Source organism: Typopeltis vanoorti, chromosome 11 (genome assembly GCF_054136105.1).
Source record: "Typopeltis vanoorti isolate ZY-2024b chromosome 11, IOZ_Tvanoo_1.0, whole genome shotgun sequence".
Classification (NCBI taxonomy): Eukaryota; Metazoa; Arthropoda; class Arachnida; order Uropygi; family Thelyphonidae; genus Typopeltis; species Typopeltis vanoorti.
This window is the reverse complement of record NC_143559.1, coordinates 85,840,705-86,920,730: the sequence shown is the minus strand read 5'-3', so window position 1 is coordinate 86,920,730 and position 1,080,026 is coordinate 85,840,705. Positions and strand designations below refer to the sequence as shown.

Here is a 1,080,026-nt window from a genome sequence, read left to right as displayed (position 1 = left end):
CAAAAAAAAGAGGTCTGGAATTTGTTGATGTTTGGAGTGTATTTGAAGGAAAAAGACAGTTGTATGCTAGAGATGGACTGCATCTGAACATGGAAGGAATTAAAAAGTAATTGAAGAAGTTACTGTTTTCTGAACAAGTTGAAGTAATTGGGAAGGGAAACTAATATTGAAAAGGTTGAGTGTAAGAGAGAGAGAGAAACTTTAGCACTGATTGTATATTTATTGATCCTTATATGCAGAATAAATTGCATCAGAGAGAGGATAAAAATTGGCATGGGACTACTGAAATTAGTGACTTATATATATCAGTTCTAAAGCCAGTACAAGATCTAGAGGGAATCTGCAATTTTTGTATATCAATGCAAGAAGCATTCGAAATAAGGGAGAAGAACATTAGTGAGTGCAATCTCACCAAAAGTTGTAGGCATTAGTGAAACTTGGCTGTCACACAGAAGATGTGGTCACTGGAATTAAATGTGATGTGTACAGTATTTTCAGGGAGCATAAAGAAGATAGAACAAGGGGAGGAGTACTGTTGATGATAACTGATGTGTTGCAGCCAAAGAAAGTAGTATATCAAGATGATAGACATGTGAATGAGAGTTCATTTGAGGCGGTCTGCTGCGAAATAGTGAACAATGCAACCAAATATACAATTGGATGCTGTTATAGTACAGGGGGAGATATTGAATTCATGCATCAGCAAATTAGTGCCATGAGTGCAGGTTTAGCGATTATTATGGGGAGATTTTAATTACGGTGATATCAACTGGAAGGAGGAAATATCACGTAGCAAAAAGGAAATGGAGTTCATACATCTTCTACGAGATAATTACTTGAAACAGGTGTGAAGGGACACGTGGTGTGAGAGTGTTGGACCTGGTTATTGGTTCAGAGGTTATATGCATAAGTAAGGTGTCCTCGTTAAATCCAATTGGTGAAGGCTATCATGTGGTATTAACTTGGGAGGTTGCAAAATCTGTGGATTTTTCTGTTAAGAAGGGGTATATACGGAACTACAGGTTAGGCAATTATAACAAGCTTCGGAGTGAGCTTGCAGCTATCCCATGGCAGAACATATTGCAGGGGAAAGATGTTAGTAGTGCATGGGATAAAATCAGCAGGTATCTGAGGAAAGCAATATCAGATTGTGTCAAGATGGTCAGGAAGTCAAACTAGGTAGGCGTTATATGGATGAGCAGTAGTATCAAGCTTGATCTGCAAAAAAAGAAAATGTTATGGAGAATATACAAGGAGAAAGGTGATCAGTACACCCGTCAGCAGTACAAGGCTCAAGCTAGGAAGGTTACCAGCATAGTAAGAAAAGCTAAATCAGATTATGAGAAGACCTTAGCCAAAGAGATCAAGGATAATCCCAAAGAATTCTTCCGCTATGTAGCAAGTAAGAGAAAGAATGACTTCGGAAGGATAACTTTAGTGGGTATTGATGGTATTGAGGTGACAAAATCAGATGTAATAGTCGAGTTACTGAGTGATCACTTTTCAAAAGTTTATCACCCAAGTGAGGATATCTCTATACCTGTAGCAATAACTAATGTGAGAATTGAAGATAAAGAATCAGAGGTATTTAATATATTGCAAAATGTAAATGCAAAGACTGCTGTATGCTTAGATGGAATATCAGCTCGGGTGTTGGTGAATGTGCAAAGGAATTGTCAACCCCCTCTTACTTGGATATTTAATTTAAGTTTGAACTCTGGTATGGTCCGTAGGGAGTGGAAGTTAGGCAAGGTGGCTCTAAAACTGCGGTAGTTAATTACAGACCAATCACCATCCAGGAGTAGTGGTAAAGGTATTGGAAAAGTTGGTTAAAGACAAAATTCAAGAATGGGTGGATCAGGATATGATACTGTATAGAGGCCAACATGGTTTTGTTAAAGGTAGATTCTGCCTTAGCAATCTATTAACTTTTCATAATAGAATAACAATTTGTGTTATTTTCACTGTTTACACAAATTGGAGCAGATGGGAATGGATACTACATTGGTGATATGTATAGGAGAATGGCTCAGGGAAAGATGCCAGAAGGTGGTGTACGGAGGAGCCGAGTCCAGGATGAGGCAGGTGACCAGTGGTGTGCCTCTGGGCTCTGTGCTTGGGCCATTGTTCTTTAATTTGTATATAAATGATATAGGAAATGGCTTACAGGGAGATATTCAGTTGTTTGCTGATGATGCAAAGTTGGGTAGCACAATAAAAAATCAAGCTGATGTTGAAAGTTTGCAGGATGATTTAAATAAGCTGGTAGAATGGGCAAAAGATAATGGATGTCAGTTCAATGTGGAAAAGTATAAAGTCATGCATTTTGGGATTAAAGGATTACCAGCTGTGTACTACATTGATGGAACTCATCAATCTCCAAGAGACTGATGAGGCTAGGGACTTAGGGAGATGAAGTTCAGAGGACACATTGCTAAGGTGTCCAAGATTGCACATAGGATTACTTGGTTATTGAAAAACACACTTAAATCCAGAGATAAAGAGGTTATTATTCCCCTTTATAAAGCGTTGATACTTTCACATTTGGATTACTGTGCTCGGTTCTGGTCACCTGGATTCCTTGGAGATGAGGAGGCTGTGGAGAGGGTTCAGAGAAGAGTGATGTAAAAAATGCTCCCTACATTGATAGATTGAGAGCTTGTGGATTGCAGAGGTTGGTTGATAGGCAGAGAAGAGAGGATATGATAGAAACATTTAAATTATTGAAAAGTTTTTATAGGATTGATGCAGGGGAAATGTTTCAACTGTGTGATAGTGATGGAAGAACAAGAGGTCATCCCTGGAAATTAAAGAAGAGTGTGGTTAACAAGGTTTTTTTGCCTTGCCTGGAGGGTGGTGAATGAGTGGAATTCATTGCCTGACTTAGTTGTGAGCTCTTCATCTGTAAATGAATTCAAGAAGAAATATGACATATTGTTTTGCTAGCTTGGGTCTCCCGCGATGAGTCTACTGACTCCATGGAGATACCCGTAATAATAATAATAATAATTATTATTATTATGTGAAATAGATATGGGATCAAAAACAAACTTTGAAAGAAATTGTGAAGGTACGATATCGTACATATCCTCAAGGTAGACAAAACAAAAACCTGCTTATAAAAAGTGTCTTGCTGCTACAACATGGGAAAAATATTGTTGAACATTTTCCTCGAATAAAATTCCTGCCTGGAATGACTAAATTTCAGGAGGATACTTTGATATGCTAAGATTCCCCTAATCAAAATTAAATTGTTAAATGTCAAGTTATATTTAAGCTCAAAAAACCTGAAAGTTTTTGATTTTTTCTTAAGGAGGAATAACATCACACGCTCATTTAAATTAGCAAGTATTCAAAAGTTGAATGGGCTTTTTTATGCTAAAAAAAAAATAGCACGGAAAGACTTTTAATGCGATTATATTGATCAAGTGCATATAATAAACAAATATGTTATACCAACTAGTTTCACCAACTAAGGCTGTTGGCATCTTCAGGGTACATAACTGATGTAAGGATCTAAAAAGTAAAAAACTGTTACAAACTATAATCAACCGATTCCAATTATATTAAACAAAGAATAGGGCGGGTACAATACATTCATAGAGCATGGATGATCTCACTTGTTGTTATTTAGGAACGTTCTATAGTTGGCACTATAATTCAGTTCTGGTGAGTTGAAGGATCTGATAAGGGTCTTCCAGATCACGGGCAAGATTAGTCCTTGATTCCTGTTAAAGTTTTGTATACAGTGGGCAACTGTTGTGGCCTCCTAAAAAATTTGGGAGCGGAAGTCCTCCTCCATGTAAGGAATTGTGCTTCTATCCCACTCTATGGTATGGTTCGTTCTTGAAAAATGAAAAGCTAACCCTGATTTTTCTTCTCTGTTATTATTGACGTCACCTATGTGTTCTTTTTGCCTAATTTCAAGGCTCCATGAAGTTTGGCCCATGTAATTCAAGCCGCAAGAGCAGGGTATATTATAAACTCCATCATATTTGGAGAAAGGATGACTATCTTTTGGAGATCTTAAGAATTGTCTAATCGTTTCTGTGGATTTAAAGGCCACTCTTATTTTATGTGGTCTAAGGAGTCTAGCAATCTTATTGGAAATTGTTCCTAAGTATGGAATGACGATGGTAGAAATATAACGTATATCATCTTGTTGTCTTTGTCGGGGTTCAGAGAAAAGTATCTTGTGGACGAGTCTTCGGGGAAATCCATTCATGGTAAGGTTGGTGGATATCGGGGGTAGTTCTTCCTGGAGGTCTTGTTGATCTGTTGTAAGGAGAGAGGCATGGTTCTTCAACATGTGTACAATACTAAGTCTGAGAAATGTGGTGGGAGGAAGTGAAATGTAAATAACGTCCTGTATTGGTAGGTTTGCGGTAAACTGAGAGGTTGATACCACCATTCGGAAGCTTCTTAATTAAAGTGTCCAGAAATGATAATTGGTTATCTTTTTCAAGTTCTAGAGTGAATTTGATTGTGTGGTGTAGAGAGTTGATTTTGTTAACAAAGTCGAACAGATCCTTTTTTTTTGTGTGGTTCCAAACAATAAAGATATCGTCAACGTATCTCCACCATACTGTGGGTTTAGGGTCTGTTTGAGTAGATTTTGAAAGTAAGATTTTACTTTCAAAATCCTCCATAAAGAGATCAGCACAAGATGAAGAGAGGGGGATACCCATTGCAAGGCCAGTAAATTGCTGATATATGGTTTTATTCCATAAGAAAAAGTTTGATGTTAAACAATGACGGAACAGAGAAGTAATGTCTTGTGAGAGAAAACTTCCTAAAATGTTGATGACTTCCTCCACAGGGATGTTAGTGAATAGAGATGTAACATCCAGGCTGGCAAGTAAATCCGTATTGGAGATAGAGATGTTGTTCAGTTTCTCAACGAAATGTTGCGAATTTCGTATATAAGTATCCGAATTATAGATGTGTGGTTTGAGGAGGCCTGCCAGGTGTTCAGATAACAGATAAGTTGGCGAATTGATTCCATCCACAATCAGGTGTAGTGGTATTCCATTTTTATGTACCTTAGGAGCGCCATATAGTCTTGGTGTTAGTGGATGCATGGATTTCAATCTTCGTTTTAAGTCTATAGACCATTTCACCATGTGACGTATTAAATCGTTGGTATCATTGTGGTTCTTTAGTGTTGGGTCTGTGACTAGGATACGGTAGGTTGATGTATCCGACAATAAGGTGTTAATCTTATATTCATAATCACTGGTGTTTAAAATCACTATTGAATTTCCCTTATTTCCCTCCACACAAAGAAACTATTCCTCACCCTCTTGCTCACAGCTTCCTTTCGTAACTTCCAGGGATGGATCCATGTCATTGCCCCTTCCTGCTATTCCATCAAATGAAAGAACTCCCTAGTAACTGCCTCCCAACAGTTTAAAAGTCTCGATCATATCACCTCTCCTTCTATCCACCAAACTCTGCAGTCCACATTCCTTCAGCCGATCCTCATAACTAACATTGTACAGTCCTGAAACCATCTTTGTTATCTGCCTCTGTACTCCTTCCACAGATAATTTATCCCCTTCAAATTCTGGGGACCAAATTTGAGAACAATAGTCTAAGCGTGGTCTGATTAGAGTCATACAACCGAATGATAATTCTTTTATCTCTACAGGTCAATGTCCTAAGTATTGTAGCAATCCTCTGGATTACATTCGCCACCTTTGCAATATGCTCCGTGAATTTCAGTTTTCTATCAATCATCACCCCCATATCTCTTGTCTCCCCTACTTTCTCCAGTACAGCTCCTCCAATTGAGTATGCAACCTCCCATCGATGTATCCCAAACTTCGAGACTTTACATTTTGCTGCATTAAACCAACATCCCCATTTATTTGCCTATCTGTCCAATTTATTCAAATCCTCTTGCAGGGCTGCCACATCTGCACTATTACTAATAACCCTGCCCAGCTTCACATCATCTGCAAACAACTCAATATTCCCTTGCAATGCATTGACAATGTCATTGGTATAAAGGTTAAACAATACAGTCCCAGTACTGAGCCCTGTGGAACCCCACTTGTAACCTTCTGCCTCCTTGATATTGTCCCACCACACACACACAACTCTCTGATACCTATTAGACAGCCAATTCTGAATCCAGTTGACTAATCCAAAATCTAATCCCATATGCAGCAACTTACATATCAAATTATCATGTGGTACATACAAATGCCTTTGCAAAATCCAAAGAAAGGCAGTATATGCCTTTCCCTCATCAACTGCTTTTGTCACTTTATTATAAAAGGCAATCATATTACTAAGCAAGAGCACTCCTTAACAAATCCATGTTGATTCTCGCAGATAAAGTTACCCTCATCTGCCCAATGCTGTATATGGTCCCTCACTAATGTCTCCAAGACCTTAACAACTACTGATCACACACAATCTGGCCTATAATTAGTCACTTCTGATCTGCTACCGCCCTTATGCAATGGCACTATCTAAATTTCCTTCCATTCCCAGGGTATCTTTCCCATAGCCAGACTTTCATTGAAAAGCCAGGTCAACGAAGCTGTCAGTTCTTTAGCACATTCTCTCAAAACCCATGGTGAAATACCATCGAGTCCCACAGCTTCACCGACATCCATAGTACTCAGTATTTGGAACACACTCTTCTCTGGCAGGAACTTCCTATCCTGCCAAAAAATGCTGTACCCTGCTACTTCTATTCATGTTATTATATCATCTTCCATCAACCAGGTTTCAGAGATCCCAATAATCTCTGGCCAGGCTGATGCTATCAGTGCCACCAATTCATCTCCTTTATTCCGGATACTTCTGGCATTGGTATAAACCATAAAAATGTCACTGCTTCTATACCTATCATTATCTCCTCCAGACCCCACTGGACTCAGTGTTACCTGATGTCGTCCCAATTCCCCCAAGCACCCATTCCCACAAGAGGCCACCTCTGCTACCATCCACCCTGGTAATTCTGGTTTCCTTGCATTGACACACCAACTTGGTCAGAAAATAGAAATCTCTCCAGATGCCTACGTCCTTCTTCATTCAAATGCAAGCGGTCTCTAGCATTTAGTTCCTTTCTGTCCTGAAATGCCCTCCAAGCATCCACATATTCTAATCCTCTCTTCTGACACATTCTGGCTATTATGCTATTCATTATTACTGCTCTTCTGATCAGCTCGTCACTATCATACCTAGGCAACACCCAATCTTTTCTCTCTGCATTTTCTTTCATACAACCTCGAGCAAGAATCTCAGATCTCTAGCCACCTGATTTACATTGACTCTAAAGTCATTCGTGCCCACCATCACAATCATCTCATTCACCCTTTCACCCCGCTTAATTGCCATAGCCCAACACACACTATCGTTCCTCCAGCCAAACACTCCTCTGGCATGCTGTCTTGCACACCACACATCATCAAGTCTCCATACATCACAGCTCTTACCACTCTGTTTCTTGATTGCTCACCTGCATCCCTCACTCTTTCTCTCCTCTATCACTGTGTGTTCCCCTACTTACCCATTAAGTAGGGGAAACTTACTGTCCAGAACATCCCTGGTTCCAGCGCTCCCTCCCATTGTTCTCATTCTCTCTCTGACTGTTTCCAGTCTCTAATCTTCTATCGTTCCCATAACTCTCTCTCTCTCTCTCATTCCCTCTCTTCCACTGTTTCTATTCTCTCTCTCCTCTTCCATCAATTCCCATACCTCTCTCATTCCCTCTCTTCTACTGTTTCTATTCTCTCCTCTTCTACTGTTTCTATTCTCTCCTCTTCTATCATTCCCATAGCTCTCTCTCTCTCACTCCTACTCTGATTCGCTTTGAATTCATCTCTTCCATTCACCTAATCTCATCTTTCATACTTCTCATCTCATTCCCGAGACATTCCACCATCTCTTTCAGCTCATCTCCCTCTCTCTCTCTCTGCAAGTTAGCCACTCTTACTTGCCATAGTAATAGATTCCATTTCATTTGAAACGTTAACTATCTCTTTCTTAGTGCCATCATTTTCTATGAGTACAGGCAAGTAAAACCCATAACAAACATCACATTCTTAGCCTGCTTAAAAAAATGATAATGACTTCTTTTGTTGACTTAACTTCAAGAGTTATTACTATAGTACCAAAGTATCCTCTAATTGCTGACTTTAACATTGCTTATATCACTTCATTGGCATATTTCATGTCCTTATATAACAGTTTCTTCTTTTCACACAAAGTAAATTTACTTTTTTTTTCTAAAGAACTGAATCATGCTACTTGTCTGGTTGGTCAAGTGGACTGCACATCCATTTTCCAACAAAATGAATGGGAAGTTTGAATCTCTCTACAGGGCTGGATGTTTCTGAAGTGCATCTCATCACCCACTGTGAGATTACCACCTTGCTTATTTATTGAGCACATTGACAATAGGACATTATATCCTTTGATTGGAAAAGACCCGAGTTTGAGTCTTGTCGTGATAATAGGAATCTTTATACCTTTTTTCCATTGAAGGTGAGGCAACCAATCTCATATGGAGGTAGCAAGGCTTTTTCATCCCACAAGTAAATTAGCCAGAAAACTCGCATAGTTGGTAAAGTAGAATGCCCTCCCACAATGAGCTCTTAGAAGTGTCACATAGTAATAATAATAAAGCATGTTCGTTTAATAATGGATATGACGTTTAGCTATATTTTAAAAATATCTCTCATATGACTATTCTACATATCTGTATTCCATGTGCACAGAAATTTTTTTTTTTTTTTTCATTTCAGTAAAATTATGGAGACTATAACCATGTTAGGAATAATTACTTTAATTTCCCAATGTTTTTGATCTTCATATTAACGTCATCATCTGGAGTACACACATGGTGTGACAATTTAATTCCTGGAATGCACCTGTAAAAAAACCTACATTTGGAACTATACATTAGTGGCTACTGTCACCTTCGAAGTAGTCCTCCCCTTGTGCATTTATAACACTGGTTTAGACGGTGTCCCAATTTTGGAAACAGGCCTGGAACTCTTACCGAAATACTCTTTGAGTTCCTTTATCCCATTATACTGGATATCAGTAATGTCAGAAAATCTTCATCCTTTTAGCGGTCTTTAATTTTGGAAATGGCCAGAAATCACAGGGAGCTAAGTCGAGTGAATAAGCAGGATGACCTAATTCGGTAATCGATTTTTTTGACCAGAAACTCTCTCATGATGAGTGCACTATGGCTTGGCGCATCGTCATGATGGATGATCCACTTGTCAGGTCACAATTCAGGTCATTTTCTCTGAATAGAATCTCATAATCTTTTCAGCACCTCTAAATAACATTGTTGGGTTGACCTTTTGTCCCTGTTCAATGAATTCATAGTGGACTATCCCCTTGCGATCAGAGAAACACACCAGCATGGTCTTGAACTGCGAACGTGACGTGTGCAACTCATGCAGTGGAAAATTCTGGGTTTTCCACTGCATGCTCTGGCGTTTTGTTTTGGGATCGTACCGGAAGCAACAGGTTTTGTCACCCATAATTATTCTCACAAGCACTTATTTGCAGAAAGATCAGTCGCAACTTGAACCTGCCGCTGCTTCTGTTCATTCATCAAAATCCAAGGCACAAACTTAGCAGAAATCTTTCACGTATCCAATTCTTCAGATAAAATGACCCTGACTTTCTTGATTCATTTGCAATTCATCGGCCATTAATCGTCTGTCAGACTGCACCAAATATCTCATTCTGTTCACATTTGTCCATTATTTTTGTTTTTAGCTGCCCACTTCTGCGGTCGTCGTTCAAATCTTCTTACCCACCTATGAATCTCTTATGCCACTCAAAGACACTTGACTTTTTCAGAGCATCCACACCATATGCCACTTTCAACAGCTCCAACGCTTCAGTAGTAACGTCAAATTTTCACACAAAATTTGATGTTAACACGCTGCTCCAAATTTCGATCATACATTTTTATGCCAAAGTTTACAAGCAGATCTCTACTGTTTTTGCACTAGCCAACTAGCAAATGGCTCTATTGGTTTGAGTTTACACATGCATTAGTTAAAAGATGCACAAACACGATTACTCATGTGACTCCAACCAAATCACACACGGGCGACATTAAGCGGCCATTCTGGGAATTAAATTTTCACACCTCTTGTGTGTGTGTGTGTGTGTGTGTGTGTGTGTACCCCCCCACACACACACAAGCTATATTATATTTCAAACAGTATGCCAACACGACAATGATTTGATTGACAGTTATTCTACTGGCCTGACCTCTAGTGAAAAAAAATAAAAGTTTTTTTTTTACTTTGGCCAGATTGTCAGCTCAATGTGCAGGGAGCATCATGTCAGATTTTTGGAATCTGAGAATCTAAGATTAACCCTGCCATTTCTAGCAGCCACAGAACTCCAATTGAATAAAATGAATTTTAAGAATAGCTGTAAGCTTTTATAACCCTCATGATTTCTTCACACTTTTTAGTTCTACTTAAATGTACAACTACTTTTTTTTTCTTTTTTTTTGGTATCTGGTGTTTCAGTGCTCAAAGCATGCATCTTTATATATATATCAGTCACACAGTGAACTGAGATCACTAATTAATGGAGGCAAAATTTGTTGGGTACAGCCAGGCCCAGCTGGTGGCGTGTGTGCAAAGTGTGCAATATACACAGGTGCCTAAAAGATGTCAAAAAATATGAGATAAGAGTTTAAACGAACAACGAATGGTATATATAATTATGAATGTACATCGTCTTCCATTCAGGCCCCTTCAGATCTTCCCGGAAACGAACAAATAAATTCTGAAATTGTATCCTGGACCCGATTATATCGCTGTAATTTTTGATTAAAATTTACGAAAATATACCTAAAATAGTTCTTTATTTTTTGATGTATCGTAAATCAACTTATGATTAATTGTTGAGTTCCATGTAAGGGCCGTATCCTAATTTTAATTGGATCGAATACATGTGGTCCGGACCTAAAAGTCAGCTTACTACTGATAACTCATTCTTCTCGACATTCGAGCCTGTTATATTAGCAGGCTGTTAGGGTGGCGTCAGTGACAAAGTAATCGGTGACCTCTCGAGTCCAATGCGAAACATTCTTGTAAAATTCTCTTATCTATTTTCATTGAATCTTCAAAATTTATTTATTTATTAATGCAAAATTAATGTAAAGAATATTTGAATAAATCTCTTAACTTTATATTACTATTTTATATATTATTTTGAAAATTTATATAACTTGAAAAAATAAGCAGGACTAATCCATAGGTAACATTATACTGTAAAGCAGTTTTCATTTGTTTTTCATTTCCTGTTTGTTTTATTCACACTTTATTCAAAAAAAAAACTTTTTTTGGAAAAGTGCCAAACATTAATCGTACACATAAGAAAAATACTATGCGCCGGTCCTGGGTACAGCCAATGCTACTGACATTGCAATTCTATTAGATGCTCTTATCTAACTCTGTTAATACCAACTAGCCCTAACTGCATCCATCCAGAAAATGGCTAGACTGAAATATAGGAAAAACTATTTTTAAGAGATTTCCATTTTGTATCATTATAGTTTTCTCTTCCATTGGTTTAGCATGATATGTTAAGAATTAAATAAAATTAAACAACAATACTAAGAAATAACTTTTATTATATTCTTTATACAGTGTTATTTACAGAACAACTACTCGAAATCATTACCAGAGATGCAGTTAAATGTTTAAAAATCATGATAGCTACAAAGGCCCATCAGCATAACATCTAAAGTATAGCACTTCAACTCATGAGTGTCATAGGAAAGTATTAAAAAAGTACAAGGATAAAAAAAAAGAAGAAAAAAAAAAAAAGAATTACTGAGTTCTTACAGACCATGGCTGAAACTGCCTATGGGCTGTAAGAAATTGTTCAGCAATCTGCTATTTGAGGACCTCAATATGTACTGAGACATAATAAAAACAAAAAGAAACTAGCAAAAGTTAATACTAGATTTACTTTCTGAATGAGTTGAATGTGTATATCTGATAGGATTGCTACAGTTAAGATGAAGCAGTTCTTGGGATGTAGATTGGTGTATTATTCCATTCTATCACCCCCCCCCCCCAAAAAAAATAATAATAATAATTTAACTGACAAAGGGCAAAGTGAAAAAGTGAAAGTTTTTTTTTAGCATCCTTATTTCCATTAAAAAATTTGCAAAAATTTTTCTAAATAGGTCATTGATGTTGTTAGAAACATATATTAAAAAGGATGAGAAGAAAATACTTTTTAATAATGAAAGCCTAAAACTAATAAAAAATACTTTAATAAACTAAATAAAATTGTATTTTTAAATAACTATTGAGATAAAAAAACAAAACTGGATGTCTTAACAGGAATCTACAAAAGAAGTTGTGAGACCAGTACTAATAAATGCAGCAGAAACATGTATACAGAAATTACAAAAATTAGACAAATGAATGAAACAATTGAGATGAAAATGTTAAGAAAATTTGAAGGTAAACAAAATTAAGAACTTGCAAATTAGAGAAAATTGTAAACAACCAATAAATGACTGATGCAAAAATGAAAAAAAGAATGGAAAATCATACAGAACGAGTGTAAAATAACAGATGAGCAAAAAAAGTAAAGAACTGGATAGCAAAGGAAAGGAGAAATGAGGAGCACCAAGGTGAAGGCACCTGGGATGGTCTTGAAAACAATGCTGCTACTACAAGTAGCCAAGCTTAATAATAAAAGGAGAGCGAGGGGAGGGAAAATGGCACACATCACTAGGATAGTTTTTTAAAAAAACTAACCACTATCATCATAAGACCATTTTTCTAAAATCATTAAAGAAATTTTTAATTTTAAGAAAAATATTGGAAAAAAACTACAAAAGGAAGTTAAAATCAGCATGGAATACTGTTTTCCCAAACTAACATCCTATTAGAGTTAATTGCTATTTTTTTTAATCCTTTTTTTTTTTGTTGTTGTTGTTCTTGGAAGGTGTATTTTGGTAGATATACTGCTTGAAAAGCACCCCAATAGGCAAGGTGCATTGTGGAATGTAACGAGTCATGTGTTTGCAGCCAGTATAAATTGGAGGAATATGGTGCTCCCTGGTCAGTGCAACTGTGTCCATGCAAAATGACTGTGAGAAGGGAATTGACAGTGTGAAAGAGGCATTGTGATATGATGCCATGTTGCAGACGTGTTCAGCAATTTGGGCCAGTCGATCAACAATCAGTGATACCATACTGAGATGGAAGTGCAGGAGTCACCTTCTACCTGCAGTGGTTGACCAACTACTTACTGAACATGACCATAGGGTGCTACAAAGGATAATATGTAAAAACTGCCATTCATCAGCCAACACATTGAATGCAGAGTTCTGAGTATCAACTGGAACATGAACTTGCACAAAAACATTCAAAACCGAGGTTCACAACATGGGTTTACATGGCAGAACTGTAATATGCAAGCCCTGCATTACCCAAACCAACAAGCAGCATTATCTTCAGTGGTGCAAAGAGTGTGTGTGTGTGTGTGCAGCAGGACATGGAATCTTGAAAAGGTATTATATGGAGTGACAAATCACACTACACCCTCTAATGAGAAAATGGATGGGTGTGGGGGATGCCCAGTGAATGTCTTACCAGAGTGCATAACCCAAACTATAAAATTCAGAAGTGGCAGTGTGATGGATTGGTCTTGGTTTATCCTCAGACCTCTGTTTGTGGTGCCACAAACACTGAACTCCAAGAGCTATCCAAACATTCTGGACAAAGCAATGCTTCCTACTTTGCGACATTTCTACGGAACTGACCATTGTCTCTTTCAGCAAGACAATGCACCATGTCATAAGGCTGCTGCTACTGTAACTGCGTGATTTGTGGACACAAATGACACTACACTTGACTGGCCTCCACAGAGCCCTGATCTTAACCCTATTGAACATCTGTGGGATGAACTGAAGCATCAAGTTAGGGTCAAGGGATGTCTGCCTCACAACATTCCAGGACCCTGATTACATGAAGAATGATTCAAAATTCTCATTGACTGCTATTGTACACTTGTGAAAAGTATGCTCCATAGGATTGCTACAGTCATCGCAGCAAAAGGAGGTCCTATATCTTATTAAGGTGGGAGCCTGACTGTTTGTTTTTCATTCTATGGTACCATTGACTTCTTTCCAAGCAGTGTATTTCAGATACTGGTGTCATATTTTCTCAGAAAGAGATAAAAATCCTATTTTTTTTAAAAGTATATTTTTAAAAATATATATTTTAAAATATTTTAAAATACATTTTATTTTTAAAAGTATATTTTAAAAGACACATTTTAGTAAATTAAAATGTGTCTTGCTATTCCATTATGTGATTTTTATTTACGGACATAAGGATTAAATAACAAAAAATCATTCCATACAAGTAGATGCATTATGGCTGATTAATGATTAACACAAGTACTTAGCTAATTATCTATGCAGTCTCTTAGCTGAAGGCAAATTAGCCAACCTAATATGGAAGTGGATGGGGGGCCTCGCCCAAACAAACAAACAAAAACATGAACTAGCCCACAAATACGAGGGTGGTCTGAAAGGTTCTCGGCTTAACAATGAAAAAACGAATTTATAATTTCAAAATTATTTTTCTTTTTCAACATATGCTCCCTGAAGACTAATACTATTCCAGCAATGCTCCAGTGCCATTATCCCATCCCTGTAGTGGTTCTGTCTCTACTATTCAACCTCATCCACCAACTGTATCATTCACACCAACGCCATCTACTGTCCACCACCACTAGTATTTTCACAGACAATCACAAACACCCATGCCCACGGCGGGATTCGAACCTGCAATCTTCTGGGCGGATAGTGGATACACTAACCACTTGGCCATAATTTCTTATCAAAAAAAACACTTAGGATAATCTCTAATTAAAGCTTGTGTAGTATGCAATGTTTCTGAATCAAACGTTTCAGGTTATATGAAAATCAATGCAAACTTGTCCCAACTTTGTTTTAAGCGAAAAAAGAAAACAATATAAAAAACAGGCTGAGCTCAGTAAATCAAGAGGAATCAAGAAAATGAGTGATAGATTTCATTCTTAGCATTTAAATGTATACAAAAAGAAATTTCCTTTACAGCTCTACTTTGATTTTTCACCATTGCATTGATGTGTTCAATGTTCTTAACAAGTCTCATTAAGCTTATGAAATAGTGTAATTTATTTAATGAATGCATTTATCTACAATTTGTAAGATATATAACAATAACTGCACAGATATTAATAAACCATGATGAGAAATTATTATATGAACTTAAGCTATCTCAAAATCTGGTTAATGATTCCTATTTTTATTAAATAGGGGTCTTCCGAATCTTTCTTCTTTAACATCAAGAAAATTAGTCACTATAATTGCAAAACTGCATTACCACTTTGCCTTTACAGCATTCCAAAGGTATTTAATAACTTAACACGTTGAAAGGTTTGTAAAGACAGCTAAGATCAGTTTTATTATCCATAGCATAATGATGAATAATGTATGAATGACTTATGATGTAACTTATGTCAATGATTTTAAATTCTGTGTGAATGAATACAAAAACACCAAAAGGAGCCTGGAGGAATGGTAAGCATCTGAACATCTCTTTTCCATATACTGATTGCTGCTTCCTGAAAGAAGAAATTCCTCTTTTGTGCTATGTTTCATTAGATGGATTCATTGTGTAAATGCAGCAAGTTGCAAACATGATAGCACATTACTCACCAAAATGTATCATGAACAAAAGATCAACTGTGTTATAATTTTTTTTTTTCAGAATGAATTACACTTCAGAATTTAATTCTTGATGAAATTAGTTGAGTATTAAGGAAATTTGTTTGCTGGAACAATTAATTTTTATTTGAGTGTTTGATGATCACTATTTCAATCTAAATCTGTCTCATTGAAAAAGATGGAAGAATTTTTCTAATACAGTTTTTTTTTTTTTTTTGCTGTGGTTGTTTCACAAAAATGCACTGTCTGTAGAAAAAAATAGTTCTATTTTTCTTGTGCTCCTACATCCAAAATCCATTTTTGATGAGAGTTTTACAGCAATTTTATAACGAGAGCAACAAGTGCTTTCTCCATCTCACTATACTTGTTTTAGGAAGATCTCATAACTTTTTGTATATAAAAAAGAAGCCCTTTTACCACAGCAATAGGACTAGCAATAAAAGGTGAGTATCAAAGTCACTATTTTCAAGTTTCATATCTAAAAAAAAAAAAAAGTTCATCTGTAATCCACCATTCTCACTAAAAAAAACTATTGTACACAATAAGCACAACTTATTTTATCATTGTCATGCCACAGTCATGTGATAATGTTCTGGAAATACTTCATGAGTCATGAGATCTTATTCAGAGCAATAATAATTCTGTCTAATTGTTTGCATGCATGGGTTTCTTCAGATCTTTAACAAGCATACTATTATAACTGTTTCTTAACCAACTAAATAAGGATTTACATAGCTGAAGCCTTTGAATTCATCTTGATCCATGGATGCTAATATTTCAGAGGCCACTGGAGATAGAACTGCTTCATCCATCGTGAAATTACTGTCAAAGTTGCTTGTATCACTTGGTCCTATCTGTAAGATAAAGTAAAATTACAAGTATTTTCTTAATACATTATTCGTATAAATGCTTTAAATTTTTTATTGTGTAGACTTCAAATTAGCAATGTATGCATATAAACTTTTTTTAATAAATTAATAGTAAAAAATTAATTTGGTATTAAAGAGATAACACTAAGGCATCAAAATAAATTTTAGTGATAATGGAGTTATCTAATTTTAGTGATAATGGAGTTAACAGATTTCCTAGCAGTAAATAAATTTTACAAATATTAAATTATGGGGAGGTAGTGTGGTGAAGGTTTTGAAAGATGAATGATGATGAGCAGCATTTCTTTGCATATGTTATAATGTCATGGAATGTTACTTCAAAAGGAATTCATAACTTATGATTGTTCAATTCATTTAAGATTTCCTTACCAGAATTCTAACAACAATTTTCCAGATGGCTTCATTATTTATCTAATCTAAACATTTTATCTCAAGGTCAGATCTTATATGATTGCAATATATTCAATGCACTAATCAACAAAAAATGCTAAAAAAACAATGTGAGGATTTATAAAGCACCACAACCATGGGAGATCTGGGGTGGCTTGAAACTAGTTCCAAGTTTAATCTCTAGAGCAAGGTTTACAGATTAACTCTTAGCTCATATCTGTACTACTAACTACCAAATCTAATTCTATTCTACTTATATGCAAAAATACTATCTAGTAACAGACTGCTCAAAAATTACTGAAATTGCATGTTTTTCTAATCTAGTACAATTTAACTATGGCAAACACTTCATTATGCTGTAGTTTATTATATAGTATATTCACTATAATAAAATGTCTACAAGGTCCCATATCATCAATGTTATTTTAAATGAAATTCACTTTAGCTAACTTTCTACTATATACTGTTACTTTGCTTGACATTTAATGATGTGAAGCTATAGCATATGCACTTAGTTTTATATGGCACAGTTATTTAATTGATATAAATTAAAAAAAAAACCTTATAAACAATTACTAAAGGTCATAGAAGTTAACCCAACTCATCCAGGATCAGTCATTAGACTACAAGCAAAAGAAAGGAAAACTTATTAAAATAATAAAAACATATACTCCTGATTCTTCACATCCAGAAGATCATATAGATTTCGATCAACAACTACAAGAGGAAATTGACAGAACATAAAAACAATCTGCTAATAATTATGGGTGATTTTAATTTCAAAATTGGACAATACTCAGACAACATGCATAATGTAATTGATAAATCTGGAATATGCTCAGATTTGGTCATCTGGTTTTCAATGTTATGTGGAAATGTTGGAGAGTGTCTAGAGATGAGTGACTAAGACGATTATTATTATTATTATTACGGGGTATCTCCATGGAGTCAGTGGACTCATCGTGGGAGACCCAAACTAGCAAAACAATATCTGTCATATCTCTTCTTGAATTCATTTATAAACAAAACTCACAACTAAGTCAGGCAATGAATTCCACTCATTCACCACCCTCCAGGCAAAAAAACCTTGTTCTCACACCCTTGTTAACCACACTCTTCTTTAATTTCCAGGGATGACCTCTTGTTCTTCCATCACTATCACACAGCTGAAATATTTCCCCTGCATCAATCGTATAAAAACCTTTTAGTAATTTAAATGTTTCTATCATATCCCCTCTTCTCCACCTATCAACCAACCTCTGCAATCCACAAGCACTCAATCTATCAATGTAGGAGCATTTTTTACATCACTCACCAACTTAGTCACTCTTCTCTGAACCCTCTCCACAGCCTCCTCATCTCCAAGGTATCCAGGTTACCAGACCTGAGCACAGTAATCCAAATGTGGAAGTATCAACGCTTTATAAAGGGGAATAACCTCTTTACCTCTAGATGTCAGTGTGTTCCTCAACAACCAAGTAATCCTATGTGCAATCTTGGACACCTTAGCAATGTGGCCCCTGAACTTCATCTCCCTATCTACCAACACCCCTAAGTCCCTAGCCTCATCAATCTCTTGGAGTACTGTTCCATCAATGTAGTACACAGCTGGTAATCCTTTAATCCCAAAATGCATAACTTTACACTTTTCTACATTGAACTGACATCCATCATCTTTTGCCCATTCTACCAGCTTATTTAAATCACCCTGCAAACTTTCAACATCAGCTTGATTTTTTATTGCGCTACCCAACTTTGCATCATCAGCAAACAACTGAATATCTCCCTTTAAGCCATTTCCTATATCATTTATATACAAAATAAACAACAATGGTCTCAGGGCTCTGTGCATTTAAGCACAGAAGAGGCACACCACTGGTCACCAGCCTCATCCTGGACACGGCTCCTTCATACACCACCTTCTGGTATCTTTCCCTGAGCCATTCTCCTATACATATCACCAATTTAGTATCTGTTCCCATCTGCTCCAATTTGCGTAACAGTGTTCCATAGGATATCCTGTCAAAAGCCTTAGCAAAATCCAGAAGTACCACTGTGTAGCAAGTTCCTTTGTCCAACTCAGATGTCATTCTATTATAAAAAGTTAATAGATTGCTAAGGCAGGATCTACCTTTAACAAAACCATGTTGGCCTCTATAGAGTATCATATCTTGATCCACCCATTCTTGAATTTTGTCTTTAACCAACTTTTCCAATACTTTTACCACTACTCCTGGATGGTGATTGGTCTGTAACTACCGCAGTTTTAGAGCCACCTTTATGCAAAGGAACCACTTTGCCTAACTTCCACTCCTACGGACCATACTAGAGTTCACCCTTAAGTTAAATATCCAAGTAAGAGGGGTTGACAATTCCTTTGCACATTCACACAACACCCGAACTCATATTCCATTTAAACCTACAGCAGTATTTGCATTTAAATTTTGCAGTATATTAAATACCTCTGATTTCTTAACTTCAATTCTCACATTAGTTATTGCTACAGGTACAGAGATATCCTCACTTGATAGACTTTTGAAAAGTGATCACTCAGTAACTCTACTATTACATCTGATTTTGTCACCTCAATACCATCAGCACCCACTAAAGTTATCCTTCCAAAGTCATTCTTCCTTTTACTTGTCACATAGCAAAAGAACTCTTTGGGATTACCCTTGATCTCATTGGCTAAGGTCTTCTCATAATCTGATTTAGCTTTTCTTACTATGCTGGTAACCTTCTTAGCTTGAGCCTTGTACTGCTGACGGGTATACTGATTGCATTTCTCCTTGTACATTCTCTATAACATTTTCTTTTTTTTGCAGATCAAACTTGATACTACTGCTCATCCATATAACGCCTACCCTGTTTGTCTTCCTGACCATGGGGACACAATCTGATATTGCTTTCTGCAGATACCCGCTGATTTTATCCCATGCACTGCTAACATCTTTCCCCTGCAATATGTTCTGCCATGGGATTGCTGTAAATTCACTTCAAAGCTTGTTATAATTGCATAACCTGTAGTTCCATATATACCCCTTCTTAACAGAAAAATCCACAGATTTTGCAACCTCCCAAGTCAATACCACATGATTGCTTTCACCAATTGGAGGTAACGAGGACACCTTACTTATGCATATAACGTCTGAACCAATAACGAGGTCCAACACTCTCACACCATGTGTCCCTTCAGTTATGTGCTGTTTCAAGTAATTATCTCGTAGAAGATGTATGAACTCCATTTCCTTTTGGCTACGTGATATTTCCTTCTTCCAATTGATATCATCATAATTAAAATCCCCCATAATAATCACTAAACCTGCACTAATTTGCTGATGCATGAATTCAATATCTCCCGCTGTACTATAGCAACATTCAGTTGTATATTTGGTTGCATTGGTCACTATTTCACACCAGACCGCCTCAAATGAACTCTCATTCACATGGCTGTCGTCTTGATATACTACTTTCTTTGGCTGCAACACATCAGCTATCATCAACAGTACTCCTCCTCCCCCTGTTCTATCTTCTCTATCCTCCCTGAAAATACTGTACGCATCACATTCAATTCCAGTGACCACATCTTCTGCTGACGGTCAAGTTTCACTAATGCCTACAACTTTTGGTGAGATTGCACTCACTAATGCCAAAAATTCTTCTCTCTTATTTCGAATGCTTCTTGCATTGATATACAAAAATTGCAGATTCTCTCTAGTTCTTTTACCGGCTTTAGAACTGGTATACAAGTCACTAATTTCAGTAGTCCCATGGCTATTTTTATCCCCTCTCTTCTGCAATTTATTCTGCATATAAGGATCAATAAATATACAATCACTGCTAAAGTTTCTCTCTCTTACACTCAACCTTTCAATATTAGTTTCCCTGCCCAATTACTTCAACTTGTTCAGAAAACAGTAATTTCTTCAATCACTTATGTCCTTCCATGTTCAGATGCAGCCCATCTCTAGCATACAACTAGAGATGGGCTGACATCAACAAATTTCAGACCTCTTTTTTTGCACATTCTTGCAATCATATCATTCATTATCATCGCTCGTCTACTTAACTCGTAATTGTCAAAACAAGGCAGCACACACAGTATCCTCCGATTGACACTTTTCCCTCTTCAAAATATCTAACAATGCTCTTAAATCTTTTGCTAACCGATTTATACCACCACTCAGGTCATTTGTACTCACCATAATTATCATCTTGTCTGCATCATGACCTCTCTTTATTGCTAAAGCCACTCTTTCTATTGTCCCACCAGCCAAGCACTCCTCAGGCATATCGCTCTCCATACCCTTAATCATAGAATCACCATATGTCTTACCACTCTTAACTTCATTCGAGTCCACACAAGTGTCACTCATGGACTCATTTTCTATGCTATTCAGCATGACTCTCCCAGTTTCATTACTCGATGCTCTTTTACTTACCTCCCCCCTCTCACAACATCTCATTTCTTCTAGACCTCTTGTGGTTTTATTTTGAGAGATTGAAGATACTGAGAGAGAAATAAATTGAAGATTGAGAGAGATTGAAGAAATGTGGATTGCAAAGTCTGGTGGATGGGAGGAAGAGAGGTGATATGATAGTGATGTTTAATTTAGAGAGAGAATTTTATCAGATTTATCAAGACAGGATTGTAAAAAGAGTAGAAGGTGAGAGAAGAAAAACCAGAGTTCATCCCTCGAAGTTATGTAAGAGTATGGTGAAGAGGGGTGTCGGGAGTAGATTTTTTACATGGAGAATTGTCTGTGAATGGAATGCATTACCAGAATATGTTGTTAATTCAAGGAGTGTTAAGGATTTTAAGATTCTATATGATAAATATGTTGTCAGTCGAATGAACCACTCACAATGAGTCTGCCTTTTCCATAGAGGGTGTAATAGTAATAATAATAATAATATGAATGATTTTAATTCCAAAATTGGACAATATTGAGACAACATGCATGATGTAATGGGTAAATTTGGAATAGATGCAAGAAAGAAGAGAGGAAAATACCTACTTGATTTCTGTAGAGAAATAATCTCATAGTTGCAAACATCATATTATACCATAGACCTGCTGAAAAATTCACCTGACTTCACCATATTTCAACTAAAAACTGCACATATTACTTCCTAATTTGCAAAACTGTGAAATCATCTGTTTTGAATGTCAAAACCTCTCTGCCAAGATCCAAATTTCACAAAAAAAGAGACAAATAAAGCACTTTGAACCAGCTCTAGGAAAACTCCACTTGGATACTGTTAAAACAGCATACAATAAATGAGATCAGTTGATATACAATGAAAAACAAAACAAGAATGAAGTTAATGTTGAAAATGAATGGAATTTTCTGCAAAATATTATGGCCAGCTGGCAAATTTTTAGAAAATCAATAAACCAAATAACACCTGAGATAATGAGATTGCGGGAGAGAAAAGACAGGCTAAATAACATCTCAATAAACTATATATAATGAACAGAACATATTATGCAAGCCTACAAAAACCAGCTAGACAGAATATGCAGATATGCAAAAATAGATTGATTGAATGATGAAGAAGACAAATGTGGAGAAGCCTAATTACATAATGATAATAATTCTTTTCATTCTACTCTACAGCTGAAAAGATTACCAAAGACTACATTCCATCATTACTCATGAAAGATTTCAAGACATGGTAACTGGAAGTAATAGAGAAAGCAAACATCTGGTACAATTACTTCTCTACTATCTTTAATCGATGAGAAAGACACAGTACCAATAAATCTAAGGGAAGACATAATCCTTTCAATTAACCAAATGAAATCATCAAAAGTACCTGGAATTGATGAAATACCCAGAAAGCTCTATAATAATGGTGGACTAGGTTTAATTAAACAACTAATGAAACTTTTCAATAACATTCTATTCACTGAGACTATCCCAAACATTTGGAAAATAGGCAAAATCTTATCTATACATAAAGAAAGGTGATGTTCACAAATGTAATAATTATAGATAATTGCTTTTCTTTGGCACTCTTACAAAATCTTTGTAAAAATAATACAGAATCATCTAAATAGCATTACTGAACAGCTAATAGAAGAACAACATGCTGGCTTTAGAAAAAATAAATCAGCAATTGATATATTTTTACACTTCATGGTCTGGCTGAAATTGCATAGCACCAAGAGAGAGATCTCTATTGCTGTTTTGTGGATTTAAACCAAAACACTAAGATTCATTTCAAACTACTATAAGAATACAAGTGCAGCAGCTCAATACAGAAATATCAACTAAAAAACTTGAAATCAAATGAGGAGTTATGCAAAGGATGCCCATCCTCATGCCTTTTTAATATTTTCATCCAAGAACTTACTTACAAAAGCAATGTTCCTCCAACAAAAGGAGTAAAAGGTAAGTGCCATATTAGGTAATAATTAGCAATACTTCTTGCATTTTAGTTGAATATTGTTTATTTTTGATAGCTTAGTGTAACTGTGTGACTATCGGGCTTTGTGAATTTGTTACTGACTTTTTTTTTTATTGAATTTTGAATCTTGCCTTGAAATAACAAATGGCAGTATGAATAAGATCTGCACATAGCAGAGTGAAAATATCAAATACTATTAATGATACACACTTTTTTTTTTTTTTGAGAATGGTTCAATACCAGGAGTGCAACATGCATGCATGGGTGAAATGTGAAAGATGTGTTTTTAGAGAGAGAGACTGAACAGGAGATGAGCAAAGGTATGGATTTGTAGAAAGTGCAATATTTTGTTAGACTACAAGTTATTAGTGCATGTGCAAAAAACATGAAGGAATTAAAGCATAAATGTGGATGCAAAAGACTGTGAATAATGGAATGCAAGCAAGTGAGAGAGTTAAAGAATGCACAAATGAAGAAATGAAAGTTAAGTGATGTGGAAGTGAAAAAGAGAAGGAACAAGGAAGTTGAATAAAGGAATGGCAGAACAAGAGGGAGCGATACTATGGGAGCAACAGAGTGAAATTGCAGGAATGCAAAATTTGAAGAACGAGTTGTTCAAAATGAGAAAAAAAGAGGTGATGAGTGACTCAAGAATAGAAATTTATGGAGATCCATTATTAGAAATGTGAATAATGAGAGAGTTCATAAGGTCTGCTTTCCAGGAGGGAAGAATGAGCAAAATAATTCATGCTTTAGATATGAAAAGGAAATGACCAAGAGAGTTAATGGTGATTGTGAGAACAAATTATTTGGATTTGAATGATTTCGGTATGAGAGAACAGCAGAGGAGGTAAGTGAAAGATCAGGAGAGTGAGAAACAGATGAGACTGAAGTGTTTGGTAACAGAAACAGTAGTACTCTAAGACAGTGCTTCCCAAACTTATAGATGCCAAGCCCCCTTTAGAAAAAGTAAAATATTTCACGGCCCCCATCGAAAAAAAAATCGTAATACAGACATATATTATTATAATATTTATTGTATTTATATTCAATACAATTTATATTCAAGATTTTGTGTTTGTAATCTTTTTTGTGTTTCTTATCAATAAAATGAAATGAAACTTATACGAATAAGCATATATTTACTAATATCCATTAAGCAGTGTTGAAATATGCAATAAGCAAAATTTGTGAACCAACACCAATGTGTGATTTTTTTTTCCATTAAAATATAAAAAAGAACAAAAAAGAAATAATAAAAATTAAATATGTTTCTTTTAAGATTAAAAAAATCTACTTAGTCTTAAAACATTTTTAATTTGTTTTCCTTATTTCACGGGCCCTCCCTCAACAAAACTTACGGCCCCCAAGGGGGCTGCGGCTCACAGTTTGGGAAGCGCTGCTCTAAGAGATGAAGAGAGAATGGAAATGCAAGAGGAACAGGGAGACACAGTACAGAGAGTGGATGTTGAAAGAAGTAGTGAATGTGTATGGGGATCATCAGCATAGAAATGGAATGGATCTGGGTGTGAGAGGGTAGTTGAGACTAAGAAGATATGTGGTAAGTGGTTATAAAGGTGATTGGGCAAAGGCAGGTGGAGCAGAGTTGTGGCTATCCATATCAAAACTTCTGTAAGGAAAGGATATATGTAAAATTACAAGGCTGGTGATTATGACAAGATTAGGAGATGCTTTGGAGCTACAGCATGGAATGAGGAGTTGAATGGTAAGGAAATACATGCTACTTGAGAACTGACAAATAAATGTATTTTGAAGATCAAAAAAGCTGAATAAGGTAGGCATCAAGTGGCTAAATGAGAATAAGATGAAATCTGGAAGAAGAAAGCATTTTTGGTGGCAGCACATGATGAATAATGACAATAATCAGTTACATGAAGAGTGACTCAATTAGTAAGGACAGCAAAAGTGCAGTCTGAGCAGAAATTTGCAAATCAGGCCAAGAAAAATCCTTGGAAGTTTTTTTGACATGTGGTAAGTAGAAAAAAGAACGATCATGGAAAGATGACGATAATGGTAGATTGATAACTGCTGCAGTGAACATGAAACTGAAGATGAAACTCTCTGATGAATGAAACTCTCTGAAGATGAAACATCAGAGAGTTTCATCTTCAGGAGCTCAAGTGTAGAGAATGAAATAAGACACTTACTGGTGAGCAAGCAAGTAGTATATGAGGAGTTAAGTAAGCTAGATGTCAATAAGGCAATAAGACTTCATGACATATCACCACGTCTTAAGGGAATGCTCTAGGAAATTAGTGTTAGCATTAGCCTACCTGTTTAACATCAGTCTTGCAACAGCTCAAGTCCCAAAGCAGCAGAAGGAAGGTAAAATTGTTCCATTTCACAAAGGTGGTGATATAAGGCTAAGGCTACAAATTATAGGTTGATCTGTATATCTGGGATTGTAGTTAAGGTATTGGAGAAGTTGGTGAGAGCTAGGATACAGAAGTGGGTTGACAATGATGGCATTCTTTGTGCTTGTCAACATGGGTTTGTTAAAGGGAGATCATGTGTTATTAATTTATGTGCTATAACAAGGTGACGAATGTATTGGACAAGGGAGGTGCATTTACAGTGGTATACTTGGATTTTGCAAATAAAGGGCAGGTTCTTTGCATGGAGAATGGTTGATGAGTAAATGCATTGCCTGACAGTGCAGCGGGTATGGATACATGGAATGAATTTACAGCATGGTTTGATGAGGCTTCTGATAGACTGCCACACCACAAATTTGTAATTAAATTGGAGCAGATGGATTTGAATGACGGAGCAGTGAGTTGGATAGGCAACTGGCTCTCAGATAGGTATCAGCAAGTTCTGTATGGGAATATAATATGTATAGAATATAATATAATAATATGGAGGAGGAAAGTTACTAGTGGTGCACCACAGGGATCTGTTGAGAGTAGTAACACATCTACCTAAAGAATCCCAGACATTCTCAACACGTGCTCATGATTACGGTTAGGAGACTTAGCAGGCCAGTCCATACATATAATAGTCTCTGCTTGAAGATATTGGGCAAGAGCTTCACTCAATGAGGATGACCATTATTGTTGTCTTGTAGGATAAACATCTCATCAACATATGAACAAACATAAGGGTCCAGGTCTCCTATGTTCATCCAAGCACATACAGGAGTGCATTTTTCCAAACCATCACACTACCTCCACCATAAGTGTCCCTTTTCAGATATTAGAAGGATGATGACAATGATGTGTCACTGCTTCTCTTCAGATTAGAAGATTCCTGGTATCACTATGTGACATACTATGATTCCTCTAATATCTGTGAAAGGGAAAGTGGAGGTGGAGGTGATATGATGATTTTTGGGAGGCACCTTGTTGGATATAGACTCGCTCACTCATCTGTATGTGATTTCTAGCAGAACCATGAATGCTGCAACTTATAAAGATAAAGTCCTGGACCCGTACATTTCTCCATATGCAGATGTGATAGGGAAGACATTTATCCCATGAGGCAATAATGCTCTTCCTCGTCAAGTAATGCTTGCAGACCAACATCTTCAAGAAGAGACTATCGTGTGTATCGACTGGCCAGCTGGGTCTCCTGACCCAGTTATTAAGCATCTCTGGGGTGCTCTAGGTAGAGCTGTTACTGCTCTCAACTCACCCCTCCCAAAAAACCTTGAGGGACTTAGGAGAGCTTTGAGGGAGCAATGGTTGTTATTATGAACTTAGCTTCTGGACACCATTATAAACAGTATGAAACATCAATGTGTGTATTGCTGAGAGTGGAGACAACATTCCTTAATGAAGCACTTTGACAGTCTCATTTTGAAGTCTTGTTTTTGACCATTGTCTTCATATACCCATTTTTTTACTGTATTAAACTAGTCATTTGCAATTTTTGTGAGCGTTTCTTTCACATCTCACATCATACTGCTTTCCACTGAATTGAATAAAAATTCATCATACAGTTTAAGTTAATGTGATTTTTCTCTTTGTTCCTTAATTTTGAAAACCAAATCATCAACAGCACTCTACCTCCCTTTTTGCCTTTTCAATTTTCATGAAAAACATCATACCCTTCTATCTCTATTCCTATCAAGATTTCCTCATCCAACCATGTCTCACTAATTCCAGCGATGCTTCAATGAATGAACTTAATATGACAATTTCATTTTCATTATTTCTGATGTTTCTGGCATTCATATAGAAACATAGCAGTTCATTTCTAGATCAATTACAAGTTTTACTGATACCACTTCTTAGATGTGACTTGTCTATGCCTTCCCCAAGACATTCCTCCCTTTCATTACTCATCCCAGAATATTTTCCTGACCTAAATGCTTCCCCCCCACATCCAAGGGAAACCCATCAATCCTGACTCGCATTCATTTCCATGTCTGTCTTGCACTCATTTCCATGTCTGTCTTGCACTCATTTTCCTCATTTCATGCTATTGACTTCTCCATTCATAAACACTCCAATTCCTCTTCCTTACTCTTCTGATCTTTCACATCACTCATTTCTTGGTCAGATTCATATATTATGAATGTTTTAAATATATTTAAATTTTTATTTCTAACAATGCTAGATCATCATCATAATAATAAAAATTGTTTAATGTATTATTATTATTATTATTACAGGCAACTCCAAGGAGTCGACAGACTCATCAAGGGAGGCACTAACATCACGTCAAGAACAACTATTCATCTTTCACACAGTATCTATCATTCCTTGCCTTAAACTCATTCACGGTCATAGCACCCACAACAGACTCTGGCAGCTTATTCCACTCATTTACCACTCTCCAAGTAAAGAACCTAGCTCTAACAGACCTGTTAACCACATTTTTGCCCAGCTTCCATGTATTGCCCCTAGTCCTCTCACCACCAGCCCTATTCTCAAAAATATCTTCTGGATTAATCTTATAGAAACCCTTCAGTAATTTGAACGTCTCAATTATATCACCCCCTTTTCTGCCTATCAACGAATTTTTGCAACCCACAAATCTTCAATCTGTTCTCATAAGGTTCATTCCACAGACCTGCCACCATCTTGGTCACTCGTCTCTGGATCCTCTCCACCTCCTTCCCATCAAGAAGAAACCCTGGCCCATATCTGAGCACAGTAGTACAGATGGGGTGTTATCAGGGCTCGATATAGAGGAACAATAACCTGTTTGTCTCTGCTTGTTAAAGTATTTTTCAGTAACCAAGTGATTTGATGAGCTGTTTTAGCCACTTTTTCAATGTGCCCCCCCCCTAAACTTAAACTCCCTATCCACCAACACTCCCAAATCCCTGGCCTCATCAATCTCCTGCAGTATGGTTCCACCAATGTGATATACTGCTGCTAATCTTTTCACTCCAAAATGTATAACCTTACACTTTGCCACATTAAATTGACATCCATTTTCCTTAGCCCAGTCCTCCAAACTATCCAAATCATCCTGCAAAATTTTGACATCCTGTGCACTCACAGTTGCTCTACCCAACTTTGCATCATCAGCAAACAAATGAACACTTCCTCTCACATCCTTTCCTATATCGTTAATGACCAAATTGAAAAGTAGTGGTCCAAGAACAGAACCCTGTGGCACACCACTAGTCACACCTCTATTCCTGAATAAACCTCTCTGATATCTCTCGATCAACCACCCTCCTATCCATCTCACCAACCCTATATCCATCCCCATCTGCTCCAGTTTACTGATTAGAGTTCCATGTGGTATCCTCTCAAAGGCCTTGGCAAGGTCCAGTAGAATCACTGAAAATCCATTACCCTTATCAGTTCAGTCATTACTGTGTTACAAAACGTGAGCAAATTACTGAGGCATGATCTACCCTTCACAAAACCATGTTGTCCCACATACAGTATCCCATTTTCATCTATCCAATATCCTGTATTCTTCTCTTGACTAGTTTCTCGAAGACCTTGACAAAGATTCCTGATATGGTAATCGGTCGGTAATTTACAACAGCAGTCTTGGAACCACCTTTATGCAGTGGAACTATTTTCCCCTCTTTCCACCCCCTCGGGACTAACCCAGACCCGAGACTCAGATTAAACAGAATGGTCAGGGTACTGACAATTCTTTAGCCGCTTCACGTACGACACGAGCTGGTAAACCATCCAATCACACAGATGTATTGACATTGAGGTTTTGTATTAGACTACTCACCTCCACCTCATTCACCACAATTCCTGTATAAACTTTTGGTTCATTCATTTCTGCAATGTCACCACCTGGAAGATATATTCTTGCAAAGTGCTCGCTCAGTAATTCAACTATATCAACTGATTCAGTTACCTCCCTACCATCGGCATTCTTTAAAATCATTCTGCCATATACATTTTTTCTTTTACTTGCAACATATCGAAAAAACTGTTTAGGATTGTCTTTAGCCTGCATGGCCAATGTTCTTTCGTAATCCTTTTTTGCTTTTCTTACCATACTCGTTACCATTTTGGCCTGGGCTTTATACTGTTCATGTGTCTGCCAGTCACCTTTCTCCTTAAATTCCCTCCATAGTTGTTTCTTTTTTTGCAGCTCAAGCTTAATGGTGTTATTCATCCATTTAACTCCTACTTGATTTAGTATTCGGACTCTATGTATACAGTCAGCCATTGCTTCATGCAAACACTTCTTAACTGCCTCCTATGCACTGTCAACTTCTAGCCCTTGCAATTTTACATGCCATGGCACTGTACCAATCAATCTCCTAAGCTTGTCATACTTACCAGCCCGATAATTCCACATGTACCCTGTCTTAATTGTAAATTCCACACCTTTAGCCACTTCCCAAGTCAAGATCCTATGATCGCTCTCACCAATTGGTGGCAACGTGGTCATATTCGTTACAGCCAAATTCTCAGATGCAATTACTAGGTCAAGCACTCTCTGACCCCTAGTATTTTCCATTACATGCTGTCGCAGATAGTTATCCCTTAATAACCGCATAAAATCCAATTCCTTCCTCCCATGTGTCCTCTCCTCCTTCCAATCAATGTTACCATAGTCGAAATCTCCCATAATAATTACCCTCCTTCCACTCATTTCTTCTATTTGCTTATGCATACTATCTCCATCATCTATTTCATCACCTGGTCTATAGCAGCACCCAACTGTATATTTTGTTCTACTGGTTTCAATCTCCCACGAAATAGCCTCAAATGTGCTCTTATCTCTATCCTGCAGTTCCATTTCTATTCTCCTTGGCTGTAGCTCATCCGCTATCATCAATAATACACCTCCACCCATTTTATTCTCCCTGTCTCTCCTGAACACACCATACCCCTCACATTCAATCCCACTAGCTATGTCATCTTCTGTCAGCCATGTTTCACTAATGCCAATAACCTGTGGTCTGGAGGTGCCAGCTAAGGGCAAAAATTCTTCCTTCTTGTTCCTAATACTTCTGGCATTTGTATACATGAACTGAAGAAGCCGATTGGTCCCATCCCTATTTTGATGCCTTATACTAACTATCCCATTCTGATTTGTGCTTTGGCATATTACACACATTCACACACACTCAACTGTCTCCCTAAAATCTGCATATCTACTCCCCCCCCCCCTTAATAACTCTCATTTCCCTGGTTCTGTACATTCACTTCCACCACATTCGACAACATCTTTTCAAATCTCCGTACACCAAATCCATTCAAATGTAATCCATCCATTTTATATAAATCCTTTCGCCCATTGAACTCATTCCACACCACTCAAACATAATTCACACATAAAGTCATTAGCAATTATGGCCCTCCTTCTATACTCTTCACTGTCATGGCGTGACAACAGACTCACCATCCTAACTCTCTCTCTCTTTTCTTTTGCTACCTCAAACAATTTCTTCACATCCTCACTCATAGCCTTTTTGTTTCCTTTCAAATCATTTGTACCCGCTACCACTATCAGTTCCTTCACCCGCTGTTTTTGCATTCTAATTGACTCGCTTACATTCTTTACGGTCGCACTGGGTTGGTACGATTTTGTTAAACTCTCAACTAACACACCTCTTACTAGGGAATCTCCATACAACACATGCTCTTTCCTTTTGTTTACACTCACTATCATACCCTTATTTTTTCTATCATACTTTTGCCTATTATTAGTCGGTACGCTTGTTAAAGATTTTTGCCAACGTTCCAGTTGCTGGTTTACTCCACGTATCGCTCCACGTAATAGAGCTATTTCACTCCTGCGTCAGTGTCATCATTTTTATTTTCCGATGATTCATTCAATCGTTCTGTATGCTTAACTTCATTCTCTCTTACAACGCCACTCTCACAGCTATCAGGTACTACCTCGCAAATATCCTCATTCATACCTCGAATATCACTGTTATCTAGATTCTCACTTTCGACAATGTTATCACTCACACGACCTGAAACACTCTTTAAATCCTCACATTCTTTACACTTTTTTGCACACATTCACTCCATAATCGTTGTTTAACCAGACTCCAACGGCTCTCCTCGATGCATACATTTCACAAACAGTACACTGAATCAAGTCTTTTAAGTTAAGATATATGTATATATGTGAAATAAACTGTGTTTTTAATTTGTAGACATCATTGTAGGATTTGTAAGAGAAAAACCAAGAATAAAAAAAATGCACTTCCTTTTTGTAACTTTCTGATGCTTTTGTATAAATGATTAGTTGAAAAATCATTAAGAAAAATAATGTATCTCATTAACTTTACATTTTATTAATATGTATCTAGACAAAGTTTGTAATACTCGTATATGGGGGGGGGGAGCTCGGTTTACACAAGAGTCAGGTTCTTGAAGACACCAGCATAAATGAAAGCAGCATAAAAAAAAGAGATGATAATGGGAGTAAATGGGTTCCTTGCTTACAAAAATCACTCCTTATTTGAATTAATTAGGTTTTTGTCTATTTTACCCCAATATTTTAACTACCATATATAAATAAAATAGAAATAGACATGTAAAATAAATGTCATCCTCCACTATTCTGATAACTTTTATCTTTTCCCATAAACTTATGGACTTTCTTTTTTTTCTTTTTTTTTTTTTACCATGTTTTATGAGGGCTTTCACTACTAATGGACATTGTGTTTACTTTATAAATATTATTATTATTATTACTAAAAGAGACCTCCAGGAAGTCATTGAGGGAGGCCATACTACTCTCACTAGCTGTCATACCTGTTCTTGAATTCATTCATGCTACCTGCATACACAGTATTCAATGGCAATCCATTTCAATCACGCACCACTCTATGAGAGAAAAATCTAGCCCTCCCCCTTTTCTTAACAGGATTCATTCTCAACTTCCAAGGATGCCCTTACATCCCATCCTCCATAAAATAAAAATTCCATTTACTGAAATTCTGCATACCTTTCAGAAGTTTGTAATTCTCAATCATATTATTATTATTATTTGACACCTCCAGGGAGTCCAAGACTCATCGAGGGAGGGCACCTACTCTACAACTCTCTGTCTCCATCATTCAACCTCATCCACCAAACGCATCTTCTACACCAACTCTACTGTCCACCACCACCATTAGTATTTTCACAGATATTCACAAACATCCATGCCCACAGCAGGATTTGAACCCACAGCCTTTTGGCTGGAGAGCATATACACTAACCACGCGGCCAACCAGGCCAGCAATATCATTGCTCTTTCTTTTGTGTGCTAGTGACTGCAGCCTACTCATTCTCAATCTATATTCATAATCAGTATTCCATAATCGTGATATCATTTTTGACACTCTCCTTTGTGCTCTTCCCCCCTCCCCCACTATATCAGAATCACTAAGGAAACCAGGAGACCAGACCTGCACACAATAATCCAAGTGAGGTCTTATCAAGACCTTGTAAAGAGGAAAAATGACTTCCTGATCTTTACATGTCAAGGGTAGTTTCAGCATTGCCATTATTCTCTGAGTTGAATTTACAATTGTTGTAACTTCCAGTCCACGAAAACTCCAAGATCCCTAGTCTCATCAGTTTCTTCTAACACCCTTGCATAATCCCACCAATACAATACAACATTGGATATATACTCATACCAAACTGCATGACTTTACCTTTATTACCAATGAAATGACAGACCTTTTGCACATGCCCACAATTCCAACCTATTCAAATCATTCTGTAAGTACTGCATCTCCTGATTAGCCTTCTTATCTTTGCATCATCAGCAAATAGCTTAGGTGTTGACTGTTATTCATGACTTATTTTTAACAGTCTTAAACAACACCAAACAATTTCATCAAAAGATGCTTTATTAATTGCTTATATTTCACTGAATTTCACATCAGCATCATCAGAGCACAACACAGCTTGTATATTATTATTATTATTATTGTTCCAGGCAACTCCAAGGAGTCGACAGACTCATCGAGGGAGGCCCAAACATTATGCTAAGAACAACTATTCGACATTGACACAGTATCTATCATACCTTGCCTTGAACTCATTCACGGTCGTAGCACCCACAACAGACTCTGGAAGCTTATTCCACTCATTCACCACTCTCCAAGTAAAAAACCTAGCTCTAACACCCTTGTCAACCATGTGCTTGCCCAGCTTCCATGAATGGCCCCTAGTCCTCCCACCACCAGTCATATTTTCAAAAATATCTTCTGGATCAATCTTGTAGAAACCCTTCAGTAATTTGAATGTCTCAATCATATCACCCCTCCTTCGCCTATCGTCCAATCTCGGCAACCCACAAATCTTCAACCTATTCTCATAAGGTGCATTCCACAGACCTTCTATCATCTTGGTCACTCGTCTCTGGATCCTCTCCACTTCCTCCCCATCACGAAGAAACCCTGGTGCCCATAACTGGGCACAGTAGTCCAGATTGGGTCTTATCAAGCTCGATACAGAGGAACAATAACCTGTTTGTCTCTGCTTGTTAAAGTATTTTTAAGCAACCAAGTGATTTAATGAGCTGATTTAGTCACTTTTGCAATGTGCCCCTAAAACTTCAATTCCCTATCCACCAACACTCCCAAATCCCTGGCCTCATCAATCTCCTGGAGCACGGTTCCACCAATGCGATATACTGCTGCTATTCTTTTCTCCCCAAAGTGCATAACCTTACACTTTGCCACATTAAATTGACATCCATTTTTCCTAGCCCAGTCCTCCAAACTATCCAAATCATCCTGTAACATTTTGACATCCTGTGCACTCACAATTGCTCTACCCAACTTTGCATCATCAGCAAACAAGTGAACACTTCCTCTCAGATCCTTTCCAATATCATTGATGAACAAATTGAAAAGCAGTGGTCCAAGAACAGAGCCCTGCGGCACACCACTAGTCACAAGCCGTCTTTTAGACTCCACTCCTGCATAAACCACTCTCTGGTATCTCTCCTTCAACCACCCTCCTATCCATCTCACCAACCCTATATCTATCCCCATCTGCTCCAGTTTACTGATTATGGTTCCATGTGGTATCCTGTCAAAGGCCTTGGCAAGGTCCAGTAGTATCACTGTAAACCCATTACTGCTATCCAGTTCAGCCGTCACTGTGTTATAGAACGTGAGCAAATTACTGAGGCATGATCTACCCTTCACAAAACCATGTTGTCCCCCATACAATATCCCATAATAATAAATTTAGTTTAATCCTTTATCCAAGTGTGAGCAAACAAAGTTTGCGCCTGAAAGTATCTTCAGGACTGGGTTAAGGTGGTACACACCAGGGCAACTCGTTGCAAAGGTGGAGCAAGCTACCAACACTCCTATCCTAGTATCTCCTATAATGCAAAACACATCTCCTTGCGGATATGTCTATTGTTATGCATTAAGGGAATGGCCCTTCCCTTAATGCATAACAATAGACATATCCGCAAGGAGATGTGTTTTGCATTATAGGAGATACTAGGATAGGAGTGTTGGTAGCTTGCTCCACCTTTGCAACGAGTTGCCCTGGTGTGTACCACCTTAACCCAGTCCTGAAGATACTTTCAGGCGCAAACTTTGTTTGCTCACACTTGGATAAAGGATTAAACTAAATTTATTATACTCTAACCAAGTGGAAAATAAACTTTCTACAATATCCCATTTTCATCTATCCAATCCTGTATTCTTTTCTTGACTAATTTCTCTAAGACCTTGACATTGATTCCTGATATGCTAATCGGTCGGTAATTTGCAACAGCAGTCTTGGAACCACCTTTATGCAGTGGAACTTCCAGTGGAATATGCAGTGGAATATGTGACAATGAGTAAGTGAGACAATACAATTGTAATGGACAAAAGATCTAAAGTCCTATTTTGGTGCCCCTCTAATGTTCTTATGTGGCAGTTGCTCTTAAGATAACAGTCTCACAAATTTTTGGCAAATTAATGCAACCATATTTGTTCAGGTTAGGAGAATTCTTCAAAGCCATGGCTTAATAAAACATCTTTTGATAAAATTGTTTGGTGTTGTTAATACCATTAAAAATAAGTAATGAATCAGCAAATAGCTGTATGTAACATATCAAATCCTTCCCAATGTCATTAATGTACAGATTGAATAACAATGGACCAAGGATCCTTGAGGCACACCTTGAATCTTGTTGATTCACACTCCTCATGTATGACTTTTTGATATCTGTCAGTCATATTCTCCCATTTATGCAACAGTCTTCCATGTTGAATTCTGTCAAAAGCCTTAGCCAAATCCAAAGTATCATGGTGTATCCATTCCCCTTGTCTAGTTCAATGGTAACATTATTACAGAATGTGAGCAAGTTGCTAAAACATGACCTTCCCTTAGTAAGGTCATGCTGTTCACTGCAAAGTAGAGCTTCAATTTCAACCCATTTCTGAATGCAAGCCCTGACCAAGTTTTTCAAGATCTTTACTACCACTCCTGATACTGATTGGTGAATAGTTAGATACATCAGTCTTTGCACCACCATTGTACAAATAGGACTACCATACATTCTTTCCACTCCTGTGGAATCTTCCCTGTTCTGAGACTCAACTTATATAGTCAGGTCAAAGGAATAGCCAGTTCAGCAGAACACTTTTAACATCTGTGCTGATATCCCATCAGTTCCCATTAAAGAGCTCTTATTCAGTTTGTGCAACAGCTCTAGTACTACCTCCTCGTACAGTGAAGAGGTAGCAGCGAGTTTAATTGCATATACCAGGTTGATAATTTTTAGCAAAATGGCTACTCATTAGTTGAACAATCACTTCTGCATCAGACACCTGCATTCCATGATGAGTCTTTTTGACTCCATGGAGGCCTAGATAATAATACCATCTGCATTCAGTAGAGTTATTCTTTCTTTTACTTGCAGCATAATAGAATTCTTTTGGGTTGCCTTTAACTTGCATAGCCAGTTTCTTTTCATACTCAGACTTCACTTTCCATACAACACTTGTGACTTTTCTGGCCTGAAAAAATTGATGAGGCTGGGATTTGAACCCACACGGGGAAGCCTCAATGGATTAGCAGTCCATTGCCTTAAAAACTTGGCCGCATCATCACCCAATATATAGGCACGTTTTTTTTAATACAGCAAAAGATGATCATGTGGAATTCTCTGTCAAGAAAGGGTTTATGTTGAACTATAAATCCAGTATTGTACAGACTTAGGAGGCATCTTGGAGCGGTACCATGGCTTGAGAAGCCATGAGGAAAGAATGCCAGTAGTGCATGGGAAGGAGTCATGGATTGTTTGAGAAATGCAGTATCAGGCTGCATGCCCAAGGCCAGGAGGATAAACCATGGGGGATTAAGTGGATAAGTAGCAACATTAACCAGGAGCTGAAGAAGAAAAAAAAAAACACTGTGGGAGGAGTATAAAGAAAAAGGTGAACAGCACATACTCATGAACAGTACAAGAAGGGAGACTAGCATGGTAAGAAAGGCCATAACAGATTATGAAAGAAAATTAGCTGAGCAGGCCAAAGTAAATCTAAAAAAGTTTTTTTCGTTATGCAGCAATTATAAGGAAAACTTACTATGGAAGGATGACTTTAATCAATGCTGATGATATGAAGATGACAGAGGCAAAATTGAGTGATCATTTTACAAAGGTGTATCATTCAAGTGGAGATTTTGCAGTTGCTGATGTGATGGAGATGCATATCAAAATTGAGATAGATGAACGGCACATTGAAATATCAATGTGAATACAGGTGTGGTTGTGATTGCCTGCCTGGTTAGCCGAGTGGTTAGCATATCCGCTCTCCAGCCAAAAGACTACAGGTTTTGAATCCTGCTGTGGGCATGGATGTTTGTGATTGTCTGTGAAAATACTAGTGGTGGTGGTGGGCAGTAGATGGCATTGCGGTTCGTTGTGGAGTGAGTGGTGGAGACAGCTGTAGAGTGGGTGCCCTCCTTTGATGAGTCTTTGGACTCCCTAGAGGTGTTATATAATTAATATTAATAATGTGAATACAGTAGTGGGAATGGATGTCATGTCAGCCCATGTACTACGTGAATGTGCAAGAGAACTGGCACTGCTTGTTTGATCTGAGTTGTTTAATCTAAATCTCAGTTCTGGCAAGGTTCAAAGGGAGTGAAAAGATGGTAAGATGGTTCCTTTACATAAAGATGGCTCCAAGACAGAAGTAGCAAACTACAGACCAATTAATATATCAGGAGTGGTTGTTAAAGTATTGGAAAAGTTACAGTACATTATAGGTGGGCATCACAGCTTTGTAAAAGACTGGTCCTGTCTTAATAATTTATTCATATTTTATAATAAAGTGACAGCATAATTGGATAAAGGAAATGGCTATACTATGGCAGTGCTGAACTTTGCAAAGACATAAGACAGAATACCACAATGAAAACTATTACAAAAGTTGAACAAATGGGAATGGATATGGAGCTAGTAGCATGGATGGGGAGGGACTGACTGACAGACACTAGAGAGTAGCACGTGGTGGAGTGAAATATAGAATAATGACAGATGGCTAGTAGAGTACCTCAAGGTTCTGTACTAATGCCACTACTCTAATTTATATATCAATGATATAGGGAAGGATTTTAAAGGGGGTGATATTCATTTATTTGCCAATGTTGCAAAGCTTGGGATAGCAATAGTTGATAAAGGTAATATAGATACCCTGCAGGAGGATTTGAATAAATTGACATTGTGAGTAAAAGATAACGATGGTTAATTTAATGTTGCAAAATGTAATGTTAAGCACTTCAAGTTAAAAAAAAAAAAAAGTTGCATGATGTGTATCATATTGACGGTGCTGGACTGCCAGAAACAGAAGAGGTTGAGAACTTGGGGATAATGGTAGACAGAGAGGTTGAAGTTCAGAGGGTATATTGCAAAAGTTGGTAAAATAGCTCAAAGGATTACTTGGTTGTTGAAAAACACACTGTCAAGTAAAGATTGGGAAGCTATTATCTCTCTATTTATAAGACTATGATTTGGCCATATCTTGACTACTGTGCAAAGACTTGGTCACATGGATTTCCTTGGGATCAGGAGATGGTGGAGAGGATTCAGAAATGAGTAACCAAATTGATGATAGGTTTGTGGAATGTTCCCTATGAGGATTGGTTGAAAGTGTGCATGCTACAAAGTTTAGTTGATAGGTAGAAGAGAGGGGATACATGGGTATAGTGTGTTCAGGAATGACAGAGAGAATAAAATGGGGGGAGGAGTATTGTTGATGATAGCTGATGAGCTCCGGCCAAGGAGAATAGAAGTTGAATTGCAGGATAGAGAAAAGAGCACATTAGAGGCCATTTGGTGTGAGATTGTGGCTAGCAGAACTAAATATACAATTGGGTGCTGCTATAGACCAGGTGATGGAAAAGATGGTGGTGACAGTATGCACAAGCAAATGGAAGAAATGGGTGGAAGGAAGGTGATTATTATGGGAGATTTCAACTATGGTCGCATTGATTGGAGTGAGGAGAGGACACACAGGAGGAAGGAACTGGATTTTATGTGGTTATTAAGGGATAACTATCTGCGACAGCATGTAATGGAAAATACTAGGGGTCAGAGAGTGCTTGACCTAGTAATTATGTAACAAATATGACCACATTGCCACCAATCGGTGAGAGTGATCATAGGGTCTTAACTTGGGAGGTGGCTAAAGGTGTAGAATTTTCAATTAAGACAGGGTACATGTGGAATTATCGGGCTGGAAGGTATGACAAGCTTAGGAGTTTGATTGGTTCAGTGCCATGGCATGTACAACTGCAAGGACTAGAAGTTGATAGTGCATGGGAGGTAGTTAAGAAGTGCTTGCATGAAGCAATGGCTGACTGTATACCTAGAGTCCGAATAATAAATCAAGTAGGGGTTAAATGGATGAATAACACCATTAAGCTTGAGTTGCAAAAAAAGAAACAACTATGGAGGGAATTTAAGGAGAAGGGTGACCGGCAGGCACATGAACGGTATAAAGCGCAGGCCAGAAGGGTGACGCGTGTGGTAAGAAAAGCAAAAAAGGATTACGAAAGAACATTGGCCATGCAGGCTAAAGAGAATCCTAAACAGTTTTTTAGATATATAGCAAGTAAAAGAAAAAATGTACATGGCAGATTGATTTTAAAGAATGCCGATGGTAGGGAGGTAACTGAATCAGTTGAGATAGTTGAGTTACTGAGTGAGCACTTTGTAAAAGTATATCATCCAGGTGGTGACATTGCAGAAACGAATAAACCAGTAGATTATACGGGAATTGTGGTTAATGAAGTGGAGGTGAGTAGTCTATTGCATAACCTCAATGTCAATACATCTGTGGGATTGGATGGTATACCAGCTCGTGTTGTACGAGAAGCAGCTAAAGAATTGTCAGTACCCTTGACCATTTTGTTTAATTTGAGTCTCGGGTCTGGGTTAGTCCCGAGCGGGTGGAAAGTGGGGAAAATAGTTCCACTGCATAAAGGTGGTTCCAAGACTGCTGTTGTAAATTACCGACCGATTAGCATATCAGGAATCATTGTCAAGGTCTTAGAGAAAATAGTCAAGAGGAAAATACAAGATTGGATAGAAGAAAATGGGATACTGTATCGGGGACAGCATGGTTTTGTGAAGAGTAGGTCATGCCTCAGTAACTTGCTCACGTATTATAACACAGTGACGGCTGAACTGAATAAGGGTAATGGGTTTACGGTGATTCTACTGGACCTTGCCAAGGCCTTTGACAGGATTCCACATGGAATTCTAATCAGTAAATTGCAGCATATGGGAATGGACATAGGGTTGGTGAGATGGATAGGAGGGTGGTTGACGGAGAGATATCAGAGAGTGGTTTACTCGGGAGTAGAGTCCACAAGACGGCCTGTGACTAGTGGTGTGCCACAAGGATCTATTCTTGGACCACTGCTGTTTAATTAGTTCATAAATGATATAGGAAATGATCTGAGAGGAACAGTTCATTTGTTTGCGGATGATGCAAAGTTGGGTAGGGCAATAGTGAATGCAGATGACGTCAAAATTTTGCAGGATGATTTGGATAGATTGGAGGTCTGGGCTAAGGAGAATGGATGTCAGTTTAATGTGGCAAAATGTAAGGTTATGCATTTTGGGGTGAAAAGATTGGCGGCAGTTTACTGCATTGGTGGAACCGTGCTCCAGGAAATTGATGAGGCACGAGATTTAGGAGTGTTGGTAGATAAGGAATTGAAATTTAGGGGACACATTGCAAAAGTGACCAAAACAGCTCATCAAATCACTTGGTTGCTGAAGAATACGTTGACAAGCAGAGACAAGCAGGTTATTGTTCCTCTGTATTGAGCCTTGATAAGACCCCATCTAGACTACTGTGCTCAGATTTGGTCACCTAGGTTTCTTCTTGATGGGGAGGAGGTGGAGAGGATCCAGAGGCGAGTGACCAAGATGATAGCAGGTCTGTGGAATGAACCGTATGAGAACAGGTTGAGGATTTGTGGGTTGCAAAAATTGGTTGATAGGCGGAGGAGGGGAGATATGATTGAGACATTCAAATTACTGAAGGATTTCTATAAAATTAATTCAGAAGATATTTTTGAGAACAGGGCTGGTTGTGGGAGGACTAGGGGACATCCATGGAAACTGGGCAAAAGTGTGGTTAGTAAAGGTGTTAGAGCTGGGTTCTTTACTTTTAGAGTAGTGAATGAGTGGAATGCGCTCCCTGAGTCTGTGGTGGATGCTGTGACAGTGAATGAGTTTAAGGCGAGGTATGATAGATACTGTATGAATGTCAAATAGTTGTGATGAATATGATTTGGGGCCTCCCTCGATGAGTCTAATGACTCCCTGGAGTTGCCCTTAATAATAGTAATAGTAATGATAGAAACGTAAGATATTAAAGAAGATTTTATAAAATGTAAGTAAAATTTTAGTAACAGTGTATAGACTAGATTTTCTTCCTGTGGAGAGTAAGAACAAGTGGAAATGGATTGCCAGAATTAGTTATGAACATCCTGACAGTAAATGAGTTTAAGGAGAGCTATGATAAGTTTTGTAAGTATAAATGTTAGTGTGGGTCTCCCATTATGAGTCTCCAGACTCTATGGAGATATTGTATAATAATAATAAATAAAAAGAAACAGTTACAACATACTCATTCGCACTTCAGATTCACTGTCTGCTTTTAAGAGATCTGGAGAGGCATGTGTACTGTGGTTTCTTGTAGCAACCAATGCAACAGGTAGGTTGGATTACTTAGAGAAAGAAAGAGTGTAAAAATTTCCTAAATGCTCTATTTGTGTGGAATTTTCTGTTTTATTGCCTTAGAAAAGAAAATCCGTTTATGTTAAAAAACGTTTAATTTTTTTGACCAAAAAGCTCTTGAAAAACTTTTATCGGGATTACTTTTATCATAGAGCATGGATGATCTCACTTGTTGTTATTTAGGAACGTTCTATAGTTGGCACTATAATTCAGTTCTGGCGAGTTGAAGGATCTGATAAGGGTCTTCCAGATCATGGGCAAGATTAGTCCTTGGTTCCTGTAAGGTTTTGTGTACAGCAGGCAACTGTTGTGGCCTCCTTAAAACTTCGGGAGCGGAAGTCTACCGCAAACCTACCAATACAGGACGTTATTTACATTTCACTTCCTCACACCACATTTCTCAGAAACTTAGTATTGTACACATGTTGAAGAACCGTGCCTCTCTCCTTACAACAGATCAACAAGACCTCCAGGAAGAACTATCCCTGATATCCACCAACCTTATCATGAATGGATTTCCTTGAATACTCGTCCACAAGATACTTTTCTCTGAACCCCGACAAAGAGAACAAGATGATGTAAGTTATATTTCTACCATCGTCATTCCATACTTAGGGACAGTTTCCAATAAGATTTCTAGACTCCTTAGACCTTTATAAGAGTGGCCTTTAAACCCACAGAAACGATTAGACAATTCTTAAGATCTCCAAAAGATAGCCATCCTTTCTCCAAATATGGTGGAGTTTATAACATACCATGCTCGTGCGGCTTGAATTACATTGGCCAAACTTCAAGGAGCCTTGAAATTAGGTAAAAAGAACATATAGGTGACGTCAATAATAACAGAGAAGAAAAATCAGGTTTAGCTTTTCATTTCTCAAGAACGAACCATACCATAGAGTGGGATAGAAGCACAATTCCTAACATGGAGGAGGACTTCTGCTCCCGAATTTTTAAGGAGGCCACAACAGTTGCCTGCTGTACACAAAACCTTAACAGGAACTAAGGACTAATCTTGCCCGTGATCTGGAAGACCCTTATCAGATCCTTCAACTTGCCAGAACTGAATTATAGTGCCAACTATAGAACGTTCCTAAATAACAACAAGTGAGATCATCCATGCTCTATGAATGTATTGTATGTGCTCTGTTCTTTGTTTAATATAATTGGAATCGGTTGATTTTAGTTTGTAACAGTTTTTTACTTTTTAGTGCCTTACATCAGTTACGTACCCTGAAGATGCCAACAGACTTAGTTGGTGAAACTAGTTGGTATAACTTAGGTTGTTTATTATATACACTTGATTAATGTAATCCCAATAAAAGTTTTTCAAGAAAATCCGTTTATTTTTTAAATTTTTATTATTTAATCTTTTTCCTCTTTATAATCCAAATGCCATTATTCTGAAGTAGCAAAAATAAACTGAGCTTCTCAACTTTCCCCCACCCCAGAGGAAAAGCAGTAACAATACTTGATTTTGATTACTTTGTAAAAATGTATAACTTTAATAAACATACCACAGTGGGTTTGAAGGGAGGAGGAACCTGCTTTTTCTCCAACTTAGTCCAATTAATAGACTGGAAAAAAGAATGATCACAAATGTCACCAACACGACAACGGGGCATGCCTAAACGTTCTTCTGGATTTCTGCAGAGAAGCTGTGGAATAAAAAAAAAAAAATATATATATATATATATATTTATGTATATCACTGTTATATTAATGCTTGTATGAATATAAGTATGAATATGCCTATATGAATTTATATAAGCATATTCATACTTATATTCAATTTACATTTATTAAGAATATGAATATGCATATATGAATATAAGTAGCTCCTATGTTTATATGAATATAAGCATAAGTGCTGCATCTGTACCAATTAGAATAATTGGTACAGAAGTAGAACGTATGTTGTCTATATGTTAAAAACACCTCTCATTCATTATACAAAATACTCAAATTTAAGTTGAAAATGTTTATTCTTCATTTAATATAAGAGACATTTCTACAAATACTTTCCACCTTTCTGCACATCAAAGAGAAAGTGCAATTTTCCGTATACTCATTCACAACATAATTAGTTTTTGATGAATCCCTTTGCTTTTAATTATTACGGGTATCTCCATGGAGTCAGTAGACTCATTCCAGGAGACCCAAACTAACAAAACAATATCTGTCATATCTCTTCTTGAATTCATTTACAGACGAAGATCTCACAACTAAGTCAGGCAATGAATTCCACTCATGCACCACCCTCCAGGCAAAAAACCTTGTTCTGACAAGGTTCATAATGATATGCATTCTGATGTACCCAGTATTTTTTTTTAATTTAAAACAAGTGAACATCTCAGCTGAAAATTCAAATTCATAGGTTTTTGCATTTAGTTAAAAAAAAAAAAAAATCTTAAGGTACTGTCAATTTTTAATTATTTGGTTTACTAATGCTGTAACAGCAAAACATAAAGCACTATATAAACTAATCTTAGTGCTAATAAGTTATACCTTAAATTTACTTTTTTTTCAATTTCTTTTTGTCTATTATATTGCCTGCTTGCAAACACACCATGAGGAAAGCTGTGGAAAGAAAATTAAATGTAGTACTCATTGGGTTTTATATCCTAGCAAGTGGCAACTGTAGACTGTTAAGGTCGCCTTGTCTGTTGGGATGAAGGGCCTATATGATTATAATTATAATAAAATTGAAAAAAGTGAAATTGAAAATGAAAGTTAAATGAAGCATCTGGAAGATGAGATTAAACATCTAAAAAATATTAGATTGGATATTAGATTGGTGCATTGGATTGGAGACTGGCTATCTGATAGGTATCAACAAGTTGTGTATGGGGAAGTGATATCCAGGAAAAGGAAAGTCACTAGTGGAGTGCCTCAGGGGTCTGTTTTAGGGCCATTACTGTTTAACTTGTATATTAATCATATAGGTGAAGATTTGGATGGAGATATTCAGTTGTTTGCAGATGATGCAAAGTTGGGATGAACCATGAAGAGTAGTGAAGATGTTGTGGCCTTACAGGAAGACTTGAATAGATTGAGTGATTGGGCATGGAAATGGGGATGCGAGTTCAATGTTGCAAAATGTAAGGTTTAAAATTTGGAAAACAAAGATGGGATGCAGAATTTATGCTTGGTGAGAATATATTGTTGGAGGTAGAGGAAATAAGAGATCTGGGGGTGAATAGTGGATAAGGATCTAAAATTTAGGGGACACATCGCCAAAATTGTCAAGACAACACAAAGGCTTCTGGGAATGATACAGAGGACACTGACATGTAGAAGTAGGGAGATTCTTGTTCTGTTGTATAATGCTTTGATTAGGCCACACATGGACTATTATGCCCAGATTTGGTCACCGGGTTTTCAGAAGGATGAAGAGATGTTGGAAAGGGTCCAAAGGAGACTGACTAAGGTAGTTTCTGACCTCTGGAATGTCGAGTATGAGGAAAGATTGAGAAGATGTAATTTGCAGAGTCTGGTGGACAGGAGGAAGAGGGGAGATATGATAGAGACCTACAAGTTGGTAAGGGGTTGTTATGGAATCAATGGTAGAGAATTTCTACAGAGAATAGTGGGAGATCAGGGGAGAACCAGAGGTCATCCCTGGAAACTGTATAAAGAGGATGTGAGTAGGGGAGTGTGAGGCAGGTTTTTTTTGTGCAGAGTTGTGAATGATTGGAATGCCTTGCCTGAGAGTGTGGTGTCTGCAAGGAGTTTGAATGTGTTTAAGACATGGTATGATGAGCTGTGTCTCTGATAAAAAGACCTCCCAGATGAGTCTTTGACTCCATGAGGTCTTGGGGTTATAATAATAATAATAATAAAAGAAGTTGGGTGATATGAATGGGGAGGTGGCAGAAGTTAGTATTATGAAGAAAGAGTCAAAGGATAATCATATTCAAGCACCTCCATAGCGTAATTGGAAGAACGACGGTACATTGCGCCCTTCGATTGGAAAAGGCCTAAGTTCGATTCTCGTCATGATGCGAGGAATCTTTATATGGACTTTTTCAGTCGAAGGTGAGTTAGCCGATCTCATATGGAGGTAGCAGGGTTTTTCTCCTGGAAACTCTGGTTTTTCATCCCACATATAGACAAATTGGCCCTTCAGAACACATGCAATTTACTAAATTATACTGGTAAGAATGGCGAGAATATGAGTGCAAGAGTGACAATGTTATATAATTGTGCTAATGACTGGAATGGGCATTATCATGGAAATAATTACAATGAAAAATGATTTCGACTGTGTTCATTCGGTTCCATCAAACGTGCAAAGATGTCTACATATATAAGGCACTAGAGAAGAATAAAGATCTGCAAGTTTTCCAACTGTGTCATGCAAACTGCAGACAAGGGTATACAAAAGAACGTGCAGGTAGATTACTATGTCTGTACACAAATGCTAGGAGTATCAGAAACAAAAGGGTAGAGCCTGGGTCAGTCTGTTGGGACCTCCAATTGTAAGCATTAGTGAGACACCTGGCTATCAGAATCAAACATCCTAACTGGTATCAAGTGTAAAGGATACAGTATTTGGAGCAATGCAATTTTATGTATTTTAATGCAAGATTTACAGCATTTTTTTTTTTTTTTTAAATGTTGAGCCCATAACACAAGAGGTTGACTGATCAACGTATAATACATTAGTACCACATATGGGTAGTTGGGAAAGGAGGTACTTGTTTACATTTGTTTTAAAAGATTGTATATTGTATTTCTTGGGAAACACAACAGCAGTAAGACCGTTCCACATACAGCAGTTGCAAGGATAAAGGAGGAAAAGAAACTTGTTTTGTGGGTTTCAAGGTGCAAAGGTGCACTGTGAAGGAATGTTGAGCAGCAACTGCACGTGTTCCAACAAGCTTAGTACTAAGTGGGGGAATTATTGATGCTATTTCAGATGAACATTTCTCATAGAAATATTTGTATTGCAGAAACCAAATGTCTGTGCAAAAGTGGGGGGGGGGGGTGAGTTGGTAAGAGATGGGTCATTAATAAGTCTAATTTCTCTTTTCTGTATTGAGTCAAGCATTTTGAGAGAGAGCTTATAGAGGCCCCATATCTGAGAGTAGTATTCAATAAATGGGTAGATTTGCGATTTGTATAAGGTTAACAGCTGTTCAGGGATGAAGTAATGTCTTAAGCGAAAAAGAAATCCTAGTTTTTTTGAAGCTGAGGATGCAATGGTTATGATGTGTTTATACCAGGAAAGGCTTGATGTCAGGGTAATTCCAAGAAGAGAAATCTCAAATTGTCTGGAAATTTGAATATTGTCAAAAATAATGGTAGTCCTTTTTTTTTTATGAGTAATAAGACAGAACTCGGTTTTACTGGTATTCAAATTGACGAGGTTATCTGAACCCCATTGGAGAATGGCTTGGAGATCAGAATTGAGTGCAGTGGCAGCTCAGGAGTAAAGTTGTTACATTCTAGTGGAATCTGATCAGATATTATGTTGTCTAGAAAGACAACAGAGCATCTATTTTTATGAGTTTGAAAGAGCTGCTGGTAGACAACGTGAAGGTGGATGTTTTGAGTACTAGCATGTAGTTTTTATTTGTGCAAGCTAGTACTCAAATCAGTGGCGCACTCAGGATTTAATCTTGGAGGGGGCCGAGCACTCAAGATTTAATCTTTGGGGGGGGGGGGGAGAGTTGAGTAGACAACTTGAGAATACACACTGCGCATTGCATACAACCTATGACTGAGCATCTGCAATGATCGCTAATTCATAAGTAGTAGACATGAAATAGAAGACATGATCCAACATAAGTAAAAAAAAAAAAGTAATTTTAATTAGGAAAAGATTTTTGGAAAATTTTCTAGTGTTTTTTTCCTTTTTCTTTTGGAGGGGGCCAGGTCCCCTTAGCCCCCTCCCTGGGTGCGCCACTGACTCAAACATCCACCCTTCACCTTTGGAATGTACGAATGCCACAGTGGGAATGTATTTAGTGGTGTGTGCTATGCTGTCTACTCCAGTATCCAGAACTAGTAAGAGCTGAGCCACCACTGCCCTCAATTCTGATCTCCACGCCATTCTCCAATGGGGGGTACCTAGTAAAAGCTTTTATTTCCAAAATGTGTTGGAAGTGTTGTATCTCATAATCAAGTTTGGATCTAATCAGCACCATATACAATTGAAGCAAAGGACATCTGTTACCACAAACATACATCTGAGATGTATGTTGTACTATACCGAAGAAAAACCAATGCCAAATACAGGTAACCCTCATATAACATGGTACTTATACAACGTGGTTTCGATATAACACGGTCTATTTTGTAGTAACCCTTGTTGAATGCAGTACTTATCTGAACCCCATTGGAGAATGGCTTGGAGATCAGAATTGAGAGCAGTGGCAGCTCAAGAGTAAAGTTTGTAGTAACCCTTGTTGAACGTGGTACTTACAATTTGTAGACTGATAAAAACACGATCTACAAATTGTAGTAACCTTTAATCTTTTCATATGTTTTTCACCACGTGACTTAAAAATCAAATTTTATCTTCGTTAAATTTGTGTCTGCCTGTATCCCACATGTAATTATAAGTAGCAAATTTATATTAGAGGAAATAGCCTTTAGCACGCATGTACCTCAATTGTTTACCATATAAAACGTTTATTGTTGAAAATTGTCCTCGTTTCTGCCAGGAAAGTGCATTAAAAATCATAAGTGTGTTCATCTCAAACTGAGCACTTTATTTTCTGGTGAGTTACATACAATATGTAATGCTTGCTTTTTTTTGTGTAAAAAATTATTTTTATAGTAATGGCCACAAACCGCAAATGAAAGGGAAAAGACCAACATTAAAAACAAAATTAATTTCTCTCGAAGAAAAATATTCAAAATCTTGGATCAGTTGAAAAATGTATAAAAACCAGGAGTTTTTGCAGGGACTTTGAATTTAAATGAATCAACAATTCGAACAATCAAACAAAATGAACATAAAATCCAAGATAGTGTTTATTGCTGGGTCAACAATAAGTGCAAAGCGTGTTGCTCGTGTACACGATATTCTAATTGAAAAATGGAGAAATCTGAAATGATTTGGATAGAAGATTGCACCTCAAAAGAAAATTCCTATGGATAGAAATCTTATTAAACAAAAAAACTCTCAAAGTTTATAAACATTTATAATAAAGACCAGGTGTTCAATGTGGATGAATAAGGGTTATATTGGAAAAAAGTGCAAAAAAACACACCTATATTTCGAAAAATGAAATATCAGCTACTGGATTCAAAATTTCCAAAGATAGAATTATTCTACTGTTTTATTATTATTATTACCACCCCAACACCTCTTGAAGTCAAAGACTCATCTGGGAGGTCCTTTTATCACACATAGCTCATCATACCGTGTTTCAAACACATTCAAACTCTTTGCAGACACCACATTCTCAGGCAAGGCATTCCAATCATTCACAACTCTGCACGAAAAAAACCTGCCACTCACTCCCCCTACTCACACCCTCTTTATACAGTTTCCAGGGATGACTTCTGGTTCTCCCCTGATCTCCCACTATTCTCTGTAAAACTTCTCCAACATTGATTCCATAACAACCCCTTACCAACTTGTAGGTCTCTATCATATCTCCCCTCTTCCTTCTCTCCACCAGACTCTGCAAATTACATCTTCTCGATCTTTCCTCATACTCAACATTCCAGAGGTCAGAAACTACCTTAGTCAGTCTCCTTTGGACCCTTTCCAACATCTCTCTTCATCCTTCTGAAAACCCGGTGACCAAATCTGGTCACCAGGTTTTCAGAAGGATGATTTTTGATTAGGCAACACAATAGTCCATGTGTGGCCTAATCAAAGCCTTATACAATGGAACAAGAATCTCCCTACTTCTACACATCAGTATCCTCCACATCATTCCCAGAAGCCTTTACGTTGTCTTCACAATTTTGGCGATGTGTCCCATAAATTTTAGATCCTTATCCACTATCACCCCCAGATCTCTTATTTCCTCTACCTCAAACAATATATTCTCACCAAGCATAAATTCTGCATCCCATCTTTGTTTTCCAAATTTTAAAACCTTACATTTTGCAACATTGAACTTGCATCCCCATTTCCGTGGTTCATCCCAACTTTGCATCATCTGCAAACAACTGAATATCTCCATCCAAATCTTCACCTATATCATTAATATACAAGTTAAACAGCGATGGACCTAAAATGGACCCCTCAGGCACTCCACTAGTGACTTTCCTTTTCCTGGATATCGCTCCCCCCCATACACAACTTGTTGATACCTATCAGATAGCCAGTCTCCAATCCAATGCACCAATCTAATATCCAACCCCATCTGCTCTAGTTTGGCTGTCAACCTATCATGAGGTACTCTATCGAAATCGGCCTTTGCGAAATCCAAGCATATTACCGTGTATCCTTTTCCTCTGTCCAAGGAAGCAGTCACTTTATTGTAATAAGTAAGTAGATTACTAAAACATGACCTCCCTTTAGCAAATCCATGCTGTCCATCAAAGATAATACCATTGTTATTAACCCAACTCTGGATCCTAGTTCTCACAAGCTTCTCCAACAACTTAACCACAACACCTGACACACAGTTAAGCCTATAGTTTGATGCTTGAGTTCGATTACCTCCTTTATGAAGTGGCACAATCTTGCCCTCCTTAGGAACTTGACTGAGTGCAAGACTCATATTAAAAAAATATGTGAAGGCAGGTGTCAACTCCCTGCCGCATTCCTTCAAAATACGTGGTGATATATTATCAAGCCCTACAGTCTTATTAACATCTAGTTTGCTCAACCCCCCCCCACACCTCTTGCTCACCTACAGTCAGTCTCTCCTCCGCATCATGAACTGCTCTCAATCCCTCCATGAAGTCACATTCACAAGATTGAAAGATCTTTATGAACTGCTCATTAAGTATCTCCACCACACATTCTGCATCAGCTGTCTTTATACCATTTTCTCCAATCAATGTCATCCTTCCATAATTATTCTTTCTTTTGCTGGCTACATATCGAAAGAATTCCTTAGGATTCTTTTTGGCTTCATTAGCCAACTGCTGTTCATACCTCTCTTTAGCTACTCTCACCAACCAAGTCACCCACCTTGCTTAGTTTTTGTAGACCTCATGGAATTGGTTATTTCCACTTCTCGAATGCTGCCTCCACAATGTCCTTTTTCTCTGTATCGCATGCTTAATCTCTTTTTTCATCCATCTCACACCCACCTTATTTAACCTTCTCACCTTTGGAATACATTTAGACATTGCATCTACTAAACAGTTTTTGAAAATCCCCCAAGCTGCATTGATCTCTTTTCCAGCTAACTCCTCATTCCATGCTACACCCTCAGGCTGTCTCCTGAGCTCTTCATAATCACCCCCCCCCCCTTCTAGTTCCACACATTCCCTTTTCTCACAGAGGTCCTTGCACTGCTTGCAACCACACAGGTAATCACCTCATGGTCACTCTCACCAATTGGTGGATGATTTGACACCTCATTTATAATTACATCCTCTGATGAGATGGCCAAATCCAAGACCTCTCAATCCTCGTGTGCCCTCTGTTATATACTGTCTGAGGTAGTTATCCCTCAAAAACTCATTTTCTTTACTTCCAGTTGCTATCTCATCATTCCAGTCTATATTGCCATAATTAAAATCGCCCATAACAAACACCCTTTTCTTATTTACTTGGCTAATTTGATTGTATATTTCATTATCACGACCGTCCACATTACCTGGTCTATTGATTCCATTCACCTCTATCTCACCCCAATTCTGCCTCAAAACCACTGGCACTATTTCCCTCTTGCATCTCTACTTTATATGGACATAACTCTTTCTCTATCATCAATAGCACTTCCCCCTCCCTTTTTACTCCCTCTGTTCTCACGAAACACATCATACCCTTCCATCTCTATTCCTATTAGGATGTCATCCTCTTCCAACCATGTCTCAGTTATTCCGACAATCTTTGGGTGAACAGACGCAATTAGTGCAACCATTTCATCTGCCTTGTTTCTTATACTTCTAGCATTTTTATACAAACATAACAGCTCATTTCTGGATCTACAGCTAGTTCCACTGATACTACCACTCACTCGATGTGATCTCTCCATGCTCGACTGGGGCCATTTCCCTTTCTGCTTCTTCATTTTAAAACCCTTTTCAATTCCAACTGTTTCCTGTTGATCCCTGGTCATCCCATTCCTTTCCTGCTTACACATGCTCACCTCCTATTGGAGCATCCACCTTTCTCATGCTGTGTACCCCTGTCCACCCTGAGCCTCCCTGTTTCCCTGCTCCTCTTTCACACCCATTCTCTCGTTTTGTAGTAATGCATCAGGTAATTACATGACAAAACCAGTGTTTATTAACCAATCCTCGTGCTATGAAAGATTAAAATATGCACTATTTTATTTTGCCTAAAACATTTATGCATTATGTGCAATGAAGTTTAAGTACAATTTGTAATTTTTATACTTAGTATACTATGTATTTGTTTCATAGTTTATATGTTTTCTTAACTTACATGAATTACCTGAATTAAATAAAAAAAAAATTTTTTTTGTTGGATGTCATTGTTGTTTATATAATTTCAAAAAAAAAAAAAAAAAAAAGATTTCGGAACATAATCCTACTTTTTCTATTTGATCTGAGACTTGCATAACGCGATTTATATAACGCAGCATTTCTGCAGAACCTAACATCCGCATTATATGAGGGTTACCTGTACTTGCATTTTATGAAAGCATCTGTAATGGATGCTTCCAGCCAGACTAGATTAGTTGTAGAATGATATTTGCAGAAGTCAGATTACATTCTGGTAAAAAGATTGTTTCTCTCCAGAAACTATAAAAAATGAGAGTAACCATTTTTTTTTTTTTTTTCAGAATCTTGCACAGGCAGCTGGTCAGAGCAATTTGACAATAGTCTATGGATTTTGGATCCTTCCCTAGTTGATGAAGCAATTATAATAGCCTTTTACTAAAATAAAGAGCCAAAGGCTTCATTATGGAATTATCATGTGGAATTATTGGGCTGGTAAGTATGACAAGCTTAGGAGTTTGATTGGTTCAGTGCCATGGCATGTAAAACTGCAAGGACTGCATGTTGATAGTGCATGGGAGGTGGTTAAGAAGTGTTTGCAGTAGGTAATGGATGACTGTATACCTAGAGTCCGAATAATAAATCAAGTAGGAATTAAACGGATGAATAACACTATTAAGCTTGAGCTGCAAAAAAAGAAACAACTGTGGAGGGAATTTAAGAAAGGTGACCGGCAGGCACATGAACGGTACAAAGCGCAGGCCAGAAGGGTAACGAGTGTGGTAAGAAAAGCAAAAGCAGATTATGAAAGAACATTAGCCATGCAGGCTAAAGAGAATCCAAACAGTTTTTTCGATATGCTGCAAGTAAAAGAAAAAATATATGGCAGAATGATTTAAAAATGCCGATGGTAGGGAGGTAACCGAATCAGTTGATATAGTGGAATTACTGAGCAAGCATTTTGCAAGAGTATATCATCCAGGTGGTGACATTGCAGAAATGAATGAACCAAAAGTTTATACGGGAATTGTGGTGAATGAGGTGGAGGTGAGTAGTCTAATACAAAACCTCAATGTTAATACATCTGCGTGATTGGATGGTATACCAGCTTGTGTTATACGTGAAACGGCTAAAGAATTGTCAGTACCCTTGACCATTCTGTTTAATCTGAGTCTCAAATCTGGGTTAGTCCCGAGTGGGTGGAAAGAGGGTAAAATAGTTCCACTGCATAAAGGAGGTTCCAAGACTGCTGTTGTAAATTACCGACCGATTAGCATATCAGGAATCGTTGTCAAGGTCTTGGAGAAAATAGTCAAGAGAAAAATACAGGATTGGATAGAGGAAAATGGGATACTGTGTGGGGGACAGCATAGTTTTGTGAAGGGTAGATAATGCCTCAGTAACTTGCTCATGTTTTATAACACAGTGACCGCTGAACTGGATAAGGGTTATGGGTTTACAGCAATTCTACTGGACCTTGCTAAGGCCTTTGACAAGATACCACATGGAATTCTAATCAATAAACTGCAGCATATGGGATGGATATAGGGTTGGTGAGATGGATAGGAGGGTGGTTGATGGAGAGATATCAGAGAGTGGTTTATTCAGGAGTAGAGTCCAAAAGACAGCCTGTGAATAGTGGTGTGCCGCAGAGTTCCGTTCTTGGACCACTACTTTTCAATTTGGTCATTAACGATATAGGAAAGGATGTGAGAGGAAGTGTTCATTTGTTTGCTGATGATGCAAAGTTGGGTAGAGCAATAGTGAGTGCACAGGATGTCAAAATTTTGCAGGATGATTTGGATAGTTTGGAGGACTGGACTAAGGAGAATGGATGTCAATTTAATGTGGCAAAGTGTAAGGTTATGCATTTTGGGATGAAAAGATTAGCAGCAGTATATCACATTGGTGGGAACCATACTCCAGGAGATTGATGAGGCCAAGGATTTGGGAGTGTTGGTGGATAGGGAGTTGAAGTTCAGAGGGGCACATCGCAAAAGTAGCTAAATCAGCTCATCAAATCACTTGGTTGCTGAAAAATACTTTAACAAGCAGAGACAAACAGGTTATTGTTCCTCTCTTATTAAGGCTCTGTATTGAGCCTTGATAAGACCCCCATCTAGACTACTGTGCCCAGATATGGGTGCCAGGATGTCTTCTTGATGGGGAGGAGGTAGAGAGGATCCAGAGACGAGTGACCAAGATGATAGCAGGTCTATGGAATGAACCTTATGAGAACAGGTTGAGGATTTGTGGGCAGAAAGTGGTTGATAGGTGGAAAAGGGGTGATATGATTGAGACATTCAAATTACTGAAGGGTTTCTATAAGATTAATTCAGAAAGTATTTTTGAGAATAGGACTGGTGGTGGGAGGACTAGGGGTCATACATGGAAGCTGGGCAAGCGTGTGGTTAGCAAGGGTGTTAGAGCTAGGTTTTTTTTACTTGGAGAGTGGTGAATGAGTGGAATAAGCTGCCAGAGTCTATTGTGGGTTCCATGACTGTGAATGAGTTCAAGGCGAGGTATGATAGATACTGTGTGAGTGTCGAATAGTTGTTCTTGACATGATGTTAGGGCCTCCCTCGATGAGTCTATCGACTCCTTGGAGTTGCCCGTAATAATAATAATATAATAATAATTAATAGCTCTTTCTTTTAAGATTATACGGTGATCAGCATTCATATTTACGAATTTAGGGACACAAAACAGACGTGTTGAAATGATTATTTTACTTATTAATAAAATAACACTTGACATTTCGTCCCCTGTATTGAGGTCATCATCAGAAAAATACATGTGTATATGAAGACAAGCTACATGCTCATGCACTCTACAATGGTAAATTGAATCTGCGCTGTTAATTGATCTTTTACTTAGCCTGACCTCTAGTGGTAAAAAAAAAAATAAATAAATAAATCCTGCTGAAGTTCTCCCATACTAAGCTTTTCTTAAGGACTTGTACCACTCAGGTTGCTATACTAAGATTTTTTTCTGGACTTGTACCTTTCAGGTTGCTATTGAATGTTTAAAAATAATAATAATAATATTAAAAAAAAAAAATCCACCTAGTCTTCTTGTATTGAGATTTTTTTCTTTGGCTTGTTCTGGTTGCTATAGTGATTGTAAATGGGTCCTCCACTTTCTTGGAATGGTTAGACCGTCATTTTTGTTCAGATTAGTATTGTGTTCGAGCATTTCACATGCTTCTTTAAATTTCCTCTCGAACCAGGTTTTGGTGCTGTAGGGACTTGGTACCTTTCCAATCAATTCTGTGGTATATCTGGAGTGCGTGGTCTGAAAGGCCAGTTTTTCCAAAATGGAGGTATTTAATGTGTCGTTTGTGTTCATCCTTCCTAATTGGGATGGTTCGCCCTGTTTCCCCTATGAATGGTAGGTTACATCTGCATTGTATTTTGTAAATTCCTGGGTGAGCTAGGTGTGGAAGAGGATCTTTGGAAGAACTGAGTAGGTGTCTTAATTTTGTCAGGGGTTTAAAGGTGGTTTTGATGTTGTATCTGTGTAGTGTTCTGTCTATTTTTTCTGAAATGCCTCTAACATAAGAAATGGCAATGGCATTCTTGAAATTTTTTTGTTTTTAGTGGTGTCTCTGTGCAGGATGCTGTGAATAGTTTTTTTTTACTGTATCAATTTTTTATAAATTGAAAGAACTTGACATTGTTAGCATCCAGGAATGCGTTAGCAGAGCTAATCTCAGATGGTATGGTCACTTAAATAGAATGGGAGAGGAAAGATTAGCAAAACAAGTGTTCTCTGCCAGGTTGGCAGGAAAACGACCCAAAGGAAGACCAAGATATAGGTGGATTGATACGGTACAAAGTGCCTTAGACGATAGAAATATAAGATCTGATAATGTTGGAGTCTTGACAAGTAACAGACTGATTTGGAGGAAAATTGTAGATAGGAAGTTAGTAATGATGTAATTTTTTCATGTAGTACTGTCATATCCTGTACACCCCTTGAGGGTACATGGCAGGAATTTGATGATGATGATGATGATGATTTTTTATAAATATATGGTTGATGATCTTGTATTCATGGTTCAGAGCTTGCTCATTTGAACAAATAGTTTGAGCTCTGTGTTTAAGGGTGCTTATGACACCTAGTTTTTGTGTTGGGTGGTTGTAGAATTTTTGTGTATGTACTGGCCTGTGTGTGTGTGGGTTTGTGGTAGACTGAGAAGGAGAGACAGCCTGAGGGAAGACATGTGACAAGTGTGTCTAGGAAAGGAAGAAAGTTGTTTTTTTCTATTTCAATGGTGAATTGGATACATTTGTGTTGTTTGTTTAAGTGGCTAAGGAATGTATTGAGTGCTTCGTGGCCATGGGGCCAAATGGCGAAAATATCATCAACACATCCGAGTCAAATTTTGGGCTTTAGGCACGCTGACTCTAGAACCCATTGCTCAAAGTCTTCCATATAAAAGTTAGCTATTGGGGGGAAAAGTGGTGATCCCATGGCTGTACCTTCTTTTTGAAGGTAAAAATTGTTTTGCCACACGAAATATCCGGAGCAGAGTACATGGGCAAAGAGGGCCGTGATGTCGTGTGGAAATATGTTCTGTAGGAGCACAACAGTATCGTTGATCGGGACATTGGTGAAAAGGGCAGTTATGTCGAAGCTGACTAATAAATCTTGATTGTTGAGTGTAATGTTTTTAATTTTGCTTATGAAATGTTGTGCATTTTTTATGTAGGAAGGAGAATGATCTACCAATTCCTTGAGTGTGGCTGCTAATTTTTTGGCTAAGTGGTAATTCGGGCTGTTGATTCCTTCAACAATCGGACATAGTGGCTTGTTTTTTTGTGTATTTTTGGTCCACAACACCTACCAAATGATAAAGTACAACCCCAAGAAATGCATCAAAAAGAAAACAACTGAATTAATTAAATCCATTAACACATGGCCAGAAGAAACTACCAAAAAACTAATACCTTATTATGCCCGAACGGTACAAGAAGAAAAGAATTAAGTTAAGTAAATTAAGTTAATTAATTTAATATTCCCTTAATTAATTTAAATTAAGGGGATATTAAATCCCACATTGTTTTAAAACCAAATAAGAAACTCAAAGATCTTATTCGGTTTTAAAACAACGTGGGATTCAATATCCCCTTAATTTAAATAATGTTTATATTGCCGAAATGAAGCCTGTTGGCTCTTTATATTTAAGTAACTTAATGGGTTGCACCTTTTCGACAACTCGTATAGCAGAGTATATAAGTTCTTTTCGCTATACCCTTTGGTATTAATTTGGTCTAGCTACTCACTGATGAAGCCTCAATAAAGGCTGAAACCGGTCTGAGGGTAGTGATCTCCCACCATAATGTAATAACAGCATACATTTCCTAGGAAATGTGTTTTTACATTATGGAAAATACCAAGAATTGCGATCAGAACTTTACCCCCTTTGCTGCGAGTTGCCCGAGTTTGTACTACGTACTAGGACTACTTGCATTAGCTCACGCTAGTAATCGCCGATACTTTTATAGTTTACTATATTCGGCATGAAACTCTCTGATTCCGATCTTTGAGTTTCTTATTCGGTTTTAAAACACTGTGGGATTTAATATCCCCTTAATTTAAATAATGATTTAATGATATTTTTAGAACTGAAAATAACACTCTACACTTGCTTGAATAGGGGGGAGAAATGCACCTGCCAGACATTTCTGAAAAAATAAAATATGTATTATTTGAAAACTACTTCACTGATTTAAATATTTAAAAAAGGAAATGAAAACTACATCAGGAAGCATTAAAGCATGTGTCACCTCTCACAATTATGACTGACCAAGTTACTCTGAGCCACAGAGCTTTTTTATTAACCGACTTCCAGCTCCATAGAAACCTCTAGCTTTATACCGGCTCCAACTCAACAGCCTGTATAAATGTAGAGAGATGGATGTGAGGAATAACAGCAAAAAGATTTGGTAGTGGTAGTAGGAACAAACAAATTAACTGTTATGACAGTCATGATCTGAGACCACAAGCAAAAGGCTGAATAGCATACTAGTAGAGCTGTATAATAGATTGCAGTTTTTGAACATATGTGATAATTGAGATACAGATTGAACTGTGCAAGAGAGATGACTTGCATTTAAATGGATTTAGCATGAGGGGCTGTTGCTAAAAAGGAAAATAACTGCAGTGAACAGAAATTCTGAGGAAGTAAGAGGTGATGTAAAAGAACAGGGAAGTAGGATAGCAGAGATTGAAGGAACACCTTTGAATAGATGAGCAGTGTGAATGGGGGAGAGAAAGAGAGAGAGAAGGAAAGCAAGACTCAGAAAAATTAGTGCGTGTGGGGGGGGGGGAGAAGAAATTACTTGAGAAGTGTGGATGTTGGATGCAGAAGTAATTGTGTGTGTGCAGACAATAAGGAATATAATAGTCTGGGATGTGAGGGAAGTCTTTAGGTCTGAGCAGGGCATGGGATGGGTGGTGATAGAGAGAAATGGTCAGAGGAAGGTATTGAGGAGTTACATCTGATAACTGGGTATTGGTGACTTTCATGTTTTTAATTATTTTAAAAGAGAGATCTCTTGCATGAGTTAAAAATTCAACCCCCTCTTTGTCCAACCATAAAGGAGTCCTCATGGTTTCTTTTTTGTAACATTAATCTGGTGCTCAAATTAAATTCCCTAACAGTCAAACACATTTAATTCTTTAACGAATTTCTTCACTCCTTTTCCATTAATCAACTTTCAGTGCAGTAAACAATGATATGTAAACTTACTTACTTACTTACTGTGTATGTTGCCATTATGCAATTACACTTGAATTAAACTTTGTATATTGAAAAGCATGCATTATTAAGTTAATACTTACCAACTGTATAATATTTATGGCCTCTTTGCTAAGAAATCTAGGAAAAAATGGCTCTTCATTACAAATGCACCAGAAAAGCTCATCCTCATCAGTACCATTAAATGGAGATTGGCCAACTAGCATTTCATACAATAAGATTCCAAGTGCCCACCAGTCTACTGACTGATTATACTGTTTTCCCTTGCAAATCTGAGAATTAAAATAAATAGTTTATGATAGTGAATTTTAATTTTCATACATGAAAACGCACGCACACACTGTTTACTTTCTAAATTCCTTTATTTAAGTGATATGCTTAAAAAATGATTAAATCAGAACTTTTAGAAAGTGTCTATTCACAATATACAAGGGTGGTCTGAAAGGTTCTCAGCCTAACATGCCTGTGATACTCAGGAGAAAATTCTACAAATAAAGAATATTTTATGCAAGTTAATTCCATTAATATAATTGTAAGTAATATGTCTACTGATGGTATTTCCTTATTGAAACTTATATATAAAATACTTAGTGCTGGGAAAGGAAATTAATGGGAAACCCACCTTGTTCTATAATCACTATTTCCTAGTGAATAAGTTGCTACTTCAACCAACCAACCTTCAGATTGACAGACCCAAATTACCGGTCAGGATGTCTGACAATCATTGAACATCTTAACTACCAAATTCCACTCTGTATGATTGCTTCTAGAATAGGGATCAAATCTTCTAAGGTCAAAATAGAATCTTCTATTTTGACCTTCACCAGTTGAAGATTTTTTTTTTTCCTATCCTTTCAGACAACTTTACCACAAGTCTGTGATTGAATCAGTCAATGCATTCTTCAAATTTTGCCATTAAGTGTCTAAGAGTTGGTTCTTGTTTTCAAACTCTTTCATTCCCCTCCAACCCCCCCACCCAAATATTACCTTTTATCAGTTTGTAATTCTCATCTGAAAGCTGTTCTTGATTTGATCCATTTTTAGGACATTCATATATATATATATATATATATATATATATATATTTAAGTTAAGGGATATTACATCCCATATTGTTTCTTAGCTGAATAAGAAACTCAAAGAGTTTCATGCCGAATATAGAAATTATATAAAGTTCGGCGATTCCAAGCGTAAACAAATACCTGGATACTGCAGCAACTGACCCTTTAGGTAGCGCAAGCTGAGGTAACTCATATCAAAGGTGGAGCAAGCTCCGATCACTATTCTTGATATTTACCCATAATGTGAACTTAGCCCCTAGGAGCTGTATTACTGTTCTACATTATGAGAGAAGGTCACTACCCAGACCGGTTCGGAGATCGGAGCTTGCTCCACCTTTGATATGAGTTGCCTCAGCTTGCACTACCTAAAGGGTCAGTTGCTGCAGTATCCAGGTATTTGCTTACGCTTGGAATCGCCGAATTTTACATAGTTTCTATATTCAGCATTAAACTCTTTGAGTTTCTTATTTGGCTAAGAAACAATATGGGATGTAATATCCCTTAACTTAAATAAGTTATGTCGCTGAATTGAAGCCTTTGGCTCTTCATATAATTAGTAATTTATTAGGACACCTCTTGGCAATTCTCATAGAAGGGATGTAAGTTCTGTTCGCTACAAACTTGGTATTATTAACTAGGTCTACCGACTCACTGATGAGACCTCAATAAATGTTGAAACTGGTCTGGGTAGTGACCTTCTCTCATAATGTAGAACAGTAATACAGCTCCTAGGAGCTAAGTTCACATTATGGGTAAATATCAAGAATAGTGATCAGAGCTTGCTCCACCTTTGATATGAGTTGCCTCAGCTTGCACTACCTAAAGGGTCAGTTGCTGCAGTATCCAGGTACAGGTATTTGCTTATGCTTGGAATCGCCGAACTTTGTATAGTTTCTATGTTCGGCATGAAACTCTTTGAGTTTCTTATTCGGCTAAGAAACAATATGGGATGTAATATCTCTTAACTTAAATAAGTTATGTCACCGAATCGAAGCCTTTGGCTCTTCATATAATTAGCATTCATATATATTTTTCAAAACTTTTCAATGTAATGCTTATTTTTATCCTGATCAAAATCAGATTTGAATAGAAAGTGATTATTAAATAACTTTCTATTTAAAATCTATTGTATATACTGTAGTAACCAATATATAGTATACTTATATGTATATACCGCTTATATACCGTAGCACCAGCCTGGTTGGCCGAGTAGTTAGTGTATCCATTCTGAAGCCAAAAGGCTGTAGGTTCGAATCCCACCGTGGGATTCGAACTACACTCTCAGGCAATGTTCCACTTACCTACCATTTTCATGAAAAAACCCGAGTCTACACTAACCTGCTTACTCCCTCCTTATACAACTTCTAGGTCCATTTTCCTCTTCTGTTTCCATGAAAAATCTGATTGTCTGTGAAAATACTATTGGTGGTGGGCAGTAGATTGCGTTGGTGTAGATGATGATGGCAGTTGTGGTTCGCTGTGGTTGGTGAACTGAGTGGTAGAGATGGAGAGTTGTAGAATGTGTCCTCCCTCAATGAGTCTTCGGATCCTTAGAGGTGTCACATAACAACAACAACAATAAACTAAATATCATCATGAGATAACATTTTATTATCATCAGAAGATCACCAGGGAGAAAAAGATTCACTGTGGGAGGTCCTTTTGTCACACACAATTTATCAAACCATATTCATTCTGTTATTGCATTCACTACACTCTCAGGCAATGTTCCACTTACCTACCATTTTCCATGAAAAAAAAACCCGAGTCTACATTAACCTGCTTACTCCCTCCTTATACAACTTCTAGGTCCATTTTTCTCTTTTGCTTCCATGAAAAATCTGTTCTACATTAATTCAGTAACAACTTTTTATCAATTTGTTTCAATTATACTCCCTTCTCTCCACAAGGCTCTGCAAATTCTTTTCCTTAGTCTTTCTTTACACCCAACAACATTCCAGAGACTAGAAATCACTTGAAACAATTAATCTGCACCCCTTTCAATATATTCTCATTTTTATGAAAACTAGATGACCAAATTTATGCATGATACTCCATATATAAAACCTGATTAAGGCCTTATATAAAAGGAGGAACCATAAAGTTCTTTCAATCCATCCATATTATTGCCACAACCCATTATGATGACCTTACAATTTTAGCAATGTATCCTATAAATTTTAGTTCTTTGTCTACATCATCTCCCTCATCCCATAAGATATCTTAAGACAAACACCAACTGTATACTCTGCATCCCATCTTTGCTGTCTATATTTTAAAACTTTTCACTTTGCAACAGGGACTAGAAACTCCACTTGCATAGTCTATTTCTCCTCAAACTTTGCATCATGTGCAAACAGTTGCATGTTCCTATTTAAACCTCTCTTAATCTCATTAACATACAAGTTAAACACCAACAGCCCAAAACACACTGTAACAACAAACCACTTCTGTGACTTTCTTCTTCTGGGACACTGCTCTCCTATCAACAGCCAATGAACTGACTATTCAATGCACTAAATTATTATCTAATCCTATCCATTCCAGTTTAATTACAACTTGTCATGTGGTAATCTATTAAAAGCTTTCCATAAATCTAAATATACCATTGTATATGTATCTTCCTTTCTCCACTACAATTGTCCCCCTATAATATCTGAGCGGATTGCTAAAACATGATTTCCCTTTAGGAAACCCACGTGACCATCAGAATGAGAATGATGCTGTTATCAACAACACAGTTCTGCATCCCAGTCCTGCAATTCAAACCCTGACTTTCACCTCCTTTGTAAAGTGGAATAATTTTGTTCTCTTTCCAATCCACTGGGAGACTTGCTCCACTGCAAGTGTCAAGGTTGTTAACTAACTGGAACAGTGTTCCAGTTAGTTAACAACCTTGTCAAGTTGTCGTCCTAATGTCTTATTAAATTTACTTAATTCCTAATATATTCTCACTGCACTCATGACAAAATACTTTTATAAATAGTTTATATAATATCTCACTTATATCCTCTGTAGTGGATACCAAGCTACCATTTTCACCAATTTAACATTCTATCATAATCATTCTTTCTTATACTGGCAACATATTATAAGAACTTTGGGATTTTTCTTGTCTTCATTGACTAATTTCTGTGCCTTCCCAGTTTCTTCTTTATACCTCTTATGTAACAGATTATTATCATCCATCTCATGCTACCTCATAATAATGCTATCTTTTTCTTCCAGATTGCATACTTAATCTCTTCATTCATTTCACACCTACTGTATTTAACCTACTGACATTTTCCCCCCCCTGACCTTCGTGGGAGGACTCCTTAAGCTTTCACTGTCTGCACATTCACCACCCTATGAGGCAATGCATTCCATGCTCCTGCCACACTTCATGCAAAAAAACTTATTTCTTACCCTTTTACTCACCATTCCCTTTTGCAACTTCCAGGGATGGCCCCTTGTTCTTGCTCCTTCCCCTAGTTCTACCATATGAAAAAATCGCTTAAGTGTTAACATGATAATAACCCTTCAATAGCTTAAATGTCTCAATCATATCCTCATAATCAAAACTGTACAGTCCTGATATCAATTTTGTTATCTGTCTCTGCACCCTCTCCAATGTGAAATACATCTGGACAATGCTATTGTTAAATAATTCTTGATTAGTGCTCAAGCAGCAATAATCATCTTTCCAACCAAATCCTCATTTATGCTAGCACAACTTCAAGCTGTTTCCTGAAGTTTCTGCATTCATCAGCCTTATAGTTCCACATATATCCTTTCCTCACAGAAGTTCACATATGGTGAACTATGTGAACTTCGCCACAACAGAGGTGATCTCAGGTCATTCTCGGGAGAGAGAGATTCAACACCTCATTTATTATATCATCCTCTGATAAAATGATAAAATCCAAGACTCTTGGATCTTCACTTTGCTATCATTACTTGTTGCTAAGGTAGTTGTCCTTCAAAAAACTAGACAAATTTTTTATTTCAATATGTTACTATAATTAAAATCACCTCCGATGATCAACCTTTTCTTATTTATTAAGAAAACACAACTTTAACACAACACAGACTATCTTTAATCTAATAAAAATTAAAGTCAAAATTATGAAAATAACTAACTAAATTTGAATAAATGCATATTCAATGAATTAAGGTAAAAATAAAAATGGTTCATCTTATTATTATTAAAAGAACTCCATGAAGTAATGAACTCAGTGCAGGAGTTCTCACTCAAACAGCAACATATCCTATTGTGCTTTAAACTCATTTACACTCTTCACATTCATGACTCCTTGGTAAAAACATTTTGCTCATGCACCACTCTCCATAAAAATACTATTCCTTTACTCATTTGTTCATCACACACTCTTATATAACTTCCATGGATGGCTTCTTGCTTTCATAAGTGGGTCGAACACAAAAACCCAGAAGGAATTTTAAGTGCATCCATGATTTTTTTTATATCAAAAAATTTTCTACTGTATACTTCTCTCTCTCTCTCTCAGATAAAAAAAAAAAAAAGAAGTGCATAAGTGATGGTCATACAAAACTGCATCAATCAAATTAATTCTCACTTCTGTTGGTAAAGTGAAAGGAACTTGTTAGTTAAGAATGTTACATGTGCAACATGCACAGTTTCTAATATAGAGATATACATTAAATATGAAGGCATATGCTATTACTACTCACCTCTGGAGCAATATAATCAGGAGTTCCACAGAATGTTGAAGTTTTCCTATACTCATGCAAACCTAATTTGCACATGCCAAAATCAGCCAATTTAACATCTCCATTACAGTCTAGCAGAACATTATCCAGTTTCAAATCTCTACATACAGATACAAACATGCTCAATAATAGAAAATAAGTGGTTATTATTTACTGTTAGTGTTATTAGGTAACCAAACTGATATGTAACACAACAGATTATGATCTAACTATCAACAAGGTTAAAGTGTTTTTAAACTGTTCAAAAGCATTCCAGTAGACATCATCTGTATAGTTATATCACATAAAAATAAATATATAATACATATATTATATATTTATATTATAAATAGCTATTATAAGTAAGCTTTGTTATATCCAAATAGTTCATCATAATCAAATTCCTGATATGCACCCTAAAGGGAAGTACAACATGTAAAGTTTCATCATTACTAACTTCTTATCAACAATTTTCCTCAAATTAGTGTATCTGTCAGGACTCCAATACTGACAGGTTCTATACTCGGGTCTTCTAAGGCATTTAACTGTATCGATCCACCTAGATCTTGTTGGATCTTTTTTTCTGCCATCTTCAAATCAAAAACCTGTTTTGCTAACCTTCCCTCTCCAGTCTGTTTCAGTGATCATGGTACCTAAGATTTTTTCTTAGGTGCCATGATCACATAATGCATTCCTGAATGCCAGTAATGTCAAGTTTCTTTCTAATATTTTAATTTTTAATATGATTTTTAACATAAATATATATACGAGGGTGGTCTAAAAAGTTCTCGGCCACAACCATAGATGGCAACACTATTGGCAAGATTTTTTTTTTCCAAGTTGGTACATCTATCATAAGCAAACCATGTGAAATTACAAGTCATTCTATCAAGTAGTTTGTTTTATGCAGCTTTCTGAACCAAAAGTGTTGTCTGTATCCTTTGAAATGGATAAAATTGAGTATCGTGCGGTTATAAAATTCTTTGTAAAAGAAGGTTTAACAAAAGAAAATCATTCGAAGTTCATAAAAGTTTATGGGCACTCTTCTCCTTCATTTACAACAATTAAGAAATGGGCTGCCAAGTTTAAACATGGCTGCACCAGCCTTGAAGATGATACACATGAAGGATGTTCAAAAAGTGTAACAGCACCAGCCTTGAAGATGATACACATGAAGGATGTTCAAAAAGTGTAACAGCACCAGAAATCATTCATCAAGTGCACGATATGGCACTGGATGACTGAAGAGTCAAAGTGCATGAAATTGCTGAGACTATAGGCATTTCAAAAGAACATGTAGGATATATTTTACATGAAGAATTGCAAATGAGAAAGCTTTGTGCAAGATGGGTGCCACGCTTACTCACAGCATATCAAAAAATGCACTCGTGAAAATCTCTGAACAGTGCTTGGAGCATTTTAACAAGAATAAAACTGATTTTGTGCGTCAATTTATTACTATGGATGAGACTTGGATTCACCATTACACACCAGAATCCAAACAGCAGTCAAAACAGTGGACAGAAGCCGGTTGTTCAGCGCCAAAGAAGACAGTCAGTTCCATCAGCAAGAAAGGTCATGGCATCGGTGTTTTGAGATGCTAAAGTATTTTGTTTATTAATCATCTTGAAAAGGGTAAAACAGTAATGAGGGAATATTATTCCGATCTTTTAATCAGACCAGATGAAAAAATTTGTGAGAAAAGACCCGGTTTGCAGAAAAAAAAAATCATCTTTCATCGGGACAATGCACCTATCCACAAAAATGTTTTGGCAATGGGAAAATTAAGAGATCTGCACTATGAATTGTTGGAACATCCGCTCTATTCCCCAGATTTGGCTCCCTCTGACTTCTGTCTCTTCCCGAAACTAAAACTCTAACTCGTTGGTCAGCATTTTTCTTCGAATCAAGAGGTGATTGCAGCTTTAGAGGGGTATTTTGCGGATCTTACTGAGAACTACCACAGGGACGGGATAATGGTGCTGGAGCATCGCTGAAATAAATGTATTAGTCTTAAAGGAGATTATATTGAAAAATAAAAATAATAATAATTATTTAAAGTATTCATATTTGGTCATGAAGTGTTAAAATATAAGACTTATTACTGTTTATGTGCCCATACGTTTTTTTAATTACTATCTATGTTCATATAATAACGCCTACCAGTTTCGCTAGCAACTGTCTAGCTTTTTCAAGGCTTGAATGGTAAACACAAAAAAATTGATAAATGCACAAAGTATAAAGAATACAAAACCGTTAGTAACTAACAGTTGATACGTTCGTGTGACAATGTCAGCATTTATTGCGAATCTTTAGTCCGTGTCCTGAACACGCATTATATGATTGTTGGCGTACTGTAGTTCCATCAAACTGAGTGAATTGATTAAATTTTTCCAAGTCTCATTCAATATGGTACTTTGATTTCTGTTTAGGTTGCTGCCTGTTCATAGGACTACTGCTGCTTCTTTGAATAATCGGTGTCTGAAATTTAAACCAACTACTAGCATTAGACAGGTGTTAAGATCTCCTAAGGATAATGTTCCATTTTACAAATATCCAGGTGTGTATAATATTCCATGTACATGTGGCCTCTCTTACACTGGACAAACTTCAAGAAGCCTCGAAATCAGACAGAAAGAACATGTTGGAGATGTCAATCATAACAGGACGATCATCTCTGGATTAGCGCATCACTTTTCAACTTCTAACCATTCTATAGACTGGGAAAATAGTTCTATGCCCTACATAAATGATGATTTCAGACACCGATTATTCAAAGAAGCAAAAGTATTCCTACAAACAGGCAGCAACCTAAACAGAAATCAAGGTGCCATATTGAATGAGACTTGCAAAAATTTAATCAATTCACTCAGTTTGATGGAACTACAGTACACCAACAATCATATAACGTGTACTCATGCAACGCGTGTTCAGGACACGGACGGACTAAAGATTCGCAATACATGCTGACACTGTCACGCGAACGCATCAGTTTAGCTACCTTATAGTTACTAAGGGTTTTGTATTCTTTATACTTTGTGCATTTATCATTTTTTTGTGTTTACTGTTCAAGCCTTGAGAAAGCTAGTGAAACTGGTAGGCGTTATTATATGAACATATATAGTAATTAAAAAAAACCTATGGTCACATAAATAATTATTATTATCCAGGCCTCCATGGAGTCAAAAGACTCATAGTGGGAAGTCAAATTTAGGAAACAGAGTTTATCATACCACTCCTTGAACCCACTGACCGTTCCTACTCTAACCACTCTCTCAGGCAATGCATTCCACTGTTCAACCACCCTCCATGCAAAGAAACCACTCCTCCCCCTCTTGCTCACAGCCTCCTTTTGTAACTTCCAGGGATGGCCCCTTGTCATCACGCCTTCCTGCTGTTTGACTGAGCGAAAGAACTCCCCAATGTCTACCTTATAACTGCCTCTCAACGGTTTAAAAGTTTTGATCGCATCACCTCTGGCTGACTGTAAGTCAGCAAGAGTGTATGGGAGTTCAGCAAACTAGATGTAAATAAGGCTGTGTGACTTGATAATATATCACCACGTATTCTGAAGGAATGTGCCAGGGAGTTGAAGCCAGCCTTGACATATTTTTTTAATACGAGTCTTGCAATGGGTCAAGTTACTAAGGAGTGGAAGGAGGGCAAGATTGTGCCACTTCATAAAGGAGGTGATTGAACTCAAGCATCAAATTATAGGCCTATCTGTGTATCAGGGGTTGTAGTTAAGTTGATGGAGAAGCTTGTGAGAACTTGGATCCAGAATTGGGTTGACAACAATGGTATTATCTTTGATGGACAGCATGGATTTGCTAAAGGGAGGTCATGTTTTAGGTAATCTACTTACTTATTACAATAAGGTGATTACTTCCATGGACAGAGGAGAAGGATACACAGTAATATACTTAGATTTTGCAAAGGCTTTTGATAGATTACTGCATGATAAGTTGATAGTCAAACTAGAGTGGATGGGGTTGGATATTAGATTGGTGCATTGGAATGGAGACTGACTATCTGATAGGTATCAACAAGTTGTGTATGGGGGTGCGATATCCAGGAAAAGGAAAGTTACTAGTGGTGTGCCTAAGGGGTCTGTTTTAGTTCCATTGCTGTTTAACTTGTATATTAATGATATTGTTGAAGATTTGGATGGAGATATTCAGTTGTTTACAAAGTTGGGATGAGCCATGAAGAGTAAAGAGAAGATGTTGTGGCCTTGCAAGAAGACTTGAATAAATTGAGTGATTGGGCAAGCAAATGGGGATGCGAGTTCAATGTTGCAAAATGTAAGGTTTTGAAATTTGGAAAACAAAAATAGGATGCATAATTTATGCTTGGTGAGGATATATTGTTGGAGTTGGAGGAAATAAGAGATCTGAAGGTGATGGTGGATAAGGATCTGAAATTTAGGGGACACATAACCAAAATTGTGAAGACAACACAAAGGCTTCTGGGAATGATGCACAGGACACTGACTTGTAGGGAGATTCTTATTCCACTGAATAATGCTTTGACTAGGTCACATATGGATTATTGTGCCCAGATTTGGTCACCTGGTTTTCAAAAGAATTAAGAGACGTTGGAAAGAGTCCAGAGGCGACTAAGGTAGTTTCTAACCTCTGGAATGTCGAGTATGAGGAAATATTGAGAAGTTGCAACTTGCAGAGTCTGGTGGACAGGAGGAAGAGGGAAGATATGATAGAGACCCACAAGTTAGTAAGGGCTTGTTATAGAATCAATGCTAGAGAGGTTCTACAGAAAATAGTGGGAGATCAAGGGGAGAACCAGAGGTCATCCCTGGAAACTATATAAGGAGGGTGTGAGTAGGGGAGTGAGAAGCAGGTTTTTTTCATGCAACAGAGTTGTGAATGATTGGAATGCCTTGCCTGAGAGTGTGGTGTCTGCAAAGAATTTGAGTGTGTTTAAAGCATGGTGATGAGCTGTGTGTATGATAAAAGGACCTCCTAGATGAGTCTTTGATTCCATGGAGTCTTGGGTAATAATAATAATAATATTTAATTTTCCATTTTCACTAAATAATTGCACCTAATTAGCTGAAATGTTTTACTTATTCTATAGGTTTCCCATTCAGAATGCAGCTTATGTTTTCATTGTTTCTGCCTATTTTCATAGGCAGCCTTAATGATGTTCATATCAAATTGAAATTTGGTATGAAAATCAGTAAGTGAAAAGCGTCTTGATAGATTAGAGCAATTAGAAATGGGAGCAAGTGTCAGGACCATAGTAGAAGAGTTTAGGCAGGAGTTAGTGCAAATGGAAAGCAAAATGAAACATCTGGAAGAGGATATTAAACATCTAAAGTAACTGATGTGTCGCAGAAAAGGAAAGACCAGGCATCAAAATTAGTGGTAGTCAAGGGCACAAATGACTTAGTTGGAGAGAAAAAGAATGCTGATAGAGACTTGAAGAAGTTGTTGCATTAGGTAAAGAAAAATAGCATTGTTGGGAAAAGTCAAAAGGCATGTTGCCTAGATGTCACAACAGTGAATTGAGAAGGATAGCAGAGATAATGAACAGCAAGATGACTGAGTTGTTTAAGGCTAAGGGGAGTTCAATTTATGAACCTATGGAGTGAATTTGAAGGGAAGTTGGAATTGTTTAAAGCTGATGGATTACGTTTGATTGAGTTTGGTGTTGGGCATTTAGAAAGTCTATTGTTTTCTGAGAAGACACAGAATCAAGACGTTAATTTAGTAAATGATCAGCGTCTACAAGATGATGGAATGCATAAAGGTGAGGATGAGACAGGTAGGAATGGAAATCAGAGAAACAGGAGTGATCAGACTGAAGAGAGAGAGAGAGGTGGTATAGCAACTAGAATACAGAATATTGGTGCTGGTAGAATGGCCTCAAACACGGGGATTATTATGTTTGTACACAAATGTAAGGGATATTTGAAACAAGAGGGTTGAGTTTGTTGGAGTCAGTACTACCATTGATTGAGTCAGTACACCCAAAGATAATTCGAATAAGTGAGACTTGGTTGTCTAAGGAGGATGTGATGTAGGGAATAGAAATAGAAGGATATATAATTTTGCAGAAGGATAGAAATGTGAAAAGAGGGAGATTGCTATTAATGATTGCAGAGGAATTGTGTTGGCAAAGTGTGGAAAATGATAGTGCATGCACAGATTTTGAATCTGTGTGATGTGAAGTTGAAAAACAGGTTAGTATATCTGATAGGATGCTGTTCTAAGTCAGGGAATGCAAAGAATACAGACTGTGAAATGTTTAGGCAAATTAGTTGGGCATATAAAAAAGAAAGTGATTCTGATGGGAGACTTTAATTACAGGAATATAGAATAGGAGGAGGAGATAATGCATGGGAACAAGGAGAGCGAGTTTCTGGAATTTCTGAGAGATAAGTATCTTAAGCAGCATGTGATTGAAACAACCAGAGGCTTTAATGTTTTGGATTTGGTGATAACTTTGCACGATGTAGTTCGCAAGTTGTTAATGAGGTGTTGACACTGCTGCTGGTTGGTGGTCATGAGGTATTTGTTTGGGAAGTGATGAAACAAGAAAGGTAACTGGCAAAATTGGATACATGTGGAAGTATAAAGTAGGTGATCATGGGAAACTCTATAGTCAGTTACCATCAGTATGTTGGGAAGATGAGCTGAGAGAAAAAGATGTTGACAATGAATGGAAACTCACAAGGCAGTATCTGACAAAAGCAATGTATAACTGCATATCAAGGGTTAAGTGGGTAAATAGAGTAGGAGTGAAATGGATGAACAGTGAAATCAAGTAAACTGTGCTGGAAATGAAAATGTTATGGAGGAGGTACAAGACAATGGTCAGATTCATAAAGCTTATTAAGTGCAAGCTAGAAAGGTGATGAGCCTGGTAAAGAAAGAAAAGGTGCAGTATAAGAGGAGATTGGCTGGTGAGGCCAAGGCTAACTCAAGGAAATTTTTCTGCTATATGGGCAAGCAAGAGAAATAATGATTATGGCATATTAACACTGGCGGATAGTCATAGCAGCAGAATAACAGCTTCAAAAGGATATTGTGGAATTATTGAATGAGCACTTTATCAGCATATATCATGCTGGTGTAAATGATGCTGTGCAATATATAGAAGAGAGGCAAGTATTAGGAGAATTGGAAGTGAAGGAATCAGAGGTGGTGTATCAGATGTTGGTTGGGTTAGATTACCACATAAGTTGGTATTAATAAGGTTGTGTGGAATGGATGACATATTACCATGCATTCTTAAGGAATGTACACTACAGTTGCCTATGTTCTTGACCTGGTTATTTAATGAAGATCTAGCAGTGGGTAGGGTTCCTAAGCAGAGAAAGAAGGCAAAATAGTACCACTCCACAAGCATAGTTCTAGGACAGAAGTCTCCAACTATAGATCAGTTTGTATAACTGCAGTTGTAGTCAAGGTATTGGAGAGATTGGCAAGGAATAGAATACAGGATTGGACTGATGGACATAGCATTCTTTATGATGGTCAGCATGGATTTGTAAAAGGTAGGTCCTTCTTAGCAATTTACTTGCATTTTATGATAAGGTACAAGTGTGTTAGATAAGAGAGAATCATATACAGTGATATCCTTGGACTTTTCAAAAGCATTTGCTAGATTACCACATGATAAGTTGGTGTACAAGCTGCACAGGATCGGAATAGATAGTACATTGGTTAGATGTATCAGAGATTGGCTGTCTGAACAATACCAGCAGGTTGTATATGATGGAGAAGTGTCTCAAAAAAGGAGAGTAACCAGTGGTATGCCCACAGGGCCTCTGCTGTTGTACTTGTTTGTAAACAATATATTATTATTATTATTATCCAAGACTCCATGAAGTCAAAAGACTCATCGAGGGAGGTCGTTTATAGGAAACAAAGTTTATCATACCACTCCTTGAACCCATTGACCATTCCCACTAAAACAACTCTCTCATGCAATGCATTCCAAGGTTCAACCACTGTCCACGCAAAGAAACCACTCCTCACCCTCTTGCGCACAGCCTCCTTTCGTAACTTCCAGGGATGGCCCCTTGTCATCGCTCCTTCCCACCGTTCCACCAAGTGAAAGAACTCTCCAATGTCTACCCTGTAACTGCCTCTCAGCAGTTTAAAAGTCTCGATCATATCACCTCTCCTTCTTATAGCCACCAAACTCTGCAGTTCACATTCCCTCAGTCAATCCTCATAACTCATATTGTACAGTCCTGAAACCATCTTTGTTATCTGCCTCTGTACCCTTTCTACAGTCAATTTATCCCCTTCATATCCTGGGGACCAAATGTGAGAACAATAGTCTAAGTGTGGTTTGATCAGGGCCTTATACTACGGAATGATAACTCTTTTATCTCTGCAGGTCAGCGTCCTTCTCAGTATTGCAGCAATCTCTGAGTTACCCTCACCACCTTTGCAACATGCTCCCTGAATTTCAGTTTTCTGTCAATCATCACCCTCAGATCTCTTGTCTCCCCTACCTCCTCCTCCAGTACAGCTCCTCCAATCGAGTATGCATCCTCCTATAGATGGATCCTAAACCTCGCCTTTACATTTTGCTGCATTGAACCGACATCCCCCATTTATTTGCCCATCTGTCTAGTTTATTCAAATCCTCTTGCAGGGCTGCCACATCTGCACTATTACTGATAACCCTTCCCAACTTCACATCATCCACAAACAACTGAATGTCCCCTTGCAATCCATTGACAATATCATTGATATAAAGATTGAACAATACAGGTCCCAGTACTGAGCCCTGTGGAACCCCATTTGTAACCTTCTGCTTCCTTGATATTGCCCCATAATACACCACTCTCTGATACCTATCAGTCAACCAATCCTGAATCCATTTGACTAACCCAACATTTAAACCCATGTGCTGCAACTTAAATATCAGCTTATCATGTGGCACCCAGTCAAACGCCTTTGCAAAATCCAAAAAAATGGCAGTATATGCCTTTGCCTCATCAACTGCTCTTGTCACTTTATTATAAAAGACAATCATATTACTAAAGCAAGAGCGCCCCTTAACAAATCCATGTTGGTTCTCACAGATAACATTACCCGCATCTACCCAACGCTGTATATAGTCCCTCACTGACTTCTCCAAGACCTTAACAACTACTGATGACACACAAACAGGCCTATAATTAGACACTTCCAGTCTGCTACCGCCCTTATGCAGCAGCACTATCTTACCTTCCTTCCATAGGTACCTTTCCTTCAGCCAGACTTTTATTGAAAAGCCAAATCAATGGAGCTGTCAGTTCTTTAGCACATTTTCTCTCAAAACCCATGGTGAAATACCATCCAGTCCAACAACTTTATTGGTATCCAGAGTACTCAGCATTTGGAACACGCTCTCCTCCTGCACCTCTAAACCCTGATCCTGCCCTATCCCTCTAGTATTAAAACCTCCTCCAGGATGAAATACTCCAATAAAGTGCTCATTGAACCACTCCACTATGTCCTCTGAATCAATCACTCTATTCCCATTTTTATCCCGCAATGTCATTCTTCCACAATCGTTTCTCCACTTACTGGCCACATAGCTAAAAAATTCCCTAGGATTTTCTTTGGATCTTAGTGCCAATCTCTTCTCATATTCCAGTTTTGCCTTCCTCACTATTCTGGTCACTCTCCTGGCCTGCGTCTTATATTCTTCGTGTATCTGTCCTCCACCCCTCTCCTTGTATATCTTCCATAATCTCTTTTTCAACTGCAGTTCCTGTTTGATATCGTTTGTCATCCACTTTACACCAAATTGTGTCCGCTTCTTCATACAGCTTACTATTGCTGCTGTGGAATACAGCTAACTATTGCTGCTAACAAATATTCTTTCACAATTTCCCAAGCACTAATGATATCCTGGCCTTCCAATTCTGCCCTCCATGGAACTGTCCCTAGTTGATACCTACGACTACTATAATCACCCGCCTTATAATTCCACGTATGTTCCCTTTTCTTTGATACATCTGCATGTCTGTTCATTTCCAAGTCAAAACCACATGGTCGCTCTCTCCAACTGGTGGAAGAGATGTCACCTCACTTATTATCAGCTCTTCTGATGCTATGACCAAATCCAAAACTCTTGAACCTCTTATTCTCTCCATCACATGCTGCCGAAGACATTTGTCCCTCAAGAATTCCAGAACTTCTATCCCCCTTCTCACTACTTGCATTTTCCTCTTCCCAACTTATACTGCTATAGTTAAAATTCCCCATAACAATCATTCTTCTTGCACTTGCCAAGCTGAACTGCCTAAACATCTCCTGGTCGCCACCCTCTCTGCTTCCTGGTTTATAGCAACATCCCAATAAATATCCTGTCTTGGCCACTTCTACCTCACACCATATGCTTTCAAAACCATTTGTGTCACTGCCTTCCAAAGCCTCTACTCTAAGAGGACATATGTCATCACTTATCATAAGCAGTACTCCACCACCACATTTTCCTTTCCTATCCAGCCGAAAAATGCTGTATCCTGCCACTTCAATTCCTGTTATTATATCATCCTCCGTCAACCATGTCTCCGAGATCCCAATAATCTTTGGCCAGGTTGATGCTATCAGCGCCACTAATTGATTTCCTTTATTTCGGATACTCCTGGCATAGAGCATAAAAATGTCACTGCTTCTATACCTATCATTCTCCCCTCTCGACCCCCCCAGGCTCAATGTTTCCTAACATCCCCCTTCCCCATAAGAGGCCATCCCTGCTACCATCCACCCTGGGTATTCTAGTTTCCCTGCATTAACACACTGACTCATTCAAAAAAACAACAACCTTTCCAGATGCCTTCGTCCTTCCTCATTCAAATGCAAGCAGTTTCTAGTATACAGTTCCCTTCTTTCTTCAAACGCCCTCCAAGCATCCACGTATTCCAACCTTCTCTTTTCACACTGGCTATTATGTGATTCAGTATTGCTGCTCTTCTGCTCAGCTCATCACTATCATACCTGGGCAACACACACACACCATCTTCCCTCCCTGCGTTTTGTTTTGCAACAATCATTTCATCCATCCTTTCACCCCTCTTAATTGCCAAGCCACATTCTCTAGGCAAACACTCCTCATGCATCTTATCTTGTACACCACGGATCATTGAGTCACCATACATTACACCTCTTATCATTCCCATAACTCTCTCATTCCCTCTCTTCTATCATTCCCAAAATTCTCTCCTCTCCTATCCTTCCCAAAACTCCCTCTCTCCTACTTTCATTTGCCTTGCATTTATCTCTTCCATTCTCCTCATCTCATCTTTCATACTTCTCATCTAATTCACAAAACATTCTACATCCTTTTTCAGCCCATCTATCTCCTTCTGCAAGTCAATCATTCTAAATCGAAATTCACTCTCCCAAACAAAACCACCTCTGAAACTTTCACAGTCACTCAAGCTTTCCACACTATCGACTATTATTTTCTCATTCATATTTTTTTCTTCATTTTCTCCTATCACACTACTTGTCTTCCGATATTCTTTTCCCGTTCCTGGAGCAACTAGGTCAGTTATTGATATATCTATTTCATTCATTTCCTCCCATTGCATTCGCACATGCACTCCCCCTCCTCTCTCACCAGCCACATATCCAATTCCCAAGACGCATACATGCCGCAAGTACTATATGCCACAAAGTCCCTTATTATATTACTTATAATGGCGTTCTTAAATGGCGGATGACTTGGTGACATGCCATTTGCGACTGCAGCTGAATCTGCCATCATTCCTTACTGCTGAGGAACTACTAAAGTAATCGTTTACTAAAGTAATTATATATAAAGGCTAAATAACACTGTATTATATATATATATATATATATATATATATATAAATATATATAAATGCTAAATGTATATATACATACATTATATATATATATATATATATATATAAACGCTATATTCATCTATACGAAATAGCAAATAACTTATCTTTTCTTCTGCCGCAAATACTCTCGACTGTGACCATGCATTCCCAGTAACTCAAAAATAACACGATATGTAACATGAAACTCTAAAGCAGAACCTCTAAACAATGCTTGTGTTACTGAGGGAAAAAAAAAAAAAATGGAGCACAATTCACAAAGGAATTCACACTATACATCTTTTAAAAAACACTGTTTGCTCAAATCCACCGCCATGCGCATCAGTGACCCTAGCATCCTGTGAAATGACCGGGAATCTTCAGTTGTTTGCTGATGGTGTAAAGTTGGGAAAAATTATAAATAGCACTGATATTAATTCCTTTCAGGAAGATTTGAATGGACTTTTTACTTGAACAAAGGAGTGGAGTTGTAGTTTTAATATCAACAAGCGCAAGGTGTTGCATTTTGGAGTACAGAAATATAAGGCTGTGTACTATATTGATGGATGAGATTAGAGATTTGCATACTGCAGAAAGTGGATGAGATTAGAGATTTGAGAATGATGGTTGACAGTAATTAGACTCTAAACTAAAGTTTAGAGGGCATAATGCTAGTGTTGCAAAGGTTGCACATCAAAGTGCTGCTATGATAAGAAGTACTCTAACATGTAGGGATAAAGAAGTGGTTATGCCACTGTATGAAGCACTGGTCAGACTACACTTGAACTATTGTGCTCAAATCTAGTCACCTGTTTTTCAGTGTGATGGTTTGTACCAAATTTAAGTAAATATATAACATCTTTGCATAAAGTAAAGAGGCATATGGTGAATATTTCCACTTTTGATATCAGGCCTAATGCCATATTCCTTTATAAAAGGTTTACAAATTTTTGGATCAAATTTTCTATTTGCCAGATAGATCAGAAATCATGGAAATATATCTATTGATGGAGAGATACAAGGATCTGCATTTAAGTTTTGTCAATCCGAAAAGGGCATATGACAAGATGCTAAGATAAAAAGCTGTTCACAACATTACAATCATTACAACTATAAGGAGTAACTTGGATTAGAATTAAAAAATACACACGATCTATTTGAGGACAATTCTCTCTCTCTCTGTCCACTTTTTTGGATTGAAGGAGGTAGGCAGTTAGTTTGATAAAGTCAGGTATACAACAAGGCTGCATACTATCTCCACTGTTATTCATTATTCACATATGAATGAATGTAAGGTGAAAACAGGATGTGTGAGGGAGGGGGAAAGAGAGAAGAAATGGGAGAAAGTTGAGTGTGCATAGCAGAAAAGGAGAAGTGGAAGCAGAAAGGATAAGGGATGCCAGTGAGAGAATTAATGAAGCTGTGAAGAGCATGATGCATGCAAATCGATGATTCAAGATATGCAAAGTAGGATGTCAGAGTGCTTCCCTGGAGGAATGACAGAGTGCAGCAGTGACAATAAAGTGATGCAAAAATGTGAAAGATGAGAGTGATGAGAGAGGTAATGTGAATCATATAGCGAAAGATTTGTGATCATAATTAGGAATTGTGAGGTATGATAGAGTGGAGGAGAAGAGCATTGATAATGAATGAAATCATAGTAAGAATGTGGAATAAGAGAAGTCTAGAATACATGGATGTTTAGAACAAATTTGAGGACAGAAGGGAGCTGTACATAATAGATGGAGTGTATATTATTATTATTATTCAGGCCTCCATGGAATCAAAAGACTCATCGTGGGAGGTCCTTCCTAGGAAACACAAAGTCGATCAAGACTCATCGTGGGAGGTCCCTTTTAGGAAACACAAAGTCTATCATACCACTCCTTAAACTCATTGACTGTTCTCGCTCTCACCACTCTATCAGGCAATGCATTCCACAGTTCAACCACTCTCCATGCAAAGAAACCACTCCTCACCCTCTTGCTCACAATTTCCTTTTGTAACTTCCAGGGATGGCCCCTCATAATCACTTCTTCATGCTGTTCAACCAAGTGAAAGAACTCCCCAGTGTCAACCCTGTAACCACCTCTCAACATGAACACCAAAGGAAGCAGGCATTCATAAACTGTTATTTTCTAGACAAGTGAATGTATCAGAGCAGGGAAACTAGAGTTGCAAGGATGAAAGCCATGCATGACGTCAAGTGGAAATAAGGGCTTAAGAAACGAGGGTATATATTATATTGCACAGCTGAGTGGACTATGCAGGAGTAATAATAGTTATGTGTATACTGACAAGGCATTGGTTTTACCACACACAAATGCCAGGAACATTAGGAATAAAGGGAATGAGTTAGTGGCATTAACTGACTCAGTCTTTCTGAATACTGTTGGTATCATATCATTGAAACTTTATTAAATGAGGAGGAGGACAGGGATAAAGAATTATGAAGAGATTATGAAGAGCTCAGGAGACAGCTTGCAGGTGTAGCATGAAATGAGGAGTTAGCTGGAAAAGAGATCAACGCAGCTTGGAAGATATTCAAGAACTATCTAGTAGAAGCAATGTCTAAATGTATTCCAAGAGTCAGAAGATTAAATAAGGTAGGTGTGAAATGGATGAATAAAGAGATTAAGCATGTGATACAGAGAAAAAAGGCATTATGGAGGCAGCATAAGAGAGTTGGTAATAATCAATTCCATGATGATTACAAAGAACAAACAGGGAGGGTGACTTGGTTGGTAAGGATAACAAAAGTGAAGTATGAGCAGCAGTTAGCTAATGGAGCCAAAAAGAATCCCAAGGAGTTCTTTCGATATGTAGCCACCAAAAAAGAGAATGATTATGGAAAGGTGACACTGACTGGAGAAAATGGTATAAGGACAACTACTGCAGAAGATAGTGATACTTAATACGGAAGATACTTAATGAGCAGTTCATAAAGGTCTTTCATTCTTGTGAATGTAACATCATGGAGAGATTGAGAGCAGTTGATGATGGGGAGGAGAGACTGATTAAGTGAGCAAGAGATTTATTATCTCATCTTCATAAGTTTAGGTCATGATGAACTTTAGTGTAAGAGGATATGTTGGAGGAGGGACTAACAAAACATGTCTTAAAGGAATGTTCCAGGTAGTTAAAAGCACTCCTGGCATGCCTGTTTAACAAGAATCTTGACTTTCCACTCCTTACTTACTCTCTTTACTTACTTACCTCTTTATTTACTTACCCACTTACTCTCTTTTCATAAAAGGGAGGATAAAAATGAGGCCATAAATTATAGCCTAATCAGTGTGTCTGGGATTGTGGTTAAGGTGCTGGAGAGTTTTGTGAGGACTAAGATTCAGAACTGGGTATAACAGGTGACAAATTTATTAGATGGGGGGGGGGGAGATGCACATACAATGGTATATTTGGACGGTTTGAACAATGGATTTGTTCAAATGATGAAAAGGACTTTAACATGCAGAAGCAAAGACATTATGGTTCCTTTGTATATGGTTCTTATGATCAGGCCACGTGTGGCCTACTATACACAGATCTGGTTGCCTGGTTTTGAAAGGGATAAGGATATCTTAAGAGTCCAGCATTACTAAGTTGGTGTCAGGTATCAGTTGCTGAGGGATTGTTACCAGATTAATGAGAAGGAGATATTTCACTGAGTAGAGGGAGACAAGGATAGAAAAACAGAAGCCATCTCTAGAAGGTGGATAAGGAGAACGTGAGGAACAGGTTTATTGCATGAAGAGTAGGTGGTGAGCAAAAAGAAATGCCTTAGAGCATTTCTATACAAATGATTTTTTTTGTGCAAGTGTGTTGACTTCCTGCAATGAATATGAGGTTTTTTTTCACTTGGTTATCATATTATCATAGAGGAAAAAACTATATTCTTGTTTTCATCCAATACCCAAGCATAAGCATTTCTGAGGAATAAATAGTTTAAGCAGCATGTGCCTGAAGCAACTAAAGGCTTTAGTGTTTTGGGTTTGGTGATAATTTCACAAGATGTAGTTGTTAATGAGGTATTGACATTGCTGCCAGTTGGTGAGAGTAATCATGAAGTACTTGTTTAGGAAGTGGTGAAACAAGAAAAAGTTACTGCCAAAAAGTGATATATACACCTACATAAGGTGGTGATTATGGGAAGTTCTGTGGTTAACTAGTATCCATATACTGGGTAGATGAGCTGTGCAGAAAAGATTTCAAAATATTTGAAATATATTTCAAAGTAGCCTAGTCATGAAGATGCTTCACACAAATTTATTTGCTTATGCTTGAGTATAAAAATAACAATATAATTTCTTGTTCATAATTTTTCTGTAATGAGTGATTCCTTGATTAGGTTAATAATATAATAACTCCTCATAATAATTACAGTTCTCTTACTACCTGGGACTATTTGCTTATACATTTTTTTCTTACCGACTTCCTACACCATAATGTTTAACCTCCCTACTGGCTGAGGTGGATGAAAATAGTGAGACCAAATTGCACTTCTTATCCATTAGAAATATATACACGTTTACACAGTAGCACACTCAGGATTTAATCTTGGAGGGGACCGAGCACTCGAGATTCAATCTTTGGGGGGGGGGGGGGAGGGGGAGTTGAGTAGACGATTTGAGAATGCAAACTACATTGCATATGACCTATGACTGAGCATCTGCAGTGATTGCCAATACATGATACCGGTGATCTCTCTTCTGGCCCAGGCAAACGAAGTAGCGCTCGGTCCGCAAGAGCACTACTTCGTTTGCCTTGTGTTCACAGCGGCCGGGATTCCCGAGATCTATAGGGTATTTCAACCTTATGTGGCCGCTAATTCATAAGTAGTATAGAAATAGAAGACACAACATAAATTTTAAAAAAATGAATTTTAATTAGGAAAAGATTTTTGGAAATTTTTCTAGTGTTTTTCCTTTTTCTTTTGGGGGGGCTAGGGCCCCTTAGCCCCCCCCTCCCTGGGTGCACCACTGCGTTTACCCAAGAATAACGTTTAATTTGCCAAATATTTCGGTCTGAATATTACAGACCATCTTCAGTGGCTACATAGGAATAGTTTTAAAAAACAAGGTGGAATACAAACAATTAAAATTAAAACTATTCCTATGTAGCCACTGAAGATGGTCTGTAATATTCAGACCGAAATATTTGGCAAATTAAACATTATTCTTGTGTAAACATGTATATATATTTCTAATCATTATGTCATAAGTATCATTAAAAAATCACTTCTTATCCATGTTATTCAATAGGTGTTACAGAATCTTATCTAGATTTAGCTGGATGTGAATGCATGATTATTAAGACTTTTTATTAAAATTAAACTAACAGAAAAGAGCTTGACACTTAATATTCAGGAATGTATACACAGAGCAAATTTGATGAAAAATAGCAGAAAAATGACCCATGCATATCGAAATAAAATACTTTAAAAATCACATGAAAGTAGTAATGAAATCTTGAATGTGTTGGGTTATCACAGCATTCTGTAAACCTCTTGAGAGTATACCAGGAAGTTGAAAAATTAAAGATTCAGTGAAAAGTATACCTACTAAATGAACACCTACTTATTTACTGAAAAATTTAATATCTTGACAATCTTGGACTTAAATAGTTTTAATATCATCATAAAATTGGAATAAAGGATATTATCAATATTTTTCTATATTCACAACATTATCTTCAAAGCACGGGGTTATTTTACACAAAGAACACAGTAACTAAGGAAAACGAGTACCAAGAAGCAAATTGAAATCATATTAGACCTAATAGACTAGTTTACAGATAATCATATTTGCATATTTTCATTTAGGTGAAATTTAACAATAATTATCTTAAGCACTGAAGAAAAGAGCCTAAAGAGGCTTCAACTTTACAGGAAGATACTCAAAAGGTTAATAAATACTCCTTACTGTCTTTAGCCATGTAGACAAAAAATATTTTTCTTTTTAAAACTTTAAAGTTTCAGTATTAACCAAGAGCTTACTAATCTTCAGAATAAGTAGCCTTTGAATTATTTAATTAAGGGGATAAAAAATCCCTCGTTATTTTTAAGTCGAATAAGAAACTCGAAGATCGAAATCTAAGAGTTTCATGCTGAAGAATGTTCGGCAAGTCCAAGTGTGAGTCTACGCCTGGCGGTACAACACTAGGGCAACTCAGAGCAAAGGTGGAGCAAGCTACTATCAATGTCCTAAATATTTTCTCATAATGTAAAATGCAGCTCTTAGGAGATGTATTACTGTTTTACATTATGAGGGAAGGTCACTACCCAGACAGGTTTCGACCTTTATTGAGATCTCATTAGTGAGTAGGTAGACCTGGATAATACCAAGGTTTTAGTTTTTTTATCCCCTTAATAAAATAATTTACATCACCAAAAAAATAGCCTTTTGGCTCTTTATTGTAGTAATAATTGATGGGGGTACACCTTTCTGGCAATTCGTATAATAACAGTATGTAAACTCTGTTCACTAAAACCTTGGTATTATCCAGGTCTACCAACTCACTGATGAGACCTCATTAAAGGTCAAAACAGGTTCAACCAGATGAGACCTCATTAAAGGTCAAAACCCGTTCTGTTCAACACAGAGAAAGAGGGCATCGTGGAGGCAGCATAAGAGAAGTGGAAATAACCAATTCCATGAGGTCTACAAAGACCAGGCAAGGAGGGTGACTTGGTTGGTGAGAGTAGCTAAAGAGAGAGGTATGAACAGCAGTTAGCTAACGAAGCTACATATATGTAGCTTCGATATGTAGCTTCATTAGCTTCAAAGAACTCCTAGGGAGTTCTTTCAATATGTAGCCAGCAAAAGAAAGAATGATTATGGAAGGATGACATTGATTGGAGGAAATGGTATAAAGACAGCTGTTGCAGAATGTGTGGTGGAGATACTTAATGAGCAGTTCATAAAGATCTTTCAATCTTGTGACTGTGACTTCATGGAGAGATTGAGAGCAGTTGATGATGGAGAGGAGAGACTGACTGTAAGTGAGCAAGAGGTGTTTGGAGAGTTGAGCAAACTAGATGTAAATAAGGCTGTGGGACTTGATAATATATCACCGCGTATTCTGAAAGAATGTGCCAGAGAGTTGACACCTGCCTTGACATATTTTTTTAATACGAGTCTTGCACTTGGTCAAGTTCCTAAAGAGTAGAAAGAGGGCAAGATTGTGCCACTTCATAAAGGAGGTGATCGAACTCAAGCATCAAACTATAGGCCTATCTCTGTGTTGTGGTTAAGTTGCTGGAGAAGCTTGTGAGAACTAGGATCCAGAGTTAGGTTGACAACAATGGTATAATCTTTGATGGACAGCATGGATTTGCTACAGGGAGGTCATGTTTTAGTAATCTACTTACTTATTACAATAAAGTGACTGCTTCCTTGGACAGAGGAGAAGGATACACAGTAATATACTTGGATTTTGCAAAAGCTTTTGATAGAGTACCTCATTATAAGTTGACCAAATTAGAACAGGACATTAGATTAGTGCATTGGAATGGAGACTGGCTATCGATAGGTATCAACAAGTTGTGTATGGGGGGTGCGATATCCAGGAAAAGGAAAGTCACTAGTGGAGTGCCTCAGGGGTCTGTTTTAGGACCATTACTATTTAACTTGTATATTAATGATATTGGCGAAGATTTGGATGGAGATATTCAGTTGTTTGCAGATGATGCAAAGTTGGGACAAACTACTAAGAGTAGTGAAGATGTTGTGGCCTTGGAAGAAGATTTGAATAAATTGAGTGATTGGGCAAGCAAATGGGGATGTGAGTTCAATGTTGCAAAATGTAAGGTTTTAAAATTTGGAAAACAAAGATGGGATGCAGAATTTATGCTTGGTGAGAATATACTGTTGGAGGTAGAGGAAATAAGAGATCTGGGGGTGATAGTGGATAAGGATCTAAAATTTAGGGGACACATTGCCAAAATTGTGAAGACAACACAAAGACATTTGGGGATGATGCGGAGGACACTGACTTGTAGAAGTAGGCAGATTCTTGTTCCATTGTATAAGGCTTTGATTAGGCCACATATGGAATATTGTGCCCAGATTTGGCCACCGGGTTTTCAGAAGGATGAAGAGATGTTGGAAAGGGTCCAAAGGTGACTGACTAAGGTAGTTTCTGACCTCTGGAATGTTGAGTATGAGGAAAGATTGAGAAGATGTAATTTGCAGAGTCTGGTGGAGAGAAGGAAGAGGGAAGATATGATAGAGACCTACAAGTTGGTAAGGGGTTGTTATAAGATCAATGGTAGAGAAGTTCTACAGAGAATAGTGGGAGATCAGGGGAGAACCAGATGTCATACCTGGAAACTGTCTAAAGAGGTTGTGTGAGTAGGGGAGTGAGAGCCGTTTTTTTTCATGCAGAGTTGTGAATGATTGGAATGCCTAGCCTGAGATTGTGGTGTCTGCAAGGAGTTTGAGTGTGTTTAAGACATGGTATGGTGAGATGTGTGTGTGTGTGTGTGTGTGTGTGTGAGATAAAAGGACCTCCCAGATGAGTCTTTGACTCCATGAGGTCTTGGGTAATAATAATAATAAATTAAAGATACCAAGAAATTATACACTTGGTTCTTTTATCCAAGTGTAAGCAAACAAAGTTTATGCCTGAAGTATTTTCAGGACTAGGGCATGATGAGACTTCATATCACTTGCCTTAGTAACCCATAATGCAAAGCAATGCATTATGGGAAGAGTCACTACCCAGACCAGTTTCGACCTTTATTGAGCTCTCTTCAGTGGGAGCCAGACCCAGAGGGGAAGGTTATCTATATATTTTCAATACTGGGGCAACTCCTGGTAAACCAGGAGTTGTCCCAGTCCTGAGAATACTTCAGGTGCAAACTTTCTTTGCTTACCCTTGGATAAAGGATTAACTAAGTATGTAATTTCTTGGTATCTTTAATTTAGAGTAGAAAATTAATTACAAACATACAGAAATGTTCCAAAAAAACTCTGGAGAAAAAAAGGAACGGTTAATAATAATGTTAAGTAACTATTATATTTCTGCTCAGGATATGGACGAACATGTTATAACAAACCAATATGGTGAAACTATCCTATTTTAAATTTTACTTATTTGTTTATGGCAATAGCAATACATTTATGGACACAGCCACTGGATAACATTTTTAGTAAATTATGATTAGAGAAGAAGGACCTGGCTCCACATTTAAGGAGTTAAAATTTTTTGAAATATTCAACTAATAAGACCAAATAACAGAGATAATATCTACTTAGGGCAGTAAAAATATAGAATTTACAAGTCTTTGCTGAAACCACTTCATAATGAAATTTCCAAAATAGGAGAGAGAGAGAGAGCTCATGTTAGTTCCTTCATTGCAAGAAGAGTTATTGCACCAAGAGAAATGACCTGAACACAGAACAAATTTAAAAACTGCAGCTCTGTCAGAATAGTAGTTTCAGGATTAGTGGCAAGGTGGTACTTTATAAAAGCATCTCAGCTAAGAAAGAGATAAATGCTGAAGCTCAAATTCTCAAGTTAAGAATAAACATTGCAAAGCAAAAAAATTAACAAGAAACAGTATTTTGATCACTGGCAATTTGATCACAATGCTTTTTCTTTTAATGTAACAACTCTAAATATTTTGTACATGCATCTGAAACTATTCAATGTAAACTTGTAACAATTAGTTTTAATAATATCCATTATCCACCAGCAATTAAAAAAATCTTACTGATAATCAATGAAATAACTGCAAATGTTAAAACATTTCTAAAATTTGCAGGTAAATATAACTGAATTCAATGACTAAATTTAAGCAAGTTACATGTTAACTCACATTTGTTTGACACAAAAAATAAAACTGTCTTGTTAAATACATGCTCATTTATTCATCATTACAAAAATTCATGCAGACATAAACCATAATAATCCTATGCATGAAATCCTCATAGCAGATCATGTTAATTATAATCTTGTCCTCCTCTAATGAACAGTTTCATTTAGCTCATGCCGAAGAAAATTTTAGTACAAGCAGGATGGCTTTGCAAGGAAGAGTGAAAATTTTGGATACATACTTCTGGTGCAATATAATGTGGAGTACCACAGAAATTTGATGGAAGGCATTCCTCTCTATAGATGCGGCACTGACACATGCCAAAATCAACGAGGCGTATGTGACCCTGTTCATCTAATACTACATTATCCAGTTTGATATCCCTGAGAAATAAAGAAAAAGAGAAAGAAAATACATGAAAAACATTCTTTTAAATTTCAAAATCCTTTCCACAGTTTTTAGAATTTTCTTTTAGCTGAAAACAAGCAGGTAATTTTGTTATTGGAACTTATGTCCTAAATTCACTTATAAGCAATGCTGCTGAAACAGTTCAGCAATTTCTAGTTACTTTAAATATGAAGTTTAAGGCAATTATGATAATTCTCTGGCATTGCATATTTCATTAGCAACTTCACTGCATGCTATTTCAGTGATTAATCTATTCCCAAAGAATGATGCACGAATAACATACTTTCCATTTTTGCTTTTATACAAAACTTAAACCAACAACTGTGCAAATGCAGTTACCTTCATGACACTGCCTCCAGACTATGATTGAGGACTCAGTCACCAAAACTAAGTGCCTGCTATAGACGAAAAGTCTATTGAATATTTATTCTGTCTTATATTTAAAGATTTTATGAGAGTTTCATTGCTAGTATAATTGTTTTAATCCCTAATAGCATTTTATTAGCTAATGAAGAAACACCTTCAAAGATACTACAATTCATTATCAGTTGTGCAATATACTGTTAACCACAATGGTACACAAATAACATACTTTCCATTTTTGCTTTTATATAAAACAACATTTAAGCCAACAACATTCTGCAATTTTTTTCTTGAGTTGGCAATTTCACTTCTTGTCTAAAGCAAATATATTTTCAACTCTTGAAAACAGAATTATATGGCAAATCCTGAGAAATATAACAAAATATGATGGAAAGCCACACACAATATAATAAATAGCACCACACGATGAAGGAATGAAAATATTTGCATTTGTTAAAATCTTTGGAAAATTTTAATAAAGCATTGAATTTTGAAATTTAACTTTCTCCTTCTCTCTAGATCAGCCTTTCTCTGGAATAATTTCTAGGTCTCAAGAAACTCCTACATAAAAATTGTCTCCATATTAATAATTATATATACACAGTGCCGGCAGGAGTGGGCATGCAGTGCATGCGGGCAACGCTACAAAAAGGCGGCGCCACCCAGGCACAGTTCATAAGTTCATTATTAAGAAAAAAATTTTTATCATAAAAACAAAATATTTTTAGAATGATTAATATTAAAATAAATAAGGCCAGATACACCAAATAAAAATTTTTAAAATAGTATATTGCTGCCTCTTTGATCAGCCAGCTGTTTACAATTTTGCAGCAAGAGCAGGCTAAATGCTTGCCTGCAGAATGATGTGTCAACTGCAGTCTATCTAAAGTGAAACGGTGAACAGTTTTTATGCGCAGAAACGAATTTTCATGTAAAACATTTGTTGCTAGTTAACCAGTCATATGGTATGCATCTCAGTAGGCTACTGCCAGTAGTGCAGGGCGAACTATTATTTCGTCTCTGTGTCGTGTTGTGTAATAATTTCTTGTGGGTATAAAACAGAAATGGAATCAAAAATTAAAAAAAGGTTATCCGGTGCACAAAATCATAAGCGTCATGCTGCAAAAGAACTAGATATTAAGAAACAAACTGGGGCTCTTAATAAATTTGTTAAAATATTAACCAACTCGATACATCAGAAATCAGAGTTGAAAACCGTGCACATCATCCAGTTTGCATGAAAGTACTATTGCAACTATTGAACAAGATAACAAGATACATGATTTAAGTGGAAAAACAGTTAGGAGAAGATTTAGTTGTAGTTGACCACGAAACTAACACATTGTTAGTCTCTGCAAATTTAGAAGATCCAGGTGAATGGGGAAATATTAATGAAAAATTACAAGTTGTTTCAATTGAAATGGGGCCTGTTCAAAAGAAAAATATAATATATCCCAGAGATACATATGTTCGTAAATTTGGTGACACATATTATAATAGAAAATTGGAAAACGTGGAGCTCATGCCAAGAACATGGCTCATTTATTCCAAAACTTTAAATTCTGTTTTTTGCTTTCGTTGCAAACTTTTTGCACCTACCGAATCAAGTAGTCTTGTAGAAGGTTATAATGATTGAAGAAATGTAAGTATAACTTTGCATAGACATGAGACTAGTTTAACTCAGATGAAACATTTCTTAAAATGGAAGGAACTTGATAAAATTTAATAAACAAAACTACTATTGATTGCCAGACTCAAAGCATGTATGAAATGGAAAAGAAACATTGGAGGAGTGTTTTAGAATGCTTGATTAAAATTATAAAATTCCTTGGTAGCCAAAATTAAGCTTTTTGCAGATCATCTGATAAATTATATGAAAGGAATAATGGCAATTTTTTAAAATTAGTCGAAGTGTTTGCGAAGTTTGATCCTGTTATGGAAAATCATGTTGAAAGGGGCCTGCAACAAAACAATAGAGTATACTATTTGAGTAAAGACAGTCAAAATGAAATATTGGAAACTTAAGTAATGTAATCAGGGATACAATTTTATTATCAATTCGAAAATCTAAATATTATTCCACAATTTTAGACTGCACACCTGATGCAAGTAAAACAGAACAAATGATCATTATTATTCGCTTTGTTTCTTGTGACAATGGAGTTTTAAAGATCAGGGAAAACTTTTTAGGTTTTGCAGATATATCAGACTCCACAGGACGTGGTTTATGTGCAACAATAATGGAACAACTGGAAAAATGGAACATTCCCATTGAAGACATACGAGTTCAAGGGTATGACAATGGGACAAATATGAAAGGAAAAACATATCGCCTCCAAAATTTGCTTTTGAACAAAAATCCTCGAGCTTTTTTACGTGTCATATGCTGCTCATACTCTAAATTTAATCATTAACGATGCAGCCAAAGTGAATGCAGATACAATTAGTTTCTTTGCAATTATTCAAGAAATATACAATTTCTTTTCATTCTCTTACAAACGTTGGGCAATCCTTTTAAAGTTTGTAAAAAATTTAACATTGAAACGTGATGGGAAAGTAAAATGAATGCAATCTGCCCTCTACGATATCAGTTAGGAGAAATTTACAATGCACATTTTGAAATTTTAAATAATGAATATTTTAATAAAGAAAATAAAGGGGGCGCTCGTGAGTCAAGCCCAGTGACATGTATAAGAAGAGCTCCTGATTGGGATAAGTTTTCTAGGAATAATTAAATATATATGTGTAATTGTTTGAGTAAGAGAGGCTGTAAAAGTTGTGTTCTAGCGGTTTTATTATTGTGGGGGATTTTTTTTGCCAAAACTTAATTTCGAAATCGTTATTATTAGACTTAGTAACCTGCAAAAAATATCGGCGGCATTGTCATTCCATGACTTTAATTTAGATTTCAGTCTTTTCGTTAAGTGTGAGGTCTGTTATATGTATTCTTTCGATTACATAAATGATTTTGGATATTTGGCGAGGATGGAATGAGGGTGTGTGCGAAGTGCGATCTGAACAAGGAATTGACGAATACAAATATGAAATTGTTACTAGCGAAATTGGAGCAGGGAAAATGAGTGCACGTTTGAATGAGAAGGATGGTGAGAAAGAGCGGTGAAGAAATGTTAAAAAATCAGTAAAAAAGAAAAAGAGCGATTTGAAAACGTTAATGGATGTTAAAAGGGATGAAAGTGAGGTGAGAGTGGCAGAAGGAAATAAAATTGAGAAAACGAATTAAACTAGAAATGGCGTGATGCAGAAATCGAAAGTAAAAAAAATCGAAAGAATGGATAATAGCGAAAGTGCGACGCATGTTGGACTGAAAGTACAGATACAAAGAAAGATGAATGAGTGTGAAAATGGGAAGAATGATACGAAAGTTGGACCAAAAGCACGGAAACAAAGAAGGATGAATGAGAGTGAAAGTGAGCAGAGGGGGTCGAGAGTTAAAAAGATTGAATGATAGAGAGAGAATATGCCACAAGATTCGGAAGTTGAAATGGGTGCAGAATGAAATTAAAAAAATTCGGCTAAAAACTATTAAAATAAATAATGATGGCATGAAAGAGTTAAAGAAAGATGAGCGAGTGGCATTGTATGGTGACTCCCTTATTAAAAGGTGTGCTGGAGGATAAAATGCACATGGTATGTTTTCCAGGCACTAAAATGAGTAGTGTGATTGAGGCATTGCATATGATGCAGGAGCGAGCAAAAGAGTTAATAGTATTAATAGGTACGAATAATTTGAGAGAGGTCAAAGAGTGTGTCAGAATGGATATCAGGAGGCTGCTTAGAAGGATAAATGAGAATAGTGTGACAGGAAGGGTACGTAGCATGTTGCCTAGGTATGACTGTGGTGAAATGAGGCAGAGAACAAGGATTATGAATGATATGCTGGCTGAAATGTGTGAGGAGATGGGAGTACAGTTTGTTAATGTGTGGAATGAGTTTGAGGGACGAAGTGAGCTGTATGGGAGCGATGGACTGCATTTGAGTGGTTATGGTGCGAGTCGCTTGGGGAGACAGCTGCTGGAAAGTACAGAAGTGAATAGAGAGAATGAATAAGATCGAGAGGGGAGAAATGTGGATGAGCAGGAGAGATTGAAGAGGTGGATATGAATGGGGAAGTGAGTGCTATGAGTATAGAAAATGAGAGAATGGGTATGCAAGAGGAGCAGGTAAATGGGGAGGCTCAGGGTGCACAGCATGAGAAAGGTGGATGCTCCAAGAGGATGTGAGAGCAAGTGCAGACATTAAAGGAATGGGATGACCTGGGATCAAGAAGAAACAGTTGGAATTGAAGATGGTTCTAAAATGAACAAGTAAAAAGGGAAATGGCCCCAGTCGAGCATGGAGAGATCACATCGAGTGAGTGGTATCAGTGGAACTAGCTGTATATCCAGAAATGAGCTGTTGTGTTTGTATACAAATGCTAGAAGTATAAGAAACAAGACATATGAAATGGTTGTAGTAATTGCGTCTGTTCACCCAAAAATTGTAGGAATAAGTGAGACATGGTTGGAAGAGGATGACATCCTGATAGGAATAGAGATGGAAGGGTAAGATGTGTTTCGTGAGGACAGAAGAGGTAAAAAGGGAGGGGGGGGAGTGCTATTGATGATAGAGTTATGTCCATACAAGGTAGAGATGCAAGAGGAAAATAGTACCAGTGGTTTTGAGGCAGTATGGTGTGAGATAGAGGTGAATGGAATCAAATACTTGGTGGGATGTTGTTATAGACCAGGTAATGTGGATGGTGGTGATAATGAAATGTACAATCAAATTACCCAAGTAAATAAGAAAAGGATGAACATAATGGGTGATTTTAATTATGGCAATATAGACTGGAATGATGAGATAGCAACTGAAAGTAAAGAAAATGAGTTTCTTGATTTTTTGATGGGTAACTACCTCAGACAGTATGTAACAGAGGGCACAAGAGGATTAAGGGTCTTGGATTTGGTCATCTCATCAGAGGATGTAATTATAAATGAGGTGTCAAATCATCCACCAATTGGTGAGAGTGACAATGAGGTCATTACCGGGGTAGTTGCCAGCAGTGCAAGGACCTCTGTGAGAAAAGGGTATATGTGGAACTACAAGGGGGGGGGGTGATTATGAAGAGCTGAGGAGTCAGCTTGCGGGTGTAGCGTGCAATGAGGAGTTAGCTGGAAAAGAGATCAATGCAGCTTGGGGGATTTTCAAAACTGTTTAGTAGATGCAATGTCTAAATGTATTCCACGTGTAAGAAGGTTAAATAAGGTGGGTGTGAGATGAGTCTTCGATTCCATGAGGTCTTGTGGTGGTAATAATAATAACAACTCAGAATGAAGCACAAATATTATGTGCTAAAATAAAGGACTACAAATTTATTTGCTCTCTTATAACTTGACATGATTTATTTAACAGAATAAACCCTGTGAGTAAAATGCTTCAAGACAAAAATATGAACATTACACTTGCTTTACAATCTATTGAAAACTTAAAAATATTCTTTCAAAAGTATTGATCAGATACAAATTTCAAAGAAGTTCTAAAAAAGACAAAAGAACTGAGAACAAGAATTTAAAACTGGTATGGAAATTCGACGACGAAAGAAGACACGACAATTTGACTACGAGCATCATGACGAAACGCCACAATCGCCAGAAGATAAATTTAGGGTGAATGTGTTTTATACATTTCTAGACGTTGCAATGTGTTCGTTAATAGAACGCTTTGAACAACTAAAAACATATTATGATAATTTCAATTTCTTGTATAGATTACTACAAATTAATAACGAAGATTTACGAAAAAATTGTAAAGATTTCGATATTCTCTGGAAGGACAGCGACAATAAAGAGGTAAATGCAATAGAACCAGATGACGAGTTATGTGTTTTCCGGGTTATTTTTCGGAAGGATAATTTATATATTCAAAACCCTTTCGATATTTTTAATTTTACTGTGTCCTATAATTTATCTTTTCCTAATTTTTTCAATTGCTTTAATAATACTATTAACCTTACCTGTTAGTTTAGCGAGCATTGAACATTCCTTTTTCAAGTTGAAATTGATTAAAACCTACTTAAGAACAAGTATGTCACAAAAAAGCTTGTTAGTTTGTCGTTGAAAACGATATATGTGCGGAATTAGATGTTAAGACCATTATTTCTAATTTTGTGAATATGACATCAACAACCCTAAAATATTAATTAAAAAATTTCAAGTATATTTATGTAATTTAATTTATTTTCTGTTATTCTGTAAAGATGTTATTTTTTGAATACTTATATTAAATGTTCTAATTATTTCTGAATTCTTTTCTTATTTTCTCATCTAACTTGAGTTTCTTTTATTTTCCTAAAAGATTGTTCCATTATAAAAATTATTAAAAAATTTTTACAAGTTACAAAGAATTTAGTAAGTTTTAAAAATCAGCTAATGCCTTTTTGTGCCTGTATAGGGAGTAGGCAAAGCCGTTTTTTTTGACCTATCTAACTTTTGGAGACTGAGTGGGCAGTTCAATTTACACTGGTAGCCAATCAGAGATAGCTGGCCGAAGGCTCGGCATGCAGTGAAGAAGGTGGCTAGTAAGTGCTGCCATCTAGTGGTCCCTAAGCCTAACACAACATATTTAATTTCTGAAAATAGTGTGGGTTCGACAGCCAATTTTCTCGAGTTTATGGGATTAAAAAACCTGCTAGCCTGTGCCAGAGATCGACTAACTCTGGAACCGGTCGAGAAGAGGCTTAGAAAAAGTTCCTCTATTTGGCGACTAGATTCGAATGCCTTTCGTCATGCGGTCAAGCACTGAAGAGTGCAAAGCCACTTCTACTGAGTTAAACAGGCTCTTCTTTAATTAAAATTCATTTTAATTTTGTTAGCAATTTGGGTCGGTGAGAAGGCTATAATCCTGTATTCAACGATTCTATTCAATTATGTTCAACGATTAAAGTGAAGTGGCTTTGTCAAAATTTGATTTAACTTAAGTTTTTTGAATATTTGGGTTTTTAACGATTATTCTGCCTAGTCAACACCCTAGGTTCATTACATTTAGCTAACCAACATATGGCTGTTCTGTCAAAATTTATTTAAGAAATTTCAAATAAGTTAAATTTTTATTATCGTCAAAGAACCACACACGCCCAGATCGTTACAGGGGTGCTTAGATAGAAATTGCATGCAGGCGGCAAAGACCCTAGCACCAGTTCTGTATATATATACACACACACGTCTGTGAGGTTAGCCTAGTGGCTGTGCGCTTTGCAACCATATGGCTGAGGAAGGAGTGTCCTAGGTTCGATTCCCGTCAATGACGTGAGGAGCTGAAGGATCCTCCTCATCCACAGCCAAGTTAGCCAGTCTTGGGCGTGGACAGTAGGGTTTTTCATACCGCAAAGCAAGCAAATCGGCTTTGAGAACCCAAGACTACGGACATAGGATACACTAGAGCGTAGGGCTGACCACCTTATCCTGTGAATGGCTTGAGGTCCGATGATTAATAAACCCTCAACACTACAAGATAAAAGAGATGTTTGTGATTGTCTGTGAAAATGCTAGTGGTGGGTGGCAGTAGATGGCGTTGGTGTAGATGATGAAGGTAGTTACGATTGGTGGAGATGGAGAGATGTAGAGTAGGTGCCCTCCCCCGGTGAGTCTTCGGACTATCTGGAGATGTTAAGTAATAAGTAATAATAATATATATATTAAAGATACCAAGAAATTATATACTTGGTTTTAATCCTTTTCCCAAGGAAGCAAAACAATGTTTTGCACATGAAATATATTCGTGTCTAAGCTACTTGTATGTAGAGGCTAATGACTTCACATCACTTGCCTTAGTATGTATGCCATAATACAAAGCACATCTCCCTTTGGGGTGTATAATGCTATGCATAATGGGAAGGGCCACTACCCAGACTGGTTTCAACCTTTATCAAGGTCTCATCAGTGGGAGCCAGAGCAGGGAGAGATACCTAGGTTGAAGTAGGTCTAGCACCTTTTGGCTACTTGTATATGAGATATATATGACTTCTGATTACTTCAAATCTCAGTATCTCTCCCGGGTCTGGCTCCCATTGATGAGTCCTCGATAAAGGTCGAAACCGGTCTGGTCAGTGGCCCTTCCCATTATGCATAGCATTATACACGTCTGAAAGGGTGGAGGGTGCTTTCATAATGGGATACTTACTAAGGCAAGTGGTATGAAGTCATTAGCCTCTATATAGAAGTAGCTTAGACATGAATATATTTAACACACAAAATATTATTTTGTTTCCTTGGGAAAAGGATTAAAACCAAATATGTAATTTCTTGATATCTTTAATGTATAATAAACTCAAGTACTTCTATATATGTATATATATGTATGTTATTTATTTATTTTTTTCCATCACGCTCTCTTGTGGAACCCTGGTTGATAAAGTCTAGACACTATCAAAAACTACTAAACAACTGTCACATTTGGAATTCACTTGGCCATCCAGGCTGGTCAGGTTGGTTGAGTGGTTAGTATATCCACTCTCCAACCAACAGGATGCAGGTTTAAATCCCACCCTTAGCAAAGATGTTTGTGATGCTGCAGTTTGTGATGGCAGAATATATTGCAGGGGAAAGATGTTAGCAGTGCATGGGATAAAATCAGCGGGTATCTGAGGAAAGCAATATCAGATTGTGTCCCTATGGTCAGGAAGTCAAACAAAGCAGGCGTTAGATGGATGAGCAGTAGTATCAAGCTTGATCTGCAAAAAAAGAAAATGTTATGGAGTATTTACAAGGAGAAAGGCGATCAGTACGCCCGTCAGCAGTACAAGGCTCAAGCTAGGAAGGTTACCAGCATAGTAAGAAAAGCTAAATCAGATTATGAGAAGACCTTAGCCAAAGAGATCAAGGGTAATCCCAAAGAGGTCTTCCACTATGTAGCAAGTAAGAGAAAGAATGACTTCGGAAGGATAATTTTAGTGGGTACTGATGGTATTGAGGTGACAAAATCAGATGTAATAGTCGAGTTACTGAGTGATCACTGTTCAAAAGTCTATCACCCAAGTGAGGATATCTCTATACCTGTAGCAATAACTAATGCAAGAATTGAAGCTAAAGAATCAGAGGTATTTAATATATTGTAAAATTTAAATGCAAAGACTGCTGTAGGCTTAGATGGAATATCAGCTCAGGTGTTGTGTGAATATGCAAACTAATTGTCAACCCTCTTACTTGGATATTTAATTTAAGTTTGAACTCTGGTATGGTCCCTAGGGAGTGGAAGTTATGCAAACTTGTTCCTTTGCATAAGGGTGGCTCTAAAACTGCGGTAGTTAATTAAAGACCAATCACCATCTCAGGAGTAGTGGTAAAAGTATTGGAAAAGTTGGTTAAAGACAAAATTCAAGAATGGGTGGATCAGGATATGATACTCTATAGAGGCCAACATGGTTTTGTTAAAGGTAGTCCTGCCTTAGCAATCTATTAACTTTTCATAATAGAATGACATCTGAGTTGGACATAGAACTGGCTACACAGTGGTACTTCTGGATTTTGCTAAGGCTTTTGACAGGATACCCTATGGAACACTGTTACACAAATTGGAGCAGATGGGAATGGATACTAAATTGGTGATATGTATAGGAGAATGGCTCAGGGAAAGATACCAGAAGGTGGTGTATGGAGGAGCCGAGTCCAGGATGAGGCAGGTGACCAGTGGTGTGCCTCTGGGCTCTGTGCCATTGTTGTTTAATTTGTATATAAATGATATAGGAAATGGCTTAAAGGGAGATATTCAGTTGTTTGCTGATGATGCAAAGTTGGGTAGCGTAATAAAAAATCAAGCTGATGTTGAAAGTTTGCAGGATGATTTAAATAAGCTGGTAGAATGTGCAAAAGGTAATGGATGTCAGTTCAATGTGGAAATGAGTAAAGTTATGCATTTTGGGATTAAATGATTACCAGCTGTGTACTACATTGATGGAACAGTACTCCAAGAGATTGATGAGGCTAGGGACTTAGGGGTGTTGGTAGATAGGGAGATGAAGCTCACTGGACACATTACTAAGGTGTCCAAGATTGCACATAGGATTACTTGGTTGTTGAGGAACACACTGACATCCAGAGATAAATAGGTTATTATTCCCCTTTATAAAGCGTTGATACTTCCACATTTGAATTACTGTACTCAGGTCTGGTCACCTGGATTCCTTGGAGATGAGGAAGCTGTGGAGAGGGTTCAGAGAAGAGTGACCAAGTTGGTGAGTGATGTAAAAAATGCTCCTACATTGATAGATTGAGTGCTTGTGGATTGCAGAGGTTGGTTGATAGGTGGAGAAGAGGGGATATGATAGAAACATTTAAATTACTGAAAGGTTTTTATAGGATTGATGCAGGGGAAATGTTTCAGCTGTATGATAGTGATGGAAGAACAAGAGGTCATCCCTGGAAATTAAAGAAGAGTGTGGTTAACAAGGGTGTCAGAACGAAGTTTTTTTCCTGGAGAGTGGTGAATGAGCGGAATTCATTGCCTGACTTAGTTGTACGCTCTTCGTCTGTAAATGAATTCAAGAAGAGATATGACAGATATTGTTTTGCTGGTTTGGGTCTCCCACGATGAGTCTACTGACTCCATGGAGATATCCATAATAATAATCTTCCTTATGTGGGAGGTGCATTTCATTGTCCAGTGCAAGTCCACTGCCCTGCTTACTGAAGTCCTGAAGTGGCTTGAAAAAAGTTCTGTTTTGTTTCTGGAGCAGGATTTCCAGATTAAGTAAAAATAAATTATAAACACCAAAAAATATATAAAATTAAAAAAAAAATGTTAAAAAAAATTCCTTAACCTATGGTATGAATGTAAAAAATCCCATACAAATGTACTATAGGTTTACAGAAAAACTTTTTCTGAGTGGGATCTAAATAAAAAAATAAAAATAATTACCAATTTTTATTTTTTCCGTTATGCTTTTAGAGAGGTAAAAAAAAATCTTCAGTGCAGTATGCAGACTTAAAGCTGTAGCTAGCTGCATATGATTGTGAAACAAACTTGAACACAATTTTGCTAACATTTATCCAGGTATTGAGCTACAGAATTCAAATCTAACTGGAAGAGATTAAGAATAACAGTCATATATATATATTATTATTATTATTCAGGCCTCCATGGAGTCAAAAGACTCATTGTGAGAGGTCCTTCCTAAGAAACACAAAGTCTATCATACCTTAAACGTCAAAGTCTATCACTCCTTAAACTCATTGACCATTCTCGCTCTCACCACTCCATCAGGCAATGCATTCCATGGTTCAACCACCCTCCATGCAAAGAAACTACTCCTCACCCTCTTGCTCACAGTTTCTTTTGTAACTTCCAGAGATGGCCTCTTGTCATCACTCATTCCCACTGTTCAACCAAGCGAAAGAACTCCCCAGTGTCAACCCTGTAACCACCTCTCAACTGTTTAAAAGTCTCAATCATATCACCTCTCCCTCCTCTATCCACCAAACTCTGCAGTCCATATTCCCTCAGCCGATCCTTACAACCAAAATTGTACAGTCCTGAAACCATCTCTGTCATCTGTCTTTGTACCCTTTCCACGGTTAATTTATCCCCTTCAAATCCTGAGGACCAAATCTGAGAACAATAGTCTAAGTGTGGTCTGATCAGAGACTTATACAATGGAATGATAACCCTTTTATCTCTGCAGGTCAGTGTCCTTCTCATAATTGCAGCAATCCTCTGTTACCTTCACCACCTTTGCAATATGTCCCCTAAATTTCAGGTTTCTATCAATCATCAACCCCCAGATCTCTCGTCTCCCCTGCTTCCTCCAGTTTAACCCCTCTCATAGAGTATGCAGCATCCCATCGATGTGTACCAAACCTCAAGACCTTACATTTTGCTGCATTAAACTGATACCCCCATTCATTTGCCTATCTATCTAGCTTATTCAAATCCTCTTGCAGGGCTGCTGCATCTGCACTATTACTAATAATCCTTCCCAGCTTCGCATCATCTGCAAACAACTGAATATCCCCTTTCAATCCACTGACAATGTCATTGATATAAAGGTTAAACAATATAGGTCCCAGTACTGAGCCCTGTGGGACCCCACTTATAACCCTCTGCTTCCTTGAAACTGCCCCACCATACTCAACTCTCTGATACCTATCAGGCAGCAAATCCTGAATCCAGTTGACCAATCTGACATTCAGACCCATGAGCTGCAACTTAAATATCAGCTTATCATGTGGCACCCTGTCAAATGCCTTCGCTAAGTCTAAGAAAATGGCAGTATATGCCTTTCCCTTATCTCTTGTAATGCTCTTGTAACTTTATCATAAAAGGCTAGCATATTGCTAAAACAAGAGCGCCCCTTCACAAATCCATGTTGACTCTCACAGATAACATTACCCTCATCTTCCCAATGCTGTATATGGTCCTTCACTACTTTCTCCAAGATCTTACTAACTACTGATGAGACACAAACTGGTCTATAATTAGACACTTCCAGTCTGCCACCGCCCTTATGCAATGGCACTATCTTACCTTCCTTCCATTCCATGGGCACCTTTCCAGCAGCTAGACTTTCATTGAAAAGCCAGGTCAAAGGCACTGTCAGTTCCCTAGCACATTCTCTCAAAACTCGTGGTGAAATACCATCCAGTCCCACAGCTTTACTGACATCCAGAGTACTCAGTATTTGAAACACACTCTCCTCCTGTACCTCTAAACCTTGAACCTGCCCTATCCCTCTAGCATTAAAACTGACTCCTCCAGGATGAAATATTCCAATAAAGTGTTCATTGAACAATTCTACTATGTCTGCTACATCAGTCACTCTATTTCCATTTTTATTCCACAATATCATTCTTCCACAGTCATTTCTCCTCCTACTGGCCACATATCTAAAAAAAATTCCCTAGGATTTTCTTTGGATCTCAGAGCTAATCTCCTTTCATATTCCAGTTTCGTCTTCCTTACCATACTAGTCACTCTTCTGGCCTGTGTCTTATATTCTTCATGCATCTTCTCTTCTCCTGTCTCCTTATATCTCTTCCATAGCCTCTTTTTTGCATGCAATTCCTGTTTAATATTGTTTGTCATCCACTTTACTCCAAATTGTGTCCTCTTCTTCACTCGTGGTATACAACTTACCATTGCTGCTAACAAATATTCTTTCATAATTTCCCACGCACTAATGATATCTCATCCTTCCAATTCCTCCCTCCATGAAACTTCCCCAAGTTGATGTCTTAGACTATTATAATCACCTGCCTTATAATTCCACATACGTTCCCATCTCTTGATACTCCTGCATGTCTATTCATTTTCCAAGTCAAAACCATATGGTCACTCTCTCCAACTGGTGGGAGAGATGTCATCTCAGTTATTATCAACTCTTCTGATGCTACAACCAAATCCAAAATTTTTGAACCTCTTGTTCCCTCTATTACATGTTCCCTAAGACATTTGTCTCTCAAGAATTCTAGAAATTCCATTCCATTCCCTTATTGCTACATGCATCTTCCTCTCCTCAGTTTATACTACTGTAGTTAAAATCTCCCATAATCATTCTTCTTGCACTTGCCAAACTCAACTATCTAAACATTTCCTGGTCCCCACCCTCTGTATGCCTGGGTCTGTAGCAACACCCCCACTAAATATCCTGTCTTGCCCACCTCTACCTCACATCATATGTGAGGTAGAGGTGGGCAAGACCACTCTTAGAGAACATAGGTCGTCACTTATCATAAGCAGTACTCTACCACCACGCTTTCCCTTCCTATCTGCCGAAAAATGCTGTACCCAGCGACTTCTATTCCTGTTATTATATCCTCTTCTGTCAACCATGTCTCAGTGATCTCGATAATATTTGGCCAGGCTGATGCTATCTGCGCCACCAATTCCTCTCCCTTATTCCAGATACTCCTGGCATTAGTATTAGTATTAGTATATGGCATATAAATGCCGTTGTTTCTATACCCAGCATTATATCCTCTAGACTCCACTGGGCACTCAGTGTTATCTGATGTCGTCCCCCTTCTCCCAAGTACCCATTCCCACATAGGAGATAGCAAAGAAAAAAAGTTGATTGACGATAAGGCGGGTGATCATTTATACAATGTTAAAAAACAGTAAAATTAATGATAAAGTAGACAATAATGACATTGTAAAACGGAATGCAGTTAACTGTAAGGTGATGAGCAGGACTGACAGTGAACAAGTGTGTGTGTGTGACTGGCATTAAAATAGTGAGGGTGAATGATAGTGCAAAAAGGATGCATTGGTGAAGATGAGGCAACAAATGAGGAGGGGTGCAGAGTGAAATGAAGAGAATCGTAGATATGTATAGAAGAGTGAAGAAGACGAAAACAAATGATGCTGGTATGAAAATGGTAATGAAAGACCCATGAGTATCGTTATATAGCAATTTGATCATTAGAGGTGTGGTAAATGAGAATATGCACAATGTTTGTTTTCCTGGAGATAAAATGAATAGAATGATTTCTATTCATTCTATTCATATGGATATGAGAACTAACTGAGTAAAGGAGCTGGTAGTGGTGGTAGGAACAAATGACTTGACTGGGAAAAAGGAGAATGTAAGATTGGATATCAGGAAGTTGTTGAGAAGGATAAAAAAAAAAATAATAATGTGATAGGAAAAGTAGTCAGTGTGTTGTCCAGGTATAACAGTGATGAGATGAGGTGGAGAGCAAGAATTATGAATTACCATATTTTTCGATGTATAAGACGCCCTATGTATAAGATGAACCCTACTTTTTCAAAACCAAAATTAAGAAATCAATATTTTAAACATAAAACAGAACACATTTGATATATTTTTTTTTAAATATTCAAGGTATATTTAGTAATTAGGTAATATTTTAAAGATACATAATAACGACTGTCATATTGAAGAATATGACAATCATTTTTTATTTTTGAACATTTTCATGGGCTAATGCACAAAATATTGTTAATGCATTAACTTACCCCAACGATGAGTTGCAGACGAATGAATGCTTTCAGAGTTCTGATTGGTTTATTCAGAATTAGTCGTTAATGGTGTCAATCGATAGAGTTAACAAAGGCTAGTGACTGGCGTAAGCCTGTTCACAGAGACAAGGTACTAGCAGTTTCACCATGGCAATCGCAGGTCTCTCAACCGGTTGCCCCCCCCCCGTGTATAAGACGACCCCCAATTTTTCATCTAAAAATTTTAGAAAAAGTATAGACTTATACATGGAAAAATACAGTATATATTAACAGAAATGTGTGAAGAGAAAGGAGTGCAGTTTGTTAATGTGTGGAATGAATTTAAAGAAAGAACTGAATTGCATAAGAGTGATGGGCTGAATTTAAATGATTTTAGTGAGTCATTTTGGTGTGAGCGTAATGAGTGCAGAGAATAAATATGAGCTAGTAAGAAGTGATGTGATAGAGCAGGACAGTAAGGAAGGAGAGACTGAAGTGCTGCTTATGAATGAAGAAGTAGTTAGCATAAGTGTATAGAATGAGAAAGTGTGCAAGACAGGAAAATGGGGAGACTCAAGGTGGATAGGAGAACACAGAGCAGAGCGAGAAAGATTGATGCTCCAAGAGGATGTGAATGTGCATGTGTGTTTCATCCTGGATACAGACAAAAAGGGAAGGGGATGACCTGGGATGTAGGGAAAACAGTTGGATTTGAAGAGGGTTCTGGGAAAGTAAGGAGAAAAAGAAACAGCTTGAGGAAAGTATGGAGAAGTAACATCTAATAAGTAGTATCAATGAAACTTATTAGAGATTCAGGAATGAACTGTTACGTTTGTATACGAATGCTAGAAATAACAGAAAGAAGGAAAATGAAATGGTTGCATTGACTAAGATTGTTCACATAAGTGCAGAGGCATAGCTAGGGAGGGGTGGAGGGGATGGTCAGCCCTGGGCTGACCTACATCAAAGACCTTCAGCCCAATCGCCCAAGAATACCAACATTGCCTGCTAGTGGGCACCATCAGGACTCTAGGAGAAATAATAGCTTCCTGCTTCTTCCTCACTTAATGTGTGCTGTGCCTGCATGCATGTGTCTTGTTCTTAAGTTTCTTGAAAATGGCACCATGACGTTGCCAAAATATTGAAGTATATTAAAATTTATTTTAATGTATATCCTGGTTGACATTGTAAATTCCTTAAATTATTTATTAAAAAATGCATAACCAACGTCTAAGCCTTTCCACGAGTAGAGCAGTTAGGGTTGGATATTAGACTAGTACATTGGATTGGAGATTGGCTGTCTGATAGGTATCAACAAGTCGTGTATGGTGGACAACATCCCAGAAGAAGAAAGTCACTAATGGTGTGCCTCAGAGGTCTGCTTTAGGGCCACTACTGTTTAACCTGTATGTTAATGATATTGGGAAAGATTTGGATGGAGATATTCAATTGTTTTCAGATGATGCAAAGTTGGGGAGAACTATGAGGAGTAGAGCAAATGTTTTGGCCTTATAAGACTTGAATAGATTGAGTGAATGGGCATGGGAGTGGGGATGCAAGTTCAATGTTGCAAAAGTAAGGTTTTAAAATTTGTAAAACAAATATGAGATGTAGAATTTACTCTTGGTGGGGATATATTGTTGGAGATGGAAGAAATAAGAAATCTTGGGGTGATGGTGGATAAGAATCTGAAATTTAGAAAATCAGACAAGATTTTGTTGATAGGAAAATATGTGGGACCTTTATTCCCAACAACAACAAAATATCATCTGTTACCATCTACAGAAGACAAACTGTCACCTCTATTGTTATCTGGTGTTTACCAGATTCCTTGTGAATGTATGACATACTTGGGGCAAACAGGCCATTCTGTGGAAAAAAGAATTAATGAACATCGGTATTACATTGAATATGTGAAACCTCAAAAGTCTGTTCTGGCACAGCATAGTATCGACATTAAACACAATATTACAGTATTATCCCAAGATCCAATAGAGTCACGGTATCATCTAGGAGGTCCATTTTGTCATACACACAGCTCATCATACTGCACCTTAAACACATCACATTCAAATTCTCTGCAGACAGCACATTGTCAGCAATGCATTCCAATCATTCACAACTATCCATGCAAAAACCCTGGTTCTCATTCCTCTGCTCACACACTCTTTATATAGCTTTTTTAAAGTTTTCAATGCTCTTTATTCTTAAAGGTAAATGTCATCTTTCAGTGGTCTCCCTTTGTTTGTTACAAGGACTGATTCAAGAAGCAATTATTTAGCCTCTTGGGAAGGAAGTATATAGCTTTCTATTTTAGATAATTAATGTTATTTAGGTATTTAAGGTGGACATATAATGAAATTAAATCCTCTCCAGTCGATGCCAATTACTATATTTCCAGTGTTTATTGGGTATCACTTTTCTTTCTTTCTGACTTTTGTGCATGAAGTCTGTGAGAGCAGGACAAAATTATCTGGTGCACAAAAGTCAGAAAGAAAAGAGAAGTCCAATAATTTTGTTTTAAACAATAAACAAAATAGTTTACTCTAATTTGTGTTTCCTCAGCTTAATCAGTCAAATATTAATTACATGTCTCACAAACAAGAAAGCCTTTGAGATCTCTCTCACATACACAGTAGTGAACAAATTAATCTGAACAATTTGAATTTTCATAAAGTTTTTGGTTTTTGTTTCAGTTCATGATAATTTTGGTTTACTATTTTGGTTGAGTGCTGCATGTTTTAACTGTCTCTATGATGTTTATTAATAGTGTTGTGTGTTTTTAATATTTAAAACAAATTGACATTTGTAGTGTTTTATTCATTTTGTGTAGCTATAAAATATACACATCTCCAAGAAAGTGTTCAAAAATATGTACTCTTTCTCAGAACACATTCAAGACTCGAAGAAAAATTGCCAGTGAGTGTGGTATTGGTTTGGGTACTATTAATGCAATTTTAAAGAGGTTTAGGGAGACAGATACCTTTTCTCCTAACAGAAAATGTGAGCAAAACCACACTTACTCAAGATCGTTTACTAGTTAGCAAAAGCAAAATGAATCCAAGATTGTCTGCTGTAGACTTAAATAGAGACTTGGCAACTAGTGGGATTAATGTTCCTAGCATGACAGTCCATTGAAGATTTTTGGAAGTAGGGAGGACTGCCTATAGACCAAAAAAGAAACAACAGCTGATAAAGGCTATGCAGAAAAATAGGCTCTAGTGGGCAAAAGTGTAAAAAGATTGAGCCATTGAGAAGTGGAAGAAGGTTGTATTCTCAGACGAGAGCCATTTCTTTGTCCAAGGTGAGTGCATATCCTATGTTTGTAAATCAGTGGCTTAGAAGACTTCTCCTGCCTACCTTCAACAAGCTGCTAAACACTCAGTTAAAAAGATATTCTGTGGTTGTTTTACATATGATGGTCCATGATCACTTGTGCCTATTGACAGTATGATGAAAAATGACCAATACATAAAAATATTGGAGAAAAGAGTGGTCCCACAAATCCAGAAAGACAAAAAAAAAAAAAAAACTCTTCATCCAATTTCTACAGTGCACGTTTTCTTCATCCAATTTCTCCATGCCACATTTCAAAAAAAGTGAGAGTTTCTCAAAAATCACCCAATTGCTTCAGTGGCAAGGTAACTTCTGGCATTAACCTAATAAAAATTTGTTGGCCATAGTAAAAAAGAGACTTGGAAAATTAAATTGTGATACAAAGGTTATAACTTAATACAATCCGTTATAAAGATATGGTTTCGGGATGCAGAAATAAGAAAAATGTGTTCAACATTGGTAGAGTTCATGCCTAAGTGACTTAATGAACTTATTATTATTATTACCCCAAGACCTCATGGAGTCAAAGACTCATCTGGCAGGTCCTTTTATCACACACACACACACACAGCTCATCATACTGTGTCTTAGACTTAATGAACGTATTAGGAACAGACGATCACAAATTATTAGGTAAAGCTGGAGTCACATTTTTCTTTAAAATGCGAGTTCACATTAATTTGTTCACTACTGAGTGTGTGTGTTTGTATATATATATAATATTATTATGCAAATACATTATACATACTATTTACAATTAAAATATTTTGTTCTTAATATAGAAAACAAGTTAAATATTATACACTTACCTATAAACGATTCCCTTCTTGTGTAAAAATTTGAGAACACATACTACTTCTGCACTGTAGAAACTGAAATAAAAATATCCTATATATTATTGCTGCAAATAATTTATTGCATTTTGATATTTCAGATCTTTGATACACATAATAATAATTATTACTATTAATGTTAGCCTTCCACAAAAAGATAAATCAGTCTAGGATGGCAAAGGTATAAATGCCACTAACCTGCTTAAGTTCTTAATATATATTAAACTTGTATGTAACAACAATACCAAAAGTCATTATTATTATTTTCTTGATCTCAAATGAAGTCACAGGATTCATTGTGGGAAGCCAACGATAGTCAACACACAGTCTATTATACCACCCTTTAAACTCATTCACCATTTGTACTTTTACCCTCTCAGGTATTGCATTCCATGCTTCTATCACTCTCCATGCAAAAGAACTTACCTTATTCACTACTTCCTTTTTTTCACTTCCAGGGATGGCTTCTTGTTCTATCATATAAAAGGATTGGTTTCTAGATAATAAAACTAGAGCACCTGGAGACAAATCATCAATATTTAAGCCTGACGAGCATGCAAATTCAAAAAAATTTGCTACTCTGCACATAAGCTGGCTCATACATTCATACTGATAATCTTATCTTCTTTTTCCTCCATTTCTCTCAGATTTTTTTTTTATATCTTTATTGTTTACTTTTGTTTAATTCTTATATACATTATATATATGTTTAGATACAATATAACAATATTTACACATACATAAATTTTTTTTGGTGAAATGAAAACAGGAGAAAAAGATATCCTTGAAGTATGGAGTAATTACTTTGAAAAACTGCTAAATGAAACAAGCAGTGATGACAGCACAGTGATAAAAAACACTGACCAGGCATGCAGTCAGGAATACATATCCATACTTGAAGTAGAAAAAGCCATCAAAGGCTTGAAATGTGGAAAGGCAGCAGGAGTAGATGATATTCGACCAGAAATGCTGAAGTATGGTGGTATAAGAGTCTTACAGTGGCTGCACTGCATAGTTCAGAAAGCCTGGACAGAGGGACGAATTCCCGATGATTGGAGTAGAGCTCTCATAGTACCCATATATAAAAAGGGAAATAAAACTGAATGTGAGAATTACAGAGGTATTTCCCTACTGAGTGTTCCTGGCAAGATCTATGCAAGTATACTTGAGAAACGGTTGAGAAGAATTGTGGAAGAAAAGCTTGGTGAAGAACAAGCTGGATTCAGGCCAAATAGAGGCTGTCAGGATCAGATCTTCACTTTACGACAAATAGTCGAGAAAACATGGGAATATAACAAAGATCTGTATTTAAGTTTTGTCGATTTGGAAAAGGCATATGACAAGGTGCCAAGAGAGAAGCTATTCAATACGCTGCAGTTATATGGTGTCAATGGGGCATTATATCAAGCAATACTTAGTATTTATTTGAGTTGTGAGTCAGCAGTTAGAATTGAAGGAAGTACAGGAAAATGGTTTAATGTTAAATCTGGTGTGAGACAAGGATGTACATTATCCCCTCTGTTATTCATTATCTATATGGATCACATTATGAAGGAATGTGGTATTAAACCTAATATCAAAATTGGAGATGTTAATGTCAGCTCTTTGCTTTATGCAGATGATGTTATACTTCTAAATAAATCCACTACAAGTCTGCAAGATTCTCTGACTAAATTGAATAGCTGTTGTAATAGATATGGTATGAAGGTCAGCAATAAAAAGACAAAGACAATGAAAATAGGCAGAATCATTGAAAATGTCAACTGTGTTGTGAATGGAGAACCTGTGGAACAAGTAAAACATTTCAGCTACTTAGGCACAATTTTTACTGAAGATGGTAAACTAAATATAGTAATAGACAACAGAATCAGCAAAGCTGGTATGGTGGGAAGTCAACTGAATAAATTCATATGGAATAAGAAAGAAATTAGTCGGAACACTAAATTAGCTGTATACAAGACTGTGTTCAAAACAATTTTAACTTATGGATCTGAGAGCTGGGTCAGAAGTAAAACACTTGACCAAAGACTAGAGACCGCAGATATGAGAGTCCTGAGAAAGATTAGAGGCGTGAACAGATGGCATCAATGGCAATATCATATTAAAAATGAGGATATTAGGAAAGAACTTGACATTGTCAGCATCCAGGAATGCGTTAGCAGAGCTAATCTCAGATGGTATGGTCACTTAAATAGAATGGGAGAGGAAAGATTAGCAAAACAAGTGTTCTCTGCCAGGTTGGCAGGAAAACGACCCAGAGGAAGACCAAGATATAGGTGTATTGATACGGTACAAAGTGCCTTAGACAATAGAAATATAAGATCTGATAATGTTGGAGTCTTGACAAGTAACAGACTGATTTGGAGGAAAATTGTAGATAGGAAGTTAGTAATGATGTAATTTTTTCATGTAGTACTATCATATCCTGTACACCCCTTGAGGGTACATGGCAGGAATTTGATGATGATGATGATAAATGTTTTTTTTGTAAAACAATAGGTGCTGGTGCTCAGGGACGAATGCTGGTCTTGGAATTCACGCATGCTCTTGTTATCATTCAGGGAGTGAGAGGTTTGATTGAAGTCGGATTATCGGAATAATGAATTACTGACCATTTAAAACTATATATTTAGAAATTTATGTACATTTAATCATACAAACACAACATTTATTTTACAAATGATATTCTATCTTTTTCAATTTAGCTACTTGAATACAAATTCTACCCTACAGTTCTTTATGAACTGGTCAATAACATCGTCATAAAAAGTTGGTTGTAACTTAATTTTCCAAAGCAACACGCACACTTCTAAAAGCTGGCTGAAGCTCACTGGCTAGAGCTACTTTGACTGTGTTTAAGAAGACGTGAAGGGAGCAGAAATGGCTATGCATGGGCATGAAATCAGAGTGCTGCAGCAAGAACCTGAAAGCTCCCACAACCGAGCAACCGAAGGTAGCTTTGACTAGACGAGTAAGCATCGGCCTTTGAATACACAATACAAAGTTCAATTATTGCTGTGCAAGCTTAAGACATCTTCTGTCTACAAAAATAAAAGCCTCAATGGAATGCTTATATATGCATGCATTTATTAACAAATAAATATTACTTCTTTCTCAAGTAATAACTAAGCTTGTGCAGCAAGCATAACAAGCATGGAAAATTCACCCCTGCTGGTACTCATTCTTTGCTAGCAGAAAAAATTGGAAAATTAAAATGATGTGAAAATTAAAACAATTATTACTTAATATTTTTACTTCATAATGTGATAATGTTTTTGGAATAAAAAAAAAAAAAAAAAAAAAAATCAGCTAACGCCTTTTTATTCCCGTATATACGGGAGTAGACGAGGCCATTTAGCCCTATCTAACTTTTGGAGACTGAGTGGGCAGTTCAATCTCCACTGGTACCCAATCAGAGACAGATGGCCCAAGTCTATCACTAATTAAGCGGTACGCAGTGAAGAGAGACGGCTCAAATGTGCCGCCATCTCGTGGTCTCTAACCCTAACACAATATATTTAATGTCTGAAATAATGTGGGTTCTACGGTCGATTTTCTTGAGTTTACAGGGCGAAAAACCCGAGTTTCCGGGAGGAAAAACCTGCTTGCCCGTGCCAGAGATCGACTAACTCGGGACCGGTCGAAAAAAGGCTTAGAAAAATTTCCTCTAGTCGCCGACTAGACTCGAAACCAAGACTTCCTTCGTGCGGCCTAGCACGGTGGTGTGCAAACGCCACATCCACTGAGCTACACAGGCTCTTGTTTTTGGAATAAGAACAGCAAATTATATAACAAAGTATATAACGCAGTTTTTCAAGCATGGAATGGAAGGAAGGCAAGATAGTGTCATTGCATAAGGGCGATAGCAGACTGGAAGTGTCTAATTATAGGCCAGTTTGTGTGTCATCAGTAGTTAGTAAGATCTAGGAGAAAGTAGTGAGGGACCGTATACAGCATTGGGAAGATGAGGGTAATGTTATCTGTGAGAGTCAACATGGATTTGTGAAGGGGCGCTCTTGTTTTAGCAATATGCTAACCTTTTATAATAAAGTTACAAGAGCATTGGATGAGGGTAAAGGCATATACTGCCATTTTCTTAGACTTAGCGAAGGCATTTGACAGGGTGCCACATGATAAGCTGATATTCAAGTTGCTGCACATGGGTCTGGATGTCAGATTGGTCAACTGGATTCAGGATTGGCTGTCCGATAGGTATCTGAGAGTTGTGTATGGTGGAGCAATATCAAAGAGGCAGAAGGTTAGAAGTGGGGTTCCACAGGGCTCAGTACTGGTACCTATATTGTTTAACCTTTGTATCAATGACATTGTCCGTGGATTGAAAGGGGATATTCAGTTGTTTGCGGATGATGCGAAGCTGGGGAGGGTTATTAGTAATAGTGCAGATGTAGTAGTCCTGCAAGAGGATTTGAATAAGCTAGATAGATGGGCAAATGAATGGGGGTATCAGTTTAATGCAGCAAAATGTAAGGTCTTGAGGTTTATTACACATCGATGGGACGCTGCATACCCTATGGGAGGAGTTAAACTGGAGGAAGTAGGAGAGACAAGAGATCTGGGGTTGATGATTGATAGAAACTTGATATTTAGGGGACATATTGCAAAGGTAGTGAAGGTAACACAGAGGATTGCTGCAATAATGAGAAGGACACTGACCTGCAGAGATAAAAGGGTTATCATTCCATTGTATAAGACTCTAATCAGACCACACTTAGACTATTGTTCACAGATCTGTTCCCCCAGGATTTGAAGGGAATAAATTAACTGTGGAAAGGGTACAAAGGCGGATAACAAAGATATTGTCAGGACTGTACAATGTTAGTAATGAGGATCGGCTGAAGGAGTGTGGACTGCAGAGTTTGGTGGATAGAAGGAGGAGAGGTGATATGATTGAGACTTTTAAACTGTTGAGAGGTGGCTACAGGGTTCACACTGGGGAGTTCTTTCGCTTAGTTGAACAGTGGGAAGGAGTCATGACAAGGGGCCATCCCTGGAAGTTACGAAAGGAAACTGAGCAAGAGGGTGAGGGGTGGTTTCTTTGCATGGAGGGTGGGTGAACCATGGAATGCATTGAGTGATGAAGGGGTGAGAGCAGGAACGGTCAATGCGTTCAAGGAATGGTATGATAGACTTTGTGTTTCCTAGGAGGGACCTCCCTTGATGAGTGTTTCTTAGAAAGGACTACCTACGATGAGTCTTTTGACTCCATGGAGGCCTGAATAATAATAATAATAATAATAAATTTATTGGACAAATATATAAAAAATAAATAAAATGTATATGACCAGTTTTATATAACAAATATTATTATTATTCAAGTCGTCTATGGAGTCACGAGACTGATTGTGGGAGGTCCACCCTAGAAAACACAGGTCCAGTGATGGCTCATGGATTGAAATTGTGGGGGTGCTGCAACTTTTGAAATATACATACATGTATACACTGTAAGTACTATACGTGTTTGGATAAAATATCAAAATTATGGAAAAAATTTTAAAATAAAATTTTTACCATAATTTTGATATTGTTAAAAATAAAATCCATTCTTGTTTTGTTTTGAGCAAAAAAGTCAATAACTTTTTCCTTGATGTTTGTGTGACTGTTGAAGAATTCTTTTCTCTGTTGAAATCATCTCAAGTGCATTTAACCTATCCTGATTCATAGTGCTCCTCAGAAATGTTTTTATTCTCTTTAATGTTGAAAAACAGCACTTAGGCTCTGATGTAGTCATAGGAATTGTTAAGAGAATTTTTCTTCCACAATCATTCCTCCTCCTCCCAATGGCCACATAAAGAAAGAATTCCTTAGGATTTTCTTTGGATCTCAGGGCAAATCTCTTTTCATATTCCAGTTGTGCCTTCCTTACCATACTAGTCACTCTCCTGACTGAGTTATATTCTTCATGCACCTGCTCTTCACCCCTCTTTCTTTACATCTATCTCATCCATGACATCTTTTTTACCTGCAGTTCCCATTTGATATTGTTTGTCATCCACTTTACCCCACAATGTGTTCTCTTTTCACTCATTATATAACGTGCCATTTCTGCTAATAAATATTCCTTCACCAGCTCTAAGCACTGATGATATTTCATCCTTTTAATTTCTCAATCAATGAAACTGTTCCAAGCTGATTTCTAAGATTATTATAATCACCTGTCTTATAAATACACGTATTCCTTTCTCTTTGATACTCCTGCATGTCTATTCATCTTCCAAGTCAAAACCACATAGCCACTATATGTTTTGACTTGGGCAGAGATGTCATCTCAGTTATAATCTTCTGATGCTATAACAAAATCCAAAACTCTTGAATCTTGTATTCCTAATCCCATGAGAATTCCATAAATTCCATACTTCTACTACATGCAGTTTTTTCTTCCCAATTTATACTACTGTAGTTAAAATCTCCCATAACAATCATTCTTTCTGCACTCACCAAGCTCAACTGCCTAAACATTTCCTACTCTTCACTATCTATGCTCCCTGGCTTATAGCAACATCCCACTAAATATCCTGTCCTACCCACCTCCTCACCATATGATCTTAAAACCATTAGTGGCACTGTCCTCTAAATCCTCCACTCTGAGAGGACACAACTTGAAAATCAGGATTGCAAAGAGAAGAACAAATCTGAAGGCCATGGATAACATCTGGAAAAGTAAAGTGATCAGCCTGCAAACAAAACTAAGAGTACTGGAAACATGCATCTTTAGCAGTGTACTGTATGGATCTGAAACATGGGTAATAAATAAGGAATCAAGAAAAATAATTTTGGCATTTGAAAGAACTTGTTACAGGATGATTCTAAGAATAGGATGTGTATAGAAAGTCACAAATGAAGAGCTCTATTGGAAGATACAACCAAAGGAGAATCTAATGCAGAAGATTATAAAACAAAGCTGCAATTATTTGGTCACATCTGCAGAATGAGTGAGGATCAGAAGATAAAGACATTCATGTTTGGTATTATGGATGGTGTAAACAGAAGAGGTAGACCATAGAGAGAGAATAGATAGATGACATAAAGAACTGGTGAGGAATGGGTGTACAGAAATAAGTGTCTTCCTGTGCACTGGACAAAGAAAGGTGAAGAATATGGTGGGGGGGGGGGCATCAGACACCAACGGACAGTGAGCCCATATTTTGTGATGATGATGACTACTCCACCACTGCAACTGCCCTTCCTAACCTGCCAAAAAATGCTATACCCTGCTCCTTCTAATCCTGTCAGTATATAATTTTATGTAAACCATGTCTCAGTGATCACAATATTCGTCAGACAGGCTCAGGTTATCAGTGCCACCAATTCATCTCTTTTATTCTGGATACTCCTAGCATTAGTATAAAGAATCATCAATACATTGTCACTGTTTCTATAAATATCATTATTCCCTCCAGACTCAACTGTATTTAGCATTCAACAATGTATTTCCCCTTCTCCCAAGCTGCTATTCCCACAAGAGGTCATCCCTGCTACCATCCAGCTTGATAATTCTAGTTTCCCCCTAACTTCTTCGCAGAACAACGTCTCTCCAGATGTACATCCTTCCTCATTCAAATGAAAGCATCTCTTGCATACAGTTCATTTCTGTTCTCAAATTCCCTTCCAGCATCCATGTAATCAAAGCCTTTCTTTTAATATTTTCTGGCTTCATACTATTGTTGAAAGTTCATTGAAAGTTTATTTTTCACTTGGTTAGACTATAATAAATTTAGTTTAATCCTTTATCCAAGTGTGAGCAAACAAAGTTTGTGCCTGATGCTGCTCTTTGCACGATTGATGCTCTTTTCCCTTATCATACCTGGGCAACACACTATCTTTCCATCTGTCTTCTTCCGTACAATCCCAATCATGAACCATAAATCCCTTGCCATCCATTTCACACTGACTCTCAAGTCATTTGTGCACACCATCACAATCATCTTATCCACTCTTTCACCTTACTTAATTGGCATAGTCAACTGTCTATTGTTCCTCGAGGCAGACACTCCTCTGACATTCTATCTTGCACACCATGGATTATCAAAATCCTCATAATCACATCTCTTACCTGCATCATCACATTTTCTCTCCTCTGACACTCTTCTTGTTACCCCACTTACCTGCTGTTCTGTCTTCTCTCCATCCCTGGTGTCGCCTTTCTCTCATTCCCTCTCTTCCACTGGTTCTGCTATTTTCTCTCAGCTATAATCAGCTCTTCTTGTTATGACCAAATCTAAAACTCTTGAACCTCATGTCCTTCTACTACATGTTGACTAAGACATTTATCCCTCAAGAATTCTAGAAATTCCATTCCTTTATTACTACATGCAGTTTCCTCTTCCCAATTTCTAATGCTGTAGTTAAAATCTCCCACAACAATCACTCTTCTTGCACTTGCCAAGCTCAACTGCCTAACCATCTCCTGCTCCACACCTTCTATGCTCCTTGGCTTTAGCAACACCCAACTAAATATCCTGTCTTGCCCACCTTTACCTCACACTATATGCTTTCAAATCATTAGTGCCACTGCCTTCCAAATCCTCCACTCTGTGAGGACAAAAGTCATCACTTACCATAAGCAGTCTTTTCTATCCTGTCAAAAAATGTTTACCCTGCTACTTCTATTCCTGTTAGTATATCATCTTCCATCAACCACATCTCAGAGATCCCAATAATCTTTGGACTGACTGATGCTATCAGTTCCACCAATTCATCTCCTTCATTCCAGATACTCCTGGCATTAGCATAAAGATGTCACTGTTTCTATACCTATCATTATCCCCCCTCCAGACTCCACTGGATTCAGCATTACCCAATGTATTCTCCCCTTTCTCAAAATGCCTATTCCCACAAGAGGCCACCCCTGCTACTTTCCATCCTGATAATTCTAGTTTCCTTCCCTCTCTGAGTCTTCTTCTGTACAACCTCAAGCATGAACCTCAGATCTCTTGTCACCCAATTCACACTGCCTCTCAAGTCATTCATGCCCACCATCACAATTATCTCATCTATCCTTTCAACCAGCTAAATTTCCATAGCCACACGTTCTACCAGGCAAACGCTCTTCCGGCATCCTATCTTGCACACCATGGATCATCAAGTCTTCATACATCACACCTCTTACACTCTGTTCCTTGATTGCTCACCTGCATCCTTCACTCTCTCTCTCTCTCTCTCCTCTTACACTTTCTTTCTTTGTTTCTCCTACTTACCTGCTGTCCTGGCATCTCTCTATCCCTGGTTCAAAGACTCCCTCGCATTTTTCTCATTCCTTTTCTTCTGCTGTTTCTATTCTGTCCTTTTCTAAAATTCCTATAACTCTCTCTCTCACTCCTACTCTGATTTGCTTTGCATTAATCATTTCCATTCACTTAATCTCTTCTTTCTTGCTTCTCAACTTATTCTCAAGACATTCCATCTCCTCTTTCAGTGCATCTATCGCTCTGCAAGCTACTATCCATTCTTGCTCGCCATTCATCCTCCCAACTAAGACCATCTCCGAAGACTTCTCAATGATGCAAACTTTTCACACTCCCCACTTTTATTTTTTCATCTACATTCTGCTCATTATCCTCACCCTCTATCCCACTACTCTTCTCTCTCTCTCTCTCTCTCTCTCTCTAGGTCGATATTCTCCCGCCTCTGAAGCAATGCTGCCAAGGTCTGTTATACTAATCTCCAATTCACAAAGTTCTTCCCATTTCCTACATTTTCCACATATATACACTCCCCAATCTCTCACCTGCCACATACCACAATCTGATAGTATACTATGCAAAATTTATGCAATTAAAAGACATAATACACTGGCCTCATAGCCTTAGTTGCTACAACCATAATTCAAAATGAACTATATTCCTTAAATTTAATGTACAATATGCGTGTTGCATAAAGTCTATATATAATATAAATAATTTAACATATATATACAGTGGCGCACCCAGAGAGGGATGGCCAAGGGGCCCTGGCCCCACCAAAGAAAAAGGAAAAAAACCTAGAAAATTTTCCATAAATCTTTTCGTAATTAATAAAATTCGTTTTTTTTATTCATGTTGTGTTGTGTCTTCTATTTCTATGCTACTTATGAATTAGCAATCATTGCAGATGCTCAGTCATAGGTCGTATGCAATGTGCAGTGTGCATTCTCAAATTGTCTACTCAACTCGGGGTCTCCCCAAGTGTGTGTATATATAAATAACACATTATACATATTACAATACATAGAATGTATTGTAATTAGACTAAAAAGTTAAACAACAGTATGTGTTTTCCACAAGCTGCATAATTGTATCTCTAACACTGTTCTGATGATAATCCTCCACTTAAAAACACACTTTAAGATCAGTTTTTAATCTGATTTTAAGATTGGTTTACCTGGCTCTAGGTTGATCAAATTTTCCACTTTGTTGAATGTGAAACATTAGATCCCCTCCACTGAGATATTCCATTACAAAGAAAAGATGACTCTAAAAAATTTAAGAAAATCAGCTACATGTAATAAATATTTCTAACAACAATAACTCAATCACATACACCACATCTTTTTATCTAATGGCTACAGTTCCCACAGTACATAGTATAAAGAAAAAATAATAATAATCTTTCCCCCAACCTTCTCTTCTGAAAGATTTTAAGAAGAGAAGGTTGGGTGCCATCACTATCCCCTATGTCTGAGACAACAGAAAAAATAGCCAGCATCTTAAAGAAATGCAAGTTAATACAAATTAAAGGAAATGCAGGATGAATAACATCATCATCATTATTATTATTAAGAGAGACCTCCAGGGATTCAGTAACTCATCGAGGAAGGCCGTACTATTCGCACCAGCTGTAATACCTGTTCTTGAATTCATTCACACTAGTTGCACACGCAACATCAGTGGGCAATCCATTCCAATTATGCACTACTCTATGAGATAAAAATCTAAGTTTTAAAAGAGGTGAGTAGACATATTGGTACAAAATTAATAACGGAAAAAACTCATGTACAAAGATTATGCATGTGACACACAGGCGAAAATTATACTATTAAATAATCTTTGTACGCGAGTTTTTTTCCGTTATTAATTTTGTATCGATAAAAATCTAGCCCTAATCCCCTTCTTGACTGCATTCATTCTCAACTTCCATGGATGCCTTTGCATCCTTTTTGCACCCTCCATAAAATGAAAAATTCCAACTACTGAAATTCTGTATAAACCTTTCAGAAGTTTGTAAGTCTCAATCATATCACTCCTCTTTCTCCTGCTTGCTAGTGTCTTCGGTCTAAAAATCCCTCTGTCTTCATAATTTGAATTCCACAATCCTGATATCATTTTTGATATTCTCCTTTGCACTCTCTCCACTGTATCACAATCACTATGGAAACTAGTAGACCAGACATGTCCACAAGAGTTCAAGTGAGATCTTACCAAGGCCTTGTAAAGAGAAAAATTACTTCCATATCTTTACTTCATTATTATTATTACACTGTCCATGGAGTTGGTAGACTCATCGTGAGAGATTCATTCAACTGACAACATATTTATCATATAAAATCATAAAATCCTTAACATTCCTTGCATTAACAACACATTCTGGTAATACGTTCCATTCACTGACAAGTCTCTATGTAAAAAATCTACCCTTTTCACCACACTTTTACATAACTTCCAGGTATGACCTCTGGTTCTTCCCCTTTCAGTTTCCACTCTTTTTATAATCCCCCTCTGGATTAATTTTATAAAATCCTCTCACTAACTTAAATGTCTCTGTTATATCACCTCTATTTAAATAAGTTGGTAAAATGGGCAAAAGATAATGGATATCAGTTCAATGTGGAAAAGTGTAAAGTCATGCATTTTGGGATTAAAAGATTACCAGCTGTGTACTACATTGATGGAAAGGTACTCCAAGAGATTGATGAGGTTAGGGACTTAGGGGTGTTGGTAGATAGGGAGATGAAGTTCAGAGGACACATTGCTAAGGTGGCCAAGATTGCACAGAGGATTACTTGGTTGTTGAGGAACACACTGACATCCAGAGATAAAGAGGTTATTATTCCCCTTTATAAAGCGTTGATACTTCCACATTTGGATTACTATGCTCAGGTCTGGTCAACTGGATTCCTTGGAGATGAGGAGGCTGTGGAGAGGGTTCAGAGAAGAGTGATCAAGTTGGTGAGTGATGTAAAAAATGCTCCCTACATTGATAGATTGAGAGCTTGTGGATTGCAGAGATTGGTTGATAGGCAAAGAAGAGGAGATATGATAGAAACATTTAAATTACTGAAAGGTTTTTATAGGATTGATGCAGGGGAAATGTTTCAGCTGTGTGATAGTGATGGAAAAACAAGAGGTCATCCCTGGAAATTAAAGAAGAGTGTGGTTAACAAAAGGTGTCAGAACAAGGTTTTTTGCCTGGAGGGTGGTGAATGAGTGGAATTCATTGCCTGACTTAGTTGTGAGCTCTTCGTCTGTAAATGAATTCAAGAAGAGATATGACAGATATTGTTTTGCTAGTTTGGGTCTCCCACGATGAGTCTACTGACTCCATGGAGATACCCGTAATAATAATAATTCCTCCTATCCACCAAACTCTGTAATCCACATCTCTTCAACCTCTCTTCATAGCCAGCATTCCAAATTCCTGATATTGTCTTAGTCACTTGCCTCTGAACCCTCTCCAATGACTCTACATTACATTGAAAACCAGGTGACCAGATCTGAGCACAATAGTCCATGTGTGGTTATCCAGTGTCACAATCACTTCCTTATCCCTACATGTTAGAATCCTTCCTATTATAGCAGCACTATGATGTGCAGCCTTTGCAACACTAGCAATATGCCCTTGAAACTTCAGTCTACTGTTAACCATTACTCCCAAATCTCTAATCTCATCCACTTCCTGAAGTACGGCACCATCTATGTAATACACAGCATTATATTTCTGCACTCAAAATGAAAGACCTTGAACTTATTGATATTAAAACTACAACCCCACTCCTCTGTGCAAGTCTATTCATATCTTCCTCAAGGGAATTAACATCAGCAGTGCTACTTATAATTCTTCCCAACTTTGCATCATCAGCAAACAACTGAAGATCCCCAGTCAGTCCACATGATATATCATGAACAAACAAGTTAAACAGCAGGGACTCAAGAACAGAACTCTGGGGTAGGCCTCTGGTTACCCTCCTTTCTTCAGACACTACTACATCATACACAACCTGCTGGTATCGTTCAGACAGCAATCTCTGATCCATCTAACCAATATACTATCTATTCACATCCTCTGCAGCTTGTATACTAACGTATAAGTTAATCTGTCAAATGCTTTTGCAAAGTCCAAGAATATCACTGTATATGATTCTCCCTTATCTAACACACTTGTTACCTGATCATAAAATGCAAGTAAATTGCTAAGAAGGGCCTACCTTTACAAATCCATGCTGACCATCATAAAAAATGCCATGTTCCATATTCTATTCCTTGCCAATCTGTCCAACACCTTGACTGCAACTGCAGTTATAAAAACTGGTCTGTAGTTGGAGACTTTTGTCCTAGAACCATGCTTGTGGAGTGGTACTATTTTGCTTTCTTTCCAATCTTTAGGAACCCTATGCACTGCTAGATCTTCATTAAATAACCAGGTCAAGGGCATAGTCAACTGTGGTGTACATTCCTTAAGAATGCGTGGTAATATGTCATCCATTCCACACACCCTTATTAATATCTAACCCAACCAACATCTAATACACCTCTGATTCTTTCACTTTCAATTCTCCTAATACTTACCTCATTCTTCTATATATTGTGTGGCATCATTTACACTAGTATGATATAATGCTGATAAAGTGCTCATTCAATAATTCCACAATATCCCTTGCAGTTGTTCTGCTGCCATGACTATCCACCAGTGTTAATATGCCATAATCATTATTTCTCTTGCTTGCCATATAGCAGAAAAATTTCCTCGAGTTAACCTTGGCCTGACCAGCCAATCTCCTCTTATACTGCACCTTTTCTTTCTTTACCATGCTCATCACCTTTCTAGCCTGCACTTTATAAGCTTCGTGAATCCGACCACCGTCTTGTACCTCTTCCATAACATTTTCTTTTCAAGCAGAGCTTTATTGATTTCACTGTTCATCCATTTCATTTCTACTCTATTTACCTGCTTAACCCTTGGTATGCAGTTATGCATTGCTTTTGTCAGATACTACCTTGTGAGTTTCCATGCATTTGTCAACATCTTTTCTATTCAGCTCATCTACCCAACATACTGATGGTAACTGACTATAGAGTTTCCAGTAACAACCTACTTTATACTTCCACATGTCCATTTTTGGCAGTGACCTTTTCTTGTTTCATCACTTCCCAAACAAATATCTCATGATCACTGTCCAACTGACGGCAGTGTCAACACTTCATTAGCAACTACATCTTGAGAAGTTATCACCAAATCCAAAACATTAAAGCTTCTAGTTGCTTCAATCACTTACTGCTTAAGATACTTATCACTCAGAAATTTCACAAACTCACTCTCCTTATTCCCATGCACTATCTCCTTTTTCCATTCTATATTCCTGTAATTAAAGTCTCCCATCAGGATCACCTTTTTTTTTTTTTTTTTTTTTTACATGTCCAACTAATTTGCCTAAACATTTCACAATCGGTATTCTGTGCATTCCCTGGCCTATAACAGCATCCTATCAGATATACTAATATGTTTATTTCAATTTCACACCACACGGATTCAAAATCTGTGCATGCACTATTAACTTCCATAATTTGCAGACAATTCTTCTGGAATCATTAACAGCACTCTCCCTCCTCTTTTCACATTTATATATTCTAATTCTATTCCCGACATCACATCCTCCTCTGACAACCAAGTTTCACTTATTCCAATTATCTTTGGGCATACTGACTTTATCAATGAAATAAACTCAGCTCTCTTGTTTCAAATACTCCTTACATTTGTATACCAACATAACAATCCCTGTGTGTTTGAGGCCATTCTACCAGCACCAACGTCAAGGTTTAAATTCAGAATTGCCATTATTCTCCGAGTTGTATTCAGAAATGTTGCTATATGACCCTTGAACTTCAACTTCCTGTCTACTAAAACTCTAAGATCCCTAGCCTCATCAGTTTCTTCAAGCATAATTCCATCAATATAATAAGACATTGGATATGTACTCACACCAAAGTGTATGACCTTACCTTTATTAACATTGAATTGACAGCCATTTGTACATTACCACAATTCCAGCCTATTCAAATCATTCTGAAAGTACTGCATCCCCTGATCACCCTACCTATCTTTGCATCATCAGCAAATAGCTGTATGTCACATGCCAAATCTTTCCCAATGTCATTAATATGCAGATTGAAGAAGAATGGACCAAGAACTGATCCTTGAGGCCCACCACTGGTTACCTTGAATTTTTCAGATTAACATCCCCAACATACCACTTTTTAATATCTGTCTGTCAGCCATCCTCTTATCCACACCAACAGTTTATAATCCAATCCCATATTCTGTAATTATGCAACAGCATTTCATGCTGTATTCTGTCAAAAGCCTTAGCAAAATCATCATGGTGTATTCATTCTCCTTGTCTATCTCAGAAATAACTGAGAAAAGGTGCTCGTGAAGCAAATGTGGTGGGTGGATGCGTGTAAGAAGAGCTCAGGATTGAAATAAGTTATTCTTGAAATAATTAAGTGTTTATGAATATTTGTTTGAGTAAGAGCTGCTTATAAAAGTTGTGAGCTACTATTATTATTAGTGTGTAGGATATTTTGCATAAACTTAATTACGAATTTGTTATTGTTAGACAAAGTAGTAACCAGCAGAGGAAACATGGTGGTGGCTTTGTCATTCCATGACTTTAAATTAGATTTCAGTCGTTTCATTAAGTGCGAGGTGTGCTACATGTATTCTGTCGATTGCATAAATGATTTGTGGATATTTAGGGTGGATGGAAGGAGAGTGTGTGCGAAGTGTGACCTGAATGAGGATCTGATGAACGTTAATATGAAATTGATGACAGAAAGTGTTAGTCGTGAGAATGCCATGGGGAAAATGAGTGCATGTTCGAAAGAGAAGGATGGTCTGAAAGAGAGGCAAAAAAATATTAAAAAAATCAGTAAAAAAGAAAACTAGTGATTTTAAAACTGTAATGGATGGTAAAAAGGACAAAAATGAGGCGAGAGTGGTGTAAGGAAACAAAATTGAGAAAACTAATGAAACGGGAAATAGTGTGAGGCAAGATTCAAAAGTGGAAAAAATTAAATGAATGAATGATAGCGAAAGTTGGACGTATGGACTGAAAGTACGGAAAATCAAAAGGATGAAAGAGTGAAAGCGAGAAGAGGGGGGGGGAGGTTTGAGAGAAAATTAGAAAGATTCAATGATAGAAAGAATGTGACACCAGACTCGGAAGTTGAATTGGTTCAATGAGGCAAGACATTAAATGGATGCAGAATAAAATTAAGAAACTTCGTGCAAAAAGGATTAAAACAAATCATGATGGCATGAAAAATGAGTGAGTGGCATTGTATGGCGACTCCATTATTAAAGTTGTACTGGATGATAGGATGCAAAAGGCATGCTTTCCAGGCAGTAAAATGAGTAGAGTGATTGAGGCATTGGATAGGAAGAGGGAGCGAGCAAAGGAGTTGATGGTTTTAATAGGTACGAATGATTTGACAGAGGGCAAAGAGCACGTCAGAATGGATATCAGGAGGCTGCTTAGATGGATAAAAGAGAATAGTGTCACAGGAAGGGTAGTAAGCATGTTGCCTAGGTATGACTGGTGAGATGAGGTGGAGAGCAAGATTATGAATGATGTGTTGGCTAAAATGTATGAGGAGCGGGGAGTACAGTTTGTTAATGTGTGGAATGAGTTTGAAGGATGAAGTAAACTGTATGGGAGCGATGGACTGCATTTGAGTGGTTATGGTGTGAGTCGCTTGGAGAGACTGCTGCTGGAAGGTAGAGAGTAGTGAGTATAGAGTTCGTGAGAAGTGAGTACAGAGAATGAGTCAGATCAAGTGGGAATTAATGTGGAAGAGCATGAGAGTAAGACAGGAGAGATAGAAGAGGTGGTTATAAATGGGGAAGTGAGTGGCATGAGTATGGAAAATGAGAGAATGGGTTTGCAAGAGAAACAGGGAAACTCAGGGTGGACAGGGGTACACAGCATGAGAAAGGTGGATGCTCCAAGATGATGTGAGAGCAAGTGTAGACAGTAAAGGAATGGGATGACCTGGGATCAAGAGGAAACAGTTGGAATTGAAGATGGTTCTAAAATGAATAAGCAGAAAGGGAAATGGCCCCAGTCGAGCATGAAGAGATCACATCGAATCAGTGTTATCAGTGGAACTAGCTGTAGATCCAGAAATGAGATGTTGTGTTTGTATACAAATACTAGAAGTATAAGAAACAAGGCAGATGAAATGGTTGCACAAATTGCATTTGTTCACATAAAAATTGTTGGAATAAGTGTGACATAGTTCAAAGAGGACGACATCCTGATAGGAATTGAGATAGAAGGGTATGATGTGTTTCGTGAGGATAGAAGTGGTAAAAGGGAAGAGGGAGTGCTATTGATGATAGAGAAAGAGTTATGTCCATGCAAAGTAGAGATGCAAGAGGGAAATAGTGTCAGTGGTTTTGAAGCAGTATGGTGGGAGATAGAGGTAAACGGAATTACATAGTTGGTTGGTTTGTTGTTATAGACCAGGTAATGTGGACAGTGGTGATAATTAAATGCATGATCAATTTAGCTAAGCAAATAAGAAAAGGGTGATAATTATGATCAATTTTAATTATGGCAATATAGACTGGAATGATGACATAGCAACTGGAAGTAAAGAAAATGGGTTTCTTGAGTTTTTGAGGGATAACTATCTCAGACAGTATGTAACAGACGACACACGAGGATTGAGGGTATTGGATTTGGTCAACTCATCAGAGGATGTAATTATAAATGAGGTGTCAAATCATACACCGATTGGTGAGAGTGACCATGAGGTGATTACCTGGGTGGTTACCAGCAGTGTGAAGACCTCTGTGAGAAAAGGGGTATATGTGGAACTACAAGGGGGGGGGGGGGGTATTATAAAGAGCTGAGGAGACAGCTTGCAGTGTAGCATGAAATGAGGAGTTTGCTGGAAAAGAGATCAATGCAGCTTGGGGGATTTTAAAAACTATCTAGTAGATGCAATGTCTAAAAGTATTCCAAAGGTGAGAAGGTTAAATAAGGTAGGTGTGATGTGGATGAATAAAGAGATTAAGCATGTGATATAGATAAAAAGGGCATTATAAAGGCAGCATAAGAGAAGTAAATATCATCAATTCCACGAGGTTTACAAAGACCAGGCAAGGCAGGTGACTTGGTTGGTGAGGGTCGCTAAAGTGAGATATGAACAGCAATTATCTAATGAAGTCAAAAAGAATCCTAAGGAGTTCTTTCAATATGTAGGCAGAAAAAGAAAGAATTATTATACAAGGATTACATTGATTGGCGAAAATGGTATAAAGACAGCTATTGCGGAATGTGTTGTGGAGATACTTCATGAGCAGTTCATAAAGGTCTTTCAATCTTGGGAATGTGACTTCATGGAGAGACTGAGAGCAGTTGATGATGGGAAGGAGAGACTGACTATAAGTGAGCAAGAGGTGTATTGGGGGGTTGAGCAAACTAGATGTAAATAAGGCTGTAGGACTTGATAATATATCACCGCATATTCTGAAGGAATGTGCCATGGAGTTGACATCTGCCTTAACATATTTTTTTAATAAGAGTCTTGCACTTGGTCAAGTTCCTAAGGAGTGGAAGGAGGGCAAGATTGTGCCACTTCATAAAGGAGGTGATCGAACTCAAGCATCAAACTATAGGCCTATCTGTGTGTCAGGTGTTGTGGTCAAGTTGTTGGAGAAGCTTGTGAGAACTAGGATCCACAGTTGGGTTGACAACAGTAGTATTATCTTTGATGGACAGCATGGATTTGCTAAAGGGAGGTCATGTTTTAGTAATCTACTTACTTATTACAATAAAGTGACTGCTTCCTTGGACAGAGGAGAAGGATACATAGTAATATACTTGGATTTTGCAAAGGCTTTTGATAGATTACCTCATGATAAACTGAAAGTCAAACTAGAGCAGATGGGGTTGGATATTAGATTAGTGCATTGGATTGGATACTGGTTATCTGATAGGTATCAACAAGTTGTGTATGGGGGAGCAATATCCAGGTAAAGGAAGGTAATTAGAGGAGTGCCTCGGGGGGGGTCTGTTTAATGCCATTACTGTTTAACTTGTATATTAATGATATTGGTGAAGATTTGGATGGAGATATTCAGTTGTTTGCAGATGATGCAAAGTTGGGACGAACCATGAAGTGTAGTGAAGATGTTGTGGCCTTACAGGAAGACTTCAATAGATTGAGTGATTGGGCACGGAAATGGGGATGCGAGTTCGATGTTGCAAAATATAAGGTTTTAAAATTTGGAAAACAAAGATGAGATGCAGAATTTATGCTTGGTGAGAATATATTGTTTGAGGTAGAGGAAATAAGAGATCTGGGGTGATAGTGGATAAGGATCTAAAATTTATGGGACACATCGCCAAAATTGCGAAGACAACACAAAGGCTTCTGGGAATGATGCGGAGGACACTGACGTGTAGTAGTAGGGAGATTCTTGTTCCGTTGTATAAGGCTTTGATTAGGCCACACATGGACTACTGTGCCCAGATTTGGTCACCTGGTTTTCAGAAGAATGAAGAGATGTTGGAAAAGGTCCAAAGGCAACTAAGGTAGTTTCTAACCTCTGGAATGTCGAGTATGAGGAAAGATTGAGAAGATGTAATTTGCAGAGTCTGGTGGAGAGAGGGAAGAGGGGGAGATATGATAGAGACTTACAAATTGGTAAGTGTTTGTTATAGGATCAATGCTGGAGAAGTTCTACATAGAATAGTGGGAGATCATGGGAGAACAGGAGGTCATCCCTGGAAACTGTATAAAGAGGGTGTGAGTAGGGGAGTGAGAGGCATGTTTTTTTCATGCAGAGTTGTGAATGATTGGAATGCCTTAACTGAGAGTGAGAGTCTGCAAGATGTTTGAGTGTGTTTAAGACATGGTATGATGAGATGTGTGTGTGATAAAAGGACCTCCCAGATGAGCCTTTGACTCCATGAGGTCTTGGGGTAGTAATAATAATAATAATAATGAATCATCCACATATCATCTGCATTCAGTAGATTTATTCTTTCAAATTCATTCCATTTTTTACTCACAGCATTCTTTTGGGTTGTCTTTAACATATTGAATAGAAGAATGTCTGACAACTATTAAGAAATGTTAAGTATGTCCGTGAGCAAGTGAAGCAAGTGTGTGAGAAATAGAGAGAGAGAGAGAGAGAGAGAGAGAGATTCTCAAACTATCTTTTCTAGATATCATGTAGCATTCTTAGGGAGGATTTTGATGCCACCACCCCAAATCTGAGAAAAGTAAAGGAACAGTAAGTTTTTTGGAGGATGACCTATGTGATGTCAAGAAAGACAAGAGGTGTCAGTTAGCTCAAGAAGAGATGTTAAGTATGTCCGTGGCCAACCAGGCCGACATAATACCTAGATATTATGTCGGCCTGGTTGGCCAAGTGGTTAGTGTATCTGGTATACAGCCAAAAGGCTGCAAGTTTGAACCCCCCATGAGCATAAATGTTTGCGATTGTCTGTAAGAAATACTTGTGGTGGGCAGTAAATAGCATTGGTGTAGATGATGTGGTTCACGGAGACAGAGTTGTAGAATAGGTGTCCTACCTTGAAGAGTCTTTGGACTCCTTGGAGGTGTGATGTAATAATAGTAATAATACTAATAATAATATATCAAGAAGATAAAAGTGAAATCTTTCTTCTTTTTGTGGACACTTTCTTTAATTTGTTATATCCTTTGTGGAGGTTTTTTTTTTTTTTTTTACATATCTCATTTTTTTGGTTCAAATCTGCACCAGTGAATTATTCTCATCATGCTGTCATTTGACCTTGGCAACATATTGAAAGTTATATATATATATACACACACTCCCCTTTCTCCCTATAGCAAATAAATGCTGTAGGGAGAAAGGGGAGTTGTTCTCAAAGAGCTGGAGACTGCAGTCCTTAGGAAGAACTTCATGAGGAAAGCTGTTTTACAGAACTTTCCTCATGAACCAGATGGAATCAAAGACTAGGAGTAACAGGTTTGGTAAGTTTGCAGTTCGAGTGTAAAAAGATGTTGGGCAGCTGCTGCTTATGTTCCTGTAGGTTTAGTAGAAGTGGAAGATATGATGGATGCTAGTGCTAAACAGTGAATATGGAAATATTTGTAAAAGAAACACAATGTGGAAACAGACTATCTGTGAGACAGCAGCTGAAGATTCTTTGTAAGAGAATGTTATCATTCACCTGATATGGTCTTCTGGACTGCATGAAGAATTTTTAGAGGAGTCTTATCCACACCACCTTTAATATGAGAGAAGTATTCCAAGGTTGGGTGGATTTGAGACTTACAGAGAGTAAGCAATTGGAAAGGAGTAATGTATAAGATGAAAAAGAATGCCAAGTTTTCTATAGAAATTGAAGAATTAAATTCTTTTTTTGCAAGAAAACAAATAGACAAAACGTTTAGAGGCATTGAAGGTGGCAATGTTAGGATGATGTGAAGATGAGTGTTTAGAGTACTTATTAGATGATATAGAAGCTTGAGAAGTTTAAGCACTGCAAGGTTTATTGTATGATTAGGATAAGTGGAGAATGCTATCATCAGCAAAATTGTGAATATGGTTTGAGGCCAAGGAGAGCACCATTTATATACTGTAAAAAGGAAGAGGGTTGATGAATTAACAGTTCTGAGGAATATGCATTAAACATGTTTAGTTAATATCTTCTACATTGTAATTTCCTTTTGAAAGCAATATGACTAATTTAATTTATTAATTGCAAATATTTGTGCATTAATTTTTATTAATTTTACATTAAACTAGCACACATTTTAGTACACTACTACTGAAATATAGAAGCCTATTGCACCATAGGATGTGCAGAACCAAGGAAACTAGAACTACCAATAAGGAGTGGGGGGTGAGTCGATATATGGACACCAGTGAGACAGTTCAGTGTAAGAATGTATATAATGTACCTGAGCCAGCAATAAGGACAAAAAATGGGAATGGGATATTTAGAATAACGCATCAAGATAGGGGTGGGACAAAGGGAACACTGCAATTCATGTATACTAATGCCAGGAGTATTAGGAACAAGAAGGAAGAATTTTTGGCCTTGATTGGCTCTTCCTGGCCACAGGTTATTGGCATTAGTGAAACATGGCTGACGGAAGATGATATAGTTAGTGGGATAGAATATGTAGGTTATAGTATGTTTAGAAGGGACAGAGAGAATAAAATTGGGGGAGGGGTGTTATTGATGATAGCTGATGACCTGCAGCCAAGGAGAATTGAAGTATTGCAGGATAGTGAAAGGAGCTCATTTGAGGCTATTTGGTGTGAGATTGACACTGGCAGAATAAAATATACAGTTGGGTGCTGCTATAGACCAGGTGATGGAATAGATGGTGGAGATGGTATGCATAAACAAATTGATGAAATGAGTGGAAGGAGGGTAATTATTATGGGGGATTTCAACTATGGTAACATTGATTGGAAGGAGGAGAGGACACATGTGAGGAAGGAAATGGATTTTATTCAATTATTAAGGGATAACTATCTGAAACAGCATGTAATTGAAAATACTAGGGGTGTGAGAGTGCTTGACCTGGTAATAGTATCTGAGAATTTGACTGTAATGAATATGACCATGTTGCCACCTATTGGTGAGAGTGATCATAAGGTCTTGACCTGGGAGGTGGCTAAAGGTGTGAAATTTGTGATTAAGACAGGGTATATGTGGAATTACCGTGCTGGCATGTATGACAAGCTTAGGAGATTGCTTGGATCAGTGCCATGGCATGTACAACTGCAAGGGCTGGACGTCGATAGAGCATGGGAAGTGATCAAAGAGCATTTACAGGAGGTTATGGCTGATTGTATACCTAAGGTCCGAATAGTGAAACAAAGAGGGGTTAAATGGATGAATAACACCATTAAGCTTGAGTTGCAAAAAAAGAAACAACTATGGAGGGAATTTAAAGAAAGGGGTGACCTGCAGGCACACGAACGGTATAAAGTACAGGCCAGAAGGGTAACGAGTGTGGTAAAAACAGCAAAAGCCGATTATGAAAGGAAACTAGCTATGCAAGCAAAAGAGAATCCCAAACAGTTCTTTCAATATGCTGCAAGCAAGAAAAAAACTGTACATGGCAAAATGATTTTAAGGAATGACGATGGTAAAGAGTTCACTGAACCAGTCGATATAGTGGAGTTACTGAGCGCGCACTTTGCAAAAGTGCATCATCCAGGTGGTGACGTTGAAAAAATGAAGGAACCATTAGTTTATATGGGAATTGTGATGAATGAAGTGGAGGTGAATAGTCTATTACAGAACCTTAATGTGAATACATCTGTGGGATTGGATGGTATACCGGCACGGGTCTTGCATGAAGCGGCTAATGAATTATCAGTGCCCTTGACCATGTTGTGTAATCTGAGTCTCGGTTCTGGCTTAGTCCTGAAGGCGTGGAAAGAGGGGAAAATAGTTTCACTGCATAAAGGAGGATCCAAGACTACGGTTGCAAATTACCGACCGATCAGCATATCAGGAGTCGTTGTCAAGGTCTTGGAGAAAGTAGTCAAGGGAAAAATACAGGAATGGATTGATGAAAATGAGATACTGTACAGAGGAGAGCATGGCTTTGTGAAGGGTAGATCATGCCTCAGTAACTTGCTCAAGTTTTATAACAAGGTGACGGCTGAACTGGATAAGGGAAATGGGTTTACAGTGATACTGCTGGACCTGGCAAAGGCGTTTGACAGGATACCACATGGAATTCTAATCTGTAAACTACAACATATGGGAATGGATATAGGGTTGGTGAGATGGATAGCTGGGTGGTTGATGGAGAGATATCAAAGAGTAGTTTATTCAGGAGTAGAGTCCAAAAAACGGCCTGTGACTAGTGGTGTGCCACAGGGTTCTGTTCTTGGACCACTGCTATTTAATGTGTTCATTAACGATATAGGGAAGGGTCTAAGTGGGACAGTTCATTTGTTCGCTGATGATGCAAAGTTGGGTAGGACGATAGTGAATGCAGAAGATGTCAAAGTCTTGCAAGATGACTTAGATAGATTGGAGTTCTGGACTAAGGAGAATGGATGTCAATTTAATGTGACAAAATGTAAGGTTATGCATTTCGGAGTGAAAAGATTAGCAGCAGTATACCACATTGGTGGAACTGTACTCCAAGAGATTGATGAGGCCAGGGACTTGGGAGTGTTGGTGGATAGGGAGATGAAGTTTAGGGGGCACACTGCGAAAGTAGCTAAATCAGCTCATCAACTCACTTGGTTGTTGAAAAATACCTTGACGAGCAGAGAAAAACAAGTTATTGTACCTCTGTACCGAACCCTGATAAGACCTCATCTCGACTACTGTGCCCAGATTTGGTCACCTCGGTTCCTTCTTGATGGGGAGGAGGTTGAGAGGATCCAGAGGCAAGTGACTAAGATGATATCAGGTCTATGGAATGAACCATATGAGAACAGGTTGAAGATTTGTGGGTTGCAGAAACTAGTTGATAGGCGGAAAAGGGGAGATATGATTGAGACATTCAAATTGCTAAAAGGATTCTATAGGATTAATTCAGATGATATTTTTGAGATCAGGACTGGTGGTGGGAGAACTAGGGGACACCCATGGAAGCTGGGCAAGAGCGTGGTTAGCAGGGGTGTTAGAGCTGGGTTCTTTACTTTTAGAGTGGTAAATGAGTGGAAGAAGCTGACAGAGTCTGTTGTGGGTGCTATGACAGTGAGCGAGTTCAAGGCAAGGTATGATAGATACTGTGAGAATGTTGAACAGCTGTGTGAACATGATGTTTAGGGCCTCCCTCGATGAGTCTAAGGACTCCTGGAGTAGCCCGTAGTAATAATAATAATAATAGGATCTCATAATTCAATTAGTCTGGAAATTAATTATTTTAGTATATTTATAGAAAAGTTATACCTCAGTTTGAAATGTACAAAACAAGCTGCACATATAAGGATGATGGGTTCCCAAGGCCAATACTTTTCTTTCAATCATTGTGCATTCAACATCGTCATCTTCTAATACTACATCTTTCTTCAGACATTTTACAGCAAAATACTTCTCAGTGCTTTTCAGCTCAGCCAACATGACCTGTTAATATAAAATACATTATAAACTTAAATAAACTTGAAATATTAAATGCAATTCCATACTGTAAACATTGAAAAGAGGTATTCCAATTTGAATTTATTAAAACTGTTTTACCAACTAGAAATACTAAGAAGAGTGGTGGGAAAATTATTTAAGGGGAAATATTCAGTTATTGGTTCATGATGCAAAACTAGGATATTCAATGATGTTGAGATCCTGCAGGATGACTTAAATAGAATGGCAGTATGTGCAAAAGTAAATTGCTGCCAATTTAATGGAACAAGTGTAAAGTCATGCACACTTGAGATAAAGACATCACAAGCTATGTACCATACTGATAGAGCTGAAATGCAGAAAATTAATGAAACCAGGGATTTGGGAGTGATAACTGTGGACAGGAAATTGAAGTTTAGAGGGCATATTGCAGAGATGGCATATTGCAGAGATGGCCAAACCAGCAGAGATTATGAGGCTGTAGAAGAACACACAGATAAGCAGGGATAGAGAAGTTGTTATTCTCCTTTATAAGGCCACACCTAGAATACTGTATGCAGATCTAGTTACCTAAATTCCATGAGGATAAAGAAGTGAAAGAAAGAATCCAGAGGCAAGTGACCAATATTGTGACAAAGTCTATGGAACAATCCAATCCCAATGAGAACAGATTGAAGGCCTGTGGGTGGGCTTCAAAAACTAGCTGATAAGCAAAAAAGAGAGGATATAATAGAACCATATTTATAGAAACTTTCACACTTTACATATGTAGGGGGTGAAAAAAAAAAAAATATATATATATACACACACACACAGGGCCGTTGCCAGATTAGATTGTGCCCCGAGGCAAACAATTAAATATCGCCCCTGATGGGTTATAAGACAAAAATATAAGAAAATCTCCAATTTCTATTTTGTTTTTATTAAAAGAGAAACATTAATGCAGAACGATTATATAATATTAATTAAATGTTTGCTCTACAGGGATATTGCATAATAAAATTGTTCAATAAGCTCTTCAAATTTAAATTATAAGCTATGTCTGCCTCTATTGATATAGTTGCTAGACCAACCAATCTTTCTTGGGTCACTGCTTCGCAAATAATTTTTAATCAATTTAAGCTTGGAAAAACTGCTTTCTGCACTTGCTATACTAACAGGAATCATTAGCATAGCGACACCGCCTACCGCAATATGGCTGAACGAGCGTCCTTATTAAGCCATGTTGTGAGGCAGGCTGCCTCTATGCTACACCCTGTCGATGGTACTGTATACACACACACACACACACAACACACACACACACACACACACACACAGTAGACGCTGCTTATTGTGATCACATTGGGACAGTCACATTTTGATAACAATAACCGGCTGATAACATTAAGCAAAGGATATAAAAAATTGCATCATTTATTTCAATTTATTGTTATAACATTATTTAAGTTAATTTATTGTTATAACATTATTTAAGTTAATTTATTGTTATAAACAATTTTTTAATAAGTAACAATATAAAATTTATTTTAAAAACTTATCTAGTGTTGTCTGTCGTGTCTTTGAATATAGTAGTTCATGATTATAATGCTCATACTCAATGCCTTTTGACATTTGTCATTCTATGTTGCACACTGAGATGAAGTATTCTTAGAGCTTCTTGCATCTGGGCATTAGTTGGATGAGCTTCTAAAATTCGTTCTTCTATACTACTTGAATTAGGTTCACTTTCTTCTACTAGTTTAAAGTTCTCATCGAAACAAGCTTGGCATATTTCCGACACTGTCATTGTAGCCACCACTTCAACGTTGTTATCAATAGCCAACCAATTTTCAAATTCTTCTTTTGATATACTTTTGATATACTTTTGATGTCTGGAATTTTATCAAAAATTTCATTTGTAAGATATTCAAATTCTTCGGAAGGAGTTTCAGAGTTTGTCTTAAAAATTCACCTTTTTGGAAGCAGTTTTCAATAGTCTTCTCTGAGACTTGCTTCCATGATATTGCTACCAAATGCAATGCATCAAGAAGGGAAATCTTTTTTACAATTGCACTTGCATCAGATTGGTCTTTTATATAATCAAGTTCAGGCTGCAATTCTTGCAAAAACTTCCTTGCGATAATAAGTTTTAAAAGCTTGTATGATGCTTGGTCACATGGGTGAATTAACAATGTAGTGTTCGAAGATAAGAAATTTACTTTGATGTTCTTTAACGATAAATTGTTTATGTATTGCAGTGCAGTTATCTACTAACCAGACACTTTTTTACTTTAATTTAAGATCCCACTTAACTAACGAATTGTTGAAAATGTCATTAGTCGTCCAAGCATTTGCACTAGAACAGTAGTCAATAGGCAAACTTTTGGCACCTTTAAAACATCAAGAATTTTTACTTTTTCACTAGGAGCTCTCGTTTCTAATTTCATATTAGCACAAAGAACTGTCACTCATTATTTTGAAGATTTAAATCTTTTAGTACTTTCATTTTTAAACAAATAAGTATGCTCAGGCATTGCACAAAAATAGAGTCCTGTTTTGTCTGAATTGTAAATATCCTTGGAAGAATATTCAGCAATAATTTTTGGCCACTCGGTCTTAATTCACACATCAGCTGATAAAAATCTGCACTTTTTTCCTTCACCATGAATATGTTTGTACACAATATTCTCTCGCTTTTTCCACCTATTAAACCATCCATCAGTTGTGGTGAAATTTTCTTTGCTCATTGTTTTTGCAAGTTCTGCTTTTTGATGCATCAAAGTCCCATTAATCGAAGCATTCTTCTCACAAACCTAACCAAACCAAATTTTTAAATGCTGATTCAACTTGAGTATCTTTACAAGTTCAGGTTCTCTTCTGATCCATGTTCTCATTAATAAGAGATGAGGTTTCAATGTTTGATCTGTTTTTTAAGATCTTACACAAAAGTGATTGAAATTTTTTAAATTTACAGCCACACTAAGCTGACTCATTTTGGGCAACTTATCATAGCACTCCAAAATTGTTTGCTTTTCTTGAAAAGATAAATCTTTAAATTTTTTACCATAATGCCAAGGGCTGTTTCAACAAGCACAAAGTCAAATTCACTTACTGAAAGAGAGCACGAAAATAAACTGGAAAAATCACAATTAGATAGTATTTATACCCCCCCCCTTGCATTTACCTGGAAGATTTAAGACTGATGGAAGATTAAGATTAAAAATAGATTAAGATTATCCACCTGCATTTGCATGGAAGATGTAACATTTATGGAATAATAAGATTAAAGGAAGATTAACCAAAAAAGTCAGATTTCGACAAATGTTCTTTGTCAATTTTCTCCTGATTAACCATCATTTCTTAGAATTCTGAGATGCAAAAGGCTAAACATTCGAGGATTTTGATAACAATAACTAGAACTTTGATTATAATAGACGGATTATTTTAAATTAATTTTGAATGGTGTGTTTTGGGACCAACTGATAATATTATCCGCAATCACAATAAGCGGATTCTACTGAGTGTGTGTGTGTGTGTGTGTGTGTGTGTGTGTGTGTGTGTGTGTGTGTGTGTGTGTGTGTGTGTGTGTGTGTGTATTAGACCGTCATGAAACAGGTTAGTTTTAAGCTCCTGATGACTAGTTGTTGCGATAAGTCATGAAGCATGAAGGCAGGCAGGGAGGTTTGTCTCCTCTGAGCAGAATTTCTTCTTAAGCACCTCCGTAGCGCAATTGGAAGAACGACGGCACGTTGCACCCTTCGATTAGAAAAGGCCTAAGTTCAATTCTTGTTATGACGGGAGGAATCTTTATATGGACTTTTTCAATCGAAGGTGAGTTAGCTGATTTTATGCGGAGGTAGCAGAGTTTTTTTCTCCTGGCAACTCTGGTTTTTCATCCCGCATACAGACAAATCGGCCCTTCAGAACACACGCAATTTACAGACAAAAAATACTAGTTGTGATGGTTGTGGACAGTAGATGGCATTGATGTAGGTGATTGGTATTCTGCGTAGTAGTGGAAACGGAGAGTTGTACAGTAGGTGTCCTCCCGCGATGAATCTTTGGACTCCTTGGAGGTGTCACAAATAATAATAATAATAATAATATATATAGAATTTCACCATCAAATCAGCATACACCAATGCCACAGCAGTAAGTCATTTTAATGGAAAAATCTCTACTGTTTCACTACTGTGGAAATACAGAAAGGTATAAGACAGGGCGACACAATATCTCTGAAATTATAATAAATTTAGTTTAATCCTTTATCCAAGTGTAAGCAAACAAAGTTTGCACCTGAAGTATCTTCAGGCTTGAGGCAACTCGTGGTAAAGGTGGACCAAGCTCTCATCACTCCTTGTCTTAGTATTTCCAATAATGCAAAGCACATCTCCTTGTGGACATGTATAATGCTATGCATTAAGGGAAGGGTCACTACCCAGATCGGTTTCAACCTATATTGAAGTCTCGTTCAGTGGGAGTGAGACCCAGCGATGGTGATACTAAGGCAAAAGCAATGGAAGTCATATTTACCTATACAAGCTCCCACTGACGAGACCTCAATAAAGGTCCTACAGCTTGCTACACCAGCAAGCTGGTTCTCTTCATAATCACCCCGCCCCCTTGTAGTTCCACATATACCGCTTTCTTACAGAAGTTCTCACACTGCTGGTAACCACGCAGGTAATCACCTCATGGTCACTCTCACCAATTGTGGGTGATTTGACACTTCATTTACAATTACATCCTCTGATGAGATGACAAATCCAAGACCCTCAAATCCTTGCGTGCCCTCCATTACATACTGTCTGAGGTAGTTATCCCTCAAAAACTCAAGAAACCCATTTTCTTTACTTCCAGCTACGATCTCATCATTCCAGTCTATATCGCATAATTAAAATCGCCCGTGATGATTACTCTTTTCTTATTTATTTGCTTGGCTAATTTGATTACACATTTCACAGTCACTACCATCCACATTACCTGGTCTTTAATAACATCCAACCAAGTATTTCATTCCATTCACCTCTATCTCACACCATACTGCCTCAAAACCACTGGCGCTATTTCCCTCTTGCATCTCTACTTTGTATGGACATAACTCTTTCTCTATCATCAATAGCACCCCCCCCCTCCCTTTTTTTTGCCCCTTCTATCCTTACGAAACACATCATACCCTTCCATCTCTATTCCTGTTAGGATATTGTCCTCATCTAACCATGTCTCACTTATTCCAACAATGTTTGGGTGAACAGACTCAATTAGTGCAACCCTTTCATCTGCCTTGTTTCTTACACTTCTAGCATTTGTATACAAACACAACAGCTCATTCCTGGATCTACAGCTAGTTCCACTGATACTACTGATTCGATGTGATCTCTCCATGCTCGACTGAGGCCATTTCCCTTTCTTCATATTCATTTTAGAACCCTCTTCAATTCCAACTGTTTCCTCTTGATCTCAGGTAATCCCATTCCTTTGCTGTCTACACATGCTCTCACATCCTCTTGGAGCATCCACCTTTCTCACGCTGTGTAACCCTGTCCACCCTGAGTTTCCCTGTTTCTCTTGCACACCCATTCTCTCATTTTCTATACTCATGCCACTCACTTCCCCATTCATGACCACCTCTTCTATCTCTCCTGTCTTACTCTCCTGCTCTTCCACATCACTTCCCACTTGATCTGATTCAATCTCTGTACTCATTTCTCTACCTTCCATCAGCAGTCTCTCCAAGCGACTCACACCATAACCACTCAAATGTAGTAGTCCATCGCTCCCATACAGTTCACTTCGTTCTTAAAATTCATTCCATACATCAACAAACTGTACTCTCCTCACACATTTCTGCATATTATTCATAATCCTTGCTCTCCTCATCTTACCATAATCATGTCTAGGCAACACATTTACTACCCTTCCTGTCACATTATTCTCTTTTATCCGTCTAAGCAGCCTCCTGATATTCAAGTTATAACAGCCACAAAAAGTACAAAAAGCAGGCGAAGAAGGTGACTCTTGATAAAGGTAGCTAATGTACAGTATGACAGCAGTTAACTAATGAGGCTAAAAAGTTTCCAGGGATTTTTAATATGTAGCTGTAGAAGAAAGTATTCGATAAGAATGTTTGCACACACAGAATGGTATATTTAGATTTTGCAAAGGCCTTTGATAAACTGCCATGTGACAAGCTAGTAATTAAATTGAAATAGATGGGACCGAACAGTAGATTAGTTCGCTGGATGGAAGATTGGCTGTCTGATAGGTATCAGACAGCCAATTGTACCATCATAACCTTATACAATGATGCCATTGTATAAGGTTATGATGATACAAATAGAATTGGAGAACAGATTTCTGAGTTTGATCAGTGACTGGCTGTCAGATAGATATCAAAAAAGTTGTATATGAAGGTGTAATATCCCAAACGAGGAAGTTTATTGTTCATGTGCTGCAGGGATAAGTTGTGGGACCACTGTTCTTCAATTTGTATATTAATGATACTGGTATGGGTTTAACTCTTGATATGCAGGTAATTGCAGATGATGCAAAATTGGGGAGAGCAGTGCAGAGTCAAGCAGATGTTATCGCCTTACAGGAGGACTTGAAAAGATTGCATGAAAGGGCAGGTAAGTGGAACTATCAGTTCAGTGTTGCAAGGTTAAGGTTTGAAATTTGGTAAGCACCGATGAGATACAAAGTATACACTTGGTGGGGGAAACAAAGGAGGTAGAAGAGATAAGAACTGGGAGTGGTGTTGGAAAAGGACTTGAAATTCAGGGTCCACATTGTACAAGCTGTGAAAATGTCACATCAGATAATGGCAATGATGCAGAAGATCCTGACATGCAGAAAGAGAGAGGTTACGATGCCATTGTATAAGGCCTTGATTAGGCCTCATATGGATTATTGTGCACAGATTTGGTCACCAGGTTTTCACTGTGATAAGGATATGTTAGAAAGGGTCCAGAAAAGATTCACAAAGGTGGTCAGCGGTCTCTGGAATGTGGAGTATGAAGACAGATTGAAAAAATATAAATTGCAAAGCCTCATGAATAGGAAGAGGGGGGGAGGATATGACTGAGACACATAAGCTAGTAAGGGGTTGTTATCAGGTTTCCATGGAAGAGAAGATTTTTTAGGATAGGAGATTTTAGGATGGGAGATGGGATAGTACCAGACGCATCCCTGAAAACTGTACAAGGAGGGTCTCAGCAGAGGAATGAGGAGTAGGTTTTTTTTTACATGGAAAGTGGTTGGCAAGTGAAATGCATTGCCTGAGTGTGTTGTTGTGAATGTAGACACATTCAATCAGTTTAAGGCACATTTGGATGAGCTTTGTGTGTACCTCTCACAATGAGGCTCTAACTCCATGGACGTCAGATGTTAATAATAATAATAAACAATGAAAATAACAGAATAATGGAAAGCAGATGTTTCACACTGAAAATAACAGTACATCAGTGTGTCAAAAAAACAAGCAATTCAAAGAATAAGAATATAAGATAAATGCAATGGTTGCCACATGCTAGAAAAATGTTTAAAATAAATAAATATTAAAAACTATTTTTGATATTTACATAAAATGAGTCTCCCAAACTTTTTGGATAGAGAGATAATCATCCGATTCAGGTTAGGCCAGTATTTTTATTTATTTCTAATATATATGTGATCTGCACACTAAACAAGACCTATAGAGTATTAGTGCCATGTGTGGACAAGAAGAGTAGAAGAGAGGAGGAGTCTGTTCACATTTTACTTCAACAGCTGAGGGTTTGTAATCTTTGGGTAAGGCAGAGTGGAGAAGACCGCTTCAAATAACAGAAATAGATGGAATGAAAGAGGAGACAGTGAAGTTGGTTTAGTGAGTTTCAAGATGGATTGTAATAGAATGTTGGTAAGCAGTGGCTCTTGTTTTAATGATTTTGCAGAAACTGAACATCTGTGAGAAAGGGATTGTTGATTAGCCAGATTGCCCTCTTCTGGATAGGATCAAGCAATCTTAGAAGATTTTAGTGCACCACCCCAAATATGGGAGAAATATTCCATGGTTGGGTGGATTTGGGCTTTGTGTAGAGTTAGCAGCTGTGAAGGTGTGAAATAGTGTCTTGTGCAAAACTGCACATCAAGTTTTTTTGGCAGCTGCAGAAGCTATAGTTGAAATATGGTTGTGCTAGGAAAGATCAGAAGTGCAGGTCAGTTCAAGAAGAAAAATCTGTATTTCGATATCTCAGTATTACTGAAGGTAAGAGGGATGGATGCAAAACTCTTTCTTGTGAGAGATACAAGCAGAACTGAGTTTTGGTGGCATCGAAGTTTACAAGGTTGTCACTGTCACACTGGAATATAGCTTGGAGATCCAAGTTCAGGTCCCTAGTTGTGGTAGAGTTTGAGGATTCTAATACTTGAGCACTACAAGATTTGTCGAATGAAAAGGAGGAATGGAGTGTACTGTCATCAGCAAAGCTATGGATAGGATTGAAAGTCTGTGAGAGCAGGTCATTTATATACAAGAGGAGGAGAGTGGTTGAAAGAACAGAACTCTAGTGTACTCCTGCATTGGTGGGGAAATCCGAAGAGAGTAAACCATCCACCATGACATGTAGTGAATGACCAATGAGAAGTTGATGATCCAGTTGCAGAGTGAAGAAAGCAGCCCATAGAATGGCAGTTTGGCGAGTAGGCCACTGTGCCCAGTCAGATGACTTTGAAATGTCAAGGGTAACCATGTGAGTTTCTCTAAATTCATCTATTGCCTGAATCCATAGATAGGTGACGAAAGCAAGAAGATCAGCTGTAGATCACATGGTGGAAACCATACTGCTGCTAACTAATTAGTTGATATGTCTCTAAGTGGTTCAAGAGTTGGTTGTTCATGACCTTCTCCATAATTTTTTGAGAGAACAGAAGTGAGAGCAATTGGATGGTAGGTTGTTAGTTGACTTTTATCACCTTTCTTTGGGATAGGCTGGATGGGTACCTGTTTCCATGTTGTAGGATACATGAACAGGATAGATTGAAGAGGCAATGCAGGATAGGTGTTAGTTCTGGGGCACAATTTTTTTATCACAATAGGTGGAATACCATCTGGTCCAGATGGTATTACTACTATTATTATTACTATTATTACAGGTAACTCCAGGGAGTCATTAGACTCATCGAGGGAGGCCCCAAAACATATTCATCACAACTATTTGATATTCATACAGTGTCTATCATACCTCGCCTTAAACTCATTCACTGTCACAGCATCCACCACAGACTCAGGGAGCGCATTCCACTCATTCACCACTCTAAAAGTAAAGAACCCAGCTCTAACCTATTGTGATAAAAAAATTATTCAGGTTAATAATGATTCCTCAGGATTCTTTTTGTCGGAAGACTATGGGAGACATGAAGGGAACCATTATTTGCAGAGTGGAGAAAACTTTGCCCAGGCCATCAATGCAGGAATTGAAAAAGAAAAGTGATGCCAGTAAGTTGGCATTTCTTTTGGTGAGGTGACTACAGTATCATCAGGATGTGAGAGTGGCAGAAACATGAGTGGGCAGGAGTTGTTCCTAATGGTCTTGGTAAAGGACCATAAGGAGTGCCTGCCATTTAGGCAGGAGGAAAGTTTGCAGCATTTAGCCCTTTCAAAGTCTGACTTGATGATGATTTTTTACAACTGTTGTGAGCTGCAGTATAGGCAGAGTGGGCAGCTGGAGTTGTCTTGAGCCAATTGTGGTAAGCAATTTTTTTTTTTCTTTTACAGCATTGGCACATGTTTTTGAGAACTAAGCCTTGGATGGTGGCTAAGAATATGGAGTGGAATAAGGGATGAAAGCATTCATTCCTGTGAGGATGATTTCTGTTATTCTGTCTCAGCAGGTGTTTGAATTAGAACTGAAGCAGTAGTCAGACCATGGGAAGAAAGAACAGAAGTCACAGAGGTCCTCCTAGTTGGCACCCTTGTAGTGCCAAAAGACACAAGACTCTGAACTGGTGGGTGAACGTTGTTCTGTGGCAAAAGAGACTTGTATGAGGTTGTGGTCTGAGTTTCCAAGACGAGAACTGACAACCACAGTATAACTGGAAGGGGAGATTGTTAGGAAGAGGTCAAGTGTGTTGGTAAATTGGAGGGGTGTTGTCTGGTATTTGGTATGAAGATTGATGATCTGAGATAGGTCATTACTGATGACCAACACCTTAGCATCTCTGCCTGCTTGATTGGTGAAAATGGAGAAGGGGAACCAATATGAGTTGTGGACATTGAAGTCCCCAAGAAGAATGACCTCACTATTGAGGTATTTAGACTGCAGAAAGTCAAGGTTTAGAGAGAGAAAGTTGAAGAGGTCAGAGTGATTGATGGAGTTTGGAGAGTGTGATAGAGTGAGAATATGAAAAGGGCTGGTTGATTTGGTACAGAAATTTTGAGGCAAAACAGATCAAACAGTGGGGATTTAAGGGTCATCAGTCTCTGGAATTGTATATTGGCTCTGACGAATGCACAAATGCCACCCTTGTGGAGTGGTACTTGTGCAGTTGTCAAAAAGAGCTGTGTAATGTGTAGTTGGTCAGTTAAGGTGTATAATGGCGGTTGGGGTGTATAGTTGCTGTTGAGGTTGCCAGTTGGGGTTCTGAAAGAAATAGTTGTTCTGGTTTACATGACTGTAGGTGGTGGTGCACATCATTTATGTTGCAGTTTAGGCCATTGATGTAGGTGAAGTGGATGTGAAAACCTTTTTTTTTTTTTTTTTTGTAAGAATTAGTGTTGGTGGGTTGTTTGGGTGGATTTTTAATGTACTTCATGTTTTTTTTTTTTTTTTTTTTTTTTTTTTTTTTAACTATTTTGTGTGGGAGAATTTTTGAGATCCACAGTAGAAATGCATTTCTTTCAGTTGTGGTTCAGTGTGTTTGGGGAGGAAGAGTTAAAAAGGAAGCAGGGCATGCAGTGAGAAGTGACAGACTCGCAAACATACCGCCCACACAGAGGGGAGTCAGTTGTCCATATGTGGCCTTGACAGTTTCTCCTACAGCCACAGTATTTGGTCTCCCTCCAGTCACAAACTGGCAAAATATGTGGTTGTAGGATTTTTTTTCTAGCTGATCAGGAAGCCTTCAGGGTTCGTTACTACCTGGTTCAGTCCCATGTACTAACCAGCAGCTGGCCTGCAGAACTGTTTTACTGCTGTACCCTTGAATGGGGAGAGTCCAGGGTTCCCTACAGTGAGATTAGTACGTCATTCAGGGTATCATTCTCACTATATGTGGGAAGAGCAGGAGGGTCAGAAACCAGAACCCTTCCTTAACAACCAAACATGGCTGCAGCCACTTCAGGTCTCCAATAAACAAGGTGGTAGTATTTCACCAGGTGATGAAAGACATCTATTATATAGAGGTCTAGTTGGCATTTCCTTCAACTAGGGAAGATATACATTTGCGGCAGCAATGCTCACCAGTATAAAAAGGCTTTACAACTTTCTCTGGAAAGGCGTTCTTATATTAAAAACTCTACCTATGGAGAAGACAAGCTTCATCCCACAGGATACTGTGTTTAGTATCAATACTATGCTGTGCCAGACCAGACTTTTGAGGTCTCTAGTAATCAATGCAGTACTGATGTTCATTGATTATTTTTTCCACAGAGTTTCCTGTCTACCCAAAGTATGACAAATTACATTCACTAGGGATCTAGTAAACACCTGCTAAAGATATATAAATAGCGTTTGACTTTTGTAGCTGGTAACAGATGAGAAATTTTGTTGTTAGGAAAATGTGGGATTAAGATGAAACTTCTTCAAAATGCTACCATTAGGTTTTCACAGATGCCAGAAATATAAGGGATTGATCCCCATGGTCTGTTGAAGAATCCTGAGTGTTGGAACATGGGAGTCAATTATCTGTAGGATTTGATGAGAGGAGTAATCATTTAATTTCATTAAAGTTTTGATAGTGAGAAGTTCTTGTTGTAATCCTAAGGGAGAGGAACAAACATTATGCACTTGACTAATGATCACAGAATTTTTGGGGGTGTATGATAAGCAGACTTTTGAAAGAGTATTGTATGGAAATTCTATGATAACAGGTGTACTTAATAAAAAGCAACAAAATCATGTTTCCCATTGCAGATCAAGATGTTGGTGAAGTTGTTAGTTTTCAGAAAGGAAAAGTGTTGACTGTTTTGGTTGGCACAAATGATTTGAAAGATACAAAATATACAATGAGAAAGAGAGAGAGAGAGAGATGAAAGAGTTGCTGAAGGAAGTGGAAATGATGAGTGAGAAAGTAAAAATTGTGAATTGCTTCCTCAATTCACAATTTTTGGGTTATAATTTCCAATGAGAAGACTGAGGAGGAGGAGGAGGAGTGGTATGAATCTCATGGATTAAAAGACTTTTACATGACTGATGGGCTGAATTTTAATGGGTATGGAGTTAGATGTTTGGAACGAATGTTGTTCAGAAAGGTTGGAGGTACAAATTCTGGGAAACTATAAGCACTGAGGGGAGGGGGGGGGGCATAAAGTCAAGCATGTTTTGAGCTGTGCCTGGGATAAATGAGTGCGAGAGCAGAAATGATCATGAATAGCTAATATAGTTTCCCAGGTTTTGAATCTGAATAAGAGTGGTAATGACATTATGCAAAGGTAAGTGCACCAAGGAAATTACATTAAAAACATGAATCATAAGAATGAGTGAAAGTAGCATACACTCACTAAACTGTGTCTTAGTTGCAGCTTAGCAGGATTACACTATTCAAGTTCAAAGGAAGAATTGTAAAAGTTTATGCAGATTAAATAACCTAAATAAAGACTGACATGTGACAAGCTGTTAAATAAATTGAAACAGATGGGATTGGATAACAGACTTCTGAGTTGGATTAGTAACTGACTGTCAGATAGGTATCAGAAACTTGTGTATGGGGTGCAGTATCCCGAAAGACAAAGGTTACTAGTGGTATGCCACACGGATCAGTTTTGGAACCATTGTTGTTCAATTTGTATGTTAATGATATCGTGATGTTTAACTAGTGATATGCAGCTGTTTGCAAATGATGCAAAACTGGGAAGAACAATGCTGAGTCAAGGAGGACTTGAATAGATAGCATGAATGGAAAGGTAAATGGAAGTGTCAGTTCAATGTTCCAAAGTGTATGATTTTGAGATTGGTAAGCAGCGATGGGATGGAAAGTATTCACTTGGTGGGGAACGTTAAAGGAGGTAGAGGAGATGAAAGATCTGGGAGTGGTGGTGGACAAGGATCTGATGATGCAGAGGACCCTGACATGCAGAAAAGGAGGTTTTGATGCCATTGTATAAGGCCTTTATCAGGCCTCATATGGATTATTATTGCGCACAGATTTGGTGACTGGGTCTTCCTGGTGATGAGGATATGTTACAAAGGATCCAGAGAAGATTCACAAAGGTGGTGAGTGGGCTTTGGAATATGGAGTACAAGGACAGATTTAGAGAATGCAAACTGCAAAGCCTCGTGAATAGGAGGAGGGGGATATGATTGAGACATATATGCTAGTCAGGGAATGTTATCAGGTTGACAGAGATTTTTCATAGAATGAGAGCGGGGTGTAGAACAAAAGCCCATCGCTGGAAATTGCATAAGGTGTGAGGAGTTGGTTCTTTGCATGGAGAGTGGTTGATGAGTGGAATGCATCACCTGAGTGCATTGTGAATGTAGACACATTGAATCAGTTTAAGGCACAGTTGGATGACCATTGTGTGCAATAGTGTGTACTTCCCATGATGAGTGACTTCATGGATGTCACATGTTAATAATAATAAGAATAAATTAAATTTTAAAAAAAATTATTATGAACCGTTAATAGTAATCACTTTCCAAAAACTTTGAGATTGGCACAGTCTGAGTGGTTTAATTGTTCATAATATTTTTTTAAATTTTAATTTAAGCTGTAGAAACTTTTACAATTGTTCCTTTGAACTCTAATAATGTAATCCTGCCAACTCATCTGCAATCGAGATGCAAGCTAGTAAGCATATGCTACGTTCTTATAATTCATGCTTTGAATGTATAAGGTGTCCCGAAATTCACGCAAGATTTAAATTTAGTGCCATTTGTGCGGTAAAGCGTTGCCAATGAGAAAAAAAGACAGTGCGACAGCTGATAGTTCAGGGTTATTAAAAATGGAGCGCTATATGAAAGAACAATGCATTTTTATTGTTGAGCAATATTTTAAAAATAATGAAGGTTTGGCAGCTACAGTTAGCAATTTTCGTACAAAATATGGTCGGAATAGTGATTTAACTTCAACTGTGAAAAGATTAATTAAAAAATTCAAGGAAACTGGATCAATTAGTGATTTTATACATTCTGGCCATCCTTCAACAAGTCATTCAACAGAAAACATCGAAGCAGTTCGTGAGAGTGTTGTTGAGAAACATCAAAACACCAGGAACATCAATTTGGCACCGTGTTCTTGAATTGGGTATTTCAATAAGCTCTCTACAGCGTATTCTCATGAAAGATTTCCATCTTTATGCTTACAAAGTTCAATTGACTCAAGAACTGACGCCTACTGACCACACACAGTGAAGAGAGTTTGTTGAATGGATTATGGAACAACAACAAGTGGATGCTTATTTTTTGAACAAAATCATCTTCAGCGATGAGGCTCATTTTCATCTTGATGGCTTCGTTAATCGACAAAATTGTCGCATTTGGGGTTCAGAAAATCCACAAGTGATTGTTGAGAAACAAATGCATCCACAACATGTCACTGTTTGGTGCGGATTTTGGGCGGGAGGCATCATCGGTCCATTCTTCTTCGAAAATGCAGCTGGTAAGGCAATAACAGTTAATGGTGCTCGCTATCGCGACATGATAATCCAGTTTTTTGTGCCTAAATTGCAAGATATGGATGTGGACGACATGTGGTTTCAACAAGATGGTGCCACATGCCATACAGCCCAAGAAACAATTCAATTACTGCATGAGTCATTTCCTGGTCATGTAATTACCCGTTTTGGTGATCAGAATTGGCTGCCCAGATCATGTGACTTAACACTGTTGGACTTTTTTCTTTGGGGTTTTTTGAAGTCTAAGGTTTATGCCAACAAGCCCACGACCACCCACACCTTGAAGGAGGAAATTGAGTGCTGTATCAACGAAATTCAGGCACATTTATGCAAAACAGTCATGGAAAATTTCGACAAAAGAGTGCGTATGTGCCAGCAAAGCTGTGGAGGCCATTTACCCGATATGCTATTCCATGCATAACCCTATACTGTATACTTTATGAATCAATAAGAAATTACAATTTTTAATTAAAAACCTGTGTTTTCTATCAAAATTACTTCTTGCGTGAATTTTGGGACACCCTGTATTTGCTAGTCTTTCTCCCTGATGACATCGATGTTACGTTATGTTACATGGATGATATAAGTTGTTTTTTTAATTAAATTCTACATTTTGTTTTCTGAATGTGTAAGCCATATAAGTATCAAGAAATATGAACACCATTGAATCTGACACTGCCATGTTTAACTGCTTCAGTAGAAAATTTTCCTCTTTCATGAATTATGGAGCAAATAGAAAAATCTACTTGCACCATAATGCTCACACTGCATACTGACACAGTAAAATCAATTATAAAAAAATTATTTCAAAGATTTAAAGTGCAATCATATTTGAGTTTTTGTGAAAAGAAAAAACAATATTAAAAAGGATGCATTCTTCTGAAAGTATGTAAGAGATAAAAACATGCCAGCTGTATTATCTGGTGAGTTCTTGTCTCTCATATACTTCATATACACATATATAACAGAATTCATGTGTGATAAGCAAATAAATTTTGAGGTACTTATAATGTATTTTACTTTAAACTTCACTTTCTTATTCATTAAAAAATTAATGCGAATTTATTTTCTTTTAATTTACTATTGATCCCTTAACTTATTACTTCATCGGCTTCTAAAAATACAATTACTTTACATTAAAAACCTTTGCATTAAAACAGGCAAACAAGGACAACTTTTATATTTAAAAAATTTACTGTATTGACTACAAAAATATTACTGCAAGGGAAACTTGTGTACTTATAGTAATGATTTTTGACTTGTGCACGGGCAGTAAATGTAATATGTCAATGTCCCATATTTTAGTTCTGAATTATGAGCACCCTATCCTTGTATCTCAACCTTGTGCAGAATCAGCAATAGCATTCCACCTCCTTCCTATTCTCACAAAAAAAATCAACCTTTCATTTCTATCCCCTTCAGGATATCATTCTCATCCAACCTTGTTTTACTTATTCCAACTATATTTGGATGAATAAACTCAATGAATTATTTCTGATACTCTTCACATTCATAAATAGGAGGAGGAGGAAGGAGATATGATTAAGACATAAGCTAGTTAGAGGTTGTTATCAGGTTGACATAGAGGACATTTTTCATAGAATGGGAGATGGGTGTAGAACAAGAGGCTATCTCTGGAAATTGTATAAGGAGGGTGTGAGCAGAGGAGTGAAGAGCTGGTTCTTTGCATGGAGAGTGGTTGGCATTGCCTGAGTGTGTTGTGAATGTAGACACATGGAATCAGTTTAACATGTTCGCTGCCACGCTACTCAGTTATAGTTTGTTCCCGCACGCGAAGCGCTTTCGCATCTTCAAGGTCACTACGAGTAATCTCGTAGCCAGCTTATCAGATAAAATTTTGTTTCATACGCCAACTACGAGTAATCTCGTATCACTTCCATCTATATATTAGATGTGCTGACGCCAGTGTTTATTGTGTCTAGTTCGGTTTTAGTTTCTAGTCTCTAAGAACCTTCAATTTCACCATGGCCAGTAAAAGAAAACTTACTGATATAGAAGTAGAAGCTTATGCTAATATGAGCGATGATGAATTTCATGAAATATTCGGTTCCAATTCCGAAGATGATCCTACAGACGACTCTAGCAGTGATTCCGATGATGAAGAAACTTTTGAAGATGAAGTTAGCAACCAGCCAAATACATCAACATCAACTTATTGGGAAAATTCAGAAAAAGAGCCCCCACAATTTGACTTTGTTGAAACTGCAGGTTTTAAAATTGACACTGGAAATTTCAGTATAAAAAGGTTAGTTGAACTTTTCTTTTCTGAAGATTTTCTCATAATTTTAGTAGAACAAACCAATTTATATGCTTTACAAAATATTGAGGAAAGCCGAATTTTACTGAGTGCTTTTTTATTTCATTGATTGGTTTTATTTTTTATTGATTTTACTAGTTTTAAATTGATTTACAAATTACGTGTTATACTATGGATTAACTCACACTTGGCATAGGAGGTTGGTAATCGACATACGAGTATACTCGTAGTTGGCTTGTGAAGCTCATATATGAACTACGAATATACTCGTAGTTGGCATCTGAGGCACATATACACAATATACTATATTTTAGTTGAAATTATTTCCCTTCTACCAAGCCCCCAGACATGCTCTCCGCTTTATTCAGAATCCAAGGGTCCAAATTAAGGTAATTATACAAAGGGATAACTCTTGTTTGGCATAGGAGGTCGGTAAATCGACATACGAGTATACTCTTAGTTGGCTTGTGAAGCTAATATACGAACTACGAGTATACTCGTAGTTGGCAGCGAACGTGTTAAGGCACAGTTGGATGAGCCTTAAACTCAATTGATGAGCATTGTGCACAGTAATGTATACCTCCCACGATAGTCTGACTCCACAGAGGTCAGATGTTAATAATAATCATACCAATTCATCTCTTGAACTATAACAAGTCATATCAATGCCACCTGATATCCGACTTCTCCATAACTGCTCCTTCACCTTCATATACATCCCCCCCCCCTTAGCCTTATATCTACTAAGACTTAATACTTTTCATGCTCCCCAGGCCTTCCCCATGCATTCAATACTGCTTCCGGAATCCACTCTCCTTGTACTGCAGCTCCCTGTCCATCCTGACTCCAGTTTGCATTCCTCTTTTCACATTTTCATCTCTCACACTAAACCCCCCCCCATCCTCTCCATTCACAAACACACTTCTTATGAATTCATGACTTTTTTGTTTGCTGCTCAACTCATCTTTGTTATACCTGGGCAACACACGCTAAATATACTTCCTGTATCTAAGATGAAAAGCCAAACGGCTATTTTTTTCTGGTGAGGTTGATAAGTAAAGGGGATAAAAATCCCTTATCGTTTTTCAGCCAGTATGCAAAACTCTAACATCGATAGCTACGATCTAAACGTTTCATGCCGACGAACTGTCGGCGGATCCAAGCGTAAGTGACCACTTGGTAGTGCCACACCAAGGCAACTCGATGCAAAGGTGGAGCAAACTCCCTCACTATTCTTCAGGCTTCCTCACTAGGCCTAGCTACTCACTGATGAGACCTCAAAAAAAGGTTGAAACCAGTCTGGGTAGTGACCTCTCCTCATAATGTAAAGCAGTACTACATCTCCTAGGAGCTGCGTGTTTTTACATTATGAGAAAATATCAAGAACAGTGAGGGATCTTGCTCCACCTTTGCACCGAGTTGCCTTGGTGTGGCACTACCAAGTGGTCACTTACACGTGGATCCGCCGACAGTTCGTCGGCATGAAACATTTAGATCGTAGCTATCGATCTTAGAGTTTCGCATACTGGCTGAAAAACAATAAGGGATTTTTATCCCCTTTACTTATACTTCCTGTATGCTGTTGTGTTTCATTTTCCTCGATAATCTCCTGATATCCATCCTCACATTCTCCCCATTCTAAACCAAATCATTCATTCAAACAACCTCCACTAATACTTAGTGGAGGTTGTTTGCCCTTGCACATTTACTTCTTGTATCCAAAATGTCAATCATCCTGTTCATCCCCCCCTCCTGGAAATATGCATCATCCATCCACTACACCTTTAATAATATTATCACCATACACAGGCCCACTAGAGCAACTTTGCCATCTTCTTCTTCTTCACAATCGTTTCTTTTATTCTTTCATGCCTTTTCATTCATATCTACCAAATGGATAATCTAATTTTGCATATATCTAATCTCATCATGTCATTCTTCACTCTTACATCCAACAATTGTGCTGTCCCATATCAGCAGTTGCACTCACTCTTGCTTTTGCTCCTTAGCATGCCTCTTCCATTTCAGAAATCACACCTGCTTGTGTTCTTTCATCATTCTCTTCTGTTCATGCAATCACATTTGTTTTTTGCTCCTGCAGTCACAATTACTTGTAACAAACACATCCTCCACATTTCCCCATTCATGCATTCTATACTCATAACAATGAACTACTGTGAAAAATCTTTACTGCTCATCAGATTTTATTTTTGCAGTACATCTTATTCTCACTATCATTTTGCCTTCATTTACTCTAAGATGTAATTAAAAATTGTGACCAAACTTATTAACAATCTCGACAATCACTATATATTCAGTCTCAACTATCACAAATAAAATTTCATAGAAATGCTTTTTTTTTTTTTTTTTGCCAGTATTAGAAAATGAAACTTATCTTGGCTTCAGCAGTTCTACCAGCCATCCTTTTATGATGGCACCTGGCAGGTTACAATTTTTAAATAGGAGTCTCATACTTGAAAGGTTATAAACCTATAGTACCTTAATAACAAGAGTAGGCTAAGGGGTATTATTACTTTTTTATTTATTGTAATTATTATTATGTGACACCTCCAAGAGTCCAAAGACTCATCGAGGAGGGACACCCACTCTACAACTCTCCATCTTCACCACTCAATCCACCAACTACAGCAAACTGCAACTACACCAACACCATCTACTACCCATCACCACCACCACTAGTATTTTCACATACCCATGGCAGGATTTGAACCTGCAGCCTTTTGGCTGGAGAGCAGATATGCTAACCATTCAGCCTCCGATAAGCATGATGATGTTGCCACACCAGTAATGAAATTTATCTCTCACCTAAAGATATTCACAAACATCGATTCTTATAGTGACATCTCAATCTATGACCAATTGGCTGGAGATGTTAACCATTTAATAAACTTATTCCCATATAAGTATGTTTGCATATGTGTGTCTTTTCATTCATATCTACCAAATGGATAATCTGATTTTGTGTTTGCACACACGTGCAAATAACGATATGAACCAGGAGGTAAGTTTATAAACTAAATAACTAAAAAGTAAGTTATCAGTCAAGATGCCTCGAAATGAATTTTCAGAAATAAAACGCAGAAGGTGTTTTTCACTGTCTAGTATAATTGTTCATTTATAAAATGCAATTTAATCACTAAAACAAAACATCCTCTTAACAAATTCATTCATCCATGCTAATTCTGCAAATTGAGAAGAAACACAACTGAATTTCCTTGTAGAAAGTTATCAGTATAATCCTATACATACCACAAATTCCTTTTATCTTGCCATCATCTTATTGTATAAAAGGTAGAGTATTGCTGGCAAATCACAGCTAAACAAAAGGTAATTGGTGCAATATTAAGCCAAAGGTTGGGAAAGAGTTTTTTTTTTTTTTTTTTTTAATTCCTTTCTTGTTTCTGTACAGTTTTTCCACTGAGTTTACAAATGCTCTCATGAATCCAATTGCATGTTTCATGAATCCATGAATTATATTGTTATTAACATCTAACCTCCATGGAGTCAAAGGACTCATCGCAGGAGGTCTACACTCTTCTCATGCCAAGAGATTATAGAGCTGTGCCTTGAACCCATTCACAGTTTCCACACTCACCATACTTTCGGGAAAAACAGAAATTGTCATGCGAACAGTGCGTATCCTCCCAAGTACTAACTGTGCTCAGGTTTGCTTTACTTTAGTGATCAGATGAGAAAATATACAGTTTTTCCACTGAGTTTACAAATGCTCTCATGAATCCAATTGCATGTTTCATGAGTCCATGAATTATATTGTTATTAACATCTAACCTCCATGGAGTCAAAGGACTCATCGTGGGAGGTCTACACTCTTCTCATGCCAAGAGATTATCGAGATTTCAAACCAATATTAATCATCATGTTTAGTACAAATATACTGAGTTTCTAACCTGCAGTCAGTGTTGAATTCTGGTACCCATGGAGGTGAAGAATTATTAGCAATATTTGAGAAGGAAATATTCTTCTCCTTGCATAATTAACACTTTCACATGAAAACTAGCACATTATAAAAATAAACTGCCGTTTCACAAACAGGTTATAAAATTTCCATTTCTAAGATGTGATGAAATTCAACACTGAATGTAGATTATGCTACTTTCTCTTAATACTTAACTTATTAAGCCTGGTCTCACCTACCTTACCAAAGCTTCCTTTTCCAAGTAATTTAACAAAGTTAAAATCATTGATGGTATATTTTTTAAATTTTAATCCAGATTTTGAAGAGGACTTTCCACTAGCTGCAGTAGGTGGGGTGGTTGATGTAACCAATGGAGTTTTATCACTGAGAAACACATTATTAAGTGGTGAATGATTGCATTCTGTATCACTGCTTATGTCTGAACCAACTGATGATTTGGACTCTAGAGAAAGCGTCCTATCTGGAAATTAAACATACATTACATACTAAAATTGTAAAGATCATTAGAATTTGTTTAATGCAATATATTAAGATATTGAACTGTACTAAACTATAAAAATAGTTCCACATTTATAATCCTCCCTTTCTCTTCCTCTCTTGTCCATACAAAAATACTCATTGTTACAAAGTAAGGTGTTGTGTCGGGAAAAGGGCTGACTCACTACTCTTAAGCCATTCTGTTTCCTACCCAACACATAGGTTCTCATTGTCTAAGGATAAGGACATGCTTATGCTTCCAAGGACAATGGTGTGCCACCCTTTTTTAATAAATTACTCTGGATTTAGAGAAAGATGTTGAAAGTTTATTTTTCACAGAGTAATTTATTAAAAAAGGGTGGCACACCATTTGGCAACTCCTATAGGTAGAGATGACCTGCTAATGCTTCTGTCTGGTATCTCCACTTGGGCCTGGCTCCCACTGAAGACAGCTCAATAAAGGTCGAAACTAGTCTGGGTAGTGGCCCTTCCCTTAATGCATAACATTAGACATATCCGCAAGGAGATGTGCTTTGCATTATAGGAGATACTGAAATAGGAGTGTTGGTAGCTTGCTCCACCTTTGCAACGAGTTGCCCTGGTGTTGTACCACCTTACCCTAGTCCAGAAGATACTTTCAGGCACAAACTTTGTTTGCTTACACTTGGATAAAGGATTAAACTAATTTTATTATTATCCTGTATGGATAAGTTGAGTCCGAGTTTAATAATATGACAGAGATATAGGATTTGTATTACTTAAGCAAAGAGATTGTAACTTTGGATATCTTAATCTAAAAGGGGGGGGGGGGATAACTTAGCATTGAAATTGTTACTTAAAGTGTATCTATATTAGTGGTTTAATAAATGTATTCTTTTATATCAAAGTTCATGAGTTCTGATTTTCTGAGACTGAATTACTACTTATAAAACTCTCGGACCTGTGTGAGTGAAGGGGAGAAGCAATTCATATAAGAAAGAAAAGGGGGAGCCACGACTGCACATCACGTGTTCCCTATTAAACTAATGTTATTTGTTTGAGTATCAGAATTTAGTTGCCGGCTGGCGCAGTCATTAAAAAAATATAAATTTGTCGGCAGTAAAATAATTGATATGCATGAAAGATAAGTAAAGCGTAGAAAATAATAAAAGATAAGAATAGAAGAATAAGAGACATATATGAAGACATAACAGAGGTCTATTTCAGAGGTATACTTCAGAAGTACTTCTGTTATATAGAAAGGCCATAGAGTTAATTCATATACAAGATTTGTTTGCTTATGAAACAATTACCACATGAATATCAAGAGCAGAGTGTTTCAAATACTGAGTACTCTGGATGTCAATAAAGCAGTAGGACTGGATGGAATTTTGCCACAGGTTTTGAGAGAATGTGCTAAAGAACTGATGGCTCCATTGACATTGAGCCGTCAGTTCTGATAGCTTTTTAATAAAAGTCTTGCTATAGGAAAGGTACCCAAGGAGTGAAAAGAAGGTAAGATAGTGCCATTGCATAAGGACGGTAGCAGACTGAAAGTGTCAAATTATAGACCAGTTTGTGTTTCATCAGTAGTTGTTAAGATCTTGGAGAAATTAGTGAGGGACCATATACAGAATTGGACAGATGGGGGTAATTTTTATCTGTGAGAGTCAACATGGATTAGTTAAGGGGGCACTCTTGCTTTAGTAATATGATTACCTTTTATACGGATGTGACACGAACAGTTGATGAGGGAAAGGCGTATTCTGCCATTTTTTTTTTATTTTGCAAAGGCATTTGACAGGATGCCACATGGATAAGCTGATATTTAAGTTGCAGCACATGGGTTTAGATGTTGGGTTAATGAACTTGAAAAGATCAAGAGCAGTATGTAGAGACAAGGAGGCAAAAGGTCATAAGAAGGGTCCCACTGGGACCAGTACTGCAACCGGTATTGTTTAACCTTTGTATCAATGACACTGTCAGTGGATTACAAGGGGATATTCAGTTGTTTGCAGATGATGTGAAGCTAGGAAGGGTTATTAGTAACAGTGAAGATGTGGCAGCCCTGCAAGAGGATTAAATAAACTAGACAGATAGGCAAATAAATGGGGATATCAGTTTAATGCAGCAAAATGTAAAGTCTTGATACATCGATGGGAGGCTGCATACTCTGTTGGAGGAGCTGTACTCGAGGAGGCAGGGGAGACAAAAGATCTGTGGGGTGATGATTGATAGAAACCTAAAATTCCTGGAATATATTGCAAAGGTGGTGCATGTAACCCAGAAGTTTACTGCAATACTGAGAAGGACTGACCTGCAGAGATAAAAGAGTTGTCATTACATTGTATAAAACTCTGATCAGACCACACTTGGACTATTGTTCTCAAATTTGGTCCCCAGGATTTGAATGGAATAAATTAACTGTGGAAACGGTACAGAAGCAGATAACAAAGATTGTTTCATGACTGTACAATATTAGTTATGAGAACAGACTGAGAGAATGTGGACTGCAGAGTTTGGTAGATAGAAGGAGAGGTCATATGATCGAAACTTTTAAACTGTTCGGAGGCAGTTACAGGGTTAACACTGCAGAGTTCTTTCGCTTGGTGGAACGGAGGGAAGGAGTAACAAGGGCCCATCCCTGGAAGGTATGAAAGTTGTGAGCAAGAGGGTGAGGAGTGGTTTCTTTGCATGGAGAGTAGTTAAACTGTGGAATGCATTGCCTGATAGTGGTGAGAGCACAAACAGTTAATGAGTTCAAGTAATGGTATGACAGACTGTTTTATACGAAGGACTTCCCATGATGAGTCATTTGACACCATGGAGGAATTAATCATAATAATAATAACATAATTTATTCTTCAGTATAAAGTTTTGGAAATATGATGAGAGGGTACAAAGAGTTATATGCTGAGTATTTTTTGCAGCTGAAAGATAAGTTGTTTTATCTTTTAGCTGAAAAAAAACTGTTATTTTTCTTATAAGTATATTGTAATAAGTACGTTATGGCAGCAAAGAAGAGAACAATGATGGAAGATTCAGTATATGTGATTTTGTTCACTCCAGCAAGTATGAAACATATTTGCCATGCAGAGTGGAAGCGGGCATGCAGGCACCGCTATGAAGGGGACACAGTTCATAAGTTCATTTTTAAGAAACAAAATTTTTTTCATAAAAACAAAAAATTCTCAGAATGATCAATATTAAAATAAATAAGGTCGCATACATTGAATAAAACTTTAAAAAAATTTATATTGCTGCCTCTTTGATCAGTCAGCTGTTTACAATTTTGCAGAGAGAGCAGGCTAAATGCTTGCCTGCAGAATGTTGTGTCTACTGCAGTCTATCTAAAGTGAAACGGCGAACAGATTTTATGCACAGAAACGAATTTTCTTACAAAACATTTCTTGCTAGTTAACCAGTCATATGGTATGCGTCTCGGTAGGCTACTAACAGTAGCGCAGTGCAGACTATTATTTCATCTCAGTATCGTGTTGTGTAATAATTTCTTGTGGGTATAAAATAGAAATGGAATCAAAAACTTTAAAAAAAAAGTTATCCGGTGCACAAAATCATAAGCGTCATGTTGCGAAGGAAGTAGATATTAAGAAACAAACTGGGATGCTTAATAAATTTGTTAAAATATTAAAATATTCTGATGCAGATTGTAACCAACTCGATACATCAGAAATCAGAGTTGAAGAACCGTGCACATCATCCAGTTTGTATGAAAGTACTATTTCAACTATTGAACAAGATAACAAGATGCATGATTTAAGTGAAAAACAGTTAGGAGAAGATTTATTTGTAGTTGACCATAAAACTAACACATTGTTAGTCTCTGCAAATTTAGAAGATCCAGGTGAATGGGGAAATATTGATGAAAAATTACAAGTTGTTTTAATTGAAATGGGGCCTGTTCAAAAGAAAAATATAATATATCCCAGAGATACATATGGTCGTAAATTTGGCAACACATATTATAATAGAAAAATGGAAGATAGGAAGCTCATGCCAAGAACATGGCTCATTTATTCCGAAACTTTAAATTCTGTTTTTTTGCTTTTGTTGCAAACTTTTTGCACCTACTGAATCAAGTAGTCTTGTAGAAGGTTATAATGATTGGAAAAACGTAAGTACACTTTGCATAGACATGAGACTATTTTAACACACATGAAAAATTTCTTAAAATGGAAGGACCTTGAAAAAAATTAAAAAAAAAAAATACTATTGATTGCCAGACTCAAAGCATGTATGAAATGGAAAAGAAACATTGGAAGAGTGTTTTAGAATGCTTGATTGAAATTATAAAATTCCTTGGTAGCCAAATTTTAGCTTTTTGCAGATATCTAATAAATTATATGAAAGCAATAACGGCAATTTTTTAAAATTATTCGAACTGTTTGCGAAGTTTGATCCGTTATGGAAAATCATGTTGAAAGGGCCCTACAACAAAACAATCGAGTACACTATTTCCATAAAGACAGTCAAAATGAAATATTGGAAACTTTAAGTAATGCAATCAGGGATACAATTTTATTATCAATTCGAAAATCTAAATATTATTCCACAATTTTAGACTGCACACCTGATGCAAATAAAAACAGAACAAATGACCATTATTATTCGCTTTGTTTCCTGTGACAATGGAATTGTCAAGATCAGGGAAAACATTTTAGGTTTTGCAGATATATCAGATTTCACAGGACGGGGTTTATGTGCAACAATAATGGAACAACTGGAAAAATGGAACATTCCCATTGAAGACATACGAGTTCAAGGGTATGACAATGGGACAAATATGAAAGGAAAAACATATCGGCTCCAAAATTTGCTTTTGAACAAAAATCCTCGAGCTTTTTACGTGTCATGTGCTGCTCATACTCTAAATTTAATCATTAATGATGAAGCCAAAGTGAATGCAGATACAATTAGTTTCTTTGCAATTATTCAAGAAATATACAATTTCTTTTCATTCTCTTACAAACCTTGGGCAATCCTCTTAAAGTTTGTAAAAAATTTAACATTGAAACAGCCATCAGAAACTTGATGGAAACTAAAATTAATGCAATCCACCCTCTAAGATATCAGTTAAGAGAAATTTACGATTGCCTTTTTGAAATTTTAAATAATGAAAATTTTAATAAAGAAACTCAGAATGACGCACAAACATTATGTGCTAAAATAAAGGACTACAAATTTATTTGCTCTCTTATAACGTGGCAGCATGATTTAACAGCATAAACCCTGTGAGTAAAATGCTTAAGACAAAAATATGAACATTACACTTGCTTTAGAATCTATCAAAACCTTAAAAATATTCTTACAAGAGTAAATATTCTTATCGATCAGATAAAAATTTTAAAGAAGTTCTAAAAACGGAAAAGAACTGAGTGAAGAGGTAGATGGAATACAAGAATTTACAACTGGTACAGAAGTTTGACGACGAACGAAGATACGACAATTTGACTACGAGCATCATGACGAAACGTCAGAACTGCCAGAAGATAAATTTAGAGTGAATGTGTTTTATACATTCTAGATGTTGCAATGTGTTCGTTAATAGAACGCTTTGAACAACTAAAAACATATTATGATAATTTCAATTTATTGTATAGATTACTACAAATTAATAACGATTTACGAAAATATTGTGACGACTTAGAGATTCTCTTGAAGTACGGCGACAATAAAGACGGAAATGCAATAGAACTATATGACGAGTTATGTGCTTTCCGGGATATTTTTCGGAAGGATAATTTAAATATTCAAAACCCATTCGATATTCTTAATTTTATTGTGTCCAATAATTTATCTTTCTCTAACTTTTCAATTGCTTTAATAATACTATTACCCTTACCTGTTAGCGTAGCGAGCGGTGAATGTTCCTTTTCCAAGTTGAAATTGATTAAAACTTACTAAGAACAAGTATGTCACAAAAAAGGCTTGTTAGTTTGTCGTTAATAGCTATTGAAAATGATATATGTGCGGAATTAGACGTTAAGACCATTATTTCTAATTCTGTGAATATGAAATCAACAACCCTAAAATTTTAATTAAAAAATTTCAAGTATATTTATGTAATTTATTTTCTGTTATTCTGTAAAGATGTTTTTCAATACTTATATTAAATGTTCTAATTATTTCTGAATTCTTTTCTTATTTTCTCATCTATCTAGAGTTTCTTTTATTTTCCTAAAAGATAGTTCCACTTATAAAAATTTTTTATAAATTTTAGCTTTAATTAAAATTCATTTTAATTGTGTTAGCGATTCGGGTCGGTGAGAAGGCTATAATCCCTGTATAATCATATTCAATGGTTAAAATGAAGTGGCTTTATCAAAATTTGCTTTAACTTTCGAGAATTTTTTGAATATTCGGGTTTATAACAATTATTCTGTCTAGCCAACACCCCCGGTTCGTTACATTTAGTGAACCAACGTGTGGCTGTTCTGTCAAAATTTATTTAAGAAATTTCAAATAATTTAAATTTTTATTATCGTGAAAGAACCACACATGCCCAAATCGTTACAGGGGCGCTTAGATAGAAATTGCATGCGGGCGGCAAAGACCCTAGCGCCGGTTCTCTTGCTATGTATAGGGAAAGATTTGTAGAAGTTGTGACGCTGGTGAGAATGAATGCCGGAAATGTTCTGATAATGAGTGCAAAAGTGTGGGTTGAGAAAGAAAAATGATAACAGGGAATGATGAAAGCCATGAAAGAAACTATGTGAATCTTGGCAAGGTTGTTTTTTCAAGTGTTATTAAAAATGATTGAATGAAATGGTAGAAACTGAAGAGAATGCCTAGATGATAATGAGAGGGATAACGTGGTTATGTGGCATTCTCCACAGAACAAAATATGAAAAAGAATGGTTGGAGAAATGCCTGTCAGGTGTTATGACACAGAAGTCAGAGTAGGAAGATGCAAGAGGAGAGGAAAGGGTGAGAAAGCAGAGTATGAGAGCAAAAGAGGCAGAATGGAAAGTTGGGAAGAACTATGAAGAGTAGTGAAGATATTGTGGCCTTACAAGAAGACTTGAATAAATTAAGTGAAAGGGCATGGAAATGATGATGCGAGTTCAATGTTGCAAAATGTCACCATCATCATCATCAAATTCCTGCCATGTACCCATCAAGGGGTTTACAGGATATGATAGTACTATATGAAAAATTTACATCATTACTAACTTCCTATCTAATATTTTCCTCCAAATCGGTCTGTTACTTGCCAAGAGTTCAACATAATAAGATCATATATTTCTATCATCTAATGCACTTTGTACCATATCAATCCACTTATGTCTTGGTCTTCCTCTGTCGTTTTCCTGCCAACCTGGCAGAGAACACTTGTTTTGCTAATCTTTCCTCGCCCATTCTGTTCAAGTGCCCATACCACCTGAGATTAGCTCTGCTAATGCATTCCTGGATGCTGACAATGTCAAGTTCTTTCCTAATATCCTCGTTATTAATATGATATTGCCATTGATGCCATCTGTTCACGCCTCTAATCTTTCTCAGGACTTTCATATCTGCAGTCTTTAGTCTTTGGCCAAGTGTATTACTTCTGACCCAGCTCTCAGATCCATAAGTTAAAACTGGTTTGGACACTGTCTTGTATACAATAATAAATTTAGTTTAATCCCTTATCCAAGTGTGTACAAATAAAGTTTGCGCCTGAAAGTATCTTCAGGACTCAGGTAAAGTGGTACAACACCGGGCAACTCCTAGCAAAGGTGGAGCAAGCTACCAACACTCCTATCTCAGTATCTCCCATAATGCAAAACACATCTCCTTGCAGATATGTATATTTTATGCATTAAGGGAAGGGCCACTACCCAGACTAGTTTCGACCCTTATTGAGGTCTCTTCAGTGGGAGCCAGGCCCAAGTGGAGATACCAAGACAGAAGCATTAGCAAGGTCATCTCCTCCTATTAAGTGGGAGCCAGGCCCAAGTGGAGATACCAAGACAGAAGCATTAGCAAGGTCATCTCCTCCTATAGGAGCTGCCAAATGGTGTGCCACCTTTTTATTAAATTACTCTGGATTTAGAGAAAGATGTTAAAAGTTTATTTTTCACTTGGTTAGACTATAATAAATTTAGTTTAATCTTTTATCCAAGTGTATGCAAACAAAGTTTGCGCCTGAAAGTATCTCCACTTGGGCCTGGCTCCCACTGAAGACACCTCAATAAAGGTCGAAACTAGTCTGGGTAATTGCCCTTCCCTTAATGCATAACATTATACATATCTGCAAGGAGAAGTGTTTTGCATTATGGGAGATACTGAGATAGGAGTGTTGGTAGCTTGCTCCACCTTTGCAAGGAGTTGCCCAGTGTTGTACCACTTTACCCCAGTCCTGAAGATACTTTCAGGCGCAAACTTTCTTTGCACACACTTGGATAAAGGATTAAACTAAATTTATTATAGTCTAACCAAGTGAAAAATAAACTTTTAACTGTCTTGTATACAGCTAATTTAGTGTTCCGACTAATTTCTCTCTTATTCCATATGAATTTATTCAATTGACTTCCTACCATACCAGCTTTGTTGATTCTGTTGTCTATTTCCGTATTTAATTTAACATCTTGACCAAGAGGGCATTGGTGAGCCAAGCACTGTGAACGTGTCTAAGAAGAGCTCCTGATTGAGATAAGTTATTCTAGGAATAATTAAGTATATATGCGTAATTGTTTGAGTAAGAGCAGCTGTAAACATTGTGTGCTACCGGTATTATTAGTGTGGGGATTTTTCTTGCCTAAACTTAATTACGAAATCGTTATTATTAGACCTAGTAACTTGCAGGGAAAAAAAAATGGCGGCGGCATTGTCATTCCATGACTTTAATTTAGATTTCAGTCGTTCATTAAGTGCGAGGTCTGTTATATGTATTCTTTTGATTACATAAATGATTTGTGGATGTTAAGAGTGGATGGAAGAAGGGTGTGTGTGAAGTGTGACCTGAACGAGAAAATGATGAATGCAAATATGAAATTGATGACAGAAAGTGTCAGTAGTGAGAATGTCACAGGGAAAATGATTGCAAGTTTGAAAGAGAGGCAAAAAAATGTTAAAAAATCTGCAAAAAAGAAAAAGAGCAATTTGAAAACCATAACGGATGTTAAAAGGGACGAAAGTGAGGCGAGAGTGGCAGAAGAAAACAAAACTGAGAGAACAAATGAAACTAGAAATGACATGACGAAGAAATCGAAACAATGAATGATAGCGAAAAAAGAATGAATGATGGCAAAAGTTAGACGCGTGTTGGACTGAAAGTACGGAAACAAAGAAAGATGAATGAGAGTGAAAGTGAGAAGAATGATAGCGAAAGTTGGATGCATGTTAGACCGAAAGTACGGAAAAAAGAAGGACGAATGAGAGTGAAAGTGAGAAGAGGGGGTCGAGAGTTAGAACGTTAGAAAGATTGAATGATAGAGAGAATGTGTTGTGAGATTCTGAACTTGAATTGGATTGGTTGAGGCAAGAAATGAAATGGACGCAGAATGAAATGAAGAGAATTCAGGTCAAATCTATTAAAATAAATCATGATGGCATGAAAGAGTTAATGAAAGATGAGCGAGTGGTGTTGTATGGCGACTCCATTATTAAAGGTGCGCTAGAGGATAAAATGCACAAGTTATGTTTTCCAGGTGGTAAAATGAGTAGAGTGATTGAGGCATTGGATATGAGGTGGAAGCGAGCAAAACAGTTGATAGTATTAATTGGTACAAATGATTTGAGAGAGGACAAAGAGCATGTCGGAATGGATATCAGGAGGCTGCTTGGAAGGATAAAAGAGAATAGTGTGACAGGAAGGGTACGTAGTGTGTTGCCTAGGTATGACTGTGGTGAAATGAGGCAGAGAACAAGGATTATGAATGATATGCTGGCTGAAATGTGTGAGGAGATGGGAGTACAGTTTGTTAATGCGTGGAATGAGTTTGAGGGACGAAGTGAGCTGTATGGGAGAGATGGACTGCATTTGAGTGGTTATGGTGCGAGTCGCTTGGAGACACAGCTGCTGGAAAGTACAGAAGTGAATAGAGAGAATGAATCAGATCGAGAGGGGAGTGATGTGGATGAGCAGGAGAGTAAGACAGGAGAGATTGAAGAGGTGGATATGAATGGGGAAGTGAGTGCTATGAGTATAGAAAATGAGAGAATGGGTGTGCAAGAGGAGCAGGGAAACGGGGAGGCTCAGGGTGGGCAGGTGTACACAGTGTGAGAAAGGTGGATGCTCCAAGAGGAGGTCAGAGCATGTGTAGGCAGGAAAGGAATGGGATGACCAGGGATCAAGAGGAAACAGTTGGAATCGAAAAGGGCTCTAAAATGAAGAAGCAGAAAGGGAAATGGCCCCAGTCGAGCACGGAGAGATCACATCGAGTGAGTGTTATCAGTGGAACTAGCTGTAGATCCAGAAATGAGTTGTTGTGTTTGTATACAAATGCTAGAAGTATAAGAAACAAGGCAGATGAAATGGTTGCAGTAATTGCGTCTGTTCACCCAAAGATTGTTGGAATAAGTGAGACATGGTTGGAAGAGGATGACATCCTGACAGGAATAGAGATGGAAGGGAATGATGTGTTTCCTGAGGATAGAAGGGGTAAAAAGGGAGGGGGGGGAGTGCTATTGATGATAGAGAAAGAGTTATGTCCATACAAAGTAGAGATGCAAGAGGGAAATAGTGCCAGTGCTTTTGAGGCAGTAAGACAGAGGTGAATGGAATGAAATACTTGGTTGGATGTTGTTAAAGACCAGGTAATGTGGATGGTGGTGATAGTGAAATGTATAGTCAAATTAGCCAAGCAAATTAGAAAAGGGTGATCATTATGGGCGATTTTAATTATGGCAATATAGACTGGAATGATGAGATAGCAACTGGAAGTAAAGAAAATGAGTTTCTTGAGTTTTTGAGGGATAACTACCTCAGACAGTATGTAACAGAGGGCACACGAGGATTAAGGGTCTTGGATTTGGTCATCTCATCAGAGGATGTAATTATAAATGAGGTGTCAAATCATCCACCAATTGGTGAGAGTGACCATGAGGTGATTACCTGGGTGGTTGCCAGCAGTGCGAGGACCCCTGTGAGAAAAGGGTATATGTGGAACTACAAGGAAGAGCTCAGGAGACAGTGTAAAATTCGATGCAACATCATAATTCTTACATTGTTTAATTGCATCGATTTTACAAGAGTCACATCTGAAATTCAAAGAATTCTAAAATTGTATATAAGAGATGTAAACAATAATATCAGCCCATATAAAATTAGGCCAGAACAATTTACATGATTCTGTAGATAAAGATATATGAGTGTGTATTTCAAAAGAGAATCCCTCAGAGATTAGATGTACGTTAGAATTACCTACATAAGTAATACAAAATGCCAATCTGTATAAACCCAGAGGAATTACACATGCAAAAATAAAGTATACAGGTATCTAAAAATAGAAGTTTAGGGGAAATTACCTTAGTGTTCCGAAATATATTTGATGTATCACTTGGTATAGGGTAGAATGGAACCCCCATTGTAACCAAAGCAGTCTGACACTGCCGTCAAGGTCGATAGCAGAGGGGGACGGTATACATCAGAAGTTGTTATGCTATGCTGAAAAAGGATTAAACTACACTTCAGGGAGATAGAAGTCGGAACTTTCTAGAGGGAAAGGAGTTAGCCATGATAGGTACAGGGATCTCAGACCTTAGTTCAAAGTTCGCGCGGAAATATTTTAGGTCGAAGAAATTTCACGCAAGGTCCAGAGAGGCGAAATAAAATGGTCAGGAATGGACTAAGGTTGATCGACTTGGAGAGATGTGACGCCAGGAGAAAAGAAGGGGAGTCAATCCATGGACTATGCACAATCCCAGATGAAGTCATGGAGGGTAAGTGGAGACGAAACCTCGTAGAGCGACCAGCGGCCCAGGACCAAGATGAACCTACGTCCGAGTGCCTACTACGCCGAAAGATCGTGCTCTAGCCCTGTGAGTAATTCCAGAGGAGAACACAGTGTCTATGATGCGTCTGAAGCGATAGAGCAAGCCATAACAATAGAGGGGGATCCAGAATAAGCCCGAAGAGAAGATACAATTAAAGTGCAATTGTGCCTATGAAAGAATTAATGTGAATTTAATTTTTTGTTGGAAAACTTTCTCTTAATTTATGATGTGAAGGACTGTTTTGGATAGACTGAATTCATAGGATTGAAAACTAATTTGTATGAAGTAAATCTGCTTTTAGAATAATTGAAAAGATGTTAATGAAAGTTTAAGCTTGCGTTGTATTACACTGAAATGGTTCAAAAGAACTGATAAGAAAATTATAGAATTTAGAATTGTAAAGGTGTGAAAGGTTGATTGCCGAGTATTACATACTTTTTGTGAAAGTTAGAATTAGAGATTTTTATTAGTCAAAGCATGATAATTCCTAGATTGAAAAATGGGCTCATAGTTATTTGATTATATACAGAATTAATTGTTTGATGAGTTACGTATTTGATGCTTATAACATGCCTGAAAGTTGTTCTATGTGATGTTTAAATTTTGATGCTTAGCTTTGAGAGAAACTGATAGTTATTTGACATACAGAATTAATTGTTTGATGAGTTTCATATTTGATGCTTATAACATGCCTGAGAGTTGTTCTATGTGATGTTTAAATTTTGATGCTTAGCGTTGAGAAAAAATTACAGTTGTTTGATACATAGAATTAATTGTCTGATGATTTACATGTTTGATGTTTATAACATGACTATGAGTTGTCCTATGTGATGTTTTAATTTTGATGCGCCTTGAGAGGAAATGATAGTAACATCATTTAAGTGTATACATTGTATTATTATCTTAGTGTGAATAAATATGTTTGTTTTATTTATAAGAAGTGCCATCTGATATTTTTAGCAAGTGCACTGTTCCCAAATAAAACCGATCCTGTAAGCGGGAAAGAAATTAAACCTTGGTACGAACTTTATGTCAGGAGTTAGCCACGACTGTAATTAACTGTATAGAGGTGCTTTACTGTAAATATTTTCTTATGCCAAGTAGAGATTTTTTGTGACGCAGTCTGGAATAATCAAATAAATTTCTAGAAATCTCAAGTATAAGTTTAATATACTGAAAGTAGGGAAAGGGAATTAAAGAAAGGTAACGGATAAGGATAAAGTATAATAAAGTTAACGAAGGAAAATATAGAAGACAAGTCAGAAGAAATAGATAGATATAAGGACATCGATAGACAAGATTAATGAAACATAGGTATTTTACAGAGGAGTAGAAAACAGTATAGATATATATTACAAAGGCACAGTAACAGTAACATTAGAACATAAGTAAATAATAAATAAAAGATAGAAACTCAAAAATATTACAACAGCTTGCGGGTGTAGCATGGAATGAGGAGTTAGCTGGAAAAGAGATCAATGCAGCTTGGGGGATTTTAAAAACTATCTAGTAGATGCAATGTCTAAATGTATTCCAAGGGTGAGAAGGTTAAATAAGGTAGGTGTGAGATGGGTGAATAAAGAGATTAAGTATGTGATACAGAGAAAAAGAGCATTGTGGAGGCAGCATAAGAGAAGTGGAAATAACCAATTCCATGAGGTCTACAAAATCTAAGCAATGAGGGTGACTTGGTTGGTGAGAGTAGCTAAAGAGAGAGGTATGAACAGCAGTTAGCTAATGAAGCCAAAAAGAATCCTAGGGAGTTCTTTCGATATGTAGCCAGCAAAAGAAAAAATGATTATGGAAGCTTGACACTGATTGGAGAAAATGGTATAAGGACACCTGTTGCAGAATGTGTGGTGGAGATACTTAATGAGCAGTTCATAAAGATCTTTCAATCTTGTGAATTGACTTCATGGAGAGATTGAGAGCAGTCGATGATGTGAAGGAGAGACTGACTGTAAGTGAGCAAGAGGTGTTTGGGGAGTTGAGTAAACTAGATGTAAATAAGGCTGTGGGACTTGATAATATATCACCGCATATTCTGACGGAATGTGCCATGGAGTTGACATCTGCCTCGACATATTTTTTTTAATAAGCGTCTTGCACTTGGTCAAGTTCCTAAGGAGTGGAAGGAGAGCAAGATTGTGCCACTTCATAAAGGAGGTGATCGAACTCAAGCATCAAACTATAGGCCTATCTGTGTGTCAGGTGTTGTGGTCAAGTTGTTGGAGAAGCTTGTGAGAACTAGGATCCACAGTTGGGTTGACAACAGTAGTATTATCTTTGATGGACAGCATGGATTTGCTAAAGGGAGGTCATGTTTTAGTAATCTACTTACTTATTACAATAAAGTGACTGCTTCCTTGGACAGAGGAGAAGGATACACAGCAATATACTTGGATTTCACAAAGCTTTTGATAGAGTATCTATATCAAATTGATGATAGGGAGGAAAGACTGATTGTAAGTGAGCAAGGGGTGTTTGGGGAGTTGAGTAAACTAGATAAAATGGTAAATCCCTTTATGTTTTTATAGCCGGGTACAAAACTCGGATCGAAATCCATCGAGTTTCATGCAGAAAAAACTATCGTCGAGCCTAAGTGTAAATGATCACTTGGGTAGTACAACACCAGGACAACTCCATGCAAAGGTGGAGCAAGTTCCGTCACTAACTTTAATATTCTCTCATAATGTAAAACCCAGCTCATAAGAGATTGTGTGTGTGTGTGTGTGTGTGTGTGTGTGTGTGTGTGTGTGTGTGTGTGTGTGTGTGTGTGTGCGCGCGTGCGTGTATATTGTTTTACATTATGAGAAGAGGTCACTACCTAGACTGGTTTCAACCATTTTTGAGGTCTCATCAGCGAGTAGGTAGACCTGGAATATCAAGGTTTTAAGTGAAGAACTTACATACCTCTATTATCGAATTGCCAAAGACCTCAAAAAAAGGTTGAAACCGGTCTGTGTAGTATCTCTTAGGAGCTGGGTTTTACATTATGAGAGAATATTAAATTTAGTGATGGAGCTTGCTCCACCTTTGCATGGAGTTGACCTGGTGTTGTACTACCCAAGTGATCATTTACAGTTGGGCTTGCCGATAGGTTCTTCAGCATGAAACTTGATGGATTTCAATCCGAGTTTCGTACTCGGCTATAAAAACAAAGAGATTTACCATCCCCCCCTTTCAATTAACATATTTGCTGGTAAAATAGCCTTTTGGCTTATTAAATTAGCTCATGATAAGTTGACAGTCAAACTAGAGTAGATGGGGTTGGATATTAGAATAGTGCATTGGATTGGAGACTGCCTATCTGATAGGTATCAACAAGTTGTGTATGGGGGTGCAATATCCAGGAAAAGGAAAGTCACTGGTGGAGTGCCTCAGGGGTCTGTTTTAGGGCCATTACTGTTTAACTTGTATATTAATGATAATGACAAAGATTTGGAAGGAGATATTCAGTTGTCTGCAGATGATGCAAAGTTGGGATGAACCAAACAGAGTAGTGAAGATGTTGTGACCTTACAAGAAGACTTGAATAAATTGAGTGATTGGACATGAAAATGGGGATGCGAGTTAAATAGTTCAATGTTGCAAAATGTAAGATTTTAAAATTTCGAAAACAAAGATGGGATACAGAATTTATGCTTGGTGAAAGTATATTGTTGGAGGTAAAGGAAATAAGAGATCTGGACGTGATAGTGGATAAGAATCTAAAATTTAGGGGACACATCGCCAAAATTGTGAAGACAACACAAAGGCTTCTGGGAATGATGCAGAGTACACTGACATGTAGAAGTAGGGAGATTCTTGTTCCATTGTACAAGGCTTTGATTAGGCCACACATGGTGTATTGTGCCCAGATTTGGTCACCAGGTTTTCAAAAGGATGAAGAGATGTTGGAAAGGGTCCAAAGGAGACTGACTAAGGTAGTTTCTGACCTCTGGAATGTCGAGTATGAGGAAAGATTGAGAAGATATAATTTGCAGAGTCTGGTGGACAGGAGGAAGAGGGGAAATATGATAGAGACCTACAAGTTGGTAAGGGGTTGTTATAGGATCAATGGTGGAGAAGTTCTACAGAGAATACTGGGAGATCAGGGGAGAACCAAGGTCATCACTGGAAACTGTATAAAGAGGGTGTGAGTAAGGGAGTGAGAGGCACGTTTTTTCGTGCAGAGTTTTGAATTATTGGAATGCCTTGCATGAGAATGTAGTGTCTGCAAAGAGTTCGAATGTGTTTAAAACACGGTGCGATGAGCTATGTGTGATAAAAGGACCTCCCAGATGAGTCTTTGACTCCAAGAGGTGTTGGGGTGGTAATAATAATACTAATAATCTTGACTAAAAATCGTGCCTAAGTAGCTGAAATGTTTTACTTGTTCCACAGGTTCTCCATTCACAACAGTTGACATTTTCAATGATTCTGCCTATTTTCATTGTCTTTGTGTTTGTATTGCTGACCTTCATACCATATCTATTACAACAGTTATTCAATTTAGTCAGTAAATCTTGCAGACTTGTAGCGGATTTATTTAGAAGTATAGCATCGTTTACATAATGCAAAGAGCTGACATTAATATCTCCAATTTTTATATCATGTTTAATACTACCTTCCTTCATAATGTGATCCATATAGATAATGAATATAATAAAATTAGTTTAATCCTTTATCCAAGTGTGAGTAAACAAAGTTTGCACCTGAAAGTATCTTCAGGACTGGGTTAAGGTGGTACAACACCCAGTCCTGAAGATACTTTCAGGCGCAAACTTTGTTTGCTCACACTTGGATAAAGGATTAAACTAATTTTATTATACTCTAACCAAGTGAAAAATAAACTTTCAGATAATGAATAACAAAGGGGATAATGTACATCCTTGTCTCACACCAGATTTAACATTAAACCATCTTCCTGTACTTCCTTCAATTCTAACTACTGACTTACAACTCAAATAAAGATTAAGTATTGCTTGATATAATGCCCCATTGACACCATATAACTGTAGCATATTGAATAGCTTCTCTCTTGGCACCTTGTCATATGCCTTTTTCAAATTGACAAAACTTAAATACAGATCTTTGTTATATTCACATGATTTCTCCACTATTTGTCGTAAAGTGAAGATCTGATCCTGACAGCCTCTATTTGAACTGAATCCAGCTTGTTCTTCACCAAGCTTTTCTTCCAAAATTCTTCTCAATCGTTTCTCAAGTATACTTGCATATATCTTACCAGGAAAACTCAGTAGGGAAATACCTCTGTAATTCTCACATTCAGTTTTATTTGCCTTTTTATATATGGGTACTATGAGAGCTCTACTCCAATCATCGGGAATTCGTCCCTCTGTCTCCAGGCATTCTGAACTATGCAGTGCAGCCTGTAAGACTTTTATACCACTATACTTCAGCATTTCTGGTCAAATATCATCTACTCCTGCTGCCTTTCAACATTTCAAGCCTTTGATGGCTTTTTCTACTTCAAGTATGGATATGTATTCCTGACTGCATGCCTGGTCAGTGTTTTTTATCACTGTGCTGTCATCACTGCTTGTTTCATTTAACAGTTTTTCAAAGTAATTACTCCATACTTCAAGGATATCTTTTTCTCCCGTTTTCTTGTCACCTTTATCATCTCTAACTCCTTTTACAGCACTCTTTCCTCCATTCCTAAGCTTCTTCAACAACCTCCAGAATATTTTGCCACCTTCTTGAGATTTATTTTCTATGTTCTTTCCGAAGTCCTCCGATGACTTCTGTTTAGCTAGTTTTACACAGTGTTTAGCTTTCTTACATTTGTCTCTGTATTCTCTAAGAGCACCAAGCTGACTTATTTGCCAGGAACTATTGATATGCTTTCTTCTTTTCCTTCACTGCCACTTTAACTTCCTGTGTCCACCATGGAGTTTTAATTTTTCTATCCTTGCAGACAACTTCACATGCCTCTTTAGCTGAATCAATCAGTGTTTTCTTCAAGGGTTGCCACTGAATCTCCAAGGTTTGCTTCCTGTTCTTAAACTCTTTCATTTTTTCTTCAATAATCTTTGTGTATTTTAGTCTACAGTTCACATCTGAGAGCTGCTCAACTTTTATTCGCTTTAAAACTTTCTTACATGTTATTCTTTTCAATATGAAATTCAATTTTATCCTGCTCAAGACTAAATAGTGATCACTTCCAATTTCAAATTCTCTGTGTACTCTGGTGTCCTGCACCAAGGAGAAAACATCACTATCAACAATAACATAGTCAATGAGACTTTTCTTATTTCTTTCCTCTTCTCTCCATGTGAATTTGTGCACATTTTTATGTTGGAACATGGTGTTAGTAATAACCAGTCCATGTCCTGAGCAGAAATCCAGCATATATTTTTGCCTTTATTATTAGCTTTGCTCTTTTCTCCAAATTTTCCCAAAATATTTTTGTATGTCTGACAATCACTTCCTACTCTGCTATTTAGATCCCCAACAAGGGCCAACTTTTCCTTTTTCATTGTGTCAGTTGCTTTTTCTAAAGCCTCAAAACATTTCTCCACTTCTACCTTAGTAGAACCTTCTGTGGGATCATAGGCACAAATAAGTCTCATTGTCCAGTTCCCCATTCTGATATTTGCCCACATCACTCTACTTGAGACTGCCTGCCATTCAAGAATATTAGCCTCGTATTTTGTGTTGAATACTATGGCTACTCCTTCTTTTCCTTGATTGTCATTGCCTGAATATAACATTTTGTATTTATTGCTCAGAAAGATCTCACCAGTTTTTGTCTTTTTTGTTTCAGTGACCCCTATTATAGAAACAATACCAAAGCAAGGTGTGCTAATTATTGAAGGAGATTGGAATGCCAAAGTTGGAATAGATAATGATAGTTGGGAAAAAGTCATGGGAAAATATGGTTTCAGAGAAAGAAATGAACGAGGGGAAAAATTGTTAGAATTTGCTGTGGACCACGAGATGATGATCTGTAACACAAGATTCCAACAAAAAGAGTGAAGAAAATGGACGTGGCGATCAAATGATGGGAAAACCAAAAATATGATTGATATGATTATGATTAAAAGAAGATGGATAACATCAGTACAGCAATGTTGAACTTTTCAAGGAGCGGATATAGACTCGGACCATAGTTTAGTGATTGCAAACATCAAGATGAAATTGAAAAAGAAATATAAACCCCAACATCAGAATAGAAGAGATACAGCACAAATAAGTGAAGCAGAAATAGGAAGAAGATACAGAACAGTGTTAGTAGAGAAACTTAAAAGTGTGGAGAAAGAAAAAAACTCGAATTTAAGAGTGAAAAGAGTAATGAAGGTGATAGAAGATGCAGTTGAAGAAACAGTACCAGAAGAAGAGAAGATCAAGAAGAAATGGATTACACAAGAAACACTGAAGTTAGTACACAAGAAAAGAATGTTGAAGATAAGAAGGGATACATCAGAACAAATAGAAGAGCAATATAGAAGAAAGTGTAATGAGGTGAAAAAAGCAGTCAGAATGGATAAAATGAAACGGTTAGAAGCCCAATGCAACAATATAGAACAGTACTATGGAGAGCATAAAACAAGGGAGGTATACAAAATGATCAGAACCATTAATAGAATGTGGCAACCAAAACAGACCACAATTAAAGATGAAAAGGGCAAAGTATTAATGAATAAAGAAAACATTGTACAGTGGTGGACAAGATACTGTAGTGAGTTTCAGATTTATTATTACATCACACCTCCAGGGAGTCCAAAGACTCATCGAGGGAGGGCATCTACTCTACAACTCTTCGTCTCATTACTCCACCAACCTTCATTACCTAACACCAACGCCATCTACCGCCGACTACCACCACTGGTACTTTCACAGACAATCATAACATCCATGCCAACGGCGGGATTCGAACCCGCAGCCTTTTGGCTGGAGAGCGGATACGCTAACCACTCGGCCAACCAGGCTGGCCAATATGTTATATGAAGTTATATGAAGGCTAATATGTTATAGAGTTATATGAAGAAAAACTAGATTCAGATAGCATTGGGAAACTCACTGAAGAATTGAAGCAGATATCACCACCAGGTAATGAGCATGATATGGACATTTTAAGAGGAGAGGTAGAAAAAGCAATAGGACGGCTAAAACACAACAAGAGTCCTGGTAACGATAACATTACTGGAGAAATGATTAAATATGGTGGTGAAAGTATGGTTACAGAAATGCACCAACTATGTAATATGGTGTGGAAAGAAGGGAAAATGCCAGAGGAGTGGGTGAAATCAATATTAGTAACATTATACAAGAAAGGAAATAAGCTAGAATGTAAAAATTATAGAACAATTGCCTTGATAATTCACCTTGATAAAGTGATGATGATCATATTGACAGAAAGATTGAGAACACAATTGGAAGCATGCCTTGTAGATGAGCAAGCAGGATTTAGGAAGGACAGAACTACAATTAGATTTTGACAATAAGGTTAATAGCAGAGAAAGCTAGGAGAAAAAACAAAAACATATATACTTGCTTTGTTGACTTTCAGAAAGCATTTGACAGTATTGACCAGAAAGTGACATTAGCAGTTCTGGAATCCTATGGAATTGATAAAAAAACTAATAGCTATATTAAAAGATGTTTACCAGAATGCAGTTGCAGCAGTTAGAATAGGTGATGATTTGGGGAAATGGTTTAAAACAAGCAGAGGTACTAGACAGGGAAACCCAATATCACTAAGCATTTTCATCGCACATTTAGAAAGAGCAACGGATAAAATGAAAGAAGATGCCAAAGGAATATCTGCACACGGAATGAGAATTAACAATCTGAGATTTGCAGATGACATTGTTATTATTGAAGAAGACGAAAGAGAACTACAAAAAACACTGAAACTGTTAAATGAGGAAGGGAAGAGATTTGGACTTGTTATGAACTTTGAAAAAACAAAGACAATAGTATTTGGTGAGAAGAACATGAAACAAAAGATACAAGTGGATGGAACTGATACAGAAAATGTAGAACAATTCACATATTTGGGAAGTAAACTGACATATGACTTGGACTGTAAAAAAGAAATAAAGATCAGGATTGCAAAGGGAAGAACAAATCTGAAGGCCATGGATAACATCTGGAAAAGTAAAGTGATCAGTCTGCAAACAAAACTAAGAGTATTGGAAACATGCATCTTCAGTGGTGTACTGTATGGATCTGAAACATGGGTAATAAATAAGAAATCAAGAAAAAGAATTTTGTCATTTGAAAGAACTTGTTACAGGAAGATTCTAAGAATAGGATGGGTTCAAAAAATCACCAATGAAGAGCTCTATCAGAAGATACAACCAAAACAGAATCTAATGAGGGACCGTATACAGCATTGGGCAGATGAGGGTAATGTTATCGGTGAGAATCAACATGGATTTGTGAAAGGACGCTCTTGTTTTAGCAATATGCTAGCCTTTTATAATAAAGTTACAAGAACATTAGATGATGGAAAGGCATATACTGCAATTTTCTTAGACTTGGCGAAGGCATTTGACAGGGTGCCACATGATAAGCTGATATTTAAGTTGCAGCACATGGGTCTGGATGTCAGATTGGTCAACTGGATTCAGGATTGGCTGTCTGATAGGTATCAGAGAGTTGTGTATGGTGGAGCAGTTTCCAGGAGGCAGAGGGTTACAAGTGGGGTCCCACAGGGCTCAGTACTAGGACCTATATTGTTTAACCTTTATATCAATGACATAGCCAGTGGATTGCAGGGGGATATTCAGTTGTTTGCGGATGATGCAAAGCTGGGAAGGATTATTAGTAATAGTGCAGATGTGGTAGCCCTGCAAGAGGATTTAAATAAGCTAGATAGATGGGAAAATGAATGGGGATGTCAGTTTAATGCAGCAAAATGTAAGGTCTTGAGGTTTGGGAAAACATCGATGGGATGCTGCATACTCTATGGGAGGAGTTATACTGGAGGAAGTAGGGGAGACAAGAGATCTAGGGTTGATGATTGATAGAAACCTGAAGTTTAGGGGACATATTGCAAAGGTGATCAAGGTAACACAGAGGATTGCTGCTATTATGAGGACACTGACCTGCAGAGATAAGAGGGTTATCATTCCGTTGTATAAGTCTCTGATCAGACCACACTTGGACTATTGTTCTCAGATTTGGTCCCCAGGATTTGAAGGGGATAAATTAACTGTGGAAAGAATACAAAGACGGATGACAAAGATGGTTTCAGGACTGTACAAGGATAGTTATGAGGATCGGCTGAGAGAATGTGGACTGCAGAGTTTGGTGGATAGAAGGAGAGGTGATATGATTGAGACTTTTAAACTGTTGAGAGGTGGTTACAAGGTTGACACTAGGGAGTTCTTTCGCTTGGTTGAACAGCGGGAAGGAGTAATGACAAGAGGCCATCCCTGGAAGTTACGAAAGGAAACTGTGAGCAAGAGGGTAAGGAGTGGTTTCTTTGTGTGGAGGGTGGTTGAGCTGTGGAATGTATTGCCTGATGGAGTGGTGGGAGCGAGAACGGTCAGTGAGTTTAAAGAGTGTTATGATAGACTTTGTGTTTCTCAGGTGGGGACCTCCCCTCGATGAGTCTTGACAGACTTTATGTCTTAGGAAGGACCTCCCTCGATGAGTCTTTTGACTCCTTGGAGGCCTGAATAATAATAATAAAAAAAATAATAATAATAATGCAGAAGATTATAAAATGAAAGCTGCAATTATTTGGACACATCTGTAGAATGAGTGAGGACCAGAAGATAAAGACATTTATGTTTGATATTTTGGATGGTTTAAACAGAAGAGGTAGACCAGACAGAGAATGGATAGACGACATAAAAGACTGGTGTGGAATGGGTGTACAAAAACTGTGACACTGTGCACTGGACAAAGAAAGGTGGAAGAAGATAGTGAAACAGGCATCAGACATCAACGGGCAGTGAGCCCATGATTCGTGATGATCATGATGATGACCCCTATTATGTTGATCTGGTACTTATCTAATTCCTCAGCTAGCTCCATTTCTTTGCCATTCAGGATTCTTATGTTGATAATACTGATCTTTAACTCTGGTGATGTTGAGTTGGGGTGTGTTTTCAGATTTGTTCCAGTAGCTGACTTTTCGCTGTTTGCCCTGGTTCCCTGGCGAAAACAACAGGGACCTTGTTTAACTGGACGATGCCCCAGCCGGCATGAAATTTTGTCATGTTGTACCATCATTCTGTATTTTGGTTTAACCAACAAGAATACAATTTGGTCGGCTAAATCCCAAATTGCCAGCCCATCCTCATTCGTTCAGTATTCAGGTAGATACCAACAGGGTGCAACACGAGAAAGTGAGGATTGGACATTAGGTCAGAAGCCCTGGTCGGTTCTCTGCATTTCGTTTAAAGGCTATGTGGAGGTCTCCTCTCAGTTATACAGTTTTGACCTGTAAGCACCCCTGTTGCAAAATGTAAGGTTTTAAAATTTGGAAAACAAAGATGAGATGCAGAATTTAGGCTTAGAGGATGTGTTGTTGGAGGTGGAGGAAATAAGAGATCTGGGGGTGATAGTGGGATAAGGATCTAAAATTTAGGGGACACAGCGAAAATTGTGAAGACAACACAAAGGCTACTGGGAATGATGGGGAGGACACTGACATTTCGAAGTAGGGAGATTCTTGTTCCGTTGTATAAGGCTTTGATTACGCCACACATGGACTATTGTGCCCGGATTTGGTCACCAGGTTTTCAGAAGGATGAAGAGATGTTGGAAAGGGTCCAAAGGAGGCTGACTAAGGTAGTTGCTGACCTCAGGAATGTCAAATATGAGGAAAGATTGAGAAGATGTAATTTGCAGAGTCTGGTGCACAGGAGGAAGAGGGGGAGATATGATAGAGACCTACAAGTTGGTAAGGGGTTGTTATAGGATCAATGCTGGAGAAGTTCTACAGAAAATAGTGGATGATCAGAGGAGGACCAAGGTCATCACTGGAAACTGTATACCGAGGGTGTGAGTAGGGGAGTGAGAGGCACGTTTTTTCGTGCAGAGTTGTGAATTATTGGAATGCCTTGCCTGAGAGTGTGGTGTCTGCAAGGAGTTTGAGTGTGTTTAACACATGATGTGATGAACTGTGTGTGTGCGATAAAAGGACCTCCCAGATGGGTCTTTGACTCCATGAGGTCTTGGGGTAGTAATGTTTCCTTGGAACCATGATTAAGGATGTTAGCAATACTGTAAGGATACAGAGGGAAAGTGAAAGAGATGATTAGCTTGTCCAGTATTAATGATCTAGCAGGTGGCAAGGTATAAGAAAGATATGAAGAAGTCACTGGTACAAGTGAATAAGTCAGAAAGTAAAAATTGTGAGTCGGCTACCATGGTATGATAGAGGCAAGCTGAGACAAAGAGTATGATTGCAAATGAGTCGCTTTGTGGCTTGAATAGTGTAGAGTTTGTGGATGCGTGCAGCAAGATTGAGGGATGAAAGAACTTATATAAGGTGGATGGTTTGTATTTGAATGAATTCGAGATTAGAGATCTTAAGAAAATATCACACAGTCAGAGTTCTGAAGTACAGAGACAGGAAAACTAGAATGTTTGGGAGCAATGTAGGTAGATACAGGCAATCTATGTGGGAGAGTTATCACAAGATTTTCAATCTAACATTCCAGGTTCTAAACACTAATGGGATAATCAACACAAAGCGTATGGGAGATTGTGGGATGAATGGGTATTGCAGTTTATGTATACTAATGTAATAAGTATTTGGATTAAGGGTAAAGAGTTTTGACATTGGTTAGTTCAACATGGCAAAGTTGTAGGCATTAATGAGACTTCATTGATAAAGGATATAGGGATACAACAGGAGTAGGTGGGATTTTTTTAATGACAGCAGAAGAATTGGAGCCAAAAAGAGCAGAAGTACATCCTGAGGACATGGATGCAGAAGTAGTTCATTTTAGGCTATCTAGTATCAGAAAGATGACAAAGAAAAGTGTGAGATGAAATGTATAGTCGGTTGTCATTATAGGCCAGGGGATACAAGAGAGAATGTAGAAGCATGCATTGGCAAATTAGCACAATAAGTGCAAGATGAGTAATTATTATGGGAGACTTCAACTACTGGAAGTAGGAATGGTCATAGGTAGGGAAGGAAATGGAATTTATACAGTTGCTAAGAGATAACGAGACAACATGTAATGGAAGGGGGGGGGGGGAAGACACAAGATGTGAGAGTGTTGCATCTGGTCATAGCACCAGAGAACTTAGCAGTAAACTTAGCTGAATAATAATTCAGCAAAAAGGAGTGATGGAATATCAGCACATGTGCTAAACGAGTGTTCAGCTGAACTGGCTATTCCTTTGAACAGGCTGTTTAACATCAGTCTCAGAGCAAGGAAGATTCCGGAGGAATGGAAAGAATGTATGGTAATTACATTGCACAAGGGTAGTGCAAAAACTGATGTATTCAACTATCGATCAATTAGTATCTCAGGAGTGGTGGTGAAGATTTTGGAAAAATTGGTTAGGGCTTGCATTCAGAAATGGGTTAACAGTGAATCTCTACACTGCAATGAGCAACATGAGTTTACTAAGAGAAGGTCATGTTTTTGCAACTTGCTCACATTCTATAATGTTACCATTGAACTAGACAAAGGGAATGCATACACCATGATACTTTCGGATTTTGCTAAGGATTTTGACAGAATATAGCATGGCAGACTCTTTCATAAATTGGAGAATATGGGTTTGGATTATAGAATATTGGCGTGGATAAGAGGATGACTGACTGATAGATATCAAAAAGTGGTATACGTGGGATGTGAGTCTGCAAGATTTAAGGTAACCAGTGGTGTACACAAGGATCAGTGCTTGGTCCACTGTTATTTAATCTGTACATTAATGATAATGATATTGGGAAGGATTTGACAGGCGACATACAGCTATTTACTGACAATGCAAAGACAGGTAGGGGAATCAGGAATGCTGCTGATATGCAGTACTTGTAGAATGATTTGAATAGGATGGAATTGTGGGCATGGGAAAATGGATGTCAGTTCAATGTCAGTAAATGTAAAGTCATTCACTTTGGGGTGATTACATATCCAATGTCGTATTTGGCAGGATTATGCTAGAAGAAACTGATCAGGCTAGGGATATTGGAGTGTTAGTAAATAGGAAGTTGAAGTTCAGGGGCCATGTAGCAAAGATTGCAATTACAACTCAAAAGATAATTGCATTGCTGAAATGAGCCAATTATATATTTGGTTTAATCCTTTATTCAAGTGTAAGCAAACAGAGTTTGCACCTGAAAATACTGGTGCAAACAGAATTTGTGCCAGTATTTTCAGGACTGGGGCAACTCATCGTAAAGGTGGTATCCTATAATGCAATGCACATATCCTTATGGGTATGTATAATGCTATGCATTATGGAAAGGGTCAATGCCCAGACCGGTTTCGACCTTTGAGGTCTCATCAGTGGGAGCCAGACCCAGAGGTGGTGACACTAAGGTGGAAGTAATGCAGAAGTCATACCACCACATACCAGTTGCTAAAAGGTGTCAACACCTTATTATTAAAATTCTCTGGATTAGAGATAGTTGATGGAAGTTTTTTCACTTGGCTATGCTACCAATTATATATTTGGTTTAATCCTTTATCCAAGTGTAAGCAAACAGAGTTTTCTCCTGAAGTCATTTCAGGACTGGGGCAACTCGTGGTAAAGGTGGTATAAGTTCTGATCACTTCCTTAGTATCCCATAATGCAAAGCACATATCCTTATACCACCTTTACCATGAGTTGCCCCAGTCCTGAAAATACTTCAGGCGCAAACTCTGTTTGCTTACACTTGGATAAAGGATTAAACCAAATATATAATTGGTAGCATAGCCAAGTGAAAAAACTTCCATCAACTATCTCTAATCCAGAGAATATTAATAATAAGTTGTTGACACCTTTTGGCAACTGGTATGTGGTGATATGATTTCTGCATTGCTTCCACCTTAGTATCACCACTTCTGGGTCTGGCTCCCGCTGCTGTGCTTTTGCACAGAAGTGGTCCCGTTCCTTGAGGTATGAGAGGCTCCACTTGGGGTAGGTTTTTGTCTGTCTCTGAGTGGGGCCACTGCTGAGATTATGGCTCTGTCTGGTGGGGGGGGGGGGTAGCCTGCCACTGGGTAGAGCCAACGGTAGAAGTTCTTTTTGGTGATGAGATGAGCCTGTTACTGAGTGGAACAATGCTGAGTTGGACGGTCCTTCGGTCACTTGTAGGGAGTGGTCTGGGGGACCGCCTAATTTTTAAAGAGGTCTTTACTTAAACAGCCCCTCAATGAAGGTTGAAACCAGTCTGGGCAGTGACCCTTTCTATAATGCATAGCATGATACATAACCATAAGGAAATGTGCTTTGCATTATGGGATACTAAGTCAAGTGATTAGAACTTATACCATCTTTACCACAAGTTTCCACATTCCTGAAAATACTTCAGATGCAAATTGTGTTTGCTCAGACTTGGATAAAGGATTAAACCAAATATATAATTGGTAGCATAGCCAAGTGAAAAAACTTCCATCATGCTGAAATGAACGTTCACATGTAAAGATTAGGATGTCATTTTGCAAGGCTTTGATTAGACCTCACTTAGACTATTGTGTGCAGGTCTGGTCTCCATGTTTCCATTGTAATTCTGATATAGTGGAGAGAGAGTGTGTGTGCAAAGGAGAGTGTTAAAAAATTATATCAGCACTGTGGAATACAGGTTATGAAGAGAGAATGAGAATTTGTAGACTGCAGACACTAGCAAACAGGAAAAAGATGGGTGATATGATTGAGACTTTCAAACTTCTGAAAGGGTCATACAGGATTTCAATTGATGGAATGTTTCAATTTATGGACAAAGGTGGGAAAAGGACTGAGGGTGGGGAAATGACAAGAAGGCATCCTTGCAAGCTGATGAATGAATGCTGCTAAAAAAGGGGGTGTGGGCTAGATTTTTCTCTCATAGGATGGGGTGAGACCGGAATGGATTGCCATCGGATGTTGTGTGTGCAAGGAGTGTGAATGAATTCAAGTATGATAGCTGGTGCATGTAGTATGTGGCCTCCCTTTATGAGTCCCTGACTCCCTGGAGGTCTCTCTCTTAATAATAATATTTCATTAAATGATACATAGAGTATGACATAAAATAATGCAACAAAGTAGTTTTGTGTTTATTTATATAATAAATTAAGATTTAAACATGAATTCAGCAAATCTAATTTTTCCTCTATTATAACTACCATCTTCAGAGCTAACACAATAACTATCTTTAAGGGACAATAAAATTAAACATATGTATTCTGATAATATTATGGACATCGGTTCTTTTTTTTTCTTTTTAAGAACAAAATAGATTCCCAAAAGACCAATTTTGCATACTCAGCTGTTGTTTTTATTTTATTCTAAACTTAATTGAAAATAGAAATTTTCAATGTTCTCCAAAAACTGTTCAAAATATTAGCCAATTTAAATATATCAAACAAATTCTCACAGTATATTTGATAAACATACACAGTAAATAAAATAGCAGTTAAACCTAAACAAATATCAGAATGGAAAGACATATCAAAAGTACCTTCTTGTATAATGAAACCCGTGGAATATCCCTATCTATAGAATAACATGTATGTCACAGTAAAATAAATTTATTATGTAAATATTTCGTCTTATGTATCGTAATGACATCATCAATACAAACAGCAAACAACAATAAGGAATTGAGTAAGAAAATGGTAGATCGCATGCTTAAATTGGAATCCCTGTAAGTGTACAGTTGCATGTTCATTGATTAAAACTTGATGGATTCCAATTTAAGCATGCGCTCTGCCATTTTCTTATTCAATTCCTTATTTTTGTTCGCTGTTTGTATTGGTGATGTCTTATGATACATAAGAGAAACTATTTATTTAATAAATTTATTTTACTGTAGCATACGTGTTATTCTATAGTTATATCAAAGTATGGCAGGAATGTACTCTATTGTATGTACTTTTTTTTTTTTTTTTATGTCATCCTCCTGAATAGTGGACCATTTAGGTCTAATGGTGCCACCATTAGGTTTCTCCACCTATATCTGTCATAGACTGTAAGGTCTTCATACTGTCTTAGCACTTTCATTACCACACCCATTCCATTGTGATCGGGCTCTTCCTGCGTCTTTTCTAGTTAATTTTATTTGTGAGATATTGTTTGATTAATCATCTGCTCTCCAAATCTAACCTAACCACTCATTTCTCTTTCTTCTTATAAATGAAGAATGCTGTGTATTTGAAATAGGTTTTGTAGTTCCTCAGTATGTCTTCGTTCTAGCAGTCTAGTATTTTGATTGTAAGATGGTTCAAATATTTTTCTCAGTCCTTTCTTTTCAATGTGATAAGGTTTCTCTTATCTCCCTTTGCCATTGTTGATGTCGCTTGTAGATAGCTTAAATACTTTTTTCTTTGGATTTTCTTGATAATATTCTAGATTTTAGGAATTGTAATATTGAATATACACAACTGGTTTCAATTTTCTCTCCTATCTCTTGATGCACATCATTGAAGCTGTTAGCGTTAACTTCTAAATAGTTAAAATTAGCCACTTGTTCAAAAAACATCGAAGTCTTACATGTTCTATTTAGTCGTTTCCTGGTTTATGACAAGACCCATAAGCTTACTTGTCTTAAATAAATTAGATGTGGTTTGTAACATCCTGACGAGTCTCCAATAATAGCAATTTATCAGCATAAATCAATAGGATATTCTTCCCTTCATTTTCATCTTCCTTTGTTTACTTAAGTCTCCTGACTTCTTCCTATGCTACGGTGAAAAGGATCTGTGAGAGAGGAGCAGTGCATAGCTAGGGGAGGGCAGAGGGGAGTGGTCCACCCCAGGCGACACTTTCAACCTTTTTTGGAACTTTTGCAGTTAATTCTAAAATACAGTCTCGAGAACTCAGTTCCAAATATTGTGATACTACTGCAAATTTTCCTGACAACTGCTATAAGTGTTGCTAGTTGTTGTGAGAGGAGTTTTTCTAAATTAAAAAATTGATTAAGAATTACCTACATTATTATGAAATATACTTCGCCAATGTCATCGACGATTTTGCTAACGGAAAAGCAAAAAATATAACATTTTAGAATGTTGGAATTAAAGTTTTACTTCAAAAATTAAACATAGTGCTTTAATTTATTTCCCTATACGTCATTTTGACTATTTGTATTATTTTTGGTGTGTGTTGAAAGGGGCAGCAAAAGCTCTAACTATGCCACTGGAGAGGAGCCCTTAGTGAAGTCTCGATTTTATTTCAAAACTTGTGTTCCTGTAGGAAATATATCTTGCAGAGGCTGTGGCGATTACACACTCTTGTCATATTTATACTTTTGCGGTATTCTGAAGGGTTTCAATGCATTTCGAAATGTCTTTTGATGTATACATATGCTTGTTTACAGTCCACAAATATCAAATGTAATTATCAATTTTTTTTACTAACAATTATCGAAAGGTGAAAATATGACTAGTTCTGTGGGAAGTTTTCGATATTGAAACCACATTACGTAATTAAAGAGTAAATAAGCAATTAAACCCCGACAAGTTTCGTAAGTCGTACGACTTACATCGGGGTTCGTACCTAAAGTTTTACACAATAAAAGCCTATTAACAATTAATTACACGTATTAGATGTTTTGATAACTTCACAACTGTAACATACGGTTGATAAACTAGAATACAAATGGCAAATTACCATGCGTGTTGGAACATTGCTAGTTGTTATCACATTCTGTGGTATCATCATGCATGCTATATCCTAGGTCCGTGGCAGTTAAATATTTGATGAAAGGAGAGTATACTTGATGTAAAATTCAGCCTTGATTTTTATTGTATTGTGTAGGGATCCTAAGCATTTGCGAGGCTTCTTCAAATTTTCTTATAAAAGATTACTAGTCGTCGACTTTCCTTTGCAGAACCCGCAATGATAGTCTACAATGTTTGAAGCATATGCATTTTTTTCAAAATCAATATATAGTGATTTGGGGTTAAAAAAAAAAGCGTACAATTGTATTTACGTAATTAAATCGCTCAAGCTTTCTTTCTTTGGTTAAAATATGAGGTTTGTCTAACACCATCAATTGTATCTTGTCAATATATGGAAGTATTTGGTAAAAAAATGTAAATATCCTGAGAATCCTAGGCAACGACTGAACTGGCAAGAGAAATATTGCAGGTTTCATCTTTTGTGTGATATATATTGTGTCAAGAAGGGAAAATCAAACATGGACCATAACTAAAAGCGGAAACAAGAAAAAATGAATGTAGCCCGTTTTAGAAACTTGCTTCAGTAAAATAAACCATAAATAACTAATAAGTGTCGAGGAACTATTAAGAAATGCAGCACTAATCAGGGGCTCGTCGGTAATATGTGCAATGTGTGCAACGCACACAGGCGCCAGGATAGTAAAGGCACCAAAGATTTCAGGCGAGGAGGAAATACTTAAAAAAAATATTATTCATTAATTATATCAAAATAAATTACATTTTTGTTTATATTTTAATTATATTTTATAGATGTGTCTTAAACAAATTATTTATAATATCACTTATTTTTTATTATTCCTTAAGATTTATTTTATTCTGATCCTAGTTCTAACAAGTAGTTTAGCGTAAACAAGTAAAAACTTGAACTTGCGTGAGTGACGCGCGTTTGAATTTGTTTAATCTTGTTCACACTCGCATTTGCTCTAAACATATACAAGAAAATCTGCTGCAGTTTTTAACTTTATTCTATATTCTGCTGTTATCAGCAGAAGATAGGCAACATCTTGCAATATACCTGAATCATCATGAGAAAAATTTAAATCATTTGAACAATTACAAGAAATGGACAGAATTAATTACATCCTTAAAAAATAAAACTTGTATTGATCATTTGCAGCAAACAGTTTTAGATAACGAAAGGAAACGTTGGTAAAAAAAAAAAAAAAAAAAAAAAAAAAAAAAAAAAAAAAAAATCAGCTAACGCCTTTTTATTCCCCGTATACGGGGAGTAGGCGAGGCCATTTAGCCCTATCTAACTTTCGGAGAGACTGAGTGGGCAGTTCAATCTCCACTGGTACCAATCAGAGATAGATGGCCCAAGGCTATCACTAATTAAGCGGTACTCAGTGAAGAGAGACGGCTCAAATGTGTCGCCATCTCGTGGTCCCTAACCCTAACACAATATATTTAATGTCTGAAATAATGTGGGTTCAACGGTCGATTTTCTTGAGTTTACGGGACGAAAAACCCGAGTTTCCGGGAGGAAAAACCTGCTTGCCCGTGCCAGAGATCGACTAACTCGGGAACCGGTCGAAAAAAGGCTTAGAAAAATTTCCTCTAGTCGCCGACTAGACTCGAAACCAAGTCTTCCTTCGTGCGGCCAAGCGCGGTGGTTGACAAACGCCACATCCACTGAGCTACACAGAAACGTTGGTATGAAGTTTTAAAAGGAATAATTTTTGTAGTACAGTTTTCAGGCAAACAAAATCTAGCTCTTCGTGGTAAAAGCAATAAACTTTACGATTGCAACAATGGTAATTTTTTAAAATGCATTGAGATGTTACAAAAGTTTGATCCTTTTATATCGGAACACACGCGACGGGTAGCTAATGATCCTGACTTTAAAAATATGCTCTCCTATTTAGGAGATAAAATTCAAAATGAAATACTCACTTGATTGGCATCAAATATTAAAAATAACGTTTTTATGACGTGTTTTTTTATTGGGGGGGGGGTATAGGGGCGTCAACTAAAGTTTTGCACACAGGCGCCGGACACTACTGGCGCACCCCTGCCACTAATCATTATGCTGCGTGAAATATGAGAATAGTAGTTTAACTGCGTCCTGATTTCTGTATTCTAAATTGTGCAGAAGGATCCTCAAAGACATTATAATAGTATTTGCTATAATAGCAAAGAGCCTAGCAAAATCTGATGATTTCTTGAGGAGACCAAAAACCATTAAGTCTTAGTTTCATATCTATTTGGTGAAAAGTGGAGGAATATTATATGCGATGAGTCCTTTTTCATCAGATTTCCCAGGAATGAAAGAGTTCACAGTGTCTCATTCCAACAGGCTGGAATAAGGCAAACATCTGCATAACACGCTACAGAATTTCGAGAGGACCATTTTTCAAAATTTAATACAAAAAAAAGCACATGTGATCTCTGATTCATTTCTGAAACACAGATGAAATTTCCCATGCCTCTTCCTCTTCACATTAGTCAAAAGCAAAAATTGCAACTAAGGTAGTACACTATCTTGTCAATTGCGTGTTTTCTGGACTATTTTGTTTGCATTGTAAAAACCTCATCGCTTCTGTATGAGACTGGCTAACTCTCCGTTCAATCGCAGAACCTTTATAAAAGCTCCTCTCTCTCTCTCTCTTTCTCTCCGAGAGAGGATATGTAGAAGGGTAAAATCACTATAGATACGTTTAAAAGAGAGAGAATAATGTTACAAGTTAAAAATTATTCTAGAAAATGTCATGTGGTTGTAAGTAACTTACATGGTATATTACTTGGAAAGTAACTGTGCTCTTTACATAGTCATTTAAGCCAATGGCAACCACGAAAGTTTACACACACACACACACACCTATAAATGTTAGATAATCCAGAAAACTCCTGCCCTATACACCTCTCCAATCTATAGATTGGACAGCATATATAAATTGGAGAGCGAATGATATCCATTCAGCCTCCCGTTCGGCAATTTTATTCATGTGGCTTTATGAATAAAATTAAAAATGCTCAAAAACGCCAACTGAGGGCTAACAAATCCCAATTAGTACTGATTGTTCATTAGGAATGTGCTATCTGGAAAGGAGCAGCCTATACATAATGGGAATTCTTCAAGGAAATCCTGGTGATAATGACGCGGCATTCTTTGTTTAGTCATATCCATGAGTCACAAGCTCAGATATCTTGATCCATACTAAGTTAGACTGGCATTTCCATTTGTCTATTCAGTTTCTGCATTAAATGTTAATGGAGTATTCCATTTAATTTGAGCAATAGAGACACACACATATATATATACAGACATATATATATATATATATAGACATATATATATATATATATATATATATATTTTTTTACAAGATATTTACGATTCGTAAAAGTATATTAAAGAATCAAAGAAATTTGGGTGACTGTCACATTTGTTGACTATTCGAACTCATTCGACCACTTTATCCAATTTCTAACTAGTTATGCGTTTTGCGAATTACTATAACTGCACTTCAGTGGCTCTCACCTTTGATGGCCTGTCGTCGTTTGTCCTAAAAATACTAGGATTGGAATTAAAAATTCTACCCTCCACAGTTAAAATATACTAAGAGATTACGTGAGATGGGTCAACATTATATTATCGCAAACCATGTTGCAACAACATCCGTAATATACAGTGTAATGTTGCTATTGGTATGTTCTGGTAAACGGCCACACTATAGGAAACATTGCATTATCCAGAAGTGTTGCATATTCATGGATATTTATCGTTCTGAGCACTGCAACTAAAGATCCATGATCCGTGTATCAGCTGAAACACGCCCAAACTATTACGTCTCCATAACCAAACTTCATTGTTGGGATGACTCGTTTTGGTATAAAGGGTTCTTCAGACATTTATCAGGCTTGCTCATCTGATCGAAAAGGATGAATCACGATTCATCTCAATATCCTTGAACTCTATGGACCACGTTCGTTATTCCAGTGTAGTTCGCATTGTTGATTTTTGTGGTCGACTGGTGTGGCGGACATTCCATGAAAAAACCGGACCTTGTAGCTCTCCGTGGTATCCTATTATTAAACCGAATCTATGTAGACTGAATTCCTATTTGATTGTTACACCTGACTATCAAGATTTCGGAGAGATCCTCTCTACTTCTCATTGACCGTATACATATGAGCAAGCTACGTGCGACAGCAATATGCATTTTAGTATGTTTAAATTCAAAACAGATGCCTCAATACTTGTTTCAACAAAATACATATTTCAAGCACTTTATAAGCAAAATTATTGATTTTAAGTGAAACATTGACAAACCCCGCTGTATCAGGAAATGCTAGTTTTGTATGATGATACAACGGCCGTGAGTCCCCCCCCTTACGTGAAGGTACGACATCATCTCAATCCCCCCAAATTTTATCCGGGCTCGGGGCCGGCATAGCTGACGAATCAGGCCTATGGCTGAGCCAGTATTTCTGACTGTAATCTGAGTGTGTTCATGGGATGAAAAACCTAGATAAACTGGCGGAAAAACCATGCTGTCCACGCCCAAGACCAGCTAACTTGGCTATGGCTGAGGAAGATCCTTAAGCTCCTCACGTCGTCGACGAGAATCGAACCTAGGCCACTCCTTCCTCAGGTATATGATTGTGAAGCACAAAGCCACTAGGCTAACCGTGCGGACTCATTTTAATTAAATATCTATTATTAACTTTGAAAAATTAATATGTATATACTGTATATATCAATAATATAATAAATTATTTTGAATGGGCATACCTATATTAAATTGTAAACTCATATCATGTATGGGTTAGGAATATAAGCAATTTGTTTTTCTAACAGCTGAAGAGAAGAGACCGGGGAAAGAAGTATAGTTGAAAAACATCAATACAAACTGGCAACCATAATCCGGCCCCGAGCCCGGATAAAATTCATCTCAATTCATCATCTCAATCCCCCGGGGACTGAGATGATGCCGTACCTTCCCGCAAGGGTGGAGGGACTCACGGCCGTTGTTTGGAATTAAGGACATAACTGCTAAAGCTATGAGATGAGTGTATTGATACTTCTGTAAATTGCATGTGCTAGGCAGTTCGTTTGTTTTGAGTAAAGAAAAATCTTCCCATCTCAGGAGGAGACCATTAAGTAATCTTCAGTTTAGAAGAAAAAACTTTTTATAAAATAGTTCACGTCCTAGACGGAATTTGATTCAGGTCTTTCCACCAGAGGGCTCATATCAAGTGAGCTAAGGATGCTCACTCGAAGAAAGATGCGCAATGGCCTCTTTCCTCAGAAAAAGTTAGAATGAATGGAATAATATAAGACAAGATAAAAGCGATTCCGTAGTTTTGGAGGTGGACTACGTTAGAATGTTAACCAGCTGCAGCGACTCTCATCCTCTTTGTTAATTGAACTTGAAGAGGACAGGGGGATTATGGTTGCCAGTTTGTATTGATGTTTTTCAACAGCTGTAATACGTAATCTTTCAAATTAAAGTCTATTTAATGTTTAGTAAAAGTGAACTTTTAAATACTAACCTTTTTTTATTTTATCTAAAGCTTCGGACAGCAACTTTTGATTAACTCCGCATAGATTTGGAACGTTTACCTGACATTTCTTGTGACAATTTATCTTGCATTCTAACAAAGAAATAACAGAACTTTTAGACAGTTAACTGTTAAAATTATTCCCTCCCCTAACAAGAGCGTTTTGCCTGTGTAAAACACGCCCAGTAAAAATTACAAAATACGAATTACGTATCAAAACACATGGCTTCGAAAATTTTCATCGTCGATTTTCGAGTTATAGGACTTGGTAGCTTTTTTTTTTTTTTTTTTAGTTAAAAGTCACTCATTTATCTTTATGATAAAATTACCTGAAACCCGTACTGTCGTTTAAATTCGTATCAATAATTTAGGTACTTCTTTAATTTGGCGAGTTTTTTTAGCATTAAATGTTTTTTTTTTCCCTTTTGGGACAGGGGGTTGCAACATATCTAAATTTCATACCGTTTGTTTTCTGATTTCCAAAATGTATCACATACCTTAATAGCAGTCCCCAGTTATTACAGACCCTACTCCGAACTTCGCGTGAAATACCTACTGTTTAGTTTCACTCTTTGAAGCTCTAAAATGTATACCACAGTATTTAAGTTTTTCCAAAAGACACTTCAATAGGTGCAGAAAAAGTGATTTCAAAATTCCCGTCTTGTCTTTGCCTTTTTTTTTTTTTTTTTTTCACCAGAGCAATCTATTGGATCGCATTATGAAGTAAAACGAAAGGATTTCACCACACGTATACCGGGCGAAACACTCTAAATGCAAATCCCAAGTGTTAGAAAGGTTGAAACCTAACTCTGATTCCATTTCTCCATTGCTCCGAGATAACGATCTGAAATTGCTAATTAGCATGAAGTTACGTAAATTACAAGTTACACCTCGGGTTTTATATTATTATTATTTGACACCTCCAGGGAGTCGAGACTCATTGAGGGAGAGCACCTACTCTACAACTCTCCCTTTCCATCACTCAACTTCACCCAACTCGTCATCCATCAATGCCAGCTACTGCCCATCACCACCACCTCTAGTTTTTTTTTTTTTTTTTTTTTTTTTTTTTTTTTTTTTTTTTTTTACAGCCAATCACATTCATGCCCACGGCGGGATTCGAAACCACAGCCTTTTGGCTGGAGAGCGGATACGCTGACCACCCGGCCGGCAATAGGTATATATTTATTTACATATTGTAAAATATACACTTTGCCAGCAGATTTACACTGCACGTGGGCAAAATATATATTATATCACATATTTACATGTTTTGTTGTGAGTGAGAGACTAAAGAATGTAATTAAAATTAAAGTAAAATTAAATTTTTAATAAATGTAATAATATAAAATAAATAAATTAGCTAAAGTAAAAATTATGACTCAGGTCGGAAGACAACCGAATATACTACAGCATGACTAGTTTTGTTCTTATTACAAAGGACTACAAAACAAGCGTAATTAACTGCGCTATTAAGAAATGCTGTATTAAGCAGGACTCTGATAATTTAAAATAGTTATATACATGGGTGCATGCTTTTACCAGGGAAGTAAATGGATCATTGCTTGGAAGCAGCCTGCTAGATTAATCTTCGATATTGATGAGTCGGGAATTACTGTAGCATTCTCTTTATCAGTGCTTACGAGTCTACGGAATAATTCTAAAACAGTTATCTCTTCAACCGATAAACAAAATGTTACAGTAATCTTCGACTAAGATGAGTATAACAACAAGACCTAATCATTACTCCATACGGATATGTACTGCATGTTAAACCATGATCTTATAAGATAATTACAAAACTCGTACTAACAACCACTTTAGAACAACGTATCAGTTCACTCGAAACAAGATTAGTTTTAAAAAGTTAAGATGCCAAGAAATTATATTCTTGGTTTAATCCTTTATCCAAATGTAAGCAAACAATGTTTGAGCGTGAAGTAACTTCACGACTGAGAAACTCGTATATATATAGAGGCTAATGACGCCACATTACTTGCCTTAGTATTCCATAATGCAAAAGCACATATCCTTTCGGACATGTATAATGTTATGCATTATGGGAAGGATCACTACCCAGACCAATTTCGAAACCGGTCTGGGTAATGACCCAGGCTCGTCACCTGTGCCAATGGCAGTCCTGCTTTCTGATTCTTCGCAAATGCTGTTGGGCAAAACTTTTGTCCATCAGTTCTTTCACATTTTTCTCATCCAAATGGTAGCCATTGTGGCATTACCTGAAGATAAGGTTGACTTCCTAGCATCATTCTTCTCATTCGACTCATATACAGATGAAGGCAAATCACCTCCTTTACTCATTGCTTTTTTTGGCATGCTTCCTGTAGCCTTTTTCCTACAGGAAGCATGCAAAAAGACAGAGAAGTCTTGAACGACCTAGACACCAAAATGGCTTCCGGTCCTGATGGGGCCGTATCAGTTGTGCTCCTGAACTAACACCTATTCTTTACATCTATACATTATACTATACTATACTCAGCTGGCATCCATCCTAAAGCATGGAAGCAAGCTCACATACAGACAATCCCAAAAAAGAGGTGCCGTGTTAACATTCAACTATCAACCTACTGCTTTTACCCGTATTGTCCAAGGTAATGAAAAGGGCCATCGACAATCGGCTTCGATATCTGGGGGAACTGTCAACTAATCAATAACCACCAAAATGGATTTTGTCAATCAAGATCCACAGCAGATCTCCTGGCTTACATCAACCACCTCTAGATACATTCCATGGAAAAGTTTGGAGAAACCTCTGCTGTTGCACTTGACATTTCTAGGACATTTGATGGAGTCTAGAATGGAGAGCGTCTCAACAAATTGCCATCTTATGGTGTACCTTCTTCATTTTGTAAATAGATTGCCAGTTGTTCTCTTAGGTCAGTCACCATGGGTAATGGTGGAAGGTGCTCTTTCTCTCTCTTCAGATTTTGCTCTTAATGCAAGCGCTCCTCTGGACTCACCTACCCGCTTCCTTATATTTATATAATAAAATAAGGAAGAGGGTATATAAATATAAACATCCTTTCATCTACCCTCTTCCTTATATTTATATAATATGCAGTATATTATCTGAACGTTACTTCAGCATATTATAATAGAGTATGTTTTGCCTGGATGTATCGAAGTGGAGATTGTCTTTTTGTGAAAGAGTCAGGACCATAATGGATGCTAGTTCTTCTGAACAGTGACTATGGATACATCTGTAGAGACACAATGAGGAAATTGACAGTATGTGAGAACAGTGGCGGAATTTTGTAAAAAAAAAGGGTCATCAATCAATCAAATCGCTCTTCTGCATCACATCAAATATGAGAATATTCCAAGGTTGGACGGACTTAAGATGTATACAGAATAAGTAATTGAACAGGAAAGAAGTAACGTCTTGAGACGACAAAGTATGCCAAGTTTTCTATAGAAGCTGAAGATACCACAGAAGAGACGTACTATGCTGGAAAAAAAGACTAGGAGTCCAAGAAGAAATCCGGTCTTGATTGTTACGTCGTACATGAATAAAAGTAAGTGGAGATTTAACTAAGTTATTTTTTTTCTTTGCGAGAAAACAGACAAAACTATTTTGGCAGCGTTGAAACCAAAACAGTTTTTGGCAGCAGTGACTAAGTTGTTGCCTAGTGCAGGATGGTCAATGGAAGCAGATAATTTATATAATATACTCGATATAATATGAAAGAGAAAAGAGAGAGAAAATGGTTTAAATGATGAAAAAAAAAAAGAGAAATTATTTGTAGGGAGTGAGATCGTTAAGTTGCGCGCAGTGATACAAAATGCGCAGCGGCAATTAGAGCATCTGCAAAACTCTTTCCAGAGTGCCTCGGCTAACGGAAATAAACAAGTGTTTGAAAGGAAAAATAAGCGTAAGAGTGGGAGAGTTTCTGAAATGAAGGAAAGAGTGTTGTATGGTGACTCGTTATTAAGATGAGTGATAGATGGGAGTTTAACTAAATCGTACTTACCGGGTGCAAAGTTTAATTATGTAAGTGAGAGTATTAGAGCGCAAAAACATAGGGTGAAAGAATTGATAGTTGTGGCGGGTACGAATGAATTGAAAGGAGATAAATTTTTTATGAGAGAGAACTTGAAAGTATTGTTAAAGGTAGCTAAAAAAAAGAGTGACAGAGTTATGATGGTGAGTCTGTTTCCGTGGTATGACAGAGAGGAGTTTAGGAGGAGGACCATAATCGCAAATGACTTTATGCGCAGGTTATACAGACGGTGTGGTGTGGAATTCGTAGACGTGTGGAATGAGTTTGATGGGCGAAAAGATGAATGACCTGCATTTGAATGGATCTGGTGTGCGGAGACTGGACAAAGTGTTGCTGACTGAAGTGAAAACGGATGTGCAGAATCAGGGAAACTAGAACTACCAAGGAGGGGGGGGGTGAGTCGATATATGGACACCAGTGAGACAGTTCAGTGTAAGAATGTATATAATGTACCTGAGCCAGTACTAAGGACAAGAAATCGGAATGGGATAGTTAGAATAACGCATCAAGATAGGGGTGGGACAAATGGACCTCTGCATTTCGTGTATACTAATGCCAGGAGTATTAGCAACAAGAAGGAAGAATTTTTGGCTTTGGTTGGTTCTTCCTGGCCACAGGCATTAGTGAAACATGGCTGACAGAAGATGATATAGTTAGTGGGATAGGATGTGTAGGTTATAGTGTGTTTAGGAGGGACAGAGATAATAAAATGGGGGAGGAGTGTTATTGATGACAGCTGACGAACTGCAGCCAAGGAGAATTTAAGTTGTATCGCAGGATAGTGAAAAGAGCTCGTTTGAGGGTATTTGGTGTGAGATTCAGACTGGCAGAACAAAATATACAGTTGAGTGTTGCTATAGACCAGGTGATAGAATAGATGGTTGAGATAGTATGCATAAACAAATTGATGAAATGAGTGGAAGGAGGGTAATTATTATGGGGGATTTCAACTATGGTAACATTGATTGGAAGGAGGAGAGGACACATGTGAGAAAGGAAGTGGATTTTATTCAATTATTAAGGGATAACTATCTGAGACAGCGTGTAATTGAAAATGCCAGGAGTGTGAGAGTGCTTGACCTGGTAATAGCATCTGAGAATTCGACTCCAATGAATATGACCATGTTGCCACCTATTGGTGAGAGTGATAATAAGGTCTTGACCTGGGAGGTGGCTAAAGGTGTGGAATTTTCGATTAAGACAGAGTATATGTGGAATTACCGTGCTGACAAGCCTAGGAGATTGCTTGGATCAGTGCCATGGCATGTAAAACTGCAAGGGCTGGATGTCGATAGAGCATGGAAGTGGTCAAGAAGCATTTACAGGAGGTTATGGCTGATTGTATACCTAGGGTCCGAATAGTAAAACAAGTAGGGGTTAAATGGATGAATAACATCATTAAGTTTGAACTGCAAAAAAGAAACAACTGTGGAGGGAATTTAAAGAAAGCGGTGACCTGCAGGCACACAAACGGTATAAAGTGAAGGCCAGCACCAGAAGGGTAACGAGTGTGGTAAAAAAAAAAAAAGCAAAAGCTGATTATGAAAGGAAACTAGCTATGCAAGCTAAAGAGAATCCTAAACAGTTCTTTCAATATGCTGCAAGTCAAAAAAAAAAAAAAAAACTGTACACGGCAAAATAATTTTAAGGAATGACGATGGTAAGGAGGTCACTGAATCAGTCGATATAGTGGAATCACTGAGTGAGCACTTTGAAAGAGTATATATATCATCAAAGTGGTGACATTGAAAAAATGAAGGAACCATTACTTTGTACGGGAATTGTGATGAATGAAGTAGAGGTGACTAGTCTATTACAGAACCTTAATGTGAATACATCTGTGGGATTGGATGGTATACCTGCACGGGTCTTACGCGAAGCGGCTAAAGAATTATCAGTGCCCTTGACCATGTTGTTTAATCTGAGTCTCGGGTCTGGTTTAGTCCCGAAGGTGTGGAAAGAGGGGAAAACAGTTCCACTGTATAAAGGAGGATCCAAGACTACTGTTGCAAATTACCGACCGATCAGCATATCAAGAGTCGTTGTCAAGGTCTTGGAGAAAGTAGTCAAGGTAAAAATACAGGAATGGATTGATGAAAATGAGATACTGTACAGGGGCCAGCATTGCTTTGTGATGGATCATGCCTCGGTAACTTGTTCAAGTTTTATAACACAGTGACGGCTGAACTGGATAAGGGTAATGGGTTTACAGTGATACTGCTGGACCTGGCTAAGCCATTTGACAGGATACCACAAGGAATTCTAATCTGTAAACTACAACATATGGGAATGGATATAAGGTTGGTGAGATGGATAGGTGAGTGGTTGATGGAGAGATATCAGAGAGTAGTTTATTCAGTAGTAGAGTCCAAAAGACGGCCTGTGACTAGTGGTGTGCCGCAGGGTTCTGTTCTTGGACCACTGCTGTTTAATTTGTTCATTAACGATATAGGGAAGGATCTAAGAGGAACAGTTCATTTGTTCGCTGATGATGCAAAGTTTGGTAGAGCAATAGTGAATGCAGAAGATGTCAAAATCTTGCAGGACGACTTGGATAGATTGGAGTTCTGGACTAAGGAGAATGGATATCAATTTAATGTGACAAAATGTAAGGTTATGCATTTTGGGGTGAAAAGATTAGCAGCAGTATACCACATTGGTGGAACTGTACTCCAGGAGATTGATGAGGTCAGGGACTTGGAAGTGTTGGTGGATAAGGAGATGAAGTTTGGGGGGGGGGGCATATTCCAAAAGTGGCTAAATCAGCTCATCGACTCACTTGGTTGTGAAAAATACTTTGACGAGCAGAGACAAGCAAGTTATTGTACCTCTGTACCAAGCCTTGATAAGACCTCGTCTCGACTACTGTGCCCAGATTTGGTCACCTAGGTTTCTTCTTGATGGGGAGGAGGTGGAGAGGATCCAGAGGCGAGTGACCAAGATGATAGCAGGTCTATGGAATGAACCTTATGAGAACAGGTTGAAGATTTGTGGGTTGCAGAAATTAGTTGATTAGGCGGGAAAGGGGAGATATGATTGAGACATACAAATTGCTAAAGGGTTTCTATAGGATTAATTCAGGGGATATTTTTGAGATCAGGACTGGTGGGAGAACTAGGGGACAACTATGGAAGTGGTTAGCAAGGGTGTTAGAGCTGGGTTCTTTACTTTTAGAGTGGTAAATGAGTGGAATAAGTTGCCAGAGTCTGTTGTGGGTGCTATGACGGTGAGCGAGTTCAAGGCAAGGTATGATAGATACTGTGAGAATGTTGTATGGACATGATGTTTAGGGCCTCCCTCGATGAATCGAAGGACTCCTTGGAGTCGCCCGTAATAATAATATGTATATCGAGTCAAGTATCGAAGAGCATACGAGAGTCGGACACCAGAAACAATAATTCGAATGATGGCCTAGCGGAAATCAAAGAGAAAAAAATCTAGGAATCTACAAAGATCATTAAATATCAGCTATTTAAATGAATTCTCTCGACTCGAATCTGACGTGGAGCACTTTACCTGCAAAACATTGTTTATCCCGCAGTTCAAAAGAAATATAGACATTTGGAAGAGGTATTTCAAGCATCAGATTCAATTAACGAAAGAATTATGACATTCTGAAAATTAAAAAAATAGTTTTTCTTCTTCAGCCGATTACGATCGAGTTGTAATTATGAGGTACAATGAGTTTCGCTTCCTTTGTAAACACCTCTAGAGGTTGTATTGTTCGACCGGTTTCGACAGTTTCAGTTGTTTTCCTACTTCGCCTAAAAATGATATAAAAATTATCATATGTAAAAAAAAAAAAAAAAGTGAGCCAAGGTGATAAACCAACCTCTTGCTTCTAAACCAAGCAAGAGGGTGGCTGCAATTTAGAAAGAGGTGATACATTAAGTTCTGTGAATGTAAATTCCTCTCACATTCAAATATCATAACATTTAGCAACAACACTATTGTTAAAGAAAATATCAATAAAGGAGCCGCTTCTAATTGCAACCAATTATGGATATGTACTGCTTCAGCTTACATTTCTGATGCAAGACTTTTTTTTTTTTTAAAGAAGATAAAACATAATAGCAGCGTGAAAAGTAGAAACGAGTGGGCCTAACAATGTGATGCAGCCCACGTGAAGAAGCAGATAAAAATAACCACATACTATTGCTATCATAAAGGTTAAATACGGCCAAGGTTACGTTTAGGTTAGAGCGACTTGAATAAGTCATGCCAACAAATAAACGTACACTAACTCAATTTTATTGATTAAGTAATTGTCTTACATAAACTTAAATAACGAGAAAACTGCTTCAAAGAATGTCAGATAAATAGCACCAAATGAATTGCTTGTCTGTTTACTACAATTTTTTTTTTTATGATTGGCTTTTACAAGACGAAACTCGTGAATAACAACAAAATTATCGTAAATTTATGTCCACAAATTTAAAATTCAAGCGGGTAAATTATTAAAAATCCCTTTCTTGTTGTTAAAGATCTCAATTACTGAAACCTTGTTTCAGAAATATTTTTTTGGATATACTTATTTTCCTGTTGAAGTAACTTATCCTTTTAAACCGGAGATCAAATTATTTCTTTTGGATTCGATGTGCTCATTATAAATATACAAATTACAATTATTTTCTGCATCTTACGCCTAATTTACAACAAAATCCGTGTACCGCATTTTTATTTGCTTAAAAAGAAGCATTCAGAAGTAAATGAATTTGTGACTGTTACTTGGAAGACACGCTAATCTTGAAGAGAAGGAAGGATACCTACTCCGGTTAAGAATTATTTGTAATTATAAAATTTTATTTGTTGAATAATTTTTTTTAAACTACTAGAGTATATTACTGTAATATTTGAACTTCGGAATATTTAAGGAGAGGGAATGATGTAGCATCCTTATTTCAGAAGAGAATTGAAGAGTGGGAGATATGTGCCTCACGTGTAACATTTTTTTTTCCCTTACAGGAAAACACGCGCCTGAATGATATTGTCTAATTCCATAAACCTGCAGTTAGCTTAGCAAAGTTGCTGATAATTTTCAACGAGGTTTGCCCAAGTTATTTTTATTTTTTAAATTAATTTTTGTTATTCCGAAAATGTATAATAAAAATTAATTATAGCCAATTATACTCCTCAGCCAAATGTACTTTTGCTTAATACTTAGTAGAGTAATAAAAGAAAAACAAGCTCAATTCATCCGTCCCAGACAGCTTTCAATATAAAAATTGAAAATGCTTAGTTTTGATCCTCTCCTGAAGCCTTCACACTGAGACGTGATTTTTTTTTTTTTAAGCGTCTTCGAAACAATGAAATAAAATGGGATTAAATATTATTCGCAGATACCAGAAAGAGATATGTATCTGAGCAGTTCGTTTCCCGTATCTTTAAACAACCACTATAATTATGAAGTTATGTATACGAGGAAAGGCGCATTTCAAAGCATTGTACATGACTAACAGGGGCGAATTCTCCATGCTTACTAAGCTTGCTGCGCAAGCTCATTACTTGAGGAAGAAGTAATATTTATTTGTTAATAAATGCATGCATTTATAAGCATTCCATTTAGGCTTTCATTTTTGTAGACAGAAGATGTCTTAAGATTGCGCTGCAATAATTGAGCTTTGCGTTGTGTATCGAAGGCCGATGCTTGCTCGGTTGTGGGAGCTTCCATGTCCTCGCTGCAGCACTGCGATTTCATGTGCGCGCATAGCCATTTCCGCTCCCTTCACGTCGTCTTAAACACAGGCCATACGCAGTCAAAGTAGCTCTAGCCAGTGAGCTTCAGCCAGCCTTTACAAGTATGCGTGTTGCTTGGGAAAATTAAGTTACGATATACTTTTTATGACGATGTTATTGACCAGTTCATAAAGAAGAACCGTAGGGTGGAATTTGTATTCAAGTAGCTAAATTGAAAAATATAGAATATCATTTGTAAAAGAAATGTTGTATTGTATGATTAAATGTACATAAATTTCTAAATATATAGTTTTAAATGGTCAGTAATTCATTATTCCGCTAATCAGACTTCAATCGTACCTGTCACTCCCTGAATGATAACAAGGGCAAGCGTGAATTTCAAGACAAGCATTATCCCCTGATGACAGCTACAAGGTAAGCTTGAACTGCTATGTTCTTCCCCTATATAGCAAACAATGGGGCTGGTAACAATCTGTATGCTGTGAAATATTCTTATTGTATTTATATACACAGCATGATCTTCACATTTCTTTGGCTAATCTGATCCCTTGAAGTGTCGTTCTATTCATATACACTGTCGAACTAGAACTCAGCAGAGTATCCCACCTACACTTGACTAGTAGTCTTCCCATTCGCCTATTTGTTCATCGAAGGATATGAACTTGTTTTCATCAAAACAAGTGGAAATGGAGTGTATATTCTTCCCAGAGTGCTGGATAAGAAGCGATGTTTCTAATTTACTAATATTTATTTGTATGCTAGAGCACGTGTTCCACAGTCAATTCGTGAATCTTAGGATTAAAAATCTTACATATCCGCACCAAATATCACCTTCGGAATGGGTTAAAAAAAAAAAAAAAGGCTCAAGAATTCCTCTAGTCCTGCGACTAAAATCGACCCTTCGGGGAGACAGTACGAAGGCCTTTCATCAATATTGAATTAATAAATAAGTAATATAATAATGAAATGTTACATTTATGAAATATACTGGCTAAGAAGAAACTTAAAATATTACAAAATAAAAGTTGATCTCTAATTCAAAGCAAAGGCACCACAATGATTGTGGTGCCTTTGCTTTTATGCGCTCTCTCACAATGTGAGAGAGCGCATAATTGCCGAGTGGTTAGCATATCTGCTCTCCAACAGGCTGCAGGTTCAATTTCCACCGTTGCAATGGATGGTTCTGATTGTCTTTAAGGTAGGGGACGAATTCCATCTCTCGGTACGGCCACTTTCCGACTTATTGGAGGTCTGAAGTGGCTTGAAAAAGCTCCATGTTTAGTCTCTAGAGTAAAGTTTCTGGGTTATGTACAAAACAATAGATAAATCCGCTAATGTATTTTATTCCTCTGTAGGAAGTAAGCGAGGTCGTTTTAGCCCAATCTAACTTTTCGAGACTGAGGGCATAGTTCAGTCTTCACCAGTAATCAATCAGAGATAGTTGGTCCAAGACCAAAGACTATTCCTGATTATAAATGGCATGGCATCCCGTGAAGAGACGGCTGACAAAAAAATAAATAAATAGCTCGCCTATTGTTCTGATGTACTATAGGTTTATAACCGCGCTTTAATGAGTCACATAAAAAAAAATTGTTCTGTGCGATTTAAAAAGTTGCCTGGAGATTCAATTTTTCAAAAAAAATAACAATAAAATAAATAAATAATAACATTAAAAACGTACGATATTTATTATGATCAAAAAAGGGATCAGTTCCGCAGTTTTACGAAATTGGAGCACTTCATTCACAAATATGCACTTTGATATTTACCTTGTACACGTTTTTCAATGACAGCAAAAGAAATACTGTAATGTTAAAAAAAGTTTGGATTTAGCTAATGCATATTTATTCAGAAAAACGGAGTTGCTTTTACGTATCAGTTTAAAACTAGACAAACTTAAGCACCAATTTAAATTGGAGCAAAGGCGTACTTTTACAGGACGGGGAGAGTACGGCCTTGGATAACTCTCACCATCTTAAAAAAACACTTAAAGAAAATGCTTCTTCAAATCTGATTTGGAAATTCCACATTTTACTCACCTTCATTTCATTAAAGAGTTGAAATGACGTTCCCATACCGGAAATAGTTGTTTAACTACTCCTAGAGAAACTAAGAAGAATGTTAGCCAGGTAAGCATTCAGCTTCATGATTTGATTCTCACCAGCGAATAACAAAAGAAAAATGTTAATGAGTGCGGCTCAAGTTAAATGGAACTTAATAAGTACCTCTGCATTTCCGTCATTCCAGTTAATTTTCCACAATTTGTTTAGTTCCGTAAATAAATTCATTATGAAATGTCTGCAGTTTTATAATGAGTAATCAATATCATAATTCATTGTAAAATATTCTACTCTCCGATGTTCTTGCTTCTATGGAGCATACATGATAAAGGATAAGAACTGAAGGATTACACAGTGGATCCCAATTACTGGAAAGTTATAGCTGTGATTAATTCAGCTCTTATAAGCTATATGAGTTGTTCCGGATTAGTGTAAAGGCAAATGATAGACCGATTTATCTGTAAACAAAGTAATCAAAACACTAACCTGTGTTTTTGTAGATTGAAACATTGGATTTTTTTTCACTCAACAAAATCCCAGGGAGAAGGAGTTGTTAATTATAAAAAAACTCAAAATATTTTAAAAACCGACTACTAAACGAACAAACTCCAAAATGAGATTTGAATCCGAAGCTTCCCACACATCTAACAAAGTTGTTATCGCATAATTCAATATTTCCAAGTTGTTACGTACAACTGCCTATATGAAGTGCTGTTAGAGCGGCCAAACATTCATTAAAAAAAAAAAAAAAAGGTAATTTCCCAGGTTAACTTTGATTAAATGCTCTGTCAACTAATTAGCGTTAAAAAAAAACATTGTCAAAGATCATGTAGAAGCAACTAAAGTCAACAGTTGAGCATAATCTCGAATAAATTAAATAAGTAGTTTCTTAATGGTTTTGGATATTTTATGTAAGTGGGAAAACGGTTTCAGAGTTAAAATCCCCAAATCTCGCCACTTTCGTGTGAGGCAAGTTAAAAATGATGGTGAGATTCTGGTTCTGAGTCCTGGTTGGACTCAGAACCAGAAACTCAGAAGCAAGTTGCCCGACTCAGATGCCTTTCATCCATGTAGAACAAAGTAAAAACGATGAATAAAATACCGGATATGTTATAAGTTATAAATTTTATAACTTAAGGAAAGATTGCAATTAAACGAGTTTGGAGACTTCGTGACTTAAACAGTCAGGAAATAACTGAAAGCCACGAAGCTATATGTACATCAACTAGACTGGGAGCTGATTTCTTTTTTTTTTTTTTTTTTTTTTTCGAATGAAATTTAAGACTAAAGGAATTGCTACATTGTAGTTTTTTTTTTTTTTAGTATGATAAATAAGAATTTGTAAAATTTAAAACAGATTAAAATATAGTTGTTTCTAATAATAAGTTTATGATAAGCTCGAAAATTAAGCTCACCTTCTGTTTCGTTAACAGAATTCTTAGCATCTTGATCGGCCTCTATCTTGAAATTAGATTCATTTGTTGTAACCCTACTATCAGGTTTAACATCACCTTGAGAACCTTGATTCTTCACTCGCCGTCTTCTCGAATCCAGTTGTTGATTTGTAGTCACATTTCCAGCTGGCTGTTGATTTTGATTTGCTAATCTTCTTCTTCTAGAACCTGTCTTATTATTATTTGTGTCTGAAGTGTCAGTCATTTCATCAGACTGATCATCTTGATTTTGAACTATTTGTTTTCTTGTCACCAGAGGGCTGGAAGCAGGAGATGGCAATTTCCAAGATACGTTATGATGAGAGGTATCGATATCAGGTCTGTTAATCTCCCTAAATTTGATAACTTGTCGATTTCGAAGAATACCTGTGGGAGCATTCTCTCTTTCCATTTTTGGCCTTGGTATGTAATTACTGTGAAGTACGGGTCGAGAACGAATAACAGGACGATAATAATCCATGGCCGTACCTTGAAAAGTTGATATATTTCTTATAACCGGCCTTGAAGGTGAAAAACTTTCGAAATCATTTCTCTCATTCCAAGAGGACACGTGTTTCCGTCGAAACGCAGGTGAATCCGGTAATGAACCTGGAAGCCTTGAACCCAATGTACTTGATGGAAATGACAGAGGAGCTTCATCCAAGTCAAAGAGTGGTCGGAGCGATCTTGCATGGATTGCCGTTCGGGCCAGTGGACTAAATGTTGATCCACTTTGCAGCATTGGAATTCTGTCTGAAGAAGCAGATCGAAATAATCCATGTTCATTAACCCCTAAACTACCAATCCGAGGGTGGGAGAATATTGGTGAAGGTGAACGACCAAATAAACTACCTCTAAAACCGCATCCTCCTGAGAGTTCTTCCAAAGGATTCTCATGTAATGGTCTTACATATGATCCTGTATTGAAAGATGAATCGTATCTCCTGGACAGCATGGTTTTGCAGTTTGTCGCTGCCTATAATATGTTATTTTTACTACTACTTTACGGTTCGCGCACTGGACTTTTATATTACTACTTGGTTTGGGTACTGCAATCCTTTACTTAACGGAGGAAAGCGACTCTCCTTGAAAGGCCAAACACGTACTTTCTGAGCAGCATATATCGTGCGATGAATAATAAGTATTATTAGCGTTAGTGGCAGCACTAAAGATCGATTAAATAATCCAAAATTTACTTGAACTGAAATGATACTGATAATTCACAGTCAGCACGTGTTACTTGTAGCTATATGGTACCGACACTAATGGCCTGTGTTGTAAAACTTCACATGTTGTTCGTATAGCATACATTACGAAATAGATTCCTTGTTGTTATAGCCGATTTTTTATTTTTATTTTTTTTAATCTGGCGCCCAACAAGATTGGCGGGACACCTGTACCCCAGTTGGAGTCTTTCGCTTTCTCGTGACGCACACTGGCAAAATTTAGAAACAAATACAACTGCCAGTAGCTAAGTTAGTTGTAGACTACTAGGCACAACTATGATATAACTACGTTAAGCTCGCGGAAAAGTTATGCAATTTTAAGTGTGAAGAACTCTGCTTTCAAATCCTCTGCTGTCTTTGTAACTCAAGACGTTTCTTGGCTGACATATGTCAGTAAATCGTTTCAGTAATGAATGATAAGTAGCCGTAAAAATTTATTTAAAAAACAGAACACGTTAATTGTTTCAAATCGTCCGTTTTGTTTGTACTAAGAGATAAATGTTAAAATCTCATTTCAGAGCAATCACTGACTAATTAATATACAATATACCCAGGGAATTATGCCGAGCATATGGAAATTACAACACAGCATTATTTTCAAATAACAGTACTGCTCACATGAAATGAAAACGGTATATAATAGCTTAGCTTACTGCAGTAGAATTCAACTTTGGCCGCAATGTTAATGATTTTTTTTTTTTTTTTGTAAAACAAAGAAACCTCTTGATTACAAGATAGTTAAAATAGAACTCACCCAAACAGGAAATCTTTAATAGTAGCGGGTTCTAGGATGTTGCCAGACGTGAGTCAATGATTATATTAAGGTAATTGTGCTTTCTTAAAAGAAACACAAGAATTCAGTGGAGCTAATTTTGACTGAATGCATTACAAGCAAGGATAATCAATCTCCTTGAAATTTTGTTTAACTTAGCCGGAAGAGACGTAAACGACAGCCAAATGTTATACCTCTTTCGAATGAGAATATTTACATCCTCTTAGGATTGTAAAAACCATGATGATATGCGAAATAAGGTCAAGAACGACCTAAAATAGTAATGAAAGGGAAAAACAATGATTAATTTATTCATTTTACAAATAAAACGCAGTAATTAGTCCCATGTATAACCGAGAGGTAAAATATAAACACGCACATTTTCGTTTCATAAGTATAAAAGAAAGGGCGTGCGCTGAGGAATGTGACTGACTTTCGCTCACATCCCGAATGAAAAAGATTTAAAGCGTTATTTCATTTTATATTCGTATAAAACGGAGATGGATTATATCCCACAGGGGTCAACGTCAATGTTTGGTGGGCTATTAGATTTCCAAGTAACTAATAAACATTTCAAACAAAAACTTTGATAATTCCACGATTCGAGATCATAAAACAATAGCACTTTAGTACGATAGGTTTTTATAAATGGGCGATATAATCCGGAGAACACGCTCTACAGACCAAATATATATATATATATATATATATATATATATATATATTTTTTTTTTAAGCCACTTCGGACTTCCAAATAAGTAAGATGGTAGGTAACCAGTGGTAGATTAAGGAGAGTTGGGGCCCCTAGGCAAATTATATTTGGAACCCCTGAAAAAAATAATAATAAAGAATTTAAAAAAAAAAAGAAATTAGGTGGCAAATAAATGATATTTTGTACTTTTGAATTTTTTGAACTTCTAGATTTTTCTGCCTGTTAAGGGTTAAAAGATGATAAATAATACAACTTTTTTTTTAAATTTTTTATCAGTTTTTTTTTACAATTTTACAAAGTTTTTTTTTACTTGCACTACACTCAAATAATGAAAACACGAAAAGTCACACTAAAAAGTTATTTTTGAAACAAACACCTCACTCTTACACGATTCAATAACAAATGAAGCTAAGGAGCAACCAGGCGAAACTTCCTATCTCGGCAATGCAATCAGTTTTCGTGACCTCGAAGCTATCAACAGCGCCGTGTGCCGACATTGGTAATGCGGTTTAATTTAAAGCGTGGATAGCGCGCGCTGTTCAAAATACAAAATACGAAGCTTGTCAACTAGCGCCGACATTGGTATTGCGGCATTATTTAAAGTGTAGATAGTGTACACTGTTCAAAATACGTATTAAAACGTAATAATTGTTTTGAAAAAATTTTCGCTTAAAATAATCCAGATTTTTATTATGTTTACTGAAAACATTAATCTATTTTAAAACACTATAGGAAAATATTTTGGCTTGGGTTCCCCAAAGCTTGAGGCCCCCCCCCCTAGTCACGTGCCTCATTGCCTTAATGGGTAATGGTAATCTGCCACTGTAGGTAGCCTTGCACTATTCCACCTGCTAGCTAGCCGATTGAAAAGCATCTGTTCTTCGTCCTGTAGTACTAATGTATGATGGCTTTACAATATTTAGTCGGTATTATCATCATTGGGAAAAAAAAGGGGGGGGGAGAACATAAAAAACAATTGCGAAAGTTGATACTGTACTTTCAGGTTTAGTACTGATGTATAGCAAGAGGAATACCCTATTTTAGAGGGGAGGAGATATTTCCCCTTAATATGAAGTATCTTTAATGAAGATTATGTAAAAAACTGAAGATCAACATACCAAACTTCTTAAGAATATCAATTAGTGACGACTTTGACGACAAATCTTAGCGCTGCAGTTTGCTTTCTTAAAACGATTAACTGATTGAGTTTGTGTAGAGCTTACAAACATATATACTCCACATTTATATTTGATCCGTGTAGAAAAATTTGTTCTATTTTGCATAGAATGCTTTAACTGGAAATCTAACCCAGAAAAAGTTTTGATTTTCTTGATTATGTACTGGTTTTCACAATTTATGTACTAAACCAGTTCGTATTATTATTTCTCAGCAGTGGAAAGTCAACTTATGACAAATCATCTTTTAGTGATTTTCAGTGCACTACACATTTTTACCAGCTAATAACATTTTTAAAAAATGCTTCTTTGCTGTATAATTTTAAAGTTTATTTTAACGATCAGAAGTCAAGGAAATTACTAAGACACTGTTACAGAAATAATTATGGCAAAATGCCTATACTACCCGTGGTTCTAAGTGGAATATTATCGATCAGACGCTAGTAGTAAGGGCCCCACTATGAACAAGATTGAGATGAAGATAAGATAAGGATTCATGACGTCATTGTGTGATGAGATCATTGATGTCATTGTGATGGAGGCATGGCATGACGTCATGAGTTTGGAATTTCCCTGGGGGGAGATGTGTCAGTGACGTCGGGTCTTGTGTTTTGGTTCGCGTATGGATTTGTGGTGATGGTTCGATAAAATAAAAGGAATCGTGTCGTGATTGGTGGGACACTGAACCACGACACGATTGAACCAAATAGGGGTAGCATGTATGGGGGAAGCGACATCAGTGTCCTGGATATGTGTTGTTATTAGATGTAGAAAAGTGACATCATTTGTTAGTTGTAAATAAGTGACATTACTATTTTGAATGGAAAAGGAAGATATATTAGTGGATAAGGATTCATGTTGTGATTGGATGATGGACACTATGAACCAAATAGGGGTAGGGTGAATCAGCCATGGATGTGTGTTTTTGTGAGATGTAGATAAGTAAATGGTTGTGAGACGTAGATAAGTAAATGGTTTGCGTATGGGATTATGGGTGATGGTAGAGTTAAGAGAGAGTTTGGAATTTTGCTGGGCCCCCTTCTGCCAGGGACATCACGTGGTGTGTTTGGTTCGCATATAGCATTGTGGGACTGTTTAAATATCAGGAATCGTGACATTATATGTTTGGATATTTCTGGGAAACATATGTCTCAGTGACATCACGTGGAGTTTTGGTTTGCCTATGGAATTGTGGGTAATGTTTAGAGATAAGATATCTTGGAATTTCCCAGGGTTACACACATCTGTCATTGTTGTTAATCACACACACTCTCTCTTTTTTTTTCGCATATTCATAACTCATCCAAACATTTTGATATTGTCTACAGTTGGCAATAGTAATTTTCCAATAAATATGTGATATTTCATTCCTGTTATTGAATATGGGAATTCTTAGTTTAGAAAATTTCTGAATAATTAATTATAGGTATCAATGCTGTCCCTCAAACATACTTTTTTCTCATATATATAACTCTGCCAAATATTTTGATTTGTCTAAAATTTTAAGATCTTAAACTTCATTACTTTTCTAATTAATGTTATCTTTATAACAAAATGCTTGGCTATTGGAATTTTTAGTTTACAGTCAAGAGAAATATCAAACGACATTAAAAAAATAATAAAATGAAATAAACAGACTTAAATGGTTTAAAAGAAATTTTGTATGTAGTCTAGAAAATTCTAATGATAATTTAAATTAACTTACAGTCTCTCCAGAACGGCTTCTCTGAAAGCGAACAGATATTCCAATTGTTGAATTATAACCTTATATCCACAGCACAACGCACACAAAAAACACATGAGTTGAAAGAACCAAATTTCTGTAAATACTGTAAATTAAAATCTAGTTGACTATATCTTCCTTTAGATTTCTGTCCGTTTGGTACTCTTGATTAATTTCATTTGTACTTTGCCTCATGCTATGTTTTCCCACAGTTTCTGTCCATAATGACATCATACAGTTGAAATTTATTTTTCTAATCAGAATAACACACTGTAGATTTTTATTAGTCATCTTAAAGATGTGTCTCATTTCCGTTTGCTATTTTGTTGTACCTGGGTTAGAAATCGTGTGTTTGGGTTGGAAATCGTCATTAGCATTTTCTTATATTTCAAATGAATATTAGCTCTGTAGCATACATTGTTAATTTCTATGTTACTTTTAATTTGACTGAAATATTATTTACAATATTGTATTTCTGAATCTAACATACAGGAATTAAAAAAGTGAAAAAGACACTTTTTTTACTTTAAAGGGTCCACAAAACTTTTTAAGAGTTTTAGTAACATGATGGGTTAAAATATCTAATGTCTCTCTGTAAAATAATTGTTACTGTGGTAAAATTAATGCTTACATTTTTATTTTTTTTAAAACCAATATGTATAATTCTAATCAAAATAACTGAGCAAAAAAAATAAATAACTGATTGTCCTTCTATGATTATTAATTTTGCCTTCGATTTCTTGTGCTCTTAACCTACTTCTGTAACTGACATTTATTTATTTTTTCTTCTTTAGCATTAGACAAACAAGGTTTTGAACTCTCCATTAGCGTTTTCTTTTTAGAAACTTCTATTGCTACCACAACAAATAAATAGTTATTTCTTATTATTTGAAATGAATATTAGCTCTGCAGTATACTTTGTAATTAGTTTAATTAACATGTTAACGAGTTTTACTCTATTTTATTTTTAAAAATTCAAACTATGTTTTTCAAAACAATTTTAACTATGATTTTACAGAAGAGCAAGCAGTTTATCATCAACTATGTGCAAATGCAAAGAATGAAAGGTGCCAAGTCCCATGTTTGACTCATTTCCGTTAGACACAACTTACCATTGTCACAATCAGATAAGTATGGATATATCTTGTTTGTAACTTGTAGCAGAGGAATTAACATGATAAGTATATAGTATCAGTTAAAATACGAAAATGTCTTAGCATTATTAATTTATTTATAATGAAGACTCAAATTGCTTTCCCAAAGAAATTTGCATTTTGGATGGCACAATATTTCTCAAATTTTAGTTTGCAACCCGAATTTACATCACTTGATGCGGGTTTATCATGTGCTTCTCTTTCTCTATATATATATTTTTCAATCTGATTGGTTGTTTTTTCTCTATTTTACTTCAAATCTTGCAGTAATATTTCAATAACAGAAACGTCACCAAAGAGTATTTCAACAACTAATTTTTCGGAACTCGAGATTTGGAATTAACAAATTCTGTGGAAGCTCAAAATCCCGACTTCCTTGTATTTATGAAACTACTCTGTAACTTTGAGCCTGTTTTCCCACATTTCTTATTAAGAGATACCTTTCTCATAAAATTCAAATATTCTTTTCAAAATCTACTTTTTATATATTCTTCATTAACATACAGAAACCTTTTTTTTTGCACTCGTAATTTTTTTTCACATTCATAACTAAACAGAAATTAAGACTTTAAATGTAACAAGTATCTGAAAGTAGGGTTACCATATTTTTTGAAAACAATATGCGACATCAATGTCAACCATCAAAAATAAAAATTATATATATTAAAAAAAAGTAAAGAAAATAAAATGCTTACCTTCAAATAAATATTTATGATCACAACAAGCAAGAAATTCATCAGCTTTTCAAAGTTATTAAATTCTTACTTTGTGACATCATAGGGCAAAGATTATCTGGGTCGAATGGTTTTCTATATTATTTATCCTTATTATGTCAAGTCACATATTTTTAAACTTTTATCATGTACAAATGTATGAAAAGAAAAATGTGTTTTCTCTTTATTTTTGAAAGCAGCATAAACGATTTCTGCCTATTTCTTCTTGTTACATTGTACGAACATTAATTTATCCTGTCTTCTCACTCCCCAAAATTTGTAATTGGGGAGCAAGAAGTTTTAGTAACGTGATGGGTTAAAATATCAGCTGTCTCTCTGTAAATTGTAACAGAAGTGCTGTTATAATTTGGTACAAGTATTTTCTTCTAGTCTGGTGGAGCTATCTACAGATATAGTAACAAAATTGTCACTTTTCAGTTCATTTTTACTTTATTCACAAAACTACAATTGTTATTTGCTATGACCTCTGTTTTTAATTTCATTTCCCTACACTTAAATAGTATGGGTGGTAAAGTTTCTGAAATAAGTTGACTCACAGTAACTTGATTTTAAACTTTTATCATGTACAGATGTGTGAAAAGAAAATGTACCTTCTCTTTATTTTGAAAGCAGCATAAAAGTTTTCTGCCTATTTCTTGTTACCTTGTATGAACATTAATTTATCCTGTCTTCTCACTCCCCAAAATTTGCATATGTGTTATCTGGAACAGTACGATACCTTTTATAAACAGAAATGCGTTAATGTATATAAAGTTATGGATTTATTTATCAAATTCTAAACAGAATAAATGTGTAAAAATTGCACTGCGGAAAACACAACACACATCTTTGTTCATTTAAGTTTATAAATGCATATTTTAATTTGCTGAAATATTATTATTTATAGAGAAAAAAAATTCGAAACATGTAATTACCTAAAAATATTCAGACTTTTCTGGTTCACTCATTATTTTACTTTACTGGACATAAAACAACACAATACAATAGCTGCACAGGATGAACGAATTGCAGTAACTGAAAAGGCACTCGAGTTGATTATTTTTCCTCATAGTACTGTTTACCTAACTGTTTCTTTAAAAATGAAGCTTTAGTGCAGATGACTTGCAGACATGTTTTTGCATGCTGGGATTTGATGCAAGTTTATCTTGTTTTGTGACATCATGAGGCAAACCTTATCTCTCTGGCTCGAATCGTATTCTATATTATTTATCCTTAAGCATTTTTATCCTCAAACAGTGTTTTTGATGTTAGAGCATGTGACTAGTCCTCTCACTCATATGTCCGAAATTGTTGGGATGGGAAAAAAAAAATATACCATCAGGTGGTGATGGTGAAAGGGTAGTCGAGAGGATGACAGTGGTCTTCCCTTCCCTACAATTTTTCCCCTCACCCCCCCCCACTCTCCCACAGAAGATGTCTGCTCACCCAAGGGAGATGAGCGAGCTCACCATTTGCAGATATCTTTTAGTGATGTCACATCAAACTGATAACCAGGGAGATGAGCGAGCAAGCCATTTGTGGATGTCCGAAATTGTTGGGATGGAAAAAAGTTAGCATTACATGATTGAGGTGAAAGGGAGTCGAGAGGTTGACAGCAATCTTCCCTGCAATGCCCCCCCCGTCCTCATCCCTATCATCCAGAAGATGTTCGCTCATCTCCTTTGGATAAGCGAACATCTTCCTCATCTCCCTCTCGCTCATCTCCCTGGTTATCAGTTTGAGGTGACATCACTAAAAGATATCTGCAAATGGCGAGCTCGCTCATCTCCCTTGGGTGAGTAGACATCTTCTGGAGGAGAGGTGGGTGAGTAGGGGGTGAGGAGAAAGCATTGTAGAGAAGACCACTGTCAACCTCTCGACTACCCTTTCACCATCACCACCTAATGGTATATATATTTTACCATCCCAACAATTTCGGACATATGAGTGAGAGGACTAGTCACATGCTCTAACATCAAAAAACGCTGTTTGAGGATAAAAATACTTAACATAATAAGGATAAATAATATAGAATACCATTCGAGCCACAGAGATAAGGTGTGCCTCATGTTGTCACAAAGTAAGATAAACTCACATCAATATCAAATCCCAGCATGCGAAAACATGTCTGCGAGTCATCTGCACGAAAGTTTCATTTTTGAAGGAACGGTCAGGTAAACAGTCCTATAAGGAAAAACAATTCGAGTCGAGTGCCTTTTCAGTTACTGCAATTCGTTCATCCTGTGCAGCTATTGTATTGTGATGTTTTGTGTCCAGTAAAGTAAAATAATGAGTGAACCACGAGTCTTTGAATATTTTTAGGTAATTACATGTTTCAAATTTTTTTCTCTGTAAATAATAATATTTCAGCAAATTAAAATATATTTTTATAAACTTAAATGAACAAAAATGTGTGTTGTTGTTGTTGTTGTTGTTATTGTGTTTTCCAAAGCAAAATTTTTAGAGATTTATTCTGTTTAGAATTTGATACATAAATCCATAACTTTATATACCTGAATGCATTTCTGTTTAAAAAGGTATCGTACTATGCCAGATAACACAAATACAAATTTTGGGGAGTCAGAAGACTGGATAAATTAATGTTCATACAAGGTAACAAGAAGAAATAGACAGAAAACTTTTATGCTGCTTTCCAAATAAAGAGACGGTACATTTTCTTTTCTTTTCACACATTTGTACATGATAAAAGTTTAAAATCATGTCACTGCGAGTCGAAACCTATTTCACAACTTTACCACCCATACTATTTTAGTGTAGGGAAATGAAATTAAAAACAGAGGTCATAACAAATAACAGAATTTTCGTTTTGTGAATAAAGTACAAATGAACTGAAAATTGACAATTTTGTTACTATATCTGCAGATAGCTCCAAGAGACTAGAAGAAAACAATCGTACCAAATTCTAACAGCATGACTGCTACAATTTGGTTATTTTACAGAGAGACAGCTGATATTTAAACCCATCACGTTACTAAAACTCTTGAAAATTTTGTTATAGAAAACAAAAAACGTATCGTACTGTGTGCAGATAGCACAAATACAAATTTTGTGGAGTGAGAAGACAGGATAAATTAATGTTCGTACAATGTAACAAGAAGAAATAAGCAGAAAAAACGTTTATGCTGCTTTCGAAAATAAAGAGAACGTACATTTTCTTTTCTTTTCACACAACTGTACATGATAACAGTTAAGATCAAGGGACTTGAGTGCGAGTCGAAACTTATTTCACAACTTTACCACCCATACTATTTTAGTGTTGGGGGAATTAAGCACACAGTGCATATCAAACAACAGAATTGTGTTTTTGAATAAAGTACAAATGAACTGAAAAGTGACAATTTTGTTACTATATCTGTAGATACCTTCACCAGACTAGAAGAAAACACTTGTACCAAATTAAAACAGCACAACTCATAGAATTTAGTTATTTTACAGAGAGACATTAGATATTTTAACCCATCACTTTACTAAAACTTAAAAAGTTTGGTATAGAAAATAAAAAGTTATCGTACTGTGTGCAGGTAGCACAAATACAAATTTTGGGGTGTGAGTAGAGAGGATAAATTAATGTAACAAGAAACAGGCAGAAAACTTTTATGCTGCTTTCAAAAATAAAGAGAAGGTACATTTTGCTTTGCTTTTTACACATTTGTATACATTATAAAAGTTTAAAAATATGTGAATTAACATAATAAGGGTAAATAATATAGAAAACCGTTCGACCCAGATAATCTTTGCCCTATGATATCACAAAGTAAGAATTTCAAAACTTTGAAAAGCTGATGAATTTCTTGCTTGCTGTGATCATAAATATTTATTTGAAGGTAAACATTTTATTTGCTTTACTTTTTTTTAATATATATAATTTTTATTTTTGATGGTTGACATTGATGTCGCATATTGTTTTCAAAAAATATGGTAACCCTACTTTCAGATACTTGTTACGTTTAAAGTCTTAATTTCTCTTTAGTTATGAATGTGAAAAAAAATTACGAGTGCAAAAAAAAAGGTTTCTGTATGTTAACGAAGGATATATAAAAAGTAGATTTGGAAAAGAATATTTGAATTTTATGAGAAAGGTATCTCTTAATAAGAAATGTGGGAAAACAGGCTGAAAGTTACAGAGTAGTTTTCATAAATACAAGGAAGTCAGGATTTTGAGCTTCACTAGCCAGATGTGATGCATCCACAGAATTTGTTAATTCCAAATCTCGAGTTCTGAAAAATTAGTTGTTGACATACTCTTTGGTGACATTTCTGTTATTGAAATATTACTGCAAGATTTGAAGTAAAATAGAGAAAAAACAACCAATCAGATTGAAAAATATATATATAGAGAGAGAGAAGCAAATGATAAACCCGCATCGAGTGATGTAAATTCGGGTTGCAAACTAAAATTTGAGAAATAGTGCTATCCGAAATACAAATTTCTTTAGGAAATAAATTTGAGTCTTCATTATAAATAAATTAATAATGCTAAGACATTTTCGTATTTTAACTGATACTATATACTTATCATGTTAATTCCTCTGCTACAAGTTACAAACAAGATACCTCCATACTTATCTGAGGGTGACAACAGTCAGTTGTGACTAACAGAAATGAGACAACCATGGGACTTGGCACCTTTCATTCTTTGCATTTGCAGATAGTTGATGATAAACTGCTTGCTTTTCTGTAAAATCATAGTTGAAATTGTTTTGAAAAGCTTCTTTTGAATTTTTAAAAGTAAAATAGAGAAAAATTTAGTAAAATGGAAATTTAACTAATTACAAAGTATACTACAGAGCTAATATTCATTTGAAATAATAAGAAATAACTATTCATTTGTTGCAGTGGCAATAGAAGTTTCTAAAAAGAAAACTCTAACGGAGAGTTCAAAACCTTGTTTGTCTCATTTCTGTTACTTAAAATTACTAATGCTAAAGAAGAAAAAAAAATTTCAGTTACAGAAGTAGGTTAAGACCACAAGGAATTGAAGGTAAAATTAAGTCAGAGAAGGACGATCAGTTATTTATTTCTTCTTTTGCTCAGTTATTCTGATTAGAATTATATCTATTGGTTTAAAAAAAATAAAAATGTAAGCATTAATTTTTCTACAGTAACAATTTCCCACAAGCAGAAATGACTGTTATAATTTGATTATCTTACAGAGAAACATTAGATATATCAACCCATCACAAGAAAACTCTTCAAAATTCTGTGAATCCCGTGAAGTAAAAAAAAGTCTTTTTCACTTTATTTAATTTCTGTATATTAGATTCAGAAATACAATATTGTAAATAATATTTCAGTCAAATAAAAGGTAACAGAAATTAACAATGTATACTACAGAGCTAATGTTCATTTGAAATATAAGAAAATGCTAACTATGATTTTCAACCCAAACACACGATTTCTCACCCTGGTACAACAAAATAGCAAACGGAAATGAGACACATCTTTAAGATGACTAATAAAAATCTACAGTGTGGGAAAAATAAATTTCAACTGTATGATATCATTGTGGACAGAAACTGTGGGAAAACATAGCATGAGACAAAGTACGAATGAAATTAATCAAGACTACCAAATGGACAGAAATCTAAAGGAAGAAATAGTCAACTAGATTTCAGGTTACAGTATTAACAGAAATTTGGTTCATTCAACCCATGTGTTTTTTGTGTGTGTTGTGCTGTGGATATAAGGTTATAATTCAACAATTGGAATATCTATTCGCTTTCAGAAGAGCCATTCTGGAGAGACTGTAAGTTAATTTAAATTATCAATAGAATTTTCTGGACCACTTACAAAAGTTCTTTTAATCCATTTATGTCACAGTTTGTTTCATTTTATTTATTTTTTAAATGCTGTTTGGTTTTTATCTTGCCTGTAAACTAAAAATTCCAATAGCCAAACATTTTGTTATAAAGATAACATTAATTAGAAAAGTAATGAAGTTTAAGATCTCAAAATTTTAGACAAATCGAAATATTCGGCAGAGTTATGTATATGATAAAAAAAATATGTTTGAGGGACAGCAATGATACCTATAATTAATTATTCAGAAAATTTCTAAACTAAGAATTCCCATATTCAATAACAGGAATGAAATATCGCACTTTTAGTGGAAAATTAGTATTGCCAATTACAGACAATATCAAAATGTTTGGATGAGTTATGAATATGCAAAAAAAAAGAGAGTGTGTGTGTGTGTCTGTGTGTGTGTTTGATGGGGACATCAGCATATAATTACTTATTCAGAAAAGGTCTAAACACTGGCGCCATCTCGACTCTACTCCATAGTCTTTTAATAGGAAAGAAATATCACACTTATTGGAAAAGTCGTGCCGCCACCTCTAGACGACCAAAGACAAAAACTTAACGACAATGACAGATGTGTGTCACCCTGGAAAATTCCAAGATATCTTATCTCTAAACATCATCCATAATTCCATAGGCAAACCAAAATACCATGTGATGTCACTGAGGCAAGTAATAGTAGGGTCACTAGTGGCAAGATCAAGATAAGATAAGGAATCGTGACGTGAATGGTTGTTCATTAGATGACGTCATTGGGCATGACGTCATGAGTTTGGAATGTTTGGAATTCTTCTGGGGACCATCTGTATGTGTGTGTGACGTCATGTTGTTTGTTTGGTTCGCATATGGAATTATGGATGATAGTAGAGATAAGGATTCGTGTTGTGATTGGTGGGGGCACTTCTGACAACATCAAGATAAGATAAGGAATCGTGAGGTGGATGTGTGTTATTATGAAATGCAGATAAGAGACATCATTTTTGTTGTCAATAAGTGATCATTTGCTAGTTGTAAATAAGTAACGTTATTGTTTTGAATGGAAAGGAAGATATACTAGTGGATAAGGAATCGTGTCATGATTGGTGGGACACTTCTGACAAGATCAAGATAAGATAAGGAATCGTGACGTGGATGCGAGTTATTATAGAGTTTGGAATGTTTCGAATTTCGGAGGCCCTTGTCTGTCAGGGACATCACGTGGTGTGTTTGGTTCACATATAGCATATTCAAAACTCTTCCGATATTCTTAATTTTATTGTGTCCAATATGATAACTAATATTTAAGGAATTGACAGCGTATACTAGAAATATAGAATTAAATAAACTTTAATTTATACTTTCCGATATTTCGGCGAACGTCACATTGCCATCATCTTGGGAACTTATTACTAAGACACGTGCACACAAGTACTAATAACAGCAAATGAGACTAAAGCTAGGAAGCTAGCGTTTTCCTAAAGTCCTGATGGTGCCCCCTGGCGGGCTATATTGGTAGTTCTTGGCCTTTGGGCTGAAGTTCTTCTGATAAACGTTTCCCAAATTTGGGGCAGTCTCATGCATCCAAATTTGTTGAGGTTTGGCATGTTCCTAAGGGCCGAGGCTGATTCCATGAATAGTCTTTCATATTTGAACTTGCTGCGGTGTATTACTGTGGCTTTCTTCCATCTTTTTCTGTGGCAAGTGTCCAGAGCGGCTGTACTGGTGAAATCTGATGTAATCCTTGTGTTCTGAGATTCTGATATTTGCTGTCCTGCCTGTTTGGCCAAAGTAGGACAGTTTACAGCTGCAAGGGACCTGGTATACACCAGGTAGGTCTAGGGGAAGTGGTTGGTCTTTGGTGGAGCGGATAAGGGATGCGTTTTCTATGTGGTCTGTAACAAGTGGTCAAGTCATGTTTTTTTAAGATTTTTTTTATTTTTTCCGAGGTGCCTCGGATGTAGGGATTGGTGATGGATTTAGAGTAATCTTTATTGTGAAGGGGAGGGGGTGGTGGGTTGTGGATAACTGGGTTAAGTATTTTTTGGATTTTTTGGAGGGGGTAGCCGTTGGCTGAGAAAGTGTCACGGATGTGATTTAGTTCAGTGGTTAGGGCTTGGTCATTAGAACAGATTATTTTTGCCCTGTTGAATAATGTTTTAATAACTCCATATTGTTATGAGGGGGGGGGGGATTGTTGGTGAATGTATCTGCCTGTATGGGTGGGTTATCTATAAACTGAGAAAACCAAGGTTCCATCAGGTTGGCAGGTGACTAGTGTGTCTAGGAAGGGGAGGTTATTGTTTTCCTCTTTTTCCAGGGTGAATTTGATTCTAGGGTGTTGGTTGTTTAAGTGTGTTAGGAAGGAGAGGAGTGAATCCGGGCCATGTGGCCAAATAGCGAAGACATCATCAACGTAGCGAAGCCATATGGTAGGTTTTTGTGGGGCTGAGTTTAAGGCTTTCTCTTCAAACATCTCCATGAAGAAGTTGGCCAAGGGTGGGGAAAGTGGAGAACCCATGGCTGTCCCCTCTATCTGTTTGTAGAATTTTTCCTGCCAAACGAAATAGCCTGAGTTCATTATAAACTGAAATAGGGCTGATATATCGGGAGGAAATTTAGCTTGGATTAGCTCTAAGGTTTCTTTGAGGGGGACATTCGTGAATAGGAAGGAGACATCAAAACTGACCATTATGTCATTATGTTGGAGTGTAAAGTTTTCTATACTGGCTTTGAAGTGGGCTGAGTTTTTTTTTATGTGTGATGGTGTATTGCCAGTATAGTGTGAGAGCGCTTTGGCTAAATGCTTGGCTAGTTTGTAAGTGGGGGAATCAATGCCATCCACTATGGGACCTAATGGAACATTTTCTTTGTGTATTTTTGGGAGCCCATATATGCGGGGGGTCTAGAGTTATAGGGTTTTAGTCTGTTGGTAATCTCCACAGGCCAAGAAGTGACCTTCTTAAGGAGCCTATGGAGTTTTCTAATTTGTGAGTTGGTGGGATTGTAATCAATGGGGAGGTAAGTGGAACGATCTAATAATAAAGCCTTGAGCTTACCTGTGTAGTCTTTAAGATTGAGTACCACAGTGGCGTTCCCCTTATCCGCTTTGGTGATCACTATTTTTTTTGTTTCTCTTCAATTCTTGTAGTGCCTTGTATTCACTAATGGATATGTTGGATTTTGGAGGTTTTGCTTTATTGAGAACACAGGCTACATCCAATCTAATATCGTTGGCGATGTGGTTTAGAAGTTGGCGAATTCCGCGTTCAATTTGGATCATTAATTCCTCAGCCAGTAATTTCTTAGGAGCAATGGCGAAGTTTTGACTACGTGACAGAGCGTGGAGTGCTTCTGGCTTTAAGGTAGCTGACGAAAGGTTAACCACAGTGTTGGTTTGTAGTTTAGGTTTGGACGCCGAGTTCTTTATTAATTTATCAAACTTGTTGATATGTCGGCCCGTACTCGTTCAACTTCTTTTTTAGCTGCCGTACACGAGACGTCATGTAGGATCGACCAAAGCTCGTGATTCAGCGTAAGTGAAAGCTCATTTGCTAGCGTTGAAATAGCTCTGTTTATGTCGGCTAGGGAACAGCGTGTAGCGGTAATTTGCTCCCGAAGTAATACCTGGCTAGCGTGGTTGTAAATACGGAGAGCTTTCTGTGAGATGAAGCGGTGTTTAAATTTCACACAGTTCGGAATGACATGATTATCCCGGCAGTTCCCAAGAAGATGGCAATGTGACGTTCGCCGAAATATCGGAAAGTATAAATTAAAGTTTATTTAATTCTATATTTCTAGTATACGCTGTCAATTCCTTAAATATTAGTTATCATGTTTAACCAGCGTATAAGCCTCTCAACAAGAATTGTGTCCAATAATTTATCTTTCCCTAATTTTTCAATTGCTTTAAGAATACTATTAACCTTACCTTTTAGTGTAGTGAGCGGAGAACATTCATTTTCCAAGTTGAAATTGATTAAAACCTACTTAAGATCAAGTATGTCACAAAATAGGCTTGTTAGGTTTGTGTTAATAGCTATTGAAAATGATATATGTGCGGAACTAGATGTTAAGACCATTATTTCTAATTTTGTGAATATGAAATCAAAAATCCTAAAATTTTAATAAAAAAATTTCAAGTATATTTATATAATTTAATTTATCTTCTGTTATTCTGTGAATATTTTATTTTTCGATTAATTATATTAAATGTTCTAATTATTTCTGAATTCTTTTCTTATTTTCTCATCTATCTTGAGTTTCTTTTATTTTCCTAAAAGATAGTTCCACTTATAAAAATTATTAAAAACGTTTTACATGGTACTAAGAATTTAGCAACTTGTAAAATGCAAAATTTTTTTAAATTTTAGTTCAAATAAATTTTAACTAATTAAAATTCATTTTAATTTTGTTAGCGATTCGGGTCGGTGAGAAGGCTATAATCCCTGTATCATTATATTCAATGATTAAAGTGAAGTGGCTTTATCAAAATTTACTTTAATGTTTGAGAATTTTTTTGAATATTCGGGTTTTTAACGATTATCCTGCCTAGTCAACCCCCCCCCCCCCCGGTTCGTTATATTTAGCGAACCAACATGTGGCGGTTCTGTCAAAATTTATTTAAGAAATTTCAAATAATTTAAATTTTTATTATCGTAAAAGAACCACACATGCCCTTATAGTTACAGGGGCGCTTAGATAGAAATTGCATGCAGGCGGTAAAGACCCTAGCACCGGCACTGTTCACAACACCTGTCAATATATCCGCCAGCGATCGATAATTGTTGTGTCTACTTGTGAACTTTTCTGACTGGGGGGGGGGATTGGAATTCTTCTGGTGTTACTTGAGGGTTTGATAATACTTCCCACACGACAATCCAAACGTCATCTTTTTCATGACTCATATTCTCCCTTTGATGTTTTGAGTGGTATTATATCAGTGAAGTATGACTGTTTTTCTAGTGTAAAATTCTTATGACACATATTCTAAAATTATTCATTCCTGATTAAAGATATTATACACATATTGTTAAGATCAGAGCTAATAATCAGTGGAATAATAATAATAATAAATAACTATTTATTTGTGGTGCCATATGAAGTAATCTAAGAAGAAGAATGAAGGTAAACGATTGTGAAAAATCTACAGTGGGTGAGAAATACGAATTTTCAGTTATCATTGGAATCATTGAATGTCAATTTCTTCTGATTAAGCATTCAAACTTATTTCCTAAAGAAATTTGCATTCCTGATGGAATTATTGTAAGATATGCATTGACAAAATCACCTTGTAGTTGGAAAGAATTACCTGAAAGAGTTAAAAAACAGAATTCTTGGTTAATAAAATATAACCATCAGGTGAAGTGGGAAATTGGTTCACTATCTCTGGACAAACTAAGAAATTGGATGATAGAATCAACATGCAAATATCAAATATTACTCGTCAAAGGAAAAGAAAAATAAAAAACATTAACGAGGTTAACAGGGAGGCCTGTTCTTTATTTAAATGAAATTGGATGCCCAAAACGTGAAAACATAACATGTACTTTTAAATACTTTTGGAAACAACGAAGATTCTGTGCTTTTAATAATGTTTAGAAGTATATGTATTGGTTTCAAAAAAATAAATATGTAACCCTTAATTTTACTACAGTAATAAATTCCTAACGATCACCAAATGAAAACTAACTTTCAGATGAGGGCCACATTGTCTAAAAAAACCACATGATCGCAATTCCACAAGCATGGGAAGTACCTTTGAACAACAGTGAAAATTTAACAATAAGAAGATTAAGGAATAAAAAAAATAGATTGCATTTTTTACTTTATTTATTTTCTGTATGTTAGATTCAGTAAATACAATTTGTAAATAATATTTCATTCAAATAAAATGTGTAAATTTAAATGAACAAATTGGGTGTTGTTGATGTGTTATACAAATTTAAGTTAAGACTATAATATTTTTTTTTCCTTCTGAAATTTCATGCTACAAACTAATGAGAGACTTTTTTTTTTGAAAATCCGTTCTGTGAAACTGTGTCAACTCTTGGAAGCAAAAGGAAATGGGTATTAAATTAATAAGCAGAATTTTAGTGGAGAATATTTCACCTAAAAAGTGAAAAAAAAATGTATCATAGCATGCAGATAACAAGTGAATCAACATGCATATATCAAAAATACTCTCCACTGGAAGAGAAAAATTAAAAAAAAAAAAAAACATTAACGAACTTAATAGCCAGACCCGTTCTTCATTTAAATGATACCAAATGATGAAAACAATATGTACACGAATTTCAAAACTTTGAAAAAGGTGACGAATTTCTTCTTTGCTGTGATCACAAATATTTATTTGAGGGTAAACATTTTTTTTCTTTCTTTCTTTCTGAGCTAATTTTCATTTGAAATAAGAATAAATAATTATTTATTTGTATTGGAAAGAATATCTAATATAATAATTGTGTTAAAATATATATATATATATATATATATATATATATATAATATCCCTACTGTGAAATGAATGTTGGGTTGAGAGGACAACAGTCAATAGGGACTAACGGAAATGAGTTTTACATAATTGAACTATGTAAAAACCATAGTTCAACTTGTTTTGAAATGTCACATGGAGAAAAAACACATGAATTAGACGTAACACCAGTGGAAAATCACACACTATGAACATCAGCACAAATGTTAAAGAAGAATAAGAAAAAAATAGTCTTTTTCACTTTATTTAATTTCTGTATGTTACATTCAGTAAATACAATTTGTTAATAATATTACAGTCAAATAAAAAGGTAACATAGAAATTAACAAAGTATATATATTACAGAGCTAATATTCATTTGAAATAAATTCTAGTTTCCTAGCTACACAAAACGTAACCAAACAAACAAGCCATCTACTTGAAAACAATATGTGTATAAAATCCTTAATCAAGAATGAATAATTTTAGGATATGTGTCATAAGAGTTTTACACTAGAAAAACAGTCGTCATTCACCGATATAATACCGCGCAATACATCAGCGGGAGAATATGAGTCATGAAAAAGGTGACGTTCGGATTGTCGTATGGGAAGTATTATCAAACGCTCAAGTAAGACCAGAAGAATTCCAATCCCCCCCCCCAGTCAGAAAAGTTCACAAGTAGACACAACAATTACCGATCGCTGGCGGATATATTAGTCAGCAAAAGACAGGTGCTGTGAATATATGTTAGCCCCAGTAACCTATAATGAAAAAGTCAACTGCATTTTCAGATTTGTGTTCTGTGCTGCGAATATATGTTAAAAATCAATAATTTGGAATATTCAGAAAACCTAGATAGTATCAAGATGTTACCATTCTGGAAAGAAAAAAAAAATCAGCTAACGCCTTTTTATTCCCGTATACGGGGAGTAGGCGAGGCCATTTAGCCCTATCTAGCTTTTGGAGACTGAGTGGGCAGTTCAATCTCCACTGGTACCAATTAGAGATAGATGGCCCAAGGCTATCACTAATTAAGCAGTGCAATCTGGAAAGAAATGCAAGTTAATTTTTTTAACTTAAACATGAAAATTGTAATTTCAATAATCCCTGCTGGTATATTTGGGTAAGCATAATTCTAATACTGAATAGTTTTTTTTTTTCATAAGAATAATCATAGGGTACATATTAGAGTATCAACATGGATACATTAGCAACTTTTCATGTCTAATGTGTGTGTGTGAGGGACACCAGCATATAATTAAATTATTCAGAAAAAGCCTAAGCACTGCCGCCATCAAGACTCTACTCTAAGAATTCCATCCTTTAACAGGAACGAAATACCCCAAAATGTATTGGAAACTTAGTACATCCATCTATAGACAACTAAAAACAAAACATGACGACAATGACGGATGTGTGTCACCCTGGGAAAATCCCAAGATATCTTATCTCAAAAACATTGCCCACAATTCCATAGCCAAACCAAAACACCATGTGATATCACAGAGTGACACATGTTCCCCAGAAATTTCCGAACACATAACGTGACGATTCTTATCTCTAAATACACCCACAATGCAATAAGCGAACCAATCACACCACGTGATGTCCCTGACAGAAGGGGGCCCTGCGAAATTCCAAACATTGAAAACTCTATCTTATCTCTACCATCACCCACAATCCCATACGCAAACTATTTACTTATCTACGTCTCACAACAACACACATCCAGGACACTGATGTCACTTCCCCCATACACCCTACCCCTATTTGGTTCAGAGTGTCCCACCAATCACGGCTCGAGTCCTTATCTCCAACCATCACCCACAAATCCATATGCTAACCAAAACACAAGACCTGACGTCACTGACAGATCTTCTCCCAGGGAAATTCCAAACATTACAAACTCATGATGTCATGCCATGCCACTCCTCCATCACAATGACGTCAATGCCTCATCACAATGATGTCACGGATCCTTATCTTATCTTGTTCATAGTGGGGCCCCCTTACTACTGACGCTTTTATTCAAGCAGAGATATTCGACAGGGCACAGCATATAAAATCTGAAATGTTAAATCCAACTTAAAAAAGATGGATTTAACATTTCATATTGGTCACTGAAAATAGCGAAAAATATTAACGAAAAGCAGCTTTTCGTTAATATAGAGGACAGCTTCCTATTCGGACATCTATATAAGTCACTTCATTCAATCTATTTTTATCAATTTTATATTTTTATCAAGTTGTTTCTTATGTTGCTGAAAGGTTTTCTGAGAAATTCAGCCTAATCGAACTAAAACAAGGAGAGTTACAAGGGAGATTCTTTTCTCCGCGGACACGTCCAGGTTGGCTTGTTCGATCAACTTTAGACAGCAGTTGTTTCTTAAGTTTAATGTCCCCTGCCAATTTCGGCACAATTGCAGAACAAAACAGAATGTAGTTGTAAAATCGCAAGCCTCACTACCAACATATTATTCAATAGAATCTGGCAACTTATTCTAGGAGATATTTACTTATCTCTAAGTAAATATCTCCTAGAATAAGTATAGACGAACTTGATATAGACGAAGCCCTTTTGTCGGAAAGACCTGCGTTCGATTCCCGTCAGTGACGTGAGGAACCTTTATCTGGTCTCTTTCGACGAAAGGTGAGCCACTCTCATACGGAGGTAGGGGTTTTTTTCACCTGGAAACTCGGGTTTTTCGTCCCCCAGAACAGGCAAACCGGCCCCATGAACACACGCATCTACAGACATAGGACACACAGGGAGGCATCCTTAAGATGGGTATGATTTGGAAGGGCTAAAGATACCTCAGTAACAGGCCACTAGACCTAATACATAAATATGAAGAAAAAATTTACTTCATCTACAAATCCCATAATGTTGCATTGAAAATTTGTTAATACACGGATTGTCACTGTGCTGAAATACATTGTCCATTTAGAACAATGCAAAGTGTTGATTTTATAATAAATAACGTCTTAATCAAGTCTGATGAAAAACTTATCCCTAATATTTAAATAAATTATTAATGAGTTTAATAATTATTTTTTAAATATTATTATTGTTCATTTTCGACATGAAAACCAAAAATAATGATGTTGAAAAGTCTCTCAGCCCAAATCTATCGGGAATGGAACAAAGAATGGCTCAGAAATTTGTGTCAGCGAGAACAGAATCCAACACATGACTTCCCCCCACCCCCGCTGCCAGCATATTGGCTCCGTATAATACTGGAATGCAGTTATCTATTGGATGGGAGCCAATCGAAATTTGCCAGAAAGCAAACACATTAAAGTTTAAGCTGCGAACAGTATTCGAACTTGAGCTTTCGGTTTCAAGTCAGTGTACACAAATGCTCAGAATTTTATATAATGAAGTATATGGACTCATACATTCCATATTATGTATTTATAATGTTCTCCAATGCCATTCAGAAAAATTAAATTATAAAGTAGTTTCAATATAGGAAGTGTGATTTTCTTTTCTTCCTGCACAGAGACTTCTATAGCTCGCATCGTCCAATGGATTTCGACCAAATAGTCATTTCTTATGGTAAGTTCATCTGCGAGTTTCAGTATAATTGAATAAAATAACGGTTGTAGGGAAGGTGAGAGATTTTTCCTCCTCAAATGGCAAGTCATCTAACACAAAATCTTCTTAAAAGACGTAAACGAGCAAGCTAATGATTGCAAACAATCAAAAATTAGATTCATTTCGCAATACCATTATTCTTGTGTCACAACTGAACAGCAGTGTTTTAGCATGTGTGCTATTAAAGAAGTACCATTTAAGCAACAAATTTTAAGTTCGCGATCACTTAAATATACGCACGCTTGTTCAGAATTCTGGCACCCTCAGAGATAAAGCGAGTGTAGGATGCCAAGAATACAGCGAGAGAGAGAGAGAGAGAGATCATTTTTCAGACAAATTACTTGCTATCTCGCCGTTACACACTTCGTTCCATTCCAATTAATCGCATGTTTTGTTAAACGAAATATTCGAATTACTGGAAGCTCACGTTCACCGGAAAATATTTAAATATGTAGTGGACTAGTTTCGCATATTTCGAACAGTATTATATAAATTATTCAAGTTTAGATATTGAAATATATACAGGCAATCCCCGGGTTACGAAAGAGATATGTACCTGAGGACGTCTTTAAGTCGGATTTGTATGTAACTCGGATCCCTAATGAATAGCGGATATACGATAATAATAACAGCAATACTGTAATGGCTGAAATGTGGCAATAAGAGTACAGTGTAATAATAATAATACCCCTGTACTATAATAATAAGTTAGAGAAACTATTGTGCTCTTTCTTTTAATTCAAACAAACAAAACATAAAAACAAAAACTCATACAAAAAGTTTAAATAGAAGATATTTCAAAAAAGAATATTAAAGGTTAACACTCACCTAATGTTGCGTCAATGTTTTGCTTACTGGAAGGGGCATTTTTGAGGCAAGAAGGTAGGCTTACATTAATCGGAAAATGATGGAGATGGAGAGGATGAAGTGGCTGCTGGAGAATCGGGATTTGATTGATTCTGTTGCTGGAGGAGGGGAGCCTACCACTGAAGTCGATTTCTTGAAAAAGGTATCTAGAGTTGTTTGTACAGTCTTTTTTTTTTAATCATAAATGGCCTTGTAGCAGTTAATGTTCTCACTAACCTTTGTAAACAGCTCAATGTTAGGATCGTTCTCCTCAAGCTTAGCAAATCCTACTTCAATGAGAGAAAAGGCTCGAGCTAATTCTTTTGTTGTAAACTTTCTTGGCTCTGGATCTTCTGATTCTTCGTGTTCTTGTGGTTCTATCAGCTGCTTCTCTATCTCCATAAGGTCTTCATTGATTAATTCTTGTGAATGGGACTCTAGTAAGACAATGACATCATTTTCATTGATGTCCAATTGCAGTGCATTGCCACTATCAACCACAGCTTTTCTGGCTTCGGCTATGTCTTTTTCTGTGAAGCCACGAAAATCATCATAGAATTGAGGGCACAGTTTGTTCCACACTCCTTTAATTGTTGATTGCTTCACTTTCTCCCAAGACTCAGCAATATTTTTGATGGCATCATCGACATTATAATTCTTCCAGAACTCTCTCAAGAACATCACATCATCTTCCGTAGCCCTGACCGCTTGCAGGAATGTACGCCGTGATGCAGAAATGACTCCCTGGTCCATTGACTGTAGTAACGATGTAGTGTTGGGTGGTAAAAATACGACTTTACATTAGGGTAATGGTCATCTAACGATGTTGGATGTCCAGGAGCACTGTCCAGCACAAGCAGAATTGTAAAGGTAATTTTCTTTTCCCGAACAATAACGTTCCACAGTAGGAAAAAAGCAGTTCAAGAATCAATATTCAAACATGGCAAATATGATCCAGGTCCTTAAATTTGATTTCCAAATAACAGGAAGAGCTGCTTTAATAATGCGGCGAAGTGCGGGTTTGTTTACATGCGCGAAAGAAACTAGTTCCCAAATTATTAATTTAATTATCCTTATGGGGAGCCCGTTTGTGAGTACGGAACCCGGGGACCACTTGTATATATTTTTATATCACAGGATCAAGGAAAACCATTCAAATTAATGAAAAATCAATAAAGTAATCAATATTTAAGTCAATATTAAGCTAATATAATGAGTTAAGGATACCTGTGAAATCGATAAAATTGAACTTATAAAGATGAATAGTACGGTTAAAAGAAAAAGAAATGAGATAATCCACCAAAGTTTCTTTAGTTCGGATATCTCGATTTCTCAAATTTAACGGGTCTCTAAGATTTTCAACACCACTGTGGCTATAAACACTTTCGGATAAAGAAAACTTATGAATATGAACAACTTATGAAATCTTACATTGCAATTTGTTTTGCATCACAACATAATTCAGATAATTTTACAAAAGTCCTTATTATAGTCGTTTTCCTCGTCCGTCCGAATTCAAATTATTCTCAAAGTCTATCCGTATGCGGGAAATTTGACAAATCGAGATATCCGAACTAAAAAAACTTTGGTGGATTATCTTATTTCTTTTTCTTTTCAATCGTACTATTTTTAGTAACAAAACAAAATTATATATATATTACATTACATAGGGCTATTAAGAAACGCACCTTTATGTTTTTTTTTTTTACTTTTAAATTGGCATTTAAAAGCGAATTTAATTCTTTGCGAAGCAATTGATGTCCTTTACTTGGCACAAAAAGATTTGGTCAAGTAGTGGATATTAATACAACAATATTCTTGAAAATTAATATTTCGAAGAATAAAGAAGTTTTTTTGTTGAACTTGATATCCTTGATATTGGAATTTTCAATATTAATCCTGTCATTGGATTTGTTAAGTAAAACAATAGCAAAAAAATCCCTATCTAAAGTTTCCCCTTCAAATTTTTGCTATCAGTTCCTCAGAAGATAGGTTAAAGAACCGATAGAACAATTGTGCAGTGTCTGTGAATCTAATCTAAATTATGAATTTAAAAAAAAAAAAAAAATCGCGCTGCGAAGAGCTTCTCAATTTATTCGTTGCCAAGAGTTTGTGAAAGCGTAGATATCACATTCAGGCTAATATGAATTCTCAACTTAACAAAGAGCAATGGAATTGATTTTAACAACCAGTCTTTCTACTTGATTAATAACAAGTCTTCACTCACACACACACACACACACACACACACACACACACACACACACACACACACACACACACACACACACACACACACACACACACACACACACAGGCTGGTGTCCAAAAGCTAAGGAAACTACATTTTTACCTGTATATGAAAAAAACTTTTGACTACAGCCAAATGTGGGCATAAATTTATTTCCGACATATTAATAAATATTACACAAAAATGTGTTATAAATTTCGTACAAATTAAATTGCAATACGTTTTTGGAAAAAGTTACAAAATTTCGAAGGATGTAGTTAAGGAATGAATGACAGAAAACTATGCGGAAAGATCTTTCAGTATGGAATATGTCCACCGCACACTGTGATGCAGCTCTCGCAAAGTCGTACCATGCTTAGCACCAAGTGATTCAGGAGTTCTTTAAGGTAAACTGACCCACTCCTCCGTCAGAGCAAGGATAAGGCCTTGTTTCATTTCGGGAGGGGAATTTCGGGGAGCAATTTGAGTTCCTATTGCGTCCCAAATGTGTTCTATGGAGTTAAGAGCCGCGGGGAGCATGAGCGTGCTGGCCACTCGATTCGATTAATATCCTCGGTCACCGCTGCTCGTGAACAATGTGGTGTGACACTGTCATCCATAAAAATGAATTCTTCGCCTACAGCACCACGGAACAATCGAACATGATGTAGAAGAACTTCGTTGCAATATCATTCACCAGCCATAGACTCTTTTTCCAGCACTTGTAGCTCAGTGCGTCTATTAAGCATAATGCCTCCCCACACCATGACCGAAGCACCACGTATCTATCCTTTTCAAGAACATTCTCACGATAATAAGAAGTGCTACTTTCACGGCAGATCGAGTGTCGTCTAGAATCCGAGGAGACTAAAACAACTATCACCTGTAAAGAGTACATTAGTTCTTTGTCCAATTTTTATGGATACACCACCACTAAAAATGTGTTCTACGATGAGCTGTGGATAAAGAGACGCAGACTATAGGCTTTCGTGCATATAGGACTACTTGGCGCAGACATCTTGCCACAGTTGTCGAGATATCCGCGTATCTATGCATGAATGGAACTGACTTGCAAGTTGACCTGCCGTGGTGCGTAGATTATGTTTTGCTATTATAACCAAAAATCGGTCTTCATGCTGCGTGGTAGAGCGAGGGCGACCTCTTTGCAAATGTCTGCAACAGAAATTGCCTAGGAAAGTAATAGAGCCTGGATACAACGCTATGCTAGATTCCAAACTCTCTAACAATATCAGTAACTCTGACGCCTTCAAGCTTTCCAATAATTCTATCGTGCGCAAATTCGTCTGAATTTGCCGTTGCAATCTTCAGAAATAGTGTTCGTCCTTAGATTTTGGATACCAATATGTGTCCAAAATCGAAGGACGAACGGCAGACATCAGCTAAAAAAAAGAAACGAGAAGCTGCATCTAATATTAAATAATACTAAATGCATTATAAGAAAGTCAACTGTACTGGCATGAAACAACATATATCATAAATAAGAGTAAGCCATGATAATTAGTTTTATAATTGCATTCATTCATCTCAATATTTAGCACACGTATCTGTTTACTTGCCTGTTACTGATTGTTTTGATCCAGTTGGGCAAATTTTGGAAGCTCTACGCAGCGCATCAGTGTTTTCTTATGGATTTATATTTCCAGTTTTTAACTGATCTTCTCTCCGCTGAAACTCAGTCACAAGTTGACATTGTTTACCTTGAGTGATCGCAAATACACGACGTCAGAAATAAGTTTTGTGTCTTAATTCATTTAACACATGCTTAAAAATTTAGGAGTGGATAATCTATATATTATTAATAGTTAACAAAAAGGTCTTATATGTTTAAAACTTTAAGTCCTGGTTCTAGACGGTACATCTCACCATTCTCCTTACTCCAAAGGTAAACATTTAAGTGATTGAAAATCATCTAAAGGTGCGTTTCGTAATAGCATTCTTATTATTGTAAGATTATCACAACTGAACTTTGGACCATTTTGACCCTGAAATGGCTTTAGATGTGTATACAAATGATCAGATTTTGGGTACAGATTCCAAATACCATATTTTAATAAAATTCGTCCACCCAGAATCAAGAACATGCGTAAGTAGAGAGAAAATAGATCTATAGTAAGTGCGTAGACATTTTGGAAAACACAAGTTTTCATTGAGAAACTAACTTTGCGATTTTTTTAAAAAAAATTCTTCTTGAAAAAAAAAATACTCCGAATATTTCCTAATAAATTATAAGAAAAAAAATAGATTCGAATTTACTTACGAACACATTTCAGTCCCTGTCTGAATAACCCGTATAGCAGTGAACCACAATGGGAACAAAAAGTGGGGCTCATAAATGTGTTGACTTGGAATCTGTGTGGAACGTTTATCTTGAATCGTTCTCGAAGATACTGGAAAAAGAATATATATATATTACATCAGGTAATCTCAATTTTTACAAAAGAGGCAATAAACCACAAGTTAAATCTCCATTTAAGAATGTTAAATGATATCTTAATAGGAACTTTCCATTGGAGAAGATGAGCAATTTTACGCTTTAAATAAATGTGAAAGTTTCACTTGAAAAGCGAGGAACCGTTTAATAATCAAAGTTTTTTTTCAATGTCTGCAGAAGCCACTAAAATGGGCAGGATAGGGAGAAGACATTATTCCAGAAAAGAATTTAGATGAGCCGAAACAGACTCTAAACTGGAAACCAGAGGCGGCTCGTGCATAGATACTGCAGAACTGCAGCGCCCCCAATTTTTCTCGATATATAAATATATTTATTAACTAGGGGGGGTACGGCGCCCCCCTTTCGTGATCCGGACTGGTACGCCGGTTCTCCTTGAATTCTGATGACTCGAATTTTGAAAACTCGATACTCAGGGTAGCCCCTGAGTTTCAAAACGTTTCAAAAAAAAGTGATATAAAAAGGCTTATCATTTTATATATATATAGGGTAGATTTATTTATATTTGCTTGTAATATTTAATTTTATCATCAACGATCCTATACAATTCTCTTATTTTGTATAAAAAATAATAAAAATCCATCTTGTAACACCTAGGAGGGCGAAGGACGCTAGCAACACTGTGTTTACCACAGTGCCATATTACCAAGCGCGCAAGCATATGCATGTCATAGTGAGATAGAAGCTATTAGTGTAATACGGCACTGTCCGTCGCGTAGTACCACTGTTGTTTATATACAGTTTGCGCCAGTGGTAGAGTGTTCGTAGTGCTTATTGTGTTTACTCCGTCTCTTTAAATATTTGGACATTGCAATTAAAGACATAGCATTTGTTATAGTTTTTATTTTAGAACATTATTGGGGTTATGATAATGGATTTTATTTTTAAGTAATTTCGAATTATACTAAACTGTATAATTTTATTGACAATAAAAAATATTTTTTCATGTTTAATTTTTTTTTTTAATTTTTACCATAATTTTGATATTTTATCCGAACACGCATACACCGTACTTACAGTGTGTATGTATATTTCGAAAGTTGCAGCACTCCCACGATTTCAAGCACGAGCTGCCACTGCTGGAATCAATATTTAATACTTGTAAGTGTAAAAAAAAAAAAAAAAAAGAGAGAGAAAGAAAAGTGTGCATATACACTGTTTAATCAAAAAATATCTCAACTCTCACTAAAAAAAAATCCGCTAACGTGTTTTATTTCCCAAAGGAAGTAGACACGGCCATTTAGCCTTAAATAACTTTTGAAGACTAGTAGGCAGCTAGCCTCCATCGTTAGCCAAGCAGAGAATAGCTGGCCCAAGACTATTCGCGACGTTAATTTGGCACCCGGATAGGAGGTTAAGGCAGATAACTACTGCCAACTTATGGTCCTTAACACTAACGGTTTTTTTTTTTAGTGTGTGTGTGTGTGTGTGAGAGAGAGAGAAACAGTGGAAGTTCTACGGTCAATTTTTGTTTACCGGATGAAAAACCCGAGATTTCTGGAAAAAAATAAAAATAAATAAAAAATTCGTCTGTGCCAGAGATCAAGCGTCTCTCCCCCCCACACACACACCTATATTAGTTTTCATAAAGACGGTCCACAGAACAAATTGGTGCAAGTAACATTATAAATATTATTGGAAGCAATTTTATTAAGAAGTTGACGTACAACCTGAGAAACACTATGCTAAAAAAATGTTATACGTGTTACCCCGCGTAACACTTAAGTGTGTACATCTCGCGCAAATGCGCCAGATTTTCAACAAAGAATATAATACTGAAATTTTATACACAAAGGAAAAAATATGACACCATCAGACAAGACTATAGAGAAAAAAGAAAAAAAAAAAACACTCATGAAGAAATTCTGAAAAGTAATGTCAAATGAAAGAGGAATTTCATGGCCATTCGAATATGCTTCAATATTAAAACAAGAAGTTTCAGGTTTTTTTTTTTTTTTTTTTTTAATCAGAGGAACGTACATCTGTCAACTTCCTCGTTAAGTTTAGGCGATAATACGTGAATTAGTGCTGCCGTTTCAAATACTCTTATTCCTAGTGGTTGTTCATACCCTTGTCAGCGGTAGTAACAGGAGGCTAATGTCAGACAATGATATTACATTTACGTATTACAACACTATAATGTTGGATTATAGTATGGCGGTTCTGAAATACATAAATACTGAAATTTAGAGTATTTTAAAGACCGTAATATGTAGAATGTGATGCGACTAGACCGCATAATTTATTTTCGTAGCAGAAGTAAGAAAATCAAACTACAGTGAGCAGTGAAATGTCCAGAAGTAGACTATACTGAAATTACGAATAGCTAGCAAAATTTTATGTGTACTTTCCTGTAAGCTCATCATGAACCCACTGTATGCAACAAGCAAGGCAAAGAGGCAACCACCTCATGGTGACACGTGTAAAAGTCATCGATCTTCTCAGAGATAGCTACTGAATGTGGTGGAGAGAAGCAGAGTTAGCTCATTAGTTATAAATTTACCAGAAGTAAGTATTATCCATAGTCATGTTACAGGTAAGCCGGAAGTTTCCAAATGCACAGCCGGATTCACCTTGAATGATTGTATTAAAAAAAAAAAAAAAAAAAAAAAAAATTAAGATTTCCTTTGAAACTTATTTTTCGCGAGCTCAATGAAGCGTAAGCTTTAAAATTAATTTGTTGGATAACAATTTAAATTAACACATAATGCCTCATAATTATTTTATGCTTGGACATGGCATAATGGTATAAAAATAAAAAAAAGTTCTGTAGAATAAAAGAATGCGAAACGATGCAGGAAAAACCATGTATGACATGGTTTTTCTTGCTTGTGATACAAGACTGGTATCGATTCTAGTAAAAGAATACCGTTATTGACTTCGTTAAGAATCCACAATTTGGTGAAAACTCATTTTAATTTAAAGCGAACATCAAAACGAAGAGAACAAAGGTTGATTTGTTTATCAAGAGCAGCAATATTAAACTATCAGCTTGTTACTTACCTCTGTAGCCTGGGAATGGACACCGGATCCAGAACATTTTCCAAGGACTTTCTCGTGACATTTTTTGTGTACAGTTATCTGGCATACTGTGTAAGGAAAGGAGATAAGTACCTTATTAAAAATAATAAAACAAATAAAGAATTTCAAGAAGTATAAAATACTGACCCAGATGAAAACATAATTACCAATCTTTAAATCCCATTTGTAATAGGATATTGCCCTCCCTACTTGGGAAACAATTATTAACTAGGCCTTATAACAGTACTGATGACCGGCTGTAATATTTATGAGATTCCTTTTTTAATGTGCATTGCGGTTCGGTAGTATTTTAGGGGAATCGAGAATTTTCGCGGCTGCTAGAATTTCTTCCACACCTGAAAATGTTTCCACTTTCAAACATCACTTTTTCATTTTTTAAATCTATTCTTGCAAGTGGGGACATTAAACTTGTAATTCCCAATCCCTTCGTGAAGCTCTCGTATTGCAGTGAGGTCAAGTTAGAACTCCCATAATTATTCAATGGAATTCAAATTAGGAGTGGTAGTTATCTTATACAGTTAGTATCACACGGTTCATTTTAAACTCATCCAAGATACGTATAGTTATCATATATGATCTCACTGTTCTGGCCACCAAATACGATATCTAAAACGCACTGAAAAATTTTCTATTTGTATTGTTTTCGATTGGTACAAAAAGTATTGGTTTAAGAATGACGGAGGCGACAGACAAAGGGAAATAGAGAAGAGTTGCTCTTCTCTATTTCCTTATATCTTCTGCAACCCTCTTGCTAGAGGATGCTACCGGACGACGACAAAAAGTACAATCATCCCTTATTATGTCACAGGAGTGTTATAAAGTGTGCACACGTATTTTATGCGTGAAAGACTAACTTGCTCTCCATCTCGTGTTCACAGTTCGAGAACATCTATTTGTTCATAAATTTTTGAGTTCTGTATGTAGATCAATTTAAGAGGGAAGTCAATTTCATGGGTACTGAAAATTCTCCCACGCTTGGACTGTAGTTGTGCTGGAATCACTCGCGGGTGCTCTCAATACCAGATACCCAATGAATCTGACCTTTTACATGAAAATTCTGCTAGGCAAATTTGTAAAGAAGTTTCATTTGCATTCCTTAATGTTTGTCTAGTATGCCCCGTGGTCTTGCATTTCTTGAACACATCTCCTCACAGTTGACTTTGGAACCGCAGGAAAATAAATATGTAAACGCTCATGTTCCTTAATGTGGTAACCATGACCAAGATAGATATGTTGCTCTATCTCGTGGTATCCTGTTTTAGATGAAATCTAGTTCTGCAGCATGCATTCTCTTTAGAAAAAAAAGTGCTGTTTCATATATCTTATGATTATGTTATATTAATGTTGAAATGGGATGGGAAACAAAATGTCTTCATACTTTGGAAACGGGTTAAAAATATAAATATGTTCTAATATAGTATAAAGTATTGTGGAATACTAAATAAAATCCGTAAATATGCATGTATTGTGTGTGTGTGTGTGTGTGTGTGTGTGTGTGTGTGTGTGTGTGTGTGTGTGTGTGTGTGTAATTTCCTCCTAGTAACACAAAAAAGATTAAAAAAAATGCCTGTCAATACAGAAACTCAAGCTAAAGGAATCCCTTGAAAGACTAGAAATATATCTTACTAGTAAAAAAATACTAACAGATTCCTGAAATGCTTATTTTTCGCATCCCTTCTTTTTAATTCTTCAAACTCATTGCAATTCAAAAAACCTCAAATATGTGTAATGCCTTAGAAAAACCCAGAGTAAGTTTCCGAATTCTGCAATGCTTCCTCACCCACCTAGAGAAGAGAGCGAGTTTTTTTTTTTTTTTAGAGGAGAAAAATTTCCAAATAATTCAAATCATAATTTATAGCAGAATACACTATACGTTACTTGCAGGGCCTTCAGGTATTATTCATGAATGTTATTTAAATTAAAACACATGCCTAAGTTAAAATTTGCATTTCACAGTGAATATAAGGGAATCTGAAACTTTCATTTTCAATCCTAGAAATGTATAAATTAAGAGGTCTCGTCAATTGCTCATTTAAAACATGTTACTTCGGACGCAATTTTTTTAACTACAAATCACAGCTTTAAAATTTTTGTAAAAATGAAAACTCAAATGAAATGTTTAATAATTTTAAACATTGATAAAATAAAGATATTACATTTGGCATTTTTAAACGGAATTTTCCTAACAATTACCATTCTAGCTATATATTATGCAAATTAAGCACAAACATGATATTTGAAAAAAAAGTGGAGCTGAGAAACAAGTTCAAATATTAATGTTTTTAAATGAGGTACTGTACGCCCACAGATGCAAGACCCTTCGACACATCTGCGCATGTCAGAAGAAGGATAATAGGGTAATCAATCAGTCTTGTGGGATGAGATGCTTATTATTACACGTCGAAAAATTAACTTTTATGTACATTATAGTTTTTAAAGTGGTAACTATTTTGCTTGTTGGTGACCAATTCGTACATCCTTTATTTTTTTTCCTCTCCTTCAGCATGAATTGACTATTCTTGGAAGTCAGCCAGAAGCGGTCTTATGAAGTGTGGGCGCACTGTGGTTGTTTTTTGGTCCTAATTTGTGTTAATTTTTATTGCATTTTAACAGTAAAATGCTTATTACGATAATTATTTATAAAGTATTTAAAATATATGAAAAACAGGGAAACGCAACCGAATATTGCTAATATAGTTACCGCCAGTACAAACCACTCACTTAATTTAAAACTTACTTCAAAGGTAGAACACGAACAATCGTTAACCAGCCATTTAAAAAATATATGCGAAATGCATACGGTCTGTGATATAAGATAGATAATTTTTTTTTTTTTTAGAATTAATTCTGAAGGAATTCTACTGAAATCATTATAAATCAATTTAACAACGAATGGGAGTAGAAGTTGAGATTAAGGTTTTCCAAGTGGGAATATAATCATATCTAGAAAGTTGTAATGGAATATACACCGCAATGCTTGATTGAGTGGCGTACATCAGTTGCCCCTACAAAAATAACAGGACATCAGTTAAGCTCAAATTTAGAGCATGCTATTTTGCTTTTATATGAACAGAAAACTGCCTCCCCCCTCCCCCCCACACCATGTTCATATGACTACATTAATTTTAACCACTGAAAACTGTTTATCTACCTGTTTTTGTCAGCTAAGAAAATGCATAACTGTTCAGCAACTTACACCATGATGGCAATTTTTTTTTTTTTTTTTTTTTTTTTTTTTTTTTTTTTTTTACGTTCACTGTGTGGGGGGTATCCCTTCCCACAAACGGAGGTATTGTCCTTTCCTTCCTATATTTCAACCATTAACGAGAGAGAGCAGCAATGAAGAGAAAATAAAAATACCACGCACTTACTTGTTCTGAGTTTTACTCTTATTTGCTAACAAAAAGTCAATTTCGAATAACAAAAAGTGAATATGCGAATTGTTTTTGCCGCATTAAAAATGTTTTTAATCCACCAGTCATGTTCAGGTATCTGTAAAGACCAATTAACATTTTGACATGGAGCTAGCTTATATACATAAGAATTTCCCCACGGAAGATTGTAAACATAAAGACATTTAGTACAAAAGACGATTCCTTAACATAATCGTTTCTATTACCTTACCTTTAAGCATTTCTTTATTGAGCTTTATGTGATTGCGTTAAACATCACAACAGCAAAAGAATTAGATAATTCAGAAACTCTTCTGAAGAGACCAAAACATAGGACGTTTTTGTTTTTCAGGTTTTTCGAAAAAAAAGCAAAGATGATAAACTCGCATGGACAATGAGATTTATCAAACACAAAGACTTATGTGTTTGAGGAAACATCCAAGTCAGTGAAATTCGAATTTGATGGCTGGAGAGCGGAGACAGTCCACTTGACCAATTAAAACTGTGATTTGGTGAGAACACATTTTCTCACTATAATCTTGCGGGAATTAGTCAATACACATGCATCATGTCTTTGATTCACAGCTTCTGTAATCGAACTAAGAATTGGCTGAACTACGGTCGAATTAAATGCGTTTTCCAGCCAGTCTTTCGGTTGGAAGGACCTGAATCCAGTTGCAGAGCTGCTTCCACAAAACAAATGCAGTTTTGACAGAAACACTACACTAACCTTACACTTGTTGCTTCTGCCGAAATTCAAACCAAATCATCTAGTGTATCGGTTTTGGCAAATGAAAGATCTACTACCACCGTATGAGACTGACTAACTCACCTTCAATTGAAAAGCCCCAATAAACGTTACTCAGATTCATATTCCGTCTCTATAATAAAATAGAAGTATTTTTAAGAATAGCGAATGTCGTGTCATCTTTGTGACTGCGACATTCGTCCTTCTTAGATATTTGAGAAGAGCTTTATTTAGTTCACATATAACCGCATTCGATTTCACAATAGCAAACCTGCAGATGGAAAGTAATTGATGTCTGCATCTCCGAAGATCCCTCATCACCATTATGCTATACTTGTAAAATTGGCCACCTTTTTGTACTTGCGGAGAGAACGACTAGCTATTAGATGCTAGGTGGGAAAAAACCGTATGCGGTAGATGCCAACTGCTGGTATAGAAAGATATATAAGTTACAAATAGCAATACAAACTAGTTACTTACTTGATCAATAGATGGCGCTATTTTTCAGGCCACCACGGTGACTTGTGGCGTTTTTATTAATAAGTAAATTTAAGCACTGATAACAAAAAAAAAAAAAAAAAAAAAACACTTTTTTTTTTTGTTAATAATCTCCATTCAACAAAAGAAAATCTTTCATTTTAGGGTTCAACATGAGCATGATTTCTATTGGCTAAGGCTAAGTTGCTATGGTATGAAATTTTATTACCATTCTTGAAAGGGCTATCAGCGTCAGCAACCTTTCAGTGGGATCATCAGCTTTAGTAGCTTTTTTTTTTTTTTTTGGCAGGAATGGGGTTTCCTGTCTCGATACATATGCCATTCAATAGCGACTTACCTGGATTTTCATGTACAGTTGCAGAGATCGATTTCAAGATAATATAAAATATAAATAAAAGGCTCGCCAAGGAAATCAAACAAAACATTTGAAATAAATCAGATTATATACGCTGATGACACCACATATAATAATAAACTTGCGCCAAAAGTAAACGTGATTATACACGGAGCAAATTTTATTGCTGGAAATGTTAAATGTGTACGACCTTCTTTCAAAAATAGGACCAGCGGTGACAACTTCGCGGAACGAAGTTCAGTGCGTCGTCGGTTCAAGCCAACAGTATGCCGCACACAAGGTCGAATTTATACATTGTACTCAGCATACGGATTTACACAGCACCACCTTGGTTGTAGCTGCCTTTCCGTATTTTCACAGAATATTAGATATTGCGTTACAAAAATAGTAAGGTATTTTACTATGCTATTTATTCGTATTACCGTAATAAAAAAAATTAACACGGTATTGATGAAAAAATATTAACACTGATATTACCTAATGAAAAAAATCCATCGTCTATACCAGCAAAAAACAAAAATAAAACCGTATTTACATATATAGATAGCACAAGACGTAAAGATAATGGACAACTAAGGTGAAAATTGCAAATAAACCAGACTATCGTACATGTTTATGTATTTTAGTGCAAACTTTGTAATAAATAAAAATTTAATACAAATTTAATTATAAACTTTTTTAAAAAAACTTTGTATGAAATAAAACTGTTTAATATTATAAAGCTAAACAAACAAACTACATTAAATTTGTTTAAAAGTAACATTGTTATCAATTAACCGACTCAAAATATTCTTATGTGTTACAAAAACATGACCTAATTGTCTGCTGCTGTCTGGAAACAACAGCAGTCTCTAAAGGCTGGAGAGAAGTAAGAATATTTTAGTAGTAGCTAGCTATAAAGTTTATTCTTTAACCTCAACATCAACGCAGCCCTGCCGAATTTAATTGCTGCATGGCATTGTTTTTTCAACACTTCAAAGTATTTCTACGTTCGTTTATTTTGGTGAAACATCATAACTACTTTTGAAGCATCTGATATCTCTTCGTGAGCCTACAACATGTGAGCAAACATTTTCGATTTTTTTTTTTTTTTTGAAATAACGACATTTACCTGATATTTCATGCTACCACTTCGAAATAGAACCAAACGTACAGGATGGCTCTGTGTGATTCTCCCCGTTTAATTTGAAGTATCCTTGAAAAGGGCAAAAGATTTGATAATATACAAACAAAATGCGATGAGGAAAGCAGTGGATGAAACAAGGGAAGCATATTTACGACAATCTACCTTAAAAGGAACTTATATAACGAAAACGAAAAATAGCATTATGCACTGTTATCTCCAAATTAATGTCGTACTGATATTTTTTTACGGACACATTTATTATCATAAAACAATTTGAAGATTTTTTTTTAAAAATACAATGCAGTTCTTAATCGGTAAGGTAGATTAGGCAAGAAATTAGCAATATTTTAAATAATTTGTACTAAAAATCCTCCATTGTTCTTTCCAATAAGCAAAAAAAAAAAAAAAACCTATCTTTTTCGGACGCCTTTTTTCTTTTATTTTGGTTTATATGAATTTTCGGTTTGTCAATTGATATGGAAGAACGAAACCCATTTGATAAAGAGCAGTGAAAGATCATTATCAGAGACAAAGCGGGCTAAGACTATGACTATCAGAATTTCTCTAATAAAAGTTACGCACATGTGAGTGCGTAACTTAATATAAAAAGTTTAACGATTACATCAAGACTGATTTTTTTATGCGACTACTGTGGCAATACTGGCCAGGCGAAGCATGACTCCATCAGTCAAAAGTATTTTGTAATAAAATCATTTCGAACCATGCATTTAAATAATATCTTTCTGTCATAAAAAGTGAAATTTTTAGACTATAGGATCAAATACTTTAGCTCTCGGTTTATTCTTCAAATTATGGCTCTATTTAATTCTAAATTTCCTAATACATTTTCCTAATAAATATCCACATTCAAATAAGTTCTGGATTCAATGAAATTTATTGATTCAGGAAATGACAATTATTGCTCGTTTTCAATTTACCGTCGAAAGTGTGCATTGTTTGGTAGGTATGTCGGCTCAAACTGTTAGCTTTTTTCAGCAAATTCAACAAGAGCTATTAACAGAGTAATTTGAATTCATTTTGTTATAAGCTAGTTTCATTTTCTACTAAACTAAATGAAAATATTTTTTTTTTTTTTTTACAATGAAACAAGGTAACGCTCAAGACAAAAAAAAAAAAAAAAAGTAGGCAGGTAAGCAAGTAAATCATAATAACCGTGAAAAAATGTTACTTTAAAAATAAATATGTGCAGTAATCAAGACCTGGGAAGAAGGTTAACTCATATCCATATCTCATGAGGAAAAGAGTCCTTGTCTAGTTTTAACTTGTGAAAATTTTAGTTTTAGAAGAGTTTTTAGTTAAGTGAATGTGCCACATTCACTTAACTAAGGTGTGACTCCTAATTTCGTACTAATAATTATTCATTGCTAAAATGTTTCTTCCTTCTTTGTATAAATTTTGATGCCTATGGTGAAAATATGCAAAAAAAATTGAACATCTCTATGGTGGTGGTAGAGGGGGGGGAGTTGTTGCGAGGTACAGAATTATAATTACAATCATTTGTGGATTAACAGATCCATGCGCTTGAGAAAGTTTGCCTTAATTTATTTTATGAACATCCTCCACTTTTTTTTTTATTGCTTTCGCGAGTGTGCACATAAAGCTTTAACAGACTTTTATTTATTATTCTCTAATCATCATGCGAAACATTTAATACTCACATTGACACTGGTACCCTTGCTTTCCAAAACCCCTGAAATAAGAAAAAAATAATAATAACACCTTATTTTAATAATTGGACATTAATTTCATCATTAATTTGTATTATAAAATGAACATATTGATAAATATTTGCAATATTTAAAAAAAAATAATTTTTCAAGAAAGTTGCTTTTACATTTAAACTTGATCTTCTTGGGAAATACGGTTTAACGTTTTATTAAATTATTTAATATTAGGTATGCCCACCCATCTGCACCTAATATTTTGTATTAGGTGTGGTGGGTTCCTAAGCCAGCTAACTAGTTTGTACTTTACACTTATTCCCCCCTACATCCCCAGCGACGGATTAAGGATTCATCAACTCAGAAATAAGTGCTGCCCAAGTGATTAAAAACAAATTAAATATTTATTCTCGAATATCAATAATTATATCTCACAGATAAAGATAAATCAAGAAAAACTTTAGCCTTTTTATTCCCTAAAGTGAAGAGACGAAGCTCATGTAACCTAACCTTTTAGAATGGTGTGGGTAGCTGGATGATTTTGAAGACAGCGAACAGGTGCCGCCATATCGGGATCCTAAATCGCATTGTTATCTGAAATGCAAGTTCTGCAGTTGATTTTTCCCCCAGTTTTTTGGATGTGAACTCTACTTCGCTACTCCAGAGATCGACTGATTCGGAACTGGCAGAAGAAACTATTAATATTCGAGAGGACATATTTGATTAGCTTTAATCAACCTATAAAACAGTATTTTAGAGTATCCAGAGTCTCCTGTTTCCTATAAGGTGAGTCAGTTTGGCTGGAATCCCAGATTAAAACCATGCATCCTCGATACACGAATGTACGTTTGACTTATTCAAAATATTTATCAAATTTTGCAGATTTAAAGTTATTAGCAAATTTCTTAACAAAAGTGAATTACGTGAAAACATTTGCATTATACATTTGAAGTTACACGAAAACAATGTCAATTTTGTTTTGAAATCTGCTAGTGAATGGTAGCATAAACATGCTTAAAGTAAATTCTCGTGTATTTTGAACACTTCTTTTTTTTTTTTTTTTTTTTTTTTGAAAAACAGCAAAAGGAGCAGATAGAGAAGTAAACCAATCATTTCATTAAACCTAGCCATGAATTCTATTTCATTGATAGACTTATGTACAATATATACAGTTCTTTTCAATGAATCCTACATATATTGTCAAATCATCCTGTTATTCATGTATTATTGTGACTCTACATGAAAAAAAAATTACATCGGTTCATTGCTGAAAGATATTTGTAAACATGTTAAGCGTTGCTAATTTATATATAACCCTAAAATTATATTATTGTATAAGAGAATCTTTCGGAATTGGGTTTTTCACAGTCGGTTTACCTGAGTTAAAAACCAGACTGGCACTGAATGAGACTAGCTCATCTTTAGTTCACTGGAAGTATTAAATTCGTTTACATCGTAATCATTCCCTTTCTTAATCGCGAAATAAAAGGCAACCAGATATAAATGTATTGTGCCAACCTTAATTAAGAAAAGTATTTTAAAGACGTAAGTTGTTGTTGGCATGACTAGTGAAAATACACGGTGCCGGCACGTACGACACTACGCCAAATTTCGTCCAATTAAAAAAATGCAGCAAATAAGGATATGCAGTGAACAGGGCCGCCCCTAGGAATTTTGTGCCCCGACGGCATATTCTGCCGCCCCTTTTCCCTTATTTTTCGTATAGTTTATGCCAACTTTGCCCCCCCCCCAAAAAAAAAAAATTGCTACCCCGTGCAAATGCACGTCTTGCACCGTCGCTAGATCCGGCCCTGGCAGTGAAATATAGAAATTCATTATTGAATAATAAATTTCAAGAGTTAGCATTCATTATTTTTAATCTTTTTTTTTTAACTTAATTTCCTTCGGAAGTTATCGTGCTGAATTTATAGCGTAATACCATTAGCAGAACTCATTTATGTGGTTTCCGCCAAAGAAAGGTTTTTCTGTGAACCTGCAGAACATTGTGGGTGGGCTAAGGGTTTTTTCTATTAATTACATAATGTATTTTTAAAATTTATTTTCTAAACAGTCCGGAAAATCTGCTGTATAGACAAACATGAAACTTTCTCAAGACACTTCAGGCCTCGAATAAGCGGGAATGGTGGTCTAACACTGGGCGATTTAATTCAAGACAATCACCAACATCCCTACCCACGGCGGGATTTGAACCGGCAGCCTGTTGGTTGAAGAGAGAGAGCGGAACGCTATTGGGTCAACCATGTGAGTGAAATACAAGCTAAGGATGTTTCTGAGGGCTAAAAGTAGGATGCACCTGATATAAATTTAAAAATTATAACTTTCCAGTTATGGTCTTTAAATTTATAATGTTTAATTATAGCATTACGTCCGATAATTTATGGTCAATCTGAAAAGTCTGAACTTCATAGAACGAGTTCAATAAAATATGACAAATTGAAAAAAAAAAAAATTAATGCTATTGCAGCACTATTGGATTTCGTGTATGTATGTATATATCACACACCAAGCACTGTTTGTGTGCACAGTAATGGCAAGGTGTACTGTAGAAGGGTAATATTAACGCAAAATCTTTATCACAATCTTTCAAATTGCCTCTCAGATATTAATTTTTCAAGAAAGTTGCTTTTACATTTAAACTTGATCTTCTTGGGAAATATGGTTTAACGTATTTCCCAAGAAGATCATTTGATTACTTGCTATCTGAAATTCAAGAAATTTGATTCACTATCTAAATTTTGTTCTATCAAAATATCTTACCATAAGAAATCTTTACAAAATGCACAAAAGGTTGGCTGCCGAAAGAATTTCGCAATAAATTCATGGCCTTTACTCCTGTGTACTTTCAGATGTTTCATGGCTCCTCTTCGTCTAGTTATACCCGTTGGTATGGAGGCATCTTCGTCTGGTAACACCACTGAAATATGCATAAAAACGTTAATAGTTTATCACAAATCACTTAGGTGATTTTGAAATTATTCGTTACCTGAGAACTTAGAAATCTTGTAAAAAACCGTATTTGCATTAAACAAGTACAAGCATAAGAAGTTTGATTTTGTATACAATCACATTTCGAATTTCACCTTGCAATTTCTTTTATGTTTATTGTTTTTATCTACATTTCTTCCTAGTTGATATTATCTTTTCTCCATGATTTCGCTTATAACTCATTTATAGCCGATGCAAACTTATTTTTGCTGGCCGAGTGGATAGTTCCTCCACTCTTCAATATATAAGTTCTGGATTCAAATCTCGCTTCAGGCAATCTGCCCAAAAACATTCAGAAACAAAGTTCAATGGCTGATGAGACTACCACCCTGCTTACTGCAAGCTTTAGTGGCTAGGAAAGGTTCCACGTTCGGTTTACAGCAGGGTTTCCGGAGTTATGTAATCTTTCACCCACCAAAAGTCATCATTCACATGCCAGAACACTTTGAATTTCACATAAGAATGCATAGTATATGTGTGCGTGTGTGCACATACACCCACTGGATATATCCCATCGCTACCAAGCGAAACTGTTTTATAAGAGCATATCACCAAGGTATATATTAAACATTGATTCTTATTGCTGTTGGGGAGGGGGGGGGATTGATCATTTCCGATTCTTCTTTGAACTTTCGGATGAAACTATTGTGGGGCATTTGGTTTGCTGCCTAACATTGTTTTCACCTTGGTTGTTTGGAAGGCAAAACTAGATTTATTCACTCTTCTGTATATCCCTAATATATTCAAGCGTGCGGATTTCTTTCGAAAATGGTGCCTTTCCCACAAATTCCGTAAGCATAGTACATTCTATAAATTCCTTTCTTCTTTAAATGGCAAATGGAATGGCTTCGTCGACCGCAGAATGGTAAATATTTTGTTAAGAGGAATCAAGGCAGCTTATGAAGTTTTCACTCCTTTGAACAAAAGGAACGGATATACTGTTCAGTCATGAAAGAAAACTACCACAGAAGAAAGAGGTCAGTGTTCGAAATTATTATTAAAAATATGTCGCGATCATTACATTAATTCTGCCACACGAAATTTAAGGTTTTTTTTAATAGTCGGGACCGGTCTTCTACGGCTAAACATTCGAAAATAAGAATATTCAAAATAATATTCGTTACCGATTGTTTTGCGAGTAAACACCCAAGTAATATATTTCCCTCTTCTACCATTATGCATTTGGCAACATTTAAAATACGTGATCATGTTATCTTATTACGTTTCTCGTATAGTATTTAAGGGAGCTGCAGTAGCCACTGAAAACCACCGGGTTTTCTAAATTTATGTTAAAATTTGGAAATGAACAATAGAATGTGACAAAAGAACTAGCATATACATAGATGACTTGAATGCGCGCAGATATTTTCCATTGACTGGGAAAGCTTTAAAGATGAGACCAAGATAATATAAAGATGCCTCTATGGCATCTTTACTAGCTCCTGACGGGATTCAAATTTAGGTTTTTCTAACTACAGTACACGTCGTTTTTTTCTGAATCACAAAAGCAAAGCAATAAAGTTTCTATTAACAGATTGAGATCGTTAAAAGACAACTTAGTATTGAAAAAATCATGAGAAAAAGAAGTAGATTTAGATTTGTGATCAGGAAATGAAACGAAATTGTAGTTAGAGATTCATTTCTTCTCACTCGGTTGTACAAATAAGATTACAGTTTTCTGATTGAGCAAGTGCTATCCATCAATTTGGAAAATGATGGGAAGCAAGCGACCAGTTGCAGCATGAAAACGATCTTGCTTATCCTTCTGTGATAAGGAAATGAAAAAAAAAAAAAAGAAAATAGATCTTGCAAAACAGCGATTTCTACTTTCATTATTAAAAATAATGAAACAACTATTGCGTTATAGTAAAACTTCAGTTTAATATAAACCAAAATAATAACTCAACGTCTGGACCTTCGTATTAATGTCATCATCTGGAGTATACACACATATACAAGGAAAAATGCTATATTAGAATCAACTTGGACCGTTAAAACTATTAGCCTGACCTCTGATGAATAAAAATCTTACTACAAAGCTAGAGTCCTGCTATTATCATCTATTTGGTTACAATTCATTCAGAGACATATTAAGCTAGAGGGCAACATGCTCTCACATAATTACTCATATAAGTACACAATATAGATTAGAATATAACTGTATAGATGGTGGCCAATGAGAGATGAAATTATTGCTAGAGTCCTAAAGTAGGGGTTTGCTGGAAACCTGAACTTAAGTGGGCTGAATGTGTGCCATCCAAATTCTTAGGATTTTTATGCCACCATTATTGTTAAGATTAGGATGGTCGATCAGAATTTCACAGGCTTCTTTAAATTTGCGTTCATACCAGGTTTTTGTATGATGTAAAAAACAGATACTTTTCCAATCAATTTGGTGTAAAGTGTTAAGAGAGTGATCTGAGAGACCTGTTTCATTAAAATTTTTAAATTTAATGTGTCGTGTTTTTTTTTTTTTTTCGGATAAGAATTGTACGTCCAGTTTCACCAATGCGATTTCTGCTTCTTCGACTTAACTTTTACATCTTATGGATTCGTAAATTTATTGAAAGATAAAATAAAGGGCGACTTTGACGAGTGACATTCGAGAAATTCCAAACAAATGTCGAAATTGTTTCTATTCTACTCACCAACCACTCTCCATGCAAAGATTTTTCTCATTCCTCTGCTCACACCCTCTTGTTCTATCTCCCCTCCTATTCTATGAAAAATCTCTTCCAATGTCGACCCGATAACAACCCCTGACTAGCTTATATGTCTCAATCTTATCCCCCCTCCTTCTTCCTCCTATTCACGAGGCTCTGCAACTTACATTCTCTCAATCTGTTCTTCTCGTACTACACATTCCAAAGACCACTGACCACTTTTGTGCAACTCTTGCCTGAAGATAATACAGAAGCTGTCTCAGAGATCAGCAACGCAGAAATTGAAAATGGCAAAACAGATGAAAAATGGATATTCCTGGCGAAAATAAGATAAATGTTGGACTATTAAAATTTGGACTAGAAGAAATGCTATCTATTCTAGTGACAATAGTGTTAGTTGCAGGGAATCCAAATTGTGAATCAGTAACAACTATTTCCCAAGTCTATAAATTGTTCATTAGTTACTCAGAATCTGGCCAACTAGAAGCAAACTAGCTATATGAGAAAGCAGGATTTATGAGTAAAAAAACTTTTCTACAACAGAACATTTGCATACAACAAATCAAACTACTAAAAATGTAATGAATATAACAAACCTGTATACATTAAACTTCTAACAAACTTCTGTAACAAGTTCTTTAACTTCACAGCCCATGCTGCTCTTTTAAATGATCTGGTGGAGTAAGGTAGTTAAATATATGAAATTAATCCAATTTATTTACAGGCTGTCTATACAGAAAGGGTGATACTTTGCACTCACTAGAGGTGTTCAAAAAGGTAATTTAATATTTCCCTAGACTTCTTGCAACTACACTTGAACATGCATTAAGACGGGACTTTCTTTGGGATACAGATATAAGGATATCTGAAGAAAGAAACCTAAAAGAAATACATCAAGCAATCTTCGATTTACTGATAATACTGGCATCTTCTCAAACAGCCCCACTAAACTGATAAAAATGATAAATAATGGCACAAGTAAACTGATGGGAATTGAAATGAATTTTACAAAAGCAAGAATTATGACTAATAGCTCAACAATTCCTATCTTTCTAGATTGTCTCAACATTGAATACGTGGCAGAGTTTACGATCTAGAGTAACCAAAGCATGGAATAATTACTGGGGATTAGAGAAGTGAATGCAGGGAGACTTGCCCATCTGTTTTAATAGAAAGTTAATGGATTCAATTATATTGCTCAAACTAGGTCCTTGACAAGAAATGAAGAGCAAAAATTTGGATTATGTCAGTGGGCAATGGAGAAATGTATTTTGGAAATAATTAAGGCAGATAACAAAAATTGTTTATGTTATTCAAAAAGCCAAACAGTTAAAGTGGAACTGGACTGGTAATGTAACCAGTCCAGTTCCAACTCTTACTGAAACTTTGATGCAGAGAGAGAGAGAGAGAATGAAGCGGAAAGATTAGATCAGGAATAGCAAGAAAAAAAAAAAACAGGATGAGGACGGCCAGGCAAAGAGAAGAATTCAGAAATTTGGGAGAGGCGTTTGTCTAGAGGTAGGATATAAGAGGATGATAATCGTTAAGATGAATGCAAGAACATGTTGATGCAGTTAAATTGCGATTTAAGCAGACCATTTTGTTGGCTACACGATTCCTACTGATATTAATTATTCCTCACTGGCCGGATTAAAATTGAATGATATATTTTGGATTTATATTAAAGTTTGTATGGTTTAGATTTCGGTGTCAGACAATATGTAGCGACTAAAACGAGCAAAAAAAAAAAAAAAAAGTTTAAATCGATGTTTTCCAACCAGTGGTCTACGAGACGTTTGAATGATCCAGTCCGCTAAATTCTATTCATCCAAACGTAGCAAAAGTTACACATAACCAAAAAGGTCTTTCTAAATGAACAATTAGCCTCCCTCTTCTAATCGCACAAAAGCATGTCATATGTTTGGCTTAATCCACGTTTAGCTTAAGTCGCAGGTTGTCAACATAATTCAATTGCATGTGCTACGTTGCAGTTCCTTTTCCTGACAATTCTAAGGAGAAGTTTATTAATATTTTTAATGGCTCAGATATTTCACACGGAATCAGTGGTCCCAGTAATTTTTACCAATTACATTTGATAGGAATATTAAATTCTAGGATTATTCTTTTGTAAGCAGCACAATGCTCTTTTATTGGAAAGACCAGGATTCGAATCTCGTCCAGGAAGCGAAGATTATTTATAAAGGTATTTTCAACTGAAGGTCGGTCAGATGAACACAGAAAGGGTTTTCATCGTGCAAAATAGGAAAACCGATCAGAAGAATACGAAGTTAACAGATAAAATATACTTAGCTGCAGGTTGCTTGTGCATGAATTTCAAAACAACGGAACCCATCAACTGTTCTTTTTCACAAAAAAAAAAAAAATGTGATTATTAAACATATAGGAAATCTCAGTTCATATTGCATCAAATTCTTTCACTTTTCAATGAAAATGAATGATTTTAATTATTTTTTTATCAACATCAAATTAAAATGAAATGCAGCAAGTATACATTGCTCAAGAGCACCAAATGCCGTTAATGTACGAACTGATTTCAAAAGAAATCAACTAATACATACACAAATACAGTTAATATTTTGTTCTGCATGTCTTTAAATTGAAAGAGGTTGTTGTATTAAATAATGACGAAGATTAATTATATTAGCATAATTATGTCATTAATTATGCTATTTGCATGGAGTAAATAGATTAACCATTAGCATGAAGCATTACAGTCCAGAGAATTGTATTTGGACTGTAATGCTTCATAATTCCATTAGTGGAATTATGAAGATTTACATATCGAAGATTTACTTTCACTAAATCTACCCTTTTGTTATGTCCAGTGTCAACTCCATCCAGGAGAATAATTATTATGGATCTCTGACATCCATAGTGTGCAGTAGAAAGATAAGATGGTAAGGATCTAATCTCTTCCATCTCACAGTTAGTATCCTATGTCTGTAAATGTGTGTTCACGGGGACGGTTTGCCTGTTTTGAGGAATGAAAACCCAAAATTTCCAGGAGAAAAAAATTCCTCTATATGCGTATTAGACCGGCTAACTCACTAGTTGATGGAAAATATCTGATAAAATTCCTCTCGTCATAGATGGAATTCGAACTCAGGTCTTTCCAACCAAGAGCTTGTCTATACTAACTGAGATAAAGAGGTTTCGTTAAACTAGTAATTATTAACTTCTTTTTATACATACGATCCCAAAGCAATTAAGCTGAAGTTCAAGTAAATTAAAAAACCGAGTATTGTGTGTGGCGAAATATTCAAAAATTGAATACTTTGAACCATTAAAAAGGTAACAATGCACAAATAAAATGGGGAAAAAATTTTATTAAGCTGATTTATTTAATGACATTTATAACAAAAATAACTAATTTATATAATTCACTACTGTCGTGAAATGCTTTATTTCTCTGTCTCAGCTTTTTTTAAATAAATCCTCGACTGACGTTTATTCCCCAAATGGAGCAGACAGAACTTTAGCCCTAACTTTTGAAGCGAGATGGGCTTCTAGGCTCCATCCTTTGGCCTTCGCAGATAGTGAGCTCAAGCTAATCAATGAACCAAAGTTTTCTGGAGAAAATATGACAACAGAAGCCATCTTCTAGCTTTAAACATTCTGTAATAGTGTAAATTCTGTAAAATAGTGTAAATGGTTTTTTCGAGAATGGGGAGGATAAAAAAAACAGAGTTTAAGGGAGGAAAACCCAATTTGCCCGTTCCAAAGATCAACTAACTCGGCAACCAGCAGAAGAAATTCTTAGAAAAAAAGTTCCTCTAGTCGGCAATAGGATCGAAAGTAAGGCTTTCGATCCTATTCGGGCAGCTCAGCGTTATGGAAACGCAATGTTGTTTTAGTTGTAATTGGACATGACTTTAATATCTTATGCTTGTTACACTTTCTGAAATCATAAGTTCAATAAACAATAGGTTATTTATTAAGAATATTTATCATGAATAATATTCAAACTAATTTGTAACTAAGTTGGACTTAGAAGTGCCTTAGACATAGCAATCTACAAAAAAAAAAAAAAAAAAAATGTTAGAACTGCTTAAAACACGGCTACCCCCCCTTGGGGAAAAGTGGGCTGCTTTGTAATCATGCAGGGATGTACTCGTGTGACTCCTTCCCCTCACACCTCCTTTTTCTCTTAGTAATATTTGGTTTGCAGCTATTATTTTGATTTGAGGTGGTCAGCAATAACAGCTCGTAATATGATGACGATCTTCGTGATTGGAAAACGTTGAGAAACACTTTTAAACCAGAAGCATAGGCGAGCGATATCTATAAACTGCATATTCTCCGATAGGATCACATGTTATTAGCTTGAAAAATTCCACCATTCCAGAAAGAAAATCTTTTCCACTTCCACAAGACCGACTAATTCCATTTTAATTACAAACTCCTTATACATACGTTCCTCTCATACTAATGACGAAAACCGAACCAAGTGTTTCTAACCATAGAACGTCGTTGCTACCGACTGCGCTATGAACGAAGCTTTCAAGTAATCATGCCATTATGTTAGATCTTCAAGAGTAAAACGGCTTTTATATTTTCATACAACAATCACAACTACCCGGAACACATTTCTTATAATAGCATTATGTATAACGGGACAATTCATAAAGTTCATGCCGTTGCCACCCAGACATGCTGAGCCTGTGTACTTCTGGTGGAGGATTGAGATAATAATAAAATAATAATTTCCAGGAAATTATTTAAATGAATTTCTTCAATATCGCATCGGATTTGCTGTGGTATTATACTGGTATATATGTGGTAATTTTAAACAGTTTTATATTCTTTAAAAGAATCGCACAAATATTTCTTACTTTCTTCTCCTCTGTAATGACGAACTTGTATCTTCAGACGGCCTGTGGGTTGGAGTTTCAACTGAAAATAAAAAATATTAAATATTTGCTAATATTTCCAAATAAGTTTTACAGATAAACTTTATTAATAGTACTACCTAATTCAACATAATAGCAGATATTGGAATATGATTATGCTGTGTATATATTAATAACCCGCAGAATTACAAGTACTTATATGCATAAACAGTCTTATAATTAAATTTGTGTCGTAAGATTTAATGAGCAAAAAAATCTAGAATATCATTAATCTTTTTAGCATTAAATACCTAATGAAACCAAAAGATTAAACAAAGCAAATAAAGTGGAAATATATTCAAACAATTCGTAGTATAAGGTAACAATTCTCTGGGAATCCACAGATGTGAAATAATGCTAAGATGAAGCATTTATTAGTCATGAAGCAGATGAAGAGAAGGAATCCTGTGTGTAGTAGCAGCAGTAAAAGGTTTTCACCGTCCCGTGTTAACACCACCCCCGCTTATTGAAAGTCTGAAGGAGATATACATCATGTTTGAACCGAGTTCCAGACTAATCCTTGGCCGGCCGACGTTTATCCATCAAAAGCATTTATTGTGATCAAATATCAATTACTGGCATTTCGTTTTGGAAAAGTGTAATGGAAATACCTAAAGAGAAAATTTTACTCCATAAGCTTTTTCGTATAACAAACAAGTTGTCCTATATATTTCTCCAAGAGTTAATTTCCACCAACACATGTTTTGCCACTATACTAAAATTTGATGAAATTTTCTCGTTATTTTTCTCCACGTTCCAGGACTTATCCTGATGAAATTCATTTGCGGGTGGAGCTCAAACCCTTTTACTTCCCATATTTATCTACAAATTAGTTTTAATAGTACACATAAATTCAGCCTGCGAGAAGTTTCCAAATATTGCATACAGTTTTCCGCTGTTGTGAAATTTATACTGCATTTTAATCATAAAGAAAATAAGACATGTACTTTCCTTTATGAATGAGTACTAAAGAGTATAGAACAAGAGGGATGGAACGCGTTTATTTCTCCCCTTGAACTTTTTTTTTAAATAATATTCTCATTTCGTTAGAAATAATAGGTAAATTTCCTAATATCAATATTGTAAAATATTTTAAATGTTTATATTATTCTACTATAACATTTATTTATACTTCATGAATTTATCAACGAAGGATGGGGAGAGGGATTAGTTACGTGAAGGTGAATAAAAACCTATACCGCTGTTAGGTGATATATTTGGTAAATGACAATTTTCTTCTTGCGTTCCTCATTTCAATTTACTTAATACATGCATTTCATCACGATGCAACGTGTTAACCACAGCTGGACTACTACCTAGTTGTGGTTAATATGACCATGCACTGAAGGAGGATAGCGGAGGATAAGAACAAGATATCAACCCTAGAAGTTACATAAAAGTGCACCAGTGAATAAGAGAATTAACTGATTTAAATTTCTAATTAAATATTCTACTAGACATCTCTTATGTGCCAAAGTAATTCGATTCACAGACCTGTAAATTTCTTTCGTGATTAAAAGAGAACAAGAACACTTGCATTAACAGAGATTATTATATAATTAGGCCGGGGTGCATATGATTATCGGGGAGGAAAGATAAGATTATGAAGCCTCCGAGTAACGCTTTGGTCAATGTATACTGTCTTAATTAAACTGGCTAACATATTTGTTGTCTGAAAAAAAGGTCGCGAAAAGTGCTCCTGTCATAGACTACATTTAGATCACTGTCTATTTCCCAAATTTATTAATATATGAAATAACCTAAGTTAATTAACCAGTTTTTATCTAATTATCTTAGTGTATAAAAACCAGTAGAAAGTCGGATCTATTAAAGAAAACATACAGAGAACCAAATGCTGGAAAACAGCACTGTTAAATTTTATTCAATATCAGAAAACAACCCTAGTTTGTTTCTAGTTCCAAACTGAAACTAATGAAAACAAGATAAAACATTTCGACGATTGCCATTTCATAGTTCTTTCTCGATAATTCTTATTTTGTACTAAACTGACAATAGGAAATAGATTTAAGTTTCTTAATTTAATTATCCAAAATATTCACACACACACACTTAAAAAAAAAAAATCGAAAAATGACATCAGTTTTTCAGTTAAACAAAAGTTGTTCCCAATAACTTTTTTTTCTGATGCGTCATTATTATTCTTGTTTACAACAGATGTCTACAATGTTGTTTGGCAACATTGTAGACATCTGTTGATGTCTACAATGTTGTGTTGTATTTATGAATACAACACGAATGGAAAAACACACCATTCGTGTTGTATTCATAAATATTTCTTTATTAAAATTATGGTTTAAATTTCCCATGGTTAAATATATCAATAAAAATTCTTATCTCCTTATCTGTATACCAATACAAGAAACTTCCGTGTTTTTTTTTTTATTTATTTAATCGTGGGCATAGTCCAATGATAAAAAATAATCACGCTGCTGAGAGGTTCGGAGCAGTTTTGGATAAAAAAAAAAAAGGTTCGCAAATTAGAAATATTTATAGATGAGTATCTCTTTTTAGGCGATGCCTAAACACGAGAAGTAATCCCATCTTAATGTCGGAAACCAACCAGTTGAACAAATAAACTTCCTCTGTTAAGGAGAGTGATTTCAACTCGCTTCCCTGCCAGAAAGGGATGAAAAAGCAGTTCTCGGATAAAACTATTTCCTTGGTGTGTGGGGGGGAGGGGGGGGGAATGACCATCTGTGCTTTCGATTCAAAGGATATTTGACAGTGCCATAAAAATGAGTATTTAGGATACTAAATGCACCATCTTAAATATTACTTAGTCATCAGTATTGAATGAAATTGTAGGATCAACTGATTCATAACCCACTCTAAATTGTGCAAAAAACAATACAGAACATGGGGGGGGGGAGGATTTTGTATTTTGGTGGAAGAAATACAATTGCTGAAAATTTCCCATGGTTCTCTGAGACCTGCTAACCGAGCTTTATTTAGAAACCTAGAGAATATTGTCAACCTTTATGAGATATTCGAACAGGTCATCAGTAAAACCTTGTATATACTGTATACATATGCAGCGTTTCATCGGCCATTTTGGGTTTTTGCCCTGAAAAGCTCTGCCTAGATTGTACCGCAGTAATTCATTTTAAAACACTGAAGCTGGTATTGTTTTCTCGTTATAATTTTACGAATAAGAATAGTTATAAGAATTTTACGAATAGTATTCTTATAATTCTTAATGTTTTAGGCACAAGAATACAATGCGGTCTCTGTTTTAACGAATCTTTGTTATTCTCCTCAAACAGAAACAAATCCTTAAATATAAGAATGATATTTCATTCAAGCGATACAATTAAGTTTGTGTTAAGAAATAGTGGTAAACAAGGAAGAAGTGAAATAACCTTTTATATCGATTGAAGAAATTTTAGATAAAATAAAAATAAATCCCAATAATCCCAAGCCCTGTGAAACTAAAAATTTACGTTACCACAAGTTTCAAAATCTCAGAAAGACAAAAGTAACAAAAATTATATGCATACGTACCCAAACTTCAGCTACATCCCCTCCTGGAGAACTGTCTGCTATGCTCTGTACAGATGTCAAAAGTTCTGCTAATAGCCGCTTCGGTCGGTCCAATACCATTATATGAACGAATGAGCCTGTGAAATTATAACTTGGATCATTTCGGGAAAATGTAAATGTGGAGGTCAATAATACTGCAGGGATCTTTTCTTGTATGCTTTACTTTCAGATTTATATTAAGCGGAGTCGGATGCATATAATACTGATATGAGAACTGAAATAATTTTACCAAATTATTTGAGTTAATAGACTTCAAAAATTAAGTTTAGTGAATATCACTGAATAGTGATAATTCAAGAATCAGAAAAGAAAATGCATCGTATAATGAAAAAAGAAACCATCACTATTCCTGTATTTTTAGTGTTAAACACGTTTGGTGTTTACAAAGAAGGAACTAAATTTGATGCTGAAACATTGTTTACCTTTTAATATTTTCACGTCGAAGTAAGTATGCCATTCTGGATTCATATTCATTTTCTCAACTAGTTCTGAACCTTTATCTATAGACAAAACAAAGAAATAACATATTTCCTATTTTTTGTTATAAGATGCAAATGATAGTACATTGTCTATCTACGTAACCATGATATTAATAAAAATTTTATTATTATATTATATACTCGTGCTTTTGCTCCTTTAAAATATATCTTAATATATTAATTAATATATCAATATATAATTAATATAATTAATATATAATTAATATATCTAAGAGAGAGAGAGAGAGAGAGAGAGAGAGAGCATCTGTAATAACAAGGCACTGTAGCAATGTCAATCATGAATTTTAAAAAAATAAAAAATATATCCTATGCGTAAGAATTTATTTTTTAAACAATAAATCGTGTTGAACTATTATAAATATGTATTAAATTTTATTATATTTGGTTATACAAATTATATCACCAAGATGTGTGCCAATAATTGCCGCGTTCTATACATTTCCAATCGCAATAAAGCGTTCAAACTTATAATAATGGCATTTTAATGATTTCAGAATTCAGAGAAAAAGAGGATATGAACAAGATAAATCTCTACCAGCCACATCCAGTTAAGTGAAATCATTTTCACCTGGCTGCCGAGTTTTTTTTTTTTTTTTTTTTTTTTTTTTTTTAAGGAGGAGGGATGCCATCATAATAACGTTTACTGAATGTAAAATTTCAAGGCAGTTTTGTCATCTGCCACTGCACGTGACATATTTCGGTTATCATTTATTTTGATGTTCAAACCCTAGCAGAGTAGATAACGATAAATATCTTTAGCTGGATCAATGAACCAAGCTAAAGATCAATGGAAGTTTTCAGTGTTGATACAAAGACAAAAGGTTCAGATACTGATTTTCATACTGCCAAGCCTGACCCGAACTATTAATTACTTTTACATTATTGCACTACGAAGTTCGACACCTCGACAGCGAGGCACTTAAAAAACTAATGAAACTACATTGTAGATAAAGGAAAAACAGCAGTCAGGAGAGTCACCAATAGTCGAAATATCACGAAGTATAAGGCGAAATTGGGGAGGGAAAAAAATATACAGTATATATATATATATATTTTTTTTTTTTGAATTGTAGTCGAATAAAAATCCTTCTCAAAAAATCCGATATGGCTGACACAGTGTGAAGTGTCTGTGTATAAACTTTCCACTTGACAAGTGGTGCTGAACTTCATAGTACATTCCCAAGCAGCTAGAGATAGAGCCATCTAATTGCAGACTTATTTGTAAAGTAAAGTAAGTTTTATTTCTCTAGTTTCAATAATCTTTTATGCTGACTAGAATATATATTCTGAAACACATTCTCTGGAATCCTAGACTAAGGCAATCAAATTTTAATGATTTGGATGGTTCATTAGCTTTGGAGAGTATGAGGAATAAGCATACAATTGAGGCACGATCATAGGCTCTAGTAACTCGCCTACTTACAGGGCCGGCCATCTGGAGGGGTGCGATGGGTACAATGGACCCGATCCCCACGATCGAGTGGGCACAGTCGGTACACATTTGCGGAAACGTATTTTTTATTTTTTTTCTTCTTCTAATTTTGCTTATAGCTAAAGGGATTTCATCGACAGGATTTTAGGGGGCCCCAGTAATAATAATATTTCCGTGTTTCTCTATTATATTAGGGTGTTTGCTTAACCCTTTTGATGCATTTATGCAGTGTATAAAAATTAACAAACATGATTTCGTTCTTACCCTAAAATGCCCGATTCATCATTAGTTTTTTTCTAATCTGTTACACATTTATATCATTTGGCTCGTTATCGAAACCGAAAAAATATTTATTATATTCTTTATATATGGTTAGTCTACAGCAGGGGTGGACAACCCTTAAATGCCTGCCAAACGTGGCATGCCAATGACTTTTTTTTTTCTTTCCGGCACGCAACCCAGGGCTCATCTTCAAAAATAATTAAATAAAAAAATACATTTCAAACATCTTCGCTGACACATATTTTAACTTAATATAATACAATTTTATTAAGTACAGCTATACCAAATAAAAATGCAATAAATAATTAAACTCTACCAACTGTTTCATAATAATAAGTAATAAGAAAATTAGAAACAAACATCCTATTTCCAAGCCATCAATATATCTCCGCGATATACTGATGTACAAGTTTTGTCCAGTTCAGTTGTTGCATGATTCGTCAGGCATCCAGACATGGCGTGACTCCTTTACCATCATTTGATATATCTTTTCATGTTTCGTAAAGAACGTATCCGTTTTCTAAAGTGTATTTGGATTTGGATTTTATTAAATCGTAAGTCATTAAAATGTATTGCAAGTATTTATTGTCAATTAATATGTTTAACTTATTAGATATAAAAGCAAATTTCCTTTACATTGATTTTCGGAAACTCAAGTTTTCAGTTTTTTTCGTAAAATCCTCGCATATATTGCAATTGCTATTTCCTGCCTAGAGAGCAGTTTGCTTGTGTGCATCCTACCCAAATAGCACCATCTGCTTTCTCATTATTTCAAGCAAAAATTAGCAGTAATTTACAAGACTCGAGATACTTAATGAACAATCCTTCACGAATGACTAATGAACAGACAGCTATGGTACTAGGCCAGTAAAGATATGTGCATATATGATTAGTGCGGTATTAACAAAAGAACGCGCGAGTCAAAGATAAAAGTCAGCAGACAATTTTTGAATTGAAATGCTAATTCTCTTCAACCAAATTTAATATCTGAAAGTGCCATAACAATATTCACTATATATTTCCTAGCTTTAAACGTTTACGAATTTTAACACTTTCTGTTAATTTTTATTGTTGCTCTGCATTTCAGCTGGGGGGGGGGGGGGGGACAGACTCCCACACATCTAGTTTTAAGTATTGTCCTAAAAATTTTAAATATTGTCCCAAACTAGAAAAGATTAAAGAAGAATTTGATAGGCGATTTAAAGATTTTAAGGAGCAAGAAGTGCTTTCGCGTTTTACAGATCCTTTTTCTTTAATTTCGAAAAAGCTCCTATTTGTAAATTCCGTTCTAAAAGAGAAATACCAAGAAGTTGGCGTTCCAAAATATATACTTATTTAGGTCAAAAATATCCGGAAATAAAAAGGTTTGCAGCAAATATTCTGTTATTTTGGAAGCACCTATTTATGCGAACAATTATTCTCATGTATACAAAACAGGTAACAAAACAGTCCACAAATCGACGTCAATCTTTCTGCCATAATGAATGTCATATGCTCTCAAAAGGTGCCAAGAGAGAAGCTATTCAATACGCTGCAGTTATATGGTGTCAATGGGGCATTATATCAAGCAATACTTAGTCTTTATTTGAGTTGTGAGTCAGCAGTTAGAATTGAAGGAAGTACAGGAAGATGGTTTAATGTTAAATATGGTGTGAGACAAGGATGTACATTATCCCCTCTGTTATTCATTATCTATATGGATCACATTATGAAGGAAAGTGGTATTAAACATGATATCAAAATTGGAGATGTTAATGTCAGCTCTTTGCTTTATGCGGATGATGTTATACTTCTAAATAAATCCGCTACAAGTCTGCAAGATTCTCTGACTAAATTGAATAGCTGTTGTAATAGATATGGTATGAAGGTCAGCAATAAAAAGACAAAGACAATGAAAATAGGCAGAATCATTGAAAATGTCAACTGTGTTGTGAATGGAGAACCTGTGGAACAAGTAAAACATTTCAGCTACTTAGGCACAATTTTTACTGAAGATGGTAAACTAAATATAGAAATAGACAACAGAATCAGCAAAGCTGGTATCGTGGGAAGTCAATTGAATAAATTCATATGGAATAAGAAAGAAATTAGTCAGAACACTAAGTTAGCTGTATACAAGACTGTGTTCAAACCAATTTTAACTTATGGATCTGAGAGCTGGGTCAGAAGTAAAACACTTGACCAAAGACTAGAGACCGCAGATATGAGAGTCCTGAGAAAGATTAGAGGTGTGAACAGATGGCATCAATGGCAATATCATATTAAAAATGAGGATATTAGGAAAGAACTTGACATTGTCAGCATCCAGGAATGCGTTAGCAGAGCTAATCTCAGATGGTATGGTCACTTAAATAGAATGGGAGAGGAAAGATTAGCAAAACAAGTGTTCTCTGCCAGGTTGGCAGGAAAACGACCCAGAGGAAGACCAAGATATAGGTGGATTGATACGGTACAAAGTGCCTTAGACGATAGAAATATAAGATCTGCTAATGTTGGAGTCTTGACAAGTAACAGACTGATTTGGAGGAAAATTGTAGATAGGAAGTTAGTAATGATGTAATTTTTTCATGTAGTACTGTCATATCCTGTACACCCCTTGAGGGTACATGGCAGGAATTTGATGATGATGATGATGATATATTTTACCCCAAAATATTATCATTGGCATTATAAAATTCCTCAAAATATAGACATCCCCCCCCCAACATAGAAGTATTTTATTTCTACACAAACACAAAAAATTTCAAACTAATAGGAGGCTCTGCAAATTTTTGCGGTGGTTATTAATCAGACTTTATACTTTTTTTAGATTGTATAAATATTTGATAAATTGGATAAATATAAAATATTCAAATAATATTTTAATTTCGGTTTAATTTGGTTTAAATGCTATATATTGTAATTATTAATATAATAAAAATATAATAATCTTTATTTTTTTTTGAGTTGTTATAATCATTGTTATATTATTATTTTATATCTTGTAATGATTTAGAATAAATTAAATTTTCATTATTAATTTTCCAGTTTATTTATACTCATTCTTTCACTTCCCTTCGATTCTAATTAATGCAGCTTTTTTTAGTCGAAAAATTTTTGCGACCCGTCAGAGATAAACTTTTATGGCTAATGGCTTGCTGACCAATTGAGTTTGCCATTAATGGTTTAGAGCAAGGTTTCTCAAACTGTGTTCTGCGAGATGTTTTGGAATTTGTCATTTTAGTTTTCTAAGCATTTTTCATGAATAAATATTTTATAGTAAAAATATTCTGAGGAGAATAATATTCGTGAATATATCGAAAAGCTCAGACCCAGAACACCTAATAACATCTGTGTATCGTTAATTTTCACACATCGAAACCTTTCAACATTTGGAAAAGGGAATGCCGCTGTTTATAACGGGTTATAAAAATTGCCTGCAAACCCATTACAACAATTGGTGTCCTATCCTCTGCTCTCAAAACTGAAGGAAATGACATCTGTGTAGCAAATGTCAGTGACCAAGCAACATATTTTTAAACATGGAAATATTCATGAATTATCGTTAATTTTCATACATCGAAATCTTTCAACAATCGGGAAACAGAATACCGCCGTTTATGACCGATCATAAAAATTGCCTGCAAGTCGATTACAACAATGGGCGGCGTGTTCTCAAAACTGAACGAAATAATGTCAGTGACCAATCAGCAAGGAAATATAAAGAAAATTTTTCCACTGAAATTGAAGATCAAGGTAGTGTATATCCGGTTCTCAAATCCATTACTACTGAATATTTTCTTCGCAAGTTCGTATTGCAGTGTGTAAGTGCTTATTCTAAAACCGGAGTGCCGTGATTTTTTTAAAAGTAATAGGAATACAGAAGTTAAAATCTAACATGAATAAGAGACAAGGCACTTTGTTTAATTTTGGTATTAAGAAATCTCTTATTGAAGGTGTTTGTGACGGAACAGATAGTGAGTCATCCACCTCAAGCCTACAAAGATCTCCAGGATGTACAAAAGGAGGGGAAAACTACCAGCACACAGGAGAAAAAGTCTGCATTCACTCGTAAGTACTTATAATAATATTATAAATATATTTGGTGATCAGAATGGGATATGCCAATGAAAATCAGCACAAATTAATTTAATGATGTTTGCCTGAAGAAACTACGGCATGCTACAAGATTTCATTAGTCCAGTGACTAATTTAATAACTAATTTAAATGTAATTTATATTTGTCAACATGCCACACCGTATACATAAGTGTACTAATACTCTTTATGATTATGCCATAATTAATTATTAATACTTATGTTAAGGTATGAACTTTAAAAAAATTTGGAAAGGTATTTACGAGTAAATTTGTTGGGACCGGGCTCTCGGGGAAAAAAAAAATCAGCTAACGCCTTTTTATTCCCGTATATAGGGAGTAGGCTTTTAAAAAAAGAATTCTTCTTACTCTTTTAACTAATTTTATAATTAATATCTGATTTATTTCGAACTGTTTAATTTTTGTTACTGAACAAAAATCATTCTTATTACAATTGCTTTTACATTATTTGATACGGTTTAGTACTTTTCTTACAAGTCATCATCATACGTATCAAGGATTTAGGCCTAGTATGGCCTGTTCCTTCGTTTAAGAGGACGTCCTGGTTTTCTTTTTCCTAATGGCTTGTAATTTAAGGCTTGTTTTGGTAATCTTCTGTTTTCATCCTTTCAACGTGCTTCATCCATTTGTGTTAATATTTTTTAAAAATTTTTCTATTACTGATTCCTGGTTTAATTCTTTCATAATTTCTTCGTTTCTTTTGTGATCAAATAGAGTATACTTTGCAGTTTTTCTCATAAACTTCATTTCTGCTGTTGTTAATCTTTGTTTCTCTTTTTGTTTTATTGTCCAGATTTCGCTTCCATACATTAAGACCGGTAGGGCTAATGTATTGTATACTTTTAGCCTGGTTTGTTTTTGAACTAGGTTTGGTTTAAATATAGAGTTAATTACTCCTGTTATTTTTAAATATTTTGCAATTTTTATGTTTATATCTTTTTCATAAGTGATCATACATCCTAGGTAGTTAAATGAATTCACCTGTTCTAAGATCTTGTTATCTAATACTATTTTAGTTCTTGCTGGATCTTGTCCTTTAAAGGCCATAGTTTTTGATTTTTCAGTTGATATTATCATACCATAATCTTTGGATATCTCATTTAGATTTAAAATAGCTTTCTGTAAGTTATCTTCAGAATTTGTGATTATTATTTGGTCGTCTGCAAAGAGGAGAGTGTTTAAGTTAACTGTAGGTGAAAGTTTAATTCCTTGATGTAAATTTTTACTCCATTTTATTATTATTTCATTTAAGTAGATATTAAAAAGAGGTGCTGAGGGGACATCCCTGTCGGACCCCTTGGTTTATCTCTCTTGTATATGATAGCTCATGATTTAATCTTATTTGTATTTGATTATTTTCATATATACTTGTGACAGCTTTTAGGATATTATTTGGTATTTGTCTTTCTTTTAATATATTAAATAATATGTTTCTTTTAACTTTGTCAAATGCTTTTTCAAAGTTAATAAATGCAATATGTGTTTCTAAATTATATTCTCTTCTTTTCTCTATTATTAATTTTAGGCAGAAGGCTGGGTCTATACATGATCGTCCTTTGCTAAATCCATTTTGTACCTCCAGAATAAAATTTTCGGAATATTTCATTAGTTTGTTATTTAAGATTCTGCTGTATATTTTGTAACATGAATTTAGTATACTGATACCTCTATAGTTTTTAGGGTCATCTCTATTACCTTTCTTAAAGATAGGAATCACAATTGCTTTTTTCCATTCTCTTGGGAGGATACCAGTTGAGTAAATTTTATTTAAAAATAATAAGAGTCTTCCTTTGAATCTTGTTCCTGCGTATTTATATAGTTCTTAACCTAGCTTATCTTCTCCAGGTGATTTTCCGTTTCTTGTTTCTTTCAGGCTGATTTCTAATTCTTCTTCAGTTATTTCCTTTTCCTTTTCGTTAATTGTTTGCCAGTTGTCTTTTTTAAAATATTTGTCTGTCCACAGTTCTGTGTAGTAATTTATAAATTCTTCTAATTTCAATTCAATGTTTAATTTTATGTTTTCTTTGGTATCTGCATTTAGGTGTTTCAAAATCTTATATACATTGGGTCTTATTTTATATAAATCATGTTCTAAATTAGAAACAAATTTATTCCATGATTCTCTATGTCTTTTTCTGACTTCTCTTTTAGCTATGGCTCTTATTCTTTTATATCTATTTCATCTTCTAATCTTTTACTGCTTAACCATTTGTGATAGGCTTCTTTTTTCTTTTTGATTATTTCTTTGATTGTATCATCCCAGATCTTCAGTTTTTTTCTTTTATTGAATTTTTTGGTCTTTCCTAAGCTTTCGTTTGCTGCTGCATTTAGTATCGTTTTTATATTAAGCCATTCTATTTCTATTTCTTCATTTTGTTTTATTTTATCTAGATACTGGTTAATTCTTTGTTCATATAGCCATTGTACATTTCTGTCATTCAATAGTCTAGTTTTATAAACAAATGTTTCAATTTTTCTTTCTGTTCTTGTTACTTGTAGCCATTTAGGTGGTAATCTTAATTTTATTTTAACAAGGAAGTGGTCACTGCTTATTTCATATCCTCTGTGAACTCTAACATCTAGTGAAAATTTTGATGTCTTTTCATTTAACATGAAGTAATCTAATATTGATTTCCATCCTCTTGCTGCCCAAGTATATTTATGTATGTCTTTATGTTTATAGAGGGAATTCATTATTTTTAGGTTATTATAAACTAAAAAGTCAATCAATTTTTTACCATTTCTGTTTAGAGTGTGTTCTCCATGTATTCCTATATTATTATTAATTTTCGTATTTCCAATTCTTGCATTTAAGTCTCCTGCTAAAATTATGTAATCATTTTTATTTATTTTATTATATATGTTTTGTAGCTGATTATAAAAATCAATATTATCCTGTTCTCTTCCTTCTTCTGGGGCATATAAACCAATTATTGTTAAATAGCCTCTATCTATTTTTATTCTAGCTTCTATTATTCTTTCATTCCATAATTTATAATGTTTTAACTGTTTTGAAAGGGAGTTATGAATCCAAATCATGACTCCTGCTTGTGCTCTTTGGTCTCTGTCGACTCCACTGTATATCACATTAAAATTTTCAGTTCTCATAGTTCCTTTTAATTTCTTTTTTGTTTCAGTGATTACTGCTATTTTAAAATTTCTTTCATTTAATAACTGGTCTAATTCTATTTCTTTATATGCTATTCCTCTTACATTCCGGTTTGCTATGTGTATTATATTTTGTCGTTTCCATTTTCGTTTTCCCTTTTCCATTCCAGGGTCGTTTCCCATAGATTCAATCGATTATCTTTTTCTGTCAGCTTACAAGTATGGTTATGTTCTCCATGTCAGGGGACTAACCTGACGATGGAATAGTTCAGTGGTAGGGCTGCTACCTTAAGGCTTCTGAACTCGCCTTCTTCCGAATTTAAACCCATAGGAGGAATAGGGTATATTGAAGGGGAAAGGGTAGATTATAGAAGAAATATAGTAAGGTTTATAGAGAGGACATAGTTGTAAGGCCAGAAATGAAAAGACCCCATGGCCCTCGAGTACTCTAATAGCACAAGGGTCATAAAGTAAGAAGAGTTGGCTGATAAGGCCTTATAGGAAAGATTAAAGTAAGTGGGTCTTCCTCAAAGTAGAAGGAGAGGATAGATCCAGCTAGGGGTCCATGGGAGTGTTGCTTCCCTTATAATCAAGATGATTGCCCCTTATGGCCCTGTTGGTCCACGAGTCCTTATTCAGTATATTCGGACCACCCCACCATATATATACATACACACACACGCACGCACGCGCATGTACACACACATGGTGGGCTCCCCTATCCGCCACCCAGGGGACGCGCTCAATAGGGGTTACAGGGTCCCCTGAGAGTTTTTCTTACAAGTATTGTTCAATTCATATTTACTTTTGTGTGTTGCAGTCTTTTTTTACTATTTTGCATTATTCGTTTACTTTTATATTATTCGACATTTCTTATTTATAATCTTTTTGTTTTTCATGCTAAAGTTACCTTTACAAACACAATTCTATTTGATTTTATTATAGCTCTGACAAATATTGGAATTTGAATATTATTGAAAAAAATACCCATGGATTCTTGTTTAAAGAGAGGAACTTGAACACAAGGAGGAGCAAGTACTTCTGCTGACACATATACTCGCATGATTGGAGAAGGTATGGAATTGCAAACTGTGGTTTCTTCAAAAGCTAATATTAAAGAACAAGAGTCATCTAAGAACAGACCAAAACGGAAGTACCATGAAAGTTATTTAAATTATGGATTTAGGTGTATTGGCAATACACATGCTCTTGATGAAATGTGTGTTTTATGTAATAAAATACTAGTAAACAGTTCTTTGGATCCAGCTAAACTTCGTAGGCACTTCGAAATGAAACACACTGATTACAAAGGAAAAGATATACATTTTTTAAGAGACGATATGATAGAAAAATCTAAACTTCTCAAATGACTACAATTGCTACAACTGAAACTGCAACAGAGGCGTCTTTTCGCGTGAGTTACCGCATTGCACTTCGTGGTGAAGCTCATACAATTGGTGAGACGCTCATTAAGCCTTGTGTGAAAGACATCGTATCATGCATGTTAAACGAGCAGGTTGCTAAAAAAAAAAAAATAGATGCAGTCCAATTATCAAATGATACTGTTTCTGCTGACATAGAAAAAGAGCTAATTCATCGACTTAGACTTTGCAGTGAATATTCATTGCAAATGGATGAATCTACAGATATCGCAGGACTCGCTGTATTACTAGTGTTTTTACATATTTGATAAAAGTACTGAAGAAGATTTACTCATGTGCGAATATCTACAAGAAAAAAACTACCGGAGAAGATATATTCAACTGTATTAGTAATTATATTACAAAACAGGAAATCGGTTGGGAGAAGTGTATTGATATTTGTACAGATGGTGCTCAAGCAATGGTACGAAAGATGAAGGTAGTTGTAACACGTACCCTGCAAATAGCTACAAGAGCCATCAAGTCATTGTGTTTTGCATAGACAAGAACTAGTAACAAAAAGAATTCCTACATATTTAAAAACTATTTTGGATGAAGCCGTAAAAATATTCAACTATGTAAAATTTCGACCACTTCAATCCAGATTATTTAAAATTTTTGCGATGAAATGGGTATTGCATATAACGCACTTTTATTACATACTGAAGTGAGATGGCTATCCAGAGGAAAAGCATTATTGAGGCTTTTTTTTTTGAACTTCGTAGTAAGTTAATGGTCTTCTTGATGTCACATAATTTAGGACAATATTTTATTGAATTATTAAGAAATTCTTCATGGTTGATGAGTCTTGCGTATCTGGCAGATATTTTTACAAAGTGCAATGAAATTAACTTATCATTACAAGGAAAGAATATTACAATTTTTAATACAAGAGGTAAAATTGCATCTTTTGATAGGAAGTTGCGATTCTGGATTTCTACAGTTGAACAGAATAATTTTGATTGTTTTTCCCCACCTTGCATGAATTTTTGACTGAAATAAATTCCAAAGTAAATGAAGAAGTATCTAACGTAATTTTAGAACACTTGCAATCAACCCTTTTGCAATATTTTCCAAAATCCAGTGAGAACAATTCCTGTGTTCTGAATCCATTTACAGACAGCTAAGCCAGCAGGCTTCAGCGCAAGTGACTATGAAAATCTAATTGCCTTAATTAGTGACTCTGATTTAAAACAAAAATACAAGGGCCTGCCAATAAATGATTTCTGAACAAATTTAACAGAAGAGTACCCCAGCGTATCAAAACTAGCTATTCTTGTTTTACTTCCTTTTACAACGACATATTTATGCGAGGCAGGATTTTCATATTATGCTGCAACCAAATCAAAGTCCAGGAACAGACTCCACGCTACACCAAATATGAAAATTCAACTTTCTAATATTGTGCCTGATATCGAAAGAATATGTAATTCAATGACCCAAAAACATCGGAGTCATTAAGAACTTAATTTGCAATATACGTATTTTACTATTTTTATGTGTTTTGTTTTTACTAATTAACATTTGACAATAAAATGATTGTTTTTTTCTTAACGCTTAGATTTACTCATTTATTTTATTTATATTTATCTACCCTACAAAACCAGCACACAAGAGAAAAAGTCTGCATTCACTCGTAAGTACTTATAATAATAATATAAATTTTTGGTGATCAGAATAGAATAGGTCAATGAAAATCAGCATAAATTAATTTAATGATGGTTTAATTGATGTTTAATTAATCATCATTAATAATCGATTATTAATTAATAAAATAAGCTAAATTACCAATTAATTATTAATTAATACATTACAAAAATAACCAAGGTGTTCCGTCGTAGAAAACGTTTGAGAAACCCTGGTTTAGAGCATCGTCCAGCGATTTCACTGGGCTCCCCATTGCGAGTTTTGCGACATAGTTAAGCCACTTCAAAGTACTTCTAAACCCCAATATAAAAAATTGTCGAAGAGAAAGGTGCTATTGACGTTTGGCAGAAAATTTTCTTTCCAGAATTGTGCTGTCTGAAAATTTCCTTAGATAAGATTGATGTGCTCATTTATCTTGAGAGCCGACAGTTCTGACATAATTAGCCTTTTGTTTTTGGCTTGTTTGTATTGTAGAAAGTGAAGAGTCTTTAAACAAGAAAGCTATGTACTTCTTATCTTTTGGATACAGTCTCCGACAAGCAAAGTATCTATTCTGAGACAATCAACTATGAAAACGCTTACCTTACAAAAAATAACTACTCCACGAGTTTAAGATCGGTTTTCTACACATGACTCACAAACTGAAGATTCGGATATTTCCGAATCGAAAGAAAAAAAAAAAAAACCTTAGTATCAAATTTTATAACCAACAGCTGGATACTTTTTTCCCCTTTCACCAGTTGACACACAAGTTACCTGAAACCCAAGCTCCATCAAATGCAGTCTGCGAAGAACGTCAAAAAGATTAAGGGCGATAAAGTAGAGGAAAAAAAAAAACAGAAATAGCTGCAATGCTCAGAGGATAAAAACAGAAAAGCAAGTCTGGGAGATTTTTCAGCAATAGCACTTTTAAAAACTATGGAGAATGTTGCACGCACTTTCGCTAAAATGCCACATTTCGATGAAAGGTAACTTTGGAGCTTTAATATTCTACGACGTCGATAACCACTGCAGAAACTTAATCTGATGTTACATATAACTGACAGCATAAATCAGTTCAAATTAGAAATTAAAATTCGACAAAGATACTAAGTTTGGATATAATAAATTCAGAAGCTGAAAGAGAGACTGTAAAGATGTTCAGGAAAAAGTTAATTCCAACTTTAGCAGTTACACTCGGGATCAGTAGTCCTAACGTATCGACTACGATGCGTTAGGACGCAATAGCTTGCAAAAAAGTAGTCTTTAATGTTCAAACAAAGAAATAACTGCAAATTTGTTGCACATTAAGAAAAACACATTCTAGAGACTCAAAATTAATGAACAGAATCAAGTCACGAAAGATGATTTTCAAATTATATAGATTCGCAATTTTTCTGGACTATATAATAAGTAACTTTATATTATATACATAGTCTTGCCATAAATTCTGTTACAACTTCCGCACATCCCACGCTGCCCACAGAATTGTGTTAGCCTAGTTCCGTTAATGGCAACGGGCGCAGCAACCATTCGTGTGTTTATCAATAGAGAGAGAGAGTTGTCTAGCTATACTGGTTAACATGCAGTGGGGGAGATTATGAGAACTGTGCAGTTGTAATAGCACTTTACAAGGTTGGAATGCAGCCACCTGTTATTTTTACCCCTCCCAAAAAAAAAAAAAAAAACACTCGGAGAAGTAGGATGTTCATGTATCGGACTACTAGCTGTTATATAACAATACAAAAGACGTATCTGACCGTCAAAGAACAGGTCGACCACGATGCGTTAAGACGCAACAGCTTGTGAGGGCACGCCTCTGCCGTGATACTGTGAGAATGCAGAAAGTAACGTCTTGAGAGATGAACATTTCGCAGAGAAAGAGTCACGTACTAACTGATGATCGGATGAGAGCCTATCCTCGTTCTAATAGCCACTTGCTAACACCACAACTTATGAGGTAGAAAGTGATAAAATGAAAAGGAACTTCTCCGCGCGAACAACAGACACAGAAATATCCTCTTCACAGATGAGAAGATTTTCACTACTGAAGAGTAGTTTAATACAACTTGGATACCCTGATGGTTTGGTAGGGAGAGGGTGACTTATCAGGGGATATCCAAGTTATATTTCTGCGAGTAAGGGTAAGGGGCCAAAACCTCCGCCAAAGTGTATCAAGCCGTGCTGAAGTATGTAGTACAGACCCTGAACAACACCTTGTTTCACGATAGACCGTGAACCTTCCAACAAGACTCAGCCCCTGCACACAAAGCGAGGACCACACAACGTTGGTTGGAGGCTAATGTATCCGACCACATATCACCATATGATTGGCTCGGGAAGTCCCGATCTGAATCCGTTGGACTTCAAATTGTGGACGGAGCTTGGGATATAAATGCCACAATATACCACAGCATCGCCAACCTGAAGGTGGATTCGAGCGACCAGTTTCTGTTGGACGTTGTAGGCACCGCCTCACAGACCTGGGACGTGCGTGAAGGCGAAAGGGGAGACATTTTGAACCTTGAGTGCTGTTATATGCACGTTATACGTGGTTTGTATGTGCTGAAAGCTGTAAATGATTTACTGATAGATTAAAGGTTTATGTACTTTTCAAACTAACAGTATTTATGGCTAGACTAGGTAGTTACTTAACATCTGCTTTCGTGTTAACTAATTACAGTAAATTTTAATGACACACCAGTCGTGTTTTTTTTAATCTATTACATATTCTGTTATAATAATTTAGGCATTTTTTTTACAGTTATTCTTGTTCTGTCATGGTTTCTTATGAATTTCATAGTGAAAACGTCATTATATATATTTCCAGAGAAAGAGTTCAACACTAAGAAGTTTCAAAAATCTGCTGCGATCGAATGATATTGCTACGACAATTGTTTTGAGTGTTTTGCCAAGCGGTGGAAAAAAAAGGGGGAACAATTTCCTGGAAGGAAACTACTACCTCCGTTTAAAATCGGCTAACTTGCCTTGATTTATAAAAGTTCTTTATAAAGGTTCTCGCATCTTGCATGGGATTCGAATCTTTCTAGTCATATCAATGCGCTTACTTAATTTGGAATTAACGACAGGAAAGCAAAAGGAAGACGATAGCGTATATTCGTCAGTCTGCGTTTGCTCACGGGCCAGTTTGTCTGCTTTGAAAGGAAAAACCCTAGTTCTCGGAGGGGGGGGGGATATAAATGGCTAACTTTAGTTTTAAGTGCAACGTAAATCACTCCAAGAAAACATGCCTTAGATATTCATATTTTCCACAAACACTGTTTATAGTATGTAATTTATTTACTTATTTTTTGTTATCTAAAAACATCAAAAGCATATTTTTTTATGTAAAAACTGCTCCAAACTAACGTGTCGATTTATTTTACATCCATTAAGTGTAACTGATACATCGAAGGCAAAATTTATTTTCAAATAAGTTTGAATAAATATTCTACACTTTGAGATAACCTCGACAAAAAAAAAAATAAAATAAAATAAAAATATATATATATTTTTTAAATCCAGAATATTATCTAATTCATTCAAGGGGAAAGAAAAAAAGGGATTATTTCATAGAAATCCGTTTTTTTTTTTTATTTGGAAAGGTTTTTTAAAAACTAAATCAACCAACCAAAATCTGCTAATGTTTTACATTCTACAAGGGAGAAGGCGAAGCCTTTAGACCTGTCATTAGTCACTGACAGATGACTAATGACCTAAATTTATTCAATGATTTTTATAGGCATCCAGGGAGAAAGGTACGGTCTTATGATCCCCAACCTACGTTATATTATTGCCTGAAATACGAACGTTCTACAGTCGATCTTAAAAATCCGAGTTGTGGCAAGGAAAAAACCTATTCCTGTTGTGCCAATGATCGACTAACTCAGAATCGGCTGGAAAATAAGCCTACAAAAAAGTTCCTCTAGTAGGTGACTATAATTGATCTTATAATGGTTATTCTTCTGGAAGTCTAGCAGTATGGAAACAACACCATTCCCACATGGCTGCACAGATACCTTTTTGAAAAATAAAGTGAAAAAATTATTTAAGAAAAAGTTATTTCAACAGCTGTAGTTTGTTTAAAGAAAAAAAAAACACTGAAAGTGCAAATTGGAAGAACGTTATTCTCCCGATTTCACTTAAAATCCAATAATTAATTACTGAAGTGACCATTCACCATTCTGAAGACCAGAATGATGTTCAAGATAGTGGTCGCGAATTATTACGTGACACCTCTAAGGACTCATCATAGGAGGGCATACTACTCCGCTACACAATCCGATCACCAACTACAAAACTCCACCTACCGCCCACAGTTATTATCTGTAAATCGTGTATTCTTATAGCCGATTTGCCTGCATGCAGGATGAAACTACTACCTCCGTGTCAGATCGGATAACTCACCTTCAATTGAAAACGCCCATATAAAGATTCCTCTCGTCACGACGAGAATCGCACGCGGGTCTTTTTCAATTGAAGGGCGAATGTCCCATTGTTCTTCCAATTGCGACACAAAGTTTTAGTTTAGGTTCATCTTCAATGAGAAAGCAACTGTTGTATTCCTTTTCTATGTTGAACAGTTTCTTTCTTTGAAGAATTCTTAAAAACATTGTCCTCTTGCAGGAATTTTAAATTTCATGAGTCTTTGCCATCCCAGAGTAGTCAGATTAATGAAAGTGGACTGGTAGTGTACATTCATTCCACATTGTTGACAGCAGAGCTTATTTCGAAGAATATCGGATCAATAACTTTTGAATTGAACTTTCAACGAAGAACAATACTTTCTAAGCGAAATAACCTGGTAAAGATTGGTTTGAAGATTTCACTGCAATCAGAATGAGGTTCAGTTAAAGGGAGATGGTAAATCCCGTTTTATTTTATAGCCGGGTACGAAACTCGGTTGAAAATAAGGTTGAAACCGGTCTGGGTAGTGACCTCTTCTCATAATGTAAAACAGTATATACATCTCTTAGGAGCTGTGTTTTACATTATGAGAGAATATTAAGGTTAGTGACGGATCTTGCTCCACCTTTGCTTGGAGTTGCCCTGGTGTTGTACTACCCAAGTGATCACTTACACTTGGACTCGCCGATAGTTTTTTCGGCATGAAACTTTATGGATTCGATGGATTTCGATCCGAGTTTCGTACCCGGCTATAAAATAAAACGGGATTTACCATCTCCCTTTAACTTAACTTATGTCGCCGGTAAAATAGCCTTTTGGCTTATTATAACAGAATGAGGTTCAGTTCTTTTATGATGATATATAGATCTGTATATTAGAATTTCGAATCGGCAATGAAGGGGAATTGAACAGAGTTTGTAATGAATACAAACGTTTATGTTCAATGTACTAATTACAAACAAATGTTTGTAAATAATTAAAGTACGAAAAATAGGAGGAAAAAAAACTCCTATTTTTCATACTTGACTAAGGCAGAAGGCGAATGATTTTTCACTTTAGCAAGCATGACAATGGCTTCATTATCACTGTACATAATAATGACGCCCTTACATTCTTAAGGTAATGAATGACTTACCGGATACCATAATAAGCATTAAGAACAAATAGGGAAGGAGCAGTTGTAATAATAGCAGGACGAACTGCACTCCATGCATGAGGTATTTTTCAAGGACGGCAAAAAAGGAATGTTACAACTTAGACGTTGGATGAATTTTTATTTATACGATAGCAACTGTTGTCTTCTATTATTTCATTGGAACATAATGACAGATAATCAAACAACCATAGCAACTACATAATTTGCACCTTCATTTAGGATAACGATAAATTCAATTTTTGCTTTTTGACTGATATTTTCGGGCCTTTAAGTGTTCAGCTCGTCCGTTAACAGAAGGGGGGGGGGAAGAAAAGATTGTGAAAACAGATGAATAACTGTTGAAAAAAAGAAAAAAACTGTACTCCAGAATAAGCAATGTTAAATTTATGCTTATTGAGGACAATTTCATTCACTGCAGAGAATTTATTTCGATTAAATAGTTTTACATATAATTATCGTACTAAATTCTTGTCTAAAATGTATTAGTAAATAAATGCATTTAGGAACAATGATTAATATATTGTAATTAAAATGTGTACAACGAACAAGGAATTTATACATTAGTAAATATTAATCTATTAATATACTGCTTAGAAAGAAGTTAATGAGCACCCTTATGGACAAGGTGCATCGTGTCATGTAACGATTCACGTGTTTGTAGCCAGTATAAATTTGAGGAATCTGATTCTCCCAAGTTAGTGCAACTGTATCCGGGTGAAATGCTGCGAGAAGGGCACTGACAGAGTCTTAAAGAGGCAGTACGATAGGCTATCCTGTTGCAGGCCTATCTGTTCGGAAAACTGTTGACAAATTGGGCCATCCCAGGTCAACAATCAATGGTACCATACTGAGATGGAATCTTAGGGAGTTAACTGCTACCCGCGGTGCACGACCCACCACTCACCGAACGTGACCGTAGGGTGCTATGAATGAGTAGGGTGCCATTCGTCGGTCGACACGTTGAATGTGGAGTTCCAGGCATCGAGTGAAACACGAATCTGCACAAAAATATTTTGAACCGGGACTTACAACATGCGTTTCCATGTAGGGTCACAATATGAAGGTCCCATATTACCAGAACCAACACTGGTGCAAAGAGCGTGTACAGGGGTGGGGGGGGGGGGGCGTTGAAGCTTTTATAAGCTGGGTTATGCAGCGAAGAATCATGCTACATCCACTACCGAGCAGATGGACAGGTGATACCCGGTGAACCTCTCTTACCAGAATGCATAACCCCAACTATGGAATTCGGAGGTGGCGGTGAAATGCTATGGTCCTGTTTTTCCTGGTTGGCCTCGGACCTCTGTGGTGCCACGAGCATTGAACTCCGAAAGGTATAACATTCTGGACAATGCTACACTTCCTAATGTGAAGACAATGCACCATGTCATCAGGCTGCTGCTTTAACTGCGTGGTTTGTGGACATGAACGTCACCACGGAGACCCAATCCAAACCCTACTGAACATCTGTGGGATGAACTGCAGCGTCGGGTGAGGTCAAGGGACATCTTCCCCAAAACAGTTCAGGACCTCATTACATGCCTACAGAAAGATTGGTACAAAATTCTCTACTGTACGCTCGTGGAAAGTGTGCCCCATAGGATTGCTGCTGTCATCGCAACAAAAGGAGACGCTACATTTATTAAGGTGGGAACCATGGCTGTTCCTCGAACAGCCCGTTGTGTCCGTTGACTTTTTCCAAGCAGTGTATTTTATTTTTGTCTTTGCATAATTTACATGTATGCATAAAATTTAATAAATCACGTACCGTAAATATAAATAAAAGGCTAATCATTTGCATAATTCAAAATATTAATATTCATTAATATTTGAACTTGTTTGTCAGTGCAAAGTTTCATAGATCGTGGTCTACTTAACATACACATTTTCACACAGTTGGAATTAATATAGCTAGAATGGGAACTATTTGTAAAATTACGTTTAAAATAGCAAATGTATTATTTCACTTTAGTTTTTGATAATGTTCCGTTTCCAATCAAGATCCGTTTCTCTTATCGGGATAACGTTCCTCTAGCATGTACTGGGATAAACACAACATCTACAGCCTCATTCAACCCTCCAGAAATATTGGCACAATTTTTTGTTCAAAACAACTTCTCTCCTGATCAACTTTTTAATACTTTATAAATCCACTCATCCCAAATCCGACCAGCATTGGTGGTCGGATTTGGGAACAGTGGTATGCCTAAAACCTCCCTATGAATTATTGATTGCATATAGAAGACGGAAATCCGTTTAATAAACACCTCTCTCTCTCTCACCCACACCCACACACGTGCGGCTTCCTCCAGTAATTTTTTTCATATGCTGTTTCTGCATTATGATTATTGAGCGTTGGTCTACTGAACCGGTCGCTACCATTCCTCTGCTTTCCTGTATTGTGTAAGCAGTCACTGATCAACATCTGTGCACCATTGAACTCCAAACATATTGATACTTCTTCCTTTATTCCATCTGTCCTTATTCTTGGGAATAGCTTTCCCCCGTGCTATTTTTCCTAACGAATACAACCCTCAGCTTTTCAAGAAAATGTTAATGGATTTCTTTCTTCTTAATCATTTGCTCACACACGGCACTTTAGGCGATGGCGTCTCGCTTGTGGAGTCAATAAAAATGTATAATTTTTTTATTGATAAAACCTGCAAAATCGCCTATCCGAATGTAAGTAATTAAAATTTAGAAAACAATCATTTGCACTAATTTTGTATAAAAGAAAAACTGAGTCCAGAATATTTCTGCAGCTGGTAATTTATAGCATTTATGCACTTGCAATCTGGGAATTAAAGTTGCATGTCTCGTTTGTATATTCCCTTGGCAAACTGAAATTTTAACTTAAACATCTTTTAAAGTAAAATTACAATCATGAAATCACCGCTGCAAATTATGTAATCTCGGTTATCTGGAGATTACTTCGCACCTTCCCCCTAGGGTTATCATATCTCTACTCACCTCCATCTGTCTGTATTAAGTTGTTCGCATCTGCCTATCTCGGATATCTACAATCTCCGAGATAGGCAGATATAAAGAACTTAATATTGACATTCCCACTATTGACAAATGCATATTGTGTGTGTGTGTGGTTCTGACAAGCTGACGGGGAGAGGGATAGGCATGCTTTAATGCCCAAACTAACCTCAATGCAATCATTAAACAGTAAGACAAGACAATTACGGTATATTTTAACAGTATCAATTATATACTGTATATTTGGAACAGTAATATCAAGTTATCACGTGACACCTCCAAGGCCTCATGAATACCATTTCTATTATTTAGATTTCGTAATTTGGTTTTATTTTATTTTTGTTCACTACATTTGAGTATTAAGCATATCAATTAAAGAAAAAAAAATCAAAATTTGTTTTCCAAGTAAATTAAGTTTGCAACGCAATTAAATGCCTATTTAATTTCAAATATGGAAGTTCGTAATACTCACCAGGCAAATCTACAGTATCCTTGATGCAAACTCTGCAATATGGATCTGTAACTTCGGACGGATCGCCATTAGCTACCTGTTGTCCAAATTCAGCCTCCAACAACTTCATCCTAACGAAACCTTTGGGCAGCGTGAGGTGGAACGTCATTATTAACTTAGGAATCTTCCTTGACCGCTTTTAATGTTAACAGCCTCTTGAAGGAGATTACGATCTTATTTCTGAAAAAAAAAAAGAGAAGAAAGAAAAAAGAAACATAATAGACTGCTTAAGCTGTTACGTACAGGTAACTGAACGCTTTGTTTTCCCGGCCATTTCTTTTTTCTTTGTCATTGATGACGTGACATGACGTCATTTTTTCTGTATTTACGAAAGTCGACGTTCGCGTAGCAGAAACAAGGAAATTATTACATGATGTGAGAAGAATTTCCATTATCTCTGCTTATTAGAATACAATTAGTCAGCGGAAGTATATTTCCTGCAGCAGAGAAACCTTATTTACAGATGTTAACATTTCGTTGAGCAATATTGTCTTCGTTTATGCCACCGGAAATGTTAGGAGAAAAAAAAATGAACCGTCTGAAGCGTGGATTGAGATCGTGTGCATTTATAAAACATGTTCTTTGGATCCGTGCATGATCAGAATTTTCAAATGACAAATTGTGTTTTTCACATTTCAGCGGTAAGCAATTTACAATATATTCATTTATTTCGCTTTCTCAGTTTTGTCCTTTTGCATTTCGATTTATGTGTAGCTAATGAAAATAAGAAAAATACGAGTGATTTATTCAAGTTATCTCAAGCATAATCAAACTTGAAGCATCTTTATTACAACAAATGTCACATTTCTAGCAGAGCTTAAAACAACACGTGACCAAACGTAGAGCGAAAGCACTTCAAGGTGCCACATCGTGTAAAACGGGCTCCATACTCTGCGCAAAAACCCGATGGGGGCTACAATTAATCAGCCATATACGTCAACTGATAAACCAAGAAGAAGGGGGACGAATTATTAGAAGATTAATTAAGCATTATTATTACTGGAACATATTAGTGCATGAATCTATTCACGTACTGTTTAATTTTAATTATAAACAGAAATGAAAAACATGGCGATACAATGACGAAATCCTAGGATTAATTAAAAATCACATTTCTGTCTATCATGCAGGAGACTACAGGATGTTGCAGGTTAACGGAACAACTACGTTCATAAACCATATCAGGCAGGAGTACCCCTAATCGGGAAAGTTTTAAATCTGTAGAAGTGTAAACAATTCGTACAAACATTAGGTGTCGTTATCATTCGCTCAAAACACTTTAAGTGAAGTCGGCTCTTATAGCGTAAATTCCAGGGACTGCAAGTTTTATTACACATTATTATGCCCGTTGACATTACAAATCAAAATTTGCCCATTTATTAAATGATGTGGTTTCTATTATTTTAAATGTAATTTTATTAGAGACCAGATGCAGCTTAAAAAGTTAACTTGATAAAAGTTATGAAGCAGAATACTTCCGATCTATCAATTTTTAAATTTGAATCATACTTCTGCATACTTTAGCACATGCACTTAATACATCCCCCCCAAACACTATTTCTTTATGTTTTGTGATTTATTAGGTTACTATGAGTATGAGCCTATTTTGTCACTAGTCGGAAAGCGAATTAGGTAATTAGGGATTATATCTTTACCCACTGGCGACGTGAAATTAATAAATAAAAAAAAACTAAATTGAAGTTAACCCTGCGGAGGTCGCGGCTGATCTGACAGATACAAACAAATTGTTTAATATAAATATTCTTACACATATCCAGTGTATAGCTTGGAGGTCATGAGTAGCTTGCGCATGCATATATTACGAGTGATATTCCACTCCACACTGTTTATGCGGTCAGTTTTGGCTTAACACGTTATGTAGAGGTGTGTGATATTTGATAGTAAATCGTAAATGAGAGATACCGCGAACTCTGTCAGTATAGTATTGGTTTAGTTTTTTTTTTTTTCTTTGTTCAATAATTTCTAGATTGTAACTGAAAATAAATAAACCATCATGTATTATTTTTGGCAGTTAACCATCATTATTTGCAGTGTTTTTTTTTTAAAAGTTCTATCGCATTTCAGCACATACTAGTAATGAATGTATCTCTCAGATACACGCGACCTACGCTGCAATTTTTTTCGACCGCGACCTCCGCAAGGTTAAGGAAAGCAGAAAGCTTTTTTTTTTTTTTTGTTAGGATAAATACCCCATTCCTTTCACATTGTGATGAATTCCTCTTTGTTAAAATTTTCACAGCCGACTTCTAAATAGTGCATATTATGCTAAACAATAAAAATATATTGTTGTTCTAATCCAAATTTCGCCCTAACATCAGCAATATACACTTACTAGAATGATGTTCTAGGGGGGAAAAATGGACATTGCTCTATTGTATTGTTTTAATAGTATTATTTGCTCTTCTCTCCCTCCCAATCGTATTACAGCCATCTTCACCATATACTTCAACATATATACACTGGTATATATATGTTTACCAGCGTAGAAGGAACTACAGTACATACCGTAATTACTGAGGCTGTTGCACAATAAATATCAATTGTTTCATACTCTGTGACCAACTTGCTTGAAGATTTATATCGGATGTTGTGAATATCAGAGGCTGTCTAGACCTTGTGGGTTTGAGGTGTCGTCAGTAGAAAAATCTCATCCCGTATGTTCACGGTGGTTTTAACACACAATGATTTATCACTAATTTTTAGGCAGTGTTTACACTTCAAGCAACTTCTGGTTCCAAACTGAAGTCATTCCATTAGTTATTTTATATCGTCGGCAGTTATTTACCAGTCTGAACACTTAATATTCTGATTTATATATTAACTAGTTCAACATTTTTAATGTGAATCTCACCTAGGAGAAAATTTGTTAATCTATTGCCTTAAAGGGAATGAAAATATGATACGGGGATATACCGAAAATAATATGGAAATACAACTTTGTCGCGTAGGTTGTCGAAATAAAACGCGCTACAATGAATTTGCTATGGCATGCTGTTTTTGTGTTAAATAGAATGCCGTAGCAAATTAATAAAACTTGCTTCTTTTATTGATAACTATTTAAGAGTTTTATTCAAGAATAATACTAAGCAGATTATTTATATTAGTTAAAAATCAAAATTTCAGAATCCCTCCCCCCCCCCTTCCAATCACAATAAAGGAAAACTAAACATATCATGCAGTTTGCCTTTGCTTTAACATGTTACACAATAAATTATAATAATGTAAAATCATAAGCAAATTAATACTTGGATTCTATAATAACTAAATTTCCCTTTTTTTTTTTTTTTTAAATTACATTTATGTCAATTTATTTTCTTATGAAAATGATTTGAATTCTTTAAAATTGGCTGAGTTGTTCGTGAAGAAATAATGTACTAAGGGCATTCGCATTCCTGAATAAATGATCTGGATCGGCAGTGTGAATGTATTCAAACTAGGCTTGATGCTTACTCGCGATTAAGTCCACCGTGATGAGAATGTAAATCGAATGGGAATTCTTTAAATAATCGTGAAACAAAATTGTCAAATTGCAATATACGATAGTGCAGCATACATTTGATAAACTAACGATGTTACACTCAACAGGAAAATCAAAGCATACAGAAATCATTCATTTTTTTTGACGATACCAAGTGTAGTACATTATTAAAATATAGTCCTCCAAACACTATTTTACTTTTTTTTTTAATTCAAAGGGGTGGGGAGGGGGGCTTCCATACACGAACAACTAGCATTGTGTAAACAATGTATTAATAATAACCGTGCTTGTAGGAGTTATTAAGCACAAACAAAATTACTCCTAAGAGGTATTTAGACACGAGACAAATAAATTTTCAATTTCGTATATTTATATATACCGCATAAATATACCAATAAAATGATGCGAGATATCTGCAATTAAAAACAAGAGCTGGTAAATTTAAGATTCTTAAATGCCTAGCACTGTCTAGCATGACGTTTTATACAATCAATTTACCTACCTGTCAATGTATTCCAGAAGCACATGCCCAACTTTCGTCTGCTCTTAAAACACTTGTTTGTCGTCAGCTCAGCATACTGGGATAGTTCAATTTAAAAAAAATAAAAATACAAAAAGCGCCTTGGATAACGATAATGACCACTTTCGCTTACTTCTGAATACAGAAATCAGCATTAAACATGCACAACCTTTTCGCAGATATCTAGTCTAGTGGTATTTTGAAAGTATTCCAGGTAACGACGCTGATAAGCCTATTCGCTCGTGTTCACATCTAAAGATACAACATACAGCGTGACCTTCTGCTGTTTTGTACATAAGATCCAATCTGTAAAAAGGTTTTTGTGATAAGCAATACCTAGAATGAACATTGCAACATCGCACTATATTCAAACAAATGATTCAACACACTCAAAGTTATATCAGTGAGTAGCTTCCCCGGCTTGAATTGTTTTCGTAAGTTATCAGAAGTGAAGATGCATAAAGTTGTTTCGTAGGTCTTCTTGGAAAATCCGAAACTAATACAGTATTTGAATAATAATCGCATCCATGTAAGGCTATTAAAATATGCAAAAATTGACACTGTATTATTTTATTCACAATGTGCGGTAGGCAGCATATTCAAAAATAAAATTAGTAATAATTGACTAAATTGGGCGTTGTTCACAAATTGAAAATTATACAATACTTCCATAATTGTTAGTTGATCACAGTATTACATTGCATAGTGTAAAGAAAAAAACAGTAAATAGTAATTAATACTTTATTATACTAATAATAATATTAATTTTCGATATTGGTAGCTGTGGGTAGTAACCATGTTTGAACGTAGGAGTAAATCCGAAAAGTGGTATTTTGCGTGAATAATTTTCATGTTAAAAGCCACGGATTACATGCATTTATTTACCCATTTCACTAAAGTCACAATATTCCTCCCCTTTTAATCTACATGAAAAAAGAGAGAGAGAGAGAGAGAGAGAGTATATCGAAATGATTTTAAAAATCACGAAAAAGTGGAATTTCGTCCATCCCTAGAATATAACTCTCCACACATACTGTGTGTATGTGTGGAGGCGGGGGGGGGGAACTGAACAAATTACCTGGACCAATTACCCATTTCACTAAAGTTATCTTTAGTGAAATGGGCAATTTTTTATTATTTATCATCATTATTTTCCCTGTTCCCTTACTGGGAGAGAATTGTACAGCGCAGCAATATCCCCCCCCCCACCTCTCACTGGGCCTTATCGCGTTTCTTATCCCTTTCTTGACCTGACTTCCTCTATTATATGCGTACTCACATACAGATCAGGGTTACACTGTTCTATACGTGAGAAAAACATCTCTAGTTTCTCTCCTGTGGTGGCGGTGATTTATGAAATCTTGTAAACTAACCAGTCGCTAACTCCATCTACCTACTGGGAAATATTTAATATTTTCATGGAAAAACAGACAAACTTTACTTTAGAATAAATACAATTTACATTCATATCATACTGATATGTTGTGTTATCAGTTATATCTATGCATTTTATTCATTACAACTCCCACCTCACTACTATGATTTATAAGAAACTAGTAATATTTTACAGAAACATACATTTTTATGTTAAAGTATTAACATATGAGAGAAGTATGAGATAAGATATGAAAGGTCTGTTGGAAGAAGCGAGAAAGAAATCTGAGAGAGTAAAAATTGTAGGATTTACTACCTAGATATGACAGTACTGAGTTAAGAAGGAGGGCGATGATAGCAAATGATTTCACGCGCATGCTATGTAGAAGATATGAATGTGAGTTTTTAGACGTGTGGGGGTGTGTTTAATGGCAGAAAAGATTTGTATAAGAATGATGGCCTGGACTTGAATTCATTTGGCATCAGAAGCTTGGAGAAATTACTTCTTGGTATGAGACAATGCAGAGAGTCGGGGAAACTAGATCATCAAGGGAGGAATGGGAAAAATGTGTGTGAAAGTTCAGCTATGGTATACAAACGTGATAAAGATATGAATGACTTTGAACATGGTTATGTATGTGGCGAAGGAGTGGAAAAATATGCTTTGGGTTCGGACCTTTTAAGTATATCTGGGGAGGGAAAAGAGAAAATTCTAGAACAAGACCAAATAGATATCTATTTATAAGAATAGGCTAGGTCATAACTTATTATGTCTATACACAAACGCCAGGAGCATTAGAAACAAAGGGGTTGAGTTTGTTGCTTTATTGAATACAATGTGGCCTAAGATTGTTGGCATTAGTGAAACCTGGCTATCAGAATCAGATACGGTAAGTGGGATCGAGTGTAACGGATATACTATTTTTAAAAATGACAGAATAGATAGGAGAGGAGGAGGAGGAGGAGTGCTACTAATGATATCAGATGACTTAAGTCCAGTTAGGATAGAAACACAAGAAAGAAATGATGGTAACAATGTCCCATGTAGCGATGAGTTTGAGTCTATCTGGTGTGAAGTGGAGGTTAACAGAATGAAATATATGATGGGAGTGTTGCCAGAGACCTGGCTCAGTTGTAGGGGATGAAGAAATGCATCGTCAATTTAACCTTATGGGTACTAAGCGAATGATCATTATAGGTGACTTTAATTTTCCAAACATTGATTGGGTAGAAGATAAATCTCATGATAAGAAAGAACAGGAATTTATTGAATTGTTGTGAGACAACTTTCTCAAGCAGCATGTGAAAGAAGTTGAGGTCAAAGAGTGTTGGATTTTCTCATAGCGTCAAAAGGGATCTCTGTCAAGAATATGGCTATTTTACCACCAATTGGTGACAGTGATCATGCGGTTCTTTCTTGGGAAGTATCTACTTGTATTGAAGCGCAGATTAAAACAGGTTGCATGCTGAACTACAAAGCAGGAAATTATGATCACCTTAGAAGAATACTATTTTTGGTCCCATGGTATCAATTACTGAATGGAAAAAATGTCAGCAATGCATGGGAATCTTTGAAAAAGTGCTTGAATGAGGCGATATCTCAATGTATCCCTAGTGTTCGAAGAATAAATAGGTTGGGAGTGAAATGGATGTGCAGCCTTATCAAGCAAGAGATCCACAAAAAGAAGATGATGTGGAAAGAATATAATGAGAATAAGAGTGAGAGGAGTTATGAAATATATAAAGCTCAAGCCAGAAAAGTAACGAGTATTATGAGAAAATAAAACGGAGTATGAAAAGAAATTGGCCATGCAAGATAAAGTCAATCCAAAAGAATTTTATCGTTATGCTGCAAGCAAAAGAAAGAATGAATGTGGAAGAATAACTTTATTGAATGCAGATGGTACACGATTGTCGGAAGCTAAGGAGATTGTTCAGTTAATGAGTACTCACTTTGCTAAGATATATCAACCAGGTGTATGTAGCATGGTGCACAGTGCTATTGCCACGTTGAAGATGAAGAGGTAGAGGTTCATGAAATGAGTTTGAAAAGCTCTTGCATAACCTGGATAAGAATTTGTTAAAAGGGACAGACGAAATGTCAGCCAGTCTGCTAAAGGAATGTTCAACTGAATTGGCTAGGCCTTTCATACATTTGTATAACTTGAGTCTCAGCTCAGGAATGGAAGGAATGTATGATAGTTCCATTGCACAAAGTGCAAAAACTGATGTGTCTAATTACCGACCTATTAGTATCGCAGATGTGGTAATGAAGATTTTAGAGAAGTTGGTAAGAACTCGCATACAGAAATGGGTAGACAAACATTCTATACTCTGCAGGGAACAGCATAGGTTTACTAAAGGAAGGTCATGTTTTAGCAATTTGCTCATATTTTATAACAATGTTACGGCCGAGTTGGATAAAGGGAATGGATACACTATGATAATGTTAGATTTTTCTAAGGCATTAATACCACACGATAGGCTGTTGCGTAAACTGGAGAATATGGGATTGGAATATAATCTATTGACTTGGATCAGGGGATGGTTGACAGACAGATATCAGAAAGTGGTATTCAGTGTGAATCTGCCAGATTTAAGGTAACCAGTGGTGTACTTCAGGATTCAGTCCTTGGGCCATTATTGTTTAGTCTATACATTAATGACATCAAGTAGGGTCTATCATCAGATTTGCAATTGTTTGCTGATGATGCGAAGATAGGCAGGGCAATCAGGGATACTACTGATATTCAACAATTACAAAATGATTTGAACAGACTGGAAATCTGCAAACGAAAATGGCTGTCAGTTTAATGTTTGTAAGTGTAAAGTTATGCGCTTCGGCGTGATTAGAGTTCTTGCGACATATTATATTAGCGAGGTTCTGCTACAAGAAACTGAAGAGGCATGGGATCTTGGTGTATTAGTGGATAAGAATTTAAAGTTCAAAGGTCACATAGCAAAAGTTGCAAATACAACTCAGAGGATAATTGCTATGTTGAAGCGAACCTTGACATGTAAGGATAAGGAAGCAGTTTTGCCTCTTTATAAGGCTTTCATAAGACCACACCTGGATTACTGTGCGCAGATTTGGTCTCCCTGGTTCCAAGGGGGATAAAGAAGCTGTGGAAAGTGTGCAAAGAAGAGTTACAAAGATTATGTCTAGATTATGGGATTTAGATTATGAGGACAGATTCCGAGTATGCGGATTGCAGACTCTGGTTTACAGGAGAAAGATGGGTGATATGATAGAGGTCTATAAACTTTTGAATGGGTGTTATAGCATTTCAAATGATGAAATTTTTCGTTATATGGAAGGCGGGGAGGGAAAACGGGGACATCTGTGGAAGTTAAGGTTGTTCTCAGTCAAGAAAGGGGTAAAAGCTAGGTTTTTCTCCCAGAGAGTAGTGAGTGAGTGAGTGGAATAATTTGCCCTTAGGGGTAGTGAGTGCATCTAGTGTAAATTAATTTAAGGGAAGGTATGATAGCTGGGTTGGTAATTTACAGCCTCTCTCGATGAGTCCTTGACTCCCTAGAAGTCTCAGATAATAATAATAATAATTAATCGCATCAATAAGCACAAAAGTCTGCGGGAGGGGTGGGGGAAGTGAGGAGAACCTACATACCTCTTTCTTAGTATAGGGAATAGATTCATCTCTGAATTTCAGACGATTATTTTGCTAAGCACGCTGAAGAATAAAGAAACACTGCAGTTTCTTGCGAGTTTTAAAGAAAACTGGCTTAAAGTATAATAGATCTGTGGCTCATTCTAAGTAGATAGCTTTTTTTTTACTTAATAGGCATTTTATTAAAGTACCTCATTGAACGATTTGAGATTAAAGTCTTCAGTTCTGACTTCAATAAAAGTACAAGTGTGAAACAATTTACATGAAGATATTTATTGCTAATTGAGATCTCTCAAACACTTCGTGATGCTGACTTGTACACTGCTGAGCTAAGTAATACAAACTAAACAATCCACCCCCGCATAATATTTATTACAAGGTAACTTTCCTTCTCAACAGGGGAGCTAAGATTCTCGGAGAAAAATTTCACAACTGAGATATTACTTTAGAATAATATTATCAAAAGAAAGATGACCATCATCATTTTCGGATGTATATTCCGAGGCACCTGCCAGATATAATGAGTGTAATAAAAGATTTCATGACTGCTTTCCTCTTAGTAACTTTCATTTTAATTATTGTTAAATGATTTTCAATAGTTGAAAACAAAACGTTGCAAACAGCAATTTTATATTCATCTTTGTAAGAAGCTAGTAAAGCTTTTGCATTTACAGACAAAGCTTTTTTAATGCTAGATTTTTGCTATTCAAATAATTTCAGTTTGGCAGCAAAGACCTCTCGAGGTTTGTTAACATACTCCTTATGAAGTACAATATTTCCAAATGTCTTTTAAGTTTATTCGGATTCAGGCTATCAGCCGCAAAAATTTTCGAACAAATAACACACAATGGTCTTTCTTCGTCATTTACTCCAGTCTTTGTAAAACCGAAATCGGAATATTCTGCTGCATAGTTTCTTGATTTTACTTTCGGAGTGATATTCTGTGAACCTGAATTTGCTGACGTCGACTCTTCCACAATCGTCAGATACCCGCTTACGTCAAATTAAAAATTTATCAATTTTTCTACACTAGAAAAGATTGTTTTTATACCTGTATCACAGTTTTGATATATACATTTTGATCTTGTCGGGGTTAGATGTGAGCCCCGACTTTGGAGTCATCCATGGTGAGAGATAACGGAATCACTCTAACAGTACATGAGTTGTTGATTGCCTGTAGGAACGGCTCAAGAGCTAGTGCAAAAAAGCAGTGGACTGAGAGGAAAACCTTGTTTGATCCCTTTCTGGATGTTAATAGGTTCCGAGAGGTGTCCGTTGGATAAGAAGGCGGGTGGAGCTGTTTATAACCCTCCTCTAATGATGTAGAGCACTCCACTGCTGACCCCAACTTTCTGCAGGGTGTTGAACAGAAAAGAATGACGGACGCTGTCGAACGCTCGGTTCAGATCGATGGACAGCAATGCCATTGAATACTTTTTGTGTTGACCGGACGTGACAGTTCTTTTATTAGGATAAGATTAAACTCCATCGATCGGACAGGAACACCATACGCTCGTGTAATGTTGATGATGTACCTCATCCCCACCTTCAGTCTATCTTTGAATAGACTAGATCTCTGTTAGTCTTGGGGATGAAGACGGTATGGCATTCTACAAATCCTTGTGGCACATTTCCGGTGTTAAAGAAGGTGTTGAATAGTACCACGAGAATGAAAAGGATGGAATCTCAGACCTAATGATAAAGCTCTGTCCCTAGTCCGTCCGTTCCAGGCGTTTTCTTGTTTTGACAATCCTTGAAGGGTGATGTTACTTCGACCGCTGTTATCAATCGATCCAACCCTGCCTGGATATGCTCAGGGAAAAAGTCAAAAGGAGTAATCCTGGGAGGTACTGTTATCTTGGTAGAGTTGAGAGCAGTACCCCCAGAAGGCTGTCAGGTGTAGTATTTGGATTGCAGTGCTCGTGATTGGAGTGCTCGTGCACTCGCCTTCAGTGATGGTGGTGTTGGTTCGATTCTGCCGAAGATTGACGTAGCGCCTGCTGTAGAACGCGGCCGATTACCTATCTTCCGAGAGCAGTTTTCTGATCTTGATGTTCTTTTCTTCCACCTGTTTCTATTTCTCCATTTCGATGTCGAAATTGATGTCATGAATGACGTTTTCACATGGAAAGCGTTGGTGTTGGCTAGCCACAAACCAGTTTCTTTCCTTGTAAAGTTCATGGAGTCGAGATACTTGTCGGAAAACATGTTCTTGGCCCCATTCGATCATGTATTGCTTGATGGTGGATTTTACTTGTGCCCACCTGTCCCAGTCCCAGCCAGCAGTACTCCATCTGGAGCATAGTTGGTGAATCTTGGTCGAGAACAGGGACAGGAATTCTGGTGGTAACTTTCAGGACCCAGGACCATCTTCTACTGTTTCTAAATGCTGGTCGTGGGCACAACAATTTTGTGGTCCGAGATGGTAACTGATGTTAATGTGCCTTATTGTCTCGACTTTGGAGACAAGGGATGGTGACAGGTAGATGCGATTCTTCAGACTTCTCGGCATTTCCACTTGTAATCTCGACAGCAAGGGTTGTAAGCCCTCCAGATGTCAGTGAACTGAAGATTCTTTAAGTGAACTTCTAGATGCCTGTATCCAGCAGTGTTTGTGGTGGGATTTCACCCTACTTTATCCCTGGCCGTGGCCGCCACCCAGTTAAAATCCCCCCATCATTATAACATGATGGGCGCCACACATGTGAGTGATAAGCGACTGGAAGAGAGTTGATCTTTATGTTGGATCTACCGGGGCGTAGGTGCTGATGAACCTTGTGGTACGGCCACGGTACTTCTAGTCGTTTTCTAGTATTCTCCCTCCCCTGTATCCCCCCCTGGATGTTATGGAGGGGTCTCCGAGGAGAGGGGGGGGGAGTACAACTCCCACCTCGGTTGCAGTTTCTTGTAACGAAGCTCCAAAACGATGTTACGGGGTACTTTTGGCTCAGTTTCTGTATATCCCTCTAATGGAAAAGTGTGTTCCTTGCAGGAAGAAATGCTGGATGTTGAAAGATAGCATTAACTTTCACACCTCTCTTGCTTGTATGGTGTACGGAGCTCTCTGATGTTAAGAGAGAGACAACACAGAGGCATTATGATGTTATCAGATGTTTACACTCGGACTATGTCTTTAATTCTTAATTGCTTTATGTAAGTAATCAAAGAGTCACTCCGTAGGGGGAGGAGGCAGTATATCCAGAGGCCTGCAGACTCGCTTCTAGTTTTGAACACGAGCTGCTCGAGAGGGACTCTAATTCGTGACGACGATTTTTTATTTTAAAACTGTTGATCTTATTATCGAATGTTTTATAGTCGTATCCGTTGAACTGGTACCCGTGTATTTCTTTATCTTGCTGTTAATGCTCTCATGTCGGTGAGGAGGGGTTTCCATCTACATTTCAGATTCCGATGTTGTTTCTGATTTTTTGGAGGAGTAACTTTCATGCTCTTCTCCTTTTTAGTGGATGCCTCCTCCTTCATCTTCTTTGGCGGTTCTGGGTGGGGGGGGGGAATGAGTTGTTTTTGCACCTCTTCAATTTGCATTTCTTCTGCAAAGGGGACGCTGACTACTACGGGGGAGTTTCTGGGATTCCTCCGAAAGAGATGAAGTCTCCTCTGGTGTTGAGAGGATGATCGCCTTTTCTTCATCTGTTACATCATCCATTTGTTGTTGTTCTTCCGTTGATGATTTTAATGAGGAAGCGGCTGAGGAGTGGGGGAAACGGTTTTTCTTAGCAGATGCTGTTGTTGGGTGGGAAACGGTTTGTTCAGCAGATGTTGTTGCTGGGGTCTGTTTTTGATTTTTTTTTTTCAAGTTTCGGAAATTCACTAGCGTCTCGGAGAGGTTGCGGGTTAGTGGTTAAATCGGTGCCTCTTCCCGCTCTGCAAATGTGCGCAGAAGACATAATGTAAGTTTGTGCTCAATGTTGGAGCACTTTCGGCAGTGATGTGAACAATGGCTAGAGATGTGACCAACTCCGGCTCAATTAAAGCACTTGGCTCTGCGGCATTCACTCCGCAGATGTTCAACTGAGCCGCACCGCAAGCACTATTGTTGTACCCAGGGATAGTTCACCATCACACGTGACGTACCGATGTTGAAGAGGTGTTGTACATGGTAGACTCATGTCCATGGTGAAAGTGACTTCTCCGGATTACTACGCGGGGTCTTCCTTCGAGACGCTCTTTTTAATATTGCTCACTTTTTCCCACTTGCTGAAAATTCGTGTGAGCACATCATCTCTGGCTCAAGATATTCCATGGGGTACCATTCGATACTTAATTGTCTCACTTGGGATTCCACCATGGTTGGTGTCACCTGCTTCCCCTGGACAGGGAAACCCTCTAAAATTTTATCTCTCGAAGCTACATTGTTTACTATAGTTATATATCTTCATCCACCGTAGGGATGAAGGAGTAGATGCTATCGGCTTCTAGCTCCTTAAGTACATTAGTGAATACTCTGGTCTCCTCTAATCCTGGTACTTCGACTCCTAGTGTTGTCGTAGTCCTCGGCGGGATGGGTATCATCGTACTCATTAATCTCTGCGTCTAGAAAAAAAAAAGAAAAGGAAAAGATTAGGAGTCTTACGACTCTGTATATATCCTGTAGCGCGGGACGCGCAGCAGCAGATTATTAGGGTTAATATAAATAAAAATCAAAACAGCAACGTTATGATATAACGAACAAAACACGGCAAACAATGCCCAGCAATGCGAAGCGCTGATGAAACGTTGTAGCCGAGTGAAAGAGTAAAGTAAGCCCATCATTAGCCTATTGAAAAATAAAAGGTGTCAGTGTGCCCCCGAAGAGAAGAAGAAAAGGAAGGGCGAGAAAGTGACAGTGAGGTTAAGTTGGGGTACTGAGGTGGAGGATGGACGAGAAAAGAAAGAGGAAGAGGAATGAGATGAGAAGGGCGGGTGGGAAGGCGAGGATAGGGAAGAAGAAGAAGAAAAAAAAATTAGGTCTCAGCTCATAATACTCATCTCTCGACCTCAATTCTATCAGATGATAACTTTCACCCTCAGGTCAGGTTCTGACTCAGATGGAAGGGACCACGAAGATAACCAGTGCCCAGATGAACCGCTGGTTCAGAGCAGACCGCCTCGAGCAGGCCTGAGCTGTTTCGGTTCTTCCTCCGAGTTACCTCTGTTGGAGACCTTGGAAGATAATAGACCGATCGAAACTCAATACGAGCCGTAAAGACCAGAAATCAGGCTAGAAGTGGCGATGCTGCTGCTGCAGATGAAGGTGTTAAAACAGCAGCAGCAGACAGAATCTGATGCTGTTATTTCTGAGAGTACACAGGACTGGAGGTGTACACCACTTGTTAAATATAGTGTCACTCAAAGCCCCCCCCCCTCTCTCTCTCTCTCTCTCTCTCGATGTAAAAATCTCCTTAAAGAGCTGTAGAATTTATAGAGAACGACTGGAGAGAGTGACATCAGACAGAGAGGATTAGTATAGCTAGAAATTTTCTTTCTTACATTCCAGATGTGATATTTAAGCTTGTTAATGATGAATAACAGTAACATCTGCTTGTTGGTGGCTGGCGGAGCTAACTAGAGGTGGATGATTTGTTCCTGCAGTAGGAGGGGGGGATGCGGAGCAAGTCGCATAACCTCCTTCATATGATCTTGGATGGAGGACACGCGTAGAATGCATGCAGGGCAGGCGGAAGCGGGCATTCAGAGCATGCGGTGCATGCTGGCGGCGCCGCCTGACACGGTTCATAAGTTCATTTTTAATAAATAACATTTTTATCATAAAAACAAAAAATTCTTAGGGTAATCAATATTAAATTAAATAAGGCCGGATACACCGAATAAAAATTTTAAAAAATTGTATATTGCCGCCTCTTTGATCAGCCGGCTGTTTATAATTTTGCAGCGAGAGCAGGCTAAATGCTTGCATGCAGAATGTTGTGTCTACTGCAGTCTATCTAAAGTGAAACGGTGAACGGTTTTTATGCGCAGAAACGAATTTTCATACGAAACATGTTGTTAGGTAACCTGTCATATATACGCATGTCAGTAGGCTACTGACAATAGCGCAGTACGGACTATTATTTCGTCTGTGTCGTGTTGTGTAATAATTTCTTGTGGGTATAAAATAGAAATGGAATCAAAAATTAAAAAAAAGTTATCCGGTGCACAAAATCTTAAGCGTCATGATGCGAAAGAAGCTGATATTAAGAAATAAATTGGGGCTCTTAATAAATTTGTTAAAATATTAAAATAATCTGATGTGGATTGTAACCAACTCGATACATCAGAAATCAGAGTGAAGAACCGCGCACATCATCCAGTTTGCATGAAAATTAAGAATATCGAAAGTTTCTCTCAATACTTTAAATTTAGCAATAGTTTGCAACTATTGCTAACAAGACACATGATTTAAGTGAAAAACAGTTAGGAGAAGATTTAGTTGTAGTTGACCACGAAATTAAAACATTGTTAGTCTCTGCAAATTTAGAAGATCCAGATGAATGGGAAAATATTGATGAAAAATTACGAGTTGTTTTAATTGAAATGGGACCTGTTCAAAAGAAAAATATAATATATCCCAGAGATACATATGGTCGTAAATTTGGCGACACGTATTATAATAGAAAAATGAAAAATGGAGAGCTCCTGCCAAGAACATGGCTCATTTATTCCGAAACTTTAAATTCTGATTTTTCCTTTTGTTGCAAACTTTTCGCACCTACTGAATCAAGTAGTCTTGTAGAAGGTTATAACGATTGGAGAAATGTAAGTACAACTTTGCATAGACATGAGACTAGTTTAACTCACATGAAAAATTTCTTAAAATGGAAGGAACTTGATAAAAATTTAAAAAACAAAACTACTATTGGTTGCCAGACTCAAAGCATGTATGAAATGGAAAAGAAACATTGGACGAGTGTTTCAGAACACTTGATTGAAATTATAAAATTCCTTGGTAGACAAAATTTAGCTTTTCGCGGATCATCTGGTAAATTATATGAAAGGAATAACGGCAAATTTTTAAAATTAGTCGAACTGTTTGCGACGTTTGATCCCGTTATGGAAAATCATGTTGAAAGGGCCCTACAACGAAACAATAGAGTACACTATTTGAGTAAAGACAGTCAAAAATGACATATCGGAAACTTTAAGTAACGCAATCAGGGATACAATTTTATTATCAATTCGAAAATCTAAATATTATTCCATAATTTTAGACTGCACACCTGAAGCAAGTAAAACAGAACAAATGACCATTATTATTCGCTTTGTTTCCTGTGACAATGGAAATGTCAAGATCAGGGAAAACATTTTAGAGTTTGGAGATATATCAGATTCCACAGGACGTGGTTTATGTGCAACAATAATGGAACAACTGGAAAAATGGAACATTCCCATTGAAGACATGCGAGGTCAAGGGTAAGACAATGGGGCAAATATGAAAGGGAAAAAATATGGGTTCCAAAATTTGCTTTTGAACAAAAATCCTCGAGGTTTTTACGTGCCATGTGCTACTCATACTCTAAATTTAATCATTAATGATGCAGCCAAAGTGAATGCAGATACAATTAGTTTCTTTTGCAATTATTCAAGAAATATACAATTTCTTTTCATTCTCTTACAAACGTTGGGCAATCGTGTTAAAGTTCGTAAAAAATTTAACATTGAAACAGCCATCATAAACGCGATAGGAAAGTAAAATTAATGCACTCCGCCCTCTACGATATCAGTTAAGAGAAATTTACGATGCACTTTTTGAAATTTTAAATAATGAAAATTTTAATAATGAAACTCAGCATGAAGCACACACATTATGTGCTAAAATAAAGGACTACAAATTTATTTGCTCTCTTATAACTTGACATGATTTACTTAACAGAATAAACCCTGTGAGTAAAATGATTCAAGACAAAAATATGAACATTACACTTGCTTTAGAATCTATCGAAAACTTAAAAATATTCTTACAAGAGTATCGATCAAATACAAATTTTAAAGTTCTAAAAACGGCAAAAGAACTGAGTGAAGAGGTGGATGGAGAACAAGAATTTAAAACTATTACGGAAGTTCGACGACGAAAGAAGACACGATAAGTTGACTACGAGCTTCATGACGAAACGCCACATTCGCCAGAAGATAAATTTAGAGTGAATGTGTTTTATATACTTCTAGACATTGCAATGTGTTCGTTAATAGAACGTTTTGAACAACTAAAAACATTATGATAATTTCAATTTCTTGTATAAATTACTACAAATTAATAACGAAGATTTATGAAAAAATTGTGATAATTTAGAGATTCTCTTGAAGGACGGCGACAATAAAGACGTAAATGCAATAGAACTATATGACGAGTTATGTGTTTTCCGGGATATTTTTCTGAAGGATAATTTAAATATTCAAAACCCTTTCGATATTCTTAATTTTATTGTGTCCAATAATTTATCTTTCCCTAACTTTTCAATTGCTTTAAGAATACTATTAACCTTACCTGTATTGTAGCGAGCGGTGAACGTTCCTTTTCCAAGTTGAAATCGATTAAAACCTACTTAAGAACAAGTATGTCACAAAAAAGGCTTGTTAGTTTGGCGTTAATAGCTATTGAAAATGATATATGTCCGGAATTAGACGTTAAGACCATTATTTCTAATTTTGTGAATATGAAATCAAGAACCGTAAAATTTTAATAAAAAAATTTCAAGTATCTAAGATAAAAAGCCAAACGGCTATTTTTTCTGGCGAAGTTAATTAAATTAAGGGGATAAAAATTGCCGATAGTTCTTCGGCATGAAACTCTTAGATCGCAGTTTTCGATCTCAGAGTTTCGCATACTGGCTGTAAAATAATAAGGGATTTTTATCCCCTTAATTTAAATTTCAAGTATATTTATGTAATTTAATTTATTTTCTGTTATTCTGTAAAGATTGTATTTTTTGAATACTTATATTAAATGTTCTAATTATTTCTGAATTCTTTTCTTATTTTCTCATCTATCTTGAGTTGCTTTTATTTTCCTAAAAGATAGTTCCACTTATAAAAATTATTAAAAATTTTTTACAAGTTACAAGTTACACATGAATTTAGTAAAATGCAAAAATTTTTTAAACTTTAGTTCAAATAAATTTTAACTTTAATTAAAATTCATTTTAATTTTGTTAGCGATTCGGGTCGGTGAGAAGGCTCTAATCCCTGTATCATTATATTCAACGATTAAAGTGAAGTGGCTTTATCAAAATTTGCTTTAACTTTTATAGAATTTTTTGAATATTCGGGTTTTTAAAGATTATTCTGCCTAGTCAATAACCCCGGTTCGTTACATTTAGTGAACCAACGTGTGGCTGTTCTGTCAAAATTTATTTTAGAAATTTCAAATAATATAAATTTTTATTATCTTAAAAGAACCACACACGCCCGAATCGTTACAGGGGCGCTTAGATAGAAATTGCATGTGGGTGGCAAAGACCCTAGCGCCGGCACTGAATGCATACTCTACTGTGTCCTCGCTTCGGAAGAAGTCACAGAACGGATTCCTGGTGTTGTGGGACCTCCAGATGTTGATGTTAGCTGAAAGGTGCCTGTAGGCAGGTCCTTTGGTAGTCTCAATGTTTAGAGATGACCGAACAGGATGGTGTTGTTAATCGGCGAAATCCGGAACAGCATCGTCTGGTAAGATCACTTCTTCAACCTTCTTCGTACCGAAGTTCCGGATTTAGAGATTAACAACATCATCCTGTTCGGTTAGGAACATTGATGGTGTGTGATATCAAACAGGAGAAGCTTGAAACCAATGAAATACCGCGCAGGTTAGCTGCAGGGATGATTGGTTTGCAGTATCCTGTTAACATAGAAAGTGGTATTATTCAAGTATCTGATGTTAAGGACTGGGAGGCCCAAGCCTTGCAGCTTCTCCGGGAGTTGAAGGATTTTGATATCAACTTCCTTGCATACACTTCCCCAGAAGAATATCAGGAGTTTCCTTTGTAGCTGGCCTTCTTGATCCTCGCTGATGTTCGTAATGCTGACGAAATGCTGATACGCTGGGAACACAATGGTTTCAATGAGAGTGGCCCTAGAAGAGAGTGGCAGCTGTCCTTTTGACCAGTCCTTGAGACTCTCGACTGATTTGGTTGTAAGATCTTGAATGTCCAGTACAGGCTGTGCTGCAACTGGAATCCCAAGGTGGTGAGGGGCCCTCTGTAGGGAGAGAGAGAGAGAGAGAGAGAGAGACCCATATGGATGTTGCTTAGGTCCGAAATTCCATTCGTTTTAATCTTGCTTTTGTTGGGGTTGGATGTGAGCAATGGGACTTTGAACTCCTCTAGGATGTTGAAGAAGAAGAAGTTCCGTATGGAGTCGTTGTCCCTGAGGGTGAACACTACACTGTCTGCGTAGGCTATTACTTTGGAGTCATTCGTGGTGAGAGGTAAAGGACACCCACGTGAGCACGTGACAGCACTTGAGTTGTTGATTGTCTGTAGGATGGCTCAAGAACTAGTACGAAAAGCAGCAGACTGATGGGGAAAACCTTGTTTGACCCTCTTCTGGATTAAAAGAATCCGAGAGATTTCTGCTGATATGGAGATGGGTAGAGCTGTTGTTGTAGCATCCACTGATGATCGAAATAAGTGCACTGCTGACGACGACTTTCTGCAAGATGTTGAACAGAAAGGAATGACGGACGCTGTCGAACGCTTGGTTCGGATCGATGGACAGCAATGCCATTGAATACTTCTTGATGTTGACCAGACGTAACAGTTCTTTCTCTAGGATGAGATTAAACTCTATCCATTGGCCAGGAACACCATGCACTTGAGTATTGCTGATGATGACGATGAGAATCTTGAAATCTGTGTTCGACACTGATGGGTCTAAAGTTCTTGATATAAGCTAGATCTCTGTTAGTCTTGAGAAACAAGACGGTATACCATTCCACAAATTCTCGCAGCACATTTCGGTGTTGAGTAAGTTGTTAACTAGCGCCACAAGAATGGAGAGGATGGAATCGTAGACTTCACGATAAAGTTCTGTCCCTAGACTGTCTGGTCTAGGCGCTTTCTTCTTTCGGCATTGCTTGAAGGCTGATGTTACTTCCGCCTTTATTATTGGTCGATCGATCCCTGTCTGGATGTGCGCAGGGAAGAAGGCAGTGTTTCAACAGGAGTAATCTTGGATGGGGGGGACACTATTGTCTTAGCAGAATTGAGTGTAGTATCCCCGCAGTCATTCAGGATGTCGCGTGTTCTGGTGTATGCACACCTACCTTCATTGATGGTGATGATGGTTTGCTCCTGTCAAAAATTGACGTAGCGCCTATTGTAAAACTCAGCCAATTGAAAATCTTCCGCGCGCAGATGGAATTTGATCTTCATGTTCTTTTCTTCGACCTATTTCTGTTTCTCATTTTTGATGTCGATATTAATTCACGGATGATGCGGATGTGATGTGGAAAGTCTGGGCGTTGGCTGACCAAAGCAGCTTCTCTCCTAGTAATCACGAAGTCGAGATCTTCGGAGGAAGGCACGTTCTTATCCTGATTTGGTCATGTTTTCTTTAATGGTAGAGTTTAGTTGTGCTCACCTGTCCCAGTCCCAGCCAGCAGTGATCCAGGTTGAGCACAGATGGTGAAGCTTGGCCGAGAACTGGGCCAAGAAATTTTATGGTAACTTCCAGAGGTACAAACCAACTTTGACTGCTTTTAGATGCGGGTAGGTGAGAACAACCATTTTATAAAAGGAATGGTGAGAAATAAAGGTGTTCGAGCCCTGTGGCGATTCCTTGGCCTGTCCATGTGTAATTCCGATAGTAGGGGTAGTGAGCCCTCCAGATGTCTGTCAGCTGGAGATTCCTGAAGTGAATTTACAGGTGCTTGTCCAGCACTCCCTGAGTTGGGATCCCCCCCCCCCTACTTTATCCTAGGACTGTTTCTCCACACATTTGAAGTCCCCCATCAAGATGACACGATGGGTGACATTTAAGTAAGTGTCAAGCGCATTGAAGAATCTTGATCTTGACGTTGGATCAACCGAGGCATAGATGTTTATGAACTTTATGGTGCAGCCCCGGTACTTCCAGTCGATGGCGAGTATTCACCCCTCGCCATTCGGTATTATGGAAAGCACTGGGAGGAAGGGGGTGGGGACTACCATAAATACCTCTACCTGCGCTGTTTTTTGTGCCGAAGATTCAAAACGATCTGACGCAGTTCTTTTGGCTCGGTGTTCTTTTAGTGGAAAAAGTGTGTCTCTTGCAGGAACAAGAGCCGGATGTTGAAAACTACCATTGACTTTCACATCTCTTGTTTAGATGGTGAACGGAGCCTTCTGATGTTAACGGAGGCAACACAGAATGGGGACTGGCAGCATAACGATGTAGTAGGATGTTAAACTCGGCCTCGGTTTTTAATTTTCAGCTGATTGACATAGGTAATTCCATAGGTGGAGGCAGAATATTCAGCATCCCGCAGACTAGCTTCCAGTTTCGAGCACGAACTCGATAGAATCTCGAAATCAGGACGACTGTTTTTTATTTTAAAACTAGTGATCTTGTTGTCTGCTACTTTATATTCGTAGCAATTGAACTGGGAGCCAGTGTACTTCTTAATTTTCGATTTGATCCTTTCGTGTCTTCTCTAGGAGTGCCGTTGGTTTTTCTTTTCCTGATTAGTAAAAGCCTTCTCTTTCGTCTTTTCGGTGTTTCTTTAGGAGGTGAGAGTTGTTTTTCCCCCTCCTCCATTTTCATTTCCTGTGCAGGGGGACGCTGACTACTGGGTGGGGTGAGAGGTCTTGGGAACGACAGCAGCAGATGAAGTCTCCTCTGGTGTTGTAGAGGAGTTGGTCGCTGCAATTGTTGAGGTTATCTTCATATCTTACCTCAGCTGTTGGCTGTTCTTCCATAGGTGGTGGTAAATTGGAAGTGGCTGAGAGAGAAACGATTTCATCAGCGTATGTTGTTGCTGAGGAGGGGGGAAACGGTTTGTTCTGATGTTGTTGCTGAATGACGCTTTTTAATTTTACCCAAGACTACTTGGAAAAGGTTTCCTTCCCGCTGATGTAGGAAAGTACAGGAAATTCACTGGCATCTCGGACAGGTTGCGGGTTCAATGGTTCTATTGGCGCCCCTGCCCGCTCTGCGAATGTGCGCAGAGGACAAAATGTAACTTTATGTCCATTTACTAAATGTATGAGCACGTCGTCTCCGGCTTCGAGGTACTCCATGGGAAAGTGCTTGATCTTAAGTTGTCTCACTTGTAACCGTACCATCGTAGAGGTTACCTGCTTCCCCTGGAAAGGAAACCCTCTAAAAGTTTGTAACTCGATGTTGTGTTTTTCATTACAATTAAGTATCGTCCTCCACTATAGGGGTGAAGGATATTATTAGCTCCTATGATCTCTTTGAGGACTTTTGTGAGCATCTGTGCTCCTCCGATCCCTGTATCTCGACTGCTACGGTCCTAGTCCTCGGAGGGACGGAGATGATCTTACTCATGTTCTCTGCGTCTGTAAAAAAAAAAAAAAGAAAAGAAAAAGAGCTGTTGGTAGCAGCTCTTTTTCTTTTCTTTTTTTTTTTTTACAGACGATGTGCTACCAGCAGTTATTGCAGTTAATATAACAATAACAACAACAACAAAAAAAATCAACATAACAGTGTTAGTAGTTAAACTGTCAAAAAATCACAAATAGCAAACACCGGTAGAGCAAATAAAAAAATCCATGCGACGGTGAATGAGTAAAGAACGCCCATCATCGGCCTATTGAAAAATAAAAGGGATCAGTGTATCCCTCGAGAGAAGAAAAATAAGGGCATGATGGTGACAGTGAGGTTAATGTGTGGTGGTGGGGGGGGAGGATATGAGAAGTAAGGAATGTGATGGGAAGGGCGAGTGGGGAGGCGGGGAGGATGGAAGAAGAAGAAAAATAGGCCTCAGTTCATAATACTCATCTTACTAGCTCAATTCAATCAGATGACAACTCTTTTCACTGGAAGCAAGGGTAAGGGTCTGTCTCAGACCCTTACCCTTATGGAAGGAAGGTAATTGGTGCCCATCCGCCCCTTCATGGCAGACCGCCTCGAGTAGCCCTGCGCTGCCTCGGTTCTACCTTCGAGTTATCTCCTTGGGAGACCTCTCGATGCAAAAATCTCCTCAAAGGTCTGTCGAACTTGTAGGGAACGACTCGAGAGGATTAGCATAGTTATAAAATCTCTTTTTTACCTCCCAGATGTGGTATTTAAGCTCGTTAATGATGAATACCAGTAACTTCTACTTGTTGGTGGCTGACAGAGCGAAATGCAGGTGGATGACTTGTTCCTGCAGTAGGATTGGGATTCGAAGCACGTCGCTTAACCTCCTCCATATGACTTTGGATGGAGAACACTAGAAAGCGTGCTCTAAGGTGTCCAGGCTCCCTCTAAAATCCCTAAAAGTTTTGTCACACGATGCTGTGTTTTTCATTACAATTACGTATCTTCCTCCACTGTAGGGGTGAAGGATATTAATAGCTCCTATTATCTCTTTGGGGACTTTCGCGAGCACTGTTGAGCTCCTCCAATCCCGGTATCTCGACTCCTAGGGTCTTGATCCTTGGAGGGACGCGATTTGATCTTACTCAAGGTGTTGTAAAAAGAAAGAAAAAAAAAAGAATTAACGAGTCGTACGACTCTGTATTATCCCGTAGAGCGCGGGTTCGCGCTACTAGCAGTTAGTATAGTTAGTAACAACAAAGAAAGAAAACATAACACTGTTAGTAGTTAAAAAGCACACAGAAAGTGAGCACTAGCAGATCGAAAAATAAAAATTCCTGCAGCGCGACGAGAACGCTTATCGCTGGCGGTCCCTGGGACAGTGGCACTGCCGTTTTGGCATTGCAAGCTTTAATAAGATTAGTTTAATCCTTTATCCAAGTGTGAGCAAACAAAGTTTGCGCCTGAAAGTATCTTCAGGACTGCGGTAAGGTAGTACAACACCGGGAAACTTGTTGCAAAGGTGGAGAAAGGTCTCATCACTTCTATCTCAGTATCTCCCATAATGCAAAGCACATCTCCTTGCGGATATGTGGAATGCTACTGCCCGGTGTTGTACTACCTTACCGCAGTCCCGAAGATACTTTCAGGCGCAAACTTTGTTTGCTCACGCTTGGATAAAGGATTAAACTAAACTTATTATAGTCTAACCAAGTGAAAAATACACTCTCAATTTCAATCTTTATTTAAATTCGTAGAAATATTTCCATAACATTCGAGACTTCCCGTGTTGAAATCCCGAATGTTTCCGAAAGGTCGATACGATTCAACGGTCTGTGCAGTGGTGCCAGATCTATACAATTTTCGACAAATTTGTTAACCTATTTAAACTGTATGAATATTTAATAATTTTAATTAATTTCTAGGATTTTTTTGTTGTTTTCTTTTGCTAACTTTTATGGATTTTGTCAATGTCAAAATTTTAACTAATATTTTTAATATTAGTTAAAATTTTTAATTTTAACTAATATTAAAAAATGGGGCGCACATGAAAGAAGGTTGAGAAACACTGTCTAAAGCATTGTTGGGTTGTTTGAAATTAAGAACGAAGCAACAAAAGCTGCTGGTGTGTTGAGTCTCTTAACTGTGTATTCCTCTGGCCTGCTCGTTGCTTTGTGGAATTGAAAAACCAAGTTTGTGGGAGGAAGTCCTGCCGTTCAACATGAGATCTGTTAACTAACTAGTCGGAATACCTTCATAAAGAATCATCGCTTGCTAGTGGAGATTCGAACCCAGGTCTTTCCAGCCAGCCAAACGATCTCGTTGTTAACTAGTGTTGTATGGATGCTCTCTACTAACTCTACTCCTATCAGCAATAACCCTATATTTTGGTCTTGAAGAAAAAAAAAAGACTATTTATTCTCTATAGAAAGGTTTCTGTATTATCTACTCCTTAGTCTACCCCCGCTACTAATACTAATGCCCTTTAGGTTAGCAACCTTTCACAGATTCACATACGAAAAATTTCATTTTGCTTACCTATTTTTGAAGCTTTGATATCTTATTTTCACAGAGACGAAAACAGATTCATTTTTTCCAAATAGCTCTTTTGAGCACGTTGTTTACGGATAAAGGCTTAAAGCCTTTATCCATAAACAACGCTTGAAAATTAGTGATCAGCTGGTCTCATCCCTCAGCCATTACCATAAGCTGAGCCCACGGAAAACGATGATTTTGAAGACATTAGGACCGAAGTATGGCATAAAATTGCCACCGTGTTTGATCCTAACTTCTAATTGTGAGTTCTGCGTTAAATTTTCCTGAGTTAGATTAAAAACCTAGTTTCCTAGAGAAATGCCATATTATCTGTGCAAAATGTGAGAAACGAATTTCATTGCCCATTGAGAGACCACTACCCTGCTTATTAGAGGTCTGGAGCGGCTTAAAAAAGTTCCATGCTTGGTCTCTGGAGGAGAGTTTCCGGACCATGTAAAAAATAAATTCTTAAAAAATTAATTAAAAAATATTTTAAAAAATGTTAGCCTGCTCATGGTACCAAGGCAATAACGGTTCCTATGATTTTCTTGTAGATGGGAACTATCATACGTGAAAACTCGATTAACTCAGAAACAGGCTGAAAAAAAAGTGTTTAGTCAGTAACGAATCGAACTTGTAAAGATCATATTTCTGGCTGTCTAGCCTTATCTGTGTTGATAATGCTAGACTTGTTAAAGACTTATGTTACCACAAGGCCACAGAGATCTTTACTAATTATAATTACCATCGTCCAAAAAACACTTCGGAAGTATAACTGTAGCAAGAACAGTCCCAAAACTATTCATATCCCCTTATTTAACAATAAAATCTAAGTTTATTCAGAAAGTTAAGGAGATCAGAAAAACTTAGGCATTGCAATCAGAAAACTTTTTTTTTCTAAGATGATCCATGTATTTTAGGATATCAGACATGTATTTTATTTCATGAAAGCAATGATCGTTTCCTGAATCGAAAATATCTACGAGTATTGGCAATACCCTTTGGCATCTCAGTCCACACATTGGACTGGAGGTCAATGTTCTGTATGAGCTAAGGCAATGTCGTCGCGTCGTTATCATTAAACAAGCTGTTTATAAGACTTGCTTGATGACATGAAGCATTATCTCGAAGGTACATGTAAAATTACCACTGTAAACAGTAGATAATGGTCCAATGTATTAATAAGAGAAATTATGGTCAGCTGCTTTAGGTATGTTCGCGTCTGTTGTAGAGTGATGACCTCCGAGTTATAAGCAACAATGGTTCCATTGCAAGTGAAGCTGTTATGTGAAGCTGTTTCCACACAGTAACTTTGTCTAGCTTCATTGCGGAAGATAAAACGCGTGGAAAGGAATCTTAGTATCCTGCGAAAAGCCAGCACTGTCGATTTACATTTCATTTTTACCAAAATAATTTCTTTGTGTGTCGAGGGAAAAAAAAAATTGTAGTTATTATTATGTGGGTTTTATGAAATAATAAAACACACACTATATTCTCATCGATTATTGTTTGTGTTATTACAATATGGCAAGTTTTTTTCTCCCTTATCTCTGGCTTATTTTATAAGAATGGTTTAAATCAAGGCTTCCCAAACTTTTTTTTCCCGTGGCCCGGTTATTTTAATATTTCATCTTCGTGACCCACTAAATTTTTTATGGCCAATAGATAAAATAAAACAGATTTGAATGTTCATAGAGTTTTCATTTATTATTATTATAATAAAGAAGCATTTACTCTTACAAAAATATAAAGAAATTAAACTAAAGTCAAGTAATTTATTAATGAAAAGTGTGATGCTGTTGTTTGTTAACTAGAAACTTCAGGTTTGGAGGAAAAGATGATAACTTTATTCTTAAATCCGGTTCGACTTCCAATCGGTTTCTATATTTATTTTTTAGAAAAACCAGTGTTGAAAAACCTGTTTCACACTTATAGGTTGTGACAAAAGGCATTAGAAATTTTATCGCTTTTTCTGCTAAAACTGGGTACTCCTGACGCAGCCTCGCCATTGGAGCTACTTTACCGCGAAAAAAGAGAACTGTGAAATGGCGACGCGGACAGAGCGGGTTTTTCGTCTCTATTAATTAAATTATTTATTCATTAGTCTCGATTAAACGCTATTTACGTGTATTTTAGAGTTTCGTGAATAAAATAAAACCCAGAAACGAGACACCTAGGTTTTCGAGTTTTTTTAAGGGCGTTTAACTTTCGTGACCAGGTGCCGGATTGTGTCCCACCATTTAGGAAACGCTGGTTTAAATAAACCGAGAGTTTGATAGTAGAGAGACCAAACTGTACTCTTCTCCAAGTTAGTTAAGTCCTCCAATAAGTAGCTTGGCAGTCTCACACCAGTGGACGAAAATAGCATATACTACCTATAGATGTTTCCAAACATTCATACCGCAGTGGGTTTCGAACCCAATGCTGTACATTGAAGCAGAGATGCTGTTTACTCAGGCAATTAGGCAGGAACGCTTATCTGTATATACTAAATGTTTTTTTGTTTCTTATTCTTCCTTATTGCTTTCCACTTCCATAGCAACATCTACCATGTTGATGAATTCTGCTTTTGTATTGACAGTCTTTTCTGTAGTTGGAGAGGTTAAACTATTTTCGAGAGTATAGCTCATAATCCATATGGAAGTCTTTGGTCTCTGCTAAACTTAAAAGTTTAGCAGAGACCAAATTAAAAATACAAAGGTAAAAATTCCAGATGGAGACTGTTTGTTACTGTTCATTTTAATTTGCGTATTGCTTAACTCAGTAATTTTTTTTATTTCACTTTTCTGATGAAATGTACTGATGTACATTTAATGGATGCGAAACTAGAGTAGGGTTTTGAATTCAATGAAATAAGTCAACAGTCTCCAGACAAATTTTGCCCAATGCAGGATTTCAGGTGCCAAAATATGACAGGAGGAGGAGGAGGAAGAGCAGAGCCCAAAGTTCTTGATAGATATGACACATTTAATAATATCCACATTAATAGAAGTCTCAGAAAACAATCTGAGGCTTGTTTTCTGAGATTATGAATACTGAAGAGGCCTCAGTATTCATAATATTTTGTAACAATATCTACTGAATGCTCTTTAAAAAAATGATTTTTTGTAGTTAATGAACCAACAATGAATCTAATGTTGTGATTTAGATTTTTTTTTCTTGCTGAGCACTGAGTTAGTCATATCTCACAAATGCAAGTTTTTTGTTTCGTCACTGCTTTTTTTTGTTAACAAAACGATCAAACTCAACGGATCAAAAACCCATTCTTCGATTAATCTTTGATTCCACAAGGTATTTACAGTAATAACATTAAAGCAAAAGCAATTGACAAGCATAGCATACCATATGCGATTAACTCTTCGTGTTACGGACTATTGAGCCTGACACAGCGAGGACAGTGTAAGATGAGGTGGAAACAAGTTTCGTGCTTACTATTATTTGGCACTAAGTTGTTGTCATTTAGATTTACTTCTGAAGTAACTAAGACTATGAAGCCAGCGTATTCTGCCTGTTAAGTGTGTGTATATCAAAAACATACTCGTACATACTATGACCAGACATGTCAATTGCTTTTATTATTATGTTAGCATGGGACTAACACTTCGTATGACAGCCTTTTCTGTCCTGCTTGTCTGTTTTGTAGGATGCAAAACTCGAGTTTCGGGGAGGGGGAGTGTTTCCACTAACTAACTTTTTGAAAGATTTAGCGTTAAGATCATATCAGTTAATAGTCCTTGGGCTATCCTGGGAAGGACACTACAGAAAGAACTAGAAGTCCACCTATTAATCTATCCGATTATTTCTTCTGTTTAAAAATCAACAACAGTCCACCTGCACTATGCCATACTCCCGAGGGATCAAGCAAGGATGTTCTCTCTCTGGACAACTATGCATACTAGCCATAGAACCTTTCTTAAAATAAAGCGTACACAACACCATGATCTCCAAACGAAACATAACAGCATAACAGAACCATATCTAAAAATAAGCCTATCAGCATATGCTGATAACGTCGCCATAATAGTTTTTAATGATGAAGAAATGACAGTAATTGATGAAGTACACAGATTACATGCGTAAAGGGCCAAATTAAACTCTGCAAAAAAACACTATCTTGTGGTCAGTCAGATGGAAGACTAGAACTGATTCGCCGATTGAATGTACCCGGTCAAATGAAGGACAAATACTTAAGCGTATACCTCGGCAACGCCGAAATATATAATGCACAGAACTGGACACAACTGCTTAATCGCTTTAAATCGCATTTTCCAGGTGCTATGAAAATGGAACAGCATATGTTCAACATCTTCACTTAGAGAAAGAGTACTAATTATCAACCAGATGGCTGTGAATGTGCTATGGCATATCCTCAAAGTACTGACACCCGCTGAAAACTTTCTTGATAACATTCAAAAGGCAATTACACGTTTCCTCTGGAGCAATACTAACTGGACAACATACTCTGCACTCTGCAAGTCACTCAATAAAGGAGGTCAAGGCTTGATTTCCCTTGAAAACAAGATTACATCTTTCAGAATCTTCTTTCTCCTAAAGACACTTCGGTACAATCACACTTATGTAACCACCTTCGATTACATTAAGAAACCATCCACCACTCACACTGTCCACAACCCTCCGAATGGCCAGTTCTGCACCATCACCTCCTAAACTATCTCATTTTTACAGAGATGCTCTACAGCGGTGTAAAAATACAGAACTTCATCGCACACTGACAGGATCAACAGAGTCAGCTGTACTTACAGAACCGCTGTTTTCGAACAGAAACAACAAGTTTCTCACTACCCGCCAGCAATTTCTTTTCCCTACATGGAACTGGGCAGGAATAAGAATCATAGGGGACCTCCTAACCCAGACTCTTAAGTGGAAAACATTCACATGCCTACCACTGCAAGACCGAAATGCAATATCAACAAACGAAGCTGCTATCAAAAAAAAAAAAAAGAAAGAAAGAAAAAAGCCTTTCCAGATATTGCAACGCCTCAGGGAATCCGAATGCTTTCTAGAAACTGCGGGGAGCCCACTTTTCCCTTGGAATCATCTGTAGCCTCACTTCCAATTCTTCCTTCCAACTACAAGAAAATATACCACCTCCTTATCAGTACCCCCAACTTCACCCTTCGTATATTTACCCTTAATTCTCTCATCTACAAACCTACATATACCACCCAGTTTTCAGTGGGATTTCCCATATAAACGAGAAACCAGGTTCCGACGTACAGTGGAGGTTATGGCACAACATCTTCCCAACATCTACTAAGCTCTACAAACTTAGAGAATCGAATCTGTGTCTCTTCTGCGAAGATTTGGGTATCTTGGAACATATATCTAACTTGTCCTGCAAACAAAGTGATGTTCACCTATGCCCTGAATACTGCTTCTAGCATCTGTAACTACACACATACACACTCACACACAACTAAGAAGTCCACTGAAATTTAGTCCATAATATTTATATATATATATATATATATATATATATATATATATATATATATATATATATATATATATATATATATATATATATATATATATATATAAAGTAAAGAAATATATATATTTCTATAAATATATATATTTATAGAAATATATATATTTATAGAAATAAAATAAAATATATATATTTCTATATTTCTAAAGAAATATATATATATTTCTGTAAAGTTAATTTTTATTGAAGCGTAAAGTGCTTAAACCAAATCTATAGTTAATTAGCTACAGCTGATTAACTATAGCATTTAGATTTATTACATTTTAACCATCTTCAGATGTCTCTGACACTTATTCACAATAGTAACTTCCTGTAGACTCACAACTTGTTCTGCGTCCTTCAAAGAAGCATGAATCACACATGATTCACTTCATTTATAGTAGAAAATCCTTTTCAACATAAACACCACGTGTATGTGTATCGTAAAGGAAATACAGTAAAATAAAACTAGAGAAAAAATTCGAAAGAAGTTTTTCCTCTCAAAGTTTTAGTATATAAACTGAATTCTAGTCGCCGACTAGAGAAACTTTTTCTAAGCCTTTTTTCGACCGTTTCCGAGTTAGTCGATCTCTGACAAGTGGTTTTTTTTTTTTTTTTTTTTTTTACCCTCCGGAAACTAGGATTTTTCGTCCCGTAAACTCAAGAAAATCGAACCCAGAATCCACAATATTTCAGACTGAAAAACATAGTGTTAGGATTAAGGAGTAATTAGTATTGCACGAGAGGACGCAATACTCAGCCGCCTCTCTTCACCAGGAACTGTGTATAATCAGTGATAGTCTTGGGCCAGTTATCTCTGATTGGCTACCGGTGGATATTGAACTGCCTCATCAGCCTCGTTAGCGGATTTGCTTCATTTTTTGCTTACTAATTCTGGCAACATTTGAAGCTTTCTTCATGCAGTACTGCCTATTATTCGATAGCGAGATTAATATGATTTGAAACGAGTATGCGACTATACTTACAAAATCAACTGATCTTCTATCCATGGAAAAGAATGCGATAATTGGCTGATCTTTATGTAAACTATTCATATTCTAAAATTTTGCACTGAGCTCAAAAACAACAGCCTGTTAATTTTTCTGTTAGTGTTATTAGTTTATGGAAGTCGCTATGGAAAAAAAAAGTCCAAAATATTCTCTGCGGATTCAACATTGCATTCACTATATCCTCTCCAGCAGAAATAGCTTTGCTGATGAAACATGTAATAATTCTTGCGATGAGAAACTTTTGTCGAGAGAGAGAGAGAGAGAGAGAGAGAGAGAGAGAGAGAGAGAGAGAGAGAGAGAGAGAGAATATGAAATGTCCGTGTGCGCACGCATGTATGTCCTGTAGCCTTATGATAGCATACATGACACAAAATCGGAAGAAAAGACCTTTTTATAATCGATTCTAGTCACTGACTAAAAGAAATGTGTAGGCCTATTTTTAGCTTCTCTCGTAGTTTATAGATACCTGGCTGACATGTGCTTTTTTTTAATCCCAGAAGAAACTCGGGATTTTGACCCAGCAGCTAATAAAAGCCAACAGAATATGCACGATAATGCACGCCATAATATTCTAGTTTGGATTATGAACACGAGATGGCGGTAGTTATCTGACGTGGGCAAACCCTCGTGTCTAACCATGTTGACTAGAGTTCACACTAATCTTCCTGGGATAATGAGTTTTCACCTGCTGGAATGTCTTTGAACATCATTTAAATTTTTTTTTTCCAGATGAAGTGGCATATGTTGCTCCATCTTCTGTTAAAATTTCAAGCTATTTTATAATAATAAAATAGTCAGTAAGGTGTATCAATATGTATAATAATACATATTGATACAACTATGTCAACTTCCTTGCCCGGATATTATTATTATTATTATTATTATTATTATTATTATTATTATTATTATTATTATTATTATTATTATTATTATTACAAACAGTAACAACAACATAAATAGTGAAGGCTCTCTTCATAAAAGCTACTCCAAGTTTCGAAGTAGGTGTGATTAATCTGCCTCAGTCATCTACAGGTAATCCTCATAATCAAATACTGCAGATTATGTAACAAAACAGTCAGTAAGGTGTATAACAATAAAGATACTGATATTAAAAAAAATTGTGTATATGTAAATAGGCTATATAATAATAAGCTATGATATAGATATTGAAAAAAATTATTAAAAAAATCAGACAAAATCAGCTAACGTTTTTTTATTCCCGTATATACAGGGAGTAGGCGAGGCCGTTTTAGCCCTATCTAACTTTTTGGAGACTGAGTGGGCAGTTCAATCTCCACTGGTACCCAGTCAGAGATAGCTAGCCCAAGGCTATCACTAATTAAGCGGCACGCAGTAAAGAGAGAAGAGAGACGGCTCTACAGGTGCCGCCATATCGTGGTCCCTAACCCTAACACTCGTATTTAATGTCTCAAATAATGTGGGCTCTACAGTAGAGTTTCTTGAGTTTACGCGACGAAAAACTCGAGTTTCCGGGAGAAAAAACCCGCTTGCCCGTGCCAGAGATCGACTAACTCGGGAACCGGTCGAAAAGAAGCTTAGAAATTTTTCCTCTAGTCGCCGACTAGACTCGAAACCAAGTCTTCCTTCGTGCGGCCAAGCGCCGTGGTCTGCAAACTCCACATCCACTTGTACATTTATATTTTTAAAAAAATCACTCTACATTTTGTACTGAACAGAAAATGTAATAGTATACTTTATTGTATATATGTAAATACTCTGCATGATGATAAATAAAATGTTATTACAGTGTTATTACAGTTATTACAATTATTATTACGTGACACCTCCTATTCATGTCCTAAACATGAATTCGTGTTTTTTATTCTGCAAAAACATAGTTTGTATAAATAGTTTTTACAATAAACATTCGAAAACACAACAGTGACCGGTAGCTCTAATTGTGTTGCTGTTCCGAGTATTTGCATTGTACTGCCTCGACTGTGTGACAAATTGATCATAAGTAGGTGAATCTCGAGAAAAAAAAAGAAAGAAACAAACAAAGCCTAAAAAGGTAAAGAAGGAGAGGATCAACAGTAAATAAGAATAAAAATATTTACTAATATAACTGATGTTATAATAAATTATTGTTGATATGAAATGTATGTCAGTGTTATCTCTTTTTGTAGCAACAAGCACAGAATTGATAAAATAATAAAAATGTCAGCAATACACAAAGGCAGACTGAAAAGTAATGGCAGTATTCGAGTAAAGGAATTTCTTAAGGAATACTTAAGAAAATTAATTTGTAATTAATTTTCTGTGAGTAAGAGTGACTATGTTATGTTACTATGTTAATGATAAAGCCATTGCCACAAATTTCGGTCAATTGCTAGAGCCTCTGCTACTAATGACTCACGCAAAAGTTAAGCAAGTTTGAGCGCAGTTAGTAGTTGGAAAATCGTTCGATGCTGTTGGCACACTCTCCCTCGATGAGTCTTTGGACTCCCTGGAGGTGTCACATAATAATAATAATAATAATAATAATAATAATAATACAATCATATCTGGATTACTGTGTCCAGGTCTGGTCCACTGGGTTTTTTGGGGGATAAGGAAGTGGTAGGGAATCCAGATACGAGTGACCAAGATGGTGAGTAGTCTGTGGAATGCTCTCCATGAGGATAGGAGGATTCGTGGATTGCAAAAGCTGGTTAATAGGCAAAAGAAAAGGGAGAATATGATAGAAACACTTAAGTCACTAAAAGGATTTTATAGGATTCATGCAGGAGAAATGTTTCAGCAGAGAGCAAGAGATCATCCTTGTAAGTTGGGTGAGAGTGTGGTTAGCAAAGGCATGAGGACTAGATTTTTCGCTTGGAGACTAGTGAATAAATCAAATGGGTTGCCAGAGACAGTTGTAAGTACATGGTTTGTTAATGGTTTCAAGGAGAGGTGCGATATATATTGTGTTGATGGTTTGGGTCTCCCACGATGAGTCTTAGGACACCATGGAGGTATCTGTGTAGTAATAATAATGATAATACGCATGTGTTTAATCATCGAGGTAAGTACCCTGTTTTCCATAAGTAAGGAACAAAGAGAAAGTCACAATAACTCAAAAACTATATAATGAATCATCGGTAAAAACTAATATAATATTAAATGAGATGTGAAAGAAACACCCACAAAAATTGTATATGAATAGTTTAATATAGAAACAAAGGGGGCACAAGACAATGCTTAAAAACGATAGGTAAAAATGAGATTGTCAAAGTGCCTCAATAAGCCATGTGATCATCCCCTCACATCAATATAGCGCTCACAGCGATATTTCATATTGTTCATAATGGTATCCAGCAGCTTAGTTAGTAATCGTTGCACTTACCAAACTCTCCTAGGCCTGTCGCATTTCGGGAGGGGGAATCGAGAACAGATTCTGTAGGTAGACGTGTTGTCAGGGGATCAGGCTTTCCAATACGCACATAGAGTAATCTCTTCTTGAAGATATTGGTCCACAAACTTCGCTGGGTGATGACAAGCATTATCATCTTGTAGGATAAAGTCACCCCACGTGTGACGTGAACCTCGTCTTTATAAGCTGCAGCACTCATGGTTTCACGAGAAGACAAAAAGACGTCGGTGCACCCATCCAACGAGTCCTGATATGTTCTACAGAGCAATACTAGATTCGTGGATTGCAAAAGTTGGTGCGCTGTGATCTGACTGGGGAAAGTTATCATCCTAATATCCTTGAAAGAGTCACTTATGGTGGAGATAACGTGATGGTTGGGGGATATAACATGTCCGGAACTTGTCTATAAACAGTACTGACTCCTCATTGTTAATGGGTTTTTGTTCATGTGGAGTCTGAACCATTTCAAACGTTCTCTCCTGTTGCATGAGGATAGGGGCACGCAGACTACCGCTCACCTAGCATACAGACCACCTTCGTTAAGACGTCTGCGAACATTGTAAACAGATAACAATATTTCTATAGTTGACGTGACGTTAGATTGTAGCTGATTTGGGGTATCATGCCTGTTGCGACTAGCAGATAACCAGACAGAGATATCGATCACCGACTGCGGTCATAATCTGTGGCTCTCCTTCACTGTATCTGTGGAATGCTATCTGTGACACTGTTGGAATGGGTTCCACAGTCTGTGAACCACTAAATGACTCATGTGTAACCATCTAGTTACCACCATCTGACTTTGGCTGGTCACTAGTCTTGCGATGGCTTGCCACCTTAATTCATTGGTTAAATGATGTCTTGCAGCGATATCCAAGAATTTTCTTATGTCTTGTTCTCACTCCAGACATGAAATGGAAAAATAAAAATAAATAAAAAGCATAAAAGCGGACATTTTCACTCAAAAACGTCCGCTTTTATGTTGTGGCTCATTGGCATATACCACTGACAGCGCCACTTATTTTTATGACCTGACAGCATCACTTTTTACATAATGTACCTGACTTGCATCTGTATTTCTCCCCTTTTCGCTTGAGTTATCGCGATTTTTCTCTGTTTCTTAATTTATGGAAATTAGTGTATGTGCAAGGATGTCTATGTAAGTGAAACATTAGATCAGGGATTGGCAAACATTTTAGACCATTGACCCCTTCGTGGAATCCTTGATCCCTCATCAACCCCTATCATGTTAAATAAATGAATAAATGTTATTGATAATAAATTTCTCAATTTGAAAATAATAATTCCTTTACCCTTTTTACTTCATTACTGCTTCTCGATAAGAAATATTTAAAGAAATTTAAAGAAAATGATTAAAAAAATTTATAAAAAAAAAACATAAACAGTGGAGTCATTCAAGGACTTGTACGACCTGTATGAAACTAAATCCTTGTTTAAAAACAAAAGCCTCAGTGACTTTGAACCAATGTAAATACTAATAACAAGTCTTTGCAAGAAATTGCCTCTTGACAGCCATCTTACCAACGTGTGCAAAAGAAGTTGGTTAATGGTTTCATCATATTTTTCCCCCACACAACATTGCAAACAGTCGCGAATTCAGAGGATTCGCTTTAATTATATTCACTGACCTGATACACACTTTTAAGGCAGCATGCAGTTCGCCACTTACATTCTGGGCTACAAGATGGATTCTGTGTAATACACAGTGAACAGTACGCACATCGGGAACCTTTTTATTGAGTAAGGATGCAAATCCTCTATAAGGGCCAGGCATTGCTAGTACACCGCCGGTAGCCAATGCAGTAATATTTTCGAGGGGAACATTAAGTTTCTTCAAATGATACTCTAGGCATCGCAAAATTGTCTCACCTTTTGCATCTGCTTTTAAAACGTAGTTGGTAAACAAAAACTCGTCAACAATGCACTTTAGGATTTGACTATTATATCTCACATAGGCCATGAGAATATCTGAAATACGAAACGTTGACTCATCGAGTTGGATAGAAAACTTGCAATGTTGAAGCTCTGACGTGGAGAAAGCTTTGAAACCCCAAAGTTTTCTCCACGTCATTGGTCATCTCATCAATACGGCAGCGCACTGTCCTTGCACTTAAAGGTGTGCATTTTAAAACAGGTTGAGAGTCATTCTTCATAACAGTTTCAATCACATCCTTAATGGCTGGTGTGATGATCTCCTCACCAATGGTATGTGGTTTTCCTTTCTTTGCAGTATTAAGAGAAATACTGTATGATGCCTTCTATCCTCCTTCATAATCTTTACTGGCAGGTGCTTTTAAAAATGTCTTTAAATTTGGTCATTTTATAATCTTTTCTTTCAGTGCCTTAAAAAAATTAAGATTTTTTTTTTTTTATCAGAGTGAACCCTTTGGGAGGCAAGTGCAAATAGTGTGAATGAATTCAAAATAATGTATAACAGGTATACGTGATATGTGATCGTCTGCCAGAAGACGTTATGAACTTGACCAGAGAAAAAAACAGAGCAAGAAAAAGATTTCACAATACCCACGCGCCACAAGACAAAAAAAGTTCTTAATATACTAACTGGTGCAGTGAGAGATTATTATTATTATTATTATTATTATTATTATTATTATTATTATTATTATTATTATTATTATTATTATTATTATTATTATTATTATTATTATTAATATTATTAATATTATTCGGGCTACTCCAAGGAGTTCTTAGACTCATCGAGGGAGGCCCTAAACATCATGTCCACACAACTATTCGACATTCTCTCAGTATCTATCATACCATGCCTTGAACTCGCTCACTGTCATAGCACCCACAACAGACTCTGGCAGCTTATTCCACTCATTTACCACTCTAAAAGTAAAGAACCCAGCTCTAACACCCCTGCTAACCACACTCTTGCCCAGCTTCCATAGGTGTCCCCTAGTTCTCCCACCACCAGTCCTGATCTGAAAAATATCCTCTGAATTAATCCTATAGAATCCTTTTAGCAGTTTGAATGTCTCAATCATATCTCCCCTTTTACGCCTATCAACTAGTTTCTGCAACCCACAAATCTTCAACCTGTTCTCATAAGGTTCATTCCATAGACCTACTATCATCTTGGTCACTCGCCTCTGGATCCTCTCCACCTCCTCCCCATCAAAAAGGAACCGAGGTGACCAAATCTGGGCACAGTAGTCGAGATGAGGTCTCATCAGGGCTCAGTACACAGGTACAATAACTTGCTTGTCTCTGCTCGTTAAGGTATTTTTCAACAACCAAGTGAGTTGATGAGCTGATTTAGCTACTTTTGCAATGTGCCCCTAAACTTCATCTCCCTATCCACCAACACTCCCAAGTCCCTGGCCTCATCAATCTCTTGGAGCAGTTCCACCAATGTGGTATACTGCTGCTAATCTTTTCACCCCAAAATGCATAACCTTACATTTTGTTACATTAAATTGACATCCATTCTCCTTAGCCCAGAACTCCAATCTATCTAAGTCATCCTGCAAGACTTTGACATCTTCTGCATTCACTATCGCCTTACCCAACTTTGCATCATCAGCGAACAAATGAACTGTTCCACTTAGATCCTTCCCTATATCGTTAATGAACAGATTAAACAGCAGTGGTCCAAGAACAGAACCCTGCGGCACACCACTAGTCACAGGCCGTCTTTTGGACTCTACTCCTGAAGATGCACTCAAAGCTTAGAGATCAACCATGGGAAGAAAAGTTAGGTTCTCTCTCACCTACTGATCACTATCTGGGAACTACTGAGGAATATCAGAAACAAGGGAAGATCCCTTCCCCCTATACTTTCTGACCAGGGCCTTGTTCACACAGACGTAGAAAAGGCAGAAGCCATAGCAAAAAATTTAGAAGAGCAGTGCAAACCTTCATATGAAAACTTGGACTCCTATCACGTGTATAAAATTCACAGACAGGTCAGACACTCATTAAAACTCCCTGATACCGATGCCAACCATATTGCACCCACATCACCTGCTGAAATATATGATATAAAAAAATATAAAACAAAAATGCTCCTGGTCCAGACAGCATCACGAATAAAGTGATCAAGCTGCTGCCCCGAAAAGCTGTAGTGCACCTGAACATAATAATAAATGCAATCTTAAGGTTTCACTATTTTCCTCCCATTTGGAAACTGGCTGATGTAATCCCAATACATAAGACAGGCAAGGACCCACATCTTCCACAAAATTATTGTCTCATCAGTCTCATCTCCAACTTAGGTAAAATTGCAGAGAAAGTCAACCTCTCACGACTTCAAACTTCAGTAAATGAACTAAACCTCCTTCCAAAAGAACAATTTGGTTTTTGGCAATACCATAGTACTACTCAACAAATCCTCAGAATAGTGGAATATATCACCACCAGCTACAACTGGCATCAATACATTGGAGCTGTTTTTCTTGATTTATCCAAATCATTTCACAAAATTTGGCACTTTCGAATACTACATAAACTTATCTCAGCCAGTATCTCATTGAAAACGGTACACCTAATTAGATCATTTCTACAGAATAGAAGCATGCAAATCAAGGTAAATAGTGCAACCTCAGCCGAGCGTCATATCTTGGCCAGAGTTCCGCAAGGATCCTTACTGGCTCCATTACTTTTCTCTATATACATGTCTGATTTTCTGCACAACCCAATGTCGTCCATCATCGTCCTATATGCAGATAATACAGCATTAATAGCCAGATTTCTTCGGCCACACCTTGTTACTAAAAAATTCAAGAAAACCTTCTAAAGTTAGAGAAATGGTTCTCCACATGGAGACTACAAGTAAATCCCCAAAAGAGCACAGCAATTTTCTTCAAGAAAAGATCGATATCTCCTGCAGGAGACATCTTACTGTTGAATACTAAAATTCCCTGGCAGACAGAAACAAAATACCTTGGTGTAGTGCTCCACAAAAAATTAACTTTTAACCAGCACATCAAGAATACATGTGCAAAGCTATCTAAAGCTATCTCCCAGATCTACCCCTTAATTAACAAGAACAGCAAGCAAAACACCAAATTGCTCTTATACTGACGATTCTACCCTTTCACACCTCTGCAGCCTGGAGCCATACCTCCAATACTAATATACTCAAACTGCAACATATACAAAACAAGTGCTTACGAATGATTCTAAACGCCCCGTGGTGCGTTAGAAACAATCGACTTCGTAGACATACAAATATTCCTCATATCTTTTCTTACCTACAATCTTTAGCAACAAAGTTTTTCCTAAAAACATCCATACATCCCAATGATCTGGTTCAGCAAGCTGTATCATACGATACAACGGATTTATTCAAAACATAAAAGACCAAAAGCCAATTTAATATCTTGTAGCAATACATAATCTCAGCACCCATTCAGGGCGAGCAAACTGCTCATAAAATTTTTCCCTCACTGTATCCCTAACAGTTAGCAGGGAATATGAAAAGCATCTTGTTTCACCCCTGAAGCCATTAATGTTATATGTCAAATGACCTTCCTCGATGAGTCTCTGACTTACTGTAATAATAATAATAATAATAAGTAGATTATAGATTTTGAACATTAAACTGACAGCCATTTACACATGCCCCAATCCAATTCCAACTTATTCAAATCATTCTGCAAGTACTGCATGTTAGTTGTATTCATAAAACACCCTGCTAATCTTTGCAGGATCAGCAAATAGCTGTATGTTATCTGATGAATCCTTCCCGATACCATCGCTATGTAGCAGTAGACCACGTGCTGATCCCATTGGTATATCACTAAATTTTCACATTTGACGTCCGTAGACGCCGTATGGTCACTGCCGTACCTCACATGGTTTTGACAATGATGCCTTCTGCTAGAATAAGTGGTAGAATCGCAGATTCCCTTTCCACACAAAATCTGTAGGACAATTACAAACATCCATGCCCATGGCGGGATTCAAACCCGCAGCCTCTTGGCTGGAGAGCGGACATGCTAACCACTCGGCAAACCAGGCCAGCGGTATATCACTAGTCACCTTAAATCTTGTAGACGTGCAACCCCCCCCATCACTTTTGATATCTGTCACTGTTTTAGAGTGCATGTCGGAAATGCAATTCCATACTACCGTTATTTTATTGATTTATTAATAAGCAAAGTAATATAGTAATGCAGAAATGCAATTTCAAAACCTTCACTGAAAAATGCACTGCTGGAAAAGAAGTCTTTGGTTTCCAAACTATGTATCGGAACAATTTCATTGCACTCCAGTGAATGTATTTCGATTAAATAGTTTTATATAGTTTTATATATAATTTCTTTTCTCAAATATATTAATAAATACTTGCATTTTAGAAACAATGATTAATATATTATAATTAAAATTTATATATTGAATAATGAACTTATACATTAATAAATATATATATTTATTAATGTAGTGGAAATGGCGCTTGCATCCTCTGCGCTTGGTCGTTTGAAGTCTGACTTAAGTTCAACTCTAGTCGCTGACTGGAGGAACTTTTTCTAAGCCTTTCTTCGACCGATTCCTGAGTTAGTCGATCCCTGGCATGGATGAGCCGGTTTTTCCTCCCGGAAACTCGGGTTTTTTTATCCCGTAAACTCAAGAAAATGGACCGTAGTACCCACATTATTTCAGACAGTAACATATCTTGTTAGGGTTAGGTACCAAGAGATGGCAGCACTTGTTTGCCAGCCTTTTCATCGGTGGCTGTTATAATTAGTGATAGACATGGACCAGCTATTTCTGATTGGCTACCGATGGAGATTGAACTGCCCACTCAGTCTCCAAAAGCTGGATAGGGTATAAAGTCATCGCCTACTCCCTATAAGGGAATAAAAGGCGTTAGCTGATTTTATTATTTTTTATTCTATTTATATATATATATATATATATATATATATATATATATATATATATGGACCTCAGTGTAGCCTGTGTAGCTCAGTGGATGTTGCGTTTGCATACCGCGCTTGACCGCACTAAGGAAGACTTTGTTTCGAATCTAGTTGACGACTAGAGGAAATTTTTCTAAGCCTTTTTCCGACCGTTTCCCGAGTTAGTCGATCTCTGGCACTGGAAAGTGGGGTTTTTCTCCAAAAAACTCGGGTTTTTCGTCTTGTAAACTCAAGAAAATCGAACCCACACTATTTTCAGACATTACATATATCTCTCAGTGATACCATACTGAGATGGAAGCATAGGGAATCAACTGCAAGTGCTACCCGCAGTGACGACCTACCGCATTCATCAAATGTGAGTTGGAGTTAGGGACCTCGAGATGGCGGTACTTTTATTCCCATATAGGGAATAGGCCTCTCCTATTCCCTATATGGGAATAAAAGGTGTTAGCTTATTTTTTTAAATATTAATATATTAAATACATTGCTTGGAAAGAAGTCAACACACACGGAGATGATTTATTTTGTCATGTAACGAGTCGCGTGTTTCTAACCGGTATAAATTGGAGGAATATAATGCTCCCAAGTTAGTGGAACTGTGTCCGAGTGAAATTACTGCAAGAAAGGAACTGACGAAATATGAAAGAAGCGTTGTGATAGAATGCCATATTGCAGGCCCATCTGTTTGCTGACAAATTGCTGACAAATTGGGCCATCAAAGGTGATACCATACTGAGATGGAAGCGCAAGGAGTCAACTGCAAGTGCTACCCGCAGTGACTACCCACCGCACTCATCAAATGTGACCATAGGGTGCTACGAAGGCTAACATGTAGAAACCGCCATACGTCAGCCGACACGTTGAATGCGAAGTTCCGAGGATCGACTGGAACACGAATCCGCAGAAAAATATTCAAAACCGGGACTCATAGCATGGATTTCTATGATAGGACCGCAACTCCTTGTACCGAGCATCCCGCATGACAACATGAAGAATGCTGTATGGACACATATCAGCACTAGAACTGGTTTCACAAAGTTGCATGCCTTATTTTGCAATGACAGAGCTGCTGTGAACAAGCCATACATCACCCCTTCAAGGACAAATAATTAGAAAATGGTTCTATATAGCGACGAATCACTCTTCCAAATGTTTCACTCTGATGGTCGTGTTTGGATCTGACGATTACCTGAGTTATTGTTCCGACAGGACTGCAATATTCCAAATGTCAAGTTTGGTGCGAGAATCGGTTGTATGAAGGTGTTTCAATTGGACGGGGCTTAGTCCATTATTGGGCATGTCGAAAACCATGAAGTCTGATGGCAACCTCGACAACCTGGACAAGATTCTGATATGTGTTAGTATATGTGTCAATCGCTTTTGTTACGTCAATAAAAACAACTAATACTATTCTGTTTTTATTTAACGCACCTTTTATTAAGTCTGTGAAATCTTCCAGGAGTGTTGCTGATACTTTTTTTAAGCCATACTGTTTTTTTTAGATGATTAGATGATTCAGAATTTTTCAATGTATGTGGAGAGTTTGCAATGCACAATGTGCTCTGATTTGGTTAATTACTGACAATGTGGTGATGGATCTGTAATTATTTATAATGTTTCTTTTTCCATGTTTATGTACAGGTGTGATTAATGCCGTCTTTAGTGGTTCAGGTATGTGTCCCATTTCGAAGATTTTATTTAACAGTTTTAGTATAACTGGATATAGGTATTATGAGCTTTTTGATGTCTTTTGGTCTGATATCGTCCATTCCTGGTCCTTTGTTGGGGTTATGTTGAATTGCAAGTGACAGTTCTTCTTCTTTTGTTACTGTGGAGAAACCACATTGACTGAGTTGCTTGTGGTCCTAGTGGAGAATGTCTCTTTGTGTGAGGAGAGAAAGTTTCCTGCAGTTTTTGGACAGAGTTCATAAAGTGCTGATAAAAGCTGTTTGCCAACTGTTTGAATGATTTGGGCTCGCAAGCAAAGCTGTGTTTTAATGTTTCTGAGGCAGCGTTTTGTGTATACTGTCCAGCATTTCATTGATCAGTCAGGTTTCCTTTATGTCGATCTGAGCTGTCGCCAATTTGTTTCTATACTGGTTTCTTTTTGCAGTTGAAATTAATTGATTCCTTTTTCTTTGGTATTCAGCTTGTAAAACTGTATTGTTAGGTGACTTCTTAAGTTGTATCCATAGGGCATGTTGTCTTTGTATATCTATTAATATGTTGTCTATTATCCATGGATTCCATCTGGTTTTGGAGGGTATTTTTACTTTTGTTAATGCTTTGTTATATATTTCATTAAATGTAACTTTGAGATTAGTACTCCTATATATCAAGAGCCTGTGTAGCTCAGTGGATGTGGCGTTTGCCCACCACGGCGCTTGGCCGCACGAAGGAAGACTTGATTTCGAGCCTAGTGGGCGACTAGAGGAAACATTTCTAAGCCTTTTTTCGACCGGTTCCCGAGTTAGTCGATCTCTGGCACGGGCAAGCGGGTTTTTTCTCCCCCGGAAACTCGGTTTTTCGTCCCGTAAACTCAAGAAAATCGATCATAGACCCCACACTATTTCAGACATTAAATATATTGTGTTAGGGTCAAGGACCACGAGATGGCGGCACTTGTTGAGCCATTCTCTTCACTGCGTGCCGCTTAATTAATGATAGCTGTGGGCCAGCTATTTCTGATTGGGTACCAGTGGACATTGAACTGCACACTCGGTCGTCTCCAAAAGTTAGATAGGGCTAAATGGCCTCGCCTACTCCTTATATACGGAATAAAAAAAAGCGTTAGCGGATTATATATATATATATATACACATACATACAGTATCAGCAGAGTCTGCAGGTGCTATCTGCATTAAGTCTATCTCTTTTCGATTTCGTCATTTACTATAGTTTCATTTATGATGCTATTATACTGTTTTGTAGTCCCAGTGAGTTTTAAGGCTTTTGGTTCAGTATGCAGCTGTAGTGCAGTCACATAATGGTCTGCCAGTTCAAACGTTAAGACGGCTGCTGTATATAAATAACATAAATAACAGCTGTATAGCTGTTATTTATGTGGTCAATACAGGATGAGATGATTTTTTTTGATAGGAGGTCTAGGTATGGTGCTGTGTTGTTATTTATGTTAATAATGTTTATATTTATGTCACCTATTATAATCAGGCATTCTGAAGTACCTTCTTCTGTTGTGGAAAGTCATGTATTTAATTCATCAAGAAATTTTATGGTGCTTAAATCGGGTGGTCTGTTAGTTGCGTTTAATATCCAGGAGTTCTCTTGTTTGATATTGTTAACTTCGATGCATATATTGTCCGCATATTCTAATTTGTAGTTTATTTCTCCTCCTCCTCCTTATACATATATAAGGCTCTAGTGGTCCGTTACGTTCGTATTAAGCATGGCCTATTACGATTCGAAACCGCGACCGCCTCGAGGAAGTCGATTAGGCCTATGCCTCCCGGTGTGTCCTGTGTCTGTAGATATGTATTCACGAGGCTGGTTTGCCTGTTCTGGGGACGAAAAACCAGTTTCCGGAAGGGAAAACCCTACTTACGTATGAGACTGGCTAACTCCTCTTTAGTCAAAAGGAGCGGAATCGAACCCAAGTTTTTTTCCATCAAAGAGCTTCGTCTATACCGACTGAGCTATGGAGGCATAGTTTATTTCTATTACTTCTAATTTATGTTTGCTAAATATTATTATACCACGCCTCCTTTAGTTTGTCAGCAGTGTGTGTGTGTGTGTGTGTGTGTGTGTGTGTGTGTGTGTGTGTGTGTGTGTGTGTGTGTGTGTGTGTGTGTGTGTGTGTGTGTGTGTGTGTGTGTGTGTGTGTGTGTGTGTGTGTTGTTAAAAGTTTCGCATTTGATAAATGGTTGCCTCTTCGTTTGTTATGGATCCTTCTGTCAATACTAAAATATCAATGTTGTCTATATCTTCCTTCAGATAAGCTTGCAGGGCCAGCCAGTAATTTTGAATACTCCTGGTGTTGATATCGAGAACATATAGTCATTGGTGGTGGTGGGGGGGGGGTTGTCACTTGTTTCCATTCTGTTATCGAGTTTAGAATGTGGCAGCTGTCATATTCCAGGGTAGATCTGCTTGGCAGTCTGTATTCATGTAGGTTGGTATGTTTTCCCTTCTTTAAGTCTCATCACTATTCCTTTTTAATGTGGCAGCCTGTTGAGATCTTCTACAAATTTTATTTGGATTGGCTTTGCATCTTGTGTCTTTTTAAGGAATATTAGTTTTATCTGTTTTTATTTTCCATATATGGTCGAGCAGTTTCCGATGATACGGTGTTAAGCACTTAGACAGGTAGATCGGGTATTGTTATGAGTTCCATTCGAGTCGCACTACGACGGGGGGGGGGGAATTTTTTTTTTTTTTTTTTGCTGAGTTAATCCATGAACCGACTGGATATTTTTCGGTTCTGTGGGAGCACTAATTTTCTGGCTTAGATGAACTATTGTGTCTTTTAAATGTTCATTAGCAATCTTTGGGAGACTATCTATGATGAGATCATGTTTATGATGTTGTTGGTTTAGGAGTTCGTGATGTTTTTTTAGAGAATTAATTTCTTGCAGTAGTTGCATTGTCTCTGTATGCCGTTAGTTAAGTTATGCTGTCTTCCTATTAGCACTTTTACGCTATTTTTAATTTCTCTAACGATCAGCAATACTACTACAGAATTGTTATTAAATTTAATAAACTCCTCATGTTGATTAAATTTTTCAGTAATTTGTGTGGTACGTTTTTCAAGCAGTTGTCCAAAAAATATGATTAAGCAGTCTTTTAAATTTTGCAATCTATTTTCTAGTAATATATTAAAAGTGGGCTCACCTGAGTTTCCGTTATTATACTCCTTGTTGATTTCCTCTGCTGCTTGTTGCTATGCTAGCTGTTTACCGCCTGCTATTGTTTGTTGCATTGGCTGTTTCCCACCTGCCATTGAAGGCGGCATCCCTTTGTTTTCGCTACAGTATGAGCATTCCACTTGTCACGTTTCGCATTCTGTTTTCACTGTCATGTGGCCTCGGACAATCCCGAACAGAGAAAATGCATAATTCTCTGGCAGTTCCTGCATGTTATGTAGTTTTCCCCCTGTTAAGCCTTCCTGGCATTTCATCTTTCTGGTAATATAATAATAAAAAAAAAAAAATCAGCTAACGCCTTTTTATTCCCGTATACGGGGAGTAGGCGAGGCCATTTAGCCCTATCTAACTTTTGGAGACTGAGTGGGCAGTTCAATCTCCACTGGTACCAATCAGAGATAGATGGCCCAAGGCTATCACCAATTAAGCGGTACACAATGAAGAGAGACGGCTCAAATGTGCCGCCATCTCGTGGTCCCTAACCCTAACACAATGTATTTAATGTCTGAAATAATGTGGGTTCTACGGTCGATTTTCTTGATCTTACGGGACGAAAAACCCGAATTTCCGGGAGGAAAAACCCGCTTGCCAGTGCCAGAGATCGACTAACTCGGGAACCGGTAGAAAAAAGGCTTAGAAAAATTTCCTCTAGTCGCCGACTAGACTCGAAACCAAGTCTTCATTCGTGCGGCCAAGCGCCGTGGTATGCAAACGCCACATCCACTGAGCTACACAGGCTCCCATTTTTTATTATTATTTTTTTTTATTGTACTTTCAAATATTTACATATGTACAATGATCATCTATTCAGTATATTATTTTACAAGGTTCAGCACTTTGTGCTACATATAATGAGATTTAAATAGTAATGTTGATAACAGTTTTTTTTATATAACAATCATAATAATAATTTACAATTATATTGTTCAGAGTTACATAAGTTGTATAATATTACATGTTGTGGTTTGCTATTTTTTTTTTTTTCAAGTTTGAAAAGGTGTGATTATACAACAGTATTTATACATATGCAATCTGAATATTATGTGTCCTTATTTTCACAAACATACGGTGTAAACTCATGATTTACTTTTAAAATATTTTTTTTTTACATTGCATAGATTTGTTACAGTTATTATATACATTACATTCATTTGTTTACCTATGATACATTACTTACATTTGTTTACATGTGATATATACATTACGTACATTGGTTTACATATAATACATATATTGGTTTTCTTGTGATACGTACATTACATGTCATTTGGTTACATATGATACATCTTGGATGAGAACTAATTTTTTTTTTCCTTTCATCCTCGAAGCTTAAATGTAAGCTTATCTGAGGATGACACCAGTTGGTATAATGTTAAAGTTGGTATATTATTATTATTATTATTATTATTATTATTATTATTATGTCCACTGTATACTCCCCATTGCCATTTGTCCAGCTTACCAGCTGAACTGAAACATCAGAAGTGGGTGTGAAGTTCCCCTATTTTCAAAACTTAAAACTTTTCCACTCCTAATTCTGTTACTATATATATCATAAATGTTGCTTTACAATAACTTTAACATAAATTACGTTTAAAAAAATACTAAAAATAAGTATTATTCTTAGTACGAATGGACTAGTGAAAAAACGCTTTATCAATATTCAGTGCATGCGCTTCTGGTATCATTTGCTATTAGCAAGTGTGTTGTCATACACTTTTCCAGTCTTTTCTAGTCTAGATCTTTTATAGTAAAAGTAATAAAACAATTATTTCCTTTGAATGGTTCTGAAAGTAATATAAGAATGCATCTGCTCCATATACGTTTATGGGCTGCCTTAGTATTTCTCATTTAAATTGAATCTTTACAAACTGATCAAGTGTCTTTTTATATAAATTTCATGCATGAGATTCCATAGTATTTTTGACCTCAGCTGGTTTCTTCCTAGTTGATGATAATAGTTAGCACTTACTGAGCACGGCTGTATTTACACCTTTCCCAAGGTGGTCAGGTGGGGCCCGAAGTGCCTAGAGTGCTCCGGAGCCCTATCCTCATTGTCTGTGGCCCATAAATTGACTCTAATTTTTCGGAGTTCCCAGCGAGAGAGCCTCATGTGCCTATACATAAGTACAGCCCTATTACTGAGTTTAGTTTAGTTTCTTCTTCTTCTGCAGCTTTGTGAAAAAACGTAGTAGGGTTGCTGTTTGTTTTGAGTCTCCTCCACAACGTCTTGGGCTGTAGCCACATCCCAGTTCTTCATCCTCAAGTCCTCCTCCACCATCTCCCTCATCTCTTCTTTGTCCGTCTGCATTTCCTCTTCCCCTGCACATCCATCTGCATTACCTTTCTTCATACATACTCTTCCTCCCTCCTGTATCTTTGCTCCTAAGTTCATAACTTTCACCGTTCCCCTTACATAGTCATTTCTCAGATGATCCTTTGGGGTCACACTGCACATTAACCTAACCGATTTTAATGTTGAACCTAAGTATCTAAAGTCAGATGATATTTCCTTCCAGCTCCAGATCTGTCTCCTCGCTGCCATCCACTTTACAACACATACTCAGTCTTACTTCTGCTCAGTCTCATGCCTCTCTCTCCTCTCTCTCTCTCTCTCTCTCTCTCTCCCAGTACTTTCCTCCAACTTTCCAGTTTGGCTGCCACTTCTCTTGATTTTGCATACAACATTGTCCAAGGCACGTCTTCTCTCACTTCCTCCATCACCACCTCCATCACAATATTAAACAGGAACGGATTTAATGCAGACCCTTGATGCAAGCCAACTGTCACTGGAAAACTTTCTGTCACTCCCAGGCAGGTTCGAACACTTGTCTTCACATTTCTGTACATCTCCTGCACCAACCTGACATATTTCTCCGGTACCTTCTTCTCCCTCAGACACCTCCAGACTTCTTGCCTTGGCACTCTATCATACACTTTCTCCAGATCAATAAATACCAGATGTAGCTCCCGTTGCTTCTCTCGAAACTTTTCCATCATCTGTCGTACTCCAAAGATAGCATCTGTGGCCGATCGACCAGGCATGAAGACAAATTGTTCCTTTGCAATCTCCACCTCCTTCCTCAGTCTTCCATCAAGAACCCTTTCTAAGATTTTCATTGTGTGAGACGTCAACTTTATTCCTCTGTAATTCTTGCAGTCTCGTGCATCCCCTTTACCTTGTAGATGGGGACAAGAGTACTTTCCCCCCCATTCCTCGGGTATATTTTCCTGTTGGCAAACTTTCATCAACAGGTCCCACAGCAGGTCAATTCCCTCTTCCCCCAGTGCCTTCCATGCCTCCACTGGAATCCTGTCTGGGCCCACCGATTTTCCATTCTACATCCTTTTCATGGCCTCCTTCACTTCCACTCTACTGATGTTCTGCAGCATCCCCTCAGAAGGCTGGCCATCTTCTCTGTGAGTCCTTGCATTTTCCTCATTCAAAAGTCCCTCAAAGTATATTCTCCATCTGTTTCTTATGCGCACATCCCTCCATAATATTCTTCCTTCGGCGTCTTTGATCTGCCTCATATGCACGATGTCCTTTGAAGCCTTATTCTTACATTTTCAGCTAAATCAGCTAACGTCTTTTATTCCCTAATAGGAAGTAGGCGAGGCCTTTATACGCTATCTAGCTTTTGGAGACTGAGTGGGCAGTTCACTCTCCACCGGTAGCCATTCAGGGATAGCTGGCCCATGTTTATCACTAATTATAGCAGCCACCGATGAAGACTCTGGAAAACAAGTGCTGCCATATCTTCGACCTAACCTTAACAAGATATGTCACTGTCTGAAATAATGTAGGTACTACAGTCGATTTTCTACTGTTTACGGGATGAAAAACCTGAGTTTCCGGGAGGAAAAACCCATTTGCTCGTGCTAGAAATCGACTAACTCGGGAACCGGTCGAAGATAGGTTTACAAAAAGTTCCTCCAGTCAGTGATTAGACTAGAACCTAGGTCTAATTTCGAGTGGCCAAGCGCAGAGGATGCAAGCGCCACTTCCAGTGAGCTACACAGGCCTTTCTACATTTTGCCAATCAATAAATCTTTCTCTGTCCTTCCTTTGTTTCTAATTGATCATAAAGGTCTTGATATTCCATGGCCTTTGCCTGTACAACAACTCTCTTGGCTTCTCGCTGTATTTATGTATTGTATACATAAGTACAACCCTATTATTGAGTTTAGTGTAGTTACTAGGGGTTTAAAATGAAAGTGTATGTCAGTGTTTTAGCATTCTTATGCAAGACTTATTTAAATTTTTTTTTATTACGAAGGCGATGAATGAGTGGAATCGGTTACTTGAGGCAGTTGTAAGTGCTTTGTTGGTAGAATGAGCTTAGGAAAGGTATAATAAAGATCACGTGTATAATGGTAGTTTGGGCCTCTCGGCTGAGTCGTTGATGCATTGGTGAAGGTATGAGAAGTATATATATCAGCCCTGTGGAAGTAGTGTTTGCACCTATAGTATTAACTCGTCCGAAGAAAGGCGCTCTCAGTTAGAATCTAGTCACTGAACATAGGATCTTTTTTTGTCTCTTTCTTCGACTGGATCAAGATTTAGTCTATCTCCGGCATGGGCAAGTGGATTTTTAATCCCCCAAAATCGATTTTTTGTCTCATATACTCAAGAAAATCGACCGTCAAAAACACAGTATTTCAGATAAATAATATCCTATGGTAATGACCATGACATGACAACACTAGTTACTTCTCTTTGCCAGATGCCGTTTATAATTAGTTACAGTCTTGGGCCAGCTATCTCTGATTGATTCCTTCAGAAGTGCCTCCTCAGTCTCCACAGGCGAGGTCTAAAATGACCTTACCTTCTCCCAGGGAATAAGCCAGGTGGGGTCCCTGGTGGTAAAATTTAAGGGACCCCTAAAGAGCTTTTTTATATGCTACAAAGAGAACAAGAGCTTCACTATAACAAAAATTAAACACACATAATATCTGATTTAATACTTTTATTTCAAAACATTGCAATAATTTGCAGATATAATTTCTTCAGTCAGACAAAATTGTAGTAATAGTTTTCCAGTTTTGGAGATCAGGGTCTCCGGCGACCGCTAAGTCCGCTATCTTCTTCCTATAGTTAATAAAAGGCGTTCAGCAGATTTTAGGATCTGTAGCTCAATGGAAGTGGCACTTTGCATGCTTTGCTCTAGGCCACCCAAAAACAGACTTAAGTTCAAGTCTAGTCGCCACCTGGAGGAACATTCTCTAAGCCTTTCTTTGACTGATTTCCCCAAGATAGTCGATCTCTTGCACTGATAAGCAAGTTTTTTTTTTCTCCCGGAAACTCCTTTTTGTCGTCCTGTAAACTCAAGCAAATCGACTGTAAAATCTACATTCCTTCAGACAGTAACACCTGTCTGAACGACAGTAACACATCCTGTTAGAGTTAGGTACTCTTGGTACCTAACCCTAACAGGATGTGTTACTGTCGTTTCATATCGGTTGTCGCTTATAATCAGCGATAGTCATCGGAGCTACCTCTGACTGGCTACTATCGGAGATCGAACTGCCCACTCACTTATTATTTAGTCTTTTTAATGCTGACCGTCATACCATATATACCATACAATTTAGTCTGCGAATCTTGAAGAGTTGTAGCGGATTTATTTAGAAGTATAACATCATCCGCATGAAGCAAAGAGCTGAGATTAACATCTCCAATTTTGATATGAGGTTTAATACCACTTTCCTTCATAATGTGATCCATATAGATAATGAAGAGCAGAGGGGATAATGCACATCCTTGTCTGACACCAGATATAATATTAAACCAAGTCTCCAAAAGCTAGATAGGTTTAAAAGGCCTTGCGTACTCTTTATAAGGGAATAGAAGGCGATATTATTGTTATTATTATTATTATTATGGGACACTTCGAAGGAGGCCAAGTATTCTGCGCGACCATTGACTATGTTACAATAGGTATATTGTGAATAATCGTGAGTGGGCCTCCCATGATAAGTCCTTGACTCCATGTAGATACAGACTTATAATATTATTAATGATGATGATGATGATAATGATGATGATGATGATGAGTCTGTGTAGCTCAGTGGATGTAGCGTTTGCATACCATGACGCTTGATCGCACGAAGGAAGACTTTGTTTCGAATCTAGTCGGCGACCAGAGGAACTTTTTCTAAGCCTTTTTTCGACCGATTCCCGTTAGTTGAACTCTGGCATCGTAGGCAGGGTTTTTTCACAAGGAAATTCGGGTTTTTTATCCCGTAAACTCAAGAAAATCGACCGTAGAACTCACACTATTTCAGACATTAAATATATTGTATTAGGGACCATGAGTAGCAGCACTTGTTGGGTCGTATCTTTACTGCGTGCTGCTTAATTAGTGATACCCAATCAGAGATAGCCTTGGGCCAGCGATCTGATTGGGTACCAGTGGAGAATGAACTGCCCACACAGTCTCCAAAAGTTATATAGGGCTAAAACGGCCTCGCCTACTCCCTATATGAGAATAAAAGGCATTAGCTGATTTTTTATTTAATAATAATAAATCCTTAATCGAGCAATAATAGAAAGCAAATATGGGAGCTTCAGAGGAGTTTGTCGTACTTTAAATAATAATAATAATAATAATAATAATAATAATAATAATAATAATAATAATAATAATAATAATTAGCTAACGCCTTTTGAATCCCTTATTGGGAGTACGCTAGGCTTGTAATCCTATATAGCTTTTGGTGACTGATGGGCAGTTCAGACTCCACGGTAACCAGTCAGAGATAGCTGGCAGTTGATTATTACTAATTATAAGCCGCCACCAATTAAGAGACTGGCAAGCAAGTGCTGCCATTTCTTGCTACGCATCCTTAACAGGATATGTTACTGTCTAGAAATGGCAGCACTTGCTTGCCAGTCTCTTAATTGGTGGCGGCTTATAATTAGTAATAATCAACTGTCTGAATTAATGTGTGTGTTCTACGGTCGATTCTCTTGAGTTTAGGATGAAAAAGCAGAGTTTCTGGGAGAAAAAACCCGCTTGCCAGTGCCAGAGATCGACTAACTCGTGAATCAGTCGAAGAAAGGCTTAGAAACAGTTTCCCCAGTTGGCGACTAAACTTGAACGGAAGTCTATCTTCGGACGGACTAGCGCAGAAGTTGCAAGCATCACTTCCACTGACCTACACAGGCCTTGCTTCTCGTTGTTTAAAGTATAGAAATACAAAGGAAGTTCTCATTATTTAAGATACCTTTCTCATAAGTTCTCATTAGCATTGAAAGCTTTTTGAGTTTCATAGGCAAGCATTATTTTGTCACGCGGTTATAAAACAAGAATAGATATTTATTGTATCTTTCATAACCGAGAGACGCCCTTTCAGTGCATTTTCTTCATTCTTTTATTCCACACACACACACACACACACACACACTGTCAGTATCCAGGAATGCATTAACACAGCTAATTTCAGGTGGTATGGTCACTTAAACAGAACGGGAGAGGAAAGATTAACAAAACAAGTGCACAAGACCAAACTAGTTTTGTAGTTTACTTAATTAAACTAGTGTTTCTATTTTTATCTCTCGGCTTATAGTCATTCAATATCATCATTATCATCATATTCCTGGTTTATACCCTCAAGGGGTGTACAGTGTACATAATATAATAGTACTACATGAAAAATTACATCATTACTGACCACCTTTCTACAATTTTCCTCCAAATCAATCTGTTACTTGTCAAGACACCAATATTATCAAATCTTATATCTTTGTCTTCTAAGGCACTTTTTACTGTATCACTCCACCTATGTCTTGGTCTTCCTCTGGGTCTTTTTCCTGCCAACCTGGCAGAGAACACTTCTTTTGCTAATCTTTCCTCTTCCAGTCTGTTTAAGTGGTCATATCACCTGAAATTAGCTGTGTTAATGCATTCCTGGATACTGACAAAGTCAGTTTCTTTCCTAATATCCTCGTTTTTAATATGATATTGCCATTGATGCCATCTGTTCACACCTCTAATCTTTCTCAGGACTCTCATATCTGGGGTCTCTAGTCTTGGTCAAATATTTTACTTCTGCCCCAGCTCTCAGATCCATAAACTGAAATCGGTTTGAACACTGTATTGCATAAAGCTAATTTAGTGTTTTGCCTAATATATCTTTTATTCCATATAAATTTATTCAGTTGACTTCCTACCATACCAGCTTTGTTGATTCTGTTGACTATTTCCATATTTAACTTACTATCTTCACTGAAAATCGTGCCTAACTAGCTGAAATGTTTCACATACTCATAGGGTCTTCATTCACAATGCAGTTATTATTTTCAATGTCTCTGAGTAGAAGTGGCGTTTGCACTCTGTGGCACGTACGACTAAATGCGTTCGAATCTAGTCGCTGACTAGAGGAACTTTTTTCTGAGCATTTTTTCGATCAATTCCCGAGTTACTTGATCTCTGGCACTGGCTAGCGGTTTTTACTGACGGAAACTAGGTTTTTCGTCCTGTAAACTCAAGACAATCGGTCGTTCAACGCAGTATTTTTCAGACATGAAAAATATTGTGTTAGGGTTAGGAACCACAAGATTGTGACACTTGCTAGCCACCCTCTCACTGAGTACCGATTAATTAGTGATAACCTTAGGCCAGCTATCTTTGATATGCTACCAGTGGAGATTGAACTGCCCACTCAGTCCCCAAAAGTTAGATAGGGATAAAACGGCCTCGCCTCCGTATATGGGAAGAAAAAGGTGTTAGCTGATTTTTTTTGTCTTTTTAATGCTAACCTTCATATCATATCTATTTAGAGAATATTGCAAACTTGTAGTGAATTTATTTAGCAGTATAACATCATTCGCGTAAAGCAAAGAGCTGACATTAACGTATCCAATTTTGATATGAGGTTTAATACCACTTTACTTCATAATGTGATCCATATAGCTAATGAATAACAGAGGGGATAATGTACATCCTTGTCTCACACCAGATATTAACATTAAACTACCTTCATGTACTTCCTTCAATTCTAACTGCTGATTTATAACTGAAATAAAGACTAAGTATTGCTTGATATAATGTCCGATTCACACCATATAACTGTAGCGTATTGAATAGCTTCTCTCTTGGCACCTGGACATATGCCTTTTCCTGATCGACAAAACTTAAATACAGATCTTTGTTATATTCCCATGATTTCTCAACTATTTTTCATAAAGTGAAGATCTGATCCCGATACCCTCTATTTTGCCTGAATCCAGCTTTTCTTCGCAATTCTTCTCAACCGTTTCTCAAGTATACTTGCATAAATCTTACCAGGAACAATCAGTAGGGAAATACCTCTGTAATTCTCACATTCAGTTTTATTTCCCTTTTATATATGCGTACTATGAGAGCTCTCTCCAATCATCTGGAATTCGTCCCACTGTCCATGACTTCAAAGGATGCAGTGCACCCACTGTAAGACTTATACCTCCATACTTCAGCATTTGTGGTAGATAATAGAATATTATCTATTCCTGCTGCCTTTTTGCATTTCAGGCTTTCTACTTCAAGTATGGATATGTATTTTTACTACATGCCTGGTCAGTGTTTTTTTATCACTGTCCTGTCATCACTGATTGTTTCATTTAGCAAATTTTTGAAGTAATTATATCATTCTTCAAGGACAGGCATCTTTTTCTTCTATTTTTATGTTACCTTTATCATCTCTAATTCCTTTTACAGCACTCTTTCCTCCATTTTTGAGCTTCTTCTACAACCTCCAGCAAATATTGCCACCTTCTTGATATTTATTTTCAATGTTCTTGCCAAAGTCCTCCCATTACTTTTGTTTAGCTAGTTTTACACAGTGTTTAGCTTTCTTACATTTGTCTCTGTATTTTTTAAGAGCACAAGCTGACTTATTTGCCAGGAACTTTTGATATGCTTTATTCTTTTTCTTCACTGCCTCTTTAACTTCCTATGTCCACCATGGAGTTCTAATTTTTCTATCCTTGCAGACAACTTCACCACATGCCTCTCTAGCTGAATCAATCAGGGTTTTCTTCAAGGCTTGCCACTGAATCTCCAAGGTTTGGTTCCTGTTCTCAAACTCTTTCATTTTTTCTTGAATAATATTTGTGTAATTTAGTCTACAGTTCACATCTGAGAGGTGCTCAACTTTTATTCTCTTTAAAACTTTCTTACATGTTCTTCTTTTAATATGAAATTTAATTTTATCCTGCTCCAGACAAAATGGTGATCACTTTCAGTTTCAAATCCTCTGTACATTTTGGTGTCCTGCACCTATGAGAAAATATCACTATGAACAATAACATAGTCAATGAGACTTTTCTTATTACTTGCCTCTTCTCTCCATGTGAATTTGTGTACATTTTTATGTTGGAACGTGTGTTAATAATAACCAGTGCATGTCCTGAGCTGAAATCCAACAGTATTTGCCATTAATATTAGGTTTGCTCTTTTCTCCAAATTTTCCCAAAATATTTTTATGTCTCTATTTTTACGATCATTTCCTACTCTGCTATTTAGATCCCCAACGAGGACCAATTTTTCCTTTTTCGTTGTGTCAGTTGCTTTTTCTAAAGCATCAAAAAATTCATCTGCTTCTACGTTCTGTGGGACAGAGGGACAAAAAAAGTCTCATTGTCCAATTCCCCATTCTCATATTTGCCCATATCACTCTATTTGAGACTGCCTGCCATTCAAGAAGATTAGCCTCGTATTTAATCTATTTAAATATATATATTTAATTAAGTAAACTGCACAGGACTAAACTAGTTGTGCAGTTTACTTAATTAGAATAGTCGTGCTATTTTTATCGCTCTGCTTTTATTTTATTAGTCATTTTATCTATATATACTGTGTATATAAATCGAGATGAGGGCGCTCTAACAGCGCCACGTTTTGTGTATCAGTTTTAGACTCGATTTCTTGAATAGCACGGATGTTAAAGAATATTAGTAGTTTACGAAGATATTTTGACTTGTCAGTACAAATGTTAAAATGGTAAAAACACAATTCTTGCTACGCTTAATCATGTATTTAAATATCAAATTCATTTAAATGCCATTCATTATGATTTTGCTTGATTGCAGAATGTATGTAGCTTGTATTTCATACCGTTATACTGGCTAATGTGATAGTCTTCTCACCTCCAAACTGTCATCACAGTGCCATCTTATAAGTATTTATGGGTTTTTCGAAAATTGTTAATTATGAAGTTAACCTTTTTTTCTCCTGTGATCCAGCAGTATTGGCACCAAGTCTGGTAGCCAGGGATACTTCTGTATTTCGATCTTTGAAATAGAATTGACGCTAGCAGTTGTCATCATGTAGCACTCTGTTTGGGGATCGAGTATCGGCTGAGAAAATTTCTAGTGTTTCTGATAAAGGCCATGCAACCCGGTGCCGCCTTTCATGAGCTCCTGATGAGTTATGGGATTCCATGAAGGTATCGTATAATAATAACAAACTATTAGTATGGCCAAGAAAATGACGGTTTTATGCAATGTGAAGCACATCTCCTGTTTATATTGTGGTACTTGCATTTTGAAAGACAGAAAACTAATACACTGGTCCTAATTCTACAGTTGTTTTACATTTTTGTACATATTTGCAAAAGTATTTGAAAGTCGCAGAAAATTTTAAAATTTATTACCTGATATGTTTTTGAGGTTAAATAATATGAAACATCGACAAAGACGTGTTTGGCACCGAGACGGCAATGCAATTTAAAGTTGTAGGTACAAGATAGCAACAAGGGCAGAAATTATATGAAGATAGCCAATAATTTTAAAACAAATTACAAAAAATTAAAACTGAATTAATAAACTTATAACTTTTGTATAAATATACTCCTGAACACTACTTGGGGGGGGGGGTTACATAGGAAATTGAAGAAATAAGTAAACTTCTATTTATTCTATATTTAATAAATAATGACCTGATTTTATTTTTAACATATTAAAGTAAAACATGCCTCAGACCTTCATCTAACTGATGTAACTATTTAAACTAGTGAAGATACCTTGAGTTATCCCATAAAAAGTAGCTCATATTAATTACAGTATAATGGAGACATTGAGCCAGTCCTATAAACAACTAAAATGTATGGCAAGTTATTTCATCATGGTATATTTATTTTTATTTTATTTTTAAATATCTGTCTCACTAATGAAAGATTGGCAACCTATAACACATTTTTCCCTATCAAAAGTAGAGTGCGGTATCTAAAGATTCATATTATGCAGTATCCAAAGCACAAATGTTTCACACTAGAATCAAGTGGAGTTCAGACCCACACTGCTGATTGGACAGCAGAAATCTCATTTACTCAATTAACCTGGCTGTTATATATGAAATCATCATGAACTGCATGACTTGATCATCACAATAATGCTTATTACATTAAGCACTGAAAACTGTGTGATGCTGTTCACCTTCTGAACAGGTAATTTTGTCCCATCAAGAAAGATCTCACTGATCCATTACATCCCCTCTAACATTACCCTTGCATATAAAAATGAACACATTGCTAAAGAATAATGAAACATTTCATATTGAGACATATGAAGATATAATGAGTAAGGAATATTAAACTTTCTGTAACATTGAACAAATGTATACAAATTCTGTATCTTGTGAAAGTGCCCTGCAACTGTAACATGTCCTTTGTGGACAGTCAGGAAAATCTGTTAACATTAGAAAATATAAGGATAAACTCTTCTAATCATAATGTCTGCATTAATTGTCCTAAAATTTAGGAAACAATTTTAAGATTAACTGCAACCTATGAGACATAAAAGCTTTAAAACCCATGAGATGTAAAAACTTTTATTTATTTAATGATAGTTCACCATGTATGTTTAGGTCTATTACAGCTTATATTATTACTTATTGTCTCCTCAGTGTATAGTAGCAGGTAGTTTCTGCTTCGAGGATTGGTTTAAAATCCAGTAAAATATTAGCCAGTTAATAAGTATTTATTTGTTTGATGCTGTCAAAACATAGTTGAAATTTTGTAAATGCTTGCTTTTCATTTTGCTTTTGTGCTCTTTTTTTTTTTATGAAATTAATCATGTAGTTAGGTTAGTGGAATTTTGAAAGCAAGTTTGAAAATAGGGGCTAAAGATATAATTATCCACTGAAATTTGTGATGATTTCATTAGAAGTCACCATTTATGATGATTTTATTCAGCTGTATAAGTCTAATTTTTACTAGGCTGAAAAGCTTTCACTGATACTGATGTTTTTTTTTTTTGAGACTAATGTTCAAATTCTGTATTGGATGTGAGATGTTTTCATGTTTTCACTGATGCCACCTAGTCTTAGTGATAATTTCGAACAACACTAATTGCCAATAAAAATGACAGTGTATTTTGTTATTTTATTTTCATATGCTGTTAAACCTGTTTTTTTATGGAATAAGCAGGTTAGTTGTATGGGAACTGTGTAGGCTCCAAGATTTTTTTTATTTATTTGTGGTTTGGTTTTATTACTCTTCTGGTGTTATATCCAATGGATGGATGCCACGTATAGGATCTTCTGCGAAAGCCACCATTCTCCATCACAGTAAATTTAGATAAGAAAGAACTGCTTTTGGAATCTGCAGTTGCCCTCAGAAAACAACCAAATTTAAATAAATATGGATGTAAAAAATTTCCCAAAATTTGGGAAACAATCCTCAGAGATCCTAGTTTACAACCTAGACCTTCTACAAACACCCATAGAGGGGATACCCCCATCAAAATAGGACTAGTGTTATATCCACGTGTTTCATAAATTTAGTTTAATCCTTTATCCAAGTGTGAACAAACGAAGTTTGTGCCTGAAAGTATCTTCAGGACTGGGGTAAGGTGGTACAACACCAGGGCAACTCGTTGCCTTGGTGGTACAGCATATAATACATTTATAATATAGCATATTATATTTAGATTTTGCAAAGGCTCTCAATAGATTGCCAAATGATAAACTAGTAGTTAAATTGGAACTAATGGGATTGAATAGTAGACTAGTGCATTTGATTGGAGATTGGCTGTCTGATAGGTATCAACAGGTTGTGTATGGTTGGGGGGCGGGAGGGGGGGTAATATCCCAGAAGAGGAAAGTCATCACTATACAGTTATTTGCAGATGATGCAAAGTTTGGGAGAGTTATGAGAAGTAGAGTAGATGTTGTAGCTATGCAAGAGGATGTAAATAGACTGTCTGAATGGGTGAGTGTATGGGGAGATGTCAGTTTAATATTAAATGTTTAATATTGTAGGGTTTTAAAATTTGGAAGGAAAGATGGAGTGCAGAGTATAGGATTGGTGGGGATATTTTTGAGAAGTGGAGGAGATGGACTTGGGGGCCGTGGTGGATAGGGACTTGAAATTTCACGGACATTTTGCTAAAATTGTAAGGGCAACACAGCAGATTATGGGAATGATGCAGAGAACACTGACATGTAGAAATAAGAATGTTTTGATTCCATTGTAGAAGACTGATGAGGCTGCATATGGATTACTGTGCACTGATTTGGTCACCTGGTTTTCAAAAGGATGATATGTTGGAGAGGGTCCAGAGGTGATTGACTAAGTTAGTTTCTAGTCTCTGAAATGTGGAATATGAAGACAGAGAATGCAAATTACAGAGCCTAGCGGATAGAACGAAGAGGGGAGATATGATTGAGACATATGTTGGTAAGGGGTAATTACCAGATTAATGCAGATGAGATTTTTCATAGAATATCTGGAGACAGGGAGAGAACATGGGGAAATGATTTTTTGCATGGAGAGGTTTGCCAAAACGTATCAGTGGATATGATACGTTTTGTCATAAACGCATCATATCCATAGGCTCTTCAGATGCCAAAATATTTGGTAATCATTTTCATTCTAAACTTGACTTCTCTTCTGCTCAACTCCTAACACTTTATGAATCCTAAATATTAAACACTAATTCTTGATATGGGGGGAAGAGAATTTATTGAATGCATTGTCATAAGTGTGGTGAGTGCATTTAAGTCAAGGTATAATGAGCTGTGCATGTGAGAGTGGGACCTCATACAACGAGTCTTTTGACTCCATGGAGATCTGTTGATGATGATGATAATAATAATTTCCCTGGATTGGATAACAGTTTTGAACCAATAAAAAAATCCATTTAATGTTAGTGTTGAAACATTGCCATAAAACCATTCGTGGTCAGAAGAATAACTATTAGAAATTGACTTCAGATGGCTTTCTCAAAATTAATCATGACCAGAGTAATGTCATTTGGCCATACATGAATATCCAGTTTTGTCAGAAAAAGCTTTGAAGTATCTTTTACCCTTCTATAGTTCATATTTTTGCAAAGTTGGGTTTTCTGAATTGTGGACTAGAAATAACAAATATAGGAGTACATAACTGAATAAGAATTTAATTATTTTAAAAAAGTTTGTAGTTTATTATAATGCAAATGTTAAAAAAAAAAAAAAAAAATAATACCTTTATAATTATTATAATTTGATTTTATTCATGTTTGAATGAAATAAAGGGATACCATCTGAGATGGTATTCCTCCACTTGTGTGCTAAGAGCTTGTGTTCCAGAACAAACATTCATCCTGAATTGCCTTTACAAGTATTCATACTTATCTGGAAATCCAACAGAATGGAAGCAAGCTTTTATCCTGTTCTTAAAATGGTCTTAATAAAGATCAACTATCAAACTATTTATTAATCTGTTGCTCTCACCTTGGTTCAGAAGTGATAGTGGGTGATCAACAACTAGCTTCTTCACTACCTGGAGATCTATTGGTTAATTAGTGGTCACCAGTTTGACTTCTGTTATTCTTGTTTTACAGTAGACTTTACTAACCCTACCCACCTCTGCACATAGGTCATGAAAAGATTTGGCGAAACTCACATGGTTGCTCTTGATATTTCCAAGACATTTTGATTGAGTCAGATATCATGGCCTTCTTATCACATTCCGTCTTATGATCATCTTCTTACCCTTTCTGAGTGGATTACTATCCTCCTCTGGTTGTTCATTGCATGTCATGGTGGATTGTACCTGCTCATCTTTTTCCACCAATGGCAAAGGCTCTGAGCTTTCACCTATAGTCCTTTTCCTATACACTAATGATCTTTTCTCACTAATATCTAATCCTATTCATAGTTTTGATTACTGTACACTCTGTTCCTCTTCATTATTTATGAAGAGGAACAGAGGATCAGATGACTCAAGCTTCAAAATCTTTTATGGCCAGTGGCTTAAACACTGATTCTTGATATGGGGGAAGAGAATTTAGTGAATTTTAATGTTGCCATAAGTCAATCCTGTCTTATCTCCTGGAAGAAAGACTATACCTCTCTCTCTCACACATTTTGATTACATTTCACTCACCAGCTAAGATCAATTTTGGCATAAATGCATCATATCCATAGGCTCTTCAGTTGCGAAAATGTTCAGTAATCATTTTCATTCAAAACTTGACTTCTGCTCAACTCCTAACACTTTATGAATCCCAAATCTGGTCAGCCTTAGAATGTCGTGCTCACATTTGGGGTGGCATGGCATTAAATCTCCCTCAGAATACTTGAGGGAGTCTTCTATTTAAGAGAATATCTAGAAGCGAGCCATTCTCTTAAATAGATGATCCTCCCCCTACTGGCTTCCTCCAGTTGTTCTCCCATAGGCTTTGTATTTTTATATATATTTTCTGTTGGTATTTCTATAGATGCCATTCCACTAAGCTGTCTATCATCATTTCTCCACCTTCCCCTAATTGTGTACAAACACAGGCAGCTGGTGATCAACATTCATATACAGTTTAGCTACAGACTAACTGAACCAACTTTTCATTCTTTTCCATCATTTCATTTACTTCTGTCCTTTGGAACAGTCTTCCCCATACAATTTTGCATTGAACATAATCCCCACCTCTTCAAGAAATACATTAGATATAAAATATAAAAGAAAAGAAAATAGACATATTAACAGACCGCATTAAATATTTTTCATTCCTTTTTGTCACTTCCCCCCCCCCCCCCCCGCTCCCAGAAAAGTGGTCATTTCTGAAAGGGATTTTTTAAAATATAGATAATGGCTGCCAATTAGGGTATCCTGAAATATACTTAGCAATATATTAATAATGTAATTTACAAAACTAGTTTGGTCGTTTTTGTTTTAAGGTGTTCTGCTCAGTTTATAATAATGAAGTTGTTGTTTTTTTAGGTCTCACTAATTCAAACTGTGGATACTGCTCATGAAGATATGATTGTAAGTTTTTTTTTGTTATATATAAAATCAGATAATGCATTTAAAAGGACTAATAGTATATATATATATATATATATATATATATATATATATATAAATAAAAATAGCCAGTTTCTATCAAGTTATTAGTAATGGCAGGAAGAAACTGAATAAAACTTGAATGAGAATCTATATTAAAGATAGTTGCCTGCTCAGTTACTGAGACAGCTGAATGTTATCTAGTTGGGTTTTTCAAGTACATTATTTCTGATAATCATCAAAGATTTTGTAACTAGGATCAAAATGATGAATTTAGGCATTTTAGAATAGAATTTAAAAATAAAACTTGTTTTTTGCCAGCATGTCAGTGATGTTGCAAGTTAAGCTTTGCCAAGTATTGTTCAGTGATTAAAAAAAAAAAAATAAATAAATAAATAAAAAATAGAAAAAAACTGGTTTTTGTAAAATGGTCAAAATTCAATTACTAGCATATTTTACAATATTTATAGTAAGAAAGAAAATTAAAATATTAAAAACACAAATTTATTTCATAGTGCTTATGAGTGCTTTGTTCATTTTTGTTTTAAACATTACCTTTCCTCTGCTTAATTCCTAACAGTTTATAAATCAATCCAAAATGAATAAATAATGTTTTGGGAAGGCCATGTTTTCTTGACATGATGTTTTGACATCTCACGATCCCCACCTCCCACCCCACAAAAAGCAGCTGTGTAAATTCTCCTTGCAGTAATAAGGCTGGAAATAACAAGGATTACCAATGATAGTCCTTGTACCTTATTATCCATCAACTAGGACATACTTTCTAAAGCCTAAGTTCATAATCATTTCATATACAATCATCATAAAAGGCTTTATTGCTATTATACAACTGAACTGTTTTTAATCCTGTTTTGGAAGAGTTCACAAGCAAGCCAGTCTTTTGGCTTATGAACTTTATTTCTCTAAAAATGGCCATCTAAGTTGTGACAATAACATAAAGCTAGGATTTTTTACTTTTTCTAACGTTCCCCCTCTTCCTCATTCATGAAGCTAATAAGTTCTATTGCTGGAGATCTGTATAGTCCAGATTGTTTGGATAAATGAATGTCTCATATGATTGTTTAACTCCAGCACAATTGAATGATGCTTATTGACAATTCCTAAATGCTTTCAGTGTGAATGACAGCGACTTCATATTCACATCAGAAGTAGAAGGCTTATAATTTTTCATGGTAATGGTAGAGCAAATGCTGGAAAATCTAAAGAATGTGAGACAGTGTGGGTATGAATCAAATATTTGTTTTTCTTAGAAAATCAATATGCAAGTTAATCTATAGCAATTGATCTGCTACATGATCTTATTGTTTTAGTACCACGAGTCAATAACTTTACAAGATGTGCAGTTCTCTTTTAATGTGATTTAATGTAAAATTACATGTAATTTTATATATAGGGTGTTTCAAACAGAATGTCAGACAACATCAAGCTATCGGCTTCATGTTGTCCGTACAGCAGGTGGAGGGCACATTAAACATTTGTAATTGTGGTGAGTGAAACTTTAGGCCTTACTTCATACTTGGTAATTTATTTTGTAACTGTACCACATTTCATTATTAAATATAATTATTTGAAATCGGGTCATTCTTTTTGAAACACCCTGTATAATGTAATTTAATTTTTTAATGTAATGAAAGAATATACAGTTCTTACTATGCAAGTGATGATGCGTCATTGTATAATAGTTGTAAACAAACCCCACATAAAAGTACTCCAAGCTTGTTTGCTTTACAGTCTCTTCCTCTTCATTTAAATGTCATATTAATAAATTAGAGAAATTAGACATCTGAGTGCTGCAACTCATAATTCCTCTTATTTTTTATCATAAACATTCTAGTATCAAGTGCTAATTTAAACTCATTATTAGGTTTAATGGAATGAATACAGTACAGAGGAACAATAAAATACAAGTTTATTGGATCTGTATTGCATCTCTGTCACAGAGACATCATCAGGAATACAATCTCAAAATTGTATAAGCACACACAAAAGAACTCAGAATAATAAGTGGAAGAAATTAGACTAAAAGCCTCAAGTTCTACAAGGGGTACCCTCTCTGGATGCTGATGGCTAACCTTAATTGTTGGAAGGGAGACATGAGAATTAGTTTCCCCAATCTGGATTAGGCTGGTTTAACAAATCTGCTGCTGATTCTAAGAAAAGTCTTTCAAGTTTGTACTTGCTGCAGTACAGCATAGTAGTTTTCTTCCATTTGATTCTGTGCAAGATATTCAGAGCATGGTCATCAAGACCTGACTGACCATAGTTATGTCAGTAAATGTATTTCTTGTGTTCTTAGGTGGATGTTGGCGATCTCCCAGTTTGACCATAATAAGATAATTTTCAAGAACAAGGAAATTTGTAAATACCTGACACAGAGTGAAGGGAGTGGATAAGGGCAGCCAGCTTCAGATGAGCTTTGAAAGCAGTAAAGAGATTATATTTATTTAGAATTCTGGCTATTTTTTCTGAGGTGCTATGGATATATTATTATTATTTGACACCTTCAGGGAGTCCAAAGACTCGTCGAGGGGAGGGCACCTGCTCTACAACTGTCTCCACAACTCAATCCACCAACTGACCACAACTACACCAACGCCATCTACCGCTGACCACCACTAGTATTTCCAAAGACAATCGCAAACATCCGTGTCCACGGCAGAATTCAAGCCCGCAGCCTTTTGACTGGAGGGCGGATACACTAACCACTCAGTCAGCCAGGCCGGCATATAGGGAATAGTAATAATATTACTGCAGTCTGTTTGTAGAGAGGGATGTGAGGAGCAGGAAGGAAAAAACAAAAAGATTAACAATCTTTTTAGCATTTTAACCATTGGACAAGAATGTCTTGCAAATAAAGAATTCAGCTGAAAGGGAAGCCTGGATGAAACAGAGGTTGGAGGCTATGTCAACAAGGGTTCTGATAACCCCATACTGTTAAGGAAGAAGAAGAGATTAATGTATCTATCTGTGTCGACAGTTTTTTTTTTTTTTTTTTTTTTTTTTTTTGTAAACTGAGAAAGAAAGGATGCTTATGATAAAATTTTAATGGAGTGAAACAGCACTAGGAAATGATTGAGTATTTAATTAAAAAGTAGTATTTAATGTAGTAGTATTTAATGCTTCCAATATTTTGTTACAGTTACAGAGACGAACTATTGGAGTACTGAATTATTGGAAATATTTCAGTACATCTCATTTACAGAGATACAGAGATGTACTGAAAAGAACAGGTTACTATTAGGCAGGCAGGTGACCAAGCTTGTCTTGACAGGCTAGACTATTAGTTTCTTTTTCCATAGTAAATTGGGTTCTGGGGTGAAGACTATTGAGGTGACATAGAATGGTATCTAATGAATCTGGGCAATGAGACCAAATAGAAAAGACATCATCTACATATCTCAACCAGATAGAAGGTTTCAGAGGGGCTGAGTCAAGAGCTTGTTTTTCAAAATCTTCCATAAAAAAATTGGCAGGGGGGGCAGACCCCCATAAAGGTACTCTCTATCGGTTCATAAATTTTGTTCTTCCAAGAGAAATAACTGGAATGGATAGCAAAGGAAAAGAGGTTAATGATATCAAGAGGAGAAACTTTTTTTTTTAAATTAATAAGGTGTCATTTAAGCGAATGTTAATAAATAGTGAGGTGGTGTCAAAACTCACTAAGATATCAGTATCATTCACAATTATATTTTCAATGGAGCTTTTAAAATGGGAAGAATTTTTTATGTATGATGTGGTATGACCAATAAGGAGGGCAATAGATTTTGCCAATCGTTTGGATAATTTATAGCATGGAGAATCAGTGGTGTCTACTATGGGTAATAAGTGGGAATAAAAAAAGATAAAGAAAGGATGCCATTAGGAAGATGAGTGATTAGAGTATTTAGAAAAGGCAGTTTGTTATTATTATTTTCTTTTTCTATGATGAACTAGATTCTGGGGCTGGCTATTGAAGTAGAGGAGGAAGGAGTGTAATGTGTCTGAGCCATGTGGCCAAATAGAGAACACATCATCAATATATCTTAGCCATATAGAAAATTGCAAAAAAATTAAAAGTAAAGTCATCTGTCATGCATCCCATGACCAAATTAGTACTTCATGATGTTTGTACATGTATAAAAAGAAATTGGAAATATCATTTTTCAATTATATTTTTATAATTTTCTATGTATTTTTAAAATTATTCCCAAATTAAATTCTTTTAGCATGATGCTCAAATGGACTATTATGGCACTAGACTTGCTACCTGTTCATCTGATCGGTCTGTTAAAATATTTGATGTCAGGAATGGTACACAGAGTTTGGTTGCAGATTTAAGAGGGTAAGTAGCAATGTTGTTAGATTTTATAAAGCATTTATTTATGTCAGATACACAAACAAAATATTTTGAATAATTTTTGTAAGCAAATAAAAAATAAGTAAAACAATAAGTAGTAAGTAAGTATATAAAAAAATAATACACAAATATGACCTGTTAAAAAAATTAAATATCAGTAATATGATAAGTTCATTCAAGCACTATGCTGAGTAATGAAGCTAAAGCATGGCAACCAAAAGTGAGCCTCAAGTCCTAAATAGTGTTCCCTAGTTTACTGAAATGGATGTCCTTGGCTGTTGGACTGAAAAACAGAAGATGAGCTTCCTGAATTGGGGCAGTTTCATGCAACCAGATTTGTTGAGGTCTAGGTGAGTTGATGAAACATTAGAATCCACATTAAATAATTCTAAAGAATTCTACATAATTATAATGGATGACTTTAATCCAAGATTGGAAGCAGAGATGACCATCTGAACTCCATTGGTAAATTTGGATTTGGATAGAGGAATGAAAGAGGAGAAAGACTTATTGAATTTGCAGAAGAATTAACCTTATTATTATAAACAGCTTTTTCAAGAATTGGATGGTTTCAAGATTTTTCAAGACTAGAATTAGATGGTTTTATTATACTAGTGATTTCATAGGCCAGGTGGTGACCTTTTTAAGGAGCCTAAAAAGTGATCTGATCTGTGTATTGGTTGGATCATAGTTTAAGTGTGAAGTTAGGTTGAGCAATTTTTAGCAAAGAGGCATGTTTTAATGTACAGGCATACCCAACTCATATGACATGTTAGGTCTAGACCACTGTCTTATAGTGAATTTTGGTATATAGTGAATCACTGCTTTTTAAGAATGTAAAGGTTTAATGTGATGTTTTTAAGCAATCATGTATGTATGTGTAAATGATGTAAATAAAGCATTTATTTATGTCAGATACACAAACAAAATATTTCGAATAATTTTTGTAAGCAAATAAAAAATAAGTAAAACAATAAATAGTAAGTATATAAAAAAATAATGATAATATAAGTATATTAATAATTATATATATATATATATAATAAATTTTTTAACTTGGGGATATTGTATATTAGGATAACCAAGTTTTTTCTAAACTTGGTTATTTTAACTCTTAATATCCTAATATACAATATCCCCAAGTTAAAAAATTTATTACATCTATATCTCTTCCAGAGATTTTTATTAAAAATAAAAACACCTTGTTGCAACTTTTATAGGTAAAGTTGATAAGGCTCCGTATTACTATAACCTTGGTATTTAGGGTCTAGCTACTCACTGAGGAGACCTCAAAAAAGGTTGAAACCGGTCTGGGTAGTGACCCCACCCATAATGCATTGCAGTATACATCTTCTAGTGAGATGTGCTTTACATTATGGGAAAATACTAAGATAGTGATCAGAGCTTTACCCACCTTTACAATGAGTTGCCCTGGTGTTGTACCATCTTTAGACTTGAACTTTCTTTCAGGTGCAAACTTAATTGTTTACCTACTTCGGATTAGGAGTTAAAATAACCAAGTTTAGAAAATAACTTGGTTATCCTAATATATATATATATATATATATATTATTAGTAATAATAATAAGTAATAGGCTATTGAAAAAGCTCAGAAATGGAGGAAAGAGTGCTGTAAAAGGAATTAGAGATGATTAAGGTGATATGAAAACTGGAGAAAAAGATATGGAGTATGGAGTAATTTCTTTGAAAAATTGCTAAATGAAACAAGCAGACATCACAATGGTAAAAATGAAACAGGACCATAAAAAAGATAAAAAATGGATTCAAACAGCAGAAATGAAATTTTTCAGAAAAACAGCTGGATGTACCAAGTGGGAAGAAATATTACAATCTTTGAATATAAACCCAGTTAACCACTATATACTGTATTTTTTGCCTTATAAGATGTGCTACTTTGTATCTAAAATTTATCTGAAAATTAGGATGTGTCTTATACACCAATGTTTTTTTTTATCTACACAGTTAGGGTACGTTATCACTTGTCAATAATGTGTGATCAGTTTGAATAGTTGCATGATTGTCAATGGTTATGCATTTAAACTAGTAATCAATACATTATTATATTTATATTTTTTTTAGACCTGGCCTTTTGCTTAAAATTAATAATAGAGAAAAGAAGAGAATACAATTTAGAAATACATATTGCATTTATTGACTTTGAAAAAGCATTTGACAAAGTTAAAAGAAACATATTATTTAACATATTAAAAGAAAGACAAATACCAAATAATATCCTAAAAGCTATCACAAGTATATATGAAAATAATCAAATACAAATAAGATTAAATCACGAGCTATCATATAAAAGAGAGATAAACCAAGGGGTCTGACAGGGATATCCCCCTCTCAGCAACTGTTTTTAATATCTGCTTAAATGAAATAATAATAAAATGGAATAAAAATTTACATCAAGGAATTAAACTTTCTCCTACAGTAAACTTAAACACTCTCCTCTTTGCCAACGACCAAATAATAATTACAAATTCTGAAGATAACTTACAGAAAGCTATTTTACATCTAAATAAGATAGCCAAAGATTATGGTATGATAATATCAACAGAAAAATCAAAAACTATGGCCTTTAAAGGACATAAAGATCTTTAAAGATCCAGCAAGAACTAAAATAATAATAGATAACAAGATCTTAGAACAGGTGAATTCATTTAACTACCTAGGATGCATGATCACCTATGAAAACGAAAAAGATATAAACATAAAAATTGCAAAATATTTAAAAATAACAGGTGTAATTAACTCTATATTTAAACCAAACGTAGTTCAAAAACAAACCGGACTAAAAGTATACAATACATTAGCCCTACCAGTCTTAATGTATGGAAGCGAAATCTGGACAATAAAACAAAAAGACAAACAAAGATTAACAACAGCAGAAATGAAGTTTATGAGAAAAACTGCAAAGTATACCCTATTTGATCACAAAAGAAATGAAGAAATTATGAAAGAATTAAACCAAGAACCAGTAATAGAAAAAATTAAAATATATAAACATAAATGGATGGAACACGTTCAAAGAATGATAACAGAAAGATTACCAAAACAAGCCTTAAAGTACAAGCCATTAGGAAAAAGAAAACCAGGATGTCCTCTTAAACGATTCAACGTCTTCTAAGGTCAGAACAGGCCATGCTAGGCCTAAATCCTTGATATGCATGATGATGATGATATTTTTTTATAACCCATGGATTCAATGAAGCACAGACAGCTATATGATTGCGTTTAAGCATAGTGTGATTGAGTATGCAAAAAAGAATGGCAATAGAGCACATAAGTGGCACTTTGGGCCTCTGCCTACAGAAAAAATGGTACGAATTTGGAGGAAACGAGCAGCAATTAATAAAAGCAAATTCTAAAAAACACAATCTCTGCAGAAAACCAGCAAAATGACCAGAAAATGAATTTAAAAAGTTGGATAATGGATCAAAGAAAATCAGATTGCTGCGTATCTACAAAAATGATTATTACAACAAGCAAAATTATTTGCAACAGAAAGAAATATCGATTTTATAGGGTTGCCATCATGGTTTTTAGATTTATGAAGGAAATGATTTATGCATGCATGCAAAAATAAAAATATCACAAAAAAATGCCATACAAAGTCAAAAATAAAATTATTGAGTTTCACAGATTCATCATAAAGGCTAGAAAACAACAGTTTTGAACTTTAATATTGAGATTAACAATTTTGAAATTAATATTTACATTAAAAATTTAATGCATAATTTGTGAATTTTATACTGCAAAGAATATTTTGTTTCCCAAAAATTCTACATGAAAAAAGTGATGCATCCAATACAACAGTGTGTCTTATATATCGATTTTACAGGGTTGTCATCATGTTGTTTTAGATTTATGAAGGAAATGATTTATGCATACTTGCAAAAATGAAAATAGCACAAAAAAATGCAATACAAATTCAAAAATAAAATTATTGAGTTTCACAGATTCATAATAAAGGCTAGAAAACAAGACAATTTTGAACTTTATATTGAAATTAATAATTTTGAAATTAATATTTACATTAAAAATTTAATGCATAATTTGTGCATTTTATATACTTTGAAGAATTTTTTTTCCCCAAAAAATTCGACATGAACAAGATGCATCCAATACGACAGTGTGTCTTATAAGGTGAAAAATACAGTAACTAAATATAAACAAAAATGGTTAGAACATCTAAATCAAATAAATAGTAGCAGACTGCCAAAAATACTATACAGATATAAATGGAAAAAGAAGAATTGGAAGACCAAGAAAGTGATTGCATGAGACTGGAAGGCCACTTGGCCTGTTCTCAGGCCAAGTGGTCTGAGAACTGTATTCATTTCCACCACCATTACAGTCTTTTAGGACTTGCTGACCATACTTTGGACACCCTAGAATACATTGGAAGAAGGCCACTCTACTTCACTGTTATAAATATGAGTGACTATTCCTTAAATTTGCCTCAACCTTAAGAAACTACCCAGACCTCAATAAATTTGGTTGCATGAAACTGTCCCAAATTTGGGAAGTTCTCATCCTCTGTACTCCAGCCCAATAACCAAGGTCAACTATTTTAGTCAACTAGGGGAACACTATTTAGGATTTTAGACTCACCTTTGGTTTCATGCTTCAGTCTCATTAATCAGTGTAGTGTCTGCATGCATATATCATATTGTATTGTGTTCCACAATGATGGCAGTTTGACTTTGCCAAATATTGCAAATATTAATTAAATTTTTTGTAGTTTTCTGTCAAAAACAGTTATGAATAATCAACATACGCCTTACTTCTAGACTAATAATTCTATTTGGAGTGGCATTTGTTAGCGATAAGTAAATTGGTCATTGAAATTTGATTTCGGTAAAGAAACTAACATCTGCATTATCCTTCTTTCACTAAATAGGGAAACTTAAATTTTAAACTTAAACTTAAAAATTATGTAAAATTAAAAAAATTAAACTTAAATTGTTGTGTAAAATTTTTAAGAAAAATTTTACACAACACTATTGTTGTATAGGCATCTCCATACAACACATTGTAAGAAACCTGCACTAACCATTATTGGCATGATGCCTCATATTGCTTCTTAAAATTGGTCATTGATAGAGCACCAATAAAAAAAAATATTACTCTCTTGCTAACCACATTTTACACAAACTTCCATGGGTAATTCTTTGTTCTCTCATGTATTGGAAAATTTCTTTAGCATCTACTCTATAAAATTTCACTAGTAAGTTATGTTTCTATCATGGTCCCTCTTTTCCACCTATTATCTAAAATTTGTAACCCACAAACTTTCATTCTGTCCTCATAGCAAGCACTTTACAAACCAGTAAATGGTTTGTAAAAGCAACCAAAATGGCCGCTTGCATCTGAATTTTTTTCACCACTTACACATCCCCAAGAAACAAACCCAGTCTACCAAATTTGTGCACTGGACTGCATTGCACAAATTTAGTTGCTATAGTCCAGTTTACATATTTTTCCTGATTTTGCAATATTGCCTCTGAACTATAGTTTTCTCATCTGATTATTTTTTGCTCACACTGTCTTTTTAGATTATCACTTCAGGATATCAACATTACTTGATTATATCCAGTAAGCAACTGAATATGCCTTCTCCATCATTCCTAGTGCCCTGTGGCACACCACTGTTTACCTGCCTTTTCTTTGATTCAGCACCACCATATATCACTTATGTCTATCCAGTTGCCTTCTTATCCATGTCATGAAGCTTCCTGTCTGTCTCTATTGCTCCAACTTATGTAATAAAGCTTTCATGCGGCATCCTGTCAAATGCCTTTGCAAAGTCCTTGTGAAACTTTTCATTTTGTTTCAGCTATTGTAAACTTTTCTAATGTCTTAACTACTACTGAAATATTACAAGGGTAGTCGGAAGAGTTCTCAGCCTCTACCATAGATGGCAACACTATCGGCAAGATTCCCCCCCCACTAGGTTGGTACATCTGTCATAAGCATCCATTGGAAATTGCAAGTCATTCTATCAAGTAGTTATTTGTTTTATACAGCTGTCTGAAGCAAAAATGTTGTCTGTATCCCTTGAAATGGATAAAATTGAGTATCGTGTGGTTATAAAATTCTTTGTAAAAGAAGGTTTAATGGCAAAAGAAATTCTTTCAAAGTTCAAACAAGTTTATGGGCACTCTTTTCCTTTATTTTCAACAATTAAGAAATGGGCTGCCGAGTTTAAATGTAGCCGTACTAGCCTTGAAGATGACCCATGTGAAGGATATCCAAAAAGTGTAACAGCACCAGAAATCATGAAATCGTCAAAGAGCATGAAATTGCTGAGACTATTTAATTAGATTCTTGTTTTAATCCTATATCCAATCATAAGCAAAAGTTTGCATGTGAAGCATCTCCACTGCTGGGCTGCTTGCACACATACTGGCCACTGAATTAGAAACATTTATAGGCATTTCAAAAGAACGTGTAGGATATATTTTGCATGAAAAATTGCAAACGAAAAAGCTTTGCACAAGATGGATGCCACGCTTGCTCATGGTAGATCAAAAATGCACTCGCATGAAAACCTCTGAACAGTGCTTGGAGCGTTTTAACAAGAATAAAACTGATTTTGTGCGTCGATTTATTACTATGGATGAGACTTGGAACCAGAATCCAAACAGCAGTCACAACAGTGGACAGAAGCCAGTTGTTCAGCGCGAAAGAAGACAAAATCTGTTCCATCAGCAGGAAAGGTCATGGCATCTGTGTTTTGGGATGCTAAAGGCATTTTGTTTATTAATTATCTTGAAAAGGGTAAAACAATAACTGGGGAATATTATTCCGATCTTTTAACCAGACTTGACAAAAAATTCATGAAAAAAAACCCTGGTTTGCAGAAGAAAAAAAATCATCTTTCATCAGGACAATGCACGTACCCACAAAGGTGTTTTGGCAATGGGAAAATTAAGGGATCTGCACCATGAATTGTTGGAACATCCACCCTATTCCCCAGATTTGGTTCCCTCTTCCCAAAACTAAAAATCTTCCTCACTTGTCAGAGTTTTTCTTTGAATTAAGATGATTGCAGCTGTAGAGGAGTATTTTGCAGATCTTACTGAGAACGAACTACAAGGACGGGATAATGGTGCTGGAACATTGCTGGAATAAATGTATTAGTCTTAAGGGAGATTATTTGAAAAATAAAAATAATTTTGAAATTATAAATTTGCTTTTTCATTGTTAGGCTGAGAACTTTTCAGCCCCCCCCTCGTAATTACTCTATAATATGAAACTTCAGTCTTTGAAGCCTGTATGTCTTGGAACTATTTTACCCTCTTTCCTCTCTCTTGGCACTCTAATGATGCTGTGACTTAGTCTGATTAGGGGTATTGCCATTTCTTTTGTACAGGCATGACCACTTCATTTCCTCAACATATTTTCTCAACAAAAGTTTGTTAATAGTTATTAACAAACTGTATGTCTTGGAACTATTTTACCCTCTTTCCTCTCTCTTGGCACTCTAATGATGCTGTGACTTAGTCTGATTAGGGGTATTGCCATTTCTTTTGTACAGGCATGACCACTTCATTTCCTCAACATATTTTCTCAACAAAAGTTTGTTAATAGTTATTCTTGCAGGCTCTGAATGTCTTAATTCTTATTTTGAAATAATCAAAATCTTATGAAACTAATGAACTAGAGAAAAGTCTTGGACAAAGTCTCATAGCACAATGTTGTTTTAAGCTCTTAAAAACAAAGCTTGAAAAATCCTTATAGTTAACTGTATGTCCAAAAAAATCTTTGTGGTATCCAGATTGTCAGGCTTTTCTTGATCTCTTTCCATGGAGAAAAAAAAAGTCAAAGGTGCTTTGAATGGTGTGATAGGAATAGGAGGAGGACATTTATATAAAGCTCATTAATGCAATAATATAATAGAAAAGGAGTCAAAAGATTTCTTTTTTCTGTGAATAAATGATACTCTAGAATTGAACCACCCTAGTGTAAAAGAAGTGAAAAATCAGAAAAAAAACTATAATGCAATAATGATATAGGAAATAATGCAAGTTTTTTGTATTTAACTTATCAAAATCACTTTTGAACATGCTGTTTGCCTGCAAGTATTTCAATCCCTTTACTTTAGTTAGAAAAAGAAGTTGAAGATTTTGATAAATCAGTTGTGTTATCTTTATCTAGGTTTAGATAAGAGATGAAATTTAAACTGACTGGAAAATTTACGTTTCCTTATCTGTAACAATTGTTTTAGTGATTTGTTCATTGCAAATGTTTGGATCAGGATCAGTTGTGTTTCAGTCTTCTGAAATACAACTCATCTCCCACTTGGTACTTATATTAACAGACAAAATGGTACTTTTATTAACAGACAAAATAGATGAATGAGACTGGCTGGCTGAGTGTTTCTCCATTGGAGAAGCAGTAAACAATATGTTGTGCTCTGAATTGTAAAAAGTTTTTTTTGATGGATAATCAAGTAATTTATAACATAAGAAGTTAGATTCTTGTTTTAATCCTATATCCAATCATAAGCAAAAGTTTGCATGTGAAGTATCTTCACTGCTGGGCTGCTTGCACACATACTGGCCACTGAATTAGAAACATTTATGCAGATGTATGTAAACGTGACTTAGGCACTATATATGCAAAATACTTGGTCACATGCATCACCACATGTTCTAGGCAGCTATTTAAAAATGCTGCTGGTGAGTAATCATCAGTAATATTAATCACAATGGGGAAAAACAGAGGATTTTTCAGAGTTAAATAAAGGGCTTATTGTGGGTGCCTGTCTTGCTGGAGACACAATTTTGAAAACAGCAGAGCTGACTAGTTCCTATAAAGGTGAGATATCTAGTGTTTAATCAGTGGAAAAATAACCTGTATTGCTTGTCTAAGAACGTGAGTGTGGTCCTAAGACAGATTGTCATGAAAGATCGTTGTCATCTGAAAAGACTTGTACAGAAAAACAGAACTTCCTGTGTGCAGCAAGTGACCAAAGCACTTAATGAAGGCTGTTCCCAACCCGTATCTCACTGAACTATGTGCAGGAAATTGAAGAGGATCATCAGTATTAAGTGTCCAATGCAGTATTAAATAAAAGTTTAAAATTCAGTGGTCGGTATGTGTATATAGAGTCTGTTGACTTTGTCAGTTGCCTTATTATCCTGTAATGTTAAGCATACTCTCTTTTGGATGTGCATATAACTACGTATTATGTGAAGGGTCACTACTGAGACCAGTTTGACATTTTATTATTCATCTTCATCATCATCAAATTCCGGACATGTACCCTCAAGGGGTATATAGTACTACATATGATAGTTCTACATGAAAAACTTACATCATTGCTAACTCCTCAACAATAATCCTCCAAAATCTCATATTTCTGTCTTCTAAGGCACTTTTTACTATATCAATCCACCTATATCTTGATCTTCCTTGGGTCTTTTTCTTGCCAACCTGACAGAGAGCACTTGTTTTGCTAATCTTTCCTCTGCCATTCTGTTTACGTCACCATACCGCTTGAGATTAGCTCTGCTAACACATTCCCAGATGCTAACAATGTCAAGTTCTTTCCTAATATCCTAGTTTTTAATATGATATTGTCGTTGATGCTATCGGTTCACGCCCCCTAATCTTTCTCAGGATTCTTATATCTGTGGTCTCTAGTCTTTGATCACGTGTTTTATTTCTAACTCAGATCCGTAAGTTAAAATTGGTTTGAACAGTCTTGTATACAGCTAATTTAGTGTTTTGATTAATTTCTCTCTTATTCCATATAAATTTATTCAGTTGACTTTCTACCATACTGGCGTTGTTGATTCTGTTGTCTATTTCCATATTTAATTTACCATCTCCACTAAAAATTGTGCCTAAGTAGCTGAAATATTTTAATTTTTCTGTAGGTTCTCCATTCACGATGCAGTTGATATTTTCAGTGTTTCTGCCTGTTTTCGTTGTCTTTGTCTCGGTTATTGTTGATTTTCATACCAAATTTATTACAACAGTTATTCAATTTAGTCAGGGAATTTTTTACTGTAACAAAACTATATATGAAAGAATGTTTCTCTAATGTTGTCTTAAATAGAATATAGCTTTGATGTAGTTATTTTATTTCACTTATTTATAGTAATTTTATTTTCACTAGAGGTCAGGCCAGTAGAATAACTGTTAATCAAATCATTGTCACTTCAGCATACAGTGCGAAATATAATTTAGCTTGTCTCTGTGTATATATATATATATATGTGTGTATATTCCAAATGACGACCTTAACATGAAGGTCGAAACTTCGGAAAATTAAAATAATTATTTATAACATGGTTGTAGAGTCCATAATTTGTGTAAAATGAACAGTGAGTCTACAGTTTAGACTATATTAAATAATAGCAAAGAATACAAAGAACAAGGAAAAGTTGCTACTGCTTCTTTAAGCATGCAGATCACCCAAAATTGAAGCCATTTAATGATCGAGGTGAAACATCTTATATCACTATGGATTGAGGATTGTAACCAAAAAAAAGAATACCTCTTAGTACAAGGGGTATTCAGGCAAAAGCTCTGAATATTTTTACATCATTGAAAGAGACCAAATTTCAAGAGGAATGTGAAAGCTTTACTGCTAGTTTAGGATGGCTTGACTGTTTTAAAAATCGAGTTGGGCTGAAGAAGATGAAAAAGTCGAGCACTATTCAAAGATCTTTACTTAATTTTTTTGTAAAAAGTAGCTCAATCAAATGTTTAGACATTAAATAAAAATTTAAACAATTGATTTTTATTAACTTTGATTTTATCCTCTAATATATCTTATAAATTTTTTTTTCAAATTTATGCTAACCGATGAATGAATTATAATTATTCCTATTGTTTATTGTATTCGCTTAGTGTGCATTAATTGATGGATTAATTAATCGCGTTTAGCGAGGTTTTCCTGTACACTGTCAGAAGTCATGATCATTCAGAATGTACCAGAGCATGAGAGTAACTTTGTGTTCCCAATTGAACAGCTGACGACAGGGGAAGAAACCAGCTATTTATTACAGGATTGCCACTGTCCAATCTAGGTCAGCTGTTGAATGCAATCCAGTCTACATGGGGCTGAGTCTAAAGAAATTTAAGTCTTTCATAAATTTATATTAGCTATATGTATCTAATAAAAAGGCAGTTTATATGATATATATATATATCTCAATTGTAAGATTTTGAGGACATTACATGATATATGCAAGCTCAGGTGTCTTCCATTCATTAAATAACGTCTAGAAGTATCTGTAGAAGCAGCACAGAATAAAAGGGAGCAGCAGTTTGTAAGTGGAGTGAGTCAGTAAAAGAGGAATCATTAATCAGTTTGATTGCTTCTGCAAGATTTTGACGAATGTTTTGGGTATACCTCTCCAAATGTGGACCAGTTTCATACTTCATAACAGCTGGAATTTGTATTCCCTTAATGAGGGATTGATGACGAATTAATGCAGCTGGCTCGTTACTCCTCTGCTGCATCCCCCTAAGGGCAAGTATTTATGACTGTAATCTGTGTGTGTTTATGGGGACGATTTGCCTTTTCTGAGAGACAAAAATCCCAAGTTTCCAGGTGAAAAAACCCTTTACCTCCATATGAAACTGGTTAACTCACCTTCAGTCGAAAGAGACAAGATAAAGGTTCCTCACATCATGGACAGGAATTAAACCCAGGTCTTTCTAACCCAACGGGCTTCATCTGTACTGACTGAGCTATGGAGGCTCCTGGAATTTGTATAGAGTATGTATTTGTTCAGATAACAGGCAAACATCTGAAGCAAAACAGAAAGTCTAGTATATTGAATGCTAAAACGGCTGTCATATGTTTATATTAAGTGAACTCCAATGTTATTGTAATTTCAAAAGAATTTCTTTCTGGGAGAATTGATTGCACAGTGACAGTAAATAAAAATTACAACACTTTGATATATTATTTTCAATACATTAACAATCTGTTAAAACACTTATAAAATTGTTATCCAAAATTCTTTCTCTTAAAATTTCTTAAATATTTCTAATGTCATGAAGCCATTAATATGCCTGATAACAGCCTATGAAAACCATGAGAAAATTGGGCATATCTGACACTTGGTTGAATTTCTCATAGGTAGTAGATTTAAGTTTATATTATACCAGATGTTTCAATGCTGAAATGATTTTTGATATAACAAAACCTTATCATCCAAACATCTGTTTACATATTGGTCCAAGCGGTGTGCTGCAGTGCATTTACTTGTTTTGCTATGTGAATTTGTGTTATGATCCATTTTATTGCAAACATACTTCTTGTAATACATATTACTTTTTTTTTTAATAGACATGGAGGTCCAGTATGGCAAGTTGCTTGGGCTCATCCAATGTTTGGTAATTTGTTAGCCTCATGCTCCTATGATAGGAAAGTAATCTTATGGAAAGAAACAGATGGGAATTGGGATAAGATATATGAGTATAGTGATCATGATTCTTCAGGTTTGTAGATTTTTATATTATATTTGCATAGAACTCGAATGCAGAAACTTTTTCACCTGACAACTGAAATCATCTTATGTGTTAGACAATTTATATAGCAATAAAATAACATTTTTAAAAATTTTATTTTTAATAGAAATGTTATTACACCGATGTCTTCAAGGCAAGTTATAATTATTGTGATCTATGATTGTTCACCTTTCCACAATGAGTCCTCATGCATCTGGAGGATTGGATATAATACTAATTTACATCATATAATTGTAGTGTTTTGAACAGCTTTTCTTTTGGAACCTTGTCATATGCCTTTTCGAGTCTACAAAATTTAAATACAAAGTATAAGGGGAAAGGGAATGAACCAGAGGCCATCCCTGGAAGTTGTGTGAGAGTGTTGTGAAGAAGGGTGTGATGAGTAGATTTTTTAAATGGAGAATTGTGGGTAAATGGAACACATTACTAGAATATATTGTTAATGCAGGGAGTGTTAAGGATTTTAAGATTCAGTATGATAAATATGTTGTCATTTGAATGATCTCACACTTAGTCTACTTACTCAATGCAGGATGTGGTAATAATAATATCCTTATTATATTCCTATGATTTCGCAACCATCTGTCTTAAAATGAAAACCTGATCCTGACAATCCTTGTTTGGCCTGAACTCAGTTTGTTCTTCAATAGGTTTCCCTTCCATAATTTTTCTTAGCTTTTTTCCAAAGTATGCTTGCATAAATCTTACCTGAAATACTCAGTAGGGAAATTCCTCTGTAATTTTATTTCTCCCTCTTTTTTCTCTCTTTTTTTTTTTTTTTTCATAGATAGTAAAGACTATGAGAGCTCTACTCCAATCATCTCATCATCATCAAATTCCTGCCATGTACCCTCAAGGGGTGTACAGGATATGACAGTACTACATGAAAAAATTACATCATTACTAACTTCCTATCTATAATTTTCCTCCAAAGAGGTCTATTACTTGTCAAGACTCCAACATTATCAGATCTTATATTTCTATCGTCTAAGGCACTTTGTACCGTATCAATCCACCTATATCTTGGTCTTCCTCTTGGTCGTTTTCCTGCCAACCTGGCAGAGAACACTTGTTTTGCTAATCTTTCCGCTCCCATTCTATTTAAGTGACCATACCATCTGAGATTAGCTCTGCTAACGCATTCCTGGATGCTGACAATGTCAAGTTCTTTCCTAATATCCTCATTTTTAATATGATATTGCCATTGATGCCATCTGTTCACGCCTCTAATCTTTCTCAGGACTCTCATATCTGCGGTCTCTAGTCTTTGGTCAAGTGTTTTACTTCTGACCCAGCTCTCAGATCCATAAGTTAAAATTGGTTTGAACATAGTCTTGTATACAGCTAATTTAGTGTTCCGACTAATTTCTTTCTTATTCCATATGAATTTATTCAATTGACTTCCCACGATACCAGCTTTGCTGATTCTGTTGTCTATTTCTATATTTAGTTTACCATCTTCAGTAAAAATTGTGCCTAAGTAGCTGAAATGTTTTACTTGTTCCACAGGTTCTCCATTCACAACACAGTTGACATTTTCAATGATTCTGCCTATTTTCATTGTCTTTGTCTTTTTATTGCTGACCTTCATACCATATCTATTACAACAGCTATTCAATTTAATCAGAGAATCTTGCAGACTTGTAGCAGATTTATTTAGAAGTATAACATCATCCGCATAAAGCAAAGAGCTGACATTAACATCTCCAATTTTGATATCAGGTTTAATACCACATTCCTTCATAATGTGATCCATATAGATAATGAATAACAGAGGGGATAATGTACATCCTTGTCTCACACCAGATTTAACATTAAACCATCTTCCTGTACTTCAATTCTAACTGCTGACTCACAACTCAAATAAAGACTAAGTATTGCTTGATATAATGCCCCATTGACACCATATAACTGCAGCGTATTGAATAGCTTCTCTCTTGGCACCTTGTCATATGCCTTTTCCAAATCGACAAAACTTAAATACAGATCTTTGTTATATTCCCATGTTTTCTCGACTATTTGTCGTAAAGTGAAGATCTGATCCTGACAGCCTCTATTTGGCCTGAATCCAGCTTGTTCTTCACCAAGCTTTTCTTCCACAATTCTTCTCAACCGTTTCTCAAGTATACTTGCATAGATCTTGCCAGGAACACTCAGTAGGGAAATACCTCTGTAATTCTCACATTCAGTTTTATTTCCCTTTTTATATATGGGTACTATGAGAGCTCTACTCCAATCATCGGGAATTCGTCCCTCTGTCCAGGCTTTCTGAACTATGCAGTGCAGCCACTGTAAGACTCTTATACCACCATACTTCAGCATTTCTGGTCGAATATCATCTACTCCTGCTGCCTTTCCACATTTCAAGCCTTTGATGGCTTTTTCTACTTCAAGTATGGATATGTATTCCTGACTGCATGCCTGGTCAGTGTTTTTTATCACTGTGCTGTCATCACTGCTTGTTTCATTTAGCAGTTTTTCAAAGTAATTACTCCATACTTCAAGGATATCATTTTCTCCTGTTTTCATTTCACCTTTATCATCTCTAATTCCTTTTACAGCACTCTTTCCTCCATTCCTAAGCTTCTTCAACAACCTCCAGAATATTTTGCCACCTTCTTGATATTTATTTTCTATATTCTTGCCAAAGTCCTCCCATGACTTTTGTTTAGCTAGTTTTACACACTGTTTAGCTTTCTTACATTTGTCTCTGTATTCTGTAAGAGTAAAAGCTGACTTATTTGCCAGGAACTTTTGATATGCTTTCTTCTTTTCCTTCACTGCCTCTTTAACTTCCTGTGTCCACCACGGAGTTCTGATTTTTTTTATTCTTGCACACAACCTCACCACATGCCTCTCTGGCAGAATCAATCAATGTTTCCTTCAGAGTTTGCCACTGAATCTCCAAGGTTTGATTCCTGTTCTCAAACTCTTTCATTTTCTTTTCAATAATATTTCTGTATTTTAGTCTACAGTTCACATCTGAGAGCTGCTCAACTTTTATTCGCTTTAAAACTTTCTTACATGTTATTCTTTTCAATATGAAATTCAATTTTATCCTGCTCAAGACTAAATAGTGATCACTTCCAATTTCAAATCCTCTGTACACTCTGGTGTCCTGCACCAGGGAGAAAACATCACTATCAACAATAACATAGTCAATGAGACTTTTCTTATTCCTAGCCTCTTCTCTCCATGTGAATTTGTGCACATTTTTATGTTGGAACATGGTGTTAGTAATAACCAGTCGATGTCCTGAGCAGAAATCCAACAGATATTTGCCATTATTATTAGCTTTGCTCTTTTCTCCAAATTTTCCCAAAATATTTTTGTATGTCTCACAATCATTTCCTACTCTACTATTTAGATCCCCAACAAGGACCAACTTTTCCTTTTTCATTGTGTCAGTTGCTTTTTCTAAAGCCTCAAAAAATTCCTCCACTTCTACCTTAGTAGAACCTTCTGTGGGACCATGGACACAAATAAGTCTCATTGTCCAGTTCCCCATTCTCATATTTGCCCACATTACTCTACTTGAGACTGATTGCCATTCAAGAAGATTAGCCTCGTATTTTGTGTTGAATACTATGGCTACTCCTTCTTTTCCTTGATTGTCATTGCCTGAATATAACATTTTGTATTTATTGCTCAGAAAGATCTCACCAGTTTTGGTCTTTTTTGTTTCAGTCACCCCTATTATGTCGATCTGGTACTTATCTAATTCCTCAGCTAGCTCCATTTCTTTGCCATTCAGGCTTCTTACGTTGATAGTACCGATCTTTAACTCTGGTGATGTTGAGTTGGGGTTTGTTTTCAGATGTGTTCCAGTAGCTGACTTTTCGCTGTTCGCCCTGGTTCCCTGGCGAAAACAACGGGGGCCTTGTTTAACCAGGCGACGCCCCAGCCGGCATGAAATTTTGTCATGTTGTACCATCATTTTTTATTTTGGTTTAACCAATAAGAATACAATTTGGTCGGCTAAATCCCAAATTGCCAGCCCATTCTCATTCGTTCAGTATCAAAGTAGATACCCAACAGGGTGCACCATGAGAAGGTGAGGATTGGACATTAGGTCAGAAACCCTGGTCGGTTCTCTGCATTCCTTTAAAGGCTATGTGGAGGTCTCCTCTCAGTTATACAGCTTTGACCCTTAAGCACCCCCTCCAATCATCTGGCATTCATTTATTGTAGTCTTTACTCCATTTCTAAATTTTCTCAGTAATAGTCTCTAGAGCATTTTTCCACCTTCCTGTTATTTATCTTCTATATTCTTACCTCGTCTCCCAGAACACCTTGGAATTCTGATTTTTCTATCCTTGAAGTAAACTTTACGTGCCTGTCTAGCAGCTCCTTCCTTTTCTTCCAATAATATTTCTATACTAAAGTCTACAGCTCTCTTCTGAAAGCCGCTTAACTTTGATTCTTTTAAAAATTTTCTTACATATATTTTTTTTCCAATTTGATATTCATTTTTATTCTGCTCAAAACTAAATAGTGATTACTACCTCTTTCATACCCCCCCCCCCCCCGAACACGCTTGTGTCTTGCACAGTGTGAAGATACAAATGCCTTCACACTGTCTCAGTGAATATGACAAGTCTCAATAACTATGTCATTGAGACTTTTTATTTCTTGTATCTTTTTTCTATATGCATTTGTGCACATATTTATGGTAGAACGTGGTGTTAATGATGTCTGTATTCTAACAGAAGTCCAGAACTTAACCATTATTATTGGCTTTCTGTATGTCTTGTATTCATTTCCTACTCTGCTATTTAGATATCTAGCATGGACCAACTTTTTTTTTTTCTTTATATCAGCTGTGTTTTCTAATGATTCAAAAAATTCCTCCACATTTTCTCTCCTGAGTAGAAACTTCTTTTAGACCATAGGCACAAATAAATCTCATTGTTCAATTCTTCATTATGATGTTTATACACATCACTACTGATATTGCTGCCATTCAAGATTATCTTCATGTTTGGTGTTGAAAATTGTAGATGATCCTTCCTTTCCCTGATATCATTGCCTGAAGATAACATTTTGTAGTTGTTATTCAGAAGAATCCCACCTGTTTTTTGTCGTCTCTGTTTCAGTAACACCAATTATGTCAATGTGATGACCCTCTAATTCTTCTGCCAGTTCCACTTCTTTTCTGTTGATACTTTTTATGTTTATGGTGACCTTGAATAATGTCTCTGCTCTGTCTTTTTTAATCTAACTCTGAATCAGAAATGACAAGCAATTTGAGTGTTACTCTGAAATTTAATCTCCCTGAGAAACCTATTTAAAAAATAAAACCTATTGTATAAATGACAAAATAAGTGACATAAACCATCACTTACAGTCATCTAGGTCAGACAACCTGCTACTGGCAGAAACCCATATCACAACTATAATAACCATGGCACACCTTTACTATTCAAATTACACTCTGCATGCTTCTTTTTGGCACAAGGGGGCTTAATATATTTTTTTTTTATGTCTTTATGTTTTAAACATAGTCTGGAATCCCAGCTCTGGAGATCAAACATGAAACTTTTTTGAACCACTTCAGAGCACTCGTTCTCATCCACTCTAGGATCTTTTCTCTCTTCTCTTTGAAAAGACTCATTTAAACATATACAGTGGATATTCATTCTTTAATTATTATATTATTATCCTAAGACTCCATGGAGTCAAAAACTCATCTAGGAGGTCCTTTTGTCATACACACAGCTCATCATACCATGCCTTAAATACACTCAAATTCTCTGCAGACACCCACCCTCTCAGGCAAGGCATTCCAGTCATTCATAACTTTGCATGCAAAAAACCTGCTTCTCACCCCCCCCCCCCCTTGCTCACACTCCTCACATACCCTTCCAGGGATGACCTCTGGTTCTCCCCTGATCTCCCATCATTTTCTGTAAAACCTCTTCAACATTGATCCTATAACAACCCCTTACTAACTTGTAGGTCTCTATCATATCATTCCCTCTTCCTCCTATTCACTAGACTCTGTAAATTACATCTTCTCAACCTTTTTCTCATATTTGGCATTCTAGAGATCCAAAACTACCTTAGTCAGTCACCTCTGAACCCTTGCCAACATCTCTTCATCCTTTTGAAAAACCAAGTGACAAAATCTATGCACAGTAGTCCATGTGTGGCCTAATCAGAGCGTTATACAATAGAACAAGAATCTCCTCACTTCTACAAGTCAGTGTGCTTTGCATCATTCCCAGAATTTGTTGTGTTGTCCTCACAATTTTGGCAATGTCCCCGCCCCTAAATTTCAGAACCTTATTCACTGTCACCCCAAGATCTCATATTTCCTCTGCCTCCAACAGTATAGCTCCAAATTTTAATACCTTACATCTTGCATCATTGAACTGGCATTCCCGTTCACTCAATCTATTCAAGTTTTCTTGTTCGTCCCAACTTTGCATCATCTGCAAACATCTGAATAACCCCATCCAAATCTTTGCCAGTATCATTAACATACAGATTAAACAGCAATGGCTCTAAAACAGACCCCTGAGGCACACCACTAGTGACTTTCCTCTTCAGGGATATTGTTTCCCCCCCCCCCCCATACACAACTTGCTGATACTTATCAGATAACCAGTCTCTGATCCAACACAGTACCATATGCTACTGTGTATCCCTTTCCTCTGTCCAAGGAAGCCATCACCTTATTGTAATACGTAAGTAGATTACTAAAACATGATCTCCCTTTAGCAAATCCATGCTGTCCATCAAAGATAATACCATTATTGTCAACCCAATTCTGGATTCTAGTTCTCACCAGCTCTTCAACACCTTAACCACAACATCTGACACATAGATAGGCGTATAATTTGATGCTTGAGGTCTGTCACCTCCCTTATGAAGTGGCACAATCTTGCCCTCCTTCCACTCTGGAACTCGACCCAGTGCAAGACTCATATTAAAAAAAAATATGTCAAGGCAGATGCCAACTCCCTTGCACATTTCAAAATACATGGTAATATATTATAAAGTCCCACAGCCTTATTAACATCAAGTTTGCTTGATTCCCGATATACTCCTTGCTCACTTACAGTCTCTCCTCAGTTATATTAATTACTTTTTTCTTCATAGAAGAAAGTAATCTACCATAGAATAGTCCTGGGTAGAGTCTCTCTCTCTGTACTCTCCTGGATTGATGTAGCTGCTCACTGAGCAGTCCACTCTTGATTGTCTTTCTTATGATGTGCCATTAGCATTTTCCATGCTACTGTAAGTCCTGTGATTCTCTCATTGCAATAGTTAATACCTAAGTTATGTCTATTCAGATTAAAGAAAATGTGTTCTCCACTTCAGAATCATGTCTTGCTACTTCTAGGACTTCATGTATTATTAACATGCTTTTGGCTGGATGTTTGATGGAAGGACACTGATTACAACTACCTCAGCTAAACAAATGAGATAGGTTTAATGCTCTGCCATTCAGTCAACAGCTGTATTAAGGAACCTAAACATGTTCCTTCTGGTGTCAATCGATGAGGAATGGGACCTTGCCTTCTGCCTGGATTTGAATATATAGATTTAATCAGGACAAAAATTAATGTCCTACTAACTCATGCTTGTACAACTCAGGGAAGAAGTGATGATGTACTGCAGATCAGGCTGTTAGAGGTACAGAAACTAGCTCATGTTTGTTGTTATTGCACAAATTTTCAGGAGTGAGAATTATAGACAATAGCTGAAAAATGGTTGGATAACAGGTAGAACCTCTCTATCAGACTAAACATTGGATTGAGGAAGCCTGGATGTCATTATCAATGTATCGCTACCCTTCATCACGAGAAAGCCGCCTGCTCTGCTGAAAACTGAGACTTGATGCATCTTCTTCAAGAACACCATCACACTGTACCAAAATTTACCTCTGGAACTTCCTTTAGAAGGGCATGATGTCAACAGAGTTATATAGACTTATTAAGCTTTTGTCTCTCTTGGCTGATTTCAAGATACTTTCTTTGCATGCCTTGCAAGTCACACTGGCAGCAGTACATGAAGACTTAGCAGAGATTGACTTTTTGATTCTACAAGTCTGGAGTTAAATAGTACAGAACATTGTTGAACTTGGGCCCTCTGGTCCTATATGTAGATCATAGTATGTTGCACTGATTTCACTGTGAAGGGTAGAAAAATAAAATGAAACTTACAACTTCCATTAAGTGGATGTCTAATTTTTTATAGGTCTAATATCCAGAGATATTGAATAAAGTAACTGATCTTCTAATAGCCTCAGCTTGCATCTGGTAACTGATGGTTGATATGCTAGTAGGTAATTTCTATTTCTCATGAAAAATTTCATTTCGCATTATGCAAAAAGCACTGAATGATTCACATGAAACTAGTTTTCTTACCTTGAGATTTTTTTGGGCCTTTCCTATGAATTAATTTTTGTAAATCACTTATATTTCTTACACCTAATTTCATCCATAATTGAATGTGTGTCTGCAACTGACGTTTTCAGCGGTGAAGTTTTCTCTCTATTCATTGCTGTGATGAGCCAAAAACACATCACTAGTAAATTTTTGTATGCTCTTTCATGACATGAAAAGTTTCATAAGAATAAACATTGAAAATTATTGATACACTTTACAGAAATGTGCTTTGAATATGTAATACTGTTGGGATTCATCAGAGGACAAAGTTCTTTGAATTTGAAATAAACCTTTAAATGGTTTGCTGTGGTGAATTTTGTTTAGTAATATCTTATAAGACTTTAGTGGAGATTTAGTTTGCTATAGTAAGTAAACTTGTTATACTTTTCGAGCCAACTGTACTAGATTATTCTGTTATTGTATGTTGATGTGATGTTATCAGACTTATTATTGAGCTGAAATCAGGCATCGATTTCATGCTGTTCCCTAAGCTATAACTTTTAAGGATTCCCCACCTCTCCTTTTCTAAGTAAATTTTTCATGCTCATCAAACATTTTTGATATTATAAATATCAGTTCAACCAATACTAAAATAAAAGACATTTTTGTTTGTTTTTGTAAAAAAAAAAAAAAAAAAAAAAAAAAAAAATTAATATAATTAAATAATTTTTATTAATAACAAAGAATTATTGATTCAAATTATTTAAATATTAGCTTTCGTGATTCCATTATTGCAAAATCTAAACAATATCTTGAGATGATAAGCTTCTAAGCGTTACCTTATTATGTAATTTGCTGAAGGATGAGAGTTTGAAGCATGGTTTTATGACATTCATTTTTTTACCCTATTAAGCCTGCTAAGTAATCTTTCTCCAGATGAGTTAGTTATCATCAAGGTAAGAAAAAGATGAAATACAATTTCAATCAACATTTGGAAAAACTGACTGTATTTTGTCTTGAATTATTATATGGTATAAATTTTGATAATTAAACTCATTTATTTGAGAATAATTTTACTTTATATACAGAAACATTTTATATCTTTGAATAAGTTGCCATCTAGGTCTTTGGAGTAATTATTTTCTAAAATTACGGCATATCTGGTCACACTTCAATATTTTTCAAAAATTTCATTAATATTAAACTAATAAGGGACCACAAGAATAGTTTGTCATAGCAGATGCTTTGACTGTAGTGAATTTCCTTTAGAATAATATCTTGCTTATGAGGCATTGAAGAAAACTTTGTTTGCTATAGTAGTTAGTAACATTCTTTGAAATTACTTTCTAAAGAATCCATAATAAAAATTAAAGATTTTATCCTACATTTATCTCTTGCAGAAAGAACATTGTTATAAAGTTCATTTCCACAATTAATCTACAATTTAGATCCCAAACTCAATCTTAAAATAGGCCATTGTTTTGTTGAAGTAGAAAAAAATGTATAAGTTGCAAACTAAAAAAAAAAATTTTTTTTTGTATCTGCACGACAGTCAACTGCAGTGTTTCTGACCAAATTTAATGGATGTCTGGTGCATAAAATATATTTATGGCACATATATTTATGTGGCATAAATATGCCACATAAATATATGTGGTGTCGTGACGTTCTATTTTCATGTTATGTTCTAAATCTGCCATCTTGTTTCAAGTCACTCTTATTAATAAAACAACTAATTGCAAATTGATCACCGATCCAAAAGTAGGGAAATTTATAATTATACTGCGCCACCCTATTTCCAGATTAGTCTATATAAAATAGTAGGATCAATTCTTAATTAAGTTAGCAGTCTTCTCATTAGGCCGAATTATTTATTATTCTACTTGGGGCACCCGCAAGATTCGAATTTTTTATGAACGGTGCAATAAAAGGGAGTTCAGGCAAATACAATATTTAGACTAACAAAATAAAACATTTAATATATGATATATAGCAAATACATGAATTCTGCTTTTAATTGAAACAATACAATTAACTTAATACATCTCACTAAGTCAATCATTACAATTCAATGTCCTAAACTTTAACATACAATTCACTGCTTCAAAATTACAAGCTTTCTTAACTCAAGTTAATAAAACGAAACTTCTTATTTAATCAGTCTCCACATATCTATCAGCTGTACTTAATGTTTAAATTCACAGGAAGCACTAATCAAGGTAGACAATATTTCAAGCAATCTTATTTCGGACTTTGAACTTCGAAGATATGTTAATATTAAAATAAACAAACAAGTATGACTACTCTTACCAGATACAATCTTCAATACATCAATTAATTGTGAGCACACTTATGAACTAACTTATTTACGTTAGCGGAACACATTAATAAAAATTCTCCAACGATCTAACTGAACTACTGTTAATCGTGCTTCACCACTCTAGAAAAAACACATCAACAAGGCACTGATATCCTTCCTTGTTTACTTTTCTCAAACTAGTTAATCTCAATATGATTCTTCTCAGGGCAACATAGAATTAAGACGTAATCCTAGACTAACTGGAACTAATCAGAATTTTGCATTGAATGTCCAGTTCTTTATCCGGTTACAGCATTAATCTTCCTTTTACAACACAGCTGACTTCACTTGCAGCTAAGTATATGATTCACTATGTTTTGGCTCACTTCTAAACACTATTCTCATGAATTTCTGCCCTAGAGAACTTATAATTTTCTTCCACTTCCTTTGCTTGTATCCTACCTTCCTTCCTGCTCCGCAAAAACTTCCTCTTTCCTCTCTAATTAAAAATCTTCTCCTGGTTCCAAGGTCACGCACTCTTCGATTCGTGCTTGTTTATTTCATGCGTCTCCATGACAACACATGAACGTAAACATTTCGCTAATGTAATACAACGCTCTACTCTTACATAAGTGATTACATAACGTTAAATTTTCACAAATAAGAATAAACTGAATATTTGAGCTACTTAATCAGCTCTTTCATTACGTATACAATTATTTATAATAATACTTTTCGTTACATCATATATATATATATATTTCAGTTATTATAAATTCTACACATATTATTGCCTAATAAATTAATAGTAGGTTAAGTTTAGAATAAATAATTAAATAGTAATCCTTAATTAAGGAATAATAAATAATGTTTATACAAATCATGATTAATATATAATAAGCAATGTTAAATGTGAATGAAAAAAAATAAATTACACAACATAGTTTCATTCACAATTTAACAGTGGCATATTTATTTTTTTAAATTTTTTGCTGCTTACCCTTATATTTCCCAGACACATTGGCTGCACTGTCTTAGAACTGTTTTCTACACATCCTAAAATCAATGTTACATTCATATATAGTATATAATTTTAAAATTGGCTAAATTTTCTCAGGAATGGTTTTTCTGTCGGAATAAATGTAAAAATCATTCATTACGATGACCATTATAAGGAGATGTATATCTTACAATAATAGTTAATTGATCTATATGTGACAGATAAGGTAGAATCAATAGAAAACTAAATAGCTTCTTTTAAATCTTCAAAAATAGATTTTCTTCCTTCCATTAAATCAGAAATTTCATCACATGTTGTTTTAAATATGATAGCTTTCCCCACACAGAATTCCTATAATTACCACTGTAATCAGCAAAAAAAAGGATCAAATTGTGCAATTTGTTCTGATAATATTTCCATTTTGAAGTTAAATTTCTTGTCATTGCCTTGAAATGGCAATTGTTGTTCTGCCAAAGTAGATACAACTGCAAGAGAAAGTTGAAGTGCCTGCCTCCAGTATTCTTGTTCTGTTATAAATTATCTGATTTTGAATTTAAAATGGATCCACATTTTCTTGATAAATATGATCAAAGCTGCTCTATGGTTAGCTTTGATTAGTCCTCTAATGTTTCTCAGGCCTCTTGTATCTGTAGTCTCCAGTCTTTGATGAAGAATTTTATTCTAACCCAGTTCTCATATCCAAGCTAAAATTGGTTTGAATGCTGTCTAACATAAAGCCAGTTTAGTGTTTTGACTGATTTCTCTAATAACATACCAGCTTTGCTAATTCTACTATTTCCATATTTAATTTGCCATCTTCGCTAAAAATTTGGTCTAAATGGCTGAAATGTTTTACTTGTTCTGTATATTATTCTTCATGTATAATGCAGCTGATGTTTCCAATGTTTCTACCTATTTTCATTGTCTTTGTATTGTTGATTTTCATACAAGTTTATTTAGAAGTATAATATAACATCTGCATCATCAAAGAGCTGAGATTAACATCTCCAATTTTGATATCAGGTTTAATACCAATTTTCTTCGTTTTGTGATCCATATAGAGATAAATAACAGAGGAGATTATGTACATCCTTATCTCACACTTGATTTAATATCAAAATTTCTGTGCCTCCTTCAATTGTAATGGCTAACTTACAACTCAAATATAGATTATGTATTACTTAATATAATGTCCTATTTTACAATATATAACTGTAGCATTTTGAATAGCTTTTCTCTTGACACCTTGTCATGTGTCTTTTCCATATCTACAAAACATGATTTCTCAACTCTTTGTCTTAATATGAGCAAAGCTCATATTAAGACAAAGAGAAAAGCGTACTTTAAAAAGGATCTCTGATCCTTTTTAAAGTACGCTTTCCTCCACTCCTAAGCCTTTTCAATAGCCTCCAAAATATTTATTTTCTATGTCCTTACATACCTTTTCTTTTCCTTAGTTGCCTCTTTAACTTCCTGATTCCACCATGGAATTATGATTTTTCTGTCCTTGTAGACAGCCTCACCACTTGCCTACCTGGTTGAATCTATATTTTTTCTTCAGGATTTGCCACTGAATCTCTACTGCTTGGTCCTTGTTTTTAATCTCTTTCATTTTTTTCTTGAATAATGTTATGCATTTGAGTGTACAGTTCACCTCTGAAAACTACTCAACTTTGATTCACTTGAAGACCTTTACAAACTCTTCTTTTCAATATGCCATTCAGTTTTATCCTGCTCAACACTATTTGGTGATCATTCCAATTTCAAATCCTCTGTATACTCTTGTGTCCTGAACCAGTGGGAAAACATTATCAACATAGTCCATGATGATCAAAACTTTTCTTATTTATTGCATCTTCTCTCCATGTGAATTTGTAATAATTAGTCCATGTTCTGAACAGAAATCCAGCAGGTACTTATAATTATTAGCTTTGCTCTTTTCTCCAAGTTTTCCCAAAGCATCTCTATATGTCTGGTAAACATTTCTTTCTCTGCTGTCTAGATTTCTAACAAGGACTAATATTTCCTTTTTCTTTGTTAATTGCCTTCTTTAATGTCTGAAAAATTCTTCCATTTCTTCCTTAGTAGAATCTTCTGTGGAAGGCAGAAATAAGTTTCACTGAGAGTTCCCCATTCTGATATTTGTCCACATCTCTCTTTCTACTTGAATGGCCTACAATTCATGGAGATTGTCTCATATTCAGCATTACATGCTATAGCTACTCCTCCTTTATCCTGAGTGTTATTGCCTGAATATAACATTTTGCATTTGTTATTTAGAAAGATCTCACCTGTTTTTTGTGTTTTTTGTTTTGGTAACACCTAGTATGTCAATGTCGTACTTGTCCAATTTTTATGCTATTTCCATTTCTTTTTCATTGATGCTTCTTATGTTGATGGTGCCAATCTTGAACTCTGCTGATGTTGAGTTAGGATTTGTTCCAGTAGTTGACTTTTTACTGTTTGCCCTGGTTCCCTGACAAAAACAATGGATGCCCTTATTTAACTGGACAATGTGCCCACCAGAATGAAAATGTCATATTGTAACATCATTTTACGTTATCTCGTTCATTCGGTATGTTACCTAACAGGATGCACCACGAGAACATGAGGAATGAACATTAGGTCAGAAGTGCTGATCGGTTCTCTGCATTCCTTAAAATGCTACATGGCGATCTCTTCCAAGTTATCCTACTTTGACCCTTTAGCACTCCAACATATCACCATTTATTATAATATATTTATTAATGATACATGACCATTTTTTCTAACACTTATAGTACATTTTGAATTACTTCGGTTGGGGGGAAAAATATATATATATATATATATATAAATTTTCATGAAACAATATAAAAACTGTATAAAATATTTGAGATTAATGTAACTCTTAATAAAATCCTTGGGTCACTACACATTTTTACTCTTGCCAGAAAGAATAAAATTGGATACATTGTGGTGTGTGTGTGTTGTAATGCTGTTTTTTTAAGCTTTGATATGATTGTACTTTTTACTTGATAATGTTTTTTTTTTACAAATCTGATATATTTTTAAATAGTGAATTCATTATCTTGGGCACCACAAGAATTTGGTCTAATGTTGGCATGTGGAAGTTCAGATGGTGCTGTTTCTGTAATTAGCAGTTCTGGAGATGGTAGTTGGGAAACAAAAAAGCTGAACAATGCTCATACAGTAAGTTTTAGCATTTTCATATGACTCAAAATTTATAAACTAAACATTATTGATGTACCATGACTGCAGTATGGTAGTTTGTGGTGATTGTAAGGAAGTAACTAACGATTGTAGTTCAAAAAAAACAAAAAATGATACTTATGCAGAAGTTATAATTTTTATTGGTCTGCAGCTAGGCTTCATGAAACATTGTGGCTTTTATATGTGAGTGGTGTAATCAATAAATAGTGTTAATCTAATTTTTAAAAAATATACATAAGCTGGTTCTGTTTTTAATTTTTATCATAGAGATAACGATTGTTGTGAGGTTAAAAAATGGCCAATTTGATGGATTTTAATGCTAGAAAAGAAATGCATTTCACCCTCCCTTGTTGAAGCTAAAAAAGGTTTCTTTGATATATACAACTCCATATTACACTTAGTTCGGTGAAAAAATGGCTTTATACATTCCTGTGTTTAAAGCACAAATTCTTAAGAATAGCTTTGAAAAAAAATTAAAAGCATTTTTAGCTCACAAATTTGTACAATTCTTACAATAATATTGACAAAGTAGGTTTTGAGTTTGAATTCCTCTTCTGGCATGGACGTTTGTAAATGTCTTCAGGTGAGAGATGAACCATTGCCCAGTTTGAGACCACCACCTCACTTACTTGATGCTGCCTGAAATGACTTGAAAAAGTCCATGTTTGGTCTCTAGAGCAGAGTTTTCAGATTATATAAAAATAAATTTAATAATATTAACTTGAATAAAAATAATAACAATAAAAAAAAAAATAAAAAAATTGGCCCACTCACGGTACTAATCTGCCATAGGTTTACAACCTTTTATAGACAGGAGTCATAATTGTGTGTGTGTGTGTGTGTGTGTGTGTGTGTGTGTGTGTGTGTGTGTGTGTGTGTGTGTGTGTGTGTGTGTGTGTGTGTTGATAGGCAGATGGAACTCAAATCAGCAAAATCAAAAATCAGCATGCTTGCTGATTTTTGCCAGTTCTTAATCAAAGAAACCACTGATGTCAGTTATAAATAGAAGACTTTTTTCAGATGTTAAGCAAATTCAGATATGGGCGGTTTGCCTCTTCTGGGAGATGAAAAACCTGAGTTTCAAATCTCTACCTCCATATGAGACTGGCTAACTCACCTTTAGTCAAAAGAGACCAGATAAAGGTTCCTCACATCATGGACGGGAATTGAAGCCAGGTCTTTATGACCAAAGGACTTTGTCTATACTGACTGAGCTATGAAGGGTGGTTTTAACATATTAGAATTCAGTATGGTAAAATTAATCATGCTCATCTACTTCAAGGCAAAGCAAAGGTTGTTGCTCACTGTAATAGAATGATCAAAACTGATATAGCAGAAAGCTAGTTAAATAAATTTATATGGAGCAAAAGACAAATTTTAAGAGATGGATTTGAAAGGCTGTGACTAGGGGTGGGGGAAAACAATCAAGGACTAGAGATCATGGTAAGAAATGAGAATTCTGAGGACAATTAGAGGAGTGAAGATGGCAGAATCATACTAAAATTGAAGATAGAAATCTTGACTTGATTAATTTTCAAGAACATAGAAGTAGAGCTAACCGTGATGGTATAATCACTTTAACAGAATAAAAGATGAAAGATAACAGGGATTTGATTTGCTAATTGCAAATTCCCTGAAATAGAGCTGCTTTTTTGGGGAGAGGGGGGGGATAAGAAGAATTGTATTGCCTCCCTAAGATAGTTTAAATGACATTCCATTAAAAAGTCTCATAAATTGTCCTTTATGTTCTTAATAGGATTCCAACCTATGTCTATTCAACTGCTAATATTCCTTCCTCTGATTATAGTATACATAGGTCTATTTTGCTCATGATAGTAATCATATAATATTCTAAAAATTTAGCTAACATAGGCAAATTAGTAAGGCATCCTTGTTTGTTAAGGCTTGACACTGGCTATTTTTTTATGTAAATAAAAAAAATGATTACCTCATTAAGGGAGTGTGGTGCATTGCATTGAGGTAATGGTAAACATCTTTTTCAGTCAGTTTTATAGCTGGATTTGTAGGTTGTCCCCCATAGTGATGAAACTTGGGTGAAGTGATAAGCTTGGAACACATTTACTGCTTGTGGATGAATTCCAGTTGCAGTTGCTTGAGAGGTTTGCATGTGTTGGTTATGTGGATGACTTGGAACATATTTGATATCAGGAATCTCTCTTAGGGAAGTGGTATGGAATGTCATTTCTCTCTTTTGGTATATATTTTGTTTCTGCCTTCTATTTCTGTTAAGTGGGATAGAAATGAGAGGTGGATGGGGATTGGATTCTCAAGTATGCTGATCTGATGCTTAGAGCAAAGTATATGGTCTGCAAAAACCTTGTTAGAAGGTGTGCTGACATCACTAGGTTGTATTGCCTGCATTAGTGAGTAAGAGTTGATAAACATCATCCGTTTCTGGGTGTTTTCTAGTGCAGATGATCTGGCAATTGTAACAATTAAAGATTGATCTTATATATAATGGAATTTTAATATTTTCTTTGCTAATTGGCATTCAGATGGCTGAGATAGCTTAGAGATTGAAAATTGTGATTTCATTAGCATGGTAACTGTACCCTACCACTTTGTGATAGAGGTCAGTTGTCAGGATTATAAACTTGCAGGGCATTTAACATTTAGTTGCTATGATGCCATTTTTGATATCATAGGGATGGTATGAACTGGAACAGGGGTTTCCTTCAAAAGATTATTGAGAGCAGCAGCATTCCCCGTCCAGAGAATATCATGTACAAATTCCATAACAAAAAATATTTGAGGAATAGAAGTGGAGAGTTAGATGGTAGATTTTGTTTATTCTCTCTATGAATTTATGTATATTTTTATAAAAAACAAGGTGTTTATTGTGATAAGTCATATCTTAGCAGAAATCTAGCAATTATTGGCCATTATTTTTACACTGCCCTTTTTCTCCAAGTTTTACTAAAGCATATTTTCATCGTTGATTTTTTCCTTTGTGTTGTTTAAGAACTAGTATTTTTCTTGCTATCAGCTGTTCTCTTTAGTGTCTTGAAAAATTCCTTGACTACTACTTTACTTTTAACTGACTCCCCAACACACACTCCAGGTTGCAAAGCCTCTAGCATATCATTGCAATGTGGACAGGAGAGTGAGAAGAAAGGAGGGAAGGTTGTATTTTTTGGGAGTGAAGAAGGCTGTTCCAAAGAACAGAATACATGGAATGAAAGAGGAGGCAGAGAAGTTGTTTTTTGGTGAATTTGGAGCTGCAGTGTAAATAGGTGTTGGTTAGTAGCAGCTCTTGTTCTTATAGTTTTGGAGGAATGATACTGGCTAATTCAGCAGAAACTGAATATCTGTGAGAAGGATCATTAATTAACCAGATCACCCTTTTCTGGATACCACGGTGACAATCTTAGGAGTATTTGGGTTCATCCACCTGGTAGTCTTGTACAATTTTGGCCTCTGCTTCGGCAAGACAAGCAGTTATGAATGGCCCAGGCTACTGGACTTGCCTGTAAAGGTTAACAGTGTTGCTGAAATCTCCTACCCTGTGAGGTTTTATAAGATTCTCCCACCCTGGGCCCAAGGCTTGCTATGGTGCTGGTGTTGCACCTTGAGTAGCCCTGGCATTCCTCTCCCAAGCACAATCATTGCTTGCTGGTGAGTTGGTGTCCATGTTGGCTTTGTGGTTGGTGGGGAGCTCTGGCACTGAGCAAAAAATCTTTCGTGTTTGAATTTTTCAACCTCAGATTTTCAGGGCCATCACAAGGCCCCAACCAAGTACTGATATCGTAGATACATCAGTTGATTACAGAAGTAAAAAAACAAAAGACGTGACAATATGAATGTACCTGTTTTTTTCTTATTCTCGATGCAACAGGTGAAAAGTCGATAGGGAAAATGTTACCTTTCTTTATTCAAAGGGATATAGGACTGGCAGGATCTTTGAGAACATTTGAAAAACTATGACATGATGATATCCTTGTGGAAACATCAATTGATGGAATTACCATTTACAATAACCTCATAAATCACTAAACTCTTCTAGAGTAGTGATATCAGAATGGGATCTTCTTCTCTGAACATGTTGTCTCATCTGATGTTCAGATGAGACAACATGTTCAGAGCTTAAAGATCGGGAAGTTACTGGTATGAGGCAAATCGTAACAAGTAGAGATCATCAGTTTGTTTTGACCTGGAACAGCATCCTTACTTTTGATACACCTGTACCTCTAACATCTGTAAAAGCAGACTATCTTAATTATCCTGTTAGTCTGCACATCCCTAATCTACTGAGATGCTTTAAATGTCAGAAATACAGGCATGCCCCAAACAGCCTGGTGTGGTAGTAAGTGCATGATAATTAATATCACTCTGCAAAGAAAGCTAATTGTGTCAACTGTCAGGGAGATCATCCATCCTACTAGCATGCATGCCAGAAATGGAAAGATGAAAAAGAAATCCAAAAGATAAAAACAGAACAAAATATATCGGGATGCAAACAGGAAACTTGCCACCATTGCACCTATCCTAAAATCTTCTTATGCTGAGGACAGGTTGTTTTCAAGTTCGTTTTATGAATATGGTAATAAACATGAACAAATTAAATATTCACACTTCATCTACAAGGCATAACAATATATAAAACCATACTAACCTTTCCCAGAAGACTCATAAAATCACCAAATTCAAATCAACAAAACAGCAGCTTTTCACTTCCTCCTTGATACCACCATGCACTGCAGAGAGAGATTGGTATTCCTGTAACTCTGGAATTATTTCCCTTTTATTTATCAATACTTATTCCACATTAAAACTTAATAGTTCCACAATTCCTTTTTCGGAATATACTATTAATTTTCCTCCGACTGTCACATAAAAAAAAATTCAACTTCCTCTGAATCTAAATATCTGTCCGGCCTGTATTCTAAATTCCTTCCAAACGCTCTCTTGTTTACAGCCATTACTCAGATACCGAACGCTTTCCTTGTCAGCTGTCAATCACACATCAAACTTCTCGGCGAGCATGTGCACTCCATGAAACTGGTAAACAAGAAGTTAGGTATAAATAATGGCTGACACATTGTCTCCGTTAGTGACAAGAGAGAATGTCTTCATAAAACACAACTTTTGATCATTTTAAATTACAATAAAATTCTTGTAACACAAATATCAAATCTGGTAAGTACATCAATTTTTTAACTTCTTTACATATCATTTTTGACAAAACAATTTCAATAACGGGCACATCGCAAGTGCCGACAATGTGTGTTATGAAACAAAAACTAATAAACATTTTAACATAAACAATTCGTAAAAAATATTCAGAATTTTAATTATGATTATTTTTACATCCGTTTCATCTTTCTCTGAAAAAATTTTTTTGTAAAAGAAAATTTTTAAATATTTAACCAATATCTAAACAAAACTTTCAATGCTTATTCCTAGATCTTAAAAAATAACGTGATTCTTGCTCATCATTATTTACACTCTCAGAATCACTAGTTTCAGAATCATCTGATGCTCGAGATAATTCGGAATTTTCTTCTTTCAATTTACTATACTTACAAATCTCATTTCTGTATTCCTCAAATATTTCATTTAAACCATTTGAATATGTGCTAAATCTACAGAATCATCACTATCAGAATCAAATTCTACAGGTTGAGATTCTTTATCCTTATTAACTAAATTAGAGGTATTTTCACATTCCTCTGATTTATTTAACTCCATATTAACTAACCTATGATATTCTGCTACTATTTCATCAATGTTAGAGTCGGTTTGATCATCATCACTCTTACATTGTACATTATCTGAATTATGTACCCTGGGATTTCTAAAATTTCCTGCATTAGGCTTTGTTTTACCCAAATTAAATTTTCTCCTTTGCTGTGTATTTGAATTATGAGCTTTAAAACTATTCCCTTTCTTACTATTTGATTGTGAAAATGAGATGCACAATTAGTACTAGGAAAACTATGCTCATCTTTCAATATTTTATTCACATTGTCTCTTAATGTAACTAAATTTCTGCTCCCTAAAAAGTACCTTTTTAACCTATCAGAGAGTATACACTTAAAATTTTACTAGGATTTTTGACATCTTGAATCCTAAAATTCACAGGAGAAAATTTGTCTAAAATTCTATATGGACCTAAAGCTTTCCTTCCTAATTTCCCAATTCTTTTTATACTAGATTTATCATCTAACAATACTAAATCTCCTGGTGCAAATGACTTATACTTTCTAAAACGATTTATATACTGCCTAGTTTTCTGAGAACTTAATCTACTTATTTCACCTACTAATCTGTGAGTAGTAGTGGAAAATTTATCTACTACTGTTTCCAAATACTCATTTATGTTATTGTATCCTGTATTAGGAATGACTGAAACAAGTTCATTAGGAAAGATTGGATCAAAGCCATATAAAGCAAAAGATGGTTTTTCTTTGATAGCAGAATGAAATGCAGATCTGCATGCAAATAATGCTTGAGAAAGATATGTGTCCCAATCATTCATTTTAGTGTTTGCCAGATTGGAAAGTATTTGCTTTATATTCTTATTCAGCCTTTCACACATACCATTACACTGTGGGTGGTAAGGTGTAGTAAAAATCTTCCTAACGTTGAGTAATTTACATAACTGTAATAACCGTTCAAATGTGAAATTTGCTCCTTGATCTGAAAGTAAGGTCTGAGGAGTTCCATATCTACAAATAATCATATTCAAACACTTTCTTGCAATCGTCTTTGCAGTTTGATCCTTCATTGACACTGCTTCAGGAAATCTAGTTAGCATGTCTATGACTACTAGAATATATCTATTGCCTTTTTTTAGTAATTGGTAGTGGACCTACTACAGCAATAGCAACAGCCTGAAAAGCTCCAGTTGGAATTGGAAATGGTTGTAATGGAGCTTTTCCTCTGAAAGGAGATCTTATTTGGCATTTATGCCATGATTTGACATATGTGAGTATGTCACTCTTCATACCTTTCCAGATGTAATGATCCTTTATTCTTTTCCAAGTTCTAGAAAATCCTTGGTGTCCTGCCAAATCTGAATCATGGAAAGTGTACATAATCCAAGAAATCATTTCAGTTAGTGCCAATATTTTCACTTTCAATCTTCCATTTGTCTAGATAAGAGTAGCCCATCTTTATCTAAATACAAGTTTTCCAGGTTTAAAAATGTATCCAGTTGAGTTTCACCCTTCAATACTGCTTCTTAGATAGTTTTGAGTACAGAATCATCTTTCTGAGCTTGGACAATCTTATCCTTTTCCCAAATCTGTGAACTAGGTTCCTTATTCTTTAGAGTCTCAATATTAAGCACTTGATCATTATCATTAATGTCTTTAAAAACTTCAGGAGACTGCTCTAATTTTCCTTTGTCACCTGATGTCCTGTCCAAAAAATATTCTAGTCCACACAAGGACACTGTTAATAATTGGTTTTATTTTTTATATATATGATATTCATTGATATTATATCTTAATATTAATCCTACCATAGAGATGATCTCTGTTTCTAACAATTATTTTTAATTTATTTCCAAGTGTACCTATATATTATTATATACACAACGGTTCACTCCAATTGGTGCAATGACCTTAACACTTTCAGAATCCAAATAATCACTGACTCAAGACCAAAATACAAAATAAACACATTTAATATAACAAAAACAATATATATACACTTCAAACAAATATTACATAACTAATTACAAAATTAATTGGATCCAAGGCCTTTAAAAAAGAAACTTACACTTGACTAGACTAAACACTTTGTTTGCACAATCACAAAATGCTCATAGCCAGTTTCTTTCTCTGTCAAGGCCCTTTTCTGAAGATATATGACTTTATTCTTCATTTTCACAGGATTCTTTATCATCACTTATGTAGCACACATTAATTCTTCCGAACTTAATTCTATCTCTTTTCTTCAGTAGAAATAATAGTTAGATTCGGCGTCCTTAATACAGATGAAACTTCCTAATCAGAGTTTTTTCGAACATTCCTTTAGAATGTAAATAGCAAATTCTTCTTTTATTCACTAAATGCTTATTGACAGTCTTAACTCTCCCAATTAAAACTTACAGTTCTACGATTCACTTTTTGGAATCTACTATAAATCTTCCAATTAGCATTTCCTCTAATATTCCTTTTAAAATGATTTATAGCAATATTTCCCTTTTATTTATCAATACTTATTTCACATTAAAACTTAATAGTTCCATGATTCCTTTTTCAGAATATACTATTAATTTTCCTCCGACTGTCACAAAAAAAAAAAAATTCGACTTCCTCTGAATCTAAATATCTGTCCGGCCTGTATTCTAAATTCCTTCCGAACGCTTTCCTTGTCAGCTGTCAATCACACATCAAACTTCTTGGCAAGCATGCGCACTCCATGAAACTGGTAAACAAGAAGTTAGGTATAAATAATAACTGACACGTTGTCTCCTTTAGCGACAAGAGAGAATGTCTTCATAAAACGCAACTTTTGATAATTTTAAATTATAATAAAATTCTTGTAAGTAACACAAATATCAAATCTGGTAAGTACATCAATTTTTTAACTTCTTTACATATCATTTTTGACAAAACAGTTTCATTAACGGGCACATCGCAAGTGCCGACAATGTGTGTTATGAAACAAAAACTAATAAACATTTTAACATAAACAGTTCGTAAAAAAATATTCAGAATTTTAATTATGATTAATTTTACAACACTGTATTTTTAACAAAATTACATGCAAAACCATGAAGTTTCAGAAAATCAATTCCAAATATTACTTGTACATTTGGATTTGAGGATTCTGGAAGAACTTCCAGAATCCTCAAATCCATGAATGACATTAATGAATGACAAACTTTCAATGGAAAACAAGGAATTGAAATAAAAACATTGATTTGCTATTCTGCTGAAATTTCTGATTCAAATATTCCCTTTAATTTAATTGGATAACTTAAAACTGAAATGTCATTTGGAATTAGAGATTTAATTTTGTTAAACAAATTATAAGAAATGAGTGAAATATGTGCACCTGTGTCAAGTAAGATTTAACAAGGCACATCTTCAATAAATCCTTGTAAAACTGTCAAAGGATTACCTCCATTAGCTTAAGTAGCTAATGATACATCAAACTCTCTCTCTTTTAGGGTTGAAGCTGTCTTTAGCTTTACCCATGTCTAATGAGTAATTTGACATTTCTGTCCTTCCCAGTATGATATTGGAATAATAACTATTTCCAGATTTTTCTTTATTCTCTGATTTCTTATGTTGAAAACAAGATTTATCTCTAACATAACAGTCTTTAGCAAAATGACCTGGTTTACTACATCTAAAGCATTTTGGAATATATCCCCTATGAGATGTTTTATTCCTGTCAATACCATTAGATTTACAAGAGAAAGATTGATTATCTGTAAGATTATTGAATATTATTAAATTCGATATCATCTTAAACAGAAGTTCCTGTTCTTGTACTACTGGTCTCTGTTGTCTTTCTATTTCTTCACTATGAAATGTTTTCAGTTCCTCTAATTTTCCCAAATCATGTAATTGTACTTTGGAACGAGATTCTGGAACATTTTCTGTTAGATTTACAGAAATTTCCTTAGACTGTTTCATTTTCTTAGCACCTTTTAATTTAGGAAACTTTCCTTCTCTCACTTTATCTGCAGCCACAATGCTAGGAGAATGAGTTTGATTATGCTGAAAAGAGTTCACCTGTTTATTGTTTGAGGAATGAAATATATCTCTTCCCTTTCCTTGACAATTTCAAAACACTGGTCAAGATTTTTAACCTTTTTCTTGTATGCTGTTTCTTTCAAATTATCTCTAAGGCCATGTCTAAATTGATTAAACAGCAACCATTCCCAAGAGGATTTCTCTTCAGATGAAACATTAAATTCATGAGCAATGCTCCAAAGTCTATGATAGTATTCTGAAACAGACTCCCTATTACCTTGAATGCACTGATGAATTTTCCAAATGTTAGGCCCTAATTCTCTTGCACTTGAAAATTCTGATATTAGCAGACCTTTAAATGATGCATAACTGTCAGTGTCTCTCAGTAAAGGAGATGTGTTTAAGAATGTTTTGGCTTTGCCCAACAATTTATTATGAAGTATAATCAACAAATGAAAATCTGACCATTTTCCTAAATCTCAAATTTTTTCTGCATATCTGAAAAATGTTTCTACACTTTCACTACTATCACCTGAGAAAGAAGGTATTACTAAAGTTGGATTAATTAACCTAAAAAATTCCTCATCTTTAACTAAAGAAACTTCACTACTAATATTGCTATCTTCTGTAGTAATTTTACTTGAGTCAAGATTTACTTTCTGGATTCTAAAAATAAGGTTAAGTCATAATCAATCCTGCCATTGACTGCGCCATTGTTAATAATTTGTGGGAATTTTTATATTCCAGGATATTCATACTTATTATCTTAATATTTATCCTACCATAGAGATGATCTCTGTTTCTAACAATTATTTTTTTAATTCCGAGTGTACCTATATGTTATTATATGCACAAGGGTTCACTCCAATTGGTGCAATGACCTTAACACTTTCAGAATCCAAATAATCACTGACTCAAGACCAAAATACAAAATAAACACATTTAATAACAAAAACAATATATATACACTTCAAACAAATATTACATAACTAATTACACATTAATTGGATCCAAGGCCTTTTAAAAACAAACTTAAGACTAGACTAAACACTTTGTTTGCACAATCAAAAAATGCTCATAGCCAGTTTCTTTCTCAAGGCCCTTTTCAGAAGATATATGACTCTATTCTTCATTTTTACAGGATCCTTTCTCACAACTCATGTAGCACACATTAATTCTTCCGAAACGTAATTCTGTCTCTTTTCTTCAGTAGAAATAATAATCAGATCCGGCGTCCTTAATACAGATGAAACTTCTTAATCAGAGTTTTCTCGAAATTTCTTTAGAACGTAAATAGCAAATTCTTCTTTTATTCACTAAATGCTTATTGACAGTCTTAACTCTTCCAATTAAAAAGAACTTACAGTTCTACGATTCCCTTTTCAGAATCTGCTATAAATCTTTCAATTAGTGTTTCCTCCAATATTCCGTTTAAAACATATATAGCAATAATTTTTATTATTTATCCACATACTTATTCCACATTAAAACTTAATAGTTCCACGATTCCTTTTTCGGAATATACTATTAATTTTCCTCCAACTGTCGCATAAAAACTTAAGTTCTTCCGAACCTAAATATCTGCCATCCTGTGTTCTGAATTCCTTCCGAATGCTATCTTGTTTACTCTCCCGTTGCTTCGATACTGAACTTGTTAGCTGTCAATCACACATCAAACTTCTCGGCGAGCATGTGCACTCCATGAAACTGGTAAACAAGAAGTTAGGTATAAATAATGGCTGACACGTTGTCTCCGTTAGTGATAAGAGAGAATGTCTTCATAAAACACAACTTTTATCATTTTAAATTACAATAAAATTCTTGTAAGTAACACAAATATCAAATCTGGTAAGTACATCAATTTTTTAACTTCTTTACATATCATTTTCGACAAAACAATTTTAATAACAGGCACATCGCAAGTGCCGACAATGTGTGTTATGAAACTAAAACTAATAAACATTTTAACATAAACAATTCGTAAAAATATTCAGAATTTTAATTATGATTATTTTTACATCCTCATATGAGGCCCTTATGCATGAGAGGGTTAATATTGAAAGAGCAACCAGTGAAGCAGCAGCTAAAATTTTCTTACAGTGCACTAGAGCCACACAATCAGTCTTTTGTTGAGTAACTAAAAATAGCTCTTCATCTATGTCATGCCAGTGCAGTAGGTCCTGATTACATCTGTTATGAGATGATAAAACATCTTCCTTGAATCTCTTCTTACTAAACAGAATACTTACAGAGAAAGAGCTTCTGGACCTTGGCATGTCAATTGTCATTGCCATCCCAAAACTTAAAAAGGATCCAGCACAAGCAAACAATTATCGACCCTATTGCTCTGACCAGCTGCCTTTTTAAGATATTGAAAAAATGGTAAATGCAAGGCTTCTTTGGCATTCAGAAAGAAACTTCTTTCCATCACACAGTATGGCTTTTATAGACATTGATTAACTTTGGACCATTTACTTCCATTTAGAAATATGTATAATAGATGCTTTCCTGAAACGAGAACATCTGGTTTCAGTGTTCTTTGACATTGAAAAAGCTTATGACACAACCTGAGGTTAATGCATATAAAAGACCTCTTAAATCTTGGTCTGAGAGGACATCTTTCTGTTTACTGTCTGGCCAAGTCTTCCAAGTCCAAGTAGGAAGCATTTTATCTCAGCTATATCATCAAGAAGGTGTTCCTCAAGGGTGTCTTAAGTGTGACATTCTTTGCTATCAGTTAATTCAGTCACTGAACTGCTTCCTCCCAAAGTAAGCAATGCTCTTTATGTTGCTGACTTCACAGTTTACTGTCACTTCTGCAATATGAGGTAATTGAAAGATAATTGCTTGTTGAAGTAAAACTTCAAAAAGCAATTAATCTTGTCTCTTCCTGGAATCTTAGTAATGGATTCAGGTTTTCAGTAGAAAAATACTGTATACACTTTTGTCAAAAACTCACTCTCAACCCAAATCCTGAATTAAGAATGAGACAAACTGTTATTCTAGTAGCAACAGAAACCAAGTTCTTGAGACTCATCCTTGACAGAAAACTTACATTCCTTGCACACATTTGTCAACTAAGAGAAAAGTGTAAGAGAGAGCATTGAATCTCCTTTGCACTCTATCCTCTACTGACTGGGGTGCAGATTGTTGTTTTGTCTTTATTGTGCTCTGGTACAGTCAAAGCTTGATTGCAGGTCCCAGGTTTACAATTCTGCAAGGGAGAGTACTCTCCAATGGTTGGACCTATCCATCATCAGTGTATATGAATAGATATTGGTGCTTTTCATTCATTGCCCATTCAGGGCCTTAAGTTGAAGCAAATGAATGTTCTCTATTGCTTAGACAAAAATAATTGTCTCTTAACTATGCTCTAATAATAGTCTCTTTCAGAGCATCCTACTTGAACTAGTATCTTTTCTCTGCATTGGGAAGCTCAATATCATACACATCAGGCTACTAGATGTCCCTTTGTTAAAGAGATTATGGAAGCTATCAGCATGAATATTGGCAACATTACTTGCACCAAACATAATAGCATTCCTTCATGGCTAGTTTGCACTCCATACTGTAACCTCTCACTTTGTCAACTATAGAAGTCTCATACTTCTTCTGATTACTTGCCCATCTATACTGATGGTTTGGGATCTGAGATCTCTGTTGCTTGTGCTACTGTGTTTCCTGACATTACTATATCTAGCTAGATTCCCACTTAATTGCAGTAATTATAGAGCAGAATTGCATGCCATTCAGCTTGCACATATAAAAGAAACATTACTGAAAATGTGTAATTTATACAGTCTCATTGAATTCTTTACAGGCCATCTCATCTCCTGTATAATCCACATCCAGTGCTTTGTGAGGTTTTTACAACTGTGATACAAAATAAAGAACTTTAATTTTGATGTTCGGTTGTGCTGGATTCCCAGCCAAAAGAAAATGAGATTGCAGATGCATCTGCTAGATCACCTCATACTTTTTCCATATACTGACTTCAGACAGTTTATATGATCAAAGCTAATTATCCAAAAGCAGTCCTCATGGAAGGAAGCACTGACAAACAAGTAATACTCGAAAAAACCTAAAATTAAGCATTAGCAGCCTAGTCAACATAGTACCAGAAGAGAGGAAGTTGTTCTTGCTAGACTCCACATAGGTCATCTTACACATTCTTATTTACTGAGGAATGATAACCCACCTATGTGTAAACAAAAAAAAAAGTAACACATTTCACCATTTGTCATATTCTGATGGAGTGCCTGCACTTCACACGAGAGAGGAATGAAATTTTTATTAAATCTAGCCGAGCTATCTCAGGCGGTTATTATCAAACTATAGACAATTTGCATATGTTTAACTTTTTATAAACAATTTATTTATTTAAACACATTTGATTATGAATTATATTTTTGTGTAGATAATGAATTGCTTAATTTATAAAATTATAAATGTGAAATTATTATAAAATTTATAAAATTATAATTTTAAAAATTTATAAATATTATAAAAATATAAATTTTTAAATTTGCTTTTTGTACAATACATATTATTTAATAATTTATCACTTTATTACTATTTATTACCTTCTTTACTGCTGTGACCTTTGCTGTCCATGTGTCAATAAGCCATAAATCAATCAGTCAACCATGGTCGGATGCATTTGGAATTTGCAGAGTTAACAGCCGCAGAGTGTGATGTAGAGTCTTTAGTGGAAAAGAAGTTCTTTGACAGGTTCAGAAGCTATGGATGAGATGTGTTTGTATCAGGAAGTGTAGGTCAGCCTAAGTAGGATAATCTTGATAATGTTTGGGTATTATCGAAAGTTAGGGGAAGGAACATGAGATCTCTCTTGCAAGAGACTAGACAGGACTGAGTTTTGGCAGCATTGAAGTCTATCCATTTGTCTCTTACCCCATTGAAATATAACTAGGAAAGCAGCCATCAGGACATAGGTCACAATTAATAGGATTCTAACAATTGGGAACTGCAAGGTTTGTCAAATGAAAAGGAGGGTTGGCAAGTACTGTCATCAGTGAAGCTATGAATAGGAGCTGAAGTTTGTGAGAACAGGTCATTTATTTACGGGAGGAAGAGTTGGTGAAAGTATAGAATCCTAAGGTATTCCTTTATTGGTAGGAAAATTCGAGGAGAGAAAGTATCCACTGTGCCTCATAGTGAGCAGCCAGCAAGAAAGCTGGTGATCCAGTTGCAGAGGGTGGAAGGTAGACTAGAATAGCAGTTTGCTAAGTAGATCCCTGTGCCAAACCCGATCAAATGCTTTTGAAATGCTGAGGGTGACTATGAATTTCTCTGCATTTTTCCATGTGTTGAGTGCAGAGATAGATGGCACAAGTAGATCACAATTGTGATCTACAACTAGAGGGATGAAAAAAAACTAGAAATTCTTGTATATAATTGTTAAACCAGAAAATTTTTCATAAACGGTTTATGAAAATTTTGTTAAAATTAAAAGTTTATTTTTATGTTTCATATCAGATTCTTCTATTTCATATGAAATAGTTTGTTGTAATTAAGTCTAGCTGATTTCTTTTAATACAGTATTGTATTTTTCTGCATAAAGTTTAGTTTAAATTAAAAAAAATTCCTCAGCCATTTACAGTTTCTAAAACTGCCACTTTAGAAGCAAAAGTTCTAGGAACAGTTTCTCATACAGGATGGATCTGATTTCCACCACTTCTCTGGCAAACGTTTTAAGAATAGGTGTTCACGCCATGGTAGATCTGATTTTTCACAAAGCATCATAGGAGTAAAGATTATCAAAATTTGTATCTCTTTCCATAATTTTGGAAATTTGAAAAATGGATTTTTCAAATTTGGATTGGATTGGTAGGAATATTTTAGAGGAGGTGGAGGAGATGAAGAGTATGGTAATGATGATGGATAGGGACTTAAAATTTCATGTACATTTTGCTAAAACTGTGGAGACAACACAGCCAATTATGGGAATGATGCAGAAAACACTAACGTGTAGAAGTAAGATTGATTCCATTGTACAAGGCTTTGATCAGGCCACATGTTGATTGCTGTGCACAGATTTGGTCTCCTGGTTTTCATGACAACACAGCCAATTATGGGAATGATGCAGAGAACACCAAGTTCTCTGCATCATTCCCATTCCCAAAATTAGAAGTAAGAATGTTTTGATCCCATTGTACAAGGCTTTGATCAGGCCGCATGTGGATTGCTGTGCACAGATTTGACCTCCTGGTTTTCAAAAGGATGATGAGATGTTGGAGAGGGTACAGTGACGGTTGACTAAGTTGATTTCTGGTATGTGGAATATGAGGACAGATTGCAAGAATGCAAATTACAAAATCTCCCCTTTTCCTTTTATCCTAGTGAATAGAAGGAAAAGGGGAGACATGACTGAAACCATATAAGTTGGTAAGGGGTAATTACCAAATTAACATGGATGACATTTTTCATTGAATATCTGGAGACAGGGAGAATGAGAGACCATCTCTAGAAGCTGTATAAGGTGGATAAAAATATAATATATAAAATAGGCTGTGTAATATGAGAACTGGTAGTTACTGAAACCTCAGTTTATATTTAGCTTGTTTACTTAAATAGAATTTTTATCCAGCTAAATAAAATGTTTCTTTAATTAAATAAACAAAACTCCTGAAATTAACTTTTTATTTTAGGCTGTATGCTTTATAATATGGATTTTTGTCATAAGGTTTTTTTTTGTGTACATTTTGTTGCTTTAGATAGGATGTAATGCAGTAAGTTGGGCACCAGCTATAGTTCCAGGTGCTGCCCTTGAGCAGCCTGGATCACAGAGGCCACAAATAGTCAAAAGGTTTGCTACTGGAGGATGTGACAACTTAGTTAAAATTTGGAAATATTCGTGAGTATTATTATTATTTGTGGATTCTATTGAATAATAATAAATAAATAAAATGTTGAAAATCAGTGGAATTTTTTTTTTTTTTTTTTTTTTTTTTTGTAACATGTTTGGAAATACAGGAATACCTTGTATAGCGCAGTTTTGAACAACGTGGGTTTTGGTCTAACGCGGTTTTTATTATTACACTAACATTGTCAACACTGACTGGCAACCCGGTGCTGCAAGTGACAGTCGAGAGCCACGTTTATGCTGTAGTTATTCGATTGGCTCTCACGTAGACACGTTCTTTCCCTGCGGCATTTTATTATTTACTTTAATATTAGTATTTAATATTTTTTATTATTTAAGTATGAGTGAAAAGAGACAAAACAAAGACACTGTTGGAGTAACAAAAAAACGCAAAGTTGACATTAGAGTAGAAACTTGAAATTATAAAATGTCACGAGAATGGCACTTCGTTTACTAAAATAGCACGTGAGAATTCAATGAATGAATCATCTGTACGAACAATTATTCAGGGCAAAGAAAAGATTAAACAACATGGAATGAGCACCGCTTCTTATATGTCAAAAATGATCATGAGAAATCGATCTTCTACATTGGAAAATATGGAACACCTTCTAATGATCTGGATTGAAGATTGTAATCAGAAAAAGATTCCTTTGGGTCAAATGATAATCCAGACCAAAGCAACAAGTCTATATGACAAAATAAAAGAAAATGAAAGTGAAAATGAAGGAGGTACAACCAGTGAACTTTTATAGCAAGTCGTGGGTGGTTCTACAATTTCAAAAAGCATCGGACTCCATAACGTAAGAATCCAAGGTGAAAGCGCAAGTGCTGACACTAAAACTACAGAATTATTTCCCAATGAATTGAATGAGCTTATTGAGAAGGAAGGCCACACAGATGATCAAATTTCTAATGCTGACGAGATTGGTTTGTTCTGGAAAAGAATGCCATCGGGCACATTTCTAGCAGAGAAGGAAAAAAACACAAGCTGGGTATAAAGTGTCAAAAGACCGATTGACACTTTTACTAGGAGGTAATGCATCAGGTGATTTAAAATTGAAGCCACTGTTAGTGTACAGAGCGGAAAACCCAAGAGCTCTTAAAGGCTTTACAAAGAACAATTTACCTGTTCATTGGCATTCAAATAAAAAAGCGTAGGTGACTCATTCAATTTTCGAAGACTGGTTTAAAACTTGTTTTTGCCCTGAAGTTAAAAGCTATTGTAAAAAGAATGATATTCCTTTCAAAATTTTGCTTTTATTAGACAATGCAGGCCATCCAACTCTATTGGCTGACTTAGATGAAAATGTCAAGATTCGTTTTTTCCCTCCAAACACAACATCAGTTCTGCAGCCGATGGATCATGGCGTTATCTCCACTTTCAAGGCTTACTATTTAAGACAAACTTTTGCTCAAGCTATTAAAACTGCAGTAGAAGAAGATTCTTGGATTTGGAGTGAATTTTGAAAGAAATTTGACATAAAAGATGCCATTCAAAATATTTATGAATCTTGGCAAGAGGTGACTCAAAGCAACATGAGAGCCATATGGCATAATATCTTGCCGCATTGTTCAAAGGACTTTGTTACCTTTGCAACACAGAAAGAGGAAATCTCATCAGAAATTGTGCAGATGGGCAAAGATCTTGGTTTTACAAGTTTAGATTGTAACATTGTGAACGAATGTATTGATTCTCATTCAAATGATCTGGATGATGAAACCCTTTTGGAATTAGAACAACAACGAACCTATGAAGATGATCCCACTAATGTCATAGTTGAAGAATTTTCCTTTGCTGACCTTTCAACTTTTGTGAGAAAAATCGACGAAGCTTCTGACTTTCTCATAAATGCCGACCCGAATTTGGAAAGAAGCATCAAAGTGAGACAAAGTCTCAATAATGCCATCAAATGCTACAGAGATCTAGTACTTGAAAAGACAAAGAAGACAAGGATGGTTTCAACGAACACTAAAAGACTACTTTAATAAAAAGTAAATTACTGTATGCTAAAATTGAAGCAATATTTGTTTCGTTTTCTATAACTTTTATATCAGTTTAAAAGGATTTTATTTGTTATTTAGTTAATAACATTTTTTTTTTTTCATTTTTAAACATTTTTATTATCCTAAATTTTTGTAATAAACAAATTAATTGAAAGCCTTTATAAATAGACCTCGAACAACGTGGTTTTGCATAGCGCGGGCGCTTCTTGGAACCAATTAATAAGGTATTCCTGTACAGTGTTACACTACTGCTAGAGCATCAGCAGTGATGGATAACTCAATTTCTGCATTTGTGTTTATTTTTATATCATACTAGAATAGCACAACGTTATGCTACTTATGAGAATTTGATTTTTCCACAAATTACAGCATGCATGCCATTTAAAAAATATTTATACAATGTTCTATATTACTGACACTAATTAGATAGACTGTATAATTGGCTAATTCTTTTAACATAGAGACCATAAGTAAGTTACATAAATAAGTTTGCTTCAATAAATGTTATTAACTTTTTGAGAATGCTTAGTTTTGATTATGCTATTTCAAATAGTGCAGTTGAAATAATATCAATATAAAGCACTTCATGATAGATCCACTTATAAGAACTCTACAGCCTTCTATGTGTAGATAGTAATATGGGTAACAATGCAGGTGTCACTTTGTACCTGTAGTTTGATAATCCTTGAAGCCTCTTCTGCTCTCCATTAAGGTGGTGGTCTCACACTGGATAATGAAAGTCATGTACCATCTAAAATTTATTTGTAATAATTAATTTATTCAGAATATTTGAATATTAAAATTTTAGAAGGTGTCATTTAGTGTCAACATACATTAAACAGTGTTTGCTAGCTGATACTTCTTTTACTGTACTTTAAAAAGCGCAATAGAGTAAGTGGTAATTAGTATTACTACTTACTGTCACTCCTGCCACAGTCAAATGATCATTTTGGACTGTAGTTAATGAATGTGATTTATTTCTAATTCCTTGGATGTTAATATGAAACCTTTTTTTTTTTCCCTCGTTGTTTCATTTTCCCCAGAGTTTCTTCTAGATTTTGGTATTTGTGATGAATACTCCTGACATTCCAAGTATTAACATTCCAGATTTTTTTTTTTTTTTTTTTTTTGTTCATATCCATTAACCAGTCTGAGTCATTTACAGAGTGACAGTCCAGTTGTTTCCTAAGACTGTGGAGTAGGAAAAGATTCATTGGGTTGGTTACTGGTCACTTGCAGTCTAGTTGGTGGTGGAGTTATCATCTTAGGGCCTTCTAAATCCAAGATTTTCACTTGAGTTAGTACCCAATCTTCTGCTTGGTTGCTCAGGGTTTACTATGTGGAGGTGAGGATTGTATCAGGAGGCAGAGAGGTTAGATGATCCTACCTGAAAGGATTTTATATGTATTGCACATTCATCCCTTTGAACCCCTGGATGTAGAAGTGTTTTATTAAATTTGCAGATCTGAGAGGTGAGTTAGAACTAAAACAATTATTTAAAGACTAGAGATTCATTTTTCTCTAGTCTTTAATTAATTGTTCTTAGCATTCAGGTATGTGTGAGCAGAACTAATCTCAGGTGTTATAGTCACTTAAAACAGAATGAGAGAGCAAAATATTTTCTATATATATATATATATATATATATATGATTGATTGATGCAGATAATGTCACCTTAGAAGAATGAGAATATAAGATCTGGCGATGATGGAGTCCTGATAGACTAATTTAGAGGAAAAACTTGTTGACAGATATTTAATGTGAGGTCATGATGTAGTATTGCCATAGTGTCTTGTATACCAAGTGAGGGTACATATGAGGAATCTGAAATGATTATATTTTTTGAAAACCTGCAGAAAATCAAAAAAAAAAAAGCAATTACTTATAAACACAACTATTCATTGTATAAGAAACATAATTTATAAAAAAAAAAACATCAAAATGGAAAATATTAAATGTTGAAAAGCCATACAGTCAGCTTTAGATGCACTAGCTTGGCTTTTGTTTGAAACAGATTCACTAGCATCACTTTTCCTGTTTTGTGTATGCTAGATAACAAAGTAAACTATTCACGTTTCAAAAAAAATTATTGAAACACTAAGCTTAGCTAAATTATCTGATGGTTAATGCCCTAAAGAGATATGAGAGAACTAAGCTCTCTTATATTTTTCTCTCTATTCTTTTAGAGTCATGGGAAGACTTCAGCAAGAAAACAAAAGATATATATATCAAGAAGGTGGGAAAATGTTCTGGAGGCTATTTAAAAAGCTTAGAAATGGAGTAAAGAATACTGTAAAAGGAATCGGCGATGATAATGGTAACATGAAAACTGAAGATAAGGATATTCTAGATATCTCAAGTAATTACGTTGAAAGAATGAACATTTGTTTCATTTGTTAAATGAAACACGTGGAAAGGCAGCTGGGATACATGATATTCAACCAGAAATACTCAAATATAGAGGTATAACAGTTCTGCATTGACTACATGGCATAATTCAGAAAGTTGAATTCCATCTAAATAGGAAAAAAACTGCATGTGAGAATTATAAAGAGGAATTTCTCTCTTAAGGGCATCAGTAAAATTTATGTAAGCATACTTAAAGAGGGTGAGAAAAAATTGTTGAGAAATTTAGAGAACAAGCTTGAGTTCAGGTCAAATAGAGGTTGTCGAGATAAGATACTTTACAACAAATAGTTTAGAAATTGTGAGAATATAACAAGAATCTATAAGTTTTGTATATCTTGAAAAGCATATCACAAGTTTTCTTCTGAAAAGTGTCCAGAAGAAAACTTTTCAAAACATTACAATTATATGAAATAAATGGAACATTATACAAAACAGTATATTGTCTATATTTGATTGTAAGTCAGCAATTAGATTCGAAGGAGATATCAGTTGGTTTGGTGTAAAATCCAGAATAAGACATGGGTGCACACTACATCCACTCTTATTATCTCTGTGGATTGCACTGAAAGAAAGTGGTAATAAACCTGATATTTAGAATTCATACCTATCAAATGGAGCTCTTTGCTTTACACAGATGATACTAAAGGTCTCCAGGAATCTCTAACGAAATTAAGTAAAGCTGCAACAAATTTGGCATGAAAATAAGCAATGAAAAGACCCAAAATATGAAACTAGCAGGAGCATAGAAAACTGCAGCTGCGTTCCCCAGTGAAGAACCTATACAACAAGTAAAAATAAAATATTTTAGCTATTTAAGCATGATTTTTATTGAAGATGACAAAGTAAATATGGAGGTATACAACAAAATAAGCAAAGTTGGTGTGATAGGGAGCCAGTTGAATAAATTTATATGGAATAAGAGAGAAATTAGCAAACACTAAACTGGTAGTATACAAGACAGCGTTCAAACCAGTTTTAAGTTATGGATCTAAGAGTTGGGTTAGAAATCAAGCATTTGATCAAGGACCAGCGACCACAGATATGAGAGTCCTGTGAAAGATTAAGGGCGTGAACAGATGAATTTTGATAAACAAACGAGCCGATTTTTCACAAACTAACCACGTACTAAAGTGCATAATGTTTGGTTGTGAATTTTATATGATTTCATTAATTTCATTTCATGATTTCTGATCAGTTAAATAGTTCTTCCCAGATGAATTTTCAAAATTTCATCAATTTTCATTACTGATGTTTGTACAGTGTACTATTTTAAAAGTGTGTGTGTGTAAACAATTAATGTGGGGGAAAAGAAAGTCCGTTGGGAATATATAGGGATTGTCAATTGTATTAGAAGTTTATTTTTTGCATTGATTATCATGAATCTTCATGAGTATTTTTAAAATTGTATTATATATATATATATTTTTTTTTTTTACTTTTTTTTTTTTTTTTTTTTTTTTTTTACTAGGGAAGAAGAAGAGCAATGGATAGAAGAAAATAAGCTTGAAGCTCATTCTGACTGGGTTAGAGATGTTGCTTGGGCACCCTCAATTGGTCTTCCACGAAGTACTATTGCTAGTTGTTCGCAAGTGAGTTTGATGCAAATAATCTTGATTACAGTTAAACATACCAATACATAGCATATTTTTTATTCCAAAGTTGTTTTTTTTGTTGGTGTAGTTATAAGAATGACACAGTCCCTTGTTTAGAAAAATCTGAGCTTGAAAATTCTCATGGAATGAAAACCTTGTAGATGTTTTTCAGGTGGTCCGGAATTAGTCTGAGCCAGAGCTAGCAGGACTTCTTTAGACATTTTTCCTACCACAAAACATAACAGCATCAGAACATGTACAATATTGACAAACTCTTTAGACATAAAAATAGTAGCATCAAATTGTTTTCCAAGTTAACTTGGATGTTAATTTTAGCAAAGTTGCTAGGTTAAAGAACGAGATTAAAAACATTTTTCAAGATCTTACCAGCATATGTTATGCAGTTAAATTTTATCCTTCTCAAAAGTTTTATCTTTTACAAATTAATTTATGAATGCTCATTATGTTTAAAAATGTATGCTGAAAGCAATCATGCCAATAACTTTCATCTGTCTTGAATAACATTTGCAATATTTTCCCAACTTATGATTATTTCCATTATCTCATCATCATCAAATTCCTGCCATGTACCCTCAAGGGTACAAGATATGATAGTACTACATGAAAAATTTACATCATTACTAACTTCCTGTCTATAATTTTCCTCCAAATCAGTCTGTTACTTGTGATCTTATATTTCTATCTTCTAGGGCACTTTGTACTGTATCAATCCACCTATATCTTGGTCTTCTTCTGGGTCGTTTTCCTACCACCCTTGCAGAGAACACTTGTTTGGCTAATCTTTCCTCTCCCATTCTGTTTAAGTGACCATACCACCTGAGATTAGCTCTGCTAATGCATTCCTGGATGCTGACAATGTCAAGTTCTTTCCTAATATCCTCGTTTTTAATATGATATTGCCATTGATGCCATCTGTTCATGCCTCTAATCTTTCTCAGGACTCTCATATCTGCGGTCTCTAGTCTTTGGTCAAGTATTTTACTTCTCACCCAGCTCTCGGATCCATAAGTTAAAACTAGTTTGAACACTGTCTTGTATACGGCTAATTTAGTGTTCTGATTAATTTCTCTCCTATTCCATATGAATTTATTCAGTTAACTTCCTACCATACCATACCAGTTTTGTTGATTCTGTTGTCTATTTCCATATTTAATTTACCATCTTCACTAAAAATCGTACCTAAGTAGCTGAAATGTTTTACTTGTTCCACAGGTTCTCCGTTCACAATGCAGTTGACATTTTCAACGATTCTGCCTATTTTCTTTGTCTTTTTATTGCTGACCTTCATACCATATCTATTACAACGGTTATTCACTTTATTCAGAGAATCTTGCAAACTTGTAACGGATTTATTTAGAAGTATAACATCATTCGCATAAAGCAAAGAGCTGACATTAACATCTCTAATTTTGATATGAGGTTTAATACCACTTTACTTCATAATGTGATCAATATAGATAATGAATAACAGAGGGGATAATGTACATCCTTGTCTGACACCAGATATAACATTAAACCACCTTCTTGTACTTCAATTCTAACTGCTGACTTACAACTCAAATAAAGACTAAGTATTGCTTGATGTAATGCCACATTGATACCATATAACTGTAGCGTTTTGAATAGCTTCTCTCTTGGCACCTTGTCATATGCCTTTTCCAGAGCGAAAAAATTAAATACAGATCTTTGTTATATTACCATGATTTCTCAACTATTTGTCGTAAAGTGAATATCTGATCCTGACAGCCTCTATTTGGCCTGAATCCAGCTTGTTCTTCACCAAGCTTTTCTTCCACAATTCTTCTCAACCATTTCTCAAGTATACTTGCATAAATCTTACCAGGAACAATCAGTAGGGAAATACCTCTGTAATTCTCACATGCAGTTTTATTTCCCTTTTTATATATGGGTACTATGAGAGCTCTACTCCAATCATCAGTTAATCGTCCCTCTGTTCATGCCTTTTGAACTATGCAGTGCAGACACTGTAAGACTTTTATACCACCTTACTTCAGCATCTCTGGTTGAATATCATCTACTCCTGCTGCCTTTCCACATTTCAAGCCTTTGATGGCTTTTTGTACTTCAGGTATGGATATGTATTCTTGACTGTATACCTGTTGAGTGTTTTTTTACCACTGTGCTATCACTGCTTGTTTCATTTAGCAATTTTTCGAAGTAATTACTCCATACTTCAAGGATATCTTTTTCTCCCGTTTTCAAGTCACCTTTATCATCTCTAACTCCTTTTACAGCACTCTCCTCCATTTCTAAGCTTCTTCAACAACCTCCAGAATATTTTGCCACCTTCTTGATATTTATTTTCTATGTTCTTACGCTGTTTGTCCTATGACTAAAACTACCTAAACAAAAGTCATAGTCCTCCTATGACTTTTGTTTAGCTAGTTTTACACAGTGTTTAGCTTTCTTACATTTGTCTCTGTATTCTCTAAGAGCACAAGCTGACTTGTTTGCCTGGAACGTTTGATATGCTTTCTTCTTTTTCTTCACTGCCTCTGATTGAATCAATCAATGTTTTTTTCAGGGCTTGCCACTGAATCTCCAAGGTTTGGTTCCTGTTCTCAAACTCTTTCACTTTTTCTTGAATAATATTTGTGTATTTTAGTCTACAGTTCACATCTGAGAGCTGCTCAACTTTTATTCGCTTTAAAACTTTCTTACATACTCTTCTTTTCAAAATGAAATTCAGTTTTATCCTGCTCAAGACTAAATAGAGATCACTTCCAATTTCAAATCCTCTGTACACTGTGGTGTCCTGCACCTGTAGAAAACATCACTATCGACAATAACATAGTCAATGAGACTTTTCTTATTCCTTGTTTCTTCTCTCCATTTGAATATGTGCACATTTTTATGTTGGAACATGATGTAAGTTATAACCAGTCCATGTCCTGAGCAGAAATCCAACAGGTATTTGCCATTATTATTAGCTTTGCTCTTTTCTCCAAATTTTTCCAAAATATTTTTGTATGTCTGATAATCATTTCCTACTCTGCTATTTAGATCCCCAACAAAGACCAACTTTTCTTTTTTCATTGTGGTCAGTTGCTTTCTCTAAAGCCTCAAAAAAATTCCTCTACTTCAACCTTAGTAGAACCTTCTATGGGACCATAGGCACAAATAAGTCTCATTGTCCAGTTCCCCATTCTGATATTTGCCCACATCACTCTACTTGATACTGCCTGCCATTCAAGAAGATTAGACTCATATTTAGTGTTGAATATTACGACTACTCCTTCTTTTCCTTGATTGTCATTGTTTGAATATAACATTTTCTATTTATTGCTCAGAAAGATCTCACCTATTCCTCAGCTAGTTCCATTTCTTTGCCATTCAGGCTTCTTACGTTGATAGTACTGATCTTTAACTCTGGTGATGTTGAGTTAGGGTGTGTTTTCAGATTTGTTCCAGTAGCTGACTTTTCGCTGTTTGACCTGGTTACCTGATGAAAATAATGGGGGGGGGCTTGTTAACTGGGTGATGCGCCAGCTGGCATGAAATTTTGTCATATTGTACCGTCATTTTGTATTTTGGGTTCCCTGGCAAAAACAACGGGGGCCTTGTTTAACCGGGCAATGCCCCAGCCGACATGAAATTTTGTCATGTTGTACCATCATTTTGTATTTTGGTTTAAGCCAATAAGAATACAATTTGGTCGGTTAAATCCCAAATTGCCAGCCAATCCTTGTTCGTTCAGTATCCTGGTAGATACCCAACAGGGTGCATCACGAGAAGGTGAGGATTGGACATTAGGGAAGAAGCCCTGGTCAGTCCTTCACATTCCTTTTCCTTTACAGCTTTGACCCTTAAGCACCCTATTTACATTATCTTTGTAATATTAATCTAAATGTTATATAAAAAAAGTTAAATTTGGCTACATTCTGTGATGTAGCCAAATTTAACTCAGTCTTTTTCCAAAAAAATAATAATAAATTCTGGTAAAATTATTAATAGTTAATTGTCATTTATCTAAATCATTGTAAAACATAATTATGCATATTTAAATAAAAAGTTATACTTTTTTATCACTTAAGCATCACATAGAAACTATAATAAATGTTGAATGCAACATTTATAGTTGGAACACATTTGTCAGGTATCAAGAGATGAACTGCACAGTCACTTTGTTTTAAAAATGTATGTTGCTCACTTAGATATATATTATGCATAAGTTAACTGCTTAGATATGGGCTAACTTCTTAATCAGTAGTATGCATTACACTGAATGAAGTTTTAAAATGGAAGTACTGTTTGTGGAACACAAACATGCGTGGCTTGTCATTTTAGCAGTTTATATCACCAGATTTGCTACTTTTATTTCATGTATTATATTGTGAACTTTGGAGGTAACTTTCAAAGGATATTATGCATGTTATCTTGGTGTTTAGGTCAAATTCACAACTAAAATGGAAAGTAACAACATTTTCTCAGATAACATTGAGTTTGACCCAGAACCCACCACATAAAAAACTCCTTTATGACCAATGGCTATACCTCCTACCAGATGAAAGGAATTTTAGCACCACTTACCCCCCCCCCCCTCTTCCAAACATAGATTACAACAAATCCATCACCATTCCCTATATTCGTGGCTTCTCAGGAAAGGTGGCCAAGATCTTAAAAAAGCACAATCATGTGACTACTTATAAAGTGCACAAAAAGCTAGAAACTCTTATCGACTCTCTCAAGACCAGCTACAACCACTGGATTTACCTAGCGTGTACCAGGTACCCTGCAGCTGGTAGGACACTCAACATCCATATATCAGATCATGCCCTGGATACCTGGTTGAAAAAAAAAAAAAAAAAAAAAAAGGCCACCTTACTCCACTGAAGCAAATTGAAATTCGAGAGGCTTTTCCTCAAATCTGCTGCAGCTCTTACCAACTATCCCAACCTAAACAATTATGGTTGTATCAAACTGCATCTCATATGTGAAACACTCGTTGGCAGGCAATCAGCCCAACAGCCAAGAGCACCCAACCAAAGCCAATAGGTGGCTTAATTATAGAACTTTAAGTCATCATCTCTCCTGCTCCATCTTTGTTACTGAAGTGTGCCTGTGTTAAACTGTGAATGAAATTGTTTTGTATGTTTTTATTCTTCATTCACATTTAACATAATCTACCATATACTAAGCAAGACTTGTTTAAATATTATTTGTTAGTCCCTTGCTTAAGATTTATTATTCATGTATTATCCTTGAATTTTATCAGCTATTATTTAATTATGTAATTTTAATGTATATTATACTATTAAAAAGACTCTGTAGTAAATAACATTTATCTTATTACTTTATTCCTTCAATAATATTATGAGGAATTCTATGTATGTAACCTTTATGTGCCTTATATAAACTGTAACATATATTTTATTCTTATTATTTGTAAATGAAATGAAAGAGAAATTAAGTAACTATAATATTTTTATTATTTTTCATTACTCAGTGTAAAGGTATAACCTTATGTAACGCTAATGCTTATGTTTACGTTCTGTTTTGATCATTGCTATGGAGATAGAAATAAAATAGAACGTGCAAGCTTCGATAATTGGGAGAAGAGAAATTAATGAGTTGGACAGAGTGAACAAGTTTTTAGGCAGGAAGAAGGAAGGCATATAAGCAAGAGGTAAAAGTAAAGAAGAACACTTGAAGGGCAGGGAATTCAAGGGAGCAGCATTCAGAAGTGTACGGAGACGAGGAGAAAACTTATAGACACATGAGAGTAAAGTCAACGGTGGCAGTAATAGGAATTTAGTGCCATAATAGGATAACTAAAAGACCGGAAGATTAATAGAAAATTCAGAATAAATCCACTAAGTTTTAGAATTACTATGTATTCCTATATCACTTTAAAGAAGGATTGTACAAAGCTCAATTTGTTATACAGTAGTAAACATGGAATAATTATTCTGCCCTATTGTAAGTCCATCAAGAATTGTGTAGCGCGATAAATAATTATTCAGTTATCTCCTTGAAGAATTCTTTTAAATAGTGTTCCGTTGGAGTAATAAGTGAATATAAGTTGAAAATGTGCTCACATCGAATCTGATGTGCTAAGGATTAATCCTGGTAAGAACAGTCCTATTTTATTTTATTTCAGTGTGAAGGTTTAAGTGATAGTTCCGTCTCGAATATCCTAACATTTACTATGGTGTTTCACTGAATTTAGCCGAAGTTAGAAGTTGAAAATAATTCCTCATGAAGCAATAACTGCCACGATTAATAATGTTATAAGTGCTTGCTACGTGTTAAATATAGAGCGTAACTGAGTGATACCAGCAAATTTATTTAGCAAGAAATTCTGTAGTATTGATCAGCGTGAACAATCTTTTTGATTGAGAGAACTGTGAATTTTGTATCTGAAGATTTGAAGTCTAATTTAATATGAATGTATTGACATGAAGAACTAAGTTAATTGTATTATCTTATTTTCAGAGTTAAATTTATGTATTTGTCATATAACCTTTTATTAAATGTTTTTGTTTTGTTGATTTCAATATTGAGTGTGCTTGATTCTTTTTCATTGCACCGTTCATAAAAGTTCGAACCTTGCGGAGCCCTAAGTGAAAAATATTAAATTTGGCCTGTATGAATAAGGAGACTGCTAAGTTAATTGAAAATTGATTCTACTATTTTACATAGACTAATCTAAATATAGGGTGGCGCAGTATAAATATAAATTTCCCTACATTTTGATTAGTAATCAATCAGCAGTTAATTGATTTATTTAAGAACAACATTATAACAAGATGGCGAACCATAGAGCCAAGAAGGACGTTCCAACACCTGCATGCATGTGTTTAATACCAGTGTATTAATCACTGAAGATGCTGATTTAACTTCGGCAAAATATAGGAAGTAATTACTTAAATTAAGGGGATATTAAATCCCACATAGTTTTAAAACTGAATAAGAAACTCAAAGATTGGAATCGGAGAGTTTCTTGCCGAATATAGTAAACTATAAAGTATCGGCAACACTAGCGTTAGCCAATGCAAGTGATCCTAGTACGTAGTACAATACTGGACGACTCGTTGCAAAGGTGGGGGAAGTTCAGATCACTATTCTTAGGTATTTTCCGAAATGAAGCTTATTAGCTCTTTATACTTAAATAGGAAGTAATAATTAAATATTTTTAGTTATTATCTAGTCTATGATGTTAATTTCCTTAAACAAAACAATGCTGATATGCATGTTATAGCAAAGTTTAGTCACTGTATATGCACAGAATGATTACACTGGCAGAATACACACAATGGTATTTTTTTGTTGATTCTCTCCCCCCCCCACACACACACATAACTTACCCACAGAAGGCTTTAAACTTATTGCATTAGTACCATAGCTTAGCTAGAGAATTTTGCATTTTTATTTTTTACATACTTTATAGTTTAGACATGAACTTTTTTCATACTAATTCAGGCCTGAAATAAGTGTGATCAGGGATTTCACACCAGACACTCATAACCCACAGTAAGATTCAAACCTGCAGCATGTTGATTAGAGAGCAGACATGCTGACCACTCAGCTATGCATAAAAGTAGAAAGTAGATAAAAGGTCATGGGTTTGAAGAATATAGAAGATTAATATCATGAAAGCAGAAAAACGTTCTGAAGGATATTGAAAAAACTTAGAAATGGAGGAAAAGATTGGAGATAAAGGTAGTTAAATGACAGCGGCTGAGACAGTGATAGAATGGTAGTAAAAAATATTCAAGTGGAATGCAATTTGTGGTACATGTCATTACTTGAGGTAGAAAAAGTTATCACAAAACTGATTGTGGAAAATCAGTTGGAATAGATGATATTCAACCAGAAATGTTCAAATATAGAGGTGTAAAGTTTTATAGTGGCTGTGTAAAAATCTTACATGATTGATTTACTTAGATTCCTTTTTTTGTACTGACTGTAAACTTCATTAATGATGTTTAAGTTTTGTTATATATAAGAAACTCAAAAAATATATACATATATTTGTTGCATTTACGAATGCAATTGTATACTTAGTATTACTGCAACTGCCATGTTGGCATAACGAAAGGAGACTAAAATGTACATAGACGTCAATTTGCTTACTGTTGTAATCCTGAGGGATTTACATAGAAATAACATTGCATGTGTGTGTGTGTGTGTGAATGTTTTATGTTTGTTTATAGTAGTTATTTCCTAACACATTTCCTAAAGCGCATGTCATAGGAAATGGCAGATTTTTTCAGGGTTGAATTTTGGTACAAACATGCACATTAATAGTAAGTTTTTAACATGCCTGATAGCAAGCAAGGATAGAGAGCAGAAAGATGAATAGACTACTGAGTTAAGTTCTGTGATCTTGACAAAGAAGCTTTTATATGCATCTTTATCTACTCTCCAAGGAGGAACTCTGAAGTTAATAATTGGAGGACAGTATAATGTATTAAATCTTCATATATTAGTAAGAATGTTATTGTTTAATGAGAAGCAAGTAGTGCACATTTCTTGGAGCAAGATGTTCTTCTGATTGGAAGTGCCTTTAGAATTGTCAATTAATGTATTTTTATCGTCTGAGTGATTATTCTTCATGCCTACTTCAGCAAAATGAGGAAAAGATGTATTAAGGATGCCTGCTTACCAGAAGATATATGCAAGTCAAGTGAGATCTTCAACTTTTATTGTATTCCAAGGAATTTGAAAGGTATTTTTAAGGTAAATAAAAGGAAAATAAATAGGACAGTGATGTAATAAATAATGCAATTGCATAATTTTTACAGTTGATTGACTGTATAATATAACTAACGCAATCAACACTATATAATTCAAATGGTCAAATTCAAGATGACTCAGGCAGGACTTTCATATTACCCAAATATGAGAATTTCCTTATGAATGCTTCTTCGGGAAAGGTTGATGCAATTCATTCTTGAGAACAATCTAAGAAAAATTGTGGAAGAGAAATATAAGGAAGAGCAAGTTCAGTTCAAACCAAAGAGTGGTTATCAATATCAAGATCACATTTTTATTTTCAAGACCAATAATTGAGAAATTCTAGGAATATAATAAAGATGCATATTTAAGTTATACAGATTTAAATTCTGGAAAATTCACACAACATAGCACCAAGAAGAAAGCTGTTCATAATGCAATAGTTATACTGGGCACTACATAGTCAGTATTTCAGTTATACTTCAGCAGTTATCAAGGAGGTAAAAGAAGATCATTGTAAAATCAGATGTGAGGGTGCACTCTGTCTCCACTTGCATTTGTTATCTATATCACATTATGGAGGAAAGCAGCATTAAATTTGTTAGAATTGGAGATATTAAGTCAGCTTTTTGTATTATGTAGATGAAGTATACCCTGAATAAATCCAGTAAAAGCACATATATTGTTTGATATACTACAAAGAAGATATGTAAATCCATATTTCCTTCCTTCTCATCCGTCCCTTAGGATGGGTTGAGTCCCCTAATAGAGGTTTATGATGAATTAATGCAGTCAGCTCGTCACATATCTGCTGCATCTCCTAAGGGCAAGTTTTTATGATTGTAATCCATATGTGTTCACAGGGCTGGTTTGCCTGTTCTGAGGGATGAAAAACCTGAGTTTCCAGATGAAAAAAAACCTTCTACCTCCGTATGAGACTGGCTAACTCACCTTTTGTCATGGATGGGAATCGAACCCAGGTCTTTCTGACCAAAGGACTTCGTCTATGCCAACAGAGTTATGGAGGCTCTATGTTATAACGTGTGTAGACTGCGCCATTTTGTTATATTTACATTCGTAATTCTTACTACTCTGCTTCTCCTTTAATTTCTTTATTTAATATTCAGGGAATGGTTGAGTGCCTTAATTTTCGACTGCCACTATTTATGTATTTCTACTATGTCTTATTTGTCATGCTCTATAGTCTAACGAAGTTATTTGTTTTACGACTGCGCCAGTTAGACTATATTTTGAGTGCAAGAGTATAAAATCTTAAATCAAAGACAAAGCAGATATTGTTTATTTTCCCTGCTTATATATATGCTTACTTTAAATTAGTCATGGCTTAAATATTAATCATATTAACTTCTATCTTATGCAGGTTCGAGTTTTTTTCAGGATAGTGCATTGACAAAATCAGTCCAATGTGCTGTTCACAAACCATTTAATTAAGACAAAAGGACAAAAGGAATTATTTACAGAATGAGTCACATACATACAAAATGTCATTACAATACTCTTGCTAGTCTCAATTCTTCTATTCTAACCTTAGTTCTAAGCTAATTCACAATCTAGTATAACATTAACTGAATATAAGGCATACCTTGGTTAAGCCTAATTCACCATTAATATACTCCCATAAACGTAGATGTTTGACATACATTCTGGTTCAGCATTACAACTACTTACAATTCTTGTTCAGCAGACAGTCATTCACATTAACCTTTTGTTCACACATAATTCTTCTTGTCATTCTTTCTGCTTGCTGACATGTTCCTGTTTTTCCACTAAAATTCTTCCTTGTTGGGGTTGTCGACTATGCCTTGCCTTATAGGACCCTTAACATGGTGGCAATGTACAGCTCCTTCCCTTTGAGATGAATGACACAATATTTCTTGTGTGGTGATGTACCCAGGTAGAAGACTAGGAACCCTCAACACTTCTCTTTAGATTTCTGACAGGGACTCAGGTAATAGAAAACTTAGTAAACCCTCAGACAAATTTTTTCCTATGAATTCCTTCCCTATGAATTGCCTTATATAGGCCCAGACTGCCATTGTGCACATGCTCTTGTCTCTCAAAATTGGTCATGTATCTACCTTCAGACATGTTGACTCCATTCTTCGTGCATCTTTGGAATTCTTTATCCATGGCAACTCTGGTCACGTATTGACCTTTGGACATGATGTCATTCTTCGTTGGCCTTTGGAAATTTTCATCTATAGCAATTCTCAAAGTTCTTCACTAATCTTAGCATTAGACTTATTGATTTAACATTACTTAATAGTCTTACATGACGACATCATGCGGCACATTATTTTTACAAAGGTTCAATACAATATTATTACAGAAAAGATTATTTCAGTCAGAAGAAATTAATATTATTCTAAGTACATTCTGCTAAGCAAAAGCCATGTAAAAACGAACATAATAAGTTACAAAGTCACATATCATGAGATTACATCTAAATTTGTACTTACATAATAAATTTCCACATGCTTCGTTGTCTCAGTTCCTGCATGTCTCTTGCTATGATTATAGTTATATAGTGTTGTGCTTATTTTTATTTTCATGTGTTTTGTGTTTTTTTCTAATTATTCACAATGGCTGGTGGTAAATGGGCCCTTGAATCAAAATGTGGATTTGGTTTTTATTATGAACATTTTTCCAGATTTAACTCTCTCATAATGGGCTTCTACTGTGTGTGATGATGATTTCTTTTGTGCTTGCAAGTTGAAAACACATTCTTCTTTTAGTTTGGGGATGTTAATTTGAAATTATTTGCCATCATTGTCTTATAGCTTTCCTAAAGAAAGTTAACAGTGGTAGTCTTCCTTTGGTTTTCTTTGTCTTAGTTCGTGGTTCTTTGGCTTAGTATATCTGAATTACATATTGATGAACTTAATGAACAAGCTGTGCTTTTTGTCTCAATAAATTCAGTATAGTGAAAGTGTGGACTGTAAACTCATTCATTTTTAAATTACACAAATGCTTTAAACATTAGTGTAGTTTGATATTTTTGTTTTAGGATCGTCGTGTAATCATTTGGACTAATGATGGTACTACTAGTAACTGGTCATATAAAGTGTTGCACACTTTTGATGACATTGTGTGGCATGTCAGCTGGTCTGTTACAGGAAGCATCTTGGCAGTATCTGGTGGAGACAATAAAGTAAGTTTTGCATCTTGTTTTTTTTTTTTTTTTATACGTATTTATTTTGATTTTCTGTAATAAACGTTTATTATATTCAAGAGTTTCTATTTTCTCATAATGATAGTTATGAGAAGTAAAAAATATATGAATAGATCCACTATTGAAATTATTTTTATTGTTTACTTTCCACCAGAAAACATAAAACCTATTGATTTGGGTTTTATGTTTTTTTTTTTATTTTAGCAATGGAACAAACCCAATGAATTATCTCTCTCAATTCTTGCTTTTTGCTCAACTAACATATCAATAATCAAGTCATGTCAGTTGTGCCATTTATGTTAATATCTCTTTAATGAGAGTCAGTTTGTTGTCTCTAAAGAGACTGTTTTAACACTGAGTGTTAAGTAAATATACAAGTTCAATCTGATTAGTACAGTGACTTTTAACTATTTTTAGAATCTGGGAAATGACTGACTCAAGACCAAATAAAAAATATATACTGTATTTAATGAAACGAAATAAAACTATATGCATCATAAATAAAATCAAATTAATAACCATAAAACTAATTGGATCCAAGGCCTTCTTAAATAAAAACTATATTTTGAGATCCATCTTTAGAAGAGATGGATTGCATGGAATGAGTCATTCTCTCACTGACTTGTTCTATTAATAGTTTGTTTTACACGAGCTTAATCATTCTACTAGACTTTCTGTTTTTCGCAATAAATTCCCACAAACAAATGTTCGTTAGAGTCAGTACTTTATTAGGCCTTTTCTCAATATATAAAACTTCTTATTAACTTCCCTGGGATTATGCAGTGCTTCCTTCTTCTTTTAGCTTAGCTTGCAAAACAATTTTTAGCCATTCTTTACTTTTCTGAGCAATATTCTTCCAATTCTTAACTTTTAAAATTTTAAGATCTTTTTGTACATCATCAATCCATCTTTTTCTTGGGTCTACCTTTCTTTGTTTGTCCTAATAGTTTTCATTCAAATATTTTTTTAACTCCTCTATCTTTTTCCATTCTTTCTGTATGCCCCAATTACACTATTCTTTGTGTCTTTATATATCTTACTATATCTTCACCATTAATTAGTTGTTCAAGTTCATTATTTGTTCTAATTCTCCATATAAAGGATTCGCCTTGCTAAGATTCTATTTTCAGAATCCTCTATTAATATATCCTGACTGTCAAAGTTTCCCAAAAACTTCCTAAAACAAAATTCTGTGGTCTGTGTTCTTAACAGTGGCGGCCGATGAAATTTTAATGAGGGTGCTGCCTATACAAAAATAAAAATATATTTTTTATTTTTGTATAGGCTCACCCTCATTAAAATTTCATCGGCCGCCACTGGTTCTTAAATCCATTCTCTTGTTTCCTTCCATTATCCAGGTACTGAACACTCGCTCTGTCAGTTGTCAATCACCCATTTACCTCCTCAGGAGCGTGTGCACTTGTTTCATTAAGCAGCAGGTGAGAAGTTAGTAATGGTGACATGCTATCGTCTTAGCAAAAAGATAATGTCTTTACGATAAATGACAGATATTACAACACTTAACAATTATGAATTAACATAAAAAACTTGAAATTATTACAGCTATCAGATATCTAGTAAGTACAATAAATCTCAAATACCTTACATTATTTCTTTAAATGTAAACATCAGTTTTTTATCAAACACATTCCAAGTGCCGATTTTATGTGTTACGAAACCAAAACTAATAAAATACTAATGTAGAGAAGCCTCTGTAGCTCAGTCGGTTTAGGTGAAGCCATTTGGTCAGAAAGACCTGGGTTCAATTCCTCTCCAAGATGTGAGGAACCTTTACTGGTCTCTTTTCGACTAAAGGTGAGTTAGCCAGTCTCATACAGAGATAGAACTTTTTCACCTGGAAACTCGAGTTTTTCGTCCCCCAGAACAAGCAAACTTGCCCTGCGAACACACGCATCTATAGACATAGGACACTTCGGGAGGCATAGGGCCAACCACCTTATCCTTGAGTTGTGGTTGTGAGGTCCAACAATAGTCGGAAGGTCATGGGCATTTAAGCACCTGTTAGTATAGGCTTGCCAGACGTCCCATATTTTACATCGAATTTTGCTGTCCCGTATTGTACTCAGGGACAGCCTAATGTCCCGCATTTTCATGAAAAGATAAAATTATAAATGTTATGTTAATCAATTATAATTTTCAATATTCTTTTTGAATAATCCAACTTAAATTGATTTCTAAGCCATAAAAACTGACAATTCAAGGAAATTAATTGTGTTTACAGTTTATCGCAGCGACAGTCCCTTTCATTGGTCACTTTTTATTTAGTATAAGCATTTTATTTATAATTCTGTACAGATATATTGCATTTGCTTATTTTCAAATAGTTCTTATTTGGACACTGTGTGGTGTGGTATCGGTGCAGTACGTGGATGTTATTTCAATAATTATTAAAAAATATCTCGCCTCTTTCAAATGTGCGATATTTGGTTAATACATAAAATTTATATATTTTATGTATTAAAATATTTTCTTTATTAATTACACAAAGGTAAATTAAATTTTTTATCTTTCTCTTAAAATGCCAAAACGAGAGCGAGTTTTTAATGATTATTCAATAAAGTTGATATAAATACTATCTGCTTTGTAAAACCAAATACCAGCAATGAAAGAAAAGTTATTGCTGCCAAAATAACTATGGAATTTCATGGCATAAAGCATCGTCATTCTTTTTGTCACCCATGTCCCGTATTTGGTTTTCCAAAATCTGGCAACCCTATGTTAGTACCACTGGAAGAAGAAGAAGAAAGTAAAAAAAAATTATATGACTAGATTCATTGAAATTATTTTTATTATTTGCTTTTCACCAGGAAACAAGTTATTTGGGATAGCAATTCCTCAGTTTCATCTATTCAGAAGTTTAAAATGACATGAGGAGATATTCGTACTTATTTTACTTCCTTTACTAAGGGTAAACCTATGAGCAAAAATAAAGTTCTCTCATCATCACATATTAAAAGAGTAAGTGTACCTGGAAGCAGCAGTAAGAATGATCATATAAGTGTTAATAGTAGTTCATTTACTAAAAATGTGGCATCTGGAAGTAGCAGCAAATCTAAGTATTCAGGACTGAATACGTCATCATATACTAAAAGTCTGGTAATAACAAAAAGAAAAGACTCATCTCATTCACAAAATGTAGCAAGTAAAGAAAATCTTTCATCAAATATTTATAGATTTGCAACTTCTGAAGACAATAAAGAAAAGACTGCATAAAGGAACCACTTTGTTCCATTTTCTGGCAAAGGACATGTACTAGGTAGTGAAAAGTAATATTAGTATTATGGACTAAACAATACTTGCAATCTTTAATTCTCATTTTGTGTAAATTGAAGGGGAAAAAATTCATTTAACCAAACTACTTTTAAAATTATTTTGCTCATGAAGAATTATGAAGATAAGATTTTACTTGTTATTAAATAAGAAAAACCAGTAATTTGAATAACTGTCAATAAAATACTATCTGCTTTTCTGTATACTTTTTTTTGTCTTTATAATTCAGCAAATGTTAACTGATGATTGAATTTAGTTTTTAATTTATCTTTCTATTGCAGAGTAATATAGCATGTTAAACATAAGCTCTCAGAAGGAAGAATCTGTCCGAATCACCTAATATAAGAATAGGAAATTATATTTAAAAAACACAGTAAATCTCAAAATACTTCCTCTGTTTTGCACATGCTACAAAATCATGATATTAGTGCATAATATACACATAATATCATCATTGCAGAAATTAAGTGATTGCCATAAGGGAAAGTTGAATATTTATATTCAAATAAACAGAATGGGAGAGGAAGGATTAGCTAAACAAATGTTCTTTGCCAGTTTGGCAGGAAAAAGACCTCGAAGACCAAGATGCAGATGGATCGACACAGTAAAAAGTGCCTTAGAAGACAGGCTAATTTGGAGGAAAATTGTTGATAGGAAGTTGGTAATGATGTAATTTTTTCATGTGGTATTACCATAATATCCTGCACCTCCCCCGACAACATATGTCAGGAATTGGATGATGATGATGAATTCAACTCAACTGTATAACTGAGAGGAGACCTCCACATAGCCTTTAAAGGAATGTGGAGAACTGTTACGTCGTTGTTTTCTCTATATTATACCTTGTTCTACCTCCAAATAGCCCGCTTTCTAATCTACTGTTGTGCCTTTAAAATATTAATTCAGTACGGATATTGGCAAAATTTATTTTTATGCTGCGCCAGCCAATATCCTATAACAGAAGAGACTCTTGCTCAGGGAAACAGTTCTAAATTCCAAAGGGATACATACAATTATTAATCTTACGCTAGCGCTGTGCAGATTCAGTTAGCAGTCATGACCTGAATCTCACTTAAGCAATAATATATAATTCCTTCCCGCCAAAAGGTTCTATTTCATAAGTGGTGGTTTGAATTCGTAATCAGGCATAAACTCAGATATAAAGTACAAAACATGTTTATTGGAAAAGCACTAAACATTTACAGTTAAGAAAATTCAAATACTCAATAGAACAAAACTCACTCTAAGTTAAGGTTCGTACTAGATCACAACAATGAAATTGAGTAAGCTAAATCCTTCAATTATGAAAGGATAAGATTAAGTGTAAGTTAAATTGCATTTATCCAGCTTAGCTGGATGAAAATTTGCTTTATACAGTTGACTCTCAATATAGCAGAGTCATAGAGACCACAAGAATAGTTGGTTAAATGGGGGGGGGGGGGGAATGACTGATAGACACTAGAGAGGGGAGAATGAGGGTGAATAGTGGAATGCCTACTTGTGGCACTACTCTTTAATGTATATATTAGTGATATAAGGAAAGATTTAAGGAGGGGGGGGGGAGATATTCAGTTCAGGATATTGCCCTCTCCAGTTCAAAACTGGAGAGGGCAATAGTTAATAAAAGTGATTTGGATATCCTGCAGGATGATTTAAATACAGGTATTCCTTGCTTAACGCGGGATTTGATTAACATACCAAAATTAATTGTGACACTCCCTATATATACATGACAAGAGTTTTAATTAACGCGGCTTATATGGGGAGCGGTGCCCCCCCAGTATATAATATAAACAAAATAATTTTTCTAAGTTTTATTGATCTTCTATTCAAATCTATATATCTTCATCAGAAACCTTGTCACTGCTGTCTTGAAATAAGTAATTTCAAGACAGCAATGTTACCTCTATACTGTCAAGAGAATTACTAATGCCACATAAAATTTTGAAATTATTTTATAATAATTTCGAGTTTCACTTCATTCTATGAACTCTTCCCATTTGCACACCTACAGAATTGTGGCCTTCTTTTTCCTGCCTGTAGACATTTCCTTAAAATTTGGAGATTGCATCGAATTGACCCATTTTTCCCTGATAAATCTTTTAAATGGTTTGTTTATTGATACATCTAAAGATTGAAGTGAGGTGAGTCCTCCTGGGATTACAGCTATTTTTGTGTTCATTTTGTGACGTTCATTCTTAACAGCTTTGGTTTTATGCAATCTAAATTGATCCCATACTAACAAAGCAGGTTTCTAATGTAAATTGCCAGTTGTCTGGACCACACCTTCTTTATCTATAACTTCATCCCTTCCTCATCCATCTATCCCTTTGGATGAAGATCAATGTAAATGTCTTTGGGCATTGTTTTTCTTTTAAAAATTAAAAAAGTATCAATTTTGTTCCATCTGACAGCACGACAAAACAACAGTATTGGTGGTTTTCTTCATGACTGGAAGTTTCATCATCATCATCAATTTCCTGATATGTACCCACAAGGGGTGCACCAGAAGTATTATTATTTTTTAACTTTGGAAAGTCAGAGGCACTTCATCCATATTAGCTATTTGTGAAAATTCAAAATTGTCTTGTTTTCTAGCATTTATGATGAATCTGTGAAATTCAATTTTATTTTTAAATTTGTCTGGCTTTTTTGATATTTTTCAAGCAATGCATAAATAATTTTTCTTAATAAATCTAAAGCACCATGATGGCAACCCTGCAAAATCAATGATAATTTCTTTCTGGTGCAAATAATTTTGCTCATTGAATAATCATTTTTGCAGATACACGGCAATCTGATCTTCTTTGATCTATTATCCAAGCTTTTAATTCATTTTCAATTTTTGGGCCACTTTGCCAGTTTCCTGCTGAGGTTATGTTTTTCAGAATTTGCTTATATTAATTGGTGCTCTTGTTTCCCCCAAGTTCTTACCATTTTTTCTGTAGGTAGAGGCCCAAAGTTCTGCTCTGCTGCCCTGTTGCCATTCTTTTTTGCATACTCAATCACACTATGCTAAAACACAACTGTATAGCTATGTCTGTGCTTTGTAGAATCCATGGATTATTAAAAAAATCTAAATATAATAATGTATTAATTACTAGTTTAAGTGGGTGACCAGTAACAACCATGCAACTATTCAAACTGATCACGCATTACCAACAAGCAGTGAAGCACCGCAACTGCACATACATAAAAAAACACATCAGTGAATAAGACAATGTAAGATGCACCTGGTTTATAAGACACATTCAGATAAATTTTAGGTTCAAAAAAACACATAAGGTGAAAAATGCTGTATATTATGATTCTACAAATACTGGAAATTACTTGCACTTCTCATCCTATCATTCTTGCTTTATAAAAAAAAATGTGCCATATTAAACAACTAATGATTAGCACTTACAAATACTTAATGAACCAGATGATCTAAATCCCAGAGCCAGCAGTATCCTCAACAGTACATAGAATATGCTCTCCATTCAGCCCAGAATCATCCCCCCCCCCCCCCATCAACATACCAAACATTCCCATATATCCATAACATTTAGATAAAATTATCAAACCTATCTTCAAACATTCAAGTTACAAAATTGTCCTCGCTACCAATAATAAATTATAAAACTTACTAAAACATAAAACTACAATAATGTTATCTAATATACTACTATGTCATAATGTCTGCAAATTCAACTGTCATCCTGGATGCAATACCAGCTATATCATATCCACTGTCTGTTCATTAAAATCACATCTAATTGAACATCACCATGATTGCATTATCTCTATATTTGATTGCTTACACTGAAACCACAAACAAAATATCAACAAAAATCCCAAGACTGAATATTGCTTTTCAAGAAAACAAAAGCAAATTACATTCCTCAGTCTTTAGCTAAAGAACCAAATAGTATGCAATAAATATGCACAGACTCTGCCTAATCTTGACTGCAGCCATATAACCATTACATTCTCCTCTACTCCCAAACTAAAGCCTCATGACACACTCATAACTTCTTTTCTTCTTTTACCCTTCATAATCTGATTTATTTGAAATGGTTAGTACATCCTTATTATTGCTGGCTGACATGTATAATATAGATTTTCAGAATTTTTGAAATTTTAATTTTTGTTCTTTCTCTGTGTTTTACTATATAATATTCTTGCCATATATTACCATATGAATTACAGGGTGTTCGGGATAAATTTGACAGTTTCGTAAGGAAAAAGAAAATCTTCTTTGTATCTATTAAATTTAATGAATTGACAAAAAAACATTACAGGCAGAGTTAATTACAATACTATCAACAAGATTTACTCAAAATAACCACCATTAGCATCGATCACAGCTTCAATTCTGCTTCGGAACCTCGAACAAGCTGATGCTACAGTCTCCCTGGGAAGGGCCGCAAAAACTGTTTTAATTTTATCCATTAACTGGGCTTTTGTATTACTGGAAGTGCGATTGGTGTCTTTTTCAACTGCGCCCCATACAAAATAATCCATGGGGTTAAGGTCTGGGGAGTTTGGAGGCCAAACATTTGGACTGGTGAAGTCGTAGAAATTTTCAGACAACCATTTTTGACTTTTCCCAGAGGTGTGGCAAGGGGCCGAATCCTGCTGCCATACATACGGCCTACCATTGGCTACCCTTGTTATCCAGGGCTTGACTACAGTTAGCAACTCCACGAACAAAGCCCGAATTCCAATGCCAGGGTTCTTCAACACCTGTTCCTGCAGATTTGCGAGGAATTCTGCTGTACGAACGCAATCAGATCGTCTGCTAGGGATCTTTCTTCTTGCTACATCCTCGTAGTCACCATTGCAAGTCTCTAGTTCATGCCTGATTGTTTTTACTGTATTCAGGGAGCATTGGGCAGCAGTCGTAATATCCTTATTTTGATGGCGGGCACGAATCATCATGATACAAGTTATTCTCTTCCATGATTCAGGTGGGTTCCAGCTATCCATCCTTTCTGACATCTTGTATATGAATGAAGAAGGGTCCAAACTTTTAAATGAAGAGAAGTGTGTGTTAATACATGTAACTTACGGAAAAATATAATTAATTATAAATATGTCAAATTTATCCCGAACACCCTGTATATGATAAAATCTCTCATGTAAACAATTCAAAAAGTGTATCAGATAGGTCATCATCATCCTTGTAAAGAATTTCTGGTATGTTTTTCTTTAATTATATTTTATAACAAAATTGAATTAGCTAATGTAAACATTTAATTTGAAGTTTTTTTGAAAAATCTCCTTTTTTAAAAAGGAGATTTTCTTCTATTACTTTTAATCTTTCAGCTACATGGAAATAATTTCAAGAAATCCAAAATTTGTTTCATAAATTTTAAATATCATCTTTAATCAAGTCTACCTAAACCAGTCTGCTTATCTTTTCTTATGGCGCTATCTTCTATCAAAGGTCAGCGACCATCTTGGCAAACAAACTGCGTTCTTGCGTTAATCGGAGCAGTTGTGTGCTGCTCTTTCCTGTCCACGTTTGATATTGTCAAACCATGATATTCTTTTTCTTCCTCTAGTTCCTTTGCCATCAATTCTTCCTACCAAAATAATTTATAGAAGTCGGTATTTACTGTTTCTCATGATGTTTTTCGTTTCTTGATTATTTGTACAAGATTTTTAGCTTTGCCAATGGATTTTAAGACATCTTCATTGGTAATTTTTTCTGTTCATAATATCTTTAGCATTCTTCTGTATAGCCACATCTCAAATGCTTCAATTTTCTTGATGGTTGTTGCCTTCAACGTCCATGTTTCAACTCCATGGAGCAGATTAGACCACACGTAGCATTTCAGCATTCGGCATCTGACTTCCATGTTTAGGTCTTTATTGCAGAATAATGTTCTCATTTTCATGAAGGACTGCCATGCAACTTCAATCCTTGTCTTTATATCTATTTCAGGATCTCACCTTTCATTAAACCAGCAACCAAGATATTTATATCTTGACACTTGATCGATATTTTTCCCATTGAGTGTTAGTTTCATTGATGAGGTTGGATGTTTGCTGATGACCATGTATTTTGTCTTGTTGATGTTTATAATCAATGAGTTTTGGAGATCCATAATGTTATCTGTAATTAGCACGGTGCCATCTGCATATCATAGGTGGTTAACAATCTTTCCATTTATTGCGATTCCCTCTGGACATTCTTCCAATGCCTTTTTAAAGATTACCTCTGCGTATATGATGAACAAGAGTGGTGAGAGCATGCATCCTTGTCTCACTCCTCTTTTGATGTTAATATCACTGGTGGTAATGTTGTCTAATTGAATGGTAGCTGACTGATTCCAATACAGATTTCTTATTAGTCTTATGTCTTGTTCGTCTAGCCCTATTTGCTGAAGGACTTCTATTAAGTTAGTGTGTCTGACTTTGTTGATGCTTTTCAAAATCTATGAAACACAGAAAGACAGATTTCTGTTTTTTCTATGCATTTTTGTATCAATATTTGGGCACAGAAAAGGACCCCTCTAGTACCAAAACCATTCCGAAAGTCAAATTTCGTTTTGCTTAGAGTTTCTTCACTTTTTCTATGAATATGATTCTGAATTACTTTCAAAAATAATTTTAATGTTTGGCTCATTAGACTAATAAGTCGGAAGTCGCCACAGGAATTCGCTTTGGGATAGTGATAAATGTAGATTTGTGCCAATCTGATGGAAATTCATCACTTTCATATATTTTATTAAATAGTTTTTCAAGAAGCTTGATGTTATCTGGTTCTATTAATTTCAAAAATTCTGTTTGCTCACCAACTGGTCCACTGGCTTTTCCTGTTTTACTTGATCTTATAGCATTCTCTATTTCATAATTGCTGGTCCTTGAATGTTATCTTTTATATTTATAGGCTTCTGTCTAGTATCATTGAAAAGATCTGTTACATATTTTATCCAAATCTGTGCTTTATTCTCTTCTAGAACTATTTTTCCACTTTTGTCTCTTAGAGACACTGTTTGCTTTTTTTTCCTGAGTTTTCTGGAAATTTCGTTGATTTTCTTATACAGATTGAAATTATCATGTTTCTTCTGAAGCAGTTCAATCTCAGTACATAAATTCTTCATCCAGTTTTCCTTGGCTTCTTTATTTTTTTCTTGATGATATGTGTTTTTGTATATCTGGCTAGGTTTTTGTTTTTGTACATTCTTCTTGTATCAATAAGAGAATGAATCTCATTTGTCATTCATTCCTGTTGTTTTACATTATTCACATAACCTACTTCTTCAATACTTGTTGTTACGATGGCATTCTTTAAGCTATTCCAAAGAGATTCCACTCTTTTATTTTCTACTATGTTAATCCGTTGTAATCACAGATTAAGCTGTGTCTTGGCACTTTTATTTATCTTTGGGTCTTTTAGTTTTTCTACATCAATTTTCTTTTTCTTTTGTGATTTTTAGCTGATTTTAATCTAAGGCGTATTTCTGCAACTATGGGATTGTGGTCTGATGAGATATCTGCTCCAGGATAATTCTTTGCGCTCTTTATACTACTGTGAAATCTTTTATTTATCAGTATGTATTCAATTTGATTTCTGACAATGTTATGCCAGTTATCTTGAGGCGATTTCCAAGTGTACAGTCTTCTGGGTGGAAGTTTAAACCATGTATTTGCTATTGTTAGAACTTCTTCCTGACACAACTGGACAAGGCGATCTCCTCTATCATTTCTGGTGCCTAAGCCATGTTCTCCAACAATTTCTCCATCACCCCCTCTGCCCACTTTTGCATTGAAGTCACCCATCACTATATTTATATCATGTTTCTTTGTTAGGTTTTTAATCTCTTTTAGGTGTTCATAAAACTCTTCAACATCTTCACTTTTGTCAGCTGTGGGTGCATAAGCTTGGATGATATTTATATTCACGGGGTTTCCCAACAGCATTATCCTTTCAGAAAATGGGATCCAATTTTACTGATATATTGATTTCTTCATCTACTATTACAGCTACACCATGTCGATGTTCGTTCTCATCATTCCCAGAGTAATACATTGTCATATTATCTTATTGACACTTTCCAGATCCTGGCCATCTTGTCTCGCAAATTCCCAAAATCTGGACGCTCAGCCTGTTCATTTCTCTTGTGGCATTTCTTAATTTGCCAGTTTCATATAGAGTTCTGACATTCCAAGTTGCAATTTTAAAAGTGGACACCATTTTGAGCCCGGAGATTCTTCGCACCCTGTCCCATTTAAGGGATGCCGGGAACTCAGGGCCAATCCTAAGAGTTTGCTTGCCATGGTGGTTGTTCTGTAGATAAGGTAGAGCAGTAGTTTCTCCATTTACTTTCTGCTTCGCAGTGTTACAGATGTACATAACATAATCATATTGCCATCTGCAAATCTCTGATCACAAGCTTTTCTGTCATCATTTGGCCTCAACCTTGTGTCAGTACTGATAATGCTGCTTCCCACTGTCAGGGGCAGTGGCCCCAGCAGGTGCTTATTTAATGGCGGCACTACTCACCATGTCACCGAGTTGTCATTGGGCTGTGAAGTTTTCAGTGAGACAAAGTTGCCACTTCTGCTCCCCCACGCCCTGATAGCTCAGCCGCTGTTGGTCCATGGCTGCTTATTTGCCAGATTGCTCTGCTTATATCGCAGCTAACCTCCATATCTAAAGGCTGTTCCCTGATCCGCCACCTGGGGATGAACCGGTAGTAGTCAGTTCTACCCCAGGAGTCTGCTTATACCAATCTAATTTGTTTTGTTAAAATATATTCCTTTAAAAAAAAATGTGTACATTTTTTTTTAAGTTCCTTTAAGGAACTTTTAAAAAAAATCCTTATTTGGCCACTCAGAATTGTTTTATTTGGATTAGCATTTTTTGGGGTGCTTAAAGGTCAAAGCTGTATAACTGAGAGGAGACCTCCACATAGCCTTTAAAGGAATGCGGAGAACCGACCAGGGCTTCTGACCTAATGTCCAATCCTCACCTTCTCGTGGTGCACCCTGTTGGGTATCTACTTTGATACTGAACGAATGAGGATGGGCTGGCAATTTGGGATTTAGCCGACCAAATTGTATTCTTATTGGTTAAACCAAAATAAAAAATGATGGTACAACATGACAAAATTTCATGCCGGCTGGGGCGTCACCCGGTTAAACAAGGCCCCCGTTGTTTTCGCCAGGGAACCAGGGCGAACAGCGAAAAGTCAGCTACTGGAACAAATCTGAAAATAAACCCCAACTCAACATCACCAGAGTTAAAGATCGGTACTATCAACGTAAGAAGCCTGAATGGCAAAGAAATGGAGCTAGCTGAGGAATTAGATAAGTACCAGATCGACATAATAGGGGTGACTGAAACAAAAAAGACTAAAACTGGTGAGATCTTTCTGAGCAATAAATACAAAATGTTATATTCAGGCAATAACAATCAAGGAAAAGAAGGAGTAGCCATAGTATTCAACACAAAATACGAGGCTAATCTTCTTGAATGGCAGTCAGTCTCAAGTAGAGTAATGTGGGCAAATATGAGAATGGGGAACTGGACAATGAGACTTATTTGTGCCTATGGTCCCACAGAAGGTTCTACTAAGGTAGAAGTGGAGGAATTTTTTGAGGCTTTAGAAAAAGCAACTGACACAATGAAAAAGGAAAAGTTGGTGCTTGTTGGAGATCTAAATAGTAGAGTAGGAAATGATTGTGAGACATACAAAAATATTTTGGGAAAATTTGGAGAAAAGAGCAAAGCTAATAATAATGGCAATTATCTGTTGGATTTCTGCTCAGGACATGGACTGGTTATTACTAACACCATTTTCCAACATAAAAATGTGCACAAATTCACATGGAGAGAAGAGGCTAGGAATAAGAAAAGTCTCATTGACTATGTTATTGTTGATAGTGATGTTTTCTCCCTGGTGCAGGACACCAGAGTGTACAGAGGATTTGAAATTGGAAGTGATCACTATTTAGTCTTGAGCAGGATAAAATTGAATTTGATATTGAAAAGAATAACATGTAAGAAAGTTTTAAAGCGAATAAAAGTTGAGCAGCTCTCAGATGTAAACTGTAGACTAAAATACAGAAATATTATTGAAAAGAAAATGAAAGAGTTTGAGAACAGGAATCAAACCTTGGAGATTCAGTGGCAAACTCTGAAGGAAACATTGATTGATTCTGCCAGAGAGGCATGTGGTGAGGTTGTGTGCAAAGATAAAAAAATCAGAACTCCCTGGTGGACACAGGAAGTTAAAGAGGCAGTGAGGGAAAAGAAGAAAGCATATCAAAAGTTCCTGGCAAATAAGTCAGCTTTTACTCTTACAGAATACAGAGACAAATCTAAGAAAGCTAAACAGTGTGTAAAACTAGCTAAACAAAAGTCATGGGAGGACTTTGGCAAGAATATAGAAAATAAATATCAAGAAGGTGGCAAAATATTCTGGAGGTTGTTGAAGAAGCTTAGGAATGGAGGAAAGAGTGCTGTAAAAGGAATTAGAGATGATAAAGGTGAAATGAAAACAGGAGAAAACGATATCCTTGAAGTATGGAGTAATTACTTTGAAAAACTGCTAAATGAAACAAGCAGTGATGACAGCACAGTGATAAAAAACACTGACCAGACATGCAGTCAGGAATACATATCCATACTTGAAGTAGAAAAAGCCATGAAAGGCTTGAAATGTGGAAAGGCAGCAGGAGTAGATGATATTCGACCAGAAATGCTGAAGTATGGTGGTATAAGAGTCTTACAGTGGCTGCACTGCATAGTCCAGAAAGCCTGGACAGAGGGACGAATTCCCGATGATTGGAGTAGAGCTCTCATAGTACCCATGTATAAAAAGGGAAATAAAACTGAATGTGAGAATTACAGAGGTATTTCCCTACTGAGTGTTCCTGGCAAGATCTATGCAAGTATACTTGAGAAACGGTTGAGAAGAATTGTGGAAGAAAAGCTTGGTGAAGAACAAGCTGGATTCAGGCCAAATAGAGGCTGTCAGGATCAGATCTTCACTTTACGACAAATAGTCGAGAAAGCATGGGAATATAACAAAGATCTGTATTTAAGTTTTGTCGATTTGGAAAAGGCATATGATAAGGTGCCAAGAGAGAAGCTATTCAATACGCTGCAGTTATATGGTGTCAATGGGGCATTATATCAAGCAATACTTAGTCTTTATTTGAGTTGTGAGTCAGCAGTTAGAATTGAAGGAAGTACAGGAAGATGGTTTAATGTTAAATCTGGTGTGAGACAAGGATGTACATTATCCCCTCTGTTATTCATTATCTATATGGATCACATTATGAAGGAATGTAGTATTAAACCTGATATCAAAATTGGAGATGTTAATGTCAGCTCTTTGCTTTATGCGGATGATGTTATACTTCTAAATAAATCCGCTACAAGTCTGCAAGATTCTCTGACTAAATTGAATAGCTGTTGTAATAGATATGGTATGAAGGTCAGCAATAAAAAGACAAAGACAATGAAAATAGGCAGAATCATTGAAAATGTCAACTGTGTTGTGAATGGAGAACCTGTGGAACAAGTAAAACATTTCAGCTACTTAGGCACAATTTTTACTGAAGATGGTAAACTAAATATAGAAATAGACAACAGAATTAGCAAAGCTGGTATTGTGGGAAGTCAATTGAATAAATTCATATGGAATAAGAAAGAAATTAGTCGGAACACTAAATTAGCTGTATACAAGACTGTGTTCAAACCAATTTTAACTTATGGATCTGAGAGCTGGGTCAGAAGTAAAACACTTGACCAAAGACTAGAGACCGCAGATATGAGAGTCCTGAGAAAGATTAGAGGCGTGAACAGATGGCATCAATGGCAATATCATATTAAAAATTGAGGATATTAGGAAAGAACTTGAAATTGTCAGCATCCAGGAATGCGTTAGCAGAGCTAATCTCAGATGGTATGGTCACTTAAATAGAATGGGAGAGGAAAGATTAGCAAAACAAGTGTTCTCTGCCAGGTTGGCAGGAAAACGACCCAGAGGAAGACCAAGATATAGGTGGATTGATACGGTACAAAGTGCCTTAGACGATAGAAATATAAGATCTGATAATGTTGGAGTCTTGACAAGTAACAGACTGATTTGGAGGAAAATTGTAGATAGGAAGTTAGTAATGATGTAATTTTTTCAGTAGTACTGTCATATCCTGTACACCCCTTGAGGGTACATGGCAGGAATTTGATGATGATGATGATGGATTAGCATTTTCATCAAGAATTAAGCCATATTTTTTGCTTACCAACAGAGAGAGACAATGTATATGTTTATGTATAACATAATTGAAAACAAGTTTTCAATTATGTTTCGACTGATAACTTACTGTAGTATAATGCAATTTTTTTTTTTTTAGTTAAAACACAGTAATTAATGGTATATGTGTATCATAGTTTATTGTGAACCAACTACAATTGTTATTTTTAAGGTAAGTCTTTGGAAGGAGTCATTAGATGGCCAGTGGGTTTGTATCAGTGATGTTAATAAAGGCCAGGGTCAGATCAACACCGGATCATCAGAAAGAACTTTATGAGATATGTACATAGCAAGCAGAATGATGACTTTTATTTTGATTTGTAAATTTACAATTTTTACAACCCTGTTGAATTTTAATATTCAGAAAATTAAAGTGATTAAAATTTTTGATAGCCTGATTTTATTATTTTGATAAATCTGTGTGCTATTATGTATGAAATTAAGCCTCTTCTGATTAAACCAATTGGTTTTGTTAATATTTAAATATGTATAGCAGTTCTCAAAATAAAGTCTTTTGTTAAAATAACTTGACAAACCAGATTTTTCCATTGCTCTTCAAAAAAATGTGCCAAATATGTCATTCAAAATAAGGACATGTTGATTTGGATTTAAGGCAACTGCAGTTAATGTATTTTCCAACTGCTTTATATTTCCAATAATTAATTAAATATTCAACAAATTTTGCAGATGTAATTTATGTGTTTGTCTTCATCATACCTGATAATGTAATTCATAGTTACAGAATTCTTACATCAAATTCACAATGAGATACGGTAGACGCCGCTAATTGTGATCACTTTGGGACAGTCGCTTTTCGATGAGAATAACTGGCTGATAACATTAAGCAAAGGATATATAAAATTGCATCATTTATTTCAATTTATTGTTATAAACTTTTTAATAAGCAACAACAAAATTTATTTTAAAAACTTATCTAGTGTTGCCTGTCGTGTCTTTGAATATAGTAGTTCATGAATAAATTGCTCATACTCATTATGCCTTTTGAAGTTTGTTGTTCTATGTTTCACACCGCCACAAAGTATTCGTAAAGCTTCTTGCATCTGGGCAATAGTTGATGGAGCGTCTAAAATTTGTTCTTCTATACTTGTATTAGCTTCACTTTCTTCTACTAGTTTAAACTTCTCATTGGAAGTGGCTTGACATATTCCTGACACTGTCGCTGTAGCCACTCCTTTGAGGTGTTATCAATATCCAACCAATTTTCAAATTCTTCTTTTGACATACTGTCTGGTGTTTTATCAAAATTTTCATTTGTAAGATATTTGTAAGATACATTTGTAACTCTGAAACTCCTTCTTCGGAAGAAGGAGTTTCAGAGTTTGTCTTAAAAACTCCACCTTTTTTGGAATCAGTTTTCAATAGTCTTCTCTGAAACTTGCTTCCATGATATTGCTACCAAATGCAATGTATCAAGAAGGGAAATCTTTTTTTGCAAATGCACTTGCATCAGATTGGTCTTTTATATAATCAAGTTCAGCTATAATTCTCACATGATCTTCCCTGTGATAATAAGCTTGAAAAGCTCATATGATGCCTTGGTCACATTGTTGAATTAACGATATAGTGTTTGAAGGCAAGAAAATTACTTTGATGTTCTTTAACAATAAATTGTTTCTGTGCAGTGCAGTTGTCTAATAACAAGACAATTTTTTACTTTAATTTAAGATCCCACTACTAACCAATTGTTGAAAATGTCGTTAGTCATCCAAGCATTTGCACAGTAGTCAACATGCAAACTTTTGACACTTTTAAAACACTGAGGATTTTTACTTTTTCCAATCACTAGGAGCTCTCGTATTAGCACAACAAAGAACCGTCATTCGCTCTTTTGAAGATTTAAATCCTTTAGTACTTTCATTTTTAAACAAATAAGTATGCTCAGTATTGCAGGAAAATAGTCCTGTTTCATCTACATTGTAAATATCTTCGAGAGAATATTCAGCAATAATTTTTGCCATTTGGTCTATCCACGCGTGAGCTGATAAAAAAATCAGCACTTTTTCCTTCACCATGAATGCCCTTATATACAATATTCTCACACTTTTACCATCTGTTAAACCATCCATCAGTTGCGGTGAAATTTTCTTTGCCCATTATTTTTGCAAGTGCTTCTGCTTTTTGACACATCAAAGTCCCATTAATTGAAGCATCTTTTTCACGAACATTACTAAACCAAATTTTTAATTCTGATTCAACTTGAGTATCCTTACCAGATCAGGATCTCTTCCGATCTATCTTCTCATTAGTAAGAGCTGAAGTTTCAATATTTGTTTTTTTTTTTTTGTTTTTTAAGATCTTATACAAGAGTGGTTGTGAAAATTTTAAATGTACAGCTGCACTACACTGACTCATTTTGGGCAACTTATCATAGCACTCCAAAAAAAAATTCTTTGCTTTTCTTGAAAAGATAAATCTTTAAGTTTTTTACTTGCTTCTGCCATAATGTCAAGGGCTGTTTTAACGAGCACTTAAAGTCAAATTCACTTATTGAAAGAGAGCACAAAAATAAACTCGAAAAATCACAATTAGACTATTTATAACCCCACCCCCTGCATTTGTCTGGAAGATTTAAAATTTACGGAAGATTAAGATTACCCACCTACATATGCCTGGAAGATAAGATTAAAGAAAAATTAACAAAAAAAGTCAGATTTCGACAAATGTTCTTTATAAAATTTTCTCCTGATTAACCCTTGTTTCTTAGAATTCTGAGACACAAAAAGCTAAACATTCGAGGATTTTGATAACAATAACCGGAACTTTAATTATAATAGACTGATTATTTTTAATTCATTTTAAATGGTGCGTTTTGGGACTGACTGAATTTGATAACATAGCCGATTGATAATATTATCCGCGATCACAATAAGCAGATTCTACTAATTTAAAACTAATTATTAAAATTAGTTTTAAAAATTTTGTATTTCATTGTACATGCGCTGTTTAAAAGAAAACATTCTCATCTCTCATAAACTCTTGTAAAAAAAAAACTATCATATTTCACGAAAAATGTGTTGGCAGAACTAGTGAACAGCACCTAAGGGAAATAGAAGTCTGATATATTAATAAGAATTTGCTTGTTCTTTGCATATTGATTGTCATGAAGACGAGATGAATTTGGACCCTACATGTATATTGTATCATGTTATCTAAGCTGAATGGAATGGATGTAAGAAAAGAATTGTTTCATTAACTGTTCTGATGATCAAGGTTAACTAATCAACCATCTTGAAGACTGCTGTTTCTATCTTATGAAATTTGAGTGGGTTTTTTTTTTAACAGAAATGCAAAATATAAGAGTAGAGTATTCTATTTAGCAAAGATATATTCTTTCGATCATGTGTGATGAGTAGCCATCAAAACATGATATGCCAGTCCTGATTTGCCATACAGATGTCATTTTTGATCTTCAAGATGGATGTCAGCTGATGTAGTCTGCCCAAAGTTAGCCAAGCTGCAGGCACAAGAAACTTTACACACTGATAAGGTGCAAGATGAAGATGATCCTTCAGAGAACATGAATATGTTTTTTGAGAACTTCAGCTATCTTTTCTGTTGTACTCTATAAGGGGCAGGATGGTTTTGCTGTGAGCTTGGGTGTTGATTTCAGGAGGGATTGGAAGGGGGATCATGTAGGTAATATTTTATAAGGGTTGTAGCCATTGACTAAATGTTGGGAAGGTAACCTGAGCTAATTTTCAATTATTGTATCATTTGAACAAATAGCCCTTGTCTGTAAGTGCTTTGAGGAAGCCATACTATTGAAAAAGGAGGTGATATGATTGCTCATATAAACATCTTCATGTATGTTTGGGTTTTCTGCAGTATGGCGAAAAACAGTGCTGCACTTTGACACATCCTTCAGTACGCACCATGCTGTTCGACTGCATGCACTTTAATAGAAGAGCACGTGGAATCTATGCCATTACATTTAACTGTAGCATTGGTGTTGGCATCGGAAGAAAAGGCATTTACTGTTGAGCATTATTTTTGTTCATACGGAGCAAATGGTCGAAACATGACATGTCCGTGAGCAGTTTGATTGTTGTTTATGTAAGTGTGGTCCAAGCAATAGTGTCATCATTGCCTTAATCAAGAGGTTCCAATGTACTAGGAGTATTCTGTTGCAATGCAGGGATCGTTTGGAAAGACCACGAACTGTTAACGCATGAGAATCTCGGGAAAATAATGTGTTTCGGAGACTAGCACAGTCATCAAACAATGGTAAAACTTGGATGCTGAGGTGGTCACTACAGAGAATCCTTAAGGAGATAGGTGCCCTTTCATACATCATTTAGGTAGGTTAGTGTTTAACTGCAACAGATTACACTGCATGGCAGGAATACTGTACATGCATGCTGGCCAATGTCTATGAAGATCTGTCCCTCCATAATGTCCTACAGGTTTCTTGAGACCTGAATTTGTTCAAGAGAAACCACAGCGAGGAGGTCTACACATGGTGTGCAGTTTCCAGCTTTGACATGATTGGGCCTTACTTCATTGAAGAGGGTGGTGTGACCATGACCTTGAATACCGAATGCTACATTAATAATGTGTCGGTTCTGTTCACCCAGGATTTCCATGGAATGTTTCGTGCAAAAAAAAATTTCATTATGTACACCGGTATTCCAACAGGACGGTAACCTATCATATTACACTTGCAGAGCGCTTTATTCCTTCATAACCTTTTGCATTTAATCTGCACAAAGAACGTGTCGTATTTATCAATGTGCATTTCTTGTTGAATATAATAATTAGGCCAGGACGTTCCTCCTTACGTTTCGATGCTTTAATCGTGGACAATCATGATTAATTTAAAAAAAAAAAATAGGAAAAGACGCTCGTTGGCTCATTTACTGAATGAATGGTATAAACTATGGAGCCAGCCTGCCTTGGAATGAACTTTAAACAGGTAGGCACATCAGTCGTATTAAGAAGCTTACAGAAGCAAAACACTTCAATTAGATTACGATCAAAGAAACTTCAACTCGTAATGCTTTTTTTTTTTTTTTTTTTTTAAGGAACATGCTATGGATGCTCATTTTGAGGTTCACACAATTCCCATACCCTTCACGTTCTCCTGATCTCACATCACTGGACATTGTTTCGGGTATGTTGAAGAAATGGGTATTCCACCAAGACCTGCCTTCAAACCTTGATGAATAAAGTTATCTATGTCCAAAGCCTTGTTCTCCAAGATGACAGAGAACCTTTGCATGCAATACAAAATTTGCTTTGAAAGACAAGGTGCCCATTTAAGCACATGATCTAACATCGTTAATGCTTTATTCAATTAAGATTCCACCGATAGTTGTGGATGTACATATGTGTAAACATATTTCTTTATTAATAAACCCATTTTCTCCATAATATATATATATATATTTATTCAATTAAGATTCCACCGATAGTTGTCGATGTACATATGTGTAAACATATTTCTTTATTAATAAACCCATTTTCTCCGTATATTGTAGTTATTCAGTGCTGTTTTTTTTGGGGGGGGGGCTATACTGTGTAAATAGAAAAAGAGTAATGAACTATTTAGGTAGTCACGTTAGTTTGTGGTATTCAGTCTATTTCTTCCCCACTGCTGAGTGAAGGCCTCTCTAAATGCAAGAGAGTTGGGTCTACTCCAAAGGTGACCTACTATATAATGAGAGAGTATATATACGCAACTTGAAAAGAAATCAAAGGACACCCCAATGTGCAAAGTGCATCGTGCCATATAACGAATCATGTTTGCAGCTGGTATAAATTGGAGGAATATGATGCTCCAAAGTCGGTGCAAGTGGATCCAGGTGAAATAGCTGTGAGAAGGGAACTCATGGAGTTTGAAAGAGGCATTGTGATAGGATGCCATGTTTGCATGGCCTATTTGTTCAGCAAATTGGGGAATCCCAGAACAATCAGTAATACCATATTGAGCTGGAAGTGCAGGGAGTCAACTGCAAGTGCTACCATAGTGAACAACTCACTAAATGTGACCATAGGTTGCTATGAAGGATATGTACAAACCAGAATTCGTTGGCCAACACATTGAATGCAAAATTTCGGGCATCGACTAGAACATGAATTTGCACAAAAACGTTCAGAACCGAGGCTAACAACACGGGTTTCCATTATAGGATTAAAATATGCAATAACGTACGTTAACTGAACCAACATGCAGCGTCTTCAGTTGTTCGAAGAGCATGTACAGTTAAACTTGGAAGCTTAGAAAGCTTCCATATCCAATTAAGCTACACCTACCAAGCAGATAGACAGCTGTAGGTGTGGAAGATGCCTTGTGAACATCTCTTACCAGAGTGTATAATCCCCAACTATAAAATTCGAAAATGGCGGTGCGATGGTATGATTCTGTTTTTCCTGGTTTGGCCTCGACCCTGTGTGATCTTAGCTACATTGAATGCTAAGAGGTATCTGGACAATGCAATGCTTCCTACTTTGTTGTGTTTCTATGGAACTGACCATTGTCTCTTTCAGCAAGATAATGCACAGTATCATAAAGCTGCTGCTGTAACTGACTGTTTTGTGGACATAAACGTTGCCATACTTGAGTGGCCTACACTGTGCCCTGATCTCAACCCTAGGGAACATCTGGGATGAACTGATGCATCGAGTGAGGTCAAGGGACATCTGCCCCCCAAAAGTTCAGGTTCTGATTACATGCCTACAGGAAGAATTAACCTTATGTATTGCTGCAACGTTTGCAGTAATTTTATTTATATGTAGTTACTGCATTGTGAAACTTAACCGGCCATTATGGATCAAATACGCTTCGTATCCATCATATATTTCATTGTAATATCAATGGTATTACAATTTTATCATAGATGCGAAGTGTATCTATGATAACCTTGACGTTTTTGTGCATGCATATTGTTTACTAATTTTTTTTGAGTATTTAACTGCTGGAACCTTTGCTGTCTTCTTCTGTAGCTTCTCCCACTTAAGTGGGGTCACTGTTGATGATGAGTCTCCTCCACATCCTGCTGTCTTGGGCTGTCACCACATCCAAGTTCTTCGTCCTCAAGTCCTCTTCTACCAGTTCCCTTCATCTGTTCTTTGGCCACCCACGCTTCCTCCTTCCTTGCACATCCATCTGCATGACCCTTCTTCCCACATATTCGTCCTCCCTCCTCATCACATGACTAAACCATCTCAACCTTGCTTCCTGTATCTTCGCTCCTAAGTTCGTAACTTTCACTGTTCCCCTCACATAGTCGTTTCTCAGATGATCCTTTCTGGTCACGCTGCACATCCACCTAATCATTCTCATCTCTGCTACTTCCATCCTGCTGATATTATTTTTCCTCAGGGCCACAGTTTCTATAGCATATTTCATAGCTGGCCTCACTACTGTCCTATAGATTTTGCCTTTCAGGTTGATTGGCACCCTCTTATCGCATAACACTTCAGCCATCTCCCTCCAGTTCCTCCAACCTGCTTGTATCCTGCATCCCACTTCTCAGCCCCTCCATCTTCTTCCACTGTTGAACCTAAGTATCTCAAGTCCCTCACCTTCCTGATGACATTTCCTTCCAGCTCCAGATCTGTTTCCTGGCCGCCGCCTCCCACTGTGCAACACATATACTGTCTTATTTCTGCTCAGTCTCATACCTCTCTCTTCCAGTACTTTTCTCCATCTTTCCAGTTTAGTTCCCGCTTCTTCTCTTGAATCTGCACACAGCAAGCTGTCATCTGCATACAACATTGTCCAAAGCGCATCTCTCACCTCCTCCGTCACCACCTCCATCACAATATTAAACAGAAACGGACTTAATGCTGACCCTTGATGCAAGCCAACTGTTACTTGAAAACTTTCCGTCTGTCCCAGACAGGTCCGAATACTTGTCTTCACATTTCTATACATCTCCCGCACTGGAACCTTTGCTGTAATTTTATTTATATGAATATAGTGCATTACTTGGCTTGGTTTCTATACATGCATATTGTTTACAACTTTTCTTTATGTGTTGCTGTTCTTGTGCCAATAAACTAAACCGCCAACAGGAAGAATTGTTCAAAATTCCCTTTGCTATTGTATTCTTGTAGAAAATATGCCTGTAGGATTGCTGCAGTGAAAGTACATACATTTTATTAAGCCAGCTAGTGTGTATTGTATGAATGAATATCTGAAGGTAAAAGAAATCACAAACATTTATTCTCTAGGTGGGATTCAAATCCACAGCCTTTTGACTGGAGAGTGGATACTCTAACCACCAAGCCAACAAGTCTGGCTTAGCCTAAGAATATCCTATCGATTTTAAAGGCATTGGGAAAAAGAGTATAGCAGATAACTGCTGCCATCTCATTATCCTAAATCCTAGCAGCCATATTTTGAAAGTGAATTTCACAGTCAACTAATAATCTAATTCAGGAAGTAGAAACAATGTCACAAGGCTATTCAGCAGCCTTTAACAACACTCCATATTACTTAAAAGAAGTGTTGGTGAAGGTTCTTTCTTTCTTCCGTGTTCTCTTCTCTAGGAGAAAAAACCAATCCCTTTGTTTAAAAAGGAGTCAGGTGGAGATCCATTGTTGAGGCCCTATGCTTACCGTGACCATATTTTTTTGGAGAAAATAAAGGACAAATCAGAAATTCACATGGCATATTCCGGTGATTGGACCACATTTGGACCTCGGACCAAATACTAATGATTTCTTTGTGTTTTAAAATTTAAGTTACCTTTTATCCCTGAAGATGTAAGTCAAACGACTTACGAAACTTGTCGGGTCTTTTATTAATTCGTTGTGTTTTATTTAGCTTATTTAAAAAAATGTGGTCCAATTACCGAAATATGCCATGTGAACTTTTAAACCACCACTTACAAAATCAGAAATTGTTTCATAATAATAATGAAACAGGTTGCGTTTATGAGCCTGTGTAGCTCAGTGGATGTGGCGTTTGCACACCATGGCGCTTGGCCGCACGAAGGAAGACTTGGTTTCGAGTCTAGTCGCCGACTAGAGGAAATTTTTCTAAGCCTTTTTTCGACCGGTTCCCGAGTTAGTCTCTGGCACGGGCAAGCGGGTTTTTCGTCCCGTAAACTCAAGAAAATCGACCGTAGAACCCACATTATTTTTCAGACATTAAATATATTGTGTTAGGGTTAGGGACCACGAGATGGCGGCACATTTGAACCGTCTCTCTTCACTGTGTACTGCTTAATTAGTGATATCCTTGGGCCATCTATCTCTGATTGGTACCAGTGGAGATTGAACTGCCCACTCAGTCTCCAAAAGTTAGATAGGGCTAAATGGCCTCGCCTACTCCCCGTATACGGGAATAAAAAGGTGTTAGCTGATTTTTTTTTTAAATCAGGTTGCGTTTCTTTGTTTCACTAAAACTAAAATTTTATAAAAACTATGTATAAATTTTATAAAAATGCTATGTATATGCTTATAAAATATAAGCATATACATAGCATTTTTTGGTGTTTTAAAAATTCATAAAACTATACGATTCATGTTCCGTGTGGTATAAATGCATGCTTTCAATGTTTCGATTTTTAATTGGGTTTCTTCATTGGTCCACATATTGTTCAATAATGAAAATATTCGTTCAGTGTGGGCATTAGATCCAGAAAGACAAGCAAAATTCAACGATTTTTAAAATGGTTTTAAAAGATACATGTTTATCTGCGAAATATTTAAAATTTTCAACCCATCTACGTTGGCAGGACTCTTCATTTTGTCACCATACTTCGATCTTTTCACTGGTGACATACCTTTTAATACATAAAACTTCATCAAATAGTTCACCGTCATTTATATTTAAGTTCCAGTGACTGGAAGTGAACAAAACACTTTTCTCGATCTTCGCCCACAGAGAGATTTCTCGTAGTTGAACCCCATTCAAACACTTCCATTTCAACGAAAGAGCTGTCCCAGTTAATTAAATAATCAATACAGGTTTGGTAAAATTTATGAATTAAATCTTTAAATATGTTGGCATCAATATTCAATTTACTATTTCAATTCACAAAATAAAGGACAAAATGGCCATTTTAGAAGAAAAAAAATCTAAAGGACAGAGCACTGAAATAAAGCAGCGGTCGCCAATCTTTTGGACCTCACGGACCACAAACATGAATTTTTTTGAAAAGGTACAAATGTATAAAATAATGATCATAAAAGTTGCATTTTATTAATATGAAATGCACTTGTTTAATTATAACAAAATCATTAGTGTGATATATGTTGCTGCTCGTTTGAAATAAGTTTATGGATTCTTGGCTCCAATGATGTCACTGCAACATGGAGAGCCGTTTCTATTTCAAGCCGATAGCGGTATTTGTTTATAATCCATAACAGATGAGAATGTCTTTTCACACAAACAGGTCGTTGCAAATGGAATCAAAATTTTGATGGCTTTTTTCACTCAGCACTGGGTATTCACTTTTTATGGAGAGCCAAAAATGATTTCTTGATGAGGACGAGTGAAAGTTAGCTTTGAGACAGTCGTCGGATGATAGATCAATTAGGCTTTCTTTTTCTTTCATGTTCAAATTGTTATCTTCAATTTTCGCCGAAAATGGGTCCATTATCCACGTATTGCCATGTCTGTGACCCACTTCCTTTGAGTAATAATGGGCAAAAGATTCTGTGAGCGACCATAAGTGCTGTCGAACAATGGTTATTACCTGTCGGTTGACATCCTCTTCTTTCATATACTCATCAAGATTGGGGAACATTTGCAGATCTTCAGCCAACCGCATTTGCCACAGCAATATATTCTTTTGAAATGCATTCATTTTACCTCGCAGTGTGAACACGTCCGTAAGCTGTCCTTGCAAGGACGTGCTTAGCTCAGTTAACAGTGAAAAAATATCTGCCAGATATGCAAGCTTGGCTAGCCAATCATCGTCGGACAAGAGATCTAGAAATTTCGATTTATTTTGTTGCTGGAAAAATAACTTCACTTCTTGCTCATGTCGAACAATCGTGTTAGTATTTTGCCTCTCGACAGCCATCTCGCCTCAGCGTGAAGGAGACAAGTATATTGAGAGCCCATTTCTTCACAAAGTACCTCAAATATTCGAGAATTGAGCGCTTTGTGCAGAATTTCATCGGATGTAATTAAAATTGCATTTTTAATTACATCGGAGAGTACTTCGTGCAGTTCTGGAGATATTCTTTTTGCTGCAAGTTGCTCACGATGTAAAATGCAATGAGTAAACAAGGTGTGTGGGTGTCCAACATCTTTTACTTTTGTATCAACTTCTGAAAGATGTCTGGTCATGCTTGCGCCACCATCTGTGCATATCCCAACCCATTTCTTCCATTCAATACCGTGTCTCAGTAAATAACCATTAAATGCATCGAAAATCTCAGAGCCGGTTGTTCTACATGGCAAGTTGAGCGAACAGAGGAGTTCTTCCTTTAGCTCTCCATGACACTCAGGCCTCACAAAACAAAGAACTGCCTTTTTAGTTATCTGTTGATGCGTCGAGTTGAATTGAATAAAACGTTGAATTTTTCACCATTTCTATCACTTGGTTTTCAATATCTTCGATTCTGCACTTCACAGTACATAGGAATTACTTTCAGTCTCTGGACAGCCTGTTTCCTGAAAACCTCTTCACAGGCATGTAACAAGCAAGGCTTAATTAATTCTCCAATATCGTATACGGCTTTTTACTTTTCGCGATTTGAAGAGCTTTACTCTTCAACAGTCATTTTTGCTAATGAACTTATTTGCTTTTGCCTACTTTCAAGCATCCTTTGAAAATATTCAACTGGCTTCTTAGCTAAATCTGAGTGTTTTGACAGCAAGTGCCTGGCAAGTTTTGAAGGTTTCATGGCATCATCTCAGAACACACGACACGAAGCGGTCGTGGACCAGTTCACTTCCAGGTTCTTCAATAAATCCAAACTTTAAGTAGTCCCCATCACATTTTCGTGAAACCTTTAACTTTTTCTTCTCTCCACCTCCAGTTGTAATGTCCTTCCTGATGGTACCTAGCGGGGGTTGTGGAGGCTCTGATTCATTGATCAACTGACGATTATGCGAAGTATTACCAAAGAAATGCAAGATCCTTGGTTGCATTTTCTCACTCATTGTGTGTTTATTTTATTCGACTCTTAAAACCAAACAAGAAATGAGTTATCAAACACAAGCACTTCGATGCCATTAAATATCACACTATGCACAGTTAAAATAAAAACATCACTGGTCGCTTACCTAAGAAGAATATCGTAAGGAATAAACACCAGAATAGTGCTGACAGACGACAATTCGCTTCAACAAAATAAAAGAAGCGAACGAAGATAATAAACAAAATGCCTTTAGCATCCCCAAACACCGATGCCATGACTTTCCTGCTGTTGATTCGTCTAGTTGAATTGAATGGAACCGACTTTGTTTTCTTTGGAGCTGAACAACCGACTTTTGTACTCTGTTTTGATTCTGGTGTGTAACGGTGAATCCAAGTCTCATCTATAGTAATAAATCGACGCACAAAATTAGTTTTATTCTTGTTAAAACGTCCAAGCACCGTTCAGAGATTTTCAGGCAAGTGCGTTTTTGATCTGCTGTGAGCTTTTCACAAATTGGATGCTTTGCGCAGCACCCAACTTGTGCAAAGCTTTTTCATTTCCAATTCTTCATGCAAAATATATCCTACAGGTTCTTCTGAAATGCCTATAGTCTCAGCAATATCACGCACTTGGACTTGCCTATTATCCAATACCATATCATCACTTGATCAATAATTTCTGGTGTTGTTACTTTTTCGACGTCCTTCACATGGATCATCTTCAAGGCTGGTAAGGCCACGTTTAAACTCGGCAGCCCATTTCTTAATTGTCAACAACGAAGGAGAAGAGTGGCCATAAACTTTTATGAACTTCGAATGAATTTCTTTTGGCGTTAAACCTTTTACAAAGAATTTTATAACCGCTACTCAATTTTATCCGTTTCAAGTGATACAGAGAACGCTTTTGCTTCAAACAGCTGTATAAAACAAACTACTTGATAGAATGGCTTGCAATTTCACATGGCCGCTTACGATAGATGTACCAACTTAGAAAAAAAAATCTTGTCGATAGTATTGCCATCTATGGTCGAGGCCGAGAAGTTTTCAGACCACCCTCGTAATTTGTCCTTGAAGCTCTCCACATCACCTTGATTAACTATTACTCTACCTAATTTTGCTGGAATAAATGTATTAGTCTTAAGTGAGATCTAATTATACGTGACCGTACCAGTTGAGCGTTTTAACCAGAATAAAACTGATTTTGTGCGTCGATTTATTACTATGGATGAGACTTGGATTCACCGTTATCAGAATTCAAACAGCAGTCAAAAGAGCGGACAAAAGCTGGTTGTTCAGCGCCAAAGACGACGAAGTCGGTTCCATCAGCAGGAAAGGTCATGGCATCGGTGTTTTCGGATGCTAAAGGCCTTTTGTTTATTATCTTGAAAAGGGTACAACAAAAACCTCGAATATATTGTTCCGATCTTTTAACCAGACTAGACGAAAAATTTCTTCAGAAACGATCCGATTTGCAGAAGAAAAAAAATCATCTTTCTTCGCAGAAAATGCACCTGCCCACCAAGGTGTTTTGGCAAATTGAAAATTAAAGGATCTGCACTATGAATTGTTGGAACATCCACTCTATTCCACAGATTTGGATCCCTCTGACTTCTAACTCTTCCCAAAGCAAAAAAACTCTTCCTCGTTGGTCAGTGTTTTTCTTCGAATCAAGAGGTGATTGCAGCTGTAGAGGGATGTTTTGCAGATCTTACTGAGAACCACAACAAGGAATGGATAATGGCGCTGGAATAAATGCATTAGTCTTAAGGGAGATTACGTTGAAAAATAAAAAATAATTTTGAAATTATAAATTAGTTTTTTCATTGTTATTTCGATAACTTTTCAGATCACCCTCGTAAATCGTCCTGGAAGCACTCCACATCGCCTTGATTAATATTACTCTACCTAATTTCGCATCATCAGCAAACAACTGTATATTTCCTTTCAGGTTATTTCCTATATGATTTATGAACAAATTAAACAGCAATGGTCCCAGCACGAACCTTGTGGATTCGAAAATAGAACACCACAAGTCCTGTTTTCGCCTCGATTCAGTTCCTCCATATACTACTTTTTGATATCTGTCCAGCAGCCATCCTCTTATGCACTTAACCAGTGTCATACCAATCTCCATAAATTATAGAACAAATTATATGCTATATCAAAACAAATCTTGAAACAACGGATGTCAGTTGCTGAAGCCAAAACCACTGCAGACGGAAAGAAGAAAATTTTACTAGAATCTCAGCAACAGCTTCACATCCTCGCGAATCTTTAATATCGAAAGAACAACAAAAGAAACAGCAGCCAAACTTTTTACAAATATGCTAGTGCATAAGCCTTTCTTTAGAGGGAACTAAACTCATGCCAGTGCAATAAACCTGATGACATTCATTATGAGATGAAAAAACATCTTCTCTGGATTTCCTTTTCTTATTCTACAACGGAATATTTATAGAAGAAAATTTTGAGATATTTGACGTCAGTAGTCACTATCATTTCCAAACCAAGAAATTATCCACACATGCAAATAATTATCACCAAATCTGTGCACACTAGCACAGGGGAAAGATGGGTGATATGATTGAGATTTACGAATTTCTGAAGGGTTATATGGAATTTCAGTAGATGGAATTTTTCACTTTATAGGTTGGGGAAAGGATGCGAGGGCATATATGGAAGTTGAGAATGCTGTCAAGAAGGGAGTTAAGGCTAGATTTTTCTCTCATAGAGTAGTGCGTGATTGGAATGGATTGCCGTTGGAGTGTATGCAAGTTAGCGTGAATGAATTCAAGAACAAGTATGACAGCTGGTGTGAATATTGTGGCCTTCCTCAATGAGTTCCGGACTCCCTGGAGGTCTCTTAATGATAATGAGGCCAGGATTGTTGTGAGGCAGATGTCCCTTGACCTCACCCAAATCTCCAGATCATCCTACAGATGTTCAATATGGTTAAGGTTAGGACTCTGTTAAAGCTAGTTTGGAGATGCTCAGGTCCACAAATCATGCAGTAACACCAGCAGAAGTGTTAAAGTGTATTATCTTGTTGAAAGAGACGATGGTCAGTTCTGTAGAAATACCACAAAGTAGACCACATTTCACTGTCCAGTGTTCGTTGCACCACAGATATCTGGGACCATACCATCACACCTCCACCTCCGCATTTCATAGTTGAAGTTATGCAAGATGGTAAGAGATGTTTACCGGGCATCCGCCACATCCATCCATCTGCTCGGTAGAGGGTGTAGCCGTAAATCGTCACTCCATACCATAGCTTTCCAAGCTTACATGTCCCAGTGTACGTGCTCTTTGCACCACTGAAAACGATACATTTTGGTTCAGGTAATGTGGGGACTGCACATTGCAGTTCTACCACAGAAACCTACTATTGTTAGCCTCGGTTCTAAATGTCTTTGCGGAGATCGGGTTCCAGTCGATGCCGGGAACTCCGCATTCAACGTGCCGGACGAAGGATGGTGCTTTTAATATATTATCTTTCGTAGCACCCTATGGTCACATTCGCTGAGTGGTGGATCGTCCACGTAGCACTTTCAGTTGACTCCTTGTGCTTCCATCACTAATTGTTTACCTGAGATGGCCTCATTTGTCAACAATTTGCTGAACAGATAGGCCTGCAACATGGCTTCCTATCACAACGCCTCTTTCAATCTCCATCAGTTCCCTTCTCGCATCCATTTCACTAGGAGACTTGGGAGCGTCATATTCCTCCAATTTATACCTGCTAGAAACATGCGACTCGTTACATGGCATGATTCTCCTTGCCGGTTGACTTCTTTCTAAGCAGTGCATCTTATGTATAAGAAATTCTCACAGACAATATTACAGATATATCTATATTTCATAGTGAAATATGGAAACAAACGAAAGAAATGTACAATTTTTTTTCGGAAGTTTACCAGAAAGAAAGCTGATGTTCTTACAAACTCGAGTAAATTTTCGAAACTTATACGTTTCTTCCTATATTTGACTATTGTTTCCATAATATCTTCCATTTTATAATTTGATTTATTTCAAATCGAAGCATCACAGCTCTATACTCAAAATTTATTATAATTAGGAAAAACAATTTTCTTTTCCATTTTTATCGAGGAAGATTTAAAAATTCATTTTGGCAATATAAAATAAACATAAATAGGAAAAATTAAAATGCATACTTATTTCTTAGCCGAATATACTTAAAACATACTTATACAAAATATTTTACAGCCCCAAAGGTTTCTAGCCTTGGTACTGAATGAGGATTCTTGTTATTTTAAGGTTTCCACCTGATCTCCAATTAGAACTAACAATTTGAAACAGCTGTCAGACCAGTAAACTCTTAATCAGGGCTGGCCTTCTCTATAAAGGGGCCGGTGCAAGGAACCTTTTGGGGCAGTAAAATATTTTTCAAAGGTAAAAATTAAAGGATTCGAAATAAACCTATTGTAAAACCTCTTACCTGGAAATGATTTTGGCACAGGAAAACAAAACAAACAAAAAAAAAAAAAATACATTCGAAATATAATACGTTTCCGCAAATGTGTACCGACTGTGCCCACTCGATCGTGGGGCCCGGGTGCATTGCATCCACCGTACTCCCGAGATGGCCGGCCCTGCCCTTAATCGACAGAATTAATAAAAAGGCGTCTACACAGTAGTGTCTTTTTAGTAGTGCAAGCTAAGGCAATCCCGATGCCGAAGATCGTATTCTCATAAGCTCTCCAATCGAAACTTCTACAAGTTTCTACAAGGTGGTCTGAAAAGTTCTCGGCTTCGACCGGGATTCGAGGCAAATTTTTTTTTCTCTTCCTAAGTTGGTACATCTATCATAATCATCCATGTGAAATTGCAAGTCATTCTATCAAGTAGTTTTTTTTTTATACAGCTGTCTAAAGCAAAGTGTTGTCTGTATTCCTTGAAATTAATAAAATTCTTTGTAAAAGGGTTAACGCCAAAAGAAATTCATTCGAAATTCATAAAAGTTTATGGGCACTCTTCTCCTTCGTTGCCGACAATTAAGAAATAGACTGCCGAGTTTAAACGTGGCCGTACAAGCCTTGAAGATGATCCACGTGAAGGGCATCCAAAAAGTGTAACAACACCAGAAATCATTGATCAAGTGCATCTTTTAACCAGACTAGCGACTGGATAACCGGCGAGTCAAAGTGGATGAAATTGCTGTGACTATAGGCATTTTAAAAGAACGTGTAGGATATATTCTGCATGAAGAACTGCAAATGAAAATGCTTTGCACAAGGTGGGTGCCACGTTTGCTTACAGCAGATCAAAAACGCACTCGCATGAAAACCTCTGAAGTGCTTGGAGCGTTTTAACAAGAATAAAACTGATTTTGTGTGTCGAGTCCATAGTTTATTACTATGGATGAGACTTGGATTCACCATTACACACCAGAATCCAAACAGCAGTCAAAACAGTGGACAAAAGTCAGCTGTTCAGCGCTAAAGCCGACAAAATCGGTTCTATCAGCAGGAAATGTCATGGCACCAGTGTTTTGGAATGCTAAAGGATATTTGTTTATTATCTTGAAAAGGGTAGAAGAAAAATCGTGGAATATTGTTCCGATCTTTTAACCAGACTAGCGAAAAAATTCGTGAGAAAAGACCCAGTCTGCAGAAGAAAAAAATCATCTTTCGTCACAGACAATGCACCGGCCCACAAAGGTGTTTTGGCAATGGGAAAAATTAAGGGATCTGCACTATGAATTGTTGGAACATCCACTCTATTCCCCAGATTTGGCTCCTTCTGACTTCTATCTCATTCCAAAACTAGAACTCTTCCATGCTGGTCAGCGTTTTTCTTTGAATCAAGAGATGATTGCAGCTGTAGAGAGGTATTTTGCAGATCTTATCTTACTGAGAACCGCTACAGGGACGGAATAATGGCACTGGAATAAATGTATTAGTCTTACGAACGAAGGGAAATTATGTTGAAAAATAATTTTCAAATTATAAATTCGTTTTTTCATTGTTATCCCGAGAACTTTTCAGATCCCCCTCATAAAAATAAATCTAAACAATTAGAAATGTTTATCCACATTATGGTGAATTAAGTATTGAGAACACATTTTTTAATGAGAACCTCTGCACTGGAATTCATGTACTATAAAATTAAAGACGACAAGAAATTATATTCTTGATTTAATCCATTATCCAAGTGTAACCAAACAAAGTTTGCATGTGAAGTACCTTTACATCACTTGCCTTAGTATCCAATAAGGACATGTGCAAAGCACATATCATAACAGACATGTATAATACTATGCATTATAGGAAAGGGTCACTACCCACATTGGTTTTTAACTTTATTCAGAACCCAGAATTATGTAGTAATGAAGTAATGCGAAAGTCACAAGTAGCCGAAACGTGTCACATTATTACGAAAATACTCTGGATTAGATAGATGTTGAAAGTTTTTCCACTTGGTTATATTATAAATTAAAGATGTAAAAAATTATATTCTCGGTTTAATCCTTTATCCAAGTGTAAGCAAAGTTTGTGCGTGAAGTAAATTCACGACTTGGCAACTTCTACATAGAGGATAATGACTTCATATCAATTGCGTATAGTATATTCATGTCATCACACACACACACACACACACACACACACACACACACACACACACACACACACACACACACACACACACACACACACACACACACAGCTTATACTGCTCTATATGGTAAACAGACTTCAAAAGTTCAGAGCTTGATAGCATTTCAACAGTATTATCACAGGATGCCATATGAGTGGCCTATGTGTTTGCAACATCTGGTAACATTGTGTTATCATCTAAGAACTGTAGACAACATTATCTAACAGAAATGTAAGGATGCCAACTCAACCAAGTCAAGAAATGTACAGAACACCAAGGAAACAAAATGTGCTTGCAAGAATAGTATGGAAATCTCAGCAGTTCAAGTCCACAGAGATTTGAGTAAAGAGTCAGTTTCTGTAGAAACTAGTTCTGTCTTCACATGATAGCCTTATTAGGAGCTCGAATACAAACCACCAGATTAGGACTATTCTCTATAGAACGAAAAGCTTATTAGATGCACGATGCTTAAGCCAATTCACTTGATCACTGTAGTTCCTCTATCGAAAGTTTGTTAATCAAAGGCAGCATTAGACAAAAATGTCCTAAGAGGTTTACATGACAATTGTGACCTTATCCTTAAGTTGAGCAAGGGAAATTCACAGTTATATCAAACAGCATGGATTATGATGCTAAGATCTCCTCTAAGAACATTAGATTGATCACTGTATCCCTGTGTGTTGAAAGCTCATTTACCAAAAAACATTATGGCATTAGAAAGGAATGCCATAAGAGGTTTACATAACAATTACATCATCATCCTTAAAGTGAATAAGAGGGATTCCAATTATATTAAAAAAAGCATGGATTATGATGCCAGGATCTCCTCTATGTTATCAGACTCTTCCAGTTATTAAGAAACACTCTGATCACACTTGAAGAGATCACATCATTAAAACTAATGATGGGATCTCCAGCACAATTGGTTTCTCAGATGAATTCATAAAACAACTAAAATCAAGGTACATCACCTGAGACTGTATGGGGTGTTGTTCAAAATACACAAAGCTGATGTTCCTCTCCATCCAATAGAGCAGTAGTCGCCAAAGGGGTCGATATGACATTGTTAGGGGTCGATTCGGGCTCAGGGGTTGACAAAAAAATATAAGACATCATTGTATGGGTAATATTTAATTCGGTTAACTTGGATTACCTCCATGACAAAAGACATGGAAGTAATGACAACACAATTAAGAGTGAATCGTGGGATCAGTACCTCCATCTTACAGGTCCTATTCATGGACCTGTAAGATGGAGTAAGGTCATGAAAATAGTTACTGAGGCCAATCAAGTAGGCCAAAATGACATATTTACTGATAAACGGATGTTGGTAGTTCCTGCCGGCTGGCACAGTGGGAGCGATATTGCAACACATGCGTGGTTCTTATTTACTGATACAAGTATTCAATCCCAGTCTCATTTTTGCACATCGACATACAAGTGAGCATTAATGTTCTAAAATTCATCAACATACATATTATAATTCAATCGTTATTCATTCACAAACTAAACTTCTCTATGTTGAAGAGTGGAGCAGCACTGGTAGTAAGACCAGTGATATTAATACCAGTAGTTTATTAATATCACTAGTAATAGTAGTAGTAACAGTAACATAATAATATATACTATATTATACATACAATAAACATTGTAACTATAAAATAAACAATCTAAAAACTCACATAAGCGTCTTTTTTTGCTTGTCCTATTATAATTACGTAATAGTAAAATATAGGGGGTCGATAACAAGTCAAGAAACTCTTGAAGGGGTCGACGGGCAAATAACTTTGGTGACCCCTGCAATAGAGGAATGCATAAGTTCTCACATCTATTTTATAAGTATTTATCCTTACTACTTAAGATGCACATCGGACACTGAAATTCTTTTTAAAGAACTCAGCTCATTTTCTAGAGAAGTTTACAAACATTCCACTAAAGGAGTTAGTTCACATTCCCACTACCTTCAGTCTATCCTTCTTTACCTGGAAAGAAAAGTTTTACTTGTAAAAATATGGACAGTGATGGCCACATTGTTAGCTCATATTCCATATATTCCATTGCCATTTTATGGAGAAATTAGAAGAGAAGTCTTGGCACCACCCTAAAACCATATGTATAATGGCAATATGTGGATAATGATTTTAATGTCTGGAAACATGCTCTTAATACTCATATATGCGTCCTGAATAATCACCACCCTCAAGATTAAGTTTACACTTGAGATTAAGAAAGATAACACATTAACATTTTTAGATGTCTACAGAAAACCAACTCACAAGACAATACCTACATGCCAGCTCATTTCATTGAGTTTAACATCCTTAACAAAAGTCGAGTATCACAAATTCAAGGATTATTAAGAATGATAAAACAAAAAAGAAAGCACTTACTCTTGTTCAACCAATTCCTTCAAAATGGTTATTCAAGGTTGACTTCAGCATCTCCACAAGGCTACCTTTGATTTGTACCAGAGGCACAAAATCAATTCCCATTTTGACATGTGCTCACAACAACACACCTATCTACCAAAGCTATCCTCATTGTCTGAATGGTTCTCCTTAATTGAAAAACTATATTTTCTGATTTAAGTTATTCTATCATGAAATCATTCGATGAATGTGGCAGTTAAGAGTTGTGATAACAAGGAGAAATAATGTTAAAAACAAATATACATTTGTAAATTTTAATCAATTACCCACTTTCATTACATTATACATATGGAAAGATAAATATTATTTTTCTGCTTTTTTTTTTAATAATTTGCTTTAAGTTTTAATAGAATCAGTTTTTCTCACAGTTGGTGCAGTTTGTAGATATTTGTTTTAAGCATTTCCAATAACAGCAGTCAAGTTTTATATAATAAAAGAAGAAAAACAAACCCTCTGATAATCAGGAATATATAGAAATTATGTATAAATGATAAGTTAAAAAATTTACTATTTCTTAATTTAACTTAGGCTGACCTACTTATCCAGCTGCAATCAGTTTCAATATCAATGTTAATGACTTCTCACTATAACAATGCTGACTGCCAAAGATTAGTATTAATGGGAAAAATTTTTGTAATGACAAATTTACATATTGTGATACTGATTACATTTGCACCAGCTATACTTCATCAAGATTAGCTTCTTGTGTATGAACTGAGCACTTAAATATTGTAGTAAATATTTAAAAATAAATGCTGCTATGTAGTTTACTTTGTAAATAATATGTATATACCAAACACAGATATATAGAAATATATAGAAATGATAACAGACATTTTATTTTTAAGATAGGCTGATAATGGTATGCTATGACACAAAGGGGGGGAAAATGTACAAAAATGGCATAAAAAAACAAGATATCTACAACCACTAGTAACAAACTCTGCTCAGTGGAACACCTTAGAAAAATCTGTAATGTACACTTATGACAGTTCATTATATCGGGTTTGCATTGCTTTCTTAACTGCATCTTTATATGAATCACCAGCTGTAGTACCATAGGTAGCGCCTTTCATTCCTAACCCAGCAGTTGCTACACGCCTTTGAACCTGAAAAAATAACAATAATTTAACAATAATTCTTATCTCTAATTAAATCCTTAATTTAAAATTAGTAAACATATTAGATTAGACACAAACTCCTGTTGGCAATTTATTTCACTCACATGTCATAAGCTGGCCCATGTGCGCACAAAAATAATTTTATGTGCAAGTTTCCAGTCTCAGACTCTGTGCGAGCACAGGCTACCATACAATGTGTATGGTAGCCTGTGTTAGCAAGTTACAAGCTACAAAACTCTTAGTTCGATACACCAGCATCTTTTTTAAAATATCTTGTATGCTGCATGCTATATATTTCTATAAGAGCAACCTAAATAATTGCTCTTCCAGCTACTTAAAATACTGCATATATAAATACACAGTTTATAAACAAATTATGTCATCTTTTTCCAGCAACTCAAGTTTAAATGAATTTACCATTTTTTTCTGCTTTAATTTCAACAGTGATATTTTGAGAGTTAAACACACTAAGACTGCTAACTAATGTAATATTTCTCACACTAATGTTGCCCCCTTTTTTGTCTAGCTATAACCTGTAAAATTGCAAGCACTAACTAAATTAATTCACTTAAATCTAAATAACTACATAAATCCATCACCATGCATGAGTTCAAGTGGCTGCACTGTTTAGAGAGTAGATGCTTTAAATAAATATGGCTCTGCAAGTTGTTGTTGACATCAGCATCAGTTCACCCATATGGCACAGGCTAAAAGTAAGTAATCAGAATGGGTAGAGAGTATCAGACCACACTTTAGGAAATGCTGCTTTACACTGTTTGCATTAATGAGTGTGTGGGTCACATAAAAGGTTATTTATTCTGTCACTTGTCAGCATTTCAATACTGCCAGTTGTTATATTTCAGTCTTCTAAGGCACTTCTAACTACATCAAGCCACCTAAATCTTGTTTCCTCTGAGTCCGTGTGCTGAGAGGACATAATGTTGGAGGTTTAATGGATTGTATATAGCACACAGAAAGGATAAAAACAGAATTTAATACTTCCTATATTTCGTGTCAGTCCCTGAGACATTTTCAGGGATTATAAAAAAAGTAACAAAAACAAACTGTAATAATAATAAAAAAAAAAGTAACATATACACAAATACCACACAATACTAAGCCAACCACATGGGTGACTCTAAAGTCCTATCTAGGTGGTGCGGTCTATATGGGCAGTTGTAGGTGACCTGGAATGTAAGATGAGATCTCTGATGATCAATGTTTCCCAAATCTTAAGAAGTTTAGTGCAACCATATTTATTCAGATTTGGTTGATTTCTGAGAGCTGCTGCAGATTCTAAAAATAGTCTCTTTGTTTTGAATTTACTGTGTTGGAGTCCGCATGGTTAGCCGAGTCGCTATGCGCTTCGCAACCATATGCCTGGGAAAGGACTGTCCTGGGTTCGATTTCCGTTGCCGACGTGAGGAGCTCCTCAGACATAGCCAAGTTAGCCGGTCCTGAGCATGGACTGCAGGGGTTTTCTCCCCAGTTTACCAGGGATTTTTTCCCACACGAAAGCAGGCAAATTGGCCCCGTGAACACACGCATGTACAGACATAGGACACACACTGGGAGGCATAGGGCTAGCCACATTATCCTCAGGACAGGTAATGCTTAGAAGGGTAAAAAATAGACCCATACCAGGCCAATAGACCTAATAAGTGAAGGAAAGAAGAAGACTGTGGTGGAGCATGGTGATTTTTTTTTTCCCAAGCAATCTTGTGGGTTGTATCCAAGACATGGTCAGCCAAGCCTGACTGACCATAGTTATGGTTGCAGACCTACCTGTCTGTCCAAAGTATGCCAGCTTACAAGAACAGGATACTTTATAAACTCCAGGCACTCAGAGAGGAGGGAGCTGATCTTTTGTAGAACGGATAAGGGCAGCAAGATTGCAGTGGGGCTTAAATGCTGTGTGACGGTAGTACTTTTTTAAAATCTTGGCTATTTTTTCTGATGTACCACGGATGTAGAGTATGGAGATGGCAATTCTAAACTCTTTCTGAAGAGATGGCTGGGGAATGGGAGAGGAAGTGATTTTTTCTTAATACTATGATCACTGTATCCATCTCAGAGGAAGGTGTTGTGTATGTGGTCGAGCTCAGTTGAAGGGGGGGGGGGGGGAGCGGTTCCACTGGAACAAAGATTGTGGGTTCTCTTAGAGTTTTAATAATGCCACATTGTTGAGTGGGGTGGTGTGGGAGAGTTTATGAATGTATCTGCCTGTGTGCATAGGTTTTCTATATAGGAAGGGGGTGCAACTAAGGTAAGGAAGGGTAAACTATTGTTCTTTTTCCATTGTAAACTGGATTCTTGGATGTAGGCTGTTGAGGTGACTGAGGAAGGAGTCTAATGTGTCTGGACCATGAGGCAAAATAGAGAACACATCATCTACATATCTTAGCCAGATAGAAGGTTTGAGAGGGACTGAGTCTGTGTATCATTTTTCAAAATAAAAATTGTCAAGAGGGGGTGAGAGGGGGGAACCCATGACAGTTCTCTCTATCTGCTTGTAGATTTTGTTCTTCCAAGAAAAACAACCAGAATTGATGGCAAAACTTTTTCTTAAGTGTTAAGGTATCAATTAAGAGAATATTGGTAAACAGTGAGGAGATGTCAAAGCTCACCAATATGTCTGTGTTATTTAAGGTTAGATTTTCTATTAGGGTTTTAAAATGGGTAGAGTTTTTTATATAGGATGTGGCAAGAGTGACCCTGTCCAGCAAGACAGGTTCAGAGAGTTAGCCAGCTGTTTTGACAGTTTGTAGTAAGGTGAATTAGTGGCATCTACTATAGGTCTTAGTGGGGAATTAGGTTTGTGGATTTTTGGTAAACTGTACATTCGGGGGGAGGAGGGTGTAATAGAAAGGTTTGAGTTTTTGTTTTTTTGTAATATCTGGAGGCCAGGAAGATATTTTTTTAAGTAAGTTTTTTAATTTTTTAACTTGTGTTTTTGTGGGATCGTGTTCTAGTGGGATGTAGGTAGAGTGATCTCAGAGGATAATCTCCATTTTTCGATTGCATTCAGTGGCATTAAGGACGACCATGGAATTACCCTTATCTGCTCTGGTGATGACGATACTTTTGCCATTCCGTAATTTCCTGAGAGCAGTGCGTTCTCAGAGTTCTCCGCAGTACTTAACCCTGAACTTTGATCCATTCTCTCTGGAATCTCAGAAGTTTCTGCACAGAAACAATTCCAAAAAATAAAAAATAAACATACAAAAAAAGTATAACAACCTATATAAATCCAAACTGCAACTGCAAATTCAACCACTTCAGACAGTAGTGAATCTATCTTCCAAAAGGCTCAATGATGCCGTCAGTGCCCTAAGCCTCGGCAATAATTTCACCATCACACTGAAAGAACTGCCAATGATAGATGTAATGTATAATATTGAACACGGGATCTGTCGCTTAGCACTAGAGATAGCAAATAACATCAGACTTGACGTCACCAACATCCTCGCCTCCAAAAAGTAATTTATCGTCCGGCCAACTCACTGCTCTCAGGAAATTAAGGAAAGGCAAAAGTATCGTCATCACCAGAGCAGATAAGGGCAATTTCACAGCCGTCCTTAATGCCCCTGAATACAATCGAAAAATGGAGATTATCCTCCGAGATCGCTCTACCTACATACCACTAGAACACGATCCCACAAAAACACAAGTTTAAAAATTAAAAAACTTACTTAAAAAAATATCTTCCTGGCCTCTGGATATTATGAAAAAACTCAAACCTTTCTGTTATTCCCCACTTAGTAGATGCCACTAATGCGCCTTGCTACAAACTGTCAAAACAGCTGGCTAACTCTCTGACCCTGTCTCACTGGACTTACCACATCCAATATAAAAAAAACTCTACCCATTTTAAAACCCTAACAGAAAATCTAACCTTAAATAACACAGACATATTAGTAAGCTTTGACATCTCCTCACTGTTTACCAATATTCCATTAATTGATACCTTAACACTCTTAGAAAACGTTTTTCCTTTCCCATCAATTCTGGTTATTTTTCTTGCAAGAACAAAATTTGCAAGCAGATAGACAGAACCGCCATGGATTACCCCCCACCTCTTGCCAATTTTTATATGGAAAATTTTGAAAAATGAGACAGACTCAGCTCCTTCTCAAACCTTCTATCTGGCTAAGATATGTAAATGATGTGTTCTCTATTTAGCCTCATGGTCCAGACACCTTAGACCCCTTCCTCAGTCACCTCAACAGCCTACATCCAAGAATCCAGTTTACGATGGAAAAGGGAAAAGAACATTCCTAGCACCTCAGTTACACGCCTTCCTAATGGTACACTTTCCTTCACTGTATATAGAAAACATTCACAAACTCTCCCATCACCACCAACCTCGATCAACAATATGGCATTATTATTATTATTTGACACCTCCAGGGAGTCCAAGGACTCATCAAGGGAGGGCACGTGCTCTACAGCTCTGTCTCCACCACTCAATCCACCAACTGACCATAACTACACCAACGCCATCTTCTGCCGACCACCACCACTGGTATTTCCACAGACAATTACAAACATCCATGCCCAAGGTGGGACTCGAACCCACAACCTTTTTTTGGCTGGAGAGCGCATACGCTAACCACTCGGCCAGTCAGGCTGGCATTTATTAAAACTCTAATAAGAGAGCCCACAATCTTTGTTCTAGTGGAACTGCCCCTTCAATTGAGCTTGACTGCATACACAACACATTCCTCTCAAATGGCTACAGCGATCATAGTATTAAAAAATAATCGGTTCCTCCCCCATTCCCCAGCCATCTCTTCAGAAAGAGTTTAGAAATGCCATCTCCATACCCTACATCATGTAAGCTCCACCGCAAACTTGCTACCCTCATTCGTTATACAAAAGATCAGCTCCCTCCTCTCTTAGTGCCTGGAGTTTATAAAGTACCCTGTTCCTGTAAGCTGGCATACTTTGGACAGACAGGAACCATCTGCCTAGAAGAACACAAGTCATACATCTGCAACAAGACTATGGTCAGTCAGGTTTGGCTGACTATGGCATGCGACACACAGGATCTCTTGGGAAAAAACCACCATGCTCCACCACAGTAAATTCAAAAAAGAGAGACTATTTTTAGAAACTACAGCAGCTCTCAGAAATCAACAAAATCTGAATAAATACAGTTGCATTAAACTTCCTAAGATTTTGGAAACATTAATCATCAGAAATCCAACCTTACATTCCAGGCCACCTACAACTGCCCATATAGACCGCACCACCTAGATAGGACTTTAGAGTCACCCACGTGGTTGGCTTAGTATTGAGTGGTATTTGTGTATATGTTACATGAGTTTTTTTGTAATCTCTGAAGATGTCTCAGTGACTGAGGCGAAATATAGGAAGTATTAAATTCTGTTTTAAACCATTCTGAGTGCTGTATACAATCCATTAAGCCTCCAACATGAGGTTTTCCTCTGAGTCTTTTTACAGCCATACTGGCCAAAAACATTTGTTTTGCTAAAATCCTTTCATCCTAGATTATTTCTGTTTACACATTTCTTGAATGATAATAATGTCAAGTTCCTTTCTAACATTTTCATTTTAGACACTAATCAGTTCATTCCCTTAATTTTTCTTAAAACTATTTGTAGTCTCTAGTCAATTATTTCTTATTTCCTGTTACATCTGCACATATATAAGCTTTGTTTATTGCATTGTTTCTTTTCATATTTAATCTGCATCTTCACCAAATTCTGCCTAAAAAGCTGCAATGTTGCAACTTGTTCTATAGGTTCTCCACTTGGAATGTAATTAAAGATTTCAATGTTTCTTGCTATTTTCATAGTTTTGGTCTTTTTAGTGCTGGTTTTTCATGTGAAATTTTACAGCAGTTATTCAATTTATTAAGGAATCCTGGAATTGAGAAATCCTGCTGTAATTTTCACATTATTTTATTTCTGTTTTGATAGATGGGGTACTATGAAGGCTTTTCTCCAATCATCCAGAATTCAAACTTTGGAACAGACCTGATTATGTAGTGTAGCCACTGTGAAAACTTTTATACGACTTCCAATACTTGACCATTTTGGGCTAAATATCATCTACTCCAGCTGCTTTTCCATGGTTTCTTCTACTTGATGGATTGAAATGAAGTCTGATTGGATTTCTTTTGAATACTTTCCACCAAAGTTCTGTTAGCTCTTATACCATTTAACAATCTTTCTGTCCGCACGGTTAGCCTAGTGGCTATGCGCTTTGCAACCATATGGCTGAGGAAGGAGTGTCCTAGGTTCGATTCCTGTTGACGACGCGAGGAGCTTAAGGATCTTCCTCAGCCATAGCCAAGTTAGCCGATCTTGGGCGTGGACAGCAGCGTTTTTTTCCACTAGTTTATCTGGTGGAAAAAAACCTGCTGTTTCTTCCACCAGATTTTTTGCAGGATGAAAAATTTCCACCAGAAATTTTTCATCCTGCAAGCAGGTAAACCGGTCCAGTGAACACACACACGGATTACAGTCAGGAATACTAACCAGCCATAGGTCTGATTCGTCAGCTATGCCAGTTCCAGAGCCCGATAAAATTTGGGGGGACTGAGATGGTGCCGTACCTCCCCATAAAGGGGACTCATGGCTGTGTATCATCATACGATTATTATTATTATTATTACAATCTTTCTAAGTAACTACTCCAGACATCCAGAATATCTTTGTTTTCAGTTTCTATATATCACATTTGCCATCTTATTTACAGAGCTATTCCTCCATTTTGAAGCTTTTTCAATAGCATGTGGTCTTTCCACTCTTGTTTAGCTATATCCCCCCCCCCCCCAGAGTTTACCAATGAAATTCGAAGGTTTTGGAGTTGTTTTCAAACTCTTTCGTTTTTTCTTGAATAACATTTGTACAGCTCACCTCTAAAAAAGCTGCTTGACTTTAGTTCTTTTTAAAATTTTCTAACATATTATTTTCAGTATGACATTTATTTTTATTCTGCTTAAAACTAACTAAGCAATGTTCACTTTCTATATAAAATATCCTGAACTACTGTAACGATATCACTGATAACAGCCAATAACACTTTTTGTGTGTGTGCTTTCTCTTCACATGAATCTGTGCATGTCTTTACATTCAGATGTATTAGTGATGACTAGTTGGTCTGAACAGAAATCTAATAGGCACAATTATTATAAGCTTCACTCATTTCTTCAGATTTTCCCAACCATTTCTGTATTACTGGGATTCATTTCCTATATGCAACAAACACCAAATTTTGTCTTTTTTTATATCAACTGCATTCACTAATGATGTAAAAAATTCCTCCAGAAACTTCTTCCTTAGTAGAATGTGGGGGGCACAAATGTTTCATTGTTAAATTTGCCATTTTGAAATTTGTTCACATAACCACTTGAAATTGCCTATTATGAAACTTTAATAAGTAATAGTAGTACTGTTTTGTTGTTTAATGTAATTATTTTATTTTTTTTGTTTATAACATGATTTTCTCTATTGACAACTCATATGGCACATTAGAATTTCTATCAAATGATTAGTCAGGTTTTCCAAAGGACTGGTATCAGGTAACGGACTGCATTTTGGGGAACCCTGCTTTAGATTATTTGCATTGATGTATGCTGCATGGCAGTAATGGGGAGAGGGGGGGATGCACAAAAACATTATATGTGCAGAAGATTAATAACAACAATGCTCTGCAGACTACTTTTATTGTAGTCCAAAACACAGTATCTAAACAAATGCTTTTGTCTTAACATCCACTTCTGAATTTCCTGTTGCAGAAAACAAACAATTCATGCAAAAAGTTTTTCATAAAAAAAAGGCATATAAAAATTGTGTGGGTATGTGTGGATGTGTTATAGAGAAACCTGAAGTCAGCTTGAATTACAATTAAGATTTTCAATATGATTAAGACATTTCCCAAATACTAATTTTATAAATAAAATTCTACCTTATGTTAATGGTAAAGTGAGTTCCCACATGCAGCAAAATTTGAACAAAACACTGCCCAGTATGAACATGTTAAAGATAACCATAAACATTTGTGCCCATGATGGGATCAGGACCCACTGCATGCTGGTTGGACAACTGGCACTAGACTCTTGGCCAACCATGCTTACAATTCTCAACTGCATTCAAATTCAAGCATTTTCAGAACTTTAGTACATATTTTCCCTTTTTTTTGAGATTGAGATATTCAATTTTCTTCTGCTAAACTTAGGTGATCACCTAAGTTAAGCAGAAGAAAATTTTTTCATCATCATCCAATTCCTGCCACGTACCCTCAAGGAGTGTACTGGATATGATAGTACTACGTGAAAAATTTCCACCATTGCTAACTTCCTATCTACAATGTTCCTCCAAATCAATCTGTTACCTGTCAAGACTCCAACATTGTCAGATCTTATGTTTCAATCTTCTAAGGCACTTTTTACTGTATCAATCCGCCTATATCTTGGTCTTCTGCTGGGTCTTATTCCTGCCAACCTAGCAGAGACCATTTTGCTAATCTTTCCTCTCCCGTTCTGTTTAAGTGACCATTAACACATGAATTTAGCTCTGCCAATACCTTCCTGGATGCCAGCAATGTCAAGTTCTTAATATGATATTGGTATTCATGCCATCTCTTCATGCCCCTGTTCTTTCTCAGGAGTTTCATATTCTGCAGTCTCTAGTCTTTGGTGAAGTATATCCTTATTTTTAAACATGATATTGCCATTGATGACATCTGTTCATGCCCCCCATCTTTCTCAGGACTCTCATATCTGCAATCTCTAGTCTTTGGTCAAGTGCTTTACTTAGGACCCAGCTTTCAAATCCATAAGTTAAAATTGGTTTGAACACTCTTGTATACAGCTAATTTAGTTTTCTGGCTGATTTCTCTATTATTCCACAAAAATTTATTTGTTCGACTTCCTACCATACTAGCTTTGTTGATTCTGTTGTCTATTTCTATATTTAATTTACCATCTTCACTAAAATCGTGTTTAATTAGCTGACATGTTTTACTTGTTCTATAGGTTCTCCATTCACAATGCAGTTGATATTTTCAATGTTTCTGCCTATTTCCATTGTCTTTCTCTTGTTATTACTGACCTTCATGCCATATCTATTACAACTGTTATTCAATTTAGCCAGAGAATCTCGCAGACTTGTAGTGGATTTATTTAGAAGAATAGCATTGTCCTCATAAAGCAAAGAGCTGACATTAACATCTCCAATTTTGATATCAGGTTTAAACCACTTTCCTTCATAATGTGATCCATATAGATAATGAATAACAGAGGGGATAATGTACATCCTTGTCTGACACCAGATTTAACATTAAACCATCTTACTGCACTTCCTTCAATTCTAACTGCTGATTTATAACTCAAATAAAGACAAAGTATTGCTTGATATAATGCCCCATTGATATTGTTATGTCGTATATATTTGCTATTATTATATCGACGCTCTATATTTAATCATATCCTTTCTTACTTCAACCTCTTCTATCAAAATCCTACTGCTTGCACCTTATGTTATGTCGGGTGCGGCATTGTTATGTGGCCTTCTCTTTGTTTTGTTTTTATCGTTATGTTTCCTTTTTATTCTTTTATTTTTCTTATTCTTATTTTAATTTTAACTTTTATCACGTCTTAGTGTTAATGTTATCAAATCTTTACAATCCTTCTTTTATTCTATGCTTTTCATCAGGTCTGAGCCTTTGTTCTATCATACTATTCTTTATTCATTTTTATTTTATTCCATACATATTTAACTTTCTAAGGGCTGCCAGAAATACCTGTTCCCTGAATACTATGAGCTATCCTATTCGCTCAGGCAAATTTATGTACTGCACCAGCCTGGGCTGTAAGAGTAGAGCTAAAGTCAGCCTAAGAATATTCATAGGATATCAGGTGCTGCTAATAATCTTAGCTGAAATTCAGAGGCCTTAGGTTTTCTAGTTTATTGCAGTCGTGCCCTACTACTCTTAATTGGGATATCCCTGCACACACACACAATCATACAGGTTTGTATTTTATGAAGGGTCAGGGTCAGTCAGCATGATCAAAAACACAGACATGTAAAGCATCAAATAAATTTAATGAACTCATTATGTAATGCAATACAAAATAAAACAATTATTAATTCTAATTTAAACTTCTACTTTTTTCTCACCCTCTCGTTCTTAAAATAATTAAGCATTGATTTCTAAATGTTAGCAAATTAAATATTTCAACATATTTTACATTCTTATCTACAACTCTATTGGACATTTAGCACATTGATAATCTCTCTCGAATGAATCACGACAAAATCTCTATCTAACCGAATGCTCTTAAAATTCATTTTAAAAGGCATAGAGTCATTTACATAAATCTCAGTTCTTCACACTTCCTTCTATTACAAATTTAAGATACACTCTTTTTGCACTGTTAGTCAATTCTCAAAAGGGGCTAGAACACGTGAAAGTACTTATCTACTCTTTATAAGTTTTTTTCCCGTCCTTCCTTCTTTGTTACAATTCTGGCTATCTCAAATTTTCCGTCACGTGGGATACGTGTGCTCTTCTGAGCTGGGTGCTATTTCCCTGCTAAGGGTTTATGTCAATGATCCTTCTCATTGACGGCCTATGTTCAATCTTGCTGAACTCTGCTGCCGTGCCATGCCAGAACTTCTCGAAAGCCAGCTCTTAAAAATAAGAGCTGAACTGTGATGAACACTTGTAGCACACAGAGAGAATTCAGGAACGAAAAGACGGGGGGGATTCAATTCCGTGTCGCGGGTTTTATACGCTCCCCAAGAGCACCACCTTTCCGAGTTTGAATTTCTCTTATCGTCCCGTCTATTGGTCTCCGACTGGGTGACTTCACCGATCAACATACGGGACTTTCTATTTCCAAGAATGTATGCATCATGATATCTTCTCAGATGGGATGCCCGAGGGTTCTTACGCTGCTCTTGTAGCATTAGGGCGATCTCTGCCCTATGTTGCTGAATAACTTGCATTCTTTCATTTGTAGAAAATCACTAATAATTTCTCTTATAACTGCCGCTTTTTGCTGACTTACATTCATGCTTGACACACAGATACATTAATTTTAATTCACATAATTCAAAGTTTAATATACAAGATGGTGTTTACAAAAAAATAACAGTTATACTGTGCTAAAAGATAAGTATGCATATTTATTTTTTGTTTATTTACTGTTAGATTCTGGAATGGTGACATCGTGTAAAAATGAGGTCGCCTATTTTAGATCTAACAATATCATACAACTGTAGCATTTTGAATAGCTTCTCTCTTGGCACCTTGCCATATGCCTTTTCCAGATCAACAAAACTTAAATACAGATCTTTGTTACATTTCCATGATTTCTCAATTATTTGTCATAAAGTGAAGATCTGATCCTGACAGCCTCTATTTGGCCTGAATCCAGCTTGTTCTTCCCCAAGCTTTTCTTCAACAATTCTTCTCAATTGTTTCTCAAGTATACTTGCATAGATCTTACCAGGAACACTCAGTAGGGAAATACCTCTGTAATTCTCACATCAGTTTTATTTCCATTTTTATATATGGGTACTATGAGAGCTCTACTCCAATCATCTGGAATTCAATCCTCTGTCCAGGCCATCTGAACTATGCAGTGCAGCCACCGTACGACTTTTATACCACCATACTTCAGCATTTCTGGTCGAATATCATCTACTTCTGCTGCATTTCCACATTTCAAGCCTTTGATGGCCTTTTCTACTTCAAGTATGGATACGTATTCCTGACTGTATGCCTGTTGAGTATTTTTTACCAATATGCTATCACTGCTTGTTTCATCATTTAGCAATTTTTCGAAGTAATTACTCCAAACTTCAAGGATATCTTTTTTCTCCTGTTTTCATGTCACCTTTATCATCTCTAACTCCTTTTACAGCACTCTTTCCTCCATTTCTAAGCTTCTTCAACAACCTCCAGAATATTTTATCACACTCTTGATATTTATTTTCTATGTTCTTGCCAAAGTCCTTCCATTGCTTTTGTTTAGCTACTTTTACACAGTGTTTAGCTTTCTTGTTTTCTATCTAGATCTGATTTTTCTATCCTTGCAGAAACCTCACCACATGCCTCTGGATGAATCAATCAGGTTTACTTCAAGGCTTGTCATTGAATCTCCAAGGTTTGGTTCCTGTTCTCAAACTCTTTCATTTTTTTTCAATAATCTTTGTGTATTTTAGTCTACAGTTCACATCTCAGTGCTGCGCAACTTTTATTCACTTTAAAACTTTCTTACATGTTATTCTTTTCAATATGAAATTCAATTTTATCCTGCTGAAGACTAAACAGTGATCACTTCCAATTTCAAATCTTCTGTACACTCTGATGTCCTGCACCAGAGAGAAAACATCACTATCAACAATAACATAGTCGATGAGACTTTTTTTAATCCTTGCATCTCCTCTCCATGTGAATTTGTGAACATTTTTATGTTGGAACATGGTGTTAATAACCAGTCCATGTCCTGAGCAGAAATCCAACAGTATTTCTGCTCAGGGCATGCTTTGCTCTTTTCTCCAAAATCAGGACAGCTTTGCTCTTTTCTCCAAATTTTCCCAAAATATGTTTGTATGTCTGACAATCATTTCCTACTCTGCTATTTAGATCCCCAACAAAGACCAACTTTTCTTTTTTCACTGTGGTCAGTTGCTTTCTCTAAAGCTTCAAAAAATTCTTCCACTTCTACCTTAGTAGAATCTTCTATGAGACCATAGGCACAAATAAGTCTCATTGTACAGTTCCCCATTCTCACATTTGCCCACATCACTCTACTTGAGACTGCCTGCCATTCAAGAGGATTAGCCTTGTATTTAGTGTTGAATACAATGGCTACTTCTCCTTTTTCTTGATTGTCATTGCATGGATATAACATTTTGTATTTATTGCTTAGAAAGATCTTACCAGTTTGTCTTTTTTGTTTCAGTCTATTATGCCGATCTGGTACTTACCTAATTCCTCAATTCAGTTTTATTTCCCTTTTTATATATGGGTACTATGAGATTTCTACTCCAGTCATCTGGAATTCGTCCTTCTTTCTAGGTTTTCTGAACTATGCAGTGTAGCCACTGTAAGACTTTTATGCCCCCCCCCCCATATTTGAGCATTTCTGGTTGAATATCATCTACTCCAGCATCCTTTCCACACTTTAGGCTTTTGATAGCTTTAAGAATGGATATATATATTCCTGATTGCATGCCTGGTGAGTGTTTTTTTAACACTATGTGGTCACATTGTTTCATTTAGCAATTTTTTGAAGTAATTACTCCATACTTCAAGGATATTTTTTCTCCAGTTTTCATATCACCTTTATCATCTCAAATTCCTTTTACAGCAATCTTTCCTTCATTTCTGAGCTTCTTCATCAACCTCCAGAATATCTTGCCACTTCTTGATATTTATTTTCAATGTTCTTAACAAAAACCCATGACTCTTGACTTATTTACCAGGAATTTGTGATATGCTTTCTTCTTTTCCATCACTGTCTCTTTAACTTCCTGTGTTCACCATGGAGTTCTGATTTTTCTATCCTTGCAAACAACCTCACCACATGCTGAATCTCTGGCTGAATCAATCAATGTTTTCTCCAGATCTTGCCACTGAATCTCCAAGGTTCGGATCCTGTTCATGAACTCTTTCATTTTTTATTGAATAACGTTTGTGTATTTTAGTCTACAGTTCACATCTGACAGCTGCTCAACTTTTATTCGCCTTAAAACTTTCTTACATGTTCTTCTTTTCAATATGAAATTCAATTTTATACTGCTCAAGATCAAATGGTGATCACTTCCAATTTTAAATCCTCTATACACTCTAGTATCCTGTACCAGATAGAAAATATCATTATAAACAATGACATAATTCTCTCGTAGAAAGGCTTAGATTGGTTGTACATGCTTATTAAATAACTTAAGGAAATTACAACATACAATAGAATATACATTAAATTAAACTTTAATATACTTCCAATAAAGACACGTGCATGCAGGCACTAAACACAGTAAGTGAGAAAAGAAGCTATGGTTTTCCTAAAAGTCCTGATGGTGCCCCCCCCCATGGGCTATGTAGGTATTCTTGGCCGTTGGGCTGAAGGGCTCTGGGAGAGAGACTTTGGGAGGCTTACATCAGGAGACCTTCAGCCCAACTGCCAAGAATACCTACATAGCCCGCTAGGGGCACCATCAGGACTTTTAGGAAAACCATAACTTCCTCGCTTCGTTTTTCATTTACTGTGTTTAGTGCCTGCATGCACGTGTCTTTATTGTAAGTTCTTTTGAAGAAGGCAACGTGATGTTGCCAAATTATTGGAAGTATATTAAAGTTTAATTTAATGTATATTCTATTGTACATTATAATTTCCTTAAGTTATTTAGTAAGCACAAGCAATGACATAGTCAATGAGACTTTTCTTATTCCTTGCTTCTTCTCTCCATGTGAATTTGTGCATATTTTTATGAGCAGAAATCCAACATGTATTTGATATTATTATTAGCTTTGCTATTTTCTCCAAATTTTCCCAAAGCATTTTTGTATTGGAAGTTTTTTCCCTGCATGGTTAGACTATAATAAACTTAGCTTAATCCTTTATCCAGTGTAAGCAAACAAAGTTTGTGCCTGAAGTATCTTCAGGACTGAGGCAACTCGTGGTAAAGGTGGAACAAGCTCTCATCACTACTTGTCTTAGCATCTCCCATAATGCAAAGCACATCTCCTTGCAGACATGTATAATGCTATGCATTAAGGGGAGGGCCACTACCCAGACCAGTTTTGACCTTTATTGAGGTCTCGTCAGTGGGAGCCAGACCCAGAGATGGTGATACTAAGGCAGAAGCAATGGAGAAGTCATATTTACCCATATGAGTTGCCAAAAGGTGTCTCACCTTATTATTAAATTACTCTGGTTTAAGAAAGATGTTGGAAGTTTTTTCCCACTTGGTTAGACTATAATAAATTTAGTTGAATCCTTTATCCAAGTATAAGCAAACAAAGTTTGCACCTGAAGTATCTTCAGGACTGAGGCAACTCGTGGTACTTCACTACTTGTCCTAGTATCTCCCATAATGCAAAGCACATCTCCTTGCAGACATGTATAATGCTATGCATTAAGGGAAGGGCCACTAACATAGACCGGTTTTGACCTTTATTGAGATCTCGTCAGTGGGAGCCAGACCCAGAGGTGGAGATACTAAGGTGGAAGCAATGGAGAAGTCATATTTAAGTTGAAACCGGTCTAGGTAGTGGCCCTTCCCTTAATGCATAGCATTATACATGTCCGCAAGGAGATGTGCTTTGCATGGAAATGATACCCACAAGTGCTGCAATCGCTATGGTAAGCTAAAGATTCGTATTTCTCTCTTGATCAATTGGCTGGCCTTTTTAAAGAGAGATGCAGAGAGAGTAACCTTATTCCGATCTGCATCAGGCTAAAAAAGAAATTTACATCCGCTAAGGCACTCCGTATTTATGACTGTACAGAAAAAGCAATGCTTAGAGAACAGATTCAAACAGCCCGCCAAAACCTAGCTACAACACAAAATCTGGTTTCAAAATTATAATCCGAACTATCGAACTATATTAATCCAGACATTCTACAAGTACTTGAAAGAATTACTGACAATTCGGCCAAATATACCCTGGAAAAGAATAAAGAAAAACTCGAGACAAAATTCCACAGTTTGAAACAATGGCAAAATATGGCGGCCAATCACAGGAATCCATCCAATCAGAGGACTTCCTCCCCGATAAACACCAACAATGAACAACAAACAAGGGAGACAAGAAGCGACCAACCACCGACAAGCAAGAACCATGTGATTAACCTATCAAGCCACACCCTGAACAATGGCGAACTTACGCTACTGAATAAAGGACTGAACTATGCAATAGCACCTAAAAAGGTAAACAAATTGGATTTTATCTATCACATTGAAAGAGGCATCAGGTCCCTACCTAACAATATAGCAGATAAAATACGACTAGAAACTAGTAATGTCCTGAATACTAAGAAAACCATATAGAACAACCTCATAAAAACAGAATTAGCAGCAATTAAATCATTAAAAGCCAAACAAAACATAATAATAACGAAAGCGGATAAAGGCAACGCCACTGTTGTCCTTGACAGGTCAACATACGTACTTCAAATGAATCAACTAGTAGCCGATAACAACACATATAAAATGGTAAATTATAACCCAACAAAAAAGGATAAAGGATAAAACAGAGAAACTACTCAAGTCCATCACTTCTTGGCTACCAGACATGGTTAAAAAAACTCAAACCCCACTATGCCCCCCCCCCAGAATATATGGGGTTCCGAAAATACACAAACAAAATGTACCCCTTCGACCAATCGTGGAAGGAATAGACAGTCCCAATTACCACTTAGCCAAGAAATTAGCGGCAACACTCAAGGAGTTGGTAGTGTTAAATTGTGAACGAAACTATGTTGTGTAATTTTTTTTTTTTTCATTCACATTTAACATTGCTTATTATGTATTAATCATAATTTGTATAAAGATTATTTATTGTTCCTTAATAGGATTACTATTTAAATATTTATTCTAAACTTAACCTACTATTAATTTATTAAATAATAATATGTGTAGAAATTTATGATAACTAAAATATATATGTAAAGTAACGAAAAGTGTATTATAAATAATTGTATACGTAATGAAAGAGCTGATTAAGTAGCTCAAATATTCTGTTTATTCTTATTTGTGAAAATTTAATGTTATGTAATCACTTATGTAAGAGTAGAGCGTTGTATTACATTAGCAAAATGTTTACGTTCACGAGTTGTTATGGAGACGCATGAAATAAACAAGCACGAGTCGAAGAGTGCATGACCTTGGAACCAGAAAGGAGAAAGGGAGGCAATAAGAATTTTATAGAGAGAAAAGGGAAGAGTTTTGCGGAGCCTGAAAGAAAGTAGGATATGAGCAAGGAAGTGAAAGTAAATTATAAATTCTTTAGGGCAGAAGTTCAAAAGAATAGTGTTTAGAAGTAAGCAAAAAACGTAGTGAATCTTATGCTCAGCTGCAAGTGAAATCAGCTGTTGTTATAGAGGAAAATTGATGTCGTAATCGGATAAATAAAGAACTGGACATTCAATGGGAAATTCTGATTAGTTCCAGTTAATCTAGGATTACGTCTTAATTCTATGTTGCCCTGAGAAGAATATAATGAACTTAACTAGTTGCAGAAAAGTAAACAAGGAAGGATATCAGTACCTTATTGCTGTTTTTTTTAGAGTAGTGAAGCGCGATTAACAGTAGTTCAGTTAAAGCGTTGGAGATTTTTATTTAATGTGTTCCGCTAGCTCAAATGAGTTAATTCATAAGTGTGCTCGCAATAAATTGATGTATTGAAGATTGTATCTGGTAAGAGTAGTCATACATGTTTGTTTATTCTAACATTAACTATAGCGTATCTTCGAAGTTCAAGGTCCGAAATAAGATTGCTTGGAATAATGTCCACCTTGATTAGTGCCTGCTGTGAATTTAAACATTAAGTACAACTGATAGATGTGTGCAGACTGATTAAATGAGAAGTTTTGTTTTATTAACTTGAATTAAGAGAATTTATAATTTTGAAGCAGTGAATTGTATGTTAAAGTTTAGAACATTGAATTGGAATGAGTGACTTAGCAAGATGTATTAAGTTATTTGTATTGTTTCATTTAAAAGTAGAATTCATGTATTTGCTATATATCGTATATTAAATGTTTTATTTTGTTAATCCAAATATTGTGTTTGCCTGAACTCCCCTTTATTGCACCGTTCATAAAAAATTCGAATCTTGCGGGTGCCCCAAGTAGAATAATAATAAATGATTCGGCCTAATGAGAAGACTGCTAATTTAATTAAGAATTGATCCTACTATTTTATATAGACTAATCTAAAAATAGGGTGGCGCAGTATAATTATAAATTTCCTTACTTTTGGATCGGTGATCAATTCGCAATTAGTTATTATATTGATAAGAGTGACTTGAACCAAGATGGCGGATTTAGAACATAACATGAAAATAGAATGTCACGACAGTAGGTCATTCCCCCTCCTACATAAAAAACACACAACACTTTATAAAATTAAAAACATAACACTCAACAAAGACGACTTATTAGTCAGTTTCGACGTTTCTGCCCTTTTCACTAATGTCCCCATCAATGACACAATTCTCCTACTACAGAACAAATTTCCACCCGACATTACGGCCCTCTTTGCCCACGTACTACAGTCCGGTTACTTCGTGTGGCAAAACAAATTCTACCTACAAAAAGAAGGTACAGCCATGGGCTCACCACTATTCCCCCCCAATCGCTAACTTCTACATGGAAACCTTTGAGCAAAGAGCTCTTGATTCGGCCGTGCTAAGACTGACAGTCTGGATTAGCTACGTTGACGATGTGTTCACGATCTGGCCGCATGGGCGACAAATGCTAAACATCTTCCTTAGCCACCTGAACAAACAACAGGAATGCATACAATTTACTATCGAAATCGAAAACCAAAATTCGCTCCCGTTCCTAGACACACAAGTCACACATCTTCCTTCAGGCAGTCTATCCTTTACGGTCTACTGAAAACCGACACACACATTGGCCAATACATAGATGCTAATTCATACCACCACCCATCACAAAAAATATGGAGTCATTAACACCCTTAGAAACAGAGCTACAACAATTTGCTCTAACCAGCAAGCCCTGAAACAAGAACTAAAAATCATCAGCGACACACTCATAAATAATGGCTATAACAAAAATACTGTTAATAAAATACTCCATAAAACTACAACAAAAACGAATCTAGATTACAGTAAAACCATGGCCATCCCATACATTAAAGGGTTATCGGAAAAAATCAACAGAATCCTACAACATTATAACCTCAATGCCACCTTTAAACCACCCACTAAACTTAAAACCATATTCAACTCCTCTAAGGATCCTCTCCTCCCATTAGCACATCCTGGAGTCTATTGCATCTGCTGCACCTGTAACTTACCGTACATTGGTGAAACAGGATGGACAATCCCTATACGCAAGAAAGAACACATTAGACACATTAAATATAACCATTATGGTGAAGCAGGCCTCTCAGACCACGTACTCAACACCTTACACCAAATCAACTGGAAAAGCACCTATACTCTTTACACCGCACAAAAATCTGGTACGAAAGGAAATTTAAGGAAGCCTACGAAATCCTGATAAACCACCCAAATATCAACAACAAAGATGGCATGAAAATTCCAAGAATCTGGATGGCACACAATTCAGCCTACCTAATATATATGATCCAGCATAAGTCAGGACTCTAGCCAATCCTCAGCTAGTATTAGAAACCATTCCATACCAACTGGTTGGAATGTGTACATGATGTTAATATATGTATATAGATAGATACTTGTTGTTGTGCCCAATGTATTTCTACAATCAACGGATAACACTAATAATAGGACTCTAGTGTTGATGTATAATTTTTTTTTTCCACCAGAGGTCAGGCCAACATTTGTTGTAGCGGTTGGTCAGTGTCTTTAACAAACCAGTTTGATTGTAGTGTAGCTTGTTTTCTGTGTATAGTTGTATGCTCCAGAAGATGACCTTGACATAAAGGTCAAAACGTCAAATGTAGATTTCAGTTATATTAAACTAAAGTTTTTATTCAAACATGGTAGTTGTCTCCATACTTTTCAAAAATGCATTCGGATCACCGTGTAAGCCTAAAAGAAAGGATTCAGCTAGCTCCATTTCTTTGCCATTCAGGCTTCTTATGTTGATAGTACCTATCTTGAACTCTGGTGATTTTGAGTTGGGGTACGTTTCAGAATTTGCTGACTTTTTGCTGTTTGCCTATTCCCTGACGAAAACAACAGGGACCTTGTTTAACAGGGTGATGCCCCAGCCGGCATGAAATTCTATCATGTTGTACCATCATTTTATATTGTGGTTTAAGCCAATAAGAATACAATTTGGTCAGCTAAATCAAAAATTACCAGTCCATCCTCATTCGTTCAGTATCCAGATAACCTAACAATGCGCACCATGAGGTGAGGATTGGACATTAGGTCAGAAGCACTGGTTGGTTCTCCACATTCCTTTAATGACTATGTGGAAATCTCCTCTGAGTTATACAGCTTTGACCCTTAAGCACCCCTTTTTACTTTATTTATTTTTCTATTCCTAATTCTGCCCTAAAATTTTCCAGTCCTCTCTGTACACTTTGTATCTTTGACCAAACTTAACATTATCAATTACAAAGAGGAATAAGAGAAGATATATAGAAAAATTACCTTCACTCTTGCTGTTAAAAAATCAACTTCATGAGTTGATTAGTTAGCACAGTTTTATTAATAATTCAAAGTTATAAGAGTATTACAATTATAACTATTATTCATATTCTCAAAAAGTATTCAGACAGAAAATGAGTGAATGGTATGAACCAAATATATCCAAAAAAAGGACAGATATAAATGTGAAGTAAACACATGCAGTATTAGTAGCAACAAATACAGGATAAAGTAAGACTACTTCTTACAATCAAAGAAGTCTTATTGTAAGATGTAAATAGTCAGTTGTACACTATAGCCAAAGTCAACAAAGCCAAGTGTTGTAACACTAATCCATTCAAATAAGTAAAAAAATTCATAGAAGGACTCGCCAAATCTGAAAAGAGACGTTATAGCATGCCAAAGATGTCACTGGTGATGTATTTGCTTGGCTATAAAAAAAATGACATACAAGCTCCACAACTCAGCAGGATTGTTAAAGGCATGGCATTCACTAGTTTGGTGGAGTTGCAACAGCTATGGTTTCAAGAGCTAGAGCTATAGATCACATTTCCCATACCTACCTTCACCAATAAATGCCAAATACTATTTGTAACAGAGCATTGCAATACTTTTTTCAAATTCTGGTACAATATAAACAAGCTCTATGCAACGCTGCAATATATATAATGTTTGTGTAAATGGAAAATGTCTGAAACATGCTAAGGCAACACCTTATTTCAATAATGGAATTTAAAGATGGGGAGTGTTATGGCCTTGTTTGGAATGGTGATTCTTAGTCCGAATGCTGAAAATCTTCAATGTTGTATCCTGTACTAAAACTCTGGAAAACAAATTAGGAGTGTATAATTGACAAATTATATATGCACTCCTTAGTTTTAAAGAGATGAAGTACTGGGTATGCCTAAGACGATAAATAAGGACAATAAATCCCAATGACTGTTACAACGGCATGTTCATCAAAACACAAATAGAACCAAATTCCAGTTGCACACTTGCATGAACAAAAGGTTGTTCCTTTTTAATTTTCCTGTTCACATTTCCTTCAGAACTACTGGTGTCCAAATAATATAATATTTATTTATATATAAAATATAAACTTATTAAACAAAATAGAACACCAAGAATTATTTAATTTTAAAGCACCTACCTCAACAATGCCAGACATCCCCTGTCCTGTTTTACCAAGTCCTTGACCTTCACTCCACCCCATTGCTTTTAACATCTTATTACCTATATTATCACTACCAATTCCTTCCTTTGTGGGCTCCTCGTACGGTCTATGAAAATAACACAGAAATAAACAGACATCTTATTAATTTCTTAGTGCAATCATGGCCATTAAAAATCATGAAAGTTTACTGTAACAAATTTACATGAGCTGTCTTAAAAGTTATGAGTTAAGAATAGCATTTAACAACAGCGCCTACAAAAATCCATATTTTCAGAAACACCACTAATGTTTAGAGAATTGTACAAAATTGGTCACCAGAAAGAAATGTAGAATTATACATTTCAAATATAAGTTACAGAACAAGCAATTATTTTGAATCAAAAACTTTAAAGAGACAATGATTTGATCAACGGTTATTCTAATGGCCTGAAATAAAATAAAAGTAAAATAAATAAATGAAATGAAATAAAATAACTACATCAAAGCAATATTCTATTTAAGACAACATCAGAGAAACATTCTTTCATATAGATAGTTTTATTATAGTAAAAATTATCTCCTAATTTAACATATGACAATTGTTATATTAGATTTAAGATCCTGGGTTATCTATTGTTCATTAACAATAACGAGGATCCGAAAATCTCAAGAATATGGAAGACACATAGTCTACCCACTTAACCTTTTCTCCCTAAGGGTTAATTATAAATAGGACCATAGATAATCCGGGATCTTAAATCTAATATAACAATTGTCATGTTAAATTAGGACATCATTTTTACTGCAATAAAACTATAATAAAATTAGTTTAATCCTTTATCCAAGTGTGAGCAAACAAAGTTTGTGCCTGAAAGTATCTTCAGGACTGGGGTAAGGTGGTACCACACCAGGGAAACTCGTTGCAAAGGTGGAGCAAGCTACCAACACTCCTATCTCAGTATCTCATATAATGCAAAACACATCTCCTTGCAGATATGTCTGATGTTATGCATTAAGGGAAGGGCCACTACCCAAACTAGTTTTGACCTTTATTGAGGTCTCTTCAGTGGGAGCCAGGCCCAAGTGGAGATACCAGGCAGAAGCATTAGCAGTCATCTCTACCTATAGGAGTTGCCAAATGGTGTGCCACCCTTTTTTTAATAAATTACTCTGGATTTAGAGAAAGATGTTGAAAGTTTATTTTTCACTTGGTTAGAGTATAATAAAATTAGTTTAATCCTTTATCCAAGTGTGAGCAAACAAAGTTTGCGCCTGAAAGTATCTTCAGGACTGGGGTAAGGTGGTACCACACCAGGCAACTCGTTGCAAAGGTGGAGCAAGCTACCAACACTCCTATCTCAGTATCTCCTATAATGCAAAACACATCTCCTTGCGGATATGTCTAATGTTATGCATTAAGGGAAGGGCCACTACCCAGACTAGTTTCGACCTTTATTGAGGTCTCTTCAGTGGGAGCCAGGCCCAAGTGGAGATACCAGACAGAAGCATTAGCAGGTCATCTCTACCTATACTCTAACCAAGTGAAAAATAAACTTTCAACATCTTTCTCTAAATCCAGAGTAATTTATTAATTTATTAAAAAAAAGGGGTGGCACACCATTTGGCAACTCCTATAGGTAGAGATGACCTGCTAATGCTTCTACCTGGTATCTCCACTTGGGCCTGGCTCCCACTGAAGAGACCTCAATAAAGGTCGAAACTAGTCTGGATAGTGGCCCTTCCCTTAATGCATAACATTAGACATATCCGCAAGGAGATGTGTTTTGCATTATAAGAGATACTGAGATAGGAGTGTTGGTAGCTTGCTCCACCTTTGCAACGAGTTGCCCTGGTGTGGTACCACCTTACCCCAGTCCTGAAGATACTTTCAGGTGCAAACTTTGTTTGCTCACACTTGGATATAGGATTAAACTAATTTTATTATACTCTAACCAAGTGAAAAATAAACTTTCAAAAAAAAAAAAAAAAATGTAATAAAACTATCTATATGAAAGAATGTTTCTCTGATGTTGTCTTAAATAGAATATAGCTTTGATGTAGTTATTTTATTTTATTTTCACTAGAGGTCAGGCCAGTAGAATAACCGTTGATCAAATCATTGTCTCTTTAGTAAAATGTCTGAAATATAGCTTAGCAATATGTGTGTGTGTACACTCCAGATGATGACCTTAACATAAAGGTTGAAACATCGGGAAATTAAAATGATTTATAACACAGCTGTAGAGTCCATAATTTGTCTAAAATGAATGCTGATCACCGAACACCAAAGGAAAGGATACCACAACTACCTCTTTTTTACTTGCATACATTTTTAGCATGCTACATACTAATAGCAATGCAACAAGTTACACTGCTATTAATTATGTCTCTGTTCTACAGTTAAAATGAAGCATCTTTCAAAAGAAAAGAACTTCCCTGAGTCCACAGTCAAGATAAACTTTAAAAAATTTCCAAAAAACACCATACATTTACCCAATATAAAATCAAGGATGTTAATGATTCAATAATATGAATCTTTATATAAATAATAAAATATCTCTTCTTCCTTAGATGGCTTCCACTTGCATAATTTAACTAATCTAGCATCTAGCAATCTATTCATCTGTCACCTACTGGTCCATGCTGTTTTACAGGAGACAAAAACCTTACTGTCTCCATGGGATTTGAACAGTTTCTTTCTCAGGCAAATGATGCAGTGCTGAACAGTTTTGTTCAGCCATGAAAGTAGCATAGTTATTATAGTTTTTAAGCATAACAAACAAAAGATTTTAATGCAAGTACTTTTTATAAATGATTCCTAAAAAAAAAAAAAAACAAAGACTATTTTAAAGAGCTAACAGAAAAAAAATTATTTTGCTAAGATCTGTTGATATATATGGCTCATAAAGTATCTGAAAAACTTTGTACAAAGATTTTTTCACTAGTTTACAAAGTAAATTATACTAAACAAGAAATTATATTCTAGTCTTAATCCTTAATCTAAGAGTGAGCAAACAATGTTTGTGCATTAAGTATCTTTACAACTAAGCTACTTGTACATCATCCAAGTAGTAAGGATGCAGATAACTTCATATCAAATTGCTCTAGTATTCCATAATGTTATAATATTATGCATTAAAGAAAGGCTCATTACCCAGACTGATTTTGAACTCTTTGAGGTCTCATCAGTTAGAGCTAGACTTGGGGTGATACTGAGAGTTAAATCAATGCTGAAGTCATATTTTCCATATGCAAATAGCAAAATGATATCACTAAATTATACTCTGGACCATACATAGTTACTGAAATCCTTAACAGAGTGTGGGCATACTTTGTATGCCCACACTCTATTAAGTTGTGTGTGAAATATCTTCATGACTAGGTAACTTCAAATCATCTTTGTTTGTGCAAATGTTTTCTGTTCACAATCAAAACAAGAATATAAATTCTTGTATAATATACTTTGTAAAAATATATATATTAAATTTTTAAAAGTATTTTAATACCATATTAAAATTCTAATAATGCAATGACACCATTTTGCTACATGTATATGGAAAATGACTTCAGCATTGATTTAGCTCTCCAAAGGTCCAGTTCCAATGATGAGACTTAAACAATAAGATCAGTCTGTGTCAAGCCCCTTCTCATAAAGTATAGCAATATACACATTTGAAAGGAATGTTTGCTTTGCATCTACCCAATGGCAGCTCGTGGCTTGAAATTGTGGGGGGTGCTGCAACTTTAGAAATATACATATACACTATAAGTACAATGTATACGTGTTTGGATAAAATATCAAAATTATGGTAAAAATTTAAAAACAAATTAAACATGAAAAAAATATTGTTTATTATCGATAAAATTATACAGTTTATATATAATTCAAAATTACTTAAAAATAAAATCCATTCCTTTAATTGTAATTAAAGAAATGGATTTAAAATTTTTGGACATTACAATTAAATCCTTTAATTGTAATGTCCAAATATTTAAAGAGATGGAGTAAACATGATAAGCATTACGAACACTCTACTACTGGCACAAATTGCATATAAACAACAGATTTTAAAGAGCACGTAGGTCCATAGTAATAACTTTTAATTAATAAATAAGGTACAGATATTTCATACTAAAACTAACAGTACATCTTCAGTGTTACAAACAGATAGGAATGGAATACAAGTAACGAACATTCGGTGGATCACCTATTAAAATACATTGTTGTCGCAAGCTAGGAAATGAACGAAATTAATAAATAATTAATATTTAAGATAATTGTTTTTTTTAATGATTACATAAAATAAGTCTCCCAGATCCTCGAGAGAGAGAGAGACAGTCATTTCGATTTAAATTCGGTCAGTGTAAAATAGCTTCACAACTTTCTTTAAAGAGGTGTTCATATTTGAACCTGCATCTATGAAGGAGAATAGCTTTATCCCACTGGATATTATGGGTAGTGTTAATACTGTGTTGTGCTAGACCAGACTTCTGAGGTTTATTGTAATCAATATAATATTGATGTTCTTTAATTCTTTTATCCACAGAACGGCCAGTTTGTCCAAAATAAGAAACATCGCATTCACATGGTATTTGGTAAACACCAGCCAAAGATAGAGATGACAGTTTTTCTTTTGTAGAAAACAATAAGGAAGAAATTTTGTTGATAGGAATATACGGGAATTTTGATACTTTTAAAAAAATGTTACCTATAGGTTCTGAGATTCCTGGAATGTAGGGGATTGGAACTCTGCGGACTGTTGAAGAAACCTTAAGTATTGGAACATAAGATTCAATTATCTGTTGGATTTGATTAGGATTAGATTCCATTAACTTTTTAATGATGGAAAGTTCTTGTTGTAAGATTTCTGAAGAAGAGCAAACTCTATGCGCTCTATTAATTAGAGATTTAAGAATGCCAAATTTTTGAGATGTGTGGTGAGCAGACTTTTTATGAATATATCTGCCCATAAATGTGGGCTTTCGAAAGACGCTTGGAGATAAGGTACCAGAAGAAGTTCGAGTAAGCAGGATGTCCAAAAATGGTAAAGTACCAGAATTTTCCTTTTCCATGGTGAATTGGATACGAGGGTAAAGGCTATTTATCTGTTGTAGAAAGGTGGAAAGCTGATCTTCAGTATGTGATCAAATGGCAAAAACATCATCGACATAACAATTCGAAGAGACTATGTTTTCATCCATCTCTTTGGTTTCATTATGTCGATGATGTTTTTGCCATTTGGTCAAAAATTATTTTCAAATCATTTTCATCAACCACTGTTTTCACATCAATCCCTGTAACCTCTGCCATAACAATACATTCACTCGGATGATATAACCTTGCAAAGTGGTCACTCAGTAGATCAATAATTTCATATACACCTGTCACCTCTCTACCATTTACACTCATTAAAGTTATACTTCTGTAATCATTCTTATTACAATCTCATATTTGCCACATAACAAAAAAACTTTGGGATTTCCTTTTGCCTGCTCAGCTAATTTCTTCTCATAATCTGATTTCGCCTTCCTTACCATGCTGGATACCTTTCGTGCCTGATCATTGTACAGTTAACGAGTTAGCTGGTCACCTTTCTTCTTATATACCGTCCACAACTTTTTTTCTCCCCTGCTCATGCTTAATGATACTATCCATCCATCTAATTTCTACACATTTTATCCCCTTGACCTTGGGTATACAGTGTGATATTGCTTCCTTCAGATATCTCTTGACTATTTCCAATACACCTTCCCTTGCAGATCTTTATGCCATGGTACTGCTTTCTAAGTGTATTACAATCACATGGATTGTAGTTCCACATATAATCCTTCTTAACTGGAATTTCCACATGCTTTGCTACCTCCGAACACAAGACCACATGATCCTCAATGAACAAGTTATGGACAGGTCTGCTGATCTATAACCAGATCCAACACTCTTGCACCCCAAGTCCCCCCTCTCCATCACATTCTGCTTCAAGTAATTATCTCTCAGTAAGTGTAGAAATTCCATTTCCTTCTGCCACTGTGATTTTTTCCTTCAAATCTATGTCTTCAAAGTTAAAGCTCCCTTCTATAATAATTGCTTGACTTGTACTCATTGTATTATACTAATCAGCTGCTGCATGTCTTCCTCATCATCTCTGGCACCCAATGGCCTATAGCAATCAATTTTATATTTTGTCATACTGGCCTCAATCTCACACCATACTGACTCAAAAAACTACCATCCACTCAACCGACTCCTACTTTTGCTGACTGCAATTATTCTGCTATCAACAGCAGTACTCCATCCCCTGTCCTGTCTACTCTACCCTCCCTGAAATACTAAATCCAAGACATTCTATTCCTGTAACTACACCATCTGCTGTTAGCCAAGTTTTGCTAATGCCTGTAACCTTTAGCAAGATTGCACTAACAACTGTCCAAAACTCTTCCCCTTATTCCTGATGCTTTTAGCATTAGTATATAGAAACTGCAGCATTTCCTTAGGTTACCAACTACCTTCACATCCTGAACTGATTACCCCATTTCTGTTGCCTGAGAGACTACATTCCACAGTTAACACTTGCCTGTATCTGTGCTCATTTCTTCAGTTTTTCTGGTTTTGCATTTTCACTCTCGCAGTGAACAAAGTTCACTCTAGACCTAACTATGAATCCATTTAAGTGTAGTCCATTAGTAATGTACAATCTTTCTGTCCATCAAACTCAGGTCACAGGTCCACAAACTCTACATCCACACAACCTGCATAATGATTCATTAACTATCATTATCCCCCTTCTTAGTTCGCTTCTATCATGGTGTGGCAGCAGACTTACAAACTTCATCTTTTTGTTCTTTTTCACTTCTTCTAATTCATATCCTCCCTCATACAATACTTCTCACCTCGTAGGTCATCGGTTCCATCTCTGAAACAATCAGTTCTTGCACCTTCTCTTTATTATATGTGAATTGTTATATTCATTTCTTATGGCTACAACATGTTTGTCTAAAATCAACTGTCCACAGGGCATAAGTGATATCATTACCAAATAAGAATGCTATTGCATTTGTTACTTTGCCATCTCCATTCCTGTTTAATCAACTAACTTAAGGTATTCAAATTCAGAGATTTAATGGAATAAGAGCAAAATTAGCCCAAAATACTTAAAACAGCAGTATACAAGGAGCTTAAACCAATTTTAAATTATGGAGTTAAAATCAAGTAAAAAATGAAACATGTTGTGGTTATTCTAGGAAAGAATTTAAAAATACAACAGATAATTGAAAATTATATAACACTGAGATGAGCATTCTGAGGAAAACCAAAGATGTAAACAAATGAATACTCCCCTATTCAAGTACTGTCAAACTTGCCTTTCATCTACTCAACAATATGGACATTTACATCCAAGTCCATTTGTAAAAGAAGGCAGACAAAAGCCTGTAAATTACTGTCACCTCAATCTTAGAAAGGTCAACATCATACAGCCAACACTGTTACTACCTGTAGTTCAGCAATTAATTAGTAATCACAAATATGGATACCATTATTCTCATTCCATACCAGACAAAGCAACCACTTTTGAACATAAGCCATGGTAAAAATGCTCATGATATTACCATAGCATATCTTTCTTTTTACGTGGATACAGCACTCTGTTATGTGTATGTATTGTGCATGTGTGTGGTGACGAATCCAATGAGCTTGATAAGGAGGTCAAGAGACTATAGCTCCTCATCAATCATACAGAATGGAAATCAGCCTACATTTAGCCCATTCCAAAACCCATTCTGAAAAGCAGCCAACAAACTACATCTAATTGCCCTCACTTCCACTCTCTCAAAAACTACAGAGACCAATGTTTCCTCAGCTGTGAGCACTAATAACTCCCATCAAAAAGAGAACTCATGCACCTAGTAACTATGCACACAAAATTTTTCCCTTTCAGAATTTTTAATTTGGTCAATAATTATTGAATATACTATAAAAACAAATTATATCACAGATCATACTTATCACTTATTCTATTCAGTAATTTCCACAATGCATTTGCTCCAATATTACTCTAACTCATTTCAACTTAATATACTCCAATTAGTTACTTTAAGCCCGAGGGGAAACGTGTGACAAGTGTATCTAGAAACAGCAGTGTGTTACGTTTTTCAATCTCAATTGTGAACTGTATATGTTTGTGTTGCTTGTTTAGGTGGCCAAGGAATGTGTCTAGCGGCCATGAGACCAGATCGCGGAACAGATTACAGAACAAATTTCCTCCAGATATCACGGCGCTCTTTGCACATGTATTACGTTCTAGTTATTTTGTATGGCAAAACGCTTTCTACCTACAAAAAGAAGGCCCAGCCATGGGCTCGCCATTATTCCCCCCCCCCCAATTGCTAACTTTTATATGGAACATTTTGAACAACTTGCTTTAGGTTCCTCCCCTTTAAAACCCAAAGTCTGGCTTAGATACGTTGACGATGTTTTCGCAATCTGGTCTCATGGCCGCCAGACACTAGACACATTCCTTAGCCACCTAAACAACACAAATGTATGCAATTCACAATTGAGATTGAAAAACAAAACACACTGCCGTTTCTAGATAAACGTGTCACACGTCTCCCCTCGGGCAAGCTTTCCTTCACTGTTTACCGGAAACTGACACATACTGGCCAATATATATACACATAAACTCCTATCACCACCCAACACAAAAACTAGGTGTCATCAATACCCTAAAAAACAGGGCTCTGAAGATCTGCTCCAGTGAACAGGCACTGAAAGACGAATTTAAAGTGATCAGCAATATTTTTAAAAAAAAAATGGATACATCCAAAACACTATTAACAAAATTCTCCACAAGACCTCAATAAAAAACAAAGACAAACCAGACTACAATAAAACTATAACCATTCTCTATATTAAAGGGACATCAAACAAAATAAACAGAGTACTACAAAAATACAACCTCAAAGCCACCTTTAAACCTCCTGCAAAATTAAAAAGCTTACTCAACTCATCCAAAGACCCACTCCCTCCGCTGGCCAACCTGGAGTATACCGTATTTACTGCACCTGCAACATACCATACATAGGAGAAACAGGATGCACAATCCTGATCAGACAAAAAAGAACATAAAATATAATAATTATGGTGAAGCTGGCCTTTCTGATCATGCCCTGAACACCTTACATAGAATTGACTGGAAAAGCACTAATTGTCTACATCACACCAAAAACGGTATGAACGCAGTTCATACCATGTTTTGATGGGATCGTTGTCAACCACCCCAATGTAAGATCTGTGAGATCATTATCAATCACCCCAATCTAAACAATAATGATGGTCTAAAAATCCCATACATATGGAAGGCATATATTCGTCCCACGAATCCTTCCTTTCTAAGAACAACTATAAATAGGACTGTAGAAAATCCAGGATCCTAAATCTAAAATAACAACTTTGATACTAAAAAATAGGACATCACTGTTAAAGAAAAAATCTGCAAGAAAGAATGTTTATTCATGTTGTAATTTATAAATAATTTTATCAAAAATAGCAATTGTAATAGAAATAGGACATCACTGCATCACTGTTACTGGAAGTAACAGTGATGTCCTATTTTGATATCCATTCTTGCTTACATTATCTGTAAACAAGAATGTTTATTCATGTAATCATAAATTAAATCTAGCTTGATGTAATTATTATTATTATTATTTTTTTCACTAGAGGTCATGCCAGTGAGTAGCATGTGATCAAATCATTGTTTCTCTAGCTTTCAGTTTGAAATGTAACGCAGCTTGTCTTATATATTTATGTATATAAATTTTGCATATAAAACTCCAAAAACCTCCAAACAAGAACCTGGTCAATGAACAATCCATTATTTACATATTTAATTTTTTTTTTTTCCCTACTTAAATTTTGCTCTTCCTGTTTTTCTTTCCTTCACCAGAAGTCAGGCTAGGATCAATGGTTAACAGAGAAGTTATGAAGCAGTTACTAAAGCATATGTGATGTATCTTGTGTCCTTGTGTGTGTGTGTGTGTGTGTGTGTGTGTGTGTGTGTGTGTGTGTGTGTGTGTGTGTGTGTGTATTCCTAAAGATGACTTTGATATCATTATTACAAACAGGCAACACCAAACAGACCTCCCGCAATGAGTCCACAGACTCATTGCGGGAGGTCTATTTCAAAAACATTAATAAACAATTATTAATACCTGTTAATACCATACTTTATCTTGAAATCATTCACTGACCGACTGGCAATCTATTCCACTCATTCACCACTCTCCAAGCAAAAAATCTAATCCTCACTACCTTGCTAACCACACTCTTACTCAATTTACATGGATGACTTCTAGTTTTCCTCACATTATTCACATACTGAAATATTTTTTCCACATCAATCCTATAACCCCCCCCCCAAGCAACTAATATGTCTTTATGATATCCCTCCTTATTTGCTGATCAACCAGCTTCTGTAACTCACAAATCTACAATCTCCCCTATATGGAGCATCACACAGTTCTGTCATCATCTTAGTTTACTTGCCTTTGAATCTGTTCCACCTCATCCACATCGCTAGAAAACCTGGGCAACCAAATCTGTGTGCAATAATCCAGACGAGGCCATATCAAAGCCTTGAGAAATAATAACCCTCTTATTTCTGCATTCCAGAGTGTTCTTCAATAATCAAGTAATCTTACGAACTGTTTTACCATTTTGGCAATATGTCCTCTGAATTTCAACTTCCTATCCACCAATACCACCAAATCCTTGGATTTATCAAGTTCCTGGAGTACATACAGTCAATAAAGATTACACAGTTAGTAATCTTTTCACTTCAAAATGCATAACCTTACACTTTATCACATTAAATTGGCATCCATTCCTCTTTGCCCATACTGCTCATCTATTTAAACCATCTTGCATCATTTTCAAACAACTGAATATTTCTGCCAGATCATTAATAAACAAACTAAACAAGACCCAAGAGCCATGTGGCATACCACTAGTCTCAGATCTCCTACAGGATTGCAAACCTGTATAAATTACTCAACTGTGTGGAAAGCTTATGTGTTCATCACACATGTGGATTGGATTTTAACAGATGCAAAACACAGATTGATAAGAAAATAACTATTTATTGACTTAATTGCTAATATTTCACAGTATTTTATCCAGCATCTTCAAAGCACACAAACAAAGTTTGTTACAGTAGCGAGACAACTGCGATCCAGTGTAACAGTGGGACTAGTATGAGTAACTGTAGCATGCAACACAAAGACTAAAGTCCCAATTAGGTGCCTCTAAGTTGGGGGAAAAAAAAACGAGAGAGAGAAAGCAGGTATTACTTTGGTCTTAGGATGACTGTCTCCCAAATCTTTGGTAGATTTATACAGCCATACTTGTTGAGGTTTGGAGTATGTTTCAAGGCTTCTGTTGATTCCAGGAACAACCTCTCTGACTCGTAAAAGCTTCTGTGTAGCACTTTCTTTTTTTTTTTTTTTTTTCTTCAATTGATCCTGTGTGCAAGGATATCCAAAGCATGGTCTGCTAGACCCGACTAGCCATAGCGAAAGTGTTGATATATTTTTTGTGTTCACTGAGGCAGATGTCCACAGTCTTTCCTATTTGTCCATAGTAGGCTCGATGACATGAACAGGGCACTTCACAGACTCCTGGATGTGATAAAGGAGAGAATCTGTCCTTAGGTGAACAGATGAGAGTTGGCAATTTCACATAAGGTTTAAATGCGGTGCATAGTTGGTGTTTGTTAAGCACTCTACACATCTTTTCAGATGTGCCTTTAATGTATGGGATGGTAACAGTTTTGTTGTAGTCTTCTGTGGTGGACAGTGGGGGGGAGATTTTTGGGGAGCATTTAGTATTTTATCCATCTTATGGGGATTATAGTCATTGGTCAGGAAGGTGTGACATAGGTGAGAAAGTTCAGTAGTGAGAGCAATATCATCAGAACAAATTTCTCTAGTTCTATGGGTTAGTGTTTTTAAGATACCATATTGTTGAGAAGGGTGATAGTGTGATTGTTTATGTAAATATCTCCCTGTATGTGTGGGTTTTCTATAAACCGAGAATGAGAAGGGCAGACAGTTATTGGCTTCTAGTTCCATTGTAAAGTGGATTTTTGGGTGTTGGCTATTTAGATGCACTAAAAATGTATTCAATGTGTCTGGGCCATGTGGCCAAATAGCAAACACATTATCAACATGGCGTAGCCAGAGACTAGGTCCTTCCTGGACACACTAATCATACATCTTCCAGAAGGTTTCTTATCATTCTCAATTTAGAGAAAGCCCACACATACAGGGAGATATTTACACAAACAATCACACCATCACCCTTCTCAACAATATGGTATCTTAAAAGCACTAACCCACAGAGCTAGAGAAATTTCTTCCAATGACATTGCTCTCACTGTGAACTTTCTCACCCACGTCACACCTTCCTGACCAATGGCTATAATCCCCATAAGATAGATAAAATACTAAATGCTCCCCCCAAAATCCCCCTCACTGTCTACCACAGAAGCCTACAACAAAACTGTCACCATCCCATAAATTAAAGGCACATCTAAAAAGATATTTAGAGTGCTTAACAAACACCAACTATGCACCACATTTAAACCTTATGTGAAATTGGCAACTCTCATCCATTCACCTAAGGCCAGATTCTCTCCTTTATCATATCCAGGAGTCTATGACGTGCCCTGTTCATGTCATCGAGCCTGCCTACTATGGACAGACAGGAAGAACTGTGGACATCCACCTCAGTGAACACAAAAAATATATTCAGCTCTTTCGCTATGGCAAGTCAGGTCTAGTAGACCATGTTTTGGATACCCCCCCACACACAGGATCAATTGGAAAAAAACAAAAGTACTACACAGAAGTTTTGAAACATACTCCAAACCTCAACAAGTATAGCTGTATAAATCTACCAAAGATTTGGGAGATAGTCTGTTTTCTCATTCCCCCCCCAACTTAGATGGCACCTAATTAGGACTTTAGTCTTTGTGTTGCATGCTACAATTACTCATACTAGTCCCACTGTTACACCGAATTGTGGTTGTCTTGCTATAACAAACTTTGTTTGTGTGCTCTGAAGATGCTGGTTAGAATACCAGCGAAATATTAGCAATTAAGTCAATAAATAGTTATTTTCTTATCAATCTGTGTTTCACATCTATACCATTAAAATCCATTCAACATATATAAATTATTGTCTGGTATGTCTCCAACAACAATCTTCATCTGTTAACCACATCACCAGTTTCATATCCATACCCATTTTATGTATCAGGTATCCTATCAAATGCCTTTGAGAAGTCCAACAGTATGAAAATGTGGCCATTACCTTTATCCAACTCAGCCTTCACCTTATTACAGAAGGTGAGTAAGTTACCAAAGCATGACCTACCCTTCACAAAGCCATGTTGTCCCCCATACAGTATCTCATTACTATCCACCCATTTTTGAATTTTGTCTTTAATCAACTTCTCCAATACACTGACCACCACTCCTAAAATGCTAACTGGTCTATAATTACCTACTTCACTCTGATTTTGCCTTCCTTACCATATTAGTCACTCTTCTGGCCTGTGCTTTATATTACTCACAGGATTGCTGGTTACCTCTATTTATGAATCTATCTATTATTTATCATCTATTAGTATTATTATTGTCCGCGCAGTTAGCCAAGTGGCTTTGCGCTTCGCAACCATATGCCTGGGGAAGGAGTGTCCTAGGTTTGATTCCCGTTGACGACGTGAAGAGCTTAAGGATCTTCCTCAGCCATAGCCAAGTTAGCCGGTTTTGGGTGTGGACAGTAGGGTTTTTTCCCACCAGTTTATCTGGGGATTTTCATCCTGCAAACAGGCAAACCGGACCCATGAACACACAGGCTACAGTCATAAAAATAAGGCAACGGGAAACCACCTTGCATCACTATCTCCCTAGTAATCAGCTGTAACCCTCTCAAAGAAAGGAAGCCACAGGATCAGATCAGTATTATTATTATCTTTTCTTTATTCTCTTTAGCTCTGGGGAATTTGCACAACTTAAAAGCAGCCACTACTTTTACATTATGGAACAAATACAAAAATAGGAGGAGTAGGATTTATCATTAATCCTTGTGAATATCTGTAACTGTTAAAAGACATATACAAAAATTGAACAACAACAATAAAATAGCAAATCCCTATTTTATTGTCATGCCTTTGGAATTCTGGAATTCCAAAGGCATGACAATAAAATTGAAAAAGTAACCAATTTAAGATATGCAGATGATATTGCATTAATTTCAGAATCAGCACAAAACCTACAGGAAATGATAAATATACTTAACATAGAAAGCAAGAAGATAGGTCTTAAAATAGAGGAAAAAAACAAAAGTTATGTTCAATAAGTACTTAAGAGCAAAAACAATAAAACTTGATGAGTTAATAGAAATAGTCTCCTCTTATGTGTACTTGGGACAACTTTTTTTAACATTGAAAATGGATTACAGAGTGAAATTAAAAGAAGAAGAATACAGTTAGCCTGGTATTCATTTGAGAAACTGAACTACATCTTCAAAAATAACTTACCCATCTGCCTGAAAGTAAAGTATTCAACCAATGTATATTACAAGCACTCACCTGTAATATGGCATATGGCTCAGAAACCTGGGTACTAAGTAAACAAATGGAAAAACAAATACTGATGATGGAAAGAAGAATGGAGAGAATCATCCTAAGAATAACATTAATGGATAAAAAGAGGAAGAAATGGTTCAGATCACAGACAAAAGTCTTGGATGCAATAGAAATTGTAAAAGCATCCAAATGGAGATGGGCAGGACCATAGATGGACTAGAAAAGTAACAGAATGGATGTGAGAATGAGAAGATAAGAACATCCAAAAACAAGATGGGCAGATGAAATAGAAAAACTGGCTGGAAAGAGATGGATGGCAGAAGCTAAAGACTGAGAAACTGGAAGATCAAGAGGGAAGGCTTTCATTCAGCATTGGATTGAAAATCGCTGAGAAAGAAGAAGAGAAGAAGATTATTATCTATTTTTTTATTATTATTATCATCATCTATCTATAAATATTATTATTATTATTGTACAAGTATTTTTCCATGGAGTCAGAAGACTCATCATGGGAGATCCCTTGATTCACACAATACCTATCATACTTCTTAAGCATTCACTGATGAAGCACTCACAACCACCTCTGAAAACCCATTCACCACCCTCCAAGCAAAGAACCTAGTCTTAATACTCTTGTTAACCACATTACACAATTTCCACTGGTGACCCACTGTTCTCTCCCTTCCCACCATGTATTGAAAAAGGTCTTCAGTGTTCAATCCTATAAAACTCCTTTAATAACTTAAATGCTAATATCATGCCTCCTTGTTTTTGACCATCGACTAATTTTTGAAGCCTACAGACCATCAATCTATTCTCATAGGGAACATTCCACAGACCTGCCACAATCTTTGTCACTTGCCTCTATATCCTTCCACTTCATCACCATAAAATCTGGGAGTCGAGATCTTATTAAAGCCTTATATGGGGTGCAATAACCTCTCTATCCTCCTTGATTGTGTATTCTTCAAAATCATGTAATCTGATGTGCTGTTTTGATTACCTTTGCAACTTTCTCTCAAAACTTCAACTCCCTGTCCACAATTGTACCAAGTCCTTGGCCACATCAGTTTCCTGCAGTTCAGTTCCATCAATATAGTACACAGTTTCTGATTTCTTCCCAAAGTCCATCACCTTACACCTGGCCACATTGAACTGGCACTCAATTTACCTTTGCCCATACTGTTAATCAATTTAAGTCTTCCTACAAGATTTATGCATCACCTTCATTTACTGTTGTTCTTCCCAGTTTAGCAAAAACTGAATATTTCTTGTCAAATTTCCTATATCACTGATATACAAATTAAACAAGAGAGGACCATAACTATAGATCACACATATACCACAGTTATAAGTACAATTATAAAACAACAATAGAAACTGAATTCAAAAAACAGCAGTGTACGCACATGCTTAAATTGAAATCTCTCTCTATGTATAGTCACATATTCATAGATTAAACCTAATGGGCTGAAATAAAAACTATTAAATTAAAATATAACAGTTAAATTTAATACAATTGAGGATAATTTCCCAAACTTTTGGAATAGTGAGACAGTCATTCCAATTAAGATTAGGTCTATGAAGTAAGACTTCAGTACTTTCTTTATATATTCATGTTTCATGTTTATATGATATAAAAAAGTGATACATAAGATGAAACATTTACATAATAAAGGTTATTAAATGTGGCATATGTGTGATTCTATAGTTATGGATACTTCACAGGTTTCACTATATAAGAAAATAGAGGACCATGTACTGAGCTCTGTGGTACACCACTGGTCCCTTGCCTTCTCCTTGACTCAACTCCTCAATAAACCACTCTCTGATATCTGTACATCAGCCAGCCAACCTCTAATACAAATCACCAGATTCATACCCATTTTGCTCCAATTTACCCAAGGGAGTTCTATGTGGAATTTTGTCAAATGCTTTTGCAAAGTCTAACAATATCACTAAGTAGTCATTTCCATTTTCCAATGCTAAAAAAAAAAAAGGAAAAAAAAAGTCACTTGATTATAAAAATTGAACAAATTATTAGGGCAAGACCTACCCTTTACAAAACCATGTTGTCCCTTATAGAATATCATATTCCTATCCACCCAGTCTTGAATTCTGTCTTCTGCATGTAATTTGCTACTTCTGTCTTGGAATCTCCTTAATGGAATGGGATATTTTGACTTCTTTCCACTACACTGGCACCTTCCCACTACTGAGGCTTAAATTAAACAGCATAGTCAGAGGAGATATTGAAAGGAAATTTAGTCTGAATAGAGACTTGGGACACTGGTGAACAGAGAGTAAACATCAAAACTGATCTAGTCAATGTAATAATGCTATGTGTTGGAGTGTGAGGTTTTTTTTTTATACTGGGTAGTGGGATGAGTGTTTATTTGTATGTGTGAAGGGGTGTTACCAGTATATTGGGAAAGCACACTTTGGCTAAATGTATGTAATAACAGTACTTTGGCTTTGTGTATAATTAATTAATATTATTAATATAAATACAAAAAACAATGTATTATATCACTGATTACAATTATGCAAGGGTTCAAACTTCACAGAAAAGTGAACTTTGAATCCTTCCAATTCAAAGTTCATTGATACATTACATACAAACAAAATTTAGAACTTTCATGGCAACTGACTGACAGCTTTTGTAAGGCACATGATCACATCTAGTTTTATTCCAATATTATAGAATTTCTGCACTACTAGAAGCATTATCACCATGTGCGCACATTATTGGTGTAATTGGTCAAAAAAAAATCCTACAGGTATAGTCACAATCAACATTGCATAACATTCAATAAAAACAGTAATTCACAATCAGAGGTACACAGTTGCAGACCTAAATTAATAAAATTAGTATGAAACACTACTAATGAATTAAAGTCACAAGAAATGAAACATAAGCATTTATTTCAACATCTATTCAGAAGGAAATTCCAATGATAAAAGAAGCTGAATGTTGGGCAGATTGCATGGGCAATGTATGAAGGAGGAGCAAGAGCTTGACTCGCTCTTGCTTGTTTACCAGATTTTTATCAAATATTCCCAAGCATGTACTTTCAGTTGGATGTGCAAATAAAATGAAAATGGCTAAATCAAGCTACAGAAATTCAAATTCATATAAATCAAACATAAGTGTCCATGTACATGCCATTTATTTGCTACAGGTCCTGCCTCTCATGTGTGAGAGTAATATACAGGTAGTCCTTGACTAATGATTCACACTTACGATGGCCAAAATTATTATTATTAAAAATTCTCTAATTTAACTTTGCCGCCAGCAATTATTATTATTAAAAATTCTCTAATTTAAATTTGCTGCCAGCATATACATACATACAGTATATCACATTGCAGCATCGTCGTTAGTCGACAAGCAAAGCCTATCACCAATAAGCATTAGCCGCTGCTATGATTCATCCACTTCTAAACTTATCACAACCTTTGGCATGTTAGTTGCTAATCAGCAGTCGAAGTGCTCATTTTTCTCTCGTTGCAATTTTTGTATCTCATCGTAACCCTATCATGTCCAGTAAGAAAAGTAAAACTACTGATGAAAATTCCAACATAAAAAAGAAGGCGAGGAAAGCTTTAAGTTTAGATGTTAAAATGAAGGTGATTAAAGCATATGACAAAGGAAAGAAAGTCGGTGAAATAGCATGAGAAGAAAAACTATTGCATTCAACTGTTTCAACAATCATAAAAGATAAATCAAGAATAATGGAGGCAGCTAAAGGGGCAGTTAATATGAAATGTACAATTTTAACGAAAAAAAGAGAAGGGCCAATTCATGAAATGGAAAAGCTTTTAATGATATGGATAGATGATCGAATCAACAAGAATATTCCTCTCAGTTTGTTTATGATTCAAACAAAAGCACGCAGCCTATTTGACAATTTAAGGAAACAACAAGAAAAACATGGCAAGCATACATTTAACACTAGTAAAGGTTGATTTTATCGATCAAAAGCCAATTTAACTTACATAACATACAAATAACGGGAGAAGTTGCTAGTTCCGATTTTGAAAGTGCTGAAATTTTCAAGAAAAATCTGAAAGAGATGATAAAAGATGCAGGATATTTGCTAGAACGAACTTACATTCACAGAGAAGCTACATCGGCGCCTGGCTTTAAGGCATTTAAAGATAGGATTATGCTTCTTCTTGGAGGAAATGCTGTTGGTTTTAGATTAAAACCATTTCTTGTTTACCCTTCACAAAACCCCAGAGCTTTGAAAAACATTGACAAGAATAAATTGCCGGTGTACTCTAAGGCTTGGATGACATTTTATTCGAAGATTGGTTCTTAAATTGTTTTATTCCAGATGTACATGCCTACTGTCTTGAAAAAACATTCCTTTTAAAATTCTATTGCTACTTGACAATGCTCCAGGACATCCTCTTCACATCGGCGATTTGAATGAAAATATAAATGTGATGTATCTACCGCCCAATACAACAGCTGTAATTCAGCCTATGGATCGTGGTTGAATTGCTCTCAAGACATATTACCTGAAAACTACATTTTCTCAAGCAATAACAGCAATGGACAACGATGCTAAAACATTACGCGAGTTTTGGAAAAATTACGATATTAAACAATATATCCAGAACATTGAAACTTCATGGAAGGAAGTATCGGAAAAATGTATGCAAGGAATTTGGAAGAAGTTACTACCGCAGGAGACACTCGAAGAGTACAATGGGCATAGTATGTTAGAATAAATTGGTGAAGAAATCGTTGAAATTGCAAGAAAACTGGATTTAGAAATCAATATTACCGATATAGAAGAATTAGCAGATCACGAAGAAGGTGAACTGACTGATCAAGACTTGATTTTCCAAAACGAAAGAGTTGTAGGAGAAGAAAGGAATAACGAGGAAGACGAAGAAGAGAAATCGTTAAAAAAATTTACTGTAAAAGGATTAGCTGAAGTATTTTCTAAACTAAATCAAGGACTTCAGCTACTCAAAAATATGGATCAACACTGATTGTTTCGCCAAAGTCAAAAAGCAAATTCAAGAAGCAGCCAGGTGTTATCACGAAATATATGAAGAAAGAAAGAAAAAACCCAACAGACAACATTAACCAATTTTTTTATTTCTACTCCCAATCGCGACCATATCATCCAAATATGTGACAGTTACTCACCTGTTTAATTAAAGACACTGTTAATAAGTTTTTTGTTTATATTAACTAACATTTGAAGGAATTTCAAAGTAAAATAAGTGCATTATTTTTGATAAGCGTTTATGTATTTTTTTCTTAAATTTTTCTTTCTTAATTTTGTATTTATGTATTTGTATGTGCTAATAAGTAATTTATAAATGTTTATGTAAGTTTATACATTTTTCACTGTTTTAAGTTATATAGAAACTTAATTTATGAAAATATTATAACAGAAATCAAACAAATCAAGAATTAACAAAAGTCCTCGACTTACGATGGAGAGGTTGGAACGTAACCCCGTCGTAAGTCGAGGACTACCTGTATATTATTATTATTACTATTATTATTCGTGACACCTCCAAGGAGCCAGAAGACTCATCGCGGGAGGACACCTATTGTACAACTCTCCATCTCCACCACTACACTGATCATCTAATACCAATCATCTACATCAACGCCATCTACTGCCCACCACCACCACAGCTAGTATTTTTTGTCTGTAAATTGCGTGTGTTCTGAAGGGCCTGATATATATATATATATACACAGTGGTATCTCGCTAATCTGAACCTCTTTAGTCCAAACCCTCCAGTAATCCGAACTGCGGTTTGAAAGAAAAAAAAAAGTTTTATTACGTATCATTATTTTGTGTACTATTATTTTTATTTAATAATTATTATGTTAACTATTATTATTTATTTTATTATTATTACAGTACAGTATTTTTTCATACTGTCGATTGTACGGTTATACTGGAGGCCTATTTTGATTTACTGTGTGTTCACGTTTCCTTTTTTATACTGTACAGTACGTCCTGTATTGTCGGCATGAATCACAAATATACACAAAAAGAGGAAATTCAAAACGTGCTTAATTTGGTTAAAAATATAAATCCAGATGTTGAAATTTCACAAACAGATGTTATGGAATGGATTACAGGTAGAACCGAAAGTGAATTCGAAATCAAATCAGATGCTGAAATTATAAATATGACGCTACAGAATGAATTAGAAGACGATGATGATGAAGAACTCGAAGAAAAAAAGTAAAACATGAAGAGGCAGCTGACAGTTTTAATATGTGTATAGAATGGGCTAAGCAGAATGATATGCCATTCCATAAAATTTTGTTGCTAATGCAGCTCCGAGAAGAAGCATTCGAAAAAAGTTTAGCTTCCAAGAAGCAAAAGAAAATCGGTGACTTTTTTTTTACAAAGAAATAAAAACCTTTTTTTGTGTTATTTTGTGAAACATTTTTTGTGTTGTGTGATAGAAACATATCAAAAGATATCAAGAAAGTGATATTTTTTATGCAAATTAAGTTACGTACTGAACTATGCAATTTTATTAAATCAGAATTCTCAACAATACAGGTACGTACAAATTAAATTTTTTACTAAAATAAACTTGTGTAGTGTATTATTTTTTTGTTTTACATTACAGTACAGTAAATTTTTTTCTATCAGTTAATTTATTTACAGAATTAAATTGATGTAGCATTAGAATCTGATTATTTTTGTCTTAAACGCTAGTTACTGTTGTCTCTTGGGGGAAAATTCGCTAATCCAAACAAACATGGTTTTTATTTGTTCGGATTAGCGAGATACCACTGTATATCATATCATATATATACCAATATTTAGGGTGTGATAGGTGTGAAGTGCACAAACACAGAATAGCAATATCACTGATATTATATTTTTGCATTTATTGCTGTTTAAAACTCCCCTAATTGTTTCCTGGTTTCGCATGATTCCTAAAATTAAACACAATATACTAAAGCTTCACGAAGAGGACACTTTCCAACGTGCAAACATTGCATCACATTCACATTAATAGCCTGGGTATGCGGTCACAAATACATACACCTTTGAGCCCTTTGATCAGATGTCCAGATGGTGCAGTGGGTCAAATTCTTAGTATTCTAGTGGGTTTTAAACCCAGAACAGGGACAATTTCTAGGTGCTATTGTCTCAGCTGAGCACTGAGACAATAGTACCTAGAAATCAGTGGCTGTGATTGGTTATTGTGTCAACTAACTGAATTGAATGCTAGAACTTGTCACGAGTTGCTGTTTTTGTTTTCTGAGTTGCATCTGTTTTGATTGTGTGAAGGTGAAATGCATGTTTAGGACACTGATATAAACAAGTAATTTTCTATAAATAATTTCTAACATTTTTGCCATATTTGCAATGGGGAAGGAACAGTGTTTACAATCTAAGTCCTGTTTTCTGCCAGAACTTTCGCGGGTTGTATGACTGATTATAGTCGAAGGAGGTCACAGAATGTATGTATAAATATGTGAGTAAAACAAGCCATTTCAGCCTTTTTTTTTATTATTCAATCCGGAAAAAAAAAAATTTCCCCAAGTGATTATTTTTTCTGATTTCCATGAGTATTATATGGAAATCTCACCACTAAGCATAAACCCTTTGTGCTTCTGACATAAACTTCAGAAGTGAACTTTATGATTTGCATATTTAAAATTATAATAATTGTTAAATTAAAGCATTCAAAATTATCCTACAATTAATTGCACAGGACCAATTAAGATGAGCACTGATGTGCTATATACACTCTTAAATTTTTCATACATTGATAAAAATGCAATCATACAGTCAAATTGACATGAATTTTGTAGCACTGGTTGCATAAGCCACACAACCTAAATGGCATGCGATGCCACTGATATATGTATATATATGTAAAGTAAATAGAGAACATAATTGTACTTTGTGTTTCTAAGAGTTATCAGGTCAGATAGTGAGAAATATAGTCTGTAGTGAGAAATCATTTCTCACTATATATATATGTAGCATACACCATGATAATAAACTTGCCTGTTATGACAAACATCTAAGCCAAAGCTCCAGTAGTATCAATGCTAATCTACAGCAATTCTATAGCATCTTTTAGATTCACTATAGATTTGTTTTTGCTAACCAATCACTATACTAACTGTTCTTTGTACTTAAAAGTTTGCTGTGAAAGATAATTGTATGTTTCTGTTGATGTACAGCCAGTGGCGATGGTAGGGTCTTTGTTGCCCATATGCAATTTCTATTTAAGCGCCCCTGTAACGATCTGGGTGTGTGTGTGTGTGTGTGTGTGTGCGCGCACGCGCACCCGCCCCGGCAGCAGTCCCCCCCCCCCCTTTGTAGCAGCACTCACATTCGCTGCATCTGTGCTTCTGCTGGCCCTGTGTATAGCTATGTATGGTTCTCTTCATCATCATCAAATTCCTGCCATGTACCCTCAAGAGGTGTACAGGATATGATAGTACTACATGAAAAAAATTACATCATTACTAACTTCCTATCTACAATTTTCCTCCAAATCAGTCTATTACTTGTCAAGACTCCAACATTATCAGATCTTATATTTCTATCATCTAAGGCACTTTGTACCATATCAATCCACCTATATCTTGGTCTTCCTCTGGGTCGTTTTGCTGCCAACCCAGCAGAGAACACTTGTTTTGCTAATCTTTCTTCGTTTGTTTTGCTAATCCATCATTTTTCCAAAATTAAAAATGATGGTTCTCTTAATATGTAAAATATTAAGAGAACCATACATAGAATGCGATTTAAAAAAAAAAAAAAATTGCATTCTGTTCTTATTCTAGTGAAATACCTCCTAACTAGTATAATGAATATAATCAAATGAACTAATCATATGAAATATTCAGCTTTAATTGCATCATTTTTAGATTTACATATGATGAGAAATGAATTTATATACAAAAGACTGCTTGTATATAAATGTGTTGTAAAAATGGTGCAATTAAAGCTGAATATTTCATATTATTAGCTCAGAAGTAGCGAGCTTTGGCAACAAAGCTCACTACTTTTGAAGGGGGGGAGAGAGAGAGAGAGAGAGAGAAAAGATTTTTCACTTCATTTTTGAAGTGAAAAATCTTGTTATTTCTTGTTAATGGTCCATATTGTCAATAGTTGAAATACTTATTATCCTTAATCATGATATGTTAATATATAATGATCATTTATGGCAATAAAAGATTAGGAATTCGTAATACAATGCTACCATCCTGCTTTTATTTCTTTGGTCTTTACAACCAAAGCGCTCCATCAATATCAACTAAGGCACGTAGGCTCTATAAAACTGAAGCTGGCATGCCATATATATATATATATATACAGGGTGTTCGGGATAAATTTGACATATTTATAATTAATTATATTTTTCCGTAAGTTACATGTATTAACACACACTTCTCTTCATTTAAAAGTTTGGACCCTTCTTCATTCATATACAAGATGTCAGAAAGGATGGATAGCTGGAACCCACCTGAATCATGGAAGAGAATAACTTGTATCATGATGATTCGTGCCCGCCATCAAAATAAGGATATTACGACTGCTGCCCAATGCTCCCTGAATACAGTAAAAACAATCAGGCATGAACTAGAGACTTGCAATGGTGACTACGAGGATGTAGCAAGAAGAAAGATCCCTAGCAGACGATCTGATTGCGTTCGTACAGCAGAATTCCTCGCAAATCTGCAGGAACAGGTGTTGAAGAACCCTGGCATTGGAATTCGGGCTTTGTTCGTGGAGTTGCTAACTGTAGTCAAGCCCTGGATAACAAGGGTAGCCAATGGTAGGCCGTATGTATGGCAGCAGGATTCGGCCCCTTGCCACACCTCTGGGAAAAGTCAAAAATGGTTGTCTGAAAATTTCTACGACTTCACCAGTCCAAATGTTTGGCCTCCAAACTCCCCAGACCTTAACCCCATGGATTATTTTGTATGGGGTGCAGTTGAAAAAGACACCAATCGCACTTCCAGTAATACAAAAGCCCAGTTAATGGATAAAATTAAAACAGTTTTTGCGGCCCTTCCCAGGGAGACTGTAGCATCAGCTTGTTCGAGGTTCCGAAGCAGAATTGAAGCTGTGATCGATGCTAATGGTGGTTATTTTGAGTAAATCTTGTTGATAGTATTGTAATTAATTCTGCCTGTAATGTTTTTTTTGTCAATTCATTAAATTTAATAGATACAAAGAAGATTTTCTTTTTCCTTACGAAACTGTCAAATTTATCCCGAACACCCTGTATATATATATATATATGTTGGTGAATGTGTAAAAACATGTATGCCTGGTGTAAAAGGATTATGGTACACAGTCAAATGAAGCTCCACTAGATGCACAGTAAGTGCATCCAACTATAATGTACATACTCATGTATTCACACAGCCCAGGATGAATGTGTTAATATGATGCTTTGGTAGTAAATTGTAAAATGTCAGTGGTTTTCAAACTTTACATAGTAGACCACCATCCTACCTTGGGAACATTCTCATGTTTCCCTTTCTTTTTGTTAAACAGTTGATGCGGAGGACACCAACCTGTAGAAGTAAGGAGATTCATGTTCCATTATATAAGGCTTTGATTAGACTACACATGGGCTGCTGTACACAGATTTGGTCACTTGGTTTTCAAAGGATGAAGAGCTGTTGGAAAGGGTCCAGAGGCAACTGATTAGGTAGTTTCTGATCTCTGGAATGTTGAATATGAGGAAAGATTGAGAAGATGCAATTTACAGAGTCTAGTGGATAGGAGGAAGAGGGGGATGATATGATAGAGACCTACAAGTGAGTAAAGAGTGTTATAGGATCAATGCTGAAGAGGTTTTAAAGAAAAAAGGTGGGAGATGAGGGGATAACCAGAGGTCATCTCTGGAAGCTGTATAAGGAGGGTGTGAGCAGGGGGAGTGAAAAGTAGGTTTTTTGCATGTAGAGTTGTGAATGATTGGAATGCCTTGCATGAGAGGGTGGTATCTACAGAGAATATGAGTGTGTTTAAGGCACTGTATGATGAGCTGTGTGTATGATAAAAGGACCTCCTAAATGAGTCTTTGACTCCATGGGTCTTAGGATAATAACAACAACAAAAATGCTTTTTATAAGTATTACAAGGATTTATCGTAAGTTTTATTAATCTGATTTGTATTTTATTTATTTAAAATTAATCCATTTATTAATCAGTTAATTTTTTCTATGGCTGTATTGAAATATACAAAGAAAATTAATGTCTAAAAACAATTACATATGATAGAACTAAGGCTAGTTATATTTATCATTAAAAAATATATTAGTATGTGGAGCTGTTCTTCAAAACTAAGTCCTCCAAACTTGCAATGTTCTTAACTCAAATTCATATAGGATGAGAGAATATATGCACGGAATAGTACTATTATTAAAGTCATATTTAAAATAATATATGCAACATCTTTATTAGTGTCTAAAAATTAAATTTTGCTCAAAGTACTAAAATAGTAAAATTGGCAAAAAAACAGAACTGCATTTCTCTTGTTACATAAAAACTACATCTCTTTCAATCAAATTACTTTTTACAATTTTCAGCACTTAATTAATGCATTTATATATTTTTTAAAAGAACATTTCAGCTGATTAAATTAAATTACATATTAAATTAAACAGTTTAACTGTTTAATTTAAATGGCACTAAGTTGTAATTACACCTGCAAGGTGACTGAGGGCATTTTATAAAGGACTTAGTAGAAATGCTTATCGTTATTAATGTCTGCATATTTGTTCTGTATAGTGTCAACATTCATTATTAAATTATATTAAAGCATAAAAAATTAACGATGATAATCAATTTCCTGCAATGCACCCTCAGGGGATGTACAGTATATATGAAAAAGTTACATCATTACTAACTTCCTATCTACAAATTTCTGTAAAATTAATCTATTATCTGTCAAGACAATAACATTATCAGATCTTATATTTCTCTCTTCTAAGGCATTTTTTACTGCATCGATCCACCTAGATCTTGGTATTCCTCTGGATCTTTTTAATGTCATCCTGGCTGCTAACCTTTCCTCACCCATTCTGTTTAAGTGGCCATACCACATGAGATGAACTCTGCTAACACATTCCTGAATGTTAACAATGTCAAGTTCATTCCTAATATCCTCATATTAGGAATCTTTCTTTCTCAGAACTATCATATCTGTGATCTCTAGTTTTTGATCAAGTGTTTCATTTCTAATCCAGCTCTCAGATCCATAAATTAAAATTGGTTCGAACATTGTGTTGTATATAGTTAGTTTAGTGTTTTGACCAATTTCCTCCTATTATATTATATTAAAGCTCTTATTATATTCAGATGACTCTAATATACCAAATTTGCTAATTCTGTTGTCTATTTCCACATTTCATTTGCCATCTTCACTAAAAATTGTCCCTAAATAGTTGAAATATTTTACTTGTTCTATGGATTCTCAATTCAAGATGCAGTTGAAGTTTTTTGGTTTCTGCCTATTTTTCAAACCAAATTCATTACAGCAGTCATTCAATTTAGTCAGGGAATCCTGCCAACTTGAACTGGATTTATTTAGGAGTATAACATCATCTGCCTAAAGTAAAGAGTTGAGATTAACATATCCAATCTTGATATCAGGTTTAATAACACTTTCCTTCATAATGCGATTCATACAGATGATAATAGTAATGTACACCTTTGTCTAACATCTGATTTAACATTAAACTATTTTCCTGAACCTCTTTCAATTCCAACTACTGACTTATAACTGAAATCTAGACCAAAAATGGAACATTATAACAAGTATTGCTTGTTATAATGTTCCATTTACACCATATAACTGTAGTGTTTCAAATAGCTTTTCTCTTGGCGCTTTGTCACATGCTCTTCCAGGTCTACAAAACTTACATTTCCTTGTTATATTTACATGATTTCTCAAATATTTGTCTTAAAGAGAAATCTAATCCAGATAACCACTATATGGCCTGAATCCACCTTGTTATTATCCAAGCTTTTCTTTTACAATTTTTCTTAGCAGTTTCTCAAGTATATTTGCATAAATTTTACCAGGACCACTCAGTAAGGAAATTCTTATGTAATTCTCATTCACTCTATTTTTATAGATGAGTACTAAGAGCTCTACTCCAATCATCTGGAATTTGACCTCCTGGATTATGCAGTGTAACCACTGCAAAACTTTTATACCTCCATATTTGAGCATTTCTAGTCAAATATCATTACTTCAGATGCATTTCCATATTTCAAGTTTTTGATGTCTTTTCTATTTCTTTCTTTCTTTAGCTAGTTTTACACAGTGCTTTTGCTTTGAAGTACTGATATGAATTCCTGATTGCATTCTTATTGATTGTTTTCAACCACCATGCTGTTATTACTTGTTTCATTTAGAAATCTTTCAAAGTAATTACTTTAGACATCTTCAATTTTCATGTCACCCTTCTTATCTTTGGATCCTTTTAGAGTACTTTTCTAGTATCCATTTCTGAGCTATCTCAATAACCTCCAGAATATTTTACCAACTTCCTGATCTTATTTTCTGTGTTCTTACCAAAGTCTTCCCATGACTTTTCTTTAGCTAGTTTTACACAGTGCTTTTGCTTTCTTACATGTTCTTTCTGTATTCTCTCAGAGCACAAGCTGACTTACCAGGAACTTTTGATATGCTTTCTTCTTTTCCTTGACTATGTCTTCCTGAGTCCGTTCTGATTTTTCTATCCTTGAAAAAAACTTCACCAAGTGCCTCTCTGGCTGATTCAATCTATGTTCAGCATATGCCAAGGAAAGATTTGGTTCTTCTTTTTCTGTTTTCCCTTCTTCTTCTTCTTCCACTCTTTCATTTTTCTTGAAAATGTTTGCATATTTGAATCTACAGTTCACTTCTGAAAGCTTCTCAAACTTTGATTTGTTGAAAACTTTCTTACACACCCTTCTTTTCAATATGAAATTCAATTTATCATTCTCAACACTAAATGGTGATCACTTCCAATTTCAAATCCAATGTATAATCTTGTGTCTCGAACTGGTGGAAAAACATTGCTATCAACAATAACATAATCAATGAGACTTTTCACCTTTCTTTCATCTTGTCTCCACATGAATTTGTGCACATTTATGTTGGATTGGTAATAACTAGTCCATATTCTGAAGAGAAATCCAGCAGGTACTTACCATTACTTTTTAGCTTTGCTGTTTTCTTCAAATTTTCCCAACACATTTTATGTCTGGTAATCATTTCTACTCTGTTGTTTAATTCTCCAACAAGGACCAACTTTTCATTTTTCATTGTCGGCTGCCTTGTTGGATTGGTAATAACTATTCCATATCCCAAACAGAAATCCAACAGGTACTTACCTCTTTTTAGCATTGCTGTTTTCTCTGACTTTTTGCAACACATTTCATGTCTGGTAATCATTTCCTACTCTGTTGTTTAAATCTCTAACAAGGAGATTTAAACAACATTTCATTTTTTATTGTCAGCTGCCTTCTCTAGTGCCTCAAAAAATTCCTCCACTTTTTCCTTAGTAGAACCTTCAATGGGACCACAGGCACAAATAATTCTCATTGCTCAGTTCCACATTCTGGTATTTGCCCACATCACTCTACTTGATAATGTCTGCCATTCAAAAAGATTATCTTCATATTCAGTAGTATTCAGTGTTGAATACTATAGTTACTTTATCATTTCCCTGCTTGCTATTGCCTGAATATAACATCTTATATTTGTTGTTTAGAAAGAACACCTGTTTTTGTCTTCTTTGTTTTTCGGTGACACCTATTATGTTGATCTGGTACTTATTCAATTCTTCTGCTAGTTCCATTTCTATTCCATTGATTCTTCCTATGTTGATAGTGCCAATCGTGAACTTTTTGATGTTGATTTGGAATTTGTTCCAGTAGCTGACTTTTGACCTGGTTCTCTGATGAAAACAACAGAGGCCTTGTTTAATCAGGAAATGCCCAAGCAGGAATGAAATTCTCTCATGTTGTATACTACCATTTTGCATTATGGCTTAATGCCAATAAGAATATAATTTGGTTGGCTAAATCCCAAATTGCTAGCCCATACTTGTTCATTCAGTATCCAGGTAGATATCCAACAGGGCACACTGTGTGAAGGTGAGGACTGGATATTAAGATAAAAGACTATGTGGAGATTTCCTCTAAGTTATCCAGCTTGACTGCTAAGCATCCCCTCCTCCTCCTCTCTCCCCCCCAAAAAAGGTTTTTGGGGTATTTATGGATGGACTGGGTATAAACAATTAACAGCAATCACTTCCCAAAACTCAGAGATAGGCATAGAATCTGTTTGATGAAGCTTAGAACAGTGGTATAGGGCTTCACACAATTCAAGAAATAGATGATCAAAAATGATTAAAAACCAAGATGCTGCACTACCTACTGTAGTGCAGCATCTTGGTTTGGTTCCAGGGAACTCTGTGCCTAGTGTTGATGGCATGAGAAGCAAGGCCTGAACCTTATAATTCCAGAAATCTTATACAATCTTGATATTCTTGAATTCTAATCATAGCAGGATGGCCAGCCTGTCCAAAGTAGCAAAGATGATAATGACCAGGGTATTTGATAAACTGGCAAGGATACAGGTGATAATATATCTTTGATAGGTAGTAAGAATGATGACAACTTCCGGGCTGGTTGAAGGTGGTATACAGATAATATCTACAAAGTGCTCTTGCTATTTGTTCAGCTGTTCCTTTAAGGTAGGGTATGCAGATCCTTTTAACATCTGACTGCACTCTGGGAGAGGGATGAAAATTATCAATTATTTTCTGTATTGAGGTTTCACTGCATCCATTAAATAATACAGTGAGTTTTATTTTATTTAATTCTTCTAATAAAAGAGACTCAGAAGAACAAATTATGAGTGTACGGTGCACAAGGTTTTTGATAATTTTTTTTTTTTTTTTTTTGTGAAAAATTATGAAGATGTATGGATATATCTCCCTGTAAAGGATGGTTTCCTGCTAAACAGAAAATTTAATATTACTAGGAGTACCCAAAAAGGGAAGACTGTTGTTAAATTTACATTCAATAGCAAATTAATGCAAGTGGTTTAATAGGTATTATCAAAAGCCTTGTGCACCAAGGATGCACAATTTGTTCTTCTGAGTTTCTTCTAATAAATAAAATCAAACCCACTCTATTACTTAATGGATACAGTGAAACCTTGATAATTATCATCTCTCTCTCTCTCTCCCAGATTGCAATCTGATGTTCAAAGGATCTGCACACCCTACCTTAAAGGAACATCTGAACAAATAGTAAGGACTCTGCACAGAAATAATCTGTATACCACTTCAAACGAGCCCAGAAGTTGCTTTCTTTCTTACAACTTACACGTTAAATTTCATACAAATTTAATATAAATTTGTACAAAATTTATAACACATTTTTTGTGTAATATTAATTTATTAGTATGCTGGCAATATGTCCACATTTGGCTGTAGTCATGAAATTTTTTTATACAGGTAAAAATGTAGTTCATCCATAGCTGGACACCAGTACAAAACTATACTTACTTCTCTGGAACTCTAATAGCATTTTCTCCTACTTTTACAACTACAACCAAGACACATGATAGTGTATGTGTATATATATATATATATATATATATATATGCATGATGTATGACTTGTCCTTGTGGTCATAATTTAAAATGTTATAGCCAGTTCTTCTACCTTCTATCTGAATGAAGCTTTGAGTGAAATTGTGAGTAATAAATTCTACTAGGTTTTCTCTTACATGTGTGAAGCAATATTTAAAATATTATACTATGTCTGACATGTCTGTCTCTATTAAATGGCTAATACAGAAGTATCACTGGTCAAATTTTATGATCCTTTTTTAAAATAATGTTGATGCCGCATAAGCAGCAATCATAACAAAGATTGTTAGCTCCTATGGGCTAAATTTTAAAGTGAATGAAGTGCATACTATGTCCCATGCAGATGAGGAGATACCATAATCATTTTTATGTGATATCATAGTGATTTTTAGTTATTTCATTCAATTCCATGACTCATTCATGGCATACTGCATTTGATGCTCGAGCTAAATTTGGTATTATTTCATATAAATCGATATGTGTATCAACTTTCATATAAATTGATGGTGTATCAACTGATACATCATCAAACCAGCCTTATTTATTGTACTCCCTATTTTTATATTTCATTTGACATCTTTACTAAGAATTTTATCTAAATAGCTAAAATATTTTATTTGTTCTAGTGGTTCATCAAGTTATTTGGCTTTTTATAAACTTATGTAATGACAGAGCAGTTAATCTTATTTTCACAATCAGCAATGTCTGCCAAAGCATATATTCTCCAGTTTGTTTTTCCTGTTTTGTAAGGATCAATAACTCAAGTCTGTGGGAAGGGAATCGCTGCAATAGAGAACAAGCTAAGCTGGAAAGAGTTGTAAAGTACTTTTAAATGTTCCTTGCATAATATGCAGGACTCAAATTACATCTTTCCAACCAAAAGGCACACACTTTTGCTATAACTGTGCAGTTATGATTATTCTGAATTATATTTATTATATGTATCAATCAAATCTTAATTATGTAAATTACAGAAATAACATTTCAAAGCATGCATTTTGAAGCCAATTCAGCAATAGAGAGAATTACAGTAAAATCATTAAAACCTTGTAGAAGGTGCACCATATAGGCTAGATGTGTGCATTCCCTGACTGGTTTCTCCTCCCCTACTACGTGTGCAAACACTTGAGAATCTAAGAGAAAATGCAATCTGGATATGAGATTGGGTAACTCCCCTTCTAAAGAGTTACCTGATCCTGAAAATCTCTCTAAAGGTTATTCACATCCTATATGGGATGTGACCCCATCACATAGGTTCTCGACAGCAACATTTTTCAAACTTTTCTGATCATAACCCACCACAGGAAATACATATTACTCTGTGACCCAAAATTTCTTTTATAAAGATATATAAATAATACAGCAGAAGGTTAATATCATATCATACATGAATTTTTTAATAATTAAATATAAGAAGGGAAAGAAACAATGCCAAAATGTCATATTTCATGTCATTTGTGTCAGAGAACAAGAGTTGTGGTGGATGAGTGAGTGGGTAGATCGATTTGGAAACTTTATTAACCAAGTGATTGCAATGTCACATTAACAACTTAGTGTGATGCACTAAATTAATCTCATGATCCACTATTCGGTGGTTGCAGCAATCCACACTTTGAAAAACACTGCTCTACAGTATTTCTTCATCAACAGTCTGCAGGGAATCAGTTTCTTGAAATTTAACTTTTAATAAATGACTCACCTCCTTGCAGACTTATTTCAGTTGCTTTTTGATAGGCATTTGGATTCTACTTTTTCTAAAGGTATTTCATGGGCACTCCTAAACCAAACAATGCGATCTCATTCCTCCACTTTTATCCAAACATGTAAAAAAAAGGAGAGTTGCTAGCCAATGCTGCTGTTTCAAACTTACCGAATCAACTTCTTGTCCTTCTCTTTCATTTCTTTTTCATTATAGAAAACCTTCTTTTCTATAATCTAATGGAACTCCCTTGAAGCATTGCACAATACATTTGCAACAATAATTTACCAGATACATTTCAGAATACTTTTGTAACTCTTGGTTATATTTATTTGACTTTGCCAATATTAATCGTCAGTAAAGGTTTCTCAAAATTAAAATTTATTAAAAACTACTTAAGGTCCATAATGTCATAAAACTGTCAAATTTAAATAATTTCTACAGAAAACAAGGTGAGTAACTATTTTATAAAAATTTTATCTTAGTGACTGAGTTCCTAATTGTTATGATTAAAAATTTGAATTCTCTATTCTTTTATGATCAATAAATTGATTTGCATCATTTATATAGAATAAATTTATGTCTATAATTTTTATTATTGAGAAATAAATAATATAGTAACTTAAAATTTTACTTCTGGAAGGGGTGCCTTTTCTTATTTGTACAAAGGCACCTACCTGCAGGCTAGCAGTGTCCCTGATTAAGCTGAACATAATTAATTGAAATAGAAAGAAACTAGCAAGGAACAGTAGTTTCTTGAAGAGTCACATAAAAAAAATATATCCTTTTGCATTTCTGGTAGTTTTACAAAAAACACCCTGAGGTATATTAGTTCTGAAAACTGGTAGAGAAGAAAGATATACAAAACTTACTATGCATCTGAAATCTGCAGGTGAATTAAGGTGCATTTCAAAGAATAAAAGTAGAAGAGATGTTATAGATTTGATTTCTTCTGATTTCATAGAGAATTTACTTATTATTTCATTTCATTAGTTATTTCATTTTTGATAAAAGAGTATGGCTCTTTTTAAATAACCTTGCATGCACTGGTGCATGCATTCATGCATGTATGTGTGTGTGTTATCTTAATCAATACAGATAAAGGAAGGCATGTGAAAGAATCAAAATAGAAGGGTTAAATTGAGGAAAAGATAGCTGATAAACTGCAACAGAAATTAATTCTTTTAGTATTTATCCTTTAGTAATATGTGTTCAATTCCAGAGGACATCTGATGCTAATTGGTAAACATGAAAATAAGATTGTTATCCGAATGTTACAAAAAAGATATAATAAAAATGCAAGGCGGCTTGTGATACCTTAACTGAATTTGTATAAGAAAACAATAATTATGCTTATGGATAGTTATAAAAATAAACATTTCCATGTAACTTACAGTGCTAACATTGAAGGATTGTGCATCTGATTTCATTTTTAATAAAAGAGTATGCTTCTTTTTGCAAGGAAGGCAACGGGAAACCACCTTGCTCATAGTCACTTCCCTAGTATATGGTAGCATAGCTGCCGCTACCATCCGTAGGATGAAAGGAAACTAATCATCATGCTTCTTTTTAAATAACCTTGTGTGCGCAATTTCATACATGTGCATACGTAATCATGATTAGAAAATCCTAAGCTTAAATTCTATAAATATAGAAAGGTGATTACTGAATTCTTCTCTTCGTGTCATGGGTCATGGACACAGATGAGATATTTTTTTCATAATAAAACAGATTTTTTTTTTTTTTTTTTAAATATTAGAAAATTTATTTGGTAGGATAAACAAACCTGTGCCATAACCAAATGGAATAATGAATGTCATTAATCAGTGAAATAAAATACATACATCTACATGCACATTAATAATATAGCATTTAGTCACAAGATCCACATTACAAATATTTTTAAGAGCTACCTAAATTTTTTCAAAAACAATATGCAAGATAAAAAAAATGTAGATTATAGTTTTGATTTATAAAAAATATCTTACACAGGCTGTTGTTCCAATTGTTTTAGATACTTGGCCTTCAACTTGTTGGGATGCGGAGGATCTGGCTGGCCAAATTTCTCTCTTCGCTCCTTAGCTCTGTCCCGATAGCCAGCCTGCATGGAACCATCCATTTTACTGTATAAGCCTTAGTTACATAAGATTTAATTAACCTATCCAGTCTAACATCCAATGCAAATCTCAAGCTGGAATATACCTGACACCCAAATGTAATCATCACACAGAAACTCCAGAAGGAAAGGAACTTTCAATGTATTCAGATTCACAATAATCAAATTACATGCACATATGCATGAACATTTTGTGCACAAACACACGAGATTTATCGTTTTTAAAGTTTCAGAATAAATTAACTCTGCACCCCCCCCCTGAAAAATATTGACTACTGCTTAATACATGCAAATAAAATGTGTTTAAGGCAGAAACAATACAAGAGCACTATAAACAATAGTTCAACTAATATTTATAGTGTTCTTATGACACTTTTTATATAAAATAATCCCACCAGAGTTTTAATGACTTAAAACTGGCATTTAGAAATGAATAATTTTATGCATTAAGCAGAATTTTCAGCACTGCTAACATTAATAAAATCTGGACTTAATCCATTCTTGGAGCACATGCTGAATTAATTGATAGGCACTTTTGATATACTTTTGAAAAAAGTAGAAAGCATAACAAAAAGTTCCCAACAAGTAAGTCAACATTTGCTCTGTGAGAGAATACTGAGAAAAATGTAAGAATGCAAAGCACTGTTTAAAAGTAGCAAAACAAAATTCATATGAAGATGTTAGCAACAATGGAAAAAAAAATATATTAGGAAAGTGGTAAAATTGCCAGAGGCTGGTGAAAAAGCTTAGGAAGAGAGGAAAGATTACTATAAAAGGAATCAAGAATTCTAGTGATTACTTTGAAACATTGTTAAGTGGAACTAGAAGTAACAGAACAATGCAGAAAATATTCAAGTGGCATGCAGTCAGGGATACATTACATATCAATACTTGAGGTAAAAAAAAAAAAAAGCCATCAGAAATCTGAAATGTGGAAATGAAGCAGGACTAGATAATATTTAACTAAAGAGGCTCAAATGTTTTACAGTGGCACTGCATAATTCTGAAGGTCAAATTCCAGATGATCAGAGTAGAGTTCCATCCATAGTATCTATCTATAAAAACAGTAAAATTCAGGCAAGATATATGCATGCATACCTGGAATCAATATTAAATGAGAAAAGGCTAAAAAAACTTGTGAAAGAAAAATTGGGAATAGAACAAGCTGGGTTCAGGTCAAACAGAGGTTGCATGATCAGATTTTTACTTTAAGTCCAACAGCTGAGTAATCATAAGAATTGTATTTAAATTTCATAGATCTGGAAAAGGCATATGAAAAAGGTGTCAAGAGGAAAGTTGTTCACAACACTACAATTATGTAGTGTAAACAGGACATTGTGAGTCAAGTTAGAATCGAAGGTACATACCAGATGGTTTGATGTAAAAATCAGCTACAACAAGGGTACATCAACTTTGTGGATCACATTATGAAGGAAACTGGCACCACACATGATATCAAAATTGAAAATATCAATCTCAGGTCTCTACTCTATGCAGACGTTGTTATACTACTAAATAAATCCAGGACGAGACTCAAGATTATTTAATTTAATTGAATAACTGTGGTAATGAATGGCATGAAAGTAAAAATAAATAGACAAATTATGAAAAGGAAAATAAAAAACATGAATTGCATACTCATAGGAAAACTTACAGAACAAGTAAAATATTTCAGCTATTTAGGCTCAATTTTTTGTGAAGATGACAAATTAAATATGGAAGTAGACAAGAGAATAAGAAAAACTAGTACTGTAGAGAGAGAGAGAGAGAGAGAGAGAGACAGTTGAATAAATTTATATGAAATAAGAGAGAAATAAGCTAAAATACCGCACTAGGTAGTGTTCAAAACCTATGGATCTAAGAGTCGCGTTAGAAATAAAGCCATTAATCAAAGATTAAAGTCCACAGATGAGAGTACTGAGAAAAATTAAGGGAGTGAACAGATAGAATGAGTAGCAGAATTATATTAAAAATTAAGATATCAAGAAGGTATGTGACATTGTAAGCATTCAGAAATGTGTAGCAGAGCTAATATTATAGGCATAAGCATAGGCACAAACAGAACAAGAGAGGAGAGGTTAGTGAAACAGGTGTGTGATGATAAAACGAAGAGAAACAGACCAAAAGGATGACTAAAATCTAAGTGGATTGATGAAATTAAAAGTGCCATGCCAAATATGAGACTAATATGGAGAAAAACTGCTGATAGGAAGTTAGCAATAATGTAAACTTACTTAGTACTATTACAGCATGCTGTACATTTCTTGAGGATAAACATCAACAGTTTGATGATGATCATGGACTTCACCCAAACTGAGAAGATTAGAATAAAAGTGAAGCCTCTTAATAGCATGTATTATGGTATAGGAATTGCTTGCTTGCTTAATGGTGTAAAAGTAAAAAAAATATTAAATATTTTGTGCAGAAAAAAATACTTAAGGTACTTATTTGTGCAACCCTAGTTTTGAGATATTGCAAGAAAATTTATTCATGAAAATAACAATACCATGAACTGCACACAGCAAGCCTTTGAGCTTTTGCAGAAGGATGTTAGAAAAATCTTCATTAGTCTTGATACTGATATATCTTCTGGTCCAAATTGTATCCCTGCAGTTGAGCACAAAACTTGTGCTCCAGAATTAACACCCTTTCCATATCACCTATATAAACATCCAACCCATCCATAACAAGGAGATGAAAATCAGACATTCAACTATTGTCTCACTACCCCATACTAAATATTTTCAAAACTATGGATCTAACAATGAGCTTCTTTAGTACTCAGACTCATCAGTAAATTATTAAAATTGATTCTGCTACTCTTGTTCTACAAGCAGACCTCCTTGCTAACCTTACACAAATGGACAGGCCACAGAAGATTACTCTCCGTTTCTCTTCTTCATTCAAGAAACCATCTTGTACCTGCTCAAATGGTTTCAACTTCAAGATCTTCCATAAACAATGTCTTTCAAGATATCCTCACCATTTTCAAGTGGGGTAAAGCTAATGTAGTGAATATCAATACTATCTAAACACAGTCCAGTCTTATTATCCCAAAGAAACATCCCAGTTCACTCCCTTTTATTTTTGATGATGTTCTGATTTCCAGTCATTAGTTTTCAATTCATGGAATCCTAGCATAAACATATTACATCTACAGCCTCCTCACTTTCCAAAAAACTTGGTACTCTTTTTTATTCAAGAACATTACTTCTCTCTTACTAAACACTTAGCACTTTATAAATCCCACTGACCAACTGAATGTAGAATATTATTCTGACATTTGAGATGGTACACCTAAATCTTCCTAAAATTCTTGATTACATACAGAAGAGGGCAACTTATTTAATAGGTGAGCCTTCTCTCAGAAACTCTTTCTCTATTCACTTTCTCATAGGTGTACTGTGCTGTATTTCTGCATTAAGCCTTTTAAACAAAATTTTTTTTAATTTTTTTATATAAGTACTTTTATGCTCCAATTTCTTCCAATGGTGTTGCAAGCACCCACTGGTTTGTATCAGGACATGATTCAATTCCAAACATATCAAAGGAAAAGACAATATGGAGACGGCTGCTCCAAAGAACAGCCTTCGCCACATTTTCTTCCTATGAATATTCCTTCTTTCTCCTTAACCAGTTGCTCACACACGGCACTGTTGTATTATTGGTCTTGTGTGTAGGGTCAATAAAATGATGAAACAGAAGCTATAGCATGCATCCTTGTCTTATTACCTGATTTTATCAAACATTTACATCAAAAATTTTACATCTTCCTGCAATTGCTTCATATCTATTTCAGTTTAACCATGCTACCGGCCAGGACGTATATATACGTCCACATTTCCATGGATGCGAAGTGCATATTAAAATTGTAATACCATTGATATTACATTGAAATTTATGATGGATACGAAGCTTTTGAGGATGCGTATTTGATCTTTAATGGCGGTAAGGTGGTTAACTAAAACTCTAAACTAGAGAGAAAAATATAATTAGATGTATAAATTGTCTTATATAATGTCCAATTTATACCACATAACTGTAGAATTTTGAAAAGATTTTCTCTCAGCACTTTATGTACCTTTTCTGGATCTTCAAAATAAAAAATACAAATTCCTGTTATATTACCATGATCTCTTTACTATTGTTTCATCCATCTTCACCTTACGTGTTAGGCTTAATGGCCTATCTCAAAAAAGCAACTCAGTTTCATCAATGCTAAGAAAGGGCAGTTAATCCTATCTGCATTGTCAGACATGTTTGTCAAATGCATATATTCCATAGCTAAATTGCCTGTTCTATGGAAAAAAAACATAGGTGTCCAAGAATGAAAAATTATACTACCTTCATATAAGACCAGCTAATTCTCCTCCAGCTGAAAGTCCTTGTAAAGATCATTCACATTCAAACACAGGCCTTTCCAACATAAGGAGTATCACTGCTATCAAATGGGCTAAGGAGGCTGAAAGTCCCTGTAAAGATTATTCACATCCTAGATGGAATTCAAACACAGGCCTTTTTAACTAAGGAGCATCACTGTTATCAAATGAGCTATGGAGGCTAATCCAGACATCTGAGTTAAGGCAAAAAACTTAATTATGATATCTCCTATTTGGTCTGAAGCCAGCTTGCTCTTTCCCGAGTTTTAAATTCTCAGCAGTGATATTCCTCTATAATTCTCACATTCAATTTTAATTTCCTTTTTATAAATATATTTTCATCTTCAGTATAAATGTATACTGAATCTTTATCATCTGATTCCTTTTACAGTACCCTGTACTCCATTCCTAAGCTTTTTTGAGTAACCTCCAAAATATTTTGTCACACTGAAGACATTTATTTTCTATATTATTATGAATGTCTTCTCATGACTTTTCTTTAGTTACTTTTACAAACACCTACATGCTCCCCCCCCTACACACACCCATTCTCTCACTGCATTTACTGACACTTAACCTGGCATTAATAAGGTGGGGTGTCACAGACCCCAAAGAATTTAAATTGACTATAACATTTTACCAACACATTGCAGCGAGTCATGCCTCAGTATAGCTTCCCCTCCCATAACCAGCTACTCGATGCCATAGATGACAAGCTATTATGTGCAAGCAAGTTTAGTTTGCAGAGGTGTAAAGTGTGCTGGGGTCCACCAGACCCACCTTACCAAAAGTGTGACTATATTTACTTCTGAAACGTAAGTTGTTTTCATGTATTATTCTACTAAAATATTATCGCTACTGCTGTCTCTTCTATATTTTTACATGCCAACTATAAGCAAATACGTTTTCGTAACTATTTAGAGGGTATTTTGAGAATAATATCTTTTTTTTTTTAGCAGATGAGTTATGAGTAGGAAGAACAGAGGTTACATCAACTTATAGATGATGCTTTGACAGACAAGGAGCATTTAGTGGAGATGATGATAGTGAAATTGATTTAGAATTAGTCAGTAACAATGAGTCTAATATAGAACAAGACTGTGAGGAAAAATCCACAGAGGAATAAATTATTTGGGTGGGTCTGTGGGACCCCACCTTACCACTTTTGTTACATTTCCCACCTCACCAGCGCTGGGTTAACTTGGAAGGAACTTTCAATATGATTTCTTCTTTTCTAGGACTGCTTCTGTAACTTCTTGATCTATACAAAAGTACTGATCTTCTGTCCTTACAAACATCTCTGTCACATACCACCCCTTGTTTTAATCAATCAATGTTTTCTTCAGTTTCTGCCAATGTATTTCCAAGGACCCCTCCCCCACCCACCCACAAGCACTTTCGATTTTAATCCAATACTTTATCTCTGAAAGTTACTTGATTTTGATTCTCTTAAAACTTTTATAGATATTTTTCTTTTCAATATGATATTAATATTTATCCTTAATCATTATCACTCATTATTTAAATCTTTTTGTACACTCTTGTAACCTGAACCCAATGTAAAAGATGCTATCAACAATAACATGAACAATAAGACACGATTTTTTATTTGTTGTACTTTCTCCATGTGAATTTATGCACATCGAACACAGTGTTTTTCAGAGCTAATTCACATTTCAAATAAAAATCCAGTGGTTGACTCTCACTACAGCAAATGCAACTATAACAAATTACCAATGAGACACAAACAAGTCCCAATAGGCAATGTAGCTCTAAAGGAAATTAACTATCCATTCCTGTAGTCCTTACTGACTTGCTATACTGAGAGGTGATGTATTGTCTGGTATTCATTTTCTACTTGGGTGTTTAGATCTCCAACAAGAACCAGATTTAGGTCAGCTGGATGCTCTAATGATTCAAAAATTTTCTCTACATCTTTTACAGAAAGACACTACAGCCAATGCCACCATAATAGGAATGATGAAGCACAGTTACAAAGACCTTTCTGTGGGACAATAAGTGCAAGTAGGTATCTCACTGTCCAATTTCCTATTGTGAAATTTGTTTAGGTCATAACTTGAAACAGCTTGCCTTCAAGTTTATATTTAGCATTGAATACTATAGCCACTTTTTCCCTGATCGTTACTGACTGAATGTGATATCTTAGTTATCATTTAACAGAATCTCATGGTTTTGTATTCTTTGTTTTAGTAACACCTGTACATCAACATGGTACTTCTCTAATGATATTAATATTTATCCTTAATCATTATCACTCATTATTTAAATCTTTTTGTACACTCTTGTAACCTGAAAGTCTGAACCCAATGGAAAAAAAATGAAACAGATATTCTATCAGTTTCATTTCTTTTCGGTTGAGACTTTTCATGCTGTTGATTCCTGTCATCAGTTATGATGATATTGGGTTAGAGTTTGTTCAAGTAGCTGTTTTTCTCTCTTTGTCTTAGTCCAATTCCTTGATGAAAACAGTTGGACCTTGTTTAACGGAGTGACCCCACCCACCCACCCACCCATATATTTCATAATAGATGTGTATATACAGTTGCTACTGCCTGTATAGAAAATGTGTAAGTGAAGATCATATGGCTTTCTTACCCAATTCAATTAATAAGAAAAATAACATCAAAAATAGAATATACCAAAACATGTGACATGCAAATAATGCTGAAAAGGAAAGATACCATTTTCTCTACTGAAAATAAGAAAGAAATGACAATGACTGTATATAATAATACTGACAACACAGAATGAAAATGACACAAGACAGATTACCACAACTACATGCACAGAAATAAAGAAAAACACACGATATAAATTATATAGAAAGTTCAACAAACTCAGACTGGAAACAATATAACAGAGACTACTAAGATAACTATAACTCTATACAAAAAAAAAAAAAAAGTGAAAACAACAAATCCAAGTCAATGACAACTATCCTCTCCTAAGCTGACAAACAAAAATGAACAAGTGGGGGGGGGGGGAATCATGAACAAGAGAAGAGAATACAATAAAAGAGGGGACAGGATGTGAAAGAGAAATACAGTAGAAACAGCAATGAGATATAGCTGATACCCACAGTGCTTTTTTTTTGGGGGGGGGGGGGGGGGGGGGGAGAGAAACAAAATGGTACTAGCTTTTATTAACAGTAATAGGTGACATGGGATATGGCACGTTTAGAAATTTGTAACATTTGTTTTTTTATATAATATGCAAATAAGCTCAGTTATTTAATGTAAAATTAAAATTTACAATTTTCAATTCTGTCTATTATTAAGATATTTGCTATATAAAATTTTTATTAAAAATTATCATATACATTTTACTTATTTCTTATATTTTTGTACATAAAATCTAAGCTTAATAAACTGTGTTATATAGATAATTTACTGCTCTTATTTCAAAAGCACTACGTAATGCTAGCAAAGAATGAGTACCAGCATCTTTTTGTTTTTCAAAAAGTATTCATATAACCAAAAAATCAGAATATGATAGCAAAGAGAATAAAAAGATATTTACTAACAAAACTAGTGTTAAGAAGAGCAACAGAGCAGTTTAAAATAGTCATCATCCGAAAATTCAATGCAAACCCAACTTTCAAGCCAAAGGAGACAATGAATGTTAATAACAGAAGAATCATACAGAAGAATAGAGAGGAAAAAGAAATAAACAAAATACCTAACAACAACAGACCCCTATGGAAATAAATAAAATATTTACCTTTTATTGCAAAATGCATAGAACAAAACTAAAGGAGGAAAGGTGATAATATGTGCTAGAACAACTGGAGAAATGATTGCTGTGCGATACATCAGGAAGGAGAATGAAAGAATAAGTCAATGGGGAAAAGTATGAAAGTGCAAGAAACTGGAAGTAATGAAAAGGTACTGTATGGAGATTTGATGACAAGGTATAATTAATGAGAAAGTGATGAAAGCATGTTTTCCCAAGTTGCCAAGATTGAGGATGTTAGTAAAGTTGTTGGTCTAGAGGGAAGAAGTGAAAGAATTTATTGTTTTGGCTGGCACGAGTGATTTGAAAGGTGAAAAATATACAATGAGAGAAGATGTGAATAAGCTATTGATAGAAGCAACAAAGAAGAGCAAGAAATTAAGGATTGTGTCTGGTGCCTCGGTATGACAGGAGTGAATTGAGAAGAGGAAAAATGATTACAAATGAATCAGTTAGAAGATTGTGCAGGAGGAATGGTTTTCAGTTTATAGATGTATGGAGTGAATTTCATGGACAAAAGGATTTGTATGTGCCTGATGGACTGTATTTAAATGGTTTTAGAGTTAGACATTTGAAGTTGTTCAGTAAGAGGTTGGATGTACAACCTCAGAAAAACCTGAGGTATTGGAGGGAGGAAAGATGTAGTCAAGCATAGGTTCAGCCACACCTGAGATAAATGAGTGTGTGTACAGAAAGTATATAAAATAGTGAATGCATAATCACAGGTTCCAAATATGAATAGGTTGGTAATGACATTACACATGGGTAACTGAAGATCCAAGGGTTTGTCAAAATTCATGTACATGAATGTTAGAAATAAAGTACAGGAGTTTTGGGCATGGTCAATTCAACTTGGCCAAAAATTACAGGCATTAGTGAGACCAGGTTAACAGAAAATGATATAGTTACAGGAACAGAAAGTAAAGGGTACGGATTTTTAAGGATAAAAGTAATAGGGCAGGAGGTAGGGTATTCCTAATGAACTTCAACCAATATCAGAAGTTAAAGAGGAAGGTCTGAGGGGAGACGGTTCATTTGAGGCTGTTTGATACAAACAGAAATGGAATTTATACAGTTGATAACGGATACATCATGTTGGATGTTTAATGGAATATTTACAGCACTAGGAAAAAAAAAAAAAAAAAATCAGCTAACGCCTTTTTATTCCCATATATATATATATATAGGAAGTAGGCGTTTTTAGCCCTATCTAACTTTTGGAGACTGAGTGGACAGTTCAATCTCCACTGGTACCCAATCAGAGATAGCTGGCCCAAAGGCTATCACTAATTAAGCGGCATGCAGTGAAGAGTGACTGCTGAACAAGTGCCGCCATCTCGTGGTCCCTAACCCTAACACTCGTATTTAACGTCTGAAATAATGTGGATTCTACGGTCGATTTTTCTTGAGTTTACGGGACGAAAAACCCGAGTTTACGGGACGAAAAACCCGCTTGCCTGTGCCAGAGATCGACTAACTTGGGAACCGGTCGAAAAAAGGCTGAGAAAAATTTCCTCTAGTCGCCAACTAGACTCGAAATCAAGTCTTCCTTCATGCGGCCAAGCAGCGTGGCGTGCCACATCCACTGAGCTACACAGGCTCTCACTAGGAAAGGAATAAAAACTAATTTTAATGCTTCCAATATTTTGCCTCAGTCACTGAGACATCTTCAGGGATTACAAATAACTCTTGTAACACACACACACACACACACACACACACACACACACACACACACACAATATTAAACGAAACATGTGACTCTAAAGTCCTATCTAGGTAGTACGCCTTAAATGGGCGTTTGTAGGTGGCCTAGGATGTAAAGTGGGATTTCTGACAATTATCTTTCCCAAATTTTGGAAAGTTTTATGCATCCATATTTATTTAAATTCAGTTGATTTCTGAGTGCCACTGCAGATTCTAAAAACAGTCTTTCCTTTTTCAATTTACTATGGTGGAGCATAGTGGGTTTCTTCCAGATCCTGAGGGTTGTATCCAATACATGGTCTGCAAGGCGAGACTGACCATAATCGTGATTATAGCTGTACAATTTGTGTTCTGCTAAATGGATGTTTGCTGATCTACTTGTCTGTTTGAAATAAGCCAACTTGCAGGAACAGGGTACTTTATATACTCCAGACACTGAGAGAGGAAGAAGCTGATGTTTGGTGGAACCGATAAGGTAGCAAGTTTACGGTGGGGCTTAAAAGGCGTGTAGGTTGTACTTTTTTTTTGGACATATAATGTAGAAACAGTAATAAAAAAATAAGATAATCCCAAAAAAAAGAACAGGGATGAGGAGTTTATTCTTAGTAACATCAAATAAAACTTCCTGAAAAATGAAACAAAGCTGAGTGTCCAAAGTAATTCAGTTAAGGAAGAGGCCTAATTGGTAATACAACTGAAGCAACTAAGGCTATATTGTCTATTAGCTGTATCTGGCTAGCTTGTCTGGTTTGTGGGATTAAAAGACACGATACTTTCTTCATATGAGGGAAAGTTCCTTGCATTGTAAACAGGATTTGAATTCAGATCTTTCCCACCATTGGGCATCATTACTAACCGAGCTACAGAGGATCACAAAGGAAGACTTAATACTCAACCGTTCCTTTATTGCATATAGCAGAAAACAAACTTGTAGAGCATTATTTGGATAAGATCACTTATCCTATCCACAGGTATATGCTTCATTTGATGTGAAATTTGGCACAGCTATTTCACATCAAATGAAATGCGCACAGTTTTTTGCATCTTCAAATCTGATCCCTTTCTGAGGTAACAAAATTTTATACACTTAACAAGGTTGACTAGTTTATTATTCTATATGTTCAATATTCTATGCTATTCGATACCAGACAATCCTCTCCATCCAACATTAGATCTTTTCGTAATCTTCTGGGCACACCATTGAAGTAATCTATCCTCTCAGTAACTAAGATCATAATTTCCTACAAGTTATCTCTAATGGAATGTCCTTTCCTCAACCATTTTCAACCTCGTGTCATTTAGCAATACAGCAATGCCAAGAAAGAAGACTTCTGGGATTTGTCCTCCTTTCCTTTCTTCATGGTCAGATCCATTGTCAGACTATATACAGAAATTTTGATGGAATAAAGATGTTCAATCTCCACTCAAGAACATGCAAATAGATTATTATGTCTGTACACAAATGCTAGGAGTATCAGAAACAAAGGGATAGAGTCTGTTGCCTTGGTCAATATGTTGGGACCTGAAATTGTAGTCATTAGTCAGGCCTGGCTATCAGAATCAGACATACTAACTGGTATCAAGTGTAAAGAGTAAACTATTTTTAGGAAGGATAGAGAGGATAGGGGAGGAGGGGTGTACTGCTAATGATATCGGTTGACTTGAATCCAGTTAGAGTTGAAACCTATGATTGTACTAATAATATTTCATATGGCAGTGAGTTTGAAGCCATCTGATGTGAGGTGAAATCGAACAAGATCAATTACATATTGGGGTGTTGTTACAGACCTGGTGGATCAGTTGCTAGTGATGAAGAAATGCATCACAAAATAGACAAAATGAGTAATCATAATGGGAGACTTTAATTATCCAAATATTGATTGGGTATCAGCAGAATCTTGCGAGAAGAATGAAAATGCATTTATTGAGCTGTTGCGGCACAACTTCCTCAAGCAGCATGTGACAGAAGAAACTCGAGGTCAAAGAGTGTAAGATTTGATATAGTGTCAGAGGGTGTTTCAGCTAAAAACCGAACTATTCTGCCTCTGGTTGGTGGCAGTGATCATGCGATACTCACTTGGGAAGTGACTAAGTTTATAAATATTCCATTCAGAAAAGGTTACATGCTGAACTACAAAGCAGGAAATTATGACCAACTGAGGAGTATACTAAGTTCAGTGGAATGGGAGTTGATTGATGGGAAGAATATTGACAATTCATGGGAAGCATTTAAAAAGTACTTAAATGATGCAATATCAGAATGTGTCCTTACAGTTCAAAGAATAAACAGAGCAGGAGTCAATGTTAATCAAAAGATTCATAAGAAAAGGATGATGTAGAAGGAATACCATGTACATAAGGATGACGTCCGTTATGTAAAATTATAAGCAGCAGGCTAGAATAGTCGCAACTGTTGTACGGAAAGCGAAGTCTGAATATGAAAAGAAACTGGCTCTGCGTGCTAAAGACAACCCACAAGAATTCTATTGATATGCTGCAAGTAAAAGCAAGAATGAATATGAAAGGATAACTCTTCTAAATGTAGATGGCATGAGGGTTACAGATGCAGAAGAGGTTGTTCAACTAATGAGTGCCCATTTTGTTAAACGCTGTCAACCTGCTGTATGCGACATTGAGCACACTGCTACCTCTTTAATGGATGAAGAAACTCAGGTGTATGAGGAAGAGGTATTAGAGCTGTTGCACAAACTGAATAAGCATTCAACAATAGGAACTGATGGGATATCAGCATGTGTACTAAATGAGTGTTCAGCTGAACTTGGCTATTCTTTTGACCAGGTTGTTTAATAAGAGTCTCAGAACATGGAAGATTCTGCAGGAATGAAAAGAATGTATGGTCATCCCATTCCACAAGGATGGTGCAAAGACTGCTGTATCCAACTATCAAGCAATCAGTATCTCAGGAGTGGTGGTGAAGATTTTGGAAAAATTGATTAGGTCTTGCATTCAGAAATGGGTTGACAGTAAATCTTTACTTTGCAATGAACAGCATGGGTTTACTAAGGGAAGATCATGTTTTAGCAATTTACTCACATTCTGTAACAAGGTTACCACTGAACTAGACAAGGGGAATGGATACACATATGATACTTTTGGATTTTGCTAAGACTTTTGACAGAATACAGCATGGAAGACTTGCATAAATTTGAGAATATGAGTTTGGATCATAGAATATTAGTGTGGATAGGAGGATGGCTGACTGACACAAGAATCAGTGCTTGGTCCACTGTTATACAATCTATACATTAATGATATTGGGAAGGATTTGACAAGTGACATACTATTTGCTGATGATGCAAAGATAGGTAGGGTAATCAGGAATGCTGCTGATATATAGTACTTGCAGAATGATTTGAATAGGCTGCGATTGTGGGCATGGGAAAATGGATGTCAGTAAATGTAAAGTCATTCACTTCAGCATGATTAGATATCCAATGTCGTATTATATTGGTGGGATTATGCTCGAGGAAACTGATGAGGCTAGAGATCTTGGAGTGTTAGTAGATAGGAAGTTGAAGTTCATGGGCAATGTAGCAAAGATTGCAAATACAACTCAAAAGATAATTGCATTGCTGAAACGAACATTCACACGTAAAGATAAGGATGTCATTTTGCCTCTTTACATGGTCTTGATAAAACCTCACTTGGACTACTGTGCACAGATCTGGTCTCCTGGTTTCTGTTGTGATTCTGATATATTGGAAAGAGTGCAAAGGAGAGTGTTAAAAATGATATCAGGATTGTGGAATAGAGATTATGAAGACAGATTGAGAACTTGTAGACTGCAGACACTAGCAAATAGGAGAAAGAGGGTGGTGATATGATTGAGACTTACAAACTTCTGAAAGGCTCATACAAGATTTCAGTTGATGGAATTTTTCAATTTATGGAGGGTGGGGAAAGGACAAGAGGGCATCTCCTTGGAAGCTGAGAATGAATGCTGCTAAGAAGGAGTTGAGGGCTAGATTTTTCTCTGATAGGGTAGTGTATGATTTGAGTGGATTGCCATTGGATATTGTGAGTGCAACATCTGTATGAAAGAAAGCAGTGCTATTCTTCATATTAACGTATTTAATATATTTCTTTTATACAAATTTGCTTCCTTTAATGTTCGCCCTTGAATAATAACAAATACTTCATAAGTGTCTGAAAGTTTTTGGAATAATTCACAACATAACCCTATCCTAATTTTCCCCAGATTTAGTTTTCCAATGAAAATTATTAAGGTTGTGTATGATATGCCAGGTACTCCATAACTTTGCATTCTGGAAAGAGAAAGAAGGGTTGCCAAAGAACATGATGGAGGGATCATCTACATGAGATGGTGGACATTAGCTAAAGACAGACAGAACTGGAAAGGTAAGAGGAAAATCTATATCTGGTAGTGAATGGAAAGAGGCCAACAAGAAGACGATGATGAAGGCTCACCCTTGGTGGCAAAATATGACCTATCAGTGAAGGGTGGGATGCTAAGGGCTAGTGGGTTGCTGAGTTAAATGCTTTGTGCAAGTGAGCTCAGCCAGAAAAGTTTAAGAGAAACACTGTTCTAAAGTATTGGCATCTGGATAAAAACAGTCTTAACATACTGTAAAGGCTATCTGGTTGTGGTGTGTGTGTGGGGGGGGGGTAGCAATATATGATGATCTAAATGTAGCAGTAGTGACTAAGACTATCCAAATTTGACATACAGATTCCTCTTTCTAGTATATTATTATAAGAAGTTGGCTTAGTGATAAATCTCATTATTTAGAAGAAAGAGTGTTTGATTTCTGCTTACTGCCAAGCAAAAGACTAAAAATTGCTTTATTTTGAGGAAATTGAAGTTTCAGTAGACGCTGACAGAGGCTTAATGTATCCTACTATAACTGAAAGATGCAATTCAAGGGACACTCATATATTGCCTTTTACTGCAAAACATTTTACATCTTTCCTAATGGGGCAAAGACATTCTGAGAGTATCTCTTTTTTCTGACAGAACCTCTGTTCGGCAAAAGGCAATGAATTCTGATCATCTATCAAAAGCATATAGTTACTATTGTACTACTGTAAAATAGTAGATTTAGTATTCAGATGCTGAGGAATATTGAAAACTGTTTCCCAAGAATAAAGCTTAGTAGTAAACAGAAATCAAGTAGATTTCTTGTTAGGATAGATTGCCATGGTTGATACATGAATTTGAAGATGTCCTGAAAAAAACATATCAAAAGTTCCTAAAAAATAAATCAGCAGATAAGAGAATACACAGAAAAACACAAGAGAACTAAACGATCAGTAAAAGAGGATAAACAAAAGTAGTGGGAAGACTGATAAGAATATAAATGATAAATATCAGGAAAGTGGCAAAATATTCTGGAATCTATAGAAAAAGCTTAGAAATGGAGGGAAGAATACAGTTAATGGAATCAAGAGATGATAACTGTGATAAGAAAAGTGCAATAAAAATATTCTGAGTGTCTAGAGCAATTATTTTGAAAGACTGTTAAACAAAACAAGCAGTGCTAGAATAGTGGTAGAAAATATTCAAGAGGAATGCAATCAGGGGCTCATATCAATACTTCATCATCATCATCATCAAATTCCTGCCATGTACCCTCAAGGGGCGTACAGGATATGACAGTACTACATGAAAAAAATTACATCATTACTAACTTCCTCTCTACAATTTTCCTCCAAATCAGTCTGTTACTTGTCAAGACTCCAACATTATCAGATCTTATATTTCTATTGTCTAAGGCACTTTGTACCGTATCAATCCACCTATATCTTGGTCTTCCTCTGGGTCGTTTTCCTGCCAACCTGGCAGAGAACACTTGTTTTGCTAATCTTTCCTCTCCCATTCTATTTAAGTGACCATACCATCTGAGATTAGCTCTGCTAATGCATTCCTGGATGCTGACAATGTCAAGTTCTTTCCTAATATCCTCATTTTTAATATGATATTGCCATTGATGCCATCTGTTCACGCCTCTAATCTTTCTCAGGACTCTCATATCTGCGGTCTCTAGTCTTTGGTCAAGTGTTTTACTTCTGACCAAGCTCTCAGATCCATAAGTTAAAATTGGTTTGAACACAATCTTGTATACAGCTAATTTAGTGTTCCGACTAATTTCTTTCTTATTCCATATGAATTTATTCAATTGACTTCCCACCATACCAGCTTTGCTGATTCTGTTGTCTATTTCTATATTTAGTTTACCATCTTCAGTAAAAATTGTGCCTAAGTAGCTGAAATGTTTTACTTGTTCCACAGGTTCTCCATTCACAACACAGTTGACATTTTCAATGATTCTGCCTATTTTCATCGTCTTTGTCTTTTTAATGCTGACCTTCATACCATATCTATTACAACAGCTATTTAATTTAGTCAGAGAATCTTGCAGACTTGTAGCGGATTTATTTAGAAGTATAACATCATCTGCATAAAGCAAAGAGCTGACATTAACATCTCCAATTTTGAAATCAGGTTTAATAGCACATTCCTTCATAATGTGATCCATATAGATAATGAATAACAGAGGGGATAATGTACATCCTTGTCTCACACCAGATTTAACATTAAACCATCTTCCTGTACTTCCTTCAATTCTAACTGCTGACTCACAACTCAAATAAAGACTAAGTATTGCTTGATATAATGCCCCATTGACACCATATAACTGCAGCGTATTGAATAGCTTCTCTCTTGGCACCTTGTCATATGCCTTTTCCAAATCGACAAAACTTAAATACAGATCTTTGTTATATTCCCATGCTTTCTCGACTATTTGTCGTAAAGAGAAGATCTGATCCTGACAGCCTCTATTTGGCCTGAATCCAGCTTGTTCTTCACCAAGCTTTTCTTCCACAATTCTTCTCAACCGTTTCTCAAGTATACTTGCATAGATCTTGCCAGGAACACTCAGTAGGGAAATACCTCTGTAATTCTCACATTCAGTTTTATTTCCCTTTTTATATATGGGTACTATGAGAGCTCTACTCCAATCATCGGGAATTCGTCCCTCTGTCCAGGCTTTCTGAACTATGCAGTGCAGCCACTGTAAGACTCTTATACCACCATACTTCAGCATTTCTGGTCGAATATCATCTACTCCTGCTGCCTTTCCACATTTCAAGCCTTTGATGGCTTTTTCTACTTCAAGTATGGATATGTATTCCTGACTGCATGCCTGGTCAGTGTTTTTTATCACTGTGCTGTCATCACTGCTTGTTTCATTTAGCAGTTTTTCAAAGTAATTACTCCATACTTCAAGGATATCTTTTTCTCCTGTTTTCATTTCACCTTTATCATCTCTAATTCCTTTTATAGCACTCTTTCCTCCATTCCTAAGCTTCTTCAACAACCTCCAGAATATTTTGGCACCTTCTTGATATTTATTTTCTATATTCTTGCCAAAGTCCTCCCATGACTTTTGTTTAGCTGGTTTTACACACTGTTTAGCTTTCTTACATTTGTCTCTGTATTCTGTAAGAGTAAAAGCTGACTTATTTGCCAGGAACTTTTGATATGCTTTCTTCTTTTCCTTCACTGCCTCTTTAGCTTCCTGTGTCCACCAGGGAGTTCTGATTTTTTTATCCTTGCACACAACCTCACCACATGCCTCTCTGGCAGAATCAATCAATGTTTCCTTCAGAGTTTGCCACTGAATCTCCAAGGTTTGATTCCTGTTCTCAAACTCTTTCATTTTCTTTTCAATAATATTTCTGTATTTTAGTCTACAGTTCACATCTGAGAGCTGCTCAACTTTTATTCGCTTTAAAACTTTCTTACATGTTATTCTTTTCAATATCAAATTCAATTTTATCCTGCTCAAGACTAAATAGTGATCACTTCCAATTTCAAATCCTCTGTACACTCTGGTGTCCTGCACCAGGGAGAAAACATCACTATCAACAATAACATAGTCAATGAGACTTTTCTTATTCCTAGCCTCTTCTCTCCATGTGAATTTGTGCACATTTTAATGTTGGAACATGGTGTTAGTAATAACCAGTCCATGTCCTGAGCAGAAATCCAACAGATATTTGCCATTATTATTAGCTTTGCTCTTTTCTCCAAATTTTTCCAAAATATTTTTGTATGTCTCACAATCATTTCCTACTCTACTATTTAGATCCCCAACAAGGACCACCTTTTCCTTTTTCATTGTGTCAGTTGCTTTTCCTAAAGCCTCAAAAAATTCCTCCACTTCTACCTTAGTAGAACCTTCTGTGGGACCATAGGCACAAATAAGTCTCATTGTCCAGTTCCCCATTCTCATATTTGCCCACATTACTCTACTTGAGACTGACTGCCATTCAAGAAGATTAGCCTCGTATTTTGTGTTGAATACTATGGCTGCTCCTTCTTTTCCTTGATTGTCATTGCCTGAATATAACATTTTGTATTTATCGCTCAGAAAGATCTCACCAGTTTTGGTCTTTTTTGTTTCAGTCACCCCTATTATGTCGATCTGGTACTTATCTAATTCCTCAGCTAGCTCCATTTCTTTGCCATTCAGGCTTCTTACGTTGATAGTACCGATCTTTAACTCTGGTGATGTTGAGTTGGGGTTTGTTTTCAGATTTGTTCCAGTAGCTGACTTTTTGCTGTTCGCCCTGGTTCCCTGGCGAAAACAACGGGGGCCTTGTTTAACCGGGCGACGCCCCAGCCGGCATGAAATTTTGTCATGTTGTACCATCATTTTTTATTTTGGTTTAACCAATAAGAATACAATTTGGTCGGCTAAATCCCAAATTGCCAGCCCATCCTCGTTCGTTCAGTATCAAAGTAGATACCCAACAGGGTGCACCACGAGAAGGTGAGGATTGGACATTAGGTCAGAAGCCCTGGTCGGTTCTCCGCATTCCTTTAAAGGCTATGTGGAGGTCTCCTCTCAGTTATACAGCTTTGACCCTTAAGCACCCCATATCAATATTTGAAGTAGAAAAAGCTACCAAAAGCCTCAAATGTTGAAAAGAAGCTAGAGTAAGTAACAAACCTACAGACACTGGACGTTATCTTCACTTCAAATCTACTCACCATCATGCACAAAAACTTAACATTATACATATGCTTAAAAATAGAGCAACAAATAAGAATCTATAGAAAAAGCTTAGAAATGGAGGGAAGAATACAGTTAATGGAATCAAGAGATGATAACTGTGATAAGAAAAGTGAAATAAAAATATTCTGAGTGTCTAGAGCAATTACTTTGAAAGACTGTTAAACAAAACAAGCAGTGCTAGAATAGTGGTAGAAAATATTAAAGAGGAATGCAATCAGGGACTCATATCAATACTTGAAGTAGAAAAAGCTACCAAAAGCCTCAAATGTTGAAAAGAAGCTAGAGTAAGTAACAAACCTAAAGACACTGGACGTTATCTTCACTTCATATCTACTCACCATCATGCACAAAAACTTAACATTATACATATGCTTAAAAATAGAGCAACAAATATCATCACAGAAGAAAAAGATCTGCTTGGTGAACTTCACTCAAATCTCAAACTCATACAAATTCAAAAGATTCTCAATAGAAACAACCCACAGCAACAACCTCCAGTCATGCAGTATACATTGTTCACTGTCATACCTTATGCCGGATCAGTTTCAACAAAAATAACAAAAATCATGAGGAGCATCGCCTTCTACAAGCACGCAGGTGTATATAACATATAGGGGATGTCAACAACAACAGAATGGATACCTCAGGATTAGCCCATCATTTCGCGATTTCGAACCACTCCATCAATTGGGACAACAGCTCCATGTCATACATTGAAGAAGATTTCAGATGTAGAAACTTTAAAGAAGCTGCAGTGGTACTTCGGACAGGAGACGATCTCAACAGAAATCAAGGCATGATACTAAAAGACATTTGGAAAAGCTTAATAAATTCACTATGCTTAGCAGAACTCAACTTCGTGAAAAACTATAAAATGCGATTAACAAACAATGACTAATACCCCATGCTTCATGCTCTTGATGTTACGTGTCATTTCAATTTTAATTAATTTAACTGTTGTTACTCCATTCTTTTTTAGCATTGAACATTAGTGTATCCATTTCTTGCCCTGAAGAAGCCAGACAGACTTAGCCGGCAAAACTTGTTGATGATTGTATATATGTATAGAGAACTATGGTCCACTAATCCAAAAAGAAAATTTCTCATACTTAGTGTCAAGGGACCAAATATTAACAGTTACAAAGAGTAGGTGACATTTGACCAGAAATGTTCAAACATGGAGATATAAGTTTTAAAGCATAATTCAGAAGGTCAAATTCCAAATGATTGTAGCAAAACTCTCATAGCCCATCTATAAAAGGGAAATGAAAATGAACATGAGAATTACAGAAGAATTTCTCCATTACATGTTCCAGGTAAGATTTATATTTATATACTTGAGATGAGGCTAAGAAACGTACAGAAGACAAAGACAAATTCAGTTGAAGCCAGAATAGAGGGTGTCATGTGTTCAGATATTCATTTTACTACATATAATTGAGAAATTGTGGGAATATAACAAGGATCTTATTTAAGTTTTGTAGGTCTAGATCTGGAAAATAAAGCTGTTGAGAATTTTACAGTCATGTGGGATAAATGTAACATTATATGGAGCAATACATAGTGTATATTTAAGTTGAATGTCAACAGTAAGAATTGAAGGAAATGCAGAAATGTGGTTTGATCATCATGCTAGATGTCTCCAAAAAGTGTCTGTTGAAAAAAAAAAAAAAAAAGAGACCAATTTAACCTATTTGAACAAATCATCTATAACTTAGCACCAGAATCATGACAAATTCTACAATGGCATATCTATTCTTAGCATTCTCTCTTTCACCTTTCTCTTTCCCTCTCTGCTCAGAAAACCAGAAAACTGGACTAGTTAAAATAACCATTTTCCACCATAAAGATGTGCACAAATTCAAGCGAAGAACAACCAAGAAGTCTTTTTGATTACATTAGGTTAAAAGCAATATTATTTTCAGTCTGTTCCAAATACAGGCCCAGAGACGTGAAATAGAAGTAACACTGTACAGCTTTAAGCTAGCAACAAATGAGCATCACAAAAAAAAGAACAGTAAAAAGTTTTAAAAGGAATCAAAATTGAATGGCTCTCAGATGACCTGTAGACACAAATATACAAAAATTACTGGGGAAAGAGAGTTGAAATCAAGAATTAGACTTCTTGAGAGAGTTACATATGAATGTATTCTTGAGAATCTAAACAAATCATTAATGGCTTAATTAAAAACTGCTACAAAAAAGCATGAAAATGATGAAAAGAACATTACAAAGAGAATCAAGAATAGTAGAGAAACTAAATAGATATTTTGAATCTAGTGTATATATAACTACTTTAAAAATTATTATACAGGATAACCAGTAATAAAGAAGGGATAGGATGCATGTAAATAAAATACAATTTTAAGTATACTTCCCTAATGAAGGTAGAGAAATAGAAAACTTCATCCACAACTTCAAATGTGAAAAGTCAGCTTGAAAGGCAATATATAAACTAAAATGCTTCTTAGGAAAGAATTTTATAATGATTGAACTTCAATACTCTGAAGTACTCAGTACTCTGAGTAAGATCAGATTCCAACATGACTGTAGCATTGTGCCAACATAGAAGAGAAATAAAACTAGATGTGAGAAATAAAGATATCTTAGCCTCTCAAGAATACTATAGAAAAGGCTAAGAGAAAGCTGGGTTCAGGATAAATAAGAGGATCAAAGACCACAGATTTTTAGTTTAAATCCAACAGTTGAAAAATCACAGGATTATAAGAACAACTATGGTCTGAAGATCATGAAAAGGGATGTGAAAAAGAAGCCAAAGGAAAAGCTGTTTAAAACAATAAAATGTGTGGTGTAAATAGAGCCATATGACTTGAGTTATTAGTGAGAAAGTTCAATGATGTACAAGAAGTTGGTTCAACATTAAATCAGGTGGTAGGCAAGATTTATGCCATCATTGCTGTTATTTATAATATAAAATATTATAAACCTACAATACATTAACACCACAGGTAGGAAAAGGGCTAAAAAATCAAAGACCCTGTAGAATTTTTTCAAGCGACCTGAGGCCACCAATAAGTAGCATGGCAGTTTTACATTGAAGGAGGAGAATTATCTATCCTCTAAAGGTATTTAAACATGCTCATGCCACAGTGGGATATGAGACCACAGTTTACAGCATTTGCCCATGGCACAGTTCACATGTACAATAGCATATATGATCACAAAAGCCTTTTGGCTCTTTATTTTAGTATATATAAAAAAATGTTCTTAGTTCTAAGAGAAGATAAACTATTTTTTCCTTCAACTTTCAGGAGTCCCCTGCAGCTCAGTTGAATAATATGTCCTTTGGTTGAAAATACCTGGGAATGAATCCATCTAGGATGTGAAGAACCTTGCAAAGGTTACAACCAATTTCTACAAAATCAATTCTAAAAAATTGATTTTGCAGATCTCTTTACTTATTGCAATAACTAAAGAGATCTGCAAATTCAATCAATTTTTCTTTCCTCACTAACGCTACAATTATTTGCTAGATAAGTGTATAACTCTAGAGGAAATTAATCGAGTAGGAAAAGAGATATAAATACATAGATAGCAACTGAAGGTGCAGCCAGTCTCATACGGGAAGGAGGGTTCTTCTTCCTGAAATTCAGGTTTCTCTCCGGCAAGAGAGAAATCTGAATTAATGCTAACTAATAGAGAAAATATGATTAACTGCCCTAGTGTCTATAAAGCCTGGTTGCTTAGCCATGAGTATTTAAATGATTCCTCAGAAATTGAGCAGAAAATGTTAAGATAAAGAGAATTCTTCCAGAATGCTATTTAATGATTCCTCAGAAACTGCAATCAAAATATGACATATAAAAAATGGCAGTTCAGAATAGTAAATGTATTGAAAACTTCCATAGACACCTAACAGTTAAATTTTTCAAATGAATGGAATTTTTAATTTGTGCATTAAACTATCCTTAGAAGAATACACTGGCAACATCAAGATAAATGGCTTCTGAAAAATGATCACTGCTTATGTGAAAAAGCTTGATCATTGCATCATTTATGCTGACACGGTGCTTATGTTGAAATCAAAACTTAAAAAAAAAAAAATCCAGTTGTATATTATCAATTGCAGATTGCAGAGATAATTTTTCAGCACATTAGTGCAGAATCATTCTAAAATTTTACCAATTGTCTAATTTCTCCTTAAAATGATTTAAACATTGAATTATCTGCTATACCTCTCGTTCCTTTTTTTCCAATTCCTCCAGTTCTTCAGCAGACAGCTTTGTCCTTTTCAAAACCTCCAAATTTTGCTGTAAAAGTAATATTTAGAGAATACATACAGATACTCATGGAAATATTAATTGGAAATAAGCTTGGTTATTACTGGGTTACAATGATAAAATTACATGCTACTTTGACAAACAAAATTATCATCTTCATATAACATCTACAGTTAAAGTTAAAAATTCTGATTTAAAACATCCTGGTAGAATGCAATTATAAACATACTTTCATACTGAAGCTAGAAAATGAGACAAAAGACATCACACTGTTTCCTTTACTTATGGAGATAACAATTGCTGCAATAACTTAAGAGATCTGCAAAATCAATCAATTCACCCCTCCTCACTTATCATAGAATTATTTGCCCAGAAAACATGGTTATCCTGATGAGAAATCTCAACTTGTTCAAGATTTGGGTGTTTTCAAAAGTAACATGAAAAAAAAATTTGAGAAGTAATACAAGACTGGGTTTTAGTAGCATTGAAAGTGAACTGGTCAGTGATATAGAAAAGAAAGGGAGCATATGAAAAGAACTTTGCAACTCATGCTCAGGAACTGCAAAGTTCTAGCATGAACTGCAATAGACAGACAGAATGACAGATGAATGAGCGAGAGATTTGGAGGATTAGTAGATGAATTGAAAATCACTGTTTGGCATCTTTTGAATGATTATTTGTTTAGCAGAAATAGGTGGAAAATGATGGATGCTAGTTCTGCTGAAGAGTATCTGAAGAAAAGGCAGTGCAGAAACCTACTGTCTGTGAGAAAATGACTGGAGAGTCTGTGCAAAAGGAATCTTTAATCAGCCAAACTGCTGTCATTTGGAAAACATCAAGAATTTTTAGAGCAGCACTTGACACACACCACCTCAAATGTGAGAATAACAAGCACTCTAAGATTAAAAGATCAATGCGAGAACTGGAGGAAAAGTAATAATAGAACCACATGAATGCAAAAGACAAGGAAGTTCAAACTAACAGTTTTGGGAAAGGAAGAATGACTACCTTTTCAAACATGATGTAAGTTTCCTGCACTTGGCATTGCTGATAATTTGTTTGCAACTATTTCAAGCTGGGGTATAGAAAAAGGAAGCAGGACATGTTAGTGAAAGAAAGCCAGATTCAATAGAGGAATCACATGATATTGTTGATTCTGATCTTGAATTGTTTTGGCACACTAGGAAAACCAAGGCTTAGATGAAAGAAAACATTTACAATGGAATAGGAAATAATTAATTTATTGTATTATTTTGTGACTTTAAAAATTGTTCATGTTTAAAAAATAATAATTGTATATAATTAAGTATAATAAATAATACTTAATTATACACATGTATTATTACAGTTAGTGTATTTAATTTCCTTTAAGTGATTTCCCGTGAAATTAGTAATTTTTATGTTTTACTGTGTTATTTTCTTAGAATAATTCGTTTTTATAGTATTTTATTGGTTGATTTTCACATATTTATTCTATTTGGTATATTTTCTGATATTTGGTTGGAATACTGTGATATTAAAGTAGTACTGTAAATAGTGCCAAACCTTGCAAGCATAATAGAACAGCAACAAAAAAGAAATGCTAGTGAAATTTGTAATGGAGCTTTCCCCAGTGAAGACAAACTGAAATAAGTAGACTAAAATAATTTGATGAATGATAAAAGAATTGGAAAAAGTTGAAAGCAGTTAAATAGGCATAGGATAGGACAACATGAAGGGTAAACAAGAATAGGAGAACCAAAAAAACCAAATCAGATAGGTAAAATTGATTATAAAAAAAAGGATACTATATGGTATGGGGATTCAATTCTAAAACATGCAACTGACAACCATGTTACTACTTTGAGTTTTCTAGCTGATATAATCAAAAGTTTAACTAATGTAACTGAAAAGCAGAAAAGAAAGATAAAAAGAGATGTAGTTAGTCTGAGAGGAACAAATGATTTGTCTGGTGACAAACACAGTATTAGAGAGAGGATATGAAGGAACTGCTGGAAGAAGTAAGGATGACGCATAAGAAAGTGAAAATAATCAGCATATTATCTAAACATGACAACATGGAATTCAAAATAAGGACTACGATGGCAAATGATTTCATGTGTAAGCTATGCGGAAAGAACGGTGGTGAGTTCTGGATATGTATAGTGATTTATATAAAGAAGGGATTTACATAAAATGATGGACTGCACTTGAATGCGTTTGGTATCAAGAGTATAGAAAAATGATTGATTGGTGTGAGACCTAATACAGAGAGTCAGGGTAAACTAAATTATGATGGGAGGAATAGCCAGAATTTTGTGCCTAAGAAAAACTAAGTTACCTAACTACTTTAATGACACAAATATACTTAATAATGGAGGCAATTATAATAAAAAGACAATTGTGTATTCATCTAGTTCAAACTTATTAAGTATGTGTTAAGTCTGTCTGTATAAGTAAAGCATTAGATATGAACAGGAATCTGAAAGTTCAAGTTATTCATGCAGTTCACAGAGGAGAGTATACAAAAAAGTATGGAGGTAATTATTATGTCTATATACAAATGTGAGAAGTATAAGAAACAAATGGATGGAGTTTGTTGCTTCATTATAGGTATTAATGAGACCTGGATCTCAGAAAGAGATGTATTAACTACAATTGTAATATTAATAACAATTTTTATGTGACAGCTATGCCATGTGAAGTAGAGTCTAACAAGATCAAATACATGGTGGGATGTTGCTATAGACCTAGTGGATCAGCTGTTAGTGATGAAATGCATTGTGAGATAAATCAAATGGGCACCAAAGGATTAATAATCATGAGTGACTTACATTATCCAAAGATTGAGTGGGTATGCAAAGCAATCTCATAAAAAAGAATGAGGTCAAATTTATTGAGCTGTTATGATGTCAAGGTCAAAGAGACCTTGTGAGTATTTTGGTAAAAGATATGATGTGATTGTTTTGCCTCTGGTTGGTGATAGTATCATATTGAAATGACCTGGATAATGGCTAAATGGATATTCCATTCTGAAAGTAATTACATGTGAACTTCAAAGCAGGAAATTATGACTAATTGAGGAGAATACTAGGTTCCATCGCATGGATTGGTTGAAAGTTGGGAAGGATATTGGCGGTGCATGGAAAGTATTCAAAAAATACATCATTGATGTAATATTCGAATGCAACCCTAGAGTTTGAAGAATAAATTGGGTGGAAGTGAACTGGATGTGCAATCTTGTTAAGAGATTCTTAAAAAAAAGATGTGGATGGGATATTATAGTATAAGGATGATGACAGCTATGAAAATTATAAGGTGCAAGCCAGAAGAGTTACAACTGTTGTACAGAAAGCTAAGTGTGAGCATGAAATGAAGCTTGTTCTGTAAGCTAAACACAACCCAAAAGAATTCTATCATTATTTTATTATTATTATTATTATTATTACGTGACACCTCCAAGGAATCCAAGAACTATTCGAGGGAGGGCACCTACTCTACGACTCTCCATCTAACTACAGCAAACCACATCATCTTCATCACTCCCATCTACTGTCCGCCACCACTAGTATTTTCACAGACAATCACAAACATACGTGCCCACAGCGTGATTCAAACCTGCTGCCTTTTGGCTGGAGAGCAGATATGCTAACCACTCAGCCAACCAAGTCAACATCTGCAATTAAAAGAAAGCATGAACGTGAAAGAATAACTCATATCAATGCAGATGGTATGGCAGATGTAGAAGAGATTGTTCAACTAATGAGTGTCCATTTTGCTTTGTCCATTCAGCTGACTTAGACAAAGGGAATAGATACAGCATGACACTTTTGGACTTCGCTAGCACTTTTGGCTGGATCCAGCATGGAAGACAGTTGCATAATTTGGAGGAAATGGGACTGGATTATAAACAAGTAATTTGGATAAGAGAATGTTTGACTGAAGATATCAAAAAGTGGTGTGTGGAAAATGTAAGTCTGAAAGGTTTAAGGTGAGTGGTGGTGTATCTTATACATCAGTCCTTGGTCCATTGTTATTCAATCTTTACATTAATGACATAAAGAAACAGTTCAACCTGATGATGCAAAGATAAGCAGGAATAATCAGAATGCAACTGACATACAGTGCTTGCAAAATGATTTGAGTAAGCTGGAATTGAGAGCATGTGAAAATGGCTTAATTCAACATTAGTAATTATAAAGTTATGTACTTTATTGTAATGAGATATACAATAGCTATTATATAGGTAGAATTAGACTAGAAAAAATTAAGCAGGCTAGGGATCCTGGAGATTTACTAGATAGGAAACTGAAGTTCAGGATTATATAGAAAAGAATACAAACATAACTCAGAGTATAATTGCAATGCTGAAAAACATTGACATATAAGAATAAGAAAGTCATTTTGCCTCTTCACAAGGTTTTAATATGACCTCATGTGGATTATTATGCACACATCTGGTCTCCTGGTTTCTGTGGTGATGCAGACACAGTGGAGAGGGTGCAAAGAGGAGTGAGAAAGATAATATTGGGACTGTGGAATATAGGTAGATCATGAGGAGAGAATGTGGAATGCAGATGCTAGCAAACAGGACAAGGAGTAGTGATATGATAGAGACCTAAATACTTCTGAAAGGGTCATACAATATACAAGTAGATGGAAAGTGGGGGGAGGATGAGAGACCATCCATAGAAGTTGAGAATAAAGTGAAAATCTACTGGTATATTGTATGACCCTTTCAGAAATATACTAGTCTCTATCATATCACTACTCCTTGTCCTGTTTGAAAGAGGTAAGAACTTTTTTCTCTCAGAGTAGTGCATGTCTGAAATAACTTTCCCTTGGAGGTTGCGAGTGCAGATAGCATAAATGTAATCAAGCATACCTTGTAATAATAGAGTATTGTTACTATAATGACATACAGTATTTTGTCCAAATATTGATTTGTGTGTGTAACTTGTGGACTTGCAATATCTTTTCCCTGAGTGTCCCCCAACTGATTTTTAGTTTTTAGTTTCTTGCACACATGCAAGAAACTAAAACTGATCTCTCACACAGACAAGTGCATATGAATAAATAAATAATAATCAGAATTAGGAATATGGCCTCTATTCTAACATACTGCAGAAACATTCGAAGAAACTGTTGTGGTCCTTGGAACTTTAATGTTCACAATAGAAACTTATTTCCCCTCTCTAACTTCACTAGTCAAGCTGGAAGAAATGATGAAATATTTACTGTTAGTAATTTAACACAAACTATCTGCTGACCATCAATAATCCTCATTGTCCTCCAAACCCACTGGATCTTGTTTCAACTAGTACTCTTTCCAAATCTACTGTAGATGTCAGCTCTCCTCTTAGTAATTCAGAAAACATGTTTATTTCTTTTTCAACAGAATGTACTACACCAAGCCAAATGCAGTCCTCTTCCCTTGTACACTACAACAATTCCAAATAGAATGATCTACAAGATTTCTATTCCACCTTTTCATGGTTTGATTACTATTGCATTCTTTTCTGATCCAAACACCTATTCTAAATGAATATCTGAAATAAGTCTTGCTGAAATGAAGGCCTTCAATCCATTCCAATAAAAATCCCTAACTACTATCAAAGTCATGTTTCTCCAACAAGTGTATCAAAGCGGTCCAAAATAAACATTCAGGCCACACTGCAGCCTGTGTTATTTGTAAAAAAAATTGTCACAGGCTGCAATATGAAACCAAATTAGACTTTGAAAGGGCCAAATGCAGAAAAGGCCTGTTTTAACCAGATCACTGTTGAACCTTCTGGTCCTTCACTAAGAGTGGTGAGCACCATTTCTGCCCTTCCATGCCTTCTCCACTTTATATCTTACAGTGGCCTCATCTTAATGAGGTCACTGTAACATCACCAAAAGATAAGGCCACCCTCCCTGTATTAGCCTTCTCCTCCAATTCTTGTATAGATTATCAAATCTGATGTTTGACAATATATACAAGAAATTGGAGTGAAGTCTCTCTCTCTCTATCTCTCTTTCGCCAGCCTCATCAATGATCTCTCAGTCATCTCCTGCAGTATCAAGAAGAGATTAGTGTGTCTGTGCGTGCGTGCAAATATTCAGAACAATCTGTAATAGGTTGGATACTACCAAGTTTATTGATATCCATTCCCCCAATCCACTTCACACACAAACAAAACTGTGCTTAGAATTGTAGACAAGAATTAAAATCAAACTCAATTTTAGAAAAAGATTACACTGGGTTTTTTGTGGACCAATGAATTTAATGATAAATTATGCCAACAAATTTCACCAACTGGGCTGTTTGGCTTCTTCAGGGCATACAAAATGGTAAAAACAACTCAAAGTCACTAGAACACAGAACAAACGTATAAAATATAACAAATTAAAAAAGACATGTAATCATATGCGTGGAGTGTGTGTGTCTCATTAGTTATTGTTGTGTGTGCACGCTCTGTAGTTTGCAGCAAAATTAAATTCTGACAAGCTTAGCGATCTTATTAGAGTTTTCCATATGTCAGGCAGGATCATTCCTTGATTTCTGTTCAGGCTGCTTTCAGAACAGAGAACCACTACAGCTTCTTTGAAATTGTGACACCAGAAATGCTCTTCTAGATAAGGCATTGAACTTTTGTCCCATTTAATGGTGTGGCCTGTGTTGAAGAAGTACATGGCTAATCCGGAACTATCTATTCTGTTGTTTTTAACATCGCCGACATGTTCCTTTTTTCTTATTTCAAGACCTCTCGATGTCTGATTTATGTAATTTAAACCACAAGAGCAAGGGATGTTGTATACTCCAGTTGACAAAAAGTGGAGTCCCTCTATGCCCCACAGTGGATGGAAGAAATCCTCCAACCTACCTATTGTCTTAAACAACTTGTCTGTCTCCTAAAGGATCATATTCGAAACTCTGATACTTACATAAAGAATTCAAAGCACTTCATTGCTAATTGAAAAACATCTCTATTTCTGAAACAGATATTTTTGTCAGCTTGGACATGGTATCTTTATTCACCAACAAGGTAGAAGTTATCAACATTTTACACAATCTGTATCCTCAAGATACTGCTAAGCTCTTCAGTCATTGCCTTAAATCTAACTTCTTTAAATGGAACAGCACTATATATGAACAACTAATTGGCTTGGCTATGGGCAGTCCCTTATCTCCTCCATGCACAGATCTATTCAAGGAGAAACTAGAAAATGACATCCTTTCCCGATTAGACCCTAAGCCATTAGTATGATGGAGGTATGTTGATGATGTTTTTATAATTTGGAGAAACACTAAAACAGAGCTTTTAGACTTTCTAACAAAGATAAATTCCTTCCATCAGAAAATCAAATTCACCTTGGAACTTGAGAAGGATAGACAACTACCATTTTTAGATACCCTAATCAAAAAACAAGCAGATGGGCAGGTCAATCTTAAAGTCTATCGTAAACCAACCCACACTGGACGTTATTTTCATTTCTTGTCTACTCACCACATTTCTCAAAAACTTAGCATTGTATCAGAAGATAAAGCCCTCCAGGACAAATTAACTCATATATCACAGACCCTGGCAAACAACGTCTATCCAAGAAATTTAATTAAAAAGATACTTCATAGCAACCCCCACACAACAACAATCTGCCAAGATTCAATATAAATCCTCAATTGCCATCAATTATGCAGGAACAGTGTAACATATTGCTGTCAGCTGTGTTATTGTAACAACTTCTTCTATTCTTATTTTACTAATTAGCAGTGTGTGCTTTTTCTCTTGTAACCTTCCTTACTTATTCTACTGCGTACTATGTCTATCCACCTTCCGTATTTACTAGTCATATGCCTATGAACACTGGAAAATTTATTTGTAAGACTGCACCATCCAATATATAAATATTCAGCATAAGACCCAATAAAACGTCTGGTAGATCTCTCTATCTCTCTTACTAGCATAAATTCCTTCAACAAAGTTTACATAAACAGTCGTGGTTCTTAAGTAATTAAACTGCACTTTTAATGACTTAGTTGTTTCCCACTCACAAGTCCGATTATTTTTAGAAACAGTGCATTGTAAGATAAAGGATCAGGCAGCACTCTTTTAACTGCCGAAATGGGTTCCCTATCTCATCGGCGACTGGAAGCTCTCTCTCTCTGGCGACCTAGAAGTTCTCTCTGGTGGTGACTGGAAGCCCCTATTGCTTGGCTCTGTCTCTTTTTATTATGCCTTCTCTGAGACTCTGAAGGGTTGTAACCCCCCCAAGAATTGGGCATGACTCTTTCATCTTCTTTTAAGTTCAACCTGCTCTTTGTTCTTTTCCGTGCACTCTTTTGATCGTAAGTTGCCGGCTAGTGGAAAGTTGTTTGAACCTTTCAGACTGACTTTGGAAGTGTTTATGCTCAGAGCTTGTAAGTACTTTCTCTTACACACAAAGTTCGTAAACAACCTTTCTTATGCCCTTGTAGAGAATTATTACACAACATTGCATGGCAAAACATTGCCTTTGTTTTTGACATTCTAAAATATTCTTGTTAAAGGAGTAAATACAGTTAATTTCCAAAGGGTTATTTACAATAATATACAGCAAAAATATACAGAGACAAACATGGTTATTTTACAACATTCTCATGGGACTTGACCTCTGTAAAAATCAACGTAAAGCGCTTTGATATTTTTAAGCTACATCAAATTTTACAAAGGCCCACCCCTTCATGAAAAATTTTTTCTTTAATCTGTTCCTGTATCATATCTTATGCATTCTCTGGATCGGACAATACTCAGTTTTGTCATTTAACTTTGAGCAGGGAGCGTCGTTGGCCTGACCTGTGGGCTCTTCTTGACGCGACTGCTGCTGTAACTCATTTTTGTTATTATCCCTCGGGCATTTTACCCCTTATGATACCCTGCTCTCCTTCTAATTCTTCCGTTGGCGGGGTGGTGAATTTTATTACTACTTCCCTCTATAATGTTTACAGTGTTTCTTGATCTCAAGAAGTATCGCGTTTGAAAGTGCAGCTTGCTCACAAAATCATCAACCTCTGTACTGCCCTCCCTTGGGGTCTCGTAGCATTCATTTTCATTATCGTTGTGACCCTCCTGGTTCATGGACCTGTGATATTGGGGATCCTCCTCCTCTGATGTGAAGTTATCCCTTCTCCCTTGATCAGCATAGTGTATCCCTATCTCATCGGCGACTTGGTATCTTTCTTAAGGGCAAACTGCTTAATCCCCATTATGGAGATTTCCTTTTTAGAGAAATTGCAGAACCAGTGTTTCTCTAAAAAGTCAGTTCCAAGTACTATCTTTTCCGTAGTTCCCAGGGTTTCTGGGAGTATTAAAAGCTCGGGTGAGACGGTCAACTCAAAACCAGGCAGCTACATATTTACCTTCAGAGGGTTCGCAATTCCATTTAATATGATTGTCCTTTTTAGCATAGTGATACAGTTTGACACCCGGGATTTCAGCTTCCTAAATAAAGACCTGGTAATCATTGAAACTTGGGAACCAGTATCTAGCCAAACTTTGCACTGTAGTCTCCTTATTTTTCCCTGTATCATAGTCATAGATCCTTCATGCTGATTTCCAATGTTTCTCTGCATTCTCTTTGCTGCTCGTGTGATGGCGGCGAGTTGTTACCATATTAGATTCCTGATGCATCCTTCTATTTGAGTCTCTTCTACCGCTATAGCAATTTCTGGCAATGTACCCAAACTTATTACATCTATAACATCTGGGAGGTTCCCTTCTGTCTTTTATTCCATTAGTCCTCTCTGATTGAGGTAAAGTTGATTCAGTGGTCCCTTCTGTTACTGCCGCCAACTGCTTCAGTACAGCTTCAAGATGGTCCATAAAAGAGTGTTGTAGCCGTTCAACCTCTTGTCTAATTAAAGTGCGTACTTCCTCCATATTAATGGAATCAGCAATTTCTGTGACCTTATTTTCTTCTTTTCCTCCCTTCTGTTGGTCTTTACTTTTTTCTTTAGGATTCCCTATATTTTTCTCTTTCTTAAACTCACTCTTTGGATCTGACACTTCTGTAATGTGTATCTGGCTGGCACTAAATGTGGGATGCAGATCACCTAGCTTTTCTTCTTTTTCTTTTATGGCCTGATAGCATTCTTCTAAATTACTTATCTTCCTTTTATACGCTGCCTCTTTATATTCTTCTCTTACTCCTAATCAGAAATGGTTGAAGACAGCCCAATCAAAGTGACTCTTTTTATCACTGGACACATTCAAGCTATTAGCTAAGGTGAGCAATCTATTGTAATACTCAGTGATAGATTCTTTTTCTCCTGCCTGCCTGCACTTCTGGAGCCTCCACACGGACCCAGGCTTCTAACTTTGGAAAACTGAGATATCAGGGTATCCTTGAATTTATTATATTCCAAAGTGTCTCTCAGTATGTGAGAGGAATACAAAAAATTCTTGGCCCTGCCAATCAATTTGTTTCTTAAAATTATTAGAAGCTGGAAGTCCGACCAGTTTCTGATGTTCCTTAGTTCCTCTACACACTTGAAGGACGACACATCATCGTGGTCTTCTAAAGAGAACTGAGGTATAATGAGGTGAGGATTTACTGTTCTAAAAAATTCTACATCCCCATCGTGTTAGTGCCTCCTGAGTTACTGCTGTTCACATTCATGATTCTTAAAAAAATTTCTTACACTATATATATATATATATATATATATACATACACTTTCTATTTATTTGACTTCTTTATTTACAAAACTGTTCCAATCCACTATTTCTATTTTAATTACTGTGGATTTTATCCTGTCAATGCTGCGACATTGTAACGAATTCTGGCTGCTGCATTATTGTAATAACTTCTTTTATTCTTATTTTACTAATTAGCAGTGCATGCTTTTTCTCTAGTAACCATCCTTACTTATTCTACTACATACTATGTTTATCCACCTTCCGTATTTACTAGTCATAAGCCTATGAACACTAGAAAATTTATTTGTAAGACTGTGCCATTCAATATATCAATATTCGGCATAAGACTCAATAAAACGCCTGGTAGATCTCTCTCTCTCTCTTACTAGCGTAAATTCCTTCAACAAAGTTTACATAAACAGTTGTGGTTTTTAATTAATTAAACTGCACTTTTAATGCCTTAGTTGTTTCCAAACTCACAAGTCCGATTATTTTTAGAAACAGTGCATTGTAAGATAAAGGATCAGGAAGCACTCTTTTAACAAATAATTAAAACACATTTATTTACATTAATATGAAATATACATGAATCAAACGACAGGGAGATTGCTTTCTCTACCCATCTAAAAAAAATCTTTAGCATAAAATTAGAACCCTTTTTACTTCAACTCTAAATAATCTCTTTAACTCAAAAACCTATTTACTCTGTTTACAAATTCAACTTATTAAACTTCTAATTTACTCTCAAAGAGGTTAGCTAAATATCTGTTAAGTTATTTTTACAAATTTGATATCGACTTCTAACATGCCAATTGACTCTCTTATGGACACCTCTTATAACTACTAAACTAATTCTTAACAGTCATATAACATACCTCCTAGATTATAAGAGAAAATGTACAAAAAAGGATGGAACTTACAAAGGCTCTGTATCGCACATTCAGTTAAAAGTCTTTCACTAAAGTCTTATGGCATTTCTTACACCTCAGATTTCGAGCTTCCTTCAGGAATGTCTGGCATCAGCAGTATCTTGTCATGAAAATAGCGGGCTGTGGATTGCAACCTGCGGTACTTGTACAGCTCTGGCAAAAGGTTGTTCTCTCACGGCAAAAAGAAAAACTTCCGAGCAAAGCTGCTAAAAAACTCGAACTGCCGCCAACTCTCTCTTTTGACTGCTGAAATGGGTTCCCTATCTCATCGGCAACTGGAAGCTCTCTCTCTCTCTTTCTGGCAACGACTGGAAGCCCCTATTGCTTGGCTCTGTCCCTTTTAATTATGCCTTCTCTGAGACCTCATACAAAGGGTTGTAACCCTAAGAATTTGGCATGACTTTCATCTTCTTTTAAGTTCAACCTGCTCTTTGTTCTCTTTTGGTCGTAAGTTGCAGGCCAGCGGAAAGTTGTTTGAACCTTTCAGACTGACTCTGGAAGTGTTTATGCTCAGAGCTTGTAAGCACTTTCTCTTACACAAAAAATTCGTAACCAACCTTTCTTATGCCCTCATAGAGAGCTATTACACAATGTTCCGGTGGCAAAACATTGCCTTTGTTTTTGACATTCTAAAATATTCTTGTTAAAGGAGCAAATACAGTTAATTTCCAAAGGGTTATTTTACAATAATATATAGCACAAAATATACAGAGACAAACACGGTTATTTTTACAACATTCTCATGGGACTTGACCTCTGTAAAAATTGATGCAAAGAGCTTTGGTATTTTTAAGCTACATCGAATTTTACAACAGTGTCAAAAAAGACTGCAACACTCTTTAAACCTTTTTGAAATTAGAGTAACTTTCAAACTGATCAAGATGATCTGAAACAAATTAAGATCACCAAAAGACAGCAATGTCTTCTTCAAATACGCTGAAGTATACAACATCCCTTGCTCTTGTGGTTTAAACTACATAGGTCAGACATCGAGAAGTCTTGAAATAAGAAAAAAAGGAACACGTCAAGGATGTTAAAAACAACAGAATAGATAGTTCCGTATTAGCCATGTACTTCTTCAACACAAGCCACATCGTTGAATGGGACAAAAGTTCCATGACTTATCTAGAAGAATATTTCTGGTGTTGCAATTTCAAAGAAGCCATGGTGGTTCTCTGTTCTGAAAGCAGCCTGAACAGAAATCAAGGAATGATCCTGCCTGACATATGGAAAACTCTAATAAGATCGCTAAGCTTGCCAGAATTTAATTTCGCTGCAAACTACAGAGCATGCACACACAACAATAACTAATGAAACACACACACTCCACGCATATGATGTTACACGTCTTTTTAATTTATGTTATATTTTATACGTTTGTTCTGTGTACTAGCGACTTTGAGTTGTCTTTATCATTTTGAATGCCCTGAAGAAGCCAAACAGCCCAGTTGGTGAAACTTGTTGGCATAATTTATCATTAAATTCATTGGTCTACAAAAAAAAACCCAGTGTAATCTTTTTCTAAAATAAGTTAGTGGCCAAAAAAATATACTCATAATAAAATCAAACTTCTTTATCATATGAACAACTTGTTCATATGATAAAGGGGTTTGAATTCTTGAATGCAAGAATTAAAACCTCTTACTAGTCTAGCATCCACTTGACAACGTGGAGGTAAGCCTATATTCAAGCCCATCCCCAAAACAAGAGAGATAAATGTCAGCCATTAATCTATCACCCCAATCTCATCAAACATAATGGAAAAGTCATCAACAGCAAACTTCTTTACTATCTTTAAGCTCATCAATTAATCAGTGATCACTAATCTGGATTCTGCCTGTTGAAAGTTTATTTTTCACTTGGATAGACTATAATAGATTTAGTTTAATCCTTTATCCAAGTGTAAGCAGACAAAGTTTGCACCTGAAAATATCTTCAGGACTGAGGTAAGGTAGTGCAACACTAGGTGACTCTGAGCAAAGGTGGACCAAGCTCTCATCACTCTTTGTTTCAGTATCTCCCATAATGCAAAGCACATCTCCTTGTGGACATGTATACTGCTATGCATTAAGGGAAGGGCCACTATCCAGACCGGTTTTGACCTTTATTGAGGTTTCGTCAGTGGGAGGCAGACCCACTGACGAAATATAAGCAAACAAAGTTTGTGCCTGAAAATATCTTCAGGACTGAGGTAAGGTAGTGCAATACATGTCCGCAAGGAGATGTGCAGTGCATTATGGGAGATACTGAGGCAAGGAGTGATGACAGCTTGGTCCACCTTTGCTCGGAGTTGCACTACCTTACCTCAGTCCTGAAGATATTTTCAGATGCAAACTTTGTTTGCTTGGATAAAGGATTAAACTAAATTTATTATACTGGATTCTGCCTGTTGCTCCATAGTAGATTCCCTTGTCAACCCTATCTACCTTTGGATACAAGCCAATAAACGCTTGAAGAAAACTGCATTATACTTGATATTTCGGGAGAATATGACTGGGTATGCAATAAAATCTACATATCATTAAGATCATCTTAGGGTCTGCGTTTTGCAACTAGTCAGAGCCACTTTCCTCCTCTGTTTGTTCACTGTTGTAACAGAGTTCCCCCCCCCCCATAGATTTCGGTTGTTAAATGTCAGAGTATCCCTGTACTTTTGCTCATGAGTTCTTTTTTTACATTAATGATCTCTCACCAGCCTCAAATATTATTGGTAATTTTGCTGACAACGGTATACTCCACTCCATTCTTCATTTATTAAGCATGGTAATTCTCACATTACCTAAGTCTCATGACATTCTAATAACCTGATGTCTCAAAAGAGGGATTAAGACAATCTCATCCATATATAGTTTATGAATGAATTTTTTAATCATAAACCATATGATCATTTCTATTCAGTGGCAGTAGATCAATGTTCTTATTTGTGATTATAAGAATGACATACTTTTTACCAAATAGTAGCAGTTCTATATAAAGTGTGTGTCATTGTTTAATAACAAAAAGTTCTGTTGATTAAAAATCTTTTATTAATAGATCATATTTTTTTTTAATATTTATATAAAGAAGATGAAAATTACACTCTTCTACTTGTCCATGATGAGTAGAATTAGAAGAACTGTTTAATTGTCAGTTTCATTTACACAATGCTGATTTCATGACATCTTTTATGTCATAAATATTTTGGGAATTAAATTTATTTCAGCAGTTTGGTTGATTTCTGTTAAGTAGGAAATAAAATTCTTCCTTGTGTTTTTTTAACTCATTTACGATACCTATTGGTATACAATCAATAAGAGAATAGGATAAGCAGACATCAAAAAATTCTTTAAATAGCACTCAGACATAACATAATGTAACAAGTTATTCCCAACACAGTAACGTGTTTTTCATCCAATTTTATTATTACTATTATTTTTATGGTAACAAACAAATAAGCAAAATCAGCTAATTACTGATGGCAATAACTGGCTGATTTTGCCCAGTGATTGAATGTGCAAAATCTGGACTATTAACAGTGCACATTAAAACATGGAAAAATGACAAAGTAGTATTATGGATATTTTTTATTTTCCCAAAATACACAATTTCTATTCACTGATTCTAAAACTGTAACCTAAATGTTTTTTTTTTTTTTTTCTCAGTTGCAATTGCATCATATGGCATCAATAGCCCTGTCTGTCCACCAATATGGATGTTGAGGATGCTTTTATCCTTAATGTTTGTAAAATGGAATTCTGTGGAAAAGTCAGAAGAAACTAACATTTTCCACAGAACTGATTCAAGAGATATTTGAGGTGTTAAAACTGAAAACATGAATGAAAATGTTCACATATTATTAATAAATATATAGTAATAGTCAAGTGTAAAAAGTTATGGATATACCTCGCACACACAAAAAAAGTTTTAAACTTTAAGAAATAGAAAGTGAATATTGTTATGGCAGTTTCAGATATATTGGAATTTGGTTGAAAAGAATCATCATTTCAATTCAACAACTGTGGGCTTGCCTTTGTCACTGAGTTGTGCTATCTTCTGTTAATACTGCACCAATCATAAACATAGTTGCACTGTCCCTACCGCCCCAGCATTGCTGTCTGTTTCGTGCTGAACTTTTTAGTTCTCATTAGTCATTTGTGAAGGATTGTTCATAACGTATCTCAAGTCTTGTAAATTACTAGTAATTTTGGCTTGAAATATGGAGAAATGTTCAAGTTACGGTGCTGGTTTGGTTTTAAACTCAAAGTTATTGATTTTGCAGAAAAACATGGCAATCAAGCAGCAGTGCATAAGTTTACAGTGACTGAGTTTAATGTTTATTATTGGTATAAACAGAAATCATTCTGAAATGATAAAAGGACAAGCAATAATGAAACTAATTATATATTTGGTTTAATCCTTTATCCAACTGTAAGCAAACAAAGTTTGTGCCTGAAGTATTTTCAGGACTGGGGCAACTCGTGGTAAATGTGGAGTAAGTTCTGAACACTTGCCTTAGTATCCCCCATAATGCAAAGCACATCTATTTGCAGACATGCATAAGGCTATGCATTAAGGGAAGGATCACTACCCAGACCGGTTTCGGCCTTTATTGAGGTGAAAAAGTAAAGGTTGCTCATCTTAGGCCTAGAGTAGTTATTATAGGGGCGCAAGAGAGCTTGACAGTATTAGGAGAAAAAAACAGATAGATAGCATGAGAGAGAGAGAGAGAAAAGGCCTCAGCTCTTTTATATCATCATATAGCCATCAGTTTTCCTTTTCAGCCTAGAGTAGTTATTATAGGGGTGCAAGAGAGCTTGATAGTATTAGGAGAAAAAAAGATAGATAGATAGCATGAGAGAGAGAAAAAAAAAGGCCTCAGCTCTTTTATATCATCATGTAGCCAAAGGCTATCAGTTTTCCTTTTCACCAATCTCATATAGATGAACAACCAAAAAACCAATTGAAACTAAAGCACAAAGATGACTGATACCCAGGTAGTTAGCCCCATCTGGGTTAACCACCTTGAGTTGGCTTTCTCTGCCTGTGATTGCTCTTCAGTCATCCCTGCAATTGACTATAAGACTACATTGAATTAAGAGGATGGAACTATTTAAAAAAACCTCTCATAGCAAGAATAGACAGAATTTTATCTCCCTCCTGGTGAATACTGCATAATGTGGGTGGTCTACACCATCTAGTGATAAATTTGATATCTCCTATAATGCTTCTTTCTAAATACAAAAAAGGTCTGACTGAACAATAAAATTTCCAGAATACAATATTATAAAGTATACATAATAAATAACGGAAAAACTCACGTAGAAATATTATTTAATAGTATAATTTTCGCCTGTGTGTCACAGGCATCTTCAGTACAATTAGGCACAAAAATTAAACACTAACTGACAATTCCAAAAAGCACCACCTAAGTAGCTGGTGTAAGATAACTAAAAAGGTCAATAACTTTCCTAAAAAAAAAAATAAATAAAAATAAAAAAAAATTTAATACAATAAAAAGTTAGGAAAGATTAGCTGATTTGTAAAGTACTATCTCCCATAAAGGGGATAGACGTAAGCCGTCGGATCTGTTTAAGTTAGGAGAATGAAGTAGAGTTTCACATGCTTCTTTATAAAGGCGTTCCATGAGAAACTGACTTTTGTGAAGAACTTTTGTCTTTCTCCAATGAACTCTGTGTCTAGTGAAGATGGCATGTTCTGCAAGTCCAGACTTGCAGAACATGCCATCTTCACTAGACACAGAGTTCATTGGAGAAAGACAAAAGTTCTTCACAAAAGTCAGTTTCTCATGGAACGCCTTTATAAAGAAGCATGTGAAACTCTACTTCATTCTCCTAACTTAAACAGATCCGACGGCTTACGTCTATCCCCTTTATGGGAGATAGTACTTTACAAATCAGCTAATCTTTCCTAACTTTTTATTGTATTAAATTTTTTTTTATTTTTATTTATTTTTTTTTTATTTTTTTTATTTTATTATTTTTTATTTATTTATTTATTTTTTTTAGGAAAGTTATTGACCTTTTTAGTTATCTTACACCAGCTACTTAGGTGGCGCTTTTTGGAATTGTCAGTTAGTGTTTAATTTTTGTGCCTAATTGTACTGAAGATGCCTGTGACACACAGGCGAAAATTATACTATTAAATAATATTTCTACGTGAGTTTTTCCGTTATTTATTATGTATAGTTATGTCTACTCACGGTTTACCTCTTTTAAAACTTAATATTATAAAGTATTTGGATGTCATATTGCTGGTTTCCAAATCCATGTTTTTTTCTAACCTTCCATAAATAGTATTTTAATTCATTAATTATAAAAATCAAAATTCTCTTCCCATTGCTGACAGGTGGTGGGTATAATAAAAAAATAACCTGTCCTGTTGTAAATAGTGCATGCCCAACATACATAATCTGTTCCAAATACACAGAGCAAGGGGGCAGCTGTAGAATGCATGTTCTACTGTTTCCAATTGGTAACAGATGTCACAGATTGGATCTCCGATGTTAAAGTACCTCCATTTGATGGCATTGACTGGAAGGTGACCATATGTAATTCTACAAGCAAGATCCTTCCTGTTAGGATACCCTTGGAACTTCATCAAGTTATGAAACAAAATATTGTTGTCAGTACCCAACTGTGGAACTTCACAGCGAAAGAGATTAAAGATTTCTTTATATCAAATTTTACTTTTTTTTCAATGGAAAGAATGTCAATTCCAGAGTGTTTTAGCAGTCTTAGAGTGAAGCACAGAGTGTTATAATATTCAGGAACAATCTCAGTTTTGGACCTTTATAATCATTAACTCCAAACAGGGGAAGATGAAAACCCAAGTAGTACTGGAGAAGGTCTGCAGATGTGTGATTAGTTTGCAATATTTATAGATTTTTGAAGCTGTATTGCTTAAATAGTAGAATTTTAAGACATCATCATCATCATCAAATTCCAGCCATGTACCCTCAAGGGGTGTCCAAATCCTCCATGCTTCGTTGATAGTTGAAGAAATTCCTTTTTAACTTCTTGGTATTGGCTGGACCAAAAAAATTGCACAGGTTTACTATATAATTGCTTTTCTTCAGCTTCTGTGATGTCTGTAATATTTCATCATCATCATGCGTATCAAGGATTTAGGCCTAGCCTGACCTGTTCTGGCCTTAGAAGTCATTGTTGAATCGTTTAAGAGGACATCCTGTTTTTTTTTTCTCCTAATGGCTTGTACTTTAAAGCTTGTTTTGGTAATCTTTCTGTTTTCATTCTTTGAACTTGTTGCATCCATTTATGTTTATATTTTTTAATTTTTTCTATTACTGGTTCTTGGTTTAATTCTTTCATAATTTCTTCATTTCTTTTGTGATCAAATAGGGTATTCTTTGCAGTTTTTCTCATAAACTTCATTTCTGCGCTGTTGTTAATCTTTGTTTGTCTTTTTGTTTTATTGTCCAGATTTCACTTCCATACATTAAGACTGGTAGGGCTAATGTATTGTATACCTTTAGTCTGGTTTGTTTTTGAACTAGGTTTGGTTTAAATATAGAGTTAATTACACCTGTTATTTTTAAATATTTTGCAATTTTTACGTTTATATCTTTTTCATTTTCATATGTGATCGTACATCCTAGGTAGTTAAATGAATTCACATGTTCTAAGATCTAGTTATCTATTACTATTTTAGTTCTTGCTGGATCTTGTCCTTTAAAGGCCATAGTTTTTGATTTTTCTGTTGATATTATCATGCCATAATCTTTGGATATCTCATTTAGATCTAAAATAGCTTTCTGTAGTTTATCTTCAGAATTTGTAATTATTATTTAGTCGTCGGCAAAGAGGAGAGTGTTTAAGTTTACTGTAGGAGAAAGTTTAATTCCTTGATGTAAATTTTTATTCCATTTTATTATTATTTCATTTAAGTAGATATTAAAAAGAATTGCTGAGAGGGGACATCCATGTCAGACCCCTTGGTTTATCCCTCTCGTATATGACAGCTCGTAATTTAATCTTATTTGTATTTGATTATTTTCATATATACTTGTGATAGCTTTTAGGATATTATTTGGTATTTGTCTTTCTTTTAATATGTTAAATAATATGTTTCCTTTAACTTTGTCAAATGCTTTTTCAAAGTCAATAAATGCAATATGTATTTCTAAACTGTATTCTCTTCTTTTCTCTATTATTAATTTTAGGCAAAAGGCCAGGTCTATACATGATCGTCCTTTTCTAAATCCATTCTGTATTTCTAAAATAAAGTTTTCAGAATATTTCATTAGTTTGCTACTTAAGATTCTGCTATATATTTTGTAATAGGAATTTATTATACTGATACCTCTATAGTTTTTCGGGTCATCTCTATTACCTTTTTTAAAGATAGGAATCACATTTTTTTTTTCATTCTATTGGGGGGGGGGGGGATACCAGTTGAATAAATTTTATTCAAAAATAATAAGGGTCTTTCTTTGAATCTTGTTTCTGTGTATTTATATAGTTCTGAACCTAGTTTATCTTCTCCAGGTGATTTTCCGTTTCTTGTTTCTTTCAGACTGATTTCTAATTCTTCTTTTGTTATTTCGTTTTCATTTTCGTTAATTGTTTGCCACTTGTCTTTTTTAAAATATTTGTCTGTCCACAATTCTGAGTAGTAATTTAGAAATTCTTCTAATTTCAATTCGGTGTTTAATTTTATGTTTTCTTTGGTATCTGCATTTAAGTGTTTCAAAATTTTATACACATTGGGTCTTATTTTATGTAAATCATGTTCTAAATTAGAACCATGATTCTCTATGTCTTTTTCTGACTTCTCTTTTAGCTATGGGCTCTTATTCTTTTTTTTTCTATTTCATCTTCTAATCTTTTACTGCTTAAACATTTGTGATATGCTTCTTTTTTCTTTTTGATTATTTCTTTCATTATATCATCCCAGATCTTCAGTTTTTTCCTTTAATTGAATTTTTTGGTCTTTCCTAAGCTTTCATTTGCTGCTGCATTTAGTATCGTTTTTATATTAAGCTATTCTATTGTAATATTTATAAGTCTGCAATATTTATTATATACAACTGAGCAGGAAAGATTATGGTTTTGAGTACTATGGCTTTAGAAGAAAAGGAGAGTGTATAATGAGGGGTTCTCTCTCTCTCTTAGGGGTTAGTCCAAAAGAAATGCTTCCAAGATCCCACTTTACATAAACTTTTAATTTTGTCTTGTCTGCATTAATAATTAATCCGCTGCTTTTGCTGAATTTTTCCAAAATACCAAAATATATATATGGAATCATTATCCTTCAAAGTTCCGACTACATCATTGGCATATGCTAATACCTTATTTTCCTTTTTAGTTGAAGTAACTGTTATTCCTTGCACAGCATGTGTATTGTTGACTTGTTGTAAGAAAGGTTCAAGAACCAATTCAAAGAGCAGTGGACTGAGAGGGCAACCTTGCTCGACTCCTTTTTGAATTTTTACTGGGTCTGACAGGAACCCATTAACTAGGAGGTGGGTGGTTGAATTGGCATAGGCTCCTTTGATAATAGATAGCAGTTTTTTACCTACACCAATTTGCTGGAGGATGTGGAATAGAAAGGGATGCTGGACATTATCGAATGTCCACTGATAGCACTGCCATCAACTGCTTTGTCATGTTAACTAAGCGGATAAGATTAGGTAGCAGAAATAGATTAAATTCTACTGCTCGACCTGGTACTAAATACACCTGTGTGCTTTTAATTATATATTTCATTCCCACTTTGAGCCAGTTATTAATAATGCGGAAAAATATCTTGTAGTCAGTATTAGATAGAGAAATAGGTCTCAAGCTGCTGATTAAGGTGTGATCTCTATTAAGTTTAGGAATGAGGACAGTATGCCTTGCTACAAATTCACTTGATACATGTCCTGATGAGAGAAAGGAATTAAATAGTGTAACTAGAATGGGAAGAATAAAATCCCAGGCCTCACGATAAAATTCTATCCCTAGACCATCAGACCCAGGGGATTTTCTTGCCTGGCATTCTTTATAGGCTGTGGTAACTTCAGATGCTGTAATGGGCTGTCAAGCCCATCTTGGATATGAACAGAAAAGCCATTAATGTTCCAAGAGATATAATTTCCAACAGTACTATTGTCTTCAAACAGATTTTTGTAGTGTTTTTGAAAGGAGTCAAGGATGTCTTTAGTGGTGGACATGTCTTCTCCATCAACACAGACTTGAGTGATAGTCCTTTCTTTGTGAAATTTTGTAAATGTCTATTGAAGAATGCAGCTGAAGGGATATCTGCTAAGTGCTGTTGTATTCTTATCTTAAAACTTTTTTTCTTCTACTTGTTTCTGCCTTTCCAGTTCTATCTCCATGTAGTTTCTAATGATGCTGCTACATTCTATACCACTGTGCTGGTTTGTTACAATCCAGCTTCTCTCTTTATACAGATCTTTCAACTCTTTGCTTTTGAGGAAACCTGTTCCTTTCCCCATTCCATCATATTCTGCTCTACTGCTTGTTTGAATTTTAACCACATATCCCAATTCCAGGTCACATTATTCCAATTCAAACAGAGGTTCTTGAATTTAGTTGAAAAGATCAACGGAAAATTTGATGGAGGTCTCCATAGTCCACAAGAGATCTCTATTTCTTCCATGCAGTGGATGAACTTAAGTATAAGTGGATTATGATCTGACATGTTCATATCAAGATGTTTCATCTGAATTATCCTATTTATAAGAGAAGAAGAGATATAAATTCGATCAATATGAGTACCAATATCTTGATTCATGTATGCGTGTGCCTGAAGATTAGGATTGCGAATCCTCCATATGTCTACTAGTTGAGAATTGATAAGACATATTTTTAACTGTGCGTATCCCACTTTTCCACTCCTGGAGTGTCCTCCTATTTTGTCTAATGTGGGATTTTCAATACAATTCCAGTCTCCAACTGCTATAATGTAATGGGCACCATATAAATATGACTCCAATTCCTGGAAGAATTTTCATCTAACTGTTCCATTGGATGGAGCATAAACATTTATAAACCTTATTACACATCCGCAGTATTTCCAATCTATTGTCAAGATTCTCCCTTCTGCATCTCTTTGGATATTACAGAATGACCCAAAGAGGGAGAGAGGGGGGGGACAAGAATAAGTACTCCTACTCCAATACTGTTAAATCTTCCAAAGCTCTAATAAGAAAGAAGTGGATATCTATCTGTTAAACTTTTTATATCTTTATATCTGAAGAAGTATGCAAAAACCTGATATTATGGCATAGCATAAGTTTCCTTATAGTTTCTTGTTTAATTTGCCTATGGAATCCTCATACATTTAATGAGGTAATGCAGAAAGAAGATGCTATGATTATTGAAGTGTCACTAGTAAGTCTTTAACTTCTAAATTTTGGACGAACCTGATGAGGTCTTCAATCTGTGAAAAAGCAATTGTGTAACCTGTTTCGTGTAAACTGTTTTCGAGTTTTTTACAGTTGCTTTCCATTACTTCAATTTCATGGCTATCATTTTTGATTTGGAAGCTAGTTATTTTCTTTTCATGTAGATGATAACTGAAATGAGAAAACTTTGAATCGGTAAACTTTATTATATTTTCTTTAATTGTATCTCTTGCTTTCTCTTTATTAGCATGAGTTGGCCCTTCATAATCCATAAACTTTTCTGAGCCTGAAGAGTTTTCATTTGATGATCCACAGCCTTCTCCATTTTTACATTTTTATTACTTCTTTTTCTTTTAGTTGTAGTTCTTTTTTTTTTTTTTTTGTTTATCTTCAATTTTTTTTATTAATTCGTTTTTCCTTTTTGATGATCTTGTCTGCATATTAAGTTCTTTCAGTATTCTTACTTGCTTTTCTGTTTCTTCTCCAGTTTCTCCTTGTAAGAACAGTTGAATGTTTTTGCATTTCATTGTGTACCTGCTCAGTTGTTATTTTAGGTTCATTATTGGTAATTGCAACTGTTGTTCCATCAGTATTTGACTGGAAAAGTTGCTCCTGCAGATCTGGAATTTTGGGGCTAATTTCTAACTGATTTAGTTGCGCACTTTTTGTGATTTTAGCAAATGTAGTTTGCTTAAAAGCAGAGTGTTTACTAGACTGAATTGGAAGATCTGGGAACTCTTCATTTTGACTCTCTGCTATATATCGTGTTCTAATTGGCTCTACAGGAGCTCCCACTCTTTCCACGAAAGTTCTAAAAGGGTTTGAGGCACTGATTAGCAATATGTCCGATCTCCATGCAGTTGAAACATTTAGATTTGGTTAGATGCAGTTCATACGATCACTTAGGTGATCGTATGAATTGCATCTAACCATAACTCGCATCTAACTGCATCTAACTGAACTGCAATGAACCATAACTCGGGTTGTACCAATGTTTATAAAATTTGGTACGGGCGTCTTCATATCCATTGTGAAGGTGACATCACCAGAAAACCAATTTGGATTTTCACTTGACAAACTCTTTCGTATATTACTAATCTTACCCCATTTTGAAAATGTCTGTACAAGAATTTCATTACTATTCTCTATATATATTCCATTGGAAATCTTTTTACTGTTTTTTACCTTGCTCCTGTCCATTACAGTAATAACTGTGCTGCCTTCGAAAGTAAAATCCTGTAATACTTTGTCCCTTGTTTCCACATCTTTAACTAAAATTAAATATTTCCCTCTGCCAAAAGGGGTGAAAGAATGAATCTTGTTTGTGCCAACTATCTCTTTTAAAACCTTAGTTACCAGTCTCGCTTCTTCACATCCCGGAATTTCAATTCCTAGAGTTCACACCCTTGGAGGAATTGGTACCATTATCTCAAGTGGGAAAAAGACTATAACCTCTTATTACACATAACTGGAAGTTTTGGAAATCGTTTAATCGAAAAAAAAAAACAAAAAAACTTTCAGTCGTAAGACTGAGAATAAAATAACTCCATGATACAGAAATAATTCTACACCACCAGCAAATGTTTGTTTGAGCTACTATAAATGGCAGCTGTGATGCCGCTAAAAGTAATCCCGTAATGCAGATACTAACTGCACTAGCAGCAAACCTAATATTTATTAAAAGAAACTAGTGCTAGTGGGGACGAAACCACCACTAGCACCAGTAAAATAAATTAAAGTGAAAAACAAACGAAAAAAAAACAAAGTACTTATCTTGCCGAAAACCCAAGATTTCGTTAGTGGGAGCCAGACCCAGAGGTGGTGATACTATGGTGGAAGTAATGCAGAAGTCATATCACCATATACCAGTTGCCAAAAGGTGTCAACACCTTATTATTAAAATTCTCTGGATTAGAGATAGTTCATGGAAGTTTTTTCACTTGGCTATGCTACCAATTATATATTTCGTTTAATCCTTTATTCAAGTGTAAGCAAACAAAGTTTGTACCTGAAGTATTTTCAGGACTGGGGCAACTCGTAGTAAAAGTGGGGTAAGTTCTGATCACTGGCCTTAGTATCTCCCATAATGCAAAGCACATCTCCTTGCAGACATGTATAATGCTATGCATTAAGGGATGTATGAATTATGGATATGTAAGGGATTATATGGTGATATGACTTCTGCATTACTTCCACCTTAGTATCACCACCTCTGGGTCTGCCTCCACTGATGAGACCTCAATAAAGGTCGAAACCAGTCTGGGTAGTGGCCCTTCCCTTATGAATTAAAAATGAATGGGAAATTTTTGGACTAAACAAACCAATCTTCATATTTTTCAGAGTAAGAATAATACTAACATGGTAAAGAATACAAATTCTGCAACAACTGAACTAACCTTATGCAGATCTGATAATTGTTGATGCCTCTGAAGCGCTTCTTTATTAGGAAACTGCCTTTTACATAAAAGACAAGCCATTTTGTTAAAATCTGTTAATTTCAACTCTTCTGCTTTTACTACATCATGTATAGAAGAATTATCATCATGGATTCCCTCTGGCTCTGACTCTGAGTCACTTTCACCACCATATGCTGCTACTAGGATTGGCTTTTCTTTTGGTGTAACTGAGAGATAAAAAAATAGCAATATATATGTTTATACACTGCACACACACACACACACACATATACACTTTTAACAAGAATTCCTATACATCAATTTTACCATTTAGAAACCATAATGTGCACATCTATTGTTGTCCTGAATAAGCATTAAAAAGGTTTATATTAAAATATTCAGGTCACAACATTAATTCTACTCAGGCAGAGAACATGGAACGTTGGCAATAGAAAAAATAAGTTGTTTGTGAATACAAGTCAAGATAAAGTTTAAGGAATTGTATAAAATTTGTATAAAGTGTTTAAATATAATCTGTATTAAGTGTGGGCCTGATAATAGAAATCCATGTAAGCTGGCAAAATCCATTTGAAAAAACCAGCCTCTTGCACTGAAATAGTAAAGCCTGTGAGTCAGGGTTCAAGGGTCATTTTTACCGTCCTGCATTATGAAAGTATTGGAAAGGGAAACCTAAGCATTTTCCAGGAATAGGAGACAGACATACGTGCGAGAAAATAATAGAGGGAGCTAATGAGATTGACGTGGACACACGTGACCGAGTTGGCGCGTATCGCAAATATCGAGATTTACCGAGAGGGGAAAAACAAAATAAAAAGGCCTTGCATGAAGATTGGCGATCTTTTTTCTTCCTGGATTCCTGATCTCTCGGAGTGGTCCTGCTCTTCGTAGGAGGGAAGTCCCTGGCCAGTCGCGGAAGGCACTTAGTTCGTCCGTCATAGCGTTCGTACTGGGCCAAGCTATGTCCGTGTTCTAGGATAGCTGTGATGTTGTCGTACGACGGAGGGACTAAATTGAGCCGTCCATTCGAGGCGACGTTACCGTGTCACCTCCCAGGTTCCCCATGGAGATTCTACTCGCACAGATCTACGGAAGATATCCTCCAAAGCGACTACAATTGAAGGCCTTGATGATTAGAAAAGGCAGGAACAAGTTTTAAGAATTCAAGGACAGAAATGGTAATGTAGACTTTTGAAATACTAAATCCAGTTGTAAGAAGAGAGAGAATTTTCTGTGTGAACGTTTAAATTGGACTGAACTTAAAGAACTGTAAGGGTAGCCTACAACTAGACAAGTGTCCGAGACAGTGTTAAGAATTGTTTGCCCAAGAGGCCGAATAGATACAAGATTATGTTAAACTAAAGGTGAAATTGTGCTGATGTGTTCACTGATAGCCACGTGTATCCGAATGGCTTAATGATAATCTATGAATTTTACTTTATGATTGTATTTAAGGTTATTAAGATTTAGTATGTGTGATAAGTACAAGTTAATTAGAGCTTTTGATCTGAGTTAAGTGCAACCATATTATCCTGTTTTGAAATATATTATAGTGTATCACCTTAAAGCTCATTAAATTGTTTCATTCATGTACTTGCCTGATCTGCCTATATTATATGAATTCAAAACTACCGCTCATAAAAATAACAACGAGCCAAGCGGGATAAACCCATGAATACTAATGCAATAAGTAAGCCGCGACTGTAAAGAAGAAAAGGACAAGCGGGGGGGGGGGATAAATTTATGCTTGATCAAATAATCATTAACTCTCTAAAGGGGTCACCCTGAACAAGAATCCTTTCTACCTAGGTATTAGCTGGTGCAGCATAAATATAAATGTGTTAATACTTATAGGGTGAACTTCTTCAGATTGTTTGTTTAGGACATAGAAAGGCCAATAGGACTGCAAAGCACTGAAGGAGAGAATATTTGATTGTAGAGTTTAAATTATAAGGGATAAATGTGCATAAGTAAGGTACAGTGTTAGATGAGTTTTGAATTTAAGAAAGATAGAATATTGGATTAGTTAAGAAAGGGTAGATAAAAGGTAAACAACTAATTAAGTAAAGAAATAGCAAACATGATAAGCAAAGGGCAATAACATAAATGAAGGAGTCGAGAGGATAGTTAAAATAAAAATAAAAAGTAAAGACAAAAGGATAAGAAAAAAGGATATTTTTTTGTTATCCAAAAAAATATCCTTTTTTTGGATAACAATATCCAAAAAAAGAATATTGTTTTATATCTTTCTTTTATCCTACCAGCACAGCTGGTAGGATAAAAGAAAGATATAAAACAATAGAAGTTAATCTAAACGATTAGAGTATAAACGTATTATAACAAACAAGAATAGATATAAAAAAAAGTCATAAGAAATAGATATAAGAGATATAAGAAAAGTCATAACACTATAAACCTACGTATTACAGTACTAATGCTTAGGTTTGTAGAAGTAGCTGAAGTAGCTTGAAAAAGTTTCATGCCTGGTCTCCAGGTTGGGTTGGTTCCCAGATTTGTTTCTAAATTTCTGTGGTTGCTGTACATGTTCTTCTTCTTCTTTAGAATCTGGTATTACAGGATCATTAGCTAAAAACTGCCAATATAAAGAACTACATATACAAAAAAGTGCAAAAATATGAGAGTCCATTAGATAGTAAGAAAAATTTAATTAATGTCCGAAAGCATATACAGTGTATTGTATAAGGTATAACAGTAAGTATAACATACCGTGTTGCATAGTTATGGTTGCCAGATTTCTATGACTGGATTAAAGGACACTCAAAAATGATTAATGCCACCACTCTCCCACTCTCAACTCCATTCCCTCCCGTTCCCCACCAGTAAGTAAAATTAAATGATTTTTTAGTTAATAATTCAACATTTTGTTTACATTTTTTTAGATTTTGGTTTAAAAATTATAATTTTCATACTGACTATAAATATTTGCAAATTTTAGTTTAATTAATTTAGAATTAAAATATTAATAACTAATATTTAAGGAAATTGACAGCGTATACTGGAAATATAGATTAAATAAACTTTAATATACACTTTCCGATATTTCGGCGAACGTTACGTTGCCATCTTCTTGGGAACTTACTAAAGGACACGTGCACACAAGTACTAATACAACAAATGAGACTGAGGCTAGGACGCTAGCGTTTTCCTAAAGTCCTGATGGTGCCCCCTGGCGGGCTATATTGGTAGTTCTTGGCCTTTGGGCTGAAGTTCTTTTGATAAAAGTTTCCCAAATTTGGGGCAGTTTCATGCATCCAAATTTGTTGAGGTTTGGCATGTTCCTAAGGGCCGAGGCTGATTCCATGAATAGTCTTTCATACTTGAACTTGCTGTGGTGTATTACTGTGGCTTTCTTCCATCTTATTCTGTGGCGAGTGTCCAGAGCGTGGTCTGCAAGCCCAGAGTGGCTGTACTGGTGAAATCGGATGTAATCCTTGTGTTCTGAGATTCTGATATTTGCTGTCCTGCCTGTTTGGCCAAAGTAGGACAGTTTACAGCTGCAAGGGACCTGGTATACACCAGGTAGGTCTAGGGGAAGTGGTTGGTCTTTGGTGGAGCGGATAAGGGATGCCAGTTTTCTATGTGGTCTGTAACAAGTGGTCAAGTCATGTTTTTTTAAGATTTTACGGCAAACTGAGGCTGAAATTATCCAGACAACTTAACCGTCTGGCATTCCTAAAACGCTGCTGGGATAATCATGTCATCCCGAACTGTGTTAAATTCAAACACCGCTTCATCTCACAGAAAGCTCTCCGTATTTACAACCGCGCTAGCCAGGCATTACTTTGGGAGCAAATTACCGCTACACGCGGTTCCCTAGCCGATATAAACAGCGCTTTAACAACGCTGGAAAACGAGCTTTCACATACGCTGAATCACGAGCTTTGGTCGGTCCTACATGACGTCTCGTGTACGGCAGCTAAAAAAGAATTTGAACGAGTACGAAGCCGACATATCAACAAGTTTGATAAATTAACAAAGAACTCGGCTTCCAAACTACAAACCAACACTGTTGTTAACCTATCGTCAGCTACCTTAAAGCCAGAAGCAATCCACGCTCTGTCACGTGGTCACAACTTCGCCATTGCTCCTAGGAAATTACCAGCCGAGGAATTAATGATTCAAATTGAACGCGGGATTCGCCAACTTCCAACCCACATCGCCAACGACATTAGATTGGATGTAGCCTGTGTTCTCAATAAAGCAAAACCTCCAAAATCCAACATATCCATTAGTGAATACAAGGCACTACAAGAATTGAAGAGTAACAAAAAAATAGTGATCACCAAAGCGGATAAGGGGAACGCCACTGTGGTACTCAATCTTAAAGACTACACAGGTAAGCTCAGGGCTTTATTATTAGATCGCTCCACTTACCTCCCCATTGATTACAATCCCACCAGCTCACAAACTAGAAAACTCCATAGGCTCCTTAAGAAGGTCACTTCTTGGCCTGTGGAGATTACCAACAGACTAAAACCCTATAACTCTAGACCCCCCCGCATATATGGGCTCCCAAAAATACACAAAGAAAATGTGCCATTACGTCCCATAGTGGATGGCATTGATTCCCCCACTTACAAACTAGCCAAGCATTTAGCCAAAGCGCTCCCACACTATACTGGCAATACACCATCACACATAAAAAACTCAGCCCACTTCAAAGCCAGTATAGAAAACCTTACACTCCAACACAATGACATAATGGTCAGTTTTGATGTCTCCTCCCTATTCACGAATGTCCCTCTCAAAGAAACCTTAGAGCTAATCCAAGCTAAATTTCCTCCCGATATCTCAGCCCTATTTCAGTTTACAATGAACTCAGGCTATTTCGTTTGGCAGGAAAAATTCTACAAACAGATAGAGGGGACAGCCATGGGTTCACCACTTTCCCCACCCTTGGCAAACTTTTTAATGGAGATGTTTGAAGAGAAAGCCTTAAACTCAGCCCCACAAAAACCTACCATATGGCTTCGCTATGTTGATGATATTTTCGCTATCTGGCCACATGGCCCGGATTCACTCCTCTCCTTCCTAACACACTTGAACAACCAACACCCTAGAATCAAATTCACCCTGGAAAAAGAGGAAAACAATAACCTCCCCTTCCTAGACACACTAGTCACCCGCCAACCTGATGGAACCTTGGTTTTCTCAGTTTATAGAAAACCCACCCATACAGGCAGATACATTCACCAACAATCCCACCCCCCCCCCCCTCACAACAATATGGAGTTATTAAAACATTATTCAACAGGGCAAAAATAATTTGTTCTAATGATCAAGCCCTAACCACAGAACTAAATCACATCCGTGACACTTTCTCAGCCAACGGCTACCCCCTCCAAAAAATCCAAAAAATACTTAACCCAGTTGTCCACAACCCCCCCCCCCCCTTCACAAAAAAGATTACTCTAAATCCATCACTATTCCCTACATCAGAGGCACCTCAGAAAAAATCAATAAAATCTTAAAAAAACATGACTTGACCACTTGTTACAGACCACATAGAAAACTCGCATCCCTTATCCACTCCACCAAAGACCAACCACTTCCCCTAGACCTACCTGGTGTACACCAGGTCCCTTGCAGCTGTAAACTGTCCTACTTTGGCCAAACAGGCAGGACAGCAAATATCAGAATCTCAGAACACAAGGATTACATCCGATTTCACCAGTACAGCCACTCTGGGCTTGCAGACCACGCTCTGGACACTCGCCACAGAATAAGATGGAAGAAAGCCACAGTAATATACCGCAGCAAGTTCAAGTATGAAAGACTATTCATGGAATCAGCCTCGGCCCTTAGGAACATGCCAAACCTCAACAAATTTGGATGCATGAAACTGCCCCAAATTTGGGAAACTTTTATCAAAAGAACTTCAGCCCAAAGGCCAAGAACTACCAATATAGCCCGCCAGGGGGCACCATCAGGACTTTAGGAAAACGCTAGCGTCCTAGCCTCAGTCTCATTTGTTGTATTAGTACTTGTGTGCACGTGTCCTTTAGTAAGTTCCCAAGAAGATGGCAACGTAACGTTCGCCGAAATATTGGAAAGTGTATATTAAAGTTTATTTAATCTATATTTCCAGTATACGCTGTCAATTTCCTTAAATATTAGTTATTATGTCTAACCAGCGTATAAGCCTCTCAACAAGAATAATTAAAATATTAAATGGTAAATCATGATATAAGGAAGGATATGGATTGATATATAAGGATAATGAATGACATAGATAATATAAAAAAAGCATGAATTTATCCAAATGACATAGATAATATAAAAAGCATGAATTTATCCAAATATTTTAATATAAGTTTAATACATTAACTGACATCAAGGAAAAGTAATTTTAGGTAGGCAATTAAAAGCAAAATGCACTGGTTTAATAGCTAGAAATCATTCACACTGAACACACTTTGTACTACTTCGAGCAGCCTTGAGAATGTCAGTATTATTTTTAATTTTCTCAGAAAAATCTAAACAATTATCTTTAAAACTGAAGTAGATCATTAGTTTACTTTTATGAGCAAAACTGAATTTTTCTATTTCTGAAACTCTATTTTGCTCATCCTTCCACTTTGAGTTTATTACAGTAAAAATCTTTTCAGAATTTGCCAGAGTCCCCCCAAAGCTTAAAATCAATACTTTCAAAATTAAATGCCATTAACTTGAAGTACTCAAACAAGTTTTAAATTTTTCAGAGGCTAACACAATTTCACACTTTGTTTTTAGTCAAGTAAATCATTCATATCCAACTTTATTATTTTTTAAAATTAATTTAAAACATTCTGCCACTTCAACCAATGATCAGCTCTGTCTTCGTGTGAGTTAAAGCTATGTATTAAAATTATAATTTTTTGTTGGTTTTGAGGGCCTGTGCATGCGGAGTCTGAAGCATATGCCTCCTACACTTGTATGGAAATCCACCACTGCCATTACAAGCCATGGGCATTGAAAAATTAAAATAAAGGGCAAATTACATCCTTTCTCATTTCAATCAAGGATATCTGAATAAAGGTAGGAAAATCAGTTTCCATTATTCTTTAAAATATGTTTTAACTTATCAGTCTCATGCTTTAGATATGGAAGAAAGCATGTTTATAGTTTTCAGCTTGGTGTTGCTGGGTCCTAGTTTTCTTTGTAGTGAACCAGATGCATAACTGGTTTAGCATTGCACTAAAGACATCTTAATGGGAAATAGTTACAACACTAAGTCACTACAAGGAATGATAACCAGCCACCAACCAACAAACAAACAAATACCATTCAACATCAAGCTCAAAAGTAAAGGTGCTGTGACTCTCACATACATAAGTCAAAGGAGAGATGGGTAGAGGTCACCAGAAATTCTTAGATGAGCACATATCAAGTATGCTGAGAAATTAGATCACAAGAGCTATCACAGAAATCAAAATTTAGATCATAGCTTTCTATAAGCAGAACTGATGCTATCTGGGATAAGACAAAAATGCCAAAAAATTACACACAACAGTTATGTTGTGTGTAATATATTATATTAAAATGATATTTAAATATTAAAAATATATTAAAATAAAATTCACATTTTATTATAATAAAATGTGAAAGATGCCTTCTGACACAGTGAGAATTCTGACATAACATAAAATCAAAGGATGATCATTTAATTTTGTTTTTCTTTTTATGTTTATTAATTTTCTATATGTTTCATTACTGTTAATCGTTGGGTGAGGGACATGCAGTGAGAGGAGATATACTCTTGGACATACCAGTACAGAGCAGCTGTCTTCTTGGCATAATGTGGCATTGATAGCACCCTTCAATTACTGGATTCTCACCCCCTCCCCCATCCCAACAACACCAAGGCATGACGCGATGTTGATTGAACCAGCTGATTGAGAAATATCCAACTCATTACTGAAAGGTTCTGGCCCATGAACTATCTAGCAGCCAGTCTGAGCACATTTTTATAACTGCACCCTTAAAGGTGCAGCAGTATCACTCACATCACATAGGGAATGGGGGAAGAAGAGAATGAAAAGTGGGACCCCCGCCCTGATCATTCACTACTTCAGGCCTCCAATAAGTAGTCTAGATGGTTCACTTGGTGATGAAGGTCATCCACCATGCAGTAGGTTTAGTCAGCATTTCTCCAACTAGGAAGGGTTATCTCCTTATGCAGCTGAAATGATCACTGGGTATGCCAGAGTCCATGTGGAAACAGGCCACATCACAAAAAGGCAGGTTTGACACAAGAGAGTTGTAAATGAGTTTGAGCATTTTGTCTCCAACTTGTGGGTGTGATCACAAAGTTTTGAATAGGACGTGACAATATATTGTAAGAGCTATGACTAAGAAGGGGCAATTGTGCACATATGTGGATCTATAAGACAAATGAACTGAGAAGGCAGCTTGCTTTCCATAGGACAAGAAATAATACATGGGAATTAGTTAAAGGGAACTAAAGGAAGTTATATCTGACTGCATCCTCAGAAGTAAGAGAATTAACTGCATGGGAGTTAAATGGATGAATAACACTTTCAAGCAAGAAATGCATAAAAAGAGTGCAGATCAAGTATCATGAGAAGAATACTGATGAGACTACAGGGTTTTAAAGAACTAGGAGTGTGACAGCCTAGTTAGGAAAGCAAAATAAGATTATGAAAAAAATTGGCTGGACAGGTCAGAGGATATAAAAAAGAATTTTATTCTACATAGCAAGCAAAAGGAAGAACGGCACTGAACAATAACCTTAGTGAATGCATATGGTAGAATAGTGTGACATATAGTCAGCTCTTACTACAACAACACTTCTATAACAAACTACTATAAAGTCCTAACCAAAGCCACATGGGTACAATCATTATCATCATCAGTACCCTCAAGGGGTATACAGGATATGATAGTACTACATGAAAAATTTACATCATTACTAACTTCCTATCTACAATTTTCCTCCAAATCAGTCTCTGTTAAATTTCAAGACTCCAATATTATCAGGTCTTATATTTCTGTCATCTAAGGCACTTTTTACTGGGTCTTTTTCCTGCCAACCTGGCAGAGAACACTTGTTTTGCTAATCTTTCCTCTTCCATTCTGCTTAAATGACCATACCACCTGAGATTAACTTTGCTAATGCATTCCTGGATGCTGACAATATTAAGTTCTTTCCTAATATCCTCGTTTTTAATATGATATTGCTCTCATATCTGCGGTCTCTAGTCTTTGGTCAAGTGTTTTACTTCTGATCCAGCTATCAGATCCATAAGTTAAAACTGGTTTGACCGTCTTGTATACAGCTAATTTAGTGTTCCGACTAATTTCTCTCTTATTCCATATGAATTTATTCAATTGAGTGCCTACCATACCACCTTTGTTGATTCTGTGTCAATTTCCATATTTAATTTACTATCTTCACTAAAAATCATGCCTAAGTAGCTGAAATGTTTTACTTGTTCCACAGGTTCTCCATTCACAACACAGTTGACATTTTCAATGATTCTGCCTATTTTCATTGTCTTTGTCTTTTTATTGCTGACCTTCATACCATATCTATTACAACAGCTATTCAATTTAGTCAGAGATTCTTGCAGACTTGTAGCGGATTTATTTAGAAGTATAACATCATCCGCATAAAGCAAAGAGCTGACATTAACATCTCCAATTCTGATATCATGTTTAATACCACTTTCCTTCATAATGTGATCCATTTAGATAATGAATAACAGAGGGGATAATGTACATCCTTGTCTCACACCAGATTTAACATTAAACCATCTTCCTGTACTTCCTTCAATTCTAATTGCTGACTTACAACTCAAATAAAGACTAAGTATTGCTTGATATAATGCCCCATTGACACCATATAACTGTAGCATATTGAATAGTTTCTCTCTCTCTCTCTCTCTCTCTCTCGGAACCTTGTCATATGCCTTTTTCAGATCGACAAAACTTAAATAGAGATCTCTGTTATATTCCCATGACTTTTCAACCATTTGTCGTAAAGTGAAGATCTGATCCTGACAGCCTCTATTTGGCCTGAATCCAGCTTGTTCTTCACCAAGCTTTTCCTCCACAATTCTTCTCAACCATTTCTCAGGTATACTTGCATAGATCTTGCCAGGAACACTCAATAGGAAAATACCTTGTAATTCTCACATTCAGTTTTATTTCCCTTTTTATATATGGGTAGCATGAGAGTTCTAATCCAATTATTAGGAATTCGTCCCTCTGTGCAGGCCTTCTGAACTATGAAGTGCAGCCACTGTAAGACTTTTATAACCATACTTCAGCATTTCTGGTCGAATATCATCTACTCCTGCCTTTCCACATTTCAAGACTGACTTTGATGGCTTTTTCTACTTCAAGTATGGATATGTATTCCTGATTGTATGCCTGTTGAGTGTTATTTTACCACTGTGCTATCACTGCTTGTTTCATTTAGCAATTTTTCGAAGTCATTACTCCATACTTCAAGGATATCTTTTTCTCCCATTTTCAAGTCACCTTTATCATCTCTAACTCCTTTTACAGCACTCTTTCCTCCATTTCTAAGCTTCTTCAACAACCTCCAGAATATCTTACCACCTTCTTGATATTTATTTTCTATGTTCTTGCCAAAGTCCTCCCATGACTTTTGTTTAGCTAGTTTTACACGGTGTTTCACTTTCTTACATTCGTCTCAGTTTTCTCTAAGAGCAAAAGCTGACTTATTTGCCAGGAACTTTGATATGCTTTCTTCTTTTCTTTCACTGCCTCTTTAACTTTCTGTGTCCACCATGGAGTTCTGATTTTTCTATCCTTGCAGACAACCTCACCGCATGCCTCTCTGGCTGAATCAATCAGGGTTGTCTTCAAGGCTTGCCACTGAATCTCCAAGGTTTGGTTCCTGTTCCCAAACCTTTTCATTTTTTCTTCAATAATCTTTGTGTATTTTAGTCTGCAGTTCACAATTGAGAGCTGCTCAAATTTTATTCACTTTAAAACTTTTCTTACATGTCATTCTTTTTGATATGAAATTCAATTTTATCCTGCTCAAGACTAAATAGTGATCGCTTCCAATTTCAAATCCTCTGTACACTCTGGTATCCTGCACCAGGGAGAAAACATCACTATCAACAACAATAACATAGTCAATGAGACTTTTCTTATTCCTTGCCTCTTCTCTCCATGTGACAATGGGTACAATACTATGTTAAAAGAAATTCATTATAGCAAACTATTCACTATAACAAATTATTCTTGTGATCCTTATAGTATAAACAAGAAATAGTTAAATTTTAGTGATCACTTTAGTAAGGTCTACATTCCAGTCAAACTCATTAGCTCTTTGGGCTGCAGGTTAGAATTAGACAAAAGAAAAAAAGGCAGATGAGTTAGGAGTGTTAAAGCTGTTACATACTAAAATACAGAAACTGGACTTGATTGGATATAGGCATGAGTACTGAAGGAATATGCAAAACAGCTAGTAATGTCTTCTGAACTTCAGTCCCAGCACTTGTCATATTCCTTATGAGGAGAAGGAGAGTAGGATAATAATCCCATTATAGAGGGTGGAGCTAAGACAGATGCAGCAAATTATAAAACCAATTAGTATCTCTGGTGAGGTCATCAAGGTACTGGACAGATTGATTAGCAATTGATTCAAAGATCAATACATCACGATTCTCTTGATTACACTCACATCCTCTATAAAAGACAATATGGTTTTGTTAAAGGTAGGTATTGCTTTAGAAATCTGCTCATATTCTATGATAGAATGACAGCAATTAGGCAAGGAAAATGGATATACTGTGATACTTCTAGATTTTGTCAAGACATTTGGCATCCTCCTCATAGATTGAGGTAGTTATATAAACTCAGAGGGATGGGATCTGCAAAATAAACTTGTGGCTCATGGTGGTGCTGAGTCTGTGGGGAGGAGGGTGACAAGTAGTGTTTCAAAGAGTTATGATACTTGGGCAACTGTTGAATCCCACGTGTATATTGATGATACTGGGGAGGATCTCAAGTGTGATATTCAATCATCTGATGATGCAAAATTAGAGAGTGATGCAGAATCCTGTAAGTTGCCTCCAAATAGTAATGAGATATCAGATAAAATAAACAGAATATTATACAAATACAAACTTTATAATGCCACCTTTAAACCTGCTGCAAAATTAAAAAGTTTATTCAAATCTTCCTCCCCTAGAGTGTACTGTATTCAATGCACCCGTAATCTGCCTTATATAGGTGAAACTGGACACACAATTCCTATCCAGACAAAGGAACAAAAATGACAAATTACATTTAATAACTAGAGTTAATCTGGCCTTTCTGATCATGCCTGAATGCTCTTTTCCCAAATCACACAGGAAAAGCACCTGTTCATTACATCACATCTACGCACAAATTTAAGGAGGCTGATGAAATTATAATCAACCATCCTGATCTCAACAATAACGATGGTCTAAAACTCCCAAGAATATGGATGGCACATATTCTACTTACATTACCTTTGGTTCCAAGAGTTCATTATAAATTATAATTAGGACTATGGTAGTCCAGGATCTTAGCCTTGTTATAACAAACACTTAGTTAAATTACTGATTAGGCATACTATAACTGCATTAAAAATATTAAAAGATAATATGACCATTTTTTTATATATGTTTTTTTTCTGCTAGAGGTTAGGCCAGTAGAATAACAGTTAATCAAATCAATTGTCACTTTGGCAATACTGTTTGAAATGTAATGTAGCTTGTCTCTGTGGATATGTGTGTGTTCCCGATAACGATCTTAACATGGTCAAAAAGTCGGGAAATTAAAGTAAATTATTCTTAACACAGTCTCTAAATTATTAAAATGAGAGATGTAATCATAATGTCTGTAACAAATCTGTGATGATAACTTGTAAAAATCTGACAAGTATGTTAAAAGTTAATGGTACTTTTATTACAAATCATCCTGTTGATGGTTTATGTACTCAACAATATAATTTAGTATTTCACATAATTGTGACACTACAAATGATCTGATTGCAATCGAAATTAAAATAAGCATCCATAATTTAAATGAGATTGTAATAAAACTTCTTTAAATGCCAATCAGCCACTGCAACATTAATATTATTATTACATGACCCCTCCAGGGTCATGTAATAATAATAGTCCAAAGACACATCGTGGGAGTGCTTACTCTACAACTCTCTGTCTCCACCACTCAATCCACCAACTACAACGAACCACAACTACACCAAAGCCATCTACCACTGATTACCACATGGAAATATTCCAGCAGAATTGACTTATGACCTGAGCCAATTACTATCGCAAAGGTCAAAGTGTGTACGGGGGTTTTCCGCATTATCGCAATGAAGAAAAAGGTAGTGGGTGCAAACCCATGAAATACCCAGGGTCAAAGGGGCCAGATAAAAGGGGGTTGCTACGATGTTACGGGAACACGACAACAGAAGACGCCAACGCAGTCATGAGAGGGTTACGGTGAGGCAGGTTACGCAGTTATGATGTAAGTGACGCGGGTTATGGCAACACAGGTCAGAGGTTACAGAGTTGCAACAGAGTAGTTTTACTGATCGTCTTCAGGGGGAAGGCCACGCAGAAGGAGAGGCAGATTTGATGTGTGTGATAGAATAAGTTCGTCTTCATTCTGTTTTGGGTCCAGGCTCGGGAAGGCTGCCCCGATTCATGGTTGGAGTCCTATGTTCCAGTCAATAGATGCCAGAAGTGAGAGACGACTAATTTGAGTTTTGTTTGAAGAAAGTCATTTCTGGATTTTCATGCCACCAAGTTCCTGCCGTCCGTAATAGTAAGAAGAGATCTCACAAATCCCGGAAAAAATTCCCGTGTGCATAGCCAACATCAAAAAGTATCAGAGGAAAAAGAATTCAAGAATCTATGAAAGTGGACTAGACTACTATTTTTGCTAGAGACAGAATTGTGACAGTGATTTATTTGAAATTTTCTTTGTATTAATAATTGAGGACTATAGGCATTAAGCTAATCTTTGAATTATCTTGTTCAGTTCTATGAGAGTAAACTTAGCATACTTTAAGGTGAAATGATATGTGCTTAATATTGTTGTTATTAGCTGGGCCTGCTTTTGTTTAGAATGGAAGAATTGCTCTCTGTGTGTGATTAAGTCTTAACTAAAGAAATATCATAGACACATTGATTTACAAGGATTGTTTACCTAAGAGGTTTAATTGTATTTGTAATCATGAGTTACTATTGAAGTATAGAAATTGAATTAACTTGTAATTTTAGTATTAACCTTTTGTACATTCTTTCAGTATGAATAAATTGTTTTCTTGTTTAAATAATTTGCCTGATTCCTGCATACCAATGCACTGCTCATAAAAATTCGAATCTGTGTGTCCTAGACTTGAATAGCCAAGACTGTAGTATAGAAGTTTTACGTTGCTAGATTTAGTATTAAGTAAGAGAGAACAGTTTCCGTGTTTTACCGAGTGTTTTCCTTTGGAAGGATATTCATCTCCTATCCACGAATTTTGGTGGCGCAGCTAGAAATCAAATAAATTTCCAAAATTCGATTTAGAAAAATGCCAGTAGTTCAGACCAAGAGTTTGGCTCCAGCCAGAGGCAATTTCTTAGATCTGAAGGTTTTGCACACGTGAACAATAATATTTGCAGCCTTGAGACAAAGGGGGAATTAAGTTGAGTGAGAGAATTGAAGGTTAACAGATTAAATCAAGCAACGGATTATATGCTCGGAAATACAACTGTATAAAGTTAAAGTAAATCAAGTAAAGAAAAATTTTGAAGATAAGTTTTGAATAAGATAATATAATATCGTCGTATTTTACACCACCACTAGTATTTTCACAGACAATCACAAACATCAATGCCCACGGCGGCATTCAAACCCACAGCCTTTTGGCTGGAGAGCGGATACACTAACCACTCAGCCAACCAGGCCGGCATAATATCAGTTTGAAACACTATCACAATTTGCAATATAAATAATCAGATTTAAACCCAAACTGAATCACATGGGCATCTTGTATGTATCCTAAATCTCAAAACTTGAGCAAATTTCATCTAGCCATTGTTAACGCATTTACAAGATTTTTCTTTCTTTCTTTCTATGTCCTGAAAATGGTTTGATTGAAACAAAAATTAGAATGACTCGACAAATTTAATAAAATATGCCCATTCAATTCCTGGAATAACTTATGTGCAAAATTCTTTTGCATATATGCAATTTGCTAAATGCATCAGCTTGCAAAACTACCACTCTGAATTTAAAGCAGTCTCAAATATGCAAATATCCGTTCAAGTAATGTTATAATAACTATTCGCATGCATTTTAAGTGTAGATGCCTAAATCAGTTTACTTTTGAAAATGTTCTGATTCCCAGTCAAAATCAGAATCAGATCCTTTGCATTTATAGTTATTTTATTCACTCTTCACTGAGGTATGACTAGCTACCACAAGGACTACCTGAAATTATTAAAAAATTGTCCTTATACCTCTTTGTTTTTTTCATTTATGATTAGTTATCATGATATATAATTATACAGGCATACCCTGGTCACCCTAGTCATACAACACATCAGGTTCCAGATCATTGTCACATAGTGATCACTGGTGCTTTATTTTTTTTACTTGTAGATGCATGTGATGGTTTAATAACATTTTCAAGTAGTCATATATGTGAGTAAATAACATAAATGAAGCATTCATTTACATCAGGTATGCAAATGAAAAATTTAGAATAATTTTCACAAATGTAAAAGTTGTTCGGAATAGCTTCACTTATGAGAACACTCCAATCAGTTTGGTCATCAATTAAAAGTGTATCCGTTTCAGCAAAAAAAACTCTTTTTTACAGATAAAAGTAGTATTAACTAATGTAGCACTTTTCACTTCATCTTAAACAACTGTCAACAAAAGTCACTGTTGCATCAACTGTTTAGCACTTTTCACTTTATTTTTAACAACTGTAACAATAGTAATGCAAAATTTTACAAAACATAATGGCATATATTCTGAACATATAATAGAACATGTTTTCCCAGTTTTAATTTTATGTGATAAAAATAAAACAAAAATGACAAAATTCTGAAAGCTTTGGATTGCTTTTGTATATATTTATAATAGAATAAGGCAGAAAAAAAGTCAACATTTAATTAAAACAATATATCTAAACAGTGAAAGGAAATATATTTCTTTGCATATAAAAATACCTGAAAATGACATAAGCTTCTTTTCTTCTAAATCCTTCTTTTTCAAAGCTTCAGTCAGTAGGGCTTGACGTTCTGCTGGAGATGATCTTTTTTCTAAAATAGCAAACCCAGCATCAGCAGCAGCAGAAGGCCTGGAAGCTTCAGAAAGTATTAAACCTGGAGGAAGTAATATTGCTGTTGTAGCAACCAAGCCCAATTTTGCATTCTCTTTTTTCTGGTTGAGAGTTTTTGCCCATCTTTCCATATCCTGCAAAAATAATTTGAAAATAAACTAATATTTCTTAAAATTCACATAATACAGATTTCTTCATTATCAAAATTGACTTAAATGTTGACTAGTTATCAGTGAAAGTGTAGCTTATTAAAACTTACTCAGATATTAAAAAGAATCAATACCTGATAACGGTATATGGTAAAAAATTGTTTTGTTTTATCAGTTAAATATATTTTTGAAATATTAATGTTGGATAACCTAATATATGATACAAAATGTATGTAAATAGGGAAGAGTATGTCACCTGCTGTAATCCATACATGAAATCTCAAGCATTTTGAAATTTTCATACAACTGCTTATATGATTTATTATACATAAGCCACCAATCAAAATCACTAGTGATTAAAAACTCAGCAGTATACTAATAGTATGGATAGACTAAGGGTTAGATTATTAGGAGGTAATTATTAACTTTTCTTTTATATGACTGTGAATTCTTGTTTATGAGAGATAAAAATGGCAGCTACTTCTTCCATGGAACACAGGTAGTTAAAATGAATGAGTAGAGTTTTTTTTTTTTTAGGTCAATTCCATGCACAAGAATTCACAAAAATGTATAACAAGTAGTGCCAAGAGTACGGAAGTAATCACGGATCTTCATGGAAGTACTTAAGAGAGAGAGAGAGAGAGAATACTACACTCTAGGCAGTATTTATATGATAGCGAGTAGAACAAGCTCGTTTGGAATGGGATCCCCCACCATTCAAAAGAAAGCAATATTCTATTATCTGAACATTCTGAACTTGTAAAGAAATCATGGAAATTCATTATATAGAGTGCCTGAAAGAACAGAACCATCACATATAAGACATACTCATATATGAGGATAAACTCATAGATTGTTATATGCAAGTAAGTGTTCAGATATGGTATGGAATTCAATCAGTTGGCAAAACAAAAAAAGACCATAAGACCAAAAACCAATTTGGGTTTATCCATAACATTCTACTATCCAATGATACCTGATATATACATTCCTATAGAATAGTTGCTGATAGATAGAAAGGCAGCAAATGCATTTCTTAATTATTTTGAAAAGAACTAAGATTACATGATTTCCAAGTTTTACTCTTTAGCTTGGAAATCAAGAAAAGTATGAGAGTGTGAAAAGCCAGCACAAACTTAAGAGTACAATTGGAGTATCAACAGAAGTTTTAGAAGATGCTCAAGATTTTTCTGATCTCTTGTTGATAGAATATCATCAACAAGAGCATGTATTTGATATGACAGATGTTATCTGATTATCAATGCAGTTGTTTGAGAACAAGCATGATGTCAGAAGGTTATATGGTGTAGTGAAGGAGAAATGACAATAGTTGGGTTGGTTAGGAATTGCAAATGCCATCTGGATGTGAGGGAAATTTTATCTTCAGACATTTTCAAAATTTTCCTTTTTTCCCCCTTCTTTTTATTAGCAGTAGGATCCTAGAGAAGTTAGAGAAAGAAGGTGAGATCATTACTTAGTTAGTTGTAGAATGCTTTATTTTTGCTATAAACTTCCTTGGTGCACGATGCTAGAGTGTTAAGGATCAGATCCAGGAAAATAATTCAAAGTGAAATTATGAATGCAGTGACCCATTTCAAAAATTATTTCCTGTAACAGAATCAGAGTAAGCTTTGGCATCAAAATATCAAAAGCCATGGACCTAACAGGAAAAGTAACATTTATGACAAGCATACCATTTTGCAGACAACTAAGAATAGTATACTGGTGGATGTATTTCTCGTTTCCCAAGAAGCAGTACAGATCACAAATCTATACCAATATGTGATTTGAACAACTCATGGGCATAATGGCATTAAATGTATAGGTGAAAATGTGAGATTGAAAATCAATCTGATGTATTGAAAGTCAATACTTCACAAGCTCTTCGGGCTAGACTGGTAAAAACAACAATGTAAGCAAAAAAACTTATTAAGGTGAATATGAAGGAAAAACATTCTTGGAGATAGTTTTCAGTATTCAGACAGACCACCACATTTATTAAACAATAAAATATAAAAGAATAAAAAACCTGACAAGTTTCGTTCATTAAGAGTTACATCATCAGGGGGGTAATGGTGTATAAAAGTTTAACACAACAACCAGAGATCAATTGATAATTAATAGTCCATAAGATGTTTTTTGACTTCACAGCTGTTCATTAATTGAGAACTTGAATACAAAATGATACATTCGTTATTGTATGCTTGTTGGAATAATGCTAGTTGTTGCTACGTTTTGTAGCTCACGTGTGTTATATCCAAGGTACGAGGCAGTTAATTTTTTGAAAGGCAGAACACACCTGATGTAAAATCAAGCCTTGATTTTTATTGCCCTGTGTAAGGATTCTAAGCATTTTTGCAACTTCCTTAAATTTTCTTGTGAAACAGTTCTTAGCAACATATAACATGTTTGTCTGTTGCCAGAGTACTTGATGGCCAGTAGTAGTTATGTAAAATGCTAAGCCTGATTTGTGTTCCCTTCTTTTTTTTTGACGTCTTTTATATGTTCCGCCATGCAGATTTCTCCTGACCTTCTGTCTGGCCTACGTAACAGATGCCACAAGAACAGTGAATCTGATAGAGGCCTAGTTTTTTCATAGGATGATATGGAGGTTTTTGGTGGATGTAGAAATCTTGATTTTTTGTAAAGGAAGAAAAGCCACTTTTATATTGTACTTGCAGAGCAATGTAGCCAATTTGTCTGTGATATTCTTGATGTATGGCAGCGTGATTGCGTTCTTGAAATCTTGTTTTGATGAGGGAGTTGCAGGAGCTGTGTTAAGAATTTTTTTTATTGTCTTGGGCTCAAAAACATTAAGTGTGAGGTTCTGTGTCAGGTAGTGTAATTCTTCATTTTGCTTCATCTATGTGCTAGATATATTGTATGCTCTGTCTTGCAAGGTTTTAATTATGCCTATTTTTTGCAATGGATGGTGGTGTGAGGAAGCATTAAGAAATCTTTAAGAAAGGTAGGAGAATCTCTTCCATCTACAATCAGTCTTAATGGGATATCTTTCTTGTGTATTTTTGGTGCTCAATAAATTCTTGGGACAAATGGATGTTTTGTGGTCGGTATTCTGTATACAGAAAAGGATAACCTTTTTTCCCTCTTCGTTTACTTCTACAAAGATATCAAGGAAAGGTAATTTTTTATGTTCTTCTAGTTCTATAGTGAATTTTATATTTGGATGCAAATTATTAAGATACTCTTTAAAAGCAATCAGTTCAACTACCGTTCCTGACCAAATGATGAAAATATCATCTACATAACGTAGCCAAACCTTTGGTCTTTTATGATAGTTTTTTTTAAAGCATTTGTTTCAAAATTTTCCATAAAAAGGTTGGCTGAAGCTGGAGAGGGGGGGGGGGAACCTGTGGCAAGTCCTTCTTTTTCCCAATATTTGTCTTGATAAATGAAAAAAGTGTTTTCCAGCAGTGTTTGTATAGTCTTACAATGTTCAGTTGGAAAAGGTTTTCAAGAAGATCCACTGTGTCATTTCTAGGTACATTAGTGAAGAGGCTGACTATATCGAAACTTGCTAAGATGTCTGAAGGTTCTATGTTTATATTCTTTACCTTTTTGATGAAATGTAAACTATTCTTTATAAATGATTCTGTTTTCCTATGTGTGTGGTGTTATCATGTTTGTCAGATATTTCGCTAAATTTGAGGTCGGAGAATCTCTCCCATCTAAATAAGCCTTAATAGGATATCTTTTTTTATGTATTTTTGGTGCTCCATAAATTCTCGGGACAAATGGATGTTTTGATGATAGAGATCTTTTTAATTCTTCAGGCCCATTAGGAAACTTTTTAATCAACTCATTAGTTTTATTATGCACTTGCCATGTGAGATCTCTGTCTAGGAGTGAATAGGTATTGGAATCCTCTAATAGGATGTTCATTTTTCTTGCGTATTTTTCTGAATTCATGACTACTGTTGCATTCCCTTACCTGCCTTGATTATCACGATGTTTATATCTTGTCTTAATTCTTTTAGGGCTATGGATTCCGCTTTAGATAAGTTTCCATGTGGTACGTTACATTTTAATAATAATGCTGAACTTTGTATGCGGATCAGATCCACTGAATCTCTAGGCAGATTGGGATTCCTTTCTCAATTTGTGCAATGATATCTAATTGTGGAATATGGTGAGGAGCTAAATAAAACCTTTCATTAAGAGTTTTTCTGCTGTTGACAGGACTTTGGAAGAAAGGTTAATCACCAATTTAGACTGATCTAGATTTTTCTTGTTTTTCTTTTTCTTGCTGAAGCAAATTAAACTTTTTATCAAATTATATTTCTTCTGATTAGCAACCGCTGTAGCTTTGTTGTACGTAATGCTATCAATATTATTCCAGAGGTTGGATGGCAGCAACGTAGCCAATTTGCTTTGTACAGCAAACATATCATGGTCTATCTTTGCAAGTCTTTGGCTACGATCTGTTCTATTAAAATAGCTAGTTCTGTTTGTTGGTAGATTCTATTAGCTTCAGTAGAGTGGAATACACGCTTAAGTCTTACGACAAACGAAACTTGTCGGGATTTTTATTGTTTAATAAACGTGATCTCAATACTGAAAACTATCTCAGAACTGCTTACTCACAGAAACCTTCGCTTACATATGAAAAACATTCTTGCTGGGAAAGCTCAAGCAGAGGCTGCAACAAAATGCACTGAAACCAATAAAGAAATTCTGAGACAGAGAAGAAATCCAAAATGAGAAGTTCAAGTTTTAATTCAATGAAATGCATCCACATGCCATACCTCAACCATTGGACACAAAATATCTCACTTTTAAGACCAAAAGAATTGTGGACAACCTAGGTGGGAGAACTGAGATGGCCACTGGTAAGGGATATGATGATGAATTCATTGAAAGAGGAGCAGTTTTCAGGAGTGAAAACTGAAATATATATGATGATGAGATCAGATGCGTATTGGTGAAATGGATTTCCGATTTTTTTCTTAATGAGTTTTTTTTTTTTTCCATGCCTCTTTGCTTTTATGCAGTGAACTATTCATTTCTTATGAGAATCATACTGAGTTATCCTAAGTTCCAATATATTAAGTAGCGATGTAGCTGTGTAGTATTTAAACTTTGGCATGTTTCAAAATATACCACATATCAACGCTGCTGCAAAATATTTGTGGTTTTTGTTTTAAGTCAATACAATAAAACAAGATCTCATTCTTTTTGGAGTTGCTGAAATGCCAAATCTACAGGCTGGATGAAGTCTGAATAAATAGCTGGATAAATATGACCTCTCCATTGCTTCTGCCTTAGTGTCACCACTTCTGTGTCTGCCTCCCACTGACGAGACCTCAATAAAGGTCGAAACTGGTCTGGGTAGTGGCCCTTCCCTTAATGCATAGCATTATACATGTCTGCAAGGGTCTCAGCATCTCTCACCGTACTTTGCATGGTGAGAGATGCTGAGACAAGGATGATGAGAGCTTGGTCCACCTTTGCTACGAGTTGCCAACAGATGCACCACCTTTCATCAGTCCTGAAGATATTTTCAGGTGCAAACTTTGTTTGCTCACACTTGGATAAAGGATTAAACTAAATTTATTATGGATGAAGTCCTTGACACAAACACATACAGTATCTAGCTTTTATAGTATAAAATGCAGAGAACCTACAATTTCTGACTGAACATCCAATCCTTCTCATGAAGCCGTAAGTAGGTATCCTGAAATTCAATGGCATACACCACAAAGAACAAGCAAACACTGAAAGTTTTTTTCACTTGGTTATACTATAAATTAAAGATGCCAAGAAATTATATTCTTGGTTTCTTCCTTTATCCAAGTAAGAAAACAAAGTTTGCACATGAAGTCACTTCACGACTGGGCTACTTGTATATAAAGGCTAATGACATCACATTAATTGCCTTAGTATCCCAAAATGCAATGCACATATGCTTACAGACATGTATAATGCTATGCATTATACATGTCTGTAAGCATATGTGCATTATACATTGTACCAAGGCTGAAGTAATGCAGAAGTCATATTTCTAGATACAAGTAGTCAAAAGGTGGTGTCACACCTTTCCCATAATGCCTAGCATTATACATGTCCATAAGGATATGTGCAGTACTTTATGGGATACTTAAGGCAATTAATGTGAAGTCATTACTCTATATACAAGTAGCCTAGTCATGAAGTGACTTTACATGCAAGCTTTCTTTCCTTACACTTAGATAAAGAATGAAACCAAGAATATAATTTCTCGCATCTTTAATTTAAAGTAGATACTATCAAGACCTGATTTTTATTTTAAGACAAACTATTAAGAAATTATTGAAACATAGCAGTGAATTTTATAGTTATAGCAAAATTTAAGTTTTGTAGATATGAAACTACATAAGATAAGGTGACAAAAATAATACTACAACCATACAGTGTAAATGAGAATGAAATAAGTGTAAGCAATGCACAGACCATGTCTATGTTTGAAGTGGGGATTATAAGTCCAGGATGTACACGATAAAGGTGCAATTTAAAATCAAGTACAAGGTGAGGATTCATGCTAGAGTGTAAAACATGTCAGATACAGTAATAAATTTATTGAAATTGAAACTAGCAATAAATATTTTGTACAGTAAATTTTCAGCAAGAAACAAGCAATTCAAAGAGACAGTACACAAAAAAAATCAGTTAACTAGTCACAAGTGCCATGAGCTAGATGGATCATATCAAATAAATAATAATTTCTGATATCTACTGAGAATGACAATCTCCGAAACTTGCAGAATCAAGAGGCAATCATTTGTATTTAAATTCAGAAAATGTAACAGGGATTCTATTTCTTGCTAACTAACAAATTTCACACTACCATTAAAGCAAAAGATTCATACTATATCCACTACTATTAATCATCTATATGGACCAAATTAACAAGGAAGTAGCATTAAATCTGTTATCAAAATTGAAGATAGTTAGCTTGCCATTATTCAAAACTCAAGAATTCACTACTGAGCAAACAAAGATGGGATGGCAAATTGGGATTTAGCCAACTAAATTGTATTCTTATTGGCTTAAACCAATATAACATGACAGCACAACATGATAGGACTGCATGTCAAATGGGCATTACCTAATTACCCCCCCCCCCCAAACACGCACCTTTGCTTTTGTCAGGGAATCAGGGTGAACATCAAAAAGTCAGCTACTGGAATAAATTCCAACTCAACATAACATTAAAATAACATTTAAGGAATGGGGTTATGGAAGATCCCGGGATTAAACTGTGATGTAAACAAAGAAAATGACAGCTGAGTGGGAAGCCCGCTATGCCTGTTAGGTGAAACCACACAAGCATTTCCCAAACTATTACAAAGGCTAAAGGCTATTTCCAAGGGAACTATTGTTGACTAAGAGATCTTCCGTGAGCTGAAAGTGGCAGAAACTATATATGTGGTTACTAATTAATTGAATGGCTCTTTAGATATTGAAAGTTTATTTTTCACTTGGTTAGAGTATAATAAATTTAGTTTAATCCTTTATCCAAGTGTGAGCCAACAAAGTTTGTGCCTGAAGTATCTTCAGGACTGGGGTAAGGTGGTACTACACCAGGGCAACTCGTTGCAAAGGTGGAGCAAGCTACCAACACTCCTGTCTCAGTATCTCCTATAATGCAAAACACATCTCCTTGCAGATATGTCTAATGTTATGCATTAAGGGAAGGGCCACTACCCAGACTAGTTTCAACCTTTATTGAGGTCTCTTCAGTGGGAGCCAGGCCCAAGTTGAGATACCAGGCAGAAGCATTAGCAGGTCATCTCTACCTATAGGAGCTGCCAAATGGTGTGCCACCCTTTTTTAATAAATTACTCTGGATTTAGAGAAAGATGTTGAAAGTTTATTTTTCACTTGGTTAGAGTATAATAAATTTAGTTTAATCCTTTATCCAAGTGTGTTTGCATTATAGAAGATACTGAGACAGGAGTGTTGGTAGCTTGCTCCACCTTTGCAACGAGTTGCCCTGGTGTAGTACCACCTTACCCCAGTCCTGAAGATACTTCAGGCGCAAACTTTGTTGGCTCACACTTGGATAAAGGATTAAACTAATTTTATTAGGCTCTTTAGATAGTGATGCTGCTGACTAGTGATAATGATGACTTTCTCCATTATTTTAGAGAGAATGGAGACGAGAATAATGACATGACAGTTCAATGAGTGATTGACTGGTTGATTTACTGGAAAAAGCTGAATATGTGCTTCTGCATCAGCAGAAGATTCTGGTGGTATCCAATAGGTCAGGCATATTGCCATGTGTTTGGTACATGGGCAGTTGAACAAGAGCAAGGCCCATTTGATTATGTATGTGAGAGAGAGAAAGCTGGAAGGGCAAAATTGCATTCAATAGTTAACAAGGGGGATCAGAAAGTTTGAATGCTGTTTGAGTAGGAGGCAAGTTTTCTACAGCTGTTACAAGTTGTAAGATAGCTCCCCCCTCCAAACAAAACTGAAGGTTTTTTTTTCCCTTAAACCACTTAGAAGATATTCAGATTTTCTGTTCTTGAACTATTTTAGTATGTTTGTTGGAGAACAAGCAAGCGTAGGGGGAAGACTCACAAACATATCATCCATGTTTGTGAGTCAAGCAATTCAAAGAAAAAAAAAATCAAAATTGATCACAGCAGGTTTTTAGACCAGGAGAGTAGAAACACTGACATGCGCAATAATAGTACCACTAATCCCATTTTAGAAGTTAGAAGAATTTCATCACTTGTCTACTAAACCACCATCCTGCTTACTAGAGGTCCAAAATGGCTTGAAAATGTTTGGTCACTCTAGAGCAAGATTTCTGGATTACTAAATCCTTAACTCACTCATGATACTAAAAAAATATAATGCAAGCTAAAAATAAATATGAATAAATAAATAAATTTGCTGACACCTTTCATTCTCTACAGGGAGTAAGCAAGACTGTCTTAGCTGTAACTGTTGAAGACTGAGGTGAAAGTTCAACCTCCACTGGTTGCAAATCAGAGATAGCTGGCCCAAGACTATTACTAATTATAAATGGCATCCCATGAAGAGAGGGAGGCAAATGCTGCCACTGTGGTCCCTAACAGAGTATATATTATTTGTGCAAATTACCATGGGTTCTATGGTTGATTTTTGGGAGTTTACGGGACAAAAAACTCAAGTTTTCAGAAGAAAAAATCTGCATGCCCATGCCAAACTAACTCAGGAACTGGTTGAAGAAGGTACTGATGCCATTATTAAGAAAGGAGAGGTCACGATTTTCGAGCATTTGCTCAATGACATGACCTTTTCCATTTCTGTTGGTGCTGTCCCACTAAGTGTTGTGTCCATTTAAAGTCACCCATGAGTAGTATGGGCTGAAACAGTTGTAATATAAGATTATCAAGTTCCATCTCATTTAATTCATAATCCAATTTTAAGAAATTAATATACTGTAATAAGAAATTCCATTGATAGACAAACTGATACAGCTTCCAGAGCAGTATTAAGCTGGACATGATGGAAAGAAGTATGATTGTTCACTAGGATAGCTACTCCACCACATGCAGAACCATCTCCAGTTCTGTCCTTAGGAACAACAGTGAAATTACTTAAGGTAGGTCCTCACCGAGTTTGAATATGCTAATACAGACAGCAACGGAAAGGCTCGTGATTCTGCAGAATCTTGATATCATTAATATTCTGGTTTGTTGTTGCTGTCTTGTCCTTTGAAGAGTCTTAGATATTTCTATGTGCTCCTTGAACTGCTTTGGCTATGTCAAGGAATTTGTTCGTATAGAGCTGTTGTTTAGGGTCTATTGATTGCAAGGCTGCTGTAATTGCTGGACAGGTAAAAATGTGAGTGGGTGTCAGTTCAGTTCAGTATTAGAGCAGTTATTGTAACAGCTATAATAAGTTCTATATGTTCTCGTATCATCCGTATTGATCTTCATTCCTCTAAAATGTCTTGTTCGGAGTCTTGCTATCATGGTGGAGGTCTTTCTGTCAACATTGATTTCGGGAATTTGGCATTGTAGCCCTGATTTTAGTGGGTTTAGTTTAGGTTTTGCTAGTGCATTAGCATCAGCAAGAGTTATCATGTCAGTTTCTTGGCTGAGTTCTTTGGCCTCTTTTGCTAATTTATCAACTGCTTCATTATAATCAATATCTACATGAGCAGGAATCCATTATAAAATGCAACTTTTTCCCAAACACTTCAGTGGTTTAAGAGTTTATGCATGTCTTGTGTGAGCTTGGTATTACCATTTTTGATTGCCTCCATAGCTGATCTTGAGTCACTGTAAATTATAATTCCCTCTGATTGTTGAGATGATGTTAATCTTAAGTAGACTTTGGTGCTTTATTTATTGCATAGAGTTTGCTGGTAAAATTGGAAACAATTCTCCCAGATCCAACTTTTATTGAAAGTTTTTCACCTTTCGGGAGTAGAAGGAGAGCACCAGCGCCTCCATTAATCATATTGGTGTCTGACAATCTATCAGTATAACAAATAACTTGTTTGGAGAATGAAAGAAGGTTGATAGCATTTAAGCCTTTTTTTTTTTTTAAGCGTTTCTTTTTGATTCTTTTTTTTTTTTGTAGAGGATTTGGTAAGGTTTAGATTTATGGAGGTATTTGAAGGTAAAGGTCTGGAAAATAGAGGTTCTTTGCTTATGTTGCATTTAGATGATCAAGAACTATTTCCTTCCTTCCTGATAGTGTCATCATATTGTAGAGTTGACGATCTGTGAAGTCTGCATTTTTGATTCCAATGTTCATAAGTTTTTAGTGAGATATGATTGCTATAGTAGCTTCTGATATTATTAATGAATTTCATGGTGGCAAACTTCTGTCTGTCCTCCAGCAGGTCAAGCCAGCATTCCTGTTGGGCTCTGATGTTGTTAGTGAATGAGACTTTACCAATGATATTCTGGTAAAACCCACAACAGTTCGATTGTAAAAATTTTTCTACTGTTTTGGTTTTGTTATAGACTTGTCTGATTTCCAAGATGTTCAGGGCTTACTTGTCAGATTTCTATTTATCAACTGATTTTGGGAAGTCCATCTCTTCCTTTGAAAAAATATTCAATACATCATCTGATATGTCAGGATCATTTGGTAAGCTTAATTTACTTTCAGTGGATACCGAGATTTTGTGACTGATGCAATCAACAGAGAGGAGCACTCACAATCATAAAGTTCAGGTAGCTTGAAATTATCAGATGGTGGAATAGACATACAAGTTTGAGTTACTGCTGACATTTTCTTAACAGCTACCTTCTCAGAATAAGAGGATCTAAGAAGGACAGCGGCAGCTAATTTCCTTTTTGCTCCCTAATATTTTGTACTGTTTTAATCTTTTGAATTTAATTTTTATCCTTCTACTTCAGACATGCACCAGAGTAAGCTGGATGATCTCCCTGACAATTGACACACTTAGCTTTCTTTAAAGAGCAAGATTTGTTATCATGCTCTTTACTACTACACTGGGCACAGGTGGTTGAACCATGACAGGAAGTTTGGGTTTTAAAACGGTGTAGGGACAGCGATATCATTCCTAATTGCATCAGGCTAAAGAGAAAATTCACTTCAACAAAGGCACAAAGAATATACCACCGCATGGAGAAAGCACTACTGAGAGAGCAGATCCAAGCTACCAGAAAGAACCTAGCCGCTATACAAAACCAGCTACTAAAAGAAAAAACGGAGCTGTCTAGCTACTTAAACGCAGATATCTGGATAATCCTAGAAAGGATTACGGACAACACAGCAAACCACATCCAACAAAGAAAGAAAGAAAACCTAATTTCCAAATTTCAAAGACTAAAAGAACGACAAAACCAGCCACCATATTCAAAGTTTGCCACAGTGAACAACAACAACCAACCAGAAGCAAGAAACAACAGGAGCCACCAATCACCCACAGGTATCAATAACATAATTAACCTATCTAACCACATCCAACAAAGAAAGAAAGAAAACCTAATTTCCAAATTTCAAAGACTAAAAGAACGACAAAACCAGCCACCATATTCAAAGTTTGCCACAGTGAACAACAACAACCAACCAGAAGCAAGAAACAACAGGAGCCACCAATCACCCACAGGTATCAATAACATAATTAACCTATCTAACCACGCTCTAAACAAAGATGAAATCTCTATACTTAACAAAGGTTTAAATTTTGTTATAGCACCGAAAACGATAGACAAACTTGAAGTTATTTGTAATATGGAAAGAGGCCTAAGATTCATACCTAATAACATAGCAGACAAAATATGTATAGAAACCACTAACATTTTAAACCATAACAAAACAATAACAAGCAACATAACTAAACACAAATTAACAGCGATAAAATCACTTAAAACAAATCCGAACATAGTAATAACCAGAGCTGATAAAGGAAATGCCACTGTCATTTTAAACCATACCACTTATATAGAAAAAATGAATCTGCTGGTCTCTGGCAATAACACATACAAATTAGTTAACTACAACCCCAACTAACAGAACAAAAGACAAAACAGCGAAACTACTTAAATCAATTACCACATGGCCCAAAGATACAGTCAAAAAACTCATTATGTGCGCTCCTCTAGAATTTATAGGCTACCAAAAATTCACAAAGAAAACACCCTGCTAAGACCTATCGTTGAAGGAATTGATAGCCCGACGTATCACTTAGCCAAAAAATTAGCGGCAACACTCATGGAGTTGGTAGGTCATTCCCCTTCCTATATCAAAAACACACAACACTTCATAAACATCATCAAAGACATTACATTAGAAAAAGATGATTTATTAATTAGTTTTGACGTCTCTGTCCTCTTTACGAATGTCCCAATCAATGACACAATCCTTCTCCTACAGAGCAAATTCCCTCCAGATATCACGGCGTATTTTGCGCATGTATTATGGTCGGGTTATTTTGTATGGCAAAACGCCTTCTACTTACAAAAAGAAGGCACAGCCATGGGCTCGCCATTATCCCCTCCTATTGCTAACTTTTACATGGAACATTTTGAGCAACTTGCCCTAGCTTCCTCCCCTCTAAAACCCTAAGTCTGGCTTAGATACGTTGACGATGTTTTCGCGATCTGGCCTCATGGCCGCCAGACATTAGACACATTCCTTAGCCACCTAAACAAACAACACAAACACATACAGTTCACAATTGAAATTGAAAAACACAACACACTTCCGTTTCTAGATACACTTGTCACACGTCTTCCCTCGGGCAATCTTTCCTTCACTGTTTATCAAAAACTGACACATACGGGACAATATATACACATAAACTCCTACCACCACCCAACACAAAAACTAGGTGTCATCAACACACTAGAAAACAGAGCTCAGACAATTTGTTCGAGTGAACAGGCACTGAAAGATGAATTTAAAATTATCAGTAATAACAAAAAAAACGGATACAGCCAAAACACTATAAACAAAATTCTCTACAAAACCACAATAAAAAACAAAGACAAAACAGACTACAGTAAAACTATAACCATTCCCTACATTAAAGGAATATCAGACAAAATAAACAGAGTACTACAAAAGTACAACCTCAAAGCCACCTTTAAACCTCCTGCAAAATTAAAAAGCTTACTCAACTCATCCAAAGACCCACTCCCTCCACTAGTTCACCCTGGAGTATACCGGATTTATTGTACTTGCAACATGCCATATATAGGAGAAACAGGATGCACTATTCCTATTAGACAAAAAGAACATAAACGACACATTAAATATAATAATTATGGTGAAGCTGGCCTTTCTGATCATGCCCTGAATACCTTACACAGAATTGACTGCAAAACCACCAGCTGTCTACATCACACTAGAACATGGCATGAACGAAAATTCAAGGAAGCCTGTGAGATTATCAGCAACCACCCCAATCTGAACAACAATGATGGTTTAAAAATCCCAAATATATGGAAGGTATATATTCGACCTTCCTCACCAAGAACAACTATAAACAGGAAGGTAGAAAAATCCAGTAGTGTAAATCAAAAATAAGAATTGTAATACTAAAAATAGGACACCAATTGTTTCTGAAAGAAAACCATCTAAAAGAATGTTTATTCCTGTCATTGTAAAAAAGAATTTAGCTTGATGTAAAAATTTATTTATTTATTCATTTTTTTTATTATTATTATTATTTTTTTTTTTTTTCACCAGAGGTCACGCCAGTAGAATAACATGTGATCAAATCATTGTTTCTCTAGCTTACAGTTAATGATGTAACTCGGCTTGTCTTGCTTATTTATGTACGTTCCAGATGATGATCTTGATGTGAAGATCGAAATGTCGGGAAAATAAAAAAAGTTTTTTTAACACGGTTGTAAATTCCATAAAATTTTGAAAATGAAGTTTGGGTATTTCCATATTTCTTACATTTATAGTATCTCAGTGGATTAGTGATGTACAGTCTTCATACTACCCTGCTTTTGCAGATGTTGGAAGCTTGAGTGTATCAAAAGTATGATGTTGCTGGATGCACCTTGTACCTGCCATTCTCTGAGTTTTAAGCTTAAACATATTCCTCATCTAGAACATCAAGAAAATCCTATTCTGATAATCACTGTCTAGAAGAGTTTAGTGTTTTATGAGGTGTCAATGTAATTGGTATGTCACCCATTAATGTAGTCTTCAGCAATTTTTCTGAGTACTGCTGACTACATATTTCTACAAGCATATCACTAGAACATAGTTTCTTGATTGTTTTTGAAGATCCTGCCAGTCCTACTAAATCCTTCTGAAAAATAAATGTGACATCTTCCACAATGGCTTTTCTCCTGTTGCACGAATGATGAGAAACACTGGTACATCAAATAGTATCTATGTTATCAGTACTCCGCTGGAACTCTGTTAGGGCCTTTAAAACACTTCAGAATGAAGTATTCATGCTCAAGAGATTTTCTGTTCAGTGCCAGAGCTCTCTCCCACCCACCATAGAGCCATATATGGATAACCAATGACTAGAAAGCAATGAATGTGCTCAGAAGCGGATGCTATACTGGCACCAAAGAAAGCCTTGAGCCTGGGGTAGAAGACTTACTGAACACCACTGACCTTGCAGATAAGCCCACTAGCCAACTGATCCCATCCTGGCAACCCAGGACTGCCCATCTTGTCAAAGCAGAAACCAAAGAATTGCAAGACTACCAGGATTCCCCCTTTCTGGATGTTATGGGTTGCACTACATGGCAAACACTATGGCAGGGCCTTAGATCCCAGCAATTGTGGTCTGGAAGAAAGAATAGTAAAAAAAAAAGACTCAGGAGAAGTGCAGCAAAGAAAAAGATGAAGAGTGAAAAAGGCCAGTACCACCACCACAGATTGTATCCCAGAAAGAGGGAGGGTAAAAATGGTAAAAAGGTCATCACTTTCTCTAGACACTAAGCAATTTTTCCAAGATTTTAAAGAGACTAGTTAGAGCAATAGAACAGTAAATGTTTGTGAACTTTTGGTGCTTCCTAGCTTTAGGAAAGCAAAATTGCTTTATGCCATGAATCTAGCAATTGCACTTTCATAAGCATTTCTTTATTATGTAAAGTAGTTGATCCATGGAAGAATGATATTTTAATAGTTCATAACAGGTAGCAAAGAGTAAGAGTAACATTTTCAGTGTTTCCTAGCCCATTTAATGAGAAATTAAGTTCTTATTTCTTCTCTTTTTCTGAGAATGCAAAGTTTAGGATATGAAATTGCTGCTGATGCTATTAATCAAGAAGATAGCTGTCAGCTGAGTATCTGCAATTGCCTAGGAATCAGCAAAACTATCACATTCAGTATATTTCAGAATAATGTACACTATACCTACCCTTCATTTTATATACAGGGCAGTCCCCAGGTTATGAACGAGATATGTTCCTGAGAACGTCTTTAAGTCGGATTTGTATGTAACTCAGATCCATGATAAACAGTTCAAATATGGTAATAATAATAATAATAACAGTACTATAATGGCTCATATGTAGCAATAATAATACAGTATAATACTGTAATAATAATAATAATACCGTTATACTGTAATAATAAGTTACAGAAACTATTGTGCTCTTTCTTTTAATTCAAACAAACAGAACATAAAAGCAAACTCATTCAAAAAGTTTAGATAGGAGAAACTTCAAAAAAGAATATTAAAGGTTGCATCAATGTCTTGCTTACTGGAAGGAGCATTTCTGAGGCAAGAAGATAGGCTAACATTAATCGGAAGATAATGACGATGATGAAGATAGTGCTAGAGTGGATGGACCTGGTGCTGGAAAATCAGGATTGGATTCTGTTTCTGGAGGAGGAGAGCTTACCACCAAAGTCGGTTTCTTGAAAAAGGTATCTAGGGTTGTTTGCACAGCCTTTTTCTTTTTTTCATCATAAATGGCCTTGTAGCAGTTAGTGAGAACATCAGCTGCTACAAGGCTCCTCAAGTTTAGTAAATCCTGCTTCAATGAGATGAAAGGCTTAAGCTAATTCTTCTGTCGTAAACTTTCTTGGCTCTGGATCTTCTGATTCTCCATGTACTTTTGTTTCTATCAGCTGCTTCTCTATTTCCATAAAGTCTTCATTGGTTAATTCTTCTAAATGGGACTCTAGTAAGTCAATGATATCATTTTCAATGATGTCCAATTGCAGTGCATTGCCACCATCCACCACAGCTTTTCTGGCTTCAGTGGTGTCTTCTGTGAAGATATGAAAATCATCACAAAATTGAGGGCACAGTTTGTTCCACCTGTTGATTGCTTCACTTCCTCCAAAAAATCAGCAATGTTTTTGGATGTTATAATTCTTTCAGAACTCTCTCAAGGTTATCACATCATCTTCGTAGTCCTGTCTCCTTGCGGGAATGTACGCTGTAAGTAATAAGCCTTAAATGCAGAAATGACTCCCTGGTCCATTGGCTGTAGTAATGATGTAGTGTTGGACATCCAGCATCTAAAGATGCTGGATGTCCAAGCACAAGCAGAATTTTAAAGGAAATTTTCTTTTACAAATATTAACGTTCCACAGCAGGAATAAGACAGTTCAAGATCCAATCTTCAAACATGGCCAAGTGTGATCCAGGCTCTTAAATTTGATTTCCAAATAACGGAAAGAGCTGCTTTAATAATGCGGCTAAGCGTAGGTTTGCTTACATGCGCAAAAGAAACTAGTTCCCAAATTATTAATTTAATTATCCTTATGGGGAAACCTTGGGTGCCTGTTCGTAGGTACGGAATGCTGTAAGTCGGGTTGTAGTAATTGTAACCCAGGGACAGTCTGTATTTTATTCCATACCACTTTTAAGTCAGTTGTATAGATTATAGATGATATCCCTAGTCTCTTAATTTGGATCATAGTTCATTATCCAGAACAAAGAAATTTCATTAACATAACCCGCTTAAGAATAACTGAGTGTTCTTACAAAGTGTTACCATCAATTAATACCAAAGTACAGCCACTTTACCAAGAACTGCACACTGTGAAATTTCTATAGCCTTTAATTAGAAAGATTCGGAATATAATCTTTTGAATAGCTGATACCAACAGGTCTTATGGTCCTGATTCCCTGCTTCCTTAATTGTGCTTAAACCTCATGCTCCAGAACTAATGCCCAGCCTATATTATCTTCAGAAACATTTAGTCCTCTGGCAACAGCAAAAAAAACAAGCATATATTCCATCCATCCTTGGTTACATTGAAAGGAATGGAGAAAGTCATCATCAATCAACTCCTTCACCACAGAATCCTACTAGCAGCAACCAACAATATGAATTGTGTCATTTCAGCCAAAGGGGATCTCCTTGCCACTACTACCCATGGACATAAGCTATGGAGAGAGAGAGAGAGAGAGAGAGATGATGATGAAACTATGTCTCCAGACCAGCATTTCCCATTGTTCAGTCCATAGCCTGATACCAGTCCTTAGAACAAAATTACTGGTATGCAGTAAACAAAAATTAAAATATTGCACAATATAAATAATAAAATAAATAAATAAATAGCTGGAAATGTGTCACTATTGTTTATTCGAGTTTAAGAATATGCTTAGAAAGAAACACACTAAGTCTGGGCTCATTGCCTAAAAAGATACCAGGAAAAATATCAGATTTTTTCCCTAATAATTACAAATCACTTATTTAATTCCAGGGGTGCTTAAAGGTCAAAGCTGTATAACTGAGAGGAGACCTCCACGTAACCTTTAAAGGAATGTGAAGAACCGACCAGGGCTTCTGACCTAATGTCCAATCCTCACCTTCTCGTGGTGCACCCTGTTAGGTATCTACCTGGATACTGAACGAACGAGGATGGGCTGGCAATTTGGGATTTAGCCAACCAAATTGTATTCTTATTGGCTTAAACCACAATATTAAATGATGGTACAACATGATAGAATTTCATGCTAGCTGGGGCGTTGCCCGGTTAAACAAGGCCCCCCGCTGTTTTCGCCAGGGAAATAGCGAACAGCGAAAAGTCAGCTACTGGAACAAATCCTAAAACACACCCAACTCAACATCACCAGAACTGAAGATCGGTAGTATCAACATAAGAAGCCTGAATGACAAAGAAATGGAGCCAGCTGAGGAATTAGATAAGTACCAGATCGACATAATAGGGGTGACTGAAACAAAAAAGACCAAACTGGTGAGCTCTTTCTGAGCAATAAATACAAAATGTTATATTCAGGTAATGACAATCAAGGAAAAGAAGGAGTAGCCATAGTATTCAACACTAAATATGAGGCTAATCTTCTTGAATGGCAGACAATTTCAAGTAGAGTGATATGGAAAAATATCAGAATGAGGAACTGGACAATGAGACTTATTTGTGTCTATGGTCCCAAAGAAGGTTCTCCTAAGGTAGAAGTAGAGGAATTTTTTGAGGTTTTAGAAAAAGCAACTGACACAATAAAAAATTGTCCTTGTTGGGGATCTAAATAGCAGAGTAGGAAATGATTGTCAGACAAACAAAAATATTTTGGGAAAATTTGGAGAAAACAGGTAAAGCTAATAATAATAGCAAATACTTGTTGGTTTTCTGCTCATGACATGGACTGGTTATTACTAACACCATGGTCCAACATAAAAATTTGCACAAATTCACATGGAGAGAGGGGGCAAGGAATAAGAAAAGTCTCTTTGACTATGTTATTGTTGATAGTGATGATTTCTCTCTGGTGCAGGACACTAGAGTGTACAGAGGATTTGAAATTGGAAGTGATCACCATTTAGTCTTGAGCAGGATAAAATTGAATTTCATATTGAAAAGAAGAACATGTAAGAAAGTTTTAAAACGAATAAAAGTTGAGCAGCTTTCAGATGTGAACTGTAGACTAAAATATACAAACATTATTCAAGAAAAAATTAAAGAGTTTGAGAACAGGAATCAAACCTTGGAGATTTAGTGGCAAGCTCTGAAGAAAACCCTGACTGATTCAGCTAGAGAGGCATGTGGTGAAGTTGTCTGCAAGGATAGAAAAATTAGAACTCCATGGTAGACACAGGAAGTTAAAGAGGGGCAGTGAAGGAAAAGAAGAAAGCATATCAAAAGTTCCTGCCAAATAAGTCAGCTTGTGCTCTTAGAGAATACAGAGATAAATGTAAGAAAGCTAAACACTGTGTAAAACAAGCTAGACAAAAGTCATGGGAAGACTTTGGTAAGAACATAGAAAATAAATATCAAGAATATGGTAAAATATTCTGGAGGTTGTTGAAGAAGCTCAGAAATGGAGGAAAGAGTGCTGTAAAAGGAATTAGAGATGATAAAGGTGATATGAAAACTGGAGAAAAAGATATCCTTGAAGTATGAAGTAATTACTTCGAAAAATTGCTAAATGAACAGTGATGAGAGCACAGTGATAAAAAACACTGACCAGGCATGTAATCAGGAATACATATCCATGCTTGAAGTAGAAAAAGCCAATAAAAAGTCTGAAATGTGGAAAGGCAGCTGGCGTAGATGATATTAGACCAGAAATGCTCACGTATGGAGGTATAAAAGTTTTACAGTGGCTACACTGCATAGTTCAGAGGGCCTGGACAGAGGGATGTATAACTGATGATTGGAGTAGAGCTCTCATAGTACTCCTATATAAAAAGGGAAATAAAACTGATTGTGAGAATTACAGAGGTATTTCTCTGCTGAGTGTTTCTGGTAAGATTTATGCCAGTATACTTGAGAAACGGTTGAGAAGGATTGTGGAAGAGAAACTTGGTGAGGAACAAGCTGAATTCAGGCCAAATAGAGGCTGTCAGGATCAGATATTCACTTGACGACAAATGGTTGAAAAAAGTCATGGGAATATAACAAAGATCTGAATTTAAGTTTTGTAGATCTGCAAAAAGCATATGAGAAGCTATTCAAAACACTACAGTTGTATGGTGTCAGTGGATCATTATATCAAGCAATACTTAGTCTTTATATGAGTTGTAAGTCAGCAGTTAGAATTGAAGGAAGTACAGGAAGATGATTTAATGTTAAATCTGGTGTCAGACAAGGATGTACATTATCACCTCTGTTATTCATTATCTATATGGATTACATTATGAAGGAAAGTGGTATTAAACCTGATATCAAAATTGGAGATGTTAATGTCAGTTCTTTGCTTTATGCAGATGATGTTATACTTCTAAATAAATCCGCTACAAGTCTGCAAGATTCCATGACTAGATTGAATAACTGTTGTGATAGATATGGTATGAAGGTCAGCAATCACAAGACAAAGATAATGAAAATGGGCAGAAGCATTTAAAATATCAGCTGCATTGTGAATGGAGAACCTATAGAACAAGTAAAACATTTCAGCTACTTAGGCACGATTTTTAGTGAAGATGGTAAATTAAATATGGAAATAGACAACAGAATCAACAAAGCTGGTATGGTAGGAAGTCAACTGAATAAATTTATATGGAATAAGAGAGAAATTAAAACACTAAATTAGATGTATACAAGACAGTGTTCAAACCAATTTTAACTTATGGATCTGATAGCTGGATCAGAAGTAAAACACTTGACCAAAGACTAGAGCCCGCAGATATGAGAGTCCTGAGAAAGATTAGGAGCGTGAACAGATGGCATCAATGGCAATATCATATTAAAAACGAGGATATTAGGAATGAACTTGACATTGTCAGCATCCAGGAATGCGTTAGCAGAGCTAATCTCAGGTGGTATGGTCACTTAAACAGAATGAGCGAGGAAAGATTAGCAAAACAAGTGTTCTCTGCCAGGTTGGCAGGAAAAAGACCCAGAGGAAGACCAAGATATAGGTGTTCACTTTATTGATACAGTAAAAAGTGCCTTAGAAGATAGATATATATAAATATAAGATATAACAATGTTGTAGCTTTGACAGGTAACAGATTGATTTGGCAGAAAATTGTAGGTCGGAAGTTAGTAATGATGGAAATCAAATGTATTGGAAATGCCTATAGGCATTTCCAATACATCTGATTGCAAAGGCCTACTTACAAATTACTACATTACAGTTTGCCACTTGACGGTAATTCTTGTCTCCTCTTTCATTCTACCTGCCTTTGAGCTCCTAAGACCTTTAGTTTTTCTAAAATACAACTTCTTTGAGCTTCAAGGCATAGCTTGCTAGACCTGACTAACTTGTATTGTGGACAAACTGGGAGGTATGCTACCATAGTTAGGGTAGTATACTTCCCAGTTTGTCCACAACACAAGCTGCAAGAAAATGAACTTTCTACTCAACTGAAATAAAGAGTAAGAGGACGTGATCCTTAGGAGAGCAGATAGGATATTTGAAAGGAATGCAGAAATTATATTCTTTAAAGTTCTGACTATTTTTTTTTACTGAGATGTCCCTTTCTGACAACTTTACTTAAAAGACCCCCCCCCCCCCCCCCGAACATCAATGATATCTTCAATTTTCCATCCATATTGTTTACTTCACTTGAAACGACTCCATTTCAGAAAACGTGCTCTTGATACTGCTGTGCTGCCATTCTCAAATCTGTCCGGCTAAGATACAATGATGGTGTTCTCCATTTTGGCACATGGCTCAGGCACATTACACTTTCCTTCTCTACCTCAACAGCCAGCACCCAAAATCTAATTCACTATACAAAATACAACAGTCTATTCTAAACATTCTAATCACACATCTTTTCAAGAGATCTCTTTCTTTCTTGGTTAAATAGATAATCTACACAAACTTTCTCATCCCCAACAATATGACATTATAAAAACTCTTATTAATAGAGGCTCCAACTTCTGTATCAACTGGGCTTCCCCTCAGCTGAACTCTCCTGTATTCACAGTACTTTCCTATCCAATGGCTACAATATCAAAAAGATATTGTAGCCATTGTAACCAATATAACAAAATAATTATCCTTCCTATCAATTTACATCTTCAGCTTACAGCAATTTCCCTACATCTGGAGCACCTCAGAAAAAAACAGCCAGAACTTAAAAGAAATATAATCTCTGCACTGCATTTAATCTCATATGATATAAATATTATCCAGTCCCCATTCTGTTCAGATGTGTACAATATTATGAACAAACCTGGGAGATCTTCTAACTATCTTGAAGAACACAAGAAATACATCTGCTGCTACAACTACAGTCAGATCTAGCTAGCCATGCCTTGGACACCTTGCAGAGAATCAAATGGGAAAAACTACTATGCTACTCTAAAAAAGTTCTTTTAAGTTTATATTTGCTGCAGTGAATGCAGCAATATAAACTTTAAAGAACTTTTTTTTAAAATCAGCAGCAGATTTAAAAAATCAACCAGATTCAAATAAATACGGTTTTGTTTTGAAACTTTGCAAGATATGGGAAACAATAAGTCATAGGCCTTCTATCAAACAACTAAGGCTAGCTACACCACCCACTGTAGGTATCCTTTCTTAGAACTTGAGACTTATAGCCTAACATCTTCCACTTATTGTTTGTGTGTGTGTGTGTGTGTGTTATTACAATTTTTATATCGTATCCCAGATGATGCCACTGTGACAGAGTCAAAATCCTGGAACTATTTATGTAACAGTCTCATTGAGTATTCCATCAAATGTTTTAACAAAGTCCACCAATATCACTGTGTAGCTGTTTCCTTTATCCAACTAAGTGTCACATTTTACTACAAAAAAGTATATTCCTGAATTCTGCTTATGACCAACTTCTCCAGTGCTTTTGCAACCACTCCAGATATAATGATCAGTCTATAACCTGGGTTCCCAACCTGTGGGTCACGATCCCCAAGGGAAATCGTAAAGTGTTTCATGGAGATCACCACAGTTATTTTTAGCTGCAATTATTTTTATAGAAAATTTCACCATGAAGGTTGTGAATACACTGTATTATTCTACTAGTGGTTGTAATACTGATTTTTGATAAATGAAGGAAAGTGACTTAAAGTTCACCATTGCAGATACTTAAAATATATCAAATATATTAAATATGAAAATTTAATATGTTCATACATATTAAACACTATATTATTTTAATTATTTGCTATGGCGAGCCTTTGATATTTTTTCAAATTTTGGCTGCAGTGGCCCTTGATTCACTCCTTAAAAATAAAATATACAAATGCAGTGTTATTATTAAGATAAAATTCCATATTACAAATAGTAAACTGAAAAAATATTCACTATGATGCAAAATTCAATATCAAAATTCATTTTTGAATAACAGATTATCAAATATGGAGCATCGAATAAATGAGTTGCTCTCTTAACGCAGTTGAAGATCACCCTGTATGTTTTGCTGATGCCACCATGTTTGCAATGATTTATTCAATGATGTCTGTAATGGGCAGTCTAACGCAAACTAGTGAAAACTTAGTTCGTTAGTCAACAAATTTTAGTTGGTGCTTCTTCATATCAAAACAAAGGTAAGAAACAGACTGGATGTTTAGGATGACATGAGTTTGGTTATACCAAACACTCAGCTGAGAATTTTGAAGCTGGTTGCCCAGACGCAAGTATGCTAGGTCAATTAAATATTAGGTTAGAATTATATTCTGAAAGATCTATTTTTAATGTTTTTTTTTTTTTTTTTTTTTTTTTTTTTTTTTTTTTTTTAACCATATCAAAAACGTCTTTTTATGCAAATGTGGTGGGGGGTTGCAGGTCACTTGGCTATTATAAAAAGGAGTTGTGACTCAAAAAAGATTGGAAAACACTGGTCTATAATTTGCTACTTTTGTATGTTTTGGTGCCTACTTCAAGCAAATCAAACTATTTTGTCTTTTTCTTACTCCCATGTGACCTTACCAGAGCTGAAACTTACCTGCCTTTGTAAATTTTGCAACACACAGGCTAATATTCCTATTTAATCACCATAGCCATACATGAAATATACTAATTGTCTCACTTCATCAATCTCTATTCACATATCAGTCTCGTCTCTGCCAGGTCTACCACTGCAATATCTTCATCTGGATGGCACACTTAACTCAAATACTGTTGTCTGCTTCTGTTATCTTCCTGCCTTCAACATCTAATAAAGATATCATTCCATAATTATTTTTCCTCTTATTTGCCATTATTGAAAGAACTCTTTGGGATTTACTTTGGCCTGTATAGCTAATTTCCTCTTATAATCTGATTTTGTTTTCCTTACCATGCTGGTCACATTCTTGCCTGTGCTTTGGAACTGCTCACTGATTGATGAACACTCTTTTCCTTAGCCAGTGTTCAACAATTTATGCAAGATGCTACTTATCGTGAAAAAAAAATTCTCACCCAATACCCTCCATATCTGTATAGACAATTTTTTAAATGACACATCCCATAAAGTGATTGATGGTGGTGTGTCGTTTGGAGAACATTTTTTCTGTGCAAAAACCATCCTAGAAGTCAATAAATAACAAGAACAGAAAACACAGTAAAATTTTTTTTTTTTTTTTGAAAATATAATTTGATACAATAACTTTTTTTACTAGACTGGCTCTTCAAATCACACCTATCCTTTCGTGCTTTCTTAAAGTTAAAAAAAAGTTTTCTTCAGAAGGGTATTTTTTATTTAATAAAAATATTCTGTTCTGTCCAGTCTACAGCTACTTGCCAGCTGACAAAATCCGCTTGCCACAGGTGAGTGGGTGAGCGTATTTGTCAAGCCCTATATATCCTCCACAAAACATTCTTCTTCTTTTGCAGTTCCAGCTTTATTGTTGCTACTCACCTCCTATGTGATTTCTCTCCCTGTCTCTAAGGTATACAAATCCTTTCAATTCTTCACCGTGACCATCTCCCATGCACTTTTAAATCTGCCTCTTATGTTTGTTAAAATCATATGCTCTACAGTTCCATGCACATCCTTTCTTAACTGAAAGTTCCACATGTTTGGAAATGTCCCAGGTAAATACTATGATTATTCTTTCCAGTAAGAGGGAACCAGCTAATGTAGCAACCTTGGTTATAATCAAATCATCCAATGCTATCACAGATATGGCATTCCCAAACCTCAAAAAGTCCTTTCTGAAAATGAAATGTGATCATCATTTCAGGTAATGATGATTACCTAAAACAGGTAATCATCTCTAAATAACTGTATAAATTCGATTTCCAGCTTCTAATCTATGTACCTCTACCTGAAGTCTACCATAATACTTACTTGCTATGAACTGTCTGAAATGATAGTGCTGATTTGCCAATGCACACTGTCCATATCTTTCTTGTAGCAATTGAAATACAGAAGCAAACAACTAAATAATTTGTTCAGCTGGCTTCTATCTCACATTATGTAGCAGGGGGTGGCCACAACGTGGCTCGAGAGCCGCATGCAACTCACGTCCACACGCCACGCGGCTCTTCACACTCTACAAGGAAAAAATAAACAAAAAGAGAAAAGGGGACAACAAAAAAGAGGAACAAAATTTAAAAGAGAGAGAGAGAGAAAAGAGAGAAACAGGGTTAATAAAAATTACTGTAATAAAAAAGTTTAATTCGAAACACATTAAATGAAGTTTACTTTGAACATTTTCTCAGCAAGCTCCTTAAAATTAGCCATGTAATTAGGCAAAGCAGTTCTTACAAGCTCATTCACCACTTAAAACAGACCTATATTTAGATTTAATAAATTGTAACTAATGTGTTGTGGCAGGCAGGAATAGCTTCTGCATCCCCACCTCACCATGCACACGCACGCACACTTACTCCCATACCATCGCATCGATCAAAGGTTGCAGCTCTTCAAAGACTTACAGGAATTATTTTGACTCCTAAAGGACGTATAGATGGCAATCCCTGCTATATAGCCTCAAATACATAGTCTTTTACATGTCCTCCCTGTTATACTTCCAGTCTTTTTTGGTGATGATTTTGCTATTTCAACAGAAATATTCCTCTCTCATATGCTTCTGGCATTAGTACAGTCAGTCCTCAAATTTATGATGTATGCAATTTACAAATACTCATGGAAACCTCCCATTAACAGTTCATCAAAATACCACCTTACTCCTGCCACCCATGGGCCAGGGTGTTATTGCTGTCTTCAAAGCATATGATTTAAGAAACACTTTTGCTCAGGCTATTGCTGCCACTGAGGGTGAAAAAACCCATAGACTTTTGGAAGAATATAATATTATGTAGATACGTCATGAATGAAGCGACAGCACCACTTTTGGGTCTGGCTCTCACTGATGAGACCTCAATAAAGGTCGAAACTGGTCTGGGTAGTGGCCCTTCCCTTAATGAATAGCATTATACATGTCTGCAAGGAGATGTGCTTTGCATTATGGGAGATATTAAGACAAGGAGTGATGAGAGCTTGGTCCACCTTTACCACGAGTTGCCTCAGTCTTGAAGATACTTCAGGTGCAAACTTTGTTTGCTTACACTTGGATAAAGGATTAAACTAAATTTATTATAGTCTAACCAAGTGGGAAAAAAACTTCCATTACATTTATATTTTTTTTTAATTTTTTAATCATAAAAAATTAGAATTTTTTAAATTATATTTATTAAAATCCAAAATTCAATAATTGTACTCTATCAAATTAACACAATACCTATCTACATCTCCTTTAAACCTATTCACAACCACCTCTGGCAATCCTTTACACTTATTTGCCACCCTCTCTCAGTAAAGAACCTAGTCCACACACTCTTACTAACCACACTCTTAGACAACTTCCATGTGTTCTAAGAGTGTGATTAGCAAGGTCAATAAGTTGCTAAAGTGATTCTTTTGTGTCAATCTTATAGAATCACTTTAGAAACTTATATGCGAGTGGTCTGAAAAGTTCTCAGCCTCGACCACAGATAGCAACATTGTCGGCAAGATTTTTTTTACTTTCTAAGGTGGTACATCTGCCATAAGCATCCATGTGAAATTGAAAGTCATTCTATCAAGTATTTTGTTTTATACAGCTGTCTGAAGCAAAAGTTTGTCTGTATTCCTTGAAATGGATAAAATTGAGTATCATGCAGTTACAAAATTCTTTGTAAAAGAAGGTTTAATACCAAAAGGAATTAATTCGAGCCTCTTCTTCTTCTTCATTTTCAACAATTAAGAAATGGGCTGCCGAGTTTAAATGTGGCCGTACCACCCTTGAAGATGATCCACATGAAGGACATCCAAAAAGTGTAACACCAGAAATCACTAATCAAGTGCACGATATGGTAGTGGATGACCGGCAAGTCAAAGTGCATGAAATTGCTGAGACTACAGGCATTTCAAAAGAACATGTAGAATATATTTTGCATGAAGAATTGCAAATAAAAAAGCTTTGTGCAAGATAGGCGCTGTGGTTGCTCACAGCAGATCAAAAACACACTCACATGAAAATCTCTGAACAGTGCTTAGAGCGTTTTAATAAGAATAAAACTGATTTTGTGTGTCGATTTATTACTATGGATGAGACTTGGATTCACAATTATACACCAGAATCCAAACAGCAGTCAAAACAGTGGACAGTAGCCGGTTGTTCAGTGCCAACAAAGACAAAGTCGGTTCCATCAGCAGGAAAGGTCATGGTATCGGTGTTTTGGGATACTAAAGGCATTTTGTTTATTAATTATCTTGAAAAGGGTAAAACAATAACCGATGAATATTATTCCAATCTTTTAACCAGATTAGACGAAAAAATTCGTGAGAAAAGACCCGGTTTGCAGAAGAAAAAAATCATCTTTCATCAGGACAACGCACCTGCCCACAAAAGTGTTTTGGCAATGGGAAAATTAAGGGATCTGCACTATGAATTGTTGGAACCCTATTCCCCAGATTTGGCTCCCTCTGACTTCTATTTCTTCCCAAAAACTAAAACTCTTCCTCACTTGTCAGCATTTTTCTTTGAATTCAAGAAGTGATTGCAGCTGTAGAAGGGTATTTTGCAGATCTTACTGAGAACCACTACAGGGATGGGATAATGGTGCTCTAGTATCACTGGAATAAATGTATTAGTTTTAAGGGAAATTATGTTGACAAATAAAAATAATTTTGAAATTATAGATTCGTTTTTTCATTGTTAGGCTGAGAACTTTTCAGATTACCCTAGTAAGTTTATCATAAGTTGATAAACTCTGCAACACACACACATCCTCATATGGAACATTCCACAGACCTGTCACCAGCTTGGTCACCTATCTCTAAATCCTCTCCACCACCTTCTGATCCCTAAGAAATGCAGGCAGCCAAATCTGTGCACAGTAGTCAACATGTGGCTGAATCATAAAGCCTTATAAATAGGGATAATAACCTCTCTACCTTTTCTTGTCAATGTTTTCTTCAGCATTCAAGTAATCCTCTGAGCTGTTTTGCCAACTGTTGCAATATTGAATTTCAAATTTCTATCTACCATCATCCTAAGATCCCTAGACTCATCAATTTCCTGTAAACTAGTAACATCAACATGATATGAAGAATGTAATCATTTCATCCCAAAGCATATTACCTTACAATGAATTGATAACCACTGTCCTTTGCCCACACTGTCAATTTATTTAAATCATCCTAGCCACATTGTCTTTATCAACTATTGCTCTCCCTAGTTTTGAACCATTGGCAACAACTGAATATCTCCCTTCAAATCTTCCGCTATATCATTAATGCACACAAATTAAAGAGTAATGGTCCTAGTACAGAGCCCTGGGACATTTTACTGGTCACCCTCATTTGCCTCGATTCCACTCCACCATAGCATACCATACACCATGGGTGTCCAAACCTTTTGGCTTGCCTGAGCCACACTGAGTAAAGAGGAATTGTCTTGGGACGCATATAAAATGTATAATACAGTTAATATATATACATAAAAAAACTTCCTTTACTTTTATTTTTTATTATAATATTTAAAAAAAGGGGGCAGCATAAACACAAAACTAGTCAGATATTTGGCCTTGTTTATGTGAAACCAATGCATCAATGTCTGGATTGATGGAAGTGGTTGCAATTTATAGTGAGCTCTCAAGGTTCTCATCAGAAATTTTTGATCTACTTTACTCTTCATATACTTCATTCTTGAAAATAGTTGTTCACAAATATACGTACTACCAAAAAGCAATGACATTAATAAAGTGCGATTTGTGAAGCAAAGGATATTTTTCTCTGGGAAGATAAGCTTATAAAATTCTAGCAAAGAGGCATGATCAAATTTTTCTCTGAGTCGAATATCTGATTGCAACTCTATACATCCCATTTGAAAATTCGAAGATAATGTATTTATATCAACTGAAAATGGAGTCGCAGATATACAAACAAATTTTATAACTTTTTCTGAAAATCTTGAAACCTATTCTCAAATTCCTGTATTAAAATGGAAAGAAAGACAGCATATTTTTCTCATCACATAATAATGTTAGAAGTTTAAGATCTTATCAGGTCGCATTATTAACAGTCCAGGGCTGCATGCAGCCCGCAAGTTGGATACCCCTGCCAAACACTATCCTCTGTCTATCAGCTGCCCCCTTTTCCATGCCACAACCTCATATCCATTCAAATTTGCTTTAACTTATGTTAATAGTTTTTCATGTGGTATTCTGTCAAATACCTTTGTAAAGGCCAGCGGTTTCAAGGTGTAGCCATTTCCTTTATCCAATGCTGCTGCTGTCACCTTATAAAATGTGAAAAAATTACCGAGGCAAGACCTACCTGACCTCATTATATTTACAGTAAGCAAGTGTGTGTGTGTGTGGGAGGGGGGGGGAATTAAATATAAACACAAATTTAAAGTGACTTATATGTTACCTCTTGTAAGAACCCATGTCTGTCTCTCTTTTTATCTCTCTCTCATTGAAGAAACAATCAATAAGTCTCCCATCACACTGCGATTCTTTTTCTGTGGCATCCTTGCTCCATCACTATGGTGTTCTGAACTATTTACTCTGCTTGTGATCACACAAATTTTTGGGAAAGAAATGAAATCTAGGTAAGATTGATGGAAATCAATTTTGAGTAACAACCTGACCTCTTCTTGTGGTAACCTGTTATGCAATGATCACTCAGCTCATGATAATTTTCATTTTTATTGTTACCGCAAAACCTTTCAAATAATATCTCCAAAGAATTTGTGGACTTCTACTTTAGTGAGATTAATTTTTGAATTCTTCATCTTTTAACTTTTCAGTTTGGTTTCTGTCATCTTTGGAAATTATCATTTAGGTGCTAGACTGCTGGTCCGTTTTTGTCCAATGCTCTAACTGAAATAATGCTCTGTCTTTAACCTGCTGGTACACAAAAGGAGTACCAATGTTTCATAAATCCTCTTTGCATATCCAGTAATGTAATTACTCTTAGATAATTTTATAGATCGAGATCCCACTATTCACAAAAGAATAAAGTGTGCAAATTATTGAAAGAAAAAAAAAAAAACTAATTTCCTGACCTAAAGAAACAGCTAACTCAAGCCTTTCCATGTTAAACCACCCAGAATATATAGAGCACTTAAAATTCACAAACAAGGTGCACCCCTACTCCCTATTGTAGATAGCATACAGTTCCACATACAAACTTGCTAAACATTTAGCTAAACTACTACTAGACACTCTCACAATCAATTCTCCCTCCTTTGTAAAAAATTATGTCCACCTAATAAGTATTTCAGAAAACCATGCCTTAAAAAAGCTCAGACATAATGGTGAGTTTTGATATCACTTCGATATTCACAAATGTACTGTTAATTGAAACCCTTGATCTGCTAAAGTCGCACTCCCCCCTGATATATTTGAACTATTTAAATTCACAGTACATGTAGGTTATTTTACATGGAAAGGGAAAATATACAAACAATTAGATGGGACAGCAATGGCTCCCCTCTCCCCCACCCAGCCAATTTCTACACAGAACACATGGAAAAGCTAGCTACCAATACAGCATTGGCTGTATTGATAGCTAGAACCAGTGCATGCTATTTGGCCACATGGTCCAGATACATTAACTACATTCTTAGCACATTTAAATAGCCAACATCCAAAAATTCACTTTACAATGGAACCGGAAGCTAATGACTGTCTGCCCTTCCTGGATACGCTAATCACACATCTTCCAGATGGTTTCTTATAATTTTTTGGTTTATAAAAAACCTATGCATACAGGGAGATATTTGCACAAACAGTCACATCATCACCCATCTCAACAGTATGGTATCCTAAAAAACACTAACCCACAGAGTTAGAGTGATTTGTTTCAATGACAATGCTCTCACTGCTGAACTCACTCACTTATGTCACACCTTCTTAAGCAATGGCTATAATCCCCATAAGATAGAAAAAAATACTAAATGCTCCCCAGAATCCCCCCCCCACTGTCTACCACAGAAGGCTACAGCAGAACTGTCACCATCCCATACATTCAAGGCACATCTGAAAAGATATCTAGAGTGTCGAATTGGCAACTCTCATCCTTGGGTGAATGGATGTGATAAAGAATCTCTTCTTTATCACAACCAGGAGTCTATGAAGTGTCCTGTTCATGTGACCGAGCTTACTGTGGACAGACAGGAAGAACTGTTGACATCTGCCTTAGTGAAAAATACATCCGGCACTGTCATTATGGCAAGTCGGGTCTAGAAGCCCATGCTTCTAGACCATTATGTGTTCTATTATGTGTGTTATGTGTTCTTCATTTTCTTCCTCTGGGATGAAAAACCCTGCTGTCATCCCATGCAACCAGCTAACTCACCTTCACATGCCTTAGATACCCCTGCACACAGGATCAATTGGAAAAAAACAAAAGTGCTACACAGAAGTCATTATAAGTCAGAGAGATTGTTTTTGGAATCAACAGAAACCTTGTAACACACTCCAAACCTCAACAAGTAGGGTTGTATAAATTTGCCAAAAATTTGGGAGACAGTTATCTTAAAACCTAATTAATATCTACTTTCTCTCTCTCTCTGTTCTTTTTCTTTATTTTTAAACATAAATGGCACCTAATTAGGACTTTAGTCTTTGTGTTGTCTATTGCAATTGTTTAAACTAGTCCCATTGTTATGCCAGATTGTTGTTGTTTAGCCTACAGTGACAAACTGTTTTTATGCTCTGAAGATGCTGGATATAATACCAGTGAAATATCAGTAAATAAGTTAATAAATAGTATTATTTTCTTAGTCTGTGTTCTCATCAGTAATGTTAAAAATAAATTAACAAAACATACCATGCATTCTAATTGGCAATTTTCTACTTTATTAATCTATTAACTTCAACATTTTCCAGTCACCTTCATATACTTCTTGCATGTGAAAGAACTGCTTGTAATTATTATACAATGAGCAGTACTTAAACTTGTTCTTTCTATTCAATCAAGTGAGGTCTGCTGACACTTAAAAAATGGTTTCATTTTCCTTTCAGAACCGTAATACAACTGAATCATGCTCTAGCAAACACCATTATAATAATGGTGTTTGCTAGGACATGCTAGAAATTCACTCACTATAGAAAACTATCAAAATTTCTAACCAAAGCCCATTATTCATCTTCAAGAATATTCGCAACAAACTATTCCTGTGGTCAGTAAGTTTTCTATAGCAACAACCGATGGTATCTTGCAATGATGGCTGAATATCTAAATAGCAATGTACTTACTAGTCTTATGGTAATTTTAAGTATATTTATCAAATAAATATTTTATTCCCATTAAAAAAATTCAAAGCATCACTGATCCATAAGTTTTAAAAAAATATTACTCCAAAAGACCAGCAAATAGCTGGTCTTTTGGAGTAACTGCACATCTCGTAAAATTTATCAATTTTACGAGATGTGCAGTAAGCAGCTCTTATCAGCAATGAAGAATAAGTGAAATAGGTTAATATTCAGATATAAAAAAAAGAACTGCTATTTCATTTATTCTGTTAGTAGATTTTCATAAGACTTGCTTGTTTGTTATTAACAAAACCAAAAACTACTACTCCAAATTCATAATACACCTTTCTGAGGTAATCACTTTCTGTAACAAATACATCTGTTATTAGTTCCTTTAATAACAGATGTAAGATACCCCCCCCCCCACACACACACTAATAGCATATGCTGATGCCGCTTTATCTCTTAAAAACATTATTTAGGTAAGCAGGATTCACTTCAATCAATTCTTAGGCTGAGTGTAAGAAGCAATCAAGACTGACTCTTATAGCAGCCTAGAGTTGGGAAGATTGCTTGAATTATGGCCAATAAGAGTGTGGGGTCTGCATACTGTGTCTGTTAATCATCTGTGTTCTTTTGCTTTGAATGCTTTGTGAAGGAAACAAAATACAAAATTGCCTGGCAAGACTGGCAAAATTTAACTTCAGCTGAAAATCCATTATAAAGGTTCTGCATATCCTAGACTAGATACAAACTCATATCTTTTCAACTGCAGAGTATTGACATTACAGACTGAGATGCAACCTAGAGAAGATGGAGAAAAACCAAAGAGGAAAAGAAAAAATAATGCTAAATATCTACTTAAATACATGACACAGAACAGATAAAGAATACTATACAGACATGATTAGCCATTTTAATATGACAGGAATGTTTACATGATGCTAAGTTCCTTGATTGTGATAAAGCATGAGGCCTAGAATGTAAAGGAGAAAAGGTTAGAGTGAGAGAGAAAGAAACAGAATACAATTCATAAATGACAATATACAACAGATGGAATTATCACCAAAGCAGCTAAGGCTGTGAGGGAAGTGAATTATGTGTTCTTCATTTTCTTCCTCTGGGATGAAAAACCCTGCTGTCATCCCATGCAACAAGCTAACTTACCTTCACAGAAAGGAGAGTTTGCAAAAATTCATAAGCTTTTCCATTGCAATTTCCCTGCATTTTAGATAGGCGTGAAAGTTAGGCTCAGATCTTTCCAATAAAAAGTAGCAAATTGTATATTGTCGTAAAAGGCAGCATTACAGAATGCTCCAAAATACTGGCATGACTGAATTTGCAGTAAGTAACAAACTAAAGGTTTGAGATTAGTTATTATTGCCAAAATCAATGAAGAAGTGATTTTTAAAAAAAAGGTCTTTTTGACCTGCTGTGAGACCTCTTCATAAAAGTTTGTCAACAGGAAAATATACCTGAGGAATGGAGGGGAAAGTACTCTTGTCCCCCCATCTACAAGAGTAAAGGAGATGCCCAAGACTAAGAATTACAAAGGAATAAAGTTGATGTCCCATACAATGAAGATCCTAGAGAGGGTTCTTGATGGAAGACTAAGGAAGGAGGTGGAGATTGCAAAGGAGCAATTTGGTTTCATGTCTGGTCAATCGATGACAGATGCTATCTTTGGGTTACAACAGATGATGAAAAAGTTTCGAGAGAAGCAACAGAAGCTACACCTGGTTTTTATTGATCTGGAGAAAGTGTATGATAGAGTGCCAAGGCTAGAAGTCTGGAGGTGTTTGAGGGAGAAGAAGGTACCAGAAAAATATGTCAGGTTGGTGCGCAGGAGATGTACAGAAATGTGAAGACAAGAGTTCGAACCTGCCTGGGAGGGACAGAAAGTTTTCCAGTGACAGTTGGCTTGCATCAAGAGTCAGAATTAAGTCCGTTCCTGTTTAATATTGTGATGGAGGTGGTGACAGAGGAGGTGAGAGAAGACGCACCTTGGACTATATTGTATGCAGATGACATCGTGCTGTGCGCAGAATCAAGAGAAGAAGTGGCAGCTAAACTGGAAAGTTGGAGAAAAGTACTGGAAGAGAGAGATATGAGACTGAGCAGAAGTAAGACAGAGTATATGTGTTGCAATGTGCATGGCAACCAGGAGACAGATCTAGAGCTGGAAGGAGATGTCATCAGGAAGGTCAGTGACTTTAGGTACTTAGGTTCAACAATGAAGGAGGATGGTGAGGCTGAGAAGGAAGTGGGATGCAGGATACAAGCAGGATGGAAGAACTGGAGAGAGAGATGGCTGGAGTGCAATGCGATAAGAGGATGCCGATCAATCTAAAAGGCAACATCTACAGGACAGTAGTGAGACCAGCTATGACATATGCTATGGATACTGTGGCCCTGAGGAAAAATAACATCAGCAGGATGGAGGCAGCGGAGATGAGAATGCGTAGGTGGATGTGCAGTGTGGCCAGAAAGGATCGTCTGAGAAATTACTATGCAAGGGGAACAGTGAAAGTTACGAACTTAGGAGCCACACTGGCTCCTAAAAAGGGAAACTGAGGAAAAAGAGGAAAAAGGGAAACTGAGATGGTTTGGTCATGTGATGAGGAGGGAGGAAGAGTAGGTGGGAAGAAAGGTCATGCAGATGGATGTGCAGGGGAGGAGGAAATGCAGACCTACTTAAGTGGGAAAAGCTGCAGAAGAAGTCTTTTAGTGATTTACATTTTATACTTATGTTAAGTTAAATCTGTACTGATTACTGAGTTTTATGCAGAAAGATTTAAGCCAAAAAAATAATAATTCAGATTCCCTTTTTCCTCTGAATGCCCTAAGATAAACTTCTACTGGAAAAAAAAAACAAAAAAACTCAAATTATGTAAATTTCATATTTATTTAAAAAGCCCATCATCATCAAATTCCTGCCATGTACCCTCAAGGGGTGTACAGGATATGATAGTAATACATGAAAAAAATTACATCATTACTAACTTCCTATCTATAATTTTCCTCCAAATCAGTCTGTTACTTGTCAAGACTCCAACATTATCAGATCTTATATTCCTATCATATAAGGCACTTTGTACCGTATCAATCCACCTATATCTTGGTCTTCCTCTGGGTCGCTTTCCTGCCAACCTGGCAGAGAACACTTGTTTTGCTAATCTTTCTTCACCCATTCTGTTTAAGTGACCATACCACTTGAGATTAGCTCTGCTAACACATTCCTGGATGTTGACAATGTCAAGGTCTTTCCTAATATTCTCGTTTTTAATATGATATTGCCATTGATGCCATCTGTTCATGCCTATAATCTTTCTCAGGACTCTCGTATCTGCCATTTGGTCAAGTGTTTTACTTCTGACCCAGCTCTCAGATCCATAAGTTAAAACTGGTTTGAAAACTGTCTTGTATACAGCTAATTTAGTGTTCCGACTAATTTCTCTCTTATTCCATATGAATTTATTATTCAATTGACTTCCTACCATGCCAACTTTGCTGATTCTGTTGTCTATTTCTATATTTAATTTACCATCTTCAGTAAAAATCGTGCCTAAGTAGCTGAAATGTTTCACTTGTTCCACAGGTTCTCCATTCACAACACAGTTGACATTTTCAATGATTCTGCCTATTTTCATTGTCTTTGTCTTTTTATTGCTGACCTTCATACCATATCTATTACAACAGCTGTTGAATTTAGTCAGAGAATCTTGCAGACTTGTAGCGGATTTATTTATTTATTTAAAAAGCTTGTTCTTTTAAATCTTTCTTACTCATGAAATAGAAGTTACATTAGGAGTCTCAATGATATCACAAAACTGAAAATAATCATCTTACAATAATAATAATACAGTTATCTGTTTCAAAGTGCCTTTTAAAAAGTGAGCCAAATGGCAAAAAACATAGAAAAAAGAATTTTAAATTCTGCTTGGAAACTATTAATTAACAGTATTACAGCTCATTTTTCTTACTAAATCTCACTGATTTAGATAATGATGTAAACAATGAATGTTAAATTTAAAAAAAATTAATGCATATATTAAAAATTCCACTTATATTATAAATATATTGAGAATATTACTTTAATTTTAAATTAAAAAATAAATGAACTCAAACCTTTGCAATTTTCTTTGCAATTTTAACTTTATCTTGCTTTTCCTTCTCTTTACTCTTTGATTTGTCTCCTTGAGCAGAACTATCCGCTTCTGCTGCTATTTAAAAATGTATTAGTATTATATCTAATTCAGAATAAACAAAATTAATTTTTAATGAAATAACAGTTCACTAATTTCACTACAAAACTTAGTATCAAAAAAGTAAAAAAATTAAACCAATCTATCAAGTTTTCTTTCTTAATTTCCTAAATATATGAAAAGAAAATTTCCAGGTTCAATACAAAAATTTAAAAACTCAAAACTTTAACTTAGAAATAGAATTTTCGGTTTTAGCTTTAATCTTATGAAAAGACAAAAATATGCATACCTGCTGCAGCTGCTGCTGCTGCAGCGGCTGCTGTAGCTTGAGCCATTCCTGATGAAGCTGAGGCAGAAGATGGTGCAGGAAGATAAGTCTGTTTCTCTCCATCCCAATATAGATACTGCTGGGTTTCAGAGTTATAATAGTATTGAGAATTGGCATCATAATATAAGCCTGTGGTTGGATCATAATAGTAACCTGAAGAGTCATCATATTGGTAAGTGGACACATCTGGCACAGGATACTTTTGATAAGTAACACCACTTACCACTACTGTACCCAGATTGGAAACTTGAGCCTAAGAACATTTTTAAGAATTTATATCTTAGTGATTGATTTTCAATCACACAAGTTTTCAAAATTTTAAAAATTAATTTAAAAAAATAAAATTCAAATATGAACTCTATGTCATTATTTGAGCTGAAGATTTAATTACTGCCACAGCTTAGCATTGGAAAGAGAAATATAAATTCAGAGCATGATCTTGAAATCTAAATATCACGAAATGCAAGTTTAAATACTATACCAAAATTTTCTTCAAAGGGTATTTGGCTACCAGTGCAATCATTTTAGGACAATTTTGAACACCTTGCCCTTACGAATCAAAGCAAATATGGAATACAATTTTTCTGACTTCCAGGCCAGATTTAGAATGATTGGGAGTACAACAGACTATATATTTACACTAAACATTATTGGAGAAAAAAATACATAGACATATTATTTTATTATGTTTTTTATTATTATTATTATTATTATTATTATTATTGTTCCGGGAAACTCCAAGGAGTCGACAGACTCATCGAGGAAGGCCCTAACATCATGTCAAGAACAACTATTCAACATTCACACAGTATCTATCATGCCTTGCCTTGAACTCATTCACGGTCGTAGCACCCACAACAGACTCTGGAGGCTTATTCTACTCATTTACCACTCTCCAAGTAAAGAACCTAGCTCTAACACCCTTGTCAACCATGCTCTTGCCCAGCTTCCATGCATGGCCCCTAGTCCTCCCACCACCAGTCATATTTTCAAAAATATCTTCTGGATCAATCTTATAAAAACCCTTCAGTAATTTGAATGTCTCAATCATATCACCCCTCCTTCGCCTATCGTCCAATTTCTGCAACCCACAAATCTTCAACCTATTCTCATAAGGTTCATTCCACAGACATGCTATCATCTTGGTCACTCGTCTCTGGACCCTCTCCACGTCCTCCCCATCACGAAGAAACCCTGGTGCCAAAACTGGGCACAGAAGTCCAGATGGGGTCTTATCAAGGCTCGATACAGAGGAACAACAACTTGTTCGTCTCTGCATGTTAAAGTATTTTTCAGAAGCCAAGTGATTTGGTGAGCTGTTTTAGTTACTTTTGCAATGTGCCCCCTAAACTTCAACTCCCTATCCACCAACACTCCCAAATCCCTGGCCTCATCAATCTCCTGGAGTATGGTTCAACCAATGCGATATACTGCTGCTATTCTTTTCACCCCAAAGTGCATAACCTTACACTTTGCCACATTAAACTGACATCCATTTTTCCTAGTCCAGTCCTCCAAACCATCCTGTAAAATTTTGACATCCTGTGCACTCACAATTGCTCTATCCAACTTTGCATCATCAGCAACCAAGTGAACACTTCCTCTCATATCCTTTCCAATATCATTGATGAACAAATTGAAAAGCAGTAGTCCAAGAACAGAGCCCTGCAGCACTCCACTAGTCACAAGACGTCTTTTAGACTCCACTCCTAAATAAACCACTCTCTGGTATCTCTCCTTCAACCACCTTCCTATCCATCTCACCAACCCTATATCTATCCCCATCTGCTCCAGTTTACTGATTAGGGTTCCATGTGGTATCCTATCAAAGGCCTTGGCAAGGTCAAGTAGTATCACTGTAAACCCATTACCCCTATCCAGTTCAGCCGTCACTGTGTTATAAAACGTGAGCAAGTTACTGAGGCATGATCTACCCTTCACAAAACCATGTTGTCCCCCATACAATATCCCATTTTCATCTATCCAATCCTGTATTCTTTTCTTGACTAATTTCTCTAAGACCTTGACAATGATTCCTGATATGCTAATCGGTCGGTAATTTACAACAGCAGTCTTGGAACCACCTTTATGCAGTGGAACTATTTTCCCCTCTTTCAACCCGCTCAGGACTAACCCAGACCCGAGACTCAAATTAAACAAAATGGTCAAGGATACTGACAATTCTTTAGCTGCTTCTCGTACAACATGAGCTGGTATACCATCCAATCCCACAGATGTATTGACATTGAGGTTATGCAATAGACTACTCACCTAAACTTCATTAACCACAATTCCCGTATCATCTACTGGTTTATTCGTTTCTGCAATGTCACCACCTGGATGATATACTCTTGCAAAGTGCTCACTCAGTAACTCAACTATCTCAACTGATTCAGTTACCTCCCTACCATCAGCATTCTTTAAAATCAATCTGCCATGTACATTTTTCCTTTTACTTGCTACATATCTAAAAAACTGTTTAGGATTCTCTTTAGCCTGCATGGCCAATGTTCTTTCGTAATCCTTTTTTGCTTTTCTTACCACACTCGTCACCCTTCTGGCCTGCGCTTTATACCGCTCATGTGCCTGCCGGTCACCCTTCTCCTTAAATTCCCTCCATAGTTGTTTCTTTTTTTGCAGCTCAAGCTTAATGGTGTTATTCATCCATTTAACCCCTACTTGATTTATTATTCGGACTCTAGGTATACAGTCAGCCATTGCTTAATGCAAGCACTTCTTAACTACCTCCCATGCACTATCAACTTCTAGTCCTTGCAGTTGTACATGCCATGGCACTGAACCAATCAAACTCCTAAGCTTGTCATACTTTCCAGCCCGATAATTCCACATGTACCCTGTCTTAATTGAAAATTCTACACCTTTAGCCACCTCCCAAGTTAAGACCCTATGATCACTCTCACTGATTGGTGGCAATGTGGTCATATTTGTTACAGCCAAATCCTCAGATGTAATTACTAGGTCAAGCACTCTCTGACCCCTAGTATTTTCCATTACATGCTGTCGCAGATAGTTATCCCTTAATAACCGCATAAAATCCAGTTCCTTCCTTCCGTGTGTCCTCTCCTCACTCCAATCAATGCGACCATAGTTGAAATCTCCCATAATAATCACCCTCCTTCCACCCATTTCTTCTATTTGCTTGTGCATACTGTCACCACCATCTTTTCCATCACCTGGTCTATAGCAGCACCCAATTGTATATTTAGTTCTGCTAGCCACAATCTCACACCAAATGGCCTCAAATGTGCTCTTTTCTCTATCCTGCAATTCAACTTCTCTTCTCCTTGGCTGGAGCTCATCAGCTATCATCAACAATACTCCTCCCCCCATTTTATTCTCTCTGTCATTCCTGAACACACTATACCCATCACATTCAATCCCACTAGTTATATCATCCAGTCAGCGATGTTTCACTAATACCTATAACCTGTGGTCTGGAAGTGCCAAACATGGCCAAAAACTCTTCCTTCTTGTTCCTAATACTCCTAGTATTAGTGTACATGAATTTAAGACCCCCATTAGCCTCAATCCTACCTTGATGCCTTATATTAACTATCCCACTCAGATTTGTTGTCCTTATTTGCTCTGGCATATTATATTCATTCTTACATTCAACTGCCTCCCTAAGGACTGTATATCTACTCCCCCCCCCCCCCCCTTAACAAATCTAGTTTCCCTGAATTGGCACATCCACTACATTCAGCAACACTTTCTCAAGTCTTCTTACACTGTAACCATTCAAATGCAAGCCATCCATCTTATACAGATCCTTTCGCCCATCAAACTCACTCCACACGTCCACAAATTCCACACCACTCGTCATACATAACCCATGCATAAAGTCATTTGCAATTATGGCCCTCCTTTTAAACATTTCACTGTCATACCGTGGGAAAAGACTAATCATTCTAACTCTCTCACTCTTTTCTTTTGCTACCTCAAACAATTCATTCAGGTCTTCTATCATTTCCATTTTATCTCCTTTCAAATCATTCGTACCTGCCACAACAATCATTTCTTTCACCCTTTCCTTTTGCTCTCTAATAGACTCAGTTACGTCCTTTATGGTAGCACCAGGTTGGTACGATTTTGTCAAATCCTCTACTAACACACCTTGTACTAATGAGTCTCCATACAGCACTCTATCCTTCATTTTGTTCATGTTCACATTCATACGTCTATTTTTCCTGTCATACCTTTTATTATTGGTTGGTTCATTCAGTCTACTTTTGTTCATGCACTCTAGCTGCTGTTTTGCTTTTTCTATCGCACTATTCAACAATGCGATCTCACTCAATGCATCTATCTCATCTTTTTTATTCTCTGAGAAACCATTTATACTATCATTCACACTCTCACAATTTTCATGTACAACCTTGCCGTTTCTTGTCATATCCCTATTTCTTTCAGTCTGAAGGTTGACAAAAATATCACACTCACGATCCGAAATACAATTCAATTCCTCATTCTCCCTACATTTTCTACACACATTCAATCCTTTATTATCATCTAACCACACTCCGACCGCATTCCGCAAAGCGTACATTTCACAGCTAGTACACTGACTCATTTCTTTTATACTACCGTTCTTTGATAAGGATGGCGAACCATCATTACTGGCCGCCATTTTCCTTCGCACAGGTGCCATACTTATTTGCAACGTGTTTTGTCAAATTATACGTTATAACACACCAAAAACAGACGCCCTAAAATACGCAAGGCAAACAAAACAAAACTACACAATATTAAGTAATTTGTATCGATAACTGAAAATTATACTTATCTTATCTGGAGCTTGCACGAACACTACACATTACGAATTCATCTAGGGGCGACTTCCCGACATAGATTATGTTATAAAACACTTTAGTACACTAACGACGCTAATAAAGCTCCAATAATATACCAAAATTACACACTTAAGTCCATTAAATTGAATCCAAAACATCAATAAATCAACAAAAATCACAAATCTCTCAGGAGCTCTCCGATAGCGCGTCCGTTCACCAACTAGCCTTGACCTTACCATGTTTATTAAGAAAATAAAAAAAAGACTGCCATAATTTTATTGACTTACAGAAAGCATTTGATTTTATTTGGCACATGAGGCTCTTCAGAGAAATCTACAACATTATGAAATAGATATCAAAATAATACAATTGACTGAATCCCTGTATTCATTTTCTGAAATGACGGCTGATATTAAGGAGAAACTATAAGTAGAAAAAGGAGCACTCCATTTTTTCAATATTGAATGAGATAAGGGTGCAGTTAATTAAAGCTTTTGAGAACTGTGATAGTGGAGTGACTGTAGGAGGAACAAGAATAAACATTTAACGTTTGATGATGAAACTGTTGGTATTCTAGCAGAAAATTGGATCTTCAAGAAATCATCACAAAGTTAAAAAAATGACTTAACCATAAGTATCCAAAATTCAAAAATAATAACAAATATCTGTGCTTCTGACCAAGAAGGAAGTGCTTTAACAAAAAAAAAAAAAAAAAAAAAAAAAAACTCCTACTCAAGGATACACCTACAGAAGAAGCTGAACTTTAAATACCTAGGCAATATCTATAATAGTGACTGGGAGCAAAGATTGCAAAAGCAACAATAGCACTCTAACTTGGATTCTGTTAAAAGAACATGAAAAGAGGTTGCTAGCATTTGAAATGTGGTGCTATAGACATCTAAACATACCATACACCTATCATATCAAATATTCTGAAGTAACACATACAACAGTTTTTTAACCAGTTCAAGAGATAACAATCATAACAAAGATCCAAAGGAAACAGCTCATCTGGCTTGGTCATATCAGCAGATCTAGTGGCCTTCCAATGAGAGTTCTTAAAGAACTTATTCTAAAAACCTGAAAAAAGAAGCACACCTAAATTAAAATGGATAGATGATAAAAACTAGTCAGGTGCTTCACTTACAGAGCATAAAGCTAAATGTTAATCAAGGAATGATTGCAAGATTTCTGTGAGGAATATTTCCTGATATCTGCTCAACAGTCCCATTATGAACTATGGGAGGAAGAAGATATACTCACTTGACAGCAAGCATGAAGTCAAGAGATTCTGTAGTCTGGAAAATTATAGTTATAAGCATTAAACTTACCAAAGTGGTGTGCCCTATATTTTGAATTAAATACTTGTTATTTCAAGAAAGTTTAAAAATACATATGGGTATTGTTAATAATTGGTGGATTTTTATATAGATAGAGATATTCATTGATATTATATCTTAATATTTAATCCTACCATAGAGATGATCTCTGTTTCTAACAATTATTTTTTTTTATTTATTTCTGAGTGTACCTATATATTTTTATATGCACTAGGATTCACTCCAATTGGTGCAATGACCTTAACGCTTTCAGAATCCAAATAAATCACTGACTCAAAACCAAAATACAAAATAAACACATTTAATATAACAAAAACAATATATATACACTTCGAACAAATATTACATAACTAATTACAAAATTAATTGAATCCAAGGCCTTTTTAAAATAAACTTACACTTAAGAATAAACACTTTGTTTGCACAATCACAAAATGTTCATAGCCAGTTTCTCTCTCTGTCAAGGCCCTTCTCCAAAGATATATGACTTTATTCTTCATTTTTACAGGATCCTTTCTCATCACTTATGTAGCACACATTAATTCTTCCGAACTTAATTCTGTCTCTTTTCTTCAGTAGAAATAATAGTCAGATCCGGCGTCCTTAATACAGATGAAACTTCCTAATCAGTTTTCTCGAACATTCCTTTAGAACGTAAATAGCAAATTCTTCTTTTATTCACCAATTCTTATTGACAGTCTTAACTCTTCCACTTTAAAAAAACTTACACTTATGATTCCCTTTTTCGGAATCTACTATAAATCTTTCAATTAGTGTTTCCTCCAATATTCCATTTAAAACGCATATAGTAATATTTTCTTTTATTTATCCACATACTTATTCCACATTAAAACTTAATAGTTCCACGATTCCTTTTTCGAAATACACTATTAATTTTCCTCCGACTGTCACATAAAAAACTTAGTTCCTCCGAACTTAAATATCAGCCGGCCTGTGTTCTAAATTCCTTCCGAATGCTCTCTTGTTTACAGCCGTTACTCAGATACCGAACGCTTTCTTGTCAGCTGTTAATCACTCATCAAACTTCTTGGCGAGCATGCACACTCCGTGGCAAACGAGAAACTAAGTACTGTATAATGTCTGACACAATGTCTCCGGTAGCGACAAGAGAACATCTCCATAAAACACAAAACTTTGATAATTTTAAATTACAATAAAATTCTTGTAAGTAATACAAATATCAAATCTGGTAAGTACATCAATTTTTAACTGCTTTAAATATCACTTTTGACAAAACAATTTCAATAACGGGCACATCGCAAGTGCCGACAATACGTGTTATGGAAACAAAACTAATAAACATTTTAATATAAAACAATTCGTAAAAATATTCAGAATTTCAATTATGATTATTTTTACAGTATATTGCCATAAACTGGTTATTGTTTGTCCTGGGCAACTATTTTAGTTGCTTTGGCTTTGAGAAACTCAGCTGTGAGCATGCATTATCAAAAGGACTCAAAGAGAACAGAATCAAGTGAAAAGAAAAGCTAAGAGATTCTTTAGGTGTCTGTAATTTGTTAATTTCAATATTATATGCATTAAACTGATCTGAATTACTATTTTTGCTTCTTCTGGTAAAATATTTGCTAACATGGTGAAACTTTTCAATTTTTCCTGCTCATATCATGTGATGTCTTTTTGCACACATGTAATGCTACAGCTCACAGTGAACATCTTTTGATACTTTATTAATGACAATAGCTGCTATTATATATATATATATACAGGGTGTTCGGGATAAATTTGACATATTTATAATTAATTATATTTTTCCGTAAGTTACATGTATTAACACACACTTCTCTTCATTTAAAAGTTTGGACCCTTCTTCATTCATATACAAGATGTCAGAAAGGATGGATAGCTGGAACCCACCTGAATCATGGAAGAGAATAACTTGTATCATGATGATTCGTGCCCGCCATCAAAATAAGGATATTACGACTGCTGCCCAATGCTCCCTGAATACAGTAAAAACAATCAGGCATGAACTAGAGACTTGCAATGGTGACTACGAGGATGTAGCAAGAAGAAAGATCCCTAGCAGACGATCTGATTGCGTTCGTACAGCAGAATTCCTCGCAAATCTGCAGGAACAGGTGTTGAAGAACCCTGGCATTGGAATTCGGGCTTTGTTCGTGGAGTTGCTAACTGTAGTCAAGCCCTGGATAACAAGGGTAGCCAATGGTAGGCCGTATGTATGGCAGCAGGATTCGGCCCCTTGCCACACCTCTGGGAAAAGTCAAAAATGGTTGTCTGAAAATTTCTACGACTTCACCAGTCCAAATGTTTGGCCTCCAAACTCCCCAGACCTTAACCCCATGGATTATTTTGTATGGGGCGCAGTTGAAAAAGACACCAATCGCACTTCCAGTAATACAAAAGCCCAGTTAATGGATAAAATTAAAACAGTTTTTGCGGCCCTTCCCAGGGAGACTGTAGCATCAGCTTGTTCGAGGTTCCGAAGCAGAATTGAAGCTGTGATCGATGCTAATGGTGGTTATTTTGAGTAAATCTTGTTGATAGTATTGTAATTAACTCTGCCTGTAATGTTTTTTTGTCAATTCATTAAATTTAATAGATACAAAGAAGATTTTCTTTTTCCTTACGAAACTGTCAAATTTATCCCGAACACCCTGTATATATATATATATATATTTTTTTTTTTTGAGTGATATAAGGATCAAATTTTTTTTTTGTGACTACTTTTCTCATAAACTTAAGATTTTCTGATTTTTCTCATTAGGTGCCTACTAAAATCTATCTTCACAAAAAAAAAAATAGCATCCTTTGAATATTTTGATCGATCAGTAAGTAGCTCGTGTGTGTGTGATTAAGACTAGATTATTCATTTTCCAAATGCATAATCTTATCTAGATGATAATGCGCATGAATTATAACTAGAATTTAACTAATAAAAAAACATGATAAATCTCCTTATAAATATACTACAAGCTATATGCTTTGTGAACAGGAAATGCAAAGCAAGAGATTTTTTAACATTTAATTACTACAAAAGAGAAGAAAATAAAAATTTAAAAAAAATTAAAGAATAAAAATATTAATAAATAAAGGAAATAAAAATCATCCCAATGCAAATATCTTTATGATACCTATAATAACTTTTTGGTTAAACATGAGGACATGATGCACAACACTACTATTCTAGAGAGAGACTGAATCCAGAACAGAAGCACAATCTTTAAACTTGTGTTTTATGAAAAAATCAAAGTCTGAACTAATGAGAGATCTCAAAACATGACCAGAAAGATTGTCAATCACTAAAAATTAATTAAAACCAAACAGAACCTACATAATAATAATAATAACTAAATTATTATTACTATTATTATTATGCAGGTTCCCCTGGGAGAGTCAAGGACTCACTGAAGGAAGACCCTCTTTGAGAAATCACCAGTGCTTAAATGCCTATCAACTTCGAAAACATTCATCAAAGATGCGCTCACAACATCCACCAGTAGCCAGTTCCACATACCAAAAAAAGAACCTGGACATTGAATGCTTTCTTAGCATGCATGCACTTAGTTTCCAGTCAAGTATTCTATTCTCTCCAACTGGCAAGAGCTACAAAATCTTACTTGTGGTATAATATAAGATTTTTTACATAATTTTATGCTTGTATCATGAAGTTCAGTAAGAGAATCTTCAGTGTGAATAATAGCTGATCCTCTCAATCATATCTTACACTTTGAAGTCTCCACATTTTTCTGTCCACATATGCTCTTCCATAAGCTAGGTATCACCTTGGTTACCTGCCAATGAATTTTTGTCAAATGTCTCCTTATCTCCTCTGTACTCAGGTGGTCATATCTAAACACACTAGTCAACATGTGCTTTTTTTTTCAACATCCTTATTCCTACAAGTTGATATTCTTTTCAATATTGCTTATCTGATAATGATATGGTGATTTAGCCACTTCAGCAATGTGGTTCCTAAAATTTAACTATCTGGAATCCCTCCTAGGTCTCCAAGCTTTACAATCCAATTGTAACAAATTACCATTTATAATATAATACTCTTCTGCCAATGCATGATGTGCTCATAGAATCAGGTTATTCAAATCAGCCTGCAAGGATTATTCTGTATCATGTCATTTTCACCGCCTCTAACTTTGCATCATCAACAAATAATTGTATATTACTATTAAAACCAACTGCAAATTCATTAACATACTGGTTACAAAGCAGATCCAGACCATCTGGGCACCACAACCCCCCCCCCCTCCTGTGGTGCCCAATGGTCATCCTCCTCTTAAGACTTGGCACTTCCATTCATTACTCTTTGGTACGTGTCATTCAGCTGCTCTTATCCACTGTACAAACTCATTTTGAATCTCCATCCCTTTGAGCGTGTATAACTACCTCCAACATGGAATTCCGTCATATGCATTGGCAAAATTGAAAAGTATTGTGGCACATTTCCTCTTATCAAACTATGCAGTAATTCTAATAAAATGTGAGCAAAGTGCTCTTGACCCACCTTGTTATACAGATTCTAAGTAGCCCGCCTCTCCAACACCTTACTACACACTTGAGAGATAACTGGTTGCATCTATCCTAGCTCCACTTGTGTATAATGGAATTCCTTTGCCTTCCTTTCACTCAATTAGTACCCATAAGTCAAAAGGCAGCAGTGCTAATTATCTTATGCATTCCTTCTACATTCTTCCTGATATCTCATTTCTGTGTTCAAACCAAGTTCTTACAATATCTTCAATACTTCTACCTCACTTATCTAGTTTCACCTTGACTTCTGAGGAACTAACTGATCTGTCTGAAATGCATTCCTCACCAATTAGTTATTAGATAACCTTATATAAGATGACATTTTCCCTACATGTGGTGCTATTCGGTTAAGTAGATATTTACAGGAATAATATGTTGGCAAATATCTCTTGCAGCTGCCATAGGTCTAAGTGGAATGTTTGCCTTGAGGATTTTTTGGCACCATAAATACGTGGAATAAAACTAACGTTTTGAAGTAATTTGTTCTTTCACTTCTTTTGGCCATTTACAGAGATCCCTTATTAAATCATTTGTCCTATTATGAATCATCCAGATTGGGTCAATATTTTGCCTGTATGTGGTGTTATCATTTAGTAGATCATTCATTTTGTTTATATAATCATTTAAATCCAAAATAACATTAATATTTTCTCTATCATCTTTTAAGATTAGGATATAAGATCTTTCAAAGCACTGTATTCAGCAGTTCAGATATTTCTAGATGGTAGTTTAGAATGGATTAAAACTGTTGCCATTCATATGCATATAATATCTGCTGAATCTTTAGAACTGTGTTCAGGAAATTTGCAAAATTTCCTAAATTTTGCCTAAATGGTGCCTTTTGTGATGTGACACCTTTTTTGGCAACTCGTATGGTAAAGTATAAGTTCTGCATCACTTCAACCTGAGTATTTACATCTGGGTCTAGTCCCCCAGTGCCGAGACCTCAAGAAAGGTCGAAACCGGTCTGGGTAGTGACACCCCCCCCATAATGTATAGCATCATACATGTCTGCTAGGAGATGTGTTTTACATTATGGGAAATATTAAGGATAGCCATCAAAGCTTACTCCACCTTTACCACGAGTTGCCCCTGTCATGAAAGGTTTGCTTACGCTTGGATCTGCCGAAACTTTTATAGTTTCTATATTCGGCATGAAACTCTTGTAGTTTCTATCTTCGGCTTTGAAATAATGTTGGATTCAATATCCACTTAATTTGAATAACTTCAACTACTTTTTCAAATATACCCTGGATATAGAAGATGGGGAATAGTTTTGCTATGATCCTACATGTTGATTGTGGGAGATTGTAGCTATCTGGTTAAAAAAAGTCACAAAGTAACCCGAGTTCAGTGGCAAGAACAATGTGATTTAAACAAAAAGACAACTATTCCTTTTAGCTTACTCTTTGTGCATTTTGAGGATGCTGTACTGTTGTTCTGGGTGATGTTGTGAGTCCTTATGCAAGTACCTTCCAGTGTGAGTGGTCATGGATTTATGAAGGGAAAGGTGTTTATTTCTTTTTCTATAGTGAAGTGAATTTTTGATTATTGGTTGTTTAAATGTACTAAGAATGTATCTAGTTTGTTTTGGCCATGAAAACAAATAGCAAACACATCTACACAGCATACCCAGATTGGCTGGGTATTGAGTGCTTAGTTTTTTAGAAACTCCATACGGAAATTGGACAGAGGAAGAGAAAGATGGGAGCCTATCACAGTCCCATCTAGCTGTCTGTATATTTTTCCTTTCCATGAAAAATAACCAAAATATATGATGAATTTGAATAATTTAAATATGTCAGTAGGAAATGTGGCTTAATGAGGAACAGGTTTTTTTTCAATGGTAAATAATGATGATAATATCAAAGCTGACCATGATGTCAGAATCTTTTAGGTTAAGATTTTCTAATTAAGATTTTAAAATGAAAAGAATTTTTAATGAAGGACAGAACTGCCCATGAGGGAAAGTGATTTACTAACTGCATGGTAACAAATTGATAGGTTGGGCTATCTGTGGCATCAAGTATTCAAAGATTCAGAAACCCAATAATTCCTTTGCAGGCAATTTTAAAAAGCGTCACACCCCAACCTCAAACTTGCAAAACACTTAGAAAAATCACGCCCCCTTGATGAACCATCAACAACATATCTAAACCAAACTATAGGTTGTAGAGAAAAGGAATCTATGCTGCCCAAAAGCTTTCATATAAAAGTTAGTTAATTGGGAGTGTGAGGGGAGGCAAGTACATGACTGTGTCTTCTTTTTGCAGGTGACAATATTTTGCCATACAAAATAACCAGAACATAGCACATGAGCAAAGAGAGCCCTGGATCATGGGCAGGAATTCAACCTGTAAAAGAAGAACTGTGTAGTTCTTATCAAGCCAACAAATAAATCACTTTCATCAAGTGTGATGTTTTTAATTTTGTTTACAAAGGGTTGTGATTTTCTTTTCTTTCTCTCTTTTTTTTTTATAGCCGTTATCCCCCCCCCCCAATTCCTAACTTTTATATGGAAGCTTTTAAGCAACACACTCTGGATTCCTTTACTTTGAAACCCCAAGTCTGGCTTATGTAAGCTGATGTTTTTGTTATTTAGCTTCACAGCCACCAGACTTTAAATCTCTGAACACACAAGAAATGAACTTTAATGCTAACTATAGAACTTCCCTTAGCAACAACTAGTAAATCATGTACACGCGATACATGTATTATTCACATTGATTGCTATTTTAGTTTGTAACTATAATTTTTAGAATTTACAGTTAACATCTATTTTGTGATATGTTTTAACCTCAGTGCTTGTACCCTGACAATGCGAACAGCTAAGTTTGGTGAAACTAGTCAGTATTAAAATACTTATCCGTTTACACTTGATCAATGTTCCCAAATAGTTATTTACATTAGATCTGAATTAAAGTTTTGTCGATATGGAACCTTCCTCAGCCACCTGAACAAACAACACAAACTTATACAATTCACAACTGAAATTGAAAGTCAGAACACACTTCCATTTCTAGATACACTTGTCACACATCTTCCTTCTGAAAGTCTTTCTTTCATCATTTAACCATACACCTACACACAGTAGCCAACACATACACAGTCTTATACTACCCAATACAAAAATTAGGTGTTGTTAACACACACAAAACAAAGCTTTAAAGATTTGCAGCAATGAACAAGCACTTAAGCATAAAATTATCAACAAAGCCATCCTAAAAAATGGCTACAGCAAAAAAGCATAATAATAAAAATAAACTAGATTACATGGAGAGAAGAAGCAAGAAATACGAAAAGTCTCATTGACTATGTTATTGTTGATAGTGATGTTTTCGCACTGGTGCAGGACACCAGAGTGTACAGAGAATTTGAACTTGGGAGTGATCACCATTTCGTCTTGAGCAGGATAAAATTGAATTTCATATTGAAAAGAATATGTAAGAAAGTTTTAAAGTGAATAAAAGTTGAGCAGCTGTTAGATGTGAACTGTGGACTAAAATACACAAAGATTATTGAAGAAAAATGAAAGAGTTTGAGAACTGAAACCAAACCTCGGAGATTCAGTGGCAAGCCATGAAGAAAACACTGATTGATTCAGCGTTTTTATTCTCTAAGAGCACAAGCTGACTTGTGCTCTTAGAGAATACAGAGACAAATATAAGAAAGCTAAACACTGTAAAATTGGCTAAAAAAAAGTCATGGGAGGTTGGCAAGAACATAGAAAATAAATATCAAGAAGGTGGCAAGATATTCTGGAGGTTGTTGAAGAAACTCAAAATGGAGGATGATAAAGGCGACATGAAAACAGGAGAAAAAGATATCCTTGAAGTATGGAGTAATTACTTCGAAAAACTGCTAAATGAAACAAGCAGTGATGACAACACAGTGGTAAAAAACACTGACCAGGAATGCAGTCAGAAATATATATCCATACTTGAAGTAGAAAAAGGCATCAAAAGCCTGAAATGTGGAAAGGCAGCAGGAGTAGATGATATTCGACCAGAAATGATCAAGTATGGAGGTATAAAAGTTTTACAGTGGCTGCACAGATATTTCAGAAGGCCTGGAGGGAGGGACGAATTCCAGATGATTGGAGTAGAGCTCTCACAGTACCCATATATAAAAAGGGAAATAAAACTGAATATGAGAATTACAGAGACATTTCATTACTTAGTGTTCTGGTAAGATATATGAAAGTATACTTGAGAAATGGTTGAGAAGGATTGTGGAAGTGAAGCTTGGTGAAGAACAAGTAGATTCAGGCCAAATAGAGGCTGTCAGGATTAGATCTTCACTTTACGACAAATAGTTGAGAAATCATGGGAATATGACAAAGATCTATATTTCCTATCAGTCTACAGGAAACCTAAGAATACAGGATGTTATCTACATTTCAGCTCCTCACACCACATTTCTCACAAACTCAGCATAGTACACATACTAAAGAAAAGAGCTGTCCACATTACAACAGTGAAAAGGACCTCCAAGATGAATTAACATTGATATCTAATAACCTCGCCATGAATGGCTACCCACGAAGACTCGTCAACAAAATCCTTTTCTCTGAGCCACCACAAAGAGAACAAGAAGACACTGAATATATTACAACAATCGCCATTCCATATGTGAGCAGTATCTCTGACAAGCTCACTAATCTCCTCAAACCACACAAAATAAGAGCGACATTCAAAAATATAGAAACAATTTGTAAACTACTACGATTTCCAAAAGATACCCATCCTTTCTATAAGTATGCTGGAGTCTATAATATCCCATGCTCGTGTGGTTCAAGTTACATCGGCCAGACTTCAAGAAGCCTCAAGATCAGACAGAAGGAACACATTCGTTATGTTAAAAACAACAGACAAGACATATCAGGCCTGTCATATGGCCTGATATGTCTTGCCTGTCACCACATTTCTCCATAACAAACCACATCATTGAGTGGGACAAAAGTTGTACCCCTTACATAGAAGAAAACTACCACTCTCGAATGTTTAAAGAAGCAGCCACAGTCGCATGCACTACAGATAACCTTAACAGGAACCAAGGTTTAATACTTCCAGAGATATGCAAAACCCTAATTAAATCTCTGAACACACAAGAAATGAACTTTAATGCTAACTATAGAACGTTCCTTAGCAACAACTAGTAAATCATGTACACGCGATACATGTATTATTCACATTGATTGCTATTTTAGTTTGTAACTATAATTTTTAGAATTTACAGTTAAGATCTATTTTGTGATATGTTTTAACCTCAGTGCTTGTACCCTGACGATGCGAACAGCTTAAGTTTGGTGAAACTAGTCAGTATTAAAATACTTATCCGTTTACACTTGATCATATGTTCCCAAATAGTTATTTACATTAGATCTGTATTTAAGTTTTGTCGATATGGAAAAGGCATATGACAAGGTGACAAGAGAGAGAGAGAGAGAGAGAGAGAAGCTTTCCAAACGCTACAGTTATATGGTATCAATGGGGCATTATATCAAGCAATACTTAGTCTTTATTTGAGTTGTGAGTCAGCAGTTAGAATTGAAGGAAGTACAGGAAGATGGTTTAATGTTAAATCTGGTGTCAGACAATGATGTACATTATTCCCTCTCTTATTCATTATCTATATGGATCACATTATGAAGGAAAGTGGAATTAAACCTGATATCAAAATTGGAGGTGTTAATCTCAGCTCTTTGCTTTATGCAGATGATGTTATACTTCTAAATAAATCTGCTACAAGTCTGCAAGATTCCCTGACTAAACTGAATAACTGTTGTAATAGATATGGTATGAGGGTCAGCATTAAAAAGACAAAGACAATGAAAATAGGCAGAAACATTGAAAATATCAACTGCATTGTGAATGGAGAATTTATAGAACAAGTAAAACATTTCACTTACTTAGGCATGATTTTTAGTGAAGATGGTAAATTAAATATGGAAATAGACAACAGAATCAAGAAAGCTAGTATGGTAGGAAGTAAACTGAATAAAGTTATATGGAATAAGAGAGAAATTAGCCAAAACACTAAATTAGCTGTATACAAGACAGTGTTCAAACCAATTTTAACTTACGGATCTGAGAGCTGGGTCAGAAGTAAAACATTTGACCAAAGATTAGAGCAGATCACAAATATGAGAGTCTTGAGAAAGATTAGAGGTGTGAACAGGTGGCATCAATGGCAATATCATTTTAAAAACTAGGATATTAGGAAAGAACTTAATATTGTAAGCATCCAGGAATGCATTAGCAAAGTTAATCTCAGGTGGTATGGTCACTTAAGCAGAATGGAAGAGGAAAGATTAGCAAAACAGGTGTTCTCTGCCAGGTTGGCAGGAAAAAGACCCAGTAAAAAGTGCCTTAGATGACAGAAATATAAGACCTGATAATATTGGAGTCTTGAAATTTAACAGAGACTGATTTGGAAGAAAATTGTAGATAGGAAGTTAGTAATGGCGTAAATTTTTCATGTAGTACTATCATATCCTGTACACCCCTTGAAGGTATATATCACGAATTTGATGATGATGATAATGGGAAACACAACAGGGGGAATACTGTTCCACAATGCAGCAGTTGTAGGGATGAAGGAAGAGGAAAAGAAACTTGTTCTGTTTGTTTCAAGGTGCACTGTGAAGGGATGCTGAACAGCAGCTGCACGTGAATTTACACCAGATTAGGCTCAGTATTAAGCCTGTAAAGAATTACTCATTAATCCTTAGGATGAAACATTTTATCACATGAATTGTTATATATGAAAAAAAGTGAATCTCCTTCAACAATCTGATCACATGAAATCAATAAGGCCATCCAATTAAACTATTTCCAGAAAGATGGAAAACCTATTTACAACTTTTTTTTGTAAACTTATGACAGAATTGTGCCAGGTGTGATATATTAAATATATATTAAATATATCAATTTAATATATTTTGGTATTCTTATGATTGTCTTTATATTCATCTCCCACCTAAAGACAATCATAAACATCCATACTCACAGCTAGATTTGAACACACAACCTGTTGGTTGGAGACTGAATACAATAACCACTTGGCCAACTGTGTTGGCAAATTTGATTCATTAATAACATTAATTGTCATTAGTCAATTGAAAACAGTGCTCTTACAACAAGACAATACCAGACTGCTCACAGCAGTTGAAATCAAGGAAATAGAGATAGTGCCTTCTTCTTCAACTAATGCTACAGTCTGGATATGCCATGATTGATTATAACCTGTTCCAGCTGACTGCTCACTTTCTTACATGGTAAGTACTCAGCCAGTCTTGAGGAAATCATGATGTCATTTACCTCCAAGGATTGATTCTGTTTCTCAGAAGGAGCGAATGTTGAGAAGGAAAAGATCAAGACCATACAAAATAATAGTTTGTGTTTTATCGAATGCTGATTTTTTTTTTTTTTTTAACTTTAAGAAGTTTTAAAAGAAAAATGTCAAAATTCTGAAAATATTTGGTTCACCCATGTATTAGATATAAATTGCTGTTTGATCAATAGAGAATGGCATTTTCTTATTTGATTATTTTTAAACCCACATGGAGAAATGGCTTTTGTGATGGAGCTTGGGTTTAATTTTTGCCTTACAGAAAGAATACATAAAAGGTACAGCAAGTCCCCCTCCTTAACTTTAATCTGATGTTAGTAGCAATAACTTCATCCATATTTCTACTATACAACCAATCAAGCAATTATCCTCATCAACATATACAATGGGAGACAATATGCAACATAAGTTACATAGGATTTTCTAGGAATTGTCTCAGTTTTTGAGGTATTAATAAATCTGACTAAATTTGGATGTCTGTTACCACAAGACCACTATTGCAACAGCCATCAATTAACCACAGCAAAAAAATGTACACATTAATGTCAACTTACACTGTCTTTTGCTCACTATTTATGTTTGCAATGCATGTAGATAATTATGCCTATCTGCAAAGTATATAACAAAAATGGTACAATATTGTAAAAATGTGCAGAATTTATAGAAATGCTTAGAACCATAGGTGTATCAAATATATAATACTGATGCATATGCACTAATCTGTAACTCAGAAACAACCTTTTTGCTAAAACATACCACATTGGTAAGTGATCCAGGAGGACGACCACTATGTGAAGCAGCAGGAGGCTTCTTGCTAGAATCTTCTTTCTAAATACATTAATATTAATTTTTAAGAACATTATTTAAGCATATATGAGCTATTTTTAGAAGAAGAAAGATGAAACTAACAAAGTGAGATTTCTTTAATTTCTAGTAACCACTTCTAATCTATGAAATGAGCTATAGTATATATTCAGCAATTAGCAAATTTAAAGTTAACAGTGAATGTTCAAAGTGCGAGCATGATTACTACTACCAAATATGATTATTTTTCATATTGTGAATGTTCAAAGTGCAAGCATGATTACTACTACCAAATATGATTATTTTTCCAGATCTCTATTTTAAAAGAACATCTCTAAGAAAAATTATGATAAAATTTCTTGTATACTACAATAATGACTAATAATAAACTGATAAAGTTCCAAACCTCAAAGCATCAATGCCATTCTAAAAGAAATTCATTGCAGCATATTATCTACCACAACAAACTATTTCTTTGGTTTTTTAAATTTCATTATAGCAAGAGTTGACAGTATCTAAAAATGTCTACTAGAATGTAACGGAATTTATATAAACATGATATAATAAAATTATAATATTCTTTTAACGTGACCAGCATTTCACCAGATCAACCCCCCCCCCCCCACACACACACCCATTTATGTATTACAGACAGCCTATTTTATTGTCATTTGTAAGAAAATTTTATATTGTAATTATAATGACTGAATAAAAAATTGAAATTAACTCAACTGTATAACAGATTTTAATCTATTTCGTTAAACAACTATCACTCTCATTTCAAAAATTGTGTTGATAAATTTGGTAACAAAATGGCCCAATTTAAATCAAACTTGAGATACAGTAAAACCTCTGATAACTGGCATGCAATTAATCAGCAATACCAAAACAACTGCACTTTGAAGGTCTAAATTTAAACCAGAAATTTAAGCCTATGAGATAAGAAAAATATGCAACAGGCTTACATTCTGTCAACACTGTCATATGTACAGCCGAGTCGGGTGGGGCAAGCAACTCCTGAATGTATGCTTCACACAATATTCCCATTAAAGTATTGTGTGAAGTTGTTTTGTACATTATGCAGCCAGAACTTGTGCCAACAAACTACATTCGTATATATGCTCCTAGCCCATGTGGTGTCGCTATGGCTAAGAGAAAGGTTCTCACTCTCAAGTTAAAACTCGAATTGCTGGAGAGAGGTGTCAGCAGAACAAAATTAATGGAGGAATATAAAGTTGGAAGTTCAACTTTGTACAATATAAAGAAACAAGGTGGTTCCCGACTCCAGAGATTCATGATGCAAACAGAATCTACAAAAGCTGCAGAAAATCGGTAAACTGTACACCAATCCCAGTGTGAGGAATTAGCTTGAGTGTTATACGAGTGGTTTGCCCTGAAAAGATCAGAGGAAGCTTGCATTTCTATGGCACAACAATGCTCCAAGAAAAAGTGAAGGAATTGCAAATGCAAGGCAAGTGGATTTTCTGTGGGTGGCTTAACCGATTCAAAGAAAGGCATGGAATCTGTAAGTTTGTGTCTGATACAGAGGAGTGCTGATGAAGTGTCCGCGATGAATTTATCTAGCAGTTTCAGAAAATTGTGGACGAAAATAATATGACCGTGGAACAAATATATAATGCTGATGAGACTGGATTGTTATGGAAGTGGCTTCCCACGTCGACTTTGGCTTGTGCGACAGAAGCCTCGCTGAGAGACTTTAAACAGAGCAAGGACTGCGTAACTGTTTTTTTTGCTGCAGGTACGCACAAAGTAAGATTGTCAGTGCTAGGCAACTACCACAATCCACGGTGCTTTAAAAATGTGAAAAATCTGCCTATCCATATCAGGCACAAAAAAAAAAAACGCATGGATGGATTGTGACATATTCAAAGAATGATTTCATTAGTGTATTCATACCCAGTGTGAAGGAGCATTTAAGGAAGCATTAAATCGACTTTGGCTTGTACGACAGAAGCCTCGCTGAGGGACTTTAAACAGAGCAAGGACTGCATAACTGTTTTTTTGCTGCAGGTACGCACAAAGTAAGATTGTCGGTGCTAGGCAACTACCACAATCCATGGTGCTTTGAAAATGTGAAAAATCTGCCTATCCATATCAGGCACAAAAAAAAAAAAAAAAAAAAAAAAAAAAAAAAAAAAAAAAAAAAAAAAATGCACGGATGGATTGTGACATATTCAAAGAATGGTTTCATTAGTGTATTCATACACAGTGTGAAGGAGCATTTAAGGGAGCATTAAAAAGTTTACCACCAAACAGAAAAGTGATTCTTTTGCTGGACAATTGCCATACCCATCCCCCAGCTGAAAACTTAAATGTGTAAAATATTTGTGTTATGTGTCTACTGCCCAGCGTAACAAGTTATTCCAACCAATAAACCAAGGAGTCATCGAGAATATAAAGATGATCTACCGCTCCCATTTTGTACATCGATGTGTGAACTTTTAAGCTAGCGTCCAAGATTTTCAGAAATAGTTCACATTGAAAGACGTCATATTTACTTTGTCTCTTGTCTGGAAGAATGTAAAGAACATTACATCGTTTGGCATAAATTGTGGCCAATGATCATGTTTGAAGGTGACAAATCAAGTGACGAAGATTTTCGTCGTTTTAAAACACATCCCATGTCCGACATCTTGGATGTAGTAACACATTCGGAGAAGGTTAATGTTGTGATATGGAAGTGCAGGCTTCGGTGGATGTAGACAATTTCATTCCCGTCACTCTGTCTCTCTCTCTTTCTTGGTCTGTGTACTGGGAAAGGAGAAAGATGAGGACGACAGCACGCAGACCAAGAAAGTTATGTGGAAGGAAGCTGATGAAGGAAGCTATGTCAGCACATGATGTGCTGAAACTTCACTGTATACAGCTCTGGCGACAATCCTGTAAGCAGACAGACATTCAAAGTTATGTTATGTTGTCACACTAAAAAATTCACAACAACTTTCATGTGATAATACATACTGTAATTTTAAATGCTGTTCAAATTTGATTTTGTGAATAAAATTATATGTATGTGTTTTAAATTTTAAAAAATCTGCATGATTTTTTATGTTATTTATTTAATTATGGCTGGCAAATCGAAAAACATGACCAACGAACTTCGCATGCTACAATTTCTACAGATGGCATCACAAAACATGAACAGATAAGTTCTCAAAATATATATTCAATAATCCGGCAAAATCTCGTATACGGAATTGGCAAAGTCCCGTTATTGCCAGTTAAGAGAGATTCTACTGTAGTTTGATATAGTTTAGTAAATTTCTCAACATCTGAATAAAATCTATCCAAAAAAAACAAAGTAACTATTTGCATATAGGTATCTAAATGAATCTCAAGTGCTATGAATTTGTGAAATACACACAGCAGTAAAGGAAATAACTTCTGAGAAACATGAAAAGGTATTTCATAACAACATACTTATAGTGATCATTTGTTATGACAATTGAACGTGAAGCTGTTTTTTTAGCATATGTACTGTAGACAATTCTGTCTAATTTTGCCAATAAAAATAGAATTATAATGGGGTCAGGAATCTTTCATCAGGCAGTTTGAATTTAGGAACAGTTTAACAAAAATATAACAAAAATATTACTGTCATGTAACATCATTACAGTAATATTGGTTAATGTCTCTTAACTGTTTATATACTTTTTTATACTTATCACAGGCAAATTTACAATTATTATTTCCATTATTTTTGAAAGAACTATCATATCTGTGAAAAAAAAATTAAGTGGTTCAAAGAACTCTGTATTGAGCAGCCTGAAGAAAATCCAATGAGCATGCCAAATGCTAGAGTGCATGATGCTGTCACATGTGCTCTAGCACATGTGACAGTTCAATTCATTTGGAATTAAATACTGCAGATGTAATTTTGTTGTTTCTAATATTGTGACTACAAATCATTTGATTGAAACCAAAACTGAAGTGATCCCAGAATTTTCAAAGGATCTTAAATACCAAAATTCATTAAATTTGATCCAGCCAGTGAGGAATAACTCCATTCAGAAATCATTGGCCAATAAAACTAATCTGAATGAAATGAACATTATCTAACATGTAACCAGACAGTCAGAGTAGGACTTTACCATAATCTGTCCAGCTAGAATCCCCCACCCACCTACTCCACAAACAACTCGTATACAGAAAAAAATGAATCTGATCGGTGTGCATTTTGCAAAATGCACCTAAAAATGACCACCAGTATATGGACAAAAAGCTCATTAACCATGCAACTGGCCTTGATGTGTATACATGTCAAGGTTGCCATGAATGTGAAGTCCATGAGGAGTGATATTTCATCCACGCGTCTGTTGATGTGTTTTAAACATCAGATATCACTCATCATGCACTTCACATTCATGGCAACCTTGACATGTATACACATCAAAGCCAGTTCAGAGACCAGTTCATGGAAGTTAAAAATATTAAATATTAACACGTTGACCACCGTATGAATCAAATACAATTCACACTACATTTTTTCAATGCACTACGTGAATCATATTTGCTTCGCATAAAGATTTTTCTTTCAGGCCGCATGGTTCACCCGTGATTCATATCTAAATGAAATGCTCATGGGTAATGGAAATGTGGGGCCTGGTAAACAGGTTTATATAGTTAGCATGGTAGAATTTCAACTATATGTACAACAGGTGGCCTATTATAGGGGTTTTATTTTTACCTGATTTAGGCCAATTTCTAATGTTGAATAAAGCAATAACAATGGTGCTAAATATTTATTCATAATATATGTCATTATAAATGTGTCAAATCATAAATTTTTCTTGTAAAAAATTGAAAAACTAATAAACAAAAAATGACAAACAATAGACAAATAGATATGAAAAAAATAATTAGGTGAAATTATTACTACACAATTACAAAGTACAGTTATGCACAATAGTAAAACAGCGACGAACACAGTAAAATTTTTCGCACTGAACACATTTCCACTGTGTTTGTGTGGCCTTAGATGTTGCATATTTTCTATTATGTTCTTCGGTTAACTTTTTGTAGCAAGATGTACATCTTCTCCTATTACTGGTACAGTCTGGACATGTACATCTGGACTCCCAAAAATCAATAAAGAAGGCTGTGTTGTACGACCTATTGTAAATTGCATCGACTCTCCAACTTATCAGACTGCAAAAGTATTATCACGTTCCTTAAGTGCTCTCACTGGTCATTCCAGATCCTATATAAAAAACTCAACAGATTTTCTTGAAAAAATCAAGGATATAAAAATTACAGATTCTGAAATATTAGTCAGTTTTGACATCATTTCTCTGTTCACCAATATCCCATTAACCGACACAGTCAATTCATTATATGAAGATTACCCTCGAGATATTGCAAGGATATTCGAATATGTCATCCACCCAGGTTATTTCAGTTGGAAAAACAAAATCTACAAACAAATTGAAGGTACTGCCATGGGTAGCCACCTTTGGCAAACTACTTTTTGAAACAATTCGAATATACTATGTTCTCATCCATTCATCCTCAACCATCTCTTTGGTACCGTTACGTTGATGATGTTTTTGCTGTTTGGCCACACATTGAAGATGAACTTTCCACTTTTCTACAACGGATAAATAACCTTCACCCATGCATCCAATTCACTATGGAAAAAGAAAACTTTGGTACTTTACCATTTTTGGACATCCTCCTTACCAGAACGTCTTCTGGTACCTTATCTACAAGTGTCTTTCGAAAACCCACTTTTACTGGCAGATACATTCACAAAAAGTCTGCACACCACATGTCTCAAAAATTTGGCATTCTTAAATCTCTAATTCATAGAGCACATAAAGTTTGCTCTTCCCCAATAATCTTACAACAAGAACTTTCCATCATTAAAAAGTTAATGGAATCAAATGATTACAACTCCAATCAATTCCAACAGATACTTGACTCTTATGTTCCACACCTACAGTTTCTTCAACAGTCCGCAGAGTTCCTATTCCGTACATTCCAGGAATCTCAGAACCTATAGAAAGAATTCTGAAAAAGTATAAACTGATTCCAACATATATTCCTATCAACAAAATTTCTTCTTTATTACCTTCTACAAAGGATAAACTGTCTTCTCTATCTTTGGCTGGAGTTTACCAAATACCTTGCGAATGCGATGTCTCTTATTTTGGACAAACTGGCCATTCTTTAGAAAAAAGAATAGAAGAACATCAATATTATATTGATTAATGCATAACATTATACATATCCACAAGGAGATGTGTTTTGCATTATGAGAGATACTGAGATAGGAGTGTTGGTAGCTTGCTCCACCTCTGCAAGGAGTCACCCAGTGTTGTACCACTTTACCCCAGTCCTGAAGATACTTTCAGGCACAAGCTTTGTTTGCACACACTTGGATAAAGAATTAAACTAAATTTATTATAGTCTGACCAAGTGAAAAATAAACTTTCTACAGGTGATAATCTAAAACATTTTCAGTTTGTGGATAAGAATTTTGGAATAAAACAAAATGTTATTGGAGAAATACACGATAAACAGCCTGTAGACTTCTTTTCTATGTTTGTTGATGAAGGACTGCTGGACCTAATGGTGCAAGAAACTAACAGATACGCTCTTCAAAAACTCAGTAAGACAATTTTACCAAAAGCAAGGATAAGAAAGTAGAAAAACACAAATCCCAATGAAATGAAGATATTTTGGGTCTGCAAATTTGGTTCGGTTTAGTGCAGATGACAAAATTAGAATGTTATCGGTCAAACAACATCCTCTATTCTACAGAAATCAAACAAGTTATGTCAAGGAATCTGTTCGATCTTCTTCTCAGTAACTAGCACTTCATGGACAACAAGGGTGGAAATACTTCTGAAAGACTTTATAAAATTACACCTCTCATAAATCATATAAGAAAAAATTTCCAGAATAATATTTTAAGAATAAATGACACAAATTTGGCATAAAACTGTTCAAATTGTGTATTGAAGATGGATATACATATGATTTCAAGATATACTGCAGCGCAAAAAAGACCAATTTTTAGTGGAACCTGTGGCATAGTAATTAAATAATAAAGTAACACGTAAAAGCCACAGTGAAATCTTTAATTAGTAAAAAGACAGATATTTCATACTAAAATTAATAGTACATCTTCAGTGTCTGTAACAGTAATAGGAATGGAATATAGGCAACCGTTCGGTGGATCACCTATCAAAATACAATTGTTACCGCTTGCTAGGAAATAATAGAAATAAATTTAATCTATTAAGATAAATGGTTTTTTACATAAGATAAAAGTCTCCCAGATCTTTGAGAGAGACATAGTCATTTAGAGAACTGCTTTATCCCACTGGGCACTATGAGTAGAGTCAATACTGTGCTGTGCCAGACTTTCAGGCACAAACTTTGTTTGCACACACTTGGATAAAGGATTAAACTAAATTTATTATAGTCTGACCAAGTGAAAAATAAACTTTCAACATCTTTCTCTAAATCCAGAGTAATTTAATAAAAAGGTGGCACACCGTTTGCCAGCTCCTATAGGAGGAGATGACCCTACTAATGCTTCTGCCTTGGTATCTCCACTTGGGCCTGGCTCCCACTGAAGAGACCTCAATAAAGGTCGAAATTAGTCTGGGTAGTGGCCCTTCCCTTAATGCATAACATTATACATATCCACAAGGAGATGTGTTTTGCATTATGGGAGATACTGAGATAGGAGTGTTGGTATCTTGCTCCACCTTTGCAAGGAGTTGCCCGGTGTTGTACCACTTTACCCCAGTCCTGAAGATACTTTCAGATGCAAACTTTGTTTGCACACACTTGGATAAAGGATTAAACTAAATTTATTATTATTATCACCTGTAATTTCATTCCATTGTAGGTCGGTTGAATTCACATTTCCAAGTATTTCATCTGAGGAAGAATTATTAGTCAAAAAAAGATTTCTTATAACATCAATTATTTGTTCTACAGAATGAGCAGCAGTAAACTGAGATGTACTAGGAGCAAAAACTTTGGTATTACCAGTTGTAGATACTTTTATTCTCTTTCTAGCAATGAAAGAATCAGAATCTGAAGACACAGAACTAAGATCAGTTCCATAGTAACTTTCCGACGAATATTCGTATGGTTCGTCATCAGATAGAACTTCATTTATCAAGGCTTCTAAATGATGTTGCTCTTTTTTGTAGTCTCCCATATTAGGGCAATTTATAACAATATTTATCACTATAACAAATTTATTCCACCGGACAAAACACCGAACGCATATAACTGTTCGTATGGGTCATAGATATGCAAGTTTGACCTTGTGAGAAGTTCAAATCACTTGTGCACCGCTCGGCCCAGTCAGTAAAAAAATTCTTCTCAGACCTCGCGGTGCACACATGATTTGCACTTAACAAATCTATTTAGCTGCATGAAATAGATAAAAAATCATAAAATATGATTATTTTATGTTACTTTCAGCAAATTGTAAAACAAAAAGAAGTTGGCCCAGGGATCACAAAATTTTTTAACATTACGGCGGTCAACGTGTTAAAGATGCATTTCAGAACATCTATTTTTAACAGTTGTATCTATCAAGCCAAAGCAGTTTTGCAAACGTATCTCTAATTGCCTTGTGTAATCAATGAGATCAAATGTACTTTTTTAACTTCAGATAATGCAGAATAATGTTCAATCCAACAAGGTCACATTCCCCTGCAACATGAGTACAGTTATCCATTCTTTTTCAGTATCTCCACTGGATAACATTGCTGATTAAAAGCTTATGATGTTTTTATTACCCAGAAAAAGTTTCTTCTCTGGATTTCACTTTGATTTTATAAAAGATTTTGAACCTTTCAAAGGATTATTTCAGACTTATAATTAACAGCAATTTGTCACTTTTAACGCAATCACAAAAAGGGAAAACACAATCCTATCATATTCATCAGATCTTGCTTCATCCTCAACTTACATGTGATAATATTCTAACAGTCAAAATCAGTTTTCAGTTCGTTGACTGATTACTGATATTCACATCTCGCATATCTTGGCACAAACATATCACATCAACACTACTTCTCTTTTGCACAACCCCTAATACTTTAGAAATCCCAAATCCACCTGATCTTAGAATATTGTTTGCACATTTATCCAGGACAACCCACATAACAGATAACATCCCTTCCCCAGCTCTCACAAGCTCCCTCCAAATGCTTTCTCATTAACAATGTATTTTCTGCATTGTCTTTTTTATATCTAATTTCACGGGTGCTGTTGCAGAAAACTGGCCGCCACCATTTCTTCACTTTCTTCTAATCATGTAAGAACATGAGCAGAGGCTGCTGGTTAACATCTATTTTTACTGTCCAATTTCAAACATAGTGATCTAACTTCTCTTCCCCTTCCGTGCCATCTTCACAGTTTTCAACAACTTTCAGCGTACCTCTCACACACTTGCTGCCATGTGTTTATCAACTTTTCATATTGGGACGATATTAAAAAACTTAGAGTTCTTCTATTCAGATTTGGTTATTGACTTCCATGTGTGTGCAATGAAAGAAAAACAGATGTATAAAATGCATGATTTTAAAATGAAATAGGACAACGTTATGGAAGTTAAAAGTTATTCCTCACCCCTTACTATATTAATATATATATTGGTATCAGTACCAATATATGTACTAATTGCAACTGTAATTAACTACTAGTCAACTTGAGTACAGCTGATGACTGCACATGCATGGTGGGGAGCAAAAATGGAAACTGGCAGCTGCAGCTGAGACTTGCTAATCAGAAGTTAGGGAAGGCATTTTCCGAATTTTTGACAAGTTGAGACTAAAAGGTTCACCATCACTGCTCTGGAGACCAACTGGAACTTTTTCAAGCCACTTTAGACCTTCAATATGCAGAGAAATGGAATTCATCTCCCATCTAAAGACAATCACAGACATCCATGCCCACAGTGGGATTCGAACTTGCAACCTGTTAGATGGGGAGGGGGGGGGGGAAGGAAATGTGATAACCACTTGGCAGATTGGTCACTGAACCATTGAAAATAATCCTTATTTTTCCTCACTACTCATATTAAAGTATAAATATAGATGTCAGCAGATGTGTAACCCTTGGAGATCCAGGGATGACAAAATCTAAAAAAAAAATCAGTCGTGAAATGCACAAATCAAGTTTGTGAAGTGGTAGATGAAAGGAAGAAATCATACAGAAAAATCCTAACTGCATATACTTTTTGAGAACAAGAGAAAATGTAGGAGAGCCAAGTTATGTAAACCTATCTAAGTAAACAAATGCCAAAGATTTTGAGACAATTATCACAGCTGGGATTAGACCTCAGTTTTAAAAACATTACCACTATTATTAACCATCAAAATAAATGGTTGATACAAAAAGAGTGAGAGATTCCCTATCAATGAAGATGTCTCCTCAAAATTAAGCCTTAACCTTGTTATTAAAAGAAACCTTTCATAATTAATGAGCAATCCAATTTTATCACCATTATGAACCATTGATGAATTTAATAATCTTAATAATACAAATGTAAGTAACAAAGGCTGTTTTGAACAAGAATAAAAAATTGTGAACTCTTAATCTTACAAAATGATTTTAAAATAAATATATGACATTTTTATAGATAACTGAATTTCTTGATTTAACATATGAGAATAATATATTTATAATGGACTATTAAGTATAAAATATCATCAATAGTATTACATCACTGCAAACAAACCACAAAAAGGATAATTATTGCTTTTCTCCAATTCATCTAATTTAAAATATAGTAATCCCACAATTGTCCAACCACAAAACAAACTGATTTGCTTGGTAAAAAATTGAAGGATCAGTTAACTGATCCTTCAATGTGCTGTACATGAGAAGGACAAGAGGTTGGTTGGCACATTAATCCATTTATGGGTCAACTTGACCCATGAATAAGTTAATGTGTGATGAAAAATATATACCCTCTCACAGTCAATCCCATCTTTCCAAAGTGACGCCTGTTTTACAAAATGGGCTCTGGCACATTCAGTGAGTATTACTGCCACAAAGAGGCACATCTTTTCTAGCTGGAGGGAAATGCTAACTAGACCTCTAGGGTATTGAAAGTTTATTTTTCACTTGGTTAGAGTATAATAAATGTAGTTTAATCCTTTATCCAAGTGTGAGCAAACAAAGTTTGCACCTGAAAGTATCTTCAGGGCTGGGGTAAGGTGATACAACACCAGGGCAACTCGTTGCATAGGTGTAGCAAGCTACCAACACTCCTGTCCCAGTATCTCCTATAATGCAAAACACATCTCCTTGCGGATATGTATAATGTTATGCATCAAGGGAAGGCCACTACCCAGACTACTTTTGACCTTTATTGAGGGGTCGAATGGGAGTTCATGTCTCTCATCATCGGCCTTTGGAGAATAAAGCATGCTGAGGGTCAGCAAACAGAAAGAGAGGAGAATAATGAAAGATAGAGTAGGATAGTAGGAGGTAAAAGAGGCCTCAGTCAACCTGTTTAGCCTTATATGGCTAATTGGTCTGTGATGCATATTCTCAATTTATCTGTTAAAAAAAAAAGAAAATTTAACCATAAAAATTTTGACTAAAGTTCACTTATAAATTTATCCTTAATAATTTCGTAAGTTATCTATGAAGGAGATTCATTGACCTTTTTTGAAAACAATATTTTCAGTTAGAACATTTTTTTTTTTTTAAATATAAATTACATAAAAATTAAAGGACTTAAGGTCCGGTCAGTTGAGCTGAAAGGGAACAAAATAAGGAACTTACAGACCTGGTACCACTGGGACTTAGAATGGGGTAGAAGACTGGCCCGGGAGATGCCGCTCACAAGGAGCAGCACCGCCTCGCAGTAAGCCTTCGCAGCCCGGGTTCTCAGATCTACCCCCCTTATTTGGAGTAAAGGAAACCGTGCCAGCGAAAGCTTTGTGGCGAGGAAGAACAGAGTGGTTGTTACTTTTCCTAGGGAGAGTTAGGTGGAGTTTTGGAGATACTAAAGAAATATACAGGGCTTGATTCGTCCCTGTATAAGAAAGCATATGTTCGGTGGTTTGGCAGTATTTGTTCACAAATTTAAAGTCGCCTAGTAGATGTCTCTCTTGCGCAAGAAATTTAGGAAGGTAAAAAAAGAAACCTTTCCTTATTTGCGTCCCATACCTGGGATTTTTTCCGTACCTTCCAGATGTGATACTTTAAGACGTTAATTAAAAAAATGGTGAATTTTTGGGTCTTGACTGGTGGTGGGAATTGCAGGTGTATGACCTCTTCTAGTGATAGCATCGGGATTCCCAGTGCTGTGCTCAGTCTTTGCCAGACGCGTTGGGCTGGTCGGCAAAAATAAAAGAAATGCTCCACCGTTTCCACGCCCCGGCAGACATCACAAAAGGGATCGCACGGACTGGGTACATACCTAGATTTAACCTGTTTCACCGGGAGCTGCCCATAAGCTATTCGCCAGGCCAGATCCCGATGAAAAGGCTGTCCCCAGCTATTCTTGATGTTTTTAAAGAGAATTTCATTGTTTGTTCCGAGGTTTGGTGTATCACGCCTGGAGAGTTGGAAGAAATCCCAGTATACTGCTTTCGGTTTGTGTGTGAGGATTTCTGTTCCTTTGTCTCTAAGTAATGCGAGTGATTTTACTAGTGTGCGGTACCACTTGGGCACAACCCTTGCACAGGGTCCAGCATAGTCCGTGGTTCCAAAGAGGGGGAGGAAAAGTCCTATAAAATATCTAATTAGGAGGCCTGAAATATGGTTTGAGTTTAAGGCCTTCCGTACGGTTTTGAATGTATTTGCATAAAGCAAGCTTTTGAGATCAGGCAGAGCGTACCCCCCTTCTTCATGTTTTAGTTGCAGGTATTGTTTTTTAACCTCATGTTTTTTTTCATTCCAGAAGAAATCTATGAGTTTTTTGGATAACTGGTTTTCTTGTAGCAGTGTGATGCCTGTGATGTTGACTGTGTGCATCAGCATTGGGGTAATGATTGTTTTTATCACTGTGGCTCTGCCATAAAAGGAGAAAAAGGTCGGTTTGAATAGACTTATCTTTTCCGTACTTATTTCCTGTAATTTTTTAACTGGTAAAGCTAGCGACTCAGAAAAGGGAACTCCTAGTATTGTTAGCGGCTGCGTATGCAGCGCTAAACCGTAGGGAAGTCCGGTGTTATGGAAATTTCCAAAATTTTTGATTTTGGTTTTTTGGGCATTAACTCGGAGACCACTGACTATGCTGAAGTTTTGCAGTATATCAAGATAGATGCAGATAGACTCAGAGTCTCTGAGTGTGGCCACTACATCATCTGCATATGCTACTATTTTGCACTGTTTGGAGACTTGGGGCAGTGGAATACCATTAATTGCAGGGGTGTTCTCTATTCTTTTGATGAGGGGTTCTAATGCTAGGGAAAAGAGAAGGGGACTTAGTGGGCAGCCTTGCCTAACCCCTCTCTTTATACGGATTGGTTCTGTCAGAAACCCATTAATAGACAATTGTGTCGAGGCCTCTGCGTACATATGTTTAATTGTATGCCGAAGTCTCGGGCCTATGCCTACTTTTTTTAGGGTGTCCTGTAAGTACGTGTGGCTAACACTGTCGAATGCTTTTTCCAGGTCGGTGGAGAGAAGTGCCAGGGGGTATTTTTTTTCCTTGGCTAGTCTGATTAGGTCTCTTAGCAGGAAGAGATTAAATTCCATAGATCTACCTGGGATTCCATAGACCTGTGAACTTGTTATTATGTTTTCTATTCCGCCCTTAATACGTGTACAGATAATTTTTGGGAAAATTTTATAGTCTAGGTTAGTTAAGGAGATGGGACGCCAGTTATTTGACAAGGTCCGATCTCGGTCTTATTTGGGGATAAAGATTGTATAGCTCTTAGCGAATTCCTTGGGGATGTTTCCCGAAGTGAGGAATTCGTTAAAGATCTTTACTAGGGCTGGCAGTACAAGGTCCCCGATAGATCTATAGAATTCTATCCCCAGTCCGTCTGGCCCTGGGGTCTTTTTTGTCTTCATCGTTTTGCATGTGGCTTTTATTTCAGCTACAGTTATCGGCCTGTCATGTAGGGCGCTAAGATGCTCGGGAAAACGTTTGACATCCCACTCACTGAAGTCATCCGTGCCCTGCTGGTCAGCGAAGATGCCGAGATACTGCTGGTGAAAGTGACGGAGTATTTCATGGGTTGAATTTAGAATCTGGCCTTTCTCCTTGATCTGGTAAATCGTTCTTTCATCGTTTGCTGCCACCCGTTGTTGATTGTAGAATGCGGCGGAGGGTGTTTCCAAATTTCTGAGATAGAGTCTCATGCGAAAGTCGAGGTCATCGACTCTACTCTGCCGCTCTTGCTGCAGCTCTATTTCTACCTGTCTGATAAGATGTCCGCAGGGAACTCCGCTCTGTTCACTTGACCGGTACCAGCCGAGTTCCCTGTAGAGATCCCTCAGCAGTGGGAGCCAGGCCCAAGCTGAGATACCAGGCAGAAGCATTCGCAGGTCATCTCTACCTATAGGAGTCACCAAAAGGTGTGTCACCTTTTTATTAAATTACTCTGGATTTAGAGAAAGATGTTGAAAGTTTATTTTTCACTTGGTTAGAGTATAATAAATGTAGTTTAATCCTTTATCCAAGTGTGAGCAAACAAAGTTTGCGCCTGAAAGTATCTTCAGGACTGGGGTAAGGTGATACAACACCAGGCCAACTCGTTGCAAAGGTGTAGCAAGCTACCAACACTCCTTTATTGAAGAGACCTCAATAAAGGTCGAAACTAGCCTGGGTAGTGGCCCTTCCCTTAATGCATAACATTAGACATATCCGCAAGGAGATGTGTTTTGCATTATAGGAGATACTGGGACAGGAGTGTTGGTAGCTTGCTACACCTTTGCAACGAGTTGCCCTGGTGTTGTATCACCTTACCCCAGTCCTGAAGATACTTTCAGGCACAAACTTTGTTTGCTCACACTTGGATAAAGGATTAAACTACATTTATTATAACCTCTAGGGTAGTGTCTTTCACTGCTTGGAGAGACACGGCCCACCTAGATTACTGGAAGCCTGAAGTGACTTAGTGCCATGATGTTCAGAGATTTTGAATTGGAATTATTCAAATTCAAAATTCATTTCTTCAGGATGATTTTTCATAGAAAGAAAAATATGTAAACAACTAGATGGCCCTGCCCTTTGGTTCCCCCTCTTTTCATCACTACCAATTTCTACAGGAATTCCTAGAAATCAGGCAATGAATTCAGCTACACATAAATCAACAATTTGGTTATGCTTATCTTCCCCTTCCTAGACACAGTGATAACTGAACTTAGTACCTTTGCAACACTTTTTCAGCCAATGAGACCATGTACTGTCTTGCTGAAAGAGACAATGGTCAGTTCATTCCTCAGAGTTCAATGTTCATGGTATCAAAAACAGAAGTCCAGGGCCAAACCAGGAAAAACAGGACCATACCATCACTTTACCACTTCTAAATTTTATTGTTGGGTTACACACTCGGGTAAGAGACATTCGCTGGTCATCTGCCATCAACATCCATTCATCTGTTTAGTAGAAGGTGTAGTGTGATTTGATGCTCCATAACACAGCTTTCCAAGCTTCTGCAACCACTGTAGACGTTCTATGCACAACTGAAGACAAAGCTGCATGTTGGGCTTGAACATTGCAGCCCTACCATGGAAATCCATGCTGAGAGCCTCTCTGAATACTATTATGCAGATTTGTGTTCCAGTCGATGCTTGGAACTCTGAATTCAATGAGTCAGCCAATGAATGGCAGTTTTTAAACATTATCCTTTGTAGCATACTACGGTCACGTTCGGATGAGTGTGGTGGATCTTCTACTGTGGGTAGCACTTGAAGCTGACTCCCCATTTGTTTCCATATCAGTATGGGTAACACTGATTGTTGAGCTGGGATGGGCCAATTTGCTGAACAGATAAGCCTGCAACATGCCATTTTATCACAATGCCTCTTTCAAGCTCCATCACTTCCTTTCTTGCAGACATTTCACCTGTACACAGTTGAAATGACTTGGAGCATCATATTCTTCAATTTATACTGGCTACAAACACAACTTGTTATGTGGCATCATGCACCTTGCCCATGGGGCAATCGCTGGACTTCTTTCTAAGCAGTGTATAATTAACAGAGTTAACTCAACAAAAGATTACACCAAAACTATTTCCATCTCTTATATTCAAAGGTACACCAGAAAAGATAGCTAAGGTTCTCTGCAAATATATCATCTCCATACTGCTTTCTGCTCCTGATCTAACAAGCAACCTTCATCCAGGATAAAAGTTTAATGGAGTGAAACAGGTGAAACTACTAGGAAACAATTAAAAATAGTATTTAATGCCTCCATTATTTCATCTCAGTTACAGAGACATCATCAGGGGGTTCAAAATGAGACTTGTGAAGACTAGAGTCTTAATTAGGTGGAGACCCACATGTCTGTGGACACCTGTCAGTGGCTTAAGATGTAAACTGGGATCTCGAAGGATTAGTGTTTCCCATATTTTGGGAAGTTTTATGCAACCATATTTATTTGAATTAGGCTGATTTTTAAGAGCAGCAGCAGATTCTAAAAACAGTCCTTCTCTTCTAAATTTACTATGATGGAAGACAATGGTATTTTCAGAATTGATTCTGTGATCTGTATCCAAAGCATAGTCTGCAAGACCAGACTGACCATAGTAATGACAGCAGACATATATTTTATGTTCTTCCATTTGGATAATAGCTGACCTTCCTGCAAGTTGACTTGCAGGAACAAGGAACTCTATATACACTTGGATTTTTTTTTTTTTTTTTTTTTTTTTTTTTTTTATGTGCATTGGACAAAGGGGATGGTAATAGCATTACTAAAATCTTTCTGAAGAGAAGTTAGGGGAATGAATGATTTTTTTTTTTTTTGCTATTGTGGGAACTGTAACCATTAGATAGAAATATGATTGGTGTATATGATTGGGTTCTGTTACAAGGGAGGTCTCACTGGAACAAAGGTTATAAGCTCTATGGATTAGTGTTTGTTATTACACCATACTGTTCAGAGGGGGGAGAGGGATGATGAGAAAGTTTGTGAATGTATCTGCCTGTGTTAGTGGGTTTCATATATACTGAAAAGGCCAGGTCACCAAGGTGTGTAGATAGGCTTTCCTTTTCCATAGCAAATTGGATTCTAGGATGAAGGGTTGAGGTGACATAGAAAAGTATCTAATGAATCTGGACCATGAGACCAAATAGAAAAGACATCATCTACATATCTCAACCATATAGAAGGTTTGAGAGGGGCTGAGTCAAAAACTTGTTTTTCAAAATCTATCTTCCATAAAAAAAATTGTCTTATGTATCATAAGATGATACATAAAGACAAAATATTTACATAATAAAAAAAAAAGTTATTTACTGTGGCATACATGTTACTTTAGAGTTATGGATATCCCACAGGTTTCACTATATAAGAAAGTCCATCACAGTAAATCTAGAAGAGAAAGAGATTTTTTACAATCTGCTGCTTCTCTTAAAAATCAGCCTAATTTAAATAAATATGGTTGCATAAAACTTCCCAAAATATGGGAAACACTAATACTTCAAGATCTCAGTTTACATCCTAGGTCGTTGATGGATCCATAGAAGGTGCCTCACCTAGTTAGAACTCTAGTTTTTAATCCACATGTTTCAGTTAGTTATGTGCTGCCTTTGTGCATGTATTACAAGTCTTATTTTGTACTCCCTGATGATGTCTCTGTAACTGAGGTGAAATACTCATTTCCCAGTGCTGTTTCACTCCAATAAACTTTTATCATGAGTTTTACCAGTACTTAACACACAACCTTCATCCAATTCTCTGAAGATCAGCTTTCTTGTCTTGCACATCCTGGAGCATAAAAAGTTTTGTCCCTGCAAACGAAGTCCACTTTAGACAGTGATCTATCTTGAAGAACATGAAAACTACGTATGCAATCACATATATGACAAGTTAGGCCTCACCGATCATGCTCTAGACATTTCTTCATGCAAGGAAGAAGACAACTCTGCTGCATAGAAGTCACTATAGGTCCTAACAGTCTATTTTTAGAAACAGCACCAGCTATGAAATACTCCTCTCCTCCAACCTCAACAGATACAGCTGTATTAATTTGTAAAAGATCTAGGAGATGATTCATTCTAAGATTATGTTTACACTGACTTTTCTGAATTAACTTCATTTTATTCAAGAGGGACAATAAAAAAATGAAGAGGGTGCCTTGTTAAGTGGTATAAAATGTTAGGGAGTCCATTCCATTTAGTTAGAATCTGAACTGTTTCTACAACTAACTAATCAAGTGCTATCTGAGAAATTCAGTTTAATAAATTCAATAAATGAATTATTCATTTATCTCTGGTGATGATTAAACAAGTGATTATATACGAATAACAATGAACACTTTATCCTATCTACATACCATCAAACTTACTGAAACAACTTCTCCCCCACCTACATCATTCTATGTACCTAATGCCTTCTTCACTTTGTCTTTTTCTAGTACTACAACCTTCAACTATTCAAAAAAACATGTCAATAGATTTCTTTTTGTCCACATGCAGCACTATTATGCTATAGGTCTTATGACCTTTCATCTGTGAGTCATATACATATAAAGTTAATTGATGATTAGATAATTGAGATCTGGATAGTTTAATTCTGAAAGTAAGTTAATTAACTAGCCTCCATAGCTCAGTCAGTATAGACTAAGCCCTTTAGTCGGAAAGACCTGGGTTCGACTCCTGTCCAAGACGTGTGGAACCTTTATCTGGTCTCCTTCAACTAAAGGTGAGTTAGCCAGTCTTATATGGAAGCAGGGGGTGTTTTCACACAGAAACTCTGAGTTTCTCATCCCCCTGAACACACAAAGGACTGACAATTTTAAACTTTACTTACCTAATTATATTGTATATTATATGACATTACATATGCATAAGCAGCTGATAAAGAAAAAAGAAAAATTGTATCTTGTTGGTGACCAAAAGAGCAAAGACGATAATAATGTTTACCATTATTTAAGCTTGCTCAATTTCTGAAAACTACATACAGAAATATATCTCAGAATAAGTAAGGTCTGTGGACCAATTTTATTGTTGTGCCTTCAAAGAGTGGAGGTTTGCTATCCTTACAGTATTTACATACCTATAATATGTCCAACATCAGAGGTAAAAAGCACATGCAAAAGCAATGATAGTTACCTACTACTTAAAATGTTTACTGTCAAATGCATTCATGATGACATCTTAACAAAATGAGGAATTTAAGGCAAAAGTAGCAGGACAGAGATCTGGAGACCAAGAGGAAGATATATAGATGTATTGAGTTTCTGTTAAAAGTGAGAAGATAGAAACGTAAAAGTTTAGGGGCCATTTTTAAAGAAAACAGTGCTATCTGTAATATAGTACACCTCAAAGGAGGTACTATACTATGTGTTACACTTCTCTCTCTCTCTCTCTCTCTGTGTGTGCGTGTGCGTGCGTGCGTGCGTGTGTGTGTGATGTATCAGAGGAAACTGATATTAACCTGATATCAGAATTGCTATGCACAGATGTGTTTTCCTATCACATAAATCCAGTACAAGTCAGCAACACTCATTCATTAACTAAATTAAACAAACAATGTAATTTGGAACGAAAATTATTATTAAAAACGGGGGGGGGGGGGGGAGAATGAACCTAACTGAGAAGAAATATCCACATAGGAGAATCAACTGGGGATTCTAATTTTCTGTTCTTTCTAATCTTCATTTGTTTCCTCCAGAATGATATCTTGGTAGGTATCCTTCTGGATGAAATAAATGAAGCCGAGCTGACAATTTGGAACTTAGCTAACCAAATCGTATTCTATACTGGCAGCAACATGTACATTATGATAGTAACAAGTGGTCAGATATTACACAGGCAGAGACACTGCTTGGTTATTCATCCAAGTCTCTGCTATTTTGCTGTTTCATGTGCATGTGTGCAGCATTCCTGTAGATCTTTGTCTCAATAACACCAATTCTATTGGTTTTGATGTTTCTCTAATTTCCTTGCTATCTTCACTTCTTGTCCATTCATGCTTCTTACACTGATAATTCCTATTACATTGTTCATGTTGTTTCATTTCTTTTGATGATATTCCTTTAACTGATTCCTCGCTGTTTACCTTTGTATGCTGATGCAAAACAGTGAAGAGTCAGCTAAAGGAATATCTCCAACAGAAATGAAAACAACATGAACAACGTAAGAGGGATTATCAACGTAGGAAGCTTCGATTTATAAAAGGTGGAAATAGTAAAGGAATTAGAGAAACATCAAACCTATATAACTGGTTACTGAGACAAAGAGAAATGTACAGGCATGCCTCAGACACAAGCGACATCCATCTGAATAATAAGATGATTTATACTAGAATTCCAGATCAGAGAAAGGGAAAGTGGCTATAGTTTCAACGCAACATGAAAATAAGACTTTGCAAATGGAACCAATTTCAAGTGGTGTGATCTAAACAAATTCCAAATGAGAAACATTGAAAAATAAGATTTTTCTTATAGTTCTTATAAGCAGGGATTTTTTCCCTACTAGTTTGGAAGAAATACAGCAATGTTTCATTAAAGAGAACACACAGAAAGAAAAAATCACTTCTTGTTAGGAATAGGCAGGAAAATCAATTACAACATACAGAAACTGCGTTTCTGTACGTTAAAAATTTGGAGAAAATAATGAACAGTCTAGTTAGATTTCTTTGCAGCATTAAGATTGGTTTGTATTAAGCCACATTAAGATAAAAATGTGCATAAAATCATTTGAGGGTAAAACAATAAAAGACAAAGACATGCATAAAACAAGTTATGCTATTGTTGATGGCAATGACTTCAGATTGGTATAAGATACAAGCCTATACTTTTTTTTTTTTTTAATGTTTACAATTGTTTTCTTATTTTTAAAAATATCATTTAATCTTCAAATTCATAGTCTGTAAAGCATATGATACTGGGAAAAAGTATCCTTAGAACACAGACCCATAGAATAGCTTGCTATAGTGAAAATCTTGTTACAAGGATATGAGTGTTGCATTTTGAAAATTTGTTATAAGTGCACTAAAAGGGGGGGGTGGAAAGTTATGATAAACACCTAGAATAAAAATTATATTAAAGCAACTGATGATATAACTACAAGAAAGAACATATCTTAAAATCCCCTAACCCCCATGTTTCATCAAATTGTAATTTGTTCTTTTCTTTTAGGATATATAAGAAGACATAAAATAAATTAATTTTTGTTCTAAGTGTTTATCAGAGCTTTCCAGACCCCCCCCCCCCTGCATATAACAATGTTTATTAAGGAAAGGGTTTTAATTGTAATTTTTTAACTTAAGCAGAATAGGCTATAATATCTGAAGTTTAAAACAATTGTTTTTTTTTTTTCTTTTTTTCAGAATTATGCACTCAGCAAGACAAATGTATACCAAAAGAGGAAAGTTACTACTTACATTGGAAGCCTGGGAAGATCCTGTTAATGAAAAAATTAGAGCTTTAGATGATCATTATTGTTACATTGTCTTTAATTGAGCTAAATGATAATGAAAAGCTTATCTGTGTAAGAGAAAAATAACACACAAGTAAGAACTAAAGAAGTTTCCAGACCGCCCTATTTATATAGATAGAGAAAGTTGAATCTTGACACTGTCTGATATCTTTTAACATCTGAATTTATTTGTGAATATTCAAAACAATATAAAATCCAATACAATATTCAAAATGTTCATATAGTATTTCTATAGAAATACTATATGAACATTTTGAATATTTTGAATTCACTATAGAAATCTCTTCATGAAGCTGGTAATTTAATGTTGGAAATGCACCCTATTTAGAAGGAAGGGTAGAACCTAATTATCATACTAAATATTCTTGCCTCTGAAGCAGGAAATAGTTAAAAATAGCATGGAATTTATGCATGAAACTCAAAGAAAAAATTCCAATACATGTTTCCTTAAATACCATTGCATTTTTAGGTTGTCATTAAATAAAAATTTCAATTTAAAGTGATGCACCTACAAAAAAAAAATAATAAATAATAATAATAATAATAAATAACATTAAATTAATGTCATTAATGTAAGCTAATATAATAATATGTTCTGCCCTTCCCTTTCATTTATCTTTGAAATTTAAGTATACCCATTTCAATATTTTAACATTACACCAGATCCATAAACTTTTTATTAATCTCTTGCACAAACATAGTAGCATATATAAATAAAAAATGCGAAACTGATTAACAATTCAGTATCAGTTCAGAATGAAGCTATACCAAAAAATTTAAGTTATAAAAGAAATACAATCATCAGTTAATAATTTGAAAATCATGTATGTTCATTTTCATCACTGGTGTGGTAGGCAGAGTAGAAACATCCACTCTCACTCTCTAATGAACAGTAACATTAATGGATTAATAGGATGTGGGCTCAAATTCCACCATTCGCATGGATGTTTATGAATGCAATTCTGTTTTCACTGCCCAGTGTGAGATCACCAATGGATATAGAGTAAAACCCTGTTTTTACGTTCCGCAATTTATGTCATTTTCCATTGGTCATGTCTTAAGGCCTATTCTTACGATATATTGTTTCCCGCCATTAACAACTTGATGTGGACGTTATTTCCCGTGATTTGCGTTTTTTCTCGGGTAATAATATCGATTTTCGAAACAATTTCTGTGGAAATCTGCGCATTTCTGTTCCCAGATAGCATTGCTTTCGGCCGTAGTTACATTTCCACCATCAAGGTGACTTGCACGCTTGCAGCAGTAATGTAGTGATGAGCGATACCGTGATTTTTCAATCACAGTACGAATTGATAATGCAGAATTTCTCTATGTAATTTAGTGTGAAAGTTGCTTTCAATGCGGTGGTGGATTATCCATGTTAGTAACATGGAGAAAAAAAAGACAGAAAATGTATTTCGGTAGAAGAAAAGATGGCAATTCTGCGATGTGTAGATTGACGTGCCGGAACATGTGTGCATTTAGCAAAAGATCTTGGTCTCTCCGTGTCCACTTTGAACATGATATAAAAAGCAGGTCAAGCATTGAACTCAATGCTTAGACCAGAATGCTATGTCAAAAAAAAATAAAAATTAAAATTAAAAAAAATAAAGATTTTTTAAAATAGATAAATGTAATTGTAAATTCATTTATTTTCATTTATTAAATTTTGTAATCTAGTATGTAGACTCACATACTAGTAAGTCAACTTTAACCTTTTTTAAATGTTTTTTTACATTTCCTGCTATTTACATTTTTTTCCATCAGTCCCTTGAAAAGTGTAAAAAAGGGGTTTTTACTGTATTTATTAGATGATAAAGGAGACCGAAGCACCATGCTTTGGCACTTCTGTCTACTAGTCTCTAGTGGAATGTTTCCAGATTATTTAACTCTTCACCCACTCATGTAATAATGTGCTAGGGATTTGAAGTCTTTCATGGGTATAATCTACATAAAACATAACTGACGAAAAAAAAAAAAAAAAAAAAGGGTGATGATGATTTATGGTTTAAAGGTAACAGCAGAGGTTATATTGCACCATATCAAAGGTTACAGACAAGGTAAGAAATCGCAAACATCCATGCCCACAGTGGGATTCAAATCCACGACCTGTTGGTTAGAGAGTGGATACGCTAACCACTCAACCAACCAGGCTGATGATGAAACAAGGGTTAGTCACACATACTATCAACTAAGTGCTAAGGAATGAGGTCATGTAAGGAGCAAAGAGCATTTGCTTCTTACATGATCACTTTTTACATAGCTTTAAGGAATGTGGGAAACCGAGATTTCTAACTCTGTGTCTAATCGTACTGTTCTTGAAGTTGCAAACCATTACTAAGAATTGCCTGTATATACTCATTAGTGGAATCCACATAAAACAAAACTGATTTATTTTTTGGATCTGTGAATGAACACAGGCCCTAAAAGTAGTTTGTAGTAGTGAAAATCTTGCTAAATTTGATAGTCTCATTTCCCCCAGATATATCTGAATTATTCAAATTACAGCACAAGCTGGTTGTTTCACATGGAAAGGAAAAATATACATATACAAACAACTAGAAATGGGATAGCAATGAGTTCACCCTCCCCCAATTTCTACATAGAACAGTTAGAGAAACAAGAAATCAACAAAGCCACATTTGAACCAGTTGGATGCACTGTGCAGATGATGTGATTGCTATTTGGCCAGATGGTCCAGACATATCAGATACATTTTTATTGCATTTAAATAGCCAACATCCTAAAATCAACTTCACAATGGGAAAGAAATCTAATATCTGTCTCTGCTTCCAAGATATACTAATCACAGGCCTTCCAAATGGTTCATTATCTTCTTCTATTTACAGAATGCCTACATATACTAGAAGGTATTTGCACAATCGCATCATCATTTGGAACAGTGGTTCCCAAACATATTTGGATTATCGCACCCTTTTACCAGAAAATATTTATTCAGCACACCACCCCCGAAACTACTTTCTAAGACCTGACCAGCTCTACCTGATACATATAAAAGAAAATCGTATGAAAATCAGATCAGCAGTTCTCGAGTTTTATATGAACAAACAGATAGATACAGAAAAAAAATTTGCATTTTATTATGCATCTAGTAGAGATTTTTGAAATTTGGAAATAAGACATCTTGAAACTGTTTAAAACTATTTATTGAAATCCACAAAAGAAACATAAATTGCACATATAGGACAAGTTTGAGCTGAAAATTTAATAACACTATTAAAATTAAGAAAACAAACATACGTTGCACAGATGTAAAAATCGCACATAAAATAGTAAATAACGATCAGTAATATTAAAGTCAATCCTAATGAGAAGGATGAGCCTGGTGTGCTGCTGCTGCTACCAGTTTATTGATATTTGGCGGCAGCATTCTTAAATTATGGCAATCAGCTACTTGCAGTCAGTTTAAAAAAAAATAGTTAAAAGATTTGTGACCACACTGAACCTAGGTTCCACTAAATATGATGATGAAGTTAAATACGATTAAAAACTTTTTTAACATAGCCCACAATCCAGGATAAATTATGGGCATCTGCTTTTGCAACCAGAACTGTTGATACCCGTTTTTGAATTTCCTCATTTGTTGTTACTTCTATCAGTTCGTCTTGTAATTGTAAAGATTCTTTTGTGTTCATACTTGAAAACAGGTCCAAAACCAAATCAGGTATTTTCATTTCAGAATATCTTCAATTCATTGGTTGAAATCACAATGGAGAGTCTCCAAGTGCTGACAATAGCTGAGCGTCTTCATCACATTTTTCCACTGTTGATAGATTTGAAAACTGGCTGAATTCTCTTCATCCTAAGTTTCATTTGCATAGGATGAGTTTTGACATAAACACAGGAATAACAGCTTTCGTTTTTATTAAATTCAGCTCATCTCCTTGGAGCTCTAGATTTGTTTCATTAAATTTGTTAAATAGGTCAGTCAAATAAGCTATGTCACTTTTGAAATTAATCAGGTTGGCTCATAGAGAATCATCTGTTTTCTAAAAACTGTAGCGCTGAGTCAAAGAATTTATAAAATTGATTCAAACAGGCACCCATTTATAGTCAACCAATTTCTGTATGGAGCAGCAAGTGATTGAACTCTTTATCGTTTTCAACACTAAGTTGTCCAAACAACCTGTCATTCAATGAATGACTTTTGATTTTGTTGACTGCTGTAATTACATATTGTAATGACCTGTAGGCGATCACTCAGGTATTTTGCAACTAAATGTTGATGATGAATCATACAGTGTACAGTGAATACATTTGCACTACCCCTTTGAATATGCAATAAAACCATGATTGCACCCTACCATCACTGGCGCACCATTGGTAGCAATTGACAAGATATTATTCAGGGGGATTTCTTTTTCTCTAAAAAATTCTTCCAATGCATGAAATATCAATTCTCCTTTAGTGTCAGCAAATTATTTCTTCTTTTATGTACTGTACATATGCTAAATGTAAGGTTTCATTTCTTGGTAAAGTAGACTCATCAAGTTGTATAGAGAACCGGATCGTTTTTAAATGCTCACGCTTATGTGTCTTCAAGATTCTGGGCCATTTCATCAATCCTTCGTTGCACTATATTATTGCTCAAAGCAATTTTCTTGATAATATCAGAGACTGGCTTGTGCAGTTCACAGTGTGTGACCTCACAAGAGGTAGGACTAGTTCTTTACCAACATCATGGGGTTTTCCCAATTTAGCAATCAGTGAGGAAATGTTTAAAAAGCACGTAACCCATCATCATCTAGTTTGGATGCAGCTGAAAACATACCTGCCAATGTTGGTTGTTTCAAACTTTTTCTTTAATGCTTGAAAATACAATAAATCCTTATCTTTTTTTATCAGCATGAACTTTTGTCAAATGTTCGTCTAGTCTTGAAGGCTTCACATTCATTTGAAACAACATTTTAGCAAATCAGGCCGTATTTCAAACATTCAATATTATATTGTTTACATTTCTTCTTGGATTCAGCCATAATACTATCTGTAAAAAAAAGTTAAACTTACAGAATTGCTAGATTGCAATTTCTCACTTACCTAAACCAAATTCTTTTTACAAGAAAAGGTATAAAAATACTCACATGAAACCTGCTGTTTTATTAGAACAACAATAATTTGCTTTGTGCAAGTAAGGTACCGACTAGGTATTGAATATGAACTAAAATTAATTTAGTTGAATCCTTTATCCAAGTGTGAGCAAACAAAGTTTGCACCTGAAATTATTTTCAGGACTGGGGTACGGTAGTATAACACCGGGCAACTCTTAGCAAAGGTGGACCAAGCTAACATCACTCCTATCTCAGTATCTCCCATAATGCAAAACATCTCCTTGTGGATATGTATAATATTATGCATTAAGGGAAGGGCCACTACCCAGACTAGTTTTGACCTTTATTGTCTCTCCAGTGGGAGCCAGGCCCAGAAGTGGAGATACCAGGCAGAAGCAATAGCGAGGTCATCTTTACCTATAGGAGTCACCAAAAGGTGTGTCACCTTTTTATTAAATTACTCTGGATTTAGAGAAAGATGTTGAAAGTTTATTTTTCACTTGGTTAGAGTATAATAAATTTAGTTTAATCCTTTATCCAAGTGTGAGCAAACATAGTTTGCACCTGAAAATATCTTCAGGACTGGGGTAAGGTAGTACAACACCGGGCAACTCGTAGCAAAGGTGGACCAAGCTAACATCACTCCTATCTCAGTATCTCCAATAATGCAAAACACATCTCCTTGTGGATATGTATAGTGGCCCTTCCCTTAATGCATAACATTATATATCCACAAGGAGATGTGTTTTGCATTATGGGAGTTACTGAGATAGGAGTGATGTTAGCTTGGTCCACCTTTGCTATGAGTTTCCCAGTGTTGTACTACCTTACCCCAGTTCTGAAAATATTTTCAGGTGCAAACTTTGTTTGCTCACACTTGGATAAAGGATTAAACTAAACTTATTATAGTCTAACCAAGTGAAAAATAAACTTTCAATATGCACTAAAATTTTTATGCACTACATTTGCTATCTGCTTGTCACACAATTCAGAAACAATCTAAAACTGATTTCATACATCTCATGTATTTATAGTATTATACAGTGAACAAGTCATAACATGAACGTTCCTGTCGATGCATATAAAAATGCCGAGGCTTATAAAAATCCGATCACTTGAATATGCGCAGCTACCAATACTTTGCTTGTTAAGTTATGTCACTGGACTTCAATGCCGATGCTGTAACTTGCTGTACATTTCTTAGGAAAATAAAACTTTATTTGATATAACTGATATACAACAGTTATATCAAAATTTTTGATGATAAATTTTTTTCATCACCTAATTCTTGTCCTTTATGCTTTCACCCCTTACTTCAATTCAATGCCCCACTATTTCTCATGAGGCCACTACAGTCCCCTTAGATCGTTCCGGGGGCCCACAAGAGGACAGTACTACCCATTTTGGGAACCACTGATCTAGCGCAACAGTATGGAATAGTAAAAACACACAAAGAGCCAGACGGTATCTGTTTCAGTGATACTACTGTTATCACTTAATATAGTCCGCATGTTATTTTAGCCAGTGGCTATAATCCAACCAGACCAGAATAGAATAGAATTAATCTCAACAGAACTGAACAGAAGTTCCATCAACACAAAAAGCATCAATGGAAGAGAGAGGAAGATACCAGACAAACTGCAAAAATGACAAGCAATTATAAATGATATTACTCAGAAGAAATAAGCCTGTGTAGCTCAGTGTGCAGTGCCACCTGCATTCTCTGCACCAGGCAGCCCAAACTTAGACTTAAGTTCAAGTCTAGTTGCCGAATGGAGGAACTTTTTTCTAAGCATTTCTTCGACCAGTTCCCGAGTCAGTTGATCACTGGCATTGGCAAGCAGATTTTTTTCTCCCAGAAACTTGGGTTTTTCATCCTGTAAACTCAAACTCAAGAAAATCGACCATAAAACCCACATTATTTCAGACAGTAACATATCCTGTTATATTAAGTACCAAGAGATGACAGCACATGTATGTCCATCACTTCATTAGTTGCACTCATAATTAGTGATGGTCTTGGACCAGCTATCTCTGATTGGCTACTGGAGATTGAACTTCCTACTCAGTCTCCAAAAGCTAGATAGGGTTAAAAAGGCATCACGTACTCCATATAAGGGAATAAAAGGCATTATCTGATGATAATCAGATAATGCCAGATAAGGCCTCACTTACTCCATATAAGGGAATAAAAGGCATTATCTGATGATAAGGTAGTGCAACACCAGGCACACCCGAGCAAAGGTGGACCAAGCTCTCATCATTCCTTGTCTCAGTATCTCCCATAATGCAAAGCACATCTCCTTGCAGACATGTATCACACTACCTTACCCCAGTCCTGAAGATATTTTCAGGTGCAAACTTTGTTTGCTTACACTTGGATAAAGGATTAAACTAAATTTATTATAGTCTAACCAAGTGAAAAATAAACTTCCAATAACTGGCAAAATCTTGCTGACTGAAAAAGCCTGTAAATACTTCCTATACCAGATTCCTTTGACGGGAGGAATCCCCTGTCCAATGAGCATGCCTTAAAACTTCTAAACGTAGTGCACTCATAGGAGTTTCTTGATTGTTATGCAGGATGTCGCAGTTACACTTTCTTTCATTGTGGTGGTTGTGTGTGGGGGGGGGGGGGTCTCACAACCACTGCCATCCTTCAACACCCATATTATTAAAACAAAAGGATTACTCACAAACCTTTTCCTACTGAGATAACTGATATCCACAAATGTAATGATCCTCTCTGACCAATAGTGGATGTGATTAGCCAACTATCAGCAAAATCACTTCTCTTCAATGGCCATACCTTTTCTTACATTAAATTCTATTCACTTTAATTCTTACTTGATTTAGTTAATTAAATTTAATTAAAGTTAGCCTTAATTAACTATCATCCCCTAGGGTCTGCAGTCCACAAATTCTCCATCTTCGTAATCTGTTCATTTTACAGTACTCTTTCTGTCATTTCTGATATCTAGCTGATATTTACCTTACTTTCACACATAGCTTAGCTGTCTTACAGTTTTCTCTGTATTCTTTGGGGAATCTTCTGATTTACAGTATTTGCTAGGAACTTTTGGTATGCTTTCTTCTTTCCCACAACTGCTTCTTTAACTTATGTCCACTATAGTGTTATCTTTCTATTGTTGCAGACTTCACCACATAACTCTCTAGCTGAATCTATCAATGTTTTCTTCAGAGCTTGCCACTGAGACTCCAAGGTTTGGTTCTTGTTTTCAAAGTGTTTACTTTTTTTTCAATACTATTTGTACAGTTGATTCTCCAGTTTACCTAAAAAAAGCTGCTCAACTTTAATTCTTTTTAAGATATATAATGTGATATTCATTTTTATCCTACTTAAAATTAAGTGACAGTCCCTTCCAATCTGATCTTGGGTCCTAAACAAGCATGAAAATATCACTATACACAATAAAAAATTTCCCAAAACTCTTGTATATTGCTGCTAGCATTCATTTCCTACTCTACTGTTTGGATTACCAACATGGCCTGCTTTTCCCATTTTCTTCATATCACCTGCATGCTATTGCTCTGCTTCTTGCTTAGGAGAGCCTTCTGTGGGACCGTAAGCACAAATAAGTTTCATTGTTCATTTCTTTATTCTGAAATTTGTCTCTTTAAACAACTCTTTAAAACTGCCTCCCAATCTAGAAGTTCATGTTTGGTGTTGAATGTATCAACATATTAATTAAATGTTATTCTAATTAACAGGTACCCATAATTTTCCCCTTATAAGGTTCACCATTGTATTGAATGCATGACATTTTTCATGTAAACATTAATTTTTTTTTATTTTAAATTTTAATACATGTATTATGTTGTTTATTAGATTAAAAAAAAACAATTCTTCTTAGAAAATCATCACATCATTAAAAAATCTAACATATAATATATATATATATAAACAAAATAATTTTTATAAATTTCATTAATCTTCTTTTCAAATCTTTATTCACCTTCATCTTCACTCTCAAAATTTTTTGAACTTAATTCATCAGAGACCGAGTCATCACTGTCTTGAAATAAAGTCATCCTCATTACCATCAAGAGAATTACTAATGCGATACTTTTGAAAAGATTTTATAATAATTTCAGGTTTCACTTCATTCTATGAACTCTTTACCCATTTGCACACCTGTGAAATTGCAGCCTTCTTTCTCCTACCTGTTGATGTTTCCTCAAAATTTTGAGATTGCATCCAATTGATCCATTTTTCCCTGATAAATCCTTTAAATAGTTTGTTTATTCATACATTTAAAGGTAGAAGAGTAGAGGTGAGTCCTCCTGGGATTACAACTATTTTTGCAAAGTTCATTCTTAACAGCTTCAGTTCTATAGCGTTATGCAGGAGAAGTGGTATGAGTTTGTGAATGTGTGGAGTGAGTTTGATGGGCGAAAGGATTTGGATTTGGTGTGCGGTGACTGGAAAAAGTGTTGCTGAATGAAGTGGATGTGCAGAATCAGGGAAACTAGAGCTATTGGGGGGGGGGGGAGAAGGAAGTGGATATGTAGACATCAGTGACACAGTTCAGAGTACGAATGTGTATAATATGCCTGAGCTAGTATGAAGGACAACAAATATCAGAATGCGATAATTAGTATAAGGCATCAAGATAGAGGTGGGACTAACAGGCTTCTGCACTTCATGTATACTAATGCCAGGAGTATTAGGAACAAGAACGAAGAATTTTTGGCCTTGGTTGGCTCTTCCTGGACACAGGTTATTGGCATCATTAGTGAGACATGGCTGACAGAAGATGATGTAGCTAGTGGGATAGAATACAAAGGGCATAGTGTGTTTAGGAGGGACAGAGCGAAAAGAATGGGGGGGGAGTGTTATTGATGATAGCTGATGAACTGCAGCCAAGGAGAATTGAAGTTGAACTGCAGGATAGTGAAGAGAGCACATTTGAGGCTATTTGGTGTGAGATTGAGACTAGTGGAACAAAATATACAGTTGGGTGCTGCTATAGACCAGGTGATGGAATAGATGGTGGAGATAGTATGCATAGACAAATAGACACGATGAGTGGAAGGAGGGTAATTGTTATGGGGGATTTCAACTATGGTAACATTGATTGGAAGGAGGAGAGGACACATGAGAGGAAGGAATTGGATTTTATGCTGTTATTAAGGGATAACTACCTGAGACAGCATTAATGGAATATACTAGGGATTTGAGAGTGCTTGACCTAGTAATTGCATCTCAGAATTTGACTGTAATGAATATGACCACGTTGCCACCAATTGGTGAGAGTGATCATAAGGTCTTAACATGGAAGGTGACTAAATGTGTTGAATTTTCAATTAAGAAAGGGTACATGTGGAATTACCGGGCTGGTAAGTATAACAAGCTTAGGAGATTGCTTGGTTCAGTACCATGGCATGCAAAATGTAAAACTGCAAGGGCTTGAGGTTGGTAGTGCATGGGAAGCAGTAAAGGATCATTTGAAGGAGGTAATGGCTGACTGTATACCTAGAGTCCAGATAGTAAATCAAGTAGGGGTTAAATGGATGAATAACACCATTAAGCTTAAGCTGCAAAAAAAATTAACAACCGTGGAGGTAATTTAAAGAGAAAGGTGACCTGTAGGCCCATGAACAGTATAAAGCACAGGCCAGAAGGGTAACGAGCGTGGTAAGAAAAGCAAAAGCAGATCATGAAAGGAAATTAGCCACACAAGCTAAAGAGAATCCCAAACAATTTTTTCGATATGCTGCAAGTAAAAAAAAAAAAGTATAGGTCAGAATGATTTTAAGGAATGCCGTTGGTAGGGAGGTAACTGAATCAGTTGATATAGTGGAATTATTGAGTGAGCACTTTGCAAGAGTATATCATCCAGGTGGTGATATTGCAGGAATGAAGGAACCAATAGCTTATATGGGAATTGAGGTGAATAGTATATTAGAAAACCTTGATGTGAATACATCTGTGGGATTGGATGGTATACCAGCACAGGTCTTATGTGAAGCAGCTAAAGAATTGTCAGTGCCCTTGACCATTTTGTTTAATTTGAGTCTCGGGTCTGGGTTAGTCCCGAGGGGGTGGAAAGAGAGTAAAATAGTTCCACTGCATAAAGGAGGTTCCAAGACTGCTGTTTCAAATTACCGACGGATCAGCATATCAGGAATCATTGTCAACGTTTTGGAGAAAGTAGTCAAGAGAAAAATACAGGGATGGATAGATGAAAATGGGATACTGTATGGGGTACAGCATGGTTTTGTGAAGGATAGATCATGCCTCAGAAACTTGCTCACGTTTTATAATAAAGTGATGGCTGAACTGGATAAGGGTAATGGGTTTACAGTGATACTGCTGGACCTTGCTAAGGCCTTTGACAGGATACCATGTGGAATTCGAATCAGTAAACTGCAGCATATGGGGATGGATATTGGGTTAGTGAGATGGATAGGAGGGTGGTTGATGGAGAGATATCAGAGAGTAGTTTATTCGAGAGTAGAGTCCAAAAGACGACCTGTGACTAGTGGTGTGCTGCAGGGTTCTGTTCTTGGACCACTACTATTTAATTTGTTCATTAATGATAAAGGAAAGGATCTGAGAGGAACTGTTCATTTGTTTGCTGATGATGCAAAGTTGGGTAGAGCAATAGCGAATGCACATGATGTCAAAATTTTGGCATGATTTGGATAGATTGGAGGACTGGGCTAAGGAGAATGGATGTCAATTTAATGTAGCAAAGTCTAAGGTTAGGCATTTTGGGGTGAAAAGATTAGCAGCAGTATACCACATTGGTGGAACTGTACTCCAGGAGATTGACGAGGCCAGGGATTTGGGAGTGTTGGTGGATAGCAAGTTGAAGTTTAGGGGGCAAATTGCAAAAGTGGCTAAAACAGCTCATCAAATCACTTGGTTACTGAAGAATACTTTGACAAGCAGAGATAAGCAAGTTATTGTTCCTCTGTATCGAGCCTTGATAAGACCCCATCTTGACTAATGTGCCCAGATCTGGGAGACAGGGTTTCTTCTTGATGGGGAGGAGGTGGAGAGAATCCACCACGTCACCAAGATAATAGCTGGTCTATGGAATGAACCTTATGAGAACAGGTTGAAGATTTGTGGGTTGCAGGAATTGGTTAATAGGCGGAAAAGGGGTGTATGATTGAGACATTCAAATTACTGAAGGGTTTCTATAAGATTAATTCAGAAGATATTTTTCAGAACAGGACTGGTATGAGAGGACTAGGGGGCCATCCACGGAAACTGGGCAAGAGTGTAGTTAGCAAGGGTGTTAGAACTAGGTTTTTTACTTGGAGAGTGGTGAATGATTGGAATAAGCTGAAAGAGTCTATTGTGGGTGCCATGACTGTGAATGAGTTCAAGGCAAAGCATGATAGATAATGTGTGGATGTTGAATAGTTATTCTTGACATGATGTTTAGGGCCTCCCTTGATGAGTCTAAGGACTCCTTGGAGTTGCCCGTAATGATGATGATAATAATAATAATAATAATAATAATACTAGCAAAGCAGGTTTCTGACATAAATTGCCTGGACATCTAGATCATACCTCCTTTATCCATCCTCATCCATCCATCCTTTTGGATGAATGAATGTAAACTCCTTTTGGAAGTTTTTCTTTGGGCACTGTTTTTCTTTTAAAAATTAAAAAAGGTAGTAATTTTGTTCAATCTACACAGCACAAACAAAACAACAGCACAGTGTGTTTTTCATGACCAGAACTAACAATATTTGTTTACCTTTGGAGTCAAGTCTTCTTCTTCGAGGGCACATCAAATTTGTATCATTTATGATGAATCTGTGAATCAATTATTTTATTTTAGAATTTGTCTAGCATTTATTGTGATATTTTCGTTTATGCATGCATGCATAAATCATTTCTCTTCATAAATCGAAAGCCTTCTAAAATCGATAATATTTCTTTCTGCTGTCAATAATTTTGCCCGTTGAATAATCATTTTTGTAGATATGCAACAACCTTATCTTCTTTGATATATTATGCAGTTTTTTAATTCATTTTCAATTTCTGGCCATTTTGCAGATTTTCTGTAGAGATTATGTTTTTCAGAATTTGCGTCTATTAATTGCTGCTCATTTCTTCCAAGTTCTTACCATTTTTTCAGTAGGTGGAGACCTGAAGTACTGCTCTGCTGCCTTATTGCCATTTTTTTTTGCATACTCAATCACACTATGCTTAAACGCAATCATATAGCTATTTCTGTGCTTTGTAGAATTCCATGGGTTAAAAAAAATTTAAATATAGTAATGTATTGATTACTAGTTTGAATGTGCGACTGTTAACAACTGTGCAACTATTCAAACCGAATCATGCATTACCAACATGTGATGATGCACATAACTGCGCATACATAAAAAAACACATCAGTTTATAAAGCATCCTAATTTTCAGATAAATTTTAGGTACAAAAAACCAAGTCTTATAAGGCAAAAAATACAGCAGTAGTCTTTATTGTGAAATTTCCTTAAATATCATTATGATTAACCAATGTATAAACCTTCCTGCCATAAATCAGAAGTTATTTGCAGCAAAAAAAATTGTAAACGAGAATGAGTAATCAATATTTACTTTCTCTTCCTCACGTGGTAAACAAACATTCATACTTCCCGTGAGCATGTAAAGTGTTCAAGGAAAAAGACCCAGAGAATGACCAAGATCTAGGTGAATTTATGAGTTAGTAGTGCCCAAGAAGACTGAAATTTAAGTTCAGACTATACTGGAATACTGATAACTTCAATATTTTGTCTCATTTTAAGGGGAGTAAATATTTTATATCATTTCTGTCCAAGAAAGTCAGTAACTATAGTACACGTTACCACGAGAGGTTTTCTATTACATAACAGAAAGCTGATTGTTGTTTTTATCTGGATTTACAGATGAAACAATTCAGGATGAGTCCAGTATATTTTGTGTTAAATGTTTGTTGTAATGGCTAGTTGTCTGTTTTGCAGAATGAAAAACCTCAGTTTCTGAGATGAAAAGTCTCCCACCTTCATATAACATTGGCTAACTCATCTTCAGTTGAAAAGCCCTTATGGGGCTTTCAACAAGGTTCTTCAACATCCTAGACAGGATTCAAGTTTGGGTCTTTCCAACCAAAGGGCTATGTCAATACTAACCAAGCTATGGAAGCTTTATGACAAAACATGGAACTTTCTCGAGCCACGTCAGATCCACAATAAGCACAGTGGCTTCATACTTATCAAACTTTCATAAACCATTCTTCTTTGAGGACATTTGCCAGCTAGGTCCTGTGATCTGATCAGTTACTGCTCGAAAGGTATCTCAATATGATAAACAATTTTGTTGTGCCACAGTTACAGCAATGCCAGTGCATGGATTCAGTCATTTTCTTGCAGGATGAAGCCACTGCACACATCGGTCAATCCATATAGGAGATTCTTTGAGAACATTTCACAGAAGCCAGAGTAATCAGCCATCCTTTTCCCACTGCATGGCTGCCTCGTTCACCTAATCTGACTCCCTATGACTTCTGGCTCTGGGGATTTCTCAAAACATGGGTTTTATCAGGATCATCCTGATAACTTGTCAGCACTGAAAGACAGCATAATGCAGCATGTGCACGACATCAATCCCAACCAGCTGTGTTCTGTTGTTGAACACGCTGTGCAAAGGATGTAGTCTGTGGCATACCGGGAAGGACAGCACACTGAGCTGCACAGCCTGTGAGTGCATAGTTGAAGTTAATAAACGTGTTACTTATGTTTATGCCACTTTTTGCCTTCTTACACACACACACAGCAAAATTACATCTACATTCAGTATATCACACAGCACCTTTGGTGGTTGATTTTGGAATTTTTTTTTCCCCCTCAGATATTGCTTTCGCATGATGCACTATGTATTCCACAAAGTTTTGCGCCATTTGGATCACTGGGTGGCACTCCACAAGACATTAAACAAGGATACTTTAATTTTGATCACTCTGTATATAAATGATAATACATTTTCCAACTGGAGTGGGGGGAGGGAATAATATATCTACAATGAGAACTACAATAATGCAGTCCTCACTTTACACTAAAAAGTTCTTTAAAGTTATGAAATATTTCTATTGTACAGTCAAATCTACCATATCCATTCACCAATTTCCACTACAAATCTAGATCATCATTGTAATACTGAGTTGCTATTAGTAATTCCATTTTGTTCAACAGGTTCAAAGAACAGGACATTTTATATTTTGAGAAACTTTTTTTTTCTTTTACCTTCAAGCTATTCACCATACTTCAATTTTTTTCTTATACCTTGACTTGCAGAGAGGCATTTCACACCACAACTCACAGTTCATTTCTTCTCCTATAGTGCAATATGTGCATACAACAACTTTCTACATAGTCAGGCATAAGAATGCCAAGTGAGATGACCAATGTAATTTCTATACTCATTTTCTTGCCTGGATCACTATTTTCAGTTGTTTTAATTCAAACATCTGAAATGAATGTATATCGCTGTGGAAACATTTATTTCCCATTGAACGGTAGTCAAATTATTCAACCCCCCTATCTAAGCCTTAGTTCTCCAATGTGATAGAAGAAGCATCAATGGATTTCAATTTCACTGGTATCTTCTTTTATTCAACCTATTCCTAAAAAGGGTCAGTAATTCTTTATGAACAAGCTGTTCTTGCTTAAATTATTTTTAAAGTTAACAGTTAGCTTTAATAAGCTGGAAACTTAACAACTAATAATCATCAATATGAATGTCACATATCATTGAACAAATGCTATGGAAGAGTCTGCACACACTCAAGGATTCTGCTCTTGATTACAGTCGATTTTCTGGGAATCCATTTATTCATTCACTTGAGCTATTTATTCTATACATAGTAATTCATCAATTATCTGATTGTGCCAAGAAATTATTTGCTAGTCAATATTGTTAACTGTAGGTGTAATTACACGGTACTGTATCAGAAGTCAGCCAACACACTGAATTAGTCAAGAGTTGGTTATTTAAATATTCAAGTCATTATGTATACATACAATCTTGATATATCATATCAGATACACCAATTAACGATAACGCATCTTTGTGTTGAGCCTCCGTAGCTCAGTCAGTATAGACAAAGCCCTTTGGTCAGAAAAACCTGGGTTCAATTCCCGTCAATGACGTGAGGAACCTTTACCCTGGTCTCTTTCAACTAAAGGGGAGTTAGCTAGTCTCATTTGGAGGCAAGGGTTTTTTTTTTTTTTTTTTTTTTCATCCATAAACTCAGATTTTTCATTCCACAGAACATGCAAACTGGCCTGTGAACACACACACACACATCTACAGACATAGGACACACCTGGAAGCATAGGGCTAAAAAATCTTTTAGCTACTTAGGTGGCACCTTGTGAATATGTCAGTTATTGTTTAATTAGCCGTTGTACTTGTACTGATGATGCTTGTGATACTCAGATGAAAATTCTACTAATAAAGAATATTTTTCATGAGTTAATTCCATTATAATTGTAAGTAATGTCTACTCACGGTATTTCCTTACTGAAACTGATATGTTTTTCATAGTGTGAATATATTTAGATTAAATTACGTTTATCCAATAAATATATTTTAGAATTAAATCAATGTGTTCATTTAGTTTAATATTAACCTTACATGCACATACGGTAAACACAACATATGTAATAGACAATCTATCATCATGCGTATCAAGGATTTAGGCCTAGCATGGCCTGTTCTGGCCTTAGAAGTCATTGTTGAATCGTTTAAGAGGACGTCCTGGTTTTCTTTTTCCTAATGGCTTGTACTTTATTTTGTTGTTTTGGTAATCTTTCTGTTATCATTCTTTGAACATGTTCCATCCATTTATGTTTATATTTTTTAATTTTTTCTATTAGTGGTTCTTGGTTTAATTCTTTCATAATTTCTTCATTTCTTTTGTGATCAAATAGGGTATACGTTGCAGTTTTTCTCATAAACTTCATTTCTGCTGTTATTAATCTTTGTCTTTTTGTTTTATTGTCCAGATTTCACTTCCATACATTAAGAAACTGGTAGGGATAATCTTTTAGTCTGGTTTGTTTTTGAACTAGGTTTGGTTTAAATATAGTTAATTACACCTGTTATTTTTAAATATTTTGCAATTTTTACGTTTATATCTTTTTCATTTTCATATGTGATCATACATCCTGTTCTAAGATCTTGTTATCTATTACTATTTTAGTTCTTGCTGGATCTTGTTTTTTAAAGGCCATAGTTTTTGATTTTTCTTTTGATATTATCATACCATAATCTTTGGCTATCTCATTTAGATCTGAAATAGCTTTCTGTAAGTTATCTTCAGAATTTGTAATTATTATTTGGTCATCGGCAAAAAGGAGAGTGTTTAAGTTCACTGTAGGAGAAAGTTTAATTCCTTGATGTAAATTTTTATTCCATTTAAGTAGATATTAAAAAGAGTTGCTGAGAGAGGACATCCCTGTTGGACCCCTTGGTTTATCTCTCTCGTATATGATAGCTCGTGATTTAATCTTATTTGTATTTGATTATTTTCATATACACTTGTGATAGCTTTTAGGATATTATTTGGTATTTGTCTTTCTTTTAATATGTTAAATAATATGTTTCTTTTAACTTTGTCAAATGCTTTTTCAAAGTCAATAAATGTAATATGTGTTTCTAAATTGTATTCTCTTCTTTTCTCTATTATCTATTATAGACAATCTATTATTTTTAAAAAAAATTAATTGTGCTTTTCTCACAATATTATACACAGAAATTAAAATTGGCACAGTAATTAAATACTGTAGTACATCTATGCATCTTATTCTTCCAACACCTCTACCTCTTAAGTAGGTGCAAAATTGTAATACAAAACTGTAATATTGTCCTAAGCTTATATCACAGCTTACATCATGTATGAGCACAGTGTAATTATATACTTGAACATTTTACATAATGAAAATACTTTTTAATACTGTTATTTATAAAATACAAAATATTTTTTTATAAAAGTCTAGATCATGTGATTGAATGCATTGTGTAAAGTGAGTGGCTTGACAGTAAGTGCTGCCTATTTTCTTGTTTTCATGAATTTTATTATGCCTTGCTATTAAAATTGCTGTTTATGGATAATTTATATAAATCAACCTTTCTTATGGACAATGAATGAAAGAAAACACAAACTTAGTTGTGATGAACTGTGTTTTGGCAAGCATTTTAAACCCACATTAAAGGAAAACATATTTCTAATTATGTGCAATGCATAGTGACAATTACAGAACAGATTACTTTGCTTTGTTATCGTAACATTTAGTTTTTTTAAAAGTTCACCTATAACAATATTTGTGTAAAGAAGACTGGGTAAGTAAAATTTCATATCATCCTACAGGGGGCATCACGCAAGGACATTAGATGTCAATTACAATTTAAATGGTTTCCACAATTACTTAGTTTAACATGGTGCAGTTGTCACAGTTATCATTGTGCTCTGATGATGATAGGTAGAAAACCAGCAAAATATTAGTGAGTTTAACCAGGCATTAGTCAGGTGGGTTGTCACAGACCCCAAAGATTTTAAATAGACTATAACTTTTTAACAATGCATGGCAGTGTGTCATGCCTCAGTATAGCTTCCCCTCCCATAACCCGCTTGATGCCATAGATGACAGGCTGTTGCGTGCAAGCAAATTTAGTGTGCTGGGGTCCACCAGAACCCACCTAACAAAAGTGTGACTATATTTACCTCTGAAATTTAAGTTGTTTTCATGTATATTCTACTAAAATATTATCGTTGCTGCTATCTCTTCTATATTTTTACGTACCAACTATAAGCAAATACATTTTCATAAATATTTAGAGGGTATTTTGAGAATAATATCTTTTTTTTTACCAGATGAGTTACGAGCAGGTAAAACAGAGGTTACGTCAACTTATAGATGACACTTTGACAGACGAGGAGCCATTTAGCAGAGATGATGATAGTGAAATTGATTAAGAATTAGTCAGTAACCACAAGTTTGATACAGAACAAGACTGTGAGGAAGAATTCACAGAGGGAGCCTTTTAATTGGCAAACTTTGACAGACGAGGAGCCATTTAGCGGAGATGATGATGAAATTGATTTAGAATTAGTCAGTAACCACAAGTTTGATACAGAACAAGATTGTGAGGAAGAATCCACAGAGGGAGCCTTTTACTTGGCAAAGGATAAATTATTGGGGTGGGTCTGTGGGACCCACCATACCACTTTTGTTACATTTTCCCACCTCACCAGCGCCAGGTTAATAAATGAATACACACACAGGACGTCACATGGGGATTGCAATTAATTGAGACACATCAAAAGTAGCATACATAATTTGGCCTAATTAAGTGGCTGCACTAATTATATAGCCAAACTAAAGGTTCAGACAAGTTTTCCATTTATTGGGTAGCAAAATTACACTTATAGATAAATAATTGGCTTTAATTAAAGTAAAATATTTGCCATAAGAATAATTTCATTTATATATGTTAATACATATTTGAACATACATAAAGTCATAACATTCTTGAAAATCATCGAGTGTATCTTTTGATTGTAAATCAAAATCAAATGGCAGGCACCTAGTACAGCATGAAATAGTCATGTCATAATCCAGCAATAAATTTTTTTTAGCATAGTGGGTAATCAGTCATTGAAACTAGAGAGTGTCATTCTCGTAACTTTCTTGTTCTAATATCCTCTGATGTCCTGCTGCAATTTTATTCATAATATCATCCTCCAAATCTTCATTTTCATTTTGGTATTTAAGGTTATCATCAATAAATACAAATTCTTCATAGTTTCATGTGGTTCATATCTAATGACATGTCATTTTCACGGATATACCGTATCTGGCATATCCGTAATTGAATACTTAAAACCACAGTGAGCAATGTTGCTTATTCCTTGCCAATACTGGCCATAAACTGTACTGCATGTAAAAGATTACCTACTAATTAAGGTGTCAATAATCAATAAGTTTTCTTGATTTTTGTTGTAATTCTGTACAAACTCATAAAGCCAATTCATAAAAAATTCATATGTTATCCATGATGCTTGTTGGCATAGTACTAAACTGGTGAACTCTCCGTTCTAATTCCTTTAAAGCACTAAGGCCTGGCATTTTCCCATTAACGACTTTAGTTACCAGTTCTTGAGTTGTTGACAAATTTGAACAGCATAACATTGTTACACAATCAATTACTTTCTTTGGTCCAAACAGTGTGGCATGTCTATAACACAGGAAACTATCTGGTGTGACACTATAAAACAGCTCTGTTTCACCAGCATTGTAAGCATCACTAGCACTAAATTTTAAAGCAAGATTATGAATTTTTCTAACACTCCATGGGATAGAAGTTACTGGCTGGTCCAATTAAATAGCAGTGTTCCAAATAAATATTCTCATTTTGTTTTTCCAGACTTATCCCAATAAACAGCTGCCCTGATTAACTGGTGAACCAATTAACCAGAATCTGCTGTATGTATATACACAGCGTGCCTGTTAAGTAATGAGATTGATTTTTTACAGGACAGCCTAAGAATAAAAGTAACAAATGTGTTTATAGTTTTGACTGCTCATGAGTGTTGTAATCACAGGTGCAACTTTTGAGTCAGGTGATGCAGCAGTTGAAGTGGCAACTGTTGAAGTGTGTGTGTGTGTGTGTGCGTGTGCGTGTGTGTGTGGAGTATGTCAGAAATTGTGTTATGGAGCAAAGAGCTATGAAAAAATTTTATTGTAAATTAGCAAAAACAGATACAGAAATGTAACAAGACCTAAAAAACGTTTATGGCAATGACTATCTGAGCCATGAACAGGTGTTCTGCTTGTTTTCGAACGTTTAAAGAGGGGAGGGAGTCCCTGGTGGATGAACCATGCTGTGGACAGCCAGTTTCTGATGGGCAAATTAAAATGTGGCAAAAGCTAAGGAAATTATTGTTGCACATTACAAGCAAGCAAATAACCAATAGGCTACTTGCTGTACAGCTTGCTTTCAGTAAGGAAACAGCCAGATTAATCTTAGAAAGAGATTTGCACAAGAGGAAGATTTGTTCAAGGTTTGTGCTGCAAACGTTGACACATGATGCACTGCCTGTGAAGCAGTTTCTGGCTTCAAAGTTGACCTATGTGACTGAACATTCCCCCTCACCCCATTTGCCAAATTCGGCTCCTGCAGACTTTTTCTTCTTCCCAAAGGTGAAGTTTGCCTTGAAAGGGGAATGCTTCAGCAACACTGAGTGCATCCATCCAATGTGGTGTGACACTCGGAGACTGAAGAAGGCTCCCTTCAGTTACTTTCGTGTTCAGGACTTCCACCATACCCTCGAACCTCTGTATGACAGATGAAAACGTTGTGTGAAGTTGGAGGGAGATTATTTTGAATCTGTGTAATTGACAATTCCAAATATAGTTCTTTGTTTTAATATAATAATTGTCATCTCATTACTTAATGGGCACACTGTGCGTGTGTAATAAAACTCAACTAACCTATATAGGAGGTAAATATAATTATTAACTATGAAACTAGCTGGATCCAAGGCCTTTTAAATAAAAACTATATTTTTGAGATCTCTCATTATCTTTAAAGGAGACAATCATTCTGCACTGACTCAGATTATTGGTTTACTTTATGTAATTTTTCACAAATTCTTACAAAATAAATAAAATAAATGTTCATTAGAGAGTTCTTTATCAGGCCTTTTTGCAAAATATGAAACTGCATTTCTCTCTTTGGCTTTCCTGATATGTAGTATCCTTCATTAAATATACATATCTTGTTCCATTCTGTGTCACTGAGTATAAATGTTGTCTTACCTGGGGTAGTTTAATTATAAGAACTACAATCACAAATTATCAGAGAAAAGTTTCCTTTAATGTTTGTAAACAAAATGTATGAAGAAAGTAGATCTCCTATTCATTAATGCCACTTCACAGTTTCAGATTGTCTAATTCCCTCACTTATATTTCTGAGAAAATAATTTTATCTATATCACCTTGAAAAAGTAAGAAAGAACTTTTTATTTTAGTATTGCTTTGAAGGTTGGAATGGAACATCTATTAAAGGTCTCTTTCTGCTCAAGTTTATTTGTTTACAGTATCAATCCATTAGTGATAAGATTTATTAAAATTTCTTTTAAGAGTTGCCTGTTAACATCTTCTGATTGTTCAAGTTTTACAGAAACGTCCAAAACAAAATTCTCTGGTTTTTGTTCTCAAACTATGCTACCTCCAGTTTTACTTGATTACCTGGGTACTGACATTCTCTCTGTCTAGGAGTGTGTGTGTGTGTGTGTGTGTTTTGCGTGTCCAGCCCACGAATTTCCTCAGTGTTCATGTGCACTCATTCTACAAGCATCAAGTGGGAAGTTATTAATGGCCACCACACTGCCGTTAACAAAAAGAGAATATATTTTTGACCAACAACAGATATCACTGTACACTTAACAAGTTGAGAATTAGAGCAGATTACCATTGAAATTATTACAATTATCAGATATCTGGTAAGAACATTTAATGTAAAACACTAATTTTTCTTTAAACATAAATATCAATTTCTGATTATGTACATAGGAATCTCAGTGTTCATGTGTGGTTACGAAACCAAAAAATAAAAAAGAATTCTAGCACACAAAGTAATTTATTTAGATTATTTAGTGATTATTTTTACAATATCATTGTATCAAAAACCCTATCCAGTTGATAACCAATCTAATCCACAGTTTCGTTAATAACTGTACCCTCAATTCCTCTTTCTCATTTGGCCAATCTTGTTTTCCACAAAGTAACAAAGTTCCATAATATCTACTTCTATAAGCATAATTCTAATCTTCAAACCATTCTATAATGGAATTCTGATAAACACTTAGCTTTAAAGCTGAAAAACTCAAAAAATTTATCAAAAAAATTGCTGTCTAAAAAATTAGTACAGAAGAAAGCAATTAGGATAATTAATAACCCACTTCCCATCAATTCACTCCAGACTCTCACTCCCGGAGAAGGAAGTCCGAGAGCAGTCGCGAAGGATGATGTCCATAGGTAGCTAAGTGGTCAGACAGAGATTCAGCATGAGCATAGGCCTCGGCACAGCAGTATAATCAGCATAGACCGAGATGATATGCGGAACCACGTGGACTGATCCCTACCAGCTTTGCCTACATCGAAGGAAGTGAATCGTGAATGTATTCGTTAGTCAATCTTTTCTGAAAGCAGTAAACCAGAGGAAGAAACATCGAGCCATAAGAATATAACAGATGATCGAAAGAGAAAGCCAGAGTGATCCTAATGCCCCGGTAATGCAAGAACTTTTTAAATCCTTTGTATATACAGGAATGTTAGATTGTAACAAAGATAGGAACTGATAAGTTATTGGACTTTCGAAGTGTAATAAGACTTTAGCATCTGATCCACATATAGAATGTTATAGCTCTGTATATGAGGACTTGCAAAGTGTTGTGATTGAATATATAGTTTTATTAGTCAGATAGTTCCTGAGACCAAGTTTTGGTAAATGATTACCTAAGAATGTTAAGTAATTAGTTTAGTTAAGTAATTATCAGTAATTGTACCATAATTTTTAATCAATAAATCCTTTCTTGTCAACCTAATAACTTGCCTGATCTCTGTTCTCAATGCACCGCTCATAAAGTAGAACCTGTGCGAATCAAATATTTTGGGGATAGCCACGACTGCAGTAAAATTGAGACACATAAGTTTGGGTGGAATTTGGAATAGTAATTGTATGAATATTGAATATTGTGCCATTCTGAGTGTTTTCTCCCAGACAACGAAACTTCTCTAGTCTAATAATTTTGGATGGCGCAGCGTTAATAAATAAATTTTTCCAAAATTAGAAACGGGGTTAATACCAAAATTATAACAAAGGGATTGGCTATAGCCTAAAGCAGTGTCTTTGTTAACAGTGCGGTGCACCATCATTCAATACGTTTATAGCAGCCAGCAGATAGAGATATAATAAGATTTGTATGAGTAAGGAATTAATGAGACTTGAGAGAATTAAGAGAGACAAATGAGTAAGTAAGGTAGAAAGGTAAACGTATATATCAAATTATTCTACATTGGCACAGCCGGTAGAATAATTAAAGATTTAACTGGAGATTTAGTAAGATCTGATAAAAATAAATATAAGAGAAATTTGAAATTAACAAAATCAACATAACTTTACAATGGTAATCAGAAATGACATCAGTAATTTCTCTAATTTAAAACAATGCAGCAAATATTCAATGCTTCACAGTTCAGCTCCAAACTTTCAGCACAAGCTTTACTTCTGTAAGGTTTGTGCTATAATAAGACTGGAAGGTCATCAAATCCAATTGTAGGATATTATCATAATATCTGATATACCAGAAAAAGGTACATACCAGAAAATGATTACAATAATGATGATGAATTAATATCTTATAAAGATGTACATTTGAACATAATAATTTTGCCAATTTACTATTTTTTAAACCTCCTTCCAAACTAATATAATATAATAATTAGTTATTAAAGGGATAAAAATCCTATGTTGTTATATAGCCAGTAAGTGAAACTCAAGATCGAGAACTACGATCTATGAGTTTCAATGCCGAAAAACGATCGGCGAAGGCAATTCAAAGCAAAGGTGGAGCAAGCTCACTCACTATTCTTGATATTCTCTCATAATGTAAAACACAGCTCATAGGAGATGCAATACTGTCATTACATTATGGGGAGAGGTCACTACCCAGACTGGTTTCAACCTTTTTTGAGGTCTCATCAGTGAGTAGGTAGACCTGGTAGACCAGTAAGTGAGTTTCACTTACTGGCTATATAACAACATAGGATTTTTATCCCTTTAATATCTATTAAGTTGTCAGAAAACTAGCCATTTGGCTTTTCATTTTAATTACATAATATTTAGTTATTTGGTTTCTTTTACAACATATGCAATTCTGGCCCATAAATAAGAAAATGAGCTGAATTGAGAAAAAATTTCCAATATTAACAAATATACTTCTTGTTTTGCATATGTTATATACTAAAAAAAAGGAACGCTTATTAGTAGATTAGTACTTAAGGAGAAACCCAGCTCTAGAAACTACCATTTTCAAGATGGTTCAGGATCAAAATGAAAAAGGAGTTGTTCTCTCAGAAGATGATAAAATCAACTACTGGCAATTACTAAATGATAGAAATTATTACTGTTCATTTATAAAGATAATATAATAGCTCTTTGCATTCTTATCATTTAATTATAGTTTCATGTGTCATTATGAAAGGGTAGCACTCCCTGAGGTTATTTCAAATTGCCTTGTAACATAGTGCTTGCCTTGCAGAAGAGAGGTGCAGTTGCTGTAAGTATACTAACTGATATTAGATAGTTTCTATTTTATTTATTAGTATTATTTATTTAAACTATTTATTATTTATTTAAATATATATTTAAACAACAGCAATTAGATATATTTTTATTTTTTAATTAATTTATTTATTTTGCTTAGTCCAATCACTAGAACAGTTATATCTGTTTATTTTATTTTGGTTTTCCCTAGTGTGTATAATCTACCAACTGTTAAAAACTATTTTGTGTTGTTTGCATTTAAACTGAAAATTGACTGTAGAATTCAGTCAGAAATATTTATATTGTCTTTTAAGTATCATTTAATAATTTGTTTTTACTACTCTAGTTATGTGCCATATTATCTGATAAAGGTTCCTTTGAAAGTCTGAATATCAATTCCTAAGCTGCAGCAAAGCTAACACAAGCTAACATACACAAAACTTCTGGATAATAATTCTGAAATAAATAGAAATCTGATACTTATTCTAATGAAAGAAATTACCTTGTTCACCATATGATCCATAATTATAATTATAATACTGTCCACTAGAAGAATAATCCGTTCCCTACAAGTGAAGAAAATAAGGATGATAATGATTTATAAATATCACTAATGACTAGCATAGTAAAAAGCAGATGATGTATTTTAAGCTACTGATCTATTTTAATTCCCAAAGATATTAAATCTGATTACATGCCAAAAAGGGTAAGTAATGTTTTTTAATATACTAGCATTTGGACACTGAAGAAAGAAGTACTTCACATAACTCAGTATAAGGGAAATGATATACTGACTGAACTGAAAGACTTCAAATGTTAACTAGATTTTAGTATCTAAAACCCAATTATAGTTTCACTGTCAACTATTTTAACCTATTTTTTCAAATTTAGATACATTACAAAAAAAAAAAAAATGGGGGGGGGGGGAGGGTATTCAACCTGTGGCAAAAAAAGAAGGGAAAGGACCATGCAAGAAACAACAAAACAACAAAAAGAAAAAACACAACTTTGGTAACTGACTTTACATATATGGATATACAAATGATGCATTAAGAAAAAAATCATTTTGCATAATATAAACTTTTCATTATTTCCCGTATGTTGCAGTTACAAACTGCAACATATGGGAAATAATGAAAAGTGTCCCTTTTTCCAACTTCTTATCCTATACACAACTGTTGTTTTGAATTGGAAAAAAAGTTTTGATATTAAATTCATATATTTAAAAATTTATATGACATTCTTAATGAGGGAAGAAAATGGGAAATACACAAATAAATGAAGGATTTAAAAAATTAAAAATAAACTATGCTTTTTCATATTAAATAAGAACCACAACACATATGGCATAGAATTATCCATTATGTTTTAGGTCACAGATAACTTAAATTTTCATTGAAGTTATATTTTGTGAGGGGGGGGGGAATAAAATAAACAAAAAAAAAAAAAAATTGAAGGATGCACAAAGGTCTATTTAGCAGATAATATGGATAACAGATATAATATTAAAATACTATTATACATAGATATTTCTATTATATAAAAATAACTGAAAAAATCTGATATCATTATATGACAAAGAAAATTCAACAACAACAAAAACCTTTCCAAGTGTCCTGAGAACCAAAACCAGACAATGCATATATATATATATATATATATATATATGTTAAAGATACCAAGTAATTTTAAACCTGGTTTTACTCCATTTCCCAAGTAAGCAAACAGACTAAAAGTCAAGTTTGCACCTGCAATTGATGCAAGTCTAACTGATCCCACAGGTAGTGCAGGACCAGGGCAACTCGTGGCAAAGGTGGAACAAGCTCCGATCACTAATCTTAATATTTACCCTTAATGCCAAAACACATCTCCAAGAAGGGGATGTATGATGTTTTGTATTAAAGGCAAGGGGCCACTACCCAGACCGGTTTCGACCTTTATTGAGGTCTCGTCAGTGGGAGCTAGGCTAGAATTAGAAATACCACGATTTCTTGGTATTAAAATTTCTTGGTACTAAATCTTGGTATTTCTAATTCTAGCCTAGCTCCCACTGACGAGACCTCAATAAAGGTCGAAACCGGTCTGGGTAGTGGCCCCTTGCCTTTAATACAAAACATCATACATCCCCTTCTTGGAGATGTGTTTTGGCATTAAGGGTAAATATTAAGATTAGTGATCGGAGCTTGTTCCACCTTTGCCACGAGTTGCCCTGGTCCTGCACTACCTGTGGGATCAGTTAGACTTGCATCAATTGCAGGTGCAAACTTGACTTTTAGTCTGTTTGCTTACTTGGGAAATGGAGTAAAACCAGGTTTAAAATTACTTGGTATCTTTAACATATTTATACCCAAGGTAAAAATACTTTCTACATATAAGAAAAAAGCAGAGTAAATTTATCCACATTATTTGCCCAAATGCATAGCACATTACTGAATTTGAAAAGTTTTTAAAGGAACAGATAAATTGCAAATTAGATGTTCCATCCAGAATTAAGTTCCAGTGAACTATAAAATTACCAGTTGTCCACTATAATTTTTTTTAGAGTAAATCTAAAATAGCTAATAATCAATCATTCATTTACCATACATGAATACAACTGTGAAGAATGCTAATTTCACATTTCATTTGATAAAGAGAATAAATAAGGTGAAGAAATTATACTCAAGTGAGATTGAAAAATAAGTATCAAATAGATAGAAAAAATAATTTTTATATTTTTATTAATATATTTTCTTTGAATACACACCTGATATTGCTGATATGTCTGCTGATTTGTCTGGTCAGTAGCCTATAAATAAATAGGACCTTTTCGATTACAATCATATTTAAATATAATAAATGGTAATCAATGTGAAACCAATCCACATGGACAAGGCTTCGCGAAATATTTTGCAAGATTTTCCACCATCTTCAGATTGCAACAATTGAAAAATAATAATTTTACAGATTTTGAGAGAGATAAAGAATAATATTATCAGTCTTCTAATTTTATGTGTTGAATTGATACATGGATTCGATGTTCCTATTGCTCCAAGTACAACCCAATACTAAACACATTGAATTTGACTTAACATTTATCAGTAGAAACCATAAGATTATTTGCACATTTGCACACTATCAAAATGTTTCACCAGTTATTACTGCTTCATCAAGATATAAATTACTGATATTAAAAGAATTAATTGCACAAAAAAGAGCAATAACAAATGAGTATGCTAATAAAGCTGAATTTAATTTTTTAGTTCTATTTTGAGGAGTGAGAGGAAACAGTATAAGCATGCATTTCTCAGCTGCAAATTTCAAAATCCCCCCCCCGGTTAAAATTATCAGTAATTTATTTCTGTATCTACAGTCTTACAGTATATATTTGATGGTTATTATTCTATAAAATGGCAGGTTTTAGCACTAGAGCCATATGCAGCTCTAGTGCTAAAACATGGCAGTCATTTCGTGAGTCAACTTGCATGCTTATGCACACACACACACAAATGATGATTCTCTTTGATATTTTTACACGTTATTATATGTATTGTTGTGTCAAAATTATAAATCAAACGAAGGTAAAATGCCAAACACAGTGCCTACTTTTGAGCCGAAAGTAGGTGCTGTAAAAAATATGTGAATGTTTCATATGAAATGGGCCTAGTGAAATAATTTTTGTTTACACATATTAAAACCACAAAATATAATTTGTAGTTCTAGTATTTTTAACTTAACCTGCAAAATGAGTCATGTTTTAATACTGAAGCTGCTGGTTATGGGGTTTGAAACTCATCTCTATCAAAATGTGTGATTTCTATCATGTTTTGTCATATGACTAACTACTAAATTACCTAAGACAAGATCAAGAAAGAGGAAAAATCACTGATGAAAACACCAAGTTTAAATTATTTTTTCTTGCTGTATGCACTCAAATATGTATATTTTAAAAATAAGATGTCATGAAGTTATTTTTAGTAATAAAATGTAATTTGTAGTTTTATTTGCAATTTCACCGTTCCTTTTTTTATTGCTGCATTACGATTATGGCTTTCTTAATTAAGGCCAATGCTTTAAAAATTAATGCACTGCATTAAATTATAATATATGAGCACTGTAATAAGCATATTCCTTCAGGTTTTTTTTTTTTTTTTTTCATAACTGGAATATTACAATTTGTCAGATATTCCAAGCTTTTCAGAACAATTTTTGAAAAAAATACGTTTTGAAATAAAGGAGCAGATTCAAGGCATCTGTATCTGTGTGTTTATGATTGTTTGTGAAAACAGATTCTTCTTTTATAACTGGAAGAAAACTGGGATCACAGTTAATTCATCACAATAAGCATGCATGCATGATTCGTATAAACATGCTACCAATACATGTAACGAAGTAATTTTGGCATAATTAATCTATTCTTCAAAAATAACCAATAGCATACACCAAGGTAAAAGAGAAGCTACAAGTCTGATAATGGAGAAAGGAAAAATAAAGATAACTTTATAAACATAAAATTTTAATAATAAACAAACCTGAAGGTTAACTACAATGACTTTTTTAAAACAAAATTAAATGGTAAATCAAAACGCAATCATACCAATCTATAAATGCTAATAACAATGGCAGACTTATGCACGTGGTACTGTAATTCATCATCGATTTCATCTGCCTTGCATCTGTGGAACAGTCTTCTCCATAACGTATTCCACAAAGACTACAAGTGTAGTATTTGTGAAATTTTAGCCTTTTCAAAAAAGAATATCAGAATACTTTTGCTCTTGATGCAAGTCCACAGATGGCATTTATTTGGTATAGGTCTTGCAATCTCGTGTTTAGGAGTGAGAGAAAAAAAAGGAGTTAAAATGAGAGAAGAAACTTCACTGAATTCCTGACATGCACCTTCGGGGGGGGGATACAGGATATTACAATAATACTACATGTTTTAAAAAGATATGTCATTACTAACTTCTTAACAATTTATCTCCAAATGAATCTTATCTGTCAAGAATCCAACATTATTAGATCTTATATTTCTATTCTTCTAAGGCACTTTTTACTGAATCAATCCAACTTAGTCTTCCTCTGATTCTTTTCCCTACCATCCTGGCAAAGAACACTTATTTAGCTAACTTTTCTTCTTCCATTCTGTTTATGTGACTGTACCACCTGAGATTAGCTCTGCTAATCTCAGGTGGCACAGTCAATGTCCAGTTCTTTCCGAACATCTTCATTTTTTAATACGATACTGTCATTAATGTCACTTGTTCTTTGCCCTAATCCTTCTCAGAACTTTAATATCTGTGGTCTCATCTTTGATCAAGTGTTTTATTTCTAACCCAGCTTGTAGATCGATGAGTTAAACTTGTTTAAATACTATCTTCCATCAACTAGTTTTGCGTTTTGACTAAGAATAAACTTGTCAATATTAAATCCAGAACCTGCAGATGATGCTTTTTAGGAAATATATATTATATTTTTCATACTGTTCTCAGATTATTAGTATGTAAGCACACACACACACACCACAGGTTTTTCAGGTAAATATTTAGTTATATTCTAGAATAAAACCATTACTGGCCTATTACAAAATTTGTCAAACAGCAAGGATAAATTCACAAGTGAAAGGTTGATCAACTTATATAGAACACCAGTAAGTTGGTAAGCAGAAAGCTAGAAGGAAAAGAATAAACTTGTTAACAGTGGATTCAAAGATATGCAGAATGAACTCTTTAAGAAATCAATAATTAAAAACAAATGTTCTTCAGTTAAATTTTTGGTATTGAGACCACATGCTTCTTAACATATAACTCAACAAGTCTCATAAGTTGTGGACTTACATCAGGAATACCAAACCTAATATAAAAAGACTAGAAAAAAATTAATTACACAGAGCAGAATGTTATCAGAACTTCGCAATTAGTACATACAAACATGTGACCAGAAAACCATTGTATTAATGCTTTATATGCATTGGAACAATGCTAGATGTTGCTGTCATGTTCTATAACATGACATGTGTCATATGCCAAGTCTGCAATGCTATTACTGGCACACTTGTAGGATATTATACACTTACATGCAACAAAGCCTTATCTGTTTCCAATAGAAAGAAATATAATTTAATTTAAAAAATTTAACTAGCTTCAGTAAGAAAAATATGAAAAACATCTAGATCATTCAAAAATCATAATTCATCTCTCTCCTGAAGTCTTATCTTGCAATGAAAAGAACCTTTTAGTGAAAGGTTTTAATTTTGCCTCATCTCCAGAATACATCACAACATTGCTTTGTGATTACAAAGTTAGTTTTTTTTTTTTTTTCCTCCCTTCCAATGTATAAGATCTTGAGGTTCTTATACCCAAGATGATCCAGGAGATTTAATAGCTATTAAAGAATTATGGCAAAATAAAGACATCATGATAGTTAAAGCAGACAAAGGAAATGTGACAGTGGTGATGAACACAGAAGAATACATACAAAAAATGAACACTACAGAAGATTCGACACCTACACAGCCTTAAAATGGGATCTAACATGGCACATGCATAATAAGACTAATGGCATAATCAAAAAGTTACATAAATGGCCAGAAAATTTTTTTTTAAATCTTTAACATCACACTATCCTTTAGTCCCCAGAATTTATGGATCACCAAAAAATCCACAACCCAGATAGTCCGTTGTATCCCATTGTAGATGGAAGAGATTCCTTGATCTCAAGCTTAGCAAAGTATCTGTCAAAACTTGGTAGGCTCCATACACAGAAAGAAAGGCAGCATCATATGTGAAGAATAGCTTTAGCTTACATTTTATTGACAGGGTAAAGAACTTAAACATAGATAAGGATCTATGTTTAAGTTCTTTAAACTCACATCCTAACCAGTTTAGATGCGAGTCTGTTCAGCAATATCCCTAGGGATAACACAGTGGATCTTCAAAAAGATTTTCCACTAGACAACTATACATCACTGCATGGAATGCAATTTCTTCACATTTCAGGATAAATAACTGATAGAGCTGGTGATATAGGAAAACCCATGGCAAGTCCTTCCATTTGAGGGACTTGGCATGGTTCTTCTCTTTATCACCAGCCTTAGAAAATAAATCTCTTTATGGAGAATTTCAAAAAGAAAGCTAATGAAAATTATCACCAAAAAAATTGGCTGTATTATATTTATGACATTTTTGTTGTTTGGTCAAGAACAAAGAAACAATTAACTCAATTTAAAGATCATCTGAACAGCTTGTATCCAAACATAAAATTACCATTCCATGATATTCTTCTTGAAGTAAAAAAAGAAGAAAGTTTCATCTTTTCAGTATACAGAAAACTTACTGCGAATGGAAAATTTTTACATGCTGATTCACACTACCATTCATTACAAAAGATAGGTATGATTAAAATATTATAAGATAGTCTACAACATTTTTAGTACAGGGTGTTCGGGATAAATTTGACATATTTATAATTAATTATATTTTTCCGTAAGTTACATGTATTAACACACACTTCTCTTCATTTAAAAGTTTGGACCCTTCTTCATTCATATACAAGATGTCAGAAAGGATGGAATAGCTGGAACCCACCTGAATCATGGAAGAGAATAACTTGTATCATGATGATTCGTGCCTGCCATCAAAATAAGGATATTACGACTGCTGCCCAATGCTCCCTGAATACAGTAAAAACAATCAGGCATGAACTAGAGACTTGCAATAGTGACTACGAGGATGTAGCAAGAAGAAAGATCCCTAGCAGACGATCTGATTGCGTTCGTACAGCAGAATTCCTCGCAAATCTGCAGGAACAGGTGTTGAAGAACCCTGGCATTGGAATTCGGGCTTTGTTCGTGGAGTTGCTAACTGTAGTCAAGCCCTGGATAACAAGGGTAGCCAATGGTAGGCCGTATGTATGGCAGCAGGATTCGGCCCCTTGCCACACCTCTGGGAAAAGTCAAAAATGGTTGTCTGAAAATTTCTACGACTTCACCAGTCCAAATGTTTGGCCTCCAAACTCCCCAGACCTTAACCCCATGGATTATTTTGTATGGGGCGCAGTTGAAAAAGACACCAATCGCACTTCCAGTAATACAAAAGCCCAGTTAATGGATAAAATTAAAACAGTTTTTGCGGCCCTTCCCAGGGAGACTGTAGCATCAGCTTGTTCGAGGTTCCGAAGCAGAATTGAAGCTGTGATCGATGCTAATGGTGGTTATTTTGAGTAAATCTTGTTGATAGTATTGTAATTAACTCTGCCTGTAATGTTTTTTTGTCAATTCATTAAATTTAATAGATACAAAGAAGATTTTCTTTTTCCTTACGAAACTGTCAAATTTATCCCGAACACCCTGTATGTCAAAAAAAAATGGAGTGAAGAACTTGCTGAGACAGTCTCACACTGAATGGGTAAAAACTGAAGACAATTAACAAAATTCTTAATACACCTCAAACAGCTCCTTTACATAAACAAGATTTCAAGAATGCAATCACGTTACCATATATCAAGAATGGTAGAATTGCAACACTGCTTTGTGATTACAAAGTTAGTTTTTCTTCCCCCCCACACACACACAATGTATAAGATCTTGAGATGTTTACACATCCTCGAAAACCTCCACATTCTCCCATGAAAAACCCAGGAATTTATGAAAATCACCGCTTTTGTGGCATTTGCTATGCAGGGAGGGTGGGAGATTTGTATATCTGAACACGTAAAAGACATTGAAAAATGAAGACAGCACAAATTAGGATTAGCCTTCATTAGCCTTCCATATAACAAACACAAGCCACCAAGTAGTTTGTCAAGAAACAGAAACCATATATTCATCATAATTATTTTACAAGAAAGTTCAAAGAAGCCTCTAAAATGCTTCTAATTTTCTTCCAACACAATGTAACAAAAAACCAAGGCTTAATCCCATACCAAGTTTGATCTATTTTCATCAAAAATCTAACAACTGTGAACCTGCGATATGACACACATCATGCTATAGAATGACAGCAACAAGTGGTATTGTTTGTATATAACTGTGAAGTTCTGATACCTACTGTGTGTAATTAATTATTTTTTAATGCAAGTTTTGATATCACATGATGACGCAAATCTGATGATTTAATGAAACTTGTTGGGTTATATAGTTTGTATTTTAATACTGAAATTAACTGAAGAAATGCCAAACTGAAGAAATATTCACAAACATAAAGGACAGTCCTAGAGGGAATGAATGACAAGGAAGAAAAATCTGCTCTATTAGACCATGAAGAGTTTGGGTGGCTGCTGTACATAATTTAAAGAATTTAGAGGAGAGTAGAAGAGTTACTGATGCTATTATTACTGATAATGCAACATATTGCCATCAGTATACCTGTAGATTGAATTTTATAGTCACTGGAGAAGAGGCTGTTAACACAGAAGAAAGAGAACAGATAAAAAAAATCTGCTCTATTAGACCATGAAGAGTTTGGGTGGCTGCTGTACATAATTTAAAGAATTTAGAGGAGAGTAGAAGAATTACTGATGCTATTATTACTGATAATGCAACATATTGCCATCAGTATACCTGTAGATTGAATTTTATAGTCACTGGAGAAGAGGCTGTTAACACAGAAGAAAGAGAACAGATAAAAAAAAGTCACCCAATGACACTATGAGTGACAAAATTTGACAGTAAGAATCCTCATTCTTCACAATTAATGATAGAATATTAATGCTCAAACTGTGATCAGTCCAAACAGGGAGAAATCCATCATCCTGCTGCAAAAGACATAACCTTTTAAGGAATGTGGAGAATCAACCAGGTCTTCTGACTAATGTCCAATACCCACTTCTCATGGTTGGACCTGTTAGGTAGTATCTATCTGGATATTGAACTGAAAGAATGGGCTGGCTGGCTGGCTGGCTGCCAATTTGGGATTTCGCTGACGAAACTATGCTTATTGGCATAAACCAGAATGTAAAATGATGGTACAACGTGACAGTATTTCATGGTGGCTGGAACATTACCAGGTTAAACAAGGCCACCCAGGTGTTTTCTTCATGAAACCAGGACAAACAAGACAAAATCAACTACTGGAATAAATCCCAGAACACATCCCAACTCAACTCCAGTACATTGGTACTATCAATGTAAGAATTAATGGAAAAGAAATGAAACAAGAAGGAGGACTGGGTAAGAAGCAGATCGACATAATAAGCATAACAAAGAAGACAAAAGCAAGTGAGACCTTTCTAAGAAACAAATACAATATGTTATATTCAGGCAGTAGCTATAGTATTCAACAATAAATATGAGGATAATCTTGAATGGTAGGCAATATCAAGTAGAGCAATGTGGGCAAATATCAGAATGTGGAATTGAACAATGGGACTTATTTGTGCTTAAGGTCCCACAGAAGGTTCTAATAAGAAAGAAATGGAGTAATTTTTCAAGACATTAGAAAAGGCATCTGACACAATGAAAAAGGAAAAGTTGATCCTTGCTGGAGATCTAAATAACAGACTATACACAAGTAGCTGAGTTGTGACTTCATGTGCAAAGTTTGTTTGCTTACACTTGGATAAAGGATGAAACCAAAAATATAACTTCTTGGCATCTTTAATTTATAGTATAACCAAGTGAAAAACCATTCAGCATCTATCTCTAATTCAGAATATTTTAGTAATAAGGTATGACACCTGCTGACTACGTGTATAAGGGAAATATGTGATTTCTGAATTACTTCAACCTTGGTATCTCTTCTGGGTCTGGGTAGTGGTTGTTTCCATAATGCATAGCATTAAACATGTCCATAAGGATATGTGCTTTGCATTATGGGATACTAAGGCAGTTGATGTGAAGTCATTAGCGTCTATATACAAGTAGCACAGTCGTAAAGTTACCTAATGTGCAAACTTTGTTTACTTAAGGTTTGGATAAAGGATGAAACTAAGAATATATTTCTTGGCATCTTTAATTTAAACAAGAAGAGTAGGAAATAATTACCAGACATACAGAAATGTTTTTGGAAAATTTGGAGAAAAGGGAAAAGTTAATAATAATGGTAAGTTGCTAGATTTCTGTTCAGACATGGACTAGTTAATACTAACACCATGTTCCAACATAAAAATGTCCAAAAATTCACATGGAGAGAAGATGCAAGAAATAATGAAAGTCAGAATAAAATTGAAAAGAAGAGTGTGTAATAAAGTTTTAAAATGAATAAAGCAGCTTTCAGATGTGAACTGTAGGCTCCAATATGCAAACATCATTCAAAAAAAAAAAATTGAGTTTGAAAACAAGAACCAAACCTTGGAGATTCAGTGGCAAATCGGTGGCACTGACTGATTCAGCCAGAGAGGCATGTGGTGAGATTGTCTGTAAGGATAGAAAAATCATAACTCTCCATGGTGGACTCAGGAAGTTAAAGAGTCATTCAAGGAAAACAAGAAAGCATATCGAAAATTCCTGACAAGTCAGCTTATAGAGAATACAGAGAAAAATTTAAGAAAGCAAAGCACTGTGTAAAAATAGCTAAACAAAAGTCATTGGAAGGCTTTGATAAAAACACAGAAAATAAATATCAGGAAGGTGCCAAAATATTTTGGAGGGTACTGAAAAAACTTAGAAATAGAAGAAAGAGTACTGTAAAAGAAATCAGAAATAATAAAGGTGACATGAAAACTGAAGATAAAGATATTCTAGATATGTGGAGTAATTACTTCGAAAGAATGCTAAATGAAAAGAGCAGTGTCAGCAACATATGTAACTTTTTCATGTAGTACTATCATAAAAGTTTGCACACCTCCCCCAGATAACACTTATCAAAAATTTGATGATGAAGATTTGCAAAACTGATCAAACATTCCATAATGGCAACCATTATTACTTAATAGCTCCTTCTCTCTTAATCTTTCCCTCTTTTACCTTTACATGTTGAGGGTTTCTAGTCCTTACAACTGCAAATGTTATGTGAGGATAAGGTACTTGGCCCTATGCCTTATGATGTATCATATGTCTGAAGAAGGGTTATGTTCTCAAGGCCAGTTTGACTGCTTACAGGAGGAAAAATCCTGATGAACTGGGGAGAAAAACCCTGCAGTCCACGTCCAAGACTAGCTAACATGGCTCTGTCTGAGAAAGATCCTAAGCTCCTCACATCAGTGACAGGAATTGAACCCAGGACACTCCTTTCCATATGGTTGTGAAGTGCATAGCCACTTGGCTAACTGCCAAGTGGCTATGCACTTCACTACGCAGGCACTTAATAGATATCCAAGACATACCAAGTTGACTCAAAAACACAATTCTTTATGAATTTAGAAAATAATGCAGTGAAAACACAGGATAGTAATTTTATGTAAACATTTGTCGTCCTTGTAGATATAAGTTAGACATGAGCTAATTTCCATACCCAATCAATTCCAAAAGATAAATACTTGAGGATAAAAACAGGAATGATTAAAGCCGTTTTCTGATTTATTTCTGGAAAATGAATATTTTCCAGAAATAAATCAGAAATTGAATATTGAAAATTGTGTTTGTGAAAGAAAAATTGAATATTGTGTTTGTGATGAGGACAAAGCATTTACTCATATATCAATTACCAATGAAAGAACTGAAAGAAAAGTAAATGAAGATTACTTTTGTGTGTGTGTGTGTGTGTGTGTAATGTGTAAGAAATAATCCACCTCCAAAACACCTTAATATTTCTCAAAAGTTGACTCAAAAACTACTAATAGTTTTGACAATGGATATGAAATATTAGCTGCTATGTTAACATGATACAAACTATCTGCTTTTGAATTTCAAAATCACTTTTAGATGCACTGTAAATTTCTTGCAAGTATTTTGAGCTATAGGCAGAAAAGGGAAAGATTTTCATTAAAGCCAACTGCAATCATGCTGTCACACTTCTTGTAGAACCCAAGACCCAGATGAGTAATGAAAACATGTGTTTTGATGAGAATAGGGCATTTTGAAGAGGATGAAGACAAATGTTTCAATATCTATAACAACTTCATGAGTTCCAGTATGGTCCAGTAAGGACCATATAACTAATTATAAGAATTTTTAAAAAAAATGACTTTAATAGTCCTACAGTTTACAACTAGTTTTTGTACCTTTTTTTATATGCATCTTCAGGAGAGTTATTAAATGTGAGCAATGACAAGAGACATTCCCTATATTATATCTCATCAGAATTGGAATCAACAGGTAAAATGGATGCATTATGAATTAAAAGAACTTACTGTCCTTTATCAATGGTGTTAACACCATTTCTGAGGTTTGCTTGAATTTTCTGATGAAGCAGTTAATCGCCTCTGTTTACTGCCATAGTATAAGATGATCTTTGTTGGTTTTATGATAGACTATAACAGATTTATGGTAGTCAATCTCCTGGAGGGAGAAGACAAGTGACAGGATAATAGATTTGTCTTTTCTCTTCTTTTCCAAATTTTTAACACATCCTGACGTGGTATTTATAAACCCTTGTTATTTTTTAATTTGTTGGTGAGATGGATTAGAACACAAAAAATTTTGAGATCTTACATAGGAGAACGAAAGCTACTTCTATGTCATATTAATGAAGTATTTTAAAAATTTCATCTATTACATGCTGGATACAAAGGAGGGATTACTGCACCTTGGTATGATTCATGTTAAAGTTTCTGAAACAAAAAACCTACACAGAAACAGAGCATATAAATAATGTACTGCCCAAAATTATTACAAGCTGACATTTTTGCTAGCATTATCAGAGGCAATTACAAGTTGGTAGATACACATACAGATAGATTTTGGGACATTTCCCTATCTACCAATGAGCATTAATTAGTATGGAGAGCACCAATGTCACCCTCCATGCACGACTCTTCTTGTTCGTGAGATCATTTCATTCCCTGTCTTTACTAATGCATTGTTGAAGTGCCTCTAATAATGCTAGCTTGAAATAGTGAATTATTGGCTTGTAAATAAAAAAATTGTGGTCAGTAAATTATTTATATGCATTCCTGTTTCCATGTAGTGTTTTTTGTTCCCAGAAATTTGACATGAATCATAGCAACAGCTACAGAAACATGAACATTGAAATGCATGGGGGGGGGGGGGGGGGGTGCAAGATGTCAATGGTCTTGTGATTGCCACTGTCAAGAATACTCTTATCTTATACCTGAGGCAATTTTCAAGTAAAATTAAAACACTAACAGATAGGACATACAAAACCTCTATATGTTGCTAGAGAGATATCTTGTATGCCCTATCTCTTAGTGTTTTAATTCATCCTATCTTTTACAAATGATAGTGAGATGTGGCATGGAGGTATCCTCCAGTGTGGATAGGCTGTCTCTGTACACTGAATAAATAAGTTTGTTCTCTTCAGAGACCTTTTGAGTATATGAAGAAACATTATTTTCAAGTTCAAGTGTAAAATTTATATGTAGATATATTCTGTTCAAGTGGCCTTCGAATTCTAGTTGTTTACCAAAACTGGCCAGATTAATGTCATCTACATAATGTAGTCATATTGAGATTTTGAGGGTAGTTTTAGAGCTTTCTTTTCAAATGACTCCATGAACAAACTAGCCAGGAACAAGGGTAGAGTCGAAGCTGAGGGAAAGTATATTGATTGAAATAAATGATTTGAATAATTATAATTGACCTGTGTTTTATTTTCTATCAAAAGTTCGGTTTCTTTTTGGAGAGAGGGTGTATAAGAGGATGGTTGACTGACAGATATAAAAAGTGGTGAATGGTAGATGCTAGTCTGCAAGATTTAAGGCGGAGGGGAAAGTGGTGCAATTCCAGGGCAACTCGTGGTCCTTCCTTATATTTCAGCTGATGTGGGACCTTTTGTGGTGTGCGTTCAGTGGTGGTGGTGGTGCAATAGCAGGGCGACCCTGGAAGTAGTGAAACACCGGGGCAACTCATGGCAGAGGTGCAACACCAGTGCGACTCGCAACCAAGGTGGAGCAAGCTCCAGGCTATTGTTCGATCGGTTTCAGTAATGGGCCAACCCTGGAAGTAGTGCAGTACCAGGGCAACTCGTGGCAGAGGTGGAGCAAGCTCCAAGCACTCTGCCGACTTCCAAAAATCAGTTTAATATCTTGGGCCCTGATGGGACCCATATCAGATATTAAGCTGATAAGCACAGATACTACACTTTGATCTTAGCCAAAAGGCCGAGAAGCGATGGCAGCAATCGCGAGGCTGACTTCGGGTGTCGCCAGGGATGACCGCACGTTTGTGATGTGGTCCGCGCCTGTCAGAAACACTAGGCATCGGCTCCAGAAGATGCTCACTTTGTTGCAACCAACCGACACTTCCCCCCCTTCGGCTAATCGTTTTCGCATGTAGTAGCAGAGGTGGTGCCATAACAGGGCGGCTTGTTTCCTGACTTGGGGATAGAAGCCATTTGGGAAGGATTTTATAGGTGACATACTGCAGAGGTAAGCAGGCTTTTAATTTTACAGGAAATGACAACGTATACTAGAATATTAATTATAAAAAACTTTAATTAATATCTTCCTATATTTTGGCAATGTTACATTGCCAAATCACAAAAAAAACTACGATATGTGCACACAGAAAATGAGGCTGAATAAAGGCAACAGAAGTTGAGCTTAAGAATAAAGTCCTAAATGGTACCCCCGTAGTGGGCTAAATTGGATTGTCTTGGCCGTTGGGTTGGCACTCTTAAAATGTCTACTTCCCAAATCTGGGGAAGTCTCATGACCCAAATTTGTTGAGGTTTGGAAAGTTTTTCAGAGCTGAGGCAGACTCGAGAAATAGCCTTTCATAATATATTTGCTGCAGTGTAATAGAGTGGCCTTCATCCAGCATATCCTGTGGTGAGTGTCCAAGACATGGTCAGCAAGTCCTGAGTGGCTGTATTAGTAGAACCAGATGTAGTCCTTGTGTTCAGATATCCTGATATTGGCTGTCCTGCCTGTTTGGCCATAGGACAGTTTGCAACTGCAAGGGATCTGGTATAGTCCTGGTAGGGTCTAGGAGATGCAGCTGGTGTTTGGTGGAGCAGTAAAGAGATGCCAATTTCTTATGTGCTCTGTAACTGGTTGCAAGGTCATATTTCCTTAGGATTTCTGTTAATTTTTCAGATGTGCCTAGGATATATGGGATGGTGATAGATTTTGTATTTCTGTTTTGAAGGAGGGCAGGGATGGGGATTGCAGTTACATAGTTTTAATATTTTTGGTTGGTTGTAGGCCATTGGCAAAAAATTAAGGATATGGTCAAGTTCAGTAGTTAGCACACTGTTATCTAAAATGATTAATTTTGTCCTGTTATATAGGGTTTTATAGTCCCATATTGTTGGGAAGTGTGTGGGGGGGAAGGGGGGGGATGATGCTGGTGAATGTATAGGTTTTCTATAAATGGAGAATGCCAAGGATCCATCAGGCTGGTGTGTGATCAGAATATCTAGGAATGAGAGAGTATTGTTGTTTTCCTTTTCCAAGGTAAACTGGATCCTGGGATGTTAATTTTTTAGGTGTGTTAAGAAATTGTGGTCAGCAATCCACACTTATGAAAGTGTGGATTTGGCCATGTGGCCAAATGGAGAACACATCATCTATGCAGCGTAGCCAGACTGTGGGTTTATGTGGAGCAGAGTTTAAGGCCTTTTCTTCAAAGGACTCCATAAAAAAGTTGGCCAGGGATAGAGAGAATGGAGAACCCGTGGCAGTCTCCTCCATCTGTTTGTAGAATTTTCCCTTGCCAAACAAAACAGCCAGATATCAGGAGGCAATGTGGCTTGGATGAGGTCTACGGTATCTTTGAGTGGGACATTGGTGAATAAGGAAGAGACATCTAAACTGACCATTATGTCAGTGTGTTGGAGTATGAGGTTTTCTACACTGGCTTTAAAGTGGGTTGTTTTTTAAATATGAAAGTGTTGCCAGTATATTGTGTGAGCACTTTGGCTAATTCGTATGTGGGTAAATCAATCTGGATGCCATTACATACATAATGAGATGTAATGTGTAATGGTACATTTTGTTTATGGATTTTTGGTAGTCCATATATCAGTAATATGGAGAAGCCTGCACTAATACAGCCAAACAGGCAGGGCAGCCAATATCAGGATATCCAAACACAATGACTGTATTGGTGGAACCGGATGTAAAAATTATAACTCTACCACTTAGGGTAGAGTTATAAGGTTTAGTCTGTAGTTTCCACAGGCTAAAAGATAACCTTTTTAAGGAGCATATGGAGTGTTCTGATTTGAGTGCTGGTGGGATCGTAGTCTACAGGGGAGGTAAGTAGAACGATCTAGAAGATTGTTCTACTTACCAAGTAGAAGCTTGTTCAAGCTTACCTGAATAATATAATTGGTTGTAAACCACAGTGGAATTTCCCTTATCTGATTTGATAATTATTATTCAGTTGCTTTTAATCTCTTGCAGAGTTTCAATTTTTTTTTTTTTTTTTTTTTTTTTTTTTTTTTTTTTTTTTTTTTGGCAGTTTAACTTGGGTGAAAACACTGGCTACATCTGGTCTGATGTTGTTGGCAATATGAACAACCTACCTTAATACAGCCAATGTTAGGATATCCAAACAAAAGGACTACATCCAGTTCCACCAATACAGTCACTCAGGAATGGCTGACCATGCCTTGGACACCTATCACAAGATATGCTGAAAGGCCACTCTATTACGCCACAGCAAATACAAATATGAAAAACTATTCTTGGAGTCTGCCTCAGCTCTGAAAAACTTTCAACAAATTTGGGTCCATGATTTGCCCCAGATTTGTGAAGCATATATTTTAAGATCATCAGCCCAACTGCCAAGACAATCCAATTTAGCCCACTAGGGGGCACAGTTTCAGACTCTAGGCCCGACTTCTGTTGACTTTATTCAGCCTCATTTGCTCAGTGTTAGTGCCTGCATGCACATATCATAGTTTTTTTGTGATCCCCGATGATGACAATGTAACATTGCCAAAATATAGGAAGATATTAAATTTTTTATAATTAATATTCTAGCGTACGTTGTCATTTTCTGAAAAATTAAAAGGTATGTATAACCAACATATTAACCTATCTAAAAGAAAAAAAGATAAACAGGATAATCAGGAATGCAGCTGATATATAGTATTTGCAGAATGACTGGAATTGTGGACATGTGAAAATGTCTGTCAGTTCAATGTTAGTAAATGTCAAGTTATGCACTTTGCTGTAATGAGATATCCAATGTCATATTATATTGGTGGGATTATGCTAGAAGAAACTGTTCGGACAAGGTATTTTGGGAATTTTTTTGTAGTTAGGAAGTTGAGGTTCACATAGCAAAGATTGTAAATACATCTCAGAGAATAATTGCAATGCTGAAATGAACTAGTTTACTTCTTTACAACCATGATATGACCTCACTTGGACAACTGTTATGTTAGGTGGATCAAATCTCTCCATTCATTTCTATCCTCCCAAATTCTTCTTTCATGAACACTGTACTATTTCAAACTATTACAGGTTTTTTATAATGTTAGTCAAGTTGCTTTTAATTTATCGTCCTACATGTTTTGCCAATTTTTCTATCGGCATCTTCAGGGAATACAAAATTAGTAAGCTATATGAAGATAACAGACTAGGTTATAACTGATGGTTCTAATTCATACAAAAATTAGTATTGTGCTAGACAATGCGCGTGTCTTGGGAACGAGATTTATTTGTTATGACTCATGATGTAATTGTCATGAAAGTTCATTTCTTTGATGTTTAATGATCTAATTAAGGCTTTCAAAATTTCTGGTAAGGTTAGACCTTGATTCTTGTTTAGGTTGTCAGTTGTGCAGGCAACTGTAGCTGCTTCCTTGAAGGTTCTTGGGCATAAGGCCCTTATCCCACTCAATGTGATGGTTGGTAGTGGCAAAGTAGCAAGAAAGGCCTGAAATGTCTTGTCCGTTGTTTCTGACATACCCAATGTGTTCTTTCTTTCTCGTTTCGAACTTTCTAGAGGTCTGACCTAGTTACATATCATGAACTCTCATGATATGTAACTATGTAACTTATCATGTTCCTTTTACATGTTTTGCTAGGGAGATTGCACTTAAAAAAATGTCAAATTGTCTGTAATAATCTTGTATTTGTAATTATTTAACCAAGAGCTTTGGTTAAAATAATGTGGTGCATGATGTCATTATGTAACACTGTTAACTCATGTCCATATATGGCAATTTCAAAAGACATACGAAGTATGACGCCATTACGGTCGGATGTCAATATGCGACCACATAATGAAGTTTCGAAATCGTGCACATGCACATAACAAAAGTCCGAGTCTTTATACGGTGAAACATCGAGAAGGATTTTGTCTTAGACTTTTCACTTTCTCTTGCCTGAGTCTTCCACCATGTGAGGTCCATTGTTGGTAATCAAAAGAGGCATGTCACGAGTCTTAGGATTTGTTGATTAATTTTGATGGTAATATATCAAGAACACAGAAAGATAAGTAAATAATTATTTATTGACTTATTGCTGATATTTTGTGGTGTTATAACCATTATCTTCAGAGCACAAAACACAGTTTGTCACATTATGCGAGACTACTACAACAACATGGTGTAATAATGGGACTAGTTTGAAAAATTGTAGCAACAACACAAAGACTAGTCCTAATTAGGTGCCCTCTATGTTTAAACAAAAAAAAAACAGAGAGAGAGAGAGAGAAAGCAGGTACTAGTTATGTCTTAAGAGGACTGTCTGCCAAATCTTATAAATTTATACAGCCATTTTTGTTAAGATTCGGAGTATGTTTCAAGGCTTCTGTTGCTTCTAAGAACAATCTCTCTGATGTAAAAGCTTTTGTGCAGTACTTTTTTCTTCCAGCTGATCCTGTGTGTAGGGGTATCCAAAGCATGGTCTGCTAGACCCGACTTGCCGAATGCATCTTTTATGTTCGTTGATGTGGATGTCCACAGTTCTTCCTGTTTGACAGTAGTACGCTTGATCACAAGAGCAGGGTACTTCGTAGACTCCTGGATGTGATAAAGGAGAGATGCTGCCCTTGGGCGAACAGATGAGAGCTGCTAATTTGACACACAGCCTGAATGTAGCGAGTAGTTGATGTTTATTGAGAACTCTAGATATCTTTTCCGATGTACCTTTAATGTATGGGATGATAACTGTTTTGCTATGGTTCTCCATAGTGGATAGTGGGAGCATTTACTATTATGTCTATCTTATGGGGATTATAGCCATTGGCTAAGAAGGTGTGGTGTAAGTGAACCAATTCAGCAGCAAGAGCATTGTCACTGGAACAGATTGTTCTTGCTCTGTGGATTAGCATTTTTAAGATACCATACTGTTGAGAAGGGTGATGGTGTGATTGTCTGTGTAAATATCTCCCTGTATGTGTGGGGTTTCTAAAAACTGAGAATGATAAGGAACCATCTGGAAGACGTGTGATTAGTGTATCCAGGAAGGGCAGAATTATTAACTTCCAGTTCCATTGTAAAGTGGATTTTTGGGTGTTGGCTATTTACATATGCTAAGAATATATTCAATGTGTCTGGGCCATGTAGCCAAATAGCAAGCACATTGTCAACATAGCAGAGCCAAAGCAGAGAGTGGTTGTATTGATAGCTAGTTTTTCTAGGTGTTCTATGTAGAAGTTGGCTGAGTGGGGGGGGGGGGGGGAGTCCATAGCTGTCCCATCTAATTGTTTGTATATTTTCCCTTTCCATGTGAAATATCCTGCATGTACTGTCAATTTAAATAGTTCAAATATATAAGGGAGAAAGTGTGACTTTAGCAGATTAAGGGTTTCAATTAGTGGTACATTTGTGAACCATACCTTAAAAAGTCTGAACTTTTTAAGGTATGGTGTTCTAAAATACTTTTTAGGTGAGCAAAATTTTTGACAAAGGAGGGAGAATTGTTTGTGAGAGTGGCTAGTAGCTTAGCTAAATGTCTAGCCAGTTTATATGTGGGACTATTTATACTATCCACAATAGGGCATAAGGGTGTACCTTGTTTGTGAATTTTTGGTGCTCCATATATCCTGGATGTTTTAACGTGGAAGGGCTTGAGTTTGTTTACTGTTTAGGCCAGGAAGTGACTTTTTTCATTAATTTACACACCTTATTCTTTTGGGTGTTGGTGAGATTGCGATCTACAATTATGTTGATTGGTCTTGTAGAAATGTGTGCATTTTGTTTTCATATTCTGTTGTATCCATCACCAAGGTCATGTTCCCTTTGTCTGCTTTTGTTATGATAATCTGGTTATTGTTATGTAGCTCTTTTAGAGCAATGATTTCCTTATATGGGATATTATTTTTGGGATGTTTAGACTGGATTAGGATGTTAGCCACATCTAAACATATGTTATTGGCTATTGCTGGAGGCAGGAGGTATATTCCCTGTTTGACGGACGGCATTATTTTGGCTTTTGGAACTTTTGGGAATAATGGCAAAATTATGCCCCCCCCCCCCCCTCCCCGACTTAAAGCAATAATGGATTCTTCGGTTAAGGTGAGCGATGATAAATTCACAATGACGCGATCTTGTAATTGCGGTCGTTGTATAGCACTGCATTGTTGGAGAATTTCAAATTTTCTCTGGTGCCAGTTTTTGACTTTGATGAATTCTTTTAAACAAAGAGGACGCCTAATTAAGACTTGAGTCTTTGTGCTGATGCTACAATTTTTCAAACTGGTCCCATTATTACACCATGTTGTTGTAGTCTCATCTACTGTGACAAACTGTGTTATGTGCTCTGAAGATGCTGGTTATAACACCAGCAAAATATCAACAATAAATCAATAAATAATTATTTACTTATCTTTCTGTGTTCTGATATATTATTGTGAAAATTAGTCAACATGTACAACATAAGCCTTTCTACACGTTTGAAGTCTTAGGATTCTCAATCTTCACTTACCTGGGTGCACTGACATGAGAAGTATAGTGTCGATCATTGGGTCATCTCGCTAGGAAAGAGTGCTCATTGCCATCATGTTAAGGGTCCTAAAGAGCACAGAATAATCAATGACTTGGACAAAGAAGTAATTTGGCAGGAAATCAAGAACGAGCCAACAGAAAGGGGGGGGGGGGGGGGAACACTTTTTTGTGAAGAAAAGATTTGTTTAAAAGGCAGTGCTGAATGAGAATTGTAAGTACTTATATATGTGATATTTCTGAACAAGAATGTACATCAAATGTGTCTGCTTATGGGTGCAAAAAGATTGTATAAGTTAACAAATGAAATAAGCGTCTCTTAATCTCAACTGTGTATAATTAATTATTGTAAGAGTAAGAAGAGTTACTGAACTGGATAATGTAATTTAATATTGAATTAAGCTTGCCTAAAGTATGTCTTATTTCCAGTTTGTGTATGTATGACTAGTAGGATATTCTAGATTGTGATTTAACTTTAAGGAAAGAAACATAGAACAAGGTCAAATCAGGAAGAATTGAAATTGACAAAGACTTGTAATGCAATTGTTTATTGTGAATAAGACTGTATATATTCCTTTTTGATTTAATTAAATGGTTTGTGAACAACACATTGGACTGATTCTGTCAATGAACTATCCTGAAAATTTCAAACCTGCATAAGATAAAGATTAAGTGATCAATAATTAAGCCATGACTAATTAAAGTCATGGCTTAATTATTGTTATGCAAAGATTAACATAAGCAGGGAATGCTAACAATATGTACTTTGTCTTTAGTTTAAAATCTTATAATCTCGCATTCAATATAGTCTAACTGGCATAGTCATAAAACAAATAAATTTGTTAGACTATAGAGCATGAGAACATAAGATCGAGTAGAATAAATAAATGGCAGCAGTCAATAGTTAAGGCAATTGACCATTTATGATATTTAACGAAATTTAAGTAAAAGGAACATAACAGACAAAGCAGGGTTGGAAATATGTAGAAGGTATAACAATTTCATAGCATACTAGCTTTGCTAATTTTGTTGTCTATTTCCATATTCAATTTGCCATCTTCACTAAAAATTATGCCTAAATAGCTGAACTTTTTTACCTGTCCAAAGGTTCTCCATTCAAAATGCAGTTAATGTTTTCAATGTTTCTGCCTATTTCACTGTCTGTCTTTTTTATTTTCATACCAAATTTATTACAGTACTTGTTCGATTTCATTAGGGAATCCTATAGACTTGGTACTATATTTATTTAGGAGTATAACATCATTTTCATAAAATAAAGGAGTGAATTAGAATCTCCAATTTTAACAACAGGTTAATGCCACTTTCCTTCATAATGTGATATATATATAAATGATGAATAGCAGTGGAGATAATGTGAACCCTTGTCTCAAGCATCATTTAACATCAAGCCATCTTGCTGTACTTCCTATTCTAACTGCTGACTTACAACTCAAACATGAATTATGTAATGCTCAATATAATGTCCCATTTACACCATATAAGTGTAACATTTTAAAGTTTTCTCTTGGCATCTAGTCATATGCCTTTTCCAGATGATCCTTGTTACATTTGCATGAATTTCTCAACTATTTTTCTTAAAGCGAAAAAATTATCCTGATAACTGCTATTTGGCCTGAACCTAACTTATTCTTCTCCGAGCTTCCATCAATTTTCCTTAGCCTTTTCTCAAGTATACGCTTGCATAAATCTTACCAGAAACATTCAGCAGGGAAATTCTTCTGTAATTCTTACATCCAGTTTTCTTTTCCTTTTTATATATGGATACTCTGAGAACTCTAAACAAATCATCTGGAATTTGACCTTCTAAATTATGCACATGGTCACTAAAACTTTCATGTGTCCATATTTGATCATTGCTAGTGCAATCTCCAGCTGCCTTTAGAAGAGACAACATTTCAGATTTTTGATGGCTTTTCCTACCTTGAGTAATTGATAGATGCTCCACGTTACATTTCTTTTGAATGTATTCTTCGACTGTGCTATCAATGCTAGTTTCATTTAGTAATATTTCGAATTTATTACTATACATCTAAAATATCTTCATTTTTCATGCACCTTTATCTTCTCTGATTCCTTTTACAGTACCCATTCCTTCATTTCTAAGCTTATATTAGCTCCCCCCACACACACACACACACGAGTTCCTGATAGCTACAACACCACAGTGCCACATGTGAAAAAGTGTTTAAGAAAAGAAAGGAATTTAATGTGTTTCTTAAGGCCCCAAGGGTCATAATCATTGGAAAAAACAACATGGAGATGACCCTTCCAAAAAAGCAGTGTAGAAAAGGAAGAAGGAAGTGGAGAAATTGGTTTGATGAGTTTGGAGCTGAACTATACATAGGTGAGAGCTCATATTTGTAGATGATAAGAAGAAAGTGGAGGAATGATAGTGGCCAGTTCAGTGGAGCAGCACATATGGAAATATACCTACAGAAGACAGGATGGGGCAATAGAGCATCTATAGGAAACAGACTAGAGAAAGTCGTCAGTTAATGGGCTAATTTCTTCTGAATACAATCAAGTATTCATGTATTTGAATATAATTAGAAAGTGGAGGAATGGTAGAGACCGTATGTGGAAATACCTACAGAAGAGACAATATGGCAATAGTGTCTATGGGAAAGTGACAGGAGAAAGTCATCAATTAAGTGGACTACTCTCTTCTGAATACAATCAAATGTTCTGAGGTAAGCCCTAGGTGTACCACTCCAAATATGAGAGAGAGAAAAAATAATAAATAAATATTATTATTATTATCTAAGACCTCCAGGGAGTCAAGGACTCATCGAGGGAGGTTATAAATCATCCAAACCAGCTGTCATATCTTCTCTTAAATTCATTCACACTAGATGCACTCACGATTCCTAAAGGCAAACTATTCTATTCATTCACTGAATGTTCTGTGAAAGAAACTTTCTCTCAAAAGTTTATAGATCTCTATCATATCACTCCTCCTGTTAACCAGTCTGTAATCCACATAATTGCAATCTGTCCTCATAATCTAAATCCATAATCCAGATATAATCTTTGTAACTCTTCTTTGCACAATTTCCACAGCTGCTTTATCCCCTTGGAATCCAGGAGACCAAATCTCGGCACAAAAATCCAGCTGTGGTCTTATCAAAGCTTTATAAAGAGGCAAAATGACTTCCTTATCCTTACATGTCAAGGTTTGCTTCAACATCAGAATTATCCTCTGAGTTGTATTTGCAACCTTTGCTATGTGACTTAAACTTCAAATTCCTACCCACCAATACAGCAAGATCCCTTGCCTCCTCAGTTTCTTGTAGCATAACCCTGCCCTGCTAATATAATATGATGCTGGAAATATGATGCCAAAGTGCATGACTTTACACTTACTAACATTAAACTGACAGCCATTTTCATTTGCCCAAATTTCCAGCCTATTCAAATTATTTTCTAAATGCTGAATATTATTAGCATCCCTGATTGCCCTACCTATCTTTGCATCATCAGCAAACGATTGCACATCAGACCCTGCCTAATGTCATTAATGTATAGATTGAACAATAATGGCCCAAAGACTGAACCCTGAGGTATACCACTGGTTACGTTAAATCTGGCAGATTCGCACCCACTGAGTACCCTTTTTTGATATCTGTCTGTCAACCATCTCCTGAATTAAGTCAAGAGTTTATATTCCAATCCCATATTTTCCAGTTTATGCAACAGCCTTTTGTGTGGTATCCTATCAAATGCCTTAGAAAAATCCAACATTATCATAGTGTATCAATTCCCTTTATCCAACTCAGTCATAACATTGTTACAAAATATGAGCAAATTGCAAAATCATGACCTTCCTTTAGTAAATCCATGCTGCTCCTTGTTGGAAGTTTTTTCACTTGGTTAGACTATAAATTATATATTTAGTTTAATCCTTTATTGACTTCACATGACTTGCAATCAAGTGTAAGCAAACAAAGTTTGCGCCTGAAGTATCTTCAGGACTCGGGCAACTCGTGGCAAAGGTCTCTTCAGTGGAAGCCAGACCCCAAGATGATACCAAGGTTGAAGCAATGCCGAAGTCATATTTCCATACACGAGTTGCCAAAATGTGTCACACCTTATTATTAAATTACTCTGGATTAGAGAAAGATGTTGGAAGTTTTTTCACTTGGTTAGACTATAAATTATATATTTAGTTTAATCCTTTATCCAAGTGTAAGCAAACAAAGTTTGCACCTGAAGTATCTGAAGAGACCTCAATAAAGGTCGAAACCGATCTGGGTAGTGACCCTTTCCATAATGCATAGCATCATACATGTCCACAAGGAGATGTGCTTTGCATTATGGGATACTAAGGCAAGTGATGTGAAGTCAGTTCACCTTTGCCACGAGTTGCCCCAGTCCTGAAGATACATGACAGTATCTTCAGGACTGACAGTACTCTTCTTCTTTTTTTCATTTTCAAATTCTTGTAGTGCTCAGGGAATTCATGGAATGCAAAATCTTCATCCATTGCCTTAAACAGTAATCTCTTGCCATTTTCAAATGAGAATGGCAAGCACATACATGCAGACATGTATGTGCTTTGCATGATGGGATACTAAGGCAAGTGATGTAAAGTCAGTCCACCTTTGCCACGAGTTGCCCCAGTCCTGAAGATACTTCAGGTGCAAACTTTGTTTGCTTACACTTGGATAAAGGATTAAACTAAATATATAATTTATAGTTTACTTATATAATTTACTTCACATCAGATAGACTTAAACTCACCACTACATGGGACATTGTTACCATCATTGTTTTCTTGCGTTTCTACTCCATCTGATATCATAAGAACTCCTGCTCCTCTCCTATCTCTTCTGTCATTCCTAAAAATAGTATATCCATTACACTCGATCCCACTTATCATATCTGATTCTGATAGCCAGGTTTCCCTAATGCCAACAATCTCAATCCACATCATATTCAATAAAGCAACAAACTCAAACCCTTTGTTTCTGATGCTCCTGGCATTTGTGGATAGACATAATAAATAACCACCTAACCTATTCTTATAATTAGATATACAGTCGGGTCTCTTTTTATGAGGGTAGGTAAGTTCCACAGAAAACCGCATATATAAAATCGCACAAAAAAGACCTAACTGATGTTGAAAAATCAGGGATACGTTCCATAATTTTCTAAAACCGCATAAAACCGAACCAATGAATTAAAATAAACCTAAAATCGCATTAAAAAAGTTTATGAAAATTCAGGAAAATAAGAACGCCTATGTTTGTTTTAAAACTTTATTCATTTAATTTTAATCAAAAGTAACATTTTTTTTAAACATTTTCTCATCAGAATTATCATCGCTATTAGACAATATTCGGCAACATTTGCATACTGGTGCAAAATCACTTTCATCACCAGAAGAGATAGTCTGCACATCAGATTTGTACGGTAAAGTCAATGGTTGTTCCCAAACAGAATTAGCTTCACCCTCATTCTGTGCTGATTATTTTTCTTCTGACAATGTAATCAGTGATTAAACTTCGGGATGATGATTCCACAAAGTTTTATACAGCTTGCGATATCCAGACATACAGTTCTTCAGCTCACGTTGGAATTTAAAGGCTGTGTCATTAACAAGAAAATGATTTTCAAATTTATTGCACAGTTCAAGACGTTCTCGATTTATATTTGAAGTGAGGCAGATAGATTTTTCTTCTGCTTCACTATCGTTTTCCGGATCTTCAACGATATCTAAAGTTAATCAATATCCAATAATATCATAGTCACTTAAGACATTATCCACAAGCAATTCGTCTAAATCGTTCTGGCTAAATGTATCAAAACCTTCTCCACCAATTTCATGTGCCAATGTAATGATTTTAGCTGATAATGTAGATGTTTGCATGGTTGCACTGTTTGCAATACATCCAGGCGAAGCTGTTTCCAGCAAGCATTTAAAGTTTGTGGTCTTATTTCAGAGATAGCAGATGCAACATGATTTAAGCAGTCAAAATTAGAAATTTTTTTTCAAACGTCACTAATGATTCATTTTCATTCATTAATGATTCATTTTCTAGTTTATCCAATATAAATTGAAAAGTGTGCTTAATGTAATATTTTTTAAAAGTAGCAATTATGCCTTGATCTAATGGCTGAATAATGCTTGTATTGGGTGGAAAAAACACTACCTGCACATTTGGATGTTCTAAATGCGAATGACTTGGCGCATTGTCAACAATTAATAAAACTTAAAAATCGAGAGTTTTTTGCTTCATATATGTTTCCACTTCTGGTACAAAGCAATTATTGAACCATTCAGTCAATACAGCAGTTGTTACCCAGGCCTTTGTATTAGCCTTCCAATGTACCGGCAGCTGTTTTAGATCTTTGTCTTTTAGAGTACGATTTACTAGGAGGGGTTTCAACATTCAATCTCCTGATGCATTGCTACAAAGTAACAATGTTACTCGATCTTTGCTTGCTTTAAATCCACTTGCTTTGCGATGTAAGTTCGACTAGGCATTTTCTTCCAAAATAATCGTGTTTCGTCAACATTAAACACTTGATCGGGACAATATCCACCATCTTCAATAATTTTGGCTAACTTCTCTTGAAACTTTTTGGCTACTTCTTCATCTGCTGCTGCAACCTCGCCTGTAATCTTCACGTTATGAAGTGCATTCCTTTTTAAAAACCCGGTTTACCATCCTTTGCTAGCCGAAAATTCTTTATCAGCCTAGGAAGCAGAAGTAGATGGCTCCAATTGCTTCATCTGTTCATAAAACCGAAGAGCTTTTTGTTTATTTAAATAACCACTTATAGGAATTCTTCTTTGAGTTAATTCTTCAATCCAAATTATGAGCACTCGTTCGTGTTTTCTAATAAACATCATATGATGATAATTTGGCACTCAGTTTTCTGCCAGAAATGAAAGATTTTCTTATTGCGACTTCATTCTTTTTAATTGCTCTTATAGTAGATTCGCCTTTTGCTAAGCGATCTAAAATTGCAATTTTCATTTCCAAAGAAAAGCAATTTCTTTGGTGCTTTTTTCTCCATTAGGGCAGATTAAATTAATTATTAATTAATAATAAAATCAGGTAAATTAATTAATTATTAATTAATACATTCCTAAATAATCAAGGGGTTCTGTGAAAATTTCAGGATTCGTGAAGTATTTCCTTCGTAGAAAAAGTTTGGGAAACGCTGGATTACCATATTATCGGAATGGATTCTCCTTCTGTTGACATGTGCAGAAGTGTCGAAAGGTGTCATATCTGTGAGCGTGCACCACATAACTTCAAATCTGCATAAAAAGAGACCCGAGTGTACAATCTATTTGGTCTTGTTCTAGAACTTTCTCTTTCACCTCTTCAGACATACTCAAAGACAGATATATTCTAGGGTCAGATGTATTCAAGCTTTATAAAGTGTAAGACATGAGAAGGAGAGAAGTAGTGTTTAGAGCAAAAAATAGCAACAAGCTTTTTGGAGGCAGAGCAGGCTATAGACCAAATGTGCTTTTGCCAAGACAGGTTAGACGTAAAAGTCAACCCAAGAAGAGAAAGCTGGACCTGGTTGGTGAGCAGGATATTGTCAACAATCAGGGGAGCATGGCCTTTCTTCCAGGAAATGAGATCATTTCCTTGGATCATTCCTCACCTCAAATGAGAATGGCAAGGAGATTACTGTTTAAGGCAATGGATGAAGATCTTGAAAACATGAATTCCCTGAGCAATACAAGAATTTGAAAATGAAAAAGAGAAGAAGAAGAGTACTGTCATCAGCAAAGCTGCAAATAGGATTGTATCTTCTCTCATTGGTCACCTATGAGAGAAGATACCATTGATGTATAGAATGACGAGCATAGGTGAAAGCACAGAGCCTTGAGTTACACTAGCACTGACTGAAAAATCTGATGAAAGGATATGTTTGTTTGGTGTATTTATAGCACAAGAATGGCTATGGTCATAGCAGTATACAAGTTAAAAAAACAGTAAAAAAATGACAAATGGATATAGATAAAAATCTATATGAATGTATTTCTAAAAAGAAAATGGATAAAGGTGTGACATTATCAATGAAAAAGTGTAAAAAGTTCATGAAACATAAATAAAAAATCAAAAAGGTATTAAAAGGATTTAACGAGGAACATTGTATAAATAAAAACAGCATAAACATCTATGCACAGTAAAATATAAAATATGTTAATTGTCCTTAAAAATGTTAGAACCAAAGAAACAAGGGCAGTCAATTAAAATAAGATTAACAGTGAGTCTGGAATTACAAACCTCCCACACATGCATGTTATCATCCCTCAACAGGAAGACATGTGTGAGATGACTATAACCTACGTGGCACCGAGAAACCATAACTTCCTCTGTTTGATTGCCATAGCTTAATTTCAGGCTTAACTTGAAAGAGCTTACTATTAGTCTCTTTATTCCAAGAGCAATGCCACTAGGAATAGAAGTTTGCATCTCATAATCAACCGATAATCAGTGTATGATAAAAGCAGATGGTGGATGTTTGAGAAATGAGGTAACCCACTGCAGTATCTGCAGCCTTATGTCCCCTGATCCCAAAATAGCTTGGAATGTAACAGAAGCATACATTTAAGTGTAGCTTCTGTAACTGAAAGAAGAGATGTTGGATTCGAGAGAAAGCACTAAGTGTTTTTGTTGACCTAGACTTATTACCTGAAGAAAACTTTGGGAGCCTGAATATATTTTGCCCCTTCAGTAACGATGCAATCTGATGTATTGTGGTGCTAGCTCTATTGCATATAGTTCAGCTGTAAAGTTATTACACTCTAATAGGTATTGTACAGATCTAATGTTGGCTGGAAAAAAAGCAGAAGATTCCACTAGGTCCCTCCCCCCTCAATTTCGAATTGACTGAGTAAACAGGCACAAAAATCAGAGCATTCAATTCTATGAGCTTCGAAGAGTTGACAATAAGAGGAGTGAAATATTTCGGTAGCTTGCTGACAGAAAAGTTACATCCTGGTATATGTGAGTGCCATGACAGAACTGTGTTTGGTGGCACCTGGGCTATGTGTCTACCATAATCTCTAGGGCTTGTAAGAGAGCTTTTTATCTGCAAACCAAAGGGTTTTATGGCAGTCTGTCTAGTGCTGTACAGATTCTCCCATTGTGAATGAAAGATGTGGGGTGGTCTGGAAAGGATTTGATTGTTATTGTATATAACAGAGATAGCTGTTTACATCAAAGTGACAAAGGTGGTTTATTTGCCTTAACATATAGGTGATGTATGAAATGCTCTAGTTAAAATTATGATGGACCGATGGTGAATAGGATCTAACTATCACAGGTACTCTCCCTGGCAAAAGCATAGACTATGGACACATAATTAAGTTTTGATATTATCAACATCCTGTACAGATGAAGCAAAGAACATCTCTCAGTACCTCAAAAGATGAAAGATGTGCACAGAATATTCTTTGCTTTATGGCACTTGTCTCATAACTGATGTATGTGAGAGAGAGGAAACTGACTTTTTTGTCAAATATGGGCCCCGTGAACTTGGCTTCTGGTGCAACTGGGATTAATGTTTTGTCTTAGTCAGAGTTCTGGGTCAGGAGGAAGACTACATCTGTGACAAAAGTGTACAAAAGATATCTTCTGCTGTAAAAATCTGAACCCATTTGCAAGTGCCCATTTCAAGAGATGGTCAATAGTCATCCACACAAAAAGAATTACTACTGTTGGAGAAAGTCATTCTGTTATCAAGTTGACTTTGATAGCAAAATGGTGACACTCAAAACCAAAGCTTGTGGGACCCCCCCTTCTCTTGGATATAGGATATAAAATTGTGTAGGTCTTTCAGTATTCCAAATCTCTAAGCATTGTCGTTTACTTTTTCCATATTAAAGGAAAAAACTGATACTAGAATGATATTTTTGGAAGCCAGATTGTGTCCTTGAAAAAAGTTTGTTTCTCACCAGAAACCATAAAAGACAACTAAATTTAGTTTAATCCTTTATCCAAGTGTGAGCAAACAAAGTTTGCGCCTGAAAGTATCTTCAAAACTGGGGTAAGGTGATACAACACCAGGGCACTCCTTGCAAAGGTGGAGAAAGCTACCAACACTCCTATCTCAGTATCGCCCATAATGCAAAACACATCTCCTTGCGGATATGTCTAATGTTATGCATTAAGGGAAGGGCCACAACCCAGACTAGTTTCGACCTTTCTTGAGGTCTCTTCAGTGGGAGCCAGGCCCAAGTGGAGATACCAGGCAGAAGCATTAGCAGGTCATCTCTACCTATAGGAGTTGCCAAATGGTGTGCCACCCTTTTTTAATAAATTACTCTGGATTTAGAGAAAGATGTTGAAAGTTTATTTTTCACTTGGTTAGAGTATAATAAATTTAGTTTAATCCTTTATCCAAGTGTGAGCAAACAAAGTTTGCTCACACTTGGATAAAGGCTCCCACTGAAGAGACCTCAAGAAAGGTCGAAACTAGTCTGGGTTGTGGACCCAGACTAGTATTCTGAACGTATACTTCCTGAACGTATTGGCAATCACTGTTGGATCAGCCACTGTGCAACGATTGTGTTTAAGGATAGAGAGTCAGTGGCTGGTATATCTGCCTTCTTATTGGTTTATACTTCTGACAGAAGACCTTGATGTCATCAATGTTTCCATAAAATTTCTTTTTGGTGGTATCATCTGGCTTCCTGCGTCGAGTAGTTTTGTTTTCATTCAACTTGGATTTTTTTCTTTTTAGAGAATTACAGACAGCCAGTATCCATCAAGAAAAATATTCAAGACATCATTATACTGTACTGCCTCTAGGGCACTAAGTACATGAATTATATTCTTCAGAGAAAATGGAGATATTCATGCCATCTAAAGAAGGTCCTTTTCTTTTTTATTAATGGATTTTTGTGCAGTAGGACAATCTTTGACATGTCCTCAGGTTTGAGTCCATACCAAATGATCTCCTTCATTTGCTCTAAGGAGATGGTAAGGAAGTCACTGCTCAGGTAGGTAGTAATTGTGAGAAGGCAGAATCAACATGTGGGTTTGGCCCCTGTCGACACTTTTTTCCTACAGCTGCCTTCTTGGAGTTCTGATAAAAGGAACCATCTACCATGACCCACATAAAATGAACAGTGAGGAAGCTGTCAGTCCATTCACAAAGGGAAGGAGAAATTCCATAAAATGGCAGCTTGGTAAGAAGGCCACAATGCCAGACTCAAATGCCTTGGAAATATCAAGAGTGACCAAATGAGTTTCTCTAAGCTTTTCTGTGGTATATGTGGATGAGGTTGACTCATCCACATAACACAGAAATCTGTTGTGGAATGAGAATGGCAGAATCCATACTGGAAATGACAGAAAAAAATAAATAAATAAACAAAATGCAATCACTTCCATCCACATGGATGGAAGTAGCTGCATTCTTTCCATTGACCTTTTGAGGATTTGTGAAAATATATGCTACAAGGATAATTTTCAAGAAAGCTGTCTTCCTACCTGGTTAGTCCATTGGGCAGCTGCCAGAGCAACACTTGCAGCATTTGCACTTGCTGCACTATAAAGGGAAAAAAAAAAATGTCTATTCATTTTCAGGAAATTAATCTCTGTTAACAATATTCCTAAAATTATAGTCAACTTTCATTAGAGTAAACACTGTTTTGGTGAAAGTGCTATAACAACTAAAGAAAAGACCCAACAAAAGCCATGTAGCAATAATACTAAAGGAAATATATGCTACAGTAAACTACTTGGAAGCTGATTATATTATAGTGAAAACTAACTATAGTCATTTTATAATTCTTAACATGTTCATGCTGAGATATATCTTGTGCTATTCTAGTGCAACATAAGACACATCATATAGCCTGATATTAGCATCTATCTGCTCATACTAATGTGAAATATTAGGAAACCCTGAAAGTGAAAATATAATTTGCATAAAATGATTTTTGCAACTTTACAACATGTTTTTGTGATATGGTGAAAAAGTGCATTTTTAGTCCTCATTTGATCATTTGTATTGCATTTTACTCAATATAAAGAAAAAAAAAAAGAACTTAATTATATATAAAGAAAAACTTGACAACAATGAAGAGATTATGGTAAAAAAGGATTTGAATGAAATTTTGATTTTTGGATCTTGGCATCCATCCTGAAACAATCATAGAGATAGTAGCATTTCGTGAATGACAGCAAAATATTTCAGAAACACTGATAAAGCAAATTTTACAAGTAGTTATCACAAGAAAGAGGGTTTTAATTGGCTGCTAACAAAGTAAAAACATACAAAAAAACACAGACTGGTTTAACATATAAAGAAACACCTATTAGTTTCACTAAAATGGTTGAACGAGATCATTATAGTATTAATAACTGAAGCACAAGGAGCAAGTAAGAGTGGTACACGTCATCTGTTTTCTAGTACCGTTTGGAGATGATCAGCTGAAAAGTTTAAGTTGGGTATCATAAAGCAATCTTATTAATGATTTTCAGATATCATTTGGAATAAGGCCTTTGTTTTTGTTGAGAGAACCACCATGAATGAAGGATGGCACCAGATTCTTTAATCCAGTGAACAAGAATTTGTTTTTTTAAAGATATGGCAGAGGCTCTTTCTTTGCCCCATTCAATATCAAGGTATGCATTGGAAGAGGGGTAAAGATAGCTCTGATAATTTTCCTCTTGTTTGTTACAAGCTACATCACTCAAATCTTCCTTCTTTCTTATTTTAAAAATTTTGCAAGTTGACCTTCTGTAAGGAGGACCACAAGAACAAGGAAGTCTGCAAACTCCTGGATGTTTGTAGACAGAATTGCAAGCAAATCCCAACTTACAAACGCAATACGTTCTTGGAAATGCATAAGTTTTTTTTTTTTTCTTGTAAGATACATTGTTAAATCTGTTAATTTGTTTCTGAAATAAATCATCTTAATACAAAGATGGTAAAAATGCATAATTTGAAAATAATTTATTACAAAAACGTTTACTGTACACATTTTTATTTTTTCTTACATTACTTTGTAGCAACTCTGTATTAACACCTTTGTAGATGTAGAAAAGCCAACATTTTTATATATTTATTTATATTCTGATCTCGAAACCAAATTGTTAAACACTATTCAATTTCTTTAACGATGACATTTCATTTTTTTTTTTTTAGAAATAACTACAGACTAAACAGAGTTTGTATTGTGGGTATATTCACTAATTTTTTTTGGTCTTTTAAAACTACTGCAAAATTAGAATGATTGGCATTACAAACATGACCAATAAAAGCAAGCAATTAGGTGTTTTCATATTGTTTAATTATGTACATTTTAGCTTCTTATGAAATCAATTGACTTTCTTGCCACTTTTAGCGCAATCACCACGTTCATTGTTTTCCATATATCAAGGATATTAAAAAATAGAACAGTATATATAAATGCACACAACATTAATGTGAAATATGATCCTTAAATGAAGAATATTGAATGTATCTTAGCTAAGAAAGGGGAATTACCAAACTGGACATTTTCCTTTGCATATCGTAAATATCTGTGATCTACATGCATTCTAAAATGTTCATAAGCATGGGGTTCAATGTTCATTAATGAATTAGGGAGTTACAATTTGTTACTCCAAACAAAGTTCGTAAATACTAATTGTTCATTCTTGAAAGTTCATAGGTAGAGGTTTGCTGTACTGTCCTTTGCAGAATGAAGAAAACTGCCTATGGTAAGAATAGACTTAAAGGCCACTTTATGAATTTCAATGATGCTGGCAATTTTAATGGCTATCTTACTGAGAATGCCAAGATTTGCCATGGAAGAGGAGGATTGAAAACTAGTATTTTTTAGATGGTTCTCTTTGGATATTCATTGAAGCCTAGCTGATTAAGCCAAATCTAAGTTCCTTTTTGTGTCCTCATCTTTTAAAAAGCAGAGTGCATTTTTTTTTTTGATGCATTGATGAAGAGATCCAGAATGAGAATCCATTCACTATGTTTTCATGGTCTTCTCTTGCATCTTATAGAATCCCTTTCATAACTTAAGAAATTTCTATCATGTCCTCTATTTTTTGCATATCAACTAAACTTTGCAACCCACACACACCTTCAAAACCTATCCTTGTAGTGAGCATAATGATGTAAGAGGTGTGACAATTTAATTAATTACCCTGTTTCTCGGTTCATTTGCAATTCATCAGCCATTAGTCGCACACTTAATTGTCTGTCAGAACATACCAAATCTCACAATTTGTTCATTTTGCATCCGTCACTTTTGTTTTGGGCTGCCCCCTTCTGGGATCGTCGTTCACATCTTCTTGCCCACCTTTGAATCTCTTATGCAACTCAAAGACAATTGACTTTTTCAGAGCATCCATACCATATGCCACTATCAACAGCTCGTAACATTTCAGTAGCAATTTTGCCAATTTTCACAAAAAATTTGCTCCAAATTTCGATCACACATCTTTATGCCAAAGTTTACACGCAGATCGCTATTGTTTTTGCAATAGCCAATTAGCAAATGGGTCTATTGGCTTGAGGTTTATGCATGCATTAGTTAAAAGATGTACAAACACGATTACTCATGTGACTCCAACCAAATCATCACATGGGTGACACTACACAGCCGTTCCGGGAATTAAATTGTCACACCTCATATGTTATAATAAGTGTAACCTTATTTCTTTAAGAATTCTCATCAATATTAGTAGGTTTGCGCAATTGCAATGGGTGTTACATCACTGGTGAGTTAAAATACCGCTGCATGATGTAAGAGATGAGTTTCTTTTGAATTGACAACTACTGGTGAAACTACCTTAGAGAATTCTTAAAGAACTGGCAGGTGAGAACTTAGGTAGCCAAGCTCTCCTCCTGGAGTGGCTTATAGTGAGTATGGCAGTATTTTATTATTTGGATCAGAGCAAATGAAGATATACACCAAACAGCAGATTGTGATTTGACGGACCAGATGCTGTTGCATTGTAGAATTTGTATAAGATCACTCCCCCACTCCCCTTTGCTACTAGTCAAGAAAATGGAAGAAATTGTGCAACATGGGAGAATCAGATACTGTAAATGACATACTTTACATTCTTCCTCAGTATAAAAGCATGGTATGTAGTTCTCAAATTACTAGTTTTACTTTCAGTCTACTAAACATTTTGCATAATGTATTAATTGGGTTTACTGGTGTTATCTCTTTTTTTTTAGTCTCGTTCTAATGTATAATGCTGGAACTGAACCTATACAATGAGGACAACTTTGTGAAATAAATCATTTTTTTATGTTAGTATGACCTTATCTTGAGCAATGTCATTGAATTTAGTATTCAGTGCTCCAGCATTACCTTCATAGTCCAGTATGACAGATGTTCATAAAATCATATGCTGTTAAGACTGCCATAACATAATATCAGTAAGTATCAAACGATGAAAGTAGGTGTTCCCAATGGTAACAACTACATTTCACTAAGGGCACAAAGAAATTTTTCAGAAAACTTTCTGTAATAAAATTTCAAGAATATACATGAGTATAAAGTATGTGAGGCTCATGCAGATATATCCTTTAATGCAATTCATCACTACAACTTTCTGTCACTGTTGTCAAGTCCCTTTATAATGGCTGTGTTCCATCAGTTGTTGCATGATGTTGGCAAGTATCCTTCTGATTGCCATTATGCTATTGGGTGATTCCTGCTCTCTAGACAGTGACAACTGTGAAGGCATCTATGTCTGTGCAATTTTATGCCGACAGATTTTCAAGTTAGGAAACTTATCATTAAACATGGTCTGTTCGGCTTTGGATGACATTATCTTTCATCAACCAATGACATACACTACTTCTGCAAATTGGTTTCAGAAATCTCACACATGCACTACAATCTGGAAAACATACCTATGCACATTAAGGCATATAAAAATCTACTAATATCTCTCACAAATGGATCCAGCTTATCTATCTTCAAAATTAGCTGACAAGGTTATTTATATACCCTGCTGTCCTTATGTTCCTTTCAACCCTGTCTTTTCCTATGTCTAGTTTGTTCTGAGGTTGAAATGACTCAATTTATGTGGAAGGACAGTGCATGTATACCAAAACACACAGAAATTGAACAACCACGTTCTATGCTCTTATCATCCTATTTTTAAGAGAAAGGCATAATTTAAAAGTTAATATAATAAAAAATGAAATAAAATATAATAATATAAAATGAAAACTATTCTATTTTAAAATCCCAGATTATCATTTTACTAACTCACCTGTTCATTGCAGTCAGCGATCGTTTTGCATAAGACACAGTCACTAAAAAAAATTAAATAAAATAATTATATATATCAGGAAATACATAAAGAGAAAAATTGCTCAAAGACACAAGCAAAGTATGAATCAAACCTCTCAAGTAATCATTTATTACTTGAGAGGTTTTGAAGTTACATAAATGTTAACCATTAATGGATTGTTCTATTACTTGAGAAAAAAATTTAAGAGAGTGCAGTAAAGCAGATTTTACTAGAGTAACTTTGTTGCTCTTTTTTAGGAACTGATTGGATATCAGTTAAATTTCAGTCAATCAGATAAATATCGCTGAAATAAGAGATTAGAAAATGGCAAGAAAACAGTAGCTAATATCAGAAAAATGTCATCAAAACTAAGATTACTTTCTGTTATTCAACTTTTTTTTTATCTATAACTGGCAGAAAATCTGAAATAATATTGAATGCTGAGTGTGTTTTTGGAATTACAGAAAAAAAATTACAAAAATATTAATGCAAAAATTCAACAAAAATTAATACAAGAGAGTTTGTTTTGTTTCCCCCCCCCCACACCAAATAATGTGACAGAACTACCCAAGTATAAAACAAGCAGAAGAAGGATCACTTCCAGAAAGAGACCAAAAAGGCATAATGCCATTGACATTATCCAAGTTTCCTGTTTCTAACGCTTTTAAAATTAGTATGGGATGTGTCACTAATTTACTAAAAATCATTTTTAGCTTTAGCAAATAGACAGAAAAGAATAACAATTTTTTTTTTATTACAAAAGCCAGTTGTGACATTCATGATTCTTTCTTTCTTTCTTACTCTTGAACTAGAAAATATCTTTACTCATTCATCATTCAGTATAAATACCTGAATCAGAAGACTATAATCAATGAATTCAACCATGGAAATGAAACACAGAAATCATAAAAAGCATCCAATGTGTTATTCCTATAATTACTATTGTTACATGACACATACAAGGAGTCCAAGACACACAACTCACCATCTTTACTACTTAATACTCCAACTACACACACTACTCTTCTACCATCAACACAGTCAACTGTAGGCAGGTATTTTTTATATATTTTTTTTTACATTTTTAATTTATTTGACAATTTTTTTTTATTAAAATCTAACAGAATCCAAAAATCCTACTATATCTAGAGACCAAATACAAACTTTTTCAAAAACTTCAGGCCACCAGTATGTAGGGTGGTGGTCTCATACCAGGTGATGAAATTCATCTCCCACCTAAAGACAATCATAAACACCATGCCACTGTTTGAGCCTACATCCTGTTGGATGAAGAGCAGGTGCCACTCACAAAACCAACAGGTTGGTATTCCAGAGATAAACATTCACAGTACACTTAAAAGAATCACTGATGAGGAAGAGATCAAACTGTATGCAGAGTAGATAGGATTATCTGGTAGGCATGTGAACGATTTAGTTAAGCTCATTTACAATATAAAATGACCAGCATTCTCTACTGCTAGACTGGCATGATCTGAAAACAAAACCTAGCTACAGCTCTGAACATGCAATCTCACTGGAAGATGATTTGTTATCAGGAAAGATGGATTAGAGAAAATCAGCATTTAAAGTAATTAATGGAATGGTTTGCATCACTAGAAGAATAACAAAGTCAATAATGAATTTAATAGTATGAGGTAAATAGATTTTTATCCCCCCCCCCCCTCCAAAAAAAATCCAAACAGAATATAATAAACTATAATTTAAAAAAAAATGAGTGAACACATTAGATATGATGAAAAGTTGAAAGTTTATTTTTTACTTGCTTAGAGTATAATAAATTTAGTTTAATTCTTTATCCAAGTGTGAGCAAACAAAGTTTGTGTCTGAAAGTATCTTCAGGACTGGGGTAAGGTGGAGAAAGCTACCAACACTCCTATCTCAGTATCTCCCATAATGCAAAACACATCTCCTTGCAGATATGTCTAATGTTATGCATTAAGGGAAGGGCCACTACCCAGACTAGTTTCGACCTTTATTGAGGTCTCTTCAGTGGGAGCCAGGCCCAAGTGGAAATACCAGGCAGAAGCATTAGCAGGTCATCTCTATGTATAGGAGTTGCCAAATGGTGTGCCACCCTTTTTTAATAAATTACTCTGGATTTAGAGAAAGATGTTAAAAGTTTATTTTTCACAGAGTAATTTATTAAAAAAGGGTGGCATGCCATTTGGCAACTCCTATAGGTAGAGATGACCTGCTAATGCTTCTGCCTGGTATCTCCACTTGGGCCTGGCTCCCACTGAAGAGACCTCAATAAAGGTCAAAATTAGTGTGGGTAGTGGCCCTTCCCTTAATGCATAACATTAGACATATCCGCAAGGAGATGTGTTTTGCATTATAGGAGATACTGAGATAGGAGTGTTGGTGGCTTGCTCCACCTTTGCAAGGAGTCGCCCTAGTGTTGTACCACCTTCCACCTTACCCCAGTCCTGAAGATACTTTCAGGCGAAGGATAAAGGATTAAACTAAATTTATTATACATTAGATATGAACAAATACAGTGACTCCCTCTATAACAAACAATAATATTCACTACAGTGAAGTGGAACCCCTCATTTACTAAAAGGTTTCATAGGACTGATGCAGAGAAAATATTTCAGCACTCTGCTAGATAGGAGAAAAATACAGTCATCGTATACTAGAAATATAAATTAAATCAAACTTTAATATATATTTTCCAATATTCGACAACGTCACGTTGCTATCTTCATGGGAACTTAAGAGGTGCACGCAAGTACTACACAACAGCAAATGAGAAATGAAGGGAGGAAGCTACCGTTTTCCTAAAGTCCTGATGGTGCCCCCTGGTGGGCTATATTAGGTGTTCTTGGCCTTTGGGCTGAAGTTCTTCTGATGTGTTTCCCAAATTTGGGGCAGTCTCGACACTCTGTCATGTGGTCAAAACTTTGCCATTGCTCCTAGGAAAATACCGGCCGAGGAATTAATGATCCAGATTGAATGCGGGATTCGCCACTTTCCAAACCACATAGCCAACGATATTAGATTGGATGTAGCCTGTGTTCTCACAAAAGTAAGACCACCAATAACCAACAAATCCAATGCTGAATACAAGTCTCTACAGGAAATGAAGAAAAACAAAGAAATAGTTATCACCAAAGCAGATAAGGGGAACGCCACTGTGGTACCCAATCATACTAACTACACAGGTAAGCTTAATGCTTTACTATTAGATCGGGCTACTTACCTCCCCACTGAATACAATCCCACCAACTCACAAATTAGAAAGCTCCATAGGCTCCTTAAGATGGTCACTTCTTGGCCTGTGGATATTACTAACAAACTACTCCCCCCCCCCCATCATACCCAAATGACTCAATTGCAACATCAACCACAGAAAAAACTAATCTGCTAGCTTCACACTTTGCCTCCAATGCACACATACCCGACGATGGCAAATGTCCCCCAGTCATTCCAACTGCCCAACACACAATGTCCCCCCCCCCTAGTATCCTTTTGCCAGAAAGAAATCATAAATCTGTTGTCAAAATTAGACACAAAAAAAAGCCCTTGTCCCTGATGGCATTCCTCCAATGGTCCTGAAAATCTGTGCAGCAGAACTGACTCCTATCCTATGCTGGTTAAACATGATTATTAAATACTTAAGGAATTGACATCGTATACTAGAAATATAAATTAAATTAACTTTAATATATACTTTCCAATATTTCGGAAAGTATATATTAAAGCCTGGAAATTGGCCTATATTCAACCCATTCCCAAAAAGGGTGACAAATCACTGCCATCTAACTACTGCCCTATCTCACTCACTTCAATCCTATCTAAAATGATGCAGAAAACCATTAACTCTCAACTCCCAGTTTATTAGCTGGGTGACCTTTGAAGGTCGCCCAGCTAATAAACAACCACCAGTATGGATTCCGTCGATGCCGATCAACAGGTGACCTGCTGTCATATATCACCCATCTCTGGACATATGCCATGGAAAAATTTGGTGAATCCCAAGTAGTCGCACTTGATATTTCTAAAGCCTTTGACCGGATCTGGCACAAAGGCTTATTAAGCCAACTCCCATCATTTGGACTGTCTCAGGACTTCTGCAGATGGATTGCCAACTTCCTCTCTGGGCACACACTATGTGTGATGGTAGATGGCTCCCTATCCTCCCACTATCCAACAAATGCCAGGGTCCCACAAGGTTCAGTTCTCTCACTGACCCTCTTCCTTCTATATATCAATGACCTACTTCAGTTGACCTCCAACCCAATACACAGATTTGCAGATGACAGCACATTGCACTCCTCCCTTTCATTTGATAAACCTCACCCTGTACAACTCACTTCAACCCACAGAACATCAACCACAACTTCCCTTAATGCAGACCTCCAAAACATCCTCCGATGGGGGCTCAGATAACCTCGTCAACTCCAACACTAGGAAAACCAATTTTTTTGTCTTATTTCACACAAAAAAGAACCTTTTTCCCCCCAATATTATTTTCCATAACACTCAAATTCCCAGACAAAATAAAATCTCTCTTCTTGGAATTACCATGACATCAGGCCTCTCCTGGCATAAACACATCACAACCATTGCATCCTCAGCTTCCAAAAAACTAGGCTTTCTATTTTGCTCAAGACGTTATTTCACTTCAAAACAACTGTTAACCCTATACAAATAGCAAATCTGCCCAGCTATCGAATACTGTTCTCACATTTGGAGTGGGGCTCCTAAAAGCTCCCTCAAAATGTTTGCCTCAATACAGAGGAAAGCAATCAGGCTGATAAATGATCCACCTCTTACTGACTCACTCCCCCCCCCACTCTCACATAGACGCTTGGTCCCTGCAATTTGTATATTCTATAAACATTTTCATGGAAAATACTCATCTGAAACAACATCAATAATTCCCCCACTCTTTACTAAACCCACTGGAACACATACAGCCACCTCCCAACACCCCTTCACAGTACACCTCGAAACCCACAGAACAAGTTTCTTTTCCTCTTCCTTCATCCCTGCTACTGCTGTACTGTGGAACAATCTCCCCCTGACATATTTCCCAAGGAATACAATATACAGGCTTTTAAATCGAATGTTAACACGTTCCTCCTCTCCCATCCTGCTACCCATATACCGTACTAAAGTACTATAGGTTGACCAGTCAACCTCTCGTATATGGGCCCAACATAAAAAATAAAAAAAAAACATATATCTCTAGACTCCCTGTATATATATATGGGATCCCAAAAATACATAAAGAAAATGTGCCATTATGTCCCATAGTGGATGGCATTGATTCCCCCCCACGTACAAACTAGCTAAATATTTAGCCAAAGCACTCTCACACTATACTGGCAACACACCATCACACATTAAAAACTCAGTCCACTTCAAAGCCAGTATAGAAAACCTTACACTCCAACATAATGACATAATGATCAGTTTTGACGTCTCCTCCTTATTCACAAATGTCTTCCTCAAAGAAACCTTAGAGCTAATCCAAGCTAAATTTCTTCCTGATATCTCAGTTCATAATGAACTCAGGCTATTTCATTTAGCAGGAAAAATTCTACAAACAGATAGAAGGGGACAGCCATGGGTTCACCACTTTCCCCACCCTTGGCCATCTTCTTTATGGAGACTTTTGAAGAGAAAAACTCTGCCCCACAAAAACCTACCATATGGCTTTGCTACGTTGATGATGTGTTCGCTATTTGGCCACATGGCTCAGATACACTCCTACTCCTCTCCTTCTTAACACACTTGAACAACCAACACCCCAGAATCAAGTTCACCCTGGAAAAAGAGGAAAACAATAGCCTCCCCTTCCTAGACACACTAGTCACCTGCCAACCTGATGGAACCTTGGTTTTCTCAGTTTATAGAAACCCACCCATACAGGCAGATACATTCACCAACAATTCCCCCCACCTCACAACAATATGGAGTTATTAAGACACTATTCAACAGGGCTAAACTAATCTGTTCAAATGACAAAGCCCTAACACATCCTTAACACTTTCTCAACCAATGGCTACCCCCCCCAAAAAAAATCCAAAAAATAATAACACCAGTTATCCACAACCCCCCCCCCCCCTTCACAAAAAAAGATTACTCTAAATCCATCAACCATTCCCTACATCCGAGGCACCTCAGAAAAAATCAACAAAATCCTAAAAAAACATGACTTGGCCTCTTGTTGCAGACCATATAGAAAATTGGTATCCCTTATCCGCTCCACTAAAGACCAACCACTTCCCCTAGACCTACCCGGTGTATACCAGGTCCCTTGCAGCTGTAAATTGTCCTACTTTGGCCAAACAGGCAGGACAGCAAATATCAGGGACTACATCTGATTTCACCAGTACTGTAATTCTTGGCTTGCAGACCATGATCTGGATACTCGCCACAGAATAAAGTTGAAGAAAGCCACAGTAATACACCGCAGCAAGTTCAAATATGAAAGACTATTCGTGGAATCAACCTCAGCCCTTAGGAACATGAAACCTCAACAAATTTGGATGCATGAGATTGCCCAAATTTGGGAAACATACATCAGAACAACTTCAGCCCAAAGGCCAAGAACACCTAAGCCCACCAGGGGGTACCATCAGGACTTTAGAAAAACAGTAGCTTCCTCCCTTCGTTTCTCATTTGCTGTTGTGTAGTACTTGTGTGCACGTGTCTTTATCTTACGTTCCCATGAAGATGGCAACGTGAAGTTGCTGAAATATTGGGAAGTATATATTAGTTTGATTTAATTTATATTTCTAGCATATTGCTGTCAATTCCTTAAGTATTTAATAATCATGTTAATAAGTGTTTCATTATCCAGTTCATTAGTGTTCGATTCAATGCACTCAATTATGTTGATGGAATCTAACTCTTTGAAACCAAGTTGCTGTCCAATTTTCACTATGTTATTAGTGACTTCAGCAAAAGGAGTTTCAAAACGAATGAAATTCAATGTTGTATGAATGTTTTCACTGCTCTCATATTGCTTGCCATTAATTCATGCCATGCTTCGCCTATATTTTTGATAACGTTTCTGATGTTGTAGTTCTTCCAAAATTCCGTTAAAGTAGGTGCATTTTCTCCTGTTGTAGCGTTTATGGTTTGCGAAAAAGTGAGCCGCAAATAATAGGCCTTAAATGTTGCAATGACACCGTGATCCATTGGTTGGATCACCGACGTATTTGGTGGAAGAAAAGTTACCCGTACATTTTCTTTTAAATCACAAAGACCAGTCGGATGACCGGGGCATTATCTAAGATCAATAATATCTTAAAATCTAATCCTTTCTTTTAGACTTAAAAGGATTAAAATCTAATCCTTTTTCTCTGCAACAACGTTCTGTTGTAGGGCAAAAATAGTCGGTGAACCAATCTTCAAATAAAACTCTTTGTGACCCATGCTTTCTTATTTGAACACCACAACACTAAGAGATTATTTTTTGATACATTTTTAAGAGCTCTAGGATTTTCTGCACGGTACACAAGCATCAGTTTTAATTTGAAATCCTCTAGCCTCTTCCCATGCACTGCTGGATATAGGCTTCCTCCTCCATAACTTTCCAGTTGTTTCTGTCCTTAGCTAATGTCCATCATCTTATCAAATCTTTGTAGATCATATCTTTATCTTGCTCTTTGGCAATCTTTCCTTCATAGTATACCCTCAGTGCTTAAATTTGTCCATCTTTCATCTGGTAATCTGCTAATATCACATACTTTGCCATATCTTCTATTCCAGTCATCTCTCTCTCTCTCCAAATCTATTATTTCTAATTCTATTCCTGTTATTCTTATATGAAACATTTTTCTCCAACACGCTTCGGGCCACTTTACCCAGAAAAACATCTCAAAAGATTTATCATTAAAACGTTGGAAAATTTATTTCTTTATCTTGTTTTTCCTTACTAACTGTCCAAGGTAAATAGTCAAACACAATTTCAAGTATTATATATACTAACTTCAGTTCAGTCTGATATGAATTTGTCATAAAAAAAATTACATTAGTTATGCTAGTGTTTTTTTTTTCCCCTGCTTTTTCTGTCAAGATCAGGTAGCATTTCCTGAACTTCACTTTTTGCTAACAGAACAATGATCACAATCACCCACTAAACATAAATTATTAAGATTTCTTCCAATGATGTTAATTACATAGTTTTCCTGTGATATATTCATAAAATTCATCTTCTAATGTGGCAGAAAACAATTTGGGTGGTATTGGATCACCTTGCCTCATTTCCTCTCTCAATGCTGAATCCCTTTCAATGATGTTCCAATCTGATACTGGCTGCTGAGTTTCAATACAGCTTCTAATAATGTGATAATTTTGCTTTGGTGGTCTTGTTTTGTTTTAAGCTGTTTCTTTTTATATTTACGAATTTAGGGACACAAAACACACGTGTTGAAATGATTATTTTACTTATTATTAATAAAATAACAATTGACGTTTCAACCCCTGTATTGAGGTCATTATCAGAAAAATACATGTGTATATGAAAACACACTACATGCTCTTGCATTTTACCAAGGTAAATTGAATGTATGTTGTTAACTGATCTTTTACTTAGTCTGACCTCTAGCGGTAAAAAAAAAAGAAGTTTTAAGCTGTTTATTATTTGAGTGCTATAAATAATCAAAGGCTTTTACAGCAATTTACAGCAAGACAATATTCATTTACTTTTTCTATTATTCAGATAATGTGGATATGATCTGTTGAAGACAAGTTGCTCTGAAGCCTGCTTGTATATATATGGCCTGGATAATCCAGAAATCCCTTGATGTTTAAAAAATGGTTATAAAAATTTTGTATAAATGTGATAATAAACCATTTGGCCTACAAGTAATGTGGTCTCTGAAGCCCTTTTTTATACACTGGTGTCCAAACACTAAGGATGAAACTAAATTTTTACCTATATATGAAAATATTTTCATCACTACAACCAAATGTGGACATAAATTTACTGCCAGCATACAAATAAATTATATTACACAAAAAATGTGTTATAAATTACAATTAAATTGCACTACATTTTCGGCAAAAGTTACAAATTTCCTAAGTATGTAGTTAAGGAATTAATCTACAGTGCTTACAGAAACTAGACATTTCAATATGGATTATGTCCAAACTGAACTGTGATGCAGCTCTCACAATGTTGTACCATGCTTAGCACCAAATGACTTATTTTTCACAGTATTAACAACACCACAAACACCTTTATCAACAAAGATGTTTTATTAACGCTTATATTTTGCTGATTTTCAACTCAGCATCATAGCACAACACACTTGTAAAGGCGACTGTGAGTGAGTGAAACAATATAATTGCAAAAGACAAAAGATCTAAAGTCCTATTTTTTGGCGCCCTCTAACAGGAAAAAAAAAAAAAAAAGTTATCCAGGAGTTTTTCTTAGGATAACTGTCTCCCAAATTTTTGGCAAATTAATGCAACCATATTTGTTAAGGTTGGGAGAATTCTTCAAAGCCATTGCTGACTCAAAAAATAATCTTTCAGATCTATAACGACTCCTAAATAGCACAATAGCACATTCGTTTTTCTCCATCTAATCCTGTGTGAAGGAGTGTCCAAAGTGTGTTCTGCCAGTCCCGACTTGCCATAGTAATAGTAGCGAACGTATCTTTCATGTTCTTCCAGGTGGATGTTCACTGATCTTCCTGTTTGCGCTAAAGGGTGAAGTTTATCCTTAGACGAGCGGATCAGAGTTGCCAGCTTGACACGAGGTTTGAAAGTGGTGCAAAGGCCATGTTTCAGCAATACTTTGGCTACCTTTTCCGATATACCTCTGATATAGGGAATAGAAATGGTCATGTTGTATTCTTGTGTATTAGGGGAGGGCAGAGTAATGGGCCTATGTAGTATTTTATCTATTTTGTAGGGATTGTAGCCGTTGGCTAAAACATATGGCGCAGGTATTGGAGTTCAGTGGTCAGAGCTGTATCGTTAGAACAAATGGCTCTGGCTCTGTGTGTAAGTGTTTTTAAAATGCCGTACTGTTGGACTGGATGATGATGTGATTGTTTATGTAGGTATCTTCCTGTGTGTGTAGGCTTTCTGTAAATAGAGAAAGATAGTGATCCATTTGAAAGGCGGGTGACTAATGTGTCAAGAAATGGTAAACAGTTATTTGATTCTTTTTCTACTGTGAAGTGAATTTTGGGGTGTTGGCTGTTTAGGTAGCTGACAAAAGCATCCAAAGTATCTTGTCCATGGGGCCAGATAGCAAACACATCATCTACATAGCGTAACCACACTTGTGGCTTGTGTGTAGCTGTGGTAAGTACTTTGTTTTCAAAGTATTCATTGTAAAAATTTGCTAACAGGGGAGAGAGGGGGGAACCTATAGCAGTACCATTAATCTGTTTGTAGAATTCTCCCCCCCATGTAAAGTAACCTGCATTCATGGTAAATTGAAATAATTCAAAAATATCTGGGGAAAATTTAGACTTGATTAAATCAAGAGTGTCTATAAGTGGTACATTGGTAAATAAGGAAGTGACATCGAAACTAACCATTATGTCTGAATCTTTTAGGATAGATTTTTAACCAGTGTTTTGAAATGGACTGAATTTTTTATAAAAGTAGGGGAGTTGCCAGTAAGGGGGGCAAGCAACTTGGCTAAATGTCGGGCCAGTTTATATGTGGAACTATCTATGCTATTAACTATGGGGTGTAGGGGAATATTAGTTTTGTGGATTTTTGGTAATCCATAAATACGGGGTGGTTTAACATGAATTGGTTTTATTTTCCTGATGATTTCTTTGGGCCATGATGTCACTTTTTTCAATAATTTTTGGACTTTTTTCTTTTGAGACATCGTAGGGTCTCAATGTATAATTTGATATGTTTAACTGTCACATATGAGATCTTGCATTTTTCTGATATACTCTTCTTTATTCATGATTACTGTTGCATTTCCTTTATTGGCTTTTGTAATAATAATCTTTTTATTATTATACAACTTTTTTAGGGCAGTTATTTGCTTACGTGGCATATTGCTTTTTGGAGGCTTAGCCTTGTTTATAATACTTGCTATATCTAGTCGCACGTTATTGGCCATTGCTGGCAGAAGATCGTGGATACCCCGTTCTACTTTCATCATAATTTCTAGTTTAGGAATTTGTTTGGGCGTGACAGCAAAGTTATGTCCTAGACTGAGAGCGTTCTTGGCTTCTTCAGCGAGTATTTCCGACGATAGGTTTACGACCACGTGGTCTTGTCGAAGTTGTGGTCAGGACTTCGTATGTTGGCGCTGTTGTAGGAGTTCGTATTTCTTTAGGTGTTTACTTTTGTGAATTCTTTTTTTTGCTGCAACTTTGGAGATGTGCTGTAAGACAGTCCATATTTCAGGATTTAACATGTTTATTAGTTTTCTTTTGTAGAGCTGTTTAGCTTACTAAGCTCTATGTGAGTAGCGGCGATTTGTTCTCAAAGAAGCGCTAAACTCACCCGTCGATAAATACAATGTGCCTTTGCCGATTGCAACTTTTCTTTGAATTTCAGAAAAGATGGAATTATATCGTTGTCGCGCCATCATTTAAGGAAGGCTAACCTGTTATTGCCCAATTAATAGAAGGGAAATAGTTGCAATATTCCAAAACTTCTGGTAAAGTCTGGGGAATATCAGTCAAAGGAAAATTTGTCCATTTTTCATACCACATTGTTGCCTCTATTTCTAAACATTGTAAATTGTATTTTTTCGCTTACTCTTTTGATGTTATTTTGGACTGTTTTATTTTTCTGGACAATTTCAGTTTCAACTTACCGAACCGTCGCGCTTTGTATACAATATCTTCTCCGTGCAGAATCATCAATCTAACAGATAAGCTTAGGTGTTGATGGTTATTCATGACTTATTTTTCACGGTATTAACAACACCACAAACACCTTTATCAACAAAGATGTTTTATTAACGCTTATATTTTGCTGATTTTCAACTCGGCATCATCAGAGCACAACACACTTGTAAACGCGACAGTGAGTGAGTGAAACAATACAATTGCAAAAGACAAAAGATCTAAAGTCCTATTTTTTGGCTCTAACAGGGGAAAAAAAAAAAAACAGCCAGAGCCATTGATTCTAACGATACAGCTCTGACCACTGAACTCCAATACCTGCGCCATACGTTAGCCAACGGCTACAATCCCTACAAAATAGATAAAATACTACATAGGCCCATTACTCTGCCCTCCCCTAATACACAAGAATACAACATGACCATTTCTATTCCCTATATCAGAGGTACATCGGAAAAGATAGCCAAAGTATTGTCAAAACATGGCCTTTCGCACCACTTTCAAACCTCATGTCAAGCTGGCAACTCTGATCCGCTCACCTAAGGATAAACTTCACCCTTTAGCACACCCAGGAGTGTATGAAGTTCCGTGTGACTGTGACTTGGCCTATTATGGGCAAACAGGAAGATCAGTGAACATCTGCCTGGAAGAACATGAAAGATACATTCGCTACTATTACTATGGCAAGTCGGGACTGGCAGACCACGCCAGTCCCGACACTGGCAGGACACTCCTTCACACAGGATTAGATGGAGGAAAATGAATGTGCTATTTAGGAGTCGTTATAGATCTGAAAGATTATTTTTTGGCTTTGAAGAATTCTCCCAACCTTAGCAAATATGGCTGCATTAATTTGCCAAAAATTTGGGAGACGGTTATCCTAAGAAAAACTCCTGGATAACTGTTTTTTTTTTTTTTCCCTTCCTATTAGAGGGTACCAAAAATTAGGACTTTAGATCTTTTGTCTTTTGCAATTATATTGTTTCACTCACTCGCTGTCGCGTTTACAAGTGTGTTGTGCTCTGATGATGCCGAGTTGAAAATCAGCGAAATATAAGCGTTAATAAAACATCTTTGTTGATAAAGGGTGTTTGTGGTGTTGTTAATACCGTGAAAAATAAGTCATGAATAACCATCGACACCTAAGCTTATCTGTTAGATTAGCATCAAATGATTCAGCAGTTCTAGAGCTAAAATGGCCCACTCCTCCTTCACAGCAAGGATAAGGTCTGGTTTGTTTTCCAAATGGGGGAATTTCAAGCAGCAATGCATCTCCCTATTTCCTCCCAAACATGTTCTATAGGGTTGAGATCTGGGGAGCATGTTGGCCACTAGATTCAGTTAACATCCTTGGTCTCCAGAAGTATCTCCACTTCTCATGTAATGTGGTGTGGCATTCTCATCCATAAAAATGAATTCTTCACCTACAGCACCACAGAAAAATGGAAAATGACATTGAAGACTTAATTGCAATACCACTCACAAATCAGTCCCTTTTTCCAGCAATTGTAACTTAGTACATCCATTAAGCATAATGTCGCCGCACACCGTGACCCACAGCACCGTCATATCTATTCCTTTCAAGAACTATCTCGCAATGGTAAACAGTACCACTTTAACCTCACACATCATGTTTCATCTAGAATCAGAGGAAAGATTAAAATGACTTGCATCTGTAAAGAGTACATTAGCCCATTGGTGTCCTGTACAATTTTTATGGATACAAAACCAATGAAAACATGCTCTATGATGAGCTGTGAATAAATGGATGCAGACTACAGGCATTCCGGCATACAGGCATATTTGTCACAGACATCTTGCCAAAGTTTGTCAAGATATCTTCATACTTGTGCTTGAATGGAGCCAACTTACAAGCTGACTTGCCTTGGTGTGTCGATTACATTTTGCTATTATAACCAAAAATCTGTTTTCATGCTTCATGGTAGAGTGACAGCGACCTCTTAGCAAACATCTGGAACACATTCCATTGGTTTGAAACTCTGTTCCAGAGACTGGATACAATGCTATGCGAGATTCCAAACTCTGGTAACATCAGTAATTCTGCAGCCTTCTTCAAGCTTTTCCCTGCATGAAATTATCTAGATGATGTCTTTGAGATATTGCAAGACATCTGAGTTTGCAACTCTATTTCTTCACGAAAAGAGGTTCCTTCAAACACAATTCACTTAGCATAGCCTTTTATCTTGGGTACTACCAAGTGGTCCTTTGCATGCAAGTTGAAAATTTGAATGTGTACCCTCTCTCTCTCTCTCTCTACACTCAAAATGAGCAGTTACACAAATTGCCACAAGCTGATTCATCTGAATTTGTGTTCATCCTTAGGTTCTGGACACCAATATATAATAATATAACTGTTCACAATACAATAATTTATGCTATTGGTGTGGAATTTTTTTTCTGTAGTTAAAATAGCATTGGACATATCCAATATGACATGAAATTGTAAACCTGCTGACTTTGTGCTCTGCTAATCCACTTTCTCCAGGACATCTTTATTCTTTGCTGATTCTAGGCCTCTCTTTAATTTAATTTTCTCCTTAATAGAATTAATTCTAAATTAATATGAATTAATTCTATTAATTCATAATTAATTTAGAATTATGAATTAATAGAATTAATTCATAATTCTAAATTAATTACTAAAGGGTTTGCATCTGTTTCTTTGCATTTGCTGGTCTGGATGGCCAAGTGGATAGCGTATCTGCTCTCCAGACAAAACGCTGCAGGTTCAAATCCTGCCGTGGGCATGCTTGTTTGTGATTGTCTGTGGAAATACCAGTGGTAGTCGGCGGTAGATGGCGTAGCTGTGGTCAGTTGGTGATTGAATAGTAGAGACGGAGTTGTAGAGCAGGTGCCCTCCCTCGATGAGTCCTTGGACTCCCTGGAGGTGTCAAATAGTAATAATTAGTATAGATCTATATAAAAATCACTGCATATTTCTGCTACTTTTTCTCTATTGTATTGTTCTGTTCCTTGCTTATTTTTCAATTTTGGAATCCATTTTTTTTCATTCTGTAATCCTTGTTTAATGGTTTTCTTTCTTTCTTTTTTTTTTTCCTGTTTATGTTTTGAATTGTTTGTTCTTATATTTTCTGATGTAATTTTTAAATTATTTCATTCAAATTATTTTTATAACAGAAATCCTTTCAGAGTTCATATATCATATAAATCATATCCATATAATTTATATTATATAAATTTAAGTATAATTATTCAATTTCTTTATCATGATGTTTTTCACAGATATGTTAGCCAAAGAGAAACCCCTCTCCCTTTTCATCTGGGTTTGAGTGAATCATTTTCATCATTTGTCTAAAAATTAGATATTTAAATTTTTGATTGTTTGGCTTTGGATGCTGTGTGCCTTCAATTATTGCTAATTCCATTTCTTTAAGGGAGAGAGGTGGAAATTTCATTCCTTCCATGCTGACAGTATCTTGGGAATCAGCCTACTAAGTAAAGCAAGCTCCTAGGAGAAAAGGTTCTCACTGCATGAGACCAAAATATAGTAACACAGAAAAGATTCATCCCTAGTCCTCAAACTCTTCTTTGAAAGAAAGCAGAGTTCAGAGCAACCTACATATCTATTATTTTTTAAATAAATTTAATACATATGTAGAACATGAAGTAAAATATTTTTTCTATGTTGTTCTCACCCAAAAAAGTTATTTGCAAACCTATAGTACATTTTGTACTATAGGTGGGCTAAGGGTTTTTTCTATTTTTATCAATTTTCTGAGTAGGGTTTCTGGATTTTTAATTTGTTGTTACATAGTCCAGAATTCCTACTCTAGAGACCAACTTTTTCAAGCCACATCAGGCCTCTATTAAGCAGAGCAATGGTCTCAAGACTGGACAATGAAATTCATCTTCACCTAAAGACAATCACAAACATCCATGCCCATGGTGAGATTCGAACCTGCAGTTGGTTGGAGAGCATGTATGCTAACCAACAAGCAAGGTTAAGTATCAAGTGCTTCAAGGTTTGCTCCTCCTGTACTCACTAGAACAAGTACTTGGGGTAATGGAGAAAAGGAATTCCAGATGTGTTGTTGCAAATATTTAAAGTAATTAAAAAAAAAAAGAAGCAAACAGTGCTAACTGGAAAAATCTGAAAAAATGAAACACTGAAGATTGTCTGCATGTTTGGTGAGGATGGGAGGGATCTTTGTGGTGGGCACAAGGTGCTAAAGAAGAAGTCATAAAGATAATTCCTGAGCAATAAGTCAACATGTACTATAGTTCGCCCACCGTTTCCAGGTCCCTGCTTCGCGCCTTTCCAAGAATAGTCGATTCATGCTGAAGGGGAGAAAAAAATGAAGGACGTCCGAATTGGTCGCCAACACGCGAAATCACGTGCTTTATAGGTAAAATTTTCCAACTGTACAAGCAACATAGTTAACTACAATAATCATAAAAGAGAAGTTAATTTTCCGACCTGTAATAATAAACAACTCATCCCACTATACGGACTGATTACCCTATTATCGGAATGGATTCTTCTTTTTCTGAGATGCGCAGAAGTGTCGAGGGACCTCAAATCGGTGGGCGAACTATATTTATAGAATACAGAGAAACATACAGGAAAGTTAAAACATCTATAAAAGTATGTAAGCAGAAGTCATGGAAAGATTTCAAGAAGAATATAGAAGACAAATATTGTGAAAGTGGCAAACTATCTTGACGGCTCTTTAAGTAGACTTCAAGATAGTTTGCCACTTTCACAACATTTATCTTCTTGCATGGGCTATAGAGTCATTCACTTTATTTGGTGGATTCATAGAATTTGTAGTTTTGGAAAGTTTTAACTTTAGACACAGCATATTTCCATTGTTCAATTTCTGATTTTTTTTTTTTTTTTTTTTTTTTTTTACTGCCAGTTTAATGCTTAAGGTATGCACTTGATTTCTTATTTGAATTATGAGAAAAACTAATTATTTTAGATGACAGTTTGCTTTAGGTGTTTTGAGTGCTCTTCCCCATTTTGTAAACTGCATCTACGAGGATGGTCTGAAAAGTTCTCGGCCTAACAATGAAAAAACGAATTTAAAATTTTAAAATTATTTTTATTTTTCAACATAATCTCCCTTAAGACTAATACATTTATTCCAGCGATGCTCCAGCACCATTATCCTGTCCCTGTAGTGGTTCTCAGTAAGATCTGCAAACTATCCCTCTACAGCTGCAATCAATTCTTGATTCGAAGAAAAACGCTGACCAGCGAGGAAGAGTTTTAGTTTTGGGAAGAAATAGGTCAGAGGGAGCCAAATCTGGGGAATAGAGTGGATGTTCCAACAATTCATAGTGCATATCCCTTAATTTCCCCATTGCCAAAATGCCTTCGTAGGCGGTGCATCATCCTAATGAAAGATAATTGTTTTCTTCTGCAAACCGGGTCTTTTCTCACGGATTTTTTCGTCTAATCTGGTTAAAAGATCAGAATAATATTCCACAGTTATTGTTTTACCCTTTTCAAGATAATTAATAAACAAAATGCCATGACCTTTCCTGCTGATGGAGCCGTCTTTGTCTTCTTTGGCACTGAACAACTGGCTTTTGTCCACTGTTTTGATTGCAGTTTGGATTCTGGTGTGTAATAGGGAATCCAAGTCTCATCCATAGTAATAAATTGATACACAAAATCAGTTTTATTCTTATTGAAACACTCCAAGCACTGTTCAGAGATTTTCATGTGAGTGTGTTTTTAATCTACTGTGAGCACCCATCTTGGGCAAAGCTTTTTCATTTGCAATTCTTCATGCAAAATATATCCTATACGTTCTTTTGAAATGTCTATAGTCTCAGCAATTTCATGCACTCTGACTCATTGGTCATCCAATACCATATCGTGCACTTCATCAATGAATTCTTGTGTTGTTACACTTTTTGGATGTCCTTCGCATGGATCATCTTCAAGGCTGGTACGGCCAGGTTTAAACTCGGCAGCTCATTTCTTAATTGTTGAAAATGAAGGAGAAGAGTGCCCATAAACTTTTATGAACTTCAAATGAATTTCTTTTGCCATTAAACCTTTTTTAACAAAGAATTTTATAATCGCACGATACTCAATTTTATACATTTCAAGGGATACAGACAACACTTTTGCTTCAGACAGCTATATAAAAAAACTACATGATAGAATGACTCGCAATTTCACATGGATACTTATGACAAACGTACCAACTTAGAAAAAAAAATCTTGTCAATAGTGTTGCCTTCTATGGTCAAGGCCGATAAATTTTCAGACCACCCTCGTACACTGCATGCCCTACAATGAATCCACAAGGCTGATTTTTTTGTTCATGTATTGTAAATGTAGTAGAGCATATATGCCCCAAATCACCATGATTGATGTATTTCTTTTATGAAATATATTACTTCATAGGTTGTAGAAAAATAAAAAGCTAATTTAGAAGACCTGAAAGTAATATGTGGAAACAAATAAAAATATAAAACAAATATATGCCCCAAATCACCATGATTGATGTATTTCTTTTATGAAATATATTACCTCATAGTTTGTAGAAAAATAAAAAGCTAATTTAGAAGACCTGAAAGTAATATGTGGAAACAAATAAAAATTTGTTATTTTAAGAAAGGATTACTTCTCTCTCTCTCTCTCGCGCACACACACACACACACACACACACACACACACACACACACACACACACACACACACACACACACACACACACACACACACAGCACTGTTTTATAAAGCAATAGTGCTGGTACTCTTCCTTTGCTAGTGGAAAAATTGAAAATCAAAACGATATGAAAAGAAGCTAAAAAAATTATTTACTGATATTTTTACTTCTTCATAGTGTGATAATGTTTTTGGAGTAAGAACAAATTAAGTATACAACACACAGTTGGTTAAGTACAAATTTATTGTACAAGTATATAAAGAAATAAAGAAAATGTACACAATTTTTAATAAAAATTTTATACAGCAAATATCTGAATAACAAACACAGTGAAAAATGCAAATTTCATTAAATAATTGTACTATTCAGTAAACAAGTAAATATTAAAAACTTAAACAAAATGCATCCATAGATTAGATGTCACTATTAAAAAAAGATATCCCCCCCCCCCAAAAAAAAACCACACACACACACGTTTATACTTGACATATATACACAGATTTAGTTATTCGTTCTTTTTCACATACACTTTACATATTCACTTTATGTGAACAGTCAATTGTATGTGTACTCATTTACAATTTTATTTAAATGGTAAAACTTTTTAATTTTGTTTTAATTTACTAAATTCTTCTTTGTAAACCATCTCTTTACTTTTCAACCTCTGTAATGAGCTGTGCATTCCTTTGCCTGTTAGCTAAGTTTGTTCACGGTTGCATTAATGACTAACTTTGCAGTTCCTTGCTATGCTGAAGAGTAGTAGAAAGAAAGCAATCTGTAGCATCTGCAGTCATTTCACGACAGTTACATTGCTTCATATAACTGTCCATTCTTTTTTTTTGTGTGTGTGTGCATTCATTCTGATGATGTAACGACATAGTCATCATAAAATAAATCAACTGACTTTTCATTGTTTAATAGATTTCCCTGATAATAATAGGAATCTTGTATGACAAAGTAACAGCTTAGATAGCATATCTTATTATATTTGTATATTGTAGTTTTTGGTTCATACAGAATACGATTTATTTGGCTGAGTTACAAATTACTAGCCCATCTTCATTCTTTCAGCATCCAAATGGATACTTTCCAATTCCAACAGTCATATTTATTTTGGCTAATTTCCTTCTGTGAAAATTTTAATCTGAAATTTTATTCATTCTGACTGGATCAGTTTCAGTTCACTTTTATTGGTTATACTGAATACTGATATGGAATAATTGGCATGGAGGGGGGTACATAGCTGTTAACATAATTTTTAATGTTTTCTAGGATTTATCAATATGTTCGTATTTATTTTGTGTGAGTTAACACTAAATTTCTTTCACCAAAAGTCCTCTACTTATTTAAGAAGTGAAAATATTAGATGAAAACTAGTTTAGATACTATTAGGAAGAACAAAAACGATGTAATAAAGGAGCTACTGTTAATTTTTTATTTCTTTAAATGCTCAAACAATTTGGATATATTTATACCATGGACCCTTTTATGACTCTCTCTCTCCTCCACTTTTACAAGAGGTAAAAATTTTCTATGACTGTATGAAATGCTTCACTACAGAGAAGAGGTGATCAGGATGGATATTCTTCTACCCAATTACAGAATGACTGGGATCACAGCACCCAAAACATTTAAATTAGCATAAATGATTTTGAATAACTGAATCAATGTGATTTATTTTTTATCCAATGACTGAGTTTTATGTTATAAAATAATCTATATATATTTACAATTAAAAAACAAATAAACAATGAATAAAGCAAACAGCTATGATTTGTCTTGCTGTTCACTTATTGTCTCTTTAATTTAAAATTTATGACACATATTTATGCCCTCTAAAATGTCTGGAAAAAGTAGAAGTGAGCTTGAAAATGCGAAATCCATTTACAGTAGCATTGGAAGAGAAGCATAAAATTTTTATACTTTCAGATTCTGGAATGAAACTGATGAAAATTGTTCCTAATTTCAGCAGTGCCATTATATGATAAGCACCATCTTAAAAAATGCACAAAAAAGTTGTCTGTGTGACAAGAAGTGAAGGAATTATCATATGGAACAAATGAACAAAAATTACACAGTGGAATTGTATAGAGCTGGGTGAAATATTGTACTACATAATGTTACTTCATGATTCAGTGGTGCACAATTACCATTTCTCTAAATAAATTTGGAGTATCTTACTTCACTAGCTGAAACCACACACACACACACACGTCATGAAAAAAAAAAATGTTTTCAGTTTGCCTGTTTTAAGGAGTGAAAAATCTTACTTTCTAAAAAAAAAGCAACTTTGTATAAAGATCAATAACTCAATTTCGATTGAAAAAAACCCATATATACACACGCGCGCACACAAATTTTCTGTCAGATATAATTTTTTTTTTCAGATGTTGATTTTGAGACTTGCATGTTTTTAGAGACCATTTTTTTTTTTTTTAATGTAATGTATGTTGGAATGTGTTTTTGAATGTAAAATGATAATACAATATGAGAATTTCATGCCGGATGAGGTATTACCTGGTTAAAAAAGGCCCCCATTGTATTCGCCAGAGAACCAGGTCAAACAGAGAGATGTCAGCTAATGGAACAAATTCCAGATACAGATACAACATCAACAGAGTTCAAATGGGTGCTATCAGCATAATAAGCATTAATGAAAAGGAAATAGAACTGGCAGAAGAATTGGATAGCTACCAGATTGACATAATACACATGACTAAAACAAAGAAGACAAAAACAGGCAAGATCTTTCTAAGCCACAAATATAAAATGTTTTATTCAGGCAATGACAATCAGGGAAAAAGAGGGAAGAGCTGTAGTATTCAACACTAAATATGAGGATAATCTTCTTGAATGGCAGGCAATATTAAGTAGAGTGACGTGGGCAAATATCAAATATCAGATTTGCACTTAGGATGCCACAGACGGTTCTACCAAGAAAGAAATGAAGTTATTTTTTGAGGCATTAGAAAGGGAAGTTGGCTCCATGAAAAAAGGAAAAGTTGGGAAAGTTTGGAGAAAAGTGCAAAGCTAATAATAATGGTAAATGCCTCTTGGATTTCAGTTCAGGACATGGATTAGTTATTACTAACACCATGCTGCAGCATAAAAATGTGCAGAAATTCATATGGAGAGCAGATGCAAGAAATAAGAAAAAAGTCTCATTGACTATGGTATAGTTGATAGCAATGTTTTCCCAGTGGTTCAGGACACAAGAGTATACAGAAGATTTGAAATAGGAAGTGATCACTATTTGGTTTTGAGCAGGATAATATTGAACTTCATATTGAAGAGACGAGTGTGTAAGAAAGTTGTAAAATGAATCAAGGATAAGCAGCTTTCAGAGATGAACTGTACTCAAATACACAAACATCATTAAAGAAAAAATGAAAGAATTTGAAAGCAAGAACTGAACCTTGGAGATTTAACTGCAAATCATGAAGAAAACACTGATTGATTCAGCCAGAGAGGAATGTGGTGAGGTTGTCTGTAATGATAGAAAAATCAGAACTCCATGGTGGACTGAGGAAATTAAAGAGGCAGTCAAGGAATAGAAAAAAGTTACTAGCAAGTCAGCCAGCTGGTGCTCTTAGGGAATACAGAAAAAAATGTAAAAAAGCAAAGTACTGTGTAAAAAACGTTAAACAAAAGTCATGGTAAGAATACAAAAATTAAATATCAGGAAGCTATTGAAAAAATCTTAGAAATGGAGGAAAGAGTACTGTAAAAGGAATCACAGATGATAAAGGTGATATGAAAACTGAAGATAGAGATAATCTAGATGTCTGGGTTAATTATTTTGAAAGACTGCTAAATGAAACAATCAGTGGCAGCACGATGGTGGAAAATTCCCAATAGGAATGCAGTCAGGAATACATATCCATACTTGAAGTAGAAAAAGTCATTAAAAACCTGAAATGTGAAAAGGCAGTTAAAGTAAATGAAATTTGGCCAGAAATGCTCAAATATGATGGAATAAAAGAGTTTTATAGTGGGTGCATTGCATAATTCAGAGGGTCAAATTCCAGAGGATTGGAGCAAAGCTAGCCGATTTATAAAAAGGGAAATAAAACTGAATGTGAGAATTATAAAGGTATTTCATTACCGAGTGTTCATAGTAAGATTATGCAAGCAAACTTGAGAAATGGTTGAGAAGGATTGTGGAAGGGTAGGGAAACTTGGTGAAGAAAAGCTGTATTCAGGCCAAATAGAGGCTGTCAGGATCAGATTTTCACTTTAAGACACATAGTTGAGAAACCTTTGGAATATAACAAGGATATGTATTTAAGCTTTGCTGATCTGGAAAAGGCATATGACAAGGTGCAAAGAGGAAAGTTCTTCAAAACGCTATAGTTATATGGTGTTCACGGAACATTATATCAAACAATGCATAGTCTCTAATTAAGCTATAAGTCACCAGCAAAAAATGAAGGAGGTACAGGAAGACGGTTTGGAGTAAAATCAAGTGTGTGAGACAAGAGCTCTGCTGTTATTCATTATCTATATGGATCACATTATGAAGGAAAGTGGTTTTAAATCTGATATTAAAATTGGTGAAATTAATCTTAGCTCTTTCCTTAATGCAAATGTTATACTTCTGAATAAATCCCCCACAAGTCTGCAAGATTCTTGATTAATTAAATTACTGTTGTAATCAACTTGGCATGAAAATCAGCAATAACAAGGCAAAGACAATAGGCAGAAACATTGAAAACAAACTGTAAACTGAATGCAGCTGAAATAATAATAATTATTATTATTTCAGCTGCATTAATAATAATAATAATAATTAGTGAAGATAGTAAATTAAATTAAGGGGTGCTTAAGGGTCAAAGCTGTATAACTAAGAGGAGACCTCCACATAGCCTTTAAAGGAATGCAGAGAACTGACCAGAGCTTCTGACCTAATGTCCAATCCTCACCTTCTCGTGGTGCACCCTGTTGGGTATCTACTTGGATACTGAACGAACGAGGATGGGCTAGCAATTTGGGATTTAGCCGACCAAATTGTATTCTTATTGGTTAAACCAAAATAAAAAATGATGGTACGACATGACAAAATTTCATGCCGGCTGGGGCGTCGCCCGGATAAACAAGGCCCCCGTTGTTTTCGCCAGGGAACCAGGGCGAACAGCGAAAAGTCAGCTACTGGAACTTATCTGAAAACAAACCCCAACTCAACATCACCAGAGTTAAAGATCGGTACTATCAACATAAGAAGCCTGAATGGCAAAGAAATGGAGCTAGCTGAGGAATTAGATAAGTACCAGATCGACATAATAGGGGTGACTGAAACAAAAAAGACAAAAACTGGTGAGATCTTTCTGAGCAATAAATAAATGTTATATTCAGGCAATGACAATCAAGGAAAAGAAGGAGCAGCCATAGTATTCAACACAAAATAAGAGGCTAATCTTCTTGAATGGCAGGCAGTCTCAAGTACAATAATGTGGGCAAATATGAGAATGGGGAACTGGACAATGAGACTTGTACCTATGGTCCCACAGAAGGTTTTACTAAGGTAGAAGTGGAGGAATTTTTTGAGGCTTTAGAAAAAGCAACTGACACAATGAAAAAGGAAAACTGGGTCTCGTTGAGGATCTAAATAGCAGAGTAGGAAATGATTGTCAGACATACAAAAATATTTTGGGAAAATTTGGATAAAAGAGCAAAGCTAATAATAATGGCAAATATCTGTTGGATTTCTACTCAGGACATGGAATGGTTATTACTAACACCATGTTCCAACATAAAAATGTGCAGAAATTCACATGGAGAGAAGAGACAAGGAATAAGAAAAGTCTCATTGACTATGTTATTGTTGATAGTGATGTTTTCTCCCTGGTACAGGACACCAGAGTGTACATTGGATTTGAAATTGGAAGTGATCACCATTTAGTCTTGAGCAGGATAAAATTGAATTTCATATTGAAAAGAAGGACATGTAAGAAAGTTTTAAAGCCAATAAAAGTTAAGCAGCTCTCACATGTGAACTGTAGACTAAAATACACAAAGATTATTGAAGAACAAATGAAAAAGTTTGAGAACAGAAACCAAACCTTGGAGATTCAGTGGCAAGCCTTGAAGAAAACCTTGATTGATTCTGCCAGAGAGGCATGTGGTGAGGTTGTCTGCAAGGGTAGAAAAATCAGAACTCCATGGTGGACACAGGAAGTTAAAAGAGGAGGTGAAGGAAAAGAAGAAAATATATCAAAGCTCCTGGCAAATAAGTCAGCTTGTGCTCTTAGAGAATACAGAGACAAATGTAAGAAAGCTAAACACTGTAAAATTGGCTAAAAAAAAGTCATGGGAGGACTTTGGCAAGAACATAGAAAATAAATATCCAGAAGGTGGCACGATATTCTGGAGGTTGTTAAAGATCAGAAATGGAGAAAAGAGTGCTGTAAAAGGAATTAGAGATGATAAAGGTGACATGAAAACTGAAGAAAAAGATATCCTTGAAGTATGGAGTAATTACTTCAAAAAATTACTTCAATGAAAACAAGCAGTGATGACAGCACAGTGGTAAAAAACACTGACCAGGCATGCAGTCAGGAATACATATCCATACTTGAAGTAGAAAAAGCCATCAAAAGCTTGAAACGTGTATAAAAGTCTTATAGTGGCTGCACTGCATAGTTCAGAAGGCTTGGACAGAGGGACAATTCCAGATTATTGGAGTAGAGCTCTCATAGTACATATATATAAAAAGGGAAATAAAACTGAATGTGAGAATTGCAGATGTATTTCATTACTGAGTGTTCCTGATAAGATAAATGAAAGTATACTTGAAAAACAGTTGAGTAGGATTGTGGAAGAGAACAAGCTGGATTCAGGCCAAATAGAGCCTTCCAGTATCAGATTTTCACTTTATGACAGATAGTTGAGAAATCATTGGAATATAACAAAGATCTGTATTTAAGTTTTGTAGATCTGGAAAAGGTATATGACAAGGTGGCAAGAGAGAAGCTACTCAAAATGCTACAGTTATATAGTGTCAATGGGGAATTATATCAAGCAATACTTAATCTTTATTTGAGTTGTAAGTCAGCAGTTAGAATTGAAGTACAGGAAGATGGTTTAATGTTAAATCTGGTATCAGACAAGGATGTACACTATCCCCTCTATTATTCATTATCTATATGGATCACATTATGAACGAAAGTGGTATTAAACCTGATATAGTTCGCCCACCATTTGTAGGTCCCTGCTTCGCATCTTTCCAAGAATAGTTGATTCATGCTGAAGGGGAAAAAGAAATGAAGGATGTCCGAATTGGTCGCCAACACGCGAAATCATGTGCTTTATAGGTAAAATTTTTCAACTGTTAAACAAGCAACATAGTTAACTACAATAATCATAAAAGAGAAGTTAATTTTCCGACTGGTAATAATAAACAACTCATCCCACAATACGGACTGATTACCCTATTATTGGAATGGATTCTCCTTTTTCTGAGATGCGCAGAAGTGTCGAAGGATCTCTAATCGGTGGGCGAACTATATCAAAATTGGAGGTGTTAATCTCGGCTCTTTGCTTTATGCAGATAATGTTATACTTCTAAATAAATCTGCTACAAGTCTGCAAGATTCCGTGACTAAATTGAATAACTGTTGTAATAGATATGGTATGAAGATCAGCATTAAAAAGACAAAGACAATGAAAATAGGCAGAAATATTGAAAATATCAACTGCATTGTGAATGGAGAACTTATAAAATAAGTAAAACATTTCAGGTACTTAGGCACGATTTTTAGTGAAGATGGTAAGTTAAATATGGAAATAGACAACAGAATCAACAAAGCTGGTATGGTAGGAAGTCAACTGAATAAATTTATATGGAATAAGAGAGAAATGAGCCAAAATACTAAATTAGCTGTATACAAAATGGTGTTCAAACCAATTTTAACTTATGGATCTGAGAGCTGGGTCAGAAGTAAAACACTTGACCAAAGACTAGAGACCACAGATATGAGAGTCCTGGCATGAACAGATGGCATCAGTGGCAATATCATATTAAAAATGAGGATATTAGGAAAGAACTTGACATTGTTAGCATCCAGGAATGCATTAGCAGAGCTAATCTCAGGTGGTATTGTCACTTCAGCAGAATGGGAGAGGAAAGATTAGAAAAACAAATGTTTTCTGCCAGGTTGGCAAGAAAAAGACCCAGAAGAAGACCAAGATGTAGGTGAATTGTTACAGTAAAAAGTGCCTTAGAAGAAAGAAATATAAGATCTGATAATATTGGAGTCTTAACAGGTAACAGACTGATTTGGAGAAAAATTGTAGATAGGAAGTTAGTAATGGTGTAAATTTTTCATGTAGTACTATCATATCCTGTACACCACTTGGGGGTTTATATCAGGAATTTGATAATGATGATGCAATCTCAAAACTAACATCTGAAGAAAAGCCAGCCTGGTTGGTCGAGCAGTTATCACATTCATTCTCCAGCCAAAAGGCTGTGGGTTTGAATCCTGCTGTGGGCATGGATGTTTTTTGATTGTCTGTGGAAATACTAGTGGTGTTGGTGGGTGTTAGATGGTGTTGGTGTAGTTGCGGTTGGAGGATTGATTGGTGGAGATAGAGAGATGTAGAGTAGGTGTCCTGCCTTGATGAGTCTCTGGACTCCCTGAAGGTGTCATGTAATAATAATAATAAAAATTATTTGAGAGAAAATTTAAGGAACTTTCTATTTAAATTGTTTAACTAAGTGATATGAATCATTTAGCAAGCATAACAATTTTGTAAGGATGTAGAGTTTTTAATGCAAACTTACATTTTTTTAAACAGAAAAAAAAATGTTAATCTCCTTTTATAACACCACATATAATATAATGACATAATATAACCAGTGAGCACCTTTAACTTGCCAAGTTTGAAATACAAATAAAAACTATTATCCTGTCTCTAGCTGACACTCAATTAACTGACTCAGTTATCCATCCTTTAGATAGACTTGAATGAATATACAATGGTTAAAAAATAAAATAAAAAATAAAAAAACGTTTTATCATTTTGTCTTAAGCCAACCTATCAAGAGGACACAAATCAATTAATTGATCTGCCATATGAATAAATTTTTACTGTGTGTGTATATATATATATACACACACAGTAAAAATTAATAACATATATATATATATGTTATTAAATTACAAAAACATATATTACAATTTAAAAAAACCGAATCAGATACCTTATTTTATATATATATATATATATATAGAGAGAGAGAGAGAGAGATATTCAATACCTTGTCGTCCATCAACATAAAACTGTCCTCCCATTGACAAAAGTAAATCATGGAGTTGAGTTGCTTCAGAAGTGGAATGAAGCTCTACAAAACAGAATCCACGAGACGTATTAGTAAGGTGATCTTTAGCTACCCGGAGACTTTTAATTGGAAGTGATGTAAGTTGACCCAGCATGGCCAATATGCGTTCCTCAGTTGTTAATATATCCAAATTACGGAATAAGAGAGCTGAAATAAATTTTTTTGTTACTCAATTTATACTGAAAATTTAATTTTAAATAAATGTAGAAATTTAAGATATAACCTATAATGCTACTACTATTTGCAAACAAGTAGTTTTATTCGAATTATTTCACACATGAATGAACATGAAAGACATTTGTTTGTTACAACAACATACAAACTCTTTTTTTTATCTACCACAATAAAACGTGTTGCATAATTTCAACAAACAATTGAAAAATATGTGCAATTTCTCTGGAAATAAATACAAGTTTCTTGGTTGGTTGGTTGTAAGGATGACAATATTCAGTTATTTTATTTAAAAAAAAAAAAAATTGTGATATCACCCTCATGAATGGTTGTACGCCTATAGTATGCCACTGTAGTGGACTAAGGATTTTTTTTTCTATTTTTATATAATATTTTTGTAATTTTATGTATTTTTTACATAATCAAGGAATAATGTTCTAGATATAAAATGTGGAACTTTTACAGGCCTCCGATAAGCAGGAAAGTGGTCGCACACCAGTGGATGAAATTCATTGCCACCTAAAGACAATCATGATAACTAATATTTAAGGAATTGACAGCGTATACTAGAAATATAGATTAAATAAACTTTAATATATACTTTCCGATATTTCGGTGAACGTCACGTTGCCATCTTCTTGGGAACTTACTAAAAGACACGTGCACACAAGTACTAATAACAGCAAATGAGACTGAAGCTAGGAAGCTAGCGTTTCCTAAAGTCCTGATGGTGCCCCCTGGTGGGCTATATTGGTAGTTCTTGGCCTTTGGGCTGAAGTTCTTCTGATAAAAGTTTCCCAAATTTGGGGCAGTTTCATGCATCCAAATTTGTTGAGGTTTGGCATGTTCCTAAGGGCCGAGGCTGATTCCATGAATAGTCTTTCATACTTGAACTTGCTGCGGTGTATTACTGTGGCTTTCTTCCATCTTAGAAAGCCACAGTAATACACCGCAGCAAGTTCAAGTATGAAAGACTATTCATGGAATCAGCCTCGGCCCTTAGGAACATGCCAAACCTCAACAAATTTGGATGCATGAAACTGCCCCAAATTTGGGAAACTTTTATCAGAAGAACTTCAGCCCAAAGGCCAAGAACTACCAATATAGCCCGCCAGGGGGCACCATCAGGACTTTAGGAAACGCTAGCTTCCTAGCTTCAGTCTCATTTGCTGTTATTAGTACTTGTGTGCAGGTGTCTTTTAGTAAGTTCCCAAGAAGATGGCAACGTGACGTTCGCCGAAATATCGGAAAGTATATATTAAAGTTTATTTAATCTATATTTCTAGTATACGCTGTCAATTCCTTAAATATTAGTTATCATGTTTAACCAGCATATAAGCCTCTCAACAAGAATAAAGACAATCATAGACAAACAAACCCACAGTAGGATTTGAACCTGCACTTGTTAGTCAGAAATTGAACATGCTAAACACTCAACCAACCTGGCAGCATGCCTCTGATTTTATGAACTAACTTACTATATATATAAATTACCTAAAGAAAAATAAGGCATTTAATATAACACTTATATTTTCTCATCACATTAGAGTGAACAAATAAAAAGAATGGATTACATGAAGCAAGAATGAATGACAAATGATGTTACCAACTGCTTTCCAGCCAGTTTTACATGATGCTATTAGGAACCAACGGGAAGCTGTAAACGTAGTCATTAGCACAGTCATAAATAAACCTGGCCAATGGAGTACAAATATGTAAAGAGAAAGTTTAAAAAGAACCTTTACTAAATTAGAAATAAAATAAAAATTAAATTATAACTTCTGCATAAAAACTGCATACAGAGTATATATACAATAGATTGTTCAGGTAAAGTGAATATAAATAATACATGAAAAAAAACAACAGAATAACTAAATCAACCTATGGACACGTACATCTTTTTAAAAAAGGATAAAAATATAAGATATACACATACTGGCCACTGAATTAGAAACCTTCATGCATGTGTACGTAAACATCGCTGTGCAGCATATATGCAAAATAGTTGGTCATGTGCATCATCATGTGTTCCAGTCAACTACAGTATTTAAGAATGCTGCTGATTAGTAATCTTCAATAGCGTTGCTCACAATAAGAAAAATAAAGGATCCTTTGTGGTTTGATAAAGGGCTTACTGTTGGATGCCTGTCCGGCTGGAGCCATGATTTTGAAAACAGCAGAGCTGACTGTTTTTTCAAAAGGTGAAATATCCTGGGTGTTTAATCAGTGGAAAAATAACCGCAATTGCTTATCTAAGAGGTCTAACAGTGGTACTAAGACAGTGTCAGGAACGAGATTGCCATCATCTAAGAAGGCTGATATGGACAAACAGAACTTCCTGTAAGTAGCAATTGACCAAAGCATTTAATGAAGGCTGTTCCTGATCCATATCTAGCCAAACTATGTGCAGGGAATTGAAGGAAGATTGGCAGTATGCCTATATGGAAACCACTAATTTCTGCGAGGAACTGGAAACTTTACCTACAGTGGTATCAGGAACACCATGACTGGTCAGTGGAAGAATGGAAAAAATTCACGAGGTCCAACAAGTCACGGTACACCTTGTTCTGTACTGTAGGTAGGCAGGAGTCCCATGAGGCAATGAACCTGGCTTGCCTTGTAAACACAACTCAAGGTTCTGAAGATGGTGTAATGGTGTGGGGCATGTTCTGTTGGTATGGAACAGGTCTCCCGATATTGCTGAAATGTCAGGTGTCCTCCAAGGAATTGAACATTGTTGCCAATCAAGTACATTCAGCAATGTTCATTTTTTATCCAGCAGGTGATGGATCTTTCATGGATGACAATGCTACTGTCCATCACACAAGAATTGTTCCGTAGTGGTTCAGCAAGCATTACAGCAACTTCCACCATTTTTCTTGGCCATCACAAATCCAGAATCTGAACCCAATTGAGAATGTATGGGACACGTTAGAAAAAACAGATCCAGGAGCAAGGTCCTCTTCTGTCAAATCTGAGCGCAGTTAAAGGACTGTCTGGTGAATGGCTGGTATTTTATAGACATAGATGTAATCTAACACCTTGTGGAATCCATGTGTAATTTGGACTAAAGGAGGTCCAATAAAGTATTAAATAAAAGTTGCTAATTCAGTGGCCAGTGTATAAGTAAAAGATATTCCTATCTGCATAAAAGAGTATTATAAATAACTTAAGAACAGTAACAGTTCAAAGTCACAATTTCTACAAGTTACACACACACACACACACACAGAGAGAGATAAATACCCCACCTTATGATGATCCATTCATATGATGCTTTTCAATTATGTCCAATGTCCATTTATACAACACCACATTTGCTCACATACCAGTTTTAGAAACATACCATGAATTACAAAATGTACAGTTTTTGTGAGCTGTTTGTTACTTTATGGTTGTGAATAATGGCAGATAAAATTGAAACTAAGAATACTATTCCTTCCAGTGAAAAGAAGAAGATGCATAAACCAGTTACATTACATACTAAGAATAAAATTATTAAATTTACTAATGATGCTGTCCTGAAAACAGATATTCTGCAGGCTTAACTAAATTTATCTCACACTAATGTTGGTACACTTGTTAAAAACAAAAATAAATTGAAAAGTGCTACATTAGTTAATACTACAGTTATCTGTAAATGTGAAAATCTTATGGTGGAGGTGTTCCTTCATAGCCCTCACAAGCTGTTGCGTTCTAATGCCGCATGATCGACCTGTTCTTTGATGGTCAGATACGTCTTCTGTATCGTTTAATGGGTAACAGTCTGATACACAAACATTCTACTGATCCCGAGTGTTTTTAGCATGCTGAATATAACAGGTGGCTGCATTGCAACCTTGTGAAGTACTATTATAGCTACACGGTTCTCATAATCTCCCCAATTCGTGTTAACCTCTACAGCTCTCTACTGATAAACATGCGAATGGTAGTTGTGCATAGCACCAACGGAACAGGACTCGCATAATTCTGTGAGCAGTGCGAGAATGTTTATGTAGAAGTTGTAACAGGATTTATGGCAAGACTGTGTATATCACAAGTTTGTCATGTCTATGAATTATGTCAATATCAATAATCTCTAACTTACAGTATATGACTACAGTAACTGCATATGTTTTTTTGCTATAAGGAAGCCATGTGGCCAATTAGGAATTATGACCTACCATTCAATTTCTTCCACAGACAACATTTGGGATGATTCAGACAAATGTGTATTCATTGCTGTCTAAAACCTAAATATACACTATGATGGTACAAAACATTCAAAAACTGTGTGAACAGTGAAAAGTTCAACTGGCTATGGGATCAAATATCAAAAGAAGACACACAACACTATCAAGAAAAACTTTAAAAAATGTAACTTATTTTTTTCTATAACCCATTGAAAATGCAAGCGATGAAGACCATTGTTTGCATTTGAACAGGTAGAACAAGTAAGGGAATTATTGCATAAAATTATGAAAAGGAGCATTTCTTAATATAATTCCCATATAGTGACATCACTCGTTATCACAACTGAACCTAGAGAAAGTATTGAAGAAGATATAAAAATATATATAACAAAGCACTCTTTTGAATGCTTATAATATTGAAAGAAAAATCTAATAAGTGTGTCAAAAGTTCCACTTTTGATTTATGCACTTGAGACAAATAATTTGTTTTGTCAATATAAATGTCTGATTCAACTAAAACTACAATGACAAAAATAATATAGCAATTCCAAATATTAAACTGCAAGCAAATCAATCCAATTACAGTTGCAGAATAACATGCATACACATAGATAGATGCTTCATGAAAAATATCACAAAATCCACATGTGGAAACAAGAAGTAAAATTTATTAGACTTACTAATGCTGCTGAATCTTGAGACCTCTTTAAAGCAGTAAAAATATAATAGCAATATTATTCAAGCCTAGTTTATTTCAAGTTTCTGTAAGATATGTATTATTATTATTTATTGAATGGTTTCTTAGATTAATTTGTTTTTCTAGTATATTATTGTGGTTTACCTTGGATTTATCATATTTGATGTATTTAATCATAATATATTTGCAGACATATTAACTTAAATCTTAAAAAATGGCCATGATACTGAATACAGCCAGTACCCTTGTGTGAGAAGTAAATGCAATTGTTCAAATAACCAGTGCTTGCTTTGCTAAGATCTATCAACATTGTGTGTGTGTGTGTAACATGGTGCACAGTCCACACTGGATGAAGAGATAGAGTTGTGTGAGAATGAGGTTCGAGCTGTTGCATAACCTGTATATGAATTTAGCAATAGGTACAATTAGGATATCTGACATATGGTAAACGAATGTTCAGCTGAACTGGTTAGACCCTTGACAAATTTGTATAATTTAAGTATCAGCTCAGAAAAATTTCACAAGAATAGAAAAAATGTATAACAGTCCCATTGTAGGTGAAGCAAAAACTGATGCCTAACTACTGCCATCTCTGGAGTGGTGGTGAAGATTTTGGAAAAGTTGGTAACAACTTGCAAATTAAAACTGGTTGACAGACAAGTATACTTTGCAAGAAACAACATTGGCTTACTAAAGGAAGATCATGTATGAACAAATTTGTTAATATTTTATACTATTAAGGCTAAGTTGGATAAAAAGAATGGATATGCCATGATACTGTTGGATTTTGCTAAGATACTGGAATGTATATGACATGAAAGGCTGTTTCCTATATTAGATAATACAGGATAGGAATATAAACTATTAACTATTGACTTGGATAAGCAGGAGGTGTGCTGTCACAGCACACCTAACCGATGCAACCCATGCTACAAAATTCACATCAGTTTGACTGTAGGATTGCATTTTTGTTGATGTATGAAAGTTTAAGAGTGTATAGCACATCAGTGTGGTCTAATGCAATTAACTGTAGGATAACTTTGAATACTTTATCAATTAACTGTAACCAAATCTGCACAGAGTGGAAGACAATGTGTTTGTTTTAAGATACTGTATATTAGAAAACAATAATGAAGGAGAATGCTATATTTGGTTGGCATATCTGAATTACTCAAAGGTGTAAAATTTGAAACAGGAAGATGAGGTTTACCTCCTTCAACTACAATACTGTTATCCATTGTAAATATGGGCAAAAAAGTTATAAATTTATCGAAAATATATTAAAAACTTGCTTATATTATATATAAAAAGTAGCCTACCACATCAGTTCACACTTCACACATGCACAACAGATGAAACTCAGAAAACAAAAAGAGCAACTTATGACAAATGGCAATGTTCAGTTGGATTGGTTGACACCATAACCTCTAGGTGCCTCTAGGTGCCATTGTCTCAGAGCTCACCCTGCCTCACCCTCTGAGTAGTTTAAAAACTACTAGAACACTAAGAATTTGAACCCGTTGCACCATCTGTACATCTGAATGCACACAGGGCTGTTAACCAATGTGATGCAATGTTTACACTTCGAAAAGTGTCCTTTTCATGAACTTGACTTATCTAGGCGCTATCAGCCCAGTGGGACTTTTGGCCTCAAGCACCACGTGACGCCACTGGGCACGGTCCTCTGCAACTGTCTGCCATGTTTCGGTCTCCAGCCCGACAAACTGCAGGTCCTCCTCTTCCTCCTGATCCGCACATCTCCTTCTCGGTCTCCCTGTTCAGGGATCGGGCCTCCCACACTTGTCTCACAGTCCTTTCGAGGCCCATACGATGCAGGTGCCCCAGCCACTGAAGATGCCAGGGTCACAGCTCCATCAAGATGTCTGCCGAGTTGTACAAAGTGTGTATGGCAGCATTAGACCACCTCCTCCAGACTCCGTCTGCCATGATCCCCCCCCTCCATAGATACGTCGTAGCATCTTGTTCTCAAATACTCTCAGGTGGTCAGCTTGTCTTGTCTCACCGTGAGAGTCCACGCTTCAGCACCGTAGAGGAGAACTAATCTAATCAGAGTCTTATATAGTCTCACCTTTGTAGTCCAAGACAGTATACGCGAGGCAAAAAGGAGACGCACTTGGTAATAGGCCACATTCACTGCATTCACCTGACTCAGGACATCAGCTTCTACTTTATTGTCTTCAGTCACAATAAACCCCAGGTACCTAAATTCTGTCACCCTCTCAAACTGAGCAGCATGGTGACTCATGAAAAGGTATTTCATCTTCTCGGCATTTATCTTCAGGCCAACATCTTCTATAGCTTCCTCAATGGCAGCAACCAATGCCACTGCGTCGTCTCGTTGATGCGGCATGATGTTCAGGTCATCCGCATAGTCAAGAATCCTGACTTGCACCCCCCCATGTCAACTCCAAACATCACTTGGTGTGTACTTCTAATTACTTCTTCCAGCACTAAATTGAAGAGAATCGAAGAAAACCCATCACCCTGCTTCACTCCAGTCTGTACTTGAAACGGATCCGACAGGTCACCTTCTGCTTTCACTCTTGCTTTCGAACCAGCCACACATACCAGCACCATTTTTCGAAGTTTTCGAGGAATTCCCAGTTCTTCTAATACCTGCCACATTTTTGGGTGTATAATTGAGTCATAGGCTTTAGAAAAGTCTATGAAGATATTATGGATTTCCCGGTTATATTCCCAGCACATTTCAAAAACTTGGTGCAGCATGAAGAGTTGGTCTATTGTAGAACAGTTCCTCCTGAAGCCCATCTGGTAGTCACCAAGACACTCTTCTGCATATGGTGAGGCACATTAACATGATGTTAGACAGCACCTTGTAGCCAGTCGTCAACAGTGAAGTACCCCTGTTGCCACATTGAGACTTATCTCCTTTCTTATATACAGGGGTGATCAGCGACTCCTTCCACTCGTCCGGCAGTCTTTCTTCTTGCCAAAGCAACTGCTCCAACAGGACGTCCCCACCATTCTTCAGAAACTCCACTGGATTGCAGTCCACACCTGGAGCCTTGTTATTCAGCATGTGGACAGCACGAGTAATCTCACTAAGCGTTGGTTCTTCAATATATGGTTCAACAGTTTGGTTCTCCGGTATTGCCATTCTAACATTGATGTTCAGCAAGTTCTCAAAATATCTACGCCACTGAACGAGGGCGTCTTTTGAGTTTGTTAGAAGATTTCCACTCTCATCTCTTAAGGTTGCTGCATGTGTCAGGGCGTCTCGCATGCCTTTGATCGTCCGATACATTTCCTGCCCATTATATGTCACCAATTTCTCTCTATACTCACCACCTTCTCATTAAGATATTTTTGCTTTTCCCTGTGTAGACATGTATTCACTACTCTTCTCATATGTGATATATGTGTGTGTATATATATATATATATATAAATAAAAACACAGCCAAGAACACCCAATAAGCCTGCTAGGTGGTAACTTATAACTCTAATTATCTTAACGATACTTGTGACAATGATTAGAAATATACATACACGTTAACACAAGAATAATGTTTAATTGGCCAAATATTTCGGTCTGAATATTATAGACCATCTTCAGTGGCTACATAGGAATAGTTTTAAAAAACAAAGTGGAATATGAACAATTGATCATTCACACATAGAATGAGCCGCGTGATGTCATATCGCTAAGTATCAGAAGAGTAAACATTTTTAAAGTCATAATTAAAGATATTAATTCAGAAATTCATATAATAATCTTAAATAACATTAGACTAATATAGGAAATTTATAAAAAAAAAAATTAATGTGTTATCCTGATTAAACTTTCCCAAATTTTTGATATAGATATACAGTCATTACGATTCAAGTTAGGACTTGAACTAACTGTTCAACTTCTCATTTATTACAGGAAGAACTCTTGACTATCAAACATCACATGAAACGAAATGGCTTCTCCGAAAAGAGTACACAACATCTTTTCGATTCTTACAATCCAACACAGAACAGCAAAGATTCAATACGCTGAATTCCAATTCCTTACATTTCCGGGATTTCAGAACCAATTTCAAGAATTCTGAAGAAATATGATTTAACAGCCACTTATACTCCTATTAACAAATTATCCACCTATTTTCCTTCGTCTAAAGATAAACGCTCAACCTTCTCTCTACCTGGTGTGTATATCAAGTTCCTTGTAATCTTTCCTACTTTGGACAAACTGGACGTTCTATAGAAAAAAAGAATTCAAGAGCATCAGTCATCAATTCAACACAACAAACCTGAGAAATCTGGATTAGCTCAGCATGGATTTGAAACAAGCCACAACATCCTTTGGTCCAAGACTCTCCTCCTACACAGATGTCGCTACAAATTTGAACGTTTATTTAAAGAAAGTGTGGAGGCCTTACTTCAACGTCCTAACTTGAATCATAATGACTGTATATCTATATCAAAAATTTGGGAAAGTTTAACATATCAGGATAACACATTAATTTTTTATGTCTGTAATATTCAGACTGAAATATTTGGCAAATTAAACATTATTCTTGTGTTAACGTGCATATATTTCTAACTCATAACTCTAGTTCTTGCTCTGTTTCTTCATTTCAGTCTCACTCACACACAGCTATGCTTTTACACATATCTTTAGCTGTGCAATTTTCTGTGATGATGCAAATTTGACTTTGGTGAAATACAGGAAAGAGTAATTATATTATTTTAGTTACAACATTTATGTTTTTGTCCTTTCCTAAAAATACCAACATAAGTTTAATTCTTACAGAAAGGAGATAATACTCTGCTTTTGCAAAAGTAGAGAAAAAAAAAGTAAAGAGGAATGTGGGAGGAACAAAGAAACACAGGAACTGGCTCATTATAGTGATTCCCTGCTAGGAGAAGGAAACACAGTCAAGTCCCACTACAGCAATTCATGTAAAAAAATCATCAGTCTCACAACCAGAGCATCAGCAGAATCACTTCCATGCAAAAGGAAATTCATTATAACAAATCTTTTTTTTTTCACTACAATAAGAACTGAACGTAAAAAAGAAAATTTTGGCATTCTGCAGAGTAACTTATGACTTTTTTTCCCTCTCCTATACCAAGCTTTTGGCGTCCTCTTGAATATCAATTTTTGCTTACCTCTGCCAACAAGCACTTTAATTTTCCCACAGGTTTTCATCCCCATTCCCACCCTAAAAAATACACACTGTAAGACTGTCATGCTACCATTGCTATACATGTATATATCTTCAATCAAACACGTGGTTATACCAAAATAAAATTTAAAAAAAGCTGTTATTCTCTCTCTCTCTCTCATAGTGAAAAACCAAACTAATTATCTTTTATTGATTTGTAACAAGAATAAAATTGTCTGTCTGTACATGTATTATGCCTGGGAGTAGGATTAACATTAGTTTGATTTCTTAAATCACTCATTTCCATAAATGAGAAGAAGAAAGCTACAAATGAGCATGGCAATCAAAATATATTTTGTGTAAAAAATATAGTTTTTCACAAAATATACTTTATTATGAGACCACTCCTCTCAAACAGGCTATTAGCCTACCTTTATTCGAAAAACTGATTCTGCAGACTAGGAAAATAAATAAATAAATAATAATAATGGTATTCAATTAAAACTGAATGGTTCAATCGAATTGTTACTAAAATTTTAATCCTCTAAAATTAATACCACCCTCACATTTTTAATGTATGTGTGCTACTTACTGTTGGATGGAGATGATCCAACTTCATCAAATCCTTCACCTCCCTGTCTTCCTGCTTCTGCCTCTGAAAATATTTACTTGGTTTAAATATGAGAATAAGGAAGATATAAAAACAAAATGTTTGTGCATAAATTACCATACACGTTGTTTGCAAAATGTACTGGAAAACATTATATTTCAAAAAATTGTATCTTATACACTTCCTAATAGCATTTGGAACCAACTTTGCATATGAACACACTTTCCACCAGCTTCTGATAATGTAGGTTAAGTATTTCACAGACCATGCTCCAACTGGGCCACAAGCACATGTACTGTTGCTGAACACACTGGTCTGACCTACAACCAACATTCCAGCTCGTCCAAAAGGTCCTACTGAGTTCCAACAAGGACTCATGAACATTAGTTAATTTTTTCCATACCATGATCCTCAAGACATGTTGTAACAGCACCTATAGCAGACACAGAGAGTTGATGTGTTGAAAGAAACATGTCTATTCCATAAAAATGCCACAAGAAGCAATGAATTATCCAGAAGTGCTGTGTATTTGTCAAGCATTCAAGCTTTCATGTACAGTTGCCTCTCACTATAGCACGCTCTAGGGACCACAGAAATGGCTTGTTATAGTGAATTACTTTTAGCATAGCATTATACCTGCAGTTTTAGTTGGGATTTTTCAGTAGTTTGTCATGCTGAGTGTGAGCTTGCTATAGTGAAAGTTGACTGTACCACAAAGATTCAAATTCATACTAAGAGTTTTAACCATGCTGCATTACCATTTGTCAATGGGGTGATGCACTTGGGCACATGACATTGCTCGAGCATTTTCATCCATCTTATCATAAAAAGGTATAGCAAGGTTCATAATTTCATATCATAATTTTAAATGCTCTAGATCCATCACGATGTCTTGTACTAGCCTGTGTTGATACCCTTCTATAAAAATCATGAGTTTTCATATGCATTTTTTTTATTGAGATGGCACCCTGACATTTCCTAGTCAGCTGCAACAATTACTGAAAACTGTAAGATCCAAAACTGGGTCATGCAGTCTTTTCAGTGATAACACAAAAGGACAGGTTACTGGTATCATATGATGATCTTTTCGAAAGATCTGAGTTCTTTTCCAAGTGCCAATGATAATATACAGATATGCATATACCTGTCAATACCATATGGTAAATCTGTAGTGGTCTCATTACATTCTCCACTTTTATTATATCAATCCCACAGACAAGTGTTTACAAAACTACGACACATCAAATAACAAGGTGCAGGCAGAACTTATAGCATTATAGGGCACATATGACAAAAAGGAATATATATTACTATGTTCCTTTCTAAAATGAGAGAGGGTGTCCCAATACCAATTTCAACATAGTGTGCAATAAAGAATACAGGTAAATTATCTTATTCTCTTTCAAGATCATGGAAATATCTAAGTATTTCAGAAAACTACATATTTAAGCCAATGAAGCTGACATTGTTCAAAACATTTGAGCTTTCTTTCTTTCTTTTTTTTTTTTTAATGTAATTACAATGAAAGTTACATCACTTTCTCTGAATGTTCTTAATGTCATTAAATCTTTGTCTTTTCAAACACCCATTCCTTTAACAACTAACAATTCCAAATTCACTAATACAAACTTCAGCTGATAACATATGAATTCAGGTATAAGCTTGTTACTGTTATGTATATAATGAGCCATTTGCAGCATATAAGTTTGGTGTCTTGAACAGGTCCCACCATCTCTTGACACATATATTTTCTATTTAGCTGGATTTCAAACCAACATTTCTAAAGCATAAAGTGAGTTCTTTTATGCTCATTAGAATTTTGAATGGTCCCCACTTATTAGTGGAAACTAACTAACTGTCAGTACTCAGGTGCTGACAAACCATTTGCGCTGTAAAGATGCTGATTAGAAACCCAGCAAAATATCTACATCAAAATAAATATTTTTGTTCCTTTGATGTTCTGAATTATACTGCAAAATTTCAATGTCAATGTGAGAAATTCTTCTAATTCCCACATTTATTTTTATTTTCATATTTTTATAAACTAATACAATTAGAACTTTCTTGTGTGTGATTTTTGTCCCAATTCCTTGGGACTTTATGAGTTGAGGCTTAAACAACCTAGCCAAATGCAATGATAATTCCTCTGCACATTCTTGTAATATCTAAGTTGACATAACATGCACCATTCAACCTCAATTTGCATTGAGATTCTGTAATGTTCTGAGTACTTACAGTACTAAGTAACTCAACTATTTCGTCTAGCACAACAATACAATGCAGAAGTTACTACTCATTAAAATAATTTAATTAATACTTCCATTATTTTACCAGAGAGACATGCACACAGGAACTACACTGGATAAGTGAGACTGAAATAGAACAAAAAATGATACACCTAAGGTTCTAAATACACTGTGGCCACAGTGGGCTAGACTGTGCATTCTTGACTGCCGGGCTGATGGCCTTGGGATGAGACAGGTTTCAGGAAGTTGCATGCATCCAAATTTGTTGAGGTTTGAATAGCTCTTTAAAGCAGAGGTAGATTCCAGGATATTTGCTATGCTGAAATAAGGTGGCCTTCTTCCAGAATACCATGTGGTTGGTGTCCAAAGCATAGTCTGCAAGTTCTATTTGGCCACAGTGGTAGAATTTGGATAATCATGCTCAGAGATTCTGTTACCTGACCTGCCTACTTGCTTGAACAACATAGGAGGAGAGCTTACAGCTGCATGCTTGGTGTGTACCAAGTCCAAGGGCCAAGAACATCCAATCCACCCACTGAGTGTCACTCAGGAACTTGCATACCTTTGTATTTTTGACTTTAGTCTGAATTACTTAATGTAATGAATGTGTGCACATATTTATCTGTATACTGTTCCTGATGATCAATTTGACATTGGTAACATGCATGGAAGTATTAATTAAATTATATTGTATCTAATATAGTTCTTTAAAAAAATAAAATCAGCTTATAACCCTGACCACTATACTTAGTATATTTCCAAGGTTTAGTAATTTACTAGCCAAGAACATTTTGTATGATCTATCCTTTCCTGGACATTTTTTTTTTTTTTTTAAACCATGTTATGTCAAGAAACAGACTAATGTTTAAAGATCTGGTGACCTTTAAAGATTAGACCTCTCTCTCACTTTTACAGAATAATACTTGAAATATATTGAATATACTGAAACAAATACAGGGTGATCAAATTATTTAAAGTATTCTCTTTAAGGCCTTGGGGAATGCATCCAGCAATCCAAAAGCTGTGAAACTTTGCAGGAATACATTGTGCATCATGTGGAAGCAATATCTAAGAATTGGAAATAAGAGGCAAGTATTTCCAAAATGCACCACCAAGTGGCATTGTAAAAACTAAATGTATGGGATTTACATATCACACAACTCGGCAGGTGCAAGAAGGGTTTAAAAAAGATTGGACACGGGATTTTTTTCCCCCTTCGTTCTAGCTGTTAATACTGTCCACAGTGATGGCACTAACCTCGCCCAACATAAATTCCTCATGAAGATGTACTACCTGAAGAACTACTATTTTGTTGTTGCACTCTACAAATTTCATCACTGGAGCAATTGTCAATAAGGTCCACTATCTCCATGTGCTCTGTTATGAATGATTAGTCGTTTTGAAGAAACAGGATCATTGAGAGTTAGACCTGGCAGAAACTGCAAACCAATCATGGTTCACAACAAGTGAACTTGTGAACAAGTAAAGTTGCTGCTGCCATGTGGAGCAGGCCATGAATAATAGTGTTGGCTCATGCAGTGAGTGCTCTATCAAGACACAAGGATGTGCCTTACACAACTCTGGAAAATTCTATGGAGGATTCTGCATTTCTACCCATTCAAGACAACCCTGACAGGGATGCACCGACAGGACTTTGAAAATTGACTGACATTCGCTTTAACATTCCTTACTAGAGTGGAGTTGGACAAGGCACAGACAGATGATTTTGTGGGGGAGATGAGGCTATGCAAAATCCACACACAACCCAACAAATTCCTTTGCATTCACCCAAACTTACTGTCTTTGTGAGTTTATAGCTTTGCATTTATCATTGGGCCATTCTTCTTTGAGGATATTCATTAGCTGGGTTCTTTGACCTGCTCAGTCACTGCCGAGAGGTATAGCAATATGATAAAAAAATTTTTGTGCCACAATTAGAGCAGTGCCCATGCATAGATGTGGTCATTTTCATGAAAGATAGGACCCCTCCACACATTGGTCGATCCATATAGGAGGTTATTCGAGAACATTTCACAGAAGCCAGAGTGATCAGCTGTGCATTTCTCACTGCATGGCCACTTTGTTCACCTGATTTGATACCCTGTAACTTCTGGCTTTGGGGATTTCTCAAATACAGGGTTTATAGGGATCATCCAGATGACTTGCCAGCGCTGAAAAACAGCATAACAGCATGTGAGCAAAATGAGTCCCAATCAGCTGCATTCTGCCACTGAACACAATGTGCAAAAGATGAAGTTTGTGGCATACCAGGAAAGGCAACACATTGAACAGTACAGCCTGTGAATGCATAATAGAAGTGAATGTGTTATTTACACTTGTAGCTTTTCTCCTTATACACAGAGAAAAATTACATCTACATTCAGTACATCATACAATACCCCTGGTGGTGAATTTTGGAACGAAACTACACCCCACCCTCCCCCCAGATATCACTTCTGCATGATGCGCAATGTATTCCTGCAAAGTTTCACAGCATTTGGATCACTGGGTGGTGCTCCACAAGGGCTTAAACAAGGATACTTTAATTTTGATCACCCTGTATATTGAAAATTTTTCTCAATAATTTGTGTTTTCATTCATGATCATCTCTCTATTTTGAATCACCTGAAATGTGTACCACAGTAAAAATTATGTATTGTACAAATATTTTGTCTTATGAATTGTAAGATATCATAAGTGAAGTACAGCAGTGAGGAATTTGAACAAAAGAAATAGTAGATTGCATTTGTATCGTTAGAATCATCCTTCTATACTTGCAAGTTGCATATTCAATAAGCTGGTACATAGTATATACCAGTGGTGTTCAACCTTTTTTACTACGCGAGCTACTTTTTTATAAAAAGTTATTCGGTGATCTACTCTCTTATATGGACCACGTTCCCACAACCTGATATCTGATTATGCATAAATAAACAACTAAAAATAAACAACTAAAAATAAAAAATAAAATAAAAACTTTATTTGTGTATTTAAAAATTTATCACTTTTAATTATTTTAATACAACAACAAAAAAAAAAAAATATATTGGAATAAAATATTTATCTCTCTATTTTGGAAAACCAAAGTTAGAAAAAATAACAGATTGATTACAAACTCACAAATTACAACAAATGCTGGTTGATTAAAAAAAAAAAAAAAGTTAATGTGAAATTTGGCATTGTTCGAATCTCGCAATATTTTCATGGTCAAGTTGATATGAAGAAGTGGTCAATCGCAGACAATCATCCAAATGATCATTTGTAATTTGGTTTCTTGACTGATTTTTTATGACAGTCATATTTGAAAAAGCGGATTCTGACAAGTATGTCGATCCAAAACATGACAGAATTTTTCGTGCAATATCAGTTAATGTTGGGAATTTTTCATGTGCATACTTCCAAATGACTTCATTGTTTATTGATTTTAAATGTAAACTATTCTGAATGTTTATTATCTCAAGTTCTACTTCAGCTTGGTTTATATCAAACAGCCCACATTTTATTTGAATTTTCTGTGATGTTCAAGTTTTCTTGAAATGGATTATTGATAAAAGATACAATCATTTCAGTTTTATTAAAATCTTTAAATCTTGAATTTATTTCTTCCTCAACTAATTCTATTTCACGAATAAATTCTTTTAAAATCATAGCAAAACATTTTGATTTGATTTTGTTCAAAAAATTTTAATAAATATGGGAGATGTCTAAATTTGCGGTCATTTATATTTTTCTTTAATAAAAGTAAGTATTGTTGGAAGTTTTTATTGAACTTAATATGTGAATTAATTTTTATCTCTACCTTGTAACTCTAAATTTAAATTGCTTAATTTCGTACATTACTAAAAATGATAAGTGTAACAAACGGCTTTTATCACTCAATTGTGGATAAATATCTCCTTTTTCATCAAGAAAATTTTTTATATCGTTAATTAATAAGAGAAATCTTTCTAAAAATTGACTTCTGCTGAGCCAGCAAACATTATTGTACAACAGAAGTTCCCTATCATCATCTGCCTGTAATTTAAATAATCACCGTTGCAGGGCTTTTCCTCGAACAGAATTTACAATTTTAAATGTAATATCCAAAACATTTTGTGTTTAATCTTTTATTACACAGTACTTGATGGTGAATAACACAGTGGTACGTTAAAAAATCTGGATATTTGTCATCGTTTTTACATAATGAAATTAAGCCTAATTTATTACTTATCATTGCAGGAGCACCATCAGTAGTAAGAGACACAAGTTTAAAAAGTGGAAGTTTGTGTAGTTTCACAAATTCATCAAATGCCGAAAAAATGTCTTCTCCCCTAGTCCTGCTTCTTCCATAAATGATTTTAATAAGGACACAAACACAAATACGTCACATCGCTCAATTTTCCATTTTCTTCAGATCGCTCTTACTTTAAATGATTAACACTACTCCCCCATCCCACTCTACTTTAAATTTGTTCATAAGTAGAGTATGGCCATTCACAAGTATAATCATCAAACATATAAAACCATTTTTGTCTGATGATTATACTATCCCTATATCATTCTATAATTATCAATTAAAATGATCTCATATTTTTGTCTTCTAACACTTCAGTAAACCCATGTGAATGGTATTTAAATCACTCCACTACCTTAACTTCTTTTTTGGTGATATACACCATCAATTCTTATCTTTCATGATATTGATGCTTTTCAGTAATGATTTTTTTCACTACTGGCCACGTTTTCTTTGGAAAAATAAGCAAGGATTTTGACAAAAAAAAGTAATTTCTAGAGTAAAATATTGATCAATAAATATGAAACCAGCTTAACAAAAAACAATACAAATAAAAGTAATGAACACATTGCACTTAAAGCAAGATTTTAGTTATATATATGGCTCAGCTATAACAGTCTCCAAAGATTTGATAATAATAACTTCCAAGCCAAATTAAGTAAATGAACTGTAAAAGCATCTTACCTTCTCTGGGTGCATTGCATTTAAAACACAGGTCTCTCCTTCTAAAGTTGTTAACACCACACTGGAAAGAAACAGAGTAAATGAGAACAAAAAAGGAGAGAGAGCAATAACACCAGTCATTTGTTACTGAAATTCATTCAAGTTATTCTAACATATGTTGATGAATCTAAATCTACAATTCAAAAAAAATTCAATATCACACACACACACACACACAGAGAGAGAGAGAGAGAGAGAGAGAGAGAGAGAGAGAGAGAGAGAGAGAGATGCTTTTCAGAATTTTCTGGAACATTTTATCATCATTTATGATGCACAAATAATTGAAATGATTCATAATTTCAATACTCTTTTGTAGCTGTTGTGACCAAGGCATGTAACAGTTCTTACTTGCAATTAAGATGTCTTTAAATTTTGTAGGTTAATGATCAAAGCTTATCTAGCTTTGACCCTTTGGGAAGGAGCTTCACATAGGCTTAAATGTGGAAAACTAACCAAAACATAATATCCAATCCTCACATTGTTGTGGTGCATCCCATTAAGGCATCTATTTACATACTAAATGATTTTTTTTTTTTCATGTTGGTCCCATATACAGGAAGTTGGCTGGCCAACCTATAGTACGTTAGTACCGTATATGGGTGATGGGTTGTGAAAGGAGAAACTTGTTTACATTTGATTTGAATGCCTGTATATTGTATTCCTTGGGAAATACATCAGGGAGAAGACTGTTCCACAGTACTGCAATAGCAGGGATGAACGAGGAGGAGAAGAAACTTGTTCTGTGGGTTTCGAGGTGAACTGTAAAAGGATGTTGGGCAGCAGCTGTACGTGTTCCAATGGGCTTGGTACAGGGTGGGGGAATTATTGATGCTGTTTCAGATGAACCCCCCTGGGGGGTGGGGGGGGGGGGGGGTGGGGGGGGGGGGGGGTGGGGGGGGGGGGGGGTGGGGGGGGGGGGGGGTGGGGGGGGGGGGGGGTGGGGGGGGGGGGGGGTGGGGGGGGGGGGGGGTGGGGGGGGGGGGGGGTGGGGGGGGGGGGGGGTGGGGGGGGGGGGGGGTGGGGGGGGGGGGGGGTGGGGGGGGGGGGGGGTGGGGGGGGGGGGGGGTGGGGGGGGGGGGGGGTGGGGGGGGGGGGGGGTGGGGGGGGGGGGGGGTGGGGGGGGGGGGGGGTGGGGGGGGGGGGGGGTGGGGGGGGGGGGGGGTGGGGGGGGGGGGGGGTGGGGGGGGGGGGGGGTGGGGGGGGGGGGGGGTGGGGGGGGGGGGGGGTGGGGGGGGGGGGGGGTGGGGGGGGGGGGGGGTGGGGGGGGGGGGGGGTGGGGGGGGGGGGGGGTGGGGGGGGGGGGGGGTGGGGGGGGGGGGGGGTGGGGGGGGGGGGGGGTGGGGGGGGGGGGGATTATGATATTGTGTTAAAATCATGTAAAAATTGTCATATTAAATTGTTTATGGCAAACTTCTTCACAAAGATTTAAGAAAATTTGTACTCTTCCTCCTCTAAAACATTTTCAAAGAGAGTAGCTAACTATTATGAAGGCATGTAGTAGTCAATCTCCATCCTTCAGCCCAAATAGTGAGTTCAAAACTATCAATGAGCCAAGACTTTCAAGGAGAGAAAGTCTGGAAGACAACTGTCACCACCTTATGGCCCTAAACCCTAACATTCATATTGCTGTCTGTAATAGTACGAGTTCTTGTTGATAAGCTTATATGTTGGTAACATATGACTATTAAATTATTTCAGGAAATTACAACGTATACTCAATACTTCCTATATTTCGGCAATTTTACATTGCCATCTTCACGGGAACATAAAACTATGATAAGTGCATGCAGACTAACAAAAAGCAAATGAGGCAGAAGAGAGAAAACTGACATTGTTCCTAGAGTCCTAAAGGTGCCCTCTAGTGGGCTATATTGGGTTGTCTTGGCTGTTGGGCTGAAGTTCTCATGCACCCAAATTTGTTGAGGTTTGGAAAGTGTTTTTAGAGCTCAGGCTGATTCCATGAACAATCTTTCGTATTTAAATTTACTGCGGTGTAATAACGTGGCTTTCTTCCAGCATATTCTGTGGCGGGTATCCAGAGTGTGGTCTACAAGCCCAGAGTGGCTGTAATGGTGAAACCAGATGTACTCTTTGTGTTCCAATATTTGCTGTCCTGCCTGTTTGGCGAAAGTAGGACAGTTTATAATACAAGGGACCTGGTATACTCCAGGTAGATCTAGGGGAAGTGGCTGGTCTTTGTTGGAGCGGATAAGGGATGCCAATTTCTTATAAGGTTTGTAACAAGAAGTAAGGGCATATTTTTTTAAGATTTTGGTTAACTTTTCAGAGGTGGCCTGGGATATAGGGAATGGTGATGAGTTTTAGTGTAATCTTTGTTTTGAAGGGGGGGGGAGGTTGTTGTTAACTGGTTTTAATATTTTTTGGGGGTTGTAGCCATTGCCTAAGAGAGCATTAAGGATGTGGTTCAGTTCAGTGGTTAGGGAATTGTCATCTAAACAGATTAATTTTGCACTGTTATATAGTTCTTATAACCCCATATTGTTGTGTGAGGGGGGGGGATTACTGGTGAATGTATCTGCCTGTGTGGGTAGGTTTTTCTGTAAACAGAGAAGGCCAAGGATCCATCTGGCTGACGAGTGATTAGAGTGTCTAGGAAAGGGAGACTGTGGTTTTCTTCTTTTTCCAAGGTGAACTGGATTCTGGGGGTGTTTGTTGTATAAGTGTGTTAGGAAGGAGTGGAGTAAATCATATGGCCGAATAGTGAACACATCATCAACATAGCATAGCCAAACAGTGGGTTTTTGTGGGGCTAAGTTTAAGGCTTTCTCTTCAAAAGTTCCCATAAAGAAGTTGGATAGGGGTGGGGAGAGTGGTGAACCCATTGCTGTCCCTCTATCTGTTTGAAGACTTTTCCTTGCCAAATGAAATAGCCTGATTTCATTGTGAACTGAAATAGGACTGAGATCTCAGGAGGAAATTTGGCTTGATGAGCTCTAATATCTTTGAATGGGACATTCGTGAATATGGAAGAGACATCAAAACTGACCATCATGTCAGTGTGTTTACGTAATGGCACGTTGCCAGTATCGTGTGTGAGATTCATCAAATTCCTGCCATGTACCCTCAAGGGGTGTACAGAATATCATATATGAAAAATTTACATCATTACTAACTTCCTATCTACAATTTCCTCCAAATCAGTCTGTTACTTGTCAGGACTCCAATATTATCAGATATTATATTTCTATTGTCTAAGGCACTTTGTACCGTATCAATCCACATATATCTTGGTCTTCCTCGAAGTCATTTTCTTGCCAACTTGGCAGAGAACACTTGTTTTGCTAATCTTTCTGTTTCAAAGGCCATACCATTTGAGATTAACTCTGCTAATGCATTCTTCTTGATATTTATTTTCTATATTCTTGCCAAAGTCCTCCCATGACTTTTGTTTAGCTAATTTTAAACAGTGTTTAGCATTCTTGCATTTGTCTCTGTATTCTCTAAGAGCACAAGCTGACTTTTTTTTTGCCAGGAACTTCTGATATGCGTTCTTTTTTTTTCTTCACTGCCTCTTTAACTTCCTGTATCCACCATGGAGTTCTGATTTTTCTATCCTTGCAGACAACTTCACCACATGCCTCTCTAGCTGAATCAATCAGGGCTTTCTTCAAGGCTTGCCACTGAATCTTCAAGGTTTGATTCCTGTTCTCAAACTCTTTCATTTTTTCTTCAATAATCTTTGTGTACTTTAGTCTACAGTTCACATCTGAGAGCTGATCAACTTTTATTCGCTTTAAAACTTTCTTACATGTTATTCTTTTCAATATGAAATTCAATTTTATCCTGCTCAAGACTAAATAGTGATCACTTCCAATTTCAAATCCTCTGTACACTCTGGCGTCCTGCACCAGGGAGAAAACATCACTATCAACAATAACATAGTCAATGAGACTTTTCTTATTCCTAGCCTCTTCTCTCCATGTGAATTTGTGCACATTTTTATGTTGGAACATGGTGTTAGTAATAACCAGTCCATGTCCTGAGCAGAAATCCAACAGATATTTGCCATTATTATTAGCTTTGCTCTTTTCTCCAAATTTTCCCAAAATATTTTTGTATGTCTCACAATCATTTCCTACTCTGCTATTTAGATACCCAACAAGGACCGGCTTTTCCTTTTTCATTGTGTCAGTTGCTTTTTCTAAAGCCTCAAAAAATTCCTCCACATCTACCTTAGTAGAACCTTCTGTGGAACCATAGGCACAAATAAGTCTCATTGTACAGTTCCCCATTCTCATATTTGCCCACATTACTCTACTTGAGACTGACTGCCATTCAAGAAGATTAGCCTCGTATTTTGTGTTGAATACTATGGCTACTCCTTTTCCTTGATTGTCATTGCCTGAATATAACATTTTGTATTTATTGCTCAGAAAGATCTCACCAGTTTTTGTCTTTTTTGTTTCAGTCACCCCATTATGTCGATCTGGTACTTAACTAATTCCTCAGCTAGCTCCATTTCTTTGCCATTCAGGCTTCTTATGTTGATAGTACTGATCTCTAACTCTGGTCATGTTGAGTTGGGGTGTGTTATCAGATTTGTTCCAGTAGCTGACTTTTCGCTGTTTGCCCTGGTTCCCTGGCGAAAACAACGGGGGCTTTGTTTAACCAGGCGACGCACCAGCCGGCATGAAATTTTGTCATGTCGTACCATCATTTTTTATTTTGGTTTAAGCAATAAGAATACAATTTGGTCGGCTAAATTCCAAATTGCCAGCCCATCCTCGTTCGTTCAGTATCCAGATAGATACTCAACAGGGTGCACCCTGAGAAGGTGAGGATTGGACATTAGGTCAGAAGCCCTGGTCGGTTCTCTGCATTCCTTTAAGGGCTATATGGATGTCTCCTCTCGGTTACACAGCTTTGACCCTGAAGTACCCCTAGTGTGAGTGCTTTGGCTAAATGTTAGCTAACTTTTATGTGGGGGAATCAATGCCATCCACAATGGGACGTAATGGCACATTTTGTTTATGGATTTTTGTTAGTCCATGTATTTTTTTGGGGGGGGGGGGGGTCTAGAGTTAAAAGGCTTTAGTTTGTTAGTAAGAAAGTTACTTCCTCAGGCCAAGAAGTAACTTTCTTAAGCAGCCTTTGGAATGTTCTGATTTGGGAGCTGGTGGGATCATATTCAATATGAGAGGTAGGTAGACCGATCTAACAATAAAGAAGTAAGTTTATTTACCTGTATAGTCTGTTTGGTTAAGAATCACAGTGGCATTTCCCTTATCCGCTTTGGTTATTACTATTTCTCTGTTGTTCTTATTTTTTTGTCAAGCTTTATATTCTTTCTTGGATAGGTTGGTTTTTGGTAGTTTTGCTTTGGTCAGAACACCGGCTACATCCAGTCTGATATTTGTAATTTGTATACTGTGTTTCCTGAAATAATTTAATAGTCAATAGTATGAGTTCTGTGGTAGATTTTTGAGATGAAGGATTAAAAACATGAGTCTGGAAGGGGAAAATTCTTTCTCAAGCCAAAGAGATTAACTAATCTAACCAGCTAAATAAAGGTCTAGAAAATGTTTCTTTTGTAAGAAAAACTATGGTCTTTCTTCAGTAGCCTAACATAATGGAAGCAAACATCTCTACCATATGACTATATAAGCATCATATCTAAACATGGGGTACTAATTTTTTCTTCCAATATACTTAAATATATGTAAAAATGAACATAATAATAACATAAACTCAAACTCCACCTTTGTGCAATTCCAGTCAGCTTTATTGGCCCCTCCACGATCTGGTCCACTACCTTCCTTTGGTATGCTGTAGTGCAAAGTTGCACGATACTGGCCACCAAATAATATGACTCCCTGAAACAAAAAGAATAAAAGAAATCAGTTTATGAAATGGTACGGTATCTACCCTTAGCTACACCACACACTTTGGTGAACTGAGGACAGCCCACACACACCAAGGAAACCAAGGAACTTTATCCAGTGAATCCCAGGCAAGAAGGTGATAGGAGGAGGCAGTGGGGACTGCACTCCTGGAATCTTTCTCAGTGACTGGGGATGATTATATAACTTAGTGCTATTAACCCCTTTAGCATGTACAGATACTTAATCTACAGAGGCATTCTGGTTTTTTCATAATGAAAAATATCACATTTTCATTGTATAACTTGGAATAAAAGAACCAACGTCATTCAAAATATGCATCCACTTGATGTTATGAAAGTTGTTAAATGAACATTTATTATGGATTATGGAAGAATAAAGTAAACACAAAAGAAGCAAATGATATTTTTAATTCTCATAATACTAAGTTTAATGGAAGTTGTCACCTGATATTAAGTTTTCTCATGCACTCAATTAAACTGATTACTTTTCAAGGTAAGCAATGTATAATCAATAATTAATTTTTTTTAAAAAAATTAATGTTAATCAAATAGATTTTGCAAAATAAAGGGGGGGGGGGAATAAATTTTGTCAAAAGTGCTAATTTCTAATGATACTTGAAAAATACTCTTATCCAAAATTATGGCACCAACAAACTGTGGATTATGTACATATATATAGTTCAACTAATATGCAACAGTCCCATTAAACTATGACTAAATTTTACAGATAACCATGGAGAAGCAAGCAATGAAATGATTTAGAATTCAAAAGAAGTTGGAAGGAAAGATAATGTGATCAGAAAGAAAATTAAAAAAATTAAATAAAAAAAATTAAATTCATAATCCTAATGTGGATGTGAAATCAAAGATTATTTTTTTTAATATACTGAATTACAGCAACTTGAGTAATTATCTAAGTTTAATATAAAAATATGTTCGATACATAAATGAGGGTGTTTCACAAAAGCAGATAGCATATCATATCTGAAAATGCATCCTTTGCATGAGGGGTTGAATAGGTGAAAATATAAGATGGCAGGAATTGAGACATGGTCATATGTAGAAATGAGCAGTATGAACTGATATGTACACACACACACACACACACACACACACACACACACACACACACACACACACACACACACAGATGCATGCATAAGGATACTGTGTTAGCAGAAAATCACTGCCAGTTAGTAGAAGCATATGAAGCAAATATGTTATGGCAACAGATTTGGGTTTGATGTAATGATTCTGCTAATGCAGAAAAAATAAAAAATTGTGCATATGCCTTAAAGACACCGTTTCAAAGTACTACAGCGTTATTTGTGAACATCTTGACTACTGAAAATTTGTGCACAGTGGATGCAAAAGCAACTCATGAACGAAGCTCTCCAAATTCTCTGCTTATTAGAGATCTGAAGTGGTTTGAAAAAGTTCCATGTTTGTCTCTAGAGCAGGGTTTCTGGATACACACACACACACACAAATTGATAAAAATAGAAAAAAATCCTTAGCCCTTAATCCTTAGGTACAAAATCTACTACAAGTTTGCAAATAACTTTTTGTGGATGGGAACAACATAAAAAAATATATATATAAATAAAAATATTCAATTTTTCTCATGTACATCTGAATGCATTTTTAAAGCATAATATTACCATTGAATGAAATGATCACATTATGCATTATGCAATCAGAAACAAAAAAGCATCTATGACAATGAGAACACTTACTAACTTCTGGGAGAAAAAAATAAAATAATCACAGCAACCATTGTGTTTTTGGGATCATCCCCCTCAGTTGTTGCTTTAAAGATACCTTCATGCTGCACAATAATGCTGTTCCACACACACATTTTCAAGTTCACATGTGAGCAATTATTAGCAGTACAACTGAAGAATTACCTGCTATGCAGTTCTGATCTCACATAAAAGCAGATAGCACATCATAAAACATCTGACAATTTATGTCTCTTTGGATCAACATATTAACAAGATTTACATCTGACAGTAAAATCCCACTTTCAGTTTTTTTCAGTCATTTTCAGTCTGTCTAACACACTTGACCCAATTTTTTCTATGGCATTGGCCAAAGGACAACAAATGCATAATTAAAAATGAAAAACAGTGGTAGATGACTTTGATCTCCCACACAGGACAATCTGCGTATTCCAGACCTGAAGTGCCTTGAAACAGTTCCATGTCAGATTCTGGATTATCTAATCCACAACCCATTCATAGTACTAACGTAGTTTTACAAATGTCATTAGGAGGATGCACAAACACTCTAATATTTTTTATTACATAAAATATGTCAACATATGTATGCCGCATCTTATGTATCATGCATACATATCAAAATCTTATGTGGTGAATAAAATGCAAGCACTTATGAATGACTGCCATCTTATTTTTTTGAAACTCCCTTATATATTAATTATACAAAAATTACAGAACTTCAGGAAATTAAAGTTTAGCATAACAAAAAATAAGTATATAAGGAGGCAATAAATACAAGAATTATAATGACATATTACCTCATGAAATGAGTTAGGTTCTTGAAAATTATCACCAAGACAATGCAATGTCAGTATGTCTAACAACTCCATTTGTTCTTAGGCTTGTTTGTCTACTTTGCAAGAAGCAAAATCCTTAAGTTTCAAGAAAAGAAAACTATCATCCTCAATGATGATTCAAGATTCAAAGATTGTTCAACTCAATGTCATTCTTCAGAGTATATCAACAAATCACTTCTGATGAGTACAGAAATGTAGATTTCAATTATCACTATGCTACTGCTATGATAAAATTTCAAAGCATTTTTAATTATTGCTTAGATGTATTGGGGATCACAAGGCTTACTTTTGAGATTGCAGCATTTCAGTTTTCATACAAAGTTATACATATAAGAAAGCTTTGGTTCTTTCTACCATTTGATTCATATCAGGTTTCAGTTTTCATACAAAGTTATACATATAAGAAAGCTTTGGTTCTTTCTACCATTTGATTCATATCAGGAAAGCATTAATATGACTAAAATTTGGTTTCAGTCATAACTGTCAGTAGATTTCAAAAGATTGAAAATTATATGGTTGAAAGAAGAATATTAAAGCAGCATCACAAATGAAACTAAAGCCTAAAATTACTTGATTTCATTGAAAGAAAAAAAAAAAGCATATTCATAATATACTTGTTATACATTAGAAAGAATTAAACTTCATCACAGGTCTTCAATTATTCAGATTTGAGACTACCTCATTAGTATAAAGCACCTCAAATAAGATGTGGCATTATTAAAAAAATAATAATAATAAAAGCATTACTATTTACTTTCATAAGCAAACCTGATCTATCTATATGCAAAACCTAGGGAGAGGAAAAAGGGGCAAGGTAAAAATTAAGAAAAGGAGTTTATTGTGCTCGTTTTGAATTCTTTTAATCAAATAAATAAATGAGTAATTTGTAACTGAAGTAGAACTTTTTTATTCCTATTATTCTGCTTTCTCCTTGTTAAAGGGACATCTTTAGGAACATGTTACACATTGCAAATATAAACACTTCATAGTATGGATAATGTTACAAACATGCTGAATAATCAGGAAATCATTTACAAACTGGCCATATATCTGGCTGATACTGATGTTTCTGTGTTTAGACCCATGAGAGTAGTTCAAAATTTTGAGCATTCAGACAAGGAGGCAGTTTTTTAAGAATAATCAATTAGTGAGAACATTAACTAATTCTTTGAAAAGAAGTTATATTTGTTCCTATGAATAACCCTGATATATTTTCATACTATAGAAATCTTATTTTTTTTTATATACTTATTATATCTTGAAGATGCAGATATATATAGTCATCTATAGTCAGATTACCTGATTATAAGATACTTTAGGAGTACAGGTTTTTGTGCACTCCTTGATGCAAATAGAGGATCCAATAGTTGTAAGTGAAATGAAGGAGAATTAGCATTAGAATTAACTGTTTTGATGTATATTTTAAAAGCATAGATTTCAGACATTCCTTTTTATTCAGTATGGCAAAATCATCATCTTGGTACACCATATCTGGCCCTTATACCAAGTTTTCACTGTGCATGGACTCGTTAATAGAGCAACATACCATTTGTTTAGGATCATGCATAGATGATCAAATTAATAGCACAAGAATCCTTCTGAGATTTCAATTCATAATCCAGAGGGGTATTTTTTCCCCTTTCCTTGGCATCTAGGATGCCAATTATCACCCGCACATTCACATAAGAGACTCTACAGTTGGTACTGTCTGCACATCTCTTCCTAACACATGCAAATAGGCTATTTGTGTTTACTGTAAGTAATAAAATCCATGCAAGAAAATAATAATGAATAAATAAATGAAAGGAGAGTTTGCACATACTCAGAATTCTGATATTTGTGGATGCAATATATGTTTTTTGAAATAATGCATCAGATATGAATTTGTATATATAATAGAAACCAAGTGATGATTAACATCCATTTACTTCAGAGTTTCTCTATACCAGACTTGTGGTTCTGGAAGTCTAAGGTTATCTATCCTAGGATTTCTTTAATATAACTACCTTATCTTATACTGAATTCTGTATAGTCAACTCTTGCAAACAACTTAACTTCACAATGGCAAATTATAAAAAAAGTCCAAAACCCCATAGCCCAATGCTATTCATAAGAAAAGGTACCATTAATAACCACTTTAGAAAAATTCTTGTAATCCCTATGAATTAGTAAGAGTTGACTTTACTTAAGTGTTTATGTTATTAATTTTTTTTTATTTAGATTATTCAGATATAAAAGCACAAAATTTGTATCCCAAAAAATTAATTTAAATTATATCAGTACTATTTCCTTTGCTTTTAGAATCTAATTAGTTTCAACAAGTTGCTACTAAAAATGGGACAAAAATTTGGAACTAGTATGACTACATACACACTATTCTTAAAAACTGTAATTTTTAAGACGTCTGGAACTAATGCACACTTTTCGCATAGATTCTAAACACCAAAGGTTACTCGACCTGTAAGTACAACAGCAAAAGGGCAGAAGATTGAGAAGAGAGGTAACTAACTTACCACTGACAAATTCCTAAAAAACAGACTACTTTTTTTTTTTTAGGAATTTGTTCTACTATGTATAAAAATAGATGGTGGTTTGTTCTCATGTATCTCGATTGATTTTGAAGTAATTGCCAACCAATTCCAATTAATAAATGATGATAATATCTGTGGAAAATCAAACAACGGAAATTGAACATGTTTACAGAGTAAAGTAAATTTTGAAGAAACAACAGTACTTTTCTGCACTAAGTAAAGAATTCTTAGGGACATTATTCTAGATGTAAGAACATTCTTTGGCTGAAGTAATAGGTGAATGAAACAGAAAACTTTCTTCATGGATGCTAAGAAAGTAATATATGTGATACGTTTATGATAACAAATAGGATAAAGATAGGAATCGCTTATTCAGAGATTTAGTGTTGTTTTTTTTAATTGGAAATCCATTATGAATTTGTACCATGTGGTCAGATGATAAACAAAGAGTTGTACCAGAAAGTTTTAGCATCTAAAGTTTACTTTACAGAGTAAAGTAAATTTTGAAGAAACAACAGTACTTTTCTGCACTAAGTAAAGAATTCTTAGGGACATTATTCTAGATGTAAGAACATTCTTTGGCTGAAGTAATAGGTGAATGAAACAGAAAACTTTCTTCATGGATGCTAAGAAAGTAATATATGTGATACGTTTATGATAACAAATAGGATAAAGATAGGAATCGCTTATTCAGAGATTTAGTGTTGTTTTTTTTAATTGGAAATCCATTATGAATTTGTACCATGTGGTCAGATGATAAACAAAGAGTTGTACCAGAAAGTTTTAGCATGTTTGAGAGATGCTGTGTGCAGGAAGAGGCCTGCACTGTGGGAAAACCAGACTTAGATGTTGCACCGCGACAATGCATTGGCTAACGCATCGTGCCTCATCCACAATTATATGGCAAAACAGCAGATATTCAATGTGCCCCATCCACCCTATTCTCCGAACTTAGCCCCAGTAGACTTGTTCCTGTTTCCTAAACTTAAAACCACTTTGAAAGGACATCATTTCCAAACCATAGAGAAGATTCAGGAAAATGCAATAAGAGAACAGCACACCACCACCATCACAAAAAGTGCATTTCAGGAAGCATTCCAACAATCGAAGAAATGGTGGGAACAGTGTATTGCCAGTAGAGGGGACTACTTTGAAGGGGACAGTGCTTAAAATGAGCAATAAAGTCTTTATAGCAAAAGTCCGGTCTGTTTTTGAACACACACACACACACACACACGTGTGTGTGTGTTTCTCTCTCTCTCTCTCTGCTAGTAAAATTAGGTTTCTGATTATTTTTTGTGCTCTTAGTTTCAGTATGAAATATCTGAGTTTGTCAGATATTTCATACTGAAAATGGTCTCAAAGTGTTTCCACTACAAAAACAAGCAGGAATTAAGCATATTCATATCGTCATAGCATGAATAAAAGCAGATTTTTGAGGAGTGGTTCATAATCTTTTTATGTCATCAATGCATAATCATTTAAGGATGAAAAAATATGGAACCTTAAGCACTTTTAATACTGAACAACTGTAAGATTCAATATAATGCAGACCAAATCCCCTGCATTATATCAGGCATACAAGAGAGTGAGTGAGTGAGAGAGTGTCTCTCTCTCTCTCTCTCTGATAGTAAAATTAGGTTTCCGATTATTTTTTGTACTCTTAGTTTCAGTATGAAATATCTGAGTTTGTCAGATATTTCACACTGAAAATGTTTATTACTTAATGTTTATTACTGTGGTTGTGTTTGATCGTTATTGCCACAGGTACCTTTAAAGATGAGGAGGGAGAGTTTTTCTTATAAACATTAGCGAGTGAGTGAGTGGAATGTACTGCACGGGAGTAGATAAGCAACTGAGAGCAATATATTTAAGAAGTGGTATGACAAGTGCTATGCAAGCAAGAGTAAGATTCCTGCAACATGTCCTGTGACTCTATGGAGATGCCTAAAAAAATAATAATAATTTATAATAAAATGCACAATCCTGATTATGTCTGTGTTTGTCTGCTAGTTACTGAGTTCCCTGATTATAGAAACCAAAAACCCAAATAAACCAGTACATCAGGTGCGATGGTCTGCAGGATTCCTAATGACCACCATTTCATTTGGCAAGAATGCATGGATGAAGTTTCAAAGGCAAATCCTACAGGAACCTTTGAAACAGATAAGGTCACCACTTTTACCTAAAAAGATACTGCTAATTGCAACATAGAATTTAACACACTGGAAAGACACAAGAAATTATTAAGAAAGTCCCAGCCATAAGCCTGATTCATCAGCTATGCCAGTCCTGAGCCCGGATAAAAAAAAAAAAAAATGGGGGGGGGGGGGAACTGAGATGGTGCCGTACCTCCCCATAAAAGGGGCCTCACAGCCATTATTATTATCATACGCTATAAAAATTATGAAAATGGGAAAGTACAGAATGGCATATTTTATTTTAGGAATAAGTGAACTCAGATGGACAGGCTTTTGGAAGTGTGAGGACTGTAGATGGATATGAACTGCTGTATTCAGGATCAGATGAAAATCCCAAAAGAGTAGCATTTACATTTAGTGAAGAGATAAGTAAAAGCTTGATAAATTGGAAGCCCATAAGTGATTGAATAATGATGGCTAGATTATATTATGCACCAACAAATGAGAAAGATCTTAAAGAAAAAGAGATATTTTATGATAAGCTACAGAGATGTATAGAAAAAGTACCAAAGCATGCCACACTTATTCTTATGCATGACATAAATGCTAAAGTTGACAAAAAGAAATAATTATTATTATTATTACTACTTGACACTTCCAGGGAATCCAAAGACTCATCGAGGGAGGGTACATGCTCAACAACTCTGTCTCCACCACTCATTCCACCAACTAACTGCAACTACACCAATGCCATCTACCATCCACCACCACTACCACCACTAGTATTTTCACAAAATTACAAACATCCATGCCCATGGCAGGATTTGACCCCACAGCCTTTTGGCTGGAGAGCAGATACGCTAACCACTCAGCCAACCAGGCCAGCTTGATGAGAGAGCAGTAGGTAATGAAGCATGTGGTCAAAGATATGAGAATGGGGACCTACTGGTGATTTTTTGTAAAATGAATAATCTTGTGATAGGAGGAAGTCTATTTAAACATTTTAACCATAAAGGCATAAAATGGATTATCACCAGATGCAAAACAAAAATCCAAATTGATCAATATTGCAATCAAGAGTAATTTTAAGAGTTTGCTCTTAGATGTTAAAATAAGGTGAGGAGCTGATGTAGGAGCTGTTCATTACTTAGTAACAACTAAACTTAAATTAAAACTGCATAGGAGCAAAAAAATTAGAAATCAAAAGGGAAGGATAAGCTATGATATGTCTAAACTTTAACTTTTTTTAACTTCATTTTAAGTTAAAATTAAAATGAAATATGAAATAATTTCCTATTATGATAAAAAATAAATAAATTCCAAATTTCTGAAAATGAGACGCTAAAATGTAAGAAAGTAGAGAGTCCAGAAGATGATTGAGAAGCAGTGGAAAAATTTATAAAAAAATCAGGCAGCAAAGAAACTGTTTGGGTGCTAAGAAAGGGAAAAAAGATTAAAGACTGGTTATCGAATAAAAATCTGAAAACCCACAGAAGAAAGACAACATGTTTGAGGATGCTAAATCTCAGAGAATTAAAGAAATTCATAAGAGCAATTCTAGTTAGAAAGACAAGTTCATTAAAATATCTGCAAGAGAAGATAAAAGGCATTTATGTGGATAGTTTTGCAGAAGCACAAAAGGCTTCAGCATTAGGAAACATTGGAAAACTGTATAAATTCACAAGGAAAATAAGCCTTGAAGAAAAGAAGCAAGTTAATGGGATGTATAAGGGATAAACATGGTTTGCTGTTGACTGGAGAGGATAGGATGGTTAGAAGATGGAAAGAATGCCAAAGTATTCTTTCCATCTTTTTCCTAAAATATTGCCATTTTAAATGTAGAAACAATATAACATGATTAGAAGTTCATTAATGGAAGAAGCGTCTATAAGCATAGATTTAAATATTACACTAAAACCAATAACCAAAAATCAAATCATAAACATAACAGAAAATATGAAAAGTAGAAAGTCATGTGACAATATAGCAATGTGCAGATTGTTCTGCATCATATCAGTTAATCATATTGGGAAATCAGTGTCATATGTCTGTGAGCAATTAAAACAGGCATGGCAAGCATGCTCAATGATAAAGTAACCATTTCAGAGTCATATATCAGACTCAAAAAGTCAGAAAACACATTTCTCTCTTAATAGCCATTACTTATTTTTTAAATGTCAACCCATTAATGAAATTTCAGAAGCTTTTAATATTTTTATTACTGTGGATGGACTAAGAACAAGATCATCTGAATCTGTTGACTTCATATCAACTGTCTCAATATCTCGTAATGCAAAAATGGAAAGGATGAGTAGTTGGCCTTCCCATAACGTTTTTATATTATAGGTTAGTGAGGCAATTGATGACCATTAAGCTTTTACATACAAGTGGTCCAATAGTGAAGATACTTCACCAGTTTATCTGAGGCTTTTCATCCCACAAGCAGGTAAACTGGCTCCATGAACACACAGATTAGTCATAGGATATAGTACACCAAGGAAGGCAATGGGAAACCACCTTGCTCATAGTCATTTCCCTAGATGATGATGATGGTGGTGGTGGTGGTGGTGGTGGTTGGTTGGTGTGGGGGGGGGAGAGGCCCCCAAACAGCCAAAAGGCTATAACCACAACAACAACAATAGTTATTCCATCTTCTCTAACAAACTGTTTCTAGAACAAGCTAGCTTTGGTTGCAGTCAATGCAATGATGGGCATTGGCAGATGTTCTTATCTTCTAAATATTATTTAAAATTGTTTTGATGGTTGACATCACCAGGCCTAAAGTAAGACCAATTAACATTTATCTTAACATCCAGAATGATATAATACTCTTTGTTTTGCATAAGTCCAACACTATCATCACTTGCATCTTTTGTCAGTGATTACAGATCAAATCTGTTTATCAGAATGTAAAATAATGGCTGAAAGAGAGGCTACAACAGAGTAAACATTTTGTACTTTGATAGAACTACACAACTTAAGAGTGAGTGAGTGTGAGTGTGGCAAAACACTAGCTGAAAGTATATGCAGTATGGTGTTCTAATGCTCAATGGCTCTTAGTCATTGATGACTATACTGTATCTCAACATTTAGAATGTACAATAGTACTCACAGTATCACAATTACTATAATGGCTAATAGTCTACCCATGTATATGTTTTTTAGAAAAACATTTCCAAAGCAAACACTAAAATGAATCAGTGTTGCATACAGGTTATGATTGTGATGGATGGAGGGAGGGGATATATCAGAAAATGAATCTTGAATGAACCATAAAACAACAATTTGAAGCCAAACTAGACATCAAATTTTTATCCTTCCATAAAATATCTGCAGCACAACTATGTAAACAATTTCCTACAAATGAATGACTTTTTGAAGAAAGAAATAAGAACAACTTTATTATAATTAAATGGTATGCTGCCAAACCAAGCAATGCCAATGAAACATATTAATAGATTAATTTCTTCTCTAATCACCTGCCCACCGAGCTGTTGTGTTATAGGTTTTGTGACCTCTCATGTGGGGTTATGAGCAAAATATATTACAACAAATTAGCATGAATGGATTATTTCTTTTTTTTTTTTTTTGATAATTATAAATTAAATTTCTATATACTTTAAAACAGATGGAGTTATGTATCAATAATAGTAAGTTCATATTAGAGAAGAGAAATTAATTGCTAATAATAATGAAACTGCTACGTTTGAAATCATCTGAGAAAACAAGATTTGTAAAACTAGTGCATTATCGTTTAGAATACTGTTATTCTACAAGTACAGCAAACACTTCTTGGTGCCATAAATATAGAATTCACAGATTTTGAAGGAATAATATTTATAGCAAAAAATAATATTGAACAATAGCTGTTCAATTATTTTTATTTTAGCATTTGTTGATGGCAAATAAAATGTAAAAATAAAAAAGTTATTAAATTTATTATTAATGACCTTAATTGCTGTGTACAAAACTTTAAGCAGTAACATACTGATATGACTACGTAGTTCACACTGGTTCACAATGCTGCAGTATAAGTTTAAGGCTTCAGATATATGCGTCAAATACATCTTGCCAGAAAAATATCCAATTTTTTTGTTTTTATAGTTTGGTTTTGAAAGTTGCATTTTGAAAGTAAAAAAGTTTACTTTCGAAACATGTCTATAGATAACTGCATGAATTCACAAATAATGAGAAACTATTTGGAATAATCAGGGTGTTAAATTTATTAGTTGCAGATAAAAAGACATTAATTTCTGCATTTTGTCTGCCGTATTAATAAGCCATCATCAGAAATATACAAAAAAATAAAGTTAGAAAAACATTTAACTAACCAATCATCCGATTACATTTTGAACTATGTGCATTTTAGTTCACTGATATACACTCATGTATGTGTGTGTGAATATGCTCTTGTTAGTTCACTGTAATAATTTTATGTACTGGCATGAAGCATTTAAGATGATATCTTTGAGGTCTATTTAGATGGACATAAGTACATTAAAGTTCTTCAGCACTTTTTCCCTCTCTCTCTCTTCCCACGGATACAATTACACAGTACTCATAATATTGTACTCATAATTACGCATGATCATAATAATGTCAGACAGAAAATTAACATGACTATGAAAATGTGGAAATTAATATATATCTTTCTGTGAATAATAAATGCATTAAAATGGTAGAGAACTCCATATAAATTATCAAAATTATCACTAAAACATTAACAAATAGTAAGTAGATTTGCTAAGTTATGTCTTGATAGAATTTCCCAAGTCAAACTACTACAAGGAAAATCTACTAAAGCTTTACTCGATTTATAAGTGTTTTGGAATTATCAACTACTTCAAAGAATTCAATAAATTTATATGTACTTTAATTGTTTTGCAGATTTCATATTCAAAAATTATTTGGTGATGTGATTCTGAAAATGATATACTTAAACATAACAGTTCCATAAATGTCTTTAAATTACTTTTAATAAAAAAACAAATTATATATGCATAAAACAACTAACCTTCATAGTATTTAGTTCAAATATATATTCAATAACTTAGCAATGCAAATAAACTGATAACATCACCAATCACTTTATAAGTTCATAAACACATAAAGAGGTATGCCAGCCATGATAAAGTACTATATTCTTATCATTATAAAAAAATCAGTGTTACTCAGTGCAATACAAGAATATTTTCTTATAAAAGACTAAAAAATAAATATTATTTTCTAATGTCTGTTTACCACTATATGATCCAATGGACACTAGTGACCGAGAAGCATTACTGTAAATATTGCAATATTTACTTGATAAAAAAAATAGGTTGTCACATATCAAAATTAATTTTTTCCCTCACAAATCTCAAATTTTTGTCATAAGCAGCATTTATTATAGTGTGAAATTTTCATGACTTCAGATGGCTCTATGTCAACAAGCAAAGTGTATATGTGGATAGGTATTTGATTGATAAATTATACAACACAATACTCCAGACTTAAAGGATTTGTGTTTTTAATCCTATCTATAATAAAAGAGAAACCTGAAGTCAATGGTAAACATTGAAGTGATGATTTTTAAGCAAACTAACTTTTTTGTTCAATTCCTCAAAGTGAATTGTGTTTAATTATTATTTTTTTTTTTTATAAAGTACTGGAAAATTATGCAAACCAAACTTTTATATTCTCCTTTTCTTAACTTTCCTTTCAAAAAGAAAATGTAAACATCAGATTGGGCATCTTTATGTATAATTTAGGGTCAGATTACATTGACATTTTAATACTGTGAAAGCAAAAAACATTTTTTTTTATTTAATGTAATGAATATTGAATGGAATTAAACTGAAAACAACAAAAATGTGTATCTGATTAATCTTTCACAACTCATGTTTATCGTGAAACTGGTGGTGTTTTTTTTTCTACTTTCAGAATGCCAGCTCAGTGTTACCACAGTATGTTTCAAATTAAATAAATAGAAATTTTGGGAGAGGAAATAAAATAATAATAATAATAATTCATTTGTACTACAATAATTAATATGTGGAAAAATCTCTTGAAGAAAGTGAAATATGCAAATATATTTTGCAACTAAAAATTTTAAACCAAATTTCACAAACATTTCATAACATGCTAAAGGGATTAACATAATTTTTGTATAATACAGCTAACCAATAAGAAATGGTTAAAAATAAACATTTTTGACAATAACGAAAATCTGGCATGCCGAAGTACATATTTAAGTGGGATTTTTTCCTTTTTTTTTTTTTTTTTTTTTTTTTGCAAAATATACAAACCAAATTGTGGGTGCAAGCAATAGGATAGTAAAATAGTAAATTTTTAATACTGAACCCTGTATTCATGCATACACTACACTTAGTCTTTCCTTCCTTCCTCCCTCTCAAAAACACACCCATGCTTTTCTCAACCAGTGACACATGCAGAAATTTTGGAGGAACATCCATCTTGTTTTAGAATTAATTCTGTATTATTATCTACTGATGTGCTATCAACTAGTAATAATTCAATATAATGATAAAATCCACCAAAATGACAGTAAAAAAACTGGTGCATCATCTGTCATTTTAGCATAGTGATCTTTCGAGCAAAGAAATATGTCCATCTTAGGAAGAGGAGATCCAGATCTAATGGAACCCCCCTGTCCTTCACCTGCATATATCACTGTCTCTTTCTCTCTAATACATACATCATTTATTAAATAAAAAAACACCCCATAATTTAATGCACATGGTTAAAAAAAATTCTAATTTTTAATTAAAATTATTTTAACACTTAGACTGCTCTAAATTTAACAGCAGAAAAAATATTTGCCCAGCCTCATAACTAATGATAGTTTTCTAGAAAAACAAGGTAGCTTAAATGAAAAAAGGGTAAATATTTGAGTTACATAAGTTTAATCCATACTGAGTTCAATGTCATTTTCCACAAAAAAAAAAAAAAGTATAATAGTTACTATTATGATATATTCATATTGCCTTGTTGTGTAACCAATAACAGAGCAAAAGAAAGAAAATTTAAAGTCATTAACATTTTATACAATTTCAGTATAAAATATGAAAATAAAATACAATTCCTGTGTGTGCACACGTGCATGCATATGCAATACACATGCATGCACACACTGCAAAAGAATATTTGCATTTATAATGCTGTCATTTTGGCAAATGCTGAGAATTATGTAATCTAAGACTGTTTAATTGTTCCTGAGTTTTTTGCACATGCACAATCATCCCATTCTAATAAGTGATGGGGAGTATGGATAGTTCAAAAGAAATTGTTTTAAAGGTATGTAAAACTGGATTAGCAATTGATGTGCAACCAAAATTTAGGTAAATTATTAGGCTAGACTAGCTCTTAAAAAACATATAATGAAAGTAAAATAAAGAAATGCTAATAAGAAGAAAAGAACTTGTTTCCTGGCCACACTGTAATACTGATCTCTCACACACTTAAGATTTTTGGTATGGGATTATGTAAAGAAGCATGCACATCTAAAGTGAATTCACTACATAACTAATAGACAAAATCAGATGTTACTGCTAGAGAGACTTCAAAACTGAGCACATAGAGCAAGAGTTCACTTATATGTTGGACGCATGTTCATAATGAACTTGTTCATTCCAAAAAACCTACATTCCAAACTGTTATTTCACAAATATCTATTATTACTAATAAATATTATTTTTTTTTCATAAATATCTACATTTAAAAACAGCATTCTTTGGAAACTCTAGCATATTAGTACCATATGTAGACTAAGCAGTGTGGTGGCCTCTCACCAAACAATGCAAATCATCTGCCATCTCGATTTATAAACATCAGGATTCAAATTCACTGTTGTTGGTTATATAAAACACTATCTACTTAATCAACCAGGCAGGTAGCCAATGAACAAAGAACAGTTCAAATTGAATCATGACTGGATATGGTAGCCTGTATGCAGCAACTTACTTTGGTAATTGATTTCTCCACAGCCCTGATACCAATTCTATAACACAAAAGATAGTCTAGAAGAAATAAGAAGTGCTGTCTTATTTCTTCAACTGTTTTAGTGAATTCTGCTTAACTCATCAAATCTTAAGAAGTACCACTGCAGATTTAGACTGAGGAAGCATTACAAATGAAACTTAAAACATGCATTAAAATAAAAGTATAAAAACCTTTAGTCCTACATCAGTCAGAAGAAATTAAGAAATTAAAAATATTACATCTAGCATAATTTATAGAAAGCCTTGTGTCAATCCACACTTTCCAAAACATGTAACAAATAGTACAGAAATGCAGAAATATTTCATGTTCAACATATAATTTTATTTTCCTATATTATGCCAATAATTTTCAAAGCTTTGAAAATCGTGTTAATCAAATATAATAATCAATTGTAAAAATTACAATTTGTCCATGATCGAATACTGTATTAAATAATTCGTTTTATATGGTACTCTTTTAGGAAAGATAAAAAAAAACGAATGCAAAGAAATGTTTAATAAATGCTTGTACCTACATTAGTTATGGCAATTTTTTATCCAAAAAAAGTTATCAAGAGTCGTTTGAAGAGTTTTAGTTTTTTTTTCTTATCAGCATAAATTCTATGATAACAAGCAAAATGATTCTCTAGACCTCAGCAAACAAGCATTATTCGATTAACATCTGGATCCATATCATTTATTTGCTGCTTAAGCGATTCTAAACTGTGAAATATTCCATCCAGTTCTTTGATTGTTATCTCCTTTGGAACTCATCTTCACATTCCATTTGTTCGTTGTCTTCATATGGGCGTTGTTGTTCAATTTCAAGAAGATCGTTGACATCTTTTGAATCTGAATCCAATAATTCTTTAACATCATCTGATCAACGGCATCAAAACCAAGGTCTTTACCAATTGCAATGATTTCTTCAACCATGTTGTTCACAAGATTTTGAAAACCACTTAAGTCATTAGAGCATTCTGCAAAAGGTTTTTCCAAACAGCTCTTATGCAGCTAGAAGACACTTGCTCCCAAGAATCATGAATGTTTTCAATCGAGTGTTTAATGTTAAAATTTTTCCAAAATTCTTGGAGCATAATCGCATTTTCTCCGGTTGTTGTTTCTACTGCCATTGAGAATGTTTTTTTAAGAAAATAGGCTTTGAAAGTTGCAATGATGCCCATGTCCATGAGTTGTAGCAATGATGTCGTATTTGGTGGAATTTTGGTAAATTTAAAGGAGCATTAATTAAAACTCTTGCCACAATTAATTTCGCCGAGTTAATCAAATTCTGTGTTAAGCAAAACCACGTTAAGCAAGGGATGCCTGTATATTTTTTTTTTATAAAATGAATTAGAATATTCATTACTCTAATAATAATTTTTCAGTTATTGGAGGATAGCTGACATCAAGAAAATGGAAAAAGTGGTCACCAATCAAGATCTAAACAGCAAAGTAGGAAACAAATTTCCCCAATACAGAAATGTTTCAAAAAAAATTGAAGAGAATGGCAAATTAATAATAATGGTAAATATCTACTGGATATCTGCTCAGGATATAGAGATCATTACTCCAAAATAAAGATGTGCACAAGTTCATGTGTGGAGAGAAGACACAAGAATTAAAAAAACATCATTGACTAATGTTATTGTTGATAGTGATATCTTCATGCTAGTTCAGGATACTTGATTTGAAACTGGAAGAGATCATCACTTAGTTTTAAGTAGGATAAAAATGAATATCACATTAAAAGAACAATATATAAGAAAGTTTTTAAATATATATCATCATTATCAGCCACTGTTGATCCACTGCTAGATGAAGACCTTTCCAAAATTACTACAAAACTGTCTTCCATGGCTTTCCTTTTCCCATGTCACTTCTGCAAATCTGATGATATCATCAATTCACTGTGATTTAGGTTGGCTTCATGATCATTTTTCCTCTCATGGAATCTAATCCAGTACTTCTTTTGTCCATCGTTGATCTTGTCTTCGAGCAATATGCCCAGCCCATTGCCACTTCAGATGTTTCTCTCTTCTTATGATGTCAGAGACTTTGGTTTGGTTTCTTAACCAAATATATATAAAGAATACGGAGAAAAACGTAGGAGAGCTAAGCTATGTGTAAAAGTAGTAAACAAAAGTCATGGAAAGACTATGGTAAGAATATAGAAGATAAATATCAAGAAAGTGGTAAAATGTTCTGAAGGCTATTTGAAAAGCTTAGAAATAGATGAAAGGATACTATGGAATCAAAGATAATGGTGATGTGAAAATTGAAGTATATTCTAGATGTCTAAAGTAATTACTTTGAAAGACAAATGAAACAAGCAGTGACAGAACAGTAGTAGAAAATATTCAAGAGGGAAGCAAACAGGAGTACATATCAATACTAGAGGTAGAGAAAGCTATCAGAAGCTTGAAATGTGGAAAGGAAGCCGAAGTAGATGATATTAAACCAGAAATGCTCCAATATAGAGGTATATAAAAGTATTCTGTAAAACTTTTATATTCTGAATTATGCATAATTCAGAGGGCCTGGTCAGATGGTTCAATTCAGATGACCGAAGTAGCTAGTTCCCATGTGTAAAGGGGAATAAAGTTGAATGTGAGAATTACAGAGGAATTTCTCTACTAAATGTTCCAGATAAGATTTATGTAAGCATACTTGAGAAGGGAGATAAGAAAAATTGTGAAAGAGAAAACTGGAACAGAGCAAGCTGAGTTCAGGCAAATCAGAGATTGATCAAGACCATATTTTTCACTTTACAACAAATAGTTGAGAAATTGTGAAATATAACAATGATCAATAAGTAAGTTTGGTATATCTAGTAAAGACATACAACAAAAGACACAAAAAAAGACAAAAAGCATGTGCATAAAAAAAAGCTGCTCAAAACACTACAATTACATAGGGTAAATGGAACATCATTCCGAGTAATACACCATCTATATTTAAGTTGTAAGTCAGCAGTTAGAACTGAATACAGGAAGATGGTTCAATGTAAAATCAGGTATAAGACAAGCATGCGCAAACTATCTCCACTCTTATTCATCTATACGGATTGCATTATGAAAGAAAGTGACACTAAACCTGATATTAGAATCAAATATATCAAACTTAGCTCTTTATGCAGATGATGATGATGTACTCCTAGCAGTGTAAATCTCCAGGATTCTCTGACTAAATTGAATAACAGCTGCAACAAATCTTGCATGAAAATCAGCAATAAAAAAAGACCAAAACTATGAAAATAGTTAAGAACATAGAAAGCTTTAGCTGCATTCTCATTGGAGACCCTACAAAATAAGGAAAATATTTCAGCTATTTAGGTACAGTTTTTAGTGAAGATGGCAAATTAAATTTGGAAATAGACCACAGAATAAGCAAAGCTGGTGGTGGGATGCCAGCTGAATAAATTTATAAGGAATATGAGAGAAATTAGCCAAAATACTAAACTAGCAGTATACCAGACAGTAATCTGAATCTGAGATGAAAAAAAATTCCTTGGTCAAAGAATAGAACCCACAGATATGAGAGTTCTAAAAAAAATTACGGGCCTAGAGAGATGCCATCAATAGCAAAATCATATTAAAAATGAAGCTATTCAGAAGGAACTTGACATTGTTAGCATTCAAGAATATGTGAGCAGAGCTAATCTAATATGGTATGGTCATTTAAACAGAATAGGAAAGGTTAGCAAAACATGCGTTTGATGACAAGATGACAAGAAAAAGACCCAGGGGAAGACCAAGATCCAACAATATTGGAATGCTGACATGTCTTAGACTAAATTGGAGGAAAACTGTTGATAGGAGATTGGTAATGTAAATGTAACCATGTAGTACTCTCATAGTAGCATGTACAGCTTTGAGAGTAGATATCAAGAAATTGATTGATCACTCTAATATTCTAATTATTATTATATTTCAATCCCATGACTCACTGCAAATGCAAAAATTCAGTCTACTGTTAGATGTATCTATGTCTGACTTTAATGAGAATTCACCTTTTAGTTCATCATTTCAAAAGTGAGGGTGACAAGGTCCAAAAATTATTATTATTATTTTTAAATACACGATAGTGTCATGTGTGGGGAAGTGTGGGAAAGAAAGGAATATGTTAATATGTTTCTTGAAGATTACGCTCCTTAGGAAAAACAGTACAGGGATGACTGTTCCAAAGGTCTGGGATATATGGAATGATAAAAAGAGATTGAGAAGTTGGTTCAGTGAGTTTGGAGCTGAAGAGCATATTGTTCCAGCTAGAAGCTGCTCTTATTCATATATGAATAGGGATAAGTGGAGAAATTATGGTCAGTTCAGTGGAAAGAAGGCAGTTAAAAGCAGTCGTTGAGAGAGAGAGAGTGGGATCTATTAACCAAAGAGCTTTCTTTCAGGTACAATCAAGCATCCTGCAGGAAGTTTTGGCCCATTATACCAAATGCAAGAACAATATTGGACAGAAGAGAAATAATGTTTAGAACAAAAAAGAATAGTAGCTTTCTTTTTTTTTTAAATGAGGTGGACGCTATGGACCTGTTTATGCCAGTACAGGCTACTGTGAAAGTTCTTTGTCGCTATCAAAAGGAGAGTGAGGAATGGTCTTTCTTCCAGGAAAGAAGACAGGATTATGTTTCAGTAGTGTGAAAATTTATTAAATTATATTCACTCCACTTGAGAATGACTGGAAAACCAGTGTCTAATGCATTATTCATAGAAGATCTTGATATACAAGTCATCTGATTGCTATAAGGTTCTGTGAATGACAAAGAAGAATGGGGTATGCTGAAATCAGCAGAGTGATGAATGGGATTGGAAAGAGTGTAGATGACCCAGAGCCTTGAAAAACTGCTGCATTGATGGAAAAATCTGATAAGGGAATCCTCCAGCATAAAAAATCTTTCCTTAGCCTGTGTCCAAGGAAAGGAAAGATTTGGAGAATCTTGTGGGTAAGATTAGCGAGGATGTCTGCTATAGAATAAGAATGGCAAAATCCTTATTGATAACATGTAGTGAAGAAGCTGGTCGTTTATGACTTTTCCATCACTTTTGAGTACCGAGGAAATGGCAATGGCTGACTTTTGTCTCCCTTTTTAGGAACAGCTGGATAAAAGCTTGCTTTTATGCTGCTGGGTAGATGCGATGGTAATACAGGATGGGTGTTAGTTTTGGAGAAGCTTTTAGCACGACCGTAGGGATACCATCTAGACCAGACAATTACAGGAATACCTCGATTATCACAGTTTGTAATTTGATACTAAAATTCCAATTATTGTGCTCCAAATTCGAATTATCGTGGCTGCGAGATGTAGCCCACTACATATGCAACCAGTTTGAGTCACCACTCTCCAGGTATCGTTCTCTTGTAGCGCTTCGTTTTTATCCGACAGCACCTGCTCACCACTCACCAGTAACTGTCTGCCTTTGCCTGAAGTACATGTGGATATTTATTTCTCTTCTTATTTAACCCTACAATGAATGTTAAAAGAAACAAGGATGATATCAAGTCTACAGCTATCAAGAAGAAACGTAGAGTGATCAGCTTTGGAGATAAGTTGCATATGATAAATAAGTATGAAGCAAGCATAACCAAAGCCAAAATTGCAAGAGAGTATGATCTAAATGTTCGCCATATTTTAGACCACACTGCAAACTATAAGCAACTAGGACAAAGTGCATTGACTTCGTCTAGGCCCCAAACTACAAGAAACAGAAGCCATCTTATGATTGAAATGGAAACGCTACTGTCAGTGTGGATAGAAGATTGTAACCAAAAGAGAATTCCTCTTAGTCAAATGACTATAAAACAAAAGCAGTAAATTTGTTTGAAACTTTAAAAAGAAAACAATTAGAAAGTGAAAATTATTCGGCATCAGTAGTGGAAGAATCTTTCTCTGCAAGTTCAGGTTGGTTTGATCGGTTCAAAAAGCGATCGAGCATTCATAGTATTCGTGTACAAGGTGAAATTGCAAGTGCCGATGAAACAGCAGCAGTTAGTTTTCCTGGTGAATTGCAACAGATCATTGAAGAAGGAAATTATCATGATGATCAGATATTTAATGCTGACAAAACAGGCGCATTATGGGAAAAAAATGCCCACTAAAACATTTTTAGCAAAAAATGAAAAATCATAGCCTAGCTACAAGGTTTCGAAGGAGCGTGTAACACTTTTACTATGTGGCAATGCTTCTGGAGATTACAAGATGAAGCTTCTCTTTATTTATCGTCCACAAAATCCTCGCCTGCTTAGAAGTTTAGATAAAAATTTTCTTCCTGTTCATTGGAGATTCAATAGAAAAGCTTGGATGACAAAAACTATTTTTGAGGATTGGTTTAAAAACTATTTTTGTCCTGAAGCTGAAAGGTACTGCAAGTCATTAAATCTTGATTTTAAAATCTTGTTGATATTAGATAATTCACCTAGTCATCCAACAGCACTGAATGATTTGCACAAAAATGTAAATGTTATTTAATTACCACCTAATACCACTTCCATCATCCAGCCAATGGATCAAGGTGTAATCGCATCCTTTAAGGCATATTACCTACGAACAACTTTTTTCACAAGCAATAGTAAAGACTACAGGAGATGACGCTATGACTTTGACAGAATTCTGGAAGGCATTCAATATCAAAAATCGCATTGAGAATGTCAAGGAAGCATGGAGTGAAGTAGCGTCTAGCAACCTGAGAGCGGCATGGCAAAAGATTATTCCTCATTATGCATATGATTTTAAAGGATTTGAAAATGAAGTAATCCGTGTTATCAATGAGATAACTAAGCTTGGCTTCGATCTCGAACTAAAAGAAATTGAAAAAGGTGATGTTCAGACATGCTTCAGTCACATGATAAGGAGCTGGATGATGAAGACCTAATTAACCTCAGGAGAGAACATGTTTACGATGTGCAAATCGATGATAATGACGAACAAATTGATGTGGCACCGAAGGAATTTACCCTTAAAGAAATGTTTAGAATTGCTGAAAATTTTAAAGATAAAAATCTTGAACGCCAATCCTAATCTTGAGCGATCAATGAAAGTTGGTCAGGAAATTGAAAATTCCATCCATTGCTACCGAGTTTTATACGAAGAAAAAAAGAAAGAAAAAATTCCACTAGACAACTCTACACCAATTTTTTATCCAAGAAACAATAATCGTATGTACTGTATGTACTCCTTATATATAAATAAAGATTAAAGAATAGTCTTGTTTTTCTAAATGAACCTTCATTTTTTAACTTAACACGTTTAACACATTTCTTTTTTACTTTGTATATAAAATTTAATTAATAGATTTGAAAAATCTTTGGCAATGATCACCCATTTTACACTCATTATTTATCCCAATTATTGTGGATTCGATTATTGCGGTATTTTTCGTGGCAACAATAACCGCGATAATTGAGGTATTCCTGTAATTAATATCTAGGCTACTGAGTATTTTCCTGATTTTCTGACAAAACATCTGAGGAGGCATACTGAAGGTGTTTTGTGGAACAAAAGGGAAAGATTTGCCTTGTATCTAAATAGAGTTGAGGAGAAGATTGAAGCCTTATATTTAGATGCTGTTGTTCCACCAGAATGAGAGGGGGGTGGATACGTAGCAAGGCACAAGTTTTGTCCAACAACCTTAGCAAGGTAATTGACAGCCTGACTGCCGTTTGAACAAGAGCAAGTTTAGTACAGCTGGCTGATACGTTTGGCTTTAGAATTTTTATTATTATTATTATGTATTTATTTTATTTTTATTAGGTGGGTGACTGGAGTTTTTAACTTGAACCATTGAGTATATGCTACATTTTTAATTTGGAATACTTTGGCACATCTGTTAGAAAACTTGGATAAAGGTTGGAGATTTTTAAATGGAATGGAGAATATAAGCACTAATTCCAGCAAGAACAATTTCAGCTATCAGATCACAAGTTCCAGGACCAGAAAAGCTGAATATATGATCTGAATAGATGGTGAAAAATAAACACAAAAATCTCAAATAGCACCATCATAGTGCCATAGGCTGAGACTGGTTTAGAGAAGGACAAACTGTAGAAAAAGAAACACACAGACAAGGTTGTTGTTGTTAGAGTTGCAAGAAGAGAGCTTTTGTCAAGTATGTATTTGGAGGAAAGCAGTATAGATAGCAAAAGAAGGCAAAATAAGGCAAGGAAATCATAGTGCCATAGGCTGAGACTGGTTTAGAGAAGGACAAACTGTAGAAAAAGAAACACACAGACAAGGTTGTTGTTGTTAGAGTTGCAAGAAGAGAGCTTTTGTCAAGTATGTATTTGGAGGAAAGCAGTATAGATAGCAAAAGAAGGCAAAATAAGGCAAGGAAATCTTTGGATAAGGATATCAAATTAATATAAATTTGAAATAATTATATTACAATACTGAAAGAAGAAAAAAAGAAATTAAGCAAAAAAGTTCTATAAAATGCTTCAAAAACCTGTTGTTTCTTCATGTAACTTTTTTTTCAGACATGAAAGATAATGTATAGATAATACTATCTTTCAAGACTAAGTATCGAAAAAAAAAAACAACAATTTGGAAATGCATTTCGCCTTTATACTGTGTAAATTATAAGAAAGCTTTTGATAAAATATACAGAGAAAAATAAAAAGGAAGACGAAGAGAAATATGTTATCCATTATAAAATTAAGGTGTAAGAAGACAGGGATATAATTTGTCTCCAGCTCTATTCAATATATATTGATAAAAAAAAAAAAAATATGGCAAAACAACAATAAAACAAGGTATCCAACCAGAAGAACCGTTATCAATACAATGCTGTATACAGATGATCATGTTATATTAGAAGATAATGAAGATCATCTTGAAAAATCAGTTCATGAGTTAAATAAAATAAATAAAGCCAACATTACAATTTAAAGATTTCACAAATGAAAACAAAAATCATGGTATTTAAGGGTAGAGATCATATCAGATTAATCATAGAAAATAAAATAATACAACAAGTGACAATTTAATTATTTGGGTTTCATAATAACATATATAGGTGAAAAAAATAAATTTCAGAAAATCTGTATAACAATTAAAAGGAAACTAAATAAAAAAAACAAGACAACAAATCCAACTTAAATTTTGCAGAATGGCAATGCCCAGACTGTTATATGGTTCAGAAATATGGACTGTTAAAAGGAAAGATCAAAGTAATATACAGGTGACAGAAGTGAGATTTTTAAGAATGCACAAAATTAGACTATTAAAAGAAGAGAGGTAGGTATTTACAACTTAAATGAATATAGAGAGAAATGGAAAGAACGTTTATACAGGATGGAAAGATATTAGATATTGGCTAGCAAAAGAGGGAGACAAATACAGATTAAAGGGGAAAAATAGAGAGAGAGAGAGAGGAGGGAAGAACAGCTGCAAGATTTCAGGGCCAGTGAAGCCAGCACAGATAAATGCCTAATCCTTGATGAGAAGACAAAGAAAACTATCATAAAGGTGGCAAAATGTTCTGGAGGCAACTCAAAAGACAGTACGTAAGGAATCAGAAGTAACAGATACTGAAGATAAAGATATTCAGTAATTCACTTTGAAAGAGATAAATTACAAACTGGAGTATATACTCCAATCAGTGTGTGTGTGTCAACAACTGAAGTAGAAAAGTCAGCCAGAAGATACCTGAAATGTGGAAAAGATGATGGATTAAGATAACATATATCCAGAAATACCTGAATATAGATGGAGGAATTTAGCTTTTTCAGTGATTACACTGCATTCAGAAGGCATGGTTTTGATTTCATGATTGCAGCAGGGTTCACATCTACAAAAAGGGAAGTAAAACAGTAAGAGAATTAAGAGGAAGTTCTCTATTGAATGTTCCATGCAAGATTTATATAAGCATATTTGAGATGCTAAGAAAAATTTATAGAAGAGAAACTTGAGGAAGAACAAACCGATTCACGTAAACAGGGGATCAAATTTCACTCTAAGATGATATCATACTCTTAAAGAAATCCAGATACAAGTCTTCTGGAATTCTTAACCGAATAACTGAACAACAAATATGGCATAAAAATCAGCAATAAAGAGAAATTATGAAACTAGGCAAGAACATGAAAAAAATAATCTGCATCATGAATGGAGAACTTACAAACAAAGAAAATATTTCAGTTATTTAGGTATAATTTTTAGTGAGGATGTAAACCAAAATGGAAATACACAAAGGATTAAGCAAAGAAATTAGCCAAAGCACTAAACTAGCTATATACAAGCCAGTGTTCAAACAAATTTTAACTCAGGAATATGAGAGATGGGTTAGAAATAAATTAGCCAAAGTATGAGAGTTCTAAGAAAAATAAGGAGAATATAGATGGCATCAATAGTAGAATTATGTTAAAAATGAAGAGGCTAGTAAGGAAATTGACTTTATTAGCATTCTGGAATGTGTAAGCAGAGCTAACACAAAGTTACTTTTGAAAAAAAATGAAAGAGGAAAGTTAGCAAAATAGGTGTTGCTTGATTCCAGGAGACCAAGATCTAAGTGATTGATTGATGCACCTAGATCTTCTAGGAGCCTTGGAAGACTGAAATATAAGATTTAAAAAGATCATTTTGAACAAATAAGACTAATTTGAAGGAAAACTACTGATGGGAAGCTAGTAATTATGTAAACTAAATTATATAGTACTATCAAGATTATAGTATATATTTATATAGTATTATAAAGATACCAGAGGAATGGAGGAAAAGCATTCTCGTCCCAATCTACAAGGGAAAAGGAGATGTTCAAGATTGTGGCAACTACAGAGGGATCAAGCTGATGTCACACACTGAAGATATGGGAAAGAGTAATTGAAGGAAGGATACGGCAGGAAACAAAAATTGGTGAGGAGATTTATGCCAGGAAGAGGGACAATGGATGCAATATTTACGCTAAGGTGATTGATGGAGAAATATAGGGAGATGCAGGCAGAGCTACATATGGTGTTTATAGACCTGGAAAAGGCATACGACAGAGTGGCCAGACAGGAGGTATGGAAGTGTATGAGGAAGAAGGGGTATCAGAAAAGTATGTGAGGTTGGTGAAGGAGATGTATGAGGGAGTGAAAACTCAGGTCAGGTCTAGTGTCGGCATGACAGAGGGGTTCCCCATTGTCATAGGGCTCCATCAGGGAGTTGATCCCTGATGGAGACTATGCCTCTTTGATTTGGTCATGGATGTACTAGTGGAGGACGTCAAGAAGGAGGCACCAGGGAGCACGATGTTTGCCAATGATACTGTCCTCTGTGAATCATCCCAAGAGAAGCTTGAAAAGACCCTGGAAGAGTGGAGAAAGGTATTGGAGGAGAGAGGCATGAAAATTAACCGGGTAAAGACCGAATATATGTCAACGGGGGAGTGACGAGGATATGATCATACGACTCCAGGGTGAAAGGTTAACTTCAGGGAAGAAATTCAAGTACCTTGGGTCGGTCGTCGAGAGGAATAATGACCTGGATGAGGAAATACAGCACCGAATAACATGCAGCTGGAAGAACTGGAGGAAGATGAGTGGGGTCCTGTGTGACAAGAGTTGAAAGGAAAGCTGTATAAGATGGTGGTGAGGCCGGCGATGCTCCATGGCACGGATAAGTGGCCTATAACAAAGGCACAGGAGAGGAAGATGGAGGTGGCGGAGATACGGATGAGTGGTGTGACAAAGAAGGATACGATAAGGAATGGCTACATCAGAGGATCAATCAAGGTGGGACCAATCAGTAAGAAGGTACAAGAAAGCAGGCTGAGGTGGTTCGGTCATGTAGAGAGAAGGAGCGAGGAGTATATTGGTAAACGAGTGGAGCGTATGGAGGTGGAGAGAAGGAGGAAGGAGAGAAAGAGGCAGGCCCAAACTTAGATGGAGGGATAAGGTGGCAGAGGATCTTAGGGAGAAAGGATGGAGTCGGGAAAATGCCCTGGACCAGAGAATCTGGAAGAAGAAGATTAAAGATGTGAACGTCGACCCCGTTTAACACGGGATAAGGCATAGCGAAAAGAAGAAGAATTATATAGTACTATCACAGTATTCAGTACACCTCTTGCAGGTATATATATATCAGGAATATGACTGTGATAATTTTACCAGTACATTAAGGTTAATAGTAGCTGAAATGAAATTTATTAGAAAAAAACACATATTTGACCATTAAAGAAATGTGAAGATAATGAAAAAATTAAACCAAGGACCAGTAACAGAAAAAATAAAATATATATACAAGTGGATAAGTATGTTAAAAGAATGCAAACAGCAAGACTACCTAACAGAATCATCCATCAAAGAGAAAATGTCTTCAGAGACCAGAACAGGCCATAATTGGCCTAAATGTTGGAAACAAATGATGGTGATGATGACATTATTATCATACAATAAAATTAATAGAATAATTATGAATTATAATGAGAGAAGCCTAAAAAATTAATTTGTGATGTTACAATATATATATAAACTCTATCTATAGCAAATACAAAAACTTAGCAAGGTTCATACAAGCCAGAGTTAGAAAGAAATTGGGAAAGACATAGAAAAATGTACAGGAAAAAGTTTTGAAAATCGTGTGTTTCCTATCTGAAGTGTTATTCTTTAAAATTTTTCAATCTGAAATTTTAATTAACTGAAATTATAGTGAGTTAAACTTAAGAAGGAGAGCAGTGCTTGTGTGCTGTTATTTGCAGATAAGACCATAATTACAAAATAGCCAAATCATGTTAAAAACATCAACTACATAATAATGCACACAAATAGAAAATAGAAATTATCTGGGAGCCGGGTGGAATAATAGTATTCGAAGGGACAGATGAAACAATAACTAAACCAAATACTGAATTAAGTCAATATATTGAAATATTTTAGTTACAAAAAAAAGTTAAATATAGCAGGCATGAACAGTTTCAGTAATCAAACAATAAACCAATTATATTTTAAGTAAAAGCGATGGCAAAAAAAAGCACAATATATTATCATGGCCTCATATTATGAGGCCACATAAATTAGAGCAGAAGACACCAAAAAAAAAAAAAAGAAAAGAAAAGAAAAAGGTGCCTGAAATGTTTCATGATATTAACAGTTGGAACACTTAAAGATTAAAATTTACAAATACAGGAACAGATGATATGATACATTGATAGAACAGAACAAAAAGTTGAACTTCAATAAGGATCTCAAAATCTATTCAGAAAGTACAGCACTTTTTTATATGTGTACAGAAGACATGTAAATGCTTCTTACAAGTACTTCTGTGTATACAACACACACACACACACAATTAAAAATGTAAACAGAAACTGCTATGTTAGAAATGCATCTTGTGATCTATGAATATTTCTGTAATAGTTGTGCTAATATTAGAAATACTTCAAAAACAAACATTTACCCTTCAAACAGCATTGAGTAAGAGCATCCAAATAAAATTCATTATAATGCAGTCTAAGTGTTAATAATGCTAAGTTAATATATCCAGTTTGCACTTCATTTAAAACTACTCGTTGAAACCCCTTTTATTAAATATTTAAATTTTAAATATTAACAATTTGCCTCCTCCAAGTTTATATTGCATTTTATCTGACTATATTTTAGAAACTGAGAAATTTATGATCAGTAAAAAAATCTGCATAATTATTCCAAATAATGTTTTCTGTTATCTGAATAGTTACTATTATAAAAAAACATTTTGTAAATTTCGCATTATTAACATGTATATATCATTGATTTTTAGTTGATATTTTAGTGTGTTTATATACATACATCACTGATTAATTCAAAAAAATGAAAATGATTGGTTGCCACCATTAAGAAAAAACTAGAAAATGATTTTGATGTACTATTAATGGTAGTAATTTTGTAAATGTTTTTGACAAGAAGAAACTGAAATGCATAGTTTCATAAAATGTATTTTGTTCTAGTAAGAAAGAATATAACATCACAGTAACTATTCAGAATTTAGAATAACAGTAACCAATAAAATCAGTTTCTAAGAAATTCATCTCAATTTCTGTTTAAAAACATCTGAATTTTTCAGTAAATGATTTTCAACAGCAGCACAAAATGCATATTACTGCTTTTCATATAAAGACTAGAAGTTAATACTAATAATAAATCAAAGAGATTAATCTGAATACAAGACCACTTTGAGATCAACAAATAGTGGGCTTCTAGTGAAGATTTTAATTATTCATGTCATTTCTTTATGTATAGAAAAATATGAAATGGTCAACTTTGATCACTGGCAGATGTGTTTTACAAAATTTGTAAGCACATAGAAAAAACTATTTCTGAGTCATTTTTCTCTGTCCATATAAGCTATTTCTAGATTATCACTAAGCAGATTTGACTAACAAATTTAATATTTAGAATCCCTACTAAAATGTGTTGAGCCATTCCAATTTTTGCTTCAATCAGAGATTTGCAAGGGTACAAAATAGCAAAACATAACAAATTTATATACTGCAATAACTCCACCACGGATGCATGGAATTTAATAAACCTTTAGATTTAGGAAAACAATACAATATTCATGTAATTCGGTTGTGTGCGTGTGTGTGGAAACTGGAACACTATCGTTCATAGTAGCCCCAACCTGCCTTAGTCACATGAGAGGGGGAAAACGATGATGCTATAGATGTTAAAATTTTACTAAAGGGCAACAGTACATTGCAGTTCATTTGTGTGTGTGTATATTTCTGTTAATAACATTAATGGCTAATAATATGCAGCCAAGCAGAAAGCAAAAGTGACTGATGCTTCTATTTACTGAAACAAAGAGAGAAGATTTTGAGTTTTACCTGAAAATCGTTGATTAATTCATTGAAGATTGATAACCACAAGAAACTATATTTCATTAATCCTTGCAGTGTAAAGGAATGACAATGCAATGAATGTAAGCATTAATTTAATAACATTAAAATTATTAAACAAAATAAGATGTAATGGAGAATGTTACCATAAAAATATGCAAATCTGATCAAGTTCACAGAGTTCAAAGCATTGGCTAAATAAGTTTGTGAAACATTTCAATGTATAAACTTTCTGTGTATACCACCCTGCTGTGTGTGGGTGTGTGTGTGTGTGTGTTAAATTGCAAAAGAAAAAAAAAAATGGGAGAAAGGGGCAGAAAATTTCTGATAAACACCTAGAACAAAAATGAAATTAAAGCAATTGATAATCACAAGAAAGAAAAGGAACAAATCATTACAATTTGATGAAACATGGGAATTAGGGGGTTTTAAGATATGTTCTTTCTTGTGATTATATCAGCTGCTTTATTATCATTTTTGTTCTAGGTGTTTATCAGAACTTCTCAGCCTCCCCTCATAGTAACAGTCCCATATAACATTTTGGGAGTGTTAAGATATAATTTTATAAATTAACAAACACACACACACATACTATATATATATATATATATATATATATATATATATATATATATTATCATCATCATCTGTAATCTTCATGGAGTCTTGAGACTCTAAGGAAACCATTCACACACCACTAAATGCATGTGATCTCTAGATAGTTTGCGTGTTAGTGCATGCTTCTAAATTACAGACTGGGTGATGTGTCAAAATTTAAATCTTCAATATCCTGAAACTTAACATGGAATTTAAATCACTCATCGTTCACCATAAATCATTGAATGAGTTTATTCTTCCATAATCAACTTTTAAAATACTATTCAATATCATTTACCGAAAAGCAGAAGCAATAATGCCAAATCATACTGTTGCTCTCTCGCTCTCTGAAGTATGTCCTTTCTGCTATTATCTGTGTTCTATATCAATGATTCAACCATTCCAAATGTTTATTAACACTCAATTATAACTTGTCTTAATCATGTCTAAATAGACATGAAAGTAGTCATGAAAAAATAGCCTTATGGGAGATTACTTGGAAGTGATCCAGGAAATATTAAGCTTGTTATACGGTGAGCAAAAAACCAAATTGGAACAAATAAACTTCATGTTCAGAAAACTAAATAAGTATCAAAAAAAAGAATAATACAAAAATTAATTATATTGGCCAAGCTAAACAAAAGAAATTAACTTAAAACATCATGCTGCTAACAATTTCCTGCACTATCACCAAATCATCACAGTTTCCATATAATTTCAAACTTTTTTACTTTAGAATATGTATACATTTTCATGGCATATACATTTTTTAGCAGTAGGGATGTCAGAGCCCCTTTTGTGTGTGGGTGTGTTATTGCATGATGAGGCATTTTTTCCAATATAATACATGACATAGTAGCACATGTCATGTGCTACAATTATATTTGATATTCTTTACCATTTTTGATACTGAAAATGTTATCAACAAATAATAAAAATAAGTCATATAAATAAGTTTCACATGTTAAATCATGTAATAATATAGTTTTAATAAAAAGGATCATATAAATCTACAGTTTCAACAATACTTATAATCTTCAGAAGGATTGACCTTCATTTTTCAGTGTGTCAACACCTGAGCAACTATGTTGACAGAAGAACTGTTAAGTATTAACATAAAAGTTCAAATGGCTAGTAATCATTAAAAAATTAGACATTTTTAATCTAGAACTAAACACATCTAACTGTACAATGCTATCTACTTTAACAAATAACTATGCCTTACAGTTTTGACAAAAACTAACTGTTATCCCTGTGGACCCATCAAACAAGAAATAATCTTTCAATTATATATTTAGTTTAATCCTTTATCTAAGTGTAAGCAAACAAAGTTTGCGCCTGAAGTATTTTCAGGACTGGGGCAACTCGTGATAAAGGCTCTCATCACTTGCCTTAGTATCTCCCATAATGCAAAGCATATTTCCTTGCAGACATGTATAATGCTATGCATTAAGGGAAGGGCCACTACCCAGTCCAGTTTTGACCTTTATTGAGGTCTCATCAGTGGGAGTCAGACCCAGAGGTGGTGATACTAAGGTGGAAATAATGGAGAAGTCATATTTACCTATACCAGTTGCAAAAAAGGTATCATACCTTATTAAAATTTTCTGGATTAGAGAATTTTAATAAGCTAAAATACATACTAGCTAAATTCTCTCTTATCCATATAAATTTATTGAACTGAATCTCCTCACCATAACACTGCATTGTTTATTCTATGATGTTATACAAATATTAAAATTTTTAAGTTTCATTAGGAACAATATATAACTGGTAGCATAGCCATAAACAAATAATCTTTGTTTGAAATTATGGCTGAAGCAACTAGGGCTATGAATCCTGTGTATTATGCCTGTTATTCCATGTGTTCTCAAGTGGGGGAAACCAAGCTGCCTCCATATGATACAAGCTTACTCATCTCCAGTTGAAAAATCTTTATAAAGGATCCTTACATCCTATATGAGATTGAAAACAAGGTCTTTTCCAACCAAACAGCATTGCCAATTCAGATTGAACTAGAAAGATTCTATAGTAAGTAGCTAACTATTAGCTTGATGCAATACATCATCAAATCCCTTAAGGGGTGTTTAGGATACTATGATATTTAAGTACTTGAAAATCTGCATTATTAATAGCTTCCTTTAACAACCAAATTCAACTGTTATCTGTCAGGTCTCTGATACAATTACATCTAACATTTTGGCTTCTAAGGCATCTAAATGTATCAATTGACCTGGATCTTTGAAGATTCATCCCATGGACTTTTTCCTGCCATCCTAGTAACAAACTTGTTTTGTTTTGCTATCTATCCTCTCCTCATTCTGTTTAAGTGACCAAGATTAGCTTCTTGAATGCTAACAATGTCAAGTTCCTGTCTAATATTTTTACTATGATTCTGCCATTGGGTCACCCCACCCCCACAATTTTTCTCAGAATTCTCATGCTTGTAACTGAAGTCTTTGATCAACTGTTTCCCCCCCCCCCTTCTTTTAACCAACTCTCAAATCCATAAGTTAAAACTGCATTGAACATTTTGTATAGTGCTAGTTTCATGTTTCAGCTAAATTCTCTCTTATCTATATAAATTTATTCAACTGAATCTCCTCACCATAACACTGCATTGCTTATTCTGTGATGTATTTCTATTTTATTGATGTTCAGTAAACTTGCCTTCAATGAAAATAGACAAATGTTCAAAAGCTGAATAGTTCTTAATATTGTTAGACTACTTGTTGGAAGTAGTGACACAATTCATATATTGTATTTTTATATCTGTTTGTTTTATACCAGTTGTACACTTTTTAAAGTTGTATTCACTATTTCAATGAATTTTGGTAATCTGTGGTACATGACCAAACAGGGCTTAAAATTTAAGTTGTCATTATGGTTAAACTATTCACAGCTTATTAAAAGAACAGTCCGCACGGTTAGCCTAGTGGCTTTGCGCTTCGCAACCATATGACTGGGGAAGGAGTGTCCCAGGTTCGATTCCCGTCGAAGACATGAGGAATTTGAGGATCTTCCTCAGCCATAGCCAAGTTAGCCGATCTTGGGCGCGGGCAGTAGGGTTTTTTTGGCCAGTTTATCTGGCGTTTTTCATCCCACAAGCAGGCAAACCGGCCCCGTGAACACACACACAGATCTACAGCCATAAATACTTAACCTCCCCATGAGGGAGGGCTCAACTCGTCCCAATAGGGGCAGGGGAGAAAAAGGGAGGAAACTCCATACGAATAAATAAATAAATTAAAAGAACAGCTTCCAGGAAAAAGCATTCATATTAAAACCACTCTAGAAAGGCATGATCACCCTGTCTCAAGTGATTGCATGAAGAATTAATAGATTTGCCACTCAATAAATACTACAGTTGTGTTTTTCATGTATTTCATAAGACCAGCCAGTGTGACCACAGTACGATGCAAACTACTCCCATCTGTACAAAAGATCACAGAATGTTTGTACTGAGGACGAGAAGAAGACTTGAAAAAAAAAGAACCAACAAGATTGACAAGTTTGTACAGTTAATTCTTACTATAGAGAACTCATTCATTTATATCCAACCATAAAAATGTCCCTGCAGCTACAAACACTACTTTAAAGTAAATTCACTACGCAAACTTTCCACTATATCAAATTATTTCTTCATTCCCTATTAGTTTGCTATAGTGAGAGTCAGCTTTATATTGTAGCAATACTGCAATACCACAACCTCAAAATAAATATGCAAATCATCAATCTCATATCAATCCATTAATTTTATCAATTCTTTGCTATGGTCACTAGATGGGGAAGTTTCCAATCCTTGGTACAAATGTCTTGAAGTCCATTAAATTAAATGTACAAGATGTACATTTAATTTACATCTTGTACATAGGATTAGTCACATTGACCAATCCCGTGGAATACCATAATGATATTGTTAAATGCAAAAAAGGAAAAACTGGGTCTCCCAGCTCATGCTACTGATGTTACAAGTGCCATTTCTTGTAACTATTCTGAAGAACAGAAACAATATCAAGAAGTTACCTAATGAGAGTTAAGAGTTAAATTCAATCCAGTGGTGTATCTTAAGCCTAATGAAAAATACAATTACATCAACCTACATGACAAGAATAAAGCAAACTGATATAAAAGTCCAGTGCACTGGCAATTTCGACAATAGGCAGACAGCTGGACCTAAGAACCTCTATCCAATTTGAACATTTGCAAAATACTAGAACCATTCATTGTATCTCACTATAGCAAACATCATTATAACTAATTCATTTAGTATAATAAACTACTGGGAAGTCCCAATTCAAAACAGCATAGTGTTGTTATAAAGGAAATTCACTAGAGCAAACTATCTACTATAAACTATCTTGGATCTACAGTTTGCTATCGTGAGAATCAACCAAACATTTCTCGTATTCTTATATATATATATTTTACCCTGTGAAGATGACAAGCAGTTAAGATATTACCAATATATATATATATATATTATCATCAGCTTCCACTAATGGACGAAGGCCTTTCCAAGATTACTCCAAAACTGTCTATCCATGGCTCTACTTTCCCATGTCACTCCTGCAAATCTGATGATATCATCAATCCACCATGATTTAGGTTGGTGTCGTGGTCATTTTTCCTCTGTTGGAATCCAATTCAGTACTTCTTTTTTCATCGCTGATCTTGTCTTCAAGCAATATGCCCAAGTCCATTGACACTTCAGATGTTTCACTCTATGATGACTGAGACTTTGCTTTGATTTCTTATCCAGTATTCCTTGTGTGATCTAGTCTTTTGATACCAAGCAACTTCTTTCCATACTAAATTGTGTTGTTCTTAATTTTTGAATTTCCTTTGCATTTAGTGTTCATGTTTCACAGCCATATGTCAATATAGGAAGAATACATTGGTTAAAAACTTTTCTCTTCAGGCATAATGATAGTTGGCTTTTGAATATTCAATGTAATTTTCCAAATGCTTTCCAACAACATTGTGCATCTTTTAATTCTGTCCAATATTTTGTTCCATTGATATCTGTTGTCCTAAGTATATGTACTTGTTTAATCTCATCATTATTGATTTTTATTATTTCTGGTTGAACATAGTTATTGAACATAATTTGGGACTTCTGTAGGTTTATCTTTAGGCCAACTGTTTTGATAGCAATTTGGAGTTCATGAATATGAGTTTGTAATTCACATGCAGGTGAAGTAAAGATAACTGCTGTCTGCAAAGTGTCATCATCAAATTCCTGACATGTACCCTCAAGGGGTGTACAGGATATGATAGTACTACATGAAAAAAATTACATCATTACTAACTTCCTATCTACAATTTTCCTCCACATCAGTCTGTTACTTGTCAAGACTCCAACTTTATCAGATCTTATATTTCTACTGTCTAAGGCACTTTGTACCGTATCAATCCACCTATATCTTGGTCTTCCTCTGGGTCGTTTTGCTGCCAACATGGCAGAGAACACTTGTTTTGCTAATCTTTCTTCGTCAATTCTGTTTAAGTGACCATATCACCTGAGATTAGCTCGGCTAACGCATTCTTGGATGTTCACAATGTCAAGTTCCTTCCTAATATCCTCATTTTTAATATGATATTGCCATTGATGCCATCTGTTCACGCCTCTAATGTTTCTCAGGACTCTCATATCTGCGGTCTCTAGTCTTTGGTCAAGTGTTTTACTTCTGACCAAACTCTCAGATCCATAAGTTAAAACTGGTTTGAACACTGTCTTGTATACAGCTAATTTAGTGTTCTGACTAATTTCTCTCTTATTCCATATGAATTTATTCAATTGACTTCCTACCATACCAGCTTTGCAGATTCTGTTGTCTATTTCTATATTTAATTTACCATCTTCAGTAAAAATCATGTCTAAGTAGCTGAAATGTTTCACTTCTTCCACAGGTTCTCCATTCACAACACAGTTGACATTTTCAATGATTCTGCCTATTTTCATTGTCTTTGTCTTTTTATTGCTGATCTTCATACCATATTTATTACAATAGCTATTCAATTCAGTCAGAGAATCTTGCTGACTTGTAGGGGATTTATTTAGAAGTATAACATCATTAGCATAAAGCAAAGAGCTGACATTAACATCTCCAATTTTGATATGTTTAATACCACTTTTCTTCATAATGTGATCCATATAGATAATGAATAACAGAGGGGATAATGTACATCCTTGTTTCACACCAGATTTAACATTAAACCATCTTCCTGTAATTCCTTCAATTCTAACTGCAGACTTACAACTCAAATAAAGACTAAGTATGGCTTGATATAATGCCCCATTGACACCATATAACTGTAGCATATTGAATAGCTTCTCTCTTGGCACCTTGTCATATGCCTTTTCCAAATCGACAAAACTTAAATACAGATCTCTGTTGTATTCCCATGCTTAATCGACTATTTGTCGTAAAGTGAAGATCTGATCCTGACAGCTTCTATTTGGCCTGAATCCAGCTTGTTCTTCACCAAGTTTTTCTTCTACAATTCTTCTCAACTGTTTCTCAAGTATACTTGCATAGATTTTGCCAGGAACACTCAGTAGTGAAATACCTCTGTAATTCACACATTCCATTTTATTTCCCTTTTTTATATATGGGTACTATGAGAGCTCTACTCCAATCATCAAGAATTTGTCCCTCTGTCCAGGTTTTCTGAACTATGCAGCGTAGCCACTGTAAGACTCTTATACCACCATACTTCAGCATTTCTGGTCGAATATCATCTACTCGTGCTGCCTTTCTACATTTCAAGCCTTTGATGGCTTTTTCTACTTCAAGTATAGATATGTATTCCTGACTGCATGCCTGGTCAGTGTTTTTTTTTATCACTGTTTTTTGTCATCACTGCTTGTTTCATTTAGCAGTTTTTCAAAGTAATTACTCCATACATCAAGGATATATTTCTCTCCCATTTTCATGTCACCTTTATCATCTCTAACTCCTTTTACAGCACTCTTTCCTCTATTCCTAATCTTCTTCAACAACTTCCAGAATATTTTGCCACCTTCTTAATATTTATTTTGTATATTCTTGCCAAAGTCCTCCCATGACTTTTGTTTAGCTAGTTTTACACACTGTTTAGCATTCTTGCATTTGTCTCTGTATTCTCTAAGAGCACAAGCTGACTTATTTGCCAGGAACTTTTAATATGCTATCTTATTTTCCTTCACTGCCTCTTTAACCTCTTTTACTTCCTGTGTCCACCATGGAGTTCTAATTTTTCTATCTTTGCAGAACCTCACCACATGCCTCTCTGGCAGAATCAATCAATGTTTTCTTCAGAGTTTGCCACTGAATCTCCAAGGTTTGATTCCTCTTCTCAAACTCTTTCATTTTTTCTTCAATAATCTTTGTGTATTTTAGTCTACAGTTCACATCTGAGAGCTGCTCAACTTTTATTCACTTTAAAACTTTCTTACATGTTATTCTTTTCAATATGAAATTTAATTTTATCCTGCTCAAGACTAAATAGTGATCACTTCCAATTTCAAATCCTGTGTACACTCTGGTGTCCTGCACCAGGGAGAAGACATCATTATCAACAATAACATAGTCAATGAGATTTTTCTTATTCCTAGCCTCTTCTCTCCATGTGAATTTGTGCACATTTTTATGTTGGAACATGGTGTTAGTAATAATCAGTCCATGTCCTGAGCAGAAATCCAACAGGTATTTGCCATTATTATTAGCTTTGCTCTTTTCTCCAAATTTTCCCAAAATATTTTTGTATGTCTCACAATCATTTCCTACTCTGCTATTTAGATACTCAACAAAGACCGACTTTTCCTTTTTCATTGTGTCAGTTGCTTTTTCTAAAGCTTCAAAAAATTCCTCCACTTCTACCTTAGTAGAACCTTCTGTGGGACCATAGGCACAAATAAGTCTCATTGTCCAGTTCCCCATTCTCATATTTGCCCACATTACTCTACTTGAGACTGACTGCCATTCAAGAAGATTAGCCTCGTATTTTTTGTTGAATACTATGGCTACTCCTTCTCCTTGATTGTCATTGCCTAAATATAACATTTTGTATTTATTGCTCAGAAAGATCTCACCAGTTTTTGTCTTTTTTGTTTCAGTCATCCCTATTATGTCGAGCTGGTACTTATCTAATTCCTCAGCTAGCTCCATTTCTTTGCCATTCAGGCTTCTTATGTTGATAGTAACGATCTTTAACTCAGGTGATCTTGAGTTGGGTTTTTTTTTTCATAATTGTTCAAGTAGCTGACTTTTCGCTGTTCGCCCTGGTTCCCTGGCGAAAACAACGGGGGCCTTGTTTAACTGGGCGACGCCTCAGCCAGCATGAAATTTTGTCATGTCGTACCATCACATTTTATTTTGGTTTAACCAATAAGAATACAATTTGGTCGGCTAAATCCCAAATTGCCAGCCCATCTTCGTTCGTTCAGTATCCAAGTAGATACCCAACAGGGTGCACCACGAGAAGGTGAGGATTGGACATTAGGTCAGAAGCCCTGGTGGGTTCTCTGCATTCCTTTAAAGGCTTTGTGGAGGTCTCCTCTCAGTTATACAGATGATATCTGCAAAGTGTAAATGGCTTAAATATCTCCCATTTATCTTAAGACCTTTCCCTTCCCAATCAAGAAGTTTGAATATTTCTTCTAGGCACACTGTGAATAATTTTGGAGATATTGTGTCACCCTGTCTTATACCTCTATTTCCACAGTAGAGATGTCTTCACTGAAATGAATTGCTGCTATGGAATTGATGTATGCTGATTTGATGGTCCTGATGTATGGCACCTCCACTTGTTGGTTTCGTAATGCTTTAAGTATTGCACAAGTTTTTACTGAATCAAAGGCTTTCTCATAATCAATAAAACCAAGAAATAATGGTAACTGATACTCATTACACTGCTCAATAATCTGCTGTACAACTTGAATATGGTCCATTGTACCAAAGTTACTTCAAAAGCCTACATGCAATGTGTCAGGAAAGAACTGTTCCACAACAACACACCCATGCACTGCCCGTGAAGCAGTTTCTGGTTTCAAAGTCAATGTGTGATCAAGCATCCCCCCCCCCCCATATTTACCAGATTTGGCTCCCACAGACTTTTCCTCTTCCAAAGGTGAAGTGCACCTTGAAAGGGAAGCACTTCAGTGATGTTGAGAACATCCAATGCAGTGTGACCTAGAGACCGAAGGAGTTTCCTGTTCAGAACTTCCACCATGCCTTTGAACACTTGTATAATAGAGAGTTGAAGGGAAATTATTTTGAATCTATGTAATTGACAATTCCAAATATAGTTCTTTGTTTTGATATAATAACTGTCTTATTACTTAACAGGCACAGTGTGCATGCATACATGTGTGTGTGTTTTTCCACACACACACACACACGACAAGCAGTTGAGATATTACTAAAATAGAACTAAAATTTCTAAAATATCTTTCAAATTGTCTTATTACAATTTGAATACAGTATTATACAATTTAACATGCAAACTAATAATTATAATGTGTTATGCAGTGCCAAGTTTTTCTAGAAGAAACATGTCATGTCTCATTTTAATATTCTACATGTTGTCCACCATCAAGTTTAGATTACGGTTATGGAATAATTTTTTGAAACAATTATTAAATGAGATATCAGTAATTAAACAGCAGTAGAAAATATCCAGGAGAAAAATCCATTGAATCCTGAAATTTCTGTCCTGGAAAGGGAGTTGAAATATTTGATCAGGAATGCTCAAATATGGTGTGATAAAATGTTTACGGTGATCATTTCTGGAAGCATACAGTTAAGAAAAAACCAGTGAAGCCAAATTGATGAAAAAAATAGCTGATTTCTAGATAAAGGGTTACTAGACTCAGCATTTCACAAGCAGTAGAGAAATCATGGGAATGTAACAAAATTAAGTTTTATAAAACTTTAAAAAAAAAAAAAATGATAAACTATTTCTAATACCTTAATTACTTAAAAATTTAAGAAATCTATTACTGATATTTTCAATAAAAGTACATAGATATGTATGTAATAGCTTAAGAATCCTTTCCTCATGTTAGTGGGAACCACATCTGTTAGACATTAAGTCTTAGATTTTTTTTTTTTTTTTTCAAGCTCTACAATGAAACTTTTTTACCAAGCCTCACACTAAGCAATGACATTCATCTACCTCCTAAAGACATTTACAAATATCCACACCCAGAGTGGGAACTGAATCCACAGCCTGCTGGCTAGAGAGAAGATATGTTAACCACCTGGCCAAATAGGTTGGCAGAAGATACATCACTACTTTATGAAACATCTGCGAAATCAGTTTTATCTTTAGGTGTAACTTATTTTCTCAAACAGCAAATTTGCAAATTCATTTCAATTTTATGCATATCAATTTTAAAATACCATGTTGTCTCTATTAGAGAAATGAGACAAATTATACACCAATTTGGAAGAAAACTGTCAATAACTAGTGAAGTCTGATTTATTCTAGATTATCAGTGTTCTACATGCTTTTTTTTTTTTCAGGATACATGCAATGAGATGATGATGATGATAAAATGTTTGTTTATTTACATGTTTTATATACTATCATATTATCACAATTATGGTGCTTTTATAACTTAAAATTAGAATTCTGAATTGATATTTCTACTACTAAATGATAGAGAAGCTTTAGCTTCTATCTAACAGCAAGTAGCCTGGCAAACTTTTGCTATAACTGTTATGAGAATATTTTTACATATAGCTAGTCTCTGTATTTCACTTTTATTTAAACAGAACTCTAAACACAGGAATAAAAACTTTGTTTGGTCCAATAAAGATCTTAATTAATTTAAAAAATTTAATAAAAATTAAAATATTAGGGTTATTTATAATTTTAAGATAGTAGTTGCCAGAAAAATCATCAGGCTTGGTAAAGTCAACCATCCAAAATTATCTGCATCATTTTCTTTCTGAATTTCTTTTCAAAATAACTATAATAGGACTCCCTACTTAATTATAAAGAAGGCTCAAAACATCCATCCATATCCATTTTTATTTGTGCTCTGACCAGAGGTCACTTTTCACTGCCACTATAACTGGTGAAAATGGAGAATAAGGAATATATTCTATAATGGAGAAATTTATCTCAAGAAAAATGACAGTAAAAGTTTATATGAAATATAAACTTTTATTATATGAATTATATAATACAAAATTATGTAAAATTTCATATATTTCATGGAATTATATGAAATTTTATTTGTAAGGTATTTGTAAGTTTAGTTTTATCCTTATGCAGCTGATCTCATTACAAGAAACTCATAGAAACTACAGGAACAATTTGATATAGTGAATTTTCTTTATAATAGCAATATGTCTATGGAACTTTGGCTGGGCTTTTTTGGTAGACTGTTATAAGTGAGTGAGAATTCTGCCTGTGTATGTAATCTAAAAAGTAAATTTAATGGGATATTTATATTCATAATTTTTAAATATCTGTATTATTCCATTCAACTTAAAAATGAAATTTAACTAAATTTAGTAAAAATAATTTGTAAATTTAGTATTAAAAATTATATCCTATAACTTTTGATATTAGAGTAACAACTCACATTTTCCATATAACAATTTATATGCATTACAGATAGCTAACAGTCTGAATACTGGAATGCTCATATATAGCTAGGTTAGTGAGCTTATGTTCTAAGTAATTCAGAAATTTTACTACCTAACAAAATAAAATTAAAATTTTCATCTTTAAATCTGAATTTTATATTATTTTTTTTCTAGATAATATATGGATCTACAAAGTACTGAAATAAATGAAGTCAACTAAAGAGACATTATGAGATATTATACTTACAAAACATGACCATTACAAACTTTTCTATAATTTAAGTATCAATGCATTAAGACTATTTCATATGAAAAGAACGTAAAAAATGTGCAATGTAACATACTCTTTTATAAGTTATACACTTCAGGATATCTTCAATCCAAAGATTTAAAATTAAAAAATAAACTTCATTTTTCTTTTTTTAATTTTCTTTTATATTTAAAATTCTGAATCATTTGTTAGAAGCTGAGTTTATGAAAAATTCAGAATGAAAATGTTAATTTTTAAATTATAAGTTCAACTTTTAACTATTAACTACATTAATAAATATATCATGCTAGACAGCTAACTCTCACTATAGCACATTTGCAGGATCATATAATAGTTTGGAAACAGAGGATGGTTTATTATGAATTTTCTTTAGAACACTGTGCCTATGGGACTTCAATTGGAGCTTTTTGTTATAATGGTGCTTGCTATAGTGACAGTTGACTATATATTATTTATAAATTACAAACACAAGAAGCATGAAAATGTTTGATACACGTTATCCCATTTTCAATTTATATTAAAAATTTTCTGTTCCTAAAAATAAACAAAATATTATGATCATATCATGCAATATAATTTGAAATAATCAGAACTTCATTCAAGCAGTTATGCAAAATTGTTTAGTTTTTTTATATTAATTATATTAACAACAACAACAAAAAAATCTAGTTGTTACAGTGATAGTTAAGAAATTAGACTTTTCTTGTTTTTATTTTTTCTCTTAGAATATTCAATTTTATTTTTAATATATTTATTAAAAAGTTAATTTCTGAATATATATTATGATTTCAACTTATTATAGATTTCAAATTACAATGATCTCACTTTTAAATGTAAAAAATCAAGATACATCACCTCCTCCTTTAAACAATCACCAAAAGATTAAAAAAAAAATTGTGCAAACAATACTAACCATTTAATCACAGAAATATAAATGCAAGAAATAAGCTTTCTATTATACTCTTGACTGGCACATAAACTTTCATGATAATTCCTTTCAGTGCTAGATATATGCAAAACATATATGCAAAATACAACTTAGAGAAATTTTATATATATATATATATATATATATATATATATATATATATAAAAGCCAATTTAGATATGCAAGAATTTAAATAATTTAAAAATGTATAAATTTAATATTGCTCATTCATAAGCTGTGGGCTTACTCAAAACCAAGTGTGAGGTTGCAAGAACTGATGGGATGTGTGTTGTGGAGAGGGGGGGGGATTGCATGATTTAAATAGGTTAATTCTATTCTATTAAACATATTTCATAAAGTTAACATTAGCAATATACATTAGTGAGCAACATTATGTTTTACACTAGAGAAACAATGATGAGTATATGAAAAATTCCCATGGTAACACTGACAGACTTCTCTTTCCTTGAATTTTTTATTGAGGAAGAACTTCACACTTTGGTGAAGTTCTGGAAACTTCCATGTAGAATGATAACAAAATATCTGATAACACAGAATGTAAAAAGAGGCATTTGCATTCAACAGTTAGTTGATCTGTTTATGAGCAGCACTTGAGTTTGGATCAAATGCTCATGTGCATGTAAAGCCTCTTGGGGGGGGGACACAGTTCTTTTGCAGGCTGCAAAAATATTTTTTGTTAACTAACTGAGGCATAACTAACATGGGATACATTGCACTAAACTGCCATTTTACATGTGCTTACTCCAAAGCATGATCCATGCTTGCTATTAATCATATATAGCTATTTTTATACATTTCTCATTTTATACATTTCAGCTTTCCTAAATTACAATATATTATACTTGGATGACAACAGCAGTCACCATCGGAACATGTTTAATCAAAAAATGAAAAAGCTATTTAAGAATCTTCAGTGACTGCACTTTTTACAATAGGCAACTGTTATTTTGTTTTGCTCCTCTTTCCATGCATGATCAGCTCCCAATCAAAGAGACAAACAACCCATTAATGATCTACAAGATCATTTCTTAAGTGATGTCACCATAAATCTTCTATCTCTATAAAGCAATGCTAAGAGCTGACATAAAAAGATGCAATCAATTTGTATAGTGTACATGCACACATATGCATGATTAGGTCTTGCATGAGGGTCAGTCAAACTCCAAAATGTACAATATATCTCTTAATTTTTACAAATATCTCTGCAGGTTTAATATTTGTTCCTATTCTGTGAACAAGCAATCTGAATAATGCTGCCTAAGTATATTCAAACTGAAATGGAATAAATTAAGTGAAAAATAATGAAATAGGAAAGACATTAGAATAATGATTATTTCTTTATAGTAGTTGTTTTAATAATTAATCCTGCCAATTCTGACCTGCCTATATTTACAAATTTAAAAGCATTTGAATTAAGCTGCCTATAAGTATCCTAATGCAGAAAGAGGAGTGAAGTTATACTTGATCATAAATTTCTATTACGAAAAAAAAAAAATAAAAAATGCTTTTCTAAGCACTTTTTTGACTCAAAGTTGCAAACTGGTTTAGAACCCTGACTAGCAAATCAGGCTAGCCATTTCTTTTTAAGAACAAAGACCTGTTTAAGAACATATTTTATTTAGGCATGCATAAGCTATCACTGATTAACAACCATACATACATTTTGAGACAATTTTTTTTTTAATCTTAAAGAAAAAACAATGTAGTTACAAGCTACACTGACTGAATATTAAAAAAAAAAACCTAGCCTGTGTAGCTCAGTGGAAGTGGCATGTGCATCCACTGCACTAGGCCACTTGAAGAAAGAGCGTTCTAAGTTCGATAATAGCCGCTAACTACAGAAACTTTTTCTAAGAATTTTTTTGACCGGTTCCAGAGTTAGTCGATCTCTGGCAAGCATTTTTTTCTCTCCCAGAAACTTTTGTTTTTTTTGTCCTTAAACTCAAGAAAATTGACTGTAGAATCTACACTATTTCAGACAAACACATTGTTAGGATTAGGAACCATTGGATGGCAGCACTTGGCAGTTGCCTCTCTTCACTGGATGCCATGTATAATTAGTGATTGCCCTGGGCCAGCTATCTCTGATTGGCTACCAGTGGAGACTGGTACTCAGTCTCTAAAAGTTAGATAGGGCTAAAATGGCTTCACATACTGCCTATAGGGGAATGAAAGCCATTGCAGGATATTTTTTTTTTCATTAAAAAACCTTTTGTTGCTCACATGGCTTGCATTCACTCATAACTTGCAATACTGTTGATAAAAAAAAAAAAAAATCAGATGATGAATACTAAATCAAGATTTTATTCAGGGTTATATGCAATCTTTTTTCTTAATTATTTTAGTGAATTGTAATAAAGTACATGCTGAAAGGGCTGATTTATTTAGTATAATAATGGTGGCTCAATAAATGTCTTCATTCTGAAATCACTGACTGACTTTACATTTGTTTGCATTAAAGCCTATGCCAACCAATTTTTTAACCCTGAATTAAAAATTCCAATTATAATCACATCCAAATTTAGCAAAATGTGATTGTGCAGCACCTGGTATCATTATACATACACACACACACAGTATCCTGTGCCATCCAAACCAATAAAAAGTTGAGTATAGATCGTCTAAAATGACATGGTGCTGCAAGGCAATAATGGGAAACATTCAGGGACCACTGAATAGTGAAATGCCTACAAGATGAATGGCAAAGCCAATAGCAGATCATAGAAACATATGGAGGAAGCAGGGAATATGTATACACTTTGAACAAGGTACAGGAATAATTCATTCAAAATAAATGTTATTACAAGAAATAACAAAAGTAGAGGGTCATATAGGTTATGTAATCATATAATAATATACTCACAGCTCATGAATAAGCTACTAAATTAAGTTTTCACATTATAGTTATAAGAATATGAAAGTGTCAGAGTACTACAAATTTTTAAATTCATCCCTAATAATTTGGATATTTTTATTTGTATGCAACAAGAGTTTATGTGTCAGTTTTATACTGCAAAAGGAAATGAAATTATCAGTTATAATTACTGATGCTAAATTGATTATTAAAACAAAGATTTAGCATAAACTGTCTTCCACATTATCATTTTTCTGAGGTTTAGAGATAACATTAGCTGTTCAAAGAAAATAACTGCATAATGAATTCTGAACACAGATCATATATATATATTTCTAATTAACCTGAGGAGACAAATTGTTAAGCAATGTCATATCTATATATTAAAAAACTTAAATGTATATAAACATATATACAAAGACAGATTAGATATATAGATAGATAGAGGAGCACTTGACAAATCCTGTTGATATCTTCATCACTTGCTACCCATCAGTGCAACTGGCCCCCATATTACCCAAGATCCCCTTAGAACACAGGAAGTAGAGAAGTACAAGGGGGTAGTATAAAGGGTAGTAACAACACCTGTGTAAGTTCCTTCCAGCGCACGGCTTCGGAGAGTAACTGAAACTCCACAAAAGCAAAGCCGCGGGACGCACCTGCACGGGCATGTACAAAGTGGTATAAAGCATTAGTGGGAACAGTCAAAAAAATTTGAAAAAGTAGCACACTTATTACAAGCAATTTCTGTCATGGCTTTTTTTTTTTTTTTTTTTTAATTCAATGTAAATTTGGCATATGAAACATAAAGGTTTTATTAACATTTTTTAAAGAAGCAATTGAAATTTTTCTTTCAACAAAACCTAGCAGAATTTTCAGTCTTGGAATCATTTATTTAAAAAATTAAGAGGGCTACATCAGCATTTATCGTTTAACAATATTCTTTATGATAATGTGAAAATATCTAAGTTCCTTTTGTCAGGCATAATATATTCTCAATGGAAGATTCAAGACAAGATCAAGATGCAATTATTTCACAAAACCTACTTTCCATACTGCCTTCTGCAAATGGATGAACCCTTTACCAACTCTGTGGGATTTTAGTATTTTTCTGGCAATTTCTTTTCCTTTTGTCACTATACTAAGTTCAGATTGCAATTCAAACTGGAAGTATGGCAACAGTCCTTGACTACTTTTAGAAGATTTAGCATTTTTTCTGAAGGCACTGAATATAACTAAGTTTCAGGTCTAAATTCTAGAAGAACATCCAAAAATACCAATCAAGTGTACAATACTCTTTTGAGTCCATAGTTCTCTAAAAGTTATGAAATAGAAAACTGGCCTCTGGTAATACTAATATTCATAAAGATTTCAAAAAAAAAAAAAAAGTTGTAAACTATCATACATCAACACTGCACACCACGGATGAGATCCAGAAACCTTGACCTGGAGATTTTTTCAAGCCAATTAAGCCTAAATAAGCAAGATATGGTTTCATACTGAAAAATTATTCATCTTTCATGATTCAGCAAACTGGCAATTTGTAAGAGATATGAAAGCAACAATAATCTAATAAGTATATTTTTCTTGTCTTACGTATGCAGTTTCATTTTTCATCAATTTCCAAAGAGAAAATAGTTGTACTAATTTCAGAAAATGTCTTAAAAAATATTTTTCCCATGTAGTTTAAACCGATCATGATTCCATAATAATACAAAACAACATCAGTACCAACTTTTTCTCTTTAACAATTAAAACCATATGATAATGATACTGAACAGCTTGGAAAATTGTGCTTTTGAAAATTATTATGCCACCCTATAATGCACATTATTGATTTCAGAATAAAGCTAGTTAGAATTATTCTGAAGTTTCATTGCAATGTACAAAAATTTAAATAATTTCAGAAAATTAATAATAAGCAATACATATTTCAATTGACTTATACTTCAAATTTACAAACTTTTTTTTTTGGGGGGGGGGTAGACAATTTCATTCATTGGAATGAAATTATATATCTGAAATTAAAATTTTCATTTTGAGTTTCATATTTGTAAACTTCCTCCCCTGTGGGAGGGAATGCACAAAATTGTTCACTTTATGTTTCATAGCCAACTAAAATCAAATCAATAGCCTCAAAGACCAACACTGACATTTTACAACAAAAATAAATATGCACTAAAATAGAAAATTGAAAATATAATTTTCAATTTTCTATTTTACTAGAAGATTCAAGCATGTAAAAATATACAAATATAGTATATAATATACAATACTAACCTCTACCAATTTCAAATTTGAAAAAAAAAAATAAATAAATAAATAATAATAATAGAATTTACTGCAAATGAAATTAAATTTATTTAAAGAACAATGTTAAAGCTTCTTTTATATATTAATTATATTTAAATTTAATGGATTTGTAGTAAAATTTATAATATTAAAATATTATAAATGAAAACATCATTCAAAAACACTGATAATAAATAATTATTGGCAAATTTTTCATTTAAACACAGAAATTTGTGAAATTAGTAAATATCCTGCAAAAAGAAAAAATTATAAACATTAAAGCAGTTATAATTATAAACAATTAAATTTTGATACAATACAGTTATTTGAAATATGTATGTATGTATTTACAAGTACTGTATGTAAAGCTGATTAATAAAGTCCCAGAGAATGTTTTTTAGGGGGTCTAAAATGACATTCACACTTAGAGAGAATGATGTCGGTAAAAATATTATTTGGCAATTTGGCAAATATCGTAGACAGACTTGTAACTAGCAAACTTATTCCCAAAACAAAATAAACTTTCATGATACTTTGCTTTTTAATGACCAAGTTTAAAACAATTTTATGATAAAGCACCAAAGATCTTATAGTAGAGGTTCCCAAACTGTGGGATATACCCCACTTAATACTCAAGGAAAGCTAAAACCTCATATTAGCTCAAAACTTTAAGCTAAAATAAAGTTTTAGTTAAATACAATAGCATACAACAATCTATGTAAGAGTTTCTGCCACTTACCTTTAATATTTTCACTTGAACTGAAAGGCAACCACTACTTATGACTTTACGTTTTTCTATAAGTATTATTTTCCTTGCATTAAAAGTGGTATGAACATGACTCACTGTAAATTGTAGGAAAAAAAATAAAGAACAAAATAGAAAGGTAGCAGCATTTAAATATTTCCCTTTAATATCCCCATCGTGCATACTATTTTCTTTCTTATTTCAAAGGGTGTATGTATGTATCCTGATTTACTTTAAAAAAGCCTTATAAACTGAAGTTGCTTTTTATAAGCTGTCAAAGAAGGCTTTTATTTTATTATTATTATTATTATGCAACACCTCCAAGGAGTCAAAAGACTCATCAAGGGAGGGCACCTACTCTACAACTCTCCATCTCCACCACTACCAATCCACCAACAACAGTGAACCACATTATCTACACTGCCATCTACTGCCCATCACCATCAGTATTTTCACAGACAATCACAAACATCCATGCCCACCCGCAGCAGGATTTGAACCCACTTTGGCTGAAGAGCGGATGCACCAACCACTCGGCCAACCAGGCTGGCTAAAAAGTTTCTGCAGTCGGAGACTAGAATCGAACTCGCAACACTCTTTCTTCAGGTGGTTTAGCGCCGAGGAGAGCAAACACCACTTCTACTGAGCTACACAGGCTCAGTTCTAGGTGACATTATTCAAGGATTCAAAACTATAGCTTTTGCTGTACACAAGCAATGGCTCTTGCAAACTGGACCATCTGAGGCATGCTGCTGTCAAATTTAATTTTGCATTACTGAACAAGAATCAGTTTATTTCAATACCCAATTAAATAATGAGAAGGTTTGGAAAGAAAAATGAAAAGGGTTGTAGGCATCAAGTAGTGGAACAAACAAGCCAAAACAACTTCTAGAAGTTTTCAAAAGAAAATGAAAGAAAGGTATGGCTGGTCAGGAGGCAATGGCCTGGAAGTGTGGTAGCCTAGGCACCTTTCTATCTCAGGTCTTATTTTACAATCTTTAATTCAAATTCCTTTTTTTTTTTTTTTACTGCCCTAGATGCTATTTCTACTATGCTGTTCTAATTCAGGTTACTAATTCCAACCTGCCTTCAAAAAACTTTGTAGGATCATCATATCCCAGTGTTTCTGTCTGACTTCAATTCTATTTACAGGTTTTTCAACCTGTAAATAGAATCATTGACCTAAAAAAGCTTGCATATCCATATGAAACCAGCTAGATATAGCCATTTTGAGAAGGAAAAAAATGCTCACATTAAAGATAAGAATGTCAAACAAGGGCTTTACCAACCAAGCATATATCAAGTATCACTATCTTGAAAAATGTACTGTTCAAATGTAGAATCATAAAATTTAAAACTATTAATAAATAGCAGCATGAAAATACAGAAATATTAAAAATGTTTTGTTATAGACAGAAGTTTTCAGCATAACAGCATTAAAATCTCTTCTAGCATGAGAGTTATTTTAATTATTAAATGGATTTCGTATATTATTATTTTATATTAATGAAAAATATTACTTGGGAGACAGGGAGAAATTAAGAGAACTTCTGTAACAAATTACAAGTCTAGGAACCTCTACTTGAAAGCAATGAAATGCTGCCTATAATACTGAAATCAGTGTCACTGCTATTATAATGAAAGCACATTAGCACAATAAATGAAATAAAACGTTTATTACTAATTACAGAGAATAATAGATATTGTGAATAAGCATCTTATTCCATTCTCAGTGTCAAAAAAGTGAAGTTTAAATAACAGAAGGATAACGTGTACCACAATCATATAACAGTTCCATAGCAAACAATACATGCTGCAGTGAGGTTATAAATTACAATTAGAATTCTTTGAAAGGAACAGCAACAAGTAATTTATTTTTATATATATATATATTAATGTTCATTATTTACTCGGTAGAACTGTATATAAAAATGTCATTTAATTTCCTTTTTTATATATATATATATGTTAAAGATACCAAGCTATTTTAAACCTGGTTTTACTCCATTTCCCAAGTAAGCAAACAGACAAATAAGTCAAGTTTGTGCCTGCAAGTGTTGCAAGTCTAGCTGACCCTGCACGTAGTGCAAGACCAAGGCAACTCATGGTAAAAGTAGAATAAGCTCTGATCACTAATCTTAATATTTACCCTTAATGCAAAGCACATCTCCTGGAGGAGATGTATGATGCTTTGTATTAAAGGCAAGGGGCCACTACCCAGACCAGTTTCGACCTTTATTGAGGTCTCATCAGTGGGAGCCAGGCTAGAAATAACAAGATTTTAGTAATACAGAGCTTATAAGTATTTTACTAGAAAAAGTTACCATAAGGTGTTTTAACCTTATTAAATAAAAATCTCAGGGAGATATAAATGCAGAAAGTATTTTACCTTGGATATAATAAATGTTAAAGATACCAAGCTATTTTAAACCTGGTTTTACTCCATTTCCCAAGTAAGCAAACAGACAAATAAGTCAAGTTTGCACCTGCAAGTGTTGCAAGTCTAGCTGCCCTTGCACGTAGTGCAAGATCTTATATATATATATATATATATATATATATATATATATAAGATTTTTTTACCTTGGGAATAATGTATAGTTAAGTTTGTGCCTGAAACATAGTTCAAGTCTAAAGGTGGTGCAACACCAGGGCAACTCACTGATCAGAGCTTTACAATGAGTTGTCCTGGTGTTGCACCACCTTTAGACTTGAACTATGTTTCAGGCACAAACTTAACTGTTTGCTTACTTGGGATTAGGAGTAAAATAACCAAGTTTATAAAATTACTTGGTAATATATAATCCTAATATATTTTTAATGCAAGAGATTCTCTTACCTATATGGCATAACTGAAGAAATTTAATAACTAGAAGCTGAGAGATAACAAAATAGATAAAACTATGTATTATTTGAACACACACAATAAGTTTCATCTTCTTAGAAGACTTCATCAACTGCATAAAATGAAAAAAATATACATTACAGAACAACAGCTATAAGTTAAGTTGCAAAGATTGCTGACATTTGAAGGCATTTTGGATGCTCGAGTATTGTTGAGCACATTCATGCCAAAGTTGATTATTTTATAACTGAGAAGAGATAATCAGAGATTATAGATGAGGTTAATATTAAAGTAGACTGGATTAAAGACAATTTCTGTTGATTCAATAACCAAATTCAATCCAGTCCACCTTAATACTAACCTAAGGTATAACTACTCTGACTGTTACTCCTCAGACATCCAACTTTGCTGTATGCAAGACTATACCCACATGAACATGCTGAACAATATTGTGGGATTTAGAATGCCTTCAAATGTGAGCATTTCATTTACAACTTAATTTATAGCTGTCTGTCGTTTTCTACTAATGTATATTTGTATTTCTCTATTTTTTTTTATTGCTTCCATGTTATGCACCCAATGAAGTCTTCTAGGAAGACATTCTAGGAAAAAGTAGGAACACTAGTTGTACCATTCCTCCTCCTATATTTTTATCACTTGGTTTTAGTCATTGAAGTTTTCTTCTATTATGTCAGATAGTTGAAAAAATCAATACTTCTGGAATTCTTCCAAGATTAATTATTGCACATGTTATTCTTCTGATACTTAAACTACACTGAGGTTAGAATAAGACATGCTCTAAAATATGCTATTCTGTATAATATTCTACATTATCAAAACAAATTTTATTGATTTTCACAAAGCTGCCAAACTAATTATTGAAATTAATATCTTCAGTTTTACTAATGAACGATTGGATTTATGGAATTATCATCTCTTTGAAATGTAGAAAATTTCCATTCATTAGTAAGCTCCTCACTCCACATATAAATTGTCTTTCTTCATAATTTGTGGACCAGCAAGCAAAGTCTGATACTTTAATAAGGAATGCACTTGATCAGGCATTGCAAAGTAAGGTAAGATTTTATATTTATAATTCATAAATCATTGTTTAAAAAATTGTAAATAGTTCTGTTTTTGATTTCTTTTTCATTTCGTATGGTATGCATATTTTTTATTATTATTTTTTTCCATTTACAAGTTTTCTCTTTTTGCTTCCAAACTATATAACTGAGAGGAGACCTCCACAAAGCCTTCAAAGGAATGCAGAGAACCGACCAGGGCTTCTGACCTAATGACCAATATTCACCTTCTTGTGGTGCACCCTGTTAGATATCAACCTAGATACTGAACGGACGAGGATGGGCTGGTAATTTGGGATTTAGCCGACCAAATTGTATTCTTAATGGTTTAAACCAAAATTTCAAATGATGGTACAAAATGACACAATTTCATGCAGGCAGGGGCATCACCCGGTTAAACAAGGCCCCCAGTTGTTTTCGCCAGGGAAACAGGACAAACAGCAAAAAGTCAGCTACTAGAACAAATCATAAAAATTACTCCAACTCAACATCACTAGAGTTCAAGATCGGTACTATCAACATAACAAGCCTGAATGGCAAAGAAATTCAGCTCATTGAGTATAATAAATTTAGTTTAATACTTTATCCAAGTGTGAGCAAACAAAGTTTGCGCCTGAAAGTATCTTTAGGACAGGGGTAAGGTGATACCACACCAGGGCACTCCTTGCAAAGGTGGAGCACGCTACCAACACTCCTATCTCAGTATGCTTCTGCCTGGTATCTCCACTTGGGCCTGGGTCCCACTGAAGAGATCTCAAAAAAGTTCGAAACTAGTCTGGGTTGTGGCCCTTCGCTTAATGCATAACATTAGACATATCCACAAGGAGATGTGTTTTGCATTATGGGAGATACTGAGATAGGAGTGTTGGTAGCTTGCTCCACCTTTGCAAGGAGTGCCCTGGTGTGGTATCACCTTACCCCTGTCCTAAAGATACTTTCAGGCGCAAACTTTGTTTGCTCACACTTGGATAAAGTATTAAACTAAATTTATTATATTCTAACCAAGTGAAAAATAAACTTTCAACATCAGGAGCTCATTGAGGAATGGGATAAGTAAGTAGATCAACATAATAGGGGTGACTGAAACAAAAAAGACAAAAACTGGTGAGATCTTTCTGAGCAATAAATACAAAATATTATATTCAGGCAATGACAATCAAGGAAAAGAAGGAGTAGCCATAGTATTCAACACTAAATACAAGGCTAATTTTCTTGAATGGCAGGCAGTCTCAAGTTGTGGGAAAATATGAGAATGGGGAACTGGACAATGAGACTTATTTGTGCCTATGGTCCCCACAGAAGGTTCTGCAAAGGTAGAAGTGGAGGAATTTTTTGAGGCTTTAGAGAAAGCAACTGACACAACGAAAAGGGAAAAGTTGTTCCTTGTTGGGGATCTAAATAGCAGAGCAGGAAATGATTGTCAAACATAAAAAATATTTTGGGAAAATTTGGAGAAAAGAGCAAAGCTAATAATAATGGCAAATATCTGTTGGATTTCTGCTCAGGACATGGACTGATTATTACTAACACAATGTTCCAACATAAAAATGTGCACAAATTCACATGGAGAGAAGAGGCAAGGAATAAGAAAAGTCTCAATGACTATGTCATTGCTGATAGTGATGTTTTCTCACTGGTGCAGGACACCAGTGTACAGAGGATTTGAAATTGGAAGAGATCGCCATTCAGTCTTGAGCAGGATAAAATTGAATTTCATATTGAAAAGAATAACATGTAAGAAAGTTTTAAAGCAAATAAAAGTTGAGCAGCTCTCAGATGTGAACTGTAGACTAAAATATACAAATATTATTCAAGAAAAAATGAAACAGTTTGAGAGCAGGAACCAAACCTTGGAGATTCAGTGGCAAGCCCTGAAGAATAATTCAGCCAGAGAGGCATGTGGTGAGGTTGTATGTAAGGATAGAAAAATCAGAACTCCATGGTGGACACAGAAATTTAAAGAGGCAGTGAAGGAAAAGAAGAAAACATATCAAAAGTTCCTGGCAAATAAGTCAGCTTGTATTCTTAGAGAATACAGAGACAAAGGTGAGAAAGTTAAACACTGTGTAAAACTGGCTAAACAAAAGTCATGGGAGGACTTTGGCAAGAACATAGAAAATAAATATCAAGAAGGTGGCAAGATATTCTGGAGGTTGTTGAAGAAACTCAGAAATGGAGGAAAGAGTGCTGTAAAAGGAAAGATGATAAAGGTGACAAGAAAACAGGAGAAAAAGATATCCTTGATGTATGGAGTTATTACTTTGAAAAACTGTTAAATGAAACAAGCAGTGATGACAGCACAGTGGTAAAAAACATGACCAGGCATGCAGTCAGGAATACATATCCATACTTGAAGTAGAAAAAGCCATCAAAAGCCTGAAATGTGGAAAGGCAGCAGCAGTAGATGATATTCGACCAGAAATGCTGAAGTATGGTGGTATAAGTGTCTTACAGTGGCTGCACTGCATAGTTCAGAGAGCCTGGACAGAGGGACGAATTCCCAATGATTGGAGTAGAGCTCTCATAGTACCCATATATAAAAAGGGAAATAAAATTGAATGTGTGAATTAAAGAGGTATTTCCCTACTGAGTGTTCCTGGCAAGATCTATGGAAGTATACTTGAGAAATGGTTGAGAAGGGTTGTAGAAGAAAAGCTTGGTGAAGAACAAGCTGGATTCAGGCCAAATAGAGGCTGTCAGGATCAGATTTTCACTTTACGACAGATAGTTGATAAATCATGGGAATATAACAAAGATCTGTATTTAAGTTTTGTAGATCTGGAAAAGGCATATGAAAAGGTACCAAAAGAGAAGCTATTCCAAATGCTAAGTTATATGGTGTTAATGGGACATTATATAAAGCAATACTTAGTCCTTATTTGACTTGTAAGTAGGCAGTTAGAATTGAAGAAAGTACAGGAAGATGGTTTGATGTTAAATCTAGTGTCATACAAGGATGTACATTATTCCCTGTCTTATTCATTATCTATATGGATCACAATATGAAGGAAAGTGGTATTAAACCTGATATCAAAATTGGAGGTGTTAATCTCAGCTCTTTGCTTTATGCAGATATGTTATACTTCTAAATAAATCTGCTACAAGTCTGCAAGATTCCCTGACTAAATTGAATAACTGTTGTAATAGATATGCTATGAAGGTCAGCATTAAAAAGACAAAGACAATGAAAATAGGCATAAAAATTGAAAATATCAACTGCATTGTGAATGGAGAACTTATAGAACAAGTAAAATATTTCGGCTACTTAGGCACAATTTTTAGTGAAGATGGTAAGTTAAATATGGAAATAGACAACAGAATCAACAAAGCTGTTATGCCAGGAAGTCAACTGAATAAATTTATATGGAATAAGAGAGAGAAATTAGCCAAAACACTGAAATTAGTTGTATACAAGACTTATTGATCTGAGAACTGGGTTAGAAATAAACACTTGACCAAAAACTAGAGACTGCAGATATGAGAGTCCTGAGTCCTGAGAAAGATTAGGGGCATGAACAGATGGCATCAAATTTAATATCATATTAAAAACGAAAATATAAGGAAAGAATTTGATATTTTCAGCATCCAGGAATGCATTAGCAGAGCTAATCTCAGGTGGTATGGTCACTTAAGCGGAATGGGAGAGGAAAGATTAGCAAAACAAGTGTTCTCTGCCAGGTTGGCAGGAAAAAGACCCAGAGGAAGACCAAGATGTAGGTGGATTGATACAGTAAAAAGTGATTAGAAGACAAAAATATAAAACCTGATAATATTGGAGTCTTAACATTTAACAGACAGATTTGGAGGAAAATTGTAGATAGAAGTTAGTAATGATGTAAATTTTTCATGTAGTACTATCATATCCTGTACTCTCCTTGAGGGTATACAGGATATGATAGGGTACAACCCTTGAGGTATACAAGCCTGGTTGGCTGAGTGGTTAGCGTATCCACTCTCCAGCCAAAAGGCTACGGGTTCGAATCCAGTCGTGGGCATGGATGTTTGTGAGAATATTGGTGGTGGGTGTTGGACAGTAGATGGCACTGGTGTAGATGATGCAGTTGGTGGATGAAGGTTGAGTAGTGGAGATGAGGAGCAGTAGAGTTAGGTGCCCTCCCTCAATTAGTCCTTGGACTCCATGTAGGTGTCAAATAAATAATAATAATAATATATTAATAATATAGGAATTTGATGATGATGATGATGTGAACAAGCATTTTCCACTTTGATTGTAAGCAGTACAGTATTCATAATTCATACAAAATTTATTTCATTTTTTGGGGGGGGTGTCAGGAATAATAATAATTTTCTCTGTGTGTGTGTGGGGGGGGGGAGGTGCTTAAGTGTCAAAACTGTATACTGGTAGGAGACCTCCACATAGCATTTTAAGGAATGTGGAGAACCGACCAGGGCCTCTGACCTAATGTTCAATCCTCATCTACCTCAGAAGGTATCTATCTGGATACTGAATGAACGTAGATGGGCTGGCAATTTGGGATTTAGCTGACCAAATTGTATTCTTATTGGTTTAAACCAAAATACAAAATGATGGCACGACAACAGAATTTCATACCAGCTGGGGCATCGCCAGGTTAAACAAAGATCCCGTTGTTTTTGCCAGGGAACCAGGGTAAACAGTGAAAAGTCAGCTACAGGAACAAATTGGAAGCCCATCATTGAGCCAGCTCATCAGCCCAAGAGCACAAGCTGACAAATAAGTCAGCTTGTGCTCTTAGAGAATACAGCAACAATTGTAAGAAAGCTAAACACCACATAAAACATAGCTAAACAAAAGTCTTGGGAAGACTTTTGTAGAAACATAGAAAATAAATATCAGGAAGGTGGCAAAATATTCTGGAGGCTGTTGAAAAAGCTCTGACATGGAGGAAAGAGTGCTGTAAAAGGAAGTGGGAACATAACAAAAATCTGTATTTAAGTTTTGTAAACCTGCAAAAGGCATATGACAAGGTGCCAAGAGAGAGAGAAACTATTCAAAATGCTATAGTTGTATGGTGTCAATGGGGCATTATATCAAGCAATACTTAGTCTTTATTTGAGTTGTAAGTCAGCAGTTAGAACAAAGTACAGTAAACGATGGTTTGATGTTAAATCTGGTATAAGACAAGGATGTACATTATCCCCTCTGTTATTCATTATCCATATGGATCACATTATGAACAGAGCAGTATTAAACCTAATATCAAAACTGGAGATGTTAATCTCTTTACTTTATGAAGATGATTTTATAATTTTAAATAAATCCAGTTCTAGTGTGCAAGATTCCCTGACTAAACTGAATAACTGTTGTAATAAATTTGGTATGAAAATCAGCTGAAATATTTTACTTATAGAACAAGTAAAATATTTCAGCTACTTAGGCACAATTTTTAGTGAAGATGGTAAGTTAAATATGAAAATAGACAACAGAATCAACAAAGCTGGTATGGTAGGAAGTCAACTGAATAATTTATATGGAATAAGAGAGAAATGAGTGTTCAAGCTAATTTTAACTTATGGATCTGAGAGCTGGGTTAGAAATAAAAGACTTGACCAAAGACTAGAGACTGCAGATATGAGAGTCCTGAGAAAGATTAGGGGCATGAATGGCAATAATTTAAACAGAATTTGAGAAAGATTAGGAAAACAAGTGTTCTCTGCCAGGTTGGCAGGAAAAAGACCCAAAGGAAGACAAAGATGTAGGCGGACTGATACAGTAAAATGTCTTAGAAGACAGAAATATAAGATCTGCTAATGTTTGAATCTTGACAGGTAACGGATTAATTTGGAGGAAAACTGCAGATAGGAAGCTAGTGGTGATGCAAGTTTTTCGTGTAGTACTATCTTATCATGTACATCCCTTGAAGTACATGTCAGGAATTTGATGGTGATGATATCTTCAGTTAAAAGGGAGAATATTATTCATACATCAAAAATTTTATGTTCAGATATCTAAGTCAAAATAACAATAAGCTCTGGCATGACAATCTATGTTCATAAATGTAGCAACTCCAGGATATTCTTGAAAATTTTCTCCAGAAATCAGAAACAAAAAATTTTGAAATAAGTAGGAACATGGAAAGCATCTACTGCATTACGAATGGAGAATCTATAAAATAAAAAGATATTTTTCAGCTATTAAAGCACTATTTTGTGAAGATAAATATGAAAACTGATCTCAAAATAAGCAAAGCTGTTATGGTAAAGAAGCCAGTTGAATATGTTCATATGGAGTAAGAAAGAATTTAGTCAAAACGCTAGTGTGATTACTGGTGTGTTCACTTATGGATCTGAAAACAAGTTAGAAATAAAATAGTAGACTTAAAATTACTGACTACAGATATAAGTTTCAGGAAATTGGAGAGGAGGATAATCAAATGGCATCAGTAACATAATCATATTAAAAATAAAGATATTAAAGGAAATTTGACACTGTGTTCATGAATGGGTGAGTAGAGCCAGTCGAAGATAGCATGATCAGAACAGAATGGAAAAGTTAGGAAAAAACAAATCTCCGATGCCAGGAAAAGACCCATAAGAAGATCAAGGTGGATTGATGCACGTAGTAGTATCTTAGAAGACTGAAATACAAAATCTGATTCCACTGGAGACACCAAATACAAGATCAATTTGGAAGAAAATTATTGACAGGAACAACTAATAACATAATATGAATTGTTTAGAACCATCATAGTATAGTAATATTCATTTAGGGTACATATCAGGAAATGCTTTTTGACTATTTTACAAATAGTAGAGAAAATGCTAACAAACAGTTAAAGAAATAGCAATGTATAACAATTCAATCTGAAGAACATTTGTTTTCATATTTGGTAATCATTTCTTAAATGAAGTGAATTAATTGGTTTGTCTCTGAAAATGCACCTCATCACAAATCTTCCCATAGAGAAGGAAAACAGCAGTATCCATGAATGCATCAAATTCAACATGGAAACAGAAATAGATAGTGCTTCCTTTTCTGTAATGAAGAGGAACCTGTGAGTTTGCATAATAGCCTCAGTTACTTTTTATATGGACTGTTTCGCATGTCTTTCCAAGAGAGAGAGAGAGAGATTTTTACCATTTATGTAAAGCCTACTTTTACCAGAAGTGATATGCATAAACTTGATATCATTAAAATACACATCAAGCTTATGTCATTCACTCAAAGGACTTATTTCAGAATATGAATGTATAAGAACTGACTTTTCTTTGAATGTATGCAATACATCTGCACTTAAAACCATACTAGAGTAAGCTGACCATGACCATTGTTATGACCTTATTAAAAGGCAAGGCATAACACTTCATCAAAGCTCTAATATTTATACAATTCTTCTAATCTCACAAGTCCCTTTCATTATTATGGCAACTTGAACATTATTATTCTTATTTTCCACAAGAGCAGATTCCTTGCTCTTGTGGTTTATCTTATTTCAATCAATCTGATAGATCTGCTGCTGTTCTAAACAACATAAATCTTATATCAAGCCTGAGCAATCTGGCTTAGCTGAACATGACTACTCTACTAAGCCTAGAGTCTTGTGGGAAAAAACTAAACTCTACACAAGAAAAGATTCCTCGTGAAACCTACTCTTGTGCATGAGCATCTTCATGACTAGTCCATTTTTATACAGTGCTGCTGACATCACACTGACTGCCTCAGTGACCTTTGCCATAAATATTTTTGCATTATGGGTCAACTGCCTCTAGTCATGAAGACATTTTACATGCAAACTTTATCCTTATATTTAGGTAAAGGATTAAAAGTAGAATATAGTTTCTTGATGTACATTGCAAAACTTTATCACATTGCCCTAACTTAAACAGATCTGATGGCCTTCAGTCATCTACTCTATAAGGAGATACTGTTCTAATAATTCTTAATTTTGTTTACGATTTTTTATTTTTTATTTTAGTAATTAGGAATTTTATTGACCACTGTCATCTCACTAGCACTGTGGTGCCACTTTTTAAAATTCTTCTGTTTTTCTTTTTTATTTTGCTCCATTATTCAGTTGTATACTGAAGATGCCCTTGATACATGGTGAAAATTCTGTCAAATATTTTAACCATATAAGTAATTCTTTACTCTTCTTGCATATGCTTTGTACTGATCACCTTTCTCCTCATATACCCACCAACTATATACAACTACCTAAGTGAAAATTCAGTATGGCAACTCTCATGGCAATTTTCAATCAATCTGATAGAAAACTCAACTTGAAACCCAACTTCCATCTATTACAACGCTCACAGGTTCCAATCTATACTGTCCAAAGTTGAATTGCTCCATAATAATTATTCACTCTGCACTAAGAGATATTAGTTATAATAAAGTTATATTTTATTGAATCCATGTTTAAATCCATTAAATTTATTATGATAATGTTAATAACACTATAGTCTAAAATGCAAAATGCTATTAAATTAAAGTTTTATTTTATTTAGATCCTAATGTGCTTTTTTTTTTTTTTATAATGGCAGAACTGCAGGTACAAATAAAAATTTGTGGTCTCTACATATTCAAGTTTGGAATTCCTGTTATCTATATGATCTCAACACATATTCCAGAGTTATATTTCTTTATGCTGGATTTTAAGCTTTCAATATTTGCCCATGCTATTCTTTAAAGCCAATTGCCATTAAAAAAAAAAAAAAAAAAGATAGATAGTTCCATGTCATTTGAAAACATTCAACAAGAGTAGGAACTTTTATTTGTATATTCCACAACTAGACATAACTTTTCAATTTTTATGTAGTTATTTTTTTACTTTTATTATTATTATTTTTTTATTTAACATGAAAATAAATGCTGCAGAATTTATAAATATATATGTATATGGAGGGAAGGAAGGTCTGGTAAGTTCTGATAAACACCTGGAACAAAAATTATATTAAGGCAACTGATATAACCACAAGAAAAAGAACAAATTATTACAATTTGATGAAACAAAGAGATTTAAGGGTTTTAAGATATGTTCTTTCTTGTGGTTATATCAGTTGCTTTAATGTCATTTTTGTTCTAGGAGTTCATCAGAACTTTCTACACATCCCCTCCTCCTGTGTGTGTGTGTGTGTGTGTGTGTGTGTGTGTGTGTGTGTGTGTGTGTGTGTGTGTGTGTGTGTGTGTGCGCGCGCGCGCGTACCTATGCATTCTATTACAAACTGGTCAATATTGTCCAAATTGTAGTGATCAGGTTAATCAAGTAAAAAAAAATGTGATAAAGATAAAATTACATTCATAATTTTAGTTCAAACAATGGACACAAATGATAAAATCAGTTTTTAAATGTTATCATTCAGGTAGAGGCCAGTAACAGGTAGCATTTAAAGATAATTTTTCTTTTATAAATCAAGAATAAAATTTTATTTTTAATTCAGAATAGTAAACTAGTAAGATTATACAGGAAACAATCAATATTCTATACAATACAAATAACAGTCTTCAAAAATACTGAGCAATGTTGGCCTTCTTGGTCAGATTGTTAAGCCATGACTGAGGGTCAACTTTATTTTTTTGCAAATTTTTTTTTAAAGAATAAAAATTCAGAAGAATTCTCACCTGTATCTTTCTTCCTCATTAATCGAATATCTTTAGGCTCCAAACCATATCTAGTGACCTCATTCCTAAGCTGTAGGTAAATAAGAAATAAAGTATTCAATGGATAGAATAATAGAGCTTTCAAAAGGTATTCATTGAATTTCAAAGTTTCCAAAATATGCAATTTTCACCAAGTGAAAATTTGCACTTATAATTGTTAATTAATGAAACAAACAATACACACTTTACTTAATGTTTAACTTTTGCATTATGTCAGTATAAAATAAAAATATGAGCATCACAGGAGTATCGAAAACAATCCACTTCTTGTAATGGAACTACATAGAAAATGGTATACCAAACTTTTTTGTATCATAAAATGTCATTTAAAGGAAATAAATGTAATAAATTTCAACAGTCAACCATGTTAATAAATACCTTATGATTCAGTTAGTTGGTTTATCAATGCACTTTTTTATAAACATAATTGATAAAATTGTTTAAAAATTTGTCTGATTATTGAAAAAATTAGCAATCAAGTGGCAGTTCAAAATAAAGCCAAAATAACTACAGCTATTATGCCATGCTATTATTACATGTTCTACAGGCACTACAAGATGAATACTTAAGTTTTTAGGAAGAAAAAGTCCTCACACTACTGTGTGCTAAAAAATCCCTCAGAAAGATTTCCTCAAATCCTACATGGAATTCGAAACCATCAAGCTATTGCCCTAAGTATCAATAACTCTCAAAAATAATGGAAAAGAACATCAACAACCAGCTGCTTCACTGCTTAAAGACTCATTAATTACTTGGTGATCACCAATATGGATTCAGCTATTCTCATTCCAAAGCAGATTTAGCTCACCAACCTTTGGAGAACTCAACACTACAGGCCATAGGATACACCGGGCATAAGGCTGACCACCTTATCCTGTAAACGAAGTGAGGTCCGATGATCAATGGACCCTCGACACCGCAAGGTAAAAGAGGGTATAAGGAAGATGAGATGATAATGAGACCTTTGGAGACAAGCCATGGAATGTTTAGAGAAATCATGTGGTCACTCTTGATATTTCCAAGGTATTCACAATTGAGTCTGACATTATGGCCTTCTTACTAAGCTACCATCTTATGATATTCCTCCTTCCCTCTGTGAATAGATTGTCAGCTTTCTCTCCAGTCATATACTGAAAGTCATAGTAGATGGTTTCTTTTCATCAGATTTTTCAATCAATGCTGGTGTTCCCCAGGGCTTTATTCTTTCACCTATGATCTGCCTCCTATACATCAACAACCTTTGATATCTAATTCTATTCACAACTTTTCTAATGCCAGTACTCTCCACTCCTGTTTTTCATTTTCAAACTTTGTAGCTCAATTATCTATCTTGTAGGTAATTCACACTTCAAGATCTTCTTTAATCAATGTCATAAACACTGATCTCCTTGCCATTCTCAAGTAGAATGAGGACAACCTTCTTCTTCGTCTATGATCTCTTACGCTTTTAAGCGTTGAGATTTTGCCAAAGAGATTTCCATGCCATCCTGTCCAAGGTTGGTTGTTTTGCTTCTTTCCAGTTAATTCCCTTCTTTTCCAATTTTTCTTTAATTTCCTTTTGCCAACCTTTCCTGGGTCTGCCTATGTTTCTTTTTCCTATTTTCTGGCTTTCGTATACAGTTTTTGCTGTTCTTCCTTCTTCCATTCGATTGAGATGTCCAAACCATCTCATTTGGGCTTGTGTTATGAATTGATTCAGAGGTGAAGGCTGTCTCTTATGGTTTGATTTCTTATTCGGTCTAGTCTTGTTTTTTGTGCCACTTTCCTGAGATATTTCATTTCAATTGTTTGTAGTTTATTTGTGTTTCCTGTTGTTAAACACCAAGACTCACAACTGTATGTTAATGTTGGTAGAAACACTGAACGGTACACTGCCATTTTGGTATTTTGGGTGACTTCTTTCCTATCTAGGAGTGGGCCTTTCATTGCATAGAATAGTTTTGTTCCCCCTCTTATCCTGTTGTCAATTTCTGATACCACTAAATTGCAATCATGTCTAGATTTCCTGCTCACCGACTACAATATCCTACTCGCCAACCAGGATGAGTTTTCTCTTCTTAGGTTGACTTTTCATATCTAGCCTGTCCTGGCAAAATCATATCAAGTCCACAGTCTCTTCTGCCTCCAAAAAACTTGATATTCTTTTTTGTTCTAAACAGCATTTCTCTCCTGCTCAACACCAGATACTTTATAAAGCCCAAATTTCGATGCATGAGACTGTCCCAAATATGGGAAGCTTGCATTCTAAGAACATCAGCTCAACAACCAAGACAACCCAATTTAGTCCACTAGGGGGCATCTTTAGGACTCTAGAACAGACTTCAGTTCTTTTCTTCAGCCATATTTGCTTAGTGTTAGTGCCTGCATGCACATATTATTTTGTGATCCCTGAAGATGGTAATGTAACATTACCGAAATATAGGAGGTAGTAATTAGTTTTTAATTAATATTCTAGCATAGGTATCTTTCCCTAAAATCTGACAGTTATGTATTACCAATGTATAAGTTTATCTACAAGAATAACATTAAGGTTAAGACTATTAACACTACTAAGAGACAGAGAACACATCGATGATGATCTCTATTTTTACAGTTCTGATATTTCTAAAAACTGAGTTTTCACATAGTATTTAGCCTATTTGGCAAGAAAAAGAATCCAATAAAAAAAAACAACAACTTGCATTTCCATCTAAAACCAGCACCTACAAAACTCCTTCCATTATAGATGGAATCTGATGGATCTCTTTTCCAATCAAGTAATATGTAGTCAGTTTCAAAGGAATCAGTTCTATGTGAGAAATAAATCATATTTGAGAATCCAGAAAATGTATATTTATATCCTTCTCCCCTGATATTTCCAATACATTCAGGATGCATGAATCCAAGTGATGGAAAATTTTTTCTTATATATAATAACATTTTGAAAGAATGTTGGATAAAAAATAAATTTTGAAATAGAAATTTAAAGTTAACTATAAATGCAATCAAACTTACATCAGCCTCAGTAAGATGTGATGCTAATCCCCTGACCATGATAGTATGGTTAGGAATCTCTTCTCTCCAATCTCTTTCTCTTCCACGATCCCGATCCCTATCTCTATCACGATCCCTATCACGTGACCTATCTCTATCTCTATCACGATCTCTGTCACGATCTCGATCCCTATCTCTATCACGATCACGTTCACGCACACGATCTCTATCCCTATCACGACCTCTATCCCTGTCTCTTCTCCTCTGCCTATCTTCTCTATCCCCAAATTCATCAGACCTGTCATAGCTATAACCACTATCTCTGCGATTACTGAAGTTTCTATCCTGTTCATGTTCTCCAGAATAGTTGTCTTCTTCATTAAAATAGTTGTCCCTGCTGCTGCTATAACTTTCTTCATGTGAATATCCATCATAATTTGTTTGCTAGTTAGGGAAAAAAAAAAGAGTTAGACATAATTTGAAAAATGTAATGATTTTACATTTGTTTACACAAAATCATATCATTATCATTAAATAGAGAAAAAATGAAACTGATTAGACATGAGCACTGATATTTTTCATTTAATTTCTTTGCAAATTAAATGAAATATATCAATGAAATATATCAGTGATCATGTATAATCAACTAATTGTAAGGAAATTCACTTGCATGATAAGAGTATACAGTATGTTAATAAAACAATCTTTTTATATTTCCCATAAAAGTTACATGTCAGATCATCATCAATACTGTTAATTCTGTTTCTAACTCTGAACATCACAAATTCAATTAAAGGGTACAATTACAATGACCACTGATAATTTGTAATAGCTTAAATCACTTACACAATAAACTTGAAAAAACAGAGATAAAGTTTCAATATTTTTAGGCTACTATTATGGTCATAAATCATATATATCATAAACACATAACATACAAATGATACAAATATTACAAACAAGCAAAAAATAAAATCAATGCCAAGTTTAAAAAGTTTCCACAGCTCATATGCTATCAACAATGCTCTTTGGTCCGAAAAACCTGGGTTTGAATTCTATCACATGCAATTAATAGATATAGCAGACAATGCAGGCAGGACCTTCTGCCTATCATAAGCAGTAACAAAGCTCAGCTAGTTGGCCATAACAAATCACTAGTACAAAGACATGGAATGCCACTTCTAAGGATGATTTAACTGTGTGAATATACATTCACACAGTTCTTAAAAAAAGATTACTTTTACATAATCTGAAGTTTTACAGATTTACAGATTTTACAGTTTTACAGATCACTGATATATTCAATATTATATTCAATACTCAAATTATGGTTCTATACATATCACCTATGGCCTTACTGCTCTATGCAATAATTACCCAACTTTCAAAGTCTTCATAAATAATACTCAGCCTGAACTACTAATTCCTGCAATTTGTTAAAACCACTTCACTATAAGCATTAAATCAGAATTTATTTGTAAGAAATAGGTTTATATCTGGAAGGATTGATTGTGATGAAGATCAAGAGTACAGTCAGTCATTGAATTATGATGTATGCAACTTACAATCAGTCCTACCTATAGCAGCTATCCCATTAACATGTTTGCTGAATACCACCTCACTCCCACAATCCATGGATCAGAGCATCACTGCTGTCTCATCAAGGTATATTATTTAAAAAAATACTCTATCTCGGGATATTGCTATTACTGAGGGTGAGAAAACCCCTCAGACTTTTGGAAGGAATATAATACCATGAATTGTACTAAGAATGTAGAGGCGACAGCAGTGTGTGAATGGTATTTGCAAGAAGCTGCTGAAAATATACATTCATACATCCACAGGATTCAATAAATAAAAAGTCTTACAAGAGACTGGTGAGAAGACAATGCTGCTAGCAAAACAGCTGCAAGCTGATCTTCACTGTCAACCTCTAACTCCAGCTGTTTAGCTAACAGCATTATCTTCTCGCCAGTCTCTTGTAAGACTGGCGATAAGGATGTATGAATATATATTTTCAATATAACTATGCGACTTGCTGTGCTTCTAGCTCTAGAAGAGCTTGCAAATGAAGACCTTATATAAAGCTAGAAGCACAGCAAGTTGAAGGAGAAGGAAAGAAAAGAAAACAGAAGCCAATCCTCCCCCTCCCCTTTCAAGCAAAAATTGTTTACAGTAAAACAAAAATTGGCAGAGGCATGCAATGTCTGAAGAAATGAATCCCAACATGGAGAGATTTAGCAAGGTAGACAGCATGAAGTGTGCTGCTTATTTTTTGCCACAGAAATTTATGCATGTAAGAAAAGACAAATAGTGCAGTTGGATGTAATATACAAATTTTTAAAGAAGCTCACTCCTACTGTCACCTTCACTCCTGAAAATTCAAAAATGAGCCTAGATCTTCAAGTTATGCATCTGGTGAACCAAACTCAGAACGCTTTTGATGCAATTCTTGAATGTGAAGAATTTATTGTTGATGAAATATTCTTCGGAGCTGATGCTTTGAAGAATTATCCCACATTTCATTACTGATTATAGTACAATACCATACACCTAACCCTAGATTTACATGGTACTTGAACTGAGCAATTTCGGTTGCGAAGGATTGAAAAATAATGCTACAAATTTTCATTTTAAGTGGTATGATTTCAGTTTAACATAGTTTAAGAATCATAATAAAAATAAAAAATTTGCATGCTGTATTCAAAAACTATGCAAGTGCCCATATCCACTGTTATGAGTCTGTATCCAATGGTAGTGTAAAAATAATTATAATTTAAAATTCTGAATATTTTTATGTATTGTTTATGTTAGTATGTATATAATTTTTTGTTTCATAACACGCATTGTCGGCACTTGCAATGTGCCTGTTATTGAAATTGTTTTGTCAAAGTGATATTTAAATCATTTAAAAAATTTATGTACTTACCAGATTTGAATAGTTGTGTTACTTTAAACAAATTTATTGTAGTTTAAAATATTAAGTTTTGTGTTTCATGAAGACATTCTCTTGTTGCTAACGGAGACACAGTGTCAGCCATTGTATTTAGTTTCTCGCTTATCATTTTCAAGAAGTGCACATGCTCGCCGAGAAGTTTGATGTGTGATTGACAGCTAACAAGAACAGCGTTCGGTATCAGAGTAACGGGTGTAAACAAGAGTGTTTGAGGGGGAAATTAGAACACAGTCTGGCAGACATTTAGATTCGGCAGAAATTAAGTTTTTTTTTATTTGACAGTCGGAGGAAAATCAATAGTATATTCCGAAAAAGGAATCGTGGAACTATGAAGTTTCAAAGTGGAATAAGTATTGATAAATAAAAAGAAAATATTGCTATAGATCGTTTTAAAAGGAATATTCGAGGAAATGCTAATTGGAAGATTTATAGTGGATTCCAAAAAGGGAATCGTAGAACTAAGTTTTTTTAAATGGAAGAGTTAAGACTGTCAATGAGTATTAATGAAAAAAAGAAGACATTTCTATTTACGTTCTAAATGAATGTTTGAGAAAACTCTGATTAGGAAGTTTCATCTGTATTAAGGACACTGGATCTAACTATTATTTCTACTAAAAAGAAAACAGAATTGAGTTAGGAAGAATTAATGTGTGCTACATGAGTGATGAGAAAGGATCCTGTGAAAATGAAGAATAAAGTCACATATCTTCGGAAAAGGGCCTTGACAGAGAAAGAAACTGCTATGAACATTTTGTCATTGTGAAAAAAAAAGTGTTTAGTCTAGTCTTAAGTGTAAGTTTATTTTTAAAAGGCTTGAATCCAATTAAATTTGTAGTTAGTTATGTAATATTGTTTGAAATGTATATATATATATATATATATATATATATATTGTTTTTGTTTTATTAAATGTGTTTATTTTGTATTTTGGTCTTGAGTCAGTGATTTTTGGATTCTGAAAGCAATAGTAAAAAAGAGGTCATTGCACCAATCGGAGTGAACCCTTGTGCAATAAATAAATATATAGGTACACTCGAAAATAAATTAAAAATAATTGTTGAACAGAGATCATCTCTATGGTAGGATTAATAAAAAGATTAAAATAATATTAATATAAAAATCTCCTATTTTTACAATGGTGCAGTCGACTTACGGGATTGGTTGTGACTTAACTTATTTTTAGAATCCAGAAAATAAATCTTGACTCAAGTAAAATGGCTACAGGAGATAGTAATTCTAGTAGTGAAATTTCTTTAGTTAAAGACGAGGAATTTTTTAAAGTAATTAATCCAATTTTAGTAAGACTTCTTTCTCAGGAGATAGTAGTGAAAGCATAGAAACATCTTTTAAATATGCAGAAAAAATTAGAGATTTAGGAAAATAGTCAGATTTTCATTTGTTGATTATACTTCATAATAAATTATTGGGCAAAGCCAAAACATTCTTAAACACATCTCCTTTACTGAGAGACACCGTCAGTTATGCCACATTTAAAAGTCTGCTAATATCAGAATTTTCAAGTGTAAGAGAATTAGGACCATTTGAAAAATTCGTCAGTGCATTCAAGGTAGTAATGAATCTGTTTCAGAATATTATCACAGACTTAGGAGCATTGTTCATAAATTTAATGTTTCATCTGAAGAGAAATCCTCTTTAGAATGGTTGCTGTTTAATCAATTTAGGCATGGCCTTAAAGATAATTTGAAAGAAATAGCATATAAGAAAAAAATTAAAAATCTTGAACAGTGTTTTGAACTTGTTAGGGAAAAGGAAGAGAGACTTAGAGATATATTTCATTCCTCAAACAATAAACAGATGAACTCTTTCAGTATAACGAAACTCATTCTCCTAACATTGTGGCTATAGATAAAGTGAGAGAAGGAAAATTTCATAAATTAAAAGGTGCTAAGAAAAAGAAACAGTCTAAAGAAATTTCTGTAAATCCAACAGAAAACATTCCAGAATCTGAGTCCAAGGTACAATTACATGCTTTGGGAAAATTAGAGGAACCGAAAACATTTCTTAGTGCAGAAACAGAAAGACAACAGAGACCAATAGTAAAAGGACAGGAACTTCTGTTTAAGATGATATCTGATTTAACAATATCCAAGAATCAACAGATAATCAATCTTTCTTTTATAAATCTAAGGGTATTGATAGAAATAAAGCATCTCAAAGGAGATATGTTCCAAAATGCTTTAGATGCAATAAACCGGGTCATTTTGCTAAAGACTGTTATGTTAAGGAGATAAATCTTGTTTTCAACATAAGAAATCAGAGAATAAAGAAAAATCTGGAAATAATTATTATTCCAATATCATACTGGCAAGAACAGAAATGTCAAACTATTCATTAGACATGGGTAAAGCTAAAGACAGCTCCAACCCTAAAAGAGAGTTTGATGTACATACCATTAGCTCCTTATGCTAATGGAGATAATCCTTTGACAGTTCTACAAGGATTTATTGAAGATGTGCCTTGTGAAATCTTACATGACATAAGTGCACATATTTCACTCATTTCTTATAATTTGTTTAACAAAATTAAATCTCTAATTCCAAATGACATTTCAGTATTAAGTTGTCCAATTAAATTAAAGGGCATATTTGAATCAGAAATTTCTGATTATAAGCAAATCAATGTTTTTATTTCAATTCCTTGTTTTCCATTGAAAGTTTGTCATCCATTAATAGTTCTTAAAGAATCATCTAATCCAAATTGCCGGCAAAGATTGGTCGATTGGTAGAGCCTCTGCTACTCGGTTAAGTAAGCTTGAGCATGGTTAGTAGTTGGAAGGAGACCAATCGTTCGATGCTGTTGGCACACTCTCCCTCGATGAGTCTTTGGACTCCCTGGAGGTGTCAAATAATAATAATAATAATAAAAATGTAAAAGTAATATTTGGAATTGATTTTCTGAAACATCATGGTTTTGCATGTAATTTTGTTGATAATACAGTGTCCTTGTGTGGACTAGAATATTGTTTGGACAGGACATCAGATGACAAAGGAAAATTAGAGCAATCTCCTGAAGTTTTTCAAGACGCTAATGATAATGAAGTGTTTAATGAGACTCTAAAGAATAAGGAACCTAGTTCACAAATTTGGGAAAAGGATGAAATTGTCCGAGCTCAGAAAGATGATCCTGTACTTAAAACTATTTATGAAGCAGTATTGAAGAGTGAAACTCAACTGGATACATTTTTAAACCTGGAAAACTTATATTTAGATAAAGATGGGTTACTCGTATCTAGACAAAAGGAAGAGAGAGGGTTGAAAGTGAAAATATTGGCACCAACTCAAATGATTCCTTGGATTATGTACACTTTCCATGATTCTGACTTGGTAGGACACCAAGGATTTTCTAGAACTTGGGAAAGAGTAAAGGATCGTTATATCTGGAAAGGTATGAAGAGTGACATACTCACATATGTCAAATCATGCCATAAGTGCCAAATAAGATCCCCTTTCAGAGGAAAAGCTCCACTACAACTATTTCTAATTCCAACTAGACCTTTTCAGGTTGTTGTTATTGATGTGGTAGGTCCACTGCCAATTACTAAAAAAGGCAATAGGTACATTCTAGTAGTCATAGATATGCTAACTAGATTTCCTGAAGCAGTGTCAATGAAGGATCAAACTGCAAAGACTATTGCAAGAAAGTTCTTGAATATGATAATTTGTAGATATGGAACTCCTCAGACTTTCAGATCAAGGAGCAAATTTTACATCTGAACTGTTGTTACATATGTAAATTACTTAACGTTAGGAAGATTTTTACTACACCTTACCACCCACAGTGCATTGGTATGTGTGAAAGGCTGAATAAGAATATAAAGCAAATACTTTCCAATCTGGCAAACACTAAAATGAATTATTGGGACACATATCTTTCTGAAACATTATTTGCATGCAGATCTGCTTTTTCATTCTGCTATCAAGGAAAAACCATCTTTTGCTTTATATGGCTTTGATCCAATCTTTCCTAATGAACTTGTTTCAGTCATTCCTAATACAGGATACAATGACATAAATGAGTATCTTGAAACAGTAGTAGATAAATTTTCCACTACTCACAGATTAGTATGTGAAATAAGTAAATTAAGTTCTCAGAAAACTAGGCAGTATAAATCGTTTTAGAAAGTATAAGTCATTTTCACCAGAAGATTTAGTATTGTTAGATGATAAATCTAGTATAAAAATAGTTGGGAAATTAGGAAGGAAAGTTGTAGGTCATTATAGAATTCTAGATAAATTTTCTCCTGTGAATTTTAGGATTCAAGATGTCAAAAATCCTAGTAAAATTATAAATGTAAACTCTAATAGGTTAAAAAGGTATTTTTTAGGGAGTAGAAATTTAGTGATATTAGGAGACAATATGAATACAATATTGAAGGATGAAAGTTGTTTTCCTAATACTAATTGTGCATATCATTCACAATCAATTAATAAGAAATGGAATAGTTTCAAACCTCATATTACAAATACACAGCAAAGGAGAAAATTAAATTTGGGTAAAATTAAACCTAATGCAGGAAATTTTAGAAATCCCAAGGTACATAATTCAGATAATGTACAATGTAAAAGTAATAATAATCAAACTGACTCTAACATGGATGAAATAGTAGAATATCATAGGTTAGTTAATATAGAGTTAAATAAACTAGAGGAATGTGAAAATACCTCTAATTTTAGTAAGGATAAAGAATCTCAGAAACCTGTAGAATCTCAGAGACCTGAAGAAATTGATTCTGATAGTGATAATTCTGCAGATTTAGGGCATAATTCAAGTAGTTTAAATGAAATATTTGAGAAGTAAAGAAATAAAATTTGTCTTGTTGTACCATCAGGTTCTACAAAGGTAGAAGTGGAGGAATTTTTTGACACTTTAGAAAAAGCAACTGACACAATAAAAAAGGAAAAGTGGGTCCTTGTTGGGGATCTAAACAGCAGACTAGGTACTGATTGTCAGACATACAAAAATGTTTTGGGAAAATTTGTAGAAAAGAGCAAAACTATAATGGCAAATACCTGTTATATTTCTGCTCAGGACATGGACTAGTTATTACTAAGACCATGTTCCAACATAAAAATGTGCACAAATTCACATGGAGAGAACAGGCAAGGAATAAGAAAAGTCTCATTGACTATGTTATTGTTAATAGTGATGTTTTCTCCTCGGTGCAGGACACCAGAGTGTACAGAGGATTTGAAATTGCAAGTGATCACTATTTAGTCTTGAGCAGGATAAAATTGAATTTCATATTGAAAAGAATGACATGTAAGAAAGTTATAAAGCGAATAAAAGTTGAGCAGCTCTCAGATGTGAACTGTAGGCTAAAATACACAAAGATTATTGAAGGAAAAATGAAAGAGTTTGAGAACAGGAACCAAACCTTGGAGATTCAGTGGCAAGCATTGAAGAAAACCCTGATTGACTCAGCTAGAGAGGCATGTGGTGAAGTGGTCTGCAAGGATAAAAAAAATCAGAACTTCCTGGTGGACACAGGAAGTTAAAGAGGCAGTGAACAAAAAGAAGAAACATATCAAAGGTTCCTAGCAAATAAGTCAGCTTGTCTTACATTTGTCTCTGTATTCTCTTAGAGAATACAGAGACAAATGTAAGACAAGCTAAACACTGTGTAAAACTAGCTAAACAAAAGTCATGGGAAGACTTTGGTAAGAACATAGAAAATAAATATCAAGTAGGTGGCAAGATATTCTGGAGGTTGTTGAAGAAGCTCAGAAATGCAGTAAAGAGTGCTGTAAAAGGAATTAGAGATGATAAAGATGATATGAAACCTGGAGAAAAAGATATCCTTGAAGTATGGGGTAATTACTTCGAAAAATTGATAAATGAAATTAGCAGTGATGACAGCACAGTGATAAAAAAACACTGACCAGGCATGCAATCAGGAATACATATCCATGCTTGAAGTAGAAAAAAGCCACCAAAAGTCTGAAATGTGGAATTGCTGCTGGATTAGATGATATTACACCAGAAATGCTCAAGTATGGAGGTATAAAAGTTTTACAGTGGCTGCATTGCATAGTTCAGAGAGCCTGGGCAGAAGGACAAATTCCAGATGATTGGAATAGAGCTCTCATAGTACCGATATATAAAAAGGGAAATAAAACTGATTGTGAGAATTACAGAGGTATTTCTCTACTGAGTGTTCCTGGTAAGATTTATGCCAGTATACTTGAGAAGGATTGTGGAAGAGAAGCTTGGTGAGGAAACAAGCTGTATTCAGTTGAAAAAGAGGCTGTCAGGATCAGATATTCACTTTACGACAAATAGTTGAAAAGTAATGAGAATATAACAAAGATCTGTATTTAAATTTTGTAGATCTGGAAAAAGCATATGACAAGGTGCGAAGAGACAAGCTATTCAAAACGCTACAGTTGTATGGTAACAATGGGGCATTATATCAAGCAATACTTAGTCTTTATTCGAGTTGTAAGTCAGCAGTTAGAATTGAAGGAAGTACAGGGAGATGGTTTAATGTTAAATCTGGTGTCAGACAAGGATGTACATTATCCCCTCTGTCATTCATTATCTATATGGATTACATTATGAAGGAAAGTGGTATTAAACTTGATATCAAAATTGGAGATGTTAATGTCAGCTCCTTGCTTAATGCGGATGATGATATACTTCTAAATAAATCCGCTGCAAATCTTGCAGACTTGTAGCGGATTTATTTAGAATGACTGTTGTGATAGACATGGTATGAAGGTCAGCAATGTCAATAACAAGACAAAGATAATGAAAATAGGCAGAACAGTGAAAATATCAGCTGCAATATGAATGGAGAACCTATAGAACAAGTAAAACATTTCAACTACTTAGGCAGGATTTTTTGTGAAGATGGTAAATTAAATATGGAAATAAACAACAGAATCAACAAATCTAGTATGGTAGGAAATCAACTGAACAAATTTATATGGAATAAGAGAGAAATTAGTCAAAACACTAAATTAGCTGTATACAAGACAGTGTTCAAACCAATTTTAACTTACGGTTCTGAGAGCTGGGTCAGAAGTAGAACACTTGACCAAAGACTAGAGACCACAGATATGAGAGTCCTGATAAAGATTAAGTGCGGGAACAGACGGCATCAATAGCAATATCATATTAAAAACAATGATGTTAGGAAAGAACTTCACATTGTCATCATCCAGGAATGCATTAGCAGAGCTAATCTCAGGTGGTATGGTCACTTAAACAGAATGGGCAAGAAAAGATTAGCAAAACACGTGTTCTCTGCTAGGTTGGCAGGAAAAAGACCCAGAGGAAGACAGACCAAGATATAGGTGGATTGATATAGTAAAAAGTGCATTAGAAGACAGATATATAAATATAAGATCTGACAATGTTGTAGCTTTGACAGATAACAGAATGATTTGGCAGAAAATCGTAGGAAGGAAGTTAGTAATGATGTAAATTTTTCATGTAGTACTATCATATCCTGTACATACACTCCTAGAGGGAAATGTCAGGAATTTGATGATGATGATGAGGAGAAATGAAATTTGTAAGTATAGTAAATTGGAAGAAGAAAATTCTGAATTATCTCTAGCATCAGATGATTCTGAAACTAGTGATTCCGAGAGTGTAATTAATGATAAGCAAGAATCACGTTATTTTTTAAGATCTAGGAATAAGCATTAAAGATTTGTTAGATATAGGTTAAATATTTAAAATTTCTTTATAGTAAAAAAATTTTCAGAGAAAGATGAAACTGATGTAAAAACAATCATAATTTAAAATTCCGAATATTTTTATGTATTGTTTATGTTAGTATGTTTATTCGTTTTAGTTTCATAACACGCATTGTCAGCACTTGCGATGTGCCTGTTATTGAAATTTTTTTTGTCAAAGTGACATTTAAATCATTTAAAAAATTTAAGTACTTACCAGATTTGAATAGTTGTATTACTTTAAACAAATTTATTGTTAGTTTAAAATATTAAGTTTTGTGTTTCATGAAAACATTCTCTTGTCGCTAACGAAGACACCGTATCAGCCATTGTATTTAGTTTTTCACTTCCCATTTTCAAGGAGTGCGCATGCTCGCCGAGAAATTTGATGTGTGATTAACAGCTGACAAGAACATTCTTCGGTATCAGAGTAACGGGTGTAAACAAGAGTGTTCATGGAGGTAATTAGAACACAGTCCGGCAGACATTTAGATTCGGAAGAAATTAAGTTCTTTTTTTATGTGACAGTCGGAGGAAAATCAATAGTATATTCCGAAAAAGGAATCGTGGAACTATGAAGTTTCAAAGTGGAATAAGTATTGATAAATAAAAAGAAAATATTGCTATAGATAGTTTTAAAAGGAATATTTGAGGAAACGCTAATTGGAAGATTTATAGTGGATTCCAAAAAGGGAATCGTAGAACTAAGTTTTTTTTTAAACAGAAGAGTTAATAAGTATTAATGAAAAAAAGAAGAAATTTCTATTTACGTTCTAAAGGAATGTTCGAGAAAACTCTGATTAGGAAGTTTTATCTGTATTAAGGACACCAGATCTAACTATTATTTCTACTAAAAAGAAAACAGAATTGAGTTAGGAAGAATTAATGTGTGCTACATGAGTGATGAGAAAGGATCCTGTAAAAATGAAGAATAACGTTATATCTTTGGAAAAGGGCCTTGACAGAGAAAGAAGCTGCTATGAACATTTTGTCATTGTTAAAAAAAAGTGTTTAGTCTAGTCTTAAGTGTAAGTTTATTTTTAAAAGGTTTTGGATCCAATTAAATTTGTAGTTAGTTATGTAATATTGCTTGAAGTGTATATATATATATATATTGTTTTCGCTTTATTAAATGTGTTTATTTTGTATTTTGGTCTTGAGTTGGTGATTTTTGGATTCTGAAAGCAATAGTAAAAAAAGAGGTCATTGCACCAATCGGAGTGAACCCTTGTGCAATAAATAAATATATAGGTACACTTAGAATTAAAAAAAATAACTGTTAGAAACAGAGATTAAAAAAAATAAAATTCCTATATTTAGACAATGGCGCAGTCGATAGGATTAATACCATCATCATCAAATTCCTGACATATACCCTCAAGGGATATGATAGTACTACATGAAAAATTTACTTTATTACTGACTTCCTATCTACAATTTTCCTCCAAATCAGTCTGTTACTTGTGAAGACTGCAACATTATCAGATCTTATATTTCTATCATCTAAGGCACTTTGTACAGTATCAATCCACCTATATCTTGGTCTTCCTCTGGGTCGTTTTCCTGCCAACCTTGCAGAGAACACTTGCTTTGCTAATCTTTCCTTGCCCATTCTGTTTAAGTGACCATACCACCTGAGATTAGCTCTGCTAAAACATTCCTGGATGCTGACAATGTCAAGTTCTTTCCTAACATCCTCATTTTTAATATGATATTGCCATTGATGCCATCTATTCACGCCTCTAATCTTTCTCAGTACTCTCATATCTGCAGTCTCTAGTCTTTGGTCAAGTGTTTTACTTCTGACCCAGCTGTCAGATCCATAACTTAAACTTGGTTTGAACACTGTCTTGTATACAGCTAATTTAGTGTTCCGACTAATTTCTCTCTTATTCCATATGAATTTATTCAATTGACTGCCTACCATACCACCTTTGTTGATTCTGTGTCAATTTCCATATTTAATTTAATTTGAGAGAGGACTTGAAAGTATTGTTAAAGGTAGCGAAAGAAAAGAGTGACAGAGTTAGAATGGTGAGTCTGTTACCGCGGTATGACAGAGAGGAGTTTAGAAGGAGGGCCATAATCGCAAATGATATTATGCGCAGGTTATGCGGACGGTGTGGTGTGGAATTTGGGGACGTGTGGAATGAGTTTGATGGGCGAAAGGACTTATACAAGATGGATGGACTGCATTTGAATGGACTTGGTGGGCGGAGACTGGAAAAAGTGTTGCTGAATGAAGTGAAAATGGATGTGCAGAACCAGGGAAACTAGAACTACCAAGGAGGGGGGGAAGTGGATATCCAGACATCAGTGAGACAGTTGAGTGTAAAAATGTATATAATGTACCTGAGCCAGCAATAAGGACAAAAAATGGGAATGGGATATTTAGAATAACGCATCAAGATAGGGGTGGGACAAAGGGAACACTGCAATTCATGTATACTAATGCCAGGAGTATTAGGAACAAGAAGGAAGAATTTTTGGCCTTGATTGGCTCTTCCTGGCCACAGGTTATTGGCATTAGTGAAACATGGCTGACGGAAGATGATATAGTTAGTGGGATAGAATGTGTAGGTTATAGTATGTTTAGGAGGGACAGAGAGAATAAAATTGGGGGAGGGGTGTTATTGATGATAGCTGATGAACTGCAGCCAAGGAGAATTGAAGTATTGCAGGATAGTGAAAGGAGCTCATTTGAGGCTATTTGGTGTGAGATTGATACTGGCAGAATAAAATATACAGTTGGGTGCTGCTATAGACCAGGTGATGGAATAGATGGTGGAGATGGTATGCATAAACAAATTGATGAAATGAGTAGAAGGAGGGTAATTATTATGGGGGATTTCAACTATGGTAACATTGATTGGAAGGAGGAGAGGACACATGTGAGGAAGGAAATGGATTTTATTCAATTATTAAGGGATAACTATCTGAAACAGCATGTAATTGAAAATACTAGGGGTGTGAGAGTGCTTGACCTGGTAATAGTATCTGAGAATTTGACTGTAATGAATATGACCATGTTGCCACCTATTGGTGAGAGTGATCATAAGGTCTTGACCTGGGAGGTGGCTAAGGGTGTGAAATTTGTGATTAAGACAGGGTATATGTGGAATTACCGTGCTGGCAAGTATGACAAGCTTAGGAGATTGCTTGGATCAGTGCCATGGCATGTACACCTGCAAGGGCTGGACGTCAATAGAGCATGGGAAGTGATCAAAGAGCATTTACAGGAGGTTATGGCTGATTGTATACCTAAGGTCCGAATAGTGAAACAAGGAGGGGTTAAATGGATGAATAACACCATTAAGCTTGAGCTGCAAAAAAAAGAAACAACTATGGAGGGAATTTAAAGAAAGGCAACCTTTCTTTAAATTCCCTCCAAAGACAACTATGGAGGGAATTCAAATTAAAAATTTGACCTGCAGGCACATGAACGGTATAAAGTACAGGTTAGAAGGGTAACGAGTGTGGTAAAAACAGCAAAAGCCGATTATGAAAGGAAACTAGCTATGCAAGCAAAAGAGAATCCCAAACAGTTCTTTCAATATGCTGCAAGCAAGAAAAAAACTGTACATGGCAAAATGATTTTAAGGAATGACGATGGTAAAGAGTTCACTGAACCAGTCGATATAGTGGAGTTACTGAGCGCGCACTTTGCAAAAGTATATCATCCAGGTGGTGACGTTGAAAAAATGAAGGAACCATTAGTTTATATGGGAATTGTGATGAATGAAGTGGAGGTGAATAGTCTATTACAGAACCTTAATGTGAATACATCTGTGGGATTGGATGGTATACCGGCACGGGTCTTGCATGAAGCGGCTAATGAATTATCAGTGCCCTTGACCATGTTGTTTAATCTGAGTCTCAGGTCTGGCTTAGTCCCGAAGGCGTGGAAAGAGGGGAAAATAGTTCCACTGCATAAAGGAGGATCCAAGACTATGGCTGCAAATTACCGACCGATCAGCATATCAGGAGTTGTTGTCAAGGTCTTGGAGAAAGTAGTCAAGGGAAAAATACAGGAATGGGTTGATGAAAATGAGATGCTGTACAGAGGACAGCATGGCTTTGTGAAGGGTAGATCATGCCTCAGTAACTTGCTCATGTTTTATAACAAGGTGACGGCTGAACTGGATAAGGGAAATGGGTTTACAGTGATACTGCTGGACCTGGCAAAGGCATTTGACAGGATACCACATGGAATTCTAATCCGTAAACTACAACATATGGGAATGGATATAGGGTTGGTGAGATGGATAGCTGGGTGGTTGATGGAGAGATATCAAAGAGTAGTTTATTCAGGAGTAGAGTCCAAAAGACGGCCTGTGACTAGTGGTGTGCCACAGGGTTCTGTTCTTGGACCGCTGCTGTTTAATCTGTTCATTAACGATATAGGGAATGGTCTAAGTGGGACAGTTCATTAGTTCGCTGATGATGCAAAGTTGGGTAGGGCAATAGTGAATGCAGAAGATGTCAAAGTCTTGCAAGATGACTTAGATAGGTTGGAGTTCTGGACTAAGGAGAATGGATGTCAATTTAATGTGACAAAATGTAAGGTTATGCATTTCGGAGTGAAAAGATTAGCAGCAGTATACCACATTGGTAGAACTGTACTCCAAGAGATTGATGAGGCCAGAGACTTGGGAGTGTTGGTGGATAAGGAGATGAAGTTTAGGGGGAACATTGCGAAAGTAGCTAAATCAGCTCATCAACTCACTTGGTTGTTGAAAAATACCTTGACGAGCAGAGAAAAACAAGTTATTGTACCTCTGTACCGAGCCCTGATAAGACCTCATCTCGACTACTGTGCCCAGATTTGGTCACCTCGGTTCCTTCTTGATGGGGATGAGGTTGAGAGGATCCAGAGGCGAGTGACTAAGATGATAGCAGGTCTATGGAATGAACCATATGAGAACAGGTTGAAGATTTGTGGGTTGCAGAAACTAGTTGATAGGCGAAAAAGGGGAGATATGATTGAGACATTCAAATTGCTAAAAGGATTCTATAGGATTAATTCAGATGATATTTTTGAGATCAGGACTGGTGGTGGGAGAACTAGGGGACACCCATGGAAGCTGGGCAAGAGCGTGGTTAGCAGGGGTGTTAGAGCTGGGTTCTTTACTTTTAGAGTGGTAAATGAGTGGAATAAGCTGCCAGAGTCTGTTGTGGGTGCTATGACAGTGAGCGAGTTCAAGGCAAGGTATGATAGATACTGTGAGAATGTTGAACAGCTGTGTGAACATGATGTTTAGGGCCTCCCTCGATGAGTCTAAGGACTCCTGGAGTAGCCCGTGGTAATAATAATAATAATAATTTACTATCTTCACTAAAAATCGTACCTAAGTAGCTGAAATGTTTTACTTGGTAATCCGTTCAGAATGCAGTTGACATTTTCAATGATTCAACCTATTTTCATTGTCTTTTTATTGCTGATCTTCATACAATATCTATTACAAGAGTTATTCAATTTAGTCAGGGAATCGTGCAAATTTGTAGCAGATTTATTTAGAAGTATAACATCGCCGCATAAAGTAAAGAGCTGACATTAACATCTCCAATTCCATAAACAATATCATGTTTAATACCACTTTCCTTCATAATGTGATCCATATAGATAATGAATAACAGAGAAGATAATGTACATCCTTGTCTCATACTAGATTTAACATTAAACCATCTCCCTGTACTTCCTTCAATTCTAACTCTGATTACAACTCAATAAAAGACTAAGTATTGCTTGATATGATACCCCATTCACACCATATAACTGTAGCATATTGAATAGCTTCTCTCTTGGCACCTTGCATTATACCTTTTCCAGATCGACAAAACTTAAATACAGATCTTTGTTATATTTCCATGATTTCTCAACTATTTGTTGTAAAGTGAAGATCTGATCCTGACAGCCTCTATTTGGCCTGAATCCAGCTTGTTCTTTGCCAAGCTTTTCTTCCACAATTCTTCTCAACTATTTCTCAAGTATACTGGCATAAATCTTGCCCGGAACACTCAGTAGGTAAATACCTCTTAATTCTCACATTCAGTTTTATTTCCCTTTTTATATATGGGTACTATGAGAGCTCTACTCCAATCATCGGGAATTCGTCCCTCTGTCCAGGCCTTCTGAACTATGCAGTACAGCCTCTGTAAGACTTTTATACCACCATACTTCAGCATTTCTGGTCGAATATCATCTACTCCTGCTGCCTTTCCACATTTCAAGCCTTTGATGGCTTTTTCTACTTCAAGTATGGATATGTATTCCTGACTGTATGCCTGGTCAGTGTTTTTTACCACTGTGCTGTCATCACTGCTTGTTTCATTTAGCAGTTTTTCAAAGTAATTACTCCATACTTCAGGAATATCTTTTTCTCCAGTTTCATTTCACTTTTATCTCTAACTTCTTTTACAGCACTCTTTCCTCCATTTCTAAACTTCTTCAACAACCTCCAGAATATCTTACCACATTCTTGATATTTATTTTCTATATTCTTGCCAAAGTCCTCCCATGACTTTTGTTTAGCTAATTTTACACACTGTTTAGCTTTCTTACATTTGTCTCTGTATTCTGTAAGAGTAAAAGCTGACTTATTTGCCAGGAACTTTTGATATGCTTTCTTCTTTTCCTTCACTGCCTCTCTCTTACTTCATGTGTCCACATGGAGTTCTGATTTTTCTATCCTTGCAGATAACCTCACCATGCCTCTCTGGCTGAATCAGTCAATGTTTTCTTCAGAGTTTGCCACTGAATCTCCAAGGTTTGATTCCTGTTCTCAAACTCTTTCAATTTTTCTTCAATAATCTTTGTGTATCTTAGTCTACAGTTCACATCTGAGAGCTGCTCAACTTTTATTCGCTTTAAAACTTTCTTGCAATTCATTCTTTTCAATATGAAATTCAATTTTATCCTGCTCAAGACTAAATAGTGATCGCTTCCAATTTCAACTCCTCTGTACACTCTGGCGTCCTGCACCAGGGAGAAAACATCACTATCAATAATAACATAGTCAATGAGACTTTTCTTATTCCTTGCCTCTTCACTCCATGTGAATTTCTGCACATTTTTATGTTAGAACATGGTGTTAGTAATAACCAGTCCATGTCCTGAGAAGAAATCCAACAGGTATTTGCCATGATTATTAGCTTTGCTCTTTTCTCCAAATTTTCCCAAAATATTTTTGTATGTCTGACAATCATTTCACACTGTTTAGCTTTAAAACCAACTTTTCCTCTTTGTGTCAGCTGCTTTCTCTGAAGCCTCAAAAAATTTCTCACTTCTTCCTTAGTAGAACCTTCTGTGGGACTACAGGCACAAATAAGTCTCATTGTCCAGTTCCCCATTCTCATATTTGCCCACATCACTCTACTTGAGACTGCCTGCTATTCAACAGATTAGTCTTGTATTTTCTGTTGAATACTATGGCTACAACTTCTTTTCCTTGATTGTCATTGCCTGAATATAACATTTTGTATTTATTGCTCAGAAAGATCTCACTAGTTTTTGTCTTTTTTGTTTCAGTCATCCCTATTATGTCAATGTGGTACTCATCTAATTCCTCAGCTAGCTCCATTTCTTTGCCATTCAGGCTTCTTATGTTGATAGTACCGATCTTTAATTCTGGTGATATTGAGTTGGGGTGTGCTTTCACATTTGTTCTAGTAGCTGACTTTTCACTGTTTGCCCTGTTTCCCTGGCAAAAACAACGGGGGCCTTGTTTAACCAGGCGACACCCCAGCCAGCATGAAATTTTGTCATGTTGTGTCATCATTTTGTATTTTGGTTTAATTGTATTCAAATTGCCAGCCCATCCTCGTTCGTTCAGTATCCAGGTAGATACCCAACAGGGTGCACCACAAGAAGTTGAGGATTGGACATTAGGTCAGAAGCTTGTGTTGGTTCTCCACATTCCTTTAAAGGCTATGTGGAGGTCTCCTCTCAGTTATACAGCTTTGACCCTTAAGCACCTCCAACTCACAATTTTTTCTGTTGGTGGCGGAGTAAAATGTCTTTCTGCTGGTCTGTTTCCATATTGTTTTGCATAATTTATCGCATGTAATTCATAACTCACGTTATATGAAAGTCTTTTTTGTTTTACATTCATTTTTTCTAATTTTAAGATAAAAATTTTAACGACTTATAAAAAATAATTCAAATGAACTGTACAAAAGCACATATGTTTACACACCAAAGACTATTGACACTAAATCGGTGATTCACCAACATGCAGCGACATAACATAAATTAGTAAGTACACCTTCAGTGGTGTACTTACTAATTTTATTAACATATTGCACCAGTAACTGTTTTCTAACAGCTTCGGTACAGTGTAAAAATTCATATTTTAATATTTCGGACCATAAGACACACCCCAATTTTAAGTATTTTTCTATGTAAAAAGTGTTTCTTATGATCCGAAAAATACGTTAATTATAGTTTATACAGTGAGTTTGAACTCTCGACCTTTTCAACTTTGGCCAGTTTGTGTAGAAAAAATTTCCACTAGATATGATGGTCCACTTTACCCACATACTCCATTCAGGCTATTTTGTTTGGACAAGTAGCTTCTACTTCAGAAAGAAAATACTGCCATGTATTCAATATAACTTCTATATGAAAACTTCAAACAGTTGGCCTGAAAGTCCACAATTCTATAACCAAGATTTAGCTTTGAGTATTCGTAATTTGACCATCCATCTGTTCACTGGACATCATCAGTGTCTTGTCAATTTCTTCAGTACCTGTATTAATCAATCGTTAATAATCCAAATTTGAGTCCAGTGCCTTCCTCTATAGTAGAATATTGGATAGGAAAACCTTATTTTGTAGAGTAACTAAAAACGATGATTTTTTGCGTCTGTGTTGATGAGAAAGATGATTATTACTAAATCTGAATTTAGTTATTTAGTTTAATGATTTCAAAGTTTTATTATATTTTTAAATTTTGAATGATTCGAGGATATGCTGATTTTATTTTTTTTTTAAAGGAAATTACATTGTAGACTACTATTAATTACAATACATTTAATTAATATTTCAATATTTTGACAGAGTCAAATTGTGATCATCATCAGGGAACAAAGTAAAATATGATATGTACATGTAGGTACTACATGCATTGGTAAATGAGCCTGAAGCATTGCAACCAAAATGAGTATAAATTCATAAAAGACTAAAATGAGTGTCTTTAACTGATGAACCGAAGTATGGGAAAATGAGCACTTCTCAAATTTGGGACAGTTTCATGCAACCAAATGCTGGGGTTAACTTGATTATTGTAGGGGATTATAGCAGTTTCTTAAGAGTGAGGAACATTCAAGGAATATCATCATCATCATCAAATTCCTGCCATGTACCCTCAAGGGGTGTACAGGATATGATAGTACTAAATGAAAAAAATTACATCACTATTAATTTCCTATCTACAATTTTCTTCCAAATCAGTCTGTTACTTGTCAAGACCCCAACATTTTCAGATCTTATATTTCTATCGTATAAGGCACTTTGTACCTTAGCAATCCACCTATATCTTGGTCTTCATCTAGGTCGTTTTGCTGCCAACATGGCAGAAAACACTTGTTTTGCTAATCTTTCCTCGCCCATTCTGTTTAAGTGACCATACCACCTGAGAATAGCTCTGCTAACGCATTCCTGGATGCTGACAATGTCAAGGTCTTTCCTAATATCCACGTTTTTAATATGATATTGCCATTGATGCCATCTGTTCACACTATAATCTTTCTCAGGACTCTCATATCTGTGGTCTATAGTTTTTGGTCAAGTGTTTTACTTCTGACTCAGCTCTCAGATCCATAAGTTAAAACTGGTTTGAAAACTCTCTTGTATACAGCTAATTTAGTGTTCCAATTAATTTCTCTCTTATTCCATATGAATTTATTCAATTGATTTCCCACCATACCAGCTTTGCTGATTCTGTTGTCTATTTCTATATTTAATTTACCATCTTCAGTAAAAATCGTGCCTAAATAGCTGAAATGTTTTACTTGTTCCACAGGTTCTCCATTCATAACACAGTTGACATTTTCAAAGATTCTGCCTATTTTCATTGTCTTTGTCTTTTTATTGCTGACCTTCATACCATATCTATTACAACAGCTATTCAATTTAGTCAGAGAATCTTGCAGACTTCTAGCAGATTTATTTAGAAGTATAACATCATCCGCATAAAGCAAAGAGCTGACATTAACATCTCCAATTTTGATATCAGGTTTAATACCACTTTCCTTCATAATGTGATCCATATAGATAATGAATAACAGAGGGGATAATGTACATCCTTGTGTCACACCAGATTTAACATTAAACCATCTTCCTGTAATTCCTTCAATTCTAACTGCAGACTTACAACTCAAATAAAGACTATGTATTGCTTGATATAATGCCCCATTGACACCATATAACTGTAGCATATTGAATAGCTTCTCTCTTGGCACCTTGCATTATGCCTTTTCCAAATCGACAAAACTTAAATACAGATCTTTGTTATATTCCCATGCTTTCTCGACTATTTGTCGTAAAGTGAAGATCTGATCCTGACAGCCTCTATTTGGCCTGAATCTAGCTTGTTCTTCACCAAGCTTTTCTTCGACAATTCTTCCCAACAGTTTCTCAAGTATACTTGCATAGATCTTGCCAGGAACACTCAGTAGGGAAATACCTCTGTAATTCTCACATTCAGTTTTATTTCCCTTTTTATATATGGGTACTATGAGAGCTCTACTCCAATCATCGGGAATTCGTCCCTCTGTCCAGGCTTTCTGAACTATGCAGTGCAGCCACTGTAAGACTCTTATACCACCATACTCCAACATTTCTGGTCGAATATCATCTACTCCTGCTGTGCCTTTCCACATTTCAAGCCTTTGATGGCTTTTTCTACTTCAAGTATGGATATGTATTCCTGACTGCATGCCTGGTCATTGTTTTTTACCACTGTGCTGTCATCACTGCTTGTTTCATTTAGCAGTTTTTTAAAGTAATTACTCCATACTTCAAGGATATCTTTTTCTCCTGTTTTCATGTCACCTTTATCATCTCTAACTCCTTTCATAGCACTCTTTCCTCCATTCCTAAGCTTCTTCAACAACCTCCAGAATATTTTGCCACCTTCTTGATATTTATTTTCTATATTCTTGCCAGTCCTCCCATGACTTTTGTTTAGCTAATTTTACACACTGTTTAGCTTTCTTACATTTGTCTCTGTATTCTGTAAGAGTAAAAGCTGACTTATCTGCCAGGAACTTTTGATATGCTTTCTTCTTTTCCTTCACTGCCTCTTAAACTTCCTGTGTCCACCATGGAGTTCTGATTTTTTTATCCTTACAGACAACCTCACCACATGCCTCTCTGGCAGAATCAATCAATGTTTTCTTCAGAGTTTGCCACTGAATCTCCAAGGTTTGATTCCTGTTCTCAAAGTCTTTCATTTTCTTTTCAATAATCTTCGTGTATTTTAGTCTACAGTTCCCATCTGAGAGCTGCTCAACTTTTATTCGCTTTATAACTTTCTTACATGTTATTCTTTTCAATATGAAATTCAATTTTATCCTGCTCAAGACTAAATAGTGATCACTTCCAATTTCAAATCCTCTGTACACTCTGGTGTCCTGCACCAGGGAGAAAACATCACTATCAACAATAACATAGTCAATGAGACTTTTCTTATTCCTTGCCTCTCCTCTCCATGTCAATTTGTGCACATTTTTATGTTGGAACATGGTGTTAGTAATAATCAGTCCATGTCCTGAGCAGAAATCCAACAGATATTTGCCATTATTATTAGCTTTGCTCTTTTCTCCAAATTTTCCCAAAATATTTTTGTATGTCTGACAATCACTTCCTACTCTGCTGTTTAGATCCCCAACAAGGACCAACTTTTCATTGTGTCAGTTGCTTTTTCTAATGCCTCAAAAAATTCCTCCATTTCTACGTTAGTAGAACCTTCTGTGGGACCATAGGCACAAATAAGTCTCATTGTCCTGTTCCCCATTCTTATATTTGCCCACATTACTCTACTTTAGACTGACTGCCATTCAAGAAGATTAGCCTCATGTTTTGTATTGAATAATATGGCTACTCCTTCTTTTCATTATATCATTGCCTGAATATAACATTTTGTATTTATTGCTCAGAAAGATCTCACCAGTTTTAGTCTTTTTCGTTTCAGTCACCCCTATTATGTCGATCTGGTACTTATCTAATTCCTCAGCTAGCTCCATTTCTTTGCCATTCAGGCTTCTTACGTTGATAGTACCGATCTTTAACTCTGGTGATGTTGAGTTGGGGTTTGCTTTCAGATTTGTTCCAGTAGCTGACTTTTCGCTGTTCGCCCTGGTTCCCTGGCGAAAACAACAGGGGCCTTGTTTAACCAGGCGACGCCCCAGCCGGCATGAAATTTTGTCATGTTGTACCATCATTTTTTATTTTGGTTTAACCAATAAGAATACAATTTGGTCGGCTAAATCCCAAATTGCTAGTCCATCCTCGTTCGTTTAGTATCCAAGTAGATACCCAACAGGGTGCACCACGAGAAGGTGAGGACTGGACATTAGGTCAGAAGCCCTGGTCGGTTCTCCGCATTCCTTTAAAGGCTATGTGGAGGTCTCCTCTCAGTTATACAGCTTTGACCCTTAAGCACCCCTTTTCAAGGAATAGTATCTCATATATATTTGCTGCAGTGGAGTAGAGTAAATTGGACTTCTTTCAGTGTATCCTGTCATGGGTGTAAAAAGCATGGTTAGCAAGTTCTGAATGGCTGTAGTAATGGGAATGGATATAGTCTTTGTGTCGACAATTTTGATGTTGAATGTCCTGACTGTCTGGCTATCATAAAATAGTTTACAACTGTAAGGGATCTGGTAAATACCAGGCACAACTATAGACTATGGCTAGTCTTTGGTGGAGCAGATAAAGGATGCCAATATTTTATTGTTTGTAAGGTTGTATTTTTTTTTTCAGGATTTTTGCTAGTTGTTCAGATGTGCCCTGATATATGGGATGGTGATAGGTTTTGTGAGTCTCTGCTCTAGAGGGAAGGAGGAGTATATGGTTTTGGGGTTTTGATATATTTTGTTTATGGTGAGGAGTGAAGCCATTGGCTAGGGTTTTGCAAATGTGGTCAAGATCAGTGGAGAAGGCACTGTCAGATACATTCACCAATGGTCACCCCCCCCATCCCTTCACAACAGTATAGGATTATTAAAGCCTTATGTAACAAAAGAAATTCATTAAATAGCCAACTTTACTACCTGCAGGTCCACCAACTAAGCTAATCAGTGACCAGCTTGTTTCTTTTATGGTGAAAGAATGGATGAAGTTACACATGCCAGTAAAAGATCATAGCAGTATACAAGTTTAAAAAAAAAATTAAAAACTAAGGTTTTGTACCATATGAGCTCTGTTAAATTCACCTAAGGACCACAACCTTTTCAACAAACATCCTGCAGTTAACAATATTCCTTGTTCTTGTGGCCTTCCAAACTTCTACATGTTTGCCCTATGTAAGCGAGGCCACAAGAACATGGAATATTGTAAATTCCAGGATGTTTGTTGAAAGGGTTGTGATCCTCAGGTGAACATAAGAGCTCGTATAGTACAGAGACTCAGTTTCCATCCCTTATATTGGGGATGGAAACATCCCTTACAAACTTTCTCTCAAAATCCTGAAATTTCACAACATAAGAGTGGCTTTCAAGCCCATTGTGACCATACAAGCTGTTATGTTCATCTAAGGACCACAACCCTTTCAACAAACATCCTGATGTTTACAATGTTGCATGTTCTTGTGGCCTTGCTTACGTAGGGCAAACATCTAGAAGTTTGGAAATTAGACAAAAAAAAATATATTAGAGATGTTAATAAGAACAGAAAAGACAGCTCAGGCCTAGCTTTCCACTTCTCCCACATTCACCACAATACTGAATGAGACAAGAGCTCCATGCCTTACATAGAAGACAACTTCAGTTCTGGCAACATCAAAGAGGCTACGATGGTTATCCACTCACAAGTCACCCTCAACAGAAACCAAGGAATGATTTTGTAATATCTGGAAGTCACTTATTAGATCTTTCCACACGTCAGACTTTACTTTTCTGCCAACTATTATGCATACCTACTGAACAATGACTGACCCTTGCTAGCTTCCATGCTCCACGTTTGTTTGTTTTACTTTTGTGTAACAGTTCCTACATGTTCAGTTCTAGTTATTTAATGGTTCATCTTTACCACTTATTGTATTTTTTTTGTTCTTCCTAACCCAGAAGAAGCCATTAGCATATATGGCAAAAAAAATAGTCAGTTTATCTATATGATCATGACCTATTAAATCCAGTGTTAGTTATCATTTGCTGCATTCATTTTTTGGTCAAAAAAAAAAAAAAGTACATATTTATCAAAAATAGTAAGAATGGCACAAATGGATATACAGGGTGGCCATAATTACAGAAGAGGTGTTCAGAGCCATGTAGTAAAAAACGTAACAGAAGAAATTCAACCAAACTTGTAAGTCCACTTACAGAAGATAAAAAATAGTACAAGATTCTGCCACCAGGGACATTTGGTGCTATAAGCACATGATATTTGCATAATTTCACTGTTTCTACTGATGAGTTAATGGATGTAAGGAAGACCGAAATGGGTTTGCATCGTTCTGATAAGACTGCCGTGCTATGGATCTCACCTTACCAGAATGTGCATTGCTAGTCAAACTTTACTATCAGCAACGCAGTAATGCTAATGCCGCACTTTGAGCATTCTGCCACTTGATAGGAGAAAAGATCAAATGACAACTTAAAATGATTTTACGATTTAAAAATAGCAGATCTTGAGCAATGAGGCCAGGACAAGGGTGCAAATGGATTATTCCTCAGCAAGTTTACGAAGGTGCAACTGCTGTCATGGATCATGGAATGAATAACACACAAGAGTCCAGCAGTGCTCGGACAATATCAAGGCATTTGGACATGCCATATTTAACTGTGTGGAAAATCCTGCGTCAAATGTTGAGGTTTTTCACCCATAAGATTCCCCATACTCAAGCTTTGCTTCATGGTGATGTGGAAACTTAACTGCAGTTTGCCCTGACATTCTTAGTCGAATGGAGGTATGTAAAAATAATCATAATTTATAATTATGAATCTTTTCTACAATTATTTCTCTATCTTAGTATATTATTAGTTTTGGTTTCATAGCACATACATCAGCCCTTGCGATGTGCCTGTTATTGATATTATTATCATCAAAATGAAATGTAAACAATCTGAAATTTTGATGTACTTACTAGATTCTGATAGTTGTGTTGCTTTTAATCTATTTTATTGTAATTTAAAATTGTTAAGTGTTGAGATATCTTTTATGTTTTGTAAAGATATTCTCTTTGTCACTAATGATACAATGTGTCAGCCATTATACGTAACTTCTCACTTGCCATTTACATGGAGTGTGCATGCTCACTGAGGAGTTTCATTGGTGATTGACAGCTGATAGAGCATTCAGTATCAGGATAATGAGAGAAACGAGTAGAGAAAGAATGTAAATTTGAGAATGGCAACGAGAGAATTTTGTTCTTAGGAAGTTTTTAAGAAAACGTGACAGTTCGGAAAATATTAATAGAAGATTCTGAAAGGAATCATAGCACTGTGAATCTTTAAACTGGAAAAGTTGGGACTGTCAATAAATGTTTAGTAAATAAAAGAAGATATTGGAGTTTGGGAGTTAATGTTCTAATTCAATGTTCAGGGAAATGCTGAATGAAAAACTTTGTCTTGTCTTAAGGACACCAGATCTATTTGTTATTCTACTAGAAAACGCGACAGAATTAGTAAAATCTGAAACTGTAAAGTGGCTTAACAGAAAGAGCTCTACTTAGATATGTTGTTTATGAAATAGTAGAAGAAACTGTTTTATTCTTTTTTGGTAAAGAATTGGTAATTTGTGCATCAAATTGAACTGAGAGAGGTAAGAATATTTAAACTCCAGTGAAACAGGAGTTTAAATATTCTTACTTTAAATATTGAAAAAATCTTATTCTAAATAAGGAATTTAAAAAAAAAAAAAAAAAGATCCCATGGAAGTGAAAAGGTAGTTCTATGTTTTCAGGAAAGGGCCTAACAAGAAGAAAACTGACTCTGATGAACATTTTGCTGTTGTGTAAACAAAGTGTTTAGTCTGGTAGACATGATTAGGTATATGTTAAACAAACCAGTTATAGAATGAGTCAGAGACCAAATGATTTTATTTTTTTTAGTTAAGAAAATTTGTAAAGCGCAGACTTATTTTAGGCCTTAAATCCACTTATTTTTTTAGTTACATAATTTTATTCAAAATTTATGTAGTGTTTCAGTTTCATTAAATGTATATATATTTTTTTATTTGGTCTCCAGTCAATTTTTGATTCTAAAAGAAATACAGTAAAAAGTCATTCCACCAATCAGAATGAACTCTTGTCTAGTTACTTAACACGCAGTGTAAAACAATCTCTTTACAGAGATAAATAGTAAAATGAAAGATTAAAACAGGTGAAAGATCTTGTGGGGGGTAATGACACACATTTTTATCTGAATGGTAATGTTAACTCACACAGATGCTGTATTTGGGCTGTGAGTAACCCTTGTGTTCCATCAGATCATTTTACTTTCACCGAAAGACACAGTGTGGTTTCACTGCATCGTTTTTCTGTCCATACTTTTTTTCAAGAACTTTGCCTGACCGGACCCGTGACTTGTACCATCTCTGCTGGCAGTTTTACTGAATGGGGCAAGGAAATTTTAAGGCAGAGAAAGTCAAAAGTAAAAAATTCTAAATTTGGCATTCTCTGGCAAGCAATGTCCAACCAAACAAAAGGACAAATGCCATCCTTGTAGGATGCATTTGAAGGAATCATGCAGTATTATAATTTGGACACTGACTGTTGTGACTGCAATTTGGAACGCCATCAAATTCAAGAATAGAACTGGTTTAGAAGTATGTTGGCATTTTCTCTTGTTCTTACATGACCTATCATCTTATAATAAAATTAGTTTAATCCTTTATCCAAGTGTGAGCAAACAAAGTTTGCACCTGAAAGTATCTTCAGGACTGGGGTAAGGTGGTACAACACCAGGACAATTTTGCCCAGTGTGAGCAAACAAAGTTTGCGCCTGAAAGTATCTCCAGTCCTGAAGATACTTTCAGGCGCAAACTTTGTTTGCTCACACTTGGATAAAGGATTAAACTAATTTTATTATACTCTAACCAAGCGAAAAATAAACTTTCAACATGACCTATCATCATTTGTCATGCATATTCATACACACATCTGAAACAAAAGAAAATGCAGAATATTCATAAATTAAAGATGCCAAGAAATTATATTCTTGGTTTAATCCATTATCTAAGCATAAGCAAATATAAATCTGCGCATGATGTTACATCACGACTGGGCTACTTGTATATAGAGGATAATGATTTCACATTGTCAAGAATATAATTTCTTGGCATCTTTAATTTATAGTATAATCAAGTGAAAAAACTTTCAAGTAGAATATTCATCTTTGATTTCAGAATCATTCTATATGTCATTCAGATGGTCTGCTTAGAAATTTGTATTTGGGCTGTGAGTAATCCTTGTGTTCCATTAGATCTCTTTACAATCACCAAAAATGAAGAAATGAATTGGTTTGAAATATTTCATTTTATGGAGATAAGCTTCTTAAATGGCAGGCAGTTTCAAGTAGAGCAAAGTGAGCAGAGTTTAAAATGAGGAAGTGAACCTCATGACTTTATTTGTGCCTATGTCCCATAGGAGATTTTACGATATTCAAAAACGGCTCCACATCATAGCAGATTTGCTTGTTCCATTATCAATTTCCACATTTATTTTGCCATTCTTACAAAAAATTGTGTATAAATAGCTTAAAATGTATAACTATACATTCAATATTAAGAATGCAGATTATGTTTCAGGAATAAGAATATAAAGAGGTCAGAACAGTTTTCAGAATTTAGAGAATGAAAAACAGGCAGATGAATGTTACTGAATAAGGCAAGGAAATTTTAAGCCAGAAGGTGTTTACAGAAGGCTGTTGAGGATATCATATACTGAAAGGTGGACAAATGGATAGGTGTTAGAAAGGATTGGTAGAACTTGAAGGTTCCTTAAGGATATTGACAAAAGAAAGATGAAATACTTGGTACACATTGAAAGGATAGGAGGACTTCTCCAAACAGTAACAGAAGGTAAAGGTCCTGGAAAAAAGAGGATGTGACAGATCCTCAATGAGAGGAATATATGTATGACTGATCTTCAGAGTTGAAGCTTCCAGAAAAGCCTACAACAGGATAACCTGGCGAGGAATGGAGTGACCATATGGCATCTGATGTCCGATAAATCGATGGATGGATGGATGTTTTGTTTTACTGTATTTTCATACCAAATTTGTCATAGCAATTATTTAAGTTAGCTAAAGACTCTTCAAGACCTATTGCAGATTTATTTAAGAGGATAATGTTCATCATCATCAAATTCCTGCCATGTACCCTCAAGGGGTGTACAGGATATGACAGTACTACATGAAAAAATTACATCATTACTAACTTCCTATCTACAATTTTCCTCCAAATCAGTCTGTTACTTGTCAAGACTCCAACATTATCAGATCTTATATTTCTATCGTCTAAGGCACTTTGTACCGTATCAATCCACCTATATCTTGGTCTTCCTCTGGGTCGTTTTCCTGCCAACCTGGCAGAGAACACTTGTTTTGCTAATCTTTCCTCTCCCATTCTATTTAAGTGACCATACCATCTGAGATTAGCTCTGCTAACGCATTCCTGGATGCTGACAATGTCAAGTTCTTTCCTAATATCCTCATTTTTAATATGATATTGCCATTGATGCCATCTGTTCACGCCTCTAATCTTTCTCAGGACTCTCATATCTGCGGTCTCTAGTCTTTGGTCAAGTGTTTTACTTCTGACCCAGATCTCAGATCCATAAGTTAAAACTGGTTTGAACACTGTCTTGTATACAGCTAATTTAGTGTTCCGACTAATTTCTTTCTTATTCCATATGAATTTATTCAATTGACTTCGCACGATACCAGCTTTGCTGATTCTGTTGTCTATTTCTATATTTAGTTTACCATCTTCAGTAAAAATTGTGCCTAAGTAGCTGAAATGTTTCACTTGTTCCACAGGTTCTCCATTCATAACACAGTTGACATTTTCAATGATTCTGCCTATTTTCATTGTCTTTGTCTTTTTATTGCTGACCTTCATACCATATCTATTACAACAGCTATTCAATTTAGTCAGAGAATCTTGCAGACTTGTAGCGGATTTATTAAGAAGTATAACATCATCCGCATAAAGCAAAGAGCTGACATTAAAATCTCCAATTTTGATATCAGGTTTAATACCACATTCCTTCATAATGTGATCCATATAGATAATGAATAACAGAGGGGATAATGTACATCCTTGTCTCACACCAGATTTAACATTAAACCATCTTCCTGTACTTCCTTCAATTCTAACTGCTGACTCACAACTCAAATAAAGACTAAGTATTGCTTGATATAATGCCCCATTGACACCATATAACTGCAGCGTATTGAATAGCTTCTCTCTTGGCACCTTGTCATATGCCTTTTCCAAATCGACAAAACTTAAATACAGATCTTTGTTATATTCCCATGCTTTCTCGACTATTTGTCGTAAAGTGAAGATCTGATCCTGACAGCCTCTATTTGGCCTGAATCCAGCTTGTTCTTCACCAAGCTTTTCTTCCACAATTCTTCTCAACCGTTTCTCAAGTATACTTGCATAGATCTTGCCAGGAACACTCAGTAGGGAAATACCTCTGTAATTCTCACATTCAGTTTTATTTCCCTTTTTATATATGGGTACTATGAGAGCTCTACTCCAATCATCGGGAATTCGTCCCTCTGTCCAGGCTTTCTGAACTATGCAGTGCAGCCACTGTAAGACTCTTATACCACCATACTTCAGCATTTCTGGTCGAATATCATCTACTCCTGCTGCCTTTCCACATTTCAAGCCTTTGATGGCTTTTTCTACTTCAAGTATGGATATGTATTCCTGACTGCCTGCCTGGTCAGTGTTTTTTTATCACTGTGCTGTCATCACTGCTTGTTTCATTTAGCAGTTTTTCAAAGTAATTACTCCATACTTCAAGGATATCTTTTTCTCCTGTTTTCATTTCACCTTTATCATCTCTAATTCCTTTTACAGCACTCTTTCCTCCATTCCTAAGCTTCAACAACCTCCAGAATATTTTGCCACCTTCTTGATATTTATTTTCTATATTCTTGCAAAAGTCCTCCCATGACTTTTGTTTAGCTAGTTTTACACACTGTTTAGCTTTCTTACATTTGTCTCTGTATTCTGTAAGAGTAAAAGCTGACTTATTTGCCAGGAACTTTTGATATGCTTTCTTCTTTTCCTTCACTGCCTCTTTAACTTCCTGTGTCCACCAGGGAGTTCTGATTTTTTTTATCTTTGCACACAACCTCACCACATGCCTCTCTGGCTGAATCAATCAATGTTTCCTTCAGAGTTTGCCACTGAATCTCCAAGGTTTGATTCCTGTTCTCAAACTCTTTCATTTTCTTTTGAATAATATTTCTGTATTTTAGTCTACAGTTTACATCTGAGAGCTGCTCAACTTTTATTCGCTTTAAAACTTTCTTACATGTTATTCTTTTCAATATGAAATTCAATTTTATCCTGCTCAAGACTAAATAGTGATCACTTCCAATTTCAAATCCTCTGTACACTCTGGTGTCCTGCACCAGGGAGAAAACATCACTATCAACAATAACATAGTCAATGAGACTTTTCTTATTCCTAGCCTCTTCTCTCCATGTGAATTTGTGCACATTTTTATGTTGGAACATGGTGTTAGTAATAACCAGTCCATGTCCTGAGCAGAAATCCAACAGATATTTGCCATTATTATTAGCTTTGCTCTTTTCTCCAAATTTTCCCAAAATATTTTTGTATGTCTCACAATCATTTCCTACTCTACTATTTAGATCCCCAACAAGGACCAACTTTTCCTTTTTCATTGTGTCAGTTGCTTTTTCTAAAGCCTCAAAAAATTCCTCCACTTCTACCTTAGTAGAACCTTCTGTGGGACCATAGGCACAAATAAGTCTCATTGTCCAGTTCCCCATTCTCATATTTGCCCACATTACTCTACTTGAGACTGACTGCCATTCAAGAAGATTAGCCTCGTATTTTGTGTTGAATACTATGGCTACTCCTTCTTTTCCTTGATTGTTATTGCCTGAATATAACATTTTGTATTTATTGCTCAGAAAGATCTCACCAGTTTTGGTCTTTTTTGTTTCAGTCACCCCTATTATGTCGATCTGGTACTTATCTAATTCCTCAGCTAGCTCCATTTCTTTGCCATTCAGGCTTCTTACGTTGATAGTACCGATCTTTAACTCTGGTGATGTTGAGTTGGGGTTTGTTTTCAGATTTGTTCCAGTAGCTGACTTTTCGCTGTTCGCCCTGGTTCCCTGGCGAAAACAACGGGGGCCTTGTTTAACCGGGCGACGCCCCAGCCGGCATGAAATTTTGTCATGTTGTACCATCATTTTTTATTTTGGTTTAACCAATAAGAATACAATTTGGTCGGCTAAATCCCAAATTGCAAGCCCATCCTCGTTCGTTCAGTATCAAAGTAGATACCCAACAGGGTGCACCACGAGAAGGTGATAATTGAACATTAGGTCAGAAGCCCTGGTCGGTTCTCCGCATTCCTTTAAAGGCTATGTGGAGGTCTCCTCTCAGTTATACAGCTTTGACCCTTAAGCACCCCTTTTTTTTTAATTTACCATTGAAAATGGCTGGAAAAATATATCGATTGGATAATCCGTCAGATGTTGAAGAGATTCAGCGAATGTTACTTGAGTCCGACGATGAGAATGATAGAGTCGAATGCGAAAGTGATATTTGATAATAAATTGTATCTGAGAGATACTGTGAACTCCGATGTCAGTACAACAGTATTGTTTTTTTTTCAATAATTTCTAGATTGTAAATGAAAATAAATAGACCATCATGCATTATATTTGCAGTGTTTTTTTTTTTTTAAAGTTTTATTGCATTTCAGCACATAGTAGTAACGAATGTATCTCTTGGATACACATGACCTAAACTGCAATTTTTTCACACGCAACCTCCATAGGGTTCAGATAGATTCATAACTGGGGTATTGTTATATTAACTAAAAAACTGAACCAACTGAGTGAGAGACAAATTCAAAATTAATATTTATTAAAATAAAGAGCCCAAAAGGCTTCAGTTCAGTGATGCAAAATTATATAAATCAAGTGGTTATTAAATCCAGCATTATTTCAAAGCCGAATGCAGAAACTATAAAAGTTTCATACGAAATTCCACCATAGAGTCTTACAGGAATACACTAGCCGGCATTTATGATTTGCTCTAGTGCGGAACTTATAAATAAACATGATAATGTTATCTACAGTAAATAACACAGCTTGTTTGAAAGACATAGATGATAGTTAAAGTTGTACAGTTGATAGTTATCACTGAAGACTATACCATTCTAGGAAAAAAAAAGCTTCACCACAAATTTTATAACTACATGGATCTTTTTTTGGGAGGGAAGGGGGGGGGGCAGAGAATTAGTTAATTCAGGAAACTTTCTTGAGGGATCAGGGATCAGACATGGTACTTTTTATAAAACCACTTGAGGCTCAATGAGCAAGGTGATCAGCAATATTACACAAGGTGACAAAAATTTTCTGTCACTTTGTTATTCACCAGCATCAATGCCAAAGCATGGCTGAAATCCACAATGAGCTGACTAGCTGGAAAATAAAGAAACTACCCATTTAGTCAACTAAACTGGAAAATAAAGCATAAAACACAACTATAACAATCATGCATACATACAAGTGTTTGGGCATGGACGCGCACGCACACACAAACCCATATACATACCTCTTCATAATTATAAAAACTATCTTCATTTCTTTCATGACTTCGATCTCTGTCCCTATCTGTTTTGTAGTCTCTGTTTCTTATTCGATCTCTACGTCTGTTCCTGGAAGAGAGGGTTAATGTTATGGTAATGGTTAGTTGTTATATTTTTCTTCAGTCAGTGCTGATCAACAACATAAACAAAAATTCATGTCAACTGCCATAAAAGTTTCCATCAACATATACGCATATACAACAGACTGCCTATTCCTTGACACTCTAGGCAGGGATAGAGGCAGAACAATCAAACTATGTATAGCAATTACTTTCATCCAAAGAAAGAAGACAATGCATGCATTCAAATTATTGATGGATTATCATTAAAACAATATTAATGCATATAAAAATGATCTAATCAAGGAATATCTGAGGAAACAGACAACTGCCTACTATGAAGATGAATGAAAACAGCAATTAAAGCCAGAAGTAAACCAACAATTAACAAATATTCAAAACACAAGGTACTCAGCAAAAATACTGAAAAACTAATAAAGCACGAATTAGGAATGACTTGCTAAGAAATAAACTCTTCTATGCTGAATTGAACAAACTCAAAAAAGATATCAGAGGACATGTGGAAAGCTAATATACATTAATAACAGATGCCTTAGAAAGTAACCCTTAGTATGGCACAGGATTGGTTGGTTGGTTTATAGTTTATTTGGCACAAAAACTACAAAGGTCATACTGTGCCATACTAAGGGTTACAACATTAACATTTACAGAATTGTAAACAATATGTCTGTACAAGAATCTAGTTTCACAAAGCAGCATCTCTAGGTAAACAGAACTGCTGAAGAGGGCACAGCAACACACAAGGTCAGAGGTTATTACAGTAGTGCAAAAATAGTTAACAATATAAGTTAATACATAATATATGAAACACTAAGCTAAGAAATGCAGTATCTACATATATGTAAAATTATAATAGATGCCTTTATAGCAGTACAAAAATAGGCAAAGAGGGATTATTATACAACATGCATGGATGAAAATTAAATTTAGCAATGCAGTAGAAACAGAATTTAGAATACATATAAACAGAATTACTAGAGTGTACACAAATAGGTAAGATATCCTACAGCACTACATGATTATTTGAAAAATAAAATAGTAAATAAGATGCATACACAAAATGTATGTTAAGTGATGCAGTATCTACATATAAACAAAATTACTGCAGAGGTTTCAGCAGTACATAAACAGATAACTATAGGTTAACATATGTATATACAAAACAAGTCAAGGAAAGCAGTGTCTACATCTAGTAAGATTACAACAAACATTATTATACTAATACTTAAAGATTCAGAAAGGAATTATTATACAGCATTGATGCATAAAATTTAAGTTTAGCATTATGACATTTACATATTAACAAAATTACAGCAGGGTGATACAAATATACAAGATCAAGGCACATGGTAATACATAATTAGTCAGATTTAACCTAATGAATAATATATATGTATAAATCCTTTCTTTTAGGGTTACACAGTGATCAGCATTCATTTTAAAAATTTTATGGAATTTACAACCGTGTTAAAAAAACTTTTTTTTATTATCCCGACATTTCAATAATCAAAGGCCAGCTTCACCAAAATTATGGTGAAGCTGGCCTTTCTGATCATGCCCTGAATACCTTACACAGAATTGACTGGAAAATCACCAGCTGTCTACATCACACTAGAACATGGTATAAACGGAAATTCAAGGAAGCATGCGAGATTATCAGCAACCACCCCAATCTGAACAAAAATGATGGTTTAAAAATCCCAAACATATGGAAGGTATATATTCGACCTTCCTCACCAAGAACAACTATAAACAGGACTGTAGAAAATCCAGTATTGTAAATGAAAAATAAGAATTGTAATACTAAAAATAGGACACCAATTGTTTCTGAAAGAAAACCATCTAAAAGAATGTTTATTCCTGTCATTGTAAAAATAGAATTTAGCTTGATGTAAAAATTTATTATTTATTTATTTTTTTCCACCAGAGATCACACCAGTAGAATAACATGTGATCAAATCACTGTTTCTCTAGCTTACAGTTAATGATGTAACTCAGCTTGTCCTGTATATTTATGTACTCTCCAGATGATGATCTTGATATGAAGATCGAAACGTCAGGATAATAAAAAAAAGTTTTTTTTTAACATGGTTGTAAATTCCATAAAATTTTTAAAATGAATACATGTATAAAAGTTAAATTAAGCAAAAAAAAAAGTATTTACATATAAACAAATTTATGGTCAAATGTGTTTGTACAAATTAATTCTTTCTAAAAAATTAAAAACATCATGCAATTTAGCTGAGTCTGCTAGCATTTCTCTGAGTGTATATGGCTTGGTTAGATAGGTGAAAATTTCATTCCTCTCTAATGTAAATTTTTGACAATCTACCAGAATATGATGAATAATGAGATGTGTGTTGCATTTTTCACATATGGGAGGGTCATCAGCTCTCAGTAAATGAGAATGTGTAAGGTGACTGTGACCTATGCAGAGCCTAGCAAGGACAACCTCCTCCCTTCTCTTTGTATGTTGACTAGAATGCCAGCGTTTAATTTCAGGTTTAATGTTATATAATTTGTTTGTTTATGTTTCTTGACATGTTAACTCCAACTGAGCAATTAGCTTTGATCTTATAAGTTGTCTGTAGTCTGTATATGGAACTGTCAAATAGTATGTGGAGAAGGTATGGGCTGATTTAGCAGCTTCATTTCCTTTGATTCTGATGCAGCTGGGAATCCAAAAGAACTGAACATCAAAATTAAGGATTTTCATTTTGTGAAGCAGGTGTAGCGCTTCATAAAGTACTGGATGAGGATTATACATAGGAGAGGAGATAGCCTGTAAAGAGTTCAATGAGTCTGTATAAATTATACACTTTTGGTAGCAGTCTTCTTTTATATGCACAAGTGCAAGCTGAATGGCATGTAATAACTCTGCTGTATAATTACTGCAGTCTGGTGGGATCTGATTTGAGATAATAATTTCAGAAAACACAGCAGCACAGCCAACAGAGGTGTTAGTTCTTGAACCATCAGTATAGATGGGTAAGAAATCAGCATGTGCTATTCTGTGTGCATTAAACAATTGCAGGTAAATGGATGATGGGGTATAAGATTTCTGTAGCTGACAAAGTAAGAGGTTGCAGGATGGTGTGCAAACCTGCCATGGAGGAATGCTGTTATGTTTAGTGTAGTTAATGTTGTCAACATTTATACTAACAGTTTGCACAGTTTCTTTAATACGCATACCAAGAGGATGTATAGCTGTTTGATGTGTGTGTGATATTGAGCTTCCCAATGCAGAGAGAAGATACTATTCCAGGTAAGGTGATCTGGGAGAGATATTATTTTTAGAGCGTAATTAAGAGAACTGTTTCCGTCGAAGTGATAGAGCCGGTTCATTTGCTTCTACATAGACTTGGAGTGGGTGAGGTGCAAAGGCACCAGTAGCTATTCGTATACCCTGATGGTGGATGGAATCCAACATCGTAGGTTACTCTGTCTTGCCGAACCATAGACTTGGGACCCATAATCCAGCTTTGAACGTATAAGTGCACGATACAGATGGAGCAATGAAGCTCGATCAGCACCCCCACCCAGTAGAGGATAGAGTGTGAAGGAGGTTCAAAGTTCTTTTGCACTTTTCTCTTAGTTGATGAATGTGTGCTAGAAATGTGAGTTTTCTGTCAAAAATGAGTCACAAGAACTTGGTTTCTGTAGTTACTGGAATAACAGTAGGTCCCATTCTTAGTTCAGGATCTGTGTGATGAGCGCATTTTCGACAGAAGTGTACACAGACACTTTTTTCTGTTGAAAACCTAAACCCATTATTAAGAGCCCACAGAGAGACATGATCAATTGCTTGCTGAAGTTGTCTTTCAATTACCCTCATGTTACGTGAGCGACGGTAAATTGTGAAGTCATCAACATATAGAGCATTGTCTACAGTGGAAGGAAGCTGTTCAACGATTGAGTTGATTTTAATAGCAAAAAGAATTACACTTAAGACAGAGCCTTGGGGAACACCTTGTTCTTGAAGATATGGTCGAGATAGCGTACTTCCCACTCTGACTTGGAAAGTTCGCCTGGACAGAAAGTTTTTAATAAATATAGGGAGGTGTCCTTTGAGACCTAGGTTATAGAGGTCTTTTAATATGCCATATCTCAAAAAAAAACCGAGACAAGATGTTCTTGCTTCAGAAATGCATCTTATACAAGTTTCTAACCAAACTAAATGGTCTAAAGTTGATCGATGTCTACAGAAACCACAACGTGTATTGGAAAGAAGACTGTTGCTTTCTAAATACCAGAGAAGTCTGGCATTAACCATTTTCTCTAGTGTCTTACAAAGACAGCTGGTGAGAGCAATGGGTCGATAATTATTTGCTTGTGTTTGATCTTTTCCTGATTTTGGGATAGCAATGACAATTGACTTATGCTAAGAATTTGGAAACTCTTCTTCTGCAAGTATTCTATTGTATAATAAGAGAAGAAGATCCAAAGAAGATGATGGTAGATATTTTATCATTTCATAATGGATGTCATCAGCTCCTACTGCACTAGGGTGAGATTGTAGGAGAGCTCTTTTTAGTTCCTCCTTGACAAATGGTTGAAGAATGTTGGTAGAAAAATTAAGCCTTTGTTTCTCTTGCTGCTCTTTCAGTATTAAAAATTCTGCAGAATATGAAGCTGTTGCTGAGATTTTAGCAAAAGTTTCTCTCAAAGTATCTGCAATAGCTTTGGGATCAGCAAGAACACTTCCATTATAGTCTAAGGTGGACAAACAATGTGTACTATATCTGCCTTTCATTTTCCGGATTTTATCCTATACAATTTTTGGACTGGTCATTTGATTAATTGATGTAGTAAATTGGATCCATGATTGCTTTTGACTCTGAGGTCTTACAAAACGTGCTTTGGCTTGAGCATGCTTGAAAGTTATTAAATTTGATGTGGTGGGGTATCTACGAAATATGCTCCATGCTCTGTGTTGATCTTTTTTGTTTGCCTGACATTCTGGGTTCCACCAGGGCTTTGGATAGACTGGAAATCAAGATGATATTTTTGAGATGGAGGTTATCGCTGCCTGTACAATGCATTCTGTTACATATTTTACAGCTTCATTGATAGGTGTTTGACTGATGGCATCAGCATTAAATTTTGCAAGATGAGAGAAAGTGTTCCAGTCAGCCTAGTCCATTTTCCATATAGGTATCCATGTGGGTGAACATGGTTCATGTGAAGACATTGTACAAAGAACAGAAAAGTGATCACTTCCATATATGTTCTCTTCAACGTCCCACATGAGCAGTGGAAGAATGGAAGGGGAACAGATTGTAAGATCAAGTGCAGAATATGAGCGGGTAGGCATATGGAAGAAAGTATTGAGTTTATTATTTAGAAGGGAAAGGTTATTATCGTCAAGAATTTTTTCAATGATTCGACCTCATCTATTAGTATTGGCACTACCCCATAGAGTATTGTGACCGTTAAAGTCACCCATCAAAAGTATGGGTTCAGGTAGTTGCGAGATAAGGTTATCAAGGTCAATTTCATTTAACTCAGCATTTGGTGGTAAATAAATTGAACATACTGTAATAAGGAATCCCACAGAGAAGCGACTACCGCTTCCAGAGAAGTATTAAGTTGGACCTGATGGAAAGGAGTATGACTGCCCACTAGGATAGCTACTCCTCCATGGGCAGGACCATCTCCAGTTCTATCCTTACAAGTGAAATTCCTAAAGGTATGGTCCTCATTGAGTCATAAGTTTCCTGTAGACAGAAACAGAAAGGTTTGTGTTTCTGCAACAACACCTTGATATCATCAATATTCTGGCAGATCCCACGACAGTTCCATTGTAAAAATTTTCCTATTGTTTCGATTTTATTGACTTGCCTGGTTTTCGAGAGGTTGAGGGCTTACCATTGTCAGATTTATATTTATCCACTGTTTTAGGAAAGTATGGACGGCCAGTGTCCATCTCTTCCTCTGGTAGAGTGTTCAAAACATCAAATGTGTTAGGGTCAGCTGGTATGCTTAGTTTGCTTTCAGTGGGTATCGAGGTATCCATTTTTCTGTGCGAGTGTCTGGTGGTTTATCTTTGAGTGAAGTCTCTACCATAATTTTTTTGAAAGATGAGTTTTCATTGAATGGGACCATTTTTGAAGTTGTCTCTGGAGTAAGGCCATAGGTCTTGTGATTTAATGCGCTGAACAGAGAAGCACTTGCGATCGTCTTCTTCTTCTTCTTCTTCTTCCTAACATGGAATTTAGGCCAAGTGGCCTGTTCCAGTCTCGTGCCATCTCTTTCTTGGTCTTCCAATTCTTCTTTTTCCACTTATTTTGCATCTGTATAATATTTTTGGTAGTCTGCTGTTGTCCATTCGATTTAAATGTTCTAGCCATTTTTGTTTATACTGTCTTATGTAGTAATTAATTGGTTTTATTTTCAGGGATTGTAAGATTTCTTCATTTGTTTTGTGGTCCCACTTGGTATATCCAGCTGTTTTTGTGAGGAACTTCATTTCTGCTGTTTGAATTTGTTTTTCATCTTTTCTTTTCATGGTCCATGTTTCGCTTCCGTATAGTAGAGTTGGTTTTGACAAGACATTATATAGTCTGATTCTAGTGTGTTTTTGTACTAGGGATTGCTTAAATATATTATTTATTATGCCATTTACTTTGACAAAGTTTGATATTTTAGTGTCTATGTCTTTTTCTTCTTCGTATGATAGATCACATCCCAAGTATCTGAAAGTGTTTACTTTACTTGTTCTAGTATTTTATTATCTATCACTATTTTACTTCTTATTGGGTTCTCTCCTTTGAATGCCATTATTTTTGTTTTTCTTTAGATATTGTCATATTATATTGCTTTGAGATATCATTTAATGATTTTAATGATCTTTGTAAGTCATCTTCTGATGAAGCTAATACTATTTGATCATCTGCAAATAGTAGTGTATCTATCTTCATTTGTGGGGTCATTTGTATACCAAATGGGTTATGCTGTTTCCAGATTGTTAATATTTCATTTATATATATATTGAAAAGCAGAGGTGAAAGGGTACATCCTTGTCATACTCCTCTTGATATATCTTTCCATTCTGAGATGTGTTCTAATTTAACTGCTATTTTATTTCCTGTATATATTTCTTGAATAGATTGTAAAAGTTGGTTTGGTATGTTTAAATCGGTTAATATTTTAAACAATTTTTGTCTACTAATTTTGTCAAAGGCTTTTTCATAATCAATAAAGGCCACGTTGTTTCTTTTTGAAATTCTCTTCTCTATTAATAATTTTAAAGTAAAAATTGGGTCTATGCAGGATCGACCTTTTCGGAAACCATTTTGTTCTTCTAGTAATTTGTCTTCTACAATGCTGCTTAGTTTCTCTTTTAATATTCCTGCATATATTTTATATCCTGTATTCAGCAGGCTAATTCCCCTATAATTATCGCAATTGTCTTTATTCCTTTTTTATAGATTGGGATAACCAGTACTTTTTTCCAAGAGTTAGGGGTTTTTCCGGATATCGAAACCATATTAAAAAATTTCAGAAGTCTTTCATTAAATTTTTCACCTGCATTTTTGTATAGTTCTATATTTATATCTTCTTCTCCTGGTGTTTTCCTATTTTTCGTCTTCTTTATTATATTTTTCAGTTCTAACATTGTGATATTTTCTATTAGGTCATTCTTCATCTTATAAAATTTTATTTCATTGTTCTCATCTGTCCAGAGATTTTGGAAATGGGTCACCCATTTTTCTAAATCTATTGTTTGTATTTTTATCTTTTCTTTTATTTCTTTATTCATGTATTTTATTACTTTATAGGTTGTGGCTTAAATAAATCCTTTTCTAGTTCTGTTACGAAATTGTTCCATCTTTCTCTATGTTTTTTTTCCTTACTTCTTGTTTTGCAATTGCACTATTTCTTTTATACTCTATTTCTGCCTTCTATTGTTTTGGAATTTAGCTTCTGGTAACTGTCCTTTTTGGTTTTTATTATATTTTCTATTTCTTTGTTCCAGTCTCATAGTCCTCTTTTTCTAATCCATTTGTGCTTTATTCCTAAGGTTTCTGTTGCTGCTTTTGTGAGAATTTGTTTCAAATTTTCCCATTCATCTTCTATGTGATCGTAAAGTTCAGATATGGTGAAATTATCAAATGGTGGAATAGACATACATGTTTGAGTTGCTGTTAGACTGTTGGACTAGAAAGCTAGCCACCAGTACACCTGGTGGCTAGCTTTCTTTTTGCATCCTGATATGTTATGTTTTGTTCTGTTTTAATTTTTTGTATCTCTTTTTCATCTTTCCATTTCTGACATGCACGAGAGTATGCTGAATGATCTCCCTGACAGTTGACACATTTAGCTTTTTTTTTCCACAGGAAGATTTATTTTCATGTTCTTTACTACAACATCAGACACAAGTAGTAGAACCACGACAGGCAGTTTCGGTATGTCCATAGCTTTGACATTTAAAGCATCTCAACAGGTTAGGGATGTACATTGTAACAGGACAGCTGAGATACCCTGCTTTTACAGATGTCAGAGGCCTAGATGTATCAAAAGTAAGGATGATGTTCTTGGTTGAGACCAGGCGACCATCCCTGCATATCAGGATGTGCCTCAAACACCCTCACTCCTTGATCTTTAAGCTCTGAACATATCTCCTCATAGGGAACCTCAAGGAGATCCTATTCTGATATCACTCCTCTAATGGAATTGAGTGTTGTGTGATGTGTTACTGCAATTTGTATTCTACCCATTGTTGTGGAATATAAATTGCAGTGCAAACAACATTCTGAGAAAATGAGTAGTTTTCTCAGAATGTTGTTTGCACATTGTTTCCACGAGGATATCACCAGAACGCAATTTCTTGAGTTTTGGGAGGTCTTGCCAGTCCTTCTAAACCGTTTTGGATAAAGAAGGGTGACATTTTCCCCCAATTGGTTTTTCACCTGTTACATGAATGATTAAAAAGGTTGGTACATTTATGTTAGTATCCGATATCTTTTGTTTCTTACTTCTGTTTTCATATGCTGTGTCTATATTATCAGTACTTGGTTGGGACTTTGTTAGGGTCCCTGAAACATCTGAGGATGAAAAATTCATATTTAAGGAATTTTTAATTCGGTGCAAGAGCTCCCCACCCACCATGGAGACACACATGGATGCCCACTACCCAGCAAACAAAGACTGCGCTCAGGAGTGGAAGTTCCACTCAGGAACTTCCACTCCTGGTAGGATAATATCCTTCCAGGAGTATATATACCAGTACAGTATATATACTCCTGGAATATATACCGGCATTACTGCAACACCATTGACCCTTGCAGGCAAGCCCACTAGCCGATTGATCCTGGCTGGACCATCCAGGGCCACCCGTCTTGCCGAAGCAGGGGCAAAGTAGTGCAAGAATACCAGGATCTCCCTTTCCAGATGTCCACGGGTTGCACCTCACGCAAACACGGCGGCAGGGCATTGGATCCCAGTGATGGTGGTCTGGAAAAAGGATAGTGAAAAAGATTCAGGAGAAGTAGAGCAAAGAATACGGGAAGAAAAGCAAAGAAAAAAGAGGAAGAATAAAAAGGACCAGTACCATCACTGGGAGGTCCCCTCCACCATGAACAGGTGCCCCACATGGAGGAGCTACTGACAGGAAAGGTGAATCGACAAATATCAGAGATCTTAAAAATAGCAAGCAATTTTTATAAGAAACTGCATTTATATCCTTCTCCCCTGATATTTCCAATACATTCAGGATGCAAAATTTTGTTTCTTACATATAATAACATTTTGAAAGAATGTTGGATAAAAAATAAATTTCGAAATAGAAACTCCAACTTTCTTGTGCTCCCAGATATTGTATAATTCAGAAACTGTCCCACTGATCACCAGCACAGAAAGTGAGAATGCCATATGAGGGATAAGAAATGGAAAATCTGCTGGAAAAGACAAGATAAATGTCAAATTGTTTAAAATTTGTTTATAAAAATTTATTACCTATTCTGGTGAAAATACAACAATGTTATCAGTAAGAGATCTCAGACCAGTGGCTAAAATTAAAGATACTTTTACACAAGAAAACTTGTAAATCAGATAAAAACAACTACAAGAATCGGTGTTATGTTGCAAAACTACAAGCTGTTTGGGGTTATTCAAAATAGAATTGCTGGCCATAGTACTAGAAGCTAACCAGCCATATGGTAAAGCAAGATTTAGGAAAAGCTTCTACAACTGATCACTGTATAGAATAAACCAAATTACTAAAAAATATAATGAACATAATAAATCTCTTTACATTGAGTTTGTGAACCAAAAAAGTATTTGGCTCCAGAGCACATGCAGCTCTTTTAGATATTAACCCCTTCCACCACAACAAAACTTACTCTCAAAATCTTGCTTTTATCATACTTCACTTAATCTATCTGTCATCATAACCCTATCTCCACAAAACTATTAAAATCTGAAGCAAAACAGCATTGTTGATGGGCTGCATATTCAGCACTTAATCAGCACAATAGAGCACATAGGATCAGACTACATTAAAACTGGTGAAGGTAAAACAACAGTATAAGTTCGTGGATCGGCTTATGTGTTCGTCAGACATGTTGTAATAGATTTAACGTTATTGATATGAACACAGATGGATAAGAAAATAACTATTTATTAACTTAAAAGCTAATATTTCGCTGGTATTATATCCAGCATCTTCAGAGCACACAACAAAGTTTGTTACAAATGCAAGACAACCACAATCTGGTGTAACAGTGGGGCTAGTATAAGTAATTGCAGCGTGCAACACAAGACTAAAGTCTTAATAGGGCACCATCTAGGTTTAAACTTTGAACTACTTTTTTTTTTTTTTTTAACCTAGATGGCGCCCTATTAGGACTTTAGTCTTGTGTTGCACGCTGCAATTACTTATACTAGCCCCACTGTTACACCAGACTGTGGTTGTCTTGCATTTGTAACAAACTTTGTGTTGTGTGCTCTGAAGATGCTGGATATAATATCAGCGAAATATTAGCTTTTAAGTTAATAAATAGTTATTTTCTTATCCATCTGCATTCATATCAACACCGTTAAATCTATTACAACAGTATAAATTACATTACAAATAAAATCATTCAAGATAGAGGGAAAGGAATGAGCTTGGATTGCATTTTGATCAATTCGGTCAAGAAAGATCAATTTGGAAGAAAACTGTTGAGAGCAAGTTGCTCTGATATCAGTTGTGATAGCTGGTCGTTTCATTTTGTTTGTATAAGTGTAGCTGTTTCAGGACAAATTGATAATTGAAATTCACTTTTTTTTTTTTTTCTTAAGGTGATTTTTTATTTTTATTATCTTTAACTTCAATCCCTGTACCAGAATTCCAATTATGTTATACTGTAATAAGTTTAAAGGCACAAACTACCATTGTGAAATATTTTCTTTCCTTTCAACCTTTTGATGCTAAATATAATACTATTCTGCTTTTGATGTATTTGCCGATATTCATTTATAAAGATGCCATTTTGTGTATAAATTATGTTACCTTAACATAATTTATACAACAAATGATTTTTACCTTAAAATCATTTGAAAACAATGAAAAATTTCCATCTGCTTGAGTGCCAAAAAATAAATTTCAGTCAGGTGTTACTTTTTTCCTTGTATACTCTCTCTTTAAATTAATTTTAAGATTATGATATAAAATTAAAACGTCTCATTGGCATTAAAAAATAAAAACTAACAATGCATGTATGTGTATGTCTGTGTGCATGTATCCAAAACCTAATGCACACTATTTCTGAAGATTCTCCCCTTCTACTTTTATTATCACTAACCACACCTCAATAGAGTCCAAGAACTCGTCACAGGAGGGCACCTATCCACAATTTACACACTGAGTCATCTACTGCCCACTAACAGTATTTTGTCTGTTAACTGTGTTATGTTCTCTGACTGATTTTTCTGTATGTAGGATGAAGTTTTTTTTGTAGGGAGGAAAACAAAAGTTGCTATATCCCTCCATTCACAAAGCATTGTCATCCCACACTTACCAAAAACAGCTGCAAAAATCATCTCCATGGTTACAAATCTGCAGGGGCAGTCTCATATGAAGGTGGTGGCAGGATTTATCTTCTCGAAACTTGGGTTTTCCATCGCCATGCTGTGTTGTGTGAGAACAGAAAAGAAACTGCTCAACTGGGTCAAGTAGATTGCAAATTTGCTAGTATATGAAAAATCCAAGACATAACTTGTTATATCTGGACAAAAATACCGGGGCACCAGGAAAAGGGGTTAGGTTTATTGCCTTAGTGAATATGTTGTGGAATAAAACTGATGGCATTACTGAAACCTAGCTCTGATAGTCAGATATAATAACTGAAATCAAATGCAAAGGATACAGTATATTTAGAAAGGACAACACTGAAAGGAAAGGACAATGCTACTAACAAATCAAATAAATAGCAGTTAAGCAAGAATGAGTTTGAGGCCACCAGGATAAAGCAGATTGGGTTACAGGTGTTGGTGACTATTCATAATAGTGCTTCATGGTATAAACAACACCAGAGGAAAATAATGCCCCCAAAATTTACTGAGTATACTAATATTTTGCTGGAATTCTAGCCAGTATTCTTTAGAGCACAAGTTAGAACTATGGTAAACACACAGCACTCAATCAAATTATTGTAGAAATAATTCAGATTATAACTGAAAAAGGAACTAATATCATATCAAGGCACTCTAAAGAGATTAAAAAAAAAGTTAATTCAGAGTAGTCAAGCTAATTATGGTCTTAGAATGAAGGTCTCCCAAATCTTTGGCAAATTAATGTGGCTTGACACTGCCATTTGAACAGAAGGTGCATATTCAGCATTCGGCCATTTCAAAATCTGATTTGGTTTTGTTGATGATTCTTTTACAGCTGTTGCAAGCTGTAAAAGGTGCAAGAACTACAAGGGTGCCAAATAGGAAGACCTCTGACTTCTGTCTCCTTCCCATTTGGCACCCTTTGTAGTTCCAAAGGCTGAGAACTAGTGGGCAAAGGTTGTTTACAGCAAAGAAGAGTTGTATGAGGTTGTGATCTAAACTACTTTTTTTGTATACTTTTATATGTGTATACTTTCTTACTATGGTCATATAGAGAATTTTTTTTTTTTTTTTCACTTGTAGATTCATATAATAGTTGAAATAACATTTTAAAGTAAGGTCTTGAGGTTTGGAAAACATCGATGGGATGCTGCATACTCTATGGGAGGAGTTATACTGGAAGAAGTAGGGGAGACAAGAGATCTGGGGTTGATGATTGATAGAAACCTGAAGTTTAGGGGACATATTGCAAAGGTGGTGAAGGTAACACAGAGGATTGCTGCTATTATGAGAAGGACACTGACCTGCAGAGATAAGAGGGTTATCATTCCGTTGTATAAGTCTCTAATCAGACCACACTTGGACTACTGTTCTCAGATTTGGTCCCCAGGATTTGAAGGGGATAAATTAACTGTGGAAAGGATACAAAGACGGATGACAAAGATGGTTTCAGGACTGTACAAGGATAGTTATGAGGATTGGCTGAGAGAATGTGGACTGCAGAGTTTGGTGGATAGAAGAAGGAGAGGTGATATGATTGAGACTTTTAAACTGTTGAGAGGTGGTTACAGGGTTGACACTGGGGAGTTCTTTCGCTTGGCTGAACAGCGGGAAGGAGTGATGACAAGAGGCCATCCCTGGAAGTTACGAAAGGAAACTGTGAGCAAGAGGATAAGGAGTGGTTTCTTTGTGTGGAGGGTGGTTGAGCCGTGGAATGCATTGCCTGATGGAGTGGTGGGAGCGAGAACGGTCAGTGAGTTTAAAGAGTGGTATGATAGACTTTGTGTTTCTCAGGGGGGGGGGTACCTCCCCTTGATGAGTCTTGACAGACTTTATGTCTTAGGAAGGACCTCCCTCGATGAGTCTTTTGACTCCTTGGAGGCCTGAATAATAATAATAATAATAATATATGACAGTAAATGACATAAATAAAGCATCCTATAAATAATCCCATAAATAAAGTATCCTATTCTAAATGTTTCATTTGCATGAAACATTTAGAATAATTTCTGCAAACAAAAAAGTTATTCTGAATAGCATGGCTTAAGGGAACATGGCAACTAGTTTTGTTTTTAATCTACACCATTTAAAGTTTTTCTATTTCAGCAATAAGATTGTCACATTTAATAATAACTGTAGCATTAACTAGTGTAGCACTTGTCACTTCACTAAAAACTTCATTTTTGTTTTTTAACAACTCTAACAACAGTAGTGCAATATAAGTTTAGCCTATGGCTTATCTCAGTGTTCGATACCATGTCACTAAATTTAATCATTTTTAAGCTTAGTATCAGGTTTATGTGTCTTCTTTTCACTTGAAACAACAGCATCCTTGCTTTGAATTTTATCTATCATTAGTAACAATAATAAAATATGTTATAAACAGTTTATAATTCACAGCAAAACACCAAAACAGGGAGATGTAGTGAGCAATGACATCATAAATAACCAGTTCACAAAAACTGTGCATCAAAATAGCGTCATGTTGCTAAAACCATCATATGACTGAATGAATGCAGTGTCACATCAATGGGCATTGGGGATAACTGAAAAGTGTTGTATAAGTGAATGCAGCGTGGTATAAATGGGCACACTGGTCATAATTGAAAAGTATTATATGAGCAGATTGTCGTAAGGCAGGTTATTATACCGTAGAGTGTTTACTAAAGGGAGAAAGTTGTATATAAAGGGAGGTGGGGAATGATTTTACCAATTGCGTGGCAAATTTGTAGTTGGGCTATCTATGCTATCCACTACTAAATGAAGGGAATACTGGTATGTGAATTTTTGGGACTATATATATATATATATATATCCAGAGCAGTTTGATATAGTCAAGTTTTATTTTTTTTTTTTTTGGTAATTTTTTTGTATGAAGATATTAGGGGTATTGCCACTTTTTTAAATAACTTATACACTTTTTTTCCTTTTGAGATTTGGTATGATCCTGATCCACAATCTGGTATTACAGGAGATACCCAATGATCTACAACAATAATGGCATTACCCTTATCTGCTTTGGTTATAATTTTTCTTGTTGTTGTTACATAAGATTTTTAAAGTTATTTCTTTAGATGTGGGAGTGTGTGTGTGTATGGGGGGAGGGTGACCAACTTATACAAACTGCAACTACTTCAAATTATAATTTATTTTCAAAACCATTCACAAGCGAATTGAAAATGCAACATCCCTTGGCAGGTTACTGTAAGTCTACAGTAACCTGCACATCTATAGATGCAAGACCCTTCGACACTTGTGCACATGTCAGAAGAAGGAGAATCCATTCCGATAATAGAATAATCACTCCGTCTTGTGGGCCCTTCAACATGAATTGGCTATTCTTGGCAATTTGCCAGACTGGGTTCTATGAACTGTAGGCATACAATACTTATATATATTTTAATGTAAAATGGCAGTAAAAGTACAGCTACTAAAATCTACTGATGCCATACGTCAAATCAAATCAAAATACATCTGTAAATGTATTTTGTTTGTTTTGTTTTTTTTCAAATGCACAATAATTTATTCTCTGCAAAGCAAGAAAATATCAAATAATAACATGTAGTATTTTCTTTTTCATTGGGCATGACTATTTCAGAACTCAATTTTATTTGCAATGTTCTATTTTCAAAACAAAATACACAAGATTAATTTCTTTAGTCGCATGTTATGCAGAAAACTAGGCTAATACACGACTTGTTTCATCTTTAATTTATAGTTATGATAGTGCATATAATGCACAGCACATATCCTTATGGACATGTATAATGCTATGCGTTATGGGAAGGATCACTATCCAGATCGGTTTCAACCTTCATTGAGGTGAAAAAGTAAAGGGTTGCTCATCACAGGCCTAGAGTAGTTAGTATAGGGGTGCAAGAGAGAGAGAGCACCTGATAGTATTAGGAGAAAGAAAATACAGTAGATAGCATGAGAAGTAGAGAAAAGGCCTCAGCTCTTTTATATCATCGTATAGCCAAAGGTCATCAATTTTCCTTTTTTCAATCTCATGTAGATGAACAACCAAAAGACCAATGGAAACTAAAGTGCAAAGATGATTGATGCCAGGTGGTTAGCTCAATCTGGGTTAACTGCCTTGAGTTGGCCTTCTCTGCCTGGGGCTGCTCTCCAGTCATCCCTGCAATTGACTATAAGACCATGTTGAATTAAGAAGATGGAACTATTTAAAAAAGCTCTCATAGCAAGAATAGATAATTTTATCTCTCCCCCTGGGGTATATTGCATAATGTGAGTGGTCTACACCATCTAGTCATAAATTTGATATCTCCTAGAATGCTTCTTTCTAAATACAAAAATTTCCACAATACAATATTATAAAGCATTGGTTGTGCACTTCGCAACCATATGCCTGGGGAAGGAGTGTCCTAGGTTCGATTCCCATCATCGACGTGAGGAACTGAAGGATCTTCCTTAGCCATAGACCAAGTTAGCCAGTCTTGGGTGAAGACAGTAGGGTTTTTTCCCCAGTTTATCCTGGGGTTTTTCATCCCGCAAAGCAGGCAAACCAGCCTTCAGAACTCAGCACTACGGGACATAGGATATACTGGGGTGTAAGACTGACCAGCTTATCCTGTGAACAGTTTGAGGTCCGATGATTAATAAACCCTCGACACCGCAAGGTAAAAGAGGGTATAAAGAAGATTAGATGAGATGAGATAAAGCATTTGGATGTCATATTGCTGGTTTTCAAATCTGTTTTTCTTTCTAACCTTCCATAAATGGTATTTTAATTCATTAATTATAAAGATCAAAATTCTCTTCCCTATTGCTGACAAGTGGTGGGTATTGCAAAAAAAAAAAAATAACTTGTTCTGTTGTAAGCAGCGGAATGCCCAACACATTACATAATCTATTCCAAATATGCAGGGCAAGAGGGCAGCCACAGAATGCATGTTTTACTGTTTCCAATCAGTAACAGATTGGATCTCTGATGTTAAAGTGCCTCCATTTGATGGTACCAACTGGAAGGCAGCCATATGTAATTCTCCAAGCAAGATCCCTCCTGTTAGGGTATCCTTGGAACTTCAACAAGTTATGAAAAAAAAAGTATTGTTGTCAGTACCTAACTGTGGAACTTCGTGGTGAAAGAGATTAAAGATTTCTTTATACCAAATTTTACTTTTTTTTAATGGAAAGAATGTCAATTCCAGAGGTTTTAGCAGTCTTAGAATTAAGCACAAAGTGTTGTAGTATTCAGGAACAATCTCAGCTTTTGGACCTTTATAATCATTAACTCCAAACAGGGGAAGATGAAAACCCAGGTAGTACAGGAGAAAGTTTGCACATGTGTGATTAGTGTGAAATATTTTATGTATTTTTGAAGCTGTATTGCTTAAATAGCAGAATTTTAAGACTGTAAGTTCAAATGCTCCATGCTTCTTTGATAGTTGAAGAAATTCCTTTTTAACTTCTTGGAGCTGAACCAAAAAAATTGCACAGGTTTACTATATAATTGCTTTTATTCAGCTTCTCTGATGTCTGTAATATTTATTATGTACAAGTGAGCAGAAAAGATTATGGTTTTGAGTACTATGACTTTAGAAGAAAAGGAGACTGGTCCTATTTTCCAGTCTTCTAACATTTTAAAGTTCTTGGACTGGTAATATTGGTTAAGTGGAGAAGGTAATTCCAAGTATAATGAGGAGTTCTTTCTTTCTTAGGGGTTGAGGAATGTCCAAAAGAATGCCTCCAAGATCCCACTTTCCAAAAACTTTTAATTTTGTCTTGTCTGCAATAATTAATCCACTGCTTTTACTGAATTTTTCCAAAATACCAAAAAATATATATATGGAATCATTATTCTTCAAAGTTCCCACTACATCATCGGCATATGCTAATACCTTATTTTCCTTTATAGTTGAAGGAACTGTTATTCTTCATACAGACTGTGTATTGTCTGCATCCTGTACGAAAGGTTCAAGAACCAATGCAAAAAGCAGTGGATTAAGAGGGCAACCCTGCTTGACTCCTTTTCGAATTTTGATCAGGTCTGACAGGAAAACATTAACTAGGAGGCAGGTAGTTGAGTTGGTAGGCTCCTTTGATAATGATAGCAGCTTTTTTACATACACCAATTTACTGGAGGATGTGGGACAGAAAAGGATGCCAGACATTATCAAATGCTTGAGTAAGGTCTACTGATAGCACTGCCATCAACTGTTTTTTCGTATTAACTAAGCAGATTAGATCACGTAGCAGAAATAGATTAAATTCTATAACTATTAAATTATTTAAGGAATTTAAAGCATATACTGGAATATTAATTAAAAGATATTTAATAAATATTTTCTATATTTCGGCAATGTCACATTGCCATCTTCATGGGAACATACAACTATGACACGTGTACACAAGCACTACAAAGAGCAAATGAGGCAGAAGAGAGAAAACTGATGTTCCTAGAGTCCTAAAGGTGCCCTCTAGTGGGCAATATTGGGTTGTCTTGGCTGTTGGGCCGAAGTTCTCAAGATGCAAGCTTTCAAAATTTGGGGCAGTTTCAAGCACCCAAATTTGTTGAGGTGTGGAAAGTTTTTTTTTAGAGCTGAGGCTGATTCCATGAACAATCTTTCGTATTTAAATTTGCTGCAGTGTAATAACGTGGCTTTCTTCCAGCGTATTCTGTGGCGGGTATCCAGAGCATGGTCTGCAAGCCCAGAGTGGCTGTAATGGTAAAACCGAATGTAGTCTTTGTGTTCCGATATACTGACATTTGCTGTCCTGCCTGTTTGGCCAAAGTAGGACAGTTTACAGCTACAAGGGACCTGGTATACTCCAGGTAGTTTTGGGGAAGTGGCTGGTCTTTAGTAGAGCAGATAAGGGATGCCAATTTCTTATAAGGTTTGTAACAAGCAGTAAGGTCATATTTTTTTAAGATTTTGGTTAACTTTTCAGAGGTGCCCTGGATATAGGGAATGGTGATGAATTTAGTGTAATCTTTGTTTTGAAGGGGGGGGGCTGTGGTTAACTGGTTTTAATATTTCCTGGATTTTTTTTGGGAGGGGGGGGTTGTAGCCATTGGCTAAGAAAATGTTAAGGATGTGGTTCAGTTCAGTGGTTAGGGTATTGTCATCTGAACAGATTAATTTTGCCCTGTTATATAGTGTTTTTATAACCTCATATTGTTGTGGGGGGGGGATTGCTGGTGAATGTATCTGTCTGTATGGGTAGGTTTTCTGTAAACAGAGAAGGCCAAGGATTCATCTGGCTGGCGAGTGATTAGAGTCTCTAGGAAAGGGAGACTGTGGTTTTCTTCTTTTTCCAAGGTAAACTTGATTCTGGGGTGTTGGTTGTTTAAGTGTATTAGGAAGGAGTGTAGTATATCTGAGCCATGTGGCCAAATAGCAAACACATCATCAACGTAGCGTAGCCAAACAGATGACCTATATCAAGTTTGATCAAAACTCATCAAGTAGGAAAGTGAAAGTAATTTTTTACCAGTTTTAGTAATCAGTATTACTAAGTGTGCTTAGAGTGAAAAAAAAATATTATACAGCCATCACACACACATATGCAAGCCTACCTGTCTCTATCTCGCATGCGATCTGAATCTCTTGAAGGTCCTGTGCCAGATAAACTTGTACTATTTAATTCAGAATTATGCTGGCTATTCTGATTTGAAATAGGTTCACCAGTGTTGCTGATACAGTCCTGGAGACGAGAATTAGATAAGGGCTCATAGTATTCTGTACCAGGGGGAGGATCCATTGTTTATTATATCTAAAAAAGAACAAAAAAAGTATATACAATATATTAAAGCACACATACTCAAAGAACAAAAAATATTTAGATACAATCGACAGTCAACACTCATCATCAGGAGTCTCAACTCAGCATGGAACAGATCTATTACACACTGATACTCTTAGCATTCCATACCACACTCCAGTAAATGCATTTTTCTCGCCATGTAAAAAAAAATCTGTTAATTTCCCTCTTCACCCCACTTTACACACAGCAGATGATCTAAGAAATGAAGCCAAAAATCTGGCACAACAAAAGGAAATGGTGCAAATTTCTAGGTGCTGTATATCATTACACCGACTCCTTGCTGAGGGAAGGGAGGGAGAAGTCCAAAGGTTTATCAAGGGTGGGCACCTTTTAATCACCCATGACTAAATATCTATCATCATTCTACATACTCATCACATGTACGATTAGTATCCCTCCCACCATAGTCACTTTCCAGAGATAACCGGATTCTTAAATGTTGCTTAAATGTTTCTATCATATCTCACTTCTCCATCTATTCCTCAAGCATTGAAGACCACATTCTCAGCCAGTTTTCTTCATTTTAATGCTGGTGTTATTTCCCAATCTCCTTGGCATCCCAAGTGATCGTATCTGTTCAGCAGAGCAGCAGTCAAGATAATCTTATTAAAGCACTGAAGTAGGTGATGCTTTTTTCCCCCCTTACATATTAATATTCTCTTCAATAGTGTGCTTATCCCATATGATGCCTTAGTAATGTAGACCAAACTGTGTACAATCACTCCAGTTCTTAAGCTTCACAGATCACTTGCAAATTACCATTAATAAATACTTTGCATGCAATGCCCTTAGTTCAAAATATAGTCTTGCCATAAACACTGTTGCAACTTCCACAGATCTCCACACTGTCCACAGAATTGCACAATCCCGGTTCCATTAGTGACGCTGTGTACAGCCAACATTTACGTGTTTATCAGTAGAGAGTGAGAGAGTGTTGACAAGTTGTTTGCAGTGGGGAGATTATGAGAACCATGTAGTTGCATTCTGACCTTCACAAGGTTGGAATGCAGCTACGTGTTATTTTCAACATGCTAAAAACACTCGGGATCAGTAGGATGTTTGTTTATTGGATTATTAACAATTATATCTGCCCACCAAAGAACAGGTTGACCAAACTGCATTAGGATGCAATAGCTTGTGAGGGCTGTGAAGGCATATCTCCACCATAATCCCAAGAATGCAGAAAGTGATATTGCAAAACATGAATGTGTTTGTGTTTGAAGAGAAATGTCACATGTACTGACTGATGACCTGGGATGAGAGCCCATCATCATTCTAGTGGACACTTCCTAACACCATAACTTATGCAGTAGAGGATGATAAAATCAAAGGCATTTCTCCACAGTAGAACAGACACAGAGATACCCTTCTTCACAGATAAGAAAATTTTCACCAATGAAGAGTCGCTTAACTGCCAAAAAACAATCAGGTATATGTCCCAGATGGTTACACAGCACATCATAGCACCCAGGATTCAGAGAGGTGAGTGCTCTGCATTAGTGATGGTGACGGGGAAACATGTCAGTATCCAAGTCGCATTTCTGCAAGAAAGGAGTCAAAACCTCTGCCAAAGTGTATTAAGATACCATGTGGCCCCTGAACAATGCCTTGTTTCATGGTAGGCAGTGGACCTTCCAACAGGACTCAGCCCCTGCACAGACCATACAACAATGGGTGGAGGCGAATGTGCCTTACCACATGTCACCATCTGATTGGCTGTCTGGAAGTCCCGGTTGGAATCCACTAGACTTCAAATTGTGGTCAGAGCTCGAGTGAGTACCCTGAAAGAAATGACACCCCAGCATTGCCAGCCTGAAGTTGGATTTGGAGAGAGCAGTGGCAGCATTTCCATTGGATGTTGTGCATGCTGCCATCAATATGTGGCCTCACACACTTAGGGAATGCATGAAGGCAAAAGTGGGACATTACAAACATTGAGTGTTGCTATATCACATTATTCATTGTGGTTTGTATGTGCTGAAAGCTATAAATGATTTACTGATAAATTAACCACATCAATGTCAATATGGATAAAATCTACCACTAATCATATGCTTTATATCCATCATATATTTTAATGTAATATCAATGATATCATAATTTTAATATGCACTTCACATCCATGGTAACTTTGGCATGTATACATGCCATGGCCAGTTGGGTTAAAGGTTTATGTTCTGTTTCAAGTTGTAATAATATTTATGGATAGACTAGGTATAATCTTAAAGTTGGTAACACCGAACTGAGTCACCATCTTTTGTCCATATAAGTAGCATGTTCAAATTGGCCGACAGGAATTCTGTATCACCCACATCCCTTATCGCTCTTCCTAACTAGGCATCATCAGCAAATAATTTTCATCCGCCAATATCATTAATATACAAGTTAAACAACAATGACCTAAGTACAGAATCTTGTAGCAAACCACTGGTCACTCTCCTTTTATACATTTCATACACATTTTCGTATCCACATCACATTTATTTTGCAAAGCCATTACTTGAGCCTTATAAACAGGCCTTTGCAATAAAGCTCTGAAAAAAATAAGTGCTATTTTGTGCAGTAACTGGCAATACTAGTTGTATTTTAGTGAGTCTTCTTTATTTTTGCATGTTTATTGCAGCTGTGTACAGAATGTGGATTTGTTACAGACAATTTTTTTTTTTTTACTGAATTTTGAAGCTTGCATTGAACGAAACAAAATAGCAGTACAGATGAGATCTGCATGCCATGTATAGCAAAGATCAATGGCAGATTTTTCAACAATGGCTCACTGCTGTGAGTGCAGCATGTAGGCACAGCAGAATGTGAAGGATCTTTGCCAAGACTGTGCAGTAAAAGAATATTTTGTTGGACTATGAGTTATTACTGAATGTAAAACAGACTAAAAGAATGAAAGCTAATGTAACTGGCAGTGCAAAAGGCTATGAATCATAGAACAAAAGTGAGTGAGAATAAGGGAGTGAAAGAAGTATGAATAAGGAAACAAAAGCAAGAAAGAGTGTAGAAGCAAAAAAAAGGAAAGCAGTGGATTGAGATAGGAACAATATAGAGAATAAAATGGCTAGAATGCAAGATTTGAAGAACGAGTTGGTCAGAATGAGAAATGAAAGAAAAGGAAAATAAAAAAAGGAGATCACAACGAATGACTCAAGAATAGCAAGATAATGGAAATTCCATTATTAAAGGTATTGTGAATAGGAGATCCACAAGGTTCATTTTCTAAGTGGAGAAAGAATGAGCAAGATAGTGGTGCTTGTGAGAGCTGATTTGGTTGGACATAAGGAAACTGTAAGTGCCGTAGTCCCCCTCCCACTCCTTATCTGCAAGGAATAGGTTGCAAAACCTCCAGTGGATACCTGAAAGTGCAGATAGTACTGAATCCTGAAACTGCACACAAGGGTAGTCTAAAACATTCTCGGCCTAACAATGAAAATTTTTCAACATTAGTACTATTTTGTGTAGAAACTGACAATACCAGTTGTATTTTAGTGAGTCTTGTTTATTCTTGATGGTTTAGTGCAGCTGTGTACAGAATGTGGGTTTGTTACAGACAAATTTTTTTTTACTGAATTTTGAAGCTTACATTGAACGAAACAAAATAGCAGTATGAATGAGATCTACATACATTTACATTCAACATAATTTCCCTTAAGACTAATACATTTATTCAAGCGATGCTCCAGGTCCATTATCGCATCCTTGTAGTGGTTCTCAGTAAGATCTGCAAAATACCCCTCTACACCTGCAATCACCTCTTGATTCGAAGAAAAACACTGACTAGCGAGGAAGAGTTTTACTTTTGGGAAGAGATAGAAGTCGAGGGGAACCAAATCTGGAGAATAGGGTGGATGTTCCAACAATTCATAGTGCAGATCCCTTAATTTTCCCATTGCCAAAACACCTTTGTGGGCAGGTGCATTGTCCTGATGAAAGATGATTTTTTTTCTTCTGCAAACTGGGTCTTTTCTCATGAATTTTTTTTGTCTAGTCTGGTTAAAAGATCAGAATAATATTCCCCAGTTATTGTTTTACCCTTTTCAAGATAATTAATAACAAAATGCCTTTAGCATCCCAAAACACCGATGCCATGACCTTTCCTGCTGATGGCACGACTTTGTCTTCGTTGGCGCTGAACAATGGCTTCTGTCCACTGTTCTGACTGCTGTTTGGATTCTGGTGTGTAATAGTGAATCCAATCTCATCCATAGTAATAAATCGATGCATCAAAGCAGTTTTATTCTTGTTCAAATGCTCCAAGCACTGTTCAGAGATTTTTCATGCGAGTGCATTTTTGATCTGCTGTGAGCAAGCACAGCACCCATCTTGCGCAAAGCTTTTTCATTTGTAATTCTTCATGCAAAATATATCCTACATGCTCTTTTGAAATGCCTATAGTCTCAGCAATTTCACGCACTTTGACTTGCCGGTCATTCAATACCATATCGTGCACTTGATCAATGATTTCTGGTGTTGTTACACTTTTGGATGTCCTTCACGTGGATCATCTTCAAGGCTGGTAGGGCCACGTTTAAACTCGGCAGCCCATTTCTTAATTGTCGAAAACGAAGAAGAAGAGTGCCCATATGAATTTTATGAACTTCAAATGAATTTCTTTAGTCATTCAACTTTCTTTTACAAAGAATTTTATAACTGCACGATACTCAATTTTATCCATTTCAAGGGATACAGACAACATTTTTGCTTTAGACAGCTGTATAAAACAAACTACTTGATAGAATGACTTGCAATTTCATTCACATGGATGCTTATGACAGATGTGCCAACTTGGGAAAAAAAAAAAAAAAAATCGTGCCGATAGTGTTGCCATGTATAGTCGAGGCCGAGAATTTTTCAGATCACATTTGTATACATATACACACTATGTATAACTAATAATAAAATAGAACAATGATAACAATATACTGTAATAAAAGTTATCTGAATGTGAATGAAATCTTAGCAACCTCAGCATACATTTTATTTATTTATTACTTTATGAAGTCGAGAACTTTCACTTAAAAGGAAGCACTTTACAGCTTCTCTTTGGCATATCAGTTGCCAGCATCACTATTCTTGCACTTTGAGGCCATTATTAAGTAAAATAAGGGTTACTTGAACACAAGCACTGCAATACTGTAAAAGTCAATCTGATAACCAAGATGGCTACTTAGTGACTAATGAGCCAGTAGGGTATATGGTACAGCGTGGATACACTGGACAAAGAGGTGATGGCAGGAGATTTCATCATGCTACTCAGAACGGCATGCAATTTAAAACTTATAAATTGTTTATTTCTGGAATTTTCCATTTAATACTGTTGGAGTGAGATTGACCACAGATAACTGAAACTGCAGAACGTGAATCTGTGGATAAGGGAGGGAGGGGACTATGATATGGATATCACGAGGTTATTGGGAAGAGAGAAAAGTAACAGTATGGTAGGAATGGTATCTCCTTGTGGAGATACCAAAGTTAACGCAGAAACGATATTTCTCATATACAAGTAGCAAAAAAAGTGTAACACTATTATTTAAAATACTCAGGATCAGAGATAGATGTAGAAAGTTTTTTTTTCATTTAGAAAGTAAGTTATACTTGCCAAAAAATTAAATTCTTATTAATATTTTATTCATATGTAAGCAAAGTGTACCGGTGGAGTATCTTCACAACAAGCCTACTTGTATAGAGAAGTTGATCTTCCAAAGGCTGATGTAAAGATACTTCATGTACAAAATTTGTTTGCTTTACACTTGGACAAAAAATTAAACAAGAATACAATAGCAAGTATAATTTAGCATGCAGTAGATGGAGTTAAGAATTTTACATACTTGAAAGCTGTGGATACTATAGGTTGAATTGAGAGGGGTATAATGTAGAGAGAGACTGACAAAAGCAAATACTGCTTTCAGAAAACTGAGTAATAGATGGAATCATCCAAATATTATAATAAAACTAAAATAAAGATCTTAAATAACAATGTTAAGTTTGTATTATTTTATCGATCACAGACATGGAGAAAAACAGGAAACTAAATTAAATAGCTTTCAAACAAACTGAGTAAAAAAAGTATCACCAGTGGATTAAAAAAAAAAAGAAAAAAAAACAGATAAAAATGGATTGGACATGTACTCAGAATTGACACTACAGATTCCAAGAATAGCGTTGAGATGGATTACAAAAGGAAAAAGAAAAAACCTAAACTAACTTGCCAGCGAATGACAGAAAAGGAAAGAAGAATGACTAATTGGGAGAGCGGGAGAGATGTAGAATTAGTACGACAAAACATAAATAACTGGAGGAATGTGCTGTGAGGCATGAAAAGAACAAGTAAGGAAGGTCTAGGTAGTCTTCAAGTTCTAATTATCATCTAACAACTCTTTTATTAAGATGAAATTTAATAAGGAAAAAAGTAAAGTGCTATGTAAATAGTCGATATTCCACTTAGCACCTTACTTTCGCCTTATTTCTCACCAAAACTTTATAAGATTTCCTTTGTCTCTAAAAATATCTAAATCCTCCAATGCTTTTTATTCTCCCAAAGGGAGCAGACATGAATGAATAAGCAAACCGTTTAGCCTTAATTTTTTAAAGTTAGAGCTAACCCCTCCCCCCAACCATCACTTATAGTTGTCCAAAAGCTATCAATGATTTCATTGACAACTGGGGAAGAGTTTAAAAGACAACTGCTGCCATCTTGTGGTCTTTAACACTATACATATTACTTTCTGAAATATTGTGAGTTCTATGGTCAATTTTCTTTGGTTGTGTGATAAAAACCTGAGTTTCCAGGAAGTGTGTGGGGGGGGGGGTATACATCTTACCTGTGCCAAAGATCAATTAACTTTTTAACTTTGGAACCCATTATAAAACAGGCCTAGAAAAAAGTCTCTACTTGGTGAGAATAATGATCTATCTTCTAGCAGTCTAGAGCTATGAAAGCAAATGCCATTTCCACAGGAATACACAGGCACCTTTTGTTTTTGTGACAGCTACATATCATTGTTACACTAAAAATAATGGGAAAATATTTTACAGTGAATGATATATATGCAGGGCTCACAATTAGACATCAGCTTGCATTTTACTCTACCAGTTGTCTACATATTTTTTTTTAATATATATGTGATCCACACAGGCTACATGACCTATAGCACATCATGTATGGACAATTCATCGCAGGAAAATTCATTGCAAGAAACTTCATCACAGATCTATGTAAAAAAGAAAAAAAAAAGAAATATGTGTGCACAAATTCACATGGAGAGAAGAGGCAAGGAATAAGAAATGTCTCATTGACTGTTATTGTTGATAATGATGTTTTCTCCCTGGTGCAGGACACCAGAGTGTACAGAGGATTTGAAATTGCAACTGATCACTACTTAGTCTTGAGCAGGTTAAAATTGAATTTCATATTGAAAAGAATAACATGTAAGAAAGTTTTAAAGCAAATAAAAGTTCAGCAGCTCTCAGATGTGAACTGAGAACTAAAATACACAAAACTTATTGAAGAAAAAATGAAAAAGTTTGAGAACGGGAATCAAACCTTGGAGATTCAGTGGCAAGCCTTGAAGAAAACACTGATTGATTCAGCCAGAGAGGCACGTAGTGAGGTTATCTGCAAGGACAGAAAAATCAGAACTCCTTGGTGGACACGGGAAGTTAAAGAGGCAGTGAAGGAAAAGAAGAAAGCATATCAAAAGTTCCTGGCAAATACGTCAGCTTGTGCTCCTAGAGAATATAGAGACAAATGCAAGAATGCGAAACACTGTGTAAAACTAGCTAAACAAAAGTCATGGGAGGACTTTGGCAAGAATATAGAAAATAAATATCAAGAAGGTGGCAAAATATTCTGGAGGTTGTTGAAGAAACTTAGGAATGGAGTAAAGAGTGCTGTGAAAGGAGTTAGAGATGATAAAGGTGACATGAGAACGGGAGAAAAAGATATCCTTGAAGTATGGAGTAATTACTTTGAAAAACTGCTAAATGAAACAAGCAGTGATGGCAGCACAGTGGTAAAAAACACTGACCAGGCATGCAGTCAGGAATACATATCCATACTTGAAGTAGAAAAAGCCATCAAACCCTTGAAATGTGGAAAGGCAGCAGGAGTAGATGACATTCGACCAGAAATGCTGAAGTATGGTGGTGTAAGAGTCTTACAGTGGCTGCACTGCATAGTTCAGAAAGCCTGGACAGAGGGATGAATTCCCGATGATTGGAGTAGAGCTCTCATAGTACCCATATATAAAAAGGGATATAAAACTGAATGTGAGAATTACAGAGGTATATCCCTACTGAGTGTTCCTGGCAAGATCTATGCAAGTATACTTGAGAAACAGTTGAGAAGAATTGTGGAAGAAAAGCTTGGTGAAGAACAAGCAAGATTCAGGCCAAATAGAGGCTGTCAGGATCAGATCTTCACTTTACGACAAATAGTCGAGAAAGCATGGGAATATAACAAAGATCTATACTTAAGTTTCGATCTGGAAAAAGCATATGACAAGGTGCCAAGAGAGAAGCTATTCAAAATGCTACAGTTATATGGTGTCAATGGGGCATTATATCAAGCAATACTTAGTCTTTGTTGTAAGTCAGCAGTTAGAATTGAATGAAGTACAGGAAGATGATTTAATGTCAAATCTGGTGTGAAACAAGGATGTACATTATCCCCTCTGTTATTCATTATCTATATGGATCACATTACGAAGGAAAGTGGTATTAAACATGATATCAAAATTGGGGATGTTAATGTTAGCTCTTTGCTTTATGCAGATGATGTTATACTTCTAAATACATCTGCTACAAGTCTGCAAGATTCCCTGACTAAATTGAATAACTGTTGTAATAGATATGGTATGAAGGTCAGCAATAAAAAGACAAAAACAATGAAAATAGGCAAAATCGTTGAAAATGTCAACTGCATTCTGAACGGATTACCTATTGAACAAGTAAAACATTTCAGCTACTTAGGCATAATTTTTAGTGAAGATGGTAAATTAAATATGGAAATAGACAACAGAATCAAGAAAGCTGGTATGGTAGGAAGTCAACTGAATAAATTCATATGGAATAAGAGAGAAATTAGTCGGAATACTAAATTAGCTGTATACAAGATAGTGTTCAAATCAAGTTTAAGTTATGGATCTGAGAGCTGGGTCAGAAGTAAAACACTTGACCAAAGACTAGAGACTGCAGATATGAGTCCTAAGAAAGATTAGAGACATGAACAGATGGCATAAATGGCAATATCATATTAAAAACGAGGATATTAGGAAAGAACTTGACATTGTCAGCATCCAGGAATGCATTAGCAGGGCTATGCTCAGGTGGTATGGTCACTTAAATAGAATGGGCGAGGAAAGATTAGCAAAACAAGTGTTCTCTGCAAGGTTGGCAGGAAAAATGACCCAGAGGAAGACCAAGATATAGGTGGATTGATACGGTACAAAGTGCCTTAGACGATAGAAATATAAGATCTGATAATGTTGGAGTCTTCACAAGTAACAGACTGATTTGGAGGAAAATTGTAGATAGGAAGTTAGTAATGATGTAAATTTTTCATGTAGTACTATCATATCCTGTACACTCCTTGAGGGTACATGGCAGAAATTTGATGATGATGATGATGAAGAAATATTTAAGAATTATTTTATATATTATTTAATATTTCAATTACATTTAACTTTCAGAAAATGTTTATTCCATATAAAGTTATTAATATTCATTCTTACTACAGCCTCTGTAGATGGAATAATAATTATTACAGAACTTGGATAGGATGGTTAGGGAGAAAGAGCACCATATTTAAGAATATTTAGGGAAAATTATATCCAATTAATATTTATAGTTAACTATTTACATATTCTTATTATTCCTATTAATTATTCTAACTATCAATAGTTAGAATAGTTATTAGGAGAATAAAATATATTATTAAGGAGAAAGGGCACAATAATCGTAGTGTTCGTGCAAGCTCCTGATAAGATAAGTATTATTTTCAGTTATCGTTGATAAAATTAGTTAATACTGCGTAGTTTTGTTTGCCTTGCGAATTTTAGTGCGTCTGTTGTGTGTTTTTGGTGTGTATAACTTATTTTTGATAAAACACGTTGCAATAATTATGGCACCTGTACGAAGTAAAATGGCGGCCAGTAATGATGGTTCGCCATCGTTATCAAAGAACAATCGTATAAAAGAAATGAGTCAGTGTACTAGCTGTGAAATGTACGCTTTACGGAGCGCGGTCGGAGTGTGGATAGATAATAATAAAGGATTGAATGTGTGTAGAAAATGTAGGGAGAATGAGGATTTGAAGTGTATTTCGGATCGTGAGTGTGATATTTTTGTCAAACTTCAGATTGAAGAAAATACCGGTATGACAAGAAACGGCAAGGTTGTACATGAGAATTATGAGAGTGTGAATGTAGAAAGTGTGAATGATAGTATAAATGGTTTCTCAGAGAATAAAAAAGATGAGATAGATGCATTGAATGAGATCGCGTTGTTGAATGGTGCGATAGAAAGGGCAAAACAGCAGCTAGAGTGCATCAACAAAAGTCGACTAAATGAACCAACCAATAATAAAAGGTATGACAGGAAAAATAGGCGTATGAATGTGAACATGAACAAAATGAAGGACAGAGTGCTGTATGGAGACTCTTTAGTACGAGGTGTGTTAGTAGAGGATTTGACAAAATCGTACCAACCTGGTGCAACCATAAAGGATGTAACTGAGTCTATTAGAGAGCAAAAGGAAAGGGTGAAAGAAATGATTGTTGTGGCAGGTACGAATGATTTGAAAGGAGATAAAATGGAAATGATAGAAGACCTGAATGAATTGTTTGAGGTAGCAAAAGAAAAGAGTGAGAGAGTTAGAATGATTAGTCTTTTGCCATGGTATGACAGTGAAATGTTTAAAAGGAGGGCCATAATTGCGAATGACTTTATACGTGGTTTATGTATGAAGAGTGGTGTGGAATTTGTGGACGTGTGGAGTGAGTTTGATGGGCGAAAGGATCTATATAAGATGGACGGCTTGCATTTGAATGGTTATGGTGTAAGAAGACTTGAGAAAATGTTGCTGAATGTAGTAGATGTGCAAATTCGGGGAAACTAGATTTGTTAAGGGGGGGGAGTAGATATACAGTCCTTAGGGAGGCAGTTGAATGTAAGAATGAATATAATATGCTAGAGCAAATAAGGACAACAAACCAGAGTGGGATAGTTAATATAAGGCATCAAGGTAGGGTTGGGGCTAATGGAGGTCTTAAATTCATGTACACTAATACTAGGAGTATTAGGAACAAGAAGGAAGAGTTTTGGCCATGGTTCGCACTTCCTTAGTGAAACATGGCTGACTGTAGATGATATAGCTAGTGGGATTGAATGTGATGGGTATAGTGTGTTCAGGAATGACAGAGAGAATAAAATGGGGGGAGGAGTATTGTTGATGATAGCTGATGAGCTACAGCCAAGGAGAACAGAAGTTGAATTGCAGGATAGAGAAAAGAGCACATTTGAGGCCATCTGGTGCGAGATTGTGGCTAGCAGAACTAAATATACAATTCGGTGCTGCTATATACCAGGTGATGGAAAAGATGGTGGTGACAATATGCACAAGCAAATAAGAAATGAGTGGAAGGAGGGTGATTATTATGGGAGATTTCAACTATGGTCGCATTGATTGGAGTGAGGAGAGGACACACGGGAGGAAGGAATTGGATTTTATGCAGTTATTAAGGGATAACTATCTGCGACGGCATGTAATGGAAAATACTAGGGGTCAGAGAGTGCTTGACCTAGCAATTACATCTGAGGATTTGGCTGTAACAAATATGACCACATTGCCACCAATCGGTGAGAGTGATCATAGGGTCTTGACTTGGGAGGTGGCTAAAGGTGTAGAATTTTCAATTAAGACAGGGTACATGTGGAATTATCGGGCTGGAAAGTATGACAAGCTTAGGAGTTTGATTGGTTCAGTGCCATGGCATGTACAACTGCAAGGACTAGAAGTTGATAGTGCATGGGAGGTGGTTAAGAGGTGCTTGCATGAAGCAATGGCTGACTGTATACCTAGAGTCCGAATAATAAATCAAGTAGGGGTTAAATGGATGAATAACACCATTAAGCTTGAGCTGCAAAAAAAGAAACAACTATGGAGGGAATTTAAGGAGAAAGGTGACCGGCAGGCATATGAACGGTATAAAGCGCAGGCCAGAAGGGTGACGAGTGTGGTAAGAAAAGCAAAAAAGGATTACCAAAGAACATTGGCCATGCAGGCTAAAGAGAGTCCTAAACAGTTTTTTAGATATGTAGCAAGTAAAAGGAAAAATGTACATGGCAGAATGATTTTAAAGAATGCCGATGGTAAGGAGGTAACTGAATCAGTTGAGATAGCTGAGTTACTGAGTGAGCACTTTGCAAGAATATATCATCCAGGTGGTGACATTGCAGAAACGAATAAACCAGTAGATTATACGGGAATTGTGGTGAATGAAGTGGAGGTGAGTAGTCTATTGCATAACCTCAATGTCAATACATCTGTGGGATTGGATGGTATACCAGCTCGTGTAGTACAAGAAGCAGCTAAAGAATTGTCAGTACCCTTGACCATTTTCTTTAATTTGAGTCTCAGGTCTGGGTTAGTCCCGAGCAGGTGGAAGGAAGGGAAAATAGTTCCACTGCATAAAGGTGGTTCCAAGACTGCTGTTGTAAATTACCGACCGATTAGCATATCAGGAATCATTGTCAAGGTCTTAGAGAAATTAGTCAAGAAAAGAATACAGGATTGGATAGATGAAAATGGGATATTGTATGGGGGACAACATGGTTTTGTGAAGGGTAGATCATGCCTCAGTAACTTGCTCACGTTTTATAACACAGTGACGGCTGAACTGGATAGGGGTAATGGGTTTACAGTGATACGACTAAACCTTGCCAAGGCCTTTGACAGGATACCACATGGAACCCTAATCAGTAAACTGGAGCAGATGGGGATAGATATAGGATTACCAAAGACCCTATCCACGGTCCTATCCATCTTACCATTGGTAAGATGGATAGGACGGTGGTTGAAGGAGAGATACCAGAGAGTGGTTTATTCAGGAGTGGAGTCAAAAAGACGTCTTGTGACTAGTGGAGTGCTGGAGGGCTCTGTTCTTGGACCACTGCTTTTCAATTTGTTCATCAATGATATTGGAAAGGATTTGAGAGGAAGTGTTCACTTCTTTACTGATGATGCAAAGTTGGGTAGAGCAATTGTGAGTGCACAGGATGTCAAAATTTTACAGGATGATTTGGATAGTTTGGAGGACTGGGGTAGGAAAAATGGATGTCAGTTTAATGTGGCAAAGTGTAAGGTTATGCATTTTGGGGTGAAAAGAATAGCAGCAGTATATCGCATAGGTGGAACCGTACTCCAGGAGATTGATGAGGCCAGGGATTTGGGAGTACTGGTGGATAGGGAGTTGAAGTTTAGGGGGCACATTGCAAAAGTAACTAAAACAGCTCACCAAATCACTTGGCTTATGAAAAATACTTTAACATGCAGAGAGAAGCAAGTTGTTGTTCCTCTGTATCGAGCCTTGATAAGACCCCATCTGGACTTCTGTGCCCAGTTATGGGCACCAGGGTTTCTTCGTGATGGGGAGGAAGTGGAGAGGGTCCAGAGACGAGTGACCAAGATGATAGCAGGTCTGTGGAATGAACCTTATGAGAATAGGTTGAGGATTTGTGGGTTGCAGAAATTGGACGATAGACGAAGGAGGGGTGATATGATTGAGACATTCAAATTACTGAAGGGTTTTTATAAGATTGATCCAGAAGATATTTTTGAAAATATGACTGGTGGTGAGAGGACTAGGGGCCATGCATTGAAGCTGGGCAAGAGCGTGGTTGACAAGGATGTTAGAGCTAGGTTTTTTACTTGGAGAGTGGTGAATGAGTGGAATAAGCTTCCAGAGTCTGTTGTGGGTGCTACGACCGTGAATGAGTTCAAGGCAAGATATGATAGATACTGTGTAAATGTTGAATAGTTGTTCCAGACATGATGTTAGGGCCTCCCTCGACGAGTCTGTCGACTCCTTGGAGTTTCCCGGAATAATAATAATAATAATAATATTTAAGAATATTTATTCTTCTAACTATTCTATTTTTCTGTTTTGCACATTTAAACATCCATACTGCGATATATTTTTTTATCTGAACTAATTCAGAAGGTGATGTGTTTTAGTTATTGAATACATGTGTATTTTGAAAATGACTCCACTTTTCCTGTATAATCAAGACATCTTGTACACTGCTATCGTTTGCAGAGCTAGTTTAAGATCATAAGTGCACTTTGAGTAATTATATTAAAGAAAATTATAATAAAATTACGTAAACCTTATCATTATGTAATTCAGCATGGGCTAATTGCCATCTGTGGGCGCAATACTAGTCTTTACCTTTTCCTCCAACACTAGTATTTTATAACACTAAGAAATTTTAAATTTTATATTTAGTCTTCTTTACTGAGGAAAAAAAAATGTATATGTGTGTATATATATACATACATACATATATATATATATATATGCATACTCCCAAAGTGAAATAAGTAATTAATTACTTCTCTTGTGAAATGTTCAAAAATAAACTGTAATCAGAAATATCATGTCGTTAAAAACTGACCAGATTGCGTACCCTCTCCCACCAATGAGCTGTGGATTCAAAACTCACAATGGGCATGGATGTTTGTAATTGTTTTTAGGTAAGAGATGAATTTCATTGGATGTGAGACAACAGCACTGCTTATTAAAGGCCTGAAGTGGCTCAAGTGGTTTCCATGTTTGGTCATGGAATTTGAGCAGGATTTCTGAACCAAGTTAAAATGAATAAAAATTACAACGAAACTGAAATTAGGAAACTCACCAATCAATAAATATATTATTTTCATTGTATAAAAATATGAAAATCTAATTCAAATCTAAACAAATAATACAAAATAGATTAAAAAAACTATATTTTGTGAAATTTATCTTGCACTGCATTTACTTTTTATATATTGGTATCGATGCAATATTATTTCAATTTTCTAGTGAATAACGCTTTCAGCGAATTTTCCTACAATGAATTTAACTGCAATGAATTTTCCTGCAATGAATTGTCCACGCCAATGAAATGTCTGTGAGCCATAGCACACTAATGCCATGTGTGGGCAAGAGGAATAGAAGGAGGAATCTGTTCACATTTTGCTTGAACAGCTAAGGGCTGCGATCTTTGGGGAAGGCAGTGGGGAAGACTGTTCCAAAGGACAGAAGTAGATGGAATGAAAGAGAAGTTTGTTTGGTGAGTTTCACGATGTAATGCAAAAAGGGCGTTGGTTAGTGGTGGCTCCTGTTTTTATGATTTTGGAGGAGAATGGAGGAATAATAGTGACCAATTCAGCAGAGCATTGTCCATAACATATAGTTATGTGATGTGTTTACTCCCAAATCTGATCAATTTATAAGCTTTTCTCAATACTATGGCTAACTTTTAACTATATAACAACCAGATTTGAAGCAAATATGTTAACTAATTATATATTGGTGTGTTTATCAATCTGTGAAGAAAGAATTCATGCATTTATAAGGCATACAAGACCATTTTTTTTTATTATTATTAATGATGCAAAAATATCAATTTTATGGGAAAAATATTTCTCTACGCCATTATAAACAAAAGTTGAAAACATTCAATATTATAAAAACTCTCAATAAAATAACACCCTTAGGTTTTATTTAACTTCATCAGTGCATTTCTGAATTCCAATTGGTTCCAAAACATCATTGGATAGCAGTGCTCATTTTGTATTAATTTTGTGAAAATAAATACCATAAATACAGTATCCATAAGGACATAACTTTAAGGGCTATGTCCTTACGGGAAATCTTGATTGAAGTATGTATTCTGTAGTCTGAAGACAGACTACAGAATACATATAATATAAATACACACTGTAATCTTGATCACTATATACAAGACAAGCTATGAGCTGTCACTGTGAGATATACAGACAGAAAAAGAAACAAAAGTCAGTGCAAAGTACTTTGTTCAAATATTTCTCATAATTTTCTTTTAAATATATTTTAAAACACTTTATTATTGATAATTCTATTAGCAGTAAAACAGTAAAAACAAATGTATTTAAAAAAAAATAAATCAGAAAAAATGTTGAAAATCTGTGGATGAGTTGCAATTTTTTCAATATTTATTATAATTGACTGACATGATTTCATTTCATTCACAGAATACGTTAATCATGTAAACTGAGGGATTCTTGTAATATGTTTGCCTGTCAATATCCAGATCATACATCTCTGACAATATTATAAGAACTTAAACATTCTGTGATAAAAGTTCGTTCCAGTATCACACAACCAGTTATAGTATTGCTGACTGCACCATTCTTATAGGACTGGTTTCTCACAAACTTTTAAGGGATCCAAACAAGTGATAGTCTAAGGAGATCAAATGGACTATAAGGGAAAAAAATTTCCAGCTGTTCCCAACAAGTTTTTATTGTTTTGGAAAATTACATTTTTCTTCAGCATGTTTTCCAAAAAGTTAATATTGTGTTGGAGGTTTAATGTATTAACAGCACTAAGAATGGAATAAAAACTTAATTCTTCGAAAATTTTGCTTCACTGATATATCTTCAGGGAGCACAAACAACCACTTATAGCAACACACACAGACACAAATGAAGCATGTTAATATGACCCTAAAGTCCCATCTAGGTGGAGTGCCCTCTATGCACATTTGTAGGAGAACTAAGTTGTAAATTGGGATCTCTGGGGATTAATGTTTCCCAAATTTTGGGAAGTTTCTTGCATCCATATTTATTTAAATTCAGTTGATTAAAAAACAGTCTCTTCTCTCTCTCTCTTTAATTTACTGTTATGAAGTTGATATCATAGTTTCTTAGGCATCTGAACAATGAAAGCATGCTGTGTTGACAGTTCTCCCCTCTTTTTTTGATAGAAATCAACCAACATGTATCTTAAAAGACTTCTTGTGACCTTAGTAAGTGACTGAGTAGGTTATAGAGGAAAAGGCCTTTATCACCAGTAACAGTGTTCATCAGGTAATTGTCACTCCTGGCAGTGTATCATTGATTGCAAGTGCTTTTATATTCATCTGTCAATACACCAGACATCCAAAGGTAGCATTCTTTTCGATAATCCACCAGCAACTAAATCACATTTTGCACTGTCTAGCATGATATATTAAGGTGAGTTGCAATTTCCTCTTCCATCATCTGCTGATTTTCTTTGGTGACTCTGCACACAATACTCTGTTGCAACAGCTTTTTGTCAACAGCATGAGGCCGAATGGTAGTGACTATATTTTCATCTTTAAAACATTTAATTCATCTTCTGTCTCTGGTGACATCCATACAGACATCAGTAAATGACTGATTTTTTGTCTAGAGAAAGGTTTTTCATCAGGAATTTAGTTACAGTGCATTGATGGAACAATGTCACTGACAGTGTTCTGCTGCAGTGAACTGAGGAGATGTCATTGCATGCATGCTTCCCTCATGTTTTTGTGTAGTAACATATGTTACAATCATATATTTAGTATTTGGTGCAGTTCAATTTCGCTGGGTGTGAAGTCATATCTTTGTAACTGTCCATGCATCAAATCTTGTCCCAGAGCAAATATTGCAAAATCTATATCCTTGTATTGAAAAAAACAAACTACACTATGATGATTTCACATCAAACATAATAAAGGCTCATGTTTCGAATAAATACAGTGTCAGTTCCACTCTGAGCATTGATAAATGCCTTCTGATTAGAAAGACTTGGGTTTTAATCCTGTTTTCTTCAGTTCAACAATCTAATATGGAAATAGCTAGGACTTTCTCCCAATTTTCCATTCTGCAAACAAACAGGTACTTAAGCATCTAAGATCTCATAGCCTTAACCATCTAAGATCTCATAGATTGTATTGGAATTCATAGCTGTAATTCCAATACAATCCAGCTAGAAAAAAAAATAGCACACTTCCAGCACACAGTGTTAACTGGAGAACAGACATGCTATATGCGTGGCCAACCAGATCAGTGACGTATTTTGCTATCTAATGTGACTAATATCTTCATTATATTGACAGATAAAGAAATGGGGGAAAATTTAAACAAATGCAAAGAATATTAATATAGAGATGAGAGCCATTAATAATAAATAATGTAGTGTAATGAGACAAATGGACAATTTCCATGGAGAAAAGAGGTTATCCATGGAAATTTCATAAGAGTTACATGGGAAGGTGGTGAATGCACCAGCAAAACGAATTTATTTCAGATGAGATGTGATAGTCATTGTGATAATTAGAGTGATCTTATTATTATAATAATAATAATCATCATCATAATCAAAGAACTAAAATTTAATAAAACTTGATCTTAAGAGTTAGCAGAGAAAACTGATTATAAAAATGAAGGAAAGGAAAATTTACTGAGCTGTTGCAAGACAACTTTCTTAAGCAGCATCTGAAAGAAGGAAGTGTTTTAGAAGGGGGGGGGCCTCCATTTAGAATATCACTGTTTTGCCACCAGTTGGTGCAAATGTTCATTCCATACTGACCTGGAAAGAAGCTAAGTATATGGATGTTCCAATTAGGACAGGTTACACAGTTAACTGTATATGGATGTTCCAATTAGGACAGGTTACACAGTTAACTATAAAGCTGGAAATTATGACACTCAGGAGAATACCATGTTTGGTCCCACAATATCGGATATTGAAAAGGAAGAGAGTAAATGGGAAGCTTTGAAAATGTGTTTAAATGAATGTTAGGGTAAAGAGGTCATTTTGAATCTTTACAAGAACATGACTGCAGCTGGATTACCAGGTGCAAGTTTGGTATTCTGGATTCCAAGAGGATAATGAAGCTGTGGAAAAGATTAATAAGGTTAAGTATGAGGGCAGATTGGGAGTACGTGGACTGTAGACATTGGTAAATAGGAGAAAGAAATGTGATTAAGCGCTTATGTAGCGCAATTGGAAGAATAGCAGAACATTGCGCCCTTCGATTGGAAAAGGCCCAAGTTCGATTCTCGTCGTGACAGGAGGAATCTTTATATGGCCTTTTTCAATCGAAGGTGAGTTAGCCGATCTCATACAGAGGTAGCAGGGTTTTTCTCCCGGAAACTCAGGTTTTTCATCCCACATACAGAAAATCGGCCCTTCAGAACACACACAATTTACAGACAAAAAATACTAGTTGTGGTAGTAGTGGGCAGTAGGTGGCATTGATGTAGTACAGTGTATGATTGTAGTGGTGAAGACAGAGAGATGTACAGTGGATGTCCTCTCACGATGAGTCTGCAGACTCCTTGGAGATGTCACAAATAATAATAATGACAGGGATCTAAAAACTTCTGAAAGGGTGTTACAGAATATTAGTTGATGAAATTTTTCATTATATGGAAGGTGTAGAAATGGAATGGGAGACATCCATTTAAGTTTGTGTACAGCTAAGAGAGGGATGAGAGCTAGATTTTTCTCTCACAGCATAGTGAGTAAGTGCATCTAGTGTGCATGTGTTAAAGACAAGGTATGACAGCTAGAGGGGGTGATGTATGGCCTCCCTTGATGAATGCTGGACTCAGTGGAGGTCTCCGATGATGATTATAACATTAATATTACTGCATTCTGTTGAGTATATAAGGGACTTGAATCTTCAGCTGTTCTTGAAATACCATGATCCTTTTCTTTTTTAGGCACTTACCTACACAGATCATGGATGTGTTATGGATTTTGATACCTTTTTTTTTTTTTTTTAGTTTAGTTTAAAAAAAAAAAAAAAAGAACAATTAACAGTATGCGGTTTGAATAGCTAAAATTGCTACATTTTATCCAAATAATAATTATAAACCTAATATTAGGTTTAAGGGACTTGAATCTTCAGCTGTTCTTGAAATACAGCATGATCTTTTCTTTTTTAGGCACTTACCTACACAGATCGTGGATGTGTTAGGGATTTTGATACTTTTTTTTTGTAGTTTAGTTTAAAAAAAAAAAAAAAGAACAATTGACAGTATGCGGTTTGAATAGCTAAATTTGCTACATTTTATCCAAATGATAATTATAAACCTAATATTACAAAAAATACACGTTGAAATAAACTTATCAATTCCTCCTTAATCTTCTTGTAAAAATGAAATTAAAGTAGAAGTTGCGTAGAGAAGAAATGTGTACGATTCCTTTAATTATAAGAATATAACATAAATTTATACTATATATATTTGTAATAAAAATCATGCTAATATCGGAGACTCCACTTTCCGAAGCGCGTGTTCAGAACAATGCAAGTGCAAAACTTTAATCCAGATGTCTGTGCAAGTTGCCTGGAGTTACAGCACATAGTTTCATTCAGAAATCATTTCACTACTTCAAAAGACAGCGAAAAAGTAATCTTCGTACTTACTTTCTCAAATCCCACATATAACAGAAAAAGCGCAACAATTCTAACAACACACTGGTAAAACAAAATGGCGATGAACTCTATCCCATCATGCTTAATAAAATCAGATAACTAAATGACCAAAATACATTTACTGAAAAAAATTAAAGAAATAAATAAAATAAACAGAAAGAGAAGGGAGGGAGAATTGAAAACTGCAGCAAAATGTAAAAATTAGTTAATTAAAAATAGTTTGGAGTTAAAGCTCACACTATTTCAGACAGTAGCACCGATTAGTAAAAGAAAGAGCCATAAGGTTTCAATTCGGCTATGTAGAATTACATTGACAAAGTGGATACTAGATCCAACATTATTTCAAAGCCGAATGTATGTAGAAACTATGAAAATTTCGTAAGTTGACCTGAGAGCTTACCACTTTCAATGTTTCAAATTTCGAGAATACAATGCTCGGCATACCCGAGAATTGTATTCTTGCACCTCAGCTTGCACTAATTAAAAAACATGGGCGATGCCAAAGTCCATATAGTCGCCTTTTATTATTGCATTTGATAAAGGTTTCACTGGCCTAACAGTTGTTTCGAACTGTTGGTTCTCTTCAGAGACCACTATTATATAAGTAAAGAGTCTCCAAAAACAAGACGATCCCCCAGATCACTCTAAACTCATCGAATAACCCGAAAGATTATTTAACTCGGCGGAGGTTCCACTCAGTGACAGGCTCACCCTACCACTGAGCTCTTCTAAGGCAGAAACCTTAAGGTAGAAACAATCTCTTTCAGTACTAAGGAAACTGAAATTTCAGGGAAATGTATTTCCGTACGTGAACTGTCAGTTGGTGTGTAAAAGTAATTACTAAAAGAAAGAGCTATAAGGATTCATTGCGAAGAATACATTTCTCTGATATTTCAATTTCCTTTGTACTTAATGAGAGTTTATGCCCTCTTAAGATTTCTGCATGGTCTCTGAAAAGAACCCACCAGTTCGACAGCTGTCAGGCAAGTGAAACCATTATCAAATGCACTAATAAAAGGCCAATATATGGACTTGGGAAGCGCCTGTTTTTAATGTATTGCAAGCAATTATCGTAAGCTTTCAGGTCAGCTTACAAAACTTTCATAGTTTCTACAAACATTCGGCTTTGAAATAATGTTGGATCTAGCATCCACTTTGCGTATGTACCAATTAGGATTTACCAATACGAGATTACGGCAGTTGGCCGTTGTACTCTCACTACTATCTTTAATCTTTAATGCCATCGATACTATGAATTCAGCTATGGGTGAGGACTAAAGGTAGAGATGGTTGCCTGCTTTCCAAAAGGTAATACGGATAAAAAAAAATCCACCTACTCCGTTTGGAGTAATAAGACGTTAATTATCTTTTCTTAATTTTTGATCGCAAAGTTATGAAACCTGATTTCAGTCTATATATTATCTCTACTAAATTTCCCGTATGCAAAAATATTCATATTCACTTATCATTGCTCTGAAACATATACATAGTGATGTAAACTAGAGAAACTTCAGTAATAGAATGTACAAACACTTTCCTAATCATCCAAATAGATTTCGCTCCTAACAGATTTCCAAAAAGTAGGGTCGAGAATTAGAGCCTCAATATAAGCTGTTGTTGTTTCAATTATACCAGTGACGTAGCTGGGGGGTGGGAGTGGGGGGTTCTCCCCGGACGGCACTTGGAACCTTTTTGAACTTTGCAGTTAATTTATAAAATACAGTCTCAAGAACTCAGTTCTAAATATTGTAATACTGCTGCGAATTTTCCTCACGATTGCTGTAAGTGTTGTTAGTTGTGAGAGGAGTTTTTCTAAATAAAATTTGATTACGAAATTCCTACATTACTATGAAATAGACTTCGCCAATGTCATCGACGATTTTACTTGCAAAAAAGCAAGAACAATAATATTTTAGAATGTTGAAATTAAAGTTTTACTTCAAAAATAAACATAAGTGTTTTAATTTAATTGATATATTCGTTTTGACTTTTTGTAGTATTTTTCGTGTGTATTGAGAGTGGCGGCAAATTCAGGGATAGCCCCGGGCGGCAACAGCTCTAGCTACGCCACTGAATTATACCTGCTTCTAAGTTATGAGGCCAGTGTATTATGTCTATTAACTTCTGGCCAAATTTTATGTGATAGGGGATAAAAAACGAGTTCTTTCCCCCAGATCAAATGCTGCCTACTCTTCTTCCGTATGATACTAGGAAATCCACCTTCAGATAAAAAAAACTTGCATTTTTTTATTATTCTAAGCCAGATTTGAATTTAAATGTTTTCAGTCAGAGTGTGTCATCAGCACAGATTATTATTATTACTATTATTATTGACTAGAGGGACCGCGCGGTTAGCCTAGTGGCTTTGCGCTTCGCAACCATATGCGTGGGGAAGGAGTGTCCCAGGTTCGATTCCCGTTGTAGACGTGCGGAATTTGAGGATCTTCCTCAGGCATAGCCAAGTTAGCCGGTCTTGGGCGCGGTCAGTAGGGTTTTTTCCGCCAGTTTATCTGGCGTTTTTTATCCCGCAAGCAGGCAAACCTGCCCGTGAACATACGCCTCTACAGTCAAAAATACATCCCCCCCCTCAGCGGCAGACCAGGACCAGGCGACGGGTCGGTTGGGAGTAGTACTAACAAGATGTCGCATCTAAGTAACACGCGGACCCTGCATAGGAAGCTGGAATAACGCGAAGAAGAAGAAGAAGATTATTATTGACTAGAGGATATTTTTCTAAGCCTTTTTTCGACAGGTTCCCGAGTTAATCGATCTCTACGGCAAGCAGGTTTCTTCTCCCGAAAACTCGGGTTTTTCGTCCCGTAAACTCAAGAAAATCGACCGTAGTACCCACACTATTTCAGACATTAAATATATTGTGTTAAGGTTAGGGACTACGAGATGGCAGCACTTGTTGAGCCGTCTCTCTTCACTGCATGCTACATAATTAGTGGTAGCCTTGGGTCAGTTATCTCTGATTAGAAAAATTTTTCTAAGCATTTTTTCGATTGGGTACCAGTGGAGATTGAACTACCCACTCAGTCTCCAAAAGTTTTTTTATAGGAAATTTTTCTAATCCTTTTTTCGATTGGGTATCAGTGGAGATTAAACTGCCCACTCAGTCTCCAAAAGTTAGATCGGGCTAAATGCGGCCTCGCCTACTCCCTATACGGGATTAAAAGGCGTTAGCTGTTTTTTTTTTTTTTGACACCTCCAGGGAGTGTATTATCATAATTTATTAATTTTTATGGCAAAAGGAGTACAGCGTAGCGACAGGTCAATATCCAGTCTGGAAAGTCAATCCAAGGTCGCATCCGTCAACTTGTGGAGGCCACCACCGAGAAATTAGCGCCATGGGCGGTCGTTCATAATATGAGTAATCACCTGAGCCACGGGAGAATAATCACAAGAGTGGTCTAACAGCCTCCATTTAGTAGTAGGTAGCCACATCTGCACTGGTTAGTTCTGATCCTGTTGATAGATGACCAAATCTTCCTAGGAAGAGCAAAACCAGGCTGTGGAGTAATCTTCTACCAGGAAGACTGTTGGACCAGTATTCTCTTCACATGTCAAGTGTTGATGGCAGGGCAGCTGAAGGGAGTTCGTCAATGGACCAGAAAGGCTTTCTAGATTTTAGGCAAAGACTAGGTGGATTTATGAGAGTCTGGTGAAGGGGGAGGAGTGGATTGTTCATTGCTTTATTAAATTCTTTAATCGAGACTTGTCTTCTCCATATGTTTGGTGGAGCAATGTTAGATAGGACAGGTAGCCAGGAGAGAAAGAGGAGTACTTCTCACTCTCCCACTAATTGTGTGCATGGTAGACTTTAGCTGGGTGTCTCTAATGTTAGTGTGTGCATTTCTTTCCCAGACAGGGACACAATATTCTGCTGAAGAGAATGCGAGGGCTAGTGCAGATGACTTTAGGACTTCTGCAACACCTCATGTTCCAGCAAGCCTTGAAATGATATTGTTTCTCATTTTAATTTTGTTGGACAGGTTGGTGTTGTGCCTTTTATAGGTTAGGCTTCTGTCCAGGCTCACTGCAAGTTATTTCTGGTGGGGCTCGTGTTTTACCATTTTTCATACGGGAAGAAAGGTTGAGGTGTCGATTCGCATCTGTATTGTTCAGGTGTAACCGGACACAGTTTATGTTAGATTTGGCTCCAAGTACTACTGCTTGAAGTACTCTTCCAGGATTTTCAGGTCTGTGTTCAAGGTTGATTCCAGGTTGGAAAAGGAGGTATATTAATGTAGGATCGCTAGGGCATCAGTGTACATATACTTGCTTCAGATGGTATGTGGTAAGTCGTACAAGTATATGTTAAAGAGTAAAGGGGTTAACACGAGTCCTGATGGAGACCATTGTGAAGGAATCTGGCCCCCTCTTTTTTTCCCTCCAATACGGACCCAGATCTTTCTGTTGGAGAGAATGGATTCAAAAATGACAGAGTCTGAGGCCCCTGATTCAGACTGTGTCATAAGCTGATGTTAGGTCAATTAAAGTGCTCCAGATTTAAGTGTCTTTTGGAAGCCTGCTTCAATCTGTGTTGTCCAGGCCAGGACCTGGTCACAGCAACTTCTTCCCAGCCTGACCAGCTTATTCAGTCGGGAGTGCTCTTTTAATAAGTGGTGAAATTCTTTTAAGGAGAATTCTTTCAAAGAGCTTGAAGGTGGAGCAAAGCAAAGAGATAGGTCGTAGACTTTTGCCATCTCTTGGATCTTTCCCTAGTTTGGGAACGACAATTTTTTGGCTTCCCAGCACAGATTAGGTAGTTTTCCAGTCATTATAATTTTTGAGAAAAGGTAGGACAGCCATGTTTGGCTGTCCTCCCTTTTCAATCTGTCTTCATGATCAGTATTCCATAATCCAGATATTCATTTTTAACACTCGTTTGTACTCTCTCCAATATTTCAGAATCACAATGGAAACCAGGATACCAGACCTGCGCACCATAGTCCAAGTGAGGTCTTATCAACGCCTTGTAGAGAGGCAACATGGCATCCTTATCATTACATGTGAAAGTTTGTTTCAGTATTGCAATTATCTTTTGAGTTGTATTTGCAATCTTTGATACATGGCACCTGAACTTCAACTTTCTATTTACTAACATTTCAAGATCCCTAACCTGATCAGTTTCTTCTAGCATAATCCCACATAAACTAGCATAGAAATGGATGAATAAGAGAAACATGCCGCAGGCATGTTTCTAATAAAGAACAGGGTATCTTCCCCCCCCAGTAGAAGTATCAGGAGTATAAGGTGTAGGCTAACAAGGTGACGAAGTTTATGATTAAAGAAAAATTAGCATAACGAGAGGGATTGGCTGAAGCAGTATAGCATCACCCTAGAGAATTCTGTTGTTATTTTGATAGTAGAAATATCAGCAGAAAAGACTGACTAGTGCTGCAGATGGAATGTGGGAAAGACTGCTGAACACCCAGTGAAAATATTCAATAAATATTTCGTTCATGTGTTTTACATACATGCACTGGGTGTTGAATAACAATACCAAGGAGAAAATAAGACTGAGGGTTCAAGATTAGCAACTGTTTAGAATATTAAATAAGGCTGCGGAACTAGTGTAGAACGCGCAAGTATACCATTTATCTCTAGCGACATTGTTTAATGAGCAGTGTCAGATTCATTTGTTGCGTACAGTGACAAGTGCATACGAATATCGGCGAGTCTAGACGGAACTGACCAAACATGATAATTCCGACACTGCGTTAGATCGCAGTACATTTGTTTCGTAATCTAAAGCATTAATCGAACAATTCCAGTTATTAACTATTATCAATGTCGAAACATAAGCTGTAACCTTTAACATGTTGCATTGTATTTATATAATGTTGTAAGTATTGCTATTATTTATAAATCTGATCTGATTTTCCCATTCAGTCGTTTCCGACTGTAGATGAATTTGTAGGCATTGGTCGCAGAGTATTCCTGGTGAGATTTTTAATGGGTACTTCACCATTGCTTTTCCCAATCCCCACCCCAATTTTATCCGGGCTCAGGACCGGCATATGGCTGGGACGTATTCATGACTGTAATCCATGTGTGTTCATGGGGCCAGTTTGCCTGTTATGGGTGAACGAAAAACCAATTTCCGGCTGAAAAAAAAAACCTTACCTTCCTATGAGACCGGTTAACTCACATTTAGTCGAAAGAGACTAGATAAAGGTTCCTCATGTCACTGATGGGAATCGAACCCAGGTGTCTTTCCGACAAAAGGGGTTCGTCTATCTGTCTGTGCTATGAAGAGTGATTATTTATAAACACAAACGAAATTTAATTTTTTTGTTTTGTTTTTTCCTTGGGGGTACAGCAGTGTAGAAATGCTTATGTATAAGCTGCCACTGCGAAAATTTTATAACAATAAAATATACACCAAAAGTTAAATTCATCTGATGTTAAGTAATTATCATGTCATACGTTCCTATTCCTCAAGTTGTGCTTTAATAACATTGCTACATTTTATATTACATGATTGAAGAGTGATTTATCTAAAATGGTTTAGATAAAATCCGACTTTTTAGATAAAGACTAATTTATCTAGATTTTAGAGTGATTTATCCGAATTTTGCTAAAGCATTGATCGAGTGCCACCTGATAAATTACTAATGAAACTGAGCAGTATACGGAATGGATAATCATTTGGCAGCCTCTCCAGAAAAGGAAAGTGAGGAGTGTAGTACTACAAGGCTCTGTTTTGGAACTACTGTTGTTTAATTTGCATATCCATGATATATGGCTATTGAAATTCGTTGACAGTGGCTTAAACAAATTAAAAAAAAAAAAATCAGCTAACGCCTTTTTATTCCCGTATATACGGGAGTAGGCGAGGCCATTTAGCCCTATCTAACTTGGAGACTGAGTGGGCAGTTCAATCTCCACTGGTACCCAATCAGAGACAGATGGCCCAAGGCTATCACTAATTAAGCAGTACGCAGTGAAGAGAGACGGCTCAAATGTGCCGCCATCTCGTGGTCCCTAACCTTAACACAATATATTTAATGTCTGAAATAATGTGGGTTCTACGGTCGATTTTCTTGAGTTTACAGGACGAAAAACCCGAGTTTCCGGGAGGAAAAACCTGCTTGCCCGTGCCAGAGATCGACTAACTCGGGAACCGGTCGAAAAAAGGCTTAGAAAAATTTCCTCTAGTCGCCGACTAGACTCGAAACCAAGACTTTCTTCGTGCGGCCAAGCGCGGTGGTGTGCCAACGCCACATCCACTGAGCTACACAGGCTACACTACACAGGCTAAACAAATTAAGACCATTCCAATTATTATTAGTGCTCTAGGCTGAATGAAACTAACTGTTGACAAGGATTAAATATCGCGATAAATATAGGGTGACCAACTTGAATATGAAAATAAGGAAGATTGGACACGTGAAATTTTAGGAAATTTTTGGGACGTGAATCCTACCTTAATTGATAGGATGCTTTATATTTAAAATATACAAATAGCAATATAAATTATACCACATCAAAATATTTCATATAATTTTAAACATTTATACTTACGTACAATTAAAATATCCATACATCTTAGATTAAACTTATTTATATTTATCAACAGATGCAGCAGCTGCTTTGATTTTCTTGTCTCCTTGTGCAAACTGCAAAAACTCTTTCCAATCATAATCACAATTGATCACTACCATTAATTCTAATTTAATTAATTCTAAGCTACCTTGATCTGGCCATTCATTGTTCATCATTGAGAACATATTCTCAGTGTGGGCATTTGAGCCTGGAACACTTAACACAAAGTCTAAAATTTTACTAACATTTCGAACATTGATTGTCTTGTTATTTATCCATTTCTTCAGATAAACACACAAATGTTTATATTTCTTTTTGATTGCATTTTTACATTCTTACTTTCCGTTTCACCTTCACTATCCATCACGAAAATATACTATGGCACTTGTTGTTGCAGTCATTATTATCCCCATGGACGATACTGAAGTCACGTTTACATAATATACAATTAGCTTTGTGAATATTGGATGGCACGGGTTTTAGCCAGAGGTACTGTTCTCCCATTTCTTCAGATAAACACACAAATATTTATATTTCTTTTTGGTTGCCTTTTTACTTTATTACTTTCCGTTTCACCGTCACTATCCATCACGAAAATATACCATGGCACTCGATGTTCAAGAATACTAGGGAATGCCGATGGCAGGCAGGTAACTGAATCAGATGAATTGTAGAATCACTAAGCGAACACTTTGCAAGAGTATATCACCCAAGCTGTGATATTGCAGGAATGAGAGAAGGAATGGGTGATACATTAATTTAAGTGAATGAAATGGAGGTGAATAGTATATTACAGAATGTAAATACATCTGTGGGTTGGATGGTATACCAGCTCGAGTCTCATGCGAAGCAGCAAAGGAATTGTCAGTTCCCTTGACCATATTGTTTAATTTAAGTCTCGGCTCTGGGTCAGACCCGAGGGGGTAGAAAAGGGGGAAGAAAGTTCCATTGCATAAAGGCGGTTCCAAGACTGCTGTTGCAAATTACCGATTGACCAGCATATCAGGAATCGTTGTGAAAGTTTTGGAGATATTAGTCAAGAGCAAAATACAAGAATAGAAAAATGAAAATTTGATACCGTATGGAGAAAAGCATGGTTTTGTGAAGGATAGATCATGCCTCAGTAACTTGCTCACGTTTTATAATACAGTGATGGCTGATCTGGATAAGCCTAATGGATTTACAGTGATTTACTGGATAAGCCTAATGGATTTACGCTGGACTTTGTTAAGGCCTTTGACAGGATACTACATGGAATTATAATCGGTAAACTGCAGCATATGGGAATGGATATAGGGTTGGTGAGATGTATAGGAGTGTGGTTTTGGAGAGATATCAGAGGGTAATTTATTCAAGAGTAGAGTCCAAAAGACGACCTGTGACTAGTGGTGTGCCGCAGGGTTCTGTTCCTGGACCACTACTATTTATTTTGGTCATTAATGATATAGTAAAGGATCTGAAAGGAACTGTTCATTTGTTTCCCGATGATGGTGCAAAGTTCGGTAGAGCAATAGTGAATGCAGATATCAAAATTTTGAAGGATGATTTGGATAGATTGGAGGTCTGGGCTAAGGAGAATGGATGTCAATTTAATATGGCAAAATGTAAGGTTATGCATTTTGAGGTGAAACGATTAGCAGCATTATACCACATTGGTGGAATTGTACTCCAGGAGATTGATGATGCCAGGGACTTGGGAATGTTGGTGGATAAGGAGTTGAAGTTTAGGGCGCACATTGCAAAAGTGGCTAAATCAGCTCATCAAATCACTTGGTTACTGAAGAATACTTTGAAGAGCAGAGATAACCAAGTTATTGCTCCTCTGTCTCAAGCCATGATAACACCCCATCTCGACTACTGTGCCCAGATTTGGTCACCTAGGTTTCTTCTTGATGGGGAGGAGGTTGAGAGGATGCAGAGGCGAGTGACCAAGATGATAACAGGTCTATGGAATGAACTTTATGAGAACAGGTTGAAGATTTGTGAGTTGCAGAAATTGGATAATTGGCAGAAATGGGGTAATATGATTGAGACATTCAAATTACTGAAGGGTTTTTACAAGATTAATTCATAGGAAATTTTTCAGAACAGGTCTGATGATGGGAGATCTAGGTGCCATCCATGGAACTAGGCAAGAGTGTAGCTAGTAAGGGTGTTAGAACTAGTTGTTTTACTTGGAGTGTGGAGAATGAGTGGAATGAGTGGAGCCAGAGTGTGTTGTGAGTGCCATGACTCTAGATGTATTCAAAAGCAAAGTATGATAGATACTGTGCAAATGCCGAATAGTTGTTTAGGGCCTCCGTCGATGAGTCTAAGGACTCCTTGGAGTTGTCCATTATAATAATAATAATAATAATAATAATAATAATAATAATAATAATAATGAAAATACTTTGAGAATGAATGCAGACACAATGACTGGTAAGAACGCAAGATATGAAACAGAGAAACAAAATCTGGAAGTGTATCGAAAATCGCTACGAAAGATTTGATAATTCCGAATGGGTATCGATTATTAAAATGGCACCAAAGGTTACAAGATCAAGGCAACGATATAACATCTTTCCCGGAACACCCATGTATATTCGTTGGCTGGAACAGAATTGTATCGATTAGAACTTTCCAAACTATCGTATTCGTGTCATATTTTATTTGGCGGTTATAATATGCATTGAAAAATTAACGACAATGATTGATTATGAGAAATACTGGAGCATTTGAAGATCAATACGGGAGCCCGGATGATCCAAAAACTTAGCTAAAATACAGGAGATTTGGTCACCCTAGATAAATAACAAGGATTAAATCGAGACATAATTTTCTAACAAACAGCATTATTTGGAACAGTCCATATTCTGTTACACTGTCTAGTAGATAGACGAGTTTCAGATTTCGGGTGGATGCCGAATTGAAAAGTATGGATTTGTTATGATAAATATCTGTTATTTTGGCTGTCGTTTGATTATGCAATTAAAATATTATTATTATAACGGAGCTTGTAGAGCTGAGTAGAAATGGCGCTTGCACTCTTCAGCGCTTGGCCGCACGACGAAAGGCCTTCGAAGCTAGTCGCCGACTAGAGAAACTTTTCTAATCCTTTTCTCGACCGGTTCCAGAGTTAGTCGATTTCTGGCACAGGCTAGTGGGTTTTCCTCAGGCAAACTCGAGTTTTTATTCCCGTAAACTCAAGAAAATCGGCCGTCGAATCCACACTATTTTCAGACATTAAAAATATTGTGTTAGGGTTAGGGACCACCAGATTTTCTTGGGTTTACGGCACGGAAAACCTGAGTTTCTGAAGAAACTACCTTCTTTCCTGTATCAGAGATCGACTAACTCGGGAACCGGTCAAAGAAAAGGCTTAGAAAATCTTCCTCCAGTCGGCTACTAGACTTGAACATAAGCCTATCTGCGGGCGATCTAGCGCAAAGGATGCAAGCACGACTTCCACTGAGCTACACAGGCCCTTTCGATTATGTAAATATCAGCTAAGCTAACACTTTTTATACCTTTTTTATACGTCAAATTGAACCCACATCACCTGTAGAAATATATGATATAATCAAGAAGGTTACAGAATAAAATGGCTCTTGGACTGACAGAATCACCAACATGATGATAAAACTTCACAGCTATTGTACATCTGACTAACGTAATAAACTCCATCCTACACTACAAAAATTTCCCTTCCCACTGGAAGCTGACAGATATAATCCCAATCCATAAAACACGAAAAGATCCGCGATTACTTCAAAGTTACAGCCCTATCAACCTTATCTCTAATCTGGGCAAAATTGCTGAGAAAGTTATTCTCGCCAGGCTCTAAGAATCAGTACGCAAGTTAAACATTCTTCCTGAGGAGCAGTTTGGGTTCCGTTAATTGCACAGCACCACAAAACAGATATTCTGATTAGTGGAATATGTCACTACTGGATTTAACTGGCATCAATGGGCTGTTTTCCTTGACATAGCCAGTGCGTGTGACAAAGTTTGCATTATGACTTCCTATACAAAATGATAACATCGGGAATACTATTGGAAGTGGTTCATCTGATCAGATAATACCTCCATGATAGGTGCATGCTAGTTAAGTTAAATGGCACACTCTCAACTCAAAAACACGTCACAGCTGGAGTCCCACAAGGATCCCTACTGGCACCGACTGCCTTCTCCATATATATGTGTGATATCCCGCGCAACCCTCTGTTATCTATCAAAGCCCTATACGCTGAAGATACAGCGATATTAAAAAGGTCTTTAAAACCGCACCTAGCAATCAAAAAACTGCAGGAAAATCTACTGCTAATCGAACAATACTTCGCCAAATAGCGACTTCAAGTAAACCCCCAGAAGAGTGTAGCCATGCTATTCGCCAGAAGATCAATGCTTCCTACTGGAGACGTCCTCTTGTTCAACACAAAAATCCCATGGTAAACCGAAATCAAATATCTTGACGTATTACTGGAGAGAAAGTTGACCTTCAGCTCTCATATCAAAATTCTATGTCTAAAGACGTCAAAGATCATTGCACAGCTCTATCCACTATCCACTAATCAACAGGAACAGCAAATTGAGCACCAGCATCAAGCTACTTATATACAAATGATTCGTCCTATACTCACATATGCTTCTCCCGCTTGAAGTCATACTGCTGATACCAATATCCTAAAATTACAACGTGTGCAAAATAAATGTCTCAGAATGATCCTCAACGCACCATGGTTCCTATGCATTATGCAACTTCACCGGGACATAAATATCCCCTATATTTACACCTTCGTGCAGACTATGGCAACTAAGATTTTATCAAAAAGCATCTGTGCATCCTAATAATCTAATTCAACTTGCGGCAAATTACGATGCATCAGACTACTCCAAGCATAAACGACCAAAAGTTAATTTAAACCAAAACTGCAATTACTAATCCTCAGACCCACTCAGGGCGAGCTACAGGCACATAAATCTTTTCCCACTCACAGTTTTCCACATCAGATAGCGGGGAATATGAAAAGCATATTCTTCACCCTTTAGGCCAGTGATGTTGACAGTTGACATTTCCTTAGTACAGAGTTTTTGATCTCTTAGGTTTCAACCTAGTCTCTGACGAAAACAAATGAGTTTGAAACAGCTGTCAGACTAGTGAAACCTCTCAAAATGAAATAATCGGAGCCGAATAAACGAGAGCTTTGAGCGTTCGTCACTTCCTATAGGGTTCGGCTAGGGCAACTCGTAGTATGGAATCGGTGTTTTCCCGCTAGCTCTCTGGTCAATTTTCGCACGAAACGTTTATAGTTTTTGTATTCTGCTTTGAAATGATGTTGGATTTAATATCCACTTAATTTATATAATTTTTCATCCCCGAAATGAAGCCTTTTGGCTCTTTATTTTAGTAGATGTTGTACTTTTCATAATTCTTCTTCTAATTTTGCAAGAGGACTTAAATAGACTGCTGAATGGGAGAGTTTGTGGGGATGTCAGTTTAATGCAGCATAGTGTAAGGTTTTAAAACCTTACACTTTGGAAAGCAAAAATGGGATGCAGGGTATAGGATTCGTGGAGATGTTTTAGAGGATGTGGAAGAGATGAAAGATCTAGGGATGATGTTGAATACGGACTTGAAATTTTGTGAACATTTAGCTAAAATTTTGAAGACAACACAGTGGATAGCTATGCTGTTCACAAGGCTTTGATCAGACTGCATATGGATTACTTATAAGTTTATATATTATAAATCTACAGACTTATAGATTATAGACTACATATAGATTTGGCTGCCTGGTTTACATAAGGATAATGAGATGTTGGAGAATATTTAGAGAAATTGACTAAGATGGTTTCTGTCTCTGGAATGTGGACATATTGAGAGAATGAAAATTACAGAGCCTAGTGGAGGGAAGAAAGAAGGAAGAAATCACTGGCGCATATAAGTTGGTAAAGTGTAATTATTAGATTACCGTTGATGCAATTTTTCATAGAATATCTGGAAACAGAGCCTGTGTAGCTCAGTAGAAGTGGCGTTAGCACTCTACAGCGCTTGGCCGCACGACGAAAGGCGTTCGGATCTAGTCGACTAGAGGAACTTTTTCTAAGCCTTTCCTCGACCGGTTCCAGAGTTAGTCGATCTCTGGCACGGGCTAGCGGGTTTTTCCTCCCGGAAACTCGGGTTTTTCGTCCCATAAACTCAAGAAAATCTACCGTCGAACCTACACTATTTTCAGACAAAAAAGATATTGTGTTAGGGTTAGGGACCACCAGATGGCGACACTTACTAGCCTCCTTCTTCACTGCGTGCGATAAATTAGTGATAGCCTTGGGCCTGCTATTTCTGATTGGGTAGCAGTGGAGATTGACCTACCCATCCAGTATCCAAAAATTAGATAGGGGCTTAAACGGTCTTGCTTACTCGCTATATGGCATTGGTGTAACTAGAGCTTTTGTCGACCATGGTGGTCTCTGAGTTTGCCGCCTCAACACGCATCAAAAATACTATAAAAAGTCAAAACGACTTATAGGGAAATAAATTAAAACACTATGTTTATTTTTGAAGTGAAACTTTAATTCCAACATTCTAAAATGTTATTTTTCTTGCTTTTCTGTTAGCAAAATCGTCGACGACATTGCCGAAGTCTATTTCATAGTAATGTAAGTAATTCTTAATCAATTTCAATTTAGAAAAACTCCTCTCACAACTAGTAACACATACAGTAATTGTGAGGAAAATTCGCAGAAGTATTACAATATTTGGAAATGAGTTCTCGAGACTGTATTTTAGAATTAACTACAAAATTCAATAAGGTTCAAAGTGTCTCCCCGGGACGGACCTTCATATCTCCCCCCCCTCTAGCTACGCCTCTGCTATACAGGAATAAAAATGCGTTAGCTGATTATATATATGTTAATAATACCAAGCTATTTTAAATATAAACCTGGTTTTAATTCGTTTCCCAAATAAGCAAACAGACAAGAAAGTCAAGTTTGCACCTGCAAGTAGTGCAAGTCTGGGTGACCCGTACGTAGTGCAAGTCTTGGGCAACTCGTGGTAAAGGTGGAATAAGCTCTGATCACTATTCTTAATTTTTACCCTTAATGCAAAGCACATCTCCTTGAGGAGATGTATGATGCTATGCATTAATGGCAAGGGCCACTACACAGACCGGTTTCGACCTTTATTGAGGGTCTCATCAGTGGGAGCCAGGCATAGAAATACCAAGATTTAAGTAATACAGAGTTTATTAATATTTTACCAAAACAAGTTATCATAAGGTGCTTTGCCCTTATTAAATAAAAATAAAAATCTCAGGATGAGAGATGTAGAAAATTTTTCACCTTCGGTATAATATACGTTAAAGATATCAAGCTATTTTAAATATAAACCTGGTTTTAATTCATTTCCAAAGTAAGCAAACAGACAAGAAAGTCAAGTTTGCGACTGCAAGTAGTGCAAGTAGGACTGGATGAACCATTAAGCAAAATAAGCACGTGCTTATGGCATCATGGAAAGGGGTGCACCACAGAATTTCTGCTTTAGTTAGATGACGAATTTAATTTAAATTAACTTTTAATTAGTTCTTCATTGTTTTTATCTGTTCTTACTGTTACCTACTTTGTTTCAATAAATAATGACGTGTAGAAGGCCTAATAAAACTCTAATCACGTGCATGACGGTTCGTTTACACCGTATTATCGCTCACGACGCTTTCTGGCACTACCCTTGCGTCAAATGAGGTAATCTTTTATAATTAACGTAACCATTTTATTTTTTATTTTCCTATCTGTTTTAGGTCTTGTTTTAATAAATTATGTCTTATAAAAGGCTCCAGAAGAAAATATAAAACAAATCACTTGGTTGTCTCAGAAACGCGACTCCGGTAAAATAAGAGTTAAAGCACGAAAGCACAAGATTCAGCTGTCAACCGAAAATTAAATTGTTCGTATGATTTTACCTGTGATATGTGTAACTGTGTTGATTGCCACCTAATATTCAACAAAATAATCTTTTTATTTCTATATTTAACAGATCCCAAAAACCAAGACGAAACGAGTTCAGTTAAGTAGTACACAAAAGCAAAAACTATCAAAAAAGAAACAAGAGGAGAATTTAGAATTAAATTCCAAGACTGCTAATGTGACTGATTTCTTCACACAAGTTCCACAACATTATATACCAATTCCTGATCAGAGCCAATCTCCGTCATCAGAAGTGGCATCACAAATACCACTCTGATCAAAATATGATGATGTTGGAATCATACTACTGACCTCACTTTCTCTGTAAATTCTCTTGATATCTCTACTGCAAATATTGATGTAAGTTGCTTTACAAAACATTCTGAGGTTGAAATAATTGCTGAAAATGAAAGTTTAGTGGGCCATGGTGATGATGGTGAAATGATTCAGTCTGCAAAAGATGAAGTAAATATATCAAAAAGATCCAGGTTTGTAGCTTGATTTTTCTGCTGATGACGTGGTTTATTGGACTGCTTGTTTACCCAGTGACTGTCAACACGCAATGCGCCATTTGACAAGTCTTACCGACATTTCAGTAGTGGCAAACCAGTAAGATACTGTTCGCAGAAACTTTTTGTTGGGACAAAAGCCAATGGTGAGGAATACAAGAGAGAGTGGTTATTGTATTCACCATCAACGTGATCAGTTTATTGTTTTGTTTGTAAACTGTTTGCTCCTAAAATTTCTCATATTTTGTTACAAGAGAAGGGCTCAGTGACCAGCGAAATACCACTGTAATTGATCAACATGAAAAAAGCACTACTCACTTAGGCTCTATGCCAACATACTTCACTCGCAGACAAGGTTTAGGGTTGGGACAACAGTTGTAAAAACAAATTCAGGAAGAGTGTGATTACTGGGAACATGTCCTGAGGCGTGTCATGGCTGTCATTCGTATGTCAGCTGAACATGGCTTGGCTTTTCGAGGAACAGAAGAAAGATTTGGATCATTGCAAAATTGGAACTTTTTAGGGCTGCTTGAGTTCATAAGTCAGTTCGATCCATTTTCAGCAGGTCACATTGCGAAATATGGAAATCGTGGCAAAGGAAATCCTTCTTATCTGTCCAAAGCCACCTGTGAGGAACTCATTCAACTGATGGTTCAAAATGTCCACATGCTTATTGTTGATGAAGTAAAATCTTCTGGTTATTTTAGTTTGTCAGTTGATTCAACACCAGATCTGTCACATATCAACCAGTTAAGTGTTGTACTTAGGTACTTAAAAGATGGACAGCCTATTGAACACTTTTTAACCTTTCTGGAAATGAAAAGCCATACTGGTGAGGAAATGGTAAATCAGGTGTTGCAGAACTACCTAAAGTTTGTCAGATAAACTTTTCAAATGTAGGGATCGGTCTTACAACACTGCTAGCATGTCTCGGCGTTATAAGGGGATGCTGCAAAAAATTTTAGAAACAAACAAGTTTGCTATATATGTGACCTGTGCAGCTCATTCACTAAATTCGGTAGGCTGAAGTGCTGTTGACTGCTGTCAAGACGCGGTTAATTTCTTTTCTACAGTGTGGTTGTTCTATACCTATTTTTCAGCCTCAACCAGCCGGTGGACAATTCTTAAAGGTTGTATTGGAAATGAAAATGTCTTAAAATCCTTCTCTGATACCAGATGGGAGGCGCATGCTATGGCAACAGCAGCAATTTTGAATTTTAGAAGTGTTAGACTATATAGCCAAAGACCAGTCACAAAAGGGAGACACTAGAAGAGAAACAGATAATATTGCAAATAAGATGCAAGAGCTAGAATTCGTTTTTATGTTGAATTTTTGGGATGAGATTTTGCAAAATATTCATAGAATAAGCCAAGTTCTACAGAATGAGGATGTCAACTCAAAAACATATGCAGATCTGTATGGATTATTAGCTGACCAATTGCGCATTTCACCAAATGAATTTGAAAGATATTGATTACAAGGCAGCTCAAACTCGCAAACGTATTAGAAAGAAGGTACCCAATTACGGAGATTCTCCAGAATTATAACTGAATGCCAGAGATAAATTTCGTATCACACCTTTTACACAATTGTTGACAAACTTGAAACTGAGATGAGAAGAGGAGAGATATACAAATAAATGTCGGAGAGATTTTCTTTTCTAAGCGATGTGCCACTTCAGTGATTTCATCATCTACTGAAATTGAAAGGTATTCTCAGTATTGTCAAAAGCTGATTGATGCTTACCCAGAGGACTTGAACATTAATTTCTCAGCTGAGCTTCAGCAGTTTCACTCATATGAAACGTGCACCATAATTTCAGTGCAACAAAAAATGTAAAAACAAGCAGTCATGCTGAACTTTATAAAATAATTGTAGAAGACAATATTGAGTGTGCCTTTCCAAATGTAGACATTGATTTCGTATATTTAACATAACATTAATGTGACCATTAATGTTATGTTAAAATTGAGAAAATTTTTAATATACTTCAACTGGGTTCATTTTCTCGGTTGAAGTATATTAAAAATCCCATCAAAACAACTATGCAACAAGGCAGGTTGAATGCCTTATCTCTACTAAGTATAGAAGCAAAAGTGTTACGTAAGATTAATTTTGAGGAACTGATCATCAAAGACTTTGCAATTAAAAAAAGTAGGAGAAAACTTTTCAAATCTAAATAAAGTTGAAGTATACAAAAATAAACATTATTTTCCATCTTTCTATAAGTTTCGTTTCATTTTGAAAAATAAAAATTTATTTTATGGTTTATTGTTGTTTATATTTTGAATTACATATATATGGGGCACCAAAATCTTTTAAGTGCTTAGGGCCTCTGTCAGTCTTAATCCATCCCTGACTGCAAGTCTTGGTGACCCGCACGTATTGCAAGTCTTAGGCAACTCTTGGTAAAGGTGGAATCATACATCTCCTCAAGGAGATGTGCTTTGCATTAGGGGAAAATATTAAGATCAGAGCTTATTCCACCTTTACCACGAGTTTCTTAAGACTTGCACTACTTGCAGGCGCGAACTTGACTTTCTTGTCTGTTTGCTTACTTCGGAAATGAATTAAAATCAGGTTTATATTTAAAATAGCTTGGTATCTTTAACGTATATTATACCCAAGGTAACAAACGTTCTATGTATATATATTTATTTTAAATATATATATATATATATATATATATATATATATATATATATATATATATATATATATATATATATATATATATATTTATTATATTTATTTATTTAGAAATAATAATTATACTGACTAGAACCCTAGGATTATAATAAAAAACTTAAATGAATCATAACTAGTTTCATCCGAGTTCCGATTTCTTCAGGTGAATAAGAAATAACTAAAACTTACAAAAAACTAACATGGTAAAAAATGGGCTTTTCAGTTTAACACAAAAGAGTTAGAAGAATACAACAGTCATATTTGAATTAGAGACCGCGTGGCATTATTAGCTTGAGTTGATGTTGAGTGATAGCTGATTTTAGAGCTACAGTATTGGATAACCGCGCTATGGGAATCAGGCAAGCTGTAACTTAGATTGCTGTTCATGTGTAAAGGATCCAGGACTATTTCTTTAGATTCTACAATGCGTCTTTCAAACTCATCATTGCATACATATAAATTGGTCGTGAGATACCAATCGATTTGGTGTTGACGCTCTTCAAGATTAGAGTTGGCAGAGAAAAGAACATCACTGGAGAGGGCGCTCGCTCGGGTTCTTTTGTAGGCGATGTCACGTCTGTGTTCCTCAAGACGTAATGAAATAGATTTATCTGTCTGACCGAAATAAGGTCTACCACAGTCGTACACAACTTTATAAACACCTGGAAAAAGTAGTTGGTTGTGTTTCGGTTTTGGACGGCTCAAAAAGGAACGAAGCTTTGGTAGAGTGGTATAGTTGGTTTTTATGTTGAATTTCTTCAAAATTCTGGAAATTTTTGGGGTCAAAGAACTTATATATATGGTAACTGGATGTGGGTGATCGGATTGGATACATATTCTTGTCGAGGTTGTTGATGATGACTCAAACGTTTAGTGAAATGTACCTTTTTAAATAATGGATATTCTTCTCGTAACATCACTCAGCGTTTGAGACATCATCAACACCCTCCACAAGAAGATGTATCCAACCCGATCACCCACATCCAGTTACATATATAAGCTCTTTAACCCCAAAACGTGCCAGAATTTTGAAGAAATTCAACATAAAAACCAACTATACCACTCTACCAAAGCTTCGTTCCTTTCTGAGCCGCTCAAAACCAAAACACAACCAGCTACTTTTTCCAGGTGTTTATAAAGTTGTGTGCGACTGTGGTAGACCTTATTTCTATCAGACAGATAAATCTATTTTACTACGTCTTGAGGAACAGAGACGTGACATCTCCTACAAAAGAACCCGAGTGTGCGCCCTCTCCAGTCATGTTCTTTTCATCGCCAACTCTAATCTTGAAGAGCGTCAAAACCAAATCGATATGCATTGTAGAATCTAAAGAAATAGTCCTGGATCCTTCACACATGAACAGCAATCTAAGTTACAGTTTGCCTGATTCCCATAGTGCAGTAATCCAGTACTGGCGCTCTAAAATCAGCTATCACTCACATTCAACTCACGCTAACAATTGCACACAGTCACCAATTCAAATATGACTGTTGCTATTTCTTTTTATTAAGTTTTTACCTTGTTAGTTTTGTGTTATTTCTTACTCACCTGAAGAAGTCGGGACATGAAACTAGTCGTGATTCAATAAAGTTTTTTGTGTTATACTTTCTCGGGTTCTAGTCAGTTAAATATTAATTTTCTATATGTATAGCGGATATAATGTGTGTTTCCTGAGTAGCGCACAGCAGAAAGTGAACCATAGAATCCGTCAATTGGTACGACGTGCTTAACACTGCCATGCATTGCAGGCTACGTGAAAAACGTCTATTGATGCTACAACCTTGCTCAAATACCTAGTCAAGACCTGGCGTTGAGATTAAATTCATCTCCTCCGGTTTTATCGCTACCGCCCCCATGCGTTCAGCAGTGATCGAAAAACAAACGTGGACGATTGTACTCGATAACTAGGTACTTACTTTAAAAATAATTGATTTCGGAACAATTCTGGGCACAAAGTGACAAAATATCACGGGCGAATCATGGTTGGCTCGATTCATACTGAAATGTGAGGATTTTGAAGGCGGGGGGGGGATTTCCTTAGTCATACTGAATTGCATTCTCCCTAAAATTGTCATAACTCAATTTGGTTTGTCTTCCTAAAAAAGATGCTGGGAGACCTGGGCCGGTTTTATCATTAGGTGAACCTATGGGCGATTATTTATTTTTATAAATATCCACATGTGTAGGTGTACGTGTGCTTGTGTGAGTATGACAAAATATATAGAGAGTTAAATTTTCTTTGCCTAGGAGCATTAGATATTAGATACTGTCGGATCGACCCTGTGGGAGACTAATACTATTCTTGATAGTATATGACAAAATATATAGAGAGAGACAATGTATAGGGGCGCCTAAATTTTCTTTGCCTAGGAGCATTAGATACTCTCGGATCGGCCCTGTGGGAGACTAATACTATTCTTGATAGTATAAGATTCAAACAGAAGTTCCATTTAGCAAAAACGAAAACGTATTTACATACGTGCGCGATTAGCACTGTTCAAAAAGAGATTGGCAGTCCCACAGTCGAGCTAGCCAAAATCAATCGCGTCTTCGGAAATCGTAAATCCAGAACTATGGCATGCAATCAGAATTCTTAAATACGTCCCAGTTCTCTGCATATCAGGTTATAGATTGAGATACTACAAATCTCTGAAGAAAAAAGTATAAATTACGAGGAAAAAAAAAAAAACTGGGCTTAAATAAATTACCTAGAAGTTAAAACCTTATAATGGCATTCCATCTAAGTATATGTGGTTCACCAAATTCACAAACTTAATACCTTCTACCCTCTTTTATCCAATAGTTTCAGCATATACAGCCCCACCTAAAAATTAGCCAGCCACATCTCCCCCTACAAAAGGCATCTCCCTTTCTCTTATTAATTAAAAGTTCTTCACTTTAAAATAATAAAAAAAATTCAATCCTGAGATTTTTACATCATGGTGAGCTTTGACATTTCATTATTTCACCAATGAGTCTCTGACAGAGACCATTTGATTTTAAGCCACATTTCCTCTGATGAATTATTCAGACTCATCATAAATTCTGGTTACTTTTCAGAACGGAAAAATATACAAACATTTGGATGAGATTACAGTGAGTGTTCCCTTCTTTCCTCCCACTAGCCAATTTCTTTATGGAATATTTTTAAAACCAAGCACCGAACACAGCTACACCAAAAGCTATGATTTGGTGTAGCTGTATTGCACATAGAGCCAGGGCTATTTGTTCAAATGGCACAACCTTTAAAAATGAGCTCAATTACCTTAGCAACAATATTTTAACCAATGGATGCAACCCATATAAAAATACTACAATGGATGCAACCCAGATAGAATACTACATTCACCCAATCCCCTCTCCAACCAACACACAAGATAACAGCAAAACCATTCCCATCCCTTATATTCAAGGTATATCGGAAAATATAGCTAGTGTTCTTCATAAATATAATCTCCATGCCACTTGAAAACCATTCATTCAGCTAGTTGCTGTAGGAAGCTGTGAGCAAGAGGGTGATGAGTGGTTTCTTTGCATGGAGGGTGGTTGAACAGTGGAATGCATCGTCTGAGAGAGTGGTCAGAGCAAGAACATTCGGTGAGTGGTATTTGTGTTTCCTAAGAACGCCCTCCCACGATAAGTCTTTTGACTCCATGGAGGCCTGGATAATAATAATAATAATAGTTACATCACTTCTTTTAAGGACAAACTTCATTCTCTTGCACATCCTGGAGTGTGTAAAGTTCCTTGTAACTATGGTTTATCCTATTTTGAACAGATGGGTAGATCAGTTAACATCTGCCTTGAAGAATACAAAAATTACATCCATGATCATCTCTATGGCAAGATCGACTAGCAGACCATGCACTGGTCATTCCATTGTACAGGATTATATGGAAGAAGACATAATTACTACATAGACGCTATAGGTCTGAAAGACTATTTTTAGAATCGACTTTAGCTATGAAGTACTTTCCCAACCTGAACAAGTATGGCTGCATTCATTTCCCAATGATCTTGGTGGCAGTTGTTCTGAGATCATATCTTGACTTCTGAAAATTAACTTGAAGATTATTTGGCTCCTTGTTAGGGACATTAATTCTGTTTCATTTACAGTTTAAATTGTTTCTACAGTGATCTAGTTGAGTGGTATGTGTGTGTCACAGTTGTAATTTGTGCTCAGAAGATGCTGGGGAAAACTAACAAAATATTAGTAAGTCCAGTAAATTAATTATACTTTTTTTTTTTCTTGATGTCCTTTATATCTTAAAGCACTGTTATGAATAATCAACACCACATAAGCCTTTCTCTATGTAAGCAGATTTGGTATATTTGCAGTTGGGCTGAAAAGGGTTGTTGGATAACTGTTGCTCTTGAAGATTGTACAAGATTTTTTGCTGTTCAGCATCAGCACAAAAACTTGTTTTTAAGCTCTTTAGGATTCTAATTGAGTGTGAACAAAACTAGTTGGTATGCATTTTTAAATTGCAATGACTAATAAAAAATTTGTGTAATCCTGATTTATTTTACTCATAAAACAACTTGATTCTAAAGCTGCTACTCTTTGCTTAATAGGCCAAACAGAAAGCTGAGGAATGATGGTTGTCACTGCAAGTAAGCAGTGACCATGGAAGTACTTACAGAAAAGCCATAACCACCACATCATATAGTGGTTGAAGTGAATCAGTGAGGGAATGATCATCTATCAGTCGAATTGCTCTCCTGTAGACATAATCAATGTTTAAGGATGTTTTGTGGGTGCACCAACCCAAAAATGTGAACAGTATTCTAAAAATGAGAAGATTTGGGATTATAGAGTTAGTAACTTGATGTATGTTTATGCTAGTTAAGGCTGGAGATAAATGTCAATTTTTTTTTTTTTTTTTGCAAGACTAGCACTGATGTTCACCATGTTATCCTAACTCCATTAAAGTATGGTATGGAGATTAGTGTTCCAGATGATCTTGATGCTAGGGATGGTTGAGCACTGCATGCGTTCATGCGTTATCTAATGATGAGTAGGAGAGATAATATATACTGATATCAAAAAGCTGTGGATAGGGTTAATTATAATTTAGAGTAGGTCATTTATATATAAGAGAGTACGTGATAGAAAGAAGTCTTGAAACCCCTTCTGCATCAGTGGAAAAGCTTAAAGAGAGAGAGAGCTATCTAGCACATGACTGCTGATTACAGTGGATGGTAGGTAGACCAAAGTACAGCAATTTACTGAGCAGAATTGGATGCTAGACATGATTAGCTCCTCTGGAAATGTCAAGAGCAATATTACACGTTTCTCCAGATATTTCTTTTTAGACAAATTATGGACTCTACAACCGTGTTATAAATAATAATTTGTAATATCCTGACGTTTCGACTTTCATATTAAGATCATCATCTGGAGTATACACATATATATACAGAGACAAACTAAATTGCATTTCACACAGTATGCTAAAGAGACAATGATTTGATCAATGGTTATTCTACTGGCCTGACCTCTAGTGAAAATAAAATAAAATCGAAATAAATGAATGAAATAAATAAAATAACTACATCAAAACTTTATTCTATTTAAGACAACATCAGAGAAACTTTCTTTCAGATAGATAGTTTTATTATAGTATAAATGATGTTCTAATTTAACATGACAATTGTTATATTAGATCCTGGATTATCTATGGTCCTATTTATAATTAACTCTTAGGGAGAAAGGTTAAGTGGGTAGAATTGTGCCTTCCATATTATTGGGATTTTTAGACCCTCATTATTGTTAAGATTAGGGTGGTTGATAAGAATCTCACAGGCCTTTTTAAATTTACGTTCATATTTTGGTGTGTTGCAAACAACAGGTGCTTTTCCAGTCAATTCTATGTAAAGTGTTCAGGGCATGATCAGAAAGGCCAGCTTGACCCTAGTTATTATATTTTGTGTGTCGTTTATGTTCCTTTCTTCTGATAGGAATTGTGCATCCTGTTTCCCCTATATAAGGCAAATTACAGGTGCAATGAATACAGTATACTCTGGGACAGGCCAGCAGAGGGAGTGGATCCTTTGATGAGTTGAGTAAGTTCTTTAATTTTGCAGGAGGTTTAAAGGTGGCTTTAAGGTTGCATTTCTGTAGTATTCTGTTTATTTTATCAGATATCCCTTTAATGTATGGAATGGTTACAGTTTTATTGTAGCCTAGTTTATTTTTGTTTTTAAGTGAGGTCTTGTAGAATTTTGTTGATAGTATTATTTTGGTTGTAACCATTTTTAGAAAGGTATTACCGATAACATTTAATTCATCTTTAAATGCTTGTTCATTGGAGCAAATCTTCAAAGCCAGCCCTGTTTTTTAGTGTATTAATGACACCTATTTTTTTTTTTGTGTGTGTGGTGGGTGGTGGTAGGAGTTTTTTGGCTCCTTGTTAGGTGTGTATATATATATATATATTGGCCTGTATGTGTTGGTTTCAAGTAAACAGTCAAGAAAAGACTGCCGGAAGGAAGATGTGTGACAAGTGTTATCTAGAAACGGAAGTGTGTTCTGCTTTTCAATCTCAATTGGGAATTGTATGCATTTGTGTTGTTTGTTTAGGTGGTTGAGGAAAATGTATAATGTCTGGCGGCCATATAGTGAAAACATCATCAACGTATCTAAGCCAGACTGGTTTTAAAGGAGATGAATCTAGAATATGTTGCTCAAAATATTCCATGCAAAAGTTAGCAGTGGGGTGGATAATGATGCGCCCATGGCTGTGCCTTCTTTTTGTAGGTAGAAAGTGTTTTGCCACACAAAATAGCCAGAATAGTACATGTGCAAAGAGCGCTGTGATATCAGGAGGGAAAACTGTAAGCTTGTTTGTATTTTTTTTGTAGTTGTTAAGATTTTGGAAAAATGGGGAAAACTCATATACAGAATTGGGCAGATGAGGGTAATATTATTTATGCAGGCCAGCATGGATTTGTTAAAAGGCACTCTTGTTTTAATAATCTGGTTATCTTTTACAATAGATTAGCAATAGCAGTGGATGAAGGTAAAGCATATACTGTCATTTTTTTTTTTTTTTCCCAAGGCATTTGACAGGGTGCCACATAACAAGTCGATTTTTAAGTTGTGTCATTTGGGTTTGAATATCAGATTAGTGGGGTTTGTACTCCTCCAGAGTCCAAAGACTCATCGAGGGAAAATGTGCCAACACCATTGAATGATTGGTCCCCTTCTAACTAATGATTGGATCTCTGATAGATATCAGAGAGTTGTATATGGAGGAGCAGTATCAGGAAGTAGGAAGGTTACAACTGGAGTTCCATAGGGTTCAGTCCTGGGACCATTGCTGTTCAATCTTTGTCAATGATATTGTCACAGGACTACAGGGTTTTCAGTTGTTTGTAGATAATGTGAAGCTTGAGAGGTTTATTAGTAATAGTGCTTAGTTTTGGTTCTTCAAGAGAATTTGAATAAGCTGGAAGGATGGGCAAAGGCATGGGAATGTTGTCAGTTTAATGCAACTAAATGTAAGGTTTTAAAATTTGGGATCCGCAGATGGGGATACTTCATACTCACTTGGTGGAGTTATACTGGAAGAAGTGGAGGAAGCAAGGAATCTTGCGGTGATTGTGGATAGAGATTGAAAGTTCCAAGGTCATATTGCAAAGATTGTGAAGACATATCAGAATAATAATAGAATTGTGATAATGCTTAGAAGAACTTTGACCATGAAAGATAAAAGTGTGCTTAACCATGCTATGAAGCTTTGATCAGACCACATCTGGATTTCTGTGCTCAGATCTGGTCACCATGATTTGAAAGGGATGAAGTAACCTTGGAGAGGGTGTAGAGACAATTGATTATGATAATAGTTATAATGTTGATTATGAGAATAGACTGAGGGCATGCAGACTGCAGAGTTTGGTGAATAGAAAGCAAAGGGGAGGAGGGGGGGGGATATGATCAGGACATTTAAGCTGTTGAAAGGTTATTATCTTATTAACACTGAGGAAATTTTTGATATGGTAGAATGAGGAGAAACTGAAAAACTTGATATACGAAACAGCCCCCAAAGAGATAGGTTTTGTGGAAGGGAAAAGAATTAAGGAGCCATGGATTACAGATGAAATGATGAGAAAAATGGAGGAAAGAAGAAAATGGAAAAATGTAAACACTGAATAGGGAAGAGGAAAATACAAAGTATTAACTAATGAACTGAGAAGAGAAACTGATAAAGTGAGAGAGGAATGGTTAACAGCAGAATGTAAAGTAATTGAAGAAATGGATAAAAGGGGGCAATACGATAAAATGTTTGAAAAAGCAAAAGAACTTACAAATATTAAAAAAAAGAATAAGAAATCTGCCATTAGAAGATAAGCAAGGAAAATTAATTTAAGATATTGAAATACAAGGTGAAAGATGGAAGAAATACATCGAAGAACTTTATGAAAAAATGAAAGACCAACGAAAATTGAATTAGAATAGCAAAATGAAATTTCAAGAAGAAAGACGTTCTGAAATACTAAAGAGAGAAGTAGAGACAGCAATTAAGGAATTAAAAAATGGGAAGTTGGAAGTGGATGGAATACCTAGTGAAATCCTAAAACAACTGGAGGACAAAGATATAACAGAAACATGGAAACTATCCAACAAAACATTTACAAAATCACCTCATTTACAAAACAGGAAAATGGCCTAAAGATTTCACAGGTATTCTTATACCAATTGAAAAGAAAAGCAATCCTACCAAGTGCAGTGACTACAGAACTATAAGCATACTCTAAAGTACTGCTAAGAATATTAAATCAATGATTGAATAATAGAGTGGAGTATTTTCTGAGGGGGGGGGATGATCAGTTTGGATTTAGAAAAGACAGAGGAACTAGAGATGTAATTGGAGTGATGAGGACCATATGTGAAAGGAATGTAGAAATAAATAAAGAAGTTTATATATGTTTCATCGACCTTGACATGGTGAAATGGAAATATTATGCAAAATAGGTTTAGATTGGAAAGACCGACGGTTGTTAGCTGAATTATATATGAACCAGACTGCCATAATAAATACAAAAAATAGGAAAAACTAAAAAATGTGTGATTGGCAGAGGTGTTAGACAGGGATGCTGTCTGTCACTGACACTCTTCGATATACACATACACGGACAAAGAAATTAGTGCACCAAGAAGGAAGCATAGGATTCAACTGAAATTTTATTGGTATAATGATACAGGTGAGTGATGCACATGATGGCAAAAACAGAACTGAAGGACAATTACAAAGGGATCTGTGGTACGTAATCCGGTCATCATCAATAGCACGTTGCACTGCCTCATGCGGCATTACATGCTGCAATACGGTCTGGCATGGTGGCGAACAGATGCCTGATGTTGTCCTGCGGCAGACTGCCCCACACGTGTTGGACGCTGTGCTCCAAATCCCGGATATTGCAGCACGGTGGGAGCTGCCGTTTCAGCTGCTCCCAAACATGCTCGATAGGGGACAAGTCCGGGGAGCAGGCAGGCAATGGAAGTGTCTGTACACAACATAGGCAGGCCTGGGCAACCCGAGCCATGTGCAGATGGGCATTATCCTGCTGGTATAGTGCTCCTGGTATCCCAGCCAGGAATGGGAGAACGTGGGGCCGTAGGATGTCGTCCACATACCGCTGCCCCATCAATGTGCCACGTACCACTATGAGGGGTGATCGGCTATCATAGGCTATGGCTCCCCAGACCATAATGCCTGTTGTGCGGGAGGTGTAGCGATCGATAATGAGGTCGGGATTGTGTCCTTGACTAGGGGGTCTCCACACCAGAAACGATAATCATCTGTCCCCAAGACGAAGCGTCACTCATCGCTGAAGACCACGCGTTACCAATCTGTGGTGTTCCACGTCACTCTCGCCTGGCACCACTGCAAACGGAGTCGGCGATGTTGTAGTGTTAATCGGAGCACACGTAACGGGGCGCTGGGATCGTAGATTTGCCTCCGCGAGGCATCGGCAAATGGTTCATGGGCCCCTACATCTTACAGCCTGTATAGTGGACCGGGTCACCTTGGTTTCCCTCCGTGCTTGCCACACGATCCCTCGATCCTCTGTAGCATAGCATTGGTCCTCCTGATCCAACCGGTGCTGCTCTGCCGTGTGGCAGTGCCGGAATGTGTCCACAACTCCCAACACTGTCGGACGGTATGGTCAGAATGGTTCATGTGCACGCCTATATGGCATGCCGACCACCCTCCGATTTTCAGGCCATGATCATGCCTCTGTCAAAGTCCGTAAGTTGCTTAAATAGATGTCTCTGGCATCTACCCGGCATTATTGTCACACTGTACTCTAGCTTGCATTGGCCAGTGCTTTTCGCTTTAATCAGCTATCAACTACATGCTGGCTTTATAAGGCGGCCGATTTGTGCTTGCAGTGCCACCGCAGGGTGTGTGGGCGTGCGCAATCGCACCAAATTTGGATCATTTGCATACCACCCTGCACTCTAGCTATTTGCTTAGTTTCACCATTGTACCATGTTTTCTTCCAGGTATGCTAATTTCTTTGTCCATGTGTGTATTTGCAGAAGAAATGATAAAAGAAGCATTTGATGAAGAGAAAAGAGGACTCACTATTGGAGGAAGAACAATACAAAATATTAAATTTGCAGATGATCAAGCAATATTAGCTAATACTGAAGATGAACTACAGCAGCTAATGCAAAAATTTGAAAGTATATGCAAGAAATATGGTATGAAAATTAACACAAAGAAAACAAAAATGATGAGAGTCTCCAGGAAGTGTCAAGGTGATGATGAATGGAGAAAGTGTAGAGCAAGTGAGACAATACAAATACCTTGGTAGTGTAATACAAGAAAATGGAAAATATGACATAGAATTAAAAGAAAGAATTAACAAAGGAAAATATGCATTTTATAGCAAGAAAAATTTGTTTATTAATAAAATGAATAAAAATTTAAAATTAAATGTTACATTTGGAATATGACCTTATATGGGTCAGAAACATGGACAATTGGGAAAGAAGCTAAAATGTTGGAGGCATTTGAAATGTGGTTATGGAGAAAAAGAAAGTGGACCGAAAAAATTACCAATGAAGAAGTATTACAAGAGTTGAAGAAGAAAGGAATTTACTAAAGACCATAAGATAAAGAAAGCATAACTGGATAGGACATGTATTAAGAGGAGACAGCCGACTGAAAAGAATGATGGGAAAATTGAAGGTAAGTGACCAAGAGTAAGGAGACAACTAATGTTGGTCGATTAGTAGAGCCTCTGCTACTAATGGCTCAGTTAAGTAAGTTTGAGCATGGTTAGTAGTTGGAAGGGGTCCAATCAATTGATGCTGTCAGCACACTCTCCCTCGATGAGTCTTTGGACTCCCTGGAGGTATCAAAATAATAATAATGATGATGATGATGCTTGATGATATAATAGGCACAAGAGGATATCAAGAAATGAAGGAGGAAGCAAGAGACAGAGGAAATTGGAGGAAGAGATTTTGCTGATATATATATACAGGGTGTTCGGGATAAATTTGACAGTTTCGTAAGGAAAAAGAAAATCTTCTTTGTATCTATTAAATTTAATGAATTGACAAAAAAACATTACAGGCAGAGTTAATTACAATACTATCAACAAGATTTACTCAAAATAACCACCATTAGCATCGATCACAGCTTCAATTCTGCTTCGGAACCTCGAACAAGCTGATGCTACAGTCTCCCTGGGAAGGGCCGCATAAACTGTTTTAATTTTATCCATTAACTGGGCTTTTTTACTGAAAGTGCGATTGGTGTCTTTTTCAACTGCGCCCCATACAAAATAATCCATGGGGTTAAGGTCTGGGGAGTTTGGAGGCCAAACATTTGGACTGGTGAAGTCGTAGAAATTTTCAGACAACCATTTTTGACTTTTCCCAGAGGTGTGGCAAGGGGCCGAATCCTGCTGCCATACATACGGCCTACCATTGGCTACCCTTGTTATCCAGGGCTTGACTACAGTTAGCAACTCCACGAACAAAGCCCGAATTCCAATGCCAGGGTTCTTCAACACCTGTTCCTGCAGATTTGCGAGGAATTCTGCTGTACGAACGCAATCAGATCGTCTGCTAGGGATCTTTCTTCTTGCTACATCCTCGTAGTCACCATTGCAAGTCTCTAGTTCATGCCTGATTGTTTTTACTGTATTCAGGGAGCATTGGGCAGCAGTCGTAATATCCTTATTTTGATGGCGGGCACGAATCATCATGATACAAGTTATTCTCTTCCATGATTCAGGTGGGTTCCAGCTATCCATCCTTTCTGACATCTTGTATATGAATGAAGAAGGGTCCAAACTTTTAAATGAAGAGAAGTGTGTGTTAATACATGTAACTTACGGAAAAATATAATTAATTATAAATATGTCAAATTTATCCCGAACACCCTGTATATATCATTGGACCTGTCAAGAGACAGAACACTAATGATGATGATGAGAATGAGAGAAAGAAACAAGGACAAGAGAGGCCATCCTTGAGAATTGCAAAAGGAGTTGTGAGTAAAAGGGTAAGAAGGAAGTGTTTTGCATGGAAAGTGGTAGGAGCACGGAATGCATTGCCTGAGGGGGGTGGGGAGCGGAGATTGTGCAGACTGTGGATGATTTTAAAAAGTGGTACGATAGACTTTGTGTTCACTACTGTTGACCTCCCACGATGAGTCATGATACCATGGGGGTCAGAAAGATAATAATAATTTAATTAATAAACTAATTTTGCTGATCATCAAATTATATCTCATAACATAATCTGATCATTAGCATATACCATTGCATCATCAAATTCCTAATATGTACCTTGGAGTGAGGAGTACAGAATATTAGTTACTATAGCTACTTCTTCTTTTCCCTGATCATTATTGCCTGAAAAAAATTATTTTATTTTTTGTTTTCTTTGGCAACACCTATTATTTTGATCTCTCACTTACTCATTTCTTAGATACTTCTTATGTTGATAGTGCTAGTCTAGACTTCTGGTGTTGAGTTAGGAATTGTTCCAAACAAACCTGAACTCAACATTAGCTGACTTTTCACAGTACACCTTGGTTCTTTGATTGGGGGGGGGGCTTTTTTAACTGGCCAATGTCCTGAGCCAACATCAAATTCTGTTTTGTTGCACTATTGTTTTATTTTGGTTTAAGCATATAAGAGTTTTATTGGCTAAATCCCAAATTGTTAGCTTATCCTAATTCATTTAGTATGTGGGTAGATACCTATTAAAAGGATGCAATATGAGATAGTGCAACATAACAGAATTTCATGATCCTTCCATTGCAATGACTGCAGCAATCCTCTGGGGCATGCTTTTCAGAAGCCTACGATAGTGATCAGTGGGAATTTTGGACCATTCTTCCTGCTGGTATGTAATGAGGCCCTGGACTGTTTTGGAGATAGATGTTCCTTGACCTCATCCGATGGTCCAGTTCTTCCCACAGATGTTCAGTAGGGTTAAGATCAGGGCTCTGTAGATGCTAATCAAGTGTAATGATGTTCATGCCCACAAACTATACAGTTACAGCAGCAGCCTTATGCACAGTGCATTATCTTGCTGAAAGAGACAATGGTCAGTTATGTAGAAACACCACAAGTAAGAAGCATTGCATTGTCCAGAATATTCAGATACCTCTCAGAATTCAGTGTTTGTGGCACCACAAACAGAGATCTAAGGCCAAATGAGGAAAAACCGACCATACCATCACACCACCACCTCCAAATTTCACAGTTGAGGTTACGCACTCTGGCAAGAGATGTTCACCTTGCATCTGCCACACCCGTCCATCTTATGAATGGCAGCTTTTACATATTCTTCATAGCATCCTACGGTCACATTCGGTGAGTGTGGTGGGTTATCCACTGCAGATAATACTTGCAGTTGACTCCCTGTGCTTCCATCTCAGTAATGTATCACTGACTGTTGATCTGGTTGATGCCCAATTTGTCAACAGTTTGCTGAACAGATGCCCCTACAACATGGCATCCTGTGATAATGCCTCTTTCAAACTGTCAGTTCCCTTTTCACAGCCATTTCAACTGGACACAGTTGCACTGACTGAGGAGCATCATTGGCTACAAACATATGACTTATGACATGACACAATGAGCTTTCCCCATGGAATTGTCTGTTGACTTTTTTCCAAGCAACGTATGTGTGTGTGTGTGTTAGCGTTTAGGACAATTGATGCTTTTATATATATGTTAGGGTTTAGGACCATTGATGCTTATGAAATCATCAGTTATAAGAAGTACAAGCTACTCCATTTGGGAATAAAAAGGGTATTAGATGATTAATTAATTTTATTTTTATATCCATGATTTTGTTGCTGATAGCACACTCCATTCCTCTTCCTTATTTTACAAACCTTGTAATATATGCCTAAACATACCAAGTTTTAACTTCTACAGCCAGTAATTTAAACATACCTTCAATGCTATTCTTCAGAAGGTGAGGATAATCTGGTTCTACTAAAACACAGTCCTGCCTTTTGTGAAAAAAATAAAAAATCTCAATTTACTTTCTTTTACCATTCAAAATTAACACAGAAATCATATCTTTTCTCAGACTGACTACTTTTCTGGCACCATGGCTGTTGATGCCTACAGTGGCACACCTAGGGGGGGGGGGCAAGCGCCGCCCCCCCCAAAAAAAGACTTGAAAATTTTCCAAAAATCTTTTCCTAATTAAAATTCATTTTTTTAATTTATGTTGTGTCTCCTGTTTCTATACTACTTATGAATTAGCTATAGGGTATTCCACATAAGGTGGGAATACCCTATAGCTCTCGGTAATCCCGTTCACTGTGAATGCAAGGCGAATGAAGTAGTGCTCTTGCAGACCGAGCACTACTTCGTTTGCCCAAGCTGGGCCAGAGTAGATCACAGGTATCATGTATTGGCAATCACTGCAGTGCTCAGTTAGGTCATATGCAATGTAGTGTGCATTCTCAAATTGCTACACTCAACTCCCCCCCCCCCCGCAATATTAAATCTTGAGTGCTCGGCTCCCTCCAAGATTAAATCCTGGGTGTGCTACTGGATGCCTATATTAATTATAGCTCCATTAGATGCAAATACGCTTACAATTTTTTCCTAAGAAAATGCCTTTACTTTTGAGTAAAGGCATTTTCTAGGTATGCTCTTTTTTCAATTCTAGGTATGCTCTCTCTTTTTTCTATATCATAAATATCACGTTATCCTACTTAGAGTCAGACACTATTTAAAGATTATTCTTAAATGTGCTTTTGAAAAGTGTTCCATTTTTTTAATCTGTTTTTCTTTTCTTTTTTCTCTCTCCCCTCTAGATGCTGAAGAATTAGAAACTGCTATGATGACTTCAGACAATGTTAAAATAACCACCAAAAGCAAAATTAATATTTTGGTAGGTTGTACTGGCAGTGTTGCAGCAATTAAGCTACCCCTTTTGGTACAACAGTTAAAAGAAATTGTTATATGTGATCTTCCAACTGAAGTGAAAGTTGTAGTAACACAACACTCACTTCACTTTTTTCCTCTAAAAGAAGTTCAATCCATTGTTCCAGTTTATCAAGATGAAGATGAATGGCAGTGTTGGAAACAAATAACTGATCCAGTTTTACATATTGAGCTTAGACGGTGGGCTGATATATTAATTATAGCTCCATTAGATGCAAATACTCTTGCAAAGATAGCAAATGGTTTATGTGATAATCTCCTAACCTCTGTTGTAAGAGCATGGGATATCAAAAAACCTCTTCTGTTTTGTCCAGCTATGAACACCCTGATGTGGAATCATCCAATTACAGAAGAACATATAAAGAAACTCAAGTTATATGATTATGTAGAAATTCCTTGTATAATAAAAAAATTAGCATGTGGTGATTACGGTAATGGTGCAATGGCTGAAGTTTCCACTATCGTAAGACAAGTGATTGAAGCTTTACATATTTATTTATCAAAAATTAAAGAATGTACTAGTAGTGAATAATTATTTTTGTGCAGATATGTCAAAAATCATACTGTTTTTCCACATGGAGAATTTATCATTGTTTCATCTATTAATTTCATTTTGAATACAATACCCCAACAGTTTTGTTTAACATTTTTGGAATGGCTAAAATGCAAATGTTTTGCTGTCCTATTATCTATTGAGATAGATAATATCTATTTAGATGTATAATTCAGTGACGTTTGAAACATAATTTCAGTGAGTGTTATGAATGTGATCTTGTACATAATATTATACAGAAATTTTATATTAAATAAATAAATCTTATGTAAAAATTTAACTAATGTAAAAAATATGTAATATTTTTTTACATTATGTTTGTTTCTTTTGCATAATAACAAAAATAAAATTTCCTTTTGAAGTTGCAGTTTGGACTTATATATTTTAAGTATCTATAGATAGGTTAAATAAATTGAAACAGATGGGGGTTGGATAACAGCCTTCTTGGATAACAAACTGCATGGAGGACCCTGAGTTGGATCAGTGACTAGCTGTCAGATAGGTATCAGATAAGTTGTATATGGGAATGCAGTATCCTGAAAGAGGAAAGTCACTAGTGGTGTACTGCAGGGATCAGTTTTGAGACCATTATTGTTAAATTTGTATGTTAATGATATGCAGCTGTTTGCAGATGATGCAAAATTGGGGAGAGCAATGCAGAGTCAAGCAGATGTTGTTACAGGAGGACTTGAATAGATTGCATGAATGGACAGGTGAGTGGAACTGTCACTTCAGTGTTGTAAAGTGTAAGGTTTGAGATTTGGTAAGCAATGATGGGATGCAAAGTATACACTTGGTAGAGAAACTTTAAAGCAAGTAGAGGAGATGAGAGATCTAGGAGTGATAGTGGACATGGACCTGAAATTCATGGGCTACGTTGCACAAGTTGTGAAGACGTTATATCAGATAATGGCATTGGTCCTCTACTGCGTGGAGGACCCTGACAATCAGAAATAGAGGGTATGATGCCGTTGTATAAGGCCTTGATCAGGCCAAATCTGTGCACAATAATCCATATGAGGCTGCATGGTGATGAGGATATGTTGGAAAGAGTCCAGAAAAGATTCACAAAGGTGGTAAGTGGTCTTTGGAATGTGGAGTACGAGAACAGATTGAGAGAATGTAAATTGCAGAGCCTCGTGAAGGGGGGGGGAGATATGATTGAGACATATCAGGTTGACATGGAAGAGATTTTTCATAGAATGAGAGAGAGAAAAACAAGAGGCCATCACTGGAAACTGTATAAGGAGGTGTGAGGAGCAGGTTCTTTGCATGGAGAGTGGTTGGTGAGTGGAATGCATTGACAGTGTGTTGTGAATGTAGACACATTGAATCGGTTTAAGGCACAGTTGGATGAGCATTGTGTGCAAAAGTGTACCTCCCACGATAAGTCTGACTCCACAGAGGTAAGATGATAATAATATTTATTGTACCTGTGCAGTCCAGTGAAAATGGCATCTACCTCTATTATACTTGCTAGTATTAAAAAAAAAAGTCATAGGTTTGTTTCTATTTGCTTCCAGAACTTTTTCTGCTGGTTTCTGAGTGAAATCAAGGGTTTTTCCACTTGGGAAAATCAGCTTTTTTTTTTTAACCTTTCAACTCAAAAATTGGCCACAGAATTCTCTTTTAGGCAATAATATATATATATATATATATGTGTTAGGAATTAAGATCATTGATGCTTATGAAATCACCAGCTAAGATTATAAGAAATTCCATCTGTTCTCTTTGGGAATAAAGGCATTGGAGGATTAATTATTTTATTTTATGTGTTCATTGTCATCTTCAAATACCAACAAGTGTGATAATCATTGCATAAGCATGTATACAAAATTTTGTTATATTTTCAGTATTCATACAGTCAGAGCCGTTCCTTGGGTTTGTGTTGCCTGGGTGCAAAATTTTTGTGCCCCCCTTCCATTAAAAATTAAAAGATCCCAAAGTACAATAACATGTTACATTACCGCCCCTAAATTGTGCTGTCCAGGTTCTTTGCTCCCCGGTATGGAACAGGCCTGCATACAGTATATTCTGACTATCCACAATAAAATAATGTATAATAATATTGCTTGCTTTCTTCATTCTGCTATACTCTGAGTTTAGAGATTAGATAGATGTTTTAATGATTTAAAATATTCTGGTGCACCGTGGCTTACTTGGTTAAAGCGCCTGTCTAGTAAACATGAGATTGTGGGTTCAAATCCCCCTGGTGCCTTGTCGCTTTTTGCCAGACTGGATGGCCAAGTGGTTAGCATATCTGCTCTCCAGCTAAAAGGCTGCAGGTTCGAATCCTGCTGTGGGCATGCATGTTTATGATTGTCTTTGGAAATACTAGTGGTGGTAGTCGGTGTTAGAGCAGGTGCTCTCCCTCGATGAGTCTTTGGACTCCCTGGAGGTGTCTAATAATAATATGTTTCTAAAGAATATCTACTTTTTTTTTTCCTATTAATTTTATTAGCAGTCTCTTTTTTCTTTTTAATTCTGATCAAGATGATTTGATCAGACTTGTTCCCACTTTATTTGTAGATGGTTGTTTTTATTTGGGATGTCGATTACGGTGACTCCTGCTATATCAAACTCGTATGGACTAGAGAATTAGTTTTTTATCTCAATAATTTGGGATTTATCACTTTTTTTTTAACTTGGTTACAATTAAAGCATCTTTAAAGTTATCAGGCATATCTTCTGTGTTGCAGATCTGAACAAGGAAACCAGTTACTTGATTTCAACAAATCACTTTCTTTGAAAATCTCAGGATAAATTTGACATCTGAAAATCTCTCATTGGATCTTTTAAAAACATGTCAGATTTAATTTTTTTCAACAATTATTTTTAATAATAATTAAATTATATAAGTACATACATCTTCAAGGCCCATCTTTCCTAATTGGGTTGTGGGGGGCAACAGCTGCAAGAGGAACTTCCAATGGTCACGATCCTCTGCCATCAAGCTCAGGTGTTCTGGTGAGATTCCCAAGCATGTCCACTCAAGGTTTTGGGTATAATCTATCCAGCGAGTCCTTGGCCTTCCATGTGGCCTCCCACCCTCTGGCTTGGCAAAGAAGGCCTGTTGAGGGAGCCTCTCTTGTGGCATTCTGACCCAGGTGCCTGTACCAACGTAACTGATCTCTGAGTTACGTTGTGTTGAGTATTGAAGGTTTGAAGTAAGCAGTGGTTGAGTATTGAAGGTTTCCCAAATTGCAGAGCTTCTGACTCTGTCGAGTCTTGTCAGCCCTGCAACCCCTCGAAGGAACCTCATTTCAGCCAATTGGATTTGTGTCCGCATTCTTTTGGTCATTACAAAACTCTCATGCCCATAGGTGAGGATGGGGACATAGACTGTATTGAAGACAGCCAGCTTTGCCTTCTGGCTTAACTCCCGCGTCAATACTACCGAACGGCCAAGCTCCTGCAATATCGAGCTTGCTGAGCCAATTCGAGTATCTAGCTCTACATCCCATTTTCCATCATTCGTGAATATGGACCCAAGGTATTTAAACTTCTCCACCTGCCTCGTTGGGACTCCACTTACATGTAGAGTGCACTGGGAATGGTTGTCTTGAGACTACAAATGTTTCAGTTTTGGCCACACTGATCTTCATTCTAGCATCTGCACAAACAGCTACAAACCTATCCGGGGTCCACTGGAGGTCATCTGTGGAAGAGCTAAGCAGAACTAGGTCATCTGCAAAAAGCAGACGTCCAATGTTACATCTTCCAATTCTGACACTCACTGCCTCGGCTGTGCCTATTAATCCAGTCCATAAATATGAAAAGGAGGGGTGACAGAACACACCCTTGGCAGAGACTGAAAGGTTCAGACCTTGTGCTGTTTACCCTAACACAAAACTCTGGGCATTCATACAGCGACTTGATGGCAGCTAATAGTTGGCCATCCACTCCATACTCCTGTACTACTTGCCAAAGCTTATCCCAAGGAACCCGGTCATATGCCTTCTCCAAGTCCACAAAACATGTGTAGACATTCTTGGCATATTCCCAAGATTTCTCAAAGACTTGCCTTAAAGTGAAGATTTGGTCAGTTGTGCCTCTACCAGGACGAAAGCCACATTGTTCTTCCTGGAACTTTGACTCAACTATGCTCCTGCACCGTCTACCAAGCACTTAGCATACACTTTCTCAGGTAGGCTGAGCCGAGAGATGCCATGATAGTTACTGCAATCCTTCTGGTCTCCCTTCTTGAAGACTGGTATTATTATGCCTGTCTGCCATTGCTTTGGTGCTTGCCCAGATATCCAAGCAGCCTGACACACTCGAGTCAACCAGTGAACACCGTCTCGATTTAAGGCTTTTAGCATTTCGGGCCGAATTTCATCATCGCTAGCAGCCTTGCCCGATTTTAGCGATTTTATTGCTAAATGGACCTCTTCTGCTGTGAGACTAGTCATTGCCCCGATCTGCACCTCTTGGATGTCACAACTGCTGTGCCACCCAGGTTAAGAACGCTCTCAAAGTATTCCCTCCATCTGTGGAGGATATCCTTCTTGGTTGTTAAAAGTGCACCATCAGAGGCCTTAATTGCCCTTGCTGTGCACGATTTCCTCCCTCGAAGGCGGCGGATGGTCTTCCAGAATACTTTGTTTGCATTTGCATAGGATGAGTCTAATCTTTCTCCAAAGGATTCCTAAGCCTTCTGCTTTGCTGTTTTTACTGCCTCAGCAGAAGCTTTTCGTGCCTCAGCATACTGCAAACGCATCTCATGTTAGGTAGGACTCCTTTTATGCCTGGACAGTTTTTTGGACTTCTTGGTTCAAAAAACTGTCCTTTTTTGAAACAGGTGTCCTTTTCTCACTTCCCGTTACCACGCCGAGCCACTTTCTGCTACAGCACGAGAGTGCAGAGGCAGTGACAGCTGTTCTGAACATCTTCCACTCCTCCTCAACATCTGCAAAATGTCATCTGCAAAATTCTTCTTTACAGCCTCATTTTCCAATGCCTCCCATTTCATGCAGTATAGCTGCTTAGGGCCCACCAGCGTTGATGGTAACATCTGGTTTCTGAAGCCGTAGAGTGCACACAACAAGGTGGTGGTCAGTTGACAGTTCGGCCCCTCTTCTCACACGAACGTCCAATGCTGAGGAAAATAGGTCTGCTGAGAAGTCGATCAGAGACCTTTGTTCTAGTGTATCCCTGTACCAGGTATATTTATGGACTTCTGTGCTGGAAGAAGGTATTCATTATGGACAAGCTGTTAGTACAGCAGAAGTCCAATCATTTCAACCTATTCGCGTTAAGGTCAGGGGCGCCGTTCCTCCCAACCACACCCCTCCATGTCTGGTCATCTGTTCCAACATGTGCATTGAAGTCACCCATTAGCAGGACTGATTCCATTTCTGCCACCCTGTCAAAAGCAGCATCCACTTCCTCTGGGAAGGCAGAGTATTCTGACTCCAGATCAGGTGCATAGGCTTGCACCACAGCCAAATCATGGTTTTTCATCTGAAGCCTTAACACACACACCCGTCTCCCCCATTGGGATCCACTCAGCAACACAGTCTGACAGCTGGGGACTTGTGAGTATCCCCACATCCGCCTGAGCAGACACACCAGAGTAGTAGAGCTTCCACCCCTTATCCAGGTCGACAGTTTCAGAGCCTCTCCTCTTGGTCGCAGAAAGCCCGACTAAGTCTAGCCGGTAGCACTTGGCTTCCTTGACCAGTTCCAACTCCTTCCCTGTCAGAGAGAAGATGTTCCAGTTGCTTAAAGCCATAGTCTGTTGTCGTTGCCATTTCCGTCCTTTTGCAGAACTATTTCTTTGCGCTGCCCCTAAATACCTCCCCAAACGGGTAGCGGGCCCATTGATGGAGTTTCCTCTAGAAGAGTGGTGTCTAAGGGGGACTGTAACATATTTTTCGAACAGGTCCCTCTGCTTAAAACCCAAACGCGTCCCTTGGTAACTCGTGTGACGGACGATGCGGTATGAACATTTTTTGATGGACTGATCATGTTACAGTGTTTGATAATGTCCTGTTAGCACAAGACGAAATGACACAGCAAAATAGGAAAGATTCCCCTCGAATACTCTAATAGCATTCAGGGGAAGGAGCAAGAAGAGAAGAAAGAAAGAAGCAAGGGAGGAAGAGGAGGGACCAGTCTACAGATAATATAACAGAAGTATATTACATGAAGTAAGGCATGGTCCAGCATCAGGTACCTCGGGTTTGCCACGCCCGTACTCACTAAAGTGAGCCCCTGAGGCAATTATAATAATAGCACCAGTAATATCAGTGGTGTAGCTAGGGGTGTGTGGAGGGGCGGTCCGCCCTGGGCGGCACTTTTCACATGAGACACAATTTTATTTTTCGACGATTCTTCTATTTATGTTAACTTAGTAATTTTATTACTTAATTAATAATTATTTTTTAACAACTATACTTAACTAAAATAAATATGAACATAGTGTTTTCATTTCTTTCCCTAGGTCGTTTTTGACTTTTTGTAGTATTTTTGGTGTGTATTGAGAGGGGCGGCAAACATAGGGACTTCCCTAGGCGCAAAATCCCTAGCTACGCCACTGAGTAACAGCCATATTGTGGTTGAGAAGTTCTTTAAAATGTTCTACCGGTGAGAATTAATAGAGGGTCCAGAGGGTTTTGATCCAGCCTAGCTTGTACAGAATTTTAGCCCTAAGTAGAGGGTCCAAATAATGCTTTTGATGACATTATCAGGGACGACTCATGCATAGGTAATACGGAACTGCAGCACCCCCAATTTTTCTCGATATATAAATATATTTATTAATTTATTTATATTTGCTTGTAATATTTAATTTTATCAACAATCCTATACAATTCTCTTATTTTGTATAAAACATAATAAAAATCCACTTTGTAGCAATTAGGAGGGCGAAGGACGCTAGCAGCACTGTGTTTACCACAGTGTCATATTGCTACGCGCAAGCATATGCATGTCATAGTGATATGCGAGCTATTAGCGTAAAGGGGCACTGTCCGTCGCTTAGTTCCACTGTTGTTTATATGCAGTTTGCGCCGCAGTAGAGTGTTCGTAGTGCTTATCGTGTTTACTCCGTCTCTTTAAATATTTGGACATTACAATTAAAGGATTTAATTGTAATGTCAAAAAATTGCAAATCCATTCCATTAATTACAATTAAAGGAATGGATTTTATTTTTAAGCAATTTGAATTATACTTCTTCTTTTACTATGCCTTATCCCATGTTAAATGGGGTTGGCGCACCGATCTTTAACCTTCCTCTTCCAAGTTCTCCGGTCCAGGGCGTCCTTCGGACTTCATCCTTTCTCCCTGAGATCCTCTGTCATTTTATCCCTCCACCTGAGCTTGGGCCTGCCTCTTTTCCTCCTTCTCTCCAACTCCATATACTCCACTCGTTTACCAACATACTCTTCACCCTTCCTCTCTACATGTCCGAACCACCTCAGCCTACTTTCTTGTATCTTCTTGCCAATTGGTCCCACCATAAATGTCCCTCTGATGTACTGTATAATTTTTATCGATAATAAACAATATTTTTTCATGAAACAAAGCAAGAAGAATATATTTCATTTTTAAGTAATTTTGAATTATACCAAACTGTATAATTTTCAAAAAAAAAAAAAAAATCAGCTAACGCCTATTTTTTCATGTTTAATTTTTTTTAAATTCTTTTTTTAATTTTGATATTTTATTCAAACACGTATACACTGTATTTACAGTGTCTACAGTGGTGTAGCTAGAGCTTTTGCCGCCCCTCTCAATACATACGAAAAATACTACAAAAAGTCAAAACGACGTAGAGGGAAATAAATTAAAACACTATGTTTATTTTAGAAGTAAAACTTTAATGTCAACATTCTAAAATGTTATTTTTCTTGCTTTTCTGTTAGCAAAATCGTCGATGATATTGGTGAAGTCTATTTCATAGTAATGTAGGTAATTCTTAATCAATTTAATTTAGCAAAACTCCCCTCACAACTAGCAACACTTACATCAGTTGTGAGGAATTCGCAGCAGTATTACAATATTTGGGAATGAGTTCTCGAGACTGTATTTTAAAATTAACTGCAAAAGTTTAAAATGCTGCCCCTCCCCCCTAGCTACGCCTCTGAGTGCGTATGTATATTTCGAAAGTTGCAGCCTCCCCCCACGATTTCAAGCCACGAGCCGCCACTAGACATCATAGAAACTACATAAGTGAATCCCAATTGGTGTCAGCAGAGTTGCATTTCATGAGATTTCTACTACCTCTACTGTCTCTGCAGTTGCACCCTTTTTTTACCTCTGCTTTTATTTCTTGATGAGTTCATGAGTTTTCGAGTGCCTGTTTTTCATTAGACACAACAACAGACTGTTCACTGAGTAGCATGACACCATTGGACCTGATTAGATCAAATCATATTTTGCCCCAACATCACCCTTTTTTCACTTTTACAATGCATTGGCTGTTTTACTTGGTAGGGGAAAACCCAGAAGCTGATTGAAGACACAGTTATGGCCAGTAAATACAAGTATAGGATGATAAAAAAAAATTAACATTTTCAAATATTTATTACTCAGTAACCAGGTTTCATTTAAACATATATACACCAAAGTGTATAGCTACATTTACGTATGTTGAATTTTTTCTTGACAATTATTCATAAGACTATTATACTTTTTTTTATACAATCTTTTTCAAGTAGCTTTATTTTATCCTCCTACATGTTTCGCCAATCTTTTTCTATTGGCATCCTCAGTACAAACTAATAAGCTAAAACGAAGGTTACAGACTAGGTTATAACTGATGGTTCTAATTCATACAAAAAAATGGTATTGTACGTGACAATGTGCATGTCTCGTTAACGTGATTTATTCGTATGGCTCATGACGTAATTGTTATGAAAGTTCATTTCTTTGATGTATAATGATCTGATAAAAGTTTTCCAAATTTCTGGTAAAATTAGACCTTGATTCTTGTTTAGGTTTTCAGTTTTACGGGCGACTGTAGCTGCTTCTTTAAAGGTTCTTGAATGGTAGTTATCTTCTATGTATGGCATAAGGCTCTTATCCCACTCAATGTGATGGTTAGTAGAGGCAAAGTGGCATGAAAGGCCTGAAATGTCTTGTCTGTTATTTCTGACATATCCTATGTGTTCTTTCTTTCTCGTTTCAAAGCTTCTAGAGGTCTGACAAGGTATATTATATACTCCAGAGTACTTGCAGAATGGGTGAGGATCTTTCGGGGATCTTAAAAATTTCCGAATAGTGTTGATTGGTTTGAATGCACTTTGATCTTATGTGGTTTTAAAAGGTTAGCTAATTTTTTGGAAAGGTTGCTGACAAAGGAATCGTAATTGTACTGATGTATTGGACGTCATCACGTTGTCGATGTGATATATCAGTAAAGAGAATCTTGTTATAGAGTCTTTTTGGGTAACCATTTAAAGAAAGTTCTCTGGATATTGTGGTTAATTCCGTTAGTAGGTCATCCTTGTCTGTCGTATACTGTATAGCTCTTTTCTTGAGACTATGGATAATGCTAAGTTTCTGAGCAATGTGATGAGCTGAGTTGAAATGGAGGTAACGTCCAGTATTTGTAGGTTTTCTGTATACAGATAGGTTGATACTATTATTGGTTTGTTTCTTTATTAAAATGTCAAGGAATGGCAGTTTTTTATCTTTTTACATTTCTAATGTGAATTTGATGGTATTGTGGAAACTACTGATTTGGTTGAGGTAATTCATTAGTTCTTCTTTCGTATGATCCCAAATGATAAAGATGTCATCTATATATCTGTACCAAATTTGGAATGATCTGGGTTAAGATTTTTTTCTCTAGATCTTCCATGAATAAGTCAGCACAAGGAGGTGAGAGGGGGCTACCCATAGCTAATCCAGTGAGTTGTTTGTAGATCGTTTTTTGCCATATAAAATAGAAGTTAAACAGCGATTGAACAAAGTAGTGATGTTTCTTGGGAACAAGTTGTCTAAGATGTTGATGACTTCAACCACTGGAATGTTAGTAAACAGAGATGTAATGTCCAGGCTTGCTAGTATATCCTCTTCAAAAATAGGGATGTTTTTTATTTTATCTATAAAATGTTTTGAGTTTTTAATATAAGTATCAGAGACGTGAATCTATTGTTGTAAAATCTTCGCAAGATACTTGGACAGTTGGTAAGTGGGAGAATAGATTCCATCAACTATTGGACGTAATGGTATATCTTCTTTATGAATTTTTGGAAGGCCATACAATCTAGGAGTAAGTGGGTGCATAGATTTTAGTTTTTTTATAATTTCTATAGGCCAGTTATTCATTCCACGTAATAATTCATTGGTGTCATTATGTTTTTTTGTGGTAGGATCTCTACTGAGAACTTCATATACAGACCTGTCAGATAATAGATTTTTAATTTTTTCTTCATAATCTTTAGCATTTAATATAACTGTATTATTACCTTTGTCGGCTTTGAGTATAATGATATCTTTATTATTCCTTAATTTGAGAAGCGTTCTTCTTTCCATTTGGTTAGAGTTGGTGTTAGGAGATCTTGACTGAGCTGAAAGCATTATGCTGCTTTTTAATCGTAAGTCATTAACTATTGGAACTGGTAGTAATGAGAAGGTTTTTCTAAGTTGCAGATGAACTCTATTTTAGGAATGACATGGGTTTTAAAGCAAAATTGAATCCTTTTTTGAGGATAGAGATCTCAGGTTTACTTAAAGCGTGTTTAGATAGGTTAATTATCACTTGGTAATCTGCTAGAGACGGTTTGCAGTTGCTATGATTATCATACAGTATATTGAATTTATCAATTTGTGTCTTTTTGCTGTGATTAAATGTTTTGGTCATTTACATTTACAGCTATATTTACATTTTCAAATTTTCTTCCCAATTTCAGCACTTGAAAGCTGCATGTATTTTCACCACCAGGGAGTACCTGGTGGTGAAAATATGCAAGAAACCAGTGTTGTTTCGGAATTTGCTAACCTTGGTTCTGAAACTGTAGTGTAAAGATCATTCCATGTACCATACAACAAAACTCCACCATGTCATAATAATGTTTATCACTGGTACAAACAGATGGAGCAGAAAGGGTGTTCTTGTAACCATTTGGTGAAATCCTGCAAAATTTATGTGGTAAGCTACACGGTCTGGCACATTCTTGGCTGAAAATGAAATGTCACTGCTCGTGCCTGCTGCAGGCTATGAAGAAGGAAGATAAAGCGAAACAATGCACGTCTTCTGCAGTAGCAGTTTTCAGAGACATGGCAAATAAATATGACTATGCAAATTATCTCATGATCCTCCTTATCCACTGGGCTAAATGGGCTATAGCCCAGGAGTGCCATTGATCCATGTATGTATTAAATAATAGATATAATTAATTATATGTATTATTTATATTATTTAATTATTGCTCAATGCAATGTGATTAATGCACCAAATTTTTTTATCCCAGGAAAAGTGAATTGCCATAATGTTCACATATCCTGCCCTGTCCTGTCAGGTGGTAGGAGAGCGACTACCATGTGTCTCCACCATGTCCTATTCTGGGCCTCGCTGCTGCTGCATATAGGTCCAGTCTTCTATATTTTTCATCCACTCCAGTCTTTGTCTTCCTCTCCTCTTTCCCTCCACAGTTCCTTCGAGAAGTGTCCTTTGTGGTCAGTTATTATTTTTATTCCTGACACCTCCAAGGAGTCCGAAGACTCATCGCGGGAGGACACCTACAACTGTCTCAACTGATACAACTTTCGCAACTACTACACCGAACCTCTACTGCGAACCAAAGTCATCTACTGCCCACCTCCACCACAACTAGTATGCTATGTCTGTAAATTGCGTGTGTTCTGAATATGTCTCAGAATATGGCCAAAATAGCTGACTTTTTTCTTTTTAATTTCTTTTATCAGGCTCCTGTTTACACCTGCCATCTCTGGTACCTCTTCATTTGTCTTTTCATGACATCCTCATAATTCTTTGCAGCATCCGCATTTCAAAGTCCTCCAGTATTTTCACATTACTTCTCATAATATGGACCATATGTAACATTTGGAGATTTTTAGTCTTGTTTTCAGATTTAATTCTCTAGATGTCAGTAGATTATATAGGACACTAAAAACTGACATGTTGTGACTGATCATGAAAGGGATTTGCCCACTGTCTTTTATCATGAACACAGGTTTTTTTTTTTTTTTTTTTTTATCAGAGACCAGTATCAAGGATCGTGTATCTGTACATGCTGATGGAGTGACTTTTCCCACAATTACAAGAAACCTCTGATGACTATTTTCTAGCAGGATGAGGCTCTGCCTTAATGAATATATTCCACAGTGCTGGAATGGGTGTTCTGTTCAAAACCGTTGACCTGCCTCTGGAAAAGTTGGTCACTCAGATATCACACCTTGCAATTTCTTCTTGTGGAGGTACTTCAAGAACTATGTGTTTGCATCACATTTTTTTTCATGACACGCAGCGAGTGATTGAAATGAGCTGGCAGGGGACATTATGAGTGTATCATTATCTCTCCTTTAAAACATTATGGTTCATGTTTTAAAGGAGAGATATGATAGCATACTTTGGAATTACACCTTTCAATGCCCTCCTTTGGTGAGTCCCTGACTCCCAGAAAGCGTCTACATATAATAATAAGTGTACATGCTTTATAATTTCCTTTTTAATTTTGCAATCTCCAGTAGCATTTTTAATTCTGCATCCTCTCCGGTTGCATTTTTCTCTAAATGCCACATTTTCTTGTAAAAAAATACGAATAATTAATCCTGTGCTTTCTAATTGAATATTTTGCATATGCGGATTTCAGTCACTTATTAATGTATCTTCACACTTAATTATACAAACTGTCAGAGTCAACCGAGTGATAATCTATAGTGGTTTTATACTGTATGTAACACCGTTTGCTATTCAGAATTGGTCCATCTGTCAGGAGCTTTCAGTGTAGGTTTTCATTTTTAATCATCTCCATCTCTGACTTTCCCTTCATTTGAAAAAGACCACAGTTAAATTCCCATCATGAAGAGAAGATTCTATGGATTTTTTTCAACTGGAGGTAAATTAGCCGATCTCATACATAGATAGCTTTTTTTTTACCTGAAAACTCCAGTTTATCATGACATGCAGTCATGATAAACTGGAGTAAATTGGCTGCAGTAATTTACACAATTTGCTGACAAAAAATAATTCTAGTGGATGGTGATAGAGGTTAGTGCAGTTGTGTAGATGAAGGAATAAGTAATGAAGATGTTAGATTGTGTAATCGGAGTAACTTCAACACGATAAGTCTTTGAAGGTATCATATAATAATAATTTACTAATTCTGCATGTTTTCAATTTGCTTATTCTAAATATCTGTTAACCTTCATAGCGCACTTAGTTCAGACGAGCCCTTTGGTTGGAAAGCCCTGGGTTTGAATCCCATCTATAAAATTAGAAACTTTTATCAGGTGCTTTAAATAAAATGGTGAGTTATACAGTCTCATACAGAGGAGGTTTTTTTTTTCCCAGAAGCTGATTTTTCATCCTTAAAAACAGTCAAGTCAGCCAGAAGAAATGCATGTAATATATGATCATAGGACACTACTAGAATAAGGATTAGCCACCTTATTCTGTCAGATTTGATTTTGAATGCCTGCATTGTGAAGTGTGGTCTAGTCTTAATATAAATCAGTAAGGAGGGAAGTGCCTATATCTCATTATTAAAAAATAAATCAAATCAGCTAATGCCTTTTATTCCCTTATAGGAAGTAGGCAAGGCCTTTATACCCTATCTAGGTTTTGGAGACTGAGTAGACAGTTCAATCTCCATCGGTAGCCAATCAGCCACCAATGAAGAGGCTCATACTTGTTCTAAAGTATTCTAAAGTAGGTTTTAATCAATTTCAACTTGGAAAAGGAACGTTCACCGCTCGCTACACTAACAGGTAAGGTTAATAGTATTCTTAAAGCAATTGAAAAGTTAGGGAAAGATAAATTATTGGACACAATAAAATTAAGAATATCGAAAGGGTTTTGAATATTTAAATTATCCTTCCGAAAAATATCCCGCAAAGCACATAACTCGTCATATAGTTCTATTGCATTTACGTCTTTATTGTCGTGTCCATCAAGAGAATCTCTAAATCGTCACAATTTTTTCCGTAAATCTCCGTTGTTAATTTGTAGTAATCTATATAATAAATTGAAATTATCATAATATGTTTTTAGTTGTTCAAAACGTTCTATTAACGAACACATTGCAACGTCTAGAAGTGTATAAAACACATTCACTCTAAATTTATCTTCTGGCGTTTCGTCATGATGCTGGTAGTCAAATTATCGTGTCTTCTTTCGTCGTCGAACTTCCGTACGAGTTTTAAATTCTTGTTCTCCATCCACCTCTTCACTCAGTTCTTTTGCCGTTTTTAGAACTTCTTTAAAATTTGTATCTGATCGATACTCTTGTAAGAATATGTTTAAGTTTTCGATAGATTCTAAAGCAAGTGTAATGTTCATATTTTTGTCTTGATGCATATTACTCACAGGCTTTATTCTATTAAGTAAATCATGCCAAATTATAAGAGAACAAATAAATTTGTAGTAATTCATTTTAGCACATAATGTTTGTGATTCATGCTGACTTTCTTTAATAAAATTTTCATTATTTAAAATTTCGAAAAGTGCATCGTAAATTTCTCCTAACTGATATTGTTGGATTCTGATTATATAGAGATTGAAGTAATTATTATTTGTTTCAGAATCCAACATGATCTTCCATCACATAGGCAAAACTTGTAAATATTATTTAATGTAAATCATCTTATTTTACAATTAAATATTCATATAACTACCTTAATTTTGTCTAATATTAAATTAATTAATCAAAGATATATGTATTAATAATGAAAATACTGTGTCAAATATTATTAAGTTATTTTATTTATTACCATGTTAATATTATAGAATTTGTACTTGATAATTTTAACTGCGTATTAATTGAAATGTAAATATTCTCTATTTATTTCTGTTACAGAAGTTTAGAGTTATGCAGTAGCTCAAATATTCTATTTATTCTTATTTGTGAAAATTTAATGTTATGTAATCACTTATGTAAGAGTAGAGCGTTGTATTACATTAGCGAAATGTTTACGTTCATGCGTTGTCATGGAGACGCATGAAATAAACAAGCACGAGTCGAAGAGTGCGTGACCTTGGAACCAGAAAGGAGAAAGGGGAGGCAATAAGTATTATATCGAAGAAGAAAAAAAGAGTTTTGCGGAGCCTGAAGGAAGGTACGATACAAGCAAAGAAGTAAAAGAAAGAATTATAAATTCTTTAGGGCAGAAATTCAAGAGCATAGTATTTAGAAGTGAGCAAAAAAAACGCAGTGAATCTTATACTCAGCTGCAAGTGAAATCAGCTGTGGTTATAGAGGAAAATTGATGTCGTAATCGGATAAATAAAGAACTGGACATTCAATGGGAAATTCTGATTAGTTCCAGTTAATCTTGGATTACGTCTTAATTCTGTGTTGCCCTGAGAAGAATATAATGAACTTAACTTGTTGTAGAAAAGTAAACAAGGAAGGATATCAGTACTTTATTGCTGTTTTTTTAGAGTAGTGAAGCGCGATTAACAGTAGTTCAGTTAAAGCGTTGGAGAATTTTATTTAATGTGTTCCGCTAGCTGAAATAAGTTAATTCATAAGTGTGCTCGCAATAAATTGATGTATTGAAGATTGTATCTGGTAAGAGTAGTCATACATATTTGTTTATTCTAACATTAACTATAGCGTATCTTCGAAGTTCAAGGTCCGAAATAAGATTGCTTGGAATAATGTCTACCTTGATTAGTGCCTGCTGTGAATTTAAACATTAAGTACAACTGATAGATGTGTGCAGACTGATCAAATGAGAAGTTTTGTTTTATTAACTTGAATTAAGAAAATTTATAATTTTGAAGCAGTGAATTGTATGTTAAAGTTTAGAACATTGAACTGGAATGAGTGACTTAGCAAGATGTATTAAGTTATTTGTATTGTTTCATTTAAAAGTAGAATTCATGCATTTGCTATATTATATCGTATATTAAATGTTTTATTTTGTTAATCTAAATATTGTGTTTGCCTGAACTCCCTTTTATTGCACCGTTCATAAAAAATTCGAATCTTGCGGGTGCCCCAAGTAGAATAATAATAAATGATTCGGCCTAATGAGAAGACTGCTAACCTAATTAAGAATTGATCCTACTATTTTATATAGACTAATCTAAAAATAGGGTGGCGCAGTATAATTATAAATTTCCCTACTTTTGGATCGGTGATCAATTCGCAATTAGTTATTTTATTTATAAGAGTGACTTGAAACTAGATGGTAAATTAGAACACAACATGAAAATAGAACGTCACGACAATATCGTAGAGGGCGGATTGTATTAATTTTACTTTCCTATCGCGTTTTTGATGGCTGTTTCAATGTTAATTTTTTAACGAACTTTAAAAGGATTGCCCAACGTTTGTAAGAGAATGAAAAGAAATTATATATTTTTTGAATAATTGCAAAGAAACTAATTGTATCTGCATTCACTTTGGCTGCATCGTTAATGATTAAATTTAGAGTATGAGCAGCACATGGCGTAAAAAGCTCGAGGATATTTGTTCAAAAGCAAATTTTGGGGCCCATATTTTTTTTCCTTTCATATTTGCCCCATTGTCATACCCTTGACCTCGCATGTCTTCAATGGGAATATTCCATTTTTCCAGTTGTTCCACTATTGTTGCACATAAACCACGTCCTGTGGAATCTGATATATCTGCAAAACCTAAAACGTTTTCCCTGATCTTGACAATTCCATTGCCACAGGAAACCAAGCGAATAATAATGGTCATTTGTTCTGTTTTTCTTGCATCAGGTGAGTCTAAAATTATGGAATAATATTTAGATTTTCGAATTGATAATAAAATTGTATCCCTGGTTGTATTACAGTCAGGGATACAATTTTACTTTTATCCCTGACTGTAATGTAACATTTTGACTGTCTTTACTCAAATAGTGTACTCTATTGAGTACACTATTTGAAAGGTGTTGAAAGGGCCCTTTCAACGTGATTTTCCATAACGGGATCAAACTTCACAAATAGTTCGACTAATTTAAAAAAAATTGCCGTTATTCCTTTCATATAATTTATCAGATGATCCGCGAAAAGCTAAATTTTGGCTACCAAGGAATTTTATAATTTCAATCAAGCGTTCTAAAACACTCGTCCAATATTTCTTTTCCATTTCATACATGCTTTGAGTCTGGCAATCAATAGTAGTTTTGTTTCTTAAATTTTTATCAAGTTCCTTCCATTTTAAGAAATTTTTCATGTGAGCTAAACTAATCTCATGTCTATGCAAAGTTGTACTTATATTTCTCCAATCGTTATAACCTTCTACAAGACTACTTGATTCAGTAGGTGCGAAAAGTTTGCAACAAAAGCAAAATTTAAAGTTTCGGAATAATTGAGTCATGTTCTTGGCACGAGCTCCCCGTTTTCCGTTTTTCTATTATAATACCTGTCGCCAAATTTACGACCATATGTATCTGTGGGATATATTATAATTTTCTTTTGAACAGACCCCCATTTCAATTAAAACACCTCGTAATTTTTCGTCAATATTTCCCCACTCACCTGGATCTTCTAAATTTACAGAGACTAACAATATGTTAATTTCGTGGTCAACTACAACTTCTCCTAACTGTTTTTCACTTCAATCCTGCTTCTTGTTATCTTGTTCAACAGTTGTAATAGTACTTTCATTCAAACTGGATGATGTGCATGGTTCGTCAACTCTGATTTCTGAAGTATCGAGTTGGTTAATCTGCATCAGAATATTTTAACAAATTTATTAAGAGCCCTAATTTGTTTCTTAATATCTGCTTCTTTCGCAGCATGACGCTTACGATTTTGTGCACCAGATAACTTTTTTTTTTTAAATTTTTGATTCCATTTCTATTTTATACCCACAAGAAATTATTACACAACACGACACAGAGGCGAAACAATAGTCCGCGCTGTGCTACTATCGGTAGCCTATAGAGATGCGTACTGTTATAAATCTACTGTTGCTATCCTGTCATTACTGCGACATTGTAAAATTTTATTATTATTTTAACTTTGTATACTTGTAATTTCTATTAATTACTTGTGATGTCTTTTTTCTTTACTTTATACTTTATTCTCCGTTATTCTAATATAGCTGTGCGCGCTTTCTCTCTCTCAGAATTTCTCTTGTTTATATTATTACGTGTTATGTTTACAAGAAAGTCAAATAACATTTATTTACATTACTATGAAATGTACACGAATTTAAACATTAGGGAGAGTGCTTTCTCTCTCCTTCTATAAAAACTCTTTAGCAAAATTTAGAACATTTTTTCTTCAACTTTAAAATACTTTCTTTAACACAAAACGTTATCTACTCTCAGTTTACAAATTTTACTTATTGAACTCCAAGCTTACTCGCAAAGAGGTTACCTAAATCTCTCTGTTAAGTTATCTTTACAAATTTGATATCAACTTCTAACATGCCATTTGATTCTCTTAAGGACACTTCTTAACATTATTAAACATATATCTTAAAAATCTTTCTAATACAACTATAAGAGGAATTATATAAACGTTTTGAACTTACAAAGGCTCTGTATTTCACAATTAGTCAAAAGTCTTTCACTAAAAGTTCTATGGCAATTCTTTCACCTTAGATCTTTATCTGGAATTTTGGCTTCAGCTATATCAAGTGGGAATGTAGCGGGACTCGTACAGTTCCGGAAAAATGTTATTCTCCCACGGCGAAAAGAAAAACTTACGAGCAAAGGTACTTCGGGAAATTTGCCTCGCCTTTTCTCCTCTACTTAGGCTCGCCGAAAAGGCCTGGACGACTGTTGTCTCAAGTAGCTTGAATTGCCACCTGTAAGAAACTGAAAATGCTGCCTCCAAAAAAAATGAAACTATTGTCAACTGTCAATCAGGATCCCTCTGGACTGGAAACTTTTCTCTTCTACGGAGTTTCGGACGTCTTCTTTCGGCAATTTGAAAGCCCTGTCTGTGGCCTAGAAGTCGTTTCTCTCTAGCGACGTCTCAAACCGAGAAGCTCCTTTCTGGAAGCGGAAAACTCCTCTCTCAACCAACGTCTGGATCTGGGATGCTCTCTGACGATGTCTGGAACCGGGCAGCTTTAGCAATGTCTGGAACCGAGCTGCCTCCTCTTTGACAGCGTCTGGAACCGGGCCCATTCTACTTCTGCAGCAATCTCTGGATCCGTGCAGCCCCAGCCCCCCCCTTCTGTTTGCTTCAGTCCCTTTTTATTATACCTCCTCTGAGACTTTGCATGAAGTTTTGCAAACCCCCAAAGAATTAGTATGATTCTTTCATCTTACGTTTCAAGTTTGGCACTCCTTTTGTTCTCCTCTGCTTTCTTTTAATTGTAAGTTGCCGGCCATTGGAAAGTTGCTTGAACCTTTCTGACTGACTTAGCAGATGTTTACACTTAGAGCATGCAAGCCTTTCTCATACAAACAAATTTTAATAACAATCTTTCTAATGCCGCCATGTAGATCTAGTACATGCAGGTTTGGCGATATAAATATTAACTTTGTTTTTAACATTCTAACATATTCTTATTAAAGCAGTATATACAGTTAACTTCCAGAGTGTTATTTACAATAACATCTAAAACAGAGACAAAGTTTATTTTTACAATATTCACATGGGACTTAACCTAAGTAAACAATCGAATGTAATGTGCTTTGGAATATTTAAGCTACAATCGAGTTTTTACAGTACCATATGACTGGTTAGATAGCAACAAATATTTTGTACGAAAATTCGTTTCTGCGCATAAAAACCGTTCACTAAAATTTCACTTTAGATTCTGGAGGCAAGCATTTAGCCTGCTCTTGCTGCAAAATTGTAAACAGCTGGCAACATACAATTTTTTTAAAAATTTTATTCGGTGTATCCGGCCTTATTTATTTTAATATTGATCATCCTAAGAATTTTTTGTTTTTATGATAAAAATTTTGTTTCTTAAAAATGACCCATACCCCAGCGCCCCCTTCGTAGCGACGCCTGCATGCACTATGCACTGCATGCCGGCCCTACTCCTAAGTACTACAATATGGATTTTTATTATTTTTTATACAAAATAAGAGAATTGTATAGGATTGTTGATGATAAAATTAAATATTACAAGCAAATATAAATAAATTAACAAATATATTTATATATCGAGAAAAATTAGGGGTGCTGCCAGGGCTGACGCTACCATTTAGGCAAACTAGGCAATCGCCTAGGGCGCAAAACTTCAAGCTATGCTTTATTCATACTTTACTAAAATATCAAAATTAAATAGTGATATATGATTTAGGTATCGCTTCTTTTTCCTTATCCCTCACACTATTTTACTATTTAACTCTTTTTTTTTTTTTTTTTTTGTTCCTTACCTAAATGATTTGAACTTAGCGCTATCTAAAATTCAGTTAAGATAAATATTTTAAAACGTTAACATTTAAAATATTAAATTTCGGTATTTTATAACTTTTTTTTTTTTTTTTTTGTAAATGAATTATAACAGAGAATTTTCAAATTAATTAAAAAAGAAAATAAAAAAGCTCTATTAATTTAACCTGAAAGACAATTTTATTTTGTTTAATGTCAATTGGAAACATTTATGAAATAAGGGGAAGACTTGTAAACTTTGCCTAGGGTACAAAATAACCTGTCACCGACAGTGGGTGCTGCAGTTCCGTAGTGCCTATGCACGAGCTGCCCCTGGTCTTTACTTAAGGAGCAAATACAAAACACCTTAAGGTGAAGTTCATAACACTTTGCGTTGACTACGCAAAGTATCCTTTGCGTAGTCAACGCAAAGTCTTATGAACTTCACCTTAAGCTTTCTAAGCTGTTGAGACCTAATATTTGGGTCTCAACAGCTATTAGAGCGCCTATCAGCCGAAAATGAACTTGGAATATTTAAAGAAAATAATAAGAGTTTAATAAGGAAGTTCGGCAAACTCGAAAAGAAGAAAATTTTTCAGCAACTTCCGGCAGACAAGGTGATCCACAACTTGTCGATTATAGACTTTCGGACAATGAAATCAAAGCAAAGGGTTTAATTTTGCAATTGCTCCAGTAAAAATCCCGTATGCACAGATAATTCCAACACATCGAATTCGCCCTCAAAAAAATTCTGCCAGTTGAAGCAGATGTCATTCGAATAAATGCCGCCAACGTACTTAAAAACACAAACCTTCCACGAAGCAACATTTCCAAAGGAGAAAAAGCAGCTTTGAAAATTTTATAACTCAAAACATAGTACAGTAAAATCTCGCGTAACCGGCAATACCAAAACAACGGCACTTTTGGTCTAAATTTAAACCCGAAATTTAAGCCTATGAGATAAGAAAAATATGCAAGGACTTGCATTCTGGCAAGATTTCCCAAGCAATGTTCATCTATGTCAGCACATGATGTTATGAAACTTCATTGTATACGAGTGAATTTTCAAAGCTCCGGCGACAATTTTGTAAGCAGGCAGACATTCGAAGTTATGTCGTCATGCTGTTTAAATACGATTTTATGAAATATAAAATTATGTGTATATGTTTTAAATTTTAAAATATCCGCACGATTTTTGATGTTATTTAATTATGGCCGGCAGATCGAAAAACACGACCAACGAACTTCGCATGCTGCAATTTCTACACATGGCATCATAAAACATGAACAAGTAAGTTCTCGAAATATATATTTAATTATCCGGCAAAATATCGTATCCAGAATCGGCAAGTCCCGTTATTGCAGGTTAACACTTTCATTGCCAAGCTGAAAATTGGAATTTCGTGTGGTGGCAAATTTTTCTTTTTATTTAGTTGGCGACGTCCACGCGATAACGCGTGATCGGTCGTTTGGTGAAAACTCGCATAACGCGAAATCGCGTGATTGGCAATGAACGTGTTAAGAGAGATTCTACTGTAATAGTGAAAGCAGACAAAAACAATGCTACGGTAATCATGAAAACAGACGACTACAATAATAAACTGAAAGAACTGTTATCCGATGCATCAACTTACTTGTCTATAGTAAAACAAAATCCTGCAGTATCATTTAAGAACAAAACTATGTCTGCTAGAAAGCATTACATGTTGGACTACTGAAACTGTGTCCAAACTAAAAACTTTTTATCTGCATATATCAAGACCATACCGGCTGACTAGGGTCCGTTGATGCCATAAATTATCCCACCTATAAACTAGCAAAATACTCGGCATCTGAATTCAAACACATCAGCAAGACGTCTTACATAAAAAAAAAAAAACTCCACACACTTTAAAGTATTATATTACACAAAACCTTACTAGCCGCCTTCTTCACTGCGTTCCGATTAATTAGTGATAGCCTTGGGCCAGCTATCTCTGATTGGCTACCAGTGGAAATTGACTTGCCCACTCAGTCTCCAAAAGTCAGATAGGGCTTAAAACTGGCCTCGCCTACTCTCTATACTGGAACAAAAAGGCGTTAGCTGATTTTTTTATATATTTTTTATACAAAACCTTCAATTAGAGGAGAATGATCACTTAGTAAGTTTCGACGTGTCATCTTTTTTTTTTTTTTTTTACAGTAGACGATACACTCCTGTTCAAACTTTATCCCCCTGATATTAGTGTTGGATCCTTGTCAATCTATACTTTGGATCCGACATTTAGTTATTACGATGTTCTTAACCTAAAAAACAGTTGCTAGTTGATTTCTAATACAAATATGGAGAAAATTTATATTTATAGACTGCGCCACTCTATATCTGGATTAGTTCAAGAATTGAAGATAAATCAACCCTCAACTATTACTCCTTAAAATATATACTGGCCGAGTATATTTAACTTACTTAATTCACCCGCTTTGGTTCGAATATTTTATGAATGGTGCAGTAAGAGATTCAGGCAAAATACAACTTTTGATTAACAAAAAACAAACATTTAATTTTTATAATCACAAATTATACACTTAAGATCAAAATACTAAATAAGTTATTATAAACACTTCAGCCCGTCTGATAATACTGTCATACAAACTCAGACAATGATAAATCTGTTATCTCTAATACAGTCTTCTCACAGTTCTTTAAGTTCCAAATACAACAAAAATTGCAGTAAAACCTCTTCACAAACAAACACTTTTAAATTTACACTTTAGCTAACTTCCTCAATAGTTACTGTTAGTATAAGGAAATTCTAGGATGAAACTCTCACACTTTTCTGTAAAGGAATATTAATGGTTGGAATAATCTTACCGATAATCTTCTATCTTCATCAACTTATACATAAACACTTTTTATAACCATAAACACTTTTAACAATAAACGGCACTCTTTTAAAATCATTCTAAGAAATAACTGAATTAATCGTCAGTCACTATACACATAAACAAATGTTCTTGCATAAAGTACTACTGATCACTCATGAAATAAGGCAACATACAATAATTCTTTAACTTGAGGTCTTATATGCACAGTTGTTCATTCTTCTTGCATTCAATTAATTCTTTAGGCACTATAATTCTTAACACAACTAACGGTAAACTTCAACTTTACAGCTCTACTGTTCTCTAGAAACTTCGTAATTTGCTTCAAGGTTTTCCGTATGTCGTTGAAAGGTCGGCGCTGAAATTAAATCTCAATCCAAGTATCGCTAGTCTATTTAATAGTCTCTTAGCTGTTTTCCGTAGATATAATTGTTATTCTACAACTTATTAGCTAACTGCTTCTTGACTAGTAGACTTTATTAGCTGCTTGAGTGACTTGCCGACTCGCTATTATTGCACTGAGATTCCCGAATGCTCCAACCTAATGCCAATCCCTCTCTAATAAATCTCTAATGCTCTCTCTTATCCTTATAAGGACTGGCTTAAAGGGGCGAAGCAAAAATGCTTTTCATCTTCCCCGTTATCTGTAGAGGACAGTGTAGGGATAAGGTGGTATTGAGCAATTAAAGCTCTGATCATGGCAGGAGGGTAACAGCAATAGCCGATCCTCAGAACTTCACTGGCTACAGCATTGCCATCCATTACCTTCCAAGGTTATTGGATTGAATGAATCAATCACCGCATCTCCTCTCTCTTTTCCAGAGTTCCTCGCTTATATATCTGTTTTTCAAGCCTAAATTCTTCTCGTGATCTCTTTAACTAATTCCTTTTTTAGTAAACTTTCAGCTTTCTCCCCACGTTCTATTCCAAAAACGAGCTCGTTCACTTACATACGTTTCTATGACAACAAAACAAAATATAATAAAATTGAGCTATTACATAACGTTAAACTTTACAAACAGGAATAAATAAAGAATGTTTATATTTCAATTAATGCACAGTTAAAATATCGAATACAAGTTCTTATAATATTAACATACTAATAAATAAAATAGCTTAATAATATTTAATAGTCTTTTCATTATTAATACATATATCTTGATTAAATAATTAAATAAAGTTAAAGGTAGTTATATGAATATTAATTTGTAAAATAAGTTGTTTACATTAAATAAATTTACAAGTCTAGCCTTTGTGATGGAAGATCATGTTGGATTCTGAATCAAATAATAAGTACTCCAATCTCTATATATTCAGAATCCAACATTAGCATACTCTTTAAGCAGTGCCCTAATTCAGGGTATTTCGACTAGAACAACAATCGGCTCTAAGTAAATTGACAGTGTAGCAATGGTCTCTGCACTTTTCCTCACCACTGCAAATTTATACATGGATTCCTTTGAATCTTCGGCACTTAATTCTTCCCTCCCCCTCAAGCCCAAAGTACAGTTGAAGTATGTAGTTTACAGTTTGTCACATGGCTCACAGGCACTAACTTTGTATATTTCCTTAATAATATCCATCCTCGTATTAGTTTCACTGTGGAGAAAGAAAAAGGAGTTCTTGCCTTCTTGGATACTTTAATTACAAGGCAAGCAGATAGGTCCTTCATATTTTGTTTATTGTACACCCAGACACAGAGAAAGATAACTACGTGCCACTTCACACCCCCATCCTGCCCAGAAACTTAGAATTTTCAAAATCTTAGCCTCCAGCTCAGGGCGAATTCGTCCTCAAGACAAGCACTGTATCTGAAACAGCAGGCCCTACTCGCATCTTTATTAAAAAAAAAAAAAAAAAAACTTGGCAAAACTCCAAAAGAATAAATTCCCATCGCAAGTCAGACTACACACACACATCATATCCTTCTTTCTTTTAACCCTTTTTATAGTCATTTCTGGCTATAGGTATGCCCCAATTTTCTTCATCTGTTCCTAACCTGAACTTGTTGGTGGCAGGAAATTCCAATTGTTTTCTTTATATATCGTCTAACCATCTTCTTTCATGTATTCTCACAGATCTTTTACCTTCATATGGCTGCCACTCCAGTATAACTTTTGTCCATCTATTATCCTCGAGTCTCGCGATGTTTCCTGCCCATTTTCATTTCATTCGAAGTACGATTTCTCCAATATGTATGTAAATAAACATTTTGTTTTAGCTGTTATTTCATTTTCGATTTTATCTTTGAGACTTGTTTAGCAAGCATTTCCCCATTCTCTGTTTTTAATTTTTTTAAATCTATTATTTCCTTTTTTGATTGGCCAGATTTCTGCTCCGTATGACAACGGACAATACACAATGGTTGAACAGTTTTGTTTAAAAATCTTCAATTTTCCAAAAAGCTGAGTGTCCCATTATTATTCTTTTAACTTCTTCCATACCTCGTTTCTTCATTGTTAGCAATTTACCCAAGTATACATACTCATCTACTGTTTCGATTTCTTTGTTTACTTTAATAACGCTGTCTTTCATTGTATCATTTTCCCATCCCGAATTAATGTCTAATCCAATTTCTAGTGATTTAGTTGTTAGATCTATCATTTCTTTTAAATATTTCATATTGTTTGCAATATCAGCAAATCTTAGGTTTATTCCATTAATATTGACTCCTTTATTGGATCATTCTAAATTGCTAATGTGAAGAGTTTGGACGAAATGGTACTTCCTTGCCTTTTTTTTTTTTTTTTGCTTATTTCATCGAGAATGACATTTGCTGTAGCATTTTCATAGATATTTTGTCAATAAATTGTTTTTCAATGCTATAATCTCCAAGGGCTTCTATTATTAATGATGTTTTATGCAATCAAAAGCTTTTTTAAAATCCGTTTTGTATAAAGGTCATGTGAAGAATAAGGTTGCATTCATTGCATTTTTCAATAAGCTGACTGAATGAATATGATCTATTATACTATTATTATACTATTATAAGTTCTTCATGAAACCAGCTTGTCCAGAAGGTTGAATAGTCTTGTTTCTAATCTATTGGTTATAATTCTAGTGAAAAGCTTAAATATGGATAACAAACTAACAGGTCTATAGTTTTCTGGTTTTAATTTACTTCATTTTTTATGTAGTAAAATAATGTTTGCATTATTCCATATTTTGGGGGTTTCTCCTTTTTATGCATTTGTTGAAAGGATTTTCAATTCTTGTTTTAGAATATCCCCACCTTCTTTAATCATCTCTTATCGAACTATCCTCTCTGGCAGCTATTTATCATTTGTCGATTCCAAAGAGCTCTAATACAGGTATTATCAGTCAATTTTTTCTGTTGGTTCTAGAGTTTTCTATCTTCACTTTTAGATTCATGTAGAAATTTTTTGCTTGTTAAATAATTTTCTTCCATTCTGGTCTTCATTCTTTCTATCAGATTAAAGATTTCTTAGAATCTATATTGAAGGCATAATAGATAAACTGAGTTTCCCCTCCTGAAACAGCACACAATCACAACTGTGTAGAAACCTCTAAACAAAATTTCTAAGACAAATCAAGGACTGCCTAGTCTCTCCTTCCCTGGTGTCTACAGTATCCTGCCAAAGTGGAATTCAATATTTCAGAAATACAATGAACTTTGGTCAGGAGGAAAAGGTCACAAAAGAATACATCCCGCATGGAGAACCAAAAAGTGGACCATCTCAGCATGCTGTAGAGAAAGACCACTTTATAAGATGGAAGAAAGCTAGGTTGCTTCACAAATCCCGATTCAGATCGAAGACCTGTTCCTCTACATGGCACAAGTTCTACAAAACTATTATTTAAAACAGATTTTGGCAAACGATCCTGCCTACCCTTCAGCATTAACAGGAATCACCACGAAGAGCACTACTATCGCCCTCCACACACCTGACTGTCCTTGTTTATCTAGGTCATTTTAGTTTTCTTCACTGATAGCATAGCATTAAATAAAGCCTCTGAAAATGCAAGTTTAAGTCAGCAAAAAGTTAGCTATAAATTGTTTACATTTCAGTGTCCACGTAGTTTTATGTTCAAAAAACTTTGACATGAATAAGAGTAATAGGATACATAAATAATCATCAGAATTATCCATCCTTTCACTAATGCTAAACTTTTTGTCAGCGGCTCTTGTCGTATCAGTAATAGATCTCGCATATACCAGTATTTTGTTGTAGATTAACATCAACCACTTCTTATAATACACAGTATTCATTTTTACCCAGGAACAGATAAATTTTTACTGTGTTATTGTCGATGACTATAAAAAAAATATTCCTATTATTTTGTAACACCTCCACCTCAGTCATCGAGGGAGGGTACCTAATCTACAACTCTCCATTTCTATCATCTACACCATCTACTGCCCACCACTAGTAGCATTTTTTTGTCTGTAAATTGTATCCTGAAGGCTGATTTGAATGCAAGATGAAAAAACTCTACTATACTGTGAAAAACATTCCAACATCAACTAGACTGCAGAAGCAAGAAATAGTTTTATTGAATCATTAAATACAGTACAGAGGCATTTTACGGTCTTTGTACTATATTTAGTATCAATTATTTTAAGTAAAAACAACTGGAATGACACGTCATAATAAATAATAATACCCCCCCCTCCCCGACTATGTTACTTGCATGCAACAATTTTACAAAACCGATTTATTGTAGCACTAAGCATAGTAGTTAACACATTCGTCCTAACCATTCTCTTTCAAATTTTTAGTTCCAAAAATTATGTATAACAGCGGTTTATAAATGCAGTCGCTGGGTGCAGAAAGCACACAAATTTGTAGAGCAAAAAGATGCACATAAAATATAACTTGAAATCATTTCAAATTATATTTGAAATATTCAATATCATCAAGACACTTCACAAATGCTAATTTTACAAATAAAATTCTACTAAAAAGTTGCAAATAACATGCTGTATGAGCTTTGTAAAAATGCAACTGCTGAACATGGAAAGGGTATACATATGCTAAAGTGGTGGTTCCTGCTAGCAGTTTAGGCATGCAATGATCCCCCCCACCTTTTTTTTCCACCTTATAATTCAGTAAACTGGGCCAGAACTTAATTTTTCTGACTATGATTTGAGTACTATAGCCTTTCATATTTAAATTACTATAAATATTTAAAAATGTCAATTAAATATCTGATATAACAATTTCAATTGCATAGAAAAAATTCATATTTATTTAGTAATGAAAAACATTACATCCTTTACACTGTATGTGGAATGTATCAAAATTAAAAAATAAGAAAATACTGTCTATAAAGCCCATAATCAAGAAAAAAAAAAATTCAGTGATTAGAATAACAGCTGGTAAAAATACTGATAACTGCTGAACTAACTTGTGCATTTTATATACACTAAAGGAATGCATAAAAATGTACATCATAGAAAAATAACTAGTTATACATATAAGACTTTATGAACTTCTTATATCCAAAGACTGCAAAGTTACTAATATCTGTGCTTTTTCAACAATTTTAGAAAAATGATTTCTTTAACAGCCTTAACTGAAATGCATCCTGTTCTCTGCACATTACAATGAAGCAAAATTAGTTGTCATAACCATAAAGTTATATATTCCATGGTGCAAGAAGCAAAGTTACTCAATGGAATATCCTGATAGTAAATATGAAGATTATTCACAGTAAAACTTATTGTGAATAATCAACAGAATGAATAGTGAAATCCAAAATTGAAGGGCTATTTCTGTGGGAGAATGCACTATCAACTGAGCCCTGCTAGTGCCATTCACCAGTATTACAGTATACTATATATCCAATGAAATCAAATGATAGTCATTTATATAAATTATATAACATATTTCAATAACTAAATTAATACATTTCATTATTAGTACCTATGCTAAGAATGATTATACATTTCAGCAGAGGAAAGAGAATCTGGATGTTTTTTTAAAGTAAAGAATCAGCCATGGTCTTACCTATTTTGGAAATTTACAAACACCTATTAATAAAAATTTCAGAGGAAGAACCTACAATTTCTGCTAACAGTTTTTGCTCTACTAAACTACTGTTCCTTATGTTACTGCAGATAGTGGTCAGACAGATTCTTCTAATATTAGAGAGAGTGGAGTATACAGCCAGCAGAAGTGGCAAGTACAGTGAGAAATGAGAAATTAGTGGTGGAGTGGACCCACTCCAACAGTGATGGTAGTGCATACATCAAACTCCTCTTCAATATAGTAATATTAATGACATATTTTATCATGAAAGGTTTTTGATTATTACTTTCTTATCCTTTAAATTTCTAGATGATTATTCTGACACATCAGTGATATAACAACTGATATATTACACCTGAGAAGACTTGTAAGTAGCAAGAATTTTTCAGTTCAAACTAAATTGAGCATTTCATTTATTGCAATTTCCTTCAATTATTTTTTCGATGAGGCTTCATTAAAGTGCCTGATTACAAGTAAATAGATGCCTGCATTTTACACCAAGAAAAATGGCCTACTTAAATAATACCTAAAACTAAGAAACAATAACAGACTCAAAGTGCAGACAGAGACTCAGCTAACATTCAATGCCTATGGTTTTTATCACTTGAGTATGTTGTTAACTGAAACCATATAGGCCAATCTCAGAACTCCTCTTGATAACTGCAAATTGAAGTTCATGTGCTGTGATTTTTCATGAAATGAACCACCAGTTTGCTGTTGATGTGGCAATGACTTTTTTTTTTTTTTTGAAATTCCAGTGGAATGCACAACAAGACCATCAGAAATCCAAAAGGTTTTCATCTGCTTGTCTTCATACTTAAAAATATTTTGCATTTTTTTGCAGCTTGATCTTTACCATATTCAGGTGTCGATCCATTTCTGACCAATCTGTGGCTGCCATTGTGGACTAACAATGATGTGGAATAAATTAGAATTAAAAAAAAAAAAAAAATGAAATGCATAAATCACTTACTATTTTATATATTTAGGAGACTATCATAATTTCACTACATTATGCACAATTCATCAATGAAATTCCAATAAAATCAAGATTACATACAATTGTACGATTTCCATGTATATTGCAAACTTGATGTACAAAAACTTTTATTAAAGAAAAAAAAAAAAGGATCCTAATAAATTATATTTAACAACTTTATAATACAATTACCAAACAGATGTTTCTAAATTTCCCTGTAGCAAAATTAAGGTTACTACCATCCAGCAAGTTTAAGGAATTTGCTAAATTTTAAATTGACAGTTTAAATTTCTTGATACTAAGTGAATAACTATAGTCTTGTTTTCAACAAAGTTTTGTTTATTTTTTATATTTAAATTTTGTAAATCCCAGTTATAAATAGAATCTGTAAACTGAGAGATGTTTCTTATTTTCTTAGAGACATGCTATAGACACAGAGGGCATAATTTGAAACAACATTTTGTGAAAAACTGATTATCACGGTTACACAAGTATGTTTGAAATTGCATAAAATATAGCCATATCAATCTGGGTCACTCTTTGAAATTTTATTGAGTCCAGATTTAAATGTCCGTTATACAACTAATTTTTATTTATTTAGCATACAGACAGCACCATTAACTTAAAATCAGGTACTAGCTTTCACTTTAAAGGCATTGCAGGCATTCAACATTTGCAAAACAAAGGCTGAATGCATACTAAATATTTTTCTTACATGTGAAAAAGAATCTTCTCCCCACACAAAAACACATGGAATGTAACTGAAAATTTATATGAATCAGATTAGACAGATGAGAAAGAGAATGACACTAATTGTACAGATGAAGAGTAGATAATGTAGAAAGATTGTGCACTCTTTTTATAAGAATTAAGTGCATTTCATTTAACCGAAAAATTTGTATTGGAGATATGTGGATTGTTGAACCCCTTTGTTGAGCACAAAGAGACAGCCCTTTCTCATGAAGAAACCCTTCAACTTCAACTTATCAGGTTTGAATAGGCTGGAAAACTGAGGGGGGGGGTAGTAATTTCTAATGCAAGTTTTAAGGTTAAAACTCCACAAGATTAAAGTCTGTATATTCTGTTAGTGGAACTATACTGAAGGAAGTGAATTGCTAGTTTTTCTGTAATTATTAATCTAAAGATCAAACTTAGCATACAAATCATTTGCTGGCATAATCAATTTGTGCAGAGGATTTAAGTTACCATTAGGATTTTGTTACTAGTTTCTTATTGGCAATTTTCTTGCAAATTCGTTAAGATCTAATTTAATCAGATCTCTTGCTTTTCTATTTCCTAAAGTATTCCTAACAATCCCCCCCCCCCCGTATTTTTGTTTCAAACACTTTGTTCAATAAATCTTCTGTTGAAGAGATATCATGCTACCTTATGTTTCAAACACTTTGTTCAATAAATCTTCTGTTGAAGAGATATCATGCTACCTTATATTAGTTCTGCTTGCAGATTCTGGAAGTATCTTTTGATAATATTTTAATATGGTTTTCAGATCCTGGCCATCCTGACCAGAGGATGTATTCATTATCAACTGCACATATAGCATGGCAAAATATCTTGTTGGAAAACATTTGACTTATCCTCTAAAAGTTGTAGGATTAATATCTACGGCATAAGGAAATTAGATAAATATAAAGGTTTTTCAAGGGGATGGAAAGAAAGGCTTAACACATTCTTTGAACAAAAATAAATGAACCTATCTTCTCAAAATACAAGTTTTTTTTTCCCCTTCCATTAAAACAGCCAACTGTAAAGATATCTGCAAAAATTTGCACAAGCATTGTATAATCAAATGCATAGCATTTAATTTTACTTTTATCAGTAGCACGATTTTGTTGTATACAAGATCTAAACAGGCATTTATGCAAAATCCTCTAAAACATATGCTCTACCTAAAGCTGACGTCATTTAATTTTTCCATACATCTCTTATAAAGTACATTCATTCAATCTGGAATAGAAAAATGTTTTCTAGGAAACCATTTATTTAAGAATCACAAATGGGGATAAAATAACAGACCAGTTATAATTTGGAATCTTAGTGGCATGCAATGATCTGCAGCATTTTTTTGATATATATGAATCAAGTTCTTAAACTACTGCAGAAAAAAGAATTTCTCTATTACATTTATGGATATATTTTGTTATCGAATTTTCCACAGATTCAATAACAAAATGTAAAGCTTCAGAAATTCTAATAAAACTTCTCCAAGTCTTGAAAAGAATGTCAGCACTTCATAATCCAATGAAATAAGTTTAATTACTTCCCCTAACATCAGTGTTATCATTCTAAATTAATTTAGGTATCTGCCATTTACAGAGTGCAATACAAGCATAAAACTGCAAGATTAAAGAATTAATTTTGGGATTTTCAGAATTATTTCAGTAAAATTTGAACAATGTTATATATATATATATATATGTCTTGTTAATAAATATCATAAATAAATTAATTTAACATTGTGAAAATTATTTTACAATGTTAAATCTAGAAGAACGAAGGAGGGGAAAGTATTAGTTAAAAACTCCTAAAACATCAGGTCTAAGAACTTTCTGTATACACATAACCAGTCACTGATGTTATACATGAGTTAAATTAAAACATAGATGACATTATCTATGCTTAATTTTGAATTGATGCTGAAATGCAATAAACTCAGTTATTTGATATAATGCAAAATATCTAAAAATATACTACATAGCATGCTAAAAATGCAAAGTTTTACAGCAGTGGAAATTTTCAAAATACCATAAATTAACGTATACAAGATCTAGCAGAAAAATAAGATTTTTTTTTTTTTTTAAAAATTGCAACAATTAGCAACACTGTTGAATCAACAATGCAGTATGCTAGAGCAATTCCTGCTCTTTCCATTAGTACCAATTTCTTATAAGGATAAACACCTGTCGAGTTAGTGTTTTAATTAAGTGTATGTCTGGTATGTTTATCACAAAAATGGAGAAGCAAAATCTTAAATAACATTGTGTGATTAATTTTGTGTTAAACTGAATGACAATGCTATCAAAATGTTCAATAAAATTAAATGGGTACATGGTAATGATTCTTTATTACGTGCTCAAGTGTTCAAATGGCACAAAATGTTTTTGCAGGAGGTAGAAAGCATGGAAGATGAGCAATGTGCAGGGCAGCCTGTCACAACAAGAACTGTCCCAGCTCCTCGAGCGACTGTCAATCAAAAACATCCTTGAACAGTTGCAAAAATTTCTTACAAGTACATGAATGAACAACTGGATCTTGCATCATGACAATGATGTATCTTCTCATTCTGTGCTGTCAATTCAAAAATATTTAGCCAAAAAATGCATTCGTGTTGGAACAACCACTGCACTCACCTGACTTGTCTGTGATTTTTTTTTCTTTTCTCCAAGCTCAAGAACAAGATGAAAGTGCCCATTTTGAGATTGTAGAAAACATCCAAAGTGCAGTGGCAATAAATGAACTAACAGAAGAGGAGTCTAATCCTGTTATACCACATGAAAGGAACATTGGAATCTGTGCATTTCGTGTGTGGGGAGTTACTTTAAAGGTGACCATGATGTATCATATGATTAATCGAATAATTCCATACGAATTTTATTTTATTACTTTTCTGTTAGAATGCGCGCACACACACACACACATATATATGCATTCTAACAGATATATTTAAAATATATATATATTTTTAAAATATTAAATGACTGGAAGCCGAGAAATAAAAATAAAAGTTTTTATTCAGCAAACAACAAAAACTGTAAATGAATCAAGCCTAAACAACAAAGCGTTAGCGTCTGAATATTTAAAGCTGTTCTCTTTATAACCTCATTGTTGGGCGTGCGCATGCGTTCAAGATCTCGTGAATACCAAAGTTGGATGTCAGCACAATGACAGTCTGAAAGATTATAATTAAAGTTGTTAAGATGAATTGGATTGAGATTGCTTTAGATTCAACCATTCTTCTTTCCAGTTCGTCATAGCAACAAAAGATATCAGATTTGTCCCACAAAACTGAATGGACAGAGCACACTAGCTCTTGTTCTACCGTATGTAATGTCTCTTCACTGCGTAATTCAATGGATTTCTCCATCTGGCCAAAATAAGGTTTATCACAGTTGCACCAGATCTGGTGAACGCTGGGATATTTAAGATTATCATGTCTTTGTTTGGGTCATCTCAATAAGGAATGGAGTTTTGGAAGAGGAGTGAATGAAGTCCAGATGTTGTATTTCTTAAGAACTGATATATGGTAGAGAAACGTGGCCTCTTTCACTATTTGTATCTGTATTATGGCAAGGAAGTGGATTGAAAAGTAATTTGTTTTCTTGGAATAGCCATTCTGTTGAAAAGTAGTAAGAAGAAACTGAAGTTCTTTGTCGATATTTTCTTCTTCACACAGGAGTGAGCAAACATGATTGCCTAATATAGTGATGATTCCAAATTTTTTGAGGTGGATAATAGTGGGACTGCACATGGAGGTATCTATTTGTATGAGTTGGTTTCCTGTAAATTGAGATGTTTACTTTTTCAGAGATGCGAGTGAACTTAACAGCTAAGAAGGGAGAGAGCCACGAACTTCTAATTCAACAGTAAATTTTATATTAGGGTGTTGACTTATTCAGGTGGTTAAGGAAGTTCTGAAGAGATTCAGAACTGTGGCTCCAGATTAAAAAGATGTATAGATGTATATATATATATATATATATATATATACTTCATCTATACATCCCTTCCATATTCTTGGTTTTAAAGGAAAAGAGGAGATAGCTTTCAGTTCGAAATATTCCAGATATATGTTTGCTAGTATTGGCAATAATGGGTTGCCCATGGTTAAACCAGATTTCTGTTTGTAAAACAGTATCATTAAACTTGAAAAAGCCAGAATTAATGTAGTGACTTAATAAAGACAACCTTTTTTGATAATTTCTCTTTCAGTAGCATAAGGACTTCTGTAGGAACATTAGTAAACAGGGAGATGATATCAAAACTGGCCATAATTTTTTCTTTTTTTTTAATATTAATGTTTTTTTATACTGGAGACAAACTCAACAGAATTTTTAATGAAATGTTTTTGTTGGTTGTTTCTCTCTTTCTTGTGCGCCTGAAGAAGTCTTAAAGAAGAAACAAACTAGTCGTGCTGAATAAAAAGTTTTTTTTATCTCTCAGCTTCCAGTTATTTAATATTTTAAAAAAATGTCTTTCAGTTGAGTAAATCCATTATGCCATATATATATATATATATATATATATATTTTTTTTTTTTTTCATGTACATTAAACTCATCTAACTCTGCTAAATAACTGGGATCAACAGAGAAATAGTTGTAGCCTGAATGACATTCTAGTCAAGAAATATTTTAAGTGACCCCATGCTCAAATTTGTTTTATCACATTCTCTCCCCCCCACCCCCACACTTCCTCACTTCATGCAAACTTTTCTCATTAGCCATGACCTGGCATCTCAGGAGTGCTGACTCCAAATCAAACACTGAATATCCAATCCAGTTAACTACAACTTATAATTCAATTATTGAAGAAAAGACTTAAAAGGATAATAAACACACTGTTATTTTATAGTCAAGCAAGCAAACAATATTTGCCTTTGAAACTTCATAAGTTACAAAAGTGAGTAAAAACATAAGAAAATACAAATCTTTGACGTGAGTTCAATAAATGCTATATTACCTAAGACATTGTGTCCATGCTGAAGGTTTTGCATTTTCCTGAACTATTACATTCAAAATTAAAGTTTCAAAGACAAAGTGCATTTACTTGGCTTTGAAATAAGATATGTTATCCTTTCATTTATTTCTAAGTCTTGAACCATTTATGTGCTTTTCTTCAATAGCTAAGGTATTCTTATGACTTCTGCCAATTTCTAGTTAGTCACCAGTTCATGATAAATATCAGGCCAGTGAAACTATGCAACTCCCACTCACAAAAAGTTGTGAGCTTATAGTATATATTAGTACCATGAGTGGGCTAAAGATTTTTTCTATTTTTTATTAATTATATATTCTTTGTATTTTTGACATTTGTTACATAGTCTGAAAAACGTGTTCTAGAGACCAATCATGGAACTTTCTCCAAGCTGCTTCAAGTCTCCAAACAAGTGGGATGGAAGGGAACGATCACCTGGTTTCACATTGGGTGATCATCTTTCACCTAAAGACAATCACAAATATCCATGCCCACAGCTGGATTCGAACCTTCAACTTATTGATTAGAGAGCAGATAACTTTAATCAAAGCCTTCATAGGCAGACAGGCTCTAAAGCACAGTCCATGTCTTCCAAGTAAACCAAAGGTTTGTATTTGTGTGAAGTTTTGATTTAAAAACAATACTTGCTTAGCCATTAAATACCAGTTGATATTTATTATCCATTTATTTAACTGTTTCTTGACCAAAAATATACTGTAGCAAGATATGCTAGGCAGTTTTAGTTTTTAAATATACTTCACTGTTCTGAAACTAATTCAGAACAGTGAAGTATATTCAGTTATAGAACAAGTTGAGCAAGAATTTGTGCATAATTCTAGTTCTTTGCTAAAAATGAACACAGGAACTATCTGATTTGGACTATCAGAAAGTGATTAAAAGTTAATTAGAAACAAAGAAATATTTAAAAATTTAATAACTGAATATTTCATAATATACAAAAAGGTTTAGACTGCTTTTAAACACTTTTTCATCTTTAAATTTATCAATAAGGCTCAACTTATTAACAACTATTTACATTAAAAGTCTAAAAGTTATTTTAGTATTATCTAACAAAATTTCAATAACCAGATAAATATTTGACTAGATAGGTTTTATTTTGATTTAATTTTTTAGAATATCATGTTAACTATATAAAAATATACTGCTATCTGCTAAATAAATGAAAAACTGAAATTTATAAAAATTGGCATGGTAATAAATTCATCTCACAATGACAAAAACTAAAAAAGTGAGCAATTAGATTTTAAAATCTGAATTGTGTTCATTTAATATTTGTTAAACTAATTGTTAAAAAAAATTGCATGTTGATAAGAACTTATGAAATATGACATTTTTTATATACAAACCAGAATGAAGATTTGGCATATGAACTATGTAAACAGCAATGATATCTAAGATGAAATACAATTATTTCTATTTTTAGTGATGATATTTATTGCCTTTCCCTATGGAAAATATGCATTGAACTCACTGGTAAACAAGTCAGTTTTTTCTTGAGTTAAAAAATACTGAACTATTAGAAGACTATAAATTCCAGTTATGGATTTATTATAAACTATATCTTACAAAACCGGATAATAAAACATACTAGTGCACCAGATCTATGGGCTTGTGTTTCTCTAGCTTATGATTATTACTAATCAGCTAGTGCATGCATAATGAAAACTAAATGTCCTTAATTTGTAAATTCCTATATAGTCTCAACTAACAAACAACCTGAGTTTATATATTACAATTTGCTTCAATATTTATTACAAACAGTTTGCAAACTTCCATTTGCAATTACTGCATATGAAAGTAATTATGTACACAATCATAATATAATATAAACATATGCTCAAACAGCATCCTCTTGCTGAGGACGTATAAGTCTTCTTGCTCCACGATTGCTTGGACCTTTAGGTTTTGGAAATTTTTGTCTGTGAATGTTTTTCTTTGGATGAATCTCCTCTATAAGAAATTCTTCAGTCAGTTCTTCTGGATTATCTATCTCAATCTAAAAATAATATACATTCTGTTATCAACAATGTATACTATTTGTATATAAAAACAAAATATAACTTTCGGAGTATTCTAGATAATTTTCAATATTTGAACTGAATTAAATAGGAAAGGAATAACAAATATTCACTTATAAGTAAATATCAAATTCTGTTGCTCCAATGCAGAATCACCATAATAATTTTTTTTTAGTAATTCATGTTTAAAACTATCAAACAAATATCAAAGTGAACTCCTATACTTATCACTTAAAGTACAACAATCTGGTTTTCTCCAGTGGCTTGACTTGCTAAATCCCATGAATGTATAAAAAATTGCAAAATACAGGCTATTCCCAAAAGTCAATGCATATTTTGGTGAAATAAGATAAATTTAAAACAAACTGTCTTAATGATATGATTATGTTTATTTTCATCCAAGTATTTAAACTGTGAATAAATTAAAAGTGGATCTGTACACGATGAGGGATCTGAATGACAAAGGAAAGCCCTGAACCTGCTCATTAGATCTTCAAAGATCAGAAATTATCAATTAGGAATGCATCTTGCAGACTGAATAACCCAAAAACAATTCACATTGTCTTGCATATGACAAAAAACTTGATCCTCTTCTCCAACACTTATGAGGGGGCCTAAAATGATTTTTCACCCCATAAAGCTAACAATTGTCATACTTTCTAGTTTTCATATGTACTTATTTTTAGCATGTTTAAGATCTTTATTCATTTTAAAATCTTGTTTTTACTCAATCTTGAGTTATACATCTTATAACTATCTTATATTTTGAATTTATCTAGACTGGATCAGCTAACATCTACCTGGAAGAATATAAAAGATACACTGGTAATCATGACTATGGACAGTCAAGTCTAGTGTTGGACACTGCCAAAAAAAAAAAAAAAAAAAAAAAAAAAAAAAAAAAAAAAAAAAAAATGCATCACAGTAGATTGAAATGTGAGGTGTTTTTCAAAACTTGTTGCAATCCTTAAAAATCAATAAGATTAAAATAAGTATGGTTGTGTTAAACCCTCCAAAATATGGGAAATGATTCTTAGGCATTTTCTGAGTTACGACCTAGGCTTCCTACTAGTGCTCACAGAGGGGACTTTTTCTAGCTAGAATTAGAATTCAGTCTACTAAGTTCCACTTTACTTTGTTGCACATGTTGCAATTTATATTTTACCCTTGAAGGTAAAACTTGAAGATAAAATGTGAAAGACAAAATACTGGAAGCATTAAACTGTAATTCATTCCTTGTGCAAGTTTCATTAAACATTCGAAGAGTTATAATCAGTACTTAAGCCTAAACTCACACTTTGTGTCATGGACCTCTTACAAATTCACCATTCCATTACTTTCTATTCCTGTAAATTTCCTTTGCCATTCAAAGATATCTAACACAAATACTGAAATCAAAAAGGCAGACCAAATTATGTCGGATATTGCTGGAAATGTAAAGTTTCAGCTAAAGGAACATCAGTGGGGAAAGGGAAGAGAGTCCAGGTTTATAATCATATCTGAATTCTGAAGATTATCTTTTTCCTTTCTTTCGTGCTTACACAGTGATCAGAATACATTATGAAAATTATGGATACAACTACCGTGTTAGGGTAAAACTTTAGTTTAATATAAACCAAAATATACACTTGACGTTTTGACCTTCATATTAAAGTCATCTTCTGGAGTATACGTATATATACAAAGAAACAAGCTGCACTACAATCTACATGGCAAATAGTTTTAATGGTTGATCAGTAACTTTAGCATATATACATATACTCCAGAAGATGACTTTAATGTGAAGGTTGAAACATCGAGTGTATATTTTGGTTTATATTAAACTAAAGTTTCTCTAACATGGTAGTTGTATCCATAATTTTCATAATGTAAGATTATATTTTCAGTTCTGCTTTTATAATTCAAAGAATTTATGAAAGTTAATGCAATCAATGCAGGTCTCAATCAAATAGCTGTGTTTTTGGTAATACAAATGTTAAGGTCAAGCATGGTATGAACTAAATTCAGGATCTCAGGAATTGATTTCATCAGTTAACTTATTTTGTTGGTTTGGCCACAAATAAGACTTTTGTCAATGATTTTTATAACTAGGTTAATCGGAGTAAGGACAGCATTTTTTTTTTTTTTTTTTGAGGAGGGGAAGACAAATGTTTTTAGAAATACAATTAATTCTAAGCTCAAGGGAATCAAAATAATCAGCTTCCCATTAAATAAGTTAGAATTTATGAACAGTTCCAGATAATCTTTTTTTATCCCCAAGCATATTTTTGTCTAAAAATTGCAACCCCGGGCTCACTCCTTTGTCTCTTAAGAAATTTTGAGATGAAATTGACAGTTAATTGTATTGTATATGGTAATTCACAGGTACCACTACTAATATCCACATGACACCTCCCACTTTAAGTATCAGTTTTAATAATAGTAAACTGCATGAGTTATAATATACTCAGTCGGCATGCAATCTGCATGATATTAATTTTTACAGATGATTGAAATATTGATTAAATGATTTTTTTTTTTAAATTTGTGTTTTAGTCTTATTGTACTTAAATCTATTTAGTTAAGCACTGATCATAATATACAAATCTGTAATTTATTCTTCAGGACAAGATATATTAACTTAGAACGTAACTTCTAACTGTGGCAGCCACAGTTAGAAGATGATAAAGTATACAGTTTGCACTTTAAGATGGTAAATGACTTACATTTTATTTGTAATGGATATACCATACACTCACAGACAGTGTGATTTACGATTACATTCTAAGTTAATATATCTTGTCCTGAAGAATACATTACAGATTTGTATATTATGATCAGTGCTTAACTAAATAGATTTAAGTACAATAAGACTAAAACACAAATTTAAAAAAAAAATAATTTAATCAATATTTCAATCATCTGTAAAAATTAATATCATGCAGATTGCATGCTGACTGAGTATATTATAACTCATGTAGTTTACTGTTATTAAAACTGATGCCTAAACTGAAGACAGGCTGGACAATGTTGCCATCAGGAAGCCTTCAACAGAGAAAGAGGGAGATAAATGGGAGATGCCTATAACTAAAAATGGTTACAAAAATGGGTGTAGAAGAAAAATAAAACAGCCTTAACATTCTAATAGTTCTATAACTTCTAGCATGTGTGACCAATATAAAAATGAATGGTTTTTTTTTTTTTTTTTTAACTGAGAGGAGACCTCCACATAGCCTTTAAAGCAGGGGTTACCAACCTGGGGTACCCGTACTCCCAGGGGGTACAGGAAGCTTGTCCAGGGGATATGGTGAATAGCAGGTAAATAAGTATATTATGCTATTAATATATTCCAAAAATAGTTATGTTATCAACATTTCCAGGTTATTCCATGTTGGTACTGTCTGTCAGCCACACCAGCAACATTTCAGGTCTCTTTTCGGACACAGTGAGGTTGCATAGACTTTTTTCTCACTGCAGGGTCCGATAACTCAAAATGCCTGGTTAAGATTCAAGATAGCCAGTGAAATTGCCAGATCGGCGCTCCCTCGAGACTTGCCTCCACAGCATCTGCACCTCCTGCGCAGGTGCATGATGTACTGTATGGTACACACTCCAACTGCTTCATTTCGACATGCTCACAGTACACACGTTTAGTGATAACATAGGCTAGCTAAATTACTTTTACCAACTTCACTTTTGCTGACTAAATTTTAATCTAATCATAAGTAGCTTATAGTTTATTTTTAGCCTATTCTAAAAATGAAAGGATAGATCAAGATTTAAATACATTAAAATATTATTTATTTTTTAACTTATTTTTAAAATGAAAGGTTAGATCAGGATTTATATACAAAAAATATTTTTGCAGACCCAAGGAATGACCACGCCAAAGAAATGTTGTTACCAAGATTCATATGTGCAGTATGGTTTTACTTTTGTGTTTGACAAAGAAGAATTGCTTCATTTGCTCCAAGATATTCAGCAATGGCAGTATGAAGCCATCAAAATTGAGAGAGCATCTTCAGAATGTTCATCCCAAACATTCTAACGAGTCAGAGTCCTCATTTAGAATAAAACGAGCACGATTTGGTAAGAATGTCACACTTCATGACCATGGATTTATTACCCCAAAGAAGCCAGCACTGGAGGCCAGTTATCCCTTACATTGAGGGTCACCAAAGAAAAGAAACCACATACAATTGCTGAGACATTAGTGAAGCCGTGTGCTATGGACATGGTTGAGTTGATGTGTGGTGAAGAAGCAAAAGAGAAAATTGCACAAATACCATTATCAAATAATACAATTTGTAATCAGATTCAAGAAATGTCAGAAGACATACATGTACAGGTAGTGAAGGAAATTAAGAAAAGTCTTGCAAGAATTAGTTTACAGTTGGATGAATCAACTGATGTCTCTAACTGCACACAGCTTCTTGTTTTTATTAGATATATACATCAGAATGAAATAAAAGAGGAATTTCTTTTTTTTTTGTAAACCCTTGAAAGAAACAACAAAGGCAGTGGACATTATGAATTTGGTGAATGATTTTTTTTTATTCAAAATGGCCTTTCATAGGAATTAGTAGAATCTATTTGTACTGACGGTACTCCCGCTACGTTGGGAAAAAAATAAGGTTTTAGTGCTTTAGTTAAAGAAATCAACCCAAATATTTTTACAAGCCATTGCATCCTTCACCGGTATGCTTTAGCATCTAAAACACTTCCACATAATTTGAAAGCCGTTTTGGATGTTGTTGTTCAAGTTGTGAATTTTATCAAAGCAAAAGCATTGAATCACCATGTGTTTAAATCTTTGTGTGAAGAGGTTGGAGCAGATCATATTGTACTGCTGCTTCATATGGTTATCCAGAGGAAATGTTTTTGGAAGGGTTTTTGAACTTAGAAATTTAAATGAAATTTTTTTAGTCGAAAAAGAATCTGCTTTTGCTTCGTATTTTAAAGATCCAAACTTTGAGATTTCTCTGGCTTATCTTTCTGATGTATTTGGAATTCTTAATTCTGTGAACATTTCACCGCAAGGTACAGATGTCATTCTTGCGGAGGCTGAAGAAAAGATACAATCGTTTCAAGAAAAATTGACTCTCTGGGGAAGAAAGGTGGAGTTAGGTAACTTTGCCAATTTCAAATCTCTTGATGAAATCACTTCAGATCCTGTATATGAACTAAAACAGGAAGTTCGTGATAGCATTATATTGCATTTAAAACCTTTGAAAGAGGCAGTTGAAAGAATAATTCCTCCTGACCAATTGAATGAAGTCTGGATACATAACCCTTTTCATACTGATTTAGAAAAAAAAATCAGTGACAACGACCCAGTGAAAGACGAGATAATTGATCTCCGCAATAACAACAAATTCCGAATTGAATTCCAACCAATGAAGTTACGAAATTTTTGGTGTACGCTTGGAGAAGCATATCCCATTATCACCAAACGTGCTTACATGGCTATAATTCCATTTATAACAACTTATCTATAGAAACAAACTGGAGCCTGAACATGATATGCCGGTATCTATTTCAAAAACTGTACCAAGAATAAAACTGTTTGTGGATGAGAAACAGAATCAAGGGTCTCATTAGTTGATTTTACTACAGTTTAATAAAGATTTTACAATTTTATGATAATGTAATTGATGTATTTACCGAATAAAGCTTTCATGAAAACTTAATTACTGTTTATTTCTTATATTCTTTGAATCTGCATGGTAAACTTGAGAATTTATTTCTTATTATAATGAATAGGGGGTACCGGATAATTTACTAAAAGCCAAGGGGTACTGGGACCAAAAAGGTTGGGAACCCCTGCTTTAAAGGAATGTGGAGAACTGACCAGGGCTTCTGACCTAATATCCAATCCTCACCTTCTCATGGTGCACCCTGTTAGGTATCTACTTGAATACTGAACAAACGAGGATGGGCTGGCAATTTGGGATTTAGCCAACCAAATTGTATTCTTATTGGCCTAAACCAAAATATCAAATGATTTAGTAACTGATGTAAACTTTTCATGTAGTACTATCACATCCTGTACACCCCCTTGAGGGTATATAACAGGAATTTGATGATGTTTTTTTTTTTTTTTTTTTTTTTTTTTTTTTTTTTTTTTTTTTTTTTGGGAGAGGGAATTTCTGAATCCACTTTTCTATCACAGAACAGATTCTGCTTTCAGGTCACATCAAATTAAAAAACAAATAGCTAAGTTTTTTTGAAAAATATCAAGGTAGTTTTCTTGCATGTGCGTGATTAAAAGAGACCGAAGCATAAAATCAGGACCAGAGCTACAAGTTTCAATGTCCCATTCTTCATTTTGAAATCTGTCCATATTGCTTTATTTGAAATTGCTTGCAAATCAAGAAATTTGGCTTTATACAAAAATTAGGTAAGTGTTTAGATTTAGTAATTGGTGCAGGTCTATGCATACTATAATCTCAATGTTTCTTCTACAGAATAAAAAGAGTAAAAAATGTGTATAAAGGAAGAGATTAACCAACTTAAGTACTCTGTTAAATGGAACAAAGATTAAGGTTTTGAGAAGTTGGTTTTAGTTGTGATTATGCAAAAACAATTAAAGGTGAGAGTGTACTAGGCATCAAAATTCTTGTTCCTGGAATAATAAGAAAAACCCATCCACGTCCACCATATGAGAATAGCTCATTCACCTTTAGTCTTTAAGGACTTAATAAATGTTCCTCTTGTACCTGGCCAATAAATGGTGTTCATTGATGATAGTCTGCATTGCTATAGTGCTAAACATTTTGGAAACATCTCCTCAAATGTGGGTACAGCTGTATGCCATATCTGAGTGAATTTGGAATTTATTATGAGTAAGCAGTTGTTGATGTGAGAAGCAATCTGGAGTAGAAGGGAATGCCTAACTTTTTTTTAATGTTGCATCAACATGCATGTGTGTGTCTGTGCATGCACATTAAGAAACAATAAGTGGAAGAAGCGAAATTAAACTAAATGAAGACTAAATTGCTATGAGGAGACACTCCTATGGGTGCTAGTTGCATATGTGATATGTTCATACAAAATAATACAATAAAAATAATACAAAATAAGAAAATCTAAATGCTATCATTTTGCAAGAGAAGGGCTGTGGTTCTAGGTATTATCAAATGGTAAAATGAAATGAAGAGAATTCTTTGTAAGACCTAACACCTGACTTAGTTTTGGATACTGAAATAAGTTAGGTTATCCTTCTTTCTGCTGGAGAATGGACATAAGAATTGATTTCCACTATTTAGAGTCGAGTGGATCTAGAAATGAGGGCTAAGTTAAGCCCACTGGAATTATGTTAAAGTAACTACCCACATATTGTCTGCTATTCATGTGTTGTCCACAATTAGTAAACGTAATACATCTGGTTTGTTTGTTTTGCAGGTGTGAGGTTTTCAAGACAAACTAAACTTTTGCTAAAAGAAATGCCCTGCCACCTCCATATGAGATATCAACTATGACACCTTCAAATTAATTTTTTTAAACTGTTCTATGACAAAGAAACTAATTCATCAAGACTGAAGTTAGGAGGAGAAGGGAATCTATTAAAACAAACCTTTTTGGCCAGTTCAATACCAATTTTATTTTCGATAACTTCTAAGAGGGGACTTTTGCAACTGGAATATAACATTCTTTCTTTTACTGGACAATTGTAACCAGCAACTGAATATATAAATACTGAAAAGGAAAAATAAAAAATATAATTCCAGTAAAAACAGTAGTCAATCAAAAGTAACTCTACAATTTACACAATAAAATGCTTTATTAGAAAAATGTTGAACTTGAGTTTCTTATCCTTGAATTTCAATTGCAGAAAAACAAAATTTCAGTAGCTGAAAGAATTTTAAAAGGCTTTTAGTTGACAACAAAGTTATAACATAAGGATATTATAAATCCAGCATTAGTTTTCAAAGCAAAATGAACTGAAACTGAGTTTCAAAACTGACCAGAGCTCCAAGAGGCTCTCTGGCCATGGTTTCTGTCTGGTCTCTAATGAGAATCCACAGTTTCAAAACAACTGCCAGGAAAGTGAAATGTAATCCAAAGCACTAATAAAAGGTGAATATTCAGGTTCCTGGTAGATTTTATGTCTTAAAAGTGCAAGCAAAGGCAACTCTGATACAGAGGGTTGTATTAAATCTTTTGGCCAATTTAGAAACCTTCAAAGAAGTTTCAATATTTAGTTATGACATGATGAATTTATAATCATTCTCTATTTTTATAACAGAATATCAAATTGATTACAGTCAACTTTCACTACAACAAACTCCTAGGGACCAAAAGAATAGTTTATTATAATGGAAGGCTTAGTTTGCTTTAATGAATTTCCCCTGGCATAATGTTATGCCAGGGGAAATTCACAAAAGGCATAACATTAATTAATGTTATGCCTTTTGCTGGTACTTTTTTTGGTTGTCTGTTACAGTGAGAGATGACTCTGTATAACCTAATGCCAAATCACCTGTCCACTGGTCTTTATTTAAAAACCAGACAGGGAACTAAACAATAATAAATATATATTAAATATTTTTTTCTACAAGCTGTTCACCTAATTCATATGGCACTATGGTATTTAATGTCTACTGTAGTGCTATTAATTGCAGGACTCCTGTTAACATCTGACTAGTATATATTATAGATGGACTGAATATCATTGATTAAACCAGAGGTGTCAACTAATGTTTGCATAAGATCGACACTGTCCATACAGATATACCTGCAATCTACCTTTTTCAAAATTGGAGTACAAGGTATAAGATTTCTAATTTATGTTCAGACAAAGAAAAAAATCATCGTAATATTATTTATTATTATTATTGCAATATATTATTTTAATTATCGTAATATTAATTAGTTATAATGCTTAAAAGAATATTGCAGTTTTTTAACCACACTGATTAAAATAAACATTTCATTTTGAACTTCCTGATGAACCAGCATTACTTATTCTACACTGCAACGAGTTTGGGCGATGTCAACTGCATCAGTAGATTCGTCCAACTGAAGCGAAAAGGCCTGACAATCCTTAATATCCTGCATTCGTTGCTCTTTTAGATCTGAATTTATTTCTTCTACTCGTTTTTTCAACTGTATTTCATTGATAGCAGCAACTATTTCTGATTTATTTTCAAAGTTACAAAACAACGATTCAGCTGCTTCAAGAAATGCTTTTTTAAAAATTGCACTATCACTAAAGGGTTTCTTATGTTTAGCAAGAATATGGCTCACTCTTAACGATGCAGTTGTTGCTGTCTCCGAGTTCGATATTATTTTAATGAAACATAACTGCTGTGATGACAAACTTTTCTTCAATTCTTGAATTTTGACTTTTCATAAATCACTGTTACGTGGATACACCGTTCCATAGCTGCTGTGCAGCGACTTAAAATGTTGTTCCACGTTCCCTTTTTTTGGCAGAGAAACACTTCCATTGCAAATCAAACAACATTTGTCTTTGATCATAATAAAGAAATAACGATGTTTCCACTCTTCTGATGTCTTTGCTTTTTTCGTAGTAGTCATGACAGTACAATTTTAAATTATATTAAAACACTTTAAACTTCAAATTTTAAACTTGTTGCAGAGCACTAGCACAAAACAAACAACCCAGTTTATACAGTGCATTAAAGCAAACAAAATCCCAAAGTGGGCATGTCTATGAGGCGCATACATTTCCAAGTACACTCCACAACAAAAGTCTCATATCAGGAAATTTAAACATTTTTAACTAATATTTGTAATTTTTCTATCGAAATTTTTGAAATAAAATTCAATTTAATATAATTGAATTATAAACCGGAATTATTGTACAAAAAAATATTTATTTAAATTTTTTAATTAACGTAAATTTTAAATAGAACCATAACATATATTATTCTTTGATAAATAGGTTAATATTATTTACTTGCTTTATCGTATTCAGACTCATCTATATAGTATTTTGAAAATTGAGACAAAATAAATTTGCGATCGACCCCAAAGCACTATGCGATCTATCCATAGATCATGATCGACATTATTGACACCCCTGGATTATACCTTATTTAGTCAGGTCATCATTTGTTAAGATTTGCAGATCATAATATTAATCAGGTTTCTACAAGGAAAAAGTACTTGGATGTGACAGGTCACTGAGCCTAATACATAGGGGATAGATATAGCTTCTTTATCTGGAAATAATACAGAAAAATTGTTTCATTTCTAGATAAAAAATAAAAAAAATTCATCAAGGTTTATATGGATTTCATGCATATTTCTTCAGAGTGAAAAGGCTATACAAAGAAAGATGCATGATAGTAGAGCAATATATGAGTATTTGTATAACCATACTAAAAAAGAGGGGTGCTTAAGGGTCAAATCTGTATAACTGAGCGGAGACCTCCACACAGCCTTTAAAGGAATGCAGAGAACCGACCAGGGCTTCTGACCTAATGTCCAATCCTCACCTTCTCGTGGTGCACCCTGTTGGGTATATACTTTGATACTGAACGAACGAGGATGGGCTGGCAATTTGGGATTTAGCCGACCAAATTGTATTCTTATTGGTTAAACCAAAATAAAAAAAAAAGTGATGGTACAACATGACACAATTTCATGCCGGCTGGGGCGTCGCCCGGTTAAACAAGGGCGAACAGCGAAAAGTCAGCTACTGGAACAAATCTGAAAACAAACCCCAACTCAACATCACCAGAGTTAAAGATCGGTACTATCAATGTAAGAAGCCTGAATGGCAAAGAAATGGAGCTAACTGAGGAATTAGATAAGTACCAGATCGACATAATAGGGATGACTGAAACAAAAAAGACCAAAACTGGTGAGCTCCATCTTTTCCTTGATTGTCATTGCCTGAATATAACATTTTATATTTATTGCTCAGAAAGATCTCACCAGTGTGGGCAAATATGAGAATGGGGAACTGGACAATGAGACTTATTTGTGCCTATGGTCCCACAGAAGGTTCTACTAAGGTAGAAGTGGAGGAATTTTTTCAGGCTTTAGAGAAAGTAACTGACACAATGAAAAAGGAAAAGTTGGTCCTTGTTGGGGATCTAAATAGCAGAGTAGGAAATGATTGTCAGACATACAAAAATATTTTGGGAAAATTTGGAGAAAAGAGCAAAGCTAATAATAATGGCAAATATCTGTTGGATTTCTGCTCAGGACATGGACTGGCTATTACTAACACCATGTTCCAACATAAAAATGTGCACAAATTCACATGGAGAGAAGAGGCTAGGAATAAGAAAAGTCTCATTGACTATGTTATTGTTGATAGTGATGTTTTCTCCCTGGTGCAGTACACCAGAGGGTACAGAGGATTTGAAATTGGAAGTGATCACTATTTAGTCTTGAGCAGGATAAAATTGAATTTCATATTGAAAAGAATAACATGTAAGAAAGTTTTAAAGCGATTAAAAGTTGATCAGCTCTCAGATGTGAACTGTAGACCAAAATACAGAAAGATTATTGAAAAGAAAATGAAAGAGTTTGAGAACAGGAATCAAACCTTGGAGATTCAGTGGCAAACTCTGAAGAAAACATTGATTGATTCTGCCAGAGAGGCATGTGGTGAGGTTGTGTGCAAGGATAAAAAAATCAGAACTCAATGGTGGACACAGGAAGTTAAAGAGGCAGTGAAGGAAAAGAAGAAAGCATACCAAAAGTTCCTGGCAAATAAGTCAGCTTTTACAGAATACAGAGACAAATGTAAGAAAGTTAAACAGTGTGTAAAACTAGCTAAACAAAAGTCATGGGAGGACTTTGGCAAGAATATAGAAAATAAATATCAAGAAGGTGGCAAAATATTCTGGAGGTTGTTGAAGAAACTTAGGAATGGAGGAAGGAGTGCTGTAAAAGGAGTTAGAGATGATAAAGGTGACATGAAAACAGGAGAAAAAAATATCCCTGAAGTATGGAGTAATTACTTTGAAAAACTGCTAAATGAAACAAGCAGTGATGACAGCACAGTTGTAAAAAACACTGACCAGGCATGCAGTCAGGAATACATATCCATACTTGAAGTAGAAAAAGCCATCAAAGGCTTGAAATGTGGAAAGGCAGCAGGAGTAGATGATATTTGACCAGAAATGCTGAAGTATGGTGGTATAAGAGTCTTACAGTGGCTGCACTGCATGGTTCAGAAAGCCTGGACAGAGGGACGAATTCCCGATGATTGGAGTAGAGCTCTCATAGTGCCCATATATAAAAAGGGAAATAAAACTGAATGCGAGAATTACAGAGGTATTTCCCTACTGAGTGTTCCTGGCAAGATCTATGCAAGTATACTTGAGATACGGTTGAGAAGAATTGTGGAAGAAAAGCTTGGTGAAGAACAAGCTGGATTCAGGCCAAATAGAAGCTGTCAGGATCAGATCTTCACTTTACGACAAATAGTCGAGAAAGCATGGGAATATAACAAAGATCTGTATTTAAGCTTTGTCGATTTGGAAAAGGCATATGATAAGGTGCCAAGAGAGAAGCTATTTAATATGCTGCAGTTATATGGTGTCAATGGGGCATTATATCAAGCAATACCTAGTCTTTATTTGAGTTGTAAGTCAGCAGTTAGAATTGAAGGAAGTACAGGAAGATGGTTTAATGTTAAATCTGGTGTGAGACAAGGATATACATTATCCCCTCTGTTATTCATTATCTATATGGATCACAATATGAAGGAAAGTGGTATTAAACCTGATATCAAAATTGGAGATGTTAATGTCAGCTCTGTGCTTTATGCAGATGATGTTATACTTCTAAATAAATCTGCTACAAGTCTGCAAGATTCTCTGACTAAATTGAATAGCTGTTGTAATAGATATCTTATGAAGGTCAGCAATAAAAAGACAAAGACAATGAAAATAGGCAGAATCACTGAAAATGTCAACTGTGTTGTGAATGGAGAACCAGTGGAACAAGTAAAACATTTCAGCTACTTAGGCACGATTTTTAGTGAAGATGGTAAATTAAATATAGAAATAGACAACAGAATCAGCAAAGCTGATATGGTGGGAAGTCAATTGAATAAATTCATATGGAATAAGAGAGAAATTAGTCAGAACACTAAATTAGCTGTATACAAGACAGTGTTCAAACCAGTTTTAACTTATGGATCTGAGAGCTGGGTCAGAAGTAAAACACTTGACCAAAGACTAGAGACCTCAGATATGAGAGTCCTGAGAAAGATTAGAGGCGTGAACAGATGGCATCAATGGCAATATCATATTTAAAATGAGGATATTAGGAAAGAACTTGACATTGTCAGCATCCAGGAATGCGTTAGCAGAGCTAATCTCAGATGGTATGGTCACTTAAATAGAATGGGAGAGGAAAGATTAGCAAAACAAGTGTTCTCTGCCAGGTTGGCAGGAAAACGACCCAGAGGAAGACCAAGATATAGGTGGATTGATATGGTACAAAGTCCCTTAGACGATAGAAATATAAGATCTGATAATGTTGGAGTCTTGACAAGTAACAGACTGATTTGGAGGAAAATTGTAGATAGGAAGTTAGTAATGATGTAATTTTTTCATGTAGTACTGTCATATCCTGTACACCCCTTGAGGGTACATGGCAGAAATTTGATGATGTACTAAGAAAGACACATGACAGTAGAGCAATTAAATGTCAGCAAAAAAATTATCAATATCAATTTGAAAAGCTGAACTTAATAGCAAAGTGAATTTGAATTGTACTGATCGTGCCAAGACTAAGAATAGGTGATAATGAGCTCAGTTAAGGAAATTAGTTCATTTTGAAAAAAAAATAAGAGTTAAGTAAAGACCAGGTTAGCTAGGAAAGAATCAAACTTTACTAAGGCCATAAAATCAAGGACATGCACACTATGGAATATTCGATATGATCATTCAACAAATGATACAAGGCCTGGACAATATGGATTTATTTATCATCATCTTCTGCAATGTATTTCTTATACAATGGCCCACCTATAAATTGGTTTCCAATACAGAAAGAAAGATGAATGAGCCATTAGGATCATGTGTAATTGAGGTGTCCAGAAACTGAAGTTTAATGTTATTTTTCAGTGATGAATTTCATTCTTTGCCTTAAGACTGACTTGTGGTTGACACTTGTCAACAGTAGTTTACTATGCTTTATCTGATGGCAAGCTTGTTTTTTTTACTGTAATTTAACATTTCTGATTGTGAAATTTGGGTCATCTTCCTGCTATCTAAGTCAATATCTCCCTGAAGTGTGTGGCAGCCTATCATAGCACTTCTCACAAATTAGTCTGCATGTTCTTCACAACTCATCTTACTATGAAATATCTTATGCTGGCATAACTATTTATATAAACCCATTAAAGGAGAACTATGGCTTGACAATGAAATATGGTGAACAGCATTAATGAAGAACAGAAAAAAGTTGAGGAACAGCCAACTATAAATATGTAGTTAACTGAGGGCAACAATAGATCAAGTACTGTACAACAAAATACATAAGATAAGGAAGCAAGCTTAGAAAGAATGATAGTTAATGAGCTTTTGATAGAGCCAGAAATAATTATCTAATACAATGAACAAAAGTGACTGTGTTCCATCCTAAAGATTATTACAGAACTCATTATTGAAGAATATGAACACAGTGAAAAGGTAGAATAAGTAAATTTAGATATTTCAATTTGAGTATTATAAACTGTCAGTGCATAAACTTAGGCAAACAATGAGTTGCCTAGTTTTAAACTACTTTTTACTGTGGTCATATGTTCTTTCTTCAGTTACTGAAAACTCAGGTTCATCTACATTACAGTACTCACATTCTTAACAAGCAACGCAAGACAAATGATAAAAAAATTCATATCTACCTATGCTTTCTAAGTAGTCACCTTCATGTGTGTGTGGAAACGAAAATAAGTGGTAGCGGGCATGGTCTTTAGGAATTTTCTCACTCAAGGAATGCACATCTACGTCCTCTTTGGATTCCAAATTTATCTCTTCATTGTCAATATCTATACTCTGAAAAAGACGGGGGGAGGAGGAGGTGGAATGAAAATGTTTATATCATCAACTACAACAGGATACATGTCTAATAAGCTAACAGCATGTCAATGTTCATTAACTGTTACAACACATCTAATATTTGTGTGTGAGCAGTGAAGAACAGAAAAGCTAGTTTGCAATAAAAACTAAAGAATTTTTACAGAGTGTACTTTACTAATATGTCCTATATTCCTGGAATATTTTGGTTGATATTCTTGACAAAGGATGAAAATTAATGCTCGTTATCAAACATAACCAGAAATACTTAAATTTCATATAGTGATATTAGGCAATAGTTACTTATGTTAGTCAAATAAAAATGCACAGTGACTACGATACATTTTTCATGATGTTGAATTAAAAAGCATTTTTGAAAAATGCATGGTCATGACTTTTCAAAACTTTTTAATTCGTCATCAACTTTCAATTCAACTAGTCGGCCTGGTTGGCCGAGTGGTTAGCGTATCTGCTCTCAAGACAAAAGGCTGTGGGTTCAAATCCTGCCATGGGCATGGATGTTTGCAATTGTCTGTGAAAGCACTAGTGGTGGTAGTCGGCATTGGTGGAGTAGTGAGACGAAGAGTTATAGAGTTGATGCCCTTCCTCGATGAGTATTTGGACTCCCTGGAGGTGTGATATAATAACAATAATCAATTTTAAAGTGCAATCATGTAGGTGATTCTTTAAATGCCCAAATAAAGCCACTTGGGACTAAACCTGGATGTAGTTTAGGTGCAGAATAGTTCAATCAAGGTCCAGTAATGCTGGACTATATCCCATTCACTACTGTCAAAGAGAATGAGTTTTGCAAGACTTAAAAAAAGTCCTGCAAAGAAAGAGACCAAACATGCAGTCAACAGGCTGCTTGCATTAAAAATATTGTTAAAATAATATCTCACTGTCCTAAAGGATGGCTGTTTCTGAGTGCTAGCCCTGTTATGGGACTTGCATTCAGATTCTGACTCTTAGCAACAGATTCAAATCTTATCATTGAAAAATAAGACAGACTGTCTGAAATATGCCTCTTAAAGATTCAAATAAAGCCAACGTTATAAATCTTATTTATCTTGTAACTTAAAAAAAAAAAAAGAAAAAAAAAAGCAAATACTGGATAATTTGGTGCAAATTATCCAGTATTCCAGCCTTTCTACCATCACTTAATCACTATCTGAGACACCCAGGCTTTAAAAAAAGTTCTTCAGCAGTTCCAATGAATCCACTCATTCACCTTTTTCTGAATTTCGAAGTCCTGATTTTTCTATTTTTTTTCAGACAACTTCACCACATGCTAACTTTATCAATGGGTCAGTCAATTTTCTTCAGATGTTACTACTCCATCTGTAAAGACAGTCTAGTTTTCAAACATCTTTACTTTTTTCCTCAATATCTGTATATCTAAGTCTACAGGTCACATCCCACAGTGATTCAACTTTCTTTTTGAAACTTATTAAAATATAGTGCTCAACAAAATTAACAAAAAATGTTTTAAAGTGACTGAAGGCAAATATCTGATATAATAGGCACTCTAGCATGCAAATTCTAAGTATCCAAAAGAAAACTGAGCCACCACTCAACAGGTTCACACACAATGCAAGTTACTCATGGCTATAAAAACATGGGTTGCAACCAAGTTACTTTATTCCTGTTTTTTTGGCGTGCTCAGGGAGTTAACCACATCTCCAGTATCACATACAGGATGATAAGTCATTATTTAGATGATTTTTTGAGATGGTTGGCCACTGGATGACTTGAAGCCAGGCAGCTGCGGGTGAAAGGACATGTGTTGGCTTAACGTGTTGCCTTTCTTCAGTCTCATTTTCCCAGAGTTAGTACTTGTGTGCACATATAACATGATCCCCAAAGATGGCAATGTAATGATGTCAAAATATAGGTAAGTATTAATTAAAATTATTTTAGTACATGTTATTTTCTGAAAATTTTGCTATTTCATTTCATTGGCAATATTTAGTGCGATTCATTTTTCTCCAGTTTTTAACTTTGACTTTGAAAATAAACCCCAACTTAACATCACCAGAGTTAAATCGGTACTATCAACGTAAGAAGCCTGAATGGCAAAGAAATGGAGCTAGCTGAGGAAATGGATAAGTACCAGATTGACATAATAGGGGTGACTGAAACAGACAAACACTGGTGATATCTTTCTGAGCAATAAATACAAAATGTTATATTCAGGCAATGACAATCAAGGAAAAGAAGGAGTAGCCATAGTATTCAACACAAAATGCAAGGCTAATCTTCTTGAATGGCAGTCAGTCTCAAGTAGAGTAATGTGGGCAAATATGAAAATGGGGAACTGGACAATGAGACTTATTTGTGCCTATGGTCCCACAGAAGGTTCTACTAAGGTAGAAGTGGAGGAATTTTTTCAGGCTTTAGAAAAAGCAACTGACACAATGAAAAATGAAAAGTTGGTCCTTGTTGGGTATCTAAATAGCAGAGTAGGAAATGATTGTCAGACATACAAAAATATTTTGGGAAAATTTGGAGAAAAGAGCAAAGCTAATAATAATGGCAAATATCTGTTGGATTTCTGCTCAGGACATGGACTGGTTATTACTAACACCATGTTCCAACATAAAAATGTGCACAAATTCACATGGAGAGAAGAGGCTAGGAATAAGAAAGTCTCATTGACTATGTTATTGTTGATAGTGATGTTTTCTCCCTGGTGCAGGACACCAGAGTGTACAGAGGATTTGAAATTGCAACTGATCACTACTTAGTCTTGAGCAGGATAAAATTGAATTTCATATTGAAAAGAATACCATGTAAGAAAGTTTTAAAGCGAATAAAAGTTGAGCAGCTCTCAGATGTGAACTGTAGACTAAAATACACAAAGATTATTGAAGAAAAAATGAAAGAGTTTGAGAAGAGGAATCAAACCTTGGAGATTCAGTGGCAAACTCTGAAGAAAACATTGATTCTGCCAGAGAGGCATGTGGTGAGGTTGTCTGTAAGGATAAAAAAATCAGAACTCCCTGGTGGACACAGGAAGTTAAAGAGGCAGTGAAGGAAAAGAAGAAAGCATACCAAAAGTTCCTGTCAAATAAGTCAGCTTGTGCTCTTAGAGAATATAGAGACAAATGCAAGAATGCTAAACACTGTGTAAAACTAGCTAAACAAAAGTCATGGGAGGACTTTGGCAAGAATATAGAAAATAAATATCAAGAAGGTGGCAAAATATTCTGGAGGTTGTTGAAGAAGCTTAAGAATGGAGGAAAGAGTGCTATAAAAGGAATTAGAGATGATAAAGGTGACATGAAAACGGGAGAAAAAGATATCCTTGAAGTATGGAGTAATTACTTTGAAAAACTGCTAAATGAAACAAGCAGTGATGACAGCACAGTGGTAAAAAACATTGACCAGGCATGCAGTCAGGAATACATATCATACTTGAAGTAGAAAAAGCCATCAAAGGCTTGAAATGTGGAAAGGCAGCAGGAGTAGATGATATTCGACCAGAAATGCTGAAGTATGGTGGTATAAGAGTCTTACAGTGGCTGCACTGCATAGTTCAGAAAGCCTGGACAGAGGGACGAATTCCTGATGATTGGAGTAGAGCTCTCATAGTGCCCATATATAAAAAGGGAAATAAAACTGAATGCAAGAATTACAGAGGTATTTCCCTACTGAGTGTTCCTGGCAAGATCTATGCAGGTATACTTGAGAAACGGTTGAGAAGAATTGTGGAAGAAAAGCTTGGTGAAGAACAAGCTGGATTCAGGCCAAATAGAAGCTGTCAGGATCAGATCTTCACTTTACGACAAATAGTCGAGAAAGCATGGGAATATAACAATGATCTGTATTTAAGTTTTGTCGATCTGGAAAAGGCATATGACAAGGTGCCAAGAGAGAAGCTATTCAATAAGCTGCAGTTATATGGTGTCAAGGCATTATATCAAGCAATACTTAGTCTTTATTTGAGTTGTAAGCCAGCAGTTAGAATTGAAGGAAGTACAGGAGGATGGTTTAATTTTAAATCTGGTGTGAGACAAGGATGTACATTATCCCCTCTGTTATTCATTATCTATATGGATCACATTATGAAGGAAAGTGGTATTAAACATGATATCAAAATTGGAGATGTTAATGTCAGCTCTTTGCTTCATGCAGATGATGTTATACTTCTAAATAAATCTGCTACAAGTCTGCAAGATTCTCTGACTAAATTAAATAGCTGTTGTAATAGATATGGTATGAAGGTCAGCAATAAAAAGACAAAGACAATGAAAACAGGCAGAATCATTGAAAATGTCAATTGTGTTGTGAATGGAGAACCTGTGGAACAAGTAAAACATTTCAGCTACTTAGGCATGATTTTTACTGAAGATAGTAAATTAAATATAGAAATAGACAAAGAGAATCAGCAATGCTTGTATGGTGGGAAGTCAATTGAATAAATTCATATGGAATAAGAGAGAAATTAGTCGGAACACTAAATTAGCTGCATACAAGACAGTGTTCAAACCAGTTTTAACTTATTGATCTGAGAGCTGGGTCAGAAGTAAAACACTTGGCCAAAGACTAGAGACCACAGGCATGAGAGTACTGAGAAAGATTATAGGCATGAACAGATGGCATCAATGGCAATATCATATTTAAAATGAGGATATTAGGAAAGAACTTGGCATTGTCAGCATCCAGGAATGCGTTAGCAGAGCTAATCTCAGGTGGTATGGTCACTTAAATAGAATGGGCTAGGAAAGATTAGCAAAACAAGTGTTCTCTGCCAGGTTGGCAGCAAAACGACCCAGAGAAAGACCAAGATATAGGTGGATTGATACGATACAAAGTGCTTTAGACGATAGAAATATAAGATCTGATAATGTTGGAGTGTTGACAAGTAACAGGCTGATTTGGAGGAAAATTGTAGATAGGGAAATTAATAATGATGTAATTTTTTTCATGTAGTACTATCATATTCTGTACACCCCTTGAGGGTACATGGCAGGAATTTGATGATGATGATGATGATTTTAACTTTGACAATGTTAGTAGCCATTACAGAAGAGAGTAATTTAACACTAAACCACTGATAACAGTTAACTCACCAACTGAATATAGTTGAGTCTTCCATCTTTCATATCACAGATTGCATTGATGGCATCATCAGAAATAGGAAATGCTACTCCTTGTATTGTTTGATGCTTGGTATCTACTGCAATATCCACTCTAGACTTAAGAAAAATAATGTGTATATATGGATTAATACAAGTTAAAAAGGAATGGAAGTTAAGTAAATGAAATAATTTACTGATGTCTGATACGATTCTTTAAAAGCATCAAACTTAACACCATAGACAAATGGAATATTTTCTCTAAAGAATTTTAAAAAAACAAGTGATTTTCACTGGAATGTCCAATCTTCAAGTACACCTGAATAATTAGTGACCAAAGAAGAACTACAATTTGGGACTAAGATGATTAAAACTGTATTGTGGTTAGGTCTAGACTAAAGATAAATATGACAGTACCAGATTAAATGTCTACTGATTGAATTGCTACTTGGTTAACTTCCCCACCTCTTTTTCAACAGGAAACCAGGCTGAGCAGTAAAATCATTGTCAAAAATAGAAAAGATGCTAGCAAAGCAATTATAGAAATACCAAGTTGACATAAATGCGTTACTAAAACAAAAAAAGAAATTACTTTTTACACAACTACAGGTTATCTTTAAGACAAACGTGATTAGAGAAAAGAAAGAGTAGATACAGTATCAACATTAACACCAAAACAAATTTCTTGAATGTCAGGCCATTTTAAGTAAGGTTATGCGTGGAAATTTAAAAATGGAAAGACAATGACTTATTTACATCTATGGGCCCACAAAAGATTCTACTAAGAAAGACAGAAACATTTCAAGTCATTAGAACAACTGACAAAAAAAGTTAGTACTTGTTGGAGACCTAAACAGCAGAGTAGGAAATTAATCCTAGACAGAGAAATATAATTAGAAAATGGTAAAACTAATAATGATGATCCATGCTGGATATTTGTTCAGAACAGGGTCTGTTAATTACTAATCATAAGTTCTAACAAAGATATGAATAAGTTCACATACAGAGAGAAAAAATGCATGAGACAGCATTATGTAATTGTTGACAGTAATAACAGAGTGGCTCAGAATATAAAATTATAAAGAGGATTATGAAATGTGAAATGTTCATCATGCTGAAAAAAGAACAAATATATGAACATTTTCAAAAGTAATTTATTACACATAACAAAATATTTCCATCTGAAACTTACAATATCAGCATAATGACAATATATAAACACACACACAAATACGGGTGGGGGAAAAAAAAAAAAAAAAAAAAAGAAAGAAAGAAAGTTTGATAACAAGAACCATGCTTTAGAGACCCAGTGATAAAAGCTGAAGACTCAAATGATTCAGCAAGGAGAACATGTGAAGTTGTCTACAAAGACAGAAAAATTAGAACCGTATGGAAGACTGAAGTTAAGAGCAGTGCTGTAAAAAAGTTCTATTAAAAGTTCCTCACAAGTGAGGCAATATGTGCCCTTAAAGAATGCAAGAAAACTATAAATTAAAGATACCAAGAAATTATATACTTGGTTTAATTCTTTATCCAAGTGTAAGCAAAGAAGTTTGTTTGCATCTGATCTATTTTCAGGAACTTTCAGGTAAGAAAACTAAGTTATATGTAAAAGTAGCTAAATAAGTCACTGGAAAAACAGAGAAGATATAATAATGAAGTTAGAAAAAATGTTTTAAAGGATATTAAAAATGCTTACAAAAAGAAGGAAGAGTGCTGTAAAAATAAGCTAATATTCTGGAAGTTTGAAGTAATCACACCTTGAAAAATTATAACATATGAGATGCAGCAATAACAATGAAAAGATTCAAGGAAAATGAAATCAAGAGTATATATCAATATCTGAACCATCAGAAAAGTGAAATGTGGAACAGCTGGAGTAGATGATAGGAATGCTTAAATAGGGAAGTATAAAAATTGTACAAAAATTACAATCTACAGTCAAGAAAGCCTGGTAAGAAAATTGAATTTCAGATGATTTGAATGGAGCTCTCATAGTACCCATTTATAGAGAGTGAATTGCAAAAAGTTGTAAACATTAACTGTATACTATGGGCTATACATAAACTGAAGATTAAAATACACACAAAGCATTCCATGTTTTCCACTAAATATCTCTGTTTATAACATATGGAACTAACATCTCAATTTGACCTTTGTAACTCGGTGAAAATAAAGTGAGCTGGTTAATCATAGTAAACATATGTTCATCGCAGAGGGTGAAACAACTCCACCTCTACCTGTATGAAGAGCTAAAAAAAGATTTAAGGTATTCACCATTTCCTCTTGTATTAGTGATTAGTGTTCACTTATACGTTCGCAAAATAAATTACTCAACAACCACACTAAAACCAAATTTATTTGGCTTTACAATTTTTAATTCACAATAAAAAATTCTAAAATCAAATAAATTTGAATTATTTAGGTTAGGAATGCTCAGATTAATTCTTTTATAGATATATGTAAAAAAACTAAGAATAAATTGATGAAACCTAACCACCTAGGAATAATCCAAAATTAATAAATGAGAATAATTTTGGATTATTCCCACGCGGTTAGGTTTCAATTTATTCTTTTTTTTTTAACGCAATTTTATAAACAGCAGGTTATGATTAATTTATTATCCTTACTTAATTCACATGTCTATGAAAATTTTTAGTATTAATCCAAATGTTCCTACAAATCAATTCAAACTCATTTGACTTAAAATCTTTAACAGGTAATAATTGGAGTGGGGGGGGGGGTCGGTCTGATCTATTAGTAAAAAAAAAATGCAACACATTTTCCTGAGAACTTGTTGATTCATGTGGCAAACTGATTTATACATTTATCCATGCCAACAATGTCTGGGGTTCAAATTCACAGTCTGTTAGTTGGAAAGAGGGTATACTATCCACTTGTTCAACCAAGCCAGCTGTATGATTTATGTGTTATTACTTTATCTGATGTTATTATCAAATTTAACATCTATATACTGCTTAAGATAGTTACTGCAAAATTGCTTCAAACACTATTGTGTTTGAAGCAATTTTACTACCTATTGTTTTAACAGGTGTTTTTAATCTTCCTGAGTCAATATTTTCCATATTAAAATCGTTTAATGATGATACTCTGCTTCTGCTGTTATACAAAGTCAATAATATTAATGCTTCCACCAGAATTACATAACACACCTACCTTCAAACTGTATAGGAGGGTTGTTTGAAAAGTTTGATAAATTTCCAATAGATGGCGACACCATTCATTCATTCATACCTGTATTGGCATGTATTATCTATCCAGGAGTCATGAGATGTATTATATTATGATTTCATGACTCCTGGCAAAATTTTAGCCATGTGCGAAGCATAGATCTCATTTGGAAAACATTTAAAATGAACATGTTTGCACTTTTCATAAAAATGGAGAAAAACGAGTTTTGTGCAGTGATAAAACACTTTTATTTAAAGAAATGGACAGCTGTGCAGATCAAAGCCAAGTTTCATGAGGATTCTGTACCAGCATTAAAGACTATTTATTTTTGGATAAATGAGTTTAAATGTGGTCATAAGTCCATTGAAGATGAAACGTGCTCCAGACTGAGGTTACTACAAAGGAAATGACTGACAAAATCAATGGTATCATTATGGAAGACTGGTGAGTGAAAGTGCATGAGAGATTACCGGAATGGGTGTATAATATAATATCCTACACGAAAAAGCTGTGCGCGATGGGTGCCATGATTGTTGACTGTCGATCAAAAATGAATGCTAAAAGACATTTCAACACAGTATTTGGCAATGTTTAACCTGCAGATGAAACTTGGATCCACCACTACACAAACCTGAGTCCAAGCAGCAGTCAAAACAGTGGATAATGCCTGGTGAAAGAGAACCGAAAAAAGCAAAGACCATTTTGTCAGCTGGGAAGGTGATGACCACTGTTTTATTGGGATTCCCAAGAAATTATCAAGATAGACTATCTGGAAAAGGGTAAGACAATAACAGGAGTCAATTGTTGGACCGTTTAAAAGAAGAACTTAAGAAAAAATGGCCAAGATTGGTGCACACAAAAAGGTACTCTTTCATCAAGACAATGCACCGTCCCACACATCGGCAGTCGCAAAGGCAAAATTGTACGAACTGAGGTTAGAATTGGTTCCACATCCACCATATTCTCCAGACTTGGCCCTGTGCGACTATTTTGCACAATTTGAAAAATCCTACTTTTTAGATGGGATGAAAAAATTGGAAACTTGCTGGACCAAATGTGTAGACCTTGATGGAGACTATGTTGAGAAATAAAGATGATTTTTTTCCAAAACAATGTTTTAAACTTATTATTTTTTTTTTTTTACCAAACTTTTCAAACAACCCTCATAGTCCTTTTTGCAATCAAGCTCCACAATATCATCAACTCCCAAATAAGATTAAATCTTATTTGGGAGTTAATGATATTGTGGTTAATGATATTTAATAATTAAACCTTAAATCACAAAGTTAATGATATGGTTAATGATATTTAATAATTAAACCTTAAATCACAAAGGGGGTGCTTAAGGGTCAAAGCTGTATAACTGAGAGGAGACCTCCACATAGCCTTTAAAGGAATGCGGAGAACCGACCAGGGCTTCTGACCTAATGTCCAATCCTCACCTTCTCGTGGTGCACCCTGTTGGGTATCTACTTTGATACTGAACGAACGAGGATGGGCTGGCAATTTGGGATTTAGCCGACCAAATTGTATTCTTATTGGTTAAACCAAAATAAAAAATGATAGTACAACATGACAAAATTTCATGCCGGCTGGGGCATCGCCCGGTTAAACAAGGCCCCCGTTGTTTTCGCCAGGGAACCAGGGCGAACAGCGAAAAGTCAGCTACTGGAACAAATCTGAAAACAAACCCCAACTCAACATCACCAGAGTTAAAGATCGGTACTATCAACGTAAGAAGCCTGAATGGCAAAGAAATGGAGCTAGCTGAGGAATTAGATAAGTACCAGATCGACATAATAGGTGTGACTGAAACAAAAAAGACCAAAACTGGTGAGATCTTTCTGAGCAATAAATACAAAATGTTATATTCAGGCAATAACAATCAAGGAAAAGAAGGAGTAGCCATAGTATTCAACACAAAATACGAGGCTAATCTTCTTGAATGGCAGTCAGTCTCAAGTAGAGTAATGTGGGCAAATATGAGAATGGGGAACTGGACAATGAGACTTATTTGTGCCTATGGTCCCACAGAAGGTTCTACTAAGGTAGAAGTGGAGGAATTTTTTGAGGCTTTAGAAAAAGCAACTGACACAATGAAAAAGGAAAAGTTGGTCCTTGTTGGGGATCTAAATAGTAGAGTAGGAAATGACTGTGAGACATACAAAAATATTTTGGGAAAATTTGGAGAAAAGAGCAAAGCTAATAATAATGGCAAATATCTGTTGGATTTCTGCTCAGGACATGGACTGGTTATTACTAACACCATGTTCCAACATAAAAATGTGCACAAATTCACATGGAGAGAAGAGGCTAGGAATAAGAAAAGTCTCATTGACTATGTTATTGTTGATAGTGATGTTTTCTCCCTGGTGCAGGACACCAGAGTGTACAGAGGATTTGAAATTGGAAGTGATCACTATTTAGTCTTGAGCAGGATAAAATTGAATTTCATATTGAAAAAAATAACATGTAAGAAAGTTTTAAAGCGAATAAAAGTTGAGCAGCTCTCAGATGTAAACTGTAGACTAAAATACAGAAATATTATTGAAAAGAAAATGAAAGAGTTTGAGAACAGGAATCAAACCTTGGAGATTCAGTGGCAAACTCTGAAGGAAACATTGATTGATTCTGCCAGAGAGGCATGTGGTGAGGTTGTGTGCAAAGATAAAAAAATCAGAACTCCCTGGTGGACACAGGAAGTTAAAGAGGCAGTGAAGGAAAAGAAGAAAGCATATCAAAAGTTCCTGGCAAATAAGTCAGCTTTTACTCTTACAGAATACAGAGACAAATGTAAGAAAGCTAAACAGTGTGTAAAACTAGCTAAACAAAAGTCATGGGAGGACTTTGGCAAGAATATAGAAAATAAATATCAAGAAGGTGGCAAAATATTCTGGAGGTTGTTGAAGAAGCTTAGGAATGGAGGAAAGAGTGCTGTAAAAGGAATTAGAGATGATAAAGGTGAAATGAAAACAGGAGAAAAAGATATCCTTGAAGTATGGAGTAATTACTTTGAAAAACTGCTAAATGAAACAAGCAGTGATGACAGCACAGTGATAAAAAACACTGACCAGGCATGCAGTCAGGAATACATATCCATACTTGAAGTAGAAAAAGCCATCAAAGGCTTGAAATGTGGAAAGGCAGCAGGAGTAGATGATATTCGACCAGAAATGCTGAAGTATGGTGGTATAAGGGTCTTACAGTGGCTGCACTGCATAGTTCAGAAAGCCTGGACAGAGGGACGAATTCCCGATGATTGGAGTAGAGCTCTCATAGTACCCATATATAAAAAGGGAAATAAAACTGAATGTGAGAATTACAGAGGTATTTCCCTACTGAGTGTTCCTGGCAAGATCTATGCAAGTATACTTGAGAAACGGTTGAGAAGAATTGTGGAAGAAAAGCTTGGTGAAGAACAAGCTGGATTCAGGCCAAATAGAGGCTGTCAGGATCAGATCTTCACTTTACGACAAATAGTCGAGAAAGCATGGGAATATAACAAAGATCTGTATTTAAGTTTTGTCGATTTGGAAAAGGCATATGACAAGGTGCCAAGAGAGAAGCTATTCAATACGCTGCAGTTATATGGTGTCAATGGGGCATTATATCAAGCAATACTGAGTCTTTATTTGAGTTGTGAGTCAGCAGTTAGAATTGAAGGAAGTACAGGAAGATGGTTTAATGTTAAATCTGGTGTGAGACAAGGATGTACATTATCCCCTCTGTTATTCATTATCTATATGGATCACATTATGAAGGAATGTGGTATTAAACCTGATATCAAAATTGGAGATGTTAATGTCAGCTCTTTGCTTTATGCGGATGATGTTATACTTCTAAATAAATCCGCTACAAGTCTGCAAGATTCTCTGACTAAATTGAATAGCTGTTGTAATAGATATGGTATGAAGGTCAGCAATAAAAAGACAAAGACAATGAAAATAGGCAGAATCATTGAAAATGTCAACTGTGTTGTGAATGGAGAACCTGTGGAACAAGTAAAACATTTCAGCTACTTAGGCACAATTTTTACTGAAGATGGTAAACTAAATATAGAAATAGACAACAGAATCAGCAAAGCTGGTATCGTGGGAACTCAATTGAATAAATTCATATGGAATAAGAAAGAAATTAGTCAGAACACTAAATTAGCTGTATACAAGACTGTGTTCAAACCAATTTTAACTTATGGATCTGAGAGCTGGGTCAGAAGTAAAACACTTGACCAAAGACTAGAGACCGCAGATATGAGAGTCCTGAGAAAGATTAGAGGCGTGAACAGATGGCATCAACGGCAATATCATATTAAAAATGAGGATATTAGGAAAGAACTTGACATTGTCAGCATCCAGGAATGCGTTAGCAGAGCTAATCTCAGATGGTATGGTCACTTAAATAGAATGGGAGAGGAAAGATTAGCAAAACAGGTGTTCTCTGCCAGGTTGGCAGGAAAACGACCCAGAGGAAGACCAAGATATAGGTGGATTGATACAGTACAAAGTGCCTTAGACAATAGAAATATAAGATCTGATAATGTTGGAGTCTTGACAAGTAACAGACCGATTTGGAGGAAAATTGTAGATAGGAAGTTAGTAATGATGTAATTTTTTCATGTAGTACTGTCATATCCTGTACACCCCTTGAGGGTACATGGCAGGAATTTGATGATGATGATGATAAATCACAAAGGCTTATTCTTTGTGTACTGTACATTTGCATATAACAACGCCATTCTATTCAAAGCTTTAGTGTAATTTCTTTTTTATTCATTGGAAATTCTTATTACACCCCCAAATCACCAACACTGCCTCCATTAAAGCTTATAGTCAACTACCATAAATTGACTTTTGTTTTCAGATCTTATCAAAATATGGATTTTAGTCTTTCTCAACTCAAATAGGTGAATTAGTATTTAGATTAATACTCTTACCACTACCAAACCAACTTGTTTCTAACCTTTATAAATTAATAAAGCTACAGTTATGTCTAGAATACAAGCCTACTTATCATTCATTATCAGCATGTACAGCTGACTCACCACAACAAACATACGAATCACAAGAATAGTCTGATACAGTGGACATTTTGCTATAGAGAATTCAGAATAGCACAGTGGAATTAGACTGTGGCTTCTCAGCAGTGTGTTATCGCAAATTTGTTATAAGTCAACTGCATGCAAACAGTTATAAGAGCTTTGGTAAGAACTATCTAGTGTGATGTGTACACTGCACTGCATTGATTTGCAGCCTTAGGATTGCCTTTACATTCATTTTTTAATCAAAGGACTATTACATCATGATAGTTAACAAACAAAAATATTCACAATAAAAAAAATTAGCACTAAACAATATCAAAATGTATTATATGTAAAGAATTGAGAGAATGTTGGTGCAATGTGTATTTGATCATGTGAATGATGAATTTTGAGACCAATTTTTTTAAAAATAATTGGAGAGATTTTATTGGCAAAACTACTCAGTAATAATTCCACTCTAAATGGAACAGAACAAAATTTGTTATTTACAATCTATTAAAATCAAGTTAAAAATTAAAACAGATCCTACATGATCCAAATTTACATTTTAATGACAAAATCAAAATGCATGCTCAGATTGCAAAAGAAAGAAGAGCTAAATTATGTAGTTCATCATCAACATCTAATTCCTGATATGTACCCTTCAGGGGTGGGGTCCAGGATAATTATGATAGTACTACATGAAAAAAGTTACACCATTAGTAACTTCTAATCAACAATTTTCTTCCAAATTCATCTGTTATCTATCAAGACTCCAATATTGTCAGATCTTATATCTGTTTTTTAAGATGCTTTTTACTATATCAATCCATCTACATCTTGGTATTCCTCTGTTTTTTTTTCTCATGTGAACCTGGCAAAGAACACTTGTCTGCTAATCTTCCTGTTCCCATTCTATTTAAATGACCATACTACTTGAGATTAGCTCTACTAACACATTTGTATTTGGTGATAAATACTATAGCTATTCCTTTTCCCTGATTGTTATTGCCTGAATATAACATTTTGTATTTGTTGCTTATAAGGATCTTACCTGTTTTGTCTTCTTTATGTCAAAGAAGACAGTCACACTTATTATGTCGATCTGGTACTTCTCCAATTCTTAGTTCCATTTCCTTTCCATGGATGCTTGTTATGTTGACAGTGCCAATCTTGAACTCCGTTGATGTCGAATTGGTACATGTTCCCGTCATTGACTTTTCACTGTTTGCTCTGGTTCTCTGATGAAAACAACAGGGGGCCTTGTTTAACTGGGCAATGCCTCAGCGAGCATTGCCCAGTGAAATCAGTCATGTTGTCCCATCATTTTGTATTGTGGCTTAAGCCAATAAGAATACAATTTGGTTAGTTAAATCCCAAATTGCCAGCACATCCTCATTCATTCAGTATCCAAGTAGATACCTAACATGGTACACCAAGAGAAGGTGAGGATTGGACATTAGGTCAGAAGACCTGGTCGGTTCTCTGCATATTATTATTTTTATATAATTTACATGGAGGTCTCCTCTCAGTTATACAGTGTTGACCCTTAAGCATCCCAATTATGTAGTTAAACTTGCTAAATGTCATGCTTCTAATGTCATTCCCAAGAACCAATTGGGTGAGGGGAGAATATTTTTCATTCCAAATTCACTGTTATGTGCCATCCACTCATTTGTCTCTTGGTGATCTTGTGAATAAAGGCTCCCCCCCACTCCACTCAACTTGTTGTCCTTTCTTTCAGCAATTATAAGTTCAAGTTGGTAAGTTCTTTTATGTTGCCCATTCAACTCTTTTGCAGTCTTCCTTTTCTTTTCATTTCTTCAATCTTCTCCAACATAGCTAACTACCATTTCCAATGATTCATCAGCTCACATAATATGTCCAAAGTACATCAACTTCTGTTTAGTGACCATTACCTCAGCAACCACAACAGAAGCAGATATTCTGACCTAGAAGTGAACTGCCCCCCCTCCCCCCCACTCAATGAGTGCCAGAGAAACAGTTTGACAAGTCACTGTCTCACAAAATTTATGTTAATCACAGTCTAAGCATGGTTTAAAAAAATCTATAGGAAAAGGGAACAAAAGTTAAATGGCCTGAGAAACCTGGCTACAAATAAACAAGACCCCAGAAGTATAAATGGATCATACCTAAAGATAGTCTTCAAGTCACTGTCCTGCTAGTATGTTGTATAAATTACTAGTGAGGTATTAAATTTAAATCGGTACAGTGCCTATGACAAAAATGTTAGTATATGTAATTATAGAGATTAAGCATTTATGCATTTCTGTTAAAATATGAATATTAAAAGTATTGAAATCATCTTTATTTTCAAAATAAAAATGATTTTGAAAGTTTTCACAGAGTTTCTTACTGTGTTCTTAAATAAGGATAAACCCACTACCCAAAAATGAAAATATCTTAAGACAGTCATTCCTATTTAAGGTTTGGTTGTATAACATCTTCAGCTTTTCTCTTTTTTATATAGTCTTTCTTGAATGAAAAGGCTTTCATAAAGCACTTCAGTTTTTATTGCAGTGAACTTTGACAAAAAAACATCACATGTTAGGTAAGAATAATCTGTCAGATTTCTGGAATTTTATATAATCTTAATGTTCTTCTAAATGGACAACTGCTGACTTATTCATTTCACCACAAAATAAAAGGAAGCAATTCAAGGTGGTATTTAAGACTGTTATGGCCTCTAAGTTATAATTATTAAGACCACCCTCCCCAATACTGAATAAATTTCAGGTTATCTATACTGAAGTGGAGGTGTAGCTTATCTAGTTTATGCATAAATAAACTAGATAAGCTATCATTCAATTTAGTTTGAAGGTTATCTATAGATTTACAGAATGTAAGAGTAACTTTTCTGATTAATTTTGAATGCAAAGAATGAATAACCTATTGAATGAATTATAATTTTTAATGGAAAAATTGTATTTGATGAGATGAAGGTATTGTTCTTATATATAAAAATGCTTCTATAAAGTAAGACATGAGCCCACATTAAGTATGAGACACAGCATTGATGCATCCTTCAGTGTTTTCTTTATATAGAATAAAAATGGAAGGCTGCCATCAGTCTGTCTTGCCTTTAGGTTGCAGTTACACAGAACAAAGCTGAAATTCTTCAAAAAGTCATTCTTCATTAAAATGACTACAAAGAAGTTTTATTAAAATGTTTGTTAGACATCTTAATTGATTTATTCATTTGATTAGGCCATTCCAAATACCACTGAAGGCTTTGAGCCACTAACAAAGGAGCAGAAATATGCTTACCTCATTTTGTTTTATTTGCTGAAGTTCTTCTTCTGCATTGGTTAATGGAACTGGATTCTCTGCATGCATGTGTTTAATATACCCCTGAAGACTAACATCTTCCTGAAAGTACACATTAATAGTTAATGAATTTCAAGTAAATTTCATAGCCATTGTTACTTTATTTTAATTCACTTTTTAATTTTACACAACTGAATGTTAAAAGTTAGTGATCCTGGAGTTAAGTCACAAGTGCCATTAGAATTTATTACACATATTCACGAGAATAAATTTTTATTACTGCAAATATTTCTACCAGGAACTAACTGGTCATCAGTGCATCGGTATAATCACAAGGTAAAGGCTAGAACAAATAATGTTAATCTTATTTAGAGAGCTGAGTCACATGCCAGAATACCACCTAGAGGATGGCTACAAAATAAAATAAGATTACAAGTGAAGCCAAAATTGAAATTAAGTAATTGATTTTAATATAAATTTAGATAATAAATTGAATAACACAGCATTATATTAAAAAAAATAATAATAAAATTTTAATTTCAATTCAATTTTGGCATGTTTATTGTTAACTATTTCCTAACACAGATAAGTGTTAGGAAATAAGTAACAGTTTCATAAAGGGAAGATTTATGAGTCAAACAATAAAAATAAATGCATATAATTTTGCATGCTATGAAATTATGAAAATTTAATGGTGGAAAGTTAAAAATAGTAAACAAGAAAGAAACAGTAAATTAACCAACAGGCACTCACTGATTCATCTTCACTACATGATTCACAGAGCTTTTTTATTAATGAAAATAATATTTTGCATGTAATGTGTTTCTTCTTAATAATGTCCTTATAACGTGTTTGCATCCTTTATCATTTGAAACTCCTTCCAGTGGACACAAATGTTTGGTTAGGTATACGTTTCTAAAACATACCACTTTCAAACACCTGCCTGGGTTCTGAGCTTTAACATGCTTATAAAATTTTGGTAACTTTTACCCGCAGTTTTATATTGTGGAAGCTATGATGGCTTTGAACTTCTGGAAAATCACATTAAATGTAACCTGAAGTTCATCAATTTTTAAAAGGACTTATTTTTAATGATATTAACAACATCAAACAATTTTATCAAAAGATGTTTTATTAACTGCTTATGTTTCGCTGAATTTCAAATCAGCATCATCGGAGCACAACACAGCTTAACAGTGAGTAAGTGAAACAATACAATCGCAATGGACAAAAGATCCAAAGTCCTATTTTGCACCCTCTAATGTTGTTAAAAGCATTATAGCTATGTGGGAGTTGCTCTTAAAATAAGTCTCCCAAATTTTTGGCAAATTAATGCAACCATATTTGTTCAGGTTAGGAGAATTCTTCAAAGCCATGGCTGACTCAAAAATTAATATTTCAGATCTGTAACAATTTCTAAATAGCACATTTGTTTTCTTCCATCTAATCCTGTGTGAAGGAGTGTCCAAAGTGTGGTCTGCCAGTCCTGACATGCCATAGTAATAGTAACAAATGTATTTTTAATGTTCTTCAAGGTGGATGTTAACTGATCTTCCTGTTTTCCCATAGTAGCCAAGTCAGGAAACTTCATACACTCCAGGGTGTGCTACAGAATGAAGTTTATCCTTCGGCGAGCAGATCAGAGTTGCAGTTTAACATGAGGTTTGAATGTGGAGCGAAGGCCATGTTTCATCAGTACTTTGGCAATCTTTTCTGATGTACCTCTGACGTAGGGAATAGAAATGTTAATGTTGTGTTCCTGTGTATTAGGAGAGGGAGGGATAATGGGGCTATGTAGTATTTTATCTTAGGAATTGTAGCCATTGGCCAAGAACATACGCACAGATATTTGAGTTCTGTGGACAGAGTTGTATCATTAGAACAAATGGCTCTATAAGTGTTTTTAAAATGCCATATTGTTGGACCGGATGATGATGTGATTGTTTATGTAGGTATTTTCCTGTGTGTTGGCTTTCTGTAAATGGAAAAAGACAGTGATCATCTGAAAGTCACCTGCCTCTGTGAGCAATATTTCAAATGATTATATTTCACTGCTATTTCATATCATTTGCATAAAATTAAGTTTGGTTAGCATAATTAAGAAAACTGATCCTGAAAGTTATTTTGAGGATCAAAATGAAACTGAATTTCTATCTCATATTTTTTGATGACAATGACTTTTAGAGAAAATTTTTATGAGATTAGTGTATAGTATGTGCAGTCAGTAATTATTAACAATATACTTCAGAGAGAGTAACTGGCTGATATAAGAAAGAAGAGTTAATGTTCATGCTTCATTTAAGAAGGTATGTTTTGGTTTCATTAGGCAGAGAAACCGTACATCTGACAAACGGCTAAACAGTTGGATATCTGCAGTTCTTTGAATTTATTATAATTATTTGATGATGCCCTTTATAACCAAGACAACTTTTACAATAGTTTGATTTAACGTGTTAAAAAATACTACATCGTGGAAACCTTATTTGAAAAGATTCAAGTACTGTAGTACTTTTTAAAAGTCTACTATATACTGTTATGAAGCTTTTGATTATTAAAGGAGTGAAGGTGATTTTCTTTTGTCTATGTTTCTTGAGGGCACACATGTTTTGACCTTTACCTTTCCTAAAACCTGCTTGTTCTCTGACATCTCTGCCTGAACTTTGGCTTTAATCCTATTTAGAAAGATCTTTAATAAAATCTTATTTACATGAGAGATTAAACTAAGAGTTCTATAGTTCTTGCAATCCTTCATATCTCCCTTCCTGTGCAGTGGTATGAAAATCAACTTCTTCAGTCTCTAGCTCACTCATGATCCTGTCTTCCACACCCTTGTAATCAAATTTATGAAACACTTAGTCCTCCATCCCCTGTGGCCGTAATTAACTCTGCTGGGATTCAATCTGCACTAGAGGCCTTGTTAAGCCTGTTTAATTGCTCTTTCAATCTCATGCCTAAAGAGGTTCAAAATTGAAATTTTCCTTATCTTCTCTGTTGTACAGTTCCTTACAGTACTCTTTTCACCTGTTATTGATTTCCAGCACTTCTGTTAGTACTACTCCATTCCAGTCTCTGATGATACTCAATTTAGGCTTTAACTTGTGCTTTAGATCACAAACTAAACAAAACATACTTCTGTAACTGTGCACTTCATCAATCAGTTCACTTTACAGACATGTATAATGTCTATGCATTATGGGAAGGGCGACTACCCAAGACTGGTTTTGACCTTTATTGAGGTCTCATCTCTCTCTCATATCTTTTCTGGATCTGGCTCCTGCTGATGAGGCATCAATAAAGGTCTAAACTGGTCTGGGTAGTGGCCCTCCCCATAGCATTACACATGTCCGTAAGGATATGTGGTTTGCCTTATGGATAGTAAGGTAATTGATTAACCTCTATATACAAGTAGCCTAGTCGTGGAGTTACTTCAAATGCAGTTACTTCACTTTTACACTTGGATAAAGGATGAAACCAAGAATATAATTTCTTGGCATCTTTAATTTATAGTATAACCAAGTGAAAAAACTTTCATCAATAAAATAATGTTAATACTTCCTCTCTTTTTTTAAAGTGTGAAATTAAAAAAAAAAAGTTACATTGTATGGTGCAATTGCAAGAATTCTTGTCAGAAATTGAAACAACTCACAAATGCAGATTAGATACATTCAAAATATGAAAAAACTGAATTGAAGAAAAAATAGGTTTCATTTATACATTTTATCATACGTTCACACAAAAATAAACCTGAAGCAAAAAAAGGGACATTATTAATGTTAGTAAAATATACTCAAATTTCATCATTACAGTGACTGAAAATAAATATGAGAACAACAAAAAAAAAGCATACTTTTATAGTTCCAAATAATTCACATTTGATATGTCCACCTCCAAATTCTTTTTTCATTGTGGCTTTTGTTGATGCATACAGCATTTTCTGTCTAACCTATTTAAAAAAAAAAACATAAGGACTATATATGTTCTGTTTTCTTCATAAACTTCATGTGCAATATGTATCCTATCATCCTATCCAGAAAACTTTTAAAACATATACATTACTAGAGTGGATGAGAGAAGAGTTAGATAATCTAGGAAGTAAGTATAGTCGTATAATTTAAAATTATATATACACACACACACGCACTATTCTTAACAGAGATCCAACTTGTGAACTCTAACTATATCAACAACCTTCTAAGAACCACTACAGAATTTGAGAAATTTATGCTCGTCTATTCATTCACTTTATCCTTTGACCCCAGAATTATATGACTTCTCAAAAATTCGCATGGAAATACTGAACTTAAACCCACTGTAGAAGGCATTGATTCTCCTACATATAAGCTCTCAAAATACACTATCTACCAATAATTGTCCAGACATCCCCTTTTATTTGAAGTCATGGAACATTCCAGGTTTGTTAACAATATGAAAACCAGTGTACAGATAGTAGGAAGCAGTATTTCATCGTAGCAGTTGAATACAGGTGGTATGATAACATGATGTGAACCCAGTGACTGTGAAGTGTCAGCATGGGTTGTCACAATGGTGGTATGTCCATGCATGCCATTAACGCTCAATTGGAGCATCCATTTGTTGGTCACGTTGACAACGTGACCAACAAATGGAAACATTTTGGCATCACTAGTGCAGTAAACCCAGGACAGCGCCCAAAAATGACTGACAGGGACAGGAAGGTGTTAAAATGGGTGGCACGCAAAAACCGGCTACAATCAACACAGACTATTCATGATGAGTTCCAAAGCACCAGTAACACCATGGTGAGCACTAATACTGTAAGAAAAGAACTATTTTACTGGGTTTCCATGGAAGATCAGCAACACACGAGAGCTGAACATCACAACAATGAACAAGCCAGCTCACCTAGCCTGGTGCAAAAAGTGTATGAACTGGACAATTGACCAGTGGAAAACGGTACTATGGAGCGATGAATCAAGGCCACACCCAGCCCTGATGGCAAGGTGTGGGCGTGGAGGCAGCCTGGTGAATGCTTGTTACTACAGTATGCTGTAACCAGTAAAGTTTGGTGGAGGAGTAATGGCATGCGGTACATTCAGCTGATTTGGAGTGGGACCACTGGTCATTGTCAGTGGTTCCATAAAGGCAGCTCAGTACCTTGATATTCTGGATAATCAGGTGCCCTACACTGTGGAGTTTTTAAAGAATGGACTGTGTTACTATCAAGACAATGCCCTTGCCACAAAGCTGCAACTGTAATAGAATGGTATGAAGAGATGAGTGTTAAACGACTGCCTTGGCCTGCACAGAGTCCTAACCTCAACCCCATCGAACACCTGTGGGACAAATTGGAACTGCAATTGAGTACAGAGCAGCATGTTCACAATCTGTCACTGAACTCAGTGTGCTGCTTTGATGGAGGAATGGAGACAAATTCCACCTGATGGCTGCCACACATTGGTGGAAAGCCTTCCTCAAAGGGTGCAGGAGGTGATCAAAGTCAAAGGCTAACATACCCTATATTAGGGTTCGCCTGCTGGTATCAACTGTAAATTGTTAGTGTCCAGACAATTATTGGAAGATAGTGTATTTGGCTAAAACTCTAAAATGTTTATCTGACTCGATCTCTTTTTTCCTCAAGAATTCTGAAGATTTTGTTTCGAGTGTAAAAGACTTATATATCAAAAAGATGAAATTATGGCTAGTTTTGATGTAGTTTTTCTTTTAAGAATGTGCCTACAGAGGAAGGATAAATTATCAAAAAAAAGTTTTATCTCTATTGACCCATTGCATTAATTGTGGTTATTTCCTTTAAGATACTATAGGGTGGCCATAAAATAACTTTCCCTCTTTGGAGGCATCTGTAGCTAAAACCAATAAATAGAATAAGACCAAATTTTATATTGAGACTTTTGAAGGCATGGGGAGATGATTTCTGCAAAAAAAAGATTTAGTACTAAAAGTCACCGATGGAGGAAATTTTAGCACTGCCTGAGCTGAAAACAAGCGGATAATTACATTCAAGGCAGATAAAATGGAATAATAACATTTCAACGGTGTAAGCGACAGCCACGTCACTCATGCATTATAGTGATAATAAGAAAAATAATTAAACTAAAACAACTTGCGAGAGACACAGAAATTAATGTAGTGATTAAACTCATAGGAAATAATGTTTTATGCATCAGAATCAGGGTACCCTGGACCACATACACAATTTTCAATGTGCTGACCTTTCTTGTGTACAATAAATTGCATCCGGTGTGCAACATGCCCTACAGCTGAGCGTAAGGAGTCGGACTGGATCTTCATAACAGCCCGTTTTATGCTCTCTTTCAAGACAAGCAAGTTGGGAACGCCACTAACATACACAACGGATTTCAAATACCCTCATAACCAAAAGTCACATGGAGTGATGTCCGGGGATCGAGGTGACCATGCCGTCGGAAAGAACTGACTGATAACCCTCTCATTACTTAAATGCTGGAGTAAAAGGCACTGTACTGAAAGTTCAATGTGTGGCCGTGCTCCATCCTGCATAAAAATTATGGAGTACAAACATTGTCTTTGCTGCAATGCAGGAATGACAAAATTTTCCAGCATTTGTCGATAAATTTCTCCAGTAATGGAGCAGGTTACAGGACCTGTAGGGGTAATATGCTCAAAAAAGTATGGTCCTATTATGAAATTGGCTGTGAAGCCACACCACACGGTGACTTTTGGAGAATGCAGTGGTACTTGCTGGATCGCTTGGGGATGTTCAGATGCCCAAATTCTGCAGTTGTGAGTGTTGACCGGCCCATTCAGATAAAAATGAGCTTCATCACCCCACAATATTCTCCAAGGCCAGTTATTGTCAACCTCCATTCGGGAAAGAAACGTTAGTGTGAAAGTCATGTGCTTATCATAATCTGCAGTAGTTAGTGCTTGCACATGACTGAACTTATACAGATAGAAGTGAAGCATGTTCTGTAAGATTTTTCAGACTGCACCATAAGCCATATCAAATTTGTGAACTATTGCACTAGCGCTTGGACCAGTACTGGTCCCTGTGTTGTTGAATACCGCAGTAGCAACGTCTGCTACTGTCTCTTCTTGCACTCCTTTCTGTCCTCTGCCAGGTCTAACTCCTAAGATCCAGTTTTTTCAAACTTCTTAATCATAGCTCTCAGTGCTACAGCTGACATAGGACCTGTACGCAAGTTATGAAGTCTTCTAAATTCATGAAGGGTCGCTACTACATTGCACTGTTTAGGGTAAAACAACTTAACAAGTAAAGCACGCTGAGGCAAGGTAGAACTCATATTGAGCACAATTCGTCAGTCATTCGAATAACTGCCTGAACGTTCCCAATCCCTTTTTAAGTGGAATTGGTGGCACTGATGTCGCATATGCACAGTAAAATTCGCATAATCCTTTTTACCTCAGTTTACTGCAAATATTTGACTTACTCCAAAATTTCCCCTATTGGCAAATTTTGGTACTAAATCTTTTTTTTTTTTGCGGAATTCATCTCCCCATACCTTCGAAAGTCTCGTTATAAAATGTGGTCTCATTCAGTGTATTAATTTTAGCTACAGATACCTCCAAAGAGGGAAAGTTAATTTATGGCCACCTTGTACTTACAAAACTTTGACTTAGCCATGGGCAATCCTATATCTCCCATACTAGCAAATTTATACTTAGAAACATTTGAGAAAAAAGCTATCTCTTCATTCCTATTATTATTACAAGTGACTCCAAGGAGTCGTTAGACTCATCATGGGAGGCCCTAAACATCATGTCCATCACAACTATTCGACATTCACACAGTATCTATCATACTTTGTCTTGAACTCATTCACCGTAATAGCACCCACAACAGACTCTGGAAGTTATTCCATTCATTCACCACTCTAAAAGTAAAAAACCCAGCTCTAACACCATTACTAACCACACTCTTGCCCAACTTCCATGGATGTCCCCTAGTCCTCCCACCACAGTCTTGTTCTCAAAAATATCCTCTGAATTAATCCCATAGATACCCTTCAGCAATTTGTATGTCTCAAACATATCTCCCCTTTTCCACCTATCAACTAATTTCTGCAACCCACAAATCTTCAACCTGTTTTCATAAGGTTCATTCCATAGACCTGCTATCATCTTGGTCACTCGCCTCTGGATCTTCTCAACCTCCTCCCCATCAAGAAGAAACCTAGGTGACCAAATCTGGGCACGGTAGTCGAGATGGGGGTCTTATCATGGCTCGATACAGAGGAACAATAACTTACTGATCTCAGCTCATCAAAGTATTCTTCAGTAACCAAGTGATTTGATGAGCTGATTTAGCCACTTTTGCAATGTGTCCCCTAAACTTCAACTCCCTATTCACCAACACTCCTAAGTCCTTGGCCTCATCAATCTCCTGGAGTACAGTTCCACCAATGTGATATACTGCTGCTAATCTTTTCACCCCAAAATGCATAACCTTACATTTTGCCACATTAAATTGACATCCATTCTCCTTAGCCCAGACCTCCAATCTATCCAAATCATCCTGCAAAATTTTGACATCTTCTGCATTCACTATTGCCCTACCCAACTTTGCATCATTAGCGAACAAATGAACCGTTCCTTTCAGATCATTCCCTATATCGTTAATCAACAAATTAAACAGCAGTGGTCTAAGAACAGAACCCTGTGCACACCACAAATCACAGGCCGTCTTTTGGAGTCTACTCCTGAGTAAACTACTCTCTGGTATCTTTCCATCAACCACCCTCCTATCCATCTCACCAACCCTATATCCATTCTCATATGTTGCAGTCTATGGATTAGAATTCCATGTGGTATCCTGTCAAAGGCCTTAGCCAGATTCAGCAGTATCACTGTAAGCACATTTACCCTTATCCAGTTCAGCCATCACTGTGTTATAAAACCTGAGCTAGTTACTGAGGCATGATCTACCCTTCACAAAACCATGCTGTCCCCCATACAGTAGCTCATTTTTATCAATTCATTCCTGTATTTTTCCCTTGACTACTTTCTCCAAGACCTTGACAATGACTCCTGATATGCTGATCAGCCGGTAATTTGCAACAATAGTATTATATTGTTGTGGTGTTCTTTACGTTCTATCTTAAATCCTTGTCGTACTAACTAAGCCTGAAATCTCTAACTTATCTCTCAGGGGCTACTTCTCTATTCGGAACTCTGGCAAAATTTATTTATTTTAGCTGCACCAGCCAGAGTCCTAGTACAGAAGAATTCTTGTACAAAGAAACTTTCCCAGAGTTTAAGTGTAACCTAATCTTATTAAAGTATTAAATGCCTATAGAAACTTCAACATTGCAGTCATGGCCTAAACTTTCTTTAATTTCCCCTTATTTGCAGGTTCGAACTTTAGTGAGTGGTAATTTCAATCTCATGCTCAGACAAACTCAGACTTACACAGAAAAACATGTTTATTAATTATCAAAAATTCATACAATAAACTTTTACATATCAAGGTATGTCATATCAGAATTCTAATTCATTAGCTGAGCTACAAGGAACACATTAATTATCTGAACACTCTAATTTTACACCTATAGATTAAGTAAGCACATATTTATCATGAAATAGTAATTCAGATTTCTAAGTAAAACTTGCTAACAAAGGTCAATTCACATTCATCTAAGTGTTTCATACTCTCAGGCTTTCAGACTACTAGTCCAATATAATTAGATTAACGCATTACTGAGCACAAAGGTCACTTAAAAGTTCTCTTTCTTCTCAAATCAGAAATCTCTTCTTCTATCTTTGCCCCAATAATCGTTACAAGAATAAGGAATTTACTGTACTTTACCAGTGTCCTGAGAGGATATCGCGCTTCTTTTCGTCCGTCCTTTGTTGTCATATGTCTTTCTGCTTTATCGAGTCACGTCCACACGGAGATTACGCTGATCGACGCAAAACCACCATCCCTTGCACTTTGCCGTATACATGCTCATCTACTGGATAGATATCGTCATCTTGGCTGTCCTTTTTGAGGAACTTATTCCGCTGTTTCACATCGGTAAACTATTACCGATGGCCCTAGTTGTTGTCTGCCGTCAGCTCCCGTATAACATGCCCAACTCCTTCAGCTAGCAACCGGGAAGGAGAATACTTCCAGTGCCAAGTGCCATCGATCAGTCAGCACTCTGCTTGTCCATACGAGAAAACAGGAACAGAAAAAACGGGGGGGGGGGGGGTTTCAAACCTGAGTGAACTTGCTTTTTATTCTTCTTTTTAGCGCCTTCTTTTCGTAATGGAGGATCTCTCACTGTGCTCTCCTATTCGCCCCTACGCTATTGCATCACACTTCTGCTACTTGAAGAGCGCTTCCGTTGCGCCGTGACATCATCGTAGGCAGTTAGCTAGCAACCTTTGAACCATTGTTTGCACTTAGTTTTACATTCTTATACAGTATAATTTAGACATCAATAATTTTTACAATATAATTCTATTTTGACATACAATTTTCTCCTCAACTTTACTTCTTTCTAAGGTAATTGTAACAGGTTTTCTTTTATATTTTTCTTAATTGACCAATAGTGCAAGCATTTCTAGCTCAGAATTTTGTTTCTTGTTAAATCTTGAATGAATGACTTTTTTGTTGAAAGAGTCCCCATTCAAGATCTAGCAGTAATCTTGGATCCTCCTTTATGCAGTGGAACTATTTTCTCCTCTTTCCACCCCTTCGGGACTAAAGCAGACCCAAGACTCAGATTAAACAATATGGTCAAGGGCGCTGACAATTCTTTAGCTGCTTCACGTAAGACCCCGTGCTGGTATACCGTCCAATCCCACAGATGTATTCACATTAAGGTTCTGTAATAGACTATTCACCTCCACTTCATTCACCACAATTCCCCTATAAACTAATGGTTCCTTCATTCCTTCAATTGCAAAATGCTCACTTAGTAATTCCACTATAGACTGATTCAGTGACCTCCCTACCATCGGCATTCCTTAAAATCGTTCTTCCGTGTACAGTTTTTCTTTTACTTGCAGCATATTGAAAGAACTGTTTGGGATTTTCTTTAGCTTGCATGGCTAATTTCCTTTCATAATCCTTTTTTGCTTTTCTTACCACACTATTAAAACCTACGTTATGGAAGATATATTTAGATGATATTTTCTTAATCTGGAGTTATGGACTTGGTTCCTTAAAGGAGTTCCTAAACCATCTCAACAGTCAATACCTGAAAATTCAATTTAGTTTGGAATTAGAGATTGATGACTTTCTCCTGTTCCTGGATGTCAAACTCACTCGTGTATCTGAAAAATTGAAAATCTCCATTTACAGAAAATCCACTCACACCAATAGATATCTTCATGCACAACACAATCCAATCATTATCCGCCTCAAAAACTTGGTATTATCTCTATGCTACACAAATGTGCTCACTCCCCCCTCTGTGAAGAAGAGGACATCAACCAAGAACTAGTTTCTTCTTACAGCATTTCAGAAAAATGGTTATTCTAAACAGGCAGAAAGCTATTATTTAATCCACCTCCTCACCATATTGAAGACAGAAATAATGTAAAAGGCTATATATCTCTACTGTATATCAGCTCCGTTTCTCCTAAGTTTGCTAAAGATCGCAAAAAAAAATTTTTTAATTCCTACTTCTTTCACTCCTCTGCCCAAGCTCCGTTCCTTACTCAGTAGACCTAAGCCAAAACATAACAGCTTAAAATATCCCAGCATTCACTGTGTTTGATGCAACTGCAACATGCCATATTTTGGTCAGACTGAAAAATCCATTGAATTACATCTGGAAAAGTATATGAGAGACATCACATGGCAGAACTAGAGCCAGAGCACTGTCTAATAACATCCTCAATTCTGCTGACACTAACGACAAAAACTATCGCTCATCCAGGTCAAATGGAACAAAACGGAGAACATTTTTAGATGTTATGATGAACTCAAAAGAAGAGGAATCTAAGGAAATGATCCTCAATCAAGTACATCTCAACACTAATCTCAGCTATAATCTGATTGCTATTAGCTGCAATCCAACTTTAGCATTCACGTGCCCACCAATGAAGTGGTGCATGAAACATCTTCAAATGTCAATAAGTTGCCATTAGGAGGTTATATTGTAGTGTGTAGTGTTCGTGCAAGCTCCTGATAAGATAAGTATTATTTTCAGTTATTGTTGATAAAATTACTTAATATTGCGTAGTTTTGTTTGCCTTGCGTATGTTAGTGCATCTGTTTGTGTGTTTTTGGTGTGTTATAACTTATAATTTGATAAAACATGTTGCAAATAAGTATGGCACCTGTACAAAGGAAAATGGCAGCCAGTAATGATGGTTCACCATCTTTATCAAAGAACGGTAGTATAAAAGAAATGAGTCAGTGTACCAGCTGTGAAATGTACGCTTTGCGGAGTGCGGTCGGAGTGTGGTTAGAAGATAATAAAGGATTGAATGTGTGTAGAAAATGTAGGGAGAATGAGGAAATGAAATGTATTTCGGATCATGAGTGTGATATTTTTGTCAAACTTCAGAATGAAGAAAATAGGGATATGACAAGACATGGCAAGGTTGTACATGAGAATCGTGAGAGTGTGAATATAGAAAGTGTGAATGATAGTATTAATGATTTCTCAGAGAATAAAAAAGATGAGATAGATGCATTGAGTGAGATCGTGTTGTTGAATGGTGCGATAGAAAGGGCAAAACAGCAGCTAGAGTGCATGAACAAAAGTCGACTGAATGAACCAACCAATAATAAAAGGTATGACAGGAAAAATAGACCTATGAATGTGAACATGAACAAAATGAAGGATAGAGTGCTGTATGGAGACCCTTTAGTACGAGGTGTGTTAGTAGAGGATTTGACAAAATCATACCAACCTGGTGCGACCATAAAGGATGTAACCGAATCTATTAGAGAGCAAAAGGATAGGGTGAAAGAAATGATTGTTGTGGCAGGTATGAATGATTTGAAAGGAGATAAAATGGAAATGATAGAAGACCTGAATGAATTGTTTGAGGTAGCAAAAGAAAAGAGTGAGAGAGTTAGAATGATTAGTCTTTTACCACGGTATGACAGTGAAATGTTTAAAAGAAGGGCCATAATTGCGAATGACTTTATGCGTAGGTTATGTATGACGAGTGGTGTGGAATTTGTGGACGTATGGAGTGAGTTTGATAAAAAAGATGAGATAGATGCATTGAGTGAGATCGTGTTGTTGAATGGTGCGATAGAAAGGGCAAAACAGCAGCTAGAGTGCATGAACAAAAGTCGACTGAATGAACCAACCAATAATAAAAGGTATGACAGGAAAAATAGACCTATGAATGTGAACATGAACAAAATGAAGGATAGAGTGCTGTATGGAGACCCTTTAGTACGAGGTGTGTTAGTAGAGGATTTGACAAAATCATACCAACCTGGTGCGACCATAAAGGATGTAACCGAATCTATTAGAGAGCAAAAGGATAGGGTGAAAGAAATGATTGTTGTGGCAGGTATGAATGATTTGAAAGGAGATAAAATGGAAATGATAGAAGACCTGAATGAATTGTTTGAGGTAGCAAAAGAAAAGAGTGAGAGAGTTAGAATGATTAGTCTTTTACCACGGTATGACAGTGAAATGTTTAAAAGAAGGGCCATAATTGCGAATGACTTTATGCGTAGGTTATGTATGACGAGTGGTGTGGAATTTGTGGACGTATGGAGTGAGTTTGATAGGCGAAAAGATTTGTATAAGATGGAATGGCTTGCATTTGAATAGTTACAGTGTAAGAAGACTTGAGAAAGTGTTGCTGAATGTAGTGGATGTGCATATTCAGGGAAACTAGATTTGTTAAGGGGGGGGGGGGAGTAGATATATATAGTCCTTAGGGAGGCAGTTGAAGTAAGAATGAATATAATATGCCAGAGCAAATAAGGACAACAAATCAGAGTGGGATAGTTAATATAAGGCATCAAGGTAGGGTTGGGGCTAATGGGGGTCTTAAATTCATGTACACTAATACTAGGAGTATTAGGAACAAGAAGGAAGAGTTTCTGGCCATGGTTGGCACTTCCAGACCACAGGTTATTGGTATTAGTGAGACATGGCTGACTGTAGATGATATAGCCAGTGGGATTGAATGTGATGGGTATAGTGTGTTCAGGAATGACAGAGAGAATAAAATGGGGGGGAGGAGTATTGTTGATGATAGCTGATGAGCTACAGCCAAGGAGAATAGAAGTTGAATTGCAGGATAGAGAAAAGAGCACATTTGAGGCCATTTGGTGTGAGATTGTGGCTAGCAGAACTAAATATACAATTGGGTGCTGCTATAGACCAGGTGATGGAAAAGATGGTGGTGACAGTATGCACAAGCAAATAGAAGAAATGAGTGGAAGGAGGGCGATTATTATGGGAGATTTCAACTATGGTCGCATTGATTGGAGTGAGGAGAGGACACACGGGAGGAAGGAATTGGATTTTATGCAGTTATTAAGGGATAACTATCTGCAACAGCATGTAATGGAAAATACTAGGGGTCAGAGAGTGCTTGACCTAGTAATTACATCTGAGGATTTGGCTGTAACAAATATGACCACATTGCCACCAATCGGTGAGAGTGATCATAGGGTCTTGACTTGGGAGGTGGCTAAAGGTGTAGAATTTTCAGTTAAGACAGGGTACATGTGGAATTATCGGGCTGGAAAGTATGACAAGCTTAGGAGTTTGATTGGTTCAGTGCCATGGCATGTACAACTGCAAGGACTAGAAGTTGATAGTGCATGGGAGGTAGTTAAGAAGTGCTTACATGAAGCAATGGCTGACTGTATACCTAGAGTCCGAATAATAAATCAAGTAGGGGTTAAATGGATGAATAACACCATTAAGCTTGAGCTGCAAAAAAAGAAACAACTATGGAGGGAATTTAAGGAGAAAGGTGACCGGCAGGCACATGAACGGTATAAAGCGCAGGCCAGAAGGGTGTCGAGCGTGGTAAGAAAAGCAAAAAAGGATTACGAAAGAACGTTGGCAATGCAGGCTAAAGAGAATCCTAAACAGTTTTTTAGATATGTAGCAAGTAAAAGGAAAAATGTACATGGTAGAATGATTTTAAAGAATGCCGATGGTAGGGAGGTAACTGAATCAGTTGAGATAGTTGAGTTACTGAGTGAGCGCTTTGCAAGAACATATCATCCAGGTGGTGACATTGCAGAAACGAATAAACCAGTAGGTTATACGGGAATTGTGGTGAGTGAAGTGGAGGTGAGTAGTCTATTGCATAACCTCGATGTCAATACATCTGTGGGATTGGATGGTATACCAGCTCGTGTTGTACGAGAAGCAGCTAAAGAATTGTCAGTACCCTTGACCATTTTGTTTAATTTGAGACTCGGGTCTGGGTTAGTCCTGAGCGGGTGGAAAGAGAAGAAAATAGTTCCACTGCATAAAGGTGGTTCCAAGACTGCTGCTGTTGTAAATTATCGACCGATTAGCATATCAGGAATCATTTCAAGGTCTTAGAGAAATTAGTCAAGAAAAGAATACAGGATTGGATAGGTGAAAATTGGATATTGTATGGGGGACAACATGGTTCTGTGAAGGGTAGATCATGCCTCAGTAACTTGCTCACGTTTTATAACACAGTGACAGCTGAACTGGATAGGGGTAATGGGTTTACAGTGATACTACTGGACCTTGCCAAGGGCTTTGACAGGATACCACATGGAACCCTAATCAGTAAACTGGAGCAGATGGGGATAGATATAGGGTTGGTAAGATGGATAGGAGAGTGGTTGAAGGAGAGATACCAGAGAGTGGTTTATTCAGGAGTGGAGTCAAAAAGTCGTCCTGTGACCAGTGGAGTGCCGCAGGGCTCTGTTCTTGGACCACTGCTTTTCAATTTGTTCATCAATGATATTGGAAAGGATTTGAGAGGAAGTGTTCACTTGTTTGCTGATGATGCAAAGTTGGATAGAGCAATTGTGAGTGCACAGGATGTCAAAATTTTACAGGATGATTTGGATGGTTTATAGGACTGGGCTAGGAAAAATGGATGTCAGTTTAATGTGGCAAAGTGTAAGGTTATGCACTTTGGGGTGAAAAGAATAGCAGCAGTATATCGCATTGGTGGAACTGTACTCCAGGAGATTGATGAGGCCAGGGATTTGGGAGTGTTGGTGGATAGGGAGTTGAAGTTTAGGGGACACATTGCAAAAGTGACTAAAACAGCTCACCAAATCACTTGGCTTATGAAAAATACTTTAACATGCAGAGACAAACAAGTTGTTGTTCCTCTGTATCGAGTCTCGATAAGACCCCACCTGGACTCCTGTGCCCAGTTATGGGCACCAGGGTTTTTTCGTGATGGGGAGGAAGTGGAGAGGGTCCAGAGACGAGTGACCAAGATGATAGCAGGTCTGTGGAATGAACCTTATGAGAATAGGTTGAGGATTTGTGGGTTGCAGAAACTGGACGATAGGCAAAGGAGGGGTGATATGATTGAGACATTCAAATTACTGAAGGGTTTTTATAAGATTGATCCAGAAGATATTTTTGAAAATATGACTGGTGGTGGGAGGACTAGGGGCCATACATGGAAGCTGGGCAAAAGCATGGTTGACAAGGGTGTTAGAGCTAGGTTTTTTACTTGGAGAGTTGTGAATGAGTGGAATAAGCTTCCAGAGTCTGTTGTGGGTGCTACGACCGTGAATGAGTTCAAGGCAAGGTATGATAGATACTGTGTGAATGTTGAATAGTTGTTCTTGACATGATGTTAGGGCCTCCCTCGATAAGTCTGTCGACTCCTTGGAGTTTCCCGGAACAATAATAATAATAGTAATAATTTACAGCTATTTTCTCACAAGGTTTGTTTGTATTTCTCTCTTTCTCACATAATGCTGATGAAGTCTTCTAAGAAAGACAAAACTAGTTGTGTAGTTTAAATAAAATAGTGTTTCTATATTTTATTTCTCAGCTTTGTCATTTAATCTCCTTCAAATATATATATATATATATATATATATATATATATATAACAATTAACAGCAATCACTTTCCAAAACTTAGAGATAGGCAAAGAATGTTCTATTAGGACAGTGGCATTGTGCTTCACATGATTCAGGAGTGCAGCATCTTGGTTTGGTTTCAGTGAACTCTGTGTCTGGTATCGATGGCATGGGAAACAAGGCCTGAACATTCTAATTCCAGAAATATTTCATGATCTCGATGTTCTTGGATTCTAATCATAGCAGAAAGACCAGTCTTCCAAAGTAGCAAAGATACAGCAAAACCTCAATACAGAAAATGATAATTATCATCCCTCTCCCAGATTGCAATCTGATGTTAAAGGATACCCTACCCTCATGGAACTTCTGAACAAATAGCAAGAACTCACTGCAGATATAATCTGTATATCACCTTAAAAACTTGCTCAGAAATTGTCATCATTCTTACTACTTATCAAAGATATACTATCGCCTCTATCCTTACCTGGTGTTTATCAAATATGCCGTGCTTGTCAGCTTTGCTACTTTGGACAGACTGGCCATTCTGCTATGATTAGAATCCAAGAACATCAAGATTATAGATTTCAGGAATCAGAAGGTTCAGGCCTTGCTTCTTGTGCCAATGACACCAGACAGTTCAGTGGAACCAAACCAAGATGCTGTACAGTAGATTCAAATCTGATCATATATTTCTTGGACAATGTGATGTCCCATGCTACTGTCCTAATCTTAAATTGAAGAGACTGTATGCCTATCTCTAAGTTTTGGGAAGTGATTACTATGAATTGTTTATAACATTTTCTTTTTTAATTATCCAACTATACTTCTCTGAAACTCTAATAGTGTTTCCACCTACTTGTACAGCTGCCACAAAGACACATGATAGTATATGAATGCTATATGAATGCTATATGACTGTGTTCATAATTTATTTAATGAACATTAATTTATAGCCAATTCTGTCTTCTCCCTGAATGAAGCCCATGACATACTGAGCAAAATATATAGAAGTAATAAATTCTATTTAGTTTTCTCTTACAGGTGTGAAGCCATTATTTATAATATTATACTATGCCTGACAAGCATATCTCTATTAAACATCTAGTAATATTCCAGGAATTCTGATCTCATTATCAATCCTTGATGTCCACTCTCAAGAGGAGAGAGAAAGGGTACAGATACAATAATAGTACATGACAGTTCATATTACTACTCTATCAACAATTTGCCTCTGAATTAGTCATCTGTCAGAATGAGATCTTATATTTTGGCATACACATCTTAGAACCGAATCAATCCACTTAGATTTGTTTTCCTTTGGGTCATTTTTCATGCTATCCTAGCATCACACTTATTAGTCTGCTAATCTTTTTTCTCCCAATCTGTTTAAGCAACTATACTTCCTCAGATTAGATTTGCTCGCATATTTCTGAACATTAACAATGTCAAGTTTTTTTCCTCTTAACATTTTCCTTTTTAATATAGTTCTGCCACTGATGCCATCTGTTCACTCACCTAATTTTTCAGAACTTCAGATATGTGGTATCTAGTCTCTGACCAACTGTTTTATTTCTGTTTTCACATCTATAAGTGAAAATTTGTATGGACAATGTCTTGTATATAGCAAACTTAACAATTTGACTAATTTCTCCCTTATTCCATATAAATTTATTCAGTTGACTCCTTAACATACCAGCTTTGCTCATTCTGTTGCCTATTTCCATATTTAATTTGCCATCTTGACTAAAAATTCTGCCTGAATAGTTTAAACGTTTTACAAGTTCTATAGATTTTCTATCAAGAATGCAGTTGATGTTTTCAATATTCTTGCCTATTTTCATACCAAATTTGTTACAGCAGTTATTCAATTTAATATAGAATCCAGCAGATTTGTCCTAGATTTATTTAAGCGTATAAATATCATCTACATAAAGTAAAGAGTTGAGATTAACATATCCAATTTTGATAATAGATTTAATGCCATTTTCTTTCATAATGTAATCCATATAGTGATGAATAACAGTAAAGCTAATACCTTGCACCTTATTTTACAACCCACTTCCTGTATCTCCTTCAATTCTAGCCGCTGACTTATAAAATAAACACAGACTGCATACTGCTTAACATAAAATCCCATTTTCAACATGTAACTGTAGCATTTCAGGTGTTCTCTTGGCACCATGCCATATGTCTTTTCCCAGACTCAAAAATTAAATACAGATTCATGTTATATTCCTGATAACTATTTGCCTTAAAGTGAACTGATCTTGACAACCTTTATTTACCTGGCACCTAGTTTTGTTCTCCAAGTTTCTCTTTCACAATTTTTCTTAGCCTCTTCTTGTACCTGGACGTGCAAAAATTCCTCTAATATCCACATGCAGTTTTGTTTTTGTTTTTTTTATAGATGGGTACTGTGAGAGCTAAACTTCAAAACTTGCCTTTCCGACTATGCCTTCTGAATTATGCAGAGCAGCAATCATTAAAAAAAATTTTTTTTTTTATACCTCTATATCTGAAGCATTTCAAAAAGTAATCTCATTGGAAGAAAAACTTGAAATAATAAAGAAAAATGAACAAGGTGAGTCCAGAGCAAAGATAGGACAAGAATACAAAAATGGAATCAACTGCTGAATACAAAGAGAAAGGTAAGGCTGCTTCAAGTTCATCATGCAATGCACTTGAAAAAGTATTATAATGATTGAATTAGAAAGACTTCTTTTTACATGGATCGAAGATTGTAACCAAAAACAGATCCTGCTAAACACTGGCCTTATTAAATCAAAAGCACTAAATCTTTGCAACCTTGAAAGAAAGAGCTATCAATGATGGAAAAGAATTCCACGCTAGTACTGGATGATTTGAGCGTTTCAGCAATGTTCTAATCACAAGTGAAGCTGCAAGTGCAGATAAGGAGATATCCAGAGATTTTGAAGAAAACTGTGTAAGAAAGGGGACTATTGTGATCAACAAATATTTAATGTCGATGAAACTGGCCTTTTTTTGGAAGCAAATGCCTTCCAAGACTTTTTTTCTAGCCAAATAAGAGAAATCTCAGCCTGTTTATAAAGTTGCAAAGTCGAAATTACTGCTAGCAATATGCGAGCCATTTGGAAGCACGTTCTTCTGCATGGTGGAAATGATTTTAGAAGCTTTTCAAATGAATCTAAGTTAATTAAATCTCATTCTGAGAAGCCGAGTGATTCCGACCTGTTAAATTTAGATACGCAGGGGGAAGATCCTGAAGAATATGAAGAAAATTTAATTATTGACAAGCCCAAAGAGGTTTCACAGAAACAATTTGAAAATAGTTTTCGTACAATCAAAGTTTTTAAGCAGTAATGCTTAGAAACTGACCCCAGTGAATAGAGAACCAGTAAAATTTGCAGAAGAGGCAAATAGGGCCATACCATTAGTTGTATGAAAAAAGTAAAAACAGAATGCCCACCAAACTATGTTAGCTCAATTCTTTATTAAGAAGCAGAATAATAAATTTATATTCTGAATGTTTTATTGTCTTTCAGCTTCATGGTTTTCCTTTAACTAGGCCCAGAGACATACCCTAATTCTTTTATAAAAAAAATTAAGGGTCAAAAAAGAAATCTGAGGAACGAATTATACATTTCCCCAAAGGTTATTATATTCGATTAGTGCATTTTCGATTAATGTACCTGTTTTAAAGAACACATTAGGTGCACTAATCGAGGGATTGCTGCATCTCCAAGACATTTTGATATTTTCCTGATATTTTCCATATTCTTACCAAAGTCTTTCCATGAATTCTGTTTGGCTACTTTTAAACACTGCTTTGCATTTTTACAGTTTTCTCTGTATTCTCTCAGAGTACATGCTGCCCTATTTGTTAGAATCATTTGACATGCTTTCTTCTTTTCAATGACTGCCTCTAACTTCCAATCCACCATGGAATTCTGATTCCATGGTGGACTGGAAGTTAGAGGAAAAAACTGTGCTTCTCTGACTGAATCAGTGTTTTCTTTGGTCTGTCAACCAAGTAAGTTTTCAAATGCTTATTTTTTTCTTGAATAATAGTTTGATTTTTGAGTAAAGTTCACCTTTGAAAGCTGATCAACCATGATTCTTTTTAAAAGTTTCTTACATGCTTTTCTTTCTAATAATGTTGCCATCTATGGGCGAGGCTGGGAACTTTTCAGACCACCCTCGTGTGTGTGTGTGTGTGTGTGTGTGTGTGTGTGTGTGTGTGTGTGTGTGTGTGTGTGTGTGTGTGTGTGTGTGTGTGTGTGTGTATTTAGTAAACCTAAAGAGAAACATCTTCCAACTCAGTTTCCAGGAGTGTACAAGATTTTATGTGATTGTGGAAAGCCATACTATGGCCAGACTGTTAAATCTATCCTTCTACGTTTGGAAGAACACTGTAGAGATATCTCCTACAACAGGACTAGAGCTAGTGCTCTCTCTAGCCACATTCTCTTTTCAGTTAACTCAGAAGAAGGCTGCCAACACATTGTGAACTGAACTCAAACCTCTAACATCCATGTGTGCTATGATGAGCTCGAGAGAAAGATTGTCGAATCTACAGAAATTTCTCTAGATTCTTCACATATCAACAACAGCCTAAGTTTCAATCTCTCTGATGCACACGTTGCCTCTGTTCAGTATTGGCGCACTCATGACAGCGCGTAGTCCACCTTTATTTGGAACTCAAGCTCTCATTTTGTTTTCAAACACGCTGTCTTTTGTACTTGTTCTGTTAATGCAATTTTAAGTCTCTGTAATTTTTTTATATATTTCTTTGATTGTGATACCTGAAGATGTTGATCAATTCAACATCTTGTAAACTAGTAGTATCTTTTCAAATATACCATGTCATCTCTTTATCTCTCAGTATCAGTCATTAAAACTTTTTAATAATATTTCCCACTGAGTAAAATTAATTATAATATATATATATACATTGGAAAAGCAATGTCATCAAAATCAATGCCTTTGTTAATTTTTGTTAATTATTTTTAGCTTATGGTGAATTTTTTTCTTCAAAAATCAGTTAAAAATTACATTTAGAAATAAAAGTATTTTATGGAATAAATGTTTATTACTGCACTAAGTTTTTTCTCTATAGCAAACAAAAATTATTTCATATATCATAATATTTATAAGAATTTATGTTATCTGCAGTACTAAGGTGCATCCACTCCCACTTAAATCACCCATTACAAATTAAAGTCATGAAACAAAGATGAGGATAGTGCATATGCAAAAGGAGTGGCATAATGATGCCCAACAAAGCAGCAGCTGTAATGACAGAATGGGAACCAATTATAGAAAGATGCATGACAGCAAGATATAACTCAAGATTCTATCAAGTGACAATTATAAACATATATGCACTAACTAATAATGCAGATGAAACAGAAAAATATGAATTTTTTTGATATACTGCAAAAAACAATGAGTGACAAATTCTAGAGATTTTTTTGAATCTGCGGTGGCACTCAGAAATCAACCTAATTTAAACAAATATAGATGCATAAAACTTCCCAAAATTTGGGAAACAGTAATTGTCAGAGGTCTCGGTTTAACCAAATATGGATAGTATATGAGTAATGGATTAACAGATTGCAATAATTGGAAAGGAATATCGTTATTAAAAATAATGAGTAAAATACTAAGAAGAACAATATTAGAAAGAATAAAAGAGGAAGTAGATCAAAAGAGAAACATAAGTAGGATTTAGAGCCAACAGGTCATGTATAGAGATCAAATAGCAACACTAAGAATCATAGAACAGCCAACAGAATGGCAGTGAAATCTTTATATCAACTTTGTTGAGTTTGAAAAGCTTTTAACACCACTGACAGAGAAATAATATGGAAATTAATGTCATATATGGTCCTAAAGAAAATGCTTCCCGTATTGCATATGTATTGAAATACAGCAAACCCATAAAGATTAAAGAAAGCTTGTCATGGCATTTGCTGCAGTGAATTCAGTCCAAAAAAAAAGGACCATCTTCCCATTCCCCATAAATACTCAGCACTTAGGTAATTACATTAAGTTTAGTAAATGTGGTTTCTAACACACACCAAGCTTTATCAAGTCTGTTAGGACCATTCCCTCAGGCACTTTATTTTGAAGGTCTTCAATTTCTCCTTCTTCTCAAAATTCTCCCTTCAACAGATAATGTTTCATAGCAGCTGAAGAAAAAACTCAGATTACTATAGATGGTTTGCAACAAGAACTAAAGCTTCATGCCAGCATATGCTGAACCACACCAACTCTTGCACAGATGATCAACACACATCTTCTGACATACCAGATACTTAGCACCATATGAGGTAGGTTCACAAAGTTTCTGGCCTGACAGATAGCACTATCTATGCGGAACTTAGTGTACCAGTTTCAACTCTGTGTCATTCAGTTGGAGGCACTTGCTTGACTAACATGTGGCATGCTAAGTGGCTGTAATGTTAAAAATTGACTGAGTACCACGCTGTGATCAAGTTTTTCACCAAAGAAGAGCTTTCTCCAAGTGCTACCAAACAGTGATTGGATTGTGTTTATGGGGAAACTTCTCCTTCATATTCCACCATGAAGGAATGGGCTAAACTGTTTTGCCTAGGAAGGAAGAGAGAGAGAGCATCGAAGATGATCCTCGTGATGGTCAGGCTGTGGAAGTGATGACCAAGGAAAATGTCTCTTGTTGAAGAGAAACTGCTCAATGAAAGACAGCTGAAGCTCAAGGAAACCTCAGCAAGGTTGGGGCTTTCTATAACAACTGTCTTTTGCATCATTCACGAGAAGCTTCACATGACAAAGGTCAGTGCAAGGTGGGTGCCCTGACGTCTCTCTTCAATTCAGAAGGAGCATCATGTGACCTGTTCCTGCAAGTTTTTAGAGCTTTGCCAAGAGAATCAGAGAGAAGTGCTGGAAACCATGGTCCTTTATGATCTTCTTTTCAAAAGGGAATCCATGGAGTGGCGCAAACTAGGCAAAGCACTGCCAAGAAAAGCCAAGGTCATGCAGTCCACCAAGAAGATCATGGGAACAATCTCTCGAGATTGTTGGGGAATTCTCTTGATTGACTTCAAGGAAAGTCAATCAAGAGAATGACTGACTTCAAAGAAAGGAATACCACTGAGAATGCAGAATAATATGCTTGACTCCTGCACAATGTCATAAAGGAGAAGAGATGAGGAATGCTGAGTTATGGTGTTCACGACAATGCTCCAGTCCATACAGCAATTGTTGTGAAGGCTGTAATGAAGGACTGCAGCTTCCAGGAGATTGAACATCCACCCTACAGCCCAGATCTAACACTTAGTGACTACTACTACTACTACTACCTCTTCTCGAAACTGAAGAAAGACCTTCAAGGAAGAAAATTTGCAATGACAACAAGATGAAATATGCAGTTTTAGGCCATTTTGCAGCCAAAAGTAAAATATTTTTTCAAGAGCATAGAAATGTTAATTCAAAGATGTGAAAGTGTGTTGAAGGGAGATTACATTGAAAAGTGCACTGTTGTTTTCTTTCTATCACTTCTAAAAGTTAGTCAGGCCCAGAAACTTATGAAACCACCTTCGTATGTCTCCTGTGGTTTTTCAACAAAAAAGACAGAAGATACTAAATAAAGTCTCTGGTAATAAGTTTAGTTTAATCCTTTAACCAAGTGTGAGCAAACAAAGTTTGAGCCTGAAAGTATCTTCAGGACTGGGGTAAGGTAGTGCAACACCAGGCAACTCGTTGCAAAGGTGGAGAAAGCTCTCATCACTCCTATCTCAGTATCTCTCATAATGCAAAGAACATCTCCTTGCAGATATGTGTAATGCTATGCATTAAGGCAAGGGCCACTACCATATCGGTTTCGACCTTTATTGAGGTCTCGTCAGTGGGAGCCAGGCCCAGTAGTGGAGATACAAAGGCAGAAGCAATGAGAGGTCATCCTAACCTATGAGTTGCCAAAGGGTGTGCAACCTTATTATTAAATTACTCCAGATTCAGAGAAAGATGTTGAGAGTTCATTTTTGGTGTTGCACTACCTTATCCCAGTCCTAAAGATACTTTCAGACGTAAACTTTGTTTGCTCACACTTGGATAAAGGATTCAACTAAACTTATTATAGTCTAACCAAGTGAAAAATAAACTCTCAAAATCAAAGTCTCTGGTCTTAATGACATCTCTCCAACTGCACTGAAATATGGTGCTCCAGAGCTAACACCTTATATCCCTACATTATGCTATACTTAGCTGGCATTTATCCCATGTTGTATGAGAAGAAGCATCTATACAACTCATCCTAAAGTCTACTGTCACACTACCAACATCACTTTAATCCCCCTCGAATTAATGAGCGTTATCAATAGCCACCTTTAACTGAGCTAAGCCCACATTTCCATGGCATAACTGATGGCCATAACATGGAATGATTCAGCATGTTTCTCTGCCATTCTTGACATTTCCAGAGCTTTTGATCATGTCTGGTATCAAGGCTTGCTAAGCAAAATGCCTTCCTATGGTCTACCCACACCTGCTGTAATTGAGTAGTCAGCTTTATCTTTGCATGTCATGGTTAATGGCATCCTCTTCAAGATTTGTAATGAATGCAGGAGTGCCCTAAGGTTTCATTTTATCACTTACCCTTTTCACTTATACATAAATGACCTCTCAGTCAACACAGTTAATTGCATCCACGGCTTTGCTGAGGATAGTATACTCCACCCACCTAGTGACTTGACAAACCGTGCAGTGCTCAGATATCACAAGTTTCAAAATCTACAACAATGCTTTAAACACTGATCTCCATATATAGTTCAGAAGTGAGGATAGCCTGGTCATCTTCAATGCCACCAAAATGCAGTCTTGCCTTTTTTCTCATACAATAAATCTCAGCTCATCTTCTCTTACTCTCTGTAAAACACAAACCACCACACATATCCCCCCCACCCCCCATACACACACACCAAAATATCTATTAAAGTATTATTTAATTTATATTCGGATCTACGTTGTTTCCATTCCCTAAGTTATTTAGAAATGCATAACCAACGTATAAGCCTATCTACGAGAATGACAAATCAAGTTTCCTTATCCTCTTAAAAATAGGATATCTTTTCTGCCCTGGATGCTATTTTTCACCCATGCAGCTACTACTATGCAAATCCCAAATCTGCCCCTCCTTGAATACTGATTACATGTTTGAGGTGATACACCTACCCCCTCCCCCACCATAAAAATTCTTGATGCTGTCTGTAGAACAATTTGGATTATAGATGATCCCAGAGACTCAACTTCAGCTTCTATCTCAATGCATTGTTTCAGCTTTATTTTTTCCCCCTACAGGTACTTCCATTGTCGCTGCTCTACTGAACTAGCAACTATCATTCCTCCACTTTCTGTTGGGCCTGTTAAAACAAGAGCAGTAGCTAACCAACATCTCTTTTCAACAGAACTGCAAACACACAGAACCAGCTTCTTGTCCTCATTTATTCCATCTACTTCTGTTGGTCTTCCTCTACGTGTTTCCTAACAACTACAGCCTCAGCTCAAGAAAAATGCCAATAGATTTCTTCTTTCTCAATTTCCAATCCCTAGACCCACCCCAGTTCATTGTTTGCAATAGTGTAAGTTAAACATAACTAATAATTAAGGAATTGACAGCGTACGCTAGAAATATAAATTAAAAACAAATTTAATAAATACTTTCCGATATTGCGGCAACATCACGTTGCCATCTTCTTGGGAACTTAAAATAAAGAACAGGTGCACGCAAGTGCTACATAACAGCAAATGAGAAACGAAGCGAGGAAGCTACTGTTTTCCTAAAGTCCTGATGGTGTCCTCTGGCAGGCTATAGTTATTGGCCTTTGGGCTGAAGTTCTTCTGATATATGTTTCCCAAATTTGGAGCAGTCTTATGCACCCAAATTTGTTGAGGTTTGGCATGTTCCTAAGGGCTGAGGCTGATTCCATGAATAGTCTTTCATATTTGAACTTGCTGCAGTGTATTACTATGGCTTTCTTCCACCTTATTCTGTGGTGGGTATCCAGAGCATGGTCTGCAAGCCCAGAGTGGCTGTACTGGTGAAATCAGATGTAGTCCTTGTGTTCCGAGATTCTGATATTTGCTGTCTTGCCTATTTGGCCAAAGTAGGACAATTTACAGCTGCAAGGGACCTGGTATACACCAGGTAGGTCTAGGGGAAGTGGTTGGTCTTTAGTGTAGCCTTTCAACAAGTGCAAGTTAAAATAGAATTGGTTCTATGGTACTTAGGTCCATTAAACTTTTATCATGGTTGATCACTACACTCCTAAGAATACCAATCTTTACCATCATATTAATGTTTGTGTAGATGGAATTGATTCAATGATAAAGATTCTTTTTTTGTTTTTTCTTAAGGATGGACTAAATATAGGATAATTTATCCTATATTGTCCAAGTTCTAGACTGACAAATTCTAGTGAAACAGGATGAAAGAGAAAATTTCAAGAAGCCAGTTATTCAACTGAATGTCATTACCTAAGTGCTGAGTATTTACTGGGAATGGTGAGGATAGTTCCAGTTCCCCCCCCCCCCACCTGAATTCACTGAACATGTACCTAGGCATTTTAGACAGCATAGTAACAATATTTTAGATTTAGTTATGGCTTTCTTAAATATTAGGAATACAGAGCTGCTACTTTTTTCTGGCCATAGTTTTACTGTTGTGAATGTTTAAATCAAGTAAAGTGCTTATTGCAACTCTGAGGCAATCTGTTTATCTAGCCTTTCACAGCACTTATACTAATGTAGCATACGCTAACAGCATTTTGTGGGTAGGATTCAATTAAAAAAAAATTAGTACATTAAGAGTATATGCACTTACCAAAATTCGCAAACAGTTATCTCATTACTACAGCTTGATAAAATATGGTTTTACATCTCTTCATATGAAATGTAGAAATCTAGAATATGCAAATACTAGAAAATATGCCATAGTACATTTTTGGAAATTATGGAGACAACTACCGTGTTTGAATAAAAACTTTAGTTTACTATTACTAAGATTTTACAATTCGACGTTTTGACCTTTATGTCAAGGTCATCTTCTGGAGCATACAAATATACACAAGAAACAAGCTATACTACAATCATACTGGTTCGTTAAAGACACTGACTAACCGCTACCACAATTGTTGGCCTGACCTCTGGTGAGAAAAAAAAAATACATCAACGCTAGAGTCCCATTATTTGTGTTGTCTATTATATACATATATTAACATCATTCCAGCCAGTTGGAGTGGAATGGTTTCTAATACTAGCGGATTGGCTAGAGTCCTGACTTATGTTGAATCTTTCATATTAGGTTGGCTGAATGTGTGCCATCCATATCCTTGGAATTTTCATACCATCTTTGTTGTTGATATTTGGGTGGTTTATCAGGATTTCACAGGATTCTTTAAATTTTCTTTCGTACCATGTTTTTGTGCGGTGTAAGGAGTAGGTGCTTTTCCAGTTGATTTGGTGTAAGGTGTTAAGTGCATGGTCTGAGAGGCCTGCTTCACCATAATGGTTATATTTAATGTGTCTAATGTGTTCTTTCTTGCGTATAGGGATTGTCCGTGCTTTTCCAGTTGATTTGGTGTAAGGTGTTAAGTGCATGGTCTGAGAGGCCTGCTTCACCATAATGGTTATATTTAATGTGTCTAACGCAAGAAAGAACACATTAGACACATTAAATATAACCATTATGGTGAAGCAGGCCTCTCAGACCATGCACTTAACACCTTACACCAAATCAACTGGAAAAGCACCTGCTCCTTACACCGCACAAAAACATGGTACGAAAGAAAATTTAAAGAATCCTGCAAAATCCTGATAAACCACCCAAATATCAACAATAAAGATGGTATGAAAATTCCAAGGATCTGGATGGCACACATTCAGCCAACCTAATATGAAAGATTCAATATAAGTCAGGACTCTAGCCAATCCGCTAGTATTAGAAACCATTCCACTCCAAATGGCTGGAATGATGTTAGTATATGTATATAATAGACAACACAAATAATAGGACTCTAGCGTTGATGTATATATATATATATTTTTTTTCTCACCAGAAGTCAGGCCAACAATTGTGGTAGCGGTTAGTCAGTGTCTTTAACAAACCAGTATGATTGTAGTATAGCTTGTTTCTTGTGTATATTTGTATGCTCCAGAAGATGACCTTGACATAAAGGTCGAAACGTCGAATTGTAAAATTTTAGTAATAGTAAACTAAAGTTTTTATTCAAACACGGTAGTTGTCTCCATAATTTCCAAAAATGCATTCGGATCACCGTGCAAGCCTAAAAGAAAGGATGCCATAGTACAGTTCATGTCAAGTGGACATTATCTCTTCCTCCAAATTCCTCGATACCAATTATCAATTTTGGAATAGCAAAAAACAAAATTTTTGCTATTTCAAATTCTGAAGTCTGAAATATCTCATACAGTAAACTAATATAATTATTCTAAATTTTATTATAAAGCTTAAAAAACAAATTAGTTTTAAAAATGGATATAAAACACCTAATGGATTTGATCTTACTGGAGAATTATCTGGTGACCAAGTAATAAAGATCCATTCCTGACCAGATTTACTTTGATCATCAAGACGATAGAACAAATAACAGGGTTGCTTTGCCTCCAAAAGTGGCAATACAAATTCATCATAGTCTTGAATATATGTTAAGAAATATACATTTTAAGATATGGAGTACACATTTAACTTTAGCATGTACAATAATATCTGGTTACACATTCTCTAGTTCATACTATAAAATGATCATCTTTGCTGCCTGGTCACTTGATAAGTAAAGCATTTGCTAACTTATCAGTGACCCGTTTGTACTGCAATATTTGTATAGATTTTGAGAATTATTACATAAATTTTAATTTACCAAGAAATTATATTATTGTTTAACTTTACCCAAGTGTAAGCAAAGTTTGCATGTGAGCATCATCACAACTAGACTACATGCAAATAGAGGCTGTTGACTACACATCCACAAGGCACACTTCCTTTTGGATGTGTATACTGATTTGCATTATGGGAAGGGTCGTTACCCAGACTGGTTTTGGCCTTTATTTAGGTCTCATCGGTGAAAGCTAAACCACGAAGGATATCAAAAGCAAGTTTTTTTAATGTAGATGTTAAAATACAAGGATTAAAAAACTTTTGCCTTTGGTATCAGCTTGGTTAGCTTCCGCTGATCAGTGGAAACTAACCTATTGGTAACTAAAATTATCAATTTTGCATTGATAAATGCAAAAGTATTAAAATAAATTAAATAAGTTATTAAAATATTCTGAACCATATAGTTTTAGAATGTTTTTCACTTAGTTACAAAGTAAATTATAGTTGTCAAGAAATTATATTCTTGACTCTTGTTTAATCGTTTACCCATGCGTAAGCAAAAAAAAGTTGCATGTGAAGTATGTCCAAGACTAGGCAACTTGTATATAGAGGATGTGAAGATACTTCACACACAAACTTTGAATACATTTGGATAAAGGATTAAACAAGAATATAATTTCTTTGGGGTACTTAAGGATCAAAGCTGTATAACTGAGAGGAGACCTCCACATAGCCTTTAAAGGAATGCAGAGAACTGACAAGGGCTTCTGACCTAATGTCCAATCCTCACATTCTCGTGGTGCACCCTGTTGGGTATTTACCTGGATACTGAACGAACGAGGATGGGCTGGCAAATTGGGTTTTAAGTGACCAAATTGTATTCTTATTGGCTTAAACCATAATATAAAATTATGGTACAACATGACAGAGGTTCATGTCAGCTGGGGCATCGCCTGGTTAAACAAGGCCCCATTGTTTTTTCCAGGGAACCGGGGTGAACAGCAAAAAGTCAGCTACTGGAACAAATCCTAAAACACACCCCAACTCATTATTACCAGAGTTCAAGATCGGTATTATCAACATAAAAAGCCTGAATCTCAAAGAAATGGAGCTAGCTTAATTTTTAAGCTAAGGAATTGGATAAGTACGAGATCGACATAATATGGGTGACTGAAACAAAAAAAGATAAAAACTGGCGAGATCTTTCTGAGCAAAAATACAAAATATTATATTCAGGCAATGACAATCAATAGTATTCAACACTAAATATGAGGCTAATCTCCTTGAATGGCAGGCAGTCTCAAGTAGAGTGATATGGGCAAATATCATAATGGGGAACTGGACAATGAGACTTATTTGTGCCTATGGTCCCACAGAAGGTTCTACTAAGGTAGAAGTAGAGGAATTTTTTTTGAGGCTTTAGAGAAAGTAACTGACACAATGAAAAATTAGACTTGTTGGGGATCTAAATAGCAGAGTAGGAAATGATTGTCAAGACATACAAAAACATTTGGGGAAAAGAGCAAAGCTAATAATAATGGCAAATACCTGTTGGATTTCTGCTCAAGACATGGACTGATTATTAATAACACAATGTTCCAACATAAAAATGTGGACAAATTCACATGGAGAGAAGCAAGGAATAAGGAAAGTCTCATTGACTATGTTATTGTTAATAGTGATGTTTTCTTTCTGGTGAGGAAACTTGAGTGTATAGAGGATTTGAAATTGGAAGTGATTACCATTTAGTCTTGAGCAGGATAAAATTGACTTTCATATCGAAAAGAAGAACATGTAAGAAATTTTAAAAGCAAATAAAAGTTGAGCACCTCTCAGATGTGAACTGTAGACTGAAATACACAAATATTATTCAAGAAAAAATGGAAGAGTTTAAGAAGAGGAACTAAACCCATAATGGAGATTCAGTGGCAAATCCTGAAGAAAACATTGATTCAGCCAGAGAGGCATGTGGTGAGGTTGTCTGCAATAACAGAAAAATCAGAACTCCATGGTGGACTCAGGAAGTTAAAGAGGCAGTGAAGGAAAAGAAGAAAGCATACCAAAAGTTCCTAGCAAATAAGTCAACTTCTGCTCTTAGAGAATATAGAGACAAATGTGAGAAAGCTAAACACTGTAAAACTAGCTAAACAAAAGTCATGGGAAGACTTTGGTAAGAACATAGAAAATAAATATCAAGAAGGTGGCAACATATTCTGGAGGTTGTTGAAGAAGCTTAAGAATAGAGGAAAGAGTGCTATAAAAGGAATTAGAGATGATAAAGGTGACATGAAAACTGGAGAAAAAGATATTCTTGAAGTATGGAATAATTACTTCGAAAAATTGCTAAATGAAACAATCAGTGACAACACAGTGGTAAAAAACACTGACAAGGCATGCAATTAGGAATACATATCCATATTTGAAGTAGAAAAGCCATCAAAAGCCTGAAATGTGAAAAGACAGCTGAAATAGATGATATTCGAATAGAAATACTCAAGTATGGAGGTATAAAAGTCTTACAGTGGCTGCACTGCATAGTTCAGAAGGCCTGGACAGAGGGACGAATTCCAGATGATTGGAGTAGAGCTCTCATAGTATCCATATATAAAAAGGGAAATAAAACTGAATGTGTTTTCTTTACCTATTTCTGTGCTTCTTTTGTCCCAGAGATATAGCCTGCTGTCCTTCGCAGGAATTTCATTTGTTTCTATTCTTTTTCTTCTGCAATTTTTATGGTCCATAATTCACTTTCGTACAGTAGAGGTCTTGCCAAAACTTTATAAACTCATATTCGTATATGCTTTTGAACTTGGTTAGGTTTGAAAATATTACTGATCATTTCCGTTATTGTTAGAAAATTTGAAATCTTGATGTCAATTTTTATATAATGAAACCTGTGGTGAATTCATCACTAAAAAACACACGTACTAACCACAGTAATGACTATTTAATTCATAAATATTTCATCCCAAGTATCTTGGGACATCATCAGTACAGTAGTTCAAACAATACTAGGAATAACATACAGTTAGGGCACATGGTTACAATGGAATCTCAATATGCGTGCAGTAACGTGTTATAGAAGTAAATTAAATATAACTACAATTTTCCATACTTTAGGAATAATAAGAACATCTTGCAGTTTAAATTTGGTCTGTGTAGTAGGGCTTCAGCACTTTCTTTATATAAACGTTCATATTTATATAAAGATCTGTGTAAAAGTTTTGACTTCTCCCAATGGATCCTATGGTTTGGATTTTTAACTCTGTGTTGGGAGAGACCAGATTTCTGCAGTTTGAAAAGACGAATGTGGTCTTGATGTTCCGAGATGCGTTTCTGAACAGACCTACCTGTCTGATCAAAGTAAGACAATAATCAGGAGCACGGGATATCATAAACGTCAGGTAACATCAAAGGTGAGAGTTTGTCCTTAGGAGAAGGTAACAAGTTATAGATTTGGTTGATAGGTTTGTAAGTAGTGGCAAAATTGTATTTCTTCATAATTTTTGAAAGACGTTCAGAGATGCCTTTGACGTAAAGTATGGGAATCCTATGGACTTGTCTGGGTTGATGTGTGGGAAGGTGACTGATGATTTTTTGAGTTGTTTTAAGATTATATCCATTTAGTATGGCTGTATTTTATTTTATTTTTTTTCAGTTATATTTAATTTACTTCTATAACACGTTACTGCACGCATAGAGATTCCATTGTAATCATGCGCTCTAACTGTATGTTATTCCTAATATTGTTTAAACTACTGTACTGCTGATGTCTTGATGTCAATGTCAGCTTCTTTTGTATATGATACAGCACATTTAAGGTATTTGAAGCAGTTAATTCGGTCTAAAATTTTATTTTCAGTCATGATTTTACTTCTGACTGGAAATTTTCTTAGAAGCCATGATTTTGGTCTGTTAATATTTGCATGCCAAATTTTTTGCGCTTATGTTTAAGGCGTATATATATTAATTTTTGGAGTTCATCTTCACTTCTTGCTATGATTATTCTGGTCATCTGCAAACAGAAGGATATCAAGTATAGTTCCACGATCCAGTTTAAATGCATTTTATATTTTCCTTCAATTTCTTTACTAATTCATCTCATCTCATCTTCCTTATACCCTCTTTTACCTTGCGGTGTCGAGGGTCCATTGATCATCGGACCTCACTCCGTTTACAGGATAAGGTGGTCAGCCTTATGCCCCGGTGTATCCTATGGCCTGTAGTGTTGAGTTCTCAAGGCCAGTTTGCCTGTATTGCGGGATGAAAAACCCCAGAATAAACTGGGGAAAAAACCCTGCTGTCCACGCCCAAGACTGGCTAACTTGGCTATGGCTGAGGAAGATCCTTCAGCTCCTCACGTCACCGACGGGAATCGAACCTAGGACACTCCTTCCCCAGCCATATGGTTGCGAAGCGCATAGCCACTAGGCTAACCGCACGGACTTACTAATTCATGTATATATATATTATTGATTCTTACAACTATTTGGTTGTTCTGATACATGTTAACTATTGCAGCAAGCAGCTGATGTGGAATGTTTAGATTCTTGAGTATGGTCCACAGTTTGTTCCTTTTTCAAAGGCTTTCTGGTATCTACAAATCCCATGTATGTTTCTATGTTGTATTTGTAATGTTTTTCCATTAAGATTTTTTAATGTAAAAGCTGGGTCAATGCACAATCATCATTTTCAAAAGCCATTTTGTTCTTTGCAAAATGTATCTTCTACATATGATTTAAGTTTTGAAGTTAAAATTCATGCATATAATTTATGACTAGTATTTAGAAAACTTATTCCTCTGTCAATTTCACAGTTGCACTTATCGCTTGTTTAATATATTGGGATGATAATTCCTTTCCATTTGATGAATAGGATGCTTACATATTTTATAAGTTCTATATTTATTTCATCTTTTCCAGGGGATTTTCCTGATTTGCTTTGCTGCATTGCTTGTTGGATTTCTTGTAATGTTATTTCTTCCACTGTATAGTTAGTAGTAAGCATTATGCCAGATTTAGATTCGTTACTATGTTGCCATAAGCCAGGTTTTCTTCTTATTTCAAGTTTCACTTTGTCTTTTACCTCCTTATTCATATTCCTTAGAATTTTATATTTATTTGGTCTCTTCACTATAAGATCTCTTTCCAATTTTTTCAATGTTTCTCTATTCTTTTTTCGACATGCCTTTTTTTAATATTGCTCGTTTGTATTAATTCTTGGTTCTAGTGATTTTGTTTATATACTTCTTTCTTATCTTTGATTACTGTTTCAATATTTTCATCCCAGTTCCTTATTCCCTTTCTCCTCTTCCATTTACTTTTTGTTCCAAGGCATTCTGTTGTTGCATTTATTAATACATTTTTAAAAAAAATTATTCCATTCTATCTCTATATCATCATTTTTTTTTATTTCCTTTAGTTTTGTATTTATTCTTTACAAATAAAGGAGTTAATACTTTTCTCATCCAAGAATTGAACTAAAAGATTATTGGAGATTTCTCTTAGCAATGATTTTGTTAATTTTAAATCATCTTGGGGGTATTCTTAATTTTTCTTGTAGAAGATAATGATCAGATTCCATTTCTGCACTTCTTAATACCTAGCTATCTTGTATCATATTAGCTGTTTTTTTTATTAGCTATGATATAGTCTAATATACTTTTTCGTTTTCTTGATTCCCAAGTGAATTTATGGCAATCTTTATTCTTGAAAAAAGTGAGAGTAATTTTTAAGTTATTATATGTAGAAAAATCCCTAAGTTTGTATCCATTTTTATTGCATGTCACCATTTGTTCCTATGTTTGTACCTAGTAGAACATTCCCTACTCTGTGAAATCTTCATAATAAACTAAATATGTGCAGTCTCTATGCTTAAGATCAAAATCAACCTGAAACTTCAGTAATCAGTCAATGTGATAATTGGTCACCTGCACTTACGAGATTTGGTTTATTTGGATTTATGGTCAAAGTGAATCATGTTATGAGTCCAACATTATTGTGTGTTAATAATGGCCAGTTTGCCTGCTTTGCTGGAAACTTGTGATTACAAAGAGCGATAAACATCAGTCAGGGAGGAGACAATATAATTAATTCGAAGTTCGTTTTTTTTTTTTTTTTTGGTGGGGAGGGGGTAACAGTTCATTATATTTAAAATTATTCTTTATCCATAAAGTAAAAAAAAAAAAATTCTAAATTTAGAATTTGAGTTTGACCTAAATTTGATTTTAATGGTCTCCTTCAGCTGTTGAATTGTCTGGGGCTTGTTCACATACATCTTTTTCTTCAGGTAACCCCCACAGGAGAACATCTGTGCATAAATTTGGTAGCAGATGAGAGCTGCAACCAAAAAACATCAACAGCTGTCATGGAACATGCCATAGAAAGGGCCCTCTTTGTGAAGCCAAAAATGGGATATAAAAGAGGTTTGCCCCCTCTCTAAAGAGCTTTTTTTTTTGTTTCTGTTTCTTGGATGTTGCCCCCCCCCACCTCCTGAGTGATTCCGGACCATTCGTAGAAGTTATGAATTGTCACCTGTAGTTCCAGAGTCCCGGCTAGCTATCTCTTCATAACAGAGTAGCTGAGCAAGACCAAGGAGCGGCAACGGAACGAGACCAGGGCAGCATATTGCCAAGTCGTTCGGAAAGGCCATATCGCAAGACCATCATAAGTGACGTGGGTGATAGCCAGCGGAAGGATTGAAATGTCTAGACAAAGCAGTGAATAAACCAGATAATCATTCCAGGGAATGGTAAAGTAGAGAATTTATTTTATTTTCCAGTTAAAGAAATGAGTGGACACTATGTAATTTAGAGTGTGGACATTTGATAGTGAACTTTTAAGATTACCATATTTGCCAGTGACCTGTCCCAACTGGAAAGAAATGTCCGAGAAGGAGATTGTATGTGATATAACAATGATAAATGTGAGAAATATTAAGTAATTTAGAAATGATTGAGGGGATAAAATTATAAACTAGAAATTTTGTATTTTGATGAGCAATACAGTAGAGCAAGTTATTATTCATGTTCAAGGGTATTTAGCTGTGTTATCTAATTCTTTTACTTAGAATGAAATTGAAACAACCATGTGTTTGGTGCATTCCTTGTATAAAAATTTTAGACCCCAATAAACATGTTTTGTATTTTATACCTTATATTGGCCTGAGATATGAATTCAAATTACCACTCATAAACCTGAACCTAAGTGGGAGGGATATAGAAGTATAGTAGAGATTTATGAGCCACGACTGCATACTAAGATTGATATAGGTGAATTGAATTAGATAATATACGAGTATAAGTGCTAAAACTTTCAGCACTGTATATTATTCTGAGGTCTGCTTGGATAAGAGTCATCTATCCTAGGATATTGGCTGGCACAGCTTTAAAAAATAAATGTGCCAATATTTGATCAGGAGACAGTCTCAGATAATAAAATTAAGGGTTTTGTTCCTAACTAAGATAAAGCCTCCAATATTTAAAGAATACACGTGACTGGTCTAAGAAACAGCCCAAATTATAGATTGAGAAGAATATAGAGTGATAGATGCAAAAATTGAATCGAGTGTTAGAGATAATCGAGAATTAGAAGAGAGTTAATTATAGTATAGTAAGCAAACATAATAGAAATAAAATATAGAAAAGTACAAAGAGCAATGATTTAACACTATCATACTTTTGCCTTGAACTTATTCACAGTGTCATTGCACCCACAACAGACTCTGGAAATTTATTCCACTCATTCACCACTCTCCAAGTAAAAAACCAAGTTCTAACACCCTTGCTAACCACACTCTTGCCCAGTTTCCATGGATGGCCCCTAGTCCTCCCACCACCAGACCTGTTGTCAAAAATATCCTCTGAATTAATCTTATAGAAACCCTTCAGTAATTTGAATGTCTCAATCATATCACTCCTCTTCTGCCTATTAATCAATTCCTGCAACCCACAAATCTTCAACCTGTTCTCATAAAGTTCGTTCCATAGACCTGCAATCATCTTGGTCACTAGCCTCTGGGTCCTCTCCACCTCCTCCCCATTAAGAAGAAACCCTGGCACCCAGATCTGGGCACAGTAGTCAAGATGGGGGTCTTATCAAGGCTCGATACAGAGGAACAATAACTTGCTTGTCTCTGCTCGTCAAAGTGTTCTTCAGTAACCAAGTGATTTGATGAGCTGATTTACCCACTTCTGCAATGTGCCCCCCCCCAAACTTCAACTCCCTATCCACCAACACTCCCAAATACCTGGCCTCGTCAATCTCCTGGAGTACAGTTCCACTAATGTGGTATACTGCTGTTAATCTTTTCACCCCAAAATGCATAACCTTACACTTTGCCATATTAAATTGACATCCATTCTCCTTAGACCAGTCCTCCAATCTATCCAAATCATCCTGCAAAATTCTGACATCATGTGCATTCACTATTGCTCTACCCAACTTTGCATCATCAGCAAACAAGTGAACAGTTCCTCTCAGATTCTTTCCATGAACATATTAAATAGTATTGGTTAATGAACATATTAAATAGTAGTGGTCCAAGAACAGAACCCTGTAGCACACCAATAGTCACAGGTCGTCTTTTGGACTCTATCCCTAAATAAACTACTCTCTGATATCTCTCCATCAACCACCCTCCTATCCATCTCACCAACCCTATATCCATTCCCATATGTTGCAGTCTATGGATTAGAATTCCATGTGGTATCCTGTCAAAGGCCTTAGCCAGGTTCAGCAGTATCACTGTAAACACATTACCCTTATCCAGTTTCAGCTGTCACTGTGTTATAAAATGTGAGCAAGTTAGTGAGGCATGATCTACCCTTCACAAAACCATGCTGTCCCCATACAGTATCCCATTTTCATCTATCCATTCCTGTAATTTTCTCGACTACTTTCTCCAAAACCTTGACGATTCCTGATATGCTAATCGGTCAGTAATTTGCAACAGCAGTCTTAGAACCTCCTTTATGCAGTGGAACTATTTTTCCCTCTTTCCACCTCATCGGGACTAATCAGACCCGAGACTCAAATTAAACAAAATGGTCAAGTGCACTGACAATTCTTTAGCCACTTCAAGTAAGACTCGAGCTGGTATACCACCCAATCCCACAGATGCATTCACATTAAGGTTTTGTAATATACTATTCACCTCAATTCCCGTATAAACTGTTGGTTCCTTCATTCCTGCAATATCACCACTTGGATGATATACTCTTGCAAAGTGCTGGCCCACTAATTCCACTATATCAACTGATTCAGTTACCTCCCTACCATCGGCATTCCTTAAAATCATTCTGCTGTATACATTTTTTCTTTTACTTGCAGCATATCAAAAAAACTGTTTGGGATTCTCTTTAGCTTGCATAGCTAATTTCCTTTCATAATCCGCTTCTGCTTTTCTTACCACACTCGTTACCCTTCTGGCCTGTGCTTTATACCGTTTGTGTGCCTGCAGGTTCACCTTTCTCCTTAAATTCCCTCCACAGTTGTTTCTTTTTTTTTTTTTTGCAACTCAAGCTTAATGGTGTTATTCATCCATTTACCCCTACTTGATTTACACTCTGGACTCTATGTATACAGTCAGCCATTACCTCCTTCAAACGCTCCTTTACCACTTTCCATATAATATCAACCTTCAGTCCTTGCAGTTTTACATGCCATGGCACTGAACCAAGCAATCTCCTAAGCTTGTCATACTTATCAGCCCAGTAATTCCACACGCACCTTTCTGAATTGAAAATTCCACACATTTAGGCACCTCCCAGGTCAAAAACTTATGATCACTCTCACCAATTGGTGGCAACATGGTCATATTCATTAGTCAAATTCTCAGATGCAATTACTAGATCAAGCACTCTCGAACCTTTAGTATATTCCATTACATGCTATCTCAGGTAGTTATCCCTTAATAACTGCATAAAATCCAATTCCTTCCTCCCATGTGTCCTCTCCTCCTTCCAATCAATGCTACTATAGTTGAAATCCCCCATAATAATTACTCTCCTTTCACTCATTGCATCTATTTGTCTATGCATACTATCTCCACATCTATTCAATCACCTGTTTTATAGCAGAACCCAACTGTATATTTTGTTCCACTAGTCTCAATCTCACACCAAATAGCCTCAAATGTGCTCTCTTCACTATCCTGCAGTTCATCAGCTAGCATCAATACCCCCCCCCCCATTCTTATCTCTCTGTCCGTCCTAAACACACTATACCCTTCACATTCTATCCCACTAGCTATATCATCTGCTCTCAACCATGTATCACTAATGTCAATAACCTGTGAGCAGAAAGAGCCAACCAAGGCCAAAAATTCGTCCTTCTTGTTCTTAATACTCCTGGCATTAAGTACAGAAGCCTGTTAGTCCCACCCCTATCTTGATGCCTTATACTAACTATCCCATTCTGATTTGTTGTCCTTCGTACTAGCTCAGACATATTATACACATTCTTACACTCAACTGCCTCACTGATGTCTGCATATCCCCCCCAATAGCTCTAGTTTCCCTGATTCTGCACATCCACTTTCACTTCATTCAGAAACACTTTTTCCAGTCTCTGCACACCAAATCCATTCAGATGCAAACCATCCATCTTGTATGAGTCCTTTCGCCCATCAAACTCACTCCACACCACTCCTCCTGCATAACCTGTGCATAAGGTCATTTACAATTATGGCCCTCCTTTTCAACTCTTCTCTGTCATAAGTGGCAACAGACTCACTATCTTAACTCTCACTCTTTTCTTTTGGTACCTCTAGTAATTCCTTCAGGTCCTCTCTCATAGCAAATTTATCACCTTTTAAATAATTTGTTCCTGCCACTATTATCATTTCTTTCGCCCTCTGCTTTTGCGCTCTAATAGTCTCATTTACATCCTTAATTTTTGCACCCGGTAAGTACAATTTTTATCGAACTCTCATCTATTACAGCTCTTACTAGTGAATTACCGTATAACACTCGCTCCTTCATTTTCCTTTCACTCCCGATCATACTCTCATTTTTCTTATCACACATTTGCTTCTTTCTGTTATCTGATGCACTTGATAAACAATTTTATAATTGCTCCAGCTGCCGCTTCGCCCTATGTATCACTCCGCACAACCATGCGATCTCCATTTTTTTTTTTTTTTTTATCACTCAAACCATTCTCAAGCTCTGTACTTTTACTTTCACTCTCACCCTCAACACTGCTCTCAATGCTATCTGGCACTACATTGCAAATTTCTATCATATCACTATTTTCGATCACATTATGGCATTCATCTATTTTATCAATCTCACAACCTGAGACACACTTCAAATCCTCGCATTCCTGACACTTTCCCACCACTATCATTATCGAACCAAACTCCAGCCACTTTTGGAAAAGCATACATCCCACAGAAGTTACGCTGAATGAACTCCCTTGGGCTAGATTTATTCAACAAAAAAGGCGATGATTTGGACAGCATTGCCTTTCTTCTCGTTGGTGACATGTGCTACGCTACGTATGTATCTTGTCAAAATACTAATTTAACGCCAATTAAAACAAACTTTTTATGCTAAACAGATTAACTCTGAAATAAACTATAATTCTAGCACAATTATTAATGGATAATGTTTTTTTTTTAAACTAAATCACTTATCTTTCGCAGCTCTTCAAACGTAGTCGTACTATCAATGCACCAATTATGACTTTCCTAATCATTGTAAACTCACACTGCAATGGACCTCTACTGTATTATCACTCTCCAATCAACAGGCTGCTGTTAGAATCCCATATGAGCACAGAGTTTGTCTTTAGGTAATAGATGAATTTCATCACCTAGTGCACGACCACCAACCTGCTTACTGGAGACTTGAAGTGGCCTGAAATTTTGATGTTCAGTTTCTAGAGCAGTTTCCTGATTTTCTAACCCTAAGTCCCCCAAGAATACCAAGTAATTTTTTCGCAACCTTTTGTGAGTAAGATGGTAGGAGTAATACTAAAAAAAATTCCAGACGAGTAACTGAGTGGATGGCATCTGTGTTTTCAACTAGCAGGATGTTTAAATCTCTGTAGCATGAACATGTTTGATGTTTGGGACTGAACAATTTTCACTGTCCATCGGATGATGCATTCTGCTTATGGAGTAACTAATTAAAAAAGTCCTATGTTTGGATCTTTTGAGCAAGGCTCCTCTTTTTACCTTTAGCAAACACAAAAGACTGGATATCTGTAGTATTAACCACAGATTTCAAATCTTTTATGAGTGAGAATATAAACGTGTGAGAGTGATTAAATTACAACCTAAGCAAAAACTATAAAACCAGCATATTTTGTCTGCTAACTGAATGTATTCTCTCACCAGTTTGCATTTTTAAGGATGACAAATCTGAGTTTCTAAAAAGAAAGGACCTGCTACCTTTGTGAGAGAATTCAGCAAAGTACAGTATTTCTCCATCAATGTCTGCCAAAAAAAAAAACAGGAAAATATTGATTTTGAAACAAATGAATACTAATTAAAAGTTCAGCATTTATAGATTAGCAGAATCCTATTTACTTTCACGTAACTTTTGGAAAGTAATAGCAATAACACTGAAAATAACCTACTGAACTTGTATTTCTAGAAATGAAAGGCTGCTGGTCCTTCATTTCTAGAATGTTACCATCATATATAGTAAACTACTTTCAAGTTTCTTCATTCACTTTTTATTTTAAAGTATGTATAATGAGGTAAACAAAGTATTACTCAGGAAACAGTAGAACTGTTAAATACTAAAAGGATAAGAACAGATGTCCTGCATTAATTATCAAGATTAATGTGCAAATAACTACCACCAAAAAATACTCTAGACCAGTGTTTCTCAAACTTCAGATATCCGCATATCCCTTCTTAAATTTTCATTATTACCAAGTAAGTACCACTAAATAACTAATTAAAAAATAAATTCATTAATTAATTAAAAATAAATAAATTAAAATTAAATATCTATTTTATTTGAATTTATGTGTTCATGTAAACAAAAAAAATGATTTATTTTTAAATTTTGGTTCTCTAGAGATGTCAGACGACACACTTTTATCAATTTCATTTAATCTAGATGCAATAAACGTTTTCTTGTTGCTACTTGTATTTGCTATATTGCTCTCTTTTGGGGTTTTTATAAATCCAATCTTTAACCAATGATCCATACGTAAGAATTTGAAGGCTAAAAAAAAATACGGTATTTACTTGAATATAACTAACTTTTTTCCCAAAATTAAAGCTAAAAAATCGTGAAAACTTTAGTTTCTGGAAACTAAAGTTTTCAGAAAAAAACTGAAAATGGTGCGACTTACCAAGAAGCTCCTAATCGCTATCACTACTTTTGGCATCGAGAACAGTTTCTTTGTGTGCATCGTCAGTCATTTACCCAAATAGTCATCTTCTTTCCCATTATTTCAAGCAAAAATTACTAGTAATTTACAAGACTTGAGATACGTAGAGCAGCTAAGAACTGCACATGATTAGTGGGTATTAACAAAAGATCACGCAAACCAAAGACAAATTAGCATTTCAACAGTTGAGTTGATATGTTAATTCCCTTCAACCGAATTCCATAATATCTGAAACACATTCACTATATATTTCTTAGTTTTAACACGTTAACGAAGAGGGTGGTGTCAAGCAAAACCATATGTTCCACCGGCAACATATGATTTTGCTTGGTCTATACAGCAGTTTCTGTTGGAGAGGGGGATGTGATTCATTAGTTAGTGCCATTTTATCCAGGTTGTCTCTAATTGCACTGTTTGTTGAAAAATATGACTCCTTTAATTATGCATAGCCGAAAATTGCCATGTACCCCCTAACGACTTTTTGCGTACCACACTTTGAGAAACACTGCTCTAGACCAGTTATAGACCAGTATATAACTTGGAGCCAATCTACATTACTATTCCAACTTCTCTGCATAAATACTCTCTTGTTTCTTTCTCTACATTTTTACTATTATTTTCAGTGAACAGATACTATTTTCACTTCACACATTAGAAAGAGGAGTTTTTTTAAAAGGTCACTATGTTCCAGGGATCAAAAGATTAGGAACCACTGCTCTAGAATCTGTGGTATTACATAGGATTCAAACATAAGTCATTACATATGCTAAATAAGCAAACTAAATTTATATTATAAATTTAGTAACTAAAAGGATACCATCTTCCCATGATGCTACTGCTTCTCGATAAGCTTTCAATACCAACTGTTCTACACAGAAAAAACATTTAAACATTTATAAATCAAACATGATAAAAACAGTATAAAATGAATGGATTTCTTTAGACTAATAATTTATTCCCATAAAATAATGACTAATAAGGGAATCTGATTTTCTAATTACTTTATGGTATTTCTTTATCCTAGTTGTATAATATATAACAGCAGCACCATAACATTTAGCAACAGCTATGCCTCTGAGGGGAGAGATCTGGGTCTAAATCCTATCCCTAAGGGTGTAAGAAATCTTTATAAGGGAAAGAGAGACCTCTAGGGAGTCAGGGACTCATCAAGGGAGGCCACATAATACATGCACCAACTATCATACTTATTAAAATACAATTTTATTAATACTGACCATAAAAATAAACTTATATTATAGCCTACCAGTTTCAGCAGCAGACTATCTGGCTTTATCAAGGTGTTTATGAAAGACATAAAAACTAGTAAATGCAAATTGAAAGGAACATAAAAAACACTGCAAACCAACTAGTAGCTAAGGTTACACGTTCATGTGAAAGAGAGGACTTATTGTTCTTATTCATTATCATGCATGCATGTTTGTTGTAAACGTGTAATGTGATTACTGGCTAGCTGTAGTTCAGCTTGATTAAGAGAGAGGATAAGATTTTTCCACGAAATGTTTAGAATTACACCTTGATTTCTGTTGAGGTTTCAGTCGGTTATTGACACTATTGTGGCTTCCTTGAATAAACGATGTCTGCAGTGGTCATCGAGATATGGCATGGAGCCATTTTGCCACTCTATCGTGTGGTTAGATGTACAGAAATGATGTGCTAAGCTGGAAGAGATACTTCTGTTGTGGTTTATCTCACCATGTTCTTTTTTGTCTGATTTCTAAACTCCGTGAAGTTTGTCCGATGTAGGCAAGACCACAAGAGCAGGGAATGTAATATACTCCTGGATATTTGTAGAAAGGTACGGGGATCCTAAAACATGTCTGATGCTGGTGGTTGGTTTGAAGACCACTCTGATGTTGTAGGCTCTTAGTATCCTTGCTATTTGATAAGAAATTGACTTGATGAAAGGGATCACTACAGTAGAAATGTGCTGGGAGTGTGATTCTTCTTGTCTGGGGTTGTCACTGTATAGATATTTTTTTTATGATGTTTTGAGGATATTCATTTTGTGATAATGTGTTGGCTATTAGTGAGAGTTCAGTCTGAGTATCCTCCTCTTCTGATATAAACCTTCTGGTCCTATATTTCAACATGTGGATAATGCTCAGTTTGTGTGTCTTGTGATGGTTTGAAGTATAATGAAGATATCTTCCAGTATCTGTGGGCTTTCTGTAAATAGATAATTTGACACTGTTTGATTGTTTCTTTATCAAGATTCAAAAAAATGCAGTTGGTTGTTGTTTTCCACTTCCAGAATGAATTTTATCTTGTTATGTATTGAGTTGATTTTATCCACAAATGATTTTAGTTTTTTTAAGCTGTCTTGCCATATAATGAAGATATCGTCAACATATCTCCACCATGTAGATAGTCTGGGGGAGATTGTGGAGAGAATTTCTTTTTCAAGTTTTTCCATGAAAAGGTCTGCACAAGATGGTGATAGTGGGCTTCCCATTGCTAGGCCTTCTAATTGTTGGTGTATGATGTTGTTAACCTTGAAGAAATTAGATTGAAGGCAGTGTCTAAACATCTGTGTGATGTCTAGAGGAAAAAGATCTTGGATGATGTTTATTACCTCTTCTACTGGTACATTGGTGAAAAGGGATACAACATCTAGACTGGCTAGCATGTCTGTTGGTGCAATCTTAATGGCTTGGAGTTTATTCACAAAATGTTGACTATTCTTGATATAAGATTCTGTTGATCTTATTTTATTATTTAATAAGTTTGCAAGATGCTTAGCCAAAAGGTATATACACTGCTTGCACACACAATATCCAATGGCAATCCATTCCAATCACGCACCACCCTATGAGAGAAAAATCTAGCCCCCCCCCCCTTTCCCTTCTTAGTGGCATTCATTCTCAGCTTCCAAGGATGCCCTCTTATCCTTTCCCCACCCTCCATCAACATTATCAACTGAAGGTTAGTTGGTAAGATTTTTAATTCCTGGCAACCAGAAAATACATGAACCAAAAGAATAAGAGACTAATGAACTAAATAATAATGGGAATAAATTCAAGTGTTATAACTGGCTGTTAATAGAAAGGGAAAATTAGTTTGGCTGTGATGATCAAACTTGGGCAGTTGGCATAATATTCTGCTGGATGATGGGAGAGAATAATATATGCCTGAAAAATTAACAGAAAAGTACTAAACCACACTAGTAATCAGATTACATGTGCACTATAAAATAAACATAATCTGATAATGCAATAATTCTGGTAGAATTTAACGGTGAAGATGACATTTTGAGCATTGGATCAGGGTACCATATGCTGTTCTTTGAAATTAAAATTAAGATGGTCATAAGGAGAGTAATATCTGTGTCTACTGGTTTTATAAATCAGTATGTTTTGCAAAAACATCTGCACCTCACCTGTGACTGGCTAATTCAGTTCTAAATGATGGAAAGCATGTGTGTGTGTGGGCGCGCGTGCATGTACGCCCACACACCACACACACACATTTGGGCATGCATGTATTATGCTACACATGATGATGAGCCATCACTACCCAACCTTTTACTGAGGTTTCATCAGGAGATAGACATGTTAAACCACACTTGGGAACTATACTGATGGCATTTCTACATACAAGTAACAAATTTCTACGTACAAGTAACGTAGAAATTTGTTATACCAGTTCTCATATTTCCATATAGAAGTAAGAAAACAGCATGTCATTTTGCTACTTGTATATGAAAATCACTTCTGCCATTGTCAAAGATATAATACATAAGCAAGGCCAGCTGACCAGCAAGACCTTAAGAGTCAAACCCAATTTAGATAATGACTCCCACCATGACAAATAGAATTTTATATGCCTAAGAAAGGTGTGCTATACACTGAGATACAAAGAGCACCTTTTACACACACACACAGTTTCTTTTACCCAAGTATAAACTTTATGCTTGGATAAAAGAAAGATGAAAACTAGATAATTTCTTGTTAAGTATAATATAAATCAATACGACAAACATTAGTTTTACAAGAGTTTTTAGATAATTTAAATTCATCACAAAATAGATTGGAAATGAAAAGAAATTTGACTAAATATGAGAAATCCACAAATATTGCTAGCTGTATTACAATTCTGGGGAGGAGGGGGATGTTTATATACATTCCTTGTTTAGAATTGTTGGTTAAAGCCAGCCCTGAAAGCACTAAAAGTCGAAATTTATTAAATTCAAAGAAAACGACAAAGATCCCTTTTTAGTCACTGTCTAAATTAGAGGAATGGTATAATCAGTTGTCACAATAGAGGTGGAAAGGGAGCCCTGTACGATATAGTATAGAACTAAGCCCTAGTTTTAATCTCATGCCCAGTTTTACATCCAACACTTCTTTCTAGTTTTATAGTGAGCTCTGAATATAAAAACAAATGCAGAGTATGCTGCTGTTTCATTTATACTATTCACATGTGCTTTTTTTTCTCTTAATAGGTGGATTTATTCTGAAGCTTAAAACAATGTTGGCTTTTTGGGGGGGAGAGGGGGGGCTTAATCCTTTGATTCCAAATTAGAAAAGGCTAATATTTAAAGAAAGTACAAAAGATTCCTTTATTCATTGACTTATAAAAAGTCAAAATTTTGTAGTAATAACAATGCTGAAAATAAGGTATAATTTTTTTTTTTTCAAAACTTTAGAGAGGTGAACAGCTTATTATAAACAAGTTACAGAATTCAAAGTTTTTTTTCACTTCGTTATACTATAAGTTAAAGATGCCAAGAAATTATATTCTTGGTTTCATCCTTTATCCAAGTGTAAGCAAACAAAGTTTGCTTGTAAAGTAACTTCAGTTGGGCTACTTGTAAATAGAGGCTGATGACTTCACACCAATTGCCTCAGTATCCCATAATGCAAGGCACATTGTTACAGATATGTATAATGCTATGCATTATAAGGGCCACTACTCAGACCAGTTTTGACCTTTATTGAGATGAAAAAATAAAGGGGTGCTCATAGGTCTAGAGTAGTTGGTATAGAGGATGCAAGTATTAGGAGAAAGAAAAGACAGATAGAGAGTATGAGAGGTAGAGAAAATGCATCAACTCATTTATATCATCATATAGTCAAAGGATATCAGTTTTCCTTTTTCACCAGTTTCAGATGAACAACCAAAAGACCATTTGAAACTAAAGTGCAAAGATGACTGATGCCCAGGTGGTTAGCCTTATCTCAGTTAACTGCCTTGAGTTGGCCTTCTCTGCCTGGGATTGCTCTCCAGTCATTATGTGGTCTTATGCAATTGGCCATAAGACCACATCGAACTAAGACAATAGAACCATTTAAAAAAACTGTCATAGCAAAAATAAACAGAATTTTATCTCCTTCTGGTGAATATTGCATAATGTGGGTGGTCTACACCACCTAGCCAAAAATTTGATATCCTAGAATGCTTTTCTCTAAATACAAAAATCTGATGGCAACAATAAAATTTCCACAATACAATATTATAAAGCATTTGTATGTCATGTTGCTGGTTTTCAAATCCATGTTTCTTTCTAACCTTCATAAATAATATTTTTCGCATTGTGCATTTCTGACAGGGTTTGAGACACCGATTAGCAATATGTCTAATCTCCATGCAATTAAAGCCATTTAAATTTGGGACAGTTGTCACTCAAGTGATTGTATGAACCACGACACAGGCACTGCCTCTGTACCCAAGATAGTTTACCATAACTTGGGTTGTACCAATGTTGACAAAATTTGGTACAGGCATTGTCATATCCATTAGGGAGAAAAACAAAATGCTAAATGAACACAATTCCTGTAGAAAATGCTCAACAGGAATGTAATCAGGAAAACATATCAATACTTGAAATAAAAAAAAGACATCAAAACCCTGAAATGTGAAAAGGCAACTGGAATAGGTGATATTCAACCAGAAATTCTCAATATGAAAGTATAAAAGTTGTACAGTGGCTATACTGCATAATTCAGAAGACCTGGTCAGATGGTCAAATTCTAGATTGGAGTAGAGGTCGCATAGTATCTATAAAAGGGAAGTAAAACTGAATGACTAAAGTGAATAACTGCTGTAATAAATTTGGTATGAAAATCAGTAATAAAAGACAGTGAAAATAGGCAGACACATTGAAAACATCAACTACATCCTGAATTGAGAAGTATAGAACAAGTAAAATATTTTTGCAATTAAGGCACATTTTCTAGTGAAATGGCAAATTAAATGTGGAAATAAACAGAATTAGCAAAGCTGGTATGGTAAGAAGTGTAGTCAACTAAATACATTTAAATGGAGAAAAATTAGTCAAAACACTCAACTAGCTATATACAAGAGTGTTCAAACAATTTTAACTTATGGATCTGAGAGCTAAATTAGAAATAAAACAGTGATCAAAGACTGTAGACTACAGATAGCATCAGTAGAAGTATCATTAAAAAAGGAAGATATTGGGAAAGAACTTTGCATTGTTAGCATTCAGGAATGTGTTAATAGAGCTAGTGGTAAGCTGCCATACTATTCAGGGAGTATGGTCAATTAAACAGAATGGGAGAGGAAGGTTAATAAACCAAACTTTTGTTGCCCAGGAAGGCAGTATAAAGACCCAGGGAAAGACCAAGATAATAGATGTGCCTTAGACAGAAATATAAGATCTGATAATACTGGAGTCTTGATAGATAAGATTAATTTGGAGGAAAGCTGTTGATAGGAAGTTAGTAATGATATAACTTTTTCATGTAGTACCATCATAATATCCTGTAAACCCCTGAATATACATGTCAGGAATTTGATAAGGCAATCTGAATACTAATTTTAAAAATAAAATTCTATAAAAACTGAAATTGATATGGATACAAACTGAAAAATTTGCTCACCCAATGTCTATGGGACATGATGCATAGTTAAGTGAGCTTCTGTTTCATGTGCAACACATACAAGACACAGGAAGTAGAGGAAAATAGTTTGATGTAAAATCATTGGTCAAATAATGAAGCACACTATATTTTGTTATTTCTCATCTATATGAAACAGATTATGAAAGAGTGGCATTAGGCCTAATATCAAAATTGGAGATGTTAATCACAACTCCATATAACAATCTGATGTTGCACTCCTAAATAAAGCCAGCAGAAGTTCATAGGATTATGTAACTAAATAACTGCTGTATCAAATTTGGTATAGCAAACAGCAAAGACTATGAAAATAGGTAAGAACACTGAAAACAACAGTTGCATAATGAATTATTATACAAGTAGATGACTCATTATGGGAGATCCACATCAACCTTTACACATGCACAATACCTATCATACCTCTTCTTCAACTCATTCATTGTCAGGGTACTCAACTACATATGACAATTCATTCCATTCATTCACCTCGCTCTAAGCAAAAAATCTAGTCAACACATACCCCCTTACTAACTATACTCTTACACAACTTCCAGGGGTGACCCCATAGTTCTCTATTTGTCATATATTGAAAAATTTATTTTGTGTCAATCGTATAAAACCCTTTTGGTAACTAACAAGTTTCTATCCTATCATATCCCTCTTTTCTACCTATCAAATTAGCTTTGCAACCAACATCAATCTATGCTCATCGGGAACATTCCAAAGACCTGTCACAAGCATGGTTACTTTTCTCTGGATCCTTTCTGCCATCTCCTGATCCCCCCCGCCCCCCAAGAAACCCAGGTGACCAAATCTGTACACAGTAATCGAAAGGCATCAGAATCTTAACCTCATAAAGAGGGATATCATTATCTTTACTTGTGTGTTTATCAACATCCAAATAATCCTTTCAGCTATTTTGCAATATGACCTATGAACTTCAACTCTGTTCACCATTATCTCCAAATCCCTAGCCTTATCAATTTTCTGCAATCCACTACCATCAATGTGATAAACAGTATGTAATCTTTTCAATCCAAAGTGCATAACCTCACATTTTGCAACATTAAATTGACAACCATTATCCTTTGCCCAGAATGCTAATTTATTTAAATCATTGTACAGAATATCTATCTACATCACCAGGGTAGGCTCATCTATAGGGGCCGGGCCCCACCTACATTTGTATAACTAGCCCAATAATTGTAGTTTTAAAAAATATGTTTCTTGTAATTATTATTTTTTGATCTATTTCCAACACGTCTTATTATTTAATAAAAAAATTACTGTAGTATTTTGTGGCAATATTGTATAATGTGACTTAGTACGGTCTCTGGGCCAGACACAGCTGTCCCTGTTTCATACGTGTAGAACACAGGGCATGTATGAGGCAAGTGCACTAGCAATCGTGTTTGTTTACCGGGCGCAACGCTTATCTTGGGGACAGTTTAGTCTGGCCCAGTAACTGCATTTGTACATAAATAGCTGGCAATTCTTTCATTTTCTTATTATTTTTTCTCGTTGTTGATCTGTTTTATTGTTTTTAGAGTGTTTAATTATTTTTGTCGTTTTTTGTTATAATTTATTTTAAAGTTTAAATTTTTATTACGGCCATAAACAATACATTTTAGCTATGAACAAAATCAATAGTTTATTGGAAAAACGTTTCTCGTTATTTCTTGGAAGTTTAGACATTGATTTATAAAATCATCATCATGCGTATCAAGGATTTAGGCCTAGCATGGCCCCCCTGTTCCGGCCTTAGAAGTCATCGTTGAATCGTTTAAGAGGACGTCCTGGTTTTCTTTTTCCTAATGGCTTGTACTTTTTAAAGCTTGTTTTGGTAATCTTTCTGTTTTCATTCTTTGAGCATGTTGCATCTATTTATGTTTATATTTTTTAATTTTTCTATTACTGGTTCTTGGTTTAATTCTTTCATAATTTCTTCATTTCTTTTGTGATCAAATATAGGGCATACTTTGCAGTTTTTCTCATAAACTTCATTTCTGCTGTTGTTAATCTTTATCTTTTTGTTTTATTGTCCAGATTTTGCTTCCGTACATTAAGACTAGTAGGGCTAATGTATTGTATACTTTTAGTCTGGCTAGTTTCAGAACTAGGTTTGGTTTAAATATAGAGTTAATTACACCTGTTATTTTTAAATATTTTGCAATTTTTACGTTTATATCTTTTTCATATGTGATCATACATCCTAGGTAGTTAAATGAATTCACCTGTTCTAAGATCTTGTTATCTATTACTATTTTAGTTCTTGCTGGATCTTGTCCTTTAAAGGCCATAGTTTTCGATTTTTCTGCTGATATTATCATACCATAATCTTTGGATATCTCATTTAGATCTAAAATAGCTTTCTGTAAGTTATCTTCAGAATTTGTAATTATTATTTGATCTCGGCAAAGAGGAGAGTGTTTAAGTTTACTGTAGGGGAAAGTTTAATTCCTTGATGTATTTTATTCCATTTGATTATTATTTCATTTAAGTAGATATTAAAAAGAGTTGCTGAGAGGGGACATCCCTGTCAGACCCCTTGGTTTATCTCTCTTATATATGATAGCTCGTGATTTAATCTTATTTGTATTTGATTATTTTCATATATACTTGTAATAACTTTTAGGATATTATTTGGTATTTGTCTTTCTTTTAATATGTTAAATAATATGTTTCTTTTAACTTTGTCAAATGCTTTTTCAAAGTCAATAAATGCAAAATGTGTTTCTAAATTGTATTCTCTTCTTTTCTCTATTATTAATTTTAGGCAAAAGGCCGGGTCTATACATGATCGTCCTTTTCTAAATCCATTCTGTACTTCTAAAATACAGTTTTCGGAATATTTCATTAGTTTGCTATTTAAGATTCTGTTATATATTTTGTAACAGGAATTTAGTATACGGATACCTCTAGAGTTTTTCGGGTCATCTCTATTACCTTTTTTAAAGATAGGAATCACAATTGCTTTTTTCCATTCTATTGGGGGAATACCAGTTGAGTAAATTTTATTTAAAAATAATAAGAGTCTTCCTTTGAATCTTGTATTTATATAGTTCTGAACCTAGTTTATCTTCTCCAGGTGATTTTCCATTTCTTGTTTCTTTCAGGCCGATTTTCAATTCTTCTTTAGTTATATCCTTTTCATTTTTGTCAATTGTTTGCCAGTTGTCTTTTTTAAAATATTTGTCTGTCCACAGTTCTGTGTAGTAATTCTTCTAATTTCAATTCAGTGTTTAATTTTATGTTTTCACTGGTATCTACACAGAGCCTGTGTAGCTCAGCAGATGTGGCGTTTGCACACCGCCGTGCTTGGCCGCACGAAGGAAGACTTGGTTGAGTCTAGTCGGCGACTAGAGGAAATTTTTCTAAGCCTTTTTTCGACCGGTTCCCGAGTGAGTTGATCTCTGGCACGGGTTTTTCGTCCTGTAAACTCAGGAAAATCAACCGTAGAACCCACATTATTTCAGACATTAAATATATTGTGTTAGGGTTAGGGACCACGAGATGGCGGCACATTTGAGCCGTCTCTCTTCACTGCGCACCGCTTAATTAGTGATAGCCTTGGGCCATCTATCTCTGATTGGTACCAGTGGAGATTGAACTGCCCACTCAGTCTCCAAAAGTTAGATAGGGCTAAATAAAAAGGCGTTAGCTGATTTTTTTTTTTTTTTTTTTTTTTTTTTGGTATCTGCATTTAAGTGTTTCAAAATCTTATATACAATAGGTCTTATTTTATATAAATCATGTTCTAAATTAGAAACAAATTTGTTCCATGATTCTCTACGTCTTTTTCTGACTTCTCTTTTAGCTATGGCTCTTATTCTTTTATATTCTATTTCATCTTCTAATCTTTTACTGCTTAACCATTTGTGATACTTCTTTTTTCTTTTTGATTATTTCTTTGATTGTATCATCCCAGATCTTCAGTTTTTTCCTTTTATTGAATTTTTTCGTCTTTCCTAAGCTTTCATTTGCTGCTGCATTTAGTATAATTTTTATATTAAGCCATTCTATTTCTATTTCTTCATTTTGTTTTATTTTATTTGGATATTGGTTAATTCTTTGTTCATATAGCCAATGTACATTTGTGTCATTGAATAGTCTAGTTTTATAAACAAATGTTTCAATTTTTCTTTCTTCTTGTTACTTGTAGCCATTTAGGTGGTAATCTTAATTTTATTTTAACAAGGAAGTGGTCACTGCTTATTTCATATCCTCTGTGAACTCTAACATCTAGTGAAAATTTTGATGTTTTTTCATTTAATATAAGTAATCTAATATTGATTTCCATCCTCTTGCTGCCCGAGTATATTTATGTATGTCATTATGTTTATAGAAGGAATTCATTATTTTTAGGTTATTATAAACTATAAAGTCAATCAATTTTTTACCATTTCTGTTTGCAGTATTTTCTCCATGTATTCCTATATTATTATTCATTTTCGTGTTTCCAATTCTTGCATTTAAGTCTCCTGCTAAAATTATGTAATCATTTTTATTTATTTTATTATATATGTTTTGTAGCTGATTATAAAATCAATATTATCCTGTTCTCTTTCTTCTTCTGGGGTATATAAAGCAATTATTGTTAAATAGCCTCTATTTTTATTCTAGCTTCTATTATTCTTTCATTCCATAATTTATAATGTTTTAACTGTTTTGAAAGGGAGGTATGAATCCAAATCATGACTCCTGCTTGTGCTCTTTGGTCTCTGTCGACTCCACTGTATATCACATTAAAATTTTCAGTTCTCATAGTTCCTTTTAATTTCTTTTTTGTTTCAGTGATTACTGCTATTTTAAAATTTTTTTCATTTAATAGTTGGTCTAATTCTATTCTTTATATGCTATTCCTCTTACATTCCAGTTTACTATGTGTATTATATTTTGTCGTTTCCATTTTTGTTTTACCTTTTCCATTCCAGGGTCGTTTCCCATAGATTCAATCTGATTATCTTTTTCTGTCAGCTTACAAGTAGAATTATGTTCTCCGTGTCAAGGGACTAGCCTGACGATGGAATAGTTCAGTGGTAGGGCTGCTACCTTAAGGCTTCTGAACTAGCCTTCTTCCGAATTTAAACCCATAGGAGGAATAGGGTATTTATAAAATAAAAAAATAAATAATAGAAATAACTTTTTTGTTTTAACACTTGAAAAATGAAAACATTTTGCAGGACGGCCAGCTGGAGTCAAACCAGCATCTTTGGATTTCCAGTTCATTGCTCTAGTCCATTGAGCTATGCCCGCAGCTGCAAATCTTTCAAGTTTTATTAATACTTGAGCCCGTATATATGTTACGTCTTAATTTTAAAAAAATAATAGCTCAATGCATCAGTGGATTCTGAACATTATTGTAATAGAAATAATAACTATAAATCAATAATAGAACCCACTATATAAATATAAAAAAATTAAGTCGTTTTTGGCCCCACCTGTTTCTATTGTCACTAGCCTCCACTGTACATCACCATTATTAACTAGTGTCCCCCCTCCCCATTAAGTAGCATCAGCAAATAACTAAATTTCATCTCCCTTAAATCATTCTCTATATCATTAATATACAAATAAAATAGTGATCCAAGTGCAGAGCCTTGAGGTGCACCACTAATCACCCCTCATTCTCCCAAATTCTACTTTCTCCCTATACCTATTCTCTTGTGTTTGTGTCAGTCATCCTGTTTTACATGCCATCAGTACTATTCCCATTTGTTCCAACTTATATACCTGGTCTAGCCATAAATACTGTTGTATAAATATTTAATACATAAATATTTGTATGTGCTGAAAGCTGTAAACCTTTAATCTATCATTAAATCATTTACAGCTTTTAGCACATACAAACCACATGTATAACATGCATATAGCAGCACTCAATGTTTGAAATATCCCCCTTTTGCTTTTAGACATGCCCAAAGTCTGTGAGACCACATATTAATGGCAGTATACACAACATCCAATGGAAACACTGCCACTGCTCACTCCAAATCAACCTTTACACATGCACAATACCTATCATACCTCTTCTTCAACTCATTCATTGTCAGGGTACTTAACCACATATGGCAATTCATTCCATTCATTCAACACTCTCTAAGCAAAAAATCTAGTCAACACATACCCCCTTAGTAACCACAACTTCCAGGGGCCATAGTTCACTATTTGTCAAGATTTTCACCATTGAAGAGTTGTTTAACCACCAAAACAATCAAGCATATGCCCAGATGGTCACACATAGCACCCAAGATTCAAAGGTGTCATCACCCCACATCAATGGAACACACAGTGGTTGGAGGCAAATGTGTCTGACCACATATCACCATCTGATTTGCCACCTGGAGGTCCTGATCTGAACCCGTTGGACTCAAATTGTGGCTAGAGCTTGAGAGAGTAACCTGCCAGAAAAAAACACCCCAACATCCTGATCTGAATCCATTGGACTTCAAATTGTGTCCAACGGATTCAGATCAGATGGCAAATCAGATGGTGATATGTGGTCAGACACATTTGCCTCCAACCACTGTTGTGGTCCATTGATATGGGGTGATGACATCTCTGAATCTTGGGTGCTATGTGTGACCATCCGGGCATATGCTCAATCATTTTGGTGGTTAAACAACTCTTTATAGATGAAAATTTTCTCATCTATAAAGAGAATATCTCTGTGCTTGTTGTTCATGTACTGCCAGTGCCTTTGATTTTATCACTCTCTTTTGGATAAGTTGTGGTGTTAGGAAGTATCTAGTAGAACAATGATAGGCTCTAACCCACAGGTCATCAGTTAGTACACACAACACTGTTCTCTGCAAAACGTTGATCTCTCACAATGTCACTTTCTGTGTTCTCACAGGATCATTGCAGAGGCATGCCATGGTTACTTTGGCAGTCAGATACATCTTCTGTATCATTATAATGGTTAATAGTGTGATACACAAACGTCCTACTTGATCTAGTGTTTTCAGCAGGTTGAAAATAACAGGTGGCTGCAATCTGACCTTATGAAATGCTATTATAGCTATACAGTTCTCATCATCTCCTCATTGCATGTTAACCCATATAGCTAGACAACTGTCTACTGATAACCATGCAAATATTATTTCAAGACTATGTTTTCCATGCAGTATTCTGTCAGATACCTTTGCAAAGTCTAGCAGTGTCATATAGTCATTCCTCCTTATCTTATTCTGCTGTCACTATTATGAAATATGAGTAAATTACTAAGGGAGGAACTACTTTTTAAAAAACCATCTTGCCTCCACTCCCCCATAGTCATCATCATATTCATCCAATCCTGGATTTACCTTTTATCAACTTTTCCAATGCTTTAGCCATTGCTCATAAAATACTTAACTGGTCTGTAATTTGCTGTGTACTAAAGTCACTTTTATGTAACAGAAGTATCTTACCCTCTTTCCACTCCCTTGGAAACTTGATAGAGTTGACTCTTGCACACTCTCACAACAGATGGACCAATATGCCATTCAGTCTCACTCTGTATTCGTATTGATATTTTTCACAATAGGCTGAGCATCTCCAGTTCCTCTCTCAATTCTCACGGTCTCTGCCACATCAGCAACTGCAAAATCTCTACCTGGATGATACTAACTAAGTGATCAGTTTGTATTTCTTCTGATTCTTTGACCTTCCTACCATCAGAACTGATTAAAGTTATCCTTCCATTATCATTTTTCCTTTTACTTGTTGCATAGCAAATAATTTTGGATTTACTTTGGCTTAACTAATTTTCTCACATAATCTTACCTACAACCTCCTAGACATGGCATACTATTTCACTGCTCCAAGCTGCCACCTTGTCATAATCACCAGCTTTGTAGTTCTACAAAAACTCTTTCTTGACAAAGAATCCCACATGCACCCTTTCTGTCCTCTAATCTATGTACCCCCCATAATAATTGCTTAGCCTGCACTCTCATTGTGCTAATCTGCTGATGCACTGCATTCACATCTTTCTATGGACCCTCATCTATAGCAGCAACCAACAATAGTTTTTTCTACTGGCTATCTTACACCAGACGACCTCCAATAAACCATTTCCCTCAGTCAGAAAACCTAAAGAACAGTAAAACACTTGATATTTAGGCACAATTTATGGTGAATATAGCAAATTAATTATGACAACAGACAAAATAAGAAAAGCTGAATAAAGTTATATGGAATAAGAGAGAAAATTAGTCCAAATATTATAACTTCCTATAAGACAGTATTCAAACCAATATGGATCTCAGAGCTGGAGATTCATAAGTTAATATTGGGAAAGTAAAAAATTAGGAGTCAACTGGTGGTATCAATGGCAAAAGCATATTAAAAATGAAGATATTAGGGACTTCACATTAGCATTCAGGTATATGTCAGTAGAGCTAATCAGGAGGTATGATCACTGAAACAGAATGGTAAAGGTTAACAAAACATTGGTTATAAGGATGGCAGGAAAAGACCCAGAGGAAGATATAGGTGGACTGATATAGTTAGAAGTGACTTAGAAGATCTGAGAGAGTCCAGACAACACTAATTTGGAGGAAAATTGTTGATAGAAAGCTTAAGTAGTACTTTTGTATATTATCATGTACACCCCTTGAGGAGAAGAACATGATGACAATTAATGTGTAAACTAAAAAGTCAGATTATACCTATTGCAAAAAGTGAAGTTTTGAAACTACAACCAAACTTACTCAATGATAACATCTAAAGACAAATAACTGAGTTATTTGTCTTTAGATGTTATCAGCCAGTCAATTGCATGTCTACCAGAAGACACGAGACAAACTTATACAATCTATAAAAAGAAATCAAAAATTTCCTGGCTAGTAGTCAACAAGCTCTAAGACAAAATATTCCATATTTATAAAGGGAATTATAAAAGGATTCAAAGTTAATAAAAATTATATAAACCATTAAAAACTCTTTGATAGGTTAGCAGTTGGAGAAACTATTAAGGAAAAATGCAATTACGAGTACATAAATACTTGTGGGAGAAAGCCATCAGAAACTTGCATATAGCTTAAGTAGATAACATTCGACCTGAAATGCTGAGATATGGGTATAAGTTTTGCAGTGGCTATACCAAATAATTCAGAAGGTATAGTCAGACCGTAAAATCAGAGACTAAGATTTGATCCTTCAATCTTTCACCTCCCATTCTGTTTAAATGACCATGCCATCTTTGCTTACACATTTTGGTATTAGTATTATTTAGTATTATTCCATCTTCCAGGAGTCCAAAGATTCATTACAGGAGGTTGAACACTCACAGACCACAATAACTATCATATCTTGCCTTTAAGACATTCAATGTTTGAGTACTCACCACCCACTAAACAAAAAATTCTCATTTTCATTACCATACTCACATGGCCTTTGTACACTTTTCCAGGGAGAACCACTCATTCTTGCACCACCCATCATCCTATACAATAATTCCTGTACCTATTTGATAGGCTCCTCTCACCCACTTATACATCTCCGTCATAACACTCCTCTTATTTGCCAAACTCTGAAGATCACATTCTTTCAAATCTGCCCACATATTCAATATTCCTGAGAAAGTCTTGGTTATTTGCCTCTGCACTTTCTCTAGTGTTTCCTTATCATCAATATAGTCAGGTGACCTAATCTGTGCACAGAAATCCAAATGAGGTCTAATTAGCACATTATAAGTGGAACTGTATAATGTGCTAATTAGAAGTATAATGTGCACGTTATACTTAGATGCTCAGATACCTTGCTTCCTCCACCTCCTGAAGCAAAGTTCCTCCAATGTGATAAACCTCATTCCATCTTCTCTGGTAGAACTGCTAACTCTACACTTAGCAACTTTGAAATCACATTCTCATTCTTCAGCCCAAAGCACCAACCTATTCAAATTTTCCTTAACAAGTAAGAACTGCCTAATTTAACATCAACAAAATGAATATCTCCTTTCACACTGCAAACCATATAATTTATTACATAAATAAGTATTTAGAGCAATAGATGCTGGTTTACACTTAAGTTACAATTTAATGGAATAATAACAGCATAAAATGAAACTATGTGAATGATTAAATATTAAAATGATTAAACCTACCATTTATTTCTTCTTGTGCTGTTATTATTCCCTTAAATTGTAATATGAATTGATTATATAAGTTAATCAATAGTTTCACTTATATATCAATATACCTAAATGGAATTCTGTGGTACACCACCTTCCTTTTTTGAGACACTGCACCTCCATACACAACTTGCTGGCGCCTATCAATCAACTATTCCTGTAATCAAGCTATGAACTAACTATCCAAGCCTGCTCAAATCATGCAATACTCAAATGCTTCGGCAAAATCCAGATAAATCAAAATATAAGCATCTCCTCTGTCCAATATGCACATCACCCTATTATAAAATGTAACAAAGTTACAAAAGCATGACCTCTCGTTTAACAAACCCATGCTCCTCTCTCAAAACATTTCTATTCTCTATTAACCATTTCTCAATAACACCAATGATTTGTAGACTGACACTGCATTGGTGTATAAGCACAGTTCCATAATTCCTTACCATATCATTAAGACTGATTTTGGTTACCAATGATGTCAAGTTATTTTCTTTTCTGATATATCATTTTGAATATGGTTCTAACATTGAGTTCACTCCTATACACCAGAAGATGTAAACTTTATAATACATATAATTTTATTAAAAAAAATTTCTTCATTTTAAAATACTGTAATAAAAACTAGGATTAAACCTTATTATTCTCTACTTTTAAAAAAACTGATCATCAAATTTCTGATACGCTCAGGGGGTGTACAGGATAATTACAGCAATACTACATGATAAAGTTACACCATTACTAACTTCTGATCAACAATTTTCCTCCAAATTAATCTGTTATCTGTCAAGATTCCAATCTTATCAGATCTTATATTTGTCTTTTAAGACACTTTTTACTGCATCAATCCATCTACATCTTGGTCTTCCTATGGGTCTTTTTCCTGCCAACCTGGCCGAGAACACTTGTTTTGCTAATCTTCCCTTTCCCATTCTGTTTAGTGACCATACCACATGAGATTAGCTGTACTAACACATTGCTAAATGCTAACAATTGCAAGTCTTTCCTAAAATCCTCATTTTTAAATGGTACTCTATTGATTCCATCTGTTCACTCTGCTAATCTTTCTCAGAACTCTCATATCTGTGGTCTCTAGTCTTTGGTCAAGTGTTTTACTTCTGACCCAGCTCTCAGATCCATAAGTTAAAATTGGTTTGACCACTGTCTTGTATACAGCTAATTTAGTGTTTGACCAATTTCTCTCTTATTCCATATAAATTTATTCAGCTACCTTCCTACTGCTAAAAGAGATTATTTATTAATTATCAATCCTCATTTGTTATGAGATTTTCTCTATAACGATTATTTCTATTTCCAAGTATTTATATATGCACAAGGGTTCAATTCTGATTGGTGCAATGACTTTTAACTGTCTCTTTCAGAATCCAGAAAATCACTGACTCAAGACCAAATACAAAATATACACATTTAATAAAACAAAAACAATATATATACACTTCAAATAAAAATTACTCAACTAACTACAAAATTAACTGGACCCAAGGCCTTTTAAAATAAACTTACACTTTAGAGATCACCCATTCTCTGACTCAGTCTATTACTGATTTGTTTAACGTATATTTAATCACGTCTACTAGACTAAACACTTTGTTTACACAATAACAGAATGTTCATAGTCATTTACTTTGTTAAGGCCCTTTTCCGAAGATATAAGATTCTCTTCTTCTTTTCCATAGAATCCTTTCTCATCACTCTTATGTAGCACACATTATTCCTCCTGACTCTGAAGTATAGATATTCTGAATTCACCGAAGTATATGTACTCTTACCTCATCTCATGCAGTTCAATTTTGTTAATTTTTGTACCAGCAAAAAAGGTTTCTTCTATTGCTTTATCTAAGTTGCGGAATTCCATCACCTTTTCCAGTAGAAATAGCATATAGATCCAGCGTCCTTAAAACACATGAAATTTTTCAATCAGAGTTTCCTTGAACATTCCTATAGAACATCAATTGTAATATTTTCTTTTATTTACCAATACTTATTTACAGTCTTAACTCCTCCACTTTAAAGGCTCACAGTTCTAAGATTCCTTTTTTGGAATCTTCAATTAATATTCCTCACACTGTCATATACAACTAAATTAACAAAATTCCTCTATCTGCATTCTTAAACTTTCATTAGCTCTCTCATTTTTCCTTCGTTAAAGCCGAATGCTCTCTTGTTATTTCTGTTACCTCGATACTGAACGCTCTCTCTGTCAGCTGTCAATCACCCATCAAACTCCTTGGTGAGCATACACACTCCATGAAAGTAGAAAGCAAGAAGTTAGGTATTATGGCTGACGTGTTGTCTCCGTTAGCGTTATGAGAATGTCTTTACAAAACACAGCACTTAGTAATTTTAAACCACAATAAAATTTCTAAAAGTAACACAACTATCCCAATCCAGTAAGTACATAATTTTTGAAATGCTTCACATTTCATTTTGACAAAATAACATTAATAATGGGCACATCGCAAGTGCCGACAATGCATGTTACGAGTCCAAAACTAATAATGTACTAACATAAACAATTTGTAAAAATATTCAGAATTTTAAATGATGACTATTTTTACACCACCATACCAGCTTTACTAATTCTTTCATCTATTTCCATATTTAATTTACCATCTTCACTAAAAATTGTGCCTAAATAGCAAAATGTGTTACTTGTACCATAGGTTCTCCATTCAGGATGCAGTTGATATTTTCAATGTTTCTGCCCATTTTCATTGTCTTTATATTGCTGATTTTCATACTAAATTTATGACAACAGTCAATTTAGTCAGGGAATCTTGCAGACTTGTACTGGATTTATTCAGTAGTATAACATCCTTAGATGAGTCTTTGACACCATGGGGACTTAGGATAATAATAATGATAATAATAAATCTGATATCAAAATTGGTGATGTTATCTTAGCTCTTTAACTTTATGCAGAAAAGAGCTAAGATTAACATTACCAATTTTGATATCAGATTTAATATCACTTTCCTTCATAATGTGATCCATATATAGATAATGAATAATAACAGTGGAGATAATATGCACCCTTGTCGCATATCTGAATTTACCTCAAACCATCTTCCTGTACTTCAAGTCTAAGTGCTGACTTACAGCTTATATAGAGACTATATATTGCTTGATATCCCATTTACACTATATAACTGTAGCATTCATTTTGAAGAGCTTTCCTCTTGGCACCCCCTGTCATATGCCTTTTCCAGATCTACAAAACTTAAACAAATCCTTGTTATTATAGGCATGAGTTTCTGTGGTTTAGCAGTTCAAAAGAAAGATTCTGGTATTGTGATCACATTTATTAAGATAAATAAAAATAAACAAACCCGACAAGTTTCGTATGTCGTTTGACTTACAACTTCAGGGGTTAAATAAAAGTAACTAAAAGTTTCAACACAAGAAATGAGAAATTACTCAAAATAGTCCATTCTATGATGTTATCTTACTGTTCATTAAATATAAAAAATCCGAATTCAGAATCTGTGCATGCTAAGTTTGAACAAAATGCTGGATGTTGTCATGTTCACACTATCTGAGGTCTGACTTAGGTATATTTTTTTATCAATGCTGACCACGCTTGGTGTAGAATTAGGCCCTGGTTTTTATTACATTGCATTGGAATTCTAAGCATACTAGAAGCTTCTTTAAATTTCCTTGTGAAACAGTTTTTTTCAATATAAGACATATTCGTTTTATGACGGAGTACATTATGGCTGGTGGAAGTTGTGTGGGATGCTGGGCTTGATTTGTGTTATCTCCTTTTTTGCATGTCTTTTTGGTGTTCGTTCATACGAATTTCCCCTGATCTTCCCGCCTGGTCTACATAGCAGATGCCACAGGAAGAATGAATTTTATATACACCTGGTTTTTTTAAAGGGTGATGTGGAGGTTTTGGGGGATGTAGAAATCTTGATATTGTTTCTAGCAGAAGAAAAGCAACTTTAGTGTTATGTTTGCTTAGTAATTAGGTCAATTTGTCTGTAACATTCTTGATGTATAGTAGCGTGATTGCGTTCTTGAAATCTTGCTTTTGTGAGGTGCTTGTAGGAGGTGTCTTGAGGATTTTCTTGATTATCTTAGGTTCAAAACCTTTTTTCTGAGGATCTCTGTTAAATAATGTAATTTCTTCATTTCTCAAGATTTTTACATCTCCCAAAACCTCTACATCACCCTTTAAAAAAACCTTGACATCTGCTACGTAGACCAGACGGGAAGATCAGGGGAAATTCGTATGAACGAACACCAAAAAGACATGCAAAAAAGGAGAGAACACAAATCAGGCCTAGCATCCCACACAACTTCCACCAGCCATAATGTACTCTATCATAAAATGAACATGTCTTATATTGAAAAAAACTGTTTCACAAGGAAATTTAAAGAAGCTTCTAATATGCTTAGAACTCCAACACAATGCAACAAAAACTAGGGCCTAATTCTACACCAAGTTTGGTCAGCAATGATAAAAAATATACCTAAGTCAGGCCTTGGATAGTGTGAACGTGAACAAAAGAATGTGACAACATCCAGCATTGTTCAAACTTAGCATGCACAGATTTTGAATTCGGCTTTTTTTTAATTTAATGAACAGTTAAATGGCCATAACATCATAGAATGGACTATTTTGAGTAATTTCTCATTTCTTGTGTTTAAATTTTTAGTTACCTTTAAACCCTGAAGATGCAAGTCAAACGACATATGAAACTTGTCGGGTTTGTTTATTTTTATTTATCTTAATAAACATGTGGTCGCAATACCGGAATCTTTCTTTTGAAATCCTTGTTATATTTCCATGATTTCTCAAATATTGTCTTAAAGTGAAAATTTGAAAAACCTCTATTTGGTCTAAATCAAACTTATTCTTCACCAAACTTCCCTTCTACGATTTTTCTCAGCTGTTTCTCAAGTATACTTACATACAATCTTACCAAATACACCCAGTAGAGAAATTCCTCTGTAATTCTTGTTTTGTTTCACTTTTTATAGATGGATACTATGAGAATGCTCTGCTCCAATCATTTGGAATTTGACCCCATGACTGGTCTTCTGAATTATGCAATGCAGCCACTGTAAAACTTTTATCCCTCAATATTTGAGCATTTCTGGCTGAATTTCATCTACTACAACTGCCTTTCCATATTTTCCATTCTTTACTGACTTTTTCTATTTCAACTATTGAATTCCTGCATTCACTGTTTTCTATTATCGTATTGTGCTGCTTGTTTCATTTAGCAATCTTTCAAAGTAATTACTCCAGACATCTAGAATATCTTTATCATCAGTTTATGTCACCTTTATCATCCGATTCTTTTTACAGTACTTTTTCCTCTATTTCTAAGCTTTTTCAATAGCCTCTAGAATATTTGTCACCTTCCTGATATTTGCTATGTTCTTACCAAAGTCTTCCGTTGACTTTTATTTAGCTAGTTTTAAATAGTGCTTCATTTTCTTACATTTTTCTCAGTATTCTCTAAGAGCACAAGCTGACTTACTTGCCAGTACCTTTCGATATGCTATCTTCTTTTCCTTTACTGCGTCTAACTTCCTGAGTCCACGGTGGGGTTCTGATATTTCTATCCTTACAGACAACCTCAATACATGCCTCTCTGAATGAATCAATGTTTTCTTCAGGATTTACCACTTAATCTCAAAGGTTTGGTTCTTGTTTTCAAACTGTTTCATTTTTTCTTCAATGATGTTTGTGTATTTCAGCCTACAGTTCACCTCTAGAAGCTACTCAACCTTGATTTGTTTTAAAACTTTCTTACACACTTTTCATTTCAATATGATATTCAATTTTATCCTGCTCAGAATTAAATAGTGATCACTTCCTATTTCAAATCCTCTGTATACAAGGGTGGTCTGATAAGTTCTCGGCCTCGACCATAGATGGCAACACTATCGACAAGATTTTTTTTCTCTAAGTTGGTACATCTATCATAAGCATCCATGTGAAATTGCAAGTCATTCTATCAAGTAGTTTGTTTTATACAGCTGCCTGAAACAAAAGTGTTGTCTGTATCCCTTGAAATGGATAAAATTGAGTATAGCGTGGTATTATAAAATTCTTTGTAAAAGGTTTAACATCAAAAGAAATTCATTCGAAGTTCATAAAAGTTTATGGGCACTCTTCTCCTTCGTTTTTGACAGTTAAGAAATGGGCTGCCAAGTTTAAATGTGGCTGTACCTGCCTTGAAGATGATCCATGTGAAGAACATCCAAAAAGTGTAACAACAGAAATCATTGATCAAGTGCACGATATGGTAGTGGATGACCAGCGAGTCAAAGTGCATGAAATTGCTGAGACTATAGACATTTCAAAAGAACGTGTAGGATATATTTTGCATGAAGAATTGCATATGAAAAAGCTTTGAACAAGATGAGTGCCACGCTTGCTCACAGGAGATCAAAAAACACACTCGCATGAAAAATCTCTGAACAGTGATTGGAGAGTTTTAACAAGAATAAAACTGATTTTGTGCATCGATTTATTACTTGGATTCATCATTAAAAGTGATGAGACTTGGATTCATCATTAAATACCAGAATCCAAACAGCAGTCAAAACAGAAGCCGGTTGTTGCGCCAAAGAAGACAAAGTTGGTTCCATCAGCAGGAAAGGTCATGGCATCGGTGTATTGGGATGCTAAAGGCATTTTGTTTATTAATTATCTTGAAAAGGGTAAAACAATAACCAGGGAATATTATTCTGATCTTCTAACCAGATCAGATGAAAAAATTTCTGAGAAAAGACCTGGTTTGCAGAAGAAAAAAATCATCTTTCATCAGGACAATGCACCTGACCACAAAGGTGTTTTTGGCAATGGAAAAATTAAGGGATCTGCACTATGAATTGTTGGAACATCCACCCTGTTCCCCAGTTTTGGCTCCCCGTGACTTCTATTCTCTTCCCAAAACTAAAACTCTTCCTCACTAATCAGCGTTTTTCTTCAAATCAAGAGGAGATTGTAGCTGTAGAGGGGTATTTTGCAGATCTTACTAAGAACCACTAGAGGGACAGTATAATGGCACTGGAGCATCGCTGGAATAAATGTATTAGTCTTAAGGGAGATTATGTTGAAAACTAATTTTGAAATTATAAATTCATTTTTTCATTGTTAGGCTGAGAACTTTTCCGAATACCCTTGTATAAACTCTTTTGTCTTGAACCAGTGGGAAAACAATGCTATCAAGTATAAGACAGTCAATGAGACTTTTCTTTTTTCTTGCATCTTCTCTCCATGTGAATTTGTGCAATTTTTTATGTTGGAACCTAGTGTTAATATTAACTAATTTATGTCCTGAACACAAATCCAGTAGGCATTTACCATTATTATTAGCTTTGCTCTTTTCACCAAATTTTCCCAAAACATTTCTATATGTCTGGTAATAACTTCCTACTCTACTGTTCAGATCTTCAACAGGACCAACTTTTCCTTTTTCACTGAGCCAGCTGCCCCCCCCTCTCTACTGCCTCAAAAAATTCCTTCATTTCTTCTTTGATAGAACCTTTTGTGGAACAATAAACACAAATAAGTCTCATTGTCCAGTTTCCCATTCTGATATTTACTCAGATCACTCTACTTGATACTGCTTGCCATTCAAGATTATCTTAATATTTTCTGTTGAATACTTTAGCTATTCCCCTCTTGTCTCTGATTGTTATCCCAAAAATAACACTGTGTTTGTCACTTAGAAAGATCTCACCTATTTTTGTCTTTTTTGTTTCAGTAATGCCTATTATATCGATCTGGTACTTATCCAGTTCTTCTGCTAGTTTCATTTCTTTTCCATTGATGCTTCTTATAGTACCAACTTGAACTTTGTTGCCATTGAGTATCGATCTGGTAGTTATCCAGTTCTTCTGCTAGTTTCATTTCTTTTCCATTGATGCTTCTTATAGTACCAACTTGAACTTTGTTGCCATTGAGTTGGGACATGTTCTGGGATTTGTTCCAGTAACTGACTTTTCACAGTTCACCTTGGTTCTGTGACAAAAACAATAAAGACTTGGTTTAATGCTAGGCGACGGCCCAGCCAGCATGAAATTCTGTTATATTGTATCAACATTTTACATTGTTGTTTAAGCCAATAAGAATACAATTTCGTTGACTAAATCCCAAATTGCCAGATCATCCTCATCTGTTCCAGTATCCAGGTAGATACCTAACAGGATGCACCATGAAAAGATGATTGGACATTTCGTCAGAAGCCCAGTCAGCTCTCTGAATTCCTTAAAACGGTACATTTTTTTGAGACACTGCATCTCCATACACAACTCTCTGGCTCTAATCAGTCAACCATTCCTGTAACTAAGCTATGAAATGATTATCCATCACAACTCTACTTAATTTCAACAGAAGTTTATCATGCAAACTCAATGAAATGCTTTAGCAAACTCCAGATAAGTCATGATATAAGCATCTCCTCTGTCCAATATTCTCATCACCCCACTATAAAATATAACCAAGCTACTAAAGCATGACATTCCCTTTAACAAACCCAATCTCCTCTCTCAAAAGATTTCCATTCTCTGTTAACCACATCTCACTAATGTGTGTGTGTTGTATCCCTGCATTGGCATATAAGCACAGTAGTTTTCCCTGGTCCCTCTTCCCTTCCCATATCATTCCAAACTAATTTTGATTACCAGTGATGTCAAGTTTTTTTTTTTTGTAATATATTCATTTTTAATATGGTTCTAACATTGGCATTACCTGTTCACTCCCATACACCAGAAGCTTTAAAATACAAATATTTTTTTAACAAATTTTCTTCATTTTAAGTTACTGTAATAAAAAACTAGGATTAAAACTTATTATCCTCTAGTTTTTAGAAAAACTTACCTTCTGAAATTTCTACTTTAATAACTCTTACTGAACCTTCTTTGGATGGTCCAAGAAAAGCACGAAGTTCATCACTTGCTAAAAAAAAAAAAAATAATAAAAAAAAAAATAGATTTCACTTAAAACTAAAGGAAAAAATAAATTAATTAATCTGCAGTAATAAAGCAAACCAAAATCAAGTTATCAGATGTTAAAATACAAGGCAAATGCAAGTGATGTAAGCCTATTCGACTTCATGGCATATATTCTGTAATAGATAATCGATTTTGGCAACTGTTATTAATATCCTTCAAGTTGAACAACATTAGAAGCATTAATAGTAAACCTCATTCAAGAATCCTGATCGATTTTTATTCATTGAAAAACTAACACACAAAATGCCTTTTCTAGTTCAGTAGTAGTGCAGTCACTATTTTATGCTTCTGAAGTACTCTAGTGGCAAAAATGAAATTCCTTTATGTTGGAACCTGGTGTTAATACAAATTGTTATCAAGCTCTTTCAGTTACTCTTTACAGGGATTTTGTATGCGCATTACTTTTTTAGAAAAAAAAAGTGTTTATCTCATTTATAGTCAACCCAATATATCTGTACTCTATTTTTCAATTGAAGCATTTAAAAAATTTCAAGATAGTTTGAATTTTTTTTTTCAAATAATTTCCAAGCAACTAGTCACTGTTAAATGACACTGACTAAATAGTGCAGGGAAAGAAGAATATCTAAAAAAACTCAAAATTAGAAAAAAACAAAATGGCTTCTCCATTCGAGATATAAATAAATGCTTTGAAATGATAAATAAGTGCTGTAAAAGCTAAAAAGTTTAGTATTTAATGTTATAATAAAACTATTATAACATAACAGAGGATAATGATAAGTATAGAAGCAGTGACATTTTTATGCATTATACTAATGCCAGGAGTATCTGAAATAAAGGAAATGAGTTGGTGGAGCTGATAGCATCAGCCTGGCCAAAAATTATTGGGATTACTGAGACATAGTTGACAGAAGATGATATAATAATAGGAATAGAAGTAGCAGGGTACAGCATTTTTTCAGCAGGATAAGAGGGGAAAACGTGGAGTACTGCTTATGATAAGTGATGATTTACATCCTCTAAGAGTGGAGGGGCTTTGGAAGGCAGTGACACTAATGGTTTTGAAAGGATGTGGTATGAGGTAGAGGTGGGCAAGACAGGATATTTAGTGGGGTGTTGCTACAAGTCAAGGAGTATAGGGGGGGGGGGGGGAGCAGGAGATGTTTAGACAGTTGAGCTTGGCAAGTGCAAGAAGAATGATTGTTATGGGAGATTTTAACTACAGCAGTATAAGCTGGGAAGAGGAAAATGCATGTAGTAATAAGGGAATGGAATTTCTAGAATTCTTGAGGGACAAATGTCTCAGGTAATAGAGGGAACAAGAGGTTCAAGAGTTTTGGATTTGGTCATAACATCAGAAGAGTTGATAATAACTGAGATGACATCTCTCTCCCCAGTTGGAGAGAGTGACCATGTGGTTTTGACATGGAAGATGAATAAACAGTGGTGTAGCTAGAGCTCTTGCCGCTCCTCTCACAATACACACCAAAATACTACAAAAAGTCAAAACGATATATAGGGAAATAAATTAAAATGCTATGTTTATTTTTGAAGTAAAACTTTAATTTCAACATTCTAAAATGTTATATTTCTTCCTTTTCTATTAGCAAAATCATCGATGACATTGGCGAAGTCTATATCATAGTAATGTAGGTAATTCTTAATCAATTTTATTTAGAAAAACTCCTCTTACAACTAGCAACACTTACAGCAATTGTGAGGAAAGTTCACAGCAGCATTACAATATTTAGAACTAAGTTCTCAACTGTATTTTAGAATTAACTGTAAAAGTTCAAAAAAGTTCAAAATGCTGCCCAGGGTGGACCGCCCCCTCCGCCTCCCCACTAGCTACGCCACTGTGAATAAACATGCAGGAGTATCAAAGAAAACGGAACATATGTGAAATTATAAGGCGGGTGATTATAATAGTCTTAGATATCAACTTGGGGCAGTTCCATGGAGGGCAGATCTGGAAGGCCAGGATATCATTAATGCTTGGGAAATGGTGAAGGAATATTTGTTAGCAGCAATAGTAAGCTAACAAGTATTCCACGAGTGAAGAAGCAGACACAATTTGGTGTAAAGTGGATGACAAACAATATCAAACAGGAACTGCAGGTGAAAAAGAGATTATGGAAGAGATATAACATGAGAGGTGGAGAGCAGATGCATGAAGAATAAGATTCAGGCCATGAGAGCGACTAGTATGGTGAAGAAGGCAAAACTGGAATATGAGAAGAGATTGGATCCAAAGAAAATCCTAGAGAATTTTTTTAACTATGTGGCCAGTAGGAGGAGAAATGATTGTGGAAGAATGGCATTGTGGGATAAAAATGGGAATAGAGTGACTGATGCAGAGGACATAGTGGAGTTGTTCAATGAGCACTTTATTGGGGTATTTCATTAAAACCTTCTTCAGGAGAAGAAGGTTTTAATACTACAGGGGTAGGGCAGGTTCGAGGTTTAGAGGTGCAAGAGGAGTGTCTTCCAAATACTGAGTATTCTGGATGCCAGTGGGGGACTGGATGGTATTTCACCACGGGTTTTGAGAGAATGTGCTAAAGAACTGACAGCTCTTTTGACCTGGCTTTTCAATGAAAGTCTGGCTGCAGGAAAGGTACCCAAGGAATGGAAGGAAGGCAAGATAGTGCCATTGCAATGGGTGGTAACAGACTGGAAGTGTCTAATTATAGGCCAGTTTGTGTGTCATCAGTAGTTGTTAAGGTCTTGGAGAAATCAGTGAGGGACTATATACAGCATTGGGCAGATGAGGGTAATGTAATATTATCTGTGAGAATCAATATGGATTTGTTAAGGGGAACACTTGCTTAAGTAATATGATTGCCTTTTATAATAAAGTGACAAGAGCAGTTGATGAGGGAAAGGCATACACTGCCATTTTTTGGATTTTGTCAAGGCATTTGACAGGGTGCCACATGATAAGCTGATATTTAAGTTACAGCACATGGGTTTAGATGTCGGGTAAGTCAACTGGATTCAGGATTGGCTGTCTGATAGGTATCAGAGAGTTGTGTATGGTGAGGCAATATCAAGGAAGCAGAAGGTTACAAGTGGGGTTCTACAGGACTCAGTACTGGAACATGCATTGTTTAACCTTTATATCAATGACATGGTCAATGGATTGCAAGGGGATATTCAGTTGTTTGCAGATGATGACTGGGAAGGGTTATTAGTAATAGTACAGATGTGGTGGCCCTGCAAGAGGATTTGAATAAACTAGATAGATGGGCAAATGAATGGAGGCATTGGTTTAATGCAGCAAAATGTAAAGTCTTGAAGTTTGGGATCCATCGATGGGAGGATGCATACTCAATTGGAGGAGCTAGTAGGGGAGACAAGAGATCTGGGGGTGATGACTAATAGAAAACTGAAATTCAGGGAGCATATTGCAAAGGTGGTGAAGGTAACCCAGAGGATTGCTGCAATACTGAGAAGGACACTGACCTGCAGAGATAAAAGAATTATCATTCCATTGTATAAGCCCCAGATCAGACCACACTTAGATTATTGTTCTCAAATTCCCAGGATTTGAAAGTGATAAATTAACTGTGGAAAGGGTGCAGAGACAGATAATAAAGATGGTTTCAGGACTGTACAATGTTAATTATTAGGATTGGCTGAGGGAATGTAGGTTGCAGAGCTTGGTAGATAGGAGGAGGAGAGATGATATGATCGAGACTTTTAGACTATTGAGAGACAGTTACAGGGTGAACACTGGGGGAGTTCTTTCATTTAGTGGAGCAGCAGGAAGGAGCGATGACAAGGGGGTCATTCCTGAGAGGTAGGCTGAGCCTTAAGTCTAATAGAAAGTATCGTATCATATCATTAATGGGGTTATAACCAAGAAGGCTTCTTGCCTGAGCTGTCTTCAGTATCAGCATCAATGGAGCTTTCTGGCTCCATTGATGAGACCTAATAAGGGTCGGAACCAGTTTGAGTCGTGATCTTTCCCATAATACACAGCAATATACAAAAGGAAGCATGCTTTGCATTAAGGAATATCAAGGGAGTTGACGTAAGGTCAATAGCCTCTACATACAAGTAGCATAATTGTGAAGATACTTCACATGCAAACTTTGCTTGCTTGCATCTTAGTAAAGGATTAAATAAAAAATATAATTTATTTTGTGACCAAGTGAAGAATCTGCCTACAATCAGGATGTAATATTCAATGGATCCAACTAGTTGATGCAAAATTATTGCTGCATACTATCATTACCAGTTTCATGCTGCACTGGTAATGCTATCATTATCAGTGCAGCATGACAATAATATAGTAGTGAAATGTTGGGAATGCTTATTTGTTCAGGGAATAACTAGAGCAAGGATATAATATATCCACGAGCCTTTGTTTTTAATATCGAAAACAGCGCAATAATGAATTGAATTCTTGGTTCAATTAGTTCAGATACACTGATGCTCAAGTGTCCTTGAAGAGAAATTTGAACTGCCTGCCATATGTTTTGAATCCACTGAAAGGCTGCCTCGAGTAATAAACCTCTCTTTTTTTCATAGCTATCAACACACAAATCGTGCTTATGCCCGCCTATTTTAATAAAGCAAACCTGTTACATAACTTTTATCTGGCAGCAACTGTGATAAAATTAATAATGCTCAACTACTATAATGAAATGATCTCGCATCCGTTAAACGATTATTTCAAAAATTACTGTTCAATTTCTCTGAAATGGAAGACTCATCGAGGGGGAAACTCTAATATTTGATTAATAATAGTGATAAACTAAAAAAAAAATGGTACGTCACAATCGCAACATTTTTTCCTGGTTTACTTGAAACATACAAGGAACAAGTTCGAAAGGAGTTTGTAAGAAACTATTCATAGTATGCCTGGTGTACAATTACCAAATCAATAAAATCAGAAAACAGGACTACAGTATTGGTAAGTGAAATTAATTTTAAAAAATAACTAAGCCAGTCTTTAAAAAATATGCTTTAATAAAAGCATTATTTTAAAATTTTCACAAAGGTGTGTTTACCGGTAGTTAAACGTGCAATAACTTCATTTTTATAAAATTGTCAAAATTACAAATTAAATTCGCATTCTTATTCAGAACAAAATATTTATTTATATTCATAAGGTCAAAAAAAAATATGCCTTTCTTTCTCTCTATATTACGAAGTAAAAATTTTCTTTTACCTTGAATACCTGTTTGATGGCACATTTTCACCTGCTACTAGCTCTAAGCACCGAACTATGCCAGCAAATAATCACATTCAACAAAACCGGAAGGTACATACACCTCTCAAACACATCATGTTTGCGGATCATTGTGAATATTACGGAACACGTGCTGCCTTCTCTCGGTTATAAAACAAACTTCAAGAGAGAGAATACTTAGAATTTATGAACAAACATTACCTCCATAAAAAGTAATAAATAATAAAATATATTTCTTTTATTATATATTTATGTTTATATTAAAAAGTTATTATTTCTCTATAATTATATACAGGGTGTTCGGGATAAATTTGACATATTTATAATTAATTATATTTTTCCGTAAGTTACATGTATTAACACACACTTCTCTTCATTTAAAAGTTTGGACCCTTCTTCATTCATATACAAGATGTCAGAAAGGATGGATAGCTGGAACCCACCTGAATCATGGAAGAGAATAACTTGTATCATGATGATTCGTGCCCGCCATCAAAATAAGGATATTAC

The 1,080,026-nt window shown here is 35.6% G+C and overlaps 6 protein-coding genes and 1 non-coding gene across 16 annotated transcripts; 2 read left to right on the top strand and 5 right to left on the bottom strand.

Moving 5' to 3' along the window:
* Window positions 1–11,618: 11,618 nt before the first annotated feature.
* On the bottom strand, window positions 11,619–282,556 carry LOC150101827 (putative protein kinase C delta type homolog). 6 transcript variants are annotated; one of them, XM_090400070.1, is made up of 18 exons: window positions 282,344–282,556; window positions 278,304–278,522; window positions 257,241–257,318; window positions 256,780–256,895; window positions 253,201–253,261; window positions 245,457–245,613; window positions 242,676–242,707; window positions 234,839–234,924; window positions 231,644–231,773; window positions 189,728–189,829; window positions 153,257–153,498; window positions 131,841–132,014; window positions 117,068–117,159; window positions 106,667–106,729; window positions 87,043–87,184; window positions 59,476–59,664; window positions 43,590–43,730; window positions 11,619–16,602 (listed from the first exon to the last, which is right to left on the bottom strand). In XM_090400070.1, the coding sequence occupies exons 2-18, from the start codon at window positions 278,449–278,451 to the stop codon at window positions 16,456–16,458; spliced, it is 2,100 nt and encodes a 699-aa protein (XP_090256196.1). In that variant the 5' UTR covers window positions 278,452–278,522; window positions 282,344–282,556; the 3' UTR covers window positions 11,619–16,455. The 6 variants fall into 6 exon arrangements, with proteins under 6 accessions (XP_090256196.1, XP_090256198.1, XP_090256197.1 ...); XM_090400072.1 differs by lacking the exon at window positions 87,043–87,184 and adding an exon at window positions 65,146–65,284; XM_090400071.1 differs by lacking the exon at window positions 189,728–189,829.
* Window positions 282,557–335,887: 53,331 nt separating this feature from the next.
* On the top strand, window positions 335,888–424,717 carry Sec13 (nuclear pore and COPII coat complex component secretory 13). The gene is made up of 9 exons (XM_090400200.1): window positions 335,888–335,998; window positions 342,198–342,242; window positions 346,487–346,602; window positions 358,961–359,112; window positions 373,836–373,969; window positions 390,402–390,541; window positions 396,436–396,556; window positions 408,309–408,452; window positions 424,197–424,717. Exons 1-9 carry the CDS (start codon window positions 335,996–335,998, stop codon window positions 424,299–424,301), a joined length of 960 nt encoding a protein of 319 aa, XP_090256326.1. The 5' UTR covers window positions 335,888–335,995; the 3' UTR covers window positions 424,302–424,717.
* A 9,662-nt stretch (window positions 424,718–434,379) lies between these two features.
* LOC150101825 (protein ZBED11-like) lies at window positions 434,380–435,024 on the bottom strand. The gene has a single exon (XM_090399913.1). It carries the CDS (start codon window positions 435,022–435,024, stop codon window positions 434,380–434,382), a length of 645 nt encoding a protein of 214 aa, XP_090256039.1.
* Window positions 435,025–445,953: 10,929 nt separating this feature from the next.
* LOC150101823 (RNA-binding protein 5-like) lies at window positions 445,954–900,980 on the bottom strand. Of its 3 annotated transcripts, none has more exons than XM_090400660.1 (24): window positions 900,897–900,980; window positions 880,183–880,379; window positions 860,493–860,595; window positions 826,850–827,272; window positions 823,817–823,886; window positions 807,876–807,949; window positions 760,862–760,975; window positions 755,103–755,163; window positions 747,882–747,944; window positions 737,032–737,259; window positions 709,262–709,304; window positions 704,510–704,567; window positions 673,889–673,930; window positions 671,645–671,708; window positions 645,680–645,699; window positions 624,109–624,180; window positions 605,259–605,550; window positions 604,893–604,987; window positions 567,535–567,781; window positions 551,306–551,532; window positions 525,931–526,005; window positions 502,703–502,815; window positions 467,727–467,856; window positions 445,954–446,245 (listed from the first exon to the last, which is right to left on the bottom strand). In XM_090400660.1, the coding sequence occupies exons 2-24, from the start codon at window positions 880,365–880,367 to the stop codon at window positions 446,120–446,122; spliced, it is 2,925 nt and encodes a 974-aa protein (XP_090256786.1). In that variant the 5' UTR covers window positions 880,368–880,379; window positions 900,897–900,980; the 3' UTR covers window positions 445,954–446,119. The 3 variants fall into 3 exon arrangements, 2 of the variants coding, with proteins under 2 accessions (XP_090256786.1, XP_090256787.1); XM_090400661.1 differs by having other exon boundaries at window positions 604,893–604,984; XR_016549043.1 differs by lacking the exon at window positions 502,703–502,815 and having other exon boundaries at window positions 446,108–446,245.
* LOC150101824 (U2 spliceosomal RNA) lies at window positions 686,098–686,289 on the bottom strand. The gene has a single exon (XR_016549103.1). It is a non-coding gene; the product is annotated as a U2 spliceosomal RNA (small nuclear RNA).
* Window positions 900,981–921,420: 20,440 nt separating the features above from the next.
* Window positions 921,421–935,972, top strand: Ppcdc (phosphopantothenoylcysteine decarboxylase). 2 transcript variants are annotated; one of them, XM_090400271.1, is made up of 2 exons: window positions 921,421–921,513; window positions 934,923–935,972. In XM_090400271.1, exon 2 carries the CDS (start codon window positions 934,946–934,948, stop codon window positions 935,582–935,584), a length of 639 nt encoding a protein of 212 aa, XP_090256397.1. In that variant the 5' UTR covers window positions 921,421–921,513; window positions 934,923–934,945; the 3' UTR covers window positions 935,585–935,972. The 2 variants fall into 2 exon arrangements, with proteins under 2 accessions (XP_090256397.1, XP_090256396.1); XM_090400270.1 differs by lacking the exon at window positions 921,421–921,513 and adding an exon at window positions 921,523–923,818.
* Window positions 935,973–973,129: 37,157 nt separating this feature from the next.
* LOC150101821 (twinfilin-1-like) lies at window positions 973,130–1,079,619 on the bottom strand. Of its 2 annotated transcripts, XM_090400146.1 has the most exons (10): window positions 1,079,496–1,079,619; window positions 1,074,225–1,074,302; window positions 1,049,181–1,049,231; window positions 1,034,703–1,034,830; window positions 1,009,046–1,009,141; window positions 1,005,199–1,005,300; window positions 993,696–993,821; window positions 988,449–988,599; window positions 981,183–981,304; window positions 973,130–973,605 (listed from the first exon to the last, which is right to left on the bottom strand). In XM_090400146.1, the coding sequence occupies exons 1-10, from the start codon at window positions 1,079,518–1,079,520 to the stop codon at window positions 973,447–973,449; spliced, it is 1,038 nt and encodes a 345-aa protein (XP_090256272.1). In that variant the 5' UTR covers window positions 1,079,521–1,079,619; the 3' UTR covers window positions 973,130–973,446. The 2 variants fall into 2 exon arrangements, with proteins under 2 accessions (XP_090256272.1, XP_090256273.1); XM_090400147.1 differs by lacking the exon at window positions 993,696–993,821.
* Window positions 1,079,620–1,080,026: the final 407 nt, after the last annotated feature.

What these genes read in the sequence shown, in the direction of transcription:
- LOC150101827 (XM_090400066.1), bottom strand. Translation starts at nt 203,900, where the DNA reads ATGCTGTCCAGGAGATACGATTCATCTTTCAATACAGGATCATATGTA. An exon ending in GAAAAGGAAGCTTTGGTAAG is followed by an intron (nt 132,015 to 153,256) that starts GTAGGTGAGACC and finishes TTATATTAACAG; the next exon opens with GTCATGTTGGCTGAGCTGAA. An exon ending in CCATAAATATTATACAGTTG is followed by an intron (nt 43,731 to 59,475) that starts GTAAGTATTAAC and finishes TTTATTCCACAG; the next exon opens with CTTCTCTGCAGAAATCCAGA.
- Sec13 (XM_090400200.1), top strand. An exon ending in GTTAAAATTTGGAAATATTC is followed by an intron (nt 390,542 to 396,435) that starts GTGAGTATTATT and finishes TTTTTTTACTAG; the next exon opens with GGAAGAAGAAGAGCAATGGA. An exon ending in TATCTGGTGGAGACAATAAA is followed by an intron (nt 408,453 to 424,196) that starts GTAAGTTTTGCA and finishes GTTATTTTTAAG; the next exon opens with GTAAGTCTTTGGAAGGAGTC.
- LOC150101825 (XM_090399913.1), bottom strand. Translation starts at nt 435,024, where the DNA reads ATGGCTGTCGAGAGGCAAAATACTAACACGATTGTTCGACATGAGCAA.
- LOC150101823 (XM_090400660.1), bottom strand. Translation starts at nt 880,367, where the DNA reads ATGGATCCTCCCCCTGGTACAGAATACTATGAGCCCTTATCTAATTCT. An exon ending in TCGCTGACTGCAATGAACAG is followed by an intron (nt 704,568 to 709,261) that starts GTGAGTTAGTAA and finishes TTCCCTTTATAG; the next exon opens with TGCAGCAAGTGCAAATGCTG. An exon ending in CTGCCCAATGGACTAACCAG is followed by an intron (nt 673,931 to 704,509) that starts GTAGGAAGACAG and finishes ATTTATTTATAG; the next exon opens with GCTACTGACCAGACAAATCA.
- Ppcdc (XM_090400271.1), top strand. Translation starts at nt 934,946, where the DNA reads ATGATGACTTCAGACAATGTTAAAATAACCACCAAAAGCAAAATTAAT.
- LOC150101821 (XM_090400146.1), bottom strand. Translation starts at nt 1,079,520, where the DNA reads ATGTGCCATCAAACAGGTATTCAAG. An exon ending in CCATCAAACAGGTATTCAAG is followed by an intron (nt 1,074,303 to 1,079,495) that starts GTAAAAGAAAAT and finishes TTTTTTTTTTAG; the next exon opens with CAAGTGATGAACTTCGTGCT. An exon ending in TAAAGTAGAAATTTCAGAAG is followed by an intron (nt 1,049,232 to 1,074,224) that starts GTAAGTTTTTCT and finishes TTTTCTGTGTAG; the next exon opens with AACAGTTGGTATTGAAAGCT.